Source organism: Pseudorca crassidens, chromosome 5 (assembly GCF_039906515.1).
Source record: "Pseudorca crassidens isolate mPseCra1 chromosome 5, mPseCra1.hap1, whole genome shotgun sequence".
NCBI lineage: Eukaryota > Metazoa > Chordata > Mammalia > Artiodactyla > Delphinidae > Pseudorca > Pseudorca crassidens.
This window is the reverse complement of record NC_090300.1, coordinates 44,264,662-45,348,791: the sequence shown is the minus strand read 5'-3', so window position 1 is coordinate 45,348,791 and position 1,084,130 is coordinate 44,264,662. Positions and strand designations below refer to the sequence as shown.

General features: G+C 41.2%; 5 protein-coding genes, 2 long non-coding RNA genes and 2 pseudogenes across 20 annotated transcripts; 4 read left to right on the top strand and 5 right to left on the bottom strand.

Moving 5' to 3' along the window:
• Positions 1 to 121,495: 121,495 nt before the first annotated feature.
• LOC137224859 (uncharacterized) lies at positions 121,496 to 125,186 on the bottom strand. Of its 2 annotated transcripts, none has more exons than XR_010943539.1 (2): positions 124,863 to 125,186; positions 121,496 to 122,194 (listed from the first exon to the last, which is right to left on the bottom strand). It is a non-coding gene; the product is annotated as an uncharacterized lncRNA (long non-coding RNA). The 2 variants fall into 2 exon arrangements; XR_010943538.1 differs by having other exon boundaries at positions 121,496 to 121,727.
• Positions 124,050 to 161,260, top strand: LOC137224858 (NACHT, LRR and PYD domains-containing protein 1b allele 3-like). 2 transcript variants are annotated; one of them, XM_067737883.1, is made up of 16 exons: positions 124,050 to 124,153; positions 133,818 to 133,849; positions 136,653 to 136,697; positions 142,624 to 142,665; positions 142,999 to 143,028; positions 146,430 to 146,474; positions 147,045 to 147,091; positions 147,188 to 147,237; positions 147,524 to 147,741; positions 147,855 to 148,105; positions 150,397 to 150,531; positions 153,173 to 153,311; positions 154,609 to 154,662; positions 154,919 to 154,999; positions 157,791 to 158,063; positions 159,776 to 161,260. In XM_067737883.1, exons 1-16 carry the CDS (start codon positions 124,086 to 124,088, stop codon positions 159,793 to 159,795), a joined length of 1,530 nt encoding a protein of 509 aa, XP_067593984.1. In that variant the 5' UTR covers positions 124,050 to 124,085; the 3' UTR covers positions 159,796 to 161,260. The 2 variants fall into 2 exon arrangements, with proteins under 2 accessions (XP_067593984.1, XP_067593985.1); XM_067737884.1 differs by lacking the exon at positions 124,050 to 124,153 and adding an exon at positions 124,243 to 124,538.
• A 5,811-nt stretch (positions 161,261 to 167,071) lies between these two features.
• Positions 167,072 to 174,529, bottom strand: IL12A (interleukin 12A). The gene is made up of 7 exons (XM_067737881.1): positions 174,136 to 174,529; positions 173,328 to 173,482; positions 170,022 to 170,135; positions 169,623 to 169,664; positions 169,506 to 169,547; positions 169,260 to 169,403; positions 167,072 to 167,736 (listed from the first exon to the last, which is right to left on the bottom strand). Exons 1-7 carry the CDS (start codon positions 174,149 to 174,151, stop codon positions 167,581 to 167,583), a joined length of 669 nt encoding a protein of 222 aa, XP_067593982.1. The 5' UTR covers positions 174,152 to 174,529; the 3' UTR covers positions 167,072 to 167,580.
• Positions 174,056 to 196,559, top strand: LOC137224857 (uncharacterized). 2 transcript variants are annotated; one of them, XR_010943537.1, is made up of 4 exons: positions 174,056 to 174,217; positions 174,344 to 174,550; positions 194,111 to 194,227; positions 196,270 to 196,559. It is a non-coding gene; the product is annotated as an uncharacterized lncRNA (long non-coding RNA). The 2 variants fall into 2 exon arrangements; XR_010943536.1 differs by lacking the exon at positions 174,344 to 174,550.
• LOC137224855 (large ribosomal subunit protein mL49 pseudogene) lies at positions 186,135 to 187,896 on the top strand (annotated as a pseudogene).
• Positions 196,560 to 283,905: 87,346 nt separating the features above from the next.
• Positions 283,906 to 860,182, bottom strand: SCHIP1 (schwannomin interacting protein 1). Of its 11 annotated transcripts, none has more exons than XM_067737859.1 (9): positions 859,627 to 860,182; positions 408,122 to 408,808; positions 313,521 to 313,639; positions 293,095 to 293,212; positions 291,920 to 292,117; positions 290,915 to 291,038; positions 288,436 to 288,529; positions 287,893 to 288,009; positions 283,906 to 284,543 (listed from the first exon to the last, which is right to left on the bottom strand). In XM_067737859.1, exons 1-9 carry the CDS (start codon positions 859,687 to 859,689, stop codon positions 284,492 to 284,494), a joined length of 1,572 nt encoding a protein of 523 aa, XP_067593960.1. In that variant the 5' UTR covers positions 859,690 to 860,182; the 3' UTR covers positions 283,906 to 284,491. The 11 variants fall into 11 exon arrangements, with proteins under 11 accessions (XP_067593960.1, XP_067593965.1, XP_067593961.1 ...); XM_067737864.1 differs by having other exon boundaries at positions 287,893 to 287,983; positions 859,627 to 860,180; XM_067737860.1 differs by lacking the exon at positions 859,627 to 860,182 and adding an exon at positions 409,948 to 410,016.
• LOC137224421 (cytochrome c-like) lies at positions 435,958 to 436,245 on the bottom strand. The gene has a single exon (XM_067737222.1). The coding sequence runs from the start codon at positions 436,165 to 436,167 to the stop codon at positions 435,958 to 435,960; it is 210 nt and encodes a 69-aa protein (XP_067593323.1). The 5' UTR covers positions 436,168 to 436,245.
• LOC137224420 (U6 snRNA-associated Sm-like protein LSm7 pseudogene) lies at positions 460,104 to 460,488 on the top strand (annotated as a pseudogene).
• A 9,565-nt stretch (positions 860,183 to 869,747) lies between the features above and the next one.
• IQCJ (IQ motif containing J) lies at positions 869,748 to 1,081,359 on the bottom strand. The gene is made up of 5 exons (XM_067737139.1): positions 1,081,222 to 1,081,359; positions 895,740 to 895,804; positions 888,382 to 888,462; positions 870,118 to 870,253; positions 869,748 to 869,792 (listed from the first exon to the last, which is right to left on the bottom strand). Exons 1-5 carry the CDS (start codon positions 1,081,228 to 1,081,230, stop codon positions 869,748 to 869,750), a joined length of 336 nt encoding a protein of 111 aa, XP_067593240.1. The 5' UTR covers positions 1,081,231 to 1,081,359.
• Between the last annotated feature and the right edge of the window lie 2,771 nt (positions 1,081,360 to 1,084,130).

The following is a 1,084,130-nucleotide window of genomic DNA, read 5'->3' as shown; positions in this document are numbered from 1 at the left end:
TTTAGGATTTCTGCTAGTCATAGTAGGAGCAATGGCGAAAGTAAAGGGGAAGTTGTACAGTTGATGATGCATAAGTGAAAGTGTCCTGCTTATTGTTATTTTGAAGTTACTTAACAAACAGCATTTAATTTGTATAATTTCTAAACAGAAATTTGAAGAGAGTTAGAATTTGTTTGCAGACCATTAGGACACAGTAGAAAAACAGTATAGATCTTATATAAAATAAAACATTGGCAGAGTTATTTATATGAAAACAAAGAAAAGGATGAGGTCTGCAAAATGAGTATGGAATGGATTTTTATTTGATTTTTTTTCTTTCCAAATTGGTCGTCCCAAAGCATCATCCATTAAAGACCCTCTACAGAAACTGGCGCCTCTTTATTTCTTCTCTGATGTCTCAGTCTCACTTAATTCATTTTTATTTGCAATGTAATTTATTGTGTACAACCTTTTGAAGGAAAGAAGAGAAACTCTATAGCCTTAAAAGCCCCAGAAAAGACATGATATTCACTACTCAGCGTCCTTATTGTTTATATTTGTTTAACACAAAAATAAATGTGTTAGCTCTCAGGAAGTCATAAATTCAAGCTACTTAGTGAGGAAGATGGTATTTAATTCTATGTTCCATAGAATAATTGAAAGATATAGGAAGATCACAATGTAAAAATTAAAAAGAAACCTTATTTTGTTGAAAATTGGCACTAAATTGTGTGTAAATAAGTGTGTGCAAGAGTAAAAAAAACAGATGGAAGTGGGATGGGGACTGACTTTTATCCAAAAAGCATGGTCGCTTGGAGTACAGCTTGATAAAAATTAAGAACAATTAATTGCTTTATCTTGCTGTGGTGCTTGAAGAATTTGTTTGTTTGTTTGTTTGTTTGTTTTTGCGGTACGCGGGCCTCTCACTGTTGTGGCCTCTCCCATTGCGGAGCACAGGCTCCGGACGCGCAGGCTCAGCAGCCATGGCTCACGGGCCCAGCCACTCTGCGGCATGCAGGATCTTCCCGGACTGGGGCACGAACCTGTGTCAGTCTGCATCAGCAGGCGGACGCTCAACCACTGCACCACCAGGGAAGCCCTGAAGAATATTTTTTGAAAAATGTATCTTCCTTGTTATTTACGTTCATGTGAATGAATGCCTAATGAGCTATACTTTTCAACATTTTAGAACAGAAGAAAGTAAACAGAACACAACCAAACTGGCTGCTGTTTCACCTGTGCTTCTGGAAGCTGTCCTGATAGCTTGAGAAAGAGTGAGTGGCCCCATCATGCAACTTTCTGTTCTGTCACATGGTGCCTAGTGCAGAAGGGAGTTTCTCTCTGATGTCTGCTGACTGGGAGTTCGTGCCTTTAAACCTGGGAAGCAATAGCTCTGCCCTGTTCTTGTCCCTCCTTAAGGTCTAAATGTGGGCAGTTAGGACCTTGTAAACCATCCAGTCTCTAAGAACCCCCTTTTCGGATGTGCAGCATTTTTCCTTCCTACTAACTTGCCTGCTCATTTTACGGTCTCCCTCAACTTGCAGTATGGTCTCCCTGTGCAACAGTAAATTGAGGGTTTTATGATAAATAGTGTATATTTGCATAAATGGGCCTACCTAGAAATGATCTGTGATCTGAAATATTCTGCTTTGAAGTTCTCTTCAAATCGTATTTCTTTCATCACTCATTTAATAAATATTTATTGAGGACCCACTCTAAACTGGGCATTCTGCTCTGTTCTAGTGACACTATGAAATCAAAGGGTTCCCTGTTTTCAGGGAGCTTGCTGGGGGGAGGGGAGAGAGAAAAACAGACTGCTAATCAGTCAGATTAATGAATCACTAATTCCAGGCGAAGATCAATGATTATAAAGGAGCAATGCAGGGGCTCTGAGTTTTTACGCTGGATGGGGTCCGGACTGGGGTGGGGGTGTCAGCCGGAAAGGTCCCCCTAAGAAAGAGCTCCTTAGGAAAGGACAAGGCTAAGAGAAACGATGTGCTCCAGGCAGAGGAAACTTCATGGGGACCAGTTCCCCAGCTGGGAGGACGCTTCACACGTCATCTCTTATGCTTGGGACAAAGCCTGTGTAATTTCTACCTCCACAGTTGAGACCCTCTCATAGGTTGGCTTTAAGAAGAGTCAAGCCATGCCTCACTGTTGTTCAGTTGTAAGCCAAATCCGGTTCGCTGCAGGGTCTGTAACCGGTTGTGTGAATACAGTTACCTCTGCAGTCCTGCTCAGTCTTTTGCTGGAGACCAGGAAAGTTCCAGCACTCTTCTCTGTTTTCTCCACCTCTACTCGCCAGACTTGGAGTGCAGTCTGGCTTTCCTTTCAACTCTATGGGTTGGCAGCTTGCTGACAAAAGGCTTTCTTCAAGCCAAATGCTTGAAGTAGGAGAAAAGTCAAAGTGAGATGGTTTGTACCTTTTGTTCAATTTAGGCACAAAAGAAAACAGAAATCTTTCTCCCATGCTTGAAGTTAGAAGCAAAAGATTGAGTACATTCAGGCTCTTAGGAAATAATAACATCTATGTTTGTATTTGGCCTTTCAGCTTTCAGAGTACTCGCCCATGCATTGTTTTGTTTTCGCCTTCCTACATTCCTGTGAAATGGGTTGAAGTTATTCTTTTCCCTTTTTCCAGGTGAAGAGAGGTTAAAAACATCCCAATCACAGAGTAAGTTGGTGGCTGCGCTAAAGGTGGGATCCAAGGCTTGTGAATCCAAGTCTGGTTAAAAAGGGTGGGAAGGGCTTCCCTGGTGGCGCAGTGGTTGAGAGTCTGCCTGCCGACGTAGGGGACACGGGTTCGTGCCCCGGTACGGGAAGATCCCACATGCCGCGGAGCAGCTAGGCCCGTGAGCCATGGCCGCTGAGCCTGCGCGTCCGGAGCCTGTGCTCCGCAATGGGAGAGGCCACAACAGGGAGAGGCCCGCGTACCGCAAAAAAAAAAAAAAAAGGGTGGGAAGACTCTCACTTCCTCACTGACTTGAGCCGGGCCAAAAGGACCCCTGAGGTGAGGCACTTGTGTTCCCTCTGACAACTTCGGGTGCATTAAGAGGCCATTTACATGGAAAATAGAGCTAGACTCTATTCCAGACCATGAATACGAGATTCTTCTGAGGACATAAAGCTTTTATTTCTGTCACTTTTGTGGCCACTTTCTGTAACCCGTTAGTAACGGTTTAGGTAATAATGTGATAGGTCAGCTATTTTTGTAAGCATTTCTGAAAACAAAAAAATAAATTCCCTTCATTATTTTACATTCTTTACACATGAACTAAGCCATCTAATGCGCATCAATATGCTAATGGTACACGCTGGAGAAAATAAGTATATACTGGGTTCTAAAACGCAAAATGAATATATGACATTATTTATCAATGACCTAACTTTCTCTATTTAATTTTGCTTTATTACAATTTATCAGTTAATTTCTCATGGCAAACGTTCCTTTTTATTGCTGGAAATATAAAAATCAGACCATAAATGTTGTGAGAGATATTTAATGAGGCCAAGAAGATCTGAAATTAGAATTGCAGTTATATCAGCTGAATGAATTTCTTTCTCACTCATACTTTTTAAAATGGTCACATTGTTAAAGTTAGAATATATCTGTCAGTAGACTGATGTACCAGCCAAATGCTCGCACTGGCAGACAAATCACATGGCATGAAATTATTTCATAATGAAATAATTTCATCAGGATGAAGTAATTTCATAAGGTGAAACATTTTTATGCTCCATTATTTTAACTCGAAACTAGTAATATACTCTGCATCCCTTTCATTACAAAGAAAAATTGGTTGTTAATACCTCCTTCTGAATATTCTCTGTAGAACTGGATGGAACGTGAGATGCCTGTTGTTGCTCAGGATCCTGCCCAGGACCACACAGTTACAGGGCAACAGGACCAGGCGCACTGACTCTGCGCTGCCCGTTAGTCCCCGGGCAGGGCTGTGGTCCGTCTACCCACTACCCTGCTTCGAATGTTAAATGGCATGGAATAACTGTCTTCCAAGACACTTGCCTTAAAAGATTGTGAATATAGCCCAATATCCAAAATTTCCCTTAACAATTTTCATTTATGCAGATCTACATTTATGTAGATTTATGCAATGATGAATTTTTAAACAGCCTTTTGGGTATTTTCATTTTGATTTTCTACTTCTTTCCTTCCTACACCCTTTACTTCAATAAATGACTACCTGAGACAGCGGCCAAGCCCCCTGCTTTAGAGATGTTATCTTTTTTTTTTTTTTTTGGATGCCAATAAAACTTTATTTGTAAAAACAGGCACCGGTCCTAATTTGGTCCAAGGGTCATATTTTGCAGACCTCCATCCTAAAGCATATGTAAAAAATCTCTATATTTACTCTCCTCCAAAATCATAGAGCAGCCTTAGAAAGCTTTAAACCTGATCACCCCTCTTGGCTTCCCATGCTACTGTTGTCTGGTATCTTTTCCCTTTGGCTGTGCCCTCCACCAGGAATTCTCTTTTCCCACCGCTGTAGGTCAAAACCATGTAAGAAACAGCTCCAGTGTCACTTCCTCTCCAAAATGTATACTACTCATCCCCAAATCCACTGTCCCCAGCTAGAAGTTATCTCTTTCTTCTCAGAATCCCTAACATCATCTCTCATTTGTGGCAATTCTCATTTTCGACCTCATATTTCAGGTGGTTGTGTATATATCTTAATCCTGGGGTTTCTAGAAATCCATTCACGGCAGTAGGCTTTGTGTCTGGGCCCCTGTAGAATAGTGGTTTCCATCTCTCTGTGGACTGGCACCATTTTGACTAGTACTTTGGGAAGCTCACCTGGAGGGTTCCCCGGCTCACACACTACCTTCCCCCCATTGCTATGTTGTCTGAATGTTAACTCCTGCCTGCTTTCCTGTACACTATTAGAAATTCATGAAGCGATGTTCTCAAATGTTCCTGTCAGCACACCATCTTCCTATAGTCCCGATTTGCTGTTAGGTCACTCTTCTTACTTCCTGCAGCAAGGTTTATCCTGCTGACCACAAGTCACAACACCCTCTCTGTTCATCATTCCCTGGGACAGGCATCACCATGCACGCGTGGTGCTCAGCTGGGACAAAATGGATCAATCAGAGCTGGGAGCATTATCTATGAAGAGCTTACAGCGCTCCATGGCCACACCATTTAGGAATCTCTGCCTTGGCAACTTGAACATCATAGGTGCTAAATGCATTTTTATGGAATTAATTTTTTTTTTTTTTTTTTTTGCGGTACACTGGCCTCTCACTGCTGTGGCCTCTCCCGTTGCGGAGCACAGGCTCCGGACGCGCAGGCTCAGCGGCCATGGCTCACGGGCCCAGCCGCTCCACGGCATGTGGGATCCTCCCGGACCGGGGCACGAACCCGCGTCCCCTGCATCAGCAGGCGGACTCTCAACCACTGCGCCACCAGGCAAGCCTTATGGAATTAATTTACCTAAGTGTATGACTTCGTATTTTCAACATGGAGCCCTCTCTTGAGTAACAATACCATGGTTTTGCTACCTGCAGAATGAAGTATTTTACTTATGTATTCTTTCAAGCAGAAAGAGGATTTTCCCCTTGTTAGAGTGACCGGAGATTTAGAGAACAAGCTTTTATTTACCCAGTGATTTGCCTCTTGAAGCCCATTAGCTCCAGCTACTGGAAGACACAATTTTCACATTTTAACTGTTAATACCTGGGCCAATCTTGGGCATTTTAACTTTTAGATCCATTCTTCAGCAGTTACAGCTCTGCCCTGTATCATAGGAGGGCTGATCCCTAGAGGGTACCTTTCCCTGTTATTGGGATTCTGGCAGGGTTCAGCCAGTGGGAGGTTGGAGTGGGGATAAAGGGAGAAGCTAGTGGGGGGGGCTCTGGCAGCTCTTTCAAGGCTCCCATAGGTCTGTGGAGGGCAACCCCAGTCCCCAGGGTGCCGTAGGAACACTTCCCGTTTCCCACTGTTGCTCATGCCCGGGCTGCGCTACCATCTCCTGGGGGTTTCTTAGCTCTTCCTGTGTAACCGGTCACTTGTATTTAATTCCTTCTGTTTTAAGTGCTCAGAATGGTTTGTTTTTCTGGTTGGACCTTGACTGTTACAGTGCCCCTGAACCACCTTCTCCAGTTCTAGGGACGCAAAGATGACAAATTACATGATTCCTCTGATTGTATAGATTGAAGGGAGTAGTGTTTGCCACTCTGTTGCCTAAGACTGGCACCCATCCATGTGGAAAAGTTGGCCTCAATTGCAAGTGACAGTAGACAGTGTTAGTACTGCTCTGTGACCTTGGGCACCTAATCTCTGGGTCTGCATTTCCTCATCTGCAAAATAAAGGGTATAATAATACCTACCCCATAGAGTTGTTGTGAGGATTAAATGAACGAACACATATAGAGTGCTTAGAACACTGCTTGGCACGTAGAAAGCTCTATATAAGTGTTAACTATTATTATTTACTAAAAAGAGCTCATTATCTTTTCTTGCCTGTTAGTTTAATTCTGAAAATGGTGAAGTACAAAGCTAATTTGTTTTAGGGTTATCATGAGTTTATTAGATTTGTAACTTGTCTTCCTGAATCAGCCAAAGACAAATGGAACCCATTAACTCTGCAGAATTTAATATTTGGCCTGAGCCTTATCATTGGCAACGCTGTAAGAATTAGCCGCATAAATTTGTTACTGCATTTGAAAATGGTTGGAAGCATCGTGTCGCCTATGAAATTCTCCCTTTTGAATGATTTCATTTAGAATTCAGTCCAAAAAAGCCTTGTTACCTTATGAACTTGTCAAAGCTTTCTCCTTTTTCATCATGGTTATTATGCAAATGGCCATGAATCGCTTTTGGTTTTGGTTGCTGGGGAGTTCAGAACTAAATTTAAAGTTTAGTTATAACATTTGTGCTGGTTCCCGCCCCCTCATATTTATGTTTCTACTTTAATATGGCCTCGGTTTTCTAATTCAACTTACTTTTTGTTTGAGTCCATTCATATTTTGCCGTTTGTATAAGCGTTATGAGTTATAGCAAATTCTTTGTGGAATAAGAAGTGACATAAATAAATAACACTAAATTTAAGTTAACACAACATTGTAAATCAACTATACTTCAATAAAATAAATTTTAAAAAAAGAAATTAATCTTAAGGTAAAAAATGATATTTGTAGGTAGCTGGACTTCTCAGCACGGCCCATCTTGGGAAGTTGAAGTGGTTTGGTCACATGCCTCAGTCATTTTTATTTCAGAATCAATTATAATAGACTGCCAAAGTCTTACAGAGCATGAATTCTGTGGAATGTTATTGTCATTTGGAAAAAGGATTTTGTGGTCAAGTAAGTTTGAGAAATGCCCAGTCACAGAAAATCATGTGAGTTTCACTGCTTACAGGATTTTTCAGAGCCTTTAATTTGTTAAGGTACGTTGTGATTCTCTAAGAGGAAGCAATAAAAAGTAGCATTTTCCCAACTTGCATGATCAAGAAACTCTCTCCACACTCCTAAGCTGCCATTTTTTTTTTCTTTAGTTGAAACTCCAGTTAATATTTTGAGGAGTTAGGGTTCTCTTATATAGACTAATTTCCCGTAGACTGGGTTTTCCCTGCATAATTTAGGCAAGTACCACTTTTTAAATAAGTCTACAAGAAAATAGAGCTGTTCACCGTCAACTAAGAGCATTCCTTAGAATCAGGAATCTTGAAGATTTCTTAAAAATTCATCTTATTGTAATAATAAAAGCAGATTCTTTGGAAGTAAATGCACATTTTTATTGCTGGGGCCTTGATGTTTCTGCTTAAAACCTACTAGTTTGGACAGAAATATAAAATCAATGACCATGTCACTAATGTGACATATAAACTGTTCAATATCATGGAGCCATAATTTAGTTTTAGACAGAGTCAGTTTAAAAATAAGTCTAAGAGGGACTTCCCTGGTGGTCCAGTGGTTAAGACTCCATGCTACCAATGCAGAGGGTGCATGTTTGATCCCTGGTCAGGGAACTAAGATCCCACATGCCATGTGGCATGGCCAAAAAAAAAACAAACCTAAAAATGAGTCTAAGAATAGAGTTAAAAGGATCAAGCTGTGAATATAAGAATTTTTTAAATGACGTGCTTGGCATATAAAAGTAATTACTTTTTTTTAAACATCTTTTTTTTTTTTTTTTTTTTTGCGGTACGCGGGCCTCTCACTGCCGTGGCCTCTCCCGCTGCGGAGCACAGGCTCCGGACGCGCAGGCTCAGCGGCCATGGCTCACGGACCCAGCTGCTCCGCGGCATGTGGGATCCTCCCGGACCAGGGCACGAACCCGCGTTCCCTGCATCGGCAGGCGGACTCCCAACCACTGCGCCACCAGGGAAGCCCTTTTTTAAACATCTTTATTGGAGTATAATTGCTTTACAATGGTGTGTTAGTTTCTGCTTTACAACAAAGTAAATCAGCTATACATATAAATATATCCCCATATCCCCTCCCTCTTGCGACTCCCTCCCACCCTCCCTATCCCACCCCTCTAGGTGGTCACAAAGCACCAAGCTGATCTCCCTGTGCTATGCGGCTGCTTCCCACTAGCTATCTATTTTACGTTTGGTAGAGCATATATGTCCATGCCACTCTCTCACTTCGTCCCAGCTTACCCTTCCCCCTCCCCGTGTCCTCAAGTCCATTCTCTATGTCTGTGTCTTTATTCCTGTCCTGCTCCTAAAAAGTAATTGCTTTTGAGCACTTTTCCATATACAAACCTCAAACACAAGGCATAATTTTATTAAGATTGACAAGGTTAATCTATAATTAAAGCAGTTCAGAAAGACATTTAACAGTGATTTACTTTTTCTTAAAGCTGAACAAAACGGATCCTGTTAAGTGGAACAATCTAATTAAATACAGGATTCTGGCTGCCTGTCTTTGGTTCCAGAGAGTATAGTGGTGCTGGCTCCAGAATTCTACATTCCTCTGTTTATGTGGACGTTTATTCCCAGAGAGCCCCTCTTCCAGCACGGTTTTCCTACCATAACCAGAGTCAAAAAGCTAACAGAAATACAAGAGCATTTGTTTCATGCTTAACTTTTACAAAATGCTTGCACATATATCATCTTGTTCATTTTAACAAGATGGATCAGAAAAGTGTTAGTAGGGACAATTATGCTGCATGGTTAGGAATTTAAGCCATGCAATCAGACAGACCTGCTTTTAAATCTGGCTCTACCACTAGTTCTGGAACCTCGGGCAAGTCACCTAATCGCTCCAAGCCTCAGTTTCCTCCTCTATAAAATGGGAGTAATAATAGAATCTAATTTCTAAGGTTATGTGATGCTTAAATGAGTTAATCCAAAGTGGTTAGTGCAGAGTAAATGCTCATTAAGTACATTATTTTAGATAATGTAGAAGAAAGTGAGATTCAAGAGAGTGACTTGTTCAAAGTTGCAGAAAAAGGAAGAGCTACGGTTTAAACTCTGATCTTGTTATTCCTAGGAGGGAAACCAGAAGAGCTCTGTGCTTGCAGATGGCTGCCTGTCTGGTGAGCTCTCTGCTGCCCTTAACAAGGCTCTAGCACATGACCTACCATAGCGTTAGTAGACAGGGTGTGTGGGGTGGTTGAAAGTGCACGCGTTTTAGAATTAGGCAGACAGGAGTTCAAATCCAAGTGCTGCCACTGGTTTGCCCAATTAGCTCAGTGAAATTGTGATAATGATACCTCTTTTCAGGATCATTGTGAGAATTCAGTGAGATGATGTATATAAAGTGGCTGGTACATGATAAACTCTCAATAGAGGTTGGTCATTGTTCAGAAGTGATGTGGGGTTTTGGTGGGGGCAGGGGGGAGCTCTGCATCAATCTGGAAAGAATAAGAATGGCCCCAGTCCTCGCCCAAAGGGGTGGAGATATAAACGTGAATTTTATTCCCTCTACTCAGATATAAAGAAAGAGATAGAAAGGCTTCTCATCCCCATTATTTTTTAACAATCTTGTTTATAAACTTTATCTGCATAATCCAAAATAAAATATTAAAGCCCCTTAACAGGCTCTTAGAAGTAACATTTTGGCAAGCTCTTCTGAGCATGTCTCTGCATCTTGGGTTTTGTATTACAGTAAGTCAATATATACTTCTAGATATAATTTAAAGTTTACACTTAAATACTAGATGCTTAAAAGAACATCAGAGAGTGGAATATTAAATATTTCCCCACTGATGTTTGATATTAACTACTGTCACTGGAGTAATATAAGCATTTAGGTGTTACAAAAGTGATATCTTGAATTCTGTGAGCCTGACAAGGAGGCTAAGGAGCAGAAGCAGGATGTACTCCCCTGGGGAGAAGGGGACAGCTTTACTGAAGAGGGGAAATGTAAGCTGAAGCTTGAATGAGGAGTTGGGACAGAAAAAGACACTAAGAACTGTGGGTCATTATAACGTAAAGTGTGTATAACAGTTCTTATAGTCTAATGATTTAGAACAAATGCATGTGTAATGGATTAAATGTTTGTGTCACCCCCAAATTCATATGCTGAAATCCTAACCTCCAGTGTGTGTGAAGATATCTGGAGACAAAGCCTTTGGGAGGTAGTTAGGTCATAAGGGTGGAGCCCTCATGAATGGGATTAGTGCCCTTTTAAAAGGGACCTCAGAGAGCTCTCTGCTCTCCTTCTGCCATGTGAGGATAAAATGAGCAGGCAATCTGCAACCCTGAAGAGGGCCTTCATCAGAACCTGACCATGCTGGCACACTGATCTTGGACTTCCCAGCTTCTGGAACTGTAAGAAATAAATTTCTGTTGTTTATAATATACCCAGGCTATGGTACTTTGTTATAACAGCCCAAACTGACTAAGAGAGCAAGAGCCTGAGAATGCATATAACTATAAAATTGATAGGTAATTCAGTTTTCCCCAGGTCTATGGCAATAATTATGTTTCCCTGCCTCTTGCCTGTCCTCCCCTCCTCCATCCCCTGGTATAAAAGTAAGGCATCCAGGGGCTTCCCTGGTGGCGCAGTGGTTGAAAGTCCGCCTGCCGATGCAGGGGACACGGGTTCGTGCCCCGGTCCGGGAAGATCCCACATGCCGCGGAGCGGCTGGGCCCGTGAGCCATGGCCGCTGAGCCTGCGCGTCCGGAGCCTGTGCTCCGCAATGGGAGAGGCCACAACAGTGAGAGGCCCGCGTACCGCAAAAAAAAAAAAAAAAAAAAGTCATCCAAATTCTTTCAACATTGTGGTAGATTTTATTTTCCAAAGACAAGTGACCAGATATACATATATATATTCCATCTCACACGCTCTTACGATGTGACATTAATATGCTTCCATCAAGAGGTGCGGTATACGGTCCCTTCCCTTGAACCAACAGAACACAGCAGAGGTGGCTCTGGATGATTTCCAAGGCTAGGTCATAAAAGGTAACATGGCTCCACCCAGCTCTATCTCTTGCAACACTCACTCTTGGAACCATGCTCAGGCCACCTGGAGAAGCATCATGTGGATGCTCCAGTTGACTGTCCTAACAGCCCCCAGCAGCAGCAGCATCAACCACCAGACATGTGAAGGAGTGAGGCTTTAGTGATTCTAGTTCCTGGCCTTTGCGTCTCCAGCCAAGGCTCTGGACTTCGAGGAGCAGAACCAAGCCAGCCTTGCTGTGCCCCATTTGAATTTCTGATCTGTAGGAACTATAGGAGATAATAAATGCTTATTGTTGTCCTAAGCCTCTGAGTTTTGGGATGATTTACTCCACGGCCATACTAATCAGAGCAAATGTCTCTCCCCAGTTATTTCTGTGAATCCCTGGGGGTGTTTCCGTTGTGTCACGAACGGTTCTTCTCAGGCTGTTCAGCTATGTTTCCTGGGCGAAGGTTGCTGCTCAAGAAGCTGTGCAAAGCACGATGCCTCACTGTCGTCACTACTGCTAGGGCGCTGGTGTGATTAGACCAGGTTAGGCTCATTGTGGAAACTTCACATGGAGCTGGAGAATCTTGATTAGTTGTTTGAAATTAGTGGAGAGAAGATGAAAAACCGTTACCTAAAAGAGGAATAACATGTGCCATGATTTGGTGGTTTAGGCATGTATGTATAAGTGCTCTTCTGTGTACTTTTAGATACGTAATTTGTTGCATGCTGGAGGTGGGGTAGGGGATTCAGTGGCAGTGGGAGGCTGGTGAAGTCCCACTTAGGGGTACAAACCACAGGCAATGTTATCCTTTTGGCTGGTGCCCATTCAGTCACTGGATCTTAGCCTGCACACTCCACAGTCCCCATCCTTCTGGGGACCCTCCAGGGAAACTCTAGAGAATGTGCTTTGAGTTACAAAAGGAGCCAGAAGATCCAATATATGTTTTAGCAAGAGGAGCTAGGAATCTACCACCGCTTCTGTAATAGACTGCTTCAAAGGGGAAACAGCTAGAATTTTGACTGTAAGTAACAGGAAACCTGAAGAAATGGTGGCTTAAACAAATAAGTGTTGTTGCTCTTATTTATTACCTCATGTAAAAGAAATCCCGTGGGAGGCAGCACAGAGCTAATATGCAGTCCTGTGATGTTATCCTGTTGCCTCATGGTTACAAACATCAACTCCGCCTCCAGACATCACTTCTGAGTTCCAGGCAGGAGGAAAAAGAAGGGCAAAACATAAAAAATATATGCAAATAAAGAAAAATAAAGTATATTCTAGCTGTGGCTGCTATTGCCTTAAGGAGCTTTCCTAGAAGCTCTACCTGAACAATTCTATTTATACCACATTGGTGAGGATGAGTTATGTATCCATCCACCCCTAGTTGGAAGGGATCTGGGATATACAGTTGAGTAGTTGGGTACATTCTGCTCAAACCAAAATTGGGGGTCTGGTGGTTTAAAAAAGTGTCTAGGGCTTCCCTGGTGGCACAGTGGTTAAGAATCCGCCTGCCAATGCAGCGGACACAGGTTTGAGCCCTGGTCTGGGAAGATCCCACATGCCGCGGAGCAACTAAGCCCGTGCACCACAACTACTGAGCCCGCGCTCTAGAGCCCGTGCTCTGCAACAAGAGAAGCCACTGCAATAAGAAGCCCGCGCACCGCAACGAAGAGTAACCCCCACTCGCCGCATCTAGATAAAGCCTGCGTGCAACAACGAAGACCCAACACAGCCAAAAATAAATAAGTAAGTAAATAAATAAACAAATTTATTTTAAAAGAAAGCGTCTATCACATGGGGTTTGCAGTCTCCCGAGTATGTCACATTCCTGGGGCAGATGTTAGAGAGGCTACATGGTATGCTAGAAAAAAGCATTGGCCTGGGGTCCAAAGGACTTAAACCAGGCACTGCTGTGTGATATTGGGTAAAAGACTCACTTTCTCCGGGCCTCATTGTCCCTACCTTTAAGAGTTACGTATCATTGGGGAGGGGATATATGTATACATATAGCTGATTCACTTCATTGTACAGCAGAAACTAACACAACTTTGTAAAACAATTATACTCCAATTAAAAATAAATAAATAAAATAACTGTAAAGTGTGAAATGTCCAGTACAACAGCTGGACGTAGGACACTTGCAAACAAATTAGTTCCTCTTTATTTCCCCTTCCTCACAAGGGTCTCTAAAGGATCTTAGTGAGGACCTTCAGAGCCCAGACCAGTCAGACTCTCCCAAGTTGCTCAGGTCCTTTTGCACAAGCAGGGAGTAAACCTCCCAACCTCCCTCGACCAGAATGAGGGCCCCAGGGAGCCTGAACACCACCCCTCCCCCACCCCATGCCAGGAGAGACTTGCAGCCGGACTACAGATATCACTGCATTGACTGTTCTGCCACCCCTTTTCTGAAGAAGTCCAAGCATGTGCAGGCATTTTGGGGGTGCCCCATGAACAGTTCTGTGTACAAAGAGGTGCTTAACTTAGATGGTTAACATCTTTCCTTAGTCCTAGGATGTGGGCTACGTGGAATACAGGGTTAAGAGTGGTGAGTTGGTGAGAGGTTACAGGCCTTGAAGAGTTTCTTATGACAATGGAAGCCATTTACGTGATGATATGATTAGATGGGCGCTTGAGTGATTTGGGAACCCAGGCTCCTTTCACCTTAAGTTCCTTCACCCTCACTTTACCTGCTTATTTGCCTAAAGCCAGTGGTGGGGGAAAGAGCTGGAAGATCCTGTGTGGGTGGTTCTTGTGGGCCAGCCCTGGAAGTAATGTACATTTGTTGACTAGCAATCAGTTGCATGGCTACGTCTTACTGCAAGTGTACACTGCAATCCAGCTGTGTACACTGGATTGACAGGAGGAAATGGTGATCAGCTACTCAGTATCTGCCATGGAGATGAGAACAAAGACCAGGTCAAAGAGATAGCTATTTTTTTTTTAAGGTGGTGGGTTTTTTAAAAATTAATTAATTAATTAATTTTTGGCTGCATTGGGTCTTCGTTGCTGAGCACGGGCTTTCTTTTTAGTTGCGGCAAGTGGGAGCTACTCTTTGTTGTGATGGCTTCTCTTGTTGCGGAGCTCGGGCTCTAGGCATGCAGACTTCAGTAGTTGTGGCATGCGGGCTCAGTAGCTGTGGCTCACGGGCTTAGTTGTTCTGCAGCATGTGGGGTCTTCCCGGACCAGGGATCGAACCCATGTCCCCTGCATTGGCAGGTGGATTCTTAACCACTGCACCACCAGGGAAGTCCAAAGAGATAGCTTTTGACTAATAAAACCTTAGGGCCAGAATGGATTCTTAAAGTCATGTAAACCATTCCCCTTATTTTGAACTTAGCTCCATTACAAATCAAGGCAACAAGCTTTAGACACTGTGGGAGACCCAAAGAGGAGCACAATACCCCGTCCCTGCCCTGAAGGAGCACACAGTGTGGGGTGGAGGAAGAGGCAGTGGCAGGTGTGTTTATATGATATGTAAGGCAGATGGATGGTGCCAGACGACAGGGAGCCTTTCAGAGTGGTCAAGTCAAGGGTTAGTGATATATATGTGTGAAGGTGGTAGTATAAAGCTAGGAGCAGTTAATAAGCATGAGCTTTATTTATTTATTTATTTTATTGAAGCATAGTTGATTTACAATGTTGTGTTAGTTTCTGCTGTACAGCAAAGTGACTCAGTTATATATATATATATATATATATGTGCATTCTTTTTTTATATATTCTTTTCTATTATGGTTTATCATAGGATACTGAATATAGTTCTCTGTTCTATACAGTAGGTAGGATCTTGTTTATCCATTCCATGTATAAAAGCTTACATCTGCTAACCCCATCCTCCCACCCCATCCTTCCCCCGTCCCCTTTCCCCTTGGCAACCACAAGTCTGTTCTCTGTGTCCGTAAACATGAGCTTTAGACACATGGTTCTTAAAGCATGGTCCCTGGACCAATAGCATCAGGCTCAGTTGGGAACTTATTAGAATTGCAAATTCTTAGGCCCCTCTCCAGATCTACTGACTGAGGAACCTGCGGGGCGGGGCCCAGCAACCTGTGTTTTATCAAGCCCTCCACATGATTCTAATACATAAAGTTTGCAAACCAGTGCTTTAGAGCATATCAGCTCTGCAGTTTTTTTTTTTTTTTTTGATGTTCAGACCTGTAAAACATCCTAGACTATGAAGGTTTTATCCATTCTTCCCAAGTTTATTCCAACTGTGTAAGAGCATTTCATAATCAAATATCAATAGCATCTGAAACCTGAAGAAATTCCATAAAGTTATATGGGTGTATTTTCAACAATTTTTCAAACTGTTATTTACTATTAGTATGGTACTTTGGGGGGTCATGAAAGCATGTAAATCTAAACATCAGTGCTTACTTGCATGATTGGTCCTTGATGGTTTGTACACTTGCTATCTCATTTGGAATGAGCCATGGCTCATAGACTCTTCACTGTGTGCAATAGCAGTGGTAGCAGGGAAACAACTAACCATCTATCGACCTTGGTCACTGTTTGAGGTCAGAAGGGCCCATTTCTTCAATGGATTTCACTGCACATCACACCCTTGCCCAAATTTATTGTCAGAACAGAGGTCAGAGGGCAGTGCCATGGCGGGGCGTTGCTGAGCCTTTGGTGGGGAGGTGCTAACAGCATTGCTGGATTGGGGGAAGTGGTAGCTTTTCTGAGAGGCAAGGAGGTGCTGGGAGGTATGAGAACCTTGCTTCTCAGTCCCACTTCTGCCACCACTAACCCTGAGACACTGCTGGTTTCCATTTCTATAAAATGAGAGAGCCAGGTTTGTCTGTGGTTCTTAACTTCTTTGGAGCCATGGTCCCCTTGGGAATCTCTGGAAGCTAGGACTCTTCGTCCCAGAAATATGTCCATGTACATATATACCCCCCAGGTCCACAGGCAAACCCTGGATTAGATGGTCTTTCCAAGCCATTCCAGCCCTAGTCTTGTTGAAAGTTCTGATGCTTCTATGAACTATGTGGAAAGGAAAAGTCCATTACTTAAATTCTGGAGATTAAGAAATTTTGCCATCCTTCATGACTCTGTGGCTGCTTAAGTCACATGCTGTAAAGAGCACCTTTCATCTAGTTTAATTAATCTAGTTAATTAAATTACCCTGATTTGGTAAATGGTTGGTCTCCAGATAGAGAAACGAGCAACTCATTCTCAGCCTCTGGATTCCAAAAAAGGCCAAGAGTTCATTCTTTATTTAGAAAGTTAAAATAAAAGTTTTACATTTTAAGTTTTCGTTTTTGACAGTGTTAGATAGGAAGCAGCCAATCAGAACTCTGGAGCTATCCGGCAGTAATTATCCTTCATCTGCTAATTTCTAAGCAGGAAAAATATGATTAAAATGAGTTTCCACACAGCTGTTGATTAGGCATAATGGCAAAGTAATCATCGTAAAGCTAATAATCAGAGCAGAGCTAACATTTGGAAAGTTATTGTTGAGTAACCAGAAGGCTATAAAAGCCAAAGATGACATCCAACTAACTAGAAAATTACACAAACCGCCACACACTTTTTTGTCTGTAATTCAACATCAGTTAAACAGAGAAAACTAAAATCAGTTAATTACATCAGTTTTGAGGTCAACTTGCAACAGCTCAAAGCTCCTTGATAAACAAACCACAATATTGAAAGCTTTTTTGAAAAATCAATAAATAAACAGCCATCATACTAGGAAAAGCTGCAACACATTTAACAGCACGTCAATAAATTCTAAACAAGCCTTGTACTTTGATGAGCTCAAGCCCCCTGTTACCTGCCCTCCATGCCCCCTAACATGCATTCCCATTCCACTCAGGCAAGTGTGCCTGTGGCTTGGTGATGCTGCCATTGGACAGCTATTATAGACCTCTGCTGAGCAGTTCTTTGTAATTGTACAGCTCCCACTGGAAAACAGAGATTAATGAGCTCACAAATGGGACAGCATGTAATTTCAGATCTTGGGGATGATGACGAAGCTATTTAGGATGCTTGGTAACAGAATCACTTTCTTAAGTTTGTCATCCAGAAATCTAAAGTCAGTGGCATAAGTGGGAAGTTGGGCTAATGTGGAGGTACTCCAAACAGAGTAAGAGCAAATGGGGGTCTTGGCTTGTCTTTCGTTGTGACCCTGATTGAAGACCATTGGATAAGATCTGTTAGGATTCTAACCGCAATCCATTGGAAATCATTGGAGAGCCAAGGGTGAACAAAGATAAATGTATATACTAGGGAGGAATGGTTAGATGCCCAGTGGTGGAGGAAACTGTGGCCCAAGGGTATACATGTTTAGGGTTACAACACCCGTTGTTGTTTTCTTTCTACTTTCACCTTCCCTTACTTTCTTCTTTTTTTTTTTTATAACAAATTCCTTAGACTTCTCTCTCACTGTCCTGGGTGGAAGCACTGGATTTTGTCTACCAAGTGAACTAGGATATTTCCTGTAATGTCAAGTCATCCAGGCAAATTTTTTCAACAGAACTACCCCTACCTTCCAACATCCTCCTTTGAATTTTTTCCTTTAGAAATAAATGTGCACTTTCAAAAGCCACTCAGCCTCCAGTAGTCTGGTCATCCACTGCTTTGAGGCCATCCAGATGCTCTCACACATGATTTTATATGGAAGAAGGCTGAATATAGATTGCAAAATTATCTATCCCCTTTCCCATCATAAGAACATGACAACTCATTAATCTTAATTCCTCAATAAATAGCAGTCTTCTCATGTGGATAAAATTCCATAATGTTAAAGGCACTGCTTTGCAAAGGCATGCATCACAAGACTCTCATTCCAGGGAAACTCTAAATTTCTAGTCCTGTGAGTGTTGGTCACTTTGATGGGAAAAGAGGCCTGGTCCAATGTTTGAAATTTGCATCGAGATGTAGAAGCTCTGACTGTGAGAGTGGGAGGGTGAAGACACCACTGAGAGGAGCGTAAACAGAGGTGACAAGATGAGGGAATTACAGTGGGCGCTCAGTTAGCAAGAGATAGGCACGGGCTCTCTTGAACAATGTTGGTCAGTGTTTCCCCTCAGTTCTGCACACAAGCTGTGGGCCTCATAACCTTTCCTCTGGGTGACATCTGAAGCCAAGAATCATGGTTCTCCAGGACCAGATGGGTGTTCAGACCCCTCCCCATTCTTAGTTCCAGAAAGATGGTGCACAATTCCTACTCACCCCCTCTTAGGAGATGGCTCTGCTTTCCTGCCTGGTGTGGGATTCCCAGCAGTGTTCCAAGAGGTATTCCTGGAAAATTTCATGGGGTCTAAACTAGGGGAAAACTTCACTCCCCATTTCCCCCTGGTTTCTTCCCAACATCCTACACTCCCACTCCCATATTTTAGGACATCTCTATTAATGTCATTGTGTAGAATGGACTGAGGATAACTAAGATAAAGTTACAATAATCTTGGGATGTTAAGATTATTGTTTCTATTGTAAGTCTTTTAGAAGCACTGGAAGCTTTGCCAAAGAGTATCCAGAGACCTCAGAACCGATCTTTGCTTCTCTCAGTCACCTTATTTCAGGATCTGGGTGGCCTCATTTTGACTTCACTGAATTTCCCAAATTTCACCTGCTGTAGCCCAAATTAGACTCTCTGCCTCTCCTTCCCTTTCCATCACCAGGATAAGGATAGGAACGGGTGATGCTGAGGTTTAGGGGAGAAATTGAATGAACTTAACTTAGTTTAGTATGGGAAAATAACTCCATGCCCATTCTCTGTGTGAGTCGGTATTAGACAATTAAGACAGTTGGAGAGATTGATCAGATCTCACAACCTAGGCCGAGGAGACCGAAGCCAATCATTATGTCATTCATCAAAAGCCTGCCAGCAGGTCATGAACAAGGCCGGCCCGTGGAGGCAAAGAGGAAAAGAGGAAGAGAGTCATGTTGGGTTTGTATCGGTTCCTCTTTCTCAGCCTTCTATGCCCTTATATCTACTATTATTCTCAGCTGAGGATCTCACTTCCTACTTTATTAGGAAAATAGAAGCAAGGATTACAAGTCTACTGACATAGGGCCCGTCTCAGCTCCTGTGTCAGTGGAGGAAGTGCCCTGTCTCCTCTCCAAGGTCAACCCTGCACTCATGCCCTGACTTGGGCCCCTTTCACCTTCTCAGGGACCTTGTCCCTTTGTTTCTCCTCTCTCTCTTCTGAATCTTCAGCCTCTCCCTCTTTACTAGATTACTGCCATCAGCAGACAGACATATCCTTAAAAACAAAAAGTCACCTCCCTCGACCCATAAGTCTCTTCTGCTACATTCCCATTGCTCTTTCTTAACCCCAGCTTCAGGGTGGGAAAGGCAGTAGGGCGACCCGGAGGAGGTAGTAAGAGCAGAAACCATAATTTAGTAACTAGAACGGGTTGGATTTCTCACTGCACAGGAAGGGGGCATGGTGGTGGGTACACGTACAGGAGTGTGAACAGATGGCGAGGACGACTGTTTGTTCATTTAGTGAACACCTACTATCTGCCAGATACTCTGCTAGGTGCCGGTGACATAAGGGTGGGCAACACTTCGTCTCTTCACTGTGAGTGTGGAATGTGGGTACAGAAAGGAGATTTAGAGAAGTGCGGATGTCAAGGCGGCAAGAGAAGCGAATTGCTCCACCCTCACCCCAGCCACAGAGACAAAGTTATAAATCACTGCTAGGATCACGTCCTCTGAGGTCACCTCTCTTTAGAAAGCTCCTGAGGTTTGTTGAGCCCCTGTCCTACACCCCTCTGTTTTCAGCTTCCTACCCTTGTGCCCTTGAGCCCATCAGGCCTTTTACCTAGCCAGCCTTGGTGAGGCTGACTGGGGTCAGGATGGTAGTTAAGTGTTAGCACAGTTTTCCAAGAGCCATACCTTAATCAAGTAGCAAGTCTCCAGATGGTTCTGTCAAAGTGCAGGCCCTTTGGGGAGCCTCCTACAGCAATAAAAACACACGGCTTCTCCTGCATTAAAAGTAAAAGTAGCTTAGGTGTAATGACCATTTTTAAACTCAGGAAAATGCCTCTCACTCTGGGTCCCTGCTATACAGTTGAGGAAACCTTGAGACAGTGAAGCATTTCTTGTTACCACCTTTCCTGTTCTGAATCACTTAAGGATAATGTTGAGCTTCATACAAGAGGAAATGGGATTGACAGTGGCCAAAATAAAACGATTACTTATTTTAAGCATCAAGGAGTTCCAGGGTAGGCAGCAGGGCAGATATCACAGGTCATGGAAAGCTCGAGGATCCAGGAACCTTCCCTTTTCCTGCTCTGCCACCTTTACGTTAGCATTTGGCTCTCATCCACTTCATTGTAATACGGCTGCTACAGCTCCAGGCATGACATCTATATCACAGGCAGGAAAAAGAAAAGAAAGCAAAGGGCAAGAGGCTGGAGGGCATGCCAGCCAGGTCAGGCTCCCTTCAAAAGCTTCCTGGATTCTCCACCCAATGAATTCTACTTCCATCTCATTGGTCAGAACTAGGTCACATGGGCCTCTTAGCTGCAAAGGAGTCTGGGGAGGAAAGAATTCTACCTTTCTAGTTTTTTAATGAGAAGACAAGGCATTGAGCATGAATGACTATGGGGTAGCTAACAGTGTCTGTGGCACACCTGAGGTAAATTTCTCCCTGAAGCAGAGGTTCTCAGCTTGGATGTGCACTAGTATCCCTGGGGAGCTTTTAAAATTAAAGCCTGGGCTACCCTCAGAACAATTAAATTAGGATCTCTGGGTGGGATCCAACATTGGTAATTGTCAAAGCTCCTCAGGTGATTCCCATGTGTAGCCAAGGTCTGGAACCACTGGCTACGTTTCTACCTTACCTACTCTAGAGGCAGCCGGGAGGGTTAATTTTGACCTGATTCTCATTAGAAACAAGCAACAGATTATAACATGTTAGAGATGGGCAGGACCTTAGTGGTCACAAAACAAGATTTTCTCAAGGTCAAATACGTAGTCAGTGAAGAGTTTGGGGTGGGATCACTAGATCCCCCCATGTCCCCCTGCTGCAATGAGCAGTAGCCCTGATCAAGTTTACCATTGCATCCAGTCAAATGCAACGTGAATTATGTGGCTGTCTGGGAGAATTTAACCTTGATCCAATTAGCACTGAGGGTTGAGGAGAGCAGGTGACCTTAGGCTGCAGCTGTCTCTCCTCCACTCCAGTAATGAGGCTCAGCCTGAAATCCAATTTGGGTTGAGTGTGTAATTTCAATGTTTATTTAATCCAGAGCCACTTCTCAGTAAAGAGGATGCTTAAAGGCTTGAATTACTAAAGCTTTCTCTATCCAAGGCGCCCTTACTAATCTGCTCCCAGCACTGTTCACTGGGTATGCGATTGCCAAAAAGCCCAATGGTAAATGTCCCCTTGTTCATCTGGAGGGTCTGTCTTCTGAAGCCGAACGGCTGGTCCGTCTGAATCACTGGTGGGTGTTGATTGACCTGGAGTTTTGTAGACTGTTAGCACTGGGGGCAGCCTTACAGATCATCTATCCAAGCTGAAGCTTGGGGAGGTGGAGTGACTTGCCCAAGGTCACCCAACCTCTTGGTTGCAGGTTACGACATTAGCATCAGCCTTTAGGTTAAATTGATTAGACGTTTTTATATAGCAGAAACGTAACAAATGTGACCAAAGATACGTTGGTACTTAATTATTGCCCTTCAACTTTTCAGCATAAATCTTTAAATAATTCAGGACCCAAAATACCCCATCTTGCGGGAATAACCCAGCCAGTGGAGGGAAAAACAAATGCGTATTTCTATATGCATTTCCTGAATCGGCTCAATGATGCGGGACGCCCCTGCCAGCACCCAGCACGTGCCTGGTCTGTGTAGGTTCTCTAGATGTCTGTTGGTCTTAATTGATCCCTGCAAGCCCTTCGCTTTGCTACCCATTATTTAGAACGCCTCTGCAGGGCCACATTATCACTAGCTGTTACATTTAGAGCAAAGCAGCAAGAAATCAACTATCTTTGGGATTTCTGTGAAAAAGACTTGTAGCTGGAAGTCATACATAGACTGATGAGTGTTTTACGGTAATGTGCTCTCAAGTTCAATTTCTTAACTCCTCTAGGTGATGCAAAATGATTGATTCTGAAAATAAACGCTGAAGCAATAAATTGATTCCTTTGAAGTAAGCGGACCATTAATTCTTGACCTTAAAATCTCTAAAATGTTTTAAAAGGAGTTGACTTAGCAGTTACCGCATTTTATGGGATTCACTCTTTTTTCTTCTTTTGTTAATATATTATCTTACTGGGGCTTATCCACAAGCTTCATTCTAGAAAAATAGGATGGAGCTGGCAATATGCCATAAAGTTCCCTAATGCCTTACTTTAAACACACATGCGGTCAATGGCTAAAGGCAGAGCGGGAGGAATTAAATCCATGGAAAAGCTCAAAGCCGCCTTCTAGGCCACCTTAGAAAATTATTTTGGCTACAGTTCTAATTTGATCTCATTAGTAAGGCTGATTCCGTCCTACAGCAATCCCCAGGGCACCTGATTCGACCCACCATGGCACTAGCTCTGCACTGGGGCTGTGCACATCCAGACTGACTCAGGGTCAGCTTTAGTCTGCAAAACTGCTCCCGGCTGCCACTGTAGAAGCTCTGGTGTATGGACCTAAACTTTGTTCATTCATTTGTTCATTCCTTTATACATTTATTTAGTTGATATTTAGTGGTGGCAAACCTGCCCCTGACATTTGTCAGGCTGTAGGTGACAGAGTAATTGGAGGCCCACATACCATATGTCTAAATTTCAAGTTATAAATCCAACTAACAAACTGTTTAATGATATACCCTCACAACAGCATGGAAGAACAGGTTCAAATGCAGTTCTAGGGCTCCTTGGAGTTCTGCATGTAGGGGCCCTCCCCACCTCCAGCCCTCCAGCCCTCAGCCCGACACTCCCCTTTTTCCCCACCCCCCCCCCCGACCCCGTCTGCCTAGTGTTTTGAGGGGCCTCCGCTGCACGTGTTGCTCCTGGGCCCGCCTCAGGCCTCGAGTCTCGCAGCAGTGGTGTGATCTGCCTTTGAGAAGACGAGGCCCATGCAGGCCTTAGAAGAGGGTTTAGGGCCATGTGGCCAGGAAATACAGTTTCTGGGTAACCCCAGTGTAGTCTAGAGGGGAGGTGGTGAGCTCTGGGTGGGCACATCTTTGGCCCTGTGGACTCCTCACTCCATGGGGAGGACACAGCTGCAGGGGCCCAAGGCAAGCCCTCTGGGCATTCATTCCATGTACAAGGGTCTCAACTGCCCGGGCTGAGGATAATGCTGTGTGATAAATGTTGGGAGGCAGCAGTGAACACAATTCTTGAGGCTCTTGCCTTAATGAGGGAGACAAAAATTTACAAAGATGACTGGGGTAAGCCACGTGAAGGCATTGAGCCAGGGATGAGATGCAGAGCGACTGGTGAATGCCACTTTAGCGTGACCAGGGAAGGCCTCTCGGAGATGGTGGCACATACACTGAGACCCAATGACATGGAAATGCCAAGCCGAGGGAACACAGGGAGTGCAAAGGTCTAGCGGGAGAAAAGGGCTGGTTTGTCTGAGGAGGGCTGGTGGCAGTGGGAAGTGAGCTACGTGTGTGGAGTCAGCAGGGGCCGGGCCATGCAGGGCCTGGAGGAAGGAGAAATGGCCTGAGACAAAGAAAAACGACTTGAGGCTCAGGTACTCTGCTTACTCACTGGCTGAATCTGAGCAAAGCTCATCCCCTGGCCTCCGTCACCTCACCTGTGAACTCTAGATGCCTCATAACTCTCCCGTCTCCCTCAGAGCACTGCGGGAGGACCAGATGGGATGCTGCTGCTTTAGATCTTGGGCATGAAGTAACTAAGCAGCAAGGAGCAGTGACAAGCTCCCTTGAGCTGTCCCAGGGGCTGCTGCTGGGGAATGATTAGTAGTCACAGGGAGTGTCTTGTTGGGCTGTAATGCTGGATTGTTTTCCAGGCAGACTCAAGGCCACCCCTGCCCTCCACTCCCAGATAGGCTTTGAAGCCCATCTTGTGTTCCCTGTGCCTTGGGAGAGAGCAGAGGATGCCAGCAGGCCATGGAGCTGACGCCATCTGCGCAAAGTGGCTCTTCCGCAGCCCCTTCTCCCTGTCAACAAGTAAAACTCAACCTTCCCCAGAACAAAAGGCCAGGAGCTTGAGCAACGACTAAAACTCAGCCCCTGGGGCTCTGAACCAAGATGCCCGCTCAGCACAAGGGCAGCAGGGCCACACCCCACCTCCGAATGCTGACTGGCCAGGACCAGCACTGGGAGGGTTTGCCCAACCCCTCCCAGCTAAGGATGCGGCTTAGTAAGAGGAGCAAGGGACCGACATTAGACGCACATGTTTCTTTTATGCGCCATTGTCTGTACTTTGTCTTGTGAGTCATCTATTATCAGCACAGGCTGTGAGTTCCACATTTCCAAAAGATCCTTTTGCCATCTCTACGAGGTCTCAAGTTAAAGAATCCCTTGAGGACTGTGTAACAATAATGATTTCAACCAGAACGATAGCTACTCTTTGTTGACAGCTTACTAAATGCCAGGACCAAACGGAGCACTTTAGTCTCACAACCATCATTAACAGGGAGGCATTCATTATCATCCCATTTTACAGATGAGGAAACAGAACCTTAAAGAGATTGAGTAACTTCCTCAAGGGGATTTGAACCTCTGGGATTTGAACCTAAGTTTGCTTGACTCAAAAGTGACACTCTTAATCACAGTACTGTAAAATGGTCATCATCTTCAACATCCTAATACATTTTTAGCAGTTTTGCACACATTAGGTTATTTACTCTTTACAATAACCCTAAGAGGTAGGAATTACTAGTATCCCCATTTTGCAGAAGAGGAAACTGGAGTACAGAAATTTGAAACTTAAGTCTCGTTGCTCAGAGATAGTTTTTGAAATAAACATCTATCACCTGAGGGGTCAGCTGGGTGAGATGAAACGTCTTCTCCAAGGTCACATGACCTGTAAGTGGCAAAGTGGGGATTGAACCTGAGGTTCATCTGTCTCTAGACTTGAGCTGCCTAGACGAGGAGCCCCCAGTCCACATTCCAGTGCTGGAGAGGGAACACCTGGCCAGGGGTGCCAGAGTCATTTTCCTGGGCTGCCTCCTCCTGGATGAGTGGCGCGTGGCTCGAGCACTTTGGGGAACCCAAAGTTCCGTTATCTTTGCCCAGGTCCTCCTTGTGGAGGGAACTTTAAGAAGTATCACTGAAGGACAGGTGAGGGGAGAAGAAAGGAAAGCCCAGGAGCTGAATGATAAACTGGATAGTTAGATTTTGACTGTCAGAATTGACGCTACCTGAGAACCACCTGGCGAGGGCCTCCTGCTGGTTATAATACCGAACTGAGAGTTGCACCGAAAGTAAAATGGCTCATTTTAACTCAATTCCAGTGTTTGGGCACAACCATCTTCTAAAAAATAGGTATTTTCCAAAGGGAAGGGACAAACGTAGCATTTTTTTCCCCCAACAAATTTGAATAATTTAGATAGCGCAACTGAAGATTTTGAGGCATCAATAATAGGAACCATAACGCTGTTCCACTTTGCCTTACAGCGACGGTCATGATGAAAGGCGTGGGGGTGGATAGAGACCACTTGTTCATGTCCTTAATGCCATAGGCTTAGATTAAGTGTTTACCCGGTATGGCAAGCCGAGTTAGGCGGTAAAAAGCCATGTCCGCGTGGCTTTACATTCCAGTGGAGGAGTAGACATCAACCAAACAGTGCACAAGTAACTTTCAAATTTTGAAGAATCACAAGAGCTGGAAGGGACATGTGAGTCTCTGAGGGGGACCTTACACAGAATGGAGGGCCAGGAATACACTCTGGTGAGATGGAGGAATAAAGGGAATTAGCAAGAGGTGGGAGGTATGGGAAGGGGGCAAGCAGGCTGGGGCCATGTTTGCAGACTCCCTGAGAAAAGGAGTTGGGGTGTTGGAGGGCACAGAGAAGGCCGGTGTGGCCGGAATGAAGGGAGCAGGGAGGCGAAGGCCTGGAGTTAAGTAAGAGCCATGGAAGGCAGGTTAAAAATTTTAAATTTAAGTCTAATAGTAAACCCGGAGGTGCAGAGATGTGGTATTAGCAGGATCAGTCCCAGGCAAAGGCAAAGCAGGACAGATGTGGGGAGACTGGCATGTCTCCGTTGCTCTTTCCTCAAACTTCCCCTCTGCCCAGTGTCTGAAATTCCACCATTAAGCGCAATCCATTTACCCACTCCCACGATTTCCTGTTGAAATTCAGAAAATACTCCGGTACTCCTGGGAATGGGGGAGGACTGCCAATACTGAAGCGAGTGTAGCTGTGGTGCTTGGAGAAAGCGGGGTGGCACCGGGTGTCTGAGTGAGGTGTCACAGAGGGAACGGCAAGGGAGGGGCAGGGCTCTGGGCCCGTTGTATTCCCCAGGGCAGCCTTGACTGACAGCTGCACTCATTGCGGGTTACAGGGCTGGTCCATTTATCCATAGGGCTGAACTGATAATGTTTGGGCGGCTAAAGATTTTATGACTAAAGACTTCCAAGGTGAAGGCAACCAATTAGGAAATATGACAGACAACCCCCGGAAGCCTATTCTATCGCTCTCTTTGTGAGCTCGGATGTGTGTGGGTCACAAGTCTGTGCCAGAGCCCTGCTCTCAGCACTGCGTGAAACCCCCTCCCAGCCCCCATCTCACTCCAGCTCTGACCTGCCTCTCCCCGGGGGTCTTTTGGTGGAACTCCTCTCCCTTCCTGCCCCTCAAAGCCTCATGCTCTGCCCTGAAACCACTGCCAGTCCTGTCTAAAAGTCTTTATTTGCAACAAACCCTTTTTAACCCCAAATGCATAGATTCCTCTGTGCGCTCCGTGGCACTAAAGTGTCATCCATCCATTCGCTCATTTATTCAAACAAATAGCACTCATTAAATGCCCCTGTATCTGCTAAAACAACACCCACCGCAGGACCCACTGATTTCACTCCTGGGTATTTACTCAGGAGAACTGAGTGCCACGTGTTTACAAAACACATACAATGTGAATGTGTATAGCAGCTTTCTTCATAATTGCCCCAAACTGGAAACCAACTCAAACGGCCATCAAGGTGAACAGACACACAAATTGTATACTCCCACAGTGGAGTACCACTCATCAAGGAAAAGGAGCAAACCACTGGTACACGCAACAACGAGGATGAACCTCAGAGACATCATGTTGAGCAAAACACGTCAGATAATAAAGAGGACCTACAGTGTGGTTCTATGTACTATAAGGAGTCCAAAAACAGGCGAAACACACCTGTGGTGTCAAAGTCAGAATGCTGGTTACCTTTGCGGGAGGAAGTTACTGCCTGGGAAGGGGCATGGGGAAGTCTTCTGGGGTGATGTAATTTTTTTTTTACATCTTTTTTATAATCGCTTTACAACATTGTGTTAGTTTCTGCTCTACAGCAAAGTGAATCAGCTATATGTATACATATATCCCCATATCTCCTCCCTCTTGCATCTCCCTCCCGTACTCCCTATCCCACCCCTCTAGGTTGTCACAAAGCACTGAGCTGATCTCCCTGTGCTCTACAGTGGCTTCCCAGTAGCTATCTATTTTACACATGGTGGTGCATATATGTTAATGCTACTCTCCTAGTTCATCCCAGCCTCCCCTTCCTTTGGGGGAGTAGGTCACTGGCTGGGAAGGGGCATGGGGAAACCTTTTGGGGTGATGTAATTAAAAAAAAATTTTGACCTCGGTAGTGGTTACATCGGTGTATACCTACATAAAAATCCATCCGGCTGTACACATGCTCTGTACACTTTACTGTAGATAAGGTATATCTCAGTTTTATGAGAATGTCTGCTCGCAGGGCTCTGTGGTGAGCTGGCCCAGCTACTCCAGGCTAACATGGCTAAGAAGAGTCAGTGGCCTGGATGGGGTTCTGGAGCGGCCCTTCCCAGAGGGTCCCTCAGGGAAGTGGGCAAGTCCTTGAGTGGCAGCGCTAACTCAGGGGCTCGGGATACTCGAGGGAAAAAGTTGTTGAGATAAAAAGAAGATGCTTCTGGTGGTCACTGCTAAGGGCCTACGGGGAAAACTGATCCAGTGTGAAATGGAGCGGGGGCCTGGGAGGACCCCGAGGCAGAAAAGAACCTCATTTCATGTGTGGTCAGTGACATGGGAGCCGGCAGGACCTTCGTAGCCAAAGACAGGCCAGGAGGCAACTACCCCGGAGCTGAGATGAAGGGGGTGTACCAGGAAGGGGACACGTAGAGGAGCAAACAGCAAAAAGCATGTTCTTTTTATTTTGAATGTGTACAGACATGATTTCCTGTAAGTCTTGTAACTGTATGACATAGGGTAAGGGCTGTGAGACCCAGGACCTGCACCCATCTGGTAAGTGCAGCATTCAGCTCAGGGCTGTGAGACCCAGGACCTGCACCCCAATGCCAGTTAAGTGTGTAACCAGTTTAGTGATTGGTTATTCAACCTGTGAGGTTGCATACGTGAAATGGGTTTACTTTCCCAATGTCTGTTCCCATCATGCTCTGCTGCCAGATCAAGGGCTTCCTTAATACCATCTCAGTCCAACTCTATAAATCTGCATCATTTCAGTTATTAAAATGATGTGACCCGGTTATTAACACTCAGTCCTGTTCATTTTAAAACTCCACCCTCACACTTGATTCAAATCTTTCCTCCTTTCCTGAGTTCAGGGTTGCCTTGTGGCTGTAGGAGCCTGCAGTGGCAGCAGTAGGTGAGCTACTCCCTTCGCCATTCACCTCTTTCTCCCGTGCTTTGTAGAGGAGGGAAGCCGTTTCCTTAAGCAAGAGGTGCATGGAGGTTTGGTCCCCTTTCCGATGGCTGTCACCACTGATCCAGTTCCACTGTCAGCAGCCCCTTGCTCCCAAGGCACTTGATCAACCCATGGCTTTGGTGGCATCTGGGAGACACACCTCCTTCCATGTTCCTCGGCTGTGTAGACCGCCATGCTCCAAGCTCAGCAATCTGGTACCCCTGCAGCTCCAGTCTCCTCTTCCTTCCCTAGCCTCCCAAACTGGGGCCTGAGGGCTTGGATCAGATCTTTCCTGTCCCCCCCCCCCCATCCCATATACCATGCCACCTCTCCCCAGTGCTCTTTGCTCAACCTGCAAGCACTTGGGCAGGCTGGGGTCCCAGCAACCAAGACCGTCAGTTTTTCCTCCTGGAATAATGCCCAAACCTTATGAGAAAGTGTTTGGGGGACCTCCTTTCTTTTTTCTTTTCTTTTTTTTTGCGATATGCGGGCCTCTCACTGTTGTGGCTTCTCACTGTTGTGGCCTCTCCCGTTGCGGAGCACAGGCTCCGGAAGCGCAGGCTCAGCGGCCATGGCTCACGGGACCAGCCGCTCCGCGGCATGTGGGATCCTCCTGGACCGGGGCACGAACCCGTGTCCCCTGCATCGGCAGGCGGACTCTCAACCACTGCGCCACCAGGGAAGCCCGGGACCTCCTTTCTTAACTTCAATTTTTAACCAGAAGTCCCTAAGGAACGGTAACGAACCAGTAGCCACTCTTTGTCATCTAGGCTGGGGAGGAAAAGTGGCTTATCCTCATGAACGTCAGCCTCCCTCCTCCTCACTCCCAGTCTTCTCTGCTCTCTCCAGGATGAAAGCCCCAAAGCCAGGGCAGCCACTGGGCGTGTCTCCTGCCTAGAGGGAGGGTTTCGTTAAACTAAGGCCTGGAGAATTTAGTAATTTTGTTATCAGCAATGTCTCTACCCACCTGAGAGGTTATCTCTGAACTCTTAGGTAACCTCCAGGGGCAGGAAAATAGTTCAGTCCAAACCAGCTCATAGTCACAAGTTTGTTACTAAAAGCCTTCTGCGTGGGAGCCCACATTCCTATCTGACGTAAGGGAAGCGGTTTGTTTCCTCTTAATTCGCTGTTCATCATGCTGCATTGCTTAGGAAAGATCAGTGCTCCAGGAGATACTTCCTGGCAGAAACGCCGCCTCTCCAGCCTCCCGCATCTCGGAGTCCAGCGACTGCCGGTGAAAGAACTCTGCACCACCAGACAATACACATCCGCTAAAAGCACCAAAGATGCGTCGCTGTACCGTGGAAATATTGATTCTTTCTAGTGAGTGACCGATTATTTGAGGTGCTTTAGAGTGTCAATAATAGGAATTGTTGTCCAGTCTTGTTTTCCAAGTGTTCTGTGTGTACAGAGGGAAAAACTTCCACGGACTACTTGTTGCAGTACGTTGAGCTCTGTCTCAGGGATAGAGCCATCACAGGATCCGGGGCAAATTTCTAGCTTCATGATTCCCCAAGGAAAAGGGGAAATAACCCTCAGGACATTATTTCGAACGTCTCTAGTGGGATAGGAACTGTCTGAATCTCTTGGTCCACTTGTGTGTGGTGATCAGAAGGGGACCATCCATGAGGGTCCACAGACCTGGGGCTAGAGCACAGAACATCTCCCTCTGAATCTCATTGCCAAAACTAGAATGGTGCAGTTGAGCCAGAAAAGAAATGAGGTCAAAGCAACCATATGGGGGCTCTAGAGAAGAGGAGAGAACGATGCATTAAAGCTGGGATTGAGCCAGGCGTCTGGGAGACAAAGACGAATGAGTTTGGGAGGAAATGGAAGAAAGATCCAAAACTGTGCTATCCAGCATGGTGGCCACTAGCCACCTGTGGCTATTTAAATTTAAATTAGTTAAAATAAAATAAAAAAATTCAGTTCCTCAGTTACATTTAGCCACATTGTAAGTGCTGCATGTAGCGCAGATTCTGGAACATTTACAACATCACAGAAAGTTCTCTTGGGCGGTACTGACTCTAGAACAACTACCTATATCAGCTTGTGTCATGAACCAGCCTTAGCATGATGGGGGTCGGGGGTAGGGGGTGGAAGGGGGGCATGGAGATGGCCAGCTGAAGATAAAGGACCAAGAGGGTTCGATTTTCCAAAACAAGCCAGAGCCATTTGGAGTCAAGTCATACAGTGGATCCAGTGCACTCATGCTCGACACATTTTTGTTGAATTAATGAGTAAGTGAGCTGGGCAGCATTCGTTGGTGGGGGCAGAGGGTGGGGAAGAAGACAGAAGGCATCTACAAAATAGAAGAGCTAAATTTTCTTGTGTTAGCTGCTCATTAACTAAATGAGAGACATTCTAAAAATGGAATTTCAGAGATGCTCTGAGTACTGTCAGCAAGACTGGAATAAGTACAAAGCCTCTCAAGGTAACTGCTTTGAAAGCGACTACGTTCAACTAGCGCATTGTGTGACTGTGATTAAGAGCCCTAACCACTCCCGGCTTCAGTCTCCTCAACTATAAAACAAAGACTCAGGGCCCAAGACCGGTTCTTTCTGTGTGTCTACGATTTGGATATATAAACTCCATTATTATCTTCATTAAAAGAGCTTTCTTGTCAGACCTCAGAGTTGCCACGAAAACTGAAAAAAATCAGGAAGAGCAAATAGACTTCACCTCATGAGCCAGGTTTGACTAACTGGTAGTACTCACTTGGAAAACTCTGTGGGGAAGAGTTCCGAGGCCACCTCCAAGCTTGTTTGATTAGCAATGTCTGCCATGGGGATGGAGCCGTGGAGCACACGCTGACACCTGCCGTCCAGGGTTTATGGACTGCCCAGCCCAACACCCATTCTAAGCACTTCCTCCCCTTCCCAGGTATATAAATACTGGAACATTTAAACATTTGCTTTCCCAGCCTTCCTTGCAGTTAGGGGTGGCCTGTAATACAGTTCCTGTCTGGATATGTGTTTGCAGCTATGGCAGCCATTTTGTGACCAGGAGACAGTGTGAGAGAGTTACAGAGAAGCTGCCTCTGACCTTGTGGACCTGCTAAGCCACTGCCAGCAGCTGCCTATCTCCAGACACATTGTCAGGTGAGAAAAATACCCTCATATTCATTTCAGGTCTCAAAGCTTGGATTTCTGTTACTTCCAGCTGAACACTTCTCTAATGCATCCTGGATATCACATCTGCATTTCCAGTAGCAAATACAAATTGTCTTTGCTAAATTTTCAGTACTCTTCTTTCTCATTCAACTTCCTACTGTTGAGGGGTGTTGCCCTGCTCTTCTGTGAGATTTTGGATTTATGACACTCTGGTTGCTGAAGCCCCAGAGACTTACTCCTTCATCCACAGTACTCTGTGAATATTAAAAGCCTGAGTGATGGAAAGAACACTGATGAGAATATCAGGAGATGCAAATTCCAGCACGAGTACTGCCAGTACTCACTGTGTGTACTCCGGCAAGTCACTCGGTCATTCTGGACCTCAACTGCACATCTGAAAAGAAAGAACTGGATTAGGAAATCTCCAAGGTCTCTTTTAGCTGTAACTCCTATGCATGCTGATGGGAACGGATACAGACATTTTTCCCCCCTTTTGTTTTAAGCTGATCCCTGGGTACCTGACGTATTTTGACATCAATAAACTCCAATAAATACATGTTGTCAGAATCCATTCTTGTTGGTGAAGTGTAGCTCTTTCTTCACGTGGAGGCAATAGTTTTTGGGCTAAGAATAACCCAAGAGTCTTGGGATGAGACAATCCTTGGATCAGACCCAGGGCTCCATCTCAGAACCACAATCCTGACACATCTGTTTGCTTCTGTTCTGCCCATTGCCTGCCTCACACTGGATATGTAAGCTATCCTACAACTTGGATTTGGGAACCTCACCCGTGTTTTGGATTTTTGCACACCAGACATGTCTTGCCGCCTTCCACCAACTCCTTCCCCATTTCTTTTCATCTCTGATTAACCCCTTCCCTTAGCGCTCAACAACTCTCCACCTGGAATCTGTAGGGTGAGCCCTGCTCTCACGGCAGGCCCCAGGGACAGAAGGAAACAACGCTATTGCCCACATACAGAGGCTGAGCTCTGTGTCTGTAAATGCTCCCTCGGCTTTTCCCCTTATCCTCAGTGTTAGGAGCTCCAGTCTCCTTGCTATCATGAACAAGCACCAGCAGGCCAGTGACGTCAGTTTTCTCCCTCCCCAGGTTCTCAGAGGTGGCTAGACACATGCAGTCTGATCCATTAAGTAGCTGCCTTGTAAACACGCAGCAAGCCAAAGAAAGGCCTTTTAGTCGTGCTTCCTGTGGACTTTGAAATTCAAGTTCTATTAGACACACAGATGATCCCAGCAATATGATCCTATTTCTATAGCAACCTCCTCAGGCTTATGCAAGGCAAGCACACAGGCACCAGGGTTCCACCTCTGAGGTGTGGGGTCGGGTGCTTATCTCCTGACATTTAAACACATCGACTGTCCCCAAGCATGTTTCAGTTTCCTCATTTGCTACTAACCAAGGAAGAGAACTGAGCTTAGGAAATCATAGGCGAATGGCCATAATGCATGATCCAATAGATCCTGGTAACAAAATTCATTTAGGTGATCATAAGTCTACTTGGCAGTCAAAGGATCACAGACTTTGAGTGGGAGATTTCCCATGTTTCCTGGGGAGTGTATAGGAGACCTTCCCTCAGAATTAGATTTACAGCCCCTGCTCTAGTCCCGTGGGTCTTGGTTCATACCTACCTGCCCTGGCTTTCAAACGTTTATTGCTTAACTTCTAGTACCTGACTTCCCTTTAAACGATGAATTAACTACCTGGGTTTCTGATCTCCTCTGTTACCTGGTTTTTAACATCAGCATGCTCTTTTATGCGTGTGTACTTTTAACTCTGATCTCCTGCATGTTGTGGCTCTGATAATTTATATTTTCATCATATTGCCTGTTTTTCTCAGGGCTAACATTTCCCTGTAGTAGCCCTGCTCATTATAACCCATTTCCCAGGATAAAAGCCGTATATGTACAGTTATATATAATATACAATTGTACGTGTATATTGTATATCTATATATGTAAATGTTCAATAACAGGTTAGTAACTATCGCAGATGTTGGTTAACATTTCAGAATATAATGTAAACTTCCACATTAACTCAAACACAAAGTAATTCGCTTTCCTTTAGCTTGGATTAGCTAAATCAATCTTGAAGAATAGAAAATAAAAGTGGAAGGAGTTCATTCACACTTGAATGGGTCCACCTCAGCTGTCCTTTCACCCTTTCCCTGCAGCATTCCCAGAACATCCGTACAGAAGGGGCGGAAGTTATTTATTAACACTGTGCATAATTATTAGAATAACTCCTGTGGAGTCTTCAAATGGATGCTAAGTCTTGCTAAATATATCTGATGGAAACAAAAAGTTTTAGAATGCAGTTACACAATCAGCCCTTGGGGTTCAATTCTAAAAAGGTAAATACATATTCAAAAACAAGAGGAATTTCTTTCTGGCCTGGAAACCTCCCATCTCCGGCTCTGAAACCATTTTAGAAGCAAGATGACTCTGCAAGTTGGAACCAAATAAAAGGGATGTGAAACATTCGGCTGTGAGCAAGTATTTCTTTTTAAGCTACGAAGAAAGGCGATTTCAGCACTTACACAAAATTGTGATACTTTCCTTTTCCAGATTAGGTGATATCTTCTGCTAACAAGTTAGATAATGTCCAAAAGCGAACTAAATTACTTTTAACTTCATTGAATCTCGAAAAATACTGCAACAAAATCACTTCAATGCCTTGGGTATTGTCCGAGTTCTCAGATTCTGGTCTTGGATGTGGTATTTAATGCCTTTATTAATGTGTGTAAGAATAATAATGATGGTAATTGGAACCTAATAATATTCTGCCATACAATAACTGGTTAGTGTTTAAAATAATAAACATGTCTTCACACCTTGCTGCCAAAGATAACGAGAATCCACCTCAATCCAGAGCAACGCACCAAAGGATAGCCTGGGTTGCTCTTCCTAACACATGATACATATTAAAAACCATACATCTTGAATCGCTGGAATGTGCAAAACCAATTATTACACTTGTAAGCCCTGGAAAATTTCAGGACAATGACCTGATGTAATAATAACAATAGAACAGCATTTGTTTTACAATGAACAGGTTTTCCAAATCAGAGTTTTAAGTAGGGACATTTCTCAGGCAGCAGTAATGCCATTGCCATGGATCTTCCAGAGAACATTTCACTTCACCGTTATTTATAGCTTAGCTCAGCCTCTTTCTATTATTTACATTTAAATATAGAAAGAAATCTTTGCCCATTCCTCTTTCTTTGGATTTTTCTCTTCAACACCCACACAAATCCATGAGGCATAAATGAGACTATGAAGATGAGTGGTCCCCATTGCACAAGAACACTCTTAGGCTACACATGTGAATTTAGGTAATATAATTGTCAAAGTAAGTTCAAAAAACAAATGAAACAATGTCTATGTGAATTCCATTCAGAAAAAACAGAAATGATAAAGTTAGCACGTTGTCTTTGTGTTCTAATATAACAAAACAGATTTTATACACAAACACACCCTTTTCTGAACTCTCACGTACATACTGTAAAATATGTATAACTGGGTGGAAGGGATTGTAGGAACCCAGCTTCTAATCTCAGCTCTCTGCGTCCTGGTTGGGGGATTTAACTATGACCGTGTGTGAAACAGACATAATAATGTCTCTCTTGCCTCCCCTACAGGGCTGCTAAGAGGGTTGAATGTGATAAAATATGTAGAAGTGTGAAGCAAACTGTAATGTGCCATCACAATGTTAAGATATGTTTAATACGTTTCTTCAGCTGAATTAATTGTATAGGAGAATGATTAGGCTGTGGAATGAATTGACAGGCAGATTATGAATTTGCTGCTGCAAACATATTTAATGCTAAACTTAGTCCCCAAGGATCCTATAATGAATTTGGCCCTGTAATACAAAATGACACAATTGATCGCCATAAGCCAAGTCCAATTCAACCTAAATGATCCAATGATCAGTAAGTAACAAACGTCCGGTACAAAGAGATCTATTGCTTTTGCAGCTGAACTTAGTTTACTACTATCCAAGGGGGAGCCTTCCCTGCGAAACGCCATCTCAATGATTCTGCATCTTACAAAATCTTAAAAATGTTATTCTGTCAGTCTTCATAATAATAGCTCTGTATTAGAGGTGGAAAAATTGGAGCCTTCAAACAACAATCTTATTTAACTACGTATTAAAATTTGGTCAGAGTTCTTATTGTATTTCATTGTTATTGTATTTGGACAAAAGTAGTTAAAGTATTTGAATTCCATTTTTAAAAAACTTATCAACTTAGATATGGTTTACCAAATGTAGGGGTAAATCTGTAAAACATGAAAATTTTTTTCAATGGATGATAATATACATGGTAAACATTCCAACAGTGTTAAAGAATATATACTGACGAGTTAGCGTCCCTACCAGGGCAAACTTCCAGGTACCTAATTCCCTTCCCTAAAAGGACACACTCTTACCAGTCTGGAGTATCTGTGCTTAGATACTTAAGCATATACAGCATTTATGTATATATTCTTTTAAAGACAAAATACAAAGGGTCACATAATAATATGCTGTTCCACATATATTTTTTTACTTAGTATATCTTGTAAGTAGCTCCACATCAATTCCTACAGATTTTGTTCCACATTTTTAATGACTACATAGTAATTTATTCCACTTTTGGGTGTATAATAATTTATTTAACCAGTTCCCCATTTATGAACAATATTTTTTTGCTACCCACAAGACTGAAATCCTTGTACATACATACATCTGCATAATATTTTAAAAGGAAAGGATGAATTGGTACTCGCAGATTTCATGAAATACAAGTACATTATATGTAAAATAGAAAAAAAGGATTATCCATAAATGTTGTAAGACTGGACAAAACCTCTGAATTGCTTTTTTAGCCAAATGAGAAAAACTGGATTGAATGTCATGGTTTAAGTAAATTTGACCCTATGTGGATTAACATTTGGATGTCACGTCTGACCACCCCAAAGTAAATTATTCTGCAGCCAACTTCAAGTGAAACTCTAGTGTTTAGACAATAGCAAACTTCCATAGAAAGTAAACAAACCAAGGTCACTTTCAGCAAGCAGAGGGGAAATAAGATGGTAGTCAGCTTTGCTAAATGAGAAATTTGGAATTTTGCTATCTGGACTTGCTTTGGGGGCTCTTTTGTGGCAAGCCTCGGGACATTTAATTTTATAAAAATGATGCCATGCATGTCATTTTCTCTGAAGTGGCTCAACCCATGTTAGTAAATTTAGCAAGTTGCGTGACTGTCACCACCATCCAGTTTTAGCCCATTTTCATCACCTCAGAGAGACCACTTGTGCCTGCTTACGGTTGATTCTCACTTCCACCCCATCCCGCCGTTAATCTACCTCTGGTCTCTGGACATTTGTCTATTCTAGACGTTTAATGTCAATGGAATCCTACACTATGCGGTCTTTTGTGACTAGCTTCTTTCACTTAACATGATGTTTTTGATGTTCATTCATGTTGTAGCATTATCAGCAGTTTCATCCTTTTTTTTTTTTTTTTTTGCGATACGCGGGCCTCTCACTGTTGTGGCCTCTCCCGTTGCAGAGCACAGGCTCCGGACGCGCAGGCTCAGCGGCACATGGGATCTTCCTGGACCGGAGCACGAACCCACGTCCCCTGCATCAGCAGGCGGACTCTCAACCACCGCGCCACCAGGGAAGCCCTCAAAATCTTGCTCACAGATTTTGCCTATGGAGGAATCTGGTCTGCATTCATTAAGACAGCATGTCTCAGTATCTCTGTTTTCAGGTTGTCCCAGTCGCTAGTGGAAAGAAATCATTAAGAAAACCTGGGTTCACGTTGGAGAAGTAGATTCAGTATAATTTTTATTATTGTTTTCAAACTGACTGTCTATGCATTGATGCCTTAGTTGGGAATGTTGGCAAGGGAAAAGCCTTCCTCTGTAAAGAGCCCATCAAGGACTTGAGAATAAAAAATATTTTTCTATTTTTAAAAACTAAAGTTTTGTATCTATAATAAGGCATTAAAATTATTGAGACAATGCTGTCTTAGAATATGATACCCAGCTATTTTGCAAACTCCTTGAATCATTTCTCTCTCGACCTTGCTTTATCAATCTATTTAGTCCTTCTACCTTCTTTGGCTTAATAGAGAAATGAACTCGGCTCCATGTGAAAAAGGAAGGAAGGGTGGTGAATTAGAAAGAGAACAGTGGTGAGATTTGCGCTCATACATAAAATGGGAATGAAAATGAGGTGTGGGCTGGTCTCAAGTCCTCACTCCTTTCCATTTTGAGGTCTGAAGTTGGCGTTGAGAAAAGGTGAATTTTACTTTTGGTTTTGTCACAGAATCACCTTGAGAAACTTGCATAATGATTTTGCATCTTAATTTTTGCCTTTGTGAAATAAAATTGGCCTCCAGAGGTCATGGTGGCAGCCTCTTGGCCCCCAGGAGAGGAGGACACAGCCCTCTAAATGAGACGGGGTGGAGAGGGGCTGCTTTCCCAGTGTCCCCATTCTCCTCACTGCAAGTCGGGTCCATTTTGGCGGTGGCATGGTTGACATGGAGACAGAATAGAGAGGGCACAATGCCAAGTGCCCACAGGACTGAGACCCTCCAGAGCATTGTCACCACACCCAAATGTACTCTGAACCGCTCTCTAAGATCCAGGGGAAGCCAGGCTGACCAATGTACCACCTTACCTATGGCTTCATTCATGGTCTTAGTTTCCCTTGCACGTTCTGCATTATCTGTTATCAGCCTTTCTTCTTTGATGGAGGCATTGTTTATCTAGGTCTTCAGGAAGAGATACATTTGCTTAGAAGTGAATAGTACTCATGATTCTAGCAAATTCCAGGATGATCTTCTTTGCTAGTGGTTGTGAGACATCCTGGGTTCTGGTTCCCTCGGATCACTTACTAGTGGCCTCCTCTTCTGAAAAACCTGCTTGCCAGAGTTTTTGGAAAGGGAAGACACAAAATGTGATGTAAGATAGGTGTGAAAGGCTGAAATTTGTGGATCACTGTTAAAATGTTAGCTATTCTTGCCATTATTTATCTTATCTCCATTGCTTTTATGGTTATGTAGGTTCGGAGGCCTGATGGGAAGGGAGTTCTCTAAAGATGAACTGCACTTAAGTCTCTCCTTTTTTCCAGAGCCAAACCAGTGTGATTTCATAATGATCCTAATTCCTTTCAATGGCTTAATGGCTACATTTCCTACCATGGATGGAGGCTCGGGGCATGGATGTTTTTTATGGATTTTTCCCTTAGGCCATATTTCCAAGCTGAATGCCCCTTACGCTTTTGCTAGAGTTCTCTCAAGCAGGATTTCTAATGTCCCTGCTCGCCAATGTCCTGTTGGCCGGAGAATGCATTGAGAGCCAGCCCGTCATAAAACTCTGCTGCCAGGAAATGAAGCAGCAGTTAACAGCCTAGAGGATTAGAGCTGTAGCTTTCCCTGCTCCATTTCTGACAGGCTTTGCCTCTCTGCCTACTTAAACAATACATTGTTTTCTTCTGATATCAAAAGTGAATAAGTGCTTGTAAATAATTCAAACGCTCCAGAAATGTATAATTTAGAAAGTCAAAAGCTGTCTGTTATTCCTTCCTTGCAAAGACTGTTAAGGGATTTGTTGCTTATTTCTCTAGATTTTGTTCTCTGCATATACTAAAATTTGCATTCATTTTCAAAAGCAGAATCAAATTAGACACAGAGTTCTGCATGCTTTTTCATGTTTTTTCACTTAACATTACATATGAGAATTTTTCCTCGTCTTTAAATCCATCTCGTCCTTGTTAAGAGCTCTGCAGTGTTGAATGGCTGTACCACACTTTAATTAAACTACTACTAAAGACTTGTTCTAATATTTGAATATTATAAAAAGCACTACAATAAATATTTTTGTTCATCTTTCTTTGCAGCCTTGAGTAAGTGTTTTTGTCGTATACATTCTTAGACATTTCTGCCTCCTCTTGAATGATGGTAGATTTTTAACTGCAAAATGAGACAAGTAAGTTTCATTTTTTTATAGAGTAATAACTGGTGAGTGAAGGAAATTTGGTCAAACTAAAGCATGTCAATAAAATGTGTGGATCATTTTTCAAGCCTCTTGCCAGCTCTCATCTTTGTTGAGGACGTAACAATTCCTAACTCTACTGTCTTACTTCCTGGATTCCTTGTTAATAAGGGAAATGGATCTGAGATAACGGATGGATCTGGTCCCGGGCCTGGCGTGATTCTATCCACTATGAGAGAGTCAACGTGGCTCAGTGAATGGAAAGCAGGACTCTGTGGCCAGTCTGCCTCATCTCACATCCTAGCTCTGCTGCTTGCTAACCTTAGTGTTCTCATTTGCGAAACTAGAGGCAATGAAAACGTCTACTTCCTAAGATGAGGTGGGGATTCAGTGAATTAATACCTATTAAGCACTTAGACCTGTACTGGGCACATGATAAGTGTTCCATACATGGTAACTATCAATGTAATTAGTACCAAAAATAGTAACCATTTACTGAGCCTGTATTCTGTTCCATGCATGGAGTAAGCACCTCACTTATATATTGTCAACTTCAATCCTCCCCAAACTCCAAAAGCTAGGTATTACCACCCTCACTTTGCATATGAGGAAACTGAGACTTTGAAAAGTTTAAATAATCTACTAGTTTCTCTCCACCAGTTGATGGAGGAGTTTCCCATCTCTGGTGGATGAGAGCATCCACTGTATGTAATGTGGTCAAGAAATGCAGGGATTGTAAATGAGAACAAGAAGAGGATTCCACACTAAATTCTCCAGGGCCAACCAATGACATATTTAGAGATAGGAAGAGAAACTGTGGTCGTCCTCCAGTAGCTGTTGGTTAAGAGTGCTATCAAGAAACTTTATCCCCAAATATTTAGGAGAAGACCTTATTTGTGTATGATGTCGGCTGTAGTGAATATAAGAGTTCTGTGAAATGATAGTGCAAATTCATCTCTCCCTGTTTTTATTCACATTGTTTCCTCAGGCTGGAGTGATATCCTTTCTCTCTCTACGAGTCCTTCACCTCGCTTCTTCATCTTTGAAGGTCCAGTAGACGCCACCTGCTCTGGGAAGCCTCATCATTGAGAATGTGCTGCTTCTTCCTCAAAGTTCTTGTATTCATGAAATGACAGTTCATGTGGTGCTATTTGTATTCTGGTGAATGCTTCACCCATCTTTGGATTTGATCACCTTGAGGAAAGAGTCCATCCCTCACCATTTTTATTAAGCCTATGCTAAATGCCAGTCCATTTGTGCACTGGATCCTACCTCCTCCTGCATGTGCAAAGGCTTTGCAGTTGTCTTTTTTCTCTCCCACAGCTTTGATTTCTCCCCTCGCTGCAGGAGCCACACCATCATGCAAGCATACTACAATCTCTCTCCTGTAAACAAAAAAACAAAAAAGCTTCCTTACCATCAAGTTTGCCTCAGGCTACAACCCCATTTCTCTGCTCTGCTTTGTTGAAATGCCCTCCAGAAGAGACGTCTGTATTGATGTTCTACTTCCTTACCTCCCAGGCCCTCTTTTTTTTTTTTTTTTTTGCGATAAGCGGGCCACTCACTGTTGTGGCCTCTCCCATTGCAGAGCACAGGCTCCGGACGCGCAGGCTCAGCGGCCATGGCTCACGGGCCCAGCCGCTCCGCGGCATGTGGGATCTTCCCGGACCGGGGCACGAACCCATGTCCCCTGCATCGGCAGGCGGACTCTCAACCACTGTGCCACCAGGGAAGCCCAACAGGTGTGTTTTTTAAAAAAACACAGATGAATTAGCCAGAAATTATTTAAAATTGTTTCATCATGGGTGTAGGAGTAAATAGAGTGGAGGGAAAAATTATGAGAATAAGATTTGTCTGAGTATACCTTTTTCAGTAGTTAAAACTTCTTAAATGTTTTACATATTCAAAAAATAAACTTAAGGGTGTAATAAACAAACACTAAGATTAAATAAAAACAGAAATGAATCTAATTGCTTATCAAATTGATAACTTGGGAAAGAAAAAATAAATTCAAGTAACTTTTGAGGACAGCACTATGACTGCATGTTCTTAGTCGGGTATATTCTAAGAACAAGAAGAATAGCACGGAAATTTTGGACTTTACAGTAGCTTTGTAGTTAGTAGTGGTATCGGTGATGTAATTCTGAAACAATTTTGTGTGTATTATGGGATAGATCAAATTAATAGCCGTATTAGTGTTTTGTGAGCCAGAGTTTTCATTATGGGTAAAGACGGAGATACAATAAACACACAAACACTAAACATTATTAGTGTTTTGTGAGGGAAGACTGGGGAATGCGGTGCTCTTGGACTTAAACTGGAAGTATCGAATAAGCCTCTGTGTGCGTGTGTGTGTGTGTGTGTGTGTGTCCTAATATGTACACTGAAAAGGCTTAGAAACAAGGACATACACCTGTAGAAATAAGCACAGCTAGAGCCCAGATCCTGGTTTCTGAATACCATTCCCCTCTAAAAAGAAACAGCGTTCCTTGGGAAAATGGCTGACTCCATGTCAAGGGTAGAGAAAATACAAAGTAAGCCTGAAAAATTCTGTTGTGTCAGAAAGTAAGAAAGGCTAATATAATGTCAAAAAAAAAAAGCCCGTCTTGAAGGGGTCCGTAAGCCAAATCTGACAGTAGGAGCGTCAAAGGGAACAATGGCAGTAGTGGGTGATAACATATTGCATATGAAAATGTATGAGAGTATAATGATAATACACAAATAAGAAAAAGGGGAAAAAGAAGGGGAAGCTTTTCTCTAGAGTAGAATGCCAGCTAATAAATGAAAAACAATCAAATTATAAACTCAGCTTGCAACCTCTGATTTAATAATTGTGTGAAAGAGTGTTGGGAAACAGAATATTCACATGGTCTCACAGTATCACCACAGTTACTTATTAATTCCAAAGGGGAAAAGTATCTTTACAAAGAGATCTGGCAACAACCTTAACCAAATGAGCAAACTTAGTTCCACAAATAGTGAACAACCCAGCAGAAGCCCAGTGTTATGCTCTTCCTGATATGATGGGATAAGAGGTACAGAATGTCACCTGTGGAGTATTCCTGTCAAGGTCGTTTAATCTGAATGTAATCATGAGGAAACAGAGTAATCCAGAACATGAGACCTTCTACAAGACAACCAGACTCTTAAAGAAAATCAACGTCTTGAAAAGCAAAATAGGGCAGGGAGACTGTTCTAAAATAAAAGAAACTAAAGAGATATGGCAGTTAAAAAACTGCTGTAAAAATTTTTTTGGAGACAACTGGGGAAATTTGAATATGGACAGTATATTAGATATACCACTGAACTAAAATTAATTTTCTGGGAGGAAGGGGAAGTGGAGAGTTGTTTAATGAGTATAGAGTTTCAGTTTGCAAGATGGAAAAGTTCTGGAGGTCTGTTCCACACCAATGTGCATATACTTAACACGACTGAACTGTAACACTTCGACAGTGTTACAATGGCAAATTTTATGTTATGTGTTTTTTTAGCAAAGTTGGAAAATTTTTTAATCCTTAAAAATTAATTTTCTGAGATGTGATAATGTTATTTTGGTTATATAGAGAAACGTCCTCTATAAGATGCATGTTGAAGTATTTAGGGATGAAACGTCAGGCTAACTGCAGCTTACTTTCAAGTGGTTTACAGGAAAAGAAAAGTCGGGGTGTGTGTCTGTGTGTTGAAAGAAAGATGAGTAAGCAGCAAAATGTTAACAAATGTTGAATCTAGATGATGGGTGTACAGATGTTCATTACTGTCTTCTGTCCACTTTTCTATAACTTTGAAAATGGTCCAACTAAAATTTTGAAAACCAAAACCAAGCACAATTACCCAAAACTGTATCGTATTTTAACTGTCATTTCTTTCATGAGTTTCCTCATGATGATTTATCTATTCTCATTTTAATTATGTGGCCGGTCTGATACAATCCTTCACTCTTCAGTGGGGTCTTAACTGTTTCTTACCTACTTACATAAGCTCTTTGTAGATATAGATATTAAAACTCTGAGCCATAGTAGTGCAAATATCTTTCGCTCAGACTGTTTTCTTAATATCTGGGTCTTCTCTCTGCACTCCTCCCTGAGTAATTTTACTTAGTCCCACAGCTTTATGGATCATCTATATGCTAACAATTTCCAGTTTTATAACTGTAACCATGACCTGTCTTCTGTCTTTCAGCAACATCCCAGGGGCAATGACCACCTAGTGCCCAGACATTGATTTCTAAATACCACTTCTGACTAAAAGGAGCTAGGGTTCATTGGAAAAATGGCTTATTCCATGGCAGAAGCAGGAAAGGCCTAGAAAATCCTGTTATGCCAGAAAGCAAGGAAGGGTTCAAAGAACAATGGAAACCTGTCAAAAGGACACAGGAGCCAGCTTGAAGGGGCTTCCAATGGCCAAATCTAGGCCAATTAGAGAATCAAAATAAATAATGATAGTAATGGAATAAAATAAGAATCCACAAGTTCACATGATATAAATTAGGAATTGGCTTTTCCTCTAAAAGGTCTAGTACTAAATATTTTAGGCTTAAGGAACTATGCAGTTTCTGTCACAACTGTTCAACTCTGCCATTGTAGCACAAAAGTAGCCATGGACAATACATTAATGAATGAGTGGCTCTGTTCCAATAAAACTTTATTTATAAAAACAGACAGCAGGCTGGACTGGCCCATGAATCATAGTTTATCTATCTCTGCATCTAAATAAATAAATGAATAAACAAATGGGCAGAAGAGAAAGCTCTTCATCATAATAGAATGCCAACTAATAATCACAGAAGGAATCACGGAGATAAAAAAAAATTACAGTGTGGCAGCCATCATAGTAATTGTTAATTCAGACAAGGAACATCATGGATGCTAAAAATTGTGTGCCAAAGAATGACAAGGAATGGATTGTTTACACAGTTGTAAAATAGCTCCTAATCAAATACTTATTTTTTAATTACTTTTTAAAATTTATTTATTTATTTATTTTTGGCTGCGTTGGGTCTTCAAAGCTGTGCGCAGGCCTTCTCTAGTTGTGGAGCATGGGTTCTAGGCGTGTGGGCTTCAGTAGTTGTGGCACGCAGTCTTAGTAGTTGTGGGTCGCGGGCTCCAGAGCACAGGCTCAGTAGTTGTGGCGCACGGGCTTCGCTGCTCTGCGGCATGTGGGATCTTCCCCTACCAGGGCTCAAACCCATGTCCCCTTCATTGGCAGGTGGATTCTTAACCACTGTGCCACCAGGGAAGTCCCAAATAACTTATTAATTACAAAGGAGACAAAAGTATCTTTACAGTGAAGAAATCTGCAGACACTCTCTTAATCAAATGATCAATGTTAATACCACAAGTAACAGGGTGGATAAACATCATTTGCCACCTGACACAATGCAATGAGAAAATCACAACATCACTTCTGTGACATTCCTGCCTGGTATTCCATAATTTGGGTCTAAACATGAGGATACATTAGACAAATCCAATAGAGGGACACTTAAAGTGAGGGTTTGGGGGTTGATCAAGGAAAAAGATATGATCACAGAGTGGCAGCAGCACACACAAGCTTTATTGGATGACACTTTGACAGATTTTCATGTGGGGAAAGTCCCTCCCTGAATGAGACTGTCCAGTAAGTCACTACCCAGAAGGGGAGGAGGACAAGGGAACTCCCTGAAGAAAGGGGGATTGAAAAGGGCCTTTCATAGCACGTATATACAATGGAATATTACTCAGCCATAAAAAGAAACGAAATTGAGTTATTTGTAGTGAGGTGGATGGACCTAGAGTGTGTCATACAGATTGAAGTAAGTCAGAAAGAGAAAGACAAATACCGTATGATAACACATATATATGGAATCTAAAAAAAAAAAAAAAAAAAGGTCATGAAGAACCTAGGACCTAGGGGTAAGACGGGAATAAAGATGCAGACCTACTGGAAAATGGACTTGAGGATATGGGGAGGGGGAAGGGTAAGCTGTGACAAAGCGAGAGAGAAGCATGGACATATATACACTACCAAACGTAAAATAGCTAGCTAGTGGGAAGCAGCCGCATAGCACAGGGAGATCAGCTCAGTGGTTTGTGACCACCTAGAGAGGTGGGATAGGGAGGGTGGGAGGGAGGGAGATGCAAGAGGGAAGAGATATGGGAACATATGTATATGCATAACTGATTCACTTTGTTATAAAGCAGAAACTAACACAACATTGTAAAGCAATTATACTCCAATAAAGATGTTAAAAAAAAAAAGAAAAGGGCCTTTCATGTCGAGGACAGCAGTGGGTCATTGGGGTCTTTTATATCTACAAAGTTTATTTTATTTATGGCTAGTAGATTTGGGGTGCAGGTTCACAGGGTACGCAAAGCAGGCAGGGTCTAAACAGCTAAAATCCTGCTTATTGGGCTATGTTGAAAACAATTGGATGTGTAAAAATTTGAGTTTTGCGTCAGTGGGCTTCTGAGATTCCTGTCTGCTACTAAGAAATAAACAACTATCTTTGGCTCACTTATATAACAGACATTCCACAAAATGACTGCCCTGTAACTGCCAAAATGTCAATGGTGTGAAACTCAAGGAAAGACTGAAGAATAATTCTAGATTATAGGTGCCTGGAGAGACACAACTGTGATCCTGGATTGTACCCTTGTGCTATAAACGGCATCACTGGGACAACTGGCCAATTTGAATGTAATCTCTAGGTGAATGAACATTTTGGATTCCTTCGTTTTATTCAAATTAAAATTACAGAAACCATTTTTTCAAAACTACAAACAAGGGTGCCTCTGTCACTTGGGATCTAGTGTTTAATGCTGACACAGTGCAGCCTGTAACGTTAAGCTCGGACTCTGATGCTTAACACTTTATTACGATAAGGAGATAGAACATATTTTATTTTGAAGTTTGTCATCTTGATTTGTAACTTTGAATTATTTAGGCATATGGAATGTCAACCTTCATTTGTTTTCCTGATCCAGGTCCCCCAAATGTTTAGGGCTGGCTTGGGCTGGGGAATACATGTAATTGGGGAAACATTTTTTCCCCTCGGGCCTTGAAATATGGGACACATGCTGGGAAGTTTCAGGAGCTGTGCCTCGTCAATCTTGGAGATGGACACTGGTTTGTCATGCAGGAGGTTTCAAGTAGCAAAAACATTTTGGTCAGAAAAAAAAATTAACTTCCTTACAGATAGCCCGGATACAGTAGATTCTTGTGTGACACAGTATTTTCTAATACATAGAATGTTTTCTTGCTTCTGTTCAAGTTCCAATTTTTGGTCACAAAGGTACTCATGCATTAATATGGGTTGCAATCGTCACTCACAGTAGCTGAGGAACATTTTGCAATTTAAAACAATTCATATTGAATTCCCTGGCTGTCCAGAGGTTAGGACTCTATGTTTACCTGCAGGGAGCATGGGTTTGATTCCTGTTTGGGGAACTAAGATACTGCATGCCGCATGGCATGGCCAAAAACAAAACAAAACAAAACAATTCATATTACTCTTAAATTTGGAAACGTATATATTTGTGTGTGTACATGTGTGTGTTTGTATATTATATAAAATTATATATGTGTATATATTTTGTATGTTATATATATAAATCTTTAGATCTAAAATACATGAACCAGACTTCCCTGGTGGTGCAGTAGTTAAGAATCCACTTGCCAATGCAGGGGACACGGGTTTGAGCCCTGTTCCAGGAAGATCCCACATGCCGCAGAGCAACTAAGTCTGTGCGTCACAACTACTGAGCCCACGCACTGTAACTACTGAGTCCGTGTGTTGCAACTACTGAAGCCCGCGTGCCTAGAGCCCATGCTCCGCAATAAGAGAAGCCACCACAATGAGAAGCCTGTGCACCTCAATGAAGCGCAGCCCCTGCTCACCACAACTAGAGAAAGCCCGCGTGCAGCAACGAAAACCCAAAGCAGCCAAAAAAAAAAAAGAACTATGATACTCTACATTGGCAGGTAGATGCATTTGAGTGCTAGCGTTGCAAATTATGATTTTTAGTAAAAATAATAAATAATATTTTATTGGATCATCAAGAAATTAAATAAAATTTCATTTCATATAAATATTATTTTAAAATATTTGTTAACTTTAATTTGTATGTAGCCTTCTAATTTAATAGATAATGAGAATAACTTTTTTGTAATAATATGAGAAATAATTTTGATTTTATGTGTTTTATATTTAATTTATATTTTTATAAAATATATTCAAATTTTGACTACTTTGAATATAGTTACATTTTGCTTTTTAATTTGTTAAATCTTTACTGTTGACGGAGCATGAATTATGTGGTCTTAAGTATAAAACATAATTAGTGATTAAAAATTTTTTTTCTAGGTTTATTGAGGCATTATTTACACATAATTAATGATTTTGTTGAAATAAAGGCACTAGTAAATTTTATGAAAAAATCATAATACTTTATGAACTACTTATTTATTTTATTCATTCAAATATTGCTGACACACCCACAGAACATCCAGGCTTATGCAATAATAATTAAATGCAGCAATGTTTGATATTTTGCCAAATTTCAACATATTAAAACCATAGTTTTCTACATATCTTTTTAATTTTGTCATTGTGGCATTTTATTTGTCATGGTAAGTAGATGGAATATATTTTATTTTATAATTTGTCATCTTGCCTTATAAATTCTAATTATTTAGACAGTGATATATGGACCTCCATTTGTAATATTGATCCATGCTCCAAATTTTAGGGGCTGTCCTGGGTTGGGGAGCACTTTGTATTCCATTGACTTCAGAAAAACAAAGAATAAAGAGCATCAATGATTTACTTAAGATTAGATCTGTGTATGTTCTGTTTCTTGTTATGATAAATAAGAATTTTTGCCTTTAAAATTTTCTTAAAGAAGGTCAAAAAGATCTTTAAGGTATTCAACAATTAATGACAAAAGATTTTTGTGAATCTCCCAACAATATAACCATTAACCATGACCCTACAATGTCCACAAATCTTATAAAATATGTTTGTTACAGAAGATGGTATGTGTTAGAATCTATTTGCTATAGAACATTGAGTTGCTCACTTGAGCTGTCCACAAACTCACTACTGTGGTAGTGAGGAGGCATTGGTCTGGGGAAGGATGTGGTTAAGGTACGGTATGTTCATTCTGTACTTTTTCAGTTTTAGGACATATGAAAGCCCAGTACGTGATTGCCTATGAGGTTGCCTATGCTGAGCTTATGAGGGGAGTCTGAACTGGAGATTGGGATTCATGACTCATCTGCGCTCAAGAGATAAAGAGGAGGGGTTTGTGCAGGGAGAAAAGAGTGAGAGGCCCAAGGCTGAGCCCTGAGGGCGACCTTATCAAGAGGTGAGGAACAGGTAGGAGAAGAGGGGTCAAGAAATGAGGCCAGGAAAGCACAGTTAGGGGAGGAGCCAGAAACCCAGGGAAACAGGGTGTTGCAGAAGCCAACAAGGAGGAGTTTCAAGGAGAGGATGATCGATCATTTTATGTGCCAGGGAGAATCAGGGCTGAAAATAAGACACTGCCTTTGGTGAGTGGGAGGGAATGGAGGGGTTGGGAACCGGTAGTTTCAAAAGACTAGCGGGAGCAGCAGCAAGGTCGCAGTAGGTCAAAGGGTAAAAGGTGTTAATAAATGGTAAGTCGTTTTTCAAGAGGGGTGATGGTGAAATGGAGGAACATGATGAGGCAGAAGCCTGAGTCGGGGGGCACAACACGGGTCTGGGGGGATGTGACTCCTTTTCCTCCCTCCCCCTCTCTCCCCCTCCCCCTCCCCCTCCCCCCTCTCTTTCCTTCCTTCCTTGCTAGGATGAAGAATCTTTAAGCAAGTCTGTAGTCTACAGAGTAGAGATTCAATGGAGAAGAAAGGACTAAAGATACAAGAAGGAACACAACTGATGCCCTGAAATTCTGAAAGAGGCAGAAGGAATGAGATCAGGGAAAGCTAGTAGAGTTATTTACCTGACAAAAGAATCGAGAAATGGCTTCTTTTGAGGCAGGAAGCTGAAGCAGAAGCAGAAAGGATAATTAAAGAAAGGTTTGGAGGGGAATTCCCTGGTGGTCCAGTGGTTAGGACTCTGAGCTCTTACTGCTGAGGGCCTGGGTTCAATCCCTTATCGGGGAACTAAGATCCACAAGCCTCGTGGGGCAGCCAAAAAATAAAAATAAATAAAGATATGTTTGGAGATGGAGAGGATGAAAGCAGAAGTCCATTCCTGAGGGATGGTTTCCACTTCATGAGAAATGTTAGAACCTGAAAATGCTAGATGCCTATGTCCCAGCCTCTGTTGTCAGACACGCCCAGTGATACTTCTGTCACACCCATGCCCTGCCCCTGCCCCAGGCTTGTGCCTCAGGGGACCCTGCATTTTGCAGAGCCTTACTCCAGTGTTCTGTTGCCTGTGACGGGTCAGGGCTGGCAGTACTGTTCTTGGCACGGTGTCCTGAGCCTGGACTTGGACCTACGTGGGTCCCATGCCTGTTTCTTTCCTTCATGACTGTGCTTGGTGAGATCCATGAGATGCCATTAGGGAGCAGGACCATGGTTCGAAAGCAGTGTCCAGGAAGAGCGTCCATGGGGTCAGCGTCAGGGGCTGTAGTACTGTTCTCAGCAGCTAAGGCAGTGGAGTCTCTGGACTTAGTGAGGCTCTGGGTGTTGCAGGGCCTGCTTAAAGGGCATGTGACCTACACAGTCACAAGAGCCCTGCACTTTGAAGGGCCCCACCCTTGGCTAATGCTCTGCTGGTGCTATCCAAAAATGCTTAATAATTTTGAGCAAGGGACCCACAGATTATGTAAATGGTCCTGGAGCATTGATCTGATTGTGGCTTGGACTGGTTTTTGGTTTTTTTTGCTTTATTATTCACTTGGCTATGTCAGGTCTTAGTCACGGCATGTGGGATCTCCATTGCAACATGCAGGATCTTTTCTTGAGGAGTGTAGACCTCTCTCTACTTGTAGCTCGTGGGCTCCAGAGCACGGGGGCTCAGTAGTTGTGGCGTGCAGGCTTAGTTGCCCCACAGCATTGGGATCTTAGTTCCCTGACCGGGGATCGAACCCACGTCTCCTGCATTGGAAGGCGGATTCTTGACCACTGGACCACCAGGGAAGTCCCTGGCTTTGACAGTTGATTCTGACTGAGAAATCTAAACCTCATCCTTCAGTCAAATCTAGAGGTTTGGTGAGTTACCTAATAGTAGTAAACATTGAACAACCAGCTCTTTGAGTGAAAAAAAAAAAAAGGAAGGAGACCACCTGACTTGTAATGTTTACCACTTCCCATGGTGTAAATAGGCCACATGCCCCTGAACTCACCTTGGCTGAGTTCAAGCTTCCGACTTGATATCACTGAACGTGGGGTTGGGAGGAGATATACAGTCACATGCTGCTATTGATATATGGTATTTCTACCATACAGATACAATACATGTGATAACTTCAGAAGTAGAGATGATCATAAAATATAGTAAAATAATTAGGAAGTGTTAAGTTTTGAGTACTTATTATCATTGTTCTTGATATAATTTATTTCATTGTAAGTTTATATAATTTAATTTTTAAATAATGTTTAACAACTACCTCACAAAATTCCTGAAAAATGAACAATTGGCTCTTGTGAGCCAGTACAAGCCAATTCCAGCACACCACTCCCCACTCTCCTTTTAACAAATTACTTTTCCGTTTAACTCAGCAAGAGTTGGTTCCTGCTGCTGGCAACTAAGAACCCTGAGGGAGAGGAGCAAGAATCATTAAGGTGGGTGCAGGGGAGAACCAGGGGATCATCCACGTGAGACAGGAAAGAGGTGGCAAAGCAGGAGGCTGGCATCTTGAACTATGAAGTCCTATAATTCTTGGCCTGCTTAGCATCCCATGGAGACGGGCTTGGCCAAAGAAGAGTGAGTCAGATTTATCACTGAGTGAGGGCAGTCCCAGTGCCATGGACTATGCAGTTATGTGTTAAATTCCTGGGTTTACAGTATAATTGCTTCAGAACCTTGGAGATGGGAGAGGCCAGTTCTGGGTAAGACAGGCAAGAAAAGCTTAAGAAAAGATATTGGCTTTGAACTGGCTTTGAAAGAGTGGCAGGGTTTGATAAAATCTTGGCTTCCCATTTACAAATAAGGAGACATCTTGGAACCCAGCTGCCCTGAAAAAGCGTACTCTTGTTAACCAATGAGCATTTTTGGGGGTAATAGAAACCTCAGGAATATGAAAATGTGGGTGAGGAAATTTGGGAATATCCAAATTTATTGTTTTCCAAGAAGTCCCTGTTATATCAGCCAAATAATCTCAGCTAAGAGTTTTTGATATGAATGATAAATTCTCCTTGTGCAGCAATGGTGTGAGGCTGGGTCTGTTGTTATTTAAATGAGATAAGGTATCTGGAATTGCCTCAAGAGAGCTGTGAACAGATAAGAAACCATGGTCACAGTCACCAATATTTAACTTGTAACGACCATGGGCTGAATTGTTTCCCTGCCCCCCAGATTCACATGTTGAAGCTTTAGCTCCCAATGTGACTATATTCAGAGATAGGATTTTTAGGAAGTAGTTAGGGTTAAATGAGGTCATAAGGATTGGGTCCTAATCCAATAACATTAGTGGCCTTCTAAGAAAAGGAAGAGATCTCTCTCTCTCCCCCACTCCCCCCCACCCCCCTCCATGAGCACACACTGAGAAAAGACCAAGTGAACACACAAAGAGAAGACAGCCGGCTGCAAGCCAGGAAGAGGGCTCTCCCCAGAACCCAAGCATAATTGTACCCTGATCTCAGACTTTCAGCCTCCAGAACAGTAAGCCCGTGAACCCCGTCTATGGTATTTGACCCAGCAGACTAAGACATTAATGGAAGGAAAGGCAGCAGCCATCTCGTTATTCTTTTTATAGCTTTTGTTCTGCTGTAGTGTTTGACCAAACATCTGAGTGATGGGCCTCCTACAGGCTTATATTTCCTTCTCCCTGTGCCATGGAAATTTTTTTTTCACACACCACAACTCAAGTTTTAACTTGCCAATTAAGAACATCACGATCTCTTCCATTTAAAATAACTTTGTTTGGAAGGCTCACTCTGTCTCCTTCAGATAAGTACATGTGAGGAGCTGGGACATTGGCATTCTCCTGCCTTCAGACTCAAACTGAAACATCAGCTCTTCCTGGATCTTGAGGCTAGGCTTTCAGACCAGACCTCACACCATTGGGTCTCCTTGTTCTCAGGCCTTTGGACTCAGACTGGAACTGCACCATCTGTCCTCCTGGGTCTCCAGCCTGCAGACTGTAGTTCTCGGGACTTGTCAGCCTCCATAATCGTGTAATTGAATTCCTTATCATAAATCTCTTTGTAGATATATACCTATATCTCCTATTGGTTCTGTTTCTCTGGAGAACCCTAACTAATACAATAAGTAAAAGACCTCCCTTCCCCTGACTCTTCCAAAATGATATCGGATAATATGGGAAGCTTAGTTGACCTCGTGGTGAAATGAGGGGAGAAGAGGACTCTAGGTTCACAAGTGTCCTCTGCATCCTTGGTGGTCTCTGTTGCTGATTGTCTGCTCTGGACAGGTCCGGAGTTTGTGCATGCAGAGGAGCAACTGACCCCATCGGGTCTTCTAGGGCATCATGTTGGCACATGCTTGAAGCCTCCGGCTCAGTCATTTGCCTCTAGCTGTAAAGTTTTCGAACATGGTGGCTTTTGTCCCAATGCCAGCCTCTGCCAGAGATTAAAGAAAATCTCTACGCTCTGAGTCAACCAGATGTGCTTTGTAGAGATGACCAAGAATGAGGATATATTGACTTAATGTCCCAGAACGTCATTCGTTTTTTGGGTCCTTTCCCCTTCAGCTGTGGGTATGTAGGGAGGCAGGCACCCGCAGACAAAAAGGGTGAGCCAGGGTTCAGCCTCATGAGAACCGAATGACTTGTTGCCTCAGTTTGCAAAAGGCAGGTACTTACGTGGATATTAATTGTGAAAAAGCATTGTCTGAAATCTCTGGAGAGGTGAAAGTCTAAAAGAATGAAGAGATACATTACCTGAGATCGTTCTTAGTGGAGCAAGGTATTCGTTTGGCCCAACTGGAGTTCTTAAAGTCAGGATGAAATTAAGAATGTAAAAGTAAAAATATAGATGAGGGGAGGGTGGGAGGGAGGCTCCAGAGGGAGGAGATATGGGGACATGTGCATGCATACGGCTGATTCGCTTTGTTGTGCAACAGAAACTAACACAGTATTGTGAAGCGATTACACTCCAATAAAGACGTATTTTAAAAAAATGAAATTAAGGCCAGACCACATCAATTGGCCTCTTGCCAAATCACACCTCAAGCAGGGGTCCTGCTGTTCTAGAAGATGCCAATTTGCTAAGGTCACCTGTTTCAGGAGAAAGCAGGAAAAGGATGTGGTAGCGGCATTCAAGAACCTCATCTTACGAAGTTCAGGTTTAAATGCTTGATGGGGAAGGAAAAGTATTTATTGTTCCTGCAGCTGTAACTGATTTTAGAAAGAGAGAAATGGAAAGGGAATGATTAGTTTTCTGTTTTTAGCTTTTGTAATGGACATCTGGATTTATTTACCCACTCACCTCCCGTTCCCTCTTCAGGTAGCATCACCTTCATTTCCTCTAGGGACAGTCATTCTCCACTGAGTGTCAGAGAGACAGGAAACCAGGTGCCCTGTTCTGTGGGCCAAGGGTGGGGATGGAGGCAGTGGGTCAGGCAGACTCGCCTTTATCCACGTGTGGAAAGTGCAGGGATGGAGAGTGCTGGGGTGGGAGTATAATCTAAAGCAGGGTGGTCAAGAAGGGCCTCACTGAGATTTAAGCTTTGCCTGAGACTGTCTTCGAGAATAAACCCTGCTCTACCCACCCACAGTCTTCCCATCTTAGTTGATGGCATCGCTACCCTGTCAGTTGTGCAGGCATAAAAGCAAACAAACCAATACAAATGAACAACATGGGATGATCCCTCTCATTTGCTATCACCCCACACCCAGTCAGTCCCCACATCCCGTTTACCTTTGAAACATATCCAGAACCAGACCATCCTTCAGCATCTGCACAGCTACCAGATTGACTGAAGCCACTGCCATCTCCTGCCTGGATGATTACAACTGCCTCCTGGATGGTCTCCCTGCTCCTGCCCTCACCCCCTGTAGTCTGTTCTCAGCACCACAGCCAGAGGAACCTCTGCAGAGAGAAGTCAGTTGATGCCATGCTTTTCTCAAAACCTTCCAATGGCTCCCCATCTCACTCAGAGGAAAAGCAGTCTTAACCATGGCCTACAAACCCTAAATGACCTGGTTAGCTACTGATCATGTTCCCCTTCGCTCATTCTGCTCAGCTGCCTGGGCTTCTTTTATTCTTTAACGTCTCTGTGCATTCTTGTGCCTCAGGGCCTTTGCACATGCTGTTCCTGGGACATTCTTCTTTCAGGGTTCACCCACTCAACTCTGTGAAGTCTTGCGTGTTTTCTCCAGACTCACTCAGCTGTGTGGGCACAGGCAGAGTGGGCCAAATTGAATTGAGATTGGCCATGGAATTTAAACTGGGTAAACAGAGAAATGAAGGGAAGAGGGGGCTGAGGGACAAATAAAAGGTAGTTGGATTATGAGGTACTGGAAAGAGTGAGATGGAAAGATGGAGGGTGGGGATGAGAGTAGATGAGGGAGGGTTTGAGGTTGTTGCTTATGACAGGACAGGAATGTGACTCTGGACAGGAGTGGCCAAGGGAGGGCAGGTAACAGGACCACTGGATGAGAAGAAAGGAACTACGAGACCAGCACTTTGGGAAGATCATCTGAAGGGATGTTGAAATTGCCAAGAATTAAGGCAGGAGCAGGGTTGGAGAGAGTGACAATGAGCCAGGAGCTATAGTCTTCAATGTCCCAGCACTGGTAGATGACAGTAGCAAGGAGAGGTATGGGTGGTCCTGCCTGATGACCTGAGATTCAAAAGTGCTGAGGGGGCAGGGGCAGTGCAGATAATGAGGAGAGAGGAAGGGGGAAGGCAAGAGGAGGGGGAGGCACTGTACTAGAGAGGGCTGCAGTGGAGCAGTGCCCTTAGAGGGCAGCGGGGTTCCCGGGAGAGCAAGACAGTGAAGCTGCTCTAGAGCAGAGGTGGGGAGAGAGGGAGTTTCTGCTGAGAGCTGTGTCCTGAGGCCCCAGGGGAAGGCGTCAGGAATTTGGGGATGGTGGGTCAGGGCCGTGCAGAGCTGCGTGCAATTCAGAGTGTGGGGAAGGGAGGTGACCCGGAATCCCAGGTTGTTGTGGAGGTGAAGTAAATGGGGACAAAGGCATAAAGAGATGAGCAATGGTGATAAAACCTAAGTTCCTTCCACTAGTTCAAACCTGAGGAAGATTTTTAAAAATTCTGTAGCTGGAATGACTCAGCAAATCAATTAATACAATCAATGGCTACAAATCAATTAGTAGCCTGCTATTACAAACAAAAATACATTTTTAAAAGGTGTTTTTTAAAAATATAAAAGCAATACCAAAAACAAAACAATACACGCTCATGGTAAAGAAAAATAATTCAAATAATCTAGAAGAGCATACGTTGAAAAATAAGAGTCCCCCTGCCCCTCCCAGTTCTACTCCCAGTGGTAACAACTATCAACAGCTTCTCAGGCATCCTCTCAGCCATGCGTGTACAAGCATATACCTTATGTAGCTTTTAAACGAATAGATCCTCTCAGCTATGCGTGTACAAACATATACCTTATGTAGCTTTTAAACAAATAGTGTATTATTGCTTTACAGCTTGGTTCTGTCCCTTAGCAATACACTTTTTTTTTGGCCGTGCTGCACAGCTTGCAGGATCTTAGTTCCCCGACCAGAGATTGAACCCATGCCCCCTCCAGCAGAAGCGCGGAGTCCTAACCACCGGACCACCAGGGGATTCCCTTTTGTTTTTTCCCCTTAGCGATACACTTGATATATTTTTCATACACATATAAATTACCCCACTCTGCTGCATACTATTTTATCATGCCCAATCTATTTAACCAGTTTCCTATTGTTATACATGCAAAAGATTCCCAGTTTTTTTTTTTTTTTTGCTGTATAAACATTGCTTCCATGAACATCCAACATACAGAACAGATATAATACAGAACCATGTGTACTCTACTGGGATTAAATACATGTTAATGTTTTACCATAATTGCTTTCAATCTTCAACTTGACTAGGTACCACCGCCTTGCTCTTCCAAGCAGCTGTACTAATTTATACTCTCACCTGCAATTATACAACTTCCCATTTCCCCACATCTTTGACAACACATGGTATTGTCAGACTTTGTTCTGCCAGTCTGTTGGGCAGGAATGGATTACATTGCTTAATTTTCATTTTCCCAAGTTTCAAAAACTCTTCAAATGTTTCTTGGCCATTTGGGTTTCCTTCTTTATGAATATTCTGCCCTTCAAATGTATCCTGGTTCTTCTTGGTGATCTGCTCTTCCAGGAGGATATGGGATTAATTTGCCAAGTTCTATGAAAACCTGTTGTTTTTGCAGTTTTTTAAGCAATAACGCTTTGTATTCTTTTTTTTTTTTCGTGATTGCTCTAAAGATTATACTCTATAGCCTTAACTTTGCACAGCCTTTCTAGAGTAAATATTGTATCACTTTGTGTAAAATGTAAACATTTCACCATCATAGAGGTCTGTTTACTCCCCTCCATGCTTTTGTTCTAGTGGGTATATATATCATATCTGTATCTATAAACCCTTACTGTTATAATAAACCTTGTGACTTTTGCTTTAAGTATTGCTGTGTATTTTACAGGAACAAAGGAGCTAAGAGGAGAAAAAGTCTTTTATATTTACCCACATATTTACTATTTCTAATGCTCCTTATTCCTTCCCAGAAATCCTAGTTTCCATCTCTACCATTTTCTTTTCGTCAGAAGAAATTCCTTTAGCATTTCTTGGAGTAGTGTAGCTGGTGACAAATCGTCTTTTTTTGTTTTCTTTTTAAACCTGAAACTATATTTTGCCTACATTCTTGAAGGATATTTTTCTTGGATATAGAATTCTAGGTTGGTTTTGTTTTCTTTCAATACTTTAAAGATGTTGTTCCACTGCCTTCTGGTCCTCATAATTTATGATTCAAATCCTTAAACACTTGAATCATTATTCTCCTGAAATGTGCTACTTTTCTTTGTCTACTTTTATCTTTGGATTCCAGCACTTTCACTATGATGTGTCTAGGTGTAATTTTTTTCATATTTATCTTTTGTGAGGTTCACTGAAATTATTTAACCTGTTAATTTATGTTTTCCACCCAAATTTAGAAAAATTTTCATCAGTTATATCTTCAAATATTTTTTCTGCCCCATTCTATCCTTTGCTTCTAGGACTCCCAAAGCATGTTTATTTAACTTTTTTATACTGCCCCACAGATTCCTTAGACTTTGTTACCTTTTGAAGTTTTTTTTCTGTTCTTCACATTGGATAATTTCTATTGATTTATATCCAAGTTTATTGACTCTTCATTGTCATAATCATTCTGCTGTATATTTTTAGTTTTAATTTAAAATTTTATTTCTGCTAGTGAATTTTTAATATCAGGTATTGTTGTTTTGGGTTCCAGAATTTCCCCTAGTTCTTTTTTAAATTTTCAATTAATCTTTTATTTTATTGGACTCGAGCTGCAAACTCTGTCTTTTGGTTGGCAGCTCAAATCTCAGTTCAATTCTCTGTCTTTATAGGGCCTATTTAAATCTGCCCCATTCATGCAGATAACGGTATACTTTACACTCAGAATTTGGGGCCTCCTCCACTCAGATTCTCTCTAGATTTCCATCTCAGTTTTCAGTGTCTGCAGTTGCTTTAAACTCTGTCCTATAGTTCTTCAGCTCACAAAGATTGTGGGTTTTTTTCTATCAGAGTTTTAGTTACCCTGTGAGGCACTAACTTCAGCCTGATCTCAGGCTTAAAGCCATAAAAAGACACTTTGTTATTTCCTTCTTCCAAGTTTCAATTTTCCTTCAGAATACGTCAGCTTTTGTTCACTGTCCAGTGTCTTCAGATCTGTGTGTGTGTATGTGTGTGTGTGTGTGTGTGTGTGTGTGTGTGTGTGTGTGTGTGTGTATGTGTGTGTGATTTCCTGCAGGGTTCATAGTTGTGGCCTGAGGGAAACTGGGTCCAGAAAAAGCTTCCTTGCTTCCTTGGTCACACTGAAAGCAGAAGCCCTCATCCTTTTATTTTGCATTTTGTATCAGAATGTGGTGGAGCATCCTTTTATATGTTTATTTAAATTCATTTTACTTATTTAAATGAACTAGATATTCATGTCCTTTGGCCATTTTTTCATCCCCTCCCCCGCCTTTTTGCTCTTTTTCTTTGTGAGAGGGCCTAGGCTAAGAATATTAACTGTGTCTGTTATACTTGTCACAGCTATTTCCCGCAGATTGTTATTTGCCTTAACTGTTTATGCTTTGCCCATGAGGAAGTTTAAATTTTGTGTGTAGTTAAGTTTCCTGTCTTCATGGCTTCTGGATTTTGAGGTCATGCTTAGAAATCTCTTCTGCATCAAGAAATATACATACACTATCAATAGTATTTTCATATCTTTTAAATATTTTAACACTCAACCATTTGATTTATTTATAATTTATTTTAGTGTAAGGACTTAGAAGGTGAACCAGCTTGTTTTTCCAATATGTAACTAATTGTCCTAATTTGACTTAACTGATTCATCTTTTCCTCACTGGTTTTGCAATGCCAACTATATCACTTATTAATTTCTTATATTTTTTGGATCTTTTTTTATATACTCTAGTCTCACTATTCCAGGGGTGGTATAAAAATGAGCTTAGCGTTCTAATATGTTTACATGCTCTCAGCACCACCAGCAGGCTGGATTTTATCACTGAATAGTTCTTTCTATGAGACTTCATACCTGCTACTTATCTTGAGTTCTTGCATATTTGAGAATGTCTGGCTTTTGCCTCTTCAATGTGAATGACATATGTAGTATGTTTAAAATTCCTAGATCACACTTTCACTCAGAATTCTGTAAACATCGCTCTGTTGTCTTCTGACACAGGACAGTGCAGGATAGTGTGGGCAAATCTGAGGTCAGCTTGGTTTAGCCCTTTTTGGGTGACTTGCTTTCTCTGCCTGGGTATTCTTATTTTTTCTTCACTTCAGATAATTTCTTATTTATATCTCTATCATCTTCCTGTAAGCCATTAATATTCTCTTAAAAATTTTTTTCCCTGACCGTTTTTATCAGTGTCTATTCTTGTTCCTTTCAATACATCTTTCATTTTTGTAACGTTTACTTCTTTATTTTTCTTTTATGGTCCTAAACTCTACCATCTCATTTTTCAACTAATGTTGTTGTCTTATCAGATCTTATTTGATCTCTCCAATTTCTTCTTTGAGTTTTATTTTTCCCAAAGAGTCCATATCTTCTCTAACTTCTTTGAAAGTTTGGAGAAGTACTTGTCTGACATTTTCTTCTGTTTCTGGAGTGATTCTTCTTCTGCTGTGAGTCCTTAATCTGTATTTTATTATATTCCTTCCTCTAGCCCCCATCTTATCTATTTATCTGATGTCAGATCCCAAGTTACACAGAAGCAGGATCTAATTGAGTGGGTGAGAGTACACACTCTGGAGCTACACAGATAAAATCCCAACTCTGCCACATACCAGCTCTATGACTTTGGACAACTAAATTGGTATATTACCTACTCCAAGGGCTCTTGCAAGGATTAAAGTGCTTAATACAGTGCCTGGTACATAGTATCCAATAAATATTAGAGAAAGATACGTGTGATTATTACTTGAGTATACTTACCTTGAATCATTTTGGTTTTATCTGAGAAATATCCAGGCCTAACAATGCTAAATCGATTCCTCTGTTTGGTTCATCCTAGAAAGTTACAAAATACGTTACTGGTGAATTTGTTATTACCTACCAATAAAGAGCTATCCCCATCTGCTGGCCACACTCAGAAATTAAAAATAAAGGGCTGTCCAAATATGGCTGTGCAAGAAATATTTCATTCTGTAGCTACTGTGACTTGTAGAATCTTTTCAGCAAGGAGCATCCCACTTTCCTCTCTCTTACCCACACACTCACAGCACACTCCAACAACTACCATCTTGTCACACAGAGCTGGCTAATTGTTGACACACTTATTTAGTTCAGGCAAACATTTCTCTTCAGTGTGGAATTTAGCCTTGTCTTAAAGGCAGGCTGGACGTGTTTCCCTTCTTGCTGGCTTGGTTGTCCCATAGGCTCAGCCTTCCTAGTATTGAATCTTTGTCCCAAGAAGGAGACTGTCACTAATGGTTTTCTGTTTTCCTTCTTAAGACTCACTGAAGTCTCCCATAAGGACCAATAGGCATGAACCGTAGGTTAGTATGTAACTAACATACATTGTATTCCTAACTCTCATTAACGCTAAACAGGAAAAAAAATTATCTTAACTGTCCATTCGATTATTTAACTGCTTGAAGATGTTGTAAGAAGACCTGATAAATGAGATGTTGGGGGGAGCTCTAGTTAACTTCCACCTGGGACTGAGTCATTTCAGACTGAATCACAAAGGCAAATTTAGGTCTTGGCTTTTGAACCGTGAACCTTCTGAGACCAGTGAATTCCACCAGCGCTTTCCTTGGGGTACAGAAAAGTGGCAAACCAGACTCTGCTCTTTGGGGAGCTTTCATCGCTGTGGGTTGCTGGGGGCTGGCTTGCTGCAGTGACTCAGGTCAGCAAGTGGAGGAGAAGATGATGCTGAGAAAGATCCTGCCTTTGGCATTTCTACATAATCCGTGTCAGCCTGTCTGTCCCCCTTGGCCTTCCTGTTACCAGGGCAACACGGCACTGATTCTGGCTGAGAGGACCCTACCCTCCTCTGTCTTCCAAGAAACTGCCACCTCCCACCCTCACATTCACTGTGGCCTCACAGTGCCCCTGTTTCCCACAGGACCCTTTCCTGAGCCCAGCAATACAACAAAGAAACCCCCTCACTTCTCCGTACCGAAGGATAAGCTCTCCTTACTCCGCTGTCCCTCCCCCCCAATCACAGCGCTGTCACGCTACCTGCAAACTCTGTCCCTTTGAGTCTGGGACAGTTTCTCTGTCTTTCTTGGTCTTTCATGACCTTGACATGTTTGAAGTATACTGGCTGGTTATTTTGTGGAATGTCCTTCAGAATGGGTTTGTGTAATGCTTCCTCTTGCTTTTGTTCAGGTTTTACATTTCTGCCAGTAATACCCTTCTTGGTGTATCACATCAGAGGGTGCATGATGTCCACACGTGCCGTTAACGACGTTCTTATGCCGATCTCTTGGCTAAGGTGGTTCTGGCAGGTTTCTCCACTCTGTGCCTATTGCTTTCCCTTTATAATTAACAAGTATCTTGTAGGAATATGTAGAGGTGCTGGTTCTCCTCACACTTCTGTCCACCGATTTTGGTATCCTTTGATGACTCTGGACTGCAATGATGATTACCGTGGGTGTTTTCCAAATGGCGGCTTTCTATTTCCACGTTTTTAAACGAGGCTGGGGAAATTGCCCGTGGTGAATCGTGTAGGGCTCAGGCCCAGTAATGACTCTAGAGCATTCTCTAAATGAGGCCTGAGCATTTAGTGGAGCACTCTGGGTCACAGATCTCTCTAAACAGTTTGTCTGTGGACTACTCCTTTTTCTTTTCTCCCTCCCTCCCCCAAATCTCCTGTTTGTGGATACAAAAAGGCTCCTGATGGGTGGTGGTGTTCCTGATGAGACACCAAGAAGGGCTATCGCAAGTAAATTGATCACAACTTAATTATTAATTCATGCCCCTAAAGTACAGACTGTGGAGATTAATGCTCCCAGCCGAAAGATCCTCGGCTCACAGTTTTAGAACCACTGCCTTAAAGGACAGCTGCGTAAGATCAAGGTAGCCTATAACACACCAAGACCTACTGCCTCTGGGGCACCACCTCCCAATCCATTCTGAGCTAAGTCATGAAACTGATGACCTTGGAGGTCTTTTCCAAAGCATTCAGGCAGAGCTACTGAGTTTGGGGGAGGGGCTGGAGGCTGTATGAAATGAAGAAGGGCCAAAACTGTGGCTCCTTCACAGAATGCCTGTTAGCCTCCATTTGTCCCTGAAGCATAGAGTGTTAATTCTCTAGACAAATTTCCCGATCCCTATACAGTGTGTCTGAGAGAAGAAAATCTTTCTTCTGTCACGTTCCCAATAGTTAGTTTTCAGTGTGACTGAATTTAGGTTAATTATTCTCTGCTTAGAGAGATCGAGGTAGTGCAGCTCTGTAGGCTTTTAGGGGTCTGCAAAGCAGCCACCAGAATTCCTAGCTGCCTAGGATATAACGGCTGCCTCTGGCCATGGGGTCTTTAGGAGACTGAGGAAAGTGGAGAACTCTGTTGAAGCAAGAGACAAAGATATGGCCCTGTTTCTAGACTTGGTTTCAGTGTTGGTGAAGGAGTCTCTCAACTTAACTCCCCACTCCTGCAGCCCAAACCAGGGAATTACAAAGGGGAGTAAATAAGACCAAAAGGCCAGAGTTTGGCTGAAAGACATGTGACCCTGGGGGGGTGGCGAGGCTGGCATTCTCCTGTGTGGGAGCGCTGTTGATAGCAGCTGAGGATGGTGTCCTCTGGGACCCACGGGTGACGTGGCAGGGGCTGGCGGCAGCCCCAGGGTGACAGTTATGGAAGCAGGAAGAGTGAGAGTACCAGTAACAAATGGGGGTAGGGACTGGAAACTAATTCTTGTTGTGATTAGAACCCACATCTGTGATTTTCCTCCACAGCTGGTGTAGCCCAGGGGAACAAAAGTTACATTCATGAATAAATTAAAAGCAAGAGATGTTTCTTCTTTTTCTGGAATTCCTTAATACTGATTATAGTATCTTTCGAAATCTGTAAGAAAAAAAGTCTTCCACAGGGTGAGAACAGGGAAATCTTTATGTTCAAGTGACAGTCCCAAGTGAATTTTTCAGAACTCTCTGAGAACAAACTGCCTAAATACTCTGCGATAGCACAAAAGCTGTTTGTCATGAGAACCATATCCTAAACAGAGGCCTTCTTTAGAGCTGTAGGACTGAGGTTAGTCTTTGTAACTCATACATTCTTCTGGTCAGCAGTGGAAGATGCCCTTTTCCTTAGCTCTGTCCAAAGGGATGGCACTGTCTAAGAATGAACCCTCCTTTCTCTCGTTTCTCAATATGGCCTCGGGGACAAATCTCTCATTTCACAGCTCTGAGCTTTGGGCTGACAGGGTCCCTTTAAGGCTTGGCTTCACCAGCTGGATACTTTGAAAGAGTAGCTGCAGGGGACACTCGGACATAGACATCACCATTGGGCACAGTGAAGTTGAAATAACCAGGGCGCAGATGGGATACTCGCTGGGCACCAGTCATGGGGAAAAGAATGGAGAAGTACCATCCTTGTCCATCTCTGAGCATCATAGGCCCAGGGCCATAGAAAGGCCACATCCTAGAGCAATTATTGGCAGGAATTCGCATAGTACTACAGGGAAATGTTTTGCTCACGATCTGTGTGAATTTATCAGTCAGAGCTTTCTATAGACCTGGCCGCACTTTGGGACCACTTGATTTGGAAAAGCACTTGAGGAGGCCTGAGAGACCTGGGGGTGCTGGAGGGAGGGGGAGTGACTGAGCCCCTGTCAAGGCTGTTTATATTAGTTGTACTAATATTATTGTTTCCTGCATTGGAACCATTAGTTACACAGCCTCAGAGGATCTGTCCTCTTCTGGAATGCCCTGGGAGCGCACTGAGAAGAGAAGATTGGGCAACATAGCCTTTCACTGAATGTTGTTCATTCATTCATTCATTCAGTTAATCACCCTGCTGTTCAGTGAATATCTATCGAGCGCCTAGTAAGTGGGAGGCACTGTGCTGGGTGCCAGGAGTGACAGCTGTGAACAAGAGAGGTGGAGTCCCTACCCTTGGGGAGCTTTTTTTTTTTTTTTAATGTTTATTGGAGTAGAGTTGATTTACAATGTTGTGTCAGTTTCAGGTGTACAGCAAAGTGAATCAGTTACACATATATATATATATACATATATCCACTCTTTTTTAGATTCTTTTCCCATATAGGCCATTACAGAACACTGAGTAGGTTCCCTGTGCTATACAGCAGGTCCTTATTAGTTATGTGTTTTATATATGGTACTGTGTATATGTCAGTCCCAATCTCCCAATTTATCCCTCCCCCACCAGTTCCCCCACCACTGTAACCATACGTTTATCTTCTACATCTGTAACTCTATTTCTATTTCGTAGATAGGTTCATTTGTACCCCTTTTTAGATTCCAGGGGAGCTTTTTAATACGATACGTTCTAGATATTAAGTATTATAAGGGAGATAAGCTAATGCAATAGAAAGTGCTTGGGGTTTGGGGAGGGCTGTCTTAGCTAGGGAAGTTCTCCCTGATCTGAATGGCAGGACAGAGTCCATCAAGTGACGACCTGAGGGGTAAGAATTCCAGGCAATGGGATTATCTCAGGCAGAGCCCCTGTGGGCAGAGCTCAGAGAGCAGACATTGGGTGGCCTGGGACCATGAATCCAGGCAAGATGAGAGAGGCAGACAGAGGCAGGATCGTGGCGGGCCTTGTAGGCCATGGCAAGGAGTTTGGGTTTTGTTCTTCTGTTGTCATCCAGGCCAGTCTTTAAACATTGTCTTTCCTAGAGAACTCAGTTTCATCTGAAGTCCGAGGAAGCAGCAGTGTGGGCAAGGCTCTGCACCCTCCTGCCACGTCCGCACTTCAAACCAATACACCTCCTTCCCTTTATCAGTTTCGCTCACTAAAATGCTGTGTATGATTTAGCCTCTAAAGGTGGTAGATGAAAGACAGCCAGAAATCCTTTCACTTTCTCAGTAAGAGGTGCAGTTTATTTATCCTGGTCTTGAATCTGGGCTGGGCCTGTGACTGCTTTAATCAAAGGAGGTGGCAGAAGTGATGCTGCCCCAACCTTCAAGAGGATGTCAGCTTCCACTTCCCCCTCGACAAGCGGGCTCTTGGAGCCTCAGGCACCATCTAAGAAGTCCTTCTACTCTGCTGAAGAGACCATGTGGCAGACAACCAAGGAACCAGCCAACAGGGAGACCTGAGGCACCGACATATGCCCCTAGTCCAGCTGTTCTGGCCAGTCCCCAGCCATCTGAGCCATCCTAGTGGACATGAAGATGCCATCTTGGGGGTTCTATCTCCAGCAGACACCACATGGTGCAAGGGCAAGAGCCTCCTGCTTGCCTTGTCACGGACTTCAGAACTGTGTTCAAAATTAAATGCTGTTTCATTTCACTATGTTTTCCTGTAGTTAGTTACACAACAGTAGAAAACTGAAGGAAAGGTTTAAACAAACAGTTTGAAAACCACTCCGCTGAGCAGAATCAGTGGTTTTACAAAGAACTCCAAGAGCTTATGTCTCCCAAGGAGGGAGAGAGTGGAGGAGAGTAGACAGGGCAAGGACTTTGGAGTAAGATGGTCCCAGGGTTAAATCGCGACATAACTTAGCTTCTTCGTTTCTAAAGTACAAATAATAATACATGCGTTGGAGGTTTAATGTGAGACTTAAAATCAGACACTTTATGTTAAGACCTTGGCACATAATAAAAGCTCAATAAATTCTAACTATTGTGTGGTCATCAGGGTCCTTCCAGTGAGGGAGCTTTGCTTGGTGAGGCCAGTGCTCGGTCACTGCCAGAGCCCACATGAGACCTTAGTGCAGGTGGCAGCAAGAGCAGAGGCTGTTCCCAAACCTACTGTCCGATTTCCTTAAATGTTAATGCATTACGTGGACACAGAATTTCATAACATTGAGTTAGTAGTGAAAACATTTTTTCCTTTTCAATTCTCTATCAATCCTGATAAAGTCAAAACATAAGTGCTACTATAGCTTTAACACCTCTTGCTAATCTACTTTCCTTTCTTTTCTTACTTTAGCAGAGAGAGCTTAACGAAACACATCATCTTAAGTATAGGGCTTTTGGCAGGCAACGCTATCTGGACTAACATTGATATCATTGTTTCGTCTTCATTGTGTTTATTTTTTTGCCCATTACTAGTTTCCTTTTTTTTGACTTGACATAAAGATTTCCTTGAAAGTAAATGAAGAACAGGGAGTCAGTTTAAAGTAGAATATTAGATAAGAAATTGTACAAGTGGTGTAAGACGTGGCAAAGATTGCAATGAAGGTACGCAGATGACCTTTGCGAACACTGCTGCATTGAATGTCCCTAGAGCTTTGACGTGGCCCTACTTTGGGTTGTCACTGTCAAGAAAAGTTGATAAACTCCTTGTATGACTGGACTGTCCCTCTGCCATCTCTGAGGCCCAGGTACACCACAGCCCCTTGGAATCTGGAAAGGTCAGCCCAGGGTGGCAGGAGCGGACGACAGCTTCATGGCTGAGGCTCTAACATACAGTCAGCTCTGGGCATCCAGGTGATGGCCTCTTGGTTTCCAAATCCTTCGCAGAGCCCTGCTGGCCCCGGAGCCACCACACCTGCCTTGGGCTGTTCTGTCGGCTCAGCTCTCTCTGACCTTCCCTCCCCTCCCCTCACCCCACGCCCCTCTGCTGCTCTTGCCTCCCTCATGCGCTCAGCACTTTTAGCTGTTCTGTGATAGTCTCAGAGGACATGGAGATGACAGCTTTGCTGAAAATGTGCATCTTCTGCAGAAAAGGGCCACGGAACACTTAAGAGAGGAAAAGGACAAAAAGATCAAAGTGGTTTTGGAACAGAAGAGGGAAGGAGGGACTATAAAATTTGAATGACGTGCCTAGAACAAAAGAGAGGGGGGAGAAGGGAGATGGCTTTGTTCAGTATCTAGAACTGAGGCGAGAAATGACAAGAACAAGGATGGGCACCCTTTAAATTCAGGGCTGCTTAAAAACTAGAAATATTAATGTCACTATGATCAAAGCACCAAAACCTATCACAGTGTTGATCTGGAGTAGTGAGTGCAACTGTGGCAGTTTTGGCAGTGACACAGTGTTCCAACGGCTCCCTTATCCTCCCAGGAATATGCTACCGGTCACCTCCTCAGTGCGGCCTTCCAAGATCACACCACCTAAAGCAGTGCTCCCTTCTCTCTAGCTCTGATCTCCTGCGTCTTTCCTCATTACACTTACCACTTTAGGGAATTTTAATTGGTCATTTATTTACTGCCTTTTACAGACCCGTCAGTACCATGAACTGGCACTTAAGAGATATTAAATAACAATGCCAAGGTCTGAGACCCAGGAAACGGCAGAGCCAAAATTTGAATGAAGGTGTGGTGGACTCCAATACACGTTCTCTTAATCTCACTGCAGGACTACCTATTGCCCTGCTGGGGAATATGTATTGGGCATCTAATGTGTGCACAGAAGTAACATGATCTCTGTTGTCAGAGACTATAGGCCTGGGGCTTCCCTGGTGGTGCAGTGGTTGAGAATCCGCCTGCCAATGCAGGGGACGTGGGTTCGAGCCCCGGTCCAGGAAGATCCCACATGCTGTGGAGCAACAAAGCCCGTGTGCCACAACTACTGAGCCTGCTCTCTAGAGCCCGTGAGCCACAACTACTGAGGCCGAGTGCCACAACTACTGAAGCCCGCGCGCCTAGAGCCTGTGTTCTGAGAAGCCACCCAATGAGAAGCCCGTGCACCACAATGAAGAGTAGCCCCTGTTCGCCACAACTAGGGAAAAAAGCCCACGTGCAGCAACAAAGACCCAACACAGCCAAATAAATAAATAACTTAAAGAAAAAAAAAAAGAGACTATAGGCCTGGTGGAGGAGCTGAGGACTTTGGGCCCAGACTGCCCTTGGGGAGCCAGCCAACCCCTCTTCCTCTGCTGTTTTGGCTCCAACATGTGGGAGGGCCAAAGTCCATACAAACAGAAGGAAGACAGAAGGGGGAGGTGGGGCGGGAAGCTGGGCAAACAAGCAGCCCTGAGGCCGTTTACAGAAGCTGAGAGAACAAGCAGAGGGAGCCTGGGTTCTTGGACAGGCTTGCTCTTCTCCACAGGACCATGTCCCTGCTCACCCCTCTAAGTCACCTCCGAGGGAGTCGGCCCCAGGGGGCAGCAGGCTGAGTTCTCCAGCACAGGCTTTTCACTGGCCCGGCAGCACAATCACCAGCATCTCAGCGGATACAAACAATATCACCGCAGTCAGAGGAAACTTGGGGCCTGAGCTACAAGCTGCCCGCAGTCCGTGCACACCAAGCGTGCACACCAAGCGTGCACACCAAGCATGCACGTGCACCAAGCATGCACGTGCACCCGCCGTTTCCCTCTCGGACTTCCGTGCAGTTCGCTGTTAGCGGAAGAAGGGGCTACTTCGCCTTTATTCCTCTCTTCCAGTGCAGTGGTCTTAGCGTCCCATTTTCAAGTTTAAAGTTACAAGACGGAGGACAGCCTCTGACTCATGTCCAGCGTGACCTGAGCAGCAACAATTCACTTTTATTAGATTATACCACTCAGAGCTCAGGTTGATCTGTTGCAGCAGCTCCTTGTGAACTACCTGGACTAATACGTCTCCCTAACGCACTCCGCGCTTCCTGCACAATCTGTCATAATTACTGCTAATAATAATATCTGTTGGGGACTTCTCTGGCAGTCCAGTGGTTAGGGCTCGGCGCTTTCACTGCCTTGGCCGGGGTTCAGTCCCTGGTGAGGGAATGAAGATCCCACACACCACATGGGGCAGGGGCATCTGTTGTGCCCTTTTAGTATTAGCAGTGTTTGACTTAAGTTTCCATGGGCTTGTCTCATGGCACATTTTTTTTTCTTTCTGGTGTATTGCTTTTTATTTCTTTAGGACTCCAACTTTATGGAAACATTTCAATAAGATGAATTACAGGTTGAAGCATGTGAGCATTTTCATGATTCTTGCAAAAGGAGCATGATATTTTTGAAAATTTTTTTTTACCAATTTATGCTATCTTCTTCACTGCGTCTGTGTACCCCCTTTTTTTAAACATCTTTATTGGGGTATAATTGCTTTACAATGGTGTGTCAGTTTCTGCTTTATAACAAAGTGAATCAGTTATACATATACATGTGTCCCCATGTTTCTTCCCTCTTGCATCTCCCTCCCTCCCACCCTCCCTATCCCACCCCTCTAGGTGGTCACAAAGCACCGAGGTGATCTCCCTGTGCTATGCGGCTGCTTCCCACTAGCTAGCTATTTTATGTTTGGTAGTGTATATATGTCCATGCTATGGCATGATTTTATCCTGGGGTTGCTTTTGAGAAAATAGTAATGATAGAATTAAATCTGTGCTTGTGTCCCCTAAGTGACGTGGCACAAAACTATTCCATAGCTTCCAAACATATCCGTACAGATTCTAACTATCATCTGGGTAAGCATACCCGCTGAGTAGATCGTATTCCCTGCCTGTTACAAGAGGAGAATGAGGCTTAGGAAGGTCAATTAACTTGCTCACCTTCACATGGTTACTGAGCAGTGGAGCTGGGGAACTCTGATTCCAAAGCTCATTCCACAGTGCCCTGCTGCCTTGACTGACAAGTTGCCTCTATTTAATTTACTATGAGAGTCCACAAAAGGAGAATACTCAGTTATGAACCTCAAGGAGAGGAGGGAGCAGATGAGGTCACTAGGTGAACCTGGGTAAGATAGTTAAAAGGCAATATTAAAAAGGCCCGGTGTGAACGAAACCTTTGAAATACCGCAGGCACCCAGACAAGAGGAGAGAGAGAGAAACATGACTGTCTGAGAGCACAGGCTTCCCAAAGCTTAGAAGGTTGAGTGAGGCCAAGAAGGACAGATAAGGTATGGGGCGAGAGGGCAAGGGGGTCTATACGTGACAGCATCCTTGCAAGGCCTGAAGGGGGAACCAGCCTGGGGCATTGAAGACAGAGAGAAAACCAGTCTGGCAACATGTAGGCTGTGTGGAGAGAGAAGGGTGGAAGCCATGGGACAGTGGGCCAAGGAAGGCTGGCCAGGGAGGTTGGGACTCGACCTCGAGGCAGGGCAGAGCCACGGAAATGACAAGGCAGGAATCAGTTGTTTGCAGAAGAAGATAATCTGAGGAAGGTTTGGAACGTTGTTTTCTTTGAAAGTGGTATCGACCTACAGGCAGTTAAAGGTACGGGGGTTTGACTCAGGAAAAATGAAGATCTAGAATAGGAATGAGAAGACATCCCATGGTTGCAGTCAGTTTTCCTTCCCAACTGGCAGGCCACCCCTTCAATAACCTTCCCTCTCCTACTTTGTATGAGCAATGTACTCATGTACTATTGAGATTATGTGGACTGAAGATCCAAAGAGCTGTCCTCTGGCCCTTTATCCCAAGCCCCTTGATCTTTCTGGCTTCAGTTGCTTCATCTGTAACATGGGAGTGTTGGACCAGACAATCTTTGGTTGTCATCTCTGATGACTACGCTCTCTTAGCTGGTCTACCCTGTCCTACTTTTCATAAAGCCATTCTGTTCCTTTTTAAAATTGTTTTGGAAGATGTCTTGGGATATGTAATCAGATTTCTTTTGGGGGGTCTTCGGTTATGAGGGAACACAAGCCATCTGACCTAATTTTTATGGGGCCTGACTGCCTGTTCTTGTGTTTTGCCCAAAACCTCATGTCTCAGGGAGTGCAGTTCCCTTAGGCTGCAGCGTGTGAGGATTGGATTTGGAGGACCGGGTAGATATAAATGTTCAAAAGCCACCTCTGAATGGACACTGAAATATTTATGGATGAAATGATAGACTATCTGGGAAGTGGGTAAGGTGTAGTTGAAACCAGATTGGCTACAACCTGATCATTGTTGAAGCTGAGTGATGGTATGTGGGGTTTCACTAAACTCTTTTTAAAATTAAAAATTTTCCATTATACAAAGTTAAAAAAGAAGCACACACATGTTTTTGTTTCCTGTTGCAGCATCCGGAAAGCCAAACTGTTGAGTATCCACAAAGTAAGATCCCAAAGCAATCTTGAGACGTGGGAAAGTAAAGCTGATACAACAAAATCATTTACTGTACATGGAAGAGTCTCTCTGAGGACTCTGGCCTTGGATGACTTGTTGACAAGAACATCTCCCTTTATGGAGAGCTGTTATTTTCTTGCCTGCTTGAAGACTCTGTCTTCCACTTTTTTCCTTTCCATTTGTTTGTAAGTTAACTTTCTCTCATGGACAGAGAGAGCTGCTCTTTCAGTAACCATAAAGAAAGGATGACAGGGCCCTCCAAAGCAGTGATTTTCCTTTTTTTTTTTTAACCACAACTCAGAGTGAGAAATATACTTTTTAATCACTGCGTACAAACACAACTGACATACAAGTTTCACAAAATAACACCCTTTACTCAGTGGGATACAGTCTGATATTTTCTGTTCTGGTCTACTCTAGAGAAGTCTATTCTATTCCAGTATTTTAAAGCACTGTTGTGATCCACTAAATTGATTTCAGGATCACTAATGTGTTGCAGCCTGCAGTTTAAAAAGAAATGGTTAATGGAAAGATACACTGGGCAGGAAACTTAACATTTAAAACATCTGGACTGGGGTTGAAGTCATAGACAGCTGGATTTCATTTGTATCTGACAGTGGAAAAGGCCTCCACGCTTTCTTTAATTGGGTGGAAGGTCAGATCTACAAGGCTTGCCAAGGATTGACTAAAGTATTAAATTTCAGCAGATGTGTTAATTGAGGTACCCATCAACAGTGAGCAATCATAGTCACACACAGGCTTAAGATGGGCTTTGGTTGAACTGGGCTCAGCCACATGCTATCTTGCCGTTTTATGACGGCAAAGAAAAGGGGGTAGCCGTGTTCTTCACACCCCACTATGGCTATTGCTCAGAGGAGACACCAGACAAAGGTGTAAAGCTGTGCATGTCCTTTGGGACCAGGTGGACCCGAATTTGGACCCTACCAACTCCTAATCATGTGACTTCAGACACATCACTTAACCTCTCTGAATCTCAGTTTTTCTCATCAGAACAGGGATGATAATACTGTATTAAATGAGATAATATAAAACATCTAGCGCAGAACCTAACATGAGGACAAATCCTCAACCGACATTGTTAACCACTTTGTCCCTCAGCACAGAGGCCGAGGGTGGTTTCCTTCAAAGCCTGCTCAAACTAGTGGCCTGTATGGCAGGTCCCAGAGGTTTGTTGGAGGGGAGCGAAAGGCAGAACACCCAAACGGAAAGAAGTCTGAAGTGCCAACTAGACAAGAGAGAAGCTGCATCTTCAGGCTAAGTGACCTAGAGAGCATCGTTCACCAGTTTTAGATCTCCAGTTCCTCAATCATGAAGTGAAGTTAGGGGAAATATGATGTTCTTCCAAAACTCTTGGCTTGTGTTTCTTTCTTTCTTTTTTTGTTTTAATATTTATTTTTATTCATTTATTTATTTTGGCTGCACCGGGTCTTAGTTGCGGCACGCGGGATCTTCATTTCAGCATGTGGGCTTCTTAGTTGCGGCATGCGTGTGGGATCTAGTTCCTTGACTGGGCATTGAACCCGGGCCCCCTGTATTGGGAGCACGGAGTCTTACCCACTGGACCACCAGGGAAGTCCCTTGGCTTGTGTTTCTTAAAGACATTTAGCTTCCTGGCCACCAACTCAGATCCACTGAATGAATCATAATCATCCCAACCCAATATCCAATAATTCACCAGGTCCTTTCAAGTCTGCTTCCTCAGTCTCTCTCCAATCCATCTCATTGTCTCCTCCTCCTGGCCTCCCCTCTGCACCTGTTGGCTGGACTCCTGGCTTCTAGTCTTGCTTGTTCTCCATCCAGTCTCTGCTGCCAGACACATAAGGTTTAACAATACAAAAGTGACACAGGGGATTCCCGGGTGGCGCAGTGGTTAAGAATCCGCCTGCCAATGCAGGGGACACAGGTTTGAGCCCCGGTCCGGGAAGATACCACTTGCCATGGAGCAACCTAAGCCCGCGAGCCACAACTACTGAAGTCCGTGCGCCTAGAGCCTGGGCTCCACAACAAGACAAGCCACCACAGTGAGAGGCCTGTGCACCTCAACAAATAGTAGCCCCTGCACGCCGCAACTAGAGAAAGCCAGTGCGCAGCAATGAAGACCCAACACAGCCAAAAATAAATAGATTAAAAAAAAAAAAGTGACACAAAGACTGCTGGACTGCCAGCCCCTGGACTGCTGCCAATTCAGGGGCAGCAGAGATGGTGTCTCTCCCACTACTGAGCTTGGTCAATGTCAACGCACAAGACCTGGTGCAAACCAGGCACTGAATGAAAGAACAGTTACTGTGTGCCCACTAAAACTTTTCCGTAAAATTATGGCAAGTGATCTATTTTGGGGACAAAATAACTTTCAGGTTCTATGGCAAATTGTCTCTTAAAGTCCCTATTGTGTTTTCTGCTGGATGTTTAAGGATTAAATCAATTGTGCTATAATTTCTCTCATTTTCTATTTCAGGAGAAGGATTTCAAAGTTTTTGGGGTTTTTTTGTTTCTTTTTTTGGATTTTGGAGAACAAATATACTTCGGGTGCTCTTCCTATGTTCCTCAAAATACTGTAAGTGGATGCTGGTAGTTACTCATTATTTCCATAAATTTATTTATTTATTTATTTTTGGCTGTGTTGGGTCTTCGTTGCTGTGCGCGGGCTTTCTCTAGTTGCGGCGAGCGGGGGCTACTTTTCATTGTGGTGCGCAGGCTTCTCATTGCGGTGGCTTCTCTTGTTGCAGAGCATGGGCTCTAGGTGCGCGGGCTTCAGTAATTGTGGCTCACGGGCTCAGTAGTTGTGGCTCGTGGGCTCTAGAGCAGACACTCAGTAGTTGTGGCACACAGGCTTAGTTGTTCCACGGCATGTGGGATCTTCCAGGACCAGGGCTTGAACCCGTGTCCCCTGCATTGGCAGGCGGATTCTTAACCACTGCACCACCAGGGAAGTCCCTATTCATTATTTCTAAAGCCTGGTCTTGCGACATAATGGCTGAAGATTTCCCTTAGCAAGAATAATGCCATGCATTATGGTTTTCACTTCCATTTAACCAGGTTAAGTATTTAAGTGCTTTGTACTCTGATTAGAGGTGTCTGTATATGAAGTGCTCCTTGAACAGAAGTTATGGGTAGTCAAATGTAATTTAATTGAATAATGTTCCATAATTAAGGCAAAACCGCATCACTTAAATAATTAGCTTGAAGTGGTTGCAGTAGCAGAGTTAATAGATTTGCTTTTATTTCATCTATGCTACTGGTGTCACCTGACAACAGAACGCTGGTGACATGCTGTTCTACAGAACATTCGGGTTCAGCCATTTCAGGGCTCTGGGCTATGCAAGGACTGCCCAGCTGCCTTTTAATTAGAAGGCGTCAAAGAGCAGTAATCACTGGATCGAATTCCCACCTATCGTTTATTCATAAGGTTGAATAAGCATTCAAAACACAGCATTCTGGAGAGAATATGGGCACTTTCCACTAGCATAGTCATGAATACTGGAAGAGATATCATTCAAAGGTTTTTTAGAACAGTGATTACCAAATCACTACTGATTTACGATGCTGCAGAGTTACTGGGGGGTGGCAGCTCCAGGTGGGACCAGTCAATGCAGGATCAGTGTAGGCAAAGGAGCAGATAGTTTACGTTAAGCAGGTAACAGAAAACTCAATTTACAATGGCTTAAATGATGACTTTCCCCCCATGATTAAATATCCATAAGGAGGTGTTTATTTGGTTTGGTTCAGTAGATCAAAAAGATCATCTGGGCACTCAGATGCTTCCTCTTTCCAGTCTGCCATCCTTAGTATATTGGTTTCGCCCTTGACTCGTCACAAGCTGCAATTCCAGCTATGCATCAGCATTCCAGGCGGCAAAAAGGGAGGGGAGGCATGTTAGCCACATATGTCCCTCTTCATCAAGAGAACACAAAGTTTACCCACTATCCTCTGCCCAGCAGACATCTACTTAGATCTCATGGACTAGAAATGGGTCACACACGCCCCCCCTGCCCGCCCCCCACCTCCAACCTCATGGCTCCAGGGAGGCTGCACAAGGAGGAATAGGACTTTCATTTCTGCCTTAGACTGACTCTTATCAGAGCAAATCCCTCTTTTTATCCCCTCCCTTAAAAAAACAAACAAACAAACAAAAACCCCCAAGATTTGTGTAATACTCCATCCTGAAAGGCAATGGATAATAGATCATATAACTCACTTATAGCTGTAATTTCAAAATAATGCCCTAATTGTAATAGAGAAATAAGAGGAAAGTAATTTATAATACAATATTATACATTTCAATGCATAATTGACTCGGTATGACTCCACTAGAAGACAGAATGTCAGAGGTGGATGTTGCATCTATTTCAAAGGCATAGTTGAGAAGAAAAGAGAAAGAAGATCAGAAGATATTCCATACAAGACGTACAGGAAGATGAAGAGCAGAGGTTCAACTGTCCACTACAATAAAATCCAGTGCAAGTTTAAGTAGTAACAAACCAGACTTGTTTGAATATCATAAAAGAAAGAGGAAGGACAAACCTTAATTGTCCAGACAAATTACAGAGTGTTGCAGTGGAGATGATGAAGACTATGATATTCTTTCAAGTGAGCTGAGCCTTACTGCTAAGTGCAGCATCAAAAATAATTCTTTCTTTATGACTTGGGACATCAAATGGGGAGGTATCACAGAAAACCCACCTCCTATCAAACTTCATACATCAAGATTGCTGCTTAGCCTTGAAGACCTACCAAATTGTGTTTCAATAAGCACTGGAATAAAAGATATTCTAGGAAAAAATCATGCTAAAACAGCCTGTAGAGTAAATCAACTATACCTCAAAAATAAAGAAATGAATAGATAAATAAACTCTCCTAATAACTCCAAAAGAAGAAAAAAAGAGGCTACAGAGAAGGTGTTTCGTACAATTCTGGCAAGAGGATCAAAATAAGGTTGAAAAATAATAGGCACCCCCAAATAAATAAATATCATTATTCTCACAGCATAGATTTCTTATCATTATGTTAAACAAGCAAAAAATTTCAAATATGGGATGACAAACATGAAATCATTTTGAAAGTGACAATAATTTAAGTCAGATTCCTGTGTCGTGCATCTCCCCTTATTTAATAATATTTGATTTCTAAGTCTATTAACAGGGACTCAAATTCTCTCTGCCATATAATTACATGTGACAGTTACCAAGGCAGACTCATGCTGGGGTGTGGCACTGTCAACTCAAATAGAAGGAGTGATGCCCAACAGTGATGTAATTTTCTGTAATAGTGAACTGCTCCTGGTGAATTTCAAAACATAGCACAAATATAATAAAGCATAGCACAATCTTTCCTCAATTTATTCAATAGCTGCTCTCCTGGAAAATGTCACTGTTTGTTAAAGCTACAAAACAGATAATTTGTATTTATATGTAAAATGGAATTAGACTCTTGGGCACAGAGGATACAGTTTTTCATCTATACGAATTTCCAGTGGGCATTAGAAGGATATGCAGGGGGACATCCTTGGTGGCCCAGTGGTTAAGAATCTGCCTGCCAATGCAGGGGACACGGGTTTGAGCCCTGGTCCAGGAAGATCTCACATGCCACAGGGCAACTAAGCCCGTGCGCTACTAAGCCCATGCACCGCAACTACTGAGCCTGTGTGCCGTAACTACTGAAGCCCACGCGCCTAGAGCCCGTGCTCCGCAACAAGAGAAGCCACCGCGATGAGAAGCCCGTGCACCGCAACGAAGAGTAGTCCCTGCTCACTGCAACTAGAGAAAGCCCACACGCAGCAACGAAGACCCAACACAGCCAAAAATCAATCAATCAATTAATTAATTAATTAAAAAAATTTTTTAAAAAAGAAGAATATACCAGGCTGGTCTTTGTGCCACAGAACTCTCTCACATTGCAGGACATCTAGCAGTCTAGCCCCCATTCTCTGTCACCCCCCTTAACCATTCAGACATTTACATTCACATCCCAATACACACTTTCCTAAACATTCTCTGGTGTGGGCTAACCTTCCTGGAGAACCACTAGCTTAGGTGAAGCGTGGTCCACGTTGGGTTGCACACAATGGCCCTGGGGAACAAAATCAGGGTTCTGTAGGCAAGGAGGAAAGAGGACAGACACTGGGCAGCAAATAATGATATGTCTGCCACAGGGAGTGAGTGGAAGGGAGCTCAAGCAGGTCCCTTCTGAAACCGCTTATCTTGGAAGAGGAGAAGCTGGAGGAATAAGCATCCACCGGGAAGTCAGAAATGGTGAGGGGAGGACCTGAGGTGGGTGTGAAACCTCAATTCCACAAGCACCAGAGCCCTGCAGGGTGAGAAGCCCTCCTGCAGCACTCCCAGCTCTCAGCTCCCAGTGGGAGCAGATGGTGTCTCCAGATATGAAGTGGGTTCCGAATGAGGGCGGTGGTGGCCAAGGAAGAGTTAGATGCCCCCATGGACCTTGGGCTGTCCAACAAACCCAGAAAAGGAACTTCTGCCCTGGGTAGCACTGCCGCACATGGCCTCCAGCTGTCAGGCCCCACCTACCAACCACTTGTAAGCAGATTAATCTGGAAAAGCAGAACTCTAGAAAATCTCAGATCATTTCCCTTACTAGGCCTGTGGGATTTGACCAGGAAGCCTCACAACTGCTGCTAGAATTTAATCACACCTCCTAATACATACTGGACACATAGGAACAGCCCCTCTGCATGGAGAAAAACCACTGGACATTTTAAAATATATGTTTAAGACAAAAGAGGGGTGTATCTTGAGAAGTCAAAGCAAATGTGTTCCCTTCTGAAAGTATTACTTCAAGCCATTAGGAAGCCTTAAAGCACCTCTAATTTGTATCCTCAGAGAGTTAAGCGCATGTTGCACCCAAGATCCAGTAGAAAGCAGGTAGGAAAAGGGCTGCAATGGGAGCAGGAAGATTGTTTATGCATAAAAGACACAACCACCACATTTGGAAATGCTATGCACATGGCTGATACTAAATTAGGCCAAGAAGACAAATGAGACATTTTCCCACAGTTGAATAGAGACAAAAAAAGACCCAGAGAAGAGGGAAGTCATGATGTTCAAATCCAGGAAATCCAAATGTATAAAAGAGAAACTGGGCTTCCCTGGTGGCAGAGTGGTTGGGAGTCCGCCTGCCGATGCAGGGGACGCGGGTTCGTGCCACGGTCCGGGAAGATCCCACATTGCCGCAGAGCGGCTGGGCCTGTGAGCCATGGCCGCTGAGCCTGTGCGTCCGGAGCCTGTGCTCTGCAACGGGAGAGGTCACAACAGTGAGAGGCCCGCATACCAAAAAAAAAAAAAAAAGAAAAAGAAAAACTTCCAGGATGAGAAAACAGCAGAGGGAGTGATTAAAGCTGAATGGAAAGTTACTCTTCTTTTTACTTTGCTTTTCCTTCAAATGTGCATGGAATGTGCTACTTATAAACCCAGAAAATTACAAAAGGCACACAATTCAGATAAGAATATCTGTTTAGAGGTCCTATTTTCTTTGTCTTTCAGAAGAGAAAATCTTAAAGAGCTAAGGGGAGAATCCCAGGCCGAAGGCTGGAAATGATCCGATATGACTAGTTTTCAATCAAACGTGAACACTTGCTGGAAGAGACATGTCTTCCTATGCTACTCATTTGCTTCCAGCTTTCCTCCACATCTGGAGAAGGTGGAACCAGTTCTGTTGTCTGTGGTCCTCCTCCTGAGCAGGCTTTGACTCAGGCTATACATGACCTCCCTCATCTCATTGATTGGGGCTCCCAACCAGAGGGGATGCAACCTTGGGTTAATTCTAGACCCTCTCGCATAAGCATCTATGGCCTGGCATCTGGGGCTGTGAGCTCTTGTGGCTAATGAGGAAATGGTAGGAGATTTGATGTGGGGATGAGTCTGTATGCAGTGGAAGCTCCAGACCTTTTATCCCAGGGAAGCTCTGGCTTCAATGGCTGGTCATCAGGTATTCAGGTCCCAGGATGAGGCCTCAATGCAACTCTCACAACTGGAGAAAGAGCTTCAGTCACTGGCTCTGTCAATGTTGTGTAAGAAAGAAAGAGACCCTTACTGCATGACTGGTCCACAGTTTTCTTTTTTTTTTTTAATTTATTTTATTTATTTATTTTTGGCTGTGTTGGGTCTTCGTTGCTGTGCACGGGCTTTCTCTAGTTGCAGTGAGCAGGGGCTACTCTTCATTGTGGTACACGGTCTTCTCACTGCTGTGGCTTCTTTTGTTGCGGAGCACGGACTCTAGGCACACGGCCTTCAGTAGTTGTGGCTCGCGGGCTCTAGAGCGCAGGCTCCGTAGTTGTGGCACACAGGCTTAGGTGCTCTGCGGCATGTGGGATCTTCCCGGACCAGGGCTCGAACCCGTGTCCCCTGCATTGGCAGGCGGATTCTCAACCACTGCGCCACCAGGGAAGTCCCACAGTTTTCTTTTAAGGGGAATTAATGGGACATTTGATTCTCTCGCGGCTACCAATGAAAATAGCATTGTACATGTAAGTACTCCCTTGCACCTCCTCAGTGAGCCTTCGCTCTATGGCACGTTCCCCTGAGAGGAAGCAGAGGCATTGATATTTTATTTTATTTTTAAATTTTTATTTATTTATTTTTTGGCCGTGCTGCTCGGCATGCGGGATCCTAGCTCTCTGACTAGGGATTGAACCCGTGCCCTCTGCAGTGGAAGCACAGCATCCTAACCACTGGACCACCAGGGAATTCCTGAGGCATTGATATTTTAAACTGAATAACATGGACTGTCTTTTTTTCTTTTTTGTACTTGGATATGAAATGAGTAAAATATGTGGTTCACAATTGATTAGAACTCCAGTCTTTTTCTTTAGTGTAAGCCTTAGGTGTATCTTAACAGGGTTGAAAATACCAGCATGTTGCAAATCCCGAAAGAGTCATTATTGTGCCCTCAGCCTTAATGATGATTTGGCCAGGTATAGAGTTCTGTTCATAACTGGTGAATGGATAACCAAACTGTGGTATCCAGCCATAAAAGGAAATGAAATACTGATACATGCTACTGTATTGGTTGAACGTTGAAAACACACTAAGTGAAAGAAGCCATTCATAAAGGAGTATGTATTATAAGAGTCCATTTATTTGAAATGCAAGGCAAGTCTATGAAGACAGAAAGTAGGTTACTAGTTGCCTAAGGGTGAGGGTGGGGAACGATGGCTAAGGGTATACATTATCTTTTTAGGATAATGAAATATTCTAAAATTGATTGTGGTGATAGGTGTATAACTTTGTGAAAATGTTAAATTGAATTGTACTCTTACATGGTTGAATTATGTGGTCTATGAATTGTATTTCAATATAGCTGTTAAAAAAGCAAAAAAGCAATGCCGGGCAGTCACTCTTTTCTAGGCATGTGCTTATATTTAAGACTCTGCTTTTATCTCCTCTCTGTGGCTCTCAGATTCTTGGCTTCATCCTCTGCTTTTGATGCCTCACTTTTGTCGTCCTGTTTAGAATCTCCTCCCTTTCTTTTTCTTTTAAATTGAACCCAGCTTTTCACTTGACTCTCAGCTCTGCTTACTCTCTTAATTTTGGCGAGTCTGCCGACCTTGGGTGAGAAACCCCTCTTCTTGTTCCAGCCCCCTCAATTCCACCCCCAGCGTCATCAGCAGGCTTACCCATAACCTTGCATAACAGATGGGGAATTCAGCAGAGACAGACTCTCAACTCTCTTCCTTAGTGGCTTTTTCTTGGACGGTCAAAGGAGCTAAGAGATTTGACCTCGCTACTACCGCCCTCTGTGAGTACTGTGCTTTCCAAAGCAGCTTTCCCGCTCACAATTGTACTTGCTTTTCATATCAATCCTGTGAAGTAAATATGGTAAGCATTGTCGTTAGGGGAACCACTGACCGAAACTGCCCGCCCCGCCAGGCCCGATAGTAACCAACTGCATGAGTTATCTTACGACAGGAGGTCCCGGTAAGGAACGCAGAACTAACAAGCTACCACCAACTGGAAGAATTTGGAAAAGGTCAAAAGGAGAGAGGAGATGCCAGTCTACATGTCCTACCAACCTCCCAGAATCCTTCTTGCTGGAATCCATCTTGGCTGAGCAATGCGCGTGCCACCAGGAAGGACCCTGAGTCAGAACGATTGGGCAGAGACAACCCAGAAACTAACCCCATCACCGTAAAACCTGAGACTGTGAGCCACGTGGCAGAGCAGTTCTCCTGGGCTCCCTTACCCTGCTGCTCTCTGCCCAGGCTCCCCTTCCTAATAACGTCTCTTGCTTTGTCAGCACATGTGTCTCCTCAGACAATTCGTTTCTGAGTGTTGGACAAGAGCCCGCTGCCCTGGAACGGGTCCCCTTGCCTGCAACATTATCAGCCTTGTTTTACGGATGAGGAAACCAAGCTCAAAGAGCTAAACTGACTTGCTCCAAGTCACACATTGGATCACACACCTCAGATCCTCTGATTGTAGCTTTATTATTCTTTCCACTGATGCAGGACTCCCCAAGATGAAATTCTTCCAGATGAATCCTTTACTCTAATACATTTCTTCCTTTCTTTCTTTGGGTCTTTGTTGGTGCATGCGGGCTTTCTCTAGTTGCAGTGAGTTGGGGCTACTCTTCACTGAGGTGCCTCGGCTTCTCATTGCGGCGGCTTCTCTTGGTGCGGAGCACGGGCTCTAGGTGCGGAAGCTTCAGTAGTTGTGGCGCATGGGCTCAGTAGTTGTGGCTCGTGGGCTCTAGAGCACAGGCTCAGTAGTTGTGGTGCATGGGCTTAGTTGTTCTGCGGCATGTGGGATCTTCCCGGACCAGGGATCGAACCTGTGTCCCCTGCATTGGCAGGCAGATTCTTAACCGCTGTGCCACCAGGGAAGTCCCACATTTGTTTCTTTGATTTCTGCTCTTCCTGCATATTTATGGAGCAAATACTATGTGTCAGACCCAGCAAGGTGCTGGAGATACAATTGAGAAAGATGGTCCCAGCCCTACAGACTGTCAGCAAAGGTCGACACGCCTAACCTCCTTATCTTTGCTCATATAGAATCTCTACTGCCACACCATCCTCCACTACTACCTACACATCTGACATAACTTCTGTCTCCTCTCCACCAGGTCAATGACAACCCAACCTTGAACACTCCTCCTTAGGATAACACACTTTCCTGATATATACACAATCTCTGGAGATCTTTCTCTGCTTTCCTTTGGTGTTATATATAGGTTTTAAGTGAAGGTACCTATGAACAGAGTGCCCCTCCCTCACTACTCTCAGATAAAGGGGAAACACATTACCCTCTGAGTCCAAAAGGACTCAGAACAAAGATGTGCAAATTGACCTTAAAAACACAGACTGGCTGTCAGTAGCCAGACTGCAGATAACTTGATCAAATGTACTAAATTCTTTAAAGAAAGAAAGCACCATTAGGAGGGGGTTGGTTAGCCATGGAGATTAGAGAAAGGACAGTCCCTGAAGCAACGGTTACTGGTGCCCACTCAAACACCATCCAGGGAAGGGAGTGCCTAGCCAATGTGCAGGATCAAGAATAACTACTGTAGAGCTGGTCCAATGGGTCACTCACATCTGCTGGGACCAAGCCCTCAAATCCCGTCCCTTGTTCTGAAGCCATGCTGACCAGATAATCGCCAGCTACACTGACTTCTCTTGCCTCTGGGGAAAAACGGGCTGCTTGAGCTGACATGCACATCTGGTCCACCGTAGAGTTCTTTTTCTCACTGGAAATTACTAAATGAACATGTACATCAGCCTCTGTGAACATGAGTCAGACTTCAGTCAAACCTGTGATCCTCCCAAGACTGAGTGTCTGACCCACCGAGGCTGAGGGCAAGACCTTGGACCACTGTAAATCACCAAGGAAAATGGCATCCTATGGGGCTGAGTGACACACCCACTTCCTCCAAACCCTTAAACCTAACAGCAAATGCTGGTTGGTTGATGTACTATCCTAGAAGGAAGACTTGGGGAAAAATCAGGCTTTACCCTTGCCTGCCAGAGGCTTAAGCACCTCTGTAATTTTATTTATTTTTTATCTTTAAAAAAATTTATTTATTTTATTTTATTTATTTTTGGCTGCATTGGGTCTTTGTTGCTGCGCACGGGCTTTCTCTAGTTGCGGCGAGCAGGGTCTGCTCTTTGTTGCGGTGCACAGTCTTCTCATTGCGGTGGCTTCTCTTGTTGCGGAGCATGGGCTCTAGGCGCGCGGGCTTCGGTAGTTGTGGCACGCAGGCTCAATAGTTGTGGCGCACAGGCTTTTTTGCTCTGCGGCATCTTCCTGGACCAGGGATTGAACTCGTGTCCCCTGCATTGGCAGGTGGATTCTTAACCACTGTGCCACCAGGAAAGTCCCAAAGCACCTCTGTAATTTTAGCTGCCACTGATGTTGCCATTGTTTCCATAAAACCAACTGATCAAGGCTATGACATTTCACAAGGGAAACCTGGGAAGGACGATTATTTGAACAAACATATTTTGTCACCATAGTATTTGGTGGGAAATATCTTTACTCAGTATTTGTTGTTATTTTCAAAAGCCAGCCTTCCTGAATTCATTTTAAGTCTCCAACTTCTGAAACTTCAATAAGAGTCCATCTGCAGAAGTGGACTGTCCACGGAAGTCCCTGTTTCATTGTCATATGGCTCAACTGTGCAGGGGTAGGATAAAGTTGTTTTGTTTTTACGTGAGGGTTTTTGTGACGATTTATCTAAATTTTATTACTTATGTGACCTTGTATGTTTTGTAGAAGTTCATTTAAACGGTGAAGCCTCATATACTGGAAGAAGAAATATCTATGTGAGCCCATGGAGACTGCCATAGGTCACCTTGAACAATAAAATGGCCTTTTGGGGACAGAGCTCTATGCAGATGAAGAAAGGTATACACTTGTGGCTAGAGGTTAATGATAACTAATGAGTTACTTACATTAAGGTCTCTTCTCATTTAAGAAAGAAGAATCATATTTGGTAATGCAATCATACAAGGGTATCTGTTTTCAGTCACAAAACTGGAAAGAACTGTGAAGATTAAAGGAAACTTTAGAATTTTCTACACTATGTACTATGTTCTAAGAGGAAAAAAATGTATCAGGTTGAGAAAATTAGCTTAATTCTGTTATCCAGACTGTGTTCACTGGTTTGTTTCCTTCCATTTGTTGACTAATTGAATATAAATCCCATTAAAGAGCACTGGATTCATTTTTCATTTGAGTGAAAGGAGCTCAATTTCCTACCAGAACTGGCTGCAGAGAATAGCTAATACACCGCTCAACGTGCTCAAAATTTGCAATTGAAATCCCAGGGGATACCAAGTCTCAGATGATAGGTGCACGTGTGCACATGCACACACATGTGTGTGCAAACACACAAACACACTCACGCACAATGAGTTAAAATTTTAAGTATTTTGATTATGAAATAACTTAGTTGTTAGGCCCTTGCTATTTTCTTACTGTGAATTACAAACCCTCTGAACAGGAAAGTCTAATTTCAGAGCTTCCCTCTTTCTTCCTAGCAAGTGGCTCAAGCTTACGAAGGACGTGCTAACGAAATAAACAGTCTAAGGCATGATTGTGAGATTTCAAACAGCTGGATAATTTTGGCCCCCTAAGAAAGGGGGGATTAAGAAACATACCTAATATTATCTAAATGATAGGACACTATGCTAAGTGAAATAAGTCAGACAGAGAAAGACAAACACTATATGATATCACTTATGTGTGGAATCTAAAAAATACAACAAACTAGTGAATATAACAAAAAAGAAGCAGACTTACAGATATAGAGAACAAACTAGTGGTTATTAGCAGGGATGGGGAGTGGAAGTTAGCAAATATTGGGTGTAAGGTAGGCTACAAGGATGTGTTGTACAATACGGGGAATGTAGCCAATATTTCGTAGTAACTGTAAATGGAGCGTAACTTTTAAAAATTGTATAAAAAAAACCCCCATATCATGACATAGAAGCCAAAAGTTTGGGATTTTCATTGGAAATATATTTGAAGAGGTAAAATCCTAGTATAAATATTGGTAAACTTGAAATTTAATCTGAAATCAAACGCTTAGGGGTTACACTATCATTTACTACCCTCATGTCATTTAGTTTTCTTTTTTTTGTAAGATTTATGTTATAACAAAAGAAAAAAATAGATATGGTTCCTTCATTCGCCCATAAAAGCTAAAGGTACGTCTCTTTTGAAACATTTGTCGCAAAAATATCTGAGTTGGACATGCAATTATCTAAGGCTCTTTCCATATAAAGCCCTCCTGGTTCCTCTCCATTCAAACAGATGAAAGAGTTTCTGCTCTACATTGCTTGCTGGGACCTCATGCAACCCCATAGTCCTGTTCTTTGCTTTGCTTCTGGGTGAGTCATCCAAACCAGGATGTGGTTCTTCACTCGGGGTGAAGAATCTCTTGGTATCATATACAGCAACTTCGTAGCGTGGCAGAATTTTGGCAGGATAATACATTAGTCTGGACTGTTTCACCCACTGTCCTGGCCCTAATCCATGGGCAAGCTGGGCCTTCTAACCTGAAGGCTGAGTGACAACTTCTGGTCCAAGTCCACAGTGTTCCTCTGCAGCCTCCTGGCCCCCACGCCATTTACCAATACTCGGTAGGTCTGAAACTCCTGGGTCTTCAGGGTTTCTCCAGCCTGAACCTTCACTCCCATCAGTTCTTGGCCTTCTTGGTCTCGTCCTCTGAAGTCGCTGCCCTCCCTGCTCCCCTTTGTCTCAACCTTCACAAGTAAGATCTTGGGAACTATGCTATCTGTTAGGATGGGGAGATGAGAGAATAGCTGCTTTGGGCTCTGAGGTACTGAGAGATGTATCCTTCCTTCCTCACTCCTCCCCAGAAGAGGAAGAGGGAGTGTTTGGAATTTTATTTGGACAAGTGAAAATAGTACAAAAGCTAGTGAGGCTTTTTGGGTGAACTCTTTGGAGACTTCCTGGCAGAGGATCATGGGAGACCGCTGTTGGATGGGGAGTTTGGGGTGGCATTTTTGGTTGGTGGCTTAGGTGGGAAGAAGCCAAGATCAGGCTCCTATTAGGTCCTGGGCTTCAGAAATAAAGAGAGCCTCTTGGTTTCCTTCCCAGTGGTTTCATTCACTTACCAAGCCTGGAAGAGGGGCAAGGATCCTGGGAAAAGCCTGGCCCTGGATCTTCCTATGGGTTTTATTTTCAGGATCTTGAGCTACTACATGTAGTGCTAGGGAGAAAGAAATCCTAAGCAGTATAGGGGAAGAACATTTTCCTCAACCCCATGGAGGCGTTGGCTGGGACTGAAAATTAAACTGACAAAGGCAGATTAATAGGAGAAAAGCATGCAAATTTATTAATATAAGTTTTACAGGGGACTTCCCTGGTGGTCCACCAGTTAAGGCTCCATACTTCCAATTCAGGGGATGCAGGTTCGATCCCTGGTCAGGGAATTAGGACCCCGCATGCCACACGGCCAAAAGGAAAACAAAAAGTTTTACAGGACACGGGATCCTTCATAAGGAAGTAAGGACCCCAAAAACAGTTAGACCTGTATTTTATGGTAGGTTTGATGGAGTGGGCAGTCCTGTAGAATATGATTGGTTAAAGAGTATGAGGTAATAGTAGTAAACTGGGGGAAACTTAGCAAGGCCTGTTTGCTAGGATTCTTCTTGACATCCCTTTGTCTTTGGAGATTAGGTTGCCCCTTTTTTTCCAGACATAAGGAAGACACCTCTCACATGAGGGTTTTATGACCTGTTTCAGGGAAGAAGGGCGACAGGGGTTGGGGAAGGGTGGGGAACAAGGTGAGGGTAACCTTCTTGCTTCTGCCGTTTTCTCAGACTCCTTCAGATCAAAATATTCAGTATGCCAAGGTGCCATATCTGGGGGTAGCATGCTCTGAACCCTAACAGCAGTATTGACTTCCACTGCCCAACGGTCTGCAGAATTATCAAATTCTGTCTCTAAATCCCCTTGGCTTTTCCCAACTCTCGATGGAGTGATCCTCTAAATGAAGTTCCATCAGGCATTCACTGCCCAGCATTGTCCCAAACCACTGGCCTTCCCTACAATGTCAAGCAAGTCCATTGGTTACCCATCTGGCACGCCCCCTACCCTGTGAGTCCAGAACTTCATAAGAGCCATTTCTGTCTCTTTTGCCACAGGCAGAGGGAAAGTTGACCTCTGGTGTGATAGGCCTAAAGCCAGCCCCAGCTGTCTACAGCTCCCTCAATTCCTGATCTCCTGAGGACAGTTGACTTTGGCCTTTTCACTTCCATTCAGTATGGGTCATATGGGCCACAGGGCTGCTGGAAAACACTCTGTCAGCAGCTCCCCAAGTTGTCTGCCAGTAGGGCCAAGGAAGGCTGTGGGGTGGAGCCTGTCACCTCACTCCAGCCGTTCTCACTGAGCCTTGGCCATTACAGACTCCCCCAGGAGGAAAGTCTTCTGATCTTCCATCTACAGAAAGCTTGACCTCATGTTTGTGAGGCCCCTTCCGCACCCCTGAAGTTGTCAGGGCACACATGTGGGTCATCTGGGGGCATTCAGTCATGACAGCTCCTCAAGCAGTTTTCACTTCACTGAGCAGGCAAATTACTTTTACTTTAATTTTAATAGCATTTATGCTTCAGTCCTTTAGATGTATGTGCAACTGTTAAGCCACGACAGATATAATAGATACCGCTTTCCAATGTGCAAGCTTCCAAAGGCTTTAGCAGAAAAGTGCTTTCAGACTCTTGACTTCTTCCCTGGCGTCACAGACACATAAAATATTGAAGGGAGTAAAGACAAGGGAGAGGTGGGGAGTGGATTTTTGGAAACGTATTGTTGGTCTGCTGAGTGTCTGATCCCAGCCAAGGGGCAAGAATTGCTCCTATCTCAAACCCAATGCAAGGGGTCTCAGGAGAGCTAGATGGGTGTCTCCACAGTTGGGTCACAGTGATCTGGGGACAGCTCTGGCCTGAGAAGTGTACCTCAATGTTGAGGGGTGGGCTGGCCAACAGCTTTGGTGGTACACAAAGGAGGGGGGTTAGGTTGCAGTCAGATGTCACTTACAGACTTTAGCAGACTAGGCTCATGTGTTTCCTGTGCACCAAATGTAGGTCACAACATGAGAGAGAGCTGGCACGGGGTCATCTTTGGTCCTATCCCAGAGATCCACCGAGGGGCAAACAGAGCTGAGAGGAGGCGAAGGTGGGGCTGGATGCCTAGGGGCTAATAAATACCTTAGGTCAAGCACCAGTGGAATAGAGTTGAAGTCACCCAGGGCAAGGTAACTGCAAGGTGGCTAATCTATGTTTTCTTTTGGTGGTGGGGGCGGGGGACAGAGCTCTCCGAAGAACCCACACAATACTCAAGAAAGGAAGCATTGACTTTAAAGCCCTGCCAGCCTCAGAAAGCTCGGAGCCAGCAGGTAACACAGCCAGTCAGCTCAGAACTTTCCTGTGACCCTCAGACCCTGGAGAGATCAGAAACCGCAGCAGGCAACCTGGAGGAGGGATATCAGCAAGGCGGGAGCAAGAGAAAAGACAAGCACAGCTTTTCCCCCAAACTGAGGCTTCCTGTCGGCAGCTGATCCTGGGCGGCCACATGCCCAAGGGGAACAATTTGACTTTAAATCACAGTTGAAGTCTTGCATTGTATCCTGGCCTACACATGTTAAATACTGAACCTGAGCCTGGGTTTGTGACTTAAAGAAGTGGACAGAGAAGTCATAGGACCTGCCTGACTTTTTATACAACGGCACAGGGAGAACTAGTGCCACCAGAGAAATCTATAGAGACATGGTAGGCAAAATTAAGTTGCTTTAGGACAGCGTTCCACAAGTCCCATTTCTTCAGTGTGCCAGTAACATGGTATGCCTTACTTCATACAGTCAGCATCCATTTATTAAGTTATACCTGGCAGTGGGGAGACAAAGGTGAAAGAGCTAAGGTCTCTGTCCCTGAGGAACTTAAGAAAATTAAGTGTAAGAAAATGTAAGAGGATTATCAAGAGAGGAAGAAAAGAACTTTCCATGCTGGGTTGGCTCTGGGCTAAACTTCCAAGGGCGCAGTGGCGATGGCTCTGGAATTCAATAGTCCAGGAGTTACACACCTTCTCCTTGGGCCGCTGGCAAGTGGATAGTTTATGACATTCGCCCTAGGCTGTCCCTGGTGACTTAGCAGGGCTAGTGGACCTCTAGTGTTTTGGGCAGCCCAGCGTCCAGAGCTTCCTTCAGTGAGACACCCCTCCTCCGAAATGTGCATGCAGTCTGTGGGGCTGCTAATCACGTCTCCTCATGGACACATCAAGCGGGGTGCCTCCGTGTCATCCTACTTCTAGATCAGTTAAACTCCTGGTCACACTTCCTGGACACTTGCTGTTTGCCAGGAACTATTTTTAGGGCTTCACATATATTAATTCATTTAATCCTCAGAACAACTCCATGAAGCAGGTACATCTTACAGATGAACAAATGGAGGGAAAGAGAGTCCAGTGACTTGCTGAGGGTCACGCAGCTAGGAAGAGGCAAAGTTGGATTTGAACCTGTGTAGTCTGGTTCTTGTTGGCTGCAGGCGAAAGCGGGGGCGGGGGGAGAGAGAGAGAGAGGTTATTTCAGCTTTTCCAGCCTGTAAAGTAATAGCAGGCAAGAAAAGAAGGGGTTGGGAGATGTTGAATGAGTCACCTACGATGTCTGCCAAATCTGTCTGGTCAGTTTTCTCTTCCTCTCTTTCTCTGTTATGTTTCTTTGTGCATGATTCAAACGGTTCTCCAATGTCAGACTCATTGCTTCACGAAGCTTCATCTCTGAGAAGGCTTGCGATTTTATTTTGCAATTGATTTCATTGTAGTCTTTCTAGTCACGGGTGTCCCCTGAAAATGGCAGATACCTTTACGGTTTCTGACAGCTGATGACAGACTGACCTCAATCTTTGATTGATGGCTGGTACGGATACTAGACTGTTTCGGGAGGGATGTTTGAGTGAGGGGTGATTTAAAGAAATGGGCAGCTCAAGAGGGTATTTTTTATATTGTAAGATATTTGCTTTCCTACATAACCTGCTATCCCATGTTCTTGTATAATGAGTACTAGGACCACGAGAACGCTTTGAACATAGCACAGTGTGACCTAACCCTTGATTCCCTCCTCAACTGCCTTAAGGAGGCTGTGCAAAGAATAAGGGTAACATTAACAATATGACGAGAAGAAAAACCTGTAGGTCTGAGGCCCACTGAGCTCCCGGGCTCGTGCTTTCCTCTGTGTTCTGTTTCCCCTCTGTCCATGGCTGGGGCTGATATCCATCAAAGTCCTTCAGTGTCAGCGTAGATATGGCTCTTCCTAACCCACTGCTGCTGCATCACAGAACCTGAGTGCTGTCGCAGCCCCACTTCTGACTTACCTGGGGAGCCTCAGCTGTTGATGTTGACAAAATGTGTCTGTCCAGCTGCTGGTGCTGTCTCTCTAGTGAAGAAGGCCTCCTCTACTAAATGTTTCACAACTCTTTTCTTAAATCCTGAAATAGTGACACTAATCCCTCGGCCCTCCTGCAACTCCCTGAAGATTTCGAGACAATTTCTCTCTGGGCTGACTTGGATTAAATGTGGGTGGGATCAGACAGCATCTCACCCTCTACTAAAAGATAATTAAAATTAAAATCACACCACACACGCTATGTACACACACATAAGTCTTATATGTGTGTGTGTGTGTGTGTGTGTGTGGCATGATTTTAACTATCATTTATCTATGTATATATATTTTATATTATATTTAAACATAGATATAATATGTAATATTTATACAAATGTATATATACATTGTTAATGTACATATATATGTTAAAGATTTTATTTATTTTTAAAAATTATTTATTTATTTATTTTTGGCTGCATTGGGTCTTCGTTGCAGTGCACGGGCTTCTCATTGCAGTGGCTTCTCTTGTTGCGGAGCACGGGCTCTAGGCACGCGAGCTTCAGTAGTTGTGGCTCGTGGGCTCAGTAGTTGTGGCGCACAGGCTTAGTTGCTCCACGGCATATGGGATCTTCCTGGACCAGGGCTCAAACCCGTGTCCCCTGCATTGGCAGGTGGATTTTTAGCCACTGCGCCACCAGGGAAGCCCTAAAAATTTTATTTGACTAATTAATCAATGAAGGAACCAGATAAACATTGTATTTTGAAGAAGAGACATATTTATAAATCAGAAATACTGAAATGAATGTGTAAATGGAAGCAAACTGATTTTTCCACAGGGGCTAGGGAAATCAACTGGACCTCTACCAGACAGGACAGAATTCTCACATCTATGTGAATCATCTTGCATTGCTATCAATAACTTACAACTGAAAAAGTTATAAAATAGCTCAAAGGCAATGAAAGATTAGAATCACATAACCTGAGGGCTGTCCTCTAGACAATGCCTAGCTCTCCAGTAAAGCACCTCCACAGCATCTCTTTTCCTTAGGCACCATTTACGTGGGGGTAGCTTAAATGTCAGGGTTTCCGGGATTAATATTAACTCCAACGCTTCTTTTTCCTTGTTTCTCTCAGGGTTATTTGGTCCTTATGTAAACAGGGCTCCTGGAGGCCTGCACGGCCTGCCAGGGTTCCAGTATGGGGTGGAGAAGTCAGGCCTCCTCTGGGACCCTCCCCCTGTCATAATGACAAAGGCTTCATTTGTATTGCTGTAAGGGGCAGGGGTGGGGGAGGGGAGATTGAAGCTCGAAGATTGGTACGGGGAAGTTGCAGGAAAGACAGGATAGGATCAAGTTGTGAAGTGCCTTCTCTGCTGTGCTAAGGATTTCAATCTTGACCTCAAAGGCAATGGAGAACAACCACAGCCATTTTTTTTATTATTTTTTATTTTTAATAGATCTTTACTGGAGTATAATTCCACAAGATGAGACATGCCATCTCTGCATTTCACCTCCCCCTCCTATCTCCTGACACATCTTCAGTTTCCTTACTGTGGTGTGTCTTTCATACTCCCTCCGGTTATATAAGGGCAATCCAGCCCTGGTCACTTCACTGACCTATTCAAAAGACTGTGGTTGTATATATGCATTCGCCACAGCAAGGAAACTGAAGATGTGTCAGGAGATAGGAGGGGGAGGTGAAATGCAGAGATGGCATGTCTCATCTTGTGGAATTGTCTTGAATAAATGACTTTTAGAGAATTTTCTGCCCATCACAAAGAGACACCTTTCACTCTTCTCCTTAAAATGTCTCCAGACTGTCCCGCTATCACTTCCTGGCTCCTTGGGGCTTTCTTTCTCCAGTAGCTGCTAAGCTAGGAGAACATTCAGCCACCAACCTTTGTCCAACACCGACTCACTCATATCTGCACTGCTTAACACCTTGGAACCACCCATAAGGAGGGCACAGCAGCAATGATTGCATTTTATGGAGGAAAATCAGCCTTGTGGAGGGCTTGACTGAATGGCCTAGGGTCACCCAGCTGGTAAGTTGTCTGGCCCGAGTTGGAAGCCAGGTCCCTGGAACTGTGCCTGCTCTTGCTGGATACCACACAGCCTCCCTTACATTCCGGTCCCAAGTCTCCTCTTCTATTCATAGAAAAACGGGAGCGGTTGGATATTACATGGGATAGTCATCATTTTCTCTCTCAATCCTAAAATTCCGGGCAGCTTTTCTAGTTTTATTTGCAATTCCACAGAGACATTTAGCAGGTTTGTAAGTTGCATCCTAGCTCACTCATTTTAGAAAATGAATTTTTATATTCACTCTCAAGCTGGTCATCTGTTTTTTTCAGAAGCTGCTGTCTCCCAAGGTGCAGAATCTGAAATGACAATCAGGATATTAAGAGAGATGAAGGTGAAGAATAGACTAAAAAAGGAATAATTTGTTGTGTTGGTCGTTTGGCCAAGGAGTAAGACAAAAATCAATTATAAATAACTTTTAACTCATTGAGTTGACTTTTCTCTTATAATCAAGGTAAAACTCAAATTGAAGATGGCTAGAAAGAAGATAAATTTTAATTTCCAGAAAGGCCCCTTCAGCCATCGCACAGGTAACAGATGGGTTCCCAGCTAGTTATCTATCTGGCTTTTGATGATATTAGCTGCAATTAGAGATACTCCGAAAGCCTCAAAAAATGGCCTTTTTAAAAGTTCATTTTATCAAGTGGGAGCATCTTGTAGTCTCTGGGCTCCTGTTGAAACTTTTATAATTAACTGACATGACAAGATAAAGATATTAACTCAAATGGCTTCCGTTTTTTCTTTTTTCTTTTTTTTTTTTTTTTCGTTTTTTCTTTTGCCTTGTTTTACTAGGAGAATTTTATTCTTCCATAGCGTGTGAGTAAAAAACCAGAAGTTTGGGCATCTGGGAAGACAGCCAAGAAATGTCACCCCATGAAAAAACAAAAACCATAGGAATAAAAACGATGACATTAACTAACTTCTGAGGAAATAACACATTTAAGTGATGATGGGTAAGTGAGAAGCATTAGACCAGAGCAAGATTCCTCGAAGTGAACTGTAAATAGAAACCTACTAGAAAGAAAGAGTTCTATGGCCAAATAATTTCTGCAAATACTAATTTAAATCTTGTTGAAACACATTCTTTATTGTAGCACTTCTCAGAACTGTTAATATGTTAACGTACATGGTGAAGAGAAGCTATAGTGGTAGGTATTTGCCAAATATGTTTTATCACAGAATCTTTAGTTTTGGTAAAGAAACCTACTTTGGTAAACTCCATACTAGAATGTTTTTTTTTTAAATTTCAACAAGGGATTCTGATTGTCTGCTAGTATATATTTCTACAAATAAATTTATTTATACAAATAAGTTTATACAAAAAATTTATTTACACAAATGAATTGTAACATACCTCAGTATGTGCTGTGATTACAGAGAAGGAGAACTGAAAAGGAGAACTGATAAAGAGAACTGGGTAGTAGGAAGAATTTGTCTCAGGCTCACCAAGCATTTCTCTGTAGTTGGGGGTGTTATTTGCTAGGGCTGCCATAACAATGTATTGTAGACTGGGTGGCTTAAACAACAGAAATTTATTTTCTCTTGTTCTGGAAGCTACAAGTCCAAGGTCAAGGTATCAGCAGGGCTGGTTACTTCTAAGGCCTCTCTCCTTGGCTTGCAAATGTCTTCATTCTCTCTGTGTCTTCACATGGTCTTCCCTCTGTGCTTGTTTGTATCCTAACCTCTCTTCTCATAAGGACACGAGTCGTACTGGAATGAGCAGCTGTAATGACTTCATTTTACCTTAATTACCTCTTTAAAGGCTTCACCTTCAAATACAGTCACCTACTGAGGGTTAGGACTTCAACACATGAATTTTGAGAGGGCACAATTCAGCTCCTAATACTGGACTGGAAACATAAATTACCAAGAGCTCACTACACAGTCTGTAGAGATTATAACATTCTTTGCACTCCAACTCAATCCTTTTTTTAAAAATTTTTATTGGAGTATAGTTGATTTACATTGTTGTGTTAGCTTCAGGTGTACAGCAAAGTGAATCAGTTATACATATACATATATCCTGTCTTTTCCAGGATTCTTTTCCCATACAGGTTATAACAGAGTATTGAGTATACCCCAATCCTTCCTGAGCAGCCTTCTGAACCTGAAATGGTTTCCCCGAGGATGTTCTAACTGGGAGGAACCAGACTCACAGCCAGACACAGTCTCGTTGACCATTATGCTTCCCAAGAAACTTAACATGCATCAGCTTGATGGTTTGTGAACTAATCTCTTGAAAGTTTGGCTGAGGTGACTCAGTTTCCCTGGCCCTGATCACACCTCATTGGATGGATAAAATGTGGTTTTTAAACTAACAAAGCTAGGGACGAGATATTGCCCTTGTGGTGCCTCTACCAAGGGAGCAGAGGGAAAGGAATGATCTCTGATAGGAGGTCACCTATGGAGAGCGACTCTGTATAATAACGGCTCACGTGTTCTGAACAGCGTTGGGCATTTCACATCAGTATCATCTCATCTATTGCTTATAACATCTCTTTGAGATAAAGGTACTATTATTACATCTAGATTGTAGATGAGGAAATGGAATTCTAAAGAAGGTATTTATTACAGACAAATAGGGAATAATTTGAAGGGAATAATCAAACAAGTAGGGAATAATCCTATGCTCTTAGCTATCATCTCACATGCAGTTTGTATGCTCTCACTTGATTTTGTAAAGGAGCAAAAACTGTTTTTCTACCCTCTTAGGTACTGTAGCTAGGGCCTGTGATTTAAACTGAAAAAAGAGGAATTCCCTGGCAGTCCAGTGGTTAAGACTCCATGTTCCCAATGCAGGGGGCATAGGTTAGATCCCTGGTCGGGGAGCTAAGATCCTGCATGCCACACGGTGCTGCCTAAAAGCAAACAAACAAACAAGAAAACCTGAAAAAAGACAGAATAGCAGGAGAAAAGGCAGACAGATTTTATTAATATATTTACGTGCATGGGGGATTCACGGAAAAGAAGTGAAAACCCAAAGACATGGTTAGATTTGGGGCCTTATATACCATTTTAACAAAGGGTGACGAATTGTGAAGAAGTGATTAGATAAAGGAAATGAGGGTTGGAACTCCTAGGGCAGGGGGTAAACTGTGGGAAGTTGACTAGGAACTGGATGGTAGATAGGGTTGTTAAGTAAGATTTTTTATGCTGACTCTGTGACTCCTGGTGCCCTCTACAGTGATTAAGTTAGTTCTCTTCCTGCTTTGGGAGAGAGGAACACTTTTACAAATGGAAATTTATGTCACCTTTATGAAAGGCAATATACGCCCTGGTTTTGGCAGAAAGGGAAAGGGCGGAGAGCTAGCTCTTCCTGTGTCTGCTGTTTCTCAATTGCCTTTAACTTAAAATAATCAAAATAATACTATGCCAAAGTGGCATATTTGGGGATGACGTATTTGGATCCCCTTCAGATTCTGCAACACTTAGAGTTGAGGGAAATGAAGGCGGGAATTGTCCAGGGTTACAAGGTTAAGAAGCAGAAACTAGATAATAAGCTGATCTCTCTGACTTCAAAACCACTAGTGGGCTTCCCTGGTGGCGCAGTGGTTGAGAGTTCGCCTGCCGATGCAGGGGACACGGGTTCGTGCCCTGGTCCGGGAAGATCCCACATGCCACGGAGCGGCTGGGCCCGTGAGCCATGGTCGCTGAGCCTGCGTGTCCGGAGCCTGTGCTCCGCAACGGGAGAGGCCACAGCAGTGAGAGGCCCGCGTACCGCAAAAAAAAAAAAAAGAACCCACTAGTATATGTACCATATAAATAGAATTTTTTAAAATAAACTTTTAGTTTTAGAACAGTTTTAGATTCACAGAAAAACCGCAAAGATGGTACAGCGAGTTCTTAAGTATTCTGTATCCCTATTATGAATGTCTTACATCAGCATGGGACATTTGTTACAAAGAGGGTTCTTAGCAAGTGACTAGACTGAGGCACTGAGAAGAGAGAGGAAGTTTAGAAACTGAAGATTAAGAGGAGGAAGAGGAGTTGGATTCCGTGAATTCTGAGGTCCCTTCTCACGTTGAAACCAGGGGTCTGGCATCTGCAGATAGAAAACTAAGACAGGCTTTCCTCCTGTATCAACTTTATTTCTTTAATTGCTCATTTCAAGATAAAGCCTTAAACAGAATCCTGATTCCTACTCCCTGGAGGCATTTCTTTGGCCAGAGTCACTGATTTAATGAAGATATAAACATTTCTTGTGGGAATAGATCCCAGCTCACTGCTTTGTCTACACTTGCTTCTATGAAGAAGTTCTGTCCTGTTTCTTCTCTTCTCCACTGTGTTTTCTACTGTTTTTCTGGCTCCTTTGCATCCAGTTGTGGTGAGATAAACAAAAGTAAAAGGTTTTTTCTTGATTCTTCTGGAGCATTTTAGTAAATACAGGTGAGAACTCACTCAGTACACAATTCCCTTTTTGGCCAAAGCAGTACCCATTTCTGCATTTATCTTAGGGTGAAAGTCAGAGTTTGGAAAATTTTATTCTTGCTTTGTGAACCTGAGAAAAGTCACAGTTCATTATTTGTATCTTTGGTCGTTTGACACAAAACAAAATTTTTTTGTGAAATTTATGCCTGCTAATACTTTTGTTCTTTTTAAGGTTTTTAAATTAAATCCTATATGTTAACTCACTCACACTAAATATTTACTGTAGCTTGTTGCAATATTTCCTCTTTTTTGTTTTGACAAAGTACCCTAACTTTCTTCTATTTAACAGTTAATTTTTGCAAGTTAGCCACTTGCCCATTCACAATAGGCATCTGTAATATATTAATTATTGCCTCCAGGTGGAAAAGGAAAAATGTAGGAAGATATCATCATGCTTCAATTTGTCTTGCACTCATTTCCCCTCCTTGAAAATGGAGAACTAAGGCTATTCTTCTATCAATTTTCCCATGTCTTTCTGTAGCCCCATTTAAGAAAAAACCTTTCATTTTATGTGTTGTCAGTCCCCTGGGGCTCACTTACATCAGCTTTGGCTGGGTTGATGTTTAAAACATTTTTAGAAAGGGTAAATAATTTATTTGAAAGCTGGTGGAGAAAGGCACTTAAAAAAATTAGACCAAGTGAGTGGATTTGAAAGAAAAAATGTTACTGGGAACCAAAATATATGGCTTAAAAAGGCAGGAGAGGGCTCTATTTCAAAAGAAAAAGTAAATGTCATTTAAGTGTTACCTTCATATTACATGTTATTCTGTGAATCTTCAGTGTATCCATACAGATGTAAATATGTCTGAATTAGTAAACATGTCTTTAAAATATTGGCTTAAAGAAATGCTCCTAAGTTTTGATACTGTCTTATGTTTATATCACATTACAATTGTGAACAGATTCACTAGCTCTTTAAATAAATATCATCCGTGCCCCATTTCGACCAGTTCTCTAGGATTTTGAAAAACTATCCTGCTTTATTTTCATTCTAGACTCTACCTTGATAATGTCTAGAACTGATTCTGTCATATTTAAGAAAGTTTTCCAGTTTTTAGCAACAAGCCCTATCCTCAAAGTTTTTCAAAAAACATTCTTGTTGACAAACCAGAAAAAAACCTGAGGCGCTGAAGGGATTTGTCCCAGCACACTCAGAAGAAAAGCTAGAGATAAAAACCAGGAGACTTGCTGGACTTTTAGTGAACAAATGATCCCCGCTGGGCAACTGCTAGGCCCTCAGGAGACGCCACTGGGACTGGGAAACTGGAGGATGAACCCTGCCCCTTGCCCTTGAGAACTTACCACTTAGTATGCTCTGCTTCTCATTTTAAGGTCATGACTTTTGTCATACACTCTTTTTTTTGAATTTTATTTTATTTACTTTTTTATACAGCAGGTTCTTATTAGTCATCCATTTTATACACATCAGAGTATACATGTCAATCCCAATCTCCCAATTCATCCCACCACCACCCACCATCATACACTCTTTATTCAAAAGAAGTCCCAATGACCTGAAAAAACGTATCTATCTATCTATCTAGATAGGTACATCTCTCTATATACCTGAGTCACTTTTCTGTACACCAGAAACTAACACACCATTGTAAATCATTGATACTTCAAAAACAAAAAAACCAAAAAAAAGTCCCAAAGATCAAAAAGGTTGAAAGGCAACTGAGTTTACTGTATTTTATAACTTGAGTGTCTATGAATGGATAAAAGATGTAGTCAAAATCCTTTCAGCTCAAGGTTTGGGCTGGAGCCTGGCCAAACAGGCGGGAGGGGAGCTGGTCTGTGGCTATCCTTTCCCCTTTTTGCCTCCCACAAGACATGTAGCGTCCTCCAGCATTCCCTCTCCTTCCCCTGACCAACGATGGCCAAGCCTGTCCTGAGTTCCCAGGCTCGAAGGTGTCAGCCCTGGACTGGGAACTGCTTCATTTGCCAGCCCTCCTGAGGCAGCAGATCCTACACCTGATAGAACTCCCTGGGTAGCCTTTTAAAAATATAGATTCCTGATGCTACCCTAGATGTTCTGAATTAGACCTCCCTGGGATAGCGGCCTGGAAATCTATATATTGAAAAGCTTCTCAGATGATTAGCCTGGTTTGAGGACCAGTGTTCAAGGGATATTGCATTTAAGTATCAAAGGCATCAAGCTGGGACTTCCCTGGTGGTGCAGCGGTTAAGAAGCCGCCTGCCAATGCAGGGGACATGGGTTCGATCCCTGGTCCGGGAAGATCCCACATGCCGCGGAGCAACTAAGCCCGTGAACCACAACTACTGAAGCCCATGCTCCTAGAGCCCGGTCTCCGCAACAAGAGAAGCACCGCAATGAGAAGCCCGCGCACCGCAAGGAAGAGTAGCCCCCACTTGCCGCAACTAGAGAAAGCCCACGGGCAGCAACGAAGACCCAACACAGCCCCTCAAAAATAAAATTAATTAATTAACTAATTTTTAAAAAAGGGATAACACTGAGAAGGCATCTACCAGCTGTTCTGGCAGGAGCAGAGAAGGGAGATGTTCGTGGGACATTTAGCAGGGACAAATTTCTATGATATACGATTGCAAATTAAACTGATTTATAATGACAACAATAATAATAATACATCCACATGTTAAAAAAAAGGTCAAAACCTGGGTTTAGGTATAAAACGAAAAGTAACTCACCACCCTACTTTTAGGAGTTTGTCTATTCTGTACAGGACAGAGGTTCTCCTTTCTGACTGCTGTCTATGGAGATCTGAAGAAATACAGATGTCTGGCCCCTTTCTTAGAATTACTGAGTCAAAAGGCCTAGGAGTAGGAGCAGCTATATTTTAAAAACTCTGTAGGTGATGCTGACCTATAGCTAGATTTGTGAGCCTACGGTTCATATGCTCCTTTAAATTATTACTTATGTATAAGGTTATCAGGTACTTTTGCTGGGAGTCTTTATTTTTAACCTATGATCCCTCAAAATTCTGACCTCTCATCTTGGTCTCTAGGGGGAATCTACACAAATCTGAGCAAGAGCCTGCTTGCCCCACAATTGTTTTTTTACAACACTGAATCTTTTTGTCTCTAGAAGAAGCATTTGAGCAGGAAACATTTGTGAAAATGTGGTTGTGAAATCATGGTTATAGTAGCAACAGTAACATAAATCAGAGGAAAAGAAAAAAATTATCCATAAACCCTTCATCATTCCCTGTAAATCAAACTACTTTCATTTTTGCCTGTGACTTTTTCTATCCTTGTAAGCGTGGATACATAAACAATGGAAAATTTGATGTGCCTCTCCAATCTACATTGGTATCTCCCTGAGATCCAACCAAAAGAACGTGTTGGTATTTCCAGATGCTTAAGCAATTACCCCAAGTTATCTGGCTTTGAACCTTCTAAAGAAATAAAGGGACTTCCCTGGCGGCGCAGTGGTTAAGAATCCGCCTGCCAGTGCAGGGGATGTGGGTTCGATATCTGGTCCGGAAAGATCCCACATGAGGTGGAGCAACTATACCCGTGCGCCACAGCTACTGAACCTGCGCTCTAGAGCCCTTGAGCCACAACTACTGAAGCCCGTGCACCTAGAGTCCGTGATCCGCAACAAGAGAAGCCACCGCAATGAGAAGCCTCAGCACTGCAACGAAGAGTAGCCCCCCACTCACTACAACTAGAGAAAGCCCGTGCACAGCAACGAAGACCCAACACAGCCACAAAAAAAAAAAAAAAGAAATAAAAATACTTCTCAAACATCCTCTACCAGAAGCTAAACCTGACAGCATTTTATTCTTAACTAGCTACTTAAAATCCCCCAAGAATGTATTTTAAAGTTCTTTCAAAATAACATGTTTTCCAAAAGTTTCAAATCTACCTTTTTCTTTTATGAGAAGCTGGTAAGTGTCTAAATAACGATAACGGGGCTTCCCTGGTGGCGCAGTGGTTGAGAGTCCGCCTGCCGATGCAGGGGACACAGGCTCGTGCCCCGGTCTGGGAAGATCCTACATGCAGCGAAGCGGCTGGTCCCGTGAGCCATGGCCGCTGAGCCTGCGCGTCCGGAGCCTGTGCTCCGCAATGGGAGAGGCCACAGCAGTGAGAGGCCCGCGTACCGCCAAAAAAAAATTAAAAAAATAACGATAAGGCGTTGGAGGCTTTGTCTTAGAGTGTGCGGTTTGGGGTATTTTGGGGCATTTATTTTCATATCTACATGTTTTATCTGCCTATAGTTCCCAACAGATGAAAATGACAATAAATATTTTTAAGACCCAGAATTTAATTTTTTCTTTATTGTTTGAAAGACAGTATCTTTCATAATTGGAGTCTGTGCAGTGTATTTATGTTTTATTATCCTTGGACATAGGGCTAAGCAACTTTATAAAACCCACAAGGCTTTTGAGTAATGTAAGCCTCTGTGATTCCCTCAGATTCTTTTTGGCGCTATCAATATTTCATTGTTTACCATTTGCTGCATGGCTTGGAACACTTCCGTCCTCCTCCCAACCCAATAAAATTCTGTAGTTTAAGCAGTAGCTTCAGGGAATGAGGGGGCGAGGTTGGCTGGGGTCTTCTGAAGCAGGGCGACAGGAAAAGGCATCTAAACCTACTTTAAGATGAACCTTTTGGATCCTTAGGCCCACAAAAGAGAGTTTTCAGAGTTGGAGTTGAAATATAGGAGACTGGGCATTTTATATTTTCTGAAAGGAATCTTCTCTGATTCACGTGGAACTTCAGTGTTGCTGACATAAAACTGCGACCCTCAGAAAATCAAACTGCACACAAATACATTTAAGAATTTATAAGCACGTTCTTGGCACAGACTCTAAAAACAGTAAGTGAGTTTAATTGGTTTTCTAAATTTACAGGGTACCTTTTTTCAGCTACTCGCCCAATAAAAAGTGGAATTTTTATTTTGAAGTTGCCTTTGACATTCAATACAAGTGTATTTTAATTTTCAGTGACTTGGATGGCCTCTGTCCCTCTGTACTACACAATGGGCATAGGTTACCTTTCCTGCTAGTAATAAGAAAACTCTATTGTCATCCTCTGAATGCCGCTCTGTATTAGAAGCAAATTGGCTTACAGCAAAGTGATTCAGTAATACATATACATACATCTATTCTTTTTCAGACTCTTTTCCCTGTATAGGTTATTTTAGAGTATTAAGTAGAGTTCCCCGTGCTATACAGTAGGTCCTTGTTGATTATCTATTTTATATATAGTAGTGTGTGTATGTATATATTGCTGTATACCTGAAACTAACACAACATTGTAAATCAACTATACTCCAACATAAAATGAAAAAATTTTTAAATGTTAAAAAAAAAAAGAAAATAGAATAAAGACACAATGCAACCCATGAGGCCCTTAGGCATAAAGGTTTAAAGGGTGTAGTTACAATTTCTTGCTTAGAGATCATCCCTGCTTCATCCTGCTTCTAGGACCCATAGTTGCAGCCTTGGTCCCAGAACCACTGCATCAGTTAGGAAAATAGAAAGTTAAGGTGATGTGGGGAATAATTGTATAGTAGTACTAGCATCCTCTGCACACCCTCCCTCAACTCCCCTAGAAAAGCAGAGGAAATCTATTGAGTGAGGAGCCCTCCTTGGCCCCCTTCATGTTGAGTGTGAGCACACACTCAGGAAGGTATGTAAACCAGCCCTACATGCCTTTATCTCCCCCAATTTTTGCAGTAAATGTTTCAATTGCCCATGTCAATTCTCTATCAGATCTCTACCCTGAGGATGATAAAAAACATGATTTGTCCATTTGATGTGGTATATCTTTGCCCACTCTTGGACACTATGGGTTGTAAAGTGTGTTCCTTGGTCTGAAGAAATGTAACTCATTTCTTGGTCCAGACCGGCACAGTATCTTCTGCTCTACTCCTTTTATAGTGTTTTGAGCATTTGCATCTACCACTGGGGATGCAAAGCCCAATGTGAAATAAGTGTCTATTTCTGTCAGGACTCCTTCATAGCCTCCCGGGGCTACCGGCAGTGGCCCACTAGAGTCTACTTGCCAGCTATGCTCGGGGGTCTTCTCCCTGGGAACCTGCCGCACAGCCAACTGTAGTCCCTGTCGTGTTGGCAGACAGGACAGTGCTGGTTGGCATTTTGTGCCTCTGTGGGTGAAGGAGGATTATGTCGACAATCTGCCTATCTCAGCATTGCTGCAGCTCCTCCCAGAGCCTCTTATTTCATGGACCCAGTTGAACACCTCGATTGAGTGCACCAAGATACCCACTTGCTTGTTCCAATCATGGTCCGATCCGGGAAAGAGGTTGTCCTCCTGGGCATTGACATGTCCTATTTAATGCTTCCCTTAAATTCCCATAGTGATTTCCATAGGACCATACCCCATATGGACATCCACTTAATAATCCAGTTTTCCACTGCTCATCTGTCTGACCCTGTGGCCAAGCCACCGGCCACTGTCCAAGAGGAAGAATACACCCAGATTTGCGTCTCTAATTGTTGTTCACTGCAGGGAAAATACATGTAATCCAGCCCACTAAGCTGATTTGTTCTCAACTTTGTTTTTTTTTTTAATGAGGCATGGCTTTATTTATTTATTTTGCAGTACGCGGGCCTCTCACTGCTGTGGCCTCTCCTGTTGCGGAGCACAGGCTCCGGACACGCAGGCTCAGTGGCCATGGCTCACGGGGCCAGCCGCTCTGCGGCATGTGGGATCTTCCCGGACCGGGGCACGAACCCGTGTCCCCTGCATCGGCAAGCGGACTCTCCACCACTGCGTCACCAGGGAAGCCCTGTTCTCAACTTTTTCAATTACAGTTTTTCCATTAGTTGGTCACAGTGTGCAGCCTTCTAAACAGGATGCAGCCCATCCGCTTTAGAACTGCCATCCATAAGCCAATCAGCTTTTTGTAGGTTACTTGAGAGCTATTCATAAAATACCACCTATGTGTCAATAGGATACAGTAGCTCCTCAGATGGTTCCAAAGTCGGCCCCAGAGGAAATGAGGCTACCTGCTTGTGAATATGATGAAAACCTCCTTGCCTTTCTCCAGAAGCATGTCCCTGAATAAACCACTTCCATTTTATTATGGAGCTCTTCTGAGCACTGGCTTCCTTATTGGAGAGTTTCTCCAACATCACCCAAGACGTAATGCGTGTTTCAGGTTTCAAGATTATTTTATGTCCTTTAGTCATAGAGGCAGCTTCAATTAATGCCCAATAATAGCAAGCCAATAATTGCCTCTGAAATGACTTGTACCATACTGCTGCATCTGAAAATTTTCTGGCCCTAAATCCCAGAGGTCACCACTGGGCAGTGTTCATGGACTGTTGCCATAAACTCCAGTCTGTGTTACACACGAGTCGAAGATACTTCCAAAATCTTATCGGAATATGAATCATAACGGCCCAATTTTGATTGAGCCAATGTTTTTGGCTGTTGTTACGGCTCCATTTCAAATACTGCTTTCTTTCAGGTAGTTTTACGATAGGAGTTAGCAATACTCCCAGATGTGGCATATGCATTCTCCAAATCCAGACCCTAAAGATGCTGTGCTCCTTACTTAGTGCCAGGGGTAGGTATGACACCTGTTTATTTTTAGTTGCCTGTGGAATGTCAGGGGTGGCTTCTGCCCAGGTTATTCCTAAGAATTTTACTGTTTGGGTGGGCTCTGGGATCTTTGCTGGATTTGTCAACTATCCTCTGTTGGTCACGTGTGTTGCCACTGCATTTAAAATGTGCTTGCTTGTTCCTCAGTTCCTGATATTATCATGATATCATCAATGTAGCATATTATCAAACCAAATGATGGCAGTCAGCTGGTGAATTCAAATAACCCTGGGGCTTTACAATAAATGTAAATTGGGATCCTTCCCAAGTGAAAGCAAACTGTGGTTGGCTCTTTTCTTAGATTGTGTCGAAGAAAAAAGCATTTGCAAGATCAACCGCTGAGTACCAATCCCCTCTCCATTGTATTTTTATACTGTTGCAACCATAGCAGGGACTGCTAATGTTGTAGGCGATATTGCTTTATTCAAGCCTTGATAATCTACTGGTAGTCTCCACGAGCCATCCACCTTTTCATGGGCCACACAGGACTAATGCACAGAGAATATGTTGGCAACAGCACTCCAACTTCTAACATGTCATTAATTAAAGTGCAAATCTCTTTTTGTCCACTAGGCATCCAACACTGCGTCAAATTAACAACCTGTGTAGGGGCAAGCAAATCTATAGGTTCTCGCTGAGTATGTCTAATCAACAAGAGCCAAAAGGCAAACTTACATGCCTTCAGTTTCACAATACAGGATATAGGAAGTGTTCCGCAATCAGACGCAATATCCATCTCAGTAATACATTCAGGTGGAGGAAACACAACCACTTCACATTAAGTCTGTTCAAATGTTCCAATTTTCATCCAAACTTTCACCTTAATCCCATCACGGTTGCAGCTCCACATGCTCCAAAGCTAACTTAGGTTTTGAAATCGCCCAGAATAGTTTTTGTTCACCGTCTGGTCACTTTACCCACACATATGCACATGGCCTTTGGTCCCCAGCTAGGGATCAGGCCAAGGGACCTTGGCCCTTTTGTCAATCTTCATCCCGATTAATTTGCTGACCATCGTCCCCTGTGATAAAAGGTCAGGTTTTTCATTGCCATCTTTTGCCTTCTAGCTTTAAAAATTCCTCCAGACTAGAGTAAATAGAGTGGATTTGTTTAAGGCCCTTTAATGTTGGGGTACCAGCAGGACCTCCATCAGTCCACTCAACCTCCAATAGAGCCTCATTAAGATGTTTTGACCCCATCAATGTCCTCCATATTCTGCCCATTTGTTTTTTCTTTTTTCTTTTTTCTTTTTTTTTTTTTTTTTTTGGTGGTACGCGGGCCTCTCACTGTTGTGGCCTCTCCTGTTGCGGAGCACAGGCTCCTGACGCGCAGGCTCAGCGGCCATGGCTCACGGGCCCAGCCGCTCCGCGGCATGTGGGATCTTCCCAGACCGGGGCACAAACCCACGCCCCCCACATCGGCAGGCGGACTCCCAACCACTGTGCCACCAAGGAAGCCCCTCTGCCCATTTCTTAATAACTATATGAATATTTCCATCCTGGTAGGACTAGCCCCTTTGAAACCACTAGGTGATGTTCTGCGGGAATTTGAAGAGCTTTGCTCTTTTATGTTTTAGAGCAGAAAGAATTTAGCAAGAGGCAAAGTGGTAGATAAGAAGTGATTGATTAGAATAGGATGCCTGTGAGGCTTATAAGCCGGTAGGCAAGAGGGTGCCGCACCCTGAGAACTTAGTGGGCTACAGTTTTATAATTAAAGGGAAAAAAAGGAGGGAGAAAAGACCACCTTCTTTCTCATTCTTGAATAGACGTCACGCTTCCATCATCAGCTCCCACTCCAGGTTGGGCAGGGGAGTTTTCTTGTCCCTACAAGGTCAAGCCAGGACTTGTCGTGGCACGATGGAAATGAGCAAAAAGGTGGTAACATACGCTAAAAATAGTAAGTCATCTCAGGTTTTAGTATAATGTGACCTTTTCCTTATATTTTTGTTTTTAATGTGCCCAGAAGAGTATGTCCTAGGAATCATTAACCTACTGAGCTCACTGGGCAGGATGTTTTATTTTTTATTGTTTTGGGGCATCTCTCATGCTTCTGTTGCCTGGTTTTGTTGTTAAGCAAGCCTGCTTGGTTTTGTGGTTAAGCAAACCTGCTTTCTTGAGTGATCATTAACTTACATAGGTCTCCCATACTTCTTTTTTTTTTTTTTTTTACTTACAATCCCCTAGTGGGATTAACTATTTAATTATCTACTTTGTCCCTTTACTCTGTCCCTATCACCTTGACTATCCCTTTCCCCCCTATGCTTTTGTGAATGGATCCAATTTTCTTAGACTAAGGGTGAACTGAGATAACAATTCTGTTATGGTCTCTTGAACTGTTGCTTGATTTTGCAGCAGTAGGTTTACATGGGGTGTCTGTGCAAAAGGGGCTCTCTTGATCACAGCATTTGCTATGATCTAAGTTAAGGAGCATATTACATAGGTGCACATCCTGGTCATCATAGAGCCAACCCAGCATGGACTGCATATGCAGCATAAGGGCTGCATCATCTGGGGAGTTCCACTCAGCATTTAAGGAGGGGAGCCACCAGCTAACATTCTCAGGGAAAAGAAACCCTACAGTGGCTTTTATCCAGTCCCTCAGGCTAGCTGTCCCTTCAGGAACAACCTACTGTGTGTTTGGATCATATATAGCCATCTCTGATTTCTGATTGTTCAATAGTAAGCTGTAGGTCCTGGATCAATCAAACATGCAAAGCCAAGTAGATCAGTCCTAAGTTAAGTCACACTCATTACCCATTTTAGTAAAAGTTCAGGAAGCTGATGATATCGATCTACAAAATGAGATAGCTCCTTCACACTGTATCCTTTGGTTTAATAGTTTCTTGGTTTTTCACACCCTTAATACCTGCTTCCCTTCACCACCTGGACTACTTCCTTGGTGACCAGAGGTTGTAGAGGTATTATCTGTTGTGCCAGCATCATTTGTCCCTTTGGTAGTAGCCCTGAGGGTAGCAACCATAGCTCAGACCCACCAAATCCAAGCATGGCACAGTGCCAGGATCTGCCTCAATGCTCCTTTTACTTTAGTTTTAGTAATTACAGATAAAAATAAACAAGGGGTTATATATTTAACTTGTTTCTCATAGTTTTGCATTCTTTTCTGTATCCAGTTGGCCAGCTCTCTGGGAGTTGGGGCCATCATTTCTAATTCCAATTGGTAACCTTTATCTCTGTAACTGACAGGAGTGTAGCTGACGTCTCATCCCTATTTTGAGAGATGAGAGAACTAAAGTGCAGAGAGGTTATGTAGCATGCCCAAGGTCACACAGCAAGAGAATGACAGAACCAATATTTGAAACCAGGCCTATCTGACTTCACGGCCCTGCCCTTAACCATTAGCAACACTTCCTTCTATAAACAGATTCTAAACCTTAAAATCTAGAAGCTTCTCCCATCCCATCGGGCATTTTTTATATTATTCCATGGAAATTCCCTCTCTTCAACCTCTTCTCCCTTTGAGATTGGACAGTCCACTCAATCTTGCTTAGCTTCAGATGTGTATTGGGGGCCAGGAACATCCTCTGGGCTCCTCTTTGGGCTTCTTATCTCTTTCTACCCCAGGACCTTTGCTGGGCAGGAGGAGATGGCAGTTCAAATAGATTAGTGATTCTTAAACTTGGTTGTATGTTGGAATTACCCAGGGAGCTTTAAAAAATACTAATGCCCAGCGTCGCTTCCTAAAGAGCCTGATTTATTTGGTTGATTTCTGTCTTAGTCTTTTTGGGCTGCTATAACACAATACCAGAATACCAAATAAGTTTCCATATAAAGAATGGAAACTTATTTCTCACACTTCTGGAGGCCAGAAAGTCCAAGATCAAGGTGCAGAAAATTTAGCATCTGGTAAAACCCCACTTTTTGGTTTATAGACAGCTTGTCTTCTTGGTGAGTCCTTACATGGTGGAAAGGGTGAGGGAGCTCTCTGGAGCCGCTTTTATAAGGGCACCAATCGCATTCATGAGGACTCCACCCTTATGACCTAACCACCTCCCAAAGGCCCCACCTCCACATACCATCTCACTGGGGATTAGGTTTCAGCAAGTGCATTCTGGGGGGGGACATAAACATCCAGTCCGTAGCAATTATTAGTGGGTTGAATGGTTACTCCCAAAAAGGTATATTCACTTCCTAGAAACTGTGAATGTAACTTTATTTGGAAAAAGGTTCTTTGCAGATGTAATTAAGCATATTGAGATGATATCATCCTGGATTATCCCAGTGGGCCATATTTCCAACAAGTATCCTTATAAGAGACACCCAGAGGAGAGACACATGCAGAAGAGGAAAAGGACAGGTGAAGATGGAGGCAGCTATGCAACCACAAGCCCAGGAACATCTGGAGCTACCAGAAGCTGGAAGAGACAGGAAAATCCACCCCCACCCCCACCCCTAAGCCTTCAAAGGTAGAGCAGCCCTGCTGACACCTTGATTTCAAACTTGCAGACTCTAGAACAGTGAGAGAATAAATTTCTGTTGTTTTAAGCCACCGTGTTTGTGGTGATTTGTTGCACAGTCACAGAAATCTAATGCAGTTGGGGCATGGCCTGGGCATTGTATGTTTTAATCCCTGGGTGATTCTAATGCACAGCTAGGGTGGGAACCCCTGGAATAGGGCATTTAAAAAAATTTTTATTGGAGTATAGTTGATTTACAATGTTGCGTTAATTTCAGATGTACAGCAAAGTGAATCAGTTATACATATACATATACCCACTCTTTTTTAAGTTTCTTTTCCTGTATAGGCCATGGAATAGGGCGTCTTGGAAACAGCAGTTTTCCTCAGGTCCGGGCGTAAATGCTTTTTGCAATATTGTGATGTCTTGGGACTTCCCTAGCGGTCCAGTGGTTAGGACTCCGTGCTTCCACTGCAGGGGGTGTGGGTTCGATCCCTGGCTGGGGAACTAATACCCCACATGCCATGCGGCGCCACCAAAAAATTGTGATGTCTTCTTACTTACGTTTTTATTATCTTTGAACAGAGCAAATATTTGGCGCACTATGGAAGCAGCCAGGGTATACAAAGTTTATGGTGCTTAAAAATACATACACTGTGTACGTATATAAGGTGTAAAAAGCTTTATGTACAGGTATATAGGTATCTGTATCTTGAGTACAAATCCCTACACCCAGGATTTTTCCCTTTAAGCCTGCTTGGGCTGTATCTGCTACTGCTTTGTCTGATTTATGAACTATCCTGTCCCTTTTTTCTCCTGCCTTCCTGCTGCCTGTTCTTGAGCAGTTTATTCCAGGGCTCATTAGCACCGCTGGAAAGACTAGCCTGAGGAAGGAAAAGGGACGATGCCAGCTGCACACCTGCGGTTGCTCTGTCTGCAGGGCTGAGGGGAAGTTGAGTGACAAGGAGGAGATGGCCTTTGTGAGGTTTCTGGTGTTCTGCCCTGTCTCTGTATCACTAGACAGGGAGATACTGTTTCTAATGTATAGTCACTTTTCAGTGTAAACCTTGAGGATGAAAATGCTGGAATATGTTGGGCAGTATCTGTACTCAGATAAAGAGACTTTGTTACTCTCTTAAGGGAGTGGGGAGTAACTGAACTGATATTCTGAGAGTTTCCAGGGACTGGGATTCAACACATATTTTTGTTTTTATTTGTACTTTCAACAAATTTGATAGTCTCTGAGGCCTAAGATTTCTCTATCATACCCTGTCTCTTCACACACACACACACACACACACGCTATATCTGTATCTATATATATATACACACTCATATTGATATATATGTAAAAACATACATATTGATACTGATATATACACCGATATATTCTACAATGTGGATTACCCTCAAAAACATTATGCAAAGTGAAAGAATCCAGGCACAAAGGCTACATATTGTATGATTCCATTTATATAAAGTGTCAAGAAAGGGCAAACTTATAGAGTCAGAGAGTAGATTAGTGGTTGCCTGAGGCTAGAGGTGGGAATAGGGATGAACTATGAATAGGTAGGAAGGATCTTTCTGGGATGATGGAAATGTTCTCATGGATGAAAATGTGATGGTTGCACAACCTGGTAAATTTACTAAAAATCATGGAATCATAAACTTAAAGTTATTTTATGGCATGTAAATGATACCTCCATAAACTTGTTTAAATATATGTATATGTATGTATGTATGTGTGTAAATATATATATATGTAATATCTAATTTAACCCTGTTACTATCAGAGTCGCACATTAAAATTTTCCATCTTTAGTGGCAGAGCCTCCTTTGCTTTGAAGGGCCTGGGCACCATGCACCTGTCCAGTCCTGGGAAGTCAAGAGGCCAACACCTGTGAGTGTAATCTGACGCCCAAGGAGTTTTACTCACCAGGCCTTCAGGTTAGTCCAGGGCCTTTCTCCTGCTGGATAGTTTGGAAAAATGACACTGTATTTTCCTCCTGTCAGCATCATACTGGGATATGAACAAAGGTTTTATTATCATCTTCCACAGGAAAATCATTAAAACCATATTAATACTATAAACTCTACATAGGGTCTTGGCTTTACTTCCTGTATCAGTCAGAGTGGACTGGGTTATGCTGCAGTAGCAAAAGATATCCAAATCTCAGTGACTTAAAAGAACAATAGTTTATTATACACTTTTGCTACATAATGTTGAGGGTTGGTGGGGGGCTTTGCTCTGTGTGGTCCTTACTCAGGGATTCAGGTTGACAGAGCCTCCACCATCTAGATGTTGCCAGTACCACGGGAGGAGGGAGGAAATATGAAGGATTATATACTGTTTTTTTAAAATTTTAATTTCGTTATTATTATTATTTTTTAGTTGAAGTATAGTTAATTTACAACGTCATGTTAGCTTCAAGTGTACAGCAAAATGATTCAGTTATACATACATACATATATATGTATATATATTCTTTTTCAGATTCTTTTTCCTTATAGGTTACTACAGAATATTGAGTATAGTTCCCTGTGCTATACAGTAGGTCCTTGTTGGTTACCTACTTTATATATAGTAGTGTGTATCAGTTAATCACAAGTTCCTAATTTATCTCTCCCCTGCCTCCCCCATACTCGTTCTTAAATGCTTCTACCCAGAGGTCACAAGCGTCTCTTCCATTCATGTTTTTTTTTTTTTTTTTTTTTTTTTGCAGTACGCGGGCCTCTCACTGTTGTGGCCTCTCCCGTTGTGGAGCACAGGCTCCGGACGCGCGGACTCAGCAGCCATGGCTCACGGGCCCAGCCGCTCCATGGCATGTGGGATCTTCCCGGACCGGGGCACGAACCCGTTTCCCCTGCATCAGCAGTCGGACTCTCAATCACTGCGCCACCAGGGAAGCCCTCCATTCATGTTTTATTGGACTGAGCAAGTCACATGACATCATCTAACTTCAAAGGAACAGAGAAGTGTAATCCTCCCTCCTGTGAGGAAATAGACAGGAACCCGAAGTGGGTGGACAATAACAATGCCTGTCATACCCACTCTCACCAGAAGGCAGCAGAATGGTAAGGGCTTACAAGGTGCCCTCTGCTGCGGGAGGGTGACCAACTGTCTCGTTTTGCCTGAGGAGTTTCCTCAGGACATGGCACTTTTTGTGTTAAAACTGGGAGAGTTTCAGGCCAATTGAGATGGTGGGTCACCCATGCTATGTTCTGCCTTGGGTTGCACATCCTGAGGATGGCGGATGGAGGCATCTCTCTGCCCATGAATACACCTTTCAGAAAGTCAGTTCCAGGGACTTCCCTGGTGGCGCAGTGGTTAAGAATCCGCCTTCCAATTCAGGGGACACGGGTTCGAGCCCTGGTCTGGGAAGATCCCACATGCCGCGAAGCAACTAAGCCCGTGCACCATAACTACTGAGCCTGCGCTCTAGAGCCCTCGAGCCACAACTACTGAAGGCCGCGTGCCTAGAGCCCATGCTCCGCAACAAGAGAAGCCACCACAGTGGGAAGCCCAAGCACTGCAACAAAGAGTAGCCACCGCTCGCCGCAACTAGAGAAAGCCCGTGTTCAGCAACAAAGACCCAACACAGCCAAAAATAAATAAATAAATTTATAAAAAAAAAAATCTAAAAACTGAGGTTACTACAGAGTTCTCACTGGCCTCTAACTCTAAGAGGGAACTGGAGTACTGTCTCCCCTGTCAGGGCCTAGAAACTTCCCTTGCTCATTCAAAAGCCATCAGTGTTAGCCTTCACCACATGCCTGAGGCTTTGGTTGGTGAGAGCCCATCTCTGGCTTCAGGACAGCCACCTCATACTGTGAATGGGGTAGGGGGGGTTGTCCTTGAACCACCATTCAGAGACAGCCTCCCGCCTTGGAGTAAACCTGCATTTCACAGAAGGACAACGAGGTCTTTCAAATGCTTTAATAACAATACTACCAGTGATCACACCTCTGTCCGAGTGCTTACACATACTGTTTTATTAAAAGCTTTTTAAATCCCAGTATGACAATCAAGGATAACCAGACTGGAGAGTTACTTGCACAAGTTCACAGAGTGGAAAGTAGCAGGGAAAGGGTAATAAGGCTGCCTCTTAAATCCCCAACTCAAAGGCCTACTGGGCCCATTTCAGTCTATGAAGTGAGTCTATCCCATCCCAAGGCGGTTACATGCAGCTGATGAAGCTTAAGCCTTAGAGCTCCTTAATTGCACAGGGCACTTAATATCTTTCCATGGTCATGTGTTTTTGTAAAATTTGCAAAAGTAGGCTACATGTATATTCTTTTTCTGAAAGAAGTGTTATATTCTTCAGACCCCACAAAACCTGATTGACTCCAGAGCATCAGAACATGTCCTCTAAGCTCTTCAACTCCTCCTCATGCTTCAGAGGGCGAAAGGGCATGACTTTCCTCTGCAAAACCTTCCCCATCTCTCTGTATAGCCATTTCCCCCTATTGTACATTTTCAGAGCACCATGTACCTCCCATTCATAACCAGAGCTGCAATTTTAACTTTGACTTGTGCAATTATGTGATTAAAATCTCTCTCCCCTGAGAGACTGTTCACTTCAGGAAGGCAGAGCCCATGTCTACCTTCACTTGTATCTCCAGTGCCTATCAGGGTGCTTGGTACATGGTCAGAGCACACTAAATGTTGCATAAAATAATGTCAGAATATTGTGTATCTTGTGTGCATAAAAATTATTTTAGTTAAGTTTATTTTGAAGAATTTGTTGTACCCTTAGAAATAATTGGAGACCACCAGAAATTCTGCAGAATTAGGGCTGAGTGTCACTGCTCTAGGTTAATATCTAGATATTTTATCTAAGTATATCTAGATAATATAGGGTGACACACATACACTCTAGTGGGATCACCATTTCTACCTGGGGAAATTAAACCCCAGTTGTCTGAGAATCTGAAAATATCTCATTTTTAATACTCCATTTACCTCCAGAATTCCTTGAAATATAGATAGGAGAAAACTCAGCAATGACACAATACCCAGCAAACAATCCTTGTGAGATGCTGACAGTAGAGTTCAAGTTTGAGAGTCATCATACATCGTTGTAGCTTCAATCTGGTGCTTCAATTATACAATCCTTCTCAATATTATCAGTAGTTAACATTTATTGAATACTTGTTGTGCCAGACACTGAGCTAGTTACCTTACACGCACTAGCTAAATCCTAACAATGTGCTTATGATACTACTATCCTCATTTTACAAAGGACAAAACTGAGGCTCAGAGAGGATAAGTTAACTTGTCCAAGGTCACAGAGTGGTGAAGCTTGAGGAGGAAAAGACTCCTGGTTGTCCTAATATTCATTCTACCCTTCTTTCTTTCTTAGTAAAATCTATAAATTCTAGATGAGCACATGGCTGCCAGTATAATGTCTGTATTCCCCAGCCTTCCTCGGATCTAGCCATGAGATGAAGCCCAGACCCGTGGGAAGGGGGCAGAATTCGTGCTTGCTTGTAGAAGGAAGGGATGTGGACTTTTGTTCTTTCTTCCTTCTCCACTGGCTGGAAAGTAGACTTGGTGACAGAATTGGGAGAAACTGCCCTGATGGTTATGGCCAGACTAAATTCACTGGGATTTGAAGCCAGATCTGTCTAATGCTAGAGTCTATGCTGAGCAAGGCCTTCAAAGGCCTTTCAAAGGCAACTGTGTTTATGAAGAAATTAGCAGAACTCAGCAGTAACCTGCTCCTGGAAACAAAAAGGCGTTGGCAATAAACCCGCATTGGGAGGGATGTCCGCTCCAAAACTTATTAACTGAGTGACCATGGGCAAGTTTCTTAACCTCTCTGTCCCTCAGTCTCCTTATCTGTAAAATGGGAATGATAATAGTAGCTACCTCATAAGGCAGATGTGAGGACTAAGCAAGACAATACACATGAAAGAGCTCAGCGCTATTGCCAATTATATTGTAAAGAGCAGTGAAAATTAGTGATTACTATTATTGTAATTATTCCACTGTATAGTCAACTGCAGAGTGTTGATAATATTGTTGATAGTACCAAAGGGGATTTAAGATGATATATTTTATTTATTTTTTTGCCGTGCCACGCGGCTTGTGGGATATTAGGTCCCCAACCAGGGACTGAACCCGTGCCCTCGGCAGTGAGAGCGTGGAGTCCTAACCACTGGACCGCCAGGGAAGTCCCAAGATAATATATTTTAAATGCTTGGTATAATCTTTAGCATATAGTAGGCACACCACAAATGGTAGTTTTTATGAATACATACATATTCAAAATAGGAAAGGAGCCCTCTCCCCACAAAAAAGGCAAGGAAATGAATGTGAATAAAGACATTTCAGTTTAGATAGGATGGTGTTAAGGTGTATTTTTCATCATCTATTTGCAGAGCAGGGATTATAACAATAAAAAAGAAACCCTAATATTCCTTTCTCTACTGCTTTAACTGAAAAGCTATTTCCTAGGGCAGGCTTTGCCAGACATTTGACCTTGAGACCTCACCCAATTTAAAGCCCTGCTGAAAATCCTTTCACTTAAATGTAACATCAATGACAAAGAAATAACTAGAGTTAGTGAAATTCACAACAGATGATAAAAGAACTGTAGGGTGTGACCTACTGTTAAGAGACAGATGAAAGGAAACTATTGTGTCTTTCTAGAGAAAAAAAAACAGACTCATTTGAAAAACCCAAAATAAACATTGATTTTAAGAACAGAAGACTTGAATTCTGGTCTTATCATTATCCTGGTCCTTTAGCTGCCTTTGAACCTCCTAGAATTGGTCATAGGAACTTGTAGAAGAATGTGGAAAGTATGAGGATAATAACAAATAATTGAAATGGTCATTTTAGTTCTTTAAAGTAGTTCAAAAGAAACATTTAAGATTTTCTCAGTTACTTTATGCAGAAGACTCTAAACAATGAGACAACTTTAGTGTGATCATTTCCTTCCATCTGGGTTGCTAGGGTTTCCTTTATTGCTCATTCATATGCACATCATCACTAATATTAATTAGTAGCTTTTCCTGGTAATAGTTTTACCACAACACAAGGAGAGAAACACAACACAAGCTGATCCTGGGACCAGCATCTTGGTGGATGAGTCGATCCAGTTAGACGTGTATTTGTGGAATGTTACTAGAGTGCTAAGGAACACCTTTGATTGGAATAACACATTACAGTTTTCAATTTACTTGCACACACATGAACTCATGTGGCTGTGGTTCCAGCGTCACAGTACGAGGGCTTGAAGATCTGGGGTCTTAGCACTCTCAGGTCACTCTGTGCCTCTCTTTTCCAATATGTGAAATGGAGGTAACGCTACTTTATCTGTCATACGGAGTTGTCCTGTTGGTTCAAATGAAAATATATGCATGGGAATGCTTTGCAAACTGTAAAGTTCCATGTCAATAGAAACTATCACTTCAAAGTAATATTAGAGATGAAGAAATCAGGCTATGAAATGTCCTTGCACTTGCTAAAGTTGTCTGGGCAGGTAACGGCAGAGCTAGACTCCACCATTCCTCCAAAAAGAAATACATAGGAAGAGGAGGTCTGTCATTCTTTTTGGCCACCCAGCAGCTGAACCCCCTTGCCTTTGTTTTGAAGAATCCCTCCACCTCAGAGGCACATGCCTCCTTTCTGTTCCTTTTCCTGGCCTCACCTAAGCCGGGGGTTGGGCTGTGACCTGGGCCCCCAGGCTGCTGTCCTCACTGAGCTCCTCTGAGGAGTGACTTGGATTTTGTTCCAGATGTTAACATCCCAAATCTGGTCCTCCTGAAGAAGCGTCTGTGAACTACCCAGTATCTTTAAAATCAGTGCTCTCCAAACTGTAAGGTGGCTACAAATCACCAGGAGATTGTGTTAAAAGGTAGAGTGGGGCTCAGCAGGTCTGGGTGGGCCTGAGATTCTGCGTTTCTAACAAGCTTCCAGGTGATGCCCCCGCTGCTGGTCTGTGGACCCCACTTTGTGCAGCAAGCCTTTTCTAAATTTGTTCTCAGTTTAACTAATACCCTGACTACTATTACAGAGTCTGTCATCAAAAATGGGGGGAACAGGGTTTATACATAAAACAGTACTGAAACACATGAAAAGGAAAACGTGCAATTTTTCTTGGATGACAATTATTCTATTGTCTTCTAGAAAAAAGCCTGGATGATGTTTAACTTTCAAAATTAAGGTGAATCAAAATTGTGTTGAGGGACTTCCCTGGTGGCACAGTGGTTAAGAATCTGCCTGCCAATGCAGGGGACACGGGTTCGAGCCCTGGTCCGGGAAGATCCCACAGGCTGTGGAGCAATTAAGCCCGTGCGCCACAACTACTGAGCCCACGTGCTGCAACTACTGAAGCCTCTGCGCCTAGAGCTTGTGCTCGGCAACAAGAGAAGCCACCGCAAGGAGAAGCCCGTGCACTGCAGTGAAGAGTAGACCCCGCTCCCCACAACGAAGAGTAGACCCCGCTCGCCGCAACTAGAGAAAGCCCACCCGCAGCAACGACGACCCAATGCAGCCAAAAAAAAAAAAAAAACCCAAAAAGTTAAAAAAAAAGTTGTGTTGTGACATTTTATTGTTCTGTAACAGCCCTAGAGTTAATTGAAGACACAGTGATGTACTGTAAAACTAGATGTGGAAATGATTCTTTGAGGTAGTTACGTCTTCAGAGGCACGATTACAGTGGGAGCATAATGGGTGTAGGAGGGCAGGAATGCCAACTTCCTGACTAAATTCACTTTCTTGGAATCTCTTCCTCATACACTCCCTGTCTCTTTAAGTAACTGAGACAAAGAGAAAGTTCAGCTAGATAAAGGCAGAAGCAGAGTGGCCCTCCCTAAAATTATGGTAACAGGTGTCAGCCATAGAAGCCTAAAGACTAGTATCTAAGTCATCTGGAGCTGCCATAACAAAATACCATAGCCTGGGTGGCTTAAGCAGACATTTCTTTCCCACAGTTCTGGAGGCCGGCAGATTTGGTCTTTGGTGAGGGTCTGCCTCCTGGCTCACAACTAGGCTGCCTTCTTGCTATTTCCTCACATGGTGGAGAAAGAGAGCTCTGGTGTCTTTTTCTCTTCTTATAAGGATATGAATCTCATTTTGGAGGGCTCACCTTCATGACCTCGTCTAAACCTAATTACCTCCTAAAGGCCTCACTTCCTAATGCCATCACATTGGGGGGTTAGGGCTTCAACATATAAATTAGGGGGCCGGGAAGTGGGGGAAGATTCAGGCCATTACAATTAGATAAAAGATTCTTCTAGATTCTTCTAGATAAATGATTTAGCTTCAGTGCTGGGAGTCTGTCAGTTCTGGGCAAAGTTCCCTGTTGTCAGTGGTGGTGTGTTTTTGCTGTAATGAACGTGCACCGTGGTGAGCTCTGACTGACAGCAGAACAGTGGGCAACACCCTCTTTCCCTGTGGAGCCTGGAGGATGGCACGTTTTGTCAGTTGGAGAAGCAGATGCATAGCAAGCCCTAGGATGCCATGTAAAGTACCTTAAACAAAAAAGTTGGATGCCCTTGTTCTAGAAAACAAACAATGCAAGCTCCAAGGTAGCTCAGAACTCAAGAGAATATATCAAATGGCCTTTAGGAAGAAAACCAAGAGTTGCTTGAACACATAAATAAAGATTTCTCCTGGCTAATGTCAGCACCCAAAGAACAGCTTACTGTTGGTTTCTTGTCTGCACCTGCCTTTCCAAGACGGAAACAGAAAACAAGAGTCTAGGACACAGAGAAAACAGACGTGGAGAGAAAACTGAGTAGTTTTTGCCATAATTAAGTCAGAAAATGGCTGGTCTTCTCTGAGTCACAGCTTACATAAGCAATTCTCACCCTGGTATTGCAGTATTTAAGGAATTCTCCTAGATGTCTTCAGGAAATCCTCTCTTCAAATCTCTCTCCACTAACACCCCTTCTCCAAAAATTAAAATAAATAAACTTACGTTTTTAATCTAAAAACGTGCATGACACATACAAATTTCATAGAGTACATTTAATATCAAAATCAGATAAAGTATTTTTAACAGAATAGTGCTAATAAATAAATAATAGTGTTAATAATAAATAAATAAATAGCAAAATTTGTTACTAAGATGCACAGACCTTTGAGATATATTGTAGCATAAGAACAAACAAATTGAAAAATAGTGCATATATCATACGATTTTTGAAGCAAACATACACACACAATGTTTTTTATAATATATATGAAGATGCAGGGAAAATGGTCTGGAAGAGACACTGTCAACTGAGATGAGTAATTATCCCAGCAAAGGATTAAGCAGTAACCACCACACACACAAATCTAGTCATTGACCTTACCTAGAGAGATCCCCAAGAACAAGCCCCATTTGGGCCTCCGAGAAAGAAGACACACCATCTTTGTGCATTTAACCAAATGTGCTGGGCAAAATCATACACCAATACATTTAAATAAAAGGAGAAGGAGATGGAAAAATAATCACCTTATCCCATTGCTCTCCTGTCCATATGGACATCCATATGTAATACGTCTAAACATGTAAAAGTTATAAATCGAGTGAATGCACTGTTTAATGAAATATATTTTGTCTTCCTGCCTTGACAAATATTCCCGTCAAATATTCATTTGATTCATTTGACAGGAAGGACAGGTCAAGTGAGACTTCTCAGAGTCATACACCAGCACGAGGCAGCATTTTGAGAGCCAGCTTGGGGTCCGTGGGCTTCCCTCTTGGTTTTCCGCTGCTGGTCCGTCTGTGTGGCGAGGGGCTCTGTGCGCGTGTGTAGGCCACTCGGCTTGCACACACAATCTATCCACATCCCTTTAAACAGCTGCACCTGGTCTCCCTGTGCCCTGGCATGGGCTCTTTAGTGCTATGCCCCACCCTTAGAAAGCTGGACCTGGGGAAAGGCCTATGCTGGCCCTGGAAGTGAGCTCAGGGCCATTTGGACAGGGATGTGGGGGTCTCTCATCCCCTGAGATTGGTCTAGAAGTGGGAGGCAGAGTACAGGCTCTGGAAGGGCACATCCCTTGGGGACTTCTTAGCCCGTGGGAGGTGTGATTGGAGGAGGGCCATGGAAGGGTCTTCTGAAGCCAGGGTCCCAGGGTTGGGCTCCCTCTTACACTGGTCTAAAGTCAGTACTATTCTTGGTTTGGGGATGTCCTGGGCTCGGGTCCTGATGAGTTAAGGGATTTCAAGGGTCATTTTGACTATGTTATATATAGATCCCAAGTCAGTGAATTAACTTATTCTTCCCACTTTGTACAAAACATGGATATTTAAAAATGTGCATTAAGACTTTCTTCTCCATGAGAGATGCCCAGGACTGGGTCAGAGACTGACTGATGAAACCAGATCTACCTCTTTCATCACATCCCCTTATTTCACTGGAGTAGCAGGCAGAATCGTTAACACTGTAACTTGTTCTCTCTCCCTCTTTTGCAGAGTATGGTTGAATTTACCTAAAAGTGCAAATGATGTGATTCCACCGCACTAACTCTAGGATCTTATTTCCTTTTGTATGAGTTATTATTTGGCTGCATAACAAATTACCCCCAAATATAACAGCTTAAAACAGCAAAAATTTATTATTTCATAGTTTGTGTGGGTCAGGGATATGTAAGTAGCTTAGCTGAGCGGTTGTGGTTCAAGGTCTGTGATGAGATTGCAGGCAAGCTGTCCACGAGGGCTGCAGTCATCCCAGGACTCAGGTGAGGCTGCAGGATGCTATTCCAAGTCCACTCCATGGTTTTTCAGGCTTTAGTTCATTTGCTTGTCATATCACAGGGGCCCCCTGGAAGCCAAAGGAGAATTTCCGGAAGGAGAGAAGAGTGAGGCAAGAGTCAAGTGAGACAATGGCATTTGGAAAAGGGTAACTCAGATCTGGCCGCTGCAAGGTAACTTCCCAAACCAGGGTCTGCCAACAGGTGCTGTGTCAGGCTACCTGGGGAACTTACGAAAAATATACCAATGGTATATATATCCTTAGAGTTAATAATACTGTACTGTATATTTGAAAGTTGCTAAGACATTATATCTTAAAAGTTCTTGGCACAAGAAAAAAAACTTTTAGGGCTTCCCTGGTGGTGCAGTGGTTGAGAGTCCGCCTGCCGATGCAGGGGACGTGGGTTCGTGCCCCGGTCCAGGAAGATCCCACATGCCGCGGAGCGGCTGGGCCCGTGAGCCATGGCCGCTGAGCCTGCGCATCTGGAGCCTGTGCTCTGCAACGCGAGAGGCCACAACAGTGAGAGGCCCACGTACCTTAAAAAAAGAAAAAAAACGTTTATAGTTATGTGTGGTGATGGATGTTAACTAGACTTATTATGGTGATCATTTCACATATATACACGTATCGAATCATATTGTTCACCTGTGACTAATAAAATGTTGTCTATCTCGATAAAAAAATACCAGTTCCTAGACCAACTTTTATTTTTTTTCTTTTGCAAGGAAGCTGAAGTCAAGAAAGTTAAATGACTTCCTCAAGTTCCCATAGCTAGAAAAAGACTGAACTGCAAAAGACTGGAATTCAGGCTCATGTGGAAGCCACAGTTCCTGTGAGGAAGAAACACACAAGCCTGGCTCCCCACAAAGCCAGGTGAACATGAACCCTGGCTCTCCATTGACCGCCAGGCAGCCTTGTGTGAGTTTGAGTCATAGGATCTGTACAAATCCTGGTTAGCTTATACGTGAAGAGGGTGTAATATTTACCTTGTGCTGCTCTTGTGTCGACTAAGTTATTTTTAATGCTCCCTTGCCAAATACCCCTAGGAATATACCTATAGTTTACATAGTTGAATTTATTACTCATTGCAGTGAGGGAAATGCACACCATCCTGGAGGTGTGTCAGTGAGAGGGTATTAGGAAATATTATTAAAGGATTTGGGTTTTGGTTAGCTGATTGGGGGAGGGCTTAGGAAAGCAGGGGTCATTCTGTGAGTGTGTATCCTTATAAATCTTATCCATAGAAGGGCAGACCAGAGAGAGGCTAAGGTTGTTAACTGGCAAAGAAGCAGCAGTCACTCTAACTGGCCAGGATAGCTGTGTGTCCACTGTGGCTTGGACAATGTTCATATTTTGTCTGTGTTTAGACATGATTAAGGAGTCTTGTTCTTGTCTTCATCCGTCGTGGTCACAGAGGGGCCTTGTCTCAGGTTGATGTTCTGAGAAATTGTCCATGTTTATGTTTAAGAGAAGAACACCAAGGCCCAGTGATAGCACCAGGCCAGCTTTTCCCCAGAGTATAAAATATCTTATCATAGTGCTGGACTCACAGGTGTTCCATCCATCGGGGTTATGACTTTATTGCACACACCCACACTGCCAGCGCTGGACCTTTGAGTCACAGTGAGGCAGGTAAGGGGTGTTCTGGGGTAGAGACATTTGGAAGAATCTAAAAGACAGATAGCCCTTCAAGCTGCAATGACCCATTTTCTTTCCCAGCTTCAGGCCTTACAATGAAGCCATTTCCATGAGGTCAAGGGTATGTCAGCCTGTGGAGAATTTCAGAAAGATCAAAGAGGGGTCTACAAGGTAGAGGGCCTATCCCTGACCCTGCCTTGCTTCCTTCCTGCAGTAAAGGCATTCTGAGCACTTACAGGGAGTCAGACCTGGGCTAGATGCTGTGTGACACCCACCACCTCATGGAAAAGACAGACAAGCAAACAATCACGCTGAAAAACGGGGTAAAAGAAAACAGTGTACAGTGAGGATCACCGACAGTCTAAGCAGTGGTTCCCACACTTTCCTGAATATTGCAATCACCTGGATCTTTGAAAAATACGGATGACCGGATCCCACTGCACTAACGTAATTGATCTGGGATACTACTCAGAGCGTCGCGATTTGAAAAACTCCCTGGGTGATTCAATGTGCAGCAAAGTTTGGGAGCCATTGGTTTAGTCCATCCATCCTTACAGTCTGGGGTGGGGTTGGGGTCACACAGCTGTTTTATCTTAGGAAGCTGTGGTCCCTCATCCCAGACACTTGTATTTAGGTACAAAATCTGAAAGATAATTTTAGGGGGCTTACAGATCCTAAGAAGAGAATCTGGGAATTCCTTGTAGGGGGCGGGCTGTCTCGTGAAAACCCCCCAGACACAGGAGTATCCAATCCCAATCAGAATGACATGAGCTCTCCGTCCCCTCCAGAATGGCGCTGCCCTTTCTCTTTCACAGAAGCCTCGGCTTAGTGTCACCAAGCCTAGTTCGGGCATGGCGGTAAGCAGCTACCGAGCGGCCGGTGTGCGCACGTGTGAGAGTGTGCACACGTGTGAGACTGTGCACGCCGGCGTGCACGCGCAGGGCCGCCGGCGAGCGTGCGTTTCCGTTAGGGAGCCCGGGCGGCCTCCGGCTGCGGCTGCAGCAGCGCGCCCGGCGCCCCCTCCCGCCCAGTCCCCTCCCCCTGTGGCTCTCGCTCGCCCTCTTCACTCCCCCGGCAGCGTCGGCCGCCTCCGGGTGCGCAGGGCAGCGGTCGGCACGCGAACCCCTCCTGCAGGCGCCCCGGCGTCACTCGAGCGTCGAGCCCCGGGCGCGCGTGTCGTCCCCCCCCGCCCCCCAGTCGCCGAGCGACGATGAGCCGAGGCGCGGGGGTCGCGGAGAGCAGGTGAGCGCAGCCGCGGGGCTGGGGGGGGGGTTCGGAAGGAGAAAGGGAGAGCGGGGGTGGGGTGCGGCTGGACCCAACATCGCCGCGTGGAGAAGGGGCTTTGCGGTCTTTAGCACCCTTCACCGCAGGCTCTGCTTTTGCCCTTTCCCGGGTGGGGCGAGGGCTCCACTCCCGCCCCGGCATCCCCGCTCGGGCCGCACAAACAAAGCGCGCTTCGGCGGCGGCGCCTGCCCCGCGCGGGCACGGAGCATGGGGGAGGCGACGCGCCGTGCTTCCCGGATTCCGACCCCCTACCCCCCCGGCGGGGGGCCCGGGCGGTCGCACCTGGGTCGGGCGGGCGGCGGCGGGGTCGCGCGCAGGTGCTCGCGCGGAAGGCGGTGGCGCGCAGCTCGGAGGCCCAGGGCTCCCGGCCCGGAGGCGGGGCTACGGGCAGCACTGCTGCCCCCTGTCGCCGCGGCTTCCCCACGCCCGATACCCGTCCCCAGGCGGGGGCCGCGGCGGCGGCAGCGGCAGCGGCAGGTGGGCCCGATTTGTTCACATACACCTGGCGGCGGGCGAGTGAGGAGAAGGGCAAGTCTCCCTGCGGCATCCCCTTTGCTCTCAGCGTGTGTGGACCGGCTCCCTTCCCGCCTCCGTGGCGACTCCCCGCCCCCGAGGCCCGGTTCTGCTGTCCTCGTGTGTCCCCAGCCCTTGAGCTTCAGCTCTCTGGAGTTCCTGCGCCCTCTGCACCTGGAGGAGGACTGGGGAGGTTTTACTGAACACCATCGGTGCTTTGACCACCCGGCTTTCAAGTTGAGTTGAGAGCAGGATTATTTCCTTAATCCCTTTTTGCCCATGCGTGGGACACCCCCGTGCCCATCATCCCCTCAACGCCCCCATGGGGCCCTAACAATGTCTTGAGCACAGTAGGCGCGAGATCAACATTGCTTGAAGGATTTCTGCTATTACTGTAAAGGCAGCCAATGCCTCTGTGTGTTATCAGCGTCCCACAGCCCTTTAAAAGCCGCCGCTTTTTACGTGGAAATGTCTATTAAGAGCTGGTTTGGGATGTTGTGGTCGAGTTCTCCAGGACTCACTGTCATCTGCAAAAGCAGTCTTTTAGTTGTAGTGTTTGGATGTAGTGTTGCAGCAGAAGACACGTGATGGCTTGTTTGTGAAATATATCCTTTAGGTAATCCTCTCATTGCAGTAAATACTTGCAGGAAGTCCAACCCAAAACAGTGCAGAAACGCTCGGCAAAGATTGAGACTCTGCAGAGAATTTACTTATGGGACAGTCCCTGACACAAAAAGAGTTTCTACAGGATCAGCTAGAGGAAGAAGAGAATGTGGAGGTTTAAAGTGTTCACGACTTCAGTTTTTCATGGATCATTCATGGAACATTAGGCCCAGCTTCTCTCAGGAAGGAGGGAGGGATTTTTTGGTTTTGTTTTGTGTGTGTGTGTGTGTGTGTGTTTTCCTCATCTATTCTTTAAAACACTGTTGCAATCAGGAAGACAGTCTTAGAAAAGTCTGTTGTGGATGGGTTTTGCTGTTGAATTTCTTGAAGTTAGCATGAATAAAACTACACTAGGACATAAACTGTGTCCGCTTGGAATATCAAAAACACTTCTTTAGAGGTGGTCAGTTAACAGCAAGACTTGTAAATGATTGTTAAAGAGAACTTTGAATCAAATTATGGCTAAAAGTAAAGTTTTGTTCCTCAAAAAAAAAGAGGAAGTGAATTGAAATACAGTGTGTGAAATTAGCACAGTTACTTACACAGAGCTAAGGAAACCTCTACCAGCCTTCCTAGTATTACTCTGAAATGTGGGCCCTCCCCACCACTTTCCCTGAAAACTTGTTAGTCCACCACCTGTGATCTTTCTGGCCTCTTCAGGGAGATTGTTGCTAATGTGTCATTTAAACACTTCAGTGTGGTAACAAAGTCCATATAATTGTGTGTCAAACAAGGGGGAGGTGCAATTCTCAGTAAACCGTAAAGCACCCTACCGATGTTTGCTACAGTTAGTTGTAATTTGTAGTAGCTGCACAGTATGCCCCTCTGATGCTTAGCCATTCCCACATTTTTGGCCATTTAAGCTGTTATTACTGATTTTTCAATATTAAGGAAGTCTCTGTTTTATATCTAATTACCACATTCTTTCTGTCATTTATTTGTCCAATGAACATTTTTTTTTTTTTAATGGTGCGAACTATATGCCAAAGTGTGTTAGATGCTGGGGATGTGGAATCCTTGGCTGCACACGCGCACGCACAAATAGACACTCATACACACTCCTTGTTCCTTCAGTTCCCAGAGGTTATAAACGGCTTATAAACAAAGCACAGCAAAGCAGTGCAATAAAACCATTCATCTAGGTGTACATCAGACCTGGGCTCAGGGAGGGGAGTAGAGAAGGGATCCCTTCTACGGGGCTGAGTCATGGGAGTCACCCCACCCCATCCATCCCCAGTCAGGTGAGCTGTCCTTCTTGCCCACCCTGGGCACTTAGGATTTCTTTCTCTTCCTTCTTCTTCCTCTCCCTCCATCCCTCCTTGTCCCCTCACTGCCTGAAGTGTTCCAGCTGCCTCCCGTCTCCCTTAAGCCAGCTTAGTTCCAGCCCTTTTCCCTCTTGGCCCCACTTCCCTTTGGAGTACATTATGCAGAGATTTCATTGGCAGTTAGTTGCAAGGAGAAAGAAAGGAGTAAACCCCAAAACTGTTCCTCCTAATTCCTGCCACCCCACAGCAGCCGTTTGAGCTATATCCCCAATGCGGTCACCTCTTCCTTCCACCTAGGGTCATTCTCCATTCACGAACGTGGCCAGTAAAGCTCAAGTCCTATATAATACTTTTCCTTTCCCAAGATGCTGAAAACCCTTCCTTTGTGCGTATGTATATACAGTCACACAGAAAACACAGCATCTTAAGTGCACAGCTTGATGAATTACCACAAAGTGAACACATCTGTGTAACCACCACCCAGGTCAAGAAATAGAATATAACACCCTAAAAGCCCCCCTTGTTTTCCTCTTTCCTGTCCCTCCTCCCCAGAGGGACCAGAGATTGGTTTTGCTAGTTCGTAAACCTTATAAAAATAGAATCATACAGTATATACCCTTTTGTGTCTGGCTGCTTTTGCGACATTATGTTTGTGAGATTAATTCTCTCGGGTGTGTGTAAGCAGTTTTTCATTCTCATGGCTTACAGTTTTCCATTATATGATGATATCATATTTTATTCATCCATTCTCCTCTTGATGAACGCGGTAGTTTCCAGGTTTTGTCCTTTACCCCTTGGATGCCCAAAGACCTACCCATTTCACTATTATTTTTGCCTACTGGTGTGACTGAAAAAAGGAAGGGAGAGGGTAGATGAAGGAGCCAGCCTGGAGAGCCAGGCCTGTGGAATTTTTATCTTTGCTGGTACTAAGTGTTTTCTGAAGCATTGAAGCCTGTGCTCTCATTCAGAACCCTGAAGACAAGAAAAAAGCTATGGGATGGTTTCCATCATGGGCGGGCGAGCTGATTGCAGTTGGTGGTCTTTGGGATGCTTAGAATAAAAGAAATTGGGTGATAATGGGAAACCAGCCTGGCTTGGGAAGTGTCCCCTGGGGGCACTGACAGCTGGCGGCTCCACCCTGACCCTCCCCCAGGGCCTGGTCCCAGAGGGCTTGGTACTCAGGAAGCCCCTCTGTCCTGGCCAGTGTGGAAGAGGCTGTGTAGTTGGCTTCCAGAGCTTGATTCTGAGTGAAGGCAGTTTCCTTGGAGTATGTTTTAAAGTTACCTAGCCTCTTGAGGGGTTTTTGTCATCTGGTACTACAACTTCTTTTCAGGGTGGTCTGGCTTTTGTGGTCTGGGGGACTGAGATTTTCTTTGGGGAAATGCTTGGGCCTCTTGGACTCAACACAGGCAGTGTCTGAGCCTGTAGAATGTCAGGGGGTCTCACAGGATCAGACATTCTCCATGAAAGATGCTGATGACAGCAGACCCTGCATTGGGACCCTGCATTGACGACTTCCTCCTTTGCTCTCAAGCTTCAAATCTTCCCCAGGGGGAAATACGAAGACTGCTCAGTGGACTGAATGGTCGCCACTCAGCATCTGGGGTTGCCATCAGTTTGGTTACAGTTAGAGTTTCTCCACCTCCCTGTCTTTCCTCGTCTCCTACCTCTCTCCCCCTGAACACACTTGCTTTCCTCCTGTTCCCGGACCTTGATTCATTCCTTCCTGGCTCAGACAGAAGCTGTGCAACATTCTCTTGTCCATTCTTGCTTGTCCTTTGTGGCTGTTTAAATGTCACTTCCCCAGGAAGCCCTCTCCAGTTTTTCAATCTTAGACAAGTGCTCTTGAAGCACTTCCTGTCTCAGATACAAGAAGACAGTCTTCCCCATCAGGCTGATGTGTTCTTGAAGGCACAGACCCAGTTGCTTTGTTCACTTATGCCTGGCACATAATCCATCCATGTTTGTTAAATGGATGAATTGATGGGCAAACCAAGAGGCATGAGACAAGTTGTGAGATTGTCTCTGCTTATAATTTGCTGGGTGATCTTGGGTGTTCATTAACTTCACCTCTCCTGGAGTCTACCTCCCCCTCTGTAAAATAATGCATCAAGCTGGAAGATCTTGTAGGCACCTTTCCGCTTCAGTTTTTTTCTGAGTCTAACAGTGAGAAGATCCTACCTGAGGCGTAGCATTCTTTGAAAATGCAGGCTGGCCTTAACATCATGGTTTAAGTGGCCTTAGTTACACGCCCGTGTTCTTAGCATAAGAGCTCTGTCCTTCCCAGTTCATCATAGCCTGCTCTGGGCTAAGACTATAGCTTATATTTGCTTTTATTTTGCTCTCCCCACATCATATACATTTATTTATTTCCTGATCTGTCTTCTCTTCCATTAGTGTGCCCCTTGGGGACAAGGTTCACGTGTCACGTGTTACTTTTATATCCCCTTCGCTTAGCACAGCACCTGTGAGTTAATTTCGGTTGATGAAAAGAGATCTGTGTTGTAGAGAATATTACTTTCACTGAGATTATTCTCTGGAAAGTATAGCTATTTCATGATTATGCAGATTAACTCTAGTTTGTGACTAACATAAACTCTCTTCCACTTTCCTTAACCCATTTAACTTCTTCTGGCCTATTTCCCAGAAGGTTGATAGGGGCTAAAAGAAGTAAAACACTAGTTGGTTTAATTCTGGTGAAAAGTTAAGAGGAGGATTTGGGGCTCATTATGGGTTTAATTATACCTACTAACTAAGGTCTCTGAGCCTTATTTCCTCATCTGTGAAACGGAGATGACACTAGTTCAGTATCAAGCACTAAAAAGGTTGTTGCAGCGAGCCCATCGATGGGCTTGGGGTCCTAGGCTTGGGTTCAGGCACACAGTAAATATTTTTAAAATATTAGTTAAAGAAAATAATTCGGTATTAGATTACATTTTAATTTTCACTCTAAGAATTGCTAAAGATCTTTAACTGGAGAATTATTACTTATCAAGCCAGATTTGAGTGAAATCCTTCTGGCATCTACTATCCACCTGTCAGGCTGGGAGTGGAGGTGGGAGAAAGGCTCCCTCAGGTTGGATTTTACTATGCTGAGATGCAGGGTTTTTCTCCTCCCGCTGAGGGAAAGGGGCCTGTATGATACGGGGCCTGGGAGCTGATAGGCATGGGGCGGCATTGAAATTATACCTAGTCATCATGGTGGAGTCCCGATCAAAATGTAGGGAATTTTAAGTGATATTAAGTAAATGTCCAAGTCCCTTCCCTGCTGATCTCCAGCCCCTAAATTATACTGGGAACATTTGGAATGGGTACTCTCTCTCCGTGGTTGCCGTGGTTTTCCTTTTAAAAAACCACATGGAAAAAGCAGAAAGGAAGAGGATGTGGGGAACTAGCTAGCATCCATGTAGTGTGTTAGGGAGAAGGGTTCTTCTGGTGTAAGGATTTAAACTGTGACATGACACAGATTAACAGGAGAAAGTCACACAAAAATATAATAACAGGGACACACGGGAGATACCGAGGAAAACTTGAAAAAGGCCAAAGCCCTCACCTTAAATACCGTCCTCAGCTAAAGACGAAAGAGGACGTTAAGGGTGAGAAGAGTGAGTTCTGGGAGGTCACCAGGAAGAGCACGGTAAACACAGGTAAGGTTTGTGATGCACATTTAACTCACTGCCTTCTCCACTGATAAGATGCAGATTTGGACACCCAGGCAGACAGCGATTTCCCTTACAAATGTAAATGTTTCTTACAGAGGGTAACTCCTGCTTGGTTTTCAATGTTTTTTCCCTTTGCCTGCTGTTTCCTAGAGAATAACCAACTTAAAATAATTAATATACCAAAGAGACATATTTTAGGGTAGCAAATTCCGCTGCTTTGTAAAGTGGCTGGGCCCCTGTGGGTCCCCTGGGGTTGCTCCCTCCACCCGGCTGTGACTCCTGGAGCTACCCTGCGGGGCGGGCTCCTCCACCTGGGGGCTAAGTCTCCTCCCCCATAACTGTCGGGTGTTTTAGTACAGAGAGCTGGCCCTCTACCCTGCAGCCTCACTACATGGAGGAAATAAAGGTTTTCCATAAAGGTTTTCTGGTTTTTAGTGGAAGTTCTGGTATCTAGACACATGTACACACATCTGGAAATAAAGATAAACAGCTGTAGAAAGGGGAATATGAAAGGGACAATTAAGAGAAAAACGCAATTTGTCATTGGGGACACAGAGTGGGTTTTAAGCAGACATATTTTGTACAGTAAGAACAGCTAGTTCTTATTCTTATTCAATACAAGTTCTCATAATTATTTTTAAATTAAAAGGCACAACGACTGCATTATAAGAGGTATGAGTCTAGAGAAAAAAGATGCAGTGGTTAGCTTTTTCTTCTATGCATTTCATTGGGAACCATATTTTAGCCTTTCTTAGTGTCTTGAAGCATTTCCTAATTTCAGGTTTACCACCACTCTCTGACCTTTTGAGCTGGAGTTTAGGATTAAAAAATAAGAGGACTTAGGTCTGAAAATGAAAATACATGTTTTTCCTAGAAAATACCAAATACTTGGGAATGTTCACCAGAAAAAATCTTGATTCAAGGAGGTTTTCAAAATCTGGAGGCTCCTGACTAACTTGACTGAAGAAGAGAAAGGAAAGGGCAAGCAGTTGGTCTGCTGCTTTTGCTGTTTTCTTCCTCGGTCTACTTTCACTGCCAGGATTGGGGTTTGGGGTAAAGTGGTGGGGAGTGAAGGGAGACATGGTACCAGGCACCTATGGGGCTTTGAAGTCATAATGGCCTACCTAGGGTCAAGTGCTTCTTTTCTGTTTGTTAGCTGTGTGACCTCAAGGAAGTTAATGAACCTCTCTGAGCCTCAGTCCCTGCATTTGTAAAATGGCCTTCATAGGCTTATTGGGATGATTCAGTGAGAAAATGCAGAAAGATTTTACATCCCCATAAGTGCAGATAGCATCATTGTTGTTTTCTGCCTGCTTTTTCATTTATTCATCAAAGATTCTGATTCGGTGGGCCCCGAAAAAATGGTTTTTAGAAGGCACCCTTTAGAGTTCTAATGTCCTCAGTGTACACCTTGAGAAATGCTGTCCTTAAGGGATGAGGAACAGTTTGGGCATCAAGGGGGAGGGCAGGGCTGTCACGTACATGCACACACAACCCGAGGGGATACCCCAACATTGTAGTACATGTCCATGGAGCACACATAGTTGGGGTACCTGACCTGCAAGGCCACAGGCGGTGACCCTTTTGGGGGGAGGGTGCAGAGAGAGTGGTGTGTGTGTGTGTGTGTGTGTGTTTGTGTGTGTGTGTTATGCAGGGTATGCTTGGGACACTGAAGAGCTTTCCCTCTGAGGGAGCACGCAGGGTGGGAGATGAGGCAGCAGGGTGGGGGTCCTTGTGTGCCATGCCAGTAGCTCAGGCTTTGGCCAGGAAGTGGTGAGAAGCCACAGAAGAGTTTAGGCAAAGACATGATTAGGTCATGCTGACGGTCACACGAGGGACGAACCAAGAGAATGAGCCAGTAATTGTGAGAGAATATAATCAACCAGCTGGGTGGGGAGAGAGCTTGAATGGAGGCGGAAACAGTTTGCATTGAGGAGGGGACAGATTTGAGAGATGTGTTGGAGGAGGCAGAGGAGGTTAGGAGGACACGATTGTGCTGCTTGCCGAGAAAAAGGAACTAGTGATGACCCGGAGGTTCCAGTTAGGTGACCTGGTGAGGTCAGGAGGAGCGGGTTTTCCTGGAGAGGGGAAGACAGTGATTAGTTAAGTGCTGACTGTAGTCCATTGAAAGTGCTGAATTGACCCTTGGGCCCTAGGCACCTGGGACTCTGGGAAGGGGCCTGGAAGGGGGCAAAGATTTAGGATCTGAAACCTTGGCGTGAAGGCGAGCAGGAGGCAGTGTGAGGAGGGTGCACTGATGTGATCCTGGGACACGGCGATCTAATCCCCAGGAGGCTGGGGCCTGGAGCCAGGAGATGGAGCACATGGAGAGGGGAGAGGCCACTGAGGCACGGGAGGGGGGAGGGGGGAGCCTGTCACGTGCTTCAGCTAAAGAGAGAGCAGTCACTAAGGACGGAGAGGGCCCACTGGGTCTGTCGGACAGGAGTCCTCGGTGGCTGTAGCTCGGGTGGTTTCGGTAACGTGGGAGAGCAGAAGGCAGGTGGCTTTGATTCCGGGAGAGGGTGGGGAGTGGGAAGCGGAGACCGTGAGTTCTCGCGTGAGACCAGCACTAGCAGGGCAGAGGGAGTCCAGGCGGTGGTGAGGACGGAACGTCAGGTCAGGCGGGGGATGGACCGGTTAATTGAATGGGAGCTGTCCGAGCCCTTAATTCTCAGGCGTGCTGTGACTGAGGGAGGAGGCCAGAGAAGCAGGTAAGAAGACCTGGGCAAGGGAGGGCGATTCAGGGAGCAGCTCTGGGAACCAGAAGGAGGGGCTGGGGACCAGCGCGGGCTGGGCGGGGCAAGGAGGATGGATCGCTGGAAACGCGGCAGAGCAAGGGGCGTGGCGGGCACGGGGATGCCGTGCAGGGACCCGGTGCCGGGGTGCCGGGGTGTGAGCGGACAAGCTGGGCTTCAAGGGCACGCTCCATAAGCCCCGTCTATATCCTGTGGTTTGGAGTCAGGCCGTAATGGTAGGTGGGGAGTGAGAGGGGCAGGAAGAGCCTTGAGGAGGGAGAGAGTTCTTTCATCTGCAGCATTTCTGCAGAAACATAGTATGATCATTTTGAAGACTCATAATTATTTTGTATAAAATTAGTATCCGTTTATAAAACTGGTTTTCTTTTCTTGTTCTAGTGATGATCACAGTGCCTCTTCAGAAGAAAAAGGTATGGAACTCTTATGTCAATGTTGAGTTATCGAAAACTTAACCTATACTGTGGAAATTTGCGTTTTTAGAAAATGATTTTTTTATTAATTTTATCTGTTGGCTGCAGTTTACATTCATGCATTCACCAACTTACAGAAATGTGTTAAAATAATCAACAGGTTAGGATGATGCGATAATGACAATTTTTCAGAATTTTCTTTAAGATTGTTTTTCAACAGATATTCCAAAAGAAAAAAGAAGTGTAAAGAACTTGGGCCTTTGTAGTTTTTATAACTTAAGAATAGAAAATAAGTGCTCTTACATCTCTCTCCTTTAAAACTCTGGCTCTAATGTTCTTTTTAACCTTATTTTAAATTCAATAAAGTAAGATTAGAGAAGTATTGTCAATTGAATTCCATAAATGTTCCATACACAATGACTAGATATTTTCTTTAATACTTGAGTGTTGTCGTCAATTTTAGATACTTAATGAAAATGACGACACACAATTCTATCCCTGAAAGTGGGTCAAATAAACACTTATTTATTTATTAAAAAAATTATTATTTATTTCTGGCTGCGTTGGGTCTTTTTTGCTGCGTGCGGCTTTGTCTAGTTGCGCGAGCGGGGGCTACTCTTCGTTGCGGTGCACAGGCTTCTCATTGCAGTGGCTTCTCTTGTTGCGGAGCTCGGGCTCTTGGCGTGTGCGCTTCAGTAGTTGTGGCTCGCAGGCTCTAGAGCGCAGGCTCTAGAGCGCAGGCTCAGTAGTTGTGGCGCATGGGCTTAGTTGCTCCGTGGCATGTGGGATCTTCCCAGATCAGGTCTCGAACCCGTGTCCCCTGCGTTGGCAGGCGGATTCTTAACCACTGCGCCACCAGGGAAGCCCAATACTCCTTTATTAAAGGAAGGTCTTGGTCTAGGTTTGGGGGTTGCTGAGGGTCGAGTCCTCTCTTGGGCCTGAGCTGCTTGTTATTAAAGGCTGTAACCAGTGTGGGGGGATGTGTTTCTTGCTTTGGCTCCTTCTCTTTATCGTGTGCTGCATGGCTCCGAGTCCTTCTGGAGGGTGGTTCCGAGGCCACTTTAGTTGTTGACCTGTGTCACTTGCCTGCAGAGTGGCTTAGAAACTCCTCAGCTCATCCCTGGGCCACTGTCTTACTTTTGCAAGTTCCATATCCTGTGTTTCATTTTTCCAGTACAGAATAATAACCTGCCTGATAAAAGTTTTCTGATTAAAATCTAATAACAGTTTCTGCAACATTTGGCTGCAGTGTGCAGTGTATGGGGCTGTCGTGAACCTGTCAAGTGTAGGGTTGGATCTGGCCAGCTTTTCTGCTTCCTGGTGCTGACCTCAACCTCACCCGTCCCTCTCTTTGCTTTTGCCTGTTTCTGTCTGCTTGAGATGCCTCTCCCTTCCTGCACACTTAACCTTCCAGGCTTGTTTCAGCGCTACCAAATTCAAGGACTTGTGCTGAATTCCACACCTGCAGTGAATGGTCTCAGTTTCTCTCTTGGACCAGCAGAATACGGGCCTTCCTTCGTTTTGTACTGTCCCGATTTCTTCATTTGTCTGTGCGTGGCTACTGCTTGCCCTCGCACAGGCTGTTTGCTGGGACATGGATTTTCTCCTAATGCTGCAGAGTGCCCATCACACGGTGGACACTAAGTCAGTGCTCATTAAATTGAAGGGACAGTAGTCTCTGCCCACACCCAGGGGAATTAGTCAACTGGTAATTAAGCCCCTGTTGTTCACCAGCCTGGCGTGGGTGAATGTTCCAGACAAACGAAATGGAAGAGTTGTCTGTTCCATGAGCAGGCTAATTGAGCGTGGCGTAAATACAGACTAGGGACATGGTAGCTGAGGGGCAATCCTTCCCTACACAGAAATGCTCTTGCTCTGTTTAGCATTGTTGGTAACTTCTGCAGCAGTTACCCCTCCTTCTCCTATACTATAATACCTCCATTCCCATGCATCCACGCTGGCTTAGGCTCTCATCACTTCATATCTGGATCTCTGCAGTGGCCTCTGTGTCAGGCTCTCTGGAGTCTAATGCATCCTGAGCGTCAGTACCCCCCAGTGTCCACCAACATCTTGGGGAACACCATGGCCCATTCCAGCTTGAAGCTGTCATGTAATTCTGCGTCTCCATGTTATTCCGCGTCTCCATGTCATTCCCTGTAGGAGAACCATCCCCCAAGGCTAGTTCTTCCTGACTGCATTCCAGGTCCTCCCTAGTCTGGTCACAACTTATCTGGCCAACTTTACATCCTCACCTCTAACCTATTTGTGTCATTTTACGAAATTGTTGACAGTTGTTTGCCTGAGTTGACTGTTAACTGGGGAAGGACACTGATTCTTTGGTATAGTAACATCGCTGTCTGCCCTTCAGTTACAAAATCTAATACCAGGTGCTTTTTTTTCCTTTCTGGTGTCAAGTTACTTAATCACCAGGGGTGTTTTTAGGGAGCTGCTGAGTTAATCAAACAAAGAAACAATGCCCTGTGGCACGAAATTGAGAGATTGCCAGGGATCCAACCAAATGTAATGATAAAGTTTGTTGGCTTTCTGTTTGCCCTCTATTGGAAAAGGCTTATGGTTTCTTGAGCTAAATCTTTTTTCCTTTGAGAATATGGCATTGTTTACCGTTGGTAACTGGGCATTCATTTGACAGGCAAGGCTGCTTTGGCTCTAAAGAGGTGATTCAGTTTACGGAATAGGGTGCTTCTGTTATTTTTGGTTTAGCAGCTTTTATAAAAATGGACGTAATCTTCTATTTTATCCTTGTATTTATACTATTAAACTTTGTTTCTTTCTCAAAATTTAGATTGCCCCAGTCCCAACCTAGATACTTCAAAGGACTCTAAATCAGGTAAGGGATGTGATTAATATTGGTAAATGCCCAAATGAAATTTTTACAAAATAACCAATTCATAGCAAGATAAATTACCATTTATTTTTCTGTTTTACTTCAGACAATCTGAATGAAAGGTAGGGACTTTCATCGTTCTACTTGAAAGAGTTGAATGAATTTTAAACTTCCGTGATTACCTAGCCTAGTGAAATCAGTGACTTTAAAGTTTGGTGATAAAGAGGTACTTAGTGAAACTGAGAATTTATCTGATGGGGCAGTCAGGCCATTTCCTAGATTGGCTCCACTAACCTAATAGAGGGTCCTCTGTGAGCCCAGCCAGGTGGTGGCTAGGGTAGTCCTGGGAGGCTTCCCTGAGGAGGTGATGTTCGACTTGAACTCTGAAGGATGAATTGAGGTAACAGGGCAAAGGTGGGGAAAAGAGTTGTCTTAGTTCAAAAGGCTTGCAGGTGTAAAGGCCCTGATGTGGGAAAGTGCACAGTGCTTGTTTGCAGAGGCTGAAGAAGGTCAGATGACTGGAATCAGAGAGAGAGGGGAAAGGTGGCAGGGCCATAATGTGTCTGCAGAGGCAGGTGGGGGCTAGATTACATAGGCCCTTTGGATTAAAAAATCTGTTCTCCGGAGAAGATGTACAAATGGCCAATAAGACATAAAAGATGCTCAATATCATTTCAGGAAGATACACATCAAAACCACAGCAAGATACCACTTCACACCCACAAGGATGGCTATAATGAAAAAGATAGTAGCAAGTGTTGTCAAGGATGTGGAGAAATTAAAACCCTCATATACCGCTGATGGGAATGTAAATTGTCACAGCCATCTGGGAAAACAGGTCATTCTCAAATAGCTAAACAAATTACCATTTGATCCAGCAATTTCTCTCCTCTGTGTATACCCAAGAGAAACTTGTGCATGAATGTTCACAGCGGCATCATTCATGATAGTCAAAAGTTGGAAGCAACCCAAAAGTCCATCAGGTTTTAAATGCATAAACAAAATGTGGTATACCCTTTTGTATTACTTTGTTAGGACTGCTATAACGAAATGCCACAGACTGGGGGGCTTAACCAACAGAAATGTATTGTCTCACAGTTCTGGGGGCTAGAAGTCTTTTTTTTTTTTTTTTTTTTTTTTTTGTGGTACGCGGCCCTCTCACTGTTGTGGCCTCTCCCGCTGTGGAGCACAGGCTCCGGACGCGCAGGCTCAGCGGCCACGGCTCACGGGCCCAGCCGCTCCGCGGCATGTGGGATCCTCCCGGACCGGAGCACGAACCCGTGTCCCCTGCATCGGCAGGCGGACTCTCAACCACTGCGCCACCAGGGAAGCCCTAGAAGTCTTGAGATCAAGGTGTTGGCAGGGTTGGTTCCTTCTGAGGACTTGGAGGGAAGATCTGTTCCAGATCTCTCTTGTTGGTTTGTAGATAGCCATCATCATGATCATATGATGTTCTTCCTATGATGTGTCTCTGTGTCTGAATTTCCCTTTTTTGTAAGGACACCAGTCATCCTGGATTAGGGCCTACCCTAATGATCTCATTTTACCTGAGGTAAATACCTCTATAAAGACTCTATCTCCAAATAAGGTCATAGTCTAAGGACTTCAAACATGAATTTTCTTTTGGGGTGGGGGGGAACACAATTCAATACACAACACCATATAATGGAGTATTATTCAGCCATAAAAAAGAATAAAGTGCTGATACATACTATAACATGGTTGGACCTTGGAAATGTGCTCAGTGAGAAAAGCCAGGTACAAAAGCCTGTGTATTATGTAATTCCATTTATATGAAATGTCCAGAAGAGGCAAATCTATTCAGGCAGAAAATAGAGTATTGGTTGTCTAGGTCTGGGAGGAATGGGGAGGTTGGATAGTTAAAAGGTACAGGGGTTTTTTTTGGGTGATGAAAATGTAAAATTGATTGTCATGATAGATGTACAACTCTGTGAATATGCGAAAAGCCATTGAATTGTACACTTTGAGTGAATTGTATAGTATGCAAATTCGATCTCAATAAGGTCGTTATAGGAAAAAAAAAAAACAGCTTATATCAGAAGAAAAATATCCAAAGCTTGTTGTCCAGAAAAAATCCACATGTTTTCTTGAAAAACTTAAGCTCAGTCATGTCCGTGCCCAGGGTCCTGCTTCCCGAACAGTTTGCTGGGACTGTGGTTTCTGCACACTTGACTTATTCCTGTGATTAGGTTTATGTGGAATAGAATATGCTTCAGGACATACAAGTAGCAAAAGTTGTCCCTTTGATTTGTTTCCTTACCCTTGTCATTTCTGAGAACAGAGCCAACTGGCAATCTTGTTGCCAGATGGTAGAGTTTTTATTGTTATATCTGGAAAATTAAGTATATTTTCTCTTTTTCCTCAAGGTAACATTGTACGGATTTGATGATTACGTCGGCTATTTTTATGAGGTTTCCATGTTCCTAGTGACAAAAGGGGAATCGTACCTAAAGTTACGTGAAGTACCCTTTGGTTTTAACGTTAAATAAAAGAGGAGAACTATGGATTTGTAAGATATAACCAAAATGGAGATTAAAATGGGATTGTGCAAGGACAGCTCTCCCCCAGCTGTCTGAGAAAGGAGGAGAAAGCCCGCTGCTGGTGATAGTGTCCGAATCAAAAGATGAGAGTTAAAAGTGTGTACCCGCAGAGTATAGTCCAGCCAGTGGGTAACACAGATGGTCAGGTGAGTGAAGGGACAGACACCTCAGGCCAGAGTGGGGTGGAGCTTCTCAGCTGGATGAAGGGAGGCTGGCCTTGTCAAGAAGCAGAGGGTGATTTTTGTAAACTGAGAGCAAAGCTGATACGGGGTACAGGGCAGGGCAGCGAGCCCCAGAGGGGAGACGGGAGTGACCCCTGACTTGGCCTCGGGAGTGGAGAGGAAGCGGGCTGTGCAGCCGTTGTTCCTCTCTAGGCCGAGAGTATGTGGAAGGGGCTGTGGCCTGCATCCCCCTGCTGTCTGCCCCGAAGTGTTCAACCCTCAGAGGGGAGAAAATGCACCGGCCTCTGGACCAGATAAGGCCTGGGACCTGCTCTTTCAGCTTGCCTGCTGTCACATTCCCTCTGTTCCCTTTCTCACCTTTCCCTCCTTTTGTTTTTTTTTAAAGTAAAATTTATTTTTAAAAGCTTAGCGGTTTTTTTAGTTGAATGCAGTGGATCAAAGGAAGGAGTATGGATTTTGTCCGCATCTAGGCTGGCGTTCTGAAGGGCAGCCGGGCGTGGCGAAGGTGGCACCCATCAGGATGAGAAGCTGGGGGAAGAGAAGCTCAGAGCTGAGGGTTGTTTGTGCACCAGCTTCCCTGAACAGGGAGCCTGCTGCCAGAGCTTTCACCTGCACAAATATGGGAAGGGTTTAGTGCTTACAGTAGCAGGCTTGGACTGGCCTGTCACTGGAGTTTAGGAGTGAATGTGACCTATTAGTAACACTTATTAAGTGCCTACTGTGTGCGAGGCCCTGGGCTGGTCCCTCTTCGCAGACATCTTATTTAGTTCTCAAATTTGTGCCGTGAGGCAGAAAAATGGTCCTGGGGACTTGGGCAGGCTCACAGGGCAGGGAGGCAGAAACAGAATCAGGAGTCCGAGGTCCAGAACCAGAGGGAAGGTGAGCTGAAGGGCTGGCCCCAGACTCCCTCTCCCAGGGACCTGGGGCAGAAGGTGGGCCTCACCTGGGACTGGTCCAGGCAGAATTACAGCCCTGCAGAGGTCCCAGACTGCCGGTCAGAACCGACAGAATAAGGAGGGGCCATGGTGGGGGCTGCTTGCTTCTTTAAAGCTGGGCAAAGCATTCGTTCGTTCACACATTCATTCATTCATTGCGCATCTGTGTAGGGATGCGTGCTGGGGAATCAAGGTGGTGAGACACAGCCTCAGTCCTCCAGGGCTCACAGACCAACAGCTAAGCAAGCAGGCACTGCTTGGCAATGGGGTAAATGTGACAGGATCAGGAAAGAGGCAGGGCTCACCTACCTTGGTGGGGCAGAGGGAGACTGTGAGCAGAAGTGACACTGCGCTGGCTCTTAGTGGATACCTAGGAGCTCTGGAAGTGGGGTCCGGGGAAGGGATTTCCAGGCAATGGGATGGCATCTGTAAGGGCTTGGAGGAAGGAGTGGTAATCATCCTGGGGTACAGCTTGGGGAACGAGGAAGTGATTAAAATGGGTTGATTCTAGGCCAGTGGTTCTCAACCCTGGCTGCACACTGCAGTTATCTGGGGACCTTTAAAAAAAATACTGCTGTTCGAGCCCCATCCCAGAGTCCCAGGCATGGGTGTGTTTAGAAAGCTCCCTAGGTGATATCAGCATGCAGCCAAGGTTGAGAACCACTGCTCTGTTCTTTCAGCCCTGGAAGACCAAGGCCATGTCCTATCACTTTGATTTCCCAGCACCTGTTTCAACACCTCGCCCTCCCCTCAGGCATCCTCTCATGCAGGAGTCTGCCTCCTACTCCCCCCACCCCGCCCCATCCAATCAGTCTCTAGCTCCTGGGTGTTGAACTGCTGAAGTAACAAGAAGCATGTTTGCAAGTGTAACAACACGGTTAAGAGGGCAAGTTCAGGCCAGACTGCTCAAGTTGAAATCTTAGCTCCAGGCTTCCTGGGCGGGAGATAAGGGGTAATGCCCTGGTGCTCCGTGGTGTTGCATAAGTCAGTTAACTGACCTCAGCTTACCTCATTTGGAAGTGAGAGTTAATGTGTAAATATACGTAAAGCTCTTACGTAAATATATGTAAATATATATACATATGCAAAGTGAGTAAATACATGTAAATGAGTGAATACACGTAAATGAGTAAGTATATGCACAGCGCCTGGCACATAGTGAACACTCCAAAAAGCTGCTCTTAGCTGCTGTATTATCGTCCTCATCTTTATTCTCAAATCTTTCCATTTCTCCATGGAACTATTGTCCGTCCTTGGCTTTGGTTGTCAGTAGTTGTGTGTAGGGAGGGAAGATTTGAGAATAACATGAATAGCTTTCCGTGTATTTGCTCAGGGGATCCTGAGCCTGCGTGGGGGGCGAAGCAGGACGGCAGTCGAGGGGAGGGAGTGGAGGGGGTGCACTTGGCTGACTCTGCCCGGGCGCTCATCTGGGCAGCCAGGGGAGGCCCAGGGTGCGCCTGGAGGTGGAGGTCAGATCCAGATTTGGGAGTAGGTGGCCAGCGCTCTTGGGGCTCTTGAGGTGGAAAGAAGGCTGGAAGCGGGGAGTGTGGGTGGAGTGTGGAGCGGAGCAGAAGGCAAATGGAGGACACACGGAGAGGCAGGCGGAGAACCAGGACAGACGGGAGGGCTGTGCGGGCAGGACGGGAGGTAGGGGTCTCGTCTACCCGTGGCAGTCATGGGTCTGGGGCTTAGTGGGCCTTTGGGGACATCAGGGAAAGGATTCCAAACTAGTTGTGGGAACAGAAGCCTGACTGCCGTGGATGGAGGCGCTGAGTTGGGCGTGAGAAAGAGGAGGGAGCATTCTTGGGGATCGCTCTTTCCAGAAGTAGTTGAATACTATAGACTGTTTGTCCTATGCTTCAGGGAAATGGCATTTACACTACAGTATTCTGCACTGTTGTGTCCTTGAACTTTTTGCATGGAGCCTTCTAGACGTACGAGTGTGGGTCCAAGACAGGAGCAGCGAGAGCAGGTCAGGCTGGGTGGGACTTGGGTGACACCCAAATAAAGTGATTGTTGCAGCCAGAGTGTGATTTGAGCTCATATTTAAGCCATTAAAGTGTGTTTTATCCAGCTCCAAAGAAAGATAAGCCTTCTTTTCTGTAAACCACGCTAGTTTGGGACTTAGTGAGAATGGATGAAAAGAAGAAATTAGTTGAGTTTGGATCTGTTTTATTATATGTATAATTAAAAAAAAATAGTTCCTACTTTTATTCATTGTGTGCTTCTCCTGGCATATGCTTTTTTTAAGGTGAGGACAGCAGTTCTGAGAGCAGTTCTGAAAGTGAATCTGGTGAGTTATCTGTGTATGTGTTTCTTTAATTACAGAATTCTAGTTAAACATAGACACCTTTATTTTTATTTTAAAGTAATGCCCAGATCACTTACATTGCTTGAGGACATAATAATTACTAGTGTCTTTTTTGTGAAGTACTGAAAAAGTGCTCACATGGTAAATAATTGCTAGTTGGCAAGCAAAGTGGCAAAACAGGATGAGCTGAAAAAGAAAGACAGGAAATGGTTGCTATTGGTGAGAGGCAAACATTTTACCTATTCTCCCGTTAGCCTGTGTTTTTTCTTAGTTGTTGTATGAATCTGATTTAGACCTTTTTTTTTTTTTTTGTAGATAATGAGACGCCAAAACCAGAAAAAACAAGTGAGTATATCCTTCCTTCCTCTGACTTTCTTTCTTGTTGTTGAAAGGAAGAAAGACGGATAGGCTTTGAGATTTTTAAGTTGCAAGTTGCTTGTTCGTGATCTTTTCCTGTGTAAAATTGGGTTCAACATTGGGAAACGAATAAGCATTTTGAAAATTTGAGCTCAGTAGACTTGGAATACAAAGGATGTGTTCCTGGTCTGCATTGATGCCAAGACTCTGCATGTGTGGTTCTGCCCTCACGGTTCCCAAAGGAGAAGAGATTGAGGGACTGGCTGAAATCTGCATTGTCTCCGCAGTGGCCTTGGCTTCCTTCCGAGGTGGTCGCCACCCACAGTTTATCACAGAGTAAACTGTTTGCTGCTGAAAATGTTGTACATTTGTGGTTTAAAGTTTCTGGCTTGCTCTTCTGGCTGTTTGTGAACAACTTGGGTATGAAACCACTGTAAAGACGTAGATTCTAAATATAAAATTTGGTTTTGATCTAAAGTTTTGTGAAAGACTTAGGAAAAAAATGTTGCATGACTAAGCTTATATTCTAACTGATTTTATTTTACTGCAGGATTTTTTTCCCCCAGTTCTTAGAATATAATCTGCTTATGAACACAAATACTATAGCATGGCAGTCAGAGGGCTCCTTTGTAATATTTTTAAATTAATGAAGTCTCTTCACTCAGAAGTCCTTCTGTCTTTAATCTAATTCTCTCTGCGGTTTCCCAGCGGAGAACCCGTGAAGGTAATTGTAAGCTCCTTGCAATCACGTTATGTATTGATAAGAACCTGTAATTATTTCTGTATCACACTCGTGGAGTGGATGTCACATTCTGATACCCATAAGGAAAGAATGTGTACCAGCCCTCCTACTTCCAATCCCCTTTATACATTGTAAGGACTATTTCATCCTGCAAAATGCAGTCAGAAGTCTAGCCTCCAGCAGATCGGATTAGGGTAGAAGTGAAGTCAGAAAGCTGTGTATTGGGATCCGGTCTTTGTTGTCCCTGGTTAATAATTGAGTAAATGGCCACAGGGACACAGAGTCCAGAGGCAGGGCCCTCAGGGTCCTGGAAGCCAGGCCTGGACCAGGTTCTCACCAGGGTGGCAACCAGGTGGAAGACATTTGAGTCACAGAGGCTCGAGATAGGCTGATGTTTGGGTGGGAGGGCACGGTCAATGCGGTCAGACAGGGCACGTGTGGGTCAGGGAGCTGCTGGACCTGGCCCTTGGCCAAATTAGACTCCTGGATGTCTCTGGCACTGAAAGTGGGTGGGCTGAAGATGCTTGTCTCTGGAGCCCCGAGGCTATCCACGGGGCCCTGCCCTCCCCCAAGTTTATTCTCTTTGTTAAAAGACCTTTTATCCTCCATTCTGGGGGGAGAAATCAAAGAGACCCCCCCCCATTCACCTCCATTCTCAGGTCAGGTGGAAGGACCGGCAGGCTGCCCTGGGATGCTTACTTTTCTGTGGGCTGGCTGGTGATGCAGGCCCACCCATCATCCTCATGATCGGATATGCCTTCCACTCATAGGCATGAGCTCTGAGGTCACCTGTGTCGTGTGGATTAAAGAGAAGCTGTGGTTTATGTGTTGGAGAGAATTGCATCAATTTCTCTGCTTTGGCTGGGAGGACCTGGTGGAAGACTCAGTTTGCTGGGTGGTTAGGATTCTCTAACCTCTTTTCTTTTCTCTGCTCCCAAGGCAGATAGGTAGAAACAAAGACATGGGATGTGGATGAAGTGCAGTGTAGATCAGCAGTCCCCAGCCTTTTTGGCACCAGGGACCAGTTTCATGGAAGACGGTTTTTCCGTGGACCCGGGTCAGGGGGGTGTGGATATGGCTCAGGCGGTAATGCAAGTGATGGGGACGGTGATGGGGAGCCCCAGAGGAAGCTTCACTCGCTCGCCTGCCACTCACCTCCTGCTGTGAGGCCTGGTTCCTAACAGGAACCAGGGGTTGGGGACCCCGGGTATAGATGATAGCCGCTAAATAATTTAGAATTTTATGATGCTTTTTAGGATAGTGGCTGTGGAAATATGATTGAAGAATTTTGTGGTGCAGGACTTAGGTCAGTATTTAAGAACCTTTGGATCTATAGTATTCTGAGTCCAGAATTCTGAATACTTTTAGTCTCTAGTTTCTATTTCATCTTAATGCTGTCTCTTAAAGCTGGTTCTGTCTTGCACCTCCTGGTTCCTGTATAATGAACGCCCTGATAGCAAGCAGCTTGTGTGGCCAGGGCTGGAGCAGCATCCTGGGGAGAGTCCACACCTTCTGGGCATTGGTGGTGGCCTAGGACCTTCCACATGTGGTGAAGATGCCTGTCTTACCCATGGGCTCACCCTTCCAAAGCTTGCTCAGATCTTTAAAATATAAAACCAAGCATTCAACATATTAGATCTTACCCCAAGTGAAGAGTTATTGTCTACTTTAGAATTCTTTAATTTTTTAATGAGTTCCACCCATTGCCCTAGCAAAATAATAGCTAGTAACAGTTAGCTAGCGCTCACTGAGTGCTTGCCGAGTGCCAGGTGCAATACCTACCTGTAATTTTATTTTCTATCTTTCTGGGGGTGGTATTATGTTAATCCTCATTTAACAGATGAGGAAAGTAATGGACAGAGAGATTTAGTGCATAACTAGAGTGCCCAAGCTCATGCAACTAGTGGCCAGTGTAGATAATAGGAAAATTCACCACTGTTCCCTTTCATAATACATTTTTGTATTCTGGAATTCTAGTCAATCAGAATGTGAGCACTTACTAGGCCCTGGGGTTACAGTCCTCATGAGGCTTACATTCTAGTGGGGAGAGAGACAGGAAGCAGAAACACTGAATTGTATAGTGTGCAAGGTGGCAGGCAGTGCCCTGAAGAAAATGAAGAGGGAAGAGAGGTGTCAGGCAGGCCCTGCTTTGGTCGGGGTGGGGGCATCGAGAAAGCCTCTCTGATAAGGCGACATTTGAACAGAGACTGCAAGGATGTAATGGAGTGAGCAGCGTGAATATTTGTTCTAGGAGACAGTAAGTGCAAAGGCCCTGAGGCAGGAGCGTACTTTGGTGTGGAGAGTGGCACGGAGTGACCGGAGGGCAGTAAGCGTGGGGAGGCTGATAGAAGCTGAAAGTAGTGGGGAGCCAGTGGAAGGAGCCTACATGCTAAATCGGAGACGCTTACAAGACAGTTCCAGTTTAAGTATGCTTATCTCGAACTCTGTACTAGCCTGAAGGGCTGATGCCAGTCAAGCCCTACCTTGGGGATAATGACTCCAGCTTAGTTCCCGACTCCTGGCCACCGTGAAGGGCTCTTCACTGGGGGCCGCGGCTGTCCAGCCGAGACGCTGGCCTAGGTGAGGAGTAACTAGTGAAGAGCTCGTTCATGACCACCTGTGCCTCGGTCCCTTCTTGTCTCCACAGATGGGGAGCTAAGAGAATCTTCCACCGAGGAAGCGTCTAATCAGGGTAAGAGCGAGGCAGTGCCCTTGCCCTCTCGTTTTCTCTAATTCATCCCGTTCTCCCTGTGCCTGTGGTGTGAGAGGAGGATTCTGAGAGAGCTGTTGCTTCTGTGCCAGAAGATCAGCTAAAGACTTAATGTGCCAAAACGGGGTGCATGGAAACTTAAGAGTCGCTTTCAAGCTCGTTTTCATGCCTTTAGACCTACAGCGGGACTCACAAGCATGATGCATCATGTGGCACTGAATCCACTCGCGGAGATGTTGAATGTATGTTTAAAGCTCCTGTTGGTTGTGACGCTGGAGATGAGGGTTTGAGTGATTTACGCTGTGACTGACTTACGCCAATACATGTGTGACCATATCTTTTACAGTTGAAGAATGGGAGGGTAAAGAATTGCCCACAGATCATTTTAATTCAGGTGTGAACTGATGTTTTCCAAAATAGTCGCATTATTGCTGAGGGACCTGTACCTTTGAATTTTGTAATCTGGTCATATCTTATACATTTATTAAAACAATTTTTGTCTGAAAATGCCGGTCACATTCCTATAAGCAAAACTTTTTCTCTGTCATTTAGAATTTAATGACATCCAATCTCACTGTGAACACTGTAATGCTGAAAATGTAAGTATCTTTTAATTATGAAGGGATGATTCTTTAATTTGCTTTATTTAAGAAAACAGCATTTACTTATAGGTTATATATGTGCTTTTCCTCCAGAAACACAATGAACTAGTGACCCCCAGGCTCCTTTCCCGGGGACAGTTTTTGTAAGTAATTGTGAATGCAGAAGACATATCTTCAGTAATTTAACTTTCTACATAATTATAACCCCAAGTAGGGGAAACACAAAAAGCATAACTAACTTTACACATTTTATGTAATTACTTGGATTGTTTTCTTTGATAATGGTGCTGCTTCAAAATGTTATAGCGTTCCCTTAGTGCTTTTGAGTGAAATTAAAAACAAAAAATGAATTGAAAAAAAATAATTTTCAGAGGTCTTCTCCTAACCAAACATCAGGACTAAACAGGTGTTCTTATCTATCCAATGCAGACTGAAGGTGGACACAGAGGGAACTTACCAGTGCATGGAGACTGGTCTGATATTTGAGGTTAACAGAAAAGTTGACATCAAGTATTGCGTCCTGTCCTGGAGCAAATACGCGGACCTGGTTGTGAAGCCCTGGGTTGTCGGTGGACCCTTGTTTGATGTTAAATGTGACCCAACCTGCCTTACCTCCATTCATTTTCCACATTCCCTCTGCTTGGGTCGTAAGTACTCGTTTGCTAAAAGTTTAGTTGGTGTGTGCGTGTGCACATGTGTGAGAGTATGTGTGCAACCCATGCAATACCTGGAATACTGATTCACCTTCATGTGTTAACAGACTGCGATGCCAACATGACGTTCAAAGTCTTACATGTTAAAAGTACTGGGGCCTCGTTAGAATATACTGTGGACCATTCTGCAACCCATGTCAAATGGCACGTGAGCTCTCTTTCTCCTGTGGGACCCGTTATTCAAAGCGAAGAAACAGTATTCCACCACGGGGCTGTGATCCTGTACAAAGCCATCGACCATAACCCGTCCTTGTCTTTTCGAGTGTACATAGCAACCAATAATGAGTCCTTCATCAAGGTAAATCAATGAAAGTGAATACTAAGTGTCGAATACTTTGTGTTCAGACTTTACATGACATCTGGGTGGGTCCCGTCCCTGTTGATTTAAGCGTCACCCACAGAGGGTCTGATTTGGTACTCGCCCACAGAGGTCATCAGGTCAGTGCCTAGGTGCATGCCAGGTCCTCAGATCCATGGAGTACAGGTGTTTATACATGTAAACAGTGTCGTGAAGATAAGAGATAGGAAAATAGCGCTCCAGAGGTGGGGATGGCACAGACAGGCAGGCCTGGCCTTGGAGAGGGTTGCCTGGTGGGCAGCCTAGGCCATCTGTTCTCTACTCCTTGCTGCTCGACATGTGGTCTGGGGACCAGGGGACCAGGGGACATGGAGACCAGCAGTGGCTGGCTGACATTAGCAGGGAGTTCGTTAAAATGCAAAGTCTCAGCCCCACCCAGACCTGCAGACTCAGAGCCTGCACTGGTCCACATTCCCAGGTGATTGGGACGTTAGAGTTGGAGAAGCACCTGCTCTGGATACACTGGGGAGCCGTTTCAGGTCTTTGGGTCAAGTGTAGGGCGACTGAAGGTTTCTCCTTGGCCTAAAGCTCCGTCAGTAAGATGGATCTCTTAGGGTAACTCATTCCAGAGCAATTTTTTGGATAAAAATTGACCTTGGGTTCAACATTCTGGGTTTTGTAGCAGCAAATGTTCATGAAGTACCCAATGTGTTTAAGGTAGCGTGGCCTGAGGGGAGGAGTGTGGATATTCATAATGGAACCGGTTTTCCAGAACACAGAATAAGGCCATGATGTTTAGCCTATTTTCTGCCCTGTAGCTATAACAGAGAATTGAATCTCCTTTCGTAGGTTGACTCACTGTCAATACAGTTATAACGACTTAGAGGCGGATGGAGCACTGAAATATAGCAGATAAAGCAGTGACTCAAAATTATACTTTCAGATTCAAAATTAGGGTTTAACAGAATTGGAAAAAAATAAGCATTAGAGCTATAATAAAGTGTACTAATTTATGAGTTATAATTTGAGTTATAGAATTTATATCAAACTACCTACTCCCAGTGGTTTTAGGTTGTAATATTTCCATGCTTTAAAATATTATACTGATTTAAATTAGCAATATGTATTAAAGTATAAAAACTTGATTAAGTAATAGGTTCTTAGTTTCCTCCTAAGCAAGTGGAATATGCTTCCTGTAGTCTCCTTAAAGATAATACTTTCCGTTGGGAAAATAGTCTTTAAAATGGTATAAAAATAATCACATCTAAAGTATAATTAGTATAGCACAGGGCACTGTGCTCAGTGTTATGTGGCAGCCTGGACGGGAGGGAGTCTGAGGGAGAATGGATACATGTATATGTATGGCTGAGTCGCTTTGCTGTGCACCTGAAACTTTCACAACATTGTTAATCGGCTATACTCTAATATAAAATAAAAAGTTAAAAAAATGTATAATTAGCATTAGATTTGGAATAAGTACTATTATTTGATGAACTTTATATTTTTTTTAAAGTAAAATCAATTAATAGAGCGTTATTCCACACTTCCTGGGAAGCTGGGGTAGGGAGCTGATTGTATCAGCAAATGTAGAGAAGGATGCCACCAGAACAATGGGGAGTGTGGCATGCATAAGGCAGGATGTCCTTCCTGGCTGGTGTTTTATTTTTGCACCTTTCTTCTTGGGTTGATGTTTTTCCTACGTAGGAAGAGATTTCCTTGAACTCTGCCTCAGGAAACCTAAATTTCATGTTCGGCTGTACAGCTGCTTTACCAAGGGAGCTTGGGCCAAAGGTTACATTAACCTCTTGGGGGCATTTACATTACATGTAAAGCCAGTGTCCCCTCTAGGGCCATGTCAAAGGGATAGTTGTGAAAATAAGGATGGAAACAAGCTCCGAGTAGGCTGGAACCATGTACAGTAAAAGAGTTGCTTTCTGTTCACACGATGGGCATGTAGTTAGTAATACAGATGTGTAACGCTAGTGCTAATTTAATTTTCTCAGATTCTTCAGAAGCAGATTTTTTGGTGCCACACAGGGTATAAGTGTTGCTTTTGGCTGTAGTGCTTTCGCAGGAAGATGTTTGGCGATCTGGGTGCCGGAAGTGCAGATCACAGGCGACTCAGCCTCTGTGGCTTTTTTCCCTTGTGAGCACTGTGAAAGCTACTCTCCCGCTGTCGTTCTGTAGGAGGAAGTGAAGATAATACAGCTGGCACATGCACAGCCTGGCTCTTAGGTCTCTGACAGTTGTTGCTGATGGATTTCGAAACCAAAACCTATTTCCTCCTTCAGGATATTTCCAAGTCTGTAAAGCACTCCTCTAAGAAATTCATGAAAATCGACAAGCCTCCCGTTTGCCAGAAGTTGTTGCAGAATGGGAAGAAGTACAGGCTGATCAGTGATCCAGAAGCTGAAATCACCCCCGAGGTAGGTATTTTAAAAACCACCTTGGAGTAGTAGCAAGGATGTATATTTCTTAGATATGGTGTTTTGAAGATATTCAAAATAATGCATTTTGTTTTCCTTTTTTATTTCCCAGTTTCTAAGAAGGCAGTTGTTTTGCTAAACTTGTTGTTTATTCCAAAAATGCAGTTGAATTTCAGGATTTATCTGCAGTCATTGGAAAAATAGACTATCCAATCTCTTTCCCTTTAAAAAGGTTTTAAATGTTCTTGCATTTTTAAATTAAATTCTTCAAACAATGTTAGCAAGGGATATTGGGCTTTTCTTACTGGAAGGCATTTGAAAAATAGTTATGAGGACAAATTGTTGTTAGATTTGAACTATTCACTGTACGCACAATGACATTTGTAAGTGATCTTGGTTTCTCGGAAATGACTTAGTTTATTTTTAAAACTTATTTTCATTATGTGCTCTGAGCATATGCCACAGCTTCTCTAGTCTGCATGTCTGCATGGAAATTCCTTTTGTACACCTCCTTTTGTTTGTTTGTTTGTTGTACAGTTTATGAAAAGTTGAAAACATGTTTTGATTCCATTAAATTAAAATGTGAGCCAAGAGAGCTAATGGCAGTGGTCCATGTTGTACTGTTTTATTATATTATTAGGGGCCTCGTGCCCTGTAGAAGCAGTCAGGTTGGTCAGACAGTCTTCTATAACCTTCCTTCCTTTCCAGTTTCAAAGCGTCTCTCCACACCCTTTGAACCATTTGAGCCTTACAACAACATGGCTGAGGAAACTAATGTGCAAAGCAGGTGGGCGATCTGCACACACCTGGGCCTTGGAGGGCTCGCCCAGGGCCCCGACTGCCCTTGGCCTCTCAAGCCACTGTCCCCACACTGGGATCTGAGAGGCTGATTCTCAGCCCTTCTAAGCTGATCAGGCCCTGGCAGATGGTACATCAGAACAATCACGAGAAGCAAACGGCAACCTTGTCTGGGAAGTGGAATTAAATTAGAAGGGTGTGCTTAGAGCAGTGATTCTTGGCCTTTGCTGCATAGTGAAATTCCCTGAGGGGCTTTAAAAACATTCCGTGGCCTGGGTCCCACCTCCAGAGATGCTGACTTAATTGGTCTGGGAATGGCTGGGCATTGGGCTTATTAAAGCTCCCAAGGTGACTATAATGTGCTGCCACGTTTAAGAACCACTAGGAGAGGGAATAATACATGTTGAATGGATGGACGTGCCCAGCAAGACACCGAGGGGGTCCCAGGAGTTCATTCTTACAAAAGATGTTGATAGCTGGAGGGCTTTAAATAGCCTACGTTCTGTTAACCACATTTCTGGCCAATAAAATGGGGATAATCTCCCAGGATTGCTGTAAGGATCATACCAAGTAATGGTTTGGAAGCACTCTGAAAGTTACCAAACTGTGTAAGGTGTTCTTATTAGTTTTAGACGGTTAATGATTTGCTTAACTGACATTGATCAGTCAGCTTGAGATAAGAGCTAAGAATTAAAAAACAAATAAGTCACAGTCTTTTCCCTCAAAGTGAGAGAAATACTCCATTCATGAAAAGAAATAATTTTAACATAATGTGTTACTATAGAGATGGGTACGAAATGCAGTGGGTCTCCAGGAATGCTTTTCACATGGGTGATGTTTGTTCTGGGTTTGAAGGGTGAGGGATTCCCCGGAAGAGATGAGCTTTCCGAAGCTCTCCCGGAAGAGGGGCCGCTGGTGTCTAAGTGAGGGGGCGGGGATGTGCAGTTGGGCTGGAGGCCCCAGGATAGTTCTGGAGAAGCTGAACGTGGAGGGATTTAGGAGGAGTAGGGCCAGGAGAGGGCGCTGTCTCAGCTTTGTAGGCCCTGGTGACTGACCCTTAGAAGGTTGTGAAGATAATACTAGTGACTTGGAACGGAAAGGGTGGGGGACAGGTTAAGACCATTGGTTTGTGATGGTGATGCCCAGGGCAGGTCACTGATAGTTTTTAAAAGATGTATTTCTCCCGCCAGCCTTGCTAGCCAGCCTGGAGAGCAGCAGAGGAGGTGGAAGGCAGGAGGCAGTCTGTGTAGTGGTTAAGAGCTCACACTCTGGAGTCACGAGGTGTGGATTCAAATTCCAGTTCCGCCACTTCCTAGGTGTGGGCAAGTTCATACGCTTCTCTGGGATTCTTTATCCATAAAAGAGCGATACGAGGATTTGTTGGGGGACGGCGGTGTTCAATGAGGACACATGGACAAAACACTGCACGTAGTTCTATAAACGCGGAATCAACTGCAGATTGGAGAACGATCTAGGAAAAAGATGGTGAGGAGTTTAAAAGCACCTAGGATAGAGTGGCTGATGGGTGAGCACAGGTGCCATTTGGGAAAGATGAAACGTTGAAATCAGGAAAGGCTGAAAAGTTACACTTTAGAAAACTAGGGCCATGGGACTAGAAGCTTCAATGAGGTAGAAAAGCATTTTGGAGTAAGAGTAAGGAGGGATTAGAAGCAGGAGAGTGAGAGGATGTATGATTAAGGAGTGGGATTTCCAAGGTCAAAATTTCAGTGAGCATTCAAGCACTAACCCTTCTCATTGCCATTATTCCTTATCTGACATCTTATGTTGTTAATTAACGCAACCTTTAAATTTCAGAAAATCACGTTTGTTTGTTTTTTTAAAGGAAATTGAATTTGTGGATGGTTCACTTTTAAAATTGAAAAGTTATAGTGAAGTGTATTTGGAGCAACCAGTGGAGTTTAAATTACTTTTGGTTGAAATGGATTCCGAGGAAATTGTATGGAAAGCAAAACTGAGAGAGTGTGAGTGTTTTGTATCTTGAATTAAAACTCTGTTTGGGGGTTGAGGCGGGGCAGGTGGCCTGGGTGGAAAAGCAAATAGAGTAGTTGTCTGTCCCATCACTGTAATATTAAAACATTCGATTAAGAGAAACAGAGGCCCCAGCTCCTGGGCAGAAGTGCCGGCTCTCCTTCTCAGGCACCCACCGTCCAAATCCCCAGAGTCAGTGGGTGCACAGAGTCCATATTTGCTCTCATGTCTTTATACTCCAGAAACGAAACCCAGTCTAATCAGTTTGGAATTCTGTGCTAGTTTAAGCAGGAAGCTTTTCTATAGGTGTGACTCCTGTTCTCAATATTATACCCTTAAGTTAGCCAGTTTGAAACAGGCCCTTTTATCCAAACTACAGTTACTTAGCTGGGAAGAGTCCTAGTTGGGACTGTGTATTGGGGATTGTAGTATTTTTGCTCGGTATTCATTAATATGCTCAAATAAATGAACCTGAAAGATGATACTTTTTAACCACAGCCAATGCCACGGGAATAAAGGTATTTAACGTGTAGCAGCCTGAATGACAGATGTTCTTCTAGACTAAGCCTCTTGGCAATTTTAAAGGCCACTTTTTAAGACTTCTTTTTTTAAACTTACTTAATAATATTCTGCATTGTAAGATGGTTCTGGTCTCCATTATTTTGGCGGCCTAAGCTAACAATGAACTGAAATTGCCCATCACTATTAGGCATCTTCACTAAAGGAAGCTGCGGAAGGCCTGCCTGACACGTAGGCATCGGTTAGAGCAGGGGCTGAATTTCACATGGGGCAGGTGGTGTCGAATCACAGGTGAAGTGTCCAGAAAGAACCCCTCACGTACAGAATGATAATACATCTATGAGATTCTTTTACGTGGAGTACATACAAATACACTTAAAATTGAACGATGTTTATTTTTATGGCTTCCGTCTCCATATGGCACATGATGCCACTGTTCTATTTACAGTAGTTGTAGATTTAAAGAAATACGGAGCGAATGACATTTCACCTGGCAGATGGGTATGGCAGATATCATGACAGTGGTGTGTGGATGACTGAAGTCTGGGAAACACTTGTCCCGCAAGACGTGTTGGAAGGAGTACTTGTTATTTATCTCAAGAGTTCAAGCCCAGTGCATTTGCATACATACTAAGTTAAAACCCCAAACTCATATTTGAACTTGAGAGAGGTTGCCGAGACCCTGGGGTTTCAGGTGCTTTCATAAATCGATTGCTTTACTTCCAGTTTCAAAACCATTTTTTCCAATTGCTGCTTATTGTAATTTAACAGGTGACTGGGTTCAGCATGATCAGAACCCGAACATTTCGAAAAGCAGCACAAGTGGTAAGTGCTCGTCACTGGACGTTAAACTCGTCTATACCTTCCATCCACTAGGATTTTAATTCTGCTGTGCAAATACGGTAACGTTAAGGATCTGTTCAGTGTTCCATAACTCTTAATCATCGGAACGACCTTTGAATCCATTTTCAATTTGTTTCTATCTCAATGATGATTTCTTTTAAAAAGAACTCTAGTTTGAAGATGGGTAGATAATAAGGACCCTAAGGGAAAGCCAATGTTTTGTTGTTGTTTTTTAAAGGTAATAGGCGGCGAAAGATGAGTAGCAGCTTACCCGATGAGGTGGTCTATGATAAAAGAATGAAGCAGATTGGCACTTCAGGTTTGTAAAAACGTCATCTGTGGCTGAGTCGTTTTCCCTCGTCTTCCCCATTGACTTTCATGCAACACATGTGCTTTTTGGGTCAGTCCTCCTGGAGCCACCTCCTAGGTGTGCGTGCCCTCCCAGATGCTTTCCCCCTGTGTCCCAGCTCCTTAGGGCTGGACAAGGGTCCTTCTTGGTCTGCCCCAGCTTACTTTTCCAGCTTGACTGCACACTCCTCCCCTTCCCTCGGTGAAAGTAGAATGGAGGGCCAGGGGAAGCTCCTGCAGCCCGTAGGGACAGGGGCCGTGGCCTGTCCGTCTGTGCCATTTCCCATAACACTGAGCCTGCAGCCTTTTATGTAGAAGACAGTGAATGTTCATTGAAAGAGTAAATAGTGAATGTCCATGTGTGCACTCACTGGCCTCAAAGTTATTAGCTACTTTTGGGGGAAGGAGCCGCCAGCTCAGTTATTGGAGACAAAAGTCAACTTAATTTCTTCCAATTAAATGGCAGAGACCAAGGCTTGATCGTTGTGAAAATACAGTAGAGATTTAAACATTTAAAAACAATACTCCAAGGAGCCAGAAGATGGAGTATGTACCTCAAAATTCAAGTCCAGCCAGAATTCACAAATTTAAGTGAAAATACCCAGACTCAAATTATATGAGACAAGATCTCAAGGCTTTGGGGGCCTCATGTAACTCCCCAGATTAACCCTTTCATCAAAATACCTTTTATTCTACCACTGTAAGAAGGTACGAATCTCTAAAAGCAGATAAACTCTCTATAGATTAAAATAAGCCATTCTTCACATGCTAGAGCAGGAGGTTGTGAGGATGCCATGTCTGATTTTACTGTATGTCACTAGAGAAAAGTTTATTGTTTCTATTTAATGAACATCAAAATGAGGCTCTGGAGTTATTTTAAAAACTAACCAAATTGGGATACAATATTTTTCCAGTTTTATCGAGATATAATTGACAAAATTGTGTATACTTAAAGTGCACAATGGGATGTTTTGATGTATGCATATATTGTGAAATATTTACCAATCAAGTTAATTAGCACATCTATCATCTCACACAGCCTTTTTTTTTTTTTTTTTTGGTGGTAGTGAGAATGCATAAGACCTACTCTCTTAGCAAATTTCAAGTGTACAGCACAGTATTAATTAACTATAGTCACCATGCTGTGTATTAGATCCTCAGAACTTACTCATTTATAACTGAATGGGAAACAATTTTATATTAAATTGATATATAGGGAAAGTTTTTTTCTTGCAATTATTTGGCTATTTAAAATTAGCTCCAACAGCAAGTAACTAGAAATAGAATTAAAATGATCAAATACTACCTAGAAATTAAGATTTCCAACCTTTTTAGAGATGACAATGTAGTAGCGAATAAATTAATAAGATTTACTTTTTTAAAAAAAATTTTTTATTTTGTATTGGAGTACAGCCGATGAACAATGTTGTGATAGTTTCAGGTGCACAGCAGAGGGGCTCAGCCATACATATACATGTATCCGTTCTCCCCCAAACTCCCCTCCCATTCAGGCTGCCACATAACATTTTGGGGGCTTTGGGGATGGTCCTGAGAACTTACTTTTTTGACAGATCCCATGTATCAGGAGACCACTATGGGGCAGGGGCCATCCTTCAGAACCCATTCTTCAGTCTAGAACGTTAGAGAGGAAACTGAAGTGCGTTAGGGTCCAATACAAACGTTAGGTTCACTTTAACAGATTGGCTGTAGATGAGTGAAAGCGTCACGGTCCTGGAGGAGGGGCAGGAAGGATTCTTCCTCCCTCTTATTCCTTTCTGATGTCACCTCCAGTGTTTGTAAGGCCTTGAGGATCCTTAACCGAGACTCCGTACCCCATGAGCTTTGCTGCACCGTAGCTTAACCAGCTGAAAAGTGGGAATGTAGAAAATCCACCTTACTGCTAGGGCTGATATGTTCTATGGGGCCAGTGGTTTCCACTGGCAAACATATCCCCTTCCAAGATTATGACACTGTTTCTTAGTGAGCAACAGATATTACAGATACCGTCCCTTGGCTTTTCTGTGGAATGTGCTCTTTCCCCTAATGCCAGGAGATGGTGGAATGGAGACTGCAATTCATATCTCTTGCTGTTCTCTTTATTGACCACTAAAGGTAGCATTTTGTATGTGGTGTTAACACTTAGATGAAGTTGCAGAGCTGGGCAAGGGCAAAAGCTGTATATGTTTCTTTTTGAGCCACATAAATTATTTTTGGTGCCTGATTTTTTTTTTTTTTAACTCCAACCTAATTTGTGCTGCTTTATAAAACAATTTCATTCCCTGAATTATTGAATTATCATGTGAGCATTATACCCCAGTTTAATGTTGTATGAAATTGTTTCCTTTGGTCCTTAAAATAGTTGGGAAAGCAGGGATTTTTTTTGACACTTAAATAAATAAATAAATAAATAAATATATATATATTTTTTTTCTGTATGTGGGCCCCTCACTGTTGTGGCCTCTCCCGTTGTGGAGCACAGGCTCCGGACGCGCAGGCTCAGCGGCCATGGCTCATGGGCCCAGCCGTTCCGCGGCATGTGGGATCTTCCCGGACCGGGGCACGAACCCGTGTCCCCTGCATTGGCAGGCAGACTCTCAAGCACTGCACCACCAGGGAAGCCCGACACTTAAATATATTTTAAAAGCAGTTATTAAAGTTTCTAATCATGGTTTCTTTTTTTATATAAAGAGAATACATTTTCATTGTAAATGGCTATAAATGAAGTGTTTAGAGGAACAACTGAATTCTTCATGTGCTTTTAGATGGAGTGAAGACTAAAACCTTGTTAACAGACACTCAGTTGATTAACCTTGCTGAGAAGTTGGGAAAGGAGTGGGTAAAGATTGCCATTGCCAACCTGAAGCTGAAGATTAGCGACATTGATGCTATCCTGGAGAAGAAAGAAGATGTCACGATCAATAAGTTTAGGATGCTGAAGAAGTGGCAAGAAAAGGAGCAGAGCAATGCCACAGCTCAGAATTTATGGAACTGCTTGAAAAACATCAATTCAGTTGAAGTCCAAGATGTGCTGAAAGGTAAGCAGGAAGTTATCTTAGTCATTTACTTGAAATCAAGCTGTGTCTTTGCAAATAGCAAATTTCTATTATAGAATGTGTTGCTTGTGTATTTATAAGCTCGGGTTTAGAGAACTATGCAAATGCTGTAGCAGTCAGCATGTGGGCTGCCATAATCTAAGTAAAGGTGACTTGTGTATGCAGTCAGAGGAAGCGTTCAAATCCCATCTCAAGTGCTGGCTAGGTTTGTGACTAGGCAAAAAACTTTTTTTTATTGAAGTATAGTTGATATATAATATTATATGTCACAGGTGTGCAATATAGTGATTCACAGATTTTACAGGTTATACTCATTTGTAGTTATAAACTACTGGCTGTATTCCCTGTGTTGTATGATATATCCATGACTAAGCAAATTCCTTACCTGACTTTAAACCTCTATGTTCCCATCTGTCAAATGGATGCAAAACCCCAGTGTCCTGGGTCTGGTGTGATAACGAAAAGAGGTACTGCTTGTAAAGCTCCAGGCAGGTAGTGAGGCTCAGGCAGGGACCTGACTGGTAGCATTCATTGATCCTTCTAGGCCTTCTGTGGTGCTGAAGCAGTGCTCCAGGAGGCCACTGTGTGGCACTAGTCAACCTCCAGCAGCAAAGAAGGGAAGGGAAAGAGCAGAACCCAAGAGAGAGCTAAAGGGAGTTGTTTCTGGTCTCAATCCAGAAAACCACAGGGTTCCTTCCTTTGTTTTAAGCACTTCTTTTTTTGTGGCTTGACTTACTTATTAGCACATTGTTAGAATCAAGGTCAAACCAATTCACAGCTTTGATTATTATATATTGTTACCATGATTAACAAATGTGGTGTTACTCCTCAGAAGCCTCAGCAAATCAGAGAGAGGTTTTTATTTGGAATTCTATTTGGACTTTTTATTCCTTAAAGAATGTAAAAGTGTGTCAGCTCCCCAGAAGCTTATATGAAAAGTAAAAGTCTGGGGCGGCCAACTCTCAGGATGCTGTCAGGTGTGGTGGGCAAGCTTTCTGAACTCCCCCACCATTGTTTGGATGCAAAAGCTGCAAGCAGATAGAAGAGCCAGTTTTTCAGTATCAAATTTTTCATTCTTTTTCTTGGGTATGTTGAAATTATGTAAGTCACTGAGGCCCACATGTGGAAATCTACTTATTTGCATTTAGGCACTTCTGCCTCTTGAAGGTCTGGCCTCTGTGCCGTGATAAGGAAATAATCACAACCTTTTCCATCAAAGGAAGGCTTGGAACTCTGACTATCTCACAAATCCTGTAGAATGGGTTGTTATTTTTTGTTTTCTTTTTCTCTGCTGTTGACCTCACTAGACACTTGACTTGCTGACAAGGGTTTGTGACATTTTTTAGCAGTGAAGGGGATCGTAAAAGCTTCTTAGTCCATTCCCCTCGTTAAATAGGAGAAAAATCTTCTGTGAGTTAAAAACAAACAAACAAAAAGCCAGAGATTTACCAGTGTTTTATGCCCTCATGTAGCCAAAATGTCTGGCTAATTGGCTGAATTTTGTTTTTTTATCGGGACGTTTTAGTATCTTATAACTACAACCTTAAAAAGTTGTACTGGTTTATCTTCAGCTCAGGAAAACCCAGCCACGCCCAGGAATTCTTTTTTGAAATGGACAAGTGACTTTCTTTAAAAGCACGTGCCCTTTCCCCCTGCAACAATGAATCTCTGAACTCATTTCTCTATTTTGTTAGGTTTCTTACAGGAAACGTGAAGTTTGGAAGATGAGCTGGAAAAGGAAGCTTCAGGAACTTTTACCTGCAAAGACCCTCGCCGTGGTAATTGGGTGTGGACTCTGGAATCTAGAGCTGCACAGCCTGTGGAAGCAGCTCCTTTCACAGGCTGCCCACAGCTCACATTATTCAGGGGCAAAGGGAATGAAAGATTTGGAAACCCTGAGGAAGAAAAAAACCTCTGCAATATCAAGATTTTTTTTTTTTTTTTGTACCTCCCACTCACACCTTCCCACCCGCTTCCCCACCCAAACAAATACACTTGCAAAGGGTGCTTAAAATGACGCAACGCAGTCAGGTGAGAAGTGCGATAGTTTTCCTTTTGGAGTCTGTGAACTATGAAATATATATCAAGTGTTTGAAACATTTTTAGCAGTTAAGTGTTGGAGTACTTAAATGGCACAATTTCGTTTAGCTTTTTTCCTAATGACATTAATAATAAAGAGAGGTTCCTGTTCTTTTAGCTCCCACGCAGTCAGACACTTATGTGCCTCCAGGTACAATATGTCTTTTTATGTGGGGTGTGATTTCCATGTCTCACATTACTAACCAATCTGGCTAGTGGTCTGTTAAAGCATTAAACCAATCATGTTACCTGGTCCTAGGGTGATTAGAAAGGAATGTAATCCTCTCCCCGTCAGTGTTGGTGCAAACCCTCAGAGGTGATTGCCTCATCTCACTGGGCAAGTTCTGCTGGGTCTATCTTCAGAGTCCCTGCAGGTTCATCAACCTTCTGAAATCACGAGGCCAAACACTACATTTCTTGACTTTGGCCCCTGGGTCATTTACTTTGGGGAGGGTTGGCGGGTGGGGAGCACAGGAATGCCACTCAGAAATAGCCTTAGCCAGGACCAAGGGAAAACTGTCATCTCTTCTCAAAGAGGACTTGCCCCAGGGAATCATGGGCCATATTGGCTCTTGTTAATGGGTGAAATCTTTTTTTTTTTTTGGTATGTATAGATACTGTCACTCTCCCAGAATTATGCATGTGGTGATTAACATTTTGGATATGTTAACTTATTTGAAGAAACTATAAATTACTATTAGTCTCCTGAAGACATTAGCTGGAGAGTAAAATTCAATCTCAATGAATTAGAGAAACACACTTTAACTATAGCTTTGCCTGTGAAGAACAAATTGACTTTATAGGAAAGAACGTATTTCTAATGGTCAGGGATTCTGTGGAATTCAAATCAATGTCACTTTATGAGTTTTTTTTTAAATTGTTCTATATATTATAGGAAACACATGGAGTTTTAACCTTCAGAAGTGTAAAATACTTAAAGGACTTGAATGTTTTAAACGTTTATTATTTTTTATAAGTTGTTTTCCAAAGAAAAGCATAATTTCAGAAGTGCTTTGTATATAAGCTGCTTTCCTAACAATTTCCAACCTTTTTCCTACTATGGATAAAGGGAAGAACAATAAATCTGCATTTGTACAGTGCTAATATGTCTTCTTTGTATTATTATTTACTGACACATTACCTTTTTTTTTTTTTTTTTGGCGGTACACGGGCGTCTCACTGTTGTGGCCTCTCCCATTGCGGAGCACAGGCTCCGGACGCGCAGGCTCAGCGGCCATGGCTCACGGGCCAACCGCTCCATGGCATGTGGAATCCTCCCAGACCAGGGCACGAACCCGTGTCCCCTGCATCGGCAGGCAGACTCTCAACACTGCACCACCAGGGAAGCCCGACACATTACTTTTTAAAGCATCATATTCCTTGGTTACTATTATCTTGGCTGTTTGGGCGTTAGTTGGTTTTGCTCCCAGCCCCAGTTCTTGGACTGAGGCCGAGTGAGTGTAAGCCAGGGTAAACTAACCCAGGAGTTTGCACAGATTCAGGAGAACCTGCACATCCCCTAACCCTTCTCACTCCAGGAATGACTTAGAGTGTGTCTCCCTGCCGCCCCGTGGATGGGGAGGTATGTTTTTATGTAAAACCAGGCGGATTCATAATTAGTTCCTTACTTGTGCATCTCTGTTAACAGGATTTTTCTGCATATTGGGGGCACGTATTGTTATTTTTTTGGATTGCTTTAGGGGACAACCTTTCTTCCCTGCTTCATCATGTGGAAGTGTGTTTCCACTCCATTTTCTAAAGAGGCCAGTGTATTTGCCGATATTTAAGAGTGCTCTCACGAGGACAGTGGTTTTCAGCGGTTGGCCCAGCCTGTTGCGGTTGCTGGAAGTCCTTCTTGGGTTGAAGCAGCGCACTGTTTGCTGAAGGTGGGGATTCCAGACTGCTTGGGAATGCATCTTTTCCAGCCCACATTCCAGGGCTTGAGCATGTCTGTTAATGGCTCTGTGGCTGCTGGTACTAAAACAGAGGCCCTGGGGTTGAATTCTGAGTGCAGAGTTCTGAAGTTCTTCCTGCTTTTGTAACTGGGACTTCCAGCCTTGAGCCTCCAGAGGATTTAATATCCAATTTATTCCAATCGTGATGTAAATTTCCGGTTAAACACCCTGTAGTTAGGCTGCTATCTTTATTCTGCAGAAGTACATTCTTGCCGTCTGCTGTAACCTTTGGCACGAGTTTCATTTTTAGAAGGGGGTCTGATCTATGCATTTATAGCAGTGTTTTATTTTCAAGCAAGTTGAGAAATCTAAAAGGTGGTTTTGGGACTTATAAAAACTGAACTGCGGGGAGGGGCTTGGCTGAGTTCTGTTCTTTCTTTAGCTGTAGGAGCCTTTTGTGAAAGGAAATCTCACCTGGAACCTGCATTGGTAAAGCGTTCAGAAGTGGAGCTGCTCTGCTGGGGGGTTTCTGGGGGCTGATGAGGGGTCATCGAGGCACCCTGCTGGACCCCTGACCCACTCGTGTCGGGGGCAGCGTGGGAACCAGCTGATAAGATGACTGCTTGGGTCTCTGGGAGCTGTCGTCCAGGAGTTTGTATCTACGATGTCTGCAACGGGAGGTAAACCCCTTTCCAGTTCACCAGTGACGGATGTTTGGGCGGCACCTTGCTCCTGAAGGGATCGCATGATGCCAAACCATAGACATGTAAATTATTTAAGTCAACAGGCTTGTGGAGACCTTCCAGCCTTCCTTTCCCTCTGCAATGATGACAGCAGATGACAGCTGATGCTCCATCAGCCTGTGTTCCAGAAGAGAACCGTGAGAGCAGAGCCCCCAGCTGATGAGCAATGAGCATGTACCTCCAGCAAGAAATAAACCTTTGTTTTAGGCCAAAAAACCAAAAACAATGAATGAATTGTTAATGAATGTGGGGTTTTCCCCCGTTCCAAGCATGTATAATGGTTTTGAGCCGAGCAAGCACGCGCATTTTACAATTTTTAACTTTTTTTTTGTAATTGGGAATAATTTGATTTTTAAAGACTAAAGGCTTTCTTATGTATTCCTAGATTAGGAAAAGAAATGAGAAACGTGTGGAAACCCATGAAGATTTGCCTTTCTCTACCATCTTTGAGTGCTGGGCCCTGAGTACACAAATACTTGAATAACATGACATCTCCTGTACTTGAAGCTCTCACAGTGTAGTGAGGGAGAGGGGAGAAGCATAAGGAACTATGATGCTGTCTGCATGGTTACGATGAGTTACTGTGTGACCTTAATATGAGAAGCAAAGGATACTGGGGTTGTGTGCATAGGCCAGAGCCAGGCCGCCTGGGCTCAGATCCCAGCATCTGCCACTTACCCTGTAAGTGTCTATGGCCTCTTGGTTTAGTTTCCTCAGCTATAAAAAGGGGAAGGTAAGAGCACCTCCTCCTAGGGATTTTGGGAGGATTCTGTGCATTTGTGGTAAACACTTGTAGAAACATGCCTGGCACTTAGGAAGCACGGAGTAAGCGTTTGTTCCTATTGCTTCTGAAAAAGGTTACGTGAGTGTATTGTCTCTGATGTTACATTGATGTCATAATTTATACTCATAATTTTAATATACTCAATGATACATACATGCAACTAAAGTTTTTGACTTGTTCTGACCAAATACATTTCAACCGAAAAGTTGATACAATTCAGTTTTTGGAAAATTGTCATGGGGTTTTTTCTTTTTTTTTTAACATCTTTATTGGAGTAAAATTGCTTTACAATGGTGTGTTAGTTTCTGCTTTATAACAAAGTGAATCAGCTATACGTATACATATATCCCCATATCTCCTACCTCTTGTGTCTCCCCCCATCCCACCCTCCCTATCCCACCCCTCTAGGTGGTCACAAAGCACCGAGCTGATCTCCCTGTGCTATGCGGCTGCTTCCCACTAGCTAGCTATTTTACGTTTGGTAGTGTATATATGTCCATGCCTCTCTCTCACTTTGTCACAGCTTACCCTTCCCCCTCCCCATATCCTCGAGTCCATTCTCTAGTAGGTCTGTGTCTTTATTCCCATCTTGCCCCTTGGTTCTTCAGGACCTTTTTTTTTTTTTTCTTAGATTCCATATATATGTGTTAGCATACAGTATTTGTTTTTCTCTTTCTGACTTACTTAAAAGTTTTCTCAGCTCAGACTACTACAACAAAAAACTGCAGACTGGGCGGCTTAAACAACAGACGTGTGTTTCTCACAGTTCTTGAAGTTGGGAGGTCCAAGATGAGGGTGCTGGTGGATTTGGTGTCTGGTGAGAGCTATCCCTGGTTTGCAGCAGGCCACCTGTCACTGTGTCGTCACATGGAGGTTGGGGGGAGATCTCTCCAAGTCTCTTATAAGGGCACTAATCCCACTATGAGGGCTCCATGCTTATGACCTAACCTCCTAAAGGCCCTGTCTCCTAATACCATCACACTGGGGATCAGGGCTTCAACATACGAATTTTAAGGGAACACAAATGTTCAGTCCACAGCGATATTGTAGGTGCACTCTGCCTTAAACTAGGAAGCCACAGTTACGCTAGCTAAAACCAAATGTTTTGTCCTTAAACAAGGACAACAACCGCATGGCCCAGGGTGACATGGCCAGTGGGACTCACGGTCTCTGTCTGTGCTGGCTTCAGACAAAGCTGGTTTTCTCCCCTCCCATGTTTTCTTTCCTCCTTAAGGTGTCTAAGGCCCTTGTGCATCTCTTGAGTTTTCCCAAACCCACCTTTGGATGTCTGGCCAGACCACTCCCCAGAACTGACCCCTTTCCCCAAAGCTCTTGGCTCTCAGTAGGGCAGCTGTCAGCTGTTTTTTATGTTAATTCTCTGATTCAGTCATTTTTACGTGTGAGAAACACTTAAACTGTTTATTTTCTTTTTTAAAAAGTAATTTGTTATCAAATGTCTCTAGTAGTCTAGGTCTGGGGCCTGTTTTTAGGGGGGACCTCGGTCTCACCAAGTTACTTTGCTCCCACCCTCTGTTCTGGAAAGGCAGGACCCTGCTTTTTTTGCTGTCGTGTCTTGCACCAGATGGCCTCCTCTGCTGAATGCCCCGGATAGCTGAGTGCCCTGGAGGGACAGGGCGTCACTGAGGTCTTCAAGCAAACAGTCTAACAATTTAAAAAAATTGGTGTTCGGCACTGACTAGATGCCAGCACTGTACTGAGTGATTCAGTCCTCACAAGAGCGCTGTGAAATAGGGGCTACAGTTTTCTGAATTTCACAGATAAGAAAATAGTAGCAAAGAGGCTTTAACCAATTTGGCCCGGTCACCAAACCCAGAGGCTAATAAACATTGTCAGCGATGGCTCACGTTTATTGTGTACAGATTATGTGCCAGGTGCAACGCTAGTGCTTTGTAGGAGTTGCTCCATTTAACCCCTGATCAATCAGATCAAGGTTCTAGGAGTATCTTCACTTTTTTTGTTGTTTTTGGCCCGGCCGCGTGGCTTGCGGGATCTTAGTTCCCTGACCAGGGATCGAACCCGTGCCCGCTGCAGTGGTAGTGCGGAGTCCTAACCACTGGACTGCCAGGGAAGTCCCTATCTTCACTTAGAAGAGGAAACGGGTAGGGTGAGGGCAAAACAACATGGCCACAGCATACAAGTTATAAACGGCAGACCCAGGCTTAAAACAAAAAAACCCAGAAAACTGACCGTGTAGTGAAGAATGGAATTAGTTGTGAAGTTGTTTCTTGGGCCAGTCATGTTTCTGAAGCATATGTCATGGCAATTTCTAGAACGAAAGTGACCCTTTGTGTGCCACTTTGTCCCTTTGTATAAACCCAGTCTGTAGCACAGTCAACAGGCTTTCCTCTCCTTGTTTCTGGGCACAGACAACCGGCCAGACAACAGACAAGTCGCCATTCAATGGGTGGGCGGGGGGAGGAAGGAGAGGAAAGCAGGTTCGGGGCGGGGATGGCAGCAACTCTACAGTGCCAGCTTCATCAAAGCCATGAGTTCTCGCCACAATCGAAGCTGCGTCCCCAAAACCGATACTTAAAGGCAAGAAGCTCCCACCTGTGAATCACCTGCCCGTCATCCAGGCTTGGGGAGGAATTCCTCAAGAAAAGAAGGTATGTGATGGGATGCAGCTTGATGATTTCTATCTCATTGTACATCAAGTAGGGTGAGACTCTGAAAAACGCGTAAGTTTCCCCACAAGTGAGGACCTGGGGTGGCCATACACATTCCCCTCCCTGTTTACAGGGATAAGAATTGAGCTCTGGAGGGGAGGATTCACATGAGGAAAGGTAGGGGGGACAGGACGGACTCTGAATCGTTCCTTTCTTGTGACCTTTTCATATTAAGGAGGAATGTGATTGTCAGAGTTTGAAAATTACATGGTATTCCATCAGGTAAATCTTCTAAAATTCTCATGGTTTAAAGAATTAAAAAGCACATCTCTTAAGCCAGAGGAAGGCAGTTATCCATGTGGTTCAGGCAGAAGTTCTATCTAATTTAAAGCAAAGGGAGAGTTTTTCTAGTTGTAATTTAGAAGCAACTTCCCCCTGAGAGCCCAAGGGTCACAAAAATTAGAATAATTTGACTAGAAGACCTCTTAATGATGCTTTTCCCAGTTGGTGGATATTATTGTGTATTTGTTTAATGCACAGTATGTTATGGGGCTGTGGTTAATAGGGAAAAACATTTTTATGTATTTTATATTTAGATTCAGATGTTGAACAAAAGTAATAAAGTATATTCTCAAAAACTCACTCAATGGCCTCAGTATTAAGTCAGATCTAGCCTTATGAGGCTCCCTTTAAAACGTGAGACTAAAGGAACTAGGAAATGAGTAAGAATATCATGGCATTCTTTCTAAGGTGACTTTGTTCAAATTTCATCAGAGTTTTCAGTTTTCCCATGATGTGTATTTTAACACTCAAATATTCCAATCACGTTAGAAAAATATGAGAATGACTTTAATTCAGTCATTTTATTTTAAAACAACATAAGGTATATCTCAAATTCACTTGACAATAAATATCTTAATAAATATAACATAAATAAATATAAGTTCACATGCTTTCATGAACACAAAATTATATAAATAAATATTTTAAAATAAATTATGCTTGAGTGTTTGTTCCTACAAACTCTTTGGTACTGAAATAGCTTATAAATTCTTGCTCTTCTATTAAAGGGAAAAAAAGAAAAACACGTTCTGGGAGGACATTTCCCCTCATCAATTTGCTCATGAAAACTTAAAAATAACTTATCCCTAGTAAATATGAAATAGACTTGATCAAAGGAATCATGTGGACAGAACAGTCACATCCTGCAAATCTGGAGTAATGACTAATGTAAACAAGCATGAGAATTCCTGTACCAGCTTAAGTAGGAACAGGTCAAGCCACCCCCGCCCCAGTTCTTAACCCATGCCCTATTACAATTTCTTTGGTTCCAATATTTATAAAAATGACTTTAGGAGAGACCTCAGCTTTTTAGGAAGAACTCAGATAGCTCATCATTCTGTCGATGGTCACCACACGAATTCTGAAGGCATGAAGAAGTATGCAGAGCTTGACTTTAGTCTTATAAAAATCCAGTTCTTCCAGGGAGGGTTTCTGTGACACAATCTTGCTGTGGGAATTCAGGGCCTAGGAGAATAAATATTGAGCATGACATAGACAGTATTCCAAAATTAAAACGTTCATCCGTAAAGATGGGTGAAGCCAATACACGTCTCAGAGCCTGCATCCCACTTCCTCACTGCATCTCCTAAACCAAATCAAATCTACTCCCAGCCAGATGGGCAGGCAGAACCTGAGAGAAGAAATGCTCATTATCCAGGCACATGGATCTTCAGGGAGCTCTGAAAAGACCCTGAGAGCTATTTAGAAAATCATCAGTGGGAGTTGTATTTTAGCAAGGAACAATTCTGTTAAGATGACATCTGCTGTGATATGTAATTAATTTTTATATGTTACATTAAGAAGCGGCATCCTTTTCAGAACGGGGAGGTGATGGGTTGCTATTGATTGGAAACTCTCAGTCAGTATCAGACCTGTTGACTAAAGACACTTATTCGTGTGAGATAAATAAACCTGACAGTTTGAGCCCTTTAATTTGATAACACAATGCAAGACCATATATTTGCACAATGATCAGCAATTTTGCTTGTACTTCCTCACAAAAAGCCTAAAAGAAAGGTAGGGTGGGTAAAGTCATCCCATTTTACAGAGGAAGAAACTGAGGCACAGAGGGACAAAAGGTCTGGGCATAGTTGTCTGATTACTGGTAGAACTGATTCGACTCTTGGTCCTGAAAATGAAATATCATCTACAACTCTCTAGATGGTAACATTCTTTGATACTTGCACGGTGTTCACTGCCTTTCAAACCAGTAATCTGGTACCCCCCAAAAAAAAAAATTAAAAAAGGGTGAATGAAATAAATTTCTTTTCAGACAATCATTTCTGATGCCGTATTTTTATCCCATGCCCTGGCCAACATGGCACTCACCCTGCTCTTTCTTAAGTGGATAATTCTGTGTTTTATGTTAGCATCATGTGCTATGGTGATTCAGAAAGTTACAAAGCATGTTCTTGTCTATGAGTAACTGTGGCTGTCCCCAGGTGATAGGTCATTCTTTTCTTTCATTCACATTTTGGTTCAGCACGCATCATATCCAGGCACCAGCCCCGCTTGTCTTCTCTAGCAGTATTTGCAGATATGCATGCCAGCCCCTTGCATGTACATCTCAGAGGCTTTAGAGATGCATGAGAAGATGAGTGCAGTGGAATCCCTTTGATGGGGGTTTAAATCCTGCCTCTGCCGCTTCCAAGCTGTGTGACCTCAGACCAGTGGCTAACCCTCTAAGCATTGGTCTCCTCATTTGCACAGACCCCAAGTGGTTGCCAAGGGGACAGCATAAGGAAATGTATGCACCTTTGCCCAGAGCCTGGTGCGTACCGCATGGTCCACAAGCAGGAGGCTGCTTTCCTTAATGTGACCTGCTTACGTTGCCCTCTCTCTAGAGGGTGCCCCCAAGGCTGTCTCCCCCAGTATGTAGCTGGCTTCAGAAGGGGGCATTTCAGGCCTCCCCCAACCCAGGAAGGGCTGATGGTATACCCCTTCATCACGGACCCTGGCTGGCGGTCTCAGCATGAAGAAGGCCTTACCTGCATCAGCTCAGCAATAGCCGCCAGCATGTCCTGATCCACAAAGATCTGCCTCTTAGGATCCATCAGGAGCTTTGCGTTCATGGCCTGGAACTCCATGTGGTACATCTTCAAGTCCTCATAGATACTGCTAAGGCACAGGGTCTGCATAATACGACAAAGAGGGGAAGGAACTACTGAGATGGGCTAAAAACGTACCCCCCCTTCCCCTGCCGTTGCATTTGAGGCAAGAATTTTGTGTCTTACCGTCATAAAAGAGCTCCTTCTGGAAGACAGGCAACTCCCATTCTAGAAGAAAAAATAATCAGATATCAATGACATGAATTCATAACATGAGCTAAAACCTTCAATTTTCTGACTTACAGTTATTAAAGAGGTCTCTCTGGAAGCCAGGCAACTCTCATTCTAGAGCCAAAAAAAAAAAAATACATCAAAGACATTAATTATTAATTCTTAATGTAAATTTTTCTGACTTTTCTTCTCAAACATCTTTTTTTTTTTTTTACTGTGGTAAAAAATACATGTAAAATTTACCATTTTAACTATTTTTAAGTGTACGGTTCAGTACTGTTAAGTATATCTCACACTGTTGTGAAAAACCACGTTTTTATAAATTTTTTTTCCAAATTGAACTTCTACAATGGGACCTGTTAAAGTCCCATGGTGATGGACCCCAGAAACATGCACATTTTTGGAAGAAGACGAGGTCTGATGCACAGCTCTTAACTGTATTACAAACTTTGGGAGGAAACCCCTCTATACCGTGGCTAATTCCAGTGGTAAGCAGGCCTCCACTGTGCTGGTTCTATCTTTGGTGATATCTTCATGATCAATCTCTTCAGAAGTGCAGGAGTAAAATTCTAGGGTTTGTCTGGCCTGTAAAACATAAAGAGAAACCCAGTTTACAAGATTAATAAGGCACCCAGCTCCCCATGGCACTGGCACCAAAGCTAGAGCCGGCTGCCCTTGACCTCCACCTCTGATCTGTGGGAATTTTAGGGTCTTCATAAGACAAAAGGAAACAGATCATTTACACTCTCTCTCCATCCCTCCTCCCCTTTTGCTTAGGACACGTTTCTCTGGATGATATGTTTTTCCATTACGTAAACACTATAAATCATTTCAACAGGCTGTGCTAATCAGCCTCTACACCACGCTGTGACACTTGCTTCTGGTGAAAACGTTGTTTTCCTTTTGTCAGCATGGCTGTGTTTTATGAATATCTTTTTCAAGAAGAGCTTCTAAAGGGGGACTGTTAGGTCACTACATGATGAACATAACAAACATGCAACCTTAAAGACAAGCGGAGATTTAATATGTGGTGTACACACACGCGCGTGCGCACACACACACACACACATGTCATCTTACAGGCATGTTAACTATAATTATGATATTGAGAAGTCGATGACTTTTTGATTGAAGAGCGAGATCATTGTTGCATTTAACAAGCCTGATGTGTGCCAGGCACTGTGCTAGGTACAAAGGAAGGTGACAAAGAAGGGGACTATGTCATGTCCCCAGAATTCCAAGTTCAGCTGTGGAGTCAGGCAAGTGCCCAAATGACCAGGAGACATGCTGGCAAGTGAGAAGGGCTGAGAAGGGTCAGAAGGCTCTGGGAAGGGGGTGGAAAGGAAGCAAAGTCTTCCCCAGAGATGGGGCATCTACAGAGGAGGGGGAATTTCAGGCTGAGGGAACAGCGTGAGCCATGAATCAAAGCTTGAGAGTACAGAACATGCTGGGGTACAAGTAGTAAAACTCCTGTCTGTGGTAAGCAGAATAATGCCCCTGCCAAAGATAGCCACCTCCCAATCCCTGGAACCACAGACTAGGTTATGTTACGTAGCAAAGGCGAATTAAGGTCACAGATGAATTTAAGGTTGCGAATCAGCTGACTCTAAAATAGAGAGGTTATCCTGGAGTGTCTGGGTTGGTCCAGTGTAATCACTGGGTCCTTATAAGCGGAAGAGAGAGGCAAGAGAGTCAAGCTCAGAGTGATGCAGCATGATTAAGTCTCATTTGTTGGCTTTGAGGATGGAAGGGGCCCACCAAGGAATGTGGGCTGCTTTTAGAAGCTGGAAAAGGCAACAAAATTGGATTCTCCCCTAGAGTCTCCAGAAAGGGATACAGCTCTGTTGACACCTTAATTTTACTCCAGTGAGACCCATTTTGGATTTCTGAACTCCAGGGCTGTAAGATAATAAATTTGTGTTGTTTAAAGCCACTAAATTTGTGGTAATCTGTTACAGCAGCAATAGAAAATGAATACACTGTTCCTGGAGGTGGTCAAGCAGATCGAGGCAGCTGCTATCCCGAGCAGGTTAGAAAGTTAGATTTGCAATTATACTTCAATGAGAAAAAAAAATCTCCAAATAACACAATAGTTTTATTTCCGTGATAATTGCTTTCCTTTATTCCAAAATGAAAACGGCGACTATCTCTCTATTACTATTGCATGGTTAAAAAAGAGGACCTTCAAGAATCTATAAAATAGTGCCTGGCATACAGTAGGCACTCAATAAGTACTTGTTGAATGAAAAAAATGAATAAATAGAGCCAAAAAAAATTAGACTTGAAAATGTGGGCCCACTGCTATAGTTTTTCAGATCTTTTCAGGAGAAGCTGGAAATTTGGATCCTTATATGGGAGGTCTACTTTTTCAGTGGCATGAAACTCAAAAATCAGAATGAAATAAAAAAGACATGGCTAAACTCTACAGATCTGTGGACTAGATATGGCCTGTGAGTCACATGCATTTGCCACCTCTATTTTCTCTGCAAGTAGCCAGCTGATTTGTTCTGGCAAAACTGATGCAGGAATCATATTAAAAAATCAAATTGAGTTCGGCAATCTTTCACCTTTGGTGCTGCATCTGGGAGTAGAAGAGTCAGCTTTTTCACATAAAGCATCTATTTAAATAGGAGCTCCTAAATTTTACCCATATGGAACCTTTCTTTAGGAATCAAAGCACCTATCTCTGCAGTTTTCACTTGGTGAGCTGCCTTTTTAATTAAGATGGATTGAACTGTAAGGAAAAACTGGCAGCAAGTTATGAAAGATTAGAAGGGGAAAAAAAGAGTTCTTTAAGAAGGACTCGTGGCATTGAGCTTCCTTTAAGATATTCATAAAGCAACAAGCTAGAAATCTTCAAGGAAGATTTACTAGAGAGCAAGAAGGCGAAAGGACATCTTTTAAAACATCAGTCTTAGGCCGTTGCAGCAAAAGCAATAGATGTTGGAGTGCTTTTAAAGGAAGAAAAAAAAAATTTTTTTACATTAAAATATGAAAGCTAAAAAGATGACTGAAGCTGTAAATAAAATTAGATAACTCTCTCCCCAGAAAATGAAGCCTGGATGTGCACTGTCACGAGCTCCCTGAAATGTGATGCTCTAGCAACAAGCCGAGTCACCAGACTGGAAGCTGGAGAGGAGCATTAGACACAAGGCTAATTCATCTTCGCAAGCCCTGGAGCACACAGGCCGCCCCTAATAGCGGTTTCCTGGATTGATAAGTATGTCAGAGGAACAGTGTGGGCCTGACACAATTCCATCTCTGTTGGCAGGCTACAAGGAACACTGTAAGTATCCACTTTCCTCTGTGTAGACACAGCCCAAACGAATGCCATTATAATTTATTACCCCTCCTGCTTTCTCTGGAGACACAGTTTCATTGCAACTCTTTAGCTAATAGTTGGGCCACGTGTAAAGTTCCCTCTTCTTCTCTTTTTTTTTTTTTTTTTGGGGGGGGGTACACGGGCCTCTCACTGTTGGGGCCTCTCCCGTTGCGGAGCACAGGCTCTGGACGCGCAGGCTCAGCGGCCATCGCTCACGGACCCAGCCACTCTGCGGCATGTGGGATCTTCCCGGACCGTGGCACAAACCCGCGTCCCCTGCATCGGCAGGCGGACTCTTAACCACTGCGCCACCAGGGAAGGCCCCTCTTCTTCTCTTGACAACTCCTGATTAACTTCCACAATTTTCCTGCAGTTCCTTCAGGTGACCAGGGGTTCGGAGATGCCCCTTCACTACAGAGGCTGCTAAGTGGGAACCAGGACATTGAAAAGCTCACCTTCTCAAGGGTGTTGCTGACGGCTCTCAGCAGGTTTTGGGAGTGGTTGAGGCACTGGAACATTCCGGGGCCCGCTGTGGTGGCGGGTAGGCTCCTGGCCAAACTAAAGTGGTCCAGGTGGTGGAGGAGGACCAGGGTGGCCACAAGGAGGAGTCCTGAAAGGGAACGGAGGGGCAGGATGAGCTGGCCTACCTCCATCTTCCATCTCTTCTGGCCATCTCCACCCATCCACTTCTTCTGGGCACCTGCCTCCCTCCACCCGTTTCCAGTCTTCCTTCAACAACTGAAAGATGAATCGGGTTCTTGCAAGACAGCGCTCTGTGCTAGCGTTAGAAACCTACTCGCTGTCACGGCCACCTTGTGAGTTCAGATAGGGGTGTGGACAGAGTTCACCCAGAGAGAGTCTCCATTTCAGGAGGAGGGAAAGTGAGGCCAGGTGGTGAAGCGACCCAGTATTTTGTAAGCAGTGGGGTGACAAAGCCTCGCTTTGAAGCCGGCTGGGATCTGCCCTCTTAGAGCTGTAGCCTAGGACCCTGGGCAAGAAACCATCCCGTGGGGCCTCCGTTTCTCATCAGTGAAGTGGGCATAATACTTAGCTCACAGGGCTCTTTCAAGGTTAAAAGAGACGATATCCTATCGAGCGCAGGGTAAGTCCGCAATGCCTTTCCTCCTTTCGTTCTCCTCTGCCCGAAGTTTGCTGACTGCTTTCCAGGCTCCGCGGAGCCTGTCCCAAGTTTCTGCCTCCTCTTCCCGGCCGCCGCCCCTCCCCACCCCAGCGCCGAGCGCTAGTCTCGGGCTGGTTACTTACTGCGAGGCGGGCACATGCTGAGCGGCGCTGCGGGGGCACCGAACCGAGCGGGCAGCTGGACGCAGACGGGTGCACGCGGCAGGTGAGGGTGGTGGCTGGAAGGCCGACCCGGGGGGTCACATTTTTATAATTGCCCGAGGCGCGGCAGGACTTTCCCGGGACTCTGGTCTCTTGCTTTCTTTCTCTCTCTGTCTCCTCTCTACATCAGCTTCTCGGTGACACGTGGAGTCTGGCCCGCGGGGCTTGCGGCGCTTTCGGATTAACTCCCAGTGCGCCCGGCCGCAGTCGTTCCGGGACGGCCCCGCCGCCTCCGGCCTGGCCCAAAACGAAAGAGAAATTCGCGCAGAGTCGCGGCGCGGGGTCCCCGGGCAAGCCCGACCCCTGGCCCTCACCCTCGGACGGCCCCCGCCCCCAGGTACCCACCCCTGGCCCCGCCTCCCTGCAGCGCCCCCTCCCGACGGAGCGCCGAGTAGGGCCACCCGCTCTCCATCTAAATCCAGGATGAGCCCTGACCTCCGGCCTGGTTCTGGAGGGGGGTGGGCAAATCATTCATTTATCATTCCTTTATTCAGATAGTCCACGGTGTGCCAGGTGCGGGGCACCCAGCAGTGAACAGGTCATTTTGGGGGCACTCCCACACGAAATCTGACTCAATGTGTTTTGTTCCTGGGTACCCTCTTAAACACGGAAAGGGATGAAAATCAGACTGGCTATGCAGTAACTACTCTCCTAGAGAATCCAGTTTTTTTTACAGTGTCCAGGAGAGAATCGTTACAATTTAGTGGGATGGATGTGCAAGGTCTTGGCAGGAGAGGCCAGAGAGAGGGCACGTCAGCAGGAGCAATGGGGGTGAGGGGGCAGCAAAAGCTCCCAGAAGCAGGGGGCTGCGACCTGAATGTTGAAGGGTGAGTAGGCATTAGACCGCTTCCAGTGGGATGGGATGCAGGTTCTAGGTTGAGGGAACAGGGATCGGAAGTACAGTCAAGGAAGGTAGAGGGAGGTGGCGATCTAGCGGTCCTATACAGGGTGTGAGGTTGGCGAGGGTGATGGGGCTGTGCCGTGAGGGTAGTAGATGCCGTGCTAAGGAGTGTACATTCTGGTGAGGGTGGTGGGGAGCCTTCTAGGGTTTTAGGCAGGAGACATGGTTGGATTTGCATGATGGGAAGATCTTTCAGCAGTAGTATGGAGGATGGATACCAGGGGTCAGGAGTGGGAGGGCGTGGCCAAGGCCCTATTCAGAATGGAGGGTGGGCAAGAGGGATACTTAGGGTGGGGAGGGACCAAGACTTGGTAACTCCTCAGGTGAGAGGGATAGGAAGGTGCTGAGAATGGCTGAATGGAGGTTGTTCCAGTTCCTGCACAGGGGTTACTGTGAGAGGGGAGTGAGTTTGGAGGAGACACTGAGAAGTTCCACTTTGGATGTGTTGGGTTTGAGGTTCCTGTGGGACTTTTCAGTTCACTCATTTGTACCACGAGCATTAGTCACCCTGGGTATGTGTGAAAGGGAGGGGTGTGTTTGGTCACCCACTCAGCATCTCTGATGGATCTGACTGCACTAAAGTCCCAGGACTTCACAATGGAGCTGCCAGTGCCCACCTTTGTGCAGATGCACTAAACTTGGATAGGGATAAGCCTTTTGGAATACAGGAGAGAAGAGAGGGTGCTTCCTCTAGGTCCCTGTTGAAGTCGGGAAGGATGAGGTAAGCCTTGGGATGTTACCATGAACACTCGGCAGGGCCAAACTTTACTGAAGATGGAGTGATGAAGCCAACTAGGAGAAAGGAGAAAGCTGTGTTAACCCCTTGTCTGATTCAAACTCTCTCTGTTGTTGGCATCAGTCCCCCTAGCAGATCATCTGCTCAAGGGTGATGAGGTACCCACCATAGGGACTTGTAGATCTGTGTAAAATGGGAGCAATAGTTGATCTCCAAAGCTCCTTCCAATGCTGCAGTCTGTGAATTACCCCTTGGGAATAGAGAGCAATGCATCGTCAGAAACAATTGCATCTAGCAGACTGTGTGAAGCAAATGACAGGTGCTGAGCTGTGTTGTTGCCATAGGAGTTTAGGATGGAGTTAAATGTACTTAAGTCAGATGAAGTCAAGTTTATCACAGCTGAGCTATTTCTCCCTTGGAAGGGCCACCTCCTATGGAAAAGTAATTTCTGCAGCATAAATGAGCATAGGGCCTCTGCTCAGAATGGATTCTTGGCCACCAGACACAGTTTTTGCCTATACTTTTGTGAAAGTTCTCTGATGTGCTGCACATCCTTTAGCCAAGATAGAACAACAGCCTTCTTCTGGGATAACATTACTTTTCTATAAGAGACATTCTTTGCCCATGATTACTACTACATGATATCTAGCATTGTACTGGCAGTCTTGGCCAATGCTATAAGGAAAGAAAAAGAAATGAGAGATTTAAAAACCAGAACATAAAAGACAAAAGTGTCACTATTAACAACAGAAACAACAGATCAAATACTAGAACTAATAAGAGAATTCAGCGTCTTCACTGGATACAAATACCTACTTTCAAAAATCAACCAAATTTCTCTACATCTGCAACAACGAATTAGAAAATATAATAACAAATAATATACCAGATAATAAATAGACAGTAATAAAAAGAAAATACCATTCACAGTAGCAGCCAAACTATAAAGCAACTGCCTGTAGATGGAGAGGTAGTACAGTGGTTAAGAATATGGACTCTAAACTATTTGAATCCAGGTTCTGTTAGTTACTTGCTGTGTGTTCTTGGGCAAGTTACTTATCTCTGTGGGCTCAGTTTCCTCGTCTGGAAAATGATGATAATAAAAGTACCATAGGTTTGTTGTGATTATTACATGGGTTAGTAGAAACATAAAATAGTCTTTGGAGAAAATTTAATCGAGAACATAGAGTGATTTAATTTAAATGGGAAACACATACCCTTGGGTGGAAGATCTTGAGATGTAAATAGCTCAAGTCTCTTCTAGTTAATTCACATATTCAATGCAATTGCAATACAAATTACAAATAACTTTTCTGAAGAACTTAATAATAAGCCTACTCTAAAATATATGAGAATAAAAGCCCATGAATATCTAAGTTAAGCTTGCAAAGAATAATAAAGATGGGGGAGTAACCCGACCAGATATAAAGACATAGTTCAGAGCAATAATAAGAAAAATAGTGTTTGGCAAAAGGACAGCCAAATGGACCTTTGAAACAAAATAGAAAATTACAGACAGATTCATATATATGCATATTTAGTATAAAGATACAATAGCACCCAGGACGATCAGGGAAGCATGGATTGTTTACTAGAAAATTCTCACTGTAAGGTGAAAAATAAAACTGGACTCCAACCTAAAACAACATACAGAAGTGAAGCCACTTGGAAGTAGGTTAAAGACTAAATGTGAAAAGTAAAGTTATTACAATAGTAGAAGAAAATGTAGGAGGCTATCTTTGTCACTCAAGAGTGGGAAGGACTTCTTAAAAACATCAAAGCCCCAAGCCATAAGTGAAATATTCGTAAATTTGATTATATAAAAATTAAGAATTTCTGTAGTATAATTTCCTGTTAACCATCGACAAAGTTAACAGATAGCTGACAGACTGGGAGAAGATATTTTGCAATGTCTAAAACCAATAGGAGAGTATACAAGGAACTCCTACAAGTCAGCAAGAAAAAGAAACCCCAATGAAAATGGGCAGAACTTAGGAACAGGCAGTATACAAAGAGGAAACCCCAAAGGCTAACCAGCATCATGGGATGCTCAGATATATTATAATCTGAAATATGTCAAAGAAAATAAGAATAAGGTATAAAATGCCAAAGAAAATAAGAATAAGTTATCACTTTGTACTTTTTAGACTGGCAAAAATGAGTACATTGGATATTGACAAATGTTGGTGAAATGTAGGATTCTAGGATCTTTTCTATAATGCAAGTAGACTGATGCAGCTATACTAGAGGGCATTCCGGCGTCTAGCTTTGGTCAGATTAAGTATATGCATACCTGATGACCCAGCATTCTATCTTGGCATGTACATCCCAAAGAGATTCTTATACAGGTCCATAAAGCCTGTATATGAAGGTGTTCTTTAAGTCACTGTTCGTAGTGGTGGGAGTTGAAGGCAATCTAGTTGCCCACCAGTGGGTAAATGAGTAGGTGAAATGTGAGGGATCCACTTCATGGAGTACTCTGCAGCAGTTAGAAATAATGGACTATATGTACATGCATCAATATGGGTAGGTCTTTAAAACATAATACTGGGTAAAAACATAAAGATAAAAACAGGGTAAGATCTGTATATAACACTAGAGGTAGACAATTAAACCTCTTGGAGTCAGATTTGTTTGGGAATACAAAAAAATTTGGATTTTAGAAACTGAAAAGGTAACATCTCATGATTGAACACAATATTTCTGCAGCAAAATGTAGGAATGGTTACATTAGGTGGATGAAGGCTACAAATAACCTCACATCCCATGAGTCATATTTTGCTGCTAAGTGAGCTTAAGAAAAATAAACCTTTGGTGTCCAAAGCTGGGAGGTTTCAGAATTGTAAGTGATTGTGGACTTCCATATACTTTAATGAGAAGAATGTATTCAAAATTGTACACATTACACAAGGACACCTGCAAACAAAAAGATACATGTTAAACATATTAGGATAGATCCCATTGAGGAGTGATGGGAATGAGAATAAGGAATGGAGATAAATAAAATATATAAATATAAGTATACACACATATAAAAGAAGGGACCTGTGATGTCATGAATTGAAGAATACGATCAACTTAATCCTCTTCATCTGAAGTCCTTATTCTGCCCAAAATGTTGATAAGTAAAGACACCCTTTCTAAGCAGATAACTTGATAGTTGTTTGCAAACTTTAATTGTAGTTTAGTATATTCAGGTAGTTTTTCTATTAGTCATTCCTTTCCCTTTCAGTTTGAGCAGTGGGCCAACCTGAGATCTCACCTAATAGATCCATCACTGGGAATCAAAGATCTTTTCAGGAATTTGGCAGAACGTATTAAGGCTCTGTATCAGAGTTTCTCAACTGGAGGCAATCTTGTTCCCCAGGGGACATTTGGTAATGTCTGGAGAAATTTTTGGTTATCATAATGGGGTAAGGGGGTTGTTACTGGCATCTAGTGGGTAGAGAATTGATGCAACATGTTGCTAAACATCCTACAGTACACAGGATGGCTCCTCGCTTCCCCAAACTAAAAGAAGTTATACCATCCAAATTATCAGTAGTGCTGGATACCTGCAATAGTACTAAATATCAGTAGTAGCTCAGGCTACCTGCTTTCATCATTATTCTTCTCCATGAGTAGACATGTTCATAGTCATAGGCTCTGAACAATAGACTTGGGACTGTATCTCTGGTGCCATAATTTAGAGTGGCAGCCCATTCTTGGAAGAAGTGAGATTCCAAAGAGACTTGTGATCAGTTGAAACTGTAAATGTGAATCTGTAGGTAGGTATTGTAAACACTAGCGTCCTTCACAATATAGCAAGGACTCTACTGTCAGATTTCCTGCAGTTCTATTCTATAGGGGCTACTGAATTTGAGCATAAATCAGCTGGTGTTCGCAAGCCATCTGACAGTGTGGGGTCCAGTACAGCTCTGCTCTTAAAAGGTGACCTGGGCTTCCCTGGTGGCGCAGTGGTTGAGAGTCCGCCTGCCGATACAGGGGATGCGGCTTCGTGCCCTGGTCCGGGAGGATCCCACATGCCGCGGAGCGGCTGGGCCCGTGAGCCATGGCCGCTGAGCCTGCGCGTCCGGAGTCTGTGCTCCGCAGCGGGAGAGGCCACAACAGTGAGAGGCCCGCGTACCGCAAAAAAAAAAGGTGACCTGTTGGCTAAGAGGCAGAGCCTTATGTTCCTTGCTGCATATACCAACCTCAAACATGACATGCTGATGAGGCTGGTTCCATGGAGCAATTTCTTCTTTGGTGGTGAGGTGTTTCAGCAGCAGGGAGAAGAGTAGTGAGCTGAGCCAGAGAGGCTACGGTAGAGTCTAAAGTAACTTTGCATCTATGATCAAAAGACTTAGGTTCTAGGCCCCTTCTGCGACTTGGTAACCATGTAAGCTTAGACAAGCCACTGCCTTTCCTAATTTTCATATCTGCAAAATGGAGATGGTAATCCCTGATTGTCTAGCCTTGTCATATGAATCAGATTATATAATGACCAGGTAAGACTTTTGTACAGTGGTAGAGTGTCATCGCTATATCACTATACAAGGAGAGGTGCAGTTATTATTTTTGGATTAAGGCACACACTCACCAGTTTCTTCCACAATTGACTCTTTGCACTCTTTTAAATGTTAAGTGGCAACTTCCCAATGGGGGGGAAGGAGAGTCCTAAATATTCATAGCACTGTTTCTACAGGCAACATCCATATGTTATCATGCTGTCTTGAAGAACCTCAAAAGTATTAACAGTGGTCTTCAAGAAAAGATTCCAGGAAAGGTGTTGTTATTGCTTACTGATGCTCCAGAATAAAGATTTTTATGGATATTGTTGCAAACTTTTCTGCATCTTGAGACAGTTAAACAAACAAAAATGATACAGCTCCTGGGCATTGCAGCGTCATGCCTTATGCTATCACCTGATGCTTAGACATTAAAAAGAAAAGAAATGATGAATTTGACTATATAAAGAACAAACATCTCTACGAGAAAAAGATACCATAGATAACATTTAAAGACAAATGATAACCTCAAAAATAAAATTTGCAACGGCGTATGACAGATCAAGGGCTGATCTCCTTAGTATATGAATATGAATATTAAAAAGAAAAAAGTGGGCTTCCCTGGTGGCACAGTGGTTGAGAGTCCGCCTGCCGATGCAGGGGACGTGGGTTTGTGCCCCAGTCCGGGAAGATACCACGTGCCGTGGAGCAGCTGGGCCCGTGAACCATGGCCGTTGAGCCTGCGCGTCTGGAGCCTGTGCTCCGCAATGGGAGAGGCCACACAATGAGAGGCCCGCGTACCGCAAAAAAAAAAAAAAAAAAAAAAAAAAGCCAACAATCCAATAAAAAATGGGCAAAGGTTATGAATAGACAGTTTAAAGAAAGAAAAATACAAAATACTTAGAAACATATGACAAATACTCGGCTGCACTCAAAATTAAAGAAATGCAAATTAAAATTACGAGATATGATTTTTAACCTATAATTTGCAAAACTAGAAAGTTTGATGACTTATGGGTATGTGGAAATAGGTTTCAATATTCTGTTGGAGGGAGTATAATCCAGTGCAATATACTTGGAGGGTTAGTTGGCAATAGCTATTAAAATAAAAAATATATGTATACTTTTGCTCAGCAATTCCACTTCCAAGTATTTATCCTGTAAACTATTTGCATGTATACATAAAGACTGATTTCCATTAAAAGTATTATTTTTAATATCAAAAGACTCGAAACATTCTAAATGCCCATTAATAGAGAATTGTTTCAATAAAGCCTAATTCATCTTTTCAATGAACTTTTCAATGTAGCTATTAAAAAGATTGAATTAGATTTATACGTGTGTTAGAAACAATCTTCATTATGTGAAAAGTCATGTGAAAAATCAAGGTTCACAACAGTGTGTAATATGCTTCCATTTGTGCAAGGAAAAATGTATATATATATATATATACACATACACATAGATATAGGTACAGTATCAACATAGATCTACACTCCTAAGAGCATAGAAAATCAATGACCATTTCCTCTGGAGAAGGAGATTGAATCTTTGAAGTAGTGGGAAAACCTGCTTTTTATTTAATATCCTCTGTACTGTTTGAATTATTTAACATGCAAATATATTGCAGCTTTATTTATTTATTTTTTGCTTTGTTTTATTTGTATTCTGAAAGATCACCTAATGGCAGGTGAAGTGAACTGCTAAGAGAGCTGCTGGGCACATTCTGACAGCTTTTTTTTTTAATTTTTATTGAAAAATAGTTGATTTACAATGTTGTGTTAGTTTCAGGTGTACAGCAAGGTGATTCAGAGACATATATATATATATATATTCTTTTTTAGTTTCTTTTCCAGTATATGTTATTATAAGATACTGGGTATAGTTCCCTGTGCTATACAGTAGGTCCTGTTGGTTATCTATTTTTTTTAATTAATTAATTAATTTACTTTTGGCTGCGTTGGGTCTTCATTGCTGTGCGCGGGCTTTCTCTAGTTGCGGCGAGCGGGGGCTACTCTTCTTTGTGGTGTGCATGCTTCTCATTGCGGTGGCTTCTCTTGTTGCGGAGCACGGGCTCTAAGCATGGGGTCTTCAGTAATTGTGGCTCATGGGCTCAGTAGTTGTGGCTCATGGGCTCTAGAGCGCAGACTCAGTAGTTGTGGTGCACAGGCTTAGTTGCTCTGCGACATGTGGGATCTTCCCGGACCAGGGATCGAACCCGTGTCCCCTGCATTGGCAGGAGGATTCTTAACCACTGCGCCACCAGGGAAGTCCCTGGTTATCTATTTTATATATAGTAGTATGTATATTTTAATCCCAAACTCCTAATTGATTCCTGCTCCCCTTTCCCCCTTGGTAACCATAAGTTTGTTTTCTATGTCAGTGAGTCGATTTCTGTTTTGTACATAAGTTCATTTGTTTCATTTTTTTTTAGATTCCACATATCAGTGATATCAAATGATATTTGTCTTTCTCTGTTTGACTTACTTCACTTAGTATGATAATCCCTAGGTCCAACCATGTTGCTGCAGCTTTTGAACAGAGAATTTCCTCTAAGTTTCAGCATTTTTGCTTGATTTATTATGTAAACATTGAATCTGTCAGTGGATTAACCATCTACTGCTGAGGCAGGGGCTTTTGTGTCTGACTCCATCCATCCATCCATCCATCCAAACTTCCATCTTCTCACTCTTATTTTGAAGAATATTCTACATGTGTGCTACGCACATTTAGATCTTCTCTTTTAACTATTATGTGCACTCACATTAGTTTACTGGCTGGAGCCTTTCTAGCCTCTGGCCTGGTAGAGTGGAAAGACCATGGGCTTTGTTTGCAGTACTGGGTTAAAATCCAGCCCCCGTCACTTTCTAACTGTGCAATTTGGGGCAATTTCATGAACTTTTCTGAACTTCTATACAATAGGGAGAAAAACACCTACCTGGTGGGGTTGTTGGGGCAACTTATTGGGATAATGTACACACAGTGAGACAATGGGTGGAGCCCTGTAACACAGCAGCATTACCCTTAGCATGTTGCTATTTCCTTTTGTGACATTGGCTTCTAAACAGTGACTAATGCTTTAAATAATCCCTCAAGGGCCCATCACGTGCCTTATTCTTCAGTGAGTAGAAGGGTCGGGGTTAGCACGTGATGCTGTAAGGCTCCTAATGTGGAAGGAAATGGAATATTCCTAGTTAAGATGATCCTTTTTCGCTTCTTAAAAAACAATGAACATTTCTGAAAAGTAGGTTGGTTACTACTAGCTTTTTACAGTCCCCAAACAGCCATTTTTATAGTTTCATATAGTCATTATTTATTTGTTTAGTTTCTAGCATTTTTCATTCTTCCACATTTGTATGGTCTTCTATCAGAGATAATGTTCCTTCTGCCTGAAGAGCTCTTTTTAGACTTCTTTTTTTTAAAAAAGCACAGGTCTGCTGGCAACAAATTCTCTCAACTTTCGTTTGTCTTAAATGTCTTTATTTTGGCTCAATATTTGGAATACATTGTTGTTTGGCAGTTATTTTCTTTCAGCATTTTGAAGATGTTATTGCAGTGTCTTCCGGCTGCCACTGTTTCTGTTTCTAAGTTGCTGTTTAATTGTTGCTTCTTTGAAGGTAATTTGGACAGATAGTCTGGCTGCTTTTAGGATTTTCCTTTTTGTTTTGTTTCGTTTTCCCAGAAACTTGGTTATGAACATTCCTAGATGTCTGTGTGTGTGTGTATGTGTGTGTGTGTGTTTGTGTGTTTGTATTTATCCTGCTTGAGGTTTGTAGTACTTCTTTTTCTTTTTTTTTTTTTTTTGCAGTACGCAGGCCTCTCACTGTTGTGGCCTCTGCTGTTTAGGAGCACAGGCTCCGGACGCGCAGGCTCAGCGGCCATGGCTCACGGGCCCAGCCGCTCCGCGGCATGTGGGATCTTCCCGGACGGGGCACGAACCCGCGTCCCCTGCATCGGCAGGCGGACTCTCAACCACTGCGCCACCAGGGAAGTCCTGTAATACTTCTTGATTCTATACCTTGATCCCTTTAAATCAGTTTTGAACAATTCTTAGTCATTACCTTTTCAAGTATTGCTCCTATTGCTCTCAACTCAGTTTCACTCTGGAACTCCAATTACATATATGTTCGACCTTTTCACAATGTCTTACACGCTTTTCTTTGCGATTTTCCACCTTTTTTTCTTCTTTTTTGGTTTGGATGCTTCCATCTGGATATTTTCTGCCAACCAATCTTCCAGGTTGCTAATGCATTCTTCATCTGTCTAAACTGTTTTTGAACTCATTTGTTGAATTTTTCAGTTTTAGAATTTATATTTGGCTTTTTTGTAATACATAGATTTCAGTTCTCTGATGAAATTCTCCATCTTGTCATCTATTTTCTTGAACATGTCAATCACGGTTATTTTACATTCTGTGTCTGATAATTCCAATATCTGGATCATCTCTGTGTCTGTTTCTATTGTGTATTTTTTCTCTTGTCCCTGTCTCTTTGTATGCCTGGTAATTTTTGATTGAATGCCAGACATTGCATATGAAAAACTGTAAAGACTCTCAATGATGTTAACTCCGGCAGACAGATTAAAAGCAGAATACCTTAAACCAATCAGGGAATAAGCTTACTTGAGGCTGGGTTTTAAGCCTTTACAAAGGTTGATCTATATCTATTTACCCTTATTTCTAGGATGTAGTCCCATCAGTTCCAACTGAAAGCAGAAGGTGTTTACCATGGCCAGTCTGCTTTGGTAGGCTCTGAATGCTAATGTTTATTTATCCAGCACTGTGGTACTGTCATTAGCTCTGTTTAGTTTCTCAGTCTCTTAACTGCCACTTTTTGTTCTGCCTCTCTAACTCTTAGCCTGTTCTGCTTACTAACTGGCAAATACGTAGAGGCAAAAAACAGATAATTCTATTTACTTATTATTTTTTAATGTTTTTTTAAAATTTATTTTTGGCTGCATTGGGTCTTCTTTGCTGTGCACAGGCTTTCTTTAGTTGTGGTGAGCAGGGGCTACTCTTCGTTGCGGTGCACGGGCTTCTCATTGCGGTGGCTTCTCTTGTTGTGGAGCATGGGCTCTAGGCACGTGGGCTCAGTAGTTGTGGCTCGTGGGCTCTAGAGCGCAGGCTCAGTAGTTGTGACGCACAGGCTTAGTTGCTCCACAGCATGTGGGATCTTCCCAGACCAGGGTTCAAACCTGTGTCCCCTGCATTGACAGGCAGATTCTTAACCAGTGTGCCACCAGGGAAGTCCCAAAGCAGATAATTCTATTTAAATCAGTTCTCTGCACTTTCTTTCCCTCCAAAATCTTGGCATCTCAAGTCCTGGTTCCTTTGGTGGCCCTGAGCTCCCATATTTGTCTCTCCAGTGACTCTGCCAAAGCTTCTGTTCAGCTTCTCTGCCCTCTATCCATTGTAAAGATGAGTCAGCAGATGACTCAGTGGGGATTGTAGAATGTCAGGCTTATGTCAGTGAGTTTGCCTTCTTTCAAGCATCTTGACCCTTCAAGCCCGGGCTGCCTTGGTGGCTCTTCAATGTTTGCAGACATTACAATTTTTTAAAAATTTAACTCTTCTAGGTGTTCTCATGGGAGGATTTTCTTTCTACAAGCTGCCTGCCATGGCTAGAAATAGAAACCAAATAACCATTTTAAATACAGGGTCTCCTCTTTGTGCTTTGCGCAGGCGTTCTCTTGGTTCCGGGTGGGTGGGGGTGGGGTGGGGGTGGGCGCCGGGCGAGCCGGAAGGGGCGGGACCAGGTTGGTTGCGCGCGCAGAAAGCGAGTGTACGGGGGAGTTCAAGATGGCGGCCACCATGTTTCGGGCTGTGCAGCGAGGCTGGAGGACCGGTGTCCCGCTGGGCTGCGGGCTGCGCGACTGACCCAGGGGCCTCCTGATTACCCCAGCTTCGTGGAGTCTGTGGATGAATACCGTTTTGTGGAGCGCCTGTTACCCCCCACCAGCATCCCAAAGCCCCCAAAGCATGAACAGTATCCCACTTCTAGTGGCTGGCAGCCCCCCAGAGACCCCCCCACCCAACCTGCCCTACTTTGTGTGACGCTCTCGTATGCACAACATCCCAGTCTACAAGGACATGATGCATGGAAACCGTCAGATGACTGTGATCCGGAAGGTGGAGGGGGACATTTGGGCCCTGCAGAAAGATGTGGAAGATTTTCTGAGCCCGCTGCTGGGGAAGACACCTATCACCCAGGTCAATGAGGTGACAGGTACCCTTCGGGTCAAGGGCTACTTTGATCAGCAGCTCAAAGCCTGGCTTCTGGAGAAGGGCTTCTGAAGCCCAGCTGAGCAGCCTGCACGACCAGCGTCCCCCTGCGACTGGAGTGCCGGGGATCTCAGGAGGAGGGGAGTGGCTGTTGAGGCAGCTAGGGGAAAGGGGCACAGAGACCAGGGCTGAGGGCCTTGGAGCAGGCCTTGTTTGCATAAAGGAGGAAATGGGACTGTATAGGTGCCAGCACGTGGGGAGGGCTGTCTAATATTGGAGACCCACCAGGAACGGCCAAGCTAGGGGGGAGCATTAATTCCTCCGCCCCCCCACTTTGGCATGTCCTGCTTTCCCTTCATTGGAGCTCCTTGGACTCAGCTATTCAAGCTGTAGAGGTGATTGACTGCCCCTTTGTTGGAAGCAGTAGCCCAGCCCAGTTTACAGGAGGGTAGCACAGGGCAGACCCATTGGGCACATTCCTTCCTTGGCCCGCAGACCCTCACTGCGGCAGAAAAATCCCTGAGCCCTTGCTCTAGGTCATACCTGACTTGGTAGAGGCTACAGAGAACACAACACGACTCAGACGTGGGTCCTGGAGGTCTTCAGTTCCAAGTGTAGTGCACGTCAGCCCCTTGGCTCATTCCTTTTACCCATGGAGAGGCAAAAAGGCCAGTTACCTCTATTCCATTCCATATTAAGAGTTGGGTCTGACTGGGTTTCCAGCTCCAGCAAATTAAGTGATTAGCTTTAGCTGGTCTGCCCACAAGGGGCTCCTTGAGAGCTCCTAGCAGCCCAGCACAGGGCCATCCTTCCCAGGTTGCTGACCTAGTTATCAAGGCTGGACAGGGGGTTTGCAGGCAGGAAGATGCTGACCTTTTGTCCCTGCCATCCCATCCCACCCCAGCCAAGGAACCTTCACACCTGCCCCATCCTTGGGAGTCACAAGGGCCAAAAGCCAGAGTTCCCACCCCATCTCAGCAGCAAGCTGGCTTAAGACAGGGTTCAGAGCCTGGCTCCCCTACTTGCTCTGACCTAAGGCAGGGTACTTAACCTTTCTGGGGTTCGGTTTCTTCATATGTAAAATGGGTATATCTTTCTAATACCTTAATATTCAACATTGTGCCCAAGAACAGTGCTGGCTTGTGTAAGTAAACCCTCACTCCTGGAGATTCCAGGCCACTCTCGAGTCTACGGCCTGAGTTAAGAAAAAGGAGCATGGCACACTGATCCTATCACACCAGTTCCACCAGTCATTAATGCAAGTTTTTATTTGGCTGTATATACAATTTAAGCTATTAAAATTTGTACAATATTTACAAATTAAATAATCATCTGAAAAAAAAAATACAGTGTCTGCTCAGAGTTCCAAAGTTGAAGTTTAAATTCAGAGTGATTATGACAACTGACAGTGTTCTCCTTTTTAAAAATAATATACTGTCCTTGGTACTAGAAGAACTGTGACGGACACAGAATAATAGTAATGACCTATAACATAAGTCATTACTATTATCATCCCCATTTTTATAGATGAGAAAACTGAGGAACGGGGCATCTCAGTCAGTCACTGAAAGTCATATAGCTAGCAAGTAGCAGGGCTGGGATTTGAATCCATGTGGTCTGACTTTTGAGGTCACTCTTAACAGAAGCATAGGACATTAAACAAGTTCTTATTATTGAGAATGTAGTATGATACTCTTCTCTCTCCCTTCCCCCAGATCTATAACAAGCGATAACAAATATACAGAGAGACCTTTATACCATAGCATCCTTCAGGAACTCACTGGATTTTTCTTTTCCATTTGTATCCCCTGCAGGCCTTTCACAGAGCTGGGCCCATGCAGATCCACAATAAAACATTTTGATTTCCAGTGTAAAGCTGAGGTCTGAAGTTATATTTTATCATTTGTCCTGTTGCTTTTCTTGTGTTACCGTTAAGAATTCAGCAAAACATATTGCATTTATGAAAATGAAATTTAGGGATACACAGTACGATTGTGCAGCCCAAAGAGATAGTTTAGGGCAAAATCTATCCTGTGCTTTGCTTGTCGAGCTAAGGGATACCCACTGCAGCAGGGAGGAAAGGGTACCTTTTTCTCATTCAGGTTCTGGACAACTCTAAGTTAGAATTTTTCTCTAATCTGTCTCACAGGAGGAATTACCCATCTTTTCTGGCCAAAGCAGTTGAACAGGAAGATGTCTAAACCCAACTGTTTGTAATCCTATACTTCTGTTTATTTGGGACCCACTGCATGGGAAATTTACAGGGTCTGATAACACTGATCTCAGAGTAGGGAGAAGGAAAATAGGACAGGAAAGCATTGGGCATATTTGTACTTCAGAAAGGGAAGAGTTGAATCAGTTTTCTGTTCTCACATGCTATCTTTGGTGTCAGACCAAAGCTTTTTGTTTAGTAAATTTCCAGAGAAGAAACTCCAAGGGAAAGTAGCAGCCAGGGCCTTTTCTGATATCCTACAATTTCATTTCCTGTGTTGTTTTCACAGCATGAAATGCCCCAGTGTTTCTCTCCTAACCAGTGGCATAAGTTTACCCAATGTCAAGGAACTCCAGAGACCTTAGAGCACATTCTGTATATTTATCCTGCTGGTAGTAATATCCTTTTAGACAATGGACACAGAACAGTGTTGAGTGGTTTCTCCAGAAGCTGAGAACTAATGTTCCCACACCCAGTAAATATTTAACTCTATAAAAAGGTTAAGCAAGTATATTCTCATAAAGCACGTGAAATTGATCTATTTTGTATTTAAATAGAGCTAAACCAATTTCATGCAACAATTTTAGGGCATCTATCTAATAAACAACTTTCTACAGGTGATTTTATTTATCTTGGGATCATCTCAACCAAAAATTCTGGGAATAGGCAAACAAAAAACTCACTGAATTCTAAGCAAAATTCCACTAGACCTTTCACATTAATTGGAATAACTTTTTCTTTGTTAAGTTGCTCAGGGACTTTTTTTAAAAAAACATTGATCTCTTTTGAGAGGCTCTGGCCAAAATGTAGTAGATTGATGCTTATGAGATCTGTTTATGATGATGAATTACAAGGCTGTTGATTCCTTCTCTTGCTGGAAAAAAAAATCCAAATTTGAGCCATTGGCCCTTAAATAAATGTTTCCCTTGAAATAATAAAGAAAAGCATACCATTGTTAAAATAATGTATAAAGGGCAGAAAACACCTTTCAGAAGACCGTCTTTGCTTCCTGGTGGAAAACAAATAGGCTAGTATTTTTAGAATGCTGAGGCTTTGTGTATGGATACAATAATTGAGTGACTTCAGCTACTTAAACAGTCTTGTTAAACAGGGAAGCTTGGTACTTTTTCTGACTGTGTTTAGGGGATTTTGTACCCAAATATTACTCTGGAATGATCAGGGGAAGGGTGATTTTACTGGTTACTGGTAATAGTTGCTAACATTGACTACATGATATGTTCTAGGGACCGTACTAAGCAATTTTATATTATTTAATTTAATCCTCACAACAACCCTATGAGCTAGATACTGTTACTATCCCCGATTTACAGGGAAACTGAGCTTTAGTGAGGTTAAATAACTTTCCTAAGACAGTAGAGCTGGGATTTGAACCCAGCATAACTTTGCTACTCTCTTAAAATACAGTGGCATGAGGGGGATGGTTTAGAGTAGTGGGAGGGGAGTGTAAGTTAATATAAACTTTTTGGAAAGCAGTTTTGAAATACTTATCAAAAGCCTTTAAAAAATACCATATAGGGCTTCCCTTGTGGCGCAGTGGTTGAGAGTCCACCTGCCGATGCAGGGGATACGGGTTCGTGCCCCGGTCCGGGAAGATCCCACATGCCGCAGAGCGGCTGGGCCCGTGAGCCATGGCCGTTGAGCCTGCGAGTCCGGAGCCTGTGCTCCGCAGCGGGAGAAGCCCCAACAGTGAGAGGCCCGCGTACCGCAAAAAAAAAGAAAAACAAAACAAAACAAAAAAATCATATATTTTGACCAAATAATTATACTTCTGAGGGTCTAGTTTAGGGCATTGTTCAGAGATTTAGACAATGATTATGTAGAAGAATGTTCACTGCAACATTATTTATAAGAGTTTATAATATAGGTTGAAAACTAATGGTCTCTACTAATTATAATAGGCACATAACATAAATTATGACAAAGGCATAGTTGGAACATTGTGCATCTTTTATTAATAACATTAAAAAACGTATTTTGGGGAAAATGTTCAGAATTTGTTGTCAGGTGAAAAAGAGATATAAAACCATAGATGTATAGTATGATCATAATGGTGTTTAAAGTGGAAGGAAATCCAACAGAATGTCAACAATGCCTATCTGCAGATAATGGATTATGAGTAATTTTTATTTTCTCCTTTATGCTTTTTGACATTTTAAATTTTGTCTAGAATGAGTACGAAGTACTTTTATAACCAGAAGAAAACGCTATTATTAATTTTGTTTCAACTGAAGAACAGTAAATTAACCAACATTGCAATTTCCATTGTCAGCAAATCACCTTTTGCTTTTAATTAAAAAAATTTGTTTTGCTCTAACTTAGTCCTTCTTCGCTGTGCAATTTCTAGAATATCACTGTAGAAGAAATCATCATCACAGCAGATATCTTGGAGCACAGTGAAGCCCTGAGTTTACTCAAGGCTTGCCCTAAGCATTGTCTATAAGTGCTCTCCTTAGGCACATTTAAATCCCCTGGACCTTCCCAGCAGATGGTAAGGAGACACTCAAAGGCAGGGCTTAGGGCGCTGTAATCAAAGTGCATCAAAACATGGAGAACATGGTCAGAATGTATCCTCTGAAACTGATGCTAATCAAAGTAGTAGAATAGAGCTCCTACAAAGTAAAGACGCCTTCAGAGAAAAATTGTGAATACATTCTTTTGTTTATCCAGCAAATATTTATAGACCACCTTCCATGTTAAAAATTCTGTGTTAGGAGGGCTTGGGTAAGTTAGTATAAGTCAGCCATGATAAGCCCACGAGGCTGCCTGAGTTTTTGTTAGGGTGACAGAGGGTCTCCAATCAGGGAAGCAGAGAATCTCTCAGCGTAGTTAAGAGGCTGGCAAAAGGAGTTTTCAAATCTGATTGAAGTTGGGAGGTATTGTGAGGTAAGACCTGCATAATGAACATAAGGGAAGCTTAAATCACCTCTCAGGTATGAAGTCCTACCTGGGTTCTCTCCTTGCCGGAACTGTTTATAAGTGGGAAAGATGCCGTTTATAAGTGGGAAAGCGGGCTTGGGTGGGCAGTGGTGAGGGAGAAAGAGTGCAGACGTCCACTAAGCAGGGTCTAATGAATAGAAGACTGAGAAGCGGTAAGACACAACTAAAGCAGACCCAGTTCCTTCTTTCTCCTTCTCCTTTTAAAAGTCTCAGACTAGAATCTCAGATTCCTTCGGCCAATATCATAATGAGTTAGAACACCTCTACAAGTGCTCATCCCTAATTCTCTGCTCTGACCTGGCCACCTCTCCACCGGCATCTCCCACAACTCTCCCTCTTGTTCGAGTTGCTCCAGAGACACTGGCTTTTTGGCCATGAAACACGCCAGGCATGTTCCCACGTCAGATGTTTTGCCCTTCCTGTTCCTTCTCTGCACCACTGTCCCCATGGTCATTCACACATTGGATCCCATGTCTCTTTCTCATAGTCTCTTCCCTGCCATCTTATGTAAAACACTCTCTTCCCTCCCCCTGCCCCCTGGGACTCTCCAGCCCCCTACTCAGTTTTATTTTGCTTTCCTAGCACTTACCACTATTTGACAATATATTATATGTTTAATTGTTTGTTTATTGCTTATTGTCCTGCATTAGAATGTATACTCCATGAGGGCAGGGACTTTGTCCATTTTATTCACTATTGTATTCCCAGCATATAGAACAATGTTTGGTACATAGTAGGTGCTCAAAAAATAGTTATTGAGTAACTAAATAAATGAATGTACTTTTCTGGAGGGTTTTGTATCCCATATGGTTTGGGAATATGTATCAAAACATAAAATGATACATACCTTTGACCTAGCCAATCCAACTTCTTAGATTTGCATTAGGAGATAATCATACAGTTGAAAAATAATATACATAATAAGGTTAATCACAGGATTGTTTAAGTAACACACAGAGTGAGAATCTAAATATCCATTAGTGGAACATTGTGATATAGGCAAACAAATTGACATTGTTATATGTAAGTCAATATTGATCAACATGGAAAAATGTTTACAACATGTTAGGGGTAAGGAAAATTGATTCAGGAACAGCATATATGGAATGATTGCATCTTAATAAGATTCTTTCGTACTTTGTATGTATCTGTGAATAGAAGAATGTGAGGAAAGGTATTCACTAAAATAATAGCAGTAATCTTGGTGGGTGGGAGTGGGATTTGGGGTACATTTTATTGTTTCTGTATACTTTGTGTATTTTTTAAAATAAATGACCTTGTGTATTTCCGAAAAAAATGTAAACAAAGCTAATAGAGCTGTTTTATAAAAAGTTTTTTTCTACTCTAGAGCTGATTTTAGTCCACCCTGTGTCAAAGCAGCCCACGGTTGACTGACTCACCAGCTGAAATTCCAGGAAGAGGTATTGCGGGTTTACCTCTTGGCTCCCACAGGGGACGTTCGCTGTCCTTCTCGATGTTGTCATTCCTCTTCTCCATTGCCCCGCCACTGCCCTAATTGAGACTCTTTCGTGGTCACGTGGACCAGATAGCGGTTGCCCCCTAACTGGTCTCCCTGCCCTGTGACCCACAGCAGACTCCAAGCTCTCAGCCAGCCATCTCGAGCCTTCCACACACAGCCCCAGTTCTTGCCCTATCAACTTTTTCATTCTGTGCCCTAGAGAATGACCTTCCAGGAAAGCTACAGTACTTAAAACCTGTACTAATCCTTTGCTTCTTAGGAAATTGGTTTCTTTTAATTTAAGTAATGTGTATGTATGACTGGTAAACTCTTTGAAGGCAGGAAGTATTTCTTACGTTTTCTTGCATTATGCACTGAATCTATTTGTTTATTCATTCAGCAGATATTTGTTGAGCACCTGCTGTGTACATGACCCTGTGCTCGGTTCTTTTTTTTTGCGGTACGCGGGCCTCTCACTGTTGCGGCCTCTCCCGCTGCGGAGCACAGACTCCGGACGCTCAGGCTCAGCGGCCATGGCTCACGCGCCCAGCTGCTCCGCGGCGTGTGGGATCCTCCCGGACCAGGGCATGAACCCGTGTCCCCTGCACCGGCAGGCGGACTCTCAACCACTGCGCCACCAGGGAAGCCCTTTTTTTTTTTTCTTTTTTTTTCGTGTGCTAGGTTCTTGAACAGAGCAATGAACGCTCGGAAGCCACTGTGAAGGGCCTTTACTCATTTGAGATCTCTTGAGTGATAGTCTCCTTCCAAACTGCACACCTACCAGTAATATTTGCTCTGTCCCTTCAAGAAGGGAATGATTTGTAAGGAAGAGGGACCAGTAACTAACACTCGATTCGCTCTATTGTCAATAAGGACTAACAAAAGGGCTTTGAAAGGAAATAGTCTCTTCTCTTTGTCCTTCAGGAACCACAAACCCTAGACTCTATAGAAGGAAACCTTCATCAGATTTCTTGATGAACAAAGTCTATTGAACCAGGCAAGCTTCCTGCTGAAGAGACAGGACAGTCATAATGCTGAGAGGTGAGATTCTGAACGTTCCCAGACATTGTGAACTGTCAAATAGATCATTCTAGGATCCAATTTCCATTGTGAACTGCAGCAATTATGTAATATCATACCATATACTTCCCAAGTTTTTCATGGATATTAGAAACCATGAGGTTAAATCTAAGAATGCTAAGAGACTACTTTTTTTAAAAAAATACAAAATATGAAGTTATTGTCAATAAGTTTGAAAAGTTCCATAAATATGAATAAGTAATCAAAGCTCTCAGTGGCTAAATTAACGAAATGCACACATTTCAGTACTTACTCTAGGTGTTTTAGGGGGATTCTGGGCCAATAATTCCCCTCGCTTTGCCAGACGATAAATTAAGTAGTTACTTATTTTTATTGAGAAGTGAATGAAAGATTCAGAACTCTGAGAGACAAACATAATTCAAAGGGCTTTTTCAATAGAATCCCTTTTGCTATCTACTCAAGGTAACATTAAATAATAATCAGTAATGTTTTTCTTTTGTCCCAAAAGTCCAAATGCTTATAGTCTAACCCCTTTCTTATAACCAAGATGATTCTCAGTAGACATCCAATTATAACATTTCCTTTCTCATTTAGACACTGAAAGGTCAACTTTATTTTTTAATAGAAATATCCCAAAGTAGCAAGTATCCATAATTTTTCAAGACACAGAGCAAGACATAAAATTTTTGCAAAATGTCTTTTGCTTGCATTAATTCCTTTGTGGTAACATATTATCCTTTGGAAATGAGATATTGTGCACCGACAGCCCATATCATTCTCTTCTGGAGGTAGGTTCCAGATGATAGAAGGATTGTCACATGGTGTATAGCCAAGAGTTTTGGTCTATGGGAGTAGGATTTTTCAAAGGTACCTTTATCTTTTTTTTTTTTCTTTCTATTGGGAAAAATGGCCATAAAGATGGCCATGCATTGTATTATTAAGGAGATAAGTATTGGTGTTATTTTAGAGACAAAGTTTAATAAAATAGACATTTCTCTAGATCACTTTCCTAACAATGTGGGTAGAAGCAGCCAGGGTGGGTCTGGTGGCTACGTGGAGTTAGGGATCCGGCTTCTTTGATCTTCTTACTACACTTAACATGCAGCTTCTACTTTGTGGGCCACCGTGACTGTTCTGGCTCCAGCCAGCACATCTGCATTTCAGCTGTTGGGAAGGGGAGAGATGGAAAGGGAGAGCTCACAGCTTTCTCTCAAGGGTATAGTCCCAAAGTTGCAAACCTCATTCTACTTACATCCCACTGGCCAGAACTTAGTCAAATGGCTACACCAAGCCACAAAGGGGGCTAAGAAATGTCAGCTTTACCTAGGTGGCCTTCTGACAAGCTAGAGACTCTATTCACGTGTAAGAAGATGAGAATGGAAATGAGGGGACAACTGGCAGCCCCATCCCCATGTACAAACAAGGAGGGAGAATAAAGAATTGGAGAAGTTAAGAAAGAGGGAGAAAGAGAATGGGAGAAGGAAAAGGCAAAGGTTGTCTTGATAAACGTAGACTATATATGGTGTTTTCTTTTTTCTCTTGGTCAGTTGACTCTAGATGTCTGAATTTATTTCTTATCACTGCAGTTTGCAATGCAATAAACCTCTGTTTATCTCTTCTCAGTAGCCCTTATTTACTCAACTCCATTCAAAGAATAAATACTTGTGGGTACTTTCTGCAAACCTGAAACTGTGGTAGGTGTCAGACATACAGTGGAGAAAAAGAAAGATTAGTCCCTGCCTTCAAAGAATGATATGAAAGCGTGAGGTGGGGAAACAGATACTAATCAAGTAATTGAAAAATGATGAGTGATACAAAATGAGGGGTACAGGGAGCTATAGTGGCATAGAGGTGAGCACCCAGCTCACCTACGTTGGGGAGAGAATAATTTCTATTAAATGCCTTTCTGAATAAAACACCCACAGAAGCTTATTAAAAGGAGAAAATTATTTTTCTAGATTGGTTTGATCCCAAGAAGTTATACCAGAGGCTATAGAGTCAAGTCCATTTAACTGAATCTAATGAAACAACCATGTCTTCAGTATCTACTGTGTCTGAGGTACTGGGCCAGGAACTGCAGAGGCTACAAAAGAGAACGAGAATGGGTCTCACGTCTTAAGTAGCTCATGCTGTAGTGAAGGAGACAACAGTGCAACTCAAGGCATCGCGATCAAGAGCTACAGTAGAAATGTCCACAAGGCCTCGGGGGAAAGGGAGATGAATGCTAACTCTGTGTGGTCTCAGTCTTCATGGTGTCTCAGCTGAGCCTTGAATCCTGTGATTGCGTAGAAGGGTCTTTTAGGAGGACACAGCTGGAACAAAAGGCACAAAATACAGGGTATGTTTAAGGACTGACTTTTAGTCCAATGTAGCTGGTGGAGTGTTGGGGGGTAGAGGGGTGTCGTGTGACCCTAGGCATAGAAGTTAGGGCAGATGCGGGGAGGCCTTGATCACAGTGCTGAGGACTTTCTTCTGTAGGCCAGGGGGGTTTGATGATCAGTTCCTCTCTGCTTTTAGAAGCTAACCACAGAGAAGGGAAATCTGAAGCAGGAAAGGAGAGCTTTAAAATATGGCTAGGGGACTTCTCTGGTGGTCCAGCGGTTAAGACTCTGTGCTTCCAGTGCAGGAGGTGTGGGTTTGATCCCTGGTCGGGGAACTAAAATCCCACATGCCACAGGGTACGGCCAAAATTTTTTTTTTAAATTAAAATTAAAATGTGGCTAGACAGGATCAAAGAGAGAGGCCTAGATGAGGAGGCATGTTTAGGCTGAGCATCTGCCTGGATGTTTACAGGATGGGGAGGAGAAGCACAGAGGGGAAGAAAACTCTGAGGTTTTAAGCTTGGGTGATTGGGAGGGTGGTGCTGACATTTAGTGGTTTAGGGAAGAAAAGGAGGAAAGAAGCACTGGCTAAACACTACTGGTTGTCTACCCAACGGCCATGTCTCTGTTCTTCACAGAGCCCAGTTTTGTCAAATGTCAATCATCCTCAGTCCCTTAGGAGTGTCCTAATTGGTGTAAGCCATCAGCTCAAGGAGACGCCCCTGCTGACTGTTACTGGTCCAGGGGTGGACATGGCACTTAATTGACCCTACCATATCGAGTGCATAGTCCATGTCTGGGAATGTACACTCCATGTTGTAGGAAGTGGACAGCAGAATCAGGTAGCTAAACACCCAGACTGAAAAGGGAAGCCCCGCGGAACTGAAAAGATAAGATGATCATGGGGAGAGAAGAGTTCAGGAAATCAACCTCATCAAGTTGTTTATGAATCCCTGTGCTCACCCTTGGCCTGTACATGTATAGACATGGCCCTAAATAGATTGCCAAAGACTATGAGAACTGAAGTATGGGACAGGCCACCATGCTGATCCCACACTGGTCACTGGATGGCACATACAGGGCACAGATCCCAATAGCCTGCAAAGACTCGGAAAACCGAACTGTCGTTAGAACTGCAACCCATAGAAGGCGGGTCAGAACTTGTGACCTGAACCCAACCAGATCGATTGCCTGCTAAGACAGAAATATCAAAATTCTCCATAGGATATAAACAAGAACCTGAGTCTCATTACACAACAATCAGAGTATCAAAGGTACAATCCAAAATTACTCATCATACAAAGAACCAGGGAAATGTCAACTCACAGGGGACAAGATAAGTGACAGCAGCCAACAGATTTTGGAATTATCACTTTTAAGTAGCTATTATAGAAATGCTCCAAGAAGTAAAGGTAAGCAGTCTTGAAATGAATGGAAAGATAGAAAGTCTCAGCAAAGAAATAGAAGATATAAAAAGAACCAGATACAATATTGAACTAAAAAGATACAATAACCAAAATAAAAAGTCCCCAGATGGACTGAATAGCAGAATGGATATAACAGAAGAAAAAGTCAGTACATGCGAAGACAAATCAATGAAAATTATCCAATCTGAACAACAGAGAAAAAAACAAAAGATTTGGTGACGGTAGGAAGAGCATAGCCCCTCTCTCTCCTGTGGGAGCATACCAAAAGAGCTAACATTCATGCCATTAGAGTCCGAGAAAGAGAGTAGAAGGAGGAAACTTCCGAAAAAATATTTGAAAGAATAATGAGTGAAAATTTCCCTAATTTTTTTTTTTTTTTTGGCCGCACCACGTGGCTTGTGGGATTTTAGCTCCCCGACCAGGGATTGAAGCCGGGCCCTCGGCAGTGGGAGCTTGGAGTCCGAACCACTGGGCCACCAGGGAATTCCCGAAAATTTCCCTAACTTTGGAAACAAGCCACAGAGATACAGGATAAGATTAAAGAACAAGGCAAACAAAATTTTATAGAAGACAACAAGGGATTGAAAAGATTTTGGACATATGAATGCCCAATACTACCCCTTACTTACTGTGAGACCTAGGGGAATTTTGCTTATGTTTCTGAGTCTCAGTTTCCTCATCTGTAAAATGGGTAGAGTAAGGCTTATCTAGAGTAAGGCTTATCTAAAATAAGGCTATCGTGAAGATTGAATTCAGTAATCTAAATAAAGCACTTAGCACAATTCCTGAATCACAAGAAATGCTGAATAAATGATAGCTTTTAAAAATGGGGAAAGAGGGTGGTCAGCAAAGAAGCCAAGGATGATGAGGACTGAAAAGAGACCATAGCGTTTTGCACAAAGGAGATGATCATCTGAGATGATTTTGGTAGCATGGCCAGAGCAGGAGCCAGACTATTGTAAACTGAGGAGTAAATGAGGGCAGAGGGAGGAGGAGAAGTCAGCATAAACATTTTTTGACAAAGTTTGGTGATGAACAGAAGGTGAGAGCTAAAATACTTGCTTGAGAATGCAAAGCTGATGGAATATTCCTTCCTTTTTCAGATGGAGAATTTGTCCTATTTTTTAAGTTGAAGGGAAGGTGCCCAGGAGAGGAAGAGATTAATGGTTCAGGAGAAAAATGGGATGCCTGATGGCACAGGAAGTGATTGGATCAAACCCACAGTTGGTTTTTTTGTGTGTTTTTTCTTTTTTTGTGTGGACATGTTTGTTGTTGCAATGGCTTAAAGCAGAGATAACAAGTCTATTACAAAAGAAAGTGCATGACTATCATGGTTTGCAGATGATATGTTTACCGTTCTAAAACAGAGATTCTCAGCCCTTTTCCACACACGGCCCTTGAAGAAAATGACAGTATCTATAAGATACATTGGAGTAAGCCATAGGGGATTTGCAGGCAATTATCTGTGGCTTGGTGAAAAAATTTTAGTGTGTTTTTATAGTATATAATTATGGTAATAAAAATAAAACATAATGTATTCCAAAAGATATTCAATATTGAATTTATATAAAACTTCCATGTAAAATATTCTCAGATTATTTACCTAGATACTTAGGTTTACTTCTCTGGATGTAACTTTAATATAAGATTATATGCCTAAATCTTTAATATGAGATTAATATAAGATTATATAAGGGGTCATCAGCATTTCTTGGTGTTGACTTTTTAATGATCATCTCTTGCTAGTCCACACGAATGAGAAACTTTGTTCATATAAATTGCTAATTTAAAATATTTAATTTAATTTAAAAAATTTATAATAGTTGCCAGGAAAATCTAACAGTTTTTTCATTCTTTTTTCTTTTTTTTAACATCTTTATTGGAGTATAATTGCTTTACAATGGTGTGTTAGTTTCTGCTTTATAGACAGATGTGATATTGCAATTTGTTGTGATGATGCAAATAGATTTTTCAAAACAATATAGCTTTTTCATATCATGTACTTCAAAGTAGTGACGAAGCTCTAATGTGAGGAAAAGACAGGTGTTATTAGAGCAGTCACCTTGCAAGTAGCTTGAATGTCACTAAGAGAATCCATTGGCACAAATACATGGCAGCATCTCCTGTGTCACGACCAAGATTCCAAGCTGCCACCTGTGAAGTGCCTGCCCTGAGCCCCCTTGGGCTGTGATCTGGGCACCATGGGCACCTAGTACCCAAACCCCTCCAGCAGTTCCATGGTCCTAGGGCCACAAGGCAGAGATGTGCTCTGCAGCTGGCACAGAGGGGGCATCCTGGCTGGAGGGCACCCTTGAGCTTGTTTAACAGGTTGCCGCAAAGCGAGGTGTGCGGGATGTGGCCGGTTCTGCTCATTGCTAATAGTGATCTCACACAATCAGAGCTCCTCTGCTTAGGGCTCTCTCTCGAGCCTCCAAGGAGCTTCTTGCATGTAGGTGATTAGTTACAAGTGGCCGCACCAGACCCTCCCTGACTGCTGGGCAGTCAGTGTCTTATAGAGCACCCGAGTCCCCCTCTCGGCACAGCAGTGGACCCCATGCAGCGTACCAACTGGAAAACTCCCGTCTGGAAAGCCAAAGGAAGAAAGTATTGACATGAATAAAAGAGTGAGAAGAATGACTTAATATATGAAAGATACATGCATATATGTTAAGATAAATATCTGAAAATTACCGGATTTTCTATTTACTAACTATAATGAGTGAGGAAACATAACAGAAAAAAAGATTGCACTCCCAATAGCAACAAAAGAGATGAAATACCTAGGAATACCTTAACAAGAAATATGAGAGATTTATATGAATAAATGACAAGATTTTACTACAAAGTATAAAAGAAGACTTCAGTAAATAGAACCATACTGTGTTCTTGGATGGGAGAACTGAATATTATAAAGATGTCAATTTCCTACCAAATTAATTTATAGTTATAACTCCAATCAAAATCCCAATAGAGGGCTTCCCTGGTGGCGCAGTGGTTGAGAGTCCACCTGCCGATGCAGGGGACACGGGTTCGTGCCCCGATCTGGGAAGATCCCACATACCGCGGGCCATCTGGGCCCGTGAGCCATGGCCGCTGAGCCTGCATGTCCAGAGCCTGTGCTCCGCAACAGGAGAGGCCACAATAGTGAGAGGCCTGCATACCGCAAAAAAAAAAAAAAAAAAAAAAAATCCCAATAGAGTTATTTCTGGAATATGACAAAATCATTCTAAAGTGCAGCTAGAGGACAACCAGCAAAAGTAACTAATACATTTTTAAAAATAAATTTATTTATTTTATTTATCTATGTTTGGCTGTGTTTGGCTGTGTTGCTGTGTGTGGGCTTTTCTCTAGTTGCAGCGAGCAGGGACTACTCTTCATTGCAATGAGCGTGCTTCTCGTCGCGGTGGCTTCTCGTGTTGGGGAGCATGGGCTCTAGGTGCGCGGGCTCAGTAGTTGTGGCGCAGGGGCAACTAATACATTTTGAGAAAAAAAAAATGTGGATGGTGGAGAGGGATTCGTTTTCCCAGAAAGTAAAAGACAACAGAAAGGAACAATAATGTTTTCAGTTTATTTCTACTGCTAGTATAGTTTAGGGAAACAGAATAGATAGGCCAGAAATAGCCCATAGAATATATATGATGATGATAAAGATGGTACACAGCACAGGACGGAAGTGGGGGATTCTCCAATGAATGGTCCTAGATATTTATTGGTGGGGGTAGGAGGAAGGATTGGAGGGAAAGTGTTGCTAAGTGTGTGTTTCTGTGCACGGGTCTTCAACTAGAGTCCCACATCCCACTTCTCTCCCAAGCCGTCACTTTCTATTCCCTAGGGTAGGAGGAGGAAAACACCTCACTGATGAGTTTAGAAGAAATAGAGTGTGAGTGGCTCAGACCCGTCCTCTCTTGGATCTGCTGGGCTGCAGAGAAGCTGAGTGCTGTTCTGCCCTCTGCTCTGTGGCCCCTTATTGAGGAAGTTCCTGTTTCTGCCCTTTGGGGATTCACTGTGGTCTAGCAGGGCCTTGGTTCGGGTGGCCCAGGCAGCTTAATCCAGGGGTGAGGTGTATTAACAGACTATTTTGGCAGTTTAATCTTAAATTACGTATTCTAATCAGCTTTATCCAGAAATTAAGGAGACAACATCGGCCTGCATTGTCTTTATCTCTTAATTGGTTTCTAACTCATGAAGGGGAAAGGCTATTATTTGTTGGTCCAGTTAAAACTCCAAAACTGGACCAAGTGGTTGGCTAGTTGGGGAAAAAATTTATATCATAATGCATGCCAGTATATGAAGAATAACTTTTATAAATGTCAAACTACTAAAAATTAAAACTGGAAGACAATTTCAAATTTCTGGATCAGAGAAGACTCTCCAAGGTTAAAAACAAATGCAAAGACCCCAAAGGCAAAGATACATAGCTCTAACAAGATTTAAAAACAGTGTGTACATATAAAGAAGCAAAAGAGAACAAAAAGAATAAAACGACAATTATCAAGCTGGAAAATTATTTCTAGTAAACATTACACAAAATTACTGCCATAAATTTCTCAAGTAAACAGATAAAATGACCAAGAACATGAATACCTCAACAGATGAATGGGGAAAAATATTTAATAGACAATTCACAAAAAGAAAAGTACATATAGTTAATGAATATGTGAAAAATGTCATATTCACAAATGTCCAAAGAGATGCAGTTAAAATGAAACATTCTGTGTCTATCCAGTTGGAAAAAAATGATAAAACAAGAATGCTAGTACTGGTGAGGGTATAATGAAATGATCACCGTGACTGGTAGGAACATAAATCAGTACGATTTTTCTGAAAAGAAATTTGGCAACATTTATCATGAGTCTTAAAATGCTTATACCTTTTGACTCCAATAAATCTAGGAATCTACCATAAGGAATTTGCAGAAATGCAAAATAAAGATTTATGTGCCTAGGTTTTTATGATAAAATAAATGGAATAATATGTGTATGTCCAACACTAGTAAAGGCAAGTACATTATCATATATTAGAATATGACATGGCCATCAAAATTAAGCTACAAAAAACTTTAAAATCATTTAAGAACATTAAAAAAATCAACAACAACAAACTTATAACCCTCTCTGTTAAAACAAAATGACCTAAGGCAGCTTGTGAGTAGATTTAAAGTTCAGCAAGATTGCCTAGGTTAGAAGTAGGTGAGGGAAAGAGGCCAACAAGAATAGAGAAAAAATAAGAGCTGGAAAGAACCTGTTACAAAAATGAAAACAATTGCTCAAGCCTGAACATTGGCTATGGTTGGGCCACAAGTCTGACTCTTTGCAAATTCGAAAAGGAAAGATGTCTTAGAACATCACAGTGTGGAATTTGCTAGGGAAGCAACGTGAGATACATACAAAGATTGTTAGGCACGATTAAAGGCACATACGAGGTTCAGCAATATGATTTTTGTGGTGGATCCACTTGGCAGACATCTGTGATTTTCTCCAGCAGCTCTCAGCAGCCTGAAAATAGCAGAAGCCACAGCATCAGAGGCTGAGAAAATGGGTGTTGGGTAAATTCAAGTTTGGAAATCGACACAATGAAGGTGGGAAAAAACCAGGGTGGTAAAAGTATCTAGGGTGCTGCTTTGAGCAATCACTTATTCTCTCAGCAAGACTTATACTTTTTGACACATACTGTGTACCAGGCACTGTCCTAGTTATTCTTGGATACATCAGTGAACAATAACTAAGATCCCTAAATGTGAGAGTGGGGTGGGGAGGGGACACAGCATAAGGGATAATCACAATAATGTGTGTAATGAGGAACAAAAGAAATGATTGTGCAGGGTGGAGGGAATTGGGAGTGTGGACCAGGAGTGGGTGAGGATGTGTGGCTGGGCAGTGAGACTTCAAGGAAGTGAGTCAGGAAGATACCTGGACCACCGGGATCTAGAACGGGCAGTGAAGGAGGAGAGGTGACGCAAGGACCTGGGTCTTAGATGGGGAGAGTGAGAGGGTCTGGGCACAGTTCGTGCGGGAAAGAAAGAGCAATCAGGAAGCTGTCCCAAGAGTGGGGAATTCCTGAGCTTGGAAACTTAGAGATTCACAACTTTTATCTTAAACTCACTCCCTTTCCTCACAGAACTATTTTAAGATTTTCCAGTTACACATGTCCCCAGAGGTGCAGCCTTTTCCCTGCCTTGATTTCAGAGCAAGTGCTGTGTGGGCAGAGTGAAAATTAGGATTTTATAGGAGAAAACGCCTTGATAAAAAAATTTTTTAAAGGACTGAGTAACTCACACCTTCCAAAGTGCCTTCTTTAGAGGTTTCAAAATAAAGGTAGGATTGTAGGGCACACAATTGTACAAACAAGCTGATCACAACTTTGTCAGATAACAGCACTGTCCAAAATCATATGCATAGAAAGAAAAGAAAAGGAGGATGGAAGAAAACACCAAAATATCCACTGTGGCTGGCTGTCTTTGGGGTGGGACTACCTAAGCTCTTTTCTTCCTTTGTTTCTTCTTGTTTTACTTTTATAATGGTTGAAGAATCTTTTACTTAAACATAGGCTAGGTTTTTTCCCCTCAGTTTTAAATATAGACCTGCTAGAAAGGAAGAGAATGCAATGGACAAAGGATACAGGAGATAACTAACCTAGGAAATAAAGATAGTAAAGGTAGTATGAAAAGATAGGCTACATCGCTAGGAACCACAGAAATGAAAATTGAGCCTTTTAAAATTTATTTTTTTTTGCTCATTACATTGGCAATTAAAAAAAAGATTCATCAGGTGGAACTGGAAAAAAACAGAGGCAAAGAAATCATCGAGGAAATGGTTCAACAAAATTTCCTAGAACTAAAGGAAATAAAGCTGACTGAGTGACCATCAACATAGATGAAAATAGACTCAAGTCAACACATAGTCTCAAGACATTTCACAGCACGGAGGACACGGGTAAGATCTTACAAGTTTCTACAGGGGAAAGAAAACAGCCTGTGCAAAAGAGAGTCATGAATCAGAATAGTTCTGGATTTTTCAACAGCAAAACTGGGAACTAAAAGAAAGTAGAGAAATGTCCCCCAAAATATCAGAAGCAAAATGATTTCCAGCCTGTAATTTTATACCCACCAAACTATCAATCAAATGAAGATAAGACAGAGACATTGTCAAGATCTCATAAATTTACCTCTGATCCACTCCTTTTTAGGGAGGTGACTGGAGGGTGTGCACCACAAAAACTAAGGAGCAAACCAAGAAAGAAAACTGCTGAAAGAAGAGACAGGGAAAGAGAACATCTAGGTTGATGTTAAAGAAAGATCCCCAAATGGCAGCCAGCCCAGATCAGAACAAGTCAGAAGTTTCCAAAAGAAAATTCCTCAGGAATATGATTTGATAGATAGCCAATGTCTCCAAACATCTTGAGAGGAATTTAGAGGATTAATGGAGAATTTGCAGTCAAATTGCTAGGAAGTACATTGAAAAATAAGCAAATAAAAATAGGTAATTGTTAATTCTAGGGGATACACAAAGTTGTAGAGGAAAGGGAATATAAATCATAGTACAACTTCTGACTCAGTTTGAATAAAGTCCAAATAGTCATCAGAATGTAAACACTGACTATCTCTCTAATCAAAGTTGTGATGTGACTCTGATGGGAGGATGGGGGACTAGGAAGGGGCATTATATGGTGCGGAGAAGAAAGCTAAATCCTTTTCTTTCATAGAAAAAAGTTTAAAAAAGGATGCATAGGGCTTCCCTGGTGGCTCAGTGGTTGGGAGTCCGCCTGCCGATGCAGGGGACGCGGGTTTGTGCCCCGGTCCGAGAGGATCCCGCGTGCCGCGGAGCAGCTGGGCCTGTGGGCCGTGGCCGCTGGGCCTGCGCGTCCGGAGCCTGTGCTCCGCAGCGGGAGGGGCCACAGCCGTGAGAGGCCCGCGTACCGCAAAAAAAAAAAAAAAAAAAAAAAGCGTAAGCCAGACACCTCTTCTCCCTTCGGACACTCTTAGGCCTGGTTGGGAAGTTATGAGAAAGGCAGACAGCCTGAGGATAAAGGTGACACACTGGAAATAGCAGAATGGAAAGATAGAATCTGGGTCCTTGGTGATCTAGCACTGAATTAACCAATCCTGGAATCTACGGAGATCGACTTGGTGTGCAAAGACCTCAGTGATGACGCTGTGAACATCGGTGGCTTCCATATTCAAGTTCTTGGTACAACTAACCCCACAAGGTGGCACATCCATTGAAGATTCTCTAAAACACTCTAAAAGCAAAGAAGAAGTCGGTGTTAATGATAAGATACATTATTATTAAACATTAACAATGTGTTATGTCCTTCAGGCTACCTGAAGATTGATAGCCCTTTCAGACTATGAATTTTACTGCCTCTGGTCTTAAATCTTTGCACACACAGAATTATTGAAAGAAGAAAATGACTTCACCTAAAATGGGCTCTAATATTTTATAGAAGTTTATGCTTTTAAGGTATAATTTCAACACATGACAAGTTACTGTTCTAAAGAAACACTATTATGTGCTAGCTACTTCAGAAATGTTAAACTAAAGAAACGAGTAAGATTATGATAATTTCTACAAGGACTTTCAAATATATAGAATTACAAAAAAAAAAAAGTATCCTTAACAGGACAAAAATAAATAAAAATAAAGACAATGTTAGGTGGAATTTTTAAAAACTCATGAAACTCACTTTTAAAATAAACATATTATAGGGCTTCCCAGGTGGCGCAGTGGTTGAGAGTCCGCCTGCCGATGCAGGGGACGCGGGTTTGTGCCCCGGTCCGGGAAGATCCCACATGCCACGGAGCGGCTGGGCCCGTGAGCCATGGCCGCTGAGCCTGCGCGTCCGGAGCCTGTGCTCCGCAACGGGAGAGGCCACAACAGTGAGAGGCCTGCGTACCGCAAAAAAAATAAATAAATAAAAAATAAACATATTATAATCACAGTGTTGGAATTAATGTTATCAGTATGTTTGCTGGTATTGCTGGAGATTCAAGGAAACTGATTCAATCTCTAACCATTTATCTCAAGTAGCCAAAAAAAGAAATTCACCTATAAGCTAATATATGATGACGATTGCTTATAATTTTTAAGTTCTCTGGATGTGCTAGGCATTATAGTCAGTACTTTATGTGCATATTTTCATTTAATTTTTACAGTTACCTTAGGAAGGGAGGTATTGTTATTATTCCCATTTGGCTTGAGAAAAGTATAGTTCAGGGAAGTAGGATCTGAGCCTGGATATGTTTGGGTCCAGAGCCTGGGCTTTTGGATCCAAAGCCTGGGCTTTAACTGCTGTGCTGTATGCACTCTCATTAAAGGTGAAGAAATCTGGTATCAGATATGAGAATGATGTCTCAACCATTTCTATACTAGACATTCAGTGTAGGTATGTTAATGGGGCCCAAGTGCTCTCTGAATGCAGGTACACACACCTGGTATTTCTCCCAGCTCCGATCTCTCTTTATGCTCAGACGTACTTGACCCTGGACTGGCTGCGCCATGTAAATACTGCTTTCCTATTTGTGTGGGGTTTTAGTATTCTATCTGTAGGTCTTCCACTTAGCATATGGTGATGTCTGGTTTTGACTGCATGCTCCCATCGACCAAGGAGCATGTCTGTCTCGCCTGCTTGTTACAGAGTTCCATCCCAGTCCTAAGTTCTGCCCATCATTCACGCAAACTGCAAGTAGGAAAAATGAGTGGGCAGGAGGGGTTCAGAGGGGGAGGCAATGATCAAACCACACACACACAAAGAGGGGAGCCATCTGAGCCAAGTGTAAAGGGGAGCATGGGCCCTCTTGGCACCAAACAGAGAATCACAGTCTGATTCTCCTGATCTGGCCACCATTGGCCTGCCACCCTCCAAAGAGATTTCATTTGCTTGCCAAGGAATTGGTCCAAAATGGCTTGTGAAAAATGTCCCAGCAGGCTCTTGACAAACCCTGAAATGAGATGGGAAAGTGTTAAACAGGATTGGATTGTCAATAAATGATATGTAAGAACATCAGCTTAAAAAGCTTTTATGAAAAAATAAAAAAGCTTTTATGTCTGTCTCAACTATTCAATCTCTGACAGTTCAGAAGTGCATCTTCCCTGCCCTGGTGTTAATAAACACTGACATTTGAAGTGAAGCGAGCTGTTTCAATATCCTTTGGAAATGGAAATGGAGGTGTTGAGAGTGTGCAGATGAACTCAGCTGTTTTTAGTTGTTTCCAGCAGGAAGTTGTTCCAAATAACCACGATATTACCAGAAATAGGAGGCGTTGGAAGTTTCTTTACATGGAGTGAGGATTCCAGAGGGAATGATCAGAAGTTTTCTTAGGAAAAAAACATCATAATGGCAGGAGATGGAGAAAGATATTCTAAGGAATACAGAATTAAGAATATGCGAGATACCAGAAACTGAGAGAGGCTTGCCTTTTGGACTATGGTTTAGGGATATAAAGAATTATGGGATGAACTGGCCTCTAGTTTCCAGAGAGTAAAGGCAAAGACCCCAGTGACATCAGTCCAATAACTGGTCGTACTTAGAGACTGGGGCTATGGGCATCACCTTTGCTGGGAATACAGCAAAGCTGTGAAGAATCCATTGTTCTGGTGATCCTGGAGACTCCTCTTCCTGGAAGGTTGGGAAGGGTACTGTTTCGTTCCAAGAATGCTCACCTCTTGAAAAATTAGCAGTGGTGCTCAGTGGCTTGGAATCCTCTGTGCGTTCGTTGTAATTTGGGATGCTGTCTATGGTAGGAATTATTCATTTTATAATTTTAAGTAGTTATAGAAGTTTAGAGTTGTTGCTATGTTTTATGGCACATCATTTGTGGCCCCTGTGATGTATGAAATGAGGAAATCCGGACAGAAGACAACCCCAATTATGAACTTTCCTATGGGAAAATAGACCATGTTTCTTAATGTTGTAATTACAGGTATATTCACATATGTACAGAAAAAAAATTCCTAAGACATCAAATACTGACAGTGAATTTTTAATTCTTCATTCAGATGTTTCTTTGATTTCTGAAATGTATATAATAAGCATATATTATTTTATAATAAAAAATAACAGGTTATTTTGGAACAGAAACACAGTACTGTCTACTCCACAGCTGAATCGGAACAATCCCCAAATCCTCTGTAATGGGGGATAAGAATGCAGTTACACCATAATTTAAAAATAGGAAATACTGAAGAGTAAGTACTGGGCATATACGAGAAGGTGTCTTCAGTTCTCAGGTGTTGGAAATAAGGTCAAAAGCCAGTTAGTTGTTCACAGGGAAATGTGGCTGCTGTCTTTCTACAGGAATTCTGTTAGTCTAGGAGTCATCACGCATTAGTTTGAAGCCACCCCAGGACTGTGTATGAAATCCAGAAAGAACTGTGATGGCTTCACTCAGTCCATCTGGAAGATTCTCCTAGACAGGAGCCCTGACCTGGTCTCCGTACTGAAAGCCTAGGACACACACACACACACACACACACAGAAAGAGAGAGAGAGAGAGAGAGGGCGCATAACTTGCTTCTTGATCAGTCTTGCTTTATAGCTGCACTTGAAGGAAACATCTGTTTGTCAGGTAAAGGGTAAATATGTTAAATACTCATGGGTCAGACCCTATCACTGCTTTTGGATCAGCTTTTGGAAGTGAAAATTTCAAAGTCCCATTCGGCAAGATAGAGGGTCCCACTTTGGTTCCCTCCAGCAATTCAGTGAACAGCAGTTATGTCAGGACCTTTGTCGTAGAAAGACTTTGCTAGACCTTTGCTTTGACTCGGCTCTGTATCATCCCAATGACTCTGGGAAAATCTACTACTGACATCTGGTCACTTGCCTTCCAGATAACCCCCAATAATTCCTTCCTCTTCCTATTTATACTCTTGTGTAGTCCCCTCTCACAAGGGAACAAGTATTTTTATTTATATTGTATATACAAGAAACTGAGATTCAAAGGAGTTAAGTAACTTGATTAGTATAATGGGCTATAGGGACAAGAATTTTGTGTCACCTGATATCAAATCCAAGACTTTGTTCACCTTCTCATGATGCTGTTCCTTGGAAGGAGAGGAAATGAAATGAGTGAAATCAGTTATTTTCCATTTATTCAAATAGTTTGCTCACAGGGTTAAACAGTGCCCTCACACCCAGAGGCAATGTACAAACACATATTTACCCTGCAAAATTCTTTTCAGTTAAATACATTAATAAATGATGAGTAACATCAAGAGGCATGTGTACCCCCCTTTCCTCCTCTCAACCCACCCCCTCTTCTGTTGGTGCAGAGATAGATTTACATAACATCCTGGTTGCCATGGCTGATATTGTCCTCTGTTAGTTAACTCTTAAAGGAAGGAGTCGTGTAAAAGCCTGTAAATGACCGCATGAATTATGCATAAGGGCTCGACTCAAGTCATGCATATAAAATGGGCATTAAGAACACAACCTTGACTCTCTTATTCTTTTATAAAGGGTTCCCACACAGGGCTTCCTAGCCTGGTCTGAAGCTCTCTCGTAGAATGAAATGGAGTTTGATTTATTGGTTTGAACTAATTTACAAAATGGAGACCAGTAACCAAGAAAATCAAGTTATATAAACACAGTTGGCATCTGGTAAATGATAATAATATGCTTTTTAAAGTTTCTGTGTACCTTGTAGAACATTATATAATACTCTGTGCACACAGTGAGTGATGAAATCTGATCCTTTCTTCTGCCCAGCCAAGAAGAACCAGTGAATGATATGCTGAAAAGCTCAGAAGGTACCAGAGGAGATTCATATTCAAGTCCCATCTCGTGTTCTCCAAACTGATTCTCGATGATGCCTTTCGAGATCAAACTGAGTCTCCGTGAAATCATCTTACACCAGAGGGACAGACCATTGCTACTGTAGGAAGATGGCGATGCAGGGGTATCCCCTGCTCTTTACCACGGCAGCCAACCTCCTTTCCACATCAGCTGTCCAAGACCCAGTCCAGTTAGTTCAAACCCATCTTCTCACCAAATTCCTAGGCTCCTAAAGATTCATGGACACCTCAACAGCGGTGTCTGGTCTGTCCTTTTGTCTGAGACTCTAACTGAACTCTAGTATGGCCTGTTGGAAAAAAGCATCCCTATATGGTTTGATTGAATCTTATTTGGGAGAATTTGTTTTTGTTTTTCAACCACACACAAGTACAGCTTGTTGATGCTTTCCAATGGGCAATGGAAAAGTCAAGATTTGGGTCAGCTGGCATGCATGCTAGTCCAAGCCATGGCCATCCCCGCCAGGCTTCTGGCCACTGATGTGGTCTCCCTGCCCCCGCTGCTCACTCCACACAGCACCTGAAATCACTGATGGCTTCTCATCACACGTAGATAAAGTCCAAGCCCCTAACCCCGGCCTACGAGGCCTCCATGATGTGGCCCTGCCTGGCTTTCCTAACTAATTTTGTACCACCCTCCCCTTGCCCATCACTTTCCAGCCCTCGTTTCCTTTCGGTTTTTTGAACATATTAAGCTTACTTCTACCTTCAGTCTTGTTCTTTTTTGCTTGGAATGACCCCAACGCCCTCTCATTGCCTTTCCAACTCCTTCTTGTCATTTCCATTTCTTATTAAAAATCACTTCTCGCAAAAATCCTTCCCTGACCACCCAATCTGAATCAGTAGCTCGAGCACATAACTTGGTTTTACTTTCATCTTATTACTTCCTGATAGTTCCTTGTTTATTCAATCTGTTTTACTGTCTGGCTTTCCCCTACCAAACTGTAAGCTCCAAAGGCAGGAACCTTATACGTAGAACACTGGCTGGTACTAACAGGCACTCAATGTTTGTTGAATGAGGAAATGAATGAATAAATGCCTTTGCTTTCATTGGGATCAGTCATTTTAGAAAAATATGTTGGTTTCTTTCCATCTGAATTGATTCAGTCATTTTGTAAAAACAAATCTTTCCCAGTTAAAATCAATTCATAGTTTAATAAAAATTTGCTATGTGAGCCAACTCAAGTTTCTGTAAGTTAGTGAGCTATACCCCTCATATATACAATTCAGATCTGTGACTCAGACACCTGAAAACGTCATTTGAGTTACAATCACTAGTCCTGAGACTGCCTTACTTTGCCTTTTTTCTGGGCTTCAAGGACCCAACACAAGTCCTATGTTTTCTTTACGTTTCTTTGACCAACAGAATTGCTCTCCTCCTTAGCTCCCCCCTCCTTTTATGGCACTGAGTATTCCACTCAGCAGCCCTTGGGGAGAGGTGGCTATTAGATAATCTCTGCTCTACTGGGGGAAATTTGCATGTGGTTGTTAACTCTTTGAAGGCAGCATAGGAATCTGTGTCCCTTTATTTCTCCTGGGCTTCTGTCTTGGACCCTTTCACGCTGTGTTTGTCCTGTGGATATTCTGTTGACCTGCAGACCCAACTCCAGTGGCTTTTTCTCCAGTTTTGTTTATTTTTAAATGAGTGTCAACTCTTAGCAGTGGTGGGGTCCCAGGAGAGTGTGCCTCTAATTTTGGCCATGATCAGTGGCAGTGGGCAGGGCAGAGTTCAAAGCAGGGGCTCTTTCCAAGATGCTGAAATAGTAGAGTGTTTCCCCCTTTCCTTGTGGTTGAGATCCCGTGAAGTCATTCTTAGCCAGAAATGGGTTCTAAAAAGGCAACAACTAGATCCCTTTATCTCCCATAATAGCTTTTCCCAAAAAAGGGAGATCTTTCCAGCTGAGATAAAGCCTAATTTTAGTTGATGCTGCTGGGCATCAGCTGGGCATCCTGGACCATGACAGTCCCCCCTCCATGGCCAGGGACCCATTAGCATCCATTGCAGATAAATGATGATGCATGAGCAACCGACTCCAGACATCTTCCCCTGGAAAGGGGTTTGAATCTTGGAAGAAATCATGTCCTTAGTGTAAAGACATGGTGAAAAAAATCTTGCTTTTCTTCACAGCAGACAAACCCTTCCCCTCGCCAAACTGTTACTCCTAGGTGATTCTTTTGCTAAGACACTTGGCATGAGGGTGGGACATTGGAGTTACAATCTTAGGTCCTGGGACCGAGGAAGGTACATTCCAATGACTGAAAAGTGCAAGGAAAATTCCTGCCCCCAATTCTCTCTCACTGGCAAGGAGTTTCTTCTTCCCCACAAATCAATTCTTTTGTGTTGAAAGCTTTTCTGCTTTTCAGTACTTTTATTAAAACATAACTCTCCCTGACAGAGATGGACTCTAAGACACTCATCAGGGGGTGGGTTATGGACCCTCAGGCACACCGCTATAATACACTGTTACAATACACGTAACCTTGTTATAATAATGTAACGATCCTATAGTGTAGAGTTTACCACATTGCTTTATTCTTGATTGTCACCCCACCAAGTAGACAGGGACCCTAGAGAGCAGACAATTTATCATACCCATCTTTTCACCTGCAGGGTCATGATGGGTCCTTAAGAAATATTTCTGAATGAATGACCGACATTGCTAGATGCTTCCAAGTCTAGAAGACAGCTGAGCCGAGGAATAAAACACAGATGCTGGTCCAAGAGTAGTGGGGAGGGGGGTCTCCACAAAGAAAGGGAAGAGGATCCCAAGACTTCTGAATCCTTCACTCTTAGTGACACCCAACACATGGTGACAAGGAAAGCTGCTTCAGTGGGGAGAAAGTGAAAGTTCTCAGGAGATGCCATGTACATTTCTGAAACACTTTCTCTGTCCTACTGACAAGCCAAGGCCCCTCCTTCTGTGACTGTGACGACTGAGCGAAGCCATTTCATCTCCTCACTCATCCGTAACATTCTTCCCTTGCTATAGCATTTGGAGTGTGAATTCTAAAGATAACCCTGGGAACTGCTCCTTCACGAAACCGAGGGAGTTACTGCGGGCTTCAGGGTGGGCTGTGACCGAGATGATGGCAGCTTGATTTTCTGAGGTCACATCTCCCCCTGAAAGGAGAAAGCAGCGTTGCTCTACTGACCACAGGCTGGGGGCTGAGGCGTGGTGTGGCTGCACGGCTGCGGGACGGTCCGCGCTGCGCGTACGGTGATAGACGGGCGGTGATAGACGGGCGGTGATAGACTGGCGGGTCCGATACTGCGCAGCCCCCCTGCTGCTTTCCACACATAGTGAGGCAGGATCCTGGGGGCTTGACCGGATGTACCATTCCCTAAAGCAGAGGGCAGTCAGCTCAGCAGAATGCTTTCAGAAAGAGTTTCTAGCATGCTGTCAAGATGTGTATTTGTCACCAAGTGATGTGTGTATTCCTCCGGCACTTTCTAGGAGCTGTTGATGCTTCCGTCCAAGTTTCACGACAACGGCAACAACTAATCCTTATTAACCACTTATTTTGTGCGAGGCATAGTTCTAAGTGATCGTGCATGTACGAATTCACCTAATCCTCATAGCATCCCTGTGAGGCAAGGACAATTTAGCATCCCCATTTTACAGATAGGAACCGGATAAAGACAGGCACAGTTTCAGGGCTGCACCTTAGGGGTCCTCTTCCCATTTGAGAGCGAAGTTTTGTAACAAGGTCTGGGCTTTCGGTTTCCTGTCTCAGAGAGGCTCTGTCTTGCTGGTTCTGCCTCCCGATCGGCCGCCCTCTTGGGGGCCCCTCACCCTAATCCTTCATTTCCACTGTGTGTCTGGCAGTCAGTTCTGACCTCTGTCTGTCTGAGTGCCCTGGGCTCGTACCCACAGCCCACAAGCCAGCCCCACCTTACCCCAGCACCCAGCTGGCCTCTGGAACCCTTGCCTGGGGTCAGAGTGGGTAGTTCCACAGGCTGCCGGGCTCTGGGAGTAAAGCACAGGGTGGGGCGGGAACACCAGGTCCTCTTGTGAAAGCAGATTTAGCATCTCCATGTGCAATCCCCACTCAGCAGCAGGCAGGGCTCCCTGTGGAGGCAGAGGGAGCCCATCCAAGTTCCATTTTCACCATCGGGAGCGCTCTCCATCTTCCGAGACTTTGGAGGAAACATCAAGTCCATAGACTTAGAGTTACTTCTTTGAAAATCCCAAAACATCACCCAGAATCCAGCTCCTCTAAGATAACCTTCACTCGAATCCCCACCAAATAGCCACTCTTCCCACCCAGTTCTTTACCTTTGATCTTATCTTCTGTGCATTGCATCATTTAAGCCCCACTTCAGCCACTTCTCATCCCCCACCTTACTAGCCAGTCCACACCTGACCTCACTGCCTTGCATTTCAGCAACCAATACCATCCCGCGTTGTATTCGTTGCTCTTGCTTGCTCTCCTTTCTGTGTGTTATACTGTTCCCTTAAGTAGAATGTAGATCTGGGAAGTCATCTACTGTACTCCCAGGATCCAGCCCAAGGCTGGGCAGGAAACAAATAGCTCAGAAATAGCCTCTGCTGTTGATGAGATGCCATACTGACTCCTCATTACAGGGGCATCAAGAATTCTGCTGCTGGATGGAGGCCTTCCTTAAAACTGTGGCCTTCTCCACTGCTGTCTGCCTCTCTTCTATACAATCTATGAATCTAGACTCACCTCCTACTTGTTATTTAGATGTTATTTTTTAGGTCTTCATAGACTTTTTCAAAGAGCAATCTTAGATTCACAGCAAAATCGAGTAGAAAGTACAGAAGTTTTCCCTCTACCCTGTGTCCCCACAAATGCCCTTGTTTCCTCTACTATCAACATCCTGCACCAGCGTGGTACATGTGTTACGATCAGTGAGCCTAGATCAACACATCATGATCACCCAGAGGCTGTAGTTTACATTCGGGTTCACTCTTGGTGCTGTACAGCTTATGGGTTTGGACAAGTACATGATGACATGTATCCGTCAGTACAGTATTGTACAGAGTAGTTCCTCTGCCCTAAATATCCTCTGTGCCCTGCCTATTTATCCCTCCCTTGCTCTTAACCTTTGGCAACCACTGATCTTTTTATGGTCTCCATAGTTTTGCCTTTTCCAGAATGTCATAGCATTTAGAATGATTCGGTGTGTAGCCTTTTCAGATTCCACCTTCTACTTTTCATCTTTCAATTACTTCCTTTGTAGGACCCTTTCCAAATTCAGGGTTTGGGTCCCTGGATGTCATGGGTAGTCACACAGTGAGCATAGCCTGTAGGGTATCCACGTAAAGAGAAAGACTAGGGAGCACTATGAGTACAGCTCTAGGGATCTTCAAGGGCCAGAAATTCCCCTCCCACTCTACCTTATGCTGAGACTGCCCTTTAGCTTAAGATGTTGAAGTTCCCTGTTAAAATACAGACATAGTTTCTGGAAGGGATGATTATTAGTAAATTATTAAATATTAATGTACTGACTCAGATGAATAGAATAGCTAAAGGATAATAAGAATCTGGGTGAATGTGCCCAAAAGGTAGGGCTTCTGGGAGCCAAGGAACTGAATGAGGAGTTTCTTGGGTTGTAGGTACTTCACAGTCTGGAAACCTGGAAAAGTGGAGTAAGATAGGAAAATGCATGGTATAGTGGAAAGAACACATTCTTGGGACTCAAGGAACAGAATAAAGTATTCCCTAATATCTTAGTTATCTATTTCTGTGTAGCAAATTACCCCCAAAACTTAGTGGTATGAAGCCATAAATATTTGTTCTCTCACAATTTCTATGTGCCTTGAACTTCAAAGTGGCTTAGCTGGGTGATTCTGCCTCATAGTCTTTCACGAGCCTGTAGTCAAGATGTCAGCTGCAGTCATGTGAATACCTGACTGGGACCACATCCTTTTCCAAGGTGGCTCACTCACAAGGCTGTTGGCAGGAGCCTCAGTTCTTTGCTAGCTGTTGGAAGGGGGCCTTAGTTCTCTCCGTAGGGCTGCTTGAGTGCCCTTACAACATGGCCACTGACTTCTCCCAGATGAGTTATCCAAGAGAGAGCAGGGAGAAGGCCACAATGCTTTTTATGAACTTGCCATGACACGGTCATTTCTACCATATTCTATTTGTTAGATGACAGTCACTAAGTCCAGTCTATGCTGAAAGGGAGATGAATGAGTATGCTCTACTGTTTTTTTTTTTTTTTTTTTTTTTGTGGTACACGGGCCTTTCACTGTTGTGGCCTCTCCCGTTGCGGAGCACAGGCTCCGGACGCGCAGGCCCAGCAGCCATGGCTCACGGGCGCAGCCGCTCCACAGCATGTGGGATCTTCCCAGACCGGGGCACGAACCCATGTCCCCTGCATCGGCAGGCGGACTCTCAACCACTGCGCCACCAAGGAAGCCCTGCTCTACTGTTTTAAGAAGGAGTTTTGAAGAATTCTGTGGACATATTTTAAAACCACTATATCTGTGCTGTATGTATTTACACAGTCTGGACTACTGAAAAAGTGGAGAGAGAGAGAGAGAAATGTGGTGTCGTGGAAAGAATAATCTATTTGGGATCGAAGACCTGGCTTGAGTTCTGGCTTTTCCATTCACCAGCTGGTGACTCCTAGAAAATCACAAGTGCTCTGAAACTTAGTTTCCATTATCAGAATTAAATGGACAGTATGCCTTCCCTACAAGCTGCAGAAGGTCTTATAGAGGGCTAAGGGTGATGTGTGTGAAAACCTATTTGTATATCGCAAAATGCTATGCAGACGTACACTGCTTTTTTATTCAGGCTGGCTTTACATGTGGTTGAGGGAAACATCCACAGCAAAATTTACCCTGTTCCTCTGCGGGCAGAACACAAACCTCTGCCCCTTTCTCACCTGCTGGTCGCAGAGTTTCTACCCAGTTTTATTTCAGGATCAGGCTTTTAGATTTCAGGGAGTTCATGGGGTTAGGCCTTCTTGCTATGTATCCTTTCCCGAGTTCCTCTGGAGGCCTGGGTGGAACATTCTATACAGGCTGTAGTCCTATTTCTTGTAGAAACAAGTTGAAGGCATGTCTAACTAAGATCAGAGAGACTCCACTTCAGAAACAGATGTTGCATTTTTGTGCCAACAGAACATTTTATTCGCAGCCCTTTCTCCCTATTGCTAAGCCATACTTGATTTTCTGTTTTATTTCGTTACATGGTGGCAACTTTTCATCAAAATGATGTAAAGACAGATTTGTGTATTGGGGATGCTATGATTTTCTTTCTTTTAAACTCACTTCTGTTGTTTATGGCATTCCAGGTCCCTTCTTTAAAGAATTCTTTGTGTGTGAGTCATCAAGCACTGAAACATGTAAACCTTAGAGGGTTGTCATGAGATCAAATGATGTATTTGTTCCAAGGGACCCTGTGATTTCCACCTTCACCTCCCTAAAAGCTTTCCATGTTGGGAAGGATTTTTGGAAATGTAGAAGACAGTAGACATTCAGAGTTTAGAGAGTAATCAGTGAAATCAGTTTCAGCAGTGTAGTTATCCGAGCAGCCATCATCTGAAATATTCTCTAGATGTACACTTAAGAGGAAAGGAAATACACCTTGAAAACTGGAAATGAGCTCCTTCAAAGTTCACTGTAACATTTATTTCTCAGTCACGCCAGAACCACCAGCCAACCACGTGAGGCTTTCTCTGGTGTGATACCTGAATAGGACACCATTTTTTTAGGTTCTTGGTTCACCCAGCATTTCCACTCTTTTGGAGCATGATGGACCATAGTAGATCGAGCCCAGATTACCTTCGGGGCAGATCTCCCCTTGCAACACAGCCAGGGGATTCCTATTGTCTCAAGGTGTTCAAAACTCTTACAGTAAAGTCAGTTTAAATCCTCTACAAAACATTTACTAATAGATGATAAATAATTCTTTTAAGCCAGAAGATTGGGGAAAGTAGGGGAAGACAGGGATTAGTATAGCTCCAAATTCGAAATCACTTTTCCTACCCACTCCCCTTTATTTTCTATGGCAGAGATCGAGAGTCGTCCCAATGTCAGATCTTTCCTTTTACTCCCTAGAATATACAGAAATATGGCTCTAGTTTTTAACTGGACACAAGGTCACCCAACATCACTTGCTGCTAGGTACACCATGTACCTAAGTTCTGGATGGTGGTACGTTAAACAGAAATAGGGTCTGCACCTCCCAGGAAATTTTCTTGAAAGGAGCAGTGCGTGCTTCTCTCTTCTTTCCTTCTTCCTAATGCCTGGAATGCAGATGTGATGGCAAGAATTGGAGCTGCCATCTTGGATTGGGAGATGATGTTGGAAATGGGAACCACAGAGCCACAGGATAAAAAGAGCTTGGCCCATCCTTCAACTCCATGCATCCACCGAAAGATTGTCCAGCTGGCATCTTTGCCCTACTATGTTGCCTCTTGGTGTTGTGGCCACAGGATCAGTGTCACCGGGTGGTTAAGAATGTCAGCTTTCAAAGTCAGGTGATTTGCGGTAGAAATCCTGGTTTCACCACTTACTAGCTGTGTGACCTTGGGCAAATTGTTTAACCTTTCTGTTAGGATCATGTACTGCCATGTAACAAATTCCTCCCATTTGGCATACTCATACATTTTAGGTCAGAAATTTAGACAGGGCACAGCAGGACAGTTGGTCTCTGCTCCCTGATGTCTGGGGCCTTAGCTGGAAACTCACAGGCTGGGGGCTGAAATCACCTGAAGGCTCCTTCATTCACACGTCTAGCTATTGAGGCTGGCTGTCAGCTGGGACCTCAGCCGAGACTGTCAGCCAGAGTGCCTGCACACAGCCTCTTCATGTGGCCAGGGCTTCTTCTCCATGGTGGTTGTATTCCTCCAATGAGTGTCCGGAGAAAGCCAAGTGGAAACTGGATCACCTTTGCTGACCTAGCCCTAGAAGTCACACAGCATTGCTTCTGCCACGTTCTGTTCATTGAGACAGCCACACAGGCCCACCCAGTTTCTAGGGAAGGGGAGATAGATACCAGGTCTTGACGGGGAAGTGACAAGGTTCTTGAAGAGCATGTGTGCTTGGAAATATCGTTGGAGCTAATTTTGGAAAAGAGAGTCTGCCATACTGTCTAAAGCTTCCCGATCTTCATCTGCAAATGAGGATAACGATATGCACCTTATAAGGCAAGGGAGACACTGAAAATATTTAATCAGGAGTGCAGCCTAGACACTGCCCAATCACAACAGTCACCAGCATTAACACTTTAGTCTAGAGAACAACAGTCCTGGAGGTCCCCAGAGGAGAGAAAGGATAGACAGCACGCTGTGTACGTGGGGAGGGTGGGAGCTGCCATACAGGGGTCCCAGGGCAGTGAATGTTTTACCAACCAGTAAGGAGATATTTCAGTAGCTTTTAAACCTACTGTTGCACACGGGCTGAATGTCAGCTCTGCTCCTTGGGTTGTTTTGAGGATTAAATAACACACTGCATAGACAGTGTTTGGCATATGGTAAATACAGAATAAACAACAGCTATTACTGTTGCAGCTGGTTTTGGTAGCTTTCCAATCGAACGTGCAATGTAGAAATTTACATCTTAAAAGCATGAGACACCCCTCAGCCCACCAATGTTTTCTCCCTCCTTTAACATGAGGACACACTGTCTCCACCTCAAGAGCTTATAGGGCACGCGAGCCCCCAAGGTCTTTAACAAAACAAGTGGATGACATTTCAATGGATAGACTTTTCTTAAGAAATAAGGAACCTGTTTTTTTTCCCTCTTACTGGAAACCGTGAGTCAATGACAGTATTCCTCTGTATAAGTCTCTTCAACAGTTGTACAAAGCTTGAAAATTTCCTAGATGTTTTGGTACATGTTGTCCTGTGAATTGATGTGATAATGGAATAGAAACATAAGAGTATTGCCTGGCTGTAATTTCAGAAGGGATTTCTGTGGCTTCGTAGAGAAGTGTGCTTTGCACAATGGAACCCCGTATCCTAAATTTAGAATACTCTGAGAGAGACAGAGTCCAGATCTGTAGTTCCTCATAGGATAGGAACCTTCTTTAATAATGAAATTAGGCTCCCAGGGCCTGACTCACTAGCACATTTCCTGGACATGAATGAGCTCCCCAGAGCTGGGTTGACAGATATCTGAATTCTTTGGAAAAAGGCTGATTGATGCTGGAGGATTTTCCACAGTGCTGTGTAGCCCTATTTTCTGCCAGGCCACATCAGCTGAGAAGGGTCAGATGAAGGGCTGGCTAATAATGGTGACAGGAAGGGAAGCTGGCTTTAGCGCTGAGCAGCTACCCAACAGCCTGGGCCAGAGCACACAGGATTCTCCTTTCCTCAGTCTCTGAGCAACTCCATAGTTCTCCGCGATGCCTTTCAGAGTATTTCTGCTATGGACGTAGGCTTCACGCTGTCATGCTGGGAGTCTGACCAGGAGCCTCAGCAGCTCTGGTCTCTCACCCTGAGGCAATCTCTGTGATGCCATTACTGTTGGGATTTCACTCTGGGTGGACTGAGGTGGGAGACAGTCGCTCCGCCCTAGTGACACAGCTCCTGAATTAGCCCAGAAAGGGTGCTATATGGTCTAATGTTTCAGAGCCCTCTCTCTCAACGACTGACACTAAACTCCCTTGGGGCAAAGTTGGGGGACATCTGAGAGGCATCATGTGTGTGGCACCCAGAAGTGTCTCTTCCCACCAGTCCTCACTGGTTTCCAGTGTGACACCCAGCATCTTCTCTGGCCTCTGGGTGAATTCCTTATCCACCAGCATTCTCCCTGTGAGGCTGAGTCTGCCTTTTCCCCTCTCTCCTTTGTTCACCTGTCTGTCTCCCAAACGCAGAAGCATTTTTCCTCTTTCAGGTATTATTTATTTGCTTTCTTAGGCAAATAACTGGTCTCCTGGCAATGCTCGCCAGGGCCACCATTTATGAGATGGGAACACGCATCTCCTAGATCCTTTACTGTAATTTGGAGACCTTCACTTAACCCTGTTAATGAGAGGAAGATGAATTTTAATTGGGTTCAAAGCCAGACACTGACTAGGCAAGCAAATTTCATTAACCTCTTGGTCAATGAAAGGCCTTAACAAAGCTAAATGTACTTCACCTAGCTGATCTTTACTGATAGCAGATTCACTCCTTTTTTTTTTTATTCACCAAACATTTACGGAGTGCCTATTGCATACAGCACACTGAATTGTGGGGATGCAGAGAGAGTAAATAGTTCTAAGCACAAGGCATCCCAATTTGGTGAGAGACAAAGGAAAAGATGAGATGGGAGCACAGTGGGGTCACTCACTCAGCCTGGGCTCATTGGGGGTCTGCATCCTACACTCAGTGCCCAGCCCAAGAAATGCTCAGAAACTTGACAGTTTGAAAGCTTTTTAGGTGGCTAGGAAAAAGCGTTCGGGAAATAGTCACTCATGTGTCTTCTTAGCTCCCAAGGATGGAGGATAGGGAGGGAATCTTGTGGACATGTTAAACAAACATGAAATGTTCTCAAACGTCTCCAGCGAGCTAAGCTAGGTGGGAAGGGAGGAAACTTTTGGAAGGGTTTCCATTTAGTCCAGTCATTGTGGAAGTTCAATAGTCTGTATTTTGAAGAAACTTTTTACTTCAAGGATCAAAGCCACTGTTTCTCATGTGTTTTTAGACTATGATTTCTACATCATGTTCCAGTAAACCTATATATTTAAAAAATGATTTCCAACAAAACAATACTTAAACTGTGTGAAATGCACTCCATTTTCTCTCTTTTTTCCCCTTCCCCATCCTTCTTCTCCTCTCCCTCTCTCCCTCCCTCCCTCCACCTTTCTTTCTTTCTTTTCTTTCTTTCTTTCTTTCTTTTTTCTTTTTTCTTTCTTTCTTTCTTTTCTTTCTTTTTCTTTCTTTCTTTCTTTCTTTCTTTTCTTTTTTTTTTTTTTTTTTTTTTTTTTTTTTTTTTTTTTTTACTGAGGCTTGATTTGTGACCCAAGATGTGATCTATCCTGGAGAATGTTCCATGCACAGTTGAGAAGAAAGTGTAATCTGCTATTTTTGGATGGAATATCCTATAAATACCACTTAAATCTATCTGGTCTATTGCATCATTTAAAGCTTCTGTTTCCTTATTTATTTTCATTTTGGATGATCTGTCCATTGGTGTAAGTGAGGTGTTAAAGACCCCCGCTATTATTGTGTTACTGTCGATTTCCTCTTTTAGAGCTGTTAGCAGTTGCCTTATGTACTGAGATGCTCCTATGCTGAGTGCATATATATTTATAATTGTTATATCTTCTTCTTGGATGGATCCCTTGATCATTACGTAGTGTCCTTCCTTGTCTCTTGTAACATTCTTTATTTTAAAGTCTATTTTATCTGATATGAGTATTGCTACTCCAGCTTTCTTTTGATTTCCATTTGCATGGAATAACTTGTTCCATCCCCTCACCTTCAGTCTGTATGTGTCCCTAGGTCTGAAGTGGGTCTCTTGTAGACAGCATATATATATGGGCCTTGTTTTTGTATCCATTCAGCAAACCTGTGTCTTTTGGTTGGAGCATTTAATCCATTCACGTTTAAGGTAATTATCGATATGTATGTTCCTATTACCACTTTCTTAATTGTTTTGCGTTTGTTTTTATAGGTCCTTTTCTTCTCTTGTGTTTCCCACTTACAGAAGTTCTTTTAGTATTTGTTGTAGAGCCTGTTTGGTAGTGCTGACTTCTCTTAGTTTTTGCTTGTCTGTAAAGCTTTTGATTTCTCCATGGAATCTGAATGAGATCCTTGCTGGGTAGAGTAATCTTGGTTGTAGGTTCTTCCCTTTCATCACTTTAAGTATATCATGCCACTCCCTTCTGGCTTGTAGAGTTTCTGCTGAGAAATCAGCTGTTAACCTTATGCGAGTTCCCTTGTATGTTATTTGTTGTCTTTCCCTTGCTGCTTTCAATAATTTTTCTTTGTATTTGATTTTTGCCAACTTGATTACTATGTGTCTCGGCCTGTTTCTCCTTGGGTTTATCCTGTATGGGATTCTCTGTGCTGCCTGGACTTGGGTGGCTATTTCCTTTCCCATGTTAGGGAAGTTTTCTACCATAATCTCTTCAAAAATTTTCTTTGGCCCTTTCTCTCTCTCTTCTCCTTCTGGGACCCCTATAATGCGAATGTTGTTGCATTTAATGTTGTCCCAGAGGTCCCTTAGGCTGTCGTCATTTCTTTTCATTCTTTTTTCTTTATTCTGTTCCACAGCAGTGAATTCCACCATTCTGTCTTCCAGGTCACTTATCCGTTCTTCTGCCTCAGTTATTCTGCTATTGAGTCCTTCTAGTGTAGTTTTCATTTCAGTTATTGTATTGTTCATTTCTGTTTGTTTGTTCTTTAAATCTTCTAGGTCATTGTTAAACTTTTCTTGCATCTTCATGATCTTTGGCTCCATTCTTTTTCCGAGGTCCTGGATCATCTTCACTATCATTATTCTGAATTCTTTTTCTGGAAGGTTGCCTATCTCCACTTCATTTAGTTGTTTTCCTGGGGTTTTATCTTGTTCCTTCATCTGGCACATAACCCCCTGCCTTTTCATCTTGTCTATCTTTCTGTGAATGTGGTTTTTGTTCCACAGGCTGCAGGACTGTAGTTCTTCTTGTTTCTCTTTCTTTCTTTTCTTTCTCTCTCTCTCTCTCTCTCTCTCTCTCTCTCTCTTTCTTTCTTTCTTTCTTTCTTTCTTCCTCCCCCACCCCCATTTCTCTCTCTTATGCTGGTAACTACCCACTACAATGATTTAACAGACAACCAATGCATTTTACATCTTTATTGGAGTATAATTGCTTTACAATGTAGTGTTAGTTTCTGCTGTATAACAAAGTGAATCAGCTATATGTATACATATATCCCCATATCCCCTCCCTCTTAAGCCTCCCTCCCACCCTCCCTATCCCACCCCTCTAGGTGGTCACAAAGCACTGAGCTGATCTTCAAAAAACTAAAAATAGGACTACCATATGACCCAGCAATCCCATTACTGGGCATATACCCTGAGAAAACCATAATTCAAAAAGAGACATGTACCACAACCAATGCATTTTAGAAGCTGAGCTCCAGAACACTGCACTAAAACTCTTGAATCATCCCCTCCCAGCAGCTGAGTGACTTGTAGTCAACGGCTATTGTCATATCTTTGGCCCTGCCCATCACGTCTACAATAAAGGCAATTAGAGGTCAAGGTGGGATCCCTAGCTGGGTCAGGAAGGGTCACCTGCAGCACCATTCTGCTCTTGTGCAGTCGAGTGAGTTTATATTTTTGTCTGTGTTTAGTGAAGCTTTCAGGACTGGCCAGAGCGGGCAGCTGGTCTTGCTGCGTCATATAACAACCTTTTTCTATAATCCTCAGAGCTTTCTGGACCCAATAAATCTAAACACTTGGAAATTACTTCAAATTATGTTTGGAGCCATTTTAGAAGCCTCAACTTCAGAATCAGCTCATGCTCATAAAGAATACTCAGCTCATGTTTAACATTTTTATTTCTTGGACTCGAGCCTAAGTAGTTATTAGAAAACCCCACTCAGTGTGGTGTAGTGGCTGGGCTGATGCTGGAATTCAGGCATGCCGTTAGATAGACAGAGCCCCAGTTTGTTCACCTGTTAAATGGGGGCAATCATAGTCCCGCTTTCATGGGAGTGTTGTGAGGATTGAAGGATAGTGTGCCTGTCACGTTCTTCGCAGAACACCCGGCTTATGGCAGATGCAGAGCGGCAGCTGAGCTTACTGGTGCTGCCGTCCTGCTCAACTCCAAACTTGTCACCTTGCTCAGGTCAGCAGTCCCTGCCCGTGGCTCCAGGAGACAGTTCTGCTGACGGTAGGTACTTGACATATTGAGATTTCCTTGTTTAGATCCTGCTTAATCCCTCCCAGGAGACCTCCTTCACTTGTTGAAAGACAGGAGAGAACTTTACTACAATAAGGAAGTGAAACTCTCCACTGCTCTTCAGGAGGACACATAAATGAGGGTGTCAGGTTCAAACTTCCCATAACTATGTTTATTTGAATTTTCATGGGGTTGTCCTCCCTTAAGGGAGGGATGCAGACAAGACTCTTAAATGTGCCCGAATTTGGATTAAAGAGTGACAACCATGATCTGTGATTTGGGAAAGGGGAGAATGGGGAGAGATGGGGGTCCCATGAACAACTGAAATCTGGGAAGTATTTAATACAAGACATTTTTTATGCACCTACTGTTCACATTACCCTGTACCAAAAAACACAAACTCAGACCTCCAGGAACTTGCTAATTGAGAGTTAAAAAATATTTAAAGTGAACATTCAAAAATGACACACAAGAGCTCATGGGACCTTGGATAAGGACGCTCCATGCCTATTACGATGTGTTATGAGTTCCAGGCATTTTCCAAACAGGCCCCGTGGAGGAGGCCAGACTGAAGCTGAGTCCTCCTAGGGATAAACTCTAGGTGAGTGAATAGGATGGAGAAGAAGTCCATATTGTGGAGGGGAGTGATTTGGGGAGAAACTGAGGGTCCCAGTGGAAGTGGAATGGAGCACAGGGGTGGGTACATGTAAGAAAAAAGACTGAGCAGTTAGACCAGAGCCAGATTGGACTTGATACCCAAGGTGCCTCTTTTTATCCAGATGTTTCATGTTCCCACAACAAGCCTTTCACCACAGTTGCTAACAAGTAATGGAAGGAGCAGGGCTAGATTAAGGTCAATTGATGCCCTGAACACAGACCAACAATGCTGCCTCCTTTGCTGGTCCATCACCTCAAATACAGGTCTGTTACACAAATCAGCTGATGCGTTAAATGCTAGTCAGACCCAGTCCTTGTGTTTACACTGAATGGAAGTGAAACTCTCACACCATGAGGTGGAAACAAATGAGATATCTGACGACACCTTCAAATCAAACTTAAAATTTAGTCAGTGAGTCAAAGAAAACTGTTTTTAACAATGCTGATTAGAATTGAACATAAGCGGATAATGACAATTACAAAACAATTCCGCTCAGGTCTATCTAGAGTAGCAGCGAAAGTTAAGGGCCTGAGGTAGGGGAAAATGCTAAGGTGTCCCTTCCCCTTGAACAAGTAAGCACGTGCTTATTTTGCTTAATATTTAATGCAGGACTAGAAAGAACAAGGAAAAGATGAAAGGGCATGGATACTTCCCAGGCTTATGTAAGGTGAACTGGGAGGGGTTGGCTGTGAGCTCCTTGAGGAAAGGTGCTTGTATTTTTTTATTTTTTATTTTTTTGGCTGCGTTGGGTCTTCGTTGCGGTGTGCGGGCTTCTCATTGCTGTGGCTTCTCTTGGGGAGCGCAGACTCCAGGTGCGTGGGCTTCAGTAGTTGCAGCCAGCATGCAGGCTCAGTAGTTGCAACACACGGGCTCTAGAGTGCAGGCTCAGTAGTCGTGGCCCAGGGGCTTAGTTGCTCCGCGGCATGTGGGATCTTCCTGGACCGGGGATTGAACCCGTGTCCCCTGCATTGGCAGGTGGATTCTTAACCACTGTGCCACCAGGGAAGTCCCCAGGTCCTTGTCTTGATCATCTTTTTATTGCCATGCCTGACCCTGGATCTGTCACATAGAATTCAAGTGAACAAACGTTTATTGACTGTCTCCTATGTGCCAGTATTTGGAACTAGGAATTAAAAAATGATCAAGATTGGGCCCTGCCTTGAAGGTACTCATAGCCTGGTGAGGGAGGCAGGCAGTGAGCAGGTGAAATATAGTGTGGTAAATGCAATGAGCAATTCTTCACAAAGAAGGTGGCCCCAAGGAGGTGGTATGTGGCTTGGCTCTGGAGGAGAGAAGGCAAAGGGTCTTTGTTTTTAAAAAAAGCATTTTAGTCAAATCTGACTCCTTGAAGAAGATCAATACATCCTTGATGAATGAATGAGTGATTAAAGAACATGTACCCAGGTATAGAGCAGCGCACGAACATAGGGGAACAGACATACAATCCAGAGAGAGAGAGTTTATCATTTGCAGTAAGTTTTGTCCACAGGGAAACACTAAGAAAGCCAGTCTTGACCTAAGATGCTCTATGGCTGGAGAAGTTGCTGCAAGCGGGCTGTGTTGTTTCCATGTACACTGTCCTGGTAGATAACTAGTTAGACATTTTGGTTGGCCCATCAATAGAAAGACATCAAAGGAGCTGTAGAAGTGGTGGTCCCCAACCTTTTTGGCACCAGGGACCAGTTTCGTGGAAGACAATTTTTCTATGGCAGGCGGTGGGGGGGGATGGTTCACGCAGTAATGCGAGCAATGGGGAGCAGTGGGGAGTGATGGGGAGTGATGGGGAGTGGTGGGGAGGGATGGGGAGCGGTGGGGAGCGGTGGGGAGCGGTGGGGAACGATGGGGAGCGGTGGGAAGCGGTGGGGAGCGGTGGGGAGCGGTGGGAAGCGGTGGGGAGCGGTGGGGAACGGTGGGGAGCGGTGGGGAGCGGTGGGGAGCGGCAGATGAAGCTTTGCGGGCTTGCCTGCTGCTCACCTCCTGCTGTGTGGCCCAGTTCCTAACAGGTCGAGGACCGGTACCAGTCCGCGGCCTGGGGGTTGGGGACCCCTGGCTTATAGCACTCCAGAATGCCATGACCACATCATTTAGGAATCTCTGCCTTTGCAACTTGAACATCATAGGTGCTAAATGCATTTTTATGGAATTAATTTACCTAAGCGTATAACTCTGTTTATATTTTCAACCTCTCTTGAGTAACAATACCATGGTTTTGCTACCTGTAGAATGAAGTATTTTACTTACGAATTCTTTCAACCAAAAAAGAGGATTTCCCCCTTGTTAGAGTGACCGGAGATTTAGAGAACAAGCCTTTATTTACCCAGTGATTTGCCTCCTGAAGCCCATTAGCTCCAGCTACTGGAAGACCAATTTTCATATTTTAACTGTTAATACCTGGGCCAGTCTTGGGCGTTTTTACTTTTAGATCCATTCTTCAACATTTACAGCTCTGCCCTGTATCATAGGAGGGCTGATCCCGGGCTGTGGCCCGGGGTTGGGGACCTCTGATAGAAGGACAGTGATTCTAATGAAAGTCCATGATTCCAGTGAAAGACTGGCTGGATACCGATACAAACTCCAGATTTTATATGTTTATATCTATATCTTATACACATGTCATATATATATTATATGTGTATATATCTTATGTAGAAATACTTTTTTTTAGGAGCAATATACGCAACCATATAAAAGCTCCTTATCCTGCCCCATCCTTCCCAAGGTGGATTGTTTCAGAGTTGAGAGGTCAGCCAGACTTACAGGGATGAAGCAGTTGTCCCAGGAAAGGATTGGTATTAACATGGCCAGGCTCATAAGAATGCGTACACATTGCATTCTTCTATTGCCATCTATTTTACTTTACTTTCTCTCCGCAGACGGTGGTCAGAAGGGAACAGAGTTCTAGGACCACAAGAAGCAGAAAAGGAGAGGTTGAGTCTCTCTCTCTCATCCTGCCAGGGTCAGGATGGAGGCCTTTCTGCAGCTTAAGGAGTAGGTGGGCAAGGCCTTCAGGGGCTTCCTGAGAGTCTTTTCCCCCATCTCCTGACCACATTTATCGTGGTACCTGGCTGGAATCCCCACCCCACTGGTAATAATATGCCTTGTATTTTTATAGCCCCTCTCAAAGCACTAGCATGCATATCATCCATTTGAAACTGACAGAAACCCTCGTTCTGTGCTTTCTTTTTACAGATGAGACACGTGCAGCCCAGATCGCCACACTATAAAAGGCCTCTGCGCTGAACCAACCTGTTTGACTTGGCCAGGAAGCCAGAGGGAGACACATATGCCTACACGCATAGAAATGGGCTCCTTTTTCTTTTTCTTTTTTCATAAAGAAAACAGTTTTCATTTTTTCCTAGTGCCATAGAAACTAAAATGCTTGAGTCTGTTTTTATATGTAGAAATATTCCCATAGCAGAGAGAAATAAAGTTAATTCAAGAAGCAAATATGTCTACCTACAGGTATCTGAAACAAAGGTGGCCATGTAACCCAGATTTCAAAGAAAATTCCAACTTCTAATGTTTAATAATTGTATAGCTGATTACATATAGATGTAAATAGCTGAATTTATTTCTGTCTTTGCTTCAATAATGATAATGTATCAAATGTGCCACTAAATGTGAGACACAAGTCGGAAAATTATTTGTCATCAGATTTTGTCCTAATTTTTGTTTTTGAAAATGGAGTCATCATGTTTAAAGGAAACAAATATCAGCCTTCAAATTAGAGTGTCCTAAAGTAGACTGGCCCCAAACTTACTTCATCGGGAGCCAGATTGGTATAAGGCAGGGATATATCTTCAGAACACGGCAGAACTCAGTGATGGACAGCTGGGGTACTGCTGTCAGAGCAGGGCTCTAAAACCAGTGTGGTGCTGAGCTACCAAAGAACTGGTGGCTCCTTATTCTTCCTGGGCCTCCCAAGGAGGATTGCTTCCGGATGTGAGACATCAGCCAGACTTACAGATGTAAAGAGACAGAACCCACAGCCATCAAAATGAAAGGGATGCCAGGACAAGGGGTTAAACAGATCACTGCAGTAAGGTCATTCGTCCATCAGGCTGAAGAGCTCCAGGCTTGGTTTTTTTGTTTTTTTTTAACTTCTCAGAAACTTGTTTGTTCTTAAAGTTTTAAACTAGTTCTTAAACTTGTTAGCATTATGTGTGAGATAAAAATAAGTTAGCTCTCGGGCTTCCCTGGTGGCGCAGTGGTTGAGAGTCCGCCTGCCGATGCAGGGGACACGGGTTTGTGCCCCGGTCTGGGAAGATCCCACATGCCGCGGAGCAGCTAGGCCCGTGAGCCATGGCCGCTGAGCCTGCGCGTCCGGAGCCTGTGCTCCGAAACGGGAGAGGCCACAACAGTGAGAGGCCCGCGTACCACAAAAAAAAAAAACAAAAAAAACTTAGCTCTCATAAAAAAGAATGAAATTTTGCTATTTGCAGCAACACGGATGGACTTGGAGGGCATTATGCTAAGTGAAGTCAGTCAGACAGAGAAAGACACTGTATGATATCACTTATATGTGGAATCTGAAAAATACAGCAAATTAGTGAATATAACAAAAAAAGAAGCAGACTCACAGATATAGAGAACAAACTAGTGGTAGCCAGTGGGGTGGGGGCATATAGGGGTGGGGAAGTGGGAGGTACAAACTATTGGGTGTAAGATAGGCTCAAGGATATATTATTGTACAACATGGGGAATATAGCCAATATTTTATAATAACTGTAAATGAAATGTATCCTTTAAAAATTGTATTAAAATGTTTAAAATTTCTTTTAATTTTTTAAAATTGAGAAGTTGTCCAAGTGATTAAAAAAAAGAAAAGTTGGCTCTGAGTGAAAATATGAGAATCACTACAGGGAGGAAGGTGTATAAATTTCAGGGCAAAACCATGAAATAGTTGTTTCTTTTGGCCACTTTGAGACCATTCCAACTTCATAATTTCTGTCTGCTCCTGATAAATAATTGCATGGTAGATAAATGTTATAATTAATTGTGAATACATACAAAGCACAGATGTATGAAAAGTTGTAGATTCTTTACATCTATTGGCTCAGGCATTTATTTATTACTATTATTTTGTTTTTATTTTTTATTTATTTATTTATTTTTTTTGCGTTACATGGGCCTCTCACTGCTGTGGCCTCTCCCGTTGCAGAGCACAGGCTCCAGATGTGCAGGCTCAGTGGCCATGGCTCACGGGCCCAGCTGCTCCACAGCATGTGGGATCTTCCCGGACCGGGGCACGAACCCATGTCCCCTGCATCGGCAGGTGGACTCTCAACCACTGCACCACCAGGGAAGCCCAGGCATTTATATATATATATATCTTTTCAGGTGTACAGCGTTATACTTTGACATCTGTATACACTAAAAAGTGATTCCCACACTAGACCACAAGTCTAGTTACCATCTGTCATCAAACAGTTGACCCCCTTCATCCATTTCACCTACTCCCAATCCCCTTCCCCTCTGGTAACCACTAATCTGATCTCTGATCTATGAGTTTTTGTCTTGTTTGTTCTTTGTTTTTAGGTTCCACATATGAGTGAAATCATACGGTATTTGTCTTTCTCTGACTTATTTCACTTAGCGTACCTTCAAGGTCCATCCATGTTGTTGCAAATGGCAGGATTTCATTCTTTTTTATGGCTAAGTAGTATTCCACTGTGTATGTGTACTACATCTTCTTTATTCATTCATCCATTGATGGACACTTAAGTTGTTTCCATATTTGGCTACTGTAAATAATGCTGCAGTGAACATAGGAGTGTATATATCTTTTAAACTTAATGTTTTCTTGTTCTCCAGATAAATACCCAGAAGTGGAATAGCCAGGCTATATGATAGTTCTGTTTTAATTTTTTGAGGGATCTGTTTTCTATAGCGGCTGCACCAATTTTCAGTCCTACCAACCATAGATGAGGCTTCCCTTTTCTCCACATCCTCTCTAACATTTATTATTTCTTGTCTTTTCAGTAATAGCCATTCTAACAGGTGTGATGTGATATCTCATTGTGGTTTTGGTTTGCATTTCCCTAATAATTAGTGACGTTGAACATCTTTTCATGTGCCCGTTGGCCATCGGTATGTCTTCTTTGAAAAAATAAAATCTATTCAGATCCACTGCCTAGTTTTTAATTGGATTGTTTGGGTTTTTTGTTGTTGAGTTTATGGGTGACTCAGGCATTTTCTTAGCATCCATAGAAGGCAGGAGGAGGAGGATGTCTCATGAATCAGGAGAAACTGAGGCACAGCTACATTAAATGCTATCTGGCACTCAAACTTCTAGGAAAAATGACCTTTAATTTAAAGCTACTGCGTGAAAACCATGCTGATATTAAAACTTTACCTAAGTTTATTTGAATCAGGTATTTTTGGCCAGAAAATAACAATAGCACATCACCAAATAGTCTCTATTTCTTGGGATTCAACCAGTCACTCAAGATCCTTAACGCATATGGCTCCTCTAAAGGGCCAGTCATTCTCTCCTGTGCTGCTACTTTGGGGAACTACATAAAAAACGGATTCCACAGCTAGGAAACTCTCTTTTGCAGTTTGGAGGAAAATATGCATTATAAAAAATAGTTATTTATTTTTAGGTAGCTTTGGCTTCAAAGATATGACTATCTAAAACAGTAGATAAATCACATTGGAGGGGAAAAAGAAACTAGGTCAGCATTTCCCAAACTGAGTTCCTCAGTATAATCGTGTCCCATGAGATGTTAATTGGTATTTGGTGAAAAATAAGAGAGGGATCCCTTGAGGAAGTTTTGAGCAAATTGTCACCCTCCTGGAGGATTATAATGCACACCAGCACTTTAAAGCTTTTGAGAAGTCCTATTGATAGGTATTTAATTCACATATTCAATCAACAACTCTTGCATATTTATTGTGTGTCAGGTACTGTTCTAGGCACTGGGATAGAGTGATAAACTTAAGCCCAGCATTCTCCCCACTTATCTGACTCTGCAATCCTGATGTTAGCATGGCTTGTTCCAAAGAATGTCATTTGTGAGATGTTGGCTGGGTCTTCCTGAGCTTATGTTAACCTTCCAGCCAACAGGACTTGTAGGCTCCTCCCTCTAGAGAATAGGAGCCTTCCTCAGGGAGCTGAACTGTGGAGCTGACCAATAACGTTGGGTGGGATTTGCCCATAGACTGTAAACTACAAAACCGAAGATGAGACCGTAAATGAAGTTGGGCTGAAACAAAAAACAAAACCAATGTTTCAGGACAACTGAGTCATCCATCCAGAGGCCCTGTGGAGACTCCAGGTTTGCGGCAACAGAATGGTATCTTAGGAAACCAGATTAAAGTGAGAGGGCTTGAATCCAAATGTGAGCGAAGCCAAGAGTTCTCGAAATTTTTAAAGCCTCTTTATCATTATTTTTATGAGGCGCCTATGACTTTGGCCATGAGTAAGGAGGGGACTGTTAAGGACAGAAGTGATAGCTGAGATAGTGTGCTTACTCATATGAAATCTTGTATTTTACTAACGACCTCATATTCTGTCAAACAGTGCTCCATAGTTATTTGGAAGCTACTTTGAAAAATGATAGCTGCAGAGATAAAGCCGTAGGATGAGTGAAGAGTATATGTGGTCTTGAAACACACACAAACACCCGGGTTCTCTAAATAGCTTTTGGAGCAGAGGATAGTAGTTGGGGGGAGGGAGTGTGCAAACTGGGTTAGAGGACTGAGCGGCTAGTTAAGTGCATTTTCTCATTTTTCCCCACTGCATTTGAAAAGACCTTACTCACATCTTACACATAGCTTTTGATATATCTAATGACTGTTACCAAGTGCTCTGCTCCCCAAGCCCCGCCGGTTCCCCAGGCTTTTCTTCTTCAACCTATTTCTTCAGACTAAAAAAAAGACCTCAATTTCTGTAGCCTTCCCACATAATGGTCACTTTTCCAGCCCATTTGTCATTTTCATTGATCACCAAGGAGTCCCCCGGTTTCCGAACTTACTTAGAAGCCAGACTTACTCAAAGCTGGTCCATGCGAGTCTCACCTGAATCAAGAAACACTCTCGGGAGGGTGGGAGGGAGGGAGACACAAGCGGGAAGAGATATGGGAACATATGTATATGTATAACTGATTCATTTTGTTGTGAAGCAGAAACTAACACACCATTGTAAAGCAATTATACTCCAATAAAGATGTTAAAAAAAAAAAAAGAAACACTCTCCTCTCAGAGCCCAGAGCCTGGGTGGACCTTAAGCACCACTTGAGATGTGGTGTTAGAGATAGAAAGACGTGTTTCCAGGGGGCGATATTTATTTTATACACATCTGTAAAAATAGCGGCTAGTTTCTTGCTTGAGAAGTTCTCTTCACTCAGCACAGCGTTAATATTTACATTTGTCGAGTTTTCGTCAGGCTTTTCACAATGGCCTTTCAAGAGAAAGGACTGATGGGAACTTTTGAGCACTAGGACCTCATTTCTTCCTGAGGGTCTTCCGAGGATGGAGCCCAGGCAGACACAGAGCGCTGTGCTTTCTGTCTTGGAGACCTGCCTCATGAAGCCCTCCTTCCTGAACAGCAGGAGGAAATTCCGCTCACCCTGGTTCCACTCGCATTTGTGGTTTCATTTCCCTCTTTTGGAGGTGACCAGCTGTCTTCCAACGCACTCTGTGTTTGTGCCTCTTCTTTATTTTGGTTTCTCAGGTGGGTGCGGGTCCTGCCCTTGCAGAGGGTCCCCCTCTCACCCCATGAGCTCACAGGTCTCCTCTTCTCTCACTTCTCTCAGCGTTGCTGCTAAGCCCTGTGGGGTTTTTAAACCCTTAGAGCTGAGTAATGAGACTCCTGTCAGGGTGGTTTGCTGTGAGAGAAAAGGCTCAATATTTTGGTTTTGCAATTCATACCTACCTGAGGCCAAGAGAAAATGAAAGTTCCTGTTTACCCTTTTATGAGAAACGCCCACATTCTCCTCACACCTCTTCCTCAAAGGCCCGGCTTTGGTTCCCTCTGGCGTTCACTGTCTCGAGGGATTCCCTGACCTTGTGGAACTGGTTTCAGGGAAGAGCTTCTACCCTTTGTCTATAAGTTGGGAGGCTTTAGTTTTCCAAGAGCTGTGGCTGACTGAGATCTTTGAATCCCTCTTTAGGATTCAGCCCAGCCAGGTCTCATAGCTTCTCAGTCACAGACGAGCTCAGTCAAAATGTCCAACCTTCACTCAAGCCAGAGCTCTGACCCTCCTCCTTTTGCAAGCTAGATGCTCAAGGACAGCCCTTTTGTGGAACTGACATGAGCTGAAGGGCCAGGTCACTTAAATTATGGCAAGAGGAATGATGAGTGGTCAGCCAGACACACTCTTGCTTACATAAAACCCAATAATGGCCTTGATTATCTTCATAAATCTAACTTCTACCTTGGTCTATAGCCCTTTGTAACCACTCCAGCCTTTCTCCACATTCCATGACCTTTCTGCCCTTCACGTTCTTCACAACATTCATTTCTTGAAAGCCAAGTGTTTCCTCTCATGAAGACCTCTGCATATGTTCCTTTCTCTGCCTCAAATCCTTTTTCACCCAGTTCTCCTTCCTCTTACTTCTGCTTAGTTAAGCCTAATTCTTCAGATCTTAGATTAGATATCTCTTCTTCCAGGAACCTTCCCTGACCACCCAGACAATGGCTACATTCCTCTTGTCCTGTGCTTGTTAGTCCTTGTCGTGATTGCCTTTGTCCCCACTGGACTGTAAGTTCCTTAAAGGCAGGGATCATATTTGCCTTATTTACTACTTGATCTCTGGCATGGAGCACAATGCCTGGCACATAGTAGATGCTCAATAAGTATGGGACAAATGATGGCTTGAAAGCAATTGTGAGACCCTGAAACCAGCCAGAGCCTGGGGTGTTTTCAGACCAGGCTCCTTGTATTGCAGGGGTATGAGAGGGGTTGATGCTGACAACAGCTGGGACCTGGAAACAACAGCGCAGAGGAGACCAGTCTGTTCTTCTCTGGCAGCAGGAAGGAGCTGCAAAAATGTACTGGGCAAGGAAGAGAGTGTCTCTGCAGCCAAGACTCGGGGCTGGCAGGCTTGAGGTCTCTGTCTAGATTCTGCGGGTCTGCTCTGCCCAGGGCCAGCTGGAGCACTTTGCCTGGGAGCCCCCGGAGGGGCTTTTGATGCCACATTTCATGAACTGCCTGGATCCAATCAGCAGATCTCTCTCAACACATCTATTGATGTTCCTCCACTCAAATGTCAGCCCTAATGGGAGGCTGATGATTTGTCCTTTCAAAGTCAGGTCAGGGCAAAGGAGGCTGCAGGATTTGGGAGAGAAGAGTGAAGAAGGCTTAGCTGGAAGGGTGGGTGGGGGCCGCTGTTTGCTCCGTCTCCATTGTGTCTTGGGGGCTTTTCTCTGTGACTGGAAAGGCTGGGAAACTAACCACTCCAGGCTGACTAAAGGCTGGAAAAAAATAGCAGAGAACAAGCTCATCTCTTGTTTGTTCTCAGGGTTGTCACTGATGGCATCTCTGCTCTCTGACTCAAGACTGGATCGGGTCTGGCCTGCCAGATGCTTGGGGGTGCCTCCGGACACGTGGGGGGGGGGGGAAGGGCTGGCAACCCGGCAAAGGGGCCGGCATCCTACTCCTCCCTCAGTAAAGCAGGTTGAGAGTGTGAATGCGGAAGCTCGATTCTCTGGGTTTGAAGCCCAGCTCTGCTGTTTATTCCTGGCTATGTGACCTTAGGCAAGTTACTTAAAAGTTCTTTGCCTTCATTTTTTCTTTTGTACCTATTTCACATTTTTAAAGTCCTTAGCATACTGCCTGGCACCTAGTAACTATGGAAGCAGCGTTTTCATCTGTAAAATGGGAGGACCGGATCCAGTGAGCTCTGAGAACGCTTTCCATATAAAATTCATAACCACGAATGTTGTAAATCAACTATACTCAATAGAAAATAAAAATTAAAAAAGATAAAACTCATAACCTGCCTGGGTTCACATCCTAACTCCATCATCTGGGGGTTCTCAAGGTCAGGGACTGACTCTACCTGGGTCAAATCTGTCCCCCCACAAAGGCCCTGGGACAGTGCCTAACACATTGTAGATATTCAAGACGTTTTAAATGTGTGCATGAATTGCTTGGTGAGGGTCCTATGAAGGGGAGTAAAGACTTGTTATGAAGCAATAAGTGCTATTCTAACAGCTGTACTAACAGCTAGACCTCACCCCAGGGACCAAGGCCTTCAGGAAGAGGAAGAGGTCTGTTCTGTCTTAACAGATGGATTTGTGGTCTTGAGGAGTACTGAAGCCATGAAGAAAAGGGGGACAACCAGAATTTGGGTGACCTAAGTAGAGGAATATGTGAGGAAACTCACTGTACACTATGGTCTGGCCCCCTGAGCACAGAGGCTGGCTCCCAGCTGACCTGGAACACAGCTGCCCAGCCGAATGGAAAAACTAGTGGACTCAGAACCCAGGGACCTGAGCTTGACCCCAGCCCTGCTTTACTCTATCATGTGCCTTGGGGCAGAGCACATACTATGTCAGACAATCAATTTTAATAAACTTGGCAATGAATGTTAAAGCACTTCTCATCATACTGAGAGAATGGTTGGCTGGAAGCATCACTAAATTCAATATTCTCTCTTCCTCTTTCAGGATGTCAAATTATATAACTTCTTCCTGGAAATGTTTAGTTATCCAAGTGCTTTTAACATACCTTCCGGTATGCAGAACACCCATGCAGGGCAGAAACCTTCCTTCTGCCTGTTTTGGAGATTTGATTCAGAGTGGTTGCTAAGACCACCTAACTAGTTGAACCCAGATTTGCAGACTGCGAACCTTGCTGCTTTTCTTTCTTCCTGTGCCTCCCAGCCAGTGGTGCAAATCTCCACACTAACAGGAGATCTTTTGGATGGTTGAATAAGGAAGAAATGGAGAGCGTATATGTGGGGTGCATGTGATTATGGCTCCAACTTTCAAGCTGGTGCTGCCACTACTGGTTACTAGAGACAGAGCACGAGGACCCATAAGCTGGCTGGCACAGCTGTGAACACTGGGGGGTGTTCAGCTCACCCACGTGCGAGGCACCCAAGAGGGTGCTGGTTACTGAGACAAAGTAGATACTGAACTCACAGTAGGGAAATTCTTCTAAAGAAAGGAAAGCACTGGTTCTTTGACCTGTTGCAAGATCTTGATGCTTAATGCCCTAATAAAGAAAAACAGATGACTATATCACAAATTTGTTTTTCGAATGTATTTCCCAGATGTATTTCAATATAAATAATTTCTTTTGTAATGCTCTGTGTTTTATTTTATGCATTTAAAAATGTAGAAGAGGCCTGTACTTTTACCAGGCTATCAAATGGCACAAAATAGGTTAAGAGCTCTTAAGCTAGAAGCAGATTTATGTGAAGCTAATAGAGTTTCAGCTTCAAGGTCCCTCACTTTACCATGCTTTTCCGGACTCTGTTCCTAAACTTGTATTTTTTACTTTATGTTATTTCTCTTAAAAGATCCCAGCATTTGTACATGTTTCACACCCCATAATATAAAACTTTGATCCATCAAGACATTCAGCTTGGTAGTGGGCACATAGTAGGCTTTCAATAATTAATTTTCAGTCAATAGGTTCTGGGAAATTTAAATGATCCTTGAAGTGTATCTGGAAATCTTGCAGACCACCGCTTGACCTCCTCCGCTCCCGATGAGGGCTGGGGTATTGGCAGTTGGGGTAAGGATTGGCTCTACAGAGGTGAGCCTGGAGGGCTGGGATGAAAAAAAAAGTCACAGGGGAGAGAAAGCACTGGAGGAAAATGAGTGCAACCACTTCTCATCTGGGGCCCTTTAGTAGTGCAGACATAGATGTCTCTGGAGTGTATCCTCTCAGTTTAGAAGGAAGATTTAAGAACTTGGTTTGAGGATTCGAAGCCTAGCATGAACAGTGAGGTCTATTACACCTCTTCACCAGATCTTCACCAGGCAACTCCGTACTCTGTGCCAAGGATTGTCCCAGGCGCTTCGGGGGTACGGAGTTGATCCAGGTGTATTCCCTGACGTTGAGGAACTCCCAGCTGCTGGGTAGATTTGAACCCAGGCCCTCTGACTCCCTGTTCCTATGTTCTAAATTAATACTATGTTGCCCAGTTAGAAAACAGGCAAGTCCGCCTGGAGCAATCAAGGAAGGCTTCTTAGAAGAGGCATCACTTTTGAGCTGAGTTGAGTTCAGCAAGTGAATGAAGAAGGAAACCTATTCTAGGGAAACCAAACAATAAGTCCAAAGGCTAAAAGGTGTGAGGAGAGAAAGGCATATTCAAGCAACTGCAAATTATGTGGAATGGCAAAAATAATAATAATGAAGAAAAGAGGGTAGAAAATGTAAAACCGATAGCTAGTGGGAAGCAGCCGCATAGCAAGCACAGGGAGATCAGCTCGGTGCTTTGTGACCACCTAGAGGGGCGGGATAGGGAGGGTGGGAGGGAGACGCAAGAGGGAGGGGATATGGGGAAATATGTATATGTATAGCTGATTCACTTTGTGATAGAGCAGAAACTAACACACCATTGTAAAGCAATTATACCCCAATAAAGATGTTAAAAAAAAAAAGAAAGAAAAGAGGGTAGAATGTGTGTAGCAAGTGGAAGCAGAGGAAGCTGGCAAATAAAGTTGATGAAATAAAGTTGAGCCCAAACCATAAAGCGTTTTCGACTCCTTGCTACTTCGCAATGTGTCTCAATGGCATTGAGAAGTTGTTGGTATGTTTCAGGCAAGGCCGTGGTATGATCAACACTGTGACGTGGGACATTGTGGGATCTTCCAGGACAGTGTTTCCCAAGCCCAGTCACTTACTTACTAATGTAACCATTTTTTCTTCTTTGAACCCACTTTTTCCCTAGCCTTCCCCACTGTGGTAAATGGTACTCACAAATGTCTGTGCCTCAGGTCAAATATCTGTTGGTCATCCTTTATTCCTCTCTTTCCTGCATCACCTACACCCAACCCATCAACAGTTCTCTCTGTTCTGCCTCTAAGACGTATCCCAAGTCCATTCATTGCTCTCCGTAGCCGTCTCTCTGGCCTGGATGATTGCTATCTGTTTTGTAATGAGCTTCCTGCCTTCCTGCAATCGAATCTCCATGCGGCAGCCAGAGGGATCTTTGAAAAAATTCAGATAATGTCAAGCCCTTCCTTATATCCCCTTAAAAGCAGCTCCCCACTGCCCTTGAAACAAAATCCAAACTCCTCATGGTGGCTATCGGAGTCCCAGCACATCTCCAGTAATCTCAGACTCGGTTTACTCACTCTCTTGTTAGCAGGCTCTGGCCAACTGGGCCTCTGATGGTTTCTAGGACTTGCTAAGCTCTTTCTGATTCAGTTCTTTGGACTTCTATGTCCTCTTCCTATAACACCCTTCCCTGAGCCGTTCCTGCCACCGACTCCTCCTCCAACTTCCAGCTTATCATGTTATATCATTATATCATTTTTAAAGGGGCCTCTGCACAACTCCTAAAGTTACTTTATCACAGCACATGGTGCCTTCTTTCATAGCTCATAAAAAATAATAATAAAATTTAAAAATATATCATCTTGGGACTTCCCTGGCAGGCCAGTGGTTGAGATTTCACCTTCCAGTGCAGCGGGTGCGGGTTTGATCCCTGGCTGGGGAGTTTTAAGATCCCACGTGCTTTGTGGCCAAAAAACCAAAAACATAAAACAGAAGCAATATTGTAACAAATTCAATAAAGACTTTAAAAATGGTCCACATCAAAAAATCTTTAAAAAAAAAATAAAATCTGTATTACCTAAATTTGGTTTATTATGCTTACTTATTTGAGGTCTGTCCCATCCTGGGAGCACGTGAGCTTCCTGAGGGCAGGAGCACGCCTGTCCTTCACCGTGGTGCCCCGCAGCCTCACACAGGGCCTGGAGCCTGGAGGACTCAATAAATACTTGTTGAGTGAGTGACTGAATGGATAAATGAGTGTAATTTACTCTCCCAGAGAAAGACTTTTTCTTAAGTTGTCTCTTTCCTTCTAATAAGGGAAGGGTTGCTGAGTGGAAAACCAAAACATACCAGATTATTCCTGCTGGTCTTGTCTTTCTCCTTGGCCAGTCTTCACTTACTGGTTATGAAGATGAATTTCTGACACGTTTTTTTCTTTTTCCCCAAGACGTTCGTTCAGTGTGCTGACTGTTGAGGCCTGTGGTGACAGCTTTTCATCAAGTCTAGGAGGTACAGCTTCTTCCTGCCGGTCAGAAAACAACGCAGTGTCAGAGCAGGAGAGCAACAATGAAGTCGGCCCATCGTTCTGTGCAAGTTGCGGAGTAGAAGGGACGGGAGAGAATATCTCAGGCTCAACCCCTTTGTTGTATAAATGAGAAAGCTGATCCTGTCCTGTTTTTCCTGACTGTCCCCCCACCTGCTCCTAATGAGAGAGAGGATCTGCACGACATCATCGCCCTGTGGGCCATTCCTCGAAGGGTCTGTTCTGCTGGGGACATGGCGGGCTGTGTTGTCAACAGCCTGCTTGTCCTTCTTGAGCAGTTAGGGACGTGCCTGACATCTCGGGGTGTCCTCCATAATTTCAAATTTGGTTCTGTTTCCATGAATTTAATGAGACTTGACTTTTATTCTCAACCCAAATCATACCCTGGGGGTTAATGAGGTTTCTAACTTGATGACTTACAATGTAGGAGTAAAACTTTTCTTCATGAATCTTTCATTTACTTCTTGCAAGATCTAAGGCAGGGCCACCACAGGCAACTTGAGAGTCTCCTGTGACTTGAGTGTCTCATGGCCCTGCAGGTGTGCCCTGTTGAACCCCCATGACTAACTTGAATTAGTTGCCAAGATTAAAAATTGGGCAGTTTTATAGAATAATCTGAGATGATGGCCTCTCTTGGAAGATACCAATATCCGGCAGTTCTGGACCACAGTTCTTCGTGGGCTAGTTGGCTGGAACTGAGTCAAGGTCGCCTTATGCAGACCTGTGGACACTCCCCAGTCGTCCCCACTCTCAGCTGCCTTACATGCAGCTGGCTCTACTCATTTATTTCACCTGCTCAGCTGTTAATTTTTTTTTTTTTTTTTTTAGTTTGTAAGCCCAGGAATAGCCTTCCCAAAGCATTCTGGACACTGAGGTCTATGATCACAGCCATGATCTTGTAGACATTCAGCACAGCATGTCTCAGCCTTGGTCTTCCCAGTGTGAAGCCAGCTTCTGGGTCTCGGGCTGGTGCTCTCCACTGGGGCATGGTTATCGGGCGCTTTCACCAGAACAACTGTGAAATCTACAGCAAAAATTAGTCCAGAGGGATTTGGTGGAAGGATGCAGGAGAAACTCAAGATCAGGTGTAACTATTGAATATTTTAGGTGAGGAAGGGGGCAGATTCAGGTTCAGAGAATCCCCCCAAACATTCACTTAAGGAATGTCTGTTGAGGTCCTACTATACTCCAGGCACAAAGGGCTAAAAATGTAAGTTATTTCCATCCACTTTCTACCATTGTCATCTGCTTCTGCTCCTCCCACAATTCTGAAGCAGCTCTTGCAAAGGGCATTAACAATCTCTGCCACGGACTCAATTGTGTCTCCTCCCAACCCCCCAAATTTACATTTTGAAGCCTTAACCTCCAATGTGATGGTATTTAGAGATGAAGTCTTTGGGAGGTAATTACGTTTAGATGGGGTCCTGAGGGTGGGCCATCATGATGAGCTTGGTGAGTTTATTAGAAGAGATGCTAGGGAGCCCTCTCTTTCTCTCTCTCTCTGCCATGTGAGGACACAGGGAGGATGTAGCCATCTGCAAGCCAGGAAGAGAGCTCTCACCAGAAGCCCACCATGCTGGCACCCTGACCTTGGACTTCAAGCCTTCAAAATTGAGAGAAGATAAAGTTCTGTTGCCTAAACCACTCAATCTATGGTTATGGCAGCCCAAGCAGACTGAGTAAGGGGACAGGTCCATTCTTGATCTTATCCCTTCTTGCTCTGGTGCTTTTTTCCTGGGAAATTTCATCTTTTTCCAGTGGTTTCAAACTTTTTCCTGAGCTCCAAACCCACATCTCACTTACAGGCATGTAAACCAATAGGACTCAAATAAGCCACTGCACTTTTGCCCATAAATTAATTCCCCCTCCCATGTTTTTGCTTATTCGTGTCACCATTGAATCTATCTTCCAACCTAGAAACTGGGAATCATACGTGATTTATTCATTAGACGGTTGTTTTCTGAGCACTTACCATACGCCAGGAATTTGTGTAAATGCCAAGGATACAGCAGGGTATAAAAATTCCCTGTCCTTGTGGGGCTGCCATTCTGGAGGACTGTTCCTTCCCCTTCGCCTCCATGTCTAGTTGGTCTCCGTGTCCTCAATGCTTAAAACCTCTCCAATCTGTCCCCTCTCCCCCATCCCCACTGCTTTCCTCATGCTCTCATCACCTCTTACCTAGACGGCTTCATGGTTTCCTAACTGGCCTGATACCAGTCCGCTTCCACCGCCACCAGAGTGGGCTAGAAAAAATCAAATCTGCTCCACAGCTGAAGACTTTCTCTATCTCCCTTTTCACCAAGGAACACTTTTGTTTGGTTTAAGGCAAATTTTCCTTTTTGATCTGGCTTCTTCTGACTCTCTAGCTTTTTTCCTATGAAGTATATAATACGTACGGAATAGCGCCCGCAGTGTAAGTAATCCGAGTGCACTTTGTACCCTTCACCAAATATGTCAGGTTCTTTCCTGATACTTCCTTATCTTTGCACTCACTGTTCCCTCGACCTGCACGGACCTCCCCACCTCTTCTTGGTCTGAAGTTTGTAGAGCCCGTTCTGGTGCTATCTCCTTTCTGAAACTTTCTTAATTTTTCAAGGTAGTTTTCAAGGCTAGTTGCACCTACCCTCTTCCCTACCAAATTCCCACGGAACTCATTACCATTGAGATACTTACTGAATTCTACTGTTATTACCTGTCTGGCCGATTTGAAGACAGGATCTATGTCTATGTCTATTTATTTTAAAATCTCTAGCACCTGTACTTGACACATCATTCCTAAAGATGTGTTCTCCAATCTCAGAGAACTTTTGCTCTGATAGGGAAGCCAGACCTGGGTGCATACAGGAAGTCCATGATGAGTGCTGTATAGTGTGAGATCTGTTCCTAAGTATCTTGAAGTGTTTATTGCTTTGTGATTAGGAACTTTTGTTCATTATACCTTTTAATTCGTTTCTTCTGGTGGGTGCTATAGGACTGTGCATTAGTTTCCCATGGCTGCCGTAAAAATTTCTAAAAGCTTGATGACTAAAAACGACAGAAATCTATTCTTTCACAGTTCAGGAGGCCAGAAGCACAAAGAAATACCACTGGGCCGAGGTCAAGCTGTTGGCAGGGCTGCTCTCCCTCTAGAGGTTCCAGGGAAGAATCCATTCCTCACCTTTTCCATCTTCTGGTGGTTGCCGGTGTTCCTTGGTTTGTGGCAGCATCATTCAATCTTCAAGGTCAGTCTTAAAACCCTTCTCTGCTCTGTCTTCATATTGCCTTCTCCAGTGTTTGTGTGTTTGTGTGTGTGTGTGTGTGTGTGTGTGTGTGTGTGTTTGTGAAATCTCCCTCCTATGATACATATGATTGCATTTAAGATCTACCTGGAGAGATTGGTTCAAGATGGCAGAGTAGAAGGACATGGTCTCACTCCCTCTTTCAAGAACACTGGAAACACAAATAACTGCTGAACAATCATCGACAGGAAGACACTGGAACTCACCAAAAGAGATACCCCACATGCAGAGACAAAGGAGAAGCTGCAAGGAGATGGTAGGAGGGGCACTATCACAATAAAATCAAATCCCATAACCTCTGGGTGGGTGACTCACAAACTGGAGAACACTTACACCACAGAAGTCCACCCACTGGAGTGAAGGTTCTGAGCCACACGTCAGGCTTCCCAACCTGGGGGCCTGGCAATGGGAGGAGGAATTAATAGAGAATCAGACTTTGAAGGCTAGCGGGATTTGATTGCAGGACTCTGGCAGGACTGGGGGAAACAGAGACTCCACTCTTGGAGGGCACACACAAAGTTGTGTGTGCATCGGGACCCATGGGGAAGGAGCAGTGACCCCTTAGGAGACTGAACCTGACCTACCTGTTAGTGTTGGAGGGTCTCCTGCAGAGGTGGGGGCAGCTGTGGCTCACCAAGGGACAAGGACACTGGCAGCAGAAGTTCTGGGAAGTACTCCTTGGTGTGAGCCCTCCCAGAGTCCACCATTAGCCCCACCAAAGAGCCCAGTAGGCTCCAGTGTTGGGTTGCCTCAGGTCAAACCACCAACAGGGAGGGAACCCAGCCCCACACATCAGCAGACAAGCAAATTAAAGTTTCACTGAGCTCTGCCTACCACAGCAACAGCCAGCTCTACCCACCACCAGTCCCTCCCATTAGGAAACTTCCACAAGCCTCTTAGATAGCCTAATCCACCAGAGGGCAGACAGCAGAAGCAAGAAGAACTACAATCCTGCAGCCTGTGGAGCAAAAACCACATTCACAGAAAGATAGACAAGATGAAAAGGCAGAGGGCTATGTACCAGAAGAAGGAACAAGTTAAAACCACAGAAAAACAACTAAATGAAATGGAGATAGGCAACCTTCCAGGAAAAGATTTCAGAATAATGATAGTGAAGATGATCCAGGACCTCAGAAAAAGAATGGAGACAAAGATCAAGAAGATGCAAGAAATGTTTAACAAAGATCTAGAAGAATAAAAGAACAAACAAACAGAGATGAACAATACAATAACTGAAATGAAAAATACACTAGAAGGAATCAATAGCAGAATAACTGAGACAGAAGAACAGATAAGTGGTCTGGAAGACAGAATGGTGGAATTCACTGCTGTGGAATAAAATAAAGAAAAAAGAATGAAAAGAGATGAAGACAGCCTAAGAGACCTCTGGGACAACATTAAATGCAACAACATTTGCATTTTAGGGGTCCCAGAGGGAGAAGAGAGAGAGAAAGGACCAGAGAAAATATTTGAAGAGATTATAGTTGAAAACTTCCCTAACATGGGAAAGGAAATAGCCACCCAAGTTCAGGAAACACAGAGAGTCCCATACAGGATAAAACCAAGGAGAAACACACCGAGACACATAGTAATCAAATTGGCAAAAATTAAAGACAAAGAAAAATTATTGAAAGCAGCAAGGGAAAAACGACAAATAACATACAAGGGAACTCCAATAAGGTTAAGAGCTGATTTCTCAGGAGAAACTCTACAAGCCAGAAGGGAGTGGATGATATACTTAAAGTGATGAAAGGGAAGAACCTACAACCAAGATTAGTCTAGCCGGCAAGGATCTCATTCAGATTCGCTGGAGAAATCAAAAGCTTTACAGACAAGTAAAAGCTAAGAGAATTCAGCACCACCAAACCAGCCCCACAACAAATGCTAAAGGAATGTCTCTAAGTGGCAAACACAAGAGGAGAAAAGCATCGAAAAAAACAAACCCAAAACAATTAAGAAAATGGTAATAGGAACATACATATCGATAATTACCCTAAACATGAATGGATTAAATGCTCCAACCAAAAGACACAGGCTTGCTGAATGGATACAAAAACAAGACCCATATATATGCTGTCTACAAGAGACCCACTTCAGACCTAGGGGCACATACAGATTGAAAGTGGGGGATGGAAAAAGATATTTAATGCAGATGGAAATCAAAAGAAAGATGGAGTAGCAATACTCATATCAGAAAAAATAGACTTTAAAATAAAGAATGTTATGAGATACAAGGAAGGACACTATGTAAGGATCAAGGGATCAATCCAAGAAGAAGATATAACAATTATAAATATATATGCACCCAACATAGGAGCACCTCAATGCATAAGGCAACTGCAAACAGCTCTAAAAGAGGAAATTGACAGTAACACAATAATAGTGGGGGACTTTGACACCTCAATTACACCAATGGACAGATCATCCAAACAGAAAATTAATAAGGAAACACAAGCTTTAAATGACACAATAGACCAGATAGATTTAATTGATATTTACAGGACATTCCATCCAAAAACAGCAGATTACAGTTTCTTCTCAAGTGCACACGGAACATTCTCCAGGATAGATCACATCTTGGGTCACAAATCAAGCCTCAGTAAATTTAAGAAAATGAAATCATATGAAGCATCTTTCTGACCACAACGCTATGAGATCAGAAATGAATTACAGGGAAAAAAACTTAAAAACACAAACACATGGAGGCTAAGCAGTATGTTACTAAATAACCAAGAGATCACTGAAGAAATCAAAGAGGAAATCAAAAAATACCTAGAAACAAATGACAATGAAAGCACGATGATCCAAAACCTATGGGATGCAGCAAAAGCGGTTCTAAGAGGGAAGTTTATAGCAATACAAGCCTACCTCAAGAAACAAGAAAAGTCTCAAACATTCTAACCTTACACCAAAAGGAACTAGAGAAAAAAGAACAAACAAAACCCAAAGGAAGCAGAAGGAAAGAAATTATAAAGATCAAAGCAGAAATAAATAAAATAGAAACAAAGAAAACATTAGCAAAGATCCATAAAACTAAAAGCTGGTTCTTTGAGAAGCTAAACAAAATTGATAAACCATTAGCCAGACTCATCAAGAAAAAGAGGGAGAGGACTCAAATAAATAAAATTAGAAATGAAAAAGAAGTTACAGCAGACACCGCAGAAATACAAAGCATCCTTAGAGACTAGTACAAGCAACTCTATGCCAATAAAATGGACAACCTGGAAGAAAAGGACAAATTCTTAGAAAGGTATAACCTTCCAAGACTGAACCAGGAAGAAATAGAAAATATGAACAGACCAATCACAAGTAATGAAATTGAAACTGTGATTAAAAATCTTCCAACAAACCAAAGTCCAGGACCAGATGGCTTCACAGGTGAATTCTATCAAACATTTAGAGAAGCGCTAACACGCATGCTTCCCAAACTCTTCCAAAAAATTGCAGAGGAAGGAACACTCCCAAACTCATTCTATGAGGCCACCATCACCCTGATGCTAAAACCAGACAAAGATACTACAAAAAAAGAAAACTACAGACCACTATCACTGATGAATATAGATGCAAAAATCCTAAACAAAATACTAACAAACAGAATACAACATCACATTAAAAGGATCATACTCCATGATCAAGTGGGATTTATCCGAGAGATGCAAGGATCCTTCAATATACACAAATCAATCAATGTGATACACCATATTAACAAATTGAAAATAAAAACCATATGATCATCTCAATAGATGCAGAAAAACTTTTGACAAAATTCGACACTGATGTATGATAAACACTCTCCAGAAAGTGGGCATAGAGGGAAACTACTTCAACATAATAAAGGCCATATACGACAAACCCACAGCAAATTTCATTCTCAATGGTGAAAAACTGAAAGCATTTCCTCTAAGATCAGGAATAAGACAAGGATGTCCACTCTCACCACTATTATCCAACATAGTTTTGGATGCCCTATCCATGGCAATCAGAGAAGAAAAAGAATTACAAATTGGAAAAGAAGAAGTAAAACTGTCACTGTTTGCAGATAACATGATACTATACATAGAGAACCCGAAAGATGCCACCAGAAAACTACTAGAGCTAATCAATGAATCTGGTAAAGTAGCAGGATACAAAATTAATGCACAGAAATCTCTTGCATTCGTATACACTAATGATGAAAAAGATGAAAGAGAAATTAAGGAAACACTCCCATTTACCATTGCAACAAAAAGAATAAAATACCTGGGAATAAACCTACATAGATAAAAGACCTGTACGCAGAAGACTATAAGACACTGATGCAAGAAATTAATGATGATACAAACAGATGGAGAGATATACCATGTTCTCGGATTGGAGGAATCAGTATTGTGAAAATGACTATACTACCCAAAGCAATCTACAGATTCATTGCAATCCCTATTAAATTACTAATCGCATTTTTTTAAGGAACTAGAACAAATCATCTTAAAATTTGTATAGAGACACAAAAGATCCCGAATAGCCAAAGCAGTCTTGAGGGAAAAAAACGGAGCTGGAGCAATCAGACTCCCTGAATTCAGACTCCCTGACTACAAAGCTACAGTAATCAAGACAATATGGTACTGGTAGAAAAACAGAAATATAGATCAATGGAACAGAATAGAAAGCCCAGAGATAAACTCATGCACCTATGGTCAACTAATCTATGACATAGGAGGCAAGGATATACAATGGAGAAAAGACAGTTTCTTCAGTAAGTGGTGCTGGGAAAACTGGACAGCTACATGTAAAAGAATGAAATTAGAACACTCCCTAACCGCATATACAAAAAATAAACTCAAAATGGATTTGAGACCTAAATGTAAGACCGGGCACTATAAAACTCTTGGAGGAAAACATAGGAAGAGCATTCTGACATATATCACAGCAAAATATTTTTTGATCCACCACCTAGGGTAATGGAAATAAAAACAAAAATAAACAAATGGGACCTAATGAAACTTAAAAGTTTTTGCACAGCAAAGGAAACCATAAACAAGACAAAGAGACAACCCTCAGAATGGGAGAAAATATTTGCAAATGAATCATCGGAAAAAGGATCAATCTCCAAAATATATAAACAGCTCAATATTAAAAAACAGACAACCCAATCCAAAAATGGGCAGAAGATCTAAATAGACATTCCTCCAAAGAAGACATACAGATGACTAAGAAGCACATGAAAAGCTGCTCAACTCACTAATTATTAGAGAAATGCAAATCAAAACTACAAGAGGTATCACCTCACACCAGTTAGAATGGGCATCATCAGAAAAGCTACAAACAACAAATGCTGGAGAGGGTGTGGAGAAAAGGGAATCCTCTTGCACTGTTGGTGGGAATGTAAATTGATACAGCCACTATGGAGAACAGTATGGGGGTTCTTTAAAGAACTAAAAACAGAATTACCATATGACCCAGCAATCCCACTACTGGGCATATACCCAGAGAAAATCATAATTCAAAAAGACACATGCACCCCAATGTTCATTGCAGCACTATTTACAATAGCCAGGACATGGAAGCAACCTATATGCCCATTGACAGACGAATGGATAAAGAAGATGTGGTACATATATATAATGGAATATTACTCAGCCATAAAAAGGAACGAAACTGGGTCATTTGTAGAGATGTGGATGTACCTAGAGACTGTCATACAGAGTGAAGTAAGTCAGAAAGAGCAAAACAAATATCGTATGTTAACGCATATATGTGGAACCTAGAAAATGATAGAGATGAACCTGTTTGGAGAGCAGAAATTGAGACACAAAAGTAGAGAAAAAACGTATGGACACCAAGGGGGGAAAGTGGCAGAAAGTGGGGGTTGTGGTGTGATGAATTGGGCAATTGGGATTGACATGTATACACTGATGTGTACAAAATGGATGACTAATAAGAAAAAATAAATAAAAAATAAACATAAAAAAGATCCACCTGGATAATTCAGGATCGTCTCCTCATCACAAGATGCTTAACTTAATCGCATCTGCAAAGATCCTTTTTTCAAATAAGGCAACATGTATTAGATTCTAGGGATTAGGACCTGATATAACTGAGAGCCATTAATAAGCCTGCTACAGACTGCTATTGATTTTGGTGTATTAACCTTGGATTCAGCAACATTTAAAGGGTTTGTCTGAAGAGTCAACTATTAAGTATATACAATTATATCACAAGAAATTAACAATTTTGTATTTACCTACTGATTCAAAGAAGTTTTATTCTTCTTTTTCACTACCTCTCCCTCTCCCTGTGCACCACCTTCTTTGCATTGTTCTTCATTTTCTCTTTCTTCTCTTTATTACTTTGGTCTTATTTTCTTATTTTTAAATATTGTGAATAATTTTCAAATAATTCTTTTCCTTTTGTGTTTTTAAAAAAATTTGTTTATTTATTTTTAATATCTTTATTGGAGTATAATTGCTTTACAATGGTGTGTTAGCTTCTGCTATATAACAAAGTGAATCAGCTATACATATACATATATCCAATATGCCCTCCCTTTTACGTCTCCCTCCCACCCTCCCTATCCCACCCCTCTAGGTGGACATAAAGCACCAAGCTGACCTCCCTGTGCTGTGCTGCTGCTTCCCACTAGCTATCTATTTTACATTTGATAGTGTATATATGTCAGTGCTACTCTCTCACTTCGTCCCAGCTTACCCCTCCCCGTGTCCTCAAGTCCATTCTCTATGTCTGTGTCTTTATTCCTGTCCAGCCCTTAGGTTATTCAGAACCATTTTTTTCTTTTTTTTTTTAGATTCCATATATATATGTTAGCATACGGTATTTGTTTTTCTCTTTCTGATTTACTTCACTCTGTACAACAGACTCTAGGTCCATCCACCTCACTACAAATAACTCATTTTTGTTTCTTTTTATGGCTGAGTAATATTCCACTGTATATATGTGCCACATCTTCTTTATCCATTCATCTGTCATTGGACACTTAGGTTGCTTCCATGTCCTGGCTATTGTAAATAGTGCTGCAGTGAACACTGCGGTACATGACTCTTTTTGAATTATGGTTTTCTCGGGGTATGTGCCCAGTAGTTGGATTGCTCTGTCATACGGTGGTTCTATTTTTAGAGTTTTAAGGAACCTCCATACTGTTCTCCACAGTGCCTGTATCTATTTACATTCCCACCAACAGTGTAAGAGGATTCCCTTTTCTCCACCCCTCTCCAGCATTTATTGTGTGTAGACTTTTTGATGATGGCCATTCTGACTGGTGTGAGGTGATACCTCATTGTAGTTGATTTGCATTTCTCTAACGATTAGTAATGTTGAGCATCCTTTCATGTGTTTGTTGGCAATCTGTATATCTTCTTTGGAGAAATGTCTATTTAGGTCTTCTGCCCATTTTCTAATTGGGTTCTTTCTTTTTTGTTGTTGTTGTTGTTGTTGTTTTTATTGGAGTATAATTGCTTTACAATGGTGTGTTAGTTTCTGCTTCACAATGAAATGAATCAGTTATATATATATATATACATATGTTCCCATATCTCTTCCCGCTTGCGTCTCCCTCCCTCCCTATCCCACCCCTCCAGGCGGTCACAAAGCACCGAGTTGATCTCCCTGTGCTATGTGGTTGCTTCCCACTAGCTATCTACCTTACGTTTGGTAGTGTATATATGTCCATGCATCTCTCTTGCTTTGTCACAGCTTACCATTCCCCCTCTCCATATCCTCAGGTCCATTCTCTAGTAAGTCTGTGTCTTTATTCCTGTTTTACCCCCAGGTTCTTCATGACATTTTTTCCCCTTAAATTCCATATATATGTGTTAGCATACGGTATTTGTCTCTCTCTTTCTGACTTACTTCACTCTGTATGACAGACTCTAGGTCTATCCACCTCATTACAAATAGCTCAATTTCGTTTCTTTTTATGGCTGAGTAATATTCCATTGTATATATGTGCCACAGCTTCTTTATCCATTCATCCGATGATGGACACTTAGGTTGTTTCCATCTCCAGGCTATTGTAAATAGAGCTGCAATGAATATTTTGGTACATGACTCTTTTTGAATTATGGTTTTCTCTGGGTATATGCCCAGTAGTGGGATTGCTGGGTCATATGGTAGTTCTATTTGTAGTTTTTTAAGGAACCTCCATACTGTTCTCCACAGTGGCTGTATCAACTTACATTGCCACCAACAGTGCAAGAGGGTTCCTTTTTCTCCACACCCTCTCCAGCATTTATTGTTTCTAGATTTTTTGATGATGGCCATTCTGACTGGTATGAGATGATATCTCATTGTAGTTTTGATTTGCATTTCTCTAATGATTAGTGATGTTGAGCATTCTTTCATGTGTTTGCTGGCAGTCTGTATATCTCCTTTGGAGAAATGTCTATTTAGGTCTTCTGCCCATTTTTGGATTGGGCTGTTTGTTTTTTTGTTATTAAGCTGCATGAACTGTTTATAAATTTTGGAGATTAATCCTTTGTCAGTTGTTTCATTTGCAAATATTTTCTCCCATTCTAAGGGTTGTCTTTTCATCTTTTTTATGGTTTCTTTTGCTGTGCAAAAGCTTTTAAGTTTCATTAGGTCCCATTTGTTTATTTTTGTTTTTATTTCCCTTTCTCTAGGAGGTGGGTCAAAAAGGATCTTGCTGTGATTTATGTCATAGAGTGTTCTACTTATGTTTTCCTCTAAGAGTTTTATAGTGTCTGGGATTATATTTAGGTCTTTCCTCCATTTTGAGCTTATTTTTGTGTATGGTATTCTAATTTCATTCTGTTACATGTAGCTGTCCAGTTTTCCCAGCACCACTTATTGAAGAGGCTGTCTTTTCTCCACTGTATATTCTTACCTCTTTTATCAAAGATAAGGTGACCATAAGTGCTTGGGTTTATCTCTAGGCTTTCTATCCTTTTCCATTGATCTATATTTCTGTTTTTGTGCCAGTACCATACTGCCTTGATTACCATAGCTTTGTAGTATAGTCTGAAGTCAGGGAGCCTGATTTCACCAGCTCTGTTTTTCTTTCTCAAGATTGCTGTGGCTATTCGGGGTCTTTTGTGTTTACATACACATTGTGAAATTTTTTGTTCTAATTCTGTTAAAAATGCCATTGGTAGTTTGATAAGGATTGCATTGAATCTGTAGATTGCTTTGGGTAGTATAGTCATTTTCACAATGTTGATTCATCCAATCCAAGACCATGGTATATCTCTCCAACTGTTTGTATCATTTTTAATTCCTTTCATTAGTGTCTTATGGTTTTCTGCATATGGGTTTTATGTCTCCTTAGGTAGGTGTATTCCTAGGTATTTTATTCTTTTTGTTGCAACGGTAAATGGGAGTGTTTCCTTCATTTCTCTTTCAGATTTTTCATCATTAGTATATAGGAATGCAAGAGATTTCTGTGCATTAATTTTGTATCCTGCTACTTTACCAGATTCATTGATTAGCTCTAGTAGTTTTCTGGTAGCATCTTTAGGATTCTCTATGTATAGTATCATGTCATCTACAAACCGTGACAGCTTTAGTCCTTCTTTTCAGATTTGGATTCCTTTTATTTCTTTTTTGTCTCTGATTGCTGTGGCCAAAATTTCCAAAACTAGGTTGAATAATAGTGGTGAAGTTTGGCAACGTTGTCTTGTTCCTGATCATAGTGGAAATGGTTTTTGTTTTTCACCATTGGGAATGATGTTGGCTGTGGGTTTGTCATATATGGCCTTTAGTATGTTGAGGTAAGTTCCGTCTATGCCTACTTTCTGGAGGGTTTTTATCATACATCCGTGTTGAATTTTGTCAAAAGCTTTTTCTGCATCTATTGAGATGATTATTTGGTTTTTCTCCTTCAATTTGTTACTATGGTTTAACACATTGATTGATTTGCATATATTGACGAATCCTTGCATTCCTGGGATAAACTCCACTTGATCATGGTGTAAGATCCTTTTCATGTGCTGTTGGATTCTGTTTGCTAGTATTTTGTTGAGGATTTTTGCATCTATGCTCATCAGTTGTATTGGCCTGTAGTTTTCTTTTTTTGTGACATCTTTTTCTGGTTTTGATATCAGGGTGATGGTGGCCTCGTAGAATGTGTTTGGGAGTGTTCCTCCCTCTGCTATATTTTGGAAGAGTTTGAGAAGGATAGGTGTTAGCTCTTCTCTAAATGTTTGATAGAATTCGCCTGTGAAGCCATCTGGTCCTGGGCTTTTGTTTGTTGGAAGATTTTTAATCACATTTTCAATTTCAGTGCTTGTGATTTTTCTGTTTATATTTTCTGTTTCTTCCTGGTTCAGTCTCGGAAGGTTGTGCTTTTCTAAGAATTTGTCCATTTGTTCCAGGTTGTCCAGTTTATTGGCCTAGAGTTGCTTGTAGTAATCTCTCATGATCCTTTGTATTTCTGCAGTGTCATTTGTTACTTCTTTTTCATTTCTAATTCTATTGATTTGAGTCTTCTCCCTTTTTTTCATTCTTTTTTTAAAAATTGTTTTCTCTTTATTTTATTTTATTATTATTATTTTTTTGTGGTACGCCGGCCTCTCACTGTTGTGGTCTCTCCCATTGCAGAGCACAGGCTCCAGACGCACAGGCTCAGTAGTCATGGCTCACGGGCCCAGCCGCTCCGCGGCATGTGGGATCCTCCCGGACCGGGGCATGAACCCATGTCCCCTGCATTGGCCGGCAGACTCTCAACCACTGCGCCATCAGGGAAGCCCTCCCTCTTTCTTTCTTGATAAGTCTGGCTAATGGTTTATCAATTTTGTTTATCTTCTCAAAGAACCAGCTTTTAGTTGTATTGATCTTTGTTATCGTTTCCTTCATTTCTTTTTCATTTATTTCTGATCTGATTTTTATGATTTCTTTCCTTCTGCTAACTTTGGGGTTTTTTTGTTCTTCTTTCTCTAATTGCTTTAGGTGTAAGGTTAGGTTGTTTATTTGAGATTTTTCTTGTTTCTGGAGGTAGGATTATATTGCTATAAACTTCCCTCTTAGAACTGCTTTTGCTGTATCCCATAGGTTTGGGTCGTCATGTTTTCATTGTCATTTGTTTCTAGGTAGTTTTTGATTTCCTCTTTGATTTCTTCAGTGATCTCTTGGTTATTTAGTAGTGTATTGGTTAGCCTCCATATGTTTGTATTTTTTACTTTTTTTCCATTTAATTGATGTCTAGTCTTATAGCATTGTGTTTGGAAATGATTCTTGATACGATTTCTGTTTTCTTAAATTTACCAAGGTTTGATTTGTGACCCAAGATATGATCTATCCTGGATAATGCTCCATGAGCACTTGAGAAGAAAGTGTATTCTGTTGCTTTTGGATGGAATGTCCTATAAATATCAATTAAGTCCATCTTTTTAAATTTGTCATTTAAAGCTTGTGTTTCCTTATTTATTTTCATTTTGGATGATCTGTCCATTGGTGAAAGTGGGATGTTAAAGTCCCCTACTATTATTTTGTTACTGTTGATTTCCCCTTTCATGGCTGTTAGCGTTTTCCTTATGTATTGAGGTGCGCCTCTGTTGGGTGCATAAATATTTACAGTTCTTATATCTTATTCTTGGATTGATCCCTTGATCATTATGTAGTGTCCTTCTTTGTCTCTTGTAACAGTCTTTATTTTAAAGTCTATTTTGTGTGATATATATGAGAATTGCTACTCCATCTTTCTTTTGATTTCCATTTACATGGAATATCTTTTTCCATCCTCTCACTTTCAGTCTGTATGTGTCCCTAGGTCTGAAGTGGGTCTCTTTTAGACAGCATATATACAGGTCTTGTTTTTGTATTCATTCAGCCAGTCTATGTCTTTTGGTTGGAGCATTTAAACCATTTACATTTAAAGTAATTATCAAAATGTATGTTCCTATCACCATTTTCTTAATTGTTTTCAGTTTGTTATTGTAGGTCTTTTCCTTCTCTTGTGTTTCCTGCCTAGAGATGTTCCTTTAGCATTTGTTGTAAAGCTGGTTTGGTGGTGCTGAATTCTCTTCGTTTTGCTTCTCTGTAAAGGTTTTAATTTCTCTGTTGAATCTGAATGAGATCCCTGCTGGGTAGAGTAATCTTTGTTGTAGGTTTTTCCCCTTCATCACTTTAAATATGTCCTGCCACACCCTCTGGCTTGCAGAGTTTCTGCTGAAAGATCAGCTGTTAATTTTATGGGGATTCCCTTGTATGTTATTTGTTGCTTTTCCCTTGCTGTTTTCAACATTTTTTCTTTGTATTTAATTTTTGATAGTTTGATTAATATGTGTCTTGGAGCATTTCTCCTTGGATTTATTCTGTATGGGACTCTCTGTGCTTCCTGGACTTGACTATTTCCTTTCCCATATTAGGGAAGTTTTCAACTATAATCTCTTCAAATATTTTCTCAGTCTCTTTCTTTTTACCTTCTTCTTCTGGAACCCCTATAATTTGAATGTTGGTGTGTTTAATGTTGTCCAAGATGTCTCTGAGACTGTCCTCAATTGTTTTCATTCTTTTTCTTTATTTTTCTCTATGGTAGTTATTTCCACTATTTTATCTTCTAGGGCACTTATCTGTTCTTCTGCCTCCATTATTCTGCTATTGATTCCTTCTAGAGAATTTTAAATTTCATGTATTGTGTTGTTCATCATTGTTTGTTTGCTCTTTAGTTCTTCTAGGTCCTTGTTAAATGTTTCTTGTATTTTCTCCATTCTATTTCCAAGATTTTGGATCATCTTTAGTATCATTACTCTGAATTCTTTTTCAGGTAGACTGCCTATTTCCTCTTCATTTGTTTGGTCTGGTGGGTTTTTTACCTTGCTCCTTCATCTGCCGTGTATTTCTCTGTCTTCCCATTTTGCTTAACTCACTGTGTTTTGTGTCTCCTTTTCACAGGCTGCTAGTTCGTAATTTCCGTTGTTTTTGGTGTTTGCCCCCAGTGGGTAATGTTGGTTCAGTGGGTTGTGTAGGCTTCCTGGTGGGGAGGACTGTTGCCTCTGTTCTGGTGTATGAGGCTGGATCTTGTCTTTCTGGTGGGCAGGACCGTGTCTGGTGGTGTGTTTTTGTGTGTCTGTGAACTTATTATGATTTTAGGCAGCCTCTCTGCTAACGGGTGGAGTTCTGTTCCTGTCCTGCTAGTTGTTTGGCATGGGGTGACCAGCACTGGAGCTTTCTGGTCATTGAGTGGAGCTGGGTCTTAACGTTGAGACAGAGATCTCTGGGAGAGCTCTCTCTGATTGATATTATGAGGGGCTGGTAGGTCTCTGGTGGACCAATGTCCTGAACTTGGCTCTCCCACCTCAGAGGCTCAGACCTGACACCCAGCTGGAGCACCAAGATCCTGTCAGCCACACGGCTCAGAAGAAAAGGGAGAAAAGAGAAAAAAAGGAAAGGAAAAAAATGTTATTAAAATAAAAAATAAAAAAATATTTAAATAAAATTAAAAAATAATTTAAAAAAAGAGAGAGAAACCAAACCAATAAACAAATTCACCAATGATAACAAGTGCTAAAAACTATATTTAAAAAAACTGGACAGACAGATCCCTAGGACAAATGGTAAAAGCAAACCTATACAGACAAAATCACACAAAGAAGCATACACATACACACTCACAAAAAGAGAAAAAGGAAAATATATATATATATATGTATTTAAAAAAAAAGGAAGAGAGCAGCCAAGTCAATAAAGAAATCTACCAGTGATAATAAGCTCTAAATACTAAACTAAGATAAACATAAAACCAGAAGTAAAGTAGATGTAGAAAGCAAACCCCAAGTCTACAGTTGCTCCCAAAGTCCACGGGCTCAGTTTGGGGACGATTTGTTGTCTATTCAGGTATTCCACAGATGCAGAGTACATCAAGTTGGTTGTGGAGATTTAATCCGCTGCTCCTGAGGCTGCTGGGAGAAATTTCCCTTTCTCTTCTCTGTTCTCACAGCTCCCAGGGACTCAGCTTTGGATTTGGCCCCACCTCTACATGTAGGTCGCCTGAGGGCAACTGTTCTTCACCCAGACAGGAGGGGGTTAAAGGAGTGGCTGATTAGGGGGCTCTGGCTCACTCAGGCATGGGGGAGGGAGGGGTGTGGTAGTTATAATTGGAATGCTGGGTGAGCCTGCAGTGGCCAAGGCAGGCGTGACGTTGCAACAGCCTGATGCGCGACATGTGTTCTCCCGGGGAAGTTGTCCCTGGATCCTGGGACCCTGGCAGTGGCGGGCTGCACATGCTCCCAGGAGGGGAGGTGTGGGCAGTGACCTGTGCTTGCACACAGGCTTCTTGGTGGCTGCAGCAGCAGCCTTAGAATTTCATGCCCATCTCTGGTGTCCACACTGATAGCCGCAGCTCGTGCCAGTCTCTGGAGCTCGTTTAGGCAGTGCTCTGAATCCCTTCTCCTCATGTGCCCCAAAACAATGGTCTCTTGCCTCTTAGGCAGGTCCAGTGTTTTGCCCAGACTCCCTGCCAGCTAGCTATGGTGCACTAGCCCCCTTCAGGCTGTGTTCATGCAGCCAACCCCAGTCCTCTCCCTAGGATCTGACCTCCGAAGCCCGAGCCTCAGCTCCCAGCCCCAACTCGCCCCGGCGGGTGAGCAGACAAGCTTCTCAGGCTGGTAAGTGCTGGTGAGCACTGATCCTCTGTGTGGGAATCTCTCTGCTTCGTCCTCCGCACCCCTGTTGCTGCGTTATCCTCCATGGCTCTGAAGCTTCCCCCACACCCACCCACTGTGTCCACCCGTGAAGGTGCTTCCTAGTGTGTGGAAACTTTTCCTCCTTCACAGCTCCCTCCCAGAGGTGCAGGTCCCATCCCTATTCTTTTGTCTCTGTTTTTTCTTTTTTCTTTTGCCCTACCCATGTATGTGGGGAGTTTCTTGCCTTTTGGGAAGTCTGAGGTTTTCTGCCAGTGTTCAGTAGGTGTTCTGTAGGAGTTGTTCCACATGTAGATGTATTTTTTGATGCATTTGTGGGGAGGAAGGTGATCTACACATCTTACTCCTCTGCAATCTAGAAGGTCAGTCCCCTTTTGTTTTTGTAACAGCTTTATTAAGACATAATTCACATACAATTTACCCATTTCAATTGTAAAATTCAATGGCTTTTAGTATATTTACAGTTATGTAACTATCATTACAATCAATTTTAGGACACTTTTCCTCACCCCTTGTAAAAAACTGCTTATCCTTAGGACTTCTCTGGTGGTCCAGTGGTAAAGAATCCACCTTCCAATGCAGGGGACATGAGTTCGATCCCTGGTCGGGGGAATAAGATCCTATATGCTGCGAGGCAACTAAGCCAGCGCACCACAACTACTGAGCTGGCGCGCCTCAATAAGAGAGCCCGCATGCCGAAAACTACAGAGCCCATGTGCCCTGGAGCCCGCAAGCCACAACCAGAGAGAGAAAACCCGCACACCGCAATGAAGAGACCACGCACTGTAACGAAAGATCTTGCAGGCCTCAACGAAGAGCCTGTGTGCCACAACTAAGACCTGATGCAGCCAAAAAAAAAAAAAAAAAAGGAAAATAAATAAAATAAAATACTGTCTCTAAAAAAAAAAACACCAAAAGCCCAAAATACCCTGCTTATCCTTGAGCCATCAATCCTCAATCCATCCCTCCCCTGAAGCCGACTCAAAGATGCATCCTGGGCTTCCCTGGTGGCACAGTGTTTGAGAATCTGCCTGCTAATGCAGGGGACACGGGTTCGAGCCCTGGTCTGGGAGGATCCCATATGCCGCGGAGCAGCTGGGCCCGTGAGCCACAGCTGCTGAGCCTGCGCGTCTGGAGCCTGTGCTCCGCAACAAGAGAGGCCGCGATAGTGAGAGGTCTGCGCACCGTGATGAAGAGTGGCCCCCACTTGCCACAGCTAGAGAAAGCCCTCGCACAGAAACGAAGACCCAACACAGCCAAAAATTAATTAATTAATTAAACTCCTACCCCCAACATCTTCTTTAAAAAACAAAAAACAAAAAAAAAGATGCATCCTTCCATAAACCTTTTTCCTTCCTTGCTTCTACCTTCTATCTCTCACTTTTGCTTCCTGAGATCCCATTCCAAATAAACTACCTACATGCAAGCCTGTATCTCAGGCTCTGTTTTCAGAGAAACCCAGGTGAAGACAGTTTTGTCTTAGAAAATAAGTTGGTAGCTTGCTTTCTCTTTAAAATTTGTTTGCTGAGATTGTTGCATTGGATAGCAATAATCTGTTGAATGGTGTTAAAACCTGCCTATGAAACCACATTGTGCCATTTGTGAGAGGACGAGGGGAACTTTTCTCCCCTGGAACTTACTTAAGTTCTTAAATAGTTGTTGGCTTATTCAACTCTTCTGTTTTGCTTTAAATTTATTTATATGATTATATTTTTCAAATTTATAATGTTCTCTTATAGTTTTAACAATTTCTACTGCATCTGTATTTATGTCTTCCCCTTCCTTTCTAATGCCATGCCGAATTCATGGCTTCTCTCATTTTTCTTTGTCTCTGTAGTCAGGAATTTATTTATTGTCTCTTCAAAGAACTGGCTTTTATTTTTATTGATCATCATTAATTTCTGCTTTTGTATTTATTTCTTTTTTCCTGCTTTCTTTGAGTTTACTTTGAGTCAAACGCTTCCTGAGTTAACTCCTTTATTTTTCTTCAAAAGTTTTAATATATGAGATATCCTGAACACCCAGAAAACCAAAAACCAAACTCCCCACCCCCCAGTTAATATGTATGTAATAGACACCAATGTAACTAAAACCCAGGAACAATTCTCCACCCAATTCGAATGTGTGGGAAACTGGGAGGAGGGTTTCCCGTGGCACCAGGCAATTCTCTGACACCAACTGGGTGTCTAGCAATTCAATACAATTCCGACACTGTCTACCTGGAAATGGCATCAGATTCCACAGGTTAAGGTCTCAGTCTCACAAGAGTACCTCCCCCTTCACTTCAGATGCCACCTGTGCTTCTGGTGGGAGGTTCCAAAAACCCCCTCTTTGGGTTTGATTAATTTGCTAGAGAAGATCACAGAAGTCAGAGAAACATTTCACTTACTAGCTCACCAATTTATCATCAAAGGATATAACTCAGGAAAAGCCAGACGGAGAAGATGCATAGGGCAAGGTATGGGAAAGGGTTCGGAGCTTCCTTACCCTCTCCAGGCACACCACTGTCTCCCAGTCTCCAGGGGCTCACTAACCTTGAAGCTCTCTGAACCCTGTCCTTCGAGTCTTTACAGAGGGTTCATTAAGTAGTTATGAGTGATTAAGTCATTGGCCATTGAAGATTTATTCAACCTTCAGCCCCCTCTCCGTCTTGGAGATGGGGCGTGGGGACTGAAAGTTCCAACCCTTTAATCCCTTGGTTGTTTCCTCCGGTACCAATCCCCATCCTCAGATGACCCAGGGGCTCTCCAAAAGCCACCTCATTAACATAACAAAAGACACCTTTATAGCTCTCAACGCTTAGGAAGTTCTGAGGGTTTGGGAGCTCTGTGCCAGAAATCTGAAAGACCAAATATATATTTCTTCCTATAAATCACAATATCATACCCAGATTTTTAAAATCTTATTTACTAAATATTTCTTGTATTTCTTAATAAAAGCAGTTAAGACTGCACATTTCCATACAAATACAACGTTCGTTGCATCTTGATTTTTTAGAGCTTTATCTTTTAGTTACCAATATTTTGAAATTTTCTTGCAATTTCTTCTTGTACCCATACATTATTAGAATGATGTCTTTAAAATTCCAAATGTATTTTTCTCTTTCTTCTCACATTGATCTCACACTGATTGATCTTATTGCTCTGTGGACAAAGGATATTAAATCTATTCTTTGAGATCAGTTGATACTTCTTTTATTGATTTGGAAAGATGCTTATGACATATTGTTGAGAGAAAACATCATGTTAACAATGATTGCACTGGGGAGAGCAAGTGTCTGCATGCCTGCAGGGAGAAAAGATGAAGGGGATGTAAGCCCAAATAGTTATCTGCCAGATAGTTATAACCAAAGTGAAAAGACTGTGGACGTTTTTTTTTTTTTTAATTAGTTTTGTTTGTTGAATTTTCAATAATTTCTCCAGTGAACATTAAAAAATTAAAAATCATTTTACTGTTTTTGTTTTTTTAATTTGTATTTATTTATTTATTTTTTGGCTGTGTTGGGTCTTCATTGCTGTGTGAGGGCTTTCTCTAGTTGCAGAGAGAGAGGGCTACTCTTCATTGCGGTGTGCGAGCTTCTCATTGTGGTGGCTTCTCTTGTTGCAGAGCACGGGCTCTAGGCATGCAGGGTTCAGTAGTTGTGGTGTACTGAATTAGTTGCTCCGTGGCATGTGGGATCTTCCCGGACTGGGGATCAAACCCATGTCCCCTGCATTGGCAGGCGGGTTCTCAATGACTGCGTCACCAGGGAAGTCCCAGTTTACTGTTTTTAAAAAGTATTGATCTCTGCCTATTCAAAAAACTTAAAAAATCTTAGTTATGTTTAGAGTCATGCAGAATGCACTGAATTCTTCCAACCACAGATTGGGACAACATGTATGAAATGCTGTCTACCAGGGAAGCTCATTAAGACTCAGGGACTTCCCTGGTGGCGCAGTGGTTAAGAATCCACATGCCAATTAAGGGGACCCGGGTTCACTCCCTGGTCCGGGAAGATCCCACATGCCACAGAGCAACTAAGCCCATGCGCCACAACTACTGAGCCCGTGTGCTGCGACTACCGAAGCCCATGCACCTAGAGCCCATCCTCTGCAACAAGTCACTGCAATGAGAAGCCCACGCACCGCAATGAAGAGTAGCCCCCACTCGCCACAACTAGAGAAAACCCGTGTGCAGCAACGAAGACCCAACGCAGCCAAAAAAAAAATAGACTCAGTGACCAGGGTTCTTACTGGGAGCTGGTCATGTAGGCACACTCTTCCTAGTACATATCAGAATTCCAGACTCTTAAAAGGAAGGCAAGTACTCAGCATAAGCCATACTGCTTGCACATTTTAGGCACAATGAAACATTCTCGTTAAAATAACTATTTTCTAATTATTTTCGTGCTGTTATTGATGCTGAGTGTGTCCTGGGACAGTCACTAATCTACCGCATCTATAATTTACACCCTAATGAGAGAGCGTAGCAGGCTCTTTCTAAGCGCTTATTCTAGCAGCGTGTCCCTGCACTGGCTTAGTGCGATTGGTAAAATATAAACATTCTCCTCGGCAGACTGTTAAATCTTTGAAAGCATAGACTATATTCTTCTTAACATTTTCAAGAAAAAGAGTAAAACATTTGAATAATAATTTTTCCTTTATTTTATCACTGAAAGTACAAATTGCATTGAACACATTAACTATATGTCATTTACCTTATTGATTATGAGTCATGTGAGTTTTTGGTCTTAAAAACTAAGTCCATTTAGTGGTAGGTTTTTGTGGCCTCTTTGAGTTCCCTGGACCAGCAATTAGGAAATGCTGATTTATCTGGCCAGTAAATAATAGGATAAGAATTAGAATAAATAATGAACATCTAACATTTATAAGCATCAACAATGTGTCAGGCACTGTCCTAAGTGTGCTACACACATTACATACTTTATTTCTTAAAACAACCCCGTGGGGCAGGTACTGTGATTATCCCTGTCCTCCAGATGAAGGAGCAGGTGCAGGAAGGTCAATCAGCTTGGCCAAGCTCACGTGGCTACTTGGGGAAGAGTGTATGAACGCAGGCAGGCTGTGCTCACTGGCTACCCTTGAATCCACTACACAGGCTGCCTCCTTAGTGCTTTGTTTTGTTTTATTTTGTTTTGATTTGGTTGTCTTCACCTTTATTTTTTTCACTTAAACCCATATGGTGTAGATCTGAGTTTTATGTTAATATGGCATGAAAGTGGGAATTCAATGTAAAGACTCTTAGCGTGTTTAATACTGAGCTCTCCAAATAGCACTGGCCTATATTTCTAAGAGATTAAGAATCACTGAAAATATTCTATGGTGTTTCATGTAGCCCTAAGGAAGAACTGAAGTAAGATTTTGGAATATTTGTAATTTTGACCCATATGCAGAATACGGCATATATATATATACACACACATATGTATGTGTATATATATATATATATACACACACACACACATACGTATGTGTATATATGTTTTATATATATACACATATGCATGTGTATATATATATGTTTCATATATACACACATACATATGTGTATATGTTTCACATATACACACATACATATGTGTATATGCTTCATATATACACACACATATGTGTGTATATATATATATTTCATATATATATCTATTTCACTTAGTTTGTCTTTATCAGTCTGGTGGCTTGTTACTTCAGATGATCAGAAAGACAGATACCTGCTGTCCTGGCAGGGTTATGGGGCTCCCAAGTGTCACCTTAGGGTATGTTAGCCATTGCCTGGAGCCAGGCCGAGCTAGCAGGCTGATCTGGGCAGGGCAGGCTGCCAGGGCCCTGGCCACAGGAGCCGAAGGGAAGAGCAAGGAATCCGGGTGAAGGGACCTTTGCCTCTTGGATGCACAGCTTGGGGAAAGCGGTGCTGGGCAGTAGGGGTGTGGCCCAGGCACCGTGGAGGCATGGTGGCCCAGGGGCTGGAGGTGGACTGGTCCCAAGGAGCCTCAGAACACGAGTCTGAGGAATGTGGTGGCCAATGGGTCATTCTGACTGGATTCAGTGCCGTTTTGTTGGGCACAATTCTTCATCTGAAAGCAGCACTATTCTCAAGCACCTGCTCTCATTCCCAGGCTCTATCCCAGGGCTGGTAAGGAGATTTCACGGCCAATAGCCTCTCATGTGACCTATACTGGGGAACCCTAGAAATGATGATGTTTAAAAATATTAATAAGAACTAACATCTACTGAGCTCAAGTGATGGGTCAGGAAGGATTCTAAGAACTTCCACATGTACCAGGCCTCTGAGGCTGGTATTGTTTATATCATCTTCTTCCCATTTTATAGATGTGGCAGGTGAGGCCAAGGGAGCTTATGAAAATTGTCCAAGGTCACACTGCAATAAAAGAGGCAGGCAGAAAGGGGGAATGGGTTCAAGCTGAGGGAGTTTGGCTCCAGACTCTGCATATCAACTATTATGCTATATGCCTTCTTGGTATATTAGTAAAGGGATTCCTCTCTCTGGATATAAGAGGAGCCCTGAATTTGCTACACTGCATAGAATAAAATATGTCAGTCCCAAAACAACAACTTCTTTCAGCCCTACAGCCCTCTCCTAGAATTCTAATTGTGCGCAGTCCTGTACGGGGTTGTCATTTGTCCAAAGGTCTTCGCCTCTGGATTTTCTATGCTGGGGAAGGGTTCAGTTCTCAGCTTTTAAACCACAGAGGAGGTTTTATTACTCTCTGAATAGTTAGTACATCTTTTTACTGCTGCTTTCTTGTCCTATTGTGCTCCTTTTGCCCATCAAGTTGCTCCTGAAGAGCCAAGACAATCTGTGTATGCTGAGTGATGTCCAGCCACCTCCTGACTGACAGGTCTGGCATGGTGACGTTGAGTCTTGACTCGCCTTCTGAAGGCATCATCACTTCTAGGAGAAATGTCCACTGAGGCGAAGGATCAAAGTTGCTGGAACACCGAGAAGCCAAATAGAAGAAAACTACTCATCTTAAAAACCCAAGTTCCAGACTTCCAATAGGTCAGAGTAAGCAAGTCAGCAAATCATCTCCTTAGAAAGTAATGATAAAACGAGACAACATTGTCAACCACATCCATTTCAGGTCTCTGGAAATTGACCAAAGGCAAACAACAAACTGAGAAGTGTTGTTTTTTTTTCATAAAGAACTGCTGCATTTCATTAAGAATAGTGGGAATCTGTGGCATTCTTGCCTGGACTGCTCCCAACCCGGTGCCAGCTCAGTCAGTGAGAAGGTTCTAGAAGGATGGGACAAACCGATAAAGCCCGCAGCTTCAGTGCTGGAGGGAGTGCAACTGAGTTTTAGCAGAAGGCAGAAAACCTACCCCCGGTTGTGTGGTCAGTTAAAGGAATGATCCTGGTGCCAAGCGAATGGGGAAAGCCAGCACTTTGTTCCCCTGAGGCTGCAGTCCAGGTTGGGGAAAGCAGTATTATGGTTGACAAGCTAGGAATTTAATTAGGAGATCCTAGAAATGAGACAACTACGGAGCAGCTTGAACAACTACCCCACACCCACTGGCTGCCTTCTGAACACGTGCTGGGAGGGGTGGGCACCAGAGATGATCCAAGCTCTTCACTCATCCCTGGCTAACCGATGCCATGAACTTGCAGAGATGTGAATGGGCATTTGGGAATCTTACTGGTTGATAGAAATGTTCTAAAACTGGATTCTGGTGATGTTTGCCCAACTCTGTAAATTTATCCCAAATCACTAATTTTATACTCAAAACAGATAGATTTTAAGGTATGTAAATTATACATCAACAACTCTGTTAAAAACATTCAAGTTCTAATAAATAGCTCTAAGAAATGTTGTTTTAATTTTTCTTTTGTTATATTATGGCACTCCAAAACCAACTTTTGTCAGAACAATAATTAACTATTTTTGGTGATAGATATTGATCATCTACAATGAGTTCTTCAGCACTTTCTGTCCTGCAAAAGAACTTAGAAGACTTTAAATACCCAAGATCATCAATAAGCAAGACTCACTTGAAAACCATATACTTAAAAAAAAGATGTGAGCTCATGATGTGTCAACGTTTATTGAGCACAGAAGTTTGCCACAGAAGCTAGGAGGCATGCTGTTTAAATTTGACTACCCTCAAGGAATGTACACTGTTACGGTTGTAAGTTAACATACAATAGTATGTTAAAGTTAAATATTATATTGGTATTACTGGGATGGGGCTGGGAAAAAAAGATGCAGCCAACCACACCTGATGATTTATAAAAGATCTACTGCATTCACTATTGCATTTAATCCTCATAACAACCTTGTGGGTTTTGCCAAAAGGAGGGAAACTGAGGCTCAGAGTTGTTCAGCAACTTGTTCAAGGTAACATACATCAAGCAGAAGCTGATATTTGAATCCATGTGGCTGATTCTCAAACAAATGTTGGCAAGGATCTGGGGTAACTGGCACTCATACCTGGTAAGTAGGGTGTAAGCTGGTAAAGTTTCCGTGGAAGATAACGTGGCCATACCTATCACATGACAGCTGCATATATTCTTTGTTTTTGGAATTTCACTTCTAGGATGTTTGTAGTATAGTAGAAATGGCCATCAATAAGGAATTAGTTATATTAGGCTCAATTCATAAAATGGAATCCTATGTAGCCATTAAGAAAGAGATGCATCTGACTATAGATATATGAGTAGAATGGTCTGCAAGATAATTATTAAGCTAAAATTAAGCTGTTCCCCACACTTTCTGTGTGTTGTTTGAAAAGGGACTGGCTGCCTAAAGAAATGGGGAATTGTGGATACGATCATGAAGCCAATTACACAATTTTTAACTGAGGTCTGTGGTTAATTTTTAACTGGTGTCTGTGGTTTCCATATTTGCAATTAGCAAAATAGTGAGCTGTTGACTAGGATATGGGACTACCTTGTGATGAAGTGAGTGTTTTCATGGTATTAGTGTTGTTGAGTGCAAGCTCGTGTGCCCAGCACAGTGAGGGCAAACAAATCGAAATGTCGGAGTCTGGAGCAGAGAAAGGTCTATTGAAGGTCCGAGCAGGGAGAGCAGGTGGCTTGTGCTCCAAAGACCTGAACTCCTGCCTGAGTTTCAGGGAAGAAGTTTTTATGGGCAAAATTTGGGGGGAGGGCTGCAGAATGTGTAACCTTCTGAATGTGTAACCAACCTCTGATTGGTTAGTGGTGAGGTAGCTAGGTGGTGTTCCAGGAATCTCAGTCATCAGCCTTCTGGTTCCGATCTGTCTGGGGTCCACATACTTGTGCTCAGCCTGAAGCTACCATTCTCCACCTGGGTGGAGGCCTTAGTTTCCGTAGAAGAATTCAGAGATATATATCGGATTGTTCTCCCCCAATCCCCCACCCCACCCCAGGAGGAACCAGGACCTTGTCCCATTGCGGTACTATTGTTTCTTTCCGCCTTCCTTCACTCCCCTAATGAGTACCTGTTTGAATCTGTCCTTTGGAAATCAGGGAAGGTCTAAGAGGCTGAAGGCTTTTTCCTACAAACAATGAACAGGGGACATGGAAAGGCTATTGTGCCCAGGGTTTTATTAGTTTGAAGGAATTCTTCCTCACCTTTCTTCTTATATTCTGGAAGCTCTTCTTTTTTCTGACTTGGCCCACCTACATCTTCAGAGTTAGAAGGAAACTTAGAAATCACGTAGCTCAGTATTTAACAGCAGGTTTCAGCCTCCTAGTGAGTCCTGTCATCAGTTTTGTGGGTCACAACTAGCATTACTTCAATCATTAAAAATTTAAAAATTAAATAATATGGATAAAAAGTATCAGAGTACATTGTACCTAGAAAGACTACATTTCATATTGGGGAACTTTGTGTTTTACAATATGATTTGTGTGTACATATGTGTATTTGTGTGTAGCAGGTGAGTTCGTGTGTGTATACGTGTGGTCTGCATGCGCATATATGTGTTTTTTGTGTGTGCATTTTTGTGTGTGTTGTGTGTTTATGCATAAGTGTCTCTGTGTGTGTGTGTGATGGTTTAAATGTATTTCTTACTGTTGACCCTGGACTAAAAAGTTTAAATCTATTGTCCTAGTTCAAAATACCTTATATTATGGGTAAGGAAATGGAGGCTCATACAGGACAAGTGACTCGCCCAAGATGAGTAGCAGGGATAGAATTCCTGCTCACGCATCCTGACTTATAGGTTTCCTCCTTGTTTCATATTTCATAGATGCCTCTGTGGCCAGAGCCACTGAAGGACTTTGCAGAGTGGAAAGGTAGGTAATTGGATTTGCTTTTCTGAAAAAGCATGAGGAATGATGTGGTGGATGGATTGGAGGGAACTTCTTGGAGGCTGGGACTCTGGGGAGGAGGTTTTCATAGCAGCCCTGGTAAGAACTGGTGACTCACTCCAGTGAGGCATTGGCCCTAGGCCTGCTGAGGATGAGCAAGGTGTGAAATTTATTTAGAAGGCAGCCATGACAGGACCTGATGATGAATTTGAATTTGAAGTGGTTTCAGAGAAAGAGTCAAGAAGAAGTTCCAAGTTTCAGACTGGGGTACCTGGATAAATGGTAGGGCTGTTTTCTGAACAAGAGAAAATAGGAGAAGGAGCAGTTTCAGGGGCAAAGATAATGAAGATAATTTGCCTGGATTGAAGGTTTCTAGAGATTTTCCCACTGGACACAAATACAGCGTCTGTCACCGACTAGATTCGTGACCTTGAGAAGTTGCTTCACTTTTCCAGGCTTAAATTTTCTTCTTGAAGAAAAGGCAAAATGGTCTTTCTGTGCTAGTCAGAGAGGGGTCCTTATGAGATGTTTTGGGAACCTTCAAATAAAGACTTCCAGAGGGGAGTGAGAAATCCAGCTTAGGACACGAAAGAGAGCATGGGGATGGAGCTCATTACCTGAGAGTCATCAGTGGAGGTTGAAGGATAGCTATGAAGTGATCTCTTCTTTGGGTTTCATTGGTCCCTACCCTTGAGTGTGGTTTCCAGGGTTTCTTATTGGAAAGCCAGGGGCAGAAACTTCTCACAGTATATCACTTCAATCAAATGCCACAGAAATGCAAAGTGAAACCACTGGGGACACACCCAGAAACCAAACCCACAACTTCTTCTCTCAGAAACTCTTCCTTTATTTACTTGCTTGGTTTCCATTTTGTGCCAGGGTAATAAAACAACTCTTTCTTTCTTTTACTTGGAACCTCTTTATTCAGCTACCAGGGACTTCCCTCTAGTAGGGGCAGCACCCACCCCAAGGACTTACCCCAGAGGCTTCAGAACAGAAGCAACTGCATTTCCACTTGAACTGTTATTTCTCTGTCTAAGGAATCTTCCTGACCAATAATCCTGCTAACCCTTTATGGGAAATTTGGCCTTGGGGCTCCATTTACAGATATTAAATTCACAGTGAAACTGTACAAGACTCCCATTCATTAGAAGATCCATTCATACTCTCCAAGCTAAAAACCAGGAACCACATTTTGGGTTGTAGAAGTAGCCACTCTAAATGACCCAACTGACCAATTGTTTCTGTTATGATATATATATATTTTTTTGTGAATTCCAAGGGAATTCATGAAATAAAGGGAGAAACATTTTCTTATTTCACTTTTTATATAGACACTAAGGTTTCGTTGGGAGGTTACATGCGTATGGGGCAGGGACATTTCTCAGTGGCAACTATCAAACTGGGGCAACGTTAAAGGAAACTGGATGCAGAATTTGCCTGGATTGAAGGTATCCAGAAAATTTCCACTGGCCACAAATACAGCATCTGTCACTGACTAGATTCATGACCTTGACAAGTTGCTTCCCCTTTCCAGGCTTACATTTTCTTCTTCAAGGAAAGGCAAAATAGTCTTTCCACACTAGCCAGAGAGGGGTCCATATGGCGGCGTTGTTCTGGGCTCCCCCTTGTAACTTACAGGGAAAATTTCACAATAACCGGAGCCCTTGATGTCCTGCAAATGAAGGAGGAGCGTGTCCTCAAATCCCTCACAGCGGAGCCCACTTAGGCGGCACCAACCTGGCTTCCAAATGGAACAGGACATCTACAAAAGGAAAAGTGATGGCGTTACCTCATAAATCTGAAGAGAACCCGGGAGAAGCTTCTGCCAGCAGCTCGTGCCATTGTCGACATTGAAAACCCAGCAGACGCCAGTGTCATACCCTCCAGGAATGCGGGCCAGCGATCTGTGCTGAAGTTTGCTGCTGCCGCGGGAGCCTCTCTATTGCAGGTGCTCCATCCACTCCTGGCAGCTTCACTAACCGGATCCAGGCAGCCTTCCGCTGTGTGTTGTGCGGTTATCAGGGGTGACCACCAGCCTCACAGAGGCGTCTTATGGTCCCTGCGCTGTGTGGACGCTGCCATCCCTTCAGCACGAGGGGAGCTCCCGGCGGGTCTGATGTGGTGGTGCTGGCCTGGGGATTGTGCGCCTGCGCGGCTCCATCTCCGGTGCGCGCTCGTGGGAAGTCAGGTCGTGTCTCTGCTTCTACAGGGATCGTGAAGAGACTGAAAAGGAAGAGCAGGCGGCTGCTGAAAAGGCTGAGACCCCGGAGGAATTTCGGAGTGAATGAGTCGCTCCAGGTCCCGAACTTATTGCTACTCAACCCGAAGTTGCAGATGGGTCTGAAGGCGCAGGTGGCCTCAGCACCTTCTAGCAGCTCCTCCGGAAGGACCGCGGCGCGCAGTCAGCCTCTGAAGGCCGGTCTGCCGCCGCTGCTCAGACCACTAAATGGGGAGAAACAGCCAGAGTGGTCTCAAAGCTGCTCTTAAACAGAAGATGGAAATAAGGTCGATGGAAAATAAACAATTTCTTAAAAAAAAAAAAAGAAAAGGAGAAATGGGATCAGGTGGTTACTGAGTTTCCTTTTGGATCTAAAAATGCTTTGATTTTAGGAATGGTTCTACAGTATTCTTCCTTTAAAGGACAATTGTGTCAGACACTTTGGAAAGATAAATACAATTTCTTTGACTTGCAACTTCACTCAATTAATTAGACAAATTTGCATGAAGGAGCCTATTATGTGGCTGGCATTTTGCTTCGTGCTGGGGAAACTTAGGACAAAGGTCACAGTATCCTCTGCCCTTGCAGGCTACAAAGGAGACAAGACAGCTGTGTTCCAAGATCAGCTTTCTATTTCTGGCTCTGCCATGCATGTCCATGTCATTGTCACACTCAGTGTAAAATGGAGTCAAACTCATAATTTGTTGTCTGTCTCCTCATCTAGCATGGAAGGCAGGAATTTTGTCTCTTTTATTGATTGTTGTATGTCCAGTAACTGGAAGAATGCCCAACATATTATTGGTGATTGAAATACAAGGTGTAAGGATGGGTCACAAGTTTGAAGGATATTTTAAAAGATGATAGACGCTAACACAGTGGTCTTCAAACTGCAGTATGCCTATCCAAACAGAGGTTACAAAGACTTTCCAAGAGATGGATGGGATGGATAGCTTTAGGGGAATCAATTTCCAGATCCTCAACTTCTGTATGAGTTATTCCTCAAAGCTGACCTGCCTGAGAATGCACTGAGAAACCTGTCCTGCTGCTTTCTTTTCCATCTTCCGTTTTACAATCCTTCTTCTCTTACTCCACAAATGAACGGCTTTTCTCTCCAGTCGTACTGAGATGCATTCCCCCAGGTGGTAAAAAAAAACACCTGTGAAGAAACTCTGGGCGGTCTAGGGACAGGTATGAGACAGTAAATGGCTCTAATGACTAGTTAATATATTTTTGCAAGTCAAGTGGTTTCCAATACTTTGCTGTCACAAAATTCAAGAACTAATGGAGTTGTCATCTGAAAGATGACTAAAAATAATTTTTGATGGTAGATCACAACATGTTTTTGGCATATAATTCAAAGGGAACTCAAAGAATTGATTGATGTCACTGTACAAGGGTCTTTCCATTCCCACCTACTTAATTATGAACAGGATTTTTCCAAGATTTACATCTATAAATACAATAATGGGAATAGAAATAATGGAGAACTCTGTCTCATTCTGTCAATAAGTAATATTCATTGACAGATACATGAATGAATTGGGGGAAAAAACCCTCCTCTCAATAAAAGGTGCATTTCCAGTACAATTTCCTTTTTTATTCTATAATTGTCCATCAAAGTTTATAATATATGTATGTTGTTTTAGTTAAATGATTAATTATAGTAACTGTAACAAATATAGAAGACTTTTTTACTTAGAACCTTATGGTCACAGGAAACTTAAAAATTTAAATTGATATATATATATATATATATATATACACTTATGTGTAAAGAAGTTTGATAGGATGATCAATAAACCATTTTGAAAAACTAAAATTACATTAGTACTAAATTTTGAGGGGGAAGTAGAATAGAATAAGAATAAATAAATTAAAGAAGAGCTCACTCATTTATTTTTTTTAACAGGATATGATAGGGAATTCCCTGGCAGTCCAGTGGTTAGGACTCCACACTCTCAATGCTAAGGGCCTGGGTTCGATCCCTGGCTGGGGAACTAAAATCCCACAAGCCGCGTGGTGGCGGCCAAAAAAAAAAAAAAAAAGGATATGGTACTCAAATTGGTTTGGTATTTAAGTTCTATTGGACATTTTTTAAATTTATTTTTAAAAAATTAATTAATTAATTAATTATTGTTTTGGCTGTGTTGGGTCTTCATTGCTGCACGTGGGCTTTCTCTAGTTGCAGTGAGTGGTTTCTTTAGTTTCTCTTCGTTGCAGTGCACAGGCTTCTCATTGTGGTGGCTTCTCTTGTTGCACAGCACGGGCTCTAGGCGCGTAGGCTTCAGTAGTTGTGCCACGTGAGCTCAGTGTTGTGGCGCATGGGCTTAGTTGCTCCATGGCATGTGGGATCTTCCCGGACCAGGGATCGAACCGGTGTCCCCTGCATTGGTAGGTGGATTCTTAACCACTGCGTTACCAGGGAAGTCCTCTATCGGACATTTAAAAGATGCGTTCCATTGGACACATCAGATATATTTTTAAATGTTTATATTTAGAAAGTTCTGGAAATGATATTTTTTGCAGTTCTTTAAATATAGGATGGACAAATTTTGAAGTCACCTTAGAAATGTATGAGGAGTGCAGAGTTTTGAACATTTTTCTGGGGGCTATGCCAACAAAAAGTCTGAAGACCACTGGGCTAATACTACAAGTGTGGCATTCTAATCCTGGCTGCACAGTTACTGTCAAGCCTTGGGAAATGCCCTTCTTAATCCCTGTGTGTCCATTTCTCTTTCTGCAAAATAAAAAACACACCTGCTTGCTTTCCCTTATTCTCAGGAATGTTCTGAGATCATACGAGATAATGAACTAATGTGAAAAGTCTAGATTATTTCCTGGGGGCAAGTTGGACACCTCTGGGAAGTTTCAATAACCTTTTCAGGTTAACAGGTTAGTTCTCCAGAAAGTATAAATGAAAGGTATTCTTATTACTACCTCTACTTTACTATGGTCTCCCCTTTCCCCCAGTTTCGATTCAGTGTTGGGAACTTCATGGGAGAGATCTAATATCATAGAGTTAGTTTCTGTGTCACTGCATCACAGGGTTAGCAAGGAGGGACCTAACTCTATTTCAGGGCTCAGTCCAAGGTTCTACTCTGATGGTCAGCAAGAGAAATCACAGACCACACAACAGGAAAGCCAACAAGACTAAACTTTCTTCCCAAATGTATCTTAGCCCAGAGAACATAGACTCAGCCAGAGAACATAGTATTGTCATTATTAACGCCTATTCAGGTAACTGAGGGTGGTCAGTCCACATAATAAGCCTTGAACATCATGCAGAGAGTTTCTATTTTATCCTGTGGGTGACAGGTTTTAGTATATTGAGCAGGGACATGTCAAGATCAGATGTTTCTTAGAAATGTTACAAGATCACTTAGCTGTGTGGAGGGTGGGTTGAGGTGACAGGGACAAGGCCATAACATCAGAGACAGAGTACAATCAGGACTCTTTCAGTCTTGACCAAAACTTGGCTGAACTAGTGTGAACAAAATGGGATATTATTGGCTGCTATAACAAAATGTCCAGGGGAGGATCTGGCTTCAGACTAAATCCAAATTCTAGGATGTCATCAAGGTTTTCTCTTTCTCCCCCACCATCCCTTAGCTTCTGATGCAAACTCTCTCTCCACGTAGTACACAAGAGGGCTGCCAGGCTCTTATTTTCTCAGTTGAGCAAGTCCAGTATCTGTATACCAATTCCAGGGAAGCTTCTGATTGGTGCTGCTGGGGTCACATGCACATTAATGAACCAATTATTAATGGAGGGTGGGGGGAATGGGTATTCCATTTGGGGTGACTGCCTGGGTCACTCCTGTGATAGACAGGGTAGGCAGCAAGTCTCCCAGCCCCAGCAGAACCACACAGAGTTGGAAAGAGATCCCCAAAGAAGCCAGAAGAATGGTAACATGCACTGAGAATACAAAGACAATAGCAATCACTGATCACAAGAGCAGAATCTGATTACAGCATGATAGTGGAAATATGGAAGAGAGGACAGACAAAAGAGATTTGGGATGGGGTATTGTTGACATCAGGACTTGTTTTTATTTTCTTGATCTTCTAAAACAAAAGAGATTTCTGTCTTTGGCAGCTACCTGGAGATTCTGCCAGTGTGAGAAGTTTCCAGGTGTTGGTAGCCAGAGAGGGCTAAATAAATATATAGAGATAAATATATAGATAAAATGTAAATAAATAAATATAGAGAGATATTTATTTGCTTATGACACCTTTCTCAGTTCCTCAAAAGAATCTGAGGCAACTTATAGGGATAATACAGTCACTTAACAGTTACATCATCCCAAGCTCTTAACTAATTTGTCATAGGTGCGCTGCAAATTTAGTTCTTTGCTTCCTGGAAACCAAAGCAAAGAGGGCAACATTATCAGTCAAAAAATTTACAGTGATCATCAGATAAACTTGACTAATATTGGTGTTGACACCTGAAAGGAATATCTCCCCAGGCCCTCATAAAGTTGTCATGGTGTAATGTTGTAATAAGATCTTTCTGTCAGTAAACATAATACTATGTTTTGTGGGTCTCTTTCTTAGAATGACTTTCAATGGTGGCTAATAATGTCGTATAGCTAAAACATTAGTTAGTAGAGGTGATGTACTCTGCAACGAATCCAGGATATTTTTAAATCCTAGAAAAGTTTTGCAGAAGCCGGGTCAGCTCAACAGTTATGTGTGTAGCTAGCATTTATTTAGCTGTGAATCCCTTTAGCCAGGGTATGTATGTGCTCTCCATCATTCCTTTTTGTTTTATACTCAACTTGTTTCAGTTACTTCCATTACCAATCTGGCTCCTAAATACGTCTGCACGTGTGACCTCTGGAAGAGATGTACATAACCAGTGGTCCAACTCCTTGCCCCTCTACACAGCTCAACGTACATGTTAGTGTACCTCAGTGTCTTCTTTCCCCCTTCCCAGCTGCCTCTAATACTGGTTTTATCAAATACCTCTTCCATTCTTTGGACAAATCCTCGCGGTCAACCCTCTTGTGCTCTTGGCTTCAGGACTTGGAAGGTAAAGCTACCATTTTCATAAAGACCTGGCCGCCCACCCCCCCTTGCAGTTGTTGTGAGACTGGTCTATGTTTTGGATGGTTTACATGACTGGCCTGGAAAGTGAAGCCAAAGGAATTCCCAATGAAAATGCTTTCATCTTGAGCCAAGAAGCCTGAGTAACTTTGAGTTGGGAATGACCATAAGTACTTGTCTCAGAAATCTGAAGTAGCCCTAAGATTTGGTTTTCACTTTCTGGTGTGATGTGAAAGCAATGCTGCTTGCCCAATTAATTGGTGGTAGAGGAAAATCCATGCAAACACCTGAAATGAAAGTCATTTGTATGTGAACTTCCTGCTTTCTTTGAAATTCAAAATTCTGAGGATGAATGAGTATATTTGGCCCCAACTTGTATGTACAGAGGCTCTTAAGATATGAAGGCAACTGCGATGTTTTAAAGGAGCAGTTAACTGTCTCAGATAAAAACAACTCTTGGATGATTTTATAGTCCAAAATTCTTGACAATGAGTGTCATTTAGGAAGTGATACACATGTGTGTACTTTTGAAAAGAGGAAGTGGGCATTGAGACTTTTTAGTTTAGTGGATTGGGGAGGGCATTGTTGGTACTACATTGGCACAGCAGTTATGCAAATCGGGGGACTGGGCTGATTATAGTAGAAACAAGAGACCAAGAAAATAAGACTTGAGATACAGTTTAGATTTCAAGACAACGGTTTATCTAGGACTCTTTCTTGTAAGGGGCAAATGGACAACACATTTCAAGTGTGGCCAAAAGGGGCATAATTCTAAACTTTTATGTTTTATTTTTTATTATTGGATTTACCCCTTCCCTCTAAGGCCCATTAATTTGCATTTCCTGAGTGATTCTTGCCTGAGTGTTTTGGGGAGAGAGCCTTCAGATCAGCTTGGGAAGTAGAGGAAACTCAAATGAGGTTTTTAATTGTTTACATATTGCTTGCAAAACTCATAAAACCTCAGTTGTTCAGCCCTTTCAAGGCTGCCTTTGCCAAACCCCTTCTAGGCCTCAGACCTCCTGGGGGCGGGCCTGCCTCAGAACTTCACCGGGTCCCACTGGGGACAGCAGAACATAACATCCTCATGGGAAACTGCAAGTCCCTGAAAGGCACACTGGGGGTTCTCTACCTCTGACTCTCACAGAGGCGATAGCACCAGGAGCTGCTTGGCAAACGGGTTCCAGGCACCAAAATGCCATCGTGGAGGATGTGGCCATCGTGGGAAGGCCTGCAGCAGAGGCGCCCTGGTCTGCAGATGCTGCCTGGTTTCCTGGGCCGTTCATTGAAACGTCCACGTCCCCAGTCCGCACGTTCGCCTCTCCGGCTCTTGGCCTCGGGTCCGGGAAGTGAAAACTGCTGTCTCCCTAAAGACCCAGCACCCCGACTTGCAGTGCGGTCAGACTGTTTGGGAACTCCGAAAAGGCCCGTGTTCTGTTTTCCTCCCACTCTTAGTTTAGCCAGAACTGCAGGGAGATGGATTTATTCCTCCCATATGAAATATCCCCACACCGAATTATTGCTCCTGAGGCATTTATTACTTCCCTTAAAAAAATTACTTAGCCTGACAGAGTCGCCTGGAGTTCCATTTTCAACCTGATTTGCATCGGAGACAATGACACATCTTAAAATCAGCCTTCTTAAGCAGCAGGGACGGGAGTCCTTCACATCACTGGAAAGAGGAAGCGGATGCTTTGTGATAAACAGGAAAGTCCTCCCTCGCTGTTGCCTGTAAGAGTCCACACCGTTTTCACCTTGAACCCTCACATCTGAATTGCTCCCAAGGTGAACCCCTGGTTGTCTTTCAAATGCCATTTCTAATACATGGGGAGTGCTCTGTGACCTAAAAAGCCCCCTCATAAGGTGAGAGAACACGTCATTACAGACTGTAATTTCTACTGAGAACTAACAGACATCTGGAAGGAAGTAACCTTATGAGGCAGAAAATTAAAGAACTCACTTCCAGCCTTGTCTGTGCATTACCAGAGTCAGGATACACGCCACTATTTTCTGCAAAGCCAGAAAGCAAATAAGGTATTGATTGAATATAAAAGAAGAGAGACTGTTGTAGTAAATAATCATGAAGGAAGTTTGAATGGCTAGTCTAGAGGGTGAAAATAAAACTGCCTTTCACTAAGTATCGCTTTTCTACCTTGTGCTCTTGTACAGTGTGTGAGGAAGTGGATTCAGTAGCCTGAAAAACAAGGGCCGTGTTACAAACATAGGCAGAGCTTTGTTATAGAATAGGGGGATGGACGGAGAGAAGGACGCTTGGGCAAAGCATTTCTTATGGCCAATTAATTCGTCCTGGTGAATCATTTCCTACCAAGGCTACTAAATGAAAGACCTTTTGGACTCTGAGAAATTAGGAGTGAGACGTTCTTGTCATTCTGCACAGCTGGACCATAATTCATAAATTATTTAATATAATACTAATTTATACCAACCACTGACTATAAGCCTCAATTAAAATATCCTGAAAAACTCATTACCCATCAACCTACTTCATAAGAATGTGTCATATCCTATTTAGAAAAAATAAATGAACGTCAGTGCAAAAGGTAATCGCGTTTCTAAGCATCAGAATTCAGCTGGGGTGGTAATAGTCAAAGCCTGGTCCTGAGGATTGCAGATACCCAAGGCTCTTCCAGTTGGATACCAAAGTGGTCTCCTGTAGTCACTTGATAAATATTTGTGTTTCTGACATTATAGTAAAATCCAAGTTCTTGTTTCTGGAATGAATTGATTGTTTGCTCATGACAAATCTTATTTTGACCTTATTCAGTTTCTGCCCCAGTGGCTAAAGGAAGATATAGACTGGGGGTTAGGATTTAAACTAAACTGAAGAGGTCCATGAAGTGAAAAAGGGTGAGTCACTGACCTAGAGAAGATTTTCTAGAGGGAAGAGGCACAGCCTCTAGCAATATGGGTTGGTGGTTAAGAACACAGGGTTTGTCTTCAGAGACCTGGGTTTGTGTTCCAGCTCTTTCTTAAAGGACTATGGCTGTCCTTGTTAAGGACTTGCATTAGTTATGGTAATGCTAGCTATGGTAACAAAGAGATTCAATGCAGTATAATGGCTCAAACATAATCAGAGTTTTTCTCACTTCTGCAACCGTATGGGGCAAACCCTACTGGACAGCAGGCAGCTCTCTTCATGCAGTGGACTCAGGGACCCAAACTCCTTCCATATTGTGGCTCTGCCTTCCGCTAGGTCCTTGTGATAGCAGCTGGTGCAAGGAGAAAAAGAAACCATGGAGAAGGCAGACCCCTTCTTCAAAGCCTTGGCTAGAATTAAGACACATCACACTCACTCTGTTGGTGAAAATCGGTCATGGGTCACATCTAAATGCAAATGGATGGTGGGTGGGAAATGTAGTCCCTGTTTGTTTAGCCACTTCCCAGGGACAACTATGTAACTAAGAACATGGTGGAGAGGGATGAATTTCAGTAGATGGCTAGCTATACCCGCCATAGGGCTGTCTGTCAGAGACAGCAGAGATGACATTCTGTGGAAGGAAAGTCTCCAGGATCATAGATCAAAAATTTTGAGAGGGGAGGGACTTAAGAAGCGTCAGCCAGTCATGGGGTTTCAAGCTTGAAAACGATGAGATTAAACCTGAGTGAAAATCAGGCTGAGGGGCTCCTCCGGCAGCTGAGAGGTGTCAGGCATCAGGAAGAGTAGGGTCCACCAGCTAGTGGAAGTGTCAAAAGGGTGGGTCCCAGGCTTCCCTGGTGGCGCAGTGGTTGAGAGTCCGCCTGCCGACGCGGGGGGCACGGGTTCGTGCCCCGGTCCGGGAAGATCCCACATGCCGCGGAGCGGCTGGGCCCGTGAGCCATGGCCGCTGAGCCTGCGCGTCCGGAGCCTGTGCTCCGCAGCGGGAGAGGCCACAACAGTGAGAGGCCTGCGTACCGCAAAGAAAAAGGGTGGGTCCCAATGATCAGGGTTTCTCTTCGAGAGAAAACTCTGCGTTCTGTGCTGAGGGCTATCATTACAAAGATGGTTGAGGTTTGCCTCTACCCTCAAACAGGAAATAGAGAAAAATCTGTATTCAGGAAGCAGATGACAATCCTTGGAGGCTAAGTTGCACGTGCGTGCGTGTGTGTGTGTGTGTGTGTGTTAATAGAGAGAAACAGTTGCATCAAGGAAGTGACACCTGTGCTCTAGAAATGAGTTGGTGTTAGTCAGATAAGGGGAGTTGGTCTAATTTTAAGAAACTAAACTTCTCTTCAGTAGACTCACCTGGTCTTCCCTACCTTAATTAGCTCTCTGTAGTTTGAAGTATCTAAACAAATACCAAGTAATGTTTAAAGAAAAAAATGAGGTCATCACAGAATTAAAGCCCACGGAGATGTAAGTACAAGCATGTTTATTGCATCGCTGTTTTTAGTGGCAGAGATCTGGGAAGATCCTTCATGTCCATCAGTAAAGGGAATGACTAATAAAAGTATGTTCCAGCATACTGGGCATTACTATACAGCTGTTAAAAAGAATGGCTTAGGTCTGTATGTACTGACCTGGAAGGGTGTCCACGAACAAAGCAGGTTGCAAAGCACTGAGTTTTCTGTGCTCCCACCTTTGCATAAACAAATTGAAACACAAAACCTGTATGTGTGTATCTGTATAAGTGTGGAGAAAGGTGTGTGAGAATACACTCTAAGTATTAACATCAGTATTTGGAGGAGGGAGGGGGGCTTGAAGATTGAAGTGAACTTTTCCCTTAAGCATCTGTTTTGTAAGTTAATGATTAATAAACAAGAAAAAGCCTACAAGGATGTGTTAAACCTCAGAAACTGGTAAAACACAGAATGCCTCCTCTACCCAAACTGTGATCATTTACTTCTCCTGTCAACAATTATTGGGTATCTACTGGGTGCCAGTGCGTTCACGGACACTGTTTTATTCAATCTTTAGAATAATCCCAAGAGATCTTATCTGCAGAAGGTAAAATAACGTAGAGCTTTAGTAACTTGCTTAAGGTCAAATCACTAGGAAGATGGTAGAGTCAGCATTGTGCCCAGTCCCTTCTGGCTCCAAAGCCTGTGCGTTCTTGCTTACATCTCTCTTAAAATTGGGAGGATAGGTGGCCTTATTTTTTAACTCAGGAATTCTAGCATCTAACTCAGCCAGGTAAACTAGTGAGGGTGCTAATTAATGTATGGAAGGGTGATCTACAGCAGATAAGAATCCTGTTGGGAATAATCCCAGTCCTTGCTGAAAAAGCTAATCAAAGGGGCTGGAAAGACCCAATTTTGAAAGAATCCCCTTGGAGGTGAGTCACTTGGTGACAACTCTACCAGAGGCAGGGAAGTGTGAAAGGAACATGGGTACACTGGTGTAATCTCCTTTGATGGTCTTGGGGTGGTGGGAAGAACTGCTCTTCTTTCAGCTGGCTTTGCCCCCAGAAGTGTTTTGAGGGGCGCTTGTGGGTGTAATCTCACTTCCTTCCTTCTCGAGTTAGGGCCCTTCACTTATGATTATGGGTTTCAGACAACTGAAGCATTTCGAGGCCATGGATTTCTTCAGAACATATTTCAAGCCAGAGAGGCAGCACTGCTTAAGACAAAGAGAAAACTCATTTCTAAATTCTTATTGGAGTTGGCAGTTCTGGCAAGGATTTAAAAAATGAAGATCATCTTTCTTGGTGGGCTGAGTTTTAGCGTCAGGATTTCAGGTTACAGATGTCACTGTAGGAGGTTTCGGTCACGTTACCACTCTCACTCAGGCTCAGGCATTTTCGTGGCACTCTTCCTAGGTTGGCTTTCCCCCAAAGTTCCAAATTAATAGGAATATATTTCAATTAGAAAAAAAAAGATACTAAAAAATGATTTAAGAAAAGCTAAAAAAGAAGGAAGTCCAAGGTAGTGGTTCTTTACATTAGTGTCACCAAGGGACCTTTAAAAAATCCTGGACCAATTAAATCAGTGTCTATGGGGGTGGGACCCAGGCCCCCGTGGTTTCTAAAGTTCCCCAAGTGATTCCACTGTGTCGCTGAAGATGAGAACCGCTGGCTTAGTGACCAATATTCTCACCCAGCTGAAGCAACAAAGCTCCACTAGCTGTGCCTAGATTTTCAGGGCTGGGGTCACCCCAGGGGAGCACTGACAGCTGGTGCAGGACTTCGGGGCTCAGTTAGAGACCTTGGTGCAAAGAGGACTTCGGGTTCCACCCTTCAGCCCAGTGGCGAGCAACCTGTCCTGTTCCGTAGCCAACTGTCGAAAACCAAAATATATTTATGGGCTGCATTATTTTTCTATTCCGAATGAAAATAACTTGATTGAAGCCCATAAAGAAATGATGAGTGTTTCAATGTAAGACGGACTATTTTACTAAAAGAAGAAGGCTATGAAAATTGGCAACTCTGAATTACTTAAAATATCTATCTGGGTATTTTTAAAAAAGGAAACTGACTAACCTTCTATCTTCAGATTACATCATGGACCTTATAGTGAAACCAGGTGGTCTGTGGGTGGTTCTGGAATGTTGATTGCTCATCTCAGCTTTAGTTTAAGGTTCTCTAATACCTGCGTGGACATTCGCTAATTACGTCGATTTTCTGAAACTCTCTACCTATTGAGGAACAGTCTGTAACCTGCTTTAGACTTGGCATTTTTCTTCATGAGACCAATAGAAGTGGTTAAAATGTGAAAAACGGCACCAACTGGCCTTGGGAAAAGTGTAAAAGCAGGCGTCATCTGTTCACGTGGCAAATTTGGGAAACGCAGTTTGGATGCAGTCATTGGCTCTGACAAAACCAGCAGCTATTAAATAATAAAGTATTGAAATTCCAGACTGATAACTTTCAGCAGTAACAATGCTGGCTCTGATGTGCCTGATGTTGTCATCTTTGGATCTCTCTCTCTCTCTCACACACACACACACACACACACACACACACACACACACACACACACTCTCCCATACTCTCCACGATCTTCTTGGCGATTCCCTGCATTTCTTGTTCTCCGGAGCCCTTTGTTTCTTCGCTGATAAAAGCTTCCCGCTGGGGATTTCAGTTGAGGAAGAGTGAAGAGGGAAGAAGTACAGCCAGTGTAGGGCTTGCTAGTGAGCAAAAAGACATATCCTATGAAACAAAGTTTTAATTTTTATTTTACATATTTATACATAAAACTTTTAAGGAACCCTCTGAATCCAACAGAATGTTAATAGCACATCTAAAAATGAACTTCAGGTAGTCAACATTCACAAAATGTTGAAAACTGATTAAAATATACATATTACAGAGACCTACAACTTCACTACGAGGCAGGCATGTATTTTTTGACTTGGATAGCACCGTCATTTACAGTTCTTCTTTAAAACTACAGTGAAGAATGAAAGCAGTCAAATGGTAAAATACTGCTCCAACTCAGAATCTCTAAACAAATAAAAATAAAGTTAAAACTACCCTCTTTGATTAACCATGATTTGGGATGGTGTAAGTACTGTACATTTTTTGTAACAATATTTTATTAAAATGCCTGATATTTAGTGGCACAGTAAAAAAATTAAATTAAGAAGCAAAGGCCAATCACTGGACGTTAAGCTTCAGACATTATCGATGACTAACACTGATATTTGTTTGTTTCTATGCCACCTTTAGCAACAGCATTTTTACAACCACAGAAGCAAAATAAATTCTAGCTTGTCCTCTGGTTGGATGGCTTCTTTTCACTTTGCAGGCATTTTCTCGGCCATGTGCTTCTGCTGACTCTCAGCGTGTCTGTAAAATGAATAATACAATTATTTAGTGCTAAGGAGAAAGCCAAACTGCTTTCCCATCAACAGCTAAGACATCCTCCAAACGGAGGCTCGGAGTTACTCATAGTGAAATCAAGAGACTCAAGAAACGGTACTTCGTTCAAATGGATTCGCCCTCTTCCAAGTTTTATATTCTATGTACGATTCCTTTTATTTAGTAAGCCACGGGATTAACCTGAGACATGTAGAGGTCACATTCCTTTGAGAAGAAAAGTGCCGTGTTTAAAAATGAAAAGAGAAAAGTAACTAGGATAATTTATTCAACACATGTTTAATATGTGCCTTCTCTGTGCTCCGGGAGCTGGGGATTCGGTGGTGAGCAGTGATCTTTGTTCTCATGGAGTATATATTGTAATGGAAAGAGACGAGCAAGGAACAGACAGCAAGCAAGGAGAGAGCAGATAGAAGATTAAGTGCTAAGCAAAAAGTCAAAACAAGGTGTTGTGACAGAAAGTAAGTGCATGACTACTTTATCCAAACACGCACATAGATGCAAATCTAAGTATTAACAGGGCTCTTGTTAATAATACAATAGTTCAGTTTTATTCTTACAAAGGCTAATGTCTTCCAAACAAACGGTAGGCCTTTGTGGTTGTCAAGATTTCCCACATTTGCATATTGTTTCCCCCTCAGTTAGTCCCAAGGGCATGATCACGGCAGTGAGCGGGCCACAGGGTGGGGTGAGTCTTACTCATCAAGCCCTATTACGGCCTGTGAGACCAAAGTTGGGCTAACCAGCAGCTGGCCAGTGGAGATGAAGTGGGAGGAATGGCTAAGCTGCTTACATCACTCGATCGGGCACTAAGTAAACGTCTTCCCAGGGAGTGGCAGGGTCTGCAGGCTGCAAGAAACAAATGTTTTGAAGGAGGATCTTAGGAAATTATAAATCTGGCAAGAGAAAAGCATCTAAGGGTGTGGTTTTCAGCTGTCATCAAAGGTCCAGGGGCAGTTTCTGGGTGCTGCCTAGCCTTGGGTAGTCAGTGACATCAAGTTTAAACTCACTGGCATTATGCAGAATGTCTCCCATCTGTGTTACAGGGCAAATACATTCAGAAACAGAGAAGTGACAGCAGCGTCCCTGCCACATGCAGCAGCCCATAAAGAATATTCTGATATTCATTTACCAACAAAGGGACTCAGGAAAAAGACATCAATAGCACCCTATTCCTAAAAAAGAAATTATGCCTTCTAGCAGACCATCTTTTTTTTTTAACATCTTCATAAAGTAGCTCATGGGCCTCACTTGAACAAATTCAGCTCAAGAAATATTTTGATGCCCAGTGACTAAGATTCCGTGGTAGCTAATTAAAGTGTAGTTCTTAGAGCAGTTTTAAAATATGTATCTCTGTGTGTGTGTGTGTGTGTGTGTGTGCGTGCATACAAACAACAAGGGGTTTTCTGAGACAGTAGGAAAGAACAGGCAGGCAAGAGCTTCAGAAAATATTGAAAGCTGGGTGTTATTCTGAGACATACATACAAGGGTGAATTTCATTAAAATTGTAAACAAAGGAGGGAAAGGGTTTCCGATCATAAAACCAAAAGGTTCTCGTCAACTATTTATAAAGTCTTTACTAGGATTTATTTCACTCAAGCTCCACAAGGACTTCTTTTTATCAACAATCCCTATTGAGGACCTACTACGTACTTGGCAGGCCCTGTATTAGGTTCTGAGGACACAGCAATGAATGAAAATAGTGTTGTCTCTGCTTTCAGGGGGCTTACAGCCAGGTTGGTTGTAAACCATATAACACAATAGGATTAGCCTCTACTTGGGAGGGATGCCATGCTGCCAGGAGCACAGAGGGCCCTACATCAGTCTTGGGGGATCAGGGAGCACTTCTCCAAAGAGGTATCTAAACCCAGGGTTTTCAAATTAGGCTGTGCGTTGGAATCATCTGGAAAGATTTAAAAACTCCTAATGCACAGGCTACTTCACAGAATAATTAAATCAGAATCTCTGGGAGTGAGACCCAGACATCAGTATTTTAAAAACTCCCCAGGTGGTTCCAATGTGCAGCCAAAATTGAGAACCACCGATCTGAACTGACACCTGAATGGTAGGAGCTGCACAGGTAAAGGGAATAGGTGAACAGGGCTTCCCAGCGGCCAAGCGCTTGGCCTTCTGGGATCTGGCTGCAAAACTCTGGCACTGCAACCTTTAGGGAAGTTTAAGTATCCTTAGATCCCTCCATGAGCAAAATTCTATTTCTGCAGCCAGGAATGGGCATAGAAACTTCTCCCCACCTGCTCTAATTTAAAGGGTTCCTCCAGTACCTTTAAATTAGTGACTCCTCTCCTTTGAACCCCATGGTTCTGCCCACCCTGTCTCCCATGATCACACCATCTGAAGGGATAAGCAAAATTCACTGCAAACCTAAGTAATAGCCTAACATTCTGAGAGAAGGGAGGAGCCTCTGAATGTCGTCTTAGCAACGAGGGGTGCCAACGCTGCTCTGAGGGGCAGAGAAACGGTCTCTGTTATCATAGGCAAGCCACAGAATTGCCGAAAGAGTCTATATATTTTTCAGAAGATGCATGTCCTGGTTGTATATTTCACTACTGATTTCCCATAATCTTAATCCCTATATGCAAAGCTGTTCGCGTAACAAAAAGGCAGGTGTCTTACAATTGTTGGTGCAGTGCCCGAATACGGCTGTAGGGGGCAATAATAGTATTTGAGTGTTACTATATTTCACATGCAGGCAAATATGCTAAGACGGTATGAGAAGACCTTCTGGGTTTTTGGGTTTTCGTTTTTTTGTTAGGGGTGAGGCAATATAACATCCAAAGCGTACAAAACAGAGTGCTGCCCATAGGTCTTTAAAAACTAACTTAAACATAGTTCTGCAGCATTTATTTTGCTACCCGAGCTATTTTTATAACACTGCATTTAGAAAAATATTTTACCCAGTGTTACACACTGAGAAGTGGTCCCTGTGGTGAGTGCTGAGAGCATTTTCACTACATATGTTTTCAAACTTCTCCTGGATGGTTCTGGATCATGTGGTTAATTCCTTATGTTACCGTGACAAGCAGTTTTCTTTCTCTCCTTGGGAGCTTCTACTCTCTGAATACCATTTCTGGGATTAATAGTAACTGTTGCCTTGTGGTTTAAAGACTTCCTATAAACCGTCTCAGACAAGGCGGCATCGTAAATACAGCACAGGATCATAGGAATGCTCACGGTATTTCATATACTTTATATATTTATGGTGAGAGGCCTTTCCACAAGGAAAACTATGAAGAAATGCAAGATCTTGACCAGCATTAGCCTAGTTTCCCTATGCCCCAGGGAAGGAAGCATTCTTTACCTCTTTACAGACAGGCGCTCGGAACCAGGCCCAGCTAGAAACTCAAGTCTTGGAGTCTCCCCATGGTGAGAGCAATCTGGTGGCGCTGGTGCTGTGGAAAGATGCCAGTGTCCTTGCCTTCCGGGCATGGCAGATGCGATCAAGAGTCAGGTCATATAACACCAAGTGCCACTTGGTGGTACCCACCACGTGCTGGAATCGTGCCAGCATGGAATGGCTTAGGGACGACTCTCAAGGGGACAGTCCTTCAGGATAATGTCCTTAGGCCAGAATTGCTGACCTGATTTAAGTGGGGGTGGATGCAGTTCTAATGCACTTACAATCCATCACTAGGGGAGGATGGTTGTGAAGAAGCCATGCATTTGGATGGGAGCAGTTTTGGCCGCTTCCCCTCCATCTAAACAGCTGACACCAGCAGAGATTAGGCGAGTTACTGATGGAAGTAAGGAAAGAAGTTCTCTAGAGCTCGCTCTTGCCTTAATTCTTAGACTTCCAACCATCCCAGGCTTCCTTCCTTCTTTGCAAAGATGAGGCACCACTGACCTGGTCAGGTCCTCGATGTCCACCAGCATGGCGTCTTGCTCTGTGTGCAGCTCATCTCGTATGAGGAGCAGCTGGACCAACTCTTCATTCAAGCCTGGGGCAAAGAAACGAAAGCATTTAGAAACAGGTAAAATTGCACCTAAGTCAGGACGTGAAACCACTTATGCACCATTACGTACGTACGATAGACACAAACATATACACAAACAGTTAAACATAGCAGGAGACTATTTTTGCTAAAATGTAGAGTTCTTACATTAGCTTCTCATAAGCCCAGGAGAGGTCACCAATCTGAGAGCACGACTAGCTTGCATACTTATAGAAGTGTTGACAGAAAAGGAGTACAAAGTATATCCAATTACATTCACATGAGAGTGGGAAAAGAAATTGTTAGCCGTTAGGAAAACAGCTTGTTAGAAGAAGCGGGATTTTGTTTTCAAGAAATGTGAACGCGGAAGTCTGGGGCACGTTAAGTTTTCCACCGTTCATCTTCAGGGTGCTCCTGCCACACGGAGAGCTGGGGGGGCCACTGCACCCGACAAGAGCCCCATCAGACCCCCCCAGCTGGGGAGGAAGGCGCCTTGAGGATGCTCAAAGGCTCCTCGGGGTCGAGGCGAGGAGCCTACGTGCAGGTTGTTCTAGGAAACAGTAATATCTAAAGCTGTGTGAGAACCAGATGTGTAAGACCTGAAGAAACAACCCCTGAGTTCTCTGGACAATGGGTGCTGAGCAAAGTATTCTTTAGGATTTCTACCGGGCATAAAATAGATGGAAACATAACTAGTCTTCCTGAAATCAGTGTACTGGGTTTAATTTGGCTTCTGCCATTGAAAAATATAAACAAGCAGGGAGCTCTCTCTTGCTTTTCCCCCCTCACATCAGCTAAGAGTGAAAGCTTCTAGGTCTGGACATGTGGACACATGAGGGATAGCATTCATTTAGCAAGAGCTCTGGGCCCAGAAATCAAAGAAAGGAAGGGGGTATTCAGCGAGGTCCTCCTTGGAAATGTTTTCAGAGATCCTGACCTCAAACGATGCATTTAGTCTGCCTTTAGTTCAGATTAGTTTTCAATTTAGAAAAGGACCAAAAAAGTCATACAAAGAGGTCTAAAACTCCATCTACTCCTGAAAAGGACTAGCTGGCAATGTTATTATTTAAAGTCTAAGAAGGATGTTTCAGTGGTAAAAGATCAGACAGCCTTTTAAGTCCTTAATTCCTAGTAATTTATGCTCAACTAAAATTAAAATGTAGTAGAATTTTTTAAAAGCCTGTGAATCTATGGTTTCCTAATTAAAATGTTAAATCCTTTCTCTTGATTTTAAAATGCTGAAGGTATTAACTTGTCACTGAATACATCCAATTTTATTTTTTCTAGTGGGTTCTTAGGGTAGCTTTTTATACTAGTACTCAGTAGGGTGCCTGCATAGTGTGTGGGAATGTCTTTTCTGTATGAAGTTTTAAATTTTTTATTATGGACATCTTCAAAGAGATACAAAAGGAAAGAGAATTGTTTAAGGAATCCCCCTGCCCCATGCATCCAGCCAGCTTCAACAGTTATCAACTCATGGCCAGTCTTGAACTCATCTATCTCCCCTTCTCCCACTAGATCATTTGAAAGAGAATTTCAGACATCATATTATTTCATCTGTAAATGCTTCAGTATGTGTCTCTAAAGACAGGTCTCTTTTTTAAAAAAATTTAACATAACCACAATACCTTTATTGTACCTGAATAGGTAAATACATCTAGTTGGTTTGCATTTGGTTGGCATGTCTCTTAGGTGGTTTAAATCTATCAGCCTACGGACTTTATGGACTTGTATGTTCCAGAGGCTGGAGGGCTCGTGAGTTCACCTGGGCTAAGCATGCTGTCCCAGTGAGCGAGCTCTCTCATTGGTCCAGCACCTGCCCTTCCCTGCGTAACCAATCACTTCGAGTGAATGCCACTCACTGACCACCGGCCCTGCACACTTCCTGTGGAGGCCCTTCTTCATTCTGGGGGAAAAAGGCCCACGCCTTCTCACCCTATAATTTTCACATATCGGTCACATATACTTTCACCACCTGGAGTCCCACAGCATAAGTCGAATAGAATTTGATGACCTAAAATGAATGTACGTGCAAGTAAAGCTGAGCGTATAACTGTATAATAAATGACTTGTAACTACGAAATTATATTCTACAAACAGGCGTTGGGAGCCAACTATATGCCAGGCACTGTGCTGGGAGCTGGGGATTTCAGGCGAATAAAAAGGATCCCTAACCTCTGTGAACCTTGAAAAAGTCTTAAAGTTTCTCAACATTTTACAGTAAAAAAAACCAAAAACAGAAAGAGAGCGTTGTGATTCTCTTCTTTTCCTTGCAAGTACACAGGAGGACCCCAATGAAATGTACCAAGGAGCTGAACCCAGGAAATAGTACTATCCATCCCATGGTATTTTACACTTAATATCCCATTTTCCAGAGCATCTTACACTTACTTTCTATCTGGGAATGGAGATCATTGACTATCACTTGTAGCTGCCCAATAGTCATGTCTCTCAGGTCAGTGGGCTTTAAACTTCTTTTCATCAAGCATTCACTTATATGAGGCATGTGTGGCAGCTGAAGACAGAAAGGGAAGAAATGGAGGGGTGAGCTGTAAGCGCACTGAACGTACGACCCAGTTTTCTCCTAAAAGACCCACCTTCATTCACCCACTTCAGGTTCCTTTCTTAAAAGCTTTCCCCATCTGACTTTCCCAATGCGAGGCCCTCCATATATGCACATCATCTGAAACACTATTGGCATCAGAATGGGACACTACTCAAATATGGACTGGTCTACGACTGAGAGTCAATTATTACATCCACAAATGAATTACCAGGGAGCTCAAGTAATGTCAATGACATGGATAAAATTAATAATATCAGCTACTTATTAACTTATAGCATGGTACAAGCACTGTGCTAAGTGCTTTGACTACTTTTTCCACAATCGTGCTCTGACACAGCTATTATTATTATACCCATTTTATAGATGAGAAAACTGAGACGTGTCCAGAGCCCCACAGTAGGTCAATGGCAGAGCTAGTCTTAAGCTCCAAAGCCCAGGGCTCTCATCCACTCTGCCATACTGTCTTCATTGAAAAGGGGGGAACATGAGCTAAAGCAATAGTGAGTTTGCCATAGCAATGGGTTCTTAAACTGAGAGTGCTTTAAAGGAATTAAAATATTCCCATGACAGATAATACTGCCCCTAAGAAACACAGTAGATATGAATCAAGAGCAAAGTTTACTTTTGTGAGTGAAATCTGTTGCGTGTGTATCCTTCAGTGATACAGTAGGAAGGAAAAAGAAACAGACTTAAATGTTTCTCAATGACAGTACGTTTTACACACTGCCTTGTAAAAACCCAAGTTTGCATAACTCTGGGAAAGGACTGGGACAGCCTCAACCATTTGCAGCCACCAAACCCTCGTTTGCATTTCAGCGTTCGCTGCTTACAAGATCAGCGACGGGAGACTTCTTCCTGTTCTGTTTTTCCACTTCTACTTGCATTTTGGCCATTGGTTTGGCCATGGCAAGGGCCATTTTGGCTTCGGCTTGCAATTTCTTTTGCCTTGTGAGGAAATCCATGTCATCCAGGGATTCGGATTCCTCTTCAGTAGTGTCTCTATCGGAATAGGAAGAACTCTGTTTGCTCTGTGAAGGGAAAAAGAGCAGCCCTGAGCTTTGCGTGCCGGGTACCATCTTTGGAGCTGAGCTTACAGTCTTCCCTGAGCCCTCTCTCAAAGCAGCCAAGGGTTCCCTCCACCAAGGGACTCAACTCTTGATGTGATTTGTACCCATCGCAAGTAACGTTTTAAAAGCTACTTTATTTCCTCAGTCAGTGATAGACTCTGATTTTAGCATAAAAAGTAACATCATTAATAATAGGGAGAATATATATTTGCAACAAACTTGAGACATTTCTTGGATTCTTACTCTCAAACCTTTCTTGAAGTGAACAGACACAGCAAAATATTTAACCCATAGCTAAGGCGGTGCGTTGCTCCCTGGAGCGGACAGGATCTCAGATATCCTATGAAGTTCTGACGCGGCATTGCACTCAACAACCAACACGGTTTCCTATTAGTTAGTCTTTGGTAAGAAAGGCGATAGACCTCCCAGAGAAGAAAGAAATCCAGCAACAAGCACCCAGGATCATCAAGCCATCTTTTGTAATACGTGTGCAAGGAATAGTAACCAATGTTTAACCCACATTACCTTGCTGGCTTCTCTGAGCAACAGCTATGTGCTACCATTCCCACCCCTGCCTGGACCCCATCCCCTGCCTTTTAAAATGTGTCCCATTGTTAGTCTGCACTCATATTTCTAAGCCCAGTGGGGAAGGATTGGTATATAGTGTATTTTCTTTTATAATTTTTAGGGCCTATGTGATTTCTCTTACGATTTAGTATGAAAGTCGTCTCTAACTTTAACAGAGCTTACGTATCCTTCTTGGATCACAGTTTTGCTTTTTCAATCACTGTCACATTTTAGGAGCATGCCATGTCAAGAAATGTCAGGAGACACCGCTTTTTTAACCTCTGACATGTTTGTTTCTGACTAACAACAGAAAAGAAGCTAAACGACCAGGAGAGCACACGCTGAGCCTCAGCGGCCGCTTCGGGACTCACCATGGGAGACAAGGGGGTGTCCAAGCTCGTTTCGGTCTTGCTGTCATCGGCATCGCTGTCCTTATCGCTGCCGCTGTCGTTGACAAAGCATATCTGCAGGTTCATCCCACTCTGCAGGCTGGGCAGAAGGAAACAGGACACGAATTCCATTCAGCTGTTTGTCATCTGGTAGCAACCGAAAGAACTGCCTGATTTTGCTAAAGAAAGTAGTTTAATGTGTTCTTCACAGGGAGCAATGGGTGAGCAAATATTACTCCCAACTCATAAATGATAACTTTTACTAGAAGATAAGAAAGATAACTTGATAAGCTGATAAATGATAAGATGATAACTTTTAACTCATACTGTATTCGTTTTTTTTTCCACACACAAATCCACGCTGGGAGAAAAGTAATTTCAGGCCACACTGTAGCACCCAGCACAACATCAAACACATAGTTGGTACACAATAAGAACGCGTTGAGACACTGAGTTTACATTTTTTGTCGATGAAGAGGAATGGGTCCTCAGCCAAATAAGGCTGCTTGGTGTCAGCCAGTGTCCTGCCCCACGGGGACAATCCAGTTATGCTCATTAGATACAGCATCCCGGGGCCAGAGCTCGCCGAAGAAAGACTCCTTTTTATTCCCAAATAAGGTCGTCTGAAGGAAAATTTTATTTGAGGCGGTTGTCAAAAGCCAACCAAGGGAGCCCATTTATGTCATTAAGAAAAAAACACACCAGAGGTTCACCCTCGAGAAACTTAAGGAAACGTCCAGCGTAGTCAGAAAAGCAGAATGTTGGAGCCCAAGGCTCTACAGACTGCCTTGCGTACAGCGCCTCAGAGGCAGAGATGTCTTGGGAGCTCATTATGCTTGTGCTGAATCTGGGAAGCTCCAGAGAGATGTTGCCGGAAATGTGGTCACAAAGGGCCAGCCGGCTGTGTATCTGCTATACACGCAACCAGGCTGTGGATCCAACTCTGTGTCCTAACCTTCATCTGAAGTCGAACACATTTCATTGTTGTTTGACAACAAAGTGTTTTTCAAGAAGCACTTTCTTAGCATCCCTAGTAGCCCCAGTCTGTAGGTTTAGAGAAAGAAAAGGCAGAAGGAAAACTCCTAAGCAGCAAGGGGTCGTAAGGAGGCTCCTGTAAGCCAGGTTTAGGACAGGGGACACCTAATCTGCTCTGGCGTCATTATTGTCCCAGTGAGAAGTGCAAAGAGCAACTCGTCTGATAGCTGACATTCCCATTTGCTTTTTTTTTTATTATTCAAATGGATGCTCTGCATAAATTGCTCAAATGACTCATTTAAAGCACTTTGATTGAAAACAATACAGAACTCAGAAAAAGAAAATGTACTGATTTAACACAGGCACCATCATTGTTATGGGTATGTACCGCCACCTATTGTTAACTTCTCTAATGACTGAAAGTCCCAACTTATTTTCCCCAGGAGAGAAACGCAGCCTTTCCCTCTGTAGGTCCAGTTCCATTCCCCCACTACCCTCCGGTGCAGGCAAGCAGACCCAGGCCTAGGGCGGGCCGCAGAAAGCGACAGGTTCTGCTGTGATCAGCTCAGGGTGCTTGGAATCAGTAGGACTTAGGTCTGAATCCTTACTTCTTTCCCAAGGCACATTACTTTATGAACCTCAGTTTCCTCATCTGTAAAATAGGGTGAATAATTCAGTGGTTTGTAGAAAGGATGAAAAGAGCTCAGAGATGGGCACAGGGCAGGTGCTCTGTACCTGTTCATTATCCTCCTTTCTCTACTTCCTGAAAGCCTAGACAAAAACACCCACAGAATTTTAAAGGTGATGTGACTTTGTAAAGGGACCCCTGCAGTCACCTACTTGAATACCTGGCCTGGTCACAGCAATTCCTGATGCACAACTGACTCACTGGGGGCGTCCCGAGCTGACTTTCACTGTTAGGCAGCTTGAATATTTATTGAGCTGGAATTTGTCTCCTTTCAACTTTCTATCATTAGAGTATATATATATTTTTTTCCTGGAGAAATATAATATGTTCAGGTTACCCTTTGATCCCATATAAATTAAGTTTTAAAATTTATTGTCTGTAGTTGGTAAAATAAAACCCCAAATCAACCCATTTTTAACAATAAAACTCAAGATACATGGATCGGACAACAGTGGAAATTAAAAAAGTGCAAATTAAAAACAGACATTTTAAAGTCATATTTTAAAATAAAAAAGACATTTTAAATTAAACCTAATTCGAATCAAGGATTATGTAGTATTTCCTATTTATTGAATAACTAAAGTCTTGAAAAGAAGACACTATATACACAGATTATAAAAATATAAAATAACACATGATACCACTGCAAAATAAGGTTTAAAGCATCTAAAGATACATATTTTCATTATGAAGAAAGTCTGATCGTAAATTCTGTTGTTCTGCCCCCAAATTGACCTTTGTGCTAAGGATCAACTCAGACCTAAATCAACTATCCCATGCAGTGTTTCTAACTCAGGAAAGGCCAAGAAAAAAGAAAAGGGAAGGATTTAGTAGTCGGAGTGAAATGAAAAAACACCTCAGGTAGAAATTCAGAAAATCGCCTTAGTAACACATTATCGCCGTGGGAAACTGAGCAGAGCTTCTTACAGGGTGAGCCTTATAATTCCTTATAGCGGTAATCACCAAGAGGGTTACTCTCAGGAAAAGGAAATTATATGATATTACAGCTAATAGTTCAGCGGGGATTTTCGTACAGACATCTTAAAACGGACTCAGGTTTCAAGAAGGATTTGTTTGCCTTTAGCCTTTAAGAGGGTTTAAGATGAAGGCGGCCTTGGGGAAACTCGACCACAGCTCCCAAGCAGTGGCCAGTGCTGAGGGCCTCTGTGCCACTGGGTCCAGGAACGATAACCCCTGTTCCTGGCCCCTTCCCATCCCGAGGAGGCATGGCTGTTCTGAGCCTCTCCCTCCAGCCACTCGGAGCCCCGGTCCCTCACACTGCGGTGTCTCGCCTATAACCAGGCTATGCAGTCTGGCGAAATCCCAGCAGCCGGGGGCTAATTTGCTTGGAGCTCTCAAGCACCGTCTGAGGTGAAAACAAAACACTAACCTCTTCCTGTTAATTAGTGATATAATTTAAGGTACCCAATTCAGGGTCACTTGATGTTTGGAATGGCGTTCGGCAGAGGGCTATGAGCAAAAGGCTGCTTGATGTCTGCCTTGCCTGTGGATTTGATTATTGGAAGGTCTACGTCCTGGTCACCCCGGAAACCTCTTCTCCTTATGCCATGAAAAACCACACTGCAGCCCAGAGTTACTGACAGGGAGCCGAGGGTATGAGGAGGGGGCTGTCATGGATGGAGAAGGCTCAGAAACGTGAAGAGATAGAGACCAAGTGTGCTTCCTGGACATCTCAGTGTTAGCGAACGTGGCTTTCTGAGTGACAGTTCCTGTTGGCCAGGATCGGGAAAGCATTTAATTGATAGGCTGGTCAGCACCAGTGTCCACTTGGCATTTACAGTGAGGAAAACTTACTTAGAAAACACATGTGCTGACCTCCAACTACTGTCAGCAGGGATATTATGAAGATATGCTCGGAATTGAGAGAATGATGGAGATGGCAAGATCTTAACTACTAAGAGGATATCTCAAAGACCTAGCTACCTGGTGATATGATTTGGTATAAAGACAATACCTTTTTCAAAATACAGGGACAAGACCAGTTTACTCTGTGGGAAAAGTGATGCGATGGTCTTAAAGTTTTCTGTGACCTCTAGTGGGGCAGCAGCATTGGGAATCTGGCCTTTGTCCTTGGCCTTGGGTTGCAGTGACTGGGAGTGGCCTGGTCTGACGGCCAGCTCCGAATCCCAGAACCATTTGGTGTTTTCTGATTTTAAAAACAGGAATCTCCCAGCACTAGCTTAGACCGCCAGCATCTACAGAGGAATGCTGAAGATTCTTTGGTTCTATCCCCTGCATCACGCCTTAGTTAATTTCACTTGAACGGTTACAGTGAATTTGAGTTTAAAAGTATGTTCACTTCATTCTCTCCTTGGGCTGTATAACCACCTGTGGATTCCAGGCAAGGCAGCGGTTACTCAAGTCAGATAACTTGCCCCAGATCTGTGACAGCCTGATTATTAAAATGTTCCCAATTCTTCCCGTCTCTCTATCTGGTCCCCCTATAATAAGACTGCGGGTTCTCCGTCAAGAGGTGGAGTCTATTTCCGGACCCCTGGGCTGGCCTCCTGACTTGCCTTGACCAACAGAATGCAGAGGAAGTGACAGTATTCCGGTTCCGAGCGCCTCCATCCGCCCACCCCCCCACTCCCCGCTGCCCCAGGGAACCGTGCCGCTGCCCGCAGAACAAGTCCAGCTCAGCCTGCTGGCAGAGGAGGGACTTCGTAGCACGGAACTCAATCGGCCGTTGTCCCAACTGAAGCCCCAGGCGCCTGACGGAGCTCAGCCAAGAGCAAGCCGTAGCGGTACCTCGCCAACCCGTAGCCAATCGATCATAGACACACGAGTAAGCCCCGTGGGAAGCCAGCTCTGATCAGCAGCAGAAATCAGTGCTTATCATCGGATGCCACCGATGTGGGTGGGTTTTTATTACACATCACCACCATGGCAACAGATAAATGGTACAAGATCACGAAGCAAGAGACTATAGGCTGGGCCTCTGGTGTTTGAATCCAGTGGCCTTTGCCCCATACTGCACTGCACTTAACCTTTGGTTTGGATATATTAGGTCTTGCCTGTGATGGCAATATAATTTTAAGCACATAATGTCTCCTGTAGTTGCTTATAATTTCAAGGCAATCGTATGGTTTCCTTAAGAAACAGAGAGGAAACTCTGAAATGCCTATGGATTTCAAACATGCATTGCTCATCTTCTGTCCAAAACCAGTGTGGCCGTGAGAGCCTCTGGCCCTGCCATGCCATTCATTACTCAGTATTCCCAACTAGTTTGTGGCTGGGCTGTTAAAATATATTATTTCTATTTATTTTAATGAATCTCCGATGCATTATTCAAAGGCTTTCTACATAATGAATATTATCACCCATTATCTTTTCCTGTTTCATGAGAATTTCAAAGGGGACGGAATATAAAATGTGCATTGTAATTACCCAAGGGTAGCTGTAAACACATTTCATTTTTTTTTTTTTGTGTGTGTCTCTAATTTCTTTTTTTTTTTTTTAACATCTTTATTGGAGTATAATTGCTTTACAATGGTATGTTAGTTTCAGCTTCACAACAAAATGAATCAGTTATATATACACATATATTCCCATATCTCTTCCCGCTTGCGTCTCCCTCCCTCCCACCCTCCCTATCCCACCCCTCCAGGCGGTCACAAAGCACCGAGCTGATCTCCCTGTGCTATGCGGCTGCTTCCCACTAGCTAACTACCTTACGTTTGGTAGTGTATATATGTCCATTTCTAAGGATTTGTCGTGAAGAAAGAACGTGGAAGCAGTTGAGGTTTGGGTAAGTTCTAGATGTACTGCATGTGTGATGGTGTGTCTACAGAATGTGCTGAGGTGGGTTAAAATGAGGTGCTGCTATTCCTTAATAAATTGTGAAATACCTTTCCCATTTCCCAAACCTTGCTCCTTACTCTTCTTTTCCCTACTGACTGTTTTGTATTGACATTTACCATGAAAGCTACAGAATTACTATTGAAAAAAAAAAAAGGAAAGGCAAAGTTTCTACTTCTCAATATTTGTTATTGTGAAAATATACTGCTATTTCTTATTTTACTTTAGTGGGATTGTGTTAACTTTCTTTTGCTAAAGAGTGTGCAACGCATGGGATGATAATTTGACTTTTTAAAAATTTAAAAAATTTTAAATTTGAAGTATAGTTGCTGTACAATGTTGTATAAGTTACAGGTGTACAATACGGTAATTCTCAATTTTTAAAGATTATACTCCATTTATAGTTATTATAAAATATTGGCTCTATTCCCTGTGTTGTACAATATATCCTTGTAGCTTATTTTATACCTAATAGTTTGTAACTCTTACTCCACTACCCCTATGTTGCCCCTCCTGCTTCCGTTTCCCCACAGCCATCTCTCCTAGGTGCCAAAGGTGGTAACCACTAGTTTCTTCTCTATATCTATGAGTCTGCTTCTTTTTTGTTATATTCACTAGTTTGCTGTATTTTTTAAGATTCCACATATAAGTGATATCATACAGTATTTGTCTTTCTCTGACTTATTTCACGTAGCATAATGTCCTCCAAGTCCATCCATGTTGCTGCAAATGGCAAAATTTCATTCCTTTTTATGGCTGAGCTGACTTTTTTAAAAAGAGTGATAGGGCTTCCCTGGTGGCGCAGTGGTTGAGAGTCCGCCTGCCGATGCGGGGGACACGGGTTCGTGCCCCGGTCCGGAAGGATCCCACATGCCGCGGAGCGGCTGGGCCCGTGAGCCATGGACGCTGGGCCTGCGCATCCGGAGCCTGTGCTCCGCAACGGGAGAGGCCACAGCAGTGAGAGGCCCGCGTACCGCAAAAAAAAAAAAAAAAAAAAAGAGTGATATTCACATAGGTGCAAACACTGCTGGTCTAACATATATGATCATACACACAGAAGTATTATAAATGATTTTTACAACTATATTAGAAAGAAAGGGGATGTTTAACTGTTCATTTGATGATCAGGCAATAACATCTCTGCAAACCCCACGGCACCGACTGGCCAGTGCTGAGCTGATGCCTCCCCTTTGGCCAGGGCACACACTTTCTAGTTCACTACAGTCCCATCTATTGCCTTTTATCTGGGCTACTTCATTCCTTTATGTTTCTTGCTGGCCCCTGAAGGCATGTTACAGTTCACGGCCCCTATATTAAGTGGATACATAGTAGTAGTTGATCCAGGGACAGAAATCAGGTCTTCTAACAGGTACCAAATGCTTGGATCATTAAATCACAATATACAAATAGAAATGTGGACTCTATAGAGCGTTGGAAGGGAACTCAAAAAAATACTTACTAGACACTCCCTATCTTATAGATGAGCAAGGAAACACTTTCACTTACCTGGACATTAATTAGTAAGTAAGGTGTTAACCAAGAAGAGTGAATAAGCGGGGAACTAACTGCAGTAGAAAAGTGGTCTGCGGGATGGGGGAAGCAAATGCAGAAGAGGGATGGAAAGCCGGCTCTCCCGCTGTTATGTGCCCAGAGCAGTTAAGGGCAGTTTCAAACTCTGTGCTAGAGATAGGGCTGGGGGAAAGGGAGGCACCATGTCTCTTCATGTCCTGTCCTCACCCCACATCTTACAGGACTCAGGCTTTTGGCTTCCTCAGCGAAAGCCACGGAAGGTAGCTCCGAAGGCGGCTGGAGTGTGAATGGCCCTCTCTGGGTTTTCTTCTCCCGATCCTGCGCATACTTTTTCTCTGCTCCCTTTTCTAAGGCTCATTAGCTCTGGCCCTTCCATCTGTATGTGTTTGCGTGAGGGCTGGTGGGCATCCGACTCCACGTGGCCACAGAATCTTCTCACTACTTAAGGAACGGATGGAGAAGTGGACTAGCGTTCACCAGCTTTGCTATGGTGAAGCAGCAGCCCCTGTGGCCTAACCCGATTCTCTAGGGAGCTATAAATACTTGCATTCCTCAGACAGCTGCTGATTCTAATTCCACATCAGTGTCTAGTTCCTTCAATAATGACCACGTCTATGTAATTCAATTTGGAATTATAGGATCTTAATGTTAAAAAATGCATTTTCACCAGAAATGTTTTCTGCATGCATTGAAGACCAGAAAGGGTACTCTTCTGATACTGCAATAATAATGGAATAAAACAGCCATCTCTCCTAGGTGCCAAATGTGGTCTGCTTTCCCTTAATCAAAGCCAAATGATTTCTCAGCAATCTACTTCCCGAAATAAAAAGAATGACCACTTTTGAGCATCTACTATATTGTAGGCACTTCATATATATTACCTCTAATCCTCAGATACACCTAAAACAAGTATTATGATCTCCATTTTGCATATGAGAAAACTAAGGCTCAGAGGTTAAATTATACAGGGTCACAAAGCTGGCATTTTATTCTAGGAGAGTGTGGTGAGAAGCCAGGGCACTATAAGAAGGCTAGAATAAATTCATGAATGGAAGAATAAAAGAGAAGATGAAAAAAGAAAGCAAAACAAAAAATTGGAAACAACTTCAGTGTCTAACAATAAGAGATTAAGTATATTATGGATTGACAATTATACACTGATATGTATAACACAGATAACTAATGAGAACCTGCTGTATAGCACAGGGAACTCTGCTTACTGCTCTGTGGTGACCTAAATGGGAAGGAAATCCAAAAAAGAGGGGATAGGGCTTCCCTGGTGGCGCAGTGGTTGAGAGTCCGCCTGCCGATGCAGGGGACGTGGGTTCGTGCCCGGGTCCGGGAAGATCCCACATGCCGTGGAGCGGCTGGGCCCGTGAGCCATGGCCGCTGAGCCTGCGCGTCCGGAGCCTGTGCTCCGCAACGGGAGAGGCCACAACAGTCAGAGGCCCGCATACCGCAAAAACAAACAAACAAACAAACAAAAAAAAAAGGGGATATATGATACATATGGCTGATTCACTTCGCTGTACAGTAGAAACTAACACAACATTGTAAAACAACTATACCCCAATTTTAAAAAAGATTGATAGAACTACAAAAAAAAGTATATTATGGTGAAATATATGACGGGCCATTATGCAGCTAGTAAAAATATATATAATGGAACAGTTATGAATATGGGCAAATATTCCTGATGTATTGTTAAGTCAAAAACAGAAACAAAAACCAAGCTCTAAAACAACAGGTATACTATGATTCCAAGTTTGTAAACAAAAATGTGGAGCTCTCTGTACAGAAAAAGTGGCAGGAAATATACCTAGATATTTTTTCGTGGAAGAAATTCAGTTGACTTCAAATTTTTCTCTTTTGAGTGCCTCTGAGCTGCTATGTGTGGCCTTTAGCAGGAATTTAAAAAAGGAAAAGGAGAGAAAATGGGTGAGTTGATTAGCACTGTGTGTTGGAGAAAGGTGAGTAGGATTAAATATTTGACAGCTGGAAGAGGATGGCTGCGTGTCTGACTCAGATGTGTCTATGCAGGGACCATGACTCACGTATGAGTCAGCCTGGGCTTTTGTTTTTGGCAGGGTGCTGGGGGTAGGAGATCCTGCCCCCAGCAGGGGGGAGGGCAGTAAGAAACAAATGTTCTTATAAGTGAACATTTCTGTGGATGGACTCTTTGACTCAACTGTTGCCATCCCTCCCCAACCCAGTCTCAATCCCATTCTCCTTTCTGGATCTGCATAGATGATAGACTCTCAAGTAAAGGATATACATTTCACTCTTTGTATTTTTAAAGCCAGCCTGCCTATTTACTCTGCTCAGCCCAGACAGAGTTTAAACTTGTATCTGCCGGACCTGCTGATGAGTTTCAGCTGCTGGAGCTGAAGTTAGGCTCATCCCCTCCCGGACCGGTGTTTACCTCTGTGAGGCTGGGGTAAAGATACGGCAGTTGAAGAGTCAGTGCCTGTGGATGTTTTTGAGGGCTATGGTTAGATTTGGTGAAAATCTTAATTGCAAATTCTTTTACTGTCTTGAACACTGAATCACTGCTTTCACCACTTCTTATGTTTATGTTTAAAATAATGTTGGGGCTGCCATTTAGGCTTGGTCCCATCGTAAGCTTCATCTCAAAGACCTTCTGTTTCATGACTTAATTTGTGGTCGTTTGATTCTATTCAGTCATTAAAAAGAATGCAGTAGATTTACTGAATTGCATTAATTCTATGACGCACGGTTATTCATCTTTGGCCATCTTCAACGTCGGGGTATGTCTCACGATCTCAGCCACCCATGCAGCTGGTGGCATGACTGCTCTACTGAGCTGTAACTCTGTCAGCCAACAAACCATACAAGGACCACTGAAGAAGAGGTGGGCTCTGGTAGTTGACCATTCACGCCTTCTGATAATAAAAAAGTGCCAGCATCGAAACCTGCAGAATGGGGGACAGTGGCTTGGAAGGTGAGGCACAGCACCTCCTGATGGCACAAAGGGTGACACTGTGGGGAAAAGCAAAGATGGACAACTCTAAGGGAAAGTGGTTAAATGGAGAATTGAATTGTGAATGTGAAAAGGGTGTAGGACTACCTTAACCAATTTCACTTTTTCTTATTTTTTTTATGCACAAAAGACACATGTGATAAAAATATATACCCAAATAAACCTGAAAGGACTTTTCAATAGCTAAAACAAAAATTCTGGAATTCCCTGGTGGTCCAGTGGTTAGGGCTCCACGCTTCCACTGCAGACCCCGAATAGCCAAAGCAATCTTGAGAACAAAAAACGGAGCTGGAGGAATCAGGCTCCCTGACTTCAGACTCTACTACAAAGCTACAGTAATCAAGACAATATGGTACTGGCACAAAAACAGAAAGATAGATCAATGGAACAGCATAGAAAGCCCAGAGATAAACCCACACACATATGGTCACCTTATCTTTGATAAAGGAGGCAGGAATGTACAGTGGAGAAAGGACAGCCTCTTCAATAAGTGGTGCTGGGAAAACTGGACAGGTACATGTAAAAGTATGAGAGCAGGGGGAGCAAGTTTGATTCCTGGTTGGGGAACTAAGATTCCCACATGCCGCAAGGCACATCACCAAAACAAAAAACAAAAAAAAATTCTAAGTGTTAAGGAGGCATGTGTCACCATTTAATTGGCAGTGGTTTTCTGAAATATCTTCCATGGGTTTTTAATGCATGTGATAATCTGAATGAGAATAATCTGAGGGGAACAGAAAATTTTACAAAAATACTGAACAAAAGGATTGTGTTAAAACTCCGGATGACAGAGCTCACATGCAGTCAGTGAGGCTGTTTTCTCATAGCAGTGAGTGCTTACGTAAACTCTCGAAGGAGCTGGTCTTCATATGAGCTGTGTGTGTCCAGACACATGTGAGGGACCACTGTCTAAAGGGAGTGCAAATTTCAGTAATAAAGTCATGATAACTTGTCAAAGATGATGCACCAATGAAAAATCATTTCTAGAAGTTCTCTTAATTAAACATTTGGTTGTCCACTGGAGCCATTTTTAAATATAAAATGCAGCCCCTGTGGCCTTTTTCTCCCGGTCTCCCACTCTTTTGCAGCAGCTCTGACAACTGAATTCTCACTGGCGATAATAATAAAGTTCATAAGACAGAGTACAGCTGGATATGCCTCTAGCAAGATGTCAAATTTCGCTTGCACAAAATTAATTGCACCTAATTAAACTGGGGTCATTGGCATTATTGTAAAGTGAGGCTATTTATTAGACAAAGAAAATTTCACAAATGCCAATTTGCTTTTCTTTCAGGTTTGTAAAAGAGAAGAATTGCTTACATGATTAAATTTGTTTTGCCATTTTAATCTTATTACTCTTCAAAAGATCCACTTCAAATTTTGCTTCCCTTTAAAAATTGTGTAATGTTTTAGAATACTGCAGATAATTCTTGGAGGAGGGCATACAAATGATAGGTTTTCTGTAGATTACCTGATGAATTTTCAAAGAGTATAAAAGAGAATTTGCAAACTACCATTTGCAATGACAGGTACTGTGGAATTACTCATATGAAGGATTTTCTAAGCAAATTAATAGTACACATGTATGAGATTAATATGAAGTTCAAAAGGTATGTTGCATGTTACAAATAGGTTGTTGTAGTATGTACCTATTACTTCAGGAAAGCAAATTTCATTGTGTTGAAACAGGACAACCTCTTCTCACTCATGCTGGGTATATATGACCACTGTGCTTACTTCTTCCAGGAAATTATGCAAAAATTATTACTATCAGAGACAAAAGGATGATTTACTTTCCTGGCAAAATGAGGCTGGTTTGACCTGTGATCTGTGGCAGATTATATATTCAGATTCTCAGTTCCTCACATTCGAAGCTCCTATGAATCCAATTTGTTTAAAGCCTCTCTAGATCACTGCTATCTGTCCTATCGAGACAACTCCCTGGGCTATGGTGCCTCCCCGCCCCCTCCCCTCCACGCAGCCCAAACACAAGAGGAGGTGGTGGGTAACTATTACTGGTCTTATCTCAGCCATTCGCCAATAAACCTATAAGAACAAGAAAGAAATGAGTTTTGATCTGGGGATGTTGGAATGGCTGAGATAAGTAAACAGTAATCATTATTCAAACGAGCGTCTCAAAAGCTCTCTGGGGCATTTCTGTTTTTCATAATCTTCACAACGCATGGAGAGAAGGGTATATAGCCTTTTCCAGGTTACAATATTACATTGCATACTTTGTGAATAGACTGTATTATGTTGTATTTATATTTATGTGCATGTAAATAAAATCTATCTTGGGGTAAGGGAAGAAGAGAAGTCGGGGAGTCAGGTTCATTTTGTGTTACTCTGAGAAAAGGAGAATGGAGATGGCAGAAAAAGTTTTCTCCATGATGTCAAATCAGCTTGTAATGTTTGAAAAATGAAAGACTTCCTAGATGTCTGTTACTAATGACCACTCTGTCCTGTGTTTTCACAGCAGCCAAGCCAGTTTCCATTCCTTTAATAACACTAAGCTATATAAACTCAAAATCCGAAATATAATGCTGATTCAAGATTAATTTGGTCAATGAAAAAATATTTTATAGCAAAGTATTATACTAGTCATAAGAGAAAAGGAATATTTAATTTTTCTAAGAACATGAGTAAATCTAACATTTCTTAGAAACTTCTTTCAAAAATAGGTCATTCATTTCTCTCATTTCCTTTTAAGCTTTTAGCTGGAACATTTTTAAACAGAGAAAACGGACAAAGGTCATACGATCTCAGTTTGAAAAGGCTGATTATGTGTGGATTAGCACATTTTGAAGAAAAATACGGCGCTTCCTATACTGGCCACATTTCAGTATAAGTCAAATTTAATTAGTTGAGTTATGAAGCAATATCAAAAATTCTTTTGCTGCAGTACTGGGCATGAAATGTCTTTATGGGATTATCGTAAGTCTAGCTTACATTTAATAGCTTGTCATTCTCTTAAAAAGTACTTTAGGAGATAGCACTAATTAGAAAAATTCAGTGGGGCTGAAACCCAAAGGCCAACAGAGAAGGACTTACTCTCACAGGAGCAGCTTAAACTTGTCTTCCCAAAGGACCCTCCCACTACTTCACAATTTCTCACATAATATGAAGTGAATTTTTACAGGTAAACACCCTTTAAAATGCATAAATAGAAGTCCACTGTTTTGCCAAACGATCCTACTTACCTGGGTAGGCCCTGCCTTAAAAGTAAGCTTAGCACTTCAGAACCCATTGCTTGGGCAATTAATTGTAAGTCCTCAGCCTCATTTAAAATTGAGTCCTGAGCTCCTTAAAGCAGTAAAGTCAGCTAATATTTACCTGGTTTTGATTATTTAACTAGTTCAACAGGTGCGCTTTGGAGCATTCTGGAGTGCCACATCAGTGACCTCAAATTTCTAACATCCCTCAAGTACTTTTGTAAGAAAGAGGTAAGGTACTTCTAGCTCAATGAAGAATTTCAGGAATTGTAACACATCAGAGAAACACTAATTCTAATAGGGATGGAGAATATGGGTTACACAATTGCAACTGAACATTTCCTAAGGCTTTTCTCCTACATTATTCCTGAGGAAGGAGAATGGCAGTCAGTCTTTGCAGACTTTAAATTTACAGGGAAAAAGTGACATTTCTTAGGAACGTTAAGTCTCATTATTAACCATCATCCTAAGGGGGATCCAAAAAGTCATCGTGTTCTCAGAGAGGATGATCTCATCCCAGAATGTGGAGAGGACAACATATGAACGAACAGGATATAAATAATCTTCCTTATGGCGAGTCAACAAGTGTAGCTTGTTATGAGCTACTGTGAAATACGTATGTGTTTAGATAGCTGTGTCTCCAAAGAGGGTAGATGACTAAGTGATTCTCAAATTCTGCTCTGCCAGAAGAGTTTCAGATGGGCTTTGAGGGTTTATAGGGGAGGGACGGTGAGGGGCACTGAGCGCGAAGTAGAGCGGCATTGAAGGGAAATGGTGGCAGATGGCATGTTCTGGGCAGGGGTATCCCAACCCCTCTCCTTCAGTCCTCCTGGACCAGAGGTCTGCTTTGTTTTACATACATGGTTTCTGCACAGGATTTTACATTTCTGCTATTAAAAATAACAAAAACCTTCATGAGACTTCTAGTTACACATGGCATATCGAACACAGGAATTTATCTTCTCTCTCTTCTGAAATCCTACTAAAATAATATTAAAGGAAGAAATAAGGTATGAACTTACATGGACAAAGGAAATGGAAAAGGAGACAGTGGCACACGAGAGTATTTTTTTTTTGCGGTACGCGGGCCTCTCACCGCTGTGGCCCCTCCCGTTGTGGAGCACAGGCTCCGGACACGCAGGCCCAGCGGCCATGGCTCACGGGCCCAGCCACTCCGCGGCATGCGGGATCCTCCTGGACCAGGGCACGAACCCGCGTCCCCTGCATCGGCAGGCGGACCCCCAACCACTGCGCCACCAGGGAAGCCCCCACAAGAGAGTTTGAAAATATTTTGAAAGACAAAATGCAGATGGATGAGGGGTATTTGACTTAACTACTTCAATTTGCTAGGTGTCTGCAGGGGTGGCTGGTGGAGAAGGCACATGCATTTTCACTTCAGGATCCTGGAAATACTCAGGTGCATCCAAAGGCAGGGGAGTGGGGTAAGGCTGCGTACAAACCAAACTGATTAAACAACTGAAAGGAAAACCTAGATCTTCTAACGTGCCCTGACTACGTGTGGTCTGGCAGGATGAGAAAGTTTACTATCTAGAGAGGCTGCATCAGGGGAGCTCTGGGCTAGGGCTCCCTCAGGCACAGCTGAGGTGGCAGTGAAGCGCCTTACTGAAATCAAAGGAATTAAGTGAAATTCTACGTGCTGAATGGTCAACCATTCCCCTGCTAGAGTCTTACACTGGCAGCCAGGCTTAAAATTCCTTAGGATGAAGTTGAAGAGTTCTTCCCTGTGACAACTTACAGCCCAAGAGCTTTGAGCACTTTTAATTGGATGCACCCTTACAAATAGCTGTGTTTTTATTTGACCATTCTAAAGTGAAGTTCACCATTCATTAATGCAACAACTATTCAGTGACTATGTATTAGACACTGTGTAAGCAATAGTTATGGTGGTGAACAAAACAGACAAAGGCCTGCTCTCTTGGGGTTAATTATTTTCGTACTAGAGAAAGACAAGGAACAGATTAAAAATATATATAATACAACATCAGGTAATGATAAGGACCACAAAGAAAAACAAATCAGGGTAAGAGGATAAGCAGGGTAAGAGAAGAGAAAGTGGTAGGTAGGTTGGGAGTTTACCTTTTAATTGGGTAGTCAGGGAAGGTCTCTCTGAGAAGACAATATACGTCTCCAAGCCCCAACCAGAAACTTTACAACAGCTTTTAGTGTTTTACACTTAATTATTAATAGAAATCAAAATGAACAAAAAAACAAACTCAGAAAAAATCATGGACAATGTAGAAATCAGAAGGAAACATTTTGAACAATTTAACTAAAATTAATGCCCTCAGTGAAATGAGAAAGCATGATGGGAAAAATTTTGAAAACATAAACAAAATGGACAAATTCTTAGAAAATACAACTCATCAGAACTGACTCAAGAAGAAATCAAAAGTGTGTACAATCTTAAAACCACTTAAAAAACAGAAGCTGTTAAAATCAAACATACAAAGTAGACACTGGGCCCAGATGGTTATACTGGTAAGAAACAGCTCATTCCAATATTATGTAGACTTTTCTTAGACAATATGAAAGGGGGAATAGTAGCTAATTCATTTACACCAGCATAAACTTATACTAAAACCAGAAAAAAAAGTTACAAGAAAAGAATACAACAGACCCATGTGACTCATGAATGTAAGTATAACAACCCTAAATAAAATATTATGTATAAAATCCAATACTGTTCAAAAAAAGATAATACCCCCAACCAATTTTGGTTTATAATAGGTATGCAAAGATTGTTCAATATTTTGAAAATCTATAAATGTAATTCATTAATAGATTAATAGAGAAAGTCATACAATCATCTCAACAGATGCAGAAAAAGCACATGATAACATCAAATACCCATTCATGATAAAAATGTTTTTAAAATTATGAATATAAGGGAACAATGTTAATCTCATAAAGAGTAAAATTAAAGAAAACATAAAATTAACATCATCCTAAATGGAAACATTAGAAGCATTCCATTTAATATGAGAAATGAGCTAAGGATTCCAACGACTACCATTTTTAATCCTCAGTGTACTAGGGTACCTATCCAGTGCAGTAAAACAAAGAAAGAAACCAGAAGTAGGAGGACAGAAAGGAATTTTAAAAGCTGCTATTTTTTGTAGATGATATTGTTTTAAACGTCCAAAGAATGTACAGACAACTTTACTGGAAATAATAGGAGAGTAGAGAAATACTAGGTATAATAATAACGAAATGGCTGGATACACGACTAGTGTACAAAGTAAGCTGCAGCAAACAAGAAAGCATTATCTAAGAGAATTTAAGATAATATCAGAATATCAAATATAATATAACAAAAGATATGCAGTATCTCTAAATGGAAAACAGGGATAGGAAAATTTAATACTGTGAAAATGTAATTCTCCCCTAAATTATTGGGTTGGCCAAAAAGTTCGTTTGGTTTTTCCCGTAAGTTCGTTTTCCGTAAGTTCGTTCGGGTTTTTCCATAACATCTTATGGAAAAACCAGAACGGACTTTTTGGCCAACCCAATATTTCCAGATTCAGTGCAATTCTAGTCAAAAATCCCAAGACAGTATTTTGCTGAACTTGATTTGATGATTTAAAATTTATATGGAAGAATAAAAAACCAAGAATAGGCAGTAAAAGAGTAAAGAGTCCAGATATCAGGACTTATTTTGAAGCTATAGTAATTAAAACTGTATGGTACTGGTGCAGGGATAGAAACACTAACCAATGAAATAGAATGTATTCCCATTAATGTATAGTCATACATAAGTGGTCTGTTAGATCAGTCAGTAAAAGAGAATTGTTACTAATAAATATGATGGAAAAAATGGTCATGTATATGGAAAAAGATGAAATTAGACTTCTCCATTCCAAATCAGGAAACCAACCCCTGATTGCTTACAGACTTAAAAAAAAAAAACACTTTAAACTCTTAACAGGAAATCTAGGTTAACGCCTTTTGGACCTTAGGGTAGAAGAAGATTTTTTATAGAAGCCTCAGAAAGCACTGACTCTAAAAGAAAAGTTAGATAAAAATTACCATTAAAATTAAAATTAAGAACTTCTGGTCATAAAGACACATTGAGTGAAAAGACAAGTTACAACCTGGGAGAAGATATTTGCCATACATACAGCATATTAAGGATTAGAATCATAACTAAAGAACTTCCATAAATCGATGAAAAAAGCATAAAGAATCCAATAGAAATTTGGACATGAGGCCCAAAAAGACATTTCACAGAAGGGGAAACAGAGATGGCTAATAAACATAATGAAATATCATTTAATACCCACATTCAGTTAACAAAAGTGTGAAAGAAGTTGACAATATTGAGTGTTAGAAAGGCTATATAGATCCGCAGGATCTCTGAAGCATTGCCGGTACGAGTGTAACTTGTGCAACTATTTTGAACAGTTTGGCATTATCTTCTAAATAGGAACATTCATGTATTTTCCTAGGAATACCAGTCCAAGGTACACACCAGAGAGAAACTCTTGCACACAGACAGCAGAAGACACATACAAGGATGTTTATAAGCAGCACTGTTTATAAGAGCAGAACCTCTGAAACAACCCAATGCCTATCGTCAGAAGAGATACATTCACATGGTGGAATATAATACAGCAGTCAAATCAGGGACTGGCAAAGGGGAAAATGGGGCAATTTACATTTCAGAACAAACAATAAAATTTCTCAAGTAATCATAGTTTACTACATGGTTCAAGGTGAATACTATATGAACTTAATAATGTAAAATTGAACAGTTATTTGACCCCAAATTATAAAGTAATTATATTAGGAGGATGGGGAGGGATATATAGATATGTCTGTGGGAGGGCTGTAAAAGAGAGTTAAATCCCAACCTTCCGTATTTAGCAGTCAGTAAATGGTTTAAAAGTAAAAGGTAAGAAGATAAGCATTTTACTCAGAGATATAAATACCAGCTTAAACAACTAAGGAGTTAAAAGTTATTGTTTCTGGAGAGTGAGATGAGGATAGAGAGGGACGGGACCAGGGACTGTTACTTTTATGTTGTTATTATATACTCTGTAGTTAATTCTACTTTACTTTCAAAGTCATATAATACACACACACACACACACACACACACACACACACACACACACACACACACAACTTCGATTTTAAAAACCACAGCTCCCGTTTGGACCAGATGGATAGGACATGGCTGAGCAAAGAGATGGGGTTTCTAGAAGAAAACTTTTTGGTGCTCTGGGGACTACTAGAGGGCAGTAGCAGAGATCTATAAGGCTATGGGGTCCAATCTACTCATTTTACAAAAATGAGGAAACTGAGGCATGGTAAAAACTAAGTAAATTGCTCAAGTCTCAGAATTAGAAGCTGACTGGGACTAACCCTCAGGTGTCCAGGTCCCTAGGCCTGAGGTCCTCCTGCCACATCCCACTAGGAGGAGAAAGAGGTGCTTCCATGGCAAAGGGGAAGGCTGACCTTCCAACTCTGGAATGACATATGCCGAGAGCGAGGGAATCCTCTGAGCCTGAGCTGGCCCACACCCAGCTGAGGAGGACACGCATAAACACTGCATGGCCAGGCCACAGCTCCTGTCTCCAGGCACTAACCCATCAGGAGTGACTCCTAAATACGCACATATATGCGTGTGTGTGTGCTTTCTGATTTTTGCTGATTTAGATGAATCTGTAAGGATCAGACAGAAGCATGAGGCTTACTGAAAGCTTGATAAAATCGATACTAAAGTGTCTAATTCTGGGCCTTATATGAAGGAAAGAGTGGAAATCCGTTGGCTGAATGAATGCATGAATGCTATCATTTGTCTCCCACACCTGGTTTAACATGGTAAGTATACCTAGTATTTATACAGGGAATATTTGCTCTTAGAGAGCCCAAAGGAAGAGCCAGACATTCTGACACGAAATGGGTATTTGGGGAGGGATCGAGAGAATGCTGATGGGTCTTCAGTTACTACCATCTTTATTAAAACAATGTTTTATGTGCTTTAATCGCTTGGAATACCTGTACTCATAACAGTTAATTTTGCAGATTGTCTATACCCTCCCTAATCAAAGTGTGACCTATGGACTGGCAGCATGAACATCAGCTGGGAGCTTGTTAGAAATACAGAATCTTGGGACTTCCCTGGTGGTGAAGTGGTTAGAATCCACCTGCCAGTGCAGGGGACATGGGTTCGAGCCCTGGTCCGGGAAGATCCCACATGCCGCGGAGCAACTAAGCCCGTGTGCCACTGAGCCTGTGCTCTAGAGCCTGCGAGCCACAACTACCGAGGCTGTGTGCTGCAACTACTGAAGCCTGTGTACCTAGAGCCCACGCTCTGCAACAAGAGAAGCCACCGCAATGAGAAGCCCACACACCGCAATGAAGAGTAGGCCCTGCTCACCGCAACTAGAGAAAGCCTGAGTGCAGCAACGAAGACCCAATGCTGCCAAAAATAAATAAATTAATTAATTAAAAAGAAAAAAAAATACAGAACCTTAAATCCCACCCCAACCTACTAAATCAGAATCAGCATTTTAACACGATTCCCAGGCGATACATACGCACATTAAAGTTTGAGAAGCTCTGGCCTACAATCCTATTTTCTAGATAGAATCATAATTTTAATATATTTTAATTGGAATTAGAAGTTATGCAAATGATCAATGATACCCTGAAATCAATTAAGGTAAAAAAAAAAAAAAACACCTGCAGGACAGGTTAAGCTCTGTAGTAAACATTCAATGATCAAAGTGGGAATTGTATTTCTCAGTTACCAGTATTCATTGCAATCAAATGCATCGGGGGGTTAGGCTGGATGCTTTGGGACTGCTTAATGGGAAATCTGGTGGTCTGCCACACTTCTCCAAGCATCAGTCAGCTTGCTTAAGAGTGTAGCTTGATTCCCCCTTCACAATGCAAAATCAGAATTGTGTCTAGAAAAAAAACGAAATATAGAAATCTGACCTCAAATGGCTGGGCAAATGGGCCAAAAAATCCCCAAAACTAAAACCCAAAAAACAAACCCAACAAACAGGTGGAGAGGGATCTGTCTAGCACGCAAATAAAGGTGGCAGTATTATGGGGAAAAAATCCTCAAGGATTTAAAGGATATCTCTTATTAGACATACATAGTCAGATGACAAAATCCATTAGGTACATATCAGAAAATCAAAACACTCACCGGGAGGAAAGGCTTGGCTTCCCACTTCTGCTACAGCTGGTATAAATTCCCGGGCCTTCATCAAAGAAGCTTCCAAGTGCCAACTTCTGTCGGATAGATTCTCTTTCATTTTTCTGTGCCTAAAATTTCAGGAAAATAAAACATGCCGATGAGCAGGCAGATACGTCACAACCAGAGGCGATCTAACGGCTAAGTCTCTTAGAACTATAATATCAGACAAAAAGTAAACAAGCCAAAACACAAGAGCATTTGAATTATTAAGACTGAAATTCAACCAGTCTTTCCTGATTCCACGTCTGTGAGCATTTTCAGTGCTTTGGAGTCCTTTATGATCACTAGTCTCGGAAAGCACCATCCCGGTAGTAAATGATCATCATCAAGACAGAACCACAGTTGACCCCTGAACAACACGGGTTTGAACTGCTCAGGTGCACTTACAGCAGATTTTTCTCAACAGTAAATACTACACCACCCACAGTTGGTTGAATCTGCGTATGCGGAACCACACAGACGGAGGGCTAACTATAAATTATAGGCAGATTTTTCACTGCGTGGAGGGTCGGCGCTCCTATCCCCAGGGGTTGTTAAAGGGTCACCTGTAGGTTATTTGGCACTATAATCTTTCTTCTTCTTACCTGCTAAATATAACAGAGTAAAGTCATGGAGGGCAAGCACTTTGTCCTAAATCAAATCACTTTTGTCTCAAATGTGGCCCCTCCCTGGATCTTTTCCCTTCTTTACATGGTCCCTTCAGTCCACTTTCTCTATGGCAAGAACATTAATTCGTTCAACCAACAGGTACCAAGCCTCTCTGAGAGGCAGGAGCCACGCTGTGACGCTAGAAGACGGCCCAGGACGGATAGACACAGCCCCTGCCTCCACCCATTACAGTCTTGATGGGGACTCTTGTTTCCATTCAAGCTCATCTCACCAGGTTTAGATTGTGAGAAATCCTAACCTAGTGCCTGGAATAGCTGGAGGACTCTCACTGGACCCATCTGTTTCATATTTTGAAGGGAAGTCAGGTCGGTGTGCATAGGAAAAGGATTTGGTAAACTACACTACTGAGATAACTTGGATACGTTTACAACACTTGGCTTCGCATAAAAGTCCCATAAAAACTCACCATGCTGAACTTTTAAACCCTTTAAACAACAGAAGATGAGACATGATTTCCTTAGCTAAAAATAAAACAACTACAAAAAACAAATAATGAGTTAGACATCCTGGGGTGAGAATGAGATTGTGGTTTTCTGTTTCGTGGGATGAGGGAGGCTGTGAGAAGCACCATTTTATGTTCTGAGCAGGGGGCTGAAGACTCTGCAGAACAAATTATATAACAAAACCCAGCTCACGTGAGTGGGTGTGGTTACGGGACGCACGACCGCCTTGACTCTCTCAGTAGGAGGTTCTGGAGCCACATTTGCTGCTACCAGTATCCAGAAGTGACGGTGAAAGCTCTGAGCCATCATCTGAGCATCACTGTGTCACAGGAATGAAATGTACAACCTATGGGAAGGACAGGCTGAAAAATGGCTTCATTTCATCCCCAAGTGAAGGGCAATATACTACAGGTTAAGGCTGCTGTTTAATATGATAGTTAATAGTCACATGTAACTATTTACACTCAAATTAAAAATTAATTAATTAAAATAAAAAAGTCAGTCCCTCAGTCATACTAGCTGCATTTCAAGAGCTCCAGAGCCACAGGTGGCTAGTAGATATCATATGGGAAGCACAGAATAAAATATACGACAGCGCAGCACCGCTAAGACAGCATCAGCTTCAACCATCTGCATCAGAACTTCCTGTAGAGACTTTAAAATGCACATTCCCGTTGCTTCTGTGCCTTTGGGCTAAGATCAAGTGTAAAGTACACATCCCTAGACTCTAGCACTGGGTATTTAGTTTCAATGGGTTTGAGAACTTCTGGTCGAAGGAAAGCTTATCTTTATTCTCCTTTTCTCTAACATTTTAAAATTCTTGGACACTACAAGCATTCTTTCAACTTTCATACTTAGCAATTATATTTAAATCTATCTGACTATATAGATATCCCTCCCCCCCATTTTGTCATGTACCAGTGGAACTGTGTCATACTAGGAGCTCCTGTATTTGTGTGTATCTGTTAATACAGCCACAAGGTGAAAGACTACTTTTTTTTTTTTAAATTAATTTATTTATTTTTGGCTGCATTGGGTCTTCCTTGCTGCATGCGGGCTCTCTCTAGTTGCAGTGACCGGGGGCTACTCTTCGTTGGTGTGCGTGGGCTTCTCATTGCAGTGGCTTCTCTTGTTGCGGAGCACGGGCTCTAGGCACACAGGCTTCAGTAGTTGTGGCACTCAGGCTCAGTAGTTGTGGCTCGCAGGCTTAGTTGCTCCCCAGCATGTGGGATCTTCCCAGACCAGGGCTCAAACCCGTGTCCCCTGAACTGGCAGGCGGATTCTTAACCACTGTGCCACCAGGGAAGTCCCAAGACTACTTTTTTTTTTTTGCGGTACGCAGGCCTCTCACTGTTGTGGCCTCTCCCGCTGTGGAGCACAGGTTCCGGATGTGCAGGCTCAGCGGCCACGGCTCACGGACCCAGCCGCTCCGCGGCATGTGGGATCTTCCCGGACCGGGGCACGAACCCGTGTCCCCTGCATCGGCAGGCGGACTCTCAACCACTGCGCCACCAGGGAAGCCCCCAAGACTACTTTTATACAGTTACAGATGTGATGCTGATCTCATATTGTTACTGGGCTAGCACAGCACTGAGCCCTGAGAAAGTAACCATGAAGTCGTAAAGGGAAGTAAGAATGCTTTTAATTTCACTAACTACTTGCAACTGTACTGCTGGGAACCTTAATTAAAGCAACCTACCCTTCCAAATATGTAAGGCTGGTACTGATGATGGTCCTGCCAAAATAGAACCACAACACTTGACATCTTTATTTAAAACAAATTCATTTCAAAATCCCCAAATCTGCCACACAGATTCAATGTAGTCAGTGAACCTATTTCTCAATCCATATAACAGCCAAAAGAGAATCTCACTCAATGTCCTCTACAGTCAGAAAACTGTTGAGTGGAATGAAATATTCAAATATAAAAGCAGTAGATCACAACATGAGTGTTAATGACTAATGTTGTCCAACACCAGCCTGGGGTCTGGAAGAGGTTTTATTTAAAGAAAACACCTTTCCCAGGTCTGAGGCGTGAACACACACTTGATCTCCTGTCTATCTTTCCTGATTTACTTTGTATGCTAAAGCTACAGATAGTGGAGAAGGTCTTAAAGATATTTCTATTTACACTAATTACTAGTTTTATACGGAATACTTCCTTAACAGTTTAAAGGCAACTGTTTTGTAATACACAAACTTTCTCCCCTTCTCCTCTTCTCTCTCTGGATCCCACTGAACAAATGAAGAAAAGTATAAAGCATATAAAAGCCACCATAATCCCGCCACTGAGACACAGATCGCTGCTAACATTTTGGTATATTTTCTTCTAGTTTTTTTTACCTTATATGTGTATTTTTCTCTTTTTTATAAAATTGAGATCATAATGTTTATATTATGAGAATTTCCCTCCTTCAATCAAAATTCTTAAAAAATACAATTGTAAATGGCTGCATATCATTCTCTCCTCTGGAGTTATCTTCTATTGTCACCCATTTGGGTTGTATCCAATTACAAATTACAGAGAAGTTAGCATTTTACATAAATTCCTGCCCACATGTCTGATTATTTCCTCAGGATAAGTTCCTGCAAGTGGAATTACCAGATCAGCTGAGTGTGAACACTTGTTGAGGCTCCTGACACATTCTGTCACACCGTTCGAGAGAAAATCTGTTCCGATGTACATGCCCACCAGCAACGGAAAGGGTGCAGCTTTCACTATATCCTGGCTAACACTGAGTATTTTCACTTAAAAAAAATGCCAGTGTTTTTAATTTGATAGGCAAAAAGTGCTATTCTTTTTATTTTAATTTCTTTGATTACCAGTGAGATTAAATATTTAATTTTTTTCAGTTAATGTACTTGCTTTTCTCTAAACTACTTACTCCTAGCTTTGCTTATTTTTCTATAAAGGTCTGAGAGTTCTGAACATTTTAGAGTAAGCATATGATTAGTCCTTCTGAGTTTGGCATGTAAATGTTATACAGCTAAGTCAATAGCTCACTCCCTCTTAAGTGTCTGCTGGCTCTGTGCTTGGAAAGCCCTTCCCAGTCCAGAGGTAAAGGATCCCACTTGATGTTGGAGGATTAAATGAGAAAATTTAGGTAAATTGCTTAGTAGCAGTACCTGCCCTATGGTAATATAAATCTGCAATAAACAGTAGCTATTATGATAGCTCATCTGAAGATGAGGAAACAGAGGGTGAAGGAAGGTTACCCTACTGTTAGATAGAGGAGCTAGGATTCAAGTCCATCTTTCTGGTGCCAGATCTTCCACATCTCTTCTCTACATCGATCGGTAAGGTGTCCACGTGGACACCATGTTGAAGATAAGAGGCGGGACTTATTCGATTCAGATCGACTTCTTTCCTGAGACGGATGTGATGCTTTCTCAGAAAAGGAGAACACACCTGACTGCAAAACATACACACCACATGCCTAATCATAACCGCAAATACTTACAATACAAATATCTTGTTATCAGAGCCACTCTTTGGACACCACTGCTCAATCTTCCTTTTGGAACAAACCGCCCTAACCTTTCAAGTAACTATGATTCAACTGACTAGTAAAACAGTTTTTCTCTTAAAATTCAACAAGTGGAACCTGATTTCCTCCTTGTTGCCCACATGTGTAAAGTATGAGAGTGTGTGTGTGTGTGTGTGTGTGTGTGTGTGTGTGTGTATGTGTAGTTTCAAACTTTTTTTGTTCTCTAAGGAATTACACCTGCAGGGCAATTATGTCCTCCAAACCCCCAAAGCCCAAACATGCCCCAGGGCGAGGAACAGTGAAGTGCACGGGAAAAGGGAGAAGCGGACTCAAAACTACACTCGCCAAGTGTGTTTATGGCAAGCGGAGCCATGTCCCCTCCTAAAATGGCCTTGGGAAATACTGTCATAAAACAAAAGTGAAACGTCTAAAATGGATATTGCAGGCAAAAAGCAAGACGGCACCTGAGGAGGAACGGCTCATCCCTATGAGACAGAAAGACTATCGAGACCATTATCAAGAGTGAAAATGTGCTCACAAACTCACCACTGACCAGCCACAGGCAGTGTTTTGTCCTTGCCTGTCGACGAATTCCCTGCTGCCACCCCCTGTGCCTGGGCAGATAAGGCTCACCATGGCTTTTGAGGGAATCCTGTGAGCCAAGATCTCAGAACACAGACCATGAGCCCTTTCAGACCCCGAACGCCGGTGCTCAGCCTTTCCCATTGTGCCACCGTTCTGCTGCAATTCCCCAAAGTCGACGAGAAGAAAGAGGGGGGATTTGGTAAAAGAAAGAAAAAGCAAACGGCCCAAGCTAATGTTCTGCTTGGGTAAATATCGGCTATCTCCAAATCTGGTCCGTCCCCAAGTCCTTTCCATACTTTCTTCGGGACACAGCTGCACCCGGCCCTTACACACCGGTTACCCGAGCCCCTCCTTGGGTCCCGCCTTCATCCCTCTGGCACCCCGTTCACCTTGCTCGAAGCATCCTTGTGTCTCTGAAGCAGGGGCCACCTAGTCTTTCACATGCCGGTCTTATAAATGGATAAGCAGAAGACTGTGTGTCTTGTGCATTTCTAAAATTTAATTGGCAAACTGCATGTTCTTGGGGGCAGCTGCGGGCCCACTGAGGTTCTCAGAAACACACTTTAGAACATAACATCCCGAGCCTAAACTGAAAGCCAGCTGCTGCTCAGGACACTGCCAGCAGTGGGTCCTGCACAGATGCTGATTCCAGATAGCTGGAAAGGAGAGGGCCTGTCTGACCCAGAGGAAGGGGTTCCTTAAACTCCCCAAAGGAGGAAGATATTTAAGGAAGCTTGGCTTAGAGAGTCAGGGGGCGCAGTTGATGCGAATGGCACAGCAGTGCTCTAGGAACAAAAGCAGATGTTAAGCTTGGAAGCAGGGACAACCGGGGCCTGGATGGGATTCAGTTGTGGGGAAGGGAAGTGGGAGAAAGGAAAATGTTTCCCCCCAGGTTTCCTGTCTTCCATCTCTTCCCTGGATTGATCTTCCCCTCCTTCCCAGCTCCACGGTTTCTTACTTTTACCTGGGCACCATGGGAACTGAAATAGCTTGTTATATCATCGGGTGTGCTTATTTTATAATGCTGCCTCAGTACAATTCACTACAAATCCAGGAAGATACCACTTCTAGCAGCCTCCTCTCTGCCTTGCTAAAGCTGTTACCTCTGTCAGTGCTTCTTACACTTCAGGGTGCATACAAATCCCCTGGGGATCTGATTAAAATGCAGATTCTGATTCAGGGGCTGGGCCTGAGACCCTGCATTTCTAACAAGCCCCAGAAGTTGCGAGGGGTTAGCTATTTCACAAGAAGTTTCTCTAAGTTGCAGAAGCCTCCAGGCCTTGAATTTTCTTTCTCCATCTTCTACCTGGGTGTCCCACGCAGGCCTCATGTCTGTTAAAGCAATAACGAATGGGAAAAAGGAAAGCAATGTACCATAGAGAAAAAACTTCCTAAGGGCTGGGGGCTGCATTATTCTAGAAGCTGATGAATGATACCCTGGTCCCCCAAGGCCCAGGAAGAAACTCTGGATGCAGGGAGGTTGCTGTGCCGTCGGTGTGCCAAGTGGAGAATCGCCTGGGTGGGTACACGCACAACGTGGCCCTCTCTCTCTCTCTGGTCACAAATTTCTTGAAGCCAGTAGTGCTCAAACTTGATTATGCATGAGAATCACCTGGAAGGCTTGCAAAACCAGAGACTACTTTTCTGATTCAGAAGCTCTGAGGTGGGGCTGAGAAAGTGCATTTCTAACAAGTGCCCAGATGCTGCTGGCTCAAACATCCTGAGAACCATGGTTTTAAACACCCGAACAGATCGAGGAGCTACATGCAACACAGAGTTGCTTCTTCTTTAATTGAGCACAGATCTGTTGCCTGGGGAATGTCCGGACTCTGGATCCAGGTGCATTGCATTTGCAGCCGTCTGGCCTCTGCCAAAGGCCTTGCCAGGATGCCTGTTTTGAAGCAATTAATGATCCCGTTGCTTCAGCGCAATCTATTGCCTAGTGATATCTGGCATCATTGCCATTAGCGGCATCCCCCAGGGAACGCAACTGGGATTCTGGAGCTCCCGGTGGAAAAGAACTCTTCCTTTAGTAAAATAATAGTCACTCTTATTTCTCTCCTCGGCTTAAGAAAGAAAGTTTTACTCTAAATTTATAGGCAGCATTCTAGTGTGGAGGAGTCTGAGACTTTTAAACATTAGGAATCAGAAGGACAGAACTTATTCGTTAATCAGGCAAATTTTATTAATTTTCTTTAAAACAAAAAAATAAAAGAAAACCCAAATATACTGATAGTCCTTTCTAATTATTTTCTCACTATGGGTTTATCGCAAGATCAAAATAACGAAAACAGCATTCTGTAAAAATATGGATTGTATGCTTTTGAATGTCAAGGGCAAAAATACTTGCTCTGTGCAGGTTATTTCAAGTTCTTGCATCTTACTTCAAGACACAAGCTTCCTGGGAAGAGCTTTTCAATTATTAGTGGAAGTGAAAGTTAAATATCCTAGTATCTTTCCATTGTATCACCGAATGGATATAAGTCTGGTTATTCTGTTTTCAGTTTGTTTTTCTGACATTTCCTATTTCAGATACTTACACTAAACAATCCAGAAAGGTCTCCTGAAATGCTGTTGAAATCTCTTATCTGTGTATCCTCGCACCTATCTACCTAAACAAGTCCTCTGGACTAGATGTCAGGCCGGGCTGTTGGGCAATGTCGAGACCTGAGTTTGACTTTCTCAGCATCAGACTCATGGGAGAGCTGCCTTTAGATACCTGAAGTCCAGGACGGGCATCCAGGGAGGGTCCAGGGGCCTTCTGACATGTGTTTTACTTAAGGATTTGCCAGCATCAAAAGGGTTGGGATGCCAGTTCAGAGGATGGAGATGTTTGTTTACAATTAGTTAACCCTGAGGATGGTTTGGCCTATCGACTGCATTCCTTCTCCTCACACTATAGGGAGAGGAGATAAACATGAGCAGGCAGACAGAAGTGCCGTCCTGGGCTTCCCTGGTGGCGCAGTGGTTGAGAACCTGCCTGCCGATGCAGGGGACACGGGTTCGAGCCCTGGTCTGGGAGGATCCCACGTGCCGCGGAGCAACTAGGCCCATGAGCCACAACTACTGAGCCTGCGCGTCTGGAGCCTGTGCTCCGCAACAAGAGAGGCTGTGACAGTGAGAGGCCCGCGCACGGCGATGAAGAGTGGCCCCCGCTCGTAACAACTAGAGAAAGCCCTCGCACAGAAACGAAGACCCAACACAGCCAAAAATAAATAAAATAAATTAATAAACTCCTACCTCCAACATCTTCTTTTAAAAAAAAAAAATGTGCTGTCCTGCAGAGTCCCTAACACTTGAACATCTAATTGTTAAGGACTGGAGCAAAAGTATTTAACAAACCCCTAGGGTTGAAGTTCAGTCGCCATTTCCGGCTGCATGGGAACTCTGGTGGAAGTAAAGGAGCCCAGGGTGCAATCTACAAGGATGACTTATGTAGTGGGAGTGTTTCAATGTCAAATCCTAAAGGGACACAGTTGAAAATTTTCCTCACCTCTGAGCAGCATATCCAAAACATGAACTGCTGGGTGCATCTTGAGCTCTCCCGGGTTCTCAAATGATTGCCTTCAGAGACTACTTTTAACACAGGACAGTGTTATCTGGGGACTCTATTTTTAACAGGTGCCATTTTACAAGTCTGTAAAACCACCTCAGTCATTCAGTATCACTGTCAGAACACAACAGTCCAAAACACCTACTGCAAGGTTATGCAACAGCCGAACCACAATCAACCACCAGGAAGCTGGTGTCCCCCGCCTCCCAGGTCAAGGTGGGCTGAGGATCTGGGGTAGCCGAACACAGGTGTGTGACCAGGAGGGAGAGCAGGAGCCCGGCGCAGGGCAATCGGGACCAAGAAGACCCAAGTTAACCTCTTCACTCTGACACTTACTACTGCAAGTTACGGAAACACTTTAAGCCCCAGTGTCTTTTTCTGAAAAAAGGGATAAAGATACCTTATTTTTTAGGTTGTATTAAGGATTAAATGAGGGGCTTCCCTGGTGGTGCAGTGGTTGAGAGTCCGCCTGCCGATGCAGGGGACACGGGTTCGAGCCCCGGTCTGGGAAGATCCCACATGCCGCGGAGCGGTTGGGCCCGTGAGCCATGGCCGCTGAGCCTGTGCGTCCGGAGCCTGTGCTCCGCAACATGAGAGGCCACAACAGTGAGAGGCCCGCGTACCATAAAAAATAAATAAATTAAAATAATAATAATTAAAAAAAGGATTAAATGAAATACTATATAGAAAGTACTTGGCACAGTGTCTGATCCAGAGAGAAATTCATTAAATGGTCTTGTTGCTAATATTAAAGGTAGGGGTGGGGTAACCTGCTGAGAAGAGTGGAGAAAAGGATAAAAGAGATCCAGAAATGTCCAGAACAGACAAATCCAGAAAGACAGAGAGTACACTGATGATTGTGGTGGGGAGGTGGGAATTAGGAGTAATTGCTAATGGGGACAGGCTTTTCCTGGGGGGTGCTGATGCAAATATCCTGGACTTAGATACTAGTGGTTTGTAGAACCTTATGAAATACTAAAAACCATCAAACTATACACTTGGACATGTCAATCTTATGGTATGTGAATTATATCTCAATTAAAAAATAAACCGTACCCTCCGCCCAAAATGTGTGTGTGTTTATTTTTTAAATTGAGGTATAATTCACATATCATGTACCTGGAAAATCTCGTTATCTGAAAGAACCCACTCCCTGCCACGCTGGCTTACCGAGGTGCGCCAACAGGGTGATACGATGCAAAGAAGCCTGAACTAGGAGTTACGAGCCTTCATATTTACAAGACGTAAAACCAACCGGGCCTGTTCCTCCCTTGAAAGAAAAGGAGACCCTGGCCCAGAAAGTGGAAGAGACTGTCCCGGGGGGCTGAGGTAGGGCTGGGCTCCGGGGTTCAGTAACTTAACGGGGTTCCTCAAGCATATTCAGCCCTTCCAGACAGGAAGACGGGAGGGTTCATGGAGGTCGACGGCTGCTTTTCCTCAGTAATTGTGTGGGGAGGGCAGAGCTCTTGTCTGGAATGGCAGCTGGCATCCTGCGTTCCTGTTTATTACAGTTTATCTCAAGCAGTCATTTCCATTCACCTTTTTAAAAAAACATGAGGCGCAGCTGTGGCTTCACTTTAAATATTGTTCCTTCCAGCCTTTTAATTTGTTCACGGGCTCCTCCCTAATCTTTCACCATAATTGGATGCACCGCACTAGAGACAGCACCCCGGAGAAACAAAGCCAGGCAAAGTCGGCTTGCCCATCCTCCGACCACACACGGCCCTGCCCGCAGCTCCTTCTGCCCGAAGTGGCCTGGGGACAGAAGGTAAGGCCAGCCTGCCGGTGTTTGCTCTGCTCTGGGACAAAGTGGGAGCCAGTCCTCTACCGTGCTTCATGTTACATTTCCTTGATTTCCTCTCTCTCTCCACGGGTATAATTTGGATCTATCCCCAGCCCTGAGATGGTGCAGGCTGTGCGTTTTCTAGGTCCACACTGACCATCTGAAGGTCCACATCCTTCCAGGTGGCATCAATTCCACGGCAGCTTATTTGTTTGTACGCCTCCCCATTTGGACTGTGAGCTCCTTGAGGGAAAGCCCAGCCTCCCTTTCAGGATCCTGGCCCCGCACACAATGCCAGGGACACAGGAAGGCTCTTGGTGAGTAACGGCTGACGGGATCAGGACATCGACTGGCAGGCTATGTGCCTCTGTGTCCTCAAGACAATGGGCTGTGGGACCCAGCGGGTCAGAGGCTGCTCAGAAAAAGGCAGGGCCGTGATAGACCAGACTTTCACACCTAGGATTCTGCCAAGGTGCAGGCTTTCCTTCCTAGACACTAAGATGTGCTTTCTGTTGAGAACAGTCTTACTACTATTACTGAACAAACCAGAGGTCCTTAATGAAACATCAGGACCTTCCTCAAGGAACTGGAACATATGTGTACTCTTTTCCTTCCTTTGCCTGGGTGGAATCTAATTTTAGTCATCATAAAGTGACCTTTCCCCTGAAAACTGTTTGCCTGACTTTGAAACAACCTTGTAAAATAATCCCTATATACATGCGGTATTTATCAGTGCAACTGGTATAAAAAATTCTACTGTACCCAGGCAGGGATATACCGATTTTCCAAGTGTTTTGGACAACTGACCTCAGAGTGACAGGAGATGAAAGAAGAAATTATTAAAACTTTTATTTTTATTTACGTTTTAAACATCTTATTCTTAAAAAGATCTATTTGTATACGGTCAGCCCTCCATGTCTCTGGGTTCTGCGTCTGCAGATTTAACCAACCAGAGATCAAAAATATTTGGGAAAATGCCAGAAAGTTCCAAAAAGCAAGACATGAATTTGCCATGTACCCAGCAACTATTTACATAGCATAGCATTTACACTGTATTAGGTACTATAACTAATCTAAAGATGATTTAAAGTGTACAGGAGGATGTGTGTGAGTTATATGCAAATACCGTGCCATTTCATAAAAGGGACTTGAGTATCCTGGGATTTTGGTATCTGTGGAGATACTGGAACCAATCCCCTGTGGATACCAAGGGACGACTGTATATGTTTTATACATAAAAGATGTATTTTTACAGTGGTATATATGTGTAATTTATGAATAGAATATATGTATATTAAAGGCTTGGGCTCAAAAACATTTTACTGATGAATACAAGGTGAAAAAACCCTACAGACCACTGCTTTATGGCATCTAATTTAATTTTCTAGTTAGTCAGCCAAACAGCAAAAACCAAACAGAGAAAAAAAACTTAGAAAAGAAAGATTCTAATTAGGAAAAGTGATTTTTATATTAGCTAATTATTTTCTATCCTTTGTATTTTAAAGAAAGCATATGTTGCCCTGTTTCACTAGAAGTTCTTAATGAAATGATCAGTAGTGGTTTTTTAAAAAGGAAGCCTTTGTAGTTATCATGATATGCATACATTTGAAAGCACTTTGCCTGAGAAAAATAGTTAAAAGCTGAAATGACAACAGAACGACTTCCATGTTTAGGGTCCACAACAATATATACTGATCTCTGGGCGTCCTCTGCATCTAAAAGTTTCATCTAGTGGTCTTTTGTACTAACCTCTCAGATACTATTTCTCTTGAAGTCACATGTGGTGTTCTACTGCCTTAGTGAGATTAAGGGTTATACAATTCAGCTCTGTTTTGTTGTTGTTGATGTTTTAAAGCTCCTTGAGCCTTACATGTTTGTCACTTTAGTCAACGCTGTATCAGGTTGCCTGCATACCATGGCTCGGTCATTCCAGGCATCTGGGCTCTCTGTTTCTACGTAGGATGAAACTACAGTGGTCATTACTTTATTGTTATTGCATTAGCAGTGGTATGTCTTTCATTTTCCTAAGTGCAAACTGACCTACACGTTCCTAGCTGAGAAACGCTGTGACAAAGAAAACCGTGACTAGTCCTTTGGAACTGAAAATAGAGGCAATATGAGAACTGTGCACTTGTTCTACTGGGTTGGGTAAGTGCCCGACTCTGATTGCTGAGTGTCCCAAGTATCTTTTGCACACCCACTTCCGGCAGGAGGGGACATCGGAAAGGTGTCAGGGTTTCAAGACTCTATGAGCACTTATCCCCTTGGGCCCTCACTTCCTTCTTGGGGATCACAAAACACACAGGACAAAAAGGGCAAAAAACACACAGATCAACAAGGCAGGTCATTTAAACCTATTTAAGTTTCAGCTCCTGGAGAAATAACATAAACTATTGTGAACTGCTCTAAGAAGTAAAGTATGTCCTTAAAACAGGCCTCATACTCACACACAGTTATGTATGTAAGATTTAAATTACTATATTTTACATTATTATACATAAAGATCTATCAAGACAGAAGCTTCTATCTCAATCTAGGGGAAAAAAGTTAGTGATGTATTTGATCAAATTAAAAATTTAGGAGCAAGTTTTACTGTTTTAGGATATTTGCCTTTGAGGGAAAACAGGTCTTTCTTTCCAGGTCCATGATGGAAGGTCCCTGATTCTTCATACTGGGCTGTTTTGTGACCTACACTTGACTTATGGGAAATAATAAGGGGGAAGGACATAGTGTTTAGCCTTCTGTGGACAGACAAGCATATGCTGGTAGTTTAATTTCCTTACCTCACCCATATAACTAAAGCTATTTTTACTTGGGGCTGTTATTACCAGACAATTACCATAAAAAAACATACCAAAAATATATTTACTGACTTTCAAAAGAAAAGGCAAGCAAAGAATTAGCAGATACTGTATCAGTTTTTTTTTTTAAAACCTCACACTTCTCTTAGTAAAACTTTATATTTTTCATTGTTTAAAAAAGCCAAACTCAGAAAGATAGATTACACATGCTAGTAATTATTTCTTGCAGGTGAACTGTCAACATGTCAGTAATTTAAAAAATTATTCCTTCACATAAAAAGCCTGCCTAGAAACTATATGCATAATAGAATGTTTTTCAACTTCAGAAAAACAACATGTGTATTCCAGTTACTGCTATAATATATTAATGAATACAAACTGGGAAATACAGAAAGAAGAACTCTCCCAGCTTAATGGATTCGATTCTGAGCATTTAGCCTTCCTGAATAGATTGTGGCGATGGCCACTGAGTGTGGAATTTGGCCACTCCTCAAGGGTGATCTTTCTCCCAGTTAGAAAAATGGTCCGATTGTTTACAAACAAAAGAGCTCTCCCCCCTTACCTTTTTATAATCCCCCTCCATGTCCAATGGGGATTCTTGACTGATGATGTCATCCATTCCATCACTGTCCAAATTCATCCTTTAACTCTTTAGAATTTCACTTAAGAAATAACCTCCCATGAATTCTGATAGGCTGACGTGCAGTTGCCCAGGACCCTGGTTACCGCTCATGCTGACATGGAGAGCCAGCTAAGAGTCTGTGTCCGGCTGTACGTAACCTTGCCCCCCTCTATCTCAGAGACACCGCCCCACCTGGCCTCCCCGGTCTGTCCTGCGCTCCAGCACGGGGGCAGCTGCTGTTCTCCGAGACTAACTCTGCCCTGACACTCAGCTGGTTGAGTCCAGTCTTCCCACGTCTGCCGTCACCTTACCCTGGATGATCCTGCCTGGATTCCTCTCCCCAGCACCTTTTCTACCCCAAGTCGAGGAAAAGCTGATTCAACTCCCCAACTCCCCGCTTCAGGACTGAATGTGGATAGGAGTTCTGTAAGGAATCCAGCAACCTTTTACTGAACCAGGGGTAGAGTGTATGGGATAAAAATAGATGCAAAGCCCAGCCTCGCAGACTTCACTGGTGAGTTAAAAGCCGGGTCTTCCGTGCCAAAACCAAACAGTATAATTTAAAAGTTAACCTGTAAGACAGATGCTTGCCTTTTTTTCCCTTTTTCCCGTAACCAATCGTTCCTTAAAATCAGATGTAAAAGTCTCACCTTCAGGGAGAAACCCCAGCACAAGAATTAAATTCATTTCCAACACATTTCCAAATTCATTTCTGCTCCAGGATCGCTGCTTTGTTCTATTAATACAGGCAAGAGAAGAAGATTCATCAACTTTTCTTTAAAAGCCGGTGGCAGCCTTTTTCACAAAGGAGGACGTTCCTTTCTGCTGCTCCCTTTACCCTTTTCCCATGGCTTTTGGTTTTGTTTACTAGCTTTACATACAGAGAAGGAAAAGGCCCACAGCTGGAGGATGTTTTGATGCAAGAAGCCGATAAACAGAAGTGCACACACAAACACACACTCCTCGTTATCGAATTACTACTGCCACAAACTAAAACTTATATCCAGTATTTTTTAAAAGTTACTGTGTGCAGGAGAAATGGGCCAAAGAAGAATTCAAAGGCCAAGGATCTGTTCAGCAGCACAGTCTTATAGTCTGACGTGCTTAGACAGGAAGCAGCAAATGGACCAGTCCATACTTCTTCCAGTGTGAACTCCTGACCAACCTCAATGCTGTTAAGGACAGAGTTCTAAAGCAAAAGTGCTGTTCAAGATAGCGCTTGGCATCTGAACCTTTGCTGACATGCTCACATTCACTTGTCTACCCTCCCTCTCCACAAATTAAAAAAAATTCAATTCGTGGTAGACTTGTAGCATCAAGGTGTCTCACTGTAGTAGCCCTACTTCCTTAAAGCAAATATTTTCCCTGCAACCCATGACCCATATCCAAACACCCCTTTAACTCCATCCACCCTCATCCTCCACCTCAGTTCCCAAGAGAATCTTGTACCTTTGTCAGACAGTTTGACGGAAGTTGTATCTCCCGAGCCACACTTGCTTTTGGGAAGGGCTTCTCTCTAGCAGAGATCTCCCTTGTCCTTGGAACGTTGTCCACAGAAGGAAACATTAATAGTTCATATGAGTGCTTTTCAACCGAAATCTTCTGTGGAAACCACATACATTTAGAAGGTGAACATGGGTCTGCTCAGGTTGAAGAAGGGGGCCTACCGTGAAGTTCAGTGATTTCAGTCTCTTACCTAGGTTAGCATCCTAGCCCACTTAGCAGTCTATACTCAAGAGCTAACATGGATGCAGCTATAAAAATTTATTAATTTATTTGGCTGGGCCACGCGGCTTGCAAGATCTTAGTTCCCCGACCAGGGATTGAACCCAGGCCACCGCAGTGAAAGCGCTGAGTCCTAACCACTGGACTGCCAGGGAATTCCCAATGAAAACTTAGAGAGTACGAGACTTAGTAAAGTACATAAAACTATAAGCCTAATTACTAACACCTTTTGACTTTAATTTTAACAGGGTGGCCTTAAATATATAGTTAAAATGACTGAACCCTCACTATTAACGATGTATATACATATTCAAATTAATTTACATACACCAATAATACATTGACCACATACATAAATATACATGCATATGCATATACATTAATAATATATTACCTTTTGGAGAAGGGCACCTCAAAACCTCAAAAAGATGGAAATTCTCCAGCCATATAACAGCAGCAAGGATTAGTACTAAGAAAGTACTAAAGATCATTCCCCTCCTCTACCCCCTACATCTTTTCTTGGCATAAGTGATTCTCTCATAAGTACTATATAGAGACAAGTGATAAATCATGTCCTCTTGAAACTTGGTCCCCAGTGGTGATGAATTTTTTTTGCACCCTCCCTAAAGAAGTGCTCCGCACATAGACTTGTAGTCCAGACCCTTTCCAGAAGGAGCTGTACCACCGCTATTTGGATGGCTTAGGCCGGCTTAAAGTATCTGCTGCTTTCCTAACATGTGAACGGATCTTCGATGTTTTCTAGAGCTTTGCTACTCAAAGTGTGTCCTCCGACCAGAGCATCCACATCACCTGGGAGCGGACTGCAAGTGCAAATGCTCAGCTCTCACCCCAGACCTACTGAATCAAAAAAGGCACTTTTAAAAGAGCGCTAGGAGTTTTTGAGTGTGCTTTAAATTTTAGAAGCACAGCTCTAGACCTTGAAAAAATTCATTATAAGAGATTATATTACTTTAGATCATATTTCTAGGCATGGTGGCAACATCTTGACTTTAGATGCCTGGGATCAACGCTGTAATTAATTTCACTTCCAAGAGGTCCAAATGAATGCAGGAAAGGAAAAAACAAAACAAAACACGACCTCAAAAGGCTTGAGCTGAACATAATGTTTGGTGGTTTTGTAGCAGCTACGCACAAACAAGGGGATAACAGTCACTCATGTCTTTCCTACAGAGAATTCTTCCTGGTTCCTTCCTCTACTGCTGCCCTCTCTAAAATGAACTGTGCTGGCAAAACATGGGCCCAGATACTAATGCTTCCCCTTAGAAAATGTACACAGAGCCACTTACAGTCCCTGAGGTTGAAAGGGCCTCTGCTCACCCCCCTGCCCTGAAATTCAAGGACTAGAACCGAGAGCTTCAGTTTCCTGTCAAGCCCTGATCTGAACTGCAAGGTGCATTGCTCACGTGAGCTAATGCTTTTAAATGATCATTATCGGTCACTGGTGGAAATTATTGACTGTGAGAACACCGACCGCATTACTGGGAAATCACTTATGCATTGTCAAAAGATTTTCCTATTCCTATTGATGGAAACTATTTCATCCTGATTAACCCTTCAGCATCCTACCGCCTTTTCTTCCACCTTAATATCCGAATTCCACGTGCTATACAAACTGACACCTGACTTATAACCTCTTTTCAAATAAACTATTTTCTTCTGTGCAATGTTCGTCTAAATTTGCTTTGCTTTTCAATTAAGGTATACCGATAGCTAGATAAACCACGAACATATGCGTGCAATTTTGCAATGGACTTTTCAGTGTAGGTTTCAAAAGTTAAACTAATGGCATTGGGAGCATGGAGTGGAGGAGGTGAAAGTGTTGGGAGGAGACAGAGTGCCAGTCGTTGACCCACATCAGAAAAACTGAGGACCACAGACATGAAGCCTTCTGCCCAGCTGAAGACCTGAGTACAAGAGACTCAACTGCAGTTGCTTGGATGACGGCGGCACGGCTTCCGAGGGAGACCAGGATTAATGCCCTCATTATGTTTTTCTGTGTTCTTAGCATTCTTTCCCCCTTAATGGCTCTCCTACGCTGATTGTCACTAGGCCTTCGGATGGCTGTTTTCTTCTGAATTCAAGCAATTTTGTCAAAGTACTTTCTATTTCAGGAAGCTTGGTAATTTCTGATGCTTCTAGATAGTGCCCAGGGGAATACTAAGTACACCAAGATTTCCAATTTTCCCTTGGTATAGAGAATAGAAATAAATAATAGAATACGGCGCTATGGATGTTGAGCTTCTGCATGTGAAATCTTAGTTTAAGATCGTGTGTGTGTGCGCGTGTGTGTGTGCGAAGGTGGGGTCTCTACTCTCCAAAAATCATGCATGCGCTGATATATATCATAGTGATGTTTCCATTTCCTTCCTCTCCTCTATCCCCAGCCCCTTTCCAAGAGAAAATACTAGACTTTTGGCTTAAAATATGCATATGCACATTTATTTCTTAAAATCGCTTGATGTCTAAAACGTGATGTTTGAGGCCCCCAGTGCTACTTTAAATAGGAATGATGTGCTTGTGCTAAATTTCTATTTCAGATCAGGCCCATGCTGAAATCCTGTTAAGATGATTTTTCCCCGCCATTTGGGCACCTATCACTGTGCTCCTTTTGTGGTAAAAAATATACAACATTAGATTTTCAGATATATAGCCTAAAAACAAGTGCAGACGAGTTTACATCCAGAACTATTTTTCTTAATTTTTAAGGTGATGGATATGTTACTCTCTCCTCAGACAAACACACTGTATCTCAACAAGGCAAAACACAACTATACCCCAACCAGGCAAAACAATGAAAACAAAGAATTCTTCAGCGCTTAACTATGGGGAAAAAAATTTCCCAATCAAATAAAAATCTATAGAACAAGATGGAAAAATAACTTCATTGAACTTTAACTTTATTTATTTATTTTTCATTGAACTTATATTTAAAAGCCTATATCAAACAGTGCACTAAATGCTTTGAAATTCCCCTCTCCATTAGGTCAACATATTTTTTCCCTGCTCTGGATGAAACCAGGCTTAAATTGAGTGGAATCTTAAATGCAGTCAAATTTGATACCTTGTTTTCTCATTCACAGGAAGAGGGACTTGGGAAATGAGCCCTCCCTTGCCCTGGTGTCAACAGGGACAGACTATATTTCCTTTCTTTTGTTAACCATGAAATAACCCACTAGAATCTGGGCATGAAGGGCTGTTTACTACTTTCTCCAGCAAGAATTTTTAATGTACTATTTAAACTGATGTAACCCCTAGTTTTATCATTTGAGGCCAATATAGGACATCTTTTATTTTATGTGCTGGGTATGACACTTCAATTGGGCTGAAACATTTTGTCCAAGAGGTATTTGGTGTTTCAGGAGCCAGTAAAATTATCCCTCTATATGGTAAAAAGATTTCTGAAAACTTTGCAAAATTCAATATATTAAGAAAGGTGGCTTGAGGATGAGTATTTGCCTCAACTGACCACAGGTATTTTGAAAAAGTACTTGGGGATGGACCATGAGGTTCACCTTGGAAACATTCTCTTGGTGAAGGAGAGGTAGGTATGGAGGTGTGTTCTTAATGCATTGTCTCTGGGAAGCGGGGGTGTCTGTCTCTTTCATTTTCTTCTTTGCACTGTGTCTCCCATCTCGGCAGATGGGTTGCTGGCAACTGGGCAAGAGGCTCGTAAGCCAGCTATAAGGAATACCAGGATCAGCTTCCCCAACTCCCCGTTGCAGTGCACAGATCTGAGCTTCTCTCTGGTATTATGATGCAAAATCCTCGTCCTGGGGACTCGGAACAGCACCAACTGCAGAAGATGCGATTCAGTCCAACACACGTTTATTGAACACATACTCCGTTTGCAGGGCAGGAAATGAAAATCAGGTCTTTGTTCTCAAGAAGCCTGTTGTCTAATGGGGGAGACAGACTTATATGTCACTAGCTGTAAATGGGTTCTAACAGAAGTAAAAGCAAAATGCACTGAGAAGGAGAAAGCTTCTTGAAGGAGGTGACATTTGAGCCTCAGAGTACATCAGCTTGCAACAGGTAGAAGCAGGTGTGTGTGTGGCAGACTTTGTAGGCTGAGGCATCACAGCAGAGAAAAAGGACTGATGGCAATTTGGGGGCAGGAGTATAGGGCTTGGAGGGAGGAGTGTTTCTGCCCAGGGTTCTGATCATGGTTAGGCCTGGACTGCCATACAAAGGGGTTGGAAATTTATCCTAAAGAAAATGCGGAAGCGTCAAAGATTTCTCCTCTGCTTTTTCAAGACCAGGTGTGTATTTGAAGAAGAGTTTCTTTATGCTCCCAAGGGAGGAAAAGGACGAGAGTCATTCACGTACCATTTTACTTTCTTTCTCCTCCATTCCTATTGTAGCTAAGAACGTGAGGGTGTGGTTTATATCTGGGGTGGTGATAAGGGAACTTAAGCAATGGAAAGAAAGGGATAAAAGCGTGTCACTGGCTTTCCATTCACATCAATCTCCAAAATTAACTGCAGGGAGAGAGGAGAAAATATTTGGGAGTTTTTAAGCAAAATGGACCCTTTGACCTAAGCGTGTACTTTCAAGTTAATGATATTTCAAAGCTTTCTATCAGAGATCGTTTAAAAGAGTCTGGCCTCTCGAAGGCTGCCAGGCCTGAAGCTGTGGGCAAGGCTCTTTCCTGAAGAGACTGGCTTCCTCCCAAGACTGGAAAATGGAGGTTGATAGCTCTATCCTTTAACACGGCTACGACTGAAAATGACAACACATGCCTCAGTAACCTCTGTGCTAATGTAAACCCTTGGAGGGAGGAAAGTACACGAAGATGATGACAATGTGAGAACCTTTAAAAACAAAACAACCATGAAAAATTCTGCCTGAGAATTTCTCTCTGATCATCCCTCCTTGGATTAAGTCGTTCACAGCACAGTGCATCCACCCACCTCAAGCAGTGGTTTTCAAGCTCTTGGAAGCAGTGAAACTCTTTTTTTTCAAAACAGTCATCTATTTGGAAAAGCAATACATGAGAATCAGCTATACTTCTACATATTAGTAATAAATAATTGGGAAGTGAAGTGATGCATGGTTTTCCTGGGCCCTTTATGTGCATGGGAGAGCCCTTTATGTGCATGGGAGAAGATGGCTCTTAATTCATGGTAACTGACTTGCTTATGCAGAAAGGTGGCCTCTGGCAGGGACCTGCCAACTCTCATGCCAGGATGTTAACTAGGAAAAATCCCATTTCACAGATGAGAAAAGTAACAAGAATTAAGGGGATAATCGGACCCACAATCACTGAAACCGGGGCAGATTAATGGTAGGAGGTTAGAATAGGAATAGGATTGAAAGTCACCCCAATGGCCATCAAAATGTAACAAACCACAATGCTATAGAATGTTTACAGTGTCTTTCTTCTTAGTCAATTTTATATACAGTAGGCACACCCATCCATTTTATTTGAGAGCTTGTTCTTAGCACTGGGAGAGCAGATTGACACAAACCTAAAAATCCCTGCCCTCATGGAGCTTCCATGGAGAGAGGGAGACAGAAAATAGACAAATGAGTAAAAGTCTGATGGCTGGTAATGAATGCCAAATATAAAAATAAAGTGTAATAGAAATATTGGGATAGAACTGGGGAGTTGGAAGTTGACATAGTAAGTCCAGAGAAGGCCTTCACAAGAAGGTGACATTTGAGCAAAGATCTGAAGAAAGTGAGAGAGAAAGCCATGGAGGTTACCCACAGGACAAATATAGGATGCCCGCGTGAATCTGAATTTCACGTAAACAGTGAACAATTTTTTAATATAAACATGCCCCAAACACTGCAGATCATTTGCTAAATCTGCAACCCTACACAGGGTACCCGGAGGAAGCACATGTCAGGCAGGAGGGGCAGCAAGTGCAGGGCCAGGCCAGCATGGGGGGAGGGGAGGAAGGGACGGAGGGAGGGGGACGTGGGAGAGGACTCTGAAAGGCATCAGGGGTGAGGTGATGTGGGGCCCTGGGAGGACATGGGCTTTTATGTCGAGGAGGAGAATTTTGAGATGGGTGACAGGCTCTGACTTAGGTCTTAAAAGATCATTTTGGATACTTGTTGAAAACAGACTATGGAATGGGGGCAAGGGCAGAAGCAGCCCCAGTTAGGAGGCCGTTACTGCTGCTGATGGTAACAAGAGTAATAACAACATATATCTAGACACGTGCACCAAAATGCCCAAGTAAGTTTGAGGGGAATGGCCTCCGAAGCCCCCTTCCTGGGCTCTCCATTAAGAAACCTTGGTACACATCGATGGAGGAAAGAAATCAGCCCTACAAATAAATTCCTTCTACTAAGATGCTAACCTTGAGGAATTTGCTTTAACCACTGCATTATCATCCTTAAGAATAAGTAAATAAATAAATAAAGCCTTCATCAGAAAAGGGGAAGTTTCTGAAAAACATCAAACTGTCGATATCACCAGTGACCGTGACAACATCAAGCCAAGAACTTAGAGACACCGCCCTTGCTGAATCCAAACGCACACGGTGCCCAGTGGGTTCTAAAACTAAGGTTTCTAAGTAGGATTGAGACATGGCTTCAAGGTTAATGTTTTTGTTTATGCTGAGTTATGAATAAAGGGAGAGCATTTCAAAAGAACATACACATGAAGATAGTCCTATAAAACTCCATGGAGACGCAGAATCTACTGCCTATTATTATCTGCCGAATGCATGTAATTTTATTGTGAAAATAAGCAATAAATACTTCAAAACTATCGAACACATAATGACTGTTATATGTTGTAGTTCATAGAAAATAAAATCAATGTGTCTTCCTCTGGAAGCAGTAGGCTAAAAAATCTCTCCTCTCCAGAGGAAATTGCTGATATCTGACCAATTTTTGACTTGTAAAACCAGTGATTCCACGTTCAACCTAATGAAAAGATATAGGGAATAATCTTATAGTATCTTGCCTTTCAAAAATTAAATTACATAGCATCTCTGAAAACTGAGCAGAAAAATGATCTTAATTATTATAGTAATTTAATCACCTGTAGCCATGCCATAAGTAGGTTAGGCTCTCCCTGGATGTTGACACTACGCTCCCAAACTGTATTCTGTGTAAGTTTTGGTTGTTTCCTCAGATCATGACCCTTTTCTCTTGGAAAGAATTCCTACGAAGTACCATCTTGATATTTAGGATCTATGGCCCTAAATGTACTATAAAATAAAAATACTATAAGACAAGTCTACAGTTACAACATTCCAATTATTAAGCAGAGCAAAAGTGGATAAATACACTTTCTAGGCACACATTACTTAGCTGAGAAACGACTGCCTTGAGTCTTGTGAGATGTACTCTCCTGCCTGCATATAGTCACCACTGTGAAACCCGACCTTATGAGAAACACCTGCTGGTCTCAGGTAACCTACCTCACACAAGGAAGAGGCATTGTTAGACTAGAGAAATGGTCCCTTAGAGCTTCTAAACTCGGTCAGTTGAGTGACACCCTGATATTAACTATCCAGGACTTGGACTAGCCATGCTTGCTGCTGCAAAGAGCAATTTCTCTGAGAACATTCTCGTTGTCTGTTGACAACGAGGATACTTTCAATGTTGCCTCCACAGTCCAGTCACGCTCTAGAACTGGTCTTCTGAAATCATCTGTGTTTACTTCAACACTCCAGAGAGCAAATTAGCACACAGATGAGTATGTATTACTAGAAATGTTCTATTTGGAGTTTTTTATGCATGTTGGTACCTTAATTCTTATTTACTAGTCATTTAAAACAACACACTAGTAAAAATAAGTTTGGAGAGACATACAAGAGCAACTTTAAACGTCAAGTGCATGCCAGCTAATTTTTGAAAATTCTTAGATCATCAATTATTACTTCCTATTTATATAATTTCCTTCAAGACAATCCTAAAAACTGTATGTGAAGCAAGTCGCAACCCTATGCAATGAGCAAAAATCGTATTTTTCATTGTTATCTACGTGAAATTCCAGATAGATTTTCCTTCTCCAAAGCGCCTGAAATTCAATTACAGTTCAAAGCAGTTCGTCTCATTTGCACAGACATACAGAATGTGCAAAGCACAGATCACCTCAGTGGATTTCACATATGCTTTAAAGGCCAAAGAAGCAGTGTTTTCTGCCCCATTACTCCCCAGAAAATCTAATTACAATTCAGATACTGTATGCGATGAAGGCCAGCAGTGGAGGATAGCAAAATCCCTTGAAAATCCGGAAAGAGGCAACCTGCTGCTTTGGAAGAGGAAGGCCTCCTCTCCCAAAGGATGCCGGCCTCACAATCAGGCTTTAAATCTTACCTGATACGAACAGTTCTCCTGATGTACCATCTCAGTGCATCCTAGGGCGCAGACCCCAAACAGGACTGCTCAGCGAAGCTGCGGAGGGAAAGCGTGGAGCATCCACTGGCGGAGAGCAAGCCCTGGGAAGGCAGGGGCTCCCCGCAGATTAAAATGGATGCTGTTTCGCTGATCAACCTGCGCAGTGGCACTGCCTGTGCCGGGAAGCGCGCAGCGAGCCGAGCTGCTCTCCTCGGAAAGCAGCAGTGAGGCTTACAAACATGGAGCTAGGACCGGGCTGGGGGAGGGGGCGCGCTCATCACTGGCACAATCAGCCAATTATATTATAGGCACAAAGGAAAGGATCAGTCTGGGGCTGGTGTGACCTTCTGGTGCTTTATGAAGGCAGTTAACTGATGTGGAAACATTCTAGTCCTCATTAAAGGGAAAAAGGCCGGCGAGAGAGAAAGAGAGAGACAGACACAAATCAATGTTGCAGTTGAACATTTCTAACCTCCGGCATCATCCTTCCTGCCCACAGATGCTGCCTGCATGGTGCTTATGAAACGAGAGGCCTTAAGGATCATTTCATAACTTTTAACAGGCGAAAGGGAAAACAATCCATTCTGAATATTGACACTGAAGGGATGTTCTCTGTGTTGAGTGTCTGAAATGTTTGTCAACTTTATGACTAAAAGGAGGGCCTTCACTCTTTAAAAAAAATATATTATTGTGTAATTCTTTTGATTTCCCACTTCTTTTGGGCTCTTATCAGCATGCTTTTTAAGTCAAACAGAAATAAGATGAAATAATTTTCCTATAATTTTTTAGGGAGGGAGCTTATTAAAGTATTAAAGTCAGTATAATTAATTCATTTCATGAAAATGAAACTAAACTGCAAGTTTTTTTTTGACTGTAAGGCCATATATGTATATGGCCCAATGCTGTGACTTGAATATATAGACACCCCCAATATATCACAATATGATTGTAGAGACTGACCATTTCACCTAAGAGACAGTAATGGAAAGGATTCTGGGCTTTCAGATAGTAATCGAAGGACATACAAGTTGGACCATACATGTCTCTGGTAAAAAGAGTAGCCGATTTCTAAAATACTTCAGGGTGGTTCTAGGATTTTAGGATATATAAAGAGGAACAACTAGGCTTATAAATTTGTGAAGCTAATTTAATGACAGATAATTTAAAAACTAAACACAATAAAATTTTCTTATCTATATTTCTTAGTCGCCATAGGGCAACTCATCTTGCTATTTCTTAATAAGATGGCTCTGAGCAAATCAATGATATTCAATAAAATCTTGACTGAATTTAAACCATCAAATAAAAAAATCAATAGAGATATTATTCTTAAGCTATTTTGGTATAGCTATATCTATCTATCTTCTTAAATAATCTTACTAATAACTGCAAAGTCTTCATTATGCTATTACTCGAGAAAAACAAGTACTTTTTGCCCGACGAATGGAATCAACATGTTTGACAAGTTTTCATATCAAGCTCGATCTTAAGGAATGCTCAGAGTTTGTGTTAGGAATATTTGGTGATATATTTTTAATTTTATAACATCTCTGCTTCTCGGAAAGAAACAAATCTATTTTTCTAAATATTCTTAATTTTCATGATTTGAGATTCTGACATGAGAAAAGTTGGCCCTCTGAGTTCAACCCGAGACACGCTCACAAGCCTGGCTTCAGCTTCCTGTTTAGGACAGTGGAGAGGTGGCAGGAAAGGGCCCAGATGATGATCTCACAGGCTGGCATTTCAGCACTGGCCCAATGGGTTCAAAGGAAAAAGCACTCTGGACGTGCACCCTGCAAAGCTCACAGGCCTTCTCCCTGGAATCTAGGAGAGAGCTAGGCCACCTAACATGTGCAAGACTTTTGAGGCCTGTTCGTTGGAGGGTGGCACAATGAGAGCTTGATGAACAAAGCAGAAGCCTGAGCTAGATTATGAGTCTTCTTAAAAAGATGATGAAGAAAGGAGGACAGAAACTCTTCAGTGAAAGGAAATAACATGCAACATATCCCCATCCAAAATTTCATCCCTCCTTATTGAGTAATCCCTACAGGACAGAGACAGAGACAGACTTCGCTGTGGAGTGCCTTGCTATACAACTGCCCAGATGAAGGCTCTGGAATCCGAAGTATGTGCAAGGAAAAGTAAGCCGCAGTAAAAGTTCCTTTTGCAAGGTAGCAAATAAGATCAGATGGAAATTTTATGCCGAACATAAAACACAATCCCAACGTTCCAAGACAGAACAGCTTTACTTGAAAGGCTGTTAAAACTTTATCCAAGTTACTACTTTGACAATCTATGACCTTAAGGCTTGGGAACATGATTTCAAGCTATACAAAGGTCTAAGAAGTTGCTTCCCGGACTCTGTTCTCTTCTGAAAACTGAAGGCTCTGGGATATATTACATAAACTCCTAAAGACATTTATCATGTGTTGTTTTTTTTTTTAAAAAAAAAAGTCTAAACATGATCCCACTCTTCACAGTTGCTGTTCCATAAATAGTGGAAGTGACTCAGAGGTGGCTCTGGGGAGAACAGATTTCTGACAATTGTATCCTAAATCCTGTCAAAAAACCTCTCAAGAGGTATAAACAAGATAAGAAAAAAAAAAAAGGAATATGTCAAGCAAGCTTCCCTTTATAGTCATTCATTGGAAAGGACTTTGTGTTATAATTTAAACTATGATTTGCTAGTACAAAAAACTTTAAACAGAAACCAGCTGTTCCAAGAACATTTAAGCTAGAATTACTTACCAAGCTACAGTGACATTTGTTATTTTTGGACTAAAAAATATTGATGAACTGTTTAAGTGTGATCTATGTAGCATAGAGATTATTTTTTCTTCTCAGGTCTTCACAGCTTCTCTTCCCATAAAAAGTATTGGATTTCAGATTTACATGGGACCTCAAGAGATAAACTGTTATTTTCCAGATATGGAAACTGAGGCCTAAGAGACTTGTGACATGCCCAAGAACATAAATCCTCCAACAGCAGCAAAAAGGCCTCAAAGTAAGAGGAAAAAAGAAAAACAAACCCTCCACATTTTCTTTGTGAGTGTGTTCATATAAAAAATGCTAAATTGAGGGCCACTAGACCTGGAGAAATAAACCCCCTTTGACTGAGCCAATGTAGGCTGGCCTTGAAATCAAAATCCATCATAAGGTAAGAGGGAGGTTGCAGTGTGGTTCTACCTGAATCCGAATCCAAGGTATGTTTTCAAAGAAGAAATATTAGAGCATTTCCTCATTAAGCTAATGATCCTGTTTCTGCCACCAAGCAAACTATTATGTCTTTAAATCCAGAAAAACATTTTTGCATTTGTGGCAATTAATAGCAACAGAATGAAGATGGCCAACAGACACATGAAAAGATGCTCAACATCACTAATCATCAGGGAAATGCAAATCAAAACCATAATGAGATACCAGCTCACATCCATCAGAATGGCTGTCATCAAAAAGACAACACATAACAAGTGTTGGAGAGGATGTAGAGAAAAGGGAATCTTTGTGCACTGTTGGTGGGAATGTAGATTGGTGCAGCCACTATGGAAAACAGTATGGAGATTCCTCAAAAAAATTAAAAATAGAACTACCATATGATCCAGCAATTCCACTTCTGGGTATTTTCCCCAAGAAAACAAAAACACTAATTCGAAAAGATATATGCACCCCTATGTTCATTGCAGTATTATAATAGCCAAGATACAGAAGCAACCTAAGTGTCCACAAACAGATGAATGGATAAAGGAAATGTGGCATATATATATTACTCAGCCTAAAAAAAAGACGGCACTCTTGCCATTTGCGACAACATGTTTAGACCTAGAGGGTATTATGTTAAGTGAAGTAAGTCAGACAGAGAAAGACAAATACTGCATGATTTCCACTGCAGTATTCCACCGTGGAATACTGCATAAATTCCACTTATATGTGGAATTTAAAAAACAAAACAAAGAACAAACATAACGAAACAGAAACAGACTCATAGATACAGAGAACAAACAGGTGGTTGCCAGGGAGAGGGGGCGAGGGGTAAAAAGAAAAAAAGGTAACTATGTGAGGTAATGAATGCTAATTAGCTTGACTGTGGTGATCACTTCACAATGTATATTAATGTGAAACCATCACACTGTACACCTTAAACATACAAATTTTGCCAATTATACCTCAAAAATGCTGAAAAAAAAGATTAAAATAAATGAAATTTTGAAATAGCAACAGAATGAAGGGTTTTTTTGCGGGGGGTAGTAAATACAGTGGTTAAAAAGTCACATCTGCAGGTCATCTGAGAATACAGTTTCAAAAATGAATTACTGGGATCAGGGACTGACTTGGGAAGGGCCTAGGGAACTTTCTGGCACAAGCTATATGACTTGAAAGGGCCTGGTTTACAGAGGAGTATATACATTTGTCAAAACTCATTGAATAATACATTTAAGATTTGTGCATTTCATTGTATGTAAAATTTACCTCAAAAGAATAAAAAAAGATCCAGTTAATGATATGCAGCTGAAGTATTTAGGGGATGTCTTAGGGATGTCTGCAACTCACTTTAAATGCATCAAATAAATGAGATGAATTGATGGATGGATAGATGGAAAGCTGTTGACAAAGGGAGTTTAGTAAAACAGTAATTGCAGAATCTGTATGGTACATAAATGGAGATTCGCCTAAAAACTTTTCAGTCTGAAACAGTTTGTAATGAAATATTGGGGAAAAATGAAGTTATTGGGGGTGAGGAAGATGAGCAAGAAAGTCATTGTTTTAAGCAATAACTTTTAAGCTTTTCCTTAGGAATTTGTGGAAAGCAGGTAGACATTTTATATGGTGTTATGCTGTGCTTCTTTACCAGGCAAGGGAGGAAAAGGAATTATGAGGAAAATTAATCCTGTTCACATCAAAGGGAATCGGGTCCTTGAATAACCTGCCCAAAGAAGACCACAGTCTGTGTCACCAATGACGACAAACCTTAGAAAATGGCTTTACAGTTTACAAAGTACTTTCCCCAACATCTCCTTTTACTCTTACAACCTTGTGGTTGAAAGAAATTCCTATTATGTGCCACGTGAGGAAGTGTTTCTGCCCCCAAGGAGTTTGGTAAGGGAAATAAGGCAGTATACAAATGACGAATGAGTAAAGTGCTACCAAAGAGATTTTTTTTTTTCTTTTTTGCGGTACGCGGGCCTCTCACCGCTGTGGCCTCTCCCGTTGCGGAGCACAGGCTCCAGACGCGCAGGCTCAGCGGCCATGGTTCACGGGCCCAGCCGCTCTGCGGCATGTGGGATCTTTCCGGACGGGGGCACGAACCCGTGTCCCCTGCATCGGCAGGCGGACCCTCAATCACTGCGCCACCAGGGAAGCCCTACCAAAGAGATTTTGTTGCTTGCTCACTAGGAATTCAGGAGAGCAAGAGAACTCTTAGCTAGGTTAGCCAGGAGTCGGCAATAATCTTGTTCATTTGGTTGTTTACTTCTTGAATGTCTGTCTTTTCTATTTCTAGATTAATGTAAATTTCCTTAGAACTTGGATCGTGGTTGGTTAACTCACCGCTATTATCCCCAACATTTGAAATAATACCTGGCATATAATAGGCTCTCAATATTTTTAAATGAACGAATACATGATTATGACTTTCAGAAAGTTACTTCATTGTGCTTAGCCTCAGTTTCCTCATCTATAAACTAAGGATGTTAATTCCTGGTTTATTGGGTTGATGACAGGATAAAATGAGAATAACATGTAAAACAGCTCTTAGGTGCCCTGGAAAGGAACAGAAATGGATTTTTTCCCCCTTCTCCTAGTTAAAAGCAATATCAACAGTCCAAGGAATAAAGAGAGGCCTGAAGGTTGGAGATGATAGTGGGAATGGAAGGTTAAAGACAGAGGAATGTATTCCATGAGACTGTGAAAAATAAACTGACAGCACCTAGCCAGTGATCTGGCCTGAAGAGTGAACAGGACACGGGGTCGTGAGGTTTCGAGACCACTGCCAGAGTAAACTTGGTGCTGTAAAAAGAAACAGGAGGTTAGAAGGAGGAACTGATTCTGAGGGATTGGGTTGCAGTAATGAGGTCTTTTATTTTACCCCATAAAGTTTTGAGGTGAAGGTGCAGGAGGCAACTGAAGCTCAAAAGAGAAGTCACATCAACAGATAGAACGTGGGGGTCTTTTGCGGGGAGAGGATAGTTGCAGAAATGGATGAGATGAAGGGAGAGATTGTAGAGAAAGGACTGATCGGAAACAAAGACATCACTGTGGTGGGTACATCGATCCCCACGGCGGCTGGGGGTATGGGAGGGGAATTAGGCTTGCTAATCAGCTGACCTTGAGATGAGGAGATTATCCTGGGTTATCCAGGTGGGCCCAATGTTATCACGAGCAGCAGAGGAAGAACCAGAGAGATGGCAGCGTGAGCAAGACTCTGCCCAGCGTTGTTGGCTTTGAAGACACAGGAAGGATCACAAGCCCAGGAATGTGGGCGGCCTCTAGAAAAGGGAAAAGGCAAGAAAGTGGATTTTCCCTTAGAGCCTCCAGAAGGATTGCAGCCCTGCTGACACCCTGATTTTAGTTTGTGAGATTCATTAGGGATTTCTGACCTCCAGAACTATAGCTATAGGATGATAAATGTATATTGACATAAGTCACTAAGTTTGGGGTGATCTTTTATAGCTGCAATAGAAAACGACAATCCCCTTGGGTGAAAGCCAGCATTCAGAGGGCAAGAGGAAGCAAAGGGGGTGTGGCCGACAAGGTGAGAGGAGAAGGAAAACCAACAGAGTGAGGGGTCAAGGGGAGGGTGCTCCATGGCTTCAAATACCTCAGGGAAGCAGAAAAGACTAACAGGTGGAAAGGGAAACACAACCAAAAGCCGTAGTTTTGACAATGAGGAAGTCATCAGTTTCCCTTGAGAGAATACTAGTGTGTTAGGGGTGGAAGCCGAGTTACAAGTGGTTAAGAAGTTGAGGGACTGTGTAGAGAGCAGTCTGTAAAGAAGGTTGTGGATGAATTAGAGCATTGGGGTGGTAGCTTGAGTGTATAATGGAAGCAGAGAGGTGGTTGGTCTTTAAGATAAGGAGATCCAAACGTCTGTGTGGGCATCAGGGAAGGAGCCAGCAAGAAGGGAGAAATTGACTATGGTGGGTGGGAAATAACTGGAAAGGCCAGGTCCTGGACAAGTTAGATCAGGATCACGTAACAGGGCTTCATTCAGCCTTGGAAATGAAGATATGGGCAGTGAAATTACAAAGGAATGTTGAGTAAAGAGGAGATTGTAGTGGAGATGGGGAAAGATGCAGGAGCACACATGGGTGAGAGGGGACACAGGTTCCATCCCTGGTCCCGAAAGATCCCACGTGCTGCGGAGCAACTAAGCCCTGTGGGCCACAACTGCTGAGCCTCTGTGCTAGAGCCCGCGAGCCACAACTACTGAGCCTGTGTGCCACAACTACTGAGCCTGCGAGCCACCACTACTGAGCCCATGTGCCACAACTACCGAAGCCTGCGTGCCTAGAGCCCATGCTCCGCGACAAGAGAAGCCACTGCAATGAGAAGCCTGCGCGCTGCAATGAACAGTAGCCTCCGCTCGCCGCAACTAGAGAAAGCCCGCGTGCAGCAACGAAGACCCAATGTAGCCAAAAATAAATAAATAAAATAAAAATAAAAAAAAAAAGAAGTTATTTAAATGGATGTGTTAGACCTAGATCAAGCTGAGCATAGAAAGGGATGGAAAGACTAAAGAAGCTTCTAATATTCATGACACACTAAATAACCCCTAGGCACTCAATATTCATTAGATGGTACACTGACTGCCCATTGGTGACACCCATTCTGGCCCTATGTGTTCTCTGCCCAAGAAATACAATTCCATAGCTGCTCATCAGGTGAGGGGGTAAGCTACAGAGGGAGCCTGAGGGACTTGCCCCTGTGTCTCTGATAAAGCAGGTTGTGTGTCATTGGCAGACACCTTCTATCTAATTGGGCTTCCCTTCTACAACCTCAAGACTGACTTGTAACCATATCATCAACAGGGAAGGTGGCTGTGGCAGAAAGGCTGGACATGTAAATACTGCATAACCCAAGACTCAGGTAGTGCGGTCCTTCACATTCCTGGACCATATCCCAAGTAGGATTCTGGCACCAATTCCAATTCATGTGGAGGTGGGGTTTTCCCTACATGAAAACACAGGTTCTTGGATACCAACTGGGTGTCCTACAATTCAGCTCAGTTCTGACACTCTCTACCTGGAGATAACATCAGATTACACAGGTTGAGGACTCCCCACTTCACACGCCAACTGCGAGTCCAGGTTGTTACCTGTGCTCCTGACCAACAGGCTATAGATGGGAGGTTCCAACGAACCCCTCCTTGGGTTCCATTAATTTGCTAGAGCAGCTCACAGAACTCAAAGAAACATTTTGTTTATTAGATTACTGGTTTATTTTAAAAGGACATAACTCAGGAACAGCCAGATGGGAGAGATGCACAGTGCAAAGTATGGGGAAAGGCAAAGAGCTTTCATGCCCTCTCCCCGAGCATTCCACTCTCCCTAAAAGTGCTCACCAACCTGGAAGCTCTCTGAACCCTATCCTTTTTGGATTTTTATGAAGGCTTCATTTCATAGGCGTGACTGATTAAATCACAGGCCACTGGCGACTGATTCAACCTCTAGCCCCTCTCTGAGGTCAGGGCGGTGGGACTGAAAATGTCAACTCTCTAATCCCTTGGTTGGCCCTTCAGGCAACTGGTCCCCATCCTGAGGTATGTTCAAAAGTCACCTGACTAACATAGCAAGAGACACCTTTATGGCACACTTAGGAAATTCCAAGGGTTTTAGGAGCTCTGCGCCAGAAGCAGGGATGAAGACCACATCACAATATCACACTAAGTATGGCAGCTAATCCCATCTCTTTCCCTTGCCTCTTGATACAGATTTTAAATTGATTTAATCAGCTGTGATTTGAGTATCTTAATTTGTTCTGAGACTTCTTGGAGGAGTGCCTGGTAGTGGACTTGGAGGCTACCATTGCACCCAGGTCATTTCCCACAGAAAAGGATGCTTGGTATTTGTATTGTCCCACAGCTTCTTCCCACATAATCTGAGCCCCAGAGATGGGAAGAGAGAGGAGGGTAAAAATAGGTTGTAATTTTTTATCTTTATAACAAAATTACCTGAGAATCTTACAAGTGTATGTGTCAACTAATTTACTCAGAAGTTTTGACCATTCTGCGGACGGTTAAACCTGTGTGTGTCCTTTCAGATATTAAAAAACAGTTGCCCGAGTCAACTGTGAGTCAATGGCTGTCACTTTTTAAGTATTAGACTCTGCTTTTCAAGTGAAAACTAATGTACGAAACAATCAAAATTGTTTTTAATCAAAATAAAATTATTTTTCATTCCAATTGATATTATTTACTTATTAAATCCCTCCCAGGGAACATGAGGCTGTTTTGTTATACACAAACACTTGAAAACAGAATTTATAGAAGTCAGTTACAGTCTTATTCCGACTGTATTTTTACATTTATGTCTTTATTTTGTTTGTGCCACACCAAGAGAATCCTGTTTCGCACAGATAAGTGGTTGCAAATGGTAACAGTCCTTTATAATAGCTTACGCTGCAATCTCCGGATATTCTTCATTAAACATGTCCGGGAGCTTGAAAGCAAATTCACAAGAAATTTATTTCAAAATTGGTTTACGAATAACATATGGCAACTGCTTACATTTCTTATTAAAAACAAGATAAGAAAAGACAGACTACCCAAACTGACAATACGTCATCAACCAGGAACCAGACCTCATTTGATACGTTGGGCGTTCGCTTGTGATTTGCACAATCCACCTGTTAGGCTTGATGTGGAATGTGCCAAACAGATGTGCCGCCCCTAACCTGGCACTGAACCCAGCTGGGCCTCTTGGACAGCCCAGATCATTTTTCCCACCTGGACATGCACAGGCACGAACTTTCAGCAAGACCAGTACAGAGCCACCACCTCCACGGTCAATGACACATTTACAAGTTCAGTTTTGAGAACTGTAAAAGACTACTTAACCTGGCAGGACAAATTAATATGCTGATGTCGGAAAAGGGGGCAGAGAGAAGTTCTTTGCATAGATATGAGGGAATGAACCCCTACCATTTGGGCTGAAATGTTGTTATATGCTCCTCCCCACGGCTTTACAGGACAACTCTTCTCCAAATGCCCAGGGCCTCACAATCTTATTTGCATCTCTATTCTGAATTGCTTTCACATCTCAGAACTCTTTAATTTCCAATTTGATTTTTTAGGGGCTGAGGTGTTTAGCAGTTCATATAATAGGTGCAAAGGAACCTCTAAAAATACCTCCAGCAGCTCTGGGTTTCTACACATAGTTTGAAACCTGATGCATCAGGCAGTGCTGTAGCCGTGGCCTCCCTCTCCCTCTAGAATATTGAGATGGTTTATATTTCAATAGAATCTGCCAAAGTGCTTGTTTATTGGACACGGTCTTGGTCCTCTCCACATAGTACTCTCTGGCCAGCCCAGTCCTCTCCACATAGTACTCTCTGGCCAGCCCAGTCCTCTCCACATAGTACTCTCTGGCCAGCCCTGACTGAAATTCACACACTGCAGAAAAATAGTAACTGATTCACAGATAAATTTGGGTGAAGTCCACATGGTTTCATCCCCAATTGTGCCAATGTTTAAGGACCATTTCTTTTAGTCTCCATTTAGTCTCTGGCTTTGTAGTCGGAGAAAGCAATGGCAGAAAAAGTGAAAGGTAGTATAAACCTGCCAGGGCTAACACAAGAGTTTCCAAAGAAACATAAGTTGGTCTGTCAAGAGGGGCCAAGCCAGACCTCACACAATGTGTGTGTGTGTGTGTGCGTGCGCGCGCGTAGCGGAAGAAGGGAGCACACCTCCCCTTCATCCCCACTGAGAGCCTTACCTACCAATATAAGTGCATTTAGCTAAAGCAACACATGAAATCCCTGACCACAAAAAAGGCTGTTTATCTCTCTCAGGTGGTGGTTGATTTAAAACCAGACTCAAGAGTATTAGGGAAGGGAACTGACCCTCATCTTGAAGAAAGGTGACCTCTAGTGGACAACTGTGTTTTGCAATCAGTTCAAACTATGAATAGGATTAGAGCAAAAATAATGTTAAAAATATGCTCCATTGTCCTACTGACATTTCAATGATATTTTTAATACCAGTTATAAATATAAATACATAAGTCTTCATTAATAAAAGAGTATAAAAGTCACACTAATGCTAATATATCCAAAATTACAATCTAGGCCATCTTTGATGGTTCCGAAATGGATGGAGCCTTGAACCAGGATTCATAGGCCTGGGTTCTGGGCTCGACTGTGCCTCTGACTAGATGTATTCTCTTGAGCAACTTCATATGGAAGAGCCTCTATTTCCTAATCTATAAAATGGGTTTATTCACAAACTATCATCTCCTTGTAACCCCCACTCTGCCCCCCTCTTTCAGGCTACCATATGGTTGTCCTTTAAAATCAAGTTTATTTTACATGATGAGGCTTCCAAATCAGCAACAACATCAACCACAAAACAAAATTAATACCACATTATATATCAGCACTTGGTAGGTCCACAGAAACTATCTGCTTTCAACTTAAGGTCTTTCCTAATATAAATGTAATGAAAGGCAATGATTTTCAACTTTTCTTTTTACATTGACTGTGGGAAAAAGTATTTCAAAACTTAAACACATAGATTATGAGTTTATTATGAAATTTTAGTTTATTATGAAAGTTAGAGCTACTATTTTCAAAAATTTATTTCATAGAAAACAAAAATAATGAAAAGAAGGGAAACATAATAATTCACGAGTATATATCTCTTCTGAAAACTACCTGTTCACCAACTGACATATATTCCTACTTTATCATTGAACACAGGTCAGAGGCATAATAATTAAGGATTAAACTGAACATAATCTCTAAGGAACTATTAAAATTCTTTAGTGCTCTTTAAATCTTTTTTTCCCCCTCAATACAAGAGTAGTGTTGAAATGCAACTAGTTATAATGGGACTTAGTACTTAAGAGCTTCCTCAGGTAAATTCTCTAACCAGCTTTCCCAGGGCCAGTTAAACAGCAATCTGGAATGGTTTCATAATCTTTCTCATTCTCGCACCTCAAAACAGGTGATTTTAGTTGCTAAAAGGCAGGAGAAAAAACACTATTCTAAAAAGTATTTTGAAGTATAATAAAAACGTCAGAATGATATCATTGACTTGCTTTATCTTAAAGCTACTGAATTAAGAAAGTTTCTCATCTTCTAGAAATAAATTCTTTCACAATATAAAGGTTAGGGTTAGGAAATTGTGCTACTCCAAACAGTGGACAAGGCGCGAACTCATTAAGGGTTAAGATCAGTTATGGGCTCAGAGAAAGACAAATATCATATGATATCACTTATATGTGGAATCTAAAAAAAAAGATATAAATGAACTTATTTCCAAAACAGATCACAGACATAGAAAACAAACTTATGATTACCAAAGGGGTGGGAGAGGGATAAATTAGGAGTTTGGGATTAACGGATACACACTACTATATATAAAATAGATAAACAACAAGGTCCTACTGTATAGCACAGGGAACTCTTCTCAATATCTTATAATAACCTATAATGGAAGAGAATGTAAAAAAGAATATATATTTATATATATATGTATAACTGAATCACTTTACTGTACACTTGAAATTAACACAACATTGTAAATCAACTATATTTTATTTATTTATTTATTTACTTTTTGGCTGTGTTGGGTCTTCGTTTCTGTGTGAGGGCTTTCTCTAGTTGTGGCAAGCGGGGGCCACACTTCATCGCGGTGCAAGGGCCTCTCACTATCGCGGCCTCTCTTGTTGAGCACAGGCTCCAGACGCGCAGGCTCAGTAGTTGTGGCTCACAGGCCTAGTTGCTCCGCGTCATGTGGGATCTTCCCAGACCAGGGCTCGAACCCGTGTCCCCTGCATTAGCAGGCAGATTCTCAACCACTGCGCCACCAGGGAAGCCCAATTAACTATATTTTAATAACTTTTTTTTAAAAAAGATCAGTCGTGGGTTATTCATAAGCAGTAAAGTTAATCTGCACATTAATCCCAAGTGTTCTAAAACTCCCTAATTTAACCAGTTTTCCTTTGGGAATAGCAAAGAGAGCCTCTTTCAGACACATAAGCTGGGTCAACAAAACATCCGCTGCTTGTAAGTGCTGGGGCTTTCTCATTATTTACTAAGAAAGCCAAGAGAGAAATTAGCAGTCCTTCTGCTGTCTGGTGCCTCCTAGGATACCTGTTTACCTCACTCCTCTCCCCTCTCTCCCCTCATCAGAGATGACGCTATAGGAAGGTAGAGGTCACTTGCTCTCATTCCTGCCATTCAGTCAAAGAGCGGGAAGAAAAGGAAAATAAACACGATCCATTTTTGCCTAGACGCCCATGCTTCCTCTCCTCCTCTCATGGCCTCTGACCCCCAGTGTAACTTGAGGAATAGCAGCCCGCTGAAAAGGCTCACGTCTGCTTTGCAGACAGTGGCGGACGTTTATACGGATGGTTTAAGCTACTTAGGTCTTGTTTTGAGGGCTTTAAAATCGAATTCGTTTTCCAAAGGATGAAGTGATTTCTTCAGCACAGCTGTCACTACAACTGAGGCGATCAGACCTATGACCCTAATGTTAGATGGCATACATTTAGAAAACGTCACTTTAAAAGAAATTTAGCCTCGTTCACTCACGCAGCTGCCCCTGATTTGATAGTCTCCGTAGCTGCGTGCTTTCTCGATCTAGTTCCCAAGTTGTTATACAAAATTAAGCGCTGGCAGGCTTCCCTTCTGTGAATGAAAAATACTTCTAGAAACATAAGTCAGATTATGTCACATCTTGGCTTAAAACCCCTCAGTGGTTTCCCACAACATTTAGGCTGAAATCCTAAATCCCTAACGTTGCTTCTGCTCTACCCTCTAGCCTTCCTTTGTGCCTCTCACATTCTTGCTTACCTAGCTCTGGGCACACTAGCTGCCTTTCAGTTTCCTAGAAAAGCCAAGATCGCTGCTGCCTCAGGGACTTCTTACAAGGTGTTTCTCAACCTGGACGCCCCTCTCGGAGTAACATCTCTGGCTTCAAGTTGGAGGCCTTTCCTTAGCCCCCAGGCTAAATAAGGACCTGCTTCAGGTTCACTTAGCTCGCTATGTTTTCTTTTCTTAGCGCTTACCACAATGTGTATCTGTTAATTTGTGGGATGTATAATGTTGATTTGCTCCACTAGACAGTATGCTTCATCCATCATGTCTACTGTTGTCCATCCAGCATCTAGCACAGTGCCAGGCATAGAGATGGTGTCCAACAAATATTTGAAGAAATGAATGAATGAAATCTTTGAAGTTCTTTCATATCAGGCCTTGGGACCCAGGGCAGGACAGTGCCTGCAATCAGCGGCTCTTAGTTCATCACTGTGGCAAAGCCGGTCAAGTAGCCACTTCCTCATCTCAAGAGAGCAGGGGAAGCCTCACCTGGACAGCTAAGTGGGTGACGGCCAGTCTGTCAGCCGGGTGAGCCCTTCTGGCTGCACTTCCCTCCTCACTATGAACAGGCTCTGGCAGGCTCAGAGGGGCCCCTCACCTTGTAGATTTGCCTCAGGGACAGGACTGACTGTCAGCTGGACCTGAGGGCAAAAATAATCATTTATAGCTCCCCATGTAAGGTTAACGCACACTAAAGTGCATTCACTAGACTGGCGCCTCCAATTGAATCCAAAATTGTAAGAAAAAAGAAGGAAACAGCCTAGTGGGGTTTTTTCCTCCCTTCTCAATTTACCACCGGCAACTTGTACACCCCAAAACAAAGGATATTGATAAGAGTACGAAGTCAGAATTCTTTTTTTTTTTTAATTTTTTTTTTTTGCAGTACGTGGGCCTCTCACTGTTGTGGCCTCTCCCGTCGCGGAGCACAGGCTCCGGACGCGCAGGCCCAGCGGCCATGGCTCACGGGCCCAGCCGCTCCGCGGCATGTGGGATCTTCCCGGACCGGGGCATGAACCCGCGTCCCCTGCATCGGCAGGTGGACTCTCGACCACTGCGTCACCAGGGAAGCCCCAGAATTCTTATATTTAAGGATGATAAAGAGTCCCAACTAGTTTTCTAACCAAAAGAATAAGATGCAAAATGACCAGTAGGAAGATGAACTGGGTTTGTGAAAGGTCGACATTTAAATATCTGCTTGCCTTCCATGGAGATTCAGGTTGGGAAAAAAAGGCATTAAAAAGAAAAAAATTAGCACATGTATTTTCTTAGAGGAAAACAAACAAAAATGACAGCTTAGAAACAAGCAATAAGCTACAATCTAGGCTGTGGTTTTCCAGAAAGTGTTCTACTGTTTGAAGAAGAAATGCTGGACGTGGTGGCTTGAGTCTCTCTAATCCTCATGCGTGATCTCCATAGAAAATACTTACTGTTCTACAGCACAGCCCCATCACTGATGGCGATCTCCACAGTAAAGGAGCTACCTAAGTTTTAGGACTCCCGGCACTCGCTTGCCTTGTCTCGATGATAAATTAATCATGAATCTGGTCAAAGGATGCAAAGAGCACAGGTCTGGCACTGCTGAATCTGGGAAACTTGAGGGGTCTCTTCATTTAGCACAAGTCACCCTAATCCAGGATTAATGCCTTAATCTGTGTAGGGACTCTGCTTTTCCCAGACAGTGAGAGAATGTGGCAGGTATGGCGTCTATCCCCAGATAAATAACTGGTATGCATACCTGCCCTGCACCGTATCTCTTTCCTTCCCCGAAGGCTACTGCTCTTGACTGTACACACTATAGGAAATGGATGTCTCCTGTAAAGACAAGAGAGTTCCTACAAGCAAGTATGAAAGGCTCCAAGGGAAGGATTCAACGCTCTGTTTGGCCTGATAATAATTCAGTCATGCTTCACTTAGAGTTAAGAATAAGTTTCAGATTTTTAATGTATTAATACATGGGGGTAATGACAATAAATGAAGAATCCTTCTGAAAGTGATGCTGGTTCTTAACGTTGAAAAAAATAGATGATTAAAAATTGGGCGTTCATAAGATTTCAGAGGCACTTAATTATTTTCTTATTTACAAATGATATGGTTAGGGTGTTTTCATTATTTGCAAATGACTCTTCATCACTGAAATGTTGACATGTGGACGGGATGATAAATCCAATGGCCTGACCCCTCCATGGTCATTTTTACCTGTTATTTGTTCTTTTAGGGGTTGGAATAAGTACAGGGCCAGCGACATACTCTGCAGGGCCCTGCGGAAAAAATGGGGACCCTTTGTTCAAAAATTATTAAGAGTTTCAGGATGGCAGCAGCAGAGCGTGAAGCCAAGAGCTGGTCCCCTTGAAGTCCAGGGCCCTTTGCTAACTGCAGAGGTTACATGCCCACGACACCCTGGGTGGCAGATGGGGGAGGAGAGAGAACCAGACATACAGACATTTCCTTTGAGAACTACATGGGTTCTCAGATACAAAGAAAAAGTATCTTTGATTTTGGCATGCGAATATCAATGGAAAGATGTAACTTGCCTCAGTAGGAGAGGAAATGGAATTTCAGAGGCTGCTGAGGAGAAGAGGAAAATGACCTTTACCAAGCACCCACCACATGCCAGCTGCTGGGCCCCGAGCTGGCCCTGACACTGGTGCTATTCTTTCTTGCGCCAGCGTGGGATTAAGTCCACACTGCAGAAGCAGAAGCTAACTGAGGTCAATGATGAGTTTAAGCTTAATCGCATTAAGTTTAGAAAGAGTGGGGTAAGGGATGCAGACACCACAGGACAGCTGGGGCTGTACTGTAATTCTGGAGGGGATTTCTCTCCTGACCCACATCCTCCGCTTAAGACCACTCATCCTCCACTGCTATCAGCCCAAAGACCCCAGAGGTCTGTGTGCTCTGGGCGAGAACCCTCCCCCTGCTTCCAACACTAGCAGCGTTCCCCTCACTGTCTGTCTTGGAGACACATTATCAACCTTGCCGCGAGGTCTTTTCACTCCTAGCTACGCTCCCTCAATGGCTCTGTAAACCCCCCTCCGGCTCCCAAAGACCTCCACAGCGTTTCCAGGGGCCCCGCTTCACTGTCTTGCTCTAACAGTCCCTGAAGGCACTGTCTCCCCTACAGCTCTTTCAAGTGGCGGCTCTTTTCCTTCCCACCTCCCTCTTGCTAAAGGGCCTGTTGGATGGGAGGTGTCTCCCTGCTCATCTCCTGCTTCCAGACCACTGTTGCTCTCCCTAACACCCTGCTCTGACTCTCCCACCATCAGAGTCCGCAGTCACCCCTAGCTAGCCCTCCTAGCTACAGTCACCTATTCCTCCCCAGGTTACTCTGCCTCATGCCTTGAGGAGTCCCTCTCCGATGTGAGACCTGTTATAATTCCAAGGAGTTTCCATGTTGGCTAGACAATCCCTCTCATATCTTGGCCTGTAAATTCCTTGACTCCTTCTTCTTCCACTCTATCTCAGTTATACCTGCTCCCATGCTCTCATCCTGACCTTGCCATCACTGACCAAGCCTCCTATTCTCCATCAATCTCGCTTTATCACTCCGGCTAACTCTCCCTAGTATTCTAATTCCAACAATTCTTCAACTGCACTGGGCTCTATACCCCATTTCCTGCCCACCTTTCTACCACCCCCCTCTCCCGTCACGTCCTCCCTTCTCTCTCTACAACATCGAAGACTCCACGGCCCGCTGCAGCCACCAACTCTCTCTCTGCTTCTCACTTGCCCCTCTCACTTCACACTCCTCTGGTTAAGGTCCAACTGTGGATAATTCAGCTCTTTGCTACTCCGTGCCTGTTCCCAGGCTGATATGCTCGGCTGGAGAAAAATACACAACCATACTAACTGATCTCACTTTAAATTCATGACCACTGACCCCAAGGGCGCCCTCAGCGCTGCCTGGTCTCCTCTATATCTCTCCATCCATTCACTCCCACACTCTCCTAGACAACCACAACACTCCTTCGGAGAGCTGTCCAGACTCACTGTCTACAATTTCTCTCTGCCCTTTATTCTCTATTGAACACCCTCCAGTGAGGAGGCTTTTGTCTCCCCCGTGCCATTGAAATGGCTACACCTTCCTAAATCCCAAGAACAAGTCCCAGTCTTTCTCATACTAGATCTGTGAATAACAGTCAACACTGTCAGCTGCCTAGACAACATTCTCTCCTGGTTCTTTTCCTACATTAAAGGCCTGTCCTCTGCGGCTCCCTCCTCATTTCTTCCACTTGAACCTACTGGAGCTGCACTGTCCAATATGGTAGCCACTAGCTATGTGTGGCAATTTAAACTTGAATTAAATTAAATTACAGTTTTAGTTCCTTAGTTCCTAAGTGCTCGATAGCCACATCTAGTGGCTACTGTACTGGACAGAGTAGATAGAGAACATTTCCATCATCACAGAATGTTCTATTGGGCAGTGCTGCACTAGAATACCCAAGGCTCAGTCCTTGGGTTTCTCCTCTATCTGAACTCACTCTCTTGGAAATGTCAACCAGTCTCTTGGCTGGTGACTCCAAAACTTACACCTCTGGCCTGGACCATTTCCTGAACTCCAGACCCCTTTATCTGACTGCCCACTCGCCATTTCCACTTGCACGTTTCATAAGTATCTTACGTTTATCAATCCTAAAACGAACTCCTGATCTCTGCCAGCCCTGAACTCCTGCAACTCTTCCACCTGTTCTTTCCCATTTTAGTAACTGACAGCTCCATGCTTCCAGTTCATCAGGCCTAAACTCTGGGGATCATCCTTGATTCTTCCCTGCCCCTCACATCCCACCACCCACCAGCAAATCCTCTTTGGCTGGACCTTCAAATATATCCACTATCTGCCCACTTCTCGCCACCTCCATTCCTACCATTCTTCTGTGAACCATCCCCATCTCCCACCTGGATCGTTACAAAGGTCTTCTACTCAGATGTTCTGCTTCTGTCCTTCCAATGTCTTCCACCTTGGTCTACCCTCCACAAAATAGACAGAGTTCATTCTTCTAACAGATAATTTGACTGCGTCACTTTTCAGGTCTGCTCAAAACCCTCTCATAGCCTCCATCTCAGTCAGAGTAGAAAGCAAATCCCTGCTCGGAGCCCACAAAGACCTCTCATCGGCCTCCCAGCACTCGTGGACCTGTTCTTTCCTTTACTCGCTCAGCTCCTGCCACAAAGCCCTCTTCCTTAGCCCTCGATCAAGTTAAGCACTCTGCTTCTCATGCTTGCAACTCTCTTGCCCCACACAGCCTGTGACCTGCTCCCACACTTTCTCCAGATCTCCCCTCAAATGCTGCCTTAGCAGCGAGGCCTTCCCTGACCACCCTGTCTGAAGTCGTGGTAATCCCACCTCGATGCCTCTCCTTGCCCCCGCCCCCCGCACTCCCCACCCCCTAGCTCTGCTTTATTTTCCTCCATAGGAAATTTTACCACATTGAAAATACTATATATGTGCTTATTTGTTTATTGTTTAACTCCTGGTATCATTTCAGCTTTAGGGCCGCAGGGACTGTTTTGTTTACAGCTGTCTCCAGCATCTAGAAAACTGCCTCACACAGAGCAGTCACCTCAATAAACATTTCTTGAATGAATGATCCAACAGAGGCGCACACCTTCCTTCTTTTCTTACTTTTCTTCAGGTTTCAGTTACCTTGCTCTAGTAACTGCCTGTACCGCTTTAGGGTAAGATTCATTTAATTTCAGACAGAAGGAAAGCTAAAGATTTTAAAATAGGCTATACTCTACTGATAAATTCATTTGAAAATATATATACATATACATGTTTCTTTAAGAATAACTTGTCTGTAATTATAATTTTAAGAAATTTTAATCATTTCCCCTCACAGGAAGAAATCATAATTTCAAGTGTTTAGTCTTGGTGTCTGATTTACCTTTAAGTGGCAGAAGTTCCTAATACTTATTCTGATGAAGGTAGGTACAGAGGGGAAAGGTAAAAACAACTTGATTCTAGAACTGGTTCCGCTCTCTTACTCTGAGAACATCACTTTAAAATACAGAATTAACCTTGGGGTTTCCCTCCTAGAACCACTGAAGCCTTTTTATGGAATGTCCACCTGGACTCTGGGCAGAGAGCTGGGAATGGCCATCGGCAGAGCTGTCCAGGTCGTCTGGCGTGTGACCCTGGTAACCAACACAGCCTTCATTCAAACCTGGAAATAACCGACCAATCGCAACTAAGACCAACTGGCCCAGAGAGAGATGGTTCCCAGGACCTGATGACCTGAGCCATCTGTCCTGAGGTGGGGGGGTACCAGGTCATGGGGTGGGGGCGTGGCTAAGCCCCACCCTGAGCCCCAGGCCTCACCTAGGAGACAGGAAGAGAAAGTCATGTGGGGAATAATCTGTGGGGTGCCCCAGGCACCAGCTCAGCCCCCCTTACGCCACTGGCCTGCAGGACAAAGAGTGGGAGACAGATGTGAGATAGCCCCCAAAGTCAGGGCTTAATCAAGAGGATAAGCTGTATCTCTGTATCTCCCAGTCCTTATAAGTTCCTTGGAAAAGTAAAGATTTCTCTGCTATGGAAACAGCCATTTCCTTAGATAGCAGTTTAGGGATGGGAAACTGGAGGCACTGGGTGGTCAGAACATGCAAGACAAAGTTAAACAGATAAAGAGCAAAGCAATTTGCTTTTTTAGTGGTCGAGGTTTCTTCTGTTTTGCTTGCCTTAAAAGATGTACGGATGTGGGTTAGAGAGAGTGGGGTGGTTTAAAATACGTCCACAAATTGTCTGATACTCTCCCTTTGAAGAGGTGGAGCCTCATTCTGTTTCCCTTGAGTGTGGGCTGAACTTAGTAACTTTCTAGTATAGAATAGAAAGAAAAAGAAAAAAAGCAGAAGTGACACACCAGCTACTTCAGAGACTAGGTTCAAAAAGATACATTTGCTTTCTCTCTCTCTCTCTCTCTTCTCTCTCCCCATTCACTTGCACTGGGGGAACTTAGCAGCCAAGTTGCAAGAACACCCAGGCAGCCTATGGGGAGGGCAACGTGGTGAGGAACTGAGGCCTCCAGCCTCCAGCCATGTGAGTGAGCCATCTGGGAAGAGGACTCTCCAGCCTCAGTCAAGCCTTTGGATGACTACAGCCCCACGGACATTCTGACTGAACCTCACAAGAGACCCTGAGCCAGAACCTCCCAGCTAAGCAGCTCCCAAATTTCCGACCATCAGAAACTGTGAGATAATAAATGTTTGTTGTTTTAAACTATTAAATTTTATAGTAAACGGTTACAAAGCAATAGATAACTAAGACAGGTAAGGACATGTAAGGACCACACAATTAAACATTTTTCATGTTTAAATTATGAGCCTATAACATATAATTTTGTTAATGTAAAAAAAGTCTTCAGTTGCCAGGAAGGAAAAGGATCTATGATGTTAGCACAGACCAGAGCAGGCCTCTGGGCCAGCCATGCCTGATTCTCTCTCTGTGTCCTTGGGCAGGTAGCGTGGCCCCTCCAAGCCTCAGTGCCTCCTTGCAGTGCGGTTATGAGGGCTGCACAAGATCACAAGTGCCAAGCACCTGGCACAGCTCCTGGCGCTGAGGACGCTGATGGTGGTGGCAGTGATTTCCCCACCGCAGGCTGCCCTAGGGACACACAAAGGCCCAGCAGACTCCCAGACAGTGCTCTGCCCACGGCGCCATGCTGCCCCTTCCTGGGGAAGAGGACACAAACCTGAGGTGATTAGGAACAAGAGGGGAGCAGGGAGAGATGCTGATGACAAAATGTTCAGGAGGCGTAACAGTGATCAGACTTGCTGCACTATTTGCACACTCTGTCCACTTTTTTTTTTTTTCGGTACGCGGGCCTCTCACTGTTGTGGCCTCTCCCGTTGCGGAGCACAGGCTCTGGACGCGCAGCCTCAGCGGTCATGGCTCACGAGCCTAGCCGCTCCACAGCATGTGGGATCTTCCCGGACCGGGGCACCCGTGTCCCCTGCATCGGCAGGCGGACTCTCAACCTCTGCACCACCAGGGAAGCCCCTGTCCACTTTGATTTTGAATCTCACAGTGTTATTGTTCCCAGTTGAAAGTATCCCCAGCTATTGTTTACAGCTTTTCAATTGCTTTTCATCCCTAGAACTTTAGCACGAGACACAGTGCTCTGCCTGGGGGCCACGTGATAAGAGCACTGAAACTATTACCTTTGTGTAAAGTGTTTTTTTCATTCAGCATCATTTGAGGATGAGTGAAATTGCCGCACAATTGTAGCTTACCTCTTTATGCACTCCTGTCCTACTTGAGTGTGACATATACGACTTTGTAAACCCTCTTTTGCTGCTGACCATTCAGTGGGTTTTCTGAGTTTAGGATGTGTGTCTAGGCTTCAGTCGACCACAGTTGCTGAGGGTCTCACCATCAGACGAGTGTGAGGGGACTGCATGTTTATTTTAAATTCGAGTTCCTGGACTGTGGCCTATTGTGGGTGTATGCGTATAAAAAGGAAAATCAAAACAAATGAGGGCGCTAGAGAGAGTCTGGAAGTCCATATTCCCGGAGCCATTCAAAAATCAAGGCTTAGAGGCTGTCACTGGCAGAAGTCCTGGCCATAGGAAAGATACAGTGACAGAACTACAATAAGGAATTTAACCAGAAGGTGACAGGCTACACTCAATTCCTCCTCTGTTGTCATAAAAAATGCTTTAGTTGAAAACACGTTTTAATCCACTCGGTCATTCACCATAGGGTCACACGAGTTAACTTCAATCTGATCTAATCAGTAGTAAGAAGGTGTTCTTTTTATAGTAATCCACGAGAAAAATGAGCTGAATTGTAGGCATTTTTAAAAAGTCAGCCACGAAGTACAGATAGGGTCCAACACCAAAATGGCCATACGCAAGTGGGAAAATTACTGTAAACTCGGCTAAGCACTTCTCAGAGTGACTTTCTTTCCCTGGAAACCAGATGCAATTGTGTCCACGTTGCTTTATGTGACGCTTAAGGTATTAGACTCTTCTACTCTCACTCATGAAACCCATCGCTTGCTTTCCTCTCTCAAACCTCACCACCCAGGCATGGCAATGGTTCTTAATCCACAAAGAAAATTTTTTACCTGAGTATGGGTTGTATTTTTGATGTGCATGGGCTGCTGTTAGCTTAGTTTTATTCATCAAAGATATTTAATTCCTTCACTTGGTCCACACATTATCTATTGAATGTTTCAGATAAAGCAGTCATGTTAACAGGTGCAAGGAACAGAGATGAAATAACACAAACCCCATTTTCAAAGTGCAGACAGACACATAAACAGACAATCATACTATACATTACAGATTTATGCTATTTATACATAATAGACGTCACAGGTTAGGGCACCTAACCAAGTCTGGAGGAAGGAGAGGTCAGGAAAGGTTTTCTGTAGTTAGCGATGGCTGAGCTGAGTTTCAGCGATGAGTAGGAATGAACTGGGCAAGTAAAGGGCAGAGTGAACAGGGTGGAGGAAACATTTCAGGCAGAGGGTACTGCAGAAGCAAAGGCATGGAAGCTAGAAACAAGGTGAATCAGGCAGGTCAGAGAGATTGCTCTCTTAGAGCATCAGACAGAAGCATGAAATGAGACCAGGGAAGGACCCAGATATGGGAGGCCTCTACTGCCACATTTAGGTTAGGCTTTACCCTGAGGAAGTCATTAAAGGATTTGAGAAGGAGACCCACCTGAACAGGTAGACAGGTAGATTGGGGGGAGGATTTAAAGGGTACAGGGCTGGAGGCAGGGAGACCGGATGGAAGAAGCTGTAGCAGTTGGGGTGAGAGATAATAGCATTTGTAGGATTAGGGCAGTAGCTGCAATGGGGAGGGGAATGGTTTGAGACACATTTAGAAGGTAAAATTGACAAGACTTGGTGACTGATTGATTATAGGAAAGGAAGAGCAGGGAGGAATCACGTGTACCTTGGTGGCGGTCGTTGCCGTTAGCTGAGATGAAAGGTACTGGCACTGACTCAAGTAAGAGGAGAAGATGATGATGAGTTGGTTTTGAACATGCCACACTTGAGATAGTTTCTATACTTTATTCTCCCACTGTCTTCAAAAAGTAAAGGGATGTGTAAGTTAAATTTAACTATGGTCTGAAATAAAGGTAACTAAGGCTATGACAACAGATGACATCACTAATCCGTCAGAGCATCCTTGCTCACACAGCCCAGACACAGCTCCAGCATCCTTCTCAACACATTGCTCTGTCCCCACGAGGCAGCCGCCATATGTTTCAGCACATCATGGTGGCCACTGCCAGTCCAATGGAGAGTGCATGCATTGGAAACCCATGAAGCCCCCTAATCTAAAGGCTTGAGAGAGTATCATTCTTTAAAAGATACATGTCATGATTTGGAGGTACCCTTGAAGTGAATTATACCTTACCAAATCTAAATAAGCAAGACCACATTGATCTTGAGTACCAGAGTCCCTGAGAAGTCTTAACATAGTCCTGAGAGATTCCTGACTTAGTTTAAGGCCAAGGCAGGGCAGACTATGGTGATCGATAGAATCCAGTTTATCTTTTATTAACTGCCTACTCTGTGACGGGCCAGTTTCTCAATATGACTTCAGTAGGACACAAGCCTATTAGATGCTCCCTGGAAAGTGTCAGGAGTGGGGAAAGATCTTTCTGTTAAGTTAAGGTAAGATGATTTGAATTTCATCCCCCTCTCTGAGGTCACAAGGCACAGCAGCATATTCAAGACTGAGAAATCCTACAGTAAAGAAACCCATCGAACGAAGTTTAGCCTAGCATCACCCAGTTATTTTGGCCAGGGAAGCCTCCTGTCACATGACCCCAATGAAATGCCAGTGAAATTAGGAATATTTCAATCCTCACAGCATATCCATTTTCCAAATGAGGAACAGAAGCTCTAAAATCACACAGGTAGAGAGCTGGCAAGGGGGATCTTAAATTCAGATCTTCCCTCTCCAGCTTCAGGGCCCGATTCACAGGATCACTGAGGGATTAGCGCTTATTGCCCCAAGGCCAGGGCTGATGTATCTGGGTTACGCATTCACTTTTCAAAAGGAATGTCAGTAGTGGGATTGCTGGGTCATATGGTAGTTCTATTTGTAGCTTTTTAAGGAACCTCCATACTGTTCTCCATAGTGCCTGTACCAATTCACATTCCCACCAGCAGTGCAAGAGGGTTCTCTTTTCTCCACACCCTCTCCAGCATTGATTGTTTCTAGATTTTTTGATAATGGCCATTCTGACTGGTGTGAGATGATACTCACTTTGTTATAAAGCAGAAACGAACACACCATTGTAAAGCAATTATACTCTAATAAAGATGTAAAAAAAAAAAAAAAAAAGGAATGTCAGGGTGAGCTCCAACGTTCTCACGGAGCATCATCTATAGTGGGTGGGTCGGCCAGGCTCTCTGGAGCGTTCTCTATCAAGGCTGACACTTCACTGTGTTTTTCAAAGTCCTCCACCATCTGGTCATTTTTTTCTAGGCTTTTAAAAACACTATTCCATTTTCTCTCTGCTACATCCTCGAGAGGAATTGCAGCCTCTAGGCCTCTGTTCATGTTGTTTCTGCTGCCTGGAAACCTCAAGAGATCATTTGATGCAGGTCGGTTCCCCAGGAAGCGGACTCTGAGGTGATCACCAGCAAGAAGGACCTTTACTGAGGAACACCCTGGGGATCGACCCCTGTGAAGGAATAAAGGCAGCAACACAGGGCAGAAGGAGAGGCTGAATTCTGACACAGCTGCAGCAAAGGCCTCACTGATCCTGTAAGGGAGCTCGGAGCCAGGCTGGCCCTTGACAGTTGACCCAAGCTGGGAGAATCAGGTCTCAGCTTCAACCAGACATTGGATATGGGCTGCCCTAAGGAAGGTATGACCTTGGGCAAGGCAGCTCTCTTCCGCCAAAGGCACCTAGGGCAGTCCTCAAAGAGGGTCTCTGATGAGATCTGTCAGCTGCCAACATTCCCAGCAGTGTCGGGGGTGGGCAGGGAGTGACTGCTTCACTATTTTTTTTTTTGTTTTGCGGTACGCGGGCCTCTCACTGTTGTGGCCTCTCCCGCCGCGGAGCACAGGCTCTGGACGCGCAGGCTCAGCGGTCATGGCTCACGGGCCCAGCCGCTCCGCGGCATGGGGGATCTTCCCGGACCGGGGCACGAACCCGTGTCCCCTGCATCGGCAGGCGGACTCCCAACCACTGCGCCACCAGGGAAGCCCACTGCTTCACTTTTGAAGGGGGTGGGTGGCGTCATGGATCTGCGTTGCCTGAAGGTATCCTCTGCATTGTTCCTACTCAATTATTCAGGTCCATGCACCTGTCTGCATTCTGTAGCTGCCAAAAGAACTTTGTGTCTGCGCTCTGTTATACTAACTTTACTTTTAGCATGTTTCATGGGTTTTATCTCCCTCCCTACCTAAATTTTATATTTCTCTTGTATCCTTGGCAGGGTTTAAGAAAGTGATCAATAATCAATGATGTGTGTAGCGAAAAGAGTAAGGGATTTGGAGCCTGAAATGCTAATTTTAAATCCCGGAATTGCCACGTATAGATGTATAAAATTAAACATATCACTTAATTTCTGTGAATCTTAGTTTAGTCATTTATAATGTGGGATACTAAGAATCCTTATTTTACCCAAGCTCCAGGGTTGCTGTGAGAACAGTAAGATGGTGAACTGAAAATGCTTTGTACACTAATAAACTAAAACCAGTGCTTTCCAGTGTTGAATACTAGATACTTATTGAAGGGAAAAAAATATTGGGCCAATAAATGTAAAACTAGGTATAAATTTTTTATGCTGCTAACACATAAAATACAAACAAATTTATAAACAAATATAAATTAAAATGATATACAATCAATTTCAATGAACAAATACAGAGTTGTGACAGGTGATGTTGCTTTATTGGCTTTTATACATACAATACTAACTTTAAGGCAAAGGTTCATTTGGATTGGAGATGCCATGCAATAATTGGAGGTGCCAGGTAATAATTCCATTTTCTCAACACTTGTCTCCATTTTATCCACTCTGAAACCGTCATTTATACAATGAACCACGACATCATTTGACCTTCACATAAAAATATCATTTATGTATGTTAAGTCCACTTCTATTCCTTTAATTTTCTATTTTATTTGGCCATTAGAATATACAGCAGGATTTCAATTTAGCAGAAGAAAGTCCATAAAACAATGACCTTAAGATTTAAGGGACAAAGGAAGTATGAGATTTATTCACTGAAAACTACAAAATATTGTTGAGAGAAATTAAAGAACCCTAAATAAATGGAGAGACATTCTATATTCATGGGTTGGAATGGCAATTCTCCTCAAATTGATCTATAGATTCAACACAATTCTTATTAAAATTTCAATAGGATTTTGGCAGAAATTGACAAGCTGCTCCAAAAACTTATATGGGAAAGCGAAGGATCCAGAAACACCAAAGTGATCTGGACAAAGAGCAAAGTTGGAAAACTTACACTTCCCAATTTCAAAGCTTAACTACAGAGGTACATTAATCAAGATAGTGTGGCACTGCCATAAGGATGGACATGTAGATAAATGGAACAGAATTGAGAATCTAATTATCTCACACCAGTCAGAATGGCCAGCATCAAAAAATCTAGAAACAATAAATGCTGGAGAGGGTGTGGAGAAAAGGGAACCCTCTTGCACTGCTGGTGGGAATGTGAATTGGTACAGCCACTATGGAGAACAGTATGGAGGTTCCTTAAAAAGCTACAAATAGAACTACCATATGACCCAGCAATCCCACTACTGGGCATATACCCTGAGAAAACCATAAGTCAAAAAGAGTCATGTACCAAAATGTTCATTGCAGCTCTATTTACAATAGCCCGGAGATGGAAACAACCTAAGTGTCCATCATCGGATGAATGGATAAAGAAGATGTGGCACATATATACAATGGAATATTACTCAGCCATAAAAAGAAACGAAATTGAGCTATTTGTAATGAGGTGGATGGACCTAGAGTCTGTCGTGCGGAGTAAAGTAAGTCAGAGAGAGAAAGACAAATACCGTATGCTAACACATATATATGGAATTTAAGAAAAAAAATGTCATGAAGAACCTAGGGGTAAGACAGGAATAAAGACACAGACCTACTGGAGAACGGACTTAAGGATATGGGGAGGGGGAAGGGTGAGCTGTGACAGGGCGAGAGAGAGTCATGGACATATATACACTAACAAACGTAAGGTAGATAGCTAGTGGGAAGCAACCGCATAGCACAGGGAGATCAGCTCGGTGCTTTGTGACCGCCTGGAGGGGTGGGATAGGGAGGGTGGGAGGGAGGGAGACGCAAGAGGGAAGAGATATGGGAACATATGTGTATGTATAACTGATTCACTTTGTTATAAAGCAGAAACTAACACACCATTGTAAAGCAATTATACCCCAATAAAGATGTTTAAAAAAAAAAAAAAGAATTGAGAATCTAGAAATAAACTCTTTAATTAATTAATTATTTATTTTGAAGTATAGTTGATTTACAATGTTCTGTTAGTTTCTGGTGCACAGAGAAGTGATTCAGTTATACATATACATACATATATTCAGTTATACATATATATATATATATTCTTTTTCAGATTGTTTTCTATTATAGTTTATTACAAGATATTGAATATAGTTCCCTGAGCTATACAGTAGGATCTTGTTGTCTATCTATTTTATATATAGTAGTGTGTATCTGCTAATCCCAAACTCCTAATTTATCCCTCCCCCCAGTTCCCTTTTGGTAACCAAAAGTTTGTTTTCTATGTCTGTGAGTCTGCTTCTGTTTTGTTTATAAGTTCATTTGTAGCATTTTTTAGATTCCACATATAAGTGATATCATATGATATTTGTCTTAAACCCTTACATTTATGGCCCACCGATTTTTGACAAAGGTACCAAGGTAACCCAATAGGGGAAACTGCAGTCTTTCAACAAATGGTGCTGGGACAACTGGATATCTGCATGCAAAAAGATGAATTTACACACTTACCTCACTCATATACAAAAATGAACTCAAAATGGATCACAGACCAATGTAGGGGCTAAAACTATAAAACTCCTAGGAGAAAATATAGAAGATCTTTTGTGGCTTGGGTTAGGCAGAGTTCTTAAACACAACACCAAAAGCATGATCCGTAAAAGAAAAAAAAAAAAAAGAAAAAATAGACTTCACCAAGATTAAAATTGTTGTGCTTTGGGACTTCCCTGGTGGTCCAGTGGGTAGGACTTCGCGCTCCCAACGCAGGGGGCCTGTGTTCCATCCCTCATCGGGGAACTAGATCCCACATGCATGCCGCAACTAAAAGCCCGCATGCCACAACGAAGATCCCATGTGCCGCAACTAAGACCCAGAGCAGCCAAAATAAACAAACAAGCAAATAAATAAATATTTTTTAAAATTGTTGTGCTTAAAAAATTACCAATAATAAAAAAGATAAGCCACGGTCTGAGAGAAAATATGTTCAAATATTATTTCTGATATCCAGAATATATAACGATCTCTTACAAGTCAACAAGAAGACAAACAAACCAATTTAAAAATGGGCTAATAAGCACATGAAAAGAGGTTCAGCATCATTAGTCATTAAGAAAATGAAAATTAAAACAACAATGAGATACCGATTCATGCCCAATAGAATGGGTAGAATCAAAAAGATAAAATAATTATTGGTGAGGATATGGAAAAACTAGAATGCCCATACTTTGCTGATGGGAATGTAAGATGGTGCAAACACTATGAAAAAGTTTGGCAGTTTCTTAAAAGAAAATTAAACGTAAATTTACCCTATGACCCTGCAATCCCATTCCTAAGTACCTACCCAGGAGCCATAAAAACATGTATCTCACAAAAGACCTGTAGGTGCTCATAGCAGCATTATTCATTATATCAGAAGAATGGAAACAAGCACATATCCGTCAACTGGTGAATAGATAAACGAAACATGGGACGGCCATACAATGGAATCTTATTCAGCAATAAGAAGGGATGAACTACTGATACATGGACGAATCTCAAAAACAATAAGCTAAGTGAAAGAAACCAGATGCAAAAGATTGCATATTGTATGGTCCCATTTATATGAAATGTCCAACTTATAGGGACAGGAAGCAGATCAGTAGTTGCCAGGCGTTGGGCGTGGGACTGGGAATTGACCGTCAATGGGCAGGCAGGATCGTTTGAGGGTGATGGAAATGTTCTAAATTTGGATTGTGGTGATATTTGCACAACTCTGAAAATTTATTAAAATTCATTGAATTGTACATTTAAAAGAGGTAAATCTTATGGTATGTAAATTATATCTCAATAAAGCTACTTTAAAAATTAGGGAGCTAGTGTTCCCATATAATGAGGTGGCTGTAGATAGCCAAGTCCAGGGCTGTTAGGATGTTTCTTGTAGTCATTAGAGACCCAGCCTTTTCCATCTGCAGCCATCCCTAGCATGTGTTCTCGCCCTCTTGGTCATAGCTTGACTTTCGTCCAAGCTACAAAAGGAGAAAGAACAGAGTGTAAAAGGCATTAGCCTGCTAAGTCGGCCCCCTTTAAGGAATCTTCTGGGAAGCCCCACCCAATAACTCTCTTGCATATTATTGGCTAGAACAGTGTCATGTGACCATTCTTAATTTCAAGGAAGGCTGGGAAATGTACTGTCAAATCAGGGTCCTGTTAGTAAGGAAGAAAGAAAGAGTGGATATTGGGTAAAGCAGCTAGCAATCTCTAGGGTGGAGAAACACTTCTTGGGGTCAGTGGAAACACAAATAAAACCAGCACTGCTTACGTAACAGAGGATTACTCTGCTATAAAGGGATGATCCAGATGTTCCAGAGTATGCTGTAAAAAATTTGGCAATTTTTTTCTGGCCAAAACTAAACAGCTGCCTTAGAGTTCTTCAGCATGGTTTCCCCATATTTCCCAGGCTGAAAATTTTTCTCAAGAGAATTCCTAATTAGATATCATCTATTCAAACAATCAAAAACAATCAAATTTTCAGTGAAAACATAAGGGCTCCAGAGAAACTGTCTGTTACTCTGTTGAGAAACACTAAAGCTGAACAAATGTTTGTTGTTATTTGTATTTTTATTTCTAAGACAAAAATTTGAGAGCTGAGCCACTTGGAATAGTAGAAAGAACAGAGCTCTTGAGTTGGCAAATGCAAGGATTCACTTCGCCACACCCTTTAGCGCCTAGCCTTGGGCAAATCCCATAATTTATCTAAGCCTCAATCTCCTCACCTGTACAAGTAGAATGATAATACCTGCTTCAAAGGGCTACTGGGAGGATGTAAGGAGACTGCAGGTGGAAAGCACTTCCTGTGCACTAGCCTCTCTCCTCACAGATCACACTGCAGAGTGGCACAAAGGTGCCTCACACACCCGATAAAGAAGATTAAGACCTAATTTTTTTCTTGCCAAAACTAAACAGCTGCCTTAGAGTTCTTCAGCCATGGTTTCCCCATATTTCTCAGGCTGAAAATTTTTCTCAAGAGAATTCCTAATTAGATATCATCTATTCAAACACACACACACACACACACACACATATAATTGTAACTGCAGGGCGTGGGGGGGGGGTGGGAAAGGGAGGGGAAGAGCAAAAAAACAAAAAACCACACACATAAAACAAATGAAAACAAAACCAAAGAAAACACCCTGGAGACAAAAGTTAACCTGTAGAGAACAAATTTCTAAAAATACTTCTCTTTTCCTACCCAAAGTGTTGCAACCTTCCTAACAGAATTAGGAATGTAATTCATACAGAATCAGAGCCAGCACTTAGAAGAACACACCACCTAAATTTATGTACTTGGCACATTAAAAAGTGTGGGACCATGTGAAGTGCTTTGGAAAGCAGGTGTACAAGTGGCTCTGCAGGCATGAACCCCGGTCATCCATTGCTTGTCCACTATTCATACATCGGTTTGACAAAGCCAACATGGACGCTTTTCCATTACTTTCTCCCTGAAGCACAAATACGGTGTAAAATAGGAGACTGTTCAAACTAGCTGATTGGGATCAGTTTGCAACTTTAGTGGCTTTTTAGAAGTCAGTTAAACACTGACTGAATAACACCCATATTTCTGTAAGAACACCAAGTATCTATCTCAAAGGAGAAGAATGAATCCAAAGCGGAACGGTGAAATTTGTCAACTGAACACCAGAATAAATATTTAGTACCTATCTTCATTCTCTCCAAAATACCAAATTGTATTAATGGTAACAGTCTTGACAATGAACAGCATTTCCCTTACTTAATTAAGAGATAAGAGCAGGCTAGCAAAACGGATATAATACTTTAGGACACAATGATATAGGTCAGTTTTCCCAGTCACTTTGTATCAGTGATTTAATTTTCCCCATCCCATAACCCATTTTCCCATTTTGTTTCTCCGTGTGAAAAGGGGAAGGAAGAGAAGGACAGTGTGGGACTCCTCTCCCGGAGGGGACCTCGCAGGCTGTGTGTCAGGAGAGGGCCTCGGACTGGGCCAGCACAGCTCCTTCCCTGCACAGCAGCTAGTCCTGACAAACAGAACCGAACCGCGGGTAGGGCTTCTACAGCTGTGGCTGCCACCATTTCCCAGAACTCGCTCCCTGAACTCCGACTGAGAAATCCCATCTGCCCTTCGGTGCCCTCCACGGCTTAGTGGCAGTTCATTCTACTCACGGGTTTGTGCAAAATTTCTCTTATCTTGAGAGCTGTCACATTTACGCTTGAATTAGAAGTCAATTAAAAGCAAAACAAAACAAAACCTTATTCTATCGTCTTGAAAGCCATCCTATATTATCATTACCATGTTCTTGCTTTTCCTTTCCACCCTTTATCCCAAAGCATGGAATGCCGGAAAAGTCCTGTTACCCCAAATGCACAGACCAAAGAAGGACCCCATCTAACACGGCTTGTCTACAGATCAAAGGAGAGCTGACAGCAGCGGTGCTTGCTGAATTGCACAGAAGTCAAATCAGTCTTGTCTGCTATCCTACCATCACAAAGCACGTGTATTTTGGGTTGTTGGCATATTTTCATATTTATACGTACATATTCCAAACACAATTGGTTGCTTATTTATTTATTTACTTTTTATTATTGTGAGTACAATTAGGCTGATCTATTTGATCTTTATAAGTGAAAGTAGTAGCTGGGAAAGGGGCTAGGAGAGCTGAGCAACATCTGGGCTCTTCATTTACTTATACAAGTTTTCACTAAGTCTTGAGGCTTGGGTGCTCAAGGCTGGGGGCTTCACAGCCAGGTCTGACCTCAGAGAGCACAGCCTCCATCTAGGGAGGAAGAAATACTTGGGATGACTATTCACAGGTGTGACAAGGGTTCCAGAGTGTGCTCTGAAAGGCGCAGGTCTGCAAGGTCAGGGAAGGCCTGTGTACTGGGTCTCGAAGGTCTTTGGAAAGGTTCTAACTAAAATCACATATTGATTAAATTACTTCTAGGAGTTTCACTTTGCTAACACCCTCACTGTGCGCGAAGGGGAGCGGGTGACACAGCTACTGTGATTCTCATTTTGCAGCTTAACTCAATCTCTGGATTCTCCCTCGCCAATGCTCTACTCCAAACACTAGGGGTCAGCAGCCTTCCAAAAGTCGAGAGTCAGCTAAGAGCCCCAGTTCCTGGGGTGCTGCTAGGGGTGGGTGGGGGATGATTCTCACAACAGGGAGAGTCTAAAAGACACCGTGGATGCTTTCCCAAACCCCACTCCCAGTCTTTTAATAACAGCCTTAACTTTTATTTGGCTACTCTCAGCTGCTCTTGCAAAAGTCCAGGTTCTTGGGGGAAGTTGATCTGGGAGTGGGATTTGTGGCTCCGCCTAAGTTAATTTGCATTATCCTACCCCCCCCCCCACTCCACAGTATTGGCTCAGAGATAAACAGGTGACCCTATGTGGGCCAATAGAGATTGAGAAGAAATTTTCTGAGGATGGCAGCCAGTAGTTTCCTTGCTCTTCTGGGAGAGCTTCTGTAAATCTCGCTCTCTCTCCCTCTCCCTCTCCCTCTCTCTCCAAGGATTAGGATGAAAAAACCCAAAGCTCTAGAGATATACACAGTCATCTGGCAACCACCAGGTGTGGAGGAACAGCTATTAGACGAAGGTGACTGGAAAAAAAAAAGAGTACAGTGGTGAAAGCATACATTTGAAAAGCAAAAAAATGGGGACAGAGCCCCAGCTCTTTGATACTGACCTTCTCACCTGCTCACCTAAGCAATCTATACCCTCACAGCTCTAAAACAGTGGCATTTTCCACAGTTGACTGTATTGAGGTTTTACCTATAGTCCATTGGTTCAGTAAAGAACCAATGAGAGGGTCGAGGGAGCCTTAACACAACTCCGGGGATCAGGAAAAGTTGACTGCACGTCCCTACTTCCCTTAGGCTGTTACACACACACACAAAAAAGACATTGAAGGGGTCCTTGTTCCTTTTTGGTGATAAAGGGTATAGATTTTGGAGTCCATCAGACCCAAATTCAAATCTCAGTAACTCCCCATACTAGTTATGTGACTCTGAGCCTCTATGTCTGTAACGTGAGAATGAATAAAACCCTACCTTTCAGAGTTGCTTTGAAGTTTAAGTGTAGTAACATGTAATGGGTTTGGCATTCAAAGAATAGTTACTAGCATTATTATTTCAATATTCCTTTAGAGGAAAGGAGAACTCTGGCAGAAAAGCGGCCAGCTCCCTTAACATTCTTCTCAGTGTATCTACAGTCAGCCCTCCACATCCATGGGGTCCGCATCCTCGTACCTTGTATTATGTTTATGATTCACTGTAAATGGCTACGGCACTTGAGCATCTGCAGAGTTTGGTATTCGTGGCAGGTCCTGGGTACCAAGCCCCCACAGATAAGGAGGAACAACTGTATTTACTTCCCACCCGTGGTGAGATTCCCCTGGGTGAATGTTTACTGATGAGAGCAGTTGGCCAAGAACTTTTGAAATCCCTTGTACACAGTCTGTATCTGTGTCAGGCAGCAGAGACTTTGAAATGGAAGTCGAAAGCTTCGGATAGCCACTGTAGGTTTGGAGCTAGTGATTCATTAATGATGTAATTCCCCAGGCAGATCTTCTTTGTGGTGAAGCAGTGTGCGAAGGAGCTACTAAAAAAATACAGATTATTGTCATCTTTGATTCTTTTTTTAAGACACGGGCTCCTAAAGATTTCTATCATTCCTTCAAAGAGGACAAGTTTAGGACCCACATCTGCACATCTGTTCTAGGATTCCTGTCCTAAGGCAAGTGCACATAAGGTATTCTAGAATGGAGGCTGGATCAGAGTCAATCTTTCTCTATATCTCTTTTCCATTCTTTCTGTGGCAGACTTTACTAGTCCCCCAATATCTGTTCTCTCCCTACTCCTGATTGATAACATATGTCCCCACACCCCCCTGCCCCCCCCCCGAAAAGACCACATTTTCCAGCCTCCCTTGCAACCTCCCTTGTGTGTGTTCACAACCATGGGACTACATTCTGGCTAAATGGATCGAAGCAAAGATGTCATGTATGACTTCTGGAAAGTGTCCTTAAAGGTAGGGAGACGTGCCCTTCTTCATTCCCACTGGCCGGATTATGACATGGTAGTAGGTGTTTAAGCAGCCAGCCTGGACCACAAGGCAGAAAGCCTTGTACTGAGGATTAAGGATGGATAGAGCAGCAAAACAGAAAACAGTCTTCAGTCATCTTGAAACTGCCTGAGATTCCTGACCTCCACACTTCTTTTACATGCATGAGAAACAAAATTCTATCTTATTTGAGGCACTGGCATCTTTTTGTTTTGTTTTGTTACTCACTGCAAAACCTAATCTGAATGGATACTTCCCTGTATCCACTGTCTATGTTTTCTCCATGCATCTGTGATATCAGAATGGCACTGTTTTTAACGTGACAAGCCACTTACTAATGGGATATGGATTCATCAGTTATTTCCGTCATACTCCCCAAATCCCACTCACGTCCTACAGAATGAATTCTATCCACAGTATAACATCGGAAAGGCCATCTCCCAGACAGGGGAAAAAATAAAGATTTCTTTAAAAAAAAGAAAAAGAAAACAAGAACAAAACCCTTTCGTTTATTTTACAGAAAACCCTGTCTATTCAAGATGACTGCTTTCTCCTGCTTTAGCTGGCGATTTTATGAAATGAAGACTGTTTTCCTAGTGACACAAATGCTTACTATCAGTTAAAAAGAAAATACTTGTTACTTGCAAGCGTCAATTAGATACAATGTTAGTAAGAGACAGCGTGCTCTGGAAGGTAGTCAGGGGCCTTGGCTTCAGACCTAGGAGCACTTTTTGGCTTTGTCACTTACTTGCAATGTGACCTTGGTAAGTAATTTAACCCCTTACTAGCTCCGGTGTCTTTATCTATAAAATGAAATATCAAACAGTTCCTGCAAAAAAAAAAAAAAAAAAAAAATCAAACCAACGAATACGTGCAACGCACCCAGGACATAAATAGGTGCTCTAGTAACAAAAGCTTCTTTTCATTTGTTCTTTAGTTTTTATTTGTTATAAATGAAAGTCTATAAAGTTTAGATCAGTAGAACCATATCTTAATAAGTTTAGTCTCTAAAACTCACTAGTTTTATAACCCTAGTGGACTTGTTACTTAAGACTCAGTTTCTTCAACTGTCAATCAGGCTTATAACAAGAGGGATAATATTAATCGTAGCAATAACAACGGTTGGCATGTTGCATGATTATCGAGTGTTAGGCACTGCACTAAACCTTTTATTTTTATTATTTCAGTGAAACCTGTTTTTCTTCCTCCTAGAGATGTTTTTAAGGATGTGAATAAAAGTGAGAAGGTGATTATAAAGATATTGTGTATGAAAGAAATTTATAAAATTGTAAGGTGCACACAAATACAGTAGTAGTATTGATCAAATGGATTATTTCTTTTAGAAGAAAATACCTTAATTTTAGAAAGAAAAAGATTTCAATCATAAAAGGAGGCGCAAAACATCTGGTCCTTCCTAAAACATGAATTTAATTTTAAAAATAATCTAAAGCTACGTAAGGCCAGAATAGAGGCACCTATTCACCTAACTGTTCACCATAAAAGTGATAAAATATCCATACAGAATATATATACTTTTTTTTTTTTTTGCGGTACGCGGGCCTCTCACTGCCGTGGCCTCTCCTGTCGCGGAGCACAGGACGCGCAGGCTCAGCGGCCATGGCTCACGGGCCCAGCCAATCCGCGGCATGTGGGATCTTCCCGGACCGGGGCACGAACCCATGACTCTCAACCACTGCGCCACCAGGGAAGCCCCATACAGAATATATTGATTTTCTTTCTTTTTTACTTTAAGTAGGCCTTTGATTCAGGAAAAAGTATCTGACAATTCCTAAGAAAAATGTATTATGTACTTACATGTAGTGTGTGTTAATATATATTTAATACATCTGCATGCAGTTTCTCTCTTTTATTTATAAATAAATGTTTGTGTTCCATGTGTTTGTAAGTTGACTAGAATTCAGAAATTTCTCCCCTTAGAGAAACAACATTTACAACATTACAACCTAACTTCCCCCAACTGAAAATTCCTTCTTATATAAAATCCTTGTATACACAAACTTCTTTTTGTATATAACTTTTGTATAAATGCAAGAACATTTTGGCCAATTTTGGGTCACTCCTATTGGACATAATGAGGGACTAAAGGACTCAGTGGGGAGTGAAAAGGGTAGAAAAGTAGCTGCCAGAAGCGAAGGGTTTTGCACGGCAGCCTCGGAAAAGATTAAGGGAGTATCCAGCCCACAGATGATTACAAATTGCATGCTTAAAAAATGGACTCAGTTACCAACATTTTAAAAATAAGGATTTTCTTCAAGACACTTATTTTATATTCTGAAAAAAATAAAAATAAAAATGAGCATTTTCACATAAAAATCCCATGACCGGCATTTCTACACAGCCACACACAGTTGGCCGTGTACAGCGCTATCTGGGCCCCCTTAGATGAAGTCTACTCTCTCAGCACCTGTGGGGAGCTTTCCTTAGTTAGAGGCCTGCCTGGCCTGTATTGAAGATGTATGAATTTGCACATATGACTTAAGGTGTCTGGGTCTGCACATGCACCTCTGCCCTGTGTGAAAATGGAACGTCATGCAGCTGTAGGTCATGGGCCAAGAGCAACAAAAGAAAGATCTGGCATGTTCAGTTCTCCGTCTGTCACTGGGACCCTCTTGGCGCACCAGTCGTTGAAGACCACACGTGGGGAACCACTGCCTTACAGCCTCACAGCAGCAATAACTATGGCGGTCTGTGCTCCTTAGACCCAACGGGCTCGTTGCAAAGTTCACCTTCTAGCACCAGACACCATCTGTGTAACAAAGGGCCAATAATGATATTCTGCTCCGAAGGCATTTGAGTTTGTGACCCTGGCATTGAGTAGCTTTGAATTGGTCCCTTTTCTGTATCTGTTACTGGGGGAGGGGCAGCTGCAAGGGGGGGTCCCGGAGGAGATCAGAAAACTCTGGCTCTTGGGACTCAGGTGTGCCATTCTCTTGGTCAGAGATGAGCACTAATCCTGTGCCCCGGGAGGCTGGCCTGAAACATGCTCAGCTCTACTTGACCTCTCCTTCTTAAAGTGGGATCGGGGAGGTGGGTATCAACTTGGTCATAAAATCAGAGTGTTACATGCGTTTCATTTATATTCACTTGTGTTATGTGCTGAATGCAGCTCCATGAGCAAGGGACTTTGTTCACTACAGTATCCTAGGCAGTTAGAACAGTGCATGGTACATAATAGATGCTCGATTAATACGTGTGGGGTAAGTGATTGAAAGAAAGCACCACTTTTTTCTCCCTGGAAGCCTCCTCTTTCCGAGACCAGGCCTCCATCGTTTCTCACCTAAAAGACCTCGAATGCCTCTCAACTGAACTGGACTCCAGACCTCAGCACAGCTCCCCCTCAAATCCAATCTCAACCTTGAGTTATCTTTCTAGAATCCAAATCTCTGGTATCACTTCTCCACTTAAAACCCTGCAGTAGCTTTCTCATTATTCTTAGGATAAAGTCCAAATTTTTAAATGAGACCCCACCCGTCCCACCCCTCTGGCCCTGGCTAGCTTTATTGAACTTCTCTGTGTGCCCAGCACTTTCCTGCACACCCTTCCTTCCCATCTCCCACCAGGTTGGGTGGCACACTCCCAACTCATCCATCAGGTCTCAGTTTCTGTCTTCCATGTGTTCTCACCACCATCCTTTATTCCCTCACAGTGCTTACTATGGCCCTCTGTTGGACAGTCTGTCTGCTGGCCAGTTAACACTGTCAGGCTGTCTGTCTTGTGACCTGGGTCATCTGTGTCCCTGGCACCTGGCTCAAGGAGAGCCTGGCACAAAGGAGGCAGTGAGGAGACTTTCACTGGATAAATATGCTTTATTTTGTGCCAGGTTCGGTGCCGTGCTCTTGGTAATCCTTCATTTCATGATCTCATGGATGAGAAAGCTGAGGCTCAGAGAGGCTAAGTCATTGCCCAGGGTTAGGGTTCAAGTGCAAGTCTGTGGCCCCGAACCTGCTTCCTTTGCACTGTGCCATGTGGTGGCACCTGGCACCTCCTTTTCCTGGAGAGCAGCCCAGGCAGCTCACCTGTGTCTGAGCACCCCACCACTTTGCTTGCATCTATTACCTCAGCAAGAAAGAATGCTGCCCGCAGAAGATGGAATGTTTGCTGTTACTCAAGACTGTGAATAAAGCCTCTTGAACACCAGAGCAAAGGGATGTAGGTCAAATAATTGCCCTGCCCAGCGTCTCCCTCTATTACCCAACTTTTCTCATTGCATATGTGAAGCCACAAGTGGAAGATAGCTAAATGGAAAATTCCAGGAGCTTTGTGACTATCATTAAAAACAAAGGCTCATGAAATCAAGGAAAGATTTTAAAATCACTTTCTGTTTCATCTCATGATCATTCTAATTCAAAAGTTCAGATTCATTCATTTGTTAAGTGCCAACCAGGCATAGAAAACTGCAGTAGGTCCCTGGAAAAATATGTCCTGTTTAGCTATTATGAAAGTGGAGTAAATGATGGTGATAAAGAAAAATAACTAACCTTAATTATGGGTCAGGTATACACATCACAAATTAATCCTCTAACAGCCCTGAAGTTAGGTACTATCAATACCCCCATTTTACAGATGCATAAGTCAAAGCACAGAGAGGTCAAGTGATTTGCTCAAGGTCACACAGCTAGATGGGACAGAAAGGATTAGACCCAGCGCAGCTGCCTCCAAAACTTGTTCTAGGAAATACCAACTTTCTAGTTTCTGTAATACTAATATAAATTACACTTTCTAATACTTAGTTTTACCTTTTTAAGAACAATGTAGTACAGAATTACTTTTAAAACACTTCAATACTAATTTGTATCTTATAAATGTGTTGTCTACAATAAGAAACTTCGCAAAGTTGATATAATGCTTAATTTTTTTTAAGGTAACAATGGAAGGGAAGAAAGAGGAAAATCCCTTGGAGGAAAAGTCTGAAGGAAGGTCTTAAGAAATAAGGGGAAAACAAAATACTTGAAAAATTCAAAAAACAAACAAACAAAAAAAGAAATAAGGGGCTGTAGGACTCCACATTTTAACCTAAGAGAAATTTAAGGACATCTCATAAAATCAAGTTTTATAATGACCTGCTGGAAATTGTTACCAACAGGGGCAAAATAAATATCCAGGGTCAAAAGCATGCAATGACCTTACCACTTATCAATTCCATGCTGTAGAAGTGGGTGGTAGCATTGCCTCCCACCAATTTAGAGGAATTAAACAATAGCCATTCATGTCAATAATTTCGAAGGACATGAGTTTAGACTAGTATATGTGGATCTCCCGAGGAGCAGAAATACAAGCACCAAACACAACGGGAGAAGCCAGTTAGTCATGGAAAAATAGATAATCCGGTCACTGGTCCTTTAAGTCCTTGTTCTAACTGAATGACATCATCTGGAAGAAAAACACAGTGGTGTGCTTGTCCAGAAACTTTCAGTCATTCTCCCTCCCTGACATAGAGAGTGCATAGTTTTGGTTTTTAATCTCCCTTTCATGATTTCATGGCCTTGGTATGCTCTCAGAGTGATTCTTTTCCACGGTCAACGTTAAGGCTTCTTTGTCACCAAAGTATTTCTCTAGATCAGCACTTTGCTTTAGCACAATGACTCTCAACTATTTGCATCACAACTTCTATCCCGAATCAAAACTGCAAGTCTCCTTTACTATGGTTATCATTACCTACAAGTGTCACACAGAGGAAGGACGGTGGTTACACAAATGACTTTCTCCCTGTTACCTCCAGATGCTGTCACCTGGTCATGCTCTGTTTCCATCTCTGCTTTCCTCTGGGGAATCTGGGGAGGATAGGTGCATGACACTCAACCCTGGCAGGTCTCTTTTGCAAGAAGTAGTACATCAAAGACTCAGTGCATTCCAAGCACCAACAATCCAGACTCCTCTCTGATACCCCCACCACCTCTCCCGTCCGCCTCCACACAGAGACCACCTCTCACTACGTTCTGATGATGCTCCACGCTTTATATGGATCCTATTTCTGCCCTTTTCTCTTCCGCTGCCATCCGCTATCTTAGTTCAGGAGTGTTTTCACTTAGGACCACTATCCCCCTGCTAGAATGCACTCCCGCCACACCAGATGCCACCCCCCTGCAAAGCGCTTACCTTCCTCTTCTACACTGTGTTCAGATTGATCTTCCTAAAAATCCAAATTTGACCTGCAGTGGCTCTGCCCGAGTCCAAACACCTCAGATGACACAGAAGACCCTCTATGACTTATCTTTCCCCTACATCCTTGTGTGTGGTTCACCAAACTTTAGTCTTCTTAGATGCATAGGACATGCTTCATTTAAAATGCAGATGGCCAGGCTCTAACCTCAGTGATTTTGATTCATTATTCCCGAGAGAGGCCCGGATTCTGCATATCCAGTGCTTCTAATATATATACCTGATGCAGCACAACCCTGGAGAAACCCTGCTCCACAGCACCCCTTATTGCTGCTGGCTTCCCTCCATCTATCCTACTCCATGGCCAAATGCCCCCCAACACAGCCTGTCTTCCATGTGTCCATAATTTTCCATGTGCTGTTCCCTTACCTGGAATGCCTTCTCCCACATCCTCCGGTAAATCCAGGAGGATTCATTTGTTTCAAGACACAGCTAAAGATTCTTTTCCTCTAACCTACTCAAATGAAGTGAATCCTTTCTCTGGGCCACCACTGTGCCTAGTGCATCCTTTTATCACACTGACTACCCTATTTGTGAGGCATCTCTATTTGGGAATCAAAGATACGGTCTCAAATTCCAGCTCTGTCCCTTTGCTAGCTATCTTAGCCCGTTCGGGCTGTTACAACTACCATAAGAATGGGTGACTTAAACAACAGACATTTATTTCTCATAATCCTGGAGGCTGGGAAGGCCAAGATCAAGGTGCCAGCAGATTTGATTCTTTGAAGGGCCCTCTTCCTGGCTTTTTGCCATGTCCTCATATGGCAGAGAAAGGAGCTCTGGTCTCTATTACTCCTCTTATAAGGGCACTAATCCCATCACTGGGGCTTCATCCTTATTTAAACCTAATTAGCTCCCTGAAGCCCCACTTCCTAATATCATCACATTGGGAGTTAGGGCTTGAACATATGAATTTTTAGGAGACACAAACATTCAGGCCATAACAGCAGCCATGATCTCTTGGACGAGTTACTTAATATCTCGCAGTTTCATCTGTTAAATAGAGCCAATAAAAGTACCTACCCCACTCAGCTGTTGGTAACTATCCTAGGAAGTTATTATTAGTGAGGAAACTGAGGTAAGGAGATTAAGTAAATTTCCAAAGATCGCAGAGCTATTTAAGTGGAGGAGTTGGGATTAGCCTCCAAGCAGTCTGGCTCATGCCCACATTCTTAACTCCTGGAAACCCGTCTTCCCTACAAGGAAATGAGCTGGCTAACAGTGGGGAACAGAGGATTGTTGAGCTGCCAAGTGTCTAAGTTTGGTTCTGTCTTGCTCCAAGGTCACAGAGTCTTCAGCAGACAGTGTTTGGCAGAAGAATTGGGCCATGCAGCGGGGTGGCGGGTGGGTGGCAGGATGAGCTAATGGACTTACTGGCCGTGTCCACATCTCAGTTCTATGGAACAGTTAACAGAGCCTTTACCCTTGACTTCTACCACACTCTCCAGGTCTCCCCGTTCTGCTTCACTTCTACAAGACCGAACTCAACATCACTTCTGTGTCAGATGTTGGAGCCTTCTCTGGAAGTCAGAATCTCTGTTGGTGGGTCCCAGGCACTGGTATTTTTAAGTAGCACCACCCACCCACCTTCTGACCGTCATCCCAATAAGCAGCTAGAGTTGAAACCCACTTCCAGGAGCTTCCCCCTCCCTTGGGCAGCTTCCTGTGTCTCATGATCATCTTTTTGGTGAGAACTACCATTCCAGTAGAATCCCATTTGTTGGCCTCTCATAGGAGCTAATCATTTTTATGTCAAGAGGAACCCTTTGGCACTCTGGCGAAGCCTGTGGACCCCCTCTCAGAACAATGTTTTTCACATGCGTATAGTAAAAAAAAAAAAAAACCACAGGATTACAAAGAAATCAATTATATTAAAATACAAAAATATTAACTACTTGGGGTGACTTCTTTGACTCTGACTTTGAGGTCAGGAATGCAGTCTTCTTGTGTCTAGAGATCCCACACACTTGGGGCTCAATAATTGCTCGTTGGAGGAATAAGTTCAAGAATAAGTTGAGAATCACTGTTTTAGCAACGGAAAAGTACCCCACCTGAGGGCTACATTAGCAATGCACCATTTCAGAGCTGATGAAATGCAAATGTTATGCAATCTATTTCTGAAACAATTCCTAAGGCAACTGAAAATTTAAAAATTGGTAGCCTTCTAAAAAATCAATGAGATCGAATTTTTGAACATGGTGTCATCTCTTCCAGCCTCTGCGAAGTGTTCTTTTCCTGCCTAGCAAAACTGTAGAGAAGGCAAGCTGTGGCTAACTCAGAGATTTCTGTACTCAAGGAAAATGGGGGGATTTGAATTCTTTTCCTGCTGTGGTAGGCAGAATAATGGTCTCTCCCGATATGTCCATGTCCTAATAGAAATTTCCTTACATGCCAAAGAGACTTCGTAGATGTGATTAAGTTAAGGTCTTGGGATAGGGAGAGTACCCTGGACTATCCAGGTGGTCCCAATGTAATTACAAGGTCCCTTATAAGAGAGAGGCAGGTAGAGTCGGAGAATGAGATGTAATGACAGAAGCAGAGGGAGGAATGATGTCCAAGGAGTGCAGGCAGCCTCGAGAAGCTGGAAAAGGCAAGGAAACAGATTTTCCTCTAGAGCCTGCGGAAGGAATTAGCCTTGCCAACAAGTTGATTTTAGCCCTGTAAGGCCATTTCCAACTCTGGCCTCCAGAACTGTAAGATCGTAGATACGTGTTGTTTTAAGCCACCAAGTTTTTGGTAATTTATCACAGCAGCAGGAGGAAACTAATGCATCTGCCCATATGCAATAAGCAATGAAATGGCCAATAGATACAACACAAGAGAAAGAACCAAGCACATAGGTTGGCTTGATCCTTTATACCAGTGTTTCTCAAGGCTGGTGGCATGTCAGAACCTCCTTAGACAGATAGATAGATAGATAGGTAGATAGATAGGTGATAGATAAATAGATAATAGATAGATAGACCACACACACACACACACACACACACACACACACACACACACGCTAATGCTAGGGTCCCAACTGAATCAGAATCTTAGGGTAGGGTGGGTGATGCCTTGGATCTGAATATATTGAAGGCTCTAAGGGAGTTGATACTCCGGGAGAGCTAAGAACCTTGCCCCATACCAACAAAAGAAGGGTAAGATATAGTTTGTACACAGCCCTTTTCATCCAAGGTAAATATATGCTATATGCTATTTATAAACATTCTCATTAATTCTTTTTTGTTTGTTTGTTTGTTTGTTTGAGGTACACGGGTCTCTCACTGTCGTGGCCTCTCCCGTTGCGGAGCACAGGCTCCGGACGCGCAGGCTCAGTGGCCATGGCTCACGGGGCCAGCCGCTTGGCGGCATGTGGGATCTTCCCGGACGGGGGCACGAACCCGTGTCCCCTGCATCGGCAGGCAGACTCTCAACCACTGCGCCACCAGGGAAGCCCTCTCATTAATTCTTATAAGACCACTGTGAATCAAGAAGATGGCAAATACAAAATGAAAACAAGCAGAGAGAATAAAATAGTTGGCCTGCAGTTATGGGCAAATCTCTGACATGGTTAAAAATAGAATCCAAGTTCTTTCTAAAATTTCAATTCAGTGCTCTAGTCACTGGAATAGAATACATCTCCCCACCCAAGTCCACATCAAATCTCCATTCTGATTAACAAACTGTCAACCTGTAAGTAAGTATGAAAGCCAAAGACCTAAAAAACGATTTAAGCATGTGAGTTATTTATTTTTAATTCTCTTATTAAAACCTTATAAATGACAAGCCAGCCTCCTAAAATCCTTTCTGGAGGTAGGAAAGTGAGTTGTATAAATCCTAAACAAACTTATGAGTTTAAAGGTTTTAAAATTTTAAAAGAAAAATTCCCTTCTAGGCCAATAACAGCTAAAATGCTGATTAACTGTACAGATGAAACACAAATATCTAAGCAATGAAAAATTTACTATGAAATTTCATAATGTCTACAAAGCCTACCCAAACTATGAATTATTGCCAATAATAATAATAACAATAAAAACATGTTACCATTTATAGAACACTTACTATGTCCCAGACATGATGTCAAGTGCTTTGTCATATATAATCCTTTAACAGCCCTGCAACACTAGTGTTTATCCTCATATCATAGATGAGGAAACTGAGCTTGACAGGGTAAGAAACTTCAGTGGTTGAGCTGGAACTCAAAGCCAAGTCTGTCCTAAGCCCAAAGCCATGCTCTCCCCCTTGCCTTCGGGGCACAGCCGGGCATTGGACAAGCCCTTCAAAAGGCTCCTTGAACTGAGCTGAATCCAGTACAAGGAGGGCATTATCATTGCCAACTCCATCATCTCTGATATGAACAAACGAAGGAATTGTAGCAAAAAGTGATGCTCATGAAAGTCTAATCTTTAGGAGAAAAATGAATCAATTTTTCTAGATGCAAGATAGGCATGCACATAAGAATGGTTATTATGAGGACGTACTTTTATCCCCAAATAAAAACAAGACTTAAAATCTCAAAAGTGAAATGATAATATTACACAGTCATTCAAGTCTCTGGGAAACTTAAATATAATGTTAAAAATAAGCTGAAATTTTTCTTTCCCTCATTAACATAGAAGTATTTCCTAATAACGACCGGGGAAGCATCTGTAGGATTACCTGAAGGGATTAATAGATCTCCTCTTTTGTTCTTAGAGATCCCTTTATCACTGACATTACCCTCACTTGAGATACTAAGTTTTTTATAGAAATAAGTGAATAAAACTGAGAGCAAAAACCAACATAGGAAGGAAGGAAAATGAAGAAAGCCAAGGAAGTCTCTGCTCTACGATGCCAAGGCTGGGACTCTGCAAACCGCACTCAGGCTCCTTTGCCACCTGGCTCCTCGCTAGATCCTGTCCATGGGAAGCACCAGTGGGAGACTGGCCGGTGGAGGGGAGAGGCATGTGCTCTGTGAGGTCCATTCCTTCAGCAGCTGCAGAGAGTGCCAGCCCTGGGGTGACCCTTCTGTGACCTGACTGTGGCTGCCAGACGGCCAACCCCCAGGATGCTCCCCAAGCTTTGCCATGTCCTCCAGGGGCTGTGCCCTAAGCACACGAGGCACCTCCCAGGAAGATTCTGGTCATATCATCTCTTCCCATTTGTTGCCTCAGTTCTAGGGGTGGCGGCTGCTTCTTGCAGTTACATGTCTCTAGGTTAACTCCGTGTCCACTTTTTTGCTCGTTCAGCCTCCCTTCATTCGTGTAACAAGTTCCCTATATTAAATCAGCTCCCTGAAATTCCTAGAATGGCTTCTGTTTGCTGACTGGACCCTGGGCTGGTAGGACAATGAGACTGGAAGGTTAAGCGTGAGAATGCACCTGGCTTTGCTGTGTCACTGCGACTGCTGTAGATCTACTTCTTTTTTTTTTTTTTTCTTTTTTTCGGTACGCGGGCCTCTCACTGTTGTGGCCTCTCCCGTTGCGGAGCACAGACTCCGTATGCGCAGGCTCAGCGGCCATGGCTCACGGGCCCAGCTGCTCCGTGGCATGTGGGATCTTCCCGGACCGGGGCAGAAACCCGTGTCCCCTGCATCGGCAGGGGGACTCTCAACCACTACGTCACCAGGGAAGCCCTAGATCTACTTCTTATCGGTACTGAGGTCCGGGTACAGTAACCCAGGGGCAGCTCCATGGCGACCTATCCCTCTGTCCGAAGGCTATTTATTCAATTGTCTTTCACAAGAAATTCAAGGCAGGCCGGGTGGGAGGGGTGATGGAGACAGCCCACAGATTTCTCAGAACCAGTTTTAAGGGTCTATCTTTACTCAAAAGGCCAAACTTTTCACACTGAGGAAGGCAACTGCAGGATTCTTAAAAAAAGAACGCTGAAACAAATAATATAACTTTTTTGCAACACAATTTGGTTCAAAGGTCTGTATTAAGAATTCCATTCTTAATGTAAAAATCTAAAAATAGCACAATGGAGGCAGAAAGCCAAAACTCAGAGAAAAATGGCTTCTAAACGGACATGGAAAATTTTGAAAATATGAAACGTATAACTTTTTTTCAAAGCCAAATCCCCTTAATGTGCAAAGAAAGATGAAAACAGCCTTTGAAGGGGAGATTATAAATTCACTCAAACTACAACCAAGCAAGGATACCCAGCATATAAAGGGCACACACTGACAAATTCTAATGCTGCCCAATCTCCTCTTTCATAAAAACGGTATGTGTTACACCTAATGAAAAGTTACTATAAAAACTAAATTTTTAATGATTCACTGAAAGTATTTCCAAACTCTGTGGACTTTGAGCCCCACTGCTGAGTAGAGTTTGCAGTGCAGAGAGAAGCATTCTTTCAGACCAGTACAAACAAGTTGTCCACTTAGAGCATCCACTCCCCAAACAATAGCCCTGTCTTAATCCATGTACAAAGTCCAAGGAGAGAGGGCCTTGGCCAGGGGCCCCTGAGAACAGGACCGACCTTGTGGTGTGGTAGTTGCAGAAGACGGTCAACCATCCCCATTCCCTGGCTCTGATGCTCCAGCTGCTTCTGCTCGTTGCTCAGCGTTACCATGGAGCGGCCCTAGGGGAGACGATCCCTCCCAAGCTGATACGATTATTCTGCTCACTGTGGTAGTTTTAGTTCTTAATATAAATCTATAAATTTGCATTGATGTTTTACACAGCAGCTTTGTAAACTTGGTTTGTTTGCGTCCATCCCTGAGAAATAAAACCACCTTTCTTACGATCACAAAATCAGTTTCTGAGCCGTGAGGCTAAGGGACAGCTCCTGGATCACACAGACCAGGGGTTCTCAAGGTGTGGTCCCTGCGTCGGCAGCATCAGCATCACCTGGGACTTGTTAGAACTGCAAATTCTCGGGCCCAATCCCAGGCCTCCCGAGTCAAGGGAACAGGAGCCAGCATTCTGTTTTAACAAGCACTCCAGGGGTTTCTGATACCTGCTTAAGTTTGAGAGCCATTAAATTGAAATGACATAGTTATTTGGGGGTGGTGGTAGGGGATTGACGGTTAATTTTATGTGTCAACTTGGCAAGGCCATGATGCCCAGTTGCTTGGTCAAATGCCAGTCTAGATGTTGCTCTGAAGATATTTTTTTTAGATGTGACTAAGATTTTACATAGGCTTTATGTAAAGCAGATTACCCTCCACAGTGTGGGTCAGTCTCATCTAATCAGCTGAAGGCCTTAAGAGAAAAAAAACGGAGGTCCTGGGCTTCCCTGGTGGTGCAGTGGTTGAGAGTCCGCCTGCCGGTGCAGGGGACATGGGTTCGTGCCCCGGTCCGGGAGGATCCCACATGCCGCGGAGCGGCTGGGCCCGTGAGCCATGGCCGCTGAGCCTGCGCGTCAGGAGCCTGTGCTCCGCAACGGGAGAGGCCACAGCAGTGAGAGGCCCGCGTACCGCAAAAAAACCAAACCAAAACAAAAAAAACCCGGAAAACAAAAAACTGAGGTCCCCTAACTTGGAAGGAACTCTGTCTCCAGACTGCCTTTGGACTTAAAGTTGAAGCGTCAACTCCTGGTGGCCTGCCCTGTAGATTTCAGACTTGCCATCCTGGACAAGAGTTATTTCCTTAAAATAAATCTCTCTCAATAGATAGATAGACAGACAGACAGACAGGCAAACACAAACACATCCTATTGGTTTTGATTCTCTGGAGAACCGTCACTAACACAGGTGGGTTCATAGGTTTAATGTATATGTCTACGTAAGGAGGAGGATTCTACCGGTTTCTTCCGGTACTGTATGCTCAGTGCCCAGGATACAATAGGCTCTCTCTCTATTTTTGATAAATGTATGATCTGCAGTAAACTCCCTGAGAAAGGGAAGTGGATAATTTGGCCCTGAGAGGGGGCTCTTGGAAAACAGTCAACACTGTTGGAGGACACTTGCACTGAATTCCTGAGAGCAATAAAGCTCTCCTCAGGAATCTTCTAGAGTATATAGATGAACCAACAGGAAGTCACATCAAGGAATTGTGTTTAGCGTTTCTGAATTTAATTTCTTACAAGTGAAGGCACGCTCAGCACTCAGCAGGCCATTCTTAAGATTCTGTGCTATCCACAGGACCCACTGGTTTAAGTGTCATGAGCATGGTGACTGCATCTCGTCACTTCTGTTATCAGTACATCGCTTTTCTGGAAAGACCGAAATTGAAAACTCAGTCTCAAACATTGTCTATTTTAATGTCTACCCCAATACGGTAAAAAAATCTAAAATAATGTGCTTTCCTGGGTGACAGAAACAGAACTCAGGGGCAAGGGCGCTCCCCTTCCCTTCCGTGTTAGCCACTCAGTGGGGCAGCTAACGAAGAACAAAGGCAGGGCTTGGTCTCCAGGTGGAGGGGACTGCTCGGAGCATGGCTCAAGTCATCTTCATTCAGCTATTTTGAAACCTCAGGGATGGTCATTCTATCTGCCACACGAAATTGGAAAAAGTAAACATTCCTCGGCTAACCTTCTCCATTCCACCTACTGAAGCCCATGTCAAGTTTCACGGAAACCAGAGCCGATCTTCTGTGCTGGCTGACCGGCTCAGGCAGGGCTGAGGGGAGCTGGTCCCAGTGCCGTGGAGGGGCAGAGGCCGGCAGAAAGGAGGACTCAAGGCTGACAGCTGACCTCTCCAACACAGTAGTCAATCCTTGGGTTGGATCTCTGAAACGCCCAGTTCAACCACAAAGGTGTTTTTTCGGAGGGGAAAAACACTAAGAATTAGTCTGTTGGATTTGCTCTCCACTCACCTTAAAAACAGAATTTGAGGAAGGGGATTCATCATTTCGCCATGAATCCATTCCGCACACTCAGTACTCAGCTAGGGGCAGACTCTGGGGCACGGCCCTGGCAGGCACTGTCATTCAGCTTCCGGAGTCGGAACGTACAGGCCTCGGCCAAGTGGGTGTGAATGTGTGAGGGATGAACGGGGATTGCAAAACTAGAGGAAGGTGCCTCAGCAACTTCTAGTGCTTAAAAGACAACCCAAACCCAACCCAAAACAAACAAAACGGGTTGGAGGTTAGGCTGAAGCTCGTATTCTACCTTCAGCCTGGACAGGAGCTATTTTGAAACAAATTCCAGGTATCTGCTGCAGCGTTTAAAAGTCTTAGACTAAAAATAATTAGATATACAATGAACCTTATTAACAGAAGGATGGAACGAAAACTATTTTCTTTCAGAAACCCAGCAGAACATTGCATTTCCCCTCCCCTCCCCCCATAGGAGAGAAACAGCTAATTGTGTGTGTTAAATGGTCAGACTGCTTAAAACAACAATAAATAAGAAAACATACACACAAGAAAACTACAGACGATGTATTGAAATTTCCTAATCAAGTGAGTATCACAGAAATAAATCTGATGATTTCAACCAGTCTGTTTCATAGAAACCAAGTAATCACTGTCTGTGAAAGAATAAGCCGTTCCAGTGACCGACAGCTCTTTTGTTTCTGCAAACAGCAGTGTTCAGTGGATACCCTGGATGTTCTGTTAACATTTCTGACCAGCATCCTCTTTATTTTTCAGATTGATTAGGAAAATGTCTTTTTCTTTTGACAGAGTTGGGTTGCTTTTTAAGGAACTACTTGTTTCAAATTGCATCTTTCTATTGAGCGCTCGAATTCTGACACCGCATGGCGTGCATAACTCACCACTTGCTGCTCCCCACTTCCCAACAGAAGACTGTGGCCCTGCTGGGTATGGCTCCGTATTTACATTCAGCCTCACACATCAGCATCTACCAGTGTGAGGCCGAGGGCTGTCAGCTCCTGGCTCTTAGTCAATATTTAATCACTGTGCAGTTATGTAGGGAGAAGGAAACATTCCATCTCCAAATAACATGCCTTTAATATGAAAAAGTTCTCATTACAGTTACGGATGCACGGTTACGCTTTTCAGAAAAGCTATCAAATTGAGAAGTTGCACAGCCGCTCTGATATGGCATTTTAAGTGTATTGCCTTTGGTAGGTAGATGTCCCGAATGATACAGAGTTGTGATTTTTTAAAAAAGTAATACAGACCTTAGAGTTCACCCTAAAGCCTTTCTTCTTTTTTAACGGGTAAGGGTGTTGGGAAAAAAAAACACCAAAACATGCAATACTTGTCTAGTTCATAACCTCTAGGCCCTAGTTCAGTCTCTAGGTTATAAAGCCAAGGAGCCATACTAAGGAGAAAATTCCGATTGGTTTTTTGACTTTTACTTAGTATTTTGCAGTTTTGTTTTTGATAGAGATGTATAAACCATTTTCTCAGACCCAGCACAAGGCTATGAAGCCGTTTATTTTTCCATTTAGTCTATAGGATAACTGAAAGAACAAAAAACCATTGGTTAAAGGAATATAGTCATGGAAACCAACGGGAGGTACCCACGTTACAGGGAATCCTTAGGCTCCAACCTGAGAAAAATATTTCCCGTTTCTGGTGTAGCAAATGGGCCTGAGCTGGAGACGTTTTTACCATTTAAATGAGATCTGCACTGTTCCATAGGGAAGGCCGATGCATTACTTATAATGTCAAGATGAAAGGAAAACTGCAGTGAAGGTGAATGGTAGAAAGTGAATCAGAGTAATAAGTATTTAAAATGCCTTAGCTCAAAGGCACGCAGTTCTTCTCTTTCATTCCTTCTACCAACCAACGACCAGACCAACAGGTGTGGACTTGTTCAACTCGATGCTATGTGGCAGGAAACGTCTTCACTTCAAAGTTGCAAACCCTCTTTGACGTTCAACAGCTTTTCATCGTGGGTGGGTAGAAGACAGGATTAAGCTTTACCTCAGCTCATACAATTCACTGGTCCTGCTCTGACCCAGAAATTACCCTTTAGCTCCTAACCAAGACTTCAGATCCAATCATCTCGAATTGGATGGATGCGGGAGGTGAGGGGTTTCTCTAACCTCCCTGAACCTGCCCACAGAGCATTGTGGGTGTTTCTGAAAGGAAGTCCCGGGACGGAATGCTCACATGGCCGGCATCAGAATGCCTGACGTTCTGTCCCCAATCCTGTCAGCATCTGGCATTTCGACATCTCTGCCCCATCCTAGGTTAGTGTGTCTAAAGCACAACTAGCTCATTAGGAAAAAGGCTGGGCCTTCTGTTTCTAACATATTCCCAGCCCACAGCATCCAGGAGACCTGAGCAGAAAACCCCACGAATACGCCAACTCCTTTAAACCAAAACACTCAAGAACTTCCTGGAGCCTGAGAAGTTTAACATGAATTCACTTCTGAATTCAAATAGCTTCTTCCTTCTTATTTTCCTAAAAGGCTCTATTCCCCCACTGTACCCCAATTCTCTGGGTACAAGGAAACGGCATTTCAAGCATTGCCTCTATTATTAAACTCCTTGCAGCATAAACATTTTTAAAATTTACTACAGGAAAATTGCAAGGTGGTTTTATTGCGAAAAAGATGGCTTAAGAGTGGTGGTAGAAAGTTCCAAAAGTGAAGTACAGACTCAAATGCCTGGGATGTGTGTGCTGAGAAAGAGTGATTTTGGTCAGGGATGCCCTGGCTGATTTCCACAAACTTTTCCAAACTCCCTCCTGCCCCACGGCCCTTCCGCCCCAGGAAACTCTTGCCATCCCATCTCACGCCGGGCCCCCTCCTCTCCAGATCTCCATGCCGCTGTCCTCCCCCTGCTGCCTCTGCCTCCTAGAACTCTCCTTCACAGCACTTACCTCGGGCATTCAATAAATAACCGAGGAAGCTGTTTAATGTCCACCTCCCTCACCAGAATAACTAGGCCCTTTGGGCAAGATCACAGCTATCTTGTCTCCTTAGTGTCTAGCACAGTGCAGCTACTGAGTGAATGACTATTAAGTAAGTACATGAATGGGCAAAATAAAAATAAAAATCACAGAAGGCAGTGGGTTCAGCTGCAGCTTGAGGCCCTCTGCTTCACCCTACCCAAACCTGTCCCTCTTCCTGGTCCCTCAGGTGACAGTCTCTTTTGTTAGACCTACTGGCACAGATGAAGCCATTGCTGAATGTGGTCCCAGGACTTTTGGGGGGAATGCTCTCTGAGTGCATTGCCCACCGGATGGTAAGGGTTCCCGAGGCATGCTCCAGCCATTCAGGGCTGCCTGGAACCTCAGGGACCCATTGTCCCATTCTACGCACACAACAGTTTACGAGGTGCAGCCAGCTCCGGACTGGGCGTCAAGGGAGTGAGAATGCACAGTTTTATCTCCACGTGCCTCCACCCAACCAGAGGATCATTATGTACCCTTCAAGCCAATACGTAGGGTGAGTTTTTGACTGAGCCTTAACAACTGGATAGATTTGATGATTAAAAGTAAGCACAGGGGTGGTGATGGGGACCTCCAGAACAGAGAACACAAACAGAAAGCCACGCCTTTATGGTCAAATGAATTTCTAATTATTAATTAATGTTTCTGTTTATGAAAAATTCTCAGATAGAAGCACGTGGGTGTAAGTGGATATTACATATCAAGAGATCACAGATATTCAGATGTGGCCACAGCCACCAGCAAAAAGAAGCAGTTATTGTGTGATGAAAAGTCAGAGGGGCTAAATTCCAAATAGTTGGTGTAGTGGTTTCTAGTAGAAGTAGAAAGCACATGGCCCTTGGAGCCAGAGGGACTGCACTAGCTCTGTGATCCCACCACACACTTCAGTTTTTTTGTCTATACAATGGGGGTAACAGCATTCAACTTGCCCCGTCGTGCATTAGGCAAATAAATGAAACGCCGCCGGATCGGTGTGTGCCCAGTAGGCGCTCAATACGCAGCAGCTTGTTTCTCTCATTAAAACAGGTTTAGGGCATGTCTCTGCAGTTCTCACAGCATCATGGCCTTCTTCGGCAGCACCTGCCACATTTGTGTCCTTATATGATTCATGTGAGTCTCCCCTGCTTGACTGCAAGCTCCATGAGGGCAAGGAGCCCCACGACATGACAGCCGCACGCGAGCTTCTGCTCATCCTTATCCGCCATACCTAACACATAGCAGATATGCGAATATATAGTCACTGACTGAATAAAGCTAAGAAGAAAAAATAATGACATATATTAAGGAAAGTCTTGGCAGACATCATGCAGACATCATATTGCAGACTTTTCACTTTGCTGAAAAGTTTCACATAAGCAATTTTAAAAATATAGCTTTTGCTCCAAAATGAATTCAGAAAATTTACCCTCTCGAAGCTCGGAGACTTGCTACATTTACAACATAAAAGCACAATTTCTATAAAATAAGGGATGTCTAGAAGACAATCTTTAATCCACATTAAAAATCCATGAGATTTATACCATAATATTGGTTGTTTTTATGCCCCTAATCGTAAGGATGCTACTACTGCTATTTGGGGCCAGGTCTACCTGATTCCAGAGCCTGCTGATAATCACTTCCTCATACAAAGTCTGAGCTGCATCAAGAGGACACGTCTGGACTGGCATCAGAGGGCACCTTTCAGCTCAGTGTTTGAATATTGGTTATAACACCACCAGCCATAGGTTGAAGTCCTATGTGGTCCAGTTACCTTTGCTCCTTTCCAAGGCCACTGATCGTCTCCAAGGCCACAGATAGCTGTCTTGACTTCTGGCCAGTCACCCTATAAATGGGTACCATGGCTCACAGGGTCAGGGAAGTAGAAGGAGGGTGTGAGGTCAAGATGCCCTGGGCAGATGAGATCTCAGCATAGGATGTCAACGCGGCATGTTCTGTTTATGACACCTTGAAAGTCACTTTCACTTTGTGTGGTTATTTCCTCACCTATAAAAAAGAAGGGGACTGCACCCAGCATGAGTTACCCTTCTAGCTCTAAGGTCCATTCCACCTTTTTTTTTTTTTTTAATAAATTTATTTATTTATGGCTGCGTTGGGTCTCCGTTGCTGCGTGTGGGCTTTCTCTAGTTGTGGCGAGCAGGGGCTACTCTTTGTTGCGGTGTGCGGGCTTCTCATTGCGGTGGCTTCTCTTGTTGCGGAGCACGGGCTCTAGAGCGCAGGCTCAGTAGTTGTGACTCACGGGCTTAGTTGCTCCGCGCCAGGTGGGATCTTCCAGGACCAGGGATCAAACCCGTGTCCCCTGCATTGCCGGGCGGATTCTTAACCACTGCGCCACCAGGGAAGTCCCCATTCCACCTCTGATATTCAATGATTCTGTGAAAGACTCGAAAAATCTTAAAGGCCTCTACTTAGTGCTATTGGGCCCACAACTGTCATGTTTGAATCTGAGCCATAAGTCGAGAGACTGCCTGCTGTTAGTTAGGGTTCCTGATTTGAAAGCAATAAAACCAACCCTGGCTGATTTAAGCTCAGAGAATCAACAGGAGGTGGGCACTGAGAAACCAGGGGAGGCAGGGAAGGTTGGGAAGCAGAAGCCACGGCCGTGGTCCCCTCATGGGAAGGGTTCAGCATTAGTCACCACCGCGATGAGGGCTCCCATTGCTACTGAGGGCCTCGCAGGGAACACTCTAGACCCAAAGTCCCAGGGGAGCTCTTCCACCTGTGGGAGAATCAGGGGAGGGAGAACCTAGGCTAAGGTTGCCGCAACAGGAGTCAGCCACTTGCAATTGCCCTCCCACCAAAATTGCACACAGCAGAAAAGAGGTAATTCCCTAGAAAGAACCTGGGTGCTGTTAGGAAAGGTAAACCCATGCTGGGCAGAAACCCCACATCCACAACTCACATCCACCGCAGGAGGAAGAACCTAAGAATATAGATGTCAGTGATGTGCATACGTCCCATCCTCGAGCATAGCCTCTAGTGAATTTCAAAGGAGTATATAAATTGAAGCAGCTAGTCAAAACATTTGGTCTGCAATATCCTGTGAGAAACCATAATAGAAAAAGAATATGAAAAAAAGAATGTCTATATGTGTATAACTGAGTCACTTTGCTGCACAGCAGAGATGGGCACAGCATTGTCAATCAACTACACTTCAATACAAAAAGAAGAAAAAAAACATTTTGGTCTGGAGAACACACAGTTTTCAACCTGATTATATGGGTTTTACTGAAAGAAACGTTTACTTAGTAGTATCATAATCCACAATACATTGAACATGTAATTAGCAAAAGAATTCTGGGAAATTTGAAGAAGTCCTAAGAGGAAATCACTGATCCCGCCAGCCAAACCAGGCCACCCAAAGGCAGGGAATGAGTAACCGGAACGTTCCTTATGAGAAGTCACTGAGTCACGGGGACATCCTCCTATTGCTGATAAAACTATGCCTGGAGCCCACAGCCAGTTTAGTTTTGAAAATTCGGATTATTCAATCAGTCAGCAAATACTGAACATTCATGCCAAGTTCCTTTCCTTTTCCATTTTCACGAGTCTCAAACCTCTTTCCTCACCATTTCTAGGCTGCGAAGTCTCCCAAATGTGTTCCTCATGACTTAGCCCTCATTTCACAGCCTGAGTGGGCTTTGTCCCCCAGGCCACTTACACCTCTTTCTAGTCAGCTGTGACTTACTCCCTTCTGCGGGAATTTTCACGCCACAGGCTCACAGAGCTTTCGCAATTCCACCAGACCCTTAACTTTAAAGAAGGAGACTCCCAGGCCAAAATACTTCTTCCTCATTAAAAAACAAATAAACATATGGTATTTATTTTTCTCTTTCTGATGGTTCTGAAGAAACTAGGGGCAGGGCAGGAATAAAGACACAGATGTAGAGAATGGACTTGAGGACACAGGGAGGGGGGAGGGTAAGCTGGGACGAAGTGAGAGAGTGGCATGGACATATACTCACTCCCAAATGTAAAATAGATAGCTCGTGGGAAGCAGCCGCAAAGCACAGGGAGATCAGCTCGGTGCTTTGTGACCACCTAGAGGGGTGGGATAGGGAGGGTGGGAGGGAGACGCAAGAGGGAGGGGATATGGGGATATATGTATACGTATAACTGATTCACTTTGTTATAAAGCAGAAACGAACACACCATTGTAAAGCAATGATACTCCAAAAGAGATGTTAAAAAATCATTAAAAAACAAATAAACAAACGATTCAGATGTTGGCGAGCCAAATACCCTTCCAAAGGACAGTGACAATTTGTGGCTGGCCGCAGCCCGTGAAAGCAGACGATGGCTCACAACACAGCCCCCTGACTCCTGCCTTGCTGCTTGGAGGAGCCTGCCCTCCACAGGGCTGTAGAGTTTCTCTCTTCACCTGCCTCTCCTGATTCTTCACAACACATGCTTCCTCCTGCAGCGGAGAGACTGAGGGAATCCAACCTCATCGGAAGAGGAGGCAGGAGTCTTCAAAATGCATTTACAAAGCAAACACACTAGCAGAATCTCTGTTCCGGTTTCAAGTTCGCTTGGGGTGACTTTGTGGGAGCCGAGAGACAATACAAAGGATCCAACTCTCCCCTCTCTCCTCAAGCCACAGCCTGTATGTTATTTATTACCTTTGTTGGGTAGTTTTAATACAAACTTCTTAATTTTAAAAGCTACTATAAATCCAATTAAAGCCTCCAGCTTAGGTAATAATACTGTGCCAACGTTCATTTCTTAGTTTTGACAAGTGTACCACAGTTATATATACCACACACACACTGACATATACTCAAACTGTTTATTATATTTGAAGAAATATCAGAAAACAAGTATATTTCTCTTAATAATTATATATGTGTACATTATATATAATATACATATTATATACAATGTTAACATCAGGGGAGGTTGGTAAAGGATATTCAGAAACTTTCTGTACTATCTTTGTAACACCTCTGTAAATCTTGTTATTCCCAGATAAAAAGTTTTTTTTTAAAAAAGCTAAGTGAACATTTCCCATTTTTCCAAAGGAAAGTGAATTAACACCCCAAACTTGTCTCATTTGTTTGAAATCTGTTGACTTTGGACTTAGAGCCAATAGTTCTAAAGAAGAAGAAAAAAACTTCCCCATCTCTATACTTTCAGTAAGTCCTCCTAAATACTACATATTTAGTTAAATAAAAACAATACAATTCATCAATATTAAAGTTTCATTAGATTCTGTATAACAATAAATTTTATTAGAACTCACCCCTACCACCACCCCTTGGAATTAAATGGTCTCAGATGAGTTTCCAGCAGATAAAAGAACTGAGGCCACATATCCTGCGTTGTATGTATGTGTGTGTGTGTGTGTGTGCGCACACGCATGTTTATGTTTAAGACAATCTGTTCTTAAAGAGGCTTTCCCTTTTCGTCCTTCATAAATAACGAAATACCCCACATCCAAATAACAAATCAATTTTTGAACTGCTTTGAAGATGAAAGAGAAAACTAAATTCTAAGGCATGGACTGTATATAAAAATAAAGTGAAATAGAGGAAGGTGTGTACCTAAGGCATCTCTTATTTTTTTCCTCTGGATGTTATTGTCTCAAATTACTTTAAGCATTGAAAGGGGGAAAAATGTTACGCTGGTGTCAGTAAATAAGACCGACACTCCTTCAGGAGTTTTCCTCCCTGAGATCTCTCATTTCTAGACTCTTACCAAACCTCTTAGCAAGTCATCCCCACCTCATCCCCACTTCAGGTAAGTCATCTAACATCTTTGGGTCTCAGTTTTCTTACCTGTAAAATGAAGGGGTTGGGTTAAGTGTGGGATGGAAAACCGGTAGCCCAAGGCCATCTTCTGAACCACAGACCTGTTTCTTAGCTCCACAAAATTGTATTTATTTAAAGTTATTTGCGGTGCATTTAGTATTCAAGATACTTCTCATAAAAACCTGGGTCTTGGGCTTCTCCTGCCATATCATAACTCTGAGGCTCTGACACAGCAACAAGTCAGCAGTATGAAAGAACAGCTGTCTTCTGGCCCTGGGACCTGTCCTCCACTCCTCTCATTAGTTTCCTCTGTGGCCTCTGGAAGCATCTGAGTTTGCCACCCTTGCTATGCAGTGCCTTCCAGCTCTAATATTCACATTCTCAGTGTGATTGTTTACTAGTAAAAGAGAATTTTAATTTGCTTCCAGTGCACTGGACTTCCTGCAGAGGTCTTACATGTTAGTTTAAGCACAACCATTGTACGTTTGCTTTGTTGAAAGTTCCCATACGAAACAAAAGAAAAATACATCTAATACTGAAATCACCATACCATAGTAGAGCCAGTATTCAGAAAAAATTAAAATTACTGCTGCCTAAAGTTGTTCTTCTAGAACAAGATCTTACTTTAAGGGCTATTTGGGTCAGACGGTGGGATCACTGTTGGCCGGATAACAACTCTTAACAGGAGATCATTGATTACATAATTTACATAATTTAAGAATTCAAAAATAAAATCCCAGTGGTCTTGTCTTACTCCTCACAGAAGCAATTTTAGAGTGGAAAAAAAAGGACAGAGCACTTAAGATGTTGGTGCTTATAATAAAATGTCAGACCCGGTCAAAATGGACCAAAATTATGTAAGACTGCACAAAGAAAAAAATTGTAATTTTCGAAAGTGGCATAATTTTTAGCCACTGGTGCCATGAGGAGAAAAACAGAAGGCTAAGTTGGTTTTGAAACTATTTGAAAACATGTTATTTTTATAGGAGTGGAGATTAGGCTTTACGTTCTTTGCTAAGAAGACACTGTGCCAGGTTCCCAGAGGTCCAGACCCTTCTTATTTTAGAAAGAAGTTTAACACTACTCTTTCTTTGGATGGAGAAAATGGGGGTACAAGCTATCATGCTGATGGACTTGACATTTAAAATGCCCTAGCATTTCATAACACAGCAACTTTTCTGTTTTTATTGCTCTAACCTCAAATCTAAATTTAAAACACGGCTGGAGATCTCAGGAATTACGAGGAAATTACCTCATTGCCTTTAAACTTTTTTAGACAGCGAAGTTCTTTCCATATATGGCAAACCAAGAAGGAAACAGAATCAAGTTACAGAACCAAATAGCTGTCTAGACTTACCTGTTGTTTTGTTTGGGGCATGTCTACAGCCTATTAGTGAGCAAGACGGTCCCTGGCCACAGCTAGTTGGCCTCGGAGAGTGCCCGTCCTCAGCTCTCCATCACTAAGAGGTCCATGAGGGAGCCTGGCCAGGGGCTCTGGCCACCAGAGGTGCCCAGTACTAGAGAAGCCACTTTCTTACGGACTTTGTATTGGTTCTCTGCACAGACAGGTCACCCACACAGGAGAGAGATGGGAAACAGAGGCAGGCTGTGGATCACAGTGGGGGGATCCAAGAGGAGGAAGCAATGGGTATGCGCTGCCACGGGGACATCGACCTACCAGCCTGGCTGGTGTGTGTCCAGAAGGCGCCAGTAGAAAATCTGCCTGTTGGAGGCCCGACTGTGAGGCTTAGAGATGCTGCTTTGTTCTCTGCTCTTCCTCAAGCACCGTGAAAACAACCCCATCCACCTGGGCAAATGGAGCATCACCCGGAAAAGCCCCCAACCCCACGCCACCACCACTTTCTCGATAGAAGCTTTTTGTAACATTTAAACAAAACAAAACAAAACAAAACAGAAAATTCATGAATCACTAAGACATTTATTTCTACAAGGAAGAGTTTTGAAGAATCAATCATCTCTATTAGGACATGGGTAATAAAACTCTTGAATCGATGAATCTGCAGAAATCAGCTGCTGACTAATGCAGTGCTCCTTGTAATCCATAAAAATTGAAATTTTTATGGATTTTATGGGCTTCCCTGGTGGCGCAGTGGTTGAGAGTCTGCCTGCCGATGCAGGGGACACGGGTTTGTGCCTCGGTCTGGGAGGATCCCACATGCCGCGGAGCAGCTGGGCCCGTGAGCCATGGCCGCTGAGCCTGCGCATCCGGAGCCTGTGCTCCGCGGCGGGAGAGGCCACAGCAGTGAGAGGCCCGCGTCCCACAAAAAAAAAAAAAAAAAAAAAAAATTGAAATTTCTTTTTTGGTATACTATGCTAACATCCCAAGGAAGATTCACAACCACTTCCATGAGCCACCAATATTAAGGAGAGACTTTGAGAAATGAAAGGAAAAAAAGAGAGAGAAAGGTGACATGATAGTGCTGATCATGGATACACCAAAAAGGTCACTCAATTACAAGTAAATATAAAATATTTGGATGGAGATACAGAGGTATCAGTAAAATGTACAGATAGAAGAGGCAATTATTAGGAAATCTGATATACAAAGCTAGACTGAAGAAAACTAGTAACTTTTTCACTTCCAGTAAGCTTTGCTTTAAGTATAACCTCATGTCAGTAAAACATAACCAAAAAATATTTTACAAGTACTTTAAAAACCATCAACCTCGTAGTGAACAAGCAGTGGTCGAGTTCATTCCTATCACCTGGGTGTTTCCTAGCCTAAACCATCACCCTTTTTTCTCTTTTTTTTTTTTTTGGTTCTGCCACACAGTTCTCAGGATCTTAGTTCCCTGACCAGGGATCAAACCCGGGCCCTGGCAGTGAAAACGCAGAGTCCTAACCAGTGGACGGCCAGGGAATTCTCAACCGTCACCTTTGAATCGCATATATTGATACTTTATAGAGAAAATGCCACAAAAGTAGGCAAAAATGGGAATAACCTATAATAACACAAATACTGAAAAACAGGTCAGGTGGAGAGATAGAACATGATAGAACATGCTTGACATAATTATTTAACAAATATATAAGGAAAATAACGGAATCATTCACAAAAGTGAATAGTAGTAACCAAACCAAAACAAAACAAAGCAAACACACCAAGAACATCTGAACCAATGCGTGCTCTCATGGATTTCATAAGACTTGGTAAGTGAAGGAGAGGGATTATTACAACTCTCCTGGACATGACAAGAAGAAAGAGTGATGATTCACTTCTACAGATTTAACTGGGAAACTCAGAAACGTCATAACGTAAAAACCCAAACACATCTCCCTTCCCCGACGTCCATTTTTCTGTTCCTAGTTTTCATCCCTATTCTAACAAAGCCAGTGTCCTAACAGAGACTACTTCTTGGGCCTCTCCTGAACTCCACAAATGCCTTTCTTTCTAGTCCCTTCTTGGTTTTGTTATTTTGCTCCTTTTTGGGCTTATAATAAACGATTCACTTAAAACTCTGTCTAGTTAGAACAAAATGTTTCCACTTGTGCGGTGAGCCACGTGGAAATCTTCTTCGTCCTGTCTTTCTGAACCTGGGCATCGCCTCATAGCCTGACAGTCAGTCAATGGACAGATTGTAAATGGAAGTGACATGCACAACGGTCAGCCCTCATCCTCGCTGCTGAAGGTAGCTGAAGGGGGCCGAGTTCATTAAAAGTGGGAATTGTGAGTCAGGTGACTTGAGGCTGGGTCAGGACCGGGCTAAGGAAGGTGGCCAAGGACATTTAATCTTCATAAGCCTGCTTCCTCCTTTGAAAGTGGCGAGGGTTTGATGAGATGACCTCTCAGATCCTTTCTGTCTTTAAAATCCTATTACTTTTCTATGAAAAATGCTCAGTTTCATAACTGGCGCTTGAATTTCTACAAAAGCTGTGTGCAAAATAATCTCCCAGTCACTGACAGTATAAAGCAGCAACAGTATGAAGTGTCATCTGTCCCAACAGCTCAGGGGACATAAAGCAGCTGAAGAAAAGCATTGCAAAGGTCCTTGTTGTTAAAAAAAAATAACAACTTAGGACTGAGTTTCAGAGGTAAGAAAACAAAACCATTCATGTTTTCAGAGGCAAAGGTCCAGGAGTAAAAACAAATTTCTATTTTAAAATGCAAATGTAATGTCACAGAGTCCAGATAAACTTTTAAGGAAGGATCTGTAATTACTATTATTAGCATTAATAAAGTTCGTAGTATACCGGCTTTGAGCAAATTTAAAAACTAAACAGAAAGGTGGTACAAAATACATTAACCAGGTAACAAGCATTCATCAAATGTCCAGTCCTCAGGAAATGCCCGAGCCTGTTAATGTATGTGTTTGAAGGGGAGGAGGGATTTAAAATAGTTGGACAGATAAGAGACATACCCACAAAAAGAGAATGCAGGGCTTCCCTGGTGGCGCAGCGGTTGAGAGTCCGCCTGATAATGCAGGGGACACGGGTTCGTGCCACGCTTCAGGAAAATCCCACATGCCGCGGAGCGGCTGGGCCCGTGAGCCATGGCCGCTGAGCCTGCGCGTCTGGAGCTTGTGCTCCGCAACGGGAGAGGCCACACCATGGAGAGGCCCGAGTACCGCAAAAAAAAAAAAAAAAAAAAAAGAGAATGCAAACAATGTCACTGAAAGAGCCTGGAACCAGAGACTGACAGGTCTGGTTTGAGTTTTGTCAGGGATGAGCCTTTTAAAACCTAAGAATGAGGAAGTGGAACACAAGTGGAGTAAGAAGTTTGGAAGAGAGGTTGCTTAGGAGCCGAGATGATCAGGTACAGCTTCCCAAAGAAGCTGAATCAGAGCACGCCTTGGGGAAGACATTGCTGGGTGGTTTGGTGGACCAGCTACAGAGCAAAGGGCTCGTGCTGGGCCTTCCTGGGAGTGAAGTCACAAGGAATGCCAGGCAAAGGTTCTAGAGTTGAAAGTGCATTCTGAGCTAGAAAGGGATGGAGGAAGGTGACGTGATGTCGGTGGTGAGATGTTCAAACAGCTCAATGAACGTGTGATGAGAATATCTGTATCTGTTTTTCAGATCTGCGCCACGACAGTGATCCTTAGAACGTTCTAAAGGACCACTATGTGCAAACCAGTTGGTGGGCAAAGATTTCCTTTAATCCAACTACAATATTTTCAAAAGGCTCTGCTGCAGTAGGATGAACTATCTGATGGTAGCTGAAATACACAAACAGAGCCTCAGAACCTGTGGCTTCCCTGCAACCTAAGTTTTTGGAAAACCCAACCGTATTTCTTTAAAGTCTTGAGTACATGCTAATGCACAGAGCAGCCTTTGCAGCTCTTAAACAGAAATCAACATAAATTAGAAAAGCAGACAATGATGACACTAAACATTTCAAGGTAAAGGTTGAAGCAAAGAATATAGCTAGCCCAGTAATTTCCGGTTATGGTAAAAAAAAAGTGATTTTAACACTGTCATGTCGTGCTCTCTAAGAGGGATAAGTGGTAACTACAAACCACTCAGAATGCTTTCACTGTGGTACCCCAGGCAGAGGAATCACATAACTTATTCAACTTATAAACTTTACTATATTTTTCAGGAATAATAAAGCCCTCTTAATTCAGTCTGTAAAAATGGGAATTCATGCAATTTAAACATAGCCTGAGTAACTAAGGAAACAAACGACCCAGTCATTCAAGCTACTTTAGCAGTGTCATTGACTGAGAAGGAATAACTAGGCTGTAATTCTTTCAGAATAATACATTGAAAATAACCTGTAATTAGTACCATTCTCGGAAGAAATGTAGGTTATTTAAAGTTTGCTACTAGTTAATAGTACAAACAAATAAAAAGACAAATTGCTTCCAAGTACTTTGGAAATAACTTCATCAGAATTTGCTTCCAATTAACATGTTAATTAAAATTATTCTTATCTTCTCATTAATGGAGGAAAATGCATCTGTCACAGGCAGTAAAAAATAATAAAACTGCAATGAAAATGTGTCAGGTCTACAACTAGAACTCCTCTTTAATTTAAAAAAGAGTCCTTTCCTTTTTTTGAACAATGGGTGTAATGACTTTGGTTGGCTCTAAAATGTGATCCTGGTACCTTGCTGTTGTTTTCTCTTAAGAGATAGGGGATCAGTCACCCCAGTCACCTGAAGAGAGATGTCCTGCAAATCCCCAAGAACACAGATGGAATACACCAACAGGTGGGAGAGGAAACCAACACCAAATGGTGCAAATTCTTTGGAAAACAGGCAACTTCTCAAACAGTTAAACACACAGCTCCCATAGGATCCAGCCATTCCACTCTTTGGTATTTTCCCAAGAGAAATGAAAGGATATGTCCGTACAAAGACTTGTACGTGAATGTTCACAGCACTTTTTATTTGTCATAGACAAAAACTAGAAACCACCCAAAGGTCCATTCACCAGGGAGTAGGGTATATCCATAAAATGGAACTCTACTCAGCCGTAAAAAGGAATGAGCTATTGACATACACGATAACACAGGTGAATCACACAATACTTATATGCTGACTGAAAGATGCCAGACAAAATTGAGTACACATTACATGATTCCTTTTACAGTAGTTTTAGTAAATGCAAGCTAACTTATAGTGATAGAAATAAGATCAGTGGTTGCCAAGGAACAGAATGGGAAGGATTGCAAAGCAGCAAGAGGATACTTTTGCGGGTGAGAGATAGATGCATCACCTTGACTTTAAATGTGCAGTTAATTGGATGTCAATTCTACCTCAATGGAGCTATTTTTTAAAATCTAAAGAATCAAAAGGAGGGAGAAGTAGGAGGGAGAAAAAAGGGGTGAGTTTCCAGAAGCAGAACAGGCTCAGCATGGAGGATCACAGACTCTGAGGGAAAGAAAACCTCACAGAAGGACCATGGAGAAAAAGGGGTGAAGTTATACTCCACTTAGGAAGAGGAGGAGGTTGAGGCAGTGGGCAACCCACTTCTACTTGGTGATGGGGAGGCAGAAGAATGGTACTGTGACACACTAAGGTCCTGGAGAAGCAGGAGAAAGACAGAGGCTTGGAAGAGGGAAACGGGAAGAGAAGTTCCAGGTTTCCCTCAGGACTGTCGCTCAGGACTGTCCACGCCAGTTCCCACAGAGCGGGCAGGGAGAAGGGAATTGAGGATGAACGCGAACAGATGGGGGCAGGACTCATGTGACTTGGCACCCTGGTTCTAAATCTCACTCCTGGGTCGTGTGTGGCCCTTGAGTTTACCGGGGGGCGTTCACACACCTGCAGGCCCAGGGCAGGACCATGAGAAACGCAGGGACACAGGATGGGGGCGGGGAGGGGTCTGGCCAACTGGAGGGGGCACTTCCAGGAGTAGTTCTGGTTGTTGGGTGAAACCTCTCCCCTCCCCCTCCGCCCCCACCCCTCCCCCAAAGAGTGCTTCAGGCACAAGGGAGCTCCTGGGGACAAGGCAGTGGAATAAAGTGACCTCGCTGCCCTCAGGGCTCGGATGTCAAGGTGAGGGCTTGGGACGTTGAGGAGGGGGTGGGCTGCGTGAGGCGAGGCAGGTTTGTGATGGAGCAGCCCTGAGAAGACAGCAGGAAGTCAGGCCACCAGAGCTTCCTTCAAGACTGCCCAGGCACCTCCTGCTCTGACACCAAAGGTGGTTCCCAGGAGCCTCCAAGCTCATCCACCTCCACTAGCACCAAGGGAGAGATGAGTTGCTCACAACTTCACAAGGTAAAGGTCAGCCCTAGGTTTTAAGTCCTACCCAAACGTTGTGTGTTTTTAAGTGTGCCTCTAAATCTTCCCTGGACTAGAGACAGCTGATCGTCAACACATCCTTGCAATCTCAGGCTTTCGTTCAGAGTGTATCACTGTAGCCAAGAGGAAGACAGGGGCGTTGGACAGGGATGGGGAGGCTGTCGCTGCTTTGCTGGGCAGAGCTCAACGTGTTTCCGTTCAAACCAAACCAAACCAAACCCTGTCTGTGCGAAGAGACTCGCAAAGTCATGGGGTTTTATTTCCTCGTTTACTTCTGTCCTTAACATTAAGGAAATCCAAGAGAGGACCTGTCATTAGGAAACCCTTTAAGTTATTTCAGGAAGGTGGAAGCTCTTTCCTTTCCTTCTGTTTCAACTAATTTTGAGCATCAAAAGGAAAAAACCTAGTGTGGCATCACAAGGAAGGACAAAAGCCCTTTCGTAGTTTTCTTACTGGGATCTTCAGCAAATCTCTTAACCTCTCTAGGCCTCAGTTTTCTCAACTGTACAATAAGGGGGCTGGCTTAGGTCTGGGCCGTGTGACTCTTATAAACACTTCATTTATTCAGTATTTGAGAACCTACTACTTCTCAGACACTATCGCAGGCACTAGGTTCCAGCAATTAAATGACGCAGGCAAGACCCCTGCACTCCAATTCGATTCTAGAGAACCAAAAATGAAGGAGAACTGAACATGATAATGTCAGGCAGTGAGAAGCACTAAGAAAATACACGAGGAGTGCCTTGGTAGGTGGTGGAGTGCCTTACTCTGTATTAGGGAGGGGGGCCAGGGACAGCCTCTCTCAGGAGGTGAGTTGAGCACGGTCTGGGATGATGAGGAGGAACCAGCCACTGGATTCCAAGCAGAGGTAACAGCACAAGCAAAAGTCATGTGGTGGTGGGCTTCCCTGGTGGCGCAGTGGTTGAGAGTCCGCCTGCCAATTCGGGGACGCGGGTTCGTGCCCCGGTCCGGGAGGATCCCACATGCCGCGGAGCGGCTGGGCCCGTGAGCCATGGCCGCTGAGCCTAAGCGTCCGGAGCCTGTGCTCCGCAACAGGAGAGGCCACAGCAGTGAGAAGCCCGTGTACCGCAAAAAAAAAAAAAAAAAAAAAAGTCATGTGGTGGGAATAACTTACTTGGGTCTCTTCACAGGTGAAGGAGCTGTACCTGCCTTTTTCATCTTATACCCCTCCTCCCAGTACTATGTATTAATTTCACTTACATGTATTTACACACAGCTTTTTAAGGAGGAGCAAAAATATCACTCGATTTGAGCAACTCCTTCAGGACAGACTTCTTCTTTTGCACCAACTCCTTTGTTACTCTCAAACTTCTGTCCTCAGGGTTATTCTTGCACTTATTCCAGGCAGGAGTAAACAAGATTTTAACCAGTGTTTTCCAAACTTTTATGACAGCGACCCACAGTGGGAAAGAAATCTTACACTGTAACCCAATGTCTACATAAAACTGAAACAAAACTTTCTAAAAAAAACAATCTTACTGTGACTACCTGCAACACACTGCAGTGCATTCTATCTTATTTTTTAAAAAGTGATAAGGTGATTTCATGGGGAACTTGCAGTTTGAAAAACACTATTCTAAACTAACAGCAGCTAGTAATTTTGTTCCAATACAAACCAAAATACGGAAAATTTCAATATTAAACAACCTCACAGGCTACTTCCTTCTGCTGTTTTTTTTTGTACATATACTTACTTTGAATCAATGGAACCCAAATTTCGGTGTGACTTGTGGAGGAAATGCCCAGGGGGGAGATTTTCAGGAGGGCGAGGGAAGGAGAAGGGAGGAACCCACAATGCAAACTGTTCGCTAGGTGAGGAGACAAGACACCCTCAGGTTTCAAAGATGGCCCAAGAAGGAAAGATTCAGTCTCTACAACAATAAGGAAGAAGATGTGTGTGTGTGTTTTGGGGTAGGCTGGTCTGTTAGGTTAGCCATTAACTTATAAGTTCCTGGGGGCGGGGGGCGGGGAGTCAATCTGCATCCCTACCTCGCTCACCGTAATTCCAGGCCCACGTGGTCAGATGTGTAACTGCAGCGCTGAGAATCACACCTTGAATTTAGCACAGAACACATGGGTGCTCAAGAACTTTTTGAATAACGCAACTCATTGTCATCATCAAACCCTAACTTTGCATGTATACCCAATTATTACATTTTCCTGGAATGTAAAAATGTCAGGCCATAGTAAAGGAATCTTATGTATCTTCAAGTCATTGTTTAAGTCCAGGGAGCTTAATCAGGTATTTTTCTCAGCATTAGGTGGGAAAAGCATGTTTTGAATTGCAAGGTACAAGACAGCGTACTGGCTGTAATGGAAAGATTCCGTGTCTGCGAGTGGCCGTGGTAAACAGCTGGTATTAAAATGAGTGTGTTAATTTAATAGGTAGTTTCTCAAGGGACACTAACCAGTGCGCTCTGTCAGGCAAGGGCTCTCTCTGATAGAAACCGTGCCAATTAACTGTCCTTACCCTTTAAGTCATAAGTGCATGCACCCAATTTCCAGTAGCCCCAGGGCCCTGGAGCCGAAAAATTACACCTGCAAGCAAGCATTCTCCCACACTGCCACACGCAGAAAGCAGCTCATTTAAACTGTATGCCCTTCAGCCCCATTTAGGATCCGTTCATTAATGATTTCAAATTACAACTGTTGCTTTATCTCAAAACAGTGATAAATAGGGGAGCTACATTCATGATGCTTTTCTTTTAAGTCATTTATCTGCTCTCCTCTCAGGGGCAAAAAAGATGTTGAGACAAGTGTGGACCTGCCAGAGCTTCTTATTATAGATGTATCCCTCCTTCCCTCTCTCTCTCTTTTCCACTCCAGCACCCTTCCCTCTCTCGGTTTCCTGAACTGAGGCACAAGCCTCCGGTAAGGAACTGCTTATCAAAACTAGGAGGGATTCAGCGGAGAGGGGGTGAGTCAGCCCACAGAGGAAAGAACCACTCCCTCATCCCAGCAGGTCAATTCACCCGTTCCCTCAGGTCAACAATAGATCGGGTTTCAGAAAGGAAAAAATCTCAGAGGAGGGAGGTCAACCCGTTACAATTCAGGAGCATCCGCTCAAACGCCAAGAGGGAACAATCCCTGCTGCCTCACCGGAGGTGTGGGCAGGCGAATGCGTGCTTGTGCGCAGGGACAGCCTGTATATGGACGAGACATTAGTGGCAACGAAGGGACACCCACCACGGCTGACAAAGCCACAACTATTACGACCTGAAATATCACCCACACACAGGCCACCGACTTCGGTGCCAAAATCTCCCCGGATTTATTTTCAGGCAAGTGACTCACAACCTCGTCTCCATAAGTAATTCCATTAAAATGAGTCTCTGGTTCCACTAACCCGACTTTCCGCTGCCCTCTGGCTACCCCTCCCTCCTCTCCGCCCATCCTGCAAACCCAGACAGCTCAGAGACTGAGCAACGGTACCCCAGGGGAGCATAAGTCAGGCTCTCCTGCCCGGCACCCACCCTCGGGGCAGGATGAATGGGGCCGCCGCTGGGCGGGAGCGCGGGTAGGGCGCGTGCGGGCTGTGCGCGGGGTGTGTACGTGTGTGCGCGCGTGGGCACGCACCCCGGGCAACTTACCGAGGTGGAGTTGGTCCTCGCCTGGCCCTGGTTCCGCACCTCCTGCTCCCGGAACTGCAGCCCAGCCAGATGCTTCTCCAGAGCCTCCCAGTCCATAGGGGGCACCGGGGGCTCCTCCGGGACGCACGTCCCGCTGTCCGTGGGCTGAAGACAGAGGCTCCCAGCCGCCGGGCCCCGGCCACCGCGCCGGCCCCCAGCCGGCTGAGGCTTCTGGACCGCCCGGCGGGGGCCCCGGGAGCCGCTCGGCCGGCTGGCCACCACCACGTTGCCATTGTGCCTGAGGTCCTGGGGGTCGTGCGGGTGGAGGTTGCCGTTGGGCACGGGGGGCGGCATGGCGGTGGTGGCGGCCCTGCCGCCGCCGCTGCGGGTCCTGGCGCTCACGTCCCCCGGCTCCTGGGCAGGACAGCGGTCATCCCGGTACCCTCGCTCGCTGCGCTCCTCCTCGTCTTCCTTCTCCGCGTCCTCCTCCGGCGCCCACTCATCAATCACCTTCTTCTGGTAGACCGGGAAGGGCTCCTCATAGCCCTCTAGGGCAGACACCAAGTCCAGGCTGCCCCCCGGCGACGGCGAGGATTTGCACTCGGAGCAAGGGGTCACTTTGGTGGAGTTGGACTGCGAACTGGCGCGGCTACTGCTGCTGCTGCTGCCGGCGTCACTGCCTAGATCCATCCCATCCTCTCGGTAATCCTGGGGGGAGGAGGCAGAAAGAGTGAGCCGCCGGGCCGAGCCTGCTCCGGCCGCCGCCCGCCGCCCGCCGCGAACGCCCCGGCCCAGAGCCCCGCGCCCGCCTGGCTGGAGGTGCGCCCCCCAAAGAGGCCTGCGGCGGGGGAGCCGGCACCAGCCTGAGGCTTTCCTCATCCCATCCCCTCCCCTGCGACAAGGCAGACTTCCTCCGGGTAACTAACCCTCAAATCAGCAAAGGGGGTGCCCAGCCACCGGCACGTAGACTTTCCATAAGAGGGACCCCGGGGCGCGCATGGACTTTGTTTTAACCATTTTGCGCCGGGCGCGCCCCCGCACCCCGCCCCAGGGATTCTCCGAGAACCAGACACTTTCCCAGAGAATTATAATTCCCTGGGGGCGGGGACCGAGAAGAGGGTGGGCGGCTACTAAATTCGCACCTCGCGCAGGGCGCCGAGACCACCCCCTACCCGGCCCCGCCCCGCCCCCGCCGGCGGCCGGGAGCCCGGCTCCGCTGGCGAGCCGAGCTTTACTTTCTAAGGAACCGCAGGCAGCTCGGAGGTCTCACTCCCGCCTCCGCGCCTCCCCAGCCGGCCCCTTCTCGGCTCGCCGGAAGGCTCGGGGTGGGGGCCGCTCTCGGCTCCCGCCGGGCAGGGTGGCCCCCGCGGCCCCCAAAGGTGTGCGGGGCCGGGGCGCGGCGGCCGTAGCTGCAGGCGCCGCCGCCGCCCTGGGGGAGGGAGGACGCGCCCTGCCGGCACGGAGCCGGTCCCGCCACCGAGCATGCCCAGAGGCTGCCGGGCGCGGCGCAGTCCGCTCTCCCGGCTTTCTCGGAAGCAGGCTGGGGTGGGAGGCCGGGCGGGGATCGCGTTGGAGGGGCCGGGAAAAGGCCCGAGGGAAGGGGACTCGGGGCTTTAGGGGCGCAGACAGGACCACTTAGTAGGGGCGGCGCCCTGGGGAGGGTGGTGAATTTTAACCCCCAGACACACTCATATTTCCTGGGAGAGCCTCAAGCCCTCTCTGCGGGGCTCATTACCCCGCCTAAACCCCCGCACATCCCAAAGCGCAGGCCCGGTGCCTCCCAAACCCGCGCGGAAGTCCCCAAGTGACCCCTTGCAGGACCTCCCTCCCGCTACATGCGCACATACACAAGCCCATGTGGGAGTCCGAGTGACGTGTGCTTGGTGGTCATGCACCATCATTTCCCTTCCACCTTCCTCCTCGCCGCTTCCTCTCCCTCCACCGCCCAGCTCCAGTCGCCTGGCCGTTTTCCCTTGTAAGTTCAGGTTGTGGGTGGAACCTGTTGCGTTAGCTCACGTTTTCTTTCCCCTCCCGGCTGCACGCCGAGGATGACCTATGAGAGGTGTGTGTATGAGGAATGGAGGAGTGTGAGATGGGACTGCTGTCTGGCATGGAGGTGGGGAATCTGAGCTAAAGGTTTGGGCGAGCCTCCAAAGTCCCCTTTGGCCACCTCCAATCAAGGGGACATTAAAGGAGGGGAAGAGGTGGGTGTCAGGTCACAGGCTCCTGGCACAGACGCTGGCTTGGCTTCCTAAATTTTTCAGGGAACCGAGTCGAAAAAAACCTCTGCTGGATTTTTCAAAACACAGCGCCGGCCTTAGTTTGGCAGCTCGTCCTCTTTAGGAACAAGGTTCCATGACGGGAAAGATAACCAACGCTTGGAAAACGGATATGGGTCACAGAGCACCTTTTAAGGATTAAGACTTTACTGTGAAGAAACTGTTACCCAACCCTGGGGAAGTAGGAAATGCCCTCTTCTCTGATTATGAAAAACAGCACTTAGAAGTTAAATGTCCTCCCACAGGCAAAAAAAGATAAATATGTGTGGTGATGGATGTAACTAGATGGGGGGAATCCTTCCACAACATATGTGTGTGTGTGTGTGTGTGTGTGTGTGTATACGTGTGTATGTATATATATTTTTTCACCATAGTGGACACTTTAAATATCTTACAATTTTATATGTCAATTATATTTCAATAAAGCCAAAAAAAATTTTTTAAGAAAAAGAAGAAAAAAAATCTGCTTAATTTTACTACAGATTGGGGAAAACCAGTTTCCTTGAACTTCCAGATTTGGGCCTGTTACTGATTATTCCCAGTGAATTCTAGTCTGGACCAGGCCACCACCCTGGCTTGGCACCCTCCAGATGGAGGAATGGGGGAATGCTTGGAATTGTTTAGTAGGGAGTGGCTGCCACCCTGACATTTCTTCTAGGTCCTAAATGGGAGAGACCCTTTGTTTAAGTGATTTCTGTGAAGTGCGACCCTTTCCTCTCTTAGGTAGGCTTGAGCCAGGGAAGATAAACTAATCTTTTAACTTGTCTGGAAGCAGCTATCTTATGAGTAACAGGAAAGGAGGCCTTCTGGTCTGGCCCCTTTACAGCCCTTCTATAAAACAGGACCGATTATAACTTAAAATATCTTTTATGGTGACATCTGTAAACAGCCTGCCCCGTGCTCCAAATATGGTTTGATTTTGAGGTTGCTGTGGAGCCCTGGGTCAGCTGGCTGCCCCCCTGTGGAGTAGAGGTGGCCCTGTGAGTGTTCAGAGATATGGGAAGAAAGCATTGGGTGCGTCCTGGGAACTAGATAGCTGCTTTTCAAGTCACCATGTGACTTGGCAAGGCTTAGGTCAGAAAAAGCTCCCTGCTCTGTGGCAGGACAGAGGTAGACAGACAAGTATTGATCAGCTGGGGTGATAAGGGAGAGTTGTGGTCTCCGTCCAATTTTCAAGTATCAGTACCTCCTCAGCCAGCCACCCAGACTCCCTCCTGGGCTCTGGTTCAGCCCTTTGCTGCCCAGATGGTCTGTGTTCAGGGAATGCAAAATGACGCCTTAGAAAAACATTTGGCAAGGTAAATCCACTGCCAAAAATGCATGGCATTTCAAAGCCAAATAGAAACATCTTTGAGTTATATGTCCTTTTAAATTATTTTCTGACCAGATATTCTGGATCAGATGGGAGACTGCCAGGTTTCCTTTCTTTTCTTTTCTCTTTATGCAAGGTGCCTGGCTAGCCCAGTTCGCGTTCTGTTTCCAGCTTTCCATCTCCTGCCAAGAACCGTCCCACTTTGGAACAGGAAGCCCTGCCAACTGCTAGGCCAGCAACAGTCTACAGATATGTCCAGCGGGATGGAGAGATGATTTGCAAAGTGATTGAAAGGCCCTGTCTTCCTGTTTACAGGAACAGGTCCTCAAGTCAGGGGCTTGGGGCTTACAGACTTAGATGTGTCCCCTGCAAACTCTGTAAATTAGATGTCAGACATGTGAGTCAGATGGGTGTCATCCCAGACTAGCACCTTTCCCCATCAATCACCAGGGTCCTGTCCCTCTCAATACCCACTGTCCCCACCCTAGTCTAGACCACCACTGTGTCCTGAAATTACTAAACAGTCTCCCTACTCTCTCTGCCCATTCTCTGCAAGCAGCCAGAGTGCCTTTCTAAAATGCAAATCTGAGCAAGTCTCCCCTTCCTTCCTTAACCAACCGCCACCCCACGCCTCCTCCCACACCAGGGCTCCTCACTGCCCTTAAAGGAACTTCTTCCTGCCCAACCTCCCCCAACTTCTTTTGGTTAATTTCTACTCATCCTTTAAGTCTCAGCTTCAATGCCACCTCCTCCTGGAAGGCTTCCCTGATTCTTCGTACCCACACAAAGGGGATCATGTGACTTTCCTGTGTTCCCATGACACTCACTGAACTTATCACATATGCTGAATCCAGGTTGCTCTTTAATTTCTTATCTTCTTTACTAGACTCAAGAAATCCATTTTATATCAAGACCCAGGTCACACATACATATAAAAATATTTTAAAAGTTTCCTAAAACTCTTATTTTGTAAAATTCTATCCTAAGTCATTGAAAACAAAATGTGGTCACACTTCACCACTGACTTCACAAGCCTTAAATGGGTCAGGGTTCCTAGTATGAAAAAGTACTCTAAATTCCATGAAGGAAGGGGCCATTTCTATCTTGTTCATGGTAATTGGAACGGAATAGGAACTTCATATTTGTTGCTGGAATTATTAATAGTAACATTTAATCCTCAAAAAACCCTATATAAAAAAAAATAGTATCTCCATCAATAGGTAAGGAAGCTGAAGACAGTAAGGTTAAGTAACTAATGTCAAAGCCGGGTGGCAGAGCCAGGATTTGAACCAGGTAGATGGGCTTCAGTATCCTTGCTCTCAGGCATTGAGCTAAGAGCTCAGCATCCCTTGGTCCAGATGCATACAGATGTACTGACTAAGCAAAAATATCAGACAGGGTCTCCTTGCAGCAACCTCAATGAGTTCTCTGTCTCCTGCCCTGCAGAGCCTCCTTGGGCAGTATTTATGTCTATGCAGAGGAAAAGGCAGCTGGCAAGAGCAGCTGTTCCCCTCTGCTCATAGGTTCTCCAGTCTACCTCCTCAACTGTCAACAAGTTCAGCAATAATCAGCAAGTTGAGGGATTTCATTGTCTAAAGGAAGAGTATAGACACCTCAGAAAATGAATTTCACATTGTTATGAATTAGATGCCTTAAGTTCCCCGCAAAACAAATCCTTTAAGAAGGTAGCCACCCTGAGATTGGGGTATTCATTTTGACATGGAAAGGAAACTGTCTGGAATAACAGCCTAAAGGTATGGATGAGATCATCTTCCTTAGGGGTCAGTGCTATTTATAGGATTTTAATCTGTAAAGGCAACATTTGAGAAAAGGCATGAATGAAATATTTATATCATAAAGACTAAGAAGAAGTGGGGAAAAGATTTATTATATTTGCTGAAGGAAACAATAGCAAAGATCAATAAAACTAAAAGCTGGTTCTTTGAGAAGATAAACAAAATTGATAAACCATTAGCCAGACTCATCAAGAAAAAAAGGGAGAAGACTCAAACCAATAGAATTAGAAATGAAAAAGGAGAAGTAACAACTGACACTGCAGAAATAAAAAAGATCATGAGAGATTACTACAAGCAACTCTATGCCAATAAAATGGACAACCTGGAAGAAATGGACAAATTCTTAGAAAAGCACAACCTTCTGAGACTGAACCTGGAAGTAACAGAAAATATGAACAGACCAATCACAAGCACTGAAATTGAAACTGTGATTAAAAATCTTCCAACAAACAAAAGCCCAGGACCAGATGGCTTCACAGGCGAATACTATCAAACATTTAGAGAAGAGCTAACACCTATCCTTCTCAAACTCTTCCAAAATATAGCAGAGGGAGGAACACTCCCAAACTCATCCTACGAGGCCACCATCACCTTGATACCAAAACCAGACAAGGATGTCACAAAGAAAGAATACTACAGGCCAATATCAGTGATGAACATAGATGCAAAAATCCTCAACAAAATACTAGCAAACAGAATCCAACAGCACATTAAAAGGATCATACACCATGATTAAGTGAAGTTTATCCCAGGAATGCAAGGATTCTTCAATATATGCAAATCAATCAGTGTGATAAACCATATTAACAAATTGAAGGAGAAAAATCATGTGATCATCTCAATAGATGCAGAAAAAGCTTTTGACAAAATTCAACACCCGTTTATGATAAAAACCCTCCAGAAGTAGGCATAGAAGGAACTTACCTCAACATAATAAAGGCCATATATGACAAAGCCACAGCCAACATCCTTCTCAATGGTGAAAAACTGAAACCATTTCCACTAAGATCAGGAAAAAGACAAGGTTGTCCACTCTCACCACTATTATTCAACATAGTTTTGGAAGTTTTAGTCACAGCAATCAGAGAAGAAAAAGAAGTGAAAGGAATCCAAATCGGAAAAGAACAAGTAAAGCTGTCACTGTTTGCAGATGACATGATACTATACATAGAGAATCCTAAAGATGCTACCAGAAAACTACTAGAGCTGATCAATGAATTTGGTAAAGTAGCAGGATACAAAATTAAGAGAAATCTCTTGCATTCCTATACACTAATGATGAAAAATCTGAAAGAGAAATTAAGGAAACACTCCCATTTACCATTGCAACAAAAAGAATAAAATACCTAGGAATAAACCTACCAAAGGAGACAAAAGACCAGTAGGCAGAAAACTATAAGACACTGATGAAAGAAATTAAAGATGATACCAACAGATGGAGAGATATACCATGTTTTTGGATTGGAAGAATCAACATTGTGAAAATGACTGTACTACCCAAAGCAATCTACAGATTCAATGCAATCCCTATCAAAATACCAATGGCATTTTTCACAGCACTAGAACAAAAAATTTCACAATTTGTATGGAAACACAAAAGACCCCGAATAGCCAAAGCAATCTTGAGAAAGAAAAATGGAGCTGGAGGAATCTGGCTCCCTGACTTCAGACTATACTACAAAGCTACAGTAATCAAGACAGTATGGTACTGGAATCAAACAAAAACAGAAATATAGATCATTGGAACAGGATAGAAAGCCTAGAGATAAACTGACGCACATATGGTCACCTTATTTTTGATAAAGGAGGCAAGAATATACAATGGAGAAAAGACAGCCTGTTCAATAAGTGGTGCTGGGAAAACTGGACAGCTACATGTAAAAGAATGAAATAACAACACCCCCTAACACCATACACAAAAATAAACTCCCAATGGATTAAAGACCTAAATGTAAGGCCAGACACTATCAAACTCTTAGAGGAAAACACAGGCAGAACACTCTATGACATAAATCACAGCAAGATCCTTTTTGACCCACCTCCTAGAGAAATGGAAATAAAAACAAAAATAAACAAATGGGACCTAATGAAACTTAAAACTTTTGCACAGCGAAGGAAACCATAAACAAGACGAAAAGACAACCCTCAGAACGGGAGAAAATATTTGCACATGAAGCAACTGACAAAGGATTAATCTCCAAAATTTACAAGCAGCTCATGCAGCTCAATATCAAAAAACCAAACAACCCAATCCAAAAGTGGGCAAAAGACCTAAATAGACATTTCTCCAAAGAAGATATACAGACTGCCAACAAACACATGAAAGGATGCTCAACATCACTAATTATTAGAGAAATGTCAATCAAAACTACAATGAGGTATCACCTCACACCAGTCAGAATGGCCATCATCAAAAAATCTACAAACAATAAATGCTAGAGAGGGTGTGGAGAAAAGGGAACCCACTCGCACTGTTGGTGGGAATGTAAATTGATACAGCCACTATGGAGAACGGTATGGAGGTTCCTTAAAGAACTAAAAATAGAACTACCATACGACCCAGCAATCCCTCTACTAGGCATATACCCTGAGAAAACCATAATTCAAACAGAGTCATGTACCACAATGTTCAGTGCAGCTCTATTTACAATAGCCAGGGCATGGAAGCAACCTACGTGTCCATCAACAGATGAATGGATAAGGAAGATGTGGCACATATATACAATGAAATATTACTCAGCCATAAAAAGAAATGAAACTTATTTATTTGTAGTGTGGTGGATGGACCTAGAGTCTGTCATACAGAGTGAAGTAAGTCAGAAAGAGAAAAACAAATACCATATGCTGACACACATATATGGAATCTAAAAAAAACCTAAAAAAGGTTCTGAAGTACCTAGCGGCAGGACAGGAATAAAGACGCAGACGTAGAGAATGGACTTGAGGACATGGGGAGGGGGAAGGGCAAGCTGGGACGAAGTGAGAGAGTGGCATGGACATATATACACTACCAAATGTAAAATAGATAGCTAGTGGGAAGCAGCGCATAGCACAGGGAGATCAGCTCGGTGCTTTGTGACCACCTAGAAGGCTGCGATAGGGAGGGGGGGAGGGAGATGCAAGAGGGAGGAGATATGGGAATATATGTATATGTATAGCTGATTCACTTTGTTATACAGCAGAAACTAACACACCATTGTAAAGCAATTATACTCCAATAAAGATGTTAAAAAAAAAAAAAAGATTTACTATATTTGCAAAATTCCCAAATGAATTCTGAAGATATTAGCCCTAACGCTGAACCTTTTTTTGTGGCATTTAGAGTAATAAAGAAATGGCTCGCAGAGGGGTTTGTATTTTATCTTTATTACATGAATTACATGCAAGTCACACGCAGTACACAGATGCTCTCCTATTTCATCACCTGAGTGTAACTACATGGGAATATTTAATAGCACTATAGGGTGAAGTGTCCCTGATATAGAACATCTGGGCTTTCTTTCCAGCCCTGTCTCTAACCGCCTTTGTGACCTCAGTTTCCTCATGAAGGGGCTGGATTTCATCATCAGGGTGTTAAGCAAACAGTAAGAATTAATTGAATGAATGAATAAGTGAATGCACTGAGAGGCTTCTTCTAGCTTAAAAACCCTTTGGAAATGTCTCTGTGTCATTTTATCACTTTCTTTCTTGGGAGATGCAAAGTTGGTTCCTGTACTAGTTCAAAACCAAGGTCTATCTCCCTTAGGCAGGTTGAGTACATCGTGTTTCTCCTTTATTTCTGTAGAGCAAATGGGTTGATCTTAACTTATTAGTCTGTATGTGTAGATATTTTGGAGATGGATCCTACACACACCTAAAATAATTTTTTTTCTTTCTTCCTTTTATAGAGCTATATTTTAGTGAAAACAAACTTTAAAAAACATTAACATCTGAACTGTTTTGATTCTCTAGCAAACCATGAGATTGCATTTATTTCCTACATTTTCCTCAATAAAGATGAAATAGCAAAATGTGGGCAAAACTCAGCCCTTAAAAGAGAGCTCCAATGACCTATTTTCTAAACCTGAAACCAGGACACTTGGCTTGACAAATACTACAGCACTTACAGAAACTAGGTGAATGCATGTTTGAAATGAAGATTACCCTGAAAAATCTGTAGGCATTGGTGAAGAAAGCAACTCTAACTGTGACAAAGGGACAGCATCTTTATCAGGGAAAAGTCACACAGAGCATGTCAGTCAGGACCTTAGCATACGGTCACACAGAATGTGCCCTGTACAGTGCCAGGAGGATTGTGAACTGCACCACGGGTCCTTGCCAGGAGGGGCCACTTGGCACCATTCGCATAGATGGCAATGTAAGTGACGCCCCCTGGAGTTGTTCAGTGCACAGCAGTACACGTAGGCTCTATTAGGACCTCCACTGATAGGAAATTTGTTCTCTGTTGACAAGATTGGAAGAGGAAGGCTGCTGTTCTTTTCCTAATCAAGTCATACCTCAGATTGGATGGCACTGACACAAATTCAACTTGTCTAAACCCTCCATCTTTTTCCAGAAGTTTTCTGGCATCAGGTGCTACTTTCCGTAAGTTCCTCGCAATTCTTGAAAATGCAAGTCTGCAAGCAACTCTGAATTTATTTTTTGAGCTTTATTGAAGGGTATAAATTACACAAAAAGACGTTTAGGAAAAGCCGGGAAAGTTTGTAGACGCACTGCATGAGCTCAGGGAAGTGTTACAAGTGATGGGAACTGAAGCGCACGCGCACATTACCCGACACGGGACGAAGTGCTCAGAAACTGCGTGCCTTGTACTTTGATGTACAAGAGGAACATCCTCGCAGGATGCTCTAGGAAGTGAAAACTCTGTTCTGGTCACTTCTTGACATAACTTTGGAAGCACTCTAAGTGAAGAAGGAGGCGGTGAGGTGCGATAGGAGAGAACTCTTCCAAGAGACTTGGCTTTGCCTCTGACCAGCTCTGCATTTATGGGCAAGGTGGCCCCTGTAGCTCTTTGGGCCACTGGCCTCATCACGAAAGGAGAGTTGTATGAAATTATCAGATGCCTCCAAGGGTCAGGTAGGTGAGGTAAATGAGTGAAGTTGGCAGCAGGGACAACAGGAAGTCACAGGGTGAGCCACTGAATCACTGAACAGCACAGCACAGGGCCATCTGGGTTAAAATCCAGAACAAAAAGCAGGTTTATCCTCAGTTTACCCCTGGATCACCACTTGGACCTCTGCTCTGAGCCCTACATCCTTAGAGTTCTAAGTCTATATGAAAATGAGTTAGGGAGACCAAACATCTTGGCTTGTACAGGACAGTCCTGCTTTATACCTGTTGTCTTGGCATAATTATTAATGGCACCCTCCCTCACTCTCAAAAGCGTCCCAGTTTCCATGATAAATTACATGAGCATCCCAGGTAAGGGGAAATCATCAATGACTAAACATAAACCTTGTGGAGGAGTATTTCCTAGATCTGTCCAGACCTTCAGATGAAGGTAAGCAGGTTTGGTGGCACTGTTTATTGTAACAAAAATGGTTCAATAAAAGCATTATATCATGAATTTTAAAAATCACAGAAAATATATGAGAGGCTATCAATTTGTGTAACGTGTTCAACTTCACTAGTAATCAAAGAAAGGCAATTTCAATCATAATGAGGTAAAATTTTGCCTGTAAAAATGTTTAAAAATTATTTAGAACTACAACACTCGGTGTCAGGATGGGTGTGATCGCAGGAACACTCATATACTGTTGGTGGGCTTATAAATTGGTTCATACAAACTTTCTGAAATACTATGTGATAATATCTTTTAAATGTCTTTACGAAGTTCATACTCCATGGTCTGTTAATTCAACAAATGTTTATTGAGCACCTATTACGTGCCAGGCACTGGGAGATATAGAGGTGAAAGAGACAAATACTATTTGCCCCAAAATGGAACTTCATTGTAGGGGAGAAAAAGACATTACATAGGAAAAAAATATAGAACAATTTAGATTACAATTTATAATAAGTACCAAAAAGTAGACAGATATGACACCGAGAGGCACATGGAGGTAGTGTTGTGTGTTGCGGAAGGGTCAGGAGATGGACTGGTCAGCTGAAGAGGGAGGGAAGGGTCTTACAGGCAGAAGGAACATCTTGGACAAAGGTTTTGAGGCTGAAAAAAGCTTAGCACAATTGAGTAACTGAAAGGAAACCACTAGGTTGGAGCAAGAGAGTTCAGGGAAAGTGGCAAAATGAAGGTGGGAAGGTGAGGAGAGGTTGCCATGAAGATCTTCATCCTACCAGCTACTTAGACTGACATTTTAGAAACTTTCTCCATGGTGGAGAATTGCGTGGGGAAAGGCTAGAGCAGGACAAGAGTGGATGCAGAGAGACTGATCAGGAAGCAAATATAGTGGTCCAGGAAAGAGATGGCTGTGGCTTAGGTGAGAGTTGGGGAGATGGAGTGAAATAGAAATATTAAAGATATATTTAGATTGTAGACTCAGCAGGGCCTGGTGACTGAATAGATGGGGGTGGTGAGGGAGAGAGAGATGTCACTGATGGTTTCCAGATTGTTATTGTAGGGAACTTCCTGGAAAGGTGATGTCTCTCTACTGAATTGGGCAATTAGGAGGAGGGAGTTTGGGCAGGGGAGCAGAAGGAAGGGAAATATCGACTCCTTCTTGGACATTTTCTGTTTGAGGTGGTATAAGACATACAAGTGGAGATGACATGAAGGTATTTGGATATATAGGTCTGGAGCTTAGAAGAATGATCTGGGGCTGGTGATGTAAACATGGAAGTCTCAGCACGTAGATGGTATTTGAAAGCTTGGGTATAGGTGACATCCTCTGGAGACAGAGTGAGAAGAGAAGGCCAAATCTCTAGCCCTGAGGAGCCCTATCATGTATAGATCTAGGAGGAAGAAGAATGTGTTTATAAGGAAGACAAGGAACAGAATGGGAAGAGAGACAATAGTTACTCTTTTAAAAATGTAGCGTAAGGACACAGAAATGAGGATCTAGATTTATGCATAAAGATGCTCATTGTGGAATTTACAATAGTGAGAAATTAGCTTCAACCTAAATGTCAAAAAATGGGAAGGCATTTAAATAAATTGTGACATATTCAGTCTGTGGAATAAATGCAGTCAAATAAGATACTTCTGAAAGTTATAACATTAAATGAATTAAAGAGGGTATATTATTAGACATACATTGTGATCCACATTTTAAAAATTAAATGGTTATATGCCTAGAAAAAGATGTAGCCAGATGTTAACAGTGATTACCTCTGGATGGCAAAATTACAGGTGATTTTTTCACCTTTGTATCTATTTGTGTTTTTCAATTTCTTTACAATCATCACAAAACAGGTGGGAATATCTTATAAAACAGAGAACAAATTATGCATATTTATTTTACTTAAAATGAATGATTCTAAATTTGTTAAAGAAGTCCATTAAGATAATTTTTCACATGGGCTAGAATGTATATATATTCTGTGATGAATCCTTTTATAAAACAAATAATTTTATGGTTCCATAAATCACTTATTAATTTAAAGTTTCTGAATATCAAATTTTCCTTTAAAATATAGATTGAGTCTGCAAACTTCTGAAAAAAGTTTGAGGTCCTAATGAATGGGAAGTAGGTGCCGGCAAACTTTTTTTGTGAATGGCTAAGTAGTAAATGTTTTTGACTTTGTGAGTCATACAGTCATGTTGAATATACTTTTTTTTTTTTTTTCCTAAGTAACCCTTTAAAAATGTAAAAACTTTTAGTTCTCTGGCCATACAAAACGAGATTGCAGGCTGGATGTGACCATAGTTTGATGACCTCTGGGGTAAAGGATGAATACATAAGAACAACACATAACTACTTTTTCATTAAAAGCTAACATAATACTGGGATTGAACCTAGGTTAATCTTCAATTATTAGAGTCCTAGAACCGGTTGGGATCTATTTTCAACAGGGAGCAGAATAAATGGAAAAGGTCTAAAAGAGCAAACATTTTTTAAAAGTTTATATATTTTTTAATGGAAAACTGATCTTATGCAAATATGTCAAGAAGTTGTTATTTTTACCTAGAAAGTAAAAGCTAAAGGAAAATTTATTTACTTGTAAAATGAAGAATCTTTTCACAATTCTATAATCTTAGATTTTTGGTACTATGAGGGGAGTGTTGCTGTTATATACAAGAATCTATTCACTTGTTCAAGCCACAAACCTGGGAGCCATCTTTGTCCCTCCCCACCTGGGCCTTGCCTCCAGTCACCAGATGATGTATTTACTGCTGTTAGTACTCCAAGCAGATCCTTGTTCCTGGCCACTACACCCACCCCCCAGCTGCTGTGAATATTTGCTTATGAAGGCTCACAGCTATCCTCTACAGTGCAATTTATCCCTCCACCTTCATCAGGCCATGGAGAGACCATCTGATTTGCATCCTACTTGACATTTCTCCTGTCCCATCCTGCTGCTCTCACTTCCTTACAGGTCTATCACTTAATAAACCACCTGCACCCAAATCCCTGTCTCAGGCTCTGCTTCTAGGGAACCTGACCCCAGACACCAAATCCCAGTGAGTCTACTTTCTAAATATATTTGGCTTTCTGACCACTACATCTGCTTGGAGAAAGGATACAGGACTGGGTTATTCTTAAAATTTAATTCTAATTTCAAAAATTAGAATAAATTTCAAAATTTACTGTATGATGTCAGTAACTTTTATGAATACCAGGAAGTAGTTCTTATAAAATGTGCAGCAATGATCTGATAAACAAAAACACCCATAAGGATAAACAAAGAACTTGGAAGAGATTTAACTTTCAATTGACATTACTATATAGAATTATTGCTAGTATTATTTGTGCTAGTGAGTAGAAACAGCTGCATCTCCAATATTATCAATTTTACTCATTGTTTCGGATTACATTTTAAAAATTATACTAATAACCAATAGGCTATAAATAATCTTTTATTATAAGACTTTCCCATTTTATTATACTGTAATGGGTTCATTGATGCTTACTATGATGTGATTATTTGCTGACTCGGAAGAATACCTTTATTAGAATAGGCATATGTATTCAATTTATCTTCTCAATTACACCTACATTAAAAACTTCAAAATCAAGTTTGTAAAAACAGGCAAGCAGTAGCACCTATATGGTTTGTGACCTCGTGCACTATTGCATCTGGTTAATGATTCATAATCACCTTCAAAAATAAGCACTGAGTAAATCATAGGGTTCTTTCTGTGCATAGCTCTCAGAGAAATGTGCACAGCAGTCCAAGGGCTGGATCTAGCAGAGTGAGAGCTGGAAGCATGATGAACACGAATCCCCTGCAATAGCCAGGTAGATGCTGTACACAGCACAGAGTTTCCCCAATGGAAACTTAACCATTTTTCCCTCCTCCCTCTAAAGTGATTTCTCTTCACTTTTCCTATTCTGAAATAAGGAAATCAGCTACTTCTCTACTCTCTCAATGAAATACATTTTGCTTCAAGTTATTCATAGTTATTCTCAACTGATAAATCTATTATGAAGAACCAAGATGACCATTCTTTCGTTTGATAATCACTGAAACTGAGTGTTTAGGGTTTAGGTAGCTGTCATCAGTGAATAAATTGCCCAGCAACAGAGACTAAAGTGCCTTTTTCCCCTCCTTACTTATTTCTTGGGTTCAAAAGAAAACAAAACAGAAACCTCCGAGTATGCTGTTATTTAAATAGAGGCAAGTCCACATTATTCCAGTACCTATAATGAGTCTACTTCCCAGGAATTTCTTTTCACTCTCCTAAAATACCTTCAATGAATGATAGCCATATTCCTCAACCTGAGCGTAGGGATCACCTCAAACTCCTCTCCCATTCTCAGTGGAGGACCCAGGCTCTCCCTCAGGTGGATCTGGGCACAGTGCTGGAGGGTGGTCGGGTTGGCCTGAGCTGGCAGGTAGGGCAAGGGGCAGTATCTGGGTCTAGGCTTTCTGTCCAAGTCGCAGCCACTTGGCTACCACCTCCAGGATTTTGCCATACTGTATACCGCCTCTACTCCTATTTACATAATATTTTTCTTTAAATCAATTGTCTTTAAATTAAATTCATTTGAAGGGGAAGCTTTATATCACTATGATAAATGGAATATAAGTACTATCTGCTAAAATAGAAGTGAAGTGTACACAAACTACATTTTATCAATTTTAAAAATAATTTAACACCTCTGAAATTTGGATGTGTCTTAGAATCAATGGCATCTTGCAATGGTAATTGGCATCATCATATTTTAGTAGCACATAACATAATGATGTGTTTTACTTATCAGTGGTATATTAGATTTGATGAAATATAGTAAATTCTATAAAAAACAAAGTTATTAAACTTTTAAAAAGGACAAATGAAAAATATAATAAATCAAAATGTATAAAATGTATGACTGACTATAAGTTTCTGGTTGATGACAATGGAACTTTTGGATCAAAATAGCTAGAAATCCTAATTGATAACTTCAGACAAAGATGAGGATCTATATCAATGAGACAAATCTGTCAGTTTCGATATTAACCCACTAAAAAGCTGAACTCCCATGAGGATATAGTTAGACAGCTCAAAAGATATTTACTGTTTTATCTGTATTATTTAAATGTATGTATACATACTCAGCAACTTCAGGAAGTGATATTTCAACATTTCACTGAATAAAACACAGAGGTGCCTGTAGAATTCAGTGAACGGGAGTTCTTCCCTATTGGTGTGAGTCCTGGCTGTCTGTGCTTCTAATGGTTCAGTTATTGAGGGCTTGGAACACTTATGATTATACCTGAGCATCCCACCCCTGGTTTATGAGGTCCAGGTAAGGTTGATTACCATGGCACTTACTACATTTGTCTCATCCTGAGCAATATTCTCTATGAAATTACAGGGTTTATGTGCTCATTTCCTGCTGCCAAATATATGAATGTAAATACAAGACTGTCAAAATACATTTGTCTGAGTATCACCTAAAAATTATTGTGTATCACACTTTGGGCAACACTTGTCTAGATGGAGCACCAAGTATGAAGGACTCTGTAGAGAAAGGGACAGTTGGGTTACAGCTAGAACCAGGTGGGTCAGGTAGGTTGAAGAAGGCAGTTAGGAGACAAAGCCTGAAGGGGCTTCCCAGGACCCAGAGCATTGACCCAGACCTCTGGAGAAGGCCCTTGGGTAGGGAGGTGCTACCTCAAGAAGACAACAGCATTCATTTTTCCATTCCTCTGTTCATTCAGTTACTCATTCATTGAAATACCTGTACCAGGCACTGGATTGGGCTTTGGAAAGAAAGAGTTGGAAGAGGTCAAAGAGCTCACAGTCTAGAAAGGAAAAGAAGAACATCAGTGATTACAGTTGGGTTTCAGAGTATTAGGGTGGGCGTAGTCAAAGAGTGTAATGGAAAAAAGTATTGGAGGGGGCATTTAACTCAATGTGGACAGCTCAGGGAAGTCTTCCAAAAGGAGTGATGCTTGAATTGAGTCTTAAGGTATAAACAAAAGTTGCTGAAGTCCTCCAGAGGCCAAATGACAGGAGGACATCTGAATCTCAGAGAACAGTATGGTCAAAGTTTAGAGAGGCTAAGAAAGCATGATCCGTTACCCACAAATGAGACACTTTAATATAACTGGAAAAGAGAGTGAATATTGGAGGATGGTAGAGAAAGAGGCTGGAAATGGTAGGAAAGCATGAACTGGATGTGAACGTTACTGGTCTTGAATTTGAAGTTCAGAGAGAGACCTGAAAGATTTTAAGCCAGAAATGGCTGGATTATACATGTGTTTTATGTGTTGACTGATGTTGAGAAAAAGTAAATTCTGTATCAAAACATAACCTGAAGGCCTTAGCCAAAGTGCTAGACAGTCAGCAGATAGAGATTTGCATCATGTAAAAAACGATTTAAATCAAGGGATAGGATAGTGGGCTGCTGAAAGGGTGTGAAGGTGCAGATTAGCATTGCAGATGCGAGGTGTTGGAAGAGCCACACACCAGCACAAGGAAATCTCCCAGGTGAGAACAAGAGTTTGGAAAGAAAAGAAGGGGAGGAGCAAGTGCTAAACTTCACAATGAATGCAGAGGATTGGCTGAACTTCCAGTAGGTAACAATGACAGGGAAGGTTGGAGAATGATGGAGGCATTCCCTCTCTCTGTATCTTAAGATAATCCATTGGATCAACTTTTATTTATATATCTATATTTTTCTTTTTTAAAAAACTTTTTATTGTGGAACACTTCAAACATTTACATAACTGAATAGTACAATGAACCCCACGTATCCATCACCCAGCTCGGCCAACTCTCAACCCACGGTAATCTTGTTTTACCTGTAATCCTTCTACTAGATTATTCTGAAGCAAATCCCAGACACCATATCATTTTAAGACAATGATCTTTACTCTTAACCCAAACCTGTGTCAGAATCACAGGATATGATGAATTTGTGCTGTGGCCAATTAGAAAAACACTGGAAAGTCATACATATGTAAGCAGAGTCTATTTTCTAATAAAGAGGAATTAATAAGACAATATGAACGTGATTTTCAGTTATTTAGAGAAATGGGTAAAACAATAATTTAGAAATAATGCTAATCTGGTAAACAAAGTTACTTGCAAAACCCTACGACATGAATTAAACTAATGAGGTTAAATAGATGAGCATGAAACAAAAGAAAATTGAATTTAAAAATGTGTCAACCAAAGCATCAAGGAAGTAAGGTATGAAATAACTGTTAGGCTGGAAAGAAAACCCTGAGAGCAGAAAGAAGCCTGGTCTGAGGGTGGCATGGGGCAACAGGTTAAGTGTAAGTTGGAATGTAGGCTAGCTCATTTAAAAGAGATCCTGATTAATTCCTCCACTCAGTAATTACTGAGCAATTGCCACGTGCAGGGCACTGTGGTGTCTCTGGAATGTCACATGCCTTTAGTAAACCATCTTCGCTGCTTAAGGAGAAAGCAGCACGTGACCTGGGGGCAAGCAGCTGCGTACACCCGATTGTGCCTGAGCTTTATCCAGATTCTTTATTAAACACCTGGCTTCTTGAGAAATAGAGGGAACTGGAAGGGGCTCAGAGGAGTGGAACAGAAAATAATTTGATCAGAAAGATCAAAGAAACCAAATATAAGGAATTCGGCTAAGCCAGGGCTCAGCAGAAAAATAAAAGAGCTATTCTAGGCATGTAAAGAGTGAAGCAAAATAAGAAATATTGAGCTGGTGCACAGAGCGTAATGGAGAGCCTCGGACAAACCCAGGAAAAGGCAGCCACCGAGGGCAGGACAGCGCGACAGCCCAGCTGAACACACTCTGACGTCAAGCGGGCTTCTGTCCAATGGCTTCCAGAGGGTGGGCATTATTTTTAACCTTTCAACTTTGGAAAAGAACGTGTGCTGAATCAATCCTGCCCTGACAAGCAGGATGGGAAGGGAGGGGAAAAAGTATTTTTTCTCAAATGTAATTCATAGATAACTTCTAATGCTTCTCGCTCCCACAGAGATTTTTCCAGTCAGCAAAAATTTTACCAGTGAAGGCACAGAGAGAGAGAGAGAGAGAGAGAGATTAAATTTTCTCTTAAGGTCTTAGTGGCCTTATTTTGGCAACTTTTTTTAGTTCCTGATCAGTTGCTTTCATTCAGACTCTGGGTCTTTAGTTTTGGGGAGGGAATTAAATGCCTTTTTATTTTAAAATATATCATACATACAAATCAGGGTATAAAAACATAAATGCACAGTTTAAAGAATAATAATCAAATGAACACCAGCATTTCCCACCTCTCCATTTAAAGTCAGATTATTCTGGTACCTTTGAAGCCCTCTGGGTGTCTCGCCCTAATCACATTTCTCCCTCTGTTTCTCCTTCTGATTCCTCAACATTATCCTAAAATTTAGCTTAAGCCCTTGCCTTTCCTTAAAGTTTTACAATCAGGTAGGGTCGAGAGTTTAGCTAAGCTGCTCCGTGGTATTGCTGCTTCAGCATCCAATGTGTTTGGCCAAGAGGGCTGTGGGGTACTTAAACTGATGCCAGCCCCTCATGTTATCGGGCACATGCCCTAGATAACAGCCTGCGGAGTCACAGCAAACGTGAGCTCCTGATATAACTCCTCCGGCAGCCCTGCGATAAATAGTCCCTCCCACCTCCCAGGGCCTTCCCCTTGTGCACCCCTTAGATAAGACCCCTGGGAGCCTACCAAAACCCTGCTCTTTTTGGTTTGAATAAGGTTTATTATTGTCAGTACAGCTCTGGTTGTATCATGGTCTCATGGTAGGCTTTTCTCCACTCTCAGGACAGTACTCATGAGGGCCAAAGGGACTCACTTCTTTACACAGAACAGAAAAACTAAAAATAATTGAGTTCATGACATTGGCTTCTCAAGTGGCTTAGACAAATGGATGGATGAACCAGACATCGCACATCACCACACTGAAGTTGGAGATGTGCTTTGTTCTTGCTTGTGGGCAATGTTCTGGAAGAAACTCTCACTCAGTATCCCTCAGGGACACCACTGGCGAATCCACACTTCTGGGGGCAGCATCTTCCTGCCCCCCGCCCTGCGGAAGCATCCGTTCAGCAGCAGGCCCGGTACAAGGAAGAGGCACAATCAACCGTGTTTCCCTTTTCCTTTTGACCCCTTTCCTGAGGCTGGAATCACTCGTGCGTGGTCCTCCCTGATGAGGCTAACGCTCATCAAACAGTTGGCCGCTGGCCAAAGGTTTTGACGCTGCACCGGATCTCAGTCCCCTCAAATCCACACTCCTGGAACTGGACCAGCTTGGGTCTGTCATGCTCTGGGCCACCTCTGCTGGCAGCCTCAACGCCCCCTCCTTTCCTCCCAGCACCATATCAGCAAGGGTTCACCATTTCTGGTGACTTGGCTAGACAGACCAGGGGGTTCATCCCTCATGGCCTTCCCTAAGTACTTTAGCACTTCTAATTATTAGGACAGCGTGGTTATGAATTTTAAATAAGTGAAAGGATCAAAGTTTATGAAGACAAGACGTAGGCAGTTTTAAACTTTCTGATTTTTTTTTTTCTCCCCGAGAACAGCTTAAAGAGGCATGAAGTCAGGAAGTAAGGGATCTGGAAATTCCTACTCAGCAATTTTATACTAGCCTTTTACAAATAGAAGACATTCCATAAAGCCTAGGTAAAACTCTAGTATTTCTAAAATCCTGTGAAATTGGCATATCTCAGTGGAGACACAGGGTATTAGAAACTGTGAGGTCTGAAAATTATTGCTATAATTTCTAAAATTCTCTCTTCTCTCTTTTTAATTCCAAGGAGTCCAGGATCTTACGGGCAGAATATATGGCTCAGCTGGCGCCTGAGCTTTGAATTGGCTCAGGCTCGTTCTTCTCTATTTTTACATCCTCCCTTTCCATTCATTCAACAACAAACATTTATTGAACATCTAGTAAGTGACTGTCAGGTATAGCGTTAAACCCTGGAGATTCAAAGAAAAGACCTGACATTGGTACCTCCCTTTGAGGGTGGGGCGTTGAAGAGCTAGTGGAGAGAGAGAGATGCAAAGAAAGAAAGAAAGAGAAGCAGTAGTGTTCTAGGTGTGCTAACAGGAGAGTTCTCAGGACCCAACGGGGGCAGCATGAGAACAGTTACTAATTCAGACAGAGAGAGAAATAGGAGTTGGGCGAGCTGAGGTTTGTTTTGCAAGAGGCTTTAGGGGAACCATGGAGACCTTGAGCTGAATTATGAATTACAGCCTCAAAGCACATCAGAGTCTGAAAGAGCTTTTGATCAACTCTATTTTGGAAGCCCAAGAAGGTGACCTTGTCCAAATCCACATGGCTACTTGGTAGCTGGGACAGGATCTGCTAATGCGAAACATTTGCTCCTTCCCTTCCAATACGTGGTCCTGGTTTCCCCCTTTGCGGTCAGCAGTGAGGTGGCCCACCTCTTGCTGGGCCACACCTGTGCCCAGAGGTGAAGGCGGAGCTTCCTCTTCCTTGGTTTTTACAGTTCAGTGAGACCACTTGCTTTTTTAATTCCTGGGAGCTTGGCTTATGTAGATTAGGTGATGGGTTTCAATAATTTGTTTTGGGGGGGATGGTCCTATCCACTTTCTGTTTCTCTTCTTCAGCTTATCTAGAAACTGGAAGGCAGGATGTCGGTGGGTGCGTACCTGGCTCCACCAGCTCTAGCTGGAAGCTGTGGTGTGTTGTTTTGCCTGCCTGCATCCAGTCCCCAGTGTTTCTCTGGTGACTACCCCACCTCCGCTCTCAGGACGCAAGGTTCTGGTGGGAAGACCCACCTCTTGACTTCCACACTCAGTGGGACCATTCACCCATGCGCAGTGGCCTGAAACCAGCTGTCTCCTCTCTCTTCATCTCCTGCCACCTCCGCATCTCAGCCTGGGGGCCAGGAGGCTTCTCCCCCCAGATATCTGAGAAGTGGGTTCTTCTGCAGGTGAGCTAATAGCTTCCCACATTGTTGCTTTATGGATCTCTGCATTTGCAGGGACACTCCGAGGACAGTGTAGGGGCACTTCCGTGGGGGGACAGGAAGAAGAGATGGCTATGAGGAGAGAGAGGAAGATAGCAGCAAGGAGGATTCTCTAAAATTGTGGAAGCTGAATTGCCTTTGTTGGGGAGTAGCTGATGCACCTGAAAACTATTGGCAAGGCTTTAATGCCCGAGTAAAGTTAGTACTGAGATGCCTGCAATCTCTTCAAGAGATTTTAATGTTCACTTAATGTTCCTCTTTCAGCAGAAAAAATGTGGACTTGGTCCCTCTTATTCATGTGATTAGGAACCGGTTTCCTAAAATGATATATGTAGGCTAATTCCTATTGACCCTTCAGAGAGAGAAATCACATATTGTTATTCAAGAAGCGCATGTAATTTTCTCTCTTTTTACAAGCCCAAATCAAACAGATTACCTTCCCGAGCTACGAACAACTTGAAATGCACACAGATCCGTGAGGGTGAAGGGCAAGAGGATAAGGACTTGCATTTGAAAGGGCGAGGTCTGTAATTCGGTGCCGCAAAGATTCTCTTAAACGGCTACAGAGGAAACCAGTGGATTCCCAAACTGTAAAGTCTTTAAAGGAAAACAAACAATAACATAAGGTGTCATGAGAAATGGCATTTTATATTTATTTAAGCAGTCTTCTTCTTGAAGGTAGAAATACTTCTCAAAACCTTCACCATGACCCCCCTGTCCAGGCCACCATCGTCTCTACTCTGGATTACTGAAACAGCTGCCTGTTGAATTTCCCTGCTTTCACCCTTGTCTCTTCCAGTTCACTCTCCACTCAGTAGCCAAAATGATCTTTTAAAGATCATCTTTTAAAGCTTACAACTCTCCAAGAGCTTCTTACTGTACACAGGATAAAATCCAAACTTCCCACCCTGGCCTTGGAGATTCTTCAGGATTTCTCAACAGAGACAATATCTTCAGGACAGTATGAGCGGCACGTCTTCTCATGTGCCTTCATCCAAAGCAGTATAAGATGTTTAGCATCCCTGGTCCTGCCCACAAAAGCCAATAGTGCTCTGTCCTCAATTCCGTATTTTGCACCCAAATCACCAGCTGCACATCTTCAAACACCACCTAGGTAGGGGAAGGAGGGTTGCATCACCCCCGGCTGAAAATCCCTACTAGCCTACTTGATCTGGCCCTTACCTACCTTCAACCTCAGGATCTTTGCATGGGTTCTTTTCTCTGCCTGGAAAAGAAGCACTCCCAGACCACCCAGTTTGGCTCCTTTTCCACATTCAAGTCTTAGCTTAAATGTCACCACCTCAGAAAGACCTTCCCTGGACCACCCCATCTAAAATAGCAATACACACACACATACACGCATACACACAGAGTCACTCTCACTGTGTATACTTATCACGATACACAATTTTCTTCTTTGTTTACTTGTATACTGTCTGTCTCCCTTCTCCAGAATGTAAGTTCCATGAGAGCAGTCTGTTTGTTGGCTGCTATATCCCCAGAGCCTGGGGATAAATTTTTATAAATATTTGTTGATTGAATAATAGATGCCATAAAGTTATTTTTTCATTTAATCGTGTACATAATACATATTAGGAAGAAGCAGAAAAGCATTATGAAACTCATTTTTTAGATAAAGCACTAAGATACTAAAAGCAACAAATCTCACACTGAATATTAGTGACGGAGGGAGAAATAAAACCAGAAATGTCATTGCCTCCTTATTAAGTCACAGTGGATTATTTCAGCATAAGGCGATCTATTAGGTCACACTGAAAGACATACAACATACAGAGACATACATAATTAATAAGTTCTCTCGTCCCCGTCACTTTAAGGCTAAATGTCCACGGTGGCTCCTACTATCTATATACTAGCTGCATTTCATTTTACTTTACAAGTTATTATACCTTTTCAAATCTAGCCTCAAAAATTTAGATTCAGGGGCTTCCCTGGTGGTGCAGTGGTTAAGAATCCACCTGCCAATGCAGGGAACACGGTTTCCATCCCTGGTCTGGGAAGATCCCACATGAACTAAGCCCGTGTGCCACAACTACTGAGCCTACGCTCTAGAGCCTGCGAGTCACAACTACTGAGCCCGTGTGCCACAACTACTGAAGCCCGCGTGCCTAAAGCCCGTGCTCTGCAACAAAAGAAGCCACTGCAATGAGAAGCCTGCGCACCGCAACGAAGAGTAGCTCCCACTTGCCACAACTAGAGAAAGCCTGCGCGCAGCAACGAAGACCCAACACAGCCAAAACTAAATAAATAAAATTAATTAATTAAAAAAGAAATTTAGATTCACCCTTTAGAGAATGGGATGAAAAAGGAAATAAGTTTTACTGTTCTCTGTGGAACAAATTTGTATACCCATCTCTCATCTGATTTTAGTAGCTGACAAAATTGATTCCCGAACAAGGCATCGTGTGGGGATGGCAAATACACAGCACATGGGTTCTCATTCTCCACTCCTGCATCTCGGCGGGTACAGCTCACCAATCCTAGTACTTCCTCTTGCTGAGCACCCATTCCACATGGGACTCCCAACACAGTGCTCCAGGCAGCAGCTACCAGTGAATTGGAGTTGACACACAAGTTAAACATCTATTTGCCAGACCTGGAATAGTGGAAAGAGCAAATCTTTCCAGATCAGTCTGAGTTTGAACACCACATCTGCTCTTTGTCACTGGTGAGATCTTGATTTCTCACACTCTTTCTGTTTGTCTCATAACATCAAACTTGTAGGGTTATTGGGAAAGTGCAAATAATGTCTGTAAAGTATTTAGTACCATGCTTGTTACAATCAGAATTCACTAACTAGTCGCACAGAACAGTGGTAAGGAGAAGGCTCTACTTCACACCTCCATCCCCGCCCCCAAGAACAGAGAGGAGGTATTATCTTGGTATGTAGGAGGCGATGCAAGTTACTGGAAACACCAGAGTGAGACTGAGTGTTGGATGAGTGGTTCCCAAAGTGTGGTTCCGAGACCACCTGTGAGCTTATTACAACTTGCAAGTACTCAGGCCCCAGCACAGACCTACAGATCAGAAACACTGGGGATGGGTCCCAGCATTGTGTGTGTTAACAAGCTTTCCTGATGCACCCTCTCTCTAGTTTGGGAAGCACTGCAGTAGGGAGAGGGAAGGTGGAGGGGGAATAGATGTGATAACGTCAAGGCAGAAGCATGTCTGCTCACCTGCTCATTAATCAGAGAGGAAACAAGAAGTGCTGCCCCTCGCAGAGGCTGTGACCATGAGCATGCCCCACCCTAGTGGCCGCTTCCACAGGCAGGATAGCAATTTGCTGCAACAAAGGACAGACTCAGAGCTCGCTGGGAGAAAATGGGCTTGTAGCACAAGGCATAAGGATAACTTCCCAAATGCAGCCCCAGTGCAGGTAGACAACAGATGGGACTTGAAAGGCTCCTTCCCTGAGCAGAGGTAGGTGGCCCTTGTTCTTGGTTGTTTCAAGAGCAGCTCTGACTGAAGGCAAGAAGCCGACTAGACACTTTTTCAAGCTTCCCCAGCTTGGTGAATTCATGAAAGAATCACATCTGACAAGCTCAAGGTGCATGGGGTCAGTGGGGAGGAGGGGGCATCAAAGATGTGTCAAGAGATTCAGCTCCACCAGGATTTCTCTACTCTACCTGCTCAATCTAGACCATCGTGTTCCCCCATTCTGACTCTTTCTTCCAGTGTACCAGACACAGAAGTACCTCCCACGGGGTCAAAAATTATAAAATATTTTTAAAGAATGTAATCAATCCAAAGTCCTGTGTGACCCAGCAGATTTTAAACCTGTTTCCAAAGTTAACCCCTGCAGCACGATGTAGAACAGCCTCAGCCCCTACTTTTCTTTGCTTCCACCTAACTTGAAACTTAACTTTTATTAAAAGTTTGAGTCACACATTCTTGGACACGTACTCATACTTGCAGATTGGTCTAAAGGGTGTAGACAAGGTCTATGGCCAGTGTCTTATCAGTAAAGAACAAGGACCTTATTAGAGACCATCAGGCGTTTGGATCCAACATAATTACTGAGCTCTGCACTGCCAATTCTCCTGTCTTTCCCATAACCACATACGTGGATATGTTATCATTCCCATGAGGCAGACCGTAGAACTGAGGCTCAGACATGTGAAGGAACTAACCCAGGTCCCACAGCTGCTTTAAGTGGCCAAGAGTGGGTCCTAAACACCAGCCTGCTGACAGAGGCGGTGTTAATCCACCACTAGAAGATTGGCTACAGGGGTGACCTACCCTTAGGCCATTGTCATTGAGTTAAAAATGACAGCTCTCAACTCCCAGCTGATGCATGTGCTGTGATATGTGCTTCCAATGGAATGTTTCTGCTGCTGAAATTTATCACCACCTTTCTAAGCTGGTGGAGAGAATGTTTTCAGTTTAAAAATGTGTCCTACACATAGCCCCACTGCAGGTATGGCAACCCTGCTCTTACAATGGCCTGAAGTGAACGATGAAAATTCTGACAGTAGCACTAACCATGTTCTTAAAGATGGCTGTGTGAACATGTTAGGAGATTTTACAGAAAGGTAGCGATTCGTTATTATCGAACCACTTGTAAGAGGTGGCTTCTAATAACAACAAAAAAAAGTTCCTTTAAAAATGCTGTTTAAACTTGCTTTTGGATAGACCACCTTTATTGAGATTCTGAGGTGGCTTACCTTGTCTTTCACGCATATGGAATAACTATACCCTGGGAAGAAAACCAACAATTCTTTGTATTTCTGAACACAAAATAGGTAGAAGTGGGTTTGCTTTAAGAAGGACTTCTGATCAATGAGCCTGGTTAATAACTAGGAATGGATTTCCAAGGCAGTTGGGCATCCTTTTTGGAAGGAGGGTGGGGAGAAGGGGGTGAACTAGCAGTGGTTCTAAAGTTGTGCTACAGAACTGGTTTCCACTCTCAAAACTCATTTCCTCCCCCAAGGAACAATATAGTTTCCTAAGTCATAAAGAAAAAGAAGGAACTGTAAAATAATATTTTTGGAAACTCTACTGGATTCTAAAGTTCCTTTAATAATTTTTCTTCTTTCTTTATTTGTTTTTTTATTTTTGATCCATGACTTTGTTTTTAATTATCTTCAGCCTTAGGATCACATAATTTACAAATTTGTGCTGATGGTATATCTCATCTAATCTTTCTAACGAGTTGGCAGAAGCACCATAGCCAATCATGCATATACGGTAATGCTACAGTTGCATGTGTTTTTGAATAGCTGTTTAAAAGACAATCCTGAATTATAACTTAGTTTGACTTGGTAAAGAATTCATAAGCAAAGTTTGCTGCGATGCTAAATTTTAAAAGCATTTGATCTTATAGATCACCTATGAAATGTGAGAAGTATTAAATATCCTTTATTTGATATTATACATAAACCACACTAAAATGCCTTTCATTAAGTAAAAGACAACATTTTAGATACAGGGACTTTTAATTTAATTGGCATAGTTAAGACCAAAAAGATAAAGTGGACATTGCCAGCTTGTCTTCAGCCCTTGCCTTTAGCAGGCTAATGAACACAACGTGAAATGCAGGTGAGTCTTACTGTTCTATGAGACAGTGAAGGGATATCCTCTGTATTTAAATATATTAATATAACCAGTTCTATAAATTTAAATATAAAACCAATTTCCTGTAGGTTTTGAGATGGCGTTCACCATCTCTATGAAGAGTTGAACAAGTCCAATCATATCTTTAGAAGGGGAAAACAGGGATAGTACTTCCTGAGCTGGAATTAGTGTCAAAATTCAAAAAGCTGATCATATTAATTTAACTAGGAGTCAATCTATATAAATCAGGGCCGTCCAAAAGAAATATCCTACCAGCCATTCATGATTGGAATTCTGGTGTATGAGGCTGATTTAAATACGGTACACATAAAACAAAAGCCATGAGACACTTCTGTTTTGTAATAAGACAATGGCCAACTATTACTCATTAGAAGCTTTTTTGAGATAAGCTATCAAGTCAGCCCCTTCTAATGCCTGTGAAAATCATTTTTGTTCCAGGGATGTACTTCTTGGGATTCTCCATATACCCCATCAGTGTCTCCTCTCCCCAAGAGATGCCTTTGTTCTTGCTGGCATCTGTGTAAGAAAATCCGGGGGCCTGACCTGTCTTTTGCCCAAACAGACCATGGAGATTTGGCCCAGTCTTGTGCTTGCCTCTCTTTTCCATGGTATGGCACTAGGTCCGCTTCTGAACTAAAATCTTCTTGCCCTTCTCAACATCACCCATTTTTATTTTTTATTTATTTATTTTTTTTTAAAAAATTATTTATTTATTTATTGTATTCATTTATTTTTGGCTGCGTTGGGTCTTCGTTGCTGTGTGCGGGCTTTCTCTACTTTTCCATGGTATGGCACTAGGTCCGCTTCTGAACTAAAATCTTCTTGCCCTTCTCAACATCACCCATTTTTATTTTTTATTTATTTATTTATTTTTTAAATTATTTATTTATTTATTGTATTCATTTATTTTTGGCTGCGTTGGGTCTTCGTTGCTGTGTGCGGGCTTTCTCTAGTTGTGGCGAGCAGGGGCTACTCTTTGTTGTGGTGTGCAGGCTTCTCATTGCCGTGGCTCCTTTTGTTGCGGGGCACGGGATCTAGGCATGCGGGCTTCAGAAGTTGTGGCATGCGGGCTTCAGCAGTTGTGGCTAGCAGGCTCCAGAGCACAGGCTCAGTAGTTGTGGCCCACGGGCTTCGTTGCTACGTGGCATGTGGGATCTTCCCGGGCCAGGGCTTGAACCCGTGTCCCCTGCATTTGTAGGCAGATTCTTAACCACTACGCCACCAGGGAAATCCCAAAATCACCCATTTTTAGACCGTCCATTTTTCATGCAAGATACCAAGGTTCCTGCTTGGGAGCAGGACATCCTGCTCTCCAAGTCCAAGGACCCGCAGGCCTGAGCCTGTGTACTGGTAGGTTCCTCTAATTCTAATGACATTGTTAATTATTCACTCTCTTTACAAATAAGGAAACCAAGGTTCAGACTGGCTGTGTAACTTGTCTAAGGTTATGGAATAAATGAAGGGACTGGAAATTTAACCCAGATTTGCTCAATTCCAGCTCCAATGGATCTTTCCACTTCGTTGGAAAGTCCCTCCCAACAATGCACGGTTTACTGGTGAGGAATCCGAGGCACAGATAAAATAAATAGCTTAAGAGATGCTGTGCAGTCAGTATGTGATTGAGGGTCACCATGTGAAATGTTCAGGAAGCCACATCTTTTTTCCTTTTAAACACTTTGATTTAGCTTATGAAAGGTCACAGTCTGTTACTTTTAGAGATTTTCCGGCTTTGGGGATTGGATTTTATTTTTCTTGGCAGCGTTCATATTTGAAAGCAGTATATTTGACACCGCTTTCTGGATTTAACTTGAAACAAAGGAAGCAACATTATACCCACGCACCCTGTTCCCTTCCAAATTATGAACTCAAAAGTTAACTTTCTGCTCAGGACATCAGCGTTTCTGAATGGGTAAGGCCCAAGTAGAGCCCTTTGCTGTTTTTAGAGTCAAGAACAGATCTTCCTATTCAGCAAGCTATAATCCCCACTTGGCCCAGCCATCAGAAGTGAGAAAAGGGGAACCCTTGCGCTAACAAATCCCTGTTGATAAAACAAATCTTTTTTCATGAACATTCTGTCTTTAGAAAACAAGTAGATAGAGCACTTGTTAGTTAATAATAAAACGAATTCTTCAGTGACTACCCAGATGAATGAATATTTTTGAAAGGCATGGGGTATGTAAGGAATTTTAATCCAGCCTCCGTGTTCACTCCCCACACAACAACTGTAGAGAAACCACTGGCCTCTGAATGATGAATGGCCCCAGACTCAACCAGGAGGGAAAACAAGCCCAGTCCTACAATGTGGCATCTCTCTCTTTAAATTCTTGGGTGGACTTCTATTTTGGTTGTAGCTGATGCGTGGGCTCAGTTAAAGGGCTTTGCTAGCTCATCTTTAGCCTTTAAAAAGTTCTATTCGTTAATTCCAAATTAATATTTTAGGAGGCTCCAGGCCACAGGCTAAAAGAAGTCAGGAAACTGAATTAGTAAATGACAGAGCAGTAATCAGCTTAAATGAGACTTCTTCTTCCAGTTCTTTGCTTGTGGATGACACAGAATTTCTGAGCTTAGAAAAATCTCTTTTCTCTGCAGGCGGTACTGTGGGGATACCAGAGATGCGGTTCCACGATCATAGTCTTATCCATTTATTTTAGTCTTCTACCACAATACTCCACGCAGGCATCCCCACCCTCACCCTGTGCTCTGTGCTGTCAAACCCTACTTGCTAATCAGCCAGGTTGAACGAAGGGTTAAGGCTGCAGCCTTCCATTCCAGTAGATGCTGCAAACATACGCGTTCACTTTCTCTTCTGCAGTCAGCCCTGTAGCTCTGCAAAGCCTTCAGCATTTGCAGAAGCATTATTTCCTCCCACCTATGTCTGGTTTAAACTTGCAGCTGACCAGGTTCTATAGCTCAGAATTCCAAACTTAGCCCTGTGGGGTCTTACCTAGCATCTGTCCCTCTTCCGCTGCTGAACTTGTTTCCCCTGCCCTGTCCTGAAAAGCCTCAGGGCCTCTTGTAACCTGGATGCTTCCGCCCCACTGGAAGTTAGAAGCATCCTCACTGGCTGCATCGCTGCACATTTCCCTAGTAACCTTGTTCTTTCCCTTCAACTCAAACTTCTCCAAACAACACCATCTCTACTGACCTTGAATTTCTCTAGCCCTCTGTAACAGCATTTCCAACCAGCCACGCCAGGAGAGAGACTGCAGAGGGCAAATTGGGGAAAGAAGGTTTGGGAACTCACCTGCACAGCTGCGAAGCTCAGATACAGGATGGGGCTGCCCGCAAACTTCCCAGGGACCCTCTGCAGCCAAGTCTCTTGGCCTTAAAGCGACAGGGCACTTTTCACCATATAAGGAAGACAGTTTCACTTGTCTGCTTGGGGACCTGTTTGGGCAAAGCATCTCCTTCTCTGGACATTGCAGAGGCTTAAGCCTTCTGGGGGCATCTGGTACCTGTCAGTTTGAGAGGATCTGTACATAGTAGGCAGTTTGATAACTGCTGGATAAGGCACAACAATGGTGTTTGGCAGGCCATTTTCAAAGACCGGAAAACCCTTTATACAGGGCTTGCCCCCTACAGAAAGGGTTTACAATGATTGGGAAGTCTTCCTCAATGATAAGAAAAGGCTCTGCTTCTATTTCAGGTTTGACTTCCTGGAAATCAGTGAGCTTGCTCATCTCAAAGAGGAGAGGCAGTTGGACCCCCTTCCTTGGACATTGAGACAAAAGAGAGAGGACAGCGGAGTGGTGGTGGGAGATTTTGGTTGTTCCAGACACGTTAGCATTGCTCCCTAAAAACAGGCAAGATAGAGATGATTTTGTTATTTCAGCTAGCAGAGGCCCTTCCTAAACAGACACACACCCCCCCAGTTCTCCACCAAAGCCATCTCCACTCCTGAGCACCCCTTTTGGACCCCTTGGCTAAAGCCCACAGTTGAAGTCTGAGGAGTGCTTTTATCTTAACTGGCAGGGATAAGAATGTGTTTTAGCAAGAGCAAACAGTTTCTGTGCATGATTTCAAATGCAGGTCTGGCCTGTTGATTTGAGGTGTATTGAAAGCAATTATAAAATGTTAGATTCTGAGAAAAAAAGTAGAGCTCAATTTAGTTATCACTTGGATGGTCACACACTTTTCTCTTTCTTTTTTTTTCCCTTTGTATATTTAATCAATGAACTAATTTTTTATTGAAGTATAGCTTATTTACAATGTTGTGTTAGTTTTCGGTGTACAACACAGAGATTCAGAGATATATATATATATATTCTTTTTCAGATTCTTTTCCCTTATAGGTTATTACAAAATATTGAGTAGAGTCCCCTGTGCTATATAGTAGGTCCTTGTTGGTTATCTGTTTTATATTTAGTAGTGAGTATATGTTAATCCCATCTTCCTAATTTATCATACCCCACCCCTTCCCCTTTGGTAACCGTAAGTTTGTTTTCTATGTCTGTGGGTCTACTTCTGTTTTGTATACAAGTTCATCTGTATCATTGCCCCTCTCTCCCACACGCACTTTTTTCTTCACCAGAAACTGAATATTATCTCTTTATTGCCAGCTGACTATGCCTAATATTTGGTGTCTGTACCACAGATTTTGGATGAAAAAAAAAGTAATTTGGCCCCTGATTCTATAGTCTCATACTACCTTCATATCTTACCTTCTTACATAGATTTTGACTCTTTAAGGACAAAGGCCACTTCATAGCCTTCCATACTCTGCTTAATGCCTAGCATGGAACAAGCATAGAGCAGACTGGGAAATACTTATTGGATTAAATCAGTTGAATGGAACCCAGGCTCTTTGTATAAGGTCCACCTACCCAGTTTTATGAATAAAATGGGGTTTTACTAAATTACTGTTATAAATAAAGCCATGATTTCCCTTCCTGATCATCTCTTTTATATCAACTAGTATTTGTTTTCCATGCCATCACATTTTCTTCAAGGGCAAAAGTTCAAGGAATTTCTTTAAAAGTAATCACTGTGATAAATTCTTTGACCCAGCAATCTGATTCCTAGAAATTTAATCTGAGGAAATAATTATACAGAAGCGAAACATCTGATAAGTAGAGATGTTCATTGCACTGCTGTCTGTAATAGCAAAGGCAAGAGATGACTTGAAGGCTCGAAAGTCATTTATACATCAATAATAATAGTTCACATTTATTGACTGCTCACCACGTACCAGGCACCATTCTAAGCACTTTATGCAAATGAATTCATTTAATCATGACAAACCGGTGTGGTTGGAATTGTCATCAACCTCATTTTAAAGACCAGAAAACTAAGGCACAGAGGTTGCTAAACTTACATTTGAACCGGGGTGTTTTGGCACTAGCACTTAGACTAGCACCATCCTATGTTCTCATCAGGAGCATTATAACGGGCACTGGAATAGACAGAGTAATAAAATTAATCAAATGGCCTTCATGCAGCCATTAAAAATAATAATTATGAAAGCTCTATACAAACATGGAACCATGCTTGTGATATAAAGCTGACTGAGAGAAACAGAAGATAAAATACCCATGATTGTAACTAGCTAACTATCTATAAGAAATGGAAGGCCATATGCAAAACTGAAAATAGCTGTATAGTTCATAGTGTTGGACTACGACATGATTTCTCTAAGACTGTCTTAAATGTTATTTACCATTTTCATTTTTAAATTACTAAAAATTAATTCTTGCTACAAAAACACTGACCTTGGCATTCTTTTGGCTCTTAGCTTGTCTAAATGACGCTATCAGCCTAGATTAGTGAGTGTCAAGAGGTTCTCTTGATGGTGCCATTATCCCAGGGGAGCTCTCTGCCGGCTGAGTGACTCACTGCACCTGGGGGTGGGGCCTGCATGAGTCACACGCCACACACCTGCGCTACCATTCAGTCGCCCTTGAACTGACTGTACGTCAAAGTGATATCCTACAATGTCCATTTTCACTGAATATCTTATGATTTGTGGATCTCGTAAGGATAAAGCATTATGTGATACTGATGGTCAGGAAAGATGTCTCACAAACATGTTTCCTTATGTGGGAAGACTTTCAGCGAGAGAGTCTCTGATGATGTTTATCAGTAAACAAACAGATATGTCTCAGAAGATGGGCCTATTTTAGGAATAAAGAGGGAAACTTTGGTGTACATTAACTAGCAGTTAAAAAATTACATGTATTGCTTAAAGCTGTTGAGGCTTGTATTAAATGAATACATTTATACCTTATAAGGTATTGCAAAATCAAAGAAGTTAAGCTGAAAAAGCAAACTGAAAACTTGCATCAGGAGGCATTAATATTTTTGTAGCTTTTGACTCAGTAATCAAATTTTCTTTTCCAAAATTATTTCAGAGAATTTCTGTCATGGGAGAAGGGAAAAGAAAGGGAGAGGAGACCATGTGATTCCAAATGAATGTGTAAATACATCAAGACTTAATAAAATGCTTAAAGGAAAGTAACAGATTTTTTTCCTAATAAAATGTTAATAATGTAAACTAAAATTTATCTAGTAAAGATGTAGATTGATCAAACTTATTTAATATTCTTTTTAACTAAATACAAATCAAGTAATAGTATATTACCCATTTTGGAAAGGAAAAAATGAGTATAACAAAAACCAAACAAACAAAATAAACAGGTTGAGTAGAGTGGTTATTAATCCTCTTGTGGTCACAAATCCTTTGCTCATGATGGTGAGAAGCATCAGTAAAGATATATCATTTTACGTGTGTTATTTTTATGTTCAAGCTTAAGGTTAAGCTTATTCTTAGGAATGTCAAAGTTTTTTTTTGCAATTTACATTTGTTTTACAGTTTTATAAACTGTCTTTCCGAAAATCCATGGATGCCGATTGTAAAAAGTGAAAAGGGAAAGTTCCCTCTAGAGACGCCTGCAGGTATGTCTTAGGGGTTATGGTGGAGCCACAGGAACACGTCAACCCCATCATTCCCCCCTCATGCAAAATCCCCGAGGAGCCAATACACACAAGGAGCTGCAGATTAGGAACAAGAGTATAACGCTGCTGGTGGCTGTAAGAGAGCTCTGCACCCCACTAAAGAGTTGCTGAAGGCCAGATTGGAGCCAGGACTACATCAGCGACCCAGCTCACCAGGATTCACAGCCCAGACCAGAAACCTCTTACTCTCTCAGGAAGCAGCTTGGAAGGAAATAAGGAGGAGCAGGATTGGCTCGGAGAAAGTGGATAAAATACTATTTTACTCAGGCATCTACTATTTATGGTTTGATATATTTCCTTCCATACACTTCTTATGCTTACACAAAAAAATTACTACTACTACATACATAGTGCTACAATTTGATTTTCCACTTAGTAACATGAACAACTTTCTATGTTATGTATGGACTTACTGCATTCCTTTTAACATCTGTACAGTCCTTAGCTGTACCAAAATTTATTAAATATCTCCCGCTGATGGATATTTGTTTCCAACGTTTTATTATGAATATGTATTCACATTCTAAGCGGTAGATACTATAGAGATAGATAACGTTTTAGTTGCCCCCTCCATGCCATGCCCCTCTCTCCTCGTATGTGTCTACTTGTGCACATGGGCAGGAATTTCTCTAGGATATGAGTAGAAGTGGACAGCGGGTAGATGGGAATGCCCATTTACATTTTGATACCATTAACCTGAACAAGTATCTTTTTTAGGTCTACGCTTTTATTCATTTTATTGCTTAAAAACTTTTTTTCTCTTGAAAAGTTAAGATATACATATAGTAAAAACACCAAACGGCATAAAAAGGATATATGGCAAAAAGGTATCCCCCATTCCTTATCTCCAGTGGCAAAGCTTCTTGTGTGCTCTTCGAAGCACGTGTATGTGTGTGTGTGTGTTTACACATGACATCATAATAGATCTATGTATATATGTGTGTGTATATCTATGTGTGTATATCTTTATACATGTACACACATGTATAGATATAGTGTGCCATTTGTGTGTGTGTTTGTATTTCTTCAACTTGAGCTTTTCAGTTAACAATACACTTAGAGATTATTCCACATCCAGGCCTGCAGATCTCCCTTTATTCTATTTTATTTTATTTTACTTTACTATTTTGTTTTATTTTATGTCATTTCATTTTATTTTTTATTTGTTTTGGCCACACCATGCAGCTTGCAGGATCTTAGTTCCCTGAACAGGGATTGAACCTGTGCACTCGGCAGTGAGAGCAGAGAGGCCTAACAACTGGACTGCCAGGGAATTCCCTCCCTTATTTTTTTAAAATAGCAGGATATCATAATGATATCCTGTGGGAATAAACTATAATTTAACCAGTCTCTTATTGATGTACATTCATATTGTTTCCAGGCTATTGCAACTATAATAATTGTGTAATGAATATCTTTATTTGAGACATGTGATTTCAAACAATAACCAAAAAAAACTTCTTGGCATTTTTGTTGCTGTTACATTCAATGAATAATTTAATTTAAAGAAAGTTGACATCATTATAATATTTAACTTTTAATCTAAACATTGAAAATGCCATTTTATTCTTTCAAGATTCCTCCAAGTCATAAACATCCTGTACGTTTATTGTTATTTTTCTTGTGAAGTATTTTACTATTCTGAGCACTCTTGTAAATGGGAATTTTTTTCATTACATTTTCTAACTTGTTTTTATGTAGAAAAGTTACTGGTTATAGATTATTGCATTTTATAACCAGTTTTCCTGGATTATCTTATCATTTCCAGTAGTTTTCCATGTGGCTCGCTTTTAGCTATGTGATTATATCATCTATAAATAGTTATCATTGGGGCTCATCCTTTTCAATTATTTATATATTTTTTTCCTCTTATCCAGTTGGGTAGTACTTGAACAATATTATATGTGAAACACGTTACCGATGTTGTCTTTTCTTCACTTTAAAGGGAAACCTTGTATTTCACTATTGAGCAAGATGCTGCCTTGGAAAAAAATTAGAATGGATAATTCCTTACTAGAGTCTGTCATACTGAGTGAAGTAAGTCAGAAAGAGAAAAACAAATACCGTATGCTAACACATATATATGGAATCTAAAAAAAAAAAAAAAAGGTCATGAAGAACCTAGGGGCAGGACGGGAGTAAAGACGAAGACCTACTATAGAATGGACCTGAGGACATGGGGAGGGGGAAGGGTAAGCTGGGACAAAGTGAGAGAGTGCCATGGACATATATACACTACCAAACGTAAAACCGATAGCTAGTGGGAAGCAGCCGCATAGCTCGGTGCTTTGTGACCACCTAGAGGGGTGGGATAGGGAGGGTGGGAGGGAGATGCAAGAGGGAGGGGATATGGGGATATATGTATACATCTCGCTGATACACTTTGTTATAAAGCAGAAACTAACACACCATTGTAAAGCAATTATACTCCAATAAAGATGTTAAAAAAAAGTTATGTATGAAATTTCAATTTTACTAAGAATTTATCTGGAACAAGTTTATTAATTTTAGTGACTAAACTGACTGCCAGGGATAATTCTTCCTCTAATTGTCCCTCAGCTATTCCTCCAGGTTTCCAGATGCTTTCAGAAGCCATCTCAAGCATAAGCAAGGTAGGCAGAGCCTCCTTTTGTTCTCTCGACCCAGCTGTCACTACTACAAGTGACCTTCACAAGATGCTTCTGAACTCAGCTGTCCTCTGCTGGTGACCATCTCAGCTCACCCCATGACAGCCTCACTGCGGGTAACAGGGAAGGGGAGCTCTTCTCCCTTCTGTCACTCCAACCAATGTGGGACAGATTCCCCCCTCTATCTCCAAGACACTTAACACCAGGGTAAAATACAAGAAGACATTACTGAAAGTTGGAAGTGAATGGAAGAGAAATAGAACAGCACATCCCGGACTAGCCTTAGGGTCCCCTTTGGGGCTGGGTACCTGCCTCCAGATGCCAAGAGAACCTCTACTTCCTGGAGTTTGGACAATATGACTACCCACCCACCCCCATAAAAGAGGAGAAAGATAATCTCTGACCCAAGTGTAAGGCCCACTTCCAGAGCCCTTATTCTCTGTGCAGTATTGATAACTTCTAGAACGACAGTGAAAAGAAAGATTCATTCCCTTCTAGGAAGTGTTCATGCACCCATCCACAGGCATATGGTCTGTCCCTAAGGCCCTAGCAAGACAATCACAGCATAACCTGAAATCATGTAGATTACATACTTAAACTGTGCTCTTGGGAGCTCATACCAGGTGGAGGCCTCTTTAAATTACTCTTAGATTACAGATTGCCTTCCTTTTAAAGACTAGGTTTTTTATTTGGTGATGCTATGGGTGTGACCTAAGCTGAGAGGGCAGAACCAGGAATCATCTGGACACCCATATTTAGGAAGGACTGACTAACACATGATATAGGGTACAGGAAATATACTGAACAAAGGCTTAATAATTGGTTGACTATCATAAAGTCTTTGCTAGCAATCCTTCTTTTCATATAAAGTTATAGGCATGGAACCAATATTCTCTGTGTATACTTCACACTTTGCCCTGTCCCCCAGCCCCACACTAGCCCAGGGAATTGAAGCCCAATATCATTAGTTCCTCTAGGCAACTTGATTCTTTCCATAAGATCCTTCAATTCTTTGTGTCTTATTGCTTTGTTTGTTCTCTTTTTTAATGAATACATAAATAAATATTATTTGTATTTGGGTTTTCAATTTCTGCCCCTTATGAGTCCATGCTCCTTCTCAGGCTTGGGAATTTACTCATTCTTTGACAAAATGTGCTGAAAGTCTACGACATGCTGGGCTGTGTTCAGAACCCTGGGGTTATAGCTGTGGACAAAATGGGCAGTCTCAATAATCATGGAGCTTACATTCTCATGGGGAGAGAGACCAATAAAGAAATAAAGGAGAAAATGTCAGGTAGTGATAAACTCCATAGTGAAAATAAAATAAGATATGTGAAGGGGATGACTGTCTGTTGGTCAGAAAAGGACTTTCTGAATTCTTGACTTTTTTTTTTTTTTTTTTTGTGGTACGCGGGCCTCTCACTGTTGTGGCCTCTCCCGTTGCGGAGCACAGGCTCCGGACGCGCAGGCCCAGCGGCCATGGCTTACGGGCCCAGCCGCTCTGCTGCATGTGGGATCTTCCCGGACCGGGGCACGAACCCGTGTCCCCTGCATCGGCAGGCGGACTCTCAACCACTGCGCCACCAGGGAAGCCCTCAATCAATATTTTAGAATCAGGTATTTATTTATTTTTTGAAACCTGACAAAAGTTTCTATTTTATGACTTTTAACTTCATTGGTTCCGAAAGTAGAATTTATCTTTTTAATCTCCAAATCAGATGGCATTCTCAATTGCCTTTTAATGTAAGCTTCCTCTCCTATGTTTCCAGTATGTTGTCAGTTGTCACTTACACTAGTTAAAGAGCAAATGCAAAAAAGAAAGTGATCTCAAAATGCCGGTCAAGAAACATCTGCTAAATAGTTGGCATTATTCTTAGACTATCTTCTCTTCAAGCAATTTTGGAAACTTCCTATTTGTACTTCTGTAAGGGTTGCACCTGGGGAATGGCACGGAGGCTTTTATGAGTTCTATTACAGGCTTCTCGCCAGAGCTGAGAGAGAAGAGTCTATAGGGAGCTCTATTTTATGGTATAGTGAGGTTAGCCATTTACTGTTTCCATAAGCTATTTCACTTGCAATAAAGGTCAATGGGCCTTTTTAGGAAGGAGAGCTAGAACCCTGTCTAAAACTGCCGTCTTCCACAGTCAAAAAGACAGGCTGCTTTAGATTCTTCTGTAAAGTGGCAGGATGTTTATTTAGCTGGGAGAGTGGATGAATATGACCAGCTGATGAACAAGGCAGTAAGAATTCACCGACTCCTGGGCGGAAGACTTAAATCCTAAGGTAGCTTGACCTTGACCACAAAGCTAAGCAGGGCGTGGCTGACAGTGGGTCTGGTTGTTACCTTGACATGTGAACTCTGCCAAGAAATATGTTTCTGTACCCGGCACTCTCTATCTCTGGACTTCCTGGGAAGTTGGTGTCATAAACTACTGTGGTTTGCAGCTCATGGTGTCTGCAAGTCCAGTGCAACAGAAGCAGTTCCATTACAGTGTATTTTTCTTTCTTAGTTTTTTAAGAAAGAAATCAAACTGGGTGGGTGTTTCCTTAAAGATAGGATAGGACACTGGGCTGCAATGCTTTTGTTCACTATCTCCTAATGGAATTTTGAAAAACTATGCACCCTCCTTCAGTTTTATGTTGTAATGTTAAAACATTTCATCAAAATCTTGAACAGTGGCAAAGGATATAATTTATGGTCTGTTGTCAGTATCGGCTTTTTAAAGTGATACTGTTACTTAACTCATCATAATAAATAAATAATAATAATAAATCCAATGGAATGGAATGGAATAAATACTACAGCAAATTGATACCTGCTATCATACACTGGGTAAGAGTTGCAAATTTTATATCTTTTCGTTTTCCCCTTGTATTTTTGTTTCTATTCATTTACCGAATTTTATCCTAATAAAATGTCTTTTTGTGATTAAGAGTATTTAACTATTTCCCATTTCATACTTCTCTATAAAAATAAGGTGAAATTAGAGCATTTATTTTCTTACCTCTGGTCATAAGGTTCTAACTGCTAAAAAAAATTCACCTGGATTGAGTCATCATTACAATCATTATTGGGAATACCTGTGGCAGAAATAATGCTGTGTTCACCACATCCTTTTACCTTCTTGGAGGTACAGGAAGTTTATATTTCTCAGTGTCCCTTTGGGAGTCTGAACAGAAGTGATGTATTGTTTCCTGTCCTAGTTCACAGTGAGTTGAGCTCTAGTTCTCCTTCTCTCTCTCTCTCTCTCTCTCTCTGTTGGAAGCTGGAAACTCTGAGATGGCAAAGATGCAAGATGGAAGCAGAGTTATCTAAGGCCCCCTTGGAGGAGAGTCCCCTAAAAAAGCCTCCTTGTCCTCACCAGACTGTGATATAAAAATTAGCAATACACTTTTGTTGGGTAAGCCATTGACGTTTTAGGTTTATTAGTTACTGTAAGGTAGCTTAAACTATCCTGATCAATATACGCCATAACTGATCAAAACAGCATGGATATATTACAACTTTTTTTTTTAAATCTATTTTTGGCTGTACTGGGTCTTCGTTGCTGTGCACGGGCTTTCTCCAGTTGCAGTGAGTGGGGGCTGCTATTCCTTGCGCTGCTCAGGCCTCTCATTGCAGTGGCTTCTCTTATTGTGGAGCATGGGCTCTAGGCTCGTGGGCTTCAGTAGTTGTGGCACGTGGGCTCACTAGTTGTGGCTCACGGGCTCTAGAGTGCAGGCTCAGTAGTTGTGGTGCACAGGCTTAGTTGCTCCGCGGCATGTGGGATCCTCCCGGACCGGGGCTCGAACCCGTGTCCCCTGCATTGGCAGGCGGACTCCTAACCACTAAACCACCAGGGAAGCCCCTATATTACAACTTTTGATAGGCCATTCTTAAGAAAAATAATTTTTAATTTTTGAAAATGCATCTCAGTAAAAACACTGAGAAATTTTGTTCACATAGATGGGAGTAAAGGTAGTTATAGCAATGTCTCCCAATATGCGTGAACTAGTGCAAATCACCTTAATGAGATTTTCTAAATAGGAGAAGAACTATTGGAAAATTGAGGTAGGAAAGGAGCTCTCAGGCAGTCGATTTAAGGAACAAGTTATATGAAATGTGAGGATCTGGACTTAAAGATCTCTCTGTTTATATACCCCTTTGAAAGTCTCTGTGAGTATCCAGCAACACCTGTATTCCACATTTAAGACACAACTAGGGAAAAGGAAGGAGAGTCAGGAGGTGGAGCGTCCCCTGACCTGACCCTCTTTTGGCTGCTGACCCTCACCCAAATCCTTGATCCATCTTTTTCTGCCTTCCTTCTAATTCCCACTAGCTCACAATGAAAAGGATCCTGATCAAGATTAAAGTCTGTAACATATAAAGAGTTATTTTAAATCAATAAGAAAAATATGATTATTTCAGAAAAAAACGGGCAAATGATCACTAATGGCAATTCATGAAAGAAGAAATACAAATGGCTAATGCCCACAGAAAATATTAAAGCTCACTTGGAACTTGTTTTAAGTTTAAATGTGCAACTTAAAACAGTGAGATACGATTTTGGAAATAAAATCGAAAAACGAATCTTTAGTGATGGTTGGAAAGAGAATAAACTGATTTAACATTTCTAGAGAGCAATTTGGCAATATTAAGTCAAAAATTTTTTTTAAATATATAAAGTTGAGCTAGCATCCCACTTCTAAGCATTATTCTATGAAATAAGCATGAATCAGTTAAAAAAGAAAGATTCAGCCTTGAGCTTTGCCACAGTTTTTTTAGTCTAGCTTCTTTTGGTTGCAAGTATTAGGTTGCAAAGCATGCAAGGCTTTCAAATGAAAGCATTTGAAATGCCTATTGTCTTCTGCGTTTTCTGCTTCTCTTAGTTAAAATTCTTGATTGATTTGGACTGATTGCTGAGTGCCAATAGATTGACTGACTTCATCCAATCAACTATTGTTGGTCTGGGAAGAGAACTGTCATAGGATGTACAGGGTTACTTCTTCCAGGGGCTGTTTGTGGGGTGAGGGTTAGGTGCGCCATGCTCCATAAGAGACAGGAAATTAAATCAGCATAGCGTATCTAGAATGGTGAAGGATAGGAATCCCTTAAAAGCCCAACCCAGGATATGATGTAAACTGTGACACCATGCAGCGAGATAATCATTAAAAATGTTCTTATAGAAGACTCTTTAATGACATGGAAATATATTTGTGATATTTTCCTATTTCTAGAGGAAAAGAACACGTAAAGAGAATAAACAGTATATCTTAATTTTTTTTTTTTTTTTTGCGGTACGCGGACCTCTCACTGTTGTGGCCTCTCCCGTTGCGGAGCACAGGCTCCGGACATGCAGGCTCAGCAGCCATGGCTCACGAGCCCAGCCACTCTGCGGCATGTGGAATCTTCCCAGACCAGAGCACGAACCCGTGTCCCCTGCATCGGCAGGCGGACTCTCAACCACTGCGCCACCAGGGAAGCCCCAGTATATCTTAATTTTTAAATATTTACATTTATAAAGAAAGAAAGTGCTATGGACTAAATTCATGTTAAGGGGACTGAATGTTTGTGTACCTATCTCCACCCTTCCCCCCATTTTTATGTTGAAACCCTAACCCTTGATGTGATGGTATTTGGAAGTGGGATCTTTGTGAAATATGTGAAAGTGCTTGAAAAAAATGATATGCATACAAACGTGCATTGCATGTACACACAGGTCTCTCTCTATACATACACACAAAATATATATCTTATAAATGCTTAAGTGTATATGTCACACAGTTGTGGATATAATAATCAGAAGCTTAATTTGACCTTGGCTAAATGCAAATAAAATGATAGATCACTATGGATTTGATGAGATGCCCTGAGAAGGAAATGTCTTGTTGACCCAAGTACTTTGAGAAGTGCTGATTATTACTCTTTTCCATAAGACAAGAAAGAGAAGGTTAGAGAATATTTACTTTCTGGTGAAAACAGGAGCACAATAAACGAGGAACATTGTTGAAAGACAACAGAGGGGAACAAAGGTCTAATTTAAATTTAAATATTTGCCTACGGTGTTTTAGAATATAATATATTATACTCCTGTCTTTTCATGTTTACTGAGAAGAGGACGACACTAAGATTTTCAAATATTAGCAATAAATATGACCATTAACCACAAAGTCCGAGATTTCCACAAAGCTTGTAAAACATGTCTGATACAGGAAATGGTATTTGTTCACTTAGCTATAAAATATGTTATAGGAAATTATATTTGTTCCCAGACTGAATATGAACTCTGCTTTTAGTAGTAAGCCCATTCCTTAGTCAATAGACTCACGAGCCTAATTAAACCCCCAAATATGTGTTGGATAGATTCTCACATGAGTCCAAACGCTTCAAACACTTGATTCTAGCTTTTCTTGGTAGACCACTTGAAACAAAGGGTGCTTCTAGAAGAGTCAACTTCAAACATGGTGAAGTCTGATTTATTTCACAATGCTACCTGAAGTTACATCTGGGGAGTGACAGCGGGAAGTGAGCAAAGAAAAACTAACTTCTAGTGTATGAACTTATGTGTTGGTAGAATATTGTTTTTTCAAGCATTTACTACATTTGTAATAAATACATTTTAAGTGCTTTGAATATAGCCCAGCACCATACAAACTGTTATTCATATATCGGCTGATGGGGAGGGGGCAGGGCTTAATCTTCTCTTCTTCCATGTGCTGAAGCGGACCAAACACTACCCGCTGGTTACTTGCCATGAAGCTGAATCTGTTAACAGACGTATTTGATCAACTCCCACATTACTGGTCTGCCTGTTAATTTTTATTAAAAATCGATTTAATTCCCAGCATTTAAAAGCTCAGGTGACTTTTGCATAAAAATACATTGTGGTGGATAAGATAGATTGCTGCTCCGCATGCATTCCACACACCCCTCCCTACCCCCAGAGACTGGGCAGCTAAAAATGACATTTCTAAACTGGGCATCTGGAAGTGACCTTTAGCTTAGACCAATCAGATGCACTCAGGGGAGAGGTAAAAGGCAGAGGTCCCAGTGGCCCCTGGTGGCAGGCCCGTCAAGGATGCTTTGGGTTTTTCTGTAGCAGCATCCCTGACAGCAGCTTTGTGGGGACCAACGGGTGAGATCAGTAGCATCTTTCAGCTGTTGGTCGCTATTTTTGTTGCCAGCATGGACTTAAAAGGTGAGGTATGGCTCTGGAGCCAGCAGTGACAGCATCAGTAGCGACCTAATCTCCAGCCTGTTCCTAGAGCTAACAGTTCATGGGAAACTGAACTGTTTCCCATCTTCCTGACTGAGGCAGAGTTGGCAGCCTCCTCGGGGGATGGGTTCTTCATGGTTCTTCTGGTGGTCAGCCCTGGAGGCCCAGCCTTAACACACTCTAAGCACCTAATTCCCTGTTTGAAGCCCTTTGCCCTTCGTGCTTACAATAGCTAGAGTGGTTTCTGTTTTCTGTAACAGAACTCTGACGAATATACAGGAAAAAGAGGAGCTCTGATAACATCCAGCCCTGATTTTGGTTATGGTAACAGTAGACTGGTAATGAGCAGTGGCCTGTAGGTTGCCTAGATCTCACCACATCTTAGTGAACTCCCCAACTGGAGGCCATTTTCACTGTATTTGTAGTACGTGTGTGTGTGTGTTTAAGAGATGTCTCACTTTTCTTAGTTATTTTACCTTCCTGGACCCTATAGGAATTTTAGTTTGCCACTTCACTAATCCTTAGCTACAGATTGGCTGAAAACGATTTTTTTTATTTCTTAAAGGATATAACTCTTCCATTTTGAATATACTCCAAAATGCCCCCCAAATCAAAGCCAGAATGCTGTACGTCTAAACTGCATCATTTAGGCCCCTGAGAGAACTGTTTTTATTGAACTATGAAACTAGTTGTTCTATTAACCCTAAGGGTGTTGAATAAACTGTAATGTCACCTCTGTGACAACACAGCAAAGAGGTTTCCTTCAAGTCAAATTTTACCTTATAAGCATGTAATAGATCAGGTTTTGCTTTTTGCACTGGCTGTCAGAAAGGTAGGGCCAAAGGCCACCTGAGTCGTTGACTTCTCATAGCGTACGTGACATCATGCTTGTATGTTGTGTATTAACCCCACCCCTGACCGTGTCTCATTGTTACTCATTGGTTTTCTTTTCACCCACATTTCTTCACATATTAAGAAAAATCCTATTGTATTATGTTTGAAACCCATTTTAAATCCTTGTTGTAATATGATGGAGAATAAATATTTAAATAAAGTGCGTTCACTTTTCCTACTCTGTTCGTTGTGTTATGTCTACTAGACCCCTGTTCCTCAGTCCTCTCTGCTTTTGTGTGCTCAAGCATGTATTTCTGCCTATGTCTTAACAGACCTAGGCTATTCATGGGTGTGCTTGGGATTTTGCAATCTAGCGAATATTCTAAAGATGTGATCAAGCTGAAGAATGAGGCACCTTTTAGCAAAAAGCAATTTGTTCTGTGACTATTACTGAGTAAAAATCCCAGGAGCTACAGATTTCTGTGTAAACCAAATGCAATACTCAGTCTTTTGGGGAAGCAAATAATTACACTTCCTTTGATGATGTAAGGCCAGAAAACATCTAGCATCTGATCTTAAGCTAACCTGCTTTTTCTTTTTTTAATTAAACATTTTATTTTGAGATAATTCACATGCTGTTTTAAGAATAATATTAGTGATCCTGTGTACCTTTTACCTGGTTTCCCCCAATGGTAGTGTCGTACAAAACTATAGTAAAATATCACATCTAGGATATTGGCATCAATACAGTCAAGATACAGAACATTTCCATCACCACAAGAATCCCTCGTGCTGCCCTTTTATAGACAGCCCCTTCCCTCCCAACCCCACCCATAAAAACTACTAATCGTTTCTTCATTTCTATGCTTTTTTCTTTTCAAAACTAGCTAATCTCTTTTGATGGCATAAATGTTCATCACAGATGACTACACTACACTTACCATCACCCTTCCCCTGCTTCCATCCACTATCTGCCCTCTTCTAACCTACTCTGTGCCGGAGAAGCCCAGCCCTTGAGGATTACATTACCAGGCTCCCTTGTTCTTTGGTTTCCAGTTGGGGTCACTGGAGGCACTGGCAGAAGATGGAGGGAATGGGAGAAAAGAGGTGTAAGAATAATCATGCTTTTGTGCACAACCCCTCCCTCATGAGGCATGGGGAGAAGAAGAGGAAGAAGCACCACTACCACCACCACGCCCAGATGAGGAAATGGACAGAGACCTTGGTCAGTTGAGGTGCCTGCTTTCAATGGTGAAGCTATCTCTGTCAATGAATTAATCACTAATAACCTTGACAGACTGAAGATTAGGGAGGGGGAAGGAATCCAATCACAACTGAGATTGCATTCTTTGATCTAGCAAAAAAATTTCTTGACCTGGGTAAAGAATAAGATTTAATTAGATTCAAAGAAAAAGGAAGAATTGTGAGATTTCTTTCATAACAAGTTTGTGGACCATGGTTCACACTCTCTCTACCTTTAATGGTTTGGTGCTCCCAGCCTCAACACTGGGATACTTAATGTCCCAGAATATACTGGTTTGCAGTTGAAAAGGCTTATGTTTTGCCTTCAATGAATAAATTGTCATTGTCACATCATGTCTATTTATGGATTATAGACAAATTTTAAAAAACACTACGTATTAGGCTTGGGTTAAGCATTTTATATTCATTATTTCATTTACCTTAGCCAACGACGCTGTGAGATAGATATTTTCCTAATTTGACAGGTAAGAACCCTTAGGTGCAGAAAGCCTAAATAACTTGTTCAAGGACACACAACTCATGAGTGAAAGATATGGAATTCAAGTCTATCTTTTAATAATTAGGCCATATTGTCTCTCAATGAGGCATATTGCTTTCCATCAGGAAATGGAAAGACAGGGCTGCTCTTTTCCAATGACCTTGGCTGCTCTGCCCTTCTCTCCTCTCCTGGATAACTCCTACACATCCTTGATCTCTAATCAAGAGTCATATTCTCCGGGAGCCATCCTCACCTTCTTGCCCTCATGAAAGCTTTCATAGCACCATGGATTTCTTATTTGTAACACTTGTCACCACTGAAATTTATATCTGTTTAATTATTTGATCAATGTCTGGCTTCTCTCCCCTAAACCGTAAGCTGCATGTCATTTTGCCCCATTACATCTCCAGCGTTTAGAACACAGTGCCTGACATATAGTGAGTGATCAATAAATGTTTATTGGTTGATTTAATAAGACTTTTTATCTTTACTTTACAGACTTATAGATTCTCAGAGTCAGAAGTCACCCCAGCTGCTAATTATTCCACTCACCCATCAGAAGTCCCATGGAATCACTCTAACCAACTGGTCAACCAACTGTTCTTGAAACAACTTTGGACCACTCTGACTGCTAGTGCCATTGTTCAGGGGAGCATACTAATGAACTCCAGTTTTCCTTACACACAAAAAGGCCTTCATCCAAGTCTTGTCTTCTTCGGGCTGCATGTGTCCAGTACCTGGGACAATCCTCGTACGATCATCTGTCCACATTCTCTGGAATGTGTGCTCGTCATGTTCAGTACTCAGGATAAAGATCCTAACTTTGTGTGTGTTCTGACCAGACTTATTAGACTCTAAAGTAAGATGCTAATCTTATCTATGATTGATATAGAGTTTGAAGAAATTTTCAACTTCTATTTAAAATATGTGTAATAAAGGTAATTATCTAATCACTGTCCAGTGGCCCCCAAGTACCTGCGCTGGGCCCCTCTCTTCCATGCCACTCTATTCTCCAGCATCACTGGAGGCCAAGGATTCTCATTCACCCTATTAAGGGACTGGTAGGAGGCTTACAGGTATCCTGGGCAATAAAAAATGGGGATTATTTACATGGGGCGGTATGGATGGAATTCAGAAAAGACTTGAGATACAAGTAAATGTTCTTAGGTTGGAAAATCCACAGGTGACATGAGGACACCTATTGATAGAAGGATTAGCAAAGTAGCTCTTTGGCCTATGCCTTGTGCAGTGTTCTTTCAAGTGGTGACTAGTAGTCTCAGATTCCCCCTGGTGCTGAACTCCAGCAGTGCTGGGGAATCTTCTGATGTTGCCTATCTTCACCTCCACCAGGCCTCTTCCCTGTGGTACTTCACAGGTACCCCAGGTCAGGTCCTTTTCTCTTCCATTCCCTGTCCCTAAGTGCTGTCATCATGGGGGCTGGTGGTTTGGCCCTTCATCTAATCTCTTTCCGTGTCTATGTCATGATCTCTGGGCTCTCTCAAGAAGTCCCTTTTATTTGCAAAATCCTGCTTCAGAGCTGCGAAGCGGAACGTGTACCATTCTTCTCTTTTATTCTCAACCTAATCATCCTGCTCTCTTTGAGGCAATGTGGTCAAATAAAAGAAGGTTGGGAAAAGAAAGGCACAAAATTAATTTTTAAAGACATTATCCTGTTACAATTGTATTGCTGCTAAGCCCTAGCTGTACTTGTGCCATTGATCCTTTTAGCCTCAAGAACAGGATGCAAATTTTTTAAATGGTGTTGAAGAAAGATGATTTTCTGTAAAGGAAATTCTCATTTTAATTTCCAACAGAATTGCCTAATACAAAATATAGCTTCTCATTAAAAAATGTTCATTCATTCAAGAAATATTTATTAAGCTACTGCTAGGTGGCAGGGAACTTGCTTTTCCACTTTCCTGATTTAAAAAGGAGATGTCTGGAAATCATAGGAATCAATATACTGACTGGCAACAAACAGGGCAGTCTTTATTCTAATGAAATAACATTCTAGTGAGATTTTAGTATGGGTATATTCATTCATTCAGTTATTCATTCAGCATGTTTTATGAGCCCCAGGTCAACCTTTGGCACTAAGTATATAGGAAAGACATGTCACCCGTACCCACTGTACAGCAGACAGATAGGCAGATAAAACAATAATTACCTTACATTGTATTTAATGTTATTTGATGCAGACAAAGAAGGCCTTGGGAGAGGGCGTCATGGAGGACTTCCCAGAGGAGGTGAAGCTAGGCTTTACTTGTAGGGATGAGTGGGAGCTTAAGAAGTGAGAAACATGGGATGGATACTTTAGAACATGAGAAAAACACAGGCAAGAGCCGCAAGAGTATGTTTGGAGAATGACAATTTGTTTGGATTTAGACCGAGTAGAATGGTTTTTGTCCAAATACAGGCCAACACACAAGAAAGAACTCAAGTTCTCTGAATTCCTGTGTTCTTTCTTTCTTAAGAATAAAACGCCTGGGCTTCCCTGGTGGCACAGTGGTTAAGTATCTGTCGGCCAATGCAGGGGACACAGGTTTGAGCCCTGGTCCGGGAAGATCCCACATGCCACGGAGCAGCAAAGCCCATGCGCCACAACTGCTTAGCCTGAGCTCCAGAGCCTGCGAGCCACAACTACTGAGCCCACGTGCCACAACTACTAGAGCCCGTGCGCCTACAGCCCGTGCTCCACAACAAAGAGAAGCCACCGCAATGAGAAGCCTGCGCACCGCAATGAAGAGTAGCTCCTGCTCGCTGCAACTAGAGAAAGCCCACGTGCAGCAACGAAGACCCAACTCAGACAAAAAAAAAAAAAGGGGGTTTCCCTGGTGGCGCAGTGGTTGAGAGTCCGCTTGCCGATGCAGGGGACACGGGTTCGTGCCCTGGTCCGGGAAGATCCCACATGCTGCGGAGCGGCTGGGCCCGTGAGCCATGGCCGCTGAGCCTGCGCGTCCGGAGCCTGTGCTCCGCAACGGGAGAGGCCACAACAGTGAGAGGCCCGCATACCGCAAAAAAAAAAAAAAAAAAAAGGAATAAAACCCTGACTGTGTAAGTGGATGCCATTCAAAAGCATGCTGGAGAAGTGCATTATATTGGGGGACACTGGTGCCTCAGAAATGCTAGGAACACGAAAGCAGAGATGTGCCAGGGGTTGGCTCCAGTAGCAAGATTGCTCGAGAATCCAATTTTTGTAAAATATTGTGAAAGGTCCTGCTGTGGGACCTCTAGTTCAGTCCTGCAGTTCTTCTGTGACATAATTTACCCATATCTCTATGGTAGGTCAGCTCCAAATCTTGGGTGAAATCCATCCCAAGCTAATGGCAAATGTAACTTTACTGCCAAGCTTTGACGTGATTTTTCCTCTGCCATGTGTTCTTAGGTTAATCAGGGGGAAATGATTAGGGAAAGAGAACATTTATAGAAGAAGATTTTGAAAACCAACTTCCTTCAATGCAAATGGTTAGTGGAATAAGGTTTTTAGTCATTCAGACTATAAGCACCCTGGAACTTTACTTGATACTGAAGCTCAAATTCTTAAATCATTTGATTCTTTATGAATGATCCTCCTTTCCCTCTCCAGTCCAGGCAGAAAGGTACTACACTGGCTTATAATCATTGGCTGAATTAAGATCAGAGGTATGAATTCAACTCAAGGTCCCAAACAAACGCCTCCTCCTTTACACCTCAGCACTCAGAGAATGGCAAACAGATGAAGAATAAATGCATGTAGTTTGTCAATTATACTGACAATTGTTTTTTTTTGTTGTTTTTGCGGTACGCGGGCCTCTCACTGTTGTGGCCTCTCCCGTTGCGGAGCACAGGCTCCGGACGCGCAGGCTCAGCGGCCATGGCTCACGGGCGCAGCCGCTCCGCGGCACGTGGGAATCTTCCCGGACCGGGGCACGAACCCGCGTCCCCTGCATCGGCAGGTGGACTCCCAACCACTGCGCCACCAGGGAAGCCCTATACTGACAATTGTTTAAGAAAGAACTGTCACTCTTATACTGATAAATGGAAATGCAAGAAAAATGGTATCATTGACTGGCTTTAACAAGCCTAATTAATAAGTCTACTTGTTTCAAGAGATTATCACAAACTCTTGTTATACTTTGGTTTAGAAAATAATCCTTTCATTGAACTGGAAAAAACATTTTTAAACTTTTAAAATGTATAAACCATGTATAATTAAATTCATGTGGTCGAACTTCGGAAAATTAAGGGCAGGAATGCAATTGCACTTTCAAACGCTGTACTCATTTTCCGAAAATTTTAATCAGAAACTAACATCAGTTTCTAAATTCACCTGCTAGGAGGAAGCTGGGCAACTTATTTTCAGAGTGCATTTTTTTTCTTTGTAGAATTCAGCTTAGCTTCTTGCTCTTAATGACTGGCTCTCTCAGATATAGAGAGCTCTGCCCCACACGTTTCAAATTAGGTTATGACTACATGGGCCATTACTTTACAGATGTTCTCTGCTTAACAGCAATTATGTTTTTCCTTACCCATGTACGACACTTATAGGTTATTTGCTGAAAAGATCTCAAAAACATTATAAACATGTATGTTGCCATTTTGAACAAAATCAGTTCAGGAACTACTCTTTTATAGAGTAATCTGGTCCAGTTCACTGTAGATAGTTTTATATATTTAGAACCTTTATCTTTTAGTCAGAGAAACCTCCAGATCATTCCTGGCTGCTGAGGGTCTCCTGCAGCATTACTAACGATGCTGGGGTTTGTATTTTTAAAAATAATTTAATTTAGAATCTTATCTTTAGATTACAAAGAAGTATCAAAGCACAGATTATAAGTGCTGTGCGAGTGATCACTGATACTCAGCAAATCACCTTGTTTGTGATTATTTGGTAAAGATCAAGGTCACAGGCTTCCTTCCTCCGGCAGCCAGACAGGTAACCCAAGTATGTGAAGCAGGCTGGCCTGAGGGAGTATGTGTCCCTTCTAAAGGGAGCAGGGCTTCTTAATTCTGGTTAACAGCAGCCATACAGGAAAGTTAGTCCAAAGTGCCATTCTTTCACATTTGTTGACTCTTCCCGACAACCCCAAAACTCATATTTCTATTTGAAATTTCTGGATTAAAACCAAAAATGCCACGTGGGTCAAATGTCTTCAGTTTACCTGTTTTCAACCTCTGATATAAACCTAGATAGGCAGCGACGCGGCTGGGCAAGATGGCGGACAAAGAGAAGAAAAAGAAGGAGAGCATCTTGGACCTGTCCAAATACACTGACAAGACGATCCTAGTGAAGTTCTAAGGAGGCCAAGAAGCCAGTGGAATCCTGAGAGGGTTTGACCCGCTGCTCAGCCTCGTGCTGGACGGCACCATTGAGTACATGAGAGACCATGACGACCAATACGAGCTCACAGAGGACACCCGGCAGCTGGGCCTGGTGGTGTGCAGGGGCACCTCTGTGGTGCTCATCTGCCCGCAGGACGGTATGAAAGCCATCCCCAACCCTTCATCCAGCAGCAAGATGCCTAGCGGCCGGGGCCGCCCCTCCCCCAGGACTCAGGCCACCCGTAGGAACGGAACTTTCCTTTTTGTATAGCTTATGTTTTTGTAAAATGAATGTATTAATTCATTGCTTTGCTTGTTTACTAAACAGACTAGGATTCCCTTCACCATGGACCATGTCTTAACCACTTTTTGTTTCCCCAAAGCCTAGAACAGTGCCTGGCACATAGCAGAGCACAAATATTTGCTAATAAACTGAACTGATCTCTAGATAAATGAGGGCCAGAGAAGGGTATGTTTTTTTTAGAGCTGGATAAAGCTATTAAATCTTGTGGACACTTTGGAAAGTTAAATGTTCACAACTATTATAAACTGTCCGTTCCAGGCAGAACATTCCTTTTAGCGATCTGCAGACTTCAAAGCTCATTTTTATGGATGTGTTCTGTCAGGAGAAGATTAGGTTTGGCTTTATGTACTTTCATGGAGAAAAGATGGACAGAGGGTCTTAATTTATGTAAGAAAGTAAAAAGAACAGGCATTAAGTGAAATCCTATTATTATTTAGATTATTATAGTTTCTCGGGTTATCAGAAATATTATGACTGAATTAACAAATTACTTTGGTTTAGTTAGAATTTACTCACAAAGTGAGAACTGAGGAAAGCTTTCACTTTGCCTATGGAGCATGTGATAAAATGCAAAAGAAATCAGGGGATTTCTTCAGCTCCTCTAGTGCCTCTGAAAACTGGTGATGAACCAAGGGTTCAAGAACACTGACCAGTGGCACTACAATGACCCCCTGAGGATTTCAGTTTAGCTAGGAAATGATTTTTTATAATTCCCTTTTCATTGCTGCAAGTAGGTAAGCCCTCTTAAGCTCATGCATTATTTCAAGTCAACACTGATTTATTTCCCAGTTACAACTTTTAGGAAATTTTTCAGGATTCTGCAATGCCCCGACCTTTAGCCTAAGGCACCACCAGATGTGAGTTTGGATTGGAGTGGGTACTGTTATTGTCATCAGCCACATTGTACAGATGAGTACACTGAAGCTTAGACATGAGAAGCCTGGACTTCAGTCTAGATCAGTCTTTATCCAAAGAACATGCCAGTAACCACTACACCCTTCTGCATTCTGAATCTTGCACTGCTGGAAGTCTTCCCATCTCGCTGTCACTTCTCCTGTGCTACCTTATGTAAATAGTTCACATAACAAAATAAAACAGGAGGCAAAAAAGATCAATCAGGATTAAGAGGGTTGCTATATAACCTTTAAAACACAAGAAAAATTACAAGAAAAATGAACAAATCCACAGTTGTAGTCAGGGATTTAAAAATATATGTTAAAGAATGACAGAGCATATTGAAAATATATAGACTCCTGCATATGAAAAATATGCTTTCTTTTCAAATATTTACCATGTATTAGGTTATATAGGAAAATGAAAGTTTAAGTACAAATTCTTATTGAATCAAGATTATACAAACCATTTTCTCTGATGACAGTGCAACTAAATATCAAATTATCTGTTAAAAATTCCCAGTTATTTGAAAATTAAAAATCAGACCTAACTAACTCATGGTTCAAAAAGGACACAGTGTTGATAGTGGGGGATTTTGTTATGTGTGTGCAGTCAGGAGATATGTGGAGACGCTGTACTCTCTTCTCAATTTTGCTGTGAACCTAAAAGTGCTCTAAGAAATAGAGTTTATTCATATTTTTGAAGGATACACACATGTATTCTTGCAATGAAAATGACAAAAACTTTAGAGTTGAAAGACAATGAAATTCTAACTAAAACAGAAAAGGGAAAAAATCCATAATTTCCTCTCTAGAGAGCCATGACCACTCTAGAAAGCCTGGTGTATATTCTAGGAGGATATAGCAAGTGTTTACTCTGCCAAGCTTTGTGCCTCACATTATTATATTTAATTCTCATAGCATCTCTATGAGATAGGAACTATAACTTACTTTAAGATGAGGAAATAGAGTCTCAGAGAGGTTGATTTGCTCAAGGTCTAACAGTGGGAACTAGCCTTACATTAAAATCTAGGTTTTCTGATTACCATACCATGCATATGGTCCATAATGCCTGTACTCTGCTTTTTTTCCTCCCTCTTACTTTACTTTTCTGTCTCAATACTGCATCCTTTTCAGTGGAAGCATTGTATTTCCACCATTACAAACAACAGAGCAGTGGAAACCCACATACACACACGTACTCTATTGTCCAATTACTTCCTTGAAATGACTACAAGTTGTATTCTTACACCAATTACTTATTTCTAAATTAAGATCTAAGTATCTTTTATTCCATTTATCTCCCCTTATTTCATGCCATTAGTCTGTTGGAGAAACTGGGACATTTGTGGTTGGAGAAACTGGATTTTATAAAATATAAAATTTGGCTGACTACTTCCTTGTGGTATCATTTAACTTGTTTCTCTATCCCCTCCATTTGCTATAAACTGATAACTAATATAGAGGTTTGGTTAGATTCAGATTAATTTTTTTAAAAAAGCAAGAATACTTTATAAGAACCAATTGCATTTTTCTGATGAAAGCAATCCACTTACTTTCGATGTTCTAAACCACCTTTTGTTAAGATTAAAGTCTTTCTAAACAGTGGGCGTGGTTGCCTCTGAGGGCTTCACGAAGTGAACCAAGATGGCCTGGCATTACAGAACACCAGTCCCAATGACGCCTGTTGTATTTCCTAGTCGTAAGTCTCAGGCACATGAGATCTCTGCCCAGTGCATCTTCTCCACCTCTCCTTGCCTTCTTTGACCAATTCAGAAAGCTTCTCTAATGTGCTTCTCTTGAGCACAAACTACTTGCCATCTGTTTCCTGGGGTCCATTTCCATTGTCTTATGGATACTTTCACTCTATTTCCTTATGCCACCACTAGTACTATTTAAAGGAGAATTTCCACATGATCCTGCTGTATCTGGCCTTAATGATGAGCACTTGGAGGGAATTCTGCTAAGATTCTACAGGTCACCCATGTCAACTGTTCATTTTCCCATGTCTATTCTTGCCTTTCCTCTTGGACGTGACATTATCATGTAGCCTTACAACCACAGCGTGAACAATCCTCCAGCACAATTTTAGTTTTCTCTCCCTTGCTTACCTCTCAAGTCTGTATTTTGGGATAAGCACCCACGATGGCTCCGTTTAACTCTCTTCCCCAAGTGCTACCTGGTTTTACTGGGTTCACGCCAACCTTCAGAATGTGACCCAGCCAGAAATCCAGATCTAACGTAGTGGTTAAGAGCAGAGGCTCTGGACGCAGGCAGGCCTGGGGTTGTAATTGAGCTGTACCACTTTCTAGCTGCCAAGTTATCAATACATACAAGCGTAAGTTTCATCTTCTATAAAAAGCAGATATTAATACTTACTGTATGGGATTGCTGTGAAGATTAAATGAGGCAGAGCAAATGCCTAGGCCAATGCCTGGCCCATGTAAACACCCAAAGAATGGAAGCACTATGGTTAGTGTTATCACATCCCCATGCTCATCCTATGTCTCTAGCCCTTTAGTTTCCACCAGCCATGGAGACATAGTCAGTATATCATAAAATGGTATTTAATAGAGAACAGATATAATAAAATGATGAAGCAAAGTCAAATTTAATAAAGTCTATATAGTTTAAAATAGTAAAATGTTCCTGAGGGTATAATAAAATTATAGAGCTAGTAGGGGGTCTTAGAAGCAACCAAATCCAATCCCTCACTTTACAGATGAGATCACTGAGGCCCAGACAGGTTGAACAACCTTCGCTGAGCTCCTCCACCTACTGAAAAGGTGCATTGCAATGTGCACCCGTGTCTGCCTTTGGCAGGGATGTTTTCCCTCTACTGTGTATGCATTTGATAACGACTCACTTGAGATTTATCTTTTGGCCTTGTACTAATGACTGGGATTATGAAACAGAAATCGAAAATAAAAATCTCTCAGTTGTACTTCCTAGGCTTTCTGATGAAATGAAAGAAGCAACAGAAAAAAAAGAGACATGCTTACAAAGTAGCGGGGACAGAGTCTTTCAGTAGTGGAGCCAACATCCGTTTCCCTTGCTGGTAGACAGCGTTTGGTTCCAGAGACTGTGCTCCTATATTTAAATGTTATGTTCAATGAAAGAACAAAAAGATTCAAAGAGTTCCCTTTGAAAATAATTAGAAAATTACCACTATAATACACAAGAGGAGTTTTGCTGTATCTTCACATTTAAGATCTGTGGGTGGAGCAAGTAGAAAATGGAAAGCAAGGCACCATGACAGGCCACTGCTGAAAGGAGGTCTGTGTGACGCCAAAGGTGAGGTTTAAAGGTTGCTCACTTTTGCTTCTCTTTAACTATCCCTTTAATCTGTCTCTTGCTAATCATTATGCATAGACAAATATGATTATCAAATTTTAATTGCACCATCACAGACACGTATAAATATTGATAATAAAATAGCATTTGCAATCTGCTTTGGTAATTTTGGGACTGTAACTGTGCTTTAATTTGTACAAATGAAACACATTTGATTTGTCTTCAGAGTGGTTATTATTCTATGCAACATTTTCCCCTGGATTATCCATTCCAGTACTATTGTTCTAAAAACTTGGTTGGTGCATATGAATACCATAATAATTTTAATCTTTCAATATTTTATATTCAGTTTTTTCAATTAAACTTGGTTGTATTTCACACTGTTCATTCAGTTATTCACTCACATTCATTCACTGACTCATTCATTCATTCAATAAAATGATCAAAGCACCTACTCGGTTTCAGGCACGATATTAGACCCTGGTGATACAGAGGTAAATAATGTATGGCTCTTGCCTCATTAGACCTACTGTCTAATGGCATCATATTCATCCTCTTGGCCTTAATTAATTACAACATATATGCTAGTGACTTTCAGATGTCCATTTCCAGACTGGTCTTCATTTCTTCTCTGAACTTTAGGTCCATGCATATTCAAATGTCCACTGGACAACTTTACTTGTTAGTTTCCCTCAAAATCTATGTGTCCCAAACTGAGCTTTTTTCTTTCTCTTAAAACTGCCTCTCCATCCAAACATTCCCAATTATCGGAACGATACCTACGATCCTCTAAATCCAGAAATTTGGGATTATCCCTGACTCCCTCTCCCTCATGTCTTTTTTTCTAATAAGTCAATGAATCCTGTCAATTCTACCTCCCAAGCAGCTTTAAAATTTGTCCACATTTCTTCACCCCTACTGGTACTATCTAGTTTCGTCTACTATCATCTCTCATTTGGATTAGTAACAGTGTCCTAATTTGTGTCCCTGCATTTAACCTCTTCCTGATACCCCCAACCACTCCATTCTCACGGGCTGCCACAGCGATCATTCTAAAAGGCAAGTCTGATCATGTCACTCCCTTCTTATCTTATTCTGATCAATGGCCTTCCCATTATTTGGGGGATAAGAACCTAAATTCCTTAAAATGGCTTCCACAGCCCTCCACTCGCCCAAGCCTCTACCGCCTCTCCAACTTGGTGTCTTGCCAGACTGTCTCCGTTTGTAGTGAACTCCTTTCACTACAAATGCATGTGCTCTCTCATTTTTAGGTCTTCCATGGGCTGACTCTTTGCCTAGAACATGCCTCAGCCTCAGCTGAAGGACGGCTCCCTAGAGAAGCCTTTTCTGACCTTCTGGCTGGTGTTAAGAGCCCCATAACCTGCAGAACCTTCCACTTTCCCTCCTATGACACTTACCCACTTTATTGTTATTTCTCAGGTGTCTTTCTTCCTTCCTAGACTATAAGAACTGGAGAGTAGAAAACTTGTCTAAGTTGCCCACTATCGTATGACATATGGTAAATAAATATTGGTTGAATAAATGAATGAGGCTGACAAAATGAATGTTGTCTATGATTGATGCTCTAATAGAGGTATTCATAGAATGCTTAGGAGCTCAAATGAAGGACATCTAAATTGGAGTTACGGTTCAAGGAACACGTACACTGCTCTTAGCACAGTGCACAACACACAGTAAATGGACTCTGAAGGATCAGTAAGATCAATGAGAGTTCATTTGACTATTCAAGGTGAAGGGTGGTAAAGTATGCCACCCCAAAATGTGCCCTTTTGGCAGAGTTATTTTGAGCTGCTTATTTTAAGAAACAGCAGACAGAGGAAAAGCTTTGAAAACAGAGTAGAAGTTACCCTTTTGTCAGGGAAATTTATATGTATAAAGGAAATCTCCATTTATTAGAGCCTCTCTCTCTTTCTTTCCCTTTCCCTACCAGCGAGAGAAAGATGACTAAATCACCAGAAACTCTCATGAATGGAGATTTAAAAGAATGTAAATCTACATAACAAACCCTCCTGCTCACGGCCATCTCCCCATAACTGGCCTCCTCCACACCATTTTTTATTTTTTTTAGCTTAAGATGGTATTTAAGCCTGGATCCTAAAGCCACCTCTTTGAGAGTTACTTATTTTTCCCTGGGCATCTCTCCTGTATACATGTTAATAAACTTGTTTGCTTTTATTAATCTGCCTTTTGTTACAGCTGGGAAGTTAGAAGGACAGAGGGAAAATTAATTTTTCCTCCCCTACGATGAGAAGAAGGGCATTCCAGGAGGAGGCGGTACATGTGATATAGCGCAGGTGTGAATCAGCAGAAGTTACAGAAGCCACACGCTGTTCTATACGGTTGGAATAAAGAGTGCATGGGTGGATGGTAGGTTGCTGGGAAAGGAAGCTACTAATGGAAGCAAGATCTGATCATGAACCATGTGTCATAAACCAAGCAGTTTGAATGTTATTCTGAAAGCTGTGGGGATTCAGGCCAAGAAGTGACATATATTTTGGAAAAAATTCCATGGTTGCTTTTGGAGGCATGAATTTGATGGATGGAGGTGGGGGCACCAGTATGGTGTGTGGTGGTGGGTGGTGGTAGATTGGACTAATCAGTGAGGGGGTAGGGCAATAATTCAGGCCAGAGGTGATAAGAACCTAAATAAGGCAGCGACAGTGAAGATAAACCCATAGGGCTTGGTGACGGAGGGGATAAGGAAGGGTTAGTGAGCAGGGAGGGCCTTCGATCATTCCTAGGATTCTGGTTTGGGTGAATTTATAGATGGTGTCTTTTCTCTGTAAGTTCAGGCTGGTTCGGGGGGAAGATAAAAATGGTAATGGCTTGTATGGGACATGGAGACATTTACCGAAAAAGCAGTGAGATGAACAGTGGCTAGATCCTCACACCAATACCAGAGCACTTATTTAACCAGGATGTAGCCAAGGAGGCTCAACTCTTGAGTCCCAAACTAACTCCTTGAACCCTATCAGGCCCTGAACTATTGAGACAAAAGCCACATGGTGCCTTGGATCTCCCTGTCCTATGAAGACTTCGAAATCCTCAGTGAGAGAGGAATGAAGGAAGAAGAAAAGGAAACTAGATGAGGGCTGGAGAAGCTGGGTGTGAGAAGCTGGGAGGGAGGGTTGAGATGAAAGTGGGGATCAAGTTGTGATTTATTTGGTAAGAGGAAAGGACACGGAGAATAAGGAAGAGTGGGGACTCTGGAGGATGGATCAGTAGCAGGGCAGGGGGACTTCTCTGGTGGCACAGTGGTTAAGGATCCACCTGCCAATGCAAGGGACACGGGTTCGAGCCCTGACCTGGGAAGATCCCACATGCTGCAGAGCAACTAAGCCTGTGTGCCACAACTACTGAGCCTGCGAGCCACAACTATTGAGCCCACATGCCACAACTATTGAAGACCATGGTCCGCAACAAGAGAAGCCACTGCAGTGAGAAGCCTGCGCACTGCAACGAAGAGTAGCCCCCCACTTGCCGCATCTAGAGAAAACCTGCACACAGCAGTGAAGACCCAACATGGCCAAAAAAAAAAAAAAAATAGTAGGGCAGTACCTGGGGAGGTAAATGAAAGCCTGGAATGGAAGAGAAAAACATGGCAGTGGCTATGCTAAAGTCATATTAAGGGTTTGGTAGCTGAGAACGACCTAAGAGTGAGGACATTTAACACTGTTCACTTTGCTGTGGGTCCTTTTCAGACCCCCGTTCAAGGCACTTAAGACAGGGTCAACATAGGGCCTAGAGTGCCCAGTGCAGCCCCTTGCATATGGTAGGCACTCTACAAATATTTGTCGGATGTATTCATAAATGAACACCAAAGGTGCAAACAGTGGTTTCCGTTAGGAGGAATTCTTGCCACAAAAACTGTGGAGCAAGAAGCTCTAGAATTTTGGGGGATGGAGCTTGTCTTTCACGGTGGGGACAAGTCTTCTAAATAACTTGGTGGCCTGTTAATTGCACTACACAGCAAGCATTCAAGCACTGGGGCCTGCTGTGATAGATACAGTTAGCCCAATCAACCAATCTATCAAGAATCTCAAAGCAATTGAGCAGCTCAGTTGGATGGAACTGAAGTGCTGTTGTGTTAACCCCAGATACCTGGTTTCAAGGAAAATTGAGCTGAAATATCCCCTTATTCTATCAATCTCATTCCTGGAATTAGCAGTGGGCTCAAGAGAAGACTCCTTGCTTGAATCAGTGACAGGTCTCTTAGTTGTAAACTTAGCAGATTTGGGTTATTTGAACATGTGATCATTTAACTTTTTAAAAAATATGCCAGAGGTCATAATTCTCATTATAAAAGTATTTTACTACAATGCCTGGGAATTGAAAGGCCTGCAAAAGGCTCTGTTGATTCCAAGCTTAAAGGTTAAGTATATCATGACATGATGGAAAGGAAAACCCAGGTCTTACAGAAGAGACCTTATCTATACACAGGTGTGCGTGTGTGCCTATATTCACCTACTTGTACTCACCATGGGCCTGAATTTACTACCACAGGCTGAATAAAGCACAAAGTGAGGAGTCAAGTGAGACAGAGCTATAGTTGCTGTGGAAACCATAGCACTGACCTTCATGATACATGTACCCTGAACTCTAACGCTCTGTAAATGACTTAATAATGGATAGATTCACTTTTCAAAAACAATCTCAAAAACTTATTAAACTGAAATCTTAAGAATGGGAAGGTTCTATAGTTGTGTTTTTGTAAATTTCAGCTCTAGGTGAATCCTTTTTTCATAGCTAAATCTCTGATAATTGGAGGATTTTGTTGTTGTTTGCTTTAAATACAGATGTACAGAATAGAGGCTGATTCCATAGGACTGATATGGGCTCTATCAGTAGTTACAATCAGAGATACGCTAAAAAAACTTATGGATATTCCAGTGTATTCTTAATGTGTTTTCCAGTTGGTCTTCGGGAACATTTCAATTCTAGCTGAAAGAGGCACTGTACTCTAAAACATTAATGGTCAGCATACCAAAAGTGGCAGCTCATTTACGTATGTTGGGACCCAATTAATCCTTTCTGATAACTTTATCTACTTGGTTTATATCCAAGACTGCTGGCAGGAAAATCATCTCTGTATTTCTTTCCAAATATAAAGTTGGCAGATTTCACCTGCTTCCCTTTATATATATTTTTATCCTCAAAGGAAAGAAAGATCTTAGAATTTTTGTGAAAAACTGTTACTCTTCAATGAAACCCAAATTATTTTTAATAATGATAAATGTTGTAATATTCTTAGGTGATGAGTAGAGTCATTTTTGAACCGTCAATGTATGGCATGATTTCTCATTAAAAAACAAAACCCTCCCTAATGACATTTAGGGGTGACATAATCATGGTAACAGTATAGCCCTCTTAATTTTGAGATTAAAAGAAAATGGATTCTATCTTCATAGCTACTAGCCAAAGTAAATATATCTTTGTTCCAAATCTCCTGTTATCTCAATAACACTATTTTTGACCTGTGTTATGAGAAATGCATGGTAAATTAATACAATTTGCCAGTGGCCTGCTCTCGAAACCTATGGGCTGATCGAATCCTTATATAACAAAACTCTATGGCCCACACATTTTTGCCACAGGATAATTTTGTTATACCAAGTTCATTGTTAAACACATTTTCTTTTTGTAGAGACTGGATAAGAAAAGTTGTTGATGCAGCAGAATAATATTTTGAAATATTACTGACTATATTTTTCCTTCTCAGTCATTTCCCTTTACTCTCAGCCTGAGAGAAATATACGTCTTAGAGAAGGGAGAACACAAGCTGGTAAAAACAGTCATACTCTTAGCTTTGAGCTTTCAAAGACAGTCTTCAAAGCCAGAGCTTTCAACGCTGAGAGCAAGATTCTTGATAAGAGAAAATTTTTTATGTTATTATTTGTTTATGGTTTCCATTCCAAAAGTTTGAATATCAAGACAAAGCATGGAGGTCTCAGAGCATAGACTTGATACAATAAACATAAAACAGGAAAAAATTCTTCAATAAGCACAGAATATTTTCCTGCAGTGTGAGAGGAGACAGAAGCATTTCTGGGATGGATGAGAAGCTTGGCAGAGAGGGAGAGGAGAAAAGAGAGCTCTCTTTCCCATTCTGCTTGAGTCTAGGTAGGGAGGGGAGTGGGGTCGTGAAAGACAAAATGTCCAGAAAAGTTTGGATCTGACTCAGGGGATTCTTGCCCCACTTCTTGTCTGGAAAAATAGAGCTCCCTAGGTGAGGTTTTAGGCAGAGAGGACCTGAGGCTGTCCCATGGAGAGCGTATGGCCCCAGAAGGTAGCCCAGCAGCTGGGAATTTTCCATGTTTTCTAGAGGCACAGGCTAGGACTTATAGTTGGGACGAACAAGAGTTATCTGAGTGAAGAGAGTGCAGAAGTGAGTGCGGGGGCTTTGATGGTGGGCACGACTGAGGAGAGAGGCCAATGAATGCCTAAGGAGGAGAGAAAGCAGGATTAGAAACCAGAAGAGGACAGAAGGCCTCACAGACCAAACCACCATCCAAGGATGTACAAGCCCTGGAACTTCTTTAGTTCTGAGTTACTGAGTACTGATGACTAAATATTTACCCCAAGGAGACTAAGTGTAACCTGGAGATGTAATCAATACATTTGAAATTCCCACATCAGCAGAAATAAGGGCTCAGGAAGTTCAAGTATGGAGAAAAAGACATTTATCTTTTTTTTTTTTTTTTTTTACATCTTTATTGGAGTATAATTGCTTTACAATGGTGTGGTAGTTTCTGCTGTATAACAAAGTGAATCAGTTATACATATACATATCTTTTTATATTAATTACTGTACTTTTTAATCTCCAGAGATTCTATTTGATCCTTAAAAAAAAACTGCTTTGACAATTTTATAGATTCATGCTCCTTTCAGATATTTTCAAGCTTTAAAATTTTCTTAACTATGACAAGCATCTTCTTTTAATAATCTGAATGTGGTAATTCCAATATTGGAAGTTTCTGAGTGTCTGATTCTGCTGTCTGTTCTTCCTACTGGTTCTTGCTCCTGCTGCCTTGTTTCTTTGTGTGCTTGGTAACCTTTGATTCTGTGTTGCTCATAACACTTGAGAAAGTATAAGTTAAGGACTCTCAAAGGCTCTATAAGATGAGCTTCATTTCTCCTCTGGAGAAAGTTTGCACTTGCTTCTCTTGGGGGTTTGAGTAGACAGTCTGGTACCACTCTAAACTAGATTTTGGGCAGTGATACAAATTTGGGGCTGTACATTTTAGGCTTCAAATATTCCTATGGTTACAGCCTCTTGGGGTCTGGGTTTCCTTTTCTTTTCTTCCTGCTCTGCTCTGTGCTGGATTAAAGCAACTCTTTCCATGGCTCTCTGAGTGGGGTGGGAGGGGATGAGCTGACCTCTGTGTTCCACTTTAATGTGGGGTTCTCCTATTATACTCTCCACATTTGGTGGGCCCTGGGATCTGATTTCCATTCCTCTCACCCCAGGAATCCATGGAAGCCACAGCTCAGTTTCATAGTCCAAATAGGCAAATGCCCTTGGAACAAAAGCAGCTCCTAGTGCTTGGCCTACTTTTCTTTGTTCTCATCTATTCTGGGCCTAGTAATGCCTTACTATGTTTTGGCTTACTGATGTTTTTTAATACGATGAAAAAATATTTTATTCAGTACTTTTAGTAACTTTCAATAGGAGGACTGGTCTGACTAAATTAGCTCAGCATCGCTAGACATCAGAAGTCATGCTTGAGTTATGTGAGTGTGAAATTCATGCTCACTAGATCTATGGTGAGGTAAGAAAAAAAAAAAAATTAAAAAATGTTCTCAACTCCGGAATGGATCAAGAGAACTGACAGAATAGTACTGTTCCTTTCGAAAAGCTCCTTGTAGTTTTGGCAAATCAAGCAAACTGGTTGGGTATGTTTGGGAATTTAAGCAAGTTCTTTTCATAAGGGTAGTAGAGCTATTTAAGAAAAAAGTATGAGACAAATTTAATGGTATCATGCTGATTACAGAATTAAAGAACTGCAAATAATTGTCATTTACCTTTTCCCCTTAAATTTTGGGTCTTTGATTCTAAACAGAATCTGGAACATAAGTAGAGAGCAGATAAATTATTATTCAGAATTAATTTTCAAGTAGCAAGAAAATAAAACCCCGAGGTTTTGAAGACATGAAATAGCTTTGTCATGAATTTTGTGTCATGTTTGCTATAATGGCTTTAATTGAATTATTATTACTAAGTCCTTTAAAAGGATATAAAACCAGTAGGAGACCAAGTTCCTACTGCAGAACTTGGAATCTCTTTGGGGAGGACATGCACATAAAAAATGTAAGCTCCACAAAGGGCAAGGACTTTTGTCTGTTTTGTTCACTACTGTATTTCCAGGGCTGAGCGCAGATCCTGCTATGTAGTAGTGGATTGATAAATATTTGTTGGATGAAGGAAACAACTCAGATGGGTATAACTTAACAATGAGAAATAAACTGACCCCACTTGCAGTCGCTTGACCTGAGCTCCAGATGACACGAACAACTCTGAGGTTGGACGGTTAGGTGAGACCCAGCTGCATCTTGAGAAAGGTTTTGAAATGTGATGGACCCACCATGGACTGTTGATAAGGAAGACTTGCAGTGGGCGAGATGGGGAAGGGTTTCACACAAAGGAAATAAAGTGTTTGCAGATAGGAAAGGGATATAGTTGATTTAATCTAGGACAGTGTTTTTAAAAAAATTATTCTATCTACCAGAGTCTTATCTCCAAATAAATTTTATGAGGAAGCACAAGTGGAGCTCTGGTTGGAATGGGGATGGAAGCCTGTAAGCCAATGTTCCACTCTGCCCTCCCCCACTGCAGTGGCAGCCCCTTTGGTTCTCCACGGAACCTCGAGAACTTTGCTGAGTAGTCTGAAGGCAGCTTATGCTGGTCCAAGTGGACAACTGGGCTGGGGAGGAGTTGGGGATGAGGCCAGTGAGAAGACATTGGGGAGACAGAGGGAAGGCCTTTCATCATCAAGGGACAATTCTAAATATAATGAGGTGATCCAAAGGAACCATGGTAGCATGATAAATGTAGACCTTTAGGAGTGCTCCAAAAATGATAGAAGAAAAACACAAGGGTAGGACATCAGCTAAGAGACAGCTGCAGTGACCCAGGCACAAGCTGTGAAGCTCTGAACTTTAATGTTCATGTGAATTATCTAGGTAGTTTATTTAAAATTCAGATTCCTAATTCCTACTTCTAGAAATTCTGAATCAAGAGGTTTGCAATGGGGCTCAGAAATAGGAATTGTAAAAAGCATCCTTGATAATTCTGATGCGAGATCAAATTTAGAGAAATAGTTATAGCTGAATATTTCTCACTTCTACTCTCCTCCTCTTTGTTAATTTTACAGTTAAAAGTATATTAGGGGGCTTCCCTGGTGGAGCAGTGGTTGGGAGTCCACCTGCCAATGCAGGGGACACAGGTTCGTGTCACGGTCTGGGAAGATCCCACATGCCGCGGAGCGGCTGGGCCCGTGAGCCATGGCCGCTGAGCCTGCGCATCCGCAGCCTGTGCTCCGCAACGGGAGAGGCCACAACAGTGAGAGGCCTGCGTACGGCCAAAAAAAAAAAAAAGTATATTAGGGACGTAGAGATTATCATACTAAGTGAAGTAAGTCAGACAAAGACAAATATCATGTGATATCATTTATATATGGGATCAGTCATAAAAAAAGAACAAAATAATGCCATTTGCAGCAACATGGTTGGACCTAGAGATTTTCATACTGAGTGAAGTAAGTCAGATAGAGAAAGACAAATATCATACGATATTGCTTATATGTGGAATCTAAAATAATGCTACAAATGAACTTATTTACAAAACAGAAATAGAATCACAGGTGTAGAAAACAAACTTATGGCTACCAAGGGGGAAAGGGGGGGAAGGATAAATTGGGAGATTGGGATCGACATATACACACTACTATACATAAAATAGATAACTAATAAGAACCCACTGTATAGCACAAGGAACTCTACTCAATGCTCTGTAATGACCTATATGGGAAAAGAATCTACAAAAGAGTGGATATATGTATATGTATAACTTATTCACTTTGCTGTACAGTAGAAACTAACCCAACATTGTAAATCAACTATACTCCAGTAAAAATTAATTTAAAAAATTATATTAGGGATATAGAGATTATCATACTATGTGAAGTAAGTCATACAGAGAAAGTCAGATATCATATATCACTTATATGTGGAATCTAAAAAAATGACACAAATAAACTTATTTACAAAATGGAAATAGATTCACAGACATAGAAAACAAACTTATGGTTACCAGAGGGGAAAAGGGGTGAAGGGATAAGCTAGGAGTTTGGGATTAACAGATACACACTACTATATATAGAATAGATAAATAACAAGGACCTACTGCATAGCACAGGGAATATAGGGAACTATATCAATATCTTGTAATAACCTGTAATGGAAAATAATCTGAAAAAGAATATATAAACATACATATATATGTATGTATATATACCTGAATCACTTTGCTGTACACCTGAAACTAACACAACATTGTAAATCAACTATACTTCAATTAAAAAGGTATATTAAGAATAAGGAGGAACGACTTAAGTCAGCACCATCTTATTTATTTTTTTAACATCTTTATTGGAGTATAATTGCTTTACAATCTGTGTTATTTTCTGCTTTATAACAAAGTGAATCAGCTATACATATACATATATCCCCATATCTCCTCCCTCTTGCATCTCCCTCCCACCCTCCCTATCCCACCCCTCTAGGTGGTCACAAAGCACCGAGCTGATCTCCCTGTGCTATGCGGCTGCTTCCCACTAGCTAGCTATTTTACGTTTGATAGTGTATATATGTCCATGCCACTCTCTCACTTCGTCCCAGCTTACCCTTCCCCCTCCCCGTGTCCTCAAGTCCATTCTCTACGTCTGCATCTTTATTCCTGTCCTGCCCCTATGTTCTTCAGAACGTTTTTTTTTTTTTAGATTCCATATATATATGTTAGCATATGGTATTTGTTTTTCTCTTTCATCAGCACCATCTTAAACTGAAGGCATCAGTGGAATATACAAATGAAACAATGGTTTGAATGTCAGTTGTGGAATTTGAGCCCAAAGGGAATTTTATAAGGATTGTGTTGGTAGAAATAACTGCAGTTGCCAAGGGACCCAGCTCAAGTAGGGTCTTGCTCAGATTACATGCTTTGTCTGGTGTGCTTAGGTCACCAGATGGTCAGTCCATTTCAGTCATTTCTCTGTGATAATGTCCTCTGGGGATGTCTAGAAGAAGTACATAGTTTCCTTCTAAGATCTAGATTTTCAAAGATTTAGTATATAGCTCAGTCATCTATTGTTTTGAATTTATCCTCCACAAATTCATTTAAACTCGTTGATTTTTTTTTTTTTTTTGTAGTTCATTGACATCACTGTAACCCAAATATAAATGGGCATGAAGTAATCAAGCAGCTGAACTCTGACGAGATGCACCAGCCACTTTCTCATGCTTCTGAGCTGGAGCTAAGGTCTTTCCTGAAGCCATTTCATGCTCATCCGGTTTTCCTGGCAATTATTCAACCTTAGCAGTATCTTCTTCAGACACTCAGTATTCACTTAATATGGTAAAGAAAAGGGAAGGAAAGAAAACTAATATTTATTGAGTGTTCACTATGTACTAGGTCTTTTAAATATGTTATCTCATTGAGAGGTTGGATTATTTTTATTTTAACGATGAGGAAACTGAGGCTCAGAAAGGATAGGTAACTGAGGTTTAGAGAAGTGAAGTGAGTTGCTTAAGATACCTCGCAGCAAGACAACAGAGGAAATTAAGCAGGAAAGGAAATAGAAAAGAGAAAGTTTTGATCACTGGTGGCCATTGAGAATGTCTCCAGCTATTGAGAATCATGTGTATTCTCTGCTGGAGAGGTTGGGCTCCTGTGGAAGCCTCCTTGTGCGAGATCCAGCATCCTCTTCCTGGAGGCTCCATGCAACACTCAGAGGGCTACTCCCTATCGTCCTACAGTTTCCCCGGCACGTGTGCAGACTGCAGGGACAGGGTTCAGACTTACCCTTCCAGAAATGTTCTAATCCAGACCCTCTCCTTTTTTAGACAGAGTGAGCAGTGGGGCAGAGGTGGTGGTGATTTGCCTAAAATCACAGAGAAAGATAGTAACAAGGTTGGGAGCAGAAACCAGACCTCTTAAGCCCCTGAGCACCTCCCTGTGCTAAACCAAGACAATGTGGGCTTCCGTTTGCTCCTTTGAAAGTCTAGCTATGAAATCAATGGGAGCATAGAGATGCCTTTGACCAGGAACTAAAGATGAGGAACATGTCCCCGGACTAGCAGGACCCCAGTTAGAGAGAGTGGTTAGAGCAGTGCTTCTGCACCAGGTTCTAGGGAAGCCGAATGTTCTCTCCCTTAGATGGGCACCATGTGGTCCAGGAAGAGTTCTTGATGATCAAAGTTTGGGAGATCTAGATTAAAGTTATATAAGTGCCTTTTCTAAGAATGCATGTCTATATATCTGAATATATACATGAATCACTTCGGTGTACACCTGCAACTAACACAACATTGTAAATCAACTATACTTCCCCAAAAAAGTACCTTTTCTGAAAGATCTCTCAGAACCTTTAATATATAAATGTGATACTCAAACTCCAAGATGTGTCTATTAAATACATTTGTGGACAGGCTCCCCTTCTCACAGCCTCCCCACCTCCTTTCCCTGACCTAGCACAGAACACCTATTAGTAGCACATGGGAAGGTCTGCAGAACATAGTTTGGGTAACACCAAGTTATGTCAAGTCAAGTAACTAAATTGGAAGATTTTTTTGAAGCCCAACTGACAACAGGTCCAGTGAAAAGAAGAGACGAGGGAAGTAGCCCAGAAAGAAGGGAAACTACCCCTGAACAAGTAAACTGTTGTACATCAGTGACCTAATGGAATATTCTTCAGGCACAAAAATGTGATAATTTTGAGAATACTAAGATAATGTGGGTAATGTTTATAGACTATCATTAAGCAGGAAAAAAAACCCTAAAAATACAAAATTTTATCTATGCTATGATTGCAACTGTATGAAAAATTACATGTGCTTGGGAACTAGAAGAAAATATGAAATAATGAAATCAATCTTTATAAGGGCCATAGACTCTCCAAAGGCTTGAAAATATTCTATTACTTGTGATGATGTTAGTTTTACAATAAAAAGTAAAATAAAGAAACCTCACCTGAGAATTAATTTTCCCCTTCTTTTTCATTAAAAAAATTTTTTCTCCTCCTCATTCTCTGGGAACCTAAACCTTCTGCAGGATTATAAGAAGTTCGGGGAAATGCCGTTATGCTTCCTTCTCCCACCAAAGATAAAAAAGAAAACAGAGAAGAAAGTTCTCATTAAATTGTGCAACTTTCATTTGCTGCAAGGAGGAGGTTAACCCTGAGTGCCCAGACCTCGTGTGACACATAGTTAACATGGCACCTGCAGATCACTCCAGGCAGAGGCCAGCATGAGCAGAGACCCTGGGGTGAGAGTGGGCCTGGTGTGAGGAAAGAGAGCGAGGCCGGTGAGGGGTGGGGACCGAGTGGACGCTTGCTCTCAGGGTGTAGGGAAGGGTTGGCAGGAAACAGAACAGTAGTGCCTTAAGAAAATGCACACTTCTACAAATGGATGGACAATGTTGAACTTCCCATGAGCCCTGCACTCCTAAAAATGGTGATAGTTAAGAAATCTCGGGCTTCCCTGGTGGCGCAGTGGTTGAGAGTCCGTCTGCCGATGCAGGGGACACGGGTTCGTGCCCCGGTCCGGGAAGATCCCACATGCCGCGGAGCGGCTGGGCCCGTGAGCCATGGCCGCTGAGCCTGCGCGTCCAGAGCCTATGCTCCGCAATGGGAGAGAGGCCGCAACAGTAAGAGGCCCGCGTACAGCAAAAAAAAGAAAAGAAAAGAAAAGCAATCTCCCTCCCCTTTTGTGTTCCTGGAAATGGCTTACTGTAAAGGACCACCCTTCCTCATGTGACTTAGACAAGGCACATGGAGGACTCCCTTGTCTAACTATAACAGGGACAGACACAGACTCTCCCAATGTCCACCTTTGTTTCGTAACTGATTAGCCAAACCGTTTGTCTCCCTGTTCCTGACTGATGGAGACTTTCTCATGATAGAAGCATCCCAACCGGAAAATCACTCCCTCTGTAATATGTCTACTCCTCCCTACACAAGTCCAAGGCGAAACCACGATGCCAAGATGCTCTGATTTTCAGATCTGGGGTGCTCTCCTGATTGCAGTCAGAAGAATAAAAGCATTGTCTTCCTTGCTCCATGTTTTGGATCTCTGACAGGGTATTCGACATATTATAAAACCATAAGAGGGACTTTTTCCCCCTCATAACACATTTGCCAACAAGCCCTCTCTAAATTTAAAATTAACTCTCTTGGGTTGAAATCACCTTCAGGAAGGCTTGAAGAGCAGAGACAGTCATGATTCAAATTTAATTACTAAATTCTGAAGTCATATTCTGTGAGAATTAAATTGGGAGTTAGAGCAAACAGTTCATCAATAGGATCCTTTGGGCAATGTTCAGTATTGAGAAAGCAAGTTTCTCCTCTGCCAGTCAGTGGTATCGATCCAGTAACTAATTAAGTTTAAATTAGTCTATTTTCTTTTACTGGGCTATTTATTACACGGGCTATTTTACTGTACTGGTTTTAATTATAAATAGATAATTTATAAAATTAAAAATATATTTCATCAGTGTTAATAAATTTTTGCTAATAAAAATTTTCACCAATTAAAAAAAATTTCTTATCTATGTTGTTCCTAAAATATGCCTATAATAGCTGGCAGCTAAAATTACTCGCTTTGTTCAACTAGAGTTTTTTGAAATAGTCAATTGCAATTGAAAGTGTGAGAAGGAAACTATCAATCATTCGTACTGTAGTATGAATTAGTGTCTGCAGACTCCTTTTCTTTCACTTGGATAAAATCATCTTCAATGAGGAAATGGGACTTTATAACAAAGTTGTGGGTGAAGGGCAGACTAGGAAAATTTATGGGGATACAGATTTGGGTGAGAATGCTGTTGTCCAGCAGAGATTTTGGGTAGCTAGCTATAGCACAAAAGCTATGGGTTCAAACGAGGATGAGGTGAACACAAAAGGCAGATGAGATCTATTGGGTAATGGTCCTGATCCAATTCCTAGAGCTTTCACAGGTCTGTGAAATAACTAGGGCAATAGGAACACATCTGATAAAGGTCCTTCTTTCAAAACTGGCCTTTGAGCAACCCCAGATGTACATACTGAGAATTCTCTGTGCTCAGTATAACTGAAGGACTGAGATGTGATTGGGAAGTAGATTAGCAGAGTGTGCAGACACAGGTGATGCTGTAAAAAGCGGATCCTCACCGGCACTGGAGATTTCCCTAGGCACTCCCACTCTGCAACACTGTTGGGCCCCAGGACAGGAGTACAGATGGAGGCCCACACACCGTATGTCTAAATATTTAGAAGTCCTCAATTAGGCTGGTAAACTGTTAAATGAATATGTTCCATCCTGCTGTCTTAACAAATATACCTTCATAACTACCTAGAAGATTAAGTTCAAATGTAGGATTCTGTAGGACAGAAAACGCTGGCTCACTGGTCCTCAGCCTGCAGTCTGACTCAATTCTCTCCCTGCCCTGCACCATGGGGCCTTGTGTGTATATGTGTGGACCTCCCTGGGCTTCCGCTCTTAGGGTACCATATGTCCAAATTTTGTCCACATTCTATGTCAACAGCCCCCCTCCACTGGTCACTCCTTGGACCTCTGACCACACACACTGGAGGCACAGTCTGCCCTTGGGGGAAGGATGGAGGTAGAGACCTGTGTAGGTCAGTGATGTAGGCCTGGGATTATTTGAGCAGGAAATTCTAGGGTCCTGAGTACCTGAATCATTGCCTAGAAGGGAGGGCTTGGGTTCTAGGTGGACAAGGCCCCTTGGCCCCTTGAACTCCTTGCTATGGGAGGTGGGGGATATGGCTGGGAATGTGGCTAGAGGATGGCCAGAGAGGGACCCTCTAAAGCACGTGGGTCTAAGGCCAGTGCTGCTGGTACCATGACAGACGTGGTGGGCAAAATCCCTCTGCAGTCATGCCTCTATTGTGTGTGTAGTGTGTTTGCTTTATACTTAGTAACTGTTTAATAAATAGATTTCATTCATAATGTGGATTTAGTTCTTAAGAAATTCACATTATTGACTCTCTAAAATCTTTAGTTAAAAGACTTCGTTCGAGTTTTAGGGAGGCTGGATGGCTGAACGATTGTGGAGCTTGGAGCATACATCCCAGGTAGCAGCTCTCTTGGAGAGCACTGCCTGGTCCTAGTTTATTCCAGCCAGCAGGTCACACCTTTCCATAAGCGTCCCTTCTCCACTCCTAACCTCCTGACATGTGGTTTGAGGGTCTAACCACAGCTAGTGATACTGGCAAGGTCTTTCTACTTTACCCAAGAAACTCCTTGTGCTAAAGAAATGTCTACTTGAAGAACTGACATTTCAAAAATGATTTGTATTGTTTGTTTGTTTTAAGGGATCTGAAAAATAATCTCTGTTGTGGTTCAGGCCAACTAGATAATATTCTATATAATGAAGAAAGAAGGCTCCTCACCACAGGGGATCCCTAAAGCATTCATTCTGACAGTGAAATAGACATTTCTGAAGTATTCAATGAGTTTAATTTGCTAAATAGTAATTAGCTATGATTTAAATAGAAGATTATTTGAAGAACTGAACAGAATAACGCTGTTTATCTTCAGTATAATCTGAGTAATTTCCTGCTCTTGAACTTTGATGTAGATAGAAGAAACTAACATCTGTTTCTTTGGAAGACTATTTTTGAAAAGAAGAATGATAAAGGGTAAAGCCTTCTAGAGCCTGGTACCCTACATATCCAGAGAAGCATGTAGATTCTGTATGTAAACATTAAATCACTCTTCTGAGCCCAGACCTGACTCTTAAGTTTTCTGTCATGGGCAAGAGTGGGCAGGTCTCACTACTCTTTGCATTGGTTCTAATTTCCAAGTATAAGGGACCTCTGCTTTCTCTCGGGTGTGCTGGGGAGGATTTTTGTGAAAGTAAAACTGGCGCTAGCTCATAAGTGAAGTTGTTTAGGGCTGGCAGCATTCCTGAACTGCTCTCAGCAGAGCTGTTCAAACCCATGGTATAGATCAAGTCCACGCAGGCTCAAGGGCGGTTCCTTGGTCTTTGGTGATACAGTCCCCAAAGATTTCACGGTGATGCACATCGTGTCCCTTTTACTTCGGGTAACTATTTTTAGAGTGTGAGAAACAAAGACCATGATTTGACATACACTCAAGCTAGTGAACTCATCATGCATAGCTGGGGGTGGTGTCATCCTTTGCTACTTTCATATATATGAGTGATTCAGGGAAGCATTGGACTATATCTGTAGCTCTGCTTTTTCTTAACTTACAGACTGCATAATTTAATATATGCCATCTTCCTCCTCACCATGATCATTGGCCATAGCAAACACAGGATTTTGCAGAGCCCAGAGAAGTTGTGCCCTGTAATCTTGACAGTCTTTTCCATCTTGGAGAGGAGATATACAAGCACGTCCAACCAACAAGTTCAACATTTCTGTCTTTGCACATCTAAAGACGTGCAAATCAGCTGCCTCTCTGCTATTTCCTCCAGCTCGACCTCCGGCCTTCTTAAGCCCTGAAGCCAGGCCCCCTGAAGCACAGACTCCCTAAAGCGCAGACCCACGTCTGCGGCCAGGGCTCTGTTCTGGGCTCATCTGATCTGATACGGGGCTGCATCAATAGTGTCCTCCTCTACCCTCCGGGTGCTGTTGGGAAAAAGTCGCTTCCAGACTTGAGCTCCGCAGGCCCTGCTACCACTGTGTGCGCTTCACTGTCTCTCCTTGATCCCTGCTGCTACTTCCTCGTGAGTGTGAGTTAGCGTTGCCAACGAGACCTGGGTGTGCCCCAGACACCCCTGCAGCATATCCTACTTGGAACCTGCCCAGCCTTTGGGGCTGAGTTTTTCTCTAGGTTCTCCTTTACTGATAGGGCTTGAATGCATCATTCCTCCCTCTTTATCCTGCTCTCAATTCATATCGATCTTTCTAGAGATAGTTCTTGCCAGTTCTTTCTGGAGGTTTGATTCCTGACACCACACCTAAGGACAGTGGACCAGGTCTTGTTATGCGTGGACAGGTCTCCTCCAAAGACAACTGCTATGAGTCTGGCCTTGACTTTCAAAGATCGCCTGGATTCCCAGTTGTTCTGTCTCGTTCACCTGCTGGATGTGCCAAGAATAGGCACAGGGAAGCAGGCCTGTGTGCACTCTACTTGGGCTGCCCCGCTGCCCTCTCAGGGGCACCGTCTATAACTGGGCCAGTCCTCCCAGGCCCGCCCCAGCTGGTGAGCAGCTTAGCTCAGTGCCCCTCCCCAATGTTTCCAGCCCCAGTCCACTAGGTGTCTATGGTTATGCCTTGTGCCTAATTCATGGCATAAGGAGGCTGAATTTTATATGAATGTGTAGGTTACATTTTGTGTATATATATGAAGGGGATGGCAAAGGACTGATGAAGAAAGTTAAACTTTTTGGGAGCGTGGAGCACACTCACGACCTGGGGCAGGTTTTGCAGAGGAGGTAGATTTGGAACAGACTTTGAACAATCAAGGAAGCGCTTTGATCAAAATATGTAAAGAGGATATTTCGGGTAAGGTTGGATCAGCTCCTTGGAAAAGACTCAGCAAATAATTTCATAGTCCCAGGCACCAGGGTAGGAGGAACTTCAGGAGGAGTGAGCAGCTCAGCACGAGCATCCTGAGAGCAGGGACGTGGCTTGTTCACTGTCGTGTCCTGTGCCCAGCACAGCACCCTGCGCACGCTTGGCATTGGGTAACAGTCCTTCACTGAGTGAATGCTAAATGAGGCCTGAGCATGATGTCTCTTATATGAAAGCCATTTCCTGCTGGGAAACAGCATATTAGACGGTAGGTAACCTTCTCCCTCAGCTCTCCCTTCTGATAAAGGCCAAGCTGGCTTATGCACTTCTGATGATATACCTTGTTCTCTTCGGGGGACCTAGAAGGATTTGCAGTAAGGTTCATTTGCCCCCCCAGAGGAAAACCCTGCCTGTATGGCCTGTTTAGTCGCCCACATGAGAACATTCTGAAGTCCTTCCTGGTAGGAACCCACAGGTGCTTGACATCAGTAACAAGAAATCTAGAATCAGGTAAATACTTGCCAACCTGGCCTTCACCCTGCCTTTCAGATACATTTCACCAAAAGAATAGAAAGCAATGATGATAGGAAACAGTCTATGGCAGGATGAAGACGTCACAGGGAGGTGTGTTAGTCGGGAGGCTGGGGGGATATAGCGTGTTCAGTGTTGAAGTGCTGGGACAGGACCCCGGGGCAGGAGCACACAGGCCACTCATGGAGGCTCAGCTCCGTGGCCTGTGGAGACTTTGTGCCTTATTAACGCCCCAAAAGATCATTTTCTCTCTGAAGGCATTACCCTAACTAAGGCAGAGAGACACAGTGTCAATGATAACTGAATAAATAACGGAACAGAAAAGTTGCTTCAAGTCCACGTGGATGGACAACTTGGACTTTTGTGTGTTTGGGAAGGGATGGAAGAGAGTGAGCACAGCAGAGTGCTCTAGACACGTCTAAACAGCTCAGACGAGAAACAAAAGGAGAAGAGCACGTTCTTTTCCTGGTAATAAAAAAGCCTAAAGGGTTTCTGAGTCTCTCTCTTTGCCCAAGTGTTCATGGAGATTGAACGCTCCTCCGGTTGTACAGGAACAGACAGAACATACCACCACTTCCAGAACTACTGGCGTCAAGCCTGGGTGTCTGTGTGCTGGGATCCCACTGAGGCGCTTTCCTCTTCTATTTATTTCTATTATTTATAGCAACCGTGCAAGTAGGATATTTCTCTTCTTTCCTGAAGATGACAAAACTGAGGCCCAGTGAGATTAAACATCCCACCAAAGTCTCTCTCAGTTTCTTTCTCAGCCTTGGCACTCCCGGCGCTTGGGACCAGATAGACTCTGTGGAGAGGGGAGGGCCTGTCCCGTGCGTTGCAGGCTATTTAGAAGCATCCTTGGCCTCTATGTTCTAAATGCCAGTAGCACCTCCCTGGGTTGTGACAACTAAAAATGTCTCCAGACATTGCCAAGTGTCCCCCGGGGCGTAAAATTGCCCCTGGATAAGAACCACTGTTCACAGCGTAACTGATTAACCTGGGTTTTGAATCCAAACTTGACTCTTTCCTTAGGTGGAAACTAAATTAACATGTAAACATCAGCACTCGTGTGAAGAAACTGCCTTGAAGAGCAGCAGAATGATTCGATGTACCCTGGCTGTCACAGCAATTACTGTCATTTCAAAATAAAGGAGCCTGTAAGAATCACAGCCAACATTTATTGAGGGCTTACTATGTTCCAGGGAGTATGCCAAGCACTTTATACATATTTGCCCATTTAATCATCCCCACAGCCTTGTGAGGAATGATATGCCTGCAGCCTCAGCATCTAATCAAAGAGATTCAGAAAAGGAAATTTTGCCATTGCAGCAGCATGAGAGAATTCCGCGATGGCTAATAACTTTTCAAAGTTCAACTCCGGAGTCCTTGTGAAATATTAGATTTTAGTGACATGTGCAGTTCCAATTATCTTCAACCATGGAATGTACCTGGTCAAGCTTGAGCTGTCAAAAAAGGATTGTTCTGGACCATTTTCATGAAGCCAACCAATTAGCTGATAGGATCACACATGCTTTTTGGTACCAGGCACTCTCCTGGTGTGGAACTGCCTATCACCCCCTCTGTCACCCCCTCCCAGGGGAGTGAATGGAGCCTGTTGGGGAAAATGGAAGCAGTTGAAAACGGGCTTCTTGCATTTCTTAGACTCCTGGTTCCTTAGCACTCTCTCTCCTAAAAGACCATCGATTTTGAAAGTGTTTTGTATTTCAAAGTCACAGCCCCAGAAAAAAAATGTGATTACAAACTCAGCAGTTTGAGTTAAGGCAACGAATTAACAGTAATCATTTCACGGGGAGAAATTCTAGTCCAATATGCCAGAGAAAGACAGCTCAGGCATCAACCATGCTCCAGATGAATGAAGTTAGGCTCAGAAGTTGGTCTAATAACTTGATAACACAGTGGACTGTGCTAGGGTTCACATAGAGAAGAATTCTGACTTATAGGCCAATTACTCATGCTGAAAATCTTTATTGAGTTTACTGTTGAGTGTTGGTTTTATGGAAAAGAATGATTGGAACATGGGATGGAGAGAAAGAAGGACCTGGGAGAGTGGGGCAGGATGCTAAGTCTAAAGCAGAAGATACCTGGACAGTAAGGAGGAGGAAAAAGGGGAACAAAAAGCAAAATCGATGAGGAGAAGATGCCCAAACTGGCAGGGGCCCAGGATGGGGGCCAGGTTGCCTAGATCCACGCTGGGAGGTCTCCTGAGCCTTCACGCTGCCCAAAGACTCTCATCACCCTTCCTCAGGACAGAATGGGTTAATTGGGTATGTGTAGAATTGATAGGTCATGCAAGAAGGTATGGTGGGACATAGCTGTGGGAATGAGGCTGAGGAAAGCTTGAAGTGCTAGGGAGGGATGGCTTCTGGGGAGTGTGAGGACTTGTATGACAGTTGCAGCTCAGTACAACCTGCTCCTTTGGCCAGCGGAGGCCTGGCTCATGCACATGAGATCTGGGAAGCTGCACAGTGTCCTAGGCTTGGAAAGGCCCATCCCTGCCTTAACTTTCTGCTGTCGCTCTGTAGACATCCTTATAATTTCTGAATGACAGTCCCCATATTTTCATTTTGCACTTGGATCTGCAAATTATATAACTGGTCTTGGGCAGCAGTGACTATACTGTCCTGATATACCTTTGTGATAAGCCATCTCTACATTACTCTAGGACCCAAGGGAGGACAGGCTGTTTAGGAGGGGGGTTGTAACTCAAGGATTGTACACAAGGCATTGTGCTGAAAGTTCTTGGACAAAAACAGTGAAGCATCCTGTTTCTTTAATTCTAAGATAACATCAAATCTGACACTTCATTGGCTTTGTAGCAGCTTCTCCTTTTTTTTTTTTTCTGAGAAAAATAAACACATTAGCTGTACATATAAAATATCCAGTCTACACTGATTTAAGAAACATTAAATTGTGAAACAAACAAACAAAAAAGGTCACTTTAGAATGGCAAAAAATAGTTCAGGATGAGTTTTCATCAACCTTCCGATTGAATTCTGGACAGTAAAAGAAAACGTTCCCCTTGCCCTAGCTGGTCTCTCTTCAGTTCAGGGCTGTTTAAATCCAACTAAACATCAGTATGTTTTGTGAAAGAGCAGTTAGGGGCTCCTTTATGTGCGGTTAGTTGCAAGATATGAACAACTAGGCACTCAGGCTCTGAGATCTAACTTAGATGATGTTGAAAATTAGTGAGAAGAAGCCATTTGAGCTTCTCCTTGTCCTGGATTTGTTTATTCTGCTTAACTTAAGCAGACCTAATAATTTTAATACATACTTTGAATATTCTAATCCAGCTGAAAAGCAGACCGATGCAATGATATAAACAAGATTTTGCCCTCAGGCAGAGCACAAAGTCGCTTTTCCAGATACAAGCTTTCCCTACATCAGGTCATTTTCTTGGAATTTCAGTCGACATCCTCCTTCAAGGTGAATGTTTCTTTAGCTGTTCAGAACTTGATGAATCTCTCTTCCCCAGAAAGCCCCTTACCAAGGAACCAGTTGCTCACAATAGACACTGACTCACACAGGCTCACTTAGGACAAGCTCAGGCACCAGCTTCCTCCCATATGCCTCTTACCAGCTCTTACTTGAAAAAATTCACCCACTGCTTCCTCCCAGGACTGGAGGATATAATGCAGTGACTTTCCTCTGTAAAGGGACTCAGCATTTGTTCCGTACACTCAATCACCACGAATGCACTAAAACATAACCCGGGCATCTGACGCAGTGTCATAGGATTGTTTAACATTTGCATTTACCCACCTGACAAAGCTTTGCCAAATGCCTGAGCCGTGCAGGGAGCAGAGCAAGGTGAGGGGCTGGGGAAAATTGAAAACAAACGAAACAGAGGCTTTGACCTAAGGTGAGGTGAGAGGGCTCTTCATTTAGTAGAACAGAAAAGAGCTGTGCATAAACATCACAGCTATACCAAGGAGGCCAGTTGCCCAGTTCTTGCTTCCTGTGATCTATGCATTTCACGTGATTACATAGAATGCTATCACATACATCCGGGTCACCCAGCCTGAAGACCTTCCTATTGGATATAGGCACTGAGTCTCGTGCTCTTTACAGAGTGATGTAAGCAGAAGGCGGTCTCAAAAATACTTAACAATGTAATGATGATACTAATGATCCTTTTCCTTCCTATTTGGTGGTGGTCAAAATGAGCCAAGCTTTCTTTGGGTCCATCTAAGAAAAAACTTGTAATAATTGTGGTGATGACAAAAACAATGGCAAAACTATAGCTACTACTAGTAAGCTACTTTTCAGTATCTCCACGTGCCTTGCACTCTCCTTTGCTTTACGTTCTTTCCTACCTTTATAACAGCTCTGCAAGATAGTTATTATTATTCTCATTTCCCCAAAGAAGCAATGACATGTCAGCAAGTTGAGTCGCTTTCCCCAGGGGGGGAGGCTGGAGTTCAGGCACAGTTGCCCTCACAATACCCTACCACACCACCAGAGGGCAGAGAGCAGAAGCAAGAAGAACTACAATTCTGCAGCCTGTGGAACAAAAAACACATTCACAGAAAGATAGACAAGATGAAAACGCAGAGGGCTATGTACCAGATGAAGGAACAAGATAAAACCCCAGAAAAACAACTAAATGAAGTGGAGAGAGGCAACCTTCCAGAAAAAGAATTCAGAATAATGATAGTGAAGATGATCCAGGACCTCGGAAAAAAATTGGAGGTAAAGATCGAGAAGATGCAAGAAATGTTTAACAAAGACCTAGAAGAATTAAAGAACAAACAAACAGAGATGAACAATACAATAACTGAAATGAAAACTACACTAGAAGGAATCAATAGCAGAATAACTGAGGCAGAAGAATGGATAAGTGACCTGGAAGACAGAATGGTGGAATTCACTGCTGTGGAACAGACTAAACGAAAGAGAATGAAAAGAAATGAAGACAGCCTAAGAGACCTCTGGGACAAGACTAAATTAAACAACATTCGCATTATAGGGGTTCCAGAAGGAGAAGAGAGAGAGAAAGGTCCAGAAAAAATATTTGAAGACATTATAATCGAAAACTTCCCTAGCATGGGAAAGGAAATAGCCACCCAGGTCCAGCAAGCACAGAGTGTCCCATACAGGATAAACCCAAGGAGAAACACACCAAGACACATAGTAATCAAACTGGCAAAAAATAAAGACAAAGAAAAATTATTGAAAGCAGCAAGGGAAAAACGAGAAATGACATACAAGGGAACTCCCATAAGGTTAACAGCTGTTTTCTCAGCAGAAACTCTACAAGCCAGAAGGGAGTGGTATGATATACTTAAAGTGATGAAACGAAAAACCTACAACCAAGATGACTCTACCCGGCAAGGATCTCATTCAGATTCGATGGAGAAATCAAAAGCTTTACAGACGAGCAAAAGCTAAGAGAATTCAGCACCACAAAACCAGCTCTAAAACAAATGCTAAAGCAACTTCTCTAAGTGGGAAACACAAGAGAAGAAAAGGACCTACAAAAACAAACCCAAAATAATTAAGAAAATGGTCATAGGAACATACATATCGATAATTACCTTAAATGTGAATGGATTAAATGCTCCAACCAAAAGACACAGGCTTGCTGAATGGATAAAAAAAACAAGACCCATATATATGCTGTCTACAAGAGACCCACTTCAGACTTAGGGACACATACAGACTGAAAGTGAGGGGATGGAAAAAGATATTCCATGCAAATGGAAACCAAAAGAAAGCTGGAGTAGCAATACTCATAACAGAAAAAATAGACTTTACAACAAAGAATGTTACAAGAGACAAGGAAGGACATTACATAATGATCAAGGGATCAATCCAAGAAGAAGATATAACAATTATAAATATATATGCATCCAACATAGGAGCACCTCAATACATAAGGCAACTGCTAACAGCTCTAAAAGAGGAAATCGACAGTAACACAATAATACGGGGGACTTTAACACCTCACTTACACCAATGGACAGATCATCCAAAATGAAAATAAATAAGGAAACAGAAGCTTTAAATGACACAATAGACCAGATAGATTTAATTGATATTTATAGGACGTTCCATCCAAAATCAGCATATTACACTTTCTTCTAAAGTGCGCATGGAAAATTCTCCAGGATAGCTCACATCTTTTGTCACAAATCAAGACTTGGTAAATTTGAGAAAATTGAAATCATATCAAGCATCTTTTCTGATCACAACACTATGAGATTAGAAATGAATTACAGGGGAAAAAACCATAAAAAACACAAACACATTGAGGCTAAACAATACGTTACTAAATAACCAAGAGATCACTGAAGAAATCAAAGAGGAAATCAAAAAATACCTAGAGACAAATGACAATGAAAACGCGACGAACCAAAACCTATGGGATGCAGCAAAAGCAGTTCTAAGAGGGAAGTTTATAGCTCTATAAGTCTACATAAAGAAACAAGAAAAAGCTCAAATAAACAATCTAAACTTACACCTAAAGGAATTAGATAAAGAAGGACAAACAAAACGCAAAGTAAGCAGAAGGAAAGAAATCATAAAGATCAGAGCAGAAATAAATGAAATAGAAACAAAGAAAACAATAGCAAAGATCAATAAAACTAAAAGCTGGTTTTTTGAGAAGATAAACAAAACTGATGAACCATTAGCCAGACTGATCAAGAAAAAGAGGGAGAGGACTCAAATAAATAAAATTAGAAATGAAAAAGAAGTCACAGCAGACACCAGAAATACAAAGCATCCTAAGAGACTAGTACAAGCAACTCTATGCCAATAAAATGGACAACCTGGAAGAAATGGACAAATTTTTGGAAAGGTATAACCTTCTAAGACTGAACCAGAAAGAAATAGAAAATATGAACAGACCAATCACAAGTAATGAAATTGAAACTGTGATTAAAAATCTTCCAACAAGCAAAAGTCCAGGACCAGATGGCTTCAAAGGTGAATTCTATCAAACATTCAGAGAAGAGCTAACACCCATCCTTCTCAAACTCTTCCAAAAAATTGCAGAGGAAGGAACACTCCCAAACTCATTCTAGGAGGCCACCATCACTTTGATACCAAAACCAGACAAAGATACTACAAAAAAAGAAAATTACAGGCCAATATCACTTATGAATATAGATGCAAAAATCCTCAACAAAATATGAGCAAATAGAATCCAACAATATATTAAAAGGATCATACAGCATGATCAAGTGGGATTTATCCCAGGGATGCAAGGAATCTTCAATATACGCAAATCAATCAATGTGATACACCATATTAACAAATTGAAGAATAAAAATCATATGATTATCTCCATAGATTCAGAAAAAGCTACTGACAAAATTCAACACCATTTATGATAAAAACTCTCCAGAAAGTGGGCATAGAGGGAACCTACCTCAACATAATAAAGGCCATATACGACAAACCCACAGCAAACATCATTCTCAACGGAGAGAAACTGAAAGCATTTCCTCTAAGATCAGGAACAAGACAAGGATGTCCATTCTCACCACTATTATTCAACATACTTTTGGTAGTCCTAGCCACGGCAATCAGAGAAGAAAAAGAAATAAAAGGAATACAAATTGGAAAAGAAAAAGTAAAACTGTTACTGTTTGCAGATGACACTATACTATACATAGAGAACCCGAAAGATGCCACCAGAAAACTACTAGAGCTAAACAATGAATCTGGTAAAGTTGCAGGATACAAAATTAATGCACAGAAATCTCTTGCATTCTTATACACTAATGATGAAAAATCTGAAAGAGAAATTAAGGAAACACTCCCATTTACCACTGCAACAAAAAGAATAAAATACCTAGGAATAAACCTACCTAGGGAGACAAAAGACCTGTATGCAGAAAACTATAAGACACTGATGAAAGAAATTAAAGATGATACCAACAGATGGAGAGATATACCATGTTCTTGGATTCGAAGAATCAATATTGTGAAAATGACTATACTACCCAAAGCAATCTATAGATTCAATGCAATCCCTATCAAATTACCGATGGCATTTTTTATGGAACTAGAACAAAAAAACTTAAAATTTATTTGGAGACACAAAAGACCCCGAATAGCCAAAGCAGTCTTGAGTGAAAAAAACGGAGCTGGAGGAATCAGACTCCCTGACTTCAGACTATACTACAAAGCTACAGTAATCAAGACAATATGGTACTGGCACAAAAACAGAAACATAGATCAATGGAACAAAATAGAATGCCCAGTGATAAACCCACGCACCTATAGTCAACCAATCTAGGACAAAGGAGGCAAGAATATACAATGGAGAAAAGACAGCCTCTTCAATAAGTGGTGCCGGGAAAACTGGACAGCTACATTTAAAAGAATGAAATTAGAACACTCTCTAACACCATACACAAAAATAAACTCAAAATGGATTCGAGATCTAAATGTAAGACAGGACACTATAAAGCTCTTAGAGGAAACCATAGGAAGAACACTCTTTGACATAAATCACAGCAAGATCCTTTTTGATCCACCTCCTAGAGTAATGGAAATAAAAATAAAAATAAACAAATGGGACCTAATGAAACTTCAAAGCTTTTGCACAGCAAAGGAAAACATAAACAAGAGGAAAAGAAAACCCTCAGAATGGGAGAAAATATTTGCAAACGAATCAACGGACAAAGGATTAATCTCCAGAATATAGAAACAGCTCATGCTGCTCGATATTATAAAAGCAAACAACCCAATCCTAAAATGGGCAGAAGACCTAAACAGACATCTCTCCAAAGAAGACATACAGATGGCCAAGAAGCTCATGAAAAGCTGCTCAACATCACTAATTATTAGAGAAATGCAAATCAGAACTACAATGAGGTATCACCTCACACCAGTTAGAATGGGCATCATCAGAAAATCTACAAACAACAAATGCTGTAGAGCGTGTGGAGAAAAGGGAACCCTCTTGCACTGTTGGTGGGAATGTAAATTGATACAGCCACTATGGAGAACAGTATGGAGGTTCCTTAAAAAACTAACAATAGAATTACCATATGATCCAGCAATCCCACTACTGGGCATATGCCCAGAGAAAACCATAATTCAAAAAGATACATGCACCCCAATGTTCATTTCAGCACTGTTTACAATAGCCAGGTCATGGAAGCAACCTAAATGCCCATGGACAGAGGAATGGATAAAGAAGATGTGGTACATATATACAATGGAATATTACTCAGCCATAAAAAGGAACTATATTGGGTCATTTGTTGAGACGTGGATGTATCTAGAGACTGTCATACAGAGTGATGTAAGTCAGAAAGAGAGAAACAAATATCGTATATTAACACATATATGTGGAATCTAGAAAAATGGTACAGATGAACCGGTCTGCAGGGTAGAAATTGAGACACAGAGGTAGAGACCAAACTTATGGACACCAAGGGGGGAAAGCCGCGGGGGTGGTGGTGGTGGGGTGATGAATTGGGCGACTGGGATTGACATGTATACACTGATGTGTATAAAATTGATGACTAGTAAGAATCTGCTGTATAAAAAAATAAATAAAATTCAAAAATTATAAACAAAACAAAACAAAAACACCCTACCCCAGCCCTTCCTTCAATGAGAACTCTTGTCTTCTGCAGCCCCTCCTCCCAATGGGAGCACCAAGGGAGGATGAAAGCTCAGGTCCTCTGGGAGCATTAAGGAAAAAGCCTGAGGGACGAGCTGGGACTCTCTGGCTTAAAATGGAAATTGCACATGCTGGGGTAGAACCTACGTTCTCATAAACGTTTCTTTTTTGTCTTAGGTAAGCATTAGCATTCAGAGCACTTGCTTGCTTGTAAGAAAGCCCTGTAACATTTTTATTTGAGAATTCTAATAGCACAGAGGGAGGAAAAGGAATAAAGAAGTTCTCTACTGCAGAAAGAGGAAATGGAGAAGGAATTGAAGGAAAAACATTCCTAGAAAATTCAATTAGTAGACTGAACTATTCAAAATAGCTACTCAGCTCTTCCCAACTGACAGGAACTGCTGGGCTCTGAAGGTCCTGAGGAGAATATCTTCAGAGAAGGCCAGTACTCCAGGCCCTAGCAGAGGAGTTGTCAGGTGCAAACCTGACATCTCTGTTATCAAGGCGCTTGTGCAAGCCCAGGTGAGAAAGGACATGGTTAAGGAAGATAATGGGACACACCATCCATGCACTCCTCCACCTGTTCCAAGTCCTACTGAGCTGTCAAGTCAGGTCATGAGAAGGCTGTGTACTTGAGGCAGCTAGTTCATTTGAGTTAGCACAGGTCAAGTTCCGTTAAATGACTTTTTTGAAGGCCTACTGTGTGCAAGCCATGAGAGATTCAAAGTAGATCCAGTCTAGTGGGGTCTCACTGATTTTCCCCTCTGCAGCCCAACATTTGCAGCCACACGGTTGCGAGAGACCTTTTTTCCTTACTAAATATCTGTTCCAAACAACCTTCTCTCTCACTATCTTGGACCCACTGTCCCCCCAAAGGGTCCTTCTCCATCTTTTTCCTTAAAGCAGTGTTTTTAAAACTGTGAAATAAAAGAGCATTAAAACAAAGAAAGAAAATGGAAGTGAAAATATCAGAGAGCAGCGTACATGGTAAGAGTAAGAACTGTCTTGTGAAACTTTATTCAGTTATCTGTGTTCATGTGTACTGCGATGTGATGTAAAACACATTTCTCACTGTGGGTCATGGTCTGAAAAGTTGGAAAAGCACTGCTTTACAGGAGTCCTCCAATTTCCACCCCCTTCTCTTCTAGTCAGACCTCATTACAGACCCTTCATTTTGAAGGTCATTGTGGCTTTGTGCCTGCCTGCCTCTGAGACTCATCATTTCAAACACTCCTTCCTTCCAGAGGCCAACTGACTCATGACTGGGACGTTGATTCCTGTGTATCCCATGCCTGCTACCTGTACCAGCCCATCCCCTCACCCTCCACCCTCCACCCACCACGCACAAGGGTCTGTGGCCTGAGGCTTCAGCCTTGCCAGAGCACTGGATGCCCTGACCATCCATGTAAAGGTGACTCAAGAACCCGCCATATATACACGTCCCTTCTGCATTTGCAGCAGAACTATTATCAACCTAATAGCTATTTCTTTACAATGTCACCTGCTGGTTGCAGAGAGTCATGCTTTAAAGAAAAGCCAAGGCTTGCCTGAGGGGGTGAAATCTGAGCATTGCAACAGGTCAACAGCACAGAGGATGGACATATTTCAGGATTTCTCCAGAAGACTCCTCACCCTGGCTTCCCTGACCGTTTTCCTCCTGCATCCTTCTTTGGGCATCAGGTATAACTCTGGCATTTGATCCCAGCTACAAGCTCCAGCTCCCCTCCTGGGCTTCAGTAATAAGAACTAATATATTGAGGACTCACTCTGAACCAGACGCTGTGCTAAGCACACCATCGCCTTATTCCACATACTCTCACAGCAGATCATGGGTGGGTACATTTTACCCTCATTTTACAGACAAGGAAACTGGGGCCATTCTAAGTGGATGGCCCAAGGTCACCTGGCATTTGAACCTGGCCAGCTGGCTTCCACGCCTGCAAAGTCAACCACTACATCATGTAGATTTGGTTGTATGTAGCTATCGAAGTTCTGCCCTCTCACCCCAGTCTCACCATTGCTGCCTGGCCAAGATAAGAAAATTAGTTAGCTTCACTGTGATACATTTCTTTAAGGGTTGAGATTCAGGAAAAGAGGTTTGTCTTCTAAACTTCAGGTATATCTTTATCCGCCAGCTAAGAATAATACAATTGTATTTCCTTATTTTGCCTTGGCTTCTAGGAGGCTCAGAATTAAATTTAAATATAATGTTTATACCAAGCGTGCTAATTCTATGGTTGGCATAAATCCTTTCTCTTTATACGGCTCTGCTCTTTCCCTTCTGTTTATGTGAACATATGTACATGTATATTTGTGAACAGATGTATATGTACATTTGTAACAAGGAATGAAATAAACAAATAAGCATTCTATTCTTTCAGAAAGAAACTGAGCATTTGAATTACTTAGAAGACTTGATCATATCATTATAGAAAATTATGTACAACAGGGTTTTCTGCTCTAGTTTTGCCTTGGAAAAAAATGCATGCACAGTATTATGCTTTACTATTTGCCTTGGCAAAACCTCAGCGCTAGTTGTCAGGGCTGCCACATATGGCCGTGCCGATTAGGCACTGCCCAACTCCAGGGGATGCCATTCACGTGGTAATCTATGGAGCTGCTCAGTGTGCAACTTGCACATCTGTGTGTGGCAGTTCAAAGCGTCTAATTGGGCTCCTACCACTCTCTGCTTTCCATCAGCTAACTACATACTGACTGGGATCGGAGTTATTGTAAGAGGAAGTGGCTGTGGAGCAGGAAGGTATTCCATTGCTCCTGTCTGTCTTCCCAGGCAAAGCTATTCCTCCCTGCTTTGGGTTGAAGTCCCAGGAAACGTGGGGGACCAGGAGAGCTCCCCCACCTCTGTGCAATAGTGGCGAAGCGGGGAGGTTGGGGGAGGAGGAGAATGGGCCTAGGGAGATGCTAAACTGAGCAGGCAATCAATCATCTCCCAACCTCTCTCGAGTTTCTTCTGGCTTTATTTCAGGCACTAATTGGAAATGCCTGCCCCCCACCACAGAGTTTGTTTTCTCAATAGAAAGGAAAGAAGATTCCAGCTGAGCCTGGAGATGCTGAGAAGGATGTGATAACTTTTCAAACCACTGGCATTCTCCACTGCTTCTCCCTCCAGAGCCTCCCTTTGGGGCGCTTGTATATGTGGTCTGTCAACTGCAAGGAAACTCCTTTCATCCTGGGCTCCCCTCTCTGGAGACCACCAAGCAGGGGGCGGAGGGGATTTTATTAGGATGTCGAATGTGTGGCTTCTTTTTATTTATTTTTTAATTTTAGAAAATATTTTTTTCAACCTTATTGAGGTATAATTGACAAATAAAATTGTAAGATGTTTAAAGTGTATATGGTGGTGATCTGATATACAAATACATTGTGAAAGGATTCCCCCATCTAGTTAATTAACACATCTGTCATCTCACATATTTATTATCTTTTTTTTTTTTTTTTTTTTGGTGAGAACATTAAAGTTCTGCTCTCAGCAAATTTCGATTATACAATACAGTGACATCAACTATAGTCTTCACGTTATACATTAGATCCTTAGACCTCATATGTCTTACAGCTGAAAGTTTATACCCTTTTACTAACCTTTCCCTATTTCCCCTCGCCCTCCGGCCCCGGCAACCACTTTTTTACTCTGTTTTTATGAGTTTGATTTTTTTCTTTTTTTTTTAAGATTTCACATAAATGATACTATGTAGTATCTGTCTTTCTTTGTTTGGCTTTAGCATAATGCCCTCAAGGTCATCCATATTGTCACAAATGGAAGGGTTTTCTTCTTTCTCATGACTAATTTCCATTATGTTTATGTACCCCATCTTCTTCTTTATCCACTCATCCACTGATGGACACTTAGGTTATTTCCATATCTTGGCCACTATGAATAACGCTGCAATGAACATGGGAGTGCAGATATCTCTTTGAGATCTTGATTCCAATTCTTTTGGATATAGACGCAGAAGTGGGACTACTGGATCATATGGTAATTGTATGTTTAATTTTTTGAGGAAGCACCATAACTGTTTTCTACAGTTACTGCACCAATTTACACTCCTACCAACAGTACACAAGGGTTCCCTTTGTGGGAGGGAAGGGACTAGTTCTGCCTTGATCCTACAGCACTGGCCCTCACCAGTCTTGCAGGGATCATAACTACTTATTCAGAAGAGGTTTATTGTTACTGAAAATGATTTGAAAGTAAACAGACCCCACTAAAAAAAATTTTTTTTAAATCGGCTCTGGTTTAGAGAAGTAGTGGGTCTGAGTCCTCGGGTTGCACACACTGTATCCTAACCTAGGCTCCAATACTCTACCTCGGGCAATTAACTTCTTCAAATCTCAGTTACTTCCTCTGTAAAATAAGAAAAAGCGATAATAATAATAATATCTGCATCATGGGATTGTGATGAAGATTTAAAGTGATAACGGGGGCGGGGAGACACTCAAAGCAAGCATTCAGCCCATGGGTGACAGAAATAAAGAGAAGTGTCAACCCATTCAGGGAGCTCTGAGGTATGTGAGATTGGAGATATGGTCAGCTGGTCTCACGGAGACTTGGTTTCTATGTGCCTCTTCTATCTCAGCCATTAAGGCATGTTCAAGGGTAATTTTGACTTTATTTGATTTTCAACTTATATACTATCTTTAGAATCTATCCCTGAAAATGTGATCCCACCGTAACCGCTCAATTAACTGTGGTTATCATTATTAAAGATTGCCCAGTTAGCAAGTGTTCAAGGATTTGTGATGAATGAAGATGATATTTGAACTTTAATAGCTGCCTGTTAGACCAAAGGAAGTATGCCTACTTTATTTCCTTAATTCATAAGCAAAGTATGAAAGTTTTATTTTTCTTCATAAATGCTTATTTGTAATGCTCTCTCTTCTACCACTTTCCCCCTTCCCCTCATTCACCCCCCAACACTTTGTAAATTTAATCTTAAGGATGTTGTTACTTTGGACCTACTTCTCTGACTGTTTAGTTGATGACTTAGTTTGTGCTAAATGGAAGTTAACCTCATGTTGTCTATGCAAAAAGGCCTTTAAGAGTCATGGAGGCATGGTTGCCAACGGCATGGGCAATCTAGTATTGGCCATTAGAAGATAGATGATGTTAATTACAGATCAATGTTACCAAGGCCTAAACTAGAAGAGAGTTGGTTATCAATGAATTGCCTCTGAGAGTAAAACTTTCCCTACGATTAGCATGTTACAGATGACAAAACGTTAGTCTAAACAAGTGATCCTCAAACCTGGCCCCATGTTAGAACTATACCAGGCAAGTTTTCAGAAAATACCAATGCTAGAGCCTGACTCCCAGATTTAACTGGCTTGGGCTGGGGGTCAGATATCTGTATTGAAAGCTTCCCAGCTGACTCTAATGTGCACGCTAAACCTTTCAACAAGGTCTATACTCCCTCAAATCACTGGAGGGCTCGGTAAAACACAGATTTCTGGGTCCCACCTCAGAGTTTTCTATTCAGTAGATCTGAGATGGGGCAGAGAATGTGCATTTTTAACAAGTTCCCAGGTGACGCTGATGATGCTATTTCCAGGACACACTTTGAGGACCACTGGTGCACACAGCTGCTGACAATCTACACTTAGGTGTCCTCAGCAGCCTTGTAGTAGTCAGGGTTCTCCAGAGAAACAGAACGAATAGGATATGTAGAGAAACAGATAGAAGAGATTTGTTATAGGAATTGTCTCACGCAGTTATGAAGGTAAAGTCCCACACCTGCCATCTGCAAGCTGAAGAACCAGGAAAGCTGGTGGTGTAATTCAGTCTGAGGCCAAAGGCCTGAGAATGAGGGGCTGATGGTGTACGTTCCCAAGAACTAGGATCTCTGTTTCTGAGGGCAGGATTAGATGAACGTCTCAGCTCAAAAACAGAGAGAATTCATCCGTCCCTCCTTAGCCTTCCTGTTCTATTCCAGCCCTCAGCAGGTTGGATAATGCCCACCCACACTGGTGAGAGCCATCCCTTCACTCAGTCTACTGAATCCAATGTTAATCTCTTCCAGAAACACCCTTACAGACACACCCAGAAATAATGTTTTACCAGCTATTTGGGCATCGCTCGGACCAGTCAAGTTGACACATAAAATTAAGCATCACAAGCCTTATTTTTGCCTCTCACCGTTTTTATACTCTCTTCCACCCCTCAGATCTCCTTATGTTCCTCTAATAAATACACGTGCTCCCTCTACCCTACAGGTCTCTGAACACACCTTTCCTTTTGCCTGCAACGCCTTCCCTGTCACAGAACACACTTCACTGAGAAAAGGCTGTAATTCAATTTTCATTGACTTGGCATTCGGTTTTATCCAGCAAACGTAAATTGTGGAACTTGTACTGAATTAGTTAATGGTAATATATACACTTTTACAACATGTAGTTTTTCATTATATAAGTTTTATTTCCGACACTGAAGTGAATACAAAAATAAACTATGGCTGTACGTTTCTTTTTCAACACTTGGGACGTTTTAATACACTTTATGCCATTATAAGTCTTTTTTGTTAAAATCCATAATTTGCAAGGAACAAATAAGGACATAGAACTGCTATATTATGAATAGTGGAATCACAGGTGAGACATGGAGTGAGTATATATCAGTATCAGTAAATATAAAGTAGATCGTGGGTCTCTCCACCCTCTGCCCAGACCAGCCAGAGACTCATTTCTCTTGCAGTGACTTTGCCTCTGGGGGAAGGGCGCTGGGCTGAGTGGGGAAGAGATGAATGAAATACCTCTTTCTCCTGCCCCTGGCAAGTTTTCCTGGTCAGTTAGCACCTTATGACCGCTTTTTGGCTCCCACTACTTCTACTAAACCCCATCAGAAGGACCAAATGAAACGAGAGAGGCAAACAAACCTCAAATGATGAAATAGGAGATAATGCCCAATTTAAACTTTGTTTTTTCACACCTGAGTTAGTGATTTTCAAAGTAAGGGGAGCTCTTATAAGGTCTGTCAAAATTGAGGTCTAAAGCAATTACTTTTGCACCTTACATCCCACTATAGCTTGTTGAAATGAATAATTTTGATGTGCTTTTTGTGCAACTGCTGGAAAAATATTATTAAAGCATTCTATCTATTATTACTCTCTCTCTCATCTATTATATATATCCCTCCTATTGTGATGAAACTGGCCTTAATTTCCCTGACCCAGGGTTTGTCCATCTAGAAGCAATCTGAAGTGGAGAATTAATATCTGAAAGACTGCCCAGACGCTCAAAACTGCTTCTGCATATTGTAATTATTAATGTGTCAGTCATTGTTCTAAGTGATATGTGTGTATGTGTATCGTACACACACATGTATTACCTTACTTAAGCTTCAGAAAACACTGTGAAATAGGTCCTGTTATTATGCCCATTTTATAGGTGAGGAAATTGAGGTACATGGAAGTTAAGCCACATACCCAAGGTCAAGGACCTAATAAAAGGCAGAGTTGAGCTATGAACTCAGTCTAGAATCTATGTCCCAAACTGCTACCATTCTAAACTGCTTCTTTGGTTATCTCAATCTATTTAACCAAATGGTCATTTAATGAAAAGGAAAATAGTAGAATGACTTAGACAATAGCATTTTCACTTTTCCTGGAACTGTGCTGCTTTTATTTAGACCAGCATCACCTGGTCTTCTTTCTGCCTTTAGCTAGGACAACGTTGGAGCAGTGCCATGGGGGATGTGTTTCTTGGGTGGAAAGGTTATAACAGCCTCTTGGATAAGACCTCCCTGCGATCTACTGGAAGGTGGAGACTGGGAGTGGGATTTCTTTGTCCTTGTGATGTTCTTAGTTAGAAAGACCCCATTGGACATGTGCAAGCTCAGGACCTAATCCAGGGAGATGAGATGCCCCTCTTGGAATGGGTATAAATTAATACCCTTGAAATTATTCACTTAAATTTAACTCAGTTGGATCTGAGGTAGGATTTTGAAGGTAAAAAGACAGGGGAAAAGTTGGACTCATCGAAGGGTGTTATGTGAGTGTGTGTTGTGTTGATGGTGCGGGTGGTGAGAGATTCATGGGGAAGTTCCGAGGTGAGCTCTGACAGGAAGTAGAAGACAGATGGCTGTGACAGCCGCCGAGTGAGAGGAATCCTCCCTTCTGCGACCTCTGCTTCCCAAGAGCCTATTTTTTATGTAGTTGAGGACAACAGTTCCCACACCTGGATCCATCTCCCAGATCCCTTGTGTATCTAACTCCTGAAAAATCTGTAAGTTCCAATTTAGTACCTTCTCCAGGAAGTACCCTCTGACTACCCTCACCCTCTCCCTCCCTGATCATCACTGAGGTTCCCTCGTCATCGGCTCCAGCTGGGTTACACTGAACTCCCGTAAGAGATTCTCTACAAGTCCAGATCCTCTGTTCCCACTCCCAGATGCTCTGATTCTGTAGGTCTGGCATGGGCCTCACACTTTAAGAGCCTCCGCAAATGAGTGTTAATTATCTTTACAGGTAGTGGTGTGCTGGTAAACTGGTTTGCCAAAAATATATATAAGTCAATAAAAATTAGAAGCCTGGGTTTTCATGGTATAAACACTCCCACCATGGCTGATTTCATTATAAGCAATTTAATAACTGTTTCATGAGATGCCTGAACATTGAACAATTGGCTGTTGCAAGCTGGTACAGGCTGCTTCTAGGACACCAATATTAGGCACTTTAGGAATATCTGTCAAATCTTTTTAAAGAATCATATTTCCTTTGACTCCAAAATTCTAAGATTTTATCCTACTGATATGTTTACCTACGTAGGCAAAGATCTATTACAAACGTATCTGTAATAATGAAATACTGGAAATAACCTAACTGTTCATCAATTGGAGATGGATGAAATACATTACGGAAATTCTAATCAATGAAAGTACCATGCAGTCAAAAAAAAGAGTAAGATGGGTCCATATGTACGGCTACGGAACCTTATAACTAGTCACATGACACAGTAAATGAAAGAAGAAAAACATGATAGGTGTCATTTCTATTTAAAGAAGTGTGGGGAGACCTACACACATATTTACTTCTTTATGTGTGGAAAATTTTCAGAGGGATGCAAAACAATTATTAACAGTTTTGGCCTAAAGAGTAGAAGGCTAGGATTTTGATTATATGCCATTTTGAATAGTTTGATTCTTTTAAAACAAGTGCATATATTATTTTTTTCCCCATAAAAAGCAAACAGAGTATCTTCTTATTTTTTTTTGTTTTTTAAAATCAGAAAACAACAAAACTACTCAGGTGCTTCTGATATACACTGGGTTCAGAGCCCAACAGGGCTGCCCAGTCGTGTTTTTTGCTGCAGTTCATATGAGTTAGACTGTCTCCATACCTAAATGCCAAAGTCTTCAAGCAAGGGCCATTGAGCCACTGAGCACTGTGACTTTGGGAAGTGAATTGGGCATTATTTTCCTCACTTGTAAAAGGAAGGGCTTGTACCGGGATTCAGGAATCATTAACTCAAAGCTTTCAGGACCAGGCTGTGATTGGGTGCCCTGGAAACTGCAGAAGTGCAGTCTCACCATCCCACCCCACCCCACCCATCACACCTAAGAGAAACATCCAAATTCAAATTAAATTAAACAAACCCTATGCTGGCTACAAAACACATTTCACTTGCAGGCCACCATAAATTAGACAATCTTTAATGTCTTTCTAGACTAATAATACTTGCCATGAGTATTAGTATGTTGCAAGCTATTAGTGACTAAAAAGATACAGCTGTAATATATATTATGATATATGTGACAAAGGTAAGGTAATAATTACAATGATGACGATCATGATGATGACAAAAATAATAAAAGCTCCACTTGAAATCAGAAGCTCTGAGCTCAAGTCTTAGTCTTCCTTACAAGGAGACATAAGAAATCTCATTTCATCTCTCACAATCATATATATATATGTGATTTATCAAAATATATATACATGTATGTATACATATATGTATTATATGTAGATACATATATACCATATAATATATAGACTATGTATTATTATAGTTATATTATATGTATATATGTACATGTCACAATCATATATATGACTTACCAAAATATATATACATATATTATATATAAATATATGTATATATGTATATACATATATTATATGTATATATATATTTTTTGTAAATCAGGATCACAATATTCTCTTCACTGGACTTTTGCAATATGACTGTGAAACTTTCTGGTACAGACTTGGCACATAGGAGGCACTTAATTTAAAAATCTGAAAATGTTATTTGATTAAGGACACAGTCTATTTTTAAACGACGTGTAAGATGTTTAACAAAATTTATTCCTATAATTTACACATAGCTGGGCATGAGCGTGAAAAAATATTTATGTCAGTCCTTAATCTATGGAGAAATACCTATATGGAAAGTGCCTCTAAAATGCATAAAAACTATTATATAAGTTATCTGGTGTAAATAAGGATATAAAATAGGAAATTCAGCTTTCACGTAGTTTAATTCTTACAGAAAGGTGCTCTGACTCTTGAAATCTGAAATCTCAGATGACTTTTCGATGAAAAATAGTTACCCCCTCTCTATATACCCAGAGCCCCCTACTCCTGCCTTGTCATAGCTCAGCAGATGGCAACCAGAGTCTGGGTTTCCTTGGTTCTCTCACCCACTGGGCTGAGAGCTCAGTGGAGTGGGGGTTCTGGGTTTTATTTCATACCCACAGCACTCTGCACAGTGTCTAACATTAGTATACACTCACTGTATGAATGGATACATGGGTAAATGGGTGGGTGGGTAGATGGATAGGTAGATGAGTAGATAGGTGGGTGGGTGAGTGGATGGATGGATGGATTTCCCTTTTCCCAGATGCAGACTGCTGCCTGTTTCTGTGGGCTGATTTCTCTACTATTCCCTTTCTTTGAATCCTTTTGGGCCAATTTCTCAGACAACCTACGGCAGATAACGTATGGGTTGACTCAGGCACCTATTGAGTTATCTTCTCTACAGTTACTGAAAGAAAACAGTAAACTCGTGGTCTTGCTGAAGTTTAGTCTTGCCCTAATCACTTAAATCCTCATTCCTCTTTAATTTGTGCCTTGAGTATACTCACTAAAGTTTCTTTTAAAATACCTTTTCCTGGGCTTCCCTGGTGGCGCAGTGGTTGAGAGTCCGCCTGCTGATGCAGGGGACTACGGGTTCGTGCCCCGGACCGGGAAGATCCCACATGCCGCGGAGCGGCTGGGCCCGTGAGCCGTGGCCGCTGAGCCTGCGCGTCCGGGGCCTGTGTTCTGCAACGGGAGAGGCCACAACAGTGAGAGGCCCGCGTACCGCAAAAAAAAAAAAATTTTTTTTTCCTGCACTGTCAAAATATATTTATTATATGTGTGCATGTATATGCATATGTGTGTATGTGTATATAGATACATATATATGAAATGTATATCATATTGATTTAATAGAAATTCAATCGTATACATATTAAGTCATGACAATCTATGCACAGCTGAAATAAATGGCTCCTCTTCAGCGTGCTACAGCTATGTTTTCAAAAGCAGTTTAAGGAAAAAAGGCACTGGAGAAAAGGTATTAAAGCGAAAAGGCGGCTGTGTCAGCTTTTATTCCTGGTCTCCCCCCAGTCATCATCCATACTCCGAGCTTCCTTTGAGACCATTTCATATCCGATTCCCATCTCCGCTTGCGTGGCGGAGATAAGGAGAGAGTACACTAAACCAGCTGCCCTCAGTGCTGTTTCCTGCTTTCCTTTCTTCTCAGTGACCATTCCTTCAGGATTTGGAGATTTGAGTTCAAAAATAGACTTTAATTCACTGGGCATCAAACATTCAGTCTTAACTCTCCCCAGCAGCTGCCAGAGTCAGAAGGAGCGAAACGTGGTGTCAAAAGATTTCAATATAATCCCCTCAGAATGACTAGATGGTGTCCTGTGTTGCTTGAACTTGAGTTAACCCTCCAAAAGCAAGGCGATCACTGGACAACATAATATATAATTCCGTCTATTCAGAGGCTCCCTTCCCCCGTTTTTCAGGCTTCAAACTTTTGCAAGAAGGAAAAAATAGTTGGTGTCTTATTTGAATTATTCATGCTACTTTCTGTTCTGTCAATTCCAGCACACATTTGAAATCATTAATATGTCATCACGTTCCTTCGTCTCGCCTTCTCGGATTTTTTAAAATCATGAAGCACCACAAAAAGGCATCATGATTCATTAACAGGATATTATTTTTATATTTTCAGTTCACCATTTTCAGTCTTCTTAGCACAATTTTAGAAGTACTGAATGTTCAGTGAGGTAGGCCCTGAAGATTGTACCCGTTTAAGGGGGCTGTTGTGAACAATCCTACTAGGAACACGATGGCGCTTGGAAAGGAAGCCACGTGGTTTGACAGTGCTTGGAGCAGTGCCACGTGGGTAAATATCTCACCCATTTGCAACAGGCTCATAGCCATTTAAAAAAAAGATGCACCATTTGGATATGCTGAGTACCCAGACTCATCCCAAGGATCTTTTCACTCATTCTCCAGCAATCTCCCTCCTCTGATGAGTTTCCTACTTGTCCGTCCTGTGCCAGCTCTTGCTTGCACTGTCACACAACAGAAAGCAGGACAGGCATGGGCTCTGTCCTCATGGAGCTCTTTACTACGATCAACTGGATCATTGCAGTATTAGGGCTCCTTAACCGAGCCCAAAGGCATGAGATAGCAGGAAATGCCAACTAGGAATGACTGGTATTTGGCTCATGCAACTAAAATGGAATTATTTAATGAGATCGAAACAATTATAGGAAGAACAAGTTCATAGGGGAAAGATTAGAAATTTGGTTGTGGGTTTGCTTGATATGCCAGGTAAACATCTGGTGGCGGTGTTGATTAAGCAGTTGGATATGTGAATCTGGGGCTTGGATGAAATGTCTGAGGGGCTAAAGATGACTGTTTGAAAGTAGTCAGCATGTGGATGGGTTTAAAGCCATGAGACTGGATCAGATCCTCAAGGGAGTGAGTGTGTAGAGATAAGAACAGAGGCTCAAGGACTTAACTGGGGACAGGCCAACTTAGAAGCATCAGGGAGATGGGAAGAAGCCAGCAGGACCGTTAGGAGTGAGGTATTCTGGAAGCAAGTAAACTCAGGGCATCATTCCTTCCTTTAATGTGTGTCAGGTGTTCTCAAAGCTTAATATGATATGAATATCTGAACAGAATATATAAACATTGGTGCACTGTACTTGATTTGCTATTTAAGGGATTTTGCAACAGTTATTGTTAATGTTCGCCATTTTCCACCTTTCTCATTGACTTGAGAATCTAACCCCTCTTCCTCATACTGAGATTTGGAATGACTCCACAGTGGTGTTATCTGGGCATCACAGTCATAGAAGGGAGACTACGTAAAAGGCAGATATCATGTCTTCTTTCTGAATCAGGTAGAATGTCAGTATTAGGAACTGCAGAGTTTTATGAAACAATTCACACATCTCCCATTGTGACATCAGCGCTCTTGTTCACCTCCTCTCCATATTGATAGGCACTCTGCTGCCCCTTCTAGGTAACTAACTGCGGGAGGAAGTGGGCCAGGCATCACTCTTGGAATATTTGCCAGACTTTGGTGGCAAATTAGCTCAGAAGCCACTGATTCTGCTAGGACAATGCTGGAAGCAAAATGGCCTTTGATGGGACTTCCTGATTCCACATGCCCGTCCTGGGTTCCATCTTCTGTTTCCTGGAGAACAAGCCCATCACCACAGTAACTGCATCCACATAATGCATCTCCAAGTGTTCCCCAAATCCTTTCAGTTGCTTCTTTCCCATTGATGACACTTATTAATTTTTTAAAATAAATTTATTTATTTAGTTATATTTATTTTTGGCTGCGTTGGGTCTTCGTTGCTGCACGTGGGCTTTCTCTAGTTGCGGCGAGTGGGGCCTACTCTTTGTTGTGGTGTGCGGGCTTCTCATTGCGGTGGCTTCTCTTGTTGTGGAGCACGGCCTCTAGGCACGCAGGTTTCGGTAGTTGTGGCACATGGGCTCAGTAGTTGTGGCTTGCGGGCTCAGTTGCTCCGCAGCATGTGGGATCTTCCAGGACTAGGGCTCAAACCTGTGTCCCCTGCATTGGCAGGCAGATTCTTAACCACTGCGCCACCAGGGAAGTCTGACACATTAATTTAAAATCAGATCTCACAATTAGCTTGTCTTCAGGAGGTCAGTATCTCTCTTTTTTTAAAGTTTGGAACAGTTTGTTTTGCAACCAAAAAAATAACCAATTCACCATCTAATCTATAATAAACCATCGCAGATGGCTGATATCTCTTTTAATCCCGACTGTTGCACTGATGACTGAAGGGTTCAGGACCCTCAGCACTGTTTCCTGAAGAGTTAAATGACACTCAGGCAGCAGGAAACTTCTGTCAATAAAATCAAAATCTAAACCGGTTGCCTTTTATTATCATTTAAATTATTCTCTCCACTTGACGTGGATTTATCGGTCAGTTTAGACTCTGTGACAGATTTGGTTGTAGTCACACGGAGCATGACTAATGGCTTTAACTACAAGCCTGTAAACGGAGCGTGATGTACGTGTACATTATCACCATCTAATAATATCTGTGAGCTAATTATATCAAGGCTAAAGTAAATGAACACCACAGTGGCTGCCGTGCACAAGCCCAGAGAGAGCCATTAATGTGCTTCGGCGGCTGACCTGGGCAGTCAGGTAGGGCTGGGGTAATGGTGGAGGTCATTGATCTGTGTCTTACACTGTCTATTAGCACCATCTTCGTTTGAGGATGATCACTTGTATCTCTCTCTTAGTCATTATTTCAGCCAAAATAATTGATGTAATGTTTCTGGCTCTTTTAACTATGTGTAGGCTTCCGTGGTTATACAGGGGGAATCCATTATGCTTCTAGTGGTTTCTTTGGTACGCTCAAGATTGGCAGTGTGCTCAAGGAAGGACCCCACCCACTCACGTGCTGTGAGCACGACAGGGTAGGTCACGTGACTCAAAGGTCCCCAGATGTCACTGGAAGGAGGTAGGTGAACACAGGGGGACACAGGGGCTGTGTGGAGGGGAGACAGCTCTGGAGCAGAAGACCTGGCTTGGAATCCTGACCCCGACTCTCTGATGCTGTGTGACTGGGCAGTTTACAAACTTCTCTGAGTTCTAAAATGAGTTTTAAAATTTTAAAATGCACAGTTTTGTCATCTGCAAAATGAAGACATTACCTTACAGTTGAGACTTGAACAGGCTAATAAAAATAGTTTTATGCCATATGTTTTAGAGTCGATTTTCATAAAACCTACGAAATAGATATAATTGTCATTCCCATCTTAAAGATGAGGAAGCTCAGGTTCTGAGAACTGAAATCTCTTGCTCAAGGTCATACAATATATAAGTGGTAGAGTCAGGATTTGAACCCAGAACCCATCCTCTTAACTACTATACTGCACTGCCCTGAGCAGGGAATATACGTGACTGGCAGCACAGTCTTCCTGTTTTATGAATGGAGGCAGTTAGTGGGCACTGAAGTGACATAAAGGACAGAAGGACATGGCTGGGCTCACCATTTCTGGGCAGCACTGCTGTCACTGGTGACAAATCAGTGTGTCACTTTGAATGTGTGCAGATCGTCTTTGCATGCTTTATGAGGAATTTTGTTGCTGAAAATAAAGTCATAGACCATGCTGTAAAGTAGCTTCATTTTCTGAGGAGACAGTAATTGAAATTGTAGTGTCCTGTAACTTCATCCATGCCCACACTCTAAACCACACGGACCCTTACTCACATACACTCAGCCCCACCTTCTACCTGCTTCCCTTCCCCCCTTCACGCGGACACATACAGGCCATGCCCTCAGGGAGGACAGAGGCGGAGGCTCAAATGATCATCTGACTGGGGCAGTGGGGTGGGGGGGAGGGTTGTAGACAGTGAATTGCGGACCATAAACTGTTAGAACTGAGAGGGACTTTAGAGATAATCTGGGCCAACCACCTAATTTTATAGATGAGGAAACTGAGGTCCAAGGTGACCCAGCAAGTTCAGTGGGTCTGCAGAGCCGAATAACTAATGAAAACTGGAGGCTGAATCTGAGGGAGTAGGGACAGTGCACTAGAGAACAGGAGCGGGGGAGTGAGGCCACAGTCGGCAAGAGCGTGGTGTCAGATGGAAAAAAGTGGTTCATTATCCACTCCTGTTAACATTCCCTAACTCAGAAGGTAGCTCAGAAGCAGAAGTGGGGAGTTGCTCTGACATCTTTAGTCATTTGATTAGGACTATCTTCCTAATTATTTATGTTAGCAATTTACAGAACGAAATCCTATAAGAGAGATAAAAGCAGGAAGTAGTGACTGACACCAAGTATTAAAAATAATTTTCCAAGAACATACAATGGTATGTTTTAGACTTCTTCAGCAAAATTTGAAATTAGATTCTGAGACATGGGTGAATCTAGAGACTGTCATACAGAGTGAAGTAAGTCAGAAAGAGAAAAATAAATATCGTATATTAACGCATATATGTGGAACCTAGAAAAATGGTACAGATGAACCGGTGTGCAGGGCAGAAATTGAGACACAGACGTAGAGAACAAATGTATGGACACCAAAGGGGGAAAGCAAGGGGTGGGGGGTGGGGGGTAGGATGAATTGGGAGATTGGGATTGACATGTATACACTAATATGTATAAAATGGATAACTAATAAGAACCTGCTGTTTAAAAAATAAATAAAATAAAATTCAAAAAAAAACAGAGCTGTCTATATTTCTGAATTTCATAACTAAATCAAATTATTGTGTTGTTTTATTTTTGCTTATCTAGCTGCATATAAACATGTCTTCTCCAAACTTTTTTGTTTGCTATTTAACACAACAACAACAACAACAACGACGACGAAATTAGACTCTGATCTTTTTTTTTTTTTTTTTGCGGTACGCGGGCCTCTCACTGTCGTGGCCTCTCCCGTTGCGGGGCACAGGCTCCGGACCCGCAGGCTCAGCGGCCATGGCTCACGGGCCCAGCCGCTCCGCGGCATGTGGTATCTTCCCGGACCGGGGCACGAACCCGTGTCCCCTGCATCGGCAAGCAGACTCTCAACCACTGCGCCACCAGGGAAGCCCCGACTCTGATCATTTTTATAGAGGTAAGAATTTAGTGATCATTAGAAGCTAACCCTCAACAGTTAAGTTTTAAAGACCACCCTCCCCACCCCCCCACCTTGTTTTTGCTGTGTCTTCAGGCTTCAGCTCAGATGTCATTTTCTCTGAAAGGTCTCCTGGCCACCATCATTGCACACCCCTCCCCCCATCCCTGTGGTCACTTTCCCTCATGTCACCCCTAGTACATCCTTCATGACACTTATAGGCTGCAATGGGCTTGTTTATGTATCTACTTCCTCATTTTTCCCTCATTAGGATTTGAGCTTCCCGGGGCCAGGGACCAGCCCTGGCAGACACCCAGTGAAAGCACAGAGCAAGTTTCAAAACCTGAAAATTAGTGGTGACTTTGTTGGGTTTCTTTTTCCTTTTAAGTGTACGTACTTCTTAATAAGGCTATCGCTACATTAAATGTATTAAAGACCACCTATAACTGCCTCAGCAAAAAATAATAAATGCAAATAAAAATTTTTCTCCAATAATGCTCAAAAAATTTCTTGAGGATTCTAACAGATACTAATGAAGATGGTAGCCTGAATAACGAATAAATTGCTTCTATTAAGTAAATAAGGGCCAACTTTACAAGAAAGCAACAAAAACACATTTTACTTAGTCTCTTAAACTGTAACAGGTATACTGTTCCTTTACTCATGGTAATGTTTTGAGCAGGTTACAATAAAATGCTTTAGGCTTTCAAACTTGCTTTTTGGTAGACTTTTTAAAATAAAAGTTTGCTTACTAAAAAATAATAGAAAGTAATAAGGAAAATTGCATCTAATGCTTTCATAATTATACAATTTACCTTTTACCTTGCAACTGCTTTTCAGAAAGGTGATAATGGAAATTGTTAAAACTTTCGTGCACTTACTGAGACAAAAATGCATTTTAATGTGGTTAAGGCAATAACCAAATAAGTGTGTTGTTAGTAGTAATGGTAGTGAAACTGCTTAGGAAGTTGCACTCTTACAAACAGGAGAAGTGATGGTCTTTGTTATAAAAGGCTTCCGGGAGGTTGCCTGTCTATATTAGTCACCTATGGGAGATTCAAATGTGTGCTGAAATTTCTAGATTCACTGATAGACTTTATTAAAAAAATTCTTCCTATATTTAAAAAAAGTTTCAGTCATTTGAATTGCAAAAATAACATATTTGTTGCAATAGTTCAAACAGAAGCTAAGTACCTATATAAAATTTATAGTCTTAACTTCTTCCACTAATTCTACTCTGCATATAATAGATGCTAAATAATTAGGTTAAATTCCATCTTTTCTCTTTTGCTTATATAAATGTAAACATTAACTATAATAATAAAAATGATAGCAAGTAACAATCTTGTAGTGCTTAGAATATGTTAGGTATTTTTTAAAGGACTGAATATATATTATGCTATACATGTAACCCTACAAGATAAGTATAAGTTATTAGCCCCATTTTATAGATTAGGAAGCTGAGGCACAGAGAGGGCAAGTAATTTGTCAAATGTCACACAGCTAGTGTGTGGCAGATATAACATTCAAACTCAGGTAGTCTTTTTTTTTTAACATCTTTATTGGAGTATAATTGCTTTACAGTGTTGTATTGATTTCTGCTACATAACAAAGTGAATCAAATATATGCATATGTATATTACCATATCCCCTCCCTCTTGTGTCACCCTCCCACCCTCCTTATCCCACCCGTATAGGTGGTTGCAAAGCACCAAGCTGATCTCCCTGTGCCATGCAGGTGCTTCCCACTAGCTATCTATTTACATTTGGTAGTGTATATATGTCAGTGCCACTCTCTCACTTCATCCCAACTTACCCTTCCCCCTCTCCCTGTCCTCAAGTCCATTCTCTACATCTGTGTCTTTATTCCTGTCCTGCCCCTTGGTTCATCAGAATCATTTTTTTCAGATTCCATATATATGTCTTAGCATATGGTATTTGTTAGTCTCTTTCTGAATTACTTCATTCTATACAACAGACACTAGGTCCATTCACCTCACTACAAATAAATCAATTTCATTTCTTTTTATGGCTGAGTAATATTTCATATTATATATGTACCACACCTTCTTTATCCATTCCTCTGTCCATGGGCATTTAGGTTGCTTCCATGACCTGGCTATTGTAAACAGTGCTGAAATGAACATTGGGGTGCGTGTGTCTCTTTGAATTATGGTTTTCTCTGGGTATATGCCCAGTAGTGGGATTGCTGGGTCATATGGTAATTCTATTTTTAGTTTTTTAAGGAACCTCCATACCGTTCTCCATAGTGGCTGTATCAATTTACATTCCCACCAACAGTGCAAGAGGGTTCCCTTTTCTCCACACGCTCTACAGCATTTGTTGTTTGTAGATTTTCTGATGATGCCCATTCTAACTGGTGTGAGGTGATACCTCATTGTAGTTCTGATTTGCATTTCTCTAATAATTAGTGATGTTGAGCAGCTTTTCATGTGCTTCTTGGCCATCTGTATGTCTTCTTTGGAGAAATGTCTCTTTAGGTCTTCTGTCCATTTTAGGATCGGGTTGTTTGCTTTTATAATATCGAGCAGCATGAGCTGTTTATAGATTCTGGAGATTAATCCTTTGTCCGTTGATTCGTTTGCAAATATTTTCTCCCATTATGAGGGTTGTCTTTTCGTCTTGTTTATGTTTTCCTTTGCCGTGCAAAAGCTTTGAAGTTTCATTAGGTCCCATTTGTTTATTTTTATTTCCATTACTCTAGGAGGTGGATCAAAAAGGATCTTGCTGTGATTTATGTCAAAGAGTGTTCTTCCTATGGTTTCCTCTAAGAGTTTTATAGTGTCCTGTCTTACATTTAGGTCTCGAATCCATTTTGAGTTTATTTTTGTGTATGGTGTTAGAGAGTGTTCTAATTTCATTCTTTTACATGTAGCTGTCCAGTTTTCCCAGCACCACTTATTGAAGAGGCTGTCTTTTCTCTATTGTATATTCTTGTCTCCTTTGTCATAGATTAGTTGACTATAGGTGCGTGGGTTTATCACTGGGCATTCTATCTTGTTCCATTGATCTATGTTTCTGTTTTTGTGCCAGTACCATATTGTCTTGATTACTGTAGCTTTGTAGTATAGTCTGAAGTCAGGGAGTCTGATTCCTCCAGCTCCGTTTTTTTCCCTCAAGACTGCTTTGGCTATTCGGGGTCTTTTGTGTCTCCATATAAATTTTAAGATTTGTTATTCTAGTTCCATAAAAAAATGCCATTGGTAATTTGATAAGGATTGCATTGAATCTATAGATTGCTTTGGGTAGTACAGTCATTTTCACAATATTGATTCTTCGAATCCAAGAACATTCTATCTCTCTCCATCTGTTGGTATCATCTTTAATTTCTTTCATCAGTGTCTTATAGTTTTCTGCATACAGGTCTTTTGTCTCCCTAGGTAGGTTTATTCCTAGGTATTTTATTCTTTTTGTTGCAGTGGTAAATGGGAGTGTTTCCTTAATTTCTCTTTCTGATCTTTTGTTGTTAGTGTATAGGAATGCAAGAGATTTCTGTGCATTAATTTTGTATCCTGAAACTTTACCAAATTCGTTGATTAGCTCTAGTAGTTTTCTGGTGGCATCTTTAGGATTCTCCATGTATAGTACTGTGTCATCTGCAAACAGTGACAGTTTTACTTCTTCTTTTCCAATTTGTATTCCTTGTATTTCTTTTTTTCTTTGACTGCCATGGCTAGGACTTCTAAAACTATGTTGAATAATAGTGGTGAGAGTGGACATCCTTGTCTTGTTTGTGATCTTAGGGGGAATGCTTTCAATTTTTCACCATTGAGAATGATGTTTGCTGTGAGTTTGTCGTATATGGCCTCTGTTTTGTTGAGGTTGGTTCCCCCTATGCCCACTTTCTGGAGAGTTTTTATCATAAATGGGTGTTGAGTTTTGTCAAAAGCTTTTTGTGCATCTATAGAGATGATCATATGGTTTTTATTCTTCAGCTTTTCAATATGGTGTATTACATGGCTTGATTTGTATATTGAAGAATCCTAGCATCCCTGGGGTACATCCCACTTGATCATGCTGTATGATCCTTTTAATGTGTTGTTGGAGAGTGTTTGCTAGTATTTTGTTGAGGATTTTTGCATCTGTATTCATAAGTGATATTGGTCTGTAATTTTCTTTTCCTGTAGTATCTTTGTCTGGTTTTGGTATCAGGGAGATGGTGGCCTCACAGAATGAGTTTGGGAGTGTTCCTTCCTCCGCAGTTTTTTGGAAGAGTTTGAGAAGGATGGGTGTTAGCTCTTCCCTAAATGTTCGATAGAATTCACCTGTGAAGCCATCTGGTCCTGGATTTTTGTTTGTTGGAAGATTTTTAATCACAGTTTCAATTTCATTACTTGTGATTGATCTGTTCATATTTTCTATTTCTTCCTGGTTCAGTCTTGGAAGGTTATACCTTACTAAGAATGTGTCCATTTCTTCCAGGTTGTCCCTTTTATTGACATAGAGGTGCTTGTAGTAGTTTCTTAGGATGCTTTGTATTTCTGCAGTGTCTGTTGTAACTTCTCCTTTTTCATTTCTAATTTTATTGATTTGAGTCCTCTCCCTCTTTTTCTTGATGACTCTGGCTAAAGGTTTCTTAATTTGGTTTATATTCTCAAAGAACCAGCTTTTAGTTTTATTTATCTTTGCTATTGTTTTCTTTGTTTCTATTTCATTTATTTCTGCTCTGATCTTTATGATTTCTTTCCTTCTGCTAACTTGGGTTTTGTTTGTTCTTCTTTCTGTAGTTCCTTTAGGTATAAGGTTAGATTGTTTACTTGAGATTTTTCTTGTTTCTTGAGGTAGGAGTGTATTGCTATAAACCTCCCTCTTAGAAGTGCTTTTGCTGCATCCCATGGGTTTTGGATCATCGTGTTTTCATAGTCACTTGTCTCTAGGTATTTTTTTGATTTCCTCTTTGATTTCTTCAGTGATCTCTTGGTTATTTAGTAATGTATTGTTTGGCCTCCGGGTGTTTGTGTGTTTTACGTTTTTTTCCCTGTAATTCATTTCTAATCTCATAGCGTTGTGGTCAGAAAAGATGCTTGATATGATTTCAATTTTCTTAAATTTACTGAGGCTTGATTTGCAACCCAAGATGTGATCTATCCTGGAGAATGTTCTGTGTGCACTCGAGAAGAAAGTGTAATCTGCTGTTTTCGGATGAAATGTCCTATAAATATCAATTAAATCTATCTGATCTATCGTTTCATTTAAAGCTTCTGTTTCCTTATTAATTTTCTGTCTGGATGATCTGTCCATTGTTGTAGGTGAGGTGTTAAAGTCCCCCACTATTATTGTGTTACTTTCTATTTCCTCCTTTATAGCTGTTAGCATGTGCCTTATGTATTGAGGTGCTCCTCTGTTAGGTGCATATATATGTATAATTGTTATATGTTCTTTAATCCTCTTGTCTACTGATACATGGGGCTGGGTTCCCTCCCTATAGGTTGTTTGGCTTGAGGCGACACAACACTGGAGCCTGCAGGATCTTTGGTGGGGCTAATGGTGGACTCTGGGAGGGCTCATACCAAGGAGTACTTCCCATAACTTCTGCTGCCAGTGTCCTTGTCTTCACGGTGAGCCACAGCCACCCCCTGCCTCTGCAGGAGACCTAGCAGGTAGGTCTGGTTCAGTCTACTATGGGGTCACTGCTCCTTCCCCCCCGGGTCCTGATGCACATGTTACTTTGTGTGTGCCCTCCAAGAGTGGAGTCTCTGTTTCCCCCACTACTTTCGAAGTCCTGCAATCAAATCCCCCTAGCCTTCAAAGTCTGATTCTCCGGGAATTCCTCTTCCCATTGCTGAACCCCCAGGTTCAGCAATGGGAAGTGTTGGGAAGTGTGATGTGGGGCCTAGAACCTTCACTCCAGTGGGTGGACTGGGAAGTGTGATGTGGGACCTAGAACCTTCACTCCAGTGGGTGGACTTCTGTGGTATAAGTGTTCTCCAGTTTGTGAGTCACCCACCCAGTGGTTATGGGATTTGATTTTATTGTGATTGCGCCCCTCGTATCATCTCATCATGGCTTCTACTTTGTCTTTGGATGTGGGGTATCTTTTTTTGGTAGTTCCAGTGTCTTCCTGTCGATGATTGCTCAGCAATTAATTGTGATTCTGGTGCTGTTGCAAGAGGGAGTGAGCGTACATCCTTCTACTCTGCCATCTTGAAGGATATGCACATTTTAAATCCTAATAAATACTACCTGTTTACCCTCCCTAAAGGTTGTGAAAATTTATAACTGTAGCAAGGGTGAATCAAGTCCTTTCTCATTACCTAATACTTTAAATAAAATTAATGTTATGAGTATATAACTTTTATAACAAATTTTGTATTTTATAGTTTCTGGTATTATGACCTATTCCTGAGAAGACATTGGTGGGTTAGTCATAGAACAATTATATAAACACTAGTAAAATAATTAAATGGTGTAATTATGAATGGCAGTTTAGAATTTTCCCTTTTTTTCCTTATTTCAAATGTACAGTTTTTGTTTTCTTCTGCCAACAGAAGAAAACAAAAACTGTACATTTGAAATAAGGAAAAAAATGCCAAAACATTTCTTATTATTCATTCTCTTCCATCTCTATCATGCTTCAGGGAGGACTGAGGTGAGATAGACCACCATCTGTCCTGGATAGTTTACACCAGATTATTTCTCATAGTCCCTTCCAGCTCAGTGATTCTCTGAGAATATGAATTAAAAAAAAATTGAGTTAAAAACTCCAAGTTGAAGGTTTGTGATTTTATAGGGCTTGTGTGTCGTACTATTAAAAAAAAAAAAAGAGTCTTGCTAATAAAATAAGAAGAGCGTACCTGTGTCTTGAGAAAATATAATTTCTGGAAACATGACAGCAACCAGAACTATCAGGAGTTTGTATATTCAGGGTTGTTTTAGGTGACACAGGATTCTTGGACCCTTTCCACTTTGGTCCTATTGTTTTGACTCAAAGGACATTTTTAAATATAAATATTTTAATCAGAACTATAACAACATTGATCAATTTTCATTGAGGAAAGTATTCCTAAAATGGACTTCAATAAAGCCAATGTGAATCTCTTAATCAATTTTCCACATGATGTTGTTATGTCATCTCTGCTTTGTTTAATTTTTATTTTATTTAACTGAAGTTGTTTGTATTGGATTCAATTCTTTTTCATTTAAATTGAACAGATTTGATTTATCATTCATTTTTCTGTCTGTATAAAATTGTACTGATGCTATCTTCTGTCATTTTTTGATGGCCATAATTTCTGCAAAGTTCTCTTTTTGAATCAACATTTGCAGGTCTAAATTTCGTGATGAAGATTTGGTTCTTTTGTCATTTTTATTCGATATTAATTTTACAATGTAGTTTTAGCCATTGTCAGTTTTGGGTTGATTTTTCAACCGTCAACATTTATTGTATTATGAATTTGAATAAAAGACTGGTGGGTTGCATTTATCTCCTAGCTAATGCATGATAAATTTGTGAACACTTTTGTGATAGAGAGAGCAATAGAAAATGGAGACTGACTGAGAAAGACAGACATAAGAGATCAACCTATTCCTAAGGAATCAGTGCTGAATTCTTGAGTGCACAGAGGAGCTAATACATCTTGCAGGTATAAAGTGACAGAGATAAATGCCCTTGGGGTCAAATGGCTGAATCAAACTCTCCTGTTTTATTCTTGTTGAAGTGAATTCAGGTATTGAAATCTCTAACTTCTCTCCTTGGAATCCTCTCACCAGCGTTCTTGACCTGTATAGTCAAGTCCCATTCTGTCTGTCTTCTATCTCCAAGAAGTAAAGAAGATGGAAGTGGGGCATTTAATTAGGATTAGTTTCAGGTCCCAGTGACAGAAGATCCAAAGTAACCAGAAAGAACTTCTCTTTCATCTACAAGAAATCCAGAGGGAGGCAGTGAGGAGAGTATTATTTGGACCCTGAGAACTGGAGCTGGGGAAGGGCTGCTGTCTCAGTGAGGGACCCAGCCTCAGCTAGAACCAGCCTGCTAAAACGGACGGGAAGTGAGGGGAGAAAGATTCTGACCTTTCTCTGCTAGAGTGTTCTACTGGGAGAATGTTGGTGTAACTAAACAAGAGATCCAGAGAGCCTGGCAGAAGCTGTCCATAGGGGTCAGTATGGGGGGAACAGAGAAGGGCAAGGAATGGATTTGGGTGTGTATGTGCAAATCCAGCATAAGGAAAGTGGACATAAACTGACTTAATGAGAAGAAACAGTGTTCAATGAGTACCATAAGAAAAGTACCAGTGTCTATGATAATACTATTAGCTACTGTTGATTGAATAGTGCTAACCATGTTCCGAGCAATATCCCATTTGGGCCTCACGACCATTTGTGAGGTAGGTATGTTGTTCTTATTTTAGGAAGTGGGAAATCGAAGTGGAAAGATGTAAAGAACTTGCTGAAGTTAAAACGCAAGTGGTAGATACAGGGCTCTATACTAGTCTGCTAGGCCCCATTGTCGTGCTCTCATCCACGATTTGATTTCCTTCCCGCAGGTCAGCAGGAGCACATGACTTCCAATGGAGGTGCACAGCTGCCTCACTTTTTTTTTTTTTTTTGCGGTACGCGGGCCTTTCACCGCTGCGGCCTCTCCCGCCGTGGAGCACAGGCTCCGGACGCGCAGGCTCAGCGGCCACGGCTCACGGACCCAGCCGCTCTGCGGCATGTGGGATCCTCCCGGACCGGGGCACGAACCCGTGTCCCCTGCATCGGCAGGTGGACTCCCAACCACTGCGCCACCAGGGAAGCCCCAGCTGCCTCACTCTTAACTTCCTGTCAAGGGCAAGGACAACGTTCTTTTCTCCCATTTTTCAGGGAAGGGAAGTTGGGGGCTGGGAGTGGAGAGGAGTGTGCTTGACAATTCCAGTTCCCCACCTTCCATTCCTGTTCCTTTCAGGAAACTCTTGCAGCTCCCTCAGCACAGGCTTGGCTGTCACTTTCTGAAAAAATTGAGCCACGGGCAGGTCCCTCTCATTGGCCTGGTGGGGTTTAGGGGAGGAAGTGGTTTGTCTCTCATCTGCTTCATTAGCTTTCTTCTGGGCAGAGAGCTCTGGATAAATCAGGTTCCCCGTGACACTGAGGAAGGAAATCCCGTTTGTTGGCCTGAGGTGGTGGGTGGAGTGGAGGAGGGAGGGAGTTTTTGAAGATAGGAAATTTAAAATAGTACACTCTTTCCTGCTTTGCAAAGAAACCGAGTTGGAAGAGACTGAGATTTAGTTCTAGTGATTTTCCATTTTTGTTTCTGTCAGCAACTACGCCAGTTGAGCTTTTAGACAGGACATAGGAAACTGAACAGTACTGAACAACTGTATTATCTCAGACCAGTCCAGGGGGTAAAAGAAGTAAAAAGCATTGAAACATTAGCTATCGTGGCTTTTCAGGGCTAAGTGAAATGGCTATGAAGACACACAATTAGCAAAGTCATTTGTTCTGATAGACACTGCTGGTCAGCACTTCAAACAGGGACAGAGCCGTCTTGGAGCTGCTTTTCCATATGAAGTTTACTGTTATTGCTGCCAATTCTCACAAGCACACGTCCCTCTAACCACAAAGAACTTGAGAAGGATCTACATTCCTTTCCCCCACAGCTTTGACTCTCTCTTTCAGTTCAATGACAAGGTTCCTGAAAGGTCCCCACCTCATTTTCCAGCCCATTCTCAACTCCCTGGCAGGTTGACGGTCTCCTCTTCCAGCTTCCCCATCCTCACCATTGAACTCATTTCACTTGTGGCCTTGCTCAACCTCAGAAGCATTTGCCGCTCTCAACCATTCCCTTATTTCTAGATTTCTCTTTCCTCTCGGCTTTCTCTGACGACAGCTTCTTCTGATTTTCCTCTGCCTTTCTTCTTTTTCCCCTCTCACTAACTTCTTTCCTCTCTGCCTGCCCTTTAAATGTTGATTTACTTTCTGGTTCTTTCCTCAGTTGTTGCCTATCTTCCTTTAACATGCTCTTTATTCAGTCTTGGTGACCTTGTCTTCTAGTCTTCATCCAATAGCCACACACTAATAGCTTCCAATCTCTAGCCCAGATCTCTCTCCTGTGTTCCAGACCTATATAGATACCTAACTTCCTTCTGGATGCAGCAGACAATGCTGGTGCTCTGCTCAGACCCCATAGGTCCCTGTTAGTATTTCTGTGTGTCACAGCCCCATTCCCAAAGCCAGTCCTTATGCCTTCCCCACCACCCCCAGAGGAATGTCCTTAGTTTACCAGAGCAGCTTTGTGTATACATACATGGAGAGTTTATGCGTGGCGCCTGCCCCTACCCCAGTCTGCTCCATTGCAACTCTTAACCAATGACTATTGGGTTTGGAGTATGAAAGCCCAGGTCCCTTGTGTTGAGTAGCATGTTGAGTCTGCCAGAAAGCAGATGTCAGGATGGAGTTAGAAGTACAAGTAATTATTGGAGGGTAATGTCTATGGAAGGTAAAGGACAGAGAGAGCACGAGTAGGCAGAGAAAGCCTTTAGACCAAGAATTGATCTGAAACCTCTGGAAGGAGAGAGAGGAGGGAGGAAGATTGGGTAGAATGAGCCTCAGACTGACATGCAGTGCTCACAAAGTCTCAGCTAGTCCAATGGGGTGTTCCAGTGCAAATTGTTTGTAGAGGAATCCCAGGAATGGTGAATTATTATAATTATACCTCTGTGCTCAACAGTTGGCTAGAGGCTGCCTGGGGGGGCGCATTGTCTCAGCTACACAGCTGAGGCTGAAAGCACCAATAATAGCTAATTGCTAACAGCTAATTGAATTCCTTGTGGAAGTTTCTCTCTTGAAGATGGGCCTGAGTTTCACACTAGATTCCATGCTGCTACAGATGGGGGAGCTGTGAGCTGTGCCTTCCCTGTTAAAATTCCCCCGTGGGTCAGGCTAAAGCCTGAGCTCTGTAGAACTTTTGTCTGAGATCACATCCTTGTATGACTCTCTCCCTTTCCCCCACTTCCTTCCTAGTCTCCTCTGTTCCCCCACTTCCTGACTAGTTTTCTCCTGGGAAAACTTCTTTTAGAAATTACTTGCATATGAATTCTTCACTCATAATCTTTTGGGGAGAACCCACCCCAAGACATGAACAAATCCATTTTGATATCCTATAGAATCTCTAACTACAATCTTATCAGAAGAACACATTATCTTCTCACTTAGACTTTCCCTTCTCCAGAGCAAGTGGTACCCCCTCTGACCCAGTCACCCAGCTCTGAAATCTGGGCACCACTTTTTGATCCCTGTCTTCATTCTGCACACACAATACACATCCAAATCTTATTTCTTTTCACTCATTAACATTTCTCAGATCCATATCTCCTCTCCAACCGTACTGACATGGATACTACGTCATCTTTTTGCTGGATTATGACAGTGGGTCCCCTCCAGGATACCCCGCCCCAATCCATCCTCCACGCTGCAGCCGGGATGAGCTACCTAAACATGCAGGGGGGGCCTGGTAGAGGCAGAATCTATAAATCGTTGGAAGGGCAAAATGGCTATTCTGCAGCTTGCAAGCAACCCTTCCATTCTAGAGTGTGAAACGGAATTTACGTTTGAGAATAGTGTATCACTGTATTCTAGGAAGAACCTTTTGAGTTGTGTGTTTTTGTTTTTGTTTTTCGATGATGTAGATATAAGGCAAGAGTCAACCCACCATTTCTGTAGATGTCAATGGGGTGGGCACTTTTTGACTCACCAGATTTCTAGGGCTTAGATTTTGTTGGTGAATCTAATAGGCAGCATTCCTTGCTTCAGAGAAATCTAATCAGAGGGCCAAGCTGGGGTTGGGCCTTGGGGGTATTAATTAGAGGGACCTATGTGGACTGTCTTGTCCTCTTAAGAATTTCTGAAAATGAAAACAACTATCTCAGCCTTTTTCCCCCCATTAGAATTCTGATTTATTAGGTAAAACATAAAAAAAGATCAGGGCAATATTTGGTTAAGGTGGACATTCTCTGCCTCAAACTTCTGGGGGCTGCTAGCCTAGCTATGCTTTGAGGACCAGTCAGTCAGAGAGGTGGTCAAGATTCAGTTCAATGGCTCATTACAGTCTTTTGTCCCAACTAGAGTGTTAGCCCCTTGGGGGCAGGATCTTTGTCTGCTTCAGTTTTTATTCTCCAGACTTTTTAGCATATGATAGGTCTTCAATATTTTTGTCTGTCTGATAACCTGAGTCTTGCTATCCCATGTTTCAGAATGCTATATTTTAAGTGCCACAAGATAAGCACCAAATGTGAAAAACTAAGTAAAACAGGGATATAATCTTGTGATTTTTGTAAAATAATGAAGCTAGCTTTTAATTCGAATTTAGTGGGTATTATTCAATTTTCAGAATTGTGTTCTACCTTGTTTACTTTTGGAGCAATAAGTACCTTTGTAGATCTGATTATTGATTAGTGTGAAGTGAACTATCTAATCTTGTTTCAATCCTTCTGTGGTCACCAGTGCAAAATAAGAACGGCTCACGCAAAGCTCCAAATGGACAAAGAGAACAAGATCAAAAAGGAATGTGGCTGAATGCATTTATTCACAAGCATTACAGATAGTCTGAAGAAAGGAGAGGAAATAATCACTTGCAGAAAGTTAGTCTGTAATGTGTGCCCAGGTAGTTACATAGCTCCTGATCAGTGACAAGCCAGTTTTAACATGTTTGTAGGTTGTGGAGATGGGCCAAAGCATACAAAATGAAATTTAATGGGAACAAATGAAAAATACCACTCAAAAGCCAGGGAGATGTAGGTTAATTTAACAAGACAATTTAAGAGATTTAGTTTATTAGTTTATTTGAAGCCCAAGCTAAATCAACAATGCAATTCTGCTGCTGAGAAAACAAATTCTATCTTAGGTTACATTACTAGAAAAATGAGTGGATGGGTGGTAGTTTCTGGGAGCGCATCAAACCATACCTGGAATACTGTGTTTAATTCCAGGTGTGGCATTTTCAGATGGACATTAACAACCTAGAAACGTTCCTATGTTGAGAGGGGAAAGTGAAGAGTGTGTTCAAAATCGCTGTAACTGTTATTAGTAAATGGGAGCTATGGTGAAGTGCTCCCTCTGCCCTGTTCACCCACCTCTGCCCCTAAATAGAGAAGGTGGGGAAATAAGATAGATGTCTTAAGGTGAAATCATAAAAGTCAACACAATGGATAAGAAGAGAGAGATCCTAGGCCTCCATGAAACGGTATACAAAGGGCTACGTATATGTATTAATATACATTAAACAAACCTAAGGAAGAAAGGATCAATTAGAGAGGTGGAACATGGAAAAAAAAAAATGAGTCAGAGAAAATGATCAGAAAACCAGCCAATCCCAGTCTAGGGTAGAAGGAATCTAAAGTTATGGAGTTTTGCAGATAGTCAAGGACATTTCTATGATGACGGAAGAATACAAACAGCTCTTATAGTCTGATGACATGATACATTCAAATCATCTATTTCCTTGTGTCCTGATTCTGTGCTCGCCACGCTACCTTCTGATTACCAATTGACTTCCCATGTAGACACACCTACAGGGAGAGAAGGTGCCCGTGTGCCATCTGAGTATTCTCGGGTATGTGACTGTAATGGCTCTCATTGTAAATGAGTCTGTTGGCACTCGGTATCTCATGGGCTTGGCTAACGGGAGTCTGCCTCAGAGGGTCAGAGCCACTCTCGATGTGCTTACAGATTGTGGTTTTAGAAATTGCAAAGCTGAGCCACAGACTCTGGATCACAGCACATTCACCAAGGTAACAAATTCTATGTCACTGGGAATTCTTGGGAAGTGAAATTCTTTTGGAAATTGGAACGGTAACCTTGTGAACACGTATAGCAGGTGCTGTCCTTAGATTTTTAGATATTGCTCCATTAAATCTTGACTTCTCTCCTTGAGGGGCTGAATTTGATTCACGTTTGTATGACAGTCACCCTGTATCCGCAGGTTCTGTACCCATGGATTCAACCAAGTGTGGACTGAAAGTTTCAATCTGCAGTTGGTTGAACCCATGGACACTGAGGACCGACAGTAAGGGAACTGAGCATTCCAGGATTTCAGTATTCTCAGGGAGGTCCTGGAACCAACCCCTCACAGATACTGAGGGACGTCTGTATTTATAATACTCAGCACGTACAAGTTTCATCAACCAAGAGCTCATCTCTGACCACCCTAGACCTGACTGACTACCACTCTTCTTCAAGGTCGGTGCTAACTCACCTTTACATCCCTCTATCCCACTGAAACAAGAGAACTGGCCCCTTCCTCAGCAATCTCCCCACCCCCACCCAAGAGCTGTCGTCTACTGAGTGCTTCAGCCATCTCTCCAGACTCCTCCTAAGTCTACACTGCACATCTCACACTCTCCCCTGTTTCTGTTCCCGGGAACAGCCTCCCATCTGTCAAGTACCTTTGGCTTGCTGACTTCTGTAAGATGGTCTTATCTCTCTTATTGGCAAAATTTGTAACTGATGGGTAAGTAGAACTCTGTCCCTCTGTCCAACTCAATATTTTATAACCTCAAATAGTGCATTTGGTTTTTATTTCCATTCACACCTTAGAGCTTCTGAACCTCTGCTTGGCTGGGACAGGTTATCAAGCAGTGCCCTCCACAGAGCCCTGCACGTAGATATACTTCGCCTAATGTTTGTTCATTGACTGAATACATTAGCTATACCATCTGGATAATCTATAAACATTTTGGAGAAAGTTAAACAGAGATGAGAAGGTAAGAGAAGGTGTAGTTCAAGTTTTCATGCATTGAGCATTATGCTATGTGAATAAGAAATTATACTTTTTAGGCAATGAACCTGAGGGAGGAGTAGAAGGAAGTTTCCTGTAGGGGCAGAGGGCTTGGACTAGATTCTGTCATACTTCCTTAGAACATTGCAATGTAGAGACCTTGGTACCAGTATTTCTATTATCATTATTCATGGTAATATTACTTACTACATTGACATTAAAGTTTGTTTAGCACTTTACAGTACAAGAAGGGTTATTTATATGTATTATCTCATTTAATCTTCCTAACAAACCATGAAGTAATTTTTATTGTGCTTTGCCATTTTACATATGGGGAAACAGAAGCTCTGAAAAGCTAAAAATTACTGATCACAGTCAGTAAATGGCAGAGACAGGATTCAAAACCAGGTCCTCTGGCTCTAAATCGGCTCCACCACGTTTCCCCTCAGCTGTACTGCTTACATGAGAAAGCTACAAAAACGAACTCTATTTGGAGACCCAGCTCAAGTTGAGATCGTGATACAAATCATTTAATGTAAACTTACAACAAAATCATTTCCTTCCTCTGTTTTAATGTGGACTTCCTTTGTGCCACAATGAAATGTCCACAATGAATTTAGCACCAATATTTTCTTTTCTTAGAGACAGTCATTTGTTTTTCTTCCTTGGCAGCCTATCCACTGTGGAGAGTGGGCCTTTGGGTATTTCCCAGTGTGTGGCACTTAGCACACGTGCCACCCATTCGGGTGAATGACACTCTCTTAGGAGCCAAGACAAATACCAGACACTCGTTCTGTAATCTACATTTGCAATTTTTCTGAATTTCCTTTGAAACACTGCCCTATTTGGGTGCCATTTCTGAGATAGGTTATGGTTGCCATTTTCAAATGAAGATCTGAAAATAAAAAGCCCAACTCGTATCCAGCCACAGAAAACCATTTAAACCCATCTCCAAGAAATTTATGTGAAAATTTAAGAGCATAACTGTACTAACTCTTGAGCGAATGAGAAAATAGACAGGGAAGCCTTTTGCAGAGCATAGATTTATGCAAATATGGGGGGATGTTACAATTATTAAAACTCACACAGAGGTAAATCTTCAAAATATATCTTTGCTGCAGCAAAAATCATTAATGCTGAATAATTAATCGTCCAAAGAATATAAATCGAAATCAATGATAAATGGGTCTAAAAGCAGAAAAAAATTTGTGTCAAAATTCTAGGTTAGAGGGATGAGATAGATACAGAAATATAAACCATAACAGAAAACTTCATTTCATTATTTGATGGAGATTCAACAACGCCTATTAAAGGGCTACTATGTGGCAGGTACTGTCTAGGCATTTTTCACACTTGCTCTCTCAATCAATTCTCCCAATAAATCTATGAGGTAGGTATTATTTCCCCCACTTTACATATAAGAAAGTTGGAGCTCATATTTTAGGCCTCTTTTTCAAGGTCACATAAATAGAAAAACACCAGAATCTGATTCTGAGTCAAATGTCTGTCCACAATGACATGCCACTTTCCGAACAGATCATGCAGATTTAACCACTGTCTTTCTAATGTTGGCAAGAACTGCTTCAGAACTGATTAACCTTGTGTGTATTTCTGTGGGAGGGAGCTATCAGCTGGAGGGGCTAATTTTTCACAGCGTTCATCAGTCTCCACAGAGGCTTGGAGTGTGGGTCTTCCTGGCCATACGGTGGTGATGCAACCAATGGCCAGGGCTGTGTGTCTCAGCCTCTCTGCATTTCAGATTGCAAGGCTATACATCCTTTCCGTCTGACATCTTTGAGGCACCTGCTTTCTTGTGTTGGGGCCAAAGATTAAAATTCAGGCCCAGGGTTTTTATAAATTAAGGCAGAAAGCTGTAGACATGTCTGTTGATGATCTCTGCTTTTCTTTCATGTACACATACACACTCTTACACAGAGTCTAATCTGGCCATATCTGGGTAGAGAAACTAACGTTCTCAGCTTCCCTCTCAGGAATAAGATAAGATTTATCCCCAAAGATGGAGGCCAGAGGATTACCCAAAACACCCAATGGAGAAGATTAGACTTGACCCCCAGATGCAAATATCTGTATTGTGGAATTGACCCTGAGAAAGGATATGCAGATCTGTCATACATAGTGGCTGGTAGAATCAGGATTAGAGCACCTCAATTTCTCATTTCTCCCTCAGAGCTCAGATAACTTCAGACCCTGGGAATCGATGTTCCATATGCTGGAAAAGCAGGCAGGACTGCACACACTGTCATTGTTATTGTTATATTGTTGTCTAACTATTTTATCTTTAATCTCCAAAATATAAGAAGCGTCAGAGCATCATTTACTTCTATGAAGTTAAATAAAATTATGAAAGTATAGGGGATTACCTGTATTAGTCAATGGAAAATACTGAACATTAACTCCAGAGAAGATACTATGCTAGGCACTAAATACGGAAAAAAAGAAGATACAGATCATAACCTTTGAGGATTCAAAAGAGTAGCAAAAACATTTTCCATTTAATGGGTAGCTGCAATGTTCTGGGCACTGTACTAAGAGCTTTATAAACACTCCATCTTCACAACAAGATTAAGAAGTAGATAGTGTCCTATTTTGCAGAATAGGAAACAGACACAAAGGTTAAGCATATCAGATGGTTCAAGGTCACAGCCAGTTAATGATGGGGTGGAGACTGGAACTCTGGTTTAAGTCCTCGGAAGGCTCTGTCCAGCACTCCACACTGCCTTCCACCTATGCGGACAGACTAATGTCTCTAAGAAAGAACTGTGATGAAATAAAACAGATTTTTAAAAACCATAAGCTCGTATGTTTCTTTTAATATATAAATTATTTGTGCACTGATTATAAAGATGCTATCAATCTTGTTTGGATTTACTGCCAGAATCCTAGGACACATTATTTTAAATAGCCTCAGGGATGATAAATCTTTGTTTTCTTATCTTTAGACAAAAAACTCACCTTTTATATGGGTCTGATTTTGGGTTATAATGGCTCAATCCAGTGAATGAATTGAGTGATTAAGCTGGGTAATAGAGTTAAAAAGGAAAGAAAATAAAGTGTGATCATAAAGTAATGAGAATGTAATTATATACTTCCTGGAATGTTTGATTCTGAACCAGTGTCACTATCTTATTGTCTTACCTCATATGCATGCATGCAAAAAAAAGAAAAAAAAGATTTACCAATACGAAAGACACCCAATTTAAGATCCAATGAATGGTAGAGAAAAATGAGCCATGAGGGAGAGATTTTGATGGGCTTGTATGTGTTGGGGATCTTATTGAAAACAACTTGATCTGATATTACCTGCCTTGTAAACTTGACCCCCAGTAACCTCTTACATTCACTGAAAAAGGCAAACCTGACTATTTGGAACAAAAATATTGAAACTCAGGATTTTAAAAAATTCAAATATTTTAAGATTTTTAATAAGAAGTTGTTAAGAAGAGGATAAATAAGTGATATAAGTGTCTGGGTCATTCAGAAGAGTCAGCACTTTATTTTATTAATTTTTTTAATTTAACATCTTTATTGGAGTTTAATTGCTTTACAATGTTGAGTTAGTTTCTGCTGTATAACAAAGTGAATCAGCTATATGTATACATATATCCCCGTATCCCCTCCCTCTTGGGTCTCCCTCCCTCCCACCCTCCCTATCCCACGCCTCTAGGCGGTCACAAAGCACCGAGCTGGTCTCCCTGTGCTATGCGGCTGCTTCCCACTACCTATCTATTTTACATTTGGTAGCGTATATATGTCCATGCCACTCTCTCACTTCGTCTCAGCTTACCCTTCTCCCTCCCCGTGTCCTCAAGTCCATTCTCTATGTCTGTGTCTTTATTCCTGTCCTGCCCTTAGGTTCATCAGAACCATTTCCATTTTTTAGATTATATATGTGTTAGAATATGGTATTTGTTTTTTTCTTTCTGCAGAAGAGTCAGCGCTTTATATCAACGTCTCAAAGTACAGAACTCAAGATAATCCACAAGCATTCAAGAATACTGCAACTTCCATTTCTATTTATTAATTTTTAAAAATCTCATCCTTTTAAAGTTTCTGTTTTTGTATATATTTTATAATCTATGTAATCTATTAGTTCAATATAACTGAATATAATACATAAATAAATAGGCACACACAAAATATAAATATAAGAATATAACATATCTGTATATTAATTGATGGGGTAGCACATAATCAAAAAACTTTGGTATCCCTACTCCAGACCGTCAGGAGAGACTGAGAGGGACAGGCTTAATGTGCACAATATAATGCTACCAACTGGCACCCCTTTAGGTGATTATTTTTTTCTGTAATAGAGCCATAGGGGTTGTCTGGAGAAGCGTTTTTAATGCTTTGGTTGTTTACCACCTTGGAGTCTTTCATATCCTTCCTGCACTATGATTTGGACTTAGGCTGATGTAGCTGAATGAGCCACCCTTGTTGGGTGAAAACCTGTGAAAGAAGGTCTCAGTTTAATATGCTACACTTGAGGGTGGAGAAATATGATTATGACCTAGGTGAGGCAGACAAAGCAGGCTACAGTAAATAAGACCCTTGATCTCCATGGCCGAGACTCATGGAGAAGAAGTGGTTTCATTGACTGGTGCTGGGAAAGTCATTAGGATGCTGGGAAAGTCATTAGGATGAAAGTCATGTGGGATGCCAAGCAGGAAATAAAAAAGTTGTAGACTGACTGTTAGAGCTGAAAGACCTTAGAGGTCATCTGGTCTACACTCTCATTTTACATTGAGGAAACTGAGGTCCACAGAGTTAGAACTTTATCTAATGTTATGTAAGACTCTGTCTTTAATGCAGGAGGCAAGCACAGTTCAATGTCTTCTTGGCCAGTCCAGATTTTAGCTGGGCTCGGAAGGAGGACTTAGTACCTGAGAACAGGAAAATGTTTTACTTTAAAAGGAATTCAAATTCCACATGCTTCACATTAGCATAGTTTTCCTCCATTTATATAGTGAAATTATGTTATAAGGAGACAATTTTGAAGAGTCCACATTGTGATATATGGATGGACTACATGTAATTCTTCAAAAAATATTCAGGACTTCCCTGGTGGCCCATTGGTAAAGAATTTGCCTTCCATTGCAGGGGACTTGGGTTTGATCCCTGGTCTGGGGACTAAGATCTCACATGCCCAGGGCAATTAAGCCCGCGAACCACAATTACTGAGCTCGCGCGTCTCAACGAGAGAGCCCATGTGCCACAAACTACAGAGCCCACACGCTCTGAAGCCCACATGCCACAACTAGAGAAGAGAAAACCTGCATGCCACAACTAGAGAGAAACCCATGCGCTACAACAAAGAGCCTGAGTGCTGCAACTAAAAGATACCGCATGCCTCAACGAAGATCCCTCATGCCACAACTAAGACCCGACACAGCCAAAAAAGAAAGAAAGAAAGAAAAAAAAATCACCTTAAAAAAAAAATTCAAACATAGCAAATTTTGGTCTTATTCTATGAGTATAAGCCATTTAGCATTTTATTCATCCTCTCAGAGACAGAAATATTAAATGTTATAAAAGTGTCTTATAATGGCCAATGTTGAAATTTTCCCAAGCATTTTAATGGCTAATCCTTGGGAAGTTTTCCGTATATTTTTGTATTGAAAGCAACTGAGAATATAATGCAATGATAATTCTCAAAAGGAAAATGTTAATTATTTTACTCTGTATGACTTTTCTGGAAGGAGGGTTTTAGCCTCTGTGTGTCCCACTAATTTATATATTTGATTTCCTCTAAGGATATCCCGTCTGAGTTTATGCCTCTGAAATACCACATGCATTTCCCGGGTTTCCATTCCTCCTGTCTGGAATGTCTTTCCTGCCTGGCTAACATCTCTACTTCCTTACAGACTTAGATCAGGGGTTGCCTTAGAGACCTTCCCTTGGCCACTCCTGCTTCTCCACCTTTGCAGAGAACAGGAGTCTTCTTCTTTTGGGGTACTTCTTTTATGACATTTCTCAGGTCTTGCTGAAATTATCTGTGGAACTGTGTTTTCCCTACACTAAGTCTTGAGTTCCAGGGTGACAGAGAGAATTTTCTTTATTTCTACATTTTCAAGGCCTAGCAAGTGGTAGCTCCAGAAACATATTATTAGAGAAACACAAATTATTTTCAGAATCTCATTAAAGAACAACTAAAAATATCCCGAAGTCTCATGTAGACTAGTTATATAGTGATTTACTATTTACTTCATATAATCAACAGATCTTGCATTAAATAAGCCATTCAGCTGCTTCGAAAGAAACATCCTGCATTTGATTCATATCAATAGTGTGATATCAATAAGTTAACTCTGCTCAGATGGAGCTGAGAGAATTCTAGGTAATTATCTTTTGAGAACACGAGTAGCTAAAACTACAACTAATAAAATACTGGAGAAGCAAGATGATACTCTAGTCTCAGTCTCTTCTTTGAAAATGGTTTATTTTGGTCTGTTTCTCTCATCTTACATTAATACCTATAGTTCAAAAGGAATTATTGCTTTAATATACTAGAATTCTTTTTTTGTCCTAGGCAGTCATGTGACGCATGTTTTAAAAATGAGGTCCCTTGATAAATTTATTTCATGTCAATTTCTTTCTGGATGAAAACTAAATGTTTTAACCTATAAGTCCATGTATTTGATGCTGCTGGGTTGGCACATTATAGATGCCTATCACTTCTGCATTGAAATTAAGGGAGGAAAACAGCTGTAAATTTTATGACCTAGATAAAAATCATATTCCTTTACACTCTCTTATCCTATAGCTTGATGCTTTCTTAGGTTCTCAGAATTGATCTAAAAAACATTTAATTTCTTCCTTACTATTTATGGATTTCTCTCCCTTTCTATTCTTCAATTAGCTTCAGCAGGGAAAAAAAGACTTGCCAGTGTGATGCTTATGGCTTGATCCTCTTGTATTAATTTAAACCTAAACGACTATTGCAAAATGAAAACACTGCCAATGAAGTCTCCATTTTTTTCCCAAAGAAAATTTTTAGCACGAAGTCTGTTCCACTGTACTCCACAACCACCTACAGAACAAATGATAACAAAGAACATACTTTCATAATTCTCCCAAACATCCATTATGCCAATGATAACTTTTTTCAAGAAAGAAAGGTAGTCTTATTCTTGCACGTTTATTTCTAAGTCCCTTTATCCCCCCAAAGGACTAGAGTTGAGATTATGAAAAGTCCCTTCCTAGGTAAGTTTTGGCATGTTAAATTTCAATAACGAATATTTTTAAAGGCAAGAATAAGGAAGCCAGGCTTAGAAAGGAGAAGAAATAATTTATGTCATTCATTCATCCACTCATCCAGAGAAAGCACTAGGTTGTGCATAGAGAAGAGGCTGATTCCCAGTCTCCTTTCAAGGAACTTACAAAATAGTAGGGAAGGAGAGGCGTGTACATTTCTAACTATGTTTTAGACAGGAAGTGATATTTCAGTATGCACAGATATGGCCCTATCAGTTGTTCAAACGTTTAAATACTCCGATACTGATTAGCAATTGCTACTTCCCCGGCCTTGCAAGCATCCCTCTTGTCCCTCAGCCCCTGGCTAGAGACCCCTTTCCTGTCACCTCTCCCATGGTCCATCAGCTAAAGGCAGAAAGCTTGTGCCAACCAGGATCTCCAGCTGTACTCCTGCTCTGATTGGCTGTTGCTAGGGCAGTTCTGGTTGTAAAATGTTCGGCTTATCACCCTTGGATAAATGATACAAAGAGGAGAACAGATTCACTGGGAGTAGAGTCTCAGACTGGATCTCCACTACCTGCAAAATTAGAATTGTAAGACATGAAGTAAGAGGAAATAATTGAGACTCCATTTTCAGGCCCAGGTTTGGGGAATGTCTTCAGAAAATTCTGGCTCTTATTATACAGAAGCCAAGGTTGTATGCTGGGCTTACTACTAAAACATGTGTACTTTTACAGATCAGGTGGAACCTCTCAAAACACAGGCATGGAGGTTTAGTTCCTCTGTTTGCCACCCATAATTTTCAGCTTGTGTTGTCAAATTTGCATTTGAAGCCGCTATTAAACCCCAGCATCAAAATAACGATGACAGTCACTGCAAAATATAAGAAATCAAAAGAAAAGGAAAAGGAAAAAACTCAACCTCTGAAGAGAAGAATGGCTCCAAATGTGGTAATTATGCAGAGCCGTGAAAAGCCTCATTCACATGTAACGTGTACTTCACGCGAGGGAGGAAGTGCTGTACAAACAAATCTGAGCAGAACCTACCATTCCCATCCGCCCAACACTGTGCAGGAACCGCTCTTGCAGTCTAGACAAGAGAGACTCAGAAAAATAAGTAATTTGGAGTGGAGCACCGGCACTCAGGAAAGTCTGTCAAAATCAGCATGGAAGTTGTAACAAAAGGAAGAGAAATTTGGTTTGTTTGTCTTTGTTAAACCAACAACTAAACTGAGAGAGGTGGGTCTTTGCTTCTAACTGTTCAGCACTTCCTGTTGGTTTATTCTGGCTGGAAAAACTTTGTGATTCTTACAGACTTTGATGAAACCTGATAAACTAGTAAGTAAATAAATCTGTTTCAACCAAAGTAATACATTTATATAGGTTTTCTTTTTGCTCTTATTTTTACTGTATCAAACAGGATGAAAGTAAACCCATCCTCTTTCTATTCCTCATTAGTAACTCCCAGAGGCAACCTCTTTCAACGCTTTTCACCACCTTTTTCTTTTGGAGTATATAGTCGCTCCACATTTCTAGCTAGCATGTTAATAATGCTATTGGTTGCTTGGCCAATTTTGAACATTATCTCTTTACTTTCTGTTCGTAAGCCATCTAACCTACTGCCCAAATCCTTGCAAAACAAATCTCCCAAACTCCCCCATATCCTCTTCACATGTTGCAATATTCGGTTAAATCTACATATAGTCAGTGTTTACACTTTTGTGATTAAATATTACTCACTACTAAGCTAAGGAGTGTCCTAAGATTACAGATTCATTTTTTTCAGGAGTTGAGTTGCCATTTCCCTCCACACTTATACTTAGGTTTGTTATGTACTACTATTCTCCCCACTCCAAATTTTTCAAAAGATCTGTCAAATCACCTATACCTAATATTTTCCAAATATTCAATCACATCAGACAATCTAATTGTTCTAATCCTCACTCTTTAATGGAAACTTTTCTCCAATCTCCCCCTGTATTGCTCTTCCAGCCTCGACTGTTCTCTGTAAGCCTGCTGTGTGCTAATATTCAAGACTTCCTTACATCTATTTTTTTTATCTGGATCCCCCATTTCTTGTGCCCCATATCCCCATCTTTTTTTGGTTTACTCTTTTATATTGCCAAAAATAAATTCTCAATACACTTCCTAATCAAGAATGCATGGGAAGTACATTTTTTGGCCCTTGCATATGGGAAAAATGTGGGTTTTTTTGCCCGCACACTTGAGTTTTGGTCTGCCTGGTTTGAAATTTCATGTTAAAATAGCTTTCTTCTGGATTCTGAAGGCATTATTCCATTCCTTTCTAGCTTCCAGAGTTGCTATTGAGAAATCGGATGATTTTTTGATTTTCAGTCCTTTGTATCTGATCTATTTTTCCTCTCTGAAAACCATTAGGATTTCCTTTTCACTCCCAGTGTTCTAAAATTTCATAGAGGTATGCCTTATTGATGGGGTTGTTTTTTCCTCTCTCTCTCTTCCATTTATTGTTCTGGCCATCACTGGCATCTTTCAATCTGAAGTCTCATGTTGTCCAGGTCTGGGAATTTTTCATGTGTTATATCTTTGATATTTTTCCTCCCTCTGTTTTTTTCTGCTTTCTCTTTTGGGACCTTTTACTAGTCAGATATTGGGCCTCCTGAATTGGTCTTCTAACTTTTTTTTAATCCTTTGTCTCCTATTTTTAATTTCCTTTTGTTGTAGTTGTTCTTTTCTCTGGGAGATCTCCTCAACTTTATCTTCCAACTCTTCTATTTAATGCTATTATTTTTGGCTTTAAGTGTTCAGGATCTTGTTCTCTGTTTCGTTTCCATAGCAACTGTGGCAGATACACCTTAAGGTCACCCTTTAATATAATCTCCTCCCCTTGAACTTGGGCAGATCCTTGCTTCTGGCCAACAAAATATGGCAAAGGCAATGGGAGAGTCCCTCCCTTGATTAGGTTATGTCATACTGTAAACACAGAAGTTAGACTCCTAGAACTACATTGTGTTATATAAGACTCTTAGTAGAGAAGAGTGAGAGATTCTCCCACTGGCCTTGAAGAGGGACACTGCCATTTGGAGAGGGCCTATGAGAGCATCACCTGACAAGGAACTGCAGTGAGCCTTTAGAAGCTAAGAGCAGCCCCTGCTGACAGCCAGGAAGAGAACAGGCACCAACAACCCCTGACAACCACAAGACACTGAATTCTGCCAACAAACACATGGGCTTGCAAGAGAATCTCAAGCTGCAGAAAGGAAGACAGTTCAGCTGACACACTGACTGCATCCCTCTGAGACCCTTTGCAGAGAACCCAGTTAAGCCATGCCTGGACGCTTGACCCATGGAAACTGTGCAATAATGAATAGATGTTATTTTAAACTGTTAAATTTTTGGTTATTTGTCATGCAGTAATAGATAACTAATACAGCAAACTATTATTCTATCCTGTGGTTGCAATATCATCTCTAGTCTTTCTGAAGATTTCTTTGCTTTCCTAATTATTTGTTTCCTCTACTTTTGAGAAAAGTTTTTTATTGTTTTCAGGTTGGGGGTTTCTGCAAATCTCTAATAAAAATTGGATGAAAGTCCATTTTTTCAAGTAAGGAACTAAAAGTTGCTTGAAAGTCTCATGGCACTTATTGACCAGAGTGATACATCAGCTTTTTTTGTTTGTTAAGGGATTCCAAGTTATAGTAAATATAGGTCTTTAGTTCTGGGGCAATTTCATTTCCCAGAGATAAACTTCTAATTTCCTGCCTGGTGGTGAATATCTTGTTGCTGCATTCTGGGGGCAGGGAAAGGGGGAGAGGTTGGTTTCAGGGTCATTCCATCAATATGTTGATTTAACTTAATCTTTTAATCTTTAGTTCTGAGCCTCCCAAAACACACAAACAAACAAGCAAAACACTCACCCTGATTTTTACTTCTTGCTAATTTCTATGTGTCAATACCCTTCCTTGGCCAATTTCAAGCTACCAATGTGATGTGGATATGTAAACAGAGCTGGGAAGAGATGTGTGCGATTGGTTCTCGAAAGCCATTATGCACTGTCTCTAGCACACCACTGGGTCCCAGAGTCCAAAGAGTCTCCAATTCAGTTTCCCCAGAGAATAAACTTCTAAATACATTGTATGTGTGTAGGTTGCTGCAACAGAGAGTTGGCTATCACAAAGGAGAAAAACATATGGAAAGTGAGGGTTTATTGTTAAAATTTCCAGTGTCCCAACTCTTAGTTCAATTCTGAAATCACAAGACCTTAGAAGGAAAAAGAATGAAATGCCAGGCTGTATTCATGAGCTTTCTTAGACATATGAGAAGGTTTTCGCATTGGTGCTTGTTCTCTGAGACCATATCGGATGACTGAACTAAAGCCAGACACAACCTTTTGGGCGTAATGCCAGAAGAAAAGGCAACTTTCATCCTCAGCCCCTTATTTAGAAGTCTCACACATGTGCCCTTTAACAGTTAAGGGGCTTTCAAATTAAGAGTCGGCATCTCCCTGACTTGTCATTTAAACCTGTCTTCCTTTGATATGTCTAGAGCACCATCAGCGTAAGTGACAGATTTACCAGGAGCTCTTCACACCTTTTTCCTTTCCTAGCAGTTCAGTTGGCTTCTCGGTCAAACCAGGTCGGAGCAAAACCCTCTGCGAACTAGCAGTGCCCCCAAGTCCTTGCCTGACGATCCAGTTCCAAGGCAGGGCCAGATTCCAAAACTTTTGTCCCAAGCTTGAAAGACATGGCTACAATATAACACGATACTGTTTGTTCTTTCTCTCTGACAAAGGGAAGGACAGCAGGGGGCCAGAGGCCAGTTTACTAAGATAACAAGACTAGCTTCTCTCCTTTCCTTGAAGTAAAAGGGGAGAAATCTTGGCAACACCCTGAGGGGTAGGGAGTCCTGGGAAGAAACTGTCTGGTGTTTCCATCCTTTCTCCTCTCTTACTAGAGGGTTTCTGTCTGATCCTTCTAATCTCTGCAGAGCTGGCCAGGCCAGCTGGGCAGCCTCATTCCAAGGGGGAAATGCCTCTTTGAAGCTGGAAGCTGTGGATGTCTTGCTCTGCAGGGAGCCGCAGCGTAGAGCTACAGCTCTGCAGAATTATCAGAATAATGGAGATCAAGGCTGCATCTCTTCCAGGAGAGGTTTCCTAAGACAAGAGGACGTGGCGCTGCATTTTACAAGCCCTCCAAACAAACTAGTTGCAAGGTTGTTGCCAGGCCCAATAAAATCCAGATGGTGTGCTCTGCATTCCCAAGGTATTTTATACATAGAGAAAGCATAGATTTTTCTATCTAACCCTATTGGTTTTCTATGTTGCTTCTTTTGAAAAGTGACATTTAGAATTTTTTGAAGAAAACTATAGAATATGTATGCATGAAAGAAAATATACAGAATGCAAATGAGAGAGAGAGGAAGAGGAGAGAGAGACCACCCAGAGAAAACCATTATTAAGATCTTGAAATTGGGACTTCCCTGGTGGCGCAGTGGGTAAGAATCCGCCTGCTAATGCAGAGGACATGGGTTCAGTCCCTGGTCCGGGAAGATCCCACATGCCGTGGAGCAACTAAGCCTGTGTGCCACAACTGAGCCTGTGCTCTACAGCCCTCGAGCCACATCTACTGAGCCAGCGTGCCACAACTACTGAAGGCTGCATGCCTAGACCCCGTGCTGTGCAAAAAGAGAAGCCACCACAATGAGAAGCCCAAGCAACGCAATGAAGAGTAGCCCCTGCTCTCCACAACTAGAGAAAGCCCGCATGCAGCAACGAAGATCCAACGCAGCCAAAAATAAATTTTTTTAAAAAAGAAAAAAAAAAAGAGCAGTGTTGTTTGAAAAAAAAAAAGATCTTTTTCTGTAGTGTCTTTGTCTGGTTTTGGTATCAGGGTGCTGGTGGCCTTGTAGAATCAGTTTGGGAGTGTTCCTTCCTCTGCAATTTTTTGGAAGAGGTTGAGAAAGGTAGATGCTAGCTCTTTTCTAAGTGGTTGATAGAATTCACCTGTGAAGCCATCTGGTCCTGGATGTTTGTTTGTTGGAAGATTTTTAATCCCAGTTTCAATTTCATTACTTGTGATTGGTCTCCTCATGTTTTCTATTTATTCCTGGTTCAATCTTGGAAGGTTACACCTTACTAAGAATTTGTCCATTTCTTCCAGGTTTTCCATTTTATTGACACAGAGGAGCTTTTAGTAGTCTCTTATGATGCTTTGTATTTCTGTGGTGTCTGTTGTAACTTCTCCTTTTTCTTTTCTAATTTTATTGATTTGAGTCCTCTCCCTCTTTTTCTTGATGAGTCTGGCTAAAGGTTTCCCAATTTGGTTTATACTGTCAAAGAACCAGCTTTTAGTTTTATTTATCTTTGTTATTGTTTTCTTTGTTTCTCTTTCATTTATTTCTGCTCTGATCTTTCTGCTCTGATCTTTCCTTCTACTAACTTGGGTTTTGTTTGTTCTTCTTTCTCTAGTTCCTTTAGATGTAAGGTTAGATTGTTTATTTGAGATTTTTCTCATTTCTTGAGGTAGGATTGTATTGCTATAAACTTTCCTCTTAGAATTGCTTTTGCTGATTCCCACAGGTTTTGGATCATCATGTTTTTGTTGTCATATGTCTCTAGGGATTTTTTGATTGCCTCTTTGATTTTTTCAGTGATTTCTTGGTTATTTAGTAACATATTGTTTAGCCTCCATGTGTTTGTGTTTTTTATGTTTTTTCCCCTGTAATTGATTTCTAATCATAGCATTGTGGTCGGAAAAGATGCTTGATATGATTTCAATTTTCTTAACTTTACCAAGGCTTGATTTGTGATCCATGTGATCTATCCTAGAGAATGTTCTACGTGCATTTGAGAAGAAAGTGTAATCTGCTGTTTTGGATGGATTGTCCTATAAATATCAATTAAATGTATCTGGTCTATTGTGTCATTTAAAGCTTGTGTTTCCTTATTAATTTTCTGTCTGGATCATCTGTCCATTGGTGTAAGTGAGGTGTTAAAGTCCCCCACTATTATTGTGTTACTATTGATTTCCTCTTTTATAGCTGTAAGAATTTGCCTTATGTATTGAGGTGCTCCTATGTTGGGTGCATAAATATTTATAATTGTTATAGCTTCTTCTTGGATTGATCCCTTGATCATTTTGTAGTGTCCTTCTTTGTCTCTTGTAACATTGTCTTTTTTAAAACTATTTTACCTGATATGAGTATTGCTACTCCAGCTTTCTTTTGATTTCCATTTGCATAGAATATCTTTTTCCATAACCTCACTTTCAGTCTGTATGTGTCCCTAGGTCTGAAATTGGTCTCTTGTAGACAGCATATATATGGGTCTTGTTTTTATATCCATTCAGTGAGCTTGTGTCTTTTGGCTGGAGCATTTAATCTATTCATATTTAAGATAATTATTGATATGTATGTTCCTATTACCATTTTCTTAATTGTTTCGGGTTTGTTTTTGTAGGTCCTTTTCTTCTCTTGTGTTTCCCACTTAGAGAAGTTCCTTTAGCATTTGTTGTAGAGCTGGTTTTGTGGTGCTGAATTCTCTTAGCTTTTGCTTGTCTGTAAAGCTTTTGATTTCTCCGTCGAATCTGAATGAAATCCTTGCCAGGTAGAGTAATCTTGGTTGTAGGTTCTTCCCTTTCGTCACTTTAAGTATATCATGCCACTCCCTTCTGGCTTGTAGAGTTTCTGCTGAGAAAACAGCTGTTAATCTTATGGGAGTTCCCTTGTATGTTATTTCTCGTTTTTCACTTGTTGCTTTCAATAATTTATCTTTGTCTTTAATTTTTGTCAATTTGATTACTATGTGTCTTGGCGTGCTTCTCCTTGGATTTATCCTGCCTGGGACTCTCTGCACTTCCTGAACTTGGGTGGCTATATCCTCTCCCATGTTAGGGAAGTTTTCAACTATAATCTCTTCAAATATTTTCTCGGGTCCTTTCTCTCTCTTTTCTCCTTCTGGGACCCCTATACTGCGAACGTTGTTGCATTAATGTTGTCCCAGAGGTCTCTTAGGCTGTCTTCATTTCTCTTCATTCTTTGTTCTTTATTTTGTTCCACAGCAGTGAATTCCACCATTCTGTCTTCCAGGTCACTTATCCGTTCTTCTGCCTCAGTTATTCTGCTATTGATTCCTTCTAGTGTAGTTTTCATTTCAGTTATTATATTATTCATTTCTGTTTGTTTGTTCTTTAATTCTTCTAGCTGTTTGTTTTCTAATCCTTCTAGGTCTTTGTCGAACATTTCTTGCATGTTTTCGATCTTTGCCTCCATTCTTTTTCTAAGGTCCTGGATAATCTTCACTATCATTATTCTGAATTCTTTTTCTGGAAGGTTGCCTATCTCTACTTCATTTAGTTGTTTTCTTGGGTTTTATCTTGTTCCTTCATCTGGTACATGGTCCTCTGCCTTTTCATTTTGTCTGTCTTTCTGTGAATGTGGTTTTCATTCCACAGGCTGCAGCATTGTAGTTCTTCTTGCTTCTGCTATCTGCCCTCTGGTGGATGAGGCCATCTAAGAGGCTTGTGCAAGCTTACTGATGGGAGTTACTGGTGGTAGGTAGAGCTGAGTGTTGCTCTGGTGGGCAGAGCTCAGTAAAACTTTAAGCCACTTGACTGCTATGGGTAGGGCTTAGTTCCCTCCCTGTTGGTTGTTTGGCCTGAGGTGACCCAGCACTGGAGCCTATAGGCTCTTTGGTGGAGCTAATGGTGGACTCTGGGAGGGCTCACTCCAAGGAGTACTTCCCAGAACTTCTGTTTCCAGTGTCCTTGTCCCCGTGGTGAGCCACAGCCATCCCCTGCCTCTGCAGGAGACCTTCCAACACTAGCAGGTAGGTCTGGTTCAGTCTCCTATGGGGTCACTGCTCCTTCTCCCGGGTCCTGATGCGTACACTACTTTGTGTGTGCCCTCCAAGAGTGGAGTCTCTGTCTGCCCCAGTCCTGTTGAAGTCCTGCAATCAAATCCCGCTAGCCTTCAAAGTCTGATTCTCTAGGAATTCCTCCTCTCCTTGCCAGACCCCTAGGTTGGGAAGCCTGACTTGTGGCTCAGAACCTTCACTCCAGTGGGTGGATTTCTGTGGTATAATTGTTCTTCAGTTTGTGAGTCACCCACCCAGTGGTTATGGGATTTGATTATATTGTGATTGCGCCCCTCCTACCGTCTCATTGTGGCTTCTCCTTTGTCTTTGGATGTGGGGCATCTTTTTTGGTGAGTTCCAGTGTCTTCCTGTCTATGATTGTTCAGCAGTTAGTTGTGATTCCAGTTCTCTTGCAAGAGGGAGTGAGTGCACGTCCTTCTACTCCGCCATGTTGAACCAATCATTTTTTCACTAATCTTAAGTATTTTTAAAATTTTTTTATTGTGGTAAAATTCACATAACCTAAAATTTATCATCTTAACCACATTTAAGTGTTACAGTTCAGTGGTGTTAAGGACATTCACAATGTTGTATAACCGTCACCACCATGGCCAGATTTTTTCGTCATCTTAAGTGGAAACTCTGTAACCATTAGACCATAACTACTTATCTCCTATTCCCTCCAGACCCTGGTAATATCTATTCTACTGTCCCTCTCTATGTATTTGAATATTTTAAGTAGTTCATATAAGTGGAATCATATAATATTTGTCCTTTTTTTGTGTCTGTCCTATTTCACTTAGCATATTTTCAAATTTTATTTCATGCTATAGCATATATCAGAACGTCATTCCTTTTTATGGCTGAATAATATTCCATTGTATGTGTTTACCACATTTTATTTACCCATTCATCTGCTGATGGATACTTGGGTTGTTTCTACCTTTTGGCTACTGTAAATAATGCTGATATGAACATTTGTTTATAAGTGTCTGAGTTCCTGTTTTCAGTCCTTTGCGTCTATACCTGAAACAGGAAGGAAGGGGACAGGGCACAACCTTTGTAAAAAATGACATAGCCCTAGAACAAGACATAAATGGATTAGAACAAAATGGGTCCAAGATGGTGGACAAGTCGACTTCCACTAGACCTTGAGCCTCAGTATATGCTCATTGTAACACATCAGCAAGCTAAATAACACACCCACAGGCTCCATGACAGTTCTAAGGTGACCATAAGGATCCAAAAGTGGGTGGTGGTCCAATTCCTGGAAATCCCTGCCCCTTCCTGAAATAGCTGGAATACTCCTCCCACTCATTAGCCTATTAAATTATCTACCCCGGGCTTCCCTGGTGGCGCAGTGGTTGAGAGTCCACCTGCCGATGCAGGGGACACGGGTTCGTGCCCCGGTCCGGGAAGATCCCACATGCCGCGGAGCGGCTGGGCCCGTGAGCCATGGCCGCTAAGCCTGCGCATCCGGAGCCTGTGCTCCGCAACGGGAGAGGCCACAACAGTGAGAGGCCCGTGTACCACCAAAAAAAAAAAATTATCTACCCCTCTAAAAACTGAGAACCCCATACCCAGGTGCCTTTCTCACCTTCTGAGATGGCCCACAATCTGTCTGTGGAGTGTGTTTCTCTCTAAATAAATCCACTTCTTACGTATCACTTTGTTTCTCACTGAATTCTTTCTGCAATGAGACATCAAGAACCTGAGCTTCATTAAGTCCTGAAACCAGGTGTGTGATCTCAGTTGGAAGACTGTGGGTTTGGGCCATGTTCGAGTTCTGGCACGTGGGTTCAAGTCCCAGTCTGAGATGCATGGCTTCATACCTATGAGTGGAACTGTTGGGTCATATGGTAATTCCATATTAAACTTTTTGAGAAACCATGAAACTTTTTCCAAATAGCTGCACGATTTTATATTCCCACCAGCAACGCACAAAGGTTCATAAGGGTTCCAATTTCTCCACATCCTTGCCAATACTTGTTATTTCCTTTTGTTTTTTTTATGATAGCCATTTTAGTGGGAATGAAGTGGTATCCCATTGTGTTTTTTATTTGCATTTCCCTAATGACTGATGATGTTGAGCAACTTTTCACATGCTTATTGGCCATTTGTATATTTTTTCAGGGAAATATCTATTCAAGTCCTTTGCCTGTTTTTTAATTGGGTTGTTCTTTTGTTTGTTTCCAGGCAACTTTATACATGTTTTTTTCTTCAGTTCCCTAGATGAGATCTTATAGTATCTAATTTGGTATGCTGGTTTTCCACAAAACCATTAAGATTGCTTGTTTGTGTGTTTTTCTCTTCTATCACACTGAGCCCCTGAAGGGCAGTGACCAAGATTATATCTCAACTTCATATCTTAATCAAAGGGAATTTATCATGTGCAATGCTTTTTCATGCCTCTGGGTCGTTGCATATTCCCTCTGGCTGCCACTGTCTCCCCAACTTGCTTAATCTGCCTAGTGATTTCCTATTTATCTGTCAAGACCCAGCCTTCCCTGACTTAAGGCAGAGGTGATAACTCCCTTTTTTCCCCCATCACTTATTTCACGGTGTTTAATACTTTATTTGCTTGTCTGTCTTCCCCCCCACCCCCAGTCTGTGAGGTCCTTAAGGGCAAAGTGCCTACCTTATTAATCTTTGCATCTTCAGCACCTGTCAGGGATCCTGGAACGTATCAGATATTTAATAAAAGTGTGTTGAATGTTGAGTGAAGGAAATGTGGAAATTTGTTTAAAAAACATATAGGATTTCTCCGCAAACATAAATGAGGCCCAGTTATCCCCTTCTGTACAGGAGTCAGGGAACAGAAATAACTAACAATTTTAAAAGGCATTAAGGTTTACAAAGTGCTTTCACATGTTCTATTTCATTTACTCTCTACAACAGTCTTGTTAAGGAAGTGGAATTGGCTTCACTTTATAGATACAGAGACTCAGGGAGGTTGTGACTTAGCCAAGGTCAAACAACTTGTAAGTGTTGTCCTGTAGAAAGCCACCTTCATTCTGGAAATCTCTCTCTGCTGCTGATTGGAGGTGCAAATAGGCATGCTTTATCCTTTAAGCTAACTGCCCAACCCCCGAACAAATAGGACAAATAGGAAGTGTTAATTCAGAAGCTCAGAGATAAGCTGAGAGGTTTTGTAACAAAATGGGATACAGTGAACCAATCTCTGTAAGAGCAAATCTCTGAATTACGCAGATAGAGACGATTTATCCAGAAAAGAGAAATTCAGTATCTTCTCTTTTTTTTTGTGGTACGCGGGCCTCTCACTGTTGTGGCCTCTCCCATTGCGGAGCACAGGCTCCGGACGCGCAGGCTCAGCAGCCATGGCTCACGGGCCCAGCCGCTCCGCGGCATGTGGTATCTTCCCGGACCGGGGCACGAACCCGTGTCCCCTGCATCGGCAGGCGGACTCTCAACCACTGCGCCACCAGGAAAGCCCCAAAATTCAGTATCTTCTTAAAGATAAAAACAATCTGAAAGACACTTACAGTAGTCAGGTGTTGTTTTGATATCTTTAATGTTCAAATTTTATGGCCATGCTAGGTATTTACGTGATTTGTTACTTTTGACCCTGTTTTATTGCCCTTGTTTTTAACATAGAAAATGCCTGTTGATAGCTGTGTCCATATGTTTTGATGACTTTTCCTAAATTCCGGGTTTAAATGAATTGGTGCACATTTTGGTTCACATATATGTTATTTTCTATTCTTGCATTTTTCTATTTCTAGAATTCTCATGTGAATTATCTATGTTTTTTAGCTTAATAATCATGTTTCTGAAAAGTCCGTGTCTGGAAATTCCAATATCTGCATCACCCGTGCATCAGCTTCCATTGTCCTTTCTTTTTCTACTTTTCTTCTTGGTCCTAGTTTTTGACATGCATGGTCATTTTTATTAAATGTTAGACATTGTGATGAAGCATTGTAGAAGCTCTGGATGATGTTATATTTCTTCAGAAATTCTCTCTGTACTCTGGCAGAGAGGAGAAAATCTCCACATCCAATCGCTCAAGCCAGGGTTTCAAAGTGTGTGAGATGTTTTTCTTTGGATCACCCACACTTCTTGAATATAGTTCTCCTCTGTGTGCTTAGAGTATTTAACAGGGTTCCTCTTCTTTGGTAAACCTTGAGTTTTATTTTCTCCCCAGTATTATGAGAGTGCCCAAATTATGGGAATGCCCCAAACAGCACTCAACTTCTCAGTTACTTTCTGCTCGATTTCTGAGTCTCTTGCTCTGCGTAACTTAAGAATTCGCAAATATCCTGAGATGAGAACTTGCGTAGAATGTTGGACTCACTTTTCGCATCATTCTTCTTTCTTGTGATATTGCCTCCTGAAGTTCTGGCTGCTTAGTAAGCCCAAACGCTTTTATCCAGCACCATAAGCGCTGTGTGCTTATCTGCCTTTTAGCAGCTGCCTTCTGCCCTAAACCTTTTAAGAACGGGCAAATGCCCTAGGGAGTACGGCAAAGCACACAATATTGGGATCACTTCAATGAATTTCTCTTACGTTCAGGATCTTGGCCCTAAAGGCTTAGCTGCTCCAGAAGCCTTCCAACGGATTTTTAAAACAATTTTATTTAGCTTGTCAAGTTGTTCTTCGGTTGAGTATTGCTCTGCTACACGTTATCCATAACAGTAGGAGCAGAAGTCCTGACTCACATAGATTTTGACCACCTGCTAAGGCCAGCTTCCTCTCCATCACAGGCGCTACTTGACCAGGCCATCTCATTATGAACTCTATCTGATGGATGTTCAGATAGGCAGCATGGCATACCTTAGTGGGAAGCATATGGGTTTCTGTGGCAGATGCACAAAGGTGCAAATCCTTGCTTAACCACTAACCAGCTGTTAGCTCATGGGTAACAACTGCGTGTCTTTGAGACTTGATTTGTTTACCTGTAAAATGGGGATCATAATAGTCGTAATATTGTAACGTATAATGAGAAATGTACATTTGGTCTTCATTCCAGTTCTGGCACAGAGCTCCTAAAACCTTTGAAATGTCCTAAGCAGTAAGAGCACTGAAAGTGAAGGAATGGCTGTCTTTTGTGATTCATAACAAGTCCCTTTCTACCACCCCAGAGTTTATGTTAATGAGGTTTCTTTTGGAAAGCCCCTAAGCATGATGGCTGGTGGCCTGGAGAACTTACCATGTGATTAGAAGGTTGGAACTTTCAGTTCCAGCCACCAACCTCAGGCCAAACCAACCTCTGGGGAGGAGGGAGCAGCTGGACTTTGAATCAATCACCGATGGCCAGTTATCTAATCAATCATGCCTATGAATGACACCTTCATAAAAATCCCAAAGGATGGGTTTCTGAGAACTTCCGGGTTGGTGAACAGGTAAGGGTGCTGAGAAAATATTATGCTTGGAGAAAGCATGGAAGCTTCTCACCCTTTCCCCATACTTTATGCATCCCTTCCATCTGGCTTTTTCTGAGTTACATCCCTTTATAATAAACTGGTAATCTAGTAATTAAACTGTTTTTCTGAGTTCTGTGAGATACTCTTAGCAAATTAATTGAACCCAAGGAAGGTGTTATGGGAACCTGTGACTTATAGCCATTTGGTCAGAAGCACAGGTGACAACCTGGACTTGTGACTGACATCTGGAGTGGGGACAGTCTTGCAGGACTGAGCCTTTGACCTGTGGGATCTGACGCTATCTCCAGGTAGCTAGTGTCAGAATTGAGTTAGACTGTAGGACATCCGGCTCGTGTCACAGAATTGCTCGATGTATGGAAAACTCACACATCTGGTGTCACAAATGAAGTGTTATAGTACAGTAGGTGAGCGTAAAGGAGAGACACAAAAGAGTGTGTGTTTTTTTTCCCTTTAGAATAGTATTTTTCTCATAAGGTGTTGTGAGGATTAAATGAGGCACTGTGTGCCTACTGGCATACAGTAGGTGCCAAGTACATGTTGCTTTCCTGCCCTTCCTCTGCCTAAGGTCATCCCTGTGGATTAAATTTATTTGCCTCACCATGCAGTTTGAGTTAAAAAAGAAAAGACTTAAATAGATCTTTTAGAACTTAGAAGATTCTTTTCTCCCACAGTGACTCTAAGAAGCCTATGGTCTGTAATTTCACTAATAATCACAAAAATCCGACTATCAAATGACACCTGATTGCCAGTGCTGTTTTGCCTGGGACACTTGCCAATCTCGTGGCATGTACAAAAGGGAGGGCAGGACTGCAATCTAGGAGACCAGCTTTCTCCGAGACTCCGCCAGGAGAGAACCGCATGGCACTCTGTAGAATACCAGCACAAGAAGACATCCCTTGCAGCTGGATGGTCTCATTGGTTTGGCGTGAGTGTGAAAAAGCAAACTACTATCTAAACTCCCAGGCAAACTGTATTGCTTGCTATGCTTTGGCTGGTAGAGGAATTTTAACATTTGGGGTTTATTCCTGTATAATACACTGGATCATTCATGCCCCAGATGAGCCCTGGTGGACCACAGATAGTTGGTGAAATCCTGTCTGGTTAGGCCTTCCAAGAAACACAGGTAGGAAGGAACGCCAGATTCCAGGTACTATCTGAGGCAGTGGACCAAAGAGCATGTGGCCCCTGAGGTGATGTAAAGGTGGACTCACAAGGTCTCATCTCCAAAATAAATAAGTTGATTCCTTTGATTTTTTTTTAAGATAAAAATCTCCAGGCTTGGAAGTCCTTCAGCCCTAGTTTTAGAAGGTGCTACAAGTTTGGTGTAGAGAAACCATGATCAGTGTTCATGTCCAATGCTCCTGGAGGATAGCTACTGTTAACCCAGGAGTGGTTCTGATAACATCTCTCTTCTGTTCCACCAAAGACAACCTTGCCTTTGCCAGCCCTGGTCTCCTCCATCCTCTGTGTCTGGAGAGAAGCATGGTGGGTCCACGTGTTAAAGTGTTGAGCAGAGGAGGGGCGGGGAGCAGGAAGGAAGCTGTGAAGCTTGCGAGAAGGACTTTCTTCTTGGGGATGGGTGAGTGGGGAGGAGGTGAGAATTGAAGAGAACGACTTTGGAGCAGCTGCGCGGTTGGAGTGTGGTGTGCTGATAAACCGGTTCTCTGGAAACAAAAAAGGAGCCCTGATTTGTAGCTTTTGCTGAATCCCATGGTGTAAATACTCCCACCATGGCTGATCTCAAGCTGCCAATGTGAAGTGAACTGGCTAGAAAAATTCAGTACACCACCGAGTGGGAGGGAAGTAGAGAGGAAAGAAAAGCTTTAGCATTTGAAACACATTTAAGGTTCTTTGAGAAACAGGACTGAAGAATCCTGTTACCTTGGGCTCTTGAACCACGTGTTTCAAATATAAGGTTATTCTGACTGGTCCAAATGAATCCCCTGGTTAATAAGGGCAACTCTCAGAAGGAAAGGGGGAAAGAGACCTAAATTTGTTGAGTATTTATTATGTGTCCAGTATTTCATGTACTTTTTGGCATTCACACCTCACAACAACACTAGAACCCAAGTATAACTGGTCTCATGTTACAGATGAGAAAATGCAGGTTCAGAGATTTGAAGTAACTTTCCTTAGGTCATACCAATAGGAAGTGGGCCGTTTAGGACCTGAACCTGGTCTCTCTTGACTCCAGGCTCGGGGTTTGTTCGCCACCCTGTAAAATCCCCTTTTCCTCTGTGACCCAGGGCAAAGGTCCCGCATCCAGAGGGGTCACTGCATCCTATTCAGTTTCCCATTCATCGTTTCTACTCAGAGGACACTTTCACTCAAAACCTCTGTTCCCGCGTATTTGCCTTCTCTGCCTCTTCTTCCCCTCTTGTCCTCTTTTTATTCCAAAGTCCAACATACACTGTTGTTTCAAGTGCACAGCTAAATTTCATCTCGTTGTGAGGGTGTTAGAAACACAAACCTTGCATCAGGCAGAAGCTGCGAATTTCGACTCAGGCTACTCAGGGAGCTTTGCCAAAGCCCCAAATCCTGAACATGCCCCTCAATTGCTGTGGTCCATAAGCTTCTGGTCTGAAGCCTCTTCTAGCCCTTCCTCGAGGCCCTAAACCTCAGATGGTGATTCTTCTTATTTGCTCAGCTCAAGGTTGTTTCCTCGGTCCAAACTGAGCTATTATTTGTAGGAGTCTTTTCAATTTCTGGGTGAGTAGATGCCTATCTTTCTCCTACCCCCAATCTCCATGGCCTTAGGCATCACTTTTTCAGTGGGTGAGTCCATGGTCCATTAATTTTGGATGAAACACACATCTCTGTACCTGTCTATTATTCTGTCTTCTGCCGGCTTTTTGTGTGGTTTCTCTCTATCCTTCAGGAGTTGTCGGCCCTGAATACAGATCACCTCCATGTTGGGAGGATCTGGATCCTGTGCTACCCTAGTTCACGGTTCATATTATACATCTGCAAGTTAGAGGAAATCACTGGCTTGTCTAGGGAAAACCTCATGAACTTTAATCTTGTAAAAAGTTAAGAAGTACCCGATGAGTATTCAGAACGGCAGAGAGCTTAGGTCAGTTAGAGTGCGGCTTTGCAGTCACAGGCTACTTAATTTTCATTCCATTTAACAGCTGATGAATCTTCAACTCTCATGTTCTTAATCTGTAATATGGGGCTATTAATGGAATGTAGCTTAACGGGCTGCTGTGAAGGTCAAATGTGATAATGCATGCCTAATGCTTAGCACAATACCTGCTCAAATAAATACTAACCGTGATTACAATTGTTTCTCAGGATGTAGCCCATACACGGTATTTCACAAGGTGACATATGAAATGATCAATAATCATCTGTGCTTGTATTGCCTAGAAACATCAAGTTTCTGCCTCACAGGAGCACCCTGACCCACCTACAACCAAGAGGTTTAGACTCAGGTGGGGGAAGGCAGTGGGGAAAGGAAGGACTTTTTTTACTGGCCTAGTGTTCCACAGTTGTCTGTCTGCATGGGAAAGAGATATTCTTTTTAAATCAAGGCAGAGCTTAGATGTGTCCCCAGTAGGGTTTTCTGGGATAGCAAATTATATTCTCTCTGTAGCATTCTTTAACAGAAAACCTTCCAAATGCTGTACCTTCGAAAAAGCCAGAAGCTAACAGCACCCTACAGCAGGGGTCCCCAATCCCTGGGCCATGGACCGGTACCAGTCCATGGCCTGTTAGGAACCGGGCTGCACAGCAGGAGGTGGGCGATCAAGCAAGCGAGGCTTCATCTGTATTTACAGCCGCTCCCCATCGCTCGCATTACCGCCTGATCTCCGCCTCCTGTCAGCATTATGGTGAGTAGTATAATTATTTCATTATATATTACAATGCAATGATAATAGAAATAAAGTGCACAATAAATGTAATGCGCTTGAATCATCCCGAAACCGACCCAGGTCTATGCAAAAATTGTCTTCCACAAAATCGGTCCCTGGTGCCAAAAAGGTTGGGGACCACTGCCCCACAGCGCGCACCTGAAATTTACATTTCCCACTGAAGATAATGTAGCAAGCAGTTGCCATCTAAAGTGGAAAGCGATTGTTTTTATGTTTCTCTTTTATCACTCAAACAACATGATAATGACATTAAGTAAACACTTAAACAAAAGAGGTATATACTTACCAAGTTTCCAACTCCTACAACTAAGGATTTCCCCACCCCCACCTTTTCAAATTTCCTTTCGGGTCTTGTCCATATGCATTTATTATTTTTACACAATTGTATCCACAGTATAAAAACAATTTTTCATTTTACTTTTTAGACACTTATTTCATGATGAGAATTTTCAAGTCTACTAGAGCTTCAAATGTATTATTTGTAGTGCCTAAATATTATTCAATTGAGAGAGTTTAATATGGTTCAATGTTTTCTAATAGAGGGCATTCCTGCTGTTTCTAATCTTAAAATGACACTACAAGGAATGCCTTTGAATATATATGTATTTCTCTCTATATATAATACATTTGTGCATATATATACATATTCACACACATATTTCTTCTATTTGCATTATTCTCTGGCAATAAATTCTTATATTTCTGATTATTGAGCCAAAGGGCAGGAACATTTATATAGAAGTCAAAATTTAGAGCATTCACCTGTGAGGATTAATGAAATTACAGAGGTCTTTAAGATCTTGGGGTAAAGAGAATTCTCCCTATACTGTAAGCCTAATCCAGTACTCTGTGAAATAAAGCTGTGTCCAGCTTCTAGGAAGATCATCAGAAACAAATAGCATTTTCTTTCAGATGAAGCAGTTTTTCTTTGCTACAGAAGCTATTGTTTATATAATTACATTAGTTTGAAATTGGCCAAACCCTTTAACCTGGAGTGGGGCTATTCCAGGCTGACAGATGTGTTGACACTGTGGGTCTGGACTCACTCCCTGTGGGACCCCATTAGCGTCTGGTCGGCGGTCCCCACCCTGGCACTCTAGTGGCGCACTGCCTGCTTAGCGAGCAAGCACGTCAGCTCACTGGGCCCAGGACTGAAACAAAGTGGGAATCTGGGAAGGCTGACAGAAAACAGAGGTGCTTTGAGGTCATCTCCTGAAACCTCTGGAACTGTTCACTTCTCACTTCTGTGACAAAATGGGCTGCTGCTGCAATGAGGGGAAGGGTCAGAGGCTGTGCTGGGGGCCTTTCAGCTGGGAGACAGATGGCCTTAAGAAAGTACATGTGTACACCCCTTCTGTTTCAGCTGCCTTTTTCAAAAGAAGTAAATATAGCTGTTATCTTACTAGAAAATGAAAGGGTTAGCAGCCTCGCTGGGGAACACAATGGTTTCATTCCAAGCTGGCTTTAGCTGAGGTTCCAGAGATGCCAATGAACAATGTGTGAGAAAGAAAGAGTTGGAGATGTTTGAGTTCCAATGGAATGTGGAAGGATTAAGAACCCTCGGGGCCTGTGAATAAGTTTTCTGCTCCTCAGAAGCCCTGAGGCCTTCCAGCCAAGTACTCAGGAAAGGAAGCAGCCTTGCATTTCTGTTTGAAATTCTCTAATTATCTCCCATTATGGTATCTATAGTGCACTTGGGATTGACACAGTTGTTGCTTCTTTGGAGCCTGTAAAACTCTTGCTGATTCCCTTCCTCTCATCACCTTCCTATTCCTCCTGTGAACAGGTTTTTAGGTGATAACGTGGGGCACACTTGCGGGTGACAGGATGATACCACATCAACTAGCATTCCTTATCACTTCATATGACTGCTTTTCTTCCAAACAGTGAGTAACAGATGACTCAGCAGGGATGTCAGAAAGGTGTCAAGCACTTGCTTACTTAAAAGAGAATATTAAAATGTGATATATGTCATGTGCCTAACATATTTGTGCAAATAGCAGAAAATACAAGCTTAGAGGTACAATCGGATCGCCAGGCTAATTCATGCTTAGGTAGTGTAAAGGATGCCATAAGACAGATTTAAAACAAGCAAACAAAGAAAAACAAGACAAAACAAACCAAAAAACGAAGCTTGAAGCTACAACCAAAGAAAGAACAAGGCTTGGCTCAGGCCCCTGCCTGGTTCTGCAACCTTCCTGACATGACCAGCTGCTTTCCTCCACTCAGCAAGACCCCCAGAGGCACCACCACCCATGATCACACAGAACGTGCCAGGCATGAGGACAGAGCGGAGTAGGACACAGTCCACAGAGTCTGCTCTACCTCTTGTGGTCCCTCGTCACAACATCCCGCAAAGGGTATTATATCCCAAGAATTACAGCGTCAGCTCACTTGCAGGAGCTCAGGCATGAAAGGAGGGAAGGGGCACAGTTGCTATGGTACTTTTACTGTATATCTTTCCATCCCCCACAAAACTCTGACAAATGCAATTGTCTGTTTCCTTCCCCAGTTGAAACTGGGCTTTATGCCTGCCATAGTTTCCAGGTGAATTAAATCTTCAAAGGAACATGCTATGTCACAGAAGCAAGCATGACCTATCTTTGTAGTTCTAAGTGTCACGTTTCTCTTCCTCTCTCAGTTCCTATTTTGGACTGAAACAAAAGCTCTGATAAATATGGAACATTCAGTGGCATTGGGGATACATTTTGATAGTTGTAAAGTTGACAGGGCATGTTCACGCATTTTATCTAAAGTGGCTTTCACATAAAGTGTTATGCTTCAAAATTAAATTTATCTCCAACATCCTGTAAGGCAGGCAGTGAACCCAAAGGGTGAGAACTCTTGGACAGCGACAGATACGGATCCACCTCCAGCTGATTTTGTGACCCTGTGGTGTGTGGCCTAGACCCAGTCAGTATACCCATCCACAAAGTGGGATAAACATATCTCCCATTTACCTAGATACAGTGTGTTATGAAGATAAACTTGATTTTATTTATGCTTTTGCTACTTGGCAAAGAACTGCTTTATACCCCATGGGTTTAATGTTTTAGTATTCCCCCTTTCAAGTTTTATTTTGAAGATGACAAGGCAAATACCAAACATTAGAAACCTCTAATATATAATGTCACACAAAGCACTGCCATGTGTTTGCTTTTTCCAGGCCAAATACAACTAGAAAGCGGAGCGTTAACAGTTCACTCATGCTGCAAACTTTTGGACCGCAGCCTAGATTAAAAACAACAATAACAACAAACAAAAAGGGTACAGTTTTCCCAGCCACAGAAATTTGTCTTATGGGCTCCAGTAAATTCTTGGCAAATAAAATGTATGAAGCAATCTGCAGTCTTTGTTTGGCAGAGGCCAAAGGTTATGCATTTACAGGGATGGAAGACAGTTTTCCTCGAAAGAGATGGGTACTGAGGTCTGGAAGAAAGAGGAAAAAGCCTGCGGAGTCCACTGATGCTGGCAGCTCAGCAGGGTGTCTGTCTCAGGCTCTGCTAATCCCTCAGTTTTCATAAGAAAGGGGGGAGGGGACCAATAGAAGCGCTTCAAATTGCACCCAAGTGGTGAAGTCTGCCAGGCATGCACGTCTGCAGCTTAAAGCACTGGGCTCCCTGTGAAGCAACAGTCAGGCCACATGGAGGATTTCTCTTTACTTCCAGGCATTACAAGAGAGGTTTATAAACCAGGCTATTGAAATGCTCCAGTCAGTTGCTCTTCATGGGCATTTTTTCTTTTCTGTTAAAAACGAAGAGAGAAGAAATAGATTCACATAAAAAAAAAAAAAAAAGTAAAAAAAAACAGAAAACAGGAAAAAGCCCAAATGAATTTTTTTATAATCCAAAGATAAATGTTGATGGAATCTTTACTTTCTGTATTTTCTTTCCCTTTTTTTAATTGAAGAGCTCTCCGTGGCTGACCTGGTGTAAATTTAGAGCTTAGCCTACCAGCCCTGAAGTAAATCTGCAAACATATTTTATTGGAAGTCATCTTTAAAATTGCTGAAATGGCACTGTTTACTGTGCTATAGCATGCTGCAAAGGGAGAGAAAGGAAGAGTATCAGGGAGAGATGATGTGATTTATTTGGCCAATCAGAGGGATGGATAGCCTTGGTAGTGTAGTTTCTGGGATGCTATCGATAGGGCACCAGCAGCCACCCCCTGTGCTCCAAACCCAAAGAGAGGTCCTTAAACAAGGGTCAAAGGTCAGGGGGCTCCTGGCCAGCATTCAGAGGGCTGGAGGGCTTCCTGTCAGGGTCATACTTCCCCAACTCTACAGCTAAAGTTTCCGCTCCAGTGCTAAATATTCAGGACCTGTGGACTGCCATTTTGGCATCTAAAAAGATGGAACGTTGGCACCAGGATGACCTTAAAAAAACAAAAGTAGAACAAGAAGAATGTAGCATACTTAATAGTCTCTCCATCGTAGTTGAATATTTTGCACAAATTTGCCACTTAGATTTTCAGGGTTTCCAAGGAGCTTAATGATACACAGATCAATTTCATAAATATATATGTGTACATTTATATTTTCCAAGCAGTTGAAAGTATGAAATAGACAGTCATTTCATTCTGTGTCGTCCTGCAGTTCAGGCCCACAAATGCTTTTAATTGAATAGATCTGTAACTATGCCAAACACATCTACCTAGCTTCTCTAAAGCATTTATGTAGAATTAGAAGTTAGGAATCGAGTGATATTATGGAACTGAAGGGTAAAAATTAAAAGACCTGGGAAATGGTATATTCCATCTCCATATAAAGAATCTCTGGCGCTTTGAGATCAGGTAGACCTCTGTGGTCAAGTTACTTAACCTCTCTGAGCCTCAGTTTCCTCATTTTTAAAGTGGGGATTATAATATACCTACACAGGGCCATTGTGAAGATAAAATAATGAAGAGGAAGAGCTCAGTGAAATGTCATTGCTATAATTGTTATTCATCCAATATCATTATGAACTCACAACGTATATGTGACCTCCTGTTCTGCTTTTCACATTTCCAAATTATGACTGCTTCTTTCTCTGTTGATATCTTGGATGACAACAAAAATAAGGGGGAAATGGTGAGCTCTTCTGAAGCTACGAACGGGTGATTGCTAATGCTGCTCACCAAATATTTCTTGCTCTCTGTTTTCTGGGCACAGGGAGGAATTGCACTTTTTAATTTTATTGGTTGGATGGGACCACATGACATTTACTTGTTGGTGTAAGACCTCCAAAGCTCCAGTGCTCAGCTCAGCACGCCCAGTACAACTTTCTGTAATGATGGAAATGTTCTCTATCTACACTCTCCAATAGAACAGCCACTGGCCTCAAGTGGCAACGAACACTTGCAACATGGCTAGCGCAACTGAGAAGTTGAATTTTAATAAATTTTATTGAATTTTAATTAATTTCCATTTAAATTATGCAGCCACATGTGGCTGGGGACCACCATATTAGGTAGTATAGCTCTAGGTAGCATCTGCTCCATCAGCCTGAGTCCAGGAGTGAGGACATGACGATGTAGGGCAGAGCCCCAGACCACCTGGGACATGTAGCATGAGTAGAAACAAAGCTCTGTTGTTCTAAACCATTGAGGTTGGAGGGTTACTTGTTATGACCTCACAGCCTAGCCTATCCTGACTGATGTAACCATCCAAAGGAAGATATTGTTACTTTCACTAGAGTCCTGTATTGACAAATAATGAATGATTCCTCAGCCACTATTCCCTCAATGTGTCTAGTCCTGGAGTTGACAAGAGGAATCATCCATGACCTCCGTCCTCACGTGGCTGATTAATTCCTTGGTAACTTCTGGTGTGGTTATTAAGCTCCATCAGCAGATGAATAGGCTTCCTCTGTCCTAGTTGCATATGAGAGAAAGTGTCAGAAATGTAACACTGTCCCAGGGCTTGGGAGCCCCAGACTCTGCTCATAATATTCTAGGTCAGCTCTCAGGAAGGGAGGATGTGCAGTTGGCTCTATGAGAGGACTTATCCTCTGCGTTTCCATATTCTCACCACTTAACAAGGAAAAGAGAAATAACTCCAGATTTGAAGGAATGGATACAGACCTCAGATAAAGACTCTGGAGCTGTGGGAGCAGCTGTAGGTACAGAAGAACCTCTATCCTAGAATTAGGCATGGTTGATCATCAAGAGGCCCCTCTCAATAGATGATTATCTTTTCATCCGCCAGCATGTGTACATTGGAAACATTTATTTTGACCTGGTTTTCTGTTCTTTCAAATTTATTTTTATCATTACATTTTCTTTCTTGGTAGATGTTATCGTCATTCACCCACATTCACCCACATTAGAAATCTGGGAGTCATCCTTGACTCATCTTTTCCTCATCTTTCACATTCCATCAGTTCTACCATGTTCACCTCCTTCCGCTTCATCCTGACACTATTGTCAAGGCCACTGCATGTGCTGAGCAGTTTGTGCACTGCCCAGAGGCCTGGCTGAAGGTGGTGAGGGTCATCTGCATCCCAGCCAGTGGGGCTCCACAGCCCGAGGGGACCATGTTTCTTTTTCTTTTCTTTTCTTTCTTTTTTTGTGGTACGCGGGCCTCTCACTGTTGTGGCCTCTCCCGTTGCAGAGCACAGGCTCCGGATGCGCAGGCTCAGCGGCCATGGCTCACGGGACCAGCCGCTCCGCGGCATGTGGGATCTTCCCGGACCGGGGCACGAACCCATGTCCCCTGCATCGGCAGGCGGACTCTCAACCACTGTTCCACCAGGGAAGCCCGACGCCGTTTCTTAACGATATCCAGAGGGAGCAGCTTTTTCTAAATCTCAGAAAGGAGCCGGGTAGGCCAACTGCAGCTCTCTCAATGGCCTTAGTTTGCCCTCAACATCTTTCAGTCTGACTAATGAACCCACCTCCTAATCTGCCTCCTTGCTCTTGGTCTCCTCCTACAGTTCATGCTGTAGCCAGTGACGACCCATAAACACAGATCTGATATTGGCACTCTCTTGCTTAAAAACCACATGGTTTCCACTGCCCTCGGAAAGCACACACTTGTTAATGTGGCCTCTGAGGCCTGCTGTGATGTGGCCTTGGTTACCCCTCCAGCCTTTCCCTCCTTGCACACTCCTCCCCACTGCATCAAACACTATCTGAACTCCTCGTAGAACCTGGAACAGGCCCTGTGATATTGGTCCCTCTGTACCTTCTGCCTAGAATCCCTCCCCCGGCTCCCAATTCCTGGGCTGCTCTGGAAACTCTCTTCTTTTGAGACTCAGCCAAAGCGTCACACGTTCGATGAAGCTCTTTCTGACCACCCACAAGAGGAACTGACCTCTCCTCTTTCACACTCTCACTGAACTTAACAGGCACGGCACCTGTGCATTTTAAATTCTCACATTGGTCTTGAGGGCACAGGCTGTCATGCCTTCTTTCACTTCGTGTCGCCAGCCCTGAGCACAACCAGGCAGGGAGTGGGCACTCCATAAGTCTCTGTTAAATGAACGAATACACGAGTAGAATGCTGTTCCATTTCATTATTAGGGGTTGAATGCATAGTTTTTTAGTGAAACTTAAGATAATTGAACTTATTTTAATCTTAAGCTTCCACCTCACCTTTTCAGTTAAACACAGTGGTTTAAACTACAAAATTGCCTTTTTGAACTTGGTCACTTTCAAAGATATGTTAGAGTGGTGAAGGACTGAGCTAGAGGGAGCTGGGGATGCAGGACACATAATGGAGTGTGCTGGTATTATTCTGTCTCCCCTCTCACCTGATCCTCCCGAAATGCAAATGCGAAGAACAGTCCTGGATTAGATTTAGAGATAAGGCAGTTGTGACCCACAAATGGAATGAAGAAAACAGGATAAGAACATTCACTAGAATTTTTAAGGGACTCTGACTCCAAAGAGCAATTAAATTGTAGTCAAATAGGAAAGGGAAACTTTAAGATGAGAAAATAAAACCTCATGAAGGAAAGGACATATTACAATGTAACCTGAGAAATCAGGGTCGTAAGATCTATACTTGCAAAGGAGTTGCCTTCCACATTAAATAGAAAAATTTATACCTAAAGTTCTCATTCAAGTGCTTCAGAAAAGAAATTTATACTTCTGTATGTAACCTTCCTCCGCCCTAAACCCACACTGTGCTGGGGTGGTTGCACTGTGTAGGCTTTGGAGCCACACTGCTTGAATTCAAATCCTGGGTCTCACATTTCCTAGCTGTATGACCTTAGTTAACTTACATGACCTCCCTGAGCCTCAGTGTCCTCAGCTGTAAAATGGGCATAATAATGGCATCTATCCCATGGTGTTTTAGTAATGATTAAATGCATATAAATTTAGAATAGTGAGTGCCTCGCTAATTGTTAGGTGATATTATTATTATTTTCATTATCATTATTATTTGCAGGCCCAAATAATTAAAATCTGCAAAGCAATGCAGCTCCAATTGTCTCTGAGACTTCTTTTCTTTCATAAGTGAGTCTGCATGAAATCCAAGTTTTTGTTTGCATGTTTAGTTTTTTTTTTTTTTTTTAGTGTTTACTTATTTATTTATTTGTGCAGGGTCTTAGTTGTGGCACCCTGGATCTTTGTTGTGTCATGTGGGATCCTGAGTTGTGGCATGTGGGATCTTTAGCTGTGGCATGTGGGATCTTTAGTGGCGGCATGTGGGATCTTTAGTCATGGCATGCATGAGGGATCTAGTTCCCTGACCAGGGATCGAACCTGGGCTCCCTGTATTGTGAGTGTGGAGTCTAAGCCACTGGACCACCAGGGAAGTCCCTGAATGTTTAGTTTTATATAATCAAATATATATACAGATAGTGAGTAAAAGTAGCCACATTTGCTTTTTAACTTCTTTTTGATGATTTAGAACTCCACCCAGCCTGGGAGGGAGGATTGCCAGTAGTTATCTAAACCAGGATGGTGGTCTTTCAGTAGTGGGTCTTCTTGGTTGTTCTAACCAGAAAGTTTGTTCCATGGTAGCAACTTCTGAATGTGTCCTTCGTACTTTGATATGGGGTGTCAAGATATGTCTTAAGTTCAACCTGTAGGTCATGTCAATCACCTTAACAGAAATGGGAATTAATGTGAATACTTTCAAATAGGGATACCTTCAAAGATGTTTAATGCTTTAAGCAAAATTGAATATGCATGCCAAAACTAGATAAAAAATGTTTTATGCAAAATGAATACATAAACCTATTGCTTATTTAATTAACCCAATTTTACACTGATGATCTGATTAGTAATTTTGTTTGTAAACTGACTGAATGTGCCTTGTTATTTTATGACTGCTCTGGATAAAGTATCTAGTTCAACATAAAGTGTAAGTTAAATACTCTCTCTGGCCAGCAGTATAAAATATGAAAAAATCATATTTTGAGGATTTCACCACAAACTCTACTAGTCATATAAATGTAATGGTGTCTGTTATGCTTTATCTTGCAGAATTCAGAAATGAATGAAAAATGAGATCTTTTTCCCCTCAGTTTATAAAGTAAATCAATTTTTGTTATTTATCAAAGCAACAACATGTTTTTATAATTTTAACTATGTCGTTTATATAATTAATTGTCTAGGTCTTAATATTTTGTGTCCAAAAAAATTTTTGTTTGGGTTTATCTCTGACTTACCTTCATGATCTCTTTATTCATACTGTCTTGGAATGAAGTTTTTAAAAATTAAAGAATTTAATACTTATCCAGTTAATCAAAGAATTATAGAACTTTAGAAACAAAGGGATTTGTTTCTATTCCAACATCTTCATCTGAAAGAGATAAAAACTCAAGTCCAGAGAAGATTTTTTCCTGTCTCAGGACATAATCTGTGGCCTTTCAGATATCTCATGTCACTGGTACAGGGTTTTTAGTGTCTACTGTTTTGACTCAATATTTTGACCCCAAGGACATTCTTAATATAAACATTTCAGTCAGAATTATACCAGCATTATAATTTGGTTCAAGAAAGCACTTTGTGGAGTGAAAATCATTAGGACAACTTAATTCCCTGATTAATTAATTTTCTATAGAGTGCATTTATGGTTTTTCATATTTTTCCACTTTCATTTTTATGTTACTAAAATTATTTTCACCAGGATCATTTTTTTTCATTTACATTTTATGTCAAGTATTCATGTTTGTCATTGATAAGTTATTTTTTAAATGATTATAGCTTTGACCATAATGAGTGTTTCTCTTATGGTCATTATTTCTACAAAGTGAAATTTTCTCTGGTGCATTTTTTCACAAGAAAGTTTTTCAGGAATATTTTATCTTTTCACCAGTTTGTAGTTAATAAATTTTATTGAATATAGTTTCAGTACTTGTAAAGTTTTGATTCTAACAGTAATAGTAATCTATCCTACCAGGATTAATAGTAATCTAACAGTAATAGTAATCTAATCCTACCAGGATTAATTCATAATAAATTTTATAAATGACTTATAGTTTGTGTTCATTTCTTAGCTAATCCATGGGAAAAACTGTATGAGAGAGAAAGAGAGAATGATTTAGAAACATACAGGGAGTCAAAGAGAAAGGCAGAGAGGAGTGGATAGAATGACACAGTGGGACTCAGTGATACAGGTTGAGGCAGAAGCAAAGGGTCTTTGGTATATTGATGGGCATCTTCTTCATTGCTGTTGGGGTCAAAATATTTATATGTAAGAGTAGGACATCAAGGTGGTAGAATAGGAGGACATGGAGCTTGCCTCCTTCCTAAGAACACATAACAAATACATCTACAAGTGGAACAATCTCACTGAAAACTATGGATGCTGAAAACTATGGATGCTGGCAAAAAGACTCCTGTACAAGCAAGGCTGTAAGAAAGATCCACACAGGATTGGGCAGGAGGAGAAGAGAAGCAATCAGGTTGGGATCTGTGCCCCTGGGAAGGGACACAGATGAGGAAGGGGGTTACACAGGCAGAGACCTTCCCTGGAGAGAGAGTGATTAGAGCCACATAATGGATGTCCCGGCCCTGGGGTCCAACACTGGGAGGACAAGTCCCCTTAGCTGGCTGGAAAACCAGTGGGACTAACAGGAGGGGCTGTAAGAACCCAAGACTCTGCTTGTGAAGAGTATGCACATGCCTGTGCATGTGAGGAAGGAGGAAATAAGGTGGAGGAAGCAGGTTGAAACTGTGTGGGACTCTGGCCAGTTTCCCATGACTGCCATGGCACATGCCCCAGCTTGAACCAAGTTCCCAGTCCAGCCCTGCTGGCTCTGTGACGCAGCTGCATACTAGGGTGAGGAAAGTGCCATGGCCAAGGCGAATGCTCAGTTGAGAGGGATGGAGCCAGCTCAGACCCGGAACAGCATCTGAATGGGGCAGGAACAGCCATTAATGCTGCTTATGGAGGCAGCACGTTGGAACTGGTTGAGAACTCTGACTGGGGCTGGGACCACCACAGCCCATGCCCTGACCCGTGCCAAGAACCCACTCCAGCCCCTCTTGCTCTAGCACTGCTTCCCTCTAGGGTGAAAGTGCTGGTGCTGGGAAGGGGGAGAGCACAAACTTAGAAAGAATGGACCAGCTCAGATCCAACCCTCAGGGCTTCTGCTCCAGCAACCAGGGAACCAACCTTGCCCCCAACAGGGTGGTGTTGGCCACTGAGCAAAGGAGAAGCTCAGCTCACACCTGGCTCTGGCTCTAGCTCCCCCTTCCTCTACCTGGAAACAGATATCAGGTACAGGAAGCACACAGGATCCCAAATAAGATGAACCCAAATAGATCCACACCAAGCACATATCATAATTAAAGTGACAAAAGTTAGAGAATTCTCAAGGCAGTAAGAGAGAGAAAAAAAGAGTTAGTTACAAGGGAACCCCCATAAGGCTATCAGCTGATTTTCCTGCAGAAAATTTGCAGGCCAGAAGGGAGTGACAGCATAAATTCAAAGTGCTGAAGGGGAAAAACCTGCAACCCAGGGTACTCTACCCAGCAAGATTATCATTTAGAATTGAAGGAGAGATAAAGAACCTCTCAAATAAGTAAAAACTCAAAGAGATCATTAATGCTAAACCTACCCTAAAGGAAATGTTAAAGGGTCTTCTCTAAGTGGAAAAGAAAAGACTATGACAAGAAGTAAGTATTTATAGGAAAGGAAAAATCTCGTTTAGTAAAGGTGAATATGCAGTAAAGGCTGAGGATCAACCACTTAAGTAAGCTAGGATGAAGAATAAAAGTCAAAAACATTTAAAATCTACTATAACTACAGTAAATAGTGAAGGGGTAAACATGCAAGATGCAAAACATGACATCAATAACACAAAATATGAGGGAGGGAAGTAAAAAATGTAGATCTTTTAGAATGTGCTTGAACTTAAATAACTACCAGTTTAAAACAAGTATCTATAGTTATAGGTCAACATATATGAACCCCTTGGTAACCACAAATCAAAAATATACAATAGATACACAAAAACTAGAGAGAAAAGAACACAAGCATACCACTAAAGAAAATCACCAAGCTACAATGGAAGAAAGTAAAAGAAGAAGAAAAGAACAGAGGAGAATTACAAACAACCAGAAAACAAGTAACAAAATGGCAATAAGTACATACCTATCAATAATCACTTTAAATGACAAAGTAATAAATGCTCCAATCAAAAGACATAGGGTTGGGCTTCCCTGGTGGTACAGTGGTTAATAATCCGCCTGCCAATGCAGGGGACATGGGTTCAAGCCCTGGTCCGGGAAGATCCCACATGCCACGGAGCAACTAAGCCTGTGCACCACAACTACTGAGCCTGAGCTCTAGAGCCTGTGAGCCACAACTACTGAGCCCATGTGCTGCAACTACTTAAGGCTGCTCGCCTAGAGCCTGTGCTCTGCAATAAGAGAAGCCACTGCGACAAGAAGCCTGCACACCACAACAAAGAGTAGCCCCTGCTTGCCGCAACTAGAGAAAGCCCGTGAGCAGCAACTAAGAACCAACACAGCCAAAAATAAATAAATAAAAATAAATAAATTAAAAAAAATAAATAACAGCTAGTATTATTAAAAAAAAAAGACATAGGGTTGCTGACTGGTAAAAAAAAAAAACAAGATCCATCTATATGCTGCTTACAAGAAACTCACTTCAGAGTTAAAGACACACACAGACTGAAAGTGAGGGGCTGAAAAAAGATATTTCATGCAAATGGAAACAACAAGGTAATGTAGATAGCAATACTCATATGAGACAAAATAGACTTTAAAATGGAGTCTAACAAAAGATGAAGAAGGGCATTACATAATGATAAAGGGATCAAAACAAGAAGAGGATATTACACTTGTTAACATCTATGCACCTAACACAGGAGCACCTAAATATATAAAGCAAATATTAACAGACAAAAATGGAGAAGTTGACAATAATACAATAATATTTGGGGACTTTAACACTCCACTTACATCAATGGACAGCTCATTCAAACAGAATATCAATAAGGAAATAGTGGCTTTAAATGATACACTAGACCAGTTGGACTTAATAGATATTTATAGGACATTCCATCCAAACCCAGCAGAATACATATTCTTTTCAAGTGCATATGGCATGTTCTCCAGGATAAATCACATGCTAGGCCACAAAACAAGTTTCAGCAAATTTAAGAGGACAGAAATTATACCAAGCATTTTTTTCTGAACACAATGATATGAAACTAAAAATCCATTACAGTAGGAAAAATGGGGAAAACACCAATGTGTGGAGACTAAACAACATGCTATGAAAAAACCAATGGGTCAATGAAGAAATCAAAGAGCAAATCAGAAAATACTTTGAGAAAAATGAAAATGAAAGCACAACCTGCCAAAATCTATGGGATGCAGCAAAAGAAGTTCTAAGAGGGAATTTTGTAGTGATCCAGGCCTACCTCAAGAAACAAAAATCTCAAATAAACAAGCTAACCTACCATCTAAAGGAATTAGAAAAAGAGCAAAGGCCAAAATCAGCAGAAGGAAGGAAATAACAAAGATAAAAGAGGAAATAAATAGAGACCAAAAAAAAAAAAAAAAAAAAGCAATAGAAAAGATCAATGAAACCAACAGCTGGTTTTATGAAAAGATAAACAAAACTGATAAGCCTTTAGCCAGGCTCATCAAAAAAAAAAAAAAGAAAGGACTCAGATAACCAAAATAAGAAATGAAAGAGGAGAGTTATAACTGATATCACAGATACATAAAAAATCTTAAGAGAATACAATGAACAGCAATACAACGTCCATTTCTCTAGGTTGCCGAAAAATTGGACAACCTAGAGAAATGGACAAATTTCTAGAAATATGCAACCTTCCAAGACTAAATCAAGAAGAAATAGACAATCTGAACAGATTGATCACCAGTAGTGAAATTGAAATTTAAAAAACTCCCAGCAAACAAAAGACCAGAACAGGAAGGCTACACAGGGGAATTCTATTAGACATAAAAAGAAGAGCTCATACCTATTCTCCTCAAACTATCCCAAAAATTGAAGAGGAGGGGACACTCTCAAATTCATTCTATGAGGCCAACATTACTTTGATGTCAAAACCAGACAAAGAGACAAAAAAAGAAAATTACAGTCCAATATCTCTGATAATATAGATGCAAAAATCCTTAACAAAATATTAGTGAACTGAATTCAACGATATATAAAAAAGATCATACAGCGTACTCAAGTGGGATTTGTTCCATAATCAAGTGGGATTTTATACAAAGTGGTTCAGTTACTACAAATCAATCAATGTGATACACCACATTAACAAAAGGAAGGATAAAAATCACATAATCATCTCAATAGACGCAGACAATGCATTTGACAAAATTAAACATCCATTCACAATAAAAACTCTTATCAAAGTTGGTATAGAGGGAACATACCTTAACATAATAAAAGCCATTTAGAACAAACCCACAGCTAACATCATAATCAACGGTGGAAAGCTAAAAACTTTTCCTCTAAAATCAGGAAAAAGACAAGGATGCCCACTTTTGTCAATTCTAGTTAACATAGTATTGGAAGTCCTAGCCACAGCGATCAGAAAAGAAAAAGAAATAAAAGGCATCCAAATTGGAAGGGAAGTAGTAAAACTGTCACTATTTGCAGATGACATGATACTATAAATAGAAAACCATGAAGTCTCCATCAAAAATCTATTAGAACTAATAAATGAATTCAGTAAAGTTGCAGGATACAAGATTAACATACAGAAATCTGTTGCTTTTCTATACACTAATAATGAACTATCAGAAAGAGAAAGCAAGAAAATAATCCATTTAAAATCTCATCAAAAATAATAAAATACTAGGAATAAACTTAACCAGGGAGGTGAAAGATTTATACTCTGAAAACTATAAAATATTAATGAAGGAAACTGAAGATGATACAAAGAAATGGAAAGCTATCCCATGTTCATGGATTTGAAGAATTAATATTGTTAAAATATCCATACTACTGAAAGCAGTCTACAAAGTTAATGCAATCCCTATCAAAATACCCATGACATTTTTCACGGAACTAGAACAAATAATCCTAAAATTTATATGGAACTTTAAAAGACCCCAAATAGCCAAAGCAATCTTGAGAAAAAAAGAACAAAGTTGGAGGTATCATGCTCCCTGACTTCAGATTATACTACAAAGCTAAAGTAATCAAATCAGCATGATACTGGCACAAAAACAGACAAATAGTTCAATGGAACAGAATAGAGAGCCCAGAAATAAATCCACACACTTATGGTCAATTATTCTATGACAAAGAAGGCAAGAATATACAATGGAGAAAAGACAGTCTCAGTCTCTTCAATAAGTGGTGCTGGGGAAACTGGACAGCTCCATGTAAAAGAATGAAATTAGAACATTCTCTAACACCATACACAGAAATAAACTCAAAATGGATTAAAGACCTAAATGTAAGACCAAAAACCATAAAACTCCTAGAGGAAAACACAGGCAGGACATTCTTTGACATAAATCGTAACAATATGTTTTTGGATCTGTCTCCTAAAGCAAAGGAAATAAAAGCAAAAATAAACAAATGGGACCTAAGCAAACTCATAAGCTTTTGCACAGCAAAGGAAGCCATCGAAAAAATGAAAAGACAACCTACTGAATGGGAGAAAATATTATATGATATAACCCATATGATATAACCCATGATATAACCCATAAGGGGTTAATATCCAACACATATAAACAGCTCATACAACTCAACATCAAACAAACAACCTGATTAAAAAATGGGCAGAAGAACTGAATAGACATTTTTTCCAAAAAGGAAATGCAGACGACCAATAGGCACATGGAAAGATGCTCAACATCGCTTATCATCAGGGAAATGCAAATCAAACACACAATGAGATATCACCTCACACTTGTCCGAATGGTTAGCATTAAAAATAACACAATAACAAATGTTGGCGAGGATGTGGAGAAAAGGGAACCCTAGTACATTATTAGTGGGATTGTAACTTGGTGTAGCCACTATGGAAAGCAGTATGGAGGTTCCTTAAAAAACTAAAAATAGAACTACCACATGATCCAGCAATTCCACTTCTCAGTGTGTATCTGAAGAAAACGAAAACAGTTTTTGTCTTTTAGTTTGAAAAGATACATGCCTGCCAATGTTCACAGCAGTATTATTTATGATAGCAAAGATATAGAAGCAACCTACGTGCCCATTAACAGATGAATGGATAAAGAAGATGTGGTATATACAATGGAATGTTACTCGGCCATAAAAAAAAAAAAAAAGAAGAAATTCTGCCATTTGCAACAATATGGATGGACCTGGAGGGTATTATGCTTAGTCAAATAAGTCAGTTGGAGCAAGACAAATATTGTATGTTAACACTTATATGTGCAATCTAAAAAATAAAATGAACTAATTAATATAACAAAACAGAAAATGAGTTACAGATATAGAGAACAAACTAGTGGTTATCAGTGGGGAGAGGGAATTAAGAGGGACAAATTACTCTATATAAAATATATAAGCTACAAGGATATTTTGTACAGCTCAGGGAAATACAGCCATTATTTTATAATAACTTTAAATGGAATATAATTTATTAATATATTGAATCACTATGTTGAACACCTGAAACTAATACTGTAAATAAACTATACTTCAATAAAAAATATTAAATAGGGCTTCCCTGGTGGTGCAGTGGTTCAGAGTCCGCCTGCCGATGCAGGGGACACGGGTTCGTGCCCCGGTCCGGGAAGATCCCACATGCCGCGGAGCGTCTGGGCCCGTGAGCCATGGCCGCTGAGCCTGTGCGTCCGGAGCCTGTGCTCCGCAACGGGAGAGGCCACAACAGTGAGAGGCCCGCATATTGCAAAAAAAAAAAATAAAAATTAAATAAAAAACATTTATATGTAAAAAATTAGAGTGGGTTCATTGATGCTACTTTGGCAAAATACTGGCAGAGGCTCATATAGTTCATCTTGTCTACTTATAATCCCCCACACATTTAATGAGCACCTAGTGTCCTAGGCACTAGAACTCCAAAGATGTAAAAGACAGCATCTGCATTCTGGAGAGACTTAGCCTGTAGAACTGTGCCCTGAATGTGTTGTACAAGTTCTCGACAGTCTCATTTCTAACATAAATAAGACCTGGGGCCATCAGCCTGGCTCCCAGAGCTTGACTCTGCTGAAGGAGTTGAGATATTTTTCTAGAAGTTCATGAAGTGTTCTACCCAAAGATAAAAATGAGGCGGATTTTGCTTTTGAGTTATATTTCTGTCCTGCCTATATAAGCTTTTTACCAAACAGCCCAGGGCCAGTCACTATAGTTGCTTCCCTATAAACCAGCTTATGGGAGGAGAAACTCCAGCTCTGGAAACACTCTACAACCTTTCTCATCTGAAAAATGCTTTTAGTTCTTATAAGACTGTTTCTCTACTATTACAGGTGCTTCCATATCTTTGGGAATAATGGCATTTTGTTTGTAAAATGACCTGGGATGTTTGAAGGAGGGCAAATATATTGAGGGCAGAGACCATCATGAAATATAAGATTCTGTTTTTTGCCTTCTGATGTTACACCCTATTGTTCCATATATATGGCAGGTTGTTATGGAAGGAAAGATCACACTGAGGAACTAAGTGACCTTCGAGTTCTAAGACAACACTGGCCAAGAGAGCTTAGGCTAGCCATCTAACTACCTGAGCTTACTTCTTCTGGAAATAGAGATAATACTTCTTACCTTGCCTACTTAGAGTTCTCAAGAGGGTGGAGTGTCATAAGAAATATGGAATCGTTTTGAAACCTGTGAAGTGCTAGATACATCATGCATGGAGGTTAATGGTCATTAAACATAAAGACACCTGCCATAAAAGTTTAAGCTGGTTTCTAAACTCTTCCTCTGGGTGTTCCCCATGCTCTTTGCTGAACAATGACAAGAAATTTATACCTCAATGTTACTGCATTATTTAGAATACCAATTTCAATTAAACCACCTTCAGTACAAGCAAGGAACAGCAATAGAGATTTTGAATGCCATTCCAGACCAAACCACTGGTCCAAGCAAAGGAAGAAATGCTTTGCTACTGATGGCCTGGAGTAAAATAAACCATCCTCCAGCTTTCCCAAAAGGCTGCCAATAGGTTCGGTTGCAAGCTCTACCTGGTATGTGTTTGATGTGGGACAAGAGAAAGGGACACCCTAATGGAAAGAGCAGGAGGTGATAAGCCTTTGGAGACAATCACTACAAGCGTCTCTACATAATGAGAAACCAGACTCCTAGAGAGAGAGACATAAATAAACTGAATGAGATCTGAAACGGAAAAGATAAAAAAAAACGGAATCCAATTTAGGAAAAAAACAAACAAAAACAGATTACAAACCCCACAAAATCTTGGATTTCTTCCTTGACCATGAACAAGTAAATGGGTAATTCTTGTTTTCTGAGGCTCCAAGTCAGTCATCAACACCTATCAGTTCTATCGCTGAAATGTATTCCGTATCATCTGCTGCTCTCTGCTTACCACTACACTCCACCATCCCAGGCTGGACAACTCCACCCTAGGCCCACCTCCATGGCATCTCTTGCCGAGGGGCAGGCTGGTGCAGAGGGGAGAGCACTAGCTTTGGAGACAAACCTGGATGTGAATTTCAACTTTGTTGCTTTACCAGCTTGAGAGTCTGGGTATGCTAAGCTTGGGATTCCTTATAAGTAAATGGAAATAATAACATTTCTGAAAGTTACCGTGAGGACTAAGTAAGATAATGTTTAGGAAAATGCCCAGTACAGTATCTGGCATAGAGTAATCCTCTCACATTACGGGTTCCTCCATCTCTTGTCTCTGTTTCCAGCCTCTCTCTACCTCAATTCTCCCTTTACATACACATGCCTGATCAGGTCATTCCTCTCCCTGCCTTCCATGTTTTTCCCACCATTTATTGGACAAATACTAAGTTCCAGAATGTGGCCCTATTAGTTAGGGTACAGGGCAAACTCCTGTGGCAAAAAGACTTAAAAGTACAGTGGCTTAAATAGGATAAGTGTTTCTCTCTCACATAACATTCAGAGGTGAGTGGTCCAGGGCTAGTCGTGCAACTCTCCCATTAGCAGGTTTTAAGTGGCTGTTTCTGTTGTTTCCATCTTCTAGCTGGTTGAAGGGGGCCGGGGCCAGGGCCAGGGGAACTGATACCCAGGCTTTTCCGTGCAACATTTTGGAGGTGGCACATTCCTACAATCTCATTGACTTCAGAGAGGCCAACAGAAATGTAGTCTTTAGCTGGATGGCCACATGCTCAGCTAAAACATGGGAGTTCTCTTATTAGAGTAATGGATATATGTGAACAGTTAATAGCCTCTGCTGCAATGACATGAAGGACTATTCTTCTTTCCAGCATTGCAACTTTATCCTTATCCTCACTTTCCCTTCTACTTATCCCTTCTGCATGCCTCACAGTCTATTAACACCGGGCTACTTACTGTCCTCCCAATATGCCTCCTGCTCGCACACCCCAGTACCTTTGCATGTGTGTGTTCCTCCTCTGCCCACGTGGTGGGCTCCTACTCATTGTGGAAGGACGCCTTGGAGTAGCCCTTCCTTTATGGAGCCTCTTCTGATGCCCTCACTCTACTGCAAAGTTTAGTCACTACATTTATCTTCCCTTGTACTGAACATTAAACTGATTACAGAACTTCAAATATTTACGGCCCCATCTTCTCTCTAGGCTGGAAGCCCTCAAAAGCGGGGTTTATTTTGTTCTTACTTTGCATCTGTAAAGACTGGTATTTGTCTGGTTCATATTTAGTCTAAATATGATGAATGGATGAAGTTTAAATAAAGGTAGAACAGTCAAGCCAGTGAGATCGTATTAATTACTATAAAGGTTAACATGGCTGATCATTGGGTTCTCCCATCATTGCTGGTAAACTGACAGAAGTAAAAGTACATGGAAGAAGAAGTAAAAGAGAAAGAAAATTGGAGTAATTCATGGGCTTCTTTAGAACGCCAGCAATCTTTTGCTCACAGAGCCGTAGACAAACCATACTTAATCCATTAACTTATTGATGGGGAAGCTGAGGTCCAGAAAGGCAAGAAACTTATCCATGGTCATCCGGGTCTTCACAGCAGAGCTACACTCTTGCTAAGGCCTCCAGACTTCCTTTGTAGGACTATTTCCATTACATCCCATTGCTCTAAAAAGAATTTCATATGAGACTGCAGATACCGAAATATTTAACAGGCTCATTGTGAGGTTAAGATGGGTTTATTTTAAAGCATTTTGACAATCTTGAGTCAATTAGTAAAACTCAGAAATAATCTGACATACTGCACTTGAAAAGGAGAGTAAAAGGGAACGAACAGTGTATTGTGTAAAACGAAACAGTAGCTGCCTTAATCCAAACAATATAGTAGTTTTGTGGCCTGGTAAAAAGTGAAATATTTGTCACTTCTCACTTATGACTATTTCCATTTATATATCCTGAGGGCTAATTTCTGGCAAATGTAAATTTTAAGGGATGTGCTTATAAAAGGCAGAGTATCAGCACTGGAGGCAGCATAAAGCTTCCAGTCCACGAATACAGATTTTACTTCAGTTTCATAAAGGTAGCACGTTGATCTCTCAGGTCTCACTGACCAATAGCAGATTCATCTTCGTGGCTTTCTGGATTTAGCGTTTAACTCAGATGTGCTGTATGACCACTCTGTCTGGCTGAGATTTAAAGAGCATTGGCTTGAACCCTTATCTGACTTGCTGAGGGTGGTCCGATGGCTTCTTCAAGAGTCCTGTGAAGCCCTGAGGGCTCCTGTTCTCTTGGTTCCTGGTAGCTCCTAGCATCTGCTGCTCTGGATCCTCAGTCGCGCTAGGAGTCTCTCCTCCCACAATTGCTGTCTTCTCCCCCTGCTTCATGCTGAGTCACCAGTGGAAATCAGCTCTTTTTGGTTTTCCCTCAGACCATTTTGAACAACACGTTTATACGCACATCAGACTTGAGTTTGAGTCCGTGGAGGAAGCAGTACATTATGGAATACAAACCACTTAGAATCAGATCTCGCTTAGCCTTTGTTCCTCAGAGCCCTTTGTTCCTCCCATCACAGGTGAGACTGTTTTCCAGAGGCTCCGGCTTTCTGCCATGTTGCTCATACCCCTCAGGTTTGCTACTTCTCTTTCCTCCCCTGCTTTCTAATCCTTAATGTCCTCTGGAAACTCAGTTTCCTTCAGGTTCTTATGCAAAGCAACTGTGCACCCATTCCCTGTGGCCCTGGGTCTCCATTTGGATACCCAGAGCCTCATTACTGTGCTTAGAGAAGGAAAGAGTTTCTGTCTTTTATCAGCAAGAACAACTGACAGAGGCTTTGACAGCTGAGTGTCTCCTTTATCTATTTCTCATCAGTCTCATCATTCAACTTTCTATTGATAGGAGCTATGCTACCTCCCTCCTCAGAAATAGCTAAAATCAGTTTCAGTTTTAAAAACCATCCCCAGCCCCCATCACTATTTATGACTTCGGAACAAATCAAGTAGAGAAAGTGTGTGATCAAATTATTGGAACTGAATGACTAATGGTTATAAATCCCAACACGTTTAGGACAAGCAAGTTTGAGAGAACAAAGTTTATGTGTATCTAGAATTTAATTCACACATCAGCACTGAAATCTTCAGCAGGAAAATGGCACTAGGAAGAACATGGTGGTATAAGAAAGGTAAGCACATGAAAACACTCTCACGCCTCTTCTTTTGCTGTACAGCCCATAAAGAAGTTTATGTTTCTAACAACTGAAGGCACTCAAAAGTAGAATGATCATCTATTATAATTCTGGAATTATTTGTTTTGTGTGGTTATTCTCCATTTCTCCCCTCCCACTAGCTCCATTCTTCTTTGCTCTGCTTTAGGCCAGGAGGCTGACCCCTGAGGATCATGTCACCTGGGCTTCCCTGCCTCCTGGCTTTCAGATGGGTTCAACCGGTGGAAGGCCCCGCAAGAATCTGGAGGACAGGAGGAGGAAGAGGTCAAGATACACCTTTGCAGCTCCTTCCCACTCTGGGTGGCATTTGCTGGAAGTGGCTGTGTTACTGCATGACTGCCTGGTCCCTCTTCTACGCTACAGCTCTCCTGGGTCCCAGTAACACTACTTCCTCCTCACAGCCCTCAGGCCTGGGGGTGGTCACAGCTTCCTGCTGATGCTTGTCATGGGTGTGTCATCCTCTCATCATCCCACTGTCATGGGTGTCTCATCACCCCTTGTTTCCCACACCTCTCTACCTTCATTAAAATCTCTCAAATCATCTTATTTGGGATTTGTTTCCTGCTAAAGCCGTCAGCAGATATTCTGAATAAATATATGTGGTGATAGAAGTATTTTCTAATGGAATAAGGTCATGGTTTCCAAATGCTGTCTGTCAACTGGCTGGAGATAACCATGACAAAGTTTTACTGGTCCAGTGTGCAATTTCAAAAAGAAGGGCAATATAGATTTTCATCAAGTTGAACTTGTTTAACTTAGAGTACTATATTTTTTTCATTATACATCTCCTTCCTAATTTCTGGGGGTTAAAAAGATCCTTCTTGTATGATAGGAATATATGTCTTAAAAATGTCCTTACTTCACAAAGTAGAAAGTTACCAGTGAGTGTCTTCAATTTATTTGAAAATGTACTCATCTGTTAAATCCGAAAGTCGAGGGACCACTGGACTCTATGCTTTCCGTGGTGTTTGTGAATCAAATTCCCCAGAAAGACATTTCCTGACACTGCTGATTCTGAAGTATTGCATGAAGGGAATTACTTGGGGAAGATTGTGTGGGAACACGCTGACCCAGGGGTCACAGTTGTAGTGCTTCCCTGGTATAGAGATGGCTGCATCGTGAAAGGCTGAGGCCGGGATTTGGAATTCCTAGGGAAGAGCCCCGTATAGTAGGGCTTGAAACTGCCTTTCCCGCAAACCTCAGGGAGGGACATGGGGCAGGATCACCCCCATTGTCTTTCTGGAACGTGAGTCTCCAGTGCCTTAGGAAGTAGACTATTCTAGGTGTCCCCTCTGGGAGCCTACAGCTACTCACTCAGCTGAAGATAATTTCTTTATATGCTCTGGGCTGACAAGAATGGTTGTTCTCAATTAAAGGATTCTTATTAATTATTAAAATAAGCCTTAACTTTTATTCATCAGTTTGAGTAACTCTACTTCCTCAAACTTTAACATAGCTATTTTTTTTCCTACCCATATGATCACATTATTGGGTTGTCTGTCATTTCATATCCTGACTTGTCAAGCTTTTATTCTTACCCTCAAGTGTTGACTCTATTTTCTAGACCTGCCACTGCCATGAACTATCTGGTGACCTTGACTAAGTCCCTTAACCCCTCAGATACTCAGTTTCCTTACCTTAGAGGATGATGGGGTTGGTCAGAAAGATCCTAAGTAGTTTTCTTCCAATTCTGAAAGCCTCTGATCTAAGCCTCAATTACTTCCCAGTTCTGAGTTCACTCAGGAGTTCAAAACCAGTCCAAGCCCATCAATGGATTACTGGGATTTTAGCTAATTTTTGCCAGCACTTTAATGCGTGTGTGTGTGTGTGTGTGCGCGCGCGTGCACGTCTGTGACTGTAAAGTTGAATTTGCCAGAGTAGCAACATATCTCATTAAGATCCTTGTCAAAATGATCGTGTGTCCCCAAGGTATTTCTTCATTGTTTCCCAGCCTAACCCTCCTGCTGTTATTCGCCCTTTTAAATCTTGTGTCTGACTGTGGAACTAAAGGTTGTAGCCTCATCTAAATTTTGACTACATCAGCCTGGGTCTCCCTGTTAGGTACATGTTTTGTTTACCCTTTGTCCCTTGATCATTTTTCTCTGGTAGAAGAAAACGCTATTTCTAATTAAATCAGTGGCTCTGTCACCAAATGTCATTAGAAATGTCTTGGGTCAAGTAGCTTGTTCTTATTTCACAGTCTGATCAGTTTAACCCTTTGAGGTTATTGTTCATAGTCTATGGGAAATTAACTTCTTTGGGTTGTGTCAATACCATGTTCAAATAATCTCATGGAACATTTATTTGTTTATTTATGGCTGTGTTGGGTCTTCTTGCTGCACGGGTTTTCTCTAGTTGCGGCGAGCGGGGGCTACTCTTTGTTGCGGTGCGTGGGCTTCTCATTGCGGTGGCTTCTCTTGCTGCAAAGCATGGACTCTAGGTGCACGGGCTTCAGTAGTTGTGGCGCACGGGCTCAGTAGTTGTGGCTAGCGGGCTCTAGAGAGCAGGCTCAGTAGTTGTGGCTCACGGGCTTAGTTGCTCTGCAGCATGTGGGATCTTCCCGGACCAAGGCTCAAACCCATGTCCCCTGAATTGGCAGGTGGGTTCTTAACCACTGTGCCACCAGCGAAGCCCCTCATGGAATATTTTAATATAAAAACTCTGATGATCTGCATCTGGATCTATGTCATGCCAAATACTCTGATGATGAGAAACATCTGGAATGTCAATAACATGTAAGTAAAATGTGTTGACAACGTCTGAAATTTTCCTTTAAATTATGTTTAGGTGCCAAAACAACTCCAAATGCAGGTCTAATTCATATGCCTGTTTTTATCCCTGCCACGGACCTCAATTGCTGGTATACTTGAACAACTTCCCCACTAGGCTGTGAGTGAGCTTCCTGGGCGGGGTACTCACTCCCCTGATAAGTACCACTTTTCTTGGCCCCGGTACAGTGCCTGGCACAGATGAGGCTCTCAGCGATGCTGGTTAAATGAGCCATCTCACTGTTGGTCCCTGCATCACGCTGTGACTCACTTGTGGCTAAGTTCTTGGTATGAGGGGACAGCAGCTAGAAGGAGACATGAGCCCAATTCATCAAAATGATTTTCTTGGGTCCCCAGAATCTATCTATTCAAAAGAAGATGCTACAGTAGCCACCAAGGAATTCTTGGGCTGCCTAGTACTTCATTAGGGTTGTGGGGATAGGGAAAAGCACAAGGCAGAGAAAACACAAAGATGTTCGTTTATTATTGCATTTCACTCAGATGTATCAGGAAAATTGCCAAGAAATGAGTCACAGTTATGTCAACACTTTAGGTGAATTTTTCTCTTTCAACTCTGTGCTAGGTTGTGGGGATATAGGTATTGGGAGGGCCTGCAAATGGTTAAGTCATCAGAAATTTTGTTAAAACACGATAGAGACTTCTCCCAACTCAATCCCTGATTTTTGTTTTGGGAGTGAATTTTTTTTTAAATTTTAAATAAGGTCTACATAAGATAAAGATAGTTTGTATTTTACACATTTTATAGTTTGCAACTATACCTTATGCCATTTGATTTCCACAGTGAATCTATATGGTGTGCACTGGGCTGATAATGTTTTTCCCATTTTGTCGAGCAGGAAACAATTGATGGTTGGAGGAAGCCAAAGTAAGTTAGGAGGTGACTTATCAAGATATCACATCAGGTTCTTGAATTCCAGACAAATTCAAAATGCCCCTAGGGCTTGCTTCTACCCTGCCATGAAGTCTGTCTGGCTTTCTGGATTCCGTGTCATGTTGTGTTTGGTTTGCGCCAACGGCAACTGAATGTCAGGCATGTTCATGGCAGATACTGACCAGACTACAAAGATACTCATTAATGTTCCTTTTCAGCTTAGGACCAGAGCAGTTTATCTTTTCACATCTAACTTCTGGTATTCTTTCTTCATATAGTTGTGACTTTGAGAAGTAAGACCTAGGCTTAAAAATCTAAAATTTCATCTTAAGGGACCTATTGACCATGTGTCTGATGGTGAAACTCTGACCACTGTCCAGTGCTTTAGGAGCCAGGTTTCCGTGACTCTTGAAGGAAAGGGGACCTCTTCAGGGCCAGGCATTGGCCCTCCTGTGCCCCTGGTCTTCCTTTAATATCCTTCCTCATTCTCAGGGGCTTCCATTCCCTCCATCTGGTCATTTCTCAGAACCTGCTTATCTTTTTCTTCCACCCACCTGGCATTTAGAGTTTTAGTAAATTAATGTCTGTCTTTCATCTCGCTCAGAACTTGTCTATTTTACTAAGTGGGGCAGAGATACTTTTGGGGTCTTGCAACTTTGAGTTGCAATCCCGGTTGTTTGACTGTGGACCTTACCCTGGGAAATGAGGATAATTATATACCTACGATGCTAAGTTATCATCTGTGTGCTCCTTCAGTTCCATTTCTCACTTTTCTCTAATCTTCTCTTAGGAGATGTATCAATAGGCTGGAGTTTGGAGGGTGGGAGGAGAGGGGTGGGGCATTTACTCCCCTGGCTCCCACTCTGGGTCACTCCTGGTTGGCCACATACCTCTAAGCCAGGTGACATCTCCTGCTAGGCAGCCCTCTCAATACGTCTACTATCTTCGGGTTCTGGGAACCGTTCTGAGCTCTTGCTCCTGCACTTCTAGGACTGAGAACATCCCTCACTGTTGCTAGCCCCAGGATACTGCACTTTTTAGTTTTCCTAGAACTTGCCACATGTATTTGTAAGTAATGTCTTTATTAGTTTCTTCCTTACCAGTTTCTGTCATCTCTTTCCTACCAGGAAGTGCAATTGTGACCATTAAATGAAAATGTATTTGTAAGATAGACCACAGAATGCCTAGTACACATTCCATAGATGCCACTTCCTTTTTAAGCTCACCCTCCTTTAAATCTTTCACCCTTTTAAATCTTGATTCTGATTCGAGAACTGAAAGCTTTAGACTCAGGCAAATTTCAGGTTTTATTGGAGCAAATCAATGGATCCTTTTGAAGTTGAAAAACCTTAAGAAAGGTCCTGAAGTGACTCACACAGGGCTCTCTGCTTACTCTATAGTTGGCTTTGCCATCAAGGAAGGAATAAAACACCAAATAATGAAAAAACATCCCTAGACAGTTAATACAGACCTCCCCCCATCCTGATTTCCTCGGTGAGAGATCCAGGGACACCTGTCCCTCTGTTTTGAGGACAGGTGGAGTATAGGAGGTCAGTGGCCCAGGAATTGCTCTCTCTCTGCCAGCAGAGCCACACTGGGTCAGCAGTGCAGGGACTGCTCATCCCATAGATGCTTTTGCAGGCAGGCTATTCTCACCACCAGCAGATGATGGCCCAGCCAGTGACTAATTGCCTACTGTTTGCTTTGTCAATGACTGTGTGACTGTAATACCTTCACTTGAATTTATGACAGATGCTAGCCAAAGAACCCTTTGGAAACTGGGAGATTTTTAGTATCTTAAGAGAATTAGGTTCTGATGCTCCTTAGTAGACACGGGGTTGAAGACCTGATTGACATCCTCCCCATTTTTCATTTCTACAGAGCCAACACCACAGCAGCCAATTAAGTGAACAACCAGGCTTTGTGCTTCATCAGGCACTGTTTCCATCACTGAAGGACTGAGCAGACTGAACAATTTGTGTATTTGGGTTAAACATATTTCAGAAATGAATGCACTCAGCCATCTGAGTTTATATTCAGAAATACAATTATGGTCAAATATAGAAACAATTGGCTTCCCTCTATGCTGAAGATGTTGCTAATGAATTTTCTAGAGATGAGCACCATAGCTTTCTTTCCTCCAGTGATGTTCAGGATTTATGGTTTATAGGGTCCCATGTCGTTCATTTGCGATGGACACAGAGCTCTAGGTGACTGATGGCTGGCTTCTTTGAAGCCAAGCTCTTGGAAAAAGAGTGTAAGTGTAGGAGTCACTTTGGCTCTAATTTCAAATGTCATATTCTACCTGGAATGGACCCGAGTCCAACAGTTTCATTACTAACTTCCTTCAATTAACTTTGCTTTATCTTAGCAGGCAAACATGTCTTATTGCCACTCAGTGTCAGAAGGCAATTAACCCATTGACATAACATGAGAAAAAAATGTTCAAAGACAAAGCAAACACGCTGGGGAAAAATTACTTGGTGATTTTCTCTTCTTAATTTATTCTGCAGCCTCCAGTTTTTGTTTGGCCACTTTCCTTTTTTTTTTTACAAACTTGCTGTTTCTTCAGCCCCCAAAACAGAGGAAACCCATGAATTAATCTAAGCCGTACTTTGACAAAGAGATGGACGCAGCTGCATGCTGGGCTTCTATTGGTTTCTGGCAATGTGTCAGTGTGCCTTTCCTCACAGAGGGAGCAGCCAGGGGTCAGGAGAGGGCACTGCTTGAGCAGCTCCGGAAGGAAGCTGTGGGCAGTCTTGCAGTTTTCTTTGCTGTGCAGGTGAGGGATGGGCCTGACAGGAGAGATGGCCACAGAGGCAATCGGGAGAGAATCGGATCTGTCAAGTGGAGCCAGGTGCTCTGGAGGCAGCCTTCTAGCTTTTGCCCTCTGTTACTTCAGAGAGAAACATCCTGGAAACAGATGCCCAGAAACACTGTCTATGCAAATACTCCTACAATACAACCCCCTGCTTTGTCCATTCTGACTCCTGCTGAGAAGGGCACAGCATTTCCAAACATGGCTCAGTTCCTCCCGTTCAGATCTCTTCATCCAGACAGGGCGGTAGGGCAAAGCGAGAGGGTCCAGGGTCGGTCCAGGAGAGCCCCCGTTATCTGCTTTGCCTTGGGTCACCTGATCTGCTGAGGGCGTCCCTTTGGGACTTCTCATCACTCCACTATCACAGGAAAGGGCATCATGGATGAGGCTCTGGAAGCCCAGAGAGGCTGAGCTGCTTTGCCAGGCTCACACAGCTTGCTGGTGACGGAGGCAGCTTCCTCCAGAATACCTACCCTTGCCCAGGGCCTGGGATATTCTGGGCTGGAGCAATGGACCCCTAGGGAGTGGGGGCCAGAGGACCAAATGCGTCCCCTGGGCAGGCTGGGCGGGGAGAGGTACCCTGTAAAGAGGGCAGCCTGCTAGTCCAGGAGGGGTGCTTCCTCACAGAGGCCTCTTTCTGGTCATCTCCTTTGGTGCATTGTCTGTTAACTATAAAGTCCGGCCAAGTGTCTCTCTCTGATTCCACCTAGGCACCTAATCCGGTACTTTCAATTTGTCCATCTTCTCCAACAGATTAACATTAATGGCTAACTTTTTTCGAACATTTACTATGTGCCAGGAACTCTTCTAAGTGCTCTAAAATATTGTCTCTTTTAATTTTCACAACAATCCTATAAGGAGTTTTCTATTATTATCCTCTTTCGGTAGATGAAGAAACTGGGGCTCACATAAGGTATGAATCTTGCTCAAGGGCACACAGCTAAAAAGTAACAGAGCCTGGATTTTTTGTTCCGTCCAGAGCAAGCCTTTGAGCATAATATTCAATAACTATTAGTTTGTTCCCTCCGTTTTTTAAGAAACAAGGTCAGGCCAGATTATCCATTCTGGAAGAGCCGGGCGGTGAGGTGTGGAGACTGTCTTTGCTGTTTAAGTGAGCACAAGCCCCAGCCTCCTCTTATTTCTTCTCTGTTCATTCAGTCGAGTGTGTATCCACCATCACACAGGGACAACTGGCCATGGCTGCGTTACGAGGGAGGTTTGGTACAAAGTGTTAAAATGGACAGACTGGAGGGAACCACAAACTGCCTGGGGAGCAAGAGAGATTTCACAGAGACACAAACTTGGGACCTGGGTCCAGAAGGATAGGGGGCCTCCAGGTGCAGGAGGGCACAGGGTGTGCACAGAGAGAAACAGCTTGTGCAAATACACGGTGGTTGGAAAGGAGCGGATGCTGTCGCAGAAAGGAGAGCTTTGGTGTTGCTGTAGGGTAGGGAACGTGGTAGGGATTCTGATGACAAGGAGGGGAAGGAAAGGAAAAATCCATCCAGGAGTAAAAGGGTCTTAAACTGTGTTAAGACACTTGGAAGACTTATCCAAACAATAATTTATAGTGCAGGATAGAACGATTAAATCTTTGAGGATTTAATAAAACTTACAGTTACAAGTTTTATTATAAGTTTGAGGGCATTTGGATGTAGCGTGAAACCACTGAAACCTAGGTGTTTTCACATGGATAGCTCCATTCTGTATCCTAAGGTTCCGCAGTTGTCTATTTCTATTGTGTTCTGGGCTTTTATAGTACAGTGCATTAGGGTAGGATCAGTTTAAAGATTTTCCTACTATCTAACAGAACACAGCCAAGCACCTTCGTCTCTATCGTCTTTCTGAATTATCTACCAAGGCAGGGGATGCTTTTGTTGTTCTTGGCAATGGTCAAATTAACAATACTCCAGTCAGTGAAATTTCTTTATATGAAGTTGACTTCTTTAAATGAAACAAACTAAAATATCCTCAGAGTTCTGCATTCAAATGGAATCCGGTTAGCTCCCTCTGGTCTAAAATGCCCGTGACGACAGGAAACTCAACAAAAGGTGGAAAACTATTCCGTTACGGAAAGCCAGCATTAATTAGACAACCAGAAGCCAACCATATGGCCCAGAGAACTGGACTGAAAAATTCAACTGGGGTCTTACTTATGACTTGGTCAACTGAAAGGTGAGGGGAAGCCCTTCCAACTCCCTTGTATTTGGGGTCTTCTGTTTCAGATATGAGAGGTCTATACCAATCTCTATACCAACAACTGGGTCTTTCTACACCTGGGTTCTCAGACCTACTGAATTAGAATCTCCATGGGTAGTGCACAGGGCAGAGAAAAGAGGGTGAGGGAAAGATTATAGCAAATGCATGTTGAGAAATACTTTATGCACAGGAAGAAGAGTCCTGGCAACACAGCACATTGGAGATTACAGATTTTTATGGATTCCTTCTTTTTAGCAAGTCAGGAAACAAGAAATAGGGCTTCCCTGGTGGCGCAGTGGTTGAGAGTCTGCCTGCCGATGCAGGGGACGCGGGTTCGTGCCCCGGTCCGGGAAGATCCCACATACGGCAGAGCGGCTGGGCCCGTGAGCCATGGCCGCTGAGCCTGCGCGTCCAGAGCCTGTGCTACACAACGGGAGAGGCCACAACAGTGAGAGGCCCGCGTACCACCAAAAAAAAAAAAAAAAAAAGAAAAAGAAATAGAGGGATAAGAAGGTCCCATTTCCATACAAGGTGCAAGTTTTGCTATAGTGGGTAGGGGGACAGCAGCTAGGCACACCTACCTGCTTTTGCTGTATCTGTGAGAAAGGGATTTGCCCAGCCCCCAAGCAGACAGAGAGCTGGGCCAAGAGTAATCCACACTCAATTTCTATTGACCAATACTTGGAACCACAGGGAACTGTGGAATAACACTGGGGGGTCTTTAGAAGGACACGAAAAGATATAGTCTCTAAGAAACCAGAGCAGAAAACAAAAGGAGAGATAAAAAGAAAACTGGATGAGATAAAAAGAGATATGGGTAAGATAAGTCAAGATTGTAAGGCTGCTAAGCATGCAATGGCAGAGTGAAACCCACACTGGAGACAGTAAAATCAGAACTGAAGTTACAGAATCAAGTCCTGGGCAAATTTGGGAAGCTTCCGCAGGATGCAGAGGGAAGGAAAAAAGAACTAAAAATGATGAGAGAGACAGTGATAAATGTGGAGGACAAGAAATGGCGTTCCCAACTAAGATAATGTTTCTTGAGAAAAGAAACTAGAAGAATTAGAACTAAAGAAATAAAGTCACTGCTAAAGGAAACTTTCCTGAGGTAAACAATTATTTAGCCTGAGAGGGTGCCCTGGGAGAGGGAAACATAACACACAATAAAAAGAGAAGGAATGCGCGTGGGTAGGGATGCTGACTGCGTTAGATGAATGGTGGGTTCTAGCGGCTTGGTTCCTACCATGCGCTGAGCTGGGAGGGAGAGTGTCTGGGTGGGTTGGGATTCGACTTCTCAATGTGGCAGAGCTGTGCCAGACTCTGAGACATGTATGAACTACTGAGTCTTTGCCATGACCTTGTTCTTGGACTTGGAGTCTGGCCCTGTACCTGCTCACCTTCTGCCTCCACCCTGGGCCAACTCTGCCCCAGCAAACCTTGGGTCCTCTCCTGGGGTTTCCAGATTTAGCCAATAAAAATATAGGATACCTTGTTAAGCTTGAATTTCAGATAAACAAATTACAATACGCTTACACCAAAAAACGTATTTCTTTATCTGGAATGCAAATTTGAAATCCTGTATTTTAGATGGCAACAATACCTCCTCCTTCACCTGCCCTTAATTTTCCCTAACATTTGTCTTCTCTTCCCTTTGCCCCAAGACTCCTGAATACATATTTGAAGGTTTGTGGTTCACTTACTGATACTTTGGCTAGTACTTACTTGAAAATTGCTAACATGGAACAAGGGAGAATATCAGTAAATATTTACCATCTAATGGTTTTTCACAGTGTACACGCTTTGGTCCGAAGTCCCATGCAGGCTTCTACATTATTTCTAAGTCTGCTAAAAAAAGTTTTGCCAAAGCTTGGTGTTAGAATACATAATTTTAGTTAATAGAACGATTATTATACATGTGTAGAGTGTATCTAAGAAAATTGACATTTATTTAAAATTATATATATTTGCATGTCAACTTGTCTGGAAAAATGTTCTCCAAAATCTTTACAGTAATTACCTCTGGGTAATAAAAGTTTTGAGTGATGTTTAGTTGCTTTTTTTTGTTTAGATGTTTTTCTGGATTTTTGAAGTGTTAACATGAGAATGTAACTCTTCATAATAAAAATAAAGATACTTTCATTTAAAAAAGTCAGCTATTTTTTAAGGTGACACATGCCTCAAAAGTCTTGCTAGCAGTTCCTAAACTTGGTTGTGTGTCAGTTTCACCAGAGGAGCTCTTTAAAAATGCAGATGGCTTCCTGGGTTTCACCTCTCTTCCAATAAATTAGAATCTCCGGAGGTCGGCTCAGGCATCTGTATTTTGGAAAAGCTTCCCCAGTGGTTCTGATGGAGCCGAGTGGCCTTTGCCCTTGGACTGACATTCGGGAGCCGGTGACTTAGAAACAGCACGTGCAGGCTTAGATTCCCCAGGTGTGGAGAGATGCTCCCTCTCTGCTGATGTGCAGGCGGTAACTCTAATGAGGATAAATAACCACCTTTCTAAAGTTAGAGGCTGCCCGTAAATTTCCTAAATGCCAGTGCTGTTCTCTTTATTTATTTATTTTTTTTGCGGTACGCGGGCCTCTCACTATTGTGGCCTCTCCGGACGCGCAGGCTCAGCGGCCATGGCTCACGGGCCCAGCCGCTCCGCGGCATGTGGTATCTTCCCGGACCGGGGCACGAACCCGCGTCCTCTGCATCGGCAGGCGGACTCTCAACCACTGCGCCACCAGGGAAGCCCGCTGCTCTCTTTATTTTGAGAAGAGTTACTGAAGTCTTTTAAAAAGGATATTTGGAATTTGTGATGGAAGGGCTCCAAGCCTCATCATCCCAGCTAGAGACAGCAGCCCTGCGGTCTGCAGAGGAAGGCCTTGGATTAGCCTGAGGCCGAAAGTGGAAATGGGATCCGTCCTGCGGACCCAGGAGCAGAGGCAGGAGCTGAGGCCAGCCAGTTGGAGACGTCCTGGTGAGAAGAAGGCTGAGTTTTACAGCCATCTAGGGAGCTCTGCTGAGATGTTATCCATTTGTAACAACTTAGATGGAAATGTTAATGAATGCCTGCATTTTATAAATTGAGACTGAGGCAGGAAGGAAGACTAGGCTTAGAGAACCCTGTAGGATGGTCAGGCAGCCACGCGCAATTTGCATTCCTTTTGCCTTCTTTCAATTGGAGGCACAGTTTGTTAAAATTACTTTTATTATCAGGTCCTGATTACATATGGAAATTGGGGTCCAGTCATGGGGCTAAGCTGGCTCATCCTTCCAAACTCCCACAGAGAGGAAAAGGATACAACACAGCAACCTTTTGCTTCCCCTGCTGTTGCTGCTCTTTATCTTCTGGGGAAGGAAGCAGGATGGTTGGGGGAATAGACATTCCTGTGGCCAAAATTACCAGGAGACAAATGTCCTTATCATTCAGTTTCCCTTATCTGATCACCTATACATTTTTTCAATTACAAATCCTCAGGCTTACTTGACAGATTTAAGCTGAGGAAACACCAAAGCTGATTAATTCATTTCTGGAGTTTCAAGGGACTGTTTATCTTACAGCTGAATGGGGCAGCCAGCCTGGAAATTACATCCTTGTCCATTCGTCCATCCCTTCATTCATCCATCCATCCAATAACATTATGCTAGGCACTGGGTAAGTAGAGATGATAAATAAGAAATGGTGCCCCTTTTAAGATTTTTCAGCTAGGCAGGGAAGATAGAAGTATATAAAAATAATAATAAAGCATTTTAAATGCTAATACATAGGTATAACTCATTAACTTTGGAAGGTTATGTTGATATAGTATAACTATAAGAGCTACACTACTGAGCCAGACTGCTACGTTCAAATTGAAATGGAGTCCCTCTAAAACCAAGTTTCCCCTGCCAAGTTTATGATTAACCTCTCTATCTAAAACTTTATTCTCTTTCTTGTCCTGCCCCCTGTTCTTCTCAGAATTGAGGAGTATCAAAGAAGAGGAAGGACTGAAACAGAGCAGGACCCTGGGGGGCCCTCCTGGGTACAAAAGCCTCTCTGTGTCCCTCCCTTCTTATTTCTAGAAAAAGGCTTTGGTCTCCTAGGCCCTCCCTGAGTTCCAAAGAGCAATCTTAAACAGTTACTAATTAAGGAAGTGAGAGAATGCAAAAACAGAGGAAAGCAGTCAAGAAACAATAGTTCAGCCAGTCCTAGTTCCTCCTCGAGGGATTTACACAACAATCTGATACACAGCTTTGAGTTGTCCTGCAGGAAAAATAAGACCCCCCACCCAGGTGGAGGATGGTGACTACACAGACCCCAGATTGGCTGGAACCAGAAGGCTGATGACTGAGATTCCTGAAACACCACCCTGTAACCTCACCACCAACCAATCAGAAGCAAGTCGTGCACCCTGCAGCCCTCACCTCAAATGTTGCCTTTAAAAACATCCCTGAAAACTGTCAGGGAGTTTGGTTCTTCTGATCGTGAGCCACCTCTTCTCCTTGCTGGGCTCTGCAATAAATGCTGAACTTTCCTTTACCACAACCTGGTATCAGTAAATTGGCTTTGCTGCACAGCAGGCAAGTGGACCCGAGTTTGGTTCCGTAACAAAATCCTATTTCTTCCATATATCTTCTGTGTAAACTTAGGCAAAACATTAACCTTTCTATGTCCAGGTTTCTATCTATAAGAGGAGGATTACGTGTGGTATTTACCTTATAAGCTTCTTAGGAGGATTAAGTGAGCTAATATATATTTATTTCAAAAATGTCAGAACTCATAATCTGAAAGGCAAATATATAATCAAACAGAGTTGGCACAAATATTTCTAACTTCTGCCCACCTTCATTCTTGGACCTCTTCTACAATTTTACTTCCAGCTTTCCCAAGTAGCACACACCTAGATTCATGTAACAGCACAATGATAGTGGTAAGTACATGGGTTATAAGAAGGGATTCTGCTGTGAAAGAACATTACCAACTTGCTTCTGGGACAGTGTTTTTCTCCCTTTTTAGGGTCATGGATTCTTTTGAGTATTCCCTCCGTTGATTGAATCATTACTTAGTGAGTACCTACCACGTGCTAAGCATTATTCTAGGCACTCAGGGAACAAAGCAAAGATTGCTGCTCTGTGGAGCTTCTAGTCTCTGGGGGTGGGGAAAGAAGAAAGAAAGAAAGAAGCATAATACACAAGTGAATTATCTAACATGTAAGAAGTGATACATGCTTCAGAAAAATGAAAAGTCCAGGAGACAGGGTGTTTGAAGTGCTTGTGGGCGTAGAGGGGGACAAGGTATAACTTAGGGTGATTGGAGTAGCCCACATTGAGTGGTAATAGTTGAGCAAGGGTGTGAAGATGATAAGGGAGCTGGCTGCACAGATGTGTGAGGGAAGTATGTTTGAAGCAGAGGGAACAGCCAGTGCTAAGGTCCCAGGGCAGAGCATGCCTAGGGTGTTGAAAAGACATCAGTGTGGCTAAGCTATGCAAGGCAGGGCATCATAGGAGATGAGGTCAGACTACCTGAGGAAAGCTATCCATCCTTTCTCTGGAGCTGTGATTCCCACACTTGAGCCTGCATCAGGGATGGTGAGAACTCAGGTCGTGGTGACCCCACCTCCAGAATTGCTAACCAATTTCCAGGTGATGTTGACACTACTGGTCTGGGGACCACACTTTGAGAACGTCTCACCTAGAACATATATTTTAATGGTATTCCTGGGCTTCTAAACTCTGTCTGGGACCACAGTCAGGAATCCTGGCCCTAGGGAACTTTGGACTGGACCACTCATCCATAGACCTCTCTGAAGGTCCTGCATCAACCTCATCTTTCCAACCAGGGAAGAGCATGATACTTGACCTCTAACTCAGGTTAGGCCAGAAAAACTGGTAACGTTTCTGATTTAACTTCTCAGCCTCCATGGTGACTCCTTAGCCCTGCTATAATAACATTTTATTCTCCTCACTGAATAAGAATTTGTGGAGTACTTTGTTACAAACAGATTTGGGGCTCTAAAAAGATAACATTAAGTAGCACGAAAAGCCTTTCTGTAGGGTACAAAATTGGCTCGACTTATTACCTTCTAAAACAGCACATGGCTCAGTTCATGTTTCAAGAGGGGAAGATTAAAGACATAGCGTTTCCTCATCAGGATGGTACTCAGAAGTTCAGGGAAAGGAGGCAACACATCCCCTAGACTTCTAAATAATAAAAGATTTTTGTGACTGTTGTTAAAGAGAAGCTGAAGCAGTACTTGACAAACCAAAATGACCTGGCAAATATCTGTCGTGAAGAGACGGCGGGGAGAATATTAAGTGGAAAGCAGGAACATGTGAAAGCTAGAATCAGATAACTTAATCATTGCAAGATGAGGTCTGAATTATGTGCAACCTACTTTGTATTTACTTGGTTTTGCAAATTAGATTGGAGTTTGATCTATAGGCTGGACATGGGCAATTACACATTACTGGGACACCTCAGAGGAGAGGTACTCAGCAAGAGAATAAAGAGGCAATTGGCATGTTAAGAATGCAAATAATGAAGACACAGACATGCTCCAATGGGTGAGAGAGGACAACTGGGGAATGATTAAAAACATGCATAAAACTAAGGTAATCATTTCCTTATGACAAATGCTTACCATTCCTACCACAGAGGAACCTGAGCAGCCCAGAGCGTTCACTGACTCAGAGATACTGATTTCTGAGTATGTCTGATTAAGGAATATCAGGCCTCAGGGAGAGATAAATTATAAAGCAGTGTCTCATATTCAGGTACACGTTTCTCTTCATTTTTCTCTGCTTTTGTTATGTTTTGAGTTTGGAGATTGTTCCCCTTTGCCAGTTGAAATCAAAGCACCTATATAGTATCCATTTCAGCTAAGCCCATGTTTCAAATAAATGCATGTCCATAATGTTTAGCTGATACTGTACTCATCAAAAGAAATAGTGGATCACTGCTTTTAAAATATAATTTTTCGTCTTTTGTGATGGTATTGCCAGAGGAGTGTCAATTCCTAATGAAGGCATTATTCAATCAATGGGACTGCTTTGTGAATCTGAAATATTCACCTACAGGAAGTCAGTTTGGTGACTGGGAAAAGTTGCTGACTTGGGGCTGTGACACGTAGGTTAGAGTCTTTGCTGGGTCTCATCGTTGTGTAACCTTTAGAAAGTCACTTACACCCCCTGGAAAATCTGCACCATGATTCCAGTTAGGGGGTTGTTGGAGGGACAAATGTGATAGCTTAGATGAATGTGGTTTTAAATCCTAAAGTGCTGCACACATGTTTGATACTAGTATAGTCTACATATGAAGGTCAAAATTAACATCGTTTTGTAGGAATGTGGCTGGAGGATGCATGACTTTTAAATAAATTGCTTACATAGCAAGGAAATATTGCATTAAGAGTAAAAATTGAGGTAACCAGTTGGGTGCTGTGCTTACTGATTAAAACGGAATATAGGCCCTGTATCAGAAAAGAACAATTACCAACTATACTAATTAATGCTAATTTGCATTTAGTGAGCTGTCCTGAATTAAAATAGTTCCCATAACTTTGTTATAAAGCAGAAACTAACACACCATTGTAAAGCAATTATACTCCAATAAAGATGTTAAAAAAAAAAGAACAATGGCCAAGAATTTTGAGAGTATGCTTTTTTTTCCCTTAAAAATAATAAAAGAGTGTGCATTGTTGTGTATTACATGTATATTTTACAATGTAACCCTGACCAACTCAGTCTCATTATTTGTTGACACAGGTAGTTCAGACTCAGGGTCTCACTTAAGCTAATACCTGATAAATTTTCAGAGTACAACTATAAATAGAACACATTTCTGAATTTACAAATTGTTCTTATTTGGTCATATTGCAAAATTATCTAGATAATCTAGCCAAGTTAAAACTAGATAGTTGACTCAATTTTGGTTTACATCTAGATTTTGACCTCACAAATCATATTCAAAATATTTTAAAATATGAAGCTACGTGTTACATAAACATGACTCACAATTCAGTTTAATCTACATAGTAAAATAATGATTTCTCCAACATGTGAAGATTTTGTATTGGGAGAAAACCGCTCAACTCCTCCATAATATTTTCCATATAATACAAGGTCACAAAAAGGAAAAAAAATAAACGAGCCCTATCTGAACAAGTGGACTGTAGCACAAATAATTTTTTAAAAGTTAAACCTTTCATTCTGAGATAACTGTAGGCTCACATTCCTTGATCTATATGTCTATCACTCTGCAGATACCACAAAGTCTTGATTACCGTAGCTAGATAACAGGTCTTGAAACTGGGTAGACTGTTTCCTCCCACTTTACTTTTCTTTTTCAAAATTGTTTCAGATATTTGAATTCCTTTTCATATAAATGTTAGAACAATCCCCTAGGAGGCGAGAGAGGGAAGTCCCAGCTTTTCCATGATGTGATGTCCTTTGCTAACACGAGGTGGAGGAAGGGGCACTAATTCCTGTCGGTGGGGATGAAAGTCCAGCACTTTACTCGGCTTCCTCTAACGTGTTGGGGTGAGGGTCTTGGGCTCCCCATTACAGCCTTAAGAGGGCAGAAGTCTAGACGCCCCACTGGGTCTTTGCAGGCGTGTGCAGGCATGGGGCTACAGTTTTTTCAGTAGCGTCAGGCTGGAGCGGAGGGGTTATTGTCTAGACGTTTTCTGCCTTACTTTCCCCTTGCTGTCCTTTTGGCCAGAGAGCGCAGGCCTTTGTTGAGGCTTTTTTTTTTTTTTTTGGCCTGAACCCACTGGTGTTTCTGGGTGGCTGGTTTCTTCAGCTCTAAGTCTGGGACATATGAGGCAAAAAGAAAACCCAGGAAACTCAGCACTGTGGGTCCCTAAGTCCCTAGCCATTCTGCCTTCTTTTCTCCTCCTTTCAGTGTCTTATGTTTACTTTATATATAATGTCCAGGATTTGTAGTTGCACTTGTAGGGAGGAATAGGGAAAAGAACATCTACCCCATGTTCCCAGAAGCAGAAGTCTTCTCTAAATAATTTTTAATATTTATTTACAAGAAAGCGCTATCAACATTGCTTAGCTTTTGACATGAACTGTAGAATGGAGGTAATGAAGAGGCATGAGGCATATTCCAAGACAAGCTTTTCAGAGCAGCAGGCTGAAGTTCTCAAAAGAAACAGGTTTTCAGATAGGTGCCCTATCACCCTACCCATGAGATGAATGCTGAATTAGTTCACAGTTCCAAGAAGTACCAGAGATCACACATGGAAAGTGCTTAGGAAGGAATCCTGGCTTTCACTCTTTCTGTCACTAATTTTGATTGTAGCAAAGAAAACCATCTCTTAGGAAGGTTCAAGTGAACCCTGAGCCCTTGGTGAAGCCATAGGAGATCACTGGGCACTTTCAACTTCTGTCTGAGCTCCTTGACAAGGTGGCCCAATTCTGCTACTCTCAAGAGTGGCAAAAAGTACATCTGCTGAGGCCCTGTCTTCACCTGTCTTCCTTTGATGCTTTCCATAGAAGTGAGCATCTGTGCTCCAGCCTTATTTTATTATTTTCTGTCGTTGTTGAAAATAATTGATAACATTTGTGGGACATTCTATATTTCATCCAATAAATATTTTATGAGACATCTCAATATCCTTGTAAAGAGACAGTAGTTGTAATTCTATTCTGGAGTGTCTGAAGCAGCTCCGACTCTACGGGTCAGTCTTCACCATCACAGCTCAGCACAGGCACTGTCCTCATCTGCTCCTTCCTCCAGTGGGCACAAACTGCTGTCTGGTCATGTGAGCTCCAGCATAAGCCAAAGCGAGAAGCCCTACATCCGTGCAGGCTTTGGAGATGCCTGGCGTCTATGTATGCTTAATTCATAACCATGACAAAATAGGGCTTTGGATTTTCAGGCTATTTCCCCAGGTTCCTCCGATTAGAATCCTGGTAGAGCCCTCAGGATAAAGTTGCTATTTAATAGATGGATGGATGAATACATAGGTAGGATGATAACGTGGATCTATGTATAATTTATGAATATGGAAATTTGCTGCAAGAATGATACGTTTAGACCATAGCAGAATCTTAAATGTTTTGAAATGTATAGTAAGTTAGACCACGTGCCTTCAATATCCTGAACATTGGCCAGTTTATGTCATTCTGCCTAGCTAGTTTGTGACCATATTCCTCAAATCCAAGCACAAGTTATTTTGTATTGTAGACAGGAAGTATGTGGGGAAAAATACTGCAGTAATTTCCATTTCTTCGTTTTTTTCCCTTGCCCTCATTCTCTGTGTCCTTCACTTCCTCCATTGATCTAACCTCCAAGGTTAATGTTTAAGAAATGGAAAAAAAAAGAAAAAGAAAAAAAAAGGAAACTCAATGCTGTCAATCCCAGTATTTAAAAATGTGCCTCTTAAACGGAACAGAAGAGTCATGGAATTGTTTGGAATCAATGTTTAAGGGATCCAGATTCATTTCCATGATTAAAGACCCAGGCCATATTCTACTTGTTCCAAGGAATTTTCCCCTATCATTTTGAGCTAATAGGACCTTTTACCAGCAGTAATTCCGTCCCCTTAAACCCTTATTATTACCACCATGCAGGTGATGTTTATTTCCTATTTGGGATATTGACCATTGTTGTTCATGGTTTATTTCCTTGCTAGATTGTGAGCTCACAGAGTCCAGACACATTCCAGTCCCCCACGATGCCTTACATACAGCAGTCCTCCCCAAATACTTGTAAAATAAATTTATTAATAATTTACAAGGTGACTCAGCCCCCCAAATGCTCTAAGTCTTTCAGCATATTATGCTATAACTGGATTTTAATTCATCTCTCCAGAGTTTGTCCTTTATATTCATCAATCTTCATCTGTCAATTAATAGGCAGAATTAAATAAGGGCCACAGAAATCTCTTGAATTAAAACGAGAATCTAGGAATCTGTATTTTTTGCCAATATTTCCAACCATAGAACCTGTTTGTATGACATTGAATCTATGCAAAAATCAGAAGTACTCCACCCCAAAATAAATTTAGGGTTTATTTACCCGATGTGTGGCATTGTGATAACAAAGTGATTAAATCCCTCATTTTTTATTCCTGACTTCATCTGCATAGTGACCAAGGTATACAACTGGCTACTGTTTAATTCAAAACTAATGGATTACCTAGATCAGTGCTATTCATTGGGAATTGTGGTAGACAAAATGATCTTTCCCCATCCTAATCCCTGGAATCTGTGAATATTTTACTTGGCAAAAGAAGTCCCATTGCAAATGTGATGAAACTAAGGAGCTTGAGAGGGAGATTATCCTGGATTATCTAGGTGGGCTCACTGTCATCACAAAGGTCCTTATAGGAAGGAGGTAGGAGAATCAGAATGAGAGGAGATGTGATGACAGAAGCAGAAACGTGTATGTGAGAAAGAGAGGGGAGGGGGAAAGGGAGGTAGAGAGAGAGAGAAAGAGATTTGAAGATACTATGCTGCTGGCTTTGAAGATGGAGTCAGGGACCACAAGCCAAGGAATGCTGGTGACCTTCAGAAGGAAGGCAAGGAAACGAAGTCTTTCTTAGATCCCCGCTTACACCTTGACTCTAGGACTTCTGACCTTCAGAACTGAAAAATGGTAAATTTGTTTTGTTTTAAGCCACTACATTTGTGATAATTTGGTACAGCAGCAGTAGGAAACAAGTACAGAAGCACTGTGAGCCACAGATATGAGCCACATATCAAATTTAAAATGTTCTAGTGGTCACATTAAACAAAGCAAAAAAAAATTAATTTTAGGAATATATTTTAGTTAACCCAGTATGTTCAAAGCATTACTTCAACATGTAATCAAAATTTTAAAAATGACTTATTTTATATCCTTTTTGTTACTAAGTCATCAAAACTCAGTGTATATTTTATAGTTATAGCACATCTCAACTTGGATTAGCCATATTTCAAGTGCTCAATCACCACTTGTGGCTGGTGGCTACTGTATTCAATATAAATAGCCCAGATCTAGATAATCCAAATATAACCCATTTGCCTCAGTCACGTAGGTCCGTGTCTCTTTTTTTTTTTTTTAATTTTATTTATTTATTTAGTTTTGGCTGCGTTGGGTCTTCATTGCTGTGCGAGGGCTTTTCTCTAGTTGCAGCGAGCGGGGGCTACTCTTCGTCGCAGTGCGTGGGCTTCTCATTGCAGTGGCTTCTCTTGTTGCAGAGCACAGGCTCTAGGCTCATGAGCTTCAGTAGTTGTGGCACGCAGGCTCAGTAGTTGTGGCACACGGGCTTAGTTGCTCCGTGGCATGTGGGATCTTCCCGGACCGGGGCACAAACCCGTGTCCCCTGCATCAGCAGGCGGACTCTCAACCACTGTGCCACCAGGGAAGCCCAGAACGTTCATTTTAACAAGAACCCTCGGTGATTCATATGCTCATTAAATGTTGAGAAGCACTGCTCTAGATATTGGGTAAACTTTTTTGTTGTTGTTTTATTATCCATATGAAAAGTTCCTTAAATATTTTGTCTCACACACCTCTTTCTCAAATGATCAGTACTTACTGGTGTCTTTTTTGCAAAATTTTAACTGTTATTGGGAAAATCCAGGATCTTCTGTGGAGAATTCTTCCGTTCCTCTGGTCCTTCACAGTGAAGGACAGCTAATGCAGTAATCGCCTGCAAGGGGATGAGATCTGGTCTCCCTTCTAGCTGCCTTCAAGGTAGAACAGTGAAAGAGTCTGTTCAAAAAGTGGTACCTCCCACTGAATAGACCTGCAACTCTGAGTGAGAACACATGAGGACAAATCCCCTCATTATTTTCCATAATGGTGTGGATAGGTAGTCCAAGAGAAAACTGTGATACAGTTGCCTCATTCCAATTCTACTGTTCATTTATATACATGCAAAGGAATTGTCAATAATGTGAAGGCTCGGAGAGTTGTACTCTTTCTAGTTCCTTAGAATAAGTAGCATCTTTTCACTGGAATTTTATGATATTCACACTATGAGATGGGTGACCTGTCGGCAAATTGAGCACAATAAATTTGGGTGCTCAGAAACGTTAGTGGAGTTACTTGACAAAATGAATGGCATTCAAAACTTAGGGTGAACTTCAGCAACTGGCCACGAGAAGGAGCAGAGGGTAATCCTCCAGGTCTCACACGTCATCCCTTCATCCTTTGCCTGATAGTTTGCCTTTTTTCGCCCTGCTCTTTGGTTGAGGGAAGGAGTTTGGCAATGAATCCTTAGCTGGTGGTAGGAAAAAGCAAACTTTACGACATTTTGTAATACCCGAAAAGTGCTTTAGAATAATGAAAATTGTGCTATTTAATCATGTGACCAAGACAATGGAAAGGACTGAGAAACTTTAAAACTATAATTAAAAACTAGAGCTCTGTTTTTGGTGATACCACAGTCTAGATTTTATATGTGTACCTTTCAGCCACAAAGCACATAGACATGCTGTTAAATGAAAGAAATATCTTCTCAAATGTGTACCTGAGGTCATATGAACCCAAGGAAAATCTCAGGGACAAAAGCAAACAAAATGGTAAATGGTTAGAGGAAGCTGCGCTGCGCTCGGGGTATGTGCTTATGTTTGTCAATGACAGTATGTATTTCAACAGATGTATGCAAGAAGGTGGGGGTAGGTAGGGAAAAGGAGGCAAAGCCTTGGGCCCACCCAAAATTAGGAGTTGAAACTGAGCCCCTCCATAAAGCCAGGATCACGGAAGGGTCACACTTCAATGAAAGGCTAGACTAAGAAATCGTCTTCAAGAAAAAGGAGTTGACAAAGTGTCTGCCTGGAGTACCAGATGGAAAAAATAAAGAGGGGGGGGGGGGAATTAGCATTCAAAAAGATACTGACTGACAGTTTTACAGAACTGATAAGCAAATTGGACACTCAAAATCAGGAACTGCAACAAGTCCCAAGCAGATAAATCATGATGAATCCACATGCAGACACATCAAAGCGCGCCCGCAGAATATAAAAGACAAAAGAAAAGATAAAAGCAACAGGGAGAAAAGATGGATTATGTCAAAGGAATAGCAATTAGAGCGATAGCAGAATTCTCTACAGTAAACATAGCGGCCAGAAGACAGCTCGGAGTGCTAAGAGAAAATATCTGTCAGCCTATCATTTAAGAAAAATAATCACTTTATGGTAAAAATAAATATCTGAGAGGCAATCACTAAATGAACTTCCAAAGAATGAGCTCTCTGCAAAATGAAATTGAACCTGGAAGAACAAATAGAGGTATAGGAAGGACTAATGGATACAGTAATTGGAAAACATGTAGTTAAATATATGTAAATACTGATTGTATAAAACAATAACAAAAGGATATTAATGACTGGTTTGTGGTGGAGAAAAATGGTGGCAAATACTAAAAATCAATAACACATTGAGGAAGGAGGATGATCAAAATTTATCATTGTTAGGAGTGTAAAATTATTGATTAATTTGGACTTTTAAAGTGAACATTCTGAGGAAAGAAGGAAAAATAGGATTAAGACAATTCAATCTAAATAGTAAGGAGAGAAGGGGGTAAAAGCACAGAAAATTTCAGGAAAACTAGCACAAAGTAGTAGGATAGAACTCAAATTTGATGAAAACTACAATGACTCTATGGAGTCTAAACTTGCTAATGAAAAGACAATTGGTCAGATTGGTTTATAAGAAATCCACCTAGAGTCTGCTTTTGAGGGACACAGCTAAAACACCAGGACACAGGAAAGTTGAAAGGAAAAAGATGCAAGAGAATACACAGGGTAAATTCTAACCAAAAAGGAGCTTTTGCTGCTGAATTAATATTAGATAAAATAGTTTTTAAGGCAAAAAGCCTTATCAGAGCTAAGAGGATCAAAACATAAGGACAAAAGGCTCACTCCACTAGAAAGATATAACATTTCTAACTCATTATGCCTAATAAAGTAGTCACAGATGAAATTTACATACTTACAAGGAGAAATTGACAAATCCATCATTGTTGAGGGAGATCTGAATATATTACTCTCAGTAATTGACAGATGAGGCAGACAAAAATTTGGCAAGGATATAGAACAATTTAACAACATAATTAATAGCCTTGATCTATTGGACATACACACACACATACATAGACTTGCACCCACCAATTAAAAAACACATTTTCCCCCTCAAACAATATGGAATATTAAAAAGAAAACTAACCATAAAATATTAAAAAACCAATTCTGGCAATTGATTAGAAAGAGCATCATGGCAATGAAAAAATTCACCAATAAAACTTACCTTATCAAATTTAGGAAGTAAAATCATATGATCATCTCAATAAATGCAGAAGAGGCATTTGATAAAATTCAGTATCCATTCATGATAAAGATATTTAGTGAACTAACAATAGAAAGGAATTTCATTAAGCTTATGAAAGCCATCAAATAAAAAGCCTCCATAGGGCTTCCCTGGTGGCGCAGTGGTTGAGAGTCCGCCTGCCGATGCAGGGGACACGGGTTCATGCCCCGGTCCGGGAAGATCCCACATGCCGCGGAGCGCCTGGGCCCGTGAGCCATGGCCGCTGAGCCTGCGCGTCCGGAGCCTGTGCTCCGCAACGGGAGAGGCCACAACAGTGAGAGGCCCGCGTATCACCACCCCTCCCCCCAAAAAAAAGCCTCCATAGTAAATATATAATGGTAAATTGTTAGAATCATTCTTTTTAAAATTAGGAATGGAACAAAAATACCCTCATCTCTGCTTCAAGATTATCCTGAAGGCCTAGTCAATAGAGTAGAATGCGATAAAGAAATAAAATGTACAGGAGTTACAAGGGAAGAAATAAAATTGTTCTTATTCTCAGGAAATATGATTCTGTATATAGAAAACCCAAGAGCACCTATAGTAAAATTATTAGGATTAATAAGAGAGTCCAACAGGCTCACTGGATATTAGATCAATGTAACAAAATTGCACTCCTTATTCAACAGGAACAAACAGTGACAAAATACAAAAATATAAAAAGAAGCACCACTTACAGTCATCAGCAAAAATGGCTCCTAAGAATAAATCCAACAAAAGATGTACATGAAGTATATGGTAAAAATTACAAAAGTTTAATGAATGACATTAAAAAATACCTAAGTAAATGAAAAGATATGCCACATTTGTAGTAAGTAGACTCAATATCATAAAGACATCGATACCCTTAAATTCAATGCAATTCCAATAAAAATCCTAAGAGATTTTCCTATAGAACCTGACAAAATAATTAAAAATTTTCACGAGAGAACAAAGGGTCAAGGATATCCAAGACAATTTTGAAAAACAAGATGGGGAAAATTGTTCACTTGCCCAAGATTTATTATAAAGCTGTAGCAACTAAGATAATATGGTACTGTTGTAAAGAAAGAAAAATTGACCAATGGAAAGGTTAAAGAATTCGGAAAGTTACTCACACACATATGGAAACTTAATAAATTATAAAGTTGTCATTTCATCTAAAGAGGAAAGTGGGACTGGGACTTGGTGAGCCATGTGGCAAAAGAAAAAAAATCTCTACCTCACACCATTCCAGGAAGACACAGTTCTCAAATGTAAAAACTGAAATTTTAGATCATTAGGAGAAACTACAGAGGTAACAAATGTCTTGCGTGTAGGAAAGGAGTTCTTAAAGAAGACAAAAACATAAACCATAAAGGAAAAGATTGGCAAATTTGAGTACATTAAAATTGAACACTGCTATGCATTAATACACACCATAAGAACAAAGTAGAGAAGCCACGGGCATGGAGAATAGAGCAGCAGTGTATTTAACTGACAAGAATTAATACTAAGAACAGATTAAAAAGTTCCATGTGAATAGGAAAAAGCAAACAGCATAATAGAAAATTAAAATGTGAACAAAATTTACAAAAGGAGAAATCTGGAATGACCAATAAGCTAATGAAAAGACCTTCAAACTCATTAGTAGTTAAGGAAATATCCCCTGAAACTGCAATAGATAGCTTTTCATACCTGTCAAATGACCAAAGATTTAAAAGACTGAAAATAACAAGAACTGGAAAGATGTAGAACAACAGGAACTCAAATAACAGCTCATGCAAGTGTAAAATTGTGCACTTGGGAGCAATTTGGCAATATCTGGCAAAACCGCAGATGTTCATCTTACCTTACGGCCCAGCAATACCACTCCCGGGTTATATACCCTGAAGAAACCCTCCACCTGAGCTTATGGAGACGTGGCCTCTGTGGTCTGCCCCTGGTTATCTCTCTGATGCTGTTTTCTACTATTTTTCCTCTCATTCTGTCTGCTTCCTCTGTGCTGGTCTCCTTGTTCCTAGAACACACTGGGAGCATTCCTAGCTCAGGGCCTTTGCACTTGCTGTGTCCTCTGCCTGAATTGTTCTTCCTCAAGGTATTTCCATAGCTCCTTCTTCATTTCCTTCTAGTTTTTACTTGAATGTCAACTTCTCATTGAGGTCTTCCTGGCTCCCCTATTCTCCATCCCCTTTTCCACCCTAATTTTTTTCACCTTAGCACTTATCATTAACATAGTATACATTTAATTTATTTACTTATTTACGGGATGTAAGTTCATAACTAAAAGCAGGCTTTTTTCTTTCCACTACAGTGCCCTTAGGACCTAGGACAATACCTGGTCCATGGTTAAGTGCTCAATAAATATTTATTATGTGAATAAATGTGCATAAAAACATTCATTCCGGCAATGTTTGTAATCCTTCCAACACTTTGTGAAATAGAGTAGGATGAATAACATGCCCATTTGTGCACTGGGAGAACACTGAGATACAGAAAGGTTAAGGAGCTTGCCCAGAGTCACAGCACAAGCGACCAGCACAGTCTGAAGTATGAAAGGCTGCCCTTTCTCTGACTAAAATGAATTCCACATTCCAATATGTTCTCCTAGGAAGGAAGAAAAATACTGGAATGGCAAATCAGTTTATTCCCTTAAGCATTATGTAATCTCTAGAAAATGTATTACTTTGGAGAGAATTTTTCTATTTATTTGGTAAGTAAGAATTACTTCAAGCAAGATAGAATGCAAAAGCCTCTCAGTCGTGCTTGTCCTGATCTATATAAGGGAAGTGGTTACCCTACTGTGAATTTTACCAGTGAGAATTTTAACAGTAAGATGCTCATTACATGAGGCATGTGACGAATGTAGGGAATATAAATATTGTCCATTACATGCACTTACTGTAACCACATAATAGAGTATCATTTCATCAAACAGGACTTTCTGTTCCACTTTGTTTGAAGACTAAAATGAAGGAAAGAAAAAATGCATTTTTAAGGACAATACAATTTAGCTTTTCCTTATAAAATATAGAGGTCTGTATACTCCATAGAAACACCTAATGGCTATTCGTATCAATAGAACTTACGAGGCCAGGTAAAGATGAAGAGGCCCCCTAGCGTAAGACATTTAACCAATACAGCCTATCTGTATCCATAATTGTTGTCTCTCCTTGTGGAGAAGAAAAAGGGAGGAAAGAGGCAGAATAAACACGTTGCCTCCATAGCAGGAAAAGGGAAAATGGGCTGTTAGAAAGGTAGGGGACACACCAATGCCCGAAGTAGAAGTCCATAGTCAGGTGTTAATATATTATAAACGTCTAAAGCTTTGTTCTTCAAGGCAGGTGGAAAGTGGGGTAGATGAGTTGAGGAGAAACTCTAAAAACTTCAATAGTATAAAATTCCTCCTCTCAGGAGGTTGATGGCTGATTACAAGTACATCACATGGACAAAAATGAGGTGCCTTTTCATGAGCAGGGGTTGATGAGATGAAGTAAGCTATGCTGGCCCTTAGATGTGGGAGTTATATACCCTGAAGATATTCTCACATGTGTGCTCACAGAGACGTGAGTGGGTGGTGCCCCCCAGAGACCACGCACGGGAGTCAGGTGTGACGTGGCTGTCCACTAGGCTGGGTGTCAACACTGACTGCCTAATCGCGGCTGACCAGTGGGGAACTCCAGCTCGTGAGAATATAAAAAGCAGCATAGCACGTTTGGAAGATTACTTGGAATTATCTATTAAAGCTGAGCATATGTACTTATATGACCCGGCAAGTTAACTCCTAGATATACTTAAAAGAAAAAGTGTTCTTTTGTTCTCCAAAAGACATGTATAAGAGCACTAATGTCAGCACTATTCCTAATAGCCCCAAACTGAAGTAAACCAAATGTTCATCAAACGTCAAATGGATAGGAATCATTATTCAATGAAATACTATAGAGCAATGAAAATGAACAAAGTATTGCCATGTGGAACGACATGAATTAATCTTAAAATTATAAAGCTGGGTGAAAGAAGCCAGACATAAAGGAGTATACACTGTACAGGTGCAAATAATCTATGGTGCTGAAATCCAAGACAGTGATTTCCCCTGGCGGGGGTGGGAGGAAAGTAAGTGGAATGGAGTGTGATGAGAGCTTCTGGCTTTGCTGATGCTGCTCTCCTTCTTGACCTGGGTTTCACTTTGTGAAGTCTCATCTAGCTGTACACTTAGGATTTCTGTACTTGTCTATTTGTGCATTATACCTTAATGAAATCTTTATATCAAAAAAGCAACACTGGGCTTCCCTGGTGGCACAGTGGTTGGGGGTCCGCCTGCCGATGCAGGGGACACGGGTTCGAGCCCTGGTCTGGGAAGATCCCACATGCCGCGGAGCAACTAGGCCCGTGAGCCACAACTACTGAGCCTGCGCGTCTGGAGCCTGTGCTCTGCAACAAGAGAGGCCACGACAGTGAGAGGCCCGTGCACTGCGATGAAGTGTGGCCCCCGCTCGCTGCAACTTTTGCACTGGGAAGTGGGTAGTAGCTAATGTGGGGATATCTCCTCTTGGGGTGTGTATTCAGGAAATGAGACCTAATTTAGTTCTTAAAAAGACAAATAGGGCTTCCCTGGTGGCGCAGTGTTTGAGAGTCCGCCTGCCGATGCAGGGGACACGGGTTTGTGCCTCGGTCTGGGAGGATCCCACATGCCGCGGAGCGGCTGGGCCCGTGAGCCATGGCCGCTGAGCCTGTGCGTCCGGAGCCTGTGCTCCGCCACGGGAGAGGCCACAACAGTGAGAGGCCCGCGTACCGAAAAAAAAAAAAAAAAAGCAACATATGGGGAAGTATATGTGAGTGCAGAGTTCAGAACTTTGGCAAAGTGAATTTGGGGATGGGGCTGATAAAGGAAGATTGATTGAAGAAGGTGAATTTTGAGATTCAGCTGTGGAATGTGAGTGGCTTAAAGGAGATAGGAATAAGTATTATATATTAAGGAGGGGGAGAGACGGGGCAGGCAGAGGGCAGCAAGTGCTTTGTTGAGGCAGAAATACAATAGTGATACATAAAGAGAAGTGTATATGATGAGATACAATGAGGAGGAAATTTAGATTTTGATATGTAATAGAGAACCACTTTTTCCTCCCACAGTTTTTAATTTTTAAAAAAATAGGTGTATAGGTAGCACATGCTACCTATATTTATTTATAAATATAAGTATAATAATATAAGTATTTAGATGTAGGTAAATATATATATAATTACATAGGTAGCATATGCTACCTACTTGTGGAAATTTAAAAAATAGAGATGTATAAAGAAAAAATTAACTTATAACTCCATCCTCCTCATATAATATTGTAGCAGCCTCCAAGTTCCTATATTGAGAATTGTGAAGATATAATTTGAGGATTAATATTAACCATATGGAAGTTTAATATTAAAGGAATTTAAGCAATAAACTCAGGTCTGAAGACCTTTAAGCTTTGCATGCTCCCTGACTCCAAATTGCTGTCAGGGAGCTGACATTACCTTAAGAACAGCATCTGCGTGATGCAGTACCTTTTTTCTTTTCCCTCCGAGCTGAGTTATAATCTTACTATTAAAACAAACATGTCGAAAGAGCTCTAATCCAGTTACAAACCACAACCTTCCCACATAAAGGTATCTGTGGAACAGGTGAAGAATGTCTTTCCCTATATATTTCCTCAAGTCTAGAATTTAGGATTTTAGAAGTGTGGCATGGGGAGCGAAGGATTTTGGCCATGGTCTAGCTACAAAGGGTGGGTTGAGGTCACAGAACAAGATAGGATGAGAGACCTCCTAGGAAAAAAGGTAAAAAGTGCAGCATTTGTACACCAAGTTCATAAATTTGTCTCTCTTTTATAGAATTTCCTTATCTTCTCCTGGGTGGTTGCATTTGGTAGGGGAGAAATTGGGAGCAAACTTGTGAAGTTACTGCAAGCTGGGAATTTATAAAATCTTCATGGAAGTCTTCCCTGGGCATGGACTAAGGTACTACTTAACTCTCACGGCTTGGGGTACAATTCAACGTAGCCAACAAAATCTCCTAATAGCTGGACACTTAGGGTCTCTTGTCTTGATCTATTTTTCCATAGGAATCAGATAGCATAGCTCCAAAGGATCCTGGTAGCTGAGACAAATTTACTCCGTCCTCAGTTTTTTCTGTACACAACTGTGGATAATCAGTGAGTTCCTCCCTTCTTTAAGAACAGTGGCTCCATGCTGCAGAGCGGCTGGGCCCGTGAGCCATGGCCGCTGAGCCTGCGCGTCCAGAGCCTGTGCTCCACAACGGGAGAGGCCACAACAATGTGAGGCCTGTGTACCGCAAAAAAAAAAAAAAACAAAACAGTGGCTCTAAAGTTCTTGAGGTTGAGGTTGGATCCTTGGGAGGGCCACTCACCCACACTGGAGATGGGATAACCCCTATAACACAATTTTGCTTTACCCTACACTTTCCTCAGCAGTGAGCATTTTATTAATACCTTTCTCAGCAAGGATGGTGGATGTTTACTTGTATTTAGATAGAAAATTCTTCAATGAAAGTGGGATATGGCATAAGTTGATGAAAACAGAGGAAATAAATAATCCTAGGACACGGCAGTTGTTTGTCCACAAACTGAAGATGGGAGCAAAGGATTGAGGGAATTTAGAGTTGAGTCCAAGGTCACAAATTAGAAAAGGCAAATCCTGCTTAAGGAGCATTCAGAGACTAGAGGTAACATTTTGAAGCTCGTCTCCGGAAATGCAGGGAAAGCACTTGTGTACACTTGTATGCTTAGTTCAAGGGTATCTGATGCTCGTGTGGTTTGTTAGAAAAGAATTCCTTGCACTTTCCACAAATATAAAGCTCAAGTTTACTCTGAGGAAACAATTACTGGGAAAGGTGAACCCACTGTGGGAGAGCGGAAAGGACCGCCTATTCTCATATCAACTGATGTTAAGAATAATGGCAGAGTTCTATTGCTCCAGAGGGACTAATTTGTCCCTTTGTTTCACTGAACATTTGCTGGGATCCCCTGGGTGGTTTAGAAAAATGTGTCTCAGATCACCATCTACTTAAGTCCATTAAAATTGATGTGTCCTTCACGTTATGCAAACTTATACCTAAAGTCCTAAATTTACAAATAAAATATGGATTAGCTGCGTCATAGAAGAATTCTTTAAACAAAGGTAAACAACAGGATTTCTTTAAATAGCAAATTACCCTGGTGTGTTTTACAATATGATTTCACGTGCTGTAATTTGATCAACATACAATTTTTCTAGGAGCGCACATTCAGGGTCAAGAGTGGAATGCCTGTATATTCATGACGGTCGCTGATGTGACTGAACATCCCAGCATATGATGTATTGGTGCCTGACGAATTACCATAGTAGCAACTTCCTGACCACTTTACAGTATTTAAAAAACATTCTAGCCTCATAGAAAGCTTTATATTTTAACTGCTGATCCTGAGGAGGAAAATCCAGTGGAGAAAGAACAAGGCAAATTTTGCATTAGCAAAAAAAAAAAAAAAAGGAGGTATTCTCGTGGTGAGCTTCTGTTTCAACTATGTATAGCTGTTCTGAAGCACTCCCTCACTAACACCTGCAGCCATTTTTTACTAAGAGTGAGAATCATGGAAATAATGGTGAGGGTCGCTATTAGACTCAAATGGGCCAATGCACAAGATTGCATTTACAAAGAAGGATGTTATAACAAATGTCAATAATTATTATTATTCCACTCTCCCAGCATTAATCACAATAAAGAAACTTGATTCTGGCGTGTAAAGCAAATAAACATTTGCTTCTGCTTTTTCTGTTGCTTTTAGTTTCCGACACAAAAATATTTTCCAAAGTATCAAACTCTAACTTCAAAAGAAAGGAAATAAAAATGGGAAACATATAGGTTCATTAACCAAGAAGCTGATGGGAGGTGATATGATTTGCACATCATGGCAGAGCTGCCCTGTGATGAGTATGACTGGAGTCCTTGTTCCATCTGCTCTGGAACACACGATGAGCAATGAGCCCAGTGAACAGTCTTAAGTGCTTCTGGCCTCTCAGTCTTTTGAGCCCAGCTTATCAGCAGGAAAAATCATTAAGCATCAGGAAAGGGAAACAAAGAGCATAATAAGTGAAGAGGGGTGACTGGAGAGATAGGGAGAATGGGAGGGGTGGGGATTTACATGAAGAAGCAGCAAGTTCAATGCTGTGTGTAAAACTTGCAATAATGTGAGGGAAAGGAGACATGGGGGTAGGAGTGTGTGTGGAAGGACTTGGGAAAGAGAAACTAGAAAGTGATGCAATAGGATAAAGAAGAGGAGTATTAGCAAATAGAGAAAAGACCATGCAGTGGGCGTAAAGATGCCACAGAGGTCAGAAACTTTCCATTTAATTTACAAAACAATGGGCCAGAAAGCTACTTCCTTTAGGCAGTTGCCATTTTAGGAGGAGAATTCACTCTCAAACCATCAGGGAACCATTACTGAGCACAGGGCAACAGCAACTTCCTGCCCAGCCTGGAAGAAGAAATGCATCTTTCCTGGTTCTTAACTTCCACCCAGGAGGGGTTAGCCATCTGGCAAGATGTAGTTCTTGTATTTACATTTTTTTCTAGAACACTCTTTAAGAAGTGAGTATGAGTGACTAGGCCAAAAGAGCTCATTGGTAGTATCAAAATCTGTTCTCTTTTGTTCTGTATTCTGGGACCTGTAATCACCTGAGGACCATATTCAAAAACTGAAGACCTTCTTCCCTGACCCTTCATTATGAGACAAGTGAAATTGCTGACTTGTCAAGCAGGGACAACGTGTACTTTATTTCTTATCCAGGCTATTAGATATGAATGGGCAGGAGGTGAAGATGACTTATGCACTAGAATGAGTCTCCTTTTACTCATTTATCTACAATAATCAGTCATTTAGAAATGTTACGCTTCTCTTGTGTTGAAGCCAAATGTCCCTAAAGTTTGGCCACAAAAGTTCATCACTAAAACCAGAACTTGCATGACTCTTCGGCAAGCATGAAAAATACTTTTATCTAAGAAAAAAAAATCAGAAGGGTCGATGACTCTGGGGGAGACTAGTGGGTAGCGATTGGTTGGCGAGGGCATGAGGGAACGCTCTGGGATAATGATAATGCTGGGCAGAGTTGAATATAATATAGAATATTATATCTTAATAGGGATTAGGATCACATAGCTATATACATTTGTTAAAACACAGCAGATTAAAAAACTCAGTAGATATACACTTAAGCTTTGTACATTTTATCATGTGCAAATTTTACAATTAAAATCTGTAAACAAATATTAAATTTTAGCTAATGCTATACATGCTGAAGTATTTAGGGGGGAGATGTTTTAATGTCTGCATTATGAAATGCATAAAGCAGTGGGTTTATTGATGGCTAGAAGGATGCACGGATGGATAGGTATGTGACAGAGCGAGCACAGTAAAATATTAATGGTATAGTCCAGATGGTGAGTAAATGAGTGTTCACTCTAAAATGTTTCTGTTTGTTGTATGTCTGAAAAATTTCATATTAATGTTGGGATAAAAAAAGAAAAATAATCCTCTCTTTGAAAATGACTCTGTATTGAAGACTCTAATATGAAAGAATTTCAAGCTGAGACCAGGGCCTTGAATGCAAATTAGAGCTAGCAGGAGTTCTCCATCTGAGCAAAGTGTGTCTCCAGCTCTTGGGAAGTTACTTTCAGTTCTGAGAGAGAAATCCCTTTTTAAAAGATGTACCAAACATTTGCTATCCCAATCCATCTTGCTAGAATCCCATTCCCTTGTCCTTTGGGACATTCTTTTGTCCATTACTTTTGGAAATGGTGTTGAGCTGTAAGGGTAGGATGAGAAGTATCGTTTCTATATTTATGAAAAGTATGTGGGTACCACAGTTATAGACGGCCCAGAGTTGTAAAGGAAAAGAACGGGGCAGTTTATGCTCTTAATGGGATTGTAATGGGGCAGGGGAGGTGCATTAGAAAATAGGGTTGAATGACCTAATAACCAAATTGCTAATTCAAAACATTTTTTTCCTATAGGCTGTGTTGCCATTGCTGCATATGTGGAATCAGGGAGCTTGGAAAGTGAGCTCAGAGGGGCTACTGATGAGACCCCTGCGTGAGGAAAAGCACTCACTTCCCAATGTTCAACTCCTGGGCTCTTTTCTTTGCTGTGTCCTGAGCCTGTAACTTCCCTTCTTAGATTATCCTTGGTATCCTCAGATACCAAGGATTTACCATCTTTCTTTCCTTTCTTATCCTTAGAATTCTTCTACCCCCAAACTAGGATACCAAGTTAGGTGTAGTCTCCCCAAATTCTCTTTCCTACTGTCCTAGAAAAAAAAGAAGGAGGATTTCCTTTTAAGGGGTTTGCTTTTATTTATTATCAAAAGAGCAGATTAATAAGTAATAGACCTGGAGAAACTACAGGAGGTTTAAGAAGTCACACCGCTACTCAGGGTCGAAGTTCTTGATGTATATTTTCTGTTTTTCTTTCTAGCTGGGATTGAGGAACCATGGAGAACTGCCTTCAAGTTTCATTCCTGAAGGAGAGTTCCTCAAACCTCCCGATGACTTTTGATACTTGGCTTCTTCTGACCCCTGATATCTGGCTCTTTCTTAAGCAAACATCCCGGATGAAGGTGCAGAAGGCACTTACAAGACATGTCCCATTTAGACTCACACTGTTCTCAAATGGGTCATTACGTCTTGGGGATCCCCTGGCCAGTGACTCCTTTCTCAACGGCCTTCATGTCCTATCCAGGAAGTGCCTCTTTCAATTTTTACTCAGCCGGAAAACTTATTTGCACAAAAGATATGGATTAGACTTGCCTTATTTTTACTAGACTGATTTTAATCTGGTGTTGGGAAAAGCTAGTTTATATCTCTTCCATAGGGGGAAGACTATGTACTGTGACTTCTTTCTCTTTTTAACTTTGGGAGCATATTAGTGCAGTTCACAACAAGGGATATTTCACAGGATCCAATCTCCACCCTCCAGTTTAATTGCATATAAAGTTAGATTCTTAAATGCCTAATAACCCAGTGTTACTAAGCAAAGAATTTTATTGCTTCCTGAATGGACCAGTGACTGTTCTATTCCTGCCTAGTCCATCTACAGATTAAACAAGGCCAACAGATAGAATCATTCCTTGGAGGAATGGGGAAAAGACATAGTATGAGTCAATGCTGTGGACTTTCTAGACTAATTTTTATTTATGAAAGTTTTATTCTTTTTAAAAATTATGAAATATGCATAAAACAGGATTGAATGTTTATACTCTTAGAAGAATGATCATATAAGTAAGAGTTAACAACATTTTTAAAGGAAGTTCTTTACCATAACACATGTCCTAGATCTTGGTTTGGGAAATACAGTCACCATAGAGATAGAAACATGTGGTCCAGATTACAACATGTTCTTGGTTTTCTAATTTGAATTATAATAATTATGCTTATTTTATATCATAAGGATGGCTATGAATTTCAGATCAATAATTGCCCATTAATAGAGAATGAAAGTCTAATTTAAAACGCCAGACTTGACTATCATTCTCAGTACATACATACATGTGTACACACACACACACACAGAGGATGTGCTCATCAAGAAAGAATAGTTAGATTGGTTATAAATTACCAAGTATAATTTGTGCCAAATGACATTTAGCTTTGTAGAGTGCCTACCTCCCACATACTGTGACCGGTAGAAAATCACTCAGTAGTTTTAAGAACTAGATGCTTTCAGCCCTGAACCTGTATAACAAAAGCCAAAAGTAAAAAGAAAATGCATCGAGTACCAAACAGCAGTAAGCCTGATGACCACAAAGACCGTTAGAAAATGGGCAAACAAAATTAACTCTCAGTGGGAGACTCAGGCTCTCCAAGCACAGGTCCTTGGGCTTCATTAACCTCCTATTACAACCAGGGCCAGAGTCACTATCAACACTGGATCTTCCTTCTATCTTTTGGTAGCCAGAGAGAGGAATTAACTTACCAATGGACTGAGGGACCTAGATGGATAAATGGTGATACTCAAACTATTCCGAATCCATCTATCTGAGCTTCTGACTTAAAAGAAAGCAGAGGTCAGGAAAGACTAGTTATGCAGAGAAGATTAAGGAGCTATTTTTTCAACTCTGTGTGTGTATGTGTAGTGCTGGTTAACTGTTAGTTTTACCTTTTCCTTAAAACTTTTATGTATCCATATCAGTTTGGGTCTCTTCCTTTTCCTCTCCCTCTGCTAGGATTGCAAACTCCTTTTGATTCAATAAAGATAGTAGAGGTGGGAGCATATAAAGGGAAGTGGGCTTAATATTTGTAACAGCAACTTGGGAAATAAGAGGAGATGCCCTAGTATCAAAGGTGTTAGAGGAACTGAAAGAGCAAGCAGAGAAAAGTGAGGTAACCCAGAGGTGAGCAGCTTCAGGATGCTGAAACCATTCCTAGGGCTGGAAAGACAAAGGAAAACGATGAGGCATCAAAGTCTGGAGTAAGGGCCACCCAGGAAGCTAGAACCACAGTGCCTCTGCCTAGAGGATGCAGGAGCCATGTAGCAGAAGCAACTGCTGCTCCAGGAGCCATCAAGGCATGGGAGAGGAGGCATGCCCTGGCTTCTCACTTTCTCTCACATCCTATCTCCTTCCAGTATCTCCCACTGGCTAAACCTAGCTGGAAGCCAGTTAGCAAAGGAGCCTCATTAATGTGATGTCTCAGGTCAGTACCCCTGCAACACAGGGCAAAGCTGGGGAAGGTGGGAAACATATTTAAGGACAAAAAGACAAAGGAGGACATGAAAGCTCACCCCAAGTCCCCTTTCTCTTTCCACTACCCTCACTCGAAGCCCTCAGTTATGTAAAAGCTCTTCCATGAAGAGATATGTTAGGGGAGACAGGCACATATGAAACGCCATGGCTCACTGTCTTCTGTGGTTTTATGACAACCAGTTTTCATTCAGAATGGCACAATTAGGACACAGTAGGTACTATGAATTCTAAGGAAGTAAGGTGCTTTAAAAATATATAAGGTTGAAAGCAGCCCTGGTCTGGGAAGATCCCACATACTGCAGAGCAAATAAACCCGTGCACCAAAGCTACTGAGCCTGTGAAATAGAGCCTGCAAGCCACAACTACTGAGCCTGCGTGATGCAGCTACTGAAGCCCATGCGCCTAGAGCCTTTGCTCCGCAACAAGAGAAACCACTGCAATGAGAAGCCTAGCACCACAATGAAGAGCAGCCCCTGCTCGCTGCAACTAGAGAAAGCCTGCACGCAACAACAAAGACCCAATGCAGCCAATAATAAATAAATAAATAAATAAATAGGTTGAGAGCAGGAGGAGAGTTTATATAAAGCAACAAAAAAGTTAAACATTCTATTAATCAAAATAACACAAAGTTCTCTTTATCAAAATTTCTATTTTCTTTTACTAGGAAGAGGAACTTAATAATGACCATACATTCAAAGTATCAACAAAGGTCATACATGGAACATCTAGACAATCATCAGTTCTTGCAAGAAGAGACTCAAAGAGTTATCTCATTACTGAATCTGTGCTCCAAACTCTGTGTGGAAAGCTGAATTCAGAAAGGTAATCCTTTTCTCTCATCCCTCATAAAATAAAAGGTGAGTTTCCTTCTTTTCCACAGTTTTTTAAACCTTCTCCATTTGAGTACTTTCTCATAAATAGCGGTTTTCCTCACATTTGCATAGTTGTGCTTTCCAAATTTGGCTAAAGCACACATCCAAGTTCTATGTTTCTACAAAGTATTTGTAATTAGAAATGTTGGCTTATGAGAAAGGAAAATTATTTTCCTTCCCACATGTAATAGGTATTGTCAGCCATGCACTGTCTTTCAGTTTTCTAATTTGTAATGTGATATTATGGCACTTTTTGACAGTAACTAAAATGATCTATGGCCATAAAGATATAGTCCCATGGTTATAAGAAAGATTTATGATTCTGGTTATGAAAGATATTTTACTCCTCAGCAACATTACAGGCATGGCTGAAAGCCCAACAAAATAGAAATAAATGTACAGAATGAACAAGCTTGTCAGGTAATAAAGGAATTCTTCAAATCAGTGGTAAGGTTACATAAGGGGCTGAGGCTTGATTACAGGTATAATTTTAATGCTATTTTATAATTTTATCTTAAATATTTCCAGACTGCATCTGCTTATATTTAGGAAAGTAATTTTCCTTTAAAAATTAACGGAAAGGCAAGAAGGATGGATTAAGTGCATTTAAAAATACCAATCACGTAACCCTATGCCTGGCCATTTGATTTTAGGGACACGCTGACTGTATGTAAAGAATGTTTTCAGAAATTGCCTTTATTCAGCCCTAGCTATTCTGCAGAATGGTCTTTTAAAGCTGAATGGACTGCACTTAAACATGGAAGTAATGCCACATTTAGATTCAGGATTGGAAACTAAAACTACTCCCTTTTGTAGATTCATTCATTATCAGGGAGTGGCCAAGTTATTCCATGGTCATTGTCCAAAAATGAAGAATTCTAATTAAAATATACTGGGGCAGCCTTGACAATCCTGCAGCCTGTGGAACGAAAACCATATTCAAGAAAGATAGATAAAATGGAGAGGCAGAGGACTATGTACCAGATGAAGGAACAAGATAATACCCCAGAAAAACAACTAAATGAAGTGGAGATAGGCAAACTTCCAGAAATAGAATTCAGAATAGTGATAGTGACAATGATCCAGGACCTCAGAAAAAGAATGGAGGCAAAGACTGAGAAGGTGCAAGAGATGTTTGACAAGGACCTGGAAGAATTAAAGAACAAACAGAGATGAACAATACAATAACTGAAATGAAAACTACACTAGAAGGAATCAATAGCAGAATAACTGAGGCAGAAGAATCGATAAGTGACCTGGAAGACAGAATGGTAGAGTTCACTGCCATGGAACAGAATAAAGAAAAAGGAATGAAAAGAAATGAAGACAGCCTAAGAGACCTCTGAGACAACATTAAACGCACCAACATTCGCATTATAGGGGTCCCAGAAGGAGAAGAGAGAGAGAAAGGACCTGAGAAAATATTTGAAGAGATTATAGTCAAAAATTTCCCTAACACGGGAAATGAAATAGCCACCCAAGTCCAGGAAGTGCAGAGAGTCCCAGGCAGGATAAACCCAAGAGGAAACATGCCGAGACATATAGTAATCAAATTGACAAAAATTAAAGACAGAGAAAAATTATTTAAAAAAACAAGGGAAAAACGGCAAATGACTTACAAGGGAACTCCCATAAAGTTAACAGCTGATTTCTCAGCAGAAACTCTACAAGCCAGCAGGTAGTGGCACGATATATTTAAAGTGATGAAAGGGAAGAACCTACAACCAAGATTACTCTACCAGGCAAGGATTTAATTCAGATTCGATGGAGAAATCAAAAGCTTTACAGACAAGCAAAAGCTAAGAGAATTCACCACCACCAAACCAGCTCTACAACAAATGCAAAAGGAACTTCTCTGAGTGGGAAACACAGAGAAGAAAAGGACCTACAAAAACAAACCCAAAACAATTAAGAAAATGGTAATAGGAACAGACATATCAATAATTACCTTAAATGTGAATGGATTAAATGCTCCAGCCAAAAGACACAGGCTCACTGAATGGATACAAAAACAAGACCCACATATATGCTGTCTACAAGAGACCCACTTCAGACCTAGGGACACATACAGACTGAAAGTGAGGGGATGGAAAAAGATATTCCATGCAATGGAAATCAAAAGAAAGCTGGAGTAGCAATACTCATATCACATAAAATAGACTTTAAAATAAAGAATGTTACAAGAGACAAGGAAGGACACTACATAATGATCAAGGGATCAATCCAGGTAGAACCTATAACAATTATAAATATATATGCACCAAACTTAGGAGTACCTCAATATATGAGGCAAATGCTAACAGCTGTAAAAGAGGAAATCGACAGTAACACAATAATAGTAGGGGACTTTAATACCTCACTTTCACTAATGGACAGATCATACAGACAGAAAATTAATAAGGAAACACAAGCTTTAAATGACACAAGAGACGAGATAGATTTAATTGATATTTATAGGACATTCCATCTGAAAACTGCAGATTACACTTGCTTCTCAAGTGCGCACGGAACATTCTCCAGGATAGATCACACCTTGGGTCACAAATCAAGCCTCGGTAAATTTAAGAAAATTGAAATCATATCAAGCATCTTTTCTGACCACAACGCTATGAGGTTAGAAATAAATTACAGGGAAACAAAAGTAAAAAACACAAACACATGGAGGCTAAACAACACGTTACTAAGTAACCAAGAGATCACTGAAGAAATCAAACAGGAAATCAAAAAATACCTAGAGACAAATGACAATGAAAACATGATGATCCAAAACCCGTGGGATGCAGCAAAAGCAGCTCTAAGAGGGAATTTTATAGTTATACACTCCTACCGCAGGAAACAAGGAAAATCTCAAATGAACAATCTAGCCTTACACCTAAAGGAACGAGAGAAAGAAGAACAAACAAAACCCAAACTTAGTAGAAGAAAAGAAATAAAGATCAGAGTAGAAATAAATGAAATAGAAACAAAGAAAACAATAGCAAAGATCAATAAAACTAAAAGCTGGTTCTTTTTTTTTTTTTTTTGCGTTACGCGGACCTCTCACTGTTGTGGCCTCTCCCGTTGCAGAGCACAGGCTCCGGACGCGCAGGCCCAGTGGCCATGGCTCACGGGCCCAGCCGCTCCGCGGCACGTGGGATCCTCCTGGACTGGGGCACGAACCCGTGTACCCTGCATCGGCAGGCGGACTCTCAACCACTGCGCCACCAGGGAAGCCCTAAAAGCTGGTTCTTTGAGAAGATAAACAAAATTGATAAACCTTTAGCCAGACTCATCAAGAAAAGAGGGAGAGGACTCAAATCAATAAAAGTAGAAATGAAAAAGGAGAACTTACAACGGACACTGCAGAAATACAAAGCATCATAAGAGACTACTACAAACAACTCTCTGCCAATAAAATGGATAACCTGGAAGAAATGGACAAATTCTTAGAAAGGTATGACCTTCCAAGACTGAACCAGGAAGAAAAGAAAATATGAACAGACCAATCACAAGTAATGAAATTGAAACTGTGATTAAAAATCTTCCAACAAACAAAAGTCCAGGACCAGATGGCTTCACAAGTGAATTCTATCAAACACTTAGAGAAGAGCTAACACCCATCCTTTTCAAACTCTTCCAAAAAGTTGCAGAGGAAAGAACACTCCCAAATTCATTCTATGAGGCCACCATCACCCTGATACTAAAACCAGAAAAAGATACTACAAAAAAAGAATATTACAGAGCAATATCACTGATGAATATAGATGCAAAAATCCTCAACAAAATACTAGCAAACAGACTCCAACAACACATTAAAAGGATCATACACCATGATCAAGTGGGATTTACCCCAGGAATACAAGAATTCTTTAATATATGCAAATCAATTAATGTGATACACCATATTAACAAATTGAAAATAAAAACCATATGATCATCTCAATAGATGCAGAAAAAGCTTTTGACAAAATTCAACACCCATTTATGATAAAAACTCTCTAGAAAGTGGGCATAAAGGGAACCTACCTCAACATAATAAAGGCCATATACAACACACCTACAGCAAACATCATTCTCAATGGTGAAAAACTCAAAGCATTTCCTCTAAGATCAGGAACAAGACAACGATGCTCACTCTTACCACTATTATTCAGCATAGTTTTGCAAGCCCTAGCCATGGCAATCAGAGAAGAAAATGAAATAAAAGGAATACAAATTGGAAAGGAAGAAGTAAAACTGTCATTGCAGATGACATGATGCTATACATAGAGAATCCTAAAGATGCTACCAGAAAACTACTAGAACTAATCAATGAATTTGGTAAAGTTGCAGGATACAAAATTAATGCACAGAAATCTTTTGCATTCCTATACACTAACAACAAAAGATCAGAAAGAGAAATTAAGGAAACAATCCCATTCACCATTGCAACAAAAAGAATAAAATACTTAGGTATAAACCTACCTAAGGAAGTAAAAGACCTGTACTCAGAAAACTATAGGACAGTGATGAAAGAAATCAAAGATGACACAGATGGAGATATATACCATGTTCTTGGATTGGAAGAATCAATATTGTGAAAATGACTATACTACTCAAAGAAATCTACAGATTCAATGCAATCCCTATCAAATTACCAATGGCATTTTTTACAGAACTAGAACAAAAAATGTTAAAATTTGTTTAGAGACACAAAAGACCCTGAATAGCAAGTGTAATCTTAAGGGAAAAAAAAACGGAGCTGGAGGAATCAGACTCCCTGAGGTCAGACTATACTACAAATCTACAGTAATCAAGACAATATGGTACTGGCACAAAAACAGAAATATAGATCAATGGAACAGGATAGAAAGCCCAGAGATAAACCCATGCACCTATGGTCAACTAATCTATGACAAAGAAAGCAAGGATATACAATGTAGAAAAGACAGTCTCTTCAATAAGTGGTGCTGGGAAAACAGGACAGATACATGGAAGAGAATGATATTAGAACACTCCCTAACACCATACACACAAAAAAAACTCAAAATGGATTAAAGACCTAAATGTAAGATCAGACACTATAAATCTCTTAGAGGAAAACAGAGGAAGAACACTCTTTGACATAAATCACAGCAAGATCTCTTGACCCACTTCCTAGAGTAATGGAAATAAAAACAAAAACAAACAAATGAGACCTAATGAAACTTAAAAGCTTTTGCACAGCAAAGGAAACTATAAACAAGACTAAAAGACAACGTTCAGAATGGGAGAAAATATTTGCAAACGAAACAATGGACAAAGGGTTAATCTGCAAAATATATAAACAGCTCATGCAGCTCAATATTGAGAAAACAAACAATCCTATCAAAAAATGGGCAGAAGACTTAAATAGACAGTTCTCCATAGAAGACATAGAGATGGCCAAGAGGCACATGAAAAGCTGCTCAACATCACTAATTACTAGAGAAATGCAAATCAAAACTACAATGAGGTATCACCTCACACCGGTCAGAATGGCCATCATCAAAAACTCTACAAGCAATAAATGCTGGAGAGGGTGTGGAGAAAAGGGAACCCTTTTGCACTGTTGGTAGGAATGTAAATTGATACAGCCACTATGGAGAACAGTATGGAAGTTCCTTAAAAAACTAAAAATAGAATTACCATATGACCCAGCAATCCCACTACTGGGCATATACCCAGAGAAAACCATAATTCCAAAAGACACATGCACCCCAATGTTCACTGCAGCACTATTTACAATAGCCAGGTCATGGAAGCAACCTAAACGTCCATCGACAGATGAATGGATAAAGAAGATGTGGTACATATATACAATGGAATATTACTCAGCCATAAAAAGGAACAAAATTGGGTCATTTGGAGAGACGTGGATGGACCTAGAGACTGTCATACAGTGAATTCAGAAGGAGAAAAACAAATATCGTATATTAACGCATTATGTGGAATCTAGAAAAATGGTACAGATGAACTGGTTTGCACGGCAGAAATAGAGACACAGATGTAGAGAAGTAACGTATGTACACCAAAGGGGGAAAGTGTAGGGATGGTGTTGGTGGTGGTTGGATGAATTGAGAGATTGGGATTGACATATGTATACTAATATGTATAAAATAGATAAGTATGAAGAACCTGCTGTATAAAAAATAAATAAAAATAAAAATTAAAAATACACACCCGGTCAGAAAAAATTGCAGTGTGGCAGCCTAAAGCAATATCTGTTCAGGTGAAGTTACTATATCAGTAGCAAGCACAATTAGGTAACTTCACATTTCTCCTTTTGTAAGTATCACAAAATGTGTAGCCAACAGCTAATTTTGTAAATAATTTAATGCCATATTATAGTAATATCAACTGGGGATGACTTGCCTCTAATCTGAATTTTGGCATCCATAATGTGGTTTCATGTACCAACATAATGCAAATTAATTTGACCTCATGATTACTTTTTTGCCAATTTTATTCAAATTTGTTCATTTTTTTTTTAATGGGAAAGAACTGGAAAACTACAAACAACATTTTAATAGCAGTGACTGTAATGATAAAATCTCAATGTTGGTAAAATTTAACGGATGCCATATTTGAAAAAATATGAGTTTTAAACACTTCTGTTGAGCAACTTATAGGCTTTAAAATAAAACTGTTCTATAGTTCATCATTATTTTAAAAATTAATAGTGCAAGAACAATTTTTTTAAGTTGTGTATGTGTTAAACATTTTTTTTATTGAAGTATAGTTGATTTACAATGTTGTGTTAGTTTCTGGTGTACAGCAAAGTGATTTAGTTATACATATATATACATATTCTTTTCCATTATAGTTTATTACAGGATACTGAATATAGTTCCCTGTGCTATACAATAGGACCTTGTTGTTTATCTATTTTATATATAGTAGTTTGTATTTGCTAATCCCAAACTCCTGATTTATCTCTCCCCAATGCCCTTTCCCCTTTGGTAACCATAAGTTTGTTTTCTATGTCTATGTGAGTCTGTTTTGGAAATTAAGTTCATTTGTGTTATATTTTAGATTCCACGTATAGTGATATCTTATGGTATTTGTCTTTCTCTTTCTGACTTACTTCACTTAGTATGATAATCTCTAGTTCCATCAATGTTACTGCAAATGGCATTATTTCATTCTTTTTTATGGCTACTATTCCATTGTGTATATATACCACATTTTTTTTATCCATTCATCTGTCAATGGACATTTATAGGTTACTTCCATGTTTTGGCTATTGTAAGTAGTGCTGCAATGAACATTAGGGTGCATCTATCTTTTTGAATTATAGTTCTCTCTGGATAAATGCCCAGGATTTCTGGATCTCATAGCAACTCTATTTTTAGTTTTTTTAAGGAAACTCCATACTCTTTTCCACAGTGGCTGTACCATTTACATTCCCACCAATAGTGTAGGAGGGTTCCCTTTTCTCCACACTCTCTCCAGCTTTTGTTATTTGTAGACCTTTTAATGATGGCCATTCTGACCAGTGTGAGGTGGTACCTTGTAGTTTTGATGTGCATTTCTCTAATAATTAGTGATGTTGAGCATCTTTGCATATGCCTATTGGCCCCCTGTATGGTCTTCTGCCCATTTTTCAATTGGGTTGTTTGTGGGTTTTTTGTTGTTGTTATTGAGTTGTATAAGCTATTTGCATATTTTGGAAATTAAGCCCTTGTCATTCACATCATTTGCAAATATTTTCTCCCAGTCTGTAAGTTGTCCTTTCATTTTGTTTATGGTTTCCATTGCTCTGTAAAAACTTTTGAGTTTGATTAAGTCCCATTTGTTTCTTTTTGCTTTGATTTCTATTGCCTTGGGAGACTGACCTAAGAAAACATTGTTATGATTTATGTCAGAGACTGTTTTGCCTATGTTCTCTTCTAGAATTTTTATGGTGTCATGTCTTATATTTAAGTCTTTAAGCTATTTTGAGTTTATTTTTGTGTATGGTGTGAGGGTGTGTTCTAACTTCACTGATTTGCATGAGGCTGTTCAGCTTTCCCAACACTATCTATTGAAGAGATCTGTCTTTTCTCCATTGTATATTCTTGTCCCGTTTGTCGAAGATAAGTTGATAGGTGTGTGGGTTTATTTCTGGGCTCTCTATTCTGTTCCATTGACCCATATGTCTGTTTTAGTGCCAATACCACACTGTTTTGATTACAGTAACTTTGTAATATTGTCTGAAGACTGGGAAGATTATATCTCCAGCTTTGTTCTTTTTCCTCAGGATTTCTTTGGCAGTTCCAGGTCTTTTATAGTTCCATATATATTTTAGGATTATTTGATCTAGTTCTGTGAAAAATGTCATGGGTAATTTGATAGGGATCTCATTAAATCTGTAGATTGCTTTGGGCAGTATGGCCATTTTAACAATATTCATTTGGTGGAAGAACAATTTTTATAGATACCTATTTTACTGGAAGAAGTCTTGTTGTTCCTTCATAATAACAGTCTCCCAATCCTGTTTTTTGTTTCTTTGTTTGTTTTTTCAGTAAAATAAAGCTGCTGATATAAGGCAGGAAAAGAACCCAAGTTTATTAAGAAAAACTGCTACAGTAGCAGGCTATTTGAGGTGGTTTGATTGAAATAATAGTTCCAGTGAGATTTAGTGTGGTGCATATTATCATATTCTCTTATAAAGTTTGGCATGCTCTTTCATTTATTTTATTTTTTATTTTATTTTATTTTTTTTGCGGTATGCAGGCCTCTCACTGTTGTGGCCTCTCCCATTGCAGAGCACAGGCTCCGGACGCACAGGCTCAGCGAGCCCACTCCGTGGCATGTGGGATCTTCCCGGACCGGGGCACGAACCCGTGTCCCCTGCATCGGCAGGCAGACTCTCAACCACTGCGCCACCAGGGAAGCCCTGGCATGCTCTTTTAAAAGTAAAGCTTTTGCAGGCAGGATTCTGTAAAGAAATTACTTTCCATGTTTCATCCACTCTGGGTACCTGAATTCAGATACTGATGGAATAGCAGTGGTCCTTAAACTTTTTTGGGTTATGGACTCTTCCAAGAAGCAGATAAAAACCTTTAAACCCTCTCCCCAGGAAAATACTTAATCATATATCCACACAAAATTTGATATAAAAGTTCAACTCGCCTGTAGCTATTACAGGGGGTCTGTAGATTTCATGTTAACAACTGCTGATGTGTTAGTTAACGATGTGTTGGAGTGGTTCTTTAACTTGAGACTTTATGAACACAATAAAAAGACCTCACTGAGAATAAAAAATAATGTATGGAATAAGAGAACACAAAGTTAACTCCCAACAAAATAATTATTTACAATAATTAGATATAAGTAGAATTATGTACAATAAGTAGACTTATATGGTAGGGGTGATGTTAATTTCTAACGATTTACTGGTCCACTCCAGATTTCTTTAACTACTAAGTTTCGGCTTAACCTTTGATGTGGGCCACAGCCTAGTCTTTTCGCATGTTGATGCCAGTCAGGGCATCATGTACTTTTGACACAGTTTTTCTTGTAATAGTTAGCCTGCTTCTACAGCTTTAATTATTTAAAGTTTACCCTAAGTACAGAATTAGGTTCAATTGATTCTGTTAAATTTTTCTGCCTGATAATATGGTCAACCAAATACTCTATTTTTTGTTTTCTGTCCTTTTTTCCCCTTCTTATCAAGTCACAGCTTTTCACTTCGTATGGGATCATCACCTCTCTGCTTTGGGCCTGTACGTGACCCACTCAGGCACCTCCACACTATGCCTGCTCTGAAAAGATGAGAGGGTGATTTTTTAGTTAAGCCTTTTGGTCTTGGTTCCAAGCTGAGACTGACTTACACAATGAAGGGAAGATGGATTCCATTGTATTTCCCTCCTTGTAAGAGCCATTTCACTGCTAAAACCATATGGAATTTTCAGTTCAATAGAGTTAGAAAATCTTAAGCTGTGTGAGAGAGGGAACCCTCTTGTGCACTACTGCATCCATGATTCCTAGAGGAGTATCTGTCACATATTAATGACCAAAATATATCTGCTAAAGTTATTAAAAAATAAAGGTCATTGCTTCAACTTTTTACTGGTTGTATTTAAACAAACTGGGCCAAAATTCAGAGAAAGTTTAACATTTAATTCTTTAACACAAATCAAAGTATAATTTTTAGTTTGTGGTTCAGTTAAGCTTGATAAAATCTTAAGGTTTAAAAAACATTTTTTCATTAAAATATGTTGGAGGCTTTTAGCTATGATAGACTAATTTTCATCAGTTGAGCCCTACCAGTGTGATAAAGTACAAAAGTTGAAGGAAAAATAAAGATTGAAAAATTGATTTGGAAAAGAGAATTTGAGGGGCTATGATCCCGGAGAGAAGGAAAGCTTAGAGAGATGAGTGTGATATTTGGCAAAGCATTTGGCAATTTTAATGTGACAGCTGAGAGGCTGAGAAGGCAAGCAGAATTTTGGAAGGCTGATGAGACTGAGAGCACAAAAAAATTGCAGTTCAGGGCTCACCAAAAATGAAGAGCCTTGCTAAACATTCCAGACATTCAGCTGTAGTCCTGAAAGGCTATACTCCATGATTAAGGGCAAAATGGAAAGTGACAACCCCTCACAAAGGCTTTAAATAGGCTTAATCCTTGATTGAAAAGTAAGTGACTCCTCTTCAAATACCTGCCAGAAGAAAAGTAAATCCTCCTTGAAGGACAATACTATCATCCAGAGCCTTAAATTATCACTAAACTTTTTCATATACAACACCTAGCAATTAATCACATATGGACATTTATGACAACAGAGGTACTACCTAGCAGTATGCAAAACACAATCTTTTTGACACATAGTGTTGGGCCCACTGAATATCCATATGGGAAAAAATGCCTCTTCATCAACGACAAATACCAATTCCAGATGGATTACAGGTTTGAATGTGAAAGTAAAATGATAAAGCTTCGAGGATATACCATAGGAGGATATCTTTATGATCTTGAGGAGGCAAAGATTTCTTGAAAAGAACACCAAAAACACTATATATGAAAAAAACTTTGACCACGTTAAAATTAAGAACTTTTACATTGAAGACACATTTAAAAAGTGAAAAAGGCAACCTACATAATGGGAGAAGGTATTTGCAATACATATAACTAACAAAGGACACACACATAGAATATATGATGAATTCCCACATGTCAGTAAGAAAAAGACAATGCAATTTTAAAAACTGGCAAGAAAATTAAAAAGGGATTACATCAGAGAGAATATCCAAATTGCCAGTAAACGTATGAAATGATGCTCAACTATATCAATCATCAGGGAAAGTAAGTCAATGAGATATACTACACACTACCAGGATGGCTAAAGCTTAAGCAAACTGATCATACAATGATTTTGAGTAACAGGAACTCAGATACTGATGGTATAATAGAACTCTAAGTTGATACACACGTTGGAAAACTGTATGGAATTATCTACTAAAGCTAAGCATATGCATATTCCATCACTCAGCAATTCCACTCCTAGCAATTCCAATATGTGTACGAATGCTCTCGAAGTGTTCATAATACCTTAACATTGTTAACAGCCCAAATATCCTTAAACATTAGAATAAATAAATTGTAGTACAGTATATTCATTCAATGGGACCTACACATCAATGAAAATAAAATATTACTGCCTGGAGGAATAACATGAACATGTTATGAAATGAAGGAGTTCAGATACATATATATACAAAGTATAATGCATGATGGTAGTCATATAAAGCTCAAAAACAAAACTAATCTATTGTGATAGAAATCAGACTAATGGTTACCTTTGGGGAGGAGGGGGGTAATGAATAGGAGGTGACCCTGTGGGTTTCTTGAGTGCTGGTAGCGTTCTATTTCTAGATCTAATTGGTGGTTGCATGGTTGTGCTCAGTTTATTCATCAAGTTGTTCACTTACGATTTTTCTGTACTTATGTGTGCAATATATATTCCGACAAAGGAATATATATGAAATGCTTGGGACTCCTTTTTATTCAAGGCCATTCTTTTAGTATCCTAGTTCCTAGTGCTCAGAATAATAATCCTTCAACTACATTCAAACCAACAGAATTTGGAAATGATCCAAAACACCTGGGTCAGTTGCTTTTATTAATTTTGTTGCAGAAACAACTATACTTGTAATCTACACTATTTATGTTCATTTCTTTACTTTCATCTCAGTAGGAAAAGACTCAACAGATCACTCAGTGGGAGGCAGAACTTCGTTTTCTCAGTTACAGGAATCATAGCTCAATGGCATAGCTCTCAAATGGCAGGTTCAGAAATTCCTTTGTGGGAGGATATAACTTATCATTAAGTATGCCGTCATGCCTCATGCTGAATGGTCCTGTGGGTGGTACGATTCCTGCTATCACCAGCTCAGTTCCTGGATTCCTTTCAATAGAGGGCCCAGCATCACCTGGCGCAAACTAAATACCACTTTGAAAGGCTGGATAAACGACCTTTGGATATTGCCCAACAGAGGATTTCTGTGTTTCACTGCTGAGCTCAGAGCTTCAATTCACTAATACAACATTAACAGAACTTTGATGCACTCTGTTTTCATTTATAGGAGAAAAGAGGAGGACAGAATTAAAGAAGAGAAGTGAAATCCCAAATATTCCACCCCCAGTACCAAAGGCTCCTGGTGGACACTTTCATGCTGTAGCATCCTAAAGCTCTGAACTTTATCCATACATTGTAGCTGGGCAAAGCTTCAGCCTTGAAATATGTGCTCTACGTATTTTAAAGCAATTTTTACAGCTCCTTTTAACTTCATTATTTCTGATTTTTTTTTTCCTCCTTGAATAAACCCTGAGTTTATCAGTTTGGGTAAAAGAGAATGTTTTCCCTCACAGAAAGCAAACTGCATGGAACATTTCAACATTTGAAGAGATTTCGATTCTACTTTACTTCGAAGACATTTGCAATCCAAAATTCATTAAAACTGCCTGCAAAACAGGAAAGCTGATGTGTCTCAATTAATTTGGTTCAATGAAAGAACAGCACAAGTTTCATTGGTACGTTTATTCTCACCCACTTCCCTTCTTCACCTCCCCCCACCACCAGTTTTCCAGGCTGAGATTTGATCTGTAGAAATATCCATAAATCTATCAGCCACAGGGGAAGTGTGTCATCTTTTCACAGGATTTGCTACAGTGGATCTATGAAAGCCCACTTAAGTAACTCTCTGGGAGGTAAATTAATCAGACACGGAAAAGCGAAGAACTAGTTATAACTCCCCCAATTTTAATCCATTCCAAGATCCAACTGCACATCTTCCATAAAAAGCTCCTTTAAAAAAAACTCCACATTTTAGAACATTTATGCCCATGTAGCCATCTGCTCCAACTTTCTTTGTAACGTTTTAGTTTATGATCTCCAAAACACGTATCACCCGTTTTCTGAATGGGCTTGCTCATACTCTTTGCTGTCTGTCAATTTCATCTAGCTCCCAAGTCCTCTCTACTTGTGATTCACAAGGGCAACCAATGTGCCCATCGTTTGAAACTGCATCAGCGGTTCAATGCTTAGGCTTAAACTTCTGCTGAGTGTCTTTATTACTCAGCTCCTCAAGAATATGGCTGAGGAGTGGGTATGCTGCTTCATCTGCAGCCTGTTACACTAATGAGTTTCCAGGCAGTATTTTATCAAAGCAATGTGTCAGAGCCTTTCCGTTATTGCTTCTTGTTTTGATGGGTTAGTGTTCGTTATTAAAGGAGAACACACATTTTTTTCCTCTCCTTGACAGGCAAGTTGAGGGCTCTCAGTAATAGGTGCCAGGAAAGGAACATCTGGTGTACATTTAACGAGGCATTGTTGCATTGTTAACTTAAAGCTGTTACCCGCCTTGATAAACACATAATGGGCCTCAAGAAATTAAGAGAAAATTAAAATGTAAATGTTTACCCAGACCATATTTCCCTTTTCTTTTCATCGAGTCATCTACACCTGCACTTTATATGTAATTAAAAGAAAAGGTTAATGCAAAAATTCTCTTCTAACCTTCTGTCGGTCATGTTTCCAGAAACTAAAAGAATTTTTTTCCCCTGTCCAGACCAGAGATTTCCCTGGGGCCAAAATGGCACCACAGTGGTCTTGCTAAGTTATTTAAGTGCTGTCCGTGTTTTCTGAAAATAAGCTAGGCCATTTAGAAAATCTGCTTCTCCTGGACCCATACGAGGTTAAGTATACTGTAAATATGTTGGAAATATTTTCATCATATCACCATTTTTCAGCTCCAAATTTTGCTCATTTATACAGGTGATGGTTAAAATGCATTGGCCTCTTTTAGCTACTTTGCTGGAAAAGTGCACTATGTAACAGCTGTTCCTACAGGGAAAATTCACAGGTCTGAGGAGAGAAAGTACATTTCTAGGCCATCACCGATGATTGGCTCTTTTTCTTAAAACATTATGCCTGTGCACTGTACAAAAGTGGACCTTTTCCCCTCTCTGAAGAAAGGCTGGGATGTAATCCTGAAAATTCATTGAAATAGTCAGAGATGTAAAAGGGAGGGAAGATGGAAGGGATGTAGGGAAAGAGGGGGGAAGGGAGATGTAAAGAAGGAGAGGAAGAAAAGGAAAAGTGAGGACAAAAAATTTTTAAAAGGTGCAATTCATAGCAGTTTTTACAAAATGAAACACTATTACAGTTGTCTTAATAAACCCTATAACAAGTAGGTTTGAGCAGTTTTGAAAGAAAACTATATCCTCTCTGAAATGGTTACAATATGTCCGATGAACTGAACTTTGACTCACAGCTATTTAATTTGATGTAAACTGCCTTATATGGTGATTTCCATATTTCCAGTTTTTTAAGACATTTCAGGCCTACAGAAATAGTTTGACAGTGCTTTTTTTTTTTTTTTTTTTTTGCTTTTCAGTTCCCTCCTTAAAGTTATTTCTTATTTAAGAATGCATTTTGAAGAAGCTCAGTAGTTGGAGGTATGAGTGGCTGCCCTTGTTGTGCTGTTATGTTGTACAAAGCAAACAGGAAAGGTTAGAAAGGATTTTAAGGTTTCTTTCTTTTTTTAAATAACCAGACTGAGATAAAACAATGAAACCAGTTTGCAGACACAGGCACAGCTGGAGTCACTAGCAGGACTATGGAAAGCTTTTTTCAGGAACTAAGAGCAAATAAAATGGTTTTTCTAGTTTGATCTTAGAGAATCTATTCAGCTGACACCAGAAAATGGGTAAAACAGCTTAATGAGTTTCTTCATTCTGCTTCCATCAGTCCTAAAAGATGCTCATACATCTTCTGGCCACTCACTATATTAAAACCAAACAAATAAAACTGGATGCTCAAGTTATTTACATCCAGGCAATGCAACAAAGACCATTTTATATTCCTGGCCTTCCTCCCCCATTATTTCATTGAAAAAGTGACTCACTTACATTTAAAGCTCTTCTTGGTAAAGATAATGCAGATTTTTTTTCTCCTGTAAAAGTTTCTGAAAATAGGACACTGACCAGTTCCCCTGAATGTAATTTTAAGAGTGGCCCAAGATTTCAGGGACTTCATTGAAATGAAATCAAGATAGCCCCCTGGAGGGGGGCAAAACGGAAGAGGGACTAAATTTGGTAACTGAGTGTGAAACCAATTTTCAGGGAATTTAAAAATCCTTCAACGTGCCCCTAGGAGAGCCTGACCCTTAATTACCTTATTTCTGGTAGCAGGTAGGGAAATTCCTGTGAGTAAAAAGACTTCTCATGAATTCCTAAGATGATGAGAAGGAAAAATGGCCAAGACACTGACAGTTCTTGGAGAGAAATGCAGTATTTTGTGCTCTTTTGAAAAATACCTTGATTTACAGCACAGACACCATTAATATTCCAGAAATGGAAAAGCTAGAGGTGACATTAAGAAAGCCAGTGAATACGCTGCCGTCAAGAATTCTTTCTCTGAAATAGTGTTTGATTTCTAAACATCAGAAGTCCTAACGGGGAAAGGAAAGAAAGAGAAAGACCAAAAATATGTCTGTATGTATATATACATTTATGTATTTATTTTATTTAGGCTTGTGGACTTAAAGGAGAGAGAATAGAGATCTACATGTCTTTCCTAATTTTAAAGAAACGCTTATCTCTTTAGAATAATATGAAACGGCAGGGTCTCCTGGAGAGGAACCATTTCTTCAGATGTTTCACTGTAAGATTTATAACAAACATTTTTTTGTTCGTATCTGGTGTAGTGTATGTGCTGTGATAGTAGTGGGTTTTTTCCCTTTTGTTATCTAGTTCACATAATAATGATTAAGTAAAATGGGGGGAAAGCATCCAGAGGAGAAAAGAATGTACAAAGGAAACAGAAACATCCAGAATGGAAAGTGAAATTACGTTGTATCTTTACTGTGTCATTCTTACATGGTCCTAGGACATAGTATAGAAATTCCGTAGATATCTAAGGACTGTATATCTAGCTTCAAGGATCTGCCGTTGTAGAGAAGACTTATGGAAGGGGAAGGAACAGAAAAATGTGCACCAAACATACCCACCACATTTTGCACAAACATTCAGTGACTCATTACCCATCGCTTCCCTGACCCTTCCTTCCATAACTTCATCTCAAGCCCATTCCAGATTATTAAACTCTGAGGTACTAAATCAGTTATAACATATGTATTATTTTCTCTTTTGTTTCCCCCTTTTTTATTTGTTAACTTACTTTACCTTTGTTCTAATATTATAGTTGCCTTATATATATCTTTGTATGCCTTCTAAATCCCTTTTGAAACAAAGAATGTTATAAATAACATTAAGTTAATTGCTGATCTTTGAAAAATTGATTAGTGCTACTGACTACCAAAAAAGGGAGGAGAAAAGTTTCCTTTAGAGTTTAGATAGACTCACATAAATTTTCATTTCCAATGGGCACTGCATTTTCTTATATATTATCTTTATGAATCAGTATTGCATTATAGGACAGGGATTTTTATCTTGAAGCTTAAACTCAAGGCTATTCTTAGTAACAGGTTTCTGTAGGGATATACACTGTTTGGAGGGAATGTACAAGCACTTGTATAACCATTCATGGAAGAGGGGGAAAGAGTGTTACTGAATATATCAGATTGAAGGCAGATGGGGGCCTTGTCCATGAAGTTACTTTATCTGGATAAAGCACATTTTTTTTTTTTTTTTTCTGTACGCGGCCCTCTCTCACTGTTGTGACCTCTCCCGTTGCAGAGCACGGACTCCGGACGCGCAGGCTCAGCGGCCATGGCTCACGTGCCCAGCCGCTCGGCGGCATGTGGGATCTTCCCGGACCGGGGCGCGATCCCCTTTCCCTTGCATCGGCAGGCGGACTCTCAACCGCTGCGCCACCAGGGAAGCCCAGCACATTCTTATAGAGGCATAGATAGCATATGTGCAAGAGATTATTTTAAAATAAGAACAAATATACTACAAAGCATCAGATATCTGTTCTTTGGAAGTCACTCCAAGTTAGGCAAAGGGAACCCAACAAGAATAAAAATATTGTTGACTTTTTATTTAATAATATGGTCAACGAATAAAATTGTAGGCAGTTTATACATAATGGCTATTTTCAATGTTATGGCCCAAACCAGTATTTAAAGACAACAGCATCACCTGGCAGGTAGAGACATACAAAACCAGTGCTTTCTAAAAGTTAAATACTTAAGGCTACTGCAATATTCCTTTTATCTTTTTATAACTGTGCTTTCACTATGTCAAGGCTGAAGCTATGAAATATTTCTTTAGCTTGTTGGCTAATGCAAGGTATTATGTATAGTAAATTATGGCTACTGTCACACAAGAGGAGGTGTTAAATGTTTAGAAACAAAAAGTGTACCTTAAAAATTTCCCAAGTCCTAGTTCTATACAAATTCTAATACAAAGAATTTGAAAGACTGCATAAACATATCTTTTTATTTAGCTCATTATTTTATAAACAATTTATAAGTAAGGAAAATAACAAGAGGGATAAAAGTCAATTCTTTAGGTCATCCATGGGAAAAAATAATAAAACTTTTAGTCCAATATTACTTTCTCATCAACAAGCTGTTATTGCAATTGCTTTTGAATTATTTTCTGTATTTGAATTATGTACGGCCCTTTCCTAAAATTTCCCTCCCTTTTCTCAACAATCTTGCTGATGCTTTGATTATCTTGTTTAAATTAGTGACTTCTTATATTACATGATTTTCCTTGTTAAGTCCAAGGGCTTCTCATTGTAATCATTATAATTACATGTAAGTGATGTGCTCTGCTTTGGTGGTTTCCTTCAGAACAAGAACATCTAATTCCTCACTCCAGCCACGTGGCTAATCTCCCTTGATCCATAACAGTGTACAGATCAGGTCACAAAAAAGAGATGATGTTTAATACTTTGTGTCAAGAGTTAAGTGAGTTTGTGCCTGTTGGCTTCTGTATTACACATCTCTTTAATCTTCTGTGAATTGCCTTTAATATGATACATATATTCATTTCCACTGTTTATAACTAAGACGAAGTTGTTTAAAACTTGTAACAGTTAATTTCTTCTAAGCCCCTTGAAAATGCCATTCTATTTTTATAAAAGTACTTTCTGCAAACTTAAATGTAGCCATAAAAGTTAATCTTTTGGTAAGATGCCATTGAAAGTGTTTTTTTGTTGTTGCTTTTTTGTTTTGTTTTGTTTTTTTGAGGCCAGCCTTCCTTTGCCTTCCATAAAAGCTTTGTTTATAATTTGGTGGCTGTAATGGAAAGAGATTGGAAAGAACCTCAAAAGGACTGTCCAGACCAGGGAAGTTTAGGGTCAGATAACCAGGCTGTCAGGGCCAGTAGGTGCAACATGACAAAGTGTCTACTAGTCTAGGAATAGCAAGAATTTATTATCAGAAAGAAAATCTGCGATTAAATCAGGGATAAAATAGTAGAGGAAAGCAAACCTTGTTAACTGTGACTGGAACGGGTTCCACAATCTGTGATGTCTAAGTAATGATGGGGTAGTGAACCAGGGCAAGTCGAAATGGCAACTAATTGGCAGAGACCCCAAAAGACAGGTGTTTGGGCGTAAGGAGGCCTGGCGATAGGTCTCCTGGTTGAAGAGCACTGAGGCAGGCTGGTTCAAGGTGTAGGGGAAGTTCTAACTGGGGTGGGGGGGGATGCTCCTTCAGAGCTGGGTGAATTTTAATCAGTATTCACCTTCAGCAGCAAAGGTCTGTAGTTAGCAGAAACAGCATCTTACAACTCTAGTATCTCACTTTATTTATTTATTTTTTTTTTTTGGCTTGCACAGGAGAATGGTGTTCTGGAAAATGTTTAACAACTGTCTCTCTGGGTTAAAAAAGAAACCCGAACAACTCTGATTGTAGTATTTGCCTTCTTCTGTGGTATAAATAACCCTACTATGGCCAATTTCAAACTACCAACATGACGTCATTGGACACAATTGGGAAGAAAGGTGCAGCAACAGAGTATTATATAATATTTCTATCAAACATGTGCAATAGGCACAAATAACCTCAAGAGCATAGACAATAGTAAAAAGTAGCCAAATAATTAGAAAGGGATGGGTTTATGCATTTACTACTTTGTTTTTAACATAATTCTTTTTTTATATTATTTATTTATTTATTCGTTTATTTTTAAATTAGTATTATTATTTTTTTGGCCATGCAGCATGCGGGATCTTAGTTCCCTGACCAGAGATCAAACATGTGACCCCTTCAGTGGAAGCGTGGAGTCCTAACCACTGGACCACCAGGGAAGTCCTTTTAATGTAATTTTCTTAACTGTAAGTTTATATAATTTATTTAAAAATAATTGCTATAGGGGCTTCCCTGGTGGCGCAGTGGTTGAGAGTCCGCCTGCCGATGCAGGGGACACGGGTTCGTGCCCCGGTCCGGGAGGATCCCACATGCCACGGAGCGGCTGGGCCCGTGAGCCATGGCCGCTGAGCCTGCGTGTCCGGAGCCTGTGCTCCGCAACGGGAGAGGCCACAGCAGTGAGAGGCCCGCATAACGCAAAAAAAAAAAAAAAAAAAAAAAAATTGCTATGTTTAACAACAGGCTCACAAATTCCTGAACATTTAACAATTGGCTCTCAGGAGCCAGCAGGAGCTGTCTCCGGCTTCCCTGAAACTGCCCTCCCTAGTTTGTCTACCTTCCCTTCCCTTTTGCACCCTAGGTGATGCCTTTGGGAGGGATAGCGTCTTCTCTAATATCCTGTTCTCCCTGTTTCCATTCTCTTGTGTGATTGGGGTGCAGGTAGATAGAACTGGGATTTATCACTGTCCCTCTATTTGCTGTGGGAGATCCAGGTTATCTTGATGTCTGCCCTATAGGTTGCTGGTAGAAGTCGGAAAAGCATGGATAGCACCAGAAAGTACAAAACTCTGAACTAGAAGGGAGGTCTCAAAGGTTGATTGGCTAATTTCTATTAAAAGCCCAGATCATTACAAAAAAAATAACTTGTGGTGAAAGTCAAGTTTGCCGGCTTTCTGCTTCATTTCTCCTGATGACAGCCCCTACTGCTTATGAGGGAGTCATGTAGACTGCTATGGTGATGGGGGATGAGTTAACTGGGAGGGAAATGGAATAGATGTGGAGAGAGGATGGCAATGTGGAGAGGGGATTAGTTTCAATAAAACGTTGTAATAAAAAGCTTACTAGTTTGAGCCAGGCTCTAGACCAGTGCTGTCCAGTTGAATTCTCTGTGATGATGGAAGTGTTCTCTGTCTTTGTTATTCAACATGGTAGCCAAAGAATGAAGATGACCAAACCATCTGCAGTCATAGAGAGGATCAGGGCTGGTGTCTGTGCATGAAGCTAAGTTTGAACTCTCCAAATCTAGGTTTAGCACTATTGCTAATTGCAGGGTTTTGTTACAAAGTATTCCAATCTATTTTCTCTGGCCAATTCTCTTTTTATTCCCCAGCTTTACTGAGGTATAATTGACAAAATTGTGAGGTATTTAAAGTACATTTTTTTTTTTTTTTTTGCTGTACGCGGGCCTCTCACTGCTGTGGCCTGTCCCGTTGTGGAGCACTGGCTCCGGACGCGCAGGCTCAGCGGCCATGGCTCACGGGCCCAGCCGCTCCGTGGCATGTGGGATCCTCCCGGACCGGGGCACGAACCCGTGTCCCCTGCATCGGCAGGCGGACTCTCAACCACTGCGCCACCAGGGAAGCCCTAAAGTACATATTTAATGTACATTGTGTGATTTGACATACATATATCTCTGGCCAATTCTTGACTTATATAAGATCCTTAACACTAAAATTTACCTCCTAGAAAACTCCAGAATTAGGGATACATTTTAATTGGCCTTGACTATGCCCACTGAAAACTGTTAAGATTAAAACTGCAGCATTAACAGCTCATCAGTGATCTGAGGGATACTCTTTTTTTTTTCTGATGAAAATAGTGTTTTATTTATGTGGTTTCAGGGTCCACAGTTGTCCTACCAACTGCTGCCTATTACTCTCTCATCCCTTGTGTCTCTAAGGGAGCTCTTGTTCCAGTCACCTCTGGAAGCATTATGGTCGAACCCCACTTGTGGCTGGGTAAGTATCTTGGAGTCACACTGAGGGATACTCTTCTTTTTTTTTTTTTTTTTTTGCGGTACGCGGGCCTCTCACTGCTGTGGCCTCTCCCGTTGCGGAGCACAGGCTCCGGACGCGCAGGCTCGGCGGCCATGGCTCACGGGGACAGCTGCTCCGCGGCATGTGGGATCTTCCCGGACCGGGGCACAAACCCACGTCCCCTGCATCGGCAGACGGACTCTCAACCACTGCGCCACCAAGGAAGCCCGAGGGATACTCTTTAATATTTCCTTGGAGCTATTACCAAATAGTTCCACAGACTACTTCAGTATTCTGGGCCAGAAAACAAATGTGGGCAGACAGATCAATAAAAAGAATTTGGAGTCAGGCCGGCTACGGCGTGAATTATTCCTCTGCCACATATTACTTGTGAGCCTCGGGCAGGTTACAAAGTCTGTTTCCTCAATACCCCAATTAGAAAAATGTCTGCCCCATTAGCTGCTGTGAGAAGAAAACAAAATGATGTATCAAAGTGCCCAATACAGTGCCCAATCTTTAGTTAGTAAATATTTAATGATTTAAATATTTAAATAAGTGCCCAAAATTTAATTATTTAAATATTAATAATCTCTAATGAAAATTAAAGGTAATAAAATACGGTGAATATGGAACAAATTATCTGAATTCTACAAAGTTGATTTTATAATTGATTTATTATAATGGTAATCTTTCCCATTAAAACTCAGGGGCAGGGCTTCCCTGGTGGCGCAGTGGTTGAGAGTCTGCCTGCCGATGCAGGGGACACGTGCCCCGGTCCGGGAAGATCCCACATGCCGTGGAGCGGCTGGTCCCGTGAGCTATGGCCGCTGAGCCTGCGCGTCCGGAGCCTGTGCTCCGCAACGGGAGAGGCCACAGCAGTGAGAGGCCCGCATACCGCAAAACAAAACAAAACAAAAAACAAAACTCAGGGGCAAAACCTAGGCACAGTGTCAACCCTACAAGGCTTGGGATGGTCTCCTCCTACCCCTCTCCCGCCTCACTTTCAGCTCTGCCCAAAGCCTTCCCCTGCTGCCTTCAATGCACTGTGTTCTCGCTCGCTGGGGAGATTTTACACCTGCTGCTCCCTGTCCCTGTCCTCCATCCCCTGCCTCGGCCCCATCCCCTCTCACCCCGCAGTGTCAGCTCAAGCTCCCCTGACCTTCCAGCCCCAGTCAGCTCCCTTGGCCATGTGCTCTCACTGAACTCTGCTCTCTTCTTTTGTATCAGTTTCCCAGTGTGTAGTTTATACATTTATTTGTGTCATTATTCGGATATGTCCATCTTGCTTACCAGACTATAATCCATGAGGCAGGCACAGAATCAATATCTGATTAGCTACTAAACTACCTAGTAAAGCAATTCATTTGTGTCTTATTTTTTCATGGTGTAACACTGGCTTATTTTTTCAAATGAACTTCATAACATAATTGTTGGTCATAAAAGAAATGATTAAAAGTACATTTTGTGATTTGGAGTTTGTTTTGGGACTTAGAACTCACTCAGCATACAAGCCTGCTTCATCTTCACTTGAAATGCAACCATGTGGCCTCTGCTTAGCAGACCACCAACCAATGGTTCTACCAACGTGACAGAGTCCAGTGGCCAACCCAGACTACAGGAGGCATTTCCTGCAGGCAGTGTAGACTGAAGTCATTACCCTAGCTGGAATTCGGTCATGACATTGAAACAACACATCTCACCCTAAGAAAGCCTAGAGAATTATTTTTCTAGTGCAGCCATTGGCTTGATTTTTAGATACCTTTTCTTTATGAAACCCCATTATATTTACTTTGCTTTGGTATTTCTTCCCATGATTGAACAAAGAAAAACTAAGGGTAGCAATAAAAGCAAATTTTCAAATACTAAATATGTTTATAGCATAGAAAATCATGACAAAGCTGAGATAATTCACTGTTTTGCATTTGCAATGTGCACATGAGTGAGCCAAATGATGTTTAGATTTTTCTTGGTTCTTTCTCAATAATGGGTCAGATAAATCACTGATTGCTTATTATGTTCTTGAGATTGCATTGGGAATGACTGGCAGTAAAAGCCCCCAATTCAGACTCACTTGTATGCAAACAATAAACATTGCTTACCATTTTTATATTTATGCCAATGATTATAAAATAGTCAACAGCTAAAAGGTACTCAGAAAAAAGCAGCATCTTTCCTATAGAAAGAAATATTTGACAAGAAATGTTCTCCATTTCCACTTGATTATGCTATTCCACAGCAAGGCAATAATGTGAGATATGCAACAATCCCCAAGCCATTTACAGCTTTGCTATCAATTACAAAATAATAAGCTAGGGAATATAAACATGCTGAATACTAAGGAAAAACAATACCTTTGTTTGGTTCAAATATTATATTTCTTAGTGCATATTTCAGAATCTCTAGATTGACCCAGTTTGCTGCACAGATCTTTTTCTGTGCCTAATTTCCTCCTTTATTTATATAATATTGGTGATTACCCACACTTACATCACTTATGAGGCCTTTGCTCATTTATTCTCTCATTTGATTTAGTATTGTGTTTCTAAAAAAGAAGATGAGGAAAATGATTTCTAAGACATGTAAAATAAGTTGTCTAATGTTTGGTTTTAACGGCCAAACACAGCCTGAACTCAAATCTCATTACTCCAAACCCAAATCTATGCTTTCAGGCAAGGATAATACTGTTTGGCAAACTTAAGTCTCAGTGTATGACTTTCTGGATCAGGTTTCCAAATTTATGTATCTATGCATTGATTGATTAATTGATGAATTGACTTTCTTGGTCATTTACCCACTGGCCCATCAGCTTTGTAGGTATGGTATCTTGTATTCTATGGGATATCTGATCTTTTGCACGCAGGATGTTTTACTAAGCTCCCCAAAGAAAACAAAGAAGTGATAGTATTAACCCAAGAACTTAAACAATTATGAAGCAACTTTTATGTAGGTATGTGGGGCTGGAAAGAGAAGGCTTCTAGAGAAGGCTTCTAGTATTCTATGGGATATCTGATCTTTTGCACGCAGGATGTTTTACTAAGCTCCCCAAAGAAAACAAAGAAGTGATAGTATTAACCCAAGAACTTAAACAATTATGAAGCAACTTTTATGTAGGTATGTGGGGCTGGAAAGAGAAGGCTTCTAGTAAAAAATAGATTTAAGTTGGGTCTTGAAGGGAATGATGGACTTACATTATCAGGGAGAAAGCAGAAGGGCATCCCAGGTGGTCGAGACTGCATGAAGCATCTCTAGGAAACATTTTAATGGCTGTAGTGAGTAATTAATGTGGTTATTCCCTAGTATGTCTGCACACTTTGCATTTTATATGATAATTTATCATTATAAGTAGTGTCTGATTCTCATGAGTGTTAGTTAAAAATTATTCCTTAAAGGTTTTATTAATTAAAAATTATCAACCTTCAGTATAATATAATCTTGAAATCTTTTAGGGTCCCTTGGGTAACTCCAAGTACTACATACCACAAACCGGTATATAGATTCAATTTTGGTGAGGCTCTGCATGAGGGCGGTGAACTGTCAGAAGAGGGTTTTACTTCTGGGGATTTTCAGGGGCAGAAATGTGGCTGCTGTTACCCTGTTAAAAATCATTGCTCCTTGGATGACACAGAAGGATTCTTGTGACCCTTTGCATGTGGATTTCAACCTCCTGGCTTCTTGTGAGCAGAATCTGATAATCCTCTGGGCGGCTCAGTGCCCACATGGGGCAGGGACAGGGGCAGTAAGGGCCCCTGTGTCAGGGTGCACAGGTGGAGGGGCCGTGTGATGTTCTGTCCGCTGTGCGGGCTGCACGTGTTTGAGGGAGCAGGAAATGGGTTTCTGTTAATGCCAGTTGCCAGTTCATTGCTCTTACTTCCATGGTGGGTGGTCATGGAAGCACTCCAAGGACACAGAGTCAAGAGAAGTTCAAAGTGAATCCCAAGGGTGAATCAGCTCAGTGTACCTCCTGGAGAAGTGGCAGCCTGAATGGGGAGAGATGACTGTTCCCAGGAAGCAGGATGGCTGGCGGTGGGTGAGACTGTAGAAGTAGGGAAATGGCGAGCCACCTTTTGGGGTATGGGGAAGAGGAAGAGGGCCTGACACCCCAACCTTGAATGAGGGGGATGGGAGAAGGGTGATGATGCCAGGCCCAAGATGGAGGTCCAGCCAACACGAGCTCCTTCAGCAGCTCTCTTTCAGGCCTGGACTTGAGGCTACTGGCCCCAGTGTCGTGGAGGGAGCGTTGGCGGAAGGCAAGGTTGCTGTGACCTCAGATGACTTGGGAGTGGCCACCAGCCTGGAAGACCAAGAGAGTAGTTGGAAGCCAGCAAAGGAAGGTGGTTTTTTCAATCACTCTCATATCGCATCCTTACTTCCAGCCTAGTTTCTAATTACACCTTGGGCCACCACTCCGGCTAGTGATTTGGTCTTCATTAAACCTAATATTTATTAAATATTTGTTCAAAACTTATTTAGTTAAAGAGGGGAGGAAGTGACTTTCTATTAATAAAAGTAGCGTGTAGGTAATGAAGAACTGATGTGCCCTTAGTTACCCCAATTTTCACTCATTTGGATTTCCCTTTACTTCTACAGTTTTTCCATCATACATACATGGGTAGTGTCTGGCCTCCACACCCTGTAACAACAGCACAAATGACATGGATGTGGGTACTGACTCATTGCTGGTGAACAGCAATGTGTGAAGTTTAATTGACTCTGACAGCTGACGTCAGAGGCTGTCAGGTGGCTAGTCTCAAGTTGGTGAGCTGCTCCGAATGTAGACGTTGTTGTGTGGGCATAGAAAAGTTATTTAACAGAAGTTGGAATGTTCTGGTGAGGATTTTTATTTAGCTTTCCACTTTTCACCTGTGGATTCTCTCTTCTTCCCTAGGAGCAGGACCAAATTATATTGTGGGTTAAGGAGTCATGTGTGAGAACGTGTCCGATTTAGTCCTGTGGTGAGCCACCTCTTTTCCATGATGGGTAATGGAACACTATCGAATGCCATCCAGCCGGCTGCCCAGGCCACCCTGTCCTTAATTCAGGTCAGGGGATGGGGAGTTCTGAGGCTGGGGTGGCCCATGAAACCAACTGTTCCCAAAGACATGGGAAGAGATCTTTGGGAGGAGATTTCAACAGAGAGAGGGTTGGGGGTGTGTGTGTGTGGGGGGGGGGTGGAGGGGTGGGAAGAGCTAGGAGTGGATGAAAGGAGGGTGACAGAGAAAGAACTGAATAAAAGTCGATTCATTGCTGTCAGCAGTCCTTCCCTTCCTGCTGCCACTAACAGGGAGATTAGCACCTGACCCTCCTTCCTTCCACGACGGGAACGGGATGAGTACCAGCATCCTGATGTTTTATCATTCTTCTCTTTCCCCTTCATTGAAGGCTAGTGGTTGTTACAGCATCACTGATCTAGATTTCTATATCCTCAGCAAGGCTATTTTACGGCTGCCGATCTGCCTAAGAATGTAAATGAGTACATTTAAATATCATGTTCTCAACAATTTTATGTTTTGTTCTAAGCTCAAAATAAAGCTACCCAGGTGTTCTTTTATAAATAGGACTGCATGAATTTAAACAAACCTTTGCATTATTCATTGCAACAAAGGAATCAGAGTTCCTTCTCTACATATAATTTGAACACTTTTTAAAAGTAATAAACTACTGAAGGTAATTAGCACATCACTGAGCATTTCCTTGAACAGATGTATCAAGTTTGACCTGGAAACCATTTTGTTGGATAAAGAATTATTCTGGAACCCACTAAAAGTTATCTATCATCGGTTTTTGGCCATGATGACTTTATATTATCATAAATTATTTTTAATTCAAGCCTTTGGCAAACAATTTAAATGAGATTTGCAATGTAACAGTGCTGATCTCGTGGCTGAAATATTAAAACGTCATGCATGAGAGATTTATCCTTTTAATAAGATCTATCACACTAGACATCACTCACCCTCCCCAATTAAAACCCACTTAATTCACAAACAATTTATTAAAAAACCTGCCTACTACGAATGCACATTAGTATTATAGGTTTTCTGCTCCATTTAAGGTGGGCAACAACTGGCCATACCTAAACTCAAGATCTTCTTGCCCTGTCAACAATTCTTTATTTTTTTTTTAACATCTTTATTGGAGTATAACTGCTTTACGATGGTGTGTTAGCTTCTGCTTTATAACAAAGTGAATCAGCTATACATATACATTCTTTATTAATAGAAGTTGACACTTTAAGTCTAAAACAAAGCTTCTAACAGTTTTATAAAATGGGTTCTGTTTATGAAAGTGCATGCAGTAATGAACGGTTTAATTCAGTGGGAATTTCCAGCGTTAAATGCACACATGCTCACAGCTGACAGAGTTTGGTCATTTAGTCATTTGTTTATTGACATTACCTTGGGGCAGAGGTCTCTGTTGGAGGAACACCTTTAAATGGCCCCTCTTAGACTGGACATGTAAGGCAAGTGGTACTGTTCCAGGGAAGAGTGTAATAGGACATCTCTTGGCCTGACAGAGGCCCTGTTTGCACATCCTTCTTGGTTGTGGAAATCAAGTCCTGGTGAGGAGGGAACAAGGGACATTTGCATGGGAGCCACGGGATCTCCTTGGAGGAGAGGGATTAAGATTCTGATGCCTTCTGTTCTGAGGTTCAGTGTTTCTCTTGCAAGGAAATGGCCCTGATAGAGAAAAAAGATCAAGGAAGATCCCAGAAAGTTGTGAAAGGAAATTTACCCTAAGGATGAGGGCATCTGAACAAAGGAGTGGTTCTTGGCACATTTCCTAGTGAGAGCTGGAAACCTAGCACTGGGAAAATATAGCTCTGTGTATGCGTGTGTGGGAAAATATAGCTCTGTGTATGCGTGTGTGGGAAAATATAGCTCTGTGTATGCGTGTGTGGTGAAGGTGGTAAAGAGGGGCGGGGGGTTTATTAACTGAGGAACTACAATATTGGGACCCAGGAGCATGGTAGCATAAGGTGATCAAGGCAGAGTTTAATACTGGTAAAAGAGACCTCCTTCTTCTCCATCTTCTACCCTGAAAAACTACAGTCCTGGACTGCCAGTCTACACTGCACAGCAGTGTACACAGCAGTAGCAGTGGGGAAAGAGACGGGACTGTTCAGAATGCCCAGTTTTCTCCATAACACTGTATGCTTGGACATAGAGCCGGCTAACTCAGTTCCCAAGTGCCACACCTTACAAAACTGGCAAGATGTCAACTGGTGCAGCACCAGTTGGAAAACCGTTCTCTTCAAAAACAAAAGAAGACACTTCCTCTCCATGCAACCATGTCTGCTGTGGATGTTGGGATCACAGACCTGCATCCCATGTCCCACAACCCACAAGTAGACAGTCCCCTACTCAGAAATTGTAGATAGTTGAAACAGGAACTGGATAAAGCATGCATTGGTGATATTCCCCAGGAATAAATTGTTTATTTCATTCACCAACTTTAAATCCTTTAATACATTTCTCAAGAAGTTGCCTCATTTGAAAAAACATGCATAAAAATCAAATCAAAGAGAGAAAAGTGAAAAATATTTTGCCAACACGAAGCTCAAAAGAAAAGAAAATTAAATATATTTTGAGCATACTCATGTAAGTGAAGTTTATTTTCAGTGAGTTTGATGACTAACACTATTGAGTTATGAGTGGTAGAAAAACTGTGATGTGAAGAATTTTAAATATGTTAAAATATGGTGATATATCAAGAATGAAATAAATACCTCACACTGAATTTTAACAAAAAAGTCTGCACTTTTTATTAATAGAAAATATTTTTTCCAACATGCTCATTAAATGAATGTTGAACAAATACGTGAAAACTAGCCATTTAAGGGGGGCAGCAAGTCACCAGCCTGTCCAGGCTGCCCACACGTCCCAGTTCACCCTGGGTATGCCCAGAAGGAAATCTGGGCTGTCTTGTCAAGTGATGCTTCTCTGAGGTCCTAGCACTGCTGCAGTCCAAAGAGGGCACCATGTTTATTTTAAACCAAAGCAAACTGCAGATGACATATAACCATGCCTCCTTCCTCTCAGGCATCTTCTCCTCATTACCCTGTGTCTGATCATCCTTATTACACTAAGAACTTTAGCTAACCACTGTCTCAATTTACCAAGCACCTCCCCACATGCCCAACATTCCCAAGTCAGTTCATAACTATACTAGACAAACGTTTGCTATCACCATGAAAGTATCACGGTGTGTCTCAGAACCTCAAGGGCAAGAGTTATGCCTAACTTGGTTTTACACAAAGGTCTCCCTAATTCTTTGGGAGAGGAAGTCATTGATTGATTGATTGGCCAATTCATTCATTCATTCATTATTTACCAAGCACCTACTATGTGCCAGGTACTGTTCTAGGCACTGTGAATGCAGCAGTGAACAAAAAGACAAAATTCTCATCCTCATAGAGCTTACCTTCTGGTGAGGAGATTGGAGACAGACAATAAACAAATAAACAAGGAAAATGTGTATTAGAAAGTGAAGAAAAATTAGCTAAGGGAGTTACCTAGGGAGAACTGGATGTGATTATGTGTATGTATGCTATACTTTTAAGAATGGGGGGCTGGGGAAAGCTTCCCTAACAAAGCGACATTTAAACAAGCACCTGGAGGAGGTGAAGAGTGAACACCACACCAGGGGCACCTAGGGGAAGAACTTACAGGCAGAGGGAACTGCACACGCAAAGGTCCAGAGGTGGGAAAGGACCAGGGTGCCTGGTATGGAAGCAGGGAGGACAGTCAGGAGGCCAGGACATAGATCTAGGTAAGACACAATGGTGGCTCGGGTGGGACGTACAGTAGGGGTGAGGAAGAGTGGTCAGATTCTGGAAATACTCTGAAGATGGATCCTGCAGGGTTTACGATTAATTGGATGTGGAGTGTAAGAGGAAGACTGGCTCTATGCAGGACAGCTAATTCTAGGTGTCCATGATCCTAGCCCATCATGCTTCCCTGGCCTCTGTCTGCTGCCCCGTCTCCCCCACCCCCAGACTGCCCATATATGCCCTTTCCTCATTGGATCACCTGAGACCCAGTCTCTCTCTTGGGCTCAGCCTTCTCTTGTTTACACAATTCCCATAGTCACATATTCCAGAGGCTTACTCCAGACTCCACCATTACCTGCAAAGGATGGCTTGGATAGTGATGAGGTAGGATGCTTAAGAAAGGCAGCAACTCATAAGACTCCTGGAGGAGTATGCTGTAGCTCTTTGGGTCTATTGAGATAGATCTGGATGTCTAAGCAGAAGCTCACTGCAGATCCCTGGACAGGAGCGACACAGAAACTGGACAAGAGGAAGTCTTACAAAGTTTGCAAGGACACCGGTCTACAAGGTTCCTAACCTGACCAAGATGCATCAAAGTCCTCTGTGGGCAACTGAAAAGGATTATATGAAGCTCTGAGATAGACCGGGGAGGGAGAGGACGCCTTTCATTTTGTAGTGAAGAAGTCAACGCTGTGAAACCAAACTTTGTTCTAAAAATGGGGAGGCATATCTACTGAGGGCATGGATAGGTCACATATGCACTGTCCAAGTGCACGCCTGCCCATGTCCACCTTGTGCAGGGGCTTGACATTTCTACATGGGGCACAGTGAACCAGATCTCAATGGATGCTAGACAAACAATCAAGTTAATTGATAAAGGTGATAACATATGCAGGGGCATGCTGAGACTGAAATCGGTGCCTTTTGAGGAACAGAAGTTGTGTAATAAGAGGATATTGATGTTCCTGCATCAGGAAATGCTGAGCTGGAAAGAATCCCCCAGGCACAGAATGCTCATGTTGAGCCAGACTACTGGGGGATTCAGAGATCAAGCACAGATTCAGGAACAGAGCATGAGGAGGCAGTTCTTCTTTTCCTGTGTAACTGGGTTACAGGAATAATTGGGGCCTCCGTCACACTGTGTTTGTTTACTGTTCTGACTCTTAAACGCGCAGACAACTTGAGGGCAGGGAGCAGTGTCTTATTCTGCTTGGCTCCACTGGCCGGAGGACTGTTGGCATGTAGAGTGCTCAGACACTCCTGGGTGGATGGATGGATGGGTGAGTGAATGAATGAATGGAAGAGTAAATAAATGAACGCATGCAAGAGTAAATGAGTGATCACACTGTAAATAAATGTTCCTGGAAAGGATGCTGAGTCACACACACATACATACACCTTTACACACATATTCTACCACACACGGATTCCCTTTTTCCCCATTTTAATCAGATAATAATTTTTTGAAAAACAAAAACCAAGTTTTAATCTTATTTCCTATAGTTTTTATTTTAAAACCTAATTTGCTTTATGAAATAAATTTCAAGAGAAAAAGAGATGGAGGAGGAACCTTGCAATATAAAGCAACATAAGAGACAAAGCAACAACTACAATGTAAGTACCTTATTTGAAACCTGATTTTAAAATGAGCAATACAAACTATGACGTTTATGGGACAATTGGAAGTTTGAACACTGATAGCATATTTGACAATATTGAGGGATTATTAATGGTATCTTTTTTCAGGTGTGATATGATAGTATGGTTGTGTTGAAGAAAAAAGGGTCCTTATCTTTTAGAGATACATACTGAAACATTTATGGATAAAATGTTATGATATCTGGGATTTGCTTGAAATTAATACAGAAAGGGAAACGCGGTTGGGGGTGGTCATTGAGGCTAGGTGATGGGTACATGGAGATTCCTTACGCTACTCTATTTATTTTTGTGTATGTTTGAAATTCTCCTTGCTAAACAATTAATAATAAAGAGCTAAAGTGGATATTAAGATCTGGAAAACTGGTAGAGCAGACACTATGGTGTTTTAAGTTAACCACATCAGACACACTTCTAAATTCTTCATTCATCTAATCTATTGCTACTGTGTATGCATATTCACAGGCAATAGATGCCTTGGTGAAGAAGGCATTTCTTTTTATCTTAAAAGTCATTGAAATAAAACAAACCTTTAAAACATTCTCTTTCTTGCTCGTCATATAAATCACTTTATATAGGACATCTTAAGACCCATGCCTTGTGCTTTAAAAGAACTCTATATTACTTGCCAACCTTAGCATAAATCCTCTTGATACGTTTAACTAAGATTTACTAAAATAAAACCTCAGGCCTATTTCGACTGACAAAGGTATGTGCTTATGCTCCTATCATTTGTTCAGATTTCTCCTGAGGGTTTTGCTGTCTTTACTCTGCTTGATTGTATTTATGTTGCAACTGAAAAGACTTCAGAACACCTATTTCCCAGGCTTTAATTCCTGCATGGTCTTGCATAAGTAACTGCCTGCAGAATCCTGACACCATACCCAGATATACGTCTAATTACACTTTTGAACTTAATGAAATGAATATAATTCTGTCCTCAGATCACAGGCTAGATATTTAAAATTTTTAATTGGCTATTATTTTTCCAAGTAAGCTTATTGCAGTTTGAGTTTGAATTAAATTGGAAAGTATATGTGAACAAAATTCTTGTACTTCTTGTTTGAAGTCTGTTGTTGCACAAATTTCTAATACTAGATTAGCAATTATATTTGTAGCTACGCATATTTCATACACAAATTATCTATATATTTATGTAAACATATTATGGTAAAATCTTTTTATAATGTAGAACTGGATAGGATGCACCAACTCAGAAGCCCTACTGCTACTGATTTATTTCAGAGGTCACAGCTTGACTTTCAGTATATCTAAATCTGTTATAATTCTGTTCCAACAGAATTCTACTATTATTTCTGTGAAGAAACAGTACTCAGTGTGGAATTTCAAGTTCAAATCCTGACAGGGATCAGGTAGGTAACATAAATGAGTGAAGCCATGTAGGTGGACTACATAGGTGGTTACCTGAGGTTACCTGCTCTGTCTGAAGGTGGCAGCACTCTTAGCTCTAGTTGGTGGTACCTTGCGGGCATGGTGTTTCCAGATGTCCTATTTTTTTTTCCCAAGAGAAGCCATAAACCTAGATTGTTATGCTAAATCTCCCAATTAAAAAATGTGGACCAAAGAAGTCATGCCTGCTATTTGCATAGAGCAAACACTGATCTAGGATAAACTGCACTGGAAGGGTTTTGCCTCTGATTGCTTGCTACTGTAGAATTTCCACAACTTACTTAATTTCTCAATATATGAATGTATTTCTTTTAATCAGGATGAGAATACTTGTCCTCTAATCATCTCACAGGATCTTCTGTATGCTGACATGCCCAAGGGAGACATGGGGCCACTTTGTAGATTCAGCCTAGCAGTGTGGATTAAAAATAACTAGGAAAGTGGAAAAAAAGGCCCTTTCCTTAGATGAGGGTGGGAGGGTAAACTGGAACTATTTTTTTTTTTTTTTTTTTTTGCAGTACGCGGGCCTCTCACTGTTGTGGCCTCTCCCGTTGCGGAGCACAGGCTCCGGACACGCAGGCTCAGTAGTTGTGGTTCACGGACCCAGCCGCTCCGCGGCATGTGGGATCCTCCCGGACTGGGGCATGAACCCGCGTCCCCTGCAATGGCAGGCGGACTCTCAACCGGTGCGCCAACAGGGAAGCCCTGGAACTATTTTTACAGAGAGCAGTTTGGCAATATGTTTAAAACATTTTTTTAATATACACATTTTCGCTCAACAATTCTATTGCCATAAATTTATTCTCAGGAGACAATCACAGATGTTAAATGACATAGGTTTAAAATCATAGAGGTTCACGTAAGGTTGTGCATCTCATATTGTTTATGGTAGTAAATAGTGAAAACACCAAAATGCCTAACGGTAGCGAATTGGTTAAGTAAATTATGATGTACTACATCACTTCTATAATTAGATAAACACAAATAATTATTATTTTAAATGAAGGAAAATGATCTGTATGCTGCTGGCATGTTCTAAAACATCATAAGGAAACTTCGGGTCTAATTCATGGGATGGAGGGTTCAAGCTGTCAGTGGTACAGAATGCAAGGCAGTACTAGTAAACCAAGAAAGAGGAAGTAATGAGTAGGACTAGTAAGTCTAATGGAAGGCACACTAGAAGACAAACATGGTCCCAGGAGAGCATCAGGCTCTAGGTTAATCTAAGGGCCTAGATAGGGCACCTATGGAAGATAGGACCTTATTGTCTTTGACTGTTCCAAAGCTGGTGGTCATGCCTGTGGCTGTCACACCAGACCATGTCACACAAGCCAGAGCTTCCTTTCTGAGCTGCCAGATTTATTGCCCAATGCTTCACACTGTAGTGTCTTGGAACACCAGACTGCTTAGAGCTCCAGGATACGCTAGACTCTTTCTTGCCTCTGTACTTCAGCCGTTACTGCCCATCTGCCTGGAAAACTCCTGTCCTACCTTTTCTCCATGGACTGCTACTCATGCTTCAGGTTCATTGAGGTACGGTCTCTCCTCAGCCCTCAGCTCGGTGACATTCTCTTCTGTGCCTATGGCTGTCTTTGTACTCTCAGCTCCTTTTGTAAGGATCTGTTTATGTTTCGGTTGTTGTGCTATCTCCTCCACTGAGCTGGGAGTTTTTTTGATGAAGGAGGTTATGCATGTCTCATGTGTACATCCATGCAATAGCGTGCTACCCGGTACCCTATGCAAGCACACAGCTCCGTACTTTCCCTGTCATGGTCTATGTGAACTGCACCACGTGATGCCGTGCTGTGCCCCAACCGCACAAAGTAGGTGGTGGCCCTGGGCCCCAGTGGTGTTTAACTGCATGTATATATGTCTTTTTACATGACTGAAAATGCTTTGAGGGCCTGCTCTCTGTCTTTACAGAGAGTAAATACCCATTATCCTCCTCCTAATGCCTGAAACTCAGTGCCCAAGATACTGTTTTTACAACCTCAAGGCTTGTAGCTTTTTATGACCATATATTTTTTATCAGACAAACTCAAATTTCTTTAAACCTGGGGCACTAAAGGCCTTCATATTTTACCTTAAAAGAAAAGAAAGAGAAAGGGAGCCATTAACAGAAATATGCTGTTAATTATTTTCCAACAAAAATAATTTTTTTCCAAAAAACTTTTTTTTAGTATTTTATCTGTGGAAAGTGAGTCTCCTGTGATCTATTTTTTCCTAAGTAATTTGGAGTTGAGTAAGTACAGTAATGCAAAAAATGACAATGAGCTCTTGGGATCTTTTGAACTTATGTTGGGATCTTTTGGACATTTAGGGCAAACTGGCATTTAAAAAAATCAAGTACTGCTATATAATAATGAAGTAACATATGCTTTTTTCCTCTTGTTTCTCAAAATAATATTATTATTGTCATTTTACAAGTGAGGAAAGTGAAGCTAAGCAAAGTTATAATGATGTGTCCGGGTCATGCGTGTAATGGGATACTTCCAACCATAAATTTTCTCCTCTTTACACCATCCCCCAAAGCTTCCTTTAATTGCTTCTCCTCTTTTATTTTAAAGGGGGCGAACATGGCTTTTTAATGGGCTTTGAATCCATTTTTTGAAATTCACTTCTTCACCTCATCTTAAGGTTAAAGGTTCCACTACAAGCCTTAGAATGAACTATCTCTGCTAAGTTGGTAATATTTTGTTTTGTTAACAATTGCTTCTCGAGTTCTAAGACATAGGTGAACAATGTTAGTATTATAGAGTTTGGTTTCTTAAATGGAAGTCATCTATTAAATAAATTAAAAACAAATATTTCTGCAAGCTAAACAAACAGAAATCTTTCATCATCTTGGTTTAGACATATAGATTTTCTACCAAATTTTTACTTGGGTCTTTTGGAAAATCTAATCTGAAATCAACCTGGACACGATTTAATGAGAATGGATTGTTTTATCATTACTAATGCGTTTTTGTTTGATTTTCTTATGGATGTGGAAGACGTGGTACTAGATATTATTGGAGGGATAGAGAAAGATGCTTAAAGTCCAAAGTAGAAAATACTGGCCAGCTCCCGCCCCCACCTCTACACTTCTATCTGACTTTAAATCCTGAAAGGTTATATCCCTCCAGGTGGTTTAGCCTCCTGGTATTTTATATTTCACACTCTGAGGGAGTTTCCTCAATGGTTAGAAAAACATGATAACCCACACTTTCCGAAAGCCACAGCAGTTTCATGCCAGCTTTCTAAAATTAATGAAGCATCTCAGAATGTTTTTGCCATGGATATAAGTCTACAAATTTGTCACAGTTGTAATTTCCTCAAAGGGATTTTAAAAGAAAACCATCTTCAATAGCAGAAAACATTTTTCATTATGAAGTATTTCAAGTGTACATAAAAGCACAGGGAACAATAAAAGGGAAACCTATGTATCCACCACCCAGGGTGAGTGATCACACACAAAAATAACCATTAAAGCCCTGACAATACCCTCCCCAGATCCCATTCCTTCTCTTCTCCAGAAGCAACTATTATCTAAATTTGGTGTGCCTCAGTCCCATGCATGTGTTTTTACTTTTTTTTTTTTTGCGGTACGCGGGCCTCTCACTGTTGTGGCCTCTCCTGTTGCGGAGCACAGGCTCCGGACGCGCAGGCTCAGCGGCCATGGCTCATGGGCTTAGCCCTCCGCGGCATGTGGGATCTTCCCGGACCGGGGCACAAACCCGCGTCCCCTGAATCGGCAGGCGGACTCTCAACCACTGCGCCACCAGGGAAGCCCTGTTTTTACTTTGATTACATATGGGTATACCTAAAACAATGAACTCAACATTTGATGTTATTTTATAGGTTCTGAAATCACATACATATGGTCTCAACACTTACATATCATTCTACAATTTGCTTCTTGTTTTTGCTCAAAAATGTTATATGACTGCGTATAGCTCTAGTTCCTTCATTTTTGCAATTGTATAGAATTACATTGTATGAATCGACCACAATTTATTGTCCATTTCCCTAGTGATGTACAATTAGGTTCATTCATCTTTTTTGTAATTGCTAACAAAGCACCATGGAACATTTGCTCAAAAATGTGCAGCTCCAAATGGAAAAGTACATTGATACCTGTACTTACTAAGTCTTTTTTTCATCCCTTCCATCAGTTATGCTGCAGTTTTCTATTTTGTTTTTTAAAAAAATGGATACCTTCCCTGAACATGTACTTCCCTGAATGTCAATCAATTAGTTTTGGTAACTATTTGGGTTTTGTTGTGGGATTCACACACACACACACACACACACACATTATCATCTATCTATCATCTATCTATCTATCTATCTATCTATCTATCTATCTATCTATCTATCTATCTATGCAAATGGGTCAAAAAGCCCACTGGAATTGTTTATATGGAAAATTTAAAAGCAGGTTAGAAAATCGAATTCCAAGTTTTTTACAATGTACAGCGAGGTATTTTAACACGTGATACACGTCATATCAGCAATAACATCTAACAACAGTGAAAACATCTCTACACTTCCATTCTTAAAAAGCCCTCTCCAGAGCAAAATTTATTTGGACAAACAGTTAATTTTTTACTCATGATTCAAATACCAACTTTTTTGAAGGTGTGTTTCTATTTCTTCATTTTAAAATATCTGCAGGGGAACAGGGTCTTCAACAACCATATTTTCCTCACGGAAAAGACCAGAGATTTCAGAATCTTATCTTTTTTGAAAGAAAAAAATGCCAACTCAGCTTTAAACGTGCCAACTCTTTTCCCTGAACTTTTGTATAATAAAAAGATTTTATGATTATTGCTCCTCTCAGTATCAAGCATAATAAAACTCTTTTTCTCAGAATGTAATCCATAAAACCACTTAATCAGGCACATTTAGACTAAAATTTCCCACAATACGCTGGAACCATGAAAGAGTGAGAGCACCCCAACACTCATTGTTTGGGGGACTGTCCTCTTGCCCTCAGAACACCTCCTGTCTAATATACCACCTGAGTGAGGCTGTCAGCCTCAGTCTGCATGTTACATATTAGTAAAGCTCAGTATAAAAGATAAGGAAAAATGGAATTTTCTTTTCAAATCCTGCCCCCAAATGGATTCTCTTGTGCATCCCCCGTAGTGCACACACATCACTTTGGGGACCACTGACTCACATGATGAGTAGGGTTTGGATGAATGGAAGGAAAAAGTGAGGGCTTCTGATCATGGCCACAATGAGCAGAGGCTTAGGCTGGAATGAGCAGTGAAAGTGGGACAGACAGCAAAGAGAGGAGTCTGAGCAGTGGGGAGGGATGTGCAGGGGTGAGATGAGGATGGAAAGGAAGACTGAGGTCATGCTGCGGAGCATGTTTATTGCCAGGACTAGGGATCATATTAAAGGCAAAAGGATAACGTCTTGGGCCAAAATGAGGGATGTGATCAAAATCCCACTTTTAAGAAATTTATCTAGCAGCAGAGTAGAAGGTGGGTGGAAGAGGTGGAGACAGAGAGAGGTTTTTAGAAGGCAGTTTCACAAGAGGTAATATTGAGTTAGGGGACATGAAGATGGTGGAAAGGAGGAAAGGGATTTGAGAGAGGTTATGGAGGTAGGTCTGACAGGCTCTGTGTCTCCAAAGCTAGAGAAGCAGAGGCAGGAGATGAAGTCCATTGAAGTGTCAAGTGTTGGAGGCTTGGGCAAAGGGAGCAGAGGAATGAGTTCATCCTGGACACCTGGACTCTGAACGTGCACATGGAGGTGTCCAGGAGTGAAGGCAGTGGGAGTCTGCCCACCCCCAGGTGAAGATTTGGAAGGCAGTCACTGGGAGGAGATAAATGAAGCCGTCAAAGGGTGTTCTGAAATCAGGGGACTGGAGAAGGGGCTGCTGGCAGAGCCTTGCGAGCGGCTGACGTCTAGGATTCCAGAAAAGGGAGTGGAACCAGCAGGGGGACCTAGGAATGGTCTGAGAGATAGAAGATGTGGTCATTCCTGACTCTCCTATCCCAGATTTCACCCCAACTCTTCATATCCTCCTTGCCTGCTTCATATTTTTCACTTGGCACTTACCTCCAAATACTATATATTTGTCTCATTTATCTTAATTATTTTGTTGCTCTGTACTAACATTTAGCTTTGTGCGAGCACAAATTTTTACCTTCACTACCATATCTCCTGTGCTAAGAACAGTGCCCGGCACAAAGTAGGTGTGCAATAAATGTTTGCCAAATGAATGAATAAGTGAACTAGCAAAGTGTACTGTATCACAGATACCAAGAGGCTTTATGAGAGGTGAAATGTTCAGGTGTTCGCTGCTGCTATTCGAAGTTCGTAAAATAGTTTTTGCTCCATGTGAGCTTGAAAACTATACTATGATAAACAAATAACTCCCTTAAAGATGAAGAAATTACAATAAAAGCAGCTCCCTTATATTGATCACAAAATATATGGGATAGTTTATATAATTTATTTTCTTTCACAATCACTGGTTATCTCCATTTTAGAGATAAGGAAATGAAGAAATTAAGTAAGTAATTGGCTAAGTAAACTATTAAGAGGTTGAAGTGGATTTTAACCTTGGCCTATGCTCTTCCCACAGGACTAAGCTGACCTTGACACCCAGAAGCAGAGCCCATGATTCATTCATTCATGGAGTTAGTCAAAGAGGCCAGTGACAAGGAGAATGGAAATAGATGAGGTGGGGTTGGTAATGGGGGCCCCCGATCTGCTTGTGTGCTGAATGAGATGGAAAACTACTAAAGGGTTTTGAGCAGAGGAGTTCCATGATCTGTCTTAGTTGTTTAAAGGAAACACTTTGACTTCTATGTTGAGTATAAACTAGAGGGGAGCCAGGGCAGAAGGATGGATGGAAGTTTTGAGACTATTAAAGTAATACATGCAAGAGATGATGGTGGGTTAAAATGGGTCACAGTGTAAGAGGTGCTGAGATATGGTCAAATTCTTGATATGTTTTAGAGATAGATAATAAGAGGATTTCTTGATATATTGAATACAAGGTACATAGATATGATCTGAATGAAAGAAACAAGTTGAGGAGGATAAGCTCTGAGGTTTTTGGCCTGAGCAATGAGAAGAATAGAGTTGCTAGTAACCAAGATGGGGAAGACCGCTAAATTAGAAGCAGTTCTGGGGTAGGGGCGAGAAGATCTGTTTTGGATATGGTATGATTGTGGCATCAATTACACATCCTAATGGAGATGCCGAGCAGGGAGTTGGATCCCTAAGCCTGTTGTTCAGGGGGAGAGTATCGCATTGGCCAAAAAGTTCATTCGGGATTTTCCGTAACGTTTTGCAGAAAAACCTGAACGAAAATTTTGGCCAACCCAGTACAACATGTTAGTTGTATTTGAGGCTATGAGGTGGGTTGAAATTCCAGCTGTATTTAGAAGCAATGAATGAATAGTCTTCAATAAAAATAATGTTTAATGCAAAATATTCTGGCGACCCTCATCCTTTTTATAATAGAAGGTCAGCAACTACAGACAATCTGAGAAATCACACGAGAAAAGAGAGCCACAGCTTCACTGCGCTTCTTCCTCAGCAATGAAGCCCTGGCTAATACATTCATTCAAAATGGTAGAACTGTCAGGTGTAGCCAATGCTGACTCTGCTCAGTGAAGGACGATTTCAATTTGCTAATAAACCATGTATGCACTGAACTGAAGCCTTGTTAATTATTCATTATAAATTACTTTATGAACAAATATGTAATTCCTTTCAGGAGTTCATTTGAACTAACTGAATGCATTATAGTGACTAATTCCACAAGCCTAATAGTTATGAAAATGTGTCAGCGAATAAGAATTTCAGTGTAACATCAACTGATATATTTTTTGCACTTCTCTTTGCCAAACAAAAATGGAAAGGCCTTTCTGATGCACATTTGTAGTTTTCCATGCTGGTGGCAGTTTTCTGATCCCTTATGTTGTGGGCCTGCTCACGGGGGTAGCCGGTTAGCCTGTGAAAGGGGCTTGGGCTTAGGAAAAAAGGGCTGCTTCCCAGATGTCCATAAGTTAATTCCACTGTGAAACCATTATCATGTCCTTCTGCCTAATGCAGGGTTCATTTCACATCTTGCACCTAAATTACTACCGAGCTCACCTAATTTGTTTTTATGGGATGCTGTTGTCAAACGGGCACAGTGTTTTACATCTAAAGAGACCAACCTTTAATCATGCCTTGAGTGGGGATGTGAAACACTGCAATGCTAGTGACAAGGACTGCTAGGATTTGAAATGTGCGAAGAGGGAGGGCAATCAGCTCCCCCAACCTTATCAGGGCATTTCTGCAGTTGCTCGAGTGGGTGGTACACGGTCTCACCCCACTGACTATCAGCATCTGCTCTGGACACATGCTATTTGCTCTGTTCTGTCTGCAGAGCGCTATTTGGAGCAATTTGGAGCCCCTTTCTCCCTTCAATAAAGCCATTTCAGACCGTCTCCATGGCACCGGTTCTCTCCCTAACACTGAGTGGCAGCTGGGCTGGTGGAAGTCATGGTGAGGGTGAAACAGCTGGGTCCAGTCCTGGTTCTGTCATTCAATTTATTGGCCCCAGGAAAGTCGCTTAATCTAAGTCTCACTTTGTCCTCCATCTGGAATAATGCTACTAGGGAGGTGAAAAGAAATAAGAAATGCGAAAATCCTTCTTGTGTGAAATGTGAATAAATATGTCTAAGCAACCTGTGATTCAAACAGAAGAATATCTGCATAGAACTTAGCAGTTTTAAAAAGTAATGAAATATTCCAGGCACTTAAAAAGATATTATGAATGATATAGCAAACATCTGTGTACCACTCATCACCTAGCTTGAAAATAAAACAAAAATTATATAGTAGAAGCTGTCTGTGCACTCCCCCCAGATCAAATTCTCCTCTTCTTTGCATGAGAGAGACTACAAAATTGTGAATCTATAGTTTATCCAGTCATTACATATTTTTAAAAAATGTAATTACATCTGTAAGTACCTCTAAATAGTATGTGGTAGTTTTGCATATTTTAAATTTAAATGAATCATATCTTGTGTGATTTTACAACTTACTTTTTGTGCAAGAATGTATATTTGAGAGTTATCTAATTTGACACATGCAAGTATTTCATCCATTTAACTGCGTTATTACACTGTATGACTAAACCATAATTTATGTATCTATCTTTTTCTATTATGAACGACACTTTATGACCATCTTGCACATGCCTCTCTGTGGACAAGTGTGGGAGATTCTCTAGGGCATTTGGGAGGTGGCTGAATTGTCCTGCGCTGGGCTGTGAAAATGCACATTTGAAAGTTTGCTTTTAATTGCCAAATGGTTCTCCAAAGTGGTTAACAATTTATACGACCCTAGCAATGTTTAGATGCCCCATATTTCATCAACACTTGATATTCTCAGAATTTGAAAATTGTTGCCAGTCCAATGGGTATGAAATGTTATCTCATGGGGTTTTAATTTGCATTTCCCTGATTAGTGAGGTTAACATCTTCCTGTGTTTATTGGCCATTCAGACTTCCTCTTCTGTTCATTTTTGATCTTTTCCACCCTCTCTCTCTCCCTCTCTCTTTCCTTCCCTCCTTCCTGCTCTTTCTCCATCTGTCATCATTTTTCTATATATTTTGTTGTTGATGTTGATTTTGTAGGAGTTCTTTCTATATTCTGGACACTAATACTTTGTCAGGTATATCTGTTGCTTATGTTTTTACTTCTTAAAATGGTGCCTTTTGATGCACAGAATTAAAAACTTTAACATAGTCCAATTTATCAATTTTTTCCTTTGTAGTTTGAGCTTTTTTATGTGTGTTATGTTTAAGAAATTCCTCTCTAGCTCTAGTTCATAAATCTATGCAACCACATGTTCTTGATAAAAGATTTAAAGTTTTTGCTTTTCATGCTTTAGTTTTGAATCCTTCTATAATTGTTTTGTGTGTATAGTAAGAGATAAGGATCCATTTTCTTTTCTTTATAGAAAACCAGTAGTCCCTGTGAGTCAGTCTGGGACCTGGGGCCCCGGGACCCTTGGCTGCAGTGCTTGCACCTGGACAAACATCTCCTTGAGCAACAAAATACAAAGAAACTATAAGGGACTAAAAATAACTGTGTGCATGTGCAGTTGGGGCAAATTGTGTCCAGCGAGATATAAAAAGACCAAAAAGACCAACTTCCACTTCTGAAGAGCCAGGAGCAAAAACAGGGTACTGTGCATGCCCCCTGGACACAATGCCACCAAAAAGGTGGGCAAACTACCTAAGCCACCCCTCCAGCCTGACCCCTGGACCCGCCCCTACCCTCTCTGCATATAAGGAACCAGCTTGGCCCCACTCGGCGGGGGTGGGGGTGGTGAGCAAGGGAAACTGTTACTTGTTCTCACTCCCCCTTGCTGCAGCAGGGGCCCCAATAAAGCCTTGCCTGAATTTCTTGTCTGGCCTCTGATCAATTTCTATTGATTAGGGAGGCCAAGAACGCTGGTTGGTAACACCTGCACCATTCATTAAAGAGTCTTTCCTTTCTCCTGATGGGCAATGCAGGGTTTGTCAAAGGCCAAGTCCACATATTCACATAAGTCTCCTTTGGGACCCTCAATTTTGTTTAGTTGACCTATTTATCTATTCTTATATCAAAACCACACTGTTAAAATTACTATGGTTTAATAAGAAGTTTTGATTTCAGATACGCAAGTCCCCACTCTTGTTCTTCTCCATAATGGTCTTGGCTAATGTGTTTCCTTTCCTTTTCTGTATAAATTTTCAAACCACCTTGCTAAATTATTTTGAGATTTCCATTGGATTACACTGAATTCATAAATTGATTTGGGTAGATAGACAGGATGCTTAAGCAAGCTGATGTACAGTGGTTCATTTATTCAATCATTTTTGAGTGCTTACTTTGTGCCAGCCCCTGTGCTGATATTATTTAGGGAACTTCACGATCTGGACCTGGCTTATCCAGCCACCCTTACCACTCCACATTCCCATCTGGCTCTCTGCACCCCAGCCACCAGGAACCTCTTTCCTGTGAGCAAGTGTACTGGGCTGTCCTCTGTCCTCCTGGTCTTGACAGATGCTCCTTCCTCTGAGTGGCACACTCTTTGCCCCTGTTCATCTCCCTACCTTCTACTTGCTTTTAGTTTTACTTCCTTGAGAAGGCTTCCCTGCCCTCTATGTGTGGATTAGATACTGTGTTCTGGACCTCCTTAGCATCTCCCATACCTCCCCTGTCATAAGCTTCCTCAGATGTATAGAGGGTTTCCTGTCCCTAGTGAACTGTCAGTTCAGGGAGGGCAGGGATTATTATATGTTGTTCATGGAAGTCTCATCAACACTTCATCACTGAGTCCCAGTATCTGGCACCTGGCTGGTTTACAATAAAAAATATTGTTGGGTGTATAAATATCTAATCTCTACCAGAAGCAAGTCCCAGAGGCAGGCAGTTTGGCGGGGGATACAAAAAGTTAAACAAGCCCCTCAGCAGGGGAAGCTTACAGTCTGGTGGGCTGATTAGATGTGTGTGTAGAAATTATAATACAAAGCAAAATGTAAGAGCTATTGGATTAATAAGCATATTAATAGGCAGTTAAAGATGGTAGGGTAGGAAAGTCCCGAACCCACCTTCTCCCATAGTCACCACAAATCTACAACTACATATGGAATAATTTCTTCTGAAAAAGACCTGAAAACTAGATGAACAGCACCTCCACAAAAAAATGATAAAAGGGCTGCAGCAAGACCGAGGAGAGGCAGAGACATGGTCTTGCCAAAATCCTCACCCCAGGTGGACGACCCATAACAGAAGGGATCTCGAAAATACAGAACATTACCCTGAGAAGCAAGGAATTTCTGACTCACGTCAGGCACCCCAAACACTGGGTCTGACGCTGAAGAGATGAGCACTCAAGACTGGCTTTGAAAACCAATGGGATTATACCCAGGAGAACCGTAGGGCTGTAGGGAACAAAGAACCCACTCCTAAGGGGCTCTCACTTAGGCTCACTTGCCCTGGGACCCAGCATAAAAGCAGCAGTTTGGAAGTACCCAGACCATATGTGAAGGAGACTTAACTAACTAATTTTAATGTACAGTATCTGCCAAAGAGGCAAGAATCTGTTGGGACTCTCTCCAGGGAAAAAGGTTCTGCCAGGAACCATTTTTGCATTTTCATTCTACCTAGCTCCTGCCAGTGCTGGTGGCTGCCATTTTGGCACTCTCTCTCTAACCTGGTGGTGCCAGTGGGTGAGCCCTGCACTCCCACCACAGCTGCATCACTACCAGCCAGGCAAACGCTTTGCCTCTCCACCCCAGCTGCTGTGGCCCTGCCACAGGCACATGCAGCCCACACGTGGGATGCCCCTTGAGTGCCTTGCACTGGTGGCCAGGGAGGATTGTGCTCTTGGGCTCCAGTGGTCATCTCCTATACAAGGCCATTCCTTCAAGACTGGGAGAGGTAACTCTTTCCCCTGACACGTAGAGAAAAACAGAGTCAGGCAAAATGGGGAGATGGAGGAATATGTTCCAAATAAAAGAATAAGACAAAACCTCAGAAAAAAGACCTTAATGAATGGAGATAAGTAACCTTCCTGATAAAGAGCTCAAAGTAATGGTTACAAAAATACTCACTGAACTCGGGAGAAGAATGGATGAACACAGTGAGAACTTCAATAAAGAGAAAAACAATATAAGAAAGTACCAAACAGAAGTCACAGGGCTGAAGAATAACAATAACTGAACTGAAAAATATACTAGGGATTTCAACAGCAGACTGGATGAAGCAGAAGAAAGGATCAGCAAGCTGGAAGACAAAGCAATAACATTCACTCAGATAGAGCAGCAAAAAGAAAAAAGAATTTCAAAAAGTAAAGATACCTTAAGGGACCTAAGGGAAAACATCAAGCAGAATAATATTTGCACTATAGGGGTCTCCAGAAGGAGAAGAGAAAGAAAAAGCACCAGAAAACTTATTTAAAGAAACAATAATGGGGGCTTCCCTGGTGGCGCAGTGGTTGGGGGTCCACCTGCCGATGCAGGGGATGCGGGTTCGTGCCCCGGTCCGGGAAGATCCCACGTGCCACGGAGCGGCTGGGCCCGTGAACCATGGCCGCTGAGCCTGCGCGTCCGGAGCCTGTGCTCCGCAGCGGGAGAGGCCACAACAGTGAGAGGCCTGTGTACTGCCAAAAAAAAAAAAAAAAAAAAGAAAAAGAAAAAGAAAATGGCTGAAAAATTCCCTAATTTGGAGAAGGAAACAGACATCCAGGTCAAGGAAGCCCAGAGAGTTCCAAATAAGATGGCCCCAAGAACATCCACACTAAGACACATTACAATAAAAATATCAAAAGTTAAGGAGAGAATCCTAAAAGCAACAATAGAAAAACATCACCCTGATACCAAAACCAGACAAAGATGCCACAAAAAAGAAAACTACAGGCCAATATCCCTGATAAACATAGAAGAAAGAATCCTCACAAAATATTAGAAAACTGTTTTCAATAATACATTAAAAGTATCATACACCATAATCAAGTGGGATTTATTCCAGGGATGCAAGGATGGTTCCAGATTTGCAAATCAATCAACATGATACACTGCTTTAACAAAATGAAAAATAAAAATCTTATGATTATTTCAGTAGATGCAGAAAAACCATTTGAAAAAATTCAGCTTCCATTTATAGTAATAATTCTCAACAAAGTAGCTATAAAGGGAACATACCTCAACATTATAAAGGCCATATATGACAAACCGACAGCTAACATCATACTCAATGGTGAAAAGCTGAAAGCTTGTCTTCTAAGATCAGGAACAAGACAAAGGTGCCCACTTGCCCCACTTTTTATTCAACATAGTATTGGAAGTTCTAGCCATGGCAATTAGGCAAAAATAAAGAAAAAAAAGGCATCTAGATTGGAAAGGAATAATTAAAACTGTCACTATTTGCAGATGACATGATATTATATATACAAAACCGTAAAAACTCTATCAAGAAACTACTAGAACTGATATAAATTAAGTGAAGTTGCAGGATACAAACTTAATATAAAAAATCTGTTGTTTCTATACACTAATAACAAGCTATCAGAAAGATAAATTAAGAAAATAATTCCATTTACAATTGCATCAAAAAGAATAAAATACTTTGGAATAAATTTAACCAAAGAGATGAAAGACCTACACTGAAAACTCTAAAACATTGATGAAAGAAATTGAAAAAGATACAAATAAATAGAAAGCTATTTCATGTCCATGGATTTGAAGAAATAATATGTTAAAATGTCCATACTACCCAAAGCAATCTATGAATTCGATGCAATCACTAAAAAAATTTCAACGACATTTCTCACAGAACTAGAACAAATAATTCAGAAGACCCAGAATAGCCAAAGCAATCTTGAGAAAGAACAAAGCAGGAAGTGTCATGTTCCCTGACTTCTACAAAGCTATCTATCTACAAAGCTATGATAATCAAAACAGTATGGTATTGGCATAAAAACAGACATATAGATTAATGGAACAGAATACAGAACTCAGAAATAAACCCACATATGTATGGTCAATTAATTTATGACAAAGGAGGCAAGACTATACAATGGGGAAAGGATAGTCTCTTTGATAAATGGTGTTGGGAAAACTGAACAGCTGTATGCAAAAGAATGGAACTGAACCACTTTCTTATACCGTATATAAAATTAATTCAAAATGGATTAAAGATTTGAATGTAAGACCTGAAACCATAAAAATCCTAGAAAGAAACATAAGCGGTAAGCTCCTTGACATTGGTCTGAGCGATGTCTTTTTGGATCTCCAAAGGTAAGGGCAACAAAAGCAAAAATAAACAAATGGGACCACATCAAACTAAAAAGTGAAGGAAACTATCAACAAAATTAAAAGGCAACCTCCTGAATGGGAGAAGATATTTGCCAATCATATATCTAAGGGATTAATATCTAAAATATATAAAGAACTTATACAACTCAATAACAAAAAACAAACAAACTGATTTAGAAATGGGCAGAAGATCTGAATAAACATTTTTCCAAAGAAGATATACAGACGGCCAACAGGCCCATGAAAAGATCCTGAACATCACTAACCACCAGGGAAATGCAAATCAAAACCATGAGATGTTACCTCACACCTGTCAGACTGACTACTGTCAAAAGACAAAAAATAGCAAGTGTTGACAAGGATGTGGAAAAAAGGGAACTCTTGTGTACTGTTGGTGGGAATGTAAATTGGTGCAAACACTATGGAAAACAGTCGGGAGTTTCTTTATAAAGTTAAAAATAAAACATATGATCCAGCAATTCCACTCTGGGCACCTATCCAAAGAAAATGAAAATATTACTTTAAAAGATATATGCACCACTATGCTCATTATGGTGTTATTTACAGTAGGCAAGATATAGAACCACCTAAGTATCCACCAACAGATGAATGGATAAAGAAGATGTGGTATATATACACACAATGGAATACTACTCAGCCATTAAAAAGAACGAAACCTTGCCATTTGTGACAGCATATATGAAACTTAAAGGTATTATACTAAGTGAAATAAATCAGACAGAGAAAGACAAACACCATATTATTTCATTTAAATGTGGAATCTAAAAAAACAAAACAAAGCAAAACCCAGACTCAAAGATACAGAGAAGAGATTGGTGGTTGTCAGAGGGGAGGGGGATAGAGTGGCATAATGGGTGAAGGGGATCTAGAGGTACAAACTTCAGGTCATAAAAAAATGTCATGGGGATGTAATGTACAGTGTGAGGAATACAGTCAATAATATTGTATTAACTTTGTATGGTGACAGATGATAACTGGACATGTGATCATTCTGCAATGTATACAAATGTCAAATCACAGTGTGTTACACATGAAACAAATATAATAGTGTACATGAGTTATACTTCAATAAAAAGGATAAGCATATAAAATGCTAGAGTGTTAAGCTGGCTTCCCAGATTTATTAGAATCAGTTTTCTATTGAACGAATGTAGTTTTACTGTAATTTCTGGTGTTTTATTTTAAACGTAAATATACTTTGAAGTTCTACTGATATTTTCAGCAACCAACCATGATCGGTAAAAAGTACAGAAGCTTTTAATTCCATTGCAAGTAGGAACTGGTTCTGGTTTTAGATGTGAGATATGCTATGGGAGAAGAATCTTGGCAAAACAATTTCTGGTTAGCCCCCGGTTAAAGACTCTTCCCGTTATTTCTTCATGACACTTCTAATCTTTAGTACAGAATTTTGTATTTTCTAAACATGATTTAAAAACTATGAAAGTGGCAACTTCCTCTTTTAACTGCCTGAACTTGAGCCCCTATCATCTTTCTCCCCGATTATTGGTATGCTGCTCCTTTCGAACTCTCCTCTGTCCATTGTCCTCCATGACCCTAAACTTAACAGTCCCCAAACACCAATCTGAACAGTCTCTCCTTTCCTTAATAGCCTATGATGAATAGCTAGTGGCTAAAGGGTTAAGTTCAAACTTCCAGTTCAGCATAGAAGATCCTGCGCTTCTTGTATCAACTTATCTTTCCTTCCCTATCTCCCACTTTGTAACCTAATTATTCACTTTTATAATTCTCTCCATATCTAGACCATGAGTTCCTCAACCATAGGAACCCTGTGTTATTCCTCTTTTTATCCATGATGCCTGGCACCTACTGGTTACTCAGTAAATATTCAGTGAATTACTTTTATACGACTAGGGAGGCTTCTGTAAATTCTGAATGAATTTTGGTGACATCAAATTGAGAATGTCATATTAATTGAATGTTGAAGGGTATAATTGGTGTTATTTGTTAAAAGAAAGTTCACTTAGTAAAATTCTCAATGATCATTTTTTTTCTTGAGAGCCATACCATGAACAGCCACTCTTGTGGCTAACACTCTGAATACCATACGAAAGGGTTGGGGTGAGGCTGAGCCAGTAGGACTGAGTCCAAGAGGCCAGGAAGATCCCCTGTGGCTTCCACAGATTCCTGATATGATGACAGTGGTGCCTGAAATTCTGTGATACTGCCGGAAGAATATATACATGCATTGACGAAAGTAGCATCTATAAATATCAGAATTGGAAATCTATATGGTTATGTCACTAAGTCTTTACTCTTATTCACCATGTGCAGTAAGACTGATGAAAGGAAAACAAAATCTATTCCATAGATTCAAGCTGGGAGGGGCCATAGTTTCATATTGCTTCATCTATCTCAGACTTTTCCAAAGAGAAGGGAACAAGCAAATAAAAAGACTATGAGCTGTTAAAAAAGACATGTCACTGTCCTCCCAAATGAAGGGTGATACCTCCAAATAGTACTAAGCCTAGAGGAGCCAGCTGTCCATAAGGGATCCTCTTCATCTGTCCCCAGATCTTGATTAATGTCAGGGAGAAACACTTACCTCCAACACTCCTCCGTGTTTCCATGGAGCAATGGAATAATGTACTGCTGAGGAAGGAAAAGCACGGGGACACTTCCAGCGTCTCCCCAGGGGAGAAGGCATAATCATAATTTAGCCCCTTCTAGAGTGTCTTTTCTTAGAGTCAGCCTGTCTGCTTGTGTTTTCTGCCCTTCCTCCATGAGTGAGCCTACAGCGGCCACTGCGCGGGGATCCTGTACCTGGGCAACTCAATCTACCTAATTCAGAGGCAAATGATAGAAAGGCCACTGTGGCTACACATTTAAGGCATATCCACATACCCAGACCTTGTCAGTAATAAAGCTGGTTTTGATCACTATATGTCTGCTCTCTATAACTCATTTGGTTAGACATTTGGGAGGAGAATAAGATGTCATTTACAGTCCTTCCCCCTCTCCATTCCCAACTCTACAATCACCCATTAGGTCCATCCATATGCAAACAACACAACAGACACCCTTTCTCTACCCTTCACACACACATACACACACATTACATTACAGATGCACCCAAAGTCTACATCTCATCTGTTTTCCCTCTCCCCGGAAGTAATCAGTATCATAGGTTGATGTGTCTTCATCCCATGCAAATTTGAGACAGGGTTAGTAGTTGGCTAGGAGACTTCTTTTTCCCTTTTGTACTGACATGTTAATTCCATTATTAAGTTAGTTTTCTCAAATTCACGTTCACTGGGTTTCTACAAACTAGAAATATTCTTCATCAAGTTTGTTAGTGGAAATAATTAGTGGAAGGGACAGCGACCTGACTTATGGTTAATGATGGACTATGAAGTTTGAAGTGGATTGTCAGGAAACCTGAGTCAAAACTTGCTGTGTGACTATAAGCAGGTCAGGCTCTCATTGTTTCCTCATCTGTAAAATGAGAAGCCCTGTATCCATCACACTAGCTTATAGAGTTCGTGTGAGAACCAAATAATCATATATATAAAATGCTTTAAAAAACACAGTGCTACACTGATATGCCTAGTTTTTCAAATGAATTAATATATTAACTAGGAAGACAGAGAGCAGATAGTATACTAATCCTGTTATATCTGATCATTAACTTTTAGAATTGCTGTATGTAAAACTGAGGAAAGAGCATCACTCTAGTGAAAAAAAGGAAGTATTATTTTGCTATACTACATGGTTTACTAGTAGAAACTTCTAAGACCTGGTCAGAAGTATATGGTATTTGCATATATTGTGAGAACAACACCTAAGTAATTAATACATAAATGGAAGCCCATAGTCTTGCACCATATTTCAGATGCTGACACTGTTTTTGTGGTCACCCTGGTCAAGTGGTAATTAGACAAGTCTCCACTGTGTTCTCTATCAGCAACAAAATGTGAATGTGTTTTTCGGGAAAATGGTAAGGTTTGGGATGATAGGGGTTGTAAAATAAGTGAATCTGTCCTAAATTAGTGACGCTACAGAATTTTTTTAGTTTCTATACTTTAAAATCAGGCACCTGTTTACCACCCTTTTTAATAGATGAGGAAATAAATATCTCCATCTGGGGGGCAGTAAGCTTTGAGAAGTCACAGCAATAAGTGAGAACACAGCCAGAATCAGATGACACAGTCCACTGTGAACAAACAATACAGCTTCTTCCCCAGAGTACAAAATATCACTTTGTCCTGGCCCCAGATGGCTGAGATTTTCCAGGAAAATACTGAATTTACAAACTCTGTTTTTCTGAAAAATCCCAAACTTTATAATAAATAACTACTTATGTATATCCCTATCAAGAGCATCACTAATAATTAATTGATTAAAAGAAAAAAGAATTAAAGATCTAATTTGTGGTTGGGACCTGGGATGGCCTACACGAGTAGCCCAGCTTTAATTTGTAAATAAACAATTCAATACATGAGTATATGACAAAACTATGAAAACAATGGAGTTGAGGGGAATCCCCCAAATAACAATTGGCTTTTTAGGCAGGTACTCTGCTACTAAAAAGGTGCCAACAGTTTGCAACTTATTAGCAGATACTGAGGTCAGTAACATTTTTGGTCTTTTTTTGCTTTAGGACATGAAATAATACTTGTTTTCAAGGAAACAATCACATTCTGATACAGTTGGTGAGCTAAATACTCAAGGAATGTCAAAAACATAAATCTTAATACCAGTGGGCACCTCCAGTTTGAAATACCCTGGCACATATCTGAGGTCCTTGAGTATTCTGGGGGAAAAAAGTTCTTTCCCCCTGGAACAAAACACGTATTCCGAGAGTGACATTTCATGTGTATCCATCTGTTACTTTGAAATCAGAGTGTCTAAACTGAATCTAGGGGAAGTGAGGTGTGATGGAAATAGTCCCAGACTAGAAGCTTCACGATTTCAGTCCTAGTTCAGGCTCTTGAGTTAAATATTTGACTCTTGGCAAGTCCCTTTCCTTCTCTGGGGAATCACTTTTTTAAATCTAGAAAGCGAGGCAATAAACTAAATGAGACTGATAAGCATGTGATTGACCAAGTGATTGAATCTGTGGCTTAACAACACTGATGTCTCAAAACAAGAAACCTGAGTACAGAACAAAACTAAGCTCCTTAGCTTCCCTGGGCCTCAGTTTCCTCATTTATAAAATGAATGTGGTGCTACCTCACTGGATTATTGATTTTTAAGTAATACTAGGCACAGAAAACACCTAGTAGAAGGCCTTTTCACATGCTATGTATTTAGAAGTTGGTAGCTATGATTATTACTATGTGCCAGATGTTTTGAATACTTTATCCCGGTGTTTCACAATCCTTAGCATGCATCAGAGTCACTTGAAGGTGGTGCTAGAGAATTTGCATTTCTAACAAATTCCCAGGGGATGCAGACGCTGCTGATCCAGGGACCACACTTTGAGAACCTCTGCCTCACTTCATTTAATTTTCACGGAAGCCCTCTGTTATAGATAGTATTATTTCAACAGAGAGGCCTGTAACTCATCCCAGGTCTAACAGCTGGGAAGTGAGTTCTTTCATTTGTGACTGAGAATCCTTTAAATATAACTTTTTAAAATGGTCGAATGAGATTCTATTACTGATATTTTTTATTTTCTAAGAATTTTAAAAAGCACTGGAATGCTTCTGAAATTAGGATATGCAAAATGATCAATGTCAAAGAAACATGCAGGTGGCTAGGCAGAGGAGTACATTGTAAAACAGTTGTCAATACCTGAGACTATGAGATTCTCCCTAAGAGTAGAAAGTACCTGTCCATTTGAGCATCATCTCAGTGGATTTGGCAACAGCAAATACATTTGAATTTTAACTTAAATATGGATTCCTAATGATTTCCTAATGACTTCAAAAATACCACAGTATGATGGGGCTTTGAAAGAAAAAGTTGTGTATGCAGAAGAAAGCTGGCCATACCCTGAGTAATGGAATTAAAGGCAGTAGAAATTGTCAAATTCTTTAGAGTAGATCATAGCATTTTCAAGGCTGGGAGAATAGATGTGCCTGATTTATGCACTGTGATGGTCTATCACTCAGGCACTGAAAAGCTCGGTCAAAAACTTCCAAATTGCCTTGAAGAGAAGCTATTTAATATATGGTGTGAGTAATTCAGGAGAGGGAAGAAGAACTTCGAGTTTAACCAAAGAGAAAATGCAGACACAACTCGGATACTTTTTCAGACACCTGGAAATTGAATGGATCTTGGTTAGATAAGCCTTATGTCCCTGCTAAGCCACACAGACAGCTCTGGGCCACAGGACCCAGATGTAACTTTATCCTAGAAGAGGAGGTAAAGTATACTCCGACCTCAACTGTGAGAGTGTGTAATTGTACAGGTAAATTGCAATGTTGGTTAAGTTAAAAAATTTGATGCGTATGTAATATACTGTATCTTTTTCCCTCAAAGAAGCCTGTAAAATAGGATTGCACCTTGCGGTAGATAGCATCTAAGGATCTAAGAAATATGATATATATTTGCACCCTTAATTTATTTAGTCACTCTCTTGTTGTGTTTAGTAATTTCCAGTTGTTGCTATTACAAATAGGACTTCTATGAGCACATTGGTACCGAAACATTTTTTTTGTAACTGATTACTTCTTTAGGCAAAGTGTGACTCAGTCTTGAGGAAAGGGGATTTTGAAGATATGTAGGTAGGAACACAACATTGTCCCTCTTCCCCAGTGTTGGAGGATGGACATTCCTGAATTTCTACATAGAGAATCCATTACATGGCTGACGCTTCCTCCACTCAGCTCTGTGGGTTATGCTGTAGGAAGGAGAAACCTGAAACCAACTCTATTTATTTTTCCTCTGACATTTATCTGAGCAAATTTTTAGATTATTTTAGTTAATCTTCCTAACCTTTTCTTTCTTTTGCAACCTGAAGCAATTTTCTCTCATAGTGTAAGGAATTATTGGCTATTCTTCTTTTGCATCTTTTTTCATATTCATGGATAGAACTGCTGCCCTTTGAACAAGACAATTATTCCCTAAAAGACAGAAATGAGTTTACTTCCCCCATGGTTCTGAAGTAATTATATAAACAAAATTTTAGAATGCAAGTGAGAATAGCAAAATAGAAAGAGCGGTTGGCAGAGTTAATTGGCTGACCTTCTTATGTAGATCTCATTTGGGATGTCACTTGAATTTTTGAAAATCATTGCTTATTTCCTTTGAGAATTATTTATTGCTCTGTGTAATTTGAATGTATAATACATAGTTTGTTCACTTCTGCATTATAGCTTGATTGAGAAAAGCTATTTCTATCAGGGAGAGAGAAAAAATATTTTGAGTCACTTTTTTACCCTTCCAGTGTTGGTTTAGAGAAAATATACAGATGTAAAATGAGACATAATGAATTGTCAGATTTATCATGGTTTCATTATTTCCTGACACTGGAGAGCCAGCAGAGCCACAGCGGGAAGAGTACTTTGGGGGTGTGCGCTTTGTTCTGGGTTTTGCCACTTGCTAGTTGAGACCTTGGCAAAGTTTAATTTGAAACATGTGAAACAGTGAAACTGACAATAGTGTTCCTTCCCTTCCTTCCTGCCTTCCTTCCTTCTTTCCCATCTTCTTGGTCTGCATCTTCTTCATCTTCTTCCTCCTCTTCTTCTAGGAGACAGTACACTGGCTTTGAAATTAGACAAACATTGTTTGGCATCTTAATTCTGCTGTGTGATGACACTGGCAATTTGCCTGACCCCTCTGGGCCTCAGTTTCCTCCACTGTTCACGTGGCAATAATACACACTGGCAGGGTGATTTTGAAGGTTCAGTGAGATAGTTTATGTAAGCAGCTGGTAAGACATAAGTACATATTAGACCCTTAATACATGGTAACTGTTATCTCATAATGCGGCCGTGAAAGGCATGTGATAAAATATTATAAAAGCCCTTTCTTCACATAAAGAGTGGTGTAAACTTGAAATGTGGAAGGAGTGAACCCCTGGCTCATCTTGCGTGTCTGACTCTCTTGAATGTGTAGTGCCCAGGGCTCAGCCCTCACACTGCTCTCTTTCTGCCTACCCAGAACTTGCAAAATGTCTACTTCCAAACTACTAGTAAATTTAATAAGTTTATAAACTTGTAAGTCAGATGGGTCTTATTATTGAGTAATTCCCTTAATGTTGAAATTCAAGCCAGGATCTTATTTGGTAAAGCTGAGAATTATCTTAAAAATCAGATTCTGCATTTCTTCTTGGTGTAGAGCCATACCCACTTATTGAATCAACTTTCCTTCCCTTCTCGGCATCTCTCTGTATAGTTATAACTGGTCATATTGCCAGTCATCTTACAGATGAGAACCTAAGATTAATTCCTCTCACTCCACCCTATGACACCCAAACCTGCCTCCTGTGGTTTTCAGTGTAAATCTTAGACAGAATTAATTTCCTCCTCATACATAAGGGCTCCTTTCTATACCCACAGCTTTGGTAGAAGTAAATAGAACATCAGTTTAATCTTAGGTTCATTATTTCCCCAGTGTTTATAGTTTTGTGTGTATGCACTTGTACATTTATCTTAGCACTGACAAGTTTTAAGCACATAATAAATATCAGTTGGGACGAAGCTGGGATGAAGTGAGAGAGTGGCATGGACATATATACACTACCAAATGTAAAATAGCTAGCTAGTGGGAAGCAGCCGCATAGCACAGGGAGATCAGCTCGGTGCTTTGTGACCACCTAGAGGGGTGGGATAGGGAGGGTGGGAAGGAGATGCAAGAGGGAGGGGATATGGGGATATATGTATATGTATAGCTGATTCACTTGTTATAAAGCAGAAACTAACATACCATTGTAAAGCAACTATACTCCAATAAAGATGTTAAAAAAATTTTTTTAAATAAATAAATAGTTGGATAAGCGATTGAATGAAGTTGAATGAAGTGTGTGTGCGTGTGTATGTGTGCTGTTTGGTAACACATCCAGCCATAACCCATTTCATTACTCTTACTTCTACTTTATCTTCATAATATTTCTTTTTTGTATATCAACTTATGGTACTCACAGATGCCAGTTATTATTTGAAAGAAAAAATTGTGCACACTGTTTTATTTTGAACCTGAAGAAAGTTAGATCTAAGACACTAAACAAAAAATCCAACAAATACATGAATGCATTTTCATGTAAAGATTCAAATTACAAAAATTTATCTCAGCAAAGTGCTAAAGATCCTATTCACTCCACCCCTCTTCCCCCAGAAGTAACTAGAATTGACCGTCTGGTGTAGTTCCTTCCAATCCCCTTTTATGAAATTACAAACATATACAAATATATAGTTTTTCATATGAAGGAGACCATACCATATGTATTGTTCAATACTACCACCTTGTTGATCAACGTGTCTTGTACTCTTTCTACTATCTATTTTAGTCGATACAGAATAATCTGAAGTGTGGCTGTCTTGTAGTTTATTTGATCACTTTGTTCACAATAAACATTTAGATTTTTCCCCGTAATTTTTGGCTGTTATAAGCAGAATTGAACATTCATTGCTGTATTGGGTTGGCCAAAAAGTTTGTTCGGGTGTTTCCATGTTTCCATAACATCCACTTTATGGTTATGGAAAAACCCGAACGAACATTTTGGCCAACCCATACATATATGCAAGCATCTCAGTAGGACAGATTCCTAGGCATGGATGTTAGTCATAGAACACACATACTAAAAAGGTTGATACATGCCACCACCTTGCTTTCCCCAAAGCTTAGCCAGTTATTTACATTCTCACCAATAATTTTTCAGAGAGCCCAGAGCATTTCCACTCTAAAGACGAATATGGTTAATCATCTCCTCATTACAAGTCATGACCCGATAAATTCAGTGATTATGTATACACTGATTGCGTATGTAATGCAGTGAGTTAGCACAGGATATTGGCTCCATTATATCAGATTAATATTAAAAATCCCCTTAAATAAGTAAATGTTTCTGAGTTAGTGGTTTCACTTAGTAGGACTACAAATTCATCGATAGAGGGAGTTGACATGGGCTGAAGGAAAGGGGAGGGAAAACACTTTACTATTGATCAAGATATGACTATCAGCACCTCATTCTTAAAAATTAAAAACAATATACTCAAAAAGTATTGCATGATTAAACTAAAAGATGGAAAGGACTTTTATATTGTTTAAGCAAAATGTAAAATTAATCAGTGTTATGGCTTGCATTCTATCATGGCATATAGAGGGGCAGGAGCAATTAAAACATTACATTAGCTCAACACTTATGAAATTTGGGATATAAGCATGTACTAAGAAAGCACCCTAGAGAAACATGGAGGCTTAGAATTACCTCTTTATTCAACATGAGCTCTATTATCTCGGGGACTCCAGAATCAGTGGCAAAACTTTCACAGCTAGGCTAATTACTTTAATAAGATCTGCTTTACTTAAAAATAAATCCAAAGCAGAAGCCAGAAATGGACCTGGTAACAAATATTTATCCTCTTTGTGGTGTTTCTTTTTCCTGTGGTATTGCATCATGGGTTCCTGATCTCCACTTTGACGGTATCAAGGGCAGCATCATTCTTGGCAAATGCATGCAATAGGATGCCTATTTTCTTTTCTTTTTTTGTTTTCTTTTTTTGCGGTACGCGGGCCTCTCACTATTGTGGCCTCTCCCGTTGCGGAGCACAGGCTCCGGACACGCAGGCTCAGCGGCCATGGCTCACGGGCCCAGCCGCTCCACGGCATGTGGGATCTTCCCGGACCGGGGCACGAACCCGTGTCCCCTGCATCGGCAGGCGGACTCTCAACCACTGCGCCACCAGAGAAGTCCAGGATGCCTATTTTCTATGGGGCTTTTCCAGTCTTCTTTCTGTGCCCTTTCTCCCCAGATATCTAGTTTCCTCACAGCTGCCAGGACCTCCCACTATAGAGTCATCTGCCATGTCAGCTCTGCCCTCCTCAGACCCTCCCATTCTTCATTCCCACATCCAATCCCCTTCATTAATTTGGGCCAACATTCACTGACACCGACTCTGTGCCCAGCTGCCCGCATCATGCCAGGTCCTTTGATATAGGAAGAAAGCCCAATTCCTGCTCCCAGGAAAGCCTCAACTTAATGGAATTTTCTAGAGTTAATTTGATAAACTTTTTTAAAAAAATTATTATTTATTTATTTTTGGCTGTGTCAGGTCTTAGTCCTGGCACGCGGGCTCTTTGTTGAGGCAGGCAGGATCTTTCCTTGTGGTGCGCGGGCTTCTCTCTAGTCGTGGCCAGCGGGTTTTCCCTCTCTAGTTGTGGCGCACAGGTTCCAGTGTGCATGGGCTCTGTAGTTTGTGGCATGCAGTCTCTCTAGTTGAGGCGTGTGGGCTCAGTAGTTGTGGCTCATGGGCTTAGTTTCCCCGCAGCATGTGGGATCCCTGACCAGGGATCGAACCTGTGTCCCCTGCATTGTAAGGCGGATTCTCTACCACTGGGCCACCAGGGAAGTCCTGATAAACTTGTTTAAGATCAAGTGTTGTGGAAGATAAAGTTTAATTAATATGTCACTTATAACATCCATAATTTAACAGGGACCTTAAAAGACTAAGTAGTAATAAAACTTCAGCCACTGGGTCAAGGCCAGTGGAGCACACTTTTTATATTTCTTGTGTTGAGAGCCACATTCTTACCCAGAAGGTGACTCCATCTCCTTTGGAGATCCCCTCTAGCAAATAAGAATAGACATTTTTCTTAGCTGGGCTTATATCACACAGACCTGTTACAGATGTTAATATTTATTTTTTGTATTTACAGCACCAATCTCAGTTTTGTGCATTTGATTTATCTTCACTTCTCAGACAGAGAACGCATAGCAATACCGAAGCCCTTTGTGGAGTTACTCCAAGATTATTTGGATAGGATTTATATTTCAATCACGTGCTCCCCTCTTCACATGGAAGAAAGCACCTCCAGCCACGCAAGGCAGGGCTACTGCTCACGTGGCACCTGAGCTGTGCTCTCCGCAGCGGGACATCCATAGATTACAACAGAGAGGTCTGGGGCTGGGATGCAGACTGCTGTGAGGAATGTCCACACTTACCCTGTGGAGACAGACCTCCAGCCATGGATTGCCAGGACAAAGCTAATGAAAGAAGTGTGTCAGCCTGGACACCTGAGGCACTGCAAACCTCAGAAAAATGAAAACGATTAAACCAAACCCAACCAAATCAATCACCATAGATATGAACTGCTTTTCTCAATTGTAGACTTGCCTTTCCATTTCCTGTAAGTAAAGCAAGAAAAGCGAATAGTACCTCATTCCACATGTAACAGTACTGTATGATACACTTAAAAATTTGTCAAGAGGACAGATCTCATGTTATCTGTTCTTACCACAAAAAAGGAAGGCAGTCTGAATCCTAGAATTACTAGAATTTTCAGTGCAAAGTCATCTTCTGTAGCAACTCAAACAGACCTCTGCTCTGCTGGAGGGGCCATCAGCTCATTCTCACCTGCACCCCTTTCAGGATTCCAGACCACTGTGGCAGACAGTGCTAGCTGCCAAACAATATCTACACTCCCTTTCTTCCTTACTACTAGAATCCCAACTTCATTTAGGGCAGCACCATGTCCAATTAAACATTCCCTCCAGAATCCCTTGCAGCTAGGGGTGGCTATGAGACCTAGCTCAGGTCTATGAGACCTGCTCTACCAAAATGTAGTCCCTCAAAGATTTCTGGACTGTTTTTCTCTCCACTAATATTTATTAAGTGCCCGCTAGGTGCCTGGTCCTATGTGTGTTACTCCTATTTTACAGATGAGGAAACTGACCCTCGAGACGAAGGAATTATCTGAAGCCACCCAGAGGAATAAGTGTATGACTGGAGATCTGAACCCAGGTGGGCTGGCTCCACGCCTCTCAGACAGGATAACGCCATTCTGAGACAACAGGGAGAAAGGCTGATTACCCAGGAAGTGTGAGGAGGCAGGGGAGAAAGGATTTTCTGCCATTTCCTTGGAACCAAAGGTTGATTTTGAGAACTCTGCTTCTGTTTGGCTGAAAGGGAAGGCTTGGATTTGTTCCTCAAGGTCAAATATATAAGGTACTAAAGACAGAGTTGTGAAATTACTATCCACGTCCTGGATGTAAAATGTCCATTTACTCTCTAAAAACCAAAAGGGAGAGGGGGACACAATCCACTGAAAAACTAAACGTTATCATCCTTAATAACCCAGCTTGGAAATTAACGAGCTGTAGGAATTGAGTCATTTTGCTTTGGCTTGGGCAGAAAACACTGATGGAATTCTGTGCCAATGCATTCCAGAGCTTTGTAATTGTTCCCCTAAATGCTCAATAGTTTTAATTTGTATAGAATACGTGATTTTAATCAGCCTAGGCAACTGTTTATGCAGGGTTTGTTTTTTTTCCCCCACAGAAGCTGCAACACGAGAGATATTTAAGTAGAGCCTCTCACCTGATTTTTCAAAGAAGACAAATACCTGTATTAAAGAAAATAGAAACCTTTCTTTACTTTGTTTCAATGAAATATAAATGAGATTTCTTCATACCACATGATGACATACCCACTCAATTTTGATTCTGAGTTAGAAAAACTTCCTGGCATCAATTGGCTATTGCCATTTATGCCACTGAGATTTTTATCTGTATTTGGAAGACCCCAGCCACCATGAGGAATTCAACTCTGGCTATCATTACCTATCTAACAGTAGGTCTAACTACACTGATTCCCTCTTTAACTTAACTTCCATGTTTTAGCCAGTTTTAATAATGTCGTATTGATATAGCTTAGGGATAAGAATTAGAATATACTTTTTTTTTTAAGTTGAGATATACTTGACATATAACATTATGTTAGTTTCAGGTGTACAACATAATGATTTGATTTGTGTATATATTGCAAAATGATCACCACACTAAGTCTAGTTAATCTCCACCACCGCACACAGTTACATTTTTTCTTCTCCTTGTGGTGAGGACTTTTAAGATCTACTCTCTTAGCAACTTTCAAATGTGCAGTTCAGTATTATTAACTAGAGTCAATAAAACCACAGTGAAATTTGCATTTGTATTAAATGTTTGAGAAATGAGTTAACTAGTTAGTTGAATGACCTGGTTTACCAGCTAACATGTAACATGCATGAATTATACTTTTCAGCTACTCAGAATATGATATAAACCCCTATGATTATACCTTCTCACATGGAATATGATTAGTGATTAGTTCTGGTCCCCTCCCCATCCCCATTTTTAAACGCAGGAGCAAGTGATGCCTCTTTGGAACTGTCTTAGTTCACAGTACGGTCTGTAGGTACAATAGAAGTTTCACTCTTCTTATTTTTTTTTGGCGAGATTTTGAGGGATTATAGACCAGCCGAAAATACTCTTTTTGTGTATTCACTGTGTAACACAGGGACCCCACTATTTGGATGTTTTGACTCTACTTACCACATCGTGATTTGTTGTACGCAGTAATAATAATGGTTACTATTTACTGAGCAACTACAATGTGCCAGAACATTACAAACATATGTATGCTTGTATATATATTTACTTGCATTTATTTACATATATAAATCCCTATCCAGCCATGCATATACAGTGCGTGAAGACTGTCACTGATACAAAAGGCAAGTATATGTATTTTTTAAAGCTTATCACTTTATCACAAATTTCACTTCCAATTAATTGCGAACACCAATGTGTCTCTATTTAAGGTAGAACGTAAGAAGTTAAAGAATAATTTATATTTTACGAGCTTTCTGGAAACTTTAGATTGCTTTCACTTCTCCCACTGCTTTCTGCCAATTAAACTGAATTATATCTAGAACCGGTTAAGAAAGTGAAATCATTATGTCAAGCAATCCTTTGTCTTTCAGTTAGAAATCACACAAACAGCATCTCTGATAGGGAAGGGGAAATAAGAGCAATTTGAGTGCCCATACAAGTAATTCCTAAATTTGAATTAGTTTAGAAAAAATCCCCCCAAACAGCTGCGTGGTTAATGGCTAGCAAAAAACTGTGGGACTATGTCACAGATCCCCAAATTGCAGCTAAACTAAGGCTGCTTTGAAGACAGATAAAATGTATGGGTTAAATTATATGGAAAGTTACAAATGGTTCAGGAGTCATGAACTGCTCCTCCGTAAATCAACACAAGGCAGTCCAGACCACTGAGGCCCCTTTCCCCTCGCTCTTCTTTCTGTTCGCCCACTGCCCATCATCGCACTGCCGGGCCATCTGCACACCTGTCATTCAACAAAAATATACTGTTCACCATCAGGCACTGCCAGACATGTGACGGCAGACCCTGTTCCACCGTCACTGACTCCTGCCTAGAGGTGGGGGTGGAGGGTAGATGAGGCCATTTGGTCTCCAAGTGGCCCCATGCATGAATCGCTCTCCTAAATTCTCTTGCATTCCAAAGGGAGGAGTTGGGGTGGCATTGGCTGTTTGTGTCTCTCTCCTTAATTCTTAGTAGCGAGAGCATGCATATAATAGAAAAACAAATTCAAAATATAAACTATTTCTATTACCAGCTAAGAAATCCATGTTTAGGTAAACCAGTTAAAAAAACATGTTTGCCCTAATGTTCACAGTACTTTATAATTAGTACCTGTAGGTGGGGATACTCAACAGGATGATTAAATTCATGAACCACATTCAGCTGAGTCTCTCTTGACCCCTATTGTATCTCATGGAATCAAAGCTTCAGTGGCTTGCTGTTAGAGGATTCCTGCTCAGGATTTAATTCTAAACCCCTTAGAGTTTAGGATGAATTTTCTCTCTTTTTAAAAAGGTATTCACGTCTCCTTCTTGAAGCAAGGGGATACGCAGTAAATGCAGTTCGGTGAATTCTTTTTTTTTTTTTTTCCCTGTGCATTCTTTCACCTAAGTGGGCAAGACAGAGATGACAGCTTCATGAAAGAAGCACAAGTAGCATTGGGAGGGGTAATACTGACATCAGTGCCGAACTCCCGTCTCCAACATTCCTTTCTCAAAGAACATTTTTGTAATAACATCAAGATGAAATGTAATTTATGTAAAGACTCATGCACTGTATGTGACACCAGTAGGAACCCAGGAAGTATTAGTTTCCTAATCTTTTACAGATCCCTTCCCACCTATCCAACCATGCACCTATGTGTTCACACACACACACACACACACACACACACACACACACACACACACACACCTTGACTAAGAACTTAGCCCTGGCTTATTCAAGGCATGCTGAGTGCCACTCTCTGCACTTTAACAATCATCTTCCCCAGCCTCCATCTTATTTTATTTCACTCTGCTTGATTTTTCTGAAATTCCCCCGAGGCACTAATGGGGAGGCTACCTCGTGTTTTTCTAATAGGCTATTAGGTTAAAAGGGGGAGAAAGGCATTATCCTTTTCTGTGATACAAAATGAACAAGTAATGTTAAGTGGAGTAATTACTGTTTTCCCAAATCACAGCATGCAGCCAAGTGCTTATAAAAGGCACGGGCATGAATGACATGGTGCTTTCTTCCCAGCCTGACCTGCTGCAGGATCAAAACAAGAGAGGCCACATGGTCCCACCAAACTGAAGCTACTCCCACCTCTCAGAGCCCACTTGCAGAAAAACGGGATGGTGCTGGTGATGGGGTTGCCAGATTTAGCGAATAAAAATACAGAACTCCCAGTCAAATTTGAATTTCAAATAAACAATAATTTTTTTTACTAGAACTATGTCCTCAGTATTGTATGAGACATACTAAAAAAACTTTGTCGTTTACCTGAAATTCAAATATAACTGGACATCTTGTATTTTATCTGATAAACTTAGTTACTGAATATGTAAGAACTAGATTACTAAGTGCACTTTTTTGTGATCTTCTTAGATCTACATCTGGTCTACAACACCTAACAGGCATTTTTTTAAAAAATGAAATAATTTACATGCAGGTGGCTCTCACACTTAGAGTACCTAAGAATCACCTGCAGGGCTTTTCAAAACACAGTTTGCTGGGCTCCCATCTCCAGGATTTCTTTTTTCTTTTTTTTTTCTTTGCAGTACACGGGCCTCTCACTGTTGTGGCCTCTCCCGTTGCGGAGCACAGGCTCCGGACTCGCAGGCTCAGCGGCCATGGCTCACGGGCCTAGCTGCTCCAGTGCATGTGGGATCTTCCCGGACCGGGGCATGAACCCGTGTCCCCTGCACCGGCAGGTGGACTCTCAACCACTGCAACACCAGGGAAGCCCTTGTTTCTTATTTTGTCTGCATGTTTAGAGTCTTATAGTCACATTTCCTGTAGGGTGGATTTCAGGGCATTTGAAACCTCTGTTTCCTAAATTCAATAAAAATAGGTTTTCAGCATCAGACATACTGCAACAATTGTACAGGGTGTAGCAAAATTTGCTTTTAAGAATTAATAGGATTTCCCAAAGGATTTATTTTTCTGTCAAACCTAATCCTCATGATCCACAACTATAGCTACAAGTAATTCTTTATGATTTTTTAAATTCATGTTTTTCTAAGCTTATTCTTACACATCCTCCAGGGTAACTTTTATTACAGGAATTGCTGGCTTTTCTGCCAAAAAAAGAAAACGTGCTTTATATTTCGATGACAAAGTAAGACATTTGACCCAAATGCATCACAACCCACTACGTAATTCCACAGGATATACTTGATTCTTTCATTGAATCTTAACTGATTTCAGAGGGAGACACAATCAAAAAGCAGGATTACCCCTCCTGTTTCCCTACCCCACTATACTCGCGCAGAGCACACACTGGCTTCCTTGCTGGTCAGGTCAGAAGGACAGCTGGATCCCTTAGACTTGTAGCCCCTGGGCAGTTTCTGTTGGTGTAGACTGGTGGTTGTGATTCCTTCATTCCCCTTCATGCTTTCCATCCCTCCCCCTGAAGCCTTTAAATGCCTCCCACACAAACATTTCTAAAGTGCATGTTTCATTAAGAATATTACAGGGGGCTTCCCTGGTTGGCGCAGTGGTTGAGAGTCTGCCTGCCGGTGCAGGTGACACGGGTTCGAGCCCTGGTCTGGGAAGATCCCACATGCCGCGGAGCAATTAGGCCCGTGAGCCACAACTACTGAGCCTGCGCGTCTGGAGCCTGGGCTCTGTAACAAGACAGCCCGCAATAGTGAGAGGCCCGTGCACCGCGATGAAGAGTGGCCCCAGCTTGCTACAACCAGAGAAAGCCCTCGCACAGAAAAACGAAGACCCAACACAGCAAATATAAATAAAAATTAATTAAAGCTCACACCAATCTCATGATTAAAAAATAAAAGAATATTACAAAAGGATTGGAAAATAAATGCCACAGGTAGTATTAACACAACTACAGCCTAACACAACTAACATCCATTTTATTTCAGGGAGTACAGCACATTGAGGCACTATAGGATAATAGGTAAGAGATGGCCTGTGTTCAAATTCCAGCAATTGCACTAAATAACTGTGTGACTTTGAACAAGTTACCTAACCTCTCCGTAGCACAAATTCCTAACTGACAAAACGGAAGTCATGGAGTTGTGAGGATTCAACCAGCAAATGCACAAAAAGATTTTTGAGTACTGCTGGCATGGTGGGAGCTGTATAAGCATTTGCTGTTACCCTTAAGCACTATTTTCTGTCTTTTTTCTCTACTGCATGACTCTAAAATCGTAGTTGAGTGGATAACATATGTACAATGTGTATGATTCTTGTTTCATTTAAGATCATAATAATTGCTTGCCATGCTGTTTTATTGTTAGCATAATTAAAATTGTAATGACTGCTTACTGGTCTATCTATTACAAGGGTTAACATTAAATTGATTTCACTTTCTTATTGTTATAAATAATGCCGCAATGAATATCTTTAACTAAATATTGTTTTCCTTTATTTGAAATATTAATAAGGTAAAAAATGACCATAAGAGGGGATGCTTTTATACTTCAGAAGTATCCTTCTGATGGGATGCACACATTTCTACCATCAGCAGCAAGAAAAGAACTCATCAATGTTATTGAACACATAAAAGAATAGCATGCGATAATCAAAACAATGTGCATTTTTCTATTATATTAAAATATTTTCATAAGTTTGGTTTGATAGTTATATCTACTTTTTGTAATGAAATGATTTTACCCAATTATGTACTGCAGTTTTAATATTTTTTCTTATTAATTATACTGTATTGTAGGATTGCAAACATATAACTCTTGCTCTATTTAATACCTTCTTTTACTCATTGTTTTTCTTTTTTAAACTTAATTTGTATGAGAATATATGTCTAGACAGTTGGATCTATTTTTGTGATCTATTTATAATATTTCTAAATGTTTTAGAGTCCTGGCAAATGATTTAATTTTTAAAGATTTGATGCTGATTTTGTAACGAAACTTATCTTATGGTACGTGAAGTATAAATCTAAACTGAGAAAGCGTTCACCAGTTAGTATTTTACAACAGTTCACTGAAGAATCTTTCTCTTCCCCACCCATTCTTTTGGAGGGACCTCTTTTTACCCAGTCTTTAATGATCACGTACAGTGGGACTGACTTCGTGCTCATATGGTCTCTACCAGTGATCTGTCTATCCTCCCATAAACAAGCCACTGCTTTTATGCTTTTCTTTCAAATACATTTTAACGTCTTAGAGGAGTAGAGGCAAACAACTCCTTTCCAGGAGGGACTTGTAATAGCTCACCTTTTTTTTAAAGTATGTGTGTATGTTTTGCTTTGTTGTTCACTTAAGTATAGTTTACATACAGTAAAACTGACCCTTTCTAGGTATGTAGTACTATAAATCTGCACAAACTTACATAGTTATATAACCAGTACCATCCCCAAAAGTTTTCTTGTGCCATTTTGTAGTCAATTTCTTCTCCCCAGCCCTAGGCAATCACTGGTTTGATATCTTTCCCTATAGTTTTGTCTTTTCCCAGAATGCCATATAAATGAAATCATATATTCGGTCAACTTTTTGAGTCTGGCTTCTTTATCTTAGCATAAGCTATTGAGATTCTTCTGTTTTGCTCCATACATCAGTACTTCATCCTTTTTTCTTAGTGAGTAGTATTCACATTATATGGAAGTACCATAATCTGTTTATCCATTCACCAGCTGATAGACGTTTGGGCTATGTACAGCTTTTGGCAATTATGAATCACATTTCAACAAACATTTGCATCCTAGGTTTTTGCATCCTAGGTTTTTCAACTGCCAGTTGAATTTTCAAAAAATAATTTTCAGTTCTAACAAGAATCCTATCAGAAATTTGATCGGATTAAATTATACCTAAATATCTAAAAATAGCTCTATATTATTGATATATATGTATATTTAAGGGGGAGGTAAAGGACATCTTTTGGTATTTAGTCTTGTCAACCAGGAAAATAAATAGTTCATGGCTCTTCTGTTTCTCAAACTCTTATTTTACTCTGTGTGTGTGTGTGTGTGTGTGTGTGTGTGTGTGTGTAGTTTTCTTCAAATAGGATATACATTTTTAATCTAAGGTTATTACTGGGCACATTACAATTCTGTTGCTAATGTGAACAAGATATTTTAAAATGATACTTTCAAATAGTTATTGCCAGAATATAGAAATATCATTGGTTTTTTATGTTCATCTTGTATTCAGCTACTTGTCTGAATTATTTATCATGTCAAGTCGTTGTTTGCTTACATCTTTGAGTTGTCTATGTACATAGTCATGCCACTTTTCTCTTCTTTTCCATTGTATAAAACTGCTATTTCTGTTTCATGCCTTTGATTTAACATTACTTTGGAAATCTTGTTCAATGCAATAATGGTGACCATAAAGATTTTTGTTTTGCTTCTAATTTTAATAAAAAATAATGCTTGTAGTTCCTGATTAAATATAATATTAACTAGTAGTTTATAATATTATCTTTTTAATACTATTTTTAGGAAGGATGGTATTAAGTTTTATCAAAATCATTTGCTGCATCTATTGATGGTCATGTAGATTTTCATATTTAACAATTTGATTATATGTAAATATTCCATTATATTGAATTATCCTTGCAGTACTAGAATAAAACCTACTTGGTCATGTTGCATTATTATTTGACTCTCTGCTCTTTGAATATAGGAAAGTGTTAATCAGGGTCTCCATCAGAAGCTTTTTCAGCATTGTTTTGAACAAGAGATATTTATTTAATAAAACTCCTGGCTTTTTCAAGATGCCATTTTCCCCAACTTGCCTGTTCTCCTTTGCTCATGGCAGCCTGCCTCTAAGGCCTGCCTGCTCGTGCACATTTCCATCCTCAAGAAAGGAAATAAATAAATACTTGTTGAATGAGTACTGTCAATTTTGATGTTAACTATCTCATTATATTCTCACAACTCCTTGCCAGGAGAGTATTATTGGTACTAAATGAGAAGATAGAAGCTCAGAGAAATTAGGAAATTTCCCAATGTCACACAGCTAATAAATGACAGTACTATAATTCCAATTCAGCTTGTTTTTTTCTATCATACATATTCCTTTGTACCTCTGTTCATGGAAATAATCAATAAACAATCTGTAATAGGAATAGAAAAGAGTTTTATTTCAGCCAAACTGAGGACTATAGCCCAGGAGACACAGATTCAAGAAGCACTTGAATTGGGTTCCACCAGATTACAAAATGGGGGAACTGTATAAAGGCAAAAACTGAAAAATTATATAAGTTGTTTGTCAAGAATTATAATTAGAGCTAGCAAGAAGTAACGGGCCTTGTTAAACAAGGATTGGCTGGGGTCCAAAATGGTTGCATAGTTACAAGGGGAGTCCTTGAGACCATAAGGTTACAGCTGGCAGCTGCTAGAAGTTACTGTTTTGAGAATGGTTGGTGGTGTCCTTGAGTCTGATACAGTTCAGAAAATTCAGGTTCTCGGGGATGCAGAAACATATCTGAAACTGCATCCACAATGGCCATCCAGCTCCATTTCGGATGCCTGAACCACAGTTACTCCAATTTGATTTTTAAATGCATTCATTTCTTTAATGGTTAAAGAAAATGTACAATGCATGTTTGACAGGCCACAAAACACACTGTTCTAGTTAGCATAAGATTTAAGTTAAATAATGTATAAGCCAGGATGACTTCCCCATACCTCAATGTGTGAAAATTTCTTCCATAACCTCCAAGACATGTGGGATTTTAAATTCTCCCCTTTTACCTTTTTGTTCGTGTTTTATGTATGCAATAATTTATATTTTCATATTTTGATTTAACATTGAATGTCTTTCCAATAATACTGGCTCCCAGAGGTTGCAGTTTTAAAATTGGTCTTGTTTATGAATGGATAGAGTTATTAAGAATGCTGTATTCCTTAACAAAAGTGCTTAGTATTTCTCTATTGACAGTGCATATTTAGCATGCAATGACTGCAACTAATTTAAAATAATTTTATTATTTTAATTTATTTTTAAATAAAAAAAAGTTTATTTTTCTTTAGACTATTGAGGTTATTTAATCTTTCTGAACCTGTTTCCTCATATGTAAATTGAGGAGATTGGATTAAATCTGTGCTTGCGTAACTAGTGACACAAATAACACTTTTAATGGGTACTTTATAATGGGTACTTTATAAAAATGAATTTCAAGGTCAAAATAGTCTGTGAATGGTTGCATATAATATAGGATTTTAGCACATGTGGGTTCATGAATATCCTTCAGTAAAAAGACCTGCTATTTATCCCAGGATTTTCCAAATTAATTTATATCTGCTCATTTATATTCCTTTTTTGTATTATTATCTGGGGGCATATATACCTTGAGGGCCAAACTTTGGGAAACGATAGATCAGGATTTTTCTAGTTCTAAAATTTTTTAAATGATATAAGGAAATTACAGGATTTAAGTATTAGATTGTCACACAGAGGGACATAATCCAATAGGACAGAATCATCAAATCCAGTCTACTATGATAAAACTAAGAATTAAATTTAAAAAGTGACATAGATTCTGACAAATAAACCAAATTCAGCAAAATCAACTAGTACTGATAGGTCAAGAAACCAAACACTTGAAACAACTGAGGTCATGTTGATGGGAAGCTTCTTACATAAATATGACAACAAGATAACAGATCACTAAAAGCATAGGTTATTCACTATAGTCTTAGAAGAAATGAGAGGAGAGAACTGCATAGACTGGATTAAAATGTTACTAGCATACAAGTTCTCTATACAAGAGACTTCCAGTGATCAGTACAGTTCAACATACCACAATAACTCATCGAAATGTCAGACAATTGTGCTAGAAAGTCCATTTAGTTGTGAAGTCAGGCATTTAAATGAAAAAGTTTGATTAGCTTAATTGGCAACACTTCTTACAACAAAACCAATTTGATAATTTTTTCCCTCTCCATAATTTTTTCTATTGTTAAGACATTGCTCTATGTAGATTTACACATAACTATTTCTAATTATGTATTCCTACGTTTAAAATTTTAGTTTTGAACATTAATTTTAAAAGGATACTTGTGTTATTTATTCATGAAAGTTAAGATTGGGGAAAGTTCTTTCAAAAAAGTTTTCTGTTACTCCCAAATTCCTAATTTATCCCTCCACCCCACCTTTCCCCTTTGGTAATCATAAGTTTGTTTTCTATGTTTGGGAGTAACATAAACATACTACTATACATAAAATAGATAAACAACAAGGACCTACTGTATAGCACAGGGAACTATACTCAATATTTTATAATAACCGTATAGGAAAAGGATCTGAAAAATTATATATATATATATATATATATATATATATATATATATATATCTGAATCACTTTGCTGTACAACTGGAACTAACACAACATTGTAAATAAACTATACTTCATCTAAAAAATAATTTTAAAAAGTCTTCTAAGACAAAATGTGGTAATTTTATGTGTCATTTCTGGTTCTAAATACCAAAATTGTAAATGTGCATGTATTATTCGATCCCTCTATTCCACTTCTAGGAATTTTTCTTGAAGAGATCATCCTATGTGGGCCAAAATGAACGTACAAGGATGGTCACTGTAGCACTTTTTTTTTTAATAGAGAAAAACTGCAAACAGCTAAAATGTCATTAAGGATTTTATTAAATTGTGTTGATAAACATGTATACAATAAAATGTGCTAAACCCATTTAAATATAAAGAAGTTGTTCTTTGACATGGGAAGATATTTATGGCATGTTGCATATTTTTTCAAAGAAAAACTGAAATTACAAAAAGCATGTACAGTATGATCTTATCTACATACTAGATAGGTGTATGTGTGTGTGTGCATGCACATGCACACACGTGTGCAAGAATAGGGAGACAGAAAGACAGAGAGATACATAAAGGTTTAGAAGGACCTTCACCAAAATATTGACAGAAGGTTATATATTAACTGGAAGATGAGACTTCTGGTGATTTTCCTTTTTCTTATTTTATTTTGTTTACTTATTATTTAAAGTTATTTTTCATCGAGGGAAATAAACAGGCAGAAGAAGTGCTAACAAAAGAGACCGATTAGAAATGGTTGAAAAATATTAGAAAAACCTGGAGGAAATGTTAATATGACAATTAATCAAGAAGAGAAAATTAAGGAGGATGTGGTTGGGGCCATGGCTGAATAGCTGACTGTTATTTTATAGGCAGTTGTAGTGCTCATTACTTTTAGTTTTATATATCAACTAAAAAAAAAACCCTATTTCTTTGACAACCTCAAGTTCAAATCCTACCTCTTCCTTGAAGAGTTGACTGACCATGCAACCCACCTATAAGAGCTTTCTTCTGTGAAATTAAGGCAAAAATATTCTGTTTCATTAAAATTCAGTAATTGCGTACCTCCTTGACTCGCCTCCATGCGTGTTTTCATCTGTCACTTAAACAATACATCATTAAGCTACCACTTCGGGAGGGCTCTCTTTTTGCCAGGCACCTTTTCAGTGCTTTACAGACTCTTCATTCTTACCATGATCCGATGAGATCAAATTTATTATCCCATTTTTATACAGTAGGAAACTAAGGCTCCGAAAATCTTGTTGAGGTCACAGTGACAGAGCTGGAAATCAAACTCATTAAGATTCCAAAGCTCGTGTTTTTAACAGCTCCACAATACTGTATTTGCATGTATCTATTGTTTTCCTCATTTAGGCTGTAATCTCCTTGAAGCTGTATCTCTATACTGTTCCTAGTTCCTAACCAAGTGACAGTCAGATAGTTTTGACTTATTAAGATATAGTTATTTTTGGGCCTCCCTGGTGGCGCAGTGGTTGAGAGTCCGCCTGCTGATGCAGGGGACACGGGTTCATACCCCGGTCCGGGAAGATCCCACATGCCGCGGAGCGGCTGGACCCGTGAGCCATGGCCGCTGAGCCATGGCCGCTGAGCCTGTGCGTCCGGAGCCTGTGCTCCGCAACGGGAGAGGCCACAACAGTGAGAGGTCCGTGTACCGCAAAAAAAAAAAAAAAAAAAAAAAAAAAGACATAGTTATTTTTGAAAGCAAAAATTTTTTTCTAAAAAACTGTTTTGTAAACAATCTCTCAAAAATTTTATGACACTGAACATGATATGAAAATGAGGGGAAAAATTAGCTCAATTACTAATTAGTGTCATATTTAAACTTTTGTTAAAGTTAACTTCATTTTATGTCAGTAATGCCTGCTCATTGATATATTTAAGTAACTCAAGCTTTTCATAAATGAATTTCTTTTACCTTCTATTTCATAATAAGGACTCAGGCTTAACCTGATTTATGCCAAAATCTATCATCAGATCTTGCTTAAACCAACAGTGATTGTTCTTTATAGCATTAAATATAAAAGCAAGATGCCTTAGAATTAGCCTGATAACTTTAGTGTCTGCTGTGGCCTTGGATAATGTTTAATCATTAGCTCTAACATAAAATCTTATTTCGATGTATAGAAATATTTATTGCAACTCAGAGGAAATGTGGACGTCGGCTTTGCCTTAGCCAATATTTATTCCCCCGGCTAGATAAATTTTAGCATTTACCTGAGCAGAAGTCAAAATCTATTTACTATAAGTCTAGGACATCTCAGTTAATCCCACACCAGACAGACACACATTATCCAGTGAATAACAACACAACAATTCAATCAAAATTATTAAAATGCTTTCCACTTCCAAAATCCTAACTGTGGGTCAAAATGAATGTTTTCTCCCTCTTTGTGTGTCTCTCTCTGTCACACGAAATCACAACACAGCAAACACACAAAACACAAACACATCAAGCTAGGAGTGTAGGAAAAGGACCTTAAAACTTATATTTAAAGTGTTTCTCTACTGCACACTTCTTTTTGTTCAGATTTCGGTTTGATCTCTGACCAAAGAAACAAGAGTGTTTCTTTTCAGGGCAGCAGTAGAATACTCTGCTTCCTGACAGTGAACAAACTTTTACATTTAGAAGAATCGCTGTCCTGACAACATTCCTTATTTCTGGGGAGAGGAGGGCAGGATCCCTGGACTGAGTCGCTAGGGGCTGAGAGAGTGAAGGTGGCTGCTTTCATGCAGGAAGAAAGGCTGCAGTGTTTTGCTTTAGGCAGTGTTCTTTTTGACATGAGAAAGAGAGCCAAGCCCTTATATGATCCCTGGAAAACCGTATTTCCAGTGAATATTCTGCAGTTCTTATACCAGTGTTTATCATATGTATATTCTAGTATTAAATGCTTAGGGGGGAAAAGCAACACCATAGAGAAGGTTAGCTGTGCCCTCTTCTATGTACGAGCATGCAGCAAAGCAAACAGATGAGTTTGGATAAATGAAAATCAATACACTCGAAAAGGTCTCTTTCATTCAATTGATTCAAGCCCAGTGGGTAATAGCACAGCAGAATGGGAAATGGTGTTAACGTGGCCCTGGCATAAATCCCATTTACAGGAAATACAGTAACTAAAGTGGATAAAAGCATGAGGGGATTTAACGAACCATAATGAACTCTTTACCATGGACCTTTATTAATGTTTTTAATATGGTCTTATCACCATATCGTTTGAACTTTCAATGAGGCAAGATAATGCTTTATGGTATGTATGTTATTTTTCAAAATCTAAGAAGTCAGAATAACAAACTGTTATTCTTGTCTTTAGAGTTAAGAAGCACTGACTGCTAGAGCTGGAAGGATCTTATTTACAGAAAAGGAAATAGAAGTCACCAGAAGCATCATTTATCGCTCAGGGTCACACAGCAACCTGGTGGCCAACAATTCACCACAAGTCAGGCAATTCACAGTGCAGTGAGCTTTTTCTCTACAAGTCAGTTTGGAGATGGTGGAATTAGCAGTGTGCAGACAGTTGCCAACACCTGGGGAGGCTGTGAGTGGGGAATCGAGGCCACAAGAGTCCAACCAGCTGGTTCCTAGATCAGATTCACTTAGCACAGCTAAAACTTTTTGGAACTCTGATACAGGAAAAGAAAAGGAAAAAAACCCATAGTTTTTGACCTCGTAAGTCTTTTTCTGGGAATCTATCTTGCAAAAGCAATCTCACATGTGTACAGACATAGATTTAAATGAGGGTGCTCATTCTGGTATTGTTTATAATTGTAAAATTTATAAGCATAAATGACTGTCCATGGGGTGGGGGCAGGTAAATGATTATAGCACCTCCATACAAGTGATTACTATGAAACTGTTAGCAAATGTGTCAAGGATGATTGATATGTACAGTCATGGGAAGATGCCTGGGATGCACTTTTAGGTATAAACAACCAGATATATTCATAAAATAATATAATATACAGAATGATGCTATTTATACTGAAAAATGAAAACCATTATATGTATTTCTGATATGTTTCTCACTCTATTCTCATCTTCCTACCATGTCACACTTCTGGATATGGGGATAAGGGAAGGTTTTGAGGAGCAGAGCAATTGAATGTGACCATATAAAACTGGGAGAACATATTTTAGTAACTTCATTCTTTTTGTAAAAATGGTACTTCATTATTATGTAACATAATGTCTATAAGTATTGTCTTTGGAGTCAGAAAGACAGAAGTTTACATCCTAGCTCTGTTTCTCACTAACGGTGTAACCCTGGGAACATCTCTTCAGCCCCCTGACCCTCAGTTTACTCTTCTATAATAGGAGGGTGATGATAACCTTCTCAAAGTTTGGTTGTAAGAACTAAATGAATTATTTTATGTAAAACACCAGGCATAGTACTTGGCAAATAACCCTCAATAAATGGTAACTTCTATAATTGTGGTTGTGTTTATAAACATTCAAATTAAACAGAAAAGTACCAAGAAGACAAGACAAATCAAAATTCTACCACCTCTGTTATTATTTGATGTGTGCTTTAAAAAATCATTATTTATAAACTGCTGTATGACCTACTTTTTTCATTGGTAATATTCTGTAGACTTTTCCCCACATCTGTATAATAAGCTATACCTATATCATTTTAACAGCAGAACTGGAAAACTGTGTGTACTATAATTTATTTAATCAGCCCCTTACTGGTGGACATTAGAGTTGGCTTTAATTTTTCCCTATCATAGACTTGACTACAATGAACATCCTCGTGGAATCATTTTCTCACAATTGTGCAAGTACCTGGAGGAGGGGAATTATAATGGCTGAAAATGCTTGAGTGACACGGTATTCCTGTTAGAGGAAACCATTGAACTAGAAATGAGAAGAAGAAGAGTTCCTAAGGGAACAATGAAAAGTTTAGTTTCAATTCAGATCATGGAGTTTGGCATTTCTTTTATAGGCTATGGGGAGCCACTGAAGGTTTTTGAAACAGATCAGAGCCAGGTTTTAGGATGGTTGATCTGGAGGCTGTGGGGAGACTGGATGCAAGGAGGGAGAGAGGAAAGGAGTGGGAACCCCTTAGGAGGCTATAGCTACAGAGCAGGGGTGAGTTAATAAGAGCTCAACAAGGGTGATGGCAGTGGAAATGGAGGGTGACAGGTTCCAGAGACCCTGCAGATGTGCAAGCGATAGGAGGGTTTTGCAACATACTGTTGGTCTCTGGCAGGAGGGAAGACCCAATTCTGTGGCTTCAGTATCTACATCAGCACAGGGGCCCGGGGTAGGGCTGGTAGGCTGCTATCCAGACTGCTAACAGTGGTACCTCTGGTGGTGAAATTTCAGGTGGTTTTCTTATTGCTCTTTATGTTTATCTGCAATTGAAATTTTCTACAATGAATGTATATTATCTTTATTTGGAAAATAGTTACATAAGCTAATTCTATAAACATTTAAACAATAAAGATGTATATAAAATAAAAAGTAAAAGAATCCCCCCTCCCAGTTTCCCACCAGACATCCTCCAGTTAATAACTGTTAAGTTTGGTGTATTAATTCCTGGATACTTTTCCTATATATTTTCATATATGTAAAAATACATATATATTATTTTTACAAATATGGGATCCTTCCAAATATCCATTGCTTGTCACTTTGTTCACTCCAGCCCTTTCTTTTCAGTGGCTGCAGTGTACTCCATAGCGTGGGATTGGGTGACTGGGAGAATGGTAGCATTCTCAGCAGAGGTAAGCAATGGACAAAAGAAGTAATATTGGAGGGAAGATGAGCAGTTAGTGGTTGATATAATGAGTCTGAATCCCCAGGTGGGCAGTTGGAAAATGAAGGTATGAAGAAGTTTAAAAAGAGAGAGAGAGAGAGTTTTAAGAGACAGGGACACAGAATGAGTAGTTGAAGGCAAAGAGAGAATCCCAGTTACAAAGGTAAGCTTGTTAACCAAGAATCAAGTAGTATTTATGGAGCCTCATGATATGCCTAGCAGAGTGCTGACCTTTGACCCCAGGAATCAGTGCTTCTGAGTCAGAAAAGGTGGCCTGGAACTTTCTGCTGTTCCCAAATGCTATACAGCCCTCAAGTCCCATGAACTTCCCCAAATCGGTCAAATTGCAAAATGTCCATGAAATTCATACTATGAACAGAGAGTCCCTTTACCCTCTGTGGAATAATGTCCTACAGCTTGCTTTTTCAACATGGCAAAGGAAAACTACAGATTTTCTCTCTAGTTCAAACTAGTGTGCACGAAAACCCCTTCCCAATTAGTCTCAGCCAAACAGTCCAATATTATCTCCAGACACTTTGCCCCATAAACCTTGCTCATAACTTCCCAAAACATATAGTGACCAACCATCCCAGTTTTTCCAGGACTGAGGGGGTCCTGGGATGTAGGGCTTCTGTTTTGAAATAGAGATCATCTTGGGCAAACTGTACCTGTTTGCCTGGGACTAAGGCAAACTGGGACAAGTTGATCACCCTACCAAATACAACAGGCCCTTTTGTGCCTTCTGTCTCCTCACAGAGGCTGTGTCCTTTGTCTGGACTGTCCTTTGAGCCCTTCTCTACCAAGTGAATATCTATTAATTCTTCACGATCCATCCTAATCCCCCTTGGGGTTCCTTTTGCTTAGCTTTCCTAGGTGGATTTATTTGTTCCCTTTCTTTGAATCTTTGTTGGTTATCTCCATATCTGTCCCTCACTAACATATCTAAATTTTCCTTTGGGGACTTTACCTTATGTGGTGTGGATGGATATGACCCCACTCACCCTCAGGGTGGGTCCTGGTTGGCTTAGGCCAATCCATGGATCCCATCTCCAGGCATACCAACTGTTCAGACAAAGGCATAGGAGAGAGTAAGAATCCTAAAAATTGTGGAGAGCTACTACAAGCTTCCTCTTGCTACACTTGGAAGATGTAGTGAGAAGTTGTAAAGTCTGGCATTGCTGATGGTATACTGCAAGCCCAAGAATGGTGCCAAGAGTTGATGGGGAACCACCACGGGGCTTGCAAAGATATCTTGTACTACTTTGCTACGGTTGCCGTAACAAAGTACAGTTGACTGGGTGGCTTATCAACAGAAGTTTACTTTATCACCATCTGGACTAGAAATATGAGATCAAGGCGTCAGCAGAGCTGAGTTCTTCTGTGGCCTCTCTCTTTGACTTGTATATGGCTGTCTTCTCCCTGCATCTTCACATGGCCTTCCCTCTCTATATGTCTGTGTCCTAATTTCCTCTTCTTAAAAGGACACCAGTTTGATTGGATAGGACTCACCCATATGACTTTATTTTAACTTAATCCCCTCTTTAAAGACCCTATCTCCAAAAACAGTCACATTCTAGGTACTGGGGGTTAGGACTTCAACATAAGAATTTTGGGGAGACATAATTCAGCTCATAACATACCTGTATTGTGGAAGGCAGAGCAGAAAGAGAAAGAGAAGCCATGACCTTTGCTATATACTTTGAGCTGCTGGATGCATTCTCACCTTGGATCAGAAATATCTGTTTTAGTTATGTGAGCTGATAAATTAGCTTTGCTCTTTGGGATACCCTGAGTTTTAGTTTTACTTTGTGTCATTTGCACTGAAATAGTCTCATGTGATACAGCTTTGTCACTTTTTTGTTATATAGCACTTTTCACATAGTATTATAACTTGTTCAGAGGTCAACCTACTGTACTTAGTTGTGTGTAAACTATTTCAGGAAAGGACTATGTTGTTCACATCTCTTATCTCCAGCCCCACAGTAGGTACTTGGTAATGTTTGTCCAATGAATAAACACTGATAGCATTTTGACAAGTAGCCTGGAAGAGCAAGACTAAGAAATGCTCCTCTCAACTTCCATTTTATTCATTTTATTAACTTTTTTGATTAGTATTTTCTGGGCCATAACCTTAAAATGGCTGCAATTAAATCACTGAGCTTTGATTCCAGCATTATAAAACCATGACTAGGCCCTGGAGACAAAGCACCTGGGACAGCAGCAATCAGAAGCACGGGACTAGTAAGGTGGTAGAATATGTAGGAACAGCAAAAATGATTGATACATGTTTGCAGCAACAGAAAATGTGTCTTCACTACATTTTGCATAATAAAAAAAGGAGAGAAGAGAAACTTACAATTATCCTCTTTGAATTGTCAAATATATGTGTAATTTTAGATGCCAAAGGTTAGAACAATGATAACAGAAATAGCATAAAGGTATTCAATAACAATACAGAAGTACACATTAAGATGTATGTTAAAGTGTATTTTTTTAAAAGCTCTTTTTTTTCATCAGAGCACAATTTCAGGGAAATGCCTGCATTTTCCAGGGAAAATTGAGCTCCCCCAGGATTTTGGTTCTTCATTCCAAAGCCAGATAAAAGAATAGTTTTACTTTTCTCTCCCTCAGCTTTCTAGCCCTTATGGATTAAAGATTAATTCCCGAACGGCTTTTCACCATCATTTATCATGATAAAATGTCATGACCTCTTCTTCTTTGGTGTATATATTCTCTGAGCAATTACCTTCCTGTGCTTTTCCACTGAAGGTAAGTTTGGCTTCAATCCACAAAGCTCTTTTACTATCTATTACAAGGAGCTATTACAACCATCCCAAACCATTAACTCTTTTTTTTTTTTAAGTCAGTTCATCTGTTATGAGGCTGAACTAAATGTATAACTTTTGACAATCACCTACGCTGAGTCCAGTTACTGATTTAGTCTTCGCTTCCAGGAGCCAGAGAAGAAAAAAATCCCAGGTGTCATTCTTGTGACACCTTCTGATACCTAGCACACTTCATGAGATTGCCTTCCTGGGCTGTACTCCTCTTTTGGCTTGGGGAGGATGTAACTGAACTCATACTCATGGGAGTGTACTTGGGGGCCAGAGGGAGGTCTGGGAAGAAAGTGAATCTTTTTCAGGAGAAGGATGCGTGTGAGGTAGGTGTGGCCATCTGTTCCTGAGAAAGGACCACCACTGGGGAGGAAAAGAGGGGTGTCGCTGGATCAGTGTCATAGAGTCACACGGATGGACACATTTCCATGATAACAACTCGTGATGATTTAACATTATTTTTTCCTTTTGTTTCTTCTGGATTATTTCTTTAGAACACTGTATCATGATAAAGTGCTTTAAATTCCCTACATAGAAGACATCCTCAAAAATTTTAATTGTTAAGCCAATTTTGAGGTTTAGTATATATATTTGCTAGCATTCTTTAACAATGTATTTTTCCCTTTGACATTTCATATTTTTCTTAATGATACACTTCTGCTGAACCAACACCTGATACATGATATTTTAAGTTAGATATTAATAAAACTTAACATTCTCTTTACAGCCTCTTCCCTCCCCTTCATCAAAGGATCTTCCATCAAGACCTTCCTTTGCTTATCCAACCAACTCATACTTGCTTACTAGGTTAATTCTCCCAAAGCACAACATCAATTATGCAACTTCCCTATCCCCAAAATAACATACATATAAAAAAAATGGAAACAACACATACGTAATAGAAAACAATTACCACGAATGTGAAAGACAGATATTCATCATATTTCTACACCAGGATATAACTTCATACATTTAACATTCATTATTAGCACAACTCACAAATAATTTCTAATTTGTTTATAATGATCTTCAATTAGATAAGCTATTATTCTTGGCAATTTCCTACTTTTTAAAAAGCAGCATCCCCTAATGAGAAAGTTGAGCTAATTACGGGCATGGTTGTCAGTACCCACTCCAGAATTTCTCATCATCTCTTATTCTAAAAATATCATGTGTAAGTGATATATTTATTATAGAGACAAAGGAAACAGTGGTGTCTACAAGCTTACTTAACTTTTGGCAGAAATTCTTATTTCAAAAATATCCCAAATCATAATTATATTGAGGGTTTTATTTTGCCACTTTAATTATATAAATTTAGGTCGATAAATATATACTGTGCAAAGACAACATTATTTTGTTTTTAACAACTCTTCCTGGTATGGCTGTGTGCTTCTATAAAACCTTTTATTAGACATCATGATCTTTAAACATTTTCTACTTATTTTTATGAGTATACTCTCACATTCAAAATGGCTAATATGGCCTTCTCACTCTTTGATACTTTGATACTTCCAAGGCCAGGTCAGAATGACCAACAGGTTTTGGGTAGAAAAGTGCCCATCAAGAATTTAATGAATCATTTTATGAAGTGGAAGTCTGTTATCCTCTTAATCTATAATCTCATTCTGAATACATATTAATACTTTTCCTAAAATTTCATGTGTTCTTCTGCCCTCTCCCCCTCCCCCACCCTGGCCCCAGTGATCCAGAAAGTTTATACATGCATAGGCATATTGATTTAGTAATGTACTATATGTGAAAAATACAATACGTGAAAGCGTTTTCCACTTCTTTTTTTTTTTTTTTCTGTACGCGGGCCTCTCATTGTTGTGGCCTCTCCTGCTTTGGAGCACAGGCTCCCGACGCGCAGGCTCAGCGGCCATGGCTCACGGGCCCAGCCACTCCGCGGCATGTGGGATCTTCCCGGACCGGGGCACGAACCCGTGTCCCCTGCACTGGCAGGCGGACTCTCAACCACTGCACCACCAGGGAAGCCTTCCACTTTCTTTTGTAACAGGATCTTCTCAATGTGAATGTTTAGATAGGGGAATGATGTAGTCTATTCATTGGGAAGACTATTTTAGTAACCAGATATAGAATGGGTTTTGCAAGCAAGGAACTAGAAAAGGGAGACTAAACAGAAACAAGTGAGGAGACCACTGAAATAATCTAGAATGTGGAAATTATAATGTAACAATAATAAAGTTAAATTTGTTGAGTATTTACCATGTGCTAGGCCCCCCTAACACTTGACATAAATTGACTAATTTAATATTTAATATTTTATAGACAAGGGAACTGAGGCAAAGTGAGGTTAAGTAACTTGACCACAGACACACAGATGGTAAGTGGCAGAGTCAAATTCCAACCCAGAGAGTCAGACACCAGAGTCTGCACTAAAGAATTATCCTGTTTTCACAAACACAGGGTTTATTTTTCTCTGTTAGAGCCTTTGTATTAATTGATGTATAAACATATCATTTTAATTGTGAATAAAGATTACAATTGTCACAGGATGGAGAGAGCACAGTTTAGATTTCCTATAAGATCACTTTTGTGCAGAGATTTTTCTGGGGAATGAAGCATTTAGTTGGTTATGAGTCTGGGCTCATCTTTCCAGCTCAGAGTATGAAAGCTTCCAGTATCCACACAAATGAAAAGGTCAATTTATCTGATTTTCTCTGAAATGAAGTGCATTATTCTATCTTACTATTCTCTCAACATAGAGAAAAGGCACAGAAAAACTTTTTATGTTAAACAATTTATGTTAAGTCCCACGATATTCATCCAAGTTTAACAGAGACACAAACCGTAAGGCAACATCATTCAAATCCTGCCACCAGCCAATCCAACAAGCTCTAGTGGAGGGAGGATGAGGGAGCAGCGAAGGAATGTGATCAGTCATCCCAAGCTGGTCCTGAAACCATCTGATCAGAGTGAAAAATTCCATTAAGTTATTTTATTAGGTCGAAGCTACATCCTAGCGGTCATTTCAGAGACAGGCTCAGCTCAGCTGGTACAACCTGGGCAAATAGACAAGCCAGAAACACTCACTCTAACGGCACCTCTGCCTCCAGGCTGACTGCAGTCCCGGATGTCTGCCCTACCTCTACCTCCCTCACTACCTATGAGCTCGGGTGTCTCACAGCCAGTCCTGTCACTGGGGAGTGCCAAACCCACTTCTTAGTGCTATTCTTGCCACCTCTGGCCTCCTGGACTCTCAACCCTGCCTACTTTTCTTTGCCATGAGGCATCTGGGCTGTGATAGAAAAATAGGCTCTGGATAGGAAATATGAACGTTGGTCATTTTCATTATCGTTACTCTGTGCCACCTTGACAAGTCACATGATCTTGCTGAACTTTAGTTTGGCCACCTAAGAAATGGGTATCTCCAAATCACAGGGCACTCACAGAGTGTCTTTTTCTTCTTCTCTTAAAATAGCTTGAGTTTTTTCTACCCATTTTGTGACCTTGCTTGATTTGTATATTTTCCTAAGACATGGCTATAACAATGCCTTAAAGTGTTTTATAAACTGTAAAGTGAAATGCCAGGCATTATTATTATTGCCTTGTCTGTCTTCCTGTTTAGCCAAGCTCCTCCAGGAAGCCATCTTCTGGTGGCTCACGCATGGCCTTGACGCTTACCTACGTGGAAATATTAAACATCTGCTGCAGTCAGCATCCAACTACAATGAGTCCTTAGACCAATACCTTAGCTTTAGGTGAAAAATGCATCCCACCCTGCGAATTACACTCCCCCAGAAATCACAGAACAAAGATATCAGAAGCTCTTACTAATTTCTCTTTTGCTAACTGAAAAAAAAAATCCAAGGAAGCACTCAGATTCATTTTATCTTCTGTTTCCCCTTAAAATAAGTGGAAAGCACCTGGCTTTCACCTGCTGGGCCCCCTCTCTTACTAAAGTATCTTGCTTTACAGTCTCAAAGTGAAGGAAGAATTTGAAATACATGTGCACCAGTCAGAAATTTTATGAACAGCATGATCCATTTTAAGATAATTTTCTACACAGTTCGTGCCTTCACAATTTAAACACGTGGTACACAAAGCCCATGATCCCACGCCCATTGCTGGATGGTGAGCTCCACTCTTCACCAGACTCTACCTCCAACTGTATGCTGTATGACCTTGGACAAACTGTTGTCCTCTCTGGGCCTCAGTTTTCACAAGTGGAAAATGAAAACGTTGGCCTTTGAGGCTCTTGCTGCCTTCCTCTCTAATTCTTTATTAAAGACTCTGAACACGGGGAACACCAAGACTTCCTGGGCCCAAAGTGGGTGCAAACTTATAGATATGCACAAATAAAAATAAGCTAAAACCGTACGTTTAGGCCCATAAAAATTTTATTCTAGTCTACCATAGGAAACACCATGTTCACTATCTTTAACTATGAAGGCACTATCTTCTCAAACTCAGGATGGAATATAAACAATGCCTAGCTGGAGACGCAGATTTAGCCCTGCCACCACCATCCCCCTCTTTACTGAGTTCTGCTACCTGAGCCCTAGTGATCCTGTTGGACTAGGTTGCCATTTGAATCAGTCTCCCTGGGATTTGGCTTCAGGACCGGTATTGTGAGTGGTCACAAAAGCACTGAGCTGATCTCCCTGTGCTATGCGGCTGCTTCCCATTAGCTATCTGTTTTACGTTTGGTAGTGTATATACGTCCATGCCACTCTTAGGACTCACCTCTGTTGTAGATTTTGGCCTCCACCCCCAGTGCAGATAAAACGTGGCTTGTTGCTAGCCCTCACTCCCAACCCAGATTACAACTTGGCTAGAACAACCTCCAAATCAGTGATTCTCAACCTTGGCTACCTATTAGAATTACAGGTGTAACTTCGAAAAACCTTAATGCTCAAACTATACTCCAGACCTATTGTATCAGAATCTTTGGAGGTGGGGCCCAGGCACTGTTATTTATTTTTCATGTCACCCACGTGGTTCTGGTGTGCAGCCAATGTTGGGAACCACTGAGCTCTATGAACCTTCCATGCATGAAGTCAGATGAAAATGGCTGAGAATTCTGAAAGTCTAAGCAACACGCAGTTGCCAGCCCAGGGCAAAGAGGCCTGGAATTGTCAAGACCTGAAAAGATTGCAGCCTGACTGAGTTCAAGTTCAGGGCCACGGAGTAGAAGTAGTTTGATTCTGAAGTAGGATTCCTGAAATGATGGGCAGGGTAGAGCAGAACACTCCAGGGTAGGGGCATGTGTTGGATCAGCACTCAGTGGACTAGAACCAGAGAGACGAGCAAGGCTTGAAGGATGAGCAGAAGCCTCGAAGGCTTGAAGGTCAGAGCAGGTGACGAGCTACACCTAGGGAGCTGGCCAGAGGAGCAAGGATCAGGCACTCAATCAAGGGGTCTGGGTTAGGAATGCAGGCCTGGAGCCTCCATATGGGCATAACAATGAATATTTATGAGATGATTTATGTTTGCAATTTGCTTTCACAACCTTTTATCATCTTTAATTACTATAGTGAACCTTTAACATAGGGCAGACACAACTATAATGCCCACTTTCTAGATGAGAAAGATGAGGCTCAAGAAGGTCTAATAGCATCTTTGAGGTCACACAGCAGAGAAGCAGCAGCATAAAGGATGGATTTGATGACAAAATAAAAGAGCTTTGCTTCAGTGAGGGAGGTTTCTTGTTTAGGGCAGGAACAAACTACCACTGATGATGGTGCTGACACAGATACTCACTGATATTTAGGCAGCACTTCACAGTTTACAGAGCACTTCCACGTTGTGGCTTATCTCACTGGACATTCACAACAACCCTCTAATGTAGGCATGGCATTGTGCAGATGAGAAAACTGAGGCTCACAGATGAGACCCTATTTGTCCAGGGTCACCCGGCTGGCGGAAAAGCAGAGCCCTGACTCCCTGTCTAGGTGAAAGCTCCCATCTTGGTCCCATGCTGGCTCCACTAATGGCTGTCTTGAGGTCTGCAAGTATTTAGAATGGGTTGGGAGTCCCTAACTGGAATGAGCAGCAAAAGATGAAGAAAAGCAGCTACTGACTCGTAGGTCCTACACTGATGCAACCCAGTTGTAATTTTTGTCCCCAATTTGATTCAGAGGCCAGCTCCATGTGGCAAGGTTTACAAAGCTAAATAGAGAAAACCTTGCTTTTATAAGAACCCTGAGCTAAATTCTAGCAATTTAACTTCTGGCATCTAATACTGTACTAACTTTCTTTCTGCATTTTTGTATTTTCTCTTGCGTTGGCAATGGACCAAAATCTGTTATAAGAGATATTTCAAGGGTTGTTTTTTGGCTTTATCGTCATGGCTAAAATGAAGTGAGAGCATTTAGGTGAAATAATTGCACACAGTGCAGACCATTTGGCCCATGTGATTCACTTTCTTGAACTTTTCTTTTTTGTATAATCATCTTCACAGTAAGATTATGAAAGCTGGGATTCTCTTTTCTGGAAGGAGAAAAAAGTAAATTTATTTGGAGGTCAAAATCTAACCCTCTTTTTGGTACCCACCCTAATCTCACCTGCTCCTCAAACCTTCTCTGATATCCACCTCCTGACAGGTTCCAGTCAAACCCTCTTCTCAGCTCCTACGGCACTTTGCTTATGTCTTCCTGGTAGCACATTCTGCTTTATATCATGGGTCTCCATGTACATCTTATTCTCTCTTCTAGATTATGAACTCTCTCAGGGCAGACAGTGTTATCTTTGCAGCTTCCACAGCACCAGATTATTCGGTCAATAAACATGTGTTGACTAGGTGCTTGAACTGCTGTGAAGGGATTCAGATGTCAACTAGAAACTCTTGGATGTGAATTTTAAAGAAAATATTGATTTAATATTGTCAGATAAATACAAAAGAAGTGGTATAACCTAACTTACAATGAAGATCAATTGAAACATGCCTTTCTAATTGACTGTCTACTTAGTTAAACCTAAAATGACAAAGTAACTATCATTATCAGATATTCACAGTGGAAATGTGTGCTCTTAAAGAGGATGTGGATGAAGGACTATGATTTTCATGTGGTTTATCCATCTTCTCTCCCTGTTATTTTGACCACAGTGGTTTTGTCTAACACTCCCCTGCTCGTTAACACAATCAGACAAGTGTCATCAAGGTTAAGAGGGGTGGCAGTGTGTAACCACTAACGTACAAACAAATGACCACCCACGTGTACTATAACAGTTACCCTCCAGATAGAAGATAGTGTTCCTCATTCTATGCTTATAGCAAAATCTCAGCTTATTACAATGATTTAATAAAGTAGTTCAAAATCTCATAGCCATTATAAAAGTATTAAATGTGCAAAGTTAGGCATTTTGTAAGTTTTCAAATTTAATGACTTTGTTTCAGTAAAGGCTCTAAAAGTTCATTATAGATGGTCTTACAGGAGGCCATCGGATTGAAGGGGTGAAAGTCAGCTGGCTCGAAGCTGCATTTGCAAAGCAAGCACCATGCTTCTGCTTTGACTGTATGTCTACTTGAGGAGGTTTTGGAGAAAGAAGCTGAAGGAGATTATGAGGGGGCATTTTAACACTATAGAAATCCAAAGTTCATGCTTTGTAACAGATGTGTTATCAAAATGTGCTTCTTGTCCCAAATCTGACTTGACTTCCAAAGCCCTAGTTACCATGAGGAATACTAAAAACATCAGCTATGAGTGATGTCATTGCTTCTTAGAACTATGCATTTAGAAGCATATAACTAAAGTTTCCTATTGACATAATCAGTGCTTCCAAAGGCATCCTGGAGTTAGAGGTACTTTGTTGATCCTTAGATGCGGGTAATAGAATTCACTGATGAAATGCTGCTCATTTCACATGCCTCATAGAGCCACTTAATTGTGAATTTATGGTATGAACCCCTTACTGTGATTTTACTGTCAATCAAACAAATGGTCAGGTAGAACATTACTGAATGTGGGACATTTTAGCACAGGGATGGTGAAAACACTTTTAAATAAGTAGGCTGATTCACTGAACTTGAAACCTTGAAATCTGTTAATTAAAAAATGAGTCTGGGACTTCCCTGGGAGTGCAGTGGTTAAGAATCCCCCTGCCAATGCAGTGGCCACGGGTTAGAGCCCTGGTCCGGGAAGATCCCAGATGTCGCGGAGCAACTAAGCCTGTGCACCACAACTACTGAGCCTGTGCTCTAGAGCCCGTCAGCCACAACTACTGAGTCTACGAGCCACAACTTCTGGTGTCCACGCGCCTAGAGTCCGTGCTCCGCAACAAGAGAAACCACCGCAATGAGAAGCCTGTGCACCGCAATGAAGAGTAGCCCCTGCTTGCCGCAACTAGAGAAAACCCACGCACAGCAACGAAGACCCAACACAGCCAAAAAAATAATAAATAAATTTAAAAAAATGAGTCTGATCTTGCTGATAAGAAAGATGTAGAAGCTTACTATGAAGAGGCTTTGATTCCTGCAGGTCACTAGAGGTATGCTCTTCCCTCTCTTCTTTCCCCTTTCCTTCCCTCCTCTTCTATTCCCTTCCTTTTCTTTCTCTTTTCTTCCTTTTTCTTCTCTTCTTTACTCCTTTCATTCTTGCTTCATGCTTCAAGCTCACTTACCTCACCATCTTCACTCCACAGACAATTTATTTCCCAGACTGGGAGATTGAAGTTAAACCTGTTTCTTAAAGATCAGGCTGAGAATTCCATTTCTAGTTTGAAATTCACACTCTAAAATGGCATTGGACAAATCATTTTGAAACGGGGACACTTTGAAAGATAGCCATAGACTTCAGGTTCTACATAAAAAATGTAATATTTGGGTTTAAGTTTCATCTGGTATCATGTATTTAGTTCTTATTTTATGATCTGGAAAAATGACATACATGGGCCTTTTCTCCTCCAAATAATGAAAATATCCTGTGAAGTATTATGATATATGACTGACAAGAATTCCTACTCATGTTATTAGGGTATTTTTCTTCATTATTGCTAATGCCTTTGGTCCTATTGGAATCCTGAGCCTCATTTGCAACAGGGCCCAATTAAATCATTATTGACTTCCTTTTTCATATCTTTAATAAAAAGGGGGGAGGGTAAGGAAATACACTGGTTCTCATCAAGGAAACTTCCTCTCTTCTGCATGTATGACCATGTCTCCTTCGGGAGCTGTCTTTCAAATGGCTTTGATTCAGCTCATGGGCTTACATTCTTATCCAAGATCTACACACAATTTCACAAATGGAATCAAGAGAGGTACATTAGATTAAGTATTGATTTAAGTGTAAATCTATCCTTTCTTGCATTTGGGCAAAGCAGAAGGGCATCAGGTTAGCTGCAGGTAAGGCCACCTTTACACAGATGATTAAAGCAGGGCACGACTTTGCAAGCTAAGGGCAGTGGAAATCTGGGAGTGCAGTCTCAGCTGAAGACATGGGAAGGAATGGCCATGTTCTGATTCCTTTTTTCTTTCCCACTCCAGGCATCCTTTCAGAATCTGAGCTGAAAAATAGTTTTAGATAGAGATAGACAAGGAAATTGACAGGGTCATACAGGGAATCAGAAAACCCACATCCCATTTCTGGCTCTACTGATGACCAGGTATGAGTGATTTCACCTCTCTGAATCTTGGATTTCTCAGCTCCAAATGAGGGCAATCATCCCCTCCTAGACCACCTCATGATACTACTATGAGGACCACATGAATTCATGAGTGTGTAAGGGTTTGTTAGAATGGCAGAGGCTGGAGAGGAGAAAGTTTCATTGTAGCATAGGATGACACACTCAATCTGCAAAATGGTTTCATTTCTTTGTTTGACCTCAGTTTTTGTGTTTGTTATTACCAAACATGCTTCCCTGCAAAGAAAGCTCCCCTGGTTTCCTGGACAACCTTTAAAACAGGATATTCAATGGTAAATCTTAAAATTATACAACTTAATCAGAACATAGCATACGGTCTCATCAGACATGTATGCCCACCCTATCCATCGACTTCCCATAACTCCCTTGTGATTAATTCGTAAGAAGAATTGATTAAAGAATAATATTAAAATTCTTTTAGTTTGCCCTTACACACCCTTACACACTCATGAGATTATCTGATTCTCACAGTAACATCATTAGGTGGCCAAAGGGGAGGTGATGACCTTCATTGGGAGCTGAGGAAACTGGGACTCAGAGGTTATGTTACTCATGGCAATCATCAGTGGGCCAGGCATTGGTTTCCAATGCCCCACATAACCCTGTCTCTTTCCCAGTCTACCCCTGCCGGGATCCCTAATCTCCTTACTCCAACAGGACACCATGAGACCTTGATTCCCTTAAGAAAGGGTAACCTTATAGTCCCAAGGTCCCAGTAGTACAAAATTGACACATGGCTGAAAATGAATGCAAAAGAGAAAAGTTTGAATGTGGGCAGTTGGGGGTTAGAGAGAGGGGTACCATGACACTACACATTTATATGATAAATATCTCCCCCTTCACTTATAAATTAATGTGTTTTTGCAAATATGTGCAAGGCAAATGTTGTGATGGTCTTACTGAGACTGGAGAACAGGGTGGGAGAAAAATCAATATAGAAATAATGCTCATGACATTATGTTGAGAAGGATTCTGAGAGCTCATCTAGGCTTGGTAAGAAATAGTGATCTGTTGGTTTGATAATGTCTGCCAATCATGTGGCACGGCAATGGGTAGCCCAGGTAATGGTCTAGAACAGTGGCTAAAACCCATGGTCCAGCTGACAGAATTTGGCCTGGAGACATGTTTTGTTTGGGAAGCCCAGTGTTTCAAATATTTTTAAATTTGAAGACCTTTATATTCTCCAGATCTCCCACAGTCGGCACCACTCCCTATTTCTTATCCTTGACCACCTGAAACTTTTACCAGCTCCTGAAGACATTTTGGTTGATGATCTTGAACTATAGGCTAGATTACTTGGTCTGGCATTGAAACCCATCTGCAGCCTGAATCCTGCTGCGTTTACTGCCTTACTTCCCGTTAATCCCTAACACAACCCTCTTCTCTGGCTTGACTTCCTCACTGTCCTATTTATTCATACAGAAGCCAGGCTCCTGTTCCTCTCTCAATGATGATCTCTCAGCCACTCTTGAAGGCCAAGTTAAGCCCTATGTCGTCCATGAAACATTCTTAACCATTTCCTCTTATAAACAATTACAATATTCACTATTACAGTTTGTCTTTGTTCTTAATCTATACTATCTGGTAGCATTACTTAAATGTTTGCCATAATTTATATGTGCATTGTTTAAGTAACATTTTTTTTATATATATATATATATTTATACACACACATACATAGTTTGTCTTTACATATAGACTGTAAGATACTTAAAGAAATTTTACACTTTTCTGTGTCTGCTCTATACCTTGCATTTATAGTATATACTCAAAAAATGGTTGTAGAATGAATGATTAAAAAAACAAAAGGGTAAGTATGTAAGATAACATACCATGCTCTAGAAAGAGGGATTGAAGCACTATACAATTGAAGCACTACACAATTCTCATAAATTTCAGTCTTACATGCCAATTGAGAATATATATATATATATTATAGATGTATATCACATTTTCCATAAGAACTACACCCAAAGTTAACAGATATAAACTCCAGTGTGCCAGGAACTTTCTTTATATAGAAGACCATAGCTTACTGAAGAAATCGTCTGATTTCACCTAGAATTCCTAGGAGATTTGCCTTGAGTGACTTTCAAAATATGCTCCTGAGGGCACCTGAGTGATAAAATATCTAAGATTTCTCATTTATTAAACTCAACTAAGGGCTAAGAATTTTAAAAATATTGTATCATTTAATCCTCACAACTCTGCAAGACAGCTCTTTTTATCTCCAGTTTTTTAGGTAAGTAAACTGAGACCAAGATGAGTAACTTACTAAGGCCACAGAGTATTATGTGTCTTTCTGACCCAACACACAAATGGGGCCTTTGTGTACAGATGAAGTTTAAGACATAGTTGTCAAATGCATATTGATGAATACTGATGGGAAGAGTCTAGGTTCTTTCTTCTATATCAAAGAGAGCTCTGTCTCTAGTCTCAGAATATCCAATTCAGTTTCCTTCTTTGCCACATGCATAAGTAGTCTGGCAAGTGGCCTCAACACACAGTCGTGTGACCAGAAAGTCCCTCACCCATGAAGACCCATGGGGGACCCAACTCACTGCTCCTGCTCTTAACGACAGAGTCAAGGGCTGACATGCTACTCTTCTTGGAAAAACCTTGAAATGATTTTCAATTGCCTTAAGATGATTAACAACCCTTTTTGGGGGGATTTCTTGACACACTTTTAAATATTAAAATTAAGAAAAAGGCATGTGGCCCGTTGAAAGTATTGAGTGGATTATATCCAGTGCCACTGAACTATTTACTTGATTGCCTTTCGCATTTGAGATGGTGGTTGAGACCTCCCCATTGCACTGTCTGTGCTTGTTTATCTGCACAAAAGGCAGCATTCTCTCACATTACAGGAAACATTATCTTGTCATTCTGTTCCACCTCTCTCTACTTGTTCCTTGAAAGCTGTACACTGCCCCACACTGTGACACATGGCCCACTAGGCTTACCTGAAAGACACCACGATAACAGTATGTATGTATTATGTGTGTCTTTGTGTGTGTGTGTGTGTGTGTGTGTCTGCTTCAGCAAAAATCAATTTTAAATTTTAATAAAAAATGTGATAGCATACCCGTGAGGGTTGGTGACACCCCGATGTGCCTGGTACACCAGTTGCAAGGGCAAAGGTCAACATCCTGAGTCTGGTATTTAAAACTCTTCACAATTTGGGCCCAACAGAACTTTCTCATCTTCCTCCAACTGCTCACCTTCACCTCCCCAAGGTCAGATTAGATTGAGCCGAACCTTGTTCTTCACTTTCCATCCTCGTGTCTGTGATGATTCTGTTTCCTCTGCATGGAATGTCCAGCCTCCTCATCTCTGAATATAAAAGCCAAGTGCTGCCTCCTCCAAGAAGTCATTCTTGAGTCTTTCCCTCCTTCCTGGAGATTATCCCTCCCGCCTCTCACTCTCTGTATGCAACTTGTTAGATTTCCCGTCACTTTGTCTCCTGCATTAGACTTACTTGTAAATATATCCCAACTCCTTTATTAAATTGTAAGTGCTTTCAAGTGTGATTCATGGCTGACTATCTACTCTGCCTCACTCAGAGAAGAAATCAATCCACCTCATTTAACATAATGGGAAGTTCCTTAAGAATACTCATTGCTCCTTGTTTTTTTTTTTTTTTTCAGGCACAGCAATTAATGTTTCCTAGTTCCTTTTGTATCAGCTGTTGTTTATATCTTCTGGAACTTCTGTGGAGGTTGCCTGACGATGGTTCCTGTGCATGTAAATGGCTTCTTGAGAACATTCTCTGACTGCAAGGGCATGCTTGGCCTGTGATGGCATGGGGGGCAGACCCAAAGTCCTGGGGCTTTAGCACCCAGGGATGACCTTCAACAAGTGAGGAGTAGGTGGATAAATGCCCTGGCTTCCTTCCCCCTTGGTGGGACAGTTCTCAAGTGTGTCCCACAGTGTCCCCGAGGGTGCTCAGCAGGACGGAACTCCCCTAGTGCACAGCTGTACTGCTCGCTGAAGCTCCTGTCATTGCCCTTCCTCCCCTGCTCACTTCACCAATCCCTCTGTCTTCCTAAATAAACTTATTGCTCCCAAATTCTTGTCTCAGAGTCTGCAATGGAGGACACAAACTAAGACAATTTCTATCCTCTCCCCACAGTCCTCTGGTAATCAGATCTGGGATTAGTCTGTGGACCACAGTGAACCTAACTGACCAACAAAGAAACCGGCCTCATTACCTCCTGCAAATCCTACAAGGTAGGACGTGTCCAGAGGATACAAGAGACACAGCAGGGCTGTTAGAATCTAAGTTCACTGGAATTGTCAGAGCTGGTTGGGCTGTGGCCAAAGGGACTTCTTGAAATTACTGCTGTTTTCAGTGTTGGAAAAGTGATTGGCTGCACTGAATGTCTTAAAAAATATACCTATTACTGTTTGGAAAATACAATAAAACCAGTTATCATAGTTTTAGGAGTTCTCAAACATGCTTGCTTGTAACCCTGAGGATTCCAGAGTCAGAATCTTATCTTAGCTCAAAATCCAATACCTGATCAGAAAGATTAATGTTCTTCACAGTAATGACATTTTTACCATTACAAAAAGAGCAATTTACTTTTCCAACTTCCTCTTCTTCACATCCTAGGCTGTCAGAGAAAATCACAGTCTCACACATGAAATATTTTCAAACCAGAGGTGGCAGGTTTATGGAAAATTACTCTGAATGTATTTGGGCTCAGACAAACTCTCCCAGCTCTATATTACTCATGATAAGCATGACTTCCAAGCCTTGGCTTTGTCAGATTTTCCTATTAATTGGTTTTTTTTGAATAGATCTTTATTGGAGTATAATTGCTTCACAATACTGTGTTAGCTTCTGCTGTACAACAAAGTGAATCAGTCATATGCATACATATATCCCCATATCCCCTCCCTCTTGAGCCTCCCTCCCATCGTCCCTATCCCATGTCTCTAGGTCATCGCAAAGTCTCCTTGGAGTGTGTGTTATTTTCTCACTTATAAAATCATAGGCCTTGGGATAATCCCTCATTAGATCAATAATATTCTCATCAAATGAATGTAATACTGCCCAAGTGAGGAATATTATAGATAACCGTAGTGGTGGAGTGTTATTTCTATCGCCTTGTGAGTTTGTCTCCTCACCTCCATCCATCCCCACACTCACTTTGAAGGCAGCAGTTCTCACCTGGAGCGAAGCAACTGCCTCTTAGGCAGACCAGTGACCCTCTCCCAAACTTCTCTGAACCACCCTCCATGTTGTCATGGCATCCAGCTCATGTGATTGCCCTGCTCTGAAATCACTGACAGTATTGATATATGGAGGAATTAAGAAAAAAATCTACCCTGCATTCATTTTCCCCTCCCAGAAGAGCCCCTCTCTTTTCTTGCTGGGCCAGTACTCTTCCCTTTTGTGTGAAAGGCTGAAAAGTCCTCTGATGCTCTCCCCACAGCCATTTTCTCTCGGACCCAGGGATGATGGGGTGCTTAAGCTCACCAGTGCATCTATCCTTCTAGATTCTGGATCTTCAACATGAGATGGAGGACAGAAACAGTGGTTGGAGCTCCCGTAACCTGGCCAGACCCTTCCTGCTAGGGAACCATTCTTGATATTTCTCTCTCCTGGCCCTCTGGAGCTACTATTCTAAAAGCAATTCCTACCAGTCTCCAAGGTTGGTTCTCCAGCCTTCCCATAGACTTTGCAAGCTCCCAGTGTACATCTGTGAGTTTACTTGAGCTTAACATAGAGTATGTTTCTGTTGCTTACAAGCAAGGAATTCTGGCTGATACAGCTCACTACTGCCTTAAGGATAAAGACTCATAACCTCAGTTCTTGCCTGTTCTCCCATTTTCACACGATGCTTTGGCCACACGAGCCTAATTATCACTCCCTGGACACAACACATAGCCACACAATTGTCCATGCTCTTTCTTACTGGACCATCCTTCACCCTCTTGAGAATCCTTACCTACCATTCATTGAAGTCTCACATACCTGGGTTCAGATATCAACTCTGACCCCCAAAAGTTGCTTGGCTTTGTGCAAGTTACTTGAGCTTTCTAAGTTAACTCACCTATAAAATGGAAATAACAGTGCCTACTTTACAGGATGTCTGAGAAGGTACAATAAAGTCTAGGTACTCAAAAAATGTTTGTTAAAAGAATAACCAAACAGGTTCAAGTTACCTCTAGCATCCTGATAAGAATAAATAATCCAAAAATGAAACACGTAGAGTCATTTAACGGTAATTAGTAGCACACATATTCCAAGGAATTATAAATATGCATGTGTGTGTGTGTGTGTGTGTGTGTATCGTTTTAAGACCGCCTCTTTCAGTCAAAGTCTAGAAAAAAAAAAAACTAATGGGAAAGACTGGTTTTCTGTAACCACTCCACATGATCTCATGTGTAACAAAAAATCTAAAAGTTCCTACCCTACAACCAGGGTGATTACGGTTCTCTGGACCCGGTCATACAAAGATAACTCTCTTGTCTCTTGAGAAAAATAACCTATAGAGCTCTACAGTGTGCTACTCAGTCAGAAAGCTGTGCTCTAAAAAACAGAGATATGTTACTTTCTCCATCAAAGTGAACTTTAGTTAGTAGTAAAGGAGCCATTAAGTTAAATGAGGATGCTAACCCGCTTCAAACATCTCTGCTGAGTCAACCAAGTGAGCAATGGGGATTCCAGGAAAGGCTGGGTTGGTTTACGTGTGTGTCTAAATATATAATAAGATAAAATTTCTGGCTTAATTACTCAGTGTAGTTGAATACAGTATAGCCATAGCCTATCTGTTTCAGGACAATGTGATGAATTAAGGGTGAGGAAATTCTTGAGATATTGGCAAAACAAAGAGTGAATTCCAGTTCTAATATTACCAAGATGGGCATGGCAAATTGCACAATAAAATCACATCTTCATTTGTTGTCTCTCTTTCTTCAGACTCTAGGATATAAATCTTGGAGTCTGCAGAAATATACTCTTCCACTGGGCAGAAGACAAGGAGGTACAATTGCATCATGGAGCAAAATTTTTGAGGGGCCACTCAGAAATGACTGGCAGAAGAGGAGTGGAACCCAGCTCCTTCTGTCCTAATTGTGAGTCCTTTGGCGAGGGGCACAAGGTGGATGGAGAGAGCTCTGGATTGAGGAACAGGTGACCTGGGTCCCAGGAGGGACTCTGCTGCTCAACTGTGGGGAGCTATTCAAACCAAGGCTGGGCCCTAATCTTCCTTCCAGAAAATGAGGGGCTTTGGGGTGTGCTCAGAGTTTCTCAACTAGGCTTCTGCAGCCCTAGGGTTCCAAAGAACCCCTCACGAGTAGGGAGGGAGGAGCTATGGACTTTGTCCAGCCTCCTCCCCCCATCTCAATAACACAGGTCTGCATTTATAAGTTACATATATGGGCTTCCATGTAAGACTGTGCAAAACAAAACTGCAGCTAAATATTTAGGAAAATCCTGGTCTAGACAACCGTGAATGAGAACAAACGCTTATATATTGCTTACCATGTGCCAGGCTCTTTTCTAAGCACTTTACATACATCAGAGCGTTTGATCCTCACAACAACCCCTATTAAGTACTATTATTATCCCCATTTTATAGTTTGAGAAATTGAGCTATTAAGCAATTCACCCAAGTGCATAAAGATCATAAGTGGCAGAGCTGAACATATGAACTAAGGCAGTTTGGCTCCACATTTGGTGTTCTTAATGCCTATGTTATATTACTTCTCCCCAGCATCTTTCTATCTCAAAGATTCCATGATTCCAGTGTCAGAAACTTGGTCTCATCTTTAAATATAAATCTTCTCTCATAAAACTAATTTTGGTACCCAGAATACTCTCCACTAGGGGCTTTCTTGGATCAAGAATTCAGGCTTATGGCTCTTTCATTAAGGGTGGGCAAGAGAATGACTTTGGATTCCCTTCACAGGAAGTAGACTTTTGAAAGACAAATGGGGATTAATTTTCCTCTTTCACTCTTCCCTTCCTTTTTCTCACATTTACTGACGACGTGCCACAGACCAGGAACCAAACGAAGCAGTGGAGATAAGGGAATTGAAGTCACAGTTCCTGGCACTAAGGACCTCAGAGTTTAGAGTGAAATAAAAATCTATAATTCACAGATTAAGCCCTGAGGCAGCCATAGGCCAGGATGACATGTCAATAAAGAAGAAGATAGGAAAGAATCCTACAGGAAGAACCTTTATGTAATTGAGGATGATCACAGGAGGATTTAGCCAGATAGACAAAGCAGGAAAGGCTAACTCTGGCTAAAGGTAGAACACATTCAAAGGCATGCAGATGAGAGAGAACACCGTATTCTTAGGGCTCTTCAAATAGTTAATGTGACTGGAAGCTATTGGATATCTGGGCTGTCAATGAAGGTGACTCAAGAGAAGAGCAAGGACCTGGTAAGGGAAGACGTTATATACTAAGGAGCTTGGATTTTGGAGTCCCATAAATTATAGTATGAACTTAGCAAAGGGCCACAGGAGATAAGGGTGGAAAAGGATGAACAGTATTTCTATTACCAATCAATCAACAGTAATTGGATATATGGAATTCAAGGCTAAGAACTGGTAGGAGTTGGTCATGCTCACCATGGATCATTTTACATCATAGTTCCTTAGAAATGCTTAGAAAACAGATAAAGAACCCTAGAGATGGATGGCCCCATGAGACTCTTGGCACATGCCATATGTACCGCCTGGGAGGTAAAATGACACGCAGGCAGAGAAAATCTCCTTCTACTTTATCTGGTGCATAAACCCTATTGCTCACTTGCCCTCTCAGCATTTAATTCCCTTTCAGGTAACCTTGGATCCCAACCATTCTTTATGTTCTATAATGTGGTTGAAATAGACTCTACCCTCCAAATTTAAGGCCCAATAAAATAACTGGAGTGTTCATTAGCTTTGCCAAAAATTAATTATTTTAGCCATTAATATGTGGAAAAAGAAAGCGCAGGCAAGAAAAAGTACAAAGCTCCTCTAGTCCCGTTGATAAGGGAAAGGTAGGGAACTGTTATTGATCACTTAGGATGGAGGCAGACTGTCTGCTAGATTCTCTCTAGGGGTTATTTCGCTTAATCCTCAAGGCAAGCTGGTGAGGCAGCCATTCTTCTCATTTTACAGATGAGAAAACTGCAGTGCAAAGAAGTAATTGTCACTCACGTCTGTGCTGAAGGGATCCGAGCCCAGATCTGCTTGACTGCAATGCCTGTGCTGCTACTCTCCACACACAGTTTATCTTAAAAGGCTGGAAAAGGTTAAAGAAATCCTGTGCAAGAATGTGCATGGATGTGTGGAAAATTCCAGCACTATAATTTGGATACCAGTGCTGACTGAATCGCTTATAATATTGAGGGATTACTTAAGATGACCACACCTGTAGAGCATTTCTAGCAGCTTTCGTTTCTCTATCATTTTCCAGCTGAAGCTCTCAGGCAGGGCTGTCAGATTGCATCAGCTAAGACACAAGTTTAGGAGGCTTTTATCATGCAAACAGGACTAATATGCTCTTCTTCCTTTTGGTCTGGCTGTCTGTGTCTCCTGCGGGGTGATATGACTCAATAAACTTGGCTCTCAAAGAAATTGAGTTAGATTTAGGAAATTATTACACCCTCACCCCCCCTCGAATATCTCCAAGGATTTTTGAGCCTGATATGAGAGAAACTTGCACCTGCTTGGTGAGAGGAGCCACACACATTCAGTCTGGGGAGACGACATCACCTAATGTGTGACATTTCTGAGAGCATAACTGAACACAAACACGGCCTTCTTACTAGCATGTTTCAAATATTTAACAAGATCAAGACTACATTTACATGCATAATGTCTGAAATAATGTACCTTCTGTTATGAATGAACCTTGAAATTCTGAGCTGCCCTAAGGCAAAGTTTTTCACCTGCCTTTCTCGCTTCGCATTTAATCTTTCTGAAGATTCCAGAAGTGCAAGGGAACACGCTAAAGCAAGAGCTCGTGTGCTAGCACCTGTAGTCAGAAGACTGACAACTGTGATGGCAACGATCTCAAGGTTCCCCAAGGGGGCTAGTATTTGTCACTGTAGGTGCAGGGGGAAGTATTTGGGGCTTGTTTTGAGTGTTTTAAACCAATCACATCAAGATATGATTGTCTTGATAGCAGAGGTGTGTAAAGTGGTGATCATATCTATTCTTCTGTCAATGGACACAGGTTATTTCTATATCTTGGCTATTGTAGATAGTGCTGCAATGGACATGGAGTGACGATATCTCTTTGAGATCCTGATTTCAATTCTTTTGGATATATACCCAGAAGTGGGATTCCTGGATCATACGGTAGTTCTGTTTTTAATTTTCTGAGGAAGCTTCACACTGTTTTCCACAGTGGCTGAACCAATTTGTAGGTCTGAAGTGATATCTCATAATTTTGGTTTGCATTTCCTTGATAACGATGTTGAGCATCTTTTCATATACTTGTTGGCCATTTGTATGTCTTCTTTGGAGAAATGTGTGTTCAAGCCTTTGCCCAATTTTTAATCAGGTTATTATTACTTATTTTGCTATTGAGTTGTAGGAATGCTACCATCAGATGAATGAAAAATGTGGTAGATACATACAAGGAAATATTATTTCTTTCAAAAAAGGAAATCTTGCCATTTGTGACAATGTGGATGAACTGCAAGGACATGGATAAGAGAAATGTCTATCACAGAAGGAAAAATACTGCATGATTCTACCTATATGAGATATCCAAAACGGTCAAACTCATAGAAATAGAGAGTAGACCGGTAGTTGACAGGGGCTGGGGTTAGGGGAAATGGGGAGTTGTTATTCATTCAATATAAAGTTTTAGTTATTATGCTGGATGAATAAATTCTACAGATATGCTGTACAACATAGTGCCTATAGTAACAATACAGCACTGTACACTTTAAAATTGGTTGAGAGAGTAGGTCTCATGTTTAGTGTTCTTACCACAGGGGGAAAAAAGAGACAGAAGGAAACTCTGGGAGGTGTTGGATTTGTACAGTATCTTGATTGTGGTGATGGTATCATGAGTGTCAAATTATACACATTATATATGTGCAGTTTTGTATATCAATTATATCTCAATAAATCTGTTTTATTAAAAAAGAGGTAATAATAACAGCTTACAAAAAACATCCACCTCAAATTCTTCCTGAAACTTAGCAGACTATAAACAAGTAAAATGCAAATAATATTGAATATTTCATTTAACCCTCAAAGCAAACTTGCTGGGTGTAATGATCTCTATTTAAATGATGAGAACTCTGAAACTTGGAGAAGACGTGTGACTTGCCAAAATCCAAGGCTACAACTAAAACCCAGACCTTTGGACTCCAAAGATTCTGTTCTAAGGCAGCAAAGTGTGCAGAGTACAGGGCTGCATAGTAATTACACACAGAGGTGCAAGTTGATGATGATCAGGCCTTGCTGTTCATGGTCATGAATTAACTGATTCCAGAAAAGCAAAGTAGGATGAACTCTTTAGGACCATCCACTCTATCGCCTCATTTTACAGATGGAGGACAGGATGGGGTTAGGGGACAGAGTACCAAAGAATACCTGCTCACACCTTCTTCTCAAGGTCAAGGGAAAGGAGAAGAGCAGGGCTAGTCCAAAGTGTCAGACACTGTTCGTTGACTACTGAAAATCCATTTCCAACCTCCTTTAACTCCGCCACTTCTCTTTACAGAAGGCGCACAAACTAGAAACGCAATTCCCCAGCCTCCCTTGAAGGTAGGGATGCTGTGTGGCCCCACCTTGGACGATGATATGTAAGGGAAAATCTGATGGGGAAGTTTGGGGAAAGATAATTTCTCCCTGTTAAAAGGAGAGAGGCACATGGAAAACCCTCTGTGTCCTGTTTTTGGAGATTATGGTGTGAGGATATGATGCCTGGAGCTTTGGTAGCCATCATGCTACCTTGTGGGGAAGGCCAATAGAATTGCTGCTAAACTAACCTATCACCCTGACCATGGGAAACTAGTGAACCATCTTCAGAACTATCTAAAGCCAGACTTTCTATTACTTGGACAGTATGCGTCCTTAAGGTTTAAGCCCCTTTGGATTTCTCAGTGTACAGTCTAATACAGGCTAACTGACGTGGATCAGCAGACATTGTTCCTTGCCTTCCTTTCTTCTCTTTCAGTATCTTGGAGGGATCCAGGATTCTGGAAATAGCTCCACTGGATGGTGAACTCCATTAGAGCAAGGGCAGTGTCTGTTTTGGTCACTGCTGTATTCCTGTACCTAGCAGCATTCCTGGTACATAGTACAAGCTTGACAAATATTTTCTAATTAATTTAAATTAATTAATCAATTACTCTCTCCACAAATATTTATTATGCACCCCTATTATATGCCAGGCACTAAGATAGACACTGGTGATAAAGAGATAAATAAGATATGCCCTCTATCCTTAACATGCTAGCAGTTCAAGTGGGGGAGGCAGATATGGGCCACAATTAGGACGTAGTGTGAACAGTGCCATAACAGAGGAGTGCTGTAACTGTTACCCGAGAATGGAGTAGCTAATGCTGTAGTGGGGGCGGGGTGAGGATGAAGGAGTAACCTCTCCTCGCAGTCCCCGCTCTAATTTTCAGTCTTGGTGTTCAGTTCAAATATCAAATATTCATTCAACAGCCACCCTGTGCATGACACTATTCTTTGCAATAATTAATAGTCATCATAGAAATACAGCTTTACAGTGCTGTATTTACTGGTGCACCAGTCACTGTTTTTTGTGACTTACATATATTTATGTATTTCTTCTTCACGACAGCCCGATGAGGTAGGTACTCTTATTTTCTTCATTTTACAGATCGAGAAACTGAGGGAAAGATGAAGGTAATTTACACAGAAACTAAGTGGCAGAGCCAGAACTGAATCCAGGTTGTCTGGCTCTAGAAACCAGGTATTAGCCAGTATATGTAAGACATGTTCACTGTTTTCTAGATATTTCCAATCATTTGAGAAGACTAGAAATGGACGCTCTCATCCCTGCCCTGGTTCCTGCATTTGATCTGGACACACATTTTGCTGGATTTCAGTTCTAGCCTAGAACACAGCATCAGCCATGCTCTTTCTTCCTCAAGCAAATTCCCCTTTCTTGCAAAGCATATAAGTAACCTAAATCATGATGCCATTGATTTCCACCTTTATTTTAAATGTGGTCAACAAAGGACCAAGTGCGGGGTTGGGCTGAGAAAGTCTTCTCTGTCTGTGGAATATGAGTTTAAAGATACATTCCACTAAAGACATTTTTCCTTACAAAATTCGAGAAATGTGAAGTCTAATTACTTAGCTGTGCCAGATATGCTTTTTCAGCTTCTGCTAGACTTAGCTCAACACAAACTGTGCTTACCCTTGCATACACAATGAGTCTCATTAATTCCTTCTTTCTTCCAAGCTCACTGAAGGAACATGGAAACAAAAGTGGGGGCAAATTCTTCTCTTTTTAATGTGTCTGTGTTAGAAACTTCACCTCAAACCTGGTTCTTTCCACTCTCACAGGGCTGCCCTGCTCTGACCAGCTGGACAGGCAAGGTCAGGAGTTACAGAAACTCTGTGACTAAGAGTATTGTTTCTCCTGTGAAATACAACACATAAGAGCACTCCCTGAGGAGATCTGCAAAGAAATGAAGTAACAAATGGAGCCATGGATGCGTCCACTCCCTCCCCTGTCATCTATCCATTCTATTATCAATGCCAGCCCTCGCCTGTACTATCTGAGATAGCACAGCAGATACCACTTACTGATATTATGCTCAGAATTACACAGACCTTCTCAGGCATGCAGAGCAGAATAACATGACACGGTATGTAGACACTTCATTATTTTTCACACCTAATGAATCTCAGCTCATCTAAGTAAGTTAAACATTTCCAATGTGCGATTCCCCAGACTTCTGAACTGCATCCACCTCAGGTCCTAACTGCCAGTTGTAGTTGAAAAAGATGACCACAAATTCTTTGACACCCCTTTATTTAAAAGGTAGAGCCCAATTTCCTTCTCCGCGAGTGTGGGCTCTACTTAGGGACTTACGTCTAGCAAAGAGAATGTGGTAGACACGAGGGTGTGTGACTTCCGAGTCTAGGTCATTAAAGGATTTGTAACTTCCTTGTGGTTCCCTTTCTCTCTCTCTCTCTCTCTCTCTCTCTCCCTCTCTCTCTCTCTCCCCCCCACCCCCTCCCTCCCTCCCGCCAGCTGCCATGTTGCCCTCTGAAGAGGTCCACGTGGCGTTCCTAAGCCTCCTGCCAACAACCTGAGCTAACTTACCAGGTGTGACAGTGAGCCACTTGGAGATGGGTCCTCAGCCCCAGGCAAGCCTTCAGTCCAACATATGGAGACCCTGAATCAGAACCACTTAGCCAAGTTACTCCTATAGGTTCCTGATCCTCAGAAATCATGTGAGATGGCAAAGGTTCATTGTTTCAAACCTACGACCTGCTAGAATAACTTGTTATATAAAAATAGAAAATTAATATACTGCCAGAACAAAAAGGCAGATGACCTAAAAAGGAATGACATCACACTGACAGCAGACTTCTCATCAGCAATAGTAACGACTGAAGATAATAAAATATCTTGAAACACTCAATAAAAAGTCATTGCTTTTACCGACCCCTCCCAACGTTAACTCCTCCACCTACATTTGAATGCAATCTTTCCTGCCTCTTCCTGGTTTTTGCTGCATCTGTAACTGCCACTTGAGTTTCAGTGTCTCTCTCCTTCTCTCTATGACTTCTTACCTACAAACATATAAAAATCTCTTTATCTTAAAACAGCAAAACAACCACCAACAAATGACACGCTTGATCCATCTGGCTTCCCCCCATTTCCCACCTTCTCCTCTTCCTCCCCCTCAGCTACCTCTGCTCCTTCACAACCCACTTCCTTTTTTTTCTTCTTTTGTGGTACGCGGGCCTCTCACTGTCGTGGCGTCTCCCATTGCGGAGCACAGGCTCCGGACGCGCAGGCTCGGCGGCCATGGCTCACAGGCCCAGCCGCTCCGCGGCATGTGGGATCTTCCCAGACCGGGGCACGAACCCGTGTGCCCTGAATCGGCAGGCGGACTCCCAACCACTGCGCCACCAGGGAAGCCCAACCCACTCCCTTTTGAGGTCTACCTCACGGCCCTCACACATACACTGAAACCACCCTCCCAAGCATCACCCAACACTTCCTAACTGTCAAACCCCATGGCCTCTCAGACCTCACCATCCACAACCTTCAATGGCAACCAAAATTGGAAAACAGCCCCTTGTTCGGGGGGTGCCCTGCCCCCCACACCTGCCATGCTCACAGTTCAGCCCTGTTCGCTCTGCCCACCTCACTACCCATCTTCTCCTACCTCCTTTAGTGGTTCTTCTAAATGCTGTTTTGTTTTCCTCCTTGAATCAAATGCTTTCTCCTTGACCTCTCATTAAGCCTCTCTGTAGGAGTCACTCAACACAGACCTCAAATTAGTCTTAAAATTCCCAGCCCCAAGGTAGATTCTCTCTACCTTGGCTTTGAATCCCACTTACCATCCCAGCTTTGAGTTCTCTCTTCATTTCCAGAATCTCAACATATCCTCTGCTTGCTTGGAGCACTGCTCTGTATTTCTGTTAAATGTGTTATTATTTGGGGACATTTCTATGTATTGTGGGAGCACTGGGGTAGAGCCCCTCCTGAGCAGTTCAGTCTACTCTATTGCAGACTATTCTCTTGGTCTATCTCATAATGTAGACATAAGTCTACTGACTCATCTCTTCCACTCTATGGACTTTCCCCTAGGGCAGTGCTCTGTTTTATTCTTCTTAGGTAGCTTCTGTTATGGGGCCTTCACTCCAGCAGTGCTCGGATGGATAGAAAAAAAAAATCAAATATTAAGCATCTTAATTTCTCTTTTGAACAAACTTATCAAACCTGATAGCCGTTTATTTCCCCTCCTTAATTTTCTTTTTCTATTCAATGCCCTAAGGAGCCTACAGTGCCCTTAATATGCACAAGAAAGTCCCAGGAAACCAGAGCAAGCTGCATGCATAGAACCAGAGCAGAATGTAGCCTCAGGAAGAATTCTTTTTTGTCTGGTATAATTACTAGTTTTGATGACTTTCCTGGCTCCTGGTTTTACAAATGTAGGTTGTATCTAAAGTTAAAGTAGATTACTCCATATTTATAAATCACAAACATAAAATGACAGAAAATTTCTACAGGCCTAGGCTTTTTCCTATTAGAAAATAATAACTTAAACCAAACTTGATTCATGGTTAATACCTGGATATAGACAACTAGAACTTACATGGGATACGTTTTTTTTTGTTTTTAAAGACAGAAAAAATTCATAACAAAAGGCTCATTTCTAATCACAAACATGTAAAGAAATAGACATCACTTTGTTTTCTATAAATTTACAAATTTAAATGTTATTTCACCCATGCTCTCTTTTCTAACCAATTTAAATTATTTTCTCTTTGGATTGGGAGGAAAAAAAAAAAAAACAGAATAACCACCTTAATAGCCTTTGTTGGTCCCATGTTAGAAAACATTTAGTGATTTTTTCCTTCTCGGGGTTCTTACACAGCTTTCCCAGGAGCCACGGCATCATTGATATTCATGAGCAACCACTGTGACAGTTTAGCAAACAAACCTGACGATAAATCCATCTTTCCTGTCATATGTGACAAAAATTCTTCAGAGGCTTTATTTATGCAATTTAGATCTGCAGGCTTAAAGTATGTGGTAATTTTATTTCACAAAAGCCCCAGGCATCAAAGTATTTATTTTACACTCCTGGACCTCATCAAGGAAATGGCATAACCTGTTCTTGTGTTTACCTTTTTGCAAATGAGCGACATAAGATGGAGATGCCACCTGCTTCATGGTGGGGAGGAATGGTGGGAGAGCAGGAGGAGAAAGGTGGGGGATTAATTAGTTAATATCTGTGAAGTATTTTGCAGATGGAGAGTGATATGCAAGTGTGAATTTTAATTACCATTCCCTGCCCTCCTTGGCACATACAAATAGGATAATTTCTTGGAACAAGAAGCAATGGTCTAACTTATTACATAGATGCTTTGATTCTGGAGAGTTAAATTCTTTGTGGGTTTTGAGGCGATAGAAGTATCTATACCTCACCCTATTCCTCTATGGAAGAGACAAGGAAAGGTGTTGAGGACGTGTAATTGAATTCTTCATGGCAGCAGAAGTGGAGGGCACTGTTTCGTAGTTCTCTTATGAAATCATCAAGTTTATGGCTATCACTGGACTCTATTGCCTTCACATGTTCTTTTCTACTTGATACATTGGTACGTTTTCCTTTTCAGAGAACAGTCTAGTTACAGAAAAGCATCAGAACCTGAAATTCCACTCTTAGGTATATAACTACCAGAATTACCTACATATTTCCACCATAATTCCATACACTAGAATGTGCATGGCAGTATTATTTGCAATAGCCTTACTCTAGAAACTGTCCAAATTCCCATCAAGCATTGGAATGATACATAAATTATAGTATATTCACACAGTGGATTCCTACACAGCAATGAGAATGAATGATCTGTAACTAAATTTAATGAAAAAAAAATGGCATCAACATAAAAAAATTGACAGTCAACACAAAAGAATACAAACCATATGATTCCATTAATATAAAGAACAAAAAAGTATGGAGAACCAATGCATGCTGGTACTTGCTAGTCAACATAGTGATTACCCTTCCTGGGTAGGTAGAGATTGGAAGGAGTCACAAAGGGGTGCTTCTGAGGTTCTGACAATGCTCTGTTTCTGGATCTGGGTGTTGTTGCACAGGCGTGTTCATGTCATGAAAACTCATTGACCTGTAAGCTCATGTAAGCTTAAGCACTTTTCAGAATAAATTTCAATAAAAGATTTTTAAAAGAATAATAATAATTAATCTACCAGTATTAGGTTAGTTGGATTTCAAAGCAGCAGGTGCCCTTTATTTCTGGCCTATAATTTGCTAGAAGTACCTGGCAAAAGTGATATAAACTGGGAGACTTCTTGTGAAGTTTGAAGAGTTTTCCAAAAAATCTAAGTCAAAGCATAAACAGGTAACACGCTCCCACTCTTTTCCTCCCCTAGGTAGTAATCCAATGATGAAACTGAACGAGCCATACCCCGATTTCTGCTTGGCAAATTACTGTCCACACATGGCAGATAGAGAGCCATGCCAGATAAAAGGTCTACAGAATATTTTTCCCAAGAAGATGCTGAGAATGACACTGAGAGTTTAAATTCGGCAACTGAATAACAAAACATAATGCAACTCTCACCTAAATATATGGCATGCAACTAGCATTGGAAAAATTTGTCTCCATGTAACACTCTTTCTGTCACAAGCCTCTCTTTGAAGTGTCATATGCTGATAAAATTCCAACATGACTTACTAGTACCCTTGAAGGGCTTTAGAGAAACATGCAGTGGACTTCAATGAGAACTTAATTTAAGGGGGTGGGTGGTGGCTGGTTAGGAATTCCTTATAAAAGCTGCAGTTCAGTAACTGACCTGGTGTATCACATTTGCTTGTTTTGCTAGTATATACAATCTCAATCCCAAACTCCAGCAATTAAGAAAAATAGGCAAGTCAGTTTTTGTAAATGAGAGATAAAAGAATATACTCAGGTGGTGTTCTGTCACCTTTTCTAAATCAAAACTCCAGCCTGGATATTCATCAAGTGAAGAGACCTGCCGTGGTATCATTAGACACATCCAATGACACATTGCTATGCATGTGTCACATATCAACCGATACGTAAAAAATTTTTAAACTTTAGTGGTTCTTCTTTTTTGTAGTATAATGTCATAGATTCCAAAAACAAAGAAACAATGAAGCCACAGAATAAGATGTGGAACTGATCCCCAGAGTGTGACAGTCCTCTCCACAATACCCCAGACTTTTGTTGTTGAGATCACTCATCCAACAAATGGTTATTCAAATACTTGGAATTTTCAGACTTTAGGCACTGTTCTAGACTTTTGTGATGCAGTAATAGAGCAGACCCTGCCCTTTGGAAGCATATATTCCAGTCAGATAAGACACACAATCAACAATAAACTTAGTAAACAAGTATATAGCTGTTAGGAGATGACAAATTCTACAGGAAGGAACACAGCAGGGAAAGGGGTCTAGAGTGTAGGGTTATGGTGGGAAGGGGGGCAATTTTTAATAGATTGGTCCAGATATAATAGATTCGTCCATTAAGGTTCATCCTTAACGGACCTTACCGAGGTGAGAATCTCACTTAGATTGATGGGGTCCCTTTTTCAGCATAAGGTAGGTTTGTCTTAAGAAATGGCATGATCTACTACTTAACAGGTAATTGCTTCTATCTTAAAAGTTGTACACCATAAGGCCAGGATGACATGGAGTTATGTGATCTTCAAAGCAGGTATTGCCAATTGCCTGCCATGACCATGAAAATGTCTCATCGAAGCTTCTTGGTAACCAAGTGAACTGACTTGCTTCCTGGGGTTATCAAATTGAACCAATTACATTTAAAGGACATATGCCAAAAAATAATGATCTCCATTTTTGAGTGGTTGACAATTATGCCATTGTTTCCAGTAGTAGTCAGAGAGCAGGACAAATTGTCTTTTGAGAACTCTTCTAGTTCTGAACAATCAGGTCAAATCATCCATGAAGAAGAAATTTCCCTCCTATTTTCGATGGCCTAAATGGCAATCATCCACAAACATTCACATCATTAACTTATGAATTAGAAATAAGGAGGGATATACAATGAGACTTTAAGGTCACAGTCTACCCTGTCCCTAACTTACTGACCACACTACTTTGTGCTTCCTTTTACCTGATACTTCAATCTAAAGAGACTACTTACTTATTTTCATACCTTTCGGAGTTTTCCCACTGTTCCTTTGTCCCAGCCATCCCACATGCCAGAGAGATCCCCCTTCTTTCCTAAGTTCTATCCTCATTTTAAAGCTTCATGATGATTTTCCTCTTCGTGAGGCTGTCTCTGAACCCTCACCCTCCCAGTCATCTCTTTAGATCTGCAGGCTTAAAGTATGTGGTAATTTTATTTCACAAAAGCCCCAGGCATCAAAGTATTTGTTTTACACTCCTGGACCTCATCAAGGAATGAAGCATTTATATACTGTCTGTACTATTTCTTGACACCAGACACAGACTGCCTTGTACAGTTAATTATGTTTTATATCTGTATCCTATTTCCCTGGTGATATTGTAAGACACTCAAGGACTTTGCATTTCTGGGTCTTAGCCCAGATTCCTTCAGCTGTTAGGTGCTTAATAAATGCTGGGTGTAACTGAGGGTCATGATAATGGCACTAGTGGAAATAACCAGTTTTCAGATGATAAGTAGGAATCCTAATCCTGGTCCTTAAATGGTCTCTGAACTGAGACACTGAGAGATTCTAGTTGTCCACTCATGTCACCAAATTCCCCATGCACAGGCAATGACAATTACACTATGACTGCAGCCTGGCTGACAGCACTTACAAAATATCATTTATATTAAGCCACAGAGCATTATCAGAGATGTGAAAATGTGAGGAATGGGCTCCCTAAGTCAGATAAAGTACTGTAGGAGAGAAAAATGAGGGAAAGTAACACCCACTCATTTATGGCCATGAAAGTCACATAAATAGAAGTACTAAGTACCACTACTGAGTACGGACTGTGTGTCAGGCCATGTGCTAGGTGCTTCACACAGAGTACTTCTAACCCTCATAACCAGTCCTGCAAGGTAGGAGCCATATTTCCATTTATAAGAGAGGAAAAAAAGTACAGAGAGGTGAACTGACTACCCTCAATATCATGCAGCCAGTAGGAGGCATGTTGAGATTTTCATCTCAGGTTTGTGATACTCTCTCCACTCAATAAAGGCCATATACAACAAGCCCACAGCTAACATCATACTGAACAGTGAAAATCTGTTTCCTCTAAGATAGGGAACAAGACAAGGATGCCCACTTTCATTGCTTTTATTCAACATGGTATTGGAAGTGCTAGCCACAGCCACCAGACGAGAAAAAGAAATAAAAGGAATCCAAATTGGAACGGAAAAAGTAAAACTGTCACTGTTTGCATATGACATGATACTATACACAGAAAATCCTAAAGGCGCCACCAAAAAGCTACTAGAACTTATCAATGCATTTGGTAAAGTTGCAGAATACAAAATAATATACAGTAATTTGTTGTGTTTCTAAACACTAACAATGAACTATCAGGAAGAGAAATTAAGAAAATAATCCCACTTACAATTGTATCCAAAAGGATGAAATACATGGGAATAAATCTAACTAAGGAGGTAAAAGACCTCTACTCAGAAAAGTATGACACTGATGAAAGAAATTTCAGAATGCACAAACAGATGGAAAGATATACTGTGTTCATGGACTAGCAGAATTAATACTGTCAAAAGGACTATAATATCCAAGGCAATCAAGGCAGATTCAGTGCAATTCCTATCAAAACTTCAATGGTATTTTTCACAGAACTAGAACAAATAATTCTAAAATTTGTATGGAAACACAGAAGACCCCAAATAGCCAAAACAATCTGAGAAAGAAGAACAAAGCTGGAGGAATCACACGCTTTTATTTTAAACTATACTACAAAGCCACAGTAATCAAAACTGTATGGTACTAGCATAAAAACGACACACAGATCAATGGAAAAGAATAGAGAACCCAGAAATGAAAACACACTTACATAGGCAAATAATCTACAGTGAAAATATACAATAAGGAAAAGAAAGCCTATCCAATAAATAGTGCTGGGAAAACTGGACAGATACATGCAAAAGAATCACAAAAATCAACTCAAAATGGATTAAACATTTAAATGTAAGACCTGAAGCCACAAAACTTCTAGAAGAAAACATAGGCAGTAAGTTCTTTGACCTAAGCCTTAATAATTTTTTTTGATATGTCTCATCAGGCAAGGGAAACAAAAGCAAAAATAAACAAATGGACGACATGAAACCAAAAAGCTATTGCACAGTGAAGGCAACTACCAACAAGATGAAAAGGTCACCAACCGAATGGGAGAAGGTATTTGCAAGTGATACACCTGATAAGGGGTTAATATCTAAAATATACAAAGAATTCATATAACTCAATAAAAACAACAACAAAACCCCCAAACAATTCAATTTAAAAATGGGCAGAGAATCTGAATAGACATTCTTCCAAAGAATAAATATAGATGGCCAACAGACATGGAAAGATTCACATCGCTAATCATCAGGGAAATGTAAATCAAAACCACAATGAGATACCACCTCACACACATCAGAATGACTATTATCAAAAAGACAACGAATAACAAGTGTCAGTGAGGATGTGGAGAAAAGAGAACCCTCATGCCTTGTTGGCAGGAATGTAAACTGGTTCATCCACCATGGAACACAGTATAGAGATTCCTCAAAAAATTAAAAATAGAACTACCATATGATCCAGTAATTTCACTCCTGGGTATTTATCTGAAGAAAACAAAAAAACACTAAGTAGAAGAGATATATGCAAACCTATGTTCATTGCAGCATTAATTACAACAGCTCATATATGAAAGCAACCTAAGTGCCCACCAATAGATGAATCGATGAAGAAGATATGGTATATATATATATATATATATACACACACACACACAATGCAATATTACTCAGCCATAAAAAAGAATGAAATCTTGCCATCTGTGACAGCATGGATGGGCCTAGAGGGTATTTTGCTAAGTGAAATAAATCAGATAGAGAAAGACACATACTGTATGATATCAAATGAACAAACATAACAAAACAGAAACAGAGTTACAGATGCAGAAAACAAATAGCTTGTTGCCAGAGGGGAGGGTGTTGGGGGGAGGAAAGAAACAAGTGAGGGAGATTAAGAGGTATGAACATCCTGTTGCAAAATAAATTAGTCATGAGTATGAAATGTACAGTGTGGGGAATATAGTCAACAACTACGTAATATCTTTGCATAGTGACGCATTCTAACGACTTATTGTGATGAACCTTTTGAAGTGTATAGAAATATCAAATCACTATGTTGTGTAACAGGAACTAACACAATGTTGTAGGTCAATTATACTTAAAAAAACCCCAAACAAATAAACAAAATCATAGAAAAAGAGATCAGATTTGTGATTATGGTGGGTGGGGGAGAAGAGGGAGTGGGAATTGGATGAACGGAGTCAAAGCGTACAAACTTCCAGTTATAAGATAAACAAGTACTAGAGATGTAACATATAACATGATACGTATAATTAACACTGCTGTATGTTGTGTCTGAAAGTTGTTCAGAGAATAAGTCCTAAGAGTTCTCACCATAAGGAAAATTTTGTTCTATTCCTTTAATTTTGTATGTATATGAGATGATGAATATTCACTAAACTTATTACGATAATCATTTCATGATGTATGTAAGTCAAATCATTATGCTGTACACCTTAAACTTATACAGTGCTGTATGTCATTTATATCTCAATAAAACTGGAACAAAAAAGATGGTGTCATAGGTTCAAAAGAGCAACCCCCAATGCAAAACCCTGTTTGAAGCCACTGCTCTTTGAAATCTGCTATCATCCCATTAGCCAGAGCAAATGGTGTGTAGCTGAACCCAGTGTCAAAAGATGGAGCAGGTCAACTACCCACAGCAGGAGAGCACTGCAAATTTACAGGAAGGAGTGAAGAATTAGGGCCGTCATTGCAATCTGCCACACTATATAATTTGAGGAATCATACTTATTGATTGATCCTATTACTATCCAAGTATCTATTTACCTATGCATTAACACAGATAGATATATATTGGTGCATTCTTAGAAATTTTCTATAAGGATGCCAAGAAAACTTAGAATAGCGGTTATCTCTTGGGAATGTAGGCTTGTAGAAGTAAGTGGGATCGATTTTAAAACCCAATTCCCAGCCTTCAAGACTTCACAATTTGCATTCTTATCATAAACAAATCTTAATTCTAAAATTTAAAAAATACTTTATTGTGGCATCAAAGCATACGAGATTCAGACTGATTGTGTGACTCTTCACAGTTGGTGACTTTGAACCCCAAGTTCCCTCTGTCAATTCAGTCTCCCAAGCTCTGAATGGCCCTCCAGATTCTTCAGGCCCCAGCTTGGGAGGAGCTTCTCTGGTGGAGGAAGAGCGCATTACTGAGCAGGATAAATGACCCCCAAGACTTGTCTTGAAGAAGTCCTGCCAGATGAAGTAGACGAAGGAGACTGAAATATGACACGTTAACAGGCAGCACCGGGCTACTGTCTTGGCCTGAAATCCAACACCGAGCCTGTCTTCATTTTCAGCCACATACAGCTTGAAGTTGGCCAGAATCACTGTAGAGTTTCTATTTCTTAAATGTGACTGTGTCTGGCTGCAATTTTCTGTCAGGGATCCATATTGGCCTTATGTAAAACTAAAGACTGCTTTCCCTTGTAGAAGCAGCGGCACTAACCACACGTGAACAGATCATGTTGTCTGACGCAACCTCAGGTGTGTTACTGGTATTCTGTGATTGTTATCTAATTTAACGCGCTGCTAAGGAACCCTACATTTCCACACCGTATGCATGTGTCAGACGCCGAGACTGCACAATTAATAGCTTCTTGTTTTCAGTGGATTTTTCTACAATAGAAACACTAAATCAAGGTTTTAAATTTGGAAATCAATACAAATGTAAAATTTACTCAGGTATGTTGATGAATCATTGAATATTTGGGGGGTACCAGAAATTGAAAAAAGTCCAATTAAATGAGAAAATAATATTTATAGATTTTCTTCTAATCGAGTAAAAAATATTCAAGATATTATAGGCAACAAAAGGCAAGTTTCCTTATTCATTCAGCATGTATTTAAAAGTCTGTTATGTTCCAGGCACTGTTGTAAGCTCTGGGAATATCACAGTAGTAATAAAAAGATGCCTGCCTCTTAGAACTGACATTTTTCTGAGTGAAAACAGACAATAAACAAGAAACTAAATAAACAGCTAAAATAATTTCAGATAGTGACAAATGCTATAAATAAAACGAGTCAGGGTAACAGGATGGAAAGTGATGGGTAAGGGTGGGATCATGATCTGAGATGGGGTAGTCAGAGGAGGCCTCTCTGGAGAAATCACATTTGCTCTGAGACCCAACTAATGAGAAAGGACCAGCCACGTGAAGATTTTGGGAAAGAAGGAACAGTTGATGCAAAGGTCCTGAGGGTCAGGGAATTTGGGGAGCTATGATGAAGGTCCAAGAATAGTAAATAAAGGGAGAGTGGTATGAAATAAGATCAGAGAGATAGGAGGGGCTAGATCATGTGAAATAAGGTCAGAGAGATAGGCGGGGCTAGATCAGTTTCAGTCAAACTGAAATATCAGTTTGACTCTATTTGCCACTGGAAGGGTTTTAGCCCGTTATAACCCCATCAGCATCTTTCACTACTGAGTATATACCTGTAAAGCAAAACAAAACAAAACAAAAGTAGACCTTGGCATGTGCACTGAAAATATTGCTGTTCTTTCTCTTTAATAAGTTTATTATTGAAGTACGTGTTTTCTTGAATTAATAATAAAAATATTTATTGAGTACGTACTAGGTGCCAAATATTGTTCTAGGGGTTTTACATATTTTAATTTCAATGTTTAATTTGTATATTTTTATTTAACCCTCAAAAATATCCTGCAATGTATATTTATCTGGTATTACAGAGGACGATAGAGTAATGCACCCAAAGTCACATTGCTATTAAGTGTCCAAACTGGTATTCAAGTTAAGCCTTTGAATCTACAGACTGTTCATTCTTCTTCACCATGCTGATGCCAAATCAACGGTTTCCTCATTCATTTGGGCTAATTCCCGTTCTGGTCTCAAAACCAATCAGTCCTCAATCATACAATTTAGCCAAGTTAGGTAGACATGGGCTATGACCATTTACGAACAGCTAGCAATATTTGAGTCACTGTGCATTTACCTATACCTTCACAACTGGATGGCACACATGCACGAGGGCTGGGAACAAGAGACTGACATTGAAACCATAATGCACAGAAGGCTGGAAGAACTTGTGACCTGAACCCAACTGGGTCAGTTACCTGCTAACGTGAAAATATCAACATTCTCCAAAGGATTTAAATAAGACTCAGAGCCTCAAATGTTCAAAATATCTGGAACATAATCTAACATTACTCAACACACACACAAACACACACATACACGCAAAATCAGGAAAATCACAACTCACCTGGGAAAAGACAATCAGTAGATGCCAATGACAACACAACACAGAAGTCAAAATTATGACAAAGACCCTAGAGAAATTTTCTTTAATCAGGAGCACTTCTGTATGTTACTTTAAATATAATTATACTATGAGGAACCAACAGTTAGAATTCTGGATTTATAATTAATTTGGAGTCTTTAAACTGGATTAAATACATAGGGGTAGCCCAGAAAGAGTGTGGCTCTATACTCAAAGAGCATTTCAGCTCTGCCACTTCCTAGCCACTTCATCATGAAGTTTACTTTGCCTCTTTCATCCCTTGTTTCCTCATCCTTAAACGGAAGCTAACAGGGCTCGCCACATATATACTTCCTGTGAGGTTTAGAGGTCATGTTAAGTCACTGCATAGTGCTGACATGCAGAATGGGAGCATTAATGCACATTTTCTCTCTCCTCTCCCTACATTAGCCTGCCAATTGCTGCCAGTCCTGACCTTGAAATGGTGAGATTTTCATCTTATTCTGGAAAAGGGCAGTCATCTTTGGTGTCTACTTCATTTCTGAACCAAGAACAATAAAAAGGAAAATAAAATTTCTCCTTTAACCATGGTGCCGTGCCACTGCATGGTTTCTCTGGGGTGCTGGTTTACATAAGGCCCAAAAAGAGCAGGCAAAAGTCTTTTCTGATGCACCTTCCAGAGGCCAGAGGAAACGTCTGTTTCATGTTGGATGTATAGCCACACTTCCTGATTAACTCCTCAGTTGATTTAACCTTCTGATTTGTACTCAGTGTATGGAAAAATGTCAAATGTATTGCTTTGAGATGGATTTAGATTTTTAGTATTAAGAATGGAAAAGTTGAAGAAAGAAAGGAACGGTTGAAGAAATTGTCCTTCACACCAACCTGATGAATATGACAATGGGGTCATGGAATTTTAGAGCCAGAAGAGATTTGGGGAGGCATCCAGGTCAGTGCCCTCATTTTGCACTTGAGGGACCTGATGGCTAGAGAGAATATAATTTTCATGACTTGGAAAAAAGATTGTTTATATAAATACCTTTTTAAAGTGCCTTTTTCCATAAAAGCATGTAGACATACTCAAGAATAGGTCAGGGAATGTGTCGTGTTCTCTGCTACATCCCCAGCTCCTAGAAGACCTCCTGGAACACTTGATGGGCTCTCAATAAATATCTGTTAAATGAACGTAGAAACCTTCAGCTCCCAGAGATAAGTGCCATAGGCTTTATGATGATTTAAAAGAATATCCAAGTAAAAGAGTTTAGAAAGTTCCTTTTCAGTCCATAAAAATAATTACCATAAAAGATCACCATCTGAAAGGAATCTGCACAGCTAACATGAAGGATGTCCCAGCTTAGCTCTGCAGCCTCATTTGCCGCTGTCTGCCCCCATCCCAACGTCTATGCCTCCACCTCTCTTGCCTGTGGTTCTGCTCTGACAACTTTGTCCAGCCTGGATCCAGGCTATCCATACAGATGCTACAGCTGTGCCTGTCCCCCGTTTAGCAGAACTGCCTTCCTACTGGGCCTGGGGCATTGGGAGTTGGCTTTGTAACTAGCTCCTAGCCTTTCATCACTGACACAAAAGTTCTCACCTCTGTGAAATTTCATAGTGCAACCTTGCTCCACATAGCCCCAAAGCACCATTTTGGACCCATGCAATAGATTGGGCCTTTTCAAAGCAGAAAAATAGATTTTCTCCACGTGTGCTAGAGGTCTGTTAACACATCACTATATATCATAACGGTTACCCAGCAGGTGTTTGTGGTATGTCATCTAAGCTTGTACTCCCAGCTACAATACATACTGGTACGTAAATTTTTGCTAAATATGTATCATGTCAGGATATGAACTGATCATATATCCCTGTTTGCCTGGGACAATCCTGATAAATGCACAAGAAAAAAGAGTGCCCTCTTTTACCGTAAAAAGTATCTCAGTTTGAGCAATAACTTTTAGGTTAAGAGATGCAGTCTGATCTCTGTTAGGACACTAGCTGATAGGATATTAAATATGGAATGCAGTCATGGAATTGGTTAGTGGTTAAGAACATCAGCTCTGGGTTCAAAATATGGCTTTAGCGCTCACTAGTTAAGTGATCTCGAGTGAAATTGCTTACCCTTTAACACCTCAGTTCCTCAGCTGTAAATTGGGACTGATAACGTAACTGCCTTATTGGTTTGTTCTGAGATTTAAACAAGATAATATATGCAAAGCAGTTAGCACAATCCCCGGTATTTAATAAGCACTTGATAATTGAGGGTTGCTTTTGACAGTTGTACGAAGTGACAAGTGGTCTCATTTCTTGCCCTCATTTTGCTCTTTTTCATTTCAACTCTGGACTTTCCTGTATGACTGTACTTCATTTTCCCTATAATAACAGGTGTCACAGTCTTGGTCTTCACACCTCATGAATGGTGTCTGGTTCAAGAGCTTGAGCTTTACAAAGTGACTTTTGGGTCTGATGAACACAGACCTCAATTTTAATTGCTGTCACAGGGTTATATGAGAGCAATACTCAGTGTATGATCTGTGGCCCAGTGCCGAGAGTCCATAATGGCCTGAGAACCAGGTCAAACGTGCAGGTGTTTCGTTTTATCGTTATGGATAAATGACATGTGACTTCATAGACTTCAGTTTAATAAAGAATTAAAGGTTTCTTACTAGCAGTTTTTAAAGGCTATTGTTTATTTTGTCCTGGATTATTTAATTAGTCCTTCAGTGTATATTGGTGCATCAACATAATTTCTGACCTGTTATTTTCCAGTCAATACTCTTTGACAGTTACATGCTTCAGTGCAAGTAGGAATCACCCATACTCTTATTGGTACAGTAGCTGTATACTTACTTTAAATATAAATTTAATGTATAGTTAAATTATAATTAATTAACTAATACAAAATTATTGTAATTTGTGTTTCTACAGAGACATTTCATGGTTATCCCTAAGCCCTCTTTGTTCATTAAGGAATGGATAGAGCAGGTGCACTATGGGATCTTTACTCCTTGTCACTGGGCTTTGGTCAGTTTGAGAGTCACTGGACCCCAGTCTTTCATGACTCCTCGGTTAGGTACAATATTATCCATGTGTGCGTGGGACTCTCACACTCATAAATGTTTGGATATTCAAGGGATGTTTCTATAAGAAACTCACAATATGTGTGGAGAGGAGGATTAAAAGAGTATAAGTTTTAGAGTCACATAGTCCTGGATTTGAGCCCTGGTTTTAGTACCTGATAGCACCTATCATCTATGGTTGGCATAAGGATTAAATCAAATTATGCATGTGCCAGGTGTATAACAAGAAGGTAACAAATGGTAGCTGTTTTTATAAGTATTATCTAAATTATTTCATTCAACCAATAGATGTCATTCAACACTGGTTATATTGAACTACCATCACACTTAGTCTAGATCACTCAAAGGCAGGGCTCATGTATCCTGAATTCTGCAAAACTTCTCACCACCAAATGCAGAGCTCAGCATGTACGAGAACTCTGGATATTTACTGAAAGTGGAAATACAGTTCGTTCACTTACTTATTTGTATAAAATTATTAAGTATGGAAATACAAGAAGGTATGTCTTAATGCTTTAAGCTTTCAGGTTGCTTAAAGTGTAAGATATCGCACTGTTAGTGGGGGAACAGACAAAGGGCACATTAAATACTGTAGGACAAGAGCTGTGATCACCAGCATTTATTGAGCCCTTACAACGTGTCAGGTATAAGGATAGGAGGTTTGCAGGCATAATCCTTTCTGATCCTCACAACAAATTTGCCTCTATTAGGCAAATACTATTATTATGTTCATTTAATAAATGAGGTCTCCAAACTTTGGAGAGGTTAAGCAACTGGCCCAGAGTCACACAGCTAACAAAGGATAGGGAAGACCTAAAAGTCCAGAGTCTGCTCTCATCCATGCCCAAGAGATGGGTATTACATGCTTATGTCTCAAACACGGGAATTCCAAATGAAAGGGAGTTAAGAGAGGAGCAGAGGTGTGATATTGTGATTTATAAGTAGAAATATATATTTGGTCTTTGTCCCAGCTCCTGGCACAGAGCTCCTAAAAAATCTTGGAATTTTCTAAATAATAAAGAGTAATGGGTCTGTTATACAGAGTGAAGTCAGAAAGAAGAAAAACCAATACTGTATGCTAACACATATATATGGAATCTAAAAAAACAAAATGGTTCTGAAGAACCTAGGGGCAGGACGAATAAAGACGCAGAGGTAGAGAATGGACTTGAGGACACGGGGAGGGGGAAGGGTAAGCTGGGACGAAGTGAGAGAGTGGCATGGCCATATATACACTACCAAATGTAAAATTGATAGCTAGTGGGAAGCAGCTGCATAGCACAGGGAGATCAGCTCGGTGCTTTGTGACCACCTAGAGGGGTGGGATAGGGAGGGTGGGAGGGAGATGCAAGAGGGCGGGGATATATATAGCTGATTCACTTTGTTATACAGCAGCAACTAACACAACAATGTAAACCAATTATACTCCAATAAAGATGTTAAAAAAAAAAGAGTAATGGGAAATTCTTTTGTTATTTAGGTATTTTGTTTCTGAAATAGCTTTAGAAAGGTTTCAACCACACCTGAGTTTCTGTTTATGAGGTGATTTTTGGGAAAACCCTAGATGACTGATGGGGGCTGGCTGCCAAAAGGAACCAATCATATGATTAGAGGTTTGGAACTTACAGCCCTACCTCCCTACCTCTAGAGAGGAGATGGGGGGGTGGTGGTTGAGTTAATCAATTATGGCCATACCTGTGTAATGAAGTATCTATAAATCATGCCTGTGTAATGAAATATCTATAAAAATCCCTAAAGTATGGGGTTGGGGGTGAGGGCTTCCAGGTTGGTGAACACATGGAGGTACTGGGAGGGCGGTGTGCCTAGAGTGGGCATGGAAGTGCCGCACACCTTCCCATATACCTTGCCCTATACATCTTTTCCATCTGCTGTTCCTGGTTTGCATCTATTTCTTATAAACCAGTAATCGAGTAGGTAAACCGTCTTCTTGGGTTCTGTAAGCCATTCTAGTAAATTACTGAAACTGAGAGGGGTCACGGGAACCTCCAATTTATATCCGGTCGGTCAGAAGCACAGCTGACAATGTGGACTTATGATTGGAGTCTGAAGTTGGGGGGCAGGCAGTCTTGTAGGACTGAGCCCTTAACCTCTGGGGTTGGTGCTCACTATGGGTAGTTGGTGTCAAAAATGAGTTAAGTTGTAGGAGACCCAGTTGGTGTCCACTGAGCACTGGAGAATTGTTTGATGTAAGAAAAGCCTCCACCACACTTGGTGAGTGTGGTAGTAGTAGACAGTAGAGGAATAGACTTTTTCCCTTTCAAGAGGTAGGGTAAAGTGGGAAGGATAAAGTGGCATTCCATCAAGTGCTTACTCCTTCCAGAGTCCATGTTAGGCTGACTCCACCTTACTTGGAGGCTGAAGGAACCTGGGGATTTCTGGTGGACAGAGGACTCCACAATCAGACTCAGTCACTTTGGAAAGGCATCATACTGGAGTAGAAAGAGCAGGAGTTTGGAGCCAGACAGACTCACATTGAATATCAAACAGTTACTAGCTGTGTACTCAGAGTCCAATAATCTCTTTCGAGCCACAATTTTCTACTTTGTCAAAAGGAGAGAACAATACCATTTTACAGGTTGATGAGAAGATTAGGATAATACACATAAAGTACTTGGCATGTAATAGATACTGAATTTCTTTCAGACACTATTTAATGAATAGTCTAACTGCTCAACACACCACTCTGCTCTCTAATAGGAAACAAACCAAACACTTCTTAACTAAGTGCCTCTCAACCAGTTGTCACAGGCATAGTACTCTCCTCTACCAAGTATGCTTCCCATTCTCTCTGTACCAATCCGAATCTTCTCATCTATTCAAGGCCCATCCCCATCACCTCCTTCTGGCCCTCTTTTTCATTGACCTCTTTCTTTCTTTGACTCACAGAGTGGTGAGGATCAGGGCTCCCATATAGAGATTCTGATGCTTCAGAACATCAATAGATGGGGCACCTAAGTGCTACGGAAATTATTTATTGTGTTACAACAAATATTTAGTTGGTGCCCAGTGTGTACCAAACACTATTCTGGGCATTTGGAATAGTGAACAGTGAACAGACCAAGATTCTTACTCATATAGAACCTCCATTCCTGCAGAGGGAGGGAGACAATAAACAATAGATATAATGAATAAATACATGATACAACACAAAACAAAGTGATAAGATTTACGGAATAAAGAATAAGTACAGCAAGAAAAGGAAGAGCTGTAATGTGTGCAGGAGGGAACTGGGATCATAATTTTAAACAGTGAGGTCTTGGTAAGGCCACATTGAGAAGGAAAAAATTGAGCAAAGCCTTGAAGGAGTTGGCCATGCAGATTTGGGGAGAAGAACATTACAGGCAGGGAGAATAGCCACCGTCAAGGTCTTCAGGCTGGAATGTGCCTGGCGTGTTGGGCACCCCCAACAATGAAGCCAGTGGAGCTGGGGTGGAGTGGGCACTAGGAAATGAGGTTAGCGCAGAAACAGGTTCTCTGAGCTGTGCTGTAGCCTGAACATATTGTCCATGCCTGTTTGATGATCTGCTACATGTCTAAGTTCCAGAGAGTGTGTCTGACCATCTATGGGACATTTCCACCTAGGTGACCTAAGGTACGCAAGAAAAACTCAACATATTCCCCTCTAAACCTGCCATTCTCCAGACTTCTCCATTTCTATTAATGGAACATCTACTCAGTCAACCAAACCAGAAACCAGGGAATCATCTTTGAGTCTCCTGATCCCACACTCCCCCGTCACCAAGTTCAATCAATCATTAAGTCCTGACTATCCTACCCACAATACCTTCCAAATCCTTTCCCTTCTCTGTATTTCTACTATCTCTGAGCTTGGGTCACCTACAGAGACCACCAGGATCACAGCTTCTCCCTCCTAACTATTCTCGCAGCATCCAGTCTTGCATTCACCAAGGCTACCATTTGATTACCACTTATGCTTCCAAGGTTACTTTTTCAAAACAGCCAATCAGACATTTTATTATCCAACTTAAAACTCCTCCATGACTACCCCTGAACTACCAGAACCTTCACTGTGGCTCTCAGAGCCTTTGCTAACTTGCTCTAATCATAGAACTCCTTGAGAAGAGTTCTGAAGGGCATTTTCTTAAATTTCAGTCATATTTACCTGTCTTTATTAGAACAGTACTTCAGACACTGGCCTGACTGTATTGCCACTAATCTTGCTTTGTTGAGGGCTCAGAAATGACACTGCCTGCTAGGAACCAAAATAGATGAGTTCATGACAGGCAGCCAAGGAGATGTATATCTCTGCTGAGGTGCTTCCAAGAGTATGGCACTTAAGGAAAAAAACCCAAAGGTCTTTTGGGACTTCTTTCTTTTGCCTCTGGAAGAAGAGAAGCCAATGGGTCTGGCCAGGTTACCCTTTACCAGTATTATAGGAACACACCTGAGAGGCACTCTGGCACAATGAGAAGGCCACTGGATTTACAGATGGAAGACCCAGATTTGCCATCTGGCTGTCATGCCATTAACTTGCTGTGCAGCAGTGCACCAGCCACTTCAAAATTCTAGGCCTCAGTTGCTTCATCTGTAAAATGCAGAAATTGGCTTTAATGGCTCTTAAGATGCAGCTACGTTGTTCTATAAATCCATGATTCTGGGGTAAGTGGAAAAAGGACAAAGGGAAAGAAAAGAACAATTTACCTTTGCTTTTCCCCTGATGGAATAGAGTAATGGATGAATGGATGATGTTTTCTATGTACTCATTTGTTCAATAAATATTTATTACGTAGGTACTATGAGCAAGATCGGAGGCTAGGACCTTGACCTAAGAACTGGACCTAAAGAAAAGTACACTGAGTGCAGAAATGGCTTTTATACAGATATGCATTGCACAACTTAATTGCTTTCAGACAAATACCCTACTGAGCCTAGATATCTAAAGGTTTTCCTTAGAGAATGTATCATATTTTAAAACTCTAAATGGCTTCAGTATTCTGTATTAAAGCCCTGCAATAAATGAAAAAGAGGCCCTGAACTGCCACCTTGAAATCTAACATTTGGATGAAAAAATTTTAATTCATGAATTCATCAGGATTGCTATCAAAATGATTGAAGGCAGCAAAAAACTTCCAGGAGAACTGGACCTTTAAGAACTGATTTTTTTGTTGGCAGAGGAAACATGTCCACTATAATGGGACAATTTAAATGCATAACTGTTAAAACAAACTCTTTAAACTATTCCCTGCATGTCCCAACATTCATCATGTTGACTAGCAAAACATCAATTTTTCATAAAATACTGTATAACTGAAAAGGAGACATTTAAAGGAGAGGAAAAAATTGAATTTTCTGTTTTAGCTCAGGCTCTGATGATTTTGGCATTTTATAAGGTGATTAACTGATTTTATGAAGGGAAGAAGCAAGTGGTTCTTCACAGAGCTCTACAGATTGGGTTCTCTCTTCTGCTTTATTTTTTTTCCTTCCTTAAGCACCTTGATTTTTCCCCCTCCCTGAGGCACTGCATACATGGCAAGAAGAGTGAGTTGGCTACATGACAAAGTCTATACTGTTGTGCCTTCACTTCTGCCTCAACAAACGCCAGTTCTGGCAGCCCACATGTGGCAACATGGATTAGAACAGGGCACAGCTCTATTTTGCTGAAATTGAATACCCACAATGCATTTTACATTGGCGAAAGGAAAAAAAGGCTAAGGATAAAAGTTTTTACAAAATCTTTCAAGAGCTATTCCTAATTTTTTTAAATTATCATGGGAGCTGGATTTATTATTATTATTTATTATTATTATTATTACTTATTTATTTATTTTTGCGGTATGCGGGCCTCTCACTGTTGTGGCCTCTCCCTTTGTGGAGCACAGGCTCTGGACGCGCAGGCTCAGCGGCCACGGCTCACGGGCCCAGCCGCTCCGCGGCATGTGGGATCTTCCCGGACCGGGGCACGAACCCGTATCCCCTGCATCGGCAGGCGGACTCTCAACCACTGCACCACCAAGGAAGCCCTATTATTTTTTTTAATGAGTTCACTCCAACTCAATTTTTTGGTGTCCACAGTCCTCTTCTCCTTTAGCATAAATTTCATGTGAAGCCTGTGTTGAAGGACTTTTGGATAAGACAGTACAGAACCTCCAGGAAATGTTCTCTGGTCCACCTTGTTTTTGTGTACAACAGATAAGCCTCCTCATTGTCCCAATGTAGAGTTTAACAGTATCACCAAATAAAAACTTATTCTTATCCAGGGCATAATATAATTTATTTTGATTTTGAATAAGAACAGATGGTTAAAGCCATAGCAAAGATCATGCAGCAAAGAACTCCCTGTCTCATAAAAAGCAATGACTTTAATATTATGCTGACACATAATTTTCAAAAGGTACAATCCTGACTCTACTGCAAATATAAAATGACCACACATCAAAGATTGTTTTCAACTCATAAATTAATAAGGAAATCACAGTAATGTGTTAAGACCAGTTCAAACTTGAAGAACAAACATTATATAAATAGGCAATCAGGAAAGGTGAAATGAATGTGCTAATAGATGCAAAACTGGTTAATATTCCATGGGACAATTAAATGTAATGTTTGAGGTTATCTTTTTTCCATTGGGTGGAAATCAAATGCTTTTCTATGGGACATAACTCATGTACATTCTTACGGACAAGAATCATTTGCAGTAATATCTATCTTCTACAACTTAACTTCTACTCTTTCAGAGCTACAGAATAGCCTAGTCAATAGAAATATAAAGGTGCACACACCTTATGAAATCAGATAACCCATGGAGAGTTCACTGGATATCTACACTCCACTGAAAGAACACCTAATAATCTCTTTTGCCCATTTCCAATTCTTGGACAATTTTTCCAAGCAATTTAAGTTGAGAGGGTCATCATATTTCCCTGTCTTACTCTTGGTTTGTCTGAGTAATGCAACATTTAGATTGTTCCAACATTTTTTCCTGTAAGAAGCAATACTTCACTGATTAGACTTATACATATATTTTAATACATATTTACTAGTATTTATGGTGGAGAGTTTCCTATAAGTTGAATTACTAAGTCAAAAGACATGACCATTAAAGAGTGATCAAATAGCCAAATTATCCTCCAAAAATGTGTGCTAATTTTATTTCCAATAAAAAGTATATGCGGGTGGGTCACCACATCCCCAAACATTGCTAACACTTAATATTATATATCTTTGAATTTTTTTCCAATTTGGTAGAGGAAAATTTTTGTTTTAACATACATTTTCATAATGATTAGTAATGAGGGGGAAAATATATCAGAACTGCTGTGATGATTAAACAAATAAAGAACTTAAAACAGTCCTTGCCATTTAATAAAACACTCAATACATATGTAGACTTTGCTCATTTTCTTCTAAAAAAATTGTTGAAAACTCTAATTAATTTTAGGACCTTTTTCTACACTGGGGATATTAAACCTTTGTCCAATACAAATACTGAGATATTTGACCTAAATGAATGTGTGTGTGCGCACACATTCATTTAGGCCAAATATTTCAGTATTTTCTTTCTTGGGCTCAGGGTTTTATGATTTCCTATGAAATGTATTTCTCAACCAAAGCTTATGAAAATATTTTTCTAATGCTTTTATAATTTTTTTATATTTCGATTTTTAGTCCATCTGGAATTTCTTTTATATATGGTGTGAGGAAAGGATATTCATTTATTTGTTTTCAGATGGATAAACAAATATCAAGATAATTTATCAAATAGTTTATCTGTTCCTCACCAATTTGAAATACTACTTTTATTACAAATATCTTTTTATTTGAGTATACCTTTGAAGTCTATAATATGTATCACTGATCTATTTGTTTATTTTTTGCAACTATACAACACTGTTTTAATTACTGTAGCTTCACAGGAGTTCTAATATTTGGAAAGGCAAGTCCCCCTCAATGTTCTTTCTTTTCTTCACATTTTGCTTAATTCTTCTTTCACATTTAATCTCCCCACTGAAATTTTTTGTGTTTTTGGTTGTGGTGGGTCTTTGTTGCTGTGCGCGGGCTTTCTCTAGTTGCAGTGAGAGGGGGGCTACTCTTTGTTGCGGTGCGTGGGCTTCTCATTGTGGTGGCTTCTCTTGTTGCGGAGCACGGGCTATAGGCATGCAGGCTTCAGTAGTTGTGGCGCATGGACTTAGTTGCTCTGTGGCATGTGGGATCTTCCTGGACCAGGGCTCGAACCCGTGTCCCCTGCATTGGCAGGTGGATTTTTAACCACTCCGCCACCAGGGAATCCCCCCCCACCCCCCACCCACTGAATTTTAAAATCACCTTGTCCAGTTCTGGAAAAGGCCTATAGCGGTTTGGAGTGGATTTACATTGAATTTATAAATATACTTGGAGAAAATTTTAAATTTTGTTATTGAGTCTTTCATCCAGAAACTTAACCACCACTTAATTTATTTGGGTATGATTTTGTGCCTTTTATTAAAGTTTTGCAGTCTTATCATTTAGGTTTTACACATTTCCTGCTAAGTTTACTTCTTGGCATTTTTAGTTTCTGATCTTTTGTGAGTGAAATATTTTCCATTACATTTTCTAATTGTTATTGCTGGTATATAGCAAAGCAATTGTTTGTTTTACATTAACCTTATGGTTGGTTATCTAATTCTACAAAGTTTTCAGCTGATTCTCTTAAATATTCCAGGTAAAGGGTCATACTACTTATAAATAATGATAGTTTGGTCTCCTTCTTTCCAATATCCATAAAACATTTCTTTTGCTTTCTCATTCCATTGGCTAGGATTCTCAAAACATCATTGAATACTGGAGGTGATGCAAGGCATTCTTATCATGTTCTTTATTTCAATGTTGGTGGAAATGATTCTAATATTTTGCCATTAATTTAACTATTTCTTATATGCATCTAATAGCTCTTCTTTTTCAGTAATGGCTCTATTAGTGAAAAGAAATGGCAACTATTGAGATAATAGATTTTCCTGTCCACTCACTTTAAATCTATACCTATATCACCTGGTATCATTTAGAGTAAGCACCACTTACTCTAATGATTGTGAATTTCAGGGACTGACAAACTATACAACTCACCTCATGGGCCAATTCAATCTCACCACATGTTTTGAGGTGGATGGACCTAGAGTTTGTCATACAGAGTGAAGTAAGTCAGAAAGAGAAAAACAAATGCTGTATGCTAACACATATATATGGAATCTAAAAAAAAAAAAAAAATGGTTCTGAGGAAACTAGATGCAAGACAGGAATAAAGACACAGACATAGAGAATGGACTTGAGGACACAGGGAGGGGGAAGGGTAAGCTGGGACGTAGTGAGAGTGGCGTGGACATATATACACTACCAAATGTAAAATAGATAGCTAGTGGGAAGCAGCCACATGGCACAGGGAGATCAGCTCAGTGCTTTGTGACCACCTAGAGGGGTGGGATAGGGAGGGTGGGAGGGAGGCTCAAGAGGGAGGGGATATGGGGATATATGTATGCATATGGCTGATTCACTTTGTGATAGAGCAGAAACTAACACAACATTGTAAAGCAATTATACTCCAATAAAGATGTAAAAAAAAAGAGAAACCAAAAGAAAAACAATAGTTTTATATTAACATGTGCCTATTTATTCACACATTGTGTGTGACTGTTTTGCACTACAGTGGCAGAGTTAAATAGGTACAACCAAAACTATATGGCTTGCAAAGCCTAAAATATTTTCTGTCTGAAGGTTTACATAAAAAGTTGCCAACCCTCAATGTATTGGATCATTCAGATCATTTGATAGTACCCTTAAGAAGCATCTAAATTCATTGGTCAAGAATGCTCTAAAGATACCCTTCCTTAAAAAAAGCTAAATTAGACTTTTCATTTTAGGCAAATGTTTGTTGGTCAGACAATCCTGAACATTTCTGTTCAACTTTTTTTTTATATATTCAGGGTTGCATTTTGCAACTAATTTATCTGGTAGAACCAGTCCTGCTCAAAATATATCATTTTAGGGATTTTTATGATAGAAGTAGATGATTAACTCTTATGCTCAAAGATCTTTTGTGTCAAAGTTACTTCTTCCATGCCCAATGATACTGGATTCTGGAGTCTAAAATAGAGCAATTCTCTGAGAACTTGGTATATTCAAACTGCACTTTTGTACTTCAGTACTTTGCCTTCAGTCCATTGCTGCTCAAGGAGTACATATATGCATGTAAAAAGGAATAGCACAAACTTACTTTCAAAACAAAGCTACATGTATGTAGAATTGCAGGTGTTTTCTACCAATGTGGAACATCCCTTCTTGATCATTAAATACTGCTTAGGGACTTTAAATAATCTGAAATAATATTTTAAACATTTAAATAATATTCAAAATCCTAGGTAGATAGTTAACGTTCTAGAGAAAGAGTTTGAAGGATATGCCCAACGTTAGTTATTCTAGATTTTCTCTACTTGGTTACCCTTCAGAATGGATTACCAGAATTCTCTATATCTGAATTATCTGTCTCCTCAATAAAATGGACTTTACAAAACTACAAATTGATACAATCCCCTGGCACTTTAGTCAAAGATTGCTATAAGAGATGCCCATAAAAAAACACAGAGCATCTTTTGGTAAAAGGGCCAAAGTCTAACACAGTAAAGAGTGATGTGGGTTAAAGCTTTTCTCTCTTAATGAACTGGTGTGAACTTTACCTAGGCAAACAGAGCTACTGAAACACTTCCTTTATTTTCTGCCTTCATTGCCAAGTAGCTTAGATCTAAGTTGTGATATTATTACTTATGTTCACCTATATCCAGTTCTTCTCTATTTCTGATACACAGGTGATAATTTCCTGTTCCTCTGGAGGTAGGTGTGGGTATATGACTTATTATACCCCCTCTGCCAAAAAAAAGGGGGGACTAGAAGTAATATGAGTCACTTCGAGGCCAAGGCATTTAATTGCTAGAGGTCAACCCTCCAGCTCTTTTTCCCAGGCTGTAGTAACCAAGAAAACTACGGATAAGAGATGCAAGGGGGAGGGAATGTGGGGATATATGTATACGTATAGCTGATTCACTTTGTTATACAGCAGAAGCTAACACAACATTGTAAAGCAATTCTACTCCAATAAAGATGTTAAAAAAAAAAAAGATTTAAACTATGGTGAAATCTGTCAGCCTGGGCCTAAAACTTATCAATTAGAGGCAGAGGCAACTCTCAAACTATATTGGATGCATAGCATGAACAAGAAATACATTTATACTGTATTATGCCATTCATATTTTGAGATTATTTTTGACTGCAGCATAGCCTCGCATACTCTAACTGATAACCTAAATGTTATGTTAAATTTATTACAGTATTGTTTTAAAAAGTATATTCCTATATACACCCTTATTTAACTTTATGCTTTTTAAAAATTCAATTACTTATACTTAATTCTTTTAAAAAATGATAATCTTCCAGCCTCTGTTATTTATCTTTTACTTTTTCCCTTGATTTTCATTATTTTTGGTTTGATCAATCAGGATCTTTGAAAGTAATCTCCCCTCTTGTGTTTGTTTATAATCCCTTTTGGAAGCAGGTAGAATATAGTCAATATGGGCACAAATTTCTGACTGTTGGGTCAATTTGGTCAAACTGATTGGCTCAACTTAATAATATAAAAAGATAAAAAAAAATCTGATTGTAGGCATTATATGTTAAGTCCACACTAGGGTTTGTTGTTGCTGCTGCTTGCTTTTATCTTTTATAGTTGGTTAGCTACAAATGGTGACCCTCTTATTACTGTTTTTATTGATGGTATCCTAGTATAGATCAGTGACTAAATTTTTTGTTGCTACTTCTGTACCTCTTCTGTGTGCCTCTATGACTATTTCTTTGTTAAGGAGTGTTTATCATATCTACTGATATTGGTATTGGTCATTTCATGCTACTGTTGCTTTGAAGAGCTACTCTTACCACTGGCATCAAAAAGTAGAACTAGGGCGCTTCCCTGGTGGCGCAGTGGTTGAGAGTCCGCCTGCCGATGCAGGGGACATGGGTTCATGCCCCGGTCCGGGAAGATCCCACATGCCGCGGAGCGGCTGGGCCCGTGAGCTGTGGCCGCTGAGCCTGCGCGTCCAGAGCCTGTGCGTCCGGAGCCTGTGCTCCACAACGGGAGAGACCACAACAGTGAGAGGCCCACGTACCGCAAAAACAAAGTAGAACTGGGAGCAAACACAAAAGTCACTGCTGCTCTTGAACATAATTTAACCTTTGGAGAGCAGGAAGCCCTCCAGATGTAGAGCCAGGTCAGTCCTCTGCATATTAGAAAGAGCCAAAGGTCTATTATATTCCTTGAAAGGCCATTTGTGTCAGAGACCAGGCAATGATTCTAGTGCTACTTTGGTCCAAAATGTTAGTCAAATGCCACCTTTGTCTAATATGAAATTATCCACATGCACAAACATACATTACATTTACAAAATATCTATCAAATATTGAAATATAAGGTAGAACTATTGTTTTATTTCATTACGCTGGCACCCACTTTTATTTATTCAACACTATGCAAACATTTATTGAACACCTATTATGTGCCAGCCACTTTTTTAGTTCCTTGAAACAGGTCAGTTAGGGAAACAAAGTTCATGGCTCTCATGTGGCCTGCATTCTAGCAGGTGGAGTCAGACAATAGGCATAATAAATAAGTTGATAACTGTTATGTAAAAGTAAGTAGTGGAACAGTAAATTGGCAGGTTTCAGTGTTAAAGACAATGGAAGGTTAGCCTCACTGGGAAGGTGACATCTGATCAAAAACTTGAAAGAGGTAAGGCCATTGGCTAGGCAGATATTGAGGGAAGAGTCTTCTATCCAGGCAGATGGAGCAACCAATCGATGTGAAGGCCCAAGGGTGGAATATGCCTGGGTCCCCAGACAACAGCAAGATGGCCAGGTGACTGAAGTAGAGGAGTAAGAAGTATCATAGGAAATGAGGGCAGAGAGGCAATGAGAGGAGGAAAATCCCGTAGCGCTGTAGGCTTTTGCCCTGAGAGAGATGGGGAGCATTGAGGGTTAGAGAAGAAGAATGACTTGCTGACTAAAGTTTTTTTTTTTTTTCCTTGTTGTACACGGGCCTCTCACCGTTGTGGCCTCTCCCGCTTTGGAGCACAGGCTCCGGACGCGCAGGCCCAGCGGCCACGGCTCACGGGCTCAGCCGCTCCGCGGCATGTGGGATCCTCCCGGACCGGGGCACGAACCCGTGTCCCCTGCATCGGCAGGCGGACCCTCAACCACTGTGCCACCAGGGAAGCCCTGACTAAAGTTTTAAAAGAATAATTCTGGCCGTCATGTTGAGAACAGACCCTGGGGATAGGGTTGAAGCAAGAAGGCTAGTTAGAAGGTTATTACAGAAATTTAGGCAAGAAATGATGGGCATAACTGCAAAAGTGGTAAGAAATGTTCATGCTCTCAATATATCTTCAAGGTGAGCCAGCAGGGTTTCTGGATGGAAAAGCTGTCAAGGATGACTCTAAATTTGGAGGCCTAAATTAAATATGATTTTAAAAATTAGGAAAAAAGCAAACCTATGGTAAAAAGGTTCAATTCTGAGTTTCTAAAACAAAAAGCTTTATATTTACTAAAAAGTTGACCCCTGATATGTGTATCAGGGTTACAAACAGGAATCAGGGCCACGTTCAGAGGTAAGCTCTCTAGCACTCATAATCCTCTAGGTCCACCTTGTGCTGGCTGCTTGCTTGAAATTTTTCTTTTTGCATTTTATTAATCCACCCCTTGTGTAACAGTGAAAATAAACTGCCCTAAATGATTCACCTCGCTCAAGAGCACTCATAAACAACCCATAGTAAATTAAGCATCTCCTTGCAAATGTAGTTCATGAGGTTGTTAAAATTTGCCCACGTGAAACTGACACTTACGAACACTTATGAACAGTTATGAGCAGTTATGAACTGCTGCAGACTGTGCTGTTCCATATATAACACATCTTTTACTAGCGTGTGGTCCACTTTCCAGGAGAGGGATGCAGCAGAATCTGGTGAAAACTGCCTGAGTTTTGGAGTCAGACCAGACTGTTTGAATCCTAGATTTGATAATTACTAGCTATGTGGCACTGAAAAAGTTGCTAAACCTCTCTGAACCTCACTCACTTTCCTTATCTGTAACCTTGGGACAATTTCCATCTTGCTTGGATATTGTGAGGATTTAAAACAATGTATATAAAGTCTGGCATCTGGCAGGTGCTAAGCAAACAGAGATATTATCATAATATATAATATAAAATTATTAATGTATGTTATATATTGTTATATAAAGTTATTATATTTTAATTTGTTAGTACTATATTAATAAGTTCCACATATTAACATAATAGTAATAGTATGACAATGACATCTAAGGCAGATTCAAAGCAGAATTGATTCTATATATTTTATTAGAAGACATAAGAAAGTTCTCTCTGACATCTCATATCTAGAGTTTTGGTGGCCTATATATCTCTGGTTGCTTGGAGAAAAGAGATACACAAAATGAAAATGTGTCAGCCTTAAACACATCAACAACTGATGGTAGACAAAGCAACCAGAAGCTGTTTCCTGATATAATGATGAGACCTCAAGAGCTGGGAGAAAGATTATTCTATCCAAGGCCCACTTGCAAATGGGATTTGTGCTGTCAACCACCCTCTTGGGATTTTAGGACTGCCTATCTCTAACTGTCACAGCATCTTTTCAATGAAAGAACTTTTAAATTTCTCCTTTCTGCCATATTTTCTCTAACATTGATTAGACTGAGATTTGAATTCAAATTATAGATTAAAGCCACATCTTAAGCATCAAACTAGGGTTCTGAAATGCAAATTTCCATTTGTGATTCCCTGCTAGAAAATAAAAAGATGATATTTGAGGACTTCAAATGGGCCAAAGCACTCCTGATTTTTCATACCATTCTCTTGGAAAAGTTAAGGACAAATCAGACCACTCTCTGGCACAGGTTGCAGGTGAGTGAACAAAAGGTGTCTAGATATACTAAGTACTTTTTACTGAACCAGTAACTATGTACAACACTGTCATAGGCATCATCTCATTGGTCCTCAGAACAAGCTAGATCTGTAAAACTCCCATTTTACAGATGAGGAAACTGATGCTGGGAGAGATTAGGAAACAAGCCAAAGTCCACACACCTGGTACTCGGTACAGCTAGGATGAGAACAGATCTCTCCTGCTTTCCCAGAAAGAACTCTCTCCCCACATTTCTTCTCATATCTCATTTCTTCTTCCCATCCCATCTCTTCCCCAGAATACCAGGCACTGTCACTATGGTGGCCATACTCTGAGTTACAGGACTAATGTAACCCCCAGTAAAGGCCGGGAAAGAAGCTTACAGAAGTCCCCCAAGTACGCAGTGGGTTGTAAGCACTAACAGGGGGCTACCAATGCACTATTTTGAAGTCAACTTGAGTCTTCCAAATCATACGAAAGCCCTAAATATCCGTTGGGGGAATTAAAACTAGTTATATCACTCCATTTTATGCATGCATAGTTAAAAAGCCACCACAGGCTATAAAATCATTGGCTAATGAAAAAAAACATCCTAAGGTTTTGGTTTATTGTCCCTGCTATCAGAGATGACCACAGCCACCGTTACAAATGTGTAAACAACCTCACTGAAGGTTTAATGTGCTTTTATCACAGCCTCCATTGTCTGCTACCCGTGAGATGAAGCTTTGTGCTCCTGTGCATTTGGGTAATTAAAATCCTTTCACTCAATAGAGAAGCAGAGACAGTTATCAACTAATTTATGAAAGAAACAGGAAGACTCATATTACTAGCAAGAGCGGCGGTAGGAATTTTGATTTAGGTGTGGACATTATTAATTGCCACTGCGAATTTAGAGGCAGACTTCTCAGATACGAAACCTTCATAAGAGGCTGTGTCTAGGTGATAATAACAGAAGATGGTGAACAGATCCAGCTTCCAGAGCTGCTTTCAATTACCTGCTTTCCTCCCTGAGAGAGCTCAGAGGTTTCCTGGGAGGGCTGTACCAGGAGTTCAAAGAGTACAGTGTAAGCCTGACATGAAAACAAGGTTGCGCTCACAAGACCCGTGACCTGACACCAATCAGGGCAATCACACAACAGAAAGATGCAAATTCACTACCTCTTCCTCCTTAGAGAATGTCTGTCTGTGAGACTGGTCAAAAGATCTAACAATTCCCAAGTATTTTGAAAGTTAAAAACAACCAACATAGGAGTCAATGATCTGTTTGATATTATACCTCCAGGAAAGGTTTCCTGAAAATCAACAACCTCCCTTCAGGAAGAATTATTGTTTTTATCCAGATACCTCTACTTGCCGCCTTATTGTGGCTGGAACTGACTGCCTGGTGTGGCAAAGCTCAGCAAGTCCCAGCTCTACAGAGTGAATTACTGACGACACACAAGCACTGAGATTAATCTTAAATACTGCCTGGGCTGCTCCCCTAAATACTATAAATTAGGTGATAAGAATGCAGTTGTGTGGGACTGCTAAAGGCAGTTTTTTCAGCTTCAAATCACCCAAGAAAATACTTTTGCCTTTGAAGAGTTTTCATTGTTAGGGATGGATCCTGTTTTCAAAGGGAAAATGTCACAGTCATTGATTCTGCTTTCCTAATCTCTTAATCATTCCTAAAACCCAACCCTACTCTGGCTCCACAGGCCACCCCATCCGACAGAGCAAAATTGACCAAACTGACAGAAGCCAATTGACCGAAGACAGTGACAATTAAGAGGACAGAAGATGCAGTGCATGTTCACCTTCCTTGAGTCTGGATGGCCATGGTTACTCCTAGCATTTCTCTCCTCCACTGTCTATGGGTTCATACGGCCCTTCCTTGGGTTTATAAATTCTAAATCAGTGAGATTTCTCGTAGGAAGCAGACTTGTTAATAATACACTTTTCAGAAGTGTCTAAATACCACAGGATGATGAGAGGCTAAAAACACAAAATTAATTTTGCATTACACAGTTCCAGTTAAAAAAATAAAAATCGCTCCAACGTAAATGACTCATCCCCTGGAGAGGTATTGTTCTTCAATTACTTAAAAACCAGTCACTTCCTTGAGTTACTCTGCATCTCAAATAACTACCAAAAAATAGATGACTGAGACAGCAGCTGACAGCCCAAGCCTGAACAAAGCAATGGATTCATGATTGCCTATTCTTCCTATTTGACTTTATTTTCCCCATGCTTATAGGGCATAGGTCTGTAAGATACAACAAATCACCTGCAAAAGAAAAAGGTAAGCATGCCCAGTCCTTGACCAAGGTAAACGTGTGAAACCCAAGGTCTGACCATGAAGAAAGCACTTGGAAGAAAGTACTTCAGCCATGCTGTTCTTTGGTGAATGAGGACCAGGATCAGACACTGGGTTCTTCGGTGATAGAGGCTAAAATTGTCCAGCTTGTCTTGGTTGGAAACCAGGCCAGTAAGCAGGAGTATAGAGAAAATGGGCTGTTTGTATCAATGAAAGTGCTTGGCTTTCAGAACTATTCATGCTACTTTCCACAATCTAGCTGAACAATTAATTTACTTCCAACCCCCAGCAATCAAGTCTAGTTTCTGGTTCAAAAGAATTAAGGAATTGAAAAAGAACAAAGTGAAAACTGAAAAGTTCAACCACCTTTGAAAATCCAACTTTAGTGTTACAATGGAGTAGTTTGCCATGAAGAATAAGTTTAAGGGAAGAATAAGTCTAAGCTCATAAAAGTAATCAGATACCACATTTAAAAACGAAATAGTAAGGCTCAAAAACAGCCTTTTCAAAAGTGTGTGTTTTCCTGACTTCTCAAACAGTGTACTCTTCTCAGTGAGCATTTTCAACATGGAGCCTAAATTGGGGCTATTGATGCAGAGATAGAGGGTGTACAGGTCCGTCTACTGCTGGGCACTGGCCCATGGGTAGAGCAAGACCAAGAACTGTGACATGTTCACTGGCATAGACATAGACAAGCATAGCAAGGGAGACAGGTAGGACAGGTAACTGGAGCAGAACAGGCATGGAGAGAAAGAAGATCCAGACAAAAATATGAAGCACAACACCTGGATAAGATGAAAGAAAATGGCAGGTGCCCATTTAGGAGATGCTGAGGTTCAAAGTAAGTGCTTTTTCAAAGCCTATTTACCAGACCTGGTGTCCAAGCTCAGAACACGTATGACGTGATATTTAGACAAATAATGTGCTAAATTAGGGGTCTTTAAAGTATTTTCTACTTAGAAATCAATTGGCTCCAGGATGAGGGGTATAGCTGAAGCTTTTCTTGGGGAGTCAGGTGGTCATAGCTGTTGGCAGAAGGCTCTTCCATTAGGAGTCAAGTATAGTTATGCCAGGATGATTGGCTCTCAGTACAGAACTGGCTTTGAAACATGATTTTCTTACAAAGTCCTTGATGTTATGGGTGTTTGTCTTTTTCTCATGAAGACTACACAAATCACCTAAAGTTGCAATGTCTCTTGGACAGTGAAATGTTACCTGCTTTTTGCATAAATAATTAGTGAATTACAACTGAAGGAAGTAGCCTTTGTCCAAGTAATTTTGCATCCTCCAGAAAACCATTTTCTCTGTTAGTTAATAGGGTCTTTTGACTTTTCAGCACCTTTCTAAGCATTGTTTATATTTCATACACCACACAGCAATACTATGGGCACTGCTCTTCTGGTTGTCTAGCCATACATTCGTTGATTCATGGACCAACAGCAAAGGAATAATCAATATCATTTCTAGAATTCACATTAGGCTATTTTGAAGAAGGTTCACTCCAAAGTTTACGAGTGCTGTTTCAACATTATTGGAAGATGGCACGTTTGTAGATGTGAGGCCAGGTCCAAATTTCCGCCAAACTTCCCTTAATGCTACTTTCAAAACCCTTCATCAATGGCCCCTGTCTACCTCTCTAGCTTTTCTTCTCTCATTCCCACAAACCCACCCTAGTTTTAAATATACCAAATTATTAATAGTTTCCCAAACATGATACGCTATTTCAAATGAATGTGCCTTTGCACATGCTGTATTCTTTACCTGGAATATTCTCCCCTGACTGAAGTTTCTCTCCTGCTTATACGTGAAGATTCAGTGCAGCAATTATCTCCTGCTGCAGACCCCTGTGACTTGCCTGGATGCTACCAGAGCAGCTCATGTTTATAACTGTCACCTGCCATTGTTTGTTTACTTAGTCTGCCTAAAACATGAGCTTCCTGAGGGCACTCCTTCTATCTTCCATTCCAGTGCTGTCCAATGAAAATATCATGGGAACCACATATGTAATTTAAAATTTTCTAGTAGCCACATTATAAAAGGAAAATAAAAGTAATTTTAATAATATTTTATATAAGCCAATAGATCTAAAATATTTTTTCAACATGTAACCAATATAAAGAACTATGAATGAAAACTTCTACATTGTTTTTTTTTCCATTGTAAATCTTCAAAATCCAGTGTGTATTTTACACTTAGAACACACATCACAAATAAGCAACGTCATACGATATTTTTTTCTCTTTCTGCCTTACTTCACTCTGTATGACAATCTCTAAGTCCATCCATGTCTCTGCAAATGGCACTATTTTGTTCCTTTTTGTGGCTGGGTAATATTCCATTGTATATATGTACCACATCTTCTTTATCTATTCCTCTGTTGATGGACATTTAGGTTGCTTTCATGTCCTGGCTATTGTAAATAGTGCTGCAATGAACTCGGGATGTATGCATCCTTTTGAATTCTGGTTTTCTCTGGTTATATGCCTATGAGTGAAATTGCTGGGTCATATGGTAGCTCTATTTTTAGTTTTTAAAGGAACCTCCATACTGTTCTCCACAGTGGCTGTATCAATCTACATTCCCACCAACAATGTAGGAGGATTCCCTTTTCTCCACACCCTCTCCAGAATTTATTGTTTGTAGATTTTTTGAAAATGGTACAGATTAACTTATTTGCAAGCAGAAATAGAGTCACAGATGTAGAGAACAAACTTATGGTTGCCAAGTGGGGAAGGGGGATGGGATGAACTGGGAGATTGGGACTGACATATATACACTACTATGTATAAAACAGATAACTATTGAGAGCCTACTGTATAGCACAGGGAACTCTGCTCAATGCTTTGTGGTGACCTAAATGGGCAGGAAATCTAAAAAAGAGTGGTTATATGTATACGTATAACTGATTCACTTTGCTGCACAGCAGAAACTAACACAACATTGCAAAGCAACTATATTCCAATAAAATTTTTTTTAAAAAAGAACAAACATCACAACTGTGTTTGGACCAGCCACTACTGAAGTGCTCAATAGCCAATATGTGGCCAGTGGTCACCATGTCAGGCTACATAGCTCTATGCCATTGCTCCTGGTGCAGTGTCTGGAACCCAAAAGATACCCAAGGAATGTTGCTGACAAATGAGTCTCAGGCACAAGCAACATTAATTATTGCGTCTTTAATGTCATAAGGTTGAAAGTTCCATGTAAAGTCATTATGATAAAAAATTTTGAAGTTAAATCTTCCTATAACCTCTGGATTCTTGATAATTCCTTGGTGTGTGGATTAATTCAGTTAGTCATGTCTCATCATAAATAACAGTATGACCAATAATCTTACTGTGTTTCAGTCTGCCCCTTCATGATGTGTGGAGTTACTTAGGAAGAAAAAGCTTTCCCTAGAGTTAATCTTCTTCCTAGGGCCCACAGATTCCCACTGGGCTCAGAGATATGCATGCTCCTTTGACTCTAATATGCTCAATTTTTAAAAAGTGTTTTCTGGGGCTTCCCTGGTGGCGCAGGGGTTGAGAGTCAGCCTGCCGATGCAGGGGACACGGGTTCGTGCCCCGGTCCAGGAAGATCCCACATGCCGCAGAGCAGCTGGGCCCGTGAGCCATGGCCGCTGAGCCTGCGCGTCTGGAGCCTGTGCTCCGCAACGGGAGAGGCCACAACAGTGAGAGGCCCGCATACCGAAAAAAAAAAAAAAAAAAGTGTTTTCTGTCAAATAAGTTGCTCTGCCATCACCTTGCTCACTTCCTGTATCCCTTCTGTTTCTCAGTGATTGCTCTGTTTTTCACCTTCCCTAACATTGTAGAGCAGGAGGCAAGAGTACAAATGGAGCCTCACCTACTACATATATAAATACTTAAAATTAGAAGCCAAGTAAATGAACTGTTAAATAAAATGTGTTCACTCCTCCACCACCGACAAACATACACTGAAAAAAACAAAATTCAAAATATACATGTAAAGCTACGGATTTTATAAGTTCTATTAATGGGCCAGTGATATTCAGAAGAATAATGAAAATAAAAATAGATGATTAATTGTTTATTTAACATATAAATAAGTTATTTTTCTTGACGATATACTATGTTATTATAATCAAGGTTTTCCCATAATTTGTGTTCTACTGAAAGGAATGATTGAAAGCAGGAGTCAGCAAACTTTTTCTGTACAAGACAAATAATATTTTCAGCATTGTGGGTCATATAGTCTCTGTTGCCACTACTCTGCTGTCGTCATGTGAAAGCAGCCATAAGCAACACATAAGCAAATGAATGTGACTGTGTTCCAATAAAACTTCACTTATCAACATTAAAGTAAGAATTTCACATAATTATTATATGCCACAAATACTACTGTTGTTTTGATTTTTTCCAACTATTTAAAAACGTAAATACATTCTTAGCATGCAGACTACAAAAATAGGTACAGATTTGGTCTGTAGGGCATAGTCTGCTGACCCCGATCTAAATGATTAAAAAACGAAATGCAACTGATTTCAAGTGTGCAAAGTTTGAGTCTCGTATAGAAAATGTAAATTAAAATAAATGTAAAAATACAAAAATAAACCATTTCTCATGTTTTCTAAAAAGTTATTTTTATTCTAAAATATTAAAAAATTGACTGCTAAAATAAAAAGGCAAAATACACATTTCCATCACTAAATATAAAATTTTAAATCAAAATTATTTAAATATTTCAGAAATTCTCAACTTCCATTTCAGCCCCATAATTCTCAGTTTTTCTTAATGCCAGTGCCAAATATGGTCCATATTCAGCTTTAATTTGAAATGGAAGGTCTTTATTTTAAGCCCCTTCTGTTCACTTCCCAATTCTAATTAACAATTTGTACACTTGAGAAATATAGCCTGGCTTAAGACTAATCTTTTTCAGAGTGTCCTACTTAATTTGTACTCAGCCTGAGAAATCAGAGATAACAGCTTTTAATTACTGAAAAACAGGTCTAAAAATGCTTAGGCATGCTAATCATTTCATACATTCTTTGACAGATATTCTTTGACCGATATGAATATCTCAGTTTTGATCATCTATTCTGGTAAAACTCAAATGTATATGATTGTCTCTTGCCATGAAGCTGTATCATGGAATGTTCTGTGAGATGATGCCAATGGGAAAAGAAAAATGACCACAACACAGGTAGATAATGATAATACATACACTCTATTATTGCATTAGTTTGCAAAGCACTTCCGTATACACTATTTCTTTTCATTTTTAAAATTTTGTAATGTCAGAAGTGCCCCTATACTTCCTTTCCCCCTTAGTATTTCTGGCTTCATTCAATTGATGGAATGCTACACATCTCAGCTTGAAATTCCCTTCCTCCATGAAACCATCACCAGTTTTATAAAAGTCTGATGCTCCAACCTCCATATGACCAATACTCCTTGTATCTCATGAAACTAAGCAAGCTATTTGGCAAGAGCTGGCTCATATCTGCAGACTCTGACCTTCCTAAGGAGTAGGATTGCAATTTTATTCATGTTTGGACCCTCAGCAGCCAGCATGATGTATATCAATTTACACGTGCTCAGGGAATAAATGATCAATTCACTCATTCATTCAACAAGTATCTGTTAAATGCCTTTTATGTTTCAGCTATGATTCTAGGTGCTAGAGATACAACAGTGAACAAAACAGACAAAAATCCCTGCTCTTGTGGCACTATGAGGAGAGACAGACAATCAAGAGAACAAGCCAGGAAAGCGTACAGTATGTTTGATGATTATAAGTGCCGTGGAGAAAAATCGAGCAGAGAAGGGTATAAGGAGAGAGTATTGCTTCATTGAGAATGTCACATTTAAGTAAAGACTTCAGGAAAGAAGGAAATGAACCACACAGATAATTGGGCGAAAGAAGGAAGGAGTGGGCTTGGTCTGTCGGAGGCCAGTGTGGCTGGTACAAGGTGAGCGAGTGAGAATCCATCAGGGTGGAGGTCAGAGAAGAGACAGGCATCCAGATTCACAGCCTCAAAAGTTACTGCAAAGACTGAAATCCATTGGAGGGTTTTGAGCAGAGTAGTGACGCATTCGATTGAGGTTTCAGCAAGGTCACATTCATGAAAAGCATGTACACGTGGAGAAGCTGATACATAGAGAAGAAAGCATTTTAAAGTTCACATTAATACTCGGGAAATGTGGGACCAGAACTTGGGCTTCCTAGCCTGTCTGATGCTTTTCCAACACTGTTCACCCAGAGATAGTTCTCAGGAGTTTGAATATGGTTGAAAAGAATGATTTTTGTTTCCCTGTAAATTGTTCATTGATTATGTCTAGGGCCAGTTGATTACTCGCAAGAAAAGGAAATCAGTCAATCTTGATATTTTAACTGGATAACCCCAACTTTCTACATATGTTGATCATTTAAAATGTGCATATGTTTGGCATTGTCCAGACAACACATTTGGATGTGAGATAAATTGTTCACTTTTCATTTACCTGCCCTTGGGTTATTTACATACCAAATTGGTCTTTTGCATTTTATTTATGTTCATGATAAGTATCACTTGGGGGCAGTTATCCATGAATTTGAGAGCTATATAGGGACTTCCCTGGTGGCGCAGTGGTTAAGAATCCGTCTGCCAATACAGGGGACACGGGTTCGATCCCTGGTCTGGGAAGACCCCATGTGCCATAGAACAACTAAGCCCATGCGCCACAACTACTGAGCCTGTGCTCTAGGGCCCATGTGCCGCAACTACTAAGCCCACGCGCTGCAACTACTGAAGCCTGTGCTCCTAGAGCCCGCGCTCCACAACAAGAGAAGCCACCGCAATGAGAAGCCCACACACCGCAAAAAAGAGTAGCTCCCGCTCGCCGCAACTAAAGAAAGCCAGCACTCAGCAACGAAGATCCAACGCAGCCAAAAAAAAAAATATTGAAAGCTATATGGCATTCCTTTCTAAAAAAAACCCTACATATATTTGTACATAGTAATATCAAACAAATTTATTTTCCCTCACCCTGCCCCAACATTTGGATCCCTAGCTACAGATTGTCAACCTGATGCTTAGGTTGTATAGACATGACATTGATCACTTATCTCCCTGAAATACTATCTCTGTTCTTGAAAGGAGAAAGAATATCCATTTGTACAGCTGACAAATGGTACACAGCATGAGGTATTACCAGTATTACAATATTGCTAAATTGCCATTATTGAAATAAAATTCCTGAATATCACATTTATATTACTTAACATCTCATTGGCAAAAGGCTATCATGGATGATGGTTAAATAAATTATTGAAATAAATAAAAGTGATGCCAGAATAGTGATTTAAACAGAGTAAGAGCTACAAATTGTTAATGAGTTTTCATTGAAGACAATGGACTTAAAAAATCCTGAAAATTAACTGTCTTTTATATCATTAAATCTTTTAAAATTTCAGGTTTACTGATGTATAATTGACATATAAAATAGTAATATATTTAAAGTGTACATTGTGGTGATTTATATGTACACATTGTGAAAGGATTCCCCTCCATCTAGTTAACTAACACATCTATCGCCTCACATATTTATTTTATTTTATTTTAGTGAGAACATTTAGTTCTACTCTCTTAGCAAATTTTAGTTATACGATAGAGTGTTATCAACTATAGTCAACATGTTTTACATTTGATCCTCAGACTTTGTCCATCTTGTAGCTGAAAGTGTGTACCCTTTTACCAACCTCTCCCTATTTCCTGCAAACCTCAGTCTATGGCAACCACTTTTCTACTCTGTTTCTATGAGTTTGATTTTTTTAGATTCTACATATAAATGATAACCATGCATTATTTGTCTTTGCCTGGTTTATTCACTTAACACAACACCCTCAAGTTTCATCCATGTTGTTGCAAGTGGCAAGATATACATATCTCACATGTTCTTTATACATTCATCAGTTGATGGACACTTAGGTGGTTTCCATATCTTGGCTTTTGTGAATAACGCTGCAATGAACATGGGAGTGCAGACATCTCTTTGATATCCTGCTTCCATTTTCTTTGGATATACACCCAGGAGTAAGACTGCTGAATCATATGGTAGTTGTATTTTTAATTTTTTGAGGAACCTTCATACTGTTTTCCATAGTGGCTGCACCAATATACATTCCCACCAACAGTACACAAGGGTTCCCTTTTTCTCCACATTCTCACCAACACTTATTTCCTCTCTTTTTGGTGATGCCAGTTTAATAGGTGTGAGGTGACAGCTTGTTATTTTGATTTGCATTTCCCTGATGATTTGTGATGTTGAGCCTCTTTTCATGTATCTGTTGGAAATCTGTATGAATTTTTTTGAAAAATATCTATTCAGGGGCTTCCCTGGTGGTGCAGTGGCTGAGAGTTTGCCTGCCGATGCAGGGGACATGGGTTTGTGCCCTGGTCCGGGAGGATCCCACATGCCACGGAGTGGCTAGGCCCGTGAGCCATGGCCGCTGAGCCTGCATGTCTGGAGACTGTGCTCCGCAATGGGAGAGGCCACAACAGTGAGAGGCCCATGTACTGAAAAAAAAAAAAATTATATATATATATATATTCACTTCCTCTGCCTATTTTTTTTTAATCAGTTGTTTTTTTTGTTTTGTTTTGTTTTGTCTTGCTACTGAGTTGTATGAGTTCTTTATATATTTTGGATATTAACCTCTTATCAGATACATGATTTGCAAATATTTTATCCATTCCATAGCTTAACTTTTATTTTGTTCATGGTTTTCTTTGTTATGCAGAAGCTTTTTGATGTAGTCCACTTGTTTATTTTAGCTTTTGTTGCCTTTGCTTTTGGTGTCATATCCTGAAAGTCATCATCAAGACTAATATCAAGGAGCTTACCCTCTGTGTTTTCTTCTAGGAGCTTTATGGTTTCAGGCCTTAAATTCAAGGCTTTAATCCATTTTGAGTTGATTTTTGTGTATGGTGTAAGGTAGGGTCTGGTTTCATTCTTCTGCAGGTGGCTGTCCAGTTTTCCCAAACCATATATTGAAGAGACTATTATTCCCTCCATTGTATATTCTTGGGTCCTTTGTCATAAATTAATCAACCATACATGCATGGGTTTATTTCTGGGCTGTCTATTCTGTTCAGACCTTTGTGTCTGTTTTGTGCCAGTACCATACTGTTTTGATTACTGTAGCTTTGTAATATAGTTTGAAATCAGGGCACATGATACCTTCAGCTTTGTTCTTTCTCAAGATTGCTTTAGCTCTTTGGGGTCTTTTGTGTTTTCAAACAAATTTCAGGATTGCCTTTTCCATTTCTGTGAAAAATGCCATTGGAATTTTGATAGGGATTGTACTGAATCTGTAGATTGCTTTAGGAAATATGGACATCTTAATAACATTAGTTCTTCCAGTCCATGAGCACAGTGTAATTTTCCATTTCTTTGTGTCTTTTTCAATTTCTTTCATCAATGTCTTATAGTTTTCAGTGTACAGATCTTTCCCTTCCTTGGTTAAGTTTATTCCTATGTATTTTATTCTTTTGATTCAATTATAAATTTGTTTTCCTAATTTCTCTTTCTGATAGTTCATTGTTAGTGTATAGAAACACAATTGATATTTGTATACTGATTTTGTATCTTGCAAGCTTACTAAATTCATTGATTATTTCTAACAGTTTTTTGCTGGAGTCTTTAGGGTTTTCTGCATATAATATCATGACATGTACAAATAGAGGCAGTTTTACTTCTTTTCCAATTTGGATGACCTTTATTTCTTTTTCTTGGCTAAGATTGCCCTTGCTAAGATTTCCAGTACTACACTGAATAAAAGGGCTAAGAATGAGCATCCTTGTCTTGTTCCTGATCTTAGAGGAAAAGCTTTTAGCTTTTCACTACTGAGTATGATATGGGCCTGTCATATATGGCCTTTATTTTGTTGCAATATGTTCCCTCTACGCCAAGTTCGTTGAGAGTGTTTATAAATGTGGAATTTTGTCAAACGCTTTTTCTACACCTATTGAGATGATCATATGATTTTTAACCTTTGTTTTACTAATGTGGTGCATCACACTGATCGACTTGTGAGTGCTGAACAATCTTTGCATCCCTGGAATAAATCTCATTTGATCATGGTGTATGATCTTTTTAATGTATTGTTGAATTAGGTTTCTTAAAATTTTGTTGAGGATTTTTGCTTCTATGTTCATCAGGGATATTGGCCTGTAATTTTCTTTTCTTGTAGTATCCTGGTTCTAGTATCAGGGTAATGGTGGTCTTGTAAAACGAGTTTGGAAGTATTTCCTCTTTTATTCTTTTGGAGGACTTTAAGAAGTGTTGGGGGACTTCCCTGGTGGTTTAGTGGTCAAGACTTCACAGTCCAATGCAGGGGTGAAGGTTCGATTTCTGGTTGGGGAGCTAGGATTCTGCATGCCTTGGGGTCATAAAACCAAATCATAAAACAGAAGCAATATTGTAACAAATTCAATAAAGACTTTAAAAATGGTCCACATTAAAAAAAATCTTTAAAGAAGAAAAGAACTGGTATTAATTCTTCTCTAAATGGTTGGTAGAATTCACCAGTGAAGCCATCAGGTCCTGGACTTCTGTCTGTTGGGAGATTTTTGATTACTAATTCAATCTCCTTACTAGTTCAGATTTTTTATTTCTTCATGAATCAGTATTGGTAGGTTGTATGTTTCTAAGAATTTATCCTTTTCTTCTGGGTTGTCCAATTTGTTGGCATGTAACTGTTTGTAGCAGATATCATTAAATTTTTGAAACCAGGAAAAAAGGTCCCCATTTTTTCAGATAAAAATATAAAATCCCAGGGATAAGCCCTCCAGTGGGTCAGGGTCAGGCCATGACCTAGACCCAGATGCTGTTACTCCTTTTTATTGCTTGTCCAAAAGCACCAGGCACTCAACTGAAACATTAGTAGGATGTAATCAGCTTCAGAATAGTAGAACTGTCTTATTTACATAAAGCTCAGAGGTTACAAAGTGCAGTCACATACATCATCTCATTTGTTGATATATCAGTTTGAGTATACTCAGTAACTTACCTAGTCTTAGAATTAGACATACCTAGAGGTATGTCTAGACATACCTCTCCAGGCTTAAACACTCACTGACTCTCCAGACACATCTCTCTCAGGCCCAGCTGGATTTAAAGCTAAGCATCATCTGAGGGACTTCCCTGGTGGCACAGTGGTTAAGAATCCACCTGCCAATGCAGGGAACACGGGTTCGATCCCTGGTCTGGGAAGATCCCACATGCTGCAGAGCAACTAAGCGTGTGTGCCACAACTACTGAGCCTGCACTCTAGAGCCCGCGAGCCACAACTACTGAAGTCTGTTCGCCTAGAGCCCATGCTCTGCAACGAGAAGCGACCGCAATGAGAAGCCAGCGCACCACAACAAAGAGTAGCCCCTGCTCGCCGCAACTAGAGAAAGCCCGCGCGCAGCAAGGAAGATCCAACGCAGCCAAAAAATAAATTAATTAATTAAAAAAAAAAAAGTTAAGATCATCTGATAAAAGCTAAGCTACATTGTCTCCCTGCCCACATCTCCCACCACACCTGCTAACCTAGGCGTTGTTAGACACGTGGATTGCATGATCAGCAATATTTCAGAAGACAATTTTTGCTGTTGTCGTTAGGGACAAAGATTACTTTATAGGGCTGCCTTATTTTTATTTCACTAAGTAATAACATTTTTAAAAGTACCAATTTCTAGAATTACCATTTTACTCTGTGGTTTTTACTATGTCAGTGACTTGTTTAAGGTTAGTTAGTATGGGTCTCTTGAGGATTTAAGTCTTGGTCTTCTGAATCCTAGGTCAGTGTTAACAATTGAAAGTTAGTTCTAAAAAATACTATAGGGCTGCTAACCAAAAATCACCAGGATTAGCTATCTGAAACAAAGAGAAAATATGGTGGGTAGAGAAGCCAGGAGGTGGCTTGACTGGTGGGTGAGAGATGTTTAGTCATGGTTTTGTGCTGGTAGCACAAAACCAGCTGGAAAAGGGCCATTTGGTAAGTCAATAAGTGGGATTTTGTGAACATTTATAGAGAATATGACAAACATAAGGTGGTGCTTGATGAAAATCACTGTATAGGGTGCATTTAAGAAGAGGAGAGTCTTGATCAAATTAGTTGGAAGGACTCAAGATAAGTAAAGAGGTGATGCTGGAGATGGTGGTTAGAAAGATTGCTGGTAAGATCAGTAATTAGACAAGAATCAGATAGTTGGAATAGAAACTGAGGTATCTGAAAAAACTGGTGAAGGCAGTAACGTGCTGTTTTATGAATAAATTAACACAGACATTCAAAGTACCAGTGAGCACTCACTAATTCTGGGTTACTGAGGCATAGATTTTCAATGTCATTAATATGGCAATTAGTCATATGCTGTCTTGTGACATTCTTTATGTTGTTTGAAAAGTTATTACCTCTTGCATTATTTAACTTATCTGATTATGTCATCTCTTCAGGATGTTCTGGGGCTGAGGACATTTTGGGCGAAGCTAGCTGGTGGGAGTGAAGTCTCATGATTCTATGTGAGAGGAAAAAAATAATTCTGGTGTTAGAACAAATTTTTTCTGGAATATCCAAGATAGCCTATATGCCCCAACTCTATGTAGATTATACAAGCAAAGTGTCTAGTATGTATCTATTCTTTGATGGAAGTGAGGAGATACTAAAGTGAACTAATGCAAATCACAACATATAGGTCATAAAGTGTCATAGGAGATTAAAATTTCTGACAGAGAGTAGGAGTGACCATTAGAAGAGAATTTAAAGGAGGCTACAGAATCTTCCCTGGGAGATTTTAAAGTAGCTTGAGATAGTTTTGACATGATAAAGAAGGGACTGCATATGCCAGACTGTCACCCAGTGCTTTTCTTTACAAAATTTTCACAGGTCTCCAGTGAAATGAGAAAAACAAAACAAAGGCAGTGGAATAGATAAAGATACAGATTCATAGATGGCACAGTACAGATATAGTTTCTAGATATTCTTTTTAAGAAGGACTGTTCATTCTGTATTCCAAGATTTTACCCTTTCTAGATTTGGGAAGAATTAAAATACTTTTTAGTGAAATCATGGAGATAGTAGAAATTGGTATTTTTTAAAGGTCATCAATTGTTAAGTAAAAATTAGCATTCTTATAATGTAAACTTTTTTCCCTATCAAAAAATGTCTTTTTTTTCCCCAGCTGTCTCATAAATGCCACTTGTTTTTTATAGAGTTTGGGTTTTTTTTTAATTTTTGAATTTTATTTAATTTATTTTTTTATACCGCAGGTTCTTATTAGTCATCCATTTTATACAAATCAGTGTATACATGTCAATCCCAATAGCCCAATTCACCCCACCCCAACCCCAACCCCCCGCTGTTTTCCCCCTTGGTGTCCGTAAGTTTGTTCTCTACATCTGTATCTCAATTGCTGCCCTGCAAACCGGTTCATCTGTACCACTTTTCTAGGTTCCACATATATGCGTTAACATACGATATTTGTTTTTCTTTCTGTGACTTACTTCACTCTGTATGACAGTCTCTAGATCCATTCACGTCTCAACAAATGACCCAATTTCATTCCTTTTTAGGGCTGAGTAATATTCCATTATATATATGTACCACATCTTCTTTATACATTCGTCTGTCCATGGGCATTTAGGTTGGTTCCATGACCTGGCTATTGTAAACAGTGCTGCAATGAACATTGGGGTGCATGCGTCTTTTTGAATTATGGTTTTCTCTGGGTATATGCCCAGTAGTGGGATTGCTGGATCATATGGTAATTCTATTTTTAGTTTTTTAAGGATCCTCCATACTCTTCTCCATAGTGGCTGTATCAATTTACGTTCCCACCAACAGTGCAAGAGGGTTCCCTTTTCTCCACACCCTCTCCAGCATTTGTTGTTTGTAGATTTTCTGATGATGCCCATTCTAACTGGTGTGAGGTGATACCTCATTGTAGTTCTGATTTGCATTTCCCTAATAATTAGTGATGTTGAGCAGCTTTTCATGTGCTTCTTGGCCATCTGTATGTCTTCTTTGGAGAAATGTCTATTTAGGTCTTCTGCCCATTTTTCGATTGGGTTGTTTGTTTTTTTGATATTGAGCTGCATGAGCTGTTTCTATATTTTGGAGATTAATCCTTTGTCCATTGATTCATTTGCAAATACTTTCTCCCATTCTGAGGGTTGTCCTTTTGTCTTGTTTATGGTTTCCTTTGCTGTGCAAAAGCTTTGAAGTTTCATTAGGTCGCATTTGTTTATTTTTGTTTTTATTTTCATTACTCTAGGAGGTGGACCAAAAAAGATCTTGCTGTGATTTATGTCAAAGAGTGTTCTTCCTATGTTTTCCTCTAAGAGTTTTATAGGATCCAGTCTTACATTTAAGTCTCTAATCCATTTTGAGTTTATTTTTGTGTATGGTGTTAGGGAGTGTTCTAATTTCATTCTTTTACATGTGCTGTCCAGTTTTCCCAGCACCACTTATTGAAGAGACTGTCTTTTCTCCATTGTATATCTTTGCCTCCTTTGTCATAGATTAGTTGACCATAGGTGCATGGGTTTATCACTGGGCTTTCTATCTTGTTCCATTTATCTATATTTCTGTTTTTGTGTCAGTACCATATTGTCTTGATTACTGTCGCTTTGTAGTATAGTCTGAAGTCAGGGAGTCTGATTCCTCCAGCTCCGTTTTTTTCCCTCAAGACTGCTTTGGTTATTCGGGGTCTTTTGTGTCTCCATACAAATTTTAACATTTTTTGTTCTAGTTCCGTAAAAAATGCCATTGGTAATTTGATAGGGATTGCATTGAATCTGTAGATTGCTTTGGGTAGTATAGTCATTTTCATAATATTGATTCTTCTAATCCAAGAACATTCTATATCTCTCCATCTGTTGGTATCATCTTTAATTTCTTTCATCAGTGTCTTATAGTTTTCTGCATACAGGTCTTTTGTCTTCCTAGGTAGGTTTATTCCTAGGTATTTTATTCTTTTTGTTTCAATGGTAAATGGGAGTGTTTCCTTAATTTCTCTTTCAGATTTTTCATCATTAGTGTATAGGAATGCACGAGATTACTGTGCATTAATTTTGTATCCTGCAACTTTACCAAATTCATTGATTAGCTCTAGTAGTTTTCTGGTGGCATCTTTAGGATTCTCTATATCTAGTATCATGTCACCTGCAAACAGTGACAGTTTTAGTTCTTCCTTTCCAATTTGTATTCCTTTTATTTCTTTTTCTTCTCTGATTGCCATGGCTAGGACTTCCAAAACTATGTTGAATAATAGTGGTGAGAGTGGACATCCTTGTCTTGTTCCTGATGTTAGAGGAAATGCTTTCAGTTTCTCACCATTGAGAATGATGTTTGCTGTGGGTTCTTCATATATGGCCTTTATTATGTTGAGGTAGGTTCCCTCTATACCCACTTTCTGGAGAGTTTTTATCATAAATGTGTGTTGAATTTTGTCAAAAGCTTTTTCTGCATCTATTGAGATGATCATATGGTTTTTCTCCTTCAATTTGTTAATATGGTGTATCACATTGATTGATTTGCGTATATTGAAGAATCCTTTCATCCCTGGGATAAATCCAACTTGATCATGGTGTATATGATCCTTTTAATGTGTTGTTGGATTCTGTTTGCTAGTATTTTGTTGAGGATTTTTGCATCTATATTCATGAGTGACATTGGTCTGTAATTTTCTTTTTTTGCAGTATCTTTGTCCGGTTTTGATATCAGGATGATGGTGGCCCCACAGAATGAGTTTGGGAGTGTTCCTTCCTCTGCAATTGTTTGGAAGAGTTTGAGTAGGATGAGTGTTAGTTCTTCTCTAAATGTTTGATAGAATTCACCCCTGAAGCCATCTGGTCTTGGACTTTTGCTTGTTGGAAGACTTTTAATCACAGTTTCAATTTCATTATTTGTGTTTAGTCTGTTCATATTTTCTATTTCTTCTTGGTTCAGTCTTGGAAGGTTATATCTTTCTAAAAATTTGTCCATTTCTTCCAGGTTTTCCTTTTTATTGGCATAGAGTTGCTTGTAGTAGTCTCTTAGGATGCTTTGTATTTCTGCGGTGTCTGTTGTAACTTCTCCTTTTTCATTTCTAATTTTATTGATTTCAGTCCTCTCCCTCTTTTTATTGATGAGTCTGGCTAATGGTTTATCAATTTTGTTTTTCTTCTCAAAGAACCAGCTTTTAGTTTTATTTATCTTTGCTATTGTTTTCTTTGTTTCTATTTCATTTATTTCTGCTCTCATCTTTATGACTTCTTTCTGCTAACTTCGGGTTTTGTTTGTTCTTCTTTCTCTAGTTCCTTTAGGCGTAAGGTTAGATTGTTTATTTGAGATTTTCTTGTTTCCTGAGGTAGGCTTGTATAGCTATAAACTTCTCTCTTAGAACTGCTTTTGTTGCATCCCATAGGTTTTGGATCATCGTATTTTCACTGTCATTTGTCTCTAGGTATTTGTTTATTTCCTCTTTGATTTCTTCAGTGATCTCTTGGTTATTTAGTAACGTAGTGTTTAGTCTCCATGTGTTTGTGGTTTTTACCTTTTCTTCCCTGTAATTCATTTCTTATCTCATATCGTTGTGGTCAGAAAAGATACTTGATATGATTTCAATCTTCTTAAATTTACTGAGGCTGTTGTGACCCAAGATGTGATCTATCCTGGAGAATGTTCCATGCACACTTCAGAAGAAAGTATGATCTGCTGTTTTTGGATGGCTTGTCCTATAAATATCAGTCAAATCTATCTGGTCTATCGTGTCATTTAAAGCTTTTGTTTCCTTATTTATTTTCATTTTGGATGATCTGTCCATTGGTGAAAATGGGGTGTTAAACTCCCCTATTGTTATTGTGTTACTGCCGATTTCCTCTTTTATGGCTGTTAGCATTTGCCTTATGTATTGTGATGCTCCTATGTTGGGCGTGTAAATATTTACAATTGTTATATCCTCTTCTTGAATTGATTCCTTGATCATTATGTAGTGTCCTTCTTTGTCTCTTGTAATAGTCTTTATTTTAAAGTCTATTTTTTCTGATATGAGAATTGCTACTCCAGCTTTCTTTTGGTTTCCATTTGCATGGAGTATCTTTTCCATCCCCTCATTTTTAGTCTGTATGTGTTCCTAGGTCTGTAGTGGGTCTCTTGTAGACAGCATATATATGGGTCTCCTTTTTGTATCCATTCAGCGAGCCTGTATCTTTTGGTTGGAACATATAATCTATTCATGTTTAAGGTAATTATAGATATGTATGTTCCTATGACCATTTTATTAATTGTTTTGTGTTTGTTTTTGTAGGTCCTTTTCTCCTCTTGTGTTTCCCACTTAGAGAAGTTCCTTTGGCATTTGTTGTAGAGCTGGTTTGGTGGTGCTGAATTCTCTTAGCTTTTGCTTGTCCGTAAAGCTTTTGATTTCTCCATCGAATCTGAATAAGATTCTTGCCACGTAGAGTAATCCTGGTTTTAGGTTCTTCCCTTTCATCACTTTAAGTATATCATCCCAGTCCCTTCTGGATTGTAGAGTTTCTGCTGAGAAATCAGCTGTTCACCTTATGGGAGTTCCCTTGTATGTTATTTGTTGCTTTTCCCTTGCTGCTTTCAATAATTTTTCTTTGTCTTTATTTTTTACCAATTTGATTACTATGTGTCTCGGCGTGTTTCTCCTTGGGTTTATCCTGTATGGGACTCTCTTAGCTTCCTGGACGTGGGTGGCTATTTCCTTTCCCATGTTAGGGAAGTTTTCGACTATAATCTCTTCAAATATTTTCTCGGGTCCTTTCTCTCTCTCTTCTCCTTCTGGGACCCCTATAATGCGAATGTTGCTGCATTTAATGTTGTCCCAGAGGTCTCTTAGGCTGTCTTCATTTCTTTTCATTCCTTTTTCTTTATTCTATTCCACAGCACTGAATTCCACCATTCTGTCTTTCAGGTCATTTATCCGTTCTTCTGCCTCATTTATTCTGCTATTGATTCCTTCTAGTGTAGTTTTCATTTCAGTTATTGTATTGTTCATCCCTGTTTATTTGTTCTTTAATTCTTCTAGATCTTTGTTAAACATTTTTTGCATCTTCTCGATCTTCACCTCCAGTCTTTTTCTGAGGTCCTGGATCATCTTCACTATCATTATTCTGAATACTTTTTCTGGGAGATTGCCTATCTCCACTTCATTTAGTTGTTTTTCTGGGGTTTTATCTTGTTCCTTCATCGGGTACATAGCCCTCTGCCTTTTCATCTTGTTCTCTTTCTGTGAATGTGGTTTTTGTTCCACAGGCTGCAGGATAGTAGTTCTTCTTGCTTCTGCTGTCTGCCCTCTGGTGGATGAGGCTATCTAAGAGGCTTGTGCAAGCTTCCTGATGGGAGGGACTGGTGGTGGGTAGAGCTGGCTGTTGCTCTGGTGGGCAGAGCTCAGTAAAACTTTAATCCACTTGTCTGCTGATGGGTGGAGCTGAGTTCCCTCCCTGTTGGTTGTTTAGCCTGAGGCGACCCAATACTGGAGCCTTTCTGGGCTCTTTGGTGGGGCTAATGGTGGACTCTGGGAGGGCTCACACCTCGGAGTACTTCCCAGAACCTCTGCTGCCAGTGTCCTTGTCCCCACGGTGAGCCACAGCCACCCCCACTTCTGCAGGAGACCTTCCAACACTAGCAGGTAGGTCTGGTTCAGTCTGTTTTGGGGTCCCTGCTCCTTCCTCTTGGTCCTGATGCACACACTACTTTGTGTGTGCCCTCCAAGAGTGGAGTCTCTGTTTCCCCCAGTCCTGTCAGAGTCCTACAATCAAATCCTGCTAGCCTTCAAAGTATGATTCTCTAGGAATTCATCCTCCCATTGCCGGACCCCCAGGTTCAGAAGTCTGACATGGGGCTCAGAACCTTCACACCAGTGGGTGGACTTCTGTGGTATAAGTGTTCTCCAGTTTGTGAATCACCCACCCAGCAGTTATACAATTTGATTTTATTGTGATTGTGCCCTCCTACCGTCTCATTGTGGCTTCTCCTTTGTCTTTGGATGTGGGGTATATTTTTGGTGAGTTCCAGTGTCATCCTGTCAATGACTGTTCAGCAGTTAGTTGTGATTCTGGTATTCTCGCAAGAGGGAGTGAGAGCACGTCCTTCTACTCCGCCATCTTGGTCTCTAATTTTTACCAAAAAATGTCTTTTAAAATATTGTTGTCCCATGCAAACTACAGGTGGGCAACCCCTAGGTTAGCGGGCATGGTAGGAGATGTGGGCAACGAGACAGGCAGCTCAGCTTTTGCCAGCTGATTCTTAGCTTTAAAATGAATGAGGCCTGTGACAGATGCATCTAGAGAGTCCGCAAATGGTTAAGCCTGGAGAGGCATGTCTAGACACAAATTACTAGTAATATTAATAGACAATGGTTATTGAATGCTTACTCTACGCCATTATGGGAGACAGATATTATCATTAACTCATTTTTACAGATAAGGGAACTGAGAGATGTGGAGTTTAAGTAACTTGTCCAAGGGTGTAAACCGGCAAGTGCTGACACCAGGATTTGAACCCATGTTTGCATGAATTCAATGCTTGAGTTCTTGCTCACTGTGCTATTCCAACTTTCATTGATGTGTTAGTGGTTTTTAGAATCCCTCAGTACAGAAAAGCTTGCCAAGAGGAACAGTGTGGAAAGATAAATTAAAAACCACGAGTGGGAGGTCCTTAGCTAAGTATATGAGTGAGAGCAAGAAAGATGATAATTCACTCTGTCCAATGTGAGAGGGAGATAAAGGACAGGGGCTATTGCTTTTGGCCAACCTGAGGTCACTACAGGCAATGGGATGAACTATTTATGGAGTTGTTTAGCTAGAAGCCATACCGGAAAGAAGAGAGGCTATGATTCAACCAAATGGCACCACTGAATTCTAATGGATGGCTCTAGATCAGAGCAACCAGCTAAATAATTTGAAGCAGTGCATCGAAAAGAAATTAAAGCAAAGAGACCCATGCCCAGATTTAGGATTATCACAGAATACATCATTTATTAATTCAACAAATGTTTTCAGTGCTCATCACATGCCGGGAACTGTTCTAAACACCAGGGTACAATGGTAAACAGGCAGACAAACTCCCCACCCTTGTGGACCTTACATTCTACTGTGGGCAAGGGACCATAAACAATAAATACATACAACATGAGAAAGTGATCAAGACAAAGGGATAGAGAGTAATAGAGTAGGGTGCTATTTTAGACTCTTAGTGGTGATATGCATCATATGCCCCAGCACTGAACTCCCACTCTCAAAAACTTTAGCACATCTCAAAATACTATCCTATAACAGAGAAGCATCATGTAATAACCTGCGACATACAGCTTCTGTTACAGAATATTCTAAAAGTAGAATATCAGTCTACAGCACAATATCAATAGAGACACACCAATATGATTATATTTTATATCAGAAGACAGTCCTGTCAAGACTCATCTCTTGGGTACCTGCCTAAACCCTTCGCCCTTCAGGGTATGTAGATAGTAATGAATTCAGTACCTCACAGGCATCGCTCCAAAACATCACTGTCAGGCTCAATTCTTGACATAAGACTAAATACCAGATTTAAGAGCCAGCATATACAGGATACCCTACTCTGAGCCTACACAGTGCTTCATTTTGCAGCAAAATGGTTTTGAAACATTACCAACAAACCAGGACATTCAAGAGAATGAATGGACACCCCCTCCATCTTGTGCACAAATGTATATTAGCTATGAAAGTATCTGATGACCATGACTTTGAGAAGCACTATCTCAATTCTATTCCACCCTAGAGGGAAAGGGCCACATAAACCCCTGAATGATGGGTGGATTAATTAGTCAACTGAAGGATCTATGATGAATTTTGAACTCGAGTCACTTCCACATTGCTCTGCCTGACTCTTTGCACTAACTGTAGCCCTCATTTATGCTGCCCAAATTGCAGAGGTGACATTCAGTTTCTTTCCTTTACAAACCACATAGCACTTTCAAATCTCTAGCAGTAGAGTTGAGGAAATACTGCCTCTTGGAAAGCTACAGGGGGATTATAAATATTTTCTGCTACAGATTCATTGAAGAAATGTTCATGAAGCACCTACTGTGTGCTAGGCACAGAGTCCTAAAGACACAAACTTCTTTGCAGTGCAAGGAAAAGAAACAAAGATTCCTTTCTCTGTGAGTCCTGATTTTATCTCCACTGATCATTTATATGCTGTTTTAATTCCTATACCAAGAGCTCTAGGAAATTTTTTTCTTTACAACCACAGAGTCCTTTGTAACAAACTAGAAAGTACTTTTACTACGTGTCTACTATGTTCTCAACTTCTAAAAATAACATTTTCATAAATTATGTTTTTTTGCCATTTAGAAGTCTGCATCAAACTCCAAATCCCTGTTTCCTAGCTTTGCTAATATACAATTCTTATCTTGAGATCAATGGAAAGCAGAGTGATGACAGCAAGATGTACTAACAACAGAGAACAGTAAAAAGTGTCCTTCCGGGCTTCCCTGGTGGTGCAGTGGTTGAGAGTCCGCCTGCCAATGCAGGGGACGCGGGTTCGTGCCCCGGTCCGGGAGTACCCCACATGCCGCGGGGCGGCTGCTGAGCCTGCACGTCCAGAGCCTGTGCTCCGCAACGGGAGAGGCCGCAGCAGTGAGAGGCCCGTGTACCACAAAAAATAAATAAATAAATAAAATTAGGCAAGAGAGTAACATTAAAAAAAAAAAAGTGTCCTTCCTTTGGAAAGTTTCCAAATTCTGTATGAAAATATTATTGGAAGCAGCAACATGGAAAATAGGTATGCAGCATTCTGAGAAAAATAAGAGGTAAGTTTAGCTGATTTAGAATTAGCTTGTCTAAAGAAATTCAGTTTTCATTAAACAAACACTGAAGAGTTTCCACCTCTTTTCCTACTTGGATTCAGGTATTGCCTTTTTTATTCTTCCCCAAGCATATAGTAAAAATAGAACTCATTATCAATATCAGAAACTATACCTTTACTTTTTTGTCAGAATAGGACTAAATAACACGAAACAAATGACCTTTGATGAGACAATGTTAATTTGCAATCCCAAACACCACCCATGAAATGAGCCAACCAAACGTTAGGGTCTATGGAGCAGAGATACCATGTAATCATCCTGTTTTTAGATATAAATAGTTGTCTGGGGGGTGATTGGGCTGGTGAATGTTTTGTTAGGGGTCTCACAGAAACTCAGATAATGAAGCATGACAGTTTTATTTACCAAAGCCTGCCAGATGGCTAGTTGCACAGATGTGTATCTGTCTGGTGGGGAGGAGCAATCGCTATGGTATTTATTCAATATTTCATTACTGGACAACCTGCGAGGGCCCATCATCCTTTGGGTTCATTACTATCGCATTACTAGCTTTCAAGCCAACGTAGCAGCTGCTGTGCTCCTTTATCATCTCTCTATCCATGCTTCACTCTGTTCTTTGTGAAAGAGGAAATTCAGCTTACTATCTAAAGAAAAGGTCCTTTATTTTTTTTTTTTTACATTTTTTATGTTATTTATTTTTGGCTGTGTTGGGTCTTCATTGCTGCACATAGGCTTTCTCTAGTGTGGAGAGTGGAGGCTACTCTTCATTGCAGTGTGCGTGCTTCTCATGACGGTGGCTTCTCTTGTTACAGAGCATGGGCTCTAGGTACGTGGCCTTCAGTAGTTGTGGCACGCAGGCTCAGTAGTTGTGGCTCGCGGGCTCTAGAGCGTGGGCTCAGTAGTTGTGGTGCACGGGCTTAGTTGCTCCATGGCATGTGGGATCTTCCCAGACCAGGGCTCGAACTCGTGTCTCCTGCATCGGCAGGCAGATTCTTAACCACTGTGCCACCAGGGAAGTCCCCTTGATTATTTTTTACTTTCTTACATACCACATAAAAATAACTATTATTTATTAAAATGATTGACTTATTATGTCAATTTTCATTTTTTAATCTCTTCAATCTACTCCTTTCACTTCCTAATGAACATAATGTTATTGTGGCTATTTATTTTCCTTGTCAACCTTCCCTAAACCAGACCTTGGTCATTACCATCTTCTTACACTTAAAGTAAGAAGAGTAGTATGAGTTTAATTTCAAAAGAGTTGTAATTGGGAATATTTGGAAGAAGGAAACTGAGATGGGGGATTGGGAGATGGGGTAAGAAGTTAGTGTTATGGAGGCTCTTTGAACTAGGCTTCTGTTTGTGCAATTTTCTCCAGAAGGGCCCACCCACCCTGGTACAGGAGAAGGTGATCAGCGTGATGGATGGTGGGGAAGGCAGAAGCAGTATGGGGGAGAGTTCTGTAGAGGGGTCAGTCCTCAGGGCCCAGCGGTGTAGAGACAGCAATCTGGAGAGAGGCCATGGACACGGTGAAAGCAGAGGGTCAAGGTCCCCCTGACTGAGGCGGATACATGTTCATGTTAGGGGTGACAGGCTCCTGGTCAGATGTGCAAATCCTGGCCTCTATTCCACAAGTGGGAGCTGTTCCTGGGCCTGTCTAGTGTTCCTGTGGGCACCGAGTGGAGTGGAAAGGGAATAGTTACTTCAGAACAGCGTATAGAGCAACGCTGTATACACACGATTCCCAGCTCATCTATGAGGCTGGTTTTGGTTTCAGGGGGAGAAAAGGCAGTTTTTGGTAGCTAATCATATGTCACATTATGAAAAGCCTGCCTTATTGCTGAATCTTGACCCTACTGGGCAACCTTAACAGTCCAAACACTTGAGAATTGGAAAGTGCAATGAAAATAAACAACTGTCTCCTCATGCTGTACAGAAGTTCTTCAGTAAAACTCACTGGCAGCCTCTCTTTAAGAGCAAAGACTAGAAAATTCTTCAGCACCCTTTTCAATGGAATTTGGAAGTGGGGAAACACATTTAAAGAATAAACAAAACTGTCCATTTTATCTCCCTGGCTCTTTAGATATGTGAATAATCAAAACCATTTTCATTGTTAACTAATCCATATATATATATATATATATATATATATATATATATATATATATAGTTAACTAATCTATATATATGGATTAGTTACTTGTCAGCCACTATATATATATATCATTGTGAAAATAAGAGAAGTGGGATTATATGATCAAAAATCAGCAGTTTAAAAAGAAATCTCTTCCCCTTCCCTCCTTCTTTTCTCGTTGTCTGTTTCTCTTCCTCTACTTTGAATGGAGGAAGTTGGTGGTGCTGATGAATAAGAAGACACAGTGGAAGGAAGAAGAGAAGGAAGGATGAAAGGAGGGAGGGAGGGAAGGAGGGAGGGAGGGGGGACCACTGTCCAGAAAAACCCAGGCCAAACTGCAAGACACATTGAATTTCTGAGAGAATGAGGCTTTCCCATCTAGTTTCAGATTTCTATTTCAGTTTAGCTATTAAACCCAAGACAGAAAGATGATCTGATACCTTCTCTGTGTGATCTAGTCACATGACTTTAAACACTGTCTCTAAGCCAAGAACTCTCAAATGTGCATCTCTAGCTCATACTTCTCTACCAAATCTGCAAGGATACCTAATATCTACCTTATATTCAATATGTGCTGATCTTCTCTCCCCAAGTAATATTATGTTTATGCCTTGTTCTTACTCATTTGATGGGAATTCCAGACTTTCAGTTCCTCAGGCCAAAATTAAATGGAATCATGTTTGAATACTCTTTTTTTTTAAAAAAAAAAAAAAAACCGCAACCTATTTCCAAACTCTTAGAGAATCGTGTTGGATCTGCCTTAAAAATATACCCGGAATCCAACTTTCCTGACCTCCACTGCTAATACCGTGGTCCTTACAACGTCATTCTCTCCTGGAGCACCACAGTAGATTCCCTGTATCTCCACTGCTTCCCACAATCTATTTTCAAAACAGTTTCCAAAGAGATTCTTGTAAAATGTAAGTTAAGCCAAGCAATGCCTCTTCTCAAGACCCCGCTATGGTTCCTATCTCCCTCAGAGTGAAAACCAGATACTTTATAATGGTCTCCTGGGTCCCACTTGTTCTCATTCCCCAACCCCCAATTAATTCTACGATCTCATCTCCTACCCCCTTGCTCTCTCGTCTCCAGCCAGTCTGTCTGTCTTCCTCTTCCTTTAACACTCTGGGCATGCTCCTACCTCAGGACCTTTGCACTAGAAATGCCTTCTGCCTGGAATGCTCTTTCACCAGATAACTTCATGACTAATCTTCTCACCTTTATCAAGTAAATGTCACCTTTTCTAAAAATTAATCATTTAAATAGCAACTCTACCTTCCTCTAGCACTCCCTTATTTCACTGTACTTTTTCTTTTTTCCATATCATTCTTCACTTTCCAACATGGCACTTAATTTACTTATTATATTAATGTTTTATTATTTATTTGTCTCCACCAGCTGGACTGTAAATTCTATTAAGATAGGAATTTTTGATTTGTTCACTATTTTATTCCAAATGTCAAGAAACGTGCCTGGCATATACTCAAATGTTGAATAAATAAAAGTGAAAATAAGCCAGAGGTTGTTCAAGAAGAATTGAGAATTCCACAGCACATATCTGACACCAGGGAGCAGCTGATGGAGAACTTCTTGCCTCTTGATGGCAGAGAACAAGGCCTCTCACCTCTGAATCACCAGCACTGTACACCACATCCTGATTTAAAAACAAGTGGTCAGTAAAAGATTGTGGAATAATGTTTGCTCTGTCAGTGATAGAAAGCTACTGATACCCTAGAGAAGAAAAACCCAAGGCAAAAAGCATTTATGAGAACATAATCCTGTCAACCTGATGTAATAAAGAATGAACAGAAAGCACATGGTTCTCTAAAACCAATCCCATCTCCAACTGAATCCAAGCTTAGCCTTCTTTTGATGCCCTGGTCTAGGTACATTTTTATAACTTTTTATAGCTCAAAACCTAAACCAGCGAGAAACTGCATACTGAATAACTCCATTTATATGACATTCTGAAAAAGGTAACACTACAGGAACAGAGAACAGATCAGTGATTACCAGGAGTTAGGGATAGGGGAAGACTGATTATAAAAGGTATTGGAACTGGTCTGTTTTCTGTTTGCTGGTCGTGGTGGTCACAAGATCTCTGGATTTGTTAAAACGCACAGAACTCTGAACTGGAAAAAGTGAATACCACCGTATGTAGATTTCTTAAACGACATTCCCCCTTTACAAGATACCGCTGATGCTCTGCTAAAATCTAAGCTGTAAGGCTACACACTCGTAAATTTGAAAGAAAGTAGAAGCTTAATGGTCCATAGGGTTCTCTATGATGTTTGCATTGAGCATCTCTAGACAAGCAGGGAGGGCTCCTCTGGGTCCAGATATTTACATTTGTCCAGTCATGCACTATTTGGCAGTGAAAAGTTCTGGGTATGTGTTTGCTCCAAGGTGTCATTTATTAAACCCGCCCTGGCCTGTCACCTCCTCACTTGTGCTGTCAGCTAACAAACAAGGGAGATACACAAAAGTCACACCTATGGGTCTTTGTTTTATAACAAGCTTGCTGTTCACAATAACTGTGTGAGACTAGATCCGCTTTCACTTTATAAGACCTACCTACGCATGAATCATATGACTTGTTCTTTTAAAGGAGAACATATTTTCTTAGAGAAGCATTCAGTCCTTTGATTACTGGTTTAAAGAACAAGCTTCTTTCTGACTCTGACCATCCCTATCCCACCCTGACCTTACAATTTTGTTCTACTCTAATTTCCAGTTATTCATTTTCAAATAAACTCCATGGAAACTTAAAAGTTATCATATGAAATATTTTGATAAACCCTATCTTTAATATGTATCTGACAGTTTACTATACACTTTTATCTGTGTGGCACCTTTTAGTTGACAGGCAGGTAGGATCATTTCCATTTAAAAAATAAAGACACAGAGGTTCAACGTGGTTAAGTAACTTTCTCAAGCTCACATGACCCATCAGAGGCAGGGCAAGGACTAGATTCATTCCTGTTACATGTAAGGGTTCAGTAATCCTCATTTCTCTTTATAAAAAATGAATTCTCATACCACTTTATGTGACTCTGAAACCTATCAGCATATCATCATGTTCTTTTTTGGCTTGTCCTCTAAAGATTGATGAGTACCAAGTTATATAGACATTTGACTCAAATACCATGTGAAAGTCCATGCGCACTTCAACTCACGATGCTTGCATTTTTACTTCCTCTACCAAGGTACCCTTTCATAAGTGTACCTTAGTATCTCTTAGTCACCTATCTCTCACCTATTTTCTAGGCTGCCTTGTGGATTTTTCACAGATTGCACAATTTTAAGCCTATATGATATGATATACCAAAAGTAGTTCTGTCCAATTTCTAAGCACCTGTTTTTGGTAACGTCTTTGACACTCTGTGAAGTATTTGCTTGGGAAGCTTGAAAGTCAACAAAGTTCTCACTGAAGCAGTTTCATCAATAGCAGGGTGGCTGTTTTTGAGAAATGCAGATTTTGTTAGGGCTTTGGGTCTCTCACTGGCCCCATGGAGCCCCCGCCATGCAGGGGAGGTGATTCCTGTCACAGACAGGTCTTCCAATAGGCAGATGTGGCACTGCACCTCAGGCCCACGTTCCACACTCAAGTCACCACTACTACCTGCCGCTTCTTGATTATGCTGCACAGTTTTGCCTTTGCAGAGGCTGTTCCCTCTGCCTGGATTGCCTTTCTCTCCCACTGGTCTGAGGACTTGCCAGACACCTCCATCCACCTTTATGGGGGTCCCCATATAGATGCTGGGTATAATAAAAGATAGTGGAGCCACCAGGCATGTCCAACAGAAATTTCCCATCTGACTGCCCCCACCCCTCTTACCTCCCTCTCCTTAGGCTCTGTGTTTGCCTCCAGGACAGCCACTGCTGGCTCCTGGTTTTGTACTAAATCAAGCCCCTTGTAACTCTGCCTTCTGGTTGCTATTGATGCACCAATATTCCCCAGGTACCAAGTCTCATCCTTCAAAGTTTGGTTCAAATATCACCACTCCCACCTTCCCACCCCTGCGCCTACCCCATGGAGGCAGAATTAGTTGTTCTTAACCTGATCTGCTCTGACCACATGCACACCTGCCCCACAGCACTCTCTCCTTGCTCCTCTGTTCATTATGGCCCTGCTGGAAAGTGAGACTCCAAGGGTGGTGGCTGTGGGTTTTCTTTATCCGTGCTTCCATTACATATCTAGGATAGTACCTGGTGCTCAGTAAATTCTCAATATATGTTTCTTACTTCAGTAAACAAATAAATACGATTTACTCATGAATGTTGACTCTAAAATCAGGATGAATGAAACACTTTCAGAAAATCCCCCATTAGAATTCATTCATAACCTTTGGTTAGATATTTGAGTCATCCTAGTCTATGTAATAATTCTTCCCCAGAAAAAATCTGTTCCAAAGGGAAATAGTTCCTGTTCTCTCATTGATGAAACTCACCTGAGTCTGTCTTGACTGGTTGTCCAGCTAGATGTGTGTTTGTGTGTGTGTGTGTGCTGTGTGTGTGTGTATGCAGATTTTGTGCTGAATCCATTATTTGAAAAATATACATTTCCCTAGAATTTCAATTATTATCAGTAATCTTGAAATGCATAAGAAAAAAGAGCTTTATCCTTAGTCTGCTCTGTGGTTTTTCACGTGGGCATCTGATAATATCTTACTAGGTTCTGTGAGGTCTCTCTCCTGAACTTGGATTTTTCTCAGCTTTATTTTCATAATAAAACCAACCATTGCTAGACAGGGAAACATTATGAATACAAGTGATATTCAAATATAGGAAAGCTAGCTCGCCATCCCAAAACAAGTCTCTTTCTCTCTCTTTTAAAAACTCATTCTATGGATAAAGAAGATGTGGCACATATATACAATGGAATATTGCTCAGCCATAAAAAGATCGAAATTGAGCTATTTGTAATGAGGTGGATAGACCTAGAGTCTGTCATACAGAGTGAAGTAAGTCAGAAAGAGAGAGACAGGTACCATATGCTAACACATATATATGGAATTTAAGAAAAAAAATGTCATGAAGAACCTAGGGGTAAGACAGGAATAAAGACACAGACCTACTAGAGAATGGACTTGAGGATATGGGGAGGGGGAAGGGTAAGCTGTGACGAGGCAAGAGAGTGGCATGGACATATATACACTACCAAACGTAAGACAGATAGCTAGTGGGAGGCAGCCGCATGGCACAGGGAGATCAGTTCCGTGCTTTGTGACCACCTGGAGGGGTGGGATAGGGAGGGTGGGAGGGAGGGAGATGCAGGAGGGAGGAGATATGGGAACAAATGTATATGTATAACTGAATCACTTTGTTATAAAGCAGAAACACACCATTTTAAAGCAATTATACTCCAATAAAGATGTAAAAAAAAATTTTAAAAATATAAAAACTCATTCCACAAATTTGTGTTAAGGTGTTTTATCTTAAATTTGATCTAACCCAATTCAAATAATGGGACTTCAGTGAAATTATGGAAAAGGGACACACAAAACTAGGTTGGTTTTTTGGATTTATTTTCCTTTAGATATTCAATTTGGTTTAAAAGAATTGAATTCATTTGCCATGTTCTCTTTGAGAAGTATAATTTAGAACGCTCTCTCTTTTGCATGGCCACTGCTAGACATAAAGGGGGCTCACAATGCATGTTTCTGCTATAATGAAGGCTCTGTTCTATCTGTCTGCCTCCATGTGAATTCCCTCTTCAGACAGAAGGTCAAAAACTATAATGAGTCAAAATTCTCCCAGGGCCCAAACTACTCCTAGGGAGTAAATGAGGCATCTCTGGATTCTAAACGGTTTCAGACCCCAAGATGCATTTTCTCAGAAGTTGCTGAAAGTTCAAGAAACTTGATTCTACTGTCAAAGTTCTCTAATTAGCTAATGAGGAGTAGTTAAGCTCAGGATCTTCTCAGACCACTTTTTCCCATATTAAAATGCCTAGTTCAAACTCTAGCAAAAAAAAAAAAAAAAAAAAAATCAAAATTTTTATCAGTTTTCTTGGACTACTACTCTCAAGATAGAAGTAGCAACAGGGACTTGCTAAATAGCAGACCACTTCCATAACAAAACAAAAACTTCCACCAAAGCCTAAACATGGACCTACCATTCTGAGGGAATTAACTTTGGCTTCATTACCGAGAGAAGGCAGGCTTGCATGACCAAGGACACATGGTATAGTGGGTACATGGAGATTTTTCATGGCCTCCAAGAACACATTCCAAGTATAGCGTAGGACAAAACAATAAAAAACTCAACCCTAAGAGAAATTTTTTCTATGAACAGAACTGGCATTCAATAAAGAATTTTGAATTAAACTACTAATCCCAATTTCTAAAATAAAGTATTGAGAAAAATGACTTCATGAAGCAATAGCAAAAAGATGGTATTACGGTTTGTAATCTCCCTAAAGAAATTCTAATTTAAATTGTCAAATTTATCCTCATCAAGAAAAATACAGTAAGGTGGGAAATGGCAGATAGTAAGGTGGTAATGGGGATGAATGGTGGGTGGGTGGGTTGGAGAGTTGCACAGAGGAGGGGTCAGGAAGGATCAGGATTATTGTGAGTAGGGAATGGAGAAACTCTTTCTTCAAGAAAGTGAATGTAATTTTGAGTCCAGGATAAATACTGAATACCAGAAATGCAATAGATAGTTATCAAATTTCTATTTCATTCATCTGAGGAAACTGATTTTCAGATTTCTGAGTACATAGCTATCTGATCTTATATAATGTCACCTTCCTGTGCACTAATGACTAAGATAAATGTCCTCAGCCCCGGCTGTTTTGATCTAGTCATTTCCGTGTTTTTGCTCTGACACGGTAATGGTGTTGAAGGGTTCAATGCAAGAGAGATGCTGCATTGGGATGAGTGTCATTGATTTATACCTTCTGAAAGACTTCTAGGGAGTAAATTATTAGGTCCCTTTTCATCCTTTTAGAGGACTTGTTCAGTTTCTTTTAACTCTTCCCCAGTAAATTCGAGGGTGTATGTGTGTGTGCATGTGTGTCTCTGTATGTGTGTATAAAAGCATAGTCCATACTGCCCCGCCTGTTTTGTTGTAATGTCTGCAGGGTGTGACAACTCCAGAGGGCTGTTGATGTGACCCAAAGTCTCCCTTTACCTGTAACTTGGGCACTACCTGGCAGGCCTAGTGGACTTGAAAATGCTTTGTCAATAAACACAGCCAAAAGTTCAATCCATCCTTGGGAGGAAATGGATTCAGCCTTGCCAATTTATTTATATTTAGCATATTATTAGCAAGATAGAAAAGGCAAGAAATTCTTCCAATAGAATCCATTTCTTTCCGTGGTTCCTTTCTTTTAATACTACCATGAAGAATCAAACTAGAGTCTTATTTGCATTTTCCTTCCTAACACAGTTCTGGTACTAGATGTGGAATAAATACTACAAGTTTGTTTCTTATAAACAGCTATTGTATTTAGCATGAATAAATTTTTTAAAAATACTAACCCTACGTGTTCTCTTAGTAAAGTTTTTCCCTTTACCGCCACCAGATTTAAAAGTGAGAGTTACCCTGGCATTAATAGTCCTTCTATTTAATGTTCACTCACCATTTAAGCCATTCTCACCGTACTTTTTCCTCTGGAGAATAATCACTTCCCATTCTTCAAATTTTCAATCAGAAGAATGTTACAGAAGCCTGGTTTATAACATTTAGAACATGAAATGAAGTTTTTTTTTCTTTCCCAAAATAGCCATTGAGAAACTCCAAACACATTTTTCTGAAAGAGAATATGCACTGACTCTCTTCATAATATTCAGGGGAAAACTCCTATGAATTAATGCAGTGATAAATATTACAGATATAGCCTCTAGATATATAGTAACATGGTGTTTCTAATTAGGATGCAGCAAGATTCTCAAACACAAAATTGTTATTTTATATTAAGAGCCAGAATTAGAATAACTTGTGTTAAAGATTATACTAACTGTACCACCATCCCATTTCTGTTGTGTATTTTCAGTAAAAGCTGTCTAAATTAATTTTTTTAGACAGTACTGAAACTGTGGAGTAAATCCAGTTCAAATAAAAGGTTTGTTTTTAATGTTGTAAGTCAGTGAGTAAGAGAATTTTTCATTCAATTTCGTTGTTGTTTAGAAGTTATGGGAAATGAAAACAAATAAAAATTTAAAATAACTCTAGTGGTAACAGTTTTCATAAAATTCAATTCACTAGGATATGAAATAATGTGTAACTTTTAGATTCGCTGTTAAAACTAGTAAAAAGTTATTCTAAATTAAATCAATGCAGTAGACAACAAATATTTATTGAATGCCTACTTTGTGTACAAGAGTGTGGAAAGCAGTGTTTAATGGAATTGATGTTGCATTTCTTCTGGATGAAAACTCACTGCAGATTCCCCCTTGTGGTTTCAGTTTACCAGACAGAAGATAAATAAATACATTGTGGGGAGAGAGTCTATTCTAATTAATACAAAGGCTGCCTTGATGAAGAAAGTGGTAAAACATTTGTACTTAAGCTCTCCTTTTAAACTGTATTTCCTTTGTTATCACAGCTACAGGAAGAATAAAGCAGGCAATAATTATACCTTAGATCTATATGATCATATATATTTTCAGCCCTTCTTCCTCCCCCTTTTTTGCATATGAAGATATAAATAAGTTTTGCAGATTTATGTAAACACCTCTCCTTAACCCTTATGTTAGGATATGCTCAGGTATTCTAATTTCTACCTTATTTTTTTCCCCTTTGATTCTTTAAGAACTGAGTATGAATTACAAGTGGAAAAACAAAACTATGTCTAACAAAAACCTTAAAAGTTTAGACTCTGCCTGTCGCATGGTAACTTCTATTCTATTCACAGAGAACCAGCCAGGGTATATCTGAGCTATCTTGTACTTAATCACTTATGTCTGCTCAAATGCATGGGGATAATTAGCTGAATCTGTAATTGAGCCCTGAAAACTAGACTAGAAGTACTGGCTTGGAACGCCCAGCTCACATTTAAGGGTAACCTTTAGAATTAAAAAGGGGTGAAGAGACAATCTCCCTCCCTCCAATCTGCTTCTTCTATCCTGATTAAACGTTCTGTTTCCCAACACCTCATCCACCACCTCCACAATTTTTGTTATAGCTGTGCATCATTGGAATTATTGCTTACTCACTGTGTTTCTTTAAACTGGCTGTTTTACAAAACTCAAATACCCAAGTTACCTTCATCCTAAGCGATATCTCTGAAATCATGGTTTTAAAGTGTTCATTTTTTCCAATATATGTTAAAGTAAGAATAGAACTATTAGAAACGCTCATCTCTTAACAAAGACATATAGAGAGGGAATAGATTAGTGATTGCCAGGGCTTAGGGAGGGAGGAAGAGAGAGGACGGCTATGGCTATAAACAGTAACATGAGGAAACCTCACGATGGAACTGGTATGTATCTTGATTGTGTTGGCTGCACAAATCTACACGTGGTAAAACTGCATAGACTACGCACGCACACACACAGTGTTTGTAAAAGTGGTGAAATCTGAATAAAATCAGTGGACTGTATCATCGTCAGTTTCTTAGTTGTGCTATTATATTATAGTTATATATGATGTTACCATTGGGGGAAACTGGATGAAGAATATACAGGATCTCTGTATTATTTCTTACAACTGCATGTAAATCTACACTTATGTAAAAAAAACTTTTTTAATACAAGTTGCCCGCTAAATCTGAATTTCAGATAAGCAATGGGTTTTTAGTATAAGTATGTGCTTTGCAATATTTGGAAGATATTTATATGAAAGAGATATTTGTTGTTTATTGAAGATTCAAGTTTGGCTGGTAATCCTATATTTTATCTGGGAACCCTACATTTAACTTAAGACCTAAATTGAAAGAAGAATCTAGTTACGTAGACAGAGGCATAAAAGTATTACAGGCAGAGGGAATCACATGTATAAAGGGCCTGGGGTAAGAGAGCACTTGGTGTATTTAAGGAACTGAATGTAGCCTTGCGGGCAATGTGGGAAATAGAACAAGATGAGAAATTGTAAGAATCTGGGGTTTCTATGGTATGGCCCCAAACAGGGAAGGGATGTGATTATTGTCCTGTCTGCTGCAGATCCAAAGTCCCTTAATGATGAAGCAAGGAAGCTGTTCAGACTTAGCTGAGGCAAGGCTTGGCTAACTACTGGGAAAATATCTTTTATTCTTCCATGTCTTCTCAACAGTGAGAATAAAAAACAAACATATCAGTAAATTTTTAAAAAATTCTCATCTCAGTAGCTCCCAAACATATCCACTGTACTGGTGGTAGTCTGCATCTCCCATGCTGTTGAAGATAATGGATGAGTTTGCTTCACTCTGCCCTGGAAAAGTTGTGTAATCTGTAGCCCCTCCCTTCATGTCTAAGGCTTCAGTTTCCCGCTTTTGTACAGTAAGGGGTTTGACAAACTCTAAGGTTACTTCCAGATCCTATGGTCTATGATTTCTCTACCCATTTTGCTGTGCACTCAATGTACCATTAACTAGGGATAAACCAGTGGAGATATTAGAACACAATCGATGCAAAAAATTATCTTTCACTCTCATCTCCTACTCACTAATGTATGGAATACATCAATTCCTACAGCAGTAGCATTAAAAATGATTTAACTCCTATAGTTACTCTGTGGTAATAATTATGCCACCAAGGACACAGAATGTTGACCATTTTCCCCCAACTCTTTGAAAACACAAAAATATCAGCAGTTATGTGTTGGATTATTGTAAGAATAGATGATATGTGTTGGGGAAAGACAAGAGTTGGATTCAGAAGACCTGGGTTTGATTCCCGGCTCTGTCACGTACTAGCCATGAGAATTTGGGTAAGTCACTTCACCCCTTCAAACACTGGCTTCCTCATCTGTAATATGGGTCTATTCAGCTGCACAGCTGACTCACTGAGAAACTGCAGTGTTGCCCGAGAAATCACACAGACATTGGAGGCATAATTATTACTGATTTGTATATCCTCAGCCTTACAGAGCTGTAAATGCAGGAAGGTCTCAGGAACTGTTCATGGCAAGAACTGATACATCAATTCCTCCATGGGTTTTCTGAGAGTCCTTGTCGGGTCTCTGAAGAGATGGCACAGTGCTTTACTTACCTAGAGACCCAATTTTGAAATACTGTACAGATATGGTTTTTAAATTTTTATATCTTTATATATTAGGTACTTTCTCTTAATCAATTTATAGATTTTTGTTTTTTTAAAAAATGAAAATAAACTTGAACACATTCATCAATTTTTTCCCAACAAATTCCAGATAAAAACATCAGTCCATCTTACTATTACTTTTCGAACACAAACATTTAAAATATCAAGTTCATTTTAAGGAAACATTAATCTTCCCCATTTCCTTTTTCCCCATCACTATTTTTAATTAAAAGTGAGAAAAATTTCAAAATAGACTATCAAGTTTAAGAGTCCCAATTTTACACTCTAGGACAAAAAATTACAATACAACCAAACCCTTTTTACTACACAGTCTCTGATTTTGCACATAAAAAATTTCCACCAAAAATCTCATAAATTCATTTCTAGAAAAAAGAATGCTTCTTATACCATATGAGACATTGTGTCGTGACAGAACAAATGTGGGTTTTGAGGTCAAAGGAGCTGGGTTTTAATCTCAACTTTCCCACTTTCTTGTTTCTCTGAGTTTCAGTTTCCTAACCTTGCAGAGTTATTGTGAGGTTAAAATGGGATGAGATTAAATGCACTGACATATTTAAAGCATCTAGGAGCCAAGTAGAAAGTGCTTAATAAACGGCAGCTATTAAGCAGCAGTGAGGTGTAATCAAGAGTCTGGCCTTTGGAACCTGGAAGAGCTTTATCTGGATGCAATACTTACTAGGTGAATAATTTTAGACAAGTCAGTTTAGCCTGCAGAACTTCCTTGCTTTGCTGTAAAACAGAATAATCATATTTGCAGAATTTTGAAAATTAAGTAATCATAGCATATAAAGCACATTTCCTATAAGCTTGATGCACAGTGGGACCATACTACAATTAATCTACTCTGCTGCTGATGGGCATTTGGGTTGTTTATATTTTGAGACTATTACAAAAAGCGTTGCTACAAACATTTTCATATATGTCTTTTGCTGCACAAATATATAAGCATTTCTGTTAAGTATATATCTAGGAGTAGAATTGCTGGGTCATAGGGTATGCATAGCACAGTGATGGGCACATATTAGGTGATCATTAAATGACAGCTAGTAATATAATTTGATAGTGGTGTTCAGGTCTCCATGGTTGACAAAATGGTAAAATACTTACCAAAAAAAGTGCAAATACTTAGTGGAAGAAGGGGATGACAATGGCATATTTATGTGCATTCAACATTACAGGTCTAAAGTTTGCTTTATGATCAGGCAATCTAAAATAACAAACAAATAAGTAAATATTGTAGGCTCCAGTCCTCCAGACCCATCTCTCTCATTCTGACACACAGACGTATCCTTTTTGGGGGACATGTGAGCTTTAGACTACAGTGGGCCTTTCACGAACAGTGACCAGTATTACATCCAGGGGTGCACTGGCAAAGGAAGTTTAAGTTATTCAGCTTTTTCAATATGCAAACTTGAGCGTCTAAAGCATCTTCCAGGAAATTAGTTCTCTCTTGGTGTCTATGTGATGGCAAAACCACACATACAAAAAAAATCAGGCAAACTGGCTGGTCAACACACTATTTATAGATATTATTGTTTTGCTGGTTTACATTAAAAAACAAAAACAGCTTAGTAAAACCAGTGTGGCATGTAGAGAGAGCTTTACCCATCATTCTTATGTTTTATTGACAATCTGAAAACCTCCTTACTTTGAGGACTAAATGCTATTCCATGGAATCATTTATACACATACAGGAGTTGGACAAGTGCTCAGAGTCAAAGAGGAGATGTGGCTGGGATGCCTTGGCAAAGCTTAACAAGTCAAGTTGCCAACACCACTGCTTAGTGCTGGAAGAATCAGTCTTCTAGAAAGTTAGAACTGAGCCCTTTTTTAAATTAATTTTTATTTTTATTGAAGTATAGTTGCTGTACAGTATTATATAAGTTACCGGTGTACAATATACTGATTCACAATTTTTAAATGTTATACTCCATTTATAGTTATTATAAAATATTGTCTATATTCCCTCTGTTTCACAATATATCCTTGTAGCTTATTTTATACGTAATAGTTTGCACCTCTTAATCCCTTATCCCTACATTTCCTCTTCCCCCTTCTCTCTCCCTATTGGTAACTACTATTTTGTTCTCTATATCTGTTGAGTCTGCTTCTTTCTGTTATATTCACTAGTTTGTTGTATTTTTTAGATTCCACATATAAGTGATAGCATACAGTATTTGTCTTTCTCTGTCTGACTTGTTTTACTTAGTATAATACCCTCCAAGTCCAACCATGTTGCTGCGTTCCTTTTTATGACTGAGTAGTATTCCATTGTGTGTGTATGTGTGTGTGTGTGTGTGTGTGTGTGTGTGTGTGAAGTGCATGTATTTCAAATATTCAAAGTGTTTTTGTTTTATTTTTTGGATATATACCCAGGAGTGGAACTGCTGGATCATATAGTAGTTCTGGTTTTAGTTTTTAGAGAAACCACCATACTGTTTTCCATAGTGGCTACACCAATTTACATTCCCACTAACAGTGTATAAGGGTTCCCTTTTCTCCACACCCTCACCAACATATGTTATTTGTGATCGTTTTGATGAAAGACATTCTGAGGTGTGAGGTGATATCTTACCGTTGTTTTGATTTGCATTTCCCTGATGTTTAGCAATATTGAGTATCTTTTCATGTGCCTGACGGCCATCTGCATTTCCTCTTTGGAAAAATGTCTATTCAGTTCTTCTGCCCATTTTTCAATTGGCTTGTTTATTTTTTTGATGTTGAGCTGTATGAGCTGTTTATATATGCTGGATATTAACCCCTTATTAGTCATATCATTTGCAAATATTTTCTCCCATTCAGTAGGTTGTCTTTTCATGACTACCATCTTTAAGCCAAACCCTCTGTTTAAATACAAGGAAAATGAGGTTCAGAGATGTAAATTACTGACCCAAAGACCCTAATAGGTAATAGATCTCAGACCAGAGCCCTGACTCCCAGGCTCTGTAAATGTATACAGAAATGTATATCAGATAAGGAAAAAATCCCATTCACCATTGCAACAAAAAGAATAAAATACCTAGGAATAAACCTACCTAAGGAGGTAAAAGACCTGTACTCAGAAAACTATGAGACACTGATGAAAGAAATCAAAGATAACACAAACAGATGGAGAAATATACCACATTCTTGGATTGGAAGAATCAATATTGTGAAAATGACTATACTACCCAAAGCAATCTACAGATTCAATGCAATCCCTATCAAATTACCAGTGGCAATTTTACAGAACTAGAACAGAAAAATTTTTAATTTGTATGGAAACACAAAAGACCCCAAAGAGCCAAAGCAGTCTTGAGGGAAAAAAAATGGAGCTGGAGGAATCAGACTCCCTGACTTCAGACTATACTACAAAGCTACAGTAATCAAGACAATATGGTACTGACACAAAAACAGAAATATAGATCAATGGAACAAGATAGAAAGCCCAGTGATAAACCCATGCACCTATGGTCAACTAATGTATGACAAAGGAGGCAAGGATACACAATGGAGAAAAGACAGTCTCTTCAAAAAGTGGTGCTGGGAAAACTAACAGCTACATGTAAAAGAATGGAATTAGAACACTCCCTAACACCATACACAAAAATAAACTCAAAATGGATTCGAGACCTAAATGTAAGACCGGACACTATAAAACTCTTAGAGGAAAACATAAGAAGAACACTCTTTGACATAAATCACAGCAAGATCTTTTCTGATCCACCTCCTACAGTGATGGAAATAAAAACAAAAATAAACAAATGGGACCTAATGAAACTTAAAAGCTTTTGCAAAGCAAAGGAAACCATACACAAGACGAAAAGACAACCCTCAGAATGGGAGAAAATATTTGCAAATGAATCAATGGACAAAGGATTGATCTCCAAAATATAGAAACAGCTCATGCAGCTCAATATCAAAAAAACAAACAACCCAATCCAAAAATGGGCAGAAGACCTAAACAGACATTTCTCCAAAGAAGACATACAGATGGCCAAGAAGCACATGAAAAGCTGCTCAACAAATTGTGAAATTTTTTGTACTCTTAGAAGAAAACAGGACATGAAAACATAGCACATGAAAAGCTGCTCACAATACAAATTGTGAAATTTTTTGTACTCTTAGAAGAAAACATAGGACATGAAAACATAGCACATGAAAAGCTGCTCACAATACAAATTGTGAAATTTTCTGTACTCTTAGAAGAAAACATAGGACATGAAAACATAGCACATGAAAAGCTGCTCACAATACAAATTGTGAAATTTTTTGTACTCTTAGAAGAAAACATAGGCAGAACACACTATGACATAAATCACAGCAAGTTCCTTTCTGACCCACCTCCTAAAAAAATGGAAATAAAAACAAAAATAAACAAATGGGACCTAACGAAACTTAAAAGCTTTTGTACAGCAGAGGAAACCATAAACAAGACAAAAAGACAGCCCGCAGAATGGGAGAAAACATTTGCAAAGGATTAATCTCCAAAATATACAAGCAGCTCATGCAGCTCAATATCAAAAAAAGAAAAAAAACCCAATCCAAAAATGGACAGAAGACCTAAATAGACATTTCTCCCAAGAAGATATTTACAGATTGCCAGAAACACATGAAAGGATGCTCAACATCACTAATTATTAGAGAAATGAAAATCAAAACTACAATGAGGTATCACCTCACACCAGTTAGAATGGGCATCATCAGAAAATCTACAAACAACAAATGCTGGAGAGGGCGTGGAGAAAAGGGAACCCTCTTGCACTGTTGGTGGGAATGTAAGTTGATACAGCCACTATGGAGAACAGTATGGAGGTTCCTTAAAAAACTAACAATAGAATTACCATATTACCCAGCAATCCCACTGGGCATATACCCAGAGAACCATAATTCAAAAAGAAACATGCACCCCAATGTTCATTGCAGCACTATTTACAATAGTCAGGTCATGGAAGAAACGTAAATGCCCATCGACAGACGAATGGATAAAGAAGATGTGGTACATATATACAATGGAATATTACTCAGCCCTAAAAAGGAATGAAACTGGGTCATTTGTAGAGATGTGGATGGATCTAGAGACTGTCATACAGAGTGAAGTAAGTCAGAAAGAGAAAAACAAATATCATATATTAACGCATATATGTGAAACCTAGAAAAATGGTACAGATGAACCAGTTTGCAGGGCAGAAATAGAGACACAGATGTAGAGAACAAACATATGGACACCAAGCGGGGAAAGTGGCAGGGTGGGTGGTGGTGGTGGAATGAACTGGGAGATTGGGATTGACATGTATACACAATATGTATTAAATGGATGACTAATAAGAACCTACTGTATAAAAAATAAATAAAATTAAATTAAAAAAGAAATGTATATCATACGTATATGCATGTATATCATATGTATATGAAAGAGGTCATTTAGTAAAGTTTGGACAGATGAGTAATAACAACTATGACAATAAACCAAGAACAGTTTTAATAGTAATACCTCACGTTTTCCCAACTTTTACCTATGTCAGGTACTGGAGTGAACCATCTGACATACATTATCTCCCTTAACTCACAAAACAATCCCAGTGAATGGCATTACTGTTACCACTCTTTTCAAGATGAGCAAAAGAATTAACGTATTTTAAGGAAGCTGCCCAAGGTCACAGAATCAATAAACAGCAGAGCCAAATTGATGCCCAGTTCTGTCTAACTCTGCTGAGGGATTCTTAGCCACCTCCTCATGTATAGTAATACTTGCAGAGTTAGATTATTAAATAAAGTAGCATATAAAGTACCTCTCCTATCTCTAGCCTCACTTACACTTAAAAATGTGCACATTCCTTTCACAATATACGTGAGAACACAGGTGCTCTCTGTTATTACTGGTGAAAACTAAATGAACTGGAAATTTGGTTAGCACACCAATCATCACCAATCTTGAAAAATGTAGCTCTGAGGATGAATGTTTTCTTTGCACTAAAAAAAGACGGCATTCATTTAAATAGAACGTTCTTGTTCTATAATATCCCAATTCCACTACGCCACCTGTCATTAACTCAGCACGTAACTCTTTCATTCAGGCTGAATAGTGTTCTGGAAAAGGCAGCTGGACTACTTAAACATTCATACTTACATTGGGTAGGAATTCATTTTTTCAACTTCTGAACACTCATTCCTTATGGACAGAAAAGGTAAGATATGAGTGAAATATGTATTGAGGAAGGAGTTATTTCCCCAGGACAGTTCAAAGGAGGTGGAAAGCACTAAAGTAATTTATTTGCAATTGCATAGTTCCTTTGCTTATTAAATTGTGAAGAGGTTATCAATTTGGAATATAACCTAAAGAGTTTATGTTTCATAATTTTACTTTATTGCTGAAATATTTATGCAAATATTCAGTGTAGGAAGATGCTGCCAGATGGAAATGCAATAGTTGTGGAATTCTTCCTGGCATTTCCGACAGAATATATAATACCAAATCGCTTTATGCTAATGTTTTGCAATGGAATACATATTTTATAGCTACTTTGAAATGCAAATTTAAAAGATCTGAACACTTTAGAAATCATGCCAATGCAAAGTAAACTAATATAAGAAGTAGGAGTTAGATAGATAAATTACAGCAGTGTTATATCAACTGCATTTTGGTAAAAGTAATAAGCCATGTCTTTATAGCCTTTGTGTAAATACACTTTAATATTTAGAAGTAAAACTGTGTTTTGGCAAGATTAATATTAACTAACCTCAAGATATATGTGACATCTGTCAAATACTTAACTTCTAAGAGGTACACTCAAGGATACTTAACTTTCTTATTCCATTTTCTCACACTAATTATCATCATTGATAAATTCTATCACGTAGGGTATATGGTATCTTTGCATTCAGAAAATTTGAGGCATGCACTACAAGTGAGTTTGAATTACAAGAGGATTAAAGTTTTATTGTTATTGAAGATCATCAAGTCTGAAATTTAAGTTTCTACAACTTATCTGTCAATTATATCTCACTACGTTATACGTTATATCTCACTACGTTATATATATATATATATATATATATATATATATATATATATATATATATATATACACACACACATACTACAGAATACTATGTCATATAAAAAAAAAAAAACCTGGCAGTTTCCTATGTACCAGCGTCTGACACTGTCACTTCTTAAAATTGTGGTCAGAAACTCAGTGTTTAAACACTAAAACATTTTTTTTTTAAAGACACTAGAAAAGGTCAATCTTCTCACTGAGTCCACTGAACAATTTCTTCTTTTCAAATTAGGATCTATTTCATCCCCGGCTTTTGAATTAAATGGTATGTTATTTTGAAAGGCATAGTTACTGACAATGCCTTCAATTTGTATTATCATTTTTTGAGCTACTTTAACACCAATCATGACTCAGGGACTGAATCTGGCCAAGAAAAAGGAGAATGAATTTCTCAGGAATGAGTAAAATTATAAACCCCAAAGCTTGATTAAAAAATAACTATTTTGGTTCATTTAAGGTACAAAAATACCTGGAACATTTTATCTTTTACTCCTTCTTAGTCTCAGAGAGAATATTAAAAAACAAACAGCAAACAACAATAATATCACTGGATTCTTCTGCAGACTGTACAATATTCAAATCCAAGAAAAAGAGTGTTGTTGAATTCACTATTAATATTTTACTATTTCACCATACAAAATGCTTGAATAGTCATTATCCCATTAATTCCTTGCAGTTACTACAGAAGGCAGGTATTACTATTTCTTTTTGACAGCTGGGGAAATAGACTCAGAGAGGTTAAGTGGTTCGTCCGAGTCACATATGGAGGGAACATTATTGCTGGTCTCTTTTATAGTGCTTAAACTTTGATAATTTAGGTTTGGTTAACTACATGCTGTAATTGTGACTTAGAATGCTTCAGTGTTAGTTTCACTCTGCTGCTCTAACCACTGACAAATTCTTTAGAACAACTACTACCCTCTGGTCACCTACTTTTTTCTCCCTATAGTCTGTAGACATGGAACTATACTTACTGTAGTTCCAGTACATAGTGTTCCACACACAGTACTATTGAATAGTATATACTATATATACTATGGTCTATAGATGGGGAACATGTGAGGTATACTTATTTGTGGAGCACAGAGCTTGTAAGGAATTTAGATTTGGTGATGAAGCCAGTGAGGTGTGAAAGTACAGAAAAAAAAAAATGGAGGAACAGTATTATTCCTCCCATCCTGCTTCATTGGAAGTCCTGACCACCACTGCTTGTGGACGCCTGTCCAGCAGTATTTGTTGGCTCTGAGACTTGGCACTCACATGTGATCCTGCACTTGCAAACCTGAATCTAATATTGCAGGAGTTTTATTTATTAACAAAGGCACCAGTGCATGCATGAAAGTTTTACACAAAAATCTTATTCATGCCATTAGAATTCCTGGGTGAACAGCCGTTAAGACACACCCACTAATGCTGATGACCACGCCTACACACGCCTATTTACCTCACTTAGAAGGCGTGCTGTGGTGGTTATTTTTCTTAATAAAATTACTATTCTCTACAATGCACAAACCCAAGCTAATCAAAAATGAATCATGTGGCTCCCAACACATTTGAGGTAAATTAGGAATCACCATCTGGCAGAGAGCTTCTCTTCTTAAAATTGCTCTCTCCTTTTTTAATTAAAATGTGTTTTAATTAAAAATAGACATGTCAAGAAGCACTGTATATCAATTACATGACTGACAATATGCTTTCATTTTTTTCTAAAACATGTGAACCAGAAATGGGATGTCATGGTCTCTCTCAAGAGAAACAGTGGAATATAGAACACACAGAGAGAGAGGATTGCTGCTAGAAAACATTTCAGCTTCATCAAAATCCAACCAAATCTTTTCTTGAATGTTTCATTGCTTTTAAAAAAACTGAGAGGGTATTAGTCCTCATTTTGTGATGCAAAAATGGAGTTTTGCCTTCATTCCATACGATCAATAGCTTTGGAAAAGTTCTCAGATGTTCTTAGCCAGCCTCCTATTAGTGACCATGGGATGTTCCAAGACCCCTCCTCACTGCCCAGGCCCTCCTTTTAACCCTTTTCTGTCCACACTGCTTTTCTGAGAAGCACAAAGTAATAACAGCAGATTTCTTTTGTATAATGAGGAGGGCCAAGGGTGAGGGGTCCAGAAACAGCCAGAGGAGAGAACCAGAAACCACAGTGAGGATGAGTGGTACCTCACACATAGTGTGTGTGTGTCGGGGGGTGGGGTGGGTAGAGAGACAGAGAATATGCTGTCAAACCAGCTGGACTTCCATTCCATAAGACTGGCATCTGAAACTTCCTTGCTTTGTCTTAGGCAGTCACAGGGTAATGCTTTCAGAACACCCAGCTCTAAATGTTTAAAAGTCAAATATTAATGATCACAATGAGACATATTCAGCAAGAGTTAAATAGTTTTTAGCTTTGACTGGTTTTCCCAACCTGCCACAATTATTTAGTATCACTGTAATTTTCCTTCTTTAAAATTTTTTCCAGTATTTGCTTTTGTCTTTTAATTTGCTTTTATTGTTTTTCTTTATTTTATATCACTGCAATCTAATATTTTTCTTAAATAAACTTGTTTTAGACTAGTTCTATAGTTAGAGAAAAATTTTGGAGATAGTACAGAGTTCCCATCTACCTCACACTCAGTTTCCCTTATGAATATCTTACATTAGTGTGGTTTATTTGTCACAATTAATAAACCAATATAGATACATTATTATTAGCTAAGTCTATACATTATTCAGATTTTCTTAGTTTTAACCTAATGGACGTTTTCCTGTCCCAGGATCCTATCCATGACACCACACTACATTAGTTATCATGTCTACTTAGGGTCCTCTTCACTGTGACAGTTTCTCAGACTTTCCTTATTTTTAATGGCCTTGGCAATTTTGAGAAGTACCGGTCAGGTATTTTCTCACATGTCTCTCAATTGGGATTTTCTAATGTTTATGCAGGTTGTATTTTGGGAGGAAGACCACAGACATGAAGTGCCACTTTATCGTATCAACCTGACTTACCACTGCTGATGTTAATCTTGACCCCCTGGTTGAGGTAGTGTTTGTCAGGTTTCTCCACTGTAAAGTTACTCTTTTCCCCCACTTGTTCATACTTTTTCCTTTTATTGGAGAATGGTATTAGAAACCAAGATGCAATTTAATTTTTATTTATGTATATGTGTGTTTTTAAATAACCCACCTTGTTTTAAAATACTTTTAAGGCGTATTAATGTTATTTTCCCAAATAGCAGATCTTTTACTTTAAAAATTAAAGAATTGGTATAAACATTTAAATTTTATTTATAAAAACAGAAGCTCCATTTGATAATTTATAATATGCTTCTGTTTCTATTCTACATAGCATCTGTGATATACACACACCTTCAGTGCATAGACTTAGCATGTACCATGTTGACAATAACAAAAGAAAGCACTCGACCCATAGTATTGCACGAGCAATATGGGATATACTGAATTTGTGTTAGAAATATTCTCTTTCTTGGGAAAGAAATATATATTCCCATGGGGTGTAGCATATTTTTCTGCCCCACTGACTTGGAATCTGGCCCTGTGATTTCCTTTGGCCCATGGACTGTGAGTTGACGTGATTCAAGAAGGAGCCTAAAACCTGGATTGTATTCTCGTACTCCTGTGCTTTGCCATAGACAAACACGCCTTAGGGAGCTGCTGGTCCAAGAAGAATATGATGACACATGGAACAGAGGTAGACCCAGTTCTAAGCCTGAAGCCAAGCCCAGCTGACCAACAGCTTGAAACAGGGTCCTCCTGGCTGCCACACACTTGTGGGATCAAAAAAAAAAAAATGCTGATTGTTAGAAGCACTGAGTTTTGGAGTGTTTCGTTACATGGCATTATTACAGAAATAACTAATCAAAACAAAACATATTTATGTCAAGAGCAACATCTGATACTTGGTGTCTCAGAATATGACTATTCAACACATATAATACACTGGGGAAGTAGACAGATCTTGGTTCAAATCCTTGCTATGCCAATTACTGGTTATGTCTTAGACAAGCTATCTGACACCACTAAGCTTTGCTTCCTCACTTCCAGAATGGAGATACTAATAATACCTACTTCATAGGGTGTTATGAGAGTCAAATGAGATCATTCCTGTAAAAAGCTTGACACAGGGCCTGGCACAGAATAAATGCTCACTAAATGCTATTGCTATTATTAGCTGTCAAGTGAAAGTCGCAAAATAATTTAAGATTTACTGTATTCAGAACCTTATGCACTACAATGAAATATTTTTAATTGTGGAGGAAGAGCAACCTAACTTAGTGAGAAGTGTGAAGTTTGGGGCTGCTTTTACGTTGTTGGGATAGGTACATAAAATAACCAGGAAAACCATGGTTCTTCAGCTTTTAGGGAACTTACTTTAGAGAAAATATAAGACTGACATACACTCGGCATTTTAATTGTTTGGTTACCTCTAAAGTTTTTGAGGATTTTAAAGTATTTCATTTAATTTTTAGTTAATTATGATTACACATTTAACTTACATTATAAGGACTGATATTAAACAAACTTCATTCTATTGTATGTCCAAATAAGTAGAAGTCTTGAATTGATAGAGACTGAAAAAAATGACCTTTTGCACAGTGGACTAATTATTGACACCATAAGAAGCATTCCAAAAAAAAAAAAAAAAAAGTGGCCAAAATTTACATCCAAATAATTTTGCTAAATTGCTTTTAGTTATCAAACGGCAAAGTCATCAACCTATGCAAAAGAGATTACCTTCCTTTTCTTTAAATTTGAATAAAAAAGCAATTTTATTATCTTTTAAATCTGGTTGGATCTAATGCTGAAGTGAATCTTATATAATGAAAACTTAGGTTTAAAAGAAGGAAAATTGCATTTATATATGATATATTATAAAAAGGCAAAGATGTTTCCTATACTGTAAGTTGAACAGTGTTTATTTTGGAGTAGACTATTTTAAATTGCTGACTTGGTAAAGAAAAATTTGCTGTAACAATTTTTAAAAAATTTTCCAGGAGCAATTCTGAATTCTATAATGTATCATATTTCGGTTAGAAATGGAAATTTAGCTTTATCCAAATCAAGGATGTTTAAAAATTATATATCTTTGAGATGAAAATTATAAAGTTAATAAGTGATAGCTTTTAAAATCTATTCTTCAAAAGAGTTCTAGGTTGTTCCAAAAGTCTTCAATTCCCAACCTGAGAGAGGTTGGCAAGGCTTTGACCCCATTCCACTCCAGCCTGCAGAAAGAGGATTAGAGCCACCCCAGAGAACCCACAGCCTGAAGCAAAGCTGGGTAAGTCAACCCAACTGCCATAATCAAGAAAGAATAAAAAGATGACCTTTATTATTATAGCTGAGATCAGTCATGTACTACCTCAAAAAGAATATTAAAAACTACGTATTCCCTTACATTTTTAAAGTTGACTTCCAAAATTTTTCATTATAAGTTTAAATAGTTCTAGAGGATGTGATTCTTGGCACACTATATAAACTAATCTTTTCAAATCAAGTTAAAACATCACTTTGAATGAAACTACTGGGATCTAAGTATTGAATGATATCCACAGTCATCAGGTTTAATACGTATTTGAAAAGGACTTCTGGTTTGTATGTAGAAAGTCACAACAGATCATTGCCACCACCTTAACAAGCAAAAATCTTTTTTTTGTTTGTTTTGTTCTGTTTTTTAGCTGCGCCATGCAGCATGTGGGATCTTAGTTCCCCAACTGGGGATTGATCCCATGCCCCCTGCAGTGGAAGCATGGAGTCTTAACCACTGGACTGTCAGAGAAGTCCCCCAAAATCTTAAACAAATAAAAAATAATAAAATAGACTACAGATAGGCTATAAATAAATTTCAGAAACTGACAAGCCTTTCCTGGGAGAGAAGAGATCTATGGTTCCTCCCATAGAAGGTATAAGAACTGAAGCCAGCCAAACATTAAACAAATACTGAGCCACCATATGTGTGATGACATGATGAATTATATGCCTAGAAGCTCCAAGTCTGTGAACATGCACGTACCTACCAACTTCTACTCACAGATCTTTACTGGGTATGGAAGGTAATACGCCCAAAGCAAGGGGCCCAGAGAAGGAAAACGGAGAAACATTTTTCATTGAGGTCCACAGAGACTCTCCCCAATGCAATGCCCCCCTTCAAAAGGTGGAGAGTGATGGGGCACATGGGAGGAAAACTGGGGGAAATATATCAGAGGCACTCCAAACTTTCAGCTACCAAACACTAATAAATGGTAAGAGAAGGTCTTGCAGGGCATTCCCAGTCTTCACAGCAGCAGCGCTCCAAAAGCAAAGGATGATTCAGTCAGGCTGAAGGTTCAATCTCCATAGGTGCAGAAAACAGGGGCAGGAACAGATAGTGGAGAAAACTCCCCAGTGACTCAAAACCATACTAACTGGGCTATAAGCTAGGTGATATCAGCCATAGTATCAAAATTCGGCACGTGAACTCCAAAGCACAGGAAGGTTTACGGAATCTTTCCAGTGCTCTGACATCAGATCTTGTTGGAAGGAAAGTCTGGATCATCACCTCAAAATATTTTTTTTAACATCTTTATTGGAGTATAATTGCTTTACATTGTTGTGTTAGTTTCCGCTGTATAACAAAGTGAATCAGCTATACATATACATATATCCCCGTATCTGCTCACTCTTGCATCTCCCTCCCACTCTCCCTATCCCACCCTGTTAGGCGGTCACAAAGCACCGAGCTGGTCTCCCTGTGCTAAGCAACTGCTTCCCACTAGCTATCTGTTTTACATTTGGTAGTGTATATATGTCCATGCCACTCCCTCATTTTGTCCCAGTTTACCCTTCCCCCTCCCTGTGTCCTCAAGCCCATTCTCTACGTCTGCGGCTTTATTCCTGTCCTGCCCCTCCGTTCTTCAGAACCATTTTTTTGGTTTTTTTTTAGATTCCATATATATGTGTTAGCATATGGTATTTGTTTTTCTCTTTCTGACTTACTTCACTCTGTATGACAGACATTGTTTGTTTTTTTGAGATTGAGCTGCATGAGCTGCTTGTATATTTTGGAGATTAATCCTTTGTCAGTTGCTTCCTTTGCAAATATGTTCTCCCATTCTAAGGGTTGTCTTTTTGTCTTCTTTATGGTTTCCTCTGCTGTACAAAAGCTTTTAAGTTTCATTAGGTCCCATTTGTTTATTTTTGTTTTTATTTACATTTCTCTAGGAGGTGGGTCAGAAAGGATCTTGCTGTGATTTATGTCATAGTGTGTTCTGCCTATGTTTTCCTCTAAGAGTTTTATAATGTCTGGCCTTACATTTAGGTCTTTAATCCATTTTGAGTTTATTTTAGTGTTCGGTGTTACGGAATGTTCTAATTTCATTCTTTTACATGTAGCTGTCCAGTTTTCCCAGCACCAATTATTGAAGAGGCTGTTTTTTCTCCATTGTATACTCTTGCCTCCTTTATTAAAGATAAGGTGACCATATGTGCGTGGGTTTATCTCTGGGCTTTCTATCCTGTTCCATTGATCTACATTTCTGTGTTTGTGCCAGTACCATACTGTCTTGATTACTGTAGCTTTGTAGTATAGTCTAAAGTCAGGGAGCCTGATTCCTCCGGGTCCATTTTTCTTTCTCAAGATTGCTTTGGCTATTTGGGGTCTTTTGTGTTTCCATACAAATTGCGAAATTTTTTGTACTCTTAGAAGAGAATGGACTTGAGGACACAGGGAGGGGGAAGGGTAAGCTGGGACGAAGTGAGAGAGTGACATGGACATATATGCACTATCAAATGTAAAATAGATAGCTAGTGGGAAGCAGCCACACAGCACAGGGAGACCAGCTCAATGCTTTGTGTCCACCTAGTGGGATGGGATAGGAAGGGTGAGAGGGAGATGCAAGAGGGAGGGCTTATGGGGTTACATGTGTACGTATAGCTGATTCACTTTGTTATACAGCAGAAACTAGCACAACAATGTAAAGCAATTATACTCCAATAAAGATGCTAAAAAACAAAAAATTCTGTTTACTGATTATTCAATCTTATTTCTCTGCATAAAATGTGAATGCATTTTTAGAATTTATTTCCAATGGCTGTAAGGCTTTAAGGATTTAAACTTTATTCTAGTTTTAATTATAATTATTAATAATACATAATTTATTAAAACAACATAAATATATTACACATTTTGATAGATAATTAACAAAGGTAAAATTATTTTTATTGTAATTGCATCATTTAATGAGATGAATCAAGCCATTTTTCTATTAGACCATCTATCTTTGAATGAGTATTGCTTCCTGGTAGAATGAGAGAGGGTTTTTCATCAATTATATTTCTATTTATCTTTTTTTTTTTTTTTTTTTTTTTTTTTTGCGGTACGTGGGCCTCTCTCACTGTTGTGGCCTCTCCCGTTGTGGAGCACAGGCTCCGGACGCGCAGGCTCAGCGGCCATGGCTCACGGGCCCAGCCGCTCCGCGGCATGTGGGATCCTCCCGGATCGGGGCACGAACCCATGTCCCCTGCATCGGCAGGCGGACTCTCAACCACTGCGCCACCAGGGAAGCCCTATTTATCATTTTTATACATGCAAGTTGAGAAGGCTTATTTATATGAATAGGTAAATGAGAATGGATAAAAATTCAGTTCTATAAATGTTGCTCAAGCCTCTAAACTCCTTCTAAGTCATATTCTTAAAATCACAGTGCTTTTCACCACACATTGTATTTATTGATCTATCAGCAGAAAACTGGATTAGATCCTTCTTCAATTCCATTAAAAACAAAGAACTGGAAACTATCTGACTTGCAAAACAATTTATTACCTAGTCATTAAAATCAATCCCTTTCTGAAAATCAGTGTTAGTGTTTTATGTCTTGGACTTTTTAACAGCCTGAGCAATGCTTCATATTAAATTTTTGGTGGATGAGATATATTTTCTTTTTTTTTTTTAAGTGGAAGAAGGGCTTATAAAGAGGTTTATAAAAGTGAAAGTGGGAAAGGAAAAATAACCTGAAGTATGTTCTCATGTAGCTCAGGTCTAGAGAAATTTTAATAGAAAGTCGAAATTCTGGAAAATTTTGTCCATTAAAATGCATTAATGTCCTCATACTCCTTGAAAAATCTTCGTGGATCCCCAATTTGAATATTATGGGCTTAAAACATCCATTAAGTAAATCAATACATGAATGCATGCCTCTTTAACAAACTGTTACCAAAGGGGACTTTGTTCTTATCAGACATAAATGAAACTGCTGCCTGAAATACAGTTTCATGTTTCAAGATGTTTAGTAGGAAGCCAGAAAACATCTATATATGGAGAAAAACTTAATATTCTGTTCCCACTTCATGATGAAACGTCTTGGAAACGTGGTTTTGAAGAAGGAGGTGATGCTTGTGACCTTGGACAAGATTTCTTTCAAATTTGTTGGCAGAGACTAACACTAGTACTTGCTGATGTGGAAACAAGAAGTTTTGTTTTTTTTTTCCCACCAAAATATCCAAAAAAGATGTGTGATCTAACATCACAGTGCTGCCTCCTGAGTAAAAAACAGCAAGATTTGTTTCCTAATCATCCTAAACTGTTTATTTGGCAAAGACAGTTTTCATCATTTTGAATATGTCCGAGGCCTTTGTACTTTTTGAAAGCGGCTCACAATATAATAATCCTTTGATGTAATAGGTATGCACAGAAGAGATGAAAACCTTGAGTGAGCTTCATTTGATTGTTTCAGCTGGCTGCTTATGAGTGTCCATGGAATCTGCCAATATGTCCATAATCAGCTACAAAATATTAAGAGAAATGTCCTCAATACTGGGGATGGATTGTATTATCTGGCTGAGGCACTACACGTCAGCTATAAACTGTAAATGCAGCATTTTCCAGAGTATATGGACTGAAGGTTCCATGATTGGTGTAGCTGTAACTTCTTCTGCTTGGAATTGCAATATGCATTATATTGATTCTTCAAGCATAGCCTTCTGTATTTGATGAAAGACAAACATTGGTAATATGCCAGCATATCAAAAATAAGTCTTCTTTACCTTGAAAATAGGAATAGCATTTGATATATTATTAGGATGTTCAGATAAAAGGTATTCCTTCAGTTTGTTTGGATTCATGGTGCCATTGGGTGCCACTCTGGTCCCAGCCACCATCATCTCTAGCCTGGATTACTGCAGTAGCCTCTAAACCGGTCTTTTTGCTTCCACTCTTGGCCCCAAGTCTATATTCTATACAAAAGATAAAGTCCCATCACATCATTTCTCTGCTAAAAATCTTCCAATGGTTTCTCATCTTGAGTAAAAGCAAAAATCATTATAGTGGTTTACAACGTCCCACACAATATGGTCCACCATTACCTCTCTGATCTAATCTTGTGCTGTCTTCTTGCTCACTCTCTCAACCAGCCACCTAGGCTCTTTTCTGCTCTTTGATCATGCCTTGTAGGCTCCTGCCTCAAAGCCCATGCCCTTGTTTTGTCTGCCTGTAACACGGTTTCAGAGGTATCTGCAGGGTTTGCCCTCACCTCACTCAAGCTCTCACTCAAACATCACCTTCTCACTGAAGCTCCCCCTATTCTCTCTACCTAAGATTGCAAACTCTTTCCCTATTTTATTTTCTTTTAACTTGTATTGGAGTATAGTTGATTTACAATGTTGTCTTAGTTTCTGCTGTAGAGCAAAGTCAATCAGTTATACATATACGTATATCCACTCTTTTTTATACGTTCTTCTTTCTCTAGTTGCTTTAGGTGTAAGGTTAGGTTGTTTATTTGAGATTTTTCTTGTTTCCTGAAGTAAGATTGTATTGCTATAAACTTCCCTCTTAGAGCTGCTTTTGCTGTGTCCCATAGGCTTTGGAACGTTGTGTATTCATTGTCATTTGTCTCTAGGTATTTTTTTATTTCTGTTTGATTTCTTCAGTGATCCATTGGTTGTTTAGTAACATATTATTTAGCCTCCATGTGTTTGTGTTTTTTTACAGTTTTTTCCCTATAATTTCTAATCTCATAGCACTGTGGTTGGAAAAGATGCTTGATATGATTTCAATTTTCTTAAATTTACAGGGCTTAATTTGTGGCCCAAGATGTGATCTATCCTGGAGAATGCTCCATGTGCACCTGAGAAGAAAGTGTATTCTGCTGCTTTCAGGGGGAATATTCTATAAATCCATTATCTGGTCTAATGTGTCATTTAAGGCTTGTGTTTCCTTATTGATGATCTGTTCATGGTGTGAGTGGGGTGTTAAAGTCCTCCACTATTGGAAAGAAATAATAAAGATCAGAGCAGAAATAAATAAAATAGAGATGAAGAAAACAATAGCAAAGATCAATGAAACTAAAAGCTAGCCCTATGAAAAGAAGAACAAAATTGATAAACCTTTAGTCAGACTCATCAAGAAAAAAAGGGAGAGGATCCAAATCAATAAAATTAGAAATGACAAAGGAGAAGTTACAACTGACAACACAGAAATACAAAGGATCATAAGAGGCTACTACAGGCAACTATACGCCAGTAAAATGGACAACCTAGAAGAAATGGACAAATTCTTAAAAAGATACAACCTTCCAAGACTGAACCAGGAAGAAATAGAAAATATAAACAGACCAACCACAAGTACTGAAATTGAAGTTGTGATTTAAACACTTCCAACAAACAGAAGCCCAGGACCAGATGGCTTCAAAGGTGAATTCTATCAAATATTTAGAGAAGAGCTAACACTTAACCTTCTGAAACTCTTCCAAAAAATTGCAGAGGAAGGAACACTCCCATACTCATTCTATGAGGCCACCATCACCCTGATACCAAAACCAGACAAAGATACCACAAAAAAAGAAAATTACAGGCCACTACCACTAATGAGGATAGACACTAAAATCCTCAACAAAATACTAGTGAACTGAATCCAACAACACATTAAAAGGATCATACATCATGATAAAGTGCAATTTATCCCAGGGATGCAAGGATTCTTCAATATATGCAAATCAATCGATGTGATACACCACATTAACAAATTGCAGAGTAAAAACCATATGATATCTCAATAGATGCAGAAAAAGCTTTTGACAAAATTCAACACCCATTTATGATAAAAACTCTCCAGAAAGTGGGCATAGAGGGAACCTACCTCAACATGATAAAGGCCACATACGACAAACCCACGGCAAACATCATTCTCAATGTTGAAAAACTGAAAGCTTTTCCTCTAAGATCAGAAACAAGACAAGGATATCCACTCTCACCACTTTTATTCAACATAGTTTTGGAAGTCTTAGCCATGGCAATTAGAGAAGAGAAAGAAATAAAAGGAATCCAAATTGGAAAAGAAGAAGTAAAACTGTCACTGTTTGCAGATGACATGATACTGTACATAGAGAATCCTAAAGATGCTACCAGAAAACTACTAGGGCTTATCAATGAATTTGGTAAAGTTGCAGGATATAAAATTAATACAGAGAAATCACTTGCATTCCTATGCACTAACAACAAAAGATCAGAAAGAGAAATTAAGGAAATAAGCCCATTTACCATCACATCAAAAAGAATAAAATACCTAGGAATAAACCTACCTAAGGAGGTAGAAGACCTGTACTCACAGAACTAATAAGATACTGATGAAAGAAATCAAAGATGATGCAAACAGATGTTCTTGGATTGGAACAGTCAATACTGTCCCTACTTTATTTTTTATAGCATTTTTCATTTAAAATATTACCTAGTTCAACTATTTATTTTCTATTGCCTGACCTGCTCTAAATGCAAAAAATTTTAGCATTGTGAGGGCAAGTCTGTTTTGTTCACTGCTGTACCCTCAAACACCTAGAAAATTTCCTGGCACAAAAAGGGAACTCAACAAATATCTGTTGAAAGCAAGTTTCTAGAGAGGAACCGAGGAGGCTTCTGCTTCATCACAAATGATAATGAAGATAACAGCAAGGATATATAAAGTTTTGCTGAGTGTTCTTTCACATTTTTCAATTTAAGTACTTAAGCTAGGCCCAAGGTAAACAAAAATGAATGCTCATCTACATAATTGCAGTGTATGTTTAATTACTGATAATGAGAAAGCATCCTAGTTGTCATAGGATGGAGATGTTAATGATTTCATAGTGCATGACAAAATTTAGAAGTATTTCATGCCACAATATATTTTTGGATTGAAATGAGGCCACTATGTTAAATTAGAGACTGTGTCCCAAGGTTTCTTGACAGAACAATTTGGGGTGCCACTGGTGGTCCCTGATGCTATGGAGAATAAAAACCTAATGATTATAACACAAAGAAGCTATTAGAATGGTTAAAACAAACAAACAAAAAGACTGACCAAACCAAGTGCTGACAAGATGTGGAGGAGCTGGATTTCTCATACTGTGTTGATGGAATGCAAAATGGTATAGCCACTCTGGAAAATACTTTGGCAGATTCTTATAAACCTGAGCATATACCATTTGCTCAGCAATCCCACCATTCGTTATCTACCCAAGGGAAATAAAAAATTACATTAACAACAAAAACACCCATACATGAATGTTTATAGCAGTATTATACATAGTAGCAAACAACTGGAAACCACCCAAATGTCCTTCAATGGGAGAATAGATAAACAAATAAAGGTACAGCCATAAAATGGAATACTATTCAGCAACATAAGGGAAAAAACTATTGATATGTAACATGAATGACTCTCAAAGGCATTATACTAAGTAAAAGAAGCCAGTCTCAAAGGTCACATATTGAATATACCACATATACAGCATTCCAGAGAAGACATAGGGATAGAGAACAGATCAGTGGTTTAGATCTATAATCTTTATAGATCACCTTCACTTGCCTCTCCCCTGCACCATATGCAAAATGAACTGAATTGACAGTCTCACCTATAACTTCTTCATATACTTTCAGATGATCTAGAAGGCCAATTTAGAGCGAGAAGGTATTATCAAGAAATATTTCCACATGGTGAAGTTGATTCTTGAATGACATAATCTCTTATGTCTTTACAAGTATATTTTTAGTTTTTTAAGGCACCTCCATACTGCTCTCCATAGTGGCTGTATCAATTTATATTCCCACCAACAGTGCAAAAGGGTTCCCTTTTCCCCACACCCTCTCCAGCATTTATTGTTTGTAGAATTTTTGATGCTGGCCATTCTGACCCGTGTGAGGTGATACCTCATTGTAGTTTTGATTTGCATTTCTCTAATGATTAGTGTTGTTGAGCAACCTTCCATGTGTTTGTTGGTAATCTGTATATCTTCTTTGGAGAAATGTCTATTTAGGTCCTCTGCCCATTTTTGGATTGGGTTGTTTGTTTTTTTGATATTGAGCTGCATGAGCTGCTTGTATATTTTGGAGATTAATCGTTTGTCACTTGCTTCGTTTGCAAATATTTTCTCCCATTCTAAGGGTTGTCTTTTCGTCTTGTTTATGGTTTTCTTTGCTGTGCAAAAGCTTTGAAGTTTCATGAGGTCCCATTTGTTTATTTTTGTTTTTATTTCCATTTCTCTAGGATGTGGGTCAAAATGGATCTTGCTGTGATTTATGTCATAGAGTATTCTGCTTATGTTTTCCTCTAAGAGTTTTACACTGTCTGGCCTTACATCTAGGTCTTTAATCCATTTTGAGTTTATTTTTCTGTATGGTGTTAGGGAGTGCTCTACTTTCATTCTTTTACATGTAGCTGTCCAGTTTTCCCAGCACCACTTATTGAAGAGGCTCTCTTTTCTCCATTGTATATTCTTGCCTCCTTTGTCAAAGATAAGGTGACCATATGTGCGTACGTTTGTCTCTGGGCTTTCTATCCTGTTCCATTAACCTATATTTCTGTTTTTTGTGCCAGTACCATACTGTCTTGATTACTGTAGCTTTGTAGTATAGTCTGAAGTCAGGGAGCCTGATTCCTCCAGGTCTGTTTTTCTTTCTCAAGATTGCTTTGGTTATTCAGGGTTTTTGTGTTTCCATACAAATTGTAAAACTTTTTGTTCTAGTTCTGTGAAAAATGCCATTGGTAGTTTGATAGGGATTGCACTGAATCTGTCAACTGCTTTGGGTAGTATAGTCATTTTTACAATGTTGATTATACCAATCCAAGAACATGGTATATCTCTCCATCTGCTGGTAACATCTTTAATTTTTTTCATCAGTGTCTTATAGTTTTCTGCATAAGGTCCTTTGTCTCCTTAGGGAGGTTTATTCCTAGGTATTTTATTCTTTCTGTTTCAGTGGTAAAGAGGAGTGTTTCCTTAATTGCTCTTTCACATTTTTCTTCATTAGTCTATAGGAATGCAAGAGATTTCTGTGCATTAATTTTGTATCCTGCTACTTTACCAAATTCATTGATTAGCTCTAGTAGTTTTCTGGTAGCATCTTTAGGATTCTCTATGTATAGTATCATGTCATCTGCAAACAGTGACAGTTTTACTTCTTCTTTTCTGATTTGTATTCCTTTTATTTCTTTTTCTTCTCTGATTGCTGTGGCTAAAACTTCCAAAACTATGTTGAATAAGAGTGGTGAGAGTGGGCAACCTTGTCTTGTTCCTGATCTTAGTGGAAATGGTTTCACTTTTTCACCACTGAGAACAATGATGGCTGTGCGTTTGTCATACATGGCCTTTATTATGTTGAGGAAGGTTCCCTCTATGCCCACTTTCTGGTGAGTTTTTATCATAAATGGGTGTTGAATTTTGTTGAAAGCTTTTTCTGCATCTACTGAGATGATCATATGGTTTTTCTCCTTCAGTTTGTGAATATGGTGTATCACATTGATTTATTTGCATATATTGAAGAATCCTTGCACTCCTGGGATAAACCCCACTTGATCATAGTGTATGATCCTTTTAATGTGCTGCTGGATTCTGTGAGCTAGTATTTTCTTCAGGATTTTTGCATCTATGTTCATCAGTGATGTTGGCCTGTAGTTTTCTTTTTTTGTAACATCTTTGTCTGGTTTTGGTATCAGGGTGATGGTGGCCTCGTAGAATGAGTTTGGGAGTGCTCCTCCCTCTGCTATATTTTGGAAGAGTTTGAGAAGGATAGGTGTTAGCTCTTCTCTAAATGTTTGATAGAATTCACCTGTGGAGCCATCTGGTCCTGGGCTTTTGTTTGTTGGAAGATTTTTAATCACAGTTTCAACCTCAGTGCTCGTGATTTTTCTGTTTATATTTTCTGTTTCTTCCTGGTTCAGTCTCGGAAGGTTGTGCTTTTCTAAGAATTTGTCCATTTGTTCCAGGTTGTCCATTTTATTGGCTAGAGTTGCTTTTAGTAGTCTCTCATGATCCTTTGTATTTCTGAAGTGTCAGTTGTTACTTCTCCTTTTTCATTTCTAATTCTGTTGATTTGAGTCTTCTCCTTTTTTTCTTGATGATTCTGGCTACTGGTTTATCAATTTTGTTTATCTTCTCAAAGAACCAGCTTTTAGTTTTATTGATCTTTGCTACTGTTTTCTTTGTTTCTATTTCATTTATTTCTGATCTGATGTTTATGATTTCTTTCCTTCTGCTAACTTACGGTTTTTTTGTTCTTCTTTCCCTAATTGCTTTAGATGTAAGGTTATGTTGTTCATTTAAGATTTTTCTTGTTTCTTGAGGTAGGATGGTATTGCTATAAACTTCCCTCTTAGAACTGCTTTTGCTGCATCCCATAGGTTTTGGGCCGTTGTGTTTTTTTTGTTTGTTTGTTTGTTTTTGCGGTACGCAGGCCTCTCACTGTTGTGGTCTTTCCCATTGCGGAGCACAGGCTCCGGAAGCGCAGGCTCAGCGGCCATGGCTCACGGGCCCAGCCACCTCGCGGCATGTGGGAACTTCCCAGACCAGGGCACGAACCTGTGTCCCCTGCATCGGCAGGCAGACTCTCAACCACTGCACCACCAGGGAAGCCCTGGGCCGTTGTGTTTTCATCGTCATTTGTTTCTAGGTATTTTTCAATTTCATCTTTGATTTCTTTAGTGATCTCTTGGTTATTAAGTAGTGTATTGTTTAGCCTCCATGTGTTAGTATATTTTACAGGTTTTTTCCTGCAATTGATATCTAGTCTTATAGCACTGTGGTAAGGAAAGATACTTGACACAATTTCAATTTTCTTAAATTTACCAAGGCTTGATTTGTGACTCAAGATATGATCTATCCTGGAGAATGTTCCATGAGCAGTTGAGAAGAAAGTGTATTCTGTTGTTTTTGAATGGAGTGTCCTATAAATACCAATTAAATCCATCTTGTTTAATGTATCATTTAAAGCTTGTGTTTCCCTATTTATTTTCATTTTGGTTGATCTGTTCATTGGTGAAAGTGGGGTGTTAAAGCCCCCTACTGTGATTGTGTTACTGTTGATTTCTCCTTTTATGGCTGTTAGCATTTGCCTTATGCATTGGGGTGCTCCTATGTTGGGTGCATAAATATTTACAATTGTTTTATCTTCTTGGACTTATCCCTTGATCTTTATGTAGTGTCCTTCTTTGTCTCTTCTAATAGTCTCTATTTTAAAGTCTACTTTGTATGATATGAGAATTGCTACTCTAGCTTTCTTTTGATTTCCATTTGCATGGAATATCTTTTTCCAACCCCTCACTTTCAGTCTGTATGTGTCCCTAGGTCTGAAGTGGGTCTCTTGTAGACAGCATATATAAGCATCTTGTTTTTGTATCCATTCAGTCTATGTCTTTTAGTTGGAGCATTTAATCCATTTACATTTAAGGTAATTATCGATATGTATGTTCCTGTTACCATTTTCTTAATTGTTTTGGGTTTGTTATTGTAGGTCTTTTCCTCCTCTTGTGTTTCCTGCCTAGAGAAGTTCCTTTAGCATTTGTTGTAAAGCTGGTTTGGTGGTGCTGAATTCTCTTAGCTTTTGCTTGTCTGTAAAGGTTTTAATTTCTCCATCAAATCTGAATGAGATCCATGCTGGGTAGACTAATCTTGGTTGTCGGTTTTTCCCTTTCATCATTTTAAATATGTCCTGCTCTCCCTTCGGGCTTGCCGAGTTTCTCCTGAAAGGTCAGCTGTTAACCTTATGGGGATTCCCTTGTATGTTATTTGTTGCTTTTCCCTTGCTGCTTTTAATACTTTTTCTTTGTATTTAATTTTGGTAGCTTGATTAATATGTTTATGGCGCGTTTCTCCTTGGATTTACCCTGTATGGACTCTCTGCACTTCCAGGACTTGATTGACTATTTCTTTTCCCATATTAGGGAAGTTTTCAACTATAATCTCTTCAAATATTTTCTCAGTCCCTCTCTTTTTCTCTTCTTCTTCTAGGACCCATATAATTTGAATGTTGGTGCCTTTAATTTTGTCCCAGAGGTCTCTGAGACTGTCCTCAATTCTTTTCATTCTTGTTTCTATATTCTGCTCTGTGGCAGTTATTTCCTCTATTTTATCTTCCAGGTCACTTATCCGTTCTTCTGCTTTAGTTATTTTGCTATTGATTCCTTCTAGAGAAATTTTTATTTCATTTATTGTGTTGTTCATCGTTGTTTGTTTGCTCTTTAGTTCTTCTAGGTCCTTGTTAAACGTTTCTTGTATTTTCTCCATTCTATTTCCAAGACTTTGGATCATGTTTACTATTATTACTCTACATTCTTTTTCGGGTAGACTGCCTATTTCCTCTTCATTTGTTTGGTGTGGTGGGTTTTTACCATGCTCCTTCATCTGCTGCATATTTCTCTGTCTTCTCATTTTGCTTAACTTCCTGTGTTTGGGGTCTCCTTTTCGCTGGCTGCAAGTTCGTAGCTCCCATTGTTTTTTGTTTCTGCCCCCAGTGAGTAAGGTTGGTTCAGTGGCTTGTGTAGGCTTCCTGGTGGAGGGGACTGGAGCCTGTGTTCTGTTGGGTGAGGCTGGATCTTGTATTTCTGGTGGGCAGGACTGCATCTGGTGGTGTGTTTTGGGGTGTCTGTGAACTTAGCTTGATTTTAGGCAGCCTCTCTGCTAATGGGTGTGTTTATGTTCCTCTCTTGCTAGTTGTTTGGCATGGGGTGTCCAGCACTGGAGCTTGCTGGTTGTTGAGTGGAGCTGGGTCTTAGTGTTGAGACAGAGATCTTTGGGAGAGCTCTTGCTGATTGATATTATGTGGGGCCGTGAGGTCTCTCTGGTGGTCCAGTGTCCTGAACTTGGCTCTCCCACCCCAGAGGCTCAGGCCTGACACCCTGCCAGAACACCAAGACTCATAAGCAACTGTGGTAAAAATCTGACTGGTAGGTTGGATTTTTCTTTGCTGGGCAATTTATCTGAGCCAGGTTCCCTTTGTCAGAAACACAGCAAGCCAAAACGCTGAGACATCCGAGGTTTGCAGCAAAGACAGGGTTTATTCACAAGGCAGCCAAAGAGAAGACAGGAGAACAAATCTCAAATCTGGTTCCCAGAAGACAAGGGGCTGGGGTATTTATGGGATAAAGGATAATGCAGCAGGGCCATCTAAGGCATAGGGAGTGTTGGGAGCATGGGGAGCGTGGGGAAAGGTGATTGGGAAAGGTGTGGTAGGTGTGGCAATCACCCGTTCTGCGCAGGTGTAACTAAGCTACAGTCCTCTAGTTTCAAAAACGCCAGTAGGAATGTTTTTAATACTTCCTTTCTTTTCTATTAATTATCTTTTTTTGATTCACCTGGAAGGATGTCATTTATTCTGAGAATTCAGAATTAAGCATTTGGGTTTAAGACCAGTCTATCAGAATGAAAGAGCCATTAATAACCTCCTAAATTTTAATGTTTAGTTGAGAAATCTCATGAATATTAGTACTTACTGCCTCCAATTTAATATATATATATATATATATATATATTTTATGAACAGTTTTTATGGGGAAGGGATCCTATTGCATTATGGTGATATCAGACTACTACAAAAATTCAACCTAAAGGTTGTATTCAAGCAAATACCTTTAAAGTAGATTTTGTAAGGTCCATATGTATAAGAATAGTCTTTGATGTCTTTTATTAGTCATTTGTGTCTGCTGTGTTCTTTGAGGATGGAACTGTGAGGACTTTATAGATCATGAATTTAATTTGTCTCATAGGAAGAGTCAGTGGTGTGTGTGTGTGTGTATAACTGCTAATAGGTGGACATTGACTAATATGAGCATCACAGAAGAATAAGATCTCATTCAGTAATTGTCTTTTACTATAGTAATATTAATGATAATTGGAGCACACATTTACCGATTATTTACCATATTTCATGTACTATATTAACTGTCTTACCTTAATTTTGTCATTTATTCAACTCCTAAATTCTCATAGAATGCTTAAATTTCCCAAGTCTTATATTTTGCATCAGGGATTCAGCGGACCCAGAGCTTAAATGGATATAAAGAAAACATAGTTTTGCAACTTTGGATTTATGGATAATTTAATAGCTTTTGTAAATAACTTTGCATTTTAAGTTTCACAACATAAAAAAAAATACTCCTGTGAGGCTGACCTAATTTTATCTTTGGAAATTATTTACTTATAATTTCCAAGGTACATGCTTTATTTCAAAAGTAGCATTCTTTCAGTATTATCCCTTCTTTTTTGTTGCTTACTTACTTATTTCTAAATCCAATGACCACTGTGTATTTCCAGCATATACTGAAACTGATGCTGACTGGCAAACATGGACTGTGGTTCACAAGTAGCTGGATACATATTGGATACATAAATAGTGCACTAAAAATCCAGAAACAGATCCATTTAACTGCTTTGGAATTGATGGGTAATCATTTCATTTCCACAATCAGTGACGTATGAAAATTTACTGTTCGTATTTCCGAATCTCCTCACTCTGCCCACCCCCCAAGGCCCTCACATATATCCTCTTGACTGTCAAACTGACTGATGCTTATTAAATTCCATAACCTCAGAGGCATCACAATCTAACCATGATATTCATTTTCATGATCTAACCCCCATATATTAAAGTTCCACTACAAAGTCTCAGGCTACTCTCAGCAAACTCTGCACCGAACCTTGTAGGTCTTGTATTGCTGGTGGCTGAATATTTTATTTCTAGAAGAAGCTAACCGTGAACATACTCATTTCTAGAAAAAATTTAAACTTCAGGTAATTCTCTTTAAATTCATAAAGGGTGAAATAGAGGAAACGTGCAATGCTTTACGATGCTAAAAATTAACACTATTTAATGGAAACAGTATGGACTTTGGAGGCAGATTTGAGTTCAAATCCTGATTTGATCATTCACTAGCTCTGTGATCTTGAGCAAGGAGTTTAACCTACTTGACCTCAACATTTTTATCTGTAAGGATAATAATACAATCTTATAGGACTGCTTTGAGGAGTAAAGAAAATAACTTGGGCAAGTTAATTAATTCAACAAATATTTATTGAGCACCCACATAAGCAGGTACTGTGCTAGGATCTAGAGGCTGAGACTAATTAGCCTCTGCCCTCACTCAGAGCTGAGTGAGGAGATGGACAAATAAGTAGCCAGTAACACTGGAGTGTTAAGGGACGCGAGCAGGTGCAGCCCTGCCAGGTGAGGAGTCAGGACGAGGCACCCTCGGGAGGGGACACGATAAGTTGTCCTGGTGGGGCCTGTGTAGAGTGCCTGTGCTGTGCATTAAGGCTGCAGCAACTCAGCGTGGCCTGAATGAATGGTGAGGTGAGGAGGTGATCTGGGATGCGAGTGGTGATACCATAAAGGGCCTTGCGTGCATTGCCAGGAGTTTACACTCCACCCGGGGTGGTCATTAACGATTTTAAGCGGAGAAGGGACATGGCCGGATCTACGTTTTGGAACTGGAAGGAGAAAGGCTGGTAGACAGGTGTAACTGGTAGAGAGCCAGCCAGGGGGCTAATGTAGGGAAGTGTGGGGAAAATAATAAGGGTCTAATGTAATATAGTGCCAGTGCTGAGAGAAAAAAGGGGACAGAATCAGGATCTACTAAAGAGGCAACATTGATAAGATTCGGTCCCTGAGAAGGCCAGAGGGGGTTTGGTTCCTGCCTGGAACTAGGAGTAAACTGTAGCACATTCCTCAGGGTGTGGAGAAAAAACAAGTTTGGGGAGCCAGGTTTGGATATGCAGAGGTGGATGGATCCTTGTGCCATTCCGTGGAATGGGCAGTCCCAGATGTGGTGGTGCACTGCCCACACCCCCTTGTGCATGCACCTGTGTCTTTCCACCCGAGAGCTTCCTCTCCCCTATGTTCATCAGCATCCAAACCAATGTGATGGGAGTTACTCCCTGAAGCAGCTTCAGGCACTGACAGAGGAGTTAAAGGAGTTAAAGTTCAACCCAGCTCCCTAAGCCCTCTAGGGGAGGGTGAATCTAAGGTGCCTGGTATGCTGTCTCCCAGGGTTCCCCATCCGCACTGGGACTAAACCCCAGTTGCACACAAGTGGTATTCTGCCTTATGACAAACGCTTAATCCCTGTATCACTTCCTCACTCTTCCGCTGGAGCATTCTGGGAAACCTGTCCAAATTAACTACTCACACTCAAACCCTGGTCTCAGCATCTGTGTATAAGGGGAGATCCCATCCAAGCAATGCCCAATGGCTTCAGAGCACAAGGATCTGTGTAGTGAAAGAGATGTCTGGGTAGGAGACACAAATTTAGAAGCTACCTGCATATATGAGACTGTTGAAGCCAGAAGAGGAAATAAACTCATTCTAAGGAAGGGATAAGAGGAGAGATATTGGGACATAAAGTAAAAAAGAAAAAATTCAAGCATAGTGTGTGAAACCAGATAGACTTAGTACCACTTCCTTTTCAGACAGTGATCTGTGGCCGAGAAGTTCTCAAACAAAGTTGTCTGGAAATACTGGACTAATTATTTTATAGTTATGTAATCAATTTAATTTATAGCTCTTCTGCTGTACCTTGAGAATTGAGTATTTACTGGTTCTTTAGGAGCTGTAACATTTTATGGCCTGTCGGGGCCATTGATTGATACGATGCACTGAAAAATAATCATATAAGATTACCTTAAAATACGTATCAGTATCTGTCATTTTGACAGCGGAATTGCAATACTATAAACCTACAAAGATTAAAAATTTTAAGTGGAATGTTCTAAGTTAAATATTTATTAAAATACCTCAACCGCACCAAAAGAAAAAACAGAAACAAACTACTAATTTGACTTGAAGAAAATTTAGGTCTGGAATTCTAGGACTACAGCAGATCTCACACATTTATGGTCATTAGAGTCATCTGCCATTCTTACTACATGTGTTATGACAAATGATTTCCAGACTACTGTGTAATCGTACAGGAAGCCATTGCTCCAATTACGTGTCTAAATAACATGTAGAGACAGAAAAAGGCATTCTTGCTCTATGGAGACTTTGATAATAGTCTACTCCCAAACTCAGGAGAAAATGTGTCAAATTGTGATCATCCTTCAAAAATCTTGAAGAAAAGATAATGTGGCTGGTTTTTACCCTTCCATGTACCACAACAGTTCTGCTACAGGCCAGTGACTCCCAGGCTGTTTATGTCCTAATGTCCCTTTAACTTCCATCCATAGGCCTGGTATTTTGAAAGATTTCATGTGTCACACTGCACATATTGACAATTACTTTTCCAATGCTTTATTAATCAGAGATAAACAAATCTACTCAGAGCTATCAATCAACAGAACATAACCACTGCCACCATCCCTGATTTGATAGAGATCTAGCCAAAGCTTGTCGGTTTTTTTGTTTTGTTTTGTTTTGTTAATACTAAGGGTGCTTATGCCCCCACTTTTTCTTCCACTGGCATGTGGGAGCTGACAGTCTTCAACTGGGCAACACTGCTATAGATTTACAACCAGAACTAGAGTTCTAATTCACTATATAAACGCAATTTTCAATTGTTAAGAGAAAACAAGAAATGTGAGAAAGAAAAAAATGGGAGTGAGATGACGGCCACAGAAAATAATTAGGTTTGGTGTAAAATCAGAGCACAGAAGGCTTTCATATAAATAAATAGGAAATCCAGAGCTAGTGCCCCACATCCCAGGCTAGCCACCCTCACGAAGAACCTGCCATGCCCTTCTTTCATGCAACCTCCTGGCTGAGGAGCCCGCAGCCCCTAGGAGAGAAGGAAGGTCGGTGGGTGTTTATCTTTTTCTGCCTCATGACTCCATTGGGGACCACCTTTATTTTCTTTCTCTATGTCAACATTACCTACTCCTTGATTCAATCAATTCTCTACATTTAAGCATGCCTGTTTCCTCAAAACTAATCCACAACAAACACTCCCCTGTACACACACAGGTTACATGATGCCAGTACCCCCTTGTAGCTTAGAATATCTCTTTGGGCAAGTGAGATTATGTCTCTGTGTGTGTGTGTGTGTGTGTGTGTGTGTGTGTCTGTGTGTGTGTGTGTGTGTGTCTGTCTGTGTCTGTGTACCATAGTACTTGTGTCCTTGTCCTACTCATTCACATGTTCCCACTCAACATTAAGGAACATCAGTTAATTAGTTGATTAAGACATTAATGAGTCTCTGAGGGCACAGATGAGCCTCACTCATTTTGTTTCTTTTGCAACAATAAGACCAAAACAACGATTTGTTAGATACTTTCTATGTACCAGGAACTGTGCTGGCTGGTTTACCTTCATTACATTATTTCATCCTCTTATTGTCCCTGTGAGTTGGAGGTAAGTCTCATTTTACACATGAGGAAACTGACTTGACCAAAGACACATGCAAAACGCTGACCCATTGGCAACCTCCCTGGGCTTAGTTCTGGCTGTGCTGGACTACACACATCCTCCAGCCATGCTAGACCAGGGAATCTTCCTGAGCAGTCCATGCTGCTTCACCCTTCCTTGATTTGCATTTCTACTGCTTTGTTCATAATGTTCTCCTCTATCCTTGTCCACCTGGGGAAAACCCACTCACCTTTAAGACCTCAGGTCTCTTCTCCACCTTCAATGAAGCTTTTCTGCTCTTCATTCATCCTCCTATACTTGATCAACATCTATTTTAAGCCTCCTCGTCCTAGCCCCAGCTCCTGCAACAGTCTGTGACGTACCTCTATCACACCTCAGTAATTAATTTATTTCGACATGTTCATCTGCCTTCCAAGACTATAAATTTCTCAAGGGCAGGACACATCTCTTGCCATCCATGTACCTCCAGGGCACTACTGCCCAGTAGAACTTTTGGTAATGAATAAAATGCTCTATGCTGCCCAATACAGTAGCCACTAGCCACGTGTTTTGTGGCTTAAGAACTTGAGATGTGCACAACTGAGGAACTGAATGCTTCAATTTTATTTAATTTTAAGTAATTTAAATTCAAATAGGCACATTTGACTAATGACTATCATATTGAATAGCGCAGCTTTGGCTTATAAAGAATCTGGGACATAGTAGGTATCAATAAGTATCTGCTGAGTTGTACGGCCATTCAGTTGAAGTCACCCAAGGCTTTCACCTAACCAAGCCCAACCAACATAACCTTTGGTATATTTTTAATTTTGCTCAACCACTTCATTGATGGACACTTTCTGGACCATCTTTCATCTTCCCCATACATTTTCCAGGCCTGGCTGGAGGAGCACCCCTCTCTTTCCTGGAACTCTTTCTGACCACTAATTTGCTTCTTTTGCTGTTTTTCTCTGCCTCTCATTTCTGTGGAGGCTATAAAATAGGATTGTATTTCCACCAGTCTCATTCCACAACACGTAACCATAAAACATAGGAGCAGAGTAATTAAAGCCTCAAGGGAAAATGCACGAACAAAATATCAGCCTGATTCATTACAAACAGTTATTATAAACAGTGGGCTTGCTAGCAAATGACAGGAAAACTAATTTGCATTTACAACAAAATTACTCCACACACATCTGCCATGGCTCCCATCCCCCACTCCTTCCCAGGGTATTACTAGGACTCTTTACTTAAAGAAATCCTGCCAACTTAGAAAGCTTTAGGGTCTATGACTCATGTTCACAAGAGCTTGACTTGAAATCTTTGCTAAAAATAAAAGTATTACCTAGATTTCCAGGTGACTAGAAAGTCCTCTAGATACCCAAGGGGAGAACCTGAGCCAACAGTTATTGGGCACTTACAACATTCCAGGCACTGTGCTAAGCACTCTGCCCTGCAAGAATTTCTGAATAGCTCCATTGAACCAATGAGGAAGAGAAGGATGAGAAAGTTTACTCCTTCCCTCAGGGTCATGAGTGGCTGAGCTGGTTGCTCATAACTTTGGTTGCTCAACTTCAAAGCCTGTGTACCTGGAAACAACATAAGTTGTTTTAGATTAAAAAATGTGGGTCACATCAGAAACATATATATCATCATATACAAATCATATCTATCCAATATACAGAATGGAATATTTTTCAGCCATAAAAAAGAAGGATATTTTGCCATCTGCAACAACATGGATGAGTCTTGAGGTCATTATGCTAAGTGAGATAGGTGGAACAGAAAAAAACAAATACTGTATAATCTCACTTATATGTGGACTAAAAATTAAAACTGATAGAAAAAGAGAGTACATTGGTGGTTGCCAGGGGTTGGGGTGGGGGGAAGAGGGGAGATGTTGATCAAAAGGAACAAACTTTCATGATAAACTTTTTATGATAAGATAACTTTCATGATAAACTTTTTATGATAAGATTCATAAGTTCCAGGGATCTAATGGGTGGCATGGTGATGACAGCTAACGATACTGTGTTATGTACTTGAAATTTGCTAAAAGAGTAGATCTCTTGCCCTATCCTGCTTCTAGGTTGAATTTTCAAGGTGATAATTCCAAATTCCTGAGATTTACTCTGTTATTAGTACCTTTCCTGGACTGGGAACACCTTAAAATATGCTCTGTGAATAGACAATTCACAGAGAAGTAAAAACATGATTTAACACTTGAAAAGAAAACCCTCAACCTCAAACTACACTGAGATACTATTTGTTAACTATCAGACTGGACAAAGATGAAAAAGTTGCTAATACACCCTGTTATATCCCCACAAAGGTGCAAGGACTATAAGTTCATCAAAATTTATGGGACCCAAACTGACAAAATATATATAAACTAATAACATATATCTTTGACTCAGAAATTCCACTTTTAGGAATTTGTCTTATATATACCTAATATATATTCTCATATGTATTGAGAGATTGAATATGCAAGTGGACAATGTTTGGGCTATATATAAAATTAGAACTCTACCCACAGCCTGCAGCAGCCTGCACAGGAAGCCAACCCGTTTGCCTCCAATAAACAGCCCAGGTAGCCAACCTGCTATAAGTCAGACTTGCAGGAAGCCAGACAATCCAGGAAGCTAAACAATAACTTCTGTAACAATCAGCTCAATGTGTCCAGGACTTGGTTAATAACTGAGAGCTCACCTAATTTTTATCCCCACTTCCAACTTAGGACCAATCAGAAAAAGCCAAATTTGCTTCCTTGATCAATTATATAGAATGCCGCACTTCTAGCTAGCCCACCTCCTGCCTCCTTGAGCCAACAGCCTCCAATCAGGTCATACCTGAAGCCTTCCTTTTCTCCACTGTAAAGCCTTCCTACTCCTCTGCCGGCCTTTGAGTCTCTGCAAAAATGTAAATGAGAGTGCCTGACTCCCTTGCTATAGCAAACCTGGATAGATAGGCTTGGTTTTTCTCATTTGGTTGGTCTTTGTCTATTTCCACAATGTGCAAAGGTGTATGTAAAAGCATATTCATTCTAGCTTTGCTTTAAGTAGCAAAAAACTAAAGACAACTCAAATGTCCATCAATAAGAAACTAGTAAAATAAATTATGGTTCATCTGTAGATGGAATACTGTGTAACTACTAACAAGAGAGAGGTAGATATGTGTGTGCACATGGATCAATCACCAAGGTATCACCAATCACATCATTAAGGAAAAAACAGAATAAATGAAAAAACAAGAAGCAAACGATGTACATACAATCATATACAATCATATATGCTTAAATAACATCTAAATCTAGTCACAAGAAACTGCTAAGAATGGTTGTTCAGGGGAAATGAATTGAAGGACTGAGAAATAAAAACAGTGCAAAATTACTACACATGTTTATCCTTTTGTTTCTTTTAATTTTGTATTATGTTTATGAATTATCTGTTTAAATAAATAAATTTTTAAAAAATCTAACTTTTGCAACACCTGGAGTAACAGAAGAGTGGCCATTTTTCCACAAAGAAACTTGACTCAATATATAAAATCCAGTCTTAAAAATAGAGCGAAGTATTACAAAAATAACTTTAATGCTAATCCTTTGTGTGGAGACCCATAATTATATGCATTGTGGCTTCCCAGACCTCCACTATCAGGAATGTTGCCCTTTGAATAACGTAGTTACAGCTGGAGCAGTCAGTGACAAAGAGGGACAAATGAACTCTGGTGATCACTGCGTCACAGACAGAGAAGTTCTCTAAATTTCTCATTTAAAACAGTTCCATAGCTAAGTATCTGTTCACTAACAGCCACATTATTGTAAGGGAACTGTGTCCCTCTCCCAGCACTTTTTTTCCCACCTCAGGGAAGATCAGAGCCCGAAGTGTTTCTCAAAGGTCAGTTAGATGCCCTGCATCACCATTACCAGGGCAGGGAGGCACTGGGGAAGGGTGTTCGTACAAGTACAGATTCCTGCCCTGACTCAGCCTGTTTAAGAAGCATCCCTGATAATCCTTAGGTCTGGCAAAGAGGAAAATGCTGTTCAGGACTGAATTGTCTGGCAGAGCCACTACGGAGGAATGAGCTCAGGTGGAGCCTGGCCTGACCTTCTGCTGAATGTTCTTTTCATTTGGAAGCTTAGACACAGGCTCAGTCTCACCTCCTGGTGTGACCTTGTGGCTGTCAGAGACATTCAGACATTCAGCACTGTAGGTGAGAGGTAGCAGGGGTGGGAGGGACTGCTCCCTTGGACCCTGACAACAGAGCTGGGTTATAAGAGAGTGGTAGCCAAATGGACTCAGAATCCCAAGGCTTCCAGTAAATTGCAAGATGTCAGAGACAGAGTGACCATGTTAAGATGTCAGTGTCTGCTCCTATACAATAATTTTGACTTTATTCTATTCTCACTACAAGTATAAATGACGGCCTTTACATCAGAACATAGACTCTGCAGATTTTTGTCTGTTTTGTTAACTGATACTTCTGGAGCACCTAAATGGCGTTTGCCACATAGTGGGTGCTCGATGCAAATTAGACAATTCAGGAGCCCTAGCGTCTCACACCCAGGGTTAGGAAGCTAGACTTAAGTTTTATTAATTAATCACTCAAATCTAGTCCTCTAATTCTGCCCCAACTGCTACACAACTTTGGTGTCTTCTGCCTGGGCAAACTGATAGGAACTATTGGCAAGGATGTAGTGCGGAATAACGCTTCCACACAGATAAAATGCATACAGAGCAAAAGAGCCTGTATTCTCTGACTAAAATACTACCTAGAAAAAAGTAGCTCACTAAATGATGTATTTCCCAGGTGTCAAAAGAATTAGCAAGTATAATGTCAAAATCACATCATTGTAAGTCAAGAGGATGACTGAAAGAAATATCAAAATCTTTATTATTCCATAACAATGTTTAGGATGCATGCCATTGTGTAGAAACCTTAAAGATGTCCCCCCCTTTTTTTAATTATTCCCATTTGAAGTTATTATTTATATAGTTGGATTAATATGTACTATGTTTTTAAAATGTCTTTTTTATTTTATCTGAGTGGGAAATGACTTTATCTTCTCCAAATAGGACAGCTTTTTTTAAAAAGGAAATTAAAAGTCAATAAAAGAATAGTTTTTAGGGCTTCCCTGGTGGTGCAGTGGTTGAGAGTCTGCCTGCCGATGAGGGGGACACGGGTTCGTGCCCCGGTCCGGGAAGATTCCACATGCTGAGGAGCAGCTGGGCCCGTGAGCCATGGCCGCTGAGCCTGCGCGTCCGGAGCCTGTGCTCCGCAACGGGAGAGGCCACAACAGTGAGAGGCCCGCGTACCGCAAAAAAAAAAAAAAAAAAAAAAAAAAAAGTTTTTAAAAATAAAAATCCACTTTTTTCCACTTCAATTCTTGCCTGAAAGGATAAATCATTTGCATAATTTCTTCATATTTAAGTATTTATCTTAACAGAACCTGCTTCATAAAAGAAAAAAAACATTTCTTTATATTCAGTCATCTCTAAAATATCATTAGTTTTTACTTCTCAGATTCCCAGTTATTTATCCAATTGAAATGAAGAAAGCATGTTACTGCAGAAAGTTGGAAGGTTTGTCACTAAGGAAGAGGGATGTTTCTTATAATTAAAATAACCACAGAGTACTGAGAGCTCACTTTGTGCCAGATACTTTAAATTTCTTATATCTAAATCTGCAAAAACCCTCCCTGGTAGATGCCATTGCCTTTATTTTTCAGATGGCGGAGAGAGAGATTAAATGAATTTCCAAAGGTCACCTGGTTGGTAAATAAGGGAGCTGACATTAGAAGCACATCCATGATACTCCACGGTATACAATCATTCCATGCTGCCCTCTGTGCATTTTTGAAAATTATAGAAATTAAGAAAATATCCTAAAACAAAAATGCACTTCACAAATAGGTACGGCCATGATGCAACCAGCCAAGGTTATACTATTTTTAGGAAACATCAGGATTCACCAGCATATGTCCAAAATAAATGACCCTTGAGTTCAAAATGCCAAGAGGCCCTGAGCTTGCATTAGATGTATAGAGTTGAACCACCAGAACCAGGTTGCAAAGCAAATCCATGTCTCATTATCTGTGCCACAGGGGTATGCTATTAGAGCATCAACAGAGCAAACCTGTGACATGCTGTAACACTTAATTGGCCAACATTAAGTACTGCCTGATACATTCAAACGAAGAGTAAACCATGATTATAAAAGAGGAGGAAATGCTTTTATCATTAATTACACTTGAAAACTAGAAAGCAACACGTGGATGAACGTTTTCAGAAAGAGCAACAGATTTCAAAGCAAATGGAAAATTTGGCATTAATGTCAGAGAAGATAACTGCTTATACAAACAGATTTTAAATATTAACATCATTGCCCAAGAAAAGTTGTCCCTGCTGACATTTTAAGAGAACTTGCAGCATATTCACTGGACAGTGATCCAGCCCAGTTCTCAGCCACAATCCATGATCTTAAAAGCATACTCTAAACAAACACACAAGCTTGCTAGACATTTATAACAGGTATTTTGGTTACCAACTTGCAGATATGCTTTTGTCAGGGGATTTTGAAGCCCAAATAGTTATTTGACTGTCTTAACATTTAGCTCTCTCCTCTCAAAAACAACATCTAGGGATTTTCATGCTCCAACTTCTGAAACAGTGACCTTTACTACTGTAAAAAAAAAAAAATTAATAAACAGAAACCTCAACTAAATAGAGTCAGGAGACCGGAAGGGGGAGCTTTCATGCCCTATGACTATAGCAGAGAACAAAAGGAAGAAGAAAGACTCTTCTTTCCTGGCAAGGACTCAGCCAGTGAAAAGCCATGGACTCTTTGTTAACTATATCCCTGTCAACTTCCTTTTCCCCTTTATAAAAGAGCTCTCTTCCCTTGCTGTGGGGGAACTTGCATGTGGCTTGCCATGGTCGCAGATACTGAACTGCAATTCTCTGCTGATCCCGAATAAAGATCTCCATCTTTGCTGGAGAAATATCTGGCAGTCTATTTATTTCAGGTTAATATTACTGCTCACAAGTATGAGTTTCAACATAAAGAAAAAATGAAGCTTTTTCTCCAGAGAAGTGTCCATATCACCCCTGCCCACATTTAGATATGAGCCAAAGAGATCCTTCATCGGGACACCTGTTCTCCAATGATCATGGGAAATGATTTGAACCTAAGGGTGCCCTCCTGATCCCACAGTTGGTCTCAGGATTTTGTGTGGATGACAATCAATATTTGTGTTAAAAGAATATAATGAAAATTCTTGAGGAGAAAATCAATAAACACAGAATACTACAGACAGGGTGAAAAGAATATGGAAATCATCTAACTCTTCTTCACTTTACAGATGAGCCCAAAAAGAGCAAATCATTTGATGAAGACCCTTCTTTCCATTGTGCCTTTTTATATCTCTCCCATTGGTTAGTAAGTTTCATTTCTCATATTACAAGCTGAAGCAGTTTCTGCCTTTTGTTTTATCTTGTTATTCTACTTTACAAACAGCTCTACCCTTAGAAATGGACTAGAGCTTATTCATTGAACAACATACACTTAAGCTTAATATCTGTCTCTTTTCACCACCTTACTTTCACCTACAGTGTAAAGATCTTTAGTTTGCATGAATATTAACTGTCTTTTGGTGGTCTCCCAACAATTTACACTCAGGCTATGATTCTAAAATGATAAAAAAATATACAGAAATTGATATAGAATGGATATGAATATAAATATTAATACATATATAAATAACATTAATCACAATGTGATATCACTACACATACACACATATCGCAATGCCTAAATGAAAAGACTGATAATACCAAATGTTGACAAGGACATGGAACAACTGTAACTCTCATACATTTCTGTTGAGAGGGTAAATTGATGTAACACCTTTAGAAAAGTATTTAGTAGTATGTATTAAAGCTGAACATGCACATCCTTTCTAACTGAGAAATTTCATTCTTAGGTGTATACACAAAACAAATGTGGACGTATTCAGTACAAGATGTGTACTGGAATATTCATAACAGTACTGTTCCTAAAAGCTAAAAACTGGAAACAACTTGAATGCCCACGAACAGTAGAATGGATAAACAGATTGTAGCATATCTGCACAAAAATCATACTTCACTTATAGTGGTGATAGCAGTTACAAGTCATTGGGTCCAAGTAATTGAAATACCAAGGCTCAAATTGAGCTTAAACAATAAACCCAATAATACGTAGTAGAAAACCACAAATAGGCTTGATTCCATGGTTGGTTGGAATAGCAGCTGAGAAATGCCAATAAAGATCTGGTTCTTTCCACTTTTTTGTTCTGTTGTCCTCTGTATTGGCTTTATTTTCATACTGGAAACAAGATGATGGCCATAGTTTCAGGCAATACATCCAGAAATAGCTAAACCCAGAGGTAGAAGGTGAACTATCTTTTACTTATTTCCTTTTATTAAGAGAAAGAAATTTTCCTTAGGAGGACTATAGCACACTTTCCCTCCTATCTCATTGGACAAAAGCGAGTCACATCCTATTCCAAAACCAAACACTGGCAGGAGAAATGGGGTGATAAAATTTGACTAAGACTAATCTTCTGGAATAGAATGAATGTTGGAGTATCAATCACCATGACAACTAACGTGATAGTTAATATTAAGAGCATGTATTTAAACCTCAAATATTGGATTTTGGTTTCTGTTGAGAGGTGGAAACAGCAATGCTCTCAAACTTATAACAAAAATGCTGAACAAACAAACAGATACAAAGTTAACAAATTTTCTCTTAACCATCAGACTGCTGAGGTTGCAGGGCAAGTAACTACCCAGAATCTGGAGGAAAGCAGGTACCTGTAGTGAGAGATGAGATACAAACACTAACACAAAGTGTCTCCCACAAAATGTTTATTAATGACAAAGAGAAAGTATCTTTACAATGGAAAAACCTGACAGGTACCACTTACCCATATGATCAAAGACAACATCACTAGTGATAAGTCAGTTGAATGTAATTATTACATTATAGGCTCCCTATATGATAGGAGGCAGGCACTCTCTCTGTGGTATTCTTCCTCAAATTCCACGACCTTAAGTCTTACCCCAAGAAAAAGTCATAAAAACCAAAAATTTGAGGCATTCTACAAAATACATGAAAATATTCTTCAAAAGAGGTAAGGTGATGGAAGACGAGGAAAAATGAGTAATAGACACAGATTGGAGGAGTCTAAGGAGACATGACAACAAAATGCAGCATGGGGGACTTCCCAGGTGGTCCAGTGGTTAAGAATTTGCCTTCCAATGCAGGGGGTGCGGATTCCATCCCCAGTGGGGAAGCTAAGATCCCACATGCCTCACGGCCAAAAAATCAAAACATAAAACAGCAGCAATATTGTAACAAATCCAATAAAGACTTTAAATATGGTCCACATCAAAAAAACCTTAAAAAAAAAAAAGGCAGCATGGGCTCCTGGATCAGATCCTGGTACAGAAAAAGGACATGAGAGCCAAATAAAGCCTGTGGCTTGGTTAATCATATTACACCAAATCAATTTCTTTTTTTTAACATCTTTATTGGAGTATAATTGCTTTACAATGGTGTGTTAGTTTCTGCTTTACAACAAAGTGAATCAGCTATACATATACATATATCCCCATATCTCTTCCCTCTTGCGTCTCCCTCCCACTCTCCCTATCCCATCCCTCTAGGTGGTCACAAAGCACCGAGCCGATCTCCCTGTGCTATGCGGCTGCTTCCCACTAGCTATCTATTTTACATTTGGTAGTGTATATATGTCCATGCCACTCTCTCACTTAGTCCCAGCTTACCCTTCCTTCTCCCCGTGTCCTCAAGTCCATTCTCTATGTCTGCGTCTTTATTCCTGTCCTGCCCCTAGGTTCTTCAGAACCTTTTTTTTTTTTAGATTCCATATATATGTGTTAGCATATGGTATTTGTTTTTCCCTTTCTGACTTACTTCACTCTGTATGACAGACTCTAGGTCCATCCACTTCACTACAGATAACTCAATTTCGTTTCTCTTTATGGCTGAGTAATATTCCATCGTATATATGTGCCACATCTTCTTTATCCATTAATCTATCGATGGACACTTAGGTTGCTTCCATGTCCTGGCTATTGTAAACAGTACTGCAATGAATATTGTGGTACATGACTCTTTGAATTATGGTTTTCTCAGGGTATCTGCCCAGTAGTGGGATTGCTGGGTCGTATGGTAGTTCTATTTTTAGTTTTTTGAGGAAGCTCCATACTGTTCTCCATAGTGGCTGTATCAATTTACATTATCAATTTACATTCCTACCAACACTGTAAGAGGGTTCCCTTTTCTCCACACCCTCTCCAGCATTTATTGTTTGTAGACTTTTTTTTTTTTTTTTTTTTTTTTAACGGTACGCGGGCCTCTCACTGCCGCGGTCTCTCCCGCTGCGGAGCACAGGCTCCGGACGCGCAGGCTCAGCGGCCACGGCTCGCGGGCCCAGCCACTCCGCGGCATGTGGGATCCTCCTGGACCGGGGCACGAACCCACGTCCCCTACATCAGCAGGCGGACTCCTAACAACTGCGGCACCAGGGAAGCCCTGTTTGTAGACTTTTTGATGATGGCCATTCTGACCGGTGTGAGGTGATACCTCATTGTAGTTTTGATCTGCATTTTTCTAATGATTAGTGATGTTGAGCATCCTTTCATGTGTTTGTTGGCAATCTGTATATCTTCTTGGGAGAAATGGGAACCCTCTTGCACTGCTGGTGGAATGTAAATTGATACAGCCACCATGGAGAACAGTATGGAGGCCCCTTAAAAAACTAAATATAGAACTACCATAAGACCCAGCAATCCCACTACTGGGCATATACCCTGGGAAAAACATAATTCAAAAAGAGTCATGTACCACAATGTTCATTGCAGCTGTATTTACAATAGCCAGGACATGGAAGCAACCAAATTAATTTCTTACTTCTGAAAATTGTACCATGGTTATGTTAGATGCTAACATTAGAAGAAACTGAGTAAAGAGTATGTAGGAAGTCTCTACACTATGGTTGCAACTCTTCTGTGGTTCTAAAATTATTTTGAGATTAAAAATTAAGAAATGAAACTGCTTATTTGCTATTCTTCTATCTATTTAAGCATTAAAAATCTTCAATAAGTATTTTCAGACTTTCACACATTTTCCCAGTTCTCTGCCGCAGTGGTATTGTGCCAACAAAATCAAGTGATATCATTATGGTTCCTAGGCACTAAATATAAAACCAAAAATTAGAATACCAAAGTTTAAGGTGACATAGAAAGATATAAGCCAGTTTACAAGAATTTGAATATCAGGAAACCAAATAACTTTGCTCCTACACTATTTCCTCCTTTCCTGTATATCTTGGTTCAGAAGTAGTTTTCTCAACTCTTTTAGAGCTCATAAATCTTCTTCCGTAATCCTTATAACCACTGATAAAGAAGCTCTTTTTCTTGTTAACTCCATTATATGCTTTAAATAATGAGGATTGTAGAGGGTCTTACTAAGTAGCTACAAAGTTGCTAATCTGAGTTACAAAAAAGCAAACAGATTTAATGTGTTCTTAGTATAATACAAATACTCTGGTGATTTCTCAAGAGGAGTAACAGCAAAAAGGAAAGACGATGACATTTGTGATTAAAGCTAAAGAATAATGCAAGGTTCTGTAAAAGCAAAAGTAAGAAAAATGCTTTCTGGCTGACTATTGATTATCTGTTTTCCCTACAGAAAATGTCAGCCATGGTGTTTATCCCTGTTCCATCATGGTTTACTGAATGTATGGAAAAGGCAGGTGAGGAGTCGATAAGCTGTCTTTCTAATTCATAGGTCAGCAGATCATAAGGAGCCACATCTGAAGCTGATAAAAAGATTCTAGAGTGTGAGCTCCACACAGGAACTATATGAGATTTCCTTACTCTATGTATAGGAGGAAGAGTGAAATCAGTACCTGGTAACCAAAATGGTGGAGAGTGATGGAGACTGCTATGTGTTCACCAAAGTCCATTTCCACTTTCTCCTGGTGGACGGCCAGACCACATTCCCCAGTCTCCCTTGAAGTTAGATGGAGTCATGCAATTGAGTTTTGGCCGTGGAATGTGGGAGAAAGTGATGCATGTCGCTTTCAGATTTGGCACATGACAAAAGTTCCATGAGATCCTCCACACCCTCTTTCTTCTCCCAACTTTTTGCTGGATGTTTATACCCAAGGCTGCCCTGTTTGCCCCAGTTCAAGAGAAAGTAACCTCTGTCTGTCTAGGTTCCTGAGCCATGGCCCACTAAAGACCACTTTATCATTAATCTACACTGGACTGTGATGTGAATGAGAAAGAAAAATGTATTGTCTTATGCGATTGAGATCTTGAATTCTTTATTTCAGCAATTACCCTACCCTTACTAATACAGTATTTCTAATTATTTAGGAAAGAGTGATATAGGAGATTCCCAACTCTTAACCTGCTAAGTGATATATAGGTTGTATCTAGACAGATCAAAGCCAAGCAGGTATTCCAGGATAGTTTTTTACTTCTTCTTCCTTATTATCCCTCCTTATGTTGCCTAAGCTATGGTTTTATTGCTTTTTTCAGCTTTTTGGTAAGTGGAGAAAATATATGTTCCAGCTTTCTTGAGACAGTGCTACTTTATGCCTGTTGCCCCAGTACAATGATTAATATTAATCTCAAAATTTTGGATGATAAATTATATGGTCATCCTAATGATAAGACACTTTATCCCCTTCTTAAGAGCAGAGGAGACATAAATAAAAGAGTGAATAAAATGGATTTATCACCAAGAGTATTATACTTTATGAGTAACTGCAGATGCATTTTTCCCCTATTGTTTTTTAGATGGCCAAAAATACGGTACCTTCTCTCTGGTGTATTATACAATATAATTTCTCTACAAGTTTATCAATCACATTGATCAGAAAAAGATTGAATGGAAAGCCTGTAGACTATGGTGCTGAAATTCTTTCAGTGATTTTTGAAACTATTTTCATATGTGTTATATGACATTCTTATTACTTATTGAGTAATGAATCTGGTTATTAAATACCAATCATTATAAAAAGTGTGGCCATCATAGTTTTGGATAAAGAGAATCTATGTACAAACTTAGGATTCCAAAGGAAACACAACTAGAAAAGAGATCTGATCATATGTCACACCTGGGGAGCTAGGAATTTAAGTTTGTATTAAAAGCTATGCATAAAAATTAATTCCATGTGAATTTTTCCATTAAAAAGAATTTCAAACTGATAAAAAATATTCTTTAGTGTCAAACTGGGGGTAATTCTTGATTTTCTGGATCATTAACTGCAAATAGACATTTCTTCACACTCCTTAGAGACAGTTTTAAGAAATCACTTTAGTTTAGACAACAGGTTTAAAAAAGAAACAACAAAGTGGAAGCTTTAACGACTATGATTAAGTTAGGGTTAATTATAAATTAACCTCAAAATAGATTCTTTGAAAACAACTGCAATGAAGAAATGTCCCTTTCAGGAAGAGAGAGTGTGGAAATGAGTTTAGTGAATATGGTGTATTATAACATTGGAAAAACTATCATGTGACATGGAAGGGACTATGAATAGGCAAGTAGAAGATTTACCCTAGTTTTACCTTCCACAATAATCCAAACCCTTGCCATTCTGAAGATGGATCAGATCTCTATTTTAATTCTGCCGTCCAAATCTTACTGATTTTATTCAGGTCACCCCTGAACCTACATTACAGAAATCTCCCTCACCTTAGCTCTAATTTATGTGAAAAATGTCATTAACTTTTCTTGAGAATTAATCACAAAAGATGCTAAAATTCTGTGTGATAGCTGTACCTGCAAACCTATTTGAAACGTGCTCTACCACACTGAGTTTCTGTCTGAAATAGCTGATTTAAACCCTGGATATAGTAGAGCTGGTACCCCATTCATTGTGTTATCATTTTACACAGTCTGTCCATAAAAACCACAAGAGAAGAATGCACTGTCTGTCCATGAAAAATAACCCACTGTCTGTGGCTTATGGAAACAACAATAGAATTTTAAATACCTTGGAAAAGCCAGACATAGCCATTTACATGATTTTTGCCAGCACTCCTCTGGTTGAATGGCAACAAAGATAATGAACAGAGGAACACAATTAAATATGTACCCTAATGAGGAATGGAGAACCGAGATTTTTGTCATTTTTCAAAAACAAAAGCTTCCAAAATTTAAAATAATGAAGTCACATGTCTGCTGGAGAGAAGTGAGGGATGATTATTAGACACAGCAGTAAATTTCAAATATAATATACTACAGAAATATTCTTCAGTTTGACTATAGCTTTCTTATTTCTTGCTCCCATGTATCTATCTCCTGCTGTTAACTGTTCATCTCGCATCAATTTTATTCTCATCAGTAGTTGCCCTGGTCAGGCAGAAAGACTGTCTTGGTTTAATTAAATGCCCCCACTAATAAGAGGAATCCAAGCAGGCGTGGGCATGCCCGAAGCTCTGCTCTCACATTTAAGCAGGTGGTGACAAGCCTTGAGCTTACCCTTAACTCTGGATTTTATTTCTGCTTGAGTTGAAGACTCAGAAGGCTATTTTCTCTAAAAATTTCTGAGTCTTGAGGCCCTAAAGAATGAAAATAATTTATACCAAGATAATTATTATTGATTGTTGCTACACGGAACTCTACCATAATGACTTCAGATATATTATGCACCCAACAATCTTACTTTGAGTAAAACTGTGATCCAAATACTGCACTGTGGATCCAGCAAGGTGTTCACCTAAATAAGATTTATGAGAACTAAGGTTTCGGCGTGGAAATATTTCGAGTTGTTTGCAGGTCGAGGGATAATGCAGGCACCTTTCATTCATCTTTACCAATTTCAGTCTGATAAGAGGAAGACAAACAAAGAGGAAGAAGAGAAACAGGAGTGTGTGATCTGATAACCTGGAAGGTTACAAGATACCTTCCACACGTGGGTAGGAATCCAAAGGACCAGGCCACACCTTCATCATTATCAGATGAGCACGACTCTATGTGTATCCTGGTAGCATGAAAGTAAGTCTCTTCCACATGTTTGGTGCAAATTGGATGAACGACTGAATGGTGGTCTCAACAGATCACGAGCGGCAGGAAGCATAGAAGCATTGGCTCTGTTTGCGAGGTCCCTGAGAGGAGCCAGGGTGCACTCACCAAGTGACCTCACTTGCTTGGACAGAAGACTGTCTAAATCAGAACTAAAGCTAATTTGTAGGATATTTTAAAAGTGACTTTCTTTTTTAATTGGTTGTTATTTATTGCATGTATGTCATATAATAAAAATTTTAAACTAAAAATAATCCATAATCCCCCCACCCAAAAGCATAAATTATTTTCCCTCATCCACATTCCCTGCCAGTCCTTGCCCATCTGCATGGGTAATAGATCAGGGTGCCAGGTGCTGTCCTGGGCACTTCCATGCTTGCTCATTGAATCCCCACAATGACTCTGAGAGCATTGTCCCCATTGTACAGGGGAGACTGACACTTAGGAAAGTTAAACAACTTGCCCTAGGTTGTATGGGCAGTTAAAAGATCCTGGAATTGAGTTCTGGTGGGTCCAAATCTGAAGTCTGTACTCTTAGCCACTTTGTAACATGGCCCCTGAGTTATGTGATCAAGTCAAATGTATCCTGCTTTATTTTTCCGTCATCTTTTTTATTGGCTGTACAACATTCATTTGAAGAAATGTCATTTAACTTATCACTATTCTGGATATTTATGTATGTCTCATTTTTCTGCTATGTAGCTGGTACTACAATGAACATTTTCTTGCCTAATGCTTTTTTTCTTTCTCCTTTTGAATTAGTTCATAAGGATAAATTCCCAGGAGTGGTATTATTTTGTCAAGCGACATAAACATAAAATACTTGATATTTTAAATACATTTACATACCTTACAGAGGTTTTAGAGAACTTTTAATGAAGGGATAAGAATTATTATATTCCATTCTTTCAACATTCCTTATGAGTCTTTGCTACATGCTGGGCACTGAACTAAACAGTAGGTATACAAAAATACCAGAAGATCAGACTCCTGCCTTCCTGGTACTTAATCCTACTAAGGTAGAAAATTACATATTTATTTTAAAAATACATTTTCTTCATAAGGTATATGATGACAAAATTCAAACCAGGTCCTTCTAAGTTATTAGAAATAAAGAAAGCTAAAATAGGAGATATTTGCATATTTTTCATAAAGGAAGATAGCAGTTTTAGGTGTCCAGTACAATTCCAGCTCCCACACTTAGGGCACATTCTTGGGCAATTTACTTGATATTCCAGTTTCCACATGTGCAGAATGGACATAAGGTGTTTAGGATTAACTGAGATAATACCTCTGAGCGCTTGGAGCGTTGTATACCACTGAGTGAATGCTCAATAACTGTTAGCTAATTCAGTGGTGTGCTGGAACCAGCATACCACTTAGTTCGTGATAACTAAATTTTTACGAATTTTGAAACACAGTCATTAAGCACCACCATTATTAAATACTCCTCATGGTAGGACTATTTACACCGCAGGAATTGGCAAACACTACTAATCAAAGACTTTTATTCAGAAAGTGGTTATTACAGATTCACCAGCATACCACTGAGTATTACTATTCATATATTCATATATGTATTACCCTGCCTCTGGAAAAGGATGCTACAGATGGTGATCAACACCCACAAGTTAAGTGGGTAGTTAAAGAAACAACTGGTCAGTGGTGTTTCTTTCTGTATTGCTGACTAGTAAAGCATGCTCAAGGTTGGTTAAGAAGCTACCGATTGCATATTCAGTGTGTAGATACATTTTAAATAACTTTCACACAGACAAGTCACTAGTAAACCACGTTGAAGTGGAATTTCAGTGAGCAGTTTGTTACTTGGTTAACAAATATGGTTGTAAAGGGAAAGAGAAGAGAACTTGGAATTGGCTAAAGGAGATAGCATTCGTGGTCTTGCCATTAGACCAAGCTAGTTTACTAACTTAAAACATTAGTTAACTTAACCTCTCTGAATCTTGGTTTTCTTATCTGAAAAACGAGGATAATAACACCTCACTCATAAAATCGTTATGAAGATTAAGTGAGATAATACGTTCTTAAGTGACCAACATATAGTAGGTACTAAACACAAATCCATCTTCCTTTCTCCCTTAAGATGGGAGAGTCTTAAGTGTATCTCCATATTGAAAGAATGAGCCAGTGGAAATGGAAGAGAGAGATTGATTATTATTGATGAGAGACGACCTGGAATGGATGATATCAGTGGAAGGTGGAAGGATTAGCTTTGGAATGAAAGAGGAACAATGCTTCCTGTTAGAAAGGATAGAAGGAAGTAAGGCAGCATTTAAATTTAAAAAATTGCAGGTGTCGAGTGGGGAAGTCAAGAAGTTCATACCTGACAGCCTCTGCTTTCTCTGTGTTGTTCAACAAAAAGTTGTTGGTCAAGAACCAGGGGCTGAGTGAGAGAGGAAGCAGGGATGGCCCTGGGAGGGAAGGATTACTGAGCAGCCCTGAGGACACAGCTTGGTGGGAGACCACATTTGCAAGGTGCCACTCTGCTACCCAACCCCAGCAGGGCCCTGGGACAGATGTGGAAGTGGAGAAGGCACCCAGTTGGACTGATCAAGGAATCAGAATCAGGGCAGAGGCAGCAGAAAGACAAGGCAGGACAGAAGGGTGCTGCAAGAGAGGATGAAGTGACGGGGACCACAGAGAGATGTTGAAGTTAAGAGCTGGTTGAATACCTTGAAGAAATGGGATGAGTCAAGGTACCAGAGATCTCAGGGAGCTCTAAGAGCAACAACCATGAAGGGATAAGGTAGGAGAGAGTCAAGGGGGGCGTTGCCTGTTGTCAGAAGCTGAGAGGTAGAGGTGGGGATTTCTCAGGTGAACTCTTCTGGGTAGTAACAATGGTTTGGGCCCAGCCTGGTATTAATCAGAGCCAAGTCCTCTAAAGCAGAGCATGATGTGGCTGAAGAATAAGGTCTGAGGCTACAGACGAGATACAGGATTAACTCTTCTGAGTGACTCAGGCTATATCTGAAGGAATTACAAAGGAGAAAACAAATCCAAAAGTTCAAAGTCATTAGAGATGCCAGTGAAATATGTAAATATTTCTCCAAGAAAATACTTTCTGCTTCTTTAAAGCAGATAACAAGCGCTGGATATGTTAGCATGTGTACGTTTGTGTGAAAAATCAATCTTGTTGCTTCATAGCCACATGGCAGCTAAAGAAAGACAATGTATAAAGCCCATATGAGAACTAGTTAGACTGTGGGAAAAAAATATAAGAATGAAGATGTTGCTCAAGATTCATTTATGAAAGGAAAACATTGGAAACTTGAGAATCAACGAAGTATAATGATTAAGAGAATTGTGGGATATACCTATGATAGAATATTATATGGTTGTTAAACTGATGGTTATAAAAACCATACAATAACATGGAAAATATTTATTGTAATAAATTAAGTAAAAATCAAATGTAGGATTCAGATATACAGGTACATCATGATTCTAAGTGTGTAGGAAACAAACCTAAGATGAAGACTTAAACTTATAGTTGTGTTTATGGAAGATTTCTCTTCTATTTTCTTGAATTCTTTATAACATGGCTATATTAAAATTTTAAATTATTAATGTTCAATTTCAACTCCTTCCTACTGCTTAGGAACCCTCTTGTTGGACACCTATAGGCTTCCTAAAACAGCTCAAGAAAGGAGCTCACAAACTCCCTTCTTCCAGCCTCAATCCCACCTCCTCCACCCAGTTGGTGACCCTGCCTTTGACCAGAGGCTAACGAGTGGGAGGAGTATTCCAACTATTTTGGGGAGGGGGTGGAGATTTCTAGGACTTGGGTCACTGCCCACTTTTTGGCCTTTTATGGTTGGTCTTGGCGCCTGAGGGTGTGTCATTTAGCATATGCTAATGGATAACAATGAGCCCATAATGAGGCTCAAGGTCCACTGGAAGGCGAGAATCTTCTGCTATCTTGGACCTAGTTGGTTCTAACCAGTTTATGTCATGTCCTCAATGGCTATGTCATTCTTTGAAAGGTCGTGCCCTGCCCCCTTCCTGTCTCAAGAAATAAGTGGGTTTCACTGGGCTAAAATCAAGTGTATGGAAGCCTGCCTTCCTTCTGGAGACTCTAGAGGAGAGTGTGTCCCCACCTTCTAGAAATCGCCTGCATCCCTTGGCTCCTGGCCCCTTCCTCTGTCTTCAATGCCAGCAGCATAGCATCTCTCTCTCTTACTCTGACTCTCCCGCCTGCTTCCTGTAAGGACCCGTGTGATTACATTAGCCCATCTGGACAATCTAAGATAATCTCCCCAACTCAAGATCCTTTTAATCACATCTGTACTGTCCCTTTTGCCATGTAAGGGAACGTATTCACAGGTTCCAGGAACATCGTTTGGGGTGGGGGGCATCATTCTGTCTAATAAAACTGTTAATAATCTCTAAGAAAAATGTAGCCAAAGGACACCCTCATATGTTGTGTCTGGTTAAGGACATTGTAGAAAATAAAACCAAAGACTCAGATTTTTTTTTCAAACTTAGAATTTAAAAAGAAACTGCTATTTATAAGAATTGTGTTGCAGGAAGGATGGATGGAGTCTTCCTCAGTCAGAAGCTTGGGCCTACCCTATCTCAGTTCCATACACATCAAACTTACTGGCCTTCTAAACATAAGAATAGCCTCTGAGCAGTGACCTGTGGTCAGAAAAGAGGACCATCTCTTGACACACAAGAGAAACAAGACCATCTGATGCTCAGCAGAGGAGGTAAAGGTAAATTTGTAGTCATCAATTAGCAGACTCCAAACAGGTTATTTGGGGACTTCCCTGGTGGTCCAGTGGGTAAGACTATGCACTCCCAATGCAGGGGGCCTGGGTTCAATCCCTGGTCAGGGAACTAGATCCCGCATTTATGCTGCAACTAAAGTGTTCGCATGCCGCAACTAAGAAGTCCACATGCCACAACTAAAAGATCCCGCATGCCGCAATGAAGACCCAGTGCAGCCTAAATAAATAAATAAATAAATAAATAAATAAATAAATAAATATTTTTTAAAAATGTTATTTGAAAAAGAGCCAATTCCAGATCTTTCAAAAGGATCTCCCTCCCCTCTCCCTCTCCCTCCCCCACCCCTCTCTGTTGTTGCATTCAACTGTCTGCAATATCAGAGAAAGGGCTCCTTCCTCTTCCACAGGCTAACTCCTTCCTGTCTCTGGAGAAAGAAGGCTCTGCCTGTTCTTCACTCCATACTGTTGCTTGTGTGATTTCCTCTTTTTAACGACACCTTCATCTCTTCTTCCTAACTCCTTAACGCTGCTCACCTGAGCCAAGGTGTAGCCATCCAGCTCTTCCGTGATGCTTTCCGCAATGCTCCTGCCTCTACCAGCCTCTCCTCCCAAAGAACTTTCCCGAACACCACTTACTGTACCTGGTATGTGCTCTAAAGCCAAACTTCCCGAGTTTAAATTCTTGCTTCTCCACTAACTAGGTCGTTTACCCTTGCTATGTCTCAGGTTACTCATCTTTAAAATGGGGACAGTAATAGAACGTACTTCACAAGCACTCAATAAATGCAGGTTTTTATTATTTGTGTTCCTTGACTGTTGGGGTGTTCAACTTGTTTTCCTTGCCACAGGGAATATTTTGGCCACTATTTTAGTCTTATTTGTTTTCCCCTTGTATAGTAACCACTGTCTCTGTTTGCCCAGGACTTATGGGTTTCCCAGGACATGAGATTTTTAGTGCTAAAACTGAGGCAATCCCAGATAAATTGGGATGGTCACCCTGCATTCATGCCTAAGACAATGTTTTACATGTAGGAGGTGTTTAGGGAATTATTATCGAATGAGTTTGTATGTAAAATACATGCAAAATCATGATACACACACAGAAATATTTCCTGTATAAACATAAATCTACAAATCTGTATTCAATCTAAAACAGTGAGTTCTCTTTTCCTGTGCTGATACAGCAACTGATATATTAAACAAATCCTTTCTTTAACAGATAATGTATCCAATATTAAAGGTAGCTTTTCCTTGTTCATTTTACAACACTGATATTAGCCTTCAATAATGGTTTATATCATCCTTTGGGGAGATGCAAACCTTTTAAAACTTTTGTCCAAATTCTGAATCTGTATTAACTGCCAGGTTTCCTTCTGCCCTTCGAAAATAACTAGATTATAATTAATTATCTCTGTAGTTTAAGTTATTTCTGCAAGCTGAAACCAAGTACCTTTCTACTTGTTTAGGCTTGAGGATTCCTCATTCCAGAAAATCCTAGCCAATAGAATGTGAAGTTGAAGCAACTTTCCATCTTGACATCACAAGCTTAACTCTCCTCCCCACTCCTAGCAACCAATATGCAAGCATAGCAACAGCAGCTGGTACACCGGAACAGCATTGTTTAAAATAAACACTCTCCCCAGTTGGCATTTGCAAGTGATCTCTTTCTTTCCATCGTTTAAAATATAAGTGTGAACATATCTTAAGAAAATGTAAAACAAATGAAAATGAAAACTGCTTGGAAAGGTATGCAGGAGAATAAAAATCATGAGAAAATGCTAACTGCCAAAAGGAATTTATGCTTTGCCCTTTATCACCACCAGAAATTCCATTCCCAGAAGCACTGAAAGTTTTTCCTAAGCGTTCCCAAAATTTAGAATTTTCAAGGATCTCCTAAAAAAGTCAACCCCATAGAATTCCATTTTTCAAGTGTTTGGAGAGTACCATGTGCTAGGAGACACAGGGATGCAAAGATGGAAAAAAAAATCATAAGGCAAGTACACAAATAACCACAAAATATAAGATATAGAGAAAGGCTACATAGAATAATGGTTTGGAGGATGGTCTCTGAGCCAGACTGACTAGGTCTGAACTACGGCTTAGCCACTTAGTAGTGGTATCACTTCACAAGTCACTTAGCCTCTCTGTGTTGCATTTCCTCCTCTGTAAAATGAGGGGCAATAGTAGCACCTACTTCCAAAGGTTGATGTGAGGCTTAAGTGAATTAATTCATATCAAGTGCTTAGAATAGGGCCTGACACAAAGCAAGTGCTGTATATGTGTGTATTATTATTAATTTTAAGATAGAATGTTACAGGTAACATAAGACAGATTAAGAAGACATGCGAAGGATGGTTCAGAAAGAGAAAGCACATCTCAGGAGAGCCAGACAAACTTCAAGGAGGAACTGAGTTGGGTTTTAAGTCATTGACAAGGACAATAAGAGAAGTGTAAGCAGAGGCAGAAGTGACCCAAGCAGATGGAGAGATGAGGCATCAGAACTTGAGGAGGAAGAAGGCAGAGGGGTCATGGAGGGCAGGGAGGGGGCATGGGGGCCTCATCCAATAAGATGCTCCTCACTGGCTCTCTGAGGGTAAGTACGACTCTGTAAGGCCTGAAGGTGGGAACAGGCCACTGTGGTCAGTGCAAAAGCTCTGAATTTTGATGTAACTCTATGTGTTTGGAAAACGTTAAGGGTTCAGTTTTGGCCAAATAGTAAGTGCCTGGAGTTGAGGGCTGGGTGAAGGAGTGCAGGAGAAGAGCAAAAGAGGAAGCTGAAGAAGGGGCAGAGGGAGACCAGGAAAGGCCAGGAAGTACACCGACACCATGCTAAGGAACTTGCTGCATCGCGCAGGCCATCATTTCTCAGAGTGAGTGTGGTCTCCTTGGAGCGCTTCCCTTAGGATCTATTACAGTGTTGGTTTAAAATGCAGATTTCTTAGGAGGAAGGGAGGATACTGAGATTAAGTGGGAGGGCTGCAGAAAAAGGAGGCAGGAAGGTGCTTCAGGGGAGGAGAGGGTAGACCCAGAGGCATCTTCTGAAGTTCCTGCTTCTGACCCCCACCTTCCCAAGATCCTCCCTCACTGTAAGGTACAAGTGGATGAGGCAGCTAGATTGGGCAATTAATAGCTCTCCTGCTTTCTCCTCCATGGGTTTGCAATTATCACATGAACCAGTGAATGCATGCTTAAACCTTCTTTGAGGTCCAGCGTATGGGAGCTCACACCCTTAAATAGTAGGCAAGGCCACACCAGAGAAGGAATCACCCTCTGGCCATCTGTCAGCATCAGAAACACATGTGTTAGATCCGGAGTGACCTGTAGACAAAAAGGAATCATTGCAAGGAACCCTCACCCCAGTGGGAGTGACCCACTCGGAGAGCCAGAAAGGAATGACATGGTACAGGTCACACCATGTTGTATGAAAAATAATGCAGTGGCAACAGGAACACAAGGATATGAGTTACAGAGCCAGGCAAGTGAGAAACACACATTTCACTTTTTTTTAAGCTCTGGTACTCAATCCAAAGAACCTCTCTTCTTGGTGTAGTAAATGCCTACGTGAGACCATCGCCATGGTTTGATGGGTGTCCCTTTAGATTCTACTCTTTTGCCTTCATTTTTTGTTGTATTCAAAGAGCCATCTGTATCCTTTCCTTAATTTGACAGAACAAAGGCTAGGTCTGTTGTAAATTCCATCACTCAAAGCAGCACCTGTACAGGCTCCCAGTTCACATTCAAGTGGGTGAAAGGAAAAAACAGTTCTAGCTGAAGCTCAGACTACCAGAGATAAAGGAGATCCAAATGACTGAAACATTAGGGGTGTGTCTTCCTGTGCAAATTAATTTGATGGTTTTGAGAGAGCAAAGTACACACACACACACACACACATGCATGCACACGCATGCAGGCAACCAAGTAATCTTGTTTGTCAAATCAATGAAGAATTCACTAAACCATGTATTTTAAAATTAAATAATGATTTAATGCTCTCTCTGTTAGAAGGCTTGAAAAGTTTGATTCATTATAAATCTCTTAGAATTCATATCATGAAAATGTAGATCCTAGAATTTTCAACAGAGTTAGGTGGTAAGGACATCCATGCACTGAACGTATGAAAAAAAAAAGGGGTGGGGGAGAAAAGAGAGGAAATTTAGATTTCCTCCTTACAATAATCCCCAAAAGTCAATAAAAAGCATCCCATACAGTGGTTTGCATTCCAAAGGCTCTACAAAACAACATTTCTGATATCTAGTACCCGGAAACAGTACAAAGGTAATAATAACCATAATAACAATTGTGTCTGCAAACCATTTTTTACTTCATTTAATTTTTTTCCTCAAAGAAATCCTACGACAAGGAAGGACAGGAACTATTACCTCTGCTTTTCTAAATAAAAGTAATAAGTAAAGCTCAGAGAAGTTAACTGACTCAACCAGTGAAACCCAATTGTACGTGAATTCCAAATATTGAAATTTCCAGGCCCACATTCTTCTTCTTCCCAAAGTCTCTTCTCAACAGAAACTGATATTGAAGGAAACAGCAGTCACCCAAGCTGGGGTCTGCAGCCACCTCCCACCTTCTCCTCACCTTCCATCCCCAAAACCCTCATCTCACAGACATTGATGTGCGTCTTCCTGCTCCTACCACTGTTTGGAAGGTATTCCAAGGACATGGAAAGCGGCTGCCCCCATCTTAGCACATAAATTTAAATAACTCGTGGTATAAAACAACATATTTTTTAAAACACACACTTCATACAGTAGACTACTAAGAAGAAGGTATATATGTACTCATTAAAATGGGTAAATATTTAAGATAAATTAAGTGAAAAAAAGCAAGTTATAGGAAGATATGCGTGATCCCTTTAGGGATATTTAACACTGCATACTTTTTATAGAGACAGAGACATACACATATACTCCTACACACATATACGTAAATGCAGCACATTACACACTGAAGCTAACTGCAGTTACTTCCAAGGTTTGGGAAAGGGCACCACGTTTGGGGGTGTAATCAAAGGGGCTATGCCATGGTGTTGAGCACCCAGGCTCTGGAGCCACATGTGTGGTTTCAAATCCAGCTCATATAACAGCCATGTGACCACAGGCAAGCCACTCAGCCTGCTGTGCCTCAGTTTCCTCATCTGTAAGATGAAGATGATTACAGGGCTGATATGAGGACTACATGAAATAATAACATGTAAATCACTTAGCATCTGGTACATTAAACAAAGAGCTCTCAATAAATGCTAGGTACTAACTGTTCCAATTTTTATAAGAAGAATGTATTGCTTGTATATTTTCTTTTAGTTTAAGTAGAGTTTGAGATAATAACAGAAGAGAAGATGGCTGGTTTAGTTTCCTAAGGCGACTGTAACAAAGTACCACAGATTGGGGGTTTAAACAGCAAAAATTTGTTGTCTCACTGTTCTGGAGGCTGGAAGTCTGAGATCAAGGTGTCAGCAGGGTTGGTTGCTGACAACCAACCCCGAAATACAAAGGTCAATACTTAATCACAATATCCTCCCTTCCTCCTAAGAAATCTGCATTTTAAACCAACACTGTAATAGATCCTAAGGGAAACGCTCCAAGGAGACCACAGTTTTTTAAAAATGAAAAAAATGCAATGAGATTTGGTGAGTGGATATAATGGAGAGAGGCAGAGACCCTGGGGTTTCTGGCTTAAGCATCTGGTAAATCCTGGCAGTGGCATTTACTGAGATACAGTGAGGGCTGGAGTAGGTGAACTGGGGGTAAATACAAACAGATCATCAAAATTAACTTTAACAAAATGTCCATATAGCTTAATTCCAATAAATATGTGGCATGAGCCAACCAGGTTTATTTAAAAAGACTGAAGTTTATTTTTTAGATTTTATTCCCTATGCTTTTAGTCTCCTTCACAATTTCTGGCACTCGCCTTTCAGTGTCAGGGGTCCTTTATAAACACCTCTTTGTTGTTCTCCATGGCGGCTTCTACACTCTAGGCTTTGAGTACCAAGTGTTCCAGTGGCTTCAGGTGCACACCTGATCCACGGGAACAGCACTGAGTCTCTGCAAGCAGTAAGAGAGTGTCCATTTCTTTTATTATTCTATCTGCATCTAACTCAAAGGGCCCCTAATAAGTGTTCCCAGCATAAGCTACTGTAGCAAAGTTATGCAATAGGGAGAAATCTTGGCAATTAAAAATTTTTTTGAATCTCTAAATTGTGTGCTGAATTATATGCTGTAGTATCACTAAGACACTGGGGAGCCCATGGGTGACACATATGATTTGCTGCAAGAAATTCTGCAACAATATTAACAGCTCTAGGTTTATATAGGTGACTTGGATGAAAGATGCCTGTGGCAAAAACAAGAGAAAAGGAGTTGTAGGGCATAGTTTGGGAAGTGGTAGGGTGAGCAGAGACAAGAACCTTCTGGAGTGTAGGAAAGTAAATTGGAAAATAAAAAGTTTTCTTCCAGTCATTGAGGAACTGTCAGTAGCACTAATTTTACATCAGTTAAGTAAGCTGTAGAATTACATCAGTGAACAAACCAGAAAAAAGTTCCTGCCCTCATGCAGCTTACACTCTAGTGAGCAGAATACAGGCACTGAACAAGGAAACAAATGTATCATAACATGTCAGATGGGAATGAATGCTCTGAGGAAAGCATTGGTGACGGAGGGGGGTTGCTAATTTACAAAGAGTGGTCTGGATAGGAAGCGAGTGTAGTGTGATGGGAGAACCAGGCCTTTGGCATCTGACAGCCCTGAGTTCAGATTCTGGTTCCAGCCCTTACTGACTGTGAAGGGCTGAACAGGTGATTTAACCTTTAAAAATGAGAAAGGAAATGCCTGTCTTAGGGCACCAAGCCCGGTCCTTGCCCTCCTCCTTCCTGTCTCAGGAAAGACACTATTTATTATTGGAAATTGAGGTTTGGAACAATGAAACATAACTGTGCAACCTGGTATGAAAAGCAAACAAATGCCTGAAGTTTCTACCCTCTTCACATTTAAACCTCATTTTACTTAGTGTTTTTCTCCTGTCATTGATGCACAGGAACAGTATTAATTATATATTAAAAAGGATTAAATACTAGTGAATTCAATTCAAAAAGTTTTATGGGATACCTTTTTGTATAAATATCTTGAGAGAAATACAAAGGTCAAAAGCAACTGCATCTGCCTCTGGAAGGAAAAACATAAGCATGTACAGTCATCCCTCAGTCTCCATGGGGGATTGGTGGCAGGACCCCTGAGGATATCGAGATCTGTGGATGTTCAAGTTCCTTTTATAAAATGGCATAGTACTTGCATGTAATCTATGCGCATCGTCCCGTGTACTTTAAATGATCTCTAGATTACTTATATACCTAATACAAATGTAAATGCTATGTAAACAGTTGCCTGTGCTTTTTGGAACTTTCTAGAACCTTTTTTCCCTAATATTTTTGATCTGTCGTTGGTTGAATCCATAGACGCAGTGGCAATAGATATGTACAAAGCGAACGTCACAAGGGTGGGGGGAGGGGTTAAAGTGCTATTTCTCAGAGGCTGCAAGGTAAGAACTTGACGTGGGCCTTGCCTGATGAGAGGAAGGATGTTCCAGGTGGACATGTCAGCAGGGATGGGAGAGGAGCCCTGCTGGATGCAGAAGGAACCAAAGGAAGACATCAAGGGGGCAGGAGAGTAGAGGGTGCTGAAAATGTTGCTTTGAAACGTGCAAATCTTATTTCGAAATCAGGAATGAAATTGAACGAGACAATTTGGGGGCAGCTGCAAACCTCCCTTATTGGACACTTCTTTTATGTGGGGTGTGACTTCTACCTCTAATCTTTTAAGGGAATAGAAACATGCTGAGGATACATGCCACTTCTAGCTCCAAAGCCTGAATTCAGGTCACCTGGCAAAAGGACACTCTGACAATGTAAGATAAGGAGGAGAAAAACTACCTTTTCCCCCCCCAGGAATGGTTTGGTTCTGGCCCATTCTAAAATGCTTAGTAAGAGTATTCCTAATTCTTACACCCCAGCAGGACATAGGATGAAATACTTATGGAGACTGGGCAATGCAAGTTGCTAAAAAGAGATTTGTTGCCACCCTAGATTTTCAACTGTAGTTTAAGACTCTAAAATCTACTTCGGGCTACTCTGGGTAAAGACAAAAACCTGATCTCTCTCATTCTCTCTCTTTTTTTATCCTCTGAAAAGTGCAATCTTGATTCTATATGCAGACTTTAAAATGTTTTGAAGGTGGAATTCTCAGCAGCAGAAAAATAACTGTAAATACATTTTGGCAGGATTTGAATAATTTTTCAACTTTCTGCAGCATATGCAGACAATAACCAAATAAAATTATAAATCAGAGTGTGCCACTTGAGAGTTTTGTTGAAAGAAAAATGTCATCTCAAATCTCAGCCTAAAGGTAGGCTATAAATAAATACCTGTATATTCTCAAGTTACAATTTCCAAAGTTGTTTCACCATACAAAGGGGGATATTTTAAAAGCATATCATTATCAGTTCCAGCTTGTGAGAGCTCACTGAAAACCCCAAATCAGATTGATGATATCAGTGTTTGTCATTCACTGTTGATACAGAGATGGAACTACATAGTTATTCTGCTACTAGTAGGATAAAAGCAATCCACATTTATTGTATACTTGTGGGCTTTGGAAGCATGCTACTTGCCCTAGTACATGAAGCTATCAGAAGAGTACCTACCAAAGATCCTATGAGCAACTAATCCAACCTCCTTATCCTATAAAAGTGGAAACTGAGTCCTAGAGTAGTCAAATAGTTGTCCATGTTGTCCAGCACCAGGTGACCCATTCAAGATGGATGATCACACAACCCCCCCAAAGACATAGAATCTGCAGAGTACTGTCTGTGCCTTTAGGGTGGACCCAAGAACATCTTGTCCTGTGGTTTCTGACCTTGATTTCTAAGCATGTATCTAACTCCAATTTACGCCCTTTGGTTCTTGTAAGCTCCCTGTATTACTTTAATTTTCCTCTAAAGAAAATAATTATCTGAAATAAGTTTCTGTCTATTTGCTTCTCACCTCCCTCCCTCCCTCCCATGCAGGGAGAGAGGGAAAGAAAGAGAATTATTTTCTATCCAATAACTGAGTCAAATTGTCCAAATGACATCCTGAGAATAATAGGTTTTCAAGAAAGCTCAGCAGCTAATTCGATATCCAGGAGAACAGAGGAAAGGAGGTCTGGAGGGAGAAAAAGACACATGCCTCCTATTTGTCTGAGATCCCTTTTGAATTAGCCACCTGCTCTTTGCCTCATTTATAATTCTTCCAGACAGACTGCTACTTGGCATTGTCAACAGTGACCTATCAGAATTGCAGTACAGTTTCAGATCACAGATTGGAAGAGGCAAAGGCCAGAGCAAGAAACAAAACTGTGGCTTCAATACCACCTTTTCACCTCTATCCCACCTTCTTACCTCCATACAAACATTAGCATCCATCAAGGTGAATGAATGAAGCAGATCTGGCTGCCCAGAAAAGTTCACAAAGGCCCCGGGATGCTCTTGCATGGTCTCACCAGCCTTTTATCAGAATACGTGTTTTCCCTTCTAAGTGGATACCCATCTGCACATGGGGAACATGGCTGGGAAATGGATCTGGGATCATTCTTTCTACTAAAGAGGCCATAGCAAACGGTCAAACAAGGAACGAACTTCAAAGGTAACGCTAGAATTTGTTGTAGCTTATCTGGAAAATGCAGCCATTTAACACAGACTATCTCTACAAAATACCAAAACAACCAACCAAATAGGAAAAAATATTTTAATTATCGTCTATCACGTGGCCCTTATGAAAGATTGCTTAATAGCTATTATTTTCAATTCATACAAAGGGATAGTAATTATAAACACCATCCTATGGTGCTGAGATTACCATCAGATGAGATGGTTATTGAGAAGATGCCCCTTTATTGGCAACCAACTCCAAAAAGGATAAAAGGGGGGAGCCAGAGAGAGAATGACGAAGTCTGCACAGCCCAAGGAAGGTTGGTGCTCTTAGAATAGAGACCCTATTATATCCCATGATTCCCTAAAACAAACCCAAACTGAAATGAGGCCAATATCCAGAAATCCCTGTACTATATAATATACCAATAAGCAAATGCATTGAAAAAACAAAACAGAAAATATGTATAATGTTGTAAAGTAACAAGGAACATACTAAAATATTGTTTTAGTTATTTAGCTAGCACTTATACATGTGCCACGTGTTGCTGAAAGCAACTTGACAAACACTATCCCATCAGTCCTCATAGCATTTCTACAAGGTACATACTACATCCAATGCTGAGTTCTACCCTCTGGGTTCCCACCTTCTCCTAGGTTTTGGCAAATTAATTCCTCCCTCTCTTGATAGTTATTTGATGTCCCTTTAAAAGCACTATAGTCCTAATGTCTTTATAGTGAATGACTGGCAAACACAAAGGAGACATATCACTTATAATGAGGGATAAGTATTTGTCTCAGTTGACTAGCCAACTAACCAAGACTCTTAATTTCCCAGGTTATAATCTCACTGTTCTTACATATTTTTATGAAAAATATGAAAATACAAAAATGAAGAATATAGCAATAAACCCCCATTATTCTTCCTCAGACTTAGCAAATATCAAGATTTTCCTACGCTTCCTCTCTCTCTCTCTTACGCCCCTCTCTCCCTTTACCTTCCTTCCTCCCCTCTCTCTACCTCTCTCAGTTATTTTAAGGAGAATCCCAGACATCAGCTCATTTCACTCCTAGAATTTCAATATGCGTCTCTAAAATAACATGGAGGTTTTTCTCAAATAATTTTGGTATAATTATTGGTGCATAATGTCATCATTGCACGTAAGACAAGAAATAATACTTTGGTGTTATCTAATACCTACCCATACTCAAATTTCCCTGATTGTCTCAGCTGGTCAGTTGCGTCAGAATTCAAACAAGGCCCACATACTGCACTTGGTTGTTATGTCCTTTAGGTCTCATTTAATCTAAAGTAGATCTCTCTTTATTTTTCTTTCTTCATCCCATTGATTTATTAAAGAACCTGGGTCAGTTGTCTGACAGAATATCACACATTCACAACTTTTCTGTTAGCTTTATTCTGAGATCATTTAACTTGTTTCTTCATCTGCCTTCTTTTTTTTTTAACAGGTATATTGTAGTATAATTTCTTTACAATGGTGTGTTAGTTTCTGCTTTGTAACAAAGTGAATCAGTTATACATATACATATATCCCCATATCTCTTCCCTCTTGCATCTCCCTCCCTCCCACCCTCCCTATCCCGCCCGTCCTCAGAGACTTGACTAGACTTGGATTTTACTCTTTTCACAGGGATATGTCATAGGTGGTGCTGTGTACTTTGGATTGAATTATGTCAAGAGGACACAACCTTACTGCCGCTGAGATTGATCAATCAGTGGGTTCAGGTGATGGCAGCCTGAAGCCTCCTTGGTACAATTACCCATCAACCTTTCATCTTGTGGCTTCAGCCATTTATGAGCATTGCCTGACTCTGTTGTTTCATTTGGGTTGCAAAACAATCATCCTTTCCATATTTATTGCTTGAAATTTTGTAAGGAAGAAATTTCCCTTTTTAGGTAGGTGTATTTGGTTGTCCAAAAATATAGTTTATACCGGAAAAACAAGAATATATGCTTAATTCTTTCATATTAGTTGTCTAATTTTAGAGTGAAGTTGTTGCTCTAGTTATTACAGTGGTGTCCAATAATTTCTCCTTCTATTTATATAGTTTTATTATGACCCCTTGGTTTTTATGTGTTTATTCTGTGTCCAGTAATTGCATTTATTTTCCCTTTCATGTCAAAATTGTCTCATCTTTGGCCAATGGGAGCCTCTGGATCCTTTGACAACTCTTTGGGCCTTTGGAATCTCCCCTGTGAATTTTGTATATTTTCTACCCCAAACCTGGAATCAGTCATTCCTCTAGAAATCCTGGTTCCTTTCAGAGTGGAATGGTATTTGGATAGCATGACGCTCATTTCTGTTGGGTTATTATTGCTTCTATGCCTTTTCACTGGACAGAACTAAGAAATATATAACTTGAAACAAAAATAAAACTTTAAGTTTATATTGCCATTTCCAATTACATTTAATAATGTAGGATTTTGCTTAGTTTATTTGGCTTTTACTGAATTTCTTTTCTCATATCTGAAAATCTTGATTCCTTACAGTAGTAAAATAATCACTAACTTGCATTATGTACGTAACTATAACACTAAAAACAACAAAAAATAGTTTCAATATAATAATATCAACATCACTAATGAGTGAACTTTAAGATTTCTTTGCAGATCTATATGTCCTCAGATAACATTCCTTTAAAGATAGTAAAAATACCATGTTCTGGAATCACTTGAAATAATTCCTTCTGTGTGCTTATGGCACACACAATTAGATTCATTTGTTTCCATTAATTTTCAGTTTTTAGACTGCTTTCTTTACTTTTTTGTTTGATTTTATTCTCTGAATATATTTACATATTCCCAAGTTCAAAACTTTAAAACAAGATATATTCAAAGAGGTTTCATGTTCATCACTGTGTCCACCATGTTCCCTTTATCCACATACAGATTATCATTTTTATTAGTTTTGTTAGTTTGCTAAACTTATCCTTTCATTTCTTTTTGGCATATAAAAATATTCAGTACAGATATTTATCTATTACCACTCTCCCTCCTACTGTTCTTACACAAAAAGTAGCACACCACATATACCTTTCTGCCTCTTTCTTCTGTTTTGTCACCAATATGCCCTGGAGATACTTCATACTAGTGAGTTAAAATCTTCTGCATTCTTTTCTTACAAGTGCATACTGTGTTATCCACCTTTTTCAGTTGTCTTCAGTGGGAAGATTATTCCAAATTACCTAGTCCCCATTGCTAAAGTCAACTGTCTTCTTCTTGGGTCTGTAGGTAAAACATTAGTTTGATAAGCACAGCTCCATGCCCGTAGGAAGCAGTTGTTCAAGTGTGGCTTCACTGGATGGTGGAAGGATCTTTCCTTACTCCACTGCATGGACCTCTGGTACTTTACTCCAGTGAAGTATAAAAACGACCACAGTCCTGAGTGTTAATGCTACCAAGACTCTCCCTCTCTCTTATCCTTTACTTGAAGAAATGTTTCCAAATTGAAATATGCCAGCACTATTTACTTCTTCCCTTGATGTTTTCTGAGAGTTGTAGCATTGGACGGATTCTCTGATTTATTCATTCAAGAAATGTTTATTGAGCATCAGCTATTTGGCAGACCCTGGACATGCATAAAAATGAAATATAGGTGGGACTTCCCTGGTGGTCCAGTGGTTAGGACTTCGCCTTCCAATGCAGGGAGTGTGGGTTCGATCCCTGGTCAGGAAGCTAAGATCCCACATGCCTCGTGGCCAAAAAACCAAAACATAAAACAGAAGCAATAGGGTATCAAATTCAATAAAGACTTTAAAAATGGTCCACATCAAAAAAAAAAAAAAATGAAATTAGGCGTGGTCCCTGCCCTCAGAGGGCATTAAGGGGGGATTAATGAAAACAACATGTTTCTGTTTAAAACAAATTTCAACTATAACTGCTTATCAAATGATCACTTAAAACAAAATGACTCAAAAATGCTAAGAATAAATTTTGTAACTTATTTTTCAGGGAAAGAGAAAAATAAAGTAGGGATAAAGAAATATGAATATATAATTAATTAATACAGTAACTCTTTGTACCCTAAAGATCACCACTTCTTTTCAAGCATTCATAGAATGTTGACACAAATTAATCATATATATATGTGAAACCAAAAAATAACCCCTAAACAAATACCCCAAAATAAAAACAACAAAGGCTATATTTTATAGCCTTGATTTAATAAAACAAGAAAGTATTTTAAATGCTTTTCTAAATAATAGTTGAGTTAAAGGAAAAATATGTAATTAGAAAATCTTTGAAAGACAGAATGAGGATACTGCTTATTAGATTGAAGACAAAACTGAATTAGAAGCAAATTTAAAACCTTAATTTTATTGTAAAAATACTAATTCACTAAAATAAACTATGCATTAAACTGAAGAAATAAGAAATGGAACAACAAAATACACCTAAAGTTAACAGGCAAAGTTAATATAAATATTAAAATGCATTAATTAGAAAATACAGCAGAATTGATTAATACAACAGCTGATTATATAAAAAAATTAAATTAAAATGAGAAGTATGAAAAGTATTATAATAAAAGAACATATGCAGATAAGTTTTGAAATAAAAACAACTTAATAACATGTTAATTAATCTTAAAGCATTCACTGACATATCTTGAAAAATAAGCATTGGAGTTGGCTTATGATAATGTAGAAAGCCTGAATATTCAATAACCAAGGAAGAAATGAACATGTTATTAAAAAAAGAAGACCTATAAGACTTCATGTATGTACAGTTTTATTAAGAAATGTTTTCAAACTTTCAAGGAACACATAGTTACCATGCTATTGTATATAAATATTAGAGGCCAAAGGAAAATCTAAGGAGCTTTCTGAATTCATTTTATGAAGTCGGTATAGCCCTGATTCAAAACTTGAGAAAAAAATCACAAACTATAGATAAATTTTATTTTATAAGCAGAGATGTAAAACTTAAATAAAATACCATTAAATAGAAATAAAAAACAACTTAAAAAGAAATTACCCATTAAAACCAAACAACGATTATATCATAATGCAAGAATGTTTAATTTCCATAATACAACAAATTTTGGCTGTTTAAAACCCCAATCTGTGGTACTTTGTTACAAAGACAACCTATCAATACATTGAGTTGGATTTTCTAGTCAATATAATAAAACTACTGGCAAAGAGGATCACACTTACTATTACTTAGAGATCAGAAAATTACATGTTTGGAAACTCTAAAAGAATCAACTAAAAAACTCTTAAGTAGTAATAAGAGATTTCAATAAGGTGAACAAATACAAATCAACATGCAAAAAGTCATGCTTCCTATTTCTAGTGATATCCATTTAGAGGAGGAAAAAGGAAGGAAGGAACTGATTTGTAATAAGAAAAGCAGGAAATGTATATAAGGAAATTTCAAATTTTTCCTGATATCTATATCCATATCCATTTCCATATCTATCTGGTTACACTATATTCCTAGATAGGAAAAACAAATTTGTAAAGATGACAATTCTTATAACAGTATATAATTTGGGACAATTCCAACTAAAGTCGCCAAAGATTGCTTTTGGAAGTTTACACAATTTTAAAGTTTATATGGAATGAGTATGACTAACCAAGAACATAAAAAGAAATGAAGAATTTCTCAACCAGATATTATAATCTATAATCAAAATGTAATATTTAAGACAGTCTGAATCAGGTGCTAGAAATTATAAATGTAACCAGGAAAATAGTTCAGAAAGAGATTCTAACAGATAGATTTTTAACATGTGATAAAGATCATGTCGCAAATTGGAGAACAAAGAATTGGTCAGTAATTAGTGTTCAGGTAGTGGGTTAACTACTTGGTATAAGACAGGACTACTGCTTCTCTTCCTAGCCTATACCAAAATTTCAAATGAACTTAAGACAAACATTAAAGATGAAACCATTAAAAAAATGGGAAAATACATAGGTAAAAAGAGATACTAAAAAGATTTCATTTCATAAAAGTCATTATTTAAAATTCTATAGATTCAAATAGCATAAACATAAATAAACATACCATTTGAGAAAATATTTTCCACAAATATGAAGGCAAAAGCTTAATATACATAATATTTAAGGAGCTTATATAATAATTGAGAAAAACAATGAAACCTCAATAAAACAGTAAATGAAAACATAGCCACAAAACGTGTGAAAATGTAAACCACAATAATTAAAAAAGAAATCTGTCTGACTTATTTCACTAAGCATAGTATTCTCTAGGTCTATCCATGTTGCTGCAAATAGCAGTATTTCATACTTTTTTATGGCTAAGTAATATTCCATCATATATATATATTTATATATATATCACATCTTCTTAAGCCAATCATCTGTTGATGGGCACTTGGGTTGTTTCCATGTTTTGGCTATTGTAAATAGTGTTGCTGTGAACACTGGGGTGAATGTATCATTTCGAATTAGAGTTTTTCTTTTTTTCAAAATATATACCGAGGCGTGGGATTGCTAGTCAGACAGCAATTCACTAAAATATTAACAATGGTGGCCTCTCTCTATTGGGTTGGTGAAGAATATTTTTAAACTTTGTGTATATTTTCTAAAATGAGCATAAATTCATATTATAGATGCAAATAAGCATTACTATAAAAAGAGCAGAAAATTTTATAATGTAATTTAGAAACACTGTCATTCAAAATATGTTGATCGAAAAAAAAGTAAACTGCTATTATTGGTAGATTTCATTTATGTAGAAGCCTCATTTCCTAACAGTTTTTAGATGAACTGGTAGTCACTGTACTTTGTTTTAAAAATGCAAGTAGCTTCCTTCTTTCACTGACAAAGCTCAGGTAAGAAGCTTGCAGTTTCTTTATGAAGATGCAAGACCTATTTATTTGGTTGGCCAAAAAGCGCCTTTGGTTTTTAAGTAAAAATAAAAGACACATTTTTCATTTTCACCAAGAACTTTATTGAACAATGTATTCATCCTTTTGTTCCACTACCTTCTGCCATTTTCCAGGCAACTTCATAATTCCATCTTTCTTTATAATTTTATCTTGTTGAGAAAAGAACTTTCCCAGGTGCCTTTACAGTCTTCCAGGGAATTGAAAATTTTTCCATTAAGAGAATTTTGTAAAGACCAAAATAAATGGAAATCCGAAGGTGCCATGTCTGGTGAATATGGCAGATGAAACAGAACTTCCCAGACAAGCTGCGACAGTTTTTGCCTGGTCATCAAAGGAACATACGGTCTTGCGTTATCCTAATGGAAGATTATGCGTTTTCTGTTGACTAATTCCGGACACTTTTCATTGAGTGCTGCTTTCAGTTGGTCTAATTTGGAGCAGTACTTGTTGGAATTAATCGTTTGGTTTTCCGGAAGAAGCTCATAATAGAGGACTCCCTTCCAATCCCACCATATACACATTACCTTCTTTGGATGAAGACCGGCCTTTAGTGTGGTTGGTGGTGGTTCATTTCGCTTGCCCCACGATCTCTTCTGTTCCACATTGTCGTACAGTATCCACTTTTCATCACCCGTCACAATTTGTTTTAAAAATGGAACATTTTCATTACGTTTAAGTAGAGAATCACACGCAGAAATATGGTCAAGAAGGTTTTTTTCCACTTAAATTACGTGGAACACAAACATCAAAGTCATTAACATAACCAAGATGGTGTAAATGATTTTCAATGCTTGATTTGGATAGTTTGAGTATGTTGGCTATCTCCCACGTGGTATAACGTTGATTGTTCTCAATTAAGGTCTCGATTTGATCGCTATCAACTTCAACTGGTCTACCCGACCATGGAGCATCGTCCGGCGAGAAATCTCCAGCACGAAACTTTGCAAACCACTTTTGACATGTTTGATCAGTCACAGCACCTTCTCCATACACTGCACAAATCGTTTTTTGCATTTCAGTTGCGTTTTTACCTTTCTTGAAATAATAAAGCATAATATGCCAAAAATGTTGTTTTCCTTCCATCTTCAATATTAAAATGGCTACACAAAAATTCACCAATTTTGATTTTTTTTTTAAATGCACGCTGATATGACAGCTGTCACATACAATCTAACAAAATTGTTTCTAATGAAGTTAAAGACAACTAAGCGCTACTGGAGCCATCTTACTGAAAAAAACAAACTTTTTGGCCAACCCAATACTAAGAGTAAGCAGGTTCAAAGCTGTACTTTTTAGCTCTTGACACTAAACATTTTCTTTGCCCTGCTTTCAATTTTTAAAAAATTAATTAATTTTTGTTTGCATTGGGTCTTCGTTGCTGTGCGTGGACTTTCTCTAGTTATGGCGAATAGGCGCTACTCTTCGTTGCGGTGCACAGGCTTCTCATTGTAGTGGCTTCTCTTGCTGTGGAGCACAGACTATAGGCGTGCGGGCTTCAGTAGTTGTGGTACACGGGCTTAGTTGCTCCGTGGCATGTGGGATCTTCCCGGACCAGGGATCGAACCCATGTCCCCTGCATTGTCAGGCAGATTCTTAACCACTGCGGCACCCACTGCGCCACCAGGGTAGTCCCTAAGCAATTTCTATTAACAACTTTCACTGTAATGTATGGATGGCATATTGTTACTTTTAAAATGTACATAAATATGTATTTCAGGCACATATGTGGAAGCCTATGTATTTGAAAATGTTTCGGATCCAAATAAAGGAAACCATTTATAACCTTTCCATGTAATTATGATCACAAGGCTTAAACTTCAATCACATGAACAAATTCTTCCCTGGATCCCAACACGTTTTCCTGCCTTTCTCTTCCTTCCAAAATCATTAAAATGAAGTTCCAAAAGTATGTACTTCTCCTCTACTTCTAATTAGCCCACTCTTCAGTTTAGTTGGCAAATGTGACATTTGCATAACCAATAGCTCTCTTTCAAAGAGGACTGTGATGTGGGTGATTTTGAAAGGTCTAAAAAAGGTTTTGTGACCTTCAATAGGGTCCATCTGACCACTCAAATAGAAGCTTCCCAGCCACAAATGGCCCGCGTGTCAGACAGGGAGCTTCCTTCGCATATGCCTACGTGGATCACTCCTCTCTCATCCCTTTTCTGCTGGCACAAGTCAGAGGTGCTGTTCCAAGTGTGAAATGTGGGTACGAGCAGCAATTTACAGAGTGTGCGTTGCTTTTTTGTGTCTGTTGGTGGCACATTGGAAAATGGGTCTGGCACAGCTCATCCCTCACAAATGCTTAATGCCATCCCTGGGGACAGGAATATCACGAGCCCAGAAAAACACAGCTTTTAGCTGCTTGGTACTGAAAATTTCAGGCAAAATTCCAAAAGCCTTCAAAGCTAATGTCAAATTGACAAAGTGCCAAAAACCTCTCTGGCATTAAATATCCACTCTTTATTTTCTCCCTTCAGGTGAACAGCTTGTGAAAATAATAATGTGATAATGCCACCCTGTGTTCCAAATATCCCGAAGCACCATCTTGTTAAGCCCCTTGGCATCCCTTTGAGACTAATGGGAATTGAGCTGACTTATTCACTTTACAGATGAGAAAACCCCACAGGAGATGGGTCAAATGTCTGGGCGATGGCCATGCAGACTTATCACATAGGTCCCAGGTCTGAATTTAGTTCTCAAAACAATGCCAAGTGTTGTAGGAAAGGACCTGAAAAGCTACCATCAAAAAGGGCCAAAGCAAGTTTCACACAGGATGCTAGGTGGGTTGGGGTAATAAACTGGCAAAAGCGATCAAAACACATCCCAGGAGGAACAACAAGGCACAGTCTAGGCATAACAATAAGGCACAGTGTAGGTGTGCGGCCAGTTGGAATCAGTGAGAATTGGCATGGGCCATCAGAAGATCTAATGTGGCATTACGGGCATCTTACAACAGCAGGCACAGTAGATTTCTGTCATTTTAAATTTTTTAGTGCATCTGAGCCCCCATCCCATAATTACAGATTCCACTATTAAAGGAGTTACAGCAAGGAACAGGACTCTACCCCTCACTACAGAAGTAACTTCCCTTCCCTACATCCTAGCAATCTGGCTTCGAACACATGATCTAAACCAGTCAATGGGATGGCCTTGTCAGGGACTCTGCATCTAGAGGAAGTGTGTCAGAGAAGCAAGGCACATTTTAGAGCTTCTTATGACCGTTGCATCCAATGACCCAGCAGTGCTCCAACAATGTTGTCTCTCAGGTGTGCCTTTGCCTGGAGTTCTGGCCAACAAATTTCCCTTAGTGCCTCTTTCGTTTCCTGAGCCTGATTCTCCAGCCTTCCTGTTAATTCAGGGAGATAGCTGATATCTTTCTAATAAATTCATTTTTAGCTGAAATTAACTAGGGTCAGATTCTGTAGTTTGCAACCTGGAAGATTGAAACAGGCAACGACCAAGGCTGTAGAGAAGTTAACATTAAGCAGATCTAATGGCATATGTCAACTTTATAGCGACAGGAACTAAAGGTTTGGAGGAAGAATCCCTCCCAAGTATGGCAGACAGTACTGAGTGATCTAAAATCCATTTCCTTGTCTTATTTTTATGTATCCTGTAGAATTATCTTTACCAATCTCCCTTGCAGTTAGCTATGGCACATGACTGAGTTCAGTGACAAGAATGTGCATTGAGTGATGTGTGTGTCTCTTTCAGACTTGGCCCATTAAAACCTTTCATGTATGCTGCTCCATTTCCTTTTCCCTTTCTGGTTTGCTCTAAGTTTTGACTCTAGGGTAGTTTCCGACACCATGTGTTGAAGATGGCAGAGCCCACACCATCCTGGGTTCTCTGAATGACTGTATGAAGGAGGGTCACCCCACTAACCTGCTCACCAGTCCAGTATGGATCCTTAATCGAGAAATAAATTTCTGCTGTGTTTGAACTATTATACTTATGGGGATCTACTTATTACAACATAGCATAAATATACAACGTATAGTACAAACCCAGGTAATCAAAGACATTCAAATTCAGAACACCACCAGCAGCAAGACTGACTTGATGTTGAGTCCCTGAATTGATGGTCTACAGCTTTGGAATTTCCCTCAATTAGGAAAAATACAAATAACAACTGGGATAAAATCTCTAAGGGTCGATTATGCAACTACAGCTACACAGGTTGAAAGGATGCAGGCACAAAAGCTCATTAGATATTTGACGATCCTGAATAGAATTGTGGAATTTATTAGAGATCAATAAATCCTAAATTTTTGTTTCTCTTTCATGCATTGAAGTATCTCCAGGCTAGAGATAATGAAAAAGATAAATTATAACTTTGGTTCTGCTTTTACCCCTTTAACCTAGTTTTTTCCTTCTCAAATAGATCCAAGTAATGCATCTTACTCTCCCTCCTGGGTCTCTTTTCCCATCCTTCCATTTTATTTTTATTTATTTATTTATTTATTTATTTATTTATTTATTTATTTGTGGTACACGGTCCTCTCACTGCTGTGGCCTCTCCCATTGCGGAGCACAGGCTCCGGACGCACAGGCTCAGCGGCCATGGCTCACGGGCCCAGCCGCTCCGCGGCATGTGGGATCTTCCCAGACCAGGGCACGAACCCGTGTCCCCTGCATCGGCAGGCAGACTCTCAACCACTGCGCCACCAGGGAAGCCCCCCATCCTTTCATTTTAATTTATTTCCCAATCTCCCCCTTTTTAACTCCCTCTCAAGTGGATGGTTTCTTGGTGTCTCAGGCAGACTTGGGTAATCAGTTCTTAGAACCACACAGTACCTTGAATATGTACCTAACGTTTGTTGAATGAAGAAATTATTCTTGTTTTCTATTTTTAATGAGACAACATTGCACTAATGTCTCCTCTCCATGTTCAAGTTGAAGGAGACCTTAGAGATCATCTAGTCCAGTCATTACACACACACACACACACACACACACACACACACACTCACACACACACTCACAAACCCTTCCACAATATACAGTTCCCTTCTACAGCATCTCTGATGTGGCCCATCCAGTCTGTGCATACATACTCCTGGTGATGAGAAGATTACTGCTTTACGAGAAAGCCTATGCCATTGAACGACAACTCCGAAGTTTTAAAAGTTGTTCTAATTTTAGATAAAAAATATTTCTCCATAAAACTTTCACTGATTGCTCAGCACTGGGGTTCCTTGGTGATCACATATCCCAGTAGAAATTCCCTTGCTTGGGAGTCAGAAAAATCTGGTTTCTAGCTCCACTTTTGCAGCTGACCAACTAGCTGACCTCAGGCAAATTGTTCCTCCTCTCCCACATGAAATGTCCTCAACTATGAAATAAGAGGTAGGAAAAATATTATATTTAAGATCATTGATTAAAATAATGCTTATAACAGAAACCTATTACACACCATTATGTGCTTACCTCCAGGCTAGCTCTGATTCATCAGTTAACACAATTTTGGTAAGGCTATTTAACCAGCCCAAATATTACCAATTTGTATTACTATTCCATCCACAATTATTTATCTTCTCCACAGAGATATCAGAAAAAAATCTTCATAGTCGTACTGAAGTCCAGATACAGCACCTGTATTTATATTCCTTATAATTCCAACCAAAGTTAAATATGAGTAAATTTGTATGACTTGCTTTAAGGCATTGAAACTTGACATTCTTTTCTAAATATCCTCAAATCATTAGCCTGAGTCTATCTTTGACCAGTTCTTAAAATAGAAAGATACTTAGTAAATCATGGATAGTCAAAGGACATGCTTTCTGTGCCAACACCATGGTCTGCCCAGTACAGTTCCACCAGTTCCGATGCACCCAAAATGAAACCCCAGGTGAAGAGATGTTTCTTTCCTGCCATTGTGGTACACAAAGGTCAGACATCAAGCGCAAAAACTGCATCTTGGAGAAGCATGCTACTGAGATAATAGCAGAATGTTGAAGTAAAAATGGGTTTTCCATCAAGATGGGTCTTATTAATGGAGTCAGGTGCTGTGTAATGTACTGTGTCAAGTGCACTGTATAAGTGCATATTAGATGGTGTCAAAGACACAGGTAAAATCTAAAAAAGATATATGTATATGTATAACTGATTTGCTTTGCTGTACACCTGAAACACAGCATTGTAAATCAACTATGCTCCAATAAAACTTTTTAGAAAAATACACAAGTAAGATGAGAATTAGGAGCACAAGATAAATTAGACAAGATGGAAGTGGCCTGAATCCATCCAATGACTGGCTGCCTGGATGTGTTTTATATGCTCTGGCTTGAGTTTACTTATGGGAGGGAGTCAGCTTCATACAGAGAGACTGGGATTTGAAAGACTAGTTAAATGAGAAAAGCATGGTACTACCTCTTTGGAGGATATTTCTGGTCTTTCAGCTTTCCTTGGAAAGTCTCTAAGCTCTGTTTAGTTTTCTGAAACAGTTCAGATTACTCCACAGTTTCTAGTAATATTTAATAATCTCAAATCAGTTAGGCCATATCTACTTAGGCCCAACATGTACTATAAAGTAGGAATGTTCACTGTGAGTACAATAGGGAGAGGGAAGGAACGCTAACAATAAACATAATAACTGAGGACAAAAATCACGTGATGGAAATCTCTATGCCGAAGCATCAGCCCAGGGTGATTCTCTAGGAAGCTGTAGAACTGCCCTGGGGTACCTGATGTCATCTGATCCCTATCCATAATGCTAGAAACATAGTAAAACAAGCCTAAAATCCATTTGGAACCAGTCAGGGTCCTGCTTCACTGCAATAATCCCAAGAATACCCATTTCCCTCTAAGAAGCTGCCCTTTGGGACGTTCCTGTAACACATCCCACTTTCAGGCTCTCTCCTACTGAAACTGGTCCTGTTGGGATTGTAGCCAGAAGAGTTGCTTCTGGTTGGAAGCTGTGATGGACATGTCCAACAGAAATGAGTCTGTGAGTACCTGGGATGGAAGAACTATTTCACAGAACCAACTTTTTTCTCTTAGTGTCAAAAAGGGTTGAAATCAGTAGGAAGAACCACCCCTGTCAGTCAGCTCCCTCTATGTTCAGCTGTCCTGTAAAGCACCCTAACTAGGGTGGTTTTCATAAAGTAAATATGCCCTTAAATCCTTCGTAGCCAAAGGTTACAAAGCCTTTGCAAGGGTGGGTGGACCACAAAAAAGAGATCCGTGAGCATATTTTTACATTGGCAAGAAAAGCAAAATGTCACTCAACTAAATTTAAGATTGTTCACACACATCTGCTACCACCAGAATGCTATAAAAAAAAAAAAAAAGAAGAAGAAAGAAAGAAAAAAGAAATGCAAATAGCTCACAGTCTAAATAGCTCTGGACATTTTTCTATTCTTCAGATGACTTATGCTATTTCAACAATGATTGAAAGGCTCTCAAAGCAGAAGCCAAAACATGTTTGTGGTCTATCACATAGGGACAATTTTTGGTTAAATAAATACACAGACAACCGTATCTCAACTAGAAAATATATGTTAGATAGCTGTTGTTATAAATACATCACTAAAATGTGTGCAAAAAGTCTAGAAATATAAAATGTTACACTGCAGACAATATCATAAGTAAATCACATCCCTAAGAGATAGAGACAAAGATTGCTAGAAAATACATTTCTGAATCAGGTACATGTCCTCCCATTTCAGAACATAAAGCAGATGCATCTTATGACATGAGCCTCAAATCCTCTAAATTAGAATCTTACAGTCTAATCAACCAGAGTGATTTGTCCAAAGACTACCACTGCAACTAATGGATACAGTTTATCATAAAGGAACAACTAAAGTTTTAAAAACACAGAAGTCTGCTCAACAGTGTGTGAAAGGCCCTACTTATTCATCTCAAAAATCAAAGCATAATGGTAAAACACAGCGAAATTAAACTAAAACAACTGGAATCATATATCTACCTTTCTTTTCAAAAACAGAGTTCTTTTAAATATTGACATCAATTAAAGAAATCATCAGTGGATCTATTAAACATAGCTGACAAACATATATAACAAGGGCTCCTTAATATAAAACTAAGTCACAGCCTCCAAAATTTTGTACCAAAAACACTGTCAAAATGTAAGTGCCATTTATCCAAAAATCAAATGCCAAATTACTGAAGACTTAAGAAGCAACAGTAAATTCACCTGGAAGTTATCCATAACAGAAAAAATCAGTTATATTTGAATTAGGGGTTTAGTTAAGTAAATTGTATTTACAATGGTTTTTACATAGGAGGAGAACTACTGAGGGAAATAAATTGCATATTACAATAATATAAAAAGATAGTTTTCTCAGACTTTAAAATAAGTGGTTCAGCATAAATAAATGTTCCAAACCTCACTTAACTGGCCTGAGAAAAGATAATTATTTGTTATATTACTTTTTTTACGACACTCTGTTCCCTTAGACAAATTTGAATAGCTAATCAAGATATCTGTGGAGGTCATTCTTCATAGCAATTCAAAGTATCATTTCTTCACTGGCTGTGTGATATAACAGTATCATAAAACTATACCTTGGACAGTTTTAAGGAGGTTGTTATAAGATATTTTAGAATAAACTATTTTTTAAATTTCTGGTTTGAACAGTTAAATTGGACTACTTTGAAACAAATTAAATACTTCAGTGACGCTAAAGGTACCTCTCCAGTGGTCCATATCTAATCATTTTATAAAAGGATCTGCACTTTCCACTTACTATAGGCTTTTACGGTACATATTTTATACCAGTAAATTTAAAATTTCATAAGTCATCAAATATCTCCTATGCGTGCCAACATTAGAATACCTAGACATTTTCTCTTTTGGTAAGTGAAATATAATCTGCAATTTAAAAGTTTAAAACTATCCTTTAAAATGAGCACAGATCAGAAATAACTTTCCAAAGAGAGCCTTGTATTTACAAAAGGCAACAAACTGTACATTTAGAACTATTTAAATGAGTATTTTTAAATGCTCTGTTTTGTGCAACGGCAATGCAATTAATTTGTGGTAAATTAAAACAAAAACTTAGACTATAAAGATTCAAAGTACCAAGCATTCACATACCAACTGATGCAATGAGAAAGTAATTTTTCAAAATAACATATTCACACTTTCTAAAATAATATTTTTAAATGGTTAATCCTGAATTTCAAATGTAATGAAGCCCATTACATTTTACAGCTTAAATTTAGACTAACTCGGTTAGAGTTTGGAGTTTCCTCTCTCCAGTTGTAAAAATATGATAGACCTAAAATAGATGATAGACATTTGGAAAACTTACACTGTCAGATTGCTTGCCCTGGTCACAGTCCCACGTCGTTGTTCGCTGGCCTGACCTCTCCATGGTGCTGAAGAGTTACTCTTGCCCATTTGAGAGGAAAGAGTTGTTTATTCAAACAGGCTTTACAAGAAATCCATAAAGGGCCATCTGTGTTAGCAAGTGAAGTTATCTGAAGAATTTCTGTAACACATACTACAAAGGAGATGCTTTACCCTTCAGTTATCAACCACGATGCTCAGGCAGCTCAAAGATTTTGGAGCAGAAATCTTCAAGTATTGACAAAAAAGAGGGAGAGCTCTTTGGGAGATGAAGTTTGCTGATTTTTCTCAGTGTTCTTCAAATTGAGGGGAAAAAAAGGGAGAAACTACAGGCTACTCAGAGAACAGAGGATTCCAGAAAAGTTCTTGATCTTAATGCAGAAAACAAGCTCCCACTAGTCCAAAGAAGCCAATTCACTTCATTCTATCATTGCATCTAGTTTTTGATTAAACAAAAATAAAGCTCAGAATTCCACAAGGCACTGCACACACTATGTAAACAGGTATGCCTCACTCTAGCCCCAGCCTCTGTCTGCTGAAGACTATCACAGCAGAAATCAGGCTCTTGTGGCTTTCACAGATTACCTCTTTCTGAGGCTGAAACGTATAAAGAGCCACATGACACCCAATGATGTCATCTCTAAAGCAGGTCACAGTTGCCGCTGTATGTAGATGAAGTTCTTCTAGTGAAGTGTTTGGCATAGTGATTTTCTTGAAAATCTACTTGCATTAAATAGTGTGGTCTTCTATCAATATGCTTAACCCTATCAATACAGTGCCATGAAGAGAAAATTAATTTATTCCTCACAGGGAAAGAAGGGGTTTCCCCTCACGGAGCTCTAAAGGGAACTAGAGGAACGGTAGAGACAGACAGAAACTTCTAAAACGTCTCTCAGAATTTTTAGCATTTAAAAAAATCATTATTTTTTAATGCCAATCTATGAAGATTGCAAAATAAAAATTAAGGCAACTGTCTTCAACTCCAGACAACATTTTATTTGATGGAATTTAAGAATGTTTCCTAGACAAAAAATTTTACTAACACCTATCTCTGAAAGGATTTGAGTATGTTTTCAAATGTTGGTAGGAAATTTCTTTTACTCATTATTTCTAGATGTTTTTCAGCTCTGAATACAATAACAAAAGTTTAACTATACTATAGGTAATTTTTACATGTAACTAGTAATAAATAGTATACAAAGATATTTTAAAGAATGTATAATAATGAGAATTATCCATTTCCATTCTGTGTAGTGTATTTTTCTCTTTCTTAACATGTAGTCACACACCATAACTTGGGATTTTCAGTCATAGTTGACTTTCTTGTCAGCTAATAGTTAAATTATCTAATCTCTCTTCATGCAAACTAAAAATCCTCACAGTCAAAGTGAAGATTAAATTGAAACTAATCTAATCAGTGCCTATTGACTGTATCCTCTTTTAATAAAAACCAAAGTGGATCAAACAACAGAAACCTTCCTTGGTGAGCACAGTACTTATATTTTTGAGAAAGAAAAGAACTATAAATTCTAGGAAAACAGAATTTTCAACACAATCAGTGCCACTGGGAAAATTCTATTAAAACAATAATGGGTGTTTTGGTATCAGGGAAAATTTGCTTAAGCACCTCCTCAAGGCACATGATTTACAATACAAAAATATCGAGATGAAAATTAGAAAAAATATTGATCACCTGGGTGATCGTGTCTGTTTCTTAAATAAAGTTGAATTTGTTTGCAATTTCTATAACTCACAGTTTTCTATTCTTTATGATAATAAGGATTACCTAAGACATTAAAAAAAAAATACAGAATTCCCAGATATTCTAATTCAAAAGATCTACTATGGTTCTGGAATCTGTGGTTTTTTTTTTAAAGCTTTCAAAGTAATTCTTATGCAGAAAACACTGCAATAATGAATATATTACAAAGTATACAATCATATAAAAATCAAGATAAGTACAAAAATATATATGATATTTATCATAATAAAAGGCCAAATTGTTGCTACATGAAGCGTGCAATGTTGGAGGTTCCCTTCTTCCTGTCTCCTCAGATTTCCATGAGGAAGAAACTTCCTAAATACTCCCACACTCTGATTTCCACCCTTTAATCCACTCCAGGAAGGTAGAAGGAGTTACCTTAACTGCAGGATTAGGCAAAGGCACTGGCAACCCTACATCATTCTCCCTCCATTTTTTAATGGGCTCCACCTCCCTGCACAAGATCTGTGGGTGAGGCTGGCAGTATCTCGTGCTTCCTGTGATTGATAAGATTCCTTAAATCCAAAGCTTAGTAGTAGAAAGCTCAATGGCCACAAGTTCGAATTCCACCCTCAAATCCAGCTTTGACAGGAAATAAAGCTGAGATTTTTACATCCCTCTGCCTAAATCTCTGGCCTTTCAAAATAAGTTTCCAAATCAAGAACAGAAAAGGAGTTATTTACTGATTCCCTAAAACCCCATCTTCCAACACTGTTATGTCGTTGACTAGACTTGGTCTTTTTGTTTAAACCCTGCTAGCCAGTTAATGTAACAAGTTTTATATGTGAACTAACTTAGTAAAATTTGCATAATACAGCTCTATAATAGAGACCTATAAAAAGGAGATGTCATGTGTAAAAATTTCATTAGAAACTTTCAAAATGCACTGCTCAATTCATTTTAATTTTATAATTGAGCCACTTAGAAGCTCCAGCTCTTGGCACTTTTCTTCAACAGCTACTAACTCTAGAATGGTATTCCCCAAAGTGTTCCATGGATCAGTAGTCCAATAAGATGTGACTCTTAATGAGTTTCCTGGTCAAAGAAGTTTAGGAAACATGAAAACAGTGATCCCCGTCTTGCAAATTCAAAATGTGTATTAGCTTAGTAAGGCTCTAAGAAGTCCTGAAGTAAATAAATCAGCTTATTTCGCCCTTCCCCCAATTAACATCTATCAATACCCTATGAGACTAGTATTCCAGGTTCCACATTTTGGGAACTTCTGCTCTAGAAGATGTTTCAGCAGTCAGATTTTTGTTACTAATAATACCTAAACATCTATATAATTAATCAATGAAATGTTATCGAGGATGTCCTCTAAGTTGGCAGTACATCTGTTACAAGAATTGCCAATCATGCCTGGGGAATTATGTAAATTCTGCAAGGGCAGAGGTTGTGTGTATTTGGGTGATCATTTTATCTCCAGGGCTTGACAAAGGGCCAGCACACAGCAGGCACTCAATATTTGTTGAATGAGTGAACAAATGATGTTGACCTAATCCAAGGACGGGAAGAACTCCCCTCCCCACCCAAGATGTCTTATTTACAAAAGAACATCCTAAAGAGTCTTAGGCCAATCAGGAAAAAAAAGGAATACAGTAGTAGATCTCACTCCAGTTCCACCACATCCAATTTCTCCTTGGATCCTAAAGCATCTTTCATACTCATTCGAAGAGTGAAACGCTGATTTGTAATGATGAAACTAGATTTTATAACAGAAGGTGCAACTGGGTCTAAACTAGGGATTCAACACTTTATCTCACCTAAGCTGTAGAATAAGGACAGGATCTAGGTGAGGACAAATGCTGAGACTGGACTTAAGGAAAACTGCAAAGAGAACAAATTCTTTTTCAACCCTCTTTGCGTAAAGTGAGGTACTTAGTGCCTAGATTTTTGCATCTGAATTCCTAGGTTAATGACTTTGAGACCGCTTAGGAGGATTTATTATATTACTGTGGATGAATGAGTTAGTTATCAAATAGGGAATTGTCAATTTTGTATATAATTTTAAACTCAGGAAATGTTCAATGTTAGCAGTCGCTAAAAAAATTTTTTTTTAATCCTCAAACCTAAACAACATGCTCATTTTTAAACCTATCAAGAAAAATGTCCTCAAATCATTAAGTCAAAAGGATGATTTGGAAAAAGGAATCAATATTATCAACCAATATTCAAATATGCAAAGAGGAGAGCGCTTGTGGTATAAAGATATTATTTTTTGCTAGAGAGGGTGGAGAAGAGGGAAAATGTAATTTTCCTACACTGTTGGTGGGAATGTAAATTGGTGCAACCACTAAGGAAAACAGTATGGAGGTTCCTCAAAAAACTAAAAATAGAGTTGCCATATGATTCTGCAGTTCTACTCCTGGGCATATATCCGGAGAAAACTGTAATTCGAAAAGATACATGCACCCCAATGTTCATAGCAGCACTATTTACAATAGCCAAGACATGGAAACAAACTAAATGTCCATCTAAAGATAACTGGATAAAGAAGATGTGGTACAATATACAATGGAATATTCCTCAGCCATAAAAAAAGAATGAAATAATGCCATTTGCAGCAACATGGATGGACCTAGAGATTATCATACTAAGTTTAGTAAGTCCAAAAGAGAAAGATAAATACCATATTATATCACTTATATGTGGAATCTAAAATATGACACAAATGAACTTATCTATGAAACAGAAACAGACTCACAAACATGAAGAGCAGACTTGTGGCTGCCAAGGGAGACGAGGTGGGAGAGAGATGGACTGGGAGTTTGGGATTAGCAGATGCAAACTATTATATATAGAATGGATAAACAGCAAGGTCCTACTGTATATAGCACAGGGAACTATATTCGATATCCTGTGATAAACCATAATGGAAAAGAATATGAAAAAGAATATATATATGTATAACTGAATAACTTTGCTGTACAGTAGAAATTAACACAACATTGTAAACCAACTATACTTCAATAAAATAAATTTTTCAAAAAACAGGATATTATTTTGTACAATTCCATTTTATTCAAACTGTAATATATGGTTATGTATTATATAATTTCTAAAACTTTGGAAAAGAAAACATTTGTTCTCTAAGACCCTGGTTTGAAGAAAAGAGAAATGTATTTACCTCCATGTAAATACCAAGAAGTCTTCTCTTTTTACAAATGATTACTATATTCTCTGAACCAAAATTTGGGACAAATAGATTGGCAAAAAAATTGTGCAATTTCAGGGTCTGAAAGGCTAGATGTTAGATAGAGCTTGGGTGCTGAAACATTAGAACTCATGGGACCTAAATTTATAACAGCTGGGCATAATACTGTAACTTGTCCCTGACCTGGAAAATCTAGGTTATTAAATTATTAAGTAGTACAAGGCTTACATTCTCTATAATTTTGCAGCTTTCAGGATTGTACTGGGGGGTGGTCCCAGGAAATCCTCTTTTAGGGCTTGAGTTTCCTCCCAAAACAAGTACGACTTTGGAAGAAGACTTTCTCCCTTTAACCACTAAATTTTTCCCCATGTATTTAAAGCCTGGAGGTTGTAAATCTCAAAAAGGGCAATAGAACTTGAGGATAATTAAGCATGCTGAATATAGGTGCACCTGCTGTGTCTGGCAGGAAGGAACGGTCCTGGCTTTTGGTGGTGTACTTGGGGAGGTGTGGTAGGTCACCTGGCTGCCCGCTGTTGGCTACCCAGCTACTCTCACTAAAAGCCAGGACTCCTCCAGCAACCCCATAAATATGAGGGCTCCACGGCTTCTCTCCAGGACAACTGGCATAACAGGGTCTTGAGCTGGCCCAGACCACCGCTCCTGAACCTGCTCAAGAATTATAAGAATTACAGAAACTGCTCAAGGATTACAAGAACTGTAATTCTTCCTGACCAAGAGTGAAACAAGGCTTTGCACTGACCGGCCTGAGAGGTGTAACTCTGTTCTCCCCGACATGCTGGAGATGGGATGGATCCTCCCATCTCTTTTTCCTCAGGTCTGAAGTGAGGAGAATAATCTAGGCTTTCTTCTACTATGTATGTGGGCGTGGTCTCTCAGAAGAGGCCGACTCATTTAGAGGCAAAAGTACTTGCACCTGACTTAACCTTTCGACCTTGAAAATTCGTTTTTAAAGGAGCAACACTAAAATAAATGCTTAATTTATTACTTTTGTAAGTACAGCTCCAATCTCAGAACATACACATGTATACATATATACTCCGAACATACGTATACATTTATATATATATCTATATACACATATATATATATCTATATACACATATATTCTAGGACACAATTTGATCCTCATAGATTCATTCAGTGAATCAGAAACAGGCTCTGTGCATCCCTGGCCTCCTCAGTGCAAATCCAGGTAAAATTTTCACCTCTGCTCTTCACAAGTTTTCCAGTGTTTTGAACGCATGGAGTGTTTTCAAGAGCAGATTCAGAATCGACTAGCATTTACTGAGAGCCCCCGGGGTCCCAGGCTCTGTGCTGCTTTACGTATGTAGTGCCATTTAATCTTCACAGCAATAACAATCCACCTCTGAGGTGGGTATTATTTTCAGTTTGCAGATGAAGAAGGGCCTCTCAAGGGATACATCTTAGACTCACAAAAAGTGACAGGTTTTAAGTCAGGTCCTCTTACCAAGCCAGGGCCTCATTCCATGAGCCACACTGCCCCCTACAGGCCAGACCATAATAGTATGGGAACCAACGGGAAAAGTGGGCGTGGCAAGGAAAGAAGTCCCAGGCATATGGAATCAATTCAAACCAAATGGGACTAAGAATGTCCCCAAACAATCCAGAGATTTTTCTGGATTTATCTGCAGGGATATGCTAATGATTTTTTAAAAAGTATAAACCTAATGGTTTACAATAGACCATGCTATACTTTCTTTCCATGACATCTTATTAAACAAATTACAGGTTTCTTGAAGCTGGGAACTAAAACAATAAGTATTTGGTCACATGAAATTGATTAATAAAAAACACAAAGCATTTTCCAGTGTCGTCCTCTATTCAATACTAATATTTTTATGGTTAAAAAAAAGTTATTCTTTGCTTCTCACTTTGATACCCACAAGCTCCATTTCTTAATAACAGTTGCTATTCAAAATTACTATTTCTAAGACAAATTTTTCTGTTACCACATGACACACTGTGGTATAAGGGCACTTGATATGCAAATTGCTAACAAAACTTAATATTATCTTCCCTCCTGTTGCTCTTTAATTTGGCATTGAGCAGCTGAGGTTTGAGGTTTTAATCAAAGAGCATTGAATGAGGCAATTTATAAAATCAAATGAGGATTCTTTTTTCAATTATTCCATTCACTGTTTATACCTATTAAATTGTAAAACAGTCTTAGAAATGCATTAATGCATTGGTTATCTCTTTCACTGCTTGACCATATCTAAATGCAGGCTTACTTTCAAGTGGTACAATATAGTAGAATAGTGACCCATGCAGGCTCCGGCCCAAACAGTAACCCAGGGCAAGTTCTCTTTAACTCTCATTTTCATCATCTGTAAAATGGAGATAATAATAGTACCTCCTTCATATGGTCATAGAGAGGATTAAACGAAATAATCCATGGAAAACATTAGCGAAGCACCTGCCACATAACAAGTGCTCAGCTCTTATTAAGATGAATTTGAGAGCTCATACTGAAACATTACTGTTGCTATTTATTTCACGGCAAAAATATTCTAAGAACTACATTAACTATTATGCTTGGCCAAAAGAGAACAGGAGCATGCAAAAACATCATTCTCATCTCAGCACAGGGACTCCCCCAGATCAGGTTGCTGGCTTCTCATGCAGCACATGCCTGGGGCAGACAGCAAGGATGAGCAGTAATTGCAGTTATTATAGGCATGGGGGCGGGTGGAGCAGCTGGCAAGGCCCACGGGTTACGCAAGGGCAGACTGGCCTCCAACTGAGGCTGTGTCAGAAGTTAGTAGAGGGTTAGGACGAGACAGGCAGCTGATCAGATTCGAGAAGACAGACAATGGTCTAGGGCAGCAACCATGATAGATCAAGCCCAGAGAAAGAGGGCTGAAGTTCAACAAGCTGGAGGGGATCTAGTAGAAGTCAGGGACCTGGAGAATTGCCCAGGGATACACCTCACTGAGAGCATTTGACTTGGACTGAAGGCTTTTAACCCTGAAGTTCCAAAGGACTTTCTGATTATTAGAGGAAGCTCATCTCTTTATGACAGGCTTAGCCAAGGTGAGCCGGGGGTCATCCTTATCCCCTCCATAAACTTGAGGTCTGCTCATCTACTCATCACTGGGTCTGGCAGGCCAGTCAGGGTAGAGCAGAGTCACTCTCCTTTCATGGAGCTGCGACCAACGAAAGATGTAAGAATGAATCTTCTCGAAAGGCCTCAGCAAAGGGATAATCATGGGAGATAAAAACAACCTTAGCTAGTTACAGCAGCTCCAAACAACTAAGCATTAAGTTTTAAACAATTATGGCTTGGGTATGTTACCTGCCTGACAAATGAGAGGCTTGGGAATGTCCCAACATCTTGTACTTTCATATTTTATTTTGTACACTTAGTGTCACACCACTGCCACCATCAATACCAAAGTTGTTCTTATAAATAATAACCTTATTCGAATTCTGGGCAGGGTCTGCTTGCTTCCTGAAGCTAATTCCAGTAATGTTTTTTGAAATCCTGTTTTGATTCTCACTGTTTGTAGGCGATCAGGAGTAAGCCAGACTTCCACACATGGAATAGGCTCATTTTTGTCCCACGAGCACAGAGATAAAGCATGATGACGTGGTGGTGGAGCAGGGTGCCACTCCCAGTTCAGTCTGACACACCTTATGGGAAACCAGATTGCTGGGGACACTTGAGGGAGGAAATCTCTATCAAGAAACCTCAGGGAACCTGGAGGCTGGGCTAAATTAAATAACGTAAAACTGTTAGCAAAGCTGTGCAATGATAAACATAAACGTGATGACCCATGAGGGGGAAGAACATGCATTTATGCACGAAAACACTTGAGGTGCTAGAATCATAGCTGTGTGGCAGCATAAATATAAAACAAAGATAGATTCTTCCAGAATTTCAATAAGCCAAAAGGAATAACCGCCCTAAAGCAACACTAAAACGGTTAGATATCACTAGACAGTTGATATTGTCCGGAATTAGGGCTGAGAAAGTACAAAGGCAGTAGTAAACCCAAACCTTCAACTCACGGGCACAGTGATTTCTGATACTCAATTTCCATCATTCAAATCCAGTCTTCAGAGTCATTTAATTTGTACCTTCTACTGACATTCACAGCGAGGGCATCCTAGACACTCAATTTTCACATTCTTTTTCACTCACAAATCACAAGTTAAATACAAACTTTACTAAACTCAGACATTTCCCAAAATGGTTCGTGAGCGCCCTCTAGTGATAGTGAGGCCAGTTAAGACAACTCATTGCCCCCCAAAATTGTCTCTATGAAGTGCAGATTCACTAAGGATTCAATTTCTGCTGTCAGCTAAAAATACATCTTCTGCTGTTGTTATTGGCACAGCCATAAGCTGAACTTACTGCTCTCTCTTTAGAATCCACAACTAGGTAAAGCCATGAATTAAAGAATATGCAACACAATCATCTGAAAACATTTCAAAGTAACCTTTGCTTGATCCCAACGTGAACGCATTATTTTGGCTGTTGGGAAGCCTTTTTCACAACCGAATAAACATGATTACAAAGTAGTCAAGGAAGATTTTTTTTTAAAATAATATACTTGTATAGTTCATTTCTCTTCCTAACTTCTTTCAGTACTCCAGTGACAATGGCAACTGATGACAATGGCTAAATCCACACAAATCTGCATTACAATTCCCTGATCATTTATTTCCTAACACATTTGGTGTTTTTTTTTTGAAAAGTAAAGGCTTCCACCAGATTCTTTCATTCCTCAGCCCTGTACTCCGGAGTTCTTAAACTGGTGGACCCGGGACAATTGTGGTCTGCACATATGGTCTATTTACATTTAAAATTTCTTACTGGTTGCCAAAATTTAAAAATCTGGATTTCTGGCATCTTATGAAGAAAGAAAATGACCTTTGGCAACATCTTTTCTGCTTCCCCACCTGAAAACATACTTGCAGGAGCCGAGAGGGGCTGCGCCTTTAGGTGATGCCTTGGTTCAGTGAGCCGGTCACAACTCAACCCCCATCAGTCACATGGGTTACTTACCTGGCCCCAAAAGCCTTTGAGATGCAACCCCTGAATTCGTGACCCCTTTCAATTCTTCCCGTGAAGGTTCTCTTTAAAATCCTTATAATCAAGCTAAAAATCCTTATAACCAAGCTAATCTTCTATCCTGTTCTCACCACAAAACGCTACTGACACAGACTAAAAGGAACACGCTATTATAAAGAAAAGTAAAAAGATATTCTCCGTAATGGAGGACTGCCAACACACAAACTAGCAGTTTAGGTTGATTTCAAACGCAATCGATTCCCTCAGACTTGATTAAGTTCACTGTGCATTTATGAATCATGTCTTTGTTTTGAGAGGACAAAACCCTCACCATGGGCTCATGCACAGCAAACAAGCAACTTGTAGGTCTATCACAAACCACCTGCTCACATCCCAAGATTTCTTTCTTGGAACCAAAGCCCTGGAGGCCAGGTGATTGGCCAACCGAGTCATGAAAGAAAAGGAGACATGCACTCACAGGTGTGCTGCTGTCCGAGAAGGTGTTCATGCTGACGGAGGTACTCAGCTTGTCTGAGGACACGGAAGGTGGGGATGGGCTCCTCTTCTCCAGGGGGTCCTGCCGCTGCAGGTACTCGCGCCACACTCGCTGAATGCTGCCAAAAAACAAACAAACAAAAAACAGCGCACACACCGTCACTCCCCAGCCACACACTCGGCAAAGCACAAGGAGTCTGAAGGAATTGGCTATGGGGACAGGGAAACTGACACACCTAGAACGTGACAAGGGAAATCAGAAGACCTGGACTGTCTATGTTACTGGTTCGACTTTTACAGACTTGCCTGAGCTCAATCAGTCTCCAAGAATCAACTTAGTCAGAAAAAGTCATCCATCAAAGTGAAACTAGTTTGCACATGTAAATGTACATGCTTTGATTTATGGGACACAAAATCTTTCAACTTCTCATCCTTTTTTCAAATGAGAATAATAAATAGGCTGACGTATCACTTATTCATTCACTCAATACATCATTGCTGAAGGACCATTCTGTGCCAGGGTCAGCGCTTTGCTCTGGACAGAGACTACAGGGCCGCTCTAGGGGGTGCCATTCACAAAGACCTCAAGGTGAGGGGTGTTCTGTGGTGTCAGACAGTGTAGTCTGCGTGGCCAAATGCAGTGGCCCTGCTCCGGGCACATGTCAGGTAAGAGCCCTACGGTCATGGATTTTACATACTGTGGAAGGAAACTGGTGTTGTATGATAAGTAAAGAAAGAAATGGACAGAGAAGACAAAATATTTGAAAGTATTATGTACTATTCAGAAAATTAAAGTAACCCTCGATTAGGTGGCTTCTTGAGATTTCACCCAAGGAAGCTCTTTATTTCCTGTGATTATTATCCCAAAAGTGTCATCTTCTGATTTGGATAATAGAAACCTCTTCTTTGTGAAAGCTAAGTGATTTCTTTTTCCATTTGAACTAGCTAATAATCTTTAAGATTAAGATCTAGATTTCCACATGTAATCAGGGAACAGGATTCTATTTTCTCCTGGGGGTTAGCCCGACATGGAAGACCAACTGTCAGTATTCAGCTTTTTAGAATAGTTTTAAATGGTTTCGCTGATTCTATCACCATCTCTTTTTGACTTCTGGAAGCATCTGATCTTCTATAATTCTTCCACATACAACCAAAGTCACTAAAGGTGTTTCTGTATAAACAAACTGATTTATTATCATTTGGCTAGAACGATTCAAAGACCATCAGTTCTCAACAGTCAGAGGATACAAAGAACACGTTAATGCTACCACATTATTGAATTTGTATGTGTTCCCTAATTTATTAAGGCTCTGTGAGTTATAATGCTCAAGGAAAAGCCCAGAAGCTACAGTGAAACAACCTTGGGATCAGAGGCCAATTTCCCTGAAACTATGAACCTTCAGCTTCTGGGGCCCTTACTGAGAGGCCAGAAGCTTCTTGCCTTGGGTCATATGTGGTCACTATTTTCTTATGCAATGTCTGCTCAAAATGCACCCTTATTTATTTATTTTCCTTTGGTTTAAAGATTTTAAACAGAATCTCAGAGAGGGTCCTGTAAGATTATGTGCCTGAATTTGGTAATCCCGTTGTTTCTTCTGGGATCCATTTTATTAAGGGAGTATCACATTTTGGCCAGCTGATTTCCACACCATCCAAAGTGCTTGAAGTGTTGGGCAACTCCCAGAGCCCTGCTGACAAGTTCTGCCACTTTACAGCACCTAAAGCCTGTAAACCTGCGCATAAGGGCTTAAAAACGTGTGACATTTTTTAAGTAATTTAAAAAATAGAAAATACTGACAACCCATAAGATACCCACAAGTTTATAGGACTACGGGTATTCCTCTCCCAGCCCCCCCTTTTTAAATCCCTTGATTATTCAGAAAATATAGAAAGAAAATGAAGTAGGCATTTGAGACATTACAATTTAGCTTGTTGAACACCAGGGGGCAGCGTGACACCTTTAAAAAACAACGATGCTGGGCAAAACCCAGGTAAGGTCTGCAAAGAATTTAAAGCATCCCCTTCCCCATCCTAGTTCTACGGAATCTGGAAAGTGACATATCAGTTTTCCTTAAGTCAGAGATTAAAAAGCCAATATTCTTTCCTTCCAAGTAGATGGATATCCTCTTCTTGTTTTAATTGACAAGAAAATGTGATAATATTAAATACGTTTAAAATGCGTATTAAAATCATCTAAGCCCACTCGCTGCCTTAATACAGAAGCTATTTTAATTTTTGGATATTTATCTTACTATCCTTGTCTACATATATGAAAACAATTTTACTTAGTTGAAAGCATACTACACTATATTTCATTCTTTTCTTAAATGTTGGGATCAAAAAAGAGAGGCCAGTCATGTCATACAAGGCTATTACTCTAAATTGCTACATTGTTTATTTTAATGGTGGAGCCATGCTACTCTCTGAATCATAGAAAAGTGTTTACATTACACAGGAACTCCCCTTTGATGACACTGATGTGATGTTCATAGGTTAAATTAGTCTAATATTAGCTCTCGGAATACCATCTCTAAATGCTATTTTACTGTACTAGGGAACTGAAACAAAACGTAGAAGCATTTGTCCTTCGGTCAAAGGGAATCATTTCTCATCTTCTCATCCTAGCTTTACCACAACTCCTACTCACCAGCCTCCTTTACGGCTGCAGAGTAAACCCTGAGCACCAACTACCTTGACATTTTTACTTCTGAAACTAAGCAGTGCCATCAATATAACGCTTTTAAAAGCTGGTCGCAGTAAGGGAGCACATTTTGTGTGTTCCTACATTTTGAATTATAAATAAGGTATAGAAGTTTACTTCAAAAGAGATAATAGGGGGCTTCCGGGAAGATGGCGGAGGAGTAGGATGCAGAGATCGCCTTCCTCCCCACAGATACCAGAAATACATCTACACGTGGAACAACTCCTACAGAACACCTACTGAACGCTGGCAGAAGACCTCAGACCTCCCAAAAGGCAAGAAACTCCCAAAGAATAAACAGAGACAAAAGGTTAGAGGCAGGACCTGCACCAGTGGGAGGGAGCTGTGAAGGAGGAAAGATTTCCACACACTAGGAAGCCCCTTTGCGGGCGGAGACTGCGAGTGGCTGAGGGGGAAAGCCTCGGAGCCGCGGAGGAGAGCACAGCAACAGGGGTGCGGAGGGCAAAGCGGAGAGATTCCCGCACAGAGGATCGGTGCCGACTGGCACTCACCAGCCCGAGAGGCTTGTCTGCTCACTCGCCGGGGCGGGCGGGGCTGGGAGTTGAGGTTCGGGCTTCGGTCGGAGCGCCGGGAGAGGACTGGGGTTGGCGGCGTGAACACAGCCGGCAGGGGGTTAGTGCGCCACGGCTGGCCGGGAGGGAGTCCGGAGAAGAGTCTGGACCTGCCGAAGAGGCAAGAGACTTTTCCTTCCCTCTTTGTTTCCTGGTGCGCGAGGAGAGGGGATTAAGCGCGCTGTTTAAAGCAGCTCCAGAGACGGGCGCGAGCCGCGGCTAACAGCGCGGACCCCAGAGACGGGCATGAGACGCTAAGGCTGCTGCTGCCGCCAGCAAGAAGCCTGTGTGCGAGCACAGGTCACTATCCACACCTCCCCTCCCGGGAGCCTCTGCAGCCCGCCACTGCCAGGGTCCCGGTATCCAGGGACAACTTCCTCAGGAGAACGCACAGCGCGCCTCAGGCTGGTGCAACGTCACGCTGGCCTCTGCCGCCGCAGGCCCGCCCCGCACGCAGTGCCCCTCCCTCCCCCTCGGCCTGAGTGAGCCAGAGCCCCCGAATCAGCGGCTCCTTTAACCCCGTCCTGTCTCAGCGAAAAACAGACGCCCTCCGCCGACCTACACGCAGAGGCAGGGCCAAATCCAAAGCTGAGCCCCTGGGAGCTGTGAGAACAAAGAAGAGAAACAGAAATCTCTCCCAGCAGCCTCAGAAGCAGAGGATTAAAGCTCCACAATCAACTTGATGTACCTGCATCTGTGGAATACATGAATAGACAAGGAATCATCCCAAATTGAGGAGCCGTGTGGATGAAAGGCTGTTGGTGCTGCAGCCAGGAGTCAGTGCTGTGCCTCTGAGGTGGGAGAGCCAACTTCAGGACACTGGTCCACAAGAGACCTCCCAGCTCCACATAATATCAAACGGCGAATATCTCCCAGATATCTCCATCTCAACACCAGCACCCAGCTTCACTCAACGACCAGCAAGCTACAGTGCTGGACATCCTATGCCAAACAACTAGCAAGACAGGAACACAACCCCACCCATCAGCAGAGAGGCTGCCTAAAATCATAATAAGTCCACAGACACCCCCAAAACACACCACCAGATGTGGACCTGCCCACCAGAAAGACAAGATCCACCCTCATCCACTTGAACAGAGGCACTAGTCCCCTCCACCAGGAAGCCTACAGAACCCACTGTACCAACCTTAGCCACTGGGGACAGACACCAAAAACAACGGGAACTACGAACCTGAAGCCTGCAAAAAGGAGACCCCAAACACAGTAAGATAAGCAACATGAGAAGACAGAAACACACAGCAGTTGAAGGAGCAAGATAAAAACCCACCAGACCTAACAAATGAAGAGGAAATAGGCAGTCTCCCTGAAAAAGAATTCAGAGTAATGATAGTAAACATGATCCAAAATCTGGGAAATAGAATAGATAAAATGCAAGAAACATTTAACAAGGACCTAGAAGAACTAAAGAGGAAACAAACAATGATGAACAACACAATAAATGAAATGAAAAATACTCTAGATGGGATCAACAGCAGAATAACTGAGGCAGAAGAATGGATAAGTGACCTGGAAGATAAAATAGTGGAAATAACTACTGCAGAGCAGAATAAAGAAAAAAGAATGAAAAGAACTGAGGACAGTCTCAGAGACCTCTGGGACAACATTAAATGCACCAACATTCGAATTATAGGGGTTCCAGAAGAAGAAGAGAAAAAGAAAGGGACTGAGAAAATATTTGAAGAGATTATAGTTGAAAACTTCCCTAATATGGGAAAGGAAATAGTTAAGTCCAGGAAGCACAGAGAGTCCCATACAGGATAAATCCAAACAGAAATATGCCAAGACACATATTAATCAAACTGTCAAAAATTAAATACAAAGACAACATATTAAAAGCAGCAAGGGAAAAACAACAAATAACACACAAGGGAATACCCATAAGGTTAACAGCTGATCTTTCAGCAGAAACTCTGCAAGCCAGAAGGGACTGGCAGGACATATTTAAAGTGATGAAGGAGAAAAACCTGCAACCAAGTTTACTCTACCCAGCAAGGATCTCATTCAGATTTGACGGAGAAATTAAAACCTTTACAGACAAGCAAAAGCTGAGAGAGTTCAGCACCACCAGACCAGCTCTACAACAACTGCTAAAGGAACTTCTCTAGGCAAGAAACACAAGAGAAGGAAAAGACCTACAATAACAAACCCAAAACAATTAAGAAAATGGGAATAGGAACATAAATATCGATAATTACCTTAAATGTAAATGGACTAAATGCTCCCACCAAAAGACACAGATTGGCTGAATGGATACAAAAAGAAGACCCATATATTTGCTGTCTACAAGAGACCCACTTCAGACCTAGAGACACATACAGACTGAAAGTAAGGGGATGGAAAAAGATATTTCATGCAAATGGAAACCAAAACAAAGCTGGAGTAGCAATTCTCATATCAGACAAAATAGACTTTAAAATAAAGACTATTAGAAGAGACAAAGAAGGACACTACATAGTGATCAAGGGATCGATCCAAGAAGAAGATATAACAATTGTAAATATTTATGCACCCAACATAGGAGCACCTCAATACATAAGGCAAATACTAACAGCCATAAAAGGGGAAATCGACAGTAACACATTCATAGTAGGGGACTTTAACACCCCACTTTCACCAATGGACAGATCATCCAAAATGAAAATAAATGAGGAAACACAAGCTTTAAATGATACATTAAACAAGATGGACTTCATTGATATTTATAGGACATTCCATCCAAAAACAACAGAATACACATTTTTCTCAAGTGCTCATGGAACATTCTCCAGGATAGATCATATCTTGGGTCACAAATCAAGCCTTGGTAAATTTAAGAAAATTGAAATTGTACCAAGTGTCTTTTCCGACCACAACACTATGAGACTAGATATCAATTACAGGAAAAGATCTGTAAAAAATACAAACACATGGAGGCTAAACAATACACTATTTAATAACGAAGTGATCACTGAAGAAATCAAAGAGGAAATTAAAAAATACCTAGAAACAAATGACAATGGAGACACGACAACCCAAAATCTATGGGATGCAGCAAAACCAGTTTTAAGAGGGAAGTTTATAGCAATACAATCCGACCTTAAGAAACAGGAAACATCTCAAATAAACAACCTACACTTGCACCTAAAGCAATTAGAGAAAGAAGAACAAAAAACCCCCAAAGTTAGCAGAAGGAAAGAAATCATAAAGATCAGATCAGAAATAAATGAAAAAGAAATGAAGGAAACGATAGCAAAGATCAACAAAACTAAAAGCTGGTTCTTTGAGAAGATAAACAAAATTGATAAACCGTTAGCCAGACTCATCAAGAAAAAAAGGGAGAAGACTCAAATCAATAGAATTAGAAATGAAAACGGAGAAGTAACAACTGACAATGCAGAAATACAAAAGATCATGAGAGATTACTACAAGCAACTCTATGCCAATAAAATGGACAACCTGGAAGAAATGGACAAATTCTTAGAAAGGCACAACCTGCCAAGACTGAATCAGGAAGAAATAGAAAATATGAACAGACCAATCACAGGCACTGACATTGAAACTGTGATTTAAAATCTTCCAACAAACAAAAGCCCAGGACCAGATGGCTTCACAGGCGAATTCTATCTAACATTTAGAGAACAGCTAACACCTGTCCTTCTCAAACTCTTCCAAAATATAGCAGAGGGAGGAACACTCCCAAACTCATTCTGCGAGGCCACCATCACCCTGATACCAAAACCAGACAAGGATGTCACAAAGAAAGAAAACTACAGGCCAGTACCACTGATGAACATAGATGCAAAAATCCTCAACAAACTACTAGCTAACAGAATCCAACAGCACATTAAATGGATCATACACCATGATCAAGTGGGGTTTATTCCAGGAATGCAAGGATTCTTCAATATACGCAAATCAATCAACGTGATACACCATATTAACAAATTGAAGGAGAAAAACCATATGATCATCTCAATAGATGCAGAGAAAGCTTTCGACAAAATTCAACATCCATTTATGATAAAAACCCTGCAGAAAGTAGGCATAGAGGGAACTTTCCTCAACATAATAAAGGCCATATATGACAAACCCACAGCCAACATCGTCCTCAATGGTGAAAAACTGAAACCATTTCCACTAAGATCAGGAACAAGACAAGGTTGTCCACTCTCACCACTCTTATTCAACATAGTTTTGGAAGTTTTAGCCACAGCAGTCAGAGAAGAAAAGAAAATAAAAGGAATCCAAATAGGAAAAGAAGAAGTAAAGCTGTCACTGTTTGCAGATGGCATGATACTATACATAGAGAATCCTAAAGATGCTACCAGAAAACTACTAGAGCTAATCAATGAATTTGGTAAAGTAGCAGGATACAAAATTAATGCACAGAAATCTCTGGTATTCCTATACACTAATGATGAAAAATCTGAAAGTGAAATCAAGAAAACACTCCCATTTACCACTGCAACAAAAAGAATAAAATATCTAGGAATAAACCTACCTAAGTAGACAAAAGACTTGTATGCAGAAAATTATAAGACACTGATGAAAGAAATTAAAGATGATACAGATAGATGGAGAGATATACCATGTTCTTGGATTGGAAGAATCAACATTGTGAAAATGACTCTACTACCCAAAGCAATCTACAGATTCAATGCAACCCCTATCAAACTACCACTGGCATTTTTCACAGAACTAGAACAAAAATTTTCACAATTTGTATGGAAACACAAAAGACCCCGAATAGCCAAAGCAATCTTGAGAACAAAAAACGAAGCTGGAGGAATCAGGCTCCCTGACTTCAGACTATACTACAAAGCTAGAGTAATCAAGACAGTATGGTACTGGCACAAAAACAGAAAGATAGATCAATGGAACAGGATAGAAAGCCCAGAGATAAACCCACGCACATATGGTCACAGGAGGCAGGAATGTACAGTGAAGAAAGGACAGCCTCTTCAATAAGTGGTGCTGGGAATACTGGGCAGGTATATGTAAAAGTACGAGATTAGATCACTCCCTAACACCATACACAAAAATAAGCTCAAAATGGATTAAAGCCCTAAATGTAAGGCCAGAAACTATCAAACTCTTAGAGGAGAACATAGGCAGGACACTCTATGACGTAAATCACAGCAAGATCCTTTTTGACCCTCCTCCTACAGAAATGGAAATAAAAACAAAAATAAACAAATGGGATCTAATGAAACTTAAAAGCTTTTGCACAGCAAAGGAAACCATAAACAAGACAAAAAGACAACCCGCAGAATGGGAGAAAATATTTGCAAATGAAGCAACTGACAAAGGATTAATCTCCAAAATTTACAAGCAGCTCATGCAGCTTAATAACATAAAAACAAACAACCCAATCCAAAAATGGGCAAAAGACCTAAACACACATTTCTCCAAAGAAGATATACAGATTGCCAACAAACACATGAAAGAATGCTCAACATCACTAATCATTAGAGAAATGCAAATCAAAACTACAATGAGATATCATCTCACACCAGTCAGAATGGCCAGCATCAAAAAATCTAGAAACAATAAATGCTGGAGAGGGTGTGGAGAAAAGGGAACCCTCTTGCACTGTTGGGGGGAATGTAAATTGATACAGCCACTATGGAGAACAGTATGGAGGTTCCTTAAAAAAGTACAAATAGAACTACCATATGACCCAGCAATCCCACTACTGGGCATATACCCTGAGAAAACCATAATTCAAAAAGAGTCATGTACCAAAATGTTCATTGCAGCTCTATTTACAATAGCCCAGAGATGGAAACAACCTGAGTGTCCATCATCGGGTGAATGGATAAAGAAGATGTGGCACATATATACAATGGAATATTGCTCAGCCATAAAAAGATCGAAATTGAGCTATTTGTAATGAGGTGGATAGACCTAGAGTCTGTCATACAGAGTGAAGTAAGTCAGAAAGAGACAAATACCATATGCTAACACATATATATGGAATTTAAGAAAAAAAAAAAACTGTCATGAAGAACCTAGGGGTAAGACAGGACTAAAGAGTGTGTCCTACTAGACCTACTAGAGAATGGACTTCAGGATATGGGGAGGGGAAAGGGTCAGGTGTGACAAAGCGAGAGAGAAGCATGGACATATATACACTACCGAACATAAGGTAGATAGCTAGTGGGAAGCAGCCGCATAGCACAGGGAGATCAGCTCGGTGCTTTGCGACCACCTGGAGGGGTGGGATAGGGAGGGTGGGAGGGAGGGAGACACAAGAGGGAAGAGATATGGGAACACATGTATATGTATAACTGATTCACTTTTTTATAAAGCAGAAACTAACACACCATTGTAAAGCAATTATACTCCAATAAAGATGTTAAAAAAAAAAAGAGATGATAAATACAGTTTTCAATTTCCTTGCCAGGTCAGCTCCAATGTATATTCTCTCATCTCAGGGATGGCATAATCGCCTGCCTCTGTCCTTTCGTTATATATTCTCATCAGCTGTATGGTGCGGTGACTCCCTCCTGCACTCACAACTACTTGGGACTCACAGCTTGTGCCGTTCTGGTTGTCACTGGATGTCCTCACATAGAAGAGTAGAAGAGAGGGCTCTGTGAGAGCTGGCATGCTTAGAGGAGGTTTGAGGGAGTCCTGGTTACTTTAATTAGCTTTCAAGGATGGATGGGATTTAGATTGCTAGGGAGGAAGAGGAAAGACCTCTGGACAAAGGCATGGAAGGGAGGGTACCAGGCAGGATGCAGGACGGTCCCAGAAAAGAGGGGTACCGCATGAGGGTATGAAGACAGGAAGAGGATTCTGATGTCGCCCCGGGCCAAGCTGGGGGAAGAGTGAGCAGTACCTGCCCCTCGTGAGGGGGAACCCCCATCCTGGCACAGTTGGTAGTTGCCAGACCTTCAACTTTTCAAAGACAGTCAGAAATCTGGATTCTTCTGTGAAAGTTACTAGTTCTTAAGTGTTACTAAATAATTGTTAAAGTTTCAAAATACATTATTACCCAAGTAAGCTGGATTTGAGGATGGGAAAAAAGGGTACCATCAAAGAGGACACAAGTCTGAGTATCTTGGGAAACAAAAGCTAATTACATATAGCTCTTTTTGTGTGTATTCTCCCACACAATCCTTACAAGTGGGCTATGGGAAAGGCTCTTTTATTATCATAGAGGTAGGTTTTGCCTGCCCACCATTAATTTCTTCTTCTCTTGGTTCCAGCACCCATTTTCCCTTGAGGACCCACCAACCCTCAACCAATGAGCTGTGGATGGGGCAGATCCTACCCCTCCACTGTAGAGAGCAGCCCGTGTGCTGGGGGCTGAACAACCGGACGGCAGGGACTGGTTCATGGATGCTCACATGGCTCAAGCCAGGCAATGAGAGGCTACAGAGAAAGAAGCCCCCTCCTGCACCTGGAGGTTTTCAGCTGGTAGGATGTAAGCCTAGAGCTGTCCATGATCACTTTGCAACAATGGTGGGAGAGAAGCAATAATGTAGAGAGAGGAGCTTACAGAAGAAGAAGAAGACAAGAGATGCCTGATGACCTTGCTTGAAACACATTAGCCCCCCGGTGTTTCTGTTAGGTGTTCTAATAAAATCTCTTTTTATATACAAGCTAGTTTGAGTTGAGTTTCTGTTACTTGCAACCAACAGTCCTGGCCAAGTTCTGGGGGACAAGATGAGAACTGACTGATATAACACTTGAACCAGTTTCCCCTGTCTCCCCATAACATTGTATTCCCTCCTCATGGTTTGGCAAAAGAGAGAAATGAAGCAGGAGCAAGATGATGGGTTTGGCTTGTCACATAGTGACTTTGAGTAGGTAAGTAGAACCTACTATTTGTTTAAGCCTCTGTTAGTTAAATTCTCTACATGCAGTGTCTGCCCCAACCCTGTATCTTGATACAGACCTGCCCAAATGCCAGGAAAAGGTCCCTGAAAGCACTAGGCAGGTTTTCCACAGCATTTGCCCATATCTCTAGGCTGCTTCCCCTCCCCCCAGTTTCTGCCCAGTTTGTAAGTCCTGGCTTCAGCTCCCTACTTTGACTGTTGGTACTTCCTAAGCATCACAGAGCTATGCTCTGCTGGATCTTCCTGCAGGTTTCTTCACCAACACCTATGACCACCTTGACTTTCAACAACACCCAACTCCCACACAGATGGAAATTTGGGCCACTTGGGTCTTGGCTTTATAATGCTCTTTTCTTTGTGAAGACTGAGAAAGCACTTCAGAAATAAGGCACACAGAGTCGACTGAGTCTATGAGTGAGAACAGTAGCTCTGGGAGGTATTAACCACTCAAAAACAAGAGTTATCAGATTAGCCCGGTCCAGATACCTCTCTTCCAATGAGTCCTATTCCTCCACTAGACTGTGAAGCCCTTGAGGGCAGTGACCATGTGTATAGTGACCATCACATCTATACAGTTCAGGAATATGGTAAGTTGGTGATCAACAGATAAATTCTCCAAAGATTGTGTCCCAGAAATAGCTCAGTAAATGCTCAAAGCAGAAAAAGTTTTACCTCATGGGGAAGTGTGGTTTTAAACAAGTGTGTTTACTGAATTCTTCAGCTCTTTGACTTCGGTTTGGTACTTCCTTATATTTTCTGTCTCTCTGTTGAAGTTCTCATTGTATTTATTCATTCTTCTGAGTTCAGTGAGCATATTTATGACCATTACTCTGAACCCTTTATCAGGTAATTTACTTATCTCCATTTTATTAAGGTTTCTTCCTGAGGTTTTATCTTGTTCTTTCATTTGGAACATATTCCTCTGTTTCTTTACTTTGCTTGGTTCTCTGTGTTGGTTTCTATGCATTAGATGAAACAGCCAGCTCTCCCCGTCTTGAAGGGTTGGCCTTGTGCAGGAGACAAACCTTATCATTCAACCTTGTCCCAGCTCTTGCTTGTCTCTCAAACCTCTGCTTATCCAAGCAACCCTTTTTATTTTTAATAACTCCCAGTAGGTAAGGGTGTGCCAAGACCAGTCAATGTCACAAAGGGGAGGATCTCAGTCAGCACCTAGATCTGGACTGATTGGAAGCCAGACCCTCAGGCAGCAGCTTTCAAAAAATACAAATTTATACAGTCTTGTGGGACCACAGGCACAAGCCCTGATGGCCTCCAGAACCAGAAGGAGATCAAGGGGGTAATATCTCCTGGGTGGCAGCCACAATGAACAGGGCATCAGAGATAAAAACTGGGGTACCAGACACATAGGAGAGCTCCTCTCCAAGAGACGCTGAAGCTCTGAAGTACGGCAGAGGGAGAGCTTGAAGATAGTGCCCACCCTCCGAGGTCCCAGGCAAGGTTTACAGTCAGCCCTTAGATGTGTATTTAATGAGAAGCCTGCCCCTTCACATCAAGACTGAGCTCCGGGGTCTCCTGCCTCTTGCTGTGCCCTGGGAGTGGTAGATATTTAAGAACACTTTCTCCAGGGACTTCCCTGGCGGTCCAGTGGTTAGGACTTTGCCTTCCAATGCAGGGGGTGTGGGTTCGATCCCTGGTTGGGGAACTAAGATCCCACATGCCTTGCGGCCAAAAAACCAGAACATAAAACAGAAGCAGGGCTTCCCTGGTGACGAAGTGGTTGAGAGTCCGCCTGCTGGTGCAGGGGACACGGGTTTGTGCCCCGGTCCGGGAAGATCCCACATGCCGCAGAGCGGCTGGACCCATGAGCCATGGCCGCTGAGCCTGCGCATCCGGAGCCTGTGCTCCGCAACAGGAGAGGCCACAACAGTGAGAGGCCCGCGTACAGCAAAAAAAAAAAAACGGAAGCAATATTGTAACAAATTCAATAAAGGCTTTAAAAATGGTCCACATCAAAAAAGTCTTAAAAAGAAAAAAAAAAAAGAACACTTTCTCCGTTGGTTATAGTCCATATCCTACCCCTCCAATGTCGAGAGTAGCCTGTGTGCTGGGACTGCCTAGCTTTAAAATTAGCAAATGAATTTCTTTCATATAAAGTCTGGGCACTTTTTAAAGGGCTGCGTCTGTGCTGAGCCCTGGAGTGGGTGAATCTGCATGCGGGCCCTTTAACAGATGCTCCTTAGTTCACCACAGCCTCTAGGATCTCAGGGGCACAAGCCCCATTGGTGTTCAAAGCCAAACGTTTTGGGGGCTCATCTCTCAGGTTCCAGTCATGAAAGCTGGGGTGCTCAATGTGGGGTATAATTCTTTTGCTCCTCAGAGAGAAGCTCCGGGTTTTCAGTTCCCTCCCCAATGTGGGTCGTCACACCCGGGGATGGGGCTCATGGAGAGCTTGTGTCTCGGCCTTTCCTACCCACTTTGATGTGGTTTTCCTCTTGTTTGCCCAATGTGAAGGGGTCACTCCACCAGTTTTTCGGGGTGTTTTTGTTTTGTTTTTTTCAGAGGGAATTGTTCCACAGGTAGCTGTAGATTCAGTGTGTCTGTGGGAAGAAATGGTTCAGGATCTTTTTATGTTGCCATCTTGAACCGGAACCTCCCAGAAACTAAATGTGTTTAGAGTGATATAGATTCTTGCTCAGTTTCACTCTCAATAGCTGTGGCCTTGGGAAAAATACTAAAATGTAGTGGCCTGCATTTTGCTTATGCACAAAATGGGAACAACAATAACTTCTTTGTAATTCTTGCACGGAGTCAAGGATACGGTGTTTAAGTCACTTAGCCCCAAACTTGACAAATAGAGGTCCTAGATAAATCATTATAACTGCTTAAGAAAATCAAACACTTTCAAATATTTTAAGTAATACGTGCAAATCATATACATTGATATGATATGTTGGATTCCTGAGGATCTTTACTGGCAATATTTTATTAGCCCAATTTGATGTAAAAATATGTTTAGAAAAGGTACAACTGCATGGAAAAGACACACTGGACTGAATGTTTTTCTTGGATTTTCTCGTTGAAAGCTCACGACAATCCTTTAAGACATGGTTACCATTCTCATTTTACAGAGGAATGAAACTAAGGCCCAGAGAGGTAAGCAGTGCTCCCAAGGTCACACAGCAGGTAAGGAACAGAGCTGGTATTTGAACCTCGGGTGATCTAACTCCAAAGTCTGTGTTCTAAACCACTCTTCTCTCATATCTTCATTTAATTAAACTTTTGACTAAAGTTGATAGGCATTACTCTCAAACAAATGTAATTAAACAAGCTTTTTTTTTTTTTTTTTTTTTTTTTTTTTTTTTTTGCAGTACGCGGGCCTCTCACCGCTGCGGCCTCTCCCGTTGCGGAGCACAGGCTCCGGACGCGCAGGCTCAGCGGCCATGGCTCACAGGCCCAGCCGCTCCGCAGCATGTGGGATCTTCCTGGACCGGGGCACGAACCCGTGTCCCCTGCATCAGCAGGCGGACTCCCAACCACCGCGCCACCAGGGAAGCCCTAAACAAGCTTTTATTGAGAAATATCTTCGACATTATTTTGGGAATTGTCCTCCTTCTCAAGAGTGTATCTGTCTTTGTCTCTCTCTCTCCCCCTTATCAATCTAAATGTTATTTCATCACTAAATAAAATATATTAATAAAAAATACAGAGAGGAATTGAACATATTTAATGAGCAGACTTTTAAAAGATGATTCATATTCAATAGATATCTATGTTGTTCCATCACAAAATAAATATATTGTTAAAACATAAAGAGGGGGATTGCAAACAATTAATGAACAATTTTTAAATGATGGCTTGTATTCAGAAGATGAGTTCTAGATCTCACTGCAACATGCAAGGAGTGACCCCAACGTAAAGGGCAGAGATCTGAAGGGATTTGGAGGGTCCGTTTCCTTCCTTGGCAGTCAGGCCTCCCTGCTAAAACCTGCACTCCTTTGCTGTGTACAGTCATTCCCAGACCCTCCGGCAGTCCTGGCCCTTAAGAGTACTTTTGTCTTCAGTCTTAGGGTTGCGCTGAGAGCCCTTGTCGTGGTGCTTTCACTATTACTTTTGCTTTCACTAAATTTTCCAACTTAAGAAGGCTGCCTTTGATTGATCTTCAGAAAACTTGCCTTTCACCTCCCCAAAGTGACTTTTTATTAATAGCTGTGCAATCCTGATTGCTTTCACCCTTTTGATGCAGTTCTTTGATCCTCCAAGTCTAAAACTCAAAATTACCTCTTAACTGTGGCATTCATGAACCAGGGAATGCACTCTTCCTGACAGTTCCTCTAAGTTCCACCCCTCGACACATATGTTCTTTCCCCACAGGCCTCTAATTCCTTCCACGGATACTTTGCACTGCCACATACAGGTTTAGGCTTTCTTACCAGATTATTTCCTTTTTATGTTGTCCTGAGTGTGAGGGAACAATTGAGCCCCTTTCCTGCCCCATCCAACCCCAACCCGGTTTTCCACTACTGCAGGTACAGTGTGGAGGTAGCCCACATCTGGGAACAGTTCTCACCTTGCCTTATCTTTTACGTTCAGAGATTGGCCTGCCAAGGTACATCCCACCTCAGGGCTTGCAGGGGCTGGACTGTCCAGAAAACCTTCACTGGAACCTACTGCTCTCTCCTCATTAGGGAGGGGACTGGAGAGTTTCCAGGAAAGCAGATATTATGGTACAGTAACTCCTGCTTCTCCCTAACCCCCTTCTACTGGGGAAAGGTAGATGTCCAGCCAGCTGGATCCCACCCAGAGAAGACAGAAGACCCTAAGAGAAATCCTGTGGAGTTCGACAGTGACTCTGGAACATGGGACGAGACCCATCTTTCATAGCCAATGCTCTCTAGGTCTAAAGGTCCCTTGGGAAGCAGGAATGGGGGGTATGCCAAGATCCCCCCTGTTGAGGATGCCAAGGTCAGCCTGAGGGAGACAGCCAGCAAGGCAAGGGACACAACGAGGGGTGCAGCTCAGGGGAGACCCAGTGACCTTTCCACAGGGTCCCAACCCTTAGAGCTATTTCTAAGGAAGGAACTGCCTGGGGGGTGCAAGTGCTCACCATCCAAGGGAAACCTGGGGCAGCCTTGGTGTTTAGCACTCAGAGGGTGTGAGAGGTGACAGCAGAAGGGGTGGAGAAGAGAAAGAAAGGGAGACGATGGGGAGAGTGGAAAGAGGAGATGGGGAGAGGGAAGGGAGGGGAGCCGGCTGCACAGCTGTAGGGAAGGTCTAATGTGTGTGGAGGGGAGATGTTCAAACTGTCATGAGAGTTAAGAATTTAATAACCAGATTAGACAAGAGTCACTGAACTGGACTAAATTCTCCGATGGGACTCAAATTCCATTATTGGGCAAGATTAAGTCTTCTCTCCCTCTTCTCTCTCCAGTGAGTGGAAATGGGGTTCGGAGTTATTACAAGAGATAAAACCATTCTGTTTGCACCTCACTGAGCTGAGACGCCTCCATTACACCAGCTACACATAAAATTCCCAGACTCTCTGAGCTGCAGGACTTCAGGCACAGAGATTTTTCTTCTTTGCTGGTTCCGCCTCCTGGCACCTGCCCCTCTGTCTCTACAGACTGGAGAAGACAGAAAACTAAAAAAGACCAGGGAGGTTTCTTAACTTCATTTCAGCATTCAAATTAATCACTCTAATTTTTCACACAACCAACTTTCCTTTCCAGTGCTTTTTCAGTTAAGAGGATGTTATCTTAATGAGAACATTTCTAAGGAGAAGGCAACGTATGTTTGGAAACTAACATCTTGTGGAGTGAGGCTGACACACTGCTCACATAAAACGATTTGGTAGCCTGATTCGTTATTCATTTAGTAAGTGTGACACACAGCTACCTAGCAGGGGACCCAACTGGTTCAGAAGCCACGTTTGAACTTTACCTTGAGAGACAACCCTATGTGCTCGCTCAGAGGCAAGCATTTTACTGATAACCAATGTTAACGTAGATTTACAGGGGTGTGTATTAATATTCACTTTTATCCAGCAGGATATTGCATATCTGTGTCATTTCTGTTTCAATTCCTAAATCTAGAAATGGCTTACTTCTTCAAAGTTGTACACCTCAAGGCTCTTGTCTTCAAGGTGACTTCTTTTCTAAAAGATTCTTCTTTGGGCTTTTTGTAAATGATCAGTGATCCTGGCCAAGGTCAGATATGTTTAAATTCTCCAGAAACATGCTTCTCAGAGTGTTAAGCTCTGTGTGTGTGTGTGTGTGTGTGTGTGTGTGTGTGTGTGTGTGAGAGAGAGAGAGAGAGAGAGAGAGACAGAGAGAGACAGAGAGAGAGAGAGAGAAAGAGATTATATACACCCTCACTGGTTATGCTTATAATGCACCCCTGAAGGAAAATCTGAATGGGAAAGGATCACAGAGAGCAAACATGAATAGTTTAAAATTGCTTCTAAAGTGATTATGATGGGTCCCTTTTCTATTTACTAATGGTTTTAGAAGGTTGTTATTTTGTTCTAGAATACAGCCTGTCTCACTTTGGATCTCATTAGTTTTCTTTTTGTTAATACTGAGGTGTATTTAGCAGTATTTTTATGTGATAGTCATTTTTTGTGGGGGAAGGGGACTCTCATTTGGCCAAGAAAGAATAAGAAAGAAAAGGATAAGAAATCAGAAAGAAAGGGAAAAGATATTTTCCCAAAATAACTGGACAAGAGCTGGACTGGAAACAGAAAAAAGGAAGAGTGTTGAAAGGATGCATGTGTGTGTGTGTGTGTGTGTGTGTGTGTGTTTGTGTGTGTAAAAGACATGGGCTGAGGTAGAAATAACCAAGTTGTTCCAAGATGGAATAAACCAAGTTACCAAAAAGAAAAGCAGTGGAAAATGCTGGTGGAAGCTGAAGAATGTTACTCTGCCTGAAAGGGAAAAACCAAGAAATGAGGAAGTGATGCCAGTCAAATAATTCCCTACATTATCCAGTGGATGGTGCTGGGTGCCCAAAACAGCTTTGTTGCTACTTACAACAGGGAAGAAATAATATGTAACATATAAATGTGAATTCAATGTGTAATTCTTATACCCCCAAATTCCAGAATAGTTCAGAGATTAATAAAGCAAGAACTGTAAAACAAAAACTTTAATGTAAACTTTGAAATAACTTACATTTTCACCTTTGATTCCAAGAGCTGTAGATTGAGGTGATACTTTTCAATATTATTCTCCACATCCATGGCCAGTTGGTGACTACAAACAGAAATAATGCCTCAATATAGCTGAATCCATGAAGTTATCATTTGTATCAATAAAGCTGCCAATTTAGATTTAATTGAAAAAGCAAATATACATGCAATTTTGTTCATTTTATTAATAGAGTCCTAAAAATTCCCATTGATGGATGGTGGATAAATAACCATACCATAGAAAGAAATTGTTGTTTTGCCTTTTAACATTGCTTTTCTTTTGATTTCTACCATTTAGCCCAACATTCATATCTAAGGCATGTAAATCATTTACTTTAAGCAAAGAGGGAAGCGGAATATTAGACCATTTCAGGGGAATAAAAACCGTAAGTAGAGTGTTACAAATCCCATTGTATTGTCCAACTAGTAAGTTGTAGAGAGAACCTCATTCATTCCCAATGGTGTCACTACCACTGAACCTTTCCTCCTTTCATTCTGGAAGTTTTTTCAGAGCTCCCGCTATGAGCAAAGCATCAGTCTGCCCTGGAGAAAGACGGAGGACTGTGAATGTATGGTCACTGCTCCTATGAGCCTGTAAGACAATCACTGGGTGCTACAATGGTCAAGGAAGACTTCATGGTGACTATGGCAGTTGTGCTCGGTTTTGAAGAATGGACAGAAATTAGTAAGTTGAGATATAAAAGGTAATACATATGAAGAAGATATTAAAACAAAGGAGTAGAATCCAAAGAAAACAAAAACACTAATTTGAAAAGATACATGCACCCCAATGTTCATAGCAGCATTATTTACCATAGCCAAGATATGGAAGCAACCTAAGCGTCCACCAACAGATGAATGGATAAAGCAGTTGTGGTATATATATATATATATATATATATATACATACACACACACACACACACACACACACACACACACACACACACAGTAGAATATTACTCAGCCATAAAAAAGAATGAAATTTTGTCCTTTGCAACAACATGGATGGACCTTGATGGTATTATGCTTAGTGAAATAAGCCAGACAGAAAAAGACAAATACTGTATGTTATTACTTATGAGTGGAATCTAAAACCTAAACCAAATGAATGAATATATCAAAACAGAAACAGACTCACAGATATAGAGAACAAACTAGTGGTTACCAGTGGGAAGAGGGAAGAAGAGGGGGGCAAGATAGGGGTAGAGGATTAAGGGGTACACACTACTGTGTATAAAGTAAATAAGCTACAGGAATATATTGTACAGCACAAGGAATATAGCCAATATTTTCCAGTAACTTTAAATGAAATATAATCTATAAAAGTTTTAAATCACTATGTTGCACACCTGAAACTAATATAATATTGTAAATCAACTATACATCAATGTAAAAAAAAAAAAAAACTTAAGTCATTGATACCAGAAATGCAACCTAGGCAGGCCCAGGCAGGACTAAACCCCACTGAGGTCCCATTCTGAAGATGCAAGAAAAGGGAGAGGAGTGTAGAAAGCTATTTACCGGGTCTGCCCACTCAGGATAAGGGGACCTTGGACACAACTATCGGTTGGGTCCAGTTAAATCTGGTCTCTTTCTGCACCACCTAAAGGGTTTTGCTCACCTGTGACTTTACTGAGACAACAAAATGATTCACTGAAAGTGACTATACCCACATTATTGGGGTCTCTGATGGCAATTTGTATCCATGACCGTGAGCATCAAACTAAACTAGTGACTATTCTTTTATCGCAATGATGGGTTGAAGTGCCATTGTTAAATGATTATAAAAGTGACCTGTGTTCTTCGAAAAAAAAAAGAGTGGAGGTGAAATGTTCAGGTTATTTGGGGACAATAAAGAGAAATTTTGTGGAAGAGGAAGATACAAGGAGGAGCATAAAAGGAAATGGGTTTGTACAAGCAGAAAAGTCATAGTCATTGGCCACACAATGTGTACAAAACACTGTCGTGACATTTTACTTGTATTAGCTCATTTAATTCTCACAGTAGCCTTTATCAATCAAGAATTATTTCCCCCAGTGTACAGCTGAGAAATCTGAAGCTCAAAGAGGTTATGTTCAACTCAGCAGAAACCGCATTAAAACTCAAGTCTCACCACTACAAAGTACCGCTTGGAGGATTTAATATCAGTCTTTTATTAAATTTCTACTGACTGTGGTTTTCATAGATAAAGTGTTTGACAACCCAATCCAATACACATGCATGTGGTAAGGGTGTGTGTGTGTGTGTGTTTAAAACTGGAACAAAAGTTTCAAGAAATATTATTTCTCCAACTACATGTAAGGCACTCTGATATTATTTAAATATATTTCAGATTTTTTAAAAGGCCAGGGGTGACCCATCAAATTGGTTTAACAAACAATCAGTGGATTGTGATCTACAGTTTGAAAAACGTTGCTGCAGGGAAACATAGCATGTGAAGCAGGAAAATGTGGTGAATGGGATGTTTTAGAATGGTTTGTGGTGGGTGTGAGCAAGGAGAATGAAGGAAATTATTTAGGTGGGTATTCAAATTAGCCGGGTAATGAAGACCAGGATTATAATTATAGTAAAGAAAAGAAAAAGATAAGAAAAAATTGTGCTAGAGACATCATTAAGATAATGAATGGGGCTTCCCTGGTGGCGCAGTGGTTGAGAGTCCGCCTGCCGATGGAGGGGACGTGCCCTGGTCCGGGAGGATCCCACATGCCGCAGAGCGGATGGGCCGCTGAGCCTGCGCGTCCGGAGCCTGTGCTCCGCAACAGAAGAGGCCACAACAGTGAGAGGCCCGCGTACCGCACAAAAAAAAAAAAAAAAAAAAAAGATAATGAATGCATCCTCTCTTGAAAAAGGAATAATAAGTGATGGGGAAAACATGGTAGATCAGATATATTCACACATGGCCACTAGGTGGTGCCATCAGCCCAAGACAGCTTTGTGGTTGCCCAGGTGGGATGCTGAGGGGCAAGGAAAAGAACACTCTTGCCTGGTCTGTGCTGTTGGTATTCAGGTTTACCATTATTAATTTAACCTTATTCACTCATTTACAGATATATTAAAGGTCTCCTCTATGCCAGGAGTGATGCAAAACATGGGGGACACAATGATGAAAACACTAGACATGTTTCCTGTTCTGATGTTCCTACAATCTAGGAGAAGATGTATATTGAATGAGTAACTAAAAATGTGATGGATGTTATTAAAGGGGAAACACGGAGAGACCTAATCCAGTGTCGGTAGGCTGGAAAGTCTCGTTTTTATAATTCTATGGTCTTGTGGGAACAACAGCCTTATAAAAAGGATATTTTAAAATACTGTAAGTTAAACCCCTTACAAACAAACTAGCAAATTGGGCAACAGAGATACATGTGAGGTGCTGTGGGGCCAGTTGATATATGCAGCAACCAAAGACAAGGCTCAAGTCTTCACAAAAAGAAATTTTTAAAATAGTATTAGCAATTTTGTTACTGTGGGGTTATAATTCATACATCCTCAACAAGCTATACACTACAAATACCAGTAGGTTTAAATTAGATAGCTTTAGCTCATTCTGTCAATAATTGCTTGTGGGTCATAAAGCAATTATACATCAGAAGAATATGTGATTTGCAATCATGCATTTCCTACTCTGGTACCCGGCCTGATTCAACATTTACAAAAAATATTGATAGTTAGCCTAAGGTCTTACTTAAGTTAATAAATGATTCTCAAAAACAACAGAGTTATAAGCAGCCTCCTAATTAATGGTCTTGGTAATTGCTCTTCTCTGTTTATGGGTACATGCCAAGCTTCACTGAGAGAGAGGCAGACAGACAGACAGACAGAGACAAATGCATCCAGCTGGCCCTGCAGATGGTGTCAGGTAGAATGGAGTTGCAGCTTCCCCTCCCTTCCCACCAACTGTCTACCACAAAACCCTGTTGAGCATTCAGAATAAATGTAACATTCCAAGGGGGAATAACCGATCAACTGCTATGACACCACTATCACTTAACTTATGGTCATTTCAAGTAGCTGAGATGATTTACATTAACACCTAAGTCAGCTACAGCTATAATCAAATGCCTAATCTGCTCACTCAGAGTACACCAATTTTTCAATCAAATTTGACAGCTTTCAAGGACACAGGCCTGCCCTGAAGCAGATCAGGAAAATCTTCAGAATTCCAGGCAAATGGGTAGAATTCTTAGGACTGGTAGCCACAGTTAGGATAAGCATGAAAGGGAAGCTTGCCCCAGAGGCCTGGGTGTTTTGAGGGAAGACTCTGAATCTCATCCCTGGAATTCCTCAATCATGACTGGGAAAATTAAGCATACAAAGCAGACTGGCCATTTCCAGAAGCTTTCAGCTTTCTCAGGCTTCTAGATAATGAGAGGGAAAGAACCGAGGAAGGGGGAGGGGACCATTAATCTTCACATATCTTCCTGAGAGCATAGAGCTGGGAAAGGTAATATGTTGGTGTTAGCGAGGGGTTTAATATAGAGTTGTGGTCAATTAGCAGGAAAAAAACTTCTGGAGTTCACTTCTCACATTAAAATCGATAATGAAAAAACAGCATAACCAGATTTAATAAATAAATGAGCTGAGCCAAACATCACAGAGAAAGTGTGTCCTCAGAGAATTAAGCTCAAAGAGATTACTGAATAACTAAAAAAAAATCCAAAATGCATGTAGACCACTGGCTCTCAAGCCCAGATCCTCATTAGAATCACACAAAGGAAGCTTTTAAGAAATCCTGATTCTAGGATCTCACCCCCAGAGATTCATATTTGATTTGTCTGGGGTGGGGCTTATACATTTTTATTAAACTTCCTGGTGATTCAAAGTGTAGCCAGAATGAAGAACCACTGATCTAACATCGTTACAACACTAACCTCCACAGAAGAAAAATCTTCTTCCTAGTTTCAGCCAAAAAATCTTCAGTTATTATTGTTTACAAATAACTAGTGATGGTGGTGATGAGGGGGCAGGATAATCAAACAATTTTATTCTTATTTATTCATATTAATGAATATGAATACCCTGGCATAACAAGAGTAAATTAAATCCATAGATAAGCCAGAAACTTCATTTGATCAAATGAACAGTTCTTCAGTAACATGGCCAATTCTTAGAATCATGGAGATGGGATGAACCTGAGAGGCCTTCTGGTTCAAACAGCCCCCAAGAGAAGGAGCCAGTATTGAAGGCACCATTCTATTGATAGAGAGCAGGACCCTGTGGGGCTCCTGTGCACAAAAGCCTTTCTGGGTCCCCCATTTCTTGATTACAGGAAATAGGCTTCATTCAGCCTCCAGGACCTTCCCCAAGTTCCAACCAGCAGGTTCCAACAGTTGCTAATTAGGGAAGGGAGGGGATGCGGAGACTAAGGAGGAAGAGTCAAGAAATGATAGTGCAGCCTTAGGGCAGGGTCCTCGTTCCCCATCAAGGGATACACATAACAATATCTCTCAGCTGTTCTGAAGACACTGAAACCCCACCAGGTGGGAGAAGCTAACAGTATGCTGCCCACAAGCCCATACGTAGACCCAAGACCTTCTGGTTGGAACCAGAAGGTTGATGATGCTGACTCCCACTTACCTCACCACCAACCAATCAGAAGAAAGTCCACAAGCTGATCACACCCCCTTTGAACCATCACTGTAAAACTTCTCACTACTAACTCCAGGTTGGGACATGGTTTTGAGGGTGTTAGCCCACTGTGGCCCCCTTTGCCTGGCAAAGCAATAAAGCTATTCTTTTCTACTTCACCCAAAACTTTGTCTCTGAGAACTAATTTGGTGTCAGGGTACACAGCCGGATTCGGCGTCACTATCATGTGTGTCACATTTCCTGCACTCAGTAAGACTGTCAAGCCAGTATGGTTAGCTTCATTTTTAAAGATGGGGAAATGGGCTCAGGGTGGTTAAGTAATTTGTCCAGACTCACAAAGCCAGGCAAAAGCAGAAAGAGCAATCAAATCCAGGCTTTTCCATTTTCAGGAATGTTTTCAACAGCATCTCAGATGGATGGTCATGTACACTCTTCCTAGGCACTTCCAGTGTCTACCAGCTCACTCCTTAACAAAGAAGTCCACCCTGTTGGGCAGGCTGAATCTTTACTAAATTCATTATTTTCTCTGAGTCATAAAGCTGTTTCTCCATAACAAGAGAAACATAGCAGAAACGTTCTGTTTCTCCAGAACAAGAAGAGCAATGTAGCCCCTCTTTTACAGGAAAATTCCTTCAAATGTTTAAGAATAGCTGTATGTTCCCTCTAAGATTTCTTTTCTTCGAGCTACACATCCTCAGCTCCTTGTAGTAGTTTCACTACAGAACCCTCAGTTTTAACCCTCTTGTGCTCTTGGGGATGTCAATGTGATGTCTAAATGTGGTGCCCAGAGTCAAATGTGGTGACATTCACACGGACTTGACCATGGGACTTAGCGGTCACAAGCAGGGGCTCTGGTGGCCTTGAACCTGAGTTTCATTCTACTTCTCACCACTCCTGGCTGAGTGTACTTAGACAAGTGCTGAAAGCACTCTGAGCCAATCAGCATTGGCTCATCAGCAAAATGGAAATAATAATGCCTATATTATTCCTCATCAGCAAAATGGAAATAATAATGCCTATATCAAAAGGCCATAATCAGAATTCACTGATGCAACATCTGTAAACATTCACTAGTACAGAGTGATGATAGCTCATTTTTTAATGAGAGCTCATTTTTTCTTCTTTTAACTTGACAATGTATACCTATTAATCAAACTAATATCGTGGTGATATCTTTAGAAGCCATGTAAAATCACAGTCTCGTGTTAATGTCAGGAAAAGCCTCTAAGCGTTCACCCACATGGAAATCAGAATACGTCTTTCACATGCTCTAATTGTACAATTTTCCTACAAGCCTGAATGGAAGACTTGATCTCTGTTCAGTTTCATCTCTTTCTTGCCTGCTTTTAATTCCAGCTCAGTTTTGTTCCATTCTGCAGTATTATTTTGAACGTTCATTCTATTAGTCTTAGTGTTACCCTTGTGTTTTTACAAATTTTATGACTGCCTTCTATACACATCACTGATTAAAAGCCAAAGACAGGGCAGGGTTAAGTTTCAAGCCCTCAGACGTACCATCAGAGACATCTCCAGGCATCATATTACTCTGTTCATCAGTACAGCTTGTGTATTGTAGCTCAACTAGCCATAAATCTATTTAACTATATCTCAAATGTGCCACATTTCTAGGTCCTAACAAAATTCATATCCTAAGACTAGTTTACTTGTTTATTGTTGCCTTGTCAAATAGCTTTCTTTAATGCAAGCTTTTCAACTTCAACTTTAATTTCCTTTAGTATTTTTACTTACTTTTCAAGTAAATATTTTCCATCGTTAACTTGTTTTAAAGGATTCTGCAATCTTTTTAATTCTTCCTGTGAAAAAGAGAAGAAATGTCTTACAAATTGACTCCATGTACTTATAGGTAATAATATTTCAGGACAATTGTTAACAAAATTGAGATAATCACCATGAGGAGTTCTGGACCTTGCAATAGATGAGTGCTTAAACATACAATTTGATTCCTGATCAAATTAAAATACAAAACTCCTACTCAAATTTTGTGACTTTTTTTTTTTAACCACTAAAGATCATGCTTGCTGTTATTTTTCCGGAGTAGCAATATGTTTATACGGATCCACCCATACTCTTCCCAGATTTACTCTTGTCAACAGTATTATGTTTGCTGGTTGCTGGGTGAGGAGTTCTAAGGAACATGCGCTGGGTTTGTCCGTTTAGCGAACATTGTCTCTTGGTAACTCTTGGTAACCTCAGCCCCAGTGCTCAGACACACACATACACACAAACACGTGCACACACTCCTTCCCTGAATTTCAGGCATCCATAGTCTCTGTAATCCCATTCCCTCAGCCACAGTGATTGGTTCAGGAATGCGACGGAATCGGCCCAGGTTCCTGGTGAGACTGCCTGTCTCCAGTCTTGTTGCCAGTCACAGCAGGATTTAAGGAAGGCCCACAGAGGTCTGGATCTGGGAAGACCACCATTCCTTGAGATCACCCTGCTTTCCTTGTCGCCACCAACTGCTGAAGTGCCAAGAGGAAGCCCCGATTAGCACTAATTGCTCATTTGTCCCTAAAAGACCATCAAGACTAGTCTCAACATGTTTCTAACCCACCAGACATCCAAGTCTCCGAGGTTACCCATTTTCTTTAACTTCATACTACACCGTATAACCTCGAATTTGACCGGTCCCCCACCTCTCCCCGGTCCCTCCAATCTTTCCACTGGGCCCTTTGGAACTCAGGGTCTGTCATCAGCAAAATCCTCTATCTCCTCAGTTTCTTTGAACATTCCCTTAATTATCTTATTCTATCTGAACCCTTGCTCTTCCAGGGACAGCTAAGTTTTTGTTAGAGCAAGAATATCGAAGAACTGTTTAGAAAAGACTTTTAGGATACGGAGGAGTCTGCTGATGACAAACCAGGCTGATCCCTGAGCACCCTGTCTCCCCTGCAGTCATCTTTAGAGGTGGCCGTTTCTTCCCCACGTGCTACATGTGACACACTCTGGAGGAGGGGTGGGGCCCTTCTTGCCCCTCTCTGCTGCTCCCAGATCCTCTTCACTCCTATAAAACCTCAGCTCCTCTAGGAAACATGCCAGCAGCCTGTCCTAGGCCTCAGTCTTCTTCTCCTGCCGTCGATCCTCACTCCTCAGGAGGTCTTATCCGGTCCACAGCTTTCAATTTATATTGGCCCCTGACCTCTCCTCTAAACTCCGTTCTTACACATTCACCACTTGGGAGCTATGTGTGCATGTCTGACAGGCATCTCACATTCAAACCAAAGTCTTGATTGCCCTGTCTAGAGGCTCCCACTCCAACCTCCTGCTTCACCACTTCTTCCTCATTTTAACGAATGACCATTCACCTAGTCATTTAACAAAATTACTATTCACCTACATATACAGTTATATGAGTCCTGAAACCTAGAAGTCAGCCTCCACTCCTCCCTTCTCTCACAATCCACAGTCAATCAATCAGCTAATCATGTTGGTCCCAACTTCAAAATGTATCTGGAAATGGACCACTACTTCTCAGTCTGGGCTAAGGCAACTGTGATAGTCTCCTGTCTCCCTGTTTTCCCTGTTAGTCCACTTCAGTCACTTCTCCTTACATCAGCCAGCATGATCACTGAGTACTTGAGTTTGCTTTTTCAAGTGAGTGAAATGCACACATCATAAGTGTTCAGTACAATGAGTTTTGACAAATGCACACACTGGTAGAATTACCACCCAAAACAAAATACAGAACATTTATATCACTCCAGAAAGCTTCTCTGTGTCCCTCTTCCAAAGGCACTCCTGTTCTGATTTTTATCACCATAGATTAATGCTGCCTGTACTAGAATTTCACATAAATTTGTCTATTCTTTTGTATCTGGCTTAATTCCCTCAGCATTATATTTTGACAATAGTTACTCAACCAATGTTAATTGCTTAAACTTCATTTCAGTATTTGGAGAAGAATTTTGTTTCCTTCCTCTGAATTTTAGAGCATGAGGATTCTGAAGTGTGAGGAACCCTGAAGCTGCAATAGAACTATTTGCTGCTCTGAGAGGTGTTATCTGGAGAGAAAGATAACACAGCAAAGAGGATGGAAGCAAAAAAACAGAGCAAAGCAGCCAGAGTCCTAGTGACACTGTGAACCTCTGGGTCAAACTAGAGCTTGAGACCAGCATACTGATGGACTTTTCAGTTTCAGGAGCCAGTAGAGTCTCTCACTGGCTAGGCATTTTTGGTTGAGATTTCTGTTTTTTACAATTGAAAGAATCTAACTCAGAAGTGACACTGTGAGCCATAACCTAGGGCTACTAAATATAGAATCCTAACTAGATGAGCTATAGAACTACAGACGTTCAGAACTAGACAGGTGTTGTCATCGTTAGATTGGTTAGTTGGTTTGGTTTTGTTTGGGCAGTGTCTTTTTAAAAGATGTTTTACTGAGAAGACTAATGGATGAAGCAGGTCATGGTCTTCAGTTCCTTATTTTATTTATTTATTTATCTATTTATTTATTTATTTATGCCATACCCCGTGGCTTGCAGAATCTTAGTTCCCTGACCAGGGATTGAATCCGTGCCCCCTACAGTGGAAGCAAGGAGCGCTAACCACTGGACAACCAGGGAATTCCCAGTTCCTTTTTATTAAAGGCAGCTGCTTTTATATACAACACTGGGATAAAATAGACCTCATATGAAGACCATTTCTGCACCTTCTGTGAAACTGCTATATAAGACACTGTACATTTTGCTACAGGCTCTCTTACACAAAAAGAATGAAATTTTAGGATTTCATCCCAGAGGATATTTTCCCCTTTTGATAAAATAGTGCACTTCTTTTCATCAACAATAACAACTCATAAGTCTCATAGGGATGGTTTATTTTGCCTTGGCTGCCAGAAGCTTAAGCTAAATTAAATATTCAGTTGCCAGAACTATTCTCTCCAGGCTGTTAGTATAATTATTTCCTCCTCTTTCAATACATGAGATTTAAACCTCTTTATTTAACTCTCTTACATGTGTGCTTTTCACAGTAAGTGGAAGCAAGTACTATATAGGCAGTTATATATGGTAATTGGGTATGAAGATAGAGATGATTAATAGGTGGATAGATATAGATAGAAAGAGAGAGAGACAGAGACAGAGAGACAGAACATCCCTTTCACTCTTACACATGGCATTTTATTTTCAAGGTAAAACTTACCCTTCAACCCTATAGACCCTGGTTCCTAAGAATAAGTCTCCACCTCTATCCTCTATTTTTCTCCCAACCCTCCATTCCTCCCACCTAATCCTTCAGCGTATCCCATCCCACCTCCAGTGACATAGCAATAAATCCAGGTCAGAGAAAAGGTCAGGCTTAAAGCCACTTTTATACAGAAAGGAAATAGGGTGGATAAGAAGCCTGTCATTCTTGAAAACCAGAGGTGGATTTTTAGGTCGTGAACTTTTTCTTTTTACCCCCTGCATCATGACTAGGAAGGAGACAGAACGGTGGTAGTCCCAGCACCTTCTCTTGTGTGTGTGTGCCTGTGGTGTGTTTTTTTCTCTTCTTTTTCCCTGGGCACCTGGGGGCAGGAAGGAACAGGCTTTTGCACTTTGTGCCAGCCACTCTCTCTTCCTCGGTCCTTTCACTGCAGGGAGCTTTGGGGAGGAGGAGGGAGGCCTTCGATGCAGTACTTCATTCAATCTGACTATCCACGTTCTAGGAAATCATATTAACCATAAGGTCAATGACTAACAAGAGCTTTCTGAACAGCTGCTCTGCTGACAATTTAGAGGACTGATTTCATCATTTGCTTATTTAAGCTAACTATACAAAAACACTTCAATTCAATTGGCCCATAGCTCCAAACTGTGTCCTTGTTTTCTGGGAGATGAATAAGGAAGTTGGCTTGCTCCACAGACCTTTGCTCAGAGCTTCACTCCTTGAGAAAGTTTTATTTTAATTTACCAGTAAAAACATATACACATTGGTCTTTCCCATCACTGGTTTCTCCCACTAGCCTTCGTTGCCTCTGATTTCATATCTAAACATGCTATTTCCCTACTAGAAATGAACGTGGCTCCCCAGTGCTTTCAGATGGATTCCAGGATCTCAGCCAAGGGCCCCTTGTCTCTCGGGGGCCCACCTTACGAGCCCCGCCCCGTACACTCCCTCTCCAAGTCTGCTCTTGTGAAACTTCACCCAACACTGAATTCACATGCTCTCACTGTACACTGGGTTCCCAGCTCTTCTACTGGCCCACTCTCATTCTTCCTTCAGGAATCCCCCCACCTTTCCCCTCCTCCATAGAGCCTTTACTAACTCCACAGGAGGGTCTGGTACCTCACCTTTTTCCTCAGCATCCTGCGGTGATTCCTATTTTAACATTGCCTCTTGACCTGTCCCACCCCACCACTGAGCTCTTCGAGATCAGGGATCAGTGATTTATTTACCTTGAGGTGTTTATTCCCCAAATGAGGCATTTAGGTGGTGCCTAATTAATATATGTTGAATAAATGAATGGAATGCATGGATCTGACTGAGACGAAAAGAAACCTTAGTGGCTTAACGGCCCCCCAGGTCCCAAGATGTTGTATGTCTTCTGGTGATTTTTCTCTGCCCCTCCAGATATACTCTCTCTTTTTTTATTTTATCATTCTGTAGCTTTCTTTTTTATTTAGCATTCTACTTTTTCCAGTTTTATTGAGGTATAACTGACAATTACAAATTGTATATATTTAAGGTATATATTTGAGATATGTATACATTGTGAAATCATCACCATGATCAAGCGAATTAACATATCTGTCACCTCACATACTTACCACTTTGTTTTTTGGGGGGACGGGGGTGGTGAGAACACCTAAGATCCACCCTCTTGGCACATTTCAGTTTCACACTGCAGTGTTGTTAACTACAGTACCTGTTGTATACTAGGTCTCTAGAAGCTACTCATCTTGCATAACTGAAACTTGGTACCCCTTGACCAGCATCTCCCCATCTACACTCTTTACTCACCTCCACTCTCCCCTGTGCTCTGGGAGGGTCAAAATTAGACTTTATCAAGCAGGGCCCTTTGTTCTGTGGCTTAGGACAGGGTTTGAGCAGTGGGAGGCACTGGCACGCGATCAGAGGGGAGCAAAAGAGAGAAGCTGGGGTATTTATTCCCTGTGCTCCCCTCTCTTACTGGAGTACAGGTTGGCGTCAATGAAGGTCACAGCTCCCATGGGGTGGTGGCCTCTCTCACATGGTCGTTCTCACCACGTTCCCATAACTACTCTGTTTTCTCACCCCCCCAAGGCATTTCTTTCCCTTTCTTCTCTTCCCTTCCTTCCCCTTCTCTTTTTTTAAGTTTTTCATTTTTGTTTTAAAGTCTTTATTGAATTTGTTACAATATTGCTTCTGTTTTACGTTTTGGTTTTTTGGCTCCGAGGCATGTGGGATCTTAGCTCCCCGACCAGGGATGGAACCTGCACCCCCTGCATTGGAAGGTGAAGTCTTAGCCACTGGACCACCAGGGAAGTCTGCTTTCCCTCCTCTTGCCCTTCCAGCTATTGATAGTCCCAGATGTTTCACCATCCCTTGTGGTTCTCCCTACACCCTGCCCACATCTATACAGTCACTTCATTCAACTCTTTCCATCACCCTTTTAAGTGGGTCGTCTGTCTTCTCCCTGGACTCTGGCTCAGATGCCTCAAGGACCTTACGTTTTCTCTGGTTCGCCCTATCTTTTCCATTCCTTTTCTATAATCCAACAAATTCAATTAATGCTATTAATTAATCACATTAACTAACAGAAGAACATGTCTGTTTGATGGCTGACCCCTATCAGAGAAGTTGTCCCAACTCGAGGGCCTAACTCAATTTTCTGGCTCAGTTTGATTCACCAGATAAGGGTACACTTTCTACCATGCTCATTTTAACGTCTGTCTTTTTGACACGTGGGCTAAGCCCCTCTGCAAAGTGCAAGTTGAACTGTTCACGTACAACCCGGACATAGAGCATTCCATATTCTTTAATCTCATTTCTCCAAATGAAATCTGTGTTATGAGTGGCTGTGAAATGTAGGCTGTACTATTGTGGGAATAACTGATCGACTACTTGCCAAACAAAGCCCGTGCTTCCCACTGTCATCAGAGTCGTTCTGAAGTCATCACTTAGGTGTCAGCTGTTAGCCTGGATGGTGGATCCTGGATTTTGTTCTTTTGTGTCTGGCTTCCCCATCCCACCTTAATCCTGCAGGGCTTTCTCCTATCACGAACAGGAGAATACACCTAAGAGGCTAGACAAGCTCATCTCTGTGGCCACTTGGTCAGCCCCTTAACCTGACCAATAATAAAACACTCTTCTCTTTTTCTTCTGTCCCCACCACTTTTACTGTCTAAACAAGCAGGGTATATTCTTTGGACAAGTTTAAAATCAGAAATCCACTCAAAATTGCTTTTTGTCTAAAGTGTACTTGTGTCTAAGTGGCAACCTTTTAACTTTTCTGATTTACGCCCTGGCCATTTTATTCTCAGCATATCCTAGAGGATTTAAGGTAACTTAAAACATGTGGAGACAATCTACAATTTACTTCATTGTGTAGCTATGGGTGACAGAAACTGTACCACTTACACACGTCATTTTTGAGTTGGGAATAATTTCATTATTAACCTAAGGGTAACTATTTAACAAAAGTTAAAATTCAAAATTACTTTTGACTATTCAATCATTCAATTAAACAACATCAGGCTTCCTCAATCCCCTCCACCACCACCTCTTTGCCCTTTTTTAAATGGAAATATAATAAGGGCACTGAAAAAGGGGTTACTAATGTTTGCATAATTTGGAAAAGCAGAAGACATAAAATCTATACTAATTTTAGCCCTGCATCATTAAACATGAAATATTGATTATTGCTCTTTGCAACAGAATTTATGAAGCTAGCTAGGCTGCTGTGTCCACAGAAAGTGATTCTGATGCTTTGCCCTCAGACCTCAGTGGCTGCAAATGATGCTCTTGGTGACAGCTGGGAGGCTGGCATTCTGATCCACAGCGTTAAGAGATACATTTCCCAGATTAGACCAGGAATGACCCAGCTGCACAGCCCAACTTCAGAAAATTAAATTGGATGGAGTCCAAACCTGTGTTGAAATAACTGTGTGAATTACAATGCTTCCATGGGCCTTGTTATAATGTAAACGTGCTTTACAATTTACTGCACTTCCCTCCTTCCCCTGCTGTGAATATGGGCATTAATAGTCATCTCATATATTTAAAGGCAAAAAGACATCAAAAATAAAAATGCAAGGTTCATGCTTTCTCCCTTTAGAAAGAAGAGACTAAATTCCTTTCTTTTTTCTTTGCCATTTTTTTTTTGCAAAAAGAGCATAGGTTTTGTTTATGTATTATGCATTAATGTTTTTTATGGCTGACAGATCTGTAAATTTCACACAGGGAAGTTACCTTGCATGAGGTAGAACATGAATTTCTTTGGGAGGAAAAAAATGGCTAATAGGACATCAACAGCTCATTTAAAGGATTCATTCAGGTAAGTTATGGGCACATGAGGCATATATGAGGTAGTAGACTTCAGAAGAGATTTGATTTGCCTGTTTCTAGCACTTTAAGAACATTCTGAATGTCCGATGAGATGCAGAGGGGCTATGGTTTTATGGTGACAATCACTTAGTGAGGTGATCCTGGCCTCACTGTGCAAGGCCTCAGTAGCATTATTCATTGCTCCACACATAGTGAAACTTACAAACATACAATATGATGATAGGAATCGTTGTGGTAGCTCATTCTCTATTCTTGTTTGACCAACCAGGCTACGTTCCTAGGCATTAGGACATAAAAGCCTTTGACCGCCAACTCTGAGCATGCCAATCACCTGAGCTCATTTGAACAGATGCCAAAAAGAAACATCTTAAGTAAAAACCCAGTTATGACGGTTTAAGTCATTGGTCACCTTGAATCTGGGATGCTGTCAGCCCCTAACATTCTCCTAGAATGATGGGTGGGAGGGTATCCACCTGGAAAGGTATTCCTACAACAAGATCACCCACGTCAGCCCTGTGTCCTAATCTGAATAAGCACCTACAACTCCATCCAGCTGCACAAGACAGCCCTAGTGGATCCAGGATTGTCAGACAGGGTGAGCCAGCCCAATGTTACGTTGGAAAGCATCCTTTAGGCTTAAATGTCCCCTCTCTCCTTTTCCTAAAGTTGTGCGTGATATTCTCAAGAGCTTTTGCTAGTTTTAGATCACAGACGTTGTGAAGTTACCGTTACAGAAGGAAGACCCAGCTCATTGCAAAAAGTCTAGCCACTTCTACTAAATCTAGGATATGAGGAATTAAAACACTATTAGTAGTCATTTTAAATTGATTACTCAAAGTTAATTCAGCTTAGTTTCAGCAGGACAACCATGAAAACTCGACTGAGACAGAAATACTAACCAGTAGGATATAGATATTTTTGCATCTTATATATTTCTACATTTTGAAAAAAAAAAATCTAGATACCATGCTTGAAGCAGAAAACTCAAATACATGTAAGCACACAAGCCAGCAAAGAAACACCTCTCAGAATGCACACAGAATAGCAAAGGTGGATGAGTGAGTCCATACACCAAGTCCAGGTTTCCTGTGCCGAAGGACAAAAACAAAGTGCAGGCAATCAGAACAACATGTAACTCCCAAATCATTTATACTTGATTGTGGAATGCATTTCACTGTAGTGTAGCAAATGCTGTCCAGATTAGATTTCTGGCTTAGTCCCATTGGAAAATGAGTTTGCGTTTCTTAGGTACTCACCAAGTGATATTGTGAAGAAGAAACCCAAATGCATGCTGGGAGGAGCTCTCCTAACATGCTCTGCAGCACCTCAGACCTGCCCATCCCTTCCTTTCTATTCCCTCCACTACCACCAGGTTCAGGACCTTGTTGACTCTCACCAGTTAGTGGGTTGCACTGGGTTGCCTAATTGCTTTTCTTTAAGTACATTTCTAATCCTTTAACTCTCCTGATCATAAACCCTACTGCCAGCCTAAACAAAAGTCATCTTTAGGATTAAAAATACTGTTAATCTCTCAACCCCAGTATTGCTCCTTCGATACCTTCTGAAATCCTTTCAAGTTCATTGCAAATGCAATTCTGTATATTTTAATATTTCCTTCCACAGCTAATTGTGTATCAATTTCTTTGAACTACTGTTATTACTACTAACATTTATTGAATTTTATTAGGTGCCAGGCACTTTGCATAAATTATCCTTGTAAAATTATGACTTCAGCCCCATAAAAATAGCAAGAGATGCAATTATTATTCCCATTACCTGGATAAGAAAACGGACTCTCAGAGATTAAGTAACTCGACCAAGGTCTTAAAAGAGAGACGGCATGCAAACCGAAGCAGTCTGATTCCAGAATCTATCCTCTCCAATCTTTCCCCATGAATGACATGGAACAGCATGAGCAACAGTGGTATCTCACCAACGGTGCTTGTAAAGCAGAAGCCGTAGTAGTCTGCAAAGTACTCAGACCTCTTACCTGAACCAGACATGCCATCTACCCACTGTGTGACCTTAGACAACTGACTCACTCTTCGCATCTCGCTTTCATCATTTGTAAAATGATGACAAAGTCTACTACACAATGTTTTGTGAGGATCAACTAAAATAACATTTTAAAGTGTTTTGCGTACGATAAAGTGCCAGCCACCCATAAAGAAATTGCTTAAGTGCCTGTCTTCCTAAGGACAGCAATTATTGTCTCTCTTGTCATTCCTGTGGTGCCCCTCTCTGCTCCATTCCAGCTGTGCGCTCTTGGGCCGGTGACACCCCTCCCTGAGCCTCAGTCTCATCATCTTTAAAATGGGAACACTAATTGTACCAAATTCCAAGGATTGCTATGAGGATTGATGATTAAAATTCATGTAAATCATTTGGTCTTGCACTAGGCACAGAGTAGGTGCTCAATGTTTGTAATTTTCACGGTTTTTATTGGTGTATCTCTCTAGCCCCTCCAGACATGGGTCTGTACCTTGACACCTTCTCCTGGCCCACTCTAAACCCATTTCCCATTAGTCACCCAGTTCTGCCATTTTGACTTCCTAATTGTGTCCACGTCATACCCTCTCTGTTTCCACTGTCCTTGGTTGAGGATTTATCACCTGCCGGAAGGAACAATCTAAAATGCTAACCCCATCCTTAGGTCAGTCAACTGCTTGAAACCCTTCTTGCCTCCCCTCAACTATAGGTAGAGCCTAAGCCCCTGGGTCCAGCAGGACCTCATATCAGGTTCTGTGTGACCTGCCCCATCTGCCCCTCCAACCCCTTTCCCTGACTGTCCTACCCCCCCACTCCACTTAATCCTCTTGGAACATCAAGAAGTCATTAAAACCCCAATTTAAGATCAGGGTCTCAAAAACTGGGAGTGAGTCAGTCCATGCATGAGTCAGTCCATGCATAAAACAATGATAAAGATAATCTTTAAAAACAGAAACAAAAGAGTAATAATGCATTATAGTGTGTATGTTATCATCAAATAATGCAACATCACCTCAATCATCTGGAGATTGGTCTCTCGGGAAACTCTATACTACATTGGAACATGTCTCCTGGATATTAGGTGCTCTGAGTTCCAAACACCCCTCACATAGTCCCTAAGCCCACCCATTTTACCTGTAAAGTCTTCATTTAGAGTTTTCTTTAGAAAACAATTCTCAAGCAAACATAATTTTATTGTTTCCTAACTTGCAGCAAACAAAAGAATTCAAAAGAATGAGATTATCAGAAGCTGGGAGGTGAGGTGTTCTCAGACTAGATGTGGGAGAAGAAACAGAAAAACTAGAAAGTAGATCCTGATCCATATTTCACTGAACACATAAAGGAAGATTCTTACTGCCTGGAATGCTGCCTTTTCTTGAAAACTTCCTGCAAGTTCTCCCCTTTTGAAGTACATCTTGCTTCTCTGAGATCTTGTATGTGTTTATGCTGGGTCTAGCCCTTATGTCATCTATGTAAGCTGTATTTTATTTTCCTTAATATAGCCTAAGTGTTTAAGGGTAGAATTTATTTTTTTCATTAAGTTTAAGTATGTTTCAAACTTGTAAACCCTACTTCTGAACCTGGCAAACTGGGATGTGCCAGCAACAGGCCAGGGGTACATGGAGCCTAAGACTAGGGCACCATTTCCCAGGATATCACTTTTACTCCATGGATAGCAAATGCATGATTTTAAAACGAACTCCAAGGTTGCATTAATTTTATTTTTTTTAAAGATTTTTATTTATTTATATATTTTATTTTTTGGCTGCGCTGCACGGCATGCGGGATCTTCGTTCCCTGACCAGGGATCGAACCCGTGACCCCTGCAGTGGAAACATGGAGTCTTAACCACTGGATCTCCAGGGAAGTCCCCGCATTAATTTTAAAATTAAAACAGGAGGCCTAAAAAAAGGTTTAGGTTTCCATATGGCTACTTCTTCCCACACCCCCTAACAATAACATGCATGTTCACTATTTTCTGCTTTCAATAGTTCTGGGTGAGAATTTGATAAGCACTCCCCTAGTCAGGAAGGAAAGGGAATATCATGTATTTTTAAAATTAAGATGGCTGGGAAGTGTGCAATAGTCTGATTTCTGTCAACACTGGATAAAATAAAAAACATTCTGTACTTGTAAGGGTAACACTGTTCTTTTCGATGCCACAGGACTTTATCTCTAGTTCTCTTAATGGCATTCATTGGCTGTGTGGGGGGGGAGTGGAATCCATGTATGTCTGTCCATTTGAGATGAAATGAAACAGACATCACTATACTTAGGGAAGGGAAAACTCACCCCTACACCTGACTGCCCACCAGATCCAGTGGATGCTGAGCCTTCTGAGCTGAGATTATGATCTCATGGGTACATCAATATGACAAACTTAGCACCCAGCATAATTCTGGGCACACAGCAATAACTTGAGTGTTAAGAGGAATATTCAGTAAATATTCATTAAAAGATGCAGACACGGAGAATGGACTTGAGGACACGGGGAGGGGGAAGGGTAAGCTGGGACGAGGTGAGAGAGTGGCATGGACATATATTCACTCCCAAATGTAAAATAGATGGCTAGTGGGAAGCAGCTGCATAGCACAGGGAAATCAGCTTGGTGCTTTGTGACCACCTAGAGGGGTTGGGTAGGGAGGGTGGGAGGGAGACACAAGAGGGAGGGGATATGGGGATATATGTATATGTATAGCTGCTTCACTTTGTTATACAGCAGAAACTAACACACCATTGTAAAGCAATTATACTCCAATATAGATATTTAAAAGAAAAAAGAAGAAAGAGATACTTAGGGGTTAAATGGAGGCCACAACACTGAAAGCATATGAAAACAGAACTTGAGAACGAACCTGAAGAAGAGGCGCTCCAAGTCAGCTAGCTTTCCTTTCGTCATTTATTCATGGTTTCACTCATTATTTAATAAAAATATAATCATAAGTGTTAGGCACTATGCTAGGCATGAGGACACAATGGGGGCTGGGGAGAAAACAAGCAGATAAAGCCCCGTCCCCCTGCCCCTTGAAAGGCCCAAAATAACCAGGGGAGGAAAGATGAGTTTTAACTAGTCAAGGAGTTGTCTAAGACTGTTTTTATTCAAAAACTTTTAAACATTTTGACATTCAGGACAGAATGCAGATCAGTCAAATAAGCCTGACTCTTGTGTGTGTGATGATAGAGCCTGAACGATGGTATCCTAAGGGGGCCACGAAAAGGCGGTGAGTGGGTCGTCCATGTGCTCATGGTGGGGCACTTACCCCTACTGGCCGACTAGAATGGTGTGCCTGCGTGCAGAATGTGCAAAGGGTGACGGACATGGCACCAAAGTGCTAAGGTACAGATGAGGGGCTTATTATATAAGAATGACATTGATTGAGGGGGATAGAGACAAGGCAGGCAGACAGACAGGAGAACAGAAGACAGTGTGTCCAAATCTGCTTTGTCATGTGATGAGCCATGACACCATTACAAGTAAGAATGCCTAGTTACTCCTTGCATCTTATAACCTACTAACAATTGAGTCTAGTAACACCAAAGGCAGATCATGCAGAAGAATAAAGCTTCCTTCTGTAGGTTATCCATTCTAAATCAAGTGTTAATTTTCTTGAATAGAGAAACCCATGTGGAAGGGCAAATATCACAGAAGGACAAGTAAAGAGAGCATCACTTTTCAAAACTAAAAGAAATTCCCAATGAGATGACTTTATTCTGTTCGTACATGAAAATTCCTCATTATATTTAAACCATTACATTTCATGATTTTAGTGATTGCCCAGACTGCTTCATAACAAGTAGGTGAACAACTTGATAAGGAGTAATTTATTCTAAACTGAGGTAGGTCATAATTGATATTTTTCCTTCAAACAGTTATAGCAGAATGTTCGGAAAGAACCCCAACATCCCAAAGAGGAAATTAAACTTCAGCTGAGCTGTCTGTTAGTAAAACTGCTATTCCATCTTTTAGACATGTAATCTCTATGTACTCAAGACATAGTGACACTGTCATCTAAAAACCAAGAGGAAATACACAGGGGCAAAAATGAGTGGTTTTCTAAAGGTGAAAGATGAGGAAGAAGAGAGGAGAGAGAATAAGAACTTACTGGAACAAAAAAGAAAAAATAAATAAAAAGAAAAGAAAAAATACAAATAAATGATTGGAACACATATGGAATGGATCGGGATTGCTAAACCTGTGAGTGGTATTAACTCCCCTGTGCAGCTCACTGAAGCTCCCATCCCCAGCCTGGTGACCAGACTGCTCATCTCTCTTCTCCCTCTTCACGTTAAATTGCCTTAACTATCACTCAGCTCTCCCTATTCAACATGAAATCGTCACTCTCAATGTCTGTAAAATCTTCAAACTGAGGATTTCATCCTGAATTCTCCAATGACTGTGTTCCTGGACTTCATACACACCTGCTTTGTAACTTCCAAAGCTCTTCTGAAAATGCATTCCTTCTTTGATAAAACATTTACACCATACTCTTTGGGTAACTGTTTCTCCTTTGCCATGTGGAAGTCTGGCAGAATCTTCTCTGAGGAATGCTCCCAGCCAGAATCTTTGAGGAAAACCTGACGCACACAATAGGCTCCATCCAGTTAGCATGGGTTTAGAGTCCGTTCTGGACTTGGTCATTCTCTGCAATCAAGCAGCTTTGAAGTGCTAAGGTGGGGAGACAGCCAAGGAACCCACAATGTCACATTTAAAGGCCATTATCATACACCCTAGCATTTACCCAAAATGCAAGGTGAGCAGGGCAAATGCATTCTGGGACATTCCCTTTAAGGAAAAGTGCTGCTTTTCCACCCCCAACCCTGATTCTGCACACAAAATAATAAAGATGCTCACTCTGTAAGAAGGTCTCAAAAATATCAGTGTAAGTGGTTATAACTTTAATAGGCCTTGGAATCCAATTAGCTACAATTTTGTGGTGGCTTAATAATTTATGATAATTGCAAATTCATTAGATTATAATGCACCACACCAAAATTATGGATTTCCTGATATCTTTAAAAACATGCATTCTCAAAGTGAAGCATCATATTGTCTATGTTCATTTCTACCAAAATAGTGTAATTTTAACAATTCAGAATGCATCCCATTACTTAAACCTAGATCATTTGGAGTTTTTCCCTGTTAATGCAAAGACATAAACCCAAGAACGTTATGCCAGTTCATTAAGACTTCCGATTTCAGTAGCTGTCTAGTATTAGCTGAAAGCAATCTACTGTGTGTGCTTAAATGGTCCCTGTTCACCTCCTCCCCTGCTCCACAAACAAAAGCACGTCCAGAGAATGTACACATACATGTACATGCACACCACACACACAACACTTTCACAAAAAATATAGGATTTGGTGAATTATTATTACGTAAATTACTATCACCATCTCCTAAGTCAAGAAATAGAACTTCTGCAGACGTGCCTGCAGCCCCTTCCCGTGCCCATCCTGATTACAACTCCCTCCCAAACTCCCTCCGGAACCACTTTTACCACAGCTTGTACAGGAACCACCTCCTTACATTTCGCTAGCGTTTTCTCACCCAATTGTGCAGTCTTTTTTTTTTTTTTTTGTGGTACGCGGGCCTCTCACTGTTGCGGCCTCTCCCGCCGCGGAGCACAGGCTCCGGACGCACGGGCCCAGCGGCCATGGCTCACGGGCCCAGCTGCTCCGCAGCACGTGGGATCCTCCCGGACCGGGGCACAAACCCGCGTCCCCTGCATCGACAGGCGGACTCCCAACCACTGCGCCACCAGAGCAGCCCCAACTGTGCATTCTTAACTACTATTGTCTAAGCTTGTCCATTTTTAAAACTTTTTTGAGAAGTAATTATAGATTCTTAGGAAGTTGCAAAAAATGTGCAGGGTGGTTCCATGCGCCCTTCACTCTTTTATTTATTTATTTATTTATTTATTTATTTATTTATTTATTTATTTTTGGTTATGTTGGGTCTTCGTTGCAGCACGCGATTTTCTCATTGCGGTGGCTTCTCTTGTTGCAGAGCACGGGCTCTAGGTACGCAGGCTTCAGTAGTTGTGGCTCGCGGGCTCTAGAGCGCAGGCTCAGTAGTTCTGGTGCATGGGCTTAGCTGCTCCGTGGCATGTGGGATGTTCCCTGCCCAGGGCTCGAACCCGTGTCCCCTGCATTGGCAGGCGGATTCTTAACCACCACGCCACCAGGGAAGTCCCAAGCCCTTCACTCTTTTCCCTCCAATATTAGCATCTTGAATAACTATTGTACACTATGAGCACCATGAAATTGACATTGATACAATTCACAGAGCTTATTTGAATTTAATCAATTATATATTCACTCATTTGTGTGTGCATATGTTTATAGCGCTATGCAATATTTACCACGTATGTAGCTTTGTGCAACAAGCACCACAATCAAGATACAGAACTGCTATATCACCTCAAAGCTCTCTTATGCTATCCCTTTATAGCCACAACGACCTCTTCCTCTCCCAAAGCCTACCTCTGCCAACTAGTAATCTGTTTTCCATTTCCATAATTCCTTCCAAGAATCCTCCCAAATGGATCCAAAAATCATGTAACTTTTTGAGAGTATTTATCACATAATTTCCTTGAGGTCTACTCACGTTGCTGTGTGTATTAACAGTATCGTTCCTTCCTATTGCTGAGTAGTATTCCACAGTATGGATGTATCACAGTTTGTTTAAACAGTCACTCACTGAAGAACATTTAGGTTGTTTCCAATTTCTGGCTATTATGATGAATAAAGCTGCTATGTACATTCATGTTTATTTGTATAAACATAACTTTTTATTTCTCTGGGATAAATGTCAAAGAATGTAATTTCTGGGTCATATGGTTAGTGCATTTTTAATTTTAGAAGAAATTGTTGAACTGCTGTCTAGAGTGACTGTACCGTTTTACATTCCCACCAGTGGTACAGGAGTTAGCCTATTTCTCTGTATCCTTGCCAATATTTTATTTTTCCCATTTAAAAAAAAACTGATATGTACTTGAATTTTTTCTTTTTTAATTTACAGATTCCCCCTCCATCTCTTTCTTTTTCTAAAAATATGTTTGTTGAAAAACCCAGGCAAGTTGAACTGTAGAGTTTCCTAGTCTGGATTTTACTGAATTATATGTTCATGATGAATTTGTGCATGCAGCTGGATCCAGAGGCTTGATCATATTTTAGGTTGATCCCTTTGGCAAAGAGTTAGGTGGTGGTGTGTCCTTTCATCAGGAGGCTCATAAGGGTCTGATGGTCTCTATATCTCCGACGAGAGCAACCACTGAAGCTCAGTGCTCAGCCTACATCCATTAATTTGGGGGAGTGAGTTGCAAAATGATTGTGTGTTAATTATATAATTTTATTGTATTTATTATATGAAATAATTTTATAAAGAAAATTTACTTTATTTACTATTTCCTTACCCACTAGTAAATTGATATAGAAGAGGCAGGATAAATCTTGATTATTTTCCTTTAGCAGTTTTCAAGATGAAGTGGTTCTCTGTCATCCTGCAAAGGTGGCCAATTATTTTTTTAACATCACTAGGAATTCATGAATGTAAACAAATTTGATGGTTTTTTTCCTTATTATTAAATACTAGGTATTTTAATTCTTATTGTTTTTATTATTATTAAAACTCAAATTGTTCCATTTTGGAGCAGTGGGAACCCCTTCAAATTGGCTCCTGAGTCTTTTTGATACAGCCCTTATAGTCTCTGATAGCTTCCTGGCTATTTGCTCTCACAAAATAATCCAGACTTATACATTTCCTGCCACAAACCAGGAATCAGCCAATTCTTCAAGAAGCCCTGGTTTCTTATAGTAGGAAATGGTATTTCAATATCATCATCTGGGCAGCAGGAATGCTCATTTTCACTGCACTGGTCATTATTTTAAGAACTTTTCAGTAGACAGAGCTAGGATATATAATAAAATACCTCATGCGCTCATACTGAGACCTCCAATTCAATTTCAGGACTGCAGAGTTTTAACTTAACCTCTTTTATAAATGTCTGTATCTCCATCTCCCACACCAAAGCCTGGTTCTCAAGGATACAGGAGGTTATAGAATTAGAATACTGCATAATTACTCATTCTATAATTACATTATACACATAAGAACTTAACACATGTAACATTACTAATACTGCTACCACCCATTATGATTATCAAAAAACAGTTAAATTTTTTACATGTTATCCTCATTTTTATCCATCTCTTTCTTTTAATAGTTTTATTATATCTACATTGTTGCATACAGCCATTGTATACTATATTCTCTCTTTTTCATCCTTATTTTTACCTTAATTTTTCAGTAAGTATATGTTTAATGCATACCACCACTCCATCAGCTCATGTCTCTCTAATCAGTTTGGTTGTCTGAAGATTTTTCTCTAGTAAATTCCTCTTAGGAAAAAATTCCCTAAGTTCTTATATGTCTATAAGAGTTTGTACAGAAGAATTTCAGAACATGCCACCTCAAAATGTGCTGCTTTTCTATATTATTTTGAGATGAAGTCACTTGAAAAATACCAAAAGTAGGGAGAGGTTTTCTCTGAACTCCCCTTATCTGCCTAAAGACAAATACTCCAAAAGGAACCCAGTTGTCCCAAATCCCATCTCTGGGAATTTTATCAACCTGGGAAGACGGACTCATTACAGGAGAGACGACGAGATGTCCACACCGCATTCAAACTTTGTCACAAACTATCATCTCGCCCACCTGTTCTTCTAAGGGCCCATTCATCTTCCCTAAAACTCATTTGCTCTCCGGTAAGTTGCCTACGTCTCCCCTCCCATTCCCCTATTATGATGGTATATAAACTCTTAAAACTCTCTGCCTTTTTGAGTATTTGCTTATTTTTTCCTGTGATGCCCCTGTGCATGTAATATTAAAATTTAATAAATCCTTATTTATTGTATTAGCTACTTTTCTCCTGTTAATCTACCTGTTGTCAGTTTATTTCAAGCCCCAGCTATTAAACTTGGAGGGTAGAGGGAAGTCTTTCCTCCCCTACAGTGCTCTTTATATCTGGAATATTTCTTTCAAGTATGTAAAATCTTGGGCATACATTTTCTTTACTTGAGTCTCTTAAATATGTTACTCCATTTTCTTTGGACCTAATGAAAAATATAATGATAACCTAACTTTTTTCCCTTGTAAATCATGTGTTCTTCTTGCCTAGATATCCAATGGCTATTTTTCTTTTTCCTTTTAGTTAAAAAAGTTTACTAGAATATGTCTTGGTATTTGTCATTATACAGTGCTAACTTCAGGTACACAGGGTCCTCTTTCAACATATAGTTTCAAATTATTTGTATTTCAGGGAAGTTTTCCTGATGAATTATAATTTTATTATTTGGTTCCCTTGCTTGATTTTCTTCTTTAGGGATTGAGTATGTTGGATCTTTCTTGAATGTCTTAAGTATTTGTCATATTCTCTCAAATCTTTCTTTCTCCTCCGTTTCTTTTTGATTTTAAGCATTTCTCTCTTTTCCACTTTTTCTTTCTCTTAAGGCACTATCCGTGTGCTTATTCACTCGTGTGTCTTCTAGTTTCATATTCCATTCATGAAACAAAAATAAAGAAATTATTTCTTTATTTTTAATTCTTTCTTGGGCTCTGTCACCTCCCTGGCAGCGAGGCTGGCTCTAGTGGATGGGGTAGAAACTTCTGTTAAAAGCTACTTTGTTCTGGCTTAAGGGTCCGAGACAGCAGGGCTTTTGCCATTTGGAAGAATCTGGACCAAGTAGAAAGCTGACAGGCATTCTATGTTCATATCTCCACGAAGTCTGGGAGCAGAACATTATGTGTCTTTTAAAGCCCTAGTGTTTGTCTCTACTTAGAAAAAATTGCTGTACTTTATAATGACTTCACTCTCTGTAGAAAAACTCTCAGGTACAATCACCTTCAGGCTTTTTCCTTCAGAATTCTAGGGCTGCGACTCAGACCATTTTAAGAACAACTTTTCAGAAAAGCATTATGTAACCCTTGAAGGTCTCTTGTTAAGCATCTGTGGTACTGGAGAAAGGGGCCTGGAAATTATGGAGCATCTATTCCACATCAGGGACCTTACGTTTATGATCTAACTAAATTCTCCCACAAAAGCCTATGAGACTATTTCAATCATCATCATTTTAAAGAGGAAGAAACTAATACTCTGAAAGGTTAAGTACTTGTCTAAGATTACACAGAAGAGTAGGCATTTGAATTCAGGCCTGTTCTAACTCCAAGACCATAAATAATGTTACTTTCTGTTTGAAATTTGAAAAAAACAAAAACCAGGTGGTGGTGTTGTTTCCGACTTCCTAATTTACCTGCTCTCTGCTGTCTTATTCTAAATTACCTTTCAAATGTTGGCAACCTGACTGTTATTCTCTCCGTAACAGATTTTTTCTTCATATCATTGGGTTTCTCAAATTCTGAAAGAACCTGAAGGGTAGCACAATATGCTACCCCAAAATATGCCACTTCGGCATTTTGATTATTGAGCTGAAAGTTGACAAGAAGCAGATACAAGAAAAGCTCTCTGACCTTTCCTGCTTGCCTTAAAGCAAGACATAAATTTGTAAAGGTACCTCCCCTCCCCTCTCCATCAGAAAGGACAGAAGTTAATGCCCAGAGACAATTCAAGACCCTTATCAGCCCAGAGACAACCAGAGGAATCTGCAGTACACATCTTGCTGAAACTAACACTTATCTACCATTAGTTCCCTCGTATATTCACTACTTTCACACCGTTTGCTGCCCTAGAAACTCAAGGTTCTTTTCCTCCGTCTTGTCTCTTCTCTAAAAATTTATTGTTCTTTTGTTAAGATGCTATGAAGCCCAGGTTTTAACCACCCCTTTGAGTTACTCATCACTGACTGCTCCCAGGTGTATATGCAATGCACATGTTAATCAACTTGTTTGTTTTTCTCTTGTTAATCTGTCTTTTGTCAGTCTAATATACAAGGCCCAAGCCTGAGAATCTAAGATGATCAGAGGGAAAATATTTTTTTTCCCTCCCCTACAAACCAAACATGTAAATGACAACTGGTGGGGAAGGAGTCTGGTACAGAAACGGAAGCTTTAGATCAGGACACAGAACTTGGGCAAGTCACCAGAACCATCAGCTTCATTTTCCAATGTTGAAGATGAAAATAACAACCACTATAGTCAGCAGCCAGGATATGCAGCCCCCAAATCTTAATGTTCTAAAACCACAAAGTTAGCATTGTTGCCCATGTTCCACGCTCATCACAGATCTACTGTTGGGCCGCTGTGTCTTTGTTGTGCTGAGGTTGGAACCCAGGCCAATGGAGCAGCCACCATCCAACACCATCTGAAGTGTTTCCAGTCCCCATGACTAGAAAGAAGACAGTGTATTTGTTTTCTGGGGCAGCCAAGGCAAAATACTGTAGACTGGATGGTACAACCAACAAAAATTTATTTTCTCAAGTTCAAGATCAAGGTCCCAACAGGGACGGTTTCTCCTGAGGCTTCTCCTCTTGCTGTGTCCTCACATGTACTTTTCTCTGTGTGTACACTTCCCTGGTGTTTCTTTCTCTTTTTATAAGGACACCAGTCCTATTGGAATTAGGGCTCCCACTCTAATGGTCTCATTTAACCTTAATTACCTCTTTAAAGGTCCTAGCTCCAAACACAGTCACCTTGGGGGTTAGGACTTCAACACAGGAATTTTTTTTTTTGGGGGGCGGGGGTGGTGGTGCAAACTTCAGACCAAAACAGAGACCATGGAGAGCTGTGCATTGACCTCAGTCCCATAACCTTACTCTCATTTTTAACCTGTTGCAGAGGCTGCCTTTTAAAGTCTGACAATGTGAGAGTGCAAAAGGAAATATCAGAGAACACATGACATGGAAATCTGAGATACAGGAAGAATGGAAACAGATCTGTTGTAGACTCACTGCTTGTCCATTAGGTTTTGTTCATGCCTCAACAGAGAAAAAATTCAAAAAAACATAAAGGGCAAAGAGAAACCTGTCAAACTTCTCCAGGGACACTGCTGAGTGGAGAAGAAAGCATCCCATTTAACTAGGCTTTCTCTTTCACTCATGCAGGGCCTCATCCAGTGGGACTGAAACAGTAGAATATTTCAGACTTGGACATGAAGTGGAAGTTATAAAGAAGTCTTTTTAGCTTAGACCAGAAGTCACTTCTCAAATATAGAAATGTAAGTCAGCTTACATGTATATCCTAATGAGACCAGCCCTTCCATATCATTACGACAGGGATACAAGTCAATACAGGTAGAAGAAAAATATTAAAGTCTCTAGCAAAGGAGAAAACCTTAATGCGGTATTTGAAAAACATTGTGATCCTTTTAAAAGATCTGGAATTGGCTCTTTTTCAAATAACCTTTAAAAAAAATTACTTATTTATTTTGGCTGCACTGGGTCTTAGTTGTGGCACACGGTGCGGGATCTTCATTGTGGCAGGCGGGATCCTTAGTTGTGGCATGTGGACTTCTTAGTTGTGGCATGTGAACTCTTTAGTTGCAGCATGCATGCGGGATCTAGTTCCCCGACCAGGGATCGAACCCAGGCCCCCTGCATTGGGAGTGCATAGTCTTATCCACTGGACCACCAGGGAAGTCCTCAAATAACCTTTTTGCAGTCTGCTAATTGATGACTACAAATTTACCTTTACCTCCTCTGCTAAGCATCAGATGGTCTTGTCTCTCTTGCATGTCAAGAGGTGGTCCTCTTTTCTGACCATGGGTCACTGCTCAGAGGGGGGTCCTAGTCTATTCTCATGTATAGGAGGCCAGTAAGTTTGATGTGTATGGAACTGAGATAGGGTAGGTCCAAGCTTCTGATTGAGGAAGACTTCCATCTGTCCTTCCTGTAACACAATTCTTATAAATAGCAGTTTCTTTTTAAATTCTAAGTTTGAAAAAAAATAATCTGAGTCTTTGGTTTTATTTTCTATAATGTCCTTAACCAGACACAACATATGAGGGTGTCCTTTGGCTACATTTTTCTTAGAGATTACTAACAGTTGTAGTAGACAGAATGATGCCCCCCACCCCAAACGATGTTCCTGGTACCTGTGAATACGTTCCCTTACATGGCAAAAGGGACAGTACAGATGTGATTAAAAGGATCTTGAGTTGGGGAGATTATCTTAGATTGTCCAGGTGGGCTAATGTAATCACACGGGTCCTTACAGGAGGCAGGCAGGAGAGTCAGAGTAAGAGAGAGAGACGCTATGCTGCTGGCACTGAAGACAGAGGAAGGGGCCAGGAGCCAAGGGATGCAGGCGATTTCTAGAAGGTGGGGACACACTCTCCTCTAGAGTCTCCAGAAGGCAGGCAGGCTTCCATACACTTGATTTTAGCCCAGTGAAACCCACTTATTTCTTGAGACAGGAAGGGGGCAGGGCACGACCTTTCAAAGAATGACATAGCCATTGAGGACACGACATAAACTGGTTAGAACCAATTAGGTCCAAGATGGCAGACGATTCGACTTCCAGTGGACCTTGAGCCTCGTTATGTGCTCACTGTAATACATTAGCATATGCTAAATGACACAACCAAAGGTGCCAAGGCCAACCATAAAAGGCCAAAAGGTGGGCAGTGACCCAATTCCTAGAAATCTCCACCCCCTCCCCAAAATAGTTGGAATACTCCTCCCACTCATTAGCCTAAGAAATTACCCAGCCCATAAAAACTAAATACCCCATATTTGGGGGCCACTCTCACTTTCTGAGATGCACCTCATTCTGTCTATGGAGTGTGCATCTTTCTAAATAAACCTGCTTTCACTTTACTATGGCTCGCTCTTGAATTCTTTCCTGCATGAAGCCAAGGACTCTCACTTGGCAGCCTGTCCCAGGAACTCACTCAAGACTTGGGACATGACCCTCCTCTCATGCCTCATTTTTCCTGAAACATTCTGACCATCAGGTCTGTAAGATAATAAATTTGTGTTGTTTTAAGCTACTAAGTTTATAATTATTCATTACAGCAGAAATAGAAAACTAATAAAAAGGTTCAATACATACAGCCCCTGAATAGGTTTCGAAATAGAGAATTATGTCTGCTTTTTATTTACCCCACTGACAATATAAACAATTCTGCGACTTATGAACTCTCAAATTCTTTTCCCCATGCTAGGTCACCTAGGGAGTTTTAAATGGTCCGGTTAAGCTATAGGTAGATTCTGACACTACTTCTTGCCCTCTCTTCTTATACAAAAGACAAAGACGAGCTGATTCAAAAAGCTTTGTGACACGGTACTGCATATTTACGTTTCTGACTTGACTGCTGGGCCCATCCCAAACAGGTCATTGACTGACTTGTCATAATCTTGCCTCTTTCTTGTGTGTTTAAACTTCTGATAATACGTTATCTCTCTCTCCCTCTCACCTCCTGTTTCTCTCTCTCTCTCTCTCTCTCTCTCTCTCTCTCACACACACACACACACACACACACACACACACACACACACAATTTCTCTTTCAGGAAAATGAGGTTAGTACTATCTCAATAATTCAGCATAACCATTTAGAGCACACCTAAGTGGGAACCATATTCACCGTGCCCCTAGGCATCTATAACTCTACTTGTGCAGCTATACTTGTTTATTCAGCATGTTCATTAAGAACTCAGAATCCAGAGGCAGATTACCTGGGTTCAAATCCCAGCCACTCTTCTTGCTAGCTGTGTAAACTTGAATATTCACAGTATTATCTTCACAGCAGTAGTCAAAAAAGTTAACTTTTTGCTTCATCATGTTTAAAATGGGAATAATGTCAATAACTACCATATAGGGTTGTTTATGAGACTTATGTGGATAGATTACATAAAGTACTCAGAAAAGCAACTACTACCAATGCTGCGATAGTAAAGAGAACACAGCCCTTGTCGTCAAGTTTTCTAGTAGGAGATTCAGGTAAGAAAAGAGGGCAATGTGACTCACGGTGAATGCTTCAGTGGACAGGCTCTGGGAGCACATGGGGGATGCAGAACCTAGGGTGAAAGGGCAGTTAAGAAAAGCTACTTAAGGAAAGTAATCCCTCAGCTGAGACCTGAAAAGCAGAAGGAGTTGGCCAGGTAAGTGGAGGAATTAAGGGAAGAGGCTGTGATGTGGAAAAGGCATAAGAAACAAAAGGACAAGAGTGCTCTGGGCAGTGGGAATTAAGCAGAAGGGTGTTTCCTGCAGGGGGGACAGGATGTGTACGGGAAGGAGAGTATCTTGGATTAAAAGTACCTCTCGCTCGATTTACTGGGACGCCGCAAATTGAATCCTCCTTTTAGTATAATACGCAAATTCAAGATCATTGTTCCTACATAATAGAGATTGAGTGAGAATTCACGCTCCTGCTTCTGACATGACAGAAATTATACATCTCACAAAGTTTTAGGCCACCAGGATGAAATCCAGCCAACCATGTCATAAATGCTCAGCAAACACAAAAGATATCATTTTATTTTTCTAAAGAAAAATGTCTTGACAGACCACCTTGAAATCTAGATGACAACTCAGTCATCCGATAATAAGAAAAGCACAATTCAATGTTACTTATAAGAGTTCTACTGAGCAAAATTTCTAGAGGTTTTCAACACTGGTTGGACATTAGAATTACCTAGGGAGCTTTTGAAAATTACCTATCCCAGGTCTCATCTCAAACCAATTAAAACAATATCTATGGATGGAACCAGTTCACTGGCATGTTTTGAAGCCTTTGATGGTAATATGCAGCCAGGGATGAAAATTACTGGCTTAGCACCCTCTGTAAGATTTTAAAGAGTTTTGAAATATCCCAAACTTCTCTATTAGGTGAGCTATTCCAGTTTAGATTACTATTTCAAACTAAATTTGTTGGGCAAAAAAGGGAGAGATAATCGAGTTCTTAAATTGGTAAAATGGGAACTATTATTTCAATGATTAAAATGATTTTGCTATTTGGATTGTCTATTTACCTTCACTTATACTCACCGTCAAGTTAGTGACTTCTATTTTTTCAAGTCACTTTATTTTGTTTTTAAAGATAACTTCAGGGGTTGTTTTGATAACACCCCTCTGACATTTTATTGTATTGCCTAACTGAATGCACCATTAATGGGAAATGGACTGTGTACATTTATGCGCTCATTTATTTTGAAGAAAAAATATTCGTGTATGTCAGTCAAGAAACAAGTCACAGGCTGCAGAAAAAATGTCCTGCTGAACAGAAAATTAGGCAATGGCAGGAAACAAAGGGCACCATAATGGAAATCTTTCAAGCTTGAATTAGGTTACTGACTAATGAGGATCCTGCAGGGAACAGTGACAAGGGGGCTGGATGTTTATTAAAGAACTAGTCATGCAAATTACCTGACTGATGGTGTTGCTGGCAAGGCCCCTAAGATCCCCCTGATAAGGCAGGACCTAAAGGGCAGCAGCCATTAAGCAATTCAGATGCAGAAGCATCTGAAAAGAAAGTAATTAAGAACTTTCTTTACATGTATTCCAGGAGGAGAGCTAGCATTATTTATCAAAAGGAAGATACTCTGGCAAATATGCCTTAAGAAATTAGACCTGGTTGACAGACAACTTAAAAAAAAGGGTCTTTTATTTGATGTTCACCTGGAACAATGAAGGATCTTTCATTTGATGTTCACCTGGAACAATGTGATACATTGCTGATGCAGGACACCAAGCGATGAAGGTGCCCTGAATGCCTGGACTTATGGAGAGAGCAAGTCGGGTGGAGGACACAAGCTTCTCAGTTCCTTTTCTGAGTCATATATATTACAGAAATATAAATATTAATATATTTTTTCTTTCTTTCTTTCTCTCTCAAAATTTCTCCCTCTTTAAGGGAGGGGAGAAAATCCTTCAGTTTCTATATGAAACACATTTTTCATTCCATCTGTAGTTAGTGAGTCGTTTCCAAGTAACGTAAGATGTTCTAGGCCCTAGATGTGTAACAATAACTTGAACCCAACCCCTATTCCTGGGGAAACTAGAAACAAACACAAAACAAATAATTACAGCATATTGTAGGGAAAAATTGTGCTTGGTGGAAAACTACGAATTATCTAAATCCAGCACGTCCTCTGGGTCACCCGTTCTAGCTGTTCGTTGCCTTTTAGCTATTTCACAACTCTGCAAAATTGTAGATAACAGATAACAATGCAAAATAATCCTTGCCTGCAGACAGGCAAACTCTCCTGTCCAGGAGAGTTTAATTGACCTCTCTCTGCACCATAGAAGAAGTTAGGTTTACCTCCATTTGCGTTAGCATTTTTCAAAATTCCTGATCTATAATGGGTCTGTGTTTCAACTTCTTGAGTCGGTGTAACATCTTTGCTGGTCTTGTCATTAATGAGTTAAATAAAATCTTTAACGTGTTCATTTGTAGATTGCTATGAGGGTTATTTTAACTTGTGTTGAAATTATCTTTTAACAGTTGACTTCCTTTCAGTGTGACAAGCTGAGAAGGGGTAGCAATACCCCCTCCAACTCCAAACACATGGACTTGCTGGATAAACTTTCCAAAAAAATTGTACATTCATAGCCAAGCTCAAAACTAAGAAAGGAAAAGCTCCAGCTGCCAGAAACAGAGAAGGAAACAAAAGTCATAGCGATAAGCCAGAGTTTAAATCGTGCTGCTCACAGAGAAACTGGGTTAGTGCCTACCTCACAGGTAGGTTTTTATGTTTGTGAATGCCCAGTACCTGCTGATAAGGTGGAAAGGGTCTCTTCTATAGGGCTGGGAGCCAGAAAGAAGTTATGGTGTATGTGAATGAGTAAAGGGAGATCACTGCCAGCCCTTGGCCACATGGAGAAATTGAGACATCATTGACAGATGGGGACCTAAAGCCCGTGCTATGCAGCTGAGAGGCCTGAATTTGAAACACGCATTTGGTTAGAAACATCAAGCCAAGACACTAAGCTAAGAATCATGCAGAACCAGTGAATCCTGTGAAGACCCTAAGATCTTGGAATAGCTCAAGCAAGATATGTTAGGGTTGAACTAGGTTAATGGTGGTGAGGATCTAGGGAAGGTGGGATGCAGCTAAGAGATTTCTAGGAGGCCAAACAGTTAGCACTAGCCCCGGAGCAAATCAAAGAAAGAGAGAGAGTTGCCTATAATAATTCCCAAGATTTTTACTCCATTAACTGGTGTCCATTAATAAGAACGAACAAAGAGAAAAAGTGAAAAAACAGGCTGGGGTGGGGACAGAGGTGATGATAGGTCCAGTTTTGTGTTTTGGTCGCGCTGAGTTTAAGGTCTAGGTGGATATGCCCAGAAGGCAGGTCTGCAACTGAAGGAATGGTCAAGGATAAAGACAGACATTTGGGAATCTGCAGGTAGTAATAGGAAGGATGGGATTCCCCAGGAAAAGTGTGTCAAGTGAGAATTAAAGAACAAAGATGGCTCTCAGGAACATGAACATTTAAAGAATGAGTTGAAGAGACGCCCACACAATAGATGGAAGATCCCCAACCAGTAAAACAGGAGGAGGAAATGGGGTCACAGAAGCCAAGTTAGGAGTTTCCAATAAAAGGCTAAAAAGGATCAAGAAGATTAGACAGGAAAACTGGTTTCCACAGGTGGGAGGCTTTTTGTGGCAACAGCAAGGTTTATGTGTCTGGTCTAATGGTGTACTGTGGGCAAATGCCAGCTTTCAGTGGTTGAAGATTAAATTCTTTCCAGAGCCCTCTGCCACTAAAGTAGGCATAGTTTCTCCCTAAGAAACTTCTAACTCCCTAAGAAATCCCTTTCAAAGACTGAGATTTGGAGAGGTGAATTGCCGGCACTCATTTGATCCAGTCAATAAATATTTATCGAACAACTACTATTATGAAGAATTCTGCTAGGCAGTGGGATGTAAAAATGTATAAGACCTAATATGTGGTGGAAGGAGTTTACACTGAGTTGGAAAATAAAATAAATGCTTACAGCACAGGACTGGCTGTGTACAGGGTCTTATGGGAGGTTCCCTGTGACAGCCTGGAAGTAGAGTTAGGAAGTACTTTCAAGAGGAACTGATTCCATGAGCTGAATTTTAAACAATAATAGCTAACATTCATGTAGTGCTTCTCAGGGGCCAGGTTCCAGGACTAAACATTTAAGTCATTTCATTGTCCCCAAAACCCCACAGGGTAAGTACTATCAATCCCCACATTTTACAGATGAGAAAGAGGTACAGAGGCTGACTTACCTAGGATCACACAGCTAGGAAGTGATAATGCTGGTTCCCTGCTTCCAAAGTTAATGCTTAAAACCACCATACTACACTGCCTGTTAAAGGACAGCTCAGAATTTGTTCAGTGGAAGAGATGGGAATGGCTGTTCTTAATCAAGAAAGAGCATGCACTAAGACAAAGAAACATGGAGGAACATGCACAGTTATGCTGGGTTCCACTCACAACGACCCTGGGGAAGACATTCTCTCCTGGCTTATATCATCCCAGTCTTACCTGCTAACTGATTCAGATTATGCTTTTTATTTTAAATCTAATTTATTCTCTCCACAGTCAGACACTCTTCTACTGAACCCCAGCTGCCTTTACCCATGCAGTCTACCATAAGAACTTCTCTGCTTACTTCAGCTCTCTCCACTGTCTTCCCTTCCATGCTGCCTGGTTTCACTCCAGCTCCGACAATTTTCAAATCACACTCTAAAACCTCTCTTCTGTCTAGATTGTGTGTCACTGTGGGACTCGAGGGACATTGTTCCAGCTAATGAGTAAGAACTCTCCAGACAATAGGGGCTTCTTAGACAATGGGTGAATTTCCAGGATGTCCGGCCCCCTTCCGAGAAGGAGGGGAGATAACAAAATGTAAAAAAGGTGTCTGTCAAAGACCAATCAGACAGCTGGGGAGAAGGAGGGAGATAACAAAATGTAAAAAAGGTGTCTGTCAAAGACCAATCAGGCAGCTGGGGACAAGTTCCCTCTCTGGTCCGAGCCTAAGCCGGGACCAATCAGCAGGAGAACACAACCAAATCTATAATTTACATACGGGGAAGTGGGAACCTATAAAACTGACATATTCGCGCCCAAAAGGGTTCCTTCTTCGACCTCCTGCGTGAGGACCAAGGAACCCCGGTGCACCGGCCTTCAATAAACCTCTTGCGTTTTGCATCGACTTCCGACTCTTGTTGTTTCCTGGGCGAGTCGAAACTCCTAGGAGACCGCGCAGGTCTAACATTTGGGGGCTCGTCCGGGATTCCACTCGCCCCGGACCACAAGAACATCGGGAGTTGGAGGTACCAGGTAAGCTCGAGCTTGATTGTCTGTTTGTCCCTTGTTCTTTGTGGGCCATTATCGGAGGAAAGCCGTAAGAATCGGCTTATTATGGAATCTGTATCGGACCTCTGGCTAGGCAGACGTGCTAATAGCCGGCGTCCATGAGCCCTAGGGGACGCCCTAGTGGCTCATCTGGAAGGAGAGGCAAACTCTGTCTCCCCTTCACTCGGTTTCGGCAGTTCCCTTGGTGATAACTGCCATCTGAAGAAGTTTCGGTTTTGAAGCGAGCTCGCGGTGGCCCATACGTATATGTGTTTCGTGGAGTTTTAACTGTTTCTGTATTGTGGTCTATTCTTCTTCTCTGACGGACGACAATGGGACAAACTATGACGACTCCTCTTTCCCTTACCCTAAGCTATTGGACCGAAGTTCGGGCCAGAGCCCATAATTTTTCGGTAGAGGTAAAGAAAGGAAAGTGGCAGACTTTGTGTGCCTCTGAATGGCCAACATTTCAGATAGGATGGCCCCCCGAAGGATCCTTTTTATTAGACAAGATTAAGCTGCTGAAGTCTAAGATATTTAATATAGATCCCCACGGACATCCAGACCAAGTACCATATGTCTTGGTCTGGGAAGATTTAATTCTCTCCCCACCTCCGTGGGTCCGGCCCTTTGTTTCCTCAACAGGTACGTCCGCGCATACATCAGCAGCGTCGGAGATATTAGCCTTAAAGAAAAACCCCAACACGGAGAAGCTACCCGACGCCCCGGATCTACCGAAGGCGATTTATCCTGACCCGCAGTCCGATTTGCTGCTTTTGGATTCCCCACCCCCTTATCCTCCGGCCCCGAATCCCCTACCACCTAGAGGACCCCCAGCTCCACTGCCCTCGGCACCAAGGGAACCATCCATGATGGAAGAAGAAAGGGGTCCCTCAGTGGGCACTAGGAGCCGGAGGGCTATCTCCCCGGACTCCACTGCCCTACCTCTTAGAGAATATGGCCCCCCCGATGGCCAAGGGAATAGACCTCTCCAATATTGGCCCTTTTCCTCTGCAGATCTTTATAATTGGAAAATGCATAACCCAACTTTTTCCGAAAATCCACAGGCCCTTACCGCTTTAATAGAATCTCTTGTTTTCTCCCACCAGCCCACATGGGATGATTGTCAGCAGCTGCTCCAGACTCTCCTAACAACTGAGGAGAGGCAACGGGTTCTTTTAGAAGCCAGAAAAAATGTATTAGGCGACAATGGGCAACCTACCCAGCTGCCTAACGAGATTGATACTGGTTTCCCACTCGTCAGGCCAAACTGGGATTTCAATGCCCCGGAAGGTAGGGAGTGCCTGAAAATGTATCGCCAGGCTCTGGTGGCGGGTCTCCATGGAGCGGCCAGACGGCCCACTAATTTGGCTAAGGTAAGGGAAGTAACTCAGGGGCCCCAGGAATCGCCAACTGTGTTCCTGGAACGTTTAATGGAAGCCTTTAGAAGCTTTACCCCTTATGATCCAACTTCGGAGGGACATAGGGCTACTATAGCAATGGCTTTCATAGATCAAGCGGCCCCTGATATTAAGAAGAAATTACAGAGGCTAGATGGCTTGCAGGGATTTTCGCTTCAGGAGTTAGTAAAAGAGGCAGATAAAGTATATAACAAAAGAGAAACAGAGGAAGAGAAGGAAGAAAGAAAGCAGAAAGAGCAGGAAGCCCATGAAATAAGACGAGATAAGAGACAAGAGAGGAATTTAAGTAAGATACTGGCCACTGTGGTTGGAGGAAGAAATATAGGGGATAGAAATAGGCAGGAAGGGCGAACGGCAGACAGAAGGCGGCCATTAGACAAGGACCAATGTGCCTACTGTAAAGAAAAAGGACATTGGGCGAGAGAATGCCCTAAGAAAAAGAATGGAGGAAGGCCAACCAAAAACAAAATCTTAACATTGAAAGAAGACTAGGAAAGTCAGGGCTCGAACCCTCTCCCCGAGCCCCGGGTAACTCTTAAAGTGGAGGGGGAACCTGTTCAATTTTTGGTAGATACCGGAGCCCAGCACTCCGTCCTTCTCCACTCAAAAGGTCCTATCTCAGCTAAAAGGTCATGGGTACAAGGAGCCACTGGGAATAAACAATATTCATGGACCACACGAAGGACAGTAGATCTTGGGATTGGACGAGTAACCCATTCATTTTTGATTATTCCGGAATGCCCCTATCCTTTGCTGGGAAGAGATTTACTCTCCAAAGTAGGGGCTCAAATCCACTTTCAGCCAGAAGGTCCCACCATAACTGATAATAAGGGAAGGTTACTTCAAATATTGACTATGAAATTAGAAGATGAATATAAATTATACGAGCAGCCTTCATCCTCACGAGTTAATGTTACTGATTGGGTAACTCGGTTCCCGCAAGCCTGGGCAGAAACTGCCGGAATGGGGATGGCCAAAAATCGGCCCCCGGTGCTAGTGGAACTCAAGGCAACTGCCACCCCAATAACGGTCCGTCAATACCCCATGAGTAGAGAAGCCAAAGACGGTATCCGTCCCCATATACAGAGGCTACTAGACTTGGGCATCTTAATAAGATGTCAATCAGCATGGAACACCCCTCTCCTGCCGGTAAAGAAACCAGGAACAAATGATTATCGGCCGGTGCAGGATCTACGAGAGGTAAACAAACGGGTGGCAGACTTCCACCCCACAGTTCCAAACCCTTACAACCTCCTGAGCACTCTTCCACCTCAACATATGTGGTATACTGTTTTGGACCTTAAAGATGCTTTTTTCTGTTTAAGACTCTCTCCCCTGAGCCAACCCTACTTTGCCTTCGAATGGAAAGATCCAACATCGGGAATGTCTGGTCAGCTGACATGGACACGGCTACCTCAGGGATTTAAGAACTCCCCGACCATCTTTGATGAAGCCCTCCATCAGGATTTGGCATTATATAGAGAATCAAATCCCCAGGTAACATTACTCCAGTACGTTGATGATATTTTATTAGCTGCTGAGACCCAAGAAGATTGTATCAAGGGTACTGAAAAACTGTTAACGGAACTTGGAACCCTGGGATATAGAGCCTCAGCCAAGAAAGCACAAATATGCCAACAACAGGTCAGTTACCTGGGGTATCTATTAAAAGGGGGGCAAAGATGGCTCATGGAGAGCAGAAAGGATACGGTGGCCCAAATTCCGGCTCCCAAAAACGCCAGGCAGGTTAGAGAATTTTTGGGGACGGCCGGATTCTGTAGACTATGGATTCCAGGGTTTGCTGAGCTGGCAGCCCCATTGTACCCCCTAACCAAAAACAGCACTCCTTTCGTTTGGGGCGATAAGGAACAACGGGCTTTTGACCAAATCAAACGAGCTTTACTTTCAGCTCCAGCCCTAGGACTGCCAGATGTAACCAAACCTTTTCATTTATATGTGGCCGAAAATAAGGGCATTGCAAAAGGAGTATTGACTCAGAAATTGGGTCCCTGGAATCGCCCAGTTGCTTATTTGTCAAAAAAATTGGACCCTGTGGCATCAGGATGGCCCACCTGTTTAAAGATAATCGCTGCAGTGGCCGTTCTAGTCAAAGATGCTGACAAACTAACTTTAGGACAAAATCTAACGATAACAGCTCCTCATGCCCTGGAAAATGTAGTCCGTCAACCACCGGATAGGTGGCTAACTAATGCCAGGATGACCCATTACCAAACCCTGTTGCTAAACTCAGATCGCATCAAGTTTGCTCCAGCCACAGGACTCAATCCAGCCACCTTGCTACCTGATCCTGACTTGGAAGGCTCCACCATCATACATGATTGTCAGGAAGTACTAGCCGCAGCACACGGCAGTAGGCCAGATCTGATGGACCTGCCCCTCCCTGATGCTGATTTCACCTGGTTCACGGATGGGAGCAGTTTCCTGGAGGAAGGTAAGCGTCGAACTGGGGCAGCCATAGTAGACGGAAAACAAGTCATATGGGCAGCGGCGCTACCACAAGGGACCTCAGCCCAACGAGCTGAATTAATTGCCCTGACGAGGGCATTAGAGATGGCAGAGAATAAAAAAGTAAACATCTACACAGACAGTAGATATGCGTTTGCTACCGCTCATATCCACGGTGCCATTTACCAACAGAGAGGGCTACTAACTTCAGGTGGCAAAGAAATTAAAAACAAAGACGAAATCGTGGCTTTGTTGACTGCACTCATGCTTCCTACTAAAGTCAGTATCATCCACTGCCCTGGACATCAAAAAGGAAATACCCCAATAATTAGGGGAAATAATATGGCTGACCAAGTGGCCCGAGAAATAGCATCGGGAGAAGTCATTTTAGGACTGTCAGATAAAGTTCCTGAAAAACCAGGCCGCGATGAAGAAATCATCCCAGCCACAACAAAAGGAACTTTGTCCCCTCAGCAAGCAGAATCCATGTTACAACAGATGCACAGATGGACACATTTGGGGACTAAAAAGATGGTAGCCTTGTTACAAAAAGCCGGGTACGAAACCCCTGGAATGACAAAATTAGCTGAACAAATTGTGCAGGAATGCGTCCCATGTCAACAGGTAAATGCTCACAAAGGGAAACTTGAAACTGGAAAGAGACTCAGGGGGGACCGCCCAGGAACTTACTGGGAAGTGGACTTTACCGAAGTGCGTCCTGGAAGGTACGGTAATAAATACCTTTTAGTTTTTGTAGACACTTTTTCAGGTTGGATAGAGGCTTTCCCAACAAAGAAAGAAACAGCTGCTGTAGTAGCCAAGAAGATTTTAGAAGAAATTTTTCCTCGATTTGGAGCATCAAAGGTAATAGGGTCTGATAATGGTCCAGCCTTCGTCGCCCAGGTAAGTCAGGATGTGGCCAGATATTTGGGGACTGATTGGAAATTACATTGTGCCTATAGACCCCAAAGTTTAGGTCAGGTAGAAAGAATGAATAGGACTCTAAAAGAGACCCTAACTAAATTGTCCTTGGAGACTGGCGGTACCGATTGGACGGTGCTCCTTCCTTTGGCCCTATTCCGGGTTAGAAATACACCTTCCCGATACCATCTTACTCCTTTTGAAATATTATATGGTGCCCCGCCTCCCCTCCTCACTTTAGGAAAAGAAATAAAACCTGATTGTCAAAATAACACTGACTTATATGCTAGGCTACTGGGACTCCAATTGGTCCAGAAAGAAATATGGTCCCAACTCGCCAAGGCCTACCAACCGGGAACACCGGGAGAAACTCATCCTTTCCAAGTCGGAGACTCCGTATACGTCCGTCGGCATCGAACCCAGACGTTGGAACCTCGATGGAAAGGACCATACACCGTCCTCCTCACCACCCCAACGGCCATAAAAGTGGACGGCATCGCTGCCTGGATCCATGCTTCACATGTGAAGGCTGCACCAGCGACGGCATCATCAGGATGGCGGGCCCAAAGAACCGACAACCCGCTCAAACTCAAGCTTCTACGAAGCTAAGACTTATAATTTTGGTTTTACTGCCTTTACTGACTGTAAGTGATTTTAGCCCTCACCTCCCCCAACGTTTAAATTGGCAGGTAATTTCTCAGACTGGAGATGTAACCTGGTCCATTAGTCATACTGCACCCCCCTGGACCTGGTGGCCAGATCTTTTTCCTGATGTTTGTAAATTGGCTATAGGAGCACCTTATTGGGATACAGAAGATTCTCATGATATGAACACTGCCCCTTCCAAAGTTTCGGAAACTGATTGGTTTGGGCCGGGTTGCAAAAATGCAGGCAAAAGAATGATGCTTGGTATCCTCACTTTCTACGTATGCCCCGGGTTCCACCGCCCTTGATCTCTGAATTATAAATGTGGTGGAACTGAAAACTTTTATTGCAAAAGCTGGGGATGTGAAACTACCGGGGATACTAATTGGAAACCCACCTCAACTTGGGATTTTATTACTGTAACGGCTAATTATTCTCATAATGAGGATACCGGACACCGGAGTAAATGTTCAGGATGGTGTCATCCCCTTAAAATTTCCTTTAGTAATCCCGGAAAAAGAGATAAAAAAATGGATAAATGATCATTCTTGGGGCGTTAGATTTTACATGAGGGGATATGATTTAGGAATATTAATGACCCTTAAGCTAAAGATTGAGACTCCTGCTCCTATATCAATAGGCCCAAATCCCATACTTGGCCCCCCTTTGCTTCCCCCGGCCCCTTCAACTACATCAACAAAGAATGAGGCTAATGAAACCTCTGGATCCAAAGAACCCACAGTTAAGCCTGGGACTCCTCAGGATAGGATGCTTTCTTTGGTGCAGGCAGCCTTTACGGTTCTCAATGCTACAAACCCAGAGGCTACAAAATCATGTTGGCTTTGCTATGCTGCCCCTCCCCCTTATTATGATGCTATAGGATATAGCTCCAACTATACTAATTCTACCTCCTCAGACCAATGTCGATGGAAGCAAGAAGGGAACAGTAAATTAACCCTGTCCTCGGTTTTTGGAAATGGTACTTGTATAGGAACACCTCCCCAGTCCCATAGACACCTTTGTCATGATTTTAGCCTCCCTTCAGGCTCAGGATATCTTGTACCTCCTCAAGATGGATGGTGGACATGTAACACGGGGCTCACCCCTTATGTCTCTTTAGAGGTTCTTAATACTTCAGCTGACTTTTGTGTGTTAGTGCAATTAGTCCCTAGACTTATCTACCATTCAGACTCATCCTTTTTAGATGAATATGTAGGAAAAACAAAAAACAAAAGAGAACCTGTAACCCTCACATTGGCTGTCCTTCTAGGACTAGGAATATCTGCCGGGATAGGAACAGGAACCACAGCCCTCATACAACAACCCCAGTATTATGCAAGTTTAAGACAGGCTGTAGACATCGACCTTCGAGCATTAGAAAGTTCCATAACTCAACTAAAGGAATCACTCACCTCACTTTCAGAAATGGTGTTGCAGCCTAGATTTGCTGTTTCTTAAGGAAGGGGGATTATGCGCCGCTCTAAAAGAAGAATGTTGCTTTTATATTGATCATTCAGGAACCATTACCAAAACCATGGATAAACTAAGGGAACGCTTAGATAAAAGGCAAAGGGAGAGAGAGAACGAAAAAGGATGGTTTCAATCATGGTTTGATAAGTCCCCCTGGTTTACCACCTTAATCTCTACTCTGTTGGGACCTCTTATTGTTTTATTGTTGATTTTAACTTTTGGACCATGTGTTCTAAATCGCTTGATAGCATTTATTAGAGAACGTATCAGTACTGTACAAGTTCTAATGTTAAGACAACAGTACCAAAGTTTACGAACAGACGGTTGAGATTCCATGATTGGAATCAATAGTCACAAGAAAAAGGGGGGAATGTGGGACTCGAGGGACATTGTTCCAGCTAATGATTAAGAACTCTCCAGACAATAGGGGCTTCTTAGACAATGGGTGAATTTCCAGGATGTCCGGCCCCCTTCCAAGAAGGAGGGGAGATAACAAAATGTAAAAAAGGTGTCTGTCAAAGACCAATCAGACAGCTGGGGAGAAGGAGGGAGATAACAAAATGTAAAAAAGGTGTCTGTCAAAGACCAATCAGGCAGCTGGGGACAAGTTCCCTCTCTGGTCCGAGCCTAAGCCGGGACCAATCAGCAGGAGAACACAACCAAATCTATAATTTACATACGGGGAAGTGGGAACCTATAAAACTGACATATTCGCGCCCAAAAGGGTTCCTTCTTCGACCTCCTGCGTGAGGACCAAGGAACCCCGGTGCACCGGCCTTCAATAAACCTCTTGCGTTTTGCATCGACTTCCGACTCTTGTTGTTTCCTGGGCGAGTCGAAACTCCTAGGAGACCGCGCAGGTCTAACATCACCACTCTAGCATTCCTTCTAAAACTGTTTAGCAAAGAAATAGACACTTGATGATCCACACCAGTGCTTTCCTTCTAAGCTCATTTGCCTGCTCAACCAACGAAAAGAGTTGCGATTTATTGCCATTTAAATGGATTCATAATCTCCCTTCACTATTCCCTGGCTATTCGACATTTATAACTCACAATTGACAGTAAAGTTGTTGATTGCCCCTCTTACCAATGGACGACCCTTAATGTCCATTTATTTCAAACTACCAACAATATTTTCGATTCTAAACTTTGTTCTGTGTGGGCACAACTTGCCCCTCACCTAAAGGATGACCAATGGGACACACTGGCGAGTGGGAGGGAGGAGCTCCATTAACTATGATGCTGGGCAACAGGCTTAAACTGGAGGTGTCCTAGGAAAACCAGGACATATGGTCACCCTAATTATCTACATAGCCTCTTTCTTTGTTTTAAAATTTTTCATAAATACTGTTCAAATTGGCCAGGGTAATTGTAAGCAAAGGATTTAAATTTGGAGGAGTGAACTTAAAAGCCACCATCCCTCAAATTCTACATCTGCCCTTTCTCATCCACACAATGGCGTAACTCATCCATTTGACACCCAGGGTGGATTTTTTAATGCCTAACCCAATATAATAAAATTTGTTTTCAGAAAAAAATTTCGCTAATCAGCAAAAATAATAGTTTCTTCCTCTGTTCTTTACTTTTTAAACAATTAACAATTTTAAAATAATTCAATATTAAAGATTTTAAATTCAGTAAAATACTTCACGTACGAAACAAAATTTGTATTTACCCCACAAAAATGGTACGTCTTGTAATATGCACTCCACTCTGTTTCACTGTTTTAAACTCGGTCACAAATAAAATTTCAAAGTATTTGCACAGAGTGACAATTAAAGTAACTCCAGTTATTTCTTGGTTTTTAGAATCCATGCGTCATCATTGCTTTTTATGAATCTACTACTTACACACAGGAACATGTAGCTCCAGGCGCTGAAGACATGAACTGTTCTAAAGTAACCTCAAGCAATTCCTAACCCTATACACTGACTCTCAAAGCAAGCACGTGTTGTTGACTCTGCCCATCAGGGGTCAACTGCATAACCTGAATTAACTCTATGTAGATACAATGTTTATTAAAGGCCAACTAATAAAAATGTGCTCATGTGAAACTTACGTATATAGTTATTAAAACTCATCAGCATTTCAGCAATTGTTTAAAACATACTAATGAAAGATTTGTGGGGAGGAGCATTTGGTCACTGACAAAATCATGTCTAATTGTTGGCCTATGGTGATAATAAAAAGCAGACTGACTTTTAGTGGTTTTTATTACTTTTTTAAGTTCCCTGCAGACTATGCGCCCCTTACTGTCTGCACTGGGCAGACGGCACTCACAGGCCCACTCCTGGTCAGGCACAGCTTCCACAAGGCCATGGCCTCTCCAACTCACTCAACCACTCCTTCCTCTGAGCTCTGGCCTCCCTTCTCCTTAGCTTTGTCCGTTTATTTTGGTGTGCCTTGTGTCCGTCTTTACAGGTGTCCGTCTTTACAGGTAAGATGACTCATGACGTAATAGCATAACCCTTTTTTTTTTTTAATGTTTAGGCATTGTGCTGACAACTAGAATATAAACTTCCCGGGGGGGAGGTAGATTTATTCTCTCATCATCAGAGTGGGAATTCACTCGTCTTCATTTGTGTGATCTGTTTTATCGTCACTGCCAAGACATCCCCCCTCCAGCTTTTATAGTACAAATTCAGGTTAGCATGGAGCAGTTTCATCCAAGCCCATCCCTGGCTAAAGCAAAGATAGTTCATTCGTTTCTGAGGGCTGCCATAATGAATTATCACAAACTTGTGGCTTAAAACAACAGAAATTTATTCTTTCACAGTCCTGGAGACCAATGTCAAGGTATCGGCAGGATCACACTCCCTCCCAAGGCTCTAGAGGAGAATTCTTCCTTGCCTCTTCCAACTTCTGATGGCTCTAGGCATTCCTTGGTTTCTGTCTGCATAACTCTATAACCGAGCAGGACCCTATGGGGCCTCCCCGGGACAGACCCCTCCCCCGTATCCTCTGCTTTGGCTCCTCTCTGAAGTACCTAGATAATAGTATCTGATGCACGTTTCCTGAGCTGTTTTACAGATACTAAAACCCCCACTAAATGGAAGAAATTAACTACTTGATGACCATGAGCACATAGCCCTGAGACCTACTGGTGTCTAAGGATTGAAAATGTTAATGCCTGTAACTCCACCCTGTTACCTTACCATCAACCAATCAGAGAATTGTGCAAAAGCTGATCACATACTGGGACTCCCCTCCCTCACCTTGCCGGCAGGGCAACTAAGCCCATGTGCCACAACTACTGAGCCTGTGCTCTAGAGCCTGTGCGCCACAACTACTGAAGCCCGGGCTCCTAGAGCCCGTGCTCTGCAACAAAGAGAAGCCACCACAGTGAGAAGCCTGCACACCCCAACAAAGAGGAGCCCCTGCTTGCTGCAACTAGAGAAAGCCCACATGTAGCAATGAAGACCCAACGCAGCCATAAATAAATAAAGTTAATCCAGTGGGCTTAATTTGTCTAAAACAAAAAAAAAGAAAGAAAAAAAAAATGCTTTGCTGAAACCCATCGTAGAGTTCGGGCTTTTTGTGCACTAGCTGTCCCGGCCTCCGTGTCTGGCACCTACAAAAAATGCTGCACTTTCCTTCATGACAGGAGATAGTTGGGCCCCAGGCTGGGAAGCTGGAATTTATCTCCTGTTACTTCGAGATGAAGATAATGGCAGGAGCAGAGCTCTGCTTGAGTAAAAGATAAGGAGGCCACATTTTTCTTGGGATTGAGGAGACCTCTCAGACCACACAGGTGCAGAAAAAATCCTGAGGGGTCAGAGAAGGGCAGGGGCGCCAGCTCATAATATGTCCTGCCAACCTCCCAGGAGCCCTCATTCCGGAATCCATCCTGGCTAAACGGTTCACACACACGTTGGGAAGGTCCCTGAATCAGACCAGATATGGACAATAAGCAAGATGATTGCCCAGAGGGAACCTAGAAAACCACCCCCATATAAGCAATTGAAGCCACCCCAATAGCTCAACTCTCTCTCAGCCCTCTCGCGTGTCCTTTTCATACGTACTCTGCTTCTAATAAACACTTTATCCACTTCACTACCCTCCATCTCTTTGCTGAATTCTTTCCTCAGAGAAGACAAGGATCAAGGTCCTGTTCCAAGGCTGCTAGCCCTCATGGTCTAGTGGTTAGGATTCGGCACTCCCATGACCGTGGCCCAGGTTTGATTCCCTGCCAGGGAACTAAGATCCTGCTTCAAGCTGCCGTACCCCGCAGGCCCCTGAGATCATTCACACGGTCTCCTCTCAGTGTTCTTTCTCCTTGCTACTTTATAAGGACCTCTGCCACTGGCTTTAGGGACCTCCCTAATCCAGAATAATCTCACGTCAAGAGATTCAGATTCTTAATTACATCCGTAAAGACTCTTTTTCCAAATAAGGTCACATTCTCAGGTTGCTAGGGTTAGGACATGAACATATCTTTTGTGGACCACTACACAGCCCACTACAGACAGTGACAGTGTTGGGTTAATCCAGGAAACTTCCACAAATAAATTGGAGGAAAGAGAATTCCCTTTTGCAAAGTGAGGATTGTTAGGAATTGAGTAGTTTCCAGCCCATCGTTCAACAATTCTGCCCTGGGGACAAGTTCCTTGGAAGGAGGCTAGGGAATATCAGAGACCCAAGAGGCAGAGAAAAAGAGGCTTAGGTTTGCGCCGACCTCTCCACAGAGGAAAGCAGTGGGAGCCAAGAGTATCGCAAAGAATACAGAGGGTGGGAGAAAGGATGTGGATGGTTCAGGTTGTGGCCCCTAAAGGCTCATGAGCTGGGGCAGCTGACTGCTGACGGGTCCCTTTTATGATGGAGAAAAGTGGAAAGTGTCAGTAGGACTAGCTGGGTGGGGTGAGGTGAGAGCAAAGGCCGGGCATGGCATAGTTGCTCTAGGGATAGCTTTTCCTGGAGGAATAGTCTGATAGTCTTTCTATCACCTGTGAGGGGTTCCTGGAAGCACTAATAAAATGCCCTTTCATGCTAAAAGGTCTCTGGACCTGATGGTGCATGAAGACTTTCCTCCCTTCTAAGTTGCTGCACTCTCACACTAGCAAATGCACATTCATTATCTTGTCACAACTCTGCTAACGGGTAAGTTTTAAAATAATGGTGCTCTGCACCACAGCCCTAATTGCCTCTGAACTATTGTATGTTTGCCTTCTTAGCATGTGTACAAATGAAGTCAGAAGATCTGGCTGCATTTGTTTTTCTGCTTGTTCAGTTAGGGATGCCTACTGGAAAAATCAGGGCAATTTCCAAGTGTCCCAAAGGTTCAGGATGAAGTTTGTTATTACCCCTCCCAACACCAACCAGATGGAGCTAGATTTCTGATAACAGCCACAAATTTTCCCAAAAAGATAGATCTTTTCAAAAACAACTTCCTAGTCTTGTTCGCTATATTCCCCAAATGCTAAACTTCCCTTCTTATCAGCTTTCGATGAATGATCAGAAATCTTATTTACAACTTCTGTGAGTGAGAACAGGACTCCTTTAGGCCTGCTTACCCCCGTGACACCAGAGCAGCAAGAGCTCTGAAACCCAGCAGTGCAACGGTCAAGTGATTTTCAAAATCATCTCTTTATTTTGTTTTTTCAAAATAATATACTGGACATTTATTTTTCTCTCTCTCTTTTTTTTTTTTTTTTTGTGTTACTCGGGCCTCTCACAGTTGGTGGCCTCTCCCGTTGTGGAGCACAGGCTCTGGACGCGCAGGCTCAGCGGCCATGGCTCACAGGCCTAGCCGCTCTGCGGCACGTGGGATCCTCCCGGACCAGGGCACGAACCCGTGTCCCCCGCATCGGCAGGCGGACTCTCAACCACTGCGCCACCAGGGAAGCCCTATTTTTCTCTTTGATCATTTTATGGTACCTTAAATTTCCCCATAGCTGTTCATTTTGAAATTGCCATCACTTTTAACTTTCATATTTTACTGATAAGAAAAAAATATTGATGGAAAATAAAACAATAAAGCCTTTATCAACAGTTTATCATGACTATACACAGTTGAATTCAGTAACCACTTGGATTTTGAAGTAAAGTTCTGAAACATGAAGAAAATCATAGAATATTAACTATTAAATTAACCATTTAGGTCTATGGCATGAAAGCAAAAAGGAGTTGCCAAAGTAGGGCATGTAAATAGACGGAATGTATGAATGTCCTTTTCTAGTATTGCATGTGAAACAAAGGCTGCTGGGCTCAGAGGCTCTGTATGGTAATTCTAGAGCTAAGTTAAAAGTCTATTATGATGTTGACCATTGACTAATATCTTGGGATCTTAGAAGAGAGCAAGATAGAGAAACCAAATTACTAGGGTTCAGGAACTAAAAGTGGAGTCAGCAAATATAGATGTCTCAAGAAATTTGCAAGTGATAAAACCCTATGGAACTTTGGACAAGGTGCATAACCTTTGTGTATTTAAACTACTTATAGCTAAACTAGAAAATTTATTCAGTAAATATTAATTTTCCTCCTTCCAGTACTTTACAAGATTAATGGAAGGTCAAATAAAAAGTTCCATTGGGGTTCTTTGGTTGCTAGCAACAGAAATTGACAGGCTAACTCAGGGGAAAAGGAAAAATTTATCAAAAGAATATGGGGTAACTCACAAAATTATGAGAAAAGATGAAGAAGTAGGTCTCAGGAAAGGGCAGGAACGAAGGCAGAGTGAGAGGATGCAGGGAGCAGAATCTAATGGTCCACCTGTTCCACCATTCACAGGGATGAATTATGCTATCCACTTTCAGTCTCGTATTACTCAGCTAAGATTCCTGTTCTAGGGAGGGAGCACCTGACTGACTGGCCGGGATCACACAACAACCCCTTGGCAAGAACAGGGTGGGCATCTTGACTGACAGTTCCAACAAGATTGTTAGTCCCAAATGGGGAAGATATTGTTCTTCAAAATTGGGGTATTGGGCTTCCCTGGTGGCGCAGTGGTTGAGAGTCCGCCTGCCGATGCAGGGGACGCGGGTTCGTGCCCCGGTCCAGGAGGATCCCGCATAACGTGGAGCGGCTGGGTCCGTGGGCCATGGCCACTGGGCTTGTGCGTCCGGAGCCTGTGCTCTGCAACGTGACAGGCCACAGCAGTGAGAGGCCCGCGTACCGCAAAAAAAAACCCCAAAAAACAAAAAAACAAAATTGGGGTATTGTTACTTAAAGAAAGGGAAACGGCTATCAGGTACGTGAAAACAAGGGATCCTACGATGGTATGCAATACTGTTTGGTAAACTACACAGCACTACATAAATGCCCATTGCAGTCATTATGACTCTTCAGTGGAGAAAATTAGAAAAAAAAAAAGGAAATGTAAGAAATGGCTTAGTTTAAAAATGGAAGGTACCAAAATACAGAAAATGGTGGCTAGAGGGCAGCTGGTGGGTGTGCGCATGTTCCACTGAAGTAGGAGAAAGTGAAACTGAGAACAGGAGTGACTGAGGATCAAGAATCCAGAGTGGGTGGGAGGTGGCATTTCCAGGATGGAGGGACTGGTGCAGGCGAACACTCCCATTTCTGAGTTGGGAAGGAGGGAATATAGAAGATAAAGGAAACAAGGGAAATCTGTGACAGAGAGAAGCTGAGGCACTGCCCATCCCGTTTATTTTCTTAATGCTTCTAACAAAGGGAAGGTGGTACCCAGGGTTCTGGGGGTGGGGGGCTACAGAGAACACTGCGGGAAGAAAAAGAAAAGCTGAAACGTTTTACAATTTGGAAGCAGAACTATTAAAGTTGCCTGAATTCATATACTGGAAAGAACCACGTCAACCTAATTCCTGGATGCCACGTGGAGTGTTCACATGAGGGAAACCTATCCACACTGCTACCTGCCTTCTCTACATGAGACCATGTAGTGAAGAATTTAACCTTACTGAAAGAGAGGTCTGGCCTGTGCCCTCGGCTCCTGTGAGATCATCTTTGTTCAGTTGTGGTCCTTGAGCTGGCCAAATTATTAACAATATGAATAAGGCTAGGGGCTGGCCACTTTGAAAAGACCATCAGTGTGATTGAGGGTGGAGGCTTGGAGTCACACAGCATTAGTTGGCCTGGAAACTGAGATCAACCACATGGGAAATTAATCAATCACGCCAACGTAATGGAGCCCCAATAAAAACTCTGACCATAATGGCTTGGACGAGCTCTCCTGGTTGGCAGTACTTTGTGTGTATTGTCACACATTGGTGCCAGGGACGCCACATGGCCTGACTCCACAAGGAGAGAACTGTGGAAGGTCCGCAGTCGGCACTTCCTTGTCTCTGCCCTATGCGCTTCATCCCTTGGCTGCTTTTAACCTGTATGTTTTCCCTGTAATAAACCAAAACCATGAGTATAAGAGCTTTCAGTGAGTTCTGTGGGTCCTTCTAGCAAAGTATCGAAGCTGAGGGTGGTCTGGGGAGCCCCTTGAACTTGTAGCTGGTGTCAGAGGTGAGGGCAGCCTTGAGGACTGTTCCCTCTAACTTTACAGTTGGCCAAACTCCTCACAGAGACACAATGCATGGTGCAGAAATGTCTGCTACTTGTCAACCTGGAAACAAACGTGTGAGGCCAGGGGCGTTGGCCCGGAGTGGAAGCTAGGGAAGATCTGCCACTTGGCAATTCTCAGTCTGAGATCCACAGCAGGACCTGCCTGGCTTAGCACCCTTCAGAGCATCCGTTTGCCACCCAGTGATACCAGAGGTGACAGGTGCAGCCAGCGATGTACCGAGTGCAGAAGCACAGCATTCATTCAGTCCCACTCAGAAACCTCCCTGTTCCATCAGATTCTCCTACTGCCAGCACATACCCACAATGGTCACCTCTCTCTGGAGTCTACCCAACAGGGATCCCTTCCTCTCCACACACACAGATCCTGTCTTCTCAAATACCTGAGGACCCAGCCCTCTTAGGCACAGAGAGATTCATGCATCATTACCGCAGACTGAAGATGGCCACACATTTTCTGACATTCCTCCCATTGAAAGATGGGTTGTTCCCTCCCCTTGAATCTGAGCAGGCGCTATGACTGCTTTGGCCAACAGAATCCGACAGAAGTGACACTGAGCCATTTTCTGTATGAGAAACACAGCTTCCATCTCCTGTCTCTTGGAGCACTGGCTCTGTGGGAAGCCAGCAGCCCCGTAAGAAGCTCAATCTAGCCACTAGAAAGGATGACTGATCAGCTTCAACTGTTCCAGCTATCTGAGCAAGGGGCCAAGCCTGAGCGTGAAGAAGCCCTTGTGCACATTCCAGCCTCAGCAAATGCGATCTAAAGGAGCAAGGAAGAGCCAGAATTGGGAGGGCCCCAGGCGAGCCATTCTCGCCATCTACAGTTATCTGGTCCATCCCAGCTGAGGCCACAGTCATGGGGGGGTGAGGGGGGCTGTGCAGAGAGGAGCCATGCAGCTCTGTCCTGTGCAGATTTCTGACTCACGGAGCTGGAGAGATAATAAAAGGGTCATAGTTTTATGATATTAAGTTTTAAGAAGTTTGGTATGCAACAGTAGATAACCATAGCACTCCCTCATAAACGGGGCCCAGTCTTTCATAATGGGGTCTCCGCCATCTCATGCCCAATGGGGCCTGGTTCTCTCTCTCACACAGAGCCATGACCCTCTGACAGCTGCAGAAACCAACCCTGCTACACACACAAGAATTCAATCCTCTCTCTCCTGGGGACCCTTTGTCCTCCTACCTCACGAGGACAAAGCCCTTTCACACGTGGGGACACAGCCCTCTTACACCCATGGAAAACTGCCCCTAACACACATGCAAGGACTGAATCCTCTCCCATCCGGGGACTGAGCTCTCACTTGCCTGGAATACCACCCTCTTATGCCCACCTGGAGATATTTTGATGGCCTGCCCTCCGATGCTCAGAGATGCCTCTCTCTCAAACAGGATTCGGCCTGTCTTCCTCACCGCCCCGCTCTCGTGCACACACTCACAAGAATCCAGCAGCCCCCTCATACACTGTCTTTCTCTCTTCAGCTACAACTTGCACTTAACAGTGGCCTCGTAAAGACCATGATGCAACCGTTAGGGTCCGACATGTACGTCGCTTCTAAAGGTCCACATTTCCAACCTCTCAGGAGGAAAGGGTGGTGATGGGGTAGACTGCTGGGCAAACGAGTGGGGCTGAGAGCGATACTTGGGGCCATGCTGTGACAAAAGGAACACACACTACACCAGAAAACCCAAGACCCAGGACGTCCATCTCTTCTCACCACTGTGAACTTACTTCACAGAGCTGCAGGTTCCTTGTCGCTAAAGTGGGCAGTCACTCCACAGACCACACCCTCCACAACTCTTGTTGACCTGCTCAAACCAGTGCCCTGAGTCCCTTCAGTACACAGTCCTATGTTAGATGACCACTGAAGAGGGAGCAGAATCTCCTCTTTAACTCACTTCGTGGTGTTGGGAGTTCACATCTTGAACAAAGGAGGAAAAGTCTTCACAGGATATCAGAGGTTATTTAATTTCTGGGTAAGAATAAACAGGCAGCAGAAAGGGATTTAGTTAATGACACATTTCCTAGAATGCTGATCCTCTAACAGCTATCACATGTAGATCAAAAAGCAGTCAGAAATGTAAGAGTCAATTAAAAGCCCATAGTACCTTATCAAAAAGAATCTGAGTTACTTGTCTGTGGGCTCAGCTGTAATCACCGAGCTAAAAAGAAAGCTGAGCGAGGCAGCTCCCTCCTTTTCCAAACGGCACATGCGGCAATCTGCACCGTTGTGCTCCACTGCCGCTTACACAGCCCCAGAACAAGCACGTGGCTGGCGTTTACAATTCAGTTAGCTTGCCGCCATAGGGCCTCCCTCTGCTTTGGCAGTTGGGGTTCCTATCAGGGAAGGCCAAGGGCGTCCAGAGGAGCCATTAAGGAACGGCCACCTCTTTATCCTTATCTGCTTCAGGAGAGAACCAAGTCTGACCCTTTCAGAAAGATTCTGAGGGGATCCCCAGAAGGCATCTGAAAAACAAAGACAAGAGTATGAAGCTTCCTCAGGGAACAGAAACTGAGGAACCTGCTGTTAAATCACGTCTTCATATTTTGATTTGCTTCCGTTTTCATAAACCACCTGGCTCTTAGTTTTCATGTTTGGCAAAGGATTTTGATCTATCAAATGATTTCACCTTCCCTTCCAGCTCTCAGACTGAAAACTGTTCTTGTCTTGGAACATTCCAGAAGAGAACTAGGGTTTATAGATGAGAAAAACTTTTAACCACTAGGATCTTGAAGAGTCTTTCAAGTTGCAAATGAATCTTCAAGAGGCTAACGAAGCCATGGACACTGTCCTCTGGAAAATATGAACATGAACTTACACACAAAATTTACATACTTTTTCAGGTAACCTATGAGTCAACAGGATCTTGGAAGTGAAGTGACTTGCCCGAGGTCACACTAATTACAGAGGACTGGGAAAGAACCCACATCTCCCAGCTTCCAGTGTAGTGTATTTCATGATCTCACATTCTATGCATTGGAAAAACAGACTCACCAAGTGAATCAACTAAACTGTAAGCCCCATGATGGCAGGGATCAGAGGGATTCTGCTTTCTAACCTAGACCATAATTGACTCACTCATTCATGGAGAACAGCGAAAAAATGAGATTAAGAACCACTGTCAACAGTTTTGCTTTTATTTTTATTTATTTATTTTTAACATCTTTACTGGAGTATAGTTGCTTTACAATGGTGTGTTAGTTTCTACTGTATAACAAAGTGAATCAGCTATACATAAACGTATATCCCCATATCTCCTCCCTCTTGCATCTCCCTCCCTCCCACCCTCCCTATCCCACCCCTCTAGGCGGTCACAAAGCACCGAGCTGATCTCCCCGTGCTATGTGGTCGCTTCCCACTAGCTTTCTGTTTTACAGTTGGCAGTGTATATATGTCCATGCCACTCTCTCACTTCGTCCCAGATGTTCTCTTCCAGGACACTGAATCTTCAGCAAGGGACCAGGACAAAAGAATCAGATTCATTTAGGGGTCACACCCCAACCTGGCCCCTCCTGCTGGAGGGCCATGGCTGGGGCTCTTGCTTCCCTGGTCTTCAGCCTTCCCATCAATTGTGAGAGTCCCCCCTACCACCACCAATCCTGCCAATCGGCTCCCTTTCACTTAAATCAGCCCAAGCAGTTTCTGTGGTTGCAACCAAAGAACCCTGACTGATTCATGAAGAAACCCAGGGAGCAGGCTAACCCAGATCATTCCACTTCCTCCCCGATGCCACAGCCCCATCATACCGCTAGGTGGCTAACTGCTTCTCCTCTCCCAGCTATTCACGGGGTCACTCCATCTACTGGTAAAAAAAAAAATCCCTGAACCAGGAGACAAGACATCTGGATACCAGCCCTGGCTGTGCCAATAACCAGCTATGAGTCTCACTGCTATTCATTCACCCTCTAGGTAGCAAGTAGTAGTACCCCCTTACACTCCTTACCATGAGCCGGATACTGTTTTAAGTGCTTTACATGTAAGTGATTTATCTCTCACAATCATTTTACAAAGATACTACAGTTTTTCTTTTTTCAGATGGAAAACTGAGGCATGGAGAGGTTAAGCATCCTCACAGTGACACAGCTTAGAAAGTAGCTTGAACCCAGAAAATCTGAAGGCTACGTGCTCTTAGCCACTACACAATGCTGCCCTTCTGGGTTTTGGACTTTTCTCTCCATTGTAATTGGACTACTTTGAGGATCTTTGTTTCTGTCTGGAAGAGATTCATACTCTAATTGTAGAGCATTGTGACCGAGCATGAAGGGTCCAGGACTGCTGTGCCCTCTCCTAAAGGTCTCGGTCCCTCCCTTCAGCTCCTAGTGAATGTTCAGCTAACGCCCTCAGAGCCTATTTAATCAAGACAGTGAAAAGCTCTCTTCTTGCCACACCTATGATCTTCAACTTAACTATCTGTTCTTATTGCTGCCATAACAAATAGCCCCAAACACAGTGGCTTAAACCAGCACACATTTATTATTTTCAGTTCTGGAGATCGTAAGTATGAAATGGGTCTCACCAGGCTAAAGTCAAGGTGTTGCAGAGCTGCGTTCCTTCCAGAGATACTAGGAATCAGTTTCTTTGCCTTTTCCAGCTTGTAGAGGCTGCTTGCATTCCTCGGCTCATGGCCCCTTCCTCCATCAATGTTGGCTTCCAACATCAAAGCCAACTCTGTAGCATCTTTTCAAATCTTTCTCTGACGCTCTTTGCTTTGGTCATAGCATCTTCTATGACTCTTTTAAGCATCCTTGTTATTATTGTTAAAGCCCACCTAGATAACCTCCAGATCTCAAGGTCCTTCACTTCACATGTGCAAGGTCCCTTTTGCCATGTAAGGTAACGTATTGACAGGTTCCAGGGATTAAGATGCGGAAACAGTAAGGGCCATGATTCTGCCTACCACGCTGCCTGAATGCACAACAGTTAAATCTACCACAACAATGGAAAGTAATTTAGGCATCTAAGTCCAGAAACAATGATGGGAATTCCACATTTCTTGGACTATTCTAAATGAATATTTATTAAAGGATCTAACCCTCCCTCTGTGCCAGAGAAATGGGGGCAGACATCTAGAAGAAGGGAAAATCATAAGTTGGGACTCCCTCTGAATAACTGCAAAAACTGTGTGAGCTATTACTTTTCAGTGCTTTTTTGAGTCTATCTTTATTGTTTAGATTCGGAAGCAGTTGGCTTTTCAAGCCCAGTGAAGCCCCAAATTTCTGGATTCTCTATATTACTTCCCATTTTAAATCTCAAACTAGCCAATTTTTGCTTGAATATCTTGTCTAATGAAGCAAGAAAAACCATTACCAAATGTCCTGCCACTGAAGTTTCCAGCTTTCCAGGCTGAAATATCTATTTCCTTGCTCCCTGACTGCAAATTTAGAACCACATATTTTAGGTTTGCATGTGGCAATACTCACTTCATGGTACTCATTTCTATACTAGAGTAAGATCACTTGTTGTAACCAATTGATCTCAAAGGGTCTCCTGCACAACTGAAGTTTATTTCTTATACAGGCCAATGTGAGTGTGCCAGGTTGGTGAGTGGCTTTCTTTCATGAGGTAATTCAGTGCCCTGGGTCCTTTGCACCCTGTGGCTCGGCCATCAGTTCCCATGTCCTAGTTGCCATCATTTATATCTAGCTCACATAAAGGGGAAAAGAACATGTAAGGACCACAGACACATCTTTTAAGTTTTGGGGCCCAGAAATGGTACACTTTTCTTCAGCTCAAATTCCATTGGTCAAAAATCATTGGTCAATCTGCAAGGGAGGCTAGAGTGTGGTCTACTTCTACTTCTGTTTCCAAAAAGTATACATTTTAGTTGGTTTACCAAAGTGAGAGTTCTGGGGTGACTGCCCCACTTGCTCTGTTTTAGAAGGTAGTAGATAGTATCTTGGAGTTACGCCTCTAAGATTCCATGATTTTCCATTTTTAATATTATTCAGATCACTGATTTCAGAACAGCATCACCCAACTTTCAACTCCTTTCATTAAATGGTGGAGTGGAGTGCAATGGAAAGGACACAGATTTTATCATTAAAATAGAACTGTGTTTGAATCCTGGTTTATACCTTCACTACCTATTTCATCTCTGATGAGTTACTTCATTTCTTTGAACTCTCATTTTTTTCCCAAGAAAAAAAGAAAACTTCACCCAAGATTACCTTTCCGATACATCTCATGGTCTAACCGCTCATATATCAATGACAAAGCTAATAGCTTCTCATCATTCTTTTAATATCATGTCATCCTATTACTTTTATGGAGAATGTGCCCAGGGGAAGTAACTGCTCACCCAGCTCCATTTCTAGGTTGTAGGAAGAGTTAATACCATATTTATTATACCTAACAGCATGCTTTGTATATACTAGATACTCAGTAACGTTAGGTCCCATTATTTTCTCCTTTCCCTTTTCCAGTTGTTGTTTAGAATCAGAGAAACTTGCCTCTGTGAGAACTTGTTGGTGCAGTGAAGTACACGTGCTTTCCTACTTGATTAAAGTTTCACAGTCCATCTAGTTACCCTATAACCATTGAGGAAATGTCTCCATTTCTGCCACACATTCTGTTTAATAGGATAAAGCTCATTTCAGAGATTGCTGGAGAGCACTTTTCATTAGGATTTACAGGACCTACTTTTTTTTTAACATCTTTATTGGGGTATAATTGCTTTACAATTATATGTGGTGTTAGTTTCTGCTTTATAACAAAGTGAATTATATGTGGTGTTAGTTTCTGCTTTATAACAAAGTGAATCAGTTATACATATACATATGTTCCCATATCTCTTCCCTCTTGCGTCTCCCTCCCTCCCACCCTCCCTATCCCACCCCTCCAGGCGGTCACAAAGCACCGAGCTGATCTCCCTGTGCTATGCGGCTGCTTCCCACTAGCTATCTACCTTACGTTTGTAGTGTATATATGTCCATGTCTCTCTCTCACTTTGTCACAGCTCACCCTTCCCCCTCCCCATATCCTCAATGCTCAACATCATTAATCATTAGAGAAATGCAAATCAAAACTACAATGAGATATCATCTCACACCAGTCAGAATGGCCATCATCAAAATATCTAGAAACAATAAACGCTGGAGAGGGTGTGGAGAAAAGGGAACCCTCTTGCACTGCTGGTGGGAATGTGAATTGGTACAGCCACTACGGAGAACAGTAAGGAGGTTCCTTAAAAAACTACAAATAGAACTACCATATGACCCAGCAATCCCACTACTGGGCATATACCCTGAGAAAACCATAATTCAAAAAGAGTCATGTACCAAAATGTTCACTGCAGCTCTTATTTGCAATAGCCAGGAGATGGAAACAACCTAAGTGTCCATCATCGGATGAATGGATAAAGAAGATGTGGCACATATATACAATGGAATATTACTCAGCCATAAAAAGAAACGAAATTGAGCTATTTGTAATGAGGTGGATAGACCTAGAGTCTGTCATACAGAGTGAAGTAAGTCAGAAAGAGAAAGGACCTACTTTTAAATTCAAGGCCTTGTGGTATTTACAATTCAACCAGGGCGTCAGAGTACACAGAGCAGAAAACGACCTTCCCTAGACCAGTGGTTGCAAACTGGAGGCCGCAGAACACATCAGCCCATGGGCATGATTTGTTTGTAAGTACTATGCTAGTAAAAATTTTGATTTGGTTTCTAACATTTAAAAGCCAGGAGATATAATATTAAACTGGAAGTTCTGGCTTCTGGAGAAAAATGGGAAGAGCCGGCCACATAGGGGCCACAGTACCACAAGGTAACAGTGTGCTCAGTGGACAGCGACTACTCTTTGCACAGGGAGAAATGCTCCAGTTTGCTTCAGCTCCCCGGCTCCCTTACCCCCGGTACCTGCCTATATTCCCTGCCTGGCCCCTGTAGGCAACTGAGTTTGCGCCTCACGTTCTGGATCCTATGGCCTATAAGGTACAAATAGGATTGCTACTTGCATAGTTCCTATTCCTGCTGGAGAAAATCTGTTGGATCAAGTGACATGATTTTCTAAATTTTCTAATATTCTAGGAAAATCATTCTCACAGTTTGAGAAGGTACTTCTCACCAGCTGATCCAAGGCAGGCTCAGATGCCATGATCAGACCCGTGTTTCAGCCAGGCTTTATCTGGATCTAAGGTGGATTGGAGGTGGGAGAAAACAGAAAACAAGGGCAAGAGTTTCGAAGAGAGGGAGGGAATGGTGGTTTGAATCAGGGCGATGGTAGTGGCAATGGAGAAATGCCAGATGTGGGAGATTTTAAGGAGGCAGAATCAACAGGAGGTAACAACTGATTGGATTTTAATATTAACCTACCCTTCACCAACTTCACAGATCTTACTGGACTTTCCACTCACACACTCCCCACTTCAGTCAGACTCTACTGCTCATTTTCCAATTTCTACCTAACATTCTAATAGGTCACTTATACACAAGTGCCAAAAGAAATGGAGGCATCAAAGATGAATCCAGTTTTAGGTGCCTTTAATGAAGACAGAGAATTCAGGAGAACAGAAAACATTTCTTTTCTTTTGCTGAAGGTGGGGCATGGGAGAAGGCTGGAGGTGGGGGAAGTTAAAAGGTTTACTGTGGCACATAAAAAGCAAATCACACGGACTCTAGAACCAGAATGCCTCGGTTTGCATCCTAGCTCTATGACTTCCTAGCTATGTGACATTGGGTGAGTAAGTTACTTAACTTCTCAGAGCCTTGATTTCCTCTGAAAAATGGGAATTAATAATTGTGCCCACTTCTTAAGTGTAGTGCAGGAGTGAGTCTAGGACCTTAGAAAGAGACATGAGCCATCACAGTCGTGGACAATGAATGTGCTCCCTGGAGAAGACACTGCAGAGGGAAGAAAGCCGAGAGCAGAGCCCAGCTAGGAGGCAGAGACGCAGATGGAGCCCTAGGGCAGCAGTTCTAAAATGCGGCTGTATATTATAACCACCTGGAGAGCTTTCAAAAAGTACTGATGTCTGATCTCACCCCCAGAGATGCTGACTGAATTGTTTTGGCATGTGGCCTGAGTGTTAAGAGTTTTAAAAGTTACCCAGGTGATCCTAATATACAGACAATTTTGAGAACCATATTCCTAAGGAAAGGATTTCTCATTTTAAAATGGGCTCCATCCATCAAAATGTAGCTCTAAGTGTAAATTCCAACAAAGCCCTTTCTTATAACATTACTGTAGGTCAAGGACTTGTTAGAAGATATAATAAAAATAATAGCCACTAGCAATTAGAGTAGAATAATGTACTGATTATGAGCATGGGCTCTGAAATTAGGCCTGGGTTCAAATCACAGCTCTGCCACTTACTTAGCTATGTGAATCTGAGAAAGTTACTTACCTTTCTGTGCCTTAGGATATCACTGTCTATCACAGAGGGTTGTTTGTGAGGAAAATGTATTAATATGTGAAAGGAACTTAGAACAGCGCCTGGCACAGAGTAAGCACTTAATAAAGGTTTGCTATTATTATCCTTATTGTCATTATTGAGCATTTATTGGTGCAGGAGTGACCCAACCAAGGAGGCTATAAGACGGGATTTTGGAGAGAGGTTATCTGCTAGCCAGCTGCAATGATGATTCCATCACTACTAGGACAGGAAGAATGGATAGTCCCTGGCACATTTTAGCAGTTCAATTGTTAAAATTTTAACCAACGGTGAACTGGAAAAAGATACCAGAGGAAGGGAGTGTACTGGCAGATGCAATATATCAGATGTTTGATAAATCCTGGGAAAATAATCAGTAATTGATAATAATTGAATACCACAGCAAGTGTATATAGTAATATTAACTCAGTCCTTCCCAAAAGGGATCTATGACCATTTACTCAGGTACCCATACACTGAAGAAAGAGAAATATTGAGACATTTTTAGGACTCTGGACACTGATACCCCTTGACCACTAAGTAGACAGAATGACTGAAGCACATGATGACAGCCAGCCTCTGTCACTGGGCCCTACCAGTTTTGGCCAATGGCCATATGAACAAAGAAGGCCATGGGGATATGGATGGAGGGTACACAAGGGCCCAACAGCATGGGGTTCCTTGCACCAAGTCTTATCTAGCTTCCACTGCTGTCAAATGTCCTATTTGCCAGTAAAAAAAAACAGTGATCCTCCACGTGGCACCATCCCTTGAGAAGACCAACATCTACTTAGAGGCAAGTTGATTAGATTGAACCCCTTCTATTTAAAAGTGATAGTGATTGATCTTGACTGGAATTGACACATATTCTAGGTATAGATTTGCTTTCTCTACCCATAGGATCTCAGCCTGCCCTACTACCCAAAGGCCTACAGAATGTTTGCCCTACCAGTATGGAATCACATATAGTATCGAGGAACTTGAACCAAGTTCCTTGAACCAAAGAATCCACTTTGGAGCAAAGAAGGTACAGCAGTGGGCATATGAGCGTGGAATCCAGTGTTCCTATCAGTTACTGCAGAAGCCATAAGCTGCTGTACTCAGCTGATCTTTGGAAGGAGTACTGAGGTTATCAGTTTGGAGATGACACTTTTCAAGTACTGTCTTCCATGAATAGAATACATGGCTCTGGAACCAAGGGGTGGAAGTAGGAGTCCCAGTGGCGTACTTGGGGAGACCATGTCTCCCATCTTCACAACTCCAGGCTCATCAAGTCCACAGGTCCTGGCCAGCAGAGAGGGAGTATTTCCCTCTGACCAGGTGTCTACTGGGGTGTCTCTTGGTAATCTCCTGCCCAATTTTGAAGGTCAAATGTAGCAGTCACAGACCAAGAAGAACATGGTAATCAGGAATTCACACCCCTCAGGGATGAGAGTCTGGGTTGCCTCACAAAATAAGCCACTTTGACCTGCAAAAGTGCTGAGGGCGAAGGGTGGGTAGTTGAGGAAAGAAATGACGAGTATCAACGTGGCCCTGAGACCAGCAGCAATGAAGGGGCTGAGATTCATCTTCTAACCTTTCTCTTGTAAGCTTCCCCTGGAAAGAGGCTAACCAGAATTCTTGATGACCTATTCCCAAATGGGATGAACTTAATATTTGAAGACAGTGGATCTGAGCACGCAAGTGGTGAACTATAGTAGATGCTGGGGTGCACGGTCCAGGTTGCTCTTCAGGACTAAGACACCCATTCCCCCAGATACCAGGCGTGTTGGCCACTGGTGGCACACAGCAGCATCCCTCCCAGGAATTGCTTTTGGCTGAAGAAGGCTTCCTGGCTCAAAGGGGTTGCACCACCTCCCACAGGTGGTACATATCCAATGGCTGGTAATGCAGGGATATGAAGGCCAGGCCCACTTACCTCAACTCTGGACAACTCTGATAGGCCATTCTAGTTCTAGGGTTCCCAGCTGGGGCCTCTGTTACAACTGCTTCACAGTTCAACTCCTCCCTCTGGCCAGTCCTACTTCCTTTGCTCCCTTATATAGGTGGTTAATAAGAGTACTCTCCCATAAGTATCTTGACACAAATATCTACCTCAGATTCTGAAGGAGTGAATCTACGACACCAGAATGAAGGTTTTGTACTTAATGGGTAAAAAGGAAACTTCCCTCCACCCTAAATTCACTCTGGATGACAGTGGCAATGCATGGATTGTAAAGGAAATTTGTTTGTCTCCAAAGCATGTAATTATTATTAATAAAAGTAAAAATGAGAGAGATGCCAGGGAGAGCATGCTTAAAGGAGCCAAAATTCTGATTTTTAAGACAAGATCATCTACCAAGATATCTTGGAAAGCAAACTCCCTCTAATGCCTTCAGCATAAATTCACGTGTGAGCTTAGTTAAGAGGGAAGATTTTACTCTCGCCCTCTGGATTTAACAGGACAATGTCATTACTCTGGGGAGAAAATGTCAGCTTCCTAAGGGAAATTATTTTCTGCAAAAACGTCTGAAACGGCTTCAATGGCCCCACTGGTCTCCTGTACAGAGAAATGTACCAGAGATACTGACAAGAAGGTCATCATAATGATAAAATATAGACCTCTATATAGTCCCCAATGGGGAGAACTGAAAACAGAGCTTGTGTCCAAATGCCTCTGTTTCCTGAGCAGAATTCTTAACCTTGGCCAGAGTGTTTTCAGAACGCTTTATACTAACCTGTAACAGAGATAAAATCTCCCTGTTAAAATAGCTATAATGTTAGTCACCTCAGGGGGATGCTGTCAGGCTTTGCAAAGTGCTTTGTGGCTCTTCAGATAAAAGCAGAGATAAAGCTACAGTGTTATTATTTTTCAACTTGGAGGGCTATCTGGCTAACCCTCTGCATGAACTCACTCTAATCAACCAACTCAAAAGCCTTATATAAGCTATAAATCCCACTTGCCACTTCATTTCAGCGATGACAGGGAAAACAACATGACCACTTGCTCCCTGGGTCTGAGGAAGTGTCAGACTCCCAGCCTGGGGAACAAGAGAGACTGAGCAATGAATTTCAGACAGTGCCTTATTGGGGGGAGAGGGGGTAGCACTGCTGCTCCCCTCACAACAACCATGACATCCTCGGGCAAAATCTAGTTTCCCAATCTGGAACCAAGATGCTTATGATCAGTCCCCAGCCTCCTCCTCCTGCCCTTCCTCTCCATCCTCCTAACTAACAGAGGCAGGGGCAGCTAACTCTACACCGAAATCCATACGCCCCCTCCTGAGTATAAAGCTGTTCTGGGAAGCAGCTGATGGCCATGTAGGGCCATAGGACCTGTTCTCACCATGTGGTATGTGTCACTTTCAGGCCTGGGTTAAGGTTAAGAGGAATTGTGTTTTTCCACATCCATCTGCTGACTAAATGCCCAGGGCTCTGACATGCTAAGGGATGGTGAAGTCACAGAATTGAAGAACTCCTGAGAACAGGAATATCACCATAGTACTGTTATATGAATGAAAAATAGACCTCTATTGTGTTAAGCACTGAAATTTGGAGGTTTATTTGGTACGATATCTAGTGGTACCCTAACCGTATGTACAAAAATACTTCTTGAGCCATTGCTATGTGTCACAAACTTTTCCAAGCATATATCCTGAATATCTCTTGTAATGCTGACATCAAGCCTACAAGGTAGCTACTACTGTTATCTCCATGTTATCGATGAGAAAATGAGGCACAGAAGAGTTAAGCAAAATGTCCAAGGTCACACTGCAGGTAAACAGTGCTGAGTTCAGTGCTGGATCCTTTCTACTGGCCCCAAGACAATGCCTCCAATAATCTCTCTTCCTTTCTCCTCTGTGCTCCTCAGGCTACAGACTAACCAGACCATATACCTCATGAGTAGTCTTACCATGGGGAATGACTTTCCTTTCCTCCATCTTTTCTTGTCAAATCCAACAAGGAACTGCTGAACTTCCAGTTGCTTCTGAAGCAGTCCTTTCCAACAGGACTCACCCCTCTGCTCCAAAGCCTTACTCTGTCCTTCACTGGTCATCTGTCACCAGAGAAGAATGCACTCCCTAACGGGCCTCCTGGAAGAATGGCTGGTCCTTTTGTAGGGCTCGCAGATGAGACTTCCAGCCTGGGAATGCAGTGCTAACTTACCTAGCTCAGAGCTTCACACATTACCTGGCAGAAGTAGGTGCTCAGGAAATGTTTATTGGATTGAACACATGCACATAAAATGCAAAGCTGCCAACCAGTGGTTGTTAACTTAAATAACATGCCAAGAGAATAACATGCCAAGAGAAACGCAAGGCTCCTGTATCAAACCCAGAAGAACCTGGCCTGGGAAAGGAGGCTTTCTCCAATTCATTACAGCTGAGCAGGTGCTAATCCTGACTCCAGGGCCCAACTGTGGTCATACACGAGTGGGTGCCACGTACTTACAGCCACGTTTCAGGAGCACTGGCATGGGAGGGATTCTACCTAAAACTGGATCTACCCTACATGCCCTAGTCACAGCTGTCTAGTGCCTGAAATTTTACAATTAAAGGTCCATTCCTTGACAAAGGTTAAACATTTTCAGATATTCATATGCTGATACAAATGGATTTGTTAGGCCCTTTCCCAAGAGTGGGCTGTGAAAGGTAAACAAGGAAGCAGGAAGACCTTAGCACAACAGCCCTGCAGCTTAAAAAGGGGGGAATCAGAATCAGCAATGAGGGGAGAGATGGGCAAAGAACAACTGGGACATGGAACACAAGGCTTGCCTGCTTTACAGGTGTGCTCAAGGTTGGTCTGAGTCCGAGACAGAACCCCACAGGATTACGTGCCTGTTTGTGGAAGGAGGAAGCCACTGACCCAGTCTCCTATTTTTTTCAACCTGAGTCTCCTTGAAAGAGGACTCAGAAAAATCCTACCCTTGGCCAAGACTAACTGCTGACTGCCCTAGGGCAGCAAATATCACACAATTAGTTTCTAGAGCTTCACTTTCTATCTCTGTCAGTTTCAGGAACTGCCTGTCACTAGAGCCCTCTAGTGTCAGAGGATGAAGCTATGTGCAGTATAAAACAATGAAAGAGCCAGAATTTGCTAGAATAATCCTCATCTTAGATGGTCCAGGGTTAAATGTTACAGCTGGCTGTTAGCAAACTGTGAAGGGCTAAACATTGATTTGTTAATTACAGATAGCTAAAGTAGGCTTAAATATATATATATATAGCTCAACTCTTCTTCTCCCCACCCTCAGGGGCTATGAAAGTATAAAATATATAATAAAATAAAAAACCTATCTTCTACTGTAGCCCCAGCTTCCCTTTCCAAATTTCCTTTGACAAAAAGAAGAAGGTTAGCTGTAGTAGTTATTTCCTCGACTAGTAATTTTCCCTCCTAAACATACCCACCACAGTTGCTATCTTCTGAATCCTATCCTCCATTATATCTAAGTTCTATTAATGACACAGGACCTGACATAAGCCTGCCTCTATTGTATGAATTCAGATGTGCTATGAAGTCCCCAATGGCCAAATTCCTTCTCCCCAATCCCATTACCACCACCTTCCCCAACTGAACCTGTAATTTCATCTTAGAGCATCATCCTCTCTGGCTTAAATCAAATTCCAGTTTAAAAATATAAATCTTCCTAGAGGGAAAATTCCTAAAAGCATTAAATGAACTGAGACTATAAAAGTCAGCTTTTATTAATTCAACTATCCAACAAGTAATTTCTTCAACTCCTACTATGAGCTGGACACACTGATTCAATATAGGTAACACGTGATTTTAAACCACAAGGTGAAGGAGGGGGATACCAAGGAAGGTCTGAGAAACTGCCACAACCAAGAGGAGCCTAAGAAGAAATGAAAACTAATTATAATATAGTACCCTGAATGGGATCCAGGAAGAGAAGAAGGATATTAGGTAAAAATAAGAGAATCTGAATAAAATATGGACCTTACTTAATAATAATTTATCCACATTAGTTCATCAATATGACAAATGTACCATATACTGTAAGGTGTTAATAATAGGGGAAAGTGGGTATGGAGTATGTGGGAACCCTCTGTATTATCTTACCAATATTTCTGTAAATCTAAAACTGTTCTAAAAAATTAAGTCTATTTTAAAAAAGAAAAGAAAGGAAGGCTGAGAACACTAAACATACCCCCTCCTTTTCCTAATAGTGCCCGAATTTCCTTTAAATCACCTCTCCCTTAACATCAGTGGGCAACGTCAGTGGGATTCATCCCTGTTCCAGCTCCAGTGAAGGGCTCTCATGGTCTAAGCCAATTAGAATATCCCGCTCACCTGGGCCACTGTGACTGGTTCAAAAATGGACCAATCAGAGCAGGAGCTGCTTGCTGAGGCCTTAGGAAAGAAAAGTTTTTACTCTTCCTCTGGACCAGGGTGTGAGAATCTGAGGCTTCCAAGGCTGCAGCAGATATCTTGTTACCATGAAGAGAATAAGACTGAGGGATGCTATGAGACAACTCACATCCAATCGAAGCAAAGCTGAGAAGCAGGTCCTGCTGCCATTATTTGAGCTTCCTAGTCTACGACTGCTCCTGAGGACAGCAGTGCCTTTGGGCTTCTGCCACCTGCAGCATGAAAAATTGTAACTAATCTTATGGACGTGCACACTTCACAGCATTGCCCGTGGTGGCCACCTGACTGAGCAGGGAAGGGCACTCCCAGAGAGATGGTCCTGCCTTGCTGAAGTCACCAGGGCTTGTGGTAGAGCCATGCTCACTTAAAGAGGCACACACAGTCACAATTTCATAGGGCTTGTTTATGAGTTTGAAAACAGCCGCAAAAAGAGTGAGACGGTGTTAGACAATAGGCCCCTCTGTTTTCTTTCCAAAAGGTCTATCACTATCAAGTCACCTTCCAGTTCTAGGCAAGACTCAGTAGAGGTCAAAGGGTCATGCTTTACTTGAGTTCGACACCGAGTTTTCAGTCAGGAATAAACAAGTTGGACTTCAACAGCCATGGAGGCAGGGACCACTTCTCTCCTGTTCACCCTGTATCCCCAGGGCTTAGCATACCAGTAAGTGTCTAATAAGAGCTCAAGAAATGTCTGCTGAAAAAAAATAAATTGCTAAAAGTTGTCTTTATTTAACTGTAGACTAAGTTTTCTAGATTGAAAGAAACATTCTGCTATAACAGCATGCCCAATCCAGTGTCTTCAAAACAGAAACCTTGAGGCAAGTCACAAGATTGGACGCCCAAAACCAACATCTTAAAGGGGAGCTCAGTGGATTCCTCAAAAATCCTTGCCTGAGCAATGGGATGTTGTCACCCTGAGGCTCGTTTTTCACTCTTCAGAAAATTAGCGAAGTGATTCAAGAAAGCCTTTCAAAGATGACCAACCTGACATTCCATTTTATTTCTCCAACGGCATGTTCAAAAGTGCTGTGCTGGTATAGACCTGCTAGCTCAGATTGATGGGTGAGAAATTTGCTGCTCTGTCATTAACTGCCTCTTGCTAGATGGGAAGCAACTTTTTAAAAATAGCTAGAGATTCAGGCTGGTGAAAAAAAGGATAGAAGAGTAACAGTCACCTTTCCTCCCATCTGAATTTGCTGAGCCAGGAGGGTGAGCACATTTTCTGTGGCTTGAAAGCAATGGTTGTCTCCTTAATAATATCTACAGCATGTAGGGCTATTGACCCGCTCTTGACTGTAGCTTCTATTCGCTGATTACAGACCTGAACAACAAATACATCAGGGTTTCAATCTGGCTTTCCATGATGTTTGGGTTGTATGAACTGTTTTGAAATGAGCCGTCTTATTGTTAAAGAAGCAACTTAGAACCAAATGCAAGCCGACTGGACACTGAATCACTGTATTTGAAGGATTATTTTCATTATGGTTTGGGACCCTAAAAGTTGGGATTTGTTCATCCACCCATTATCTACCTATTCAATCAATCCAACTTTCCTTCCTTTATTCATTCAGCATTCATAGTGTCTACCATGTACTGTAGTATTTACATGGTGCTATGTGTTGGGGATATACAAGTGCTTATGCTGACCTAGATCCATTATATTTATCCAAGACCCCAAAAGTTCAGCCCTTACTGGATCAACCTTTACTGTAGCATTATTTCCATCTTGACTATCCTACTACCCTGTCAACTCTTGATGGATAATGTAACTGCGGTCATTTTTAATGATATCCACAAATTCTGTGATACTCTTCTCCTTCAAAAGGTGGAAACTAATTCCCCCCACCTTAAGAATGGGCTGGATATTGTGACTTGCTTCTAATACATGGAATATGACATAACTAACAGTGTGTGTCTTCACAGACTAGGTCTTAAAATGTTTATGGCCTCCTCCTAGTTTTCTCTCTTCGAACACTCTAGGGGAAGCTTTATCATGCTGTAAGGACAATCAAGCAGCTCTAGGGAGAAGCCCACATGGTGATGAACAAAGGCTTCCTGCTAAAAGGCAGCAAGGAACTGAGGCTCCTGTGAACAGCCACAGGAATGAGCCATCTTGGACGTGTACTCTCCAGACCTGGACAAGCCTTTGGATGACTGCAGCCCCAACCAACATCTTGACAGCAACCTTGTCAGAGATGCTGAACCAGAACCATTTAACTAAGCCATCCCTGAATTCCTGAACCTGACAAGCTATGAAATAATAAATATTTGTGGTTTTGAGCTGCTAGTTTGGGGGTAATTTGTTATGCAGCAATAGATTACTAATACAATGACTGTCCAACAACCACAGGTTTTGTGAATGACATTTAAGATCCTTTCCAAATTTCTTCTAGTGTTCTCTCCTTTACTATAGACATTGAAAAGCTGAAAACCTTACTTCTGAAATGTCCTTGTAGCTAGGGTTCCAAATGTGATTTAGATTCCACCAATCAGAATCAAAGCGACTTGCGTTTGAGATGACTATGGACATTTCAGGTAGATTTCTCAGTCAGCCATGAGATCTGGAGACTGAAGTTCAAGTGAGAGTTCAGAGACAAAGAGGTAGGTTCAGACATCAGAATATAGGTGGACGTTAACACCATGTGAGTCGGAAGACACCTTCAAGATGGCAGAGGAGTGAGACATGGAGATCACCTTCCTCCCCACGAATACATCAGAAATACATCTACATGTGGAACAACCCCTACAGAACACCTACTGAACGTTGGCAGAAGAACTCAGACTTCCAAAGAGGCAAGAAACTCCCCACGTACCTAGGCAGAGCAAAAGAAAAAAGAAAAAACAGAGACAAAAGAATAGGGAAGGGACCTGTACCAGTGGGAGGAAGCTGTGAAGGAGGAAAAGTTTCCACAAACTAGGAAGCCCCTTCGCGGGCGGAGACTGCGGGGGGCGGAGGGAGGAGCTTCGGAGCCCCAGAGGAGAGCACAGCAACAGGGGTGCGGAGGGCAAAGCGGAGAGATTCCCGCACAGAGGATCAGTGCCGAACGGCACTCACCAGCCCGAGAGGCTCGTCTGCTCACCCGCCGGGGCGGGCGGGGCTGGGAACTGAGGCTCGGGCTTCGGAGCTTAGATCCCAGAGAGAGGACTGGGGTTGGTTGTGTGAACACAGCCTGATGGGGGCTAGTGCACCATAGCTAGTCAAGAAGGAGTCGGGGAAAAAGTTGGGACCAGCCTAACAGGCAAGAGACCATTGTTTCGGGGTGCGCGAGGAGAGGGGATTCAGAGCACTGCCTAAACGAGCTCCAGAGAAGGGTGCAAGCCATGGCTATCAGCATGGACACCAGGGACGGGCATGAAACACTAAGGCTGCTACTGCAGCCACCAAGAAGCCCGTGCGCAAGCACAGGTCACTATCCACACCTCCCCTCCCGGGAGCCTGTGCAGCCCGCCACTGCCAGGGTTCCGTGACCCAGGAACAACTTCCCCGGGGAGAACACACGGCATGCATCAGCCTGTTGCAACGTCATGCTGGTCTCTGCCACCGCAGGCTCGCCCCGCATTCCGTACCCCTCCCTCCACCCCCTGGCCTGAGTGAGCCAGAGCCCCCGAATCAGCTGCTCCTTTAACCCCGTCCTGTCTGAGCGAAGAAGAGATGCCCTCAGGCAACCTACACGCAGAGGCGGGGCCAAATCCAAAGCTGAGCCCCAGAAGCAGTGTGAACAAATAAGAGAAAGCCGTGTGGCTGACAGGGTCTTGGTGCTCCAGCCGGGTGTCAGGCCTGAGCCTCTGAGGTGGAAAAGCCGAGTTCAAGACATTGGTCCACCACAGACCTCCGGCTCCATGTAATATTAAATGGCGAAAGCTCTCCCAGAGATCTCCAGCTCAACGCTAAGACCCAGCTCCACTCAATGAACAGCAAGCTACAGTGCTGGACACCCTATGCCAAACAACTAGCAAGACAGGAATGCAACCCCACCTATTAGCAGAGAGGCTGCCTAAAATCATAATAAGGTCACAGACACTCCAAAACACACCACCGGACATGGTCCTGCCCACCAGAAAGACAATATCCAGCCTCATCCACCAGAACACAGGCACTAGTCCCCTCCACCAGGAAGCCTACAAAACCCACTGAAACAACCTTAGCCACTGGGGGAAGACACTAAAAACAATGGGACTACGAAACTGCAGGCTGCAAAAAGGAGATCCCAAACACAGTAAGTTAAGCAAGATGAGAAGACAGAAAAACACACAGCAGATGAAGGAGCAAGGTAAAAACCCACCAGACCTAACAAATGAAGAGGAAATAGGCAGTCTACCTGAAAAGAATTCAGAGTAATGATAGTAAAGATGATCCAAAATCTTGGAAATACAATGTAAAAAATAAAAGAAACATTTAATAAGGGCCAAGAAGAACTAAAGAGCAAACAAACAATGATGAACAACACAATAAATGAAATTAAAAATTCTCTAGAAGGAATCAATAGCAGAATAACTGAGGCAGAAGAACGGATAAGTTACCTGGAGGATAAAATAGTGGAAATAACTGCCACAGAGCAGAAAAAAGAATGAAAAGAATTGAGGACAGTCTCAGAGACCTCTGGGACAACATAAAATGCACCAACATTCGAATTATAGGGGTCTCAGAAGAAGAAGAGGAAAAGAAAGGGTCTGAAAAAAATATTTGAAGAGAATATAGTTGAAAACTTCCCTAATATGGGAAAGGAAATAGTTAATCAAGTCCAGGAAGAACAGAGAGTCCCATACAGGAAAAATCCAAGGAGGAACACGCCAAGACACATATTAATCAAACTATCAAAAATTAAATACAAAGAAACCATATTAAAAGCAGCAAGGGGCTTCCCTAGTGGCGCAGTGGTTGAGAGTCCGCCTGCCGATGCAGGGGACACGGGTTTGTGTCCTGGTCCGGAAGATCCCACATGCCGTGGAGCGGCTAGGCCCGTGAGCCATGGCTGCTGAGCCTGCGTGTCTGGAGCCTGTGCTCCGCAACAGGAGAGATCACAACAGTGAGAGGTCCGCTTACCGCAAAAAAAAAAAAAGCAGCAAAGGAAAAACAAAAAATAACATACAAGGGAATCCCCATAATATTAACAGCTGATCGTTCAGCAGAAATTCTGCAAGCCAGGAGGGACTGGCAGGACATATTTAAAGTGTTGAAAGGGAAAAACCTACCACCAAGATTACTCTACCCAGCAAGGATCTCATTCAGATTTGACAGAGAAATTAAAACCTTCACAGACAGGCAAAAGCTAAGAGAATTCAGCACCACCACACCATCTTTACAACAGATGCTAAAGGAAGTTCTCTAGGCATGAAACACAAGAGAAGGAAAAGACCTATAAAAACAAATGCAAGCAATTAAGAAAATGGTAACAGGAACATAAATATCGATAACTACCTTAAATGTAAATGGATTAAATGCTCCAACCAAAAGACACAGACTGGCTGAATGTATACAAAAACAAGACCTGTATATATGCTGTCTACAAGAGACCCACTTCAGACCTAGGGACACATACAGACTGAAAGTGAGGGGCTGGAAAAAGATATTCCATGCAAACAGAAATCAAAAGAAAGCTGGAGTAGCAATTCTCATATCAGACAAAATAGAACATAATGACTGTTACAAGAGACAAAGAAGGACAGTACAAAATTATCAAGAGATCAATCCAAGAAGAAGATATAACAATTATAAATATTTACGCACCCAACATAGGAGCACCTTAATACATAAGGCAAATGTTAACGGCCATAAAAGGGGAAAACAACAGTAACACAATCATAGTAGGGGACTTTAACACCCCACTTTCACTAATGGACAGATCATCCAAAAAGAAAATAAATAAGGAAACACAAGCTTTAAATGATACATTAAACAAGATGGACTTCATTGATATTTATAGGACATTCCATCCAAAAACAAGAGAATACACTTTCTTCTCAAGTGCTCATGAACATTCTCCTGGATACATCATATCTTGGGTCACAAGTCAAGCCTTGGTAAATTTAAGAAAATTGAAATCGTATCAAGTATCTTTTTCGACCACAATGCTGTGAGGCTAGATATTAATTACAGGAAAAAATCTGTAAAAAATACAAACACACTGATGCTAAACAATACGCTACTTAATAACCAAGAGATCACTGAAGAAATCAAAGAGGAAATCAAAAAATACCTAGAGACAAATGACAATTAAGTCACAATGACCCAAAACCTATGGGATGTAGCAAAAGCAGTTCTAAGAGGGAAGTTTATGGCAATACAATGCTACCTTAAGAAACAAGAAACATCTCAAATAAACAAACTAACCTTACACCTAAAGCAATTAGAGGAAGAAGAATAAAAAAAACCCAAAGTTAGCAGAAGGAAATAAATGATAAAGATCAGATCAGAAATAAATGAAAAAGAAATGAAGGAAACAATAGCAAAGATTAATAAAATTAAAAGCTGGTTCTTTGAGAAGATAAACAAAATTGATAAACCATTAGCCACACTCATCAAGAAAAAAAGGGAGAAGACTCAAATCAATAGAATTAGAAATGAAAACGGAGAAGTAACAAGTGACACTGCAGAAATACAAAGGATCATGAGAGATTGCTACAAGTCACTCTATGCCAATAAAATGGGCAACCTGGAAGAAATGGACAAATTCTTAGGAAGGTATAACTTTCCAAGACTGAACCAGGAAGAAACAGAAAACATGAACAGACCAATCACAAATAATGAAATTGAAACTGTGATTTAAAATCTTCCAACAAACAAAAGCCCAGGGCCCGATGGCTTCACAGGCGAATTCTATCAAACATTTAGAGAACAGCTAACACCTATCCTTCTCAACCTCTTCCAAAATATAGTAGAGGGAGGAACACTCCCAAACTCATTCTACGAGGCCACCATCACCCTGATACCAAAACCAGACAAGGATGTCACAAAGAAAGAAAACTACAGGCCAATATCACTGATGAACATAGATGCAATAATCCTCAACAAATACTAGCAAACAGAATCCAACAGCACATTAAAAGGATCATAGACAATGATCAATTGGGGTTTATTCGAGGAATGCAAGGATTCTTCAATATATGCGAATCAATCAATGTGACAAACTACATTAACAAATTGAAGGACAAAAACCATGTGATTGTCTCAATAGATGCAGAAAAATTCGACAAAATTCAACACCCGTTTATGATAAAAACGCTCCAGAAAGTAGGCATAGAGGGAACTTACTTCAACATAATAAAGGTCATATCAGCCAACATCGTTCTCAGTGGTGAAAAACTGAAACCATTTCCTCTAAAATCAGTAACAAGACAAGGCTGTCCACTCTCACCACTATTATTCAACATAGTTTTGGAAGTTTTAGCCACAGCATTCAGGGAAGAAAAGGAAATAAAAGGAATCCAAATCGGAAAGAAGAAGTAAAGCTGTCACTGTTTGCAGATGACATGATACTATACATAGAGAATCCTAAAGATGCTGCCAGACAACTGCTAGAAGTAATCAATGAATTTGGTAAAGTTGCAGGATACAAAATTAATGCACAGAAATCTCTTGCATTCCTATACAGTAATGATGAAAAATCTGAAAGATAAATTAAGGAAACACTCCCATTTACCACTGTAACAGAAAGAATAAAATATCTAGGAATAAACCTGCCTAAGGAGACATAAGACCTGTATGCAGAAAACTATAAGACGTTGATGAAAGAAATTAAACATGATACAAACTAATGGAGAGATATACCAGGTTCTTGGATTGGAAGAACATTGTGAAAATGACTCTACTACCCAAAGCAATCTACACATTCAATGCAATCCCTATCAAACTACCAATGGCATTTATCACAGAACTAGAACAAAAAATTTCACAATTTGTATGGAGACCCCGAATAGCCACAGCAATCCTGAGAAAGAAAAATGGAGCTGGAGGAATCAGGCTCCCTAACTTCAGACTATACTACAAAGCTACAGTAATTACGACTGTATGGTACTGGCACAAAAAGAGAAATATAGATCAATGGAACAGGATAGAGAGCCCAGAGATAAACCCACGCACATATGGTCACCTTATCTTTGACAAAGGAGGCAAGAATATACAATGGAGAAAAAACAGCCTCTTCAATAATTGGTGCTCGGAAAACTGGACAGCTACATGCAAAAGAATGAAATTAGAACACTGCCTAATACCATACACAAAAGTAAACTCAAAATGGATTAAAAACCTAAATGTAAGGCCAGACACTATCAAACTCTTCGAGGAAAACATAGGCAGAACACTCTATGACATAAATCACAGCAAGATCCTTTTTGACCCACCTCCTAGAGAAATGGAAATATAAAGAAAAGAAACAAATGGGACCTAATGAAACTTAAAAGCTTTTGCACAGCAAAGAAAACCATAAACAAGACAACCCTCAGTATGGGAGAAAATATTTGTAAATGAAGCAAGTGACAAGGATTAATCTCCAAAATTTAGAAGCAGCTCATGCAGCTCAATAACAAAAAGACAAACAACCGAATCCAAAAATGGGCAGAAGACCTAAATAGACATTTCAGGAAAGAAGATATACAGATTGCCAGCAAACACATGAAAGAATGCTCAACATCACTATTCATTAGAGAAATGCAAATCAAAACTACAATGAGGTATCACCTCACACCAGTCAGAATGGCCATCACTAAAAAATCTACAAACAATAAATGCTGAAGAGGGTGTGGAGAAAAGGGAACACTCCTGCACTGCTGGTGGGAATGTGAATTGGTACAGCCACTATGGAGAACAGTATGGAGGGTCCTTAAAAAAGTACAAATAGAACTACCATATGACCCAGCAATCCCACTACTAGGCATATACCCTGAGAAAACCATAATTCAAAAAGAGTCATGTACCACAATATTCATTGCAGCTGTATTTACGATAGCCAGGACATGGAAGCAACCTAAGTGTCCATCAACAGATGAATGGATAAAGAAGATGTGGCACATATATACAATGGAATATTACTCAGCCATAAAAAGAAACAAAATTGAGTTATTTGTAGTGAGGTGGATGGACCTAGAGCCTGTCATACACAGTGAAGTAAGTCAGAAAGAGAGAAACAAATACCATATGCTAACATATATATATGGAAACCAAAAAAGAAAAAAGTTCTGAAGAACCTAGGGGCAGGACAGGAATAAAGACGCAGGCGTAGAGAATGGACTTGAGGACACAGGGAGGGGCAAGGGTAAGCTGGGACGAATTGAGAGAGTGGCATGGACATATATACCTTACTAAACGTAAAACAGATAGTTAGTAGAAAGCAGTCACATAGCACAGGGAGATCAGCTTGGTGCTTTGTGACCACCTACAGGGGTGGGGTACGGAGGGTCAGAGGGAGACGCAAGAGGGAGGAGATATGGGGATGTATGTATATGTATATCTGATTCACTTTGTTATACAGCAGAAACTAACACACCATTGTAAAGCAATTATACTCCAATAAAGATGTTAAAAAACAAACAAACAAACAAACAAAAAACATGTGAGTCAGTAAGACCTCCTGCCCAGGGAGAATGTTAGAGGGAAGAGAACCACAGACCAAGGACAGGGCACTGAGAAACACCAGTGTTTAAGGGACAGGGAGGCAGAGAGGCATGTGAAATTGCTGAGAAGGATCCAACTGAGGCAGGAAAGGCAGCAGGACAGAGTGGTGTCATGAAAGCCAAGGAGACAGGAAATCTCAAGAAGGAAAGGTGAGAAGACAGTAAGATGAGGACTGAAACGTGTCCACCGGACTTAGTGGTGGTTTCTGTTGCCCAAGAAGGTTCCATGGAGATGCTGGATTTAAGTGGGTGGAAAATTAAATGGAGGTTGAGGAATGAGAGACCACTCTTGAAGAAGCTTAGCTATGAAGGAAAGAGGAGAGGACAGTATTGATAGATATGTAGGTCTTGATGCAGGATAACTATCTTTTCATCGAGGCATTTCATTGATGTGAGAAAATGCTTGGGCCACAGTGCTAAGCGAAAAGCAGCAGGTTACAGAGCTGTACATACAACCTGATGAAGAAATCATGTAAATGAAAAACATAACTAGAAAAAAGACTGGAAGACAATGCATCCAAATGTTATAATGTGTCAATGTGGCTATATCTGGTGGGGGGGTTTATGAGTGGTTTTTATTTACTCCTTTTGCCATTTTTTTATCTTCCATGTTTTCTCCTAACTTTTTACAGAAATTTTTAAACAAAGAAAAGTTAAAGGATAGGATAATGTATACCCACATACTCTTCATTTGGAACCTATATTTACTAATTGTTAACATGTTCCACAGTTTTCTTCTCTCTGTCTCTCTCTCCTTCCCTCTCTCCATCCAACCGTTTATCCATCTATCTGTCTACCTAACCATTCATCCATCTACTCTACTTTACTTGTCTTTAATAGTGGTCTATATAATGTATAATATTACATATACATATATATGTTGAAGTTTTTTGTTGAATTACTTTTCAGTGGCAGACATCATGCCACTTTGCTTTTAAGTTCTTCTAAGAAAAAGGACGATCTGAGGAAGATAATTTTTAAAATCGTACTAATTATACTATGTGTGTATGTGTTCACACAATCACTAGGATTGTGTGTGTGTCTGTGTGTGAGAGAGTGAGAGAGAGAGAGAGAGAGAGAGGCTGACTCTAGGAGAGAGGAATAGCTCTGAGTTTTGACCCATGGGTCAAGAATGGATTTCAAATAAAACTCCAAGAGCCAGAATTTGCATGTGCTGTTCTCTGCTGATAATACAGAATCAGTGTTTCTATTTAAGCATATTTATAGACTACAGATAAACATCCTGTCTGCCACAATAGCCCTACCTTTCCTTCCAAACCCACCTCAGGTGCCACATCCTCCAGGAAGCCTCTTCTGCCTTTAGCCCCTTCAGCCAGCTAGAGTTTTGCTTCTTCTCACATCTCAAAACACATTTGTTCATCCTCCCCTTACAGCTCCCATCACATCTGCCAGGAGTTGCTATTTCTCTGCTTTCTTAAGTGTTTCTCAGGCTCCCTTGTACACTTTAACCTACTTGAGTATAAAAGCTCTGTCTTGCTCACAAAGTCACGGCTAAGGTAGATCTAGATCGGAATCCCGGCTCTTCCACTTTTTAATTGAACATGTTATTTAACCTCTAAGCCTCAGTCCCTCATTCAAAATTTTCTCATAAGGTTGTTGTAGAAGTAAAGAAAAGATTAAAGTTGATCTTTATTAAATACTTAATAAGTGGTAGCTAGTTTATAGCTATTATCACAGTCTCTCTTCATAGAGGTATACAATAAATACTTGCTTAATTATACTAACTCATTAGTAGCTGATACTGGTCAGATATCTCACAACTCCCCCTCCACCTCCCACACACCTATAGTCGATATTTCAATCCAAGCAGAAAAAATATGACAATTTTAAGAAAAGGCATGGATTCCAGTGAGAATCTATATGAGGGCTTTTCCATTTCCCCTTAAATAACTGCATCTGTTAAGTCTCGCTTACATTGGTAAGATCAGGATTGCTACAAGCCCACCAACCAGTTACCAGTTTGTTAGATTCCTTGAAAAGTCTTTGAAAGCAGGAAGAATCACGGTAAATGTAAAACTACCAGGATCACTACAGGTGGAAGCAGAGGCCTCTGTGGGAACATCTGACCATGTAAAAACAGTTCAGAACCAATGCTGCAGAACAACCTCTTAGATGCAGAAGACCAGGCAGCTACCTGCCTTCCATTTGAACTTAAATCAAGTGACACAAAGGCAATTGTTATAGAATATTTGGATTAAAGAAGGAAAGTAACACAATTCCTTCATTTAACACCAGTTTTGCATAACTTGTATTCATGGACATTGTGCTAGAGACAGTTGTGGGCACTGTGGGATCTGTCACCTGTCCTCCAGAATACTACTTAAAATAAAACAATGTTACTGCCTCTTAAACCCAAATCCAGCACAATTAGTGATGAGGTGTCATGAGAGAGGGAAAAGTATGCTGGGCTAGGGATCAGAAAACTCAAACTTGAGAACTGATTCCATACCTTTCTTGTCGGGCGACTTGCATAACTTACAAGTTGGACTCTTGTTTCCTTCTACAACTGAGATAATAATAATGTCCTTTACTACTGCACAGAGCTGTTTGGAGGATTAAAGAGTTCAATAGCTATTAAGTGCTATGCAAATGTAGGGGTTATTCTCTACTTGAATGTCTTATAGGCCTGCTCCCTTCCATCTGGGCAGAATAAAGTGAAAAGGTGAGACAGCCTACAACATAGGGGTGCAACATGAGGGGCAGATTAAGAAAAATGGAATGGGTATAAAGCACACATGGTTATAACCTTCAGCCACATAGAGGGTGTTACACTCCGGAGTAATAATGCTTTTCTCGCTCTCTGAATATTCACTTGTGCCAGCACTCCTGCTGCGTTCCCACAAGGAATGATCCTTCTGGCTGATTGCAGGATTGCAATGACTTCAGTCGTCAGAGTGAGTGGTTTCATTACTAGGTAACAAGTCATTCACCCAAGATTAAGTGGTTGTCAGTCAAGTTGAGGCTTGGATGGAGCCATCAGTCCCAGAGATGTGTGATATACCTTAGCATGTCCTAGTCCGTGATGGGTCCTTTTCCGACTGTTCCCACTAACCAACAGGAAGACGCTTGTTTACTTCACGTCACCCACCTCGCCATGAATTTACTCTCAGGGTACTGACACCCCCAATACGAGGAGATAGAAATGAAGAAATGCATCAAAAGCTGCTGCTGCTGCCTGGTGTTTCTTGTGAACAGCTTCCTTGAATTTGCTCTAAAGCACCAAACATGATTAGAACTGAATTTGTTTCACTTTGGAGAAGAGCAAATTATAAAAGTGTTATATGCCTGCTTATATCTCACAAAAAACACTGCTTCTTGCAGTTAGCAGCTATGTCTTACTCACCATCTAACCCCGAACAAAGTACAGCGCCCAACACAGGCTAACCAGTCAATATGCACTTACCACGTTGAATTAAATGGAAGCAATATTGGTTTCCAGGTCAAACTTCATTACTTGTATGAACTGGTACTGTATCATCTTTATATTCTCTTTCCTTTGCACCTCTTTTGGTTCTAGTATTTAATAATTACACAATACACGTTCTTCTTAGTAACATGGATAGTAAAAGTCCTTCTGTTTGTGTGTGTACAGCCCTATGAGTTTGGCAAATGCCTACAATTGTGCAACTACCTCAAAAAATTCTCCTGTGCTTCTTCATAGTCATTGCCTCCCCGCCACCTCTAGTTCCTGACAATCCCTGCCTTGTGCGAACTTGAGTTTTTGTTCATTTGGGTAAATACCTAGGAGTGGGATTGCTGAGTCATGTAGTAAATATGTGTTTAACTTTGTAAGGAGCTGCCACACTGTTTTCCAGAGTCACTGTGCCCGTTTCCATTTCCACCAGCAGTGTAGGAGAGTCCCAGTTGCTCCACATCCTTGCCACCACTTGGTATTGTCAGTGGTTGTTTTTCATCAGGCATTCTAATAGCATGTGGTGATGCAGTAAATTGCTATATGTGAATTATTGAACAGGCGGAGGAAAGAAGAGGATACATCCAGATTCCTCCATAGTGTAGGAATTTTGTGATAATTAAACCAATGAAGACCATTCAGAAGGAGCCCCACTGATATGGGTTATTGAACACTTACATTGCTAAACTATTAATTCCTCGGCCTGAAGGAAGAAACTTGGGTGTACAGTCTCTAACCAAAAGCTTCCCCACTGTTTTCTGTTTAACGGTAGAAGTGTTTCTGTCACTAACACGATTTTCAAGACCCACATCCACTTTCCAGGAAGTAACAAACAAACAGAACTTTAATGAAATACCCAATGGTGTTTCCAGGAAATTTTCGAAGCTGAAATTGCTTTCTGATATTCTCCTGGCTACAAGCTTGAATCTTATATATTTTAGCATCAACACTTTGTACAATGCTGTGCACACTACGGGAGATTATTCAGTTGAAGTAAATTTTGCCTTTCCTCTAGAACTGCATTGGCCAACAAGGTACACCCCTAGTCACATGTGGCTACAGAGCACTTCAAATGTGTCTAGTGCCATATCTTAAAATTGTAAGCTAAAACAGCGTATGAAAGAAAAAATGTAAAATATCTCATTACTCTTATCTATTTTTAGAAATTTATTTATCTATTTTTGGCTGCATTGGGTCTTCGTTGCTGCACACGGGCTTTCTCTAGTTGTGGCGAGTGGCAGCTATTCTTGGTTGCAGTGTGCAGGCTTCTCATTGCGGTGGCTTCTCTTGTCACGGAGCATGGGCTCTAGGCACATGGGCTTCAGTAGTTGTGGCTCGCAGGCTCTAGAGTGCAGGCTCAGTAGTTGTGGCGCATGGGCTTAGTTGCTCCACAGCATATGGGATCTTCCTAGACCAGGGCTTGAACCCATGTCCCCTGCATTGGCAGGCAGATTCTTAACCACTGTGCCACCAGGGAAGTCCCTCATTAATCTTGTATTTATTTTATGTTGAAATGATAGCATTTTTGGACATATTTGGGTTAAATAAAATATATTACTAAAATTAATTTTGCCTATTTTAATTTTTTAATATAGTTATTAGGAAATTTTAAATTACATATGTAATTACATATACACTTTGCATTATATTTCTTTTAGCCAACACTACTCTAGAATGTAGGACTATTGCTAAAGAGAGTTAAATTTGAGTCACATCTAAAAAAATCTATGGGGCATTTCAAAATCTAGTGTTACTTTTAAATAAAAAAATATATATACACCATTATTAAGTGTAGTAAGATAATTTAGAGATTTACTAATTAAATGTTAGATATTTTTAAACTCATTCATTCTATATCAATATTCTAAAGTGGACATATCAATTGTTAAAGGAAAAGTATTTTTTAAAAATAGACAATAAAAATCAAAACAGTAAAAATAAACATAATTAAAAATTTAAAATTAAAGACAACTTCAGCTCTTTAAAAGATATACAAAGAAATAAAAAGGCAATTAAAAAACTGGGAGAAAATATTTGCAAAATACATATCTAAAACTGTTATTAAGAATATATAAAGAATTCCTACAATTAAATATTAAGAAGTCAAGTAATTTGGTCAAAAATGGGCAAAAATCTGAATAGAACTTTACCAAAGACCTTACAAAAAGTGCAAACCAGTATGTGAAAAGATGCTCAACATCATTAGTCATTAGAGAAATGCACAACTACACTTAAAAGACTAAACTTAAGAAAACTGTTGATTTCAATTGTTGATGAAGATGTAGAGCACCTGGAACTCATATGTTGATGTTGGAATGTAAAATGGTACAGCCACTTTGGAAAAACAGTTTGGCAGCTTCTTACACAGTTAAACATCTACTTACCATACAACTCAGAAATTCTAATCCTAGGTATTAACAGAGTCCACACAAAGACTTGTAGGTGAACAGCAGCTCTATTTATAATAGCCCCAATCTGGAAACAACCCAAATTTCCAACAATGTGCCATCAATATGTAGAATATCCATAAGGAATATTACTCAGCAATAAAAGGAAACGCACTGCTGATGAAACTTAGCAGGACCCTGTGGGGCTCTCCTGGGTACAAAAGCCCTTCTTGTGTCCTCATTTGTTGTTTGTAGGAAAAAGGCTTCAGCCTCCTAGACCTTCCTTGAGTTCCAAAGGGCAGATTTAAGTAGTTACTAATTAGGGAAGTAAGGGAATGCAGAAACAAAGAAGGAGCAGTCAGGAAATAATAGTGCATCAATAAAGTAGAGTCCTAGTTCCTCCTCAAGGGATATACGTAACAATATTTCTTTGAGTTCTTCTACAGGGACTAAGGTTCCCATCCAAGAGGAAGATGGTAACTTCAGGTTGAGCACAAGATTCCTGGAGCGCTGCCCTGCTACCTCACCATCAACCGATCAGAAGAAAGTCACACACCCTGCAGCCTTCATCCCAAATTTTGCCTTTAAAAACTCTTCCCTGAAAACCATGGGGGAGTTCGGGTCTTTTGAGCACAAACCACCTGTTCTCCTTGCTTGGCCCTTACAATAAACCCTTCTCTGCTCTGACTTTGGCCTCACTGTGCAGGCACATGAACTTGAATTATGCACTGATAACATGCAACAAATTAGATAAATCTCAAATGCATTATGCTAAGCAAAATTCTAGAAAAAGAAAAATTAATGATTGAAATCAGACCAGTGGTGGTTAGGGGCCGGGGTGGGAAAATGGATTTATCAAAAAGAGGCAGGAAGGAACTTCTGGGATGAGAGAAATGTTTTCTATCTTAATTGCAGTGGACTGTATACATTTGTTAAAACTCATTGAATTGTACATTAAAATTAGCAAATTTTATTGTATACAAACTATACCTCAATAAAGTTGATTTAAAAAGTAAAATTAGCAATAAAATTAGCAATGGCAATGTGAATAAATGGAAATTTTCATACACTGCTGGTGGAGAGGCATATGAATTGGTGCAACAACTTGGTAGCAACTTAGCACTATCTAGAAAAGTTGGTGATGAACCCAGCTCAGGATACAGCTATTCTACTTTGAGAATCTTCTTTTGAGAGATTTCCAAACATGTACATCATGAGATATGTACAAAAATGTGTGCTCTTTATGCATCAACATACTTTTTAAAAAAGCATGGCTAAGATTTAAAAAAGGGACACTGCAAAACAGCACAACATACTATTTTTGTAATTTTTGAGAAATATCAAACAATATTAAATATTATCATGGATACATTTTTGTGTAATTTATGTGCAAAAATATGGATTAAGTATGGATAAGTAATATAACCCACAACTTTAGGGTAGAGGTCAGCCTTTATAAGGCAGGAGAAACATAGGATAAATAAACCATGCACTTTAATCATACATTAAACATACATTTTAAGCATCTATAATAATTATTACTCTAAAAATGATCTGAAATATTTATAATAAAGTTTTAGTATTTTTTTCTGGGGTGGAAATAATAGGTGTTTGTTCTAATCTCTGTGCTTATGTGTACATTGGAAATATTTACTTTTTTTAGGTAAAGAATAATTTTTAAAGCTATCTTTAACCACAAAGCATCAGTAAAAACTATAACCAAATGTGACTTTCCACTCAAGAAAGATAAGTATTTGAACAATCAGAAAATTATTTTGTTGTTAAAAATCTTTAAAGAGATTAAAGATAGCAACCATAAAACAAGACCTGGAGCTTATGAAATAAAAATAAAAGAATATAAAACTAGAACTGGAAGATTTTTTTTAAAGGAGAAATTAGAAATTTTATAAATGAAATTTTAAAAACTCAGTAGACGAGTAAATTGAAAATGAAATGCAATGAAATAATGAATGAATTAGAAGTCAAGGAAGTTGAGGAAATTTCAGATAATACAGAAAAGAAATATAAAGAGATGAAAATTATGAAAAAATTAAGATATAGGGAGGATTTATTGAAAAGTTTCAAGATATGTCTAAAAGGACTTTCAGAAGAAGATAATTGCTAAGCAGTTTCCAGAATTAGAGAAAAACATGAGTCATTAGATTGAAAAGAAAACATGATACACAAGTAGAATAAATAAAATTAAATTCACATCCACGTATACTGTAGTAAAATTGCAGAATAGCAAGGGGAAAAAAGGTATGGAAGGAAAAGAAAGATTACCCAGAAGGAATGACAATCACTTGGCAGCAAACTCATCAGCAAAGAGAGGTACAAAAGATGACAGAGAATATCTCAAATGTTTGGTGGCAAAATCTAGAATTCTTTACCCTAATTAATTAGAGAGGGTGGAAATAACGATATTTGGGGGTTCATAGGAGAGAATTATTACCTACAGATTTCTGAAAGAAGAGATGTACTTCAGCAAGAAGAGAAATTATCCTGGAAGGTTAAGAGTGGAGTAAAAGGAATGAAAGTGAACAAAAAATTGGTAAAATTTGTTTAAAAATCTAAATATGTTTCTATTATAAACAACAATAATAATAATAGAAAATACACCCTCTAAAAATACAGAAAACACTTTGGTTAAGGATATAAAAATCGTCTTGGGTTCCAAGGACATCTCATTCCTGAACACTGTGTGAATGTCAAGAGCTTACAAAAGAAACTATAAAAAATGGCTAGTACAATTTTTTTTTAAGTTAGCGTGAAGGAACACTTAAAGACCAAATGCAGAATATACTTTTTTTGCCTATTTCAGTTCTGTGTGCCATCCTAAGGGCTGCCCACAATCTGATCATAAGGATGGCATGGGTGTTTATGGTAGGTAATCTAGTTTTAATAAAGTCTGCAAAGCAACATTGCCCCTGGCCATCTAAGTCTTAGATCTTTTTTAATTATAGTGAGCAATCTCCTGAAATAATATTCTCAGTCATGGGTCTGTTATATATCGTCTTACATGGTAACTTAGGAAAATAACTCTCAACATCTCTGATGAACCAGCACAGAACCAAAGAGTATAATTGGAGTTTCTTACAGATCCTTTAGATATTGCAGGCATAGTGAATAGAGATGAGTTTCATTTGAATGCTTTATCATTCATCATGAAAAGGAAACATCAGCATGCCCCCTGCCTCTTTCTTCTGCTGCTCTCTACCTAATAGGAACCTTTAAGCTCTTCCTATGTCACCTCTGAGGTAATTAACATCACTCAGAAAATATCTGAACAGGAGCTATAGGAGAGAGAGCAAGTGCTGTCACTCGGGAAAAGTTACAATCAGGATCTGCAGGCAAATGTGGAATTCTTAGAAATTTTACTTCAAACCGAGATAAAACCCCATTGTCATGAAGAGAAGTGGTAATGAGTAATGAGTAATATATATATATATATATATATATATATACACACACACACACACACATATATATACACATATATATATAAAATATATAGTGTAGTTATAATTACAGTTATAAAACTGATAAACACAGTCATAGAAAATTTGGAAACAAAAGAAAGAAAAAAAATCCCATCATCCTGACACATTTATTGTTTATTTATTTACTTATATTTTCTTCCTATGTGTACTTTTTCACAGTTGTAATCATGGCATTTATACATTTTTTATGAGGATTTAAATCACAACACTTTTCCATGTTGCCAACTTTCACAGCTATCATTTTTAATGACTTTTGCATTATGGGGATGTGCCATGATTTATTAAACCAATCACCTACTCTTGGACATTTTTGGTTGAATAATATTTGACAATTTTAAAAATCAGTTCTGTGAACATCAAGCTTATAGCTGTTTTCCATATCTAGTCTATTTTCTTAGGATAGATTCCTCAAAGTGGAATTACCAGATCAACAGGCATAAAGGTGTTTATGATTCTTAATATATCCTGCTACCATATTTTCCAAAAATGTTGCCGTTTGTAGTGAAGTGCAACCAGTGAAGTGTTACAGTTCAGTCTGCCAGCACAAATTAGAATCTAATCTTGAAAGCAGGGTTTCTCAATGGATGGTCTCTGGGCCAACAGCATCAGCATAACCCGGGAACTCATTAGAAATGCAAGTTCTCTGACCAGCCACAGACCTACTGAATCAGAAACTCTGGGGGTGGGGCTGACAATCAGTGGTAACAAGCCCTCCGGGCAATTCTAATACACCCCCAAGACTGAGAACCACAGGACTAAGAGCAATGACCCTCAACTTTAGTTGCATGTAAGAATCCCTTATGGAGTTTCTAAAACCCGCTGAGCCCTGGGACACAGTCCCAGAAGTTCTGATTTGTCTGGAGTAGAACAAAGGCATCTGTATTTTTTAAAAGGTCCCCTCAAGTGATGTGCAGCCAGGGCCCAAAATTACTAGCCTCAAGCAATGCTGATTGACTCTGTGATTCTCAAATGTGCATCAGCAACACCTGGAAGCTTCTTAGACATACAATCTTCAGGCTCCACCCCAGAATCCTTGGGATGGGGTCCAGGAATCTGTATTTAACAAGCCCCCTAGATGAAGCTGACAGACATTAAAGTTTGAGAACCACTTGTCTAACAGTCTGTTTGGATAAGGACAGTGTCCAGTGTCTCTGGTGCACAAATGCCTATATAGCTCTCTCTCTCTCTCTCTCTCTCTCTCTCTCTCTCTCTCTCTCTCTCTATATATATATATATATATATAAAATAGACTGGAGATATACACACACACACACATATACATATATACACACACACATATTATTTATACAGCCATTATATATATACGTGTGTATATAAATCCAGTCTTTAATCTATATTATATATATTTATAGTTGGAATCATAGCATTTACACGTATTTAATTTAGATTTAAATCACATACTTTTCCATGTGGGCCTCTCACTTTTGTGGCCTCTCCCGTTGTGGAGCACAGGCTCTGAACGCTCAGGCTCAGCGGCCATGGCTCACGGGCCCAGCCACTCCGCGGCATGTGGGATCTTCCCGGACTGGGGCACGAACCCGTGTCCCCTGCATCGGCAGGCGGACTCTCAACCACTGCACCACCAGGGAAGCCCTCACAGCTATCATTTTAAATAACTATTCCATTATGGGATGTACTATGACATATTAAATCAGTCACTTACTCTTAGAAATACATATATACAAACACATTCATGTATGTAAACAAACTGAAAAGTACAAAGATAACGTGGATATGGACAGATAGATATATTGTAGATTTAGATAGAGAGATAGAGATGTTGGTTAATTTCATGGTAGTGGGGGGCAGTGCTGAATGGTACCTCACTGCTGGTTTCATCATATTTCTTGAATTACTGGTGAGACTAGTCATGAGCCATACTTGTTCACCTACTGATTTCCAAGAAAAATGACTTTAAACAGAGATAAAGTTTGGATGTTTTGATCTACAGAAAAAGTTTTTAAAGAATTGGCTGATCACTAATGACTAATTTATAAAGAAGGAGGAAGGAAAACTTTCCACAAGCATAAGGAGAGACCAGAAAAGTTATTTAAATACAATCATGCCTAGCAGAGTGACTAAGGAAAACACTGCACCTTAATTAACTGGGAATGGAAAGCTAATATTAGATGATACTAAAATGACGATGACTTCACTTTCACTGCTTTTTTTTTTTTTAAACTTGGGCTTTGAGAGAACGCTGATGAGGAATCCACAGCTGAGGCTTTTGGGACAGGCTGCCACCAGGCATAGGACATCTGAGGAGCTGAGGTTCACAACCTGGCCTCACTTCCCAGGACGGCTATGGCATCTCACCCTAACTGGGGCAATCTCTGACTCAGACCATCACAGTCAAGCTAAAACAGGAAAGAGAATAGTGAGGATCTGCGAGAGGGGAAGAGCATTAGGCTGAGAGTCAGGAGGGATACGTGGCTTTTCATCTTCTGAAGACCTTCTTGCTACTTACCAAATTTTTGATTAATCCATTAAGAAGTATAAAGAAATTCTCATTAAGAGCTCATTGGCTGTGGTCTTATTTCAAAATAGCAAACTGGCTAAAACTGAATGTTTCTGTCCCTCCTAGTCATTAGAACTATCCCAATTAGACAGTCCTCAAAAGTTATTTTCATAAGTGACCATTCTAGCTGGAAAAAAGAAGAGGGATCATATTGCTTGATTTCTTTCTCTCTTTCTTTCTCTTTTCCCTTCCTTCCTTCCTTCCTTCTTTCCTTCCTTTCTTCCTCCCTCCCTTCTTTTCTTCTTTCCTTCCTTCTTTTTTTTTTTCTAACTTACTATGTAATCTTGAAAAAAATACCAGACAAAAAATTCATCTACGACACTGACATCTATGACATACTATGACTTCCTAACCTGGGCTCCTTGACCCTTCAGTGGAAGCTTGGATGGGCTGGAAGCGGTCTCCGATGGCTAACATAGTAAATAATGAGTTGTGTGCAGGTGTGCTGTGCATCTTTTCCTGAGGAGGAAGATCACAGTGTATAGTAGATGATCAAAGGTATCTGGGCATCAAGAAAGGTTACTAACCACTTGCTGAGAGAAACTAACCTTCCTTCTAGGATTGAGTCTCCAGAGTATATCCAGGAGGTCAGTTCTAGAAATGGGTGGGAAACAATCTGCTTGTAATTATTGAACTGGAATAGAGAGTTGCTGAGATATAATGGCCTGACACTGGATGTTCGCAAACAGGCCAGGGTTTTCACACCTTGTCCTCCTATACCACCCAGGAAAGCTATCTGGAGATGACTAAACTCTTTGGGGCTATTTTCTTCTGCTTTCAGTACTGCCTCTGCACACCCCCAGAATCTGACCCCCAAATAACCTTCAAGTTCAGGGAGTATAATTGGACCCAAGTGATCTAAGCTGGGGTCAGGGACCCTGAGGGGGGATGGGGCAAGACGCCAAAGCTCTCAAATGCCCCCACTTTATTCCTTATGTTTTTCCTGGCAGCTGGCTAGAGCTGTGGTATGATTAAGAGCATGGGCTTTGGCATCATTTAGGCTCACCTGCAACATTTATTTCCGAATTATATGCTCTTTGACAAGTTATTCAGCCATCTGAGCCTTGGTTTCCTCAACTATAAGGAATACCAAAAGTACCTCCCTTGTAGAGTCAAAGTGAGAACTCAATGAGATAATGCATGAAGAGAAATCTGTACAGTGCCACAGTGTCCTTGAGACATGTGACAGGAGTATGTGCTAAAATAAATGGTAAGTATTATACCATAATCACCATCATCAGGGTCACTGGGGGAGTTTTTTGGGTCTGGCAATGAGACCAATTCCCATGCAAGAGTAACTTCAGCTGTTTGGATCCACTGGCTCTGTTAAACTAAGTTTTGGGGGTGTTTTTTGGTTTCCTTTGGTTTGTTTGCTTGTTTTCAACACATGACTTCAAATATTTTGTGAGAAGCCTGCGCACCACAACAAAGATCCAACACAGACAAAAAATAAATAAATAAAAAAAAATAAATTAATAAAAAAAAAAGAATTCTGGCTGGAAATACCAACTTACAAACAATTCATGACATCTGAAAATCTCACCTTATTGGCTTTTTTAATCCTGGATTAAAAAATTCCAGGATTGAGATTCAAATGTTCCCTGCAGAGGACAACACTTTAAGCTAAGATGACCCAATGGGAAATTAACTCAATTTATTTTTATGTGTACGTTAATCAAGCACTTAGCAGAGCCCAGAAGAGACACAAATCAGAGAAACTGTGAATTACAACTTTGTGGCAAGAGCCCTAAAGTGAAAGTAGGAAGTTCTGGGTTCCAATTTCAGCTCTAAGTAGGTGGTTTTCCGTACTGGAAAATATAAATAAAGTATTCTGCCTTGCTTTGTTGATACGGTTCGTGCGGGAAGCAGAGGAGACATGGAATGTGAAAACTCATGAAGAGCTATAGAAATACGAGAATTCCTCACTAGCTGAATCCAGCGGATTCATATGGTTCGAAGGCAAGAGATACCTGTGCTAGGATTTTAGGTAACCACAACGTCAGGTAAGGACACTTGAGAAGGGGACACAGCAGAGGAAATAAATAGGGGTCAAAGAAAAACTCTGCCACTTCCCAGTCTGATCAAAGGCAGCCTGTATGTGCAAGACCACCAGCCAGACTAGCAAATACTGAGGTTGCTTCCTATTGAGTTTATATGGTATGGTAGGCGTATGTTTCCATCACCCTTAGCACTTCAACACGTATTAGGCACATGCCCCTTACCCTCAGGATCTGCCCCAGCTGCCAGGGGTCACTCCCAATGACCTCTAGGAAGCCATGCCAGGGGAACACAATTCACATGCCAAAATATTCTTCCATCTTTCCTCTAGGAAGAATTCTGAGTCTTGGTGGGTCTTGAGATCAACTAGACTGGTTAGATGGGGCCATTCAACTCTCTCTTTGCATAAAATACCCCTGTAACCCTACAAAACCATCCTCCAGCCTTCACACAGCAGCAGGTCTGATAAATGTATGTTAATGCCCCCAATGATGTCATTGTACTTGGTGCTGAGAAGGGTAGTATTTCCAAATTCCTGAAATAATTCTCCTATACTTATTTTGGGAAGTGAGGGAGCTAGTGCTGAAGTTTAATTACAGTCCAGTACCCACAAAGAATCCACTTTTCCAGAGCACCCAAGACTAGTGCTACCATAATTTTAATTCAAAGGACATCAAAAATGAATTACGAGAATCCTCATATCGATGGATGTCAGATTGGCAAAGCCATAATTGAGAGTGGAACAGGAATTCTAACTGTGTTTGCTACATTCCACTGTTAGCTTGACCCAGATCTAAAACTGCATGTTTGAAGACTGTGGCATTGTTGATGAAAGTGACAAGAGTAGGAAACAGAAAAGGATGATGTAATTTTTGTAAGTTGTATGAGTTCGTTTAAAGTTTGGTGGAGAGTTATCTAATTTTTCACATGCTGCAGACATTTAAAAGAAAGGTTTGTTTGGACTTTTTTTAACACACTGAAAATGGTTGCTTAGCAACTGCTTCCTACATGCATGATGCTGTTATGATTTCCACCTGCTGAAAAAAAAACATCAATAAAATTATTTCTTTGCAAATCTGAAAAGTGGGAAAATGAGCCAGTGGCTCAAATGAATGCATGATACATTTGCTAGATTCCAAAGACTTCCAAAGACACATATGCATTTCCTTTTGAAAAAAATATTGTATTTTACAAAATGTACTTTAATAAAATTTAACAATAGCCCAGTCTTACCAAAATAAGGCTAGTTTCAGTACAGTTTCTGTTGTAACTGAACATACAGAAACAGCTTTATGTTCAGACAGAATATGCAGTTGTCTGTGTGATATAACCTGAAGGTTTACCCAAAGAGCCCTGCATCCCCCAAACCTCCCACTGACACACAGTAGCCAAAGCTACCACCCCTGGAGGTTGTTGCTGAGTTGAGAGTTTACATTCAGAAGACCCTGTTAGCATGATGTGTCATCTGAGAGGGCTAACACTTTAACACCTTGTGATATGTGCTATCGTCACGCTACATATTTTGGCTTGCAGATATACTGTCCAGGAGATTTATTTGTCTCACAAGGTAACTGGGCTTAGGGTATACCGCCCGAGTGATGCTTTAATCAGAATGAAGGTGTCCAAATAGTATATGCGGCAAAGGCTTAAACTACATGCCTATATCCATTTTCTCCTTCTTCCATAGCCATAGAGACCCTCGTTTTTAGTTTGGTACATTTCTCAGTCTCCCTTACCTAGATATGACCTTGTGCCTAATTCTGCCCAATAATATATAAGCACAAGTTATTGTGTGACAACAGACTTCCTTGAAAAGTCAGCTGGCAGACACTTTGCTCTCTTCTTTCTCTTTTTCCATCCAGCTCCCTGGAATAAAGATGTTAGTGCTGGAGCTCTAACAGCCACATTAGACCATGAGGTATACCTTCTAAAACCTCTCTGAGATGACTAGAGAAAAATAAGACTCTCTTGTGTTTAATACACTGTTATTTTGGGTTTCAGTCTCATGCAGCTGAACCTAAGCCTAATTCCAGTAGGCTTATACAATAAGGCAAAGCTTGACTGAGAGAGTATAGGCTTATTTTTCCCTTATATTGTTTCAAACAGTAATTCAAAGCAATATACATGAACTTCAGTAACAAAGAAGATATGGCCACTCCCTATTTTATGAGCACCTGATTTACACATATCCAGTACTGTAAAAGGCAAGTCAGCAGGGAAGAAAGAAGTCTAACCTGAGACCTAAGTTTATTTCTTATGGCAGCGAAAAAAAAAAAAAAATGCCAGTAGTGATCATGGCTCTGACAGAGCAACCAGGAGCAAGCTTTTGATATGACTCAGTTACTTTGGGATTTTTATGGCCCCTTATATAAAGTAAGTTTCAAAGAGGTTACCACTTGCAATTTAACCTGACAATTATTTTTTTGACATACATAGTTGAATCACATGTTGAATTCTAGATTTTTTTTCTAAATCACTTGAGTATTTGTCATAGACCTAGAGCCTTCTGGACCCAAGTATTAAGTACTCCCAGATTGGCACTCAGACTGGCTTCTAAGATTTTGTAGGTTCAGACAGTTAATCACTTGAAGTTTTGGTGAAAGAAAACGCACTCTTCTTGGTACACACATTCGGAGTGCAGATCCCAGTCATGCTCATATCTCAAGCATACTGTACGGCAGCAGTGTTCAGGACGCGGCACCTGGGGCCACACTGCCCAACTTCAGCACAGCTCTGCCACCACTCTGTGACCTGGAGCGGGTTATAAGCCTCCCATGCCTCAGTTTCCTCACCTGTAAAATGAGGGTGATAACTGCCTCTACTTCACAGAATTGTTATGAGGAGTAAATGAGATGGTACATTAAAAATACACAGAATTGTGTCAGGCATGTGTAAGCACTCAATAAATCACAGCCATAATGAATATCTCCTCCATTCAACACAAGGTCGGGTGAGGGAAGGTCAGGTGTAAGAACAGGTGAAGGGGACTTCCCAGGTGACGCAGTGGTTGAGAATCCGCTTGCCAATGCAGGGGACACGGGTTTGAGCCCTGGTCCAGGAAGATCCCACATGCCACGGGGCAACTAAGCCTGTGCGCCACAGCTACTGAGCCTGTGCTCTAGAGCCCGCGAGCCACAACTACGGAGCCCACGTGCCACAACTACTGAAGCCTGTGCACCTAGAGGCCATGCTCTGCAACAAGAGAAGTCACCACAATGAGAAGCCCGCGCACCGCAACGAACAGGAGTCCCCCCCCAGCTCACCACCACTAGAGAAAGCCTGCGCGCAGTAATGAACCCAACGCAGCCAAAAATAAATAAATAAATGTGTATATATATATATATATATATATGAACAGGTGAAGGTGTAGGTGTTAGAGCGTGGGGTCGGGGCAGCACCTCTTGCAGTGACTTGTTCTGGTCCTAAGTTTGGCCAAACATAGGTCCACAAGAAAGAAAGATGGAAAATGCAGGAGAGTTAGTAAGGCAAGAAACTGAATCTCTCTTCAGAGCTTAACATCCTTGGGCCGTGGACCATTTGGTAGTCAGAACAATGTTCATAAATACAGAAAATAAAGTACACAAGGTTACAAAGGAATCTGATTAGATTGAAATATAATAATTAAAATATTTTTAAAAGCATAACTGTGATTACATAGTACCTGTGTTTCATTATTAACACATTATATAAATATCTAGCTGTGCTGAGTGTATTTAATTTCTGTATTTTTGATGCTCTGACATTTGGGGCCTTGATCTTGGAGGGACTGCCCCTCCCAGGGTTAGCTAATTCCTAGAGATAGCAAATGACTCCGCCCGCAAGCACATCTTTGATATATTATACAAACTAACCAATCCAGAGCCCACACCCCAACTATCTGCTTTAACAAATTCTTACGCACCAAGCCAATACTCCCCCTATCCAAAATCACCCAAGGGCCAGGTATAGGATAACCAGGAACCGCCTGCAGAGCCCAGAGCCTAATGAAATTATTCAAACTATCAAATCCCAAACTTATTCGGCACACCTACCCTGCCTTGTAAGCAGCTTTCGGCAGGAAAGAGCTCTTTGTATAAAAGAGCTCTCTGCAGGAGACCCCTTTTGTCTTGTCACTAACTTTAAAACAGGCACCCCCATGCTCTACTCATCTCTGGCCCTAGCACACTTTTCCAATCCTTTGATCACACAATGCCTTGCCTAATCTGTTGGTTCTTTTCATAGATAAAAGAAGTAGAAATGAAGAGTAAGTAATTAACAGATGACCAGATCTCTTTCCCAGCTCCCCCTTCTGTAATCTCACTAACAAACTGTGTGAAAAAGATAGCATCTAAAGAAAGATCACTGGAGTTGACAAGCCTGCCCGAAGCCTGCACACAGTGGGGGATGGCGACAACTCCGACCCCCATCTCCATGATTAACTGAGATTATTTCCTTTTTTCCCTTAAAAACTTTCATGGCCGAGCAGAATTTTGGAGGTGGTTTTTGGGGTATTCTGAGTCCACCATCTCCCCAGATTGCCAGCATTCTGATTAAACGCAACTTTCCTTTCTACCAACATTTGCTTCTCTCTCCCTCTCTCTCTCTCTCTCTCTCTCTCTCAGCCACGCTCTTCCCTCTTTCCCTTCTGCCCCCTAATTGACCCAGGTTTTTCCCCATGTGGCCCTACATGATATGGCATGCCTTCTATTTCTAGAGATCTGTGAGTATAAACGTGGCTACAAATTTTAGAACACTGGTAGGGGGTCTAATCACTTCATTATCTCAACATAATGATAAGTGTAAATGATGTTTTGGAATATTTACAATGGTTATAATGTGATATGTATATACCTGTGATTTCTTCAGTGACAAAGTCACAGGTACTGCCAATTCTGCTATAGTTTTGCCTATATTCATAATTAAAGAAAATGTTTAATTTCAGACAGAGGATAGTAAAAATATGTAATTTTCCCATCCAAGTTCACAGGTCCCTGAATTCTATTATCTGTGCATCCTACAGCAAGAAACCCTGTAAACAGATATAACTTGTTTTGTACTGATTTTGAGGCCAGCAGCTCTCCAAAACTCAGGTCAGATTGGAGTTCTAGGAGTTTTTGAAACCTCCCTTCTAGACAACCAGCAAGGAAGGAAGACTGATGACATCACTAAGAAGCTCTCCTGCCGTGAACAAAAAGACTTGCTGTGAGTACTTGTTTAGAATCAGAAGGACCCACAAGAGCCTAGTAACAGTGGTTATTTGTATGTGGGGCTATGGGGATCATATAGTGGTAGACAACAGGAAGAGGGAAATTCTTCCCTTTTACCTTTATACATACCTATATCTACACTGATACACATATACTTAAACTAAGATCATATAGAACACTTACTCAAAAAATCTTTCAGAGAATGCCTCCATGTTTTAACTCATACCCACTAATAGTCTAGAATGAGGTCATTACTCACACTGTATAAAGATAAATGTCTGCTCACAAGACAGTATTGCCTAAGGCTTCCTCTGACCAGAAACATTATTAAATGTTTGTTTCTACTGAAGAAGAGAAAAACCACCACCAGAAATACGCATATGCAGGACAGAGGAAAGAGCTATAAACCTTATACTCATGAAATTTAAAGGGAGTCACTTACAAACACATTATTTTGAGCAGACTACCACAATTTGTAAAACGACCCTGGTCAGCTGACCCTACCACAGTTGGCTGTAACAACCCTTCCCCCTTCATTTCTTATCCTCGATCTCCTCCCCTGCTCTCCAAAGGTCCAGCCATTGTGTGCTCAAGGAACGCAAATTAAGTTCAACAGGAGACTAAGCAAAACACAATTAGGAAGGTTAACCTGCCACTGAAATGATCAGGCAGCATAATACAAAACCAAGTATAACTGACTTTTGGATTATCAGCTACTTTGAAATGCCAAGTCCATTGGTAAAAGTAGTCAAATGTAGGTTGTAAAGACTTAAGAGAATGGAAGACAGCCATCGGCCGGCCTCCTTCTGGTAGCAGGGCTGGGAGGTGAGTGTTTGTATGTTACTAGTCTCTGGATGGGCTTAAAAATCTTTAATGTCTTTCCATTGACGGTGGCACTGGTTTTTGTACTGTTATTTTAGTACTAGAGCCCTTCACTGCCTTCTCAGCCCAGCCCATGACGCCCATCAACACCCACTTCCTTCAGGAAGTCTTGCTTCTTCACACCTCTGTTAGGGGAACAACTGACCGAAACTGCCCACCCTGGCCAGGCAAGATAGTAACCACTTGCGTGAGTTATCTTACAATAGGAGGTTCTGGTAAGGAATGTGGAACTAACAAGCTACCACAACGAGAAGAATTCAGGAAAGGTAAAAAGGAGCGAGGAGATGCCAGTCCACATGTCCTACCGACCTCCCAGAATCCTTCTTGCTGGAATCCATCTTGGCTGAGCAATGCGCGTGCCACCAGGAAGGACCCTGAGTCAGAACGATTGGGCAGAGGCAACCCAGAAACTAACCCCATCACCGTAAAACCTGAGACTGTGAGCCACGTGGCAGAGCGGTTCTCCTGGGCTCCCTTACCCTGCTGCTCTCTGCCCAGGCTCCCCTTCCCAATAAAGTCTCTTGCTTCGTCAGCACACGTGTCTCCTCAGACAATTCATTTCTGAGTGTTAGACAAGAGCCCGCTCTCGGGCCCTGGAAGGGCAACACCTCTGCGGCACTCACTTGAACTGGCCATTTTATTCATCTCTTATAAACACATTCTATCTTCCCGGTAAAATTAGAAGCTCTTCTAAAACAGAATCCAGTTTTATCTTAGATTTCTCTCATCTCCAATATCTAGCACATAGCAGGGCTTAAGAAATATTTGATGAAAATATGTAGGGAATTAGATAAAACCAGAGGCTGTTAAAATGCAGAAAGAGTGCTAAATATGTGTATATACTTAGAAATGAGATGGCATGTGTTCAGTGTCTCTGGCATTCCTTTCAGGTATGCTATGGCTAGAGTTCAATTTTCAAAATAGGTTGGGGAATTTTAACACTAGCCAGAAAAGCCAAATTTCACTCTCTCAGAGATGATCAACAATTACTTAGTAAATAAATGTTCACTGAGTGCCAGTCTGGTTCCCCTACTATTGGTAGTTTGGTTAAATGAGTAATAAATTACTTTAAAAAGCTACAAGTTAATGATTATTTTTATTTTGCCTAAAATATTAGCTGTTTTGTAGAAGTTCAAGTGACTTGAATATTTTTTAAAGGCTTATGACATTCAGTTTCTATAATAATCTTTAAAAAGGGTTAATTAAAATTGATATATTAAAACTAGGCCTGAGTGCCTAGAAAGTCATCATCAGTATTTATTTCCTCACATCAAAAGTTGAAATAAAAACTCTCTTGTTTAAAAATGTCCTGTATTCAAAGCTTTTTTTCTGTAATACCATAAAAGACTACATGAAGACGGTGTTAATATTTCAGAAGCAGTGCATGTAGCCTTCTGTCAAGTTCTTAGGGTTGTACTGGTGGGTTGGATATTACTTAAGTGCAGCAAGAAGAAATGACGGATTGGTTGGTGCCCTTCAATGAAGACCAGCCAGAAACACCGTTTAGCTAAGATCTCCACAGACACTGCACCCTTGTACTCCATGAAGGGAATTTGCCTCATTTCTTACCAGGATCTCGGTCTCGTTGGCCTGGACGACGAAGTGCAGAAATGGAGAGGTGGAGGGCTGGAGAGGCTGAAAGAGGGAGGGGGTGGGGGGCGATATGAAGGAGAAAGTAAAATAGAAGAGGGAGAGAAAGGAGAGGAAAGAACCACAGAAAGACAAGATGTGAGGAAATAAGAAATCTATGTAAGTATTAGAGGGCAGTGAGTATTGGCTGTGACCATGGCCATGGGCTACAGCTATGACACCAGATAGCTGTGGCTACAATGTGTAAGGACACCCCGACTACAGGTGCCCTGAATTCACAATAACTGCTGAGAAAGAGTTCAGCCAGAGAGGCTTTGCTTGGAGCTACCAGACACATCAGACCTGAAAGGGCCTCTCTGAGTTTAAAAGGGCCTTGCTCAAAGAGACAGGTGAGCCAAGCCCCAAGAACTGTCTGGAAGGAGGAGGCCCAGAGAAGCCAATGAAGGGACGTGAAGAGGAGGCTCCTCCGTGGACAGCATTCCAAGCTCAGGCGCCCCAAACAGTACAGAAGTCTCTGCAGCTGACAAAAGGCAGGGCTGATACAAGCTTGGCCAATCAAAGTGATTAAAGATGAAAATCATAAAAAATGACTTTAAATATTTTATTTTAAATAAAAACATATCAATGTGCATTCATCTTCCATCTCTTGATGATAAGCTAAGGCCTTTTTTTTTTTTTTTTTTTTTTGCGGTACGCGGGCCTCTCACTGTTGTGGCCTCTCCCGTTGTGGAGCACAGGCTCCGGACGCGCAGGCTCAGTGGCCATGGCTCACGGGCCCAGCCGCTCTGCGGCATGTGGGATCTTCCCAGACCGGGGCATGAACCCGTGTCCCCTGCTTCGGCAGGTGGACTCTCAACCACTGCGCCACCAGGGAAGCCCTAAGGCCTTTTTTTTGAGTCCCCTGACTGGAGTCCCATCACGCTATGTGTACCACCCCCATATACCACAGTGGTGGTTTCCACTTTAGTTTTCTTTAAAGTGGAGCCAAGACTAATAAGAAAAGATTGTGAAACAATCTGAGTGTGAAATCTTTCTCCTGCTTTTTAGTGTCCCTTCAGGCAGAAGGGACTGTTCCTTCAGTCTGCCTTTAATTACCAGTGGTCGCCCCTAGTCCAGACACATGGTAACTGGTTTTAGAGGGTCTTAAAGAGTCACCTACAACCTCCCTTACAACACAGCAGGTCCCCAAGGAACCTGATTGTAGAGGTTGGTATCTTCACAGAAGAGAGACCACGGCCTTGAGGAGTAAGAATTAGCAGCCTTTCTTAGCATTTACTTCCCAGCACAACAAAATCCCCCCCTAAAGTCAACGTGCCGTGATTTCACAGACATCAGCCTCTAGGAATAGTTCTTCACTCTCTTCTGCCAGTTGGACCAGTTGATAACCATTTTTCTAATCAGACACGGGTCCTGGAGGCAGGAACCACTGATTCCCCCCCACTCCCCCAGTGCACTGGAGGACTTTGTACCCTTTGGAGTTCACCAAAGTGAGCTCCGATCACAGACCTAGAAATTATGCATCCGTGGCTGGGAGGCGTGGGGGAATGACCTCAGGTCACAGAATTTGAATCTGAGATTTGGAAGGAATCTTAAAAATCATCCAGTCTGAGTCCCTCTGTTTTGGGGGTTTTTGTAAGTGACTTGACTGAGTTCGCTCGGGACCATGGCCCCAGGAGAGGCAGCTCCACAGAGGACAACTAGGGAGAGAGAAGGAAAGTAAAAAAGCAGCCACACGGCAGGTAGACGGTGGGGAGACAAGAACAGGCTGGACGTCATGGGGGGACATGCTCAAGAGAAAACGAGCAGGCGGCTGCAGCAATCCTAGGAAGAGCCGAGCCAGTCAGACCCAAGTAGAAGGCACAGGCCCAGTAGGCTGGATCTAAGGCCCCCTGGCCCCCAAGCACAGGACAGGCTGGCATTCCGGGAGGGCACAGAGGATGGGAGTGGGCTCCCCACACCACCAGGCTAGGATGACTGTTTCCCCTGCCCACTGCTTTGGTGGAAGAGAGGTCGTGCTCCTTACAAAGGGCAGGGCTCTGAGGCATCGGCCATCCAATGGCAGTGTGTTTGAGGAGGAAGGTAGAAGGTGACACAGGGACTGAAACCACTTCCCACTTCCACCACCTCTCCACAAAGCTCCCCCAGCGTGTGCTGCCTCACTTGAAAAGGTCTGCAGAGGGGGCACACTGGAGAGGGGGGGCTGGGACTGGCTGCAACATTCCTCTAAAAGTAGAAATACAAAAGCACCAGGGTAGTCGCTGGGGCAATGCATGTGACTCTCTGACCCATGAGAGCCAAGGAGGGAGAAGGAGGGGAAGGCGCCTTGCTGATCAGCAGAGTGTGCTCGTGAGGCGGCATCAGAAATCAAGACTCAAGGTGGGTTGCCTGAGAGAGTCACTCCATCATTCCACACCCGCGGCCTCAGCACCTGCTCACCGCATAGTTACTGTGGACTGGGCGCTGTGCTAGGATACGGAGGGCACAGAGTCAAGTAAGCAGCGGTTTCTTACCCTCAGTATACAGAAGCTCAAACTGTGTGTGTGTGTGTGTGTGTGTGTGTGTGTGTGTACATGGCAGGAACAATGCGACATATGTTCTGGAGCCCAGCACGTAGCCCCTCGGCTCTCGTGCTCCAGAACACACCTATGTGTCCTACCGAATGCATCTGCAATCCTCCACTTTCTTTCCCCAGCCTGCACAGTCCAGAACTGACAGGGGTTTATCGCCTCCAGGAGCTGCCCTCAGCCAGTGATGGATGGGAACCGAAGGATGCACTTCAGCTTGCTTCTCTCCGTGTGGCCCAACTCTGCACTGGCTCCAAGTTCCCCAGCAGGTCCCAGCCTCGGTTGCCCACAGAAAACTGCTTATAACACACCTTGCACTGGCTTCTTTCACTTCCCTCCCTCACCCACTTTCCTACCAGTCCTTCCTGGAATCACTTCCCCAAAACTACTAGCACTCAAATCCCTGGCTCAGGGTTTGTTTCTGGGGAAACTCTCCAACCCAGGCAATCAACAACCAGTTCTGGGGCGGAGGAGGTGAGCACTGACCCAAGTGTAAAGGATGAGGAAGGAGGTAACGGCAGGGAGAATGGGGTGTCAGGGGGTGGGACATGCTGGCATCCCAGGCAAATGTGACAAGTACCAAAAAAAAAAGATAAAGAATCTTCCTGGTGGATGGAGAACTTAAAGGACTGGAAGGGCTGCAGTATAAAGGGAGTGGAGGGGGTGGGGAGAGAGATACGGATCAGCTATATCTCCCGGCTCCCAGAGGCCTCCCTAGAGAGCCTTGTTTTTCTCTTGGAGGCGGCAAACACATACTCAAAGCTTGGTGTCAAATGGTGCATAAGAACAACAGGATGAGCAGAGTAAACCCCTTCAGTCCCGTTCACTTGAGTTAAGATTGCCATGAATGAGGAGAAAAATTAACTCTAGTCTCCTGAACAACACTTACACCAGGAAACTGTGGTGAGACTTTCAAAAGCTGAGTCCAAAAGAAGGACAATTTCTCAGGAATATTACACTCCCATTTTAGTTCTCCCTTCCCTTCTCTTTTGCCTGGAGAAGTCTTAGAATTAGCCCCCATACAGCCTCTTAATGTTTAACGTTTTGCTAATACAACCCCACCCAGAAGCACCCAAGAGCAATCTGGAATAGAAAAAAAAAAAATGTTCTATTTTTAAAACGCCAGCCAAAAAAGACGCTGCCTATGAAACTGTATGATAGAAGCCATTCACATCCAATATCTGAAAGAGCTACCGTTGGTATGAATAATTCAAAAACAGCTCCAGACAAATGATCCCCGGATTACATGGAAACAGAAAAAACCTCCGGAGTCTGCCGCTCCTTTTATTAAAGCCTGGTTCACATTGAACACCATTTTCTCTGGGGTTATTTCTGCTACAAATGAACGGTCAATAAGGCAGAATCTCTGTGATCGCGCCGAGGTGGGAGCTGGAAGAGAAGTCATTTTGATCTTCTGTTCATTTTTACCTTCTAAATTATTAACTAATGTGGACTGGGTAAAAATTAAAAGTAAGCAAATTAGTCTTCGTTTGTTTATTTTAATTATTTAGTGGGTTCACATATTTGCGTTTGCTGAACAGATCTGACACAATTAAGAACCGTTAGAGGTGTCAGCCATAACTTAAATAAAACAAGGCCTTGGTGGCCCAAGTTACATGGTTGACATCAGGCTCCATCCTGACTTTGTTAATTATGGCATTGCTGCCAAAATGTGTCAAGCCATCTGAAGGAGTGGGTGCTGTGTGTTTGAATTTCCCTGAAAGTTGAAATTTTACAAAACCTTTGGCATCCTCCATCTTAAATAAAGGCACTTGTAAGAAAAATCCCTCTTTTACAATCACATTTGGCTCTCAATGTGTTAATAAAGCCATTAGGTAGAGGTGATTTTGCAATGTCAAAAGAATGACTTTGATGGCAAGGGAATCCTTGATGAAAAATGTCACTACCATTAGGAAAAGACAGTACCTGTAAGAGGTAAATTGGGCTTCTCAGTTTCAATGTATCCAAGTTAATGGATCACTTTGCACAAGAAAGATGTCAGTATGTGGGAGCTATCAGATAAAATGAGCCTGCATATTTAAGCACATGTTTTACAGATTCTCTCAAGAATATCCCAAATGAAGTTTTCACTTTGTGCATAAAATGAACAAACTGAGAACCAACACCAGGAAATGGTATCAGGGATATTCAGGTATTACTCATGCCAAGGAACAAGTTTCCTTATTTAATACCACATCTTTCAGAATATTCAAAATGATAACATAACTGTGTGGGGAAATTGGGGCAAAAGGAAAATAAGGGTGGAAAGTAAAAGGAGGACTAGGAAAGAGACCGTGAGATCTTGTACAAGGCCTCAAATTCGGCTGTGAGATTCCCAGCAGCTAAAAATAAAGAGAAAACATTAGTTTTAAGATTAATTAGTTATAAGACTCACAGAACGATGGGAAACAAGAATAGGAAGTGAAGAATAAAGTAAGTACAACAATATAGCCAGCTAATCTAACTTTCCTATAGTCGGATGCTATTTAATTTTAGTTCAACAAGTGAACATACCAGAATGTATGCAGAACGCTATAAATGAGTGGTTCTCAAGCAGTACCTTGTGCGTATCTGAATCACCTCGAAGGCTTGGCAGGCACAAAGCTTCTGACTCAGTAGGTCTGGACTGGGGCCCAGGAATTTGCATTTTGAGCAAGTTCCCAAGTCGCGTGGACGCTGCCGGTTCAGGGGCCACATTGTGAAAACCACCGGTATAAATGAATTTTGCAATTCTGCACCTCTCTCACCGCAGTCAGCATCCTTAGAAACTTTATGTCATGCCCTCTTTAGTAAGTTTCAGAGAGAGATTCAGATGTAAAAATTAAGTAGACAAGACAACAAGCAGAATCCTTATATTGGTTATTTTGGAATAAACTGAGACAGTTGATAAAATCCAACCATAGTAATTATTTCATAACACTAATTATTACGCTACAACCCTCCTTAATCGCCTACACCCACTCTAACCTTCACCAAAATGAAAGAAAAGTTACTGAAGGTTTGACTGAGATTCATCTAAGGTCACAAAGTCAGTTTTAGGATGTTTCAAGATCGAGCTCAAGCTCAGTCCCCTGACAAGAGTATCAAGTTCTGAGAAAGAGGACAGATATGTCAACGAAATTGGTACTTGCTCTTTGGAGATCTTGTATTTTCTGCCTTAATGTGAGAACATAACCTATTATTCTGTCTCTAGATACCATGAGGAAGGAGAGGAACAAAGGTAGCAACTGAAAAGTAAAGCGCTCGGCTTCAGCTGATCACATGCTTTACAACCTTCTGGAAATGATAGTCTTTATGCCTTAATGAATATTTTAAACTCAGTCCAAATTCCAGGAGCAAATAAATAAATCATGCCCCTTTCACTGAAACAAGAGTTTCTGCCCACTCCCCCAACCTTAAATTAAAGGAGCTCAAATGGAAACTCATTTTGCTATGAATGTTGGACTCCAGTAAAAATTAGCATAAATTCTACATTGACATATTAAACGGAAATTATACAAACATGAAAAATGAATAGAATTTTCTCAAGACTACATCGTGGCACTGAATGAGGAATGTTACTTAATTCATAGATGCTGAAAAATCCTATGTGAAAAACAGGGATACAGCCTTTGTTTATTTATTTTAATAGCTAACATTAATTTTAATTATTTACAACAATTCTTCAAAGTGTATTTTTAATAGTAATGAAATCTTAGGAAGCTAAGGCCACCTGACAGCCCTTGACTGTTTAATCTCCATTGAAAAATGTGACGAAATCAGAGTTCTTAGTGAGAATTATATACCTTGTGAATTAATGAAGTGAATTAACATATTCCCTTTATGTCTGAGGCTTTTATTTATGCACCTGAAAATATATTTTTAAGCCATTACAGTCCTTTCTGATTCTAATATCATGCTTTAATGGAATGTTTTGGCTGAGAGGTTGTATTGTCCTAACAAACGAGAAACCTAAAGTCCTGAGAAGTTGAAAGACTTGTCCAAGGTTAAACACAGAGTAAGTGTCAGAGCCAGGCTCAAAACATGAATGCACTCTGGATTTTTGCCCCTCACTGTCGATGGCACCAACACTGTGCGGGGCAGGTTAAGGGAAGGCTGTCTTCTGAAGTGAAGGAGTGGAACTATCCTCTCTCAGTTCTTTCATAAGGCTGAAATCTAAAGCCTCAAGGGCCACAGTAGGGGGGAAAGGCTGGAAAATATGCCTGGGGATGTGAAAGGAGTGCTTGTGTCCTGTGTGGTATTCTATTCTATTGCATTTGTCTGCCTTCTCCTTTTTTCCCCCCCCACACTCTGATTTTGAGCTGCTCCAAATGTTTATTTCCGAAGCTTTCTCAACCTCACCTCCACCCAAACCAATGGCATCAATTTGCCATATCGTCAAGGTAGAGCTAGTATCTAGTTCTTTTTTTATTTTCCACCCTTGTTTTCCCTTTGTCCCAATTTTCCCACATTTCAGGTTGAGGTCCTACCTCCCAAAGGCCAGTACCGCAATATAAGTGAAGGTGGTTTCTACAAGCATCATCAACCTCCAAGGCTAAAGGAGGCCATTGTAACTGACCCTTTCCAATCACAACTGTGTATTTCCCTCACATTCTTCTTCCGTCCATCCCATCTCCACACACCTATCAAGACCCTACTTGCCCTTACTTTTCTCCCAAATATCTCCTTCATGTAGCCTTCCTGGAGGCAAAAATAGCTACTCAATTGCCCTGATGATTATACTGTGCATTATGGTGGTTGCGGGTCTAATCTTTCACCCTATCCCAGGTTTTAATCACTTTGGGCACACTTCGCATCCCACATCAATCTGTATGCCACCTTGCATGTAGTTAATAAATATTAACTACAATATTTATTGTAGTTAATAAATATCTGGTAAATTTATTAATGTTTATTGAATTTATCAATATACACCTGGAGCCTGGTATAAAGGATCAATAAATATTTGTTAAATGAAAGAGTAGATGGAAAGTTAGAGAAATGAGTAAAAAATAAACTCATAAAAATGGATTTATTCATCCACTTTTCCCCAGATAAGTCTTTCTCCTATGATTTCAAAAAAAACACATATTTAATAAAGTATAACCTTGAGAGTTATTTCAAGAATCAAAATGTTTCCTGTCACAAAAATTTCTTTTATAATTCGTATTCATTATTCCTGTTCCGAGAGGAAAAAATCTTTGGAACTTTTAAGGCTGCTTATGGGTATACTTTGCTACCCATGTAACAAAAATGCCTCACAGTTTCTTCTCAAAAGCAAATGGGTTGTTTGTTGTTTTGATATTGAGCTCCATGAGCTGTTTGTATATTTTGGAGATTAATCCTTTGTCTGTTGTTTCATTTGCAAATATTTTCTCCCATTCTGAGGGTTGGCTTTTTGGCTTTTTGTTTATGGTTTATGGTTTGTTTATGGTTTATGTTTATGGTTTCCTTTGCTGTGCAAAAGCTTTTAAGTTTAATTAAATCCCATTGTTTATTTTTGTTCTTATTTCCATTACTCTAGGAGGTGGGTCAAAAAAGATCTTGCTGTGGTTTATGTCAAAGAGTGTTTTTCCTATGTTTTCCTCTAAGAGTTTTATAGTGTCTGGTCTTACATTTAGGTCTTTAATCCATCTGGAGTTTATTTTTGTGTATGGTGTTAGGGAGTGTTCTAATTTCATTCTTTTACATGTAGCTGTCCAGTTTTCCCAGCACCACTTACTGAAGAGGCTGTCCTTTCTCCATCGTATGTTCTTGCCTCCCTTGTCGTAAATTAGGTGACCATATGTGCGTGGGTTTAATCTCTCAGCATTCTATCCTGCACCATTGATCTATATTTCTGTTTTTGTGCCAGTACTATACTGTCTTGATTACTGTAGCTTTGTGGTATAGTTTGAAGTTGAGGAGCCTGATTCCTCCAACTCCATTTTTCTTTCTCAAGATTGCTTTGGCTACTCGTGGTCTTTTGTGTTTCCATACGAATTGTAAAATTTTTTGGTCTAATTCTGTGAAGAATGCCATTGGTAGTTTGATAGAGATTGCATTGAATCTGTAGATTGCTCTGGGTAGTATAGTCATTTTCAAAATATTGATTCTTCCAATCCAAGAACATGGTATATTTCTCCATCTGTTTATGTCATCTTTGATTTCTTTCATCAGTGTTTTATAGTTTTCTGAGTACAAGTCTTTCGCCTCCTTAGGCAGGTTTATTCCTACGTATTTTATTCTTTTTGTTGCAATGGTAAATGGGATTGTTTCCTTAATTTCTCTTTCTGATTTTTCGTTGTTGGTATATAGGAATGCCAGAGACTTCTGTGCACTAATATTGTATCCTGCAACCTTACCAAATTCATTGATTAGTTCTAGTAGTTTTCTGGTGGCATCTTTAGGATTTTCTATGTATAGTATAATGTCATCCACAAACAGTGACAGCTTTACTTCTTCTTTTCCAATTTGTATTCCTTTTATTTCTTTTTCTTCTCTGATTGCCGTGGCTAGGACTTCCAAAGCTATGTTGAATAAGAGTGGCAAGACTGGACATCCTTGTCTTGTTCCTGATCTTAGTGGAAATGCTTTCAGTTTTTCACCATTGAGTATGATGCTTGCTGTGGGTTTGTCATATATGGCCTTTATTAGGTTGAGATAGGTTCTCTCAATGCCCATTTTCTGGAGTGTTTTTATCATAAATGGGTGTTGAATTTTGTCAAAAGCTTTTTCTGCATCTATTGAGATGATCATATGGTTTTTATTCCTTAATTTGTTAATGTGGTGTTTCACCAAGGAAGACATACAGATGGCCAAGAGGCACATGAAAAGATGCTCAACATCACCAATTATTAGAGAAATGCAAATCAAAACTACAATGAGGTGTCACCTGCCACCAGTCAGAATGGCTATTATCAAAAAATCTAGAAACAATGAATGCTGGAAAGGGTGTGGTGAAAAGGGAACCCTCTTGCACTATTGGTGGGAATGTAAATTAATACAACCACTATGGAAAACAGTATGGAGGTTCCTCAAAAAACTAAAAATAGAACTGCCATATGACCCAGCAATCCCACTACTGGGCATATACCCTGAGAAAACCATAATTCAAAAAGACACATGCACCCCAATATTCATTGCAGCACTATTTACAATAGCCAGGTCATGGAAGCAACCTAACTGCCCACTGACAGACGGAAAAAGAAGATGTGGTACATATATACAATGGAATATTACTCATCCACAAAAAGAAACGAAATTGAGTTATTTGTAGTGAGGTGGATGGACCTAAAGTCTGTCATACAGAGTGAAGTAAGTCAAAAAGAGAAAAACAAATACTGTATGCTAAGGCATATATATGGAATCTAAAAAAAAAATGGTACTGATGAACATAGTTTCAGGGCAGGAATAAAGATGTAGACATAGAGAATGGACTTGAGGACACAGGGTGGGAGGGGGAAGCTGGGGCGAACTGAGAGTAGCACTGACGTATACACACTACCAAATGTAAAAAAGTTAGCTAGTGGGAAGCAGCCGCATAGCACAGGGAGATCACCTCCGTGCTTTGAGAGGACCTAGAGGGGTGGGATAGGGAGGATGGGAGGGAGGCTCAAGAGGGAGGGGATATGGAGATATATGTATGCATATGTCTGATTCACTTTGGTGTACCACAGAAACTAACACAGTATTGTGAAGCAATTATACTCCAATAAAGATCTATTAAAAATAAAATAAAATAAGAAAAGCAAATGGGTTGTGTGTGTGTGTGATCACTACGGATGAATTAATAGTAAACTAAGGATACATATGACTCTGCCCATGAATAGATGGGCCATAAATGCCCTCCACAGCCCTGCATGCCTTCTCCTCAGCTGACCAGCTTCTCCACCGTTCTCTTCAACACACTCTTTTCCTTTCTTCATTTTCTGTCTATGTTGGTAGGGAATCACCATAGCAACAATCTGAAATAAATCAATTCAGCTACTATTTTCTGGATGTTACAGTCTTGTTCAGAGGTCAGATTTCAAATAAAGCAAAAGACTGAAGCTCCTGACAGATAAAGGAGGCAGAAATTTCTGCTAACCTGAATAACACCAATGAAAGGAACCAGAAGGTGATCTCATCACTTCAAGCTCAGAACGAGACAGCTGCAAAAAGGGAAAAAAAGGGAAAGAAGAAGAATATGATCACACAGATTTCCTTCTGCAGAGACTTTTAACCATCTGTGAGCAGTGCTGGAAGAAAAGGTAGAAAAATGGAAGCAAATTCAAAGAGGATGAACATTTTCCTTATTTGAAATGAGGCCATTCATTCTTCATATGCAGTTATTTAAAGAAAAAGAAATGTCCTTTAACGACAAGAGTCACCGATTTATTTCCTCCTATAGGCAGTAAGGTTTTCTTTTCTACCCGAAGAAGACAGCAAGATCCTGCAAAGTTCTACCCACTGCACACTATGATACTAGATACAATAGGAAGTGTATATGTGTGTGTGTGTGTGTGTGTGTGTGTGTGTGTGTGTGTGTGTGTGTGTGTGTCTATAGATAGAATATAGCAGAAAGGCTGAAAATAGACCAGAAACCAAGAGATCTGGAAGTCAGTTGTGGCTCAGTCACCTATCCAGCAATGGGACCAGGAGCAGGTCACATAGCATCTCTAATCCTCAATATCTCATCAGTGAAATGAGGCTAATATTATCTGTTAGTTTACCTAAGAGGGATATTGTGAGGACTCATGAGATAATATGCATGAAAGGATTTGTCCACCATAACTTTGTTCTGCCTGGGGTCAGTATCAGAGGGCTTTATGATTCCCAAATCATGCCAAAGGTTTGCGAGCTATTCTGTACTTGCATACACACAACCGTCAAGTCTAACGTGCTTGCACATAACTAAAAACTCTTCAGATAACTATTTTGCATAATTATAGTAAGAGTGAAGGGTCAAGAGGCTTGGGTTCTAGTCCAGGATTTGCAAGTGAATAAACGTGCAAGCCCTCATGGGTCACTTCACCTATGAGAGCATCAGTTTCCTCCTTCATGTCTGTTGTACATTCTAGCTCCAATGTTCCTATAGAACACACTAGGAATGGACTGGTTAGAATTATGCAGTAAACACTTGTTCCTACTTATTTTGGAGATAATCATTTACATGCGGAGTTTCACAGCCTTCTTCTCTTCCCTCAGCCTGTAAAGATCACTCAGGTGTCTACTGTTTAGCTTCCCCTCCCCAACCTTCACTCCGCTTCTCTGAGAAGAACAATGACAAATGTCCGTGGAGTGTTTGTGGTTAGGAGGGTATACAATACGATATGAGGTATCACACAGGAAAGCGCAATGTAAGGAAGAGGAACTGAATGATGAAGATAAAAGTCAGCACAGATGAGGAAGGGGATTCTTCTGGGATGGAGAGGGGTGGGAGGGAGGTCAGAAGCTATCAGAAGGTTCAGGCTACTGAAGAATAGAAAGAACCCTAAGAATCTGTGTGGACAAGTACCTGGATTTCTTTAAATGGGAGAAATACCAATAAAGATGTTATTTAGGCCCTTATTCTTTAAAAGTAGCCTGCTCAGGACCACATTAGTCAGGGCTTTATAAGCACTGCATACCAAATGCTGAGTGACTTCTTTATACCTCACCATGGGCTTGTGACACTGAAATGGTGACTGCAGGGTTTTACTCCGAAAACGTAAGTTTTCTTTCTCAAGAGCTGATGTATGGGTATCACTGTATAAGTCTGATGCTTAATATAAATAATGACATAGCCAGAAGAGTTTGCTCAAATGTGATTGAAGCTTGTATTTTCACAGAAATCATTTTGGGCACAATGATGACAAATACATGGCCACTTAAACTACCAAAACTGAATGTATATCAGTTATAGAAATATCTATCAAAGGCTTATATATATATTAATAATAGGACCCTCTCAGGCTGTACGTCTGTAACTTAAAAAAATCAGTTGTAATGATCAAATTATGGAGAACATAAAAAGACTCAATGGGATGTGAAAAAGCCAATATTACAGATTTTTGGCCATCATTTGGCAAATACAATCTGAAAATAAAATAAAAGTCCTGTGCCCTCAGTACATGACTTCTAGGTGACAACCTGCTCCTCAAGTATTTACCATCATCAATATCTAAACAATACAAGCTTCTCACTGATAGCTCTTGGGGCCATGGATACCTGCTGTGAAGAACACAAGATCCCCTGTTCTCTTGGGGGTACTAACAACAAACAGTTTTCCCCTCTGAATAATCTTTGGGAACCTTCAGGAAATATCATAGATTGAACCATGATCAGTTCAATTGGCAGTCATAGGTTTTGGACTGAGACTGTCAACTGAAAAACAAAATTGAGTCAAATACTAATCCTCTATTTCAAGGAACCGTGACAACCAGTTGTTCAGTGGAGGAAACAGAATAATAATAGTTAGACTCTACAAAGGCATGACCGGTGAGGACTCTGCAAAAATGCAAGGTAATTAATTACACCATGCCTTGAGTTACTCAAACCAAATGAATAGACAGAATAGACAGACTAAAGGAGGACACGAATCCTTTATTTTTATTTCCTTTAGGAACAACAAAAAGGTACAACTGGACCTGATTAAACTGTATGCGTTCAAAGTAATCAAAGGGCAATGGGACATGTTCTAATATGTCATCATAAACAATTTATTCCATAAAAGTAGACAAATTTATGACTTAATATGTAATTAAAATCTGAGTATATGGGATATCTAAGTATTTCTAGCAGGGTCTATCACCATGCTTTGCATATAGTAAGATGTTCAGCTGATTTAGAAGAAAAATATGACTCTGGACAGTAATTTATTAACCTAAATCATATGTCTAATTTGTAAAGAGAATTTATTCAATTACCACTTTTCAATTTTAATTACCTGAAAAGATTTACTATGTTTTAACAATATTTGAAGAGAATTTCTTCTACTCTCTTGGCTAATCAGAAGTGTCTCAAAGTAAATATGGGCTCTAATGCAGATGATGTAAGCCACTTCATTGCCTTGTTTGTAGTCATAATTACAGATGGAAAATTCTTCTTGATTGTCAACATTCTAAAGAGAAGTTTTATTATTCTATTAAACAGTTCAATTTCTACCACTTAAAGCCCTTCAGTGGTTTCCCATCAGTCTTAGTATGCAGATCAAAATCCTTAATATGTCCTACCAGGTCCTATGGGATCTGCCCTGCCCACCCTCCAATCTCATTGTCTGCCCCCAGCTCCTCATTCAATGCCCCTCAGCCTTCCTGGACTATCAAGTGTCACAACCTGACACTGCTCAGGCTCTCCTGTCTGCATGGTATCTTCTCTCCCAGAGTCTCCTTTGCCTGGTTAACCCCTGATCATTTTTTTTTTCTGATCCTGTTCTTAAATCTAATTTCCTTACAGAACCCTTCCTAGAATCCCCAGATGAGAGCTTGTCCCTTTGGGGAGGCAATCCTTCCTGAGCCTCTTGGGCTCCTAGGTGTCTCACTGAATGGGTCAAGACTGCAGGGTGCTGACCACTCTTTCACCCAGACCGTTTCTCAGGACTGTGTATACAGCTGGCTCTCTTGGAGAGGTGAGGAACTATGTCGTCCCTCCAGACAAACAGCAGGCTTGCTTACTGCTTGCTATAAAAAGTGCTGGGCCTTTAACCATGGGCTTCTCAGCTGCGGCACAAATCTACTGGGTGCCTGGCACGCATCTGGGCCCACCACCACCTCCTGGGACTCGGGAGCAATACAACTCTACAGAAGCTCATGCTTTTTAATGTGCCTTGAGAAATAAGCTGGTTTTCTCTGATCTATTAAGGCTCATGATCTACTTTTGGCACCTATGGGGTGATAGCAGGTTTACTCTTTGCCATCCTCTATGAGGCTGGGTTATTCCTTGACCATCCCTTTCCCACTGCACCCGGTGTCTCTTCTTCGCATATAGTAAAATGGTTTTTGATTGACGTCCACATTCCTAAGTAGACTCTAAGGTCAGGGACTCTGTTTTATTTGCCATTTTATCTTCCACCTCTCCTCTGGCACCATATCTGGCACTTCATGGGTTCTCAATATATAGCTGCTGATTGAATGGGTTTGATGATGATGATAGAAAACACCTCCCGAGCATCTAGATGGGCATATGTTTCAAGCACATTATTTCCTCACATCAAATCTATGAGGTAGTATTATGGGTTGAATTATGTTACCCCCCCCACACACACACACAAAGTATGTTGAAGTCCAAACCCCTGGAACCTATGAATGAGACCTTATTTGGAAGTAGGGTCTTTGAAGGTATAATCAAGTTGAAATGAGGTTATAATTAATTAGGGTGAGCCCTAATCCAATATGACTTGTTTATAAGAAGAGGAGAAGAAAAGAGACACAAATACATGCCATGTGGTGACAAAGGCAAAGCTTGAAGTGGTATAGTGGAAAGCCAAGAGATGCCAAAGATTTTCAGCAAACCACCAGAAGCCAGGAAAAAGGAAGGAAGGATTCTCCCCTACGGGTGTCAGAGGGAACATGGCCATACCAACACCTTGATTTCAGACTTCTAGCCTCCAGAAGTGTGAGGAATAAACTTCTGTTGTTTTAAGGCGTCCCAGTTTGTGGCACTTTGTTGTGGCAGCCCTAGGAAACTGGTACAGGTAGGTACCACCACTCTCATTTTACAGATGAAAACAATGAGGCACAGGGCAGCAGAACAACATGCCTAATGTTTCACAGTTAGTGTACGGCAGTCAAGAGAGAAACACAAGCACTTTCATTCCACAGCCTGTGCTTGGAACCCCTATATAATCCTGCCCTTGCGCTGAACTCTTTCTGTCACATTCCATATTTTGCTCTTAGGTGTCTCTATGGAAACTACCTAATGATTTAGCACTATGGACATGTGACAAAATTTTAAAAGAGTGATCATATCTTGCAAATAGTGCTATTCAAAACCTGGAAGATGCTAGAGGTGTGTAACAGCCCACTGTGTGACCCATACGCCTCTGTATGCAGCCTCTCTACTGCAGTCCATCCACAACTGTTCACCTCTGGGCCTTCCTCTCCTGCTCCTGCGGTTTCTGGGGCAGCTGCAGTCAAACGAAGAGTCACTAGACTTGAAATCAGAAGCCTTTTTTTATTTCTCTTTTAAAAATTCACAAGAAAAAAAAACAAAAAAGAATTCACAACTATTCTGTGTGATACTATAATGGCAAATATTTCTCATTATACATTTGTCAAAACCCACAGAATGTACAACACCAAGCATGAACTCTAATATAAACTCTGGACTCTGGGTGATGATGTATCAGTGTAGGTTCATCAGTTGCAGCAAATGTACCACTCTGGTAGGCTGTGCATATTGAGGGAGGCTATGCATGTGTGAACAGGGGCAGGGGAAACTACTTTCATTCAATTTTGCTGTGAACCTAAAATTGCTCTAAAAGATAAAGCCTATTAAAAATATTTAATTTATATACTACTATTTTTTAAAAGTGACTTTGGGTACTCAATCAGAAGATGTGAGGTTTTTGTTTGTTTGTTTGTTTGTTTGTTTGTTTTGCGGTACGCGGGCCTCTCACTGTTGTGGCCTCTCTCGTTGCGGAGCACAGGCTCTGGACGCGCAGGCTCAGCGGCCATGGCTCACGGGCCCAGCCGCTCCGCGGCATGTGGGACCTTCCCGGACTGGGGCACGAACCCGTGTCCCCTGCATTGGCAGGTGGACTCTCAACCACTGCGCCACCAGGGAAGCCCAAGATGTGAGTTTTGATCCTGGCCCTGCTCATCGGATGTGGAACTTAGGCAACATATCTTGATATGACATATGATGTAATATGATGATATATGATGTGAAATCTTCATTAGTAAAATGGACATAATACTAGTGTCCTATCACTAATCCTCACACGATCTGTGACACAGCTATAGAAAAGCAATATGTGACTGTGAGTCTCAACAAATATTTGTTCAAGGCTTGCCTCACTGGCAGGTGCTTCAAGTGGGGGTGAGTGTGGGAAGAGGATATTTCTGTTGAGCTGCCCCCAACAGGCATCCCCAGCACTGCTACTGGGTTCCTGGGCTCCTTAGCAAGCTCATAGGGCATTTCTCCTGCTGGTCTTCACAGCAATTGCCCCAGCAGTTGGCAAACTGTTATCCCCGAGCTGCTGAGCAGGGTCAGCCAGCCAAGGAGGATTTTGGCAGGTAGAATTCGGCAAGTAGACTTCAGCCTGGGGGAAAAAGCAGTGAGCCAGACCTCATGAAACAGGATCATTTAGCAGCTTGACAGTAAAGATATGTGTAAATAATACCAAGGGAAAAGAAACTGTCCATGACACAGGAGTGAGAAGGTGGGACACATTCAAGTCACACAGCCTCATAGTAAAAGGGCCAAAAATATGCCATCACACAAAATATATTTTTTCCAAGTAAAGCTGTTTTCAAATATAATTCTATAAAAGGAAATTAAGACAAAAATAGCTAAGTCATTTATTTTTTAATTGTGTTACTTCAGCACCAACGTGTCGACAGAACTAACCTAGGATTCACTTTTTCATCAATACGTCAGTGCAAATAAAAGTAAATTAAAATGTCAATAAAAATACAACATTCTTACTAAGCAGAACCCAAAGAAGAAAAAAAAGCTCCCTGATTTCATATCCTTTCCTTACTCAGGAAAATCCATTTTATAAAGCTAGAGATGCAAATGTATAGATTTACTTAAATGTTAGTTTGGCTTCTTAAGGAAATAAAGGCATTGTTCCAAGCCCTCAGAGAGAGGATAATTGTTCGATTCTAGGCCAAGTGACAAATAGGTCCTAGGTCTTGTTTTCAGGATCTCATTGTTGGAAGGGAATAACTGCTTCTTATATAAAAATCAATTACTATTTTATGAAGAAACCCCCCAAATTGCTTCTTATTAAAAAGCACTACAAATAAATATGTATAGGAAATCAAGTATGGAATATCAGGTCGAGAGCATCAATCCCAAATAGAAAGGGGAAGAGTCTCATCTGAAAGCATTGGACCACACCCACCAGGAGAGCTCAGATGTAGGTGTGAAGGAATATAGTGACATAAACACACCCACCTGTCCCAACAACGCACACATACAACCTCGACACAAAGCCGTGTTGACCAACTTATCCTCACTCAAGTGTTGGTTAAGCCCCAGGCCAGTACCAGAGCCTAGTTATCTAAGATTTGCTGTTTAACTCAATATAGGTAGGTCTAAGCACACACACAATATTTAAAACAAAAGTTTTATGTTGGAAGAAATATACGAAAAGCACAGAATTTCAGTCTAAATGAACTGAGGCTTGAATTCTGATTTTACTGTTATTAACCATGAACCCTTGGGTAAGTCAGGTAATCTTTCTACATTTCAGGGGTTTTCACCTATAAAAAGGATAGTAACATTGACCCCAAAGAGCTACCGTGAGGATAAGGTTCTTTTTTGAGGAGGGTCAAATGCTTGGCAGATTTCTGGGAACATGCAGAAGGCCCTTCCCTCCTATACTGACTCCAACTGACCATGTTTCCATGGAAATACTCACATTAACTCTCTGCCGGCAGGAAGAGGTAGGAAAGCCCAGATCCTGAGTCCTCGAGAAAAAACTGGGCCTCAAGCTGCCCCATGTGTGCCATGGGACACGGACAGTATCCTGAGCATCTTCGGGCTTCTGTCTCCTTATGTATAAATTCGGGATTATAATTATATAATCTTACAGCTGTGGTGAATATATTAAATGATGTTTATGAAATTCATCTCCAAATTTTAAGGTACTCTTAAAACATTTTTAGTCTACGTATAGATGAAAGGGAGGTATGCAGAAATATAAAGGATTATGTTGGAATAATAAAAATCCTATGCCTATTTGTTGTTGGTTTTTTTTGCCTGCGTTGGGTCTTCATTGCTGCATGAGGGCTTTCTCTAGTTGTGGCGAGTATGGGTTACTCTTCCTTGTGGCGCGGGCTTCTCATTTGAGGAGGCTTCTCTTGTTGTGGAGCACAGACTCTAGGTGTGTAGGCTTCAGTAGTTGTGGCACACGGGCTTCAGTAGTTGTGGCACATGGGCTTCTGTAGTTGTGGCTCCCGGGCTCTAGAGCGCAGGCTCAGTAGTTGTGGCTCGCAGGCTCTAGAGCACGGGCTCAGTAGTTGTGGCGCATGGGCTTAGGTGCTCCGCGGCATGTGGGATCTTCCCGGACCAGGGATTGAACCCGTGTTCTCTGCACTGGCAGGCAGATTCTTAACCACTGCACCACCACAGAAGTCCCTATTTGTTTTGTTTTTAAATTTTTTCTTTTAAAATTCTTGTAAGGTTAAAAAACATTTTAAAAAATAGATTTATCATACTTTTTATACTGAGTGCATTAAAGATGAAAAATAACTTCTCAAAGAAGAATCATTTGTTATTAACGTTAGAATTATGTCATTTGTAAAACAGGCACTAATAAGCTCACAACTTAATACAAAGAGATCAGGTACATTGTGTTGGAGCTTAAATAAAAAGGGCAATGCTATGGTGTCTCCCCACCCCATAAATTTATACGTTGAAACCTAACCCCCAATGTGATGGCATTAGGAGGTGGGGCCTTTTAAAGAGATAATTAGGTTCTAATGGTGCAGCCCTCATGAGTGAGATTAGTGCCTTCACAAAAGAGACCCCAGAGAGCACCCTCACCCCTTCCACCACGTGAGGACACAGCAAGAAGACAGCCGTCTATGAACCAGACAGAGAGCTCTCTCCAGACACTGAATCTGCCAATGCCTTGATCTTGGACTTCCCAGCCTCCAGAGAAATAAATACTTGCTGTTTATAAGCTACCCAGTCTATGGTATTTTGTTAGAACAGTCTGAATGGACTAAGATAGTCAATAAGTAAAAATTAAAGAACATCTAAAATTATAGAATTATCTAAGTGTAATTAAAATGTTAAAGCAGAGACATGGTCCCCAATTGTTTTTGTTTTACATTTTTAAAAGCATCATTGTCCTGTGATGAATCTCACAAAATCTGAAAACTCAAGGCAATAGTTTAAAAGACAGTTCTTTAGGTATTGCTCATATACTGCTACATGAAGTATAAAGGTCAGATCACTGCTATGGAATATTCTTTAATGCTCTCTGTAACCTTCACTCATAAAGAAGTATGAAGGTCACATCAATAGCTCTATGAATTATTTTTCAACAATAAGTAAACTTGAGTCATGAGAAGGATTTTCTAACATTCACTGCATTCCTTGATACGAGTGGTTGCTGGCATTACCTGACAGGGAAAGACTTCTGGTATTTGTGCTATTAAATCACACCATGTTGAAGACCTCCCGAGAGTTTGATGGTAACAAGAACTGAAGCTAATTCATAGTCCTGCCTTGCTCTTCTTGGATTAAGTAAGTATTTTGCCTCAGATATTCATGCTATTGCCTATAAAAGTAGCACCAAAATGCTCTCTGAGGGGAGCACACTCAAAGGTCCACCAACAAAAACCAGATGTGGCCATGAGAAATGTCCCATTCAGTACGAAGTGGGATTCTTCCCACAGGGACAGCAACTTACTGCTCTGGTGGTGTGATTTGGGGAGGCTCATCAATGTCGGTGAACTGCACTACATGACCTATAAAAGGGGAATAAAACTACTGTCTTTCTTCAGGGGGCTGTACTAAGATACCCAATTTCCTAATCAATAAAAAAATTGTATTCTGATGAAAGTATCACGGCGGGGATGAAGTTGGAGATTCCGTGTAGCACAGTGGTGAAACGCAGACTCTAAAGCCAGGATACCTGGGTTCAAATCCTCACTCTTGCCATTTATTGGTGCTATTACTTTGAGTAATCTACTTAACAACTTTGTGTCTTAGTTTTCCCATCCAAAAATGAGGATAATAATAGGACTACTCCATAGGGTTGTATAAGGATTAAATGAGTTATTATTTGAAAAGCACTTAGAGCCGTATCTGAAACGTTCCAAATTTTGTACGTTTCAATACAATCTTCAATTCAAAAACCCACTGATAATTGTCCTTCTTTTCAAAAGTGCCACCCATTAAGTCTCCCCACTACGTGTGTGGGTACAGCTTCACAGCTGTCAAAAGATTCCATGTGGAAGAAACTACTAGCTAAGTTTTCCCCTTCTTCCTAGCCACATAGATCACATTTCCCAGACTACCTTGCATTTGGGTGTGCCCTGTGAAAGTGAGACATGATGGGCATTACACCAAGCTTAGCCCGTAAAACCTTTTATGTACAATCTTTCGTAAGCTTTCCCTTTCCATGGCTTAATGCAGATAAACACAGTGATGGGGGAAGCTGTGTGCTAAAGATGGCAGAACCACAAGACAGAAGGAGCCTGGGTCCCAGCACCATTGCATCTATGGGAGAGCTGCCTGACCAGGAACATCTACATTATCCTGTCGTGCCAATAAGAAATAAATTCTTACTGCGTTAAGCTCCTGAAATTTTGCTTTAGCAGCAAGCATCACTGTCTTAACCAGTCCAATATTTCCTCAGTGGTGCTGCATATTGAGGGAAAGCCACTATGATCTTTCGTGACTACTTGGGATGTGGTTGGGCTGAAATCAGATGCCCAGAGCATGGGTAACACAGAAAAACTTTAACCAGAAAGGAAAGCAGAGTTATGGAGAGGCCAGATGCAGATACGAACCCTTGCAAGAAATGTCAAATCCAAAGAGTAAAGTACAAAAATCTAGGAGAAAGTATGAGTTGAAAGATGGCTTCAGTCTAAAACGCTGCCGAAGGCAGAAGACTAAGTACTTCTGATCAGTTTCAGATAACTCCTGGAAAATTATCTTTTTTTTTTTTTTTTTTGTCAGAGTTCCCGTTCCCATGAACATAAGCCAACTGTCCTACAAGTGCAATCTGTTGGCCTGTATTGGGCAGAATGCACCCAAATATCTTTCCAAGTGGGTTTGCCTCAGTGACGAAAATCCCCGTAACACCTACAACCCCAGGGTGACACAGTGTTGCTCCCTATTAGCTTGGAAATGCAATCTGCATTGGACAAAAAGTTATTTTCAACTCTGAATTTCTGAGTTTGTGTTGCTTTATAAGAACATTTTCCCAATCGCTTATAGAGACCTGAGGGAATTAAACAAGGTGTGGGTAATTTTTTGATGATGGAGAGGGGCTGGTCCTTATGGACTGACGCTGAGAAAGGCAAGGTTGGGTATGTCACTTTTCATAGAGATGCTAACCATCTGAGTACTAGCAAGCCATCTGCCAAGGGTCCCAGGAAGGTCAGAAAAGGCCATTGAAAGGAGGATGCAGAATTGTTGTTCTGGTCACTCTCAGGGTTGTTCTGTGACTCTCTCCATAAGCAGAACTATTCTAAATGCCTAATCAAAAATGCTGAATCAACTCATTCAGATGAACAGATCCTCGGCATTCTCCATGTGTTGACCCGACTCGAGTAGCACCATCAGGCCCTGGTGTTCACAGCTCTGTGTAATCATCTCCCCTTGAATATGTTAGGAACTTATGACATGCTTCTAATTTATAGAATGTGGCAAAGGTAATGGGATGTCATCTTCTTAATTACATTATGATATAGGCCTCCTTCTTGCTATCAGGCTTACTCTAGAGATTCTCCTTGCTGATTTGATAAAGTAAGCAGCTGTATTGGGAAAGCCAGCACGGCAAAGAACTGCAGGTAGCTTCTAGGAATGGTGGGTAGCCTCTAAGAGCCAAGGGCAGTCTCCAGCTGACAGCTAGAAAGATGGTGGGGCCCTCTGTCCTGTCCGCCAACCACAAGAAAATGGATTCTGCTACCAATGCCAGTGAGCTCAGAAGTAGATTTTTCCCCCATTGAGCCTCCAGATGAGAACACAGCCTGGCTGACACTTTGATTATAGCCTGTGAGGCCATCAGCAGAGGATCCATTTAAGTGACACTTTGACTCCCGACTCACAAAAATTGTGAGATAATAAATGTTTTGCTTTAAGCTGTTTGTTACACAGCAGTAGATAACTAATATACTTTGTTAACAGAAAGTGATCACAGCTCCCTTCCATTCCACTAACGTTACTCTTGTAACTCTTGTAATGTTAGGGGGCATGGCTAGAGAATCCCATTCTAGCAAACTATATTATACTTCTCCCACTTCCCTTGTCATTCCCTGGACAGATTTAAGTCCCTCAAATTTCCCATATATTTTGATACTCTAGGAGGCCTCCATCCACATCACATAAATAATATTATAATGCACCTATGTCACACATTAAATATAATTTTCTCTGCAGGAAAATGGAAATGAAATATTTTAATTTATAATTTTACCTTGAAATTATTTGGCTCAAAAACTCACTTAATTTAGAATGTCAGTGATTTCTTGGCAATTACCATGCGTACTTAGGAACTTGTGAAAGAAGAACATATCACCTTCAAATGTTTTCCAATATAATGAAATTTTCACACATACTACAATTGAACACTTAATGAAGTCGACATAATGTATTTTTAGGAGATGTTTAGATATATATTAATTTCATTTTTGAAGGGTTCTTTAAGAATTTTGGAGTCCATGATTTCTTATTCAGGTCTCAAATCTGTTTTGCTTTCCCCTGAGAACCTCATGTGTCCTGGACCTTGTGCCAGTAATGCCTAATGAATAATAATAATAATAAAAAAGCCTGTCTTTCTTGCATACATCTTTATTTATTTATTTTTGCGGTACGTGGGCCTCTCACTGCTGTGGCCTCTCCCATTGTGGAGCACAGGCTCCGGACACGCAGGCTCAGCAGCCATGGCTCACGGGCCCAGCCACTCCGTGGCATGTGGGATCTTCCTGGACCAGGGCACGAACCCTTGTCCCCTGCATCGGCAGGCAGACTCTCAACCACTGCGCCACCAGGGAAGCCCCATACATCTTTTTTTAATTAAATCTATAATTTTTCATACAAGCAAATGCCATGGATAGGTTAAAGATAATGCTATTAAAGAAAAAGTAAAGAATAAAAGAATGCACACATATAACTGTAGGGAAAACCGAAACCAAAGATTACAGTTCTCAGAGCTTGTTAGTGAAAAACAAAAACAAAGAAAGCAAGCACACACGCACACACACACGTACAAACACACATCAGGATTTTCTTCTTAATTTTAAACTAGGGTCATGTGGATCAGCGTACTCAAGCTTCTGTTTTTCTTTCCAAAAAAGGCAGTGGAAATGGGACATTTTTCTACTTAAGGTCCCCAGGTCAATAGCAGCACTGAGATTATGCTTTTGAATTCACTATCCCTAAAAAACCAAAAACGAAATCTTTCCAAATGAGCAAGTCATTTCCTAACTCTGAGCCTCAGTGGTCCTACCTGTAAGCAGGAGGAATTGACTGGTAGTCAGTCAGGCTCTTTCCATCTCTAAAACCCTAGGCGTCTAAGTAGCCAAAGGCAGGAAACAGACTTGAATTAGACCCTGAATACTGACAATCACATTGTCTCTGGCCACACAACTTCATTATTCACCAATATTTCTCCTCCTGGACATTATATAATAAAAAATTCCTTTGTGATTACCAAAAGAGACTTGTAAAACTAACTGTGTTCACTCAACCATTTAGGGGAGGAAGACAAATCTAATCAGAAAGGTCTTCAAACGGCACCATCTTAATCCATACTTGGATATCATGGGGGAAGGGACTGGTTTACTTTTTTTTTTTCCCCTCATATTTCTTAATTACCTAGAGCTTGAAAGGCCTGGGTGGCCATCTGCCATGAATGCTTTGCAGATTTTACCTAGAAGGGAAGCTGAAGGAAATGACCCCACAGGAGCTTCCAGTTCTCAGCCTGAATCTTAAAAGCAACAACAACAGAATGTTCTCAACCAAAAGGCAAGACTGTAAAAACTCCAGGAGGAGCCTGGCTAACTCGCACATGCTCTTGAGCACTTGCCACAAGAAACACACAGCTTCCAAACCAGAGTGGGGGTGAGGATCTATAGACTGGCTGGAAGGGCAGAGGAGAGTGAGTGACAGTGTAGTCTCTGTGTGGGGCACCAGGCTCAGTCTATTTTTTGTGGGTTTAGTGTAAAAGAGTGGATTTTATGTAAGCCATGAGGAATAAAAGAAAGTTACCCTCTGTACAAAAATGAGGCAAAACAACGTAGACAAATGAGTGCCTGAGAAACCCTGTTTATGTGCCAGGTCAGAGGCTAAGTAATGTTCATTTATGTTTAAATGTAATCCCTTCCCACCTGTACCGGCTGGGATCTCAGCAGGAATAATAATCAGTGCAGCTGGTTCAAAGAACAGAGCTCAATGAAGGGCACAGAGGCGCAGACAGGGTTAAGGGAACCAATAAGGGGCAGCCAGGAACCCAGAGACTAGCAACAGTAGGTAGCAGTCACCACCCCCAAAGGAAAAAGCAGTGTTCCCGGAGCCCAGTGAAAACTAGAACTGCCAGGAACGGGCTGTCCAGGAGGCTGAGATCAGGGATGAACATATTCCTTACTAGAGACTCGGCACTGAGGCAGGAGAGAGCAAAGAACTGCCAGCCTCTCTTTCCTATCACCATCAGTGCCTCCTACTGGCCAACTCAACTGGTAGCCAACAGGCAAGGGAGCCTGGATGATGCATTCCCTGGGATCAGACACCTGGGGCACAGAGAAAAGCAGAGGATGGACTGGGGCCATGAGGTAGGGGGCATGGAAAAAAACCAGAACAGGGGGAGATTTGAGAAGATGGTGGAAGAGTAAGATGTGGAGATCACCATCCTCCCCACAGATACATCAGAAATACATCTACACGTGGAACAACTCCTATAGAACACCTACTGAACGCTGGCAGAAGACCTCAGACCTCCCAAAAGGTCTGCCCTACCCACATACCTGGGCAGGGTAAAAGAAACAAGAATAAACAGAGACAAAAGAATACGTATGGGACCTGCACCAGTGGGAGGGAGTCGTGAAGGAGGAAACGTTTCCACACACTAGGAAGCCCCTTCACTGGTGGAGACGGGGGCTGGCAGGGGGAAGCTTCAGAGCCACGGAGGAGAGCGCAGCAACAGGGGTGCGGAGCAAAGCAGAGAGATTCCCGCACAGAGGATCGGTGCCGACCAGCACTCACCAGCCCGAGAGGCTTGTCTGCTCACCTGCCGGGGCGGGTGGGGGCTGGGAGCTGAGGCTCGGGGCTTCGGTCTGAGCGCCGGGAGAGAACTGGGGTTGACGGCGTGAACACAGCCTGCAGGGGGTTTAGTACACCACGGCTAGCCGGGAGGGAGTCCGGGAAAAGTCTGGACCTGCGAGCAAGAGACTTTTTCTTCCCTCTTTGTTTCCTGGTGCGCGAGGAGAGGGGATTAAGAGCACTGCTTAAAGGAGTGCCAGAGACGGGCGCGAGCCGCGGCTAAAAGCGTGGACCCCAGAAACGGGCATGAGACGCTAAGGCTGCTGCTGCCGCCACCAAGAAGCCTGTGTGCGAGCACAGGTCACTATCCACACCCCCCTTCCGGGGAGCCTGTGCAGCCCGCCACTGCCAGGGTCCCGGGATCCAGGAACAACTCCCCCGGGAGAACGCACGGCGCGCCTCAGGTTGGTGCAACGTCACGTCGGCCTCTGCCGCCGATGGCTCGCCCCAGTTCCATACCCCTCCCTCCCCCTGGCCTGAGTGAGCCAGAGCCCCCGAATCAGCGGCTCCTTTAACCCTGTCCTGTCTGAGCGAAGAACAGATACACTCTGGCGACCTACACGCAGAGGCGGGCCAAATCCAAAGCTGAACCCCGGGAGCTGTGCGAACAAAGAAGAGAAAGGGAAATCTCTCCCAGCAGCCTCAGAAGCAGCGGATTAAAGCTCCACAATCAACTTGATGTACCTGCATCTGTGGAATACATGAATAGACAACGAATCATCCCAAATTGAGTAGGGAGAATTTGGGAGCAAGGTAGATTATTTTTTTCCCCTTTTCTTCTTTTTGTTAGTGTGTATGTTTATGCTTCTGTGTGAGATTTTGTCTGTATAGCTTTGCTTTCACAATTTCTCCTAGGGTTGTGTCTGTCCGTTTCTTTTTTTTTTTTTTTTTACTTTTTAAAATTTTTTCCTTGATAATAATTTTTTATTTTATTTTACTTTATTTTATTTTATCCTCTTTCTTTCTATTTATTCTCCCTTTTATTCTGAGCCATGTGGAGGACAGGCTGTTGGTGCCCCAGCCAGGCATCAGGGCTGCCCCACTGATGTGGGAGAGCTAACTTCAGGACACTGGTCTACAAGACACCTCCCAGCTCCACGTAATAATATCAAACGGTGAAAATCTCCCAGAGATCTCCACCTCAACACCAAGACCCAGCTCCACTCAACGACAAGCAAGCTACAGTACCGGACACCCTATGCCAAACAACTAGGAAGACAGGAACACAACCCCATCCGTTAGCAGAGAGGCTGCCTAAAATCATAATAAGGCCACAGACACCCAAAACACACCACCAGACGTGGACCTGCCCACCAGAAAGACAAAATCCAGCCTCACCCACCAGAATACAGGCACTAGTCTGCTCCACCAGGAAGCCTACACAACCCACTGAACCAACCTTAGCCACTGGGGACAGACACCAAAAACAACAGGAACTACGAACCTGCAGTCTGTGAAAAAGAGACCCCAAACACAGTAAGAAAAATGAAAAGACAGAAAAACACACAGCAGATGAAGGTGCAAGGTAAAAACCCACCAGACCTACCAAATGAAGAGGAAATAGGCAGTCTACCTCAAAAAGAATTCAGAATAATGATAGTAAAGATGATCCAAAATCTTGCAAATAGGATGGACAAAATGCAAGAAACATTTAACAAGGACCTAGAAGAACTAAAGAGGAAACAAACAACGATGAACAACACAACAAATGAAATTAAAAATACTCTAGAAGGGATCAATAGCAGAATAACTGAGGCAGAAGAACGGATAAGTGACCTGGAAGATAAAATAGTGGAAATAACTACTGCAGAGCAGAATAAAGAAAAAAGAATGAAAAGAACTGAGGACAGTCTCAGAGACCTCTGGGACAACATTAAACGCACCAACATTCGAATTATAGGGGTTCCAGAAGAAGAAGAGAGAAAGAAAGGGATTGAGAAGATATTTGAGGAGATTATAGTTGAAAACTTCCCTAATATGGGAAAGGAAATAGTTAATCAAGTCCAGGAAGCACAGAAAGTTCCATACAGGATAAATCCAAGGAGAAATATGCCAAGACACTTAATCAAACTGTCAAAAATTAAATACAAAGAAAACATATTAAAAGGAGCAAGGGAAAAACAACAACACACAAGAGAATCCCCATAAGGTTAATAGCTGATCTTTCAGCAGAAACTATGCAAGCCAGAAAGGAGTGGCAGGACATATTTAAAGTGATGAAGGAGAAAAACCTACAACCAAGATTACTCTACTCAGCAAGGATCTCATTCAGATTTGATGGAGAAATTAAAACCTTTACAGACAAGCTAAAGCTGAGAGAGTTCAGCACGACCAAACCAGCTCTACAAGAAATGCTAAAGGAACTTCTCTAGGTAAGAAACACATGAGAAGGAAAAGACCTACAATAACAAACCCAAAACAATTAAGAAAATGGGAACAGGAACATACATATTGATAATTACCTTAAATGTAAATGGATTAAATGCTCCCACCAAAAGACACAGACTGGCTGAATGGATACAAAAATAAGACCCGTATATATGCTATCTACAAGAGACCCACTTTAGACCTAGGGACACATACAGACTGAAAGCGAGGGGATGGAAAAAGATATTCCATGTAAATGGAAATCAGAAGAAACCTGGAGTAGCAATTCTCATGTCAGACAAAATAGACTTTAAAGTAAAGACTATTACAACAGACAACGAAGGACACTACATAATGATCAAGGGATCAATCCAAGAAAAAGATATAACAACTGTAAATATTTATGCACCCAACATAGGAGCACCTCAATACATAAGGCAAATACTAACAGCCATAAAAGGGGAAATTGACAGCATCACAATCATAGAAGGGGACTTTAACACCCCACTTTCACCAATGGACAGATCATCCAAAATGAAAATAAATAAGGAAACAAGCTTTAAATGATACATTAAACAAGATGGGCTTAATTGATATTTATAGGACATTCCAGCCAAAAACAACAGAACACACATTTTACTCAAACGCTCATGGAACATTCTCCAGGATAGATCATATCTTGGGTCACATATCTACCCATGGTCAATTTAAGAAAATTGAAACTGTATCAAGTATCTTTTCCGACCACAATGCTATGAGACTAGATATCAATTACAGGAAAAGATCTGTAAAAAATACAAACACATGGAGGCTAAACAATACACTACTTAGTAACCAAGTGATCACTGAAGAAATCAAAGAGGAAATCAAAAAATACCTAGAAACAAATGACAAATGGAGACACGATGACCCAAAACCTATGGGATGCAGCAAAAGCAGTTCTAAGAGGGAAGTTTATAGCAATACAATCCTACCTTAAGAAACAGGAAACATCTAAAATAAACAACCTAAACTTGCAGCTAAATCAATTAGAGAAAGAAGAACAAAAAAACCCCAAAGTTAACAGAAGGAAAGAAATCATAAAGATCAGATCAGAAATAAATGAAAAAGAAATGAAGGAAATGATAGCAAAGATCAATAAAACTAAAAGCTGGTTCTTTGAGAAGATAAACAAAATTGATAAACCATTAGCCAGACTCATCAAGAAAAAAAGAGAGAAGACTCAAATCACTAAAATTAGAAATGAAAAAGGAGAAGTAACAACTGACAATGCAGAAATACAAAGGATTATGAGAGATTACTACAAGCAACTCTATGCCAGTAAAATGGACAACCTGGAAGAAATGGACAAATTCTCAGAAAAGCACAACCTTCTGAGACTGAACCAGGAAGAAACAGAAAATATGAACAGACCAATCACAAGCACTGATATTGAAACTGTGATTAAAAATCTTCCAACAAACAAAGCTCAGGGCCCGATGGCTTCACAGGGGAATTCTATCAAACATTTAGAGAACAGCTAACACCTATCCTTCTCAAACTCTTCCAAAATATAGCGGAGGGAGGAACACTCCCAAACTCATTCTACAAGGCCACCATCACCTTGATACCAAAACCAGACAAAGATGTCACAAAGAAAGAAAACTACAGGCCAACATCACTGATGAACATAGATACAAAAATCCTCAACAAAATACTAGGAAACAGAATCTAACAGCACATAAAAAGGATCATACACCATGATCAAGTTGGGTTTATTCTAGGAATGCAAGGATTCTTCAATATATGCAAATCAATCAACATGATACACCATATTAACAAACTGAAGGAGAAAAACCATATGATCATCTCAATAGATGCAGAGAAAGCTTTCGACAAAATTCAACACCCATTTATGATAAAAACCCTGCAGAAAGTAGGAATAGAGGGAACTTTCCTCAACATAATAAATGCCATATATGACAAACCCACAGCCAACATCGTCCTCAATGGTGAAGAACTGAAACCATTTCCACTAAGATGAGGAGCAAGATAAGGTTTCCCACACTCACCACTCTTTTTTCTTTTTTTTTTTTTTTTGCGGTATGCAGGCCTCTCACTGTTGTGGCCTCTCCTGTTGTGGAGCACAGGCTCCAGACACACAGGCTCAGTGGCCATGGCTCACAGGCCCAGCCGCTCTGTGGCATGTGGGATCTTCCCAGACCGGGGCACGAACCCGTGTCCCCTACATTGGCAGGCAGACTCTCAACCACTGCACCACCAGGGAAGTCCTTACCACTGTTATTCCACATAGTTTTGGAAGTTTTAGCCACAGCAATCAGAGAAGAAAAGGAAATAAAAGGAATCCAAATCAGAAAAGAAGAAGTAAAGCTGTCACTCTTTGCAGATGACATGATACTATACATAGAGAATCCTAAAGATGCTACCAGAAAACTACTAGAGCTAATCAATGAATTTGGTACAGTAGCAAGATACAAAATTAATGCACAGAAATCTCTGGCATTCTTTTACACTAATGATAAAAAATCTGAAAGTGAAAGTAAGAAAACACTCCCATTTACCACTGCAACAAAAAGAATAAAGTATCTAGGAATAAACCTAACTAAGGAGACAAAAGACCTGTATGCAGAAAATTATAAGACACTGATGAAAGAAATTAAAGATGATACAAATAGATGGAGAGATATACCATGTTCTTGGATTGGAAGAATCAATATTGTGAAAATGACTATGCTACCCAAAGCAATCTACAGATTCAATGCAACCCCTATCAAACTACCGCTGGCATTTTTCACAGAACAGGAACAAAAAATTTCACAATTTGTATGGAAACACAAAAGACCCCAAATGGCCAAAGCAATCTTGAGAACGAAAAATAGAGCTGGAGGAATCAGGCTCCCTGACTGCAGACTATACTACAAAGCTACAGTAATCAAGACAGTATGGTACTGGCACCAAAACAGAAATATAGATCAACAGAACAGATAGAAAGCCCAGAAATAAACCCACGCACATATGGCCACCTTATCTTTGACAAAGGAGGCAAGAATATACAATGGAGAAAAGACAGCCTCTTCAATAAGTGGTGCTGGGAAAACTGGACAGGTACACATAAAAGAATGAAATTAGAACACTCCCTAACACCATACACAAAAATAAACTCAAAATGGATTAAAGACCTAAATGTAAGGCCAGACACTATCAAACTCTTCGAGGAAAACATAGGCAGAACACTCTATGACATAAATCACAGCAAGATCCTTTTTGACCCATCTCCTAGAGAAATGGAAATAAAAACAAAAATAAACAAATGGGACCTAATGAAACTTCAAAGCTTTTGCACAGCAAAGGAAACCATAAACAAGATGAAAAGACAATCCTCAGAATGGGAAAAAATATTTGCAAATGAGGCAACTGACAAAGGATTAATCTCCAAAATTTACAAGCAGCTCATGCAGCTCAATAACAAAAAAACCAAACAACCCAATCCAAAAATGGGCAGAAGACCTAAATAGACATTTCAGGAAAGAAGATATACAGATTGCCAACAAATACATGAAAGAATGTTCAACATCATTAATCATTAGAGAAATGCAAATCCAAACTACAATGAGATATCATCTCACACCAGTCAGAATGGCCATCATCAAAAAATCTAGAAACAATAAATGCTGGAGAGGATGTGGAGAAAAGGGAACACTCTTGCACTGCTGGTGGGAATGTGAATTGGTACAGCCACTATGGAGAACAGTATGGAGGTTCCTTAAAAAACTAGAAATAGAACTACCATATGACCCAGCAATCCCACTCTTGGGCACATACCCTGAAAAAACCATAATTCAAAAAGAGTCATGTAGGGCTTCCCTGGTGGTGCAGTGGTTGAGAGTCCACCTGCCGATGCAGGGGACACGGGTCTGTGCCTCGGTCCGGAGGATCCCACGTGCTGCGGAGCAGCTGGGCCCATGGGCCATGGCCGCTGAGCCTGCACGTCCAGAACCTGTGCTCCGCAACAGGGGAGGCCACAACGGTGAGAGGCCCGGGTCCGCAAAAAAAAAAAAAAAAAAAAAGGAATCATGTACCAAAATGTTCCTTGCAGCTCTATTTACAATAGCCAGGACATGGAAGCAACCTAAGTGTCCATCAACACATGAATGGATAAAGAAGATTGGCACATATATACAATGGAATATTACTGAGCCATAAAAAGAAACGAAATTGAGTTATTTGTAGTGAGGTGGATGGACCTAGAGTCTGTCATACAGAGTGAAGTAAGTCAGAAAGAGGAAAAGAAGTACCATATACTAACACATATATATGGAATCTAAGAAAAAAAAAGTCATAAAGAACCTAGGAGTAAGACAGGAATAAAGACACACACCTATTAGAGCATGGACTTGAGGATATGGGGAGGGGGAAGGGTAAGCTGGGACAAAGCGAGTGAGAGGCGTGGACATATATACACTACCAAACGTAAGGTAGATAGCTAGTGGGAAGCAGCCACATAGCACAGGGAGATCAGCTCGGTGCTTTGTGACTGCCTGGAGGGGTGGGATAGGGAGGATGGGAGGGAGGGAGACGCAAGAGGGAAGAGATATGGGAACATATGTATATGTATAACTGATTCACATTGTTATAAAGCAGAAACTAACACACCATTGTAAAGCAATTATACTCTAATAAAGATGTTAAAAAAATACAAGACAGAGTGATAGAGATTAGATTATATCATAATTCTAACTTTGTATGGTTACTTGACGTTCTAGCATCATAACATTAAACAAATTAACTTTTTTAAAAAAAAGAAAATAACCAGAGCACAACCTTAAGAGACACATATGTATGTAATGGCATTCCTGTTTGAAATGTCAGCAAACTGACGCTCAGAGTAGTTAAGGTACTTGTTTCAGGTCACACAACCAGCACAAGGGAGCTGAGGGGTAAGAAAGTCAGACTTCAGTTCTGTTTTACAGATGAAGGAGCTAAGGATCAAAGAAGAAATTAACACTTTTCTTCGAAAAGGTAGGCAATAATAAATGGGTTTGATCCAACAGCAGAAGGGAACAGGCAACAGAGGGTGGGAGCTGCCTGATACTGAGTTAGCAAAACAGAAAAGATTAAGCACAGATCAATAATTTGCAAAATTTTAAATGAGAAAGGCACTAACAGGTATTTACTGTTACAATCTTTAATTTTACATGTGTCTTTCACCATTAGTCTAAATTTAATTTTTCCCTAAGAATATATAAACAAAGATAAGAGTTAACATCTGGTCAACTGAGTGCTGCTATCTGAATGGTGTGCCTTCTAAACAAACATCACCCAGAAAAGCTGCAGACTACGTGATTTTAAAGGTGTGATGCAAAATTATCTCACACTCTCTAGCGACTCAGGAGCAAGGAGATTCCATGATTAACAACATGGAAGGGATTGCTAAAAGGTATCAAAGGAGGAATACTTTTAATTTATTTAAAAAAAAAGACCTTAACCAGGAGAAGTGTGATTCTACTAAATAGCTCTACTTTTGTAGAAAGGTAGATCAGACTACATTATGCTCTAGTCCTGCTTCCATATGTTATCTGAAAAAATACCCCACTTAACTAAAAGCAGATACGGCATAAAGGTCCACCTAGCCTTGTTCACCATTGTATCTGACCCTGGCACTTCCTGGCATATAGCAAATGCTCCACAAATTTTTGTTAAATAAGTCTACACCTGAGGAACTACTATGTTTCAAACTCTATGTGCCAGAGAAGATACACAACATATATATTTCATCCTTTCCTCAACCCTATGAGGTTGACATTATTATCATCCCCATTTCACAGATGAGGAAGCTGAGCTTACACAGCTAGCAAGTGGTGTGGCCAGGATGCATTCCATACAGTGTCATCTGTAGCCCTCTTGCCTCTCAGAGATCTAGGTGTCTTGGGCTCAAAGATCCACCAAATCTGTGGTCTTTAAGTCAAAGCTCTCCCTGAACCTTTTGCTAATTCACAGGAACCTGCATTCTCTCTCACACAGTGTCTATAGGGCCTCAGTTGTAAAGGCAACTGTGAGCAACACAGACTGTCCTGAAGATGACATGAGGAAGACGGAGGAGGTGCTTACATCACAAAACCTCCCAGCAAACAACTGAAAAATTCCTATTTAAGGTTTCTGTTTACTGTATGACTCCATTATATAACATTCTTGAAATGACAAAATCACAGAGCTGGAGAACAGATTAGTGGTTCCCAGAGGTCAGGGAGGGGGAAAGGAGGGAGGGGACTGTGGCTGGAAAGGCATCACTAGGGATCCTGATAATGGAACTGTTCCGTGTCTTGACTCTGGTGGTGGTCACGCCAACCTATACATGTGATAACAGTACACAGAACTAAACACACTCATGAGCACTTGCACACTCACACACGTGCACACAGATTCAAGTGAGTGTATGATAAACTGGTAAAATCCCAAGAGGATCAGTGGATTGCGGCAACATCAATTTCCTGGTTGTAAAAGTGAACTATAGTTATATAAGACGTTGCCACCCGGGGGAAAGTGGGTGAAGAGCATATGGGATCTCTCTGTATTATAACTTAAAACTGTGTGAGAACCTACAATTATCTCAAAAATTTTAATGGAAATATTAATAATTACATCATAGCCTTTGTTGTAATTTTTCTTCTCTATTCTCCAAATTACCAGTAATATTTTTTAGTGGCTTTACTAATTAAAGTAAAAAAAATGTGTTGTTGAACATGTGAGTTGATTTTACGAATAGACAGGACATTAGCAAATGGAGATGGGGATAAGAAAGAAGGTATTTCAGACCGAAGGAGGAGGAGGACCAACAGCACAGAGGCAGGAAAGCAAAGGGCATGTGTGTTCAGGAAACAAAGAAAACCCCACGTGCACAGAAGGAGGAATATGCGAGGAGCCTGGGCGAGGTAGGTAGAAAAAGGTGAGTAGGGTTGTATCATGAAGAAGAAGTCTGTTCTGAAGGCACTGCGGGAAGAAGAGTGACTTGTATGGGGAGAGGCAGGGGAGTGATGTGTTCAGGGTGGAGCTCTGGGGAAAGAGGTCTGACCACACGGTTGGGCAGGACAGACCGGAATGTTTGTGGACTGGAAGATATGAATGTCCAGGCAAGACTTAACAAGAAGGGATTAAGTCTAGAAACAAGGGGCCAATGTGCCAACACTGCAAAGAACGTGGACTGTGCGGATGAAACTCCCACTTGAGAAGGGAAATTCCAACAGGTATCACTAGAAAAATATTTGTGAAATCTGCATGTGTATTCCTAGATAAGAACAGAGGAAAAAACATATTTCTAAATTCCATTCTGTTATCAGATGGATAAGAAAATTCATGTCTACACTAGGTGAAATGACATAGGTAGTCGGAAATTAATACTTGATGTCTGGATTTCTATCCATTCCTCTAGCTCATATACAGACATATCTAAAACCAATTCTAAGCTCAGTTATTACTAACTTTTAGTCCTAGAATGTACTTCAAATTCACAGGCTCCAAAATTTCTCTTACGATTGTATTCTCTGGTAATCTCAATTTATTGTCCCGTGAATTTTAACACAAACCTTTGCGAGAAAATAAAACAGAACCATATCACTAGACTATGGTTTATTCAGCCAAAATGAAATAAAAAATTTTTCTGAGTTGCTTTATAGGTTTATGAAGATGGTAACCAGGAAGCAATAATTTCCAATATTTCCCTCTACAGCCTTTCAAATACACTATAATAAAAGTGACCAAGGTCTCCTTTTAAATAGACAGCATTAATAACTTATAAGAGATCAGTGATAACCACTTATCACATAAATAAGCACTGTGGAGTTACAGAACTCCCAGATTAAATGAGAAGCATTTATTACACTTCTGCAGTGCAGTAAAATGTTTGGTACACATTGTACAGAAAACCCAAAGGCAGCCGCCCACTGGTTTTTAATTAAGTGTCATTCCCACTGAGTTAATAAGCATGCTATCAATAATGTGACTTTCCTTTAAAGTTTTGATAATAATTGTTCAAGCTATATTTTGTAATTACTGTTAATAGGTTTGATAAAATTCTCTAATTGCCACGCTCTTCTTGACTAACAACTGAATGTACTTCTCCTTCTGTGTCCAAGAACAATCAGTCTTTTTATTTCTAGAGCCTTAATAAAAACAGATCATGTGAAATTGATGTTCACCCTGAGAATAATATACAACTGGGACGTTCAATCTTGAAACACAAACAGATTGCTTTGCTGATGAAGGAATAAGTACTACGGAGATTCAAAACAACTACAGGTTCCTGAGTGCTTCTTTTGTATCAGGCACTGTGGAAGAAGCATTGTCATGAGTGTTCACTGTAAATAAGAATCAATACAATATACAGAGGCATAAACTGAGACACAGAGAAACTAGCTACCCGGCCCAAGGTCCCACAGCTAGTCAGTGGAGCCAGAGCCCCAAAGCCTGTGCCCTTTCCATAGCCCACCAATTCCCTGTGTTGGACAGGAACTTTGTCCACTCACTGGAAGAATGAAGAAGACAGGAGCTGGCTCCAGATGAACCATGGCTTGGATGATATCACATCCACTTGTCTATGATAGTGCTCTGCCAGCAGGAGGCACTCAAAACATGTTTGTTAACTGTATGGAGTTCCTAGTTACCAGTTTAACAGAAGTGTGCCAGCATCATGCCCATTCGCCTCACCTCTGTGCCCTCTACTCTGTACTGCACAGGGGCCAAAAACACAGCACCAGTGCCCAGTGTGGCCAGTGACCAAGCGAATCTGCCCAGGGCTTCCAGTTAGGGGTGGGCAACCACTGACCAACCCACCTGCGATAATCACCAGTATTCAGCTTGACCTAGTTTTCTGCATTCCCAGCAGGATCAGCCCAGGCTGAAACAGACGCATTAGGGTAGTGACGAGCTGATTTCTGTTAACTCGAAGCGTTTTTTAACAGTTGATGATCAAAGTTCTTTAACAACCAATGAAAACAAATGTCAAGTATGTTGGTCAAGACGATCTTTAACTAGATTGAAAGAAAGCTTCAGGTAGCTCCGTGGGGTCATCAGGTGGGCTTATCCACTTTTATCTAATTGCCTAAGAATAACACCTCTTGAAAAACACCCAGCCTTCTCAATTCAGTTTACTTCAATTCAACTAAGTTCAGGTAAATTGATCATGTGTTCACAACCTACCTGGCTCTGTTTCAGGCACTGGAAATACAAAGATGAATTAAACATTATTCCCTTTCAGGAGTTTGTAGTCTTGTAGGGACCCAGTCATGTTTATAACTAATAGGGGAGATTGAAACCAATGCTTAATAATAACATCAGAAACGTGCTATGATCCCAAAAAGAGGACAATGGGAAGAATACAAGGATCTAATTCTTACATTGAATTTATTATGTGCAATGCACTGAACTAGGTGCTTTCATATTCACCTTTCTCTTTCATTCTTCACAACAACCCTAAGAGGTAACAATTCCTATCCCATTTTTTAGAGGAGCAAAATAAGCCTCATAGCAGTTGAATACCTGGCCTGTGGTCACATGACTATGACTGACAGAGCCAGGATGCCCACCCATTCATTCTAAAGCACATGCTCTTCCATTGCTGACTTCACACAGCCAGGATTTTTTCTGGGAGTATCAGAATAGCTTCACGAGATCAGGAGGAAACAAGATGGCAGAGTAGAAGGACGTGCTCTCGCTCCCTCTTGCGAGAACACCAGAATCACAACTAGCTGCTGGACAATCATCGACAGGAAGACACTGGAACTCACCAAAAAAGATACCCCACATCCAAAGACAAAGGAGAAGCCACAATGAGACAGTAGGAGGGGCACAATCACAGTAAAATCAAATCCCATAACTGGTGGGTGGGTGACTCACAGACTGGCAAACACATACCAAAGAAGTCCACCCACTGGAGTGAAGGTTCTGAGCCCCATGTCAGGCTTCTGAACCTGGGGGTCCAGCAACGGGAGGAGGAATTCCTAGAGAATCAGACTTTGAAGTCTAGTGGGAATTGACTGCAGGACTTTGACAGGGCTGGGGAAACAGACTCCACTCTTGGAGGGCACACACAAAGTAGTGTGTGCTTCAGGACCCAGGGGAAGGAGCAGGGAAGACTGAACCAGACCTACTTGCTAGTGTTGGAAGGTCTCCTCCAGAGGCAGGGGGTGGCTCTGTTTCGCCATGGGGACAAGAACACTGGCAGCAGAAGTTCTGGCAAGTACTCCTTGGCGTGAGTCCTCCCAGAGACTGTCATTAGCCCCACCGAAGAGCTCACGTAGGCACCAGTGTTGGGTTGCCTCAGGCCAAACAACCAACAGGGAGGGAACCAAGCCCCACCCATCAATAGTCAAGTGGATTAAAGTTTTACTGAGCTCTGCCCACCAGAGAAACAGTCAGCTCTACCCACCACAAGTCCCTCCCATCAAGCCCCTTAGATAGCCTCATCCACCAGAGGGCAGACAGCAGAAGCAAAAACAACTACAATCCTGCAGCCTGTGGAACAAAAACCACATTCACAGAAAGATAGACAAGATGAAAAGGCAGAGCGCTATATACCAGATGAAGGAACAAGACAAAACCCCAGAAAAACAACTAAATGAAGTGGAGATAGGCAACCTTCCAGAAAAAGAATTCAGAATAATGATAGTGAAGATGATCGAGGACCTCGGAAAAAAATTGGAGGCAAAGATCGAGAAGATGCAAGAAATGTTTAACAAAGACCTAGAAGAATTAAAGTTCAAACAAACAGATATGAACAATACAATAACTGAAATGAAAAATACACTAGAAGGAATCAATAGCAGAGTAACTGAGGCAGAAGAATGGATAAGTGACCTGGAAGACAGAATGGTGGAATTCACTGCTGTGGAAGAGACTAAACGAAAGAGAATGAAAAGAAATGAAGACAGCCTAAGAGACCTCTGCAACAACATTAAAGGCAACAACATTCGCATTATAGGGTTCCCAGAAGGAGAAGAGAGAGAAAAAGGACCAGAGAAAATATTTGAAGAGATTATAGTCGAAAAATTCCCTAACATGGGAAAGGAAATAGCCACCAAAGTCCAGGAAGCACAGTGAGTCCCATACACGATAAACCCAAGGAGAAACACGCCGAAACACATAGTAATCAAATTGTCAAAAATTACAAAGAAAAATTATTGAAAGCAGCAAGGGAAAAATGACAAATAACATACAAGGGAACTCCCACAAGGTTAACAGCTCATTTCTCAGCAGAAACTCTACAAGCCAGAAGGGAGTAGCATGAGATACTTAAAGTGATGAAAGTAAAGAACCTACAACCAAGTTTACTCTACCCAGCAAGGATCTCATTCAGATTCAATGGAGAAATCAAAAGCTTTAGAGACAAGCAAAAGCTAAGAGAATGCAGCACCAACAAACCAGCTCTACAACAAATGCTAAAGGAACTTCTCTAAGTGGGAAACACAAGAGAAGAAAAGGACCTACAAAAACAAACCCAAAACAACTAAGAAAATGGTCATAGGAACATACATATCGATAATTACCTTAAATGCAAATGGATTAAAGGCTCCAACCAAAAGACACAGACTGGCTGAATGGATACAAAAACAAGACCCGTATATATGTTGTCTACAAGAGACCCCCTTCACACCTAGGGACACATACAGACTGAAAGTGAGGGGATGGAAAAAGATATTCCATGCAAATGGAAATCAAAAGAAAGCTGGAGTAGCTCTACTCATATCAGATAAAATAGACTTTAAAATAAAGAATGATACAAGAGACAAGGAAGGACACTACATAATGATCAAGGGATCAATCCAAGAAGCAGATATAAAAATTATAAATATATATGTACCCAACATAGACGCACCTCAATACATAAGGCAACTGCTAACAGCTATAAAAGAGGAAATCGACAGTTACACAATAATAGTGGGGGATTTTAACACCTCACTTACACCAATGGAAAGATCATCCAAATTGAAAATAAATAAGGAAACAGAAGCTTTAAATGACCCAATAGACCAGATAGATTTAATTGATATTTATAGGACATTCCATCCAAAATCAGTGGATTACACTTTCTTCTCAAGTGTGCACAGAATTTTCTCCAGGAAACATCACATCTTAGGTCACAAATCAAGCCTCAGTAAATTTAAGAAAATTGAAATCATATCAATCATCTTTTCTGACCACAATGCTATGAGATTAGAAACGAATTCAGGGAAATAACGTAAAAAACACAAACACATGGAGGCTAAACAATACGTTACTAAAAAACCAAGAGATCACTGAATAAATCAAACAGGAAATCAAAAAATACCTAGAGACAAATGACAGTGAAAACACGACAATCCAAAACCTATACGATGCAGCAAAAGCAGTCCTAAGAGGGAAGTTTATAGCTATACAAGCCTACCTCAAGAAACAAGAAAAATCTCAAGTAAACTATCTAATCTTACACTTAAAGGAACTAGAGAAAGAAGAACAAACAAAACCCAAAGTTAGCAGAAGGAAAGAAATCATAAAGATCAGAGCAGAAATAAAGGAAAAAGAAACAAAGAAAGCAATAGCAAAGATCAATAAAACTAAAAGCTGCTTCTTTGAGAAGATAAACAAAATTGATAAACCATTAGCCACACTCATCAGGAAAAAGAGGGAGAGGACTCAAATCAATAAAACTAGAAACGAAAAAGGAAAAGTTACAGCAGACACTGCAAAAATACAAAGCATCCAACGAGACTACTACAAGCAACTCTATGCCAATAAAATGGACAACCTGGAAGAAATGGACAAATTCTTAGAAAGGTATAACCTTCCAAGACTGAACCAGGAAGAAACAGAAACTATGAACAGACCAATCACAAGTATTGAAATAGAAACTGTGATTAAAAATCTTCCAACAAACAAAAGTCCAGGACCAGGTAGCTTCACAGGTGAATTCTATCAAACATTTAAAGAACAGCTAACACCCAACATTCTCAAACTCTTCCAAAAAATTGCAGAGGAAGGAACACTCCCAAACTCATTTTATGAGGCCACCATCACTCTGATTCCAAAACCAAAGATACTACAAAAAAAGAAAATTACAGACCAATATCGCTGATGAGTATAGATGTAAAAATCCTCAACAAAATACTAACAAACAGAACCCAACAACATGTTAAAAGGATCATACACCACGATCAAGTGGGATTTATCCCAGAGATGCAAGGATTCTTCAATATACACAAATCAATCAATGTGATACACCATATTAATAAATTGAAGAATAAAAACCACTTGATCATTTCAGTAGATGCAGAAAAAGCTTCTGACACAATTCAACACCCATTTATGATAAAAACTCTCCAGAAAGTGGGCATACAGGGAACCTACCTCAACATAATAAAGGCTATATACGACAAACCCACGGCAAACATCATTCTCAATGGTGAAAAACTGAAAGCATTTCCTCTAAGATTAGGAACGAAACAAGGATGGCCACTCTCAACACTATTATTCAACATAGTTTTGGAAGTCCTAGCCATGGCAATCAGAGAAGAAAAAGAAATAAAAGGAATACAAATTGGAAAAGAAGTAGTAAAACTGTCACTGTTTGCAGATGACATGATACTATACATAGAGAATCCTAAAAATGCCACCAGAAAACTACTAGAGCTAATCAATAAATTTGTAAAGTTGCAGGATACAAAATTAATGCACAGAAATTTCTTGCATTCCTATACAGTAATGATGAAAATTCTGAAAGACAAATTATGGAAACACTCCCATTTACCACTGCAACAGAAAGGATAAAATACCTAGGAATAAACCTACCTAGGGAGATAAAAGACCTGTATGCAGAAAACTATAAGACATTGATGAAAGAAATTAAAAATGATACCAAGAGATGGAGAGATATACCATGTTCTTGGATTGGAAGAATCAATATTGTGAAAATGACTATACTACCCAAAGCAATCTACAGATTCAACGCAATCCCTATCAAATTACCAATGGCATTTTTTATGGAACTAGAACAAATCATCTTAAAATTTGTATGGAGACACAAAATAACCCAAATAGCCAAAGCAGTCTTGAGGGGAAAAAAGGAGATGGAGGAATCAGACTCCCTGACTTCAGACTATACCACAAAGCTACAGTAATCAAGACAATATGGTACTGGCACAAAAACAGAAACATAGATCAATGGAACAAGATAGAAAGCCCAGAGATAAACCCCACACACCTATGGTCAACTAATCTATGACGAAGGAGGCAAGGATATACAATGGAGAAAAGACAGTCCTTCAATAAGTGGTGCTGGGAAAACCTTACAGCTACACATAAAAGAATGAAATTAGAACACTCCCTAACACCACACACAAAAATAAATTCAAAATGGATTCAAGATCTAAATGTAAGACCAGACACTATAAAACTCTTAGAGGAAAACATAGGAAGAACACTCTTTGACATAAATCACAGCAAGATCTTTTTTGATCCACCTCCTAGAGTAATGGAAATAAAAACAAAAATAAGCAAATGGGACCTAATGAAACTTCAAAGCTTTTGCACCACAAAGGAAACCATAAACAAGACTAAAAGACAACCCTCAGAATGGGAGAACATATTTGCAAACGAATCAATGGACAAAGGATTAATCTCCAAAATACAGAAACAGCTCATGCGCCTCAATATTGAGGAAACAAACAACCCAATCCAAAAATGGGCAGAAGACCTAAACAGACATTTCTCCAAAGAAGACATACAGATGGCTGAGAAGCACATGAAAAGCTGCTCAACATCACTAATTATTAGAGAAATGCAAATCAAAACTACAATGAGGTATCACCTCACACCAGTTAGAATGGGCATCATCAGAAAATCTACAAACAAATGCTGGAGAGCGTGTGGAGAAAAGGGAACCCTCTTGCATTGTTGGTGGGAATGTAAATTGATCCAGCCACTATGGAGAACAGTATGGAGGGTCCTTAAAAAACCAAAAATAGAATTACCATATGATCCAGCAATCCCACTACTGGGCATATACCCAGAGAAAACCATAATTCAAAAAGACACACGCACCCCAATGTTCATTGCAGCACTATTTATAATAGCCAGGTCATGGAAGCAACCTAAATGCCCATCAACAGACGAATGGATAAAGAAGATGTGGTACATATATATAATGGAATATTACTCAGCCATAAAAAGGAACGAAATTGAGTCATTTGTTGAGACGTGGACGGATCTACAGACTGTCATACAGAGTGAAGTAAGTCAGAAAGAGAAAAACAAGTATCGTATATTAACGTGGAACCTAAAAAAATGGTACAGATGAGCCAGTTTGCAGGGCAGAAGTTGAGACACAGATGTAGAGAACAAACGTATGGACACCAAGGGGGGAAAACCGTGGGGGTGTGGGGATGGTGGTGTGATGAATTGGGCGATTGGGATTGATATGTAATCACTGATGTGTATAAATTGATGACTGATAATAACCTGTAATATAAAACAAACAAACAAAAAAACAACTAATACTAAACTTTCTTTGGGTTATTTGTATGGAAATATCTTAATATAAATGTTTCAGACATTACATGAAATTTCTAAAAATCTTACATGTTCTGGTATAATGTTATAAGTCATAATTCTAGTTATTACTTTAAAACGTATATCTCAGAAATAACTAAATTTCCTTGTCAATTACATTATTACGAACTTTCATCAAATCTTTAACTGTGGTCATTTTTAAGTCTTTTGTCATTTACAGACAATTCTGGGTGTACTCTGATGCTTTTGCAAAAATGTTCCTATAAAAGGGTTTCATCTTCAAGGAATTCATGGAAAAGACTCTGACAAGTACAGGATTCTGGTAACTGACTATACTGCTGAACTGAATGAATAAGCATTTTCAGAACTCTAATGGAAAACTGATGAATTCATAAAAGTGCTAACAAAAGATCAAGATGAAAAAAATTAATTACATGGGACTGAGTGAACTGATGAGGATGATTATAATTTTTTGACTTTCTGTTTGAATAAAAAAAATCCCACAAGGACTCAGAGGCAAAAAATATACAAATCAATTTTCACTGTTAAGTAAAGGAGTTGTTACAGTGGAGGATTACTGGACTGAATGTCAATATTATGACATAGTATGAGTGTGTTTCGTGTTTGGTAATTGCAATCATTGTTGCTTTTGTTGTGGTCATCCATTTACAATGCTTGGTGTCAGTTTATTTATCTCTTGTAAAAATAAAATACAGTGTGTGTGTGGGAAAAAGAAAAGATAGCAGTATCTGGCTTTCCCATCAGAACTTACTCTAAAAAAAAAAAAACAGAATAGTTTCACGAATGACAGGGGTGTCAGATTCATAAGTGAGATTTCAAAAGAAGGAGGTTGAGGAAAGGGCTGTTCAGACATCAGTAATGAGCCGATCCTTTCTCTCAGAATAAGGTGTTGCCATACTTGTAGCCTCAGACCACCCCAGGTCTGAGTGTAAGGAGTGTTCCCACTTTCCATTAGTCTCTGCCTACAATCCTACTCCCGCCTGGTTAGAATACTCTTCCTACCCTGGTGGTCCTGCTACAGCTGGACGTCCCCCAGATTGGTGGTCCCACTGTGTGTCAAGACTGCCATGAATCAGGTCCAGATTCGGTCTGGCTGAGCCAAATTTGTACCCTGAAATGTGGAATGTTGTTATACCTTCCAAGGACAGCCTTAAGAAACACCTCACATGGTAGTGCAGAGGTTTAGAACAGGGAGTATGGTCGGATAACAGGGGACTGAATCTTGGCTATGCCAATTACCAGATCTGTGACCTTGCCTTTTCTTTTAAACTTCAGGTTTAGAACTGTTTTAGGTCTACCAAAAAAAAAAAAGCAAAGACAGAACGGAGAGTTCCCATATACCCCACACCCAGTTATCCTTATCATTAATATCTTACATTAGTATGGTTCATTTGTTGCAATTAATAAACCAATATTGATACATCCTTATTAATGAAAGCTCATGCTTTATTCAGATTGCCTTAGCTTTTACTTAATGTCCTGTTTCTGTTCCAGGATCCCATCCAGGATGACACAGTACAGTCAGTCTTCATGTCTCCTTAGGCTCCTCTTAGCTGTCACAGTTTCTCAGACTTCCCTTGTTTTTGATGACCTTGACAGTTTTGAGGAGGACTAATCAGTTATTTTGTAGAATGTCTCTCAGCTGGGATTTGGCTGACGTTTTCTTCATGATTAGTCTTTTGTTTGGGGGAGGAAGATCACAGAGGTAAAGCACCATTTTCATCACATCATACCAAGGGAACATACTGTCAGTATGACTTATTCATGTTGATGACTACTGATGTTGGCCTTGACCACCTGGCTGAGGTAGGGTTTGTCAGGTTTCTCTACCATACGGCTACTCTTTTTCTCCCCTTCTCCACAATGGACTCTTTGCAAGGAAGTCCCTATGTGTAGCCCATGCTAAAAGAATGGGTATTTTGCCTTTTTGTGCCTAAGTTTCCTCATTTGTAAAACTGGGGATAATAACAGAACGTATTTTGTAGACATGTTGCACAGATTGAGTTAATACATGTAAAGCATTTAGAACAGTGTCCAGCACAGAATAAAGAGTAAGTATTTACAGCTCTTATTGTTATATTCTTTTTATACCAGCTTCCTTGTAGAAAAGCACACTGAAATAGTCATTCATATATTTATTCATTCATCCATTTAACCAACATGTTTTGAGCACCTGCTATGTGCCAGGCACAGTGCTAGACCCTGGGGTTACAATGCTGAGCAAAACCAAATACATCTCCTGACCTACAGAACATAAAGAGAGAGAGATTAATGAAGTAATCACACCAATGAACATACACTTCCAAATAGTGAGAAGTGCAATGATGAAAAGTCACGTGGTGTTATGAGGACATGTTTCAGGAGAACCTACTTATTTCTCCCCTGAAGAAGTGACAGTTGAGCAGGCAGCTGAAGGATGGAGCCCTGGGGGACACATGACTAAGGAAGCACCTGTGAGAAGGACAGGATGACTAGGGTGTAGAGAGTGAGGTGGAGGGTGGCATGATGGGAGGCTGGACAGGTAGGCAGGGCCAGACCAGGTGGAGCCTGTGGACCACACCTTTGGTATTTATCCATAGTAGCCATTGCAGATTTTCAAGAATTGCAGATTTTCAAGGATTGCAGATTTTCAAGGAGTGATCTGATTCGATATCAGTTTCAAAAAGATTACTCTGGCCACAGAGTAGAGTTAGGATTGGTTGGTGTCAGAGTAGATGTGGGGAGACCAAGTTACTGCAATAATCCACGTGGGAGTGATGGTAAATTGCACCAGATGGGTGCCCACAAAGAAATGAGAAGTGGAAAGACTCCGGAGCACCTAGTCACAAACTGGAAATGAGAGGGGAGGGAGCCAGAGTATGAAGCCTGACTCTACCTTTCTGTCTTGGGGAATTAGATGGCAGGCAGTGATGTTTAGGGCAAGTGGGACACTGAAAGGAGACACAGTGAATGAAAGGATGAGGCAAGAGTGTAAAAGAGATTGGGGGTCCAGGTGGTGTAGGACCCTAAAGACCACCTGAAGGAGTTTGTACTTCGTACAGTAGACCTAGGAAAGATAGGAACATTTTATGCTGGCCTGTTCCTGACATTCTTTTGGCCCAAGGCAAGAGTCTAGATAGCTTCTAATTCCATATGTCCTAAAGCTTTTCTTCATCCCACCAACTCAAAGACAGGGAACCTCTACCCTCAAGGGGTCTCCAGCTTCTCAGCCCTGTTGGCAATGCCCTTTTACATTTTTTAAAAGAACCTGAGGCTGGAAGGTTAAAATTTAGACTTCTCAAACTCTTGGAGTTTGGTACTTGAATGTAGAGATGTGGGGAGAGTCAGCCCCAGGACCTGGCCTACCTGCCCCTTCTATTCCCACCCTCAAACCCACCTGTGCCATTAAGGACCTCAAGTGCACGTCTATGGACAGTCCAACCCACTCATTCAAGCTCCCACCCACCATCACCACCCCCAGGAAAAGCAGCTGTCCCTTGGCCACCCCCACACAGATCCTAGATGCCAAGTGGGCAGGAGTATCCAGAATCCTGGTCATCTGCAGTGAGGGCTGTAAGAGGGACATGTATTCCAAGGGGCTGGTGTGAACTTTTCTCCCACCTGGTGCTTATTTTATTTCAATTACACTCTCCATTAGCACCACTATTGTATTACTTTGAGCATAACTTACTTGCTGACTGTCACATTTAAAATCTACTATTTTGAAAGAAGGGGGAAGATGTCATGTCCCAACCTTTCCAAATCTGATGACTGACTGAGATAAACGCTGCTTCCCATTGAAAGTTCAAATAAAGGAAAAACCATCATAATAATAAACATCGTCACCATTCATCTCAGTGGTAATTACCATTCATGCCAACCCCCCTCAAGATTTAAACTCTAGTTAAAATGCAGAAAGATGAACAGATTGAAGAATGCAGCTTATTTACTTCCAAAGTGAAAGTGCCATTCTACAACCCAAAGACTTTAAGACAAACCTGACAGCCTAAATTACTCCCTACCAAAGGAAATGGTTTTGATAGAATAAGACATTAATAAACAATCTGGATTTTCCTCATTTATTTTCACTTTATTTATTTGTAATTTCTACTCTATATTTCAAAAGGCAGCTTATAATAAAAATCCATATACAGCAGCAGATAGTTAAGAGTGAAGTGAAGAAAAATATCTCAGGAGCTATTTAGAGGGAAAGAAATAATTTAATCATGAATCTGAAATCAGACATTATTCATATGAGCACTAAATTGGCTCTGAGTTTCCCAGCAGCCAAGGGAAAAAAAAAAAAAACTGGTAGGAGGACCACATACTTCTCAAAGACTGTTAAGGAGCATATTCTCAAGTTCTTTAAAAGAGACACACTTCCTGCTGCCACCAAAGTCATATCAAACAGTACTTCCAAGTAGCAACATTGAGGGTTGTAAAAATTTCTCCATTTCATTATTAGTCCTGCATATAACCTAAATGGGTAACAAGAAGACATATTTGTTAAGAATAAGCTCTTGCCCTGGAGTAGCAATACTCATATCAGAAAAAAATAGACAAAAATAAAGACTGTTATAAGAGACAAAGAAGGACACTACATAACAATCAAGGGATCAATCCAAGAAGAAGATATAATAATTGTAAGCATATATGCACCCAACATAGGAACACCTCAATATATAAGGCAAATACTAACAGCCATAAAGGGAGAAGTCAACAGTAACACAATAATAGTGGGGGACTTTAACACCCCAATTTCGTCAATGTACAGACCATCCAGACAGAAAATCAATATGGAAACACAGGCCTTAAATGACACATTAGACCAGATGGACGTAATGGATATTCATAGAACACTCCATCCAAAATCAGAAGAATACACATTCCTCTCAACTGCACATGGAACATCCTGCAGGATTGACCACATCCTGGGCTACAAAGCGAGCCTCAGTAAATTTAAGAAAATTGAAATCATATCAAGCATATTTTCTAACCACAATGCTATGAGATTAGAAATAAACTATAAAAAAGTATAAAAAACACAAACACATGGAGGCTAAACAATATGCTACTAAACAAACAATGGATCACTGAAGAAATCAAAGAGGAAATCAAAAAATACCTAGAGAAACAACGATCCAAAACCTATGGGATACAGCAAAAGCAGTTCTAAGAGGAGAGTTTATAACAATACAATCTTACCACAGGAAACAAGAAAAATCTCAAATAAACAACCTAACCTTACACCTAAAGCAACTAGAGAAAGAAGACCAAACAAAACCAAAAGTTAATAGAAGGAAAGAAATCATAAAGATCAGAGCAGAAATAAATGAAATTAGAGACAAAGAAGACAATAGCAAAGATCAATGAAACTAAAAGCTGCTTCTTTGAAAAGATAAACAAAATTGATAAACCTTTAGTCGGACTCATCAAGAAAAAAAGGGAGAGGATTCAAATCAATAAAATTGGAAATGAAAAAGGAGAAGTTACAACTGACACCACAGAAGGATAAGAGACTACTATATGCAACTGTATGCCAATAAGATAGAAGAAATGGACAAATTCTTAGAAAGGTAGTCTCCCAAGACTGAACCACAAAGAATTAGAAAATATGAACAGGCCAATCACAAGTACTGAAATTGAAACTGTAATTTAAAAACTCCCAGCAAACAAAAGCCCAGGGCCTGATGGCTTCACAGGAGAATTCTAGCAAACATTTAGAGAAGAGCTAACACCTATTCTTCTGAAACTGTTCCAAAAAATTGCAGAGGAAGGAAAACTCCCAAACTCATTCTATGAGGCCACCATCACCCTGGTACCAAAACCAGACAAAGATACCACTAAAAAAGAAAATTACAGGCCAATATCACTGATGAACATAGATGCAAAAATCCTCAACAAAATACTAGCAATTCAAATCCAACAACACATTAAAAGACTCATACACCATGATCAAGTGGGATTTATCCCAGGGATGCAAGAATTTTTCAATATCCACAAATCCATCAGTGTGATACACCACATCAACAAACTGAAGAATAAAAACCATATGATCATCTCAATAGATGCAGGAAAAGCTTTTGATAAAATTCAACACCAATTTATGATAAAAACTCTCCAGAAAGTAGGCATACAGGGAACCTACCTCAACATAATAAAGGCCATATATGACAAACCTATAGCATCATGCTCAATGGTGAAAAGCTGAAAGCATTTCCTCTAGGATCAGGAATAAGACAAGGATGCCCACTCTCACCACATTTATTCAACATAGTTTTGGAAGTCCTAGCTATGCAATCAGAGAAGAAAAAGAAATAAAAGGAATACAAATTGGAAAAGAAGAAGTAAAACTGTCACTGTTTGCTGATGACATGATACTATACATAGAAAATCCTAAAGACCCTACCAGAAAACTACTAGAGCTCATCAATGAATCTGGTAAAGTTGCAGGATAGGAAATGAATGCAGAGAAATCTGTTGCATTTCCATACACTAACAATGAAAGATCAGAAAGAGAAATTCAACAACCTCATTTACCATTTCATCAAAAAGAATAAAACACCTAGGAATAAACCTACCTAAGGAGGCAAAAAACCTTTACTCTGAAAACTATAAGATGCTGATGAAAGAAATCAAAGAAGACACAAACAGATGGAAAGATATCCCATATTCTTGGATTAGAAGAATAAATATTATCAAAATGACTATACTACTCAAGGCAATCTACAGATTCAATGCAATCCCTATCAAATTACCAATGGCATTTTTCACAGAACTAGAACAAAAAATCTTAAAATTTGTATGGAAACACAAAAGACCCCAAATAGCCAAAGCAATCTGGAGAAAGAAAAATGGAGCCGGAGGAATCAGGCTCTCTGACTTCAGACTGTACTACAAAGCTACAGTCATCAAAACAGTATGGTACTGGCACAAAAAATAGAACTATAGATCGCTGAACAGGATAGAAAGCCCAGAAGTAAATCCATGCACGTATGGTCAATTAACCTATTACAAAGGAGGCAAGACTATACAATAGTGGAAAGGCAGTCTCTTCAACAAATGGTGCTGGGAAACCTGGACAGGTACATGTAAAAAAATTGAAATTAGATCATTCTTTAACACCATACACAAAAATAAGCTCAAAATGTATTAAAGACCTAAATGTGAGACCGGACACTATAAAACTCCTAGAGGAAAACATAGGCAGAACACTCTCTAACATAAATTGCAGCAATGTCTTTTCCAATCCATCTCCCAGAGTAATGGAAATAAAAACAAAAATAAACAAATGGGACCTAATTAAACTCGAAAGCTTTTGCATAGCAAAGGAAACCATAAACAAAATGAAAAGACAACCCACAGATTGGGAGAAAATATTTTCAAATGAGGTGACCAACAAGGGATTAGCCTCCAATATTTACAAACAGCTCATGTGGCTCAATATCAGTAAAACAAACAACCCAATCAAAATATGGGTAGAAGATCTAAATAGACATTTTTCCAAGTAAGACATATGGATGGCCAAGAGGCACATGAAAAGATGTTCAACATCACTAATAATCAGAGAAATGCAAATCACAACTACAGTGAGATATCACCTCACACCAGTCAAAATGGCTATCATCAAAAAATCCACAAACAATAAATGCTGGAGAGGGTGTGGAGAGAAGGGGACCCTCCTACACTGTTGATGGGAATGTAAATTGGTACAGCCACTATGGAGAACAGTATGGAGGTTCCTTAAAAAACTAAAAATAGAGCTACCATATGACCCTGCAATTCCACTCCTGGGCATATATCCAGAGAAAAACATGTTCCAAAAGGATACATGCACCCCAATGTTCATTGCAGCACTGTTTACAATAGCCAAGACATGGAAGCAACCTAAATGTCCATCAATAGAGGAATGGATAAAGAAGATGTGGTACATAAATACAATGGAATATTACTCAGCCATAAAAAAGAATGAAATAATACCATTTGCAGCAACATGGATGGACCTAGAGATTGTCATACTGAGTGAAGTAAGTCAGACAGAGAAAGAAATATCATATGATATTGCTTATATGTGGAATCTAAAAAGAAATGATACAAATGAACATATTTACAAAACAGAAATGGACTCAAAGACTTAGAGAATGATCTTATGGTTACCGTGGGGGAAAGGTGGAGGGAAGGGATAATTAGGGAGTTTGAGACTGACATGTACACACTGCTATATTTAAAAAGGATAACCAACAAGGACCTACTGTATAGCACAGGGACCTCTGCTCAAAGTTATGTGGCAGGCTGGATGGGAGGGAGTCTGAGGGAGAATGGATACATGTAGATGTATGGCTGAGTCGCTTTGCTGTGCACCTGAAACTATCACAACATTGTTCATCAACTATACTCCAATATAAAATAAAAAGTTAAAAGAAAAAGAATGATAAAAAAAAAAAGAATAAGCTACTGCCGAGCACATGCTTCCTGAAGAACTGGACTGCTACAGGGAGCAGTATTAGGGAACCCAGAATATGGATAGCCAGTTAGTCTCTGATGCTCTCAGCCACACATCAGTTTACCCTGGAGCATCTGGTAACCAACATAAGACTGAGCTTTAAGTGCTTGTGCTTCTGTTAACTAGAAAATATGTTTTAAAAGGTCTATATTTTAAGAGGAAATACACATATAAAGAATTTCAATCTCAAAGCAAATATAGCTTAATTTATAATGCCAGTTATAAGAGATCTCAGCAGCCAACTTGAACTCAGACAAAAACTCAATCTTCACATAAGAACTTCCATGTGAGCCCAGTACAGAAAAAGAGGTGATGGCTTTGCTGCTCTGGTTAATGAAAGTGGGAGCTCCAAACCCTACGTCTCTCTGCCTCACTCCAGAAGGAATGAGGTCACATAGGGGAAGGAGGAGAAGGATCAGTATTGAGGTTTTGCATAAGATTTTGATTAGAAAGAGGATCATATTGCTTTTTTTTTTTTTTTTTTTTTTTTTTGCGGTACGCGGGCCTCTCACTGTTGTGGCCTCTCCCGTTGTGGAGCACAGGCTCCGGACGCGCAGGCTCAGCGGCCATGGCTCACAGGCCCAGCCGCTCCGCGGCATGTGGGATCTTCCCGGACCGGGGCACGAACCCATGTCCCCTGCATCGACAGGCGGACTCTCAACCACTGCGCCACCAGGGAAGCCCCATATTGCTTAATTTTTGAAAACAATTGCGCTCTACAAAATCTATTGGAACAAAGCAATAGTAACAACATTCTAAAGACCTTTACAGTTGACATAGCTCTAGTCTCCTTTTTCTTGGTTTGAATTGGTTTGAATGGGTCACTTATACATTGGCTCTTCATCCAGGGCAAAGAGAGCTGGGAGACCTGACCACCTACCTCTGCTTGATCCTACTGCCAAATTTCTTCATCTTTATCTAAGCGTCAGGAACAGAGCAGGAGGAGGCAGAAAACGAGAGGAAATGGCAAAGCCAAGATAACGTGATTATTGTTTCTTGGGCAGCTTAAGAAACCACGTGCAGCTTCGACATCCCGGGCTTCTACTTGCAGAGGTACAAAGAGGCCAAGCAGAGGCCATGGTTTGCTCACCAATATTTCAGCTCCTCTTTCATTAAGTTGAGGGTACAAAGGAGCTCAGAATTTAGTCCAAAGAAACTACTTAAAACCATTTAGAAACAAGAAGTCTTGCATGAAATTAAACCTATGTTACTGATAAGTGCAAAATATAAAAGAATTATTCACACACCAAAGAACCCCAGAAAATACCATGTACTGTTTCTGTGGCGAGACTACCCAGAAATCCAATGCATTCAGAGAACTGGAGCCTATGTGAACCACTCCTCAACTCATAAAAACGAGGTCAGAAAATTAACACGTGCCAATCTGAAGTACACAGACCTCTGACTCATTTCTTCTTTTCCTTCACGGTGGAGAGGAGAAGGGAATAATAACAAAATTACTCCCAGCAGCCAAGTATGGAGCTGAAAGGAATAATCAACTAGAACTGTTATTTGACTTTCTATCGTTTCTAGCAAGCTTGTGCCTTCAAATATTTACATTTATTCTTCAACTATTGCTGCCTCTTAATATTTCAATGTATAAAAATAAATATATATTTTTTTTACTTTTCCCCTTATTACAGCACCATTCGTCTTACACACTACTTCAGTCTGCACAGAGTCAGTACAATTTATATCGTCAGAGATCACTGAGTAAGCAGTAGTAAATTAGAGTTGTGTGTCTTCCATCCGTAAGTGCTTGCCCCACCCAGCCCCTGCACTCACGGCCCCAGCTTCTGACAGGTACCGATGATGTAATTACCATCTCAGCCATCATATCGAGGTGCCAAGAATATCTCTTCCTATCCTGAGTTACGTTGTAAGAGCAGAGTTATCTCTGAACTCAGTGTTGCTTATTAAATGGACATAAAGCAACTCAAAGGACAATAAGAAGCAATTCTTTAAATGGAATGTCCCTATTAAGAATATTTGCTTCCTTCTCTGTGACAGATGCTGTCACGAGGCTCATGTGTAACTTCTCCTTCTTTTCCTCCCCTCGAATATGTTTGCTGTCCTGATGATAAATCTACAGTCTACGCTGAGCGGAAGAAAAATAGCTGGGGCTTTTCTATATGCCGAGGTTGTGGGCCACATCTATCATCCTCTTGCTTCTGTTTTCCTTTTAATTAATTACCTCACTTCAGTCAGAAACTTGACTTCAAATCATAAGCCTAAGGAGAAACTAGATTTTAATTTACAGAAGCTCAGCTAAATATTTTTGTTCTAAGACTATATTTCATAAGAAAGACGGGAGCCCCAGGGCTCTTTAAACTAAACAACAACTATAAACATTTTTCTTCATGGCATGGTTTTTTGCTTCAAATCAAACGTGAGTTCATCTACAGCCCATCAACCAAAAAGTTATTATAAGATTACATTCCCCTTTTCCAGTCTGCCACCCAGCACACAATAGCCTGAATTAATCACACATTAGAGAGGAATTTTCTTAAATGGGCCATTTCTTCAGGAAATTCTGACAGTTAATTTAGGCCTCTAGTTGGGGCTAGAGGTGGGCCCACTCTACTCCATCAGGACAGCGTTCCCTCTCTTTCTAATTTTCCCTCCAGCTCTGCAGGTTCTACACCAGAGAGATGAAGAAGCTAATAATCTGGGACTGCGTTAAGATTGCTCAAACAAGCTCCCCCATTCATTAAGAACAAGGTCTGCCCAAAGTACCACAGCTGTGTTGCTCACAGTTGAGTTGTTCCGGCTCCCCCAGGGCCCCGCGTAAGAGCATGCAAGGCTGTGGATCAGGTCCCAGGTCTGTCATAGTGCTGGAGAGATTTCACACCAATTAAGAGAACTAATGGCCCCAGGAGCAGAGGGAGGGAGGGGACAGTCAACATTCCTCAGCATTCTGTCCAGCAGCCTTTGTTGGAGATATTAAAGTCCCTTCAAAGGGGATATATTATTTCTATAAGCCCAAAGGTCTGGGTTAAGTGCTTTCCTTTTATATTTCTTTTCTTTCAATGGGAAAAGAAGACTTTACAACTTCCAGTAAGAAAGGCGAGTTCATGTTTCAAGAAAATTGATTGAATGAACTCAAACATGGCAGTGTTGTCAGTGATGTCTAAGAAGTTGAAAAAAAAAATCCAATTTGATGGGTCAGGTTGGGTGATGTAGTGGAAAAGTAAACAAATGGCAAAAATCTGCAGGCTCTGTAGGCTCTAATTTTAGAGAGGAAGGAGCTAAAGAGATCCTGAAATTCAAGCACCAAGTCAGTTAGGTCAGGAAACCGAGTCTGCAATTTGCTCACATTTGCCCAACAAGGAGGTGGCAGAATGAGGGCAAGAACCTATGGCTCTCCTCAGGTCATTAAGAGTTTGTTGAGCACCTATGGCATGCAGTATGCCATACAACAAGGGGCTCTTAGGTCAGCGACAAACTCTTTCCCCAAAATCACCATCATAAGTAGGACTCATTAGAGCATTCCTCAAAATGGACTAATTATATGGTTTGCTTTCAAAGAGCTGGAAGGCAAAAAAACTCAACACCTAATATTGCATTACATTAAAAAAATTATTATGTTATTTAAATATGTATAAATGTAAAACTAAACCCCTATACTTATTGTTCTTTTAAGCAACTATCAAACCAGAACAAAATTTCAAATTAAATGCAAATAAAACCAACAAAATCCAATTAATAGCCTTACTTTAATGTGACAAATTTATGTGCTTTTGCCAAAACCAAATTACCGCTGGGAACATGCGTGGGGTGCTGATGGATAATGGCAGGTTCTTTGGGCTGAGCAGACCCGTTCCACCATGTGTGGGGAGGGTACCATTTGGCCAGCTTCTGGTCTTCCTCCTTAGCCCAGACTAGGAAGCTGGGATCATTTGGCACCAACACGAGCAGGCACACAAGCCCATTGTTCAGTTACAGGATGGCCCAGGAGATGCTTAGCTTAATTTGCAGACTGTCATCAAAACAAAAGCCCTAATTTTAAAGATTCTCACGAACATGCATCGTAGCCTCAAGAACACAGCCCCAGATCGGTCTGAGAGATACTGGGCAATTTATCATTTTAAGTTATTTTTTCACTGTTTTCCATTTAAAGTCATATAATCAGAAGAGAAAGCTGGCTCAAACAGAAATATTTTTCAATATAATATGATCACAACAAAAGAGTTTTATTGGATAGTTTCATATCATTTCAAGTTAGAGCATCATTTTAGTACTTGAACTCCATCCCCTACGATGAATATACTCCATCCATTTGCTGGTAAGGGATTAGAGGACACTCTGTATTCATAAAGGCTTGCTCTGGAGCTTTCTGGGAATATGAAAATCATAAATGTAAATCGAAACTGTGTGGCAGTTACATAGAAGTCCCCTGTGAGGGCTAAGCCACAAGATGGGAATCTCAGCAGCATGGAGGCCTACAGCAAGAACAGGGAGGCCCAGGGCAAACATCTGAAACTATGACTTGCAAAACCACACCAATAAAGTTTGCTGTAAGCCTTTTCTATTATCATAAGGGCCCCAGTCATTTTCTGAAACAGGTCATTTTCTTTTAAGCTCTATCGTGTACAATGTCACACTAAAATTCCTTTAACCACAATTTCAGATTGGATGTGCTTTTTTTTTTGAGTCTGCAAACAGATCTTAACTTGATGAAGCAGGTGAAGAGAAGAACGTTTACTGTTAAACACCCTTGATCCTCAGATTCTCAGTCCCTGGACTCTTTCACCAGATGCAGCACAGCCTATGTCTATTAGAAATTCAACTGAGTATCATCCATGGAGTGCCCACTGCCTGCCAGGTACTGTGCTGAGGACACAACGGTGAGTAAGAAAGAACAGTTCCTGATAATGGTCATAGTCTAGACAAGGAGAGGAGACTGACTCAGTAAACCACCATCCAGGCAGGGCATCTAATGTTACAGCAGAAGCAAGCACAAGAGGAAGGAGCACAGAAGAGGAACAATCACTGTGTCTAGGCTGGAGGAGAGAAAAGGCTTCCTAGAGTAATATTCTAGGATATTCCAGCCAGGCTTCGAAAAAAATGAAAAGGAGTTCATTAGAAAAAATGCCAAGGGGGAGAAGATGCAGAAGAAACACAGATGCAAACAGTAGAATGTGATGACAGGATGATAATCATTTAGCTAACCTTCACTGAGCAGTTCTGGGTGCCAGGCACTGTGCTAAATGTTTTAGGGGCTCTCTTTCATTCAATCGTCAAAACAGATTTAGCCCCATTTTACTGATAAGAAATTTGAGCCTTAGAGAGATTCACCTGCCCAAGATCCTACAGCTAATAAGGGGCAAAGTTCAGGTCAAACTAGGAACAAGATACACACAGCCAACGTTTTCCGCCTCTCCACTCTACTGTTCAGAAGGCTAGAGCATGAAGTAGAAGGTAGAGAGGAAAAACATAACTGATTGCTAAAATACTATACATTTCTATCAACCTTTATATGGATGAGTATGAAATACTGTAAAACCTCCTCAAACGTTGTTGCAAAGGATACGTTTGACACTTCACACACAAACTATGTTATTACCGTTTATATGTATTAGAGATCTTTGTTATACCAATCTCTGATTTCATTCTTCTCAGAAAAGGTGGAATTTTTGTTTGTTTACTTTTGATTTTAAATACTCAAGTGGATATGATGAACGTGTTTATAAGATGTTCATGTGTAAATAAATTCACAGATTAGACAAAATTCTTTATCAGTCCACATACCCCAATTTCATGTTTAGAAATCAACATACACACACACACACCAGCTACACCAAACACAGAATCCTGAGGCTGTCTCTAGAAACTAGTAAAATAAGAGAGAATATGATTATTTCTTGCTGAAAATATAGGGCCTTTAATTGGCAAACAACACAAAATGATAACAATTATAACTGGCATGGTTTTCGGTTAATACAATTAAAAATAGTATGACATGGTTTCTTAGCCTTTGAGAAATTTTACATGCTGTTTTTTTTTTTAATTTGACTCGAGAGTTAAAGAGAGGCTGTCTTCTTAGTTGAGAGAAAGTGAATATCATTAACATAAGGCTCTTAGTAAATCAAGAGTTAACTTTTGTGGGTTGTGTGATCATTTCCTTATAAATGTCCTGCTCTCCTCAAGTGAGCCCAACAGAAAGGGTGGATTTACGTATTCAAATGCCACAGCTGGAGAAAGCCCTTGTAGGGGAGCTAATCCCTTCTACCCTGCAAAAGGAAAAAATCATAACAAAAACAGCAGGCATGGAAACAACTTTCCATCAACCTACTCAGTAAGTGCCAGGTGCAAGATTCATTCCACCAGGCTTCCACTCAGCTCAAGGATGCCGTAAGACTGCAGACAGGCAGAAATGTCCATGTCTAAAGATTCCTGGTTGAGCTCAGCGCTTGTCATTGGTAAATTAAGAGCTATTATACCCACCTCACATAGTTATTGGGAGGATTAAATTCGATAATATGCTTAAAATGTCTAACACAATCTTTGACCTGGGAGGCATCCAATATGGGTTGATCCCATCCCTTTTCACACACAAACCCCACTCCCTCTCTATCCTCTGGTGAAGACTGCCAAACAACAGCATTTTTCATTATAGTGCTTTCTTAGAAATTAGAAGAAAAAAATAAAAACCAATAAAACACAAGGAGTTTATAGCATAATCATTTGATATTTTTGCGACTTCAAATAGTTGTTTCTGTGACTAAGCGGTAGGCGTGTGAGGGTATCAAGATGACAGGGATCTACTGCTGAGATCCATGTTGGGGCATGAAATTCACCAATAAATTATTGCAGCAGAGTTTCATAGCTAATACAGTTATGCAAATCACATTTGAGAGTCTTTTTTGGAAAGACTTGATGTAAGTAACCAAATAGAATACAAGGTGTTTATGTAAACAAATCAAAAAACCTCCCTTTTGCTTTCTTTCCTCATCACCTGTTTTATGTAGGGAAGAAGACAGTCCTCTTTAACTCCCCAAAATTAACACCTAAGAGGTCAAGAACTGCCTTTACTTTTAAATAAGCAAACACTATTATAAATTGAAGCCTTTGTCTCTTCTAGTCTTGTTGCCGTCTAAAATTTTTTATTTTGTTGTACAAGATGAGAAAATATTCAGGTTTGTAGGGAATAAGTAATGAACAAAATGCATGCAAATCAATTAATTTTAACCAGTTCTTCAGTATCCTTACTGCAGACAAAAAAGGAGAGCTGGGAAATTTAATCTCAATTTGTCAATATTTACAATCTCTAAATAAAACAGCAATCACAATGGCAGTTTCTCAGGGCTCCTGGCAAGCACTTATATTATGTAAATTCTCATTTCACTAACTTGAACTAGAGATGAATGTTGTCTCCATCAACTCAATATTAAAGTTCTTTCCATGCCCATCAAGTTGTTTCCTAGAAAGTCTTTTGGAAAACCACAGATGCAACATGCACATTCTCAGTTCACACAGCTATTTGGGAAAGCCCTGGTAAGCAGGAGTTGGGGATGACAGCAAGTTCTCAGGTTGTAGAAGCCTGCTGTCCCTGTCTGTCACCAGTGCCCAACACCTCAGGAACATCCAATGAAAGAATGAATGAATGAAGACAATCTAGGTTGATGGTTAGAAAGCTCAGGCCTTGGGTGCTTAGGCCCTCCACTTACTAGGTGCCTGACCTTGGCAATTTGCTTACCCTCTCTGTGCCTCAGTTTCCTCATCCATAAAATGCAGTAATAACAGTACTTAGCTCATAGGTTGCTATGAGGATTAAATGAGAAAATAAAGGTAGGGCACTCAGAACAATGTCTGGCACATAATAAACGCTCAATAAATTATTTTTAATATTGTTCCCAGTCTTATTAATATTACTTGTCAGCTTATTAATATTACTCTCATACGCAGTAGCACTGTCCTTAAACAAACTGGACAGAAGTTTCATTAGCTGGTAGATGGCAATTTAATTTAAATAAAATTAAAGTTAATCTAAAAAATAGAAAATAAATTTAAAGACTTTAAGTACACCAAGTGGTTAGGTAAATTAGATAAAGGAATGAGAGTTCTATACGAGAAAGAAAAAAAAAGAAAGATGCCTGCTACATGAATCGCAACTCTTAGAAAAATTAGGGGGTGATAATTTGCAGTAAAACAGAATATTTGACTTCACAAAAGGACTCACTTCTGGAAAATCATTCTGAATAATAGGATCCTCTGCTGCCTATAAAGCAGAACTTGATTTATAAAAATACTAACAATAAACAAAAAACTGTGTACATTCGCTTTTCAGCTACACTGTGGGAAATGGATCTTGGGAAAGTCTTTGATGAGCCCAGTTTTTGCCAAATTCAGTGACCAGTGTCTTCATTTTGTGCAAGTTTTCAGCAGCATCTGGCACAGGTGACCACTCTCCCTCCTGAACTCTCTCTTTCCCCTCCCACCTCACTGCCCACTCCCTCTCAGTCTTTTTTGCTGGGCCCTCTTCTTCATCCTGACTTCCAAGTGTGGAGGTACCCTGGAGCTAAATCCCTCACCCTTTCTCTTCCTTCTCTAGCACCCCTCACTCCCTGGGGACTGGCTTTATAACTACCTATACAAAGAAGGTTCTCACATTTATATCGTAAGGTCTAATCTTTCTTCCAGGCCCTGGGTTGCTTCCCTACTTGACAAGGCCCCTGAATTTCCAGCAGATATCGCAAACCAAGCACATCCAAGATAGAGCTCCTGGCTATCTTCTTGAAATCTGCTCCTTCTTCAGTCTTTCCCACCATTGCTCCCTACAGTCAACCTTCTTTTCTCTCACCTTCCCCACCCCAATCTCCCCTCTTCCTCCAGACACATTAATGAACTAGCAAATCTTATTTGCTCTACTTTGCAATATACTTCAGAACTGACCACTTCTTACCATTCCCACAGATACCTCCTTGGGCTAAAACAATGGTCTCCTAATTGATCTCTCTTCTACTCTATTTGCCCCCATAATCAGCCAAAGTGATTTTTTTTTTACTTTTATTTATTTTATAAAGCAAGTTCTTATTAGTTACCTATTTTATACATATTAGTGTGTATATGTCAATCCCAATCTCCCAGTTCATCCCACTACCACCACCACCGCCCTCCCACTTTCCCCCCTTGGTGTCCATACATTTGTTCTCTACATCAGTGTCTCTATTTCTGCCTTGCAAACCAGTTCATCTGTACCATTTTTCTAGATTCCACATATATGCATTAATATACGATATTTGTTTTTCTCTTTCTGACTTACTTCACTCTGTATGACAGTCTCTAGGTCCATCCACATCTCTACAAATGACCCACTTTCATTCCTTTTTATGCCTGAGTAATATTCCATTGTATATATGTACCACATCTTCTTTATCCTTCTGTCGATGGGCATTTAGGTTGCTTCCATGACCTGGCTATTGTAAATAGTGCTGCAATGAACACTGGGGTGCATGGGTCTATTTGAATTATGGTTTTCTCATGGTATATGCCCAGTAGTGGGATTGCTGGATCATATGGTAATTCTATTTTTAGTTTTTTAAAGAACCTCCACACTGTTCTCCACAGTGGCTGTATCAATTTACATTCCCATCAACAGTGCAAGAGGGTTCCCTTTTCTCCACACCCTCTCCAGTATTTGTTGTTTGTAGATATTCTAATGATGCCCATGCCAACCATTGTGAGGTGATACCTCATTGTAGTTTTGATTTGCATTTTTCTAATATTAGTGATGTTGAGCAGCTTTTCATGTGCTTCCTGGCCATCTGTATGTCTTCTTTGGAGAGATGTCTATTTAGGTCTTCTGCCCATTTTTTGATTAGTTTGTTTGTTTTTTTTAATATTGAGCTGCATGAGCTGTATAAACAGAGATTAATCCTTTGTCCATTGATTCGTTTGCAAATATTTTCTCCCATTCTAAAGGTCATCTTTTCGTCTTGTTTATAGTTTCCTTTGCTGTGTAAAGGCTTTTAAGTTTCATCAGGTCGCATTTGTTCATTTTTGTTTTTATTTCCATTACTCTAGGAGACAGATTGAAAAAGATACTGCTGCGATTTATGTCAAAGAGTGTTTTGCCTACGTTTTCCTCTAAGAGTTTTGTAGTGTCTGGTCTTACATTTAGGACTTGAATCCATTTTGGGTTTATTTTTGTGTATGGTGTAAGGGAGTGTTCTAATTTCATTCTTTTAAATGTAGCTGTCCAGTTTTGCCAGCACCACTTAGTGAAGAGACTGTCTTTTCTCCATTGTATATTCTTGCCTCCTTTATCAAAGATAAGGTGACCACAGGTGCGTGGGTTTATCTCTGGGCTTTCTATCCTGTTCCATTGATCTATATTTCTCTTTTGGTGCCAGTACCACATTGTCTTGATTCGTGTAGCTTTGTGGTATACTCTGAAGTCAGGGAGTCTGATTCCTCCAGCTCCATATTTCCCCTCAAGATTGCTTTGGCTATTTGGGGTCTTTTGTGTCTCCATAAAATATTAAGATTTTTTGTTCTAGTTCTGTTAAAAATGCCATTGGTAATTTGATAGGGATTGCATTGAATCTGTAGATTGCTTTGGGTAGTATAGTCATTTTCACAATATTGATTCTTCCAATCCAAGAACACAGTATATCTCTCTATCTGTTTGTGTCATCTTTGATTTCATTCATCAGTGTTTTATACTTTTCTGAGTACAAGTCTTTCGCCTCCTTAGGCAGGCTTATTCCTAGGTATTTTATTATTTTTGTTGCTATGGTAAAAGGGATTCTTTCTGTAATTTCTCTTTCTGATCTTTTGTTGTTAGTGTATAGGAATGCAAGAGATTTCTGTGCATTAATTTTGTATCCTGCAACTTTACCAAATTCATTAATTAGCTCTAGCAGTTTTCTGGTAGCATCTTTAGGATTATCTATGTATAGTATCATGTAATCTGTAAACAGTGACAGTTTTACTTCTTCTTTTCCAATTTGTATTCCTTTTATTTCTTTTTCTTCTCCGATTTTCATGGCTAGTACTTCCAAAACTATTTTGAATAACAGTGATGAGAGTGGACATCCTTGCTTTTTTACTGATCTTAAAGGAAGTGCTTTCAGTTTTTCACCATTGAGAATGATGTTTGCTGTGGGTTTGTCATATATGGCCTTTATTATGTTGAGGTCGTTTCCCTGTATGCCCACTTTCTGGAGAGGTTTTATCATAAAGTGGTGTTGAATTTTGTGAAAAGCTTTTTCTGCATTTACTGAGATGGTCATATGGTTTTTATTCTTCAATTTGTTAATACGGTGTATCACATTGATTTATTTGCATATATTGAAGAATCCTTGCATCCCTGGGATATACCCCCTTGATCATGGTGTATGGACCTTTTAATGTGTTGTTGGATTCTGTTTGCTAGTATTTTGTTGAGGATTTTTGCATCTATATTCATCAGTGATATTGGTCTGTAATTTTCTTTTTTTGTACTATCTCTGTCTGGTTTGGTATCAGGGTGATGGTGGCCGCATAGAATGAGTTTGGGAGTTTTCCTTCCTCTGCAATTTTTTGGAAGAGTTTGAGAATGATGGGTGTTAGCTCTTCTCTAAATATTTGACAGAATTCATCTCTGAAGCCATCTGGTCTTGGACTTTTGTTTGTTGAAAGATTTTTTTTTTTTTTTTGGCCATACACGGTCCTCACTGACGTGGCCTCTCCCGCTGTGGAGCACAGCCTCTGGACATGCAGGCTCAGTGGCCATGGCTCACGGGCCCAGCCGCTCCGCATCATGTGGGATCTTCCCGGACCGGGGCACGAACCCATGTCCCCTGCATTGGCAGGCGGACTCTCAACCACTGCGCCACCAGGGAAGCCGGGAAAGATTTTTAAACACAGATTCAACTTCATTACTTCTGATTGGTCTGTTCATATTTTCTATTTCTTCCTGGTTCTGTCTTAAAGGAAAGTTATACCTTTCTAAGAATTTGTCCATTTCTTCCAGGTTGTCCATTTTATTGGCATAGAGCTGCTTGCAGTAGTCTCTTATGATGCTTTGCATTTCTGCAGTTTCCGTTATAACTTCTCGTTTTTCATTTCTAAGTTTATGGATTTGAGTCCTCTCCCTCTTTTTCTTAATGAGTCTGGCTAAAGGTTTATCCATTTTGTTTATCTTCTCAAAGAAACAGCTTTTAGTTTTATTGATCTTTGTTATTGCTTTCTTTGTTTCTATTACATTTATTTCTGCTCTGGTCTTTATGATTTCTTTCCTTCTACTAACTTTGGGTTTTTGCTTGTTCTTCTTTCTCTAGTTCCTTTAGGTGTAAGGTTAGATTGTTTATTTGAGATTTTATTTATTTCTTGAGGTAGGATTGTATTGCTATAAACTTCCCTCTTAGAACTGCTTTTGCTGCATCCCATAGGTTTTGGATCATCGTGTTTTTGTTGTCATTTGTCTTTAGGTATTTTTTGATTTCCTCTTTGATTTCTTCAGTGATCTCTTGGTTATTTAGTAACATATTGTTTAGGCTCCACGTGTTTGTGTCTTTACGTTTTTTTCCCTGTAATTTATTTCTAATCTCATAGCCCTGTTATCAGAAAAGATGCTTGATATGATTTCAATTTTCTTAAATTTACTGAGGCTTGCTTTGTGACCCAAGATGTGATCTATCCTGGAGAATGTTCTGTGTGCACTTATGAAGAAAGTGTAATCTTCTGTTTTCAGATGGAATGTCCTGTAAATATCAATTAAATCTTTCTGGTCTATTGTGTCATTTAAAGCTTGTGTTTCCTTATTAATTTTCTGTCTGGATGATCTGTCCGTTGGTGCAAGTGAGGTGTTAAAGTCCCCCACTATTATTGTGTTACTGTTGATTTCCTCTTTTATAGCTACTAGTATTAGCTTATGTACTGAGGTGCTCCTATACTGGGTACATATATAATTGTTGTATCTTCTTCTTGCACTGATCCATTGATAATTATGTAGTGTCCTTCCTTGTCTGTTTATAACATTCTTTATTTTAAAGTCTATTTTGTCTGATATGAGTATTGTACTCCAGCTTTCTTTTGATTTCCATTTGCATGGAATATCTTTTTCCATCCCCTCACTTTCAGCCTGCATGTGTCCCTAGGTCTGAAATGGGTCTCCTGTTGACAGCATATATATAGATCTTGTTTTTGTTACCATTCAGCAAGCCTGTGTCTTTTGGTTGGAGCATTTAATCCATTCACATTTAAGGTGATTATCAATATGCCTGTTCCTATTAACATTTTCTTAATTGTTTTGTGTTAGTTTTTGTAGGAGCTTTTCTTCTCTCGTTTTCCACTTAGAGAAGTTTCTTTAGCATTTGTTGTAGAGATGGTTTGGTGGTGCTAAATTCTCTTAGCTTCTGCTTGCCTGTAAAGCTTTTGATTTCTCTGTCGAATCTGAATTAGATCCTCGCTGGGTAGAGTAATATTGGTTGTAGATTCTTTCCTTTCATCACTTTAAATATATCGTGCCATCCCTTCTGGCTTGTAGAGTTTCTGCTGAGAAATCACCTGTTAACCTTATGGGAGTTCCCTTGCATGTTATTTGCTGTTTTTCCCTTGTTGATTTTAGTAAGTTTTCTTTGTCTTTAATTTTTGTCAATTTGATTACTATGTGTCTTGGTGTGTTTCTCCTTGAGTTTATCCTGCCTGGCACTCTCTGCACTTCCTGGACTTGGGTGGCTATTTCCTTCCCCATGTTAGGGAAGTTTTCGACTATAATCTCTTAAATATTTTCTCAGGTCCTTTCTCTCTCTCTTCTCCTTCTGGGACCCCTATAATGTGAATGTTGGTGCATTTAATGTTGTCCCAGAGGTCTCTTAGGCTGTCTTCATTTCTTTTCATTCTTTTTTCTTTTCTCTTGTTCTACAGTAGTGAATTCCACCATTTTGTCTTCCAGGTCACTTCTGCCTCAGTTATTCAGCTATTGATTCCTTCTACTGTATTTTTCATTTCAATTATTGTATTGTTCATCTATGTTTGTTTGTTCTTTAATTCTTCTAGGTGTTTGTTCTTTAATTCTTCTAGGTCTTTCTTAAACATTTCTCACATCTTCTCGATCTTTGCCTCCTTTCTTTCCAAGGTCCTGGATCATCCTCACTATCATTATTCTGAATTCTTTTTCTGGAAGGTTGCCTATCTCCACTTCATTTAGTTGTTTTTCTTGGGTTTTATCTTGTTCCTTCATCTGGTACATAGTCCTCTGCCTTTTCATTTTGTCTATTTCTGTGAATGTGGGTTTCGTTCCACAGGTTGCAGAATTGTAGTTCTTCTTGCTTCTACCATCTGCCCTCTCCAAAGTGATCTTTTTAAAACAAAAGTGAGATCAAGTAGCTCCCTCTCTTAAAACCTGCCAGTGGCTTCCTCACACACTCATGATGTCCTTTTCATGGCCTATAAGGCCCTATATGATGTATCACCTGCCTATCTGTCTGCTATAATTTGAATGTTTGTGTCTTCCCAAAATTCATATGGTGAAATCCTAACCCCCAAGGTGATGATATAGGGAAGTGAGGCCTTTGGGAGGTAATTAGGTCATGAGAGTTTGTCCTCATTAATGGGATTAGCGCCCTTGTAAAAAAGGCCTAAAAGAGCTCTCTCATGCTTCAGTCATATAAGGATACAATGAGAAGTTGGTAGTCTACAACTCAGAAGATGTTCCTCACCAGCACCTGACCATGCTGGCACCCTGATCTTGGACTTCCAGCCTCCAGAACTGTGAGCAATAAACTTCCACAGTTTATAAGCCACCAAGTCTGTGGTATTTTGTTACAGCAGCCCGAATGAACAAAGACACCATCTACCTCAGCTCCCCCCACTTGGTCACCAAGCTGTAACCTCAGGGGCCTCCTATTTGTTCCTCAAACCACCAAGCTTCTTCTCCCCTCCTAACCTTCACATGTTCTCTTCTTCTGCCTGGAACGCTCCTGCTCTGGATTTTTCTGTGACTGGCTCTTTCTCATTCTCCCTATTCGAATGTCCTGATCAACCAGTCTAAATTATCCACTACCACCAGAAAGTCACTCTAAGGCCCCTTAAAGCCACCTGAAACTGTATATTTACTTGCCCATTGTCTCTCCCATGAGAAGTGTAAGCTCCACTGGGGTAGAGATTTTGCTTATTACCTCCACTACTGTTCTAGAGCTATAGGCTGAAGGGAAAGATAGCAGATTAATTAATCTCTCTTGAGCTCCTACTACATTCCAGGTTCTGTCTTAGGAGCTGAGAGATCTAGAAGTGGGCTAGGTATCAGCAGTTAAGAGAGTATTGATTATAACAGAATCATCCATGAGATAAGGTCCTAGACTTGTCCCAAAAGGCTTCTGGATCTTAAATACCACCATACACAGACAAAGGTATATGTTTGAAGCCCATCTCCATGACTCATCTGCATGCAACTTTAATAAATTATTTCATCTTTCTGAGCTTCAGTTTCCAATAAAATAGGAATGCTACTACTAACTGACTGTCGTTGGGAGCATTAAGAGCTTCTTGGATTCAGTGGTCATGCCTTGATTTCATTCATGCACTTGTTCATTCAATCAACAACATTTTGAAAGACTATCTACCATGTTTTAGATATTGAGCTAGTTACTGAGAAGTTAACCATTCAACAGTGAGCAAAGCAGACATGATCCAGGCCCTTGGGAGCTTATTGGTTAGCAGAGCATTATAATAAAGTGCCATCTTAGATTCAATAAAGGAAGTACTGAGTTCAGAACAGGAGCTAAGCATACTCTGGAGGGGAGATCAGGAATGGCTTCTTGAATCAAAATACATTTAAAGAAAATTGTAAAGAATATATAATAGTAGCTGTTATTCATGTGGTGAGCATGGGGAGCAAACAGGAGATACAAAGACTTCTGCAACTTTAGAGGAAAGTAAAGAAGTCAGTGTGACCTGGTTTCAGGTGTGGAGAATGGTGGGAGGCCACTGAAGGGAGCAGGAGCTCTAGGAGAACGGATAAGTACAGTGAATTTATACCATGAAAACTGTCCAGAATTAGAAGCAGTGAACTAGCTGTACACACATGGATAGATATTTTAAATGTGTTGAGGGGAAAAGGCAAGAAAGAATAAGAACTATGACACAACAACACATACAAATTTAAACACACACAAAGACTACATATTTTATAAGGAATCACACACCATCACATTTACATCTCACACATTTGAATGGATGTCTTGGGGAGGGACAATGAGTATGGTGGCCAGGGATTAAGAGGAAAATAGTTTCATAAAACAAAAAAGAGAACTCACACAAACTGTTGAAAAGAGTGTCCAATGAACTGAGGGATGGGAATTGCTCAATTCTGAATCCAAGTACAAAGGGAAGGAACGAAAGGAGGGGGGGAGTGGGAGAAGGCCAAAGACCAGATCACCAGGAGGCCAAGGAGAGAACACTTAAGGCACGCCTGGGGAACAGCGAGTGGTCCTGTGTGGCTTCATATCTCTCTGAGATCACAGGCTACATTTGCTTTGCTCATTTCTAAACTGTCAACTCCCTAACAACCATACCTGCTGAGGCCTGTAGGCCAAGAAGCAAAGAGACTGGATAGAGGCTCTCTCAGCCTCACTAGCCTGGCTTCCAAATGAAACATACATACATACATAAACAAACAAACAAACAAAATGAATATAACAAAACAGACTCACAGGCACAGAGAACAAACTAGTGATTACCAGTGGGGAGAGGGAAGGGGAGAGAGGCAAGATATGGGCAGGGAATTAAGAGGTACAAACTACTATGTTAAAATAAATAAGCAACAAGGATATATTGTACAGATAGCAATATATAGTCATTATTTCACAATAATTTTCAGTAGAGTATAATCTATAAAAATATTGAATCACTATGATATATACCTGAAACTAATATAATATTGTAAATCAACTATACTTCAACAATAAAAAAGAAGAAACCCATGTAGGTTTGTACGATTTTAATATATATTAAATGAAATCATTGCAGGGTTTCCTTTTCAAAAATGGGAAACTGAAACTATATCTATTCCATATTTACGCCTCAGCAGCTATTAGGAATTTAAAGTGCCCTTGTCTGGTGTAAAGAGAAACGAGCACTGCATTCATCCCAGCAAACCAACAACTTAGATGTAAAACACTGCAGACGAGTGATTAAATGTCAGCTCTTAGAAGATTCCCCCACAGACTTCTATAAGAAATACTAGCATTATGGAATTTTAAACTTAGCCCAGAGAAGGAAAATACAAAACTTGCTTTATAAATATTTTATTTCAGAATGGTGAGTTTTGTTTGGACTTTTTGCCCTAAACTGCCCTATAAAACATACTTGCTCTTTCATCAAGGAGTATGTAGATCCTAAAACATACTTAAATCAAGCCATAAGCTATTACAAGTCCATTTTCTGTTTAACTTACTCACCAAACACCTCAAGAGTGGAATATGACACATTTCAAGAAGCTTTATAAATGCCTATCAAATCACATACCAGTGCCTCAGAGTGGAAAGCATAAGTCAAGTCAATTTACCTACAAAAGAAGTAGTTCTCCAAGGCTTTAAAACATAAAATGACACTATACATTTTCTGCAAATATTTAATTATGTACATGTTTTGCAACTGAGAAGACATTTAATAATATTAAAAATTAAGTTTATACTAACTTGTAAGTAACTTTCAGGTGGAATCTTTGTGAACAAAAGTGGATATTTTCTCAGTAATCTGAACTACAGACATACCTGAAACATACCATCAATACATGATAGCCTTATCTCTGGTGTAAAAATAAGTGAAAAGCCTAATGCTAGAGGTAAGATACATAGATGCTTGGAAGTGCACTTTGATTTGAAACAAAAAAAAAAAAAAGAGAGAGGAAAACCTGTGGAAATGGCAAATCATTTCATGCAGCTCTTACACAAATGAAGTTGCATCATTTCATGTACTGATAGCTTTTACAGGATGATCATACCAGGAATAGAGAACCAAACTTTACTGCTATCAGTTCTTTCCAAAAAAAAGAAAACGAGAGAGAGACATCCCCTCATTCAAGGCAAAAAATGTCACTAGTCACCAGGACTTTTAATTGCTCCCACACAATGAAGAGAAGAAAGCACAATACCTATACAAATGAAAAGACTGAGTACCAGCTATTGTTCTCAGCAGAATCAATTCATTTATTTTGGCTCTGTTTGCACATATCCTGTCAAAGCTAATTATTTGTTTATTTTTTTAATGGTGTTAGAAACTTCAAAACCATTAATGCCAATAAAGTTTATGTATTAGAAGTGCCACAGGTGAGGGCTGGTATCTAGTTCAGTGCTCAGGAAATTCAGTCTAGCCAACATTTGCCTGTGTGGACACATGTGATCAGTACAGGGCATCTGAACTGGAAAATTACTATCTATCCCAGTCAGACTCTAAATAGAAGCCTAATTCAGGAATTAATGATTGTTCTGTCCAGCTGTGGATATTAGTTGCTAATAATTTCTAAGCTTTTAAAATACCTACTCTTCTCTGCAACTATTTTTTCCTGAAATTCTGAATAGATTGGTCTTTTATTACTCTACTCTCTAGGTGCTTAGAAGGATAAATACTATTATCAAGGTGTACTGCAAAAGCCAATACATTTTAATAGGATTATGGTAACAGAATGTCTATCCAGTGACTGGTGCAAAGAGAAGAGAAAAGGAGACTTCTGTTTTAAGATTATAGACTTTGAAATGAAAAGAGGATTATCTTATTAGCTTGGCAACCGAAATACAGCACTCAAAGTCATGTTTCTTGTTTGTAAAAAGAACCATTTCAGGTGAACATGCTTTTGACTGGCTACAAGTATGACATTCATCATAACAGAAGAGCAGGAGAAAATATAATCAAAGACAGCCATTCTGTAGATTCAAGCCAGCTGTGATTACTTTTTTTCTAAATCTGAAAGGCAATCTAACACCCTAGAAGCTAAAAACGTGCAGCTGTTCTGTGTAAATAGTACATAAATGAAATTGTATACAGAAATATACTCTCATGGGATAGAAATATTTGTACTTGAACTACAAAATAATTTAATGAGTTTAGCCTTTCCTACACTTATAAAAAAAACATATTCAACAGAACATGAGCTAGAGATGATGGATACTGGCATTAGAAAAGTATTGATCCCAGAAAGACTTGGGGCTGTACCTAGTGAAACCAGAAGACAAAGAAAGTGTAATGTCTAGAGGATATTAAATGGGTTTGAGGCCATGGACCAAGAGAAGTCATCATGGAGGACAGCTAAGAACAACTCCTGGGAGGTCACTAGCAGGACCTCTCCTGACAAAGATGGAATCAAGAGAAGTCAATAACTGGTGAAGGCTGACATTATAACAGAGCACACTGGCACGATAGCTGATACCCACTGAAGAGCTCTCTCCTCCACATGGAACAGCCTCATCCCTTACAGGATGACCTACCAACGTGCACGGAGTACCTCTAGTATGCACAGCTGCGTTGTGCTTGATTCCATCTTAATGTTCCTCTTGACTGACGGTCTCTGTATTCCAAAAAGAGGCAAGTTCTCTCTCAAGCATTCAGGAATATGAACACTATCCATACACATCTACTTTTACTATTTTAACTAGAAACCTACTGAGACTGTAAATTTCACTTGATGTTGTGATTTTGAAATAGTTTTAATAGTCAGTTTGCCAAGTTCTAAGGTATAAAATATTTTACAGGAAGAATTTTATAACTGGTTGTCATGAAGTCAGGAACTATAATAATAACTAGGGCAAAGAAGATATTCAAAATATGTAACAACCAGTTTCCCTGCTGTGCCAAGTATTCATCCTTTGGTTGCTGGATTTTAGAGATGGGGATGGTGGAGCCAGTTCTGGAGAAGATGCTGAGAGAGTGGAGGTGAGCGTTCTCATGGAGCAGTGGTTATTACCAAGTGATGTAAAAGTATTTCAATACTGTGACAACTGATCCCACTGTACAGTGCATATCAGACAAATATCAGCAAAGTTCTAATGAATATGAGTTTATGTCAACTAACAGTTGATAACAAGGAAGATGACTTTAAAATATCATTCATGATCTGACCCATCCAAGATCAAATCCTAGCTCCCAAAACACAGTTCCATGAACTTAAAAAGACATGACAGAGATCAGATATCTTTTAGCAGCTTTACGCTCATCCTCCCACTCTAAGGGTTCACAAGAGCCTCCTCTGTTACTCTCTGCTCCTTAGTGAGCCCATCCACTGGTGTCACACCCAGTGGTGACACATCTACAAAAATCTCTGCATTTTGTAGATGTGCAAAGAGAGACAACAGTGAAGTAGAGGACAGTGTGAGGTGGGGATTGAGATCTATTCTTTGGATACTTCTCCAGGCCTATGCTTGATTCTAGAGTTAAGGGAATCATCAGGGATGCATGTTTATCCACAATTTCCAATAGTAAGTAGAAACACCCCGTTTAAGGAAATAGCATATTCTCTCTGTAAAATTCCAGAGACTTGCAAAAATAAGATGAAGACCACAGAAATACCTCTGAGCAACTTCTCCGCCTCCTTTTCTATAACAGCTAATCCCTATTTAAGCTAGTATCTAATATCTCTGATATATTTAATATCTAATATTTACTCCTTTTTTGCCATACAATAAGCACTTTAAAGCCAGAAATTATAAAGCAATTGTCTTTTTCCCCAGCGCCCCAGCCCCCAGGATCCTGGCCTGGACATACGACAGATTCTCAGTCAACAATTAGGACTGAAGGAAATGCCACTGCAGGAATGGTAGGAAGCACAGGTCTGGGGCATTGCCAAGAGGACACATGTAAAGGAGAAAAAGCCCCAAGGAACCAGGAGGCCCAGATCCTGTCCTGTTCCCATCACTCAACCACGAATTACCTGTGTGACACAGGCTTCTCCCCAGCCTCCATCTCCCCATCATGAAAAGAAGGAAGGTGACCCCTGTCCTGCCAGCCTCACCAGGTTTTGGTGAAGTTCCATTTGGAGGTCAGCACACAACACAGCTGACTCTGGCTACCATATAAAGGTGAAGGATTTTATGGAAAATGGGGGAGTCAAATCTTGATAAAAACATGTAAAGTCTTCATATATACATCATCTATATGAATAATGATATATCTATGTGAATAACGATAATCTAAAGAGTTCACAAAAGGGGTTGGAAGTGGTAATATAGGAGACCCTGACTTTTCTCTTTTCTAAATGGTTATTCTCTAGGAAACTAGTGGTCTAGATTCAGTTTCAGACAAAGGCTAGATGGAAACCAGGAAAAGACATAAATGCCTCTTGCAAAATTGTCACAAGAACCTAAAAAATGGTAAGGATCATGCAGGCTTATATGCTAACGTACACCGTTGACTGAGATGCAGGTAGAGGATTCTGAAGGACACAGGAGATTAATACAAATCCAGGCATTTGCTTCATCATTACTGAGAAGGTACAAAGTTGAAAAGAAACCAAACAGCTGATGAAATGGGAGGCAAAGTTCGAACCACCAGAGAGGGATGTTAAATGAACCGTCATAACTTTGAGAAATGAAAAAGTCCAAATTAATAACCACTAAATTAAAGATCTAAACCAACTGTATCAGATCATAAGTTCCAGAAAATTTAGTTATTTGAAAGTACATTGTAGATATCATGACACTTCATCCCTAAATATTTCAGCATATATCTCCTAAGAAGAGGGGTATCTCTTATATGACCACAAATATAGTCGTCCCTCTGTATCAGCAGGGAATTTGTTCCAGGACCCCAGCGGATACCAAAATCCACTTATGCTCAAGTTCCTTATATAAAAAGGCGTATTGAAGTCGGCCCTGCATCTGTGGATGTAGAACCCTCAGATAAGCAAGACCAGCTGTACAGTATCCCAGCTAAGAAAAAACAATCAGGTTAATTCAAGAATATAATCTTGTATACAGTCCGTATTTAAATTTTTCCTGTTGTCTCTAAAATGTCTTTTACAGTCTTTGCTTCAGGTGGGTGGTGGGGAAGAGAGTCTAGTATCCAACCAATATTCACATAGTGTATTAGGATGTGTTTCTCTTTAGTTTTTTTTACAACTAGAACAGTCCCACTGCCTTTTGTTTGTCTGTTTGTTCTTCACGACACTGACTTTTATACAAATACCAGCCACTTATAAAATGGATTCTGAATTTGCCAGATTGTTTCCTTATGATTATATTCTGAATTAACATTTTTTGCAAAAGTACTGGTAGGTGATGTTGTATTCCTCTTACATGTGAGGAAGCAGACAATGCCAGGGATGATAAGTCGGTAAGGTGGTGTCCTGTGGGTTGTTTCACTATACAGGCACATATTCCTTTTTGTAATAATTTAAGTCATCTGAGGGGTGATATGTTAAGATTATAAGAATGTCCTTTATCTCCAAAATGATTTTAGCATCCATTGATGATCTTTGCCTAATTTATTAGAAATTTCAAAATAGTGATTGTTTAATGCCATTATTTCTTCCGCATTAATGGGCTGACATTCTTCAAAGAACAGTTTTCCAGGACTTCCCTGGCGGCACAGTGGTTAACAATCCACCTGCCATTACAGGGAACACGAGTTCAATCCCTGGTCAGAGAAGATCCCACATGCCCTGGAGCAACTAAGCTCGTGTACCACAACTACTGAGCCTGTACTCTAGAGCCCGCGAGCCACAACTACTGAGCCTGCATGCCACAACTACTGAAGCCCATGCGCCTAGAGCCCATGCTCTGCAACAAGAGAAGCCACCGCAACGAGAAGCCCGCACACTGCAACAAAGAGTAGCCTCCGCTCGCCACAAGTAGAGAAAGCCCGCACACAGCAATGAACACCCAACACAGCAATAAATAAATAAATAAATTACTTAATTTTAAAAAAAACAGTTTTCCTCATTCCTTTTTCCTCCTTTCTTTTTATAATCACTATGAACCCGTGGACTTTTTAAAATTTCATTTAATGAGTTATAATCCCTTAGTGTTATTATTATTTTGATGTTTAAACTGTCCCAAATTTTGCCAGGGGGTGCCCTTCAAGCTGTCTTGTGTGTGTGTGTGTGTGTGTGTGTGTGTGTGTGTTTAATGACTCCTTTAGGTTTTGAGAGCTGCCTTTATTTCTTTTTACAGCTTTACTGAGGTATAACTGACAAATAAAGCTGTAAAATTTTAAAGTGTATAATGTGATAATTTGTTACACATACATTGTGAAATGATTCTCATAATCAAGTTAATTAACACATCCTTCACCTAACATAATCACGAGAATGCTTAAGAACTACTCTCTTAGCAAATGTCAAGTATACATTATTATTAACTATAGTCACCATTCTGTACATTAGATCCTCAGAACTTATTCATCTTATAACAGCTTGTATCCCTTGACCAACTTTTCCCCATTACTCCCTCCCCCCAGACCCTGGCAACCACTATTCTGCTACCTTTTTCTATGAGTTGAACTTTTTTTTGGTTCTATACATAAGTGATACCATACGGTATTTGTCTTTCTCCATCTGACTCATTTCACTTAGCCTAATGCCCTCAAGATCCATCCATGTTGTCACAAATGGCAGAATTTCCTTCTTTCTCATGGCTGAATGATATATATATATATATATATATATATATATATATATATAATGATACTCATATGTATATATAAAACATTTTCTTTATCCATTCATCTATCGATAGACACTTAGGTTGTTTCCAGATCTTAGCTATTGTGAACAATACTGCAATGAACATGGGAGTACAGATACCTCTTCAAGATCCTGATTTCATTTCCTTTGTATAAATATGCAGAAGTGGGATTACTGGATCATGTGGTAGTTCTATTTTTAATTTTTTTAAGAATTTCTATACTGTTTTCCATAGTGACTGCACCAATTAACATTCCCACCAACACTGCACAAGTGTTCCTTGTTCTCTACATCCTCACCAACACTTGTTATCTCTTGTCTTTTTGATGACAGTCAAACAGGTATGAGGTAATATCTTATCGCAGTTTTGATCTGCATTTCCCTGATGATTACTGATATAGAGCACCTTTTCATATACCTATTGACTATTTGCATGTCTTCTTTGGAAAAATGTCTATTCAGATTCTTTGTCCATTTATAAATCAGGTTATTTGGGGTTTTGGTATTGAGTTGTATGGGTTCCTTATATATTTTGGATATTAACGCTTTATTGAATATATGTTCACAAATATTTTCCTCAGTCCATAGGCTTTTTTCATTTTGTTAATTGTCCCCTTTGCTGTACAGAATTTTTTTAGTTTGATGTAGTCTTACTTATTTTTGCTTTTGTTGCCTTTGCATTTGGTGTCAAATCCAAGAGAATCATTGCCATGACTGATGTCAAAATATTTACCTCTTATGTTTTCTTCTAGGAGTTTTATGGTATCAGGTCTTACATTCAAGTCTTTAATCAATTTTGAGTAAATTTTGTGTATGTTGTAAGATAGGAGTGCAATTTCTTTCCATGGCATATGAATACCCAGTTTTCCCAGCACCATTTATTAAAGAGTCTATTCTTTCCCCATTGTGTATTCTTAGCACCTTTATTGAAAATTAATTGATCATGTATGCATGAGTTTATTTCTGGGTTTTCTATTCTGTTTCACTGATCTATGTGTCTGTTTTTATGCCATTACCGTACTGTTTTGATTACTGTAACTTTGTAATACAGTTTGAGATCAGGAAGAGAACTGCCTAGATTTCTGGCACTACAGACTCACTTTGTACTTTCCCTACCCTACACCTATAATCATCCATTTATCCCAGGCATATTCTTTTTAATTAATGTTACAGTAGCAAAACTGATGAATTGATGAACTATAAAGATGACACTGCTGAAGTACTCAGAAATGCACTAGGACAAATTCAAATTAAGGTTGCTAGGTGTCAACATTAATTATTAATATCATTTTTAAAGTTCCTCAACTGATGTTTTTCACTATTCCTTAGGAATTTAACTTTTTAGCTACATTTGCAGGAATTATGATACAAATCAACTGGGAAAATCAGAACACTCAAGAAAGAAAAAACATATTTATTCCTTTTTCCTAAAAGCTGGTGAGGATTTTAGGTCATGCCCACATGAACCCAGACAGCTGATCACTTTGATCAATTCTTTACAATTGGACAATTTAGTGAAAAGAATGGGTAGAAGCCTGAGACTAAGTCAGACAAATGGGCTATGTTGGGCCCAGCTCTTGTCTCTCAGAGGGAGGGGCCGTGGCTGTCCCAGGCCTTGTGAAAAGGAAGGTAGTGACCTTTTCCTACAGACTCTCCTCAGCCCTGGACTCAGCTCCAGAATCATCTCATTTCACACACTTGCACCTTGATTTTCTTACAGCTGACCTTCACTTCATTCCATTCCCCTCCTCCCAGATCTTCCATTATGACACACCCACTACATGCCTCCCACCTTTCAGCCCTGGCCAAATCTCCTGATCAGTAGTCTTACTTCCCTCCCTTGGTCCTTAAACACTGACTCTGTGAATAGACCCGGTACCAGCCCTACCCACCAGCTCTGAGGACCACATGCTTATAAGAACCAAACCGCCCATCCAACAACCTCATGCAAACAGTGTCTATCCATTTTCCCTTGATAATACATTGCAAGGATGCATCTGAAATCTAAGGAACAGGACTAGAATAAAACCCCATTAAATCTCAGGCTATAGAAACTGGGTCAAAATGGCATTACCATCTCTGTCACTTCTGTGAGCTTCTCTTTTCCTGTCAAGGCTTGCAATGACCATGTTCCTTGTGCTTTTACCCTGAGCTCTTCTCAACTGCTGAAGGCAGGGTAACCTCTGGAGTCACATAGACTAGTTCCTCTGGTTACCAGCTGTGTGGCCCTGGTGAAGTTACTTAACCCTTCTAGGCCTTAGTTTCCTTATTCTTTTAACTTTTATTTTTAGATAATTGTAGATTCACATGCAGTTGTAAGAAATAATACAGAGAGATCTTGCATATTCTTTACCTAGCTTCTCCCGATGATAACATCTTGCATAACTAAATATCACAACAGGGAAACTGACATTGATACAATCCACCTTCCTTAATTATATTTCACCAATTTCACATGCACTGTGTGTATGTGTGTATATTTAGTTCTACATAATTTTATCCCATGTATATGCTTGAGTAATTGCTACCACAGTCAAAATAACATAATGTTCCATCATAAGGATCCCTCATGCTACCATTTTGTAACTATACCCACTGTCTTCCCTCTTCCCTAACTCCTGACAACCACTGATCTGTTCTCTGTCTCTATCCTTTTGTCATGTCAAGAATGCTATATAAGTGGAATCATATAGTGTGTAACCTTTTGATATTGACTTTTTTCACTCAGTATAATTCCCTAGAGATGACTCAAACTGTGTATATCAATTGTTCTTCTCTTTTTACTACTGAGTAGTATTCTATGATACAACATACCACAGTTTAGTAAACTAGTCACACTGAAGTACATTTGGCTTGTTACTAGTTTGGGGCTATTATGAATAAAGCTGTGAACATTTGTGTACAGCTTTTAGTGTCATCATAGTTTTCATTTTCAGGAAAAAATGCCCAACCATGCAACCACTAGTTTGTATGGTAAGCACATGTTTAGTTTTGTAAGAAATTGCCATATTTACTCCACAATGGTTTTTACCATATTACATTCTCACCAGAAACGTGTGAGTGATCCAGTTTCTTGACATCTTCATCAGCATTTGGTACTGTCACTACTTTTTACTTTAGCCATTCTGTTAGGTAATGATATCTCATTGTTTTAACTCGCATTTTACTAAAGATGTTGCATATCTCTTCACATGCTTACTTGTCAACTGTATATCACCTTTAAGGAAATGTATGTTTATGTATTTTGCTCATTTTTTAATTGGATTGTTTCATTTATTTACTGTTGAATTTTGAATTTTAAGAGTTCTTTATATATTGTAGATAAATTCTTTGTCAGATATGTGGTTTGCAAATATTTCCTCCCAGTCTGCAGCTTGTCTTTTCATTCTCTTGATGAAATGATGTTTTGTCTTTCATAGAACAAAAGTTTCTGATGTTAATGAGATCCAATTTGTAAGTTTTTTTTTTTTTTAAAGACTCATGCTTCTAGTGTCAAGTCTACAAATTCTTCACCTAGCCCTAGGTATTAAAATTTTTCTCCTATGTTTTCTTCTGTAATTTTTATAAGTTTTACATTCAAGTCTATATTCCATTATGAGGTAAATTTTCTATAAGCTATGTGTTTTGGTCAAAGTTCACGTTTTTGCTTAGGAATATTCAACTTCTCTTGTATTTCGATAATGGTATCACTATTCACTGAGAAGTTACCAAGCCCTGTGGGTCTCCTCCCCTGTCTCCTAGTCCAGGACTTACTGTCTCTGTTCTGGATCATTGCAATAATCTTGTACACTCCTGCTCTCACCAGCCTCTCTTATCTCAATCTGTTTCTCTCCATTCTTTTCCAGAATCATCTTTTTAAAGCCACATTTTATCATGTCACTATCCTTCTTAAAGATTTTAGATAGTGTTGACCAATGACAGAGCCCTGGCTCCTTAGCTTGACATACATGGTCCAGACAACATAGCCACAGTTTTCCTTGTCTTCGCCTCCACTTATTCCCCACATCACAGTACTTCGGCCACACCAAAGTGTGACATGAAAAGGTCTTTCAAACATGCTTTTGCAGACACCATTTTTTCCCACTGCTAAGCCTTTTTATCTACACCTCTTCCCTCAATCCTAGTTAAAAGGTCACCTTTTTTCCATATCTTTTCCCCAAAAAATGAGCCCCGCACCTCCTCGGGCAGAATTAATTGCACCCCCACAAGACTCTCTTTATCCCTATTACCTCTGTTCTTTCATCTGAAAATGGGGCTAATCAAAAGAAATTTATCTTCTAAGGTTGTTGTGAGAATTAAATGAGTTAATACACATAAAGCATAATAAAAGCATACTATAGACCATAATAAGTGCTCAATGTGTTAGTTATTATCACTGTTATAATTATTATATACCTTTGCTGTATCTCATGTAGTAGTTTATCACAGATGCTTTTTCTATGTTGGTTATGTACTCCTCTTCTCCACCAGGTTGTGAGACTTTCTATGGCATATATTACTTACTCTGTTAGTACACTGTAGGTTCTTGATAATTCATTGAACTGAATTGATTGTTTCAATTCAATTAATAAGGCAATTCAATTTAGAAATTATTTAACTGGTTTTCCCCCTTGAATCAACACATAATTTTATTGAACTAATTACTTTGGCAATTGATGGATATCCCACCACTTCAATTTTTGTTTCAATTATGCTAATACAAGCCTGAAGATTAAAAAAACTTGCTTTTTAAACTTTCTGAAATAAGAGATAATCAGAGTATTCATTCATGATAGAAAATGCAGGTCTCTTTTACTTAATGCTCCCCTATAAGACATCACTGATTTTTTTTTAAGCAAAAAATTGATCTAAGTCTAGTACACAGGAACTATTGGAGCTATCTTCACTTTCCATTAAAATTTTACTTTCTCCTCATTCTTAGAAGTTGTCTCAAGAAGGAATAGTGCAGAAGAGTTAAAATAGTTGAACATCTGGGTAAAGAATAAAAATACTAAAAAAATATAAAAAATAATAAAAAATTCTTAAAAATAAGAATTCTATTAGAGAAAAGTGATGGAAACGAGAAGGATTTGGTGGACCACACTTAAAAAATGATATGTTCATTTCTAGATGGTGGTTATATAAAAAAAAAAACTTTCTAGAAAAGCAACAGTATACTTCTCCCATTGAACATAATTACTGAGCCTCTGAAAAACCTAGAACCCCTCTGTCTCAGGATATCTGGTTAGACAAGACAGCAAATTTTCTGTTTCTGGCCTACAAAAGTACCTTGACTGACACAGCACTTATAAGTGGATTGAGTCTCTAAGTCTGCCTAACACAGTGATTTTTTAAGTGGGAAACTGCAGGTTAGTTGGTTAAAAGTGTAGTTGTGCTTACAATGAATATTCTAGAAGAGAAACAGTCGGGCCTGCTGTGTAACTGGTGAAAAGGAGCAGTATACAGAGCACAGGCTCCAGAAGCAGGGAACCCAGGTTCAAATCCCACCTTTACAGCTCAACAGCTATGTGGCCTTAGGCAAGACACTTCATTTGACTGAATTTCAGTTCCTTCACTGTAAAATGCCCATGGTAATACCTACCTCATAGGTTTCTAGGGAGTATTAATTGCAATAATGTAATAATAAAGGGCTTGTCAAATAAAGAACCCAAATAAATGTTAGTTTCTCTTCCCCTAATTAATCCTTTGCCAAGCTGAAACACTAACTCAGTTTATTAGACCATTAGTTCAGACACTTACTTTCCAGCAGGAATTACTCTGACAGCAAGGCTGGTGTCAAGAGTAATTTCTACTGAAAATGTTCCAATCCTAACATTTCTATTGTGAACCCTAGTGTGATACAGAAAAAATCAGGCAGGGTTACTTTCAACCCTTGAGAAAACTGATGTGATGATAACCACAGTGGAAGAGTTTACACGCCCTCGATTGTTTTATTCTCACACCTTGAAAAGGGTATGTGGGTGGAATTAATCGGCTCCAGTGGAAGTTTGCTTGTAGTAAGCTTTCCTCTAAATTATCTCAACATTTTCTGTTACAACATTTTCTTTCAAAAGCTAATCATATTATACTGATATCATCACCAACCTCCCAAATACAATTAACAAACTATTTTATGGATATATTATGTTTGGAGTATAACAACAAAACGAGAAGGTGGCATTAATAAGAAGTACTCTATTCTTGGCATAGCAATACAGGCTAGTGTAAACGTATTCGCCTTTTGCAATAAATGAATAGAAGTCATGTTTACTGAAACAGTCATTGATCTAGTTGCACTCACACTAATAGTAAGGATAAAAATGGTAAAAATTTAACTGGAAGGCAATTTGACACCAAAAGCTGTAAAAATGCATTTACACATAAACCTAGAAATTCCACTTCTAGGAATTTATTTTTAAAAATTAAAGATTTATACAATGATTTTTCAAGAAAATTTTTCTTGTAGGAAGGAAAAACCCTAAGCATTCAACATTAGAAGATTAAATAATGAAATATCCACCCAAAGGAATACTATGCAACCATTGAAAACGGAGTTATAGAAAAACATTTGTTGACATGAAAATATGTGTGTAATATTCTGCTAGGATTTGAAAGGCCATAAACTATTTGTACAGTGCTTTACAGTTTTCATAAAAATAAATATACTTATTTATAAAACTTTCAATAACTACATACCAAAATAAATATGAATAATGCTTCTTTTCTTTCTAAGGACTTTTTTTCTTCTATTTTGACTCTACATTTTCTGCAGTAAGCATATATTTATTGCATAGTAAAGGAAAATAAGTTTAAAAAACTCAAAAGAAGAATTAGCAAAGTACTTTTCAGCTAAATAGCAAATAGAGTCCTTCATCATTCACTGTGTGAACTCTGAGCCCTGGCTTTTTGGATTTCCCCTAAAATCTGACTTAAGAAGTTGAAATTTAAGAGACTGAAGACAAAGTCCCGGAGCAAGAAGATCTTAGGGATGCTCTTTTAGGGGAGGTGACTATCCTTTTGTTAAAGCCCTGGGTGACTGGGTCTTTTTACCTACTTCATCTCACTGCTGACCATAAACTGGAAAACTGGTGGGCTCTGTTTCAATTTGGGGGTCATCTCTTTAGATCAAGCCGTTGCTTGAGCACTGAGGCTCAGTGAAGTTTTAGGCAACTTTTCTGCTCTTGCTTAGTTCTTTGTGGTTCCAAGGAGGTTTCCTTCAAAAGGAAAGAAACTGATTGGTGCCCACTTTGGGATGCAGCTCCTGCAGTCACCACCAGGTGGACAAAAGCTCTGGCCTCTATCAGAGCCTTGCCTGCTGCACTGACCTGGACTCTGACTTATTTATAATATTATTAAGAATGATTATTGTAAATGTATGTATTGACCCTTTGCTATGCTTCATGCACTCTTCATACATTATTTTATTGAAACTTTAATAGCAGCCGTGGAAGATTAAAGCTATCATTATTCCTATTTTATAGATGAGGGAACAATAGCTAGTATGTAGCTAGTAAGGGGAATGGGAACCTGTATCCATCTGGATTTTATTAGATGTCCCTTAACCATTTAAATGCGCATATTTATTATTCACAATGGGGAGGAAGTTCAATTGGGCATTCCTAGGTCTTCCTACACCAGAGTAGCAGTGATTCCACAAAAATACTAAACCAACTTCACAACCACAGGAGTGATTCTGCTTTGCAGCTGTGCCCTTGACTGGTGGTGGAAAGGACAACCAAGACATAACCAAGGACCCTTGTGTGTTCAGCTCCACACTGACTGGCTTAAGCTTATCACTTAACCTCTCCAAACCTCAGATCCTTATGTAGAAAATGAGCTTTAAAATACTTGTCTTAAATACCTCATCTGTGAGTATCAAAGGAGACAATGTGTGTGTAAGCACTTTTAAAAGTACAAAGAGCAAGGAATCTTGATTAACCCCTGCATGCAAATTACTTCTGTCCTCAAAACCCAAAAGCAGTGCAACTTTTGTATAGCATTTTGCAAAAGACGGAGCAAGGAGCTTTAGAAATACCAAAAAACCTTAATGCAAAAAAATCCCATGTGTAATATTTCCCTATGTTTAGCATTCAATTTAATAAGTCCTGAGGAAAAGTTATTGACTCAACGTTCCCTTCTCCCATCTAATGCTCTTTGATTTAATGTTTACTCTCTAAGTACATGAACTTTTAAATAGCAGGAATTTTTGCCGCAGGACTTAAGGCTCTCCTGTGACTTGATGTTAGGAAATCTCCTTAGTAATTTTGGTTTCTGCTCCTTGGGAGCAAACTAGAGCTTTGGCAGTGAGTTGATACACATTCTGTTTTAACTTAGGATGATACTTGGCTCAATAATTCAAAAATATTATACCAAGGCTTAGGATTATACTTGCATGAAGGACTAATCTTTTTAAAAACTAATATCTCGGGGTAGGAGGAAGAAAGGGACTTGTCTTGACTATTTTTTAAATTGTATAAGCAATACATGTCTATGTTAAACAATTCAAATAGTAAGTACACATACAGTGAAACGTAAAATGCACATTTCCATTTCTCATTGGCAATCACTACTGACATTCATATATATTTGGAAATATTTTTATGATTAAATAAGCAAATGGATATATATACATTAATCTATTTTTTTAACACAAACAGTATCATTCATACTATACGGTCTCCTCTGAAAGATGCTTATTTTTTCTCCTAAAAATATGCTTGTATAGTTTTTCATATCCACTTGTATGGCTCTAACAGTTTTAAAATCTCCTCTACAGTACTCCATTGCATGGATATACCATATATTATTTAGGTATTTTTTGCTGGGTATATACTTAGTTGTTTATACGTTTTTAATATCATAAACAATGCTGCAACCAACGATTCCACCACGTCTTTGCTCAGTTATATGAGACCATCTGTAGGAAAATTCTTTTTTATAAATTTATTTATTTTATTTTATTTATTTTTGCCTGTGTTGGGTCTTCATTGTTGTGTGTGGGCTTTCTCTAGTTGTGGTGAGGGGGGTTACTCTTCGTTGCAGTGCACGGGCTTCTCATTGCGGTGACTTCTCTTGCTGTGGAGCTCGGGCTCTAGGCACGCGGGCTTCAGTAGTTGTGGCACATAGGCTCAGTAGTTGTGGCTCGCGGGCTCTAGAGTTCAGGCTCAGTAGTTGTGGCACTTGGGCTTAGTTGCTCTGTGGCATGTGGGATCTTCCCGGACCAGGGCTCGAACCCGTGTCTCCTGCATTGGCAGGTGGATCCTTAACCACTGCGCCACCAGGGAAGCCCCGTAGGAAAATTCCTAGAAGTAAAATTGATAGGCCAAGAGAGATGTGCCTTTAAAATGCTGATATTACAAACTGCCATCTAAAGATGGCTGTACTAATTTACTCTTCCCCCCACAACTGGTATGTGGGAGCCCATCCTTCATCAACGATGGGTATGGACTCTACAAGAAACCGTTAGACTGAGGTGTATGATATTAATGGTTCAGTGGACACTGGATTAAAATAAATATCTGTAGGTCTTAGATACCAAGAAACTGGAAATGCCTGCCTTTAAGTGTACCTCCTGTGAACGGCCAGCCTCCTCGCTCTGAGAAGAAATAAGGTAGAAGCGAACTGAAGCTCATAGAGAGGGGCTTAACAGTCATGGAGTGCTTACTTCATGCCAGGTACTGTTCTATGTGTTTTATTTACATTAAGTCATGCATTCCTCCTACCAATCCTATGAGGAGGGTACTTTCAGCATTTCCATTTTACAGACAAGAAAACTAAGGCACAGAGAAGTTAAATACATTTCCCAACGTCATTCAGCTGCTAAGTGGCAGAGCTCAGATTTGCACCTAGGAAGTTTGAGTCCTGAGTCAGGTACTTTTAACCACTTATGTAACTACCCCTACTGATGAGCTGAACACATTTATTAAATACCTGTTCTATGCCAGAAATGATACTGCACCACTTGATCCTCACATCAATACAAAGAATTATCCCCATTCCTCAGAGATATTACCACGGCTTGCCCCAGTGACAGAAGGAGGACTTGTACCTAGGCATGTCTGATTCTGAAGCTTGTACTGATTCCACTACATCATGTCTTCAGAATGAGATGCATAAGGAAGCTAAACAGCTCTGTGTGAATAAACAGAGCTTACCGGGGGCTGTATCACACCTAATCCTTCCTTCATCAGAGTTCTGTATGCTTAGAATGTTCATGCACTTTTAATAGTATGCATGTAATCACATAGTGGCAATTTGCTCTCTCCCATAAAGTGCGAGCTCAAATTGTCCTGTGTAGACCAAAATTGAAGGCAGAATTAAAGTTTTCCAATTCCCAATATCAACAAAGCCCATTTAAGAAAAGTGACATAGTTGGGTGAGGATGAGCAGATGGACGCCCACACTGCAGGGACATACATCACTAGACTATGGTAGCAACATATTTTTATCTCAGAGAGCAACTCACTATCAGTCCATCAGAAAACTAGGTTTGGCGCTGGTTCCTGAGTTTACAACTGTATTTCCTTACTGTATACAGAAAGGACCCAAGGGAGATAAGAAAAGCAGCAAGAAGGAGGAGAGCTTAGAGAAGAAGCTTCTGGGTACGAAAGCCGGACAATCACTGCTATGCTCACACCCACCATGCCCAGCACAGTGTGTGAGAGTTCAGGCCCTGGGTTCAAATCTGCTCTGATACTTACCTGATGTATGACTTTGGACAAGTTACTGAACCTCTCTAGCCAAGTTTCCTCATCTGTAAAATGAGTAATACCAATAGTACTTAGCTCATTAGCCTGTCATGAAGATTAACTATCATCCAGTACAGATCGCTGCCCTGAAGCTTGAGAGTACAGTACAGAATCACCCAAGGCCACATAGACAGACCCCCCTCCCTTTCATGTTGCAGTCTTATTGCTTTTTTCGTTTAATGCAATCAAGAAAACATACTGTCCTATATCTACATCTGGAACAGAGAAGATTTCTACTCTTTTTCACCTTAAAATACTTATATTTTTTTGAATTTTTGAATTTTATTTATTTTTTTATACAGCAGGTTCTTATTAGTTATCCATTTTATACATATTAGTGTATATATGTCAATCCCAATCTCCCAATTCATCACTACGCATCTTATATAGCTTCATATTCTAGTGGTCAGAGTATGTAAATCCTGTATTTCTGCATCTGGCAACCCTAGTTATGAATGGGCATCAGATCTATGTTATCATCGTCACAAAACACACGTTACCAGAGCTTATCTTTTGATTATCACCGCTTGTTAGGCAACAGGTTGTCTGTATATGGCCACGCAGTAGCCTTTGGAGGTTAATTTGATCAGTTCTTCAAAGTTTACTTTTTTGTACCCCATGGATGCTAATGTAATATTACCACAAGTGTTTTCCAGCACTACACAGTAAAATAAGAAAGCTTGGAAGAATATGCAAATTTTACTATTATGTTGTTCAGTTTTAAGGGCAATTAAATATTTGCTTTGAGCTCCTCACATTACATTGCAAATCCATAAAAAACTTACCATCCTTTCTGTACCTAAAGCTTATTTAGCATTAAGTCTTTGCCATTATTTCTCTTTCACTGAAAATTGGGTTTTCAATTATACATCATAATCCTATATTATGTCAATTTATTTGCAAAGAAATTTAGTCTTTTTTTCTGTTTATGTTAAATCAATAGCCTCTGTCCCTTTGTGAGGCAGTGGGAGGCAGCGGCTTCAGGTTTTCTCTCTGAGAAGGTGTCTGCATCTCATGAAAACAATGTCGGCTCTTCTATCTACCCTGTGAACAAAGACCTTCAATGAAATGGGCCAGTCCTGCTGGCCAGGATCAGGTGTATACAGAGTCAAGACATCTTCTTAAAAAATAAAGTCTAGGCACTTCCCTGGTGGCGCAGTGGTTAAGAATCCGCCTGCCAATGCAGGGGACACGGGTTCGAGCTCTGTCTGGGAAGATCCCACATGCCTCAGAGCAACTAAGCCCATGCACCACAGCTACTGAGCCTTGCGCTCTAGAGCCTGTGAGCCACAACTACTAAGTCCGTGAGCCACAACTACTGAGCCTGAGCTCTAGAGCCCACGTGCCACAAGTACTGAGCCCACGTGCCACAACTACTGAAGCCTGTGTGCCTAGAGCCCGTGCTCTGCAACAAGAGAAGCCACCACAATACGAAGCCCGCGCACCACAACGAAGAGTAGCCCCTGCTCGCCGCAACTAGAGAAAGCCCGCGCGCAGCAACAAAGACGCAACTCAGCCAAAAATATAAATAAATAAATAAATAAATAAAATAAAGTATAATAATAATTCACTCAAACTGGCTGCTAGAAATTGTGTGGATCCAAAACAGGTATTTTTACATTTTAATTTAGAAAAAGGAACCTAAGTTCTGTCAGAATGGTTGGTGTCTATAAACATAGCTTTTGTCTTCTATGCCTTAATCTTTTTTCAAGGGATTATGACAGTGAATTAAAAATTAGGCAAAACTTGAGGAGCTGAATAAGCAGTGCTTGAGAGAGAGAAAAATGAAAATAGTTGTACATCATTTATTTGGGGAAATCAGTGAGATGGTCCACCCACACACAGTTCTTGGACTCCTGTTGTCTTCCCTTAACAAGAGCCTCCTCCTGTCCATTTCTGGTTCCCATACACCAGCCTCCTGGAACCCAATTCAAACTTTTAAGTCCCTTTTGAGTACTCTCTTCCCTGAACCCCTTCCTTTAATCAATCCTAGGGTCCTGTCCACCCTTACTTCATATTTTCCCACATCTTTTCCATCCTTTGCACACTGGGTTCAAGATCTCACTTCCTCTTGCCTGGAGTAGCAAAAGGCCCTCCTAACTGATCTGCCTGACTCCTGACTGCTCTCCATCCAGTGCAGCCTCGACACCATAACCACATTCACCTTCACACAATATCATTTCCATCATGTCACTTCTCTGCTCCAAAACCTGTAGCGGAAAACTTAAACTCCATGGCTACAGTTCTTTGATCGATTCTGAGTTATTTTTCTGGGCATATTTCACATTAACCTCTTATATATTTTCTAAATTCCAGCTAAATTTTCCATTCCCCTAGTCACCCCCAAATCACCTCATTCTGCTGCTTCTGTATGAAATAGCTTCTCAACTCTACAAATTCCTACCCATCCTTCAACACCAAAATTAAATACAACCTTTCTATATATATAAGTAAACACTTTTGCTATTCCTTAGCTGTAGTAATGAAATTCCTCCAGCTTTGGGTCCAAATTGTCCACACAATCAGATCATACAGGGTCTTTCTGTACCATAGAAAGAAGCTTGGAATTTATTCTCTAGGCTACAGAGAACCAATGAACAGTATCAAGCATTGGAATTATAAACCAGGGTTGCATTTAACTCAGATGATGATGTGGCAGTGGATAGACCTGAGTAGGATGGTAGAAAAGACACTGAAGATAAAAGGACCCATTAAGCAGTTACTGGATCTGCCTGGGAGAGAAGACTGAAAGAAGGGCATGTTTTGGAGAGGAGGATGATGAGCAAAATTCTAAGTGTGTTGAAGATGAGGTTCTGAGGACTAGGGTGAGACTGGCAAAGCACACAGGGTGTAGACTTAAAGAGACACTCACTCTCAGGTGCCTACCCTGCACCTGCATGACCCTGAAAGTGAAGGCTTCCTTAAATTCTTTGCCCTGGGTACCTAACTTGCCTCACCCTGGGTTCCGATGGTATATTTTGTATAGACATCACCTTTGCAGCCAAGGAGGTACACATCTCAGATCTCCCTTTGAGAGAGAACTTGCTGTTCAGTTGCAATAAGTGCAGATAGCTGACAGCCTCCAGCTACAGAACATTCAGAATCTGCCCCAACTTCTGAGTCACAGCCATGCCTTTCCTGGGAACCTCCCGTCGGTGACCAAGCAGGTTAGCGGTACTCGGCCTGGCCATTTCCTTCCAACAGGGGGCTCCTCTAACAGGCAGCCTTCCCTCTGGAGATCACCATCAAGTTGGGTGAGGCTGTGTCAGATCTGCATTGTGGTCTGAAGCCTTTCCCTGCACAACTCTGCTTCCTCCCTCTTTTATCTTTACCCTCCAATAAAATACTCGCTCAATAATTCTGTCTCAGCATCTGTTCCCAGAGGACCTAAATGACACATCTAGTCAGCAACTGGTCACACCAGTCTGGATCTGGAGTTAGAGATGAAGTGATAAGCAGAAGTGGCTTTGTCAGGTAGTGGTTAGAAGGCTGGGCTCCAGAGTCTAGGTTTAAATCCCAGTTCATCCACTTTTGACCTTGTACAACCTTAGACAAGTTACAGAAATTCTCAGTATCTCAATTTCTTCATATACAGAATGAAGATTTTAATGAGTAAATGAGGACTATATGCGATAAAGCATTTAAAGTATTTAGCACAGTCCCTGGCCCACAGTAAATGCTCAAGAAATATTAATTAACATTATTGCATAGATTTTGAAATGCTGTTTTACAGATGTTGATAGATAGGATAAAAGAGAAGAAATGTTCACTTGCTCAAAGAATTTTCCATAGGATATAATACGGCTAGTGAAGATCAACTAAAAATATTTCAAACTCAACCCTGTAATTTTTTTAATTTCTCTTGTTGTTACTCCTAATGATTCCTCTTCTCCATATAATATCACCTTTTTTCTCCTGACATGATTTGTTTCTTCCCATATTTCTTTTCCAGCCACCCAATATGCCTATTTCTCTCCTTTCTATCAGCTGCTGCTAATAATCTCCTTCAAAACTTGGTTGAGAACTCACCTTCTCCAGTTTCCTTAACCTGCCTGCCCTACCTGTCCCAACTGTGATCATTCCTCTCTACTTGCAAACCCTAAGAATAGAAGCATTTTGAAGCTAGATTTGTAGAACAAAAAATAATCTAATTCTCAAACTACGTTGAAGGTATCTGTGCCTTCATAAATAATTATTAATAACAAACTAGCAGGAACAGCATCTCCTCTTTCTTTAGACAAGACCTACCCCCGCCAACCCACCCATTTACTCAAGGCTAGGAGATGGCTTGGCAAAGTGATGCTCAATAAATGCTTACTTAAAGGATGAATGTTCCAGCTGTGGATGCATGGTCAGTCTACAAATTATATTTTTATAGCCTCTTTCTATATGTGAGCCTTGCAAAATGAAATGTTTCATAAGACAATCTCAGTCATGCAATGGAGAAACTATTGTATGGGGGAAGTGTTTTACAATCATCTTAGGTATTGTAGGTAATATAAATCTGCTTTATAAAAATAAAGGCCTGTTCTATAATCTAAAAGCCAGTAGGAAATCATAATTAGAGACAGATGGCAAACGTGGCCCTCTTTCCTCTATTTGGTACATATGATATTCCCTACAAAATGGCACTGAGTGTTTTCCTGTTACCACAGAGCACCATATAAACTCAGAAAAATAAAACTTCTTTTTATGCCTATGAAACTAACTTCAAACAAAATAACCAACTTCAAAAGTAAGATGAAAGTGTTCTGTAATGTGGTTGAATGCAATGAATGTTTTTACATAGCTCATTATCTGTATATTTACATTAATGCACATTGCATTACATACCAAAAAAGCACTACTAAATCTTCAGTCATCCTATACATTCAATTTGAAAGCTTCATCAAGTTATTCACATTCAAAGGCAATATTCCTACATCAAACAGGTTACAATATTAGGTGTATTTAAATATTGGAAATGCATAGTGCCTAAATTAACATCAGTTACACACAGAGCAATACATGAGTGTAACGTTAATAGCCAAAACAGGTTTTTAATGGCTTCTAATATAATATGCCCTTTCAAGGAACCATTCGTACATACTGAAATGTATTTTTACTGTACTGCTTTGAGTAATTATGAATTGAACATGGCTGATAAAAATCAGCATTAAAAGTTATGTAAATTCTTTTGGAAATACATATAATCCTCTTAAGTATGCAGCTCTATAAGTGATAAAATATTGGATCTCAAACACCAAAAAGTAAAGTGGTTTTCACACTGATTTTCAAGAATATGCCTTTTTATTGTTACAGGTCAGTAAACTATTTTACCAAAGTTTACAGTCATCTCAACTTCAAAGCAAATCAAAATTAATTTGTTTGTTCTATAATCAATATCATGAAGCAAAAGTCATTAATAGCCAATATAAAATAAGCTATTTACTACCTCATTTTACATATAGTGAGGAACTACAAGAGGGCATTAACAGTATCCTAACCTGTTCTACTTAAGTTGATATTTGTTTCCATTTTCAAATATCAATACCTACTGCACACTTAGAAAACTTACTTGTGAAAATATGTTTCATTTAATTTCTCAGAAAACTGCTAATTCAACCTACTTTTGTTTGTGAATTCAGAGTTACTACATTATTTTCTCATCTTCACAACAATTAGTAATTACTGATCTCTCAAAAAGCAAGGACAGGATGCAAAGTAAAATTAATATGAAGACAAGAAAGCAAATTCTACTGTGCAAGTGAGCAATACTCAAGGAAAGTTGTTTATCTTACACATAGCACATTAGAGTCATAATTAGCTCACCACCACAGTTAGAAATATACATACACATTTTTCAAAATAAGTCTTTTAAATAAAGTACTGCAAGCATCTTTCTAGCTTAAGGATTTGAAACAGCAATTAAGTCTGAACCTTAAATCATTTGTCTCTATAACTAGAAGAGCAAGTCCCCAGGATGTAAATCTCACCCAATGAGACAAGGGAAGCTGAATGTATTATTAATTGCTAAATAATTTCTTAATTTTAGAATCTAGCACCCAACACTGGCAAATAAATAATGTGGTTTATGAACCCACACTCTCATGCTGCTTTACTAGAGTTCAATAAACACATGCACATTCTAAACGTACAGTGTGAATGCAATTTCTACAAGCCAGGAAACATAGCAGGACTCGGTGATAGCAAATCTACCCCATCTACTTATTATTCAAGCACTAGTATTTAGAATACCTAAAATGCCTGCTGAACACTGCGGCTCAACGTCCCCGTGGGGTTACTCTGAAGCAGAACCACATCCCTTCCCCTCAGTGATTACTGAGTTTTAAGAAGGCAGGTAACATGGGGTAGAGATTCTCGTGCAGCAGCAAGATAACTCTTCTCTCCAAATTTTCAAAAACCAACACTCCCTATACACACACACACACACACACACACAAAATCACCTTTTCTTAAGAAAGAAAGGAGGGTTTTTCAAATAGATGCCTACAACATGCCGTTTGCATAGGGATGAAAAATGTATTTTTCCTCTACTTGCTGCTGTGTAAGATGTTTACAGATCTGATTAGAAAACCTGGATGTACATAAAAAGTAGTGCTTTCAATGAGATTCCTTTAGTGAAATCTGTCTATGCAGACAAGTGTGTACATAAATAATACATATTTATGCAAACATGCCTACATTAACAACACACACACACACACACACACGTACCTAGACCAATAATTAAGCTTACACGGTCCTCTAAGCCCCCTTTGACATTTTAGCATGCATGTTTTTCAGAAGACAGATTTTTTTAAAATAATAAGCAGCTGCATATAATGCATGCCAAAGTGGCATGTTAGAGGAGCAAATACATTACCAGACGCATTTTGAAGTTTCTGGAACACCTGCAGGTAAAAGGAGCCTGTGAATCGGTTGCTGGCACACGGTATTCCTCTGAATCCCAGAGCTCGGTGTGACTGTGGGGGAATGTGAGGCGAGTGTGAGACTGGAAACCTTTGAGTTGAGCTCACTCTAGGCATCAGAAAGCCTCAAAGAGGGGAAAGAAAAAGGCAGCCCAACAGACAGCTAGATGAGAAACTTCTGGCACCTCTCCAGCTCAGGAATGAATTCTCTGTAATTTGGAGATGTATAGTGATGGAAATGAAGAGAAACTTGGATTTAGGGGGGAATTTGCTCAGCCATGCAGAAATGGGCAGGTAACAGTCTCTCAGCTCATTTTAAAACAGTCATTCAGGAACAAGACTGAATCAAAAAATTAACAGGCATCCTTTTGCTGAAAAAATAAAAGGCTACTCCCGCCAGCTTCCCAAGATGCCTTTACAAACTTCAAATGGATCATTCCATCAGCTATTTGTTGCACATTTTATTAATCCCAGTGCAGAGGTAAACTGGAAAATCTAATCCCTTTTATGCAGAAAACTGGATTTATTGCTTCTTTTTATAATGCACTTTAGTCATATAAATACATAGATTTACTTAGAGTTCTCGTTTCTTGTGTAAAACCACTACTGTTTGGTCCAGATAAAATGCTGAAAGTCTTGTTTGCAGCTTTTTAAGGAAGTGGAGAAAAAATGTTTTAATACTCAGAAGCCGAGCTGAATACAGATATTTAAATGTAGAGTTTGAAGCAAAGAGAGTATAAAGGAAGCGCCCTGAGCTATTAAGTAGCACATAAGACATACGGTTATACATGAGCATTGAGCAGGCAGGTGGCTCAAGTCTATAAATATATACATAATTAAGGATAGGAAGAAAAGAGCTGTGGCAAATTAAGTTCTTAGAGACAATAGCTGTGATTTTGTTTAGGCTTACAAATAGGCTAATAATTTCTGGGGAGCACATGTGGGCTTCACCTTATCTGAAGAACTCAACTCACGAATAGAGAGCAAGGTTGGAAGCCTCACATGCTGGCAATCTATGTTCAAATGTAATGAGGGGAAGGACGGTATTACCATGAAGAATGTTGTCATATTACATTGTGCCTGTGTGGCTTAACTACTCATCCAACCCTGCAAACGGCCATTTGCCTGGACTCAATAGCAAATGCGCTATCGATGGGAGGGTGGAGGTGGGAGGCCAATTTTATTTGTTTTACTACCCCTGCACCGTTGGGAGGCTCCGAGTAAAATGCATGGGCTCAGCGTAGGAGTGATTCTTTTCAAGGCCACATTTATCTATAATAAATTCAAAGTAGAATTAATGATGACCAATTAAGCTATGTATTATTTTAACTCTTGAGGTCAAGGGCAAAACAGTGTTTATGTTTATTGACAGAGGGTCGGACAGCAAGATGGCTGAAGATGGCCGGGCTCAATAAATACGTACTGACCAAGTAGCTTCCCGGCCTCCTCACATTCCAGGGCCCAGTCCTTTTTGTCTAGATCTTTTCTCATCTCTACAGTGCCATCTGCTTCATCCATCCATTCAACACATGTCTAGTGAATTGGACCCTCCATCTGATGCTGTGGACACTTAAGATGAGACCCTCCCTCGAGGAGCTTACCATCGCCAGGTAGTACCGCAACAGGTCTCAGGAAGGGAGGGGCACATCCAAAGTACTTACAAATACCCAGGCTCACCACAATCCCTTCTTCTATTTTGGATTCACTTTTGGTGGGGAGAGGCAAGCAGAGTTTGTGCACGGGCTTTGGGAAATTATCTCCCCAGGTGATTCTGATGAAGTCCCCTCCTCTACCCCACAGGAGTAAAGGCAATTCAAGACGACTGTTATCAGCCCTCTAGTAATTGAGAGGAGGGTGTCCCATGCACCGCTGCACATACACTCCAGCTACAGAGCCACTCAAGCTAACCTGCCCTCTGTGTCTTTGCTCATTCCCTCCACTGTGGGGAAGGCCCAGACTTAGTCAGTGTGCCCTAGGGCCTGAGTCTGCTGGTTCTGAATGGGTCTGGAAGCCAAAGCTAAAGGCAAAAGAGAGCCCAAATATTTTGGTTCATTCATCTAACCTCTCTGGGCCTCTGCTTCCTTATCTGTAGAATGAGAGGGCAGGGCAGGCTCTGAGTCTGCAATTTCCCTGCCTAAGCCCAAACGTATGAGCACGCTCTCTGAGCGAGTCAGCTCTACGCTACACTGGCACCTACACAAGATCAAGCCTGCGGCTGGAACTCAGAATTCTCCACTCTACCATCTCACTGCCTAAAGGCACCTACTCAGCAAATCAAATTTCACGAGGGTGAATCTTCAGCCTGAGGAGCTGGGGACCCAGCATCGTACACTTTTCCTTCTCCGTGGGTGGAACACTGAGGAATTCAGAGCACGGAAACAAACACCTTATCTTCTGGCTCTCTCCCTCCTTGCTTCAGCAACTGCCTCAGCTCCGCTCCAGACGCCCTAGTGAGTGGGGATTCCTGGAACCTTCAGGCAGAGTGGTCACACAGCCAGAAGCCAGGCTGCCACCTGGCCCCCTACCTCCATGGCTGATCCCCTTCTAATGAGTGTGAGGGCTTGAGGAACCGGGCTTAGGGCTATCCAGAACAGCTCCTCCAGGCTCTGCTCCTAACCTCTGGTGGTGGAGGAGTACCCCAGGTCACTCTTCAGAGCTATAAGAAGAGAACAGCCACACCACCCTCAGTTGGCCAGCCTGCCTGCCCACCTCACCCCTCCTTGATTTTCAGCACAGGCTCACTCTATGTCCCACAAGCCCACCCACGGTGACAATAAGAATAGCTCAAGGGGGAGGGCTCACTCAGCCTCTTCTCCCCAGTGACTGCTCTGAGCTCAGCAACACCTGCATTCACTCAGGAAGA

Bases quoted from the DNA above. Each gene is read 5' to 3' on its own strand.
- LOC137224858 (XM_067737883.1), top strand. From the start codon at position 124,086: ATGGCGCTGCCCTTTCTCTTTCACAGAAGCCTCGGCTTAGTGTCACCA. The intron at 136,698-142,623 runs GTAAGGGATGTG...GCTTTTTTTAAG, and splicing joins TTCAAAGGACTCTAAATCAG to GTGAGGACAGCAGTTCTGAG. The intron at 143,029-146,429 runs GTGAGTATATCC...TTGTCTCCACAG, and splicing joins GCCAAAACCAGAAAAAACAA to ATGGGGAGCTAAGAGAATCT.
- IL12A (XM_067737881.1), bottom strand. The intron at 170,136-173,327 runs GTGAGCTTTTCA...TATGTTTTACAG, and splicing joins TCAGCAACACCCTTGAGAAG to GCCAGACAAACCCTAGAATT. The intron at 167,737-169,259 runs GTAAGGCCTTCT...TTATTCTCCTAG, and splicing joins CTATTGCTGAGCTGATGCAG to GCCCTGAATTCCCACAGCAA.
- LOC137224421 (XM_067737222.1), bottom strand. From the start codon at position 436,167: ATGGAAAAGAGAGGCAAGCACAAGACTGGGCCAAATCTCCATGGTCTG.
- SCHIP1 (XM_067737859.1), bottom strand. From the start codon at position 859,689: ATGGAGAGGTCAGGCCAGCGAACAACGACGTGGGACTGTGACCAGGGC. The intron at 313,640-408,121 runs GTAAGTTGCCCG...CTGAAATTTTAG, and splicing joins CGAGGACCAACTCCACCTCG to GCACAGAAAAATGAAAGAGA. The intron at 291,039-291,919 runs GTAAGCAGCGAA...TTCTGTCTTCAG, and splicing joins AGTCTCCCGTCGCTGATCTT to CTGCCACACATGCCTCATAT.
- IQCJ (XM_067737139.1), bottom strand. The intron at 870,254-888,381 runs GTAAGTTATTTC...GTTTTTTGGCAG, and splicing joins TTGGAATCAAAGGTGAAAAT to CATTCAGCGAGTGTGGCGCG. The intron at 869,793-870,117 runs GTGAGTGCATGT...TGTTCCTTTTAG, and splicing joins TCTCGGACAGCAGCACACCT to TCTGTGTCAGTAGCGTTTTG.